This window comes from Anas acuta, chromosome 18, assembly GCF_963932015.1.
Source record: "Anas acuta chromosome 18, bAnaAcu1.1, whole genome shotgun sequence".
NCBI lineage: Eukaryota > Metazoa > Chordata > Aves > Anseriformes > Anatidae > Anas > Anas acuta.
The window spans coordinates 12,550,359-13,461,213 of record NC_088996.1 but is presented as its reverse complement, the minus strand read 5'-3'; the positions used below and the strand labels follow the sequence as shown (position 1 = coordinate 13,461,213).

At 54.3% G+C, this 910,855-nt stretch overlaps 58 protein-coding genes and 5 long non-coding RNA genes across 154 annotated transcripts; 33 read left to right on the top strand and 30 right to left on the bottom strand.

Moving 5' to 3' along the window:
- Positions 1–18,180: 18,180 nt before the first annotated feature.
- CSNK1D (casein kinase 1 delta) lies at positions 18,181–90,955 on the top strand. 8 transcript variants are annotated; one of them, XM_068655172.1, is made up of 15 exons: positions 18,341–18,521; positions 23,917–24,027; positions 25,507–25,655; positions 26,147–26,375; positions 26,750–26,920; positions 28,393–28,541; positions 29,095–29,266; positions 29,638–29,777; positions 73,542–73,752; positions 75,564–75,664; positions 79,639–79,867; positions 80,523–80,659; positions 83,445–83,567; positions 83,910–84,132; positions 90,686–90,944. In XM_068655172.1, the coding sequence occupies exons 1-15, from the start codon at positions 18,446–18,448 to the stop codon at positions 90,910–90,912; spliced, it is 2,448 nt and encodes an 815-aa protein (XP_068511273.1). In that variant the 5' UTR covers positions 18,341–18,445; the 3' UTR covers positions 90,913–90,944. The 8 variants fall into 8 exon arrangements, 7 of the variants coding, with proteins under 7 accessions (XP_068511272.1, XP_068511278.1, XP_068511279.1 ...); XM_068655171.1 differs by lacking the exon at positions 26,750–26,920 and having other exon boundaries at positions 18,181–18,521; positions 90,686–90,955; XR_011088768.1 differs by lacking the exons at positions 73,542–73,752; positions 75,564–75,664; positions 79,639–79,867; ... (2 more) ...; positions 83,910–84,132; positions 90,686–90,944 and adding exons at positions 34,976–35,042; positions 36,592–36,654; positions 36,797–38,928 and having other exon boundaries at positions 18,196–18,521.
- SLC16A3 (solute carrier family 16 member 3) lies at positions 42,066–49,769 on the bottom strand. The gene is made up of 4 exons (XM_068655179.1): positions 49,547–49,769; positions 48,993–49,136; positions 47,837–48,604; positions 42,066–46,624 (listed from the first exon to the last, which is right to left on the bottom strand). The coding sequence occupies exons 1-4, from the start codon at positions 49,767–49,769 to the stop codon at positions 46,338–46,340; spliced, it is 1,422 nt and encodes a 473-aa protein (XP_068511280.1). The 3' UTR covers positions 42,066–46,337.
- Positions 90,956–94,573: 3,618 nt separating the features above from the next.
- On the top strand, positions 94,574–140,078 carry FASN (fatty acid synthase). The gene is made up of 43 exons (XM_068654555.1): positions 94,574–94,738; positions 100,766–100,912; positions 101,694–101,846; positions 103,125–103,298; positions 104,035–104,235; positions 104,678–104,800; positions 105,448–105,563; positions 105,813–105,947; positions 108,720–109,179; positions 109,533–109,720; positions 110,943–111,132; positions 112,294–112,388; positions 112,782–112,916; positions 113,210–113,413; positions 115,609–115,724; positions 116,189–116,364; positions 116,708–116,899; positions 117,181–117,261; positions 117,356–117,541; positions 117,858–118,037; positions 118,262–118,465; positions 119,789–120,099; positions 120,250–120,639; positions 122,517–122,681; positions 122,897–123,015; positions 123,119–123,273; positions 123,619–123,822; positions 124,807–124,957; positions 125,488–125,666; positions 126,219–126,338; positions 126,487–126,609; positions 127,777–128,000; positions 128,291–128,492; positions 129,542–129,693; positions 130,180–130,271; positions 130,424–130,575; positions 130,865–131,104; positions 133,242–133,430; positions 133,936–134,163; positions 134,627–134,847; positions 135,431–135,529; positions 135,643–135,894; positions 136,924–140,078. The coding sequence occupies exons 2-43, from the start codon at positions 100,786–100,788 to the stop codon at positions 137,059–137,061; spliced, it is 7,542 nt and encodes a 2,513-aa protein (XP_068510656.1). The 5' UTR covers positions 94,574–94,738; positions 100,766–100,785; the 3' UTR covers positions 137,062–140,078.
- A 1,798-nt stretch (positions 140,079–141,876) lies between these two features.
- Positions 141,877–155,071, top strand: DUS1L (dihydrouridine synthase 1 like). 2 transcript variants are annotated; one of them, XM_068654574.1, is made up of 13 exons: positions 141,877–142,269; positions 144,595–144,703; positions 145,358–145,408; positions 147,855–147,967; positions 148,707–148,789; positions 148,981–149,114; positions 150,018–150,162; positions 150,880–150,976; positions 151,341–151,429; positions 151,672–151,838; positions 152,409–152,446; positions 153,357–153,432; positions 153,796–155,071. In XM_068654574.1, exons 1-13 carry the CDS (start codon positions 142,033–142,035, stop codon positions 153,942–153,944), a joined length of 1,488 nt encoding a protein of 495 aa, XP_068510675.1. In that variant the 5' UTR covers positions 141,877–142,032; the 3' UTR covers positions 153,945–155,071. The 2 variants fall into 2 exon arrangements, with proteins under 2 accessions (XP_068510675.1, XP_068510676.1); XM_068654575.1 differs by having other exon boundaries at positions 141,879–142,269; positions 148,981–149,084.
- A 2,132-nt stretch (positions 155,072–157,203) lies between these two features.
- On the bottom strand, positions 157,204–172,412 carry GPS1 (G protein pathway suppressor 1). 2 transcript variants are annotated; one of them, XM_068654577.1, is made up of 14 exons: positions 172,274–172,412; positions 169,288–169,380; positions 167,786–167,967; positions 166,394–166,558; positions 166,063–166,198; positions 165,822–165,899; positions 165,358–165,418; positions 164,932–165,017; positions 164,415–164,509; positions 163,211–163,316; positions 162,717–162,797; positions 162,450–162,587; positions 162,153–162,287; positions 157,204–161,424 (listed from the first exon to the last, which is right to left on the bottom strand). In XM_068654577.1, exons 2-14 carry the CDS (start codon positions 169,363–169,365, stop codon positions 161,350–161,352), a joined length of 1,416 nt encoding a protein of 471 aa, XP_068510678.1. In that variant the 5' UTR covers positions 169,366–169,380; positions 172,274–172,412; the 3' UTR covers positions 157,204–161,349. The 2 variants fall into 2 exon arrangements, with proteins under 2 accessions (XP_068510678.1, XP_068510677.1); XM_068654576.1 differs by lacking the exon at positions 172,274–172,412 and adding an exon at positions 171,808–171,976.
- On the top strand, positions 172,345–180,478 carry RFNG (RFNG O-fucosylpeptide 3-beta-N-acetylglucosaminyltransferase). Its single transcript, XM_068654582.1, has 8 exons — positions 172,345–172,803; positions 173,637–173,685; positions 174,206–174,308; positions 174,662–174,815; positions 175,826–175,914; positions 176,001–176,166; positions 177,521–177,606; positions 177,827–180,478. Exons 1-8 carry the CDS (start codon positions 172,345–172,347, stop codon positions 177,891–177,893), a joined length of 1,173 nt encoding a protein of 390 aa, XP_068510683.1. The 3' UTR covers positions 177,894–180,478.
- A 994-nt stretch (positions 180,479–181,472) lies between these two features.
- Positions 181,473–185,188, top strand: DCXR (dicarbonyl and L-xylulose reductase). The gene is made up of 8 exons (XM_068654587.1): positions 181,473–181,632; positions 181,724–181,821; positions 181,980–182,134; positions 183,459–183,501; positions 183,808–183,907; positions 184,073–184,137; positions 184,232–184,349; positions 184,893–185,188. Exons 1-8 carry the CDS (start codon positions 181,575–181,577, stop codon positions 184,994–184,996), a joined length of 741 nt encoding a protein of 246 aa, XP_068510688.1. The 5' UTR covers positions 181,473–181,574; the 3' UTR covers positions 184,997–185,188.
- RAC3 (Rac family small GTPase 3) lies at positions 185,181–190,658 on the bottom strand. 2 transcript variants are annotated; one of them, XM_068654589.1, is made up of 6 exons: positions 190,519–190,658; positions 188,112–188,183; positions 187,736–187,853; positions 187,056–187,118; positions 186,414–186,573; positions 185,181–186,296 (listed from the first exon to the last, which is right to left on the bottom strand). In XM_068654589.1, the coding sequence occupies exons 1-6, from the start codon at positions 190,551–190,553 to the stop codon at positions 186,166–186,168; spliced, it is 579 nt and encodes a 192-aa protein (XP_068510690.1). In that variant the 5' UTR covers positions 190,554–190,658; the 3' UTR covers positions 185,181–186,165. The 2 variants fall into 2 exon arrangements, with proteins under 2 accessions (XP_068510690.1, XP_068510691.1); XM_068654590.1 differs by lacking the exon at positions 188,112–188,183 and having other exon boundaries at positions 190,519–190,639.
- Positions 190,659–191,362: 704 nt separating this feature from the next.
- On the bottom strand, positions 191,363–203,819 carry LRRC45 (leucine rich repeat containing 45). 5 transcript variants are annotated; one of them, XM_068654567.1, is made up of 17 exons: positions 203,588–203,819; positions 202,701–202,762; positions 201,932–202,002; positions 201,436–201,614; positions 200,637–200,765; positions 199,857–199,969; positions 199,242–199,300; positions 199,052–199,129; positions 197,999–198,134; positions 197,591–197,668; positions 197,309–197,420; positions 196,735–196,805; positions 195,357–195,449; positions 194,664–194,756; positions 193,398–193,571; positions 193,156–193,303; positions 191,363–192,732 (listed from the first exon to the last, which is right to left on the bottom strand). In XM_068654567.1, the coding sequence occupies exons 1-17, from the start codon at positions 203,817–203,819 to the stop codon at positions 192,536–192,538; spliced, it is 2,025 nt and encodes a 674-aa protein (XP_068510668.1). In that variant the 3' UTR covers positions 191,363–192,535. The 5 variants fall into 5 exon arrangements, with proteins under 5 accessions (XP_068510668.1, XP_068510669.1, XP_068510671.1 ...); XM_068654568.1 differs by having other exon boundaries at positions 193,398–193,568; XM_068654570.1 differs by lacking the exon at positions 203,588–203,819 and adding an exon at positions 203,355–203,521.
- Positions 203,818–205,418, top strand: CENPX (centromere protein X). Of its 3 annotated transcripts, XR_011088665.1 has the most exons (6): positions 203,818–203,969; positions 204,046–204,097; positions 204,157–204,226; positions 204,457–204,545; positions 204,703–204,910; positions 205,039–205,418. XR_011088665.1 is itself a non-coding variant. In XM_068654598.1 (5 exons), exons 1-5 carry the CDS (start codon positions 203,818–203,820, stop codon positions 204,715–204,717), a joined length of 378 nt encoding a protein of 125 aa, XP_068510699.1. In that variant the 3' UTR covers positions 204,718–205,418. The 3 variants fall into 3 exon arrangements, 2 of the variants coding, with proteins under 2 accessions (XP_068510699.1, XP_068510700.1); XM_068654598.1 differs by having other exon boundaries at positions 204,703–205,418; XM_068654599.1 differs by having other exon boundaries at positions 203,887–203,969; positions 204,173–204,226; positions 204,703–205,418.
- A 481-nt stretch (positions 205,419–205,899) lies between these two features.
- On the bottom strand, positions 205,900–264,641 carry ASPSCR1 (ASPSCR1 tether for SLC2A4, UBX domain containing). 9 transcript variants are annotated; one of them, XM_068654563.1, is made up of 16 exons: positions 262,953–263,085; positions 257,673–257,728; positions 256,509–256,589; positions 252,462–252,562; positions 242,605–242,662; positions 241,739–241,812; positions 240,800–241,238; positions 233,865–234,004; positions 230,648–230,729; positions 229,708–229,774; positions 228,633–228,695; positions 228,239–228,291; positions 212,022–212,073; positions 211,220–211,289; positions 210,655–210,892; positions 205,900–209,155 (listed from the first exon to the last, which is right to left on the bottom strand). In XM_068654563.1, exons 3-16 carry the CDS (start codon positions 256,548–256,550, stop codon positions 209,075–209,077), a joined length of 1,560 nt encoding a protein of 519 aa, XP_068510664.1. In that variant the 5' UTR covers positions 256,551–256,589; positions 257,673–257,728; positions 262,953–263,085; the 3' UTR covers positions 205,900–209,074. The 9 variants fall into 9 exon arrangements, with proteins under 9 accessions (XP_068510664.1, XP_068510661.1, XP_068510659.1 ...); XM_068654560.1 differs by having other exon boundaries at positions 256,509–256,623; positions 262,953–263,084; XM_068654558.1 differs by lacking the exon at positions 262,953–263,085 and adding an exon at positions 257,800–257,948 and having other exon boundaries at positions 256,509–256,623.
- On the top strand, positions 263,887–295,588 carry MAFG (MAF bZIP transcription factor G). Of its 5 annotated transcripts, XM_068654592.1 has the most exons (4): positions 263,887–263,899; positions 289,444–289,520; positions 293,935–293,996; positions 294,079–295,588. In XM_068654592.1, the coding sequence occupies exons 3-4, from the start codon at positions 293,961–293,963 to the stop codon at positions 294,529–294,531; spliced, it is 489 nt and encodes a 162-aa protein (XP_068510693.1). In that variant the 5' UTR covers positions 263,887–263,899; positions 289,444–289,520; positions 293,935–293,960; the 3' UTR covers positions 294,532–295,588. The 5 variants fall into 5 exon arrangements, with proteins under 5 accessions (XP_068510693.1, XP_068510692.1, XP_068510695.1 ...); XM_068654591.1 differs by lacking the exon at positions 263,887–263,899 and having other exon boundaries at positions 289,345–289,520; XM_068654594.1 differs by lacking the exons at positions 263,887–263,899; positions 289,444–289,520 and adding an exon at positions 289,758–289,839.
- NOTUM (notum, palmitoleoyl-protein carboxylesterase) lies at positions 263,901–272,382 on the top strand. Its single transcript, XM_068654572.1, has 11 exons — positions 263,901–264,229; positions 264,610–264,662; positions 264,806–264,901; positions 266,055–266,115; positions 266,863–266,921; positions 268,309–268,411; positions 269,172–269,363; positions 269,938–270,038; positions 270,139–270,286; positions 270,782–270,829; positions 270,940–272,382. Exons 1-11 carry the CDS (start codon positions 263,916–263,918, stop codon positions 271,244–271,246), a joined length of 1,482 nt encoding a protein of 493 aa, XP_068510673.1. The 5' UTR covers positions 263,901–263,915; the 3' UTR covers positions 271,247–272,382.
- Positions 275,992–280,120, top strand: MYADML2 (myeloid associated differentiation marker like 2). Its single transcript, XM_068654584.1, has 4 exons — positions 275,992–276,093; positions 276,956–277,096; positions 277,178–277,777; positions 277,872–280,120. Exon 4 carries the CDS (start codon positions 277,896–277,898, stop codon positions 278,802–278,804), a length of 909 nt encoding a protein of 302 aa, XP_068510685.1. The 5' UTR covers positions 275,992–276,093; positions 276,956–277,096; positions 277,178–277,777; positions 277,872–277,895; the 3' UTR covers positions 278,805–280,120.
- Positions 283,144–288,745, top strand: PYCR1 (pyrroline-5-carboxylate reductase 1). The gene is made up of 7 exons (XM_068654583.1): positions 283,144–283,619; positions 283,712–283,782; positions 283,865–284,044; positions 284,724–284,945; positions 285,433–285,525; positions 285,927–286,090; positions 286,204–288,745. The coding sequence occupies exons 1-7, from the start codon at positions 283,553–283,555 to the stop codon at positions 286,361–286,363; spliced, it is 957 nt and encodes a 318-aa protein (XP_068510684.1). The 5' UTR covers positions 283,144–283,552; the 3' UTR covers positions 286,364–288,745.
- Positions 295,589–298,657: 3,069 nt separating the features above from the next.
- SIRT7 (sirtuin 7) lies at positions 298,658–302,712 on the top strand. Its single transcript, XM_068654578.1, is given in 11 exon segments — positions 298,658–298,817; positions 298,884–299,021; positions 299,514–299,618; positions 300,210–300,280; positions 300,446–300,495; positions 300,498–300,517; positions 301,002–301,100; positions 301,558–301,794; positions 302,036–302,116; positions 302,302–302,408; positions 302,479–302,712. Coding segments are annotated over 11 exon segments (1,212 nt in total). The 5' UTR covers positions 298,658–298,721; the 3' UTR covers positions 302,687–302,712.
- Positions 302,713–302,795: 83 nt separating this feature from the next.
- Positions 302,796–314,153, top strand: PCYT2 (phosphate cytidylyltransferase 2, ethanolamine). 3 transcript variants are annotated; one of them, XM_068654579.1, is made up of 13 exons: positions 302,796–302,962; positions 303,373–303,461; positions 304,177–304,338; positions 306,228–306,294; positions 306,792–306,876; positions 307,950–307,994; positions 309,422–309,560; positions 310,198–310,280; positions 310,464–310,541; positions 311,231–311,296; positions 311,556–311,621; positions 312,108–312,196; positions 312,842–314,153. In XM_068654579.1, exons 1-13 carry the CDS (start codon positions 302,871–302,873, stop codon positions 312,927–312,929), a joined length of 1,149 nt encoding a protein of 382 aa, XP_068510680.1. In that variant the 5' UTR covers positions 302,796–302,870; the 3' UTR covers positions 312,930–314,153. The 3 variants fall into 3 exon arrangements, with proteins under 3 accessions (XP_068510680.1, XP_068510681.1, XP_068510682.1); XM_068654581.1 differs by lacking the exon at positions 302,796–302,962 and adding an exon at positions 303,136–303,250; XM_068654580.1 differs by lacking the exon at positions 307,950–307,994.
- Positions 314,154–317,534: 3,381 nt separating this feature from the next.
- Positions 317,535–318,268, bottom strand: NPB (neuropeptide B). Its single transcript, XM_068654600.1, has 2 exons — positions 317,944–318,268; positions 317,535–317,711 (listed from the first exon to the last, which is right to left on the bottom strand). The coding sequence occupies exons 1-2, from the start codon at positions 318,175–318,177 to the stop codon at positions 317,583–317,585; spliced, it is 363 nt and encodes a 120-aa protein (XP_068510701.1). The 5' UTR covers positions 318,178–318,268; the 3' UTR covers positions 317,535–317,582.
- Positions 317,535–318,749, bottom strand: ANAPC11 (anaphase promoting complex subunit 11). Its single transcript, XM_068654601.1, has 3 exons — positions 318,591–318,749; positions 318,352–318,512; positions 317,535–317,711 (listed from the first exon to the last, which is right to left on the bottom strand). The coding sequence occupies exons 1-2, from the start codon at positions 318,697–318,699 to the stop codon at positions 318,367–318,369; spliced, it is 255 nt and encodes an 84-aa protein (XP_068510702.1). The 5' UTR covers positions 318,700–318,749; the 3' UTR covers positions 317,535–317,711; positions 318,352–318,366.
- Positions 318,750–318,874: 125 nt separating this feature from the next.
- Positions 318,875–323,475, top strand: ALYREF (Aly/REF export factor). Its single transcript, XM_068654585.1, has 6 exons — positions 318,875–319,137; positions 319,456–319,587; positions 321,713–321,860; positions 321,955–322,018; positions 322,184–322,361; positions 323,204–323,475. Exons 1-6 carry the CDS (start codon positions 318,907–318,909, stop codon positions 323,216–323,218), a joined length of 768 nt encoding a protein of 255 aa, XP_068510686.1. The 5' UTR covers positions 318,875–318,906; the 3' UTR covers positions 323,219–323,475.
- A 146-nt stretch (positions 323,476–323,621) lies between these two features.
- ARHGDIA (Rho GDP dissociation inhibitor alpha) lies at positions 323,622–330,995 on the top strand. Its single transcript, XM_068654588.1, has 6 exons — positions 323,622–323,775; positions 327,405–327,614; positions 327,834–327,917; positions 328,515–328,591; positions 328,773–328,836; positions 329,281–330,995. Exons 2-6 carry the CDS (start codon positions 327,425–327,427, stop codon positions 329,478–329,480), a joined length of 615 nt encoding a protein of 204 aa, XP_068510689.1. The 5' UTR covers positions 323,622–323,775; positions 327,405–327,424; the 3' UTR covers positions 329,481–330,995.
- A 3,438-nt stretch (positions 330,996–334,433) lies between these two features.
- Positions 334,434–343,526, top strand: P4HB (prolyl 4-hydroxylase subunit beta). Its single transcript, XM_068654566.1, has 11 exons — positions 334,434–334,758; positions 334,887–335,093; positions 335,858–335,991; positions 336,209–336,346; positions 339,029–339,133; positions 339,410–339,535; positions 339,927–340,127; positions 340,764–340,884; positions 341,105–341,286; positions 341,733–341,819; positions 342,467–343,526. Exons 1-11 carry the CDS (start codon positions 334,449–334,451, stop codon positions 342,548–342,550), a joined length of 1,695 nt encoding a protein of 564 aa, XP_068510667.1. The 5' UTR covers positions 334,434–334,448; the 3' UTR covers positions 342,551–343,526.
- On the bottom strand, positions 342,765–347,092 carry LOC137841581 (uncharacterized). The gene is made up of 2 exons (XR_011088666.1): positions 346,312–347,092; positions 342,765–346,074 (listed from the first exon to the last, which is right to left on the bottom strand). It is a non-coding gene; the product is annotated as an uncharacterized lncRNA (long non-coding RNA).
- PPP1R27 (protein phosphatase 1 regulatory subunit 27) lies at positions 345,405–347,617 on the top strand. Its single transcript, XM_068654597.1, has 3 exons — positions 345,405–346,034; positions 347,090–347,240; positions 347,345–347,617. Exons 1-3 carry the CDS (start codon positions 345,848–345,850, stop codon positions 347,466–347,468), a joined length of 462 nt encoding a protein of 153 aa, XP_068510698.1. The 5' UTR covers positions 345,405–345,847; the 3' UTR covers positions 347,469–347,617.
- A 130-nt stretch (positions 347,618–347,747) lies between these two features.
- MCRIP1 (MAPK regulated corepressor interacting protein 1) lies at positions 347,748–350,039 on the top strand. The gene is made up of 5 exons (XM_068654553.1): positions 347,748–347,885; positions 347,978–348,024; positions 348,112–348,230; positions 348,309–348,407; positions 348,540–350,039. The coding sequence occupies exons 2-5, from the start codon at positions 348,017–348,019 to the stop codon at positions 348,602–348,604; spliced, it is 291 nt and encodes a 96-aa protein (XP_068510654.1). The 5' UTR covers positions 347,748–347,885; positions 347,978–348,016; the 3' UTR covers positions 348,605–350,039.
- A 4,415-nt stretch (positions 350,040–354,454) lies between these two features.
- Positions 354,455–363,555, bottom strand: GCGR (glucagon receptor). 2 transcript variants are annotated; one of them, XM_068654552.1, is made up of 14 exons: positions 363,415–363,555; positions 357,881–358,037; positions 357,559–357,655; positions 357,324–357,431; positions 357,032–357,153; positions 356,834–356,940; positions 356,608–356,761; positions 356,381–356,501; positions 356,223–356,283; positions 355,919–355,988; positions 355,722–355,810; positions 355,241–355,379; positions 355,082–355,123; positions 354,455–354,999 (listed from the first exon to the last, which is right to left on the bottom strand). In XM_068654552.1, exons 2-14 carry the CDS (start codon positions 357,929–357,931, stop codon positions 354,703–354,705), a joined length of 1,458 nt encoding a protein of 485 aa, XP_068510653.1. In that variant the 5' UTR covers positions 357,932–358,037; positions 363,415–363,555; the 3' UTR covers positions 354,455–354,702. The 2 variants fall into 2 exon arrangements, with proteins under 2 accessions (XP_068510653.1, XP_068510652.1); XM_068654551.1 differs by having other exon boundaries at positions 354,456–354,999; positions 356,381–356,540.
- A 2,562-nt stretch (positions 363,556–366,117) lies between these two features.
- Positions 366,118–371,338, bottom strand: SLC25A10 (solute carrier family 25 member 10). Of its 2 annotated transcripts, XM_068655332.1 has the most exons (12): positions 371,181–371,338; positions 369,324–369,443; positions 369,075–369,189; positions 368,947–368,995; positions 368,565–368,606; positions 368,365–368,408; positions 367,851–367,921; positions 367,658–367,750; positions 367,308–367,385; positions 367,172–367,228; positions 366,646–366,722; positions 366,221–366,362 (listed from the first exon to the last, which is right to left on the bottom strand). In XM_068655332.1, the coding sequence occupies exons 1-11, from the start codon at positions 371,268–371,270 to the stop codon at positions 366,648–366,650; spliced, it is 834 nt and encodes a 277-aa protein (XP_068511433.1). In that variant the 5' UTR covers positions 371,271–371,338; the 3' UTR covers positions 366,221–366,362; positions 366,646–366,647. The 2 variants fall into 2 exon arrangements, with proteins under 2 accessions (XP_068511432.1, XP_068511433.1); XM_068655331.1 differs by lacking the exon at positions 366,646–366,722 and having other exon boundaries at positions 366,118–366,362.
- Positions 371,339–371,700: 362 nt separating this feature from the next.
- Positions 371,701–375,296, bottom strand: MRPL12 (mitochondrial ribosomal protein L12). The gene is made up of 4 exons (XM_068655339.1): positions 374,939–375,296; positions 374,725–374,805; positions 374,474–374,608; positions 371,701–372,056 (listed from the first exon to the last, which is right to left on the bottom strand). The coding sequence occupies exons 1-4, from the start codon at positions 375,194–375,196 to the stop codon at positions 371,940–371,942; spliced, it is 591 nt and encodes a 196-aa protein (XP_068511440.1). The 5' UTR covers positions 375,197–375,296; the 3' UTR covers positions 371,701–371,939.
- Positions 375,297–375,396: 100 nt separating this feature from the next.
- HGS (hepatocyte growth factor-regulated tyrosine kinase substrate) lies at positions 375,397–384,143 on the bottom strand. Of its 3 annotated transcripts, none has more exons than XM_068655319.1 (21): positions 383,989–384,143; positions 383,765–383,849; positions 383,368–383,443; positions 382,748–382,840; positions 380,678–380,801; positions 380,248–380,300; positions 379,727–379,795; positions 379,438–379,562; positions 379,138–379,216; positions 378,952–379,050; positions 378,742–378,837; positions 378,342–378,380; positions 378,113–378,256; positions 377,773–377,986; positions 377,424–377,596; positions 377,117–377,257; positions 376,861–377,038; positions 376,648–376,781; positions 376,216–376,332; positions 375,914–376,009; positions 375,397–375,834 (listed from the first exon to the last, which is right to left on the bottom strand). In XM_068655319.1, exons 1-21 carry the CDS (start codon positions 384,023–384,025, stop codon positions 375,727–375,729), a joined length of 2,280 nt encoding a protein of 759 aa, XP_068511420.1. In that variant the 5' UTR covers positions 384,026–384,143; the 3' UTR covers positions 375,397–375,726. The 3 variants fall into 3 exon arrangements, with proteins under 3 accessions (XP_068511420.1, XP_068511421.1, XP_068511419.1); XM_068655320.1 differs by having other exon boundaries at positions 377,773–377,983; XM_068655318.1 differs by having other exon boundaries at positions 377,773–377,983; positions 378,952–379,216.
- Positions 384,144–384,150: 7 nt separating this feature from the next.
- Positions 384,151–385,295, top strand: ARL16 (ARF like GTPase 16). Its single transcript, XM_068655338.1, is given in 4 exon segments — positions 384,151–384,417; positions 384,512–384,625; positions 384,723–384,838; positions 385,017–385,295. Coding segments are annotated over 4 exon segments (669 nt in total). The 3' UTR covers positions 385,189–385,295.
- A 355-nt stretch (positions 385,296–385,650) lies between these two features.
- LOC137841888 (uncharacterized) lies at positions 385,651–390,071 on the bottom strand. 9 transcript variants are annotated; one of them, XM_068655328.1, is made up of 6 exons: positions 389,075–390,071; positions 388,595–388,700; positions 388,188–388,277; positions 387,915–388,050; positions 387,482–387,652; positions 385,651–386,916 (listed from the first exon to the last, which is right to left on the bottom strand). In XM_068655328.1, exons 4-6 carry the CDS (start codon positions 388,044–388,046, stop codon positions 386,233–386,235), a joined length of 987 nt encoding a protein of 328 aa, XP_068511429.1. In that variant the 5' UTR covers positions 388,047–388,050; positions 388,188–388,277; positions 388,595–388,700; positions 389,075–390,071; the 3' UTR covers positions 385,651–386,232. The 9 variants fall into 9 exon arrangements, with proteins under 9 accessions (XP_068511429.1, XP_068511427.1, XP_068511428.1 ...); XM_068655326.1 differs by having other exon boundaries at positions 388,188–388,222; XM_068655327.1 differs by having other exon boundaries at positions 387,915–388,047; positions 388,188–388,700.
- Positions 386,679–387,287, top strand: LOC137841895 (uncharacterized). Its single transcript, XR_011088821.1, has 2 exons — positions 386,679–386,817; positions 386,973–387,287. It is a non-coding gene; the product is annotated as an uncharacterized lncRNA (long non-coding RNA).
- Positions 390,072–390,199: 128 nt separating the features above from the next.
- Positions 390,200–392,284, bottom strand: LOC137841891 (uncharacterized). 2 transcript variants are annotated; one of them, XM_068655336.1, is made up of 3 exons: positions 392,173–392,284; positions 390,883–391,489; positions 390,200–390,737 (listed from the first exon to the last, which is right to left on the bottom strand). In XM_068655336.1, exons 2-3 carry the CDS (start codon positions 391,249–391,251, stop codon positions 390,603–390,605), a joined length of 504 nt encoding a protein of 167 aa, XP_068511437.1. In that variant the 5' UTR covers positions 391,252–391,489; positions 392,173–392,284; the 3' UTR covers positions 390,200–390,602. The 2 variants fall into 2 exon arrangements, with proteins under 2 accessions (XP_068511437.1, XP_068511436.1); XM_068655335.1 differs by lacking the exon at positions 392,173–392,284 and adding an exon at positions 391,771–391,925.
- A 143-nt stretch (positions 392,285–392,427) lies between these two features.
- On the bottom strand, positions 392,428–399,797 carry TMC6 (transmembrane channel like 6). Of its 3 annotated transcripts, none has more exons than XM_068655315.1 (21): positions 399,575–399,797; positions 398,831–398,938; positions 398,512–398,630; positions 398,111–398,239; positions 397,813–397,971; positions 397,588–397,693; positions 397,417–397,513; positions 397,060–397,314; positions 396,685–396,875; positions 396,453–396,597; positions 396,087–396,242; positions 395,732–395,907; positions 395,504–395,585; positions 395,078–395,175; positions 394,845–394,940; positions 394,075–394,150; positions 393,723–393,856; positions 393,200–393,376; positions 392,956–393,034; positions 392,712–392,790; positions 392,428–392,590 (listed from the first exon to the last, which is right to left on the bottom strand). In XM_068655315.1, the coding sequence occupies exons 2-20, from the start codon at positions 398,884–398,886 to the stop codon at positions 392,719–392,721; spliced, it is 2,403 nt and encodes an 800-aa protein (XP_068511416.1). In that variant the 5' UTR covers positions 398,887–398,938; positions 399,575–399,797; the 3' UTR covers positions 392,428–392,590; positions 392,712–392,718. The 3 variants fall into 3 exon arrangements, with proteins under 3 accessions (XP_068511416.1, XP_068511418.1, XP_068511417.1); XM_068655317.1 differs by having other exon boundaries at positions 399,594–399,797; XM_068655316.1 differs by lacking the exon at positions 399,575–399,797 and having other exon boundaries at positions 398,831–399,412.
- Positions 399,798–399,891: 94 nt separating this feature from the next.
- Positions 399,892–402,221, top strand: SYNGR2 (synaptogyrin 2). The gene is made up of 4 exons (XM_068655334.1): positions 399,892–400,051; positions 400,249–400,486; positions 400,811–400,950; positions 401,077–402,221. The coding sequence occupies exons 1-4, from the start codon at positions 399,947–399,949 to the stop codon at positions 401,272–401,274; spliced, it is 681 nt and encodes a 226-aa protein (XP_068511435.1). The 5' UTR covers positions 399,892–399,946; the 3' UTR covers positions 401,275–402,221.
- Positions 402,222–402,521: 300 nt separating this feature from the next.
- On the bottom strand, positions 402,522–405,521 carry TK1 (thymidine kinase 1). Its single transcript, XM_068655337.1, has 7 exons — positions 405,353–405,521; positions 405,179–405,210; positions 404,979–405,092; positions 404,817–404,910; positions 404,406–404,495; positions 404,204–404,323; positions 402,522–404,083 (listed from the first exon to the last, which is right to left on the bottom strand). Exons 1-7 carry the CDS (start codon positions 405,416–405,418, stop codon positions 403,925–403,927), a joined length of 675 nt encoding a protein of 224 aa, XP_068511438.1. The 5' UTR covers positions 405,419–405,521; the 3' UTR covers positions 402,522–403,924.
- Positions 405,522–405,702: 181 nt separating this feature from the next.
- On the top strand, positions 405,703–409,327 carry AFMID (arylformamidase). Of its 2 annotated transcripts, XM_068655135.1 has the most exons (11): positions 405,705–405,971; positions 406,070–406,160; positions 406,264–406,368; positions 406,493–406,541; positions 406,723–406,808; positions 406,882–406,954; positions 407,306–407,403; positions 407,882–407,960; positions 408,201–408,330; positions 408,520–408,624; positions 408,864–409,327. In XM_068655135.1, the coding sequence occupies exons 1-11, from the start codon at positions 405,936–405,938 to the stop codon at positions 408,891–408,893; spliced, it is 882 nt and encodes a 293-aa protein (XP_068511236.1). In that variant the 5' UTR covers positions 405,705–405,935; the 3' UTR covers positions 408,894–409,327. The 2 variants fall into 2 exon arrangements, with proteins under 2 accessions (XP_068511237.1, XP_068511236.1); XM_068655136.1 differs by lacking the exons at positions 406,723–406,808; positions 406,882–406,954 and having other exon boundaries at positions 405,703–405,971.
- Positions 409,328–409,671: 344 nt separating this feature from the next.
- LOC137841797 (uncharacterized) lies at positions 409,672–413,169 on the bottom strand. 4 transcript variants are annotated; one of them, XM_068655145.1, is made up of 8 exons: positions 413,000–413,169; positions 412,660–412,784; positions 412,421–412,504; positions 411,617–411,732; positions 411,231–411,416; positions 410,999–411,136; positions 410,659–410,884; positions 409,672–410,542 (listed from the first exon to the last, which is right to left on the bottom strand). In XM_068655145.1, exons 1-8 carry the CDS (start codon positions 413,137–413,139, stop codon positions 410,205–410,207), a joined length of 1,353 nt encoding a protein of 450 aa, XP_068511246.1. In that variant the 5' UTR covers positions 413,140–413,169; the 3' UTR covers positions 409,672–410,204. The 4 variants fall into 4 exon arrangements, with proteins under 4 accessions (XP_068511246.1, XP_068511248.1, XP_068511247.1 ...); XM_068655147.1 differs by having other exon boundaries at positions 410,659–410,851; positions 413,000–413,168; XM_068655146.1 differs by having other exon boundaries at positions 411,617–411,705; positions 413,000–413,168.
- A 17,224-nt stretch (positions 413,170–430,393) lies between these two features.
- Positions 430,394–432,647, bottom strand: SOCS3 (suppressor of cytokine signaling 3). The gene is made up of 2 exons (XM_068654705.1): positions 432,510–432,647; positions 430,394–432,267 (listed from the first exon to the last, which is right to left on the bottom strand). The coding sequence occupies exon 2, from the start codon at positions 432,198–432,200 to the stop codon at positions 431,571–431,573; it is 630 nt and encodes a 209-aa protein (XP_068510806.1). The 5' UTR covers positions 432,201–432,267; positions 432,510–432,647; the 3' UTR covers positions 430,394–431,570.
- A 26-nt stretch (positions 432,648–432,673) lies between these two features.
- Positions 432,674–451,616, top strand: PGS1 (phosphatidylglycerophosphate synthase 1). Of its 3 annotated transcripts, XM_068654672.1 has the most exons (11): positions 434,130–434,398; positions 437,962–438,151; positions 439,302–439,379; positions 440,390–440,489; positions 441,126–441,315; positions 441,679–441,857; positions 442,259–442,632; positions 442,738–442,792; positions 446,442–446,590; positions 449,198–449,340; positions 449,982–451,616. In XM_068654672.1, the coding sequence occupies exons 1-10, from the start codon at positions 434,226–434,228 to the stop codon at positions 449,315–449,317; spliced, it is 1,608 nt and encodes a 535-aa protein (XP_068510773.1). In that variant the 5' UTR covers positions 434,130–434,225; the 3' UTR covers positions 449,318–449,340; positions 449,982–451,616. The 3 variants fall into 3 exon arrangements, with proteins under 3 accessions (XP_068510774.1, XP_068510773.1, XP_068510772.1); XM_068654673.1 differs by lacking the exon at positions 434,130–434,398 and adding an exon at positions 432,674–432,804 and having other exon boundaries at positions 442,259–442,792; XM_068654671.1 differs by having other exon boundaries at positions 442,259–442,792.
- On the bottom strand, positions 449,791–484,787 carry DNAH17 (dynein axonemal heavy chain 17). The gene is made up of 78 exons (XM_068654706.1): positions 484,270–484,787; positions 483,493–483,686; positions 482,940–483,132; positions 482,769–482,868; positions 482,596–482,681; positions 482,352–482,477; positions 481,979–482,134; positions 481,822–481,908; positions 481,388–481,555; positions 481,040–481,156; positions 479,488–480,384; positions 479,071–479,179; positions 478,692–478,795; positions 478,469–478,609; positions 477,959–478,102; positions 477,589–477,771; positions 477,270–477,512; positions 477,011–477,180; positions 476,644–476,866; positions 476,455–476,571; positions 476,244–476,330; positions 475,885–476,037; positions 475,354–475,602; positions 475,062–475,184; positions 474,503–474,850; positions 474,333–474,424; positions 474,023–474,149; positions 473,636–473,788; positions 472,981–473,106; positions 472,519–472,626; positions 472,269–472,400; positions 471,686–471,846; positions 471,447–471,603; positions 470,971–471,075; positions 470,534–470,691; positions 469,763–469,901; positions 469,101–469,328; positions 468,805–468,942; positions 468,512–468,644; positions 468,111–468,238; positions 467,856–468,004; positions 467,444–467,726; positions 467,145–467,318; positions 466,255–466,462; positions 466,008–466,173; positions 465,381–465,483; positions 465,096–465,243; positions 464,725–464,816; positions 464,409–464,570; positions 464,115–464,279; positions 463,774–463,965; positions 463,103–463,369; positions 462,509–462,670; positions 461,813–462,046; positions 461,466–461,630; positions 461,267–461,362; positions 460,939–461,156; positions 460,549–460,756; positions 460,123–460,238; positions 459,585–459,777; positions 459,248–459,483; positions 458,962–459,084; positions 458,116–458,320; positions 457,491–457,655; positions 457,244–457,384; positions 456,935–457,105; positions 456,625–456,747; positions 455,797–455,990; positions 455,543–455,691; positions 455,289–455,416; positions 454,978–455,205; positions 454,309–454,500; positions 453,564–453,743; positions 453,012–453,194; positions 452,105–452,287; positions 451,690–451,833; positions 450,950–451,175; positions 449,791–450,163 (listed from the first exon to the last, which is right to left on the bottom strand). Exons 1-78 carry the CDS (start codon positions 484,636–484,638, stop codon positions 449,916–449,918), a joined length of 13,692 nt encoding a protein of 4,563 aa, XP_068510807.1. The 5' UTR covers positions 484,639–484,787; the 3' UTR covers positions 449,791–449,915.
- A 647-nt stretch (positions 484,788–485,434) lies between these two features.
- Positions 485,435–500,443, bottom strand: CYTH1 (cytohesin 1). 4 transcript variants are annotated; one of them, XM_068654679.1, is made up of 13 exons: positions 500,310–500,443; positions 493,462–493,544; positions 492,405–492,469; positions 491,671–491,737; positions 491,444–491,562; positions 490,993–491,073; positions 490,751–490,863; positions 490,532–490,680; positions 490,334–490,445; positions 487,539–487,615; positions 487,281–487,352; positions 486,827–486,981; positions 485,435–486,625 (listed from the first exon to the last, which is right to left on the bottom strand). In XM_068654679.1, exons 1-13 carry the CDS (start codon positions 500,329–500,331, stop codon positions 486,547–486,549), a joined length of 1,194 nt encoding a protein of 397 aa, XP_068510780.1. In that variant the 5' UTR covers positions 500,332–500,443; the 3' UTR covers positions 485,435–486,546. The 4 variants fall into 4 exon arrangements, with proteins under 4 accessions (XP_068510780.1, XP_068510778.1, XP_068510779.1 ...); XM_068654677.1 differs by lacking the exon at positions 500,310–500,443 and adding an exon at positions 497,589–498,538; XM_068654678.1 differs by lacking the exon at positions 500,310–500,443 and adding an exon at positions 495,655–496,385 and having other exon boundaries at positions 487,539–487,617; positions 490,333–490,445.
- A 197-nt stretch (positions 500,444–500,640) lies between these two features.
- On the bottom strand, positions 500,641–509,127 carry USP36 (ubiquitin specific peptidase 36). Of its 3 annotated transcripts, none has more exons than XM_068654666.1 (20): positions 508,970–509,103; positions 508,382–508,647; positions 508,069–508,281; positions 507,466–507,576; positions 507,124–507,226; positions 506,689–506,756; positions 506,256–506,326; positions 506,086–506,168; positions 505,738–505,849; positions 505,358–505,498; positions 505,133–505,233; positions 504,704–504,842; positions 503,938–504,570; positions 503,214–503,341; positions 502,241–502,726; positions 501,982–502,127; positions 501,766–501,876; positions 501,478–501,593; positions 501,247–501,379; positions 500,641–501,161 (listed from the first exon to the last, which is right to left on the bottom strand). In XM_068654666.1, the coding sequence occupies exons 2-19, from the start codon at positions 508,632–508,634 to the stop codon at positions 501,248–501,250; spliced, it is 3,147 nt and encodes a 1,048-aa protein (XP_068510767.1). In that variant the 5' UTR covers positions 508,635–508,647; positions 508,970–509,103; the 3' UTR covers positions 500,641–501,161; position 501,247. The 3 variants fall into 3 exon arrangements, with proteins under 3 accessions (XP_068510767.1, XP_068510769.1, XP_068510770.1); XM_068654668.1 differs by having other exon boundaries at positions 500,783–501,161; positions 501,766–501,879; positions 508,970–509,127; XM_068654669.1 differs by lacking the exon at positions 508,382–508,647 and having other exon boundaries at positions 500,794–501,161; positions 501,766–501,879; positions 508,970–509,048.
- A 648-nt stretch (positions 509,128–509,775) lies between these two features.
- TIMP2 (TIMP metallopeptidase inhibitor 2) lies at positions 509,776–519,213 on the bottom strand. The gene is made up of 5 exons (XM_068654704.1): positions 518,892–519,213; positions 511,692–511,792; positions 511,504–511,612; positions 511,254–511,378; positions 509,776–511,161 (listed from the first exon to the last, which is right to left on the bottom strand). Exons 1-5 carry the CDS (start codon positions 519,016–519,018, stop codon positions 510,964–510,966), a joined length of 660 nt encoding a protein of 219 aa, XP_068510805.1. The 5' UTR covers positions 519,019–519,213; the 3' UTR covers positions 509,776–510,963.
- Positions 519,214–521,137: 1,924 nt separating this feature from the next.
- CANT1 (calcium activated nucleotidase 1) lies at positions 521,138–525,195 on the bottom strand. The gene is made up of 4 exons (XM_068654703.1): positions 525,058–525,195; positions 523,107–523,746; positions 522,685–522,888; positions 521,138–522,329 (listed from the first exon to the last, which is right to left on the bottom strand). Exons 2-4 carry the CDS (start codon positions 523,723–523,725, stop codon positions 521,959–521,961), a joined length of 1,194 nt encoding a protein of 397 aa, XP_068510804.1. The 5' UTR covers positions 523,726–523,746; positions 525,058–525,195; the 3' UTR covers positions 521,138–521,958.
- Positions 525,196–525,822: 627 nt separating this feature from the next.
- On the top strand, positions 525,823–531,120 carry C1QTNF1 (C1q and TNF related 1). 2 transcript variants are annotated; one of them, XM_068654700.1, is made up of 4 exons: positions 525,823–526,059; positions 529,137–529,314; positions 529,434–529,573; positions 529,738–531,120. In XM_068654700.1, the coding sequence occupies exons 2-4, from the start codon at positions 529,151–529,153 to the stop codon at positions 530,286–530,288; spliced, it is 855 nt and encodes a 284-aa protein (XP_068510801.1). In that variant the 5' UTR covers positions 525,823–526,059; positions 529,137–529,150; the 3' UTR covers positions 530,289–531,120. The 2 variants fall into 2 exon arrangements, with proteins under 2 accessions (XP_068510801.1, XP_068510802.1); XM_068654701.1 differs by lacking the exon at positions 525,823–526,059 and adding an exon at positions 527,433–527,567.
- A 644-nt stretch (positions 531,121–531,764) lies between these two features.
- ENGASE (endo-beta-N-acetylglucosaminidase) lies at positions 531,765–536,033 on the top strand. Its single transcript, XM_068654670.1, has 14 exons — positions 531,765–531,937; positions 532,090–532,166; positions 532,267–532,468; positions 532,713–532,861; positions 532,974–533,131; positions 533,303–533,451; positions 533,645–533,810; positions 534,135–534,238; positions 534,342–534,450; positions 534,554–534,726; positions 534,964–535,118; positions 535,205–535,307; positions 535,391–535,505; positions 535,610–536,033. The coding sequence occupies exons 1-14, from the start codon at positions 531,834–531,836 to the stop codon at positions 536,003–536,005; spliced, it is 2,160 nt and encodes a 719-aa protein (XP_068510771.1). The 5' UTR covers positions 531,765–531,833; the 3' UTR covers positions 536,006–536,033.
- An 806-nt stretch (positions 536,034–536,839) lies between these two features.
- On the bottom strand, positions 536,840–701,865 carry RBFOX3 (RNA binding fox-1 homolog 3). Of its 17 annotated transcripts, none has more exons than XM_068654692.1 (15): positions 666,028–666,329; positions 626,831–626,948; positions 571,294–571,338; positions 559,979–560,324; positions 545,567–545,818; positions 544,717–544,854; positions 544,194–544,247; positions 543,469–543,561; positions 542,280–542,340; positions 541,931–541,984; positions 541,503–541,635; positions 540,605–540,644; positions 539,892–539,953; positions 539,518–539,596; positions 536,840–538,111 (listed from the first exon to the last, which is right to left on the bottom strand). In XM_068654692.1, the coding sequence occupies exons 4-15, from the start codon at positions 560,078–560,080 to the stop codon at positions 538,109–538,111; spliced, it is 1,071 nt and encodes a 356-aa protein (XP_068510793.1). In that variant the 5' UTR covers positions 560,081–560,324; positions 571,294–571,338; positions 626,831–626,948; positions 666,028–666,329; the 3' UTR covers positions 536,840–538,108. The 17 variants fall into 17 exon arrangements, with proteins under 17 accessions (XP_068510793.1, XP_068510784.1, XP_068510788.1 ...); XM_068654683.1 differs by lacking the exon at positions 666,028–666,329 and adding an exon at positions 701,027–701,865 and having other exon boundaries at positions 538,030–538,682; XM_068654687.1 differs by lacking the exon at positions 666,028–666,329 and adding an exon at positions 688,853–689,009 and having other exon boundaries at positions 538,030–538,682.
- LOC137841849 (uncharacterized) lies at positions 589,551–593,963 on the top strand. The gene is made up of 2 exons (XR_011088787.1): positions 589,551–591,384; positions 592,738–593,963. It is a non-coding gene; the product is annotated as an uncharacterized lncRNA (long non-coding RNA).
- On the top strand, positions 666,500–669,909 carry LOC137841628 (uncharacterized). Its single transcript, XR_011088681.1, has 2 exons — positions 666,500–667,527; positions 668,726–669,909. It is a non-coding gene; the product is annotated as an uncharacterized lncRNA (long non-coding RNA).
- ENPP7 (ectonucleotide pyrophosphatase/phosphodiesterase 7) lies at positions 691,051–695,591 on the top strand. The gene is made up of 6 exons (XM_068654675.1): positions 691,051–691,339; positions 692,436–692,581; positions 693,466–694,092; positions 694,225–694,438; positions 694,860–694,963; positions 695,228–695,591. The coding sequence occupies exons 1-5, from the start codon at positions 691,066–691,068 to the stop codon at positions 694,946–694,948; spliced, it is 1,350 nt and encodes a 449-aa protein (XP_068510776.1). The 5' UTR covers positions 691,051–691,065; the 3' UTR covers positions 694,949–694,963; positions 695,228–695,591.
- A 206-nt stretch (positions 701,866–702,071) lies between the features above and the next one.
- On the top strand, positions 702,072–711,086 carry CBX2 (chromobox 2). The gene is made up of 5 exons (XM_068654674.1): positions 702,072–702,301; positions 702,383–702,426; positions 702,973–703,038; positions 705,015–705,084; positions 705,452–711,086. The coding sequence occupies exons 1-5, from the start codon at positions 702,230–702,232 to the stop codon at positions 706,784–706,786; spliced, it is 1,587 nt and encodes a 528-aa protein (XP_068510775.1). The 5' UTR covers positions 702,072–702,229; the 3' UTR covers positions 706,787–711,086.
- A 1,553-nt stretch (positions 711,087–712,639) lies between these two features.
- Positions 712,640–717,467, bottom strand: CBX8 (chromobox 8). 2 transcript variants are annotated; one of them, XM_068654841.1, is made up of 5 exons: positions 717,295–717,467; positions 716,680–716,723; positions 716,405–716,470; positions 716,240–716,330; positions 712,640–716,022 (listed from the first exon to the last, which is right to left on the bottom strand). In XM_068654841.1, the coding sequence occupies exons 1-5, from the start codon at positions 717,361–717,363 to the stop codon at positions 715,183–715,185; spliced, it is 1,110 nt and encodes a 369-aa protein (XP_068510942.1). In that variant the 5' UTR covers positions 717,364–717,467; the 3' UTR covers positions 712,640–715,182. The 2 variants fall into 2 exon arrangements, with proteins under 2 accessions (XP_068510942.1, XP_068510943.1); XM_068654842.1 differs by having other exon boundaries at positions 716,240–716,306; positions 717,295–717,464.
- Positions 717,468–736,148: 18,681 nt separating this feature from the next.
- On the bottom strand, positions 736,149–741,022 carry CBX4 (chromobox 4). Of its 2 annotated transcripts, XM_068654839.1 has the most exons (5): positions 740,771–741,022; positions 740,604–740,647; positions 739,702–739,767; positions 738,939–739,005; positions 736,149–738,383 (listed from the first exon to the last, which is right to left on the bottom strand). In XM_068654839.1, exons 1-5 carry the CDS (start codon positions 740,837–740,839, stop codon positions 737,052–737,054), a joined length of 1,578 nt encoding a protein of 525 aa, XP_068510940.1. In that variant the 5' UTR covers positions 740,840–741,022; the 3' UTR covers positions 736,149–737,051. The 2 variants fall into 2 exon arrangements, with proteins under 2 accessions (XP_068510940.1, XP_068510941.1); XM_068654840.1 differs by lacking the exon at positions 740,604–740,647 and having other exon boundaries at positions 740,771–741,019.
- A 19,775-nt stretch (positions 741,023–760,797) lies between these two features.
- Positions 760,798–791,416, bottom strand: TBC1D16 (TBC1 domain family member 16). Of its 5 annotated transcripts, none has more exons than XM_068655114.1 (13): positions 791,396–791,416; positions 789,962–790,105; positions 784,897–785,132; positions 783,241–783,868; positions 770,384–770,581; positions 769,411–769,558; positions 768,174–768,341; positions 767,341–767,489; positions 766,460–766,594; positions 765,206–765,392; positions 763,876–764,055; positions 762,830–762,976; positions 760,798–762,091 (listed from the first exon to the last, which is right to left on the bottom strand). In XM_068655114.1, the coding sequence occupies exons 3-13, from the start codon at positions 785,072–785,074 to the stop codon at positions 761,846–761,848; spliced, it is 2,364 nt and encodes a 787-aa protein (XP_068511215.1). In that variant the 5' UTR covers positions 785,075–785,132; positions 789,962–790,105; positions 791,396–791,416; the 3' UTR covers positions 760,798–761,845. The 5 variants fall into 5 exon arrangements, with proteins under 5 accessions (XP_068511215.1, XP_068511216.1, XP_068511214.1 ...); XM_068655115.1 differs by lacking the exon at positions 791,396–791,416 and adding an exon at positions 791,234–791,349 and having other exon boundaries at positions 789,885–790,105; XM_068655113.1 differs by lacking the exon at positions 791,396–791,416 and adding an exon at positions 791,234–791,349.
- Positions 791,417–791,484: 68 nt separating this feature from the next.
- CCDC40 (coiled-coil domain 40 molecular ruler complex subunit) lies at positions 791,485–804,354 on the top strand. Of its 3 annotated transcripts, none has more exons than XM_068655110.1 (18): positions 791,485–791,597; positions 792,768–792,933; positions 793,089–793,246; positions 793,735–793,818; positions 793,907–794,126; positions 794,936–795,093; positions 795,970–796,092; positions 796,485–796,606; positions 797,368–797,611; positions 797,721–797,903; positions 798,812–799,057; positions 799,828–800,041; positions 800,594–800,763; positions 801,105–801,196; positions 801,802–801,922; positions 802,611–802,799; positions 803,229–803,387; positions 803,991–804,354. In XM_068655110.1, exons 1-18 carry the CDS (start codon positions 791,583–791,585, stop codon positions 804,237–804,239), a joined length of 2,913 nt encoding a protein of 970 aa, XP_068511211.1. In that variant the 5' UTR covers positions 791,485–791,582; the 3' UTR covers positions 804,240–804,354. The 3 variants fall into 3 exon arrangements, with proteins under 3 accessions (XP_068511211.1, XP_068511213.1, XP_068511212.1); XM_068655112.1 differs by lacking the exon at positions 791,485–791,597 and adding an exon at positions 791,604–791,889; XM_068655111.1 differs by lacking the exon at positions 791,485–791,597 and adding an exon at positions 791,819–791,951.
- Positions 804,355–804,441: 87 nt separating this feature from the next.
- GAA (alpha glucosidase) lies at positions 804,442–810,813 on the top strand. Its single transcript, XM_068655119.1, has 19 exons — positions 804,442–805,006; positions 805,086–805,231; positions 805,528–805,693; positions 805,940–806,036; positions 806,126–806,245; positions 806,449–806,567; positions 806,693–806,824; positions 807,038–807,148; positions 807,317–807,430; positions 807,538–807,622; positions 807,716–807,833; positions 808,000–808,133; positions 808,235–808,386; positions 808,543–808,691; positions 808,765–808,906; positions 809,111–809,209; positions 809,333–809,497; positions 809,773–809,925; positions 810,249–810,813. Exons 1-19 carry the CDS (start codon positions 804,626–804,628, stop codon positions 810,306–810,308), a joined length of 2,643 nt encoding a protein of 880 aa, XP_068511220.1. The 5' UTR covers positions 804,442–804,625; the 3' UTR covers positions 810,309–810,813.
- Positions 810,814–811,223: 410 nt separating this feature from the next.
- On the bottom strand, positions 811,224–813,894 carry SGSH (N-sulfoglucosamine sulfohydrolase). The gene is made up of 8 exons (XM_068655124.1): positions 813,733–813,894; positions 813,460–813,620; positions 813,214–813,319; positions 812,892–813,042; positions 812,579–812,735; positions 812,334–812,415; positions 812,047–812,250; positions 811,224–811,954 (listed from the first exon to the last, which is right to left on the bottom strand). Exons 1-8 carry the CDS (start codon positions 813,812–813,814, stop codon positions 811,395–811,397), a joined length of 1,503 nt encoding a protein of 500 aa, XP_068511225.1. The 5' UTR covers positions 813,815–813,894; the 3' UTR covers positions 811,224–811,394.
- Positions 813,895–813,988: 94 nt separating this feature from the next.
- Positions 813,989–820,707, top strand: SLC26A11 (solute carrier family 26 member 11). Of its 4 annotated transcripts, none has more exons than XM_068655123.1 (16): positions 813,989–814,334; positions 814,485–814,677; positions 814,865–814,950; positions 815,658–815,737; positions 816,181–816,323; positions 816,543–816,718; positions 816,901–816,973; positions 817,262–817,312; positions 817,668–817,728; positions 817,983–818,038; positions 818,145–818,285; positions 818,636–818,763; positions 818,848–818,947; positions 819,290–819,423; positions 819,759–819,831; positions 819,945–820,186. In XM_068655123.1, exons 1-16 carry the CDS (start codon positions 814,137–814,139, stop codon positions 820,043–820,045), a joined length of 1,794 nt encoding a protein of 597 aa, XP_068511224.1. In that variant the 5' UTR covers positions 813,989–814,136; the 3' UTR covers positions 820,046–820,186. The 4 variants fall into 4 exon arrangements, with proteins under 4 accessions (XP_068511224.1, XP_068511223.1, XP_068511222.1 ...); XM_068655122.1 differs by having other exon boundaries at positions 819,287–819,423; XM_068655121.1 differs by lacking the exons at positions 817,983–818,038; positions 818,145–818,285 and having other exon boundaries at positions 819,945–820,707.
- A 948-nt stretch (positions 820,708–821,655) lies between these two features.
- Positions 821,656–873,093, top strand: RNF213 (ring finger protein 213). 2 transcript variants are annotated; one of them, XM_068655109.1, is made up of 67 exons: positions 821,656–821,805; positions 822,880–822,987; positions 824,575–824,900; positions 825,400–826,068; positions 826,668–826,849; positions 827,585–827,743; positions 828,011–828,207; positions 828,433–828,716; positions 829,844–830,106; positions 830,890–831,075; positions 831,629–831,821; positions 832,456–832,511; positions 832,795–832,948; positions 833,451–833,606; positions 834,243–834,341; positions 835,156–835,278; positions 835,660–835,840; positions 836,395–836,568; positions 836,832–836,990; positions 837,286–837,866; positions 838,162–838,327; positions 838,965–839,182; positions 839,729–839,869; positions 840,107–840,268; positions 840,715–841,855; positions 843,482–843,675; positions 844,074–844,226; positions 844,902–848,492; positions 849,311–849,447; positions 849,770–849,865; positions 850,259–850,377; positions 850,969–851,079; positions 851,877–851,953; positions 852,842–852,989; positions 853,761–853,896; positions 854,294–854,482; positions 854,936–855,075; positions 855,518–855,672; positions 856,030–856,242; positions 856,639–856,820; positions 857,631–857,751; positions 857,863–857,963; positions 858,230–858,409; positions 859,038–859,201; positions 859,300–859,402; positions 860,118–860,232; positions 861,105–861,315; positions 861,774–861,964; positions 862,240–862,368; positions 863,192–863,302; positions 863,532–863,777; positions 864,060–864,141; positions 864,705–864,739; positions 865,068–865,162; positions 865,918–866,080; positions 866,401–866,581; positions 867,073–867,167; positions 867,908–868,159; positions 868,589–868,721; positions 869,390–869,473; positions 869,835–870,015; positions 870,138–870,339; positions 870,543–870,620; positions 870,929–871,126; positions 872,121–872,210; positions 872,333–872,511; positions 872,888–873,093. In XM_068655109.1, exons 2-67 carry the CDS (start codon positions 822,894–822,896, stop codon positions 873,039–873,041), a joined length of 15,579 nt encoding a protein of 5,192 aa, XP_068511210.1. In that variant the 5' UTR covers positions 821,656–821,805; positions 822,880–822,893; the 3' UTR covers positions 873,042–873,093. The 2 variants fall into 2 exon arrangements, with proteins under 2 accessions (XP_068511210.1, XP_068511209.1); XM_068655108.1 differs by having other exon boundaries at positions 821,656–821,849.
- A 155-nt stretch (positions 873,094–873,248) lies between these two features.
- ENDOV (endonuclease V) lies at positions 873,249–883,946 on the top strand. Of its 7 annotated transcripts, XR_011088739.1 has the most exons (11): positions 873,249–873,519; positions 873,841–874,012; positions 875,143–875,277; positions 875,641–875,680; positions 875,773–875,885; positions 875,995–876,063; positions 876,698–876,823; positions 877,153–877,307; positions 882,567–882,643; positions 882,833–882,917; positions 883,671–883,946. XR_011088739.1 is itself a non-coding variant. In XM_068655128.1 (10 exons), exons 1-9 carry the CDS (start codon positions 873,476–873,478, stop codon positions 882,891–882,893), a joined length of 837 nt encoding a protein of 278 aa, XP_068511229.1. In that variant the 5' UTR covers positions 873,249–873,475; the 3' UTR covers positions 882,894–882,917; positions 883,671–883,946. The 7 variants fall into 7 exon arrangements, 6 of the variants coding, with proteins under 6 accessions (XP_068511229.1, XP_068511228.1, XP_068511233.1 ...); XM_068655128.1 differs by lacking the exon at positions 877,153–877,307; XM_068655127.1 differs by lacking the exon at positions 882,833–882,917.
- Positions 883,947–884,760: 814 nt separating this feature from the next.
- On the bottom strand, positions 884,761–886,081 carry LOC137841787 (uncharacterized). The gene is made up of 2 exons (XR_011088740.1): positions 885,476–886,081; positions 884,761–885,249 (listed from the first exon to the last, which is right to left on the bottom strand). It is a non-coding gene; the product is annotated as an uncharacterized lncRNA (long non-coding RNA).
- A 9,614-nt stretch (positions 886,082–895,695) lies between these two features.
- Positions 895,696–898,502, bottom strand: NPTX1 (neuronal pentraxin 1). The gene is made up of 5 exons (XM_068655125.1): positions 897,976–898,502; positions 897,644–897,851; positions 897,123–897,367; positions 896,836–897,015; positions 895,696–896,744 (listed from the first exon to the last, which is right to left on the bottom strand). Exons 1-5 carry the CDS (start codon positions 898,426–898,428, stop codon positions 896,523–896,525), a joined length of 1,308 nt encoding a protein of 435 aa, XP_068511226.1. The 5' UTR covers positions 898,429–898,502; the 3' UTR covers positions 895,696–896,522.
- Positions 898,503–910,855: the final 12,353 nt, after the last annotated feature.

Genomic DNA, 910,855 nt, shown 5'->3' with positions numbered 1-910,855 from the left:
GAGGGGCGCCCTCGGGCGGCACCGGGCATGAGCTCCCCTCGGCCGCCTGCAGTACCCCTTTTCCACCAGCAGGTGGCGGCAGAGGGGCGCCCTCGGGCGGCACCGGGCATGAGCTCCCCTCGGCCGCCTGCAGTACTCGTTTTCCACCAGCAGGTGGCGGCAGAGGGGCGCCCTCGGGCGGCACCGAGCATGAGCTCCCCCCGGCCGCCTGCAGTACCCCTTTTCCACCAGCAGGGGGCGGCCTAACCCTAACCCAACCCGAACCCCAACTCCAACTCCAACCCCAACCCTAATGGCGTCCCCCCGGCAACCGCACCCCGCACACTTGGTTCCCCCCTCAATTTAGTTCCCCCCGGTGCGCCCCACAAAAGTGTCCCCCCAGAACCCGCACCCCGCACACTTGGTTCCCCCCTCCTTTTGGTTCCCCCTGGTGCGCCCCGCAAATGTGTCCCCCCGGAACCCGAACCCCGCACACTTGGTTCCCCCCTCACTTTGGTTCCCCCCCCGGTGCGCCGCGCAAATGTGTCCCCCCGGAACCGGAACCCCTCACACTTGGTTCCCCCCTCACTTTGGTTCCCCCCCCCTTGGGGTCCCCCCAAGCCCCATGGACCCCCCCCCCTTGGTGCCCCACCCCCCGTCCTACCCGTGCCCGCAGCAGCCGCTCGCGCTCCGCCAGCGCCTCCCGCACCCGACGCTGCATCTCGGCCAGGTGGAGGCAGGCGCTAGGGGGGGGGAATAAATTGGGGGAGGGGTCTGGGGGCGCATTTAGGGGGCGGAGGGGACTGGTTCTCACCTGTAGAACTCGGTGTCGAGCCCCCCCGGGGGCACCTGCAGGGCCAGGATGCCTGGGGGGGTGCGGGGGGGACATGTTAGCACCGGGCATGAGCTCCCCAAGGCCGCCTGCAGTACCCCTTTTCCACCAGCAGGTGGCGGCAGAGGGGCGCCCTCGGGCGGCACCGGGCATGAGCTCCCCTCGGCCGCCTGCAGTACTCGTTTTCCACCAGCAGGTGGCGGCAGAGGGGCGCCCTCGGGCGTCACCGGGCATGAGCTCCCCTCGGCCGCCTGCAGTACCCCTTTTCCACCAGCAGGTGGCGACAGAGGGGCGCCCTCGGGCGTCACCGGGCATGAGCTCCCCTCGGCCGCCTGCAGTACCCCTTTTCCACCAGCAGGTGGCGGCAGAGGGGCGCCCTCGGGCGTCACCGGGCATGAGCTCCCCTCGGCCGCCTGCAGTACCCCTTTTCCACCAGCAGGTGGCGGCAGAGGGGCGCCCTCGGGCGGCACCGGGCATGAGCTCCCCTCGGCCGCCTGCAGTACCCCTTTTCCACCAGCAGGTGGCGGCAGAGGGGCGCCCTCGGGCGGCACCGGGCATGAGCTCCCCTCGGCCGCCTGCAGTACCCCTTTTCCACCAGCAGGTGGCGGCAGAGGGGCGCCCTCGGGCGTAAAATTATCCCCCCAGAACCCGCACCCCGCACATTTGTTTCCCCCCTTCTTTTTAGTTCCCCCCCCGGTGCGCCCCGCAAATTTGTCCCCCCGGAACCCAAACCCCGCACACTTGGTTCCCCCCTCATTTTGGTTCCCCCCCTCCCGGTGCGCCCCTCAAATGTGTCCCCCCGGAAACAGAACCCCGCACACTTGGTTCCCCCCTCATTTTGGTTCCCCCACCCCCCGGATGCGCCCCACAAATGTGTCCCCCCGGAAACAAAACCCCGCACATTTGGTTCCCCCCTCATTTTGGTCCCCCCCCCCCGGTGCACCCCACAAATGTGTCCCCCCGCAAACAAAACCCCGCACATTTGGTTCCCCCCTCATTTTGGTTCCCCCCCGGTGCGTCCGACAAATGTGTCCCCCCGGCACCGCACCCCGCAAACTTGGTTCCCACCTCATTTTGGTTCCCCCCCACCCTTGGGGTCTCCCCAAGCCCCATGGACACCCCCTCCTTGGTGCCCCCCCCCCATTTTGTCTCCCCCCCGTCCTACCCGTGCCCGCAGCAACCGCTCGCACTCTGCCAGCGCCTTCCGCACCCGATGCTGCATCTCGGCCAGGTGGAGGCAAGCGCTGGAGGGGGGGGGAATAAATTGGGGGGGGTCTGGGGGCATTTTGCGGGTTGGGGGCGCATTTAGGGGGCGGAGGGGACTGGTTCTCACCTGTAGGACTCGGCCTCGAGCCCCCCCGGGGGCAGCTGCAGGGCCAGGATGCCTGGTGGGGTGCAGGGGGGGCATGTCAGCACCCACCAGACCGAAACCCCAAAACCGCTGCCGTTGACCCCAAGGTGGCCGCTGGTGACACCGGTAGGGCCACCGGGCGCCCCGCGGGCCACAAGTACCCAACCCCCAAACCCCCTAACCCTAACCCCCCAACCCTAACCCCCAACCATAACCCCCTAACCCTAACGGATCAAACCCTAACCCTAACCCTCTAACCCTAACCCCCCAAACTCCTAAACCCCCAACCCTAACCCCCGACCCCCCAACCGATCTAACCCTAACCCTCTAACCCTAACCCCCCAACCCTAACCCCCTAACCCTAACGGATCTAACCCTAACCCCCCAACCCTAACAGATCTAACCCTAACCCCCCATCCTAACCCCCCAAGTACCCAACCCCAACCCCCAGACCCCCTAACCCTAACCCCCCAAGTACCCAACCCCATCCCCCAAACCCCCCAACCCCCTAAACCCCCAACCCTAAACCCCCAACCCTAAAGGATCTAACCCTAATCCTCTAACCCTAACGCCCAAACCCCCTAAGCCCCTAACCCTAACGGATCTAAGCCTAACCCTAACCCTCTAACCCTAACCCCCCCAACCCCCTAACCCCCCAACCCTAACGGATCTAACCCTAACCCTCTAACCCTAACGCCCAAACCCCCTAACGGATCTAAGCCTAACCCTAACCCTCTAACCCTAACCCCCCCAACCCCCTAACCCCCCAACCCTAACGGATCTAACCCTAACCCTCTAACCCTAACACCCAAACCCCCTAACCCCCTAACCCTAACGGATCTAAGCCTAACCCGAATCCCCCAACCCTAACCCCCGACTCCCCAACCATAACCGCCTGACCCTAACGGATCTAACCCTAACCCTCTAACCCTAACCCCCCAAACTCCTAACCCCCCAACCCTAACCCCCGACCCCCCAACCGATCTAACCCTAACCCTCTAACCCTAACCCCCCAACCCTAACCCCCTAACCCTAACGGATCTAACCCTAACCCCCCAACCCTAACAGATCTAACCCTAACCCTAATCCTCTAACCCTAACCCCCCATCCTAACCCCCCAAACCCCCTAACCCTAACCCCCCAAACCCCCTAACCCCCAACCCTAAACCCCCAACCCCAACCCTAACGGATCTAACCCTAACCCTAACCCAAACCCCATGGACCCCCCCCCGGTGCGCCCCACAATTGTGTCCCCCCGGAAACAAAACCCAGCACATTTGGTTCCCCCCTCATTTTAGTTCCCCCCCCGGTGCGCCCCACAAATGTGTCCCCCCGGAAACAAAACCCCGCACACTTGGTTCCCCCCTCATTTTGGTTCCCCCCCCCCCCCCCGGTGCGCCCCACAAATGTGTCCCCCCGGAAACAAAACCCCGCACATTTGGTTCCCCCCTCATTTTGGTTCCCCCCGGTGCGTCCCACAAATGTGCCCCCCCGGCACCGCACCCCGCAAACTTGGTTCCCCCCTCATTTTGGTTCCCCCCCACCCTTGGGGTCTCCCCAAGCCCCATGCACACCCCCCCCTTGGTGCCCCCCCCCATTTTGTCTCCCCCCCGTCCTACCCGTGCCCGCAGCAGCCGCTCGCACTCTGCCAGCGCCTTCCGCACCCGATGCTGCATCTCGGCCAGGTGGAGGCAAGCGCTGGAGGGGGGGGGAATAAATTGGGGGGGGTCAATTTGGGGGGGGTCTGGGGGCATTTTGCGGGTTGGGGGCGCATTTAGGGGGCGGAGGGGACTGGTTCTCACCTGTAGGACTCGGCGTCAAGCCCCCCCGGGGGCAGCTGCAGGGCCAGGATGCCTGGGGGGGTGCGGGGGGGGGCATGTCAGCACCCACCAGACCGAAACCCCAAAACCGCTGCCGTTGACCCCAAGGTGGCCGCTGGTGACGCCGGTAGGGCCACCGGGCGCCCCGCGGGCCACAAGTACCCAACCCCAACCCCCAAACCCCCTAACCCTAACCCCCCAACCCTAACCCCCAACCATAACCCCCTAACCCTAACGGATCTAACCCTAATCCTCTAACCCTAACCCCACAACCCCTAACCCCCCAAGTACCCAACCCCTGACCCCCAAACCCCCTAACCCCCAACCCTAACAGATCTCACCCTAACACTCTAACCCCAACCCACCAACCCCTAACCCAAGTACCCAACCCCCCAACCCTAACCCCCCAACCCCCTAACCCGAACTCCCTTACCCCCGACCCCAACCCCCTTACCCCCCAACCCCCACCCAGCATGCTCTGGGCACCAAACATGGCCTCCCGGAAGCCCGGTGCCAGAAAACTATGCCTACCAGCATTCCCCAGGCAGCTGGCTTGACCAATCACAGGCCGAGTATTCGAGAAATACATTTACCAGCACCCACTGGAACCCAAGCACTTACTGCCCTTTCAAAATAGCCTCAAGCCCTAACAGTAAAAAACTTTGAAACGCCTACAGGCCTAATCCCAACTGTTTACCACACTAAACCCCTGAAGTCCTATGCCTAAAAGCCCTAACCCAAACACTTAGGACGCTCAAAACCCAAACCCAAAACATTAGGATTCTCAAAGCCCTAAACAACAAAATTAGGACGCTTAAAGCCGTAACCCCAAAATTAAGATGCTCAAAACACAAAGCCAACCCAAAACACTAGGATGCTCAAAACCCTTACTCAAAACATCAGGACTCTCAAAACTCTAACCCAAAACTTAAGATGCTTAACACCCAAAGCCCTAACACAAAACATTAGGTCACTCAACACCGTAACCCAAAAAATTAGGACGCTCGAAACTCTAACCCTGGAGAACCTAACCTGATAAAAAAAAAAAAAAAAAAAAAGATCGTAACACACTAACCCTAAACAACTGACCAAAAATAAAACCCTAGGACCCTAACCCTAAAAAACATAGCGACACTCCATCCCAAAAAGAACTCTAAAACCCTAACACGCTAACCCTGAAACCCTTAAAACCCTGTTAAAACTCCAACCCAGTTATACACCGGTTACCTCCCTTAAAGGATATAGAGGAGCTCTCCCAGATACGGCCGTCCTACTTCTCATGAATGCAGCCGGAGGTCGGTCTCATTCTGGTGCTCATGGTGGTGGAAGCAGGGGCAACGGTGGTACTGCTGGAGATACCACAGCCACCTGTGGTGGTTTTACCGTGCTGGGCAGCTAAACCCCAGAACCGCTCTCTCACTCCCCTTTAGATGAGGAGGGGGAGAAGTACAGCAAAGAACAACTCACGGGTTGAGATAAGGATAATTTAATTAAAGGGAAATAACTATAATAATTAAATAAAGACTACCATGAACTACACAATTTAACTAAGGGGAAATAAAAAGGGAAAGGGGAAAAGGGAGGGGAAAAGGGAAAATAAAAAGAAGGGACGAAAACAAACAAACAAAATAAATGAAAGCTATATGGAAGTGTAGAGGAAAGAAATTACTCTCTACTTCCCACAAATGAGCGATGATTGACCACGTCCTTGAAGCAAGGCCTCAACGCACGCGGCCGGTGTTCGAGAGGAGGACCGACGTATTCTCAACGAGAGCCCACCCCTCCCCTCTTCTTCCTGTTTCCACCTTTTATTGCTGAGTGTGACAGCACATGGTATGGATTATCCCTTTGATTGGTTTAGGTCAGCTGCCCTAGTGATGTTTCTCTCCTCACTTTTTGCCCATCCCCTAGGAGGATTAGAGAAAGGCCCAATACTGTGCCACTGCTGCTCAGCAGTAGACGCAACACTGGTGTGATAACGCTGCTGTTCCAGCTACAACTACAGACTACGGCACTGTATGGGCTGCTGCTGGGAAAGTTAACATTCCAGCCAGACCCAGTACACCACCGGAGGTGGATTGTTAGGATATGGAGATGGTAGGTTATCCAACGGCTCCTGTTTATTATCTTTTTATTTTTCCCGTTCTTCTTCTTCTTCAAAATTTCTTATCTGCTTTTAGTGTAAATATTAAGGCTGTAAAAGGACATGAAGTCCTCCTGATCCATAATCCTGCATAATCACTTTCTTCCCGGCAAAAAGGTTCCTTCGAATTAACATGTGTATTTAAGGCCTGACAAATACGGTCTTCAAAGGATCCTAAAACGGGCCCAAAGACATGCGGTCTTAAAGGCTCCTTTGGCCATTCTATCACACAATACTGGACCATTTTTTATTTACTTTTTACGTTTCTGGGGCCTCTCTCGTTCCAGTTTCTAACCGTTATTCCTAATGAACTTTCTGGTGGTATGTCTGGTAATTTGCTCTCTTTCTTCTGGTCCCTGGTCTTTGGTTTTGTCTCACCCATCTAGGAATGTTACTGTGGCAATTCCCACAGCCCTTGGTTACCTTAATAAGAGTGTCTTAAAGAGGATTTAAGATTTATCACCCACCCACAAATCCTATAGGAATCCCTTCGGTCCTTCACCGGCCAAGTCCCTCGCGGAACATTGGAACCGTGGTAAAGAAGACCTCCACAATCACTTCGGAACTAAATTCCGTCTCAGTCACACTCTTACACACACAGGCAACCGAAACCCATCCAACAGAACAGTATACGCTTTAAACACTTACGACTCCGTTATCTTCATTCAGATCTTCACACACAGAATTACGGGCAAAATATAGTGCTGCAGCCAGCAAGGGAGCTGAAAAAAAATCAAAACCTTAGCTTACCTTTATTCAGGTTCAAGATGCCATTAGTCCCGACCAGACTCAAACAGCAGCCACCAAATGCTGGGGCGCCACTCCTAGATCAAATAAGAACTCAGGAACCAAAGCCCTCCCGGACATGCCCCCTGGTGTCATATACGACTGGGTCCCAAATTGGATTGCAATTAAATTTTACAATTTATTATATGAATAGAGGTAAACGAGCAGTTGCTCGCAAACAGATATACTGTGCCAGATGCCCTTCAGCAAGTGCCCAGAGGCAGACCGGATGTCTTCGCCAATACAGTCCAGACAATGTATTAGTACACCTATGACCTGCCATGTTAGCTGTCATCACTAACTGCAAGGCAGGACAGCTCCAGACCAAACACATACACACACAGGCACGCCACAAACACTACACACAAAACACACAACACAAGGCGCAAGAAAAAGTGACCCCCAGAGGAAAGCCCTACAGTAACGGCAAGTCAGAACAGGTGCTCTGCACCAGACCCCAGGAGAGACTCAAATGTCACAACAAGCAACTGGAAGCAACTGCCAGAACTGGGATGATGGAGGCCTAAAAAGCCTGCCTTCAAAACAAGAGACCAGAAGGATGGGGACTGAAAACCCCCCAAGGCGACACTTAGGAAATCAATTCCCAAGCAAGAGCTCCTGATGTGGCCCACATCACTTCTGGGAGAGTGAGGATGGAAACAGACGCGATCTCAAACCGAGTATGATGCACAAGACCTGAAACAGATCCCCACTTCAAGCAGCGACTTAAAGACAAGAAGTGCTCAGATCAGAGTCATGATGACAAAACAAGCATTGAGGCCCTTCAGCACAGCTACCAAGTCGCCTGTCTGGTCAGTCCGGTCTAAAAAGCCAGGAGGATATCAAGACCCGAGAAACACAGAACAGACACTGCAGAAGCAACACTACAAGACAGACAAACTGAAGGAAACTGTCCTGCCTGGCACACGCACTCACACTACAAAATAATCCCGCTCCTTCTATTAGCCTGGTGACCCAGCCACAAGCAGCCTGAACGTGACCCAGCCTGAATCACCCTCACAGTGGCATCAACTCTATTCAGCCAGCAGGCTCCATGCTGCTCTGCCTCCCAGCTCCCATTAGCCACCCCAGATATGCAAATACCAGGTGCCCCCCAACTTAGCTCTCAAGTTGCTGGATGGCAAAGTCCCACCGCCTCAAGAAATGCACAGGCACTGATTGTCATCTTAGTCAATTGCCAGGCTCACCATCAGCTGCAAAAACAGAGTAACAGCATTCACTAGGACGCCAGCCCCATTGCTCACCTTTTCCACGATGCTGACTACTGCTGATGCAACAGACAATTGTGCTCACGTGTTCCTCTCCGAGTCCAAGCTCCAACAGTGCAAGCAGTATCATCCACACCACCTGGGAAAACAAAGGGATTAAATGATCATTGCGTTCACAACAAGTCAGCCAACTGTGGTTTTGTTGTTTTGTTTGTTTGTTTTTTTTGTGTGTGTGTTTCCTGTATTTTTTTAAATCAGTTTTACCTAAACAACATGCAGAGAGCAGACAAGAGACCTGGGGTGTTTCTAGAAGCAACAATCCCCATGCTTTTGCTGCAGCTTTTAATATTGAAAGGACAGCACAACCATTCAAGTAACTGGAACTTTTTCAAATGGAAAAATGTCAAACAGGTTCATCATCACTTGCAAAAACAGAGAACCAGCATTCACTAGCATGCCAGCCCTGATACCTACCTCTTGGACAACGCTCACTACTACTGATGCAACAAACAGTTGTGCCTCTCTGTTCCCAGCTCCTTTACCTCACCTGCTCAGTAGCTCCACATGAGAAATGGGCCCGGGCGGCGCCGCGCCGAAATGGGCCCGGGTGGCGCCGCGCCGAAATGGGCCCGGGCGGCCTTATTCTGCAGAGAAGAAGAAGGTGAGCCTGCTCACTCTCTAGGCACTACTGCACTTATGCGGTCAAGAGACATTACCCCACTGTTTCCCAAAAACAGCTACCTGGAAACACCTAATAAACATACTTCTAATATGTCAATTCAAGGACATCAAGACTAAAAGACTGCAAGGTCTAAACACTCGACAGACAGAAAACACACAGTCAAAAGCTCCAGAAATATAACAAACTGTCCCTAAACCTGAACGAGACTACCCCTTACATGCCCACTGCTGCCATTTTCAGATACACACTCACACAGGGAGTCTCCATCATACATTTCTCCTAAACCCTGCTGCATCACTTTGAAAGCAAGGTTGTAACCTTGATAATATTTGACATTCAGGCAAAGAATCACAAAAAGCCCCGTAATTCTGCAAAACTCAGAAGGGACCCAGAACCACAAAGCAAACACACAAAGTAACATCACCATACCATCCGTAAAACTGCCATAACAACTACTCACCTGAGGAAGAGCTGCGTGCAATACAGGCACCTACTACTAGATTGCTTTACAGTGACAGATCCTACCAGTTACCAACTCAAAAAGATATGCGTACCGGTTTCTACTAGAAAACGCGTCAGTCCATAGACTCTGACCCACCTAAAGAACCCTCCAAACAACTGAAGGAAAAACAAAGCACTTACCCAAAAGTGCAGCCCAGGCAGAAGGAGCTGATGGCATACCTGCAACTCAGTTACCACTAGGTCTCACCTGGACCCTGAAGCCAATCACCTGGGAAAGTGCAGGGGGAAAGCACAAAAAAAGCAAAAAGAGGAAGAGCAGCAGCTGTGGTTTATTTACTTATTTATATGGCTTAGCTCAACAGCATGCAGAGTGCAGACAGGAGAACTGGGGTGTTTCTAGAAACAAAAATCCCCTTTTGCTTTGGCTGCAGCTTTGAATATTGAAAGGACAATACAACTAAGCAAGCAACTGATTTCTTTTTCCATCTGGAATTAGCTCGAACTTTTATTTACACAGAAAGAAAAATTTGGAGCAGAACTGATTACACGCGAAAAGAAAAGACAATTCCATTCCACTCACAGGAAAAATCACTTACTTCAGTAGGCTACCTGAGAACCAAAAGGCTATGCTGATGGGTCAAAACACACTACAGGACACTGGGGCCAGGCCCTCCACTGCACCGAATTAAAACCCATCCCTACACTCACCAAGGTGCAACCCCAACCCAAACACAGAAACAGCATTTCAGCTTCAACACAGTTTTGGGAACTGCTGGAAAGCATACTTCATACTCAGCGAGGCATGCTCAGGCTACACAAGACAGGGCTTCGGACACCTCTCTGCCTACCAAAGACGACCACTATCAGCACCTGCTTTGTTCCGATTCTAAACACTAACATCACAGCCCACGTTGCCTGGGACACCTGATAAACAGAAGAGAAAGCAGCCATACCCTTTTCAAGCCATCCCTGCACGTGTCGCTCCTTGATCATCTGCAGCCTCTTCTCAAATCCTCAACCGCTTCTGCGGAGAGCCTGCCATGGCACCTGCAAAGCAAGACGGATACCCTTCGCACTCACCTCGTGCTACTTGGCAGTTCTGCTCCAATCCAGCTCACAACCAGCCCGCCCTTCCCGTGCTGCTCTTCAGAGTGCAGCTTTGCCCCACTCAGCCTGTCTGAGACAAATGTCAAACAAAAAAGCATAGGCTGAAGCAGCATCCAAAGCCACAGCACAGCTGGGACAGTTACTCTCATCTGCTGCCTTACCTCCGTGCCCTCCCCTCCCCTCGAGGCAGACGCTTCCATCTACTCTCTTAGGCCAGCTACAACACCCCTGAAACATAAACAGGATTTTTACTGTACTTTGTGTAGTTCAGTAACTGCAGTGACAACTGCACCCCTAAATTACCTTCTATATCTGTTCATCGCTCACCTTGCCAAAAGCAGCTCTGGTCGTCAAGTCCCGTGTCGTACACTGTGTTTCAGCTTTAACAAATGAAAACAGTCACAAGAGAATCAATCATTCAGCTGCCAGCATTAGCACCTATCCCTCAACAACACAAAAGGGACCCCATTTACAATACTATCGTTTCAAAACAGCAGCCCCCTTGCCTCAGCACCTCAGAAATAGATCAAGCCAGTCACCGAGTTGCCTACTGAGTGCTGAACAGTTCCAGAAGGAGCTCTTTCCTGTGACAGGTTCCTCCAAAGGTTTACGCTCTACTGGGGACAGGAAAGAAATAAAAAAAAAAAATTCAAAACCCCATATCTGTAAGCTTTCAAGATTCGACAGACCTCCTCAAGCACACCGTTCAAGTGCTATGCGAGCAGTTGCTCGCAAGCAGCTCAACTCTCCACCCTCCAGTCTGCCAAACACCACAGAGATGACTGTGCCAGCTGCCCTTCAGTACGTGCCCAGAGGCAGACTGGATATCTTTACCAAAACAGTCCAGACAATGTATTAGTACACCCATGCACTGCCACATTACCTGTCATCACTAACTGCCAGGCAGGACAGCTCCAGACCAAACACATACACACACAGGCACGCCACAAACACTACACACAAAACACATAACACAAGGCACAAGAAAAAGTGACCCCCAGAGGAAAGCCCTACGGCAACAGCAAGTCAGAACAGGTGCTCTGCACCAGACCCTACGAGAGACTCAAATGTCACCACACACGACTGGAAGCAACTGCCAGAACTGGGATGATGGAGGCCTAAAAAGCCTGCCTTCAAGACAAGAGACCAGAAGGATGGGGACTGAAAACCCCCCAAGGCGACACTTAGGAAATCAATTCCCAAGCAAAGGCTCCTGATGCGACCCAGATGACTTCTGCAAGAGTGAGAATGGAAACAGATGTGCATCATATTCGGTTTGAGATCGTAAGACCTGAAACAGATCTGCAGTTAAAGCAGCGACTGCAAGACAAGAAGTGCCCGGATCAGAGCCATGATGACAAAACAAGCATTGAGGCCCTTCAGCACAGCTACCAAGTCGCCTGTCTAGTCAGTCCAATCTAAAAAGCCAGGAGGATATCAAGACCCGAGAAGCACAGAACAGACACTGCAGAAGCAACACTACAAGACAGACGAACAGAAGGAAACTGTCCTGCCTGGCACACGCACTCACACTACAAAATAATCCCGCTGCTTCTATTAGCCTGGTGACCCAGCCACAAGCAGCCTGAACGTGACCCAGCCTGAACCACCCTCACAGTGGCACCAAATATATTCAGCCAGCACGCTCCATGCTGCTCTGGCTCCCAGCTCCCATTAGCCACTCCAGATATGCAAATACCAGGTGCCCCCAACTTAGCTCTCAGGCTGCTGCATGGTAAAGTCCCTCCGCCTCAAGAAATGCACAGGCACCGATTATCATCTTAGTCAATTGCCAGGCTCATCATCAGCTGCAAAAGCAGAGTAACAGCATTCACTAGCACGCCGGCCATGATGCCCACCTTCTCCACAATGCTGACTACTGCTGATACAACATACGGTTCTGCTCAACTCTTCCTCTCCGAATCCAAGCTCCAACAGTGCAGCCAGTATCATCCACACCACCTGTGAAAACAAAGGGATTAAATGATCGTTGCATTCACAACAAGTCAGCCAATGGCGTTGTTTTTTTTTGTTATCGTTTTTTGTGTGTGTGTGTTTCCAGTATATATTTTTTAGTCTGCTTTAGCTCAACAGCATGCAGACTGCAGATAAGAAAACTGGGGTGTTTCTAGAAGCAATAATCCCCATGCTTTTGTTGCAGCTTTGAATATTAAAAGGACAATACGACCCAGCAAGTAACTGGAACTTTCTTAACTGGAATTAGCTCAAACTTTTATTCACATTGAAAGAAAAATCTAGGTGCAGAACAGATTATACACCAACAAAATTAATTCAATTTCGTCCCCAGAAAAAAATCACATACTCTCATCCCCTCCTGTACCTCAGCCGCCTGCCTACCCCACGTGGCACATGCTTCCATCTGTTCTCTTCACCCACTTATAGCACCTCTAAAAGAGAAACTGGAATTTTACTCTATTGGATGTAGGAAAATAACTGCAATGACAATCGCGCCCCAAAAACAACAGTTACCTCTGCTCATCACGCACCAGAGTCACTGCAGAGGCAGCTTGGGTCAAGAGGTCCTGCACTGCACACTGCGTTTCAGCCTGAACAAAAGAAAAACACAGGCAGAAGATAAACATTCAGCTGCCAGCAGTAGCACCCATCCCTCAACAACATAAGCAACCCCAGCTTTACTTTTATCCTTTCAAAACAGCAGGCCACTTGCCTCTGTACCTGCAAATTAGGTCCAAGCTTGAAAGGAGCGGCCAGCATCACCCACGCCACCTGGGAACACAAAAGGACAAAACCACCACTGTGCTTGCAAGCAACCACCTGCCACACTGCTCCTCTATCCCAAACAGTCTCACTTTGGAACCTCACAGGGAAACACCTGAGCGTCTTCTCTTCGCTTCGGATAAGGGATGACCAGGCTGACACCACTCACCTTCCCGCAGAGCTTCGTGACATGAGGATTTCCCTTCCCTCTCCACAACTGCACAAAGCACCTGCAGAGGCAAGAGAAAAGTACACTCTAAAGCACCTCACAGCCACAGCGTACCTGCTGCAATACCTCTCTCTTCCCGGCTCCGGTACTTCAGCTGCCCACCAGCTCTAACTCAGATTCTACGCTCACAGCACCACAGCAAACTCTGCCTGGGCCACACAACACACACTACACAAGCTACATTGCCCAGCACACACAAGCTGGTACATTCCCACCCAACAATCAGTCGCATCGCACAGGAAGGCTGCTGCACACTCCGAGAAACCAAACCTACCGGTCCTGAGCAGCTCCCCACCTCCTCCTGCCAACCACGCTCAGCACACACACTATTTGCCCATCAAGAAAACAAAAACTTAAAATATACACACACAAAAAAAAAAAAAAATATACCAAAAATGACAAAAAGACATGCACACACAGCAGCCTTGGCAGGGGTAATCACAGACATACGCTTTGCAGAGGAAAAAGGAGACTCTGATACAACCCTGCTCAGGCTCTTGGTAATGCTGCATCTACACTGCCAAGCCACATGTAGCATGAAATGAAGCTGGTTTTAGTCCTCTGGAGAGTTACACAAGTAGGTGTATACATCTGGAGATTAAAATATAGCTCAAAAACAGAAGAGTATCCCACCATCACAAAAAAAAGTGAGACAGCAACCTCTACTAAATATCCCTCTATTAAGTGAATTCCAAGCCCTTAACATCCAGAAATCCATAGGCTCCAGTCTGCCTCGAGAACCCTGCAACTGACTGAAGGAAAAACAAAGCACTTACCCCAAAGAGCAGCCCAGGCAGAAGGAGCTCTCTAATGCCATGCCTGGGGTTTATATACCATTTAGCCCCGCCCAGCACCCAATCCAGACCACGTTGTAAAGGGGAGGAACAAAGCACAAGAAAGTAGGAACAGAGCAGGAGCAGCAGCAGCTGGTTTTCATTTTGTTTGTTTTTTAAATCTGCTTTACCTGAACAATATGCAGGGAGCAGACAAGAGACCTGGGGTGTTTCTAGAAGCAACAATCCCCATGCTTTTGCTGCAGCTTTTAATATTGAAAGGACAACACGACCAGGCCAGTAACTGGAACTTTTTCAAACGGAATTAGCTCAAACAGGTTCATCATCACTTGCAAAAACAGAGAACGAACATTCACTAGCATGCCAGCCCTGACACCCACCTACTGCACAACGCTCACTACTACTGATGCAACATACAGTTGTGTAATACCTCTCTGTTCCCAGCTCCTTTACCACACCTGCTCAGTAGCTCCACCTGAGAAATATACCCGGGCGGCACCACGCTTTAATGGGCCCGGGCGGCGCCGCGCTTAAATGTGCCCGGGCGGCGCCGCGCTTAAAGGTGCCCGGGCGGCGCCGCGCCGAAATGTGCCCGGGCGGCGCCGCGCTAAAATCTGTCCGGGCGGCGCCGCGCTTAAAGGTGTCCGGGCGGCGCCGCGCTTAAATGTGCCCGGGCGGCGCCGCGCCGAAATGTGTCCGGGCGGCACCGCGCTTAAATGTGCCCGGGCGGCGCCGCGCTAAAATTTCCCTACTACATTTCCCGGTATGCTCTGGGCACCCAACATGGCCTCCCGGAAGTCCAGAGTCCGAGAACTACATTTCCCGATATGCTCTGGGCACTCAAGATGGCCTCCCGGAAGTTCGGAGTCCCAGAACTACATTTCCCGGTATGCTCTGGGCACTCAAGATGGCCTCCCGGAAGTTCGGAGTCCCAGAACTACATTTCCCGATATGCTCTGGGCACTCAAGATGGCCTCCCGGAAGTCCGGAGTCCCAGAACTACATTTCCCGGCATGCTCTGGGCACTCAACATGGCCTCCCGGAAGTCCGGAGTCCCAGAACTACATTTCCCGGTATGCTCTGGGCATTCAACATGGCCTCCCGGAAGTTCGGAGTCCTAGAACGACATTTCCCCGTATGCTCTGGGCACCCAACATGGATTCCCGGAAGCCTGGTGCCGGAAAACTACATCTACCAGCATTCCCTGGCCAGCCGGCATGGCCAATCACAAGCCGAGTTTTCGAGAACTACATTTGCCAGCACTCACTCTAACCGTAGCCTTTACCACCGCCCTTTCACAAGAAAGCCTCAAGCCCTAACCTTAAAAACCCTCGAAATCCCTACAGACCTAACCCAAACTATTTAACACACTAAACCCATGAAGACCTATGCCTAAAAGCCCTAACCCAAAAACTTAGGACACTCCAAACCCCATCCCGAAAACTTAGGACGCTCCAAACCTTATCCCGATAACTTAGGACGTTCCGAACCCAATCCCATAAAATAAGATGCTCAAAACCCTAACCCAACTACTTAGGATGCTCAAAAGCCTATCCCAAAAAATTAGAGCACTCAAAAGCCTAACCCAAAAAATTAACATGCTCAAAACCCAAAAATTAGGATAATCAAAACTCTAGCCCTGGAGAACCTGACCTGAAAAAATAATAATAATAATAATAATAATAATAATAATAATAATAATAATAATAATAATAATAATAATAATAATAATAATAATAATAATATCTTAAAACCCTAACCATAAATAACTGACCAAAAATAAAACCCTAAGACCCTAACCCTAATAAGCATATCACCACTACAACCCAAAAAACTCTAAAACCTTAACATGCTAACCCTGAAACCCTTAAAACATTAACCCCCAAATCCTTAAAATCCTAACCATTAAACCTCCAACCCTAAAAACCTTAAAATCCTAAACTTAAACCCTGAAAACCCTTACCCTGAAACGCAACCCTAGTGCCCTGTCCCTAAAACCTTAAAACCGTGAATCAATCTGTAGCCAATAACACAGGCTGAGTCGAGGATTTCAGTATAGTAGAATTTTTATTCGAGATTACAATGGCAGGTGTCCCACAAGCAGGAGGGTGCCTACTAATTCCATACACAGTTTATACACTTTTTTTTTTTTTTCTGCCAAGGATCTGGACCCTCCCCTGTTTCCCCATTAACTGTGCTATTCAAGGTTCATAATCTATTTGGTGCTTCACAGAAAATACACAGCTGCTGGCCTGTTAGAAGTCACATTTCTTTACTAGGATCTTACTCTGTGAGGTGGTAATGTTTCTTACGCCGTGATTTCCACCTAATTGCTAAAATGTGCCCGGGCGGCGCCGCGCTAAAATCCAGACAGTAGCGAGCGCGGTGATGCTACTGTGCATGTGCACAGCTGGTTGCTGTAGCACCTTATTTTAGCCACCGGGTGGCGGCAGCGAGCGCTGCAGGAGTGATGTGCATGTGCAGAGCTGGGCGCTGCAATGCCGCCTTTTGGTCATCGGGCGGCAGTAGAGAGGCCGGTGGCGTTACTCCGTATCCAGTACCCCTGCATCCATACAACCCGCGCTGCAGCACCCCTCTTTGGTCATCGGAAGGTATTAAAGCGCGCAGTAGTGCTACTGCAACCCGGGGTGCTGCACTTCAGCGCCACAGCGACCCCACCGTGAGCTCCCCTGCACCAGCGCGCTCGAGCAGTCCCAGTCCCTCACATGCCACTCAGCACCCTTGGGGAGAGCTGCTCTCCCACGTCCCGAGGAACGCCATGGTGCTCAAGCTTTAATAGCTTTTGGTCCCTGTGCACAAAGCTCACCAAAAGAATTAGCATGTCATCTTATAATCTCTTTCTGTTTATCACTTTGTATCGTGGTCCTATCTCTCCTTCCACCAGTCAGCAGCAAAAAACACTCCATATTCAGAATTTGTTTGAAAGAGATAATAAACAGAATACATGGTGATCAAATAAATCTAATGGAAGGAAGCCGAAGACCCTGACCTAACTCACACAAAAGAGTGGTGGTTGTTGGGGGGTTTGGGACAGGGTTTGGAGCAGTGTTACTCACTGGTGGTCTTGGGGCACCAGCTGGGGGCTTTTGGTCCAGGCTTGAAGGGGTTTGGGGGTCTCAAGGGTCAATGGCAGTTTTGGGGTAGGGTTTAGCAGCTTGCGTGGTTTTGGGGGCTGGTTTGAGGGATGTCTGCAGTCTTGGGGAAGAGACCTTGTGCCAGCAATAGGGCATTGATTTTTACTATTTTTTCCCCATAATGAGATTTTTTCACAGATGCATCAATGAGCAATGCCATATAATGCCAGGATGGAGTTCCAGCAAAGACTGAGGAGCTGAGATACATGGCCTGCCAGAACATTGCTCAGTAGCGACTGCTAGCCTTTTTTTAAGTGTATGTAAATTCATAAATTGTGTTAGTTACAGACATTTAGCAAACCAGCTAATGGCTATGCACTGTCATAAAGAACTACAGGCTACCATACTCAGGCTTCAGCAGTTACCATGAGACAAGTGAGATCTGATAGGAGAAAATAAATGCTTCTGATTGATCCTGCTCAGAGGCAAGTGGTTCCTTCCACACCCCACACAGGCAGTTCCTCCACCCCGCGGCAGATCGCAGGGGGGATCCCGACACTCCTCGCCAACAGCAAGGATCCACTTTGCCCCTGAAGTTTGCATGGTCCGATAGACTCGATTCAGACTTTGTGCCAGACGCCCCACAGTCAAACGAGCGCACCTCGGAGCCCTGCACGGCCGCTGTGCCATCCCACTGCACTGACTCACGGAGGGGGAACCCGAAAGACCGCGGGCCGCTTTCCCCGCCCGGCAACCCCTACTTCGCGGCACAGAGCGCCGGGGGGACCCTATGTGGCGGCACGGTGCAAAGTGGCAGCAGCCGGTGCCGCCGCGAACGGCTTCTCCTCACAGGGACCGCGCGGCCGGCAGCGGGGCTTGAAAACAACCAAGAACGACTCCCCGGCTCCCCGCAACCCCCGTCCCCGCAGGCGGCGCGCCCCGCCCCGTTGCTAGGGAAGTGAGGTCACACAGTATGGCGGCTCGGGGCCGGAGCTGCTGACGGGTCGGCGCTCTCTGGAATCCGCGTCCATCCTTCTCGGGAGTTGCGGCGGCGGTGCTGCCTGCCTCGCTATCGCTGAGCGGCAGGACTAAGGCCGCGATGGCATCAGGAACCACAGGGCTGTGAGGCAGCAGAGCGCGAGCCTGCAGGGCAGGCGGAGCAACAGAACCGGGTCGCGGACGAACCGAGCTGCCGCCATGGAGCTGAGGGTTGGGAACCGGTACCGGCTGGGCCGGAAGATCGGGAGCGGCTCCTTCGGGGACATCTACCTGGGTGAGGAGGGTGGCTCACCGGGGACGTGCTTGGGGGATCTCTGGAGAGCGTCGGGGGCTGGGCCGGGGTGGGCGCTGGTCGCCCTCCTGCCCGTTCTTACCGCCGGTCGGGATGAGCTGGGAGCAACTCCCGGAAGCTCGTTTCACCCTCGCAAGAGCTCGGGTTACGCTGGTGTCTTAAGAAATGTCCTTTGATATATGGTGGCTTGCTATGGCACAGAAGTAGCAATTTAATATTTCCTTGACGTCGTGTCTTAATTTAGGGAGCGCAGAAATCGGGACTTCTGGATTATTTGTTTGTCTCTCCACGTTGTTGTCTTGTGACCTTGGACACCATTATTTGTCTCATCTGTAAAATGGGGCTATGAGTTTAAAATCTTTGGTCTTTAAAAAACGTTCAGAAAAAGATTTGGGGAAAGAAACACAAGCATCAGCATTAAATATGACTGCAGCGGACTAGGAAAAATTGCTGTCACAGAAATGCTTGTTTCTCTGGCAAGGCCTACAAAATTTAAATGGTAAGGATGACTAAGTTGAGGTTAAAAAAAAAAAAAAACTCAAATCCTTCAAAGAATCAGCAGTTCAGCTATCCTGTTGCTTGAATGTTACCCTTATGTCTTAATGTATGTATCTTATTTTGCTATCATGATTTCTACATGATTTTAAAGCTTGCAGTATTAGTGCTGTCTTTCCATTCCCATTTATGCAGTTCTTTGTCACGATGGTTCACTGGTATGACAATTGGTGGTGGATTCAAGTTCTAAAAAGAAATATATTTAAAATTGTCGATACAATTTTTTAAAAGTGTAAGAAATTTCTTAAAGTGTAAGAAATGGGTTAAACCCAGAGAAATACATTTCTTTATGCTACCGTATAGAAACAAGTATTTTGCATTTGAAAATTGTGGTAACTTAGGAAAGCAAGTCAAGAGAACTGGAGGGGAGGACCTTGCAGGTGCTAAGGTAGGTTAAATTTGCACGTCTGGAGAGTGAAAACATCACCAGCTAATATATGTGGTATGTTTGGCAGTGCACACAGTATACAAATGCTTTTTTTTTTTTTCTTAGACAACAATGCTTTGTGTCGCAGTGTACATTTGGTATTCTGAAATAATTTGCTAGCTAAAACTGCTTGTTTACAGGTGATGATACACTGGTTATCTACAATACAGATAATGTGCTTGATGAAAAATCCATGTTTCTAGCCAAAGGCAAAGAATGTGATTCTTCCTCTCTGTAATGCTTGCATAAAAGACTGAAAAGTATTGTGAGAAAGATGGTGGTAACATTAATGCAAAATCTTCATTAGCTACCACTGGTGTTTTCAGACAGCAATTAAAATTTGAAAAATCTTACGATGATTTGAGATATTCCTACAGAACCATTTGACTGCTATAAATTAATTCATGTTAGACTATACAGTTAAAGAGCAGGTAAAATAAACATATTTGTACTTTGATTTGTAATCCAAATTAACTGATAAGTAGAAGTCAGGCAACTTGGTTGTTACCTTCCCACATATGGAAGCTAGCATGGAAGTAATAGGTATTTTGTCACTTTTGTCTTTACATGTACAGCCTGCACCAGCAAAGTTGCACAGGAGATAGTAGTTCTCTGTTTATTGGTACTACTGCCATGCTGCATTTTGCACAAGAATTCACCATCCTCAAATTTTGTCATCTTTTTCTTCTTCGGTAGTCCATGTGGATTTACAATTAGGTCTTCATGCAAACATGATGCTTGCCTCAAATTTTGTCCTGTTCTTTTTATCCTTAAGTAGTCAGTATGGGTTTATAATTAGGTCTTCCTGCAAATGGGATGCTTGAGCCAGCAGCTAGCAGAGAATTGTACACCTGGAAGATCCAGCTAGTGGCATGGGTGTCTTTTTCCAGGGGAAAATACTATCTCAAGAACTTAAGTGTTGCAGCACTTTGTAGAGGCCCATTTGGTTTGCCTGCCAATATATGGTAAAACAGAGGCTTTCAAGATCTATGCTTTTTATGGTAAAGAAATGTGTCTGGGAAAAAAAAAAAATCTCAATTGTTTGGATTATGCAGTAAGACATAATTACATAAAAATTATTTCTAAAATTCTGTCAGAGGTCAGTTTTTTTTTTAAGTGCAAATGCCTCTCAATGGATTTAGAGATTTCCACAGTGTATATTTCCGTCTCAGTTTAGTGCTTTGAAAGGGGAAATTTAATTACTGTTTCCTGTTTTCATTTCCCCATATTTCTTTAACACAGCTACAGGGGGTTGAAGACATTCCAGAGAGAAGAGGGGAAGGACCTTCTTTCTTTCTCTTTCAATAAGTTACTTGGAATGTAGAGCCAACAACTTGGTTGTTATTATCATAGTTCTTTCATACTTTTTCATGTTCTCCATCATACCACGAGATACAACTTCTGGAATTTGGAAGGCCCACAGCTTAGCTTACTTAGAATAATAGGGTCTGTAAAATAGCATTTTGAAATGTAAGACGCTAAAGTAAATAAAATACCATGGAGAACTTTACGAAAATAAAAGTTAGGAAATGAGTGTATCTGCATTTTCTTAAGTTACTCTCCAGAGGAAGATTTGAAAAAATAGTATGGATTCCCGGATATTCTGTATAGTATAGAAGATGGACAACATACAGAAGAAAAATCAGAGTAAGCATCTGTTTTGTTGCTCCATCCACAAGGTCAAAAAGACATGAGTCATGAAGGCATTATAGTTGCTGTGTTTTCATGTTTTTTTCATTTCCATGTATTTTCTTAGGGATAAACTTTTAGTTGTAAATGAATTAAAATAATCTTCAAGGCCTTCCTTGTGGCAGAGGATTTTGCAATTACTTACAAATTAGAATTTTGCTATTTAAAGTAAAAGACTGACAACTCTAGACTTTTTCTTTTCATTTCCATGAAGTGCCTCTTTTCATTTTACTGCTTACTGCTGCTTTCTCATTACTCATTCTTCTCATAACACTAATTCTGGCTACTGTTCAAGGGTGTATGCAGAAGCAGAGAGCTGTTTAAGGATCTTAGCCCTCTTAGGTGATACAGACTTCTAGGGAAGATCAGATATCATAGGAAATGACCTACTAGGTCAAGACAATGATTTTTCAAGCAGCGGTGAGCAGAACTTCATAGAGATAATACACATCTTCATTCTCCTATGGGCAAGTCTTGTCTTAATCAAACACAGATGTCTGCAGCTGTCTGTATAAAAAGTATGCCATTCAGCAGTTTGTGTCAGAAAAATTTTTTGAGTGTTTGTTTTTAATATTTATGGAGGTGGTCACCCATTAGGGAAAAGCAAGAAAGATCCAGAGTTCCATAGTTAAAAATCAAGATATTTGTTTGTTGGCGGTGGGGGGTGGGAGTGTGTTAGTGACACAAGACAGTGCCTTTTTCCTTGTAACATTTATCTGTCCTTTCAAATTTATAGATTGATGTGAACTATAACTCACTTACAGTCCACCAAAATAATATATTAATAAGATATGAAAACCCTGGGTTATGGAGTTTCTAGTTGCTACTACTGTGTGGTGACCTTAGTAGAAATCAGGAGTTTGGTGGAGTCATAGGAGGCAGATGGATAATGTTGACTACAGCAGGGGAAAATTAGTTTTCTTTGTCTCCCAGATGTGCTGTGATTATTGTACCTACAGTGTGTTTCAGATGCTTTGTTTTCTTAGGGTGCATGGTGAAATGCCTAGTAAATATTGTCTGTGATGTTCTCTCAGAACAGCTCTTTGTACCAGCAACGCCAATTTAATAGATGTGTGAACACACAAAAAAACATTTTATTGATGTAAAAAAGAACAGATAGCCTTGCATAATCTCAAAGATAATTCCATGCTCCATCAGGTATTATCCAGTGAAGAGCTTGATGAAATAGCTGAAACTAGACAAAGTAGAAATCTGAATTTCAAGGCTGTCTTTAATAAAAATAACAAAAAAAAAGAAGGAAAGAAACCTATACATTTTATTTTTTGTCTTACAAAGGTGCCAAAAATGCATTTTCTGTAAGCATATTTTCTGTTTATTGAACGGTAGGAAAAAACTGTCTCAAGAAGCTTGTATGATAACCTTTTACACTAAGGCTGTGGTGTTGTCTGCTTGGAAGACAAGGTATCCCATAACACTGTATCTCGGGGAGCCTTCTTTCACATGATATCAAGAATTTGACTTGAACTGACAGTAACGCATGGATACTCCTTCATATCCTTTGCTTCCTCAGAAACTAATGGAAAATGTCAACAACATGTGGGAAAGATTTCAGTGGGAACCTTTATTACTTAAAATAGTAAGTAGGTTACAGGTATCTTTCATATCCAGCAAGTATTAAAGAGCTCATAACATAGTTTCAGTTTTAAATAAGCTTGCCTTGATCTTTAGGTAACAGATCTGCCGGTATTACCCTAATTAACTTTGCTGATGGCAAACAAGAAATAAAACAGCTGTGGCATAAGGCTGAATATTTGCTTATAATTTAAATGTCGCTTTAAAGGCAGAAAGGGAGGCAAAGAAAAACGCTTGATAATACAGAGCTTCAGTTTTATGGAACTTAATTACATGAAGTGCTATTGAGTGTAATCATAAATGAATCCGAAAATGGACGGAATACTGAGGTAACATAGTCGAATGATAGCATGAAGATATGGATATTCATAAGAGTAATTGCCAGCTGCAAGACTGTGGGAAGATTTCAGCGTCAGGTGACATGCCAGTGGAACAATAGAGGAGATTCAATGCATATAACTGAAATGTGCCAATTTGTGGCGTGAGGTGTTGGCCTGTCTTTATAGTCACAAGGTTATAAAGCACTGAAGTAGTTCTGTAATCTCAAGAACAAGATTTTGCAGTTATAATTCTGTGAATAAATAACACTCTGAGGGCTATTTTATTCTTAGGTAGTCTCCCTCACAGTTAGATTAAATATTAATTAAGGTGTCAGAATACACCTGGAGTATGTTGAGATTTAGGAAAGTTGTAGGCTCTGTTTCCAAGACATAAGAGCAGATCTGAATTATTAGCATTTCTTAAGTTGGTGGGCATATGTGCTATGCCTACAAACACTCCTTTTAATAAGCGCCTCCACCACAAACCGGAAGTGAAATGACTCCCCTCAAAACATATATCCTTTTTTTTTTTTTTTTTTTGGTATGAGATGGCAGCCTTTGTCTTCCTGAGCTAATTTATTTAATATTTTTTCTCTTAAACTGCTAGTCTGTTGGAGGGAATTTGTAAGACTTCCGGAGAACTTTCAGATAACCACAGCTCCACAGCTGAAAGTACTTAATCTCTAGATCTTTGCCATTGAGAATAAACTTGTCAATATTTGTTTTCAGTCTTGATAAAGGAAATGCATCTTAACAGTATCTTGGCCAATGTTTTATTTTTTTCCCGTTTTAGGAACTGATATTGCTGCTGGAGAGGAGGTTGCAATTAAGTTGGAATGTGTGAAAACCAAACATCCTCAGCTCCACATTGAGAGTAAAATCTACAAAATGATGCAGGGTGGAGGTAGGCAAACTTTCCTTCCTCAGAGGTTGAGTTGTTTGTTTTTATTTTTGTCTTTGATGTATCTGCTACCTGCAAGTAAATAATGGTTGAGAACATTTTTAGCAGACGAGGAGGTGGGAAGGGTGGCAGGGTAGGTGAAGAGCAGTACTGCATAGTAGGGTTTAGCCTGATTTGGTTAATAATAGTAGCACAATTCTAAACTTAGTAAATTCAGGATATTATTTGTTTCATATGCTGGCATTCTTTCTTCTGAGGTAAAAGTATTTTCTTGCTATAAAAATTCCAAGACATAATGGCATTAGTAGTAGAGAATAGGACTGAAGAAACTTCATAACTACTGCACAGTGTTACAACTGGGATAACTTACTCATGTTTTCGGAATTCCGCAAATGTAGGATTCTCATTACAGTCTCTGTATAACCTGAATACCCTTCATAGAGTAAAATAATTCCTGTATGGGCTTGCTAAGGCTATGATGGTTCCTTCTGTGGATGAACACTGCAAAGGCAGATGGCAGAAGGTTAAGTAACTGCCAAATAAGGGTTTCTCTCTGAAGGGAATTTAGGAAAAAATCATTCATATTAAATAAATGTAACATGGGTTAATTACAATCTAGGTGATTATATACCAGATTTAAGGTCCATTTCAGTCCAAACCATCTTACAATGCTATAAATGATTGTATACCACTTCACTTCCAAAATGCATAAAATTAAACTCAAAGTAATGGTATTTGAAATTCTGACCGATACTTTCTACAATTCAAGGTTTAATTCAGAGTATATGATGAATTTGTACAGTTTTACGTGAAATAATTTTCCTGAGTTTCTCCGTAAAGTGGAGCTGACTTTAATTTTCCATCTAGAAATACAGCAGTCTAAGATAGATCATTAACAATACCGCTTTGGTAGGGATTCACCAGCAGCAAATGTAATGGAACTGGAGGGAATGCATGAATATGAAGCAAGGGTGAAATTTCTAAATTGTAACAGAAAAGAGGTATTTTACATTGATCTTGTAGGCTTTGAAACTAAGAATTTGATTTCCAAAACTTTCTTTAGCAATAATATGTACTGGTTTGTCAATGTCTTTATTTTCAGGCTTCCAATCTATTCCTTACTGCCATCTTGAAGAGTACTGTTTACACATGTAAAGTGTTTAAGGTTGAAATCCAGCAAAACCACTGTCTTCTTTCAAGATGCATTCTTAGCACAAAGCCTGGGAGGTTACAGGAAAGAAGAAAAAGGCTGTTTTTAGATCTCTAGTTATAATTATGTATTGGTTCAGCTATAAAGTCATGAAACTTTTCAGAACAGCTGGAGGTAGCATAAGGTACATAGGTACATCTTTGCTGTAAATACAAGCATTGACAATAATGTTTATGATGCTTAGAATTCATCTTTATGAGCTTTGGAGATCTGTGTATATGAACTCTATAAATCAAATTATTATACTGAATAAACTGTTTTCTTTGTTCCAGTGGGTATTCCCACAATTAAGTGGTGTGGAGCTGAAGGGGACTACAATGTCATGGTGATGGAGCTGCTAGGGCCGAGTCTGGAGGATCTCTTCAATTTTTGTTCAAGGAAATTTAGTCTCAAGACAGTCTTGTTACTTGCTGACCAAATGGTAGGAAACAATTCTCTTATTCTTGGCAGTGAAATACATTGGGCATATTAAAATTTTTAGAGTAACCATACCAACTGTATTTTACTTCTTTAATTTAGAGGCAATTAGGATGTAGAATTGCAAGAAAAAAAAAACATGTTTAGAGTTCTTTCTCTAAATATGAAGTGTCACATCAAAAGTAATGGCAAAGATTTAATTTGATTTAAAAACTGGATCTGAGCTGTTTGCAAAGCAGCACTGCTTAAAAACAAAGAAATTCCCCTAAGGAAGTTTTTAAAACCAAATCTAAAATAGACGCTAATCTAAATCTAAGAAAGAGCTGGAGAGAAGGTTTACCTACTGTCTTCTAAATTATACTTTCTGTAATGTCCTTATATTTTTCATTAAAAAATTCTTTACCTGTTTTATCACAAAGACAGTGTGGGTAGTGTTTTTCTAAGAGAAAAAGTGTATGGCTGATCTCTTTGTTGTTTCTCATCCTCTGTATTTAGATTAGTCGAATTGAGTATATTCACTCTAAGAATTTCATCCACCGAGATGTGAAACCAGATAATTTCTTAATGGGCCTGGGGAAGAAAGGAAATCTTGTCTACATAATAGACTTTGGATTAGCAAAGAAGTATCGAGATGCTCGAACTCACCAACATATTCCATATCGTGAAAATAAAAACTTGACAGGAACTGCTCGTTATGCATCCATCAACACTCATCTTGGAATTGGTGAGCTGGGGAAAAGCAATAAGTAGAAACTTAAAAAGTGTAGAAGGGTGATGCACATGCTTTTAGTGTGACTGGATGTTGCTTTATGGAGGCATAGAGGACAGTCCCTATTTCTGGCAATAACAGTGCAGTATGCTCGGGCTCATAACTGTTGGTGGGGTGGGATTTAGTTGGTTTGCAATTCTAAGGAATTAACACATTTTTTAATAACTGCAAGGATAATAGGCTTTTTCTAATGCTGGATGAATTTAACATAAACATAGTAATTTTCATCTACCTATTGTGTTTCTAAGGATTTTTATGACACGTTGCAGACTTGTGTTTTTCCACTAGATAATGAAACCTAATGAGTCCACTTTTTTATGCTGTTGTAGAGCAATCTCGCAGAGATGACTTGGAGTCCTTGGGCTATGTACTGATGTATTTTAACCTGGGCTCCCTCCCCTGGCAGGGACTGAAAGCAGCAACAAAGAGGCAGAAATATGAGCGTATCAGTGAAAAGAAAATGTCTACACCCATTGAGGTTTTGTGTAAAGGATATCCTTGTAAGTTACTCTTTCATGGCACTAGGCCCGTGTGTTCATTTTTTAGTGGTATTTCTTTTTTATTTACACTATGTAGTTCGAAGGGTAGCGTGGTATGTGTGATCTGCGCCATATTGTATGTACGTGCATATGTGCTGGCTAGATAATTCCAACAGTCAAATAACTTTTTGAGAAACTGCACATTTCTTCATATGTGTGGATACTGTGTCTTTGATAAATCTGATTGTATACTGAATTGCAGCTTTTACCTGTTGCTGTTTTGTTTAGGATTTGTCATTCCAGATTCATCCAGTTTGGCCTATGGATGTCCAGCATCTGTGAATGGCATAAGAAACCCTCCTGTATCTTAGCATCGTCCCTCAAAACTGTTCTGTTTCTCTATTTAGTATTTACACCACACTAATAATTAGGCATTTTTAAGACATACAAAACAATAAATTTGTATTAAAACTTGTTAATTTTAGTTACCCTCAGAAAGTATTGTTCATGTTTCATAAAGAGATCTCTGTTCTTTCCTTGCTCTTGTCTTTGGCAACTAGGTATGATAATGAGAACTGTAGTTATTGTTAGGGATGTATGAAAGCTTGTTTTCTTCATTTTGTTTCAAAAGTAATTTCATATATGTTCCTTTACACTCATTTACTCATTAGGAGTTGGACTCAATTATCCTTATGGGTCCCTTCCAACTCAGGGTATTCTATGATTTACTATTTATTTTCTCTGGGGTTAACAGATGGGGAAGACTAGCCAACTTTTCTTGTGCTGTTTGTTAGAACTCCTTACTTAACGTGAATTATTAATACATTATTTTAGCTGGAAAGACTTGAATTCAAAAGCTGGTAGTTCGATAATGATTTTTTTTTCTGGAGCACTGAATTCACAACAGCATTCTGTTTTTGCTGTGTAGCTAGTATTTTGTGTGCCATATTAAAAACAAAGAAAACAAACAAAAACCAGAACAGGTGTTGACACTATTGCAAGCTTAAAATTGTAGCATAACTTAGATGGGAGATTTATATTGGTCCCCATTCTTCACCCTTCCTGCCCCTTTTTTTTATGAGGTAGCAGACACACATCTTCATGTAACGTAACAAGGAAGAGATGCTATTCGATGTCCTAAAATAAATTTTAATTTAAATATAGGCAGAGCTAAAAAGGCAAATAAATGTATTCTCTTCTGCTCAAATGAAGTTTTAAACCTGTTTTTACTCTCACTTCACCTTTATTTTTCAGTCCTCTCCGCTGTTGACAAATGGGGTCTTTACCTAATCTGTGATAGACAAATAATTTCCTTTTCAGGCCATACTTGATCCCAACACTTGGGATATAGTGTTGCCTTCAGTAGATGCCTAGTATTAGATGCCTAGGTCAGTATTTTTTTCCTTATGTTTAGATTTTTTTGCTTTTTGTATGGGTCAGATATAAAAAGCAAATGTGAAGCTGAAAGAAAATATGGCTTTCTTGTATTACAGCTGAATTTGCCACATACTTGAATTTTTGCCGTTCTCTGCGTTTTGATGACAAACCAGACTACTCCTATCTAAGGCAATTATTCAGAAACCTCTTTCACCGACAAGGGTTCTCCTATGACTATGTGTTTGACTGGAACATGCTGAAATTTGTGAGTAGTTGGTGTAGCGTTCTAAAACAATTTCTGTAATGATTTTCTTTTTTACTGCATTGTCAGATTTAAAGTCTTAACTGATACTGTAAGAGTGGTTTGTCCCAGAAGATTTGTTGTCTAAAAAATAAATTTAAAAAATCGGGAAAAGCAAGAGGCAAGGGAGCCATTAGATTGAGGTTTAATGACAAAGTTGCAGTTAAGAGTGTTAAAAATGTATAAGACTTCTGAGATAACCTCATTCAAGGCAGTTGCCATGTTACCTCACTCTGATTCTCATCCTATCTTGGTCTTCAGCACAGGTCCTTTGCAACTGTTAGATGTCTAGATGCCATAACCATGTGTGTACATTATGTGTACATTTTGAAGACTATCCCAACAGTTAGTTGTATGAACTGAATATATGATAGTTCTTGAGAAAATTTACCAAAAATGTAATACCATAACAAATTTCAATTTATGGGTTGTCCAGTTCTTTATTTTCCACACTTATCCAAATACATAGTTGTAAACTTAATAGTCCCTGAAGTTGTTCACTAGTCCTGACCCGTAGGGTGCAAGCAGAGCGACTGAAGATGCTGAACGTGAAAGGAGAGAACGAGAGGAAAGATTGAGACATACACGAAATCCAGCTGTTCGTGGACTACCCTCCACTGCTTCTGGCAGGCTGAGGGGAACGCAAGATGTAGCTCCTCCTACTCCTCTTACCCCAGCTTCACATGCTGGTAAGTAAGCAGATACTTGGGCAGATGTACTTTGCAGACTACTCTAATTTGAAGTTAGTTCCTGGTCACTGGAATTTGAAATTAGAATTAGGATACCTGAGTGGTATTTGTCTCTCTATTTAGGTTTCATTTTTTTTGCTTGTCTGATCATGTTAGTTTTTTCCCCCCATTTACTTTGCAGTAGATTGAAAGTAATTGTATATATTCATTACATGCCAATTGCTACTTAGAGATAACTGAGGAGGATGAAAGCCTTAATTTCTGTGGTTTGATGTTGACGTTACATGGACAAACAAGAGTGTAATTTTTCCAGTGACCGCAATTTAATCCCATTTCTTATTAGGAAAATTCTAATGTAATTTTTCTCACAGCCAACACTTCTCCTCGACCAGTGTCTGGTATGGAACGAGAAAGGAAAGTGAGTATGAGATTGCATCGTGGTGCCCCAGTCAATGTTTCATCATCTGACTTAACAGGCCGACAAGATACTTCTCGCATGTCAACTTCGCAGGTAAGAAAGATTTTTATGTAATGGAAAAATAATGGTGATTTGGTAACGTTAATTTGCCAAAAGAACATACCAGCCAATTGATGTTATTTCATATTGATTTTATAGTTGACTGAAATAAATACTTGAAATTTTACCTGAATGTTTGTGATGTTGCTGTAGAATATTGTAATTTTTTTTTAACCTCAGCAGCGATAAGTTTAACATTCTCAAAGCCGTATGGAGTCAGTGGTTTATGAAATCATGCAAAAAACTAGAGATCAAGAATTTTTACCTAAAATTACAGTTCCTTTGGTCATTGAATATCATATATCAGTTTTCACTTAAGAAGCAGAGCAAGTTGGAGGCAGTTGTGAGAGTCATGTTTTCAAATGAGTAGCGCAGAGAATATTGGTACAGAATAGACAAGAAATAGTTGGTAAAGAATAAGAAAGAGCAGAAGTCGAAATGTAGTGCACTACTGTAATTCTGAGCAGGAAAGAAGCCACATGCATAGATGATTGAGAGGTCACACACAGTAGGCTCAGTTGAAGAGGATGACAGGAGGAAGAATGAATGATACAGTGTTTCATAGCCGTTGTCTGCACTGAAGTCATTCTCTTTGGTCATGGTGACTTAGCAAAGAGATTTTAAGATCTTGTTTTTAGGATTGGAAAATTATGTTTAAATGTATTTTAGCTCTTCATGCTACAGCTGAAACATTAATTCTTCAGGGTATTAACACAGACTTGTCCTAAGTAGTGGGTAGCCTAGCTTTGAACAGCTTACCTTCGGTCTTACCTGCATCACACTGATACACTGCAACAGCAGTGGGAGAGCAGCGTGTTAGGAGGACTGGCGCAGTTGCCTACAGTTTTTTTCCTTCATGCCTCAGCACTATGCTGAAGATTTAACTGCATAATTCTTGCTGTGGACTGGTTATTCCTTGTTGACAGAGAGTATTGATAAAAATGAATGCAGTTTCTTCTGGCTTCATCATTTCATTGTCAGAATTAATTATTTTGGATAATACATGTTCTTATGTATAGTTTTAGTGCTAGAGAGGGCACTCTTTTGGATGGAGGTGAGATAGTAAGTGAAGACTGAGGGTTGATTTGGTGTATGGATGCTATGTTCTGGCCTGCAGTATAAATCAAAAAGAGGTCAGTGAAAGGATGATGGAATCAGATACAATACAAATCTGGAGCTGACTGACTTCATTCTCTTTCTCAGAATAAAATGAAAACGTGAGATAGGTTGTATTTGCAAAAAGAATGCAAAGATGATAATTACCAGTGTCAGAGAGGTGTTTTTTTTTTTAACCAGTTTCAAAATGCTTTTAAGAAAGAAGGAAATTTACTTCCCTGACCTGTGTTATAGCAGGAATAGAAAGAGCCCGACAGCTGAATGAGAAGTTGGAAACAGTGTAAAAACTATTTCAGTGCTTTTTAGGCATATCCGCATCAAAGAGGTCCAAGTGTAGAAGGTGCCATGTATCCCTTTAGAAATGGTCCTGGTAGGAGATTAGATTTGGTTAGTCTGAACTTGTCTTAAATTCTTTTGTTTTATTAATGACTTGTGTACGTGACATTTTTTTCTGAATGTTGTAAAGTATGAGAAATACAGAGGGGCTCTCACAGAGCGTACTGTGAGATTGTGTAGGAACATGGGGTTTTTGAGTAATCTTTGAATACACAGATGTATAATTTGTGGCTTGTGTCAACAGTATGGTCTGGCTTTCTTGCACATTTCAGTACCTGTTTAACACTCTGCTCCGAGTATGGAATTTGACTTCTTTACAATTCCAATAATGGACTAGTCAGGAACTTCTCAGGTTAAAATTTATCATTAATCCTTTGTCATCTTCATTTAATTCTTACTGAGGCAGTGAACAGCTGCTGGTCTCCAGTTGTGGTGGCTGAATAACAGTATTCAACAGTAGTATAATTCTAAAAGCCTCCCATGGGCCTCTCAGATTTGGAAGGCAAGAGAGATTTACTTAGATTTTACTTTATAACACTTACCTGTGAGCTCATCAGAGACAATTTCAGTTTTCATTTTCACAGTTCTCACTCGAGCCATCTGGCCTTCTGTGGACTAAGTTGCAAGTCTACGTAGCTTATGCTCTTATTGTTTTCATAATGTTGAAGTAGTTTTTCCATAGGAGAAAACTATCTTTGCATGTTAACCAGGTTATAAAATAGACTATGGATTTCCCATTGTCTTTATACCTTGTTCTTAGGAAAACCTCAAGTATCTAACTTGGATGTCCTGTTAAGGACAACTTCTTTTTTGAGTAGGTGTAAAGCATGTAGAAAAATATCTATTCCATGTCGTATCAGGAAAATAGTAAAGAAACGCAACTGTTTGTCCATGCCTGTTCCAATTATATTAGTTTCCTTTCAGAGTCTTAAGAGACTATGTGACCAGTGTCCCTTTTTCAGGAAGTGCTTAGACCATGCTCCTAGTAGAAAACAACTTTTAAACTTCACTATTCAGATCTACAGATGTCTTAGGTTAAGAACTAGATTTATTAGAATTGTTATTTATAACTTGATTAATTAGTTTTGTTATGTTATTTGGATGGCTTGGTTTGGTAAAGCATCACTGCGTCTATAATCTCCACCTCTCTTCATTCAGAGGAAGAGCTAATGCTTGTTAAACTCTTGCGAATGGAAATTTGCTGACGTTACTCGATCAAGTAGAATTCTTAAAGATGACTCCATGTTTGTATCTATCTTTTTTTCAAACTGAGTTTTGACCAGTTTGTACTGAAACTGAAAACTAAGGCTGGGAATGTAGATAATAGAAACCAAACTTACATTACAGAAAAGAGCTCTTTGAGAAGTTTAACACTCATGGGAAAAATGGTGATTGGTAAAGATAGCAAAACAGATGTCATACATACTCTCCACCTCCAATGCTTTGACCACATAGTACCTAAATCATTCCAGTTGAAAATACTAACACTTTGTAATAATACGTAAGAAGAGTTCATTCAAATAACAGTTAGTATGTCTCCAAAAGGGTTTATGGAACTTAGTGTTTCTGGTGAAATGACATACGTGTAAGTTCTGTGACAGTACTTTCCTGATGATGTGGGAGTGAATGCAGCAGCTGAAAACCTGCAGGTTTTGAGATGTTTGACAGTGATAAACATTGGTGAGAGTTGGGCAGTCATGTAAATCCTAATCAAATAAAATACGTATTAAAGCAAGACTCCAAAACCTAAAGAGCATCAAGGAGTGAAGCCGATTGGCTACTATGGGCATCAATCACAGCATTGGTAGCCAGTCAGGGGAGGTGATTGTCCTGCTCTACTCTGTGCATTTGCAGCCTCACTTCAAGTACTGTGTTCAGTTTTGGGCACCACAGTATAATAAGGACATAAAACTATTAGAGAGCCTCCAGAGGAGGTTGACAAAGATGGTGAAGGGTCTAGAGGAAAGGCGTATGAGGAGTGGCTGAAGTCACTTGGATTGTTCAGCCTGGAGAAGCAGAGACTGAGGGGAGGCCTCGTGGCAGCCTGCAGCTTCCTCACAAGGGAAGCAGAGGGGCAGGCACTGATCTCTGCTCTCTGGTGACAGCGACAGGACCCAAGGGAATGCATGGAGCTGCAACAGGGGAGCTTCAGGCTGGGTTTTTGAGTAGTCCTGTGCAGAGCCTATTGAGTTGGACTCAATAATCCTTGTGGGTCCCTTTCAATTCAGGATGTTCTATGAGTCTGTGATTTGTGGGAACTATATTGGTGATGAATGATGACTGAGTAGGCTTTGGGTGTAACTTTGGAGAGGTTGGTGTGATGTCACAATGAAGCGGAGTAATTTCATCCTTGAATGCATATATAATGCAGTAATGAACAAAATTAGGGAGGTTATTTTATATCATTCATGAGACAGATGCTGTAATATTATGTCCGGTTCAGTTCTCATTATCTTGATCTGCCGAAAAACTGAAAGTAACAGAACAGCTGTAAAAATTGTGCTTGAGAAAACATACTGTACGATACTGGAGTTTCAATTCAGTGTCTTTCAGTTTGAAAGGTAAGAGATCATCCTGAGGTAGTTGGGAGTAGTATCTTAGCAACAGCAGTTAGAACAGGAAGCTCAGTTTATATAGAATATATACATAAAGCACCTGTCGCTTAGTATTAAAAGCGCTCGTGTTTAAAGAAGTATGGTGCAGAGTTCTAAGTGAAGGCAGGTAGCTACTGAAACAACTTCTAAAAGACATACAGGATCTTCTGTCCTCTTTGTCTTTGCATCAAAACTGGATTCCTTTTTAGGTGGTGTATTCAGGTCCAAAGTAAGCCTAAATTACTAGTCTCAGTGTAGTGAAGAGTTGTGATCTGGGCTGGACAGAAAGTCATACTAGCTGTTAAAATATTGTTCTGCTCTTAAGCTGTATAAATGAATTGTTTGCTAAGTCCTTTATGTAGTCAGGCTATAAACATTAAGAAACACAGTGAAGGAAGGCATAAATATTCCAGAAAGCACTACTTTGAAGCAGTTCTGTCAGTCCAGACTGCACAGGCTGCTTCCTGAAAGCATGAATATGCAGTGCTCAACTCAAGAATCTAGTTACAGGTGAGTAGCCTTCATTTCCTTTCACAGAAGGTTCAGTCCTGAAAACAAACAAACAAACAAAAAAGAAAATTACTTCAGTTGGACATGGTGTACAGTAAGTTATTTTATTTATTCCTCTTGAATGTGTCGTGTTCAGCCATTTTCAGCACCTGACAGTTAAAGCTGTGCACAATTCCTACTGGTAATAGACATATCTCTCCTTAGCTGGAAGAAGAGATTGGAGTGCTCCTCAAAGAAATATTTGAGCAAATATCTTTGAAAAGAGAAGCTTTTGGAAAACCATAGCAAACACTGGCATTGAACAACTCAAGTGTTGCACCCACTGGGAAAAAGCAACGTTCTTCCAATGCCTTTGCATTTTTCATCTCCTCATGAGTGAATCTTTCTACACACATGCGTCTTAATAGGCATCATACTCTGCATTGTTCTTCTGACCCTGTCAGCTTTCTTTGAGAACTAATGATTTTTTCCTTTTATGTATATCTTAATATGATAGAAATGTCGGATAGAAATCTGAAATCAGAGCTCTTCTAAAGATACATTTGCAACTGCCAATTTAGGTTGGATATTTGTAGACATCTTTATATATTGGGGCAGTGGAACCATTACAAATTGCTGTCTTTTCCCCTACCTCAGAATAGCATTCCTTTCGAACACCATGGCAAGTAGCTGCTCGTCTCCTTTCGTTGGAAGGCAGCACTGGGTGAGTGCTTCTCATTAGACACCAAAACTTTGGATGGGGTGGGGAAAAAATCTTTGGAAACATCCAACCTTGCTTTTCCTCACATTATCTCATAGTGGTACTGTGCCTTCCAGTCAGATACGTGAGGCGGCATTGTTTTTCTCTAAAAGAAAAAATAAATGTCCTTCCAAAAGTTGAATTAGTACTGCTATTCCACTTAGACTCTTTAGCAGAACTGACAAAAACAGCGACTTTAAGGGTCCATAAAATCATTCAAGCATCAATAATAAAATAATCAACTCTACATTTTAGACGGTTTACCATTACATCTTTCCAGGGATGTTTATGCAGCTGTGTGTCATCCATTCAAAAACAGATCAGCTTCAGAACTGTAAAAGCAAAATGCTTATATGAAGAATCAGTTAACTATATTACTCAGACAAGTCTCTGCCTTGTCGTGAATGAAATGTTCTACCACAGCAGTATCTCATTTTTCACTGTTTTATATTCCTCTCCGTTTCTTAAAAGCTATCATTTTTAAAATACTCAGATACTAATGCGAATTGTTTGACACGTGAGCATCTTAGAGACAGACAGACTTGGATTTGGGTAATCAGAACTCCTTTCCATTGTTCAGTGTAGTAGAAGTTCCTGCCTTTCTGTGTGCAGCTTTCAGCTTTTTAGTCCATTCTGCTTTTGGCATTAACAGGTTTCATCAGAGAAATAACAAGTTTTATCTGGAATCTGAACTTTGATAGCTGAAGGATGCTTTCTTAAGTATTTCAAGAGCTTCTTTGCTTTGCTTCTTGCTTTAAAAAAGGTCATGAGATTCTGTTCCTTAGTAAATTCTGTTGTATAACTCCATCTGCCAACCTTACTTCCTATATAAAGCCTAAGCTTGCACTAATCCTGTATCTCTAATTGAAGAATCCTGCTGTTCCTCTTCTGTTTTCTCCTCCTGCTTTGTGTGCTTGGCTGACTGTGCACAAGCTGCTTCTTAAACAGTTTTAACGTTAAAAAGGTCAAACTGTAAATTGCAGCTTAACATTTTAAATTCCGATTAACAGACCATATTTGAAAATAAAATTAAAAATAATTTTTAAAGAAAAAAAAAAAAAGCTTTGCACTGAAAAGCTTGTGTGGGAGAAGTCCAAATTCTAGTCTGCTTAGGATTGTGTCTGCATTTTTTGGCTTTTACTGTATATGTTACTATTTGTAGCTGTTTACAATTTAAATTGATACTGAAGATTGATTCCGCCATTTAGGCATTTCTTGGTTCTTAAATTGCAGCGATGTGTAAAAGTGATATTGGAATAATATTATGCTGTTACTGAAATAGGTCAAGCTACAAAAATTTGTGCAGTGTCTTTTAACAAAATGTTCCATGATAATTGAAAAGCTATTGAGAGCAATTGGTTTTTACCCTCTGATTGGGACTTTTTTCCCAAGCTTTATTATTCATTTAGTATATTTCTACACATTGGTAGTGTTTTCATATGGTTTGTTCTTTCTTCTATGCATGTTTATGTTCTGTTTACTTTTCTTCAAAACATCTCCTCTGGCTGGAAAGGTGAATTTTCCATGTTAACTTCTAATAAAGGAGGAAAATACAGGGAACTTCATGTAGCTACAGGTGGGTGTGAAACATTATGTAGCTCATTGGATTATAAATTCACTCACTTTTCACAACAAAATATTTCAAAGTACTTTGAGAGCCACTTGTATGTTAACTAGAAGGATTTGTGCTGATGTTTTCTTGTTTTTGGCTTTGGTAGATTCCTGCTCGGGTAACTACCAGTGTTCTTCAGTCCACTGTGCACCGATGAAAATTTATTTTGCCATGGAGGGCAGATAATGCATGGCTGATCTCCTATGTTATCAATGGCTTTACTAGCAAAAATACCCTAAACTAGAGTGGAAACAATACAACTGGAGTTCTCCATGTGACTTAAAAGGCACTTGGAGGAACATGGACAGACTCCAGCAGCTGCCATTACAGGACGCTTTTGCCAGAAACCCAGTGACCTTAAGAGAACCCTGTGGTAACAGGGCTGGAAAAGAAAGATGGTTTACAGAGTTGACCGCCTGTTACTGGATGGCCATTTCAGTTTTCCCTCCACAGGCGGCAGACTTTATCCCCTTTTTATTATTCTACTGTAACTATAAATCTTTTACTTGGTTTAAGAAAGTTTTTGTATCATTTTGCTAAAATTATTGGGTTAATTCTCTGTAAAAATCTCTTGCTTTTCTCTGATTTAAAAATGTAGAATATAAACAGTCCTAAACTGAAGACAATGACTTGAAATTTTTTGTTTAAAAAATTTAGTCTGGCAGGGAGCATGTAAAGGAATCAAAATCATCTGACTGTATTTAAACTGTTCACTTATTTGTATGGTCTTATTCTGACTGAGAAGTTTTTCTCACAAAATTTTTAAAACTGTTAAGAGTTTTACTTTACTGTTTGTTGTCTTCGTTCACACTAAACATTTCCATGTAACACAGAGGAATTTTTAATATTAATTCTTTTGCATAAAAGAGAACTCAAGACCCTGTAGAGAGTCAAAGTATAGCATAGATGGTAAAAGTTGATTTTTTTATTTTTTTTTTTAAGTATGTGAAGAACAAAGTGAAAGACACTGGCATTTAAATGGATTGTTTCAAATACTGGTTTTACTGGTAAAATTTTGTTTCCTGCACTCTGAGGCTGGTTAGCTTGGAGAGTACTGTAAGTGGACAATGCATGTTGCCACTGAGTCTAGTGAATTTGCACATTTCATCCAGCATCTACATGTTCAAAAAAAAAAAAAAAAAGATGATGATGATTCAGGCCTTCTGTTTCATGCCAAGACTCAAGGAATTCTAAAATTAAAAAAAAAGTGAAAAAGTGTTCTTGTTATGAAATCCAGAAAACTTAAAACTCAGGTGCATACCATATTTAATTCCTAACTGTATTCTACGTGAGTACTTCCAGAATCATTAGCCATTAGCTTAAGAATGAATGACTCACGTTGTCCAAAAGAATGTTGCAGGTGTTGTTAGCAAATGTCCATATGGAATATGGGAAATACTTTATATTTTTTTGTTACAGTAAACGGTCTCATAAACTAAAAATAGTTACGTTGTCCATGTAGTAATTGGACCACTATCAGAAACGCTCTTTACGCTAGTATCAAAGAGGTAATGGAAAGTTCTGTGTTGGAAATGAAAGTACGTATGCAGAGTTTGCTTGAACAGTTAGTTGTTTTGAGAAATTCTTCCTTGCCTAAAAAATTTTAAAGGATTACTGGTCTTAAGAGTTTTATGAAGAGTAATTTTTATTGTTTCAAGGTTTGCAGATTCCTCCTTCCCCAAAGAAAAAAAGTCCACATGTTAGATATCAGTCATTTTTCTTTGGATGTCTTTGTGACATTAAGTATTTGCTTGTGTGTACTCTGGATCTGACAGGGGAAACTTGTCTTGGAGATTACAGTGGAAGAGCTTAAGAGTTTAATCCATGGATAAGTTTGCAATAGAGAATTATTTCCTCAGTCACTATAAACTTCAGTATTTTAGGCATGTGCACTACCATTTGAACAGTTTTACACTTCACTGTGCTTTCCTTGTAAATATCTGTGTTTAATAATGTACTGTTAGAGGGACTTACAAAGGCTGCCTCTTTATTCTCTCTGTATCTGGAACATTAGATTGCTGTGCTATACTTAAAAGTTGATTGCAGACTTCTAGAATTGTACTCAGTTGTGGGCAATTTTTGTCCTTCATAATAGTTAAAATCCCATCATGTGGAAAATAGTTGGACTGTCTGTATAAACCTGTGTATTGGAAACCAGTATCTCAGAGCACTTCATTTGTACTACCACTGTATTTGTGTACTTTAACAATTGTGTAAATACATTCATAATGACTTCTATTCTTCTTTGGTGTAACTTACTTACAATGACTCTTTACTTGGTGTAACTTTTGTATTACTCTTTTTGTAATGCGTTTCTGTACATATAAAGAACATTGTCAATTCCAAACATTTGAAGAAATGATGACAGGATTTAAGTAGTCATGGTTAGATTGCAGCAGCTGGGGTATGCAGGAACAAAGAGAAGAAAGACATTAATTGCTTTGCTCAGAAAGAGCATGTCTTTTGTCTCTATAAAGGTAAACGTTTTTGGTTGGATATTACTTCTTTTGTGGGTCTTTTTTTTTTTTTTTAAATAATATAATTTATCAAGTAATACATTGTATTGAGAGGAAGTATGGAAAGAGAATTGCTGTTGAGACTTGATCTGTTATAAGAGCTGGAAAAAAGCAATAAGAAATGCTGAGCTCTATATACAAAGCCTTGTATGATAACATTACCGGCTTTTGGTATGTAATCCTCAAAAGTCTATTCAAAATCTGAGGGCACACGTACCTTCAAAATTACTGTTTCTGATTAGTATGCCTTTAAAAGCCGGAAGGATATTTATTCTACCTTCACATTTTTTATTTAAAACTGTCAATGTGTTTTTATGTGGGAAATTTCACATGTAATGCAGTTGTACTTAATCATAATGGTTAGAAAATCCCTGAATTCTTTGTGTTATAAGTACCTTGAAAATAATTGAAAATAAGTCCTATGCCTTAACTTTTAAGCTTCTCTTAATGTTACTCATTTCATATATAGAAAATACTAAGCGAAAACAAACAATGCTTCTGTTCTTTTAATAGTACTGAGCCATATGGTCAGAAATCTAAATTTAATCCAGTTGTGAGGAAGTGTAATCCCCAGTGAACTTAATCTTGCATCAGAGTATCTTCTCCACAGAGTAGTTCCTACAATTCACTGGATAAGACAGGTTAATAATAAAACATTTCTGCACTTAAATTTGGGAAAATTCTTGACCAAAAGGTATGGGTAGGATCTAGCCATAAGAAGTAAAAACATAATGAACAAATAGGAATGTGGAAAAGGGGAAATTTGTGTGTACCATCCTAAAGCATTAAGCACGTCTACTGTGTCTTTGTCTCCTGTGACCAATTCAAGATACTTGAGGAGGGTGGAGAGGGATTGGTGGAAGTGGAACAGAGAAATCATGTGGTATGTTATGGACTGGGAAGAAGGTGTGTAGTCCCGATTGCATAACCAGACCAAACATTTAGTTTAACTACAGTCCTCATCTTGGTTCAGACCTGCAAGTGTTAAAGGCACAAAGTCAATGCAGTGCCCCTAGTATTTCCCATAATCCTTAAGGAGTCACAGGGTTTTGAGGTCATGCAGGTTTTTTCTTGAAAGACCCCAGACAGATGTATCTCTGTTCCCACTGTAAATTGTATTTTAAGTTTGTCTGACATTGTCGACCAGTTGATTTTATGCAATTTTTTTCAGTAAGACTAAAAAGACTTTTTCTATTTAAGATTTTTAAATATTGAAGTTCAGATGCACTTCTTCATTGGCTTCAGAGTTTTCCACTGAAAACATTTAAACAGCTGAAACGGTGGTAGGCAAAGAGTCAGAAGGGCAAGAGCTATCCTCATTTCTTAATGTTCTGAAGCATTCATCTAGGACTTATGAGGAACTTGCCAGATAGAATGTTGCTGAGATGATGAAGCAGGTATTGAGATTGGTCCAAGAACAAACGGCATATAACTAGAGGTAAGTAGCTTTTTACTCTGTTTACCTCTAACTTTCCATACTTTCTCAGACAAGTGCAGGATCACTGATCTCACAGACCAGGTCACCAGAAGATTTTAAGAGCTCCTACTTTTGCAGTAGATGCACATTCTTCCTACTACCACAAAGAGTAGCTCTGTGTCAGAAATACTGAGAAGATATGTTAAGATATGTATTCCAAATCTTTTGCTTCTCATATGCAATGCCTCTGCTATTGTCAAAGTTGTTTACTCTTCGGATATCAGCAGATCACCTTCCTTCAGGCTTCTTGTTTTGGGTCCAGCTGCAGGGAACAAAAGCAGTGCAGTTCAGATCATGCCCATTTTCCTCCACGGTGAATGGCTGGACTCGTTTCAGACTTCAGAGAATACCAGATGCAAAGATAAACTGTGGTTTTCCTTCACAAGGATGTGCTGTGACTGCGTGCTATTGAAGTCTGTCATTTTGGTCCACCCAATAACATTAATTCTTGTAGTAGGACATGGCTTGAGCTGGCCGGTAAGGTAGCGAGGTATTTGATTAAACCTTAAGTCGTACCACTTTTGACTAAACTAAAAAAAAAGAAATAATTAAAAAAAAAAAAAAAGTAATCATGCATTTATTCAAACGTACATTTTATGTAAACTAGACTTAGGATCTCCAAAGTGTAAATACGCAGAAACTTTTGAAGATGAACTTGAAGAGATTTTTCCCAGTTTGCTCAGCAGAGATGCTTAGTGTTAGGCACAAATAGATGTAAACTTCCCAAGTATCCATGCTTGTAGATAGCAAAATGCTTCTCTTACTGCATTGAAGAGACTGTGATTTTGATGCACATATGTGCAGCTTTGAAAATATACTTTGAGGAGGCATCTCAGCTCGGTATCCAAAAAATACCAAGTTAAATACATTATGAGGCAATATTTTTTTAGGAGCTTTCAAGTTCTAAAGAGCATGCTAAACGGTATCACTTGATGATAAAGACAACTTACTGACAGGTCAGTACTCAAAATATTGAGGGCTTTACAAGTCAAAGCAGCTTGTAAAACTTCACCTGCAAATGCAACCTGGAGCACTCTGTAGAGGACAAAAACTCCTAAGTGAAGCAGCACAAAATTAATAGCTATTATTTTAAATAAGTTGATGCTTAAAAGTGATCTTCAGAATCATTTGCAGAAGGAAGCCCTTTTCCATTTTAGAAGTGGTCAAACTCAGTCATTGCAAAAGCAGTCCCCTTGCAGACATCAAATTCTGTCTGCCTGACAGCTTGCTGTTTCCTGTTAATTTTATTTTTCTCTGTAAGCACACTGCATTTGTATGGCTATGTGAGCATGTGCAAATGGAACCCAATTTCCAAATCTGGGCATTGATGGTATTTTTTTTCTAAGCTTTTTTTCTCACATCCACAGTTATAGACAACCAAATAAATATTTATTCACTATATTTGCAACTGTTTACTAGAAAAGCATAAAACAAATCTAGGTATAAATGTACATATAACATTAAAGTGCATTAACAGGAAATAAAATGTCATCTTACTTGCACAAAACTGAAGTGTACTCCCATAATCCCCAAGAAAACAGTAGCAGAGAGACAGACAGGCATGCATAAATCAGTACTTACCATCTAAAATCTAAGAGTTTGCATGCTCCTGAAAACCCTCTGTTTATGATTGCCTACAAAATTTAAAATTTTCTTTGGCAGGTAACAAAGGTACATATATGAGTGTACTTGGGAATTTAATTTTTAAGTTTGAGCGCTTGATTTTTGGAATCTTTTCATTTCTTCTTAGAGAATGATGTTACATCACCTAACACTTGTTTGGGTGGGATTTAATACTAACAAGCACAAGAACTGTCCAGTCTTTCATACTATCTCAATTCTCAGCTTAAGGGAACTAGGTGCTATAGCAGCTGGTACTACTGAAGACTTGCTGTAATGTATATAAAGACAAAAAAAAAAAAATAGACTGCGATTTTAAACAGAAAGCTCCATGACTTCAAGATTTTTAGTTCAGCAGGGATCTTGTGGGTTCTGATCAAGATCTTTTATTGAGAAGTAACAATAACAATAAAAAGTAAACTTATGTTTGTGTAGGAGAAAGAATAAAATAGTTTTAACTATGGATTGCTCATTGTCCAGTAAACAGATCTCTTTTCCACTCTACGTTGTATTCTGCATGTTTGATACATACATACATACGTGCTCACCTGTTGATATATTCTGTGTTACAGGCATGTATACGCACACCCTCTTTTTGTATTAAGAAATTATGGGCCTAAGATCCATTATATGATCAAGCATAGAATATTTTAACCATAATTCCTATAGCTCACAATTTATAGAATATACAGAGATCTAAAAAACATTTAGCATTATGCTAGCCTGTGCATTAAGAGACTGTTCGTTAGTTTCAGATAAATAATCTGTGAAAATAGTTCTTCATCTGTTTTGTATTATACTAGTTAGATATTTTTTCATCTCGGATTTCAGTTGTTTCTCTTACAGACTTCTTAAATAGATTCCAAAACTATATGTAAAAAAAAATTATATATGTACCAGTAGCAGATGCAAGAGCAACTTAGCATGTTGCTGAAATGTTAGGTAATTCAGTTGTACAATTACCTGCCTTCCAACCTTTCTTTTCGGTTTTCAAGTCTCAACATTTTTAATAGGTGAAGGATGAACAAAGGTTCATCTACATCTATGTTGCACAGCACTATTCTGTTTGTGCCTCCAAGCAATTGTTCTCTTTAGCAATGCTTTCTGACTCCGACCACCCCCATTCTCAAAATAAATGAAAGAGCACGTCTCACAAATTGCACATATGGGATTTGCATCTCTACGGAGTTGAGATTAAAGAAGTACTGTACCAAAAATACCTGGAAGGGTTTAAAAGCAATTTTTTGTGCATTTATAAGCAGAATAAAATTAATGAGAAGCAGGCTTATCTTGCCAAGAGAAAGGGATTCAGATACAATCTTCTCCTTCTGTATGTAAGTTTCTAGCTGTTCTTAGGTAGCACTAGGAGTCTAATGAATTGGTGCTTTTATTTTTTTATTTTTTTTATATCGGGGGGGGGAGGAGGAGCTCAATATAGAGGCCTTTGTGGCCATGGCTGTAGAAGCAGTTGGGGTACATGCTTTTAAGGGATCTTGCTGAAATGTTTTTCCCTTGTCTTAATAGCTCCCTCATCTGCCCCAGTCATGTAAAAGTGTAACTTAACATTTCTGGTTTCCATCTTAACAGTGAAGTTACCTACGGAAAATGAAACATAGTCCACGAAGTCAGTATAAGCCAAAATTTTATAGAACTTACAATCTGTATCTAGAATAACAGAATATCCTGATTTGGAAGGGACTACAAGGATCATCAAGTCCCAATTCCTGCAGAATTTATTTAAAATTATCAAACCCTAAGGTCACAGAAACAACTATTTAGTTCCGTGATAACAGTATAGCAAAGAAATTTGGTGATCAAAACCCATAATAGGACAAAAATGACTATTTCAGAATCTGCATTCACATTTGGAAGGTTTCTAGTTTTTACATTTTGAATTGAATGCAAAACTTAAATCTGCAAGCTGCATTGGGCCTTACTGTATCATCTGAAACAGGCTCTGTGGTTTCCATTTTCCTCTTGCCCTTTGACGTGGTGACCTTCTGGGGCTAGCAGAGTAGTATTCCAAGTGCTGATTTAATCTTTGGCAAACTGGAACTAAGTTGTAGGACTAAATTCTGATGCCTTGGACATGCCAGTGCAATTTCTGCTGATAAATAGGAAATATATATTAAAAAAAAGTTTTAATGTCCTATATGTAATATAAACCTTTTAGTTCAGTACAGCATCCATTTCCATTTAAGATCAGTCCAAAGGGGGCGGGCGGGAGAGGAGAACATGATCCTAAGATTTCAATTTCTGTGCAAATTTGTCCTAACAATGCAAAACCATTTTGAAAAAATTACCAGAGTGGAAGCTGGTATGCAAAATAAATTAGGGAATGGTTAATGGTTTGGGGCCTTCCTTAGTTTTACTCTGTGTTTCTGCTAAAATGATAAAAGTATGAGACAACTAATGATGTTACTTTGTTATGCAGGGATACAGAGGTTTAGGGATTAGTATCTTACATATTTTAATTAATAAGAGATGTGGAACGTCAAAGCCAATGTTCCTGCTATCAAGAAGAACAATTGAATCCATTACAAGTAAGCCTGTTTTGAAGAGTGTTACTGCAGTCACAAACCCTACAGAGCTTTTTATAAACATATCTGAAAGTTGGGTTGAAGTAGCATGATTTCGTAGATGACATTTCTTCTATGTATTTGGTAGGGGAAAAAAAAAGTGGAAAATGCAGAATGCCTTCCTTTTACCTTTCTTCCCAATCCAAAGTCTTGACAATGAATCTTTTCTCTTTCAAATCTGCTGTCACTACCTTGTCTGATCTCTTTGTGTTTCCTCTTCATGCACTGTTAGAATTTTAAGGACTGTACAGCCTCCCTGTGCTGTTTGTGCAATGAACAAGTAGTAGAGCAGACCCCATTCTTGATGGGCTCCTATGCAGTGCTGTCATAAATGTGATCAACAGTTGCACGATGTTTCCTCAAACAACAAGAATGGCACCCTGAACTTCTACAGATTAAGCAAAAGGATAGGGAAGTGGGATAAAAATAAAATAATACAAATTAAAAAAAAAAAAATGTTAAGTCCTTCCTATGTTGCTAACATTGCATTTCAAAGATAGCTAACATGTTTCAAAGTAGTCTCAACCTTTTCCCTCAGTTAACAAACGTATATCTATCTTGTTATATGTGATCTGGACACGTAAAATGTTTCTTTTATATACATAATGGATACTCTTTCAGAAGAGTCTAGAAAACCTAATTTCCATCTTCTGGATATTACTTGTAATATTTTCAAATGTTACAGGGAAACTGTACTGAAAACTGTACGTGAATGGAGGTTAACTTTGCTTATTGTCTGTTGGGATTGAATCTGCTCGTTTTATTTTTCTTTCAGCATTACCTAGGAATATCACTTGTGTAATCTGCTGAAGACAGTATTCAGCAATGTACCTTTCTGCGTACAGTTTCCAGATGATAATTACAAAGATTACGTATTTAGACAAACCTCAGAGAAATACGCTGGAATAAATCAAAGTAACAGATATATAAAAATTTATATTAGGGTTGAGCCAATTAATCTGAGAATCTAAAAAAGTAAGAAATTCAAAGACCTAATGGAGACCTTTTAAGTTCCTGAGATTTTTCTCCATCTCAAACTCTTTCTCCTTCACAAAGAACACTGCAAGGGAAGTTACATTTAGCTGCACAACACAGCAATTTCATCCATATTGTCTGAAAGCATACATACAGTGCCACTTTTTTTAAGATATATCCTTCCTACATCTCTTACAAGTGAACAGTTTCTGGTGATGCATAGCAAGATTCTACTTGTGTTTATAAAAGCCTTTTAGTTTACATAAAAAGTATAACCACACCGTTTCACCTTTTACCGATAAAGCTAATTTTCTGGTAACAGGTTGTCTAATAAAACAGCTCTCAGAGAGACTTCATCAGCTGACTGTCCTCCAGTTAATAAAGCAGATGGCCCAGCCCTAAACTAGTTCTATTTCTAAAATAAATAGCGTTGAAAATCTTTGACTCTCTTCTAAAGACTTTGTCAATTTTCTGCCACACTCACACACAGGTTTCTGGGTTAGTTACAACTTCGCCATTTTTTTCAGGCTCATCTTTTAGAAACTGTTCCACTTCAATAGAGTCCACCTTGGCATCTTCAGGAGTTTTGTCTTCAGATTTGTTTAGTTCCTCTCTTTCTGCTGCTGCTTCTTTTGTATGTGGTTCTTCTGATTTTTTCTTAATGCAGAAGAAATTTCCCAAGGCCAATACAAGTGCTGAGGTGGTAACTTCAATTCCAGCAATAATAAAAACAAACATGTACCTCCGTGTTACATCCAAGAGTTTTCCTGGAAAAGACAATATTCCAGGTAAATGACAAAAGTGATTATATTGCAAAGATTTTTTCTCTGTATTTTAAAAATTTAAATGTCTCCTGCCTAGAAGTACCATAACTATAACCAAGTTTTTGAAATAGCACTTTAACAACCTCATAACAAAATATTTTTCACACACACAGTATCATGCAATTCAGCTGAAATAAAACCAGCATCGTCTTCATATGCAGGAGATGAGACAAGTGTCACATATTTCAGATCGAAATCCATGGCCAGAATCTGTACGGTCAGCTTCCTCTCCCACCTTCCTTTCTACGCAGGCAGTGCAAATGTCTGTGGGGTCAAATGGCCTGCTAAAATGCAAGTCTCATTTAATAGGCGGCCTGGGGTAACTGACTACTTCTGATGCTTTAGCCAGATTTTCACGAGACTGAGTGAAGGTGAAAGAAGAGGAGAAAGGATGTGAAGAAAGTTTCCCTTTAAATCTGAAGATCAGAGGAAGCAAAGCACAGTACTGTTTTTTCCATAAAGGATTCTGTCACAACAAAGACAATAGGTGGTTTTCAGTGTCTGGTGTAAACACTAAACATTCTATGACACTGAAGTGTTGATATTTGCAGTACAGTGTCTGTTAAATTTATGTACTTTAATAATGAAGTGATTTTGGATTCAAATTATGGTAAAATAATATTTTGCAATGTTCCCTTATCCTTGGGTTGTGAGACGTGCAGCAGAAGCAGTCAATCTACCTTCCTGAGGTTTTCCCCTTTAAGTTTTTTTCCTCTTTATCTTCTGAAGCTTTTCCTCCTTCAAATCTACCATGGTTATACAGAATCTATCCTAGTACTTTCCAACAAAAATTGACAGGTTTCACACTCAATTCCAAATCCAAAGAGGTCTGAACTTCATCAAATTTATTCACTCTGTGTGAAACTCATCTCATACAATGCCATCTAATAAGAGGTCCAGTTCATGCTTAGAGGGAAGAAAGAGCAGCATCTCCAGATGGCAATTTAACCAATCCTGAAGTAGATCCAAGAAGGATCATCCCGCTCTGTTTTGGAATGTTTCTGATTGCAGCTGCAGAAAGTTGTGTTAGCATGTGCAAATATGAGTAAAATATGCACTTCTTGAGTGCCTCATTTTGTCTTTTTTCTCCTTTATCATACAATTTGTGTAAATAGATGTAACAAATGATTTTGAATGCTGGAATTGAATACTTACCTGCTGATGGTGGGCCAATTAGAACAGCCATAGCTTCTGCCAGGAGCACTAAACCAATGGCACTGGAAAACTTCTGGGTACCAACAATGGCCATGAGAACTTCAAACTGAAGAGCACCTACCATTCCATAAGAAATGCCAAAGAAAATGCAAAAGACCACCAGGCCACCATAATCAACAGACATAGAACCCATGAGATCTGTAAAGCCATTAAAAATCATAGCAAAACTGAAGAGGTAGACACAGCGTGGTCTAACCCACTTGAGACCAGCTACCATTCCACAAATAGGCCGAGCAAAAATATCAATGAATCCCAGAATAGTCAGAAGAAATGCTGCTTTGGTGTCCTGATACCCTAAATCCTTGGCATAACTCACAACAAAAACTGGGGGAACAAAGAGTCCAAGCACCATGATAGATGCTGCTAGTGTGTAGATTACAAAGCCACCATCTTTAAATACACTGAAATCCAGAAGTTTTTTCTTTGCTTTCTTCTCAGCAGGTTCTTTGGTAGCGTCAGACTTTTTGGGTGGCTCCAAAGGTCTCATCAGTGCTCCACATACACAACAGTTGAGCAGCATCCCACCCAGTATAAGGAATCCTCCTCTCCAACCGTACTCATGTTGAAGTATCTGCCCCAATGGTGAAAGGGCACAAAGAAACACTGGGCTCCCAGCAGCAGACAGCCCATTGGCTAAGGGCCGGCGTTTATCAAAGTAACGGTTTAACATGATGAGTGAAGGCTGAAAGTTAAGTGCCAGACCCAAACCTGTAATAGAATGTACAAAAAAAAAAATCAATATTGCCCTCCAATATTGCTTTAAAAAAATTAATTGCATGGTTTCTGATTCATAGTGTAAGATTGTTTTTTCTTCAACTGGACAAAAGAATTCCCAGTTAACATTTTTAAGAGTATTTCACCCCTATTCCTCTTACACTCTACAGTTTAACTTCACTGATAACAGCAGTGGCTATTAAACATACCAGAAAAGATAATATGAATTTAAAATAATTTTTAAAAAATCCAAATTTATCTTCTGTCTTTATAAAAGCCCATGTAGATGATCCCAATAGTTTAGACATTTGTCATTTATATGAAACTTCAGCCTAAAGCAAACACATTAGTTAAGTCATTTTCAATCATGCACATTACTTACCAGTAATCACACCTGCAGTTAGATAGATCTGAACGATGCTTGTGCAGAAGGAGGCTATCACCATTCCCATTGATGCAAAAAGGCCACCCACCAGCATGACAGGGCGACAGCCAAAGCGATTGACACATACGCTACAGAGTGGACCTAGGCAAGAAGACCAAGTTACAGTTGTTAAGATAAACCAATTTTTGCAGTTGATTTCACGTCAGTTCACATTTCTTTCCTTACTTTGCCCACACTGAGGCCAATCCAGAAGGTTGTGCCTTTCTCTAGAGTCAAATACTTCATCTTTTCCATTTACAGTGTTGTGCAATTTTTCTTTTCCATCATCTTTAGTTATGGAGCCTTTAGTTACGAAGTTACAGAGATTTAATTTTATATGGAAGCTGTACGTGCCTAAATAATTTCTGGATTTATGTGCTTGACAATAATTCTTGGAATGCCTTACTTGTACACAAGTAATGACACACCATCACGATTCACACTGCGAATCGCCGTATTATTTACAAACATTGTATGGTGCAACAATGGCTCAAAATCAGAGAACTACCTACCTGTTCCATAAAGCATGGCCAATAAAATGGAGGAAATCCAAGCAGTGTCACTATATCCAATACCAAATTCACGGATAAGTTCCTTGAAGAAAACACTAACTGCTTTAGGAAAGGCATAGGAGAATCCTGTGATGATAAAACAGCCAAAAAGGACAGCCCAGCCCCAGCCTCCATCGGGGGCTTTAACACCAGATGGACCATCATCAGCTACTACAGCTCCCATGACAAAGCTCAAGAGTGTTCCCTAAGAAACAAGAAACAGACATTTTACAGAAGAACATTTTCCAAGAAGCAGTTTACAGACATTGGGGGCCATTATCTACCCAAAATAGGCAGAACCTGCACTACAATTAAAGTTACAAACAAGATATTAGACTATTTTTAACAGAAATCTTGAAGATGCAGTGCTTTTTAACTATTCCTCGTTAAGGCTTACTAATCTACAAAAAATGACACAAAAATGAGACAGTAGAATTTTTAATGAACATTGCTTCACAGATCTCCCGAAATCAAGCCTGTGTTTCAACTGAACCACCATTTCATAGAAAAAAACAGAGCCATTACAGCAGTTCAGTGATGTATTCAACTTTCATAAATATGTAACTACTATGTTAAAGTCTGTCATTTTTGACCTTTTACATGAAACTCTTGGACTATTCACTTAGAAGACCTGGATGCAAAATCCCAGCGCATCACAAGTGTTTTGTGTAACACTGGACAAATGGATTTTCTGAGGTCAACAATACAGCCTTGATGCACAGGTATCTTGAAAAGACGGACATCTCTTGGTAATTTTCATGAGCTATTAGTTTCCACACATGAAGTAAGCACCTAAGCTAGAGTACAATGAAAATCAGCATGGGCAGTTTTTGTGGAAGATCAGAGTTAGTAGCTTCAGCAATGTTTGGTTTTAATGTGTGCCTGGTGGCAATGCTTTCTACTGTTGTTATTACAGCATCAGTTTAATTTTCTAATATTTTATTTACTGAATCTTATCTTTTACACCTTCTATTTGTAGCCACAAGCTCCTTAATAAATATTTTTTTTTCTTGTGAGACTTTTATGTGCTACACAGAAATGCTACAAAGCTTTAAAAGAGGAAAAAAAAATACTGAAGGGGCAGTGTTATTGTTAAGTGAAGACATCAGAGAGATGATATTAGGTATCACATCAATTAAGTTTCTGTAAGGTATCCTTATTACAGAAGACTTGACTTGTAAAGTGAAACTTCAGAAAAATTATATATAAAATCTTGTGTGAATAAAATGTGGCAATTTCTTTAAAGGACGATTAATACTCCTGTTGGCTCAATGTTCTTCTATAGCACTACCTAAAAGAGGAATGCAAGCACAGTTGCACATCAGAGAGGATGTTCATCACCAAAGGATGCTTCTGCTTTGAGAAACACAGGTCTCCCTAATGATCGTTATGCGCTAGGAATTATGTGACCCAAAGAGTAAAGTACATCCACACAATCTCAGTGGCAGGTGGCTTTTGAGCCAAATCACCCTCAAAAGCTATTCGGCAGCGCGCTTGTTCCTTCCAGCAAAGCACTGCCAAAGCTTCTCGGAGTTTCTCCAGGGGAGCAGGAAGCTAATTCGGCAGCCGGCACACCGCAAACCCGGCCCGGAGGAAGGCCCAGCTCCTTCCCACTCTGGCTCCACTAGGCTACTAGTCTCCGAGCAGGGAATGCGCGGAGCCGCTTCCTCCCTGGCGCCGCGCGGGTCGGGCCGGGCCTGTCGGGGCGCTTCCCCGGTTGGGGCCCAATCCCCGGCCACGGACCGCCGGCGGTGGCACAGGGCGGTGCCCGCGGGGCGGGCCCAGCTGCCGCGACCCCGCGTGACCCCGCCGCTGCGACGTGCGGTGTCGCGAGCCTCCACGGCAGCCCGCGCGCCGGAGGCCGCCGCACTGAGACGTGAAGGACGTGACTGGGCGGGCGTGCGGGCGGGGCGCCTCCCGTAATTGCAGCAGACGCAGCCGACCGCGCCACCCGGGCACGGCGCTCCGCCCTGCCGCGCGCCTTCCCTGCCGCGCAGCGGGAACGTGCGGGCAGGGTTGACGCGGGGCTCCCGTGCAGTGCTCGCAGCCCGCGGAGCCCCGTTCGTTCGGGACAGGTAGAAATACCCTTCTCACCGGCCGGTCGCGTGCTCTTCCGCGCCTAGCAGAGCAGGTTACGCGGTAAGCGAAGTATTTTGTTCCAGCTGGCCGACAAGACTTACCAGCCCTGCCTGATGCAAGACAAACAAGCTCTAAGATGGTTTTGTTTTCTGTTATGGTGAAAAGGCCAGACTTGCAGACATAAGGGAACATGTACTACTCCCAGCATTTCATAAAAATAAGGCTATGGGAAACGGTAGCATCCATTTACTTTTCTTTTCATTGTATGACTAAGAATCACCATAAAACAACATACCAGACCCTCAGATGCCACCTTGTACACACTCATACATTAGTCTTGGTCTTCTAGTTTAATCCATGCATCGCTCATGTTAACACATCAGAATTAAAAGACCACTAACCTTAGCTAAACGAAACACATCTCTAAATACAGAGCAGGAAATTCACTTCATCCTGTTCCTTTCATCATGTTGTAGAGTGGCTTACTAGGCTTGCCTGTATTTACTTTCTGAAGAACTAAAAAGGAAGTAGCAGTGAGGTTTCTCTGTAAGGTTGTGCAAACTAGGGCCAGCACTGGAGGAGATGGGCTCATGGTTGATTTGCACAATTTTTTTTCTTATAATTTTGCTTCCAGTGCTTGGTATGGGGATATTGCCTTCCGCTTCTTGAGGCTACTTAGGTAACTACTGCAAAAGATTGCTTTTCTTTTTGTATTTGCTAGTTCAGCCCTGTTTAGAGGCAAAGGATCACATTTAGCTCTCTGCCGGTGAGTTTTAGGATCTAAACAAACAGACATGATAGAATTGCCAGTATTTATTCCAGATTCCTTCCATTATAAATGGAATGGAACTGCCCAGAAAAGCTGTGGATGCCCCATCCCTGGAAGTATTTAAGGAAAGGTTGGATGGGGTTTAAGCAACCTGGTCAGGTAGAAGATGTCCCTCTCTGTGGCAGGGGAATTGAAATTTGATGATCTTTAAGGTCCCTTCCAACCCTATCCATTCTATGATTCTATGATAAATGAGTTCTTCCTTTGGTAATGTGTGAAACAAAGGGAGCAAGTGTAGTTAAATCTGTGTTTTCATGCTGTTGCCATGGGAACTAATACAGTCTGAAGGAAATATGAGGTGATTGTAGGTAGCATGGTCAGGGGTGGGTTTGGTGTGACAATGCTTGTAGTGCATATATAGAAAGACATTTGTTTTATAAAGAGCAGCAGCTAGAAAGGGCAAGAATTAATATTAGCGTGTAACCAACTTTACACAGTACTTTATGGTCAGCAGTTTGAGTGAGAAGGATGTTTGTGAGTCTGTAGGCTGACCCATGTAGCTTGAGAACTTCTCCAGAACACATTTAACTAGGACAGATTTGCTAGAAATCTTGCCTAGGAATTCAAGGCTAGATAGAAATAAATGATGATCAGAGAGAAAACATGAACTTCCATGTAGGAGTCCCAGTTCAGACTGGAACCCCACTAGGCTGAGAGATGTACAATCACAAAAGGCAGTCCAAGATGAGCAAGGTAGAGATCCTTGTTTAGTTTCTTATCCATGGAATGAAAGCAATAACGATTCTTTCTTCATAGGGTGTTGTGAGAGCAATGGGTTGCCCTGCATCCCAACTGCCATTGGCCAGACTGCACTGTCTGGGCATTGAGCAGAACTGGTGCCAACTGGAGCCCTGCTCCGGCTGCTGCAAAACATCACTGCCTCTGGCTTCCTCCTTCAGCATCTGGGTCACACCTGGGAGCGTAGAGCTACTGGCTCCAGTGCTTGAGCAGTGCTCCACCAGTGGCTCATGAGGCACCCACAAGATGGGCTTTGTTCCTGCCATCACTGGCTTCAGGCTGGTACTGGGATTCAAAGGTCTCCACATTCAGCCTTGCCTCCTCAATCCCTTTGCTACTACTTCTCAACTTTCATTTCAGTGTAGAGCCTGGGGGCTTACATTCCTGAGTTCCCATTGTCACAACAGTGGCAATTCAAATCTGCCAAAGCAAGTAAAGCACAGTCTGAGGGATTGTCCCCTGTAAGGACATTGCCACAGCCCCAGACATCAGGACATTAATGCTGTTACTCGGCTCTGTGAACGCTCTGAAAACGGTTGGTTAGGTGACTGGGCACTGAGCCTCGCAGCTGCCTCTCTAGAAATTGTGCCCGCAGCAGCAGGGAGCGCCCCGCAGGCGTCTTCTCGGCTTCAGGCTGTGCAGCTCTGTGCCTGCCCCAGGGCACAGCGCCTGTCACCATCGTGCTCCCAGCCCCTCCTCACACACAGAGGGGGCAGCCACGGCCCCTCTATGCCGGACCCTGCCTCTGTTGGGAAATAGCACTTTTTTGCTTGTAATCCACACAGAAAGGTCTTTGACTTGCCTTAATCTAACTGCTTCTGCACAGGGGAAAGAAGGGGAAAGAAAAAAAAAAAAAAAAAACATGCAAACAGCAGATTGAGTGGCAGCAATACGGCTTCCTTACCAGCGCAGAACACTGGCACCGGCACTGCTAGAAACAGCGGAAACATGCTTGGAAACACACTCTCTGGGATGGTAGATTTAAGTGCTTTTTGGATAAAGCAGTTGGTAAACTGTTTAGTTTAGGATGTCATAGGGTGAAGTCTTGTATTGTTTTGCAATATTTATTTCTGAGGGAGTGGAAGTTTGTTAAGGTGTGGCACTCAGCAGTTTAAAAGGTAAAACAGAATCTGTTACTACAGTACACCTGTTGTGGTTCAGTTAGAAGTATAACTCAAGGGAAATTATAAAGATATTAAGGTGACATATTGTGAATGAAGTGTGAAGTCACATATATCGATATATGATGCCATGTTACGCAGCTGCACTGTCCAAAGTGATTGTGTAACAGGATACCTATGGGCCAGCTGATCTTTCCCCAATACATTCAGCTACATTTGCTAGCCCAGCTTGAGATACAATGCACATGCATGTGAGCACCTTATATATCAGACCAGTCCCATGGTATTCCACAAAAATAAGCATGTAGGTACTGCTGGTGATGGGATTGAATCATTAATTAGTATTTATCTATCCTTATCAGTTTTTGTTTTTACACAAAGTAATTTCTCTACAGTAAACAACTGGAAAGCCAAATTGCAAAAGCACTACAATTGCAGGGCTGAAATTATTTCTCATGATACACGATAAACGAAATTTAATACTGTAACTCCTCTTTTTGAAAGCATACTGAAAGGAACTGGATAATTCAAATACAACATAAGTCACGTTTGTCATTGCTTCTGTGCACACAGAAAGGACGTGTCGTCTGGTCTCAAGGTCCCTCTGTGATGCTGACAGAAACAAATTTGCACTTATGGTAATAGGTGTGGTATAAAAACAAACAAACAGCATTGGTTTCATAAAAATAAGCCCAATTCTCAGAAACTGAACATTTGATATAGAGACAATAATTGCTGAGGTCAATGATGCTATTGTTACAGAACTAGTGTATTTGTCTCAAAGGTGGTACCCAAGAAGAGTGAACTGTTCGTTACAAGTTGTGTTTGTAATTAAGGAAAATATTTATCTTGAGATTAAAAGAGATGTTTTTTTCTTGGTAAGAAGAAAGTCACAATAATAATTAATCTTTCATCTTCAAGTTATTATGCAGATCCATGACTTTTTTGCTTTTAGACCACCATAAGCTGGGGGTACTTGCTGGTAACGTGCTCATTAAGGAAAAAAAAGGCTATAATATAAGCTGATTTTCCCCAGATAATATAAAGAAAACAATTCTAACATGTTCATTATAAAAACAAACAAACAAACTCAACTTCCCCTGCAGAACAGTTTACCCTGATAATATAATGGACACTGATCACCATTCTTTGTACAAATAAACCTGCAGCGGGAATCCACTGTGTCATTCTAGTCTGCTAGTAACTCATGATGTGTGTTAGTGTAGCACTGAAGCAACAGCAAAATGGTTTGAGGCTAAGTGGGAACAGGAGACTGGTTAATAATAAGCGTTGGTATAGAACACCACCAGCAAGTATAAACAGCACTGAATTACTTGTTTATCCCAGGAGTTTGGAGAGTGAGATAGGAGAATAGTGAAAGCTGGCAAGCCCTTAAGAGAAGCAAATGCAGCACAACCAGAAAACTGATAAAACAAAGAAGACCAAAATGGGAGAATGAAAATCATGGGGAGCCCTACTGGGGAGGACAGGAGGTCAGGGAAGGCATTGGCAAATATGATAATGCTTTTGTAGGGAGTGGGAATTACAGCAATCTTTGGAAATGGATGTTTGATTAAAATGGCTGGCATTTAAGCAGATAAGCCACAAGTAGTGCGCTACTGTGTCAGACAGGGGCCTGTCAAGATGCTTTGTAGGAAGTACCTAAGCATGAGTTACAATAAATAAATTGAATTAAAGTATGTGCATCCCCGATTGAGAACAGGTCCCCTCGCGCCGGGGAGAACCGAGAGCGGGAGCCGGCGCCCCGCCGCGGGGTCCCCCAGTCCCGCGCGGGGAGCCCGGCGGAGCGGGGGCAGAGCGCACCGTGCCCACCGCCCCAGCGGGCCCCCGCGCAGCCGCGGGGCGAGGGATGCAGCGGCGCCGCCCGCGCCGCGATCGCACAAAGCTTCGCGCACGCCGAGCGCTGCCCGAGTGGCACCAGGCGGAGGCGCGCCCGTCTCCCGCCCATGCTCCGGAGAGGGCTCGCCCGGCTCGGACCCCCGCGCTCCCCACGCTGCCCGCGGCGCCCGGCCCCTCGCGCCCAAGCGGTCGGCAGCACCGCGCGCGGCGAGCTCCACCTCAGTACCTGAGTCACGTCCCGCGCCTCGGCGTGGGGATGCCCTGAGCGCGCCGGACCGCTGCCCGCTCACCCCGTGCGCCCGCGCTGACCCGTCCCAGCCCGTCTGCGCCCCGCCGGCTGCGGAGCGCTTCGGCGAGGCAGGACGCGTCTGCTCGCCCCTCCCCTGCCGGAGCGGGGCCGCCCGGGTCCTAGCGCCGCCACGTGCCCCTTTCCCGCCGCTACGGGCCAGCCGGCGCAGAGCCGGCGCAGGGGCTCCGCGGCCGCGTGCAGCCCGGCTCAGCGGCTCGCCGGGGCGGCTGGAAGGGCGCCCGCTCGAAGCGGAGCCTCCGCGGGCGCCTGAGGCCGCGCAGGCCGTCGCGCAGGGCACCGACACCGGCACGAGCTTCCTGAGGCACTCGCGGGGCGCCACGCGGGGCTGAATCCAGCCAGCATGGGATGTCGCCCTAGCTGACCAAAGGAGCCATGGGCTTTCATGAACAAATCGGCCTCTGTAGCTGAGCTTTGTTCTGTGCTGCCATTTCTGTTTTCCACGGAGCGATCACAGTTCCTTTGTTGTTTCTTCACATAAGAAGGACTTCTATGAGCTTCCTTCCTTTTTAAATTCAGGTGGAGTGATCTGTCTTTGTTGATCTGCTGTGGCTCTACTGGTATTCATACAAATGTTGAATTATAAAACTGAGTGTGTGTAAAACTGTGAACAACTGCTATTGTTCAGCAGCCATGCGAGTTGTGGTGGGTTCTTGAAGTGTAGCACAGAAAGTAGCATTCCTTGGGCTAGGAATAGGTGCTCCATTTTGTAGAGCTCTTAACAGCACACAATCCAGTCCATGTTTTTATCATTTTAGCAGTCAGGCTTACAAAGAGGAAAAAGTGGCTGAAGGATTGTTACTGATTGTAGGAATAATAGAAATAACATAGTGTAATAGGAATCAAGTAGCTGACATTAGGACAAAGCTTCATTTTTGTTAAGCTTAGATCTTCCTATGGCAAATTTCCTTCCTTAACACCTAAACTGTAGAGATGTGTCTGTGTCATAACATTTTTGATTGGCAGTTTACTAATTGTTTACTATTCCATTCGAACTGCACTCTTTGCAGTTCCCTTTGTAGGTAAGTCCTAAATATTACCTTCAAAGTGCCTGTAAATATTTTTTCTTACTAAGCTTTTATAGATATTTTATTTTTGAGGCTATGTTTTCTCATTTACACTTGAATTTAACATGTTATATTAATTACAGATTTCTACTGCAATGTTTTTAAGAATGTTAACAATAACATTGAACGTTTCAAACGGTTTCAGACACCGCTAACTGCACTGTGTGGGCATACATTTCTGCCTTTGCTTCAGAAGGTACATGCAGCAGACCATGTACAAAGAGCCCTTGTAAGATCTTAACTGCAGAAAGACCAGGAATATTTGGAGTGGAGGTTTCAACAGTTTTTAGTTTGTTTCTAAAGCAAGTATGAAAATAAAGGCCTTTTTATTACTTTCAAGATGCCTTTGAGGAACATGAACTGTACCTACAAAGATGTGCATAGTCTTAAAAATAAGAACCCACAGTTATTGTACAGATAGACATGGAACTCAAATTCTCCTAACCTGGATGAAACTGGAATTTAAGTGTTTCCTAAATACACATTTAAATGTTGCTTAGTAGCAGCACCCAAATTTCAGAGATACTGGGGATCAAAAAGTCCCCTAGAGTCCCTTGCAAGCTGGGCCACTTTTATTTAGAAGATCATCTTTAAAATGTTAGTTTTGGTTTATATATTTTTGCTTACATTTATTGTTTGTCAAGTAGTATTCCCTATACCAAAAACATTCCTTGTGGTTCCAAGCCACATGTAAATGTTGCTATTTTGCAATACAGTGATGGGGCCAAAGACTTGTACTTAGAAGCTGTGTCTCAGAGGTGGCTGAAATCTGCCTTGTGGCTATATCTTCCCGAACTCACTAGTGTTTGGTAAGATCAGAAAGTCTGGTTCTCCATTCTAAAGTCCTTTTAATTTTTGTTATAAAAGAAAATGCTTCCTTTCATTTCTGCCTGTGAAACCAGGACGTCTTCTGCATTTATTTTAGGGGTGTATGGCTTTCTACCCTGATGCAAAACTCCATGTTGTGTAGACTGTAATCTTTTTTGACCCACTATTAAGATTAAGATTGACCAATTCTAAGCAGTATTGAATTAGTAGAAGCTACCAGTCACTCATTTGGGGAACCAACGTGCATTACTTGTGTGACTAGGAACTATCTGAAGATACCTTGGAGAAGATGACAGCTAATCTGAACGAAGGGGGGGAAGGGGAGGAGGAAGTGTTGCAAAAGATAACACAGTTGATAGGCGGAGCAACCCCAGGGTAAGAAAAGGAGTACGCCAAAATGGTATATGGATTTAAGCATTCACCTACTATGTATTGATTCTGATGAATGCTTTGAGAGGCCCAGTGCAAAGTGTAAGTTATGTTTGGACTTGCAGTGTAATTTTTGTATGCTCAGAAGATTTTGAAGATGATTTGAGGCCAGATTTCACTGTGTATTTTAAACCAGAGGTGATTTATGTAAACAAATGAACAGAATCCCTTTATTAAGTTAGTGTTTTGATATTATATGTAGATACACTTCATGTAACTAAATGAAACATAGTTTAATTCAAAAGACCGGTTATTAGTTCTGATTCTAATTTTCAATAATAGCTACCAGTGGAAATAACTTATCCTTTACTTAGGTGATGTGGGGTCAGAATTATTTTTTTTCTCCGATGTCCTAAGAAAACAGAAGTAAGAACTACTGAAAATGTTCTACTTTCTAAAAATTAGCATACTTCAGGTATAATTACAATTCATGCAACATTCAGGTTTCTGAAAGGTCTCTCACCTGGCAAAGCATTTTGTATAATCCAGAAGCATGAGAGAAAAAAAGAAAGCATTACAGGAAGTTTGCCTCGTGACTTCCAGACAAGCAAGTCATCTAGAGTGACTAAGAGAAAATCACACTTTACGGCCAGTTCATGCATTACATCTTCCTCAGTGTCACGTAGACGATGTACTCTGTTTTAATTGATTGATACATTTGTGAATAATGAAGTGGCTTGGTAGCAGAACATACTTATCTGTGCTGCATAACCTGTAGTTTCAGTTTGCCCGAGCTTGGGTTTTACAAGCTTTTTGAAGCTTTTCAAGCAATGCACAGGGAGTTAGGAGAGAATGGAAAGCTTGCTCTCTGTCAACTCCTGTTTCAAACAGCTGTGCCCACAATAGGCTGAGGTGCTCTTTCCTGATCTGGAGTAGGGAGAAATTGTTTAATACTAATGAATGAAACAGGAAGACATGCAAACAGCTAAATGGTATTTGGGACTATGACACAAGTGTTGGCTGTGTGTTGGAAGAAGTGGGTATTATTAAAAGAGGCTGGAATTAAAAAGGAGTGTGTGCTTACTCACACAACGTGACGGAAGGACTGCTGTATGTTAACGGGGAAGATGCGAGCAAAAAATTATGGTACTAGGCGGCTGGGAGCGAATGCTACGAGAGAAACCGATTAGCACTGGTTTATTGAGCAAGAAGGGGGGAAGCGAAGGGAACCGACTGGCGGTACCGAACAAGGCTGGAGCAGGCGGCAGCTCGCGGCTGACGGCCGCGGGGCCAGCGGTGGGCGGGCGGGGCCGCGGCCGGCGGAGCGCGGACTGGGTACGAGCCCTGCTCGCCGGAGGCCCGCCCGCGGCTAACGCTGGGACGGACGTCAGGGGCCGCGGTTCCCATGGTGACGCCCCCCCCACCGGGCAGGCGGGGCCCACCACGGTTCCCATAGAGACACGGCCTACAGCCGCGAGCAGGAGGACGGGTGGGTTGGCGTTGGTAGGAGCCAAGCTGTGCCCGGGTTACTCCGCGTGCGCCATCGGAAGCCGTATCGTCCGCGCGTCTTCTGCTTGTCCTTCAGGGCTGCCACGCGGCACCCGCGCGTCTTGTGCCCCCGCTCTCAGCGGGGACCTGTCTTTCTGCTCTCCCTGCCACGAAGTGCCCTCTATCTGCTGCCTCTGAGTCCCAAGCATTATCTTCTGTTATGCTCTGCTCTTCTCTACTGCCTTCTTTCAGGGTACTCGACCTCTGTAGTCTGCCTGCCATCTGCATGTGCTTTTCTGCCTTGGAGCGCTAGACTCAAGACTCTCTGAGCCGTCTATGGGACCTTTCACTCCTCATCCCACAATCTGCTTCCCGCCTGCTGGCTTTCCACTAGGCAATGTTTTCATTCTCTCTTGATTAATTCTTTTTCTCCCTCTCCGCACTTAAAGCGTCCCTCAGAGTACTTGGTCCTTGGCTTGCCAGTAGCTTTCCTTTCTTCCATCTGTGCATCAGTCTCTTCTTCTTGTTCCTGAGAATACTTGCTCTAGGGATACAGTGTTAGTGCTTCTTGTAATTTGTAACCTTCTATTTATCTTCCTGGATACTCTTTAGCATATGTGCCTGTTTCCTAGTCTCAGGGGTAATTGTTTCTTACGGTCATACTTTGTCTTTTATTTATGCAGTCCCTCGTGCCTTCTATTCTTCTGCTTGTCCTAATAGCAGAGCCTGACATCAGGCAGTCATGAACCCCCATAGTACAGCCCATCACATACTTTGCCAGCTGTGTCCCTGTTTATTACCAGACATCCCAGGTTTCTTTTACATGTTACTGGTCCTTAACCTATCCTCCAGTTTCTGCTATATTTTGTCTGCTCTGATAAGATTGTATAATGCATGATGTATGTTTGCTGTTTTATATGACTGACCTTACTTGGAAGGTAAATAGCAGAAGAGCTACTAACAGTGAAGAGAGAAACAGCAAGTGCTACTAACTTGTATCACTAACTGTAGTATTTTTTTTCTTGGTGTGTGTTGTTTTTTTTTTGTTTTTGTTTTTGCTTTTGTTTTGCAACACTGATAGGGCACAGAACGACTTAACACTGTAGCTGCACATATGTGGCCTGTGCTACTTGAACGTCTTCCTGCGACTTGCAGCACATAGTGAAACATCTGTGATAAAATTCAGGTGGTCTTGTTTTGTTTTGTTTCTTACTGCTTCATCAAGGAAAACAGTTGCGACTAGACAGAGACACATAATGGTTACAGGCTATGTGGGAGTGTCTCACTTCTGTTAGTAGTTTTGAAAAGAATCCAAGCAATACTACTGTATTAGCTCTACCAGTCTATTATGCATATCTTATTCTTGGTGCAATGTGCAATATGTTACAAGGATAGCAAGGAACAGAGAATAAAGTATGTATTCTTTGTACTTTGAACAAAATGCGAAGGATTTAAATCTATTTTACAAGTAGGGGTTGTATGGAAGTCTGAAGGTTACCATAGGATCATTTAAGCTGGAAAAGTTCTTACCTGTTGTACTGTATTGTTCTTCAACATCACCTTGCTCTCTTTATTTAGTTGAAAAGTGGCTAGCTTTAATGTAGCATCTAATCTTGTATCACTGAAGTAGCATTTTATTAGTAACGATAGTGAAACGTCCACTGAATCAGATATGCTAGCTGCATTTGATTTTGTCTGATTGACCACCAAGCCATAATTTTTCTTTGGTAAAAGAGGCTGATATAAATTCCGTTAAGCCTATATGTGGAGCAACAGGAGTACCTATCAAACTGCTCTTTATGGATAGGCTTAAAGTAAGTTATTGGATTTTAATGGGTATCTCTGCAGTTGATGTTGTATGGCTAAGATGTTCTTGTTGTAAGATGTAGTGTCATATCTATGCTGCTTCCTTCTTTTAATGTCATTAGATGTATTTTTACTGTTCTTCTCTTGACTGTCAGACATCCAGGTGATCTATGCGAGTTATACTTAAAATTGCACTGTGATTTCCCTGGAAATTCTACCCCCAGAAGCATTCAAGGCCAGGTCACATGAATCTTTGAACGACCTGGTCTGGTAGAAGGTGCAATGCCCATGGCAGGGGGGTTCCATTCTGACTCTGATTTCTGATATGGTCATTACTCAAGCTAACCTGCAGTTATAAATACAGCTGTTATTAATGGCAATATACTCCCTTATCTCCTATTAAAATGCATTTCTAAAAAAAAAAAAAAAAGGTATCTGGTGGAAAGCACATGTTTAAGGCTACTGATGTCTTTCAGTTTAAGGCAGTAAGCAGAGATGGGCATAGATCCTGATAGGACTCTGTCTGTGGGTCATATTGCAATAACAGCAACCTTTCATCTTTATTTATTCATATTTTTCTATGAAGCTGGTGATTCTCGTGTTAAATGTAACATGCATCCACTTCAGAGTACCCCATTCAATTTACAAGTGCCATTAATTCAAGGAAGTTAGGTGCTGTTGGGGAGGAAGTATATTTTTTAGAGACAAGCTACTTTTATGGGAAATGTACACATTTTAATTTTGAGATGGTTGTAGTAATAGTATTAGTAATAGTTGTAGTAATAGAAAAAGTATTATTGTTCTTAACCGTTTCTTTCCAAAAAAGTAAAGTGACTTAAGTTTGATAATTCTAAGGATTTAGTAAGCTGGAGATGTGGCTTTATTTTTGATTCTTTACACAAAGGTAATGTCTAATAATGTATTGCTAAGGTTAGCTAATGCATCATGTGTCATTTTTTTTACATGTCTTTTACAAAAGTGTTTTGATACATTATTTGGTTTAGACTGAGCATAGTTTCTTTCAGTGTTGCTAGAGTTCAGAAAGTGTACCATAGGTGTATCTTATCTTTAATGTATTTATGTAGCATTGCATGTAACAGGCAAAAAGGCTCATGCATATCCACTTCTATGTGTTTTACAAAAAAAAAAAAAAATCTATTTCTGCTTACCCAAACAAAGAAGATACTACTTATACTATTTTGTATACTGTAGCATAATTTGAAGATTGCTAACAAAAAGCATAATATGAACAGAACACCTAGTTTGATTTTGATTGCCTTAAAAATAAATGGGAATTCTATGTCAGCAGAATTAGGACCAGTAGACTGTTGTCTTCTAGCAGTGTTTGTTGTTCTGTTTATTCAGTGTGCCTGAGAAAAGCAGGCTTTTTTTTTTTTTTTTAATGCTTATCACTTTCACCTAGCAGAGACTCATTATTTGAACATGGAGAATTAATTTCTTTAGTTCATCTGTGAGGAAAAATGAGGTTAAAATTGTGCCAAGCTTTACCATAGAGATACTGCATCACGTTTGCTGATCTGGAAATCTCTTTCATTTAAGAAGATTAAAAAGCCACTATTTGAAAGGCACAGTTGTCTGATTTGTACTCTGCAACCCTGTTCTTATTCAGATGGGATTATCTGGAACTACTGACACAGAATAATATAGTGTGGCGAGAAGCTGCAATGACTCCAGAGATTTGTGATTTTTTTTTTTTTTTATCAGAGCAGAGATTTATTTAATAAAGTAAAAATCAGCCATTATATATAGAGTACTTCTTGAAATAATAATAGCTTCTCTTCTGCTGAGTTTATCGTTATATGTAAGGCAAATGTGGAGAACAAACAATAGGAAGAGATGGAAGTGAAGCAGATAGTTACACCAGAAAAGAGCACTACTTCTATGTTGTTTACTTGCTTTTTAAGTTTAAAGATATGGTTAACATGTTACTGAAATAAAGCTATTTCCCCATATCTGTTGTACTTTCTGAAAAGTGACTTAACTGAGAACAGAACAGGAGGTTTGTAATTGATGAGTAAAGTATCATTGGGAAGGAGACACAGGAAGTATATTAAGATAATAGCGGCAAGAAAAGACTAATGGGACACAGCAGTTAATATTGTTAGTGAATGGAAAGATCTAATCCTATAAATCAAGTAATTTGATTTGACTTGTCATAAATGTCTTCAAGAAAAGAGAAATGCATGCAGTTAACAGCTCTTCTTTTGGCGCTAGACTGTTCTTAGGTTCTTGATAGAAAGCATTCCTTTGAGTGACTTAATTATTTCATGCCTCTGTTTTCCATCTGTATAAAGGCAAAAATTATATTTTCACGCCCCAAAATGTAGTGGCATTTAGTAATTAGTAAAAGAGAGCTACATGACTTCCAGTTCCCTTGTCAAAAGAAAATGCTGCAAGATGTCATAAAGCAACTGCAAGACATGCATGAAAATTTTAACTAAAAGATTTTGTCTATAACCTAAGAACTTTAGAAGAGAGAGATGAAGGGTTAGAACTCTATGATGTCACATTCACTCATCTGAAAACTTCTGAAAATGCTAAGCAGGCAGAGATTAGTGATCTTAGAATACAGCTGGATACACTGAAGGAAATGCTTGTCAATGAAAGAAGAAAAAGACAAATACTATCAACAAAACCTTGAAGAGCATCAGTTAGAGCTGGAACAATTTTGCAGGTGAGATGCACATCATCTTGAGTGCCATCACATGGCACATGCAGGACAACCTTGTGATTAAACCCAGTCAACATAGGTGGATGAAAGGCAGATCCTGCTTGACTAACCTGAACTCCTTCTAGGATACAACACTGTGCTTGGTGGATGAGGGAAAGGCTGTGGATGTTCTTTTCTTGAACTTCAGCAAAGCATTTGATACCGTTTCCCATGCATTCCCCTGAAGAAAATGGTTGCTCATGGCTTGGCTGGATGTACTGTTGACTGGGTAAAAAACTGTGGATGGCCAGGTTGAAATAGTCATTGTGCATGGAGATTAATCAACGTGATGGCTGGTCGCGAGAGGTGTTGCCCAGGGGTCAGTACTGTGGGCAATTTTGTTTAATATTTTTATCAGTGATCTTAATTTATCAATGATGATCCATCCCTGGAGGCTTTCAAGGCTAGGTTGGATGGGGCCTAGGCCAACCTGATCTAGTGGGTGGCATTCCTGCCTGTGGCAGGGGTTTTGGAGTTAGATGATCTTTAAGGTCCCTTCCAACCCAAGCTGTTCTATGATGATTCTGTGGTCCTTGATGAAAGGATCAAGTGCATCCTCAGTGAGCTTGCAGACAACACCAAGTTGTACAGAAGTGTTGATCTGCTTGAGGGTAGAAAGGCTCTGCAGAGGGATCTGGACAGGCTAGATTGATCGGCTACATCCAGTTGCATGGTATTCAACAAGGCTAAGTGCCAGGTGCTGTACTTGGCATAACAACCCAAGGCAATGAAATAGGTTCAGGGAAGAGTGGCAGAAAAGCTCCCTGGCAGAAAAGGACCTGGTGGTACTTGTCAACAGCCAGCTGAAAATGAGCCAGCAGTGTGCCCAGGTGGCCAAGAAGGTCAATGGCATCCTGGTTTGCATCAGAAATAGTGTGGCTAGCAGGACCAGGGAAGTGACTGTTCCCTCCTATTCAGCACTGGTGAGACTGCATCTAAAGTACAGGGTTCAGTTCTGGGCCCGTCACTACAAGAAAGATACTGAGTTGGTAGAATGCGTCCAGAGAAGAGCAACAAAGCTGGTGAAGGGACTTAGAAACAAGACATATGAGGAGCAGCTGAGGGAACTGGGGTTTAGTCTGCAGAAAAGGAGGCTGAGGGGAGACTTCATCACCCTCTGTAACTGAAAGGAGGGTGTCAGTCTCTTTTCTCAGGTTGCCAGTGATAGGATGCAAGGAAATGGCCTCAAGTTGTGCCAGAGGAGGTTTAAACTGGAAATCAGGAAGAATTTCGTCAAGGGAAGGACAGTTAGGCAATGGAGTGGGCTGCCCATGGAAAAGGAGTTCCAATCCATGGAGGTACTTGAGACATACGGGTGTGGTGCTTAGGGACATGGTTTAGTTGTGGACCTGGTAGTGTGAGGTTGTTGGTTGGGCTTGATGATCTTAAGGGTCTCTTCCAACCTAAAAGATTCTATGTGATATCCTTAGAATGGTATGCAGGAAAAGGGAAATTTAGTTCCTCTAAGACAAAACTTGCATTGGGTTAATGCAGTAACATTGTTCATACAGTAGAGAGCACTCTGACTATGGAGATAAGGTTGCCTATTCTGACAGAGGGATGCCTAGAGCATGAACAGAGTGAAGGCTAACAGAAGTGACCCTGGCTATTTTTACCCCTCCTATACCTTGAGTTCTACCAGTGACTTATCCAATTTATAGCAATGGGTTAGAGACAGTGTAGCATTAAGTGAAAATTAGCATGCTTTCCCTATGGAAAGTGTGCTTTCCCTAGGACAGCATGTCCCTACATAAGGGGTATGTGTTGGGGAGCTGGCATGATTATAGGGGAGACATTGCGGAGAGCAGAAAAGGATTTGTCAGAAGGGAACACTTTTTCCTTGGGGATTGGTTTTGTAATTCATTATTATGATACCAGAATTTAATTTGTAACAATCATATAGTTCATATGTGATGTTTGATTTCTTGAGTAACTTCTTGTTCTTATGCTCATAGCAGTAAGCAAAATACTTGACCAAATTAAGACGAGAAAAAAACTTGCTGGACACCAGCTAGATCAGATACTGACAGGTCTGTAGATGTGTTGCTAAGGAGCTGGGATAGCAATAGGTGTACTGTTAGGTTAGACCTTTAATCAGAACCAAAGATACAGCTTTCTTTTTGGGCAGTGAAACATCTCATATTCCAGAAAGGGAAGGAAGTGATTGATACTGAACAAGACTTTAAAAGATAAATTATATTGTGAATGTATGTATGGATAAGGCTTCAAATGTTTGCAAGTGAAGTTAGAAATGTTCTACCATGCACAGTGATATAACTGTTGGGAGCAGCAGACTTAAACAGAACTTGTCCTAACACAGCCTCCTCTGCCTGTCCTGCATGGTATGGTGCTGACCTTTTCTGTATGACAGGAACTTCTGTGTTTTCATTGTAGCCATAGTCTAAAATATCCTACCAGTAGATGTCTGGAGAAGTCATTATGATTAGAGTCTAGAAACTAGAAAGACAGAAATATATGACTTTTTTTTTTCTTTTTCCTTTGCTTGCTTACTTACAATATATAAAGATTTATATATTGTACAACATATGTAATAAACTTTTAAAAAAGCTTATAATTAGTCCAAACTATTTTGTATCTAACTTTCTGATGAATCCCTATTAAACAATAAATAAAGAGGGTACAAGCATGTATCTTTAACATAATGTGAGGCCAAATAGCTTCTAACAAAAAAAAGATCACGTTATATTTACAAGGTGGCGCTGCTTGCCAGAATATAGCCTTATTCACAATTGTGCTTGAGAGTCACACTGGATGACCAATTCAAGAAGGTCCAAGGCTGATGCAATGGCTAATGTACTTTATAAGGTGTTCTGAAGTATCACCAAACAAATAGGAATAGGATTGAATAAGTATTATCATTTGACTTTGGTAACATGGCAACATATGCTGGTCACAAAACTGTTCAAAGAAAAGGGGATGGGAGAAGGCAGGGAGAGTGGAGAGTAACTTGAAGCGTGGAAAAATGATCCACTTGAACTCATTCTCAGGGAGCTTCACCAGTGAATATTCTCTATGATGGGTTAAAGGGGAGGTTATCTGAGGGTGTAAAGAGCCTGTGTGAGAAGAGGACATCTAATTTTTAAAGAGTACTGTTCAATACTTAATGCAATCTGGTAGCTGAGAACTGTTGAAACAATATTATTTTTTTATTATTTTTTTAAAATATTTTTTAAAATTTATAAATTTTATTTATTTATTTATTAGGGGAACATACTAAAATTATTTACTGAAACATACGATATACTTTGCATTGTGTGACCTTTTTAATTGACACTGGACATCTTGGAAAATCAGTAAAAACTTGCATTTTAAAAAGGATGTCAAATAGTATGCACATAGTGGGTCATGTTCCTTTAAGAGGTTTATTCACTTAGGTGCAAGATAATTTTTTAAAAGCAATTGCTAATTATGAATAGTGGAAAGGGGGGAAATCTATCTGTCTGTTTCTTTAGGAAATTCTTGCATCTTATATTTCTAGTTGTGTTGTTGTTCAAAAGATTTTCTATATGTATGCCTCATTAGCTCACCAGAGATGCTCTTTAATATAAATTTATTTTTGTTTGTAGTTCTGATGACAGTCACATAGGTCATCAGTGTGAGGAGTATATAAGCCTGAAGCATCACATGGAGAGAAAAATCCAAGAAGTAAAAGGAGAGCTTGCTTGTCAGAAACAGGTATAGGAATGTAGAGAAACAATGTTGTGTTGCTGTGATGCCACCTAGCAATCAATCATTTATGTATTATGATAATATTATGTTTTAATACTGCTATAGTTGTATAAGTGTGTATTTTGTTTTGGTTTTGCCTTTTCTGTTTAAATTTGTGAGAGGTATAATGACAAGTTAAAAATAAATATATATGCACTACTTGTTTAGTAGCTGTTGCTTTACTTGTCTGGCAGCTGCCTCTTGTAACGAACTGTTGGGAATGTGTTCAGTAATCTGAGATTGTGTAAGATTTTTTTATGTAGGCAGCACACTGCTAAATTTGTTAACCTTGAAACTGCAGAAAAGGTCAGCCTCAAAACTAGAAGCAGTAATATACTATATATATTATATTTTTATATAATAAAAAAACTAGAATATGGGTAACATACGTTGTTTGTTATACATCCGATTACAAGGCGCTTTTTTCCCATTCTGCCTCTTATATTGATGTAATTTCATAATAAAAGTCTTACTAACTGTCAGTGGAATGTGACCTTCAACTGTGAAACCTTGAGGAGATTGCAATTTTCCCACCTGTCTATATTTTAAAAAACAACAAAACCTTCTTTCCTTATTTTTGTATGAACAGGATGTTAAAATGGTATTTTAAATTATTCACATAGCAATGTGGTCAGTCATTATAACTAGGATGTTTAGTTTTTGGCCTCTCATCCAAACAAATGTAGAATATAATTGGAAGTAAACTTGTGAAATGAGACTGCTTTTCTCTTGACATTTAAGAAGAAAAAGAAGCAGTGCTAGGCCAAAATTCATAGAATGACTTGGTTTGGAAGGGACCTTAAAGATCATCTGGTTCCAACTCCCCTGCAGTAGGCAGGGATGCCACCCATTACATCAGGTTGCCCAGGGCCTCATCCAACCTGGTCTTGAACACCTTTAGGGATGAGGCACCCACAGCTTTTCTGGGCAACCTGTTCCAGTGCATCACCACCCTCTGAGTGAAGAATTTCCTTCTAATATCTAATTTAAATCAACCCTCTGTTATTTAAATACTGTTTCTGCCTGTCCTATCCTATCCCCCTGTGTAAAGGGGGGACACCTTTATTTTATGAAGTATAAATGTTCCTGAAAAACAAAATACAGTATCAACATGTTTATTGCTTAGAGAGAGTTACGCAGTGGACTAACTAATTCTCAATGACCAGTGGCCAAATAAAACCATGGGTACAGAGGAAACACCTCTACTGTTCATGAAGTTTATAATGCAGACATTTAGTCTGGTGTTTTATTTTCCCATTTTCTGAAAACGATTAATAGATATTAATATGTGTAACATAGGAACACTTCTGAGAAATGAAAAATCATTGTCCATTTTGCAGTAAGAAGATGAGATAATGAAGCCAAATTATTTTTCTGTGGAGGCATTTTTTACAGAGCCAAAAGGTATATGCTTTGAGTCCCTGTCGTGTAATTTAAAGAAAAATTCATTTTCCTTTTTTTTAAATCTCTATTCTCTTTGTAATTTAGATACTAATGTATTCTGCTTCCCCTTCTTTCCCTCTCTCCTAGGCTGAAGCTTATCTACAGAAGACAGGCTACAGGTTGCATGAAGTGGAAACTCTTCTTTCTGCTATGACTGTTGAGAAAGAACAGACAGTACAAGCATCATTGTTGAACTATGGTATTTTCTCTGAAGGAGAGAAACAGGTTAGACAACACTTCATCTCTTGGCTTAGATAAATACGTTCAGAGATGAAAATCTTATGGGTCTTGTTTCCACTGAATTTCTTGTAAAGAGTTCCTCTAAGGCACCTGTTTAATTCAAAATATAGACATGTGGCCTGGAATACACACATGGTTAGGTGTCATGGGCTTCATTATGGCTGATCTGTAACCTACTGGGAAAAGGAACAGTCTGTATGTAGAAAGACAGTTGGTCCAAAAGAAGACAGTGTACAGTACCACTGTGGCACATCCAAATGGGAAGAATTGTTTTCTGGAATGTACCTGAGACTCTTAGTTGCAATTTGGGGTCAATCTGGAAGTTGTGAAGTTATATTTTGAAGCCTTGCCTGTAAAAATCTTAATTTGCCAGCTGTTTAAAATAATGTCCTTTATTTTAGTCTCAGAAACAAGTTTTCCTTTCATTCCTACTTAAATGCATATGTTAAAAAAACAAAACAAAACAAAACAAAAAAAAAAAAAAAAAACACCACCATTCAAAATTGGAAACATGCTGGTTTGAAGCCATGCTGGAGGGTTGTGCATTAGGAATTGAAAATGGTCTATTTTAAAAGAGTGAAAGTAATAACTGTGCTGCAGTGCATCCTACTGGGCAGTTACGGATACTCAGCAGTAGATTAGTAAGTGTGTGTTATCTGATCTTGCTGGAAAAAAAAAAATAATAATAATGTTAAGCACGCCCAGTATTTTCTATGGTAAGTAATATATTCAAGAAGATAAATGAAAACATTTTTTTATAATAAAATAGATGAAGGTAGACTTCAGCACACACTTCTTATGGAGCAAGTTGTTTTTCCAGTTTCATCTGAAATTGTACTGATTTGTAAAGTGTTCATTCAACTACAAAGAGAATAGAGATTGGTAAGGGGACATTATTTTATTAATGACTTTCACTATTCTTGCCCACTGTAATCTGTTACTGTCACTGGTATAACTTTGTTTTCATTTTCACGCTTTTCTTCATGTTCTTGTATTCTCTCTCTGTGTTACATTTTTGGCCTGTAGGACAAGCAGTACCCACCTCAGCAAAACTATTTTTATCTCTGATTTATGTGAAGGGTCATTGTTTAAAAAACAAACAATAAAAAAATGTAGTATTCTGAACTAGGACCTTATCTCTTTTTATTTTTTTTCTGTACAAAATGAATTATAAACAAACAGGAAATAAAAAGATTAAAAGTTAAAAACTGGTTAACAACTGCATCAGTGATTCTTCCTAAAGAAGTAATAGTGTCTTGGCTAGCATCTTCTTCAGACTACTGAGACAAGAAAGATTAATATTTAAATACAGTGTAGTACAATATTATCAGTGTGTGGTTCTTTTCTTCAGATTGGTCTGAGACCCCCTGAAAGTGCTAGAAATATAGCACTAGTCATTCTTGGGCCTTAATTTAGTAACAGAGGTGAAACACACCAGCCTGGAAAGTTTTGCTTGTAGTTGCTTGAGTTTGACTATGTCTTAGATCACACATGCCTAACGAGAGCATGCTAATACCATACAAGTGCATTGATAAGGAAAGATCACTTACAGTAACTCTGGATGAAAATGTGGTCTTCCGTTTAGACCCTTTTCCACTAGCAAATACCTGGAACAGTTGTATTCCTGTTTCAGACGATAATGGTTCATATGTGTGTTGCAGATTGAGATGCAGTTCTGGTCCCCAGAATTCGGAATACACATTTGATGTACTGGTACCTACTGCTGCCTTTCTCTTCAAGTCTTTTCTGTCTCCCTTTCCTTAATCCTCACCTAAACAACCTTGGAGAGATTGTACAAGCAGAACAAACAGAGATTATTCTCGTATTCTGGATACCCTGTACTCTTAGGGCAGAAAGAGCCACAGGAGAGGGGCTGTGAGGCAGCCGGCGTCCTTGCAACAGGGAAATTTAATTGGAAGTCCATTAGCATCCCAGCTTTTAGATGACTCTTGTAGAAGAGTAAGGGGACTGAGGAAAGTGGGGAATGGTGGAGTAGACTGAAAAGGAGTAGTATTAGAAACCAATGCAAGGCATAAATGTTGAATTTCAAGTAATTTGTTGGCCTGTGTCCAGAGTATGCACAGCACCTTGATTTGCCTTTCCCTCTGGAGAGGCAGGACTGCTGCTTTGCAATAATTAAATATTAGGGTTGAATACAAAGAAACATTCTGGGGGCTCAGTAACATAAATTATCAGCATTCAATGCAAATATTACGAACACATTAGACTCTCTTTCTTTTAAAAAATATCTGATCTGGATGGTTTGCAATTAAGATTAATTTAGTGACTATAATAGTGTATATTCTATAATTCTAGGGTTTTATCATACTCCTGTACCAAAAAGTATCTATTTCTTAAATAGATGGTGACAAATGTCTCCACCAGCTAGGGAGGATTTTACAAAGTGGAATTTAAATTCTGCACTGTTTGAATGAAGTCACCATTATAATACACTGCTGTCACTCTAATGTAACTTCTTCAAAAATGTTTGCAGCCACGCTTTAAAAAATGGCAGAAGTAATTAATGTCAGGACTCAAATATGTAATCTTTCATTGGTCCTACCAGAACTGTCTTGAAGGTTGTGCTGGAATTTTGAATGATCAGGAAGTATGTTTTTCAATGTGTCTATTTTGGTTGTTCCTGTTGTTTTTTTTCCTATACAATTTATAAAAAATAATTTATTTTTTTTTCTGTACATGTATTCTTCCTAAACATACGCTGTTGCTGACTGTCAGAAATTGGATTCTGGATCAAGCAATATTTGATGTAACAGGAAAACAGTTCTCAAAGGTTATGATCTAGAATATTTCACATTGTTGTCCCAATTGGGCCATCACTTTATTCACACAGATCTAGCTTTCCATACGCTTCCCTTTTTCCAGCTTAGCAAAGTATGTCCAGCCTCTTTATGTTCTTGCGAACAGATGATCTCTAATCACACTTCTGAGAATTTCACACATCAGAAAGGGGTTTGGTATTGGGCCAGTAAGTTCTTTCAAGAGATGGTGTACCCATGCATTAAAGAGAGACAGCACACTTCAAAGAACAGTGATAAGGTAGAGCCACCTCTGTGGCCATCTTCTTCCCTTTCTGTGCCTCCTCCCCCATGTCAGGTTCTCATTGCAGCATTTCTGTTAGCACTTCTTTCCCCCCCAACGGAAAAACCCCATAATGACCACATCTTCTTTTTTCTATGGTTCTTTTCCCGTAGTCCGTTCTTGGATTGAAAGTATGAATATCTCTGTGTGTGTGGTGGTATGGTATGATCTGTGTTGCTCATGAATGAAGGATTGTTATTGTGTTGTGCTTTTATTTTACAGACACTTCAATATGATGATAAAAGTTATCTTAGAAAAGATATTCCAATCTTGGAAATACAGAAGCTGAAAGAGCAGAATGCCAGCCTTCGGGCTGCTGTTGCACAAATGAGGAAAGAAATGGAGAGTCTTGATGAACAGATACAGTCCTCTCTTCCTCTGACAGAACAAACTATCACTGGCCTAACTACAGAAACCTTGTCACTCAATCCTGGTAATTTGGTGGAAAGGGCTGAGGGTGTTGTTACACAGATGTATAACTGTCCTGCATGCTTTTTTTTTTTTTCTTCCCTTAGGTGACACTCTTCGCTTAAAGAAACTAAAATTTTTAAAATGTATCAAAATTAAAAATACATAGTACTTTGAAATGCATCCCTTTTACCAAATATTGTCACAAATCAGTGGGTGGCTAACAGATTTTTAGTCTCTCTTAGAAACATTTTAGTGTATCACTGATTAAAAACTTCTATCTTTTTTCTTTTTTGCATTAATCTTTTTTGAAAAAAGCTGATAACAGAAAATAAATAAATGCATGAACTACAGAAGGCCTGTCTACTACATTTAGACATTTCGTAGTAAATTTATGAAAATTTTTGGTTTGATTTTTGTTGGCACTAGTACAGGCCTGTTTGGAAACAAACTGGAATTTTTCTTCATAAACATTCTTGTGACTTAGAACTTTAGAGAGAATAGGGAAGGAATTAACTATAACTTAGTAATGGAATAACAAGCTCTGATTTGTTTTCATTTTAAAAAATAAATAGATGAGAACTTTTTCAAGGACTTGTGTGGAGTAGCTAGCTCTGTTTTTTAGCACCTTTTACCAGTTATGTAAGTGTAGGTAGATAGCTGTTTTATGCATCTTTCTATGCCTTGTTTATGTAAACATTTAAGTTCTGATTGCTTTAAGCTATTCCAGATCCACTATGAATTGTTTTATGTATTTCAGAAAACTAAGGTAACACTGGTGAAAATCATTGTGTTGTACCAAGCTGTCATTAAGCTTCTCTGTTTTAATTTTGCAGTAAGGTGGGATTTGTCATATCAGTTTGCAGAATTAAACTCTCACTTACAATGTGAAATAATGAGCTAATGAAGTCTGCATTTTTATTAAATTTAAGCATATATTCTTCTTGATAGCCTTGCTAATAGTGAGACATTAAGCTTGCTAATAATTAAACATTAATAACCAATTAAAGCAAAAAAAATTTTTTTTCATAAAGAATAGTTTTTTCATACAAGCGGTTGAAGTTAGTCCATTGTTTTTTGAAGATACAGTCAAAGATGCAGAAGATTTGTGCCTGCTAGGATTTATCAGTGTCCAAGAGAACCAGTCATTTTTGTCCGCTGATACACATTTTCAGAAATTAATTATCCATTTTTTCTTTGGCTGAAATTCTTTATTCAAATAAAATAATCCTCCTTGTATCCGTTTAAAAATATATAGAGATTATGTTTGATCTCTAAAAGAGTTTATAATGTTAAATACAAACATTTTAAGACAGTGGGAGAGTAACTTAGAAGGGCATTTCTGGTTTCCAGAAAGTCCTCTGTTCTTTCCCCTGCCTTGTCCATGTAATTCAAAATGTTCAGACTCCCATTTTTACTGTAAGTAAAAGAAACATTTTTCAGAATTGATTTAAATTTATTGGTGATTTTTTTTCAACTGTGATAGAAAGAATCTGCTATGTCTTAACTATTCTTGTTATACTGAGTATTGCCAGTTTACCAACAATTAAATAATGCAGTATTGGAAGAAATAAAAACTTCTGTCTGTGTGCTACTTACCAACAAACTGAACTTTGTAATATGTCATCGATAGACACTTCTGTATTTTGTAGATTACTGATAATTACATATTGTGAGTCTGTACTACTTTCTATATTTCCTCAACTCTGTTTACAGTGCATCTACTGAAGTAGTATAAATGTATAGTAATGAGAAAAAGTTCTGCAGCTATTGCTGTGAAAGCCCAAACTATATATGTATACATTCATATTATACTCCTCTTCTTTTTTTTTAAAGGTTCATTTTGCACAGACCAAGTTTCAGTTAGAACCACGTTGAACAACATCAATGTCAGCTCAAATAACTTGGGTTGTATAATAAGCCCAAACACAGAAAAGGTACAAAGAGATTTAAACTACCTAAATATGTATGTGTAATTAATAATTAGCATATTATTTTATATACTCTTATTTAGTCTCTAATGAGCTAGCAGTGACTTTTTTTCAGACAAACTTACGCTCCTTCTTTCTAGGGAATAAGTTTTGACTAGTTATTCCCTGGCACAAGTCATTTCTGATCTTTCAAGCTCTTTTTGATCTTTTTCCTCCCCCACTTTCAAATTCTTAAGCTGTTGTGTATCACCTGAATTTTCTGTTTTAAATTTGTTAGCCTTTTTTAATATCTAAAATTTTTCAATATGCTTTGGGTTGGATCAAAATGATAATGTAGATACTGTGTCAATAGTGGACTGTAACCAGCAGGTACTGTGAAGCTTTGGTTTGCATTTGCTTTTTGTTTTATGAAAATATGAATTTGAGCTCCTGCCTTGTCTTTATTCTTTTTCTTCACTTTTTTTTTTTTTTTTTTAGCCTCTTCTCATTGTACCCTTTGTTCTTCAGAAAAAGGAACTGGGGATATTGTATGAGATGTATGCGTTTTCCTTTAGAGAAACTGATGTGCAAGACGTGCATTTTCACAGAACAGGCTCGACAACCTGAACTGCCACAGAAGCGCTGCGGGGTACTCCCTGAGGTGGGCTGGCCGCCTGCTGGCTTTCCTCGGAGGGCCTCGTACCTGCCGAGCTCGCTTCCTCCAGTCCGTCGCTAGGGGGCGGTGCTGACTGGGCAGCGAGGCGGCCTCGGGGGCCTTTTGCATAGCCCGTGGGCCGCCGGCGTGTTAAGGACCTGCTCGGTCTGGCTGGGAGAAACCACCGAGCGCCTTCGTCGGTTAGAGCGCACACCACAAAAGATGAAAAAGCTCATTGGCTCTGGAAGCGTTTTTATTCAGTTCTAGGGTTTACAAATGTTAATTCTCATTATGTTGTTTTAAAGGGTAGAAGCAATGTCGGCATTAATGTACAGCAGAGGCATCTCTCAGTAAAAATAATAATGGGATTGAGAGCTGAAACAATAACACAGAATACCAAGTAAGGACTAAGTCACTATACGTTCTCCCCTTACTGCCTCCCAGAGATTTCATGGTATAGCAAAAGAATTTTAAAGTAAGACAGGTTAAAATACAATTTCAAAATATTTTTTTCTAATTCTTAAGTCATCTGTAAAATCTACCGATATCTGTTTTATGATTTAATTTTACTGCTAAGATTCACCACTAACCTTCTAAGTTCAAGAAAATGGAAATAACAACTAAGTAATGAAGAATGACGAGAGATAATTACATTAAAAGCTAATAGGTTTAGGAGCTGAACCAATAACAATGTTTAAAATCTCAGAACCTTTTGAACCATGTGTAAAAATGCGCATAACCTACCATCCACAACGATGTTTAATATTTTTAAATACTGCATCATTTTGCTGAATATAAAAGTAGTTTTGTTTGTTCCTACTGTGAAATTACATTTAGGAAGTTGTGCGCCAGTATAGACAGATCTTTCTTCCTTTTTTGCTACTTCCAGAATTAGTTGAAAACTGAATTCTATACCAACTATTCTCTTCTTTTGCAGAAAATATTTTACAAGCTACTGTCCCAGATGCATTCTTATTTTCTTTGAGTTCCCTTAAGTTGGGATGAAACCTTAATTAAAAAAAAAAAAAAAAAAAAAAAAAGTGAGTGTGGCTTTGCCTTGGAAACACTAAGATAGTTACTGAACATTCTCTGTGCCAGAGATTAAACCTTTACTTCATGGTGCTAAACTGTAATTGAATTCTCAGGGCTGGATATGAGAATAAGAATATTTTGCAGACAGTGATCTGCCTTCAGTATGAAATAGTGAATTACTCTTGCTTTATGTGTATAAACAAGTAGTAGGACACAGACCTGAAAAGATTTCTGAATTTCAGTCCTAACTCTACATCTTACAAGCTGTCATTGTGTGTAATGCTGTTGAATGTTTTTATGAAAAGTTCATGAAAAATGAATTTTAAGGAAATAGTATTCTTCTCATTGACACGCATTGCACTTTCACCTCTTGGTACAATGGAGGTGGTACATAGCATGACAGTTGGTAGTACTGTAAGTGGGCATTGCCTTTACCTCTCTTTATGTTAAGCCTCAGTGTTTTAATTTCATTGTGTTCATATGAGGGCAGAGTGTAATAATTTTCAGCTGCTTATGTTGATAGCTTTGATACAAATTACTTTCTGTACACCAATGTGATATGCCTTCCTTCTTCCGCTGTGATGTCTTACATCATGTTTTTACAGATTCTACCCCCTGCGTTTATTTCTCCACCCTTCTGCCTGCCCTGGTTTTAGCTGAGATTGAATTAGTTTTCTTTGTAGAGGCTTGTATAGTGCTATATTTTTAGTTTGGTGATGAAAAATAGTGTTGATAGCCGACTGATGTTGTAGTTGTTGCTGAGCAGTGCTTACACTGAGTCAAGGTCTTTTCTGTTTCCCTTGCTGCCCTGCCAGTGAGGAGGCTGGGGGCACATAAGAAGTTTGGAGGAGACACTGCCAGGACAGCCGACCCAAACTGACCAAAGGGTTATACCATACCTTATGATGTCATGCTCAGTAATACAACCTGGGGAAGAGGAGGAGGAAGGGAGAATGTTTAGAGTGATGGCATTTTTCTTCTTAACTGTTATGTGTGATGAGCCTGTGATCCTAGAAACAGTTGAACATCTGCATCCAGTGGGAAGCAGTGAACTAATTCCTTATTTTCATTTGCGTGTGTGCACAAGTAAAATATCTTAAACCATGAGTTCTTAAGTTTGTACCTTTCTGGTTCTTTCTGCAGTCCCACTGAGGGGGAGTGGGTGAGAGACTGTGTGTTGCTGAGCTGCCTACCAGGTTTAAACCACAACACTTACCCACAGTGTTTGTGGACTTATATGCTTTCTGTTTATGTTCTTTTATCCTCCTTTTTTCAGATACATGAATCTGAAGAAATAAGAGAATGTTTGGGAGTTGCGTGACATACTAAGCCAATGTGGTGGTTTTGTTTGTTTTTGTCAGTATGGATAACCCATTTCAGTGTGTACTCTTTGAATCACTGTGTTCAGGGTGATCATAGTTGAAAGCTGCTTGGGACAGCACCATTTCAGTGCACTGCACGGTTACAGTGTACTACCCTTCTATTTTATTTATATACAGAAGAGTAAACATGTAGATGAGCAAGATTTTTGCAAAACTATTTTAACGTGGGTGATGTTTAGATACTTGTGGTAATGTATGGTTTTAAAAAAGTCTTTAGGGAGACGATTTCTTTGGTGAATGATGAGTATTTAAATTAATATTGAAACATGTCCCCCTGAAAGAAGCCAGGCTCTTGAAAAACGTGGATGTGATTCTGTTCTATTCTATGATTCTACCTTAATGATACTATGATTCTATGGTCTTTTGGGTAAATGCTTCATATATGTAAGACTCAGTTAGGGTTGGAGAGACAAAACCAATTATAGAATCTACTTTTTATTCTTCAGCTTTTTTCTCTTAACAGTGTTTTAAGTCATACCCACCCCACGTGTGCATATGCATGCAATGATCACATAAGAAAGGGTTTGTAGTAGCTTGCTACTTGCAGTAAAATGTTTTTTCCACGTTTTATTTTGATATTATCTGCTCTCTTGTTTACAGTTATGTGGTGTGTATCCTATATGTATTACTTTACACTTACAGTTAACAATATGGAGCATACTTGTTGGAACTTCCTAAGCTGTGATACTGATTTATTCCGTTGTTTAAATTTGTCCAGTATTGCTAACAAAATCTTGAAACTGAACCCTCAAAAACAGGCTGTGGATTTCAACTTTGCTCTTTCTGTTCAACTAGCTTCTAATGTGTGTTTGTATGAATCTCTGAACATGCAGACCACATTTTCAAGACATTTTAATAAGTTCTATCTGTTGTTTTTTTGTTGTTGTTGTTGTTTTTGTCTGTTTGTTTGGTTTGGTTTGGTTTGTTTCCAGGGGTCAAAACACAAATCTCTTGAAGAAAAGATGGTAGATTTTTGCCCTATCTCAGATAATTGTTGTCCCGATGTTAGTCTGCAGTATGGTTTCAGCTGCCCTCTACAAGGAGTGCAAAATAAACTGAATGAAGCAGCAAGAAAAATACCAATTCTGAGCCAAGAGAAGCAGCAGCTGACTGAAATGGGAAACAGACACAGAGCAGATATTGGAATGGTATTAAAGGAAGGTAAATGTATTCTAGAAAAGATGCTAGCTTACACATTTAGAATAAAAGCTGTGAATCTGTTGATTCTTTGAACTGGAGAGAGCTAAGTTTTAATATGAAAACAAAGTGCTGCACCTGGCTGATCCTTGAGCTGGATAGTTTATGTGAGACTGAAGTGCTGACTGTTCCAACTTAAGTTATCCTGTGATAGAATTCCTAACAAAAAACAGTTATAGTTTGTAGTCAGAAACTTTTTGCTAATGGACATCTTCGATGATGGATTCCCTGGTGCTTAGATGTCAGTGTGGGAACTGGAAGTTGAACTAATACTTCTAAGAACAGAAGAGAGGTGGTTTATCTCTTAAGATGACAAAAATATTTATGAAAGTAGAAAGGAAAGCTTACTATAGGATAATGTGGAATCAAGAGTATATAAAATGTAAGAAAACTTCACTGTGGACACTTAAATACCATGCAATAATTGTTCTGTCAATGAAGCAAAGGTTAAATAAATAAAAAAAACACTAGGCATGTTTTCGCATAGTATTGAATCCATCTCCAATGAAGGCCTCTGTTCAGTGATTCATTTATACTGGCTATAAACAGTTGTTGAAAATGTAATATTGATGATAAAGATAACTGAGAATACCTCCTTGGTATCTTCTCTCCTTTATAGGACTTTGGCATCCCATTAGCTCTAAGCGCTGCACAATTTGTGTTGCCTCTGGTAGTCTTTCTCCAAGAGAGCTTCTCAAAAGAACACAGTGTCAGCTTTCAGCTCTAAAGCATCTACAACACAGGCTTGCAACACAGGTAATCACGCACCTCTAGTGATAATGAACAGTTAAGCTAATTCTAGTTCCACAAATCTAACTTTCCTTAAAACTCTGCATTTAAATGCCTCTTACCAACTTCATCTCAAGTCCTCCTTTGGTACCTGGGAAGATTTATACTTGAGGGGTTACATTTGACACTTCAAAATTAACTTAAAGCCATGGTTTAAAGTCATGGTTTAAAGTCATAAATTCATTAACTTAAAGTCATGGTTTTCATTCAAAAAAATTCAAAAACACTTGTGTTACTGCAGCATAAATGCAATCCTGAACTACAAGTGTGAGTTTGCTAAATCTTAGTCTTAAATGAGTGAGATAAGGGTATTTGAAGGATTTGCAATATGTTCAAAGATAAACTTGAAAATAATTAATCAGTGAGCATAATTCCAAGTATTCAGTGGTGTGGGATTTTGAAGAACCCTTGTCCAAATTATTGCAACAACACATTTTCCATATAGGAAGGCAGAATGTGTAATTAACCTGTCTGTAATCTTTTGTAACTTAAATAGAGCTTTTTATACTTAAATTGCAGCTTTCATGCGAGAGACAAGTGGATAAATTCTGGCTCCCCCAGTGGTTAGTGGCAGATCTCCCAATGACTTCACTAGAATCAGGATTTCACTATGTACTTTACTTAATTGATCAGCAGATTTGTTCCTGTGAGGATTGAGTCAGAGCAGCTGATTGTCGTTGTAGTTTTGAGGGCAGCAAACAATGTTCTTTCAGAAAAGGTGAGGTTGTTGCTCTGAGGCATAAAACTCAGTAGAATTATTAACCAAGTTCAACTGGGGAAATACTTCCTCTGGGAACCTCTCTCGGTGGCTTGCTCCAGTATTTGATCACAATGAGTAAAGAAATTTCAGATTTGGTGGTAGGGTTTGTGTTTTGTTTTTTTCTCCCTTATGCTTAAGTAGAGTGTCCTGTATTTCATTATCTGCATATTGCCTCTTGTTTGTCCACTGTATACTGCTCAGAAGAGTCTGGCTCAATTGTCTTTGCCTCCTCCCACTTACCACATCAGGTGCATATAGATGTTAATAAGATCCTTTCTGACATATCTCTCCTGGAGGCTAAACAAGGCCAGCCTCCCCAGCTTCTGCTTTTATGTCAGATACTCCAGTCTGTTAAATATCTTTTTAGCTGTTTTTGCTCCAGTGTGGCTGTGTCTTTCTTCTAGTAGGGAGCCCAGAACTGTAAACAATACTCAAAATGTGATTGCACCAGTGTCTGATAGAGAAATAGTCACCTCTCTTGACCTGCTGGCAGTGCTTCTGATGCAGCCCAAGATGCTGTTGGCTGAAGACCTCAAGGATGTATTGCTGCCTTACATTCAACTTGTAGTCTACCAGGATTCCTCTTTCTTTTCTAGTGAGCTGCTTTCTAGCAGCTTTTTTTTTTTTTTTTTGGGGGGGGGGGGGGGAGAGTGGAAAGTATGTCTTTAGGAGTTTTTTCTTCTGTATTTTAAAACATTCAACACATTTTTCACTGTTTTTTTCTTCCCTGTTCACCTCAACTCCTTATTTTTTCTTTCAAAATTCATCTTAGAGCTTAGCTGACTTTTGAACTGAGATCAATCATTGCCCATCCATTGCAGTCTTCCTTTGCTTTATTTTTAATGAGGTATATACTAATGCTTGCTATTTTTCTTACCTCTCATGTTTTCCTTGTTCTTTTAAAAGTCATTAAAGATTCTTCTTGCTTTTGTAAAAATAAATTAATGTTGAAAATCCAATTTGTCCATGGCTCCTGGTGGGTCAGCATTTGACTGTATGTTTCCAGGTGATGTGTTAAACTCCAGCAGTAGCTGTCCTACCTCTTCCATTCAAGGATAGCTTGGAGCTCATGATTGAAGTGGCTATCATTAAGCATCTTTCCAGCTCTGGAACATTTTGGGATAATCTCCATTACTGCTGAAATTTGTCCAAACTAGAAAGAAGGATGTCCTTTCTTACATTGAAGCGTTTCATCCTCAGTAGTCTCATTCCAGGCTGCTCTTCACACAGAAAATACCTGATGATGCTCCCACTCCTGAACTGAGGCTGAGCTTCCAAGCACTGCTATTCTATTTGCTTGTTTGTTTTTTCATAATCCCTTGCACTAGCCATGCTATGTTTGTTCCTGTGTTCAGTGTTATCATCCTCACCAAAACCAGACAGAATTTATTACTGTAGGCTACCTGAAGAAATTTCAGTATCAGTTACTTTATATGATGGGCTGCTCCCATTTCTTTAGTTTTAAATATATAGCAAAAGACTTATTTTCACCTCCTTTCACAGGGCTGAAGCAGTTCGCTTTTCGTCAGATTTCACTTGAATTGAAACATGCAGAAAGTTGGTGAAGCTTAATGGGATAATTAATTTTTGTTTGCTGTTTGTTTTGTTTTACATCTTGACAAATCACCTTTCCATAGCTGTGGTGGTTTTTCGTGGTGGTGGTGGTGGTTGGTTGAAGTAATTCTTTGGGGGCATTTCCTCTGTAATGTAATCATGGGGAAAGATGTAAGTGAAGAATAGCCCTAGCAACATAAACTTGAGTAACAAGCAGGATGATAGTTACAGTGATAAGAAATTATCATTTTGAACAGAATTAGCAAGAAGTTTATATTAGGAGGTTAGTTTGGCCATGTTGTTCGAAAAGGAATGCAATTTTATTTAATCTTTATAAAAGATTATTTTAAATCTATTAGTGTAACAGCAAACTGAGCTATAAATGTATTGTTTTTAGAGGCCATGAGTTATTTGTGTTAATGTAACATTTCATACTAGGAGCTGCAGTATGCAAAGCAACATCATCTCTCAAGGATCTCTTCCGTAATTTCCTGCCCTAACTTAAAGGGAGAAAAAGCTCCAAGCAGCTGTGGGGAAGAAACAGAATTACCATCTGCTCAGGTACAGTGCAATTTTATCATTAATCTAATTTGTCTTCAGTTGGATTTTTCAATCAGAGTTCCTCAACAGTCATTTCCTGAAACATGCATATATTTGCTAAGAGAGCTTTATTCTACTTCAGGCTTATTTAACTAGTGTCTCACAATCACTTTTAAGATGTTCATCTTATACAAACTTTCAGAGTTATAATTAATAATTTTCTTCTTTAGTCTCACCTCTTTGGTGCCAAAGCCTTCTGTCTTTCTAAGACCAAGATGCACCAAAGAGATTTAAATAATTTTCAGATGTATGTGGTGTGAAAATATATATAATCTTTATAAGATATGTTCAAACTTGGCACAGGTTAATCTAGATTTCTGTACTGGAAGTTGTGGGCCAGAGCAACAAAAGGCACATACATCCTCAAAGATGGTTCAAAGTCAGCCATTCAAGGAAAGTCCTAGTCAAGCCCAGCAGACCTGGATTTCTTCATCTAGAGCACATAGATCTTGCCAAGGTATTTGGCAAACTTTAGAAATGAGATCAAGCCCTTCTATTCTCAGTTCTCAAAACAACACTAAACAAGGTAAGCAAGCTGTGCAAAGTAATTTGACTAATCTAGAAGAAAACTAGTAGTGGATTCTGCCACATTCCACTAATTATTTTTACATAAGTGCTACTGGTGTTACAGTCCTGTGTTCAGAATTTAATGGTCTAATGAGTTACTTTAAGGTACTTTTCTCTTGTCACCTGAATTGTCCAACAATTAAGGCAAATGCCAGTACAGCTCACTGGTGTTAATGACATTGTTACAAACACTTCTCATACTTCTCTGCTTTTATTAAATACTAGTTGAAAATGCAAATACCGCTCTGTCTTGACATAGTCTGAACTTTATTTGGGACACACATGAAAGCATCTGTCTGAGAATTGCACTGTTCACTTGTTGCTAAGTGACTGTTAGATCAAATTGTAATTTGACAAATCCGTACTTAATAATTATTTTTGTGAAAGCTTAATAGCCATAATACTACTTAGCGTGCTAAGACCTAATGGCTAAAAATGTAGGATCAAGAATGTAGCGTGGTATATGCTGTGGGCACACAGTGAACTAGTGATTGTTATTTGCTAGTATTTTATAGTCGACTGCAACAAGTTAGAACACAAAAACAAACAACAGAAAACACACACACAAATCCTTACATGTGAGACAGAATCCTGACCTTACATGTCAGACTTACTAGGATTTGGATGAGAGGAGAAAGTAAAACCTAGGCACTACACTGAAAGATTGAACATAATCAGTGTTATACTGTGGCCAAAACTGTGCGTTCTTGGAAATTTTAGCAGGAGTGCCATTTCTAAGGTATGGGCAGCAAAGTATAGCCTCTTCACATGCAAATTATAAAGGAACATTATAAAGGGTAGTCATTATGTTGAGCACGGTATTGCAGATGAATGTTATGTGTGTCTCCATAACTGTTAACCTGTTCATGAACTAATCCTTTCTTGGAAAAACTTTGGAAAACTGTTTTAACCTTTGCCATGGATGGGACTAAACATAATGGCCTTAACTTATAATACTGGAGAAAATTTAGGGATTCACTGAACCACCCTTAGTGTCAGAAAAGAATGAAAAGTAAGTAATACCTAAAAGGGCTTTCCAAGTGAAAAATGGATTATAAACATAGTACCTTGCTGTTGTGACAGGGACAAACTAATGTGCATTGACAGACCTGTAGGACTAGAGTGGATGTAGTACTGAGAGTCATTTGTGTGCTGGTTTTGTGGGGCTGGGACTGAAATAGGAAGATTATTTCAGGTCAGGCTTATATTGACAGGATAAGGATGTCTTTGAAACATTATTGATAGTGCCATGCAGTTTCATGCTGCTGTGTGCGTGATGCAACACAATTGGCAGCCTTACAAGGACATCAGTTTCTTAACGTCTAGAAATTTCCAGCCACCATTGCAAAACTTACTGTAGATTTCTGGGGATCTAGAGAATAACAAAAGGAAAAGATGTCACTCCCAACACAAAACAAGTGAAACATCAATAAGGGGTAACATTTTGCATGAGAACAACCTGAATTTGATGTCTGCATCCTGATGTACCCTAAGAATGCTTGATAGCAGAACTTACTCGTTACATGCAGACCCTGAAACACTGCATTGCAAGAACAGGACTTAAACAACATACGATTTTTTTTAAGCTTTCTCCTCTAGGAAATCATCCAAATAGTATTCTTAGCTCTACTAGAGCGAATTGTACATTTTAGAAAACAAGATTATGAAAACAAAATCTTTCTTTTTTGGAAGCATGTCACCCTGTCTTCAGAACCAAATATATAAAATTTTCAAGGAGTTCTGCTTCTTCTTTTAACAGAGGCTTACATTATTCATGCTGATCTTCATTGTTTAAAGCCACTCACTTGAATTTAGTATATCCATCAAACACATTGTTACGGTGAATAGAACCATCATTGAGATAAAGCAACTTCATAGTTGCCTTTCAGATACAAGTGATGCACACACAGGCTTGAAAGCTCAGGAGTAGAAGATGAGTTGGAACAAAGACAAGCAAGTTAGTTTGCTTGTTTAAACGTCTATTTTGCAAGTTCAGTGCTGTACAGATCTGTCATACCAATAGCTATATTTTATGGGCATTTCTGGTGAAGCAGCAATGGTTATAGTGTGAGAATTATTTTCTGATCTTCTGATCTTTCTGATCCTGTTGAACAGCTTCGTTCAGTTATTTTTCATATATAAAACAACCTGTTGGGACTTAAAATGGCTGGCATGTCAGATAAGCCCTGTAATTTGCTGTATTTCCAGTATATGACTGGATATATTTATCAGTGTGAATGACATATATGTTAATGCTGAGTTACTAAATGGACTGTTCCATACTTTGTTCATTTCACAATCAAATTGAGCCTGTGGAAACTTTGAAGCAAGTCAGAAAGCTAAGAAATATTTTGATTTTCTCTCTCTTTATCTGCTATTTTGTAGTTTGTACTGTAGGAATAACATGAATTAAATATTTCTGTTTGTGTTAATTCTGCAGGCAAGTAGAAATAAGGGTTTTAGAAAGGAGTACAGGCTCCTTGTTCAGGTGATCCTGCAACAGGAGTTGATGGGTACAAACTGATTAAAAACACCAGTGTTGTGTACATACTGTACTAGTAAGGAGTACACTTCATTTCTTTCCTTCTCTTATGTTATGTCCCTGAGAGCAGGTGGGAAACATTGGTCTTCCATAACTTATGTATCTTGAATGCTGATGACAGTCCATCCTCAAAGGAAAGTTGCTTGTCAGAAAAGCTGTGTGCTTGCCTCTCAAAATCATGACACGTACAGTAGTGTGATAAGGGTTAGGGTTAGCTCCTGTACAAGCTGCAAGATTTCTCTATTCACATGTGGGCTGTAGGGTCTTTTTTAATTTTCAAATATTTGTTAGGTAGGAGGAGAGAAACTTTGTAAAACATTTTAAAAACTGTTTTTTTTTTTTTTTTTTTCTTCAAGTTTAGTTTAATACCAATTTTACTTGCTATTATGGACAGTTAGTAGTTAATCTGGAAACAAAGGCAAACATTACTTATTATTCAGCTGTAAGATCCCATTTAGAGTGAAGTCAGTACTGTGGGAGGTGCTTTGTGTTACCATGTGAAATGCTCCTGATCATTTAGGTTTCTTTGGGTCAGCAGAGGCTGGGGTCAGTGCAGAAGAAATATGAGCATAAGGCAAGTTATGCCTGCACTTAGATTGTCCCCACTTACTTTATGTGCTTTTGGAGCAAATGAAATTTTGTATTTTCCATGTCAGAGTAGAGCTCCAGTTCTAGTGGATGGTCCCACTGTACGTTTTGAGAAACTCCACGTCCACAGCTATCCATAACTGTGGTCCTGGGATGTTTAGTTGAGTTTACATTGTATCCTAACAAAACAAACAAACAAAAATTAAGATGTTTTGAAGCAAAGTAACTTTTCTGGTTTACTACTTGAACTTGGATACAGGAGTTTCTTTTGCTATAATTCTTATTGTTGCTGTTACTTGCAAAACGTTGTGATCTGAAATTCTACACTTTATGGATCAAAAGTTATCTTAAGTGTTTCCACACTAGACAGAATTTCAACAGCTTTGACATCACTGACAGTTCTAAGAGCAATCCATGTGGGTAAAAAGCTGGCCAGAGAAAGAATCTGGTAAAATATTAACAAACAGAAAGAGAGCTCTGGCTCTGGCTTCAGTTTACCCCTTAATCAGGGAAAGACTCATGATTTCTTTTCTATGTTACATAAAACTTCTCATCTTTGAAGTGCTTCACAAATATTAACTAATCCACTAGTTACACTTTCTTCAATTAAATGTTCTTCTTCTGAATAGGAACTTGTTTGAGTTGGTGTTCCTTCTGAGGCACTGTTAGCCATAAGCAAATATCTAGTGAAAAGTTTTTGAACGAAATTTTCCATTTGGGGAAACTTCTATTTGCTCAAGCAACATGTCTGCCTGTATCTTTCTAGTTCTAGAAAAAAGAAATCAATATTAATATTAATCTCTCTCTGTAGTTAACATAAATCAAATAGAAGATATGTTAAGCATTTACACAGACTAAATTTTAGGCTCATTTTCAAAAACAATTTAGGCTGTTAACTATGTTCTCACTAGTTCTTGTTGACAAGGTCACTTCTGAAAATGAGTTATAGGCTTATAAGTTAGGTATGCCTTTTCATTGTTTGTTTGTTTGTTTGTGGAAACCAAGATATTACATTTAAATGTCACCCCACTGCACATATTCATGATGATTTTATTCACGGTCCTTTGGACATGAACAGTCCCAAGCAGAACCAGTAATATATGGCGGTCCTTATTAAGAGTTTGCTAAGGATATTTTATTTCACATAGCATTTTGAATTCTGGGGTATTGGTTCTTTTACTTTTTGTAGATATAACCTTGCCAATTTGCAGTTTAGTTTGTTTAAATTTCTGTATTAATATGGATTTTTTCCAGCCCAAGGCTTTTCAATAGCCATCCATATAAAAAGCTTTTGTTCTATGTTGTTGTTCCAAATACCTAAGTAGCTTTTACTAGTTGCAACATGTCTAATATCAAGAGACAAACATAGAGAAAACTTCAGAGAAAGGAGCGCATGTGATGGATACATTGGTGCTCGGTTGCTTTGCCTTTGGATCTATAGGATTAGGGCCTCCCACTTTGTCTGAAAGTCATGCCCTTGGTTGAATTCAAAGGGCCCTTCAAAACTGCCAAAATCTTTCATAAGCAGACCATCAGTAAGCAGTGTTGACTATGTGATATTTATGGATCTGCTCATTGCTGTTATTTAGACCACAAAAGACAATGAGTCTCATTTTGCTATGGCTCCTGTTCAATTAAAATAATCTTTGAAGCTGTATCTGTGACTTTTCAAACACTGCCTCCTGCACTTTGATAAATCATTGATGTTTTCATGAAATTCTGCTCCTTATATGACCCATGCTAGACGTCTAAGGTAATGCACTATAATGATTCGAGTCCTTTTTTCCAGAGGCAATATACCCAAACGGTTTCCAAGCTTCAATTCTCTTTGTCTCCTACATGTGTAGGTAGCCACTAGATGGCAAGCTGTACAACATTTCATATTGATGGCACAAGAGCACACTGTGCTTTTGCCACCTGTAATAACAAATGGCACCAAGCCAACCCAGCATAGATATTGCACACTCTTAAATGAACAACTGGTTCAGTCTAAGCCTGAACACAAGAATGATTTCGAAGTGTCATGTTTTGACATTTGCCACGGTGTCATGTTTTGCATAGAGCTATAAACCCTCCATAGATAAGTATTCTTGAATCATGGAATGAATTATTTCCTTCCATGTAGAATTTGGTTTGCACTTTCTTGTATGTTCTGTTGACTATGGGAATTTACCTTCTCCTGCGAATAACCTATCTTTGTCAATTTTTGTACCTCTCATTCTTGCTCTGTGATTGGATAGTACTTAGCACTGAAGCCTGGCAAGCTTGAAAAAATTCAACTACAGAATGCTGTATTGTGTATTATCACAAGTACATTATGCCTACTTCTGCTGTCTGCTTTTGGCTCTGTTTAGAAAATCTGAAGTTAAAATCTCAGTGCACTGAAAAATAAGGATTAAGTGGCTGGAGCCTAGCACCTGTAAGCATTGCTTATACCTTACAATGACTACTGTGACTGACCAATTCCACTTATCTTACCTAATGAAACCTGTGATAAGGCTGCAGTTGATTTAGTTAGAGATAGTTGTTTTCAGACAATTATGGGAGACTGGAGAACAGGCTTCCATTGGTATTAAGACCAATCTTCCTGTTTCCCGAGCAAAGAAAGTACTTTTTGAGTTAGCCCACTCTACTACACAGAAATATTTTAGACAAAGAAAACAAGGATTTCCCCAGCGAATGCCTTCCTGTGTGAAAAAGATTGAGAGAATTAAAAAAAAAAAAAAAAAAAAAGGGTGGGGGCAAACAAACCCACATGATAGTGGTAGTAATGCAGCTTTGTCAAGCCCACAGAACTGCTGTTGAGCCTTTTAGATCATGCTTCTCCTAACACAGCTCTCATCTCCTGGTGGTTTCTTGAAAGAGATCAAACTATTGCAGCCAACTACTTTAACACCATTTCACAATATGGGAATAGGTAAGTCTAACTTTGTATTGTGTTATTCAGTGTGCAGGTACTGTGTGTTCTCTCGCAGTGGAGAGAAGAATAAGCTTGTAAAATGTGATGTTTAAAAACAGCTGAACAGATAGTGCTTGAATTGAACGGTTTCATGGATCTTCCAACTGTCTTCCTTTCTTCTCTGTCAAGTAGTCTGATGCTTATGGAAACTAAACAGGTACAGATAAGCAAGGATTGAGCAGGAGATGCTGACATATACCACCCATATGGCAGGCCATATAGACAGTTCCGTGTCCCCTATGTTAGCTACTATAAAAATGGCTTTCTAGCCTGATGTAAGATTTTGACAATGTGCCACTGTGGCAGCTGTGTGTTTAAAGGAAAAGTGTAAACCAGTTCTTTTCAGTTCTCCAGTCTTTGATTAAATGTAAACATAAGCACAATGTTTTATTTATTTATTATCTATTTATTTACTTATTTGAGCGTTGGAATTTGAAGTTACATGTTCAAGTGAGCAATCTGAAGAATCTCAGCAAAATATCAAAGCCAAGGATAAACTTGAAATGCCAGCTGCAGATTTGACGGTCAGAGGCACCAAGCTGGAAGTTCAGCAGAAGTTAAAATCCAGGATTTTATCTTGTACTTATCCCATAAAACAAAAAATCTCTTCTAACATGTCAAAAATCCGCAACTATAATATTAAAGACTAATTTCTCTGTTGGCAGCAAGTTTCAGTCCATGCTTGCTATTAATTTACATTAAAAGAATATAAATTAGATCTAAATATTACTTTGATGTTCATTTTTATATGTCAAATTGGGATGTTTGAGGCCAGAAAAGAAATACTGTTCCCAGTTTCTTGAGAAAGGGTTAATCTGTGTACATGGTGAGATTACAGTCTTCAGTGTTAATACGCATTTATTTTAATTATATGTTAAATATCGCTTGCATCATGGATTTAGAAATGCCCAGTTAATACATATGTAAATCTTTGTGCCGCTAGGCAGGGCTTGCAGGTCTTTAGCAAATATTTTGTTGAGAAACTGTAGATGCGATTTAAACTTAGAAGTGGGATGTGTCAACCCACTTGTTTTCTTATAATTAACAATGCAACCGTTAATCCCGTGCAGCTATCTTTCAACTTGAAAGAAAGGGTTTTGAAAAGATCACACATTAATCTATATTGTTTGTCATCTTCTACAGTTCTTTCCACTTGTTCAGGGAGCACGAGAGAGTATAAAATTGAACTTCTATCATCACGCTACTAATAATATTTTTGTTAAACTACCTAAAGTGTAAAGCAATGAAAAACTCTTAGAATCTTGCAGAAGTATTGTAAGAAATAAGTCTTACAACAGGTGAAACTAAAAGAAAACTTGAGTGGGTTGTGATGTAATGAGGGATATCTATGTAGTAATGAACATTCCGGGATGTTTAGAAAACAAAACACAACAACAACAACAAAAACTCATTTTGTACTCAAAGAGTGGCCACGTACTGGAACAGATTGGCCAGAGAGGAGGTTATGGAGTCTCCATCCATGGAGATACTCAAATCCAAACTGGATGTGGTCCTGGGCAATCTGTTCCAGATGACCCTACTTGAGTAGGGGGACAGGAACTGGTCATCACAAGAGGTCCCTTCCAAACTCTGTGATTCTGTGAGTGGTGTTGTTGAAGTAAATAATACTTCTCAGTTGCTGGTAAAAAAAAAAAAAAAAAAAAAAAAAAAAAAAAAAAAAAAAAGTGAAGTCTGAACAGGATTAATGAAGGAAGAGAGCTACTACTACCTGTAAGTGGCCCCCGCCCCCCCCCCCCCCTCCCTTTTTTAATCTCTTTTGTAGTACTTTTTTAAGTGCTGCTTTCCTGGTACTGTTTGCAAACAGACTCTCTCTTTGGCATCTGACAATATGTTAGTAACCACTTTGAGAACATCTTGAGTAATTGTTTTTCTACTTCCTGTTGATAATATTTTGCTTTAGAACAAAGGTGCTATGATATTAAAGTTAAATGCTAAATCTGCAATTAAATTTCACTGGGATGTTACCAAGCCAATATGAGGCCTGAGAGACCTTGTGAGCTTTTTTTCTGAGCCATTTAATTGCTTGAAAATCCTGTCATTGGATTCAATATTTAACATTGTTCGTGAGCTGGAAAAACATGATGCATTCCCTTGAACCAGGCCCTGAATAAGCTCTTTTTGTAGCTCAAAGCAGTGATTTCTAACAAGTACAGGAATTTTGGCTCAGATCACACCACAGTTACAGCTCTCATTGGTTATTTCTAGAGCACAATGTGTAAATTTCAGTTTTTAATAGCTGCAAGTTATCCTGTGAATTATTACTTTATTTCAAATTTCATATTTTTAATTGAAATGTGGAGATGCAAATATTTTAATGCTATGAAATTCTGTGCATTTGCAATTGGCATTAAAAGCAGTGTGCCATTAGGGGGGAAAAAAAAAAGTAGTTTGATTCATAATCTTTGTAACGCTGCATCTGAGACTGGAAAACATTACTCTTTATTTCCTACATTGTTGAGATAATCTCATGGGCTGCAGACTTCGGAAATGCCTTTGCAGTTTTCTTTGTGGATATTTATTTGTGGGGTTTTTGTTGTTTGTTTCTCTTACAGTGCTGTTTTTCTTCCCCAGTATGTCACCTGGCATGCCTGGTCCTGCAGATCACTTGCCAAGAAGGCAAATTTAATTTATTCAGTTTCCCTGAGAAACAGATTTTCTTAAGAAAATTGTACTAAGGGAAGATGATGGCTCTTGATTTTTTTAAAATCTTTTTCATTGTGATGGGGGGGGGGGGGGGGAAAAGGAAGAGTTCAATCATTATACGTTTTTAGAAGAATGTGGCATGTAAGTATGCTGAAAATTTACAAAACACGAATAATAACAAATAACATGGACTTATTGCTTAGATCTTGTGGGGAGGTTGAACTGTGTCCTAAATAGAGGACGAGAATTCTTATTACTTTTTACTATGACCAAAATATTTAACTAACTGGACATTAATTCTTAAAAACAGATGAGAACGAAGGGTGATGAGGTAGTAGTGTGGATGCAATTGAATTGTACAAAAAAAGGAGAACCTATAAAAAATAAATTCAGCAGATCAGAGTTCTGAAAAAATAAAACTCTGAGCAAATTTCTCATTGTTATCAAAGGGTTGAAAAACTATATAGTATTGAGGAAGGTGTGGATAAAGGCAAAAGTTCTGCTGACAGAAGGTTGTAGTCCAGCTGTATTTAAGTGGTGACAGCAGTGGAAAGCGTGAACAGAAACAGGACTTCTGACTGAAACATTCTCTACACGCAGAGAGAAGGGGGATGCTTCCTGCATTGTAGCCTTTGGGCCCGTAGTTGCCGACCAAAGAGCAGAACGGCCTTTTTGTGTGGTAGGTGATACAGAACAACATCCTTTTTTTTTTTTTTTTTTTACTGCTGCAATTGAAGCAGTACAAGTTATGGAGGAAGTGGACAAAAGGTGGCTGCACACAGAGCCAACTTTCCCCTTTTGCATTTTTGGAAAGGCAGGTGAACCACTGACTGGCTTCTGGCACACGAGGGGAGCGGGTTTTCGGCGCCTGTGGGTAGCCCCCCCCCCCCCACCACCACCTTGGACCGGGCACGGGCCAGCGCATCCCTGGCCGGCGTGCCCGCCGCCCTCTGGTAACCCCGGGACCGCGCTCCGCCGGGGTGAACGACCGCTGCCGCCGGCGTGTGGCGGGTGCTGCTCGCGACGCCGGCGGCCTCGGCCGTCCCCTCAACAGTCACCACATCGCCTTATCGCCTAGCAACACCCCTACGGGGCACGCCATTGGCAGGGCCGCGCCCCCGCCCACACGCCCCCGCCTCCGGATTGGGTGCCGGCCCGGGACTGCGCGTCCAGCCGCGCGCCCCTTCTCTTTGTGCGCTGCCGGGTGCGCGGGCGATCCGTGGCCCGGCGCCCGCCCGGCTTCAGCGCGTCCTGCCGAGCTGCTGGCGCAGTAGTACAGCCAACCACAGTGTGCACATCCGCGGGAAGGGGGGAGAGGGACACAGAGAGGCCTGGGCCGGCGGTCGCTGCGATAGGCTCGGGCAAGGCCAGGCGCCGCTCGCAGAGCCCGGCCTTCCACGGTCTCCAGGGCGGGGCGCAGGAGCTTGGCCCAGTGCCGCGGGCACGGGGGCCCGACCGGCTCCGCCCCGGCCTGCCCAGGACCCCCTCCTCCTGTGGAACGGCTCTGGCGGGCAGGGGTTGGCATCAGCCCCGGGGCCGGCTCAGGGCGGCCCTGCCCCAGCTCTCATTGGACTGCGGCGAGGAGTAAACTGTCAGCCCATGTGGCGTGGCCGCCAGAGGTGGCGGCTGCTTAAATAGCGGTGGGAGCTAGAGGGAGACAGTGAGGAGAGCGCGGAGCATCGGAGGTACGCAGCCCGGCACCGGCCGCCGCAGCGCCCGAGTCCGCCTGAAGAGCCTGCCCCGCAGCAGCCCGGTCCGGCGCTGAGCTGACTACAGGGTCCTCTCGGCACGAAGCTTTCTGCACCTGTGCAGGTACCGGTGGCACAGCGGATGCGGAACGGCTGGGAGAGCGGCGGCCTCCGCTCCCGCCTCCGCGGGCTACTGCGCCAGGCAGCCGCACCGGGATCGTTCCGCCCGGTCCCCTCCGCCGCGCGGAGTCGGATGGCCGCTTCTGATGGCTGGGGCCCGCGGGCTCGGCCCGCGCGACGAGAAGGTTCCGTGCGCCGGCGCCCTACCCGCCGCGCCTAGATGCTCGTGCTGCCCGTACCCGCCGCAGGCCTCTCTCCCAGGGCCCAACGCGGTCGCTCTGAGGAGACTCCTCGCCAGTCGGTGGGGGGCTGGCGATCCGCATCCTCCCGCTGGCGAGGCGGAGCGGAGAGAGGCTGCAGCGCTGCATTGTGGTGCCGGCGCTCGGCCATCTTGGCGGCGGGCGGGGACCCCTCGCCGCCGAGCCGGCACGGGCAGGCTCTGTGGGTGCAGGGCCGCGCGTGGCGCGGGCCGGTGCACGGGCAGGGGCACCGCCGCCTGCAGCCTTCGGGTGCCCGTCGGCAGGAGCCTTTCTGCGTTCCCCCGAGCATCGGCGCGTCCGCGCCCCAGCCGTGGCGGCAGGGCTCCGCGGGGCGGCTCAGCGGGTTCCGAGGGGCCGCGCCCGGCGCCCGCCGCGGGGCTGGGCGGCAGCGGCGGCCCAGATCGTGCGCGGATCGAGCGGCCGGGCACATCGGGCCGTCTCGGGCGGGCCGCCGGGGCTAAACGGACTGCTCCGTCCTGGCAGAAGGATGGCGGCTCCTCCGTCACCCGCGATGTTCCGAGTTGGCCTAACAGCACGAGTGTAGCAAGCTGAGGAACCTTGGGAGTGAAGAGATTAGCGTTTGCACGCCCTAAAGGTGGCTTGTTGATACGTACGGGGAAACGTTCTCAAAAAAGGTGCAGCACATGCTGCTAAGCCTCTGCTTCTATGTAAACCGGCTGCTCGCGTGTAATAACTCATTCATTGTACACCAGTCTGGTTTGGATGATGTGATTGTCAGGAAAACAATCGTGGTCTTCTCTTCTGCTGTTCTTGCTCCTATTGGTTTTCTTTCTACGTTCTTGTCTGGCATAAGGTTCTTGAAGGTACAAAACCCCTTTTTTCCTAGCTAAAAGCTTTATTATGGCTTTATTATATTACAAGATCAAAATTATTAAAGCTTTAATTATTAAAGCTTATTTAAATTATTAAAACTTCATTAAATTGAAACAGGCTGTGTTAAAGCAGTTTACATTAGCTTGCATAGTCCTTCAGAAAGCAGCGTCAGGGGCTTTGGAGCATGTCTTGACTTTAAAATTAAAAGTAAAAATCAAAAAACTCCCTTGAACAAAGGATTCACCTTTTCCTGCAGCTTGTATGCTTCTTGAAATGAACTGAAAATAACAGTGCAACTTGAAAGGCTGCATTTAATGGATGAATTTAGAAGACAAAGTCCCTACAGGGAGGGCAGTTATGAACAGATTTTTTTTTTTAAGATATAGTGATACTGGGGGCATTAGTTGGTATAAATCATTTGGAAATCAACAGAGCTGTGTTAATTCCATGAGTAATCTAACCTACCTTTCCCACCTAACTCTGAACCAGATAGTGTTTCCTGCCAAGAAATATGTTTTTAAATACAAAACCCCACTACCGCTTTCCATTTGTCTTGTGGTCAGTGGGACAGATCCAGCCTTGAGACAGAAAGACATAGTTAAAAGGTCTTTGTTAAACTGGAGCTATCGTGCATAGACTGAGAGTAGCCAAGTGCTTTCAAAAATGAAAAGCAGCCTCTGTTTGCTTCTATTTTGTAGAGAATTTTTTTGAAGCAGACATTATAGCTCTCTGCAAATGAAGTTTCTATGGGATGGCAGTTTGAAGTGTAAATTTTAGAAATGATAATCAGAGATTAAGAAACATGGGTTATGATGCAGTCAGATTTACAAGCTAAGAAAACATACCCTTTGTCAATATCTGTCCTGAAGAAGGCTATAGAGGTGTCATGGATGTTTCATTTTAAGGTGAGGGGAGCTCCAAAACAGATCAAGATTTGGACTGCGTAGAACTAGTAATAGAGACTTGAGTATGAGGAGTCTGTCCATGGTACCTACCATGATGACAGCCATCAAAATAACAGTTAATAAATACAAGTGATACGTTCCTGTCTAGTAAAGAGAACAACACCAGGCAGAACAGGGTTTGGTTTGGTTGTTTCTTTTTTTTTTTTTTTTCCCCCTGCTGTTTCTTTGCACTTTATTTTTTGCTCCCAGCCCCCATTTGTATTATAAATATACTTTAGGTGGTCATAGGTACAGCAGAATAAGAAAACTATTCTCTTTGGGGGTTGGCAAGTCAGATATGAGTGGGACAACAAAATTAAGTTCCTCTTTCCTTCCTGCTTTAAAAGCATATAATCTCAGTAGGCACAGAGAAGACAAAGTTGTACAGCTGATGTGGTTGATTAAAAAACAGTGATCAACATTTTTCTTCTTGATCCATTATTGGCACTAGATGAGTGGGGCACTGAAAATCATCTTTTGTTAAATGCATTGGAGAGCAGTAGTTAAGCTTACAAGTTTGTTAATAGCAGTAGGCTGTGATGATATCAGTAGGTATCCAATACATAGAGAGCAAGGTTATGAAGGCGTTAAGATGATTGGAGAAAAGAGCTGACATCAATAAACAAACCAACCTTGTCAAGTGGCTAATGTGGGAGGTAGATAACCAGAACACAAGTATAAAATTATGAAAGTGATTACTAGTCAATAACACCAGAAGGGATTGTTAGTTATTACTAGTCTCAGTGAGTCAGCAAAGGAATATCATTGCAAAAAAATATTGTGTAAATCCATTGAGGTAGTAGTTCATGCTTAATGAGGTGTCTATCAGACTGGTATGTTGAGGGTTTTGGTGTCTTTTGGTTATTCTTTTGTCTTCTTTCCCCTGCCTGGGTAAAAAGTCAATGTGTCTATGAAGAATCTACATAATTCTATTAAAACAAAGCCATCAGGCAAAGAGAGGAAAAAGAATGTTACATGTTTGGTTGTATCCAACAAAACACAGCCTTAAGAAATTGGCATTCTTTATCTTTTTTTGGTCTCCTTTTTTGACCTGTTACATTTGTCCATCTTGCCCATCAGATATAATTGGAACAATTTCTTACATTTATTTGCTGTAGTCCAATCTCCTTTAAAATTGCTGTGGAAATAATTTTCTTTCCTGGTGCCATGTCATACACTTCAAAAACTGTCAATGTACTGTGTATAGTCTAAAAGTGCTCTACAAAGAAGAGTGAGTCTGTAGTATACTAACATACTATACTGTACCATTTGGGGACAACATCCATAAACTTTGAAATAGCCTACCTGTATATTAGCTGTCAATGAAGACCAAAGATATCGTTGGTAGCTGTAATGTTTACTTTAATCACTGTTTAATTAGAGTACTTAATATTAATGATTTCTACTTTTCCAACTCTTCTTTTCCCTAGTAAATCACCTGTACTGTCTGCCACTAGGTCCATAATTCGTTATTTTTGATATAGGCATCCAGAGCCCTTCATGTCAAGCCTAAACCTTTCCAGTTCTTTGTGTATATAAATCCTTAAGTTGTGGCTCTTATTACCCATTTACCCAGCTAAAATTAACTTCTTGGCTTTTGTTCTTGTACATTTTGATTACCACAGCGTCTTTCTGCCTTTGACACAGTCTTGCTCAACTGCAGTCATAACTTGTTGGCAAAAATTGCTTTGCTGATAAATACCATTTCTTCACTGTCTCAGAATAACATTTTGTCAAGGTTGGCCATACCTGGATGGAGTTTTCCTGATACTCCAGTGAAAGGGAAGGGACAATCCCAGAAGAGCAGTTTCAGTCTCCTGAAATACAAACAATATTTATTTCCTTGCATATCATCACCCAAAGAGCTGAGGCATAAAATTGAAAATTAATCACATTATAATTTTGCATGGCTCTTGTGTGCTTGGATTGTAAGCTCCATGCCTAAGATCCAGTTATTTCTCTGCCCCCAGCACAGAACTGCTGCAAGTGTAGCAGAGCTACGGTCCTTGATGGGTTTTCCAGGTACAGTGGTGACACCAATAGTAAAATTGACTTGCTAGACCTTTGTGAGTGGAAAAACTGAGAAGCTTCTCTTTAGAGCAAAATAGACTGGGCATATTACTACCGACTTCAATTTTGGGGTGTAGTTTCTCAGTAAAGCCCTCACCATGTTCCTTCTTAAATGAATACTGAGAGTGGAATGGAAGTTCTGTTGTCTGAAGTATTCAACTAAAGACTGAGAAATCCAAAATGTCCTTTTGGGAGCACTTCTGGTTTTGCTCCCAGAAAGGATGGAGTGGATGAGGTAATCATCTCTTCTACCTCAGAGTGTTACATGTTGCATAATTCCATGGTTACTCCACAGATCTGAATGGAGATAACTGCTGAAGGAAAGAGGAGTAAAAGAGATCAGGCAACCTCTGTGGTGGTGTGTGTCGGCTGCTCTACACCTCTGTAAAAGCCTTGCAAACCAGGTGGCATTGCTTTCCTTCTGCCTCACCATGCAGTCACCTCTAAGTTACGTGAAGTTATTATGCCAGAGCAATGTGAGGATGGAAGAGAGGCCTATTGCTCAAAAACTATAAGAATTTCTAAAGAGACTGTAAAATATGTTCATAAGTTAAATGTCTTGGGTTGAAAAATCATCTGTGGAAGTGTTCATCTAAGAGTATCTGTTAATACTATTTTACAAGAGAGATGATCAAGCACAAACAGTACTTATGGGAAGTGCCAACATGGCACAATGGAGCATAATCTGTGCTGGAAGTCAAGCTTTAGGTCTTCCATTGCAAAGTTTTTCCTTCAAAGGAAGACTTATCTATTTAAACACTAATTTTTATTGTGATTTTTACTTGTTAAAAACCCCACACATTAGAGAATATTTTGCCTCTACTTACCAGAAGTATTATTTAAGGAGGTACTGTGAATGCTGATTATATCTTTTGTTCATGCAACCATGTCTATATAAATGGGTATCTCTTTTTTTTTTTTTTTTTTCCTGTAACTTGCCCAGTATGGGTCTACTAATTATAATTTGAACTTAACTGGAACAACATCAGGTTAACTTGCCTTCCTTCTGCTTCATTAATATATTTTCAGCGTAATGCAAAATAATGTGAGTGTGTTGACTGTGTAATATGAGCTCTCATTTGGTGCTGCAATCTGTATAGATGGCTTGTCATGCTGTGTTGTATGGGATTGGGGTCTTAGAATGCAAATTTCTTGGGTCAATAGCTAGGGTTTTCCCTGATCTAAAATCTGTCTGTTCTGTCAACTCTTGTTTTAAAGCACCCCCCTCTACCCCATGTACTCAATTGCTCTTTCCCAGTCCTCTAAGGTATTGCAGTGCAAGGTTCAGTGTTTTAAGAAATGCTTTATATGTAAAATTTACTTCTCATTTTGGGTATTTATAATAATGCTAAACTGTATTGCCGTCTTCCTATGTTTTTTCTTCTGTGTGTGTTGGGGTGTGTGCATGGTTGGTTTTTTTTTTGTTTTTTTTTTTTTTTTCCCTCCAACAAGCTTACTTATTATTGATTCTTAAGTTAGTATTTAACTTTGGAATGATTGTAGAACTCGTTTTGCTGCCTGTAAGGTTTGCCTTGTAATTATGTATTTTACTATATACATTTCATAATTTCTCCACCCACTTCTGCTCCAGCATGTTAATCTTTCTTCTCTGCTGACTTTAAAAAGAGGCATTGCCTTTGGTGGAGAGAGACCTGTTCATTTTCTAGCTGTCATATAGAAACTGGTGGTTTTCAAAGCCTGGCACTGCCTCAGCATCGGTTTTCTCATCCCCATTGTCCCCACAAATCTTACAGTCTATTTGATTAGTTGGGATATCTTTTTGTAGTAAAGACTCCATGGGCTTTTTCTGTGTGGGTGTTTCTCATACAAATACAGTTGTCACAACATGTCAGGAAGGCAAGAGATGCATATATTCTCCTCTGTGTGAAACCTTACTAGTCTTACTGCTTTCTTGGATCTCAGCAACAGGGAGAAGTTAGGAGATGGAGGACGTGGTGATTGCAGGCATAGCGGGAAAGCTGCCAGAATCTGAGAACTTGCAAGAGTTTTGGGAGAACCTACTTAATGGAGTTGATATGGTCACAGAGGATGATCGGAGGTGGAAACCAGGTGAGTGCTTGTTGCCTCTCCTTTTGGAGCTCTGAGCTTTTCAGAGGAATTATCCTACAAAAGGAAAAGGTTTATCAGATCAAAATCAGAGTTTTTGAATTCACTTCTGATACATCATCAAGAAATTCAGGAACAGAAGACTTCTACAGAGGTCTTAAGTAATGCATTTTATAGTCATGTCCTGCACAGTAGTAGCTAACAAATATGTATCTTCCAGGGAAAAGCACACTTAATGATAGAGCAGCTAAGTACTGTGAATCCTGGTAGCTGTGGAAATAAAACTGCTCTGTCATTTTTCTGGGTTCCGAAGTAGCAGAGGGACTCCAGTCCCATGATTTGTAGCTTTTTAGAATGTTCTTTTCTGTTTGATTATCCTTCTGAAATTTTTGGCCCATGTCTATCCAATCCAGGCTAGTGAATTGCAAAGGTGAAAAGTAGTTTTTGTTTTTCTTCTGACTGGAACCAACAATTCAGAGTCTGTGTGCTTGGCACAACTTTCCAAAGCACAAATGCTTATAACTACATAGATGCCTTTTGCTGCCATTTCCAGAACAGTCTTAAAAATCACAGTTGTTTTTGTTAATGCGGTGTTTTCATTTCCAAATAAGATTTAGAGAGATGAGTGGATAGGTGTTTGTGTAGCGCTCTGGATGCTGCAAGGGAAAAATAAGGTTTCACTTGTAATCGAGAATCAGCTGTGATCATTCTGTACTTTGTCTCATCTAGTAGCTGCTTCAAAACTGATGTAATCTGTGATACGGTGTTGATTTTTTCTTCTCAGGAATGTATGGGCTGCCCAAGAGAAATGGAAAGCTCAAGGACATAAGCAAGTTTGATGCCTCCTTTTTTGGGGTCCACCCCAAACAAGCTCATACAATGGATCCTCAGCTTCGCTTGCTGTTGGAAGTTTCTTATGAAGCTATTTTGGATGGAGGTAAGCAGGTGAATGACTGAAAAGGGAGAATTGTGGTGTATCGTTTTTGTGCAGCACGTGTAGACATGCACCTGTGTGATGAGATCACTAACAAGAAAGCTCACAGTAGAGAGGAGACCGAAGAACTGGTATGAGGGTTAGAGAAAACTGCTTTGTTCTGGAACTTGAACTAGGAAATCTACACACTGACTGCCAGAAAGTCTCTACTGGTTTGATACAGTGGAACCAATACTACGGAAACATTTAAACAGTCAACAGTACTAGAGCTTTTGTATGTTGGTGTCCCTACACTACTGCTCTACTGTGAAGTTCCATAACAGATGCCTTTGTTAAAGGCCCAGGGGATAATTGTAGTGCAAAGGGAAGATGACTCCATGAGAATTCTCATCCACGGTCTAAAAGAATGACAGATGACCTGCTGTATTCCTGTTTATTGGCAAGATCCAAGGAAAACTTGTGACCTTAGAGCTGCTACCATAGGAAGTTTGCCCAGGGAGTGTGCTTTCAGAAAGAGAAGCCTCCTTTCTCCATCACTGCCAGTGTCGAGAGCTTTTTAGGTACTTGCCCACAGAGCCAAAAAAATAATTCTTCATATTAATGAGTTTCATGTCTGAACATAAGGAGCACATGGAAAAAGTTGTAACCAGCTCGCTAGTTCTGACAGATTAACAATTGCTGAGCCTTGGTCTTAATAGTCTGCTTGTCTTCAGGACTCCTGCAGCACAGAGAAGAAACAGCAGATTGTTACAAGTTGAGATTGCCATGCAGTTTTTTGGAGGAGAGTTGTTTCTTGTGCTAGCTTATTGGCTTTTGTGCCAAAGATTTTTTTCTTTTCTTCCTCATACTCCAGACCTAGGCTTTGCATAAGAATGGATAGTCAAGTGCTCACATGACATTCCATGTGTTGCACTTTTATCCCTTTGTCTGCTTCTTTTCTCTGCATTGGAAATCTGCTGTTAGCTTATCTGATCAGCATTTATAACTTTAATAGTTGTACACTTCTACACAAGACTCTATCAATACCCATCTAAGTCAAAAAAGCTGTCTTAGGGTGTGATTGTGACTCTGTTGTAATAAACAGGTCGAATAAACAGGAGCTCTGCAGAAGGCCTGTGATTGAAAGGGGTAGAAAAGTAACTATGTGGGCTGAAGGTCTGCCAGAAATTGACATTAAGAAATTGTATTTCGTGAACTGGTACCATCTGTACCTGATACCTTACCAGTTTTCCCCTCATAATGAGTTCGTTTGCTGTAATCTGCTTTCCAATATTCCCATAGGCATTAATCCAGCTACCCTTCGTGGCACAGACACGGGTGTATGGGTTGGTGCAAGTGGGTCAGAAGCTGCTGAAGCCTTTAGCCAAGATCCAGAACAGCTTTTGGGATACAGTATGACTGGCTGCCAGCGTGCTATGTTCGCCAACAGGATTTCTTACTTCTTTGATTTTAAAGGTAAGTGTCCTCAGACCTGTCAGTGCTGATCAGTAATTGTAATTTCAGCATAGTTGTACCATGGTTGCTCTAAAGAAGTGGGGTGGATATCAGGTATTGACTCTTTGGGGATGAGAAAGTAGAATGCAGATGTTGTAAAGAGGCATGTGAGAAGCAAAAGCCGTGTTGTAACTCTGTGTTAAGACTCATTAGGAGGCTTTGTACTTCAGTTGTTGAAAATAGGCATAGCTGGCATTCGTATGAAAGATAATAATGCCAGGAGAAAAACTAATTGGAACGGGTAACTCTGAAAGAAGTAGGAGTGGTACAGGACTGGTATGATTAAAGGCATGATGGGAATTGCCTTGAAGAGCAGTAGACAGCAGGGACCATGGTAAGGGTAGCACCAGGAAGTGGGAGTGATACCATTGTTGAAAATGGGGAGATGTTACCTGGTTGTGATACTTTTTGATGGAGATGGAGGTGAAATTTTAAAATGCACCCTTAAAGCTTAACTGTTGGCAATTTTTTTCCTCCTTTCTCATCCCCTGTTACTGGCAAGCAGGCAGAGATGGTGATTCTTGTCTCCCAGTGTATCAGGATTGCCTGTAATGTTCTGAAGCAACTGTTTGTATTTTTTAAATGCATTTTGTGGTAACCATCCTATAGTCTTTGGAGAGTAACTTGAGAAAAATTAACAGTAAAAAATTTTTTTTGTTTGTTTGTTTTGTTTTGTTTTCCCTTTCTGTTCCCTAAGGACCAAGCTTAACTATTGACACAGCCTGCTCCTCCAGTCTCATGGCTCTAGAAAATGCTTATAAGGCAATTCGTAATGGACAGTGCAGTGCAGCCGTGGTAGGAGGGGTCAACCTTCTGCTGAAGCCCCACACTTCTGTGCAGTTCATGAAGCTGGGTATGCTTAGTCCTGATGGTGCCTGCAAAGTTTTCGATGCTTCAGGTAAGGCATTAGCATGAAAAATTGTCTTGTTGTACAAGATGAACTTATTGCTGAATCTGTGACGTGATGCTCTGGTAACAGTGGACATAGCTGGTCTTGTCCTTGTTCTTAGGTGCGCTGCTTGGGACATACCCTGGAATTTGTCTGTGTTGCATAGCTCCATTAGACCTAGAAAATTACCTGTGGAAAATAAATTGTATGCTTCGTTTCTGTGCCAGTGGGGAAAGGAAATAACTGTCTCTTGATGTAAACTTTCTTTCATCATTTGTGATGAGCAGTGAGCCTTTCTAGGACATTCTTTTTTAAACAAATGTACATATTGTATTCCAAAGCAATCTGTTTTAAGCAATAGCTCAGGAATGAAATAACCTTAGTGTGTGGTGCTTTTGCTACTTTATTCAAAGCAGAATAGATTAATGACTTGTTCTGTCTCTATTCTCAGGAAATGGATATTGTCGCTCTGAAGCTGTTGTCGTCGTTCTTTTGACCAAGAAATCCATGGCTAAACGCATCTATGCTACAATAGTTAATGCTGGGAGTAACACTGATGGCTTTAAAGAGCAAGGTGGGCCTTGAGCTTCTGAAAAGTGAGATACCTGCAGAACAGTTCATTCTAGAGTCTTTGTTATCAGAGAAAGATTATTGCAGGGTTCCTGTTCTTTAGGTGTGTGAGGGTTTTTCATTGTGCTTTTTTTTTTATTTTTCAACTTTGGTAACGCAATGTTCAGGCCCCTGTTTTGTAAAGGGATGAAAGGAGACAAGTGGAGATTGTTATTATACAGAGTATCAGGAGTGTCCTGTTGCTAGTTTAGCCTTTCTTGGGATATACTTTATATATATATTGGAGTAACTTTTGCACAGATAGTAGAAACATACATGTTGTTACTGGAAATCTCTTTTCCTGCTCCTGTACTATTTTTCCCACTCATGGAGATGCCAAGTTTTATATGTTTTGCTTGATCTATACATATAGTGTTAACCAGTATCTTCCCACAGTACTCTAATCATTGGTTTAGTTCCATTTCTGGTTCCTCTGCTCTAATTTCTAAGAGCCTGATAGGCTTACTGTGTTTGGTACAAAGGACATAAGTATAAACCCTGAAAAAATAGCTTTCTTTTTGTCCTGGTAGCCCCAGTCAGTTGAAAGGGTGCTCAAAGCGGAACAGGAAGCATTTATTGAGAGAGAGAAATTGATGGCAATTTTGATTCTAGGTGTGACATTCCCATCTGGAGACATGCAGCGGCAGTTGGTCAGTTCTCTGCACAGAGAATGTGGTATCAAGCCTGGAGACATTGAGTATGTTGAAACTCATGGAACAGGCACCAAGGTCAGTATGACCTCTTTGGTTTTGGGGTATTTTCTTCCCTTGCACCACTTGCCACACTTTGGAACCAAATTATTCTTTGTTCTTTCAAAATAAAGGTAAAGGAATTATATTTCTGTCTTCTACCAGTTTATGGAATATATACTGCTTCACTGCTTTTGTATTTTACCCAAATATCTTAACCTTTCATTTTCTTTTGTGGTGTGTTTTGGAAGTATTGGCTACTAGCCATTCTGATTACTTTCCTTCTAGGTTGGAGATCCACAGGAGGTAAATGGCATTGCAGATGTCTTCTGCCAATGTGAGAGAGAGCCATTGTTGATTGGATCAACCAAGTCAAACATGGGTCATCCAGAGCCTGCCTCTGGACTTGCTGCATTAGCCAAGGTAACATGTGGTCTGTGAGAGAAAAGGCTTGGGGGTGAGGGAGGGACTAGTATTGGCTGTGTTTGTTTGTTTGTTTTAAAGAAAATTTGCACTGATCCAGAATAAAATCTACACCGGTATTGATAAGTCAGGTGATTCCTTACTACCTACTACTTGTTTCACCTGCAAATGCTTTTAAAAGCTCAGGTGGCTATTCTGCAAGCTGTACATGAGTGCCCAGGTGACCCTCTGCCATGTGTACTCACACATGCATGCAAGCTCAAACATTATAATTCACACATACCACTCAATTCTACAGGAACGTAACTCTGCTCAGAATAAGGGGCTTGAGGTCACCTTATTGATTATTCTTACACTGGAACTTCTGACAGAACTCTGTAGGTCATTGGGTTCAGGGGAGGTACAAATAGAGAGGTATTGGAGTAGTTTGAATGACCAAAGGTAAGAAGCAGTTTCTGTACCAGAAGAGTAGCTGATCCTTTGAGCTGTTTGTCAAGGATGTATTTCTCTTCTTAGTCTGTCTTGTGTTGGTGAGAAGCCAGGTGATTTATTTGGGATGAGGCTACCAGCTTGAATAACTGGTTGTCTTAGCAACTGGCCTACTAATTACTGCTGTAGGCAGACAATCATCTCCCAGCCCTGGCTGCTAAACTGCTTAGCAAAGAGCTAGCTATGGTTCATGCTTGGTTGTAAGCCTATTACTGACAGCCTTATAGACATGCAAACTGAATTCAAGTATACTATCACTGCTATGATTTTAGGCTCTTTAAAATAATTATTATGATCTGAGTATGTACAGCTTTCTGTGAATAGCCTTGTCTGCAAATAAAGAGTGGAAACTGAAATATCTGTCTCTCTGTAGAGGAAAGTTTAACCTTTTTTTAGAACCTCTATCACCTGGACTGCCACCTTTTTCAATAGTAGGAATGATGACTTGATTCATTAAAATGAACCTCTCCATCCTTAATGTGTTGTATGTTATGAGCAATTTGCTTAGTACAGTTCTTCCGTGAGGACTGAACTGTCAGGAGAGGATCAAAGCTTTGAGGTAACTTTCCCTGTTTGTGTTTCTTAGAGAATGCAGAACTGCAAAAATAGGGACCACAGTTTCTTTTTTGAAGACTTCTGTGACATCGTATTTTCTCACTTTTCCATCACTTTTTTCACTTAACTTTGTATCAGAATTTACAGCTGTAGGCAAGAGCCCATAGCACCTTTCACGTGTTAGAATGTCTTTTTGTTGTGCTTCTATTAAGTTGTATTAGGTCTTGTTCCCAGATCTGGCATGTTTGAGAGCACCTGAAGCTATGTCTGGTTTGGTGTTGAAAGTTCTGTCTCTGTTCTCGGTTCTTTGAAAGTTGGGCAGCAATTGACATTTTAATATTTGGAATTTTAATAAGAATGACAGATCTTGCATTCTTGAGGCCAAACCAGAAACTACACCGAGGCAATCCTTTTCTAAGACAGTAACTGTTTCAGGAAGCATGCAGTTTCTGTTAACATTTTATTTTTGCATTCCATAAAATGCTTTTACGTGTGAGATGTCAGTTATGAAAATAGATCTTGGAAGTATCTGACTTAAGACTTAAAGAAAATGTTTATTATGGAAAAAAGAATAAGAAAGAATACTAGGGTTTGCCAAGGCCACTTTACTTGAGTTCTGGTGAGGTAGGGAGAACTCATCTGCACTTTGCTGTACAACAATTAGGCTGAGTAGTTGAAAAGACAAATTTCTTGTTAGCTGTGCTGTACACGCATTGTACTGCATTCTCAAACTTATGTAGAAGCCATGGAAGGCTTAGAGGACAAATATGTATGTTTTATAAAGCAACAGTAAGTTCAAAGTAGGTAGTACTGTAGGTGTAGGAATAGCGTTCATGAAAAGTCTTTTGTCACCGTGGCTTTATAACATGCTAACTGGAGACGAAACTGTACGTTTATGGTTGTTTTCCTGGATAGTTTGCCATGTCTGATGGTCAGCTTGGAAGAACTGTTTCCCAACCACGATCTGTTTATGTGACAATTTTGTGGTGATGAAGGAATTGCCAAACACACAGGACATGCAGTATCTGCTACTGACCTTATGGTGTTTGGTTTGCTGGACTTTTGTCACAAATGATTATGGCTTTGGTGTTATGGACCGTTTGTAGTGTTGTTATTGAAAAAGGTAGTTCTTGCTTTTTATTGTAAGTCTTGTGCTGTTTTCTGTGCTGGCTCTGCCAGTTCTGATACATCTGCTGCTTTTCTGGGTGAAGAAGACATCAAATGGATAGCAAGCAGCATGAAAACCCTTTCACCAGTGGTTCAGTGTGTCTCTTTTGTGGTAAAGGCAGAAATGGGAGCATTTATTGTAATAAAGAATAGTATGTATGGCCATCTGAATGGGGAAAGATGGAGTGTGATGAAGGAAGAATAGCTGAAAGAGGAGAAAAAAGATGTGATATCTTTAGTAGCTAGGTTGCTTTTCCAGCAAGATTGCATGGCTTTACAGTTAGAAAGGGTCTGGAAGCTAAACTTAAAACTACCACCCTTAACCTTAACCACTTACTTTCTACATGGCCTTAAAACTTGCCTAAGTGAAGTATGTATTGCCTCTACCACATTGATAATGTTAGTCTGTGAAGGGTCCCTTTATACAAAAATAACAGGAGCTGCTTTTGTGTATGCTTACATGGTCATTTATAGTAATGAAAATAAATAAAACAAAATATAGTTTAAAAAAAAAAAAAAAAAGAAAATATGGAGCACATAATACTATGTTCTGTCTTCCAGGTCGTTCTCTCTCTGGAACACGGGCTGTGGGCCCCAAATCTTCATTTCAGTGACCCAAATCCAGATATTCCTGCTTTACTTAATGGCTCCTTAAAAGTGGTTTGTGAACCCACACCAACAAAAGGTGGCTTAGTCAGCATCAATTCTTTTGGCTTTGGAGGTGCTAACGTTCATGTCATTCTGAAGCCAAATGAGAAGAAACATCAGCCTCCAGAGACTTGTAACTTGCCAAGACTGGTTCAAGTTTGTGGCAGAACACAGGAAGCTGTAGAAACACTAATTCAAGAGAGCAAAAAACATAGAGGATGCGGTCCATTTTTACGCCTGCTCACTGATATCTCTGCAATTCCTGTATCCCTCATGCCCTACAGGGGCTACACCCTAGTTGGCACTGAGAGTGACATCGGAGAGGTTCAGCAAGTTCAGGTGTCTGGTAGACCACTCTGGTACATCTGCTCAGGTAGGTCCACAGCAGCGTCCAGGCTTCTGCATTCTTCTGTAGAAATGAAGCTTGAATAGTTGGATCTTGTACACTAAAGTTTTTTCCGCTCTCCAGAATGAGGAACTGTCATGCAGACCCATGGTATGTGTAGGAGAATCATGTTTTCTGTGTTTTATCTAATGCTTCCAATTTAGCTATCTTTTATTGACAGCAAAGTCCAGAGAACAAAAAAGCAGTGCCTAATTTAGAGGGTGTTAGGAATGTGCGATGATTTGTCCTTAGATAGGATTCTTTCACTTCCAAAGCAAGCATATGATGTGCACTTCTATTATAGAGCATTACAAAAGCACGTTTTCTTGCTTATCTTGCAGGCATGGGAACCCAGTGGAAAGGTATGGGCCTGAGTCTTATGAAATTGGATGTGTTTCGCCAGTCTATAATGCGCTCAGATGAGGCTTTGAAGAACACAGGACTGAAGGTCTCAGACCTGCTTCTGCAAGCAGATGACAATACTTTTGATGAGACTGTCAATGCATTTGTTGGAGTAGCTGCTGTTCAGGTTAGTTGCAGTTAGATAGTTGCAGTTGATAGTTGCAGTAGATAGTTTGGGTAGTTTTGGGACCAGCCCTTTGCAAGATGCTTGGAGGAATGTTGATGTAAACTGATCTCTGTGTGTGTGTATCTGTGCGTGTAATGTGGGGTAGTTTCTCTAAGATACTAAGGAAAATATGAAGTTTTATGTAAATGTTTCTGCCAAGAAACAAAGTTCTATAGAATGCCTTCTAAAATTTGTTCTGAAAAAGAACGAAATGATGTTAAATGGAGTCTCTTTAATTCTGGAAGAGTGTCAAAGCAGGATTTGTTGTGTATTAAAAAAAACTAGAAGCAGAGCTTTTAAAGTGATCTGGAAAGCTGGTCTTGGCTCTTGCTTTATACAGACACTCTTAGCTTCCAACCCAAGCTAATCTATGATTCTATCTTAAAGATCATCTAGTTCCAACCCCCTTGCCATAGGCAGGGATGCCACCCACTAGATCAGGTTGGCGAAGGCCACACCCAACCTGGCCTTGAATACCTCCACAGACAGGACATCCACAACTTCCTATCATTATATCATTCCTTGTCCTATCATTATCTACCCGAGTAAAGAGTCCCTCTCCATCCTTTTTATAAGATTCCTTTAAGTATTGAAAGGCCACAACAAGGTCTCCCTGGAGCCTTCTCTTCTCCAGGCTGAACATCCCCAGCTCTTTCAGCCTTTCTTCATAGGAGAGGTGCTCCAGCCCTCTGATCATTTTTGTAGCCCTTCTCTGGACTCACTTTAACAGGTCCGCATCTTTCTTGTGCTTGATGCACAAAGATGCAGTATTCCAGGTGAGGCCTCATGAGGGCATAGTAGAGGGGGACAATCACCTCCTGATAGTGCCTCTTTTAATGCAGCCCATGGCACAGTTGGCCTTCTAGGCTGCAGGCACAGACTGCTGGCTCATGTCAAGCTCTTGGTAATCTCTTGTTGTTGGAGATAACGTCCTAGGGTAAAGCTGCATAGTGGAGAAGCACAAACAATACTGGAGACATGATGATTCTTGACACGCTTTGAAATGTGGCTGAAGCTGCTGTTATTTGTGTGTGTGTGTGTGTGTGTGTGTTTTTAAAAAAAGGGCAAGAAGAAAGTCTGTACAAAAAATAATCTTGAAATGCACCCAGCACTCTTGTGTGCCTTTGAGTCCTTACACCTGCTTATTCTGGTATGGAATCATTAATTCTGCCTTTCCTTGCAGATTGCCCAAATTGATATGCTGAAGGCTGCAGGTCTGCAACCTGATGGGATTTTGGGCCACTCAGTGGGAGAAGTAGCTTGTGGCTATGCAGATAATTCCTTAAGTCATGAAGAAGCCATTCTTGCTGCTTATTGGCGAGGGCGATGTGTTAAAGAGGCCAAATTGCCCCCAGGAGGAATGGCTGCTGTTGGTAGGTATATGCTTAGCAAAAGTGGTAGAGGAAAGTGCATCTGATCTCTGTTGTATGGCATTAACATAAAACTGGGCTCTGAAATGTGTTTGTGATAGCAATCAGTTCTGTAAAAGTTTGGCTACTGTTGCCTCTTTTTTTCTTCTGATGAAGAACAGGTTATAAATATTGAAGTTGATACAATGGTAGTAATATCTGACCTGTAATACATAAGAGTTTTGGTCATCATTCCAAAACCAAGTGGAAATACAGAGATTTATTGACAGGTGACAAATGACAGAGTCCCAGTAATTACCTTGAAAAGAGAAGTGAGAAATATAAGGCACAATGTTTTTTCTCTTTACTCTTTTCAAAAAGCAGTATTTCTGAAGTATGCAAGAATGAGACATGAAGTCGCTGGTATGTAATGGGCAGTTGGCTCACAGAACTTAGTGCCATTAGCACATGCTTGTGCCTGCTGGTACTCAGGAAGGAGCTTTTTCCCGGTCCAGCACTACTCAGTGTTTCTGTCAATTATAAGTTTTGTTCACAACTGGGTGAAGTTTTGAGCTTTGAACCCAGCAGTTTGTCTTCAGTGGCTTCATGCTAATTTATATGTTTAAAAATAACATGACTATTGATAGCAGGATTGTTTTCCTGTTTCATATGAATAGACACAGTGGTTGATTAAAAGTGGTGAAACACTTCAGAGAAAAGCTGTTGCAGGTCTAATGCAATGAGTTTGATGACTGGGTCTCATATTATAAACCTACGCTTCTTATTTTAACCAATTCTATAAAGTACTATCTACCTAACTGAGCTCTTTTTCTGCTTAATATTAAATACGTGACACCTTATCACAGAATTTAGCTTAGAGTGATGCATATAATGCTTTTCATAATCTGATTTTGAGTTCAAGCTTTTACTGTGACTTGTATCCATGTAATATGTGCTCAATATCACAGTGACAAATAAAGTGTTAAAGCCATAAGATAAACATCCTTTGATTTTGCAGAATCACTTCTGGGCAGAGTGGGGATGTCTGTGATCTTTCTAGGAATCTGTTACAGTTTTGTAAAATGCTGAATTAAGTGCAGTGATTGCATGCTTAATGGGGAGGATTGCCTTTCATCACAAGGCTTACTTCTCAAAACATGTTGTCCTGAACTCTTCCTCCTGCAGGTCTGACATGGGAGGAATGTAAGCAGCGCTGCCCTCCAAATGTGGTACCAGCCTGCCACAACTCTGAAGATACTGTCACTGTTTCGGGGCCTTTGGTAAGGAAAGAATTAACATGGTGCATGCCAGATCTGTGACTGGAACCTGTGAAGTTCTAGTTTGAAGAAAATGTGAAGCTAAGCTGCTTGAAAAGAAAAGCACCCCTCCCAGTGGGAGGGGACATGGTGTTCTTTATGAGTTCAAACACTCAAAAGCTCTCTGAGAGGAAGTGTAAGCTAGTAATGACAGATTTCTTATGCTGAATACTCTTATAGCCATGGGTATAATGAGTGATGAATGATAATACTGAGAACGACAATAATCTCATCACTGATATGGCGCCCCTTAAGTGGCAAGTGATAAAGGGCATGGAGATAGTACAGTGCTTCAAACATTTCCCAAATATATTGTGAGCTGTTAGTTTTAGTTCTCTTTTATCCTTTTCTCCTCAGGACTCTGTGAATGAGTTTGTAGCCAAACTGAAAAAGGATGGTGTGTTCGCAAAGGAGGTCCGCAGTGCCGGAGTTGCATTTCATTCCTATTATATGGCATCTATTGCACCAGCGCTGCTAAGTGCTTTGAGAAAGGTAATGCTACTGAATTATGGTGTGCTTGAGTTGTGGTGGGGCACCTGGATTTGAGCATCAGTGAGGTTAAGCTAAGAGGGTTCTATCCTTTAAGAGGGAAAGTCTCTTAAAGAGCGTGTAGACATCTGTAAGTTTTGAAGTCCTATCACATTAAGCAGAATGGTGACCTCAGCAGTCAAGATGAGGAAAATGTCCCACAAGAAAGGGGGCAAGGGCTGCTTGCTTTTGCCTGTCTTGCTGTCATCTATGACCTGTAACTCTTCCTCCTGTCCCTCTTCATTGTCTGTCTGCAGGTCATTCCACACCCTAAACCTCGTTCAGCACGGTGGATCAGTACATCTATCCCTGAATCTCAGTGGCAAAGTGATCTGGCTAGGAATTCCTCTGCAGAGTATTATGTGAACAACCTAGTGAGTCCCGTGCTGTTCCATGAAGGCCTGAAGCATATTCCAGAGAATGCTGTTGTAGTGGAGATTGCTCCACATGCTCTTTTACAGGTATTTTATTTGATTGTGTCAATGTGGTAGTATATCTCAAAATGTTCCTGCAGGAAGGGAATTGAATGTCTGAAGATTAGGGAATGTTGCTTTTTTGTTTTTTAATTTTTTCCTTCCCATTCTGAGAATAGTATCTTACTCGAGTACTTTCAATTCTCTCCCAGTTTTAAGAATTTATTTATTTTCTTAAATAAATAAATAAATATCCCAACATACTACAACTTCCCTAGCCATGCGTTCATGTTGTGGCCTTTATTCATTGTCTTGCATTTCAGATAGCTGATAGGTAGCTCTCCAAACTGCAGTGAGTAAGAAAATTGTTTGGACCTAATAGGGCACATGTGTATAAAGCAGGGCAGGGAGGAGAAATTCAGGACTAACAGGGCTTTTCTGTGGAAAATCTGTTATTGCCATCTGTAGTTTCATGTTCTTGTATTGGAAAGTTGTAGTTGGTAGTGGTGTTTCTTTCTCCCTTATTCTCCTTTTCAGTTTTTAAAAGCTAGTTCAGTTGATACTGTTCTCTCTCACTTCATTTGCGGACTTGGATAATCAAACTTACATAGCCGTAGAAATTCAAGGAGAAAAGAAAACACAATTCCACACTAACATGACTGGCTAAAATAATATAATATGCAGTGTTGCATCTCTTACAGATATTAAGTATGTCTACATCATGTTAATTTTTCAGAGAAGTAAGATCTGAGTTATTACTCTCAAAAATACCTTTATACTAATATTAAGATGCATGCTTTTAGGTATTCTCCATTATTTTGTGGGGTTTTGAATTATGTGGTGTCCATTCCTCCTATCCTTTCTTCCCACCCTCAATGTGAGCTGAAAATAGACAACACTTCAAATGGAACTTATAAAAAATAGAATGTCCAAGCATTAACCATCTTTAATGAATGGGATTTGGGGAGGTTTTCCCCCCCAGCCTCTGCCGGGTAACTTTGTCCTGTGTGATCAAAGTAAAAAGCCAGAATGTGCCTTTGGATTCCTGAAGTGTAGTCTCTCTTTTGTGTTCCCCTACCTTCCAGGGAATTTGAGTATCATTATACTGAAGCAAAACGTTGCTTCGCGTATCTACATTATTTGAGAGGATGCTAATGAGGTGATTAAATGCAAATTTGTATGGCATCAAATGTTTTCATCAGCTTCCAAAAAAAGACTTGGATATCTATAATACCAGGCATACACAAAATGTCTTCTATCATCTATTTCAGAACACTATATTATTCCCTTTTTCCCATCCCATAAGAACTGGTCATTGTGATTTAGCCCCTTATCAGAGAATGCAGTACATGAGGTACACTAGGTTGTGCTTGTCTCACAAGATCAGTGCTGTGGTCTTGTGCTTGTCCCTTAAGTCTCAAGAGCTGGTCCTTTTTATTTGCCCCATGGCATGCAAAATGAGACAAATCTTAAGATGATCCATTTGTGAATCAAGTTTTATAGTTGTACAGTGTTTCAGAGTTCCAATCCAGTATATATTTTTTATGTGTATTAGTTTTATTTGTGCTTTGAAAGTGTGACTTGAAGGGAGAATCAGAGCAGAACTATTTAGACGTATTTTTCTCTAAAAAGATTTTATACTTAATATTAAAATCACTGCGATTTTGGAATCTAATGCAAGTGACTAATGATTTCATCAGCTGGGTTTGAGAGTGTTGTTTTTCTCTTCCTTCTTCCTTCTTCCATTTAAAGACTTTAGACCAAATTAAAGAACAGATCAAATTTGGGTCAGATGTTCAAGGCTGGGTTTTTGATTTAATAGCAGTTGTTTGGAAAATGCTGTAGGAAGCTACAGACTGAAAAAGGCTGATCCTTGGAGCAAGAGCTTAAGGTGGGGTGGCGCACAAGTGGGAGGCTCAAGGGGGTGATCCTGCAGTTCTTGAAGTGTAGCTGTTGATTTCACAGGTCAATTTGCCTGGGAAAGGGAGATGTGTGATTTGGCAGAATTTAATGAATATTACATTTATTCTTCCTTAAAAGACATGCAGTTTCTTGGATGGCTGGAAGGGTATTGTGCTGTGCTGCTTCTAGCCTGTTTAAATATGCACGTTCTAGCACCTGGCACAGGTGCAGAAGCAGTTTGACGAAACAGTGTCTTTGTGGTGTGTGGAGGGGAGGGAAAATCAGAGGCAAAAAAGTTAGTAATAACTTCCACCAGTGATTTCTGAACTCTACTTGACCAGGCTATCTTGAGGAGAAGTTTGAAACCATCATGCACTATTCTACCTTTGATGAAGAAGGACCAGAAGAATAACTTGGAGTTCTTCCTAACACAGGCTGGAAAGATTCATTTAAGTGGGTAAGGAGACTAAGGGATCAAGGGTGAGTGGGGTATCAATTAGGAGAGAATTCAAGCCTATTCTCTAGCATGCATGTCTTCACCGTGATTGAAATACTCTTTCAACAAACTTGGGAAAAATGGGATTTACACCTATGCTTTATGTATTTTATATGCTCATTTAGGAAGTATTTCCACAGGTTAGAGATTGTTTGGGCTGGGGAGGTGCTTTTCAAAGAGAAGGAATCCGTTTCCTGAGGCCTAGAAGCCTGGAACTGGCTCATAGAAAGTAAACTTTGCATCTCATAGACTGTTAGAATTAAAATTTGGTTATAGTAGTATAGTTCATGGAACTCCTGGAGAAGTCTCAGACGTGGAGCCCAGGAACAGTTACTATATGACCTTTAAGAATTACGGTCATTTTTTTTTTTTTTTCCTTTTTTCTCTTTCCCCTCCAATAGTCATGATCCTGTTTGTCTTCCTAGGATAAATGTCCTTGGAAACAACGTGTTCCCATCTGTGGAATACCCTGTCCCTGTTGGAACACCCCTTATTTCTCCATATATCAAATGGGACCACAGCCAGGACTGGGATGTTCCAAAAGCTGAAGACTTTCCATCAGGTTCCAAAGGCTCTGCATCTGCTTCAGTCTACAATATTGGTATGTTTGTCAGTTGGTTTTGTTTGTTTTCCTACTTTATCTCTACGTTTTTTTATAAAACTAGGAAAAGGACACTCAAAGCACAGCATCCTTGAAGTCATCTTTTGTAGCTTCATATATTTTTATTCGTTTTCAAAGAGACTGGATCTACTTCTGAAATGGGGTGAAAGAATATGAACAGAGGAGGAAATTGTCTTGATTCAGACTGACAGTCTTAAGTTTGGCATGTTGCCAATCAGGATTGCTGGGAAAAACACTACATCCTCTTAAAGAAACTTAAGGCAAAAGATCTCTTTATTTGTGAGTTTTTTTAATTTTTATTCTGCTCTTTATTCTGTCACAGACGTGAGTCCTGACTCTCCTGACCATTACCTGGTTGGTCATTGCATTGATGGCAGAATCCTGTACCCAGCAACTGGGTACCTTGTGCTGGCTTGGCGATCTCTGGCAGGGTCTCTTGGCATGGCCATGGAGCAAACAGCTGTTATATTTGAAGACGTTACAATTCATCAGGCAACTATCCTTCCCAAAAAGGGTGAGTGAGTGGTACTGTCACAATTGCAACAATTAAAGGACCGTAAGGAAAGAAATGCAAAGGGAAAGTGAGAGGAACTTGGGGCGGGGGGGGGGGGGGGGGGGGAAGGGGCAGGTAAGACTGGGAGTGCAACATGTCTGTATGAAATTACTGATTGTTCAGTCAAGTAACACATACAGTCACCTTTACTCCATGTTGTGTGGAATGAGTCTGGAAATGATGCTGGAGAATGGAGGCAGTAACTGACCTTGCAGCCCTGTCTTCCTCAATGTTTCTTGCAGGATCAGTGCAGTTGGAAGTTCGAATCATGCCTGCTTCCCACTGCTTTGAAGTGTCAGGGAATGGGAATTTGGCTGTGAGTGGTAAGTGAATGAAGTGTGTGTGCATGCCCTGACCTACTCAAATCCATTATGTATGAACACTGATGATTCTTATTCTTGCCACTGTGCCCATCAGGGAAGATTAACCTCCTAGAAAACGATGCTTTGAAGAACTTTCATAACCAGCTAGCTGCATTTCAGACTCACTTAGACACAAGCTCAAAGTCTGGCCTCTTGAAGGAAGACGTTTACCAAGAGCTGCATCTTCGTGGATATAATTATGGACCAACTTTCCAGGGTGTTCTGGAATGCAACAGTGAAGGTGAATTTACTTTCTATGGAAGAATGATTAATGTGGTTATTGTAATGATGAATATTTTATCTTTTAGTTCAATTTGTATTAGTGGTCCACTTGACTATGCTTTGTGGAGTAATTATGCTTTTTAGTGTGGTAACAGAGAACATCTAAGTGTTCTAACAGGGCACTGGGAAAGCTGTTATGTCCAATGTAAAACTGATTACTGGAGTTTACAAGGGAAGCTGGGTGCATGCAACAGACTTTGTAGTTACGTAACGACTTCCCACATTTGCTGAATGACAAAATTACAGTGAGGTTTCCACTCTCTCTTCTTCTGCAGGAAGTGCAGGGAAAGTTCTGTGGAATGGAAACTGGGTGACCTTCCTTGACACCTTGCTACACATGATAGTCTTAGCTGAGACTGGGCGCAGTCTACGCTTACCCACCAGGATTCGCTCAGTGTATATTGACCCAGTGCTGCATCCTGAGCATGTGTGCCAGTACCAGGACAATGTAGAAGGTAATGTCTTTTGTCTTCGGCCTTTTACAAGTTCCTTTGAGTGCTGTGTATGAATGTTTGACTTTCTTAGAAGTAGGATGGACTTTAGGGGCCCTCTTACTCTCCAAGTTATTCTACAGCTCCCTTTGTAATGGTCTGATGTAGCACTCAGTGTCCATCTGATCACCTTGAAGAAAATGCTTATAGAGTTTGATGCAAGCTTATGTTTGTTTCTTGTCTTTCAGCTTTAGATGTTGTTGTTGACCACTGTCTTAACAGCCTCAAAGCAGGAGGTGTTCAGATTAATGGTCTTCATGCTTCTGTGGCACCACGACGACAACAGGAACGAATCCCTCCCACCCTGGAAAAATACTGCTTTGTTCCCTATATTGAGAGTAACTGTTTGTCTTCCAGTGCCCAGCTTCATGCCTATCTGGAGCACTGTAAAGGTAGAGCGGGGTTGGTTTGTTTTCACATTAGGGGAATCTTCCAGCTTGCCAGAGCTGACAGAAACTGTTCATACTACTTCAATCCTTAGAGCACTTAAGAAATTGAGTGTTGGTCTCTGTACAAAACTTCAGCAGGAGTCCTATGTCCACACACTTGTTAGAAGCTTAAAAACTACTTTTGCCTGAGGTAACTCAGGAACGCAAGTAGGAGTAAAGCCAGCAGGTGGGGGCATCTACACTTCTTTAAGGGGCAGTGTGTCAAATAGCACAACCCTTCCTGTAAGCAGAGAGGCAGAAATCGGCTTCTTCATGGAGAAATCCAGTCTGCTTACGTCAAAAACTGATAAGAAAGCCTACTTCATCAAGTCTTTGGCTTTCTTAGCTTGCTTTGTTTTGTTTTTCCTGTGAACTGCCAAGATGGGGAAGGTAACATGCCTGCTCCCATTTATATGTGGGCACAAGAAGGTGTTTTAGTGAGGTATGCTAAAGAAAGTTCACATTTGCCACAAGAATAGAATAAAAGCAGCTTAGACTGTTGTGAAACCAGTAGCCTAGTTTAATGCTCTCTGAATGGAGAGACATCATCTGTGCCTAGCTCCTTGCCTTCTTGTATCTCTGTCAAAGGAGGCAGGGAGGAATTGAGTGCAAGTTTTCTTTATTTTGGGTTTGTGGGTTGTTTTTTGAGGTCTTTGCTATACCTTGAGATGTCATTTTTAATATTCTATGTTGGTAAAGTAACTTCATGCTCATCCTTTAATTTGGCAATAAGTTTTAAAGATTTTATTTCCTTTTTTTTTTTTTCTTCAGTATATCCTCCTGTCCAGATACTGTGGCCAAAGTTTTTATTTGTAGTGGAATTTTATTTATTTATTTATTTATTTTTGTTAATGCTGTTGCTGATCTCAGTCAAAATCAGCAATTTTCCATTCAATTGTAAAGCAAAAATCTTATACTCACTTTTGTAGTTGTGGAAAAATACAACTTTCCTTGTCAACTCTCTAAAGCTTCTATCAGTCACAGATTTTCTGTTAGTTGCCCTCTTTGAGTTGCAGCTTTACCCTGGGTAGTCTCAGTGGTTTATATTGTCTTGGCACAAGCCTTACTTGTTTTGAGGCTGCAGCTACTGTATAATCTGTAATTATGGGAAAGCACAGAACAATGCACTATGTCTTTGTGGCTAGGCTGATGATATAAGACTATGACTTGATCAGTGGTGATCACCTGGTATAGCAAATGAGGGAGGGGACATTCTCTTCAGAAAGAGGAAAAGAAAAATGTTTGGAAAATCTGACTCCTCCTTTCATTTCTTCTTCTACTCCATAGGTCTGATCAAGAACTTACAGGCTAAAGTAGCTGTGCATGGTGTCAAATTAATCATCCACGGCCTAGAAACTGCAGGGGCTGCTGCAGGGTCCTCACCCATGCAGAAGGGCCTGCAGCATATCCTTGCTGAAATCTGCCATCTGGAACTGAATGGAAACCTACATTCTGAGCTGGAACAGATAGTGACTCAAGAGAAAATGCACTTCCAGGATGACCCTCTTCTCAATGGCTTGCTAGATTCTTCAGAGTTGAAGGCTTGCCTGGATGTGGCACTGGAGAACATGACCAGTCACAGGATGAAGATAGTGGAGGTTAGCTGGAAGCCTGGGATGAAATCATAGCTTGTGTTTCCATGCCTCCCAGTAACCTGATCACATACTTCTATTATTCCAGTTACAATTCTGTATATCATTCATTTTTCAGCTTGGTTTTCCACTTCCAATTCCTTTCTTTTCTAACAGGCTCTTGCAGGAAATGGACATCTGTTCTCTCGTGTCACGAGTATTCTGAATACTCAACCCCTATTGCACCTGGACTACATTGCCACCGATTGCACCCTTGAAGCTCTTTCAGCTAATGAAACAGAGCTACAGGATGCTGGAATTTCTTTTAGCCAGTGGGATCCGTGTAACCCTCCTTCTGGAAACCTGAGCAATGCTGACCTGGTGGTATACAACTGTTCAACAAATGTCCTAGGGAACACCACTAAAATTGTCTCTAACTTGGCAGCTGCAGTGAAAGAAGGAGGGTTTGTTTTGCTACACACCCTTCTTCAAGGAGAAACTCTTGGAGAAATCGTCAGCTTCCTTACAAGCCCAGACCTACAGCAGAAGCATAGCTTCCTGTCTCAGGTAAATATCCTGGAAGGACAAATGTTTTCTCAGTGGTTAGTCTGGAGTCTGCTGCTTGCATACTTTTTTGTGGTGAATATTGAGTAGATGTTGATTTCCATTGAGGCTCTCTGTAAGAATATGTTTAAGGAATACTACTTCAGAAGAAAAGAGTTGTCAATTGCCACAGATTAGATTGGAAGAGTAAACAACTAAGTCAATCAGGAATGCCTTTCTTTATGCATTAAAAATTAGTCATTGTCATGCGTATATCTATATAATCTCTAGGAAGGCATTGGCCAGGACAACTCAGTTATAGCTAAAATAACATGATGCATTGTTGGGCTAGAGGGTACAGCTTTTTCACTGTAGGATCTTAAAAGGCTTCAGTGTCAGAATATCATTCCTCCAGCTCTAATATCAAAAAGGAAGTGAGACTGTACGTAATAGTTAAGCACGCACTTGCAGCCCAGAAGGCCAGCTGTGCTGGGCTGCATTTAAAAAAGGGGTGGCCAGCAGGGAGAGAGAGGTGATTGTCCCCCTCTACTCTGGTCTTGCGAGACCCTACCTGGAATATTGCGTTCAGGCCTGGGACCCCCAGCACACGAAGGATGTGGAGCACTTGGAATGAGTACAGAGGAGGGCCACTAAGATGATCAGAGGGCTAGAGCACCTCTTCTCTGAAGAAAGGTTGAGGGAAGCTTGTTCAGCTTAGAGAAGAGAAAGCTCCAGGGAGACCTCATTGCAGCCTTCCAGTACTTGAAGGAAGCATATAAACAGGAGGGGGAACTGCCCAGTGCTTCTGTCTGTCCAGAACATTATGCAAGGCCTCTTGTCCCACAGGGGAGTCAACCACACTTCCCAGTTTAGTATCATCAGTAAACTTGCTGAGGATGTATTCAACCATTCAACTCCTGGATCCAAATTGCTGATGAAAATGTTGAACAGAACTGGCTCTGGAATCGAGCCCTGGGGAACACCACTATTGGCCAGTGGCCAGCCAGATGTAGCCCCACTCACTACAATATGGAGGCAAGAATGGGTCTTAGAGTTATTACAGTGTCCCTGTCCAGAAAACTTTCCATAATCCTTGATATCACATATCACACTGTCAAAGCATCCTGCTGTTTTATATAGCTTGTAGTCATCTTTATATGATTAAAATTGTAGAGCCTCAGTGCTCCTGCACATATCACGCATGTGTTTTCATTCTCTTGTTTTTCTGAAGTGTTGTTTCGATGTAATTTAAGCATATAGGTGCTCCTTCCCTGCTTCAAGTTTGTTGCTTCCAGGCTTTTCCCTTCCCTCTCACAGGATTGAAGAATTTAGGTGATTCGTGGTTTCTTTTTGTGCCTCCTCTGTCCCACTTTTTCTATTGCAGATAGGGCTTACACAACCTAAATTAGTAATATATAAACTCAGTGTTTTCCCTTTCTGTTATTTTCTCTGCTGGGATTTGTACATTCTTTTTGTCCCTGAAGATGTGCCTTTCTTAGACTGCTGAAATTAAATTTTAGGCACATTCAAATCCTGTATGGGATGTGACAACGTGGTTACTGCTGATTTTTGCGTATCTCATAGTATAGTAAGGCAAGTTGCCTAACCAGGGCTTTGTACTACTGCATTCAGAGGATATTTTAGGGATTTTAGGGAAGAAGGAATAGTCTAGACATGGATAAAATACTGCTACGTTAAACAAATATGTATTTATACTGAGACAGTACAGAGCTAACACCAAAATTTCCAGCAAAAGCAAGAAAACAGAGGACAGGGCCTATTGTTTCCAGTGAGGCAGTCTTCAGGGAGACTCAGCAAGGAGTATAGATGGTGGTTTGTAGTTTTAATTGATTTAAAAGAAACATCACAAACTTTAATTGTTGTTGTATGTGATTTGACAGGCACAATGGGAAGGCTTATTCAGCAAGGCCTCACTGAATATGATTGCAATGAAGAGATCTTTCTTTGGCTCAGTTATTTTCCTGTGTCGCCGGCAATCCCCTGCCAAAACACCCATTTTTCTCCCAATAGATGAGACTCATTATAAGTGGGTTGAATCCTTAAAGGTGAGAATTCCTGTGTTTTGGACATTTGGCTTTCCAAATCATTACACTTTCTTAATGAGATATTTAGAAGTATTGGGGTTGTGGGGGGAAAAAAAGAGTATGTATTTGTTCAGTTGCTTTTCTTAAAGTACAATTGATTCATCTCTGCCATAAGGATACAAGGGGTGTTTCCTTTCTGAGGTTCCTGGCAAAACAGTCTGGGGTTTGTCTTGTAGGAGATCTTGGCCGACCAATCGGAGCAGCCTGTGTGGTTGACTGCCACCAGCTGTGGGAACTCAGGAATTTTGGGCATGGTGAACTGTCTTCGCCTGGAAGCAGAAGGCCACAGAGTCAGGTACAAAAGCATGCCCTTGAGTCACAGTTGGAGAGATGTTTTTCTCTTAGATTCTTTTCAGTCTTACACCAAAACTAACATAATGACAACTCTTGGCTTCTAGGTGTGTGTTCGTTTCCAACTTGAACCCTTCATCAGCTGTCCCATCCATTAGTCTTTCTTCTCTGGAGATGCAGGAGATTGTTCAGAGAGATCTGGTGATGAATGTGTATCGCGATGGAAAGTGGGGCTCCTTCAGGCATCTCCCATTGCAGCAAGGTAACTGCTTTGAGGTTTAAGGATCACTTGTAGAGCTTATAATAATAGAGTATGAATGGACTTTCATAGACTATGAGTAGCTATTGTTCCCACATTTTTTCTTATTATTTAATAAGTGGATAATGTGGAATTCTTCCTTTCTAGCTCAGACTGAATAGTAGCATGCTCTGGTACCAGGAAGAAGGATAAAGTATTTAGGGTATAGGCAGAATTGCAGGGTAAGTAAGAGCTTTGTGGGGAGAGCAAATAGAGGAAAAGGCAGCAATTACACATGGAGTTTACTCACTCTGGAAAGTGTGTTAATGTGTATAAAGTTATAAAGTTAATCTGTTCTTCCTTCTGCAGGACAACCTCAGGAGTTGACAGAATATGCCTACGTCAATGCGTTGACACGTGGAGATCTCTCATCCCTTCATTGGATTGTTTCCCCCCTTCAGCACTTCTACACAACTAATCCAGATGTTCAGCTCTGTAAAGTCTACTATGCATCTCTTAATTTCCGGGACATTATGCTGGCCACAGGAAAGCTTTCTCCAGATGCTATCCCTGGTAAGCTAAAATTACACTAGAAGAAAAAATATTCATATATTACTATGATAGAATTTATTCACATAACTTCATTAATTTTATTTATGCAACGGATAAAGTATATATCAACTTTTGTTTAGCAAGAAAGTACACTTTTGAAAAGGAAGTATAGCCATACTTCAGGACTATGCACCAAAAACTTGCATGTTCTACTTCCACTTATAGCCCCATTTTTCACACGGCAGAATTGGTAAAATGCTGTGAAAGAAACATTAGCCCCATTGCATAGATACCAAGCATGAGGTGAAATTTTGAAGGTTCCAGAGATGGGTAAGGTACATACCAAGTTGAGAATGTTGAAGTTTCATGCTGCCATGCTGCTGGCCATGTTTTGCTTTTAGGGGAGAAAAACACAAGGTGAGGTATCTGCTGTATATGAAATGTAGATTATCATCTTGCATGGTAGGGAGTTAAGGATTAATGTAATGTCTGTGAAATGGTTTTGAAGCTTCATTTAAACAAAGTAAAAAATATGTTTGGAGACTTTTATGAGTGACTTTGACTAGGGCTGTGTTTTCCTTCGTGACTGAAATTAGTCTCTTCCTAAAGTGTGTGTTCACAGAAACAAAGGCTTAGCAGTAAACCTGTTTTCTCTGTAATTACCCTTTCTAGTTTATGTATTGTTCTTTTTTGCAGAGCAAAAAAAGGTGTCATTGAAACAGGATGTTTCAGTGAAGCTTCTCAGATGCAAGCTGGAAACTAAAGCAATATGATCAAGGACAGAGAGTGAAATTTAATGAGACCATGTTATTTTCTGCTATTCTTGTTCTTAAGAATGAGAGATTAACTGTGGTGGCTTATGTACTGAGTACATAATAGACAAATCTTAGCATTTTTTCTGTCTCTAGGGTTCCAGCTTTCATGGACTACTATTTCAGTAAATTCTCTACGAAAAGATTTAAAAAGAGAAGTTTTCATTTGTAAAAGATGTTTACCTTCTTTCAGGTAACTGGGCTTCACAGCAGTGCATGCTGGGCATGGAGTTCTCAGGACGGGACATGGCTGGAAGAAGGGTGATGGGATTGGTGCCAGCAAAAGGGCTGGCAACAGTGGTAGACTGTAACAAGAGGTTTCTATGGGAAGTCCCTAAAAACTGGTAGGTCATCTTATGTTTTCTGTTTCATGTATGTGGGTAAGATTTGCCTTGCTGCCTGAGGCTAATGACAACCCTGATCTGACCACAGGACTGCATAATAACTAGATTCTACTCGGGGAAATGATAATAGAGGTATAGTCTCCTGAGTAGGATTTGGCTCAGTCATCTGATTCGCTGCAGGAGCTGAGCACTGTGGGTTTTTTGTTTGTTTTTGTTTTGTTTTTCTGCAGTGGTTTGTACTATTTTTTTGTCTCTTTCTTGGTCTTTTAGCTCCTTATGTTTTGGTATATGCAAAGATTTTTGGTGTTGATTATGTTACTGGTGAGTTACTGAAATACTTCTGTAGAAGAATAAAGCCCTTAGCTGTGCTTGGCCACTGTGGTAATCTATTGTATTGTTGAGAACCGTTTATACTCTTTGGTCTATCTTGGCAGTTTAACCTTCCTATTTCTGAAAAGCAAACTTCATCAGGAGAATCTGGGAGGCTTCCAAGGGTAAAGATCTCTTCTCCCCTTCACTTTGCTTCTTAGGACTCTGGAAGAAGCAGCTTCGGTGCCTGTGGTTTATGCCACTGCTTATTATGCCTTGGTGGTTCGAGGTGGTATGAAGAAGGGTGAGAGTATCCTTATTCACTCTGGCTCAGGAGGTGTGGGCCAAGCAGCCATTGCCATTGCCCTGAGCATGGGCTGCCGTGTGTTTACTACTGTAGGTGGGTACTGAGAATCCAGTTTTATTAAATGTATATGTGTGTGTATGTATACGCCTACATATTTTTTGTTATATGTGTACACACGTATATAAAAAATATATTTACGTACATAATTTTTTCTCCCAAGCATGATCTGCTGCTACCTTGACCTAGTTTCTAGTCTGAGGAAGGGATACATAGCAAAACCAGCTACTGACTATATGCTAGAAATTTTCACAGCACAGAAAAATTGTCTACCTTCTGTATATTATGTAATTCAGAAGTATGGGAGAACAAAATTGCTTCATTTTAAATTCAGTGATGTGATCAAAGAGTGTCTGTTGTAAGGCTTCGTCTATTTCTGGTCATTTCTGTGTCCCATAAATGACTAGTCTCTGTCCTAACATTTGACACCTTGAGAGCCTGAGAGCTTTGAACCACCTGCTTGGTGGCTCCTTAGACTGCAAATCTTTTCTTGAGACCTCAAAGATGAAAATGGATTGTTTTCATCACTAAAGAATTAACATAAAAGTACTGACATCATTCAGTCATCTACTTCTCTTGTACTTCTAGGCTCTGCTGAGAAACGCCAATACCTCCAAGCAAGGTTCCCACAGCTGGATGCTAATAGCTTTGCCAGCTCCCGAAATACTACCTTTGAGCAACATGTATTACGAGTTACCAATGGAAAAGGTTTGAACTCAAAATTATTTTTCCTTCTTTAGTTAGCTGTGCCACGTTAAATATTTGCACTTTCTGAAGACAAAAGGGATCACTATAAAACAGGGGTAGGCTCTCCACAGAGTTGAGTTTAATGATGTTGCTTCTTCTTTCATTGCAGGTGTCAACCTTGTGCTGAATTCCTTGGCAGAAGAAAAGCTCCAAGCCAGTTTGCGTTGTCTTGCTCAACATGGGCGCTTTTTGGAAATAGGCAAATTTGATCTATTTAACAACAGTCAGCTTGGTAAGATGAGGCATCAGGAAATACCTTTTGTTATGTTTAAGCAAGCATGACAGCACAACCTACTTACTATCGTAACGCAGGCTAATCTTCAAATTTAGAAAAAGCTTTTTAGCTGAAACATTTATTTCATAAATAGGAATTTTGCCTTGGCTTTACAAGCCATATGTTAAATACATCACTGCAAAATTTGCATTGCTTCTATCACTAACAATTTCTCTAGCCTTTTCCATTAATTCCTTCTTGGAGAAGCATTCAGCATTTTTCTAGAAGCCTTCATAAAACATGCAAAATAAGTGAGTGATCTTTCCTGAAGTCTTTCTTTATAATCAATGTAGGATGTGTTGCCCACAAAGAGTTTGGCTTGAAAGGTAGTAAGAAGCAGCTTTTGCTTCACATGACACAGTTTACCAGTTTACCACTGTCTCTTTGTTTTTAAATTTCTTAGATCTGTTAGACAAGATTTATAAACTTATTGGGATGACACGTGTCTATTTGTAGTAGATTAGTGCACTGTAAAAGTAGCAAATCATAGAATCACAGAACCATAGAACGGTTTGGGTAAGAAGGGACCTTAAAGATAACGGAGTTCCAATCACCCTGTCACGGTTAGGGGCACCTTCCACTAGATGAGGTTGTCAAAACCCTGTCCAACCTAGCCATGAACACTTCAGGGATGGGGCATCCACAGCTTCTTGGAGAACAATTGCATATAACAAGTGTTGACAGTATACTTTCTAATTCTAAGTAAATTTCAAAAGACTATAGCATCAGTGAAAGCTTTGTATGGAGAAGAGTTTCCTGCTGGAGAAGGACGGGATGTATATGCGATTCCAGTTCCTCTGTGACTTCTGACTCAGATGGCACTATATACAAAACATCTTTTTTAATATCAGACTGACAATGTATTAGCTTGTTATTTTGAAACTGTTTTTATAGGTGGGGTTTCTGTTAAACTGGTCTACTTGTAATATTACAACCTAATTAATATAGCTTTCAGAGAGTATATGCAAGAATGTGTTCTGAAAAACATGGGATTCTAGCAACTAATGACTGCTTTACTCTTCAGTTTTACACTACCAAGCTACACAAAAACATTTGTGAAGCAGAAGATAGACTCCGTTTTAAAATGGCAGCAGCATCAGGTAATAACAAAGTTGCTTTTTCCAGGAATGGCTCTTTTCCTCAAGAATGTGTCATTTCATGGGATCCTACTGGATTCAATCTTTGGAGAATCAAACGAAGAGTGGGAAGTAGTATCAAAGCTGTTGACAAAAGGCATAGAAAATGGTGTGGTAAAGCCCCTGAGAAGTACAGTCTTCAACAAAGACGAGGTAGAAGCTGCCTTCAGGTTCATGGCACAGGGAAAACACATTGGCAAAGTTATGATAAAGGTAAGGGCATAATATTTTTTTTGATTCTCTGATGCATCTGTAATCCTCTGTAGGTACTATATGGGATATTCTGATCCAGTTTGACTTGAAGTTGTGTAACCAAAACAGCACAGGTTTACAGCTTTTGCTACTGATACTAGAATGTATGTAACATTGTCAAGTCTGTCACTCAGTGTACAAGTTTGACTCCCAATTGATAGGAGGAGCATGTGGAAAGACGGGAAATGTTTGTGTATCCAAACTTAACTTGCTTTTTGGTGGTTTGATTTGGTTTTGTTTTGCTGTGGAAGGTCCAAGAAGAGGAGAAGCAATATCCTTTAAGAAGGTCTGAACCAGTCAAACTCTCTGCCATCTCCCGAACTTCCTGTCCACCGACCAAGTCTTACATCATCACAGGGGGCCTTGGAGGATTTGGGCTTGAGTTGGCACAGTGGCTAATTGAGAGAGGAGCACAGAAGCTTGTCCTGACATCTCGTTCTGGCATACGAACTGGTAAGCAAAAACCATAAAAGATGGGGAACGTAACTGCCTTTTAGCTGACCTCAGTTTATTGTTACATTCCATTTTAAGTGTCTTATCAACAAACAGGAATGTCTTGATCACTTGTGTATATTCTCTCACTTTCAAGAAGCTGTCATCCCCTTCATTCTAAAGGAAGAAGTACTTTTTAAGTCTGCCTCTTTTTTTACTACTGCTTCTTTCTTCTTTTGTATACTTCTTAATTCTATCAATCCATGTTTGCCTTTTTCTTCCTTACCCAGGATTTTTTCTGTAGCTTTTACCCTTACCCCCTCTATAATGTCTGTATCCAGCTACCTCGTTGCCTTGTCCAATAGCTGTAGCATGGTGGCTTGCATGCCACAAGAAAAGACCTGTAAACACCTTACTAAAGATATTCTATCCCTCAAGTTCTCAGTGTGGATGCTTGCTTCTGCTCCTTCAGATAACTAATCTAGAAAGATGTGCCCTACTGTCTGGTAACACCAGTTAGTTTTATTACTCAGTTTTGAGCCATTAGGTTGATTACAGTCTCAGTACCAAGATTTCTTATCAGTGGTAGTCTTAAATGTTTCCTTATACAAATTCAGCCATAACTTCTTTCTGTGTTTACAGCTTTCTTCTTTCTATTGGCAAGTTAACAATTGCACCACTTATGCAAACATACAAATCAGATCCTTTTGTACTTTTCAAGTTTTGGTTGTGCCACTACTGATGGTTGTCTTGCTCTAATCTAGCCACTCTAGTGTCTCATTACGCAAATTCTTAAGTTTATTTCACTTCAGTGTTGCACCCTATCCTCCAAATGTTCTTCCAAATCCCTTGTCCACACTGTGATCTGTTTAGGATACTTCTGAAACTCAAGTGATTTCTATCTACTATTCAGGTTTTGTTCAGTTTTCCTTTTGTAGCTTAATTGGGACTTATTTAGCTATTCGGTCCCTATCTAGTCAGAAAATTGTAGGAAGCCCACTAATAAAAGCTTAATGGTCTGAATGCTTCATCGTAGACATCGTTCACTGTGGTTTTGGTTTTTTTGGTAGGCTACCAGGCTAAATGCGTTAGAGAATGGAAGGCACTGGGAATCCAAGTGTTGGTATCTACTAGTGATATTGGAACACTAGAAGGAACACAGCTATTGATAGAAGAAGCTTTGCGGCTTGGACCAGTTGGGGGCATCTTTAATTTGGCTGTGGTAAGTGCCAAAAATAATTAGGACTTTTAAGAGACAGCAGCCATTAAAGTGGCTTCTGTACTGAGGGCAGTTCAGGTTTTAGATTATCTCTTTGTGTTTCAAAGAGCACTTTGTTTGGCCCTTCCTTACCTGATGAATAAATAAAGGCTGATGGGTCTGACCCCTTGACCTGGGAAGCAGCAGTATGCAGCCAGCCAGCGTAGTTCTTTGATCAGGTGAATATTGCCCATAACTCCTGGGGACAAGAAAAACACTATGCAGAACTTGATAGTTGAAGACTGCAGTGGCAATACTGGAAAGAGTAGACTTAACACAAACTATGTTGGCTTTGTTGCAATTTGAGGAGATCTAGGCTACATCTGTGTTGTAAAGTTACAGAAATCCATTGTGTAGTGATATCCTTTCGTATCTCAAAAAACATGGCAAATTTAAGCTGGAGATTATACTGATTTTTTGTTTTGTTTTTGTTTTAAACCCTTCCAATAGGTCCTTAGAGATGCCATGATTGAAAATCAGACCCCAGAATTATTCTGGGAGGTCAACAAGGCCAAGTATTCGGGCACCCTTCATCTGGACTGGTACGTATCTGTAGAAGGGATAAATATGAACTAGTTTTACGGTTACAGAATTGATCAAACTTAGTCATTTTAGTCTTACATTAGCCTTCCACAGCAACACATAGTTAGCAGGCTTTTCTGATGAGTTTCTTTGTCTCATTCTCCATTCCAAGGGTGACTCGTAAGAAGTGTCCAGATCTGGACTATTTTGTTGTGTTTTCCTCTGTAAGCTGTGGAAGAGGAAATGCTGGGCAAAGTAATTACGGCTTTGCCAATTCTGCCATGGAGCGTATCTGTGAGCAGCGACATCATGATGGACTCCCAGGTAAGATGACTATTTATTGCCCAGAAAAAATCTATTCCATCAAACATCCAGAGGAGAACCAATTCACCAGAAATTTGTACACTTGTCTCTAGGATGATAATGAATGTTGAAGACTATTTCCCATCCTAGCTGTTAACCTTAGTCGTTCATGCATGAATGAACACTGACTGTTTAACAGTACAAAGGAAATGCAGGCATTTGCTTAAGCTGTTTTTAACTCCCTTTTGTTGCTGCCATGTGTTTTAGTTAGTTGCCTAGTGTTTTCTTCCTTCTGATTTTTTTCCTACAGGCCTGGCAATCCAATGGGGGGCCATTGGTGATGTGGGTATCCTGAAGACAGTGGGAAACACAGATGTTGTGATTGGGGGAACCATTCCCCAGCAAATCAGCTCATGCCTGGAGGTGCTCGATACCTTCATGAATCAATCTCATCCTGTCATGTCCAGTTTTGTCCTAGCAGAGAAGGTCTCTGTGAAAAGCGAAGGAAGCAATCAACGGGATCTTGTAGAAGCTGTTGCTAACATCATTGGTAAATGCAAAGCCTAGCAATTGCATAGTTGGAGTTGATTTTTCTAGAAGTGGTATTTCTCCGGTATGTTCTGAGGGGAATATTGTTTTTCAACTGCTGTTTGGAGGAAAGCGAGGGCTGATGTAAAGTACCTCGTCCTCTGATTGCTTCTAGAAGCATCCTTTGCTGAAGCAGACATGGGGATACTGTTGATACGCTTAGTTCGATAGCAGTTTGCGTGAGAACCTGAGAACAGCATGATGGGGTGAAACTGGAGGTGCATGGTTCCAGTATTTTGTGTCCAATAGCGCCCAAAAGCTTGATTCCCTCCTGCTGCCACCCAGCTATGACTGGGCAGCAGCCAGTGACTTCTGGTCCGCTTTTAGAGGGGTGGGTGGTTTTTGGAGTGGTCTGTTTAATGCAATGCTATGCACCTCTGATTCCCCATCTGCCCTTTATGCAAAAAAAATGTATTTTTATTCATCTTTTCCACTTACCTCTATTTAATTTATTGTTCTTTGGAGTCAGCTGTTTTTCTCTTATTTTTTCTTTTCTTTTAGTCCTCTCCCTTTTGGAGAGAGCTTCAGGGTTTTGTTAGGGCTGGCCTAACATGACATCCCAAATGGAGAAACCAATAGGAACAGTGGGCAACGTCCATTTTCCCTTATCCTGCCAGGTCTCTAGAGCAAGCACTGCTGGGCAGTGTCTACATGTCAACACTTTTGGAACGCAGTTGTGCTGTTGCAGGTGCTCTGTTCAGCATCTCCCTGTGATTGCTGTGGTGTGGGCATGTTGTGCTAGTGGTGTTTGTAGGGAGTGGACTGGGGGATTATTTGTCTTTAAGCTGCTCCTTCTCTTTCATTGTCTCCAACAATACAGCTTGTTGAGTGTGTGCTTATCTCCCATAGTGTGTTTCTGTACACGTGCACACTTATTTCAGTCCCTTGGGTTTTGTTTAGAGTGGACTGGTGCCTTTCTCCAAGTGGAGAATCAATAGGAACAGCCTCCAAGGGGAAAATTCTGGGAGCACATATTTGATTAATGCCTTGAGTGCTACTCCAGATTTGAAAACACTCAGCTTGGGAATTCCCCACGCTGCAAAAAGTAGCTTTTATGTTCTTAGTAATTAACTTGTAGTGTATTCTCTTATAAGCTCTGTGTGATCCCATGTGAACCATAGCTGAACTGTGTGTTATAAGAAATGCAATGTCTGTCTGTTTTGAACCTGCTTCCTTTTACCACAGCGTCCCCTGTTCTTGCGTTGAAAGTGAATAATCTCTGCCAATTCTACTATGTCCCACTTCAGTTGCCTCCCTTCCAAACAGAAGTGTATACCGATCTTTTCTTTCCTAACAAAAGAGGCACTAAAATTAGACAGTCTCCTGAGGGTTACTTAAAGAATTGTGTCTAGTAACTAACACCAAATTTGATTGCAGAAAACATTCATGGCTTTTAGAAGTTATATGAAATGTATGGGATTGTCTGGGAAATTGTACCGACTGTAGGGTTTGTTTGGAAGGAGAGAGTGGCTGAAGATGATGAAGGGAGAAATAAGTGAGAAGCCTAAGGGTGGAAACATGGGTCAGGATAAGGTGGAGCGGGAGAGGAAAAGCTATGGGTACAGGTGTTATTATGAGAAGCCTTTTTCAGGTAAGGAAAGGATGAGAGATGTGAACAGCGCAAAACTGATGGAGAAGAGGGAATTAAGACTGGAAGAAAAGTCAGTTTTTCTAATGTGATAAGCATCAAGTGTTGCAATAAGCCATCATTGCCACTGCTAACTGTTTCAATCTCATCTCGTAACCTAGGATTGTGTTAGGCCTAAGACTGTGGTTTCAGTTACAGTCTTCAGTATGTGAAATTTCTCTAGGTAGCTGTTCTAAACTTTGTATAGAGCTGAAACGCTAATGTAGCTGGGATTAATGTATTCCCTGTCATAAAGTTCTGTACATTTCACACGTACCCTAAAGACTAGATCCCATATGACCAGATGTGGGTTGTAGAAGTAATTTTTGAAAGCATTAGATGATCCTGAGTGGTAAATTCTGCTCTGTAGCTGAAGTTTATTCAGGTTTGAAGAAAAACAGAAAAGCTGAGAAGAGAGGCCTAGAGCTGAAAAGAAATTGATCTTTCACTTGTCTGCTGTTTTTTTCCTCAGGTGTCCGAGACGTGAGTAGTCTGAATGCTGACAGCACATTAGCAGACTTGGGCCTGGATTCCTTGATGGGTGTGGAGGTGCGCCAGACACTGGAGAGAGACTACGACATCATTATGACCATGAGAGAAATCCGACTTCTTACAATCAACAAACTTCGTGAACTTTCCTCCAAGTCCGGGACAGCAGAGGGTAGTATAGTGCCTGGATTAGGGTTGCTACCAGTCATCTGAGTACAAATAACTAAGCACTCAACCCATTGTTTTCATCTCTGGTGACATAAGCCGCTATCAAGCCATGAAATAAGATTATTATAGCTGAAAAGCTTTTGTATGACAGACATATTGCTGAAATGCACTGACATTGGATTAGGTCTACCAGTTCCAGGGGAAGAGCATGAGATTGTGAAAGCTGTCTTGCTGCCTGGATAGTATCTGCCTAAATGGATACTCTTAAGCAGTTGTATGTGTGTATCTGTAGGAATAAACGACATAACATCATGTTTACTGTAAGCTAAAAGCATATACAGTTGCCACAGAGCACATGATGGTAGAAAGATCCTTATGTCTGTGCCTTGGTTTTGTGAGCCAATGGGCTAATCTGAGCAACCATGAGCACCTCTTTTAGGGTTATGGTACAAGACCAAGACTCTGATCCTGTATCTAACTGTGTTTTTCTGGTGTGCTTTCCTTCAAAGAGCTGAAGCCATCCCAACTGTTGAAGACAGGCCCAGGCGAGCCTCCAAAATTAGATTTGAACAACTTGCTGGTGAATCCAGAAGGGCCAACAATTACCCGTCTCAATGATGTTCAGAGCACAGAGCGCCCTCTTTTCCTTGTTCACCCCATTGAGGGATCCATTGCAGTTTTCTACACTCTCGCTTCCAGACTTCATATGCCATGCTATGGGCTCCAGTGCACAAAAGGTATCTCAGTTCTTCAGTATCTTGAATTTGTAAATCTAACGTTTTGAACTTCAGTTCCCTTGTAGAAGGAGTTTTGTTTCTGGACACTTAAACTCAGAGGATCAAGCATCAGTACCTACAGTCCACACAGGGTTGTGTCTAACAACCCCAGATAATGAGAAGTATTAGGTTAGACTGAAAAGCTTGTGCATGGGGAAAATGGAAAAATTAGATATTTCATTGAGTCCCTGCCAGCAGGTAAACACGTGGGAGAAAAACGAGGCTTAGTGTTCTACCTGTCTTTGGAAACTAGAAGCATTGCTGTTCCTTGTCCGTAATATAGGTTGCTCACTGTGATTTAGAAGATTACCTTTAAAATAATGTGGATGTTTCTAATGAGGTTGTTTCTATGTTCACGAAAACATAATTGTCTCTGCTAATGTCTGTTTCACCTGACTGTTTCTAACTTGCTTTCATGTTCTAGCTGCTCCCTTGGACAGCATACAGAGTCTGGCATCCTATTACATTGACTGTATGAAGCAGATACAGCCTGAAGGACCTTACCGCATTGCTGGATACTCTTTTGGTGCCTGTGTAGCTTTTGAAATGTGCTCCCAGCTGCAAGGACAACAAAATGCCTCCCATGCACTCAACAGTCTATTCCTCTTTGATGGGTCTCATTCCTTTGTGGCAGCTTACACTCAGGTAAGAAATGCAAAGAAAATCTTCAATGTGGAGACCATCATCTGTCGTCAGGGAGGATTGGATACTTACTGGGAGCTTAATATTCTAGATATGAACTATCTGAAAAGCTGAGACTTTTCTTGCTGGAGAAGTTGGGACAGAGCTATAGATAGTGGATGCTTAAGGATGGCTAAAGAGTGGAAGCATGTAGGGGGTGGTCTTCAATAACTGGCTAGGGCTGACCCACAAATGCTGCTCTTGCCATGGTAAATAATAATATTAGTATGGAGCCCTCAAGACAAGATCCTAATGTAGGGGTGCTAGGAAACCTTCCTTAAGCCTTCCTTTCCATTTTAATTGTGCTTTCTAGGAGATACTAGAAAGATCCTAGATTCTTGGTAATTGCCACCTGTAGATGTGCTTTCTATTCTGTCCCTTAAGGTATCTTTCCTGTGTACCAAGCTTTGGTTTCACTATTTGTTGGTTTCTTCTCCCCCTGCCTTCTTTTCCAATTCAAAGTCCTTTGTTCTAGAATTGTTTTTATCTAGCATTCAAGCTCCAGGTATATAGTTCTTTTGATAGCTCTTTATGCTTGCTTTTCCAGAGCTACAGAGCCAAGCTGGCCCAAGGAAATGAGGCTGCACTGGAGACAGAAGCATTGTGTGCCTTTGTTCAGCAGTTTACAGGCATTGAATATAATAAGGTAATGCTCGTTTCTTGTATTGCAAAGGAGGGATGTGGATGTTTTGTTATTTTTAATGTACATTAATTCCCAGATATTGAGACTTAAACAAAAAAAAATGTTATTATTTCTAGCTGTTGGAGATTCTTTTGCCCTTGAAAGATCTGGAGGCTCGTGTCAATGCTGCTGCTGACCTGATAACTCAGATTCATAAAAACATCAATCGTGAAGCACTCAGCTTTGCAGCTGCTTCCTTTTACCACAAGCTGAAGGCTGCTGACAAGTATATACCAGAGTCAAAGTATCATGGGAATGTGACACTGATGCGGGCGAAGACTCACAATGAATATGAAGAAGGTCTGGGTGGAGACTACAGACTCTCTGAGGTCAGTTTGAGGCCTCCTGTTGGCTGTTGAGGTTTCCCTAGGAGTTGGGAGAATAAAAGAAAAGCATGGAAAACCATTCTTACAGAAGGGTAGAAAGATGAAACCTAACTGAAAGAAATAGTTATTCTGCAGCTATCATGCTCTAACAAGAAGTAAAGACTCAAGAAGCAAATAAGTTGATTGGTTCCATACATTTTTCTCAGGGCAGGAAGAGCAAGGAGGTCTAGCCTCTATATTGGATAATCTGTTTTCTGTAGCTAATTCTTGTAGCTCCCTAAACAGACAATAAATAAGACAATAAAGATACATGACCTAAATAGATGATAAAGATACTAGAAGAATGTGACTCAACAGAAGTAACTTTGAGACTCTGTTTTTTTTTGACTGTAGACCCCTAAAGTTTGGCTTCTGCATGAGGGTAGACTTTGAAGAGCGAATGTCAGCCCTCTGACAACAGAGGCAGCTTTTTCTTAGTTACGCTTTGTGGACGCTTTCCTGGTATCTGTACAGTAAAAGATTTTCAAAATTACTTTTCTTCTCCTAGCACCTTCTGCCCCTTCAGACTTCTGACTTGCATTCATTCTTGATTCCAAGCTAATATGAAATGTGATTTAAAGTTCCATAATGCCCTCAAAAGAAGAGGCATGGGGATGGCAGGAGAAAGATAAATGGAGGGTTATTTGGTTTTCTTAAGAGGTTGGAAGTAGCTACTTCAGTCATTCTTTGATATAGTAGGTAAATTATTCTATCGGTATCATATTGGTTGTCTTCCTGCCCAGCTTATATTTGAGTGGGTCACCTGTCAGGCTGCCAAACTACAGTGCTTTAAAACGTGAGTTCCAAACAGTGTCCTGTAGCTGATCTATGAAAAATGCATCAGAGTAAAACTGGTCATGTTTTCAATTAAATTGGTAGAGACAGTGGTGTAAAATACGAGTAACTTACACTGACAAACCCAAAACAGCCAGGTGGTTAGCTCATTGTAAATTGAGAATGTAAAGTTTTTTTTTCTGTTTTGCATCTGTACAGGTATGTGATGGAAAAGTGTCTGTCCATGTCATTGAAGGGGATCACCGCACCTTATTGGAGGGAGATGGTGTTGAGTCAATTATTGGGATCATCCACAGCTCACTGGCAGAACCACGTGTCAGTGTCAGAGAGGGTTAAGTTCTGCTCACTTACTGTCAATGGTGAAGAAAATGCCAACAACATTCCTTGTTATGACAGACCCCAAGGAACTCTTCCTGTTGTTCAACATCTCATCTGCTCTGCTGCCAGAACTGGGAAGTCCAGCTGCATTTGATTGGTCTTTCTCACTCACTCACTCTTCTTTCACAACTTTTATGGGTTCTCTCTCCTTTTTCCCTTTTTATGATTTGTTTTATCCCTGTCCATGTTACATTAGTGCTGTGACTCTGTCACTGTGCACTGCTGTGAGGGTTCCCCACTGATGGTTGCTTCCTACACCTTTGGCAGTATGAAAAACAAATTTAGCAGTAGATTTCTTGTGCTCTGTGTTGTTTTGTCTTAACAGTATTCCAAAGGGTAAGTGGTAGCACTTGTTGACCAAGCCCAGTGAGCAGAGAGGGGAGCTGCAGCTGATTTCGGAGATACCTGTTGTCTGTGAAGAATCTGTCTGTAGTTAGGTCAGAAAGAGAATTCCATTGAGGCTTTTGTAACTGTGTTGTTTTTTTTCTTTTTTTTTCCTTTTTCTTTTTTTTAATTTGATATATTCTAAGTATTTATTGTGTCAAACCAGAGCCTTCTTGCTTGGTTTTAATTTATCATGGGTACCGGAGAAAAACATACATTTTGGAGGGGTAGATCTATTCTACAAGGGAAAGTTGCCAATTTTTTAAACCAAAGTGCATCTTTGGAACAGCCTGTTTATTTGGTGTTTATTTGGTGTTTTTTGTTGTTTTGTTTTGGTTGGTTGGTTTTGTGTGCTTTTTGTTTTGTTCCGTGGTTGTGTTTTTTTGTTTGTTTTTCACCCCCCCAAACACACCCTGCCCTGTTCAGAAAGGAAATGGTAGAAGGCAGCGTTCTTGCCATAATTCTCTCTTTTGAGAAGAGAGAGGAGTGGGGGGCAGTATGGATGGTTCAACAGATGCAACTGTATTGAACAGCATTAACTTGAGCTGATAAAAACAGGCAGAGCTGTCCCTAGAGATGTACTCGGTTTACATTTGTGCAAGGTTCTGTTCTATGCTTTACCAGAACCATAGTAAAGCATTACTATTGCTTCACCTTTATTCCCTCCCACCTCCAGTCTCTCCACCCAACCAGCCATTTGGAGTGTCAGGGGGAAGAGAGTTCTTCATCGATAACTGTACAAGTCCTCCTACCCCTGCTCTCCCATAACTGAAGCTCAGGCAAACATGCAAGCATCTACCCAAAGCCCCTGCATATTTTATTTAGCACAGGGCTCACTTAAGCCTTGGGTATTGATTTTTTTCTCTTGGCAATGAGATGGGAGATCCTACATAACTTAGCTAATTTATCAGTTCGGCGTGATTTTAGGATATAGTACCTTTTTTAAGGAAACTTACATAAAATACAATTTAAAAAAAATGCCTTTGCTGTGTTGGATCTGTCCTTTCCAAAATCAGTAAATCCTTGCTACACTTATGATACAGAGGAGACCAGGATAGCAACAAGGTACCAAGTAGGAGGCATTATTGTGCCTCCCAGAACTGCTTAATCCCCAGTTCTTTGTGTATTCATTCCCCAGTGAAGTATCCTGTTAGTACAGGAGCATTGTAGTGAGAGGAACAGCTGACTCCTCACTCAGGTTCTGACCTAGTGTTTTTTGCTTGTACTACCCTCTGTGGATAGTGGCTGGGTTAACTGGTTTTAGTTTTTTAAGGTATTTCTTTTGTGAAATCTGAAATACAAACAACATAATGTCAGCTTAAAGCATTTCCAGAATAAATCTTGTTCTTCTTTATTTCTTTCTTCCTTTCTTTCATTATTTTTTTTTTTTGGTCTAAAGAATGTTTTTCTCTTCGGCTCTCCTAGAATTAAAGAGAATTGATCACTGGTTGGCTTTTTGTCTTATTCTCTATTTTTTTTTAATCCTAACTTTTATTTGAAATCTCTCATTTCTTGATATAAAGGTAAAGCTGCTGCTGGCATATCTAATTTGGATCTGTAGAAATAACAATAATAAAGAAGACTTTAATATTATTTTGAAGCATGGCTTCTTGTTGCCATGATTTTAGTACCTTAGATGCAACCAAACCACACACCCACAGGACTGAAGTGGAAACTCTCAAATTCTAATTCGGGCTCCATTGTTGTGGTTTTGGATAAGCCATTAATGCTACCACCTCAGTTTCCCCATCTGTAAAATGGGACTAATAGCATCTACCTCAAGGTCATTGAGAGTTCTAGATAGGCAATGGGTATACGTGCTATTAAGTTGTTAGGTATGATGATCAGGTGTTAGGTGGCAATGGAAGGAGGCAGGCAGGTAATGTGTGAAGGGGAAGGTGCCTTACATCTGCAAAGAATGTGATACTGAGGAGTGGCTATATGTACTGGGCATATGTGCATAATATGGGACTTCATTGTATCTACTGCATGCTATCCATGCACATCCTAGCATATGACACCATGTAAAACAAAAATGATGAGGACTGATATATATTTTTTCCTTCTTGTTTTACTGCTGGCAGTTGTAACGAGCCTCACACAGAGTGAAATAATCCTTTTTGCCTTGGTTATGTTTAAAACCTAGAATGAAAAATAAAGGAGTGATTAAACTTTAATCAAACAGGTACAATATTTCTGCACTGAAATGAGGTGTTTAACAAGTCTGACCCAGCTGTTCAGCTTGCAATGAAAATGGTGCAGTTCTGAATGGGCTGTGTGGAGGGAGCAAGGACTAATGCTGTTCCAGCTCTCTGAGCAGGAGTTGTACAAGTTCTCTGTATAAACATAAATGTGCATGGTCTCCTCTAGGCAAAGCTTGAAGATACTGGTTTAGTAATAGAAGTTCCTCAAGATTTACTTACAGCCTTTATTCTCTCAATGTTCTTGTGGTTGTTATTATTTGAAAAGCAGAAGGTTATTGTTTTGTTTTTCCCATAATTGTCTAATTATGAGCTGCTGCCCTGTAACCCATTATGTAACTGGCTACTGAAAACAGTGTGCCAAAAATAAAAACCTTATTAGCGCTGGTATTGCTTGTTATTTCTTGGTGATCTGTTAACTAGACGGGTGGAAAAATAGCAGCATCATGCAAAATGAAATACTGCAATTGCTGATTTTGAGAAGTCAAAGATTTGCCCTTCCCTGTGAAACTGAAGTGGAAATCTCTTGTCAATTGATACCTGCATCCCTTTTCAGTTAGTTTCTCAGAAGCTTCTCTACATCATGCTAGTCTTCCTTATGACTGCAAAACATAGCCATTTATTGGCCCTGAAGCCTTAACTAGGCTCACAAAAAACATACTGCTATTGTGAAATAGTGTGCAGTAAACCTTGAATCTGCAATATAGCCTAAGAGAGAACAAGAACATATGGTAAACAATGGATATAATTGTCAGCACTAAAGCTATGACTTTGCTTTTGTATTCTGCCAGCTTCCTGTGGGGAAGAAATACTTTTTTTGCCACGGGCAAAAGCCCTGAAGTGTCAGAGATTAACAGAACTCAAGTGACTTTAAACGATTATCCAAGACAGCTGACGTGGAGAAGCTTTCTGTCTTTGGCAATGAGAGAGGTCAAGTAAAATCCAAAAGATTTAGGATAGAGTAGTGAAAAGGAAGCAGGCATTTGTTACTCCTGCAATTAGTTAAGATCGAACACCTTGCCTGCAAATCAGGGTCAAAGGAAAGGAAAAACAAACCCTGGAGAAACAGCATAAGTGGAAAAGGGAGGGGTGGAGAGTCTGGGTATTCAAAATAGCAGAACTGAGTGCTTAGGCCTCTGGAAGGTAGTGGAAGAGGTGGTAGGAAAGAACCAGAAGAGCTTCAGGCTTAGCTGTTTCTTGCAGCAGGATTCATCGCAACCATAAGTGCTAGAAAAGCAGAGGGGAGAAATGTGAGATTAGGCAGTGAACTTTAATTGTAAAGGCTGTCAGGAGACAAGCTCTAGCAGACTCCTGAACAACTGGAGAGTAGGTAGAACCCCTCTTAGACTATGTTGGAACGATTTTTTTCAATTTTCTCTCTTTTCAGGAAAAAATAGTCTAACTATGACTAAATAAGTTACATTGATATGAGTAGAAATGTGGTATTTTTTTATTTTTACTTTCCTGAACATACTCACTGATGGGAAATCCTGCCCTGTGTCACCCCTGTGGTGATCAGTAGTTTTCTAAATTGATGCAGAAGTGTAGTTTTGTCACATAAGTAGTTTGGTGCAGTGGCTCATTGCACTTCTCTGTGCTGGTGGTACCTATCCATTCCTTTTGTAACTTCGAGGGTAAGTGAGGTCCCTCGTTCAGTCCAAGCTCACGTAATAGTCAACAACCCCTTCACCATGGCATGTGCTGGGGACAGAGGATGAAGTGCAAGACCAAAGACATTTCTCAGGACTTGGGCACTGCACTGGGGGAAGATGGGTGTGCTGCCCGCTACCACGGGGTGCAGAACGGCTCCGGGCACGTACTGCTGCACAGGTCGCGCCACGGGAGGCGCGACCGGCGGACGGCGCTTTTCGTGGTGGATCACAGCGGGCCGCGGGAGAGCCCCACGAGCAGTGGCACCGCTCCCGGGCGCCGGCGGTGACACCGCCCGTGCCCGCCGTCACGGCGGCTGCCCCACAGGCTGGGGCGGCGCGCGGCTACGCAGGGCCACGGAGCGGAACAGTCCTGCAACGTCCCGGCCGGTACCGCCTTCCGCGACCGTAGACACAGGGAGCGCGAGCCCCGCGCTGCTTCCCGGGGGCGAGGACCTCACCGTGAGGACTCCTCCGCGCGCGGCCCCTGCCGGTAACGCTGAGGTTTCCGGAGGGGACGGTGCGCAGCTGCACTGCTGAGCCGGCCGGAGGGAGATGGCGGTTGCACCGTCCGGCCGCCTCTGTGCCCTGCCAGGGCTCGGCGTTCGCGCCCGCCTCCGGGCCTCAGGCGGCGGTTGCGAGCCCCGGTACAGCGGCGCGAGGCGGCAGCCGCCGTAGCGCCGCGCGGGCGGGAGATGCCGAAGCTGCGCGGGGAGGCTTTCTGGCGGGAGACGCTGCGGAGCGCCCACTACGTGGTGGCGCCCATGGTGGACCAGAGCGAGCTGGCCTGGAGGCTGTTGAGCCGCCGCCACGGTGCCCAGCTCTGCTACACGCCGATGCTGCATGCCCAGGTCTTCCTCAGGGACGCCAACTACCGCCGCGAGAACCTCTACGGCGAGGCCTGTCCCGAGGACCGCCCGCTCATCGTGCAGGTGAGCGCCGGGACCGACCGCTCGGTTCGCTCCCGAGTCGGCAGCGCCTACCGGGCCAGCCCTAGCGCCGCCGGCAGCGGCGGGGACTGCCGGGCGGAGCTTCCCGGGGGTTCGCCTTGCAGTGTGCTCTTGGCAACAGTGCAGAAGTAACTCAACGCTGCCAGATGTGCCCTTGCCCTTGTCATCCACCCTCTTGTGTTCATAAATTCAGACGTTCTCCAAACCTTCACGAGGACAAACTGGTCGATTTTACACAGATTTCGAAGTGGTTGTAGAGTATGACAGAAAAGTAGGGTATGACAGACCTGAAGCACTAAACTTATAAAACGGTGTTAGTTCTCTGCACCTTGTCTTTGGAGATACACTGCAGTTGGTCTTTTCTGGAGTCAAGGCTTGTTCCAGATCTTGTACCACTCTAGGAGAATCACAGTTTTTTGAATGTGTCTCTGAAACCACAATCGCAGTGCTTAGCTATAGTAAGAGACAGAAGAACAAATGCAAGAAAAAGTACACCCCTTTAAGCTTGTCTTACTAGTGCTGTGTGAGGTCTGGGTACTTCTTACCACTCTATCCCAATGAGGGAGGGGCCTGTAGAGCTGGAGAATAATGCAGGGAAAGACAGTGTGAGCAGAGAAATGGTGTGATTATGACTATGAGCCGGCAGCGTGCCCTGGCAGCTGCCAGAGTGCATCAGGCATGACATTGCTAGCCAAAGGGAGTGACTATCCCACTTTGCTCTATGCTGGTGTGCCCTCACCTTGAGTACTGTGTGTGGTTTTGGGCAACAACAATTATAAGGAGGACCTAAAGTGTCCAAAGGGAAGTGACAGAGATGGTGTAGAGTCTAGACGTGAAGATAGTTGAGGAGCAGCTGAATTCACTTGGATTGTTCAGCTTAGAAAAGAGGCGACTGATGGAAGGCCTCATGGCAGCCTACAGCCTCCTCACAAGGGGAATGGACGGACAGCTCTTCTCTCTGGTGACAGTGACAGGACCTCAGGAAATGGCATGGAACTGCAACAGGAGAGGTTCAGGCTGGATGTTAGGAAAAGGTGATTGGGCACTCAACCAGGCTCCCCAGGGAAGAAGTCACAGCACCAAGCCTGTCAGAGTGCAAGAAGCATTTTGACAACACTTTCAGACATACAGTTTGATTTATAGGTGTCCTGTGCAGAGCCAGTTGTTTGACAGATAATCCTAGTGGGGTACTTCCAACTCAGGATATTCTATGATTCCATCAGAATGCAGTGAAAGGAGACAGAAAACTTAATCCCTCTTTCTGATTCAGAAAGTAAAGCTTTCATCTACTTTGTTCTTCACACCCTCTTTTCTGCAGGGTGCCTTGGTTATCTGCCATCACGGAGCTTCTTTATTCAGTACTCTTTTCTGTTAGCTGACTATTGTTTCTTATACTTCTGGACAGGCTTGGGTTTTATCACAGGCACTGGGAAGTAGATCAGGCAGAGATATATATGAGCCCATTGTTCCCTGGACCATTTATTTTCCATGTAAAAAAACATTGATGTGGCTTGGTTGGAGGTTTTCTGTCATTTCAGAGAAGGCAAATGACTTTCCTGGCTTTGGTCAGTGTCAGCTGTGATTTGTAAAGTGTTACGGGGTTTAAGTAATGCTTTTTTATATATTTGTTTCAGTTTAAATCCATATTATTTAAATTTAAAGATACGGTGGATTATTTTTTGTTAATAAAACATTTTAGAAAATCTGTTTAAAAGCATACTTGTGAGGAATGGTCTGCCTCTATCCTCTTCAACAAAACCACTTCAAATTAAGGTAATTGTAACACATCAATGTTTTCTCAATGTTTTAAGCGTAAAGTTAATTATTTTTGTGACCAAGCATTTGATTAACAGCCCAATGTGTCTATTTCACATTCTGCACAGATCAATTCAGTTTAGAGGCAATGGTATTTATTAGTATCTACAAAGTTTGATCGTCTCAAGACCCTGAGACAGACACCATTGGTAACTCATTTCTTCTGCATTACTTTTTATGTATTCAAATGCTTCAGCTGTTTGTTGTACGGGGAATTTGAAGAGTTGTTTCCTCTTATTGATGGGTGCCACATGTAAAATACTCTGCAAATACTTCTTTGCCTCTTGATGCTTATCTTTCTCATTTTGTCATTTGAAATTTGAGACTCTTTAGCTGGTGTCACAGATCTTTTTGAGAAATTACAGTTGTTATGAACTGTGTATATTATGCCCATTTTCTGTAGCAACTGGTTGCTTTGTGTATGTCATAATGCTATCAGTACTTGAAAAAAAGCTATTGCCTGATTTTTCCACTTGTTTTTGTCTTTCTCAGTTCTGTGCCAATGACCCTGAAGTGTTTGTCCAAGCAGCACTGTTGGCTCAGGATTATTGTGATGCCATAGACCTAAATTTGGGATGTCCCCAGATGATTGCAAAGAGAGGTATGTGCAAATCTGAGCCCTGGATAAACAGAGAAATTGCGTGTTTTAAATGTGTACTTTGGCAGTGAGACATCGAAAAGACCAAATTAAGCCTTGGTGTGGGTGACTGCAGTACTGTTGAAATCAGACTTAATTGCATCCACTTTAATAGGTACAGATTTGTAGTACCTAAAGCAAAATTAGGTATACTAATAATTCCTACTTCTCTTGAGTGATCGCTCTTACATCTAGAATATTCTTCAAAAATCTCATTTTTAGCAAGAGCTTGATTTTTTTTTTTTCTGATTTCAATCAAAGAGCCTAAATTAAAAAAACTACATTTAAAATAATACTAAGCTGTCACTTAGTGTCTCCTGTTTGCTTGATACATGCACAGAGTTTATTCACGTTAGCATATAAGAGGATAAAACCTGCTGAACCCTTAAGAGTATTGCAAAGGTAGCTGTATTTCAAAAGCCAGAACCAGTGTAGTAAATCTAGGACAGCATGGGAAACAGAACAATCCAACTCCTCCAGTTTGGGAAGGACAGAACAAATCTGTTTCTGTCAGTGAGGCATCAGTATCTGTATCTTTGTGTGTGAATGTTTATGAAAGCTGTATACTTCAGAACCTTACTGTTCCACACAAGTCTGTCATATGCTATTTTATTATAGGTCACTATGGAGCATTTCTGCAAGAGGAATGGGATCTTCTCCAGAGAATGAGTAAGTCTTTAGAAAGGCCTCACTTCAGAGGCTTAATTTGAGAGGGAATGGGATGAATTCATCAGTAAGAGGAGGCTTAATTTTTGTGGGGATAAGGGGTGCAGCAGGTTTATTTGAGGAAGGTTGGGGGGGTTATTTATTTTATTACTGTATTCGTATTCCAATGGCACCCTCGTGGTACTTTATGATATCCCACTACAAACTAGGTCTGCTAAAAGACTTTGGTACCTTTCACATTAGGTGAAAGGGAGTTATTTAAGTCCCAGTCTAGTGATGGCTTAGTGGCTCTTCACCTCCAGAAATAGGAGAATACTCAGCACCTTACTTTTTCACTTTGAAGTTCTCAAGTTCTTTCTGACATTACAGTTGCCCTTTTGTCATCAGCTCAGTGTACTTTTTCCATCCATGTCTTAACAAATTATGCCTCTCTTCTTCAAACTTGTGTAGGGTGTTCTTGGGATATTGGTAGTGGTTGTGAACAATATTGTGTGTGTATATATATATACATATATCTATATGTAAATAAATACATTTGGAACTGCTTTCTTTTTAAAAAAGCTTTTGATCATTGTATAGAGCCAAGAATGTCTTCTCCCCACTTCCCCCCACAAAGCAAGTATCTGAACTATGACGTTATAGACTCTTACTTCTGTTGTGTTCCCTGTAGTCCAGGGAATCTTGAATGATGTACAGAAAAAAGACACTGCTGGGAACCTAGAAAGATAGACAATGCTTTTTTGCCCGCCACATAATGCGGTTGTTAGGGTGCTTCTCTTTGGAGTGAAAGATGTAAATCAGAACAGCCTCAAGGTGCGAAGAGAACACAGGGCATTTGGTTTGTAAGAGTTGTCTTATTAGGCTATTCTGTAAGAGCTGGGCAAAGCTTCTGCCTCTTCCTCCTTCTCCACACAGTACCGTTTTCTGCTTGGACCTGTATACACCTCACTTGCTCCTTCAAAAGCGTGGTAGGAAGTACTGATCGCTAGAACTTCTAGGATTTCAATGAGAAGAAAACTGGTGCCTTCATGCATTATACATCTAAGCTCTGGAAGAAAACAGAATTTCAGGCATGCCACTGCTCAGCATTTTCTGTTGGCTGTTTTCATTAGCCCTCTTTTTGGTAGCATTCCAATTCCATGCCCTGTGTAAAGACTATGGAAGTTTAACATGATGTTGTAGATTTTACCGTGACCCATTTGATTCCTATTTGACTGGGATCACAACCTACCTCAGTCAAAGAATGGTTGAGGTTGGAAGGGACCTCTGGAGGTCATCTGGTCCAACTCCTCCTGTGCATACAGGGACACATAGGGCAGGTTGCACAGGACTGATTCCAGATGGCTTTTAAAGCTCTCCAAAGAAGGAGACTCCACAACCTCTTTGGGCAACTTGTTCCAGTGCTCTGTCACCTACACAGTAAAGTGCTTCCTGATTTTTGGATGGAACCTCTTGTGTTCCAGTTTGTACCCAATACCTCTTTTCCTGGCACTGGGCACCACTGACAAGAGCCTGACTTTGTCTTCATTGCAGGCTCCCTTAAAGTATTTATAGACATTGATGAGATCCTCCCAAGCCTTCCCTTTTCTAGACTAAACAGTCCCCCCTCTCTCATCTTTTCTTCATAGGAGTGATGCTCCAGTCCCTTTACAGTCCAAGTGGCCCTACATTGGACTCTTTCCAGTATGTCCATGTCTCTGTTGTACTGGGGGGGGAGGGAGGGGAGGTGAACTGGACACAGCACTTCAGTTGCAGCCCCACCAACGATGAGTAGAGTGGAAGAATCACCTCCTTCGACCTGCTGGTGATACTTTGCCTAATGCATCCAAGAATACTGTTAACCTTCTCAGTGGCAAGGGCACACTGCTGACTCATGTTCAACTTGGTGTCCACCAGGACTCCTAGGTCCTTTTCTGCAAAGTTGCATTCCAGCTGTGTGGCCCTAGCATGTACTGGTGCCCCCAGCATGAACAGTCAATGAGCTGCTGGTTGTCATGGACAAGGCTCTACTCATAATTATTTGGATGATAATTTATATAGAAGCAAAGGATCTTTAGTAGGAAATCTAGGCAAGTGTTAATGTTGTTGGCAGAGAAGGAGGGACGCAACATGCTGTGACAGTAGTAGACCTGTATCAGTGGTTAAGATTTGAGGGGGGAGGTCCTTGAGAGTGAAGGTTAAATTTGGTGGAAGAGTTAGATCTATTAAATGCTGAGCATTTAATGCCTCCTTATTAGAATGCAGGTTTTGTGCATCGTTTACTATCAGTTGATGAACCTCTACAATAAGGATTGCAGAGGACATTGCTCATCGTTTAAGCTGTGAGAATTGCATAGCATTAACTTTTCAAGCTTTTTCCATACCACACCCAGTATCTATCTGATCTTGAGAATAGGCACTCTTCATAGCATTGTGCAGCCCACTTACCTGTCTTTTCAATCTTTCCCAGTTTTCCTGGCTAACGAGAAGCTCTCTGTTCCCATCACATGCAAAATCCGTGTTTTCCCAGAAATTGACAAGACAGTGAAGTATGCACAGATGCTGGAGAAAGCTGGCTGCCAGGTAAGGAGGCAGCTGCTCCCTGTACTTTTGCATTGGACACATGTCTCTGTATAAAGCATCTTGTGACCAGACTTTGATGTATCGTGGAGATGAGTACGCTACATTGTTTTACAGACAAGGAAAATGGGGTACAATGTGATTGTATATTGTATTAGCAGTCATAGGCAGCAAGCAGTTCATTAGTGTGATATGGAAGAGGTCATGAGTTCCGTCTCTATTGTAATCACTTCACCATGTGACATCTTTCACTGTGGGTGAGCACCTCAGACTACCAAAGAACTGCAGCAAGCAGTGTGAATGTATGAAATACGCAGGGATATATATATATATGTAAATAAAAAAACACTAGTACCAAAGGTCGCCATCACCAGTTAAGAAATAAGCAAACCTTCTGGGATTTAATTTCAGAGGCAGTCTGTAGTTAGAGACAGTACTGCCAGTGTTTAGGCCTTCTGCTGAGGGCAATGCCAGATCAATGTATCACAAACAGGAGCCAATGCAATAGGAAATCCATAGGTTCTCCCAAGATAAGACCTTATCGTGCCATGGAGCAGCAAGATGAATGAAGCCCAGGACTTCATTGGTACCTTTCCATGATACCAACAGCCCTGCACTTTTTAAATAGCACTGGGAATTCAGTAGCATCCATGAAATGCATGGGGTTAAAGGAAATCTTTTGTCAATGGATTTGTTCCAGTGGTTCATACACTTAAAAAGTAAATGGAACTTTGTGTTCTAGCTGCTGACTGTCCATGGCCGTACTAAAGAACAGAAGGGACCACTTGCTGGTGTGGCATCCTGGGAGCACATTCAAGCTGTCAGGTTAGTGAGCAGTACCAATCTTAATGTAATTCTGCTAGCACACTATGAAGGGCGATTTTTTTTTTCTTTAAGCAGTGAGTGCAATGGCACCGAAGCGTGAATTTGTGTGACAGGAGTAGGACTTCTGGCTTGACTCTAAAGAGTCCTTCCTAATTCTCAATATTATGCATCTGTTTTATTCACTGGTATAGGAAAGCCGTGAGCATTCCTGTGTTTGCAAATGGAAACATCCAGTGTCTCAGTGATGTGGAAGAATGTATCCGTAAGACAGGAGTGCATGGTGTCATGACTGCAGGTAAAGAAAATGAGCTTTTACTGTTAATAGGTGAGGATACAAACTGTTTCTTACTCTCTTTAGCAGCCCCATACACATTTATTAAAAGCCTACATCAGGCTGACATGGTGAACAACTTAGATTGAAAGCTGAGTGGCCTTTCTCTATCCTTTTACACTGGATATCTCTTACCAGGACCAGGAAGCACTTTACAGTAAGAATTGTTGTGTTGAACTTGTAGTACCATTGAGTGGATAGCTCGAGTCTAATTACGTGACAAAGACATATAGGATGCCTGTCTGGGAATATTTCCAGAGCATCGGTTAATCGGTAGAATAGTTTTTGAATGGGTCTTGATGCAGTAAGTGTGTCCACTGATTAAGATGCAGCTGATTCATATTTGGTTGGGATAAGAAAGAAGTGATATTACTTGCTACAAGAAGATAGGACAGATATCAGAAAAAGCTTCCATTCACTTGCACAGTTAAAGCAATGAAACATGATGCCTGAGACATTGTGAAATCTTATTTTTAGGAAAACACAGATTAACAAAAGGTTTATCAAACTCCTAGAGCAAGGCATAGTGAGATGCTGTATTTGCAAACTGAAGCCAAACAAATGAGAGTACGGACATACCATTGTCTAAATATTTAACCACTGGCCAAGAAAAGCATTGATTTCTCTTTTATTGAAAGTTTTTGTGGAAAGGTTAGATGCCTTTGTGGTTAATATTTTAATTAGGTATGATCTATTGTGCTCAATTAAGAATTATACAGTGAAATACAGTATCCTGAAGTCAGGCTAGAATTTATGAACCCTTTGTTCCTCTTTGTGGCTGATGTGTCCGTGACTGGCCAGAACAATCACAACAGAGCTGATTAACTACAGAGTCTAGATTTTGTTGTCCGTTACAATCCTGAAATGAAAGTTTGAGTGTTTCTTTTCATTCCCTAGAAGGTAATCTTCATAATCCAGCTTTGTTTGAGGGCCGAAACCCACTGGTGTGGGAGATGGCTGAGGAGTATCTGGAGATAGTGCAGAAGTACCCTTGTCCACTGTCTTATGTTAGGGCTCATCTCTTCAAGCTCTGGCATCACACGTGAGTATCTCCAGAAAACACTTCATGTTTTCAGGTGTATTCCTGCTTGACAAGCATCTGGTTTTTCTATATGAGATATAATTTAGTAGTTTAGTGGGTAGTATTGGTGATAGGAGGACGGTTGGACTAGATGATCTTGTAGGTCCTTTCCAAACTTGTTTCTATGATTCTATACAAGAATTTGTCTGACCTGAATTAGTATGTTGCAAGGTTTTCTTTCCTGGACCTACCTGGAGAGAATGTGGTCTGAAGCCTTTAACCTTCACTACAGGGAAACAAGGCTTGGGAAATGAACAAGTTACCACGCGATAAACTAAGGTGTGAGCTTGCAGCACATCTGCTACTGTGTGGTAATTGCCTATATGCACACATGCACTTTGGTAAACATGAGTTAACTAACTTCTCGTTCATTGTGACGCAAACTATCTCACATTTATTGTGGAGTAAGAGCGTGGTCAATGGCAGTTACTGAGTAGCTGATGCATGGTATGTTTATGTTAGTTTATCTTAGAGTACCTTGTTTACATGCCCAAACTTGCAACTATTTACCTGAAAGAGTAGCAGGTGTCTGTGAACAAGAAAGACGATAAGCTGCTACCACAGGCAAATGCAGTGAGAAAAATCTGTAAAAAGCTTTTTATAAAAGACATTTTTAGATGATCTCCTTAGACTAGCAGTAATGAATAAACATGACTTGATGTTTTGGATTTGTCTCAGGCTTCAAGTTTACCAGCAGCTGCGTGAAGAATTAGCAAAAGTGAAGACTCTAGAGGGAATTGTAGATGTCAACAGGGAGTTGAAGCTACGATGCCAGGTACCAAGATGGACCCTAATCTCCCAGAACAACTCTGTCTGAATTTGGTGGGAACGTACCATGTATGTCACACAGTTGATGTCTGTTAGCCACCTCATTGAAACTTTGAGGCTTACAAACTGTGATATGGGTAGCTTACTACAGTACCAGCCCCTTAAGCCCAAACAGCTTTACATTGGAGAAAGCTTATTTAGGAGTTACAAATCTTCTTCATTTCATCTGTCTTACTAGAGTTTTTTTGACTACATTTAACTGTCAGTAGCAGTTATTTTAAATTACTCTTTGTGGTTTCCTGGAGTTTGAGGCATTATTTAGAATATTTCCTGAGAACTACAGGAAAACTGACTTTATCTCTACGCTGCAGGAAGAAATAGCTAATCAGAAAGAAGGAGAAAAGCCAAAAGAAGGGTTACCTTTTTTCCACTGGATCTGTCAGCCGTACATCAGGCCGGGGTGAGTTATCTATTTTAACATGACCAGATACACATATGCTTTTCCTGCTCATGCTGTCAGTGCAGAGTCCTTCAGTTCTGTTCTAGGAGCTTACATACATTTAAAAACAAATGAAAATGCTTGGTTATACTTATTGTGGCTTTTTCTTTATTTTCTTGATTATTGTTTTGTTCATGGGGATGTTGCTCATTGTAGGGAACATCTTCCCTTCAGCCAACTTATAATGATGTACACCATTTCAGGCCAAAGGAGAGATGCAAGGAGAATGGAACCAGGGGGACTGAAAAAGGTGTGCGAGGGAAACGTGCTCTGGAAGAGGATGAAGATGGAAATTCTGAGCTTCTATCAAAGAATAAGCAAAAAAAGAAGTTAAGAAATCCAAATAAAAGCTTTGATCCATCTTTAAAACGTAAGTTCCATCTATTGGCATATACATGTATACATGGGAAGTTGCTGGTATTAGCTTTAACATAAGTTGCTACTATTTTCTTCTTGTCTATGTAGTTGTAGAATCTTCTTTTTAAAGACGGAGCATTATAGGAAAACTTTGGTACTAGGCAACATTTATTCAAATTGTGTTCATTAGGAAAGATATCTAATCATCAAAGAAGTAGGTGGATGTCCACTACAAGCAACTTTTTAAGCTCCAAATGCTTTACAAATTAAATTTTATCAGTTGCTAGTATTTGAAATTGAAATTGCATATGCATTTCAAGCAATTTTCCTCCTCTTTTGCACTAGACCTGAGATTTAAAACTTTTATGTTTATAGCTGTTATGTATATAGCTTAGACACACTGTGAAAGTCAATGTATCTTTTACCTTCTTTGCACAATTCTTTGAAGTGCTGTATTTCTATCTCAAAGAGTCCCCCTCTGGCTGGAGAGAGAGGCACCAAGCTTTGTATGATCCTGAATTTTTGAATTTACTCTTTCCATATGAAAACACTATTCCTAAAATCAGGTCTCTGTCTTTTGCAGCCAAATACGCAAAATGTGATCAATGTGGGAACCCTAAGGTAAGTCAGTGCCAGTATCTGTTAAAGCACTTCCAGCTTCCATGAAGCTGGCCAGTTAACACAGCTTGGTGCTTCAACCATGATTGTTTGAAATGGGGCTTGGACTCATATTTGTTTTGCCTTTCCGTCATTGTAATGTTGCAGGCTGCCCTTCAAGTCTTTAGAATTGGTCTGTATTTTTTTTTCCTAGCTGCTAAGTTTCTAAGCTCTGTCATGTAATGGCCAGAGAGAATGTTTTTTAAAAAAAAAAGTAATTGGTGGGGGGGAAAAAATTACTTTAAGCATGTGTAAGCCAAAGCATTCAAGACACCTAGTCTGGTTTTGCCAAGCTGTAAAATATCCAGCTGAGTTACTGCCCTCCCCTGAAGAAGGGTCATACCTTATATTTTAATATATACTTCAGTGTATTTAGTCTGAAAAAAAGGGAAGTAATTGATGTAGTAACATTTACGTATTTTAGGCACAGTTGCAGATGGTACCAAGCATCTGTCAGGCACCTTGTTTCACATAGTACTTTTCTAGAGAAATATAGCAAGCTCAACTGTAACAAGTATCATAACTCTTGTTCCAAAGTGCTTATGACATTTGCCTGCTTATGGTATGTAATTTGCGCTGCCCAACAGCTTAGTGCTGTTGCAGAAGTGGACAGTGGATTTATTTATTTTTTATTATTTTTGTTTCTCTGCATAAGCTATCACTAATAGCTATGTCACCATCCTCCTCACTCTCTGTGACATCAGCTCTGTCATCTTCATTAGACAGAGGTGTGACTGGCTAGTGTATGAGTCCAGCTGTTTTCCAAAGGTTTGAATGTACAGAGCTGTATTGTTGTTGCTTATTATGGTTAAATAATTAATTTATTCTTACTAATAAACTGATACAAGCTTCTTTACACCACCACCTCACCCAGGGCAATAAATGTGTGTTTAACATGTGCCGTGGCTGCTGTAAGAAAAGAGCATTCAAAGAAACAGCAGACTGTCCTGGTAAGTGCAGCTGTTCCTATCAATTTTGTCCTTAGACATCACTGAGCAAATGTCTCATCTCTGTATATAGTATAGTTGTTATTCTAAGTGGGGGGAGAGAAGGGGAGGGAGGAGGGAAAAAGTGTTAAATTCTACATCCATAGCTAGCTAAAAACATATAGAGTACAATTAAGCGTATGCTCTTCCTAGTGTGTGCGGTAGTTCTTCCAAGACCTGGGCATCTGTTCTTTCCAGACCAGACCATTAGAACCCATTTTTTCTAGCTACAGGGAAAGAGTTGTTCTGTTTTCCAGTGTGCTTATTTCAGTGTCCTTTTTTTTTTCCCCTTCTTTTTCATTCTTCTACTCATCCTTCCTTCTTCAGGTCACGGGTTGCTTTTTAAGACCAAGTATGAGAAATCCCTTTTGTGGCAGAGCAGTCAAACAGGAATTCAGAACCCAGAGATCAGTCAGAGAGATGTGGATTTTGGGGAGACAGCTGTACTGAAGGAGGCTGATGACACCGCATCGTGAAGCATTGGAAATGAATAATAAAAGAGCTTCTGAAAGGCCTTCGCTTCCCTGGGCCAAAGAAACTGCCATCTCTAGAGCACTGTCAGCTCTGTGAACTTGTTCCACAGGTTTATTTTAAGTTCTGGACACATTTATTTAATTAAAACTCTGCTTACTCAGGGAATTTTCCTGCATTTGAAATAAAAAGGATGCAATTAAATTTCTCATGTGTTTCAAAGACTGAAAATGCTGCATTTGGGTTGGTGGGGCAGGCAACCATGTGCTGCCATTACCATCTGCTTTCAGCTAAGTTTATTAATCGTTCATGTCATATTTTTAATAGTGGGGAATAAATTTCATATATTAGAACAACCTCCTGGAGTGTTAAAAACAATCATGTTAATGACTCTGTCACTAATGGAAAATGTCATGTCTGTCTTGAGTTTCAGAAGTCCATATTGTCACCACAGAAAGGAACCTGGGGTACTTCGAAAATGTGAAGGTGTCATACACTGCTATAAACACACTGTGGATTAACAGTTACTGGTTTTATACAGTGTGCTAAAGCTTAATGCTCTCCCCTGAGCTAAAGACCAGGAGGAAAATAAAATCTCTATTTTAATAGAGAGGGGTTGCTGAAATAATTTGCTAAATTAGAACCACGTCGATGAACTGGTCCCTACCCACATTGCATAATTACATGATCCTGTTTCTTTTCCATATGATAAACACTGTGAAAAAGTGCCTCAAAACCTGCTGTAGTTCTACACATGCAAGACCCTACTACCCTGCCTTTTATCTTTTTCCCCTCTCCATGTGTTTTGCGTGTCCTCTAGGCAGTCAGTCAGCGCAGCTGTCTGTGTTCAGTGTGCTTTCTAGACTCCTAATTATGGAGAGTCTTAACCTGCCTCTCAGACATTCCTTTGGGAAGTTACACTGAGTTTGAAAGGAAATGAGCTGTAAACCCAGCACATAGCATCGTTGGGCTATAAAGCATTGTACATTGCTGGAAACAGAGACTATATACCTATACCCATACCAAAACAGCTATTAAAGATCTTTTTTTTTTTAAAAAAAAAAAAAACAAACTTTCAGGAACACAGAAATAACAGCATGCTCTGATAACTATAGAACCCATTTTTAACTTTTTTTTTTAAAAAAAAACTTTTCAACAACTGTGCCCCTCTTATGCATATATGTCTATATCTATATGCATGCGTGTGCACATGCCCCTCCCCCCCCACACACACCTCGAGCTCAGGCAGGATTTCGAGGTCTCATCACTAGCTTATATTTCCTAGCCTGCATTACAAGCTATGTCATAGAGCTCATACGTGGACTAGAACAGTATGCTAAAGAGACCAAACTGCTAGGAACTGTAGACTTATTTAAACCGTGGGGAACTGGTCTTACTCATACTACTAACAATAAGAGAGCTCACAAGATTGTCAGCTCACTAAGCAGAGCAGTGTATGTGAAGCAGAGGCCTTGGCCTACCCTCATTAACACTCACCCTTGTGCTTTCCTAGTCTGTGTTCAAGTTTTCCATACAATTTCTTTAGGCACATTACCTATCAGCTGATTATGCATATCTTTAGCTTCACATCTGGCTACATTTAACAATCTTTTATCTAGTTCTTGACATTCATTCCCACTTCAAGTCCTCTAGAGAGATCACAAGAGTTAAGAACTTCATATCCATTTGGAAGCTGAATTAAATGCTGCCTAACAGTTGTGGCATTCTATAGATTGTGACAATAAAAGTAGTTCAAACTCACCTCATGAGTCTTCCCATTTCATTTGTTCTTTATTATAACAAAGTATTTTCCATTCCTCAGAATACCATCTGCCCAGCCTTACTCAATTTGCTAACCAAGTCTTTCAGCAGCTTTCATAATTTCTGACTACCCTTGTATTTAATTCAAGTTTAGACACTAACCTGGAAGGTGTTATTCTTTCTACTTTACCTTGTGAACAGGAACTAGCACAGAAACCCAGGAGAGGGAAAGTGTGTATTTACCAAAGAGCCCATGATTAGTGTGGGAGTACGAAGTTTAAAAATAATGCCCCTCTGCCTTATTTAAAAATGGAAATTTGAAACCATGCCACCTATCTCCCATGGAAGTACTCCACTTCTTCCCTTGCACAGATACACACTTGTACAGTGTTCTGAACATAGTTCAGAACAGCACCTCTTTAATAAAAAGCTAAATGTTCGTAATTGTAGCATTTAAAACTGCTCACTTAGACCCTTCCCACTTTTTGCAGTCCCACCCCCCCAATATCAGGAAGATCAAGCATTCTCCCATTCACTGTGCCAGAGAAAATTTACAAAGTCAGAAAAGGCTTTTACATAAGAAACATTCACTATTGTAAAACAGTAGTGGATTGGTGCTAATGTGAGTGATCTGGGTTATATTCCTAACCAGACAGTTTGATTTTAGATCCTGTCTCCTGAGTACACAGTCTCATCACCAAATCACCAGTGTGAAAAGACCAAGCTGGCTTCAGGCTCCCGAATTCAGGAAGGGCATTATAGTTGAGTCTTAAATAGACACATCTGTACAGAAGTAGTATTTAAGGCATATTTGTCCCCATCTCCTCTTAACAATAAGCAATGGCAAGAGACATACATGTTTTTGTCTCCTGGCCCACTGTATGGCAGAAGACTGAAGTGCTCCTAACATGGGGCTGCAATAGTGTTCAGTCAAGCCCTGCAACACAAAATTCCCAGTGTGCATCTAACTACAAATCTCTACAGTAATGAAAAAAAGAGATGCAACCTGAACTTTTAACAGACATTACAGAACATCATAATTAATAGATTGCAATCAATGAGTTAACAATGACCAGTGTATCAATTTCTTGCAGCAAGAGCTGGGAGGGGACAGACCCAGGACACAACCAATGCTTGCAAGTCAGGAGGCACCATTACAACATATACAAAGCAGAACCATTTGCCATTTATGCTGGGCACACCTGCACCTACATTAACTAGGGATTACTTTCAGGTTAGGCAGTACACTAGTTACCTGACTTATCTCTAATAAAAAAAATTGCAGCATGCAAACTCAGCAAGATTATGTCCTATTTTGTTTGTGTTTCAAAAACCTTCAAGAAGAAATACACTACTTAACATTAATGGAAGCAGAGGGAGACAGTGTTCTGCAATGTAGGATGCTGGTGAAGTGAGCCTTGATCTTTGGACTTCTAGGAGACTGGATTCCTGTATGTAAATCTATCTTCAGATGCATGTAAGAAAAAGCAGTAGTAGTTCATCTGACATAAAGAAAACTAACTGCCTTTATTTGGCAGCCAGTTTATGACATTTCAGAGAATTAAATGAATAAATCCCAGATTTCAGCCTGTATTTACACAACACAAACTTTATGTACACACAGACTTCAGTTATGTAAACTGCAGGAAGGTAGTATATACTAGTCAAAGCTATGTGTTCATAAGTATTAGAAAAACTCTGTGAGATGAAGGGCAACACAATTACCAAATCCAATCTCCCACGTAAGACAGATTTTCAGATCTTGCTACTTAAATTTTTGTTTGACTTAAGCTATTTCTTGCTAATAAAGTTATCTTGAGCATCTTTTAATGCCTACTAAAATCCCAAGGCTGAATTGTTTGTTTGCTCTCAAGAAACTGTCTTATTTGCATTATGAGTTTACCAAACTTTTAACCACTGAATGTCATACATTTCTCTGAGAGGTTGATATATCATACTAGCAAGTTTCTGTTCCTATCTAATTAATTTAGGCTGATCAAGTTAACCTGTAAGATAATCTAAAGCAGGGCTGTTCTATCAGGTCCTATGAAACCTTGAATTGAATTCATAGATCAATAAGAACACAGAAGGCAAACTAGTATCAGTTGAAGTGCAAAATTCACTTGCAACACAGAGAATACTTTATCTCTACTCTTTAAGAGCAGACAGATACTGTTCAGTCCCGTACCAATGTGTTTTTCACCATACTGCACATTCACAGTTAATGGCTACTGAAAAAGGAAATTTAGTTGTATTACCCTCAGCTCTCATAAGAGAGTGGCAAACCAAAATACTTAATCATGTAGAACATACTGCCTTCCCATTCCCTCCTTCAGGTAGGATGTAATGAAAGACATGACATAAGAACCTCAAAGAGGTTCTCTGTTTGATTAAGTTGGTTGAGACTTCAGTCTTTACAAAAAAATAAATACTTGAACACCACTTTCTAAATTTTCCACAATGGGTCTTTATCAGAAGTGTTGTTGTTGTTGTTATTAAAGGTTCCTTATTTGCTTCTCTTATACTACATTGCTTCCATTAGAAATAATACATTATTTGTCAGCAGTTTTGGGAACCGTCCAGAAGATGGAACAATGCTGAAATTTCAACTCAGCTAGGAAAATAATGCTGACAAGGTTACAATAGACTCCCGGAAATCAGTATACATATCATATGTTCATGGCAGGAAACAGAAACAGAACTCCTTTTCTCCCTCACCCACTGAAATCTCTCAAATTACAGCAGCTTATGGATCAGAATGGTACATACAGCCATGCTCTAAACTCTAAAATAATCTCTCCCCACAGACTTCCCTCTACAAATCTTACCAATATAGACCACTGTGTTAGGTTCTGGCCAGATAATGATCAAACATCCCCAGCTGCTCAAACACACTCTTACAGCAACAGTTTCTGCATTAATACTCAAATTAGTTTTGCTAATTGAAAAATAACTGCCTTTGCTAGAGAAAAAAAAAAAAATCAGTTTTTCATTAATCCCTAACCAGGTCAGGTTAAAAAAAAAAAAAAAAGTACTCCCCATGAGGACACCATCAAATATGGGCTACCACTGGTATCTCCTTCCTTATCAACAAAAGCTGCTGCACACATTCATGAAGTCCACTCAAATGAACTATCACTGAACATATCCTGGACATAGCAACATGCTACAGAAACCATAAATCTTTATTCCCTGAATTAGCTCAGTGGTCACGGGGAATCACTGAAGATTCATCATGTGAGTCATTTTCTCATATATTACTTTTTCCCTCTTAGAAATTTAAGATAAAAATCTTTCAGCGGTGGAAATAGTGTATGAATACAAGTTATATAGAACTATATCTGTGCTGTGTTGTATTTCCTGATTTTTGGACTGGCATGTTAGTTCGGACTGAAGCAGGAGTTAAGCAAAGTCTGGAAAAAATATAGCTAGACGAACCTGAATCAAATCTACAAGACTCTAGAGCAGCAACAGCTTCTTTCACAGGTTGAAGAATTACAAGCCAACAATTCCATACCAAAGCATATACTGAACTTGAACCGTGCCAATGGGCTAAGCAAGAAGAGAAAAATGCTCTATCTGTCCAAAAGAAGTTGTAAGCATTTTTGTCTGGAGAGAAGAAAGTAATAGTCTCTGCTTTAGCTTTGGAACTGCTTTGGGCCACAGTAAGTCAGAAACTGCTTTTGCAACTTAGTGGGCTTAATGCTGACTGCTAAAGGACACTTACTTCCAGCCATTTCCCAAGAGTGGACAGATGTTATCGGCTGAAAGAATGGAGATTCTCAAGACAGCATGCTGAAGAGGCAGAAGACTTCTATTTACAATTGAGGATTCCTTCAGTAGAAAGCCTACAGGATGGAATGAAAGTAGCCTAATAAAATCAAGAGAACAGGAGATGCATGTAAGAAAAGATAGCTGGCTGACATGATGCACTTAATTGGGTTGCAAAACCATCTTTTCCAGAGAAGGGCGTAAGATCTTTTCCTTAAAAATGATATCACTGGTTCATTTTAGGAATAGATAGATCTAAATGGCTTCCCTTCAGCATGAGCAGACGGCATTAAAATGACTTTCCCAGTATTTCTGCAACACTGCACAGCAATTTACTTGAGTAGTCAACATGCCTTTCTCTCAAAGCTGGTGATCAGTGATGTTGGACTCAAAGTTCTTAATTAATGAGGTCCATCCTTTTGCTCCTCTAAAAAAGAAGTATTTTTCCATGCCAAACTTGTTTACCCAAAGACCTCACAGGAACTACTGCTGCTTCCATTTTCAGCACCTATCAAAAGCATAGAAAGCCAGACGGAAAGAGCACTGTTACATGCAAACCAGGAATTCCCTTCAAATCCCGCTTTCTTCACAGTTCATCCAAACTACAACTCCAAACAGACCAGAAGGCAAAATATAGCAGCCCACAAAACATCAGCAAGCTTGGCAAAAAATCAATAGCTTGATCATGATATCTAGAAACCGACTTTAATACAGAACTCCAAACACTTAGAAGCTTTTTGATCCTGCTGTTTAATGCACTAGGTGTAACAACATATTAAAAAAAAAAAAAGTATTAACAATAACATCTGTAGTCAGTTGCCAGACAAGTCAGGGCTGGATCAAAATTCTTAGCTTGCCTTATGGATTAGATGAATGCAAGGCTGCAGTGACTTCAGAAAATTCAGTGCATGTCTTCTTTCATTAACACAAAACACGTACACACCTGGGCTGCCACTTTTAATCCCTTAATAAAAGGAAAAGCAGAATAAATGCACCTGGAGAGCAGGCACTCAGATTGCCTGTTTTCAGCTCTGCTCCAGGAATTGCATGGTATTTTATGGCATCTATCTATGCTGCCAGAAGTAACTGCTGAACATGTTGGGAAACCATCATGCACTGTGCCAGTGAGACTAGCCAAGCAGCAGTAGTATTTGCTTAAGGAAGAGATTTACTGCTATGATAACACTGGACCCCAAAAACAGGTCACATGCAAGTGGAAACACATCAGGAAACAGGTCTTGAAAACAGAGACCAAAGGGAAAGAACATGGATCTAGGTAAACATAACACCCTAAAATAAAGGCTTGTGACTGAATGCATGGAAGTGGTGTCATGTTTTAAGGTGTAGGTAAAATATCATTAAGAGTTTCGTAAAAGAATTGCCTCTCCCATCAGAACTCCAGTTCCATAATTGAAAGCAATGCACTTGAAAATAAACAGAAAGCACAGCATTGCTCAGAATCAAGGCGATACTTTCAGGCCAGTGAAATTCATCTTAGATCACTCCCGTCTATTCAACTTAACACTACTTCTTTTTGAAGCTCTGAAACAAACAAAAAAACTAATAGCAGCTGGGGAAAAAAATCAGCATCTGTACAAATAGCGTGCCAACTCTTCATGGTGGATGAAGGAGAATGGAGGGATAGTCCTAATAAAAGTGAAATGAAAACTCATTGCAGGGATCCTGTTTTTAGAAATTTCTTTTTTAAAGGAGAATTCAAGTTACTGGAATATTCGTATTATCCACCATCAGCCTGACCCTCTCAATCCACGCAAAAAGTGAGGGAGACAGAGACAGTTGTAAAGCTCAGCAGTTTGTGGGTGAGACACTAGACAGAGTCCCAGAGGGACCATTTCTTGTGGTAGTGAATGAAGTTTTTCACATGTTGGTGCTCATTCTGGACTGGCTGTTAGCTGGAGTAAGCTCCCCTTGGCTACCTTCTCTTGGAGGAGACTGCAACAACAAAAAAAATCCTAGTTAGTGATGTGTAAATATCCTGCAGAGTGCTTCCAAAGAGACCAAACAAACCACAGGTGAAGCAAAGCAGGATAAACGCAGAAGGAAAGCATACCCCTGGCTCATAAATAATGATGGATTTGAAAAAGCTTTGTGTTTACAATTTCTACAGTTAAAGTTCACAAGAATTGTTCCTATACAAGTCAAACCAGAAGTTTTAAAACACTCTTTGTTTACCAAGTACAAAGTACCTTTGGATGCAGAAGCTGTATCTGACAGTTATCACAGAGATGAATATGCTACCGAATTTAACACATTCTGTGGCAGATGGCCTATCCTCCCTACGGGCATTCTTTTGCATCCCTGAAGGAATACACCAAACAGTTCATGCATTTCTGATTTTCTCTACTAAAAAGTTACTTCAAGTTTCTTTGTTTTGGTAAGATAAAAGATCTGTGTCAAGAATTAGACAGAATGAATTAGTGAGCATCAACTTGAACGTATTAACTTCAAAGGACATTTTGCATTATACAAGAAATTTGGTGTACTGACTAGAAACTCTTGTTTCTTACGTATTTTGTATTTGATATCATAAGTAAATTTGTCCATTCATGATGACAGTAAATCCATTCTTCTCCACAATCTTCAAATCACCAACTTACACTGTTTCTGGGGAGAAAAAAGTCATTACTCTGCCTTTAAGTCCACATTTAATTAGCCCATACCTTGACATGTATCTGGTTGCGCAGGACTGCAGCTCGCAGGATCATAGCTTTGGCACGTCGCTGGAACTCTTTGCCCATTAGTAAAGACTTCTCAAAAGTTGTGCTGCGCTGGTCAACATCTCGAGCATAAAGAATCTGTAACCAGTACAGAAAACTCTAAGCACGAGTTATGACACGGTTTCACAGGGGCAAAAAGCCCCTTCTGCCCAAGGGAACAAAGCTGGGGTACTGTAGAATCTGGGTTTTAAACCTTAGTACAGCTATTCAGTCCATAATCTGTGGCTCAGACACACTCACCTTACTGTGAGAGTCTATTCTGGCATTGATCAGTCCCTCCAGGATCAGCTGAGTAAGTTCATCTTCCAGAGCAGCCACCGTTGTATTAAAAGCAGTAGCCATCTTGTGCATATCTGCTGACACATAGGGGCTGAAGTACTAGAAACAAGAAAATATTCAGTTGACAAGGGTACTCCCCCATCCTCCGAAACACAATGGGAAAAGCAACTACAAAGAGATAGCCTATCTCACTGTTCATCTACTTCTCAGGATTAAAGGAACAATTACCTGAATAAGGGCACGATTTCGAATTTGAGTATAAAGTGTCCTGACATGAGGCGCAAGGTACATATCCAGCAGCAGGTTGTCCTGTGCAAGAAATATATCAGAAGCTGAGAGGCAGCTTGGAAAGATATATTATTTCTATGTTCTTTAAAATATAGATGCGTATACTTAAGCCTTAAGAATATTAATATCCACTACTGCAAGACAACACTATAAAACAAGAATGAATAAAACTCACAATATATTTTACATATATATGTGTGTGTGTGTGTGTGTATATATATATATATTATATATATGTATATAAACACACAAAGTTTCTCCTCACTCCCTGCTCCTAAACTAGTCCTAATTTTTATCATGTCAAGAGGTAGGAGACACCACAGAAGAAGCAAACAGGGAACACTCAGCTACTCTTAATAGTCACCGCTTCTCACAAAAGGCTAGGGGAAGGAAACTCCTAGGGTTTGTTCCTACACAGCTTCCCTGTAACTCACCTTCATCTCATCCAGCATCTTCAGGCATGAAGCATATTTAGATTCATAAAACTTGAAGATGATGTCACGAACCTGTGGCTCCAGCTCCAAAAACAATTTGAAGGAACTACAGATAAACGTGACAGTGATCAGACCTTGAAACCCACAACTTAAACACCCCACAAGCTCATCATTCCAAACTGCAGGTTTACAAAAACCCATTGTCATCTGGAAATTTCAAGAATTTACTCCCTAACAGACCAGAGAGCCCATTTTCAAGCAGGGCTGGGAGCCTGGAAGACAGAAAGATGCATCATAGCATCAGAGCTCTGGTAAAGGGAATCAAAAGACTTTTGGCAAACAAAGTAGTAAAAGTGTTTGTTCACATAAAGCAAGAAAAACATTGGAATAGGTAGGACTAGGTCAGAATCAAGATATATAACCAGAAAACATAAGCAACACCCATACACCCGTGTGTGTACTGTACTCTGTGCTAGCCAATTTTGTGATCCTTTTCAAAACACAGCCTTCACTAATACACCATAACTACATGTGGGAGACCTTCAAGACACTTTGTTTCTCAGTGGTCTCCCAATTCTCCATCCCAAATTTTTGAACACTGTGACCTTAACCAATGAATCAGACAATAAAAAAAGTCAGGCTAATAACCCCTTTTCCATGTCACATTAAAATTAGCGCTTCCATAGCTGTAGCTATCAGGAATTCAGTATCATGGCTATTTGTGCATCACAAATTAAAAGACTATTTTTTCCCAAAGCCTGTAATTCTCTTAACCTTGCATCTGTCACAGTTAGACTACATCGTAAGTTATAATACAATTTAATAACTGTTAGTAATACAATTAACATACACTACAAGTCATAACACAAAGTCAAATTATCTTACAGCTGCCTTCTATAGAGCTCTGTCACTCTGACCGAGTATCTGATGTGAGTCACTGATAGAAATTGAAAATAGGGTTACACAGTTGTTAGATTTAACCTGGGTTGGAAACTTCTTTTATACCACAAAAACTTCATCTGTGATCAACCACTGTGTTTTGATAGTGAAATCTTACCTAATGCTAAAGCAAAACCAAGGCTCAGTGATTCTTTCTTTCCTGTATGAGAAAGCTACTACTCCTATCAGAATCCATTCTCAACCAAAGTGCCATTTCCCAAAAGATGTACAGTAGCATACAAACTCCTCACAAGGCATCAGTTACCTGCTGGAGATAACGTTTCGTTGCAGTTCCTGACGGTCAAAGGTAGCGAGGGCACACAGACCACCATACACAGCCACATTGCTAGGAGATAACAGCTAGCAAAAGAGAGAGCACACTCTGAATGGGAATGCTATCATTGACTAATGAAATGGCAGAAGGCTGGAATTAAGTATTCTACTCCAGGAGTTTCCCTCACCAAGTGAGGAGATTAGTCTTTGTCAAATGCAGTAGAACCACTCAGCATGCTCTCAGGTGTTCACCCAGAGTATGAGGAGCGACTGTCTGCTGCTAAGAGTGACTTTGCTGGTACACAAATCTCAAAGAACAGTTATGTGATCTAAAGTAAATCATTTAGAGAACACAAGAACAGAGATTTATTTTTGTAAAACATGACTCACAGTAACAAACCACACAGTAGTGTTGTGAGGATAACTGCAGCATCTGAGTTTTACAAACTAATACTTAGAAGAATTATGTCCCCTACAAGCCCTGCATACAGCTCCCTCTTGGTCCTCACCTCAGGGAAATCACAATGATCAAATGATGCCAACAAGAAGCACTTTGCTGCCTGTTTGTACTTCCGAGCAGCTAATTCAGCCAAGCCTAGGAAACAGAAAAAGCGAGTCCTTTATGTTATGTTGCATGCAAATTAGAAGTTGTAAAACCTAGGGAGTAGAACAGGCCCCCACACAGTTGCTAGTGCCTTCACTACTGAAGTGAAGCATGACTCTTGGACAGTATGGGCATCCTTTAAGCTATATTGATGAGAGTTCTGTCTCATCAGCTTTATTATATTTTGTATTTCAGGTGAGAAAATACAAAGTTTGTCAAATCCAAGAGGGGGAAAAAAATAATCAAGCACATTCTACTGTCAAAGAGTCCTATGGATACCTAAGAGGCATAAAACCAGGTATGCAAAATACGAGATGAAGGATCCACTCACCTGCTGCACATTTCAGTTTGGTGAGAATTGCTTGTGTCTGACTGTCTCTCTCCCCTCTTTGCTAAAGGATGAGAAAAAGCAGTAGTGAGCAAACAGTATGAAAATCATTTTGTTTACAACTGTCCTTGGGATATTTCATCCTAATAATTAATATGCAAATCTCAACAACAAAATAACGTCACCTTATCTGTCTTGGGAATTATGGAAAGAACTGAGGATGGGAAGTCTCTCAGTTTTACCATAAGTCAGATTTCTGACATGCAAATCATGGGAGACAGGCAACAATGAACCTCAAATGGAGTCAGAGAGTGGCTGGACTAGAGGAAAAATAGACTATAAGATGAAGGGAGTCTTAGAGGAAGCAATTCATAAAAGAGGAAAGGAAGAAATTGTTATACAAATTTTAGAGACAGAAAACAAAAGGAAAATTCACGCATATTAAAAAAAAAAAAACAGGGCCTTACTTCAGCAATTTCTGGTGTAGACTCAGCCTTGCTTACATAGCTCAGAACATGAGACCAATTCTGGAGGTAGACACTAACCTGCAGAGAGCCATGAACAGTGTAGAGAGCCATGAATAAATGGTGTTACTTCAACAAACAATATAATTGTAGACACAAGAGCTGTACCCAGAGCAACTTACAGGTAGACTTCAGAGCAAATGTCAGAAAGACACCAAGTACCAGTCCCTGCAGGCCTTCCTACCTTGATGACATTGAGACACATGTTGATAACATGTTTAGCACTGGTGCAGTAATCACGGGCTCGTGAGTAACACTTGAGAGCGTTGCTGAGGTCCCCACAGTCAAGGTAATGATCACCTAAGTCATCATGGCCTCTCCTGGAGCACAGGAATTACAATACTAGTGAACTGTGTTCTCAAAGTGCAGGGAAAAAAAGGGAACAGAGTCAGTTTGTACCAAACAAGTAACTTAGTACACTGACCTAAAGCACTGAATGCAGTTGACATCCTGTGTTAGGTGCCTGGAGGAGCAAAATGCTCTTCCTTGCTCCAACAGAGCCTTCTGCATCTCACCTGATACTCTCCTTGATGGAGTTCCCTTTGTAATTTTTCAGATCTGTGTCGAGTTTCTCCAGTTTAAGAAGAGCTTTTTTGCGTGTAGCTTCAACCCAAGCTGTGTCAAGAGGAGGGGGTTCGATTCCACTATCAGGGACAGCATCAGGTGTATTCTGCAGTTCTCTGAAAGAGTTTGCTCTGTGTTATTATACTGCAAGCTTTTCAAGACAGATGTCTGCTAAGTACCTGGCACTGTTTCCCTAAAAACAATACTACTACATATACAAAAAAAAAAAAAAAAAAAAGAGAGAGAGAAAACAGGCAGGGTGGGGAGAAAATGATAAGATTTGCAGTGAAAATAGCAATATTAGCATCACAGGTGTTTCACAAATTCTTCTCAAAAATTATCCTAATGAGCTTTTGCAGGCATTTTATTAATTAACAAGGAATTTATCACTAATTTCAAAGAAATAATCTCTTCTATAAATCAACTGACAGAAAATTAGTAACAGTGCTGAAACAAATTAATAAATTTTACCAACGTATTTAAATATTCTAAAAAGTCACTGTAGCCAGACATCTCTATATGGGACATGGTGTGCAGGTGTTGGTGAATTCTCTCCCCAGCTATATCACAATGGCTTGATAGCAAAGCTAGACTGTACAGATACCTCATTTTAAATAAGTTGAATGGTATCTACAATGGAACACAAGTGAAATACAAGCTAATCCCAGAGGACAACCTAATTCCATCAAGATCAGATCAACATTTCTACTTGCACAGAATTCTCTTTCCAACATTTTAAAGAGAAAAACCCATTCGTTTTTTCTACCAACAGTCCCCGTCACATATAAGAACTCTATGAACATACTACCATGATAAAGACTCACAGATCAAAACAGACAAGAAATCAGCAAATATGCACAGCAAGAAAAATAATACAAAGACAGGAAGTGTGGATGGTTAAGTGAAGTATTAAAAGCTACCTTCCACAGCCAACCTATTGTTAGAAGAAAAACATGGCAAACATTTAGATAAGGTTTTAATCTATGAACATAAGGGAATCTAGAAGCTTCAACTCCATAACTTACCTAAGGAAAGACAAGTAGGCTCTTTAACATCTGAAGTAGCTGCAAGGACTAAACTCCTCTCAATGTCTACCTGTAGCCCTTTAAAACACTAAGACTTCAGAATCAGATAAGAAGTCTTTTGTGTTTAACATTTTTAAAAAGGATTGGACCTTAGGCCTGAACACATACACACACACGCTGTTTTGCTATCATGTTCTATGGGTGAAGATAGCTTGCATAAGGAACATTCTACTATTACACGTGCAAAGTTCCCCACTGTAGGGCATGTGTCTTAATTCAGTTAAAATGCTCCCCAGGTTTCCTGTAATCTTTTAGTACCTGGTGGCCTCAGACAACTTTCTGTGGATTTCTTCATACACATCAACATTGAAAGTTCTCTGGACAAATGACAGTGCCATCTTGAGAGCTTCCACCCGCAGCTGTGGGCAGTGATCAGCAATAAATTGCAGCCGCTCGATTCGCATCAGACCACTGTAACTGGATGCATACTGCTCCAAATCCTGCAAAAAGAACAGTCTTAGAAAGAAAAGATGGCAACACTAAATCAAGATACTACGATGTGACCTGCACAAGTTTTCCTGCAGTCCTGATCCCTACATGGAGAGCAACATGGCCAAGACAAATAAGAAGGTAAGATTATTCTATTTTTCCTTTCTTCAAACGTAAGTAAATATAATATACTGTAGATTTCTGAGGAAATGACTATTTTTTCCTGTAGTGCTGCTATCCATTAAGGGTGCTCAAATAATCCACTTTAAGCATCACTTGTATCACTTGTTAATAATTTTGCCAAAATTTCATCATTTGAACTGAAGTTTCCTAAACCAGACACCCATTGCACCCATTTCCTCGTAAGAGAGGTGCTCTAGCCCCTTGATCATCTTTGTGGCCCTCCTCTGGACTCCCACGGACTTCCATATCCTTCTTGTGCTGGAGGCCACAGAGCTGAACACAGGTGGGGTCTCATGAATAGTAGAGAATCACCTCCCTCGACCTTGTGTCCACACCTCTTTCAATGCAGCCCAGAATATGGTTGGCTTTCTGGATTGCAAGCGCACCTTGCTGGCTCATGTTGAGCTTCTCATCAACTAACACCCCCAGGTCCTTCTCATCAGGGCTGCTCTCAGTCCATTCTCTGCCCAGCTTGGAATTGCCCCAGCCCAGAAGCAGGACCTTGCACTTGGACTTGCTGAACTTCATGAGGTTTGCACAGCAAATGCTACAAAGTCAACCATGGTATCAGGCCTTACTGCTGAACAAAGCAAGGAAAAAAATCCTACCACACCCATCTCTCCACTGTTATAGAGCTGATATGTAGAGATTGGCCAAAAACTCAAACCCTTAATTAAAAACTGAAGAAACTGATATAAGCAAATGCAGCCTTTCATAACATAACAGCTCTCAGAGCCTTAGGCAGTCTTCAAAGGATCAAAACACAAGGAAATAATACTATCCAAATTACATACTTAAGTCACCTGACCTTAGCTCCTCCAGGAACAAGACAAGAAAAAAAAAAGAATGCTGTCTCTGTAAGAAGAGATGTACTAAACTATTTCATAATGGAAAAGATAACAAACAGGCAACACATGGCATACCACAAAACAGCAACTCCTTCATCTCAGAAGATGAAGTAGAGGATAGCAAAAGCAAGGAGTTACAGAAGAGGCCAGTGGTATTCTTACGCCACCGTGCTTAGAAGAGAATCTATTAACGTTTAAATAACAATTTAACAAGGGATAAAATGAGGAAGTTTTCAGAAACCTGAAAGGAAGAGGCTATGTAATAGAAACGTAGTCCTTCTGCCCTCAACCAGCACATACCAGAGTGGGGTTTTCCACCACATAGTTGATATCAGGTGCATTTTGCTGATCTTCTTGTGGATCTACATCAATCTGCATGGGCTCCACTGCACCCTGGAATAGCAAAATGTGGTAAATGTAGCTTATTACATTTGAGCAGGAAAGAACTACGTGACTCAACCTATTAAGGACTTGCTAAAACACACACCAGATTTTAAAAGTGAAAACACACCTCCCAGCTTTTAGCCAGGTTTAGGATTTTTCTCTAGCAATATCATTGCTCCGTATGAAGCTTTGCCTAAACAAGCTGCAGTAATACCATTCGCACAGACTATTTTACTTGGCTTGGTGGATTATCAAACAAGAAAGTAAAGAAGTCAATAAATCTGATTCGACAAAGCATCTCGGACACGGATGCTAAATTCCAAATGACATTCCATTTCTCTTCCTTGAGGAAGAACAGGCATTAATACTCAGCACATGAAACTCCCAAACAGTCAAAAAAGTACCCATAAAACTCATCAGACGCTTTCAAAGCTGGTTTAATGCTTAAAAGCAAAATTATGAAGGAAAAAAAAAAAAAAAAAGACAACTTAAACTTATTCTGAAGTATTGAGAAATGTAAAGAACAGAATGCAGGGGGGCATTTACACATTTTCTAAAGGACGCTTGGGGAAAAAAATGTATCTGCTCTGTGAAAATCTGTGATCATTTGAACAATCCTACTAGAGTAACCATTGTCTAACTGGTTATATTTATCTTCTTTTGCACAAACAACAGAACTTTATTCTCCCAGTGTATTTTGCACTGCTTTGAACCATGTGAGGAATAGCAGTACGTGACCTCAATATAAATACATGACTACAACACCCATTCATGTTACCATTTAAGACCAATTTCTGTGCATTCCTTCAAACAAAATGTGCATGCTATCTCATGACTCCTTTCTTCCCCAAAGTCAAAAGAATGTTGAGCATTCCTTCTAGGTATTATTGATTTAAACTTGGTAAAACCAAGCCAAACTTCTTATAAAATGCTGAGTATGTGCCGATTGCAAAAGCAACATCTGATTTGGTGAAAATTGTATGGGTGGATCTTTGGAGAAAAAAACATAGCCAACAACTTTGCCCCACTACCAACACCAAATTATTTCTACGGTTTTATTAGTTTTGTTTCTTGTTAAGGAATTAAAAATATAGGATTGATTTGTGTGCATATGTGCCCACATGTAAGAATAGGGCAGGTCCAGATTTTCTAACTCAAAATAAAAGAACTATCTGGCATTTATCCAGAGTTTACTTTTTCATAGACCGATACATACCAAACGTGTACATATCTCAATGCTTTTGCTCTCCCAAAATCTGAGGCACGTGCAAATAAAGTAAATAAAAATTTGTTTCCTAGTTTGTGATTCTCTCAAGGAAGGAAAGAGAGGGAGGGTGCAAAGGAAAGTCAATCAGATCAGCACTCAGGAAAACAGTGCATAAAGCCATTTCAATTGCTGTGTATCGAGACCACTACTTTTTCCATTTACATCCACCTTATTTGGTTTCTTATATCGCAAAAGCTAACAGTGAGTTTGCCTTTTTTTTTTAAACTGTATTTGTCTACCATAGTAAAAATCTAATCCGTACTCTGCACTATTACAGAAACTAACAATAATTTCAACCAGTGAAACAAAACGATTTGTGTCCTGCTATGCTGGTATGCTGCACTCCTCTACATTGGTCCTAAAGTCCCAGGCAAGGTAAAATACAAGTGAGCTGGAAGTCCCACTTGGATATGCAAACTCAGACTCTTTCAATCTAACTCATTCTGGGAGAAAGGGACAAGGTTTACTTAAGAGCTACTCACAATTCACTTTCTCCCTCCCCCCCCCAAAAAAAAAAAACAACAAAAAAACACCTCACTCCCCAAGAATTTCTGGGCCCTATTGGAAGGTACCTCATACGGCCTCATACAAAATGATGGTCTGACACTCACGTTGAAGTCTCTTGCTGTATTCGGGGGGGGGGGGGGGGGGGAACGGGAGGGGGAATGCAGCACAGTTCTGTCACTGATGAAAAAGCAGAGCTATGTGCTCAACCTCATCCTGTCCTGGCTTCCCACACCCACTCGCTCTGACAGCCTGTTGGCTGCTGAGCGGATGAAGGTCAGGCCGCCTGCGAACAGATCGTTTGTGCAGCAACGGAAGGTCCAGGTGAGCTCTGCAGCGAGTCCCTTCAGGGCTCCCGCGGCTGCAGCCCTGTGCCGCAGGCCCTCCGCCCCTGTCCCACCCGAGTCCCTGCCGACTGCGCACGCGACGCGAGGAACACCCGAGGGGGCGGGGGAGGGCGCAGGACCCGGCCGGCCGCAATTCCTCGTAAGCGGCGGCGGCAGCGCAGCCGACCCCCGGCGGCGGGGACGAGCGAGCCCAGGGACGGCCAAGAGCGGCCCCCACCTCCAGCGGCGGGGCCGCCGGGGAAGGCCGCAGCCGGGCCGGGCCGAGCCGCCGGGCTCCGCGCGGGAGCGCCGCCGAGAGCGGCCGCGGCAGCGCCGTACCTGCAGGTTAAAGACCTGGACGGGCAGCGGCATCCTCCCCTCACGGCCGCCGCTTCCGGCTGACCTCCCCGCCTCTACCTCCGGCTCGGCTTCCACTTCCGGGTCGCGCGGCTCCGCCAGACCGCATCCGACAGGTGAAGCCCTTAAAGGGGCCGCGGCCCGCCTCGCCCCCCCCCCCCAGCGGCGCACGGGGCGGCGGCGCGGAGGGGCGGGGGTTGCGCAGGAGCTGCCGCCGCGCTCGGCGGACTCCTCTAACCGGGCCCGGCCCCGGCCCGGGGCGGCTGCTCCCGCGGGCGGCGCGGCCCAGGGGGCTCCCGCCGCTCCCCCCCGGGAGGCTCCCGCCGCCTCACGGGGCGCGGCGGGGGCCGGCGAGCGGTGGCCGGGGCCGGGGCCGGCCGCGGCCGCGTGGGGGAGGCGGCGGGGGCGGCCGGGCGCGGGGCTCCCGAGGGGGCCGGGGGCCGCTCACCCGGGGCTGCCGCCCGGCCGCGGGGCCATGAGGCCGCCGCGCAGCGCGGCGGGGGCCGGCGGGGCCGCAGCATGAGCAGCTCCTGGCTGGGGCTCCGCAGGGCCTGCGTCCTGCTCTCCGTCACCGCCGCCGCCGTCCTCCTCCTGCTGCTGCCCCGGGGCCAGCCCCCCGCGGCGCCCCGCCGCCGCCCGCCGCCCGCTGCCGCCGGTCCCAGCGGGCCCCCGCCGAAGCGGGCGGGCTCCGGCGCGGCGCAGCCCGCGGGCAGCGACGTGCCCGGCGCTCGGGCGGGCTCGCGCGGGGAGCGGGGCGGCAGCGGCGGCGACCCGGTGGCTGGGGCGGGCGGCCGGGGCGGGGGCCTCGGCGGCACCGCGCAGCCCGCGCGGCAGGGCCGCCTCGGGCCCTCCAGTGGCTCGGCCAAGGAGAGCCTGGAGCTGAAGGACATCTTTATCGCGGTGAAGACGACGAGGAAGTATCACAGAACGCGCCTGGACTTGCTTTTCCAAACTTGGATCTCCCAGGCGAGGGGACAGGTGAGGGCAGGCGCCGTGGGGGACCTGCGGCCGAGGTTTCTCCGGGTGGCAGCTGCGCTTTCGCACCTCGCAGGGGTTCAGCACATCTTTCCTCGTGGGACTGAGGAGAGCGATCTCGTCTAAGTAGTTCACCTGAATGTATTGCCGAAAGAGTTTGTTGTTGATTAAGCCACTTTTGTATTATCTGGGGTCACTGGTCCAAGCAGAAACAATTTGCTTATTTTTTTTTTTATTTTTTTTTTTTTAGGACCGAGTAAAATACTAAATGGCAGTGAGAGATCTCTAGTGCTGATATGTCTAAGCTACTGTTTTGGACATGCTGGTTCAATGACTTGAAATTTTTGGATAGAGCAATGTAGAATTTATTCCCTTGTTTAGGAATTTCCTTATATTCAAGCATTTTAATGCAGCTCTTTCCAGCACCTGGTACAAGGCAGTGCTACCATCTGACACTCCACCCTGACTTTCATTCTTTCTTTTTTAGCTTGAGTAACAGTTGTGGATGACTCCTAGCTGTAGAGGAGGTGAAGAGAAATATTTCCAAAAGGGATAGCTATTGTTATTTGGAAATTCCTTATCTGTACCCTGGGATAAGGAAATCAAAACCTTGGATGCTTTACTGAAATGGTTTCTTCTGGTTTGCAGTGCAGAATCCTATCCAATAAGGGAAGAGCTGAAGTTGCTGGGGTTTCCCCTGCCATGGCTAACGTGTAATAAATTAACAAGATAAAATACTCAAGATTCTGACTGGGAACTGACCAAAGTAGAAATTAGGCATTGAAATCCTTAATTATGGATATACCGTTCTCCCCACCTGTTTTTGTCTCCCACAGACATTTATATTCACAGACTGGGAGGATCAGGAGCTACGCCTGAAAGCAGGTAAGCTATGCCTCATAGAATTGTGCTGCCATTTATAACAGTTTTATGTTGGTCATACTTTCCCCAGATGTCTTTATTTCATGCTACGTAAGCAATTAGGGAAGTAAAGATAGAGAAAATGGAGACAATTTCTCCTTCCACAGGAGAAAATGCTGTTCCTACTGGACAAGCTGCCTGGAGCTTCCTGAATTCTGGGTTTACCTTTGTACCCAATTACTTCCTGTTAGTAAGCTTCAGTCTGTGTGGTCCAAAGTTATACTAGGCATTTCCTTTGCTTACAGTCTCATGACGCTGTTTATATACTGTGCAATCTAAACATATTTTTACATACTTGGCAACTTTCAAGCCGTACACACAAATGGTGAGCAATACCTGTCTAAAATTTTACTACCCATGCATGTACCATATGCACTTTATACACCGTACTAGTGCCAAATGAGCACTTTGTCTTTTTTAGACTTTTCATGCTTCTGATGGGGCTGATCTTTTTTTCTTTTCTTTTTTTTTTTTCCCTCCCTAGGGGATCATATGATCAACACCAACTGTTCAGCTGTCCACACGCGGCAAGCTCTCTGTTGCAAGATGTCTGTGGAATATGATAAATTCCTAGAATCTGGGCAAAAGTGGGTGTTGTTCTGGTTGACTTCATTTCTTTTACTTCTGTGCTCACAGGAAGCATGGGCATCTTTCTCTACTCCTGTGACAAAGGCAACATTAGTATGATGGTAGGGAAAGTGGTGCAGCAGGAAGCAGTGTTTATAAAAAAAGTATCATCTGAAACCTAGCAGGGGTTATTATTTCAGTCTCTTTCCAGATACAGGATCTATGGGTGCTTTCAGCTTCCAAATTGTGTTATTCAGGATAATAGGATATACTTCCTGCTCCAAGTCTGAAAGATCAGGATGCAGCTTTAAAACTATAACTTGTTTCTTTGTCACTGCTGTGCAGTAATTTTATTCTTTCATTTTATTTGAAGATGGTTTTGCCATGTGGACGATGACAACTATGTGAACCCACGGACTCTCCTGCGTCTCTTATCTGCCTTCTCACACAGCCAGGATGTCTATGTGGGGCGACCAAGTCTGGACCATCCCATTGAGGCAGCTGACCATGTCCAAAGTGATGGATCAGTAAGCAAAGTTTGCAATTAGGCTGAGAGTCATCCTAACCTATGCTTTTAAACCCATGAGAGTTCATAGGATCTCCCATTAGACCAAGTGATTTAATCTGCAAGCAGTGGTCATTGTTAGAGACAGGGTGCTGGGTGAAATGGACCTTTGATCTGATCTTACATGTACATGCTTATGTACAATAGAGTTGTCTCCTGGGTGGATGTCTGCTTCTCTTCCTTTGCTCACATATGTTGGTGATCTCCCTCACACCGAGGTGAGTAGGGCCTCCCCGCCTTGATCCTTTCTTTTGCTTTAGTGGTTTGGGAGGGCTGTTACTTGTTTGGGGGCTTGGTTGTTTTTTTGTTTGTTTGTTTGAGAGCAGTATCATACTGTCATCATCTTGAACCAAACTCAGATGGAAGATGGGCTCTCTCGGTATTTAAGGCATTTCCAATACTGATCGGTTACTGTGTTTCCAGGAAGTAGAAGCAAAGGTGTCTCAGTTGCAATATACATGTTAAAGGACAAGTTCTCACAAGGTCCTCTATGCTAACAGGCCTGAATGTAAATAATCCACTGTCCAGAAAGTCAGTTATAAAGCAGCTTTTTAGGGAAAACTGCACAACAAAATACTCTTCCTGGAACCAAGCATCCAATGAACTATCTTTGATTTCCTTAGGAAGACCGAGTTGGCTGTGACCATTGCCTAGAATTAGCAGGAGATAACTGGAATTGTACAGAAGTGGGACTGTAGTTTTTCACTTCACATGTGCTCCCTCAGATGTGTGAACTTGATGGTTCACCTGGTGTCAGCTACAAGGTGAAGTTCACTTTGAGAGAAAGCTAACCAGGCTTGTAGAAGCCTGAAGAAATAGGATGCCTGAAGAAATAGGATTAGTCTGTAGTCTTGTTCTGATTCAAGTGAAGTATATGACATCTAACAGAGCCTCAAATTCCCCTGCCTGCCCAGCAAAAGGGAGAAAAACTGATTATCAGTAACTAGCATGTTTTTCTTGTTGCTTCTTCAGAAGACAAGCGTGAAATTCTGGTTTGCCACAGGTGGAGCAGGGTTCTGTATCAGCAGAGGTCTTGCTCTGAAGATGAGTCCCTGGGCCAGGTAAACACTGCTCCTAGCTGAGTTCTACCAAAATGTGTTTGGTAGGCTTTGAAGTGCTTTTGATCTTGTTTCCTGTACTCTTACAGCCTGGGTAACTTCATCAGTACTGCAGAAAGAGTGCGTCTGCCTGATGATTGCACAATTGGCTACATCATTGAAGGGCTGCTGGAGGTAAAGTTGCTGCACAGCCCGTTGTTCCATTCCCATCTGGAAAATCTGCAGAGGCTGCGAGGCGAGTCTGTGCTGCAACAGGTAGGGCTAAGCATGTCCTTTTCTAATAATTACACCTCAGTCTGATCAGAAAGACTGAATAGACTTAGTACTTTCCAGCGAAGGAGGATGTCTACAGAGAGTAGCTCAGAGCTGTGTCCTGTCCATCTCCTTCATTTAAGTAAAAAGTATACTTCCACCCTAGCCAGTAGGGTCATACAGCTGTCTCCTCTTTCAGGGACACATTCTACTATATTAAATCTAAATAATGGTGTTCCTCATTTCTTAGTCTCTGAATTTCCATGAGTCACAATAGCAGCAAGTGTAGAAGAAAACAGCATTTGATGTGAGAAAGTTTGCCGAATACAGTCTGTCTTAATTCATACTGTTTACAATATTAGCATCAGAGTTACAGCAAGTACCTCTTTGATAACTAAGACATAATTGTTTGATCATTTTTAAGAATAATTTGTCTGAATCTCAAGAAACCTGGTCAGTGCTTCTTAGAATAAATCGGTTTTCTTTGTTTTGTTTTTGTTTGTTGTTTAGTTTTGTTTTAAATTTCTGGGATAGCTTTTTACTAACTAGCAGTAGATGGAGCTATAAGGCTATCAAGAAGCTTTTTCTGCCTCTTACTGATTACCACCATGAACAAAGAAAAGTATGGTTTTGCCCCTACAAAATGCTCACTTATCTTTTCCTGGTAATGTTATTACGCAGTGGAAATGTATGGGATGTGATATAATCCCTTGTGTCAGGGAATTTAACTGTGGGATGAATCTGGGCTTTTGGTGGTGATCATTGCTTCCCTGAGACCGATAGCTAACCCAAAATCCAGATCTGCAATTTGACAGGAGGCTGAAGTCTTCTTGTACCTTGCACACGCAAATTTCTTAATACAGTACTTGTATGGAAGAGCAGCACCGAACTGGAATTCTAGAGATCTAAACTTTGTTGCTAGGTTTGTCGTACAGCAGTCCTTTGCGTTCCATTTGACATCCAAATGTTTCTATTTTCCTTCTAAGACTTCTACTTTAGACTTCAGACCATGTCTGGTAAGGATGAACATGTTATTTAGCAAAGGTACAGACATTAGCAGGATTGGTGCTCTTACAAAGCTTACTGTTGCCTTGAAGGACAAGATGAGTTACAACTAAACTTTCAGCTCCTTTGTTTATACTTCCAGCTTGCCTTTAGGTGAATAACGGTCCACTAAATAGCTACCATCCATTGCCAATATTGCTTATGTCAAAACTGACCATCATTTTTCAAATGTAATCCACTCAGATCAGACAGGATCTTTGGAGTCTTTCTTCATACCTCATTAATAGTCCTATCTCTACTCTGTTTTTCTGCATTAGTGTTACAATTTCTGAATGTTTATTTGCTTTTCCAGGTAACCCTAAGTTATGGAGACCCTGAGAACAAACACAATGTTGTGAGTGTGGGAGGAGTGTTTGGGCTTCAGCAAGATCCAACCCGGTAAGTGTCCGCTTCCAAAACCAGATCTCCCTGCCCTGTTCATGTTTATCATCTGTAATATTATTTACCCCACTTATTGGGGTTATTGTTTCATACCATTCTCTTGTTGCTGTCAAAGATGGGTAGGAATGCTTTTTCTGTTCTATTAGTCTGCTGCACATTCAATGCTAAGATGTTCCTGGTCTGGAGAGTTCCAATCTAATTTTTGTTTCCTTCACAGATTTAAATCTGTCCATTGTCTTCTGTATCCTGACACTATCTGGTGCCCTACTAAGAAGATGTTCTAATTTTTTACCAGTTGTTGACACGTGTATCCTACCTACTTTGCATCAAACAGGAGTTTGGACTTTTTTTGTCTACCAAAAAACAAAAATATCTAAAAAGGAGGTAGACAGACTCTATTTACAAAAGCAAGACTTTGATTGTGTAATTATGGCAAGAAGGTGTTTGTTCAGCTGCAGCCTGGGATGTTCCAGAAAAGAAAATTTTCTTGTTCCTTGTTCTTTGGTCCAGTGGCTCTTCATACAATGGCTATGGTCATATACATGTATGTGTACAAGTCACTTTATGCTTTCATCTGATGTCATGTGAGCCCTGCCTAACATATGAATCTGTGCTCAGACACATCCTAGGCAAATGCAGTACTTAAAACGCTAGTGTTCTTACTACTGTTACCAGCTTTGAGAGGCTCTCTTGAAGCTGAAGTGCTATAGCAGACTGCAGTCCCCATGGTGACAAGAGGGGAGAAAGTTTTTGCTTGTCTTTCTTGGGAACAGAATTATTTAAGAACTTCTATAGCCTGCCAATATTATACTATTTCTGCCTCTGGGCTGGAACAGGCTCTGCTTGTAACCACCAGAAATACTGGAATTTCTAGGGTAGACAAGGGTGAAAGCCTTTGTCATGGGAAAACCCTGTGTAAGGAAAACCTTGTGTAAGCTTACTCAGGACTGCATAAGAGTTGCTTACAGTGCACATTCTTCCCAACAGTCCATGTGTACCTCCCATGGAGGTGATTTTCAGACTTGGTTCTCTTACCACTGAATGGCAGTGGTTGTTGATTATGATGGTGGTTTGCTAGGTCTAAGACTATTCCCTTCATATTTGATACTGAAAAAATATTTTTCAGGCTAGATAGTAATCATTTCTCCTGCATTGCCCATGGCAGGTTATATGAGTTAGAGCATGCTCATTGGCTGATGAAACACCCTGTTTTTGAAGCTGTGCTGTATCCTTAGCTGTCTTTGAGAGAGGAGGAATGCTAGATAGCTGTAATGCCCTGAGGAAGTTTTTGATGATATCATTTGAGGACCATTAATGGTGTGACTGTGCTTACCCCACTTCAGCTTCTAAAGGTAATCTTTTGAGGCTTAAATAAATGTTTGCTTTTACCCTACATCTTGATGCTTCAATAAATAGATCATGCAATTGGTAAAAGGAAACTGTACACTTGCACAAAAGCAGAAGTTCAGTGCTGTAGCAGTATCACCTACTGCTGTTTTTTAAATAGAGTAAATTTAGTTTTGAAAGTGGAAGAAATGAGATTCCATATATTTAGTTTTCTGTTAATCCAAGCTTTGACCGTGCAATCTATACCTGATATTAAGAACAGCATTAAAAAATTACTTTACAAAACCACTGTGTACTCAGACTCCTTAGAAAATACTTGCTGGTTTAGTGCTAAGTCTGAGGCTGAATTAAGGGGAGAAAAATAGAAAGACATTGTATAACCTAGAACCATGATTTTATGGCTAGAAGTGAACCTAGCAGGTTGCAGATTTTTGAACAGCTGTGCCAAGCTATACTGTGTATTTCAGCTAGTTACTTTACTTCCCGCCGTTTGAAAAGTGGTATAATGTAGGTAAATACCTGCAGTGTTTTCAAGTATGAAACTTAGTGGAGGTATCAGCCTCCCATAATATACTTTTCTTTGCACTTTTTTTTTTTTTTTAAAAAAAGAAACCTTTCAGTAACTTGATACTGTCCTCTCTGCATGATTCTATGTAGTTTCACTGAGGAGCTGACTGCTCCTGCAGCTTGTTCTTAAATTTCCCCTTTCCTTTATCCTTACCAAGGCAGTGCTTTGACCATGAGGCATGGGAATAAGAGCGCTGTAGGAAAGGAGATCAAAGTCTAGCTAGCATAGCAGCTGTTCTACAGCAGGAACACCTGTAACACTGACAGCCTGTTACAGACAGTGGAGGAGGACTTGTGGAATAGTAAGTTGTGGGATGTTCTGCCTCTCTATTAGGTCTTCTGCTAACAAGAACTTGGACATCCTATGGTTTAATAATTTTGTTATTAATAGCTCTGGAGATTACTGATATCTATATAAACACCTTTCTTTTATTTTTTAAAATGTTTGTTAGGTTCTTCTTTTCAACCTCCTATAGCAGAAAATTATGAAGCTTCATGAGCACTTGAGATTTCATCCTCAGCATTTTCATTCTCAGTGATTTTTGAACTCTTCTGTTGGAGTTCTTCCTCTTCTACTGGGAGCAGCCTCTTGTCAGATACCACAGACAGCATGGACTGGGTAGTGATTAAGTGGCAAACTGCAGTTCAAAAATGGCAATACTTCATACTGGTGGCAGCAAAACTGAGTGGTAAAAGTTCCACGCTGTAGTCACTGCTCATCCAAAATTGAGTATGCTGTCTCATGTCTAATGCTGGTAGGGTGTTTATTAAGCTGAAAAAGACCACATTCTTTTGTATGGCAATACAGAACAGTTTGTGCTCAAGCTTCTTTTAAGGTTTTTCTTCTTGACAATACATTAGGCTCTATAGTTGTATCAGGGATGCAGCTTTTTAATCAAACTACTGTCTTATGATAAAATGATTCTATGAAATTAAATATTTAAGTGTGTCAAAAGTTGTGTTTTGTGATGTTTCTTCACTCATTGTCTACACCAAAAATGGGCCCTGTAATACAGAAAAACTTGTCTCCTGTCAGCCTGTTGATATCAAATCACCAAAAAACATATGGGAATTAGATGAATTTGGTGTGCAGAGGAAGATATAGGGATGAGGAGAATTCTTACAAATAATTATGAAAATGGAGTAAAAGTATTGAAATAAGGACTAAGTGTTGTAAATCTGTATAGGCACTTTTCCTATCCTGTTTCTGCATTTATTAAATGCAGAATGCCACAGCAGTTCTTAAGAGTACTCAGAATGCAATGGATAAACTGGGTATTACAAGCGGACTTCTGCTTCTATCAGCAAAACATGTTAATTGGATACATAATTGCCTGTGCTGCTCTTCTGTTACACAATGTCAATCCTACAAATCAGGAGACATGCTTGCTACCCCTGGAAGTAAACTGGTTGTAGTAACTTACAGATGGCTTATTAACTAGATTTAGATCATATTTCCATTGTACCCTGCAGTAAATTGATATTGTTATGCAGGTGCTGTGTGAGGAATCCAATATGCCTCAACCAAGGGGGTCCTATACAATTATAGCTAGTTTTCTAGGCACTGACTATGAGATTAGGGCTGCCTGCAACTTTTATCTGCCGCTTTAAGTGGACAAAGCAGGTCCTTTCATCAGCTGATAAAAAGGTTTTCCGTGCTCTCACTGTGATGCTTTAGTTAGAGGCAATAAACCTCAACTCTGTGCCTGTCGTGTGCTCGTTAGGCCCAGAAATGGCTCCTCGCTGTGCCCCCTCCAGGGCAGCATGTCCTTGCAAGTGCCTTGGTTACGAGTCTGCCCGCCGCACGGCAGCGTGTTGAGCAGCGCTCGAGCAGGCTCAGCGGCTCCGGGAACGCTGGCTGCCCGAGCCCGCGGTGCCCCGGCTCCGGCCCACACGGCCGAAGCTCAGCCCCCGGCCGGGGAAGCGGGGACTCGCGTGGCCCCAGAGCGGGGAGGGCCCTGCCCTGCGGCCCCGCCAGGCCGCGCCTCTGTCGGGCTCTGCCCGGCCCCTGGCCCGCCCCGGCCCCGCCCAGGCCGCAGCTCTACCGCAGCATGGAGCCGCACCTCAGCTTCCACGGCCGCCGGGCCCTGGTGACTGGGGCCGGCAAAGGTGGCCGGGCGACGGGGGCGGGCGACGGGGACCGGGCGGGGACCGGGCGGGGACCGGGCGGGGGCCGGGGGCTGACGCCGTCTCCCCGCAGGGATCGGACGCGCCGTGGCCGTGGCGCTGAGCAGGGCCGGGGCCCGCGTGACGGCGCTGAGCCGCACGGCGGCGGACCTGGAGAGCCTCGCCCGAGAGGTAGGGCCGGCCGCCGGCACCCCCTGCGGGACCCCGCCCGCGAGCCCCCAGCCCTGTCCCGGGGCAGCGCCACCGCCACCCCCGGCGGCCCCCAACCCCCCCCGGCCCACCCGCGACGACGCTGACCCGGGCCCCCGGCCGGGCCGCCCTCGCCGCAGTGTCCCGGCATCGAGCCCTTGTGCCTGGACCTGGCCGACTGGGACGCCACGGAGGCGGCGGTGGGCGCGGCGGGGCCCTTCGAGCTGCTGGTGAACAACGCGGCCGTGGCGGTGCTGCAGCCCTTCCTGGAGGTGACCCGGGCGGCCTTTGACCGGTGAGTGCCTCGGCCTCCCCGGGTGGGCACCGGTGGCTGCTCCGTGCCTGGACTGTGCTTCGGGGTAGAAGGGTGCTGTCTGCCGAGCCTTAGCAAAACGGTCAGCGTAAAGAACTGTGGCAGAACGTTCGAGATAGTGGTATCTCTTATGAAAGCAGCAGGAGAGAGAGAGAGAATGCCTCTAACATTAATTTTCACAGTGTTTTGTTGGCTGTTAGTGCTTTGGTCTGCTTTTTCTCCACTGTTTTACTACTTTAAAAAAAATCACCTTTCATACTCTTTTTAAACATCAAAAGGAAACTAAGAACAAAGGTTATTTCACACTGTTACTGAGTAGCCAGAACTTTGCAACATCACCTTCTAGATAGTACCCACACTTTACCCAGTCTGTGCAGGAGAAAAGAGCACCATTCAGTGGTAATCAAGCTCAGACCTTCCCAGAGCTTCTAATCTAGCCCTAGCTCAGTCACTACTAAATTGAAAGACAGTTGTTGATAAGACAATTTAGAAAGAGACAACAAAGCCAGCTAAAGGAGTATAAGAATAGTATCATAGAATATCCCGAGTTGGAAGGGACCTACAAGGATCATCGAGTCCAAATTCTGGATCCCAATCAAGATACAAAAAAATGATCAAGATAGGAAATTAAATTTCCTTACTGCAGTGACATTTTTTTTCTCCCTCAAAAGGACCTTAGTTCCAGATGTGTGTAAGCTTTAGGATACAGGCTATGCTGAGGCTACTTCCTTCTAAGATGGATGTCATACTTTGTCTGACATTATAGCCCCACATTTTCCATTTATAATAAAGGCTTCATTTGTAACTAGACTGTAAAATGCACAGATTGTACTTAGATGATTCTGTAGAACTAGCTGGTGAAAATCTGACCAAGGAAGGACTATATCACAAATAGAGTAGATGTTTCTTCTACGAATTTTATAGCAGATTCCCTATTTCAAAGTCTTGTGAAGATTTGATTGTCCTAAGAGGAGCCACTGGCTGAGGCCCAGAGATCACTGTTTAAACTTTAATAGAACTGCTATATAATCTGCCAAAGAACAGAGTCCTGCTAGAAATGTGAGGATGCATGAGTGCACCTTCCCTTCTGCACAGGGGAAAAGGCCACTAACTAGCTTGCTTCCAGTGAATGGTTTATTGGTGAACACATGCCTAATTATTATTGTTATATCCATTCAGCTTGGCATTTCTATCCGTTTTCAAGTACTACCAATGCTTCCAAGATACCAGCAGCATTTGTCTTCTCAAAACTATTCCTCTCTGGCCTGCAACCACTGTGTAATTTTTAAATCTCATTTATCCGTAGGTGTCTTGATGTGAATCTTCGAGCTGTGCTTCATGTTTCCCAGGTGAGGCTGAATTGTCACTTCAGTTGTCTCTAAGAACAGCAGCAACTAAGTTGTTTTCCATAGTGGAAACAAGCCCTGACAGGGGGAGGACTAAGGGGACCATAATCCAAAATTAACCTGACAGCCTGTTTGTATGATACCTTCACTCTCTTGCTTTGACCCTATCTCTTACAAGTAGGAAGTAGTGAAGACTTTCTCTGGATGTTTTTGCTCTCTTGGCTACCCCAGTAGCCCTTGAAGGTTACTACTGAATGAAATAATGTTCTCTCCTGTTATGATTCTGGCATCATTTTTTTTTTCCTTCAGATCGTTGCTCGGCAGATGATTACACAGGGGACACCAGGTGCAATTGTAAATGTCTCTAGCCAGGCATCTCAGCGTGCCCTGCGGGATCATGCTGTTTATTGTAAGTGTGTGCAGCTCTACCAATGTTTGTTTCATTTTTGACTAGCTGGAGACCCATAGCCATCAAGATGCTGGCTGCCAGTTCAGAGCAGAGTAAAATACCTCTCTGTGATCCAGACAAAATGCTATACACTTAAATGCCTTCCATCTTTCCCGTCTCTTGAAGGTTCCACAAAAAGTGCTTTGGATATGCTGAGCAAGGTAATGGCAATGGAACTGGGACCCTACAAGGTAGGATTCTTTATGAAAGAAAAGTGTGAAAGCTGAACATGAGCATTTTTTCTCAGTACAGTTTGGTTATATAGTGTGTTGTTCTTGGTCTCAGATTAGGGTGAACACTGTGAATCCCACAGTAGTTATGACAGACATGGGGAGAATTAACTGGAGTGATCCTCAGAAATCTGCTGCCATGATTAACCGGATTCCACTAGGAAAGTTTGCAGGTCAGTATAGATCTGCTGCCAGGCTAAGGTCTATCATATCCAGACCTTTCCCCTAATTGATATCACAGCCACAGATACCTTGGTGTTTTTTTTTTGTTGTTGTTGTTGTTGTTTTGGTTTGGTTTGGTTTTTTGTTTTTGTTTTGTTTTGTTTTGTTTTGAGCAAAGTCACGCCTCTGGTGAGTGACTGTGGTTGAATTTCTGAAGCATCTGATGAGGACATGGCAACCTTACCACCTCTGTTCTAGAGCCTTGTCTCTTATGACAGGTGGAATACCCTTACTCTATTGTTCTTGAATGTGACTGGTGGGGGGGAATAGGTGCTTGCTGTGGATTAGGTTATGTCATTTGATCGCAATAAGGACTTGTGAATGTCCAGGTCTCAGCCACACTGTTCTGTAGATCACACCAAGCACAGACTGGAGGTTAGAGATATTTCCCTGCTCCAATTCCATGTAGAGGCCAAAGACATACTTTTTGGGATGCATGTTTCTCTAGTCCAATTTGAAAGGTGCATTGGATGTCCTTTATGTTTTGATTTCAGAGGTGGATGATGTGGTGAACAGCATTCTTTTCCTGCTCAGTGACAAGAGTGCTATGACAACTGGCAGCTCACTGATGGTTGATGGGGGATTTCTCGTTTCCTAAGATGAAACCTGCATTTCACACCTGGCCTAATTTTCATACTAGTACTGCATACATGTAAATGGGATAGAAAGCAGTGACACAGACCCGGTGTTGCTGGACAAGAGGGACAGCAGGGCTGGAACTTGTATGAGAAATGAGGCAAAAAGTTACCTTTAGAAGGCTGCTATATAATAAAGCTCACATACGCTGTCATGGAGAATGTTTATTGCACCAAATAAGGTTTTATCTTTGTCACTCTACATGATGATTAGAAACTGGATCTGTCTTTCTTCCAACCCTATTCCAACCCCTCCCACAACCTTTCAGAAGTTCTCCCTGTTCCACCCAAATCCACAGAGCCTGCCTGCACTTTCAGTGGGAAGGGAAAGAAGAAGTTAGCAGACTCCTCATTGCTTTCTTTACTCTCTTTAGTAGAAAGAAAAAAAAAAAAAAGAGGCAACAACCTCAGCCCTGCTCTGCAGAGACTGGATTGTACGGGGAGGCCCTGCTAAAGACTGATGGGGGGGAGCAGCACCATGCTGTCCTAGGGTGTGCACACACAAAGGCAAATACAGTGATTGCACAGGGCTGTTTCACTCACTGGGTTTGGCTAGTATCCAATAAAGCACCTAATGATTAGTGTTTCAGCTTCACATTTCATTTGCTTTGACCCCTTCTGGGTCTAGTTATGATTCCTTTAACAGTCTCAGGCACATATCTGCTGGAGCACCAATTTGTTGACTATTAGCCACAGTAGGCTGGGCAAGGAGACCCCACTACTCTTCTTGTAATTCACTACCATTTATATCAGCTCCCTCCCCACTCCTACAAGGATCTTCAGCATCGTGTTTCACCTGCAGATAAAAAAAACAGGTGTTCCCAGCACAGGATGGATATCTCAAGCCCCTTCAGTATAGAGCTCAGGAGAGCCAAAACAGCCTGTTGCCCCAAGGAGCTACCTTGCCTTCCCCATTGGACTTCCCTGGGGGCCGTATAGCCCTCAGCTAGTCTCCTGCCCCCGCTGCCCCTTCACATCAACATTGACGTTAAATCAAAGAGACATTTAAAAAACACTGACTTCGTACATGATGAAGGGCCCTACGCATCCCAGCCCCCTCCAGAAACACCCAGCTAATATGCAATCTGTCGGAGGACAACAATATGCTGAGCCAGCACCTAGGCCACAGCCCTCAGAACATGGTGCACTTTTTGCCAGGCTTCTTCACAGGTGGTGGGCAGAGCACAGCCCGGATGGCTTCGTCAAACACCGTCTTCAAGCCCCGCTGTGTCAGGGCAGAGCACTCAAGGTACTTTACCGACCCTAGGGGAAAGAGAGCTCCAGCTCAGCAACTCCAGTCCTACCAGGAGACAGTGTCCCTCACCCACTCCAAAACAAAAATCTCAATGCCATGGAGACCTGCCAGCACATGAGACTCACCGATCTCTCGAGCCATGGCCAAACCTTGGGGGTAGGTGATAGGAGCCAATTTCTTATCACGTAATCTTTCAATGGTGTCCTTATCATCCCTTAAGTCCAGCTTGGTGCCCACAAGGATGATAGGTGTATTTGGGCAATGGTGTCGGACCTCAGGGTACCACTGAAACAGAGATGCATGATGAGAAAAGTAGCTGTGGCAGTAGATGCAGCCATGAAGATGCATTTGCTATTAGCAAGGTTGTTACTAATATCTGACATCGTGTCAACACCTGAGCAGGATACTTCTGCCTACAACTCTGAATATGCTCTGCAGAAAGAGATCAGTACAAATGTAATAATGAAGTCATGGAAACATGGAATCATGACAGATAGCACCAGCCAGCTCTGCATACACTGCAGAAAAACTGCGTTTTTGTTTCTAGGACATTCATCATCTTTAAGAGACAGATTTGAAAAGGCAAAAACTTAGCCAATGAATAAAGAGAACGCCCTATTTAAAAACTGCAGACTATGACCTTTGTTTCTTAAAACATGAGTGTTAGAAACACGGGGCTTGTTGGTGTCAGTCACAGTGCTGAGTGGAGCAGTGGACTTCACTGGCTCCTCCCTTCTACTGTTCCACCAAGAAGGAGAACACATTACCTTGGCTCTGACATTCTCAAAGGACGCTGGACTCACGAGTGAGAAGCAAATCAAGAAAACATCCTGTGGAGAAACAAAAGGGCCAGTTGTGTATTAGGGAACAGGAAGAGATAATGGAGGAAGAGTAGAGAAAGGAGCCTTACAGAAGACAACCTCCTCCCACCAGCAAGGACTGTAGCTATATGAAACCCTTTCCCATTAAGGTGGCTAAACTAATTCAGATTTTGGACATACAACTTCATTTTAATTTATAATACTCGACTCTACATGTTCAGAACCTGTGGCCACAAACACCTTAGTGTGAGTCTTCACCCCTGATGGAGAGGCCATGTAGCAATTGCTACAGCCAGGGAAGCAGTATTAGCGCAGCCCAATGGTGAGCAGTGCCACCAAGAGAATGGGACTATGGAACATGGCTCAGCTTTACTGCAGCTCCACGCCATTCCTTACACCTGGGCATCTCTATGACATGCATAACTGTTCAAACACCACTGTGAAGTAGGAACTAGAATGAGACAATCACTTAGGAGAAATTCAGCTGTGAGCCTCCTTGAACAACAAGAATTATGGCTGACGTTACAGGAACTTCATTCCACCAAGGAATGAAGCCTGGATGTCCTTGAGAGCCTCCCTGTCCTGAACTAAGAACAGTTAGAAGCAAGTCCAAACCCAGCACTCACCGTCTGTGGATAGGAAAGAGGCCGCAGTCGGTCATAATCCTCTTGACCTGCTGTATCCCAGAGGCCTAGGTTCACTGGCTTTCCATCTACCATGACATTGGCAGAATAGTTATCAAACCTGCCAAGGAAGAATCCACATCAGTGACAATCTTCTTCTCACCCACACCCGACTTCAGATGAAATTCAAGGGGCAGTGAATCAGGAGGGGGGTCACTGTGCAACAGTTCCAGTGGGAGTACTCTGCCCACTTCACACACACCCCCATACCACAGGCATACTCACACGTGCAGTTCATAGTCTCCTCACCCAGAAAACTAACTTTTACACATGCACACATAAGGAGCAAAGAGTATCTGAAGCCCAGGCCATTACTCACACAGTGGGGATGTACTCTCCAGGAAAGGCATTTGTGGTGTAACTGATCAGCAAGCAGGTCTTCCCTACAGCTCTGCAGAGGATGAGAATGATAAGCATAAAGAAAGGTACAGCAGAAAGCAGTGAAGCAGGAAAACTCACTCTTACCCCACCCAAAAAAGGAGTTTAGGCAAAAAGTAAACATGAGGAAATGGATCTGCAGCAGGCTAGAATCCTCTGTCAGGAACGAGGTCTGAACTCACCAGATGCATCCTGCCTCAGCATACATCTGACCCTGCTCTCTCCCGCTCCTTTTCCCCACCTCTTCAGCCTCAACAGAACACTTAGAAAAATTTATTTGTTCCAGGAACCAAGAGGGGGGAAAAAATAAGGTTCTGTGCTGGGCTTGCTATTGCTCAACATGTCCATAATAACCTAGCAAAATGGGTAAACAGTGAAATGAAAAAACAGTGCAACAACACACTATTCAAACTCCTCAGACATAGGAATTGAATGTCAGTAAATATAAAGGGGGGAAAAATAAGTATCCATAAAAAATAACAACAACAACAAAAACTTTAAAGTGACTACTATCAGTTTGGAAAGAGATTTTGGCATTGGCGTGGATCACTAAAAATACTGGCTCAGGGCTTTGATGAAGGCAGATGTCATTGGTCAACCCAGTGGTGGCAGCTGGCACAAGTTGGGCCTTGCTGACAATAGCCTTAGCATATGAACTTTAGTTATCCCTGTAGAATAAGAGAGAAGCTTATTTATAACAGGGGGTAATGGGAGTGGAAATGACCTATTTACCACTACAAGTTGTGTGCTGTGGAGAGCCTTTCAGGGAAACTGATAGTGAATGCCAGTGACAGGGACAGCTGGTGGTTAGTGCTTGAGTGAACCTGAATAGCCCACCAAGAACTGGGTATTCTCTACCCAGTTCTCACAAAGGTGATGTGACAGACTTGAAGAGAGAGACTGCAGGGGACTGCACAATGTGGCACTGGGACGACGCATAGCGCAGCTAGCACCACTACACAAACCTGCTCTGCTTTTCCCCTGGACCACATCTCCTTCCTAGAAGAACAGGGAGGTTGTGTAAAGAACCACTACACTGACCTGTCCAACCCTTCTCCTGAACTGGCACCTCACCCACCACACATGGCAGTCACATCGTTCACAGATCATGGATATGGGTGTCTTTTAAGTGGTTTGGTATCCAAGTTCATTTAGTCTCTGCACTGTCAGTTTGGTCTTAAAGAATACCACTGGTCTGCAAGCCTTGAGTTGAAATCCATTTCCAGCATGCCCTACTCCCAGATGTTACTGCCCCCTCCATCATAGCGCCGTGCTGTTTTGGCGGGTGACTCTTTCTCCTACTGCTTTTTAGCCTCCTCAGGTTAGAAGCTGGAACACTTCACTCCAAATGCATATTTAAGGATGTGGCATGCAGGAGAGGGTGGAAAGACCAGTCATTGCCTAAGACCAGTTCACATTTAGTACTCTGCATCTCAGCTCCAGGCTTGCTATGGTGATCAGAAGAGCATAGTATTAGGAATGAGTCAAAACGCACAGGGCAAGCTAGGAAAAGTTACAAAGCACCATAAATCTACTGCACACCTGCATCTTGAACGCAGATGCGTTCTCAGAAAAAGGCATACAGAAAAAGCCAAAAGAGAAGAGCAAGGATGGCGAGACACGTGGTGAAACCAGAAACAGCGACGTATTTCACCTCGGAACGCAAACAACAGGAGATATGAGAAAAACCTATGAACGTCGAGATTTTTTGGAGGGGGTACTTTGCAACAAATCACCCCCGTACAGTGAAAATGGTCCAACGGGGACACCTGACAGGACGGCGAGGAGACGGCCTCGAGGCCCAGGCAGCGCAGGGTTTTGTTCCCCGGGCAGAACGCCGCCAGCCGCGCAGCCCGGCAGCGCCCGGACACCAAGGCTCAAGTTTACAAACAGGAGGGCGCGGGGCTCGCGGGGACAGCGGCGGGGCCGCCACGGCACCGGGCCCCGACCTCCCGCCGGCCACGACCCCAGGACCGCAGCGCGGCCGCCGGGAGAGCGCCGGGGGCGGCGCCCGCGTGGCCTCCGCTCGCCGCCGGGAGCCCCGGCCCCGGCCCCGGCCCCCGCCGCCGCCGCCTCCCCGCGCCTTTCCCTCGGCGCCGCGGCGGCCCCAGGGGAGGGCGGCGGCGGGCGCGGCCGGCCGGGTCCCGCTGCCGCTGCCGGCCCGGAGCGGCTCCTCCCGCCCGCGGGGCCGCCGGGCCCGGGCCGCGGGGCGGGGCGGGGCCGGGCCCTCCCCCCCGCCCTCCCCTCCCGGCGGCGCCGCCGGCTTCGGGCCCGCTTTGTCCGGGGCCGCCCGGCTCGAGGCGCGGCCGGGCCGGCCCCGCCGCCGCCCGCGGCCGCCGCGCACTCACCCGTCGCCCACCACCACACACTTGATCGCCTGCATCTGCCCGCGATGGCGGCGCCGCCGCGACTCCGCCGCAGTGACAGCCCGCGGGGGCGGGGCGCCGGGGGCGGGGCCCGGGGCGGGGCCGGGCCGGGCCGCGCCGCAGCCTCGGGGCCGGGGCCGGGGCTCAGCCCCCGATCAGCGCCCGCCGGGGGGGAGTCGAAGGGCGCTGCCGGCAGCCCCCGTCCCGCCCCGCCTCCGGGCCACCCCCGCTCCTGCTCCTCCGGGCGGCAGCCACCGGCTGGCGGCGGCTCTCCCGGCCCCTACGGCAAGCCCCCGGCCCCCGGGCAGGCCGAGCGGTGCTGGCACGGCCTCGGGTGAAGGCGCAGGATCAGGCCGCGCTGTAGCTCGCGTCACGGAATCATAAAGGGTGGAAAAAACCCTCCGAGAGCTTCTGGTCCAACCCTCGTGCAGCCACGCCGAGATTTCGCTGCCGTTTGCCTGGCGGTGGTGAACAAAAACGCGGCAGCAAGAATCCCGAATAGAGATTACCTCTGGACTCCTCCAGCTCTCCAACGACTCTGCCAAGAGCGGCAACGCGTTCAGAGGGGCGGTCTCTGGCTTTGCTTTTCCCTTACCTGCTGGTCTTACGGAGCCACCAAGGATCCGCAGGCGATCGCACTGCCCACACAGGCCCCCTCCTTGTGACTGGGAGATAGGTCCCAGCTCCGCTTTTATCTTGGTACAAAACCTCAGCCTATAGACACTCAGCTTAATCGCTTCATGCAGACAAACAGGATCTCTATGAAAGTAACACAGTGGCAGGCCCCTCCACATCAGCCAAATAACCATATTGTCACTGTCCAGTATTATGGAAAAATGCAAAAATTCTTTATTAAAACAGCAAAGCAAAGCTGAATTATGACAAACAAACCACAAATACAGGCCAACCGGTCCATACAAATTTAATTTTCCCACTTGCCTCTTAAATTACTCATTTCTCCCACCACAGATACACTGAAGAAGCAGGAGGCTCTCATTCTGGAATCCTGACAGAGCTCTCCCCTTTCTCTGATTCAAACCCTCACATCCCTTCCCTTTCTGCTTGCCACCTGATGGACTTCTGTTGACACGAAAAGGAAACACATCCACACCCTGGCAAGTCAGAACCATCAATTCTCTCGAGGGTGAGGCCCCCAAACCAGCACTCAGTTCCAGGATCCTGAGAAGCGAGGACAGTTTTGCCATTTCTTCTCATAGTAGAATTAAATCTTGTTGCATTTTGGCCACAAGAACTCTAGTCAAGGGCTGCAGTTCATGAGGAAGAACACAGAACTCTCTCTATGTCCGCTGGTGTTGTAGAGAATTGAAGAACGTCCTAAACCCAGGAATCCAACACAGATATGGATTGCCACTGCACAGCAGTCCTCCACAGAGCTGTTCGTATATATAACAAAAGCGCCTGTACAGCCAGGGCCATGGAGCAGCAGGGTAAAAGAGACAAAGTGAGCCCTCTCAGATACTGCTTGCATCTGTAACCACTGGCTATAAAAAAGATCCACACTATCAGTAGCTTCTGGGCCCCATGGCTTAGAGTAAATGGCTCCCACATACAGGGAGCTGTAAACACTGTTAGCAATCATTTACAAGGTTTCATTGTGAACAGACTGCCCTGGCATTCAAACAAGTGTTTCAGAATGACCACTTCTCAGGGAACATACAACCCAACTGGTAACAACAGGGTATGCTGACAGACTGGTGCTATGTAAAAGAACATAAAAATTGCTTCAAATGCTGTAGCAATGCAAGGGGAAGGACTCCAGATAGAACGCTGACCCAGAAGCCTCTATATCCTAGCCTTGTCTGGTTACTTCCTTCTTTCCTCTGCTGTTGGGAGCAAGGTTTCTGAAAACCAAGAAGGGTTTTCAGTTTGAAAGCCTTCACCTCACCCCCAAAACTGTCCTGCTTAGAAAGAAGAGTCTGTACCTGAGTTGCTCACCCTCTTTCTGACAGAAGGTATCTGGATTCTTTAACCCACACTTTCATTTCCTAGAACTGTGGGTTCTTAAGGGAGAGCCCTGCACATATGCCATGATGGCATTCTGCAACAGATTTGCTCGCTGGGCCTCTTCTTCCCTCATCCTGGAGATGTCAGCCTCTTTCATTCTCAGCTTCTCCAGCAACACAGAGATTTCACCTTCTTTGTCCAGCAGTGCCTCCCGGTGATTGCTTGATAAGACTGTGAAAGAAGAGCAGCATTGGTACAGAAAGTTTAGGTGTCCCTAGAACAAACAGGAATAACAGACAGGCACAGCCAAAGACAACAGAAGCAGGAGTGATGAGTACTGCAAGCTGCAAGGCACCTTCAGCTGCAGGAGCCTATGGGAGAGGTTTTGCAAAGATGTTATACTTCACTGTGCAAGAAGTGCAAACATTTTGCTTGCTATGCAGCTTTAGATGGTTAATTTGTTAGTTTCTAAGTCTTGGTCGCTATATAATGAGGATAAGAATCCCTGCAAATACATGAGGATGGAGAGTAAAATTCATGGTTGTATTCAAAGACAGGAAGCACCTCTGTCACTACCTGTAAGCATAGCTGAGTTCCAGGCCAACTCTAGGCTACTAAGCATTAGCATTTGAAAAGCATGAAGAGATGTATCACCTTTCAGCTGTCTCTCCAGTGCTGCAATCTTCTCTCTCAGCCCTTCCTGTGCTGTGCGTTCTGCCTGTAGGTGTCCAATCTGCTCCTGTAATTCCACTTTCACTTTATTCACTTCTGTCACTTTCTCCTGTTCCTTACTATTCAGGTCCTGACACACAAAGACAAATAAATGATTAACCATACAACTTCAGCAAGTTGTTCTGACCCTGTGGTGACCATATCTCTGCTCCAGTCCAAATTACCTGCTGAAGTTCCTCTATCCGCCTTCTGAGTCCATCAGCGTGCAGGCTCAACTGACTGGCCTTAGCTTGAGCCTCACTAACCATCTGTTTTTGTTTAAGGCAGCAGTTCTGAGCTTCATCCCGTGATTCAGTCATTAGCCGCAGCTTCTCTTGTAGATGTTCTAGTCGTTGCTGCTGTAAGACACAAAGAAAAAAAGAAAATAAATCAGTCCTATTTCATTCCTGTGAAGGGATATTCTCATCTTTGTCCCCAGCACAGTGAACCCTTGGTTCAGTCAATTGGCCCTGAAGAACAAGCACAAGATATATCCATAATAGATATAGCACATATCCCTTGCATTCCAGAGAGAAACCAAGCTGCTTTCTGTTGACTTGAACCCTGTGCTTCCTGGGTTTTGAGGCTGTCTCCTCACCATTTTACAAGGTGTCCCTATTTTACTGTTCTCACCATACAGGGATGATACGTTGTAAAGTACCCCCAAAAAAAAACTCTTGATGTTTCACAGGTTTTTCTCATATCTCCTTTTGTTGTTTGTGTTCTGTGGGAAAGCATTTTGATGGAGATGCTGCAAAGCCCAGCTCATTCGCTGAGAAACAGAGACATTTCCTTGGTAGAAGCACCAATAACACCTCTGGCATTCACACCTCCTCCATATCCTGAATGGCTCTGAAACACCACTGTATGCAGCTAAGCAACTGTTGTGTCCCAACACAGAAACAAATAGCAGCTTTTATATGTTTTTAACTCTGTAAAGCATTTTATTTTGTGCTGTTATGTATAAGTAAAATTTCTAATATTTTTTGGTGTATTTTCCTCATCCCTCATTGTCTTGTACAATATTGACTTCACTGCCATTTCCACAAAGTTCAACTCTGCAGTGATACTTTTTATCCATCAGCAGTAGCCATCTGGGAAAATTCTTCTACGTTTGGAGAAACAGGAACAGCTCTTGAAAACTGCTGTTAAACAGGATCTACACCTGGCTACTAACTTCGAAAACTGGTAACTTAGATGAACTCTGCTATGACAATATCCACATCAATTCCGTTACTACTGGAAAGCACAGAACAGGTGAGGACAGTGGTTACATTCTGGAGACAATTCAAAGCAGACTTTTCAGGATTCCTTCCTCAGAAATCAAACTATTATTAACAGAGTGAAGCTCAGAGGAAGGAGCTACACTTACCTGCTCCCTAAGACAAGAACAGGCTAGGCAGCCAAATCCCGTCCTTCCCACAGAGGCAGGGCCCACAAACAGTCCTTACCTCATCCAGCCGTGCCTGATTACGAACTTTTATCAACTCTTCCTCTGCATGTCCTCGCTCAGTGAGTGCAGCTGCTTTGACTTGGCTCAGCTCCTGCCACAGAAACATGAAAGATCATTCCATGTAGAGAAGCTGCATCACTGCAACACTGACCAGCAAACATTAGCAGCTTCCAGTTGCAGGCCACAAAGTGACAACTTCCTCTCTCAGTCAAGGGCAGGGAAAACAAACCCAAATGACACACTCACCCTGATATTGCCACCTAAATTCAGTGAAAATTTCAGTTATACAGGGGCAAGTAATAGGCGAAGCTTTCCAAAGACGAGGGGATGGGACAGGGCAGCATTAGATCTAGCTGGGGGAACAAATCTGGAGAAACATGCTCCTTGGGACCCCACAGGAAACCCATAGAGTTAAATCCTGAAGAGAATCTAGCCATGTTCAAAGGAAAGGGTTTTTTTGTTCAAACAAAATCTACAAGTTCCTCCATGGAACCTTCTCCTTCCTTCATCCAAAACATTAAAAATAATTTTAGCCAATAAACTGAATGCCCCAGTTGCTGTCTTCTGTTCCTCTCCAAAGCACATTACAGTCTTTACACAGATCATCATTAGAAGAATCCAAAAAGCACCCATGGCAGCCTTCTCCTGCACTACCTGAGCATTCCAATGCACCTAGAGCACCCATTCTCACCTCCTCCAGAGCTATCCTGATGGCCTCCAGCCTCTGTACCCTGTCTTGCAGAGAACGTTCACTGGCCTCCATGTGCTGTGTCATATGATCCACCTGCAAAGCATCAGAAACCACTTAAACAAGTACCAGAAAAAACATTCACATCTCCAGGTATAACAGCATGGCCATTCAGCATGAAAAAGAACAATGTTTTGTTGACCCAGCTACCATCAAAGAAAAACACCTCCCTCTCTCACAGAGCTCCACTAAGAAACTACAATGTAGACAGAATCATGGAATCATAGAGTAGTTTGGGTTGAAAGGAAATCTTGAAGATCAAATTCCCCCCCGAAATCATAGGAAGGGATATCTTTCCCTAGATCAGGTTGCTCAAAGATCCATCCAACCCAACTTTAAACACTTTCAATGACAGAACATCCACAACATTTCCAGGCAACCTGTCCCAGTATCTTACCACCCTCATTGTGAAAATTGTCTTCCTAAAATGCAATCAAAATCAACCTTCTTTCAGTTTAAAACTGTTGCCCCTTGTCCTGTCACTGGTGAAAAGCCTCTCTCTATCTTTCTTATATGCCCCCTTTTTGTATACTGAAAGGCAACAGTAAGATCTCCCTGGAGCCTTCTCTTCTCCAGGCTGAAAAACCCTAAGCTCTCTCAACCTGTTCCAGCTCTCTGACCATTTTCACTGCCCTCCTCTGGACCTGCTCTAACAGATCTGATCTGCCCTCTAAAAACTGTGAACCTTAGACAGAGATCCCTTCCAGGCCAAGTTTAGAGGGAGTCTGAGTTCTCATCTTTAAGCAATACAAAACACCCGAGGTTCCTTTTTGAGTTGTAGTGACTGGTATCTACCTTCCCTATGTCTTCTCTTACAAGATTTCCAAACCTTCAGAGAAATCTACTGAGCTATTTTTAAGGGATTTGACATCTCAACAATCCAAACAGAGTTGATCACAGCCTCTTGTCCTCTCCACACTCAGACTGAATTCCCATGAAACACAACAGAGAAGATACTAGCAAGCTGAGCCCTCTGAAATGATTGTTTGAATACAGCATGTATGTCTTAATTCGCTCCAATAATGCATCTTTACTTCAGTAAGCATGACAAGATTCCTTATTTGCAATTACCACTATGCATAGCAAGACTTACACGTGGACCAGCCTCCACACCTCTTCAGTAATCACATACCACTCTGGCTTATACTCTTGCTAACTGGTAGAACGCTCTGCTTGTAGAAATGGTCTGTTATTCCCACAGAAACTCTGAACAGATTAATTTTAAGAGCAGTTGACAGCAAACAATGGTCTCCAGAGGTCACTGTATGTCAGGACCAAAGAGAGACCAAACTCAGGAAGCTACAAGAAAGGCCATTCTTACCTCTTTTAACCGAAGTGATTCCATGTCTTCAAGACTTTGTTTTAATCTTCTCTTCTCCATTTCTAGGCGCTCTGAGGATTAAAACCAGGCAGACTGTAGAATGGTTTGGGTTGAAAAGGACCTTAAGTATCATCTAATTCCAAACCCCTTGCCACGGGCAGGGACATCTTCCGCCAGACCAGATTACTCTAAGCCCTGTCCAACCTGGCCTTGAGCACATCTAGGGACGGGGCATCCACAACTTCTCTGGGCAACCTGTTCCAGTGTCTCATCACCCTCATAATGAAGAATTCCTTCTTTATATCTAATCTAAATATACCCTCCTTTATTTTAAAACCATTACTCCTTGTCCCATCAATACACTCCATCATAAAGAATCCCTCCCTTCAGCTTTCTTGTAGGACCCCTTTAGGTACTGGAAGATCATAACCAGGGCATTCCAGCTAGGCAGGCAATACTTATACCATATCACAAACTCTTCCACCCTTTCTCCTTGGCTAACTTGCACCACTGACTCACTGACAGTAGCAACACCCCATGGGTGTCCATGAGCTGTTTTTGCCCCTCTGCTTACCCTCAGCCTGCACAGCCCTTAGCTTCAGCTCTGCTGTTGTGTTGGTCAAGTCTTGTTTCAGCTGGAATAACTGATCCTGCTGGACTTTGCACTTCTTCTCCAACTCATCCACCTAAAAGGAAATTACCACCACAAAGGAGTTTCCTCTCCTAGTAGCAAAGCAAATTGGCTGTATAGAACGACTAGCAAAGACACAAACATGAGTTAAAGCAGAGGACATATGCACAGCGGAGGCAAACAACGTCCAGGTTCTACCTCTCAGCCTCGAACTTTCTTTCCTACCTGGTTTCTTAGAAGCAAGTTCTTCTCACTGCAAGCAGACAAGTCACGGAAAAGCTTCCCTTCTCGATCAGCACCTTCCTGCATAAAAATCGGCATAAAAATTAAATGGCATAAATGGCATAAAAATTAAAGATCCCGTACAGCCCTTAATTCTTTGCTCTGCAAACTTACCCTCAACCAACACCACAACCAACCAAATCCAACTTACCCCACAAACACACCGTGACTCCTCTCCATGCCTATAGCACTATCTAATTTACACAACAATGTTTGTCACAGCAGGTGTGGCTAACCCACTTATGGTAAGAATCATGCTTGACTATCCCAACCTGCATCCCCCAAATCTATACAAATGAAGTATGACCAAGAACCCTGCTCTCAAACCTAACTAGGAATTATCCAGCCCACCTGCTTTTGCTGCTGGAGCTCTGCAAAGTGGCGCTCAACCATGTTGGCTTGTTCTTGTTTCATGGCACTCAGAAGCTCTCCCAAATTGTGCACCTTCTGCTCAGACAGAGCCAGGGCAGCTTCAGTCATCTGCAGTCTATACAGAGAAATATTTTTCAGGACCCTTTTGAAGGAAGACACTTCCAGTGAGCTCTCTAAACTACGTGGTACAAAATGTTAACATGAATTTGGCAGTGGGTGAAATGGGGATGGCCAAATGAAACAATTTTTGCCCCTGGGTAAAAGACCCCATTGACCTTTGCACCCAGCAGCCTCTGCAAACACTGACCTGGGGCTTTTCAGAGCCTGGTGTTCTGGTGCCCCATCCCATTTGCAATGAGATGTTTTCCCTGCCTGGACCCCTCCAGGATTTGTCCAGTCTCACAGAAGAATAAAGCTGGCTCTTTTATACCACTGCAAGATTATCTAATGTTAGGGATAGAATTTAAACCACAGGTAGCGAAAGCGAAATGCTTACTCACTACATGAGGGACATGTCCACTCTGAGGCATGGCATAATGAAACTACCTTCAACTGAACTAGCTAGTCTCATCAGTGTTTGAAGTCCAAACACTGTAATGCGCATATGGCTCTACACAGCCTAACACCACTCCTCGGCAGTTCCAGCTCGTTGCTCCGAAACACAGAACCTTGTTGGTCAGGTTCCTCCATGTCTGCAGTGGTTTCTCCGAGGATACTGACAGCAGAAGCAGGTACAGTCTCTTGCCAAGCTGTAAACTGTGCAAGTAATACGTCCCTATCCAATCCCCACAATCCCTTTTCTCTTTTCACCTTCTGTAATTCATTTGTTCTTACAGCAATGCATTATGGTTTTACTTAAAAATCTAAAGGCCTGATCTGGCCATAATTTCTGGATATTACTGAAGAAATTATTAAGTGAAATACTAAGCCAGCCACCCTACAAGACTAGCTAGCCCCTTTCTTAACAGCTCTGCTCAGCACTGCCTATACAGCACTGAGCACTGAGAAGGTTAACATTTCTCTCCTCCATACTTGGCTTTCACTGAATTCATAATAGAGTGCTGTTCCTTCAATGCTTCCTGTAGCTGGCTGACTCGTCCCGCAGATATCCTGCATTTGGGGAGGGAGAGAGAGGAAAAAAATGTGGCTAATTTCTGTGAGGAAATGGGAAGGGCCCAATTCTGCTATCAAAAAGCAGAAGGCACTCAGAAATTCAACTCACCTGCCACTCCTGGCTATTTCTTCCCTCTGTTTGTCTATAGTATCCATCAAATCTAAGAACTGTGAACAAGGTGAGCATCAGTGAGAAAATGAACTGCACCAGCTTCAAGCACTTATGTGTCTCAGCTTTCTCTTCCTAATGACAGCAGGAGACAGGTCAGGCCACTCTCTTGAAAGAAAGCAAACTGGAGATTTAAATGGTTCCTTAGCATGTCAGACTGAGGTCATTAGCTAGACTCTAAACAATGAAGGGTGAGAAGGAAAACAGACTTGTATTTCTAGGTTTTCACTCCTTGGAAAACACCAAACCAGTTACGGCAGAAGAACTGAGAACACGAATATGAGCGAAAAAACACACTTAAATTCCTCCAGAATCCAGACTGAATATGCTCAGCAGGGGATGTGTCAATACCTATACTGGCATGGATTTGCTTCCTGAGTAACCTAGCTCAGAGGAAGAACCCTGTTTACTAAACAATGCTGGGTACTGTTTGTACAGATGTATGTGCAACTTCAGGTGCACTATACCTGTCACTAAGTGGTTCATGGGGACTGTTAGGGAAAGTACTGGATTTCAGCCATCCAATTTGAATTGCTGACGTGTAAGATTGCTGACCTGCTTGGTCTTCTCATCCTTCAGATTCAAAATCTCCTTGCTGAGCATGCAAGCTCGGTTCTGGGTCTCACTGAGGATAGTCTGACGGTCTTGGTTGTGATCCAGGGCTTGTTCTGATGCAGAGAGAGCAGGAGAACATGCACGTTTCTATAGCAACAGAACAGCAAGTACTGCTGGAGGACCTAGCACTCAAAATAACAAAAAAAGCGATCAAGTTTTTGGTGCTACCAAAAGCACCAGGACAGTGGCTCTTCTCAGGCAGGTCCATGTACAGACACTGCTCTCACCTTACAGAAGCAAGGCAGGCAGTAATCAAAGACACCAGTGTATGTGGGGTAATCAACACCCCAGTCACAGGAGAACCAATGACGAAGGACAAGCTGCATTAACCATATCCAAACTTGGCTACTCAGGGGCAAACTTAAGCCCCAAGTTCTCCCATATAAATGTGGCATAGCAGTCTTTAATTCAAATTGTTTTTCCATCTTGCTGGTAAAAGTAACGTCTCCAAACTGACTAGCTCTCATCAGAGGACAAGAAGAAGCAATGTAGGGCGCTGTGTATATGGTGTCGAGAAAAGGAGAGAAGGGATAGCTCCCTTCTGGAGAAGCAAGTGCTCTATATCCCTCAAGTACTACATCCCTCATGTGAGACAGGAGAGGAGTTATTGATTCCTTCCCATGTGCTTACGGACATGGCTTAGTGGCGTTAGCTTGATGGGTAGACTTGATGATCTTAAGGGTCAACCTAAGTTATTCTACAATTCTAAGTCCTACTTACCCACAGCTTTCAGGATGTCACTGGGAACATTGTTCCCAGCCAGCTCCAGCCTCTTCAGGGCCTTGTTGCTGTGCAGGCAGTTCAACAAAGCTCGGCCACCCAGAAGCCCGATATTGTTCCAACGCAAATCTGTACAGAAAGCAAACTTTCAACACAGTAGTCACACATCTGCTGAAAAATACAGGGCTCAGGAGAAGCCATGCTCCTTATACCTCTGCATGCAGTGCTAACTACTCCCATAAGGTCTCATCACATACATATATGACTCCTACCTCCCTTTTCAAGATGAATGAAGGGGAGGGAAAATAATTGGCAAAGCAAGAATGAATCTTAAATGCAGGAAACCATCACAGTTTAACAGGTACACAAGTTTGCCCCTCATAATTTCATCTCATGAGCTTTCCTGCCACAACCACAATCTATGGATGAGAAAGAACCATCACCAAGAGCCAAGTTTTCCTAAATGAAATTCTAGCAAAATTCCTTAGCAAGAACAAAGCGAGTGTAAAGTAAATTCCAGAGTATGGCATGAGGCATGCCAACAGGATCCAGAAATGGAAATAAACCCATTGTGTCCTCCCAGAAAAACTGTTCTGCTCCGAGCACACAATCTTCATCTGCAGTTTTGGTTCCAGAGATCCCAATTACAGTTCCCGCCCTGCTGTTAGTCCCACTCTGGACTAACAGGAACTGGGAATAATTGCTGACTGGTTGGCAGGTACCAGGGCAGGCTGCAATGAGCCTGTGCGCACACATGCATGTGCATGCATGTAGGTGGACAAAAACTAGTCACTCTTACCCAGCTCCTGTAGGCTAGCATTTCGTTTCAGTGCCATGGCCAACTCTCCTGCCCCATGATGGTTGATCTGGTTATTGCGCAGATCTAGTCGCTGGAGAGAGTTGTTTGCTCCCAGTCCCTGGCAGAAAAAGGAGAAGCCCTCCTCCCACACGCCCAGGCTGTTCCATTCCAAGATTAGGCTAGGGAAAAATCAAACAGGACAGGAGTCTACAAACAGACAGTTGCAAGAGCTTGAACAACACCTGGACCATGGTACTCATTTATACATCCAGCTTCCTTAACAGAAACTCAGTTTCAGATAGCAGGGTGCTGCTAGGAAGCTGCAGCCTCAGAAGGGGCACCTCCAGTTCTACTTCCTTCACAAGAAATGGAACAGCATGACATTCCTCCTACCCCAAGAAACACATCTTCACCCCTTATTCTTTTCCAATTTTGTGTTTCATTTGGCAGGAATAACAGAAAGAGAGACAGATGCATTTTTATTTTATTTTTTTACCTCCTGATGGATTTGTTCTGCCTAAGAAGTTTTCCCAAAGCCTCAGCTCCCATGGTTCGCAGGTTATTTCCCTGAAACAAAAGTCCTGGGTGATCAGTAAATTACACTCTGTCCCAGTCTCGCTATCCTATCAAGCAAGGTGTACACCACCAAGTGTACTCCAGCTGTAATACTGACTTCAGCCAGTCAAAGACGGCCTGTGTTATTTGCTTCACATATCAGACAACCTTCTGGAAAGTGAAACACACCTGGAGGAACAGTGGATACAGCTGAGAAAGACAGGTCTGATGCAGCTTAGGACTGTAGATCCAATAGAACAGCTATGTGCTAGAGGAACACAGACAGAAGGCCACTCTCATTGCACACCAATTATCACCTCTGAAAGTGCTTGTTTAGTTCCAAACCCCAGGCTAGCAGAAAGACACTAGCCAGCTGGATGAAGTCTACAGAAGAACAAGTTAACTAGTAACCCACAGATTAACAGAGAAAACCGAGGAAAAGCCTACATCTGACCATACAACAACTGACAAAGAATCTACAGTAACAACTTCCCATCAAAAAAAGTGAATAAAAACAAAGATGAACTGTGAGGTAATTCTGGGAAGTTGTGATGCAGTGTTAGGGAGGCAAAGACTGAGTCCCAGGAAAACAAGAAATGTATGAAACTGAATTAAACTGCGCCCAAACTGTCTATTTTTAACTCTGATTAAGCTTGTATTCCCCTTTCCTTCCCAATCTATTTGTCTTAATTTTAATCTAACAGACTCACCTTCAGATCCAAAGATTTGACCGTGGTGTTCGAACAAAGACCATGCAACAGAAGTTTCACACCTGGGTAGGGAAAAACAACAAATGCAGGTATTTATTTGGTTGGTATGCAACCCTCTGCCCTTAGATGGAAAACATTCTTTACAACAGCTACTTCAGAAGAGGTTGCTACAACAAAACGTATCGCTTAGCAGATGGCTACTGATGCTGCTGGGGAGGCCTGAGCCTGAACTTTCAGGGCAGTTTTTTATCTACCACCAGAGAAAGAAGAATCTGGGTAGAGAACTGCACGTCACTCAATGTGCCTCCCTATCTCAGGCACAGAACCAGGCTGTGCCGACAGGCCACACAGACCGGACACTTGCTCTCGCTGGCTTACTGAATTCCTGCTCGCACAGCAGGGACCGAGTAGAGAATCGCCCTGTGGCTGACAGAATCCCCACCCAACGTCTCCTGGGACTAACGATCAAGCGATTAAAGCTGACTAGCGTGAGACCTCCTGAACCGGTAGCTACATCCAATCCCTTCTATTCAGGTTAACACCTGAAGACACACTCTCGAAGACAGAAGGAAAAAATGAAAACACTTCTGGGGGAGAAAAAGAAAAAAAAAAAAAAAAAAGGGATTTGTGACCAGCTTCCAACCACGCTGTCACCTCACTGCCCAGTCACAGGCGGGGCAGATTCATCTGCTTGGAACAATCCCGCTCCTCTGCAGCCGCGCTCCCGGCTCCTTCTCTCCTGCTGGCGGCCCCCGCCATCGCGGCGGCCGCACGGACGGGCCGCAGCCGGGACCGGCCGCCGGGGCCCGCCCCGCCGCACGCTGCGGACCGGCTCCCGGCCGGGAAGGGGGGGGGGGGGGGGGGGGCGGCCGGGGCCCCGCGCCCACCTTCCTCGCTCAGGCCGCAGTCGCCGAGCGCCACCTCGGCGAAGGGCGCGGCGCCGGGCAGCAGCCGGCCCAGGGCGCCGCACGTCTCCAGCGAGAGGCTCTGCGCCGCCAGGTCCAGGCGGCCGCGGCCCGGCGCCTCGCCGAGCTCCCGCAGCCGCCGCAGCACGGCCTCCTGCGGCGCCGCGCCGCCGGCCGCGCACAGCCGCGCGTAGGCCCGCCGGAACTCCTCCATGGCCGCGGCGCGGCGCCACCTCCCGCCGCCGGGCGCGGCGCTGCCGCCACGGAGCCGCGCCCCCCCCCCCCCCCGCCCCGGCCGCACTTCCGCGGGGCGGGGCCGGCCGCGCGCGCCGCCATGGAGGAGCGGGACGGCGGCTTCAGGAAGGTCCGGCGGCACCGGGCGGGGGCGGCACCGGGCGGGGGCGGCACCGGGCGGCTCAGCGGCTGTTCTCTCCCCGCAGGACACCGTGGAGCGGCTGCTCCGCCTGCACTTCCGTGACGACAGGACGCGAGGTACGGGGGGCGCGGGGCGCGGCGCGGCACCTCCCCCCCCCCCCGCCCGCCTCCCTTAGCGCCTTGTCGTTGCAGTTAACGGCGACGCTCTGCGGCTGACGGCGGAGCTGCTCAAGGTCTTCGTGCGAGGTGAGCGCGGCGCTTTGTGCGTCCGACCCGCAGCAGGGGCCCGGTACCGGCTCGAGGGGCCCCGGCCCGCGCCCCGTTCGCTCCGGTGCCGTAGCCCCGCGGCCGGGCGCAGCAGCGGAGGAGCCGCGTGCCCGCTGCCGGGCGGCCTGCAGGGGGCTGGAGCCCCGCGGCCTCTGCCCCCTCCTGGCACCCCCCCCCCCAACAGCTGTGTCCTTACGGTTGTACCGCAGAAGCAGCGGCACGAGCAGCGCGGCAGGCTCAAGCGGAGGACGTGGAAAACGTGAATATTGAGCATGTAGAGAAAGTGCTGCCACAGCTGGTACGTAACTGGAGTCCGAACGCACTTCAACAGCGTAGGGATGTGGACTGAGGCTGCTTAATCCTCTTCCTTTTGGCAGGTGTAACAGCGAGCCATCAGCTGTGCCAAGTGGCTTGTTGATTAAAACGCTAAAGAAGCTGTTGTGCTTTCCTTACAGCTCCTAGATTTCTAGAGACCTCATGAAGCAAATGTGACATGCCAGCTGCCAGCAGAAGATCCTGACCTGACAGTGAACATCTGGCTTAGTGTACTCAGCGTCTAGCTCTAGGAAGAACAGTGTCATCACCTTCTTTCTCTGCCATACGGCTTCCATTTCCTCTCTTCTTTACCAAGCATGACAAAGCCCTAGGCAACTATGCTATCAGGTACTATTTTTAAAAAGAGACTGCCCTACGCAGTTTTGATAGACTGCAATTGGTTTCCATCTTGCTGCCTAACTCCTTTAACAGTAGCCAGTACTTACGAGCATGGTAAAGCAGTGTTGCTTTCTCAGCTAATGTGAGAAACAGGTGCTGCTTCACAAGACGAGATGCATGGAAAGACTTAATGGCTGGAAATGTCATCCAAACATCAGGCTCTCATCACCTCAGCAGGCAGCTGTGGCAGAAACTTAAGGTTCAGCTCCAAGTCTGTCTAATGAATAGGTTGTTAACAGGAGCGCTGTTATAGGCTCCTGCCAAAAACAGGTATCTGATCTTTGTTTTATAAATAAACAGTGCCTGTCCCTCACTACTTTCCAGTATTTCTCCAGCACTGTGACATCAAAGCATGTTCAAAACCTTTTAACCATTTGATATTCTCCTCAGAAGCTGCTTGCACTCTGCTATAAATTTGTTCTCACAAAGAAACATCAATAAATCAAAACCAAGTCTCCCTCCCTTGTGCAGGCTCTTTGCTGTAATTAATCATCAAAAGTCAAGTTGCTTCAAAGACTTGCACAGTTTTTACCCTCACCCACCCTCTTCTCTAAATCTTTGTAGGACGAAAGGAAAAAGGACAGAATAACAAACAGCATGTGTGAGAATCCCACATCATGGGACAGCTCGGCCCCTCAGCCAGTGGGGGGGCTGGGGGCGGGAGCTGTGAAATAAGAAACCTTACACATGTAGGGAGGATTCACACAACTGAACAGGCTTTGTTGGGAAATACATAGCTTGCTACATAAAAAGCAGCTGACACTAGCATCTTAAGGGTTGCACATTGCTGCTGGCTATCTGTAGTCTTTATAATTAGTAATAGTGGCTTTTTTTCCCTCCAACTGGCAGCTGTAGCAGGCAAAGGCTCAGTAGGTCACTGTACTCTTTCATCTAAGAACCATCCAGGTCATCACTCCAGACACAAGTCACTTGGAAACTTAAATAAAACCAAAATTTAATACACATTCTTTTTGGTGACAGTACCAGTTTAAGCAGTGCCCCAACCCTCTCCATTGCAGCCTCTTTGCCAAGAGAACTGTTTGTGCAGCTGTACAACGAAACCAGTGAAGTAACTGACCTAGTTCAGCATTCAGCCCCACAACCAAGTTGTAAAAAAAAAAAAAAAAAAAGTCAATAGCAAAAAAAAATGCACATAATACTACCTTTGAATGCCCAACAACCTCAAAAATGAGTTCAGCTACTACAGCAGAAGAAAGATTGAAGCAAATCTGGTATCTGCATGTATTGCTCTTTGGCACAGTAGGAATCCTTGTTAGCAACTACCTTATTGAAGAGCCTGCAGTTTTAAGTATCAGAGCCCACTCCTACTTTGCCTTATCCGCATTCCAAATCCTTACTTTCCCCCGTTCTGACTCCTAGTGGCATACAGATCTGTCAGTCTACCTCCCTAAAACAGTAGGAGTTCAATTCCCCAGCCACCAGCTCTCTTGACTGTAGATGACTGCAGATCTGAGTGTTAGTGGTAAAGTGGTACTGTAACAGCAACAGTTAAACCCTCCCCCACCCTTTTTTATTTTTTTTTTTTTTGCATAGGGAAGGGGGAATAAGACCTCTGGTCCAGCTGTTGAAAGTACCAGTTTTTCATTCTCCTGAAAAAGGAGTAGATTAAATTGTGTTTGGTGCATTACAGTGTTACACAAGGGATATGCAACTGACTGAAGTTAGTGTACATAGCAGGATGAACATGGCTGCAAGAGTCAAGAGGGAGAATGCTGCCTCCTCACCAGAAACCTCTTTTCACTGGCATAGCCTATCAGATTATAATTGGATAAACCAGTATCTTGACTTTTAGATTATTAGAAAGTTCACTCTGGGGATCTGGTTAAAACCAATATTGATCCTGCAGCTGTTGCTCATCCCTAACCACAGCTAAAAAGAAACTGCCAAGATTTTTTAGTGTCTCTGTCAGATTAAGACAACCTAACTTTCTGTGAACAGCGGTTAGGTCAAGATAGACCAGACACTAGCTCCCTAATCCTCATCCCTGTGCTTAACCCAAGAAACTGCCCCAATAATACTGATACTGCTATCCTGATATTTCCCTCTGTTTGCCTATAACACTTGCAGGTGACAACTACGGTGCTTGCTCTTTTATCAAAACTGTTGCAATCGAAATAGCTAAGATAGTCATAACTAGTTGACTTTGCCTGTGCTCTTCAAGAACAAGACTAGCACATTTGAAAGCCCAGCACAACTTCCTACCAATCAGAATGCTTCCATTTATTCTAATCCAGTGAATCAGACAACAGCAGCACAAGTATACACACCAGTGCACCTAACCTATACGGGAGCCAACCTATGGATATTTGCCTCCAATATATCCTGCATGAACTCAGCAAAGTATCTCTAGCTACAATACACTGCTGACTTCTGTGGAAAGAGCAAGCATAACATAGCACCTGAACCAAGATAGGCAGTCCTGTGGAATGCATGCTCAGCCCACACTAAATCCACTAAAGTAGTAAGCTTTAAACATTATTTTACTTTCTTTTGTTTCGCTGTAGTATGTCTTTTACAGCTATCCTGTCAAGTGCCAGAAGGGCTTGCTTTCCACGGAAAGGATTTAGAGCAGCATCTCTATAGTGTTCTTTCGTTCTCCACTGCCAGAGGCTGCACACCCTCCCTGTTTGTGTTTAGGTGTCATACAAGAAATCAATCAACATTTTTGCATTCTGCTCCCTCCATTTGGAGTCTTTTTCCTCTTCCACCTTTCATGCCTTCCCCTCCCTCTGACTTTCTTCAAAGCATCTGGGAGCATTTGGAAGTAATTAGACCTGAAGGGAAATGTTGGCCAGACTGGAAGACAATTACAAGTGCCAGGAACCCTGGGTGCCCTTTCTAGCCACTTTGAAGTTCATTCAGATGGTACAAAGCTCTGTTTTGCTTTGTTGGGGAAAAAAATGGGAGGAAGGGAATGAGGCATGACAGGCCCATTGAAAAGAGAACAGGTTCCTGTGAACTAACAGAGAAGCAATAGAGAAGCAGAGCACTGGGGGAAGGAACACATCATCAAAGAGACCGACAAAACGGCCTCCTCTGGACACTGCGCTTTATTACATTTACAAATCGTGCAGATGCACACATAGTTTAGGGAACAATTGTCTATACAGGGAAAATGGAAAATATTTTATTACCATAACAAGGAACCCCAGTTCGTCCAATATAAATCACCAGTCCATGGAGAAAACTTCAAATAAAATACAGCACCATGGCTACAGTGGCACTATATAGTTCATATCCAATATAAGCACAGTTCTAAACAGTAATACCCATTCCATTACAACATCTGCAGGAGGCAAAGATCAGGACTAGCACTTCCCTCTGTACACTAACTGCATTGCAGAGAACAGCTACTTTGCTGTGGAAGTACTCAGACCAAAGAAGAAATCTGTAGATCAAAGATCACATGAAGAGACTCTTTTACGGGATATTTTTTTTTTCTGATTATACCAATAATTACCGATGTTAATTAGGTATAGTGAAAATAAAGCACAGAGCTTGTGGCAGAAACAAACTCCGCATGCTTTCTACTAATAGATACCTGTGTTCTTCGTTAAAAAGATTCTGGTAAATGAAAACAATACAAGTGCAGCAAACCAAGTGGTTCACAGGAAAAGCCTATTTGATCTGTTGCGGTATAAGTGCTTCCTCTGAAGTGACTTTCCAGCCAACTACGCCCAGAATTACCAGCAGCACTAACCCTAGCCAGCAAAAAGCAGAGAGAAGTCTTGTTCTAGGCAGCACTAAACTATAGATAAAACTGAATTAATTGTACCTTGCTGCTAGAGTTCAGGAAGCCAGACTCCACTTATCTTTGAAGGTTGAACTAGGAGATTCAAATTTAAGAACATGGATGGAAGCAAAGTCCTTCAGAAAGATTATCTAGGAATTATCTCCCCCTTGATGCTCTATTCACATAATTTGCATGCAGGAAATCTTAAATTTAACCCCTAATCTTGATTCTGTAGTCACAAAGCCCATAAATAGGCCTTCCACTCCTCCAAAAGATGAAACTGGCAGCTGAAAAAGCGATTTTCTGTTTATAACTAATGTTCATACAGATTAGGCCTCTCCTGGGCCACCAACAATTTCTTACAAATTCTCAAGTAGTTCATCAGGAAAGAGGCACAGCTGAATGCTCATTGCACCCCAAAATGCTTCATCTCTTCCCACCTACAACACAAACATAAGACCATTAAAACACTTAACCACACAGTTGGCACTGCATCATTTCTCAATAACACGATCTCATTCTATATGTTCCTGTGTTCAGACAACAGTTGGGTAGCATGGACAAGTAGTTCTTCAGCAAGTGGAAAGGTAAATACAACATAGCTTCCAGGAAAGAGAATTTCATCTTACATGTTACTGACATAAATATTAGAATATGTTATTAAACTTTCATACAAGCTGTTTGTGGATAACCTACATAGGTAGACAAGATGTTTTGTGCTTTATCCTGATCATCTTTACTTGGGAAAGAAAGTTGTACTCAAGTGAAACAGTTCAAGCATACTGGAAACAGTAAAGATACTGTTTTCCACATAATCTGCACCAGTAACCCAGTATCAGTCATAGACTCATAGAATAGTTTGGGATGGAGGGGACCTTAAATATCATCTAATTCCAAATCCCCTGCCAGAGGCAAGGACACCTTCCACTAGACCAGGTTGCACTAAGCCCCATCCAACCTGGCCTTAAACACTTCCAGGGATGGGGCATCCACAACTTTTCTGGGCAATCTGTTCCAGTGCCTCACCATTCTCATAATGAAGTATTTTTTCCTAATGTCTGATCTAAATCTACCCTCTTTTAGTTTAACCACTGTCCTTTTTCTCATCAAGGACAGATCAGCTATAGCAGGGAAACACACACAGACCCACTGTTTGCAGCCTTCCAGTAATCACTACACACCATATGCTACGCTGCCGGCCCCACAGAATCAAGTACTAAAATTCTAACAGGAAACTAAAAGTTGGCATTATTAGCCAGAGAATTTCAGATAATGCTTCCTAGTTTTACTGCTTTTTAGAGGGGTTGACTTAACTTTTTATTCTTTGTCACTGCATCAGAAAATCAGTATTGCCAATTGTTTAATTTAGGAATGCTTTTTTCAGTCCTTCATATTTTGTATAAATTCTCATATAAAACCACACAAACTATTGGTTCTGAGACTAGAACCAAGGCTGCAGTTCTCTGATGAGGAAAAAAAAAGACATAATGGAAGTTTGGGTGCAATCTCAACTAGAGAAAACCACTACTGCTCTGAAGTAAAGAGATCAACAAAAAGACCAGCTCAAAAATTAAGAGAAAGGAAAGGACTAAAACAGACTATGCCAGTAAAGGACAAAGAACTGATGGAGGTTTTAACAGATTACACAGGCCATTTATAGATTGAATATCATGCCCATTAGTATTAGTATTTGAACTATACTGGCATAGTTAAGAACTCAGGACGTAGTTAAGGATGCTGCAAGCATAATGAATTAGACTTCAGGCTCAACGCAGCCTGGAAACAGCATTTAGGTGCTTCTCCACTGAAGGCTGAAGTTTAGGTCACAAATTGATTTGTGACTGACAAGCACTGAACCATGTATATATCTTCCAAGCCTTCTGTTGACATCTTTAAGAACAGTGTCAACATCCAAAGCATTTGATATAAAGGAGCCTGCCTTTCTGTGGAGTTCAGCAGGAGAAGAACTCTCCTCCAATTTCATGCTACCTGGCAGCTTCAGCCATTTGGGTATTTTCCCAGGGTCCCTTTTCAACACTTGTGGAGCTCCATGCACTCTTGCTGGTTCTGGTTGCTCATCAGTCTTTTTGTCACTTCCTGCTTCTGGTTCAGGTAGGGATGGAACTGTTGATTCTAAAGATGATGAGGCAGAAGGAACTAATGACTTGGACAAACATCTGAGGAGAAAATAAGCAAATTGAATTAAACTTCATTTTTTTCATAATAGCCCCATGTAAAGTCCACCTTTAAGCTTTCAAAGTCAGATTGAAAAGGCTCTTCCTTTTCATAACAAAGACCTTAGGATTACTTTAGTCACTGAAATGCTGCTTTACAAAGAAGGATTCTGTGATTCATAAGCTACAAACTCAAGTATGACTGTATGAAGGAGAAGCTGAAGTCCTAGTATCTATCTTCAGATCATATTTCTTTTTAGAAAGATAGACTCACTTCACGCCTCCCCTCCCTGAAAAACTCATTTGCAACTCTATTCGGTCCCAACATACCTGGACACTAATAAATCAGCTGCAGAAGGGGAAACTGCAGAGCTCAGCAGGTCTGATTTCAGGTAACAATCTGTTTAAAATAAAATCCAATGAAATACAAACACTTGTTTGGTAACAAAGACATCAGTCACCACAGAATCACATAGCTCTACGATCAGCAAATACCGGCTGTATACTACAGTAAATCTCCTTCCACCAGCTGACAAATAGGATGTATTTAAACTATGATGATTTCTTTCACAAGTCAAGGTGCTCTATTTCATCATTCAAAACTCAAGATAATGACATTTTCTTCCAGTGCTCACTGCATCTCAGAAGCTATTATGTGAAGCTGCAGCATTCTTTAATCTCTGGGACAAACAGAGATTCTATGCATAAACCACAGGTGTCAGAGAACTGAAGGTTCGAATCTGTTCTCCCATCTCCAGCTAGTATACTACAACATACGACAGAAGGTCTGTAACAGCATTTCACAGAAGGATTCTTCTATCATTCTCATCCTCAGAGTAGATAACGCTTATTCCATAGGCTAAAAAAATCTCACAAGAAAGGTACTATACTTACATTTGTGGTCAAGCTAACCAGTAATCAAATACAATTCTTGCAGGACCAGGCTAGGTCTCTAGCTCTGAAGAGCTTCAGCCATTCTAAATGGGAACAGTTACCAGCATTCTCAAGGATTGCCTTTTTTTTTTTTTTGGAGGGGGGGGGAGAGGGGGGATCTGAATGTACAGATATAGTGTTCTCAGTCTTCTACATAGGTGCAATACTATGAGCTAAAGAAGAGAGGAAGCTCACTCACCCCTGCGCTCCTCAGATCCAAAATGAACGACAGCAGCTGGAAAGAGTTTAGCCTGCAGTAAAGGGGAAAAATACATGACTGACTGTAGATATTTTCATGGTCCACTGTGAATGTTAGAAACCAGTTAGACAATTATGGACAATTCAGATTAAGATCAGGTCACTGAAACATCTATAGTTCAGAAGTCTGAACTTGTGTAAAGCACAGGGCACTCAGATATTAAACAAAATTGTACAAAGTAGCTATTCTACTACATACAGATGATTACAAGTACAGCAACGCGCTCGTTGTGCTAATGACCTGCTATTTGTTTTCAATCCAGTCTAAACTGCTAGTTCCTACTTTCAGAGTAACTGCTATATTTGAGCATTTTTTTTTTTTTATCCATTTAGCTCATTATGTGATCTAGGTAACTGTAGGACTGTGTAGAACTGCCTCTCCTTTACATCTGCATTTATCACTCAATCTTTATTTCATATTCAAATGCTATTATTGATTTTGCATTCATACATTTATTTCCAAACCAGATAAAAACAAAAGCAGAGTGTGCCCAGAACACCAGTGTGATTCCTGTTTTTCAACAACTCCTCAGTGACTATTATGTGAGATGTCAGTCAGGCAAAGCATAATTCATTTAGCTGCACTTTAATTACACTGTTACCCACCTTAAAAAGAAATATACATACAGGTGATGAAACACTGAATCAAATGGAGATATATTACAGTATGTAAATTTATCGAGTCTGAACTTGTAAGTACTGCCACCATAGTAGAAATGATATGATATGCCACAGTGCCCCAGCTGACCAGATCAGTGAAAAGGTGAGAAACACTGCTCATCTCACTGGGGATGGCCCCAGAAAGGTATGCATCACATTACCTTGTATCTTTCTGCCTACCTCTTCAGTAGTCAACAACAAGCAATTTCTGGTCAAAACGTATACACAAAGAACACATTAAAGAGGGTTCCCATGAGCTCATATTTTAACAGAATAAACTGCTCCTTTGTCAACCCAGAACTGCAATAAAGCCAGACTCAGTTGTTCCCTTCCTACTATTTACTATCATTCTGAAGAGATGCACTCTGCAGGAGAAAAAAACAAACAGTAACATTGTCTATAATGGTAGTTACCAGGTCTGATACCTAGTTCCATCTGTTTCTAAATTTAACATACTGCTTTATACTTCGTTTTCCTCCATTTTAAGACAAATGGCCATCACACAAGAATGAGGTTGCAACTGATATCCCTCAAGTTACACAAATGTAAAGAAGCAAATAGTGTCCTGTCTTGCAGTTCACTCTTTTTTAAATTTCAAATAGCAACAAATCAAAACAATGAAGCTTCTCAACCATAGAGCTAAACAACTTACGCCCTCGCCCATCGTCTCTCATTTCTTTGTACCCATCTGCTATGTCATTGCTAAATAGCTTTATTCAACTACCTCTGCATAAATATATAGTGAACCAAATTCAGTACAGAATATGAATTATGTTCCCTGTTGAACATAATAACACATTAAATGAAATAGTACTAATATAGCTCAGATGGTGACCTCTTGAATAAATAATTCCAAAAATACAAGAAAAGAAATTATTCTCAATCAGCCCTAAGTACAAGATCAGATTCAAACTGTAGCGGAAAATAAGACAATAAGAAATAGTGATCACAATGTAGTAAAATTCAACATCACAGAAAAAAACATATGAAAAAAATAAGGCAAATACTGGATTTTAGAGAGTTAATGAAATTAAGCATGCTGATTAGAGAACAAGAAGTCAGAGGCAATGAAGTAAAATTCTTAGCTGTTTAATAAACGTTATTTGGAAAAGTGAGTCTCAGAAATGGTATACAGCCCTAACTGAGAAAAGGCAGAGAAGCAAGTATTAAAGCAAGCTAATTAAGTGTCGTCATTTACCCATAATTCAAAGAGAAGATTTTTCAACTTTGGTAGCTAACACTTCTGAGGCCAATAATATGACATGAAGCAGCAAAAAAGACTTGGGAAGGAAATTCAGAGAGCTAAAATACAATTCATGTTAAAACAGCAAAAAGTTAGAATAAGAAGTTCAGTTAAAAGTAGTCCCTATAATAATTGGTTGGTACACTGCATACATATTAAGGAATCCCACTAAAAATGAGAATTTAAATGATGATTTTGGACCAATTTCATCATTAGGGAGACTTGAAGGCAAGTAAATTTGTTCTCGATCTTTTCTTTCACGAGAGACGCAGTAATTTCAGGTCGTTGTTTCATTTTAAGTTCCTTATCAGTAAAGACTGAATGGTTGAAGTTGGAAAGGATATCTGAAAATCGTCTTGTCCAATCCCCTCTCCTAAGAGCTGGGTCTGCTACAGCACTTTTCTCAGGACCATGTTCAGTTAGCTTCTGAATATCTCCAGGGAGAGAGACTCCACAACCTACCCAGGCAGCCTGCTCCAGTATTAAACAATTCAAACAGCATTTTTTTTCTTATTTTAAATCGAAGTTCCTGAAAGTTGTGTCCTTTTCCTCTTGTCCTTTCATTAGGCACCACTGAGAACAGTCTAGCTACATCTTCCTTGCCACTTCCCATGAGGTAATTACACACGTTGACAAATCCACTCCCATCCCAGAACCTTCTCTTCTCCAGGCATAACAACCCCAGCTCTCTGCGCCTCTCCCTGTGTGTCAGATGCACCAGTCCCTTTATCATCTTTTGGTTCTTCGCTTGGAACCAGAGAAACTTTAAATCTGTGCCTGCAGTCTCACTGGTTCATTTGAGGAATCATAAAAGCAACTGCACATAAATGTGGAAGGTACGTACCTATAAAATCTGCTCTTACATTACAGAGATTATAGTATGACACCACACTTGCAAAGAAACTGAAGCAGTCCAAAAACTGGAACTAAAAGATAAATAAAAATGCTCTAAATTACCATGCCCAGATGGTACATCCAAGTGTTCTCAAGGAACTGCAGAGTAGTAGATTCAAAATTAAGCTTCTTATTAAAAACAGACACTGCTGCAAGCACAGGCTCGTATTTTAAAAAAGGGCTGAAATTGACATGTAGATTAATATGACATGGTGTAACCAGCTGTACACCAGCAAGGATTCTGAAGGAAAAAAATATAAATCTTATTACTGGAACTAACATGTCAGTGTAATATTACATAAAGAAGTATTTTTTAAGGTCTCAGAAGACCTTTTATTTTAAGAAACAGATAAAGAAGCCAAATCACAGTGTAGAAGAGTTAAGGACTGTCATAACTAGCAGCTATCAAGGAGACAGAAGACATTGACTGATGGTCTACATTTACCCCAACAAAACAGTAATACTAAACTTTTTCTCTTGAAGAAACCAAACCAAAAAAAAAAAAACCCACCCACACCACCATCTACCTGCCTCTCTTCATACCATCAATACATACTTAGAAACCACGCAGGGCACGTTGCCTGCTCTCGAGTCTTGATCCTCTGTTGCCATCATCAGCATAGTCAGGATACTAGAACTGATGGTATCTGGACTTGATCCAGCAGCACAATTACAAGAACTCAAACAAACCCTGATCTCTGCTGGGGAATCTGGATTCCTACCTAGTACAGGGACTAATAAAACTGTATGAACTGCAGACAAATTGAAACAGCTTCACTTATCTTCATGACTACAAATGTCAAATGAGTATTTGGCATTACAAAGGCCAAAATTTTTCGGACTTTAATCCAAAAGGCTCTGGAGACTTTCACATGTAGTATGGCCCACATGTTAGACTGAAGCAGGAGAGATCCCCTCAGTATACTCCAAGCCTCAGCTCCTGCCTACGAAGCCAGGAATATTCACATCCTTGAACTGACATTTTAGCAGAAATCATTATTTATTAGGTCTTTTAACATGTCATTCCTCATTCAACAGGGCCTAAAGTTGCCTGCTCCAATCAGAAAGACGGCTCTCCATAAACTTTTTAATTAAGAAGTACCAGACAGTTTAGAAACCCCCAGAGAAAACTCTTGCAAGAGCTTTGATGTTTCTGCTGCATTTGTCTGAAGGGATCCCTCTATTTAGGAAATGGGTGGCTTAAAAAGGAGTCCCCTCGACGCTCCCTCCCCAAACACACATACACTCAAGCCCTCTTACACACAACATCCTTTTCATGAAGGCTGCAAGTTGGAAAATTAGGTTTTTGTAGCGTGTTAGTGCTGGAATTTTTTAATAACCTCCCCTCTCTCTTTTTCCTCTCCCACCCAATTATCTCGGTAAATAATTAACATTCTGAAGGAGATAAGTAAGCACAGCATCTCAGAGCTCAAAGCCCTTTAGTTCAAAGCCCTCTTCTTTTCTCTTCCTTTCCTGCTGCCACCACCAAAACTTCCTTGTCAATCAAGCTCTGGGCACACACATCAAAGCTTCATGTGGGAATGGCCCCAAGAGGTCAGAGAAAATTCATGGCAGGGCCTGCATGAGGCACAAAGAGAGAGAGAAACAGACCAAGAGCTAGACAGACACACTAACCACACAAGCACACAAACAGAATGTGCCCCAGTATAAACTTCTACACTGTTTACTCACAAGTTGACAAATAACCGTAGTTCTAAATTTCAGGCTCCACGGCCACCACCATTTCCAACTGCTGGCAAAACATCAGTCCAAATGCTTCAGTTCAAAATCATTTAATTGAAAGACACTTAAGGGCACTAGACAGCAGCTCATAAATATACAAAATGCAACCTCCTTCCCATGGCTCACTTCCCTCCATCACTACCCCTTCCTAGGGCTCAGCCAACACAGAGTCCCATCTTGCCAAATTTATATCCAGTAAGTTCTTTTTCTTCAATTCAATTCTTTCTTAAGAATAATGGTTCATTCATACCATCCTTTGTCTAGTTTCCTTCCTGCAGAATTCTCAGGTGTCATTCCTATTTCAATACTTATTAAGGGTTCAGCACAGAAAACAGTTAGCTACATCTCATTGATCATCCCAGCAATTCTCCAGCCAGTCACTGATAGGACAAATGCCACCTGCGAGTTTTTTGGAACACAAAAGTATTTAAGCCACCACCAATTTCGCATTAAAAACATATGCACACACTCAGAGTGGAATAACTCCACTAGCCAAAGTCTTGTCCACTAGCAACAAGTTTTGGCATAAAGATAAGAATGTTTTAGTATCTCCAGTCCAGGAAAACATACAACCTCAGAGTCGGAGCCTTTAGTATTCCCATGTACTGCTAAGGATGCAAGAATCAAATACTGTGTAGAGCATTATCTGAAACCTATATTCACAAGTCAGGGCTATTTCTTCATTTGCATTTGTTCTAATGTATGTATCAACGTCCCTAGAATGCTGCAGTTCTTAAACTCACAGTACAGGACTCTCTCAAGATCTGGGAACCAAGAGAAATTTAGGAACTTGTAACAGTTACAATGAGCCTAGCAGATTGACTAAATGAATCTCAGGTTGTTTGAAACAAATATTAAAAAAAATCTCCATTCAGCTGTATGCCAAGAATTACAAGTCAAGAGCTAGCTACTGTACTCAAATATATGGCATTTCTCTTCCTTGATGCTTTCACCCAAAATACAATGTCATTCTTACTGGGAAAATTGAACAATGGAAATATAACATACAAATCACGCTGTAAAAGACATATTTGCAGGATGCAGCTAGATTATTGATACTGCAACAGCATCCAGATATCCAGTTAGGAATGGTGTCCCATTGTTCACTTTATATTGTAGAATCATTTAGGTTGGAAAAGACCTCTAAGATCATCTAGTCCAACCTTTCACCTGGTACTACAGTTCACCACTATACCATGCTGCTAAGTTCTAAATCTACATGTTTCTTGAAGACCTTCAGGAATGGTGACTCAATCACTTCCCTGGGCAGACTATTCCAATGCCACACATCTATCTATCTATGTTTATATAAATATACAAATGGAAAGAAAAGTAACATGCAAAGTAAATTAAAAATGTGAGAAAGTACAATTGCTATTTTTTGTACTGATGAAAAACTGAGATTTAAAGAGACTAAGTAACTTATTAAAAGTCATACAGAATGGCAGTAGTAGAAATGAGAAATATATGTGTATATATATACACACACATATATACATACACATATTTCCCATCCAGGGTCTTAGCCACAGTCATTGATGAGGCAAGAAGCAGAGGAACCAGCGTTCTGCTTACCAACCTCCCCATTTAAAGAGTATCATCACAAACTATTCCTCAGGTTTTAAAAAGATCTCAATGACACAGCTTCATCAATACACTTAATTACAGTTGCAGAAGTTTAAATGAATTAAATGACTACTTTCATATTTTTTTTTTAAAGCTGAAGATCAGCCTGTTACTCACAAAGCCACATTTAGTCAAACTGTAGCTACAGTAACTCAAAGTTTTATTTCAGGCGCTCAGCCTGAAGTTACTCAGATACCACAGTGGTGAGTGTGGTTTATGGCAGCAGAGCATCCTGGTTGTAGAGTGGTATGTTAGGTCTACTGGATCTTGCATTCCATGACAAAAATATCTACACTAGAACAGCATTCCCCTGTTTATCACAGAGGAGAAACATTTCTGCTTTCTTTTATTGCATGTTTTAGTAACTTGTTCTCTGAAGCATGGAAAAGGTTTCAGGCAGTACCATCTCAAATAATGTCTCAATACTTCCTCCTTCAGTGGTCATTTCCAGACACACAAATTCAAAAAAATCCTAGAATTGAGTACTGCAAAACATGTACATTGTTACCATGCAGTTATTCTGTTCGCAGACAGAATGATGCTTTCAAATCAGGCAGAGACTGCTAAGGGGAACTTGCAGCTGCCAGAATGAAGCATTCTTTCCGTTACATGATCTGAAAAGATTAGAGTGCCACAGGTCTGCTGTTAGTTTGATCTTAAAAGATGAATAAGAAAATAAGCACTTCAAAGGAACACGCACATGGAAGGAGAAACCCAAGCTACCAACATGAAATACTGCACAGTACACACACCCCAAACACATAAACTAGCACTTGGAAAATTCAGCCGGAAAGCCGGTGGATCAAAAGCTTCTCCAGCAAGACTGCAAAGCATCGCTGAAATAGAAATAAACACCACAGTCACGGTGAAAGGGGCAAACTGACTAAGTGGTTCTTGTTTATAACCTGAGAACAAAGCTTCTCAATGTGGACTGCAACTGCGAAAGAAGATGGATATTCTGCAGCCAATACAGGGGAAATCTGAACCAGCTTGAACAGAGGATCTTTAAAATTCATAAGGCAAAGATAAGACTTGAAAGCACTATTTTGAGAAGGCTACTTAGAAAGAAATCCAGGTATAAAGAGCGTTCATTGAGCCCTTGAGCTGAGATCAGAAAGACTTGGCCTCCAAAATTAATAGTAGAAGAAAGAACGTTTTTGGCAGAATTTCTACTCTAAAATAAGTCACACAAGGAAGGCTTCATCCTTACTGCAATGTCTAGCCTTAATCAAAGCCAGCATAAGAAACAAGTATGTACAGACATTACGAGTATGGTAATGAACAAGAACTAGCAAGACCTCCTAGTTGGAGGTAGTATTAATACCAAAATTTAGTTAGATGAGAAAATCCAGAATGAATAAGTAAAGGGCTAAAACCTCACACAGGAAGGCGAATGCCATCCTTTGGTCTGGATGAATTTCACTACTAATTGCAATTTTCTTTGTTAGTGAGTAGGGTAAATGCAAGACCTGCCACTGGGAATACCTCTGACAGACTGACTCTGATGAAGTGTTTTTTTTGTTTTTGTTTTGTTTTGTTTTTTAATGAAACTGCATTCAGACTATTGCCAAAAGCACAGAAGGCTTCACACTGCCCAAGTCATAATCTGCTTCACTAAACAGAATGCCAGACGTTGCCCAAAACGGCATTAACAAATAGGATATGGAAACAGAACCAAAGGCAAAAAAAAGGAACAAACAGCTCCTCTGGATTCCTGCCCACGGTACATGCCAGAGGAAACACTTGGTGCACTCTAAGATCTGATTAGAAAAATCTAAATATTTATGTGGAAGTGCGTGGATTCCTTTAGCTTCTCTAAAGACAGAAGATGGCTTCTTGCCCTCTTTACTGTTTTGACTTTTCCAGTGGCTGGTATTCTTATATTCTGCTAACTCTTTCCTAGTATTAACTCTGCAATCAATTACTCTTTCTACTAAAGCCCCCAGATGAACACTACTCAAGTGCCTGTTTCTGGGAGGAGAAAGAAAGAGAAGAGCAACTCTGAAAATTCAGCTTGGCTAGCCTAGGAAAGCACAAACACGCAACCAGGAGCTATAAGTAACTCGAGGCCAAGTGCTACAACAGGGAAGCCTGTAGTTGATCAGTTCTGGAGAGCAGAACTTATAAAACACTTCAAGGGGCATAAGGATAAGGAAGCCGGTGAAAACAGCAGTAACAACAACAAAAATCAAAGTAATGCCTTGAAGTCTTCTTCATGGATTACAAAAACACACTGCTGCCAATCTGCACGCTCACTAAACTGTAAATACACATTTCAGGAGAACTCACTTCAGACAGTTCTTTCAGCCCAAGTATCTTAGCAAACAAGCTGACAATATTTGTCTTTTTTCCTGGTTCTGCTTCCTGCATAATGGCTCTCCTTTCATTGTGAGCAATCAGATTAAGGAACGCAGTTCTAATCTTATCAGCTGAACATAGTGAGAGGGCTGAGAAAGCAGAAATATTGATAATACGGTACTTCAACAAGTTGCAGTCATTTATAAATATCTGAACACTCAAATATGCTCACATTACTACCTCAGACACCATGTATGCTTTCTTGTAGACAGCATCACAGCAGGCTGAAAACTGGAGGATAACCTACTACTAGCATAAGGCCTAAGGTACAATTCTGAATCATGCCTGACATTGGACAAGCAATCCCAAACAACCAATTCCCAGTCATATCACAGAAGAACCTGCAACGGTCTGTTCCTAAAACATCCAGGCTGGCAGCAGTCAATGTCCAGAACACTGTGTTGGGTCTTAAGCAGTCTCTGCCTCTGATAGTCTCAACAATGACCGTAAGTTTCTAGAAAATCCTTTTAAAGTTCACCGAGAGAATTTCCATATCCTTGGATGATGACATTTGAGTTTCCTGTGCACCAAAGCATCTCTCAAAGAGGAGAAAACAGAAGGCTGTTAAGCAGCCCACAGCTAAACTCAAGGGAAGAAATAAAGGGCTGAGACACATAAGAATTCCTACCTAAGAGGTAATATTAATAGTTCACTGGTGTTTAGACATGATAGCATCACGTATTTTCAGAAGACAGGAGGCAACCTAGAAAACCGAGAATGGACTGTGAAGCGCCATAAGCCAATCTATTCCTCTACTCTTTGGTTTTCTAATTTTCTGTTTCTAAACAGTTTAAGCACCATGTTTGGGGAACAACAATCTAAAAAGTTTCTGAGAGCTAAAGGAGAACAAAGCACTTCAAGAGATGAAAAATCATTTATGAGAGAGTAATTAGACAAAATCTCATTTTGGAAAGTAAAGACAAGGTTGAAAGTTTTAAAGTTAAATGCTTTTAAAAAAGTACAGAATTGCTAGATACAGCATGGCAGTACACAGGTTTTGGAAGATCTGTTCCGAACAGAAACAGATTTCTAGTCATCTAAGAAATATCTTATGAAAATGAAGTGTCAGGTTATGTGTGTACATGTTTGCAAAAGAACTGCATAAGCTGCAAAACATTCCAGGAGGCTACTGCTAACACCACTGTCAAGCACGTGGAGTAAAAGCCATGAATTTTAGAGGTTACATGACACAAACTGACAAACATAAAGAGCTCTAATACCAATAAAGACAACCTCCCTTCTCAACCTTTCACACAGCCATAAAAAGGAGATACCAAAACAGCTTGTGAAATTAGCTACCCATGCTCCCTTTCCCTAAGATGTGTGGAAGAACCCCACATCATTAATGTACGCATTCTAGTGTATTAACAGTGTTATTCCAGAACAAGCTCTCATAGTACAGAGATAAGCACTGCATGGTCACCTTAGCATTAAAGCTCCTCTTCTCCAAGCCCAATCCCACCTAGCGCAGGACCAGGCACTGTAGTCTGCCCTCAACCTTACAACAATTGTGAAATTGATACTGACCCACACAAACTTCTTCCCAGACTGAGAATTTCACAGTTTGAAAGACACCAGAGACACATTAGCAGTGAGCAGGTCCTGTCCCCAGTGCTGCCCCACCTGGCCCAACACCAGAAGTAATTCCCCTCTTGCTCCTGGCCTGTGACAGTGTCATTTTTACTAGGAGCACTGACAATCAGCCAAAGCAGCCTAATTAGTAACAGCTGCCTATAAAAAAGGGCATCCAACAATGACACAGTTGCCAGGGACATGAAAGCCAGAACTTCTGCACCCATTTCTTTGGGGAGAAGAAAGCCTCCTTCAGATACCCTGCTGAGCACTTGGACCTCCAGCAGAAGACATTACAGCATAATGCCTTCCCTTTCTCAAGACAAAAATTAGATGTAAGAAGATTTGCACTAGTAACAGATAGCAAAGCTTCACCCAGGTAAGACAACCTGAACTGGGACAAGGCACCATCCAAATTAACTGGAGCACTTCGGCCTCTGACAAGCAGGACAGGTAATCAGAATGGTATGGCAAGTTCTCTGCAGAAACTTTTTTTTTCCTGGTTTGATGCTTTATCCAAATAAAATGTCTGTAAACACACAAAATCCTTCCTGCCATAACCAGATCAGGACCAGAAAGGGACTCTTTAGAGCCCCGTGTGAGGGACACAGGCAACATAGCCACCAGCATTAAATACACTCTTTTCAACCTACAAATTCATTTTATAAAATGGACATTTTACACTCAGGAGCATTAAACAACTTCAGGAATTTAATGCACAAGCTATCATGCCCTCCACAACTCACATTCCTGGCACGGCAGAAGCTGTTGCCTCAAAAAATTAAAACTCCAAACTGACAGTGGAGCCAAACTCCATCTAGGCACGCATTTCATTCTGCTCCCTCTTTTCACCCCATTTTATCCTTCCAAGTCACGTCAGCCCTTGCAGTCTTCTCCCTTCTCACACCTCACCCTGAGCATACATGAATTTCTTTGCTCTTCAAACAAGTCAGTTCCCTTGCCGTTTCTTGCCAATCCAGTGACACGTGGCTTTCCTTATTGCTAAACCTCTACTCTACTCACCTCATTAGACTAGTGTTGCTAGACTCAAGCATTTGGGTCAAATCATGCACTCATTTTTAATTCCCCAGGGTTCTTGTAATCAAGACTAAAGCAAATAAACTTCATTACAAAAAGCACTCAGGCCTGCTCCTTTCATCATCAACTCAATTTACCTGTAAAGAACCACATTGACTTTCCTAATTCCAGGGATAAACTGTTGAAAACAATAGCATTTTGAAATGTTAACCTGAATGCTCATGTTGAAAAAAAAACATCTAGAAAGTTATACACCTATAGACATACAAGTTTCCAACTATCTGAGTTTCCTGCACCAGATGGGCTACAGGGACAACCTACATTATAAAGTGTGCAGAGTTTATATATTCAGCTGCAGAAGGAGAAAAATTACAAAACTTGAAAGTGCGTTCTTTAAACTGACCATAACCTTTAGCGAGGTCTCTGGCAGAAAAGAGTTTACTCAGGTCCACTGACATTACTGCATCAGCAAGCTCTTAGAGCGCGTGACGTATCTGAACCAAACCACAAGTAACTACTGAAAAGGTTACTTTCTTCAGACCTTCAACTATCACCCTTGGCAAGATATTAACACACACTTGGATTTGTACATGTTATGAGATTCTAATCCACTTGAGCCAAAAGACCTGAACCTGAAAATGGCTGTTATTTAAACTGTTTATATTTATAAAAAAAATCATCAAGACTGAAATAGATGGCAGCCCAGGTGCCAGAAGTGAGAATAGAGGGGCAGGAGTCTCTTCAGCTGACTTAGCTGTAACCAGCAAATGTGTGTCCACTGCTTAAGTTACTTAAGTAAAAGTTCCTTTAAAAGCACAAACATCCACATCATGGTTTTGAGCAGAAGTTTGTCTAGAAAGACTAAACTAAACATTATTATGCAAACAACAGCTTCTACAGAACACCTAGCTGTAAGAAGTTAGTAGTGCCCATACTGTTTCACATACGCATTTTCTATTGCCTGTATGTGTCACATCATCATTTGCATGAAGTAGAAGAAAACAGCACTGAAGAAGAACTGAGACATTATAGCAACCTTCCAGTACCTCTAAAAGGGGCCTACAGGAAAGCTGGACAGGGACATTTTATCAGGGAATGTAGTGACAGAACACGGGGTGATGGCTTTAAACCAAAAGAAAGCAGAGGTTTAAGTTTAGATGTTAGGAAGAAATTCTTCACTATGAGAGTGGTGGGGCACTGGAACAGGTTGCCCAGAGAAGCTGTGGATGCGCCATCCCTGGAGGCTTTCGAGGCCAGGCTGGGCAAGGCTTTGGCCAACCTGATCTAGTGAGAGATGTGCCCTGCTCACGGCTGGGGGTTGGAACCAGGTTGTCTTTAAGGTCTTCGGGTTTCCAACCTGAACCATTCTATGTTTCTGTGACAGTTTATATATTTGAATTCAAATATTCCATTTTGATTTTGGAACACAGGTTGTTTTGGTTTTGACTACTATTCAGTAATGAGCTGCTGATTTTGTCACCTTACGACTTTGTTCCAGAGCAGTAACAGTCAACTCATCTCAGCTCACTGAGATGCATATGAAGTCCAAGATATTTTTCCCCATACATGCATTCCTACATTTGTATATACTGAGACAACTGACTAAGAAAATTATCAAAGTCATGCAACTTAGATAATGTGATGATGATCTTTTCATAAGGTCATGGTCTAGTCCCTAAAATCTCATGCTTAAGATACTTTTATGTGCATTCTACGTTTTCAAACAAGTGATTCTGTGTATTCAGATTATGCTTTCAAACATCTTTTCTTTAATTATGTCCAAATTCTCAACACAATCTCATTCTAATTATACTTTAGAGTGCACTGTAATTGTATGTTGCATGAAAAAAAACAATTCTCAACTTTGAATTTGCCACCCTTTATTTTAATTGGATGGTCTGCTTTTATGTTGACACAGAAGAAGTTGGAAATGAGAAACATGATTCCTTAAAACAGTCAGTTAGTAGGAGAACTTTCAGCTTTAGAATGTTGTATCTTGAACAATCAGTTTTGTACTAATGCCAAGGTTTTGCACCTTTGCATGCAATATTGCAAGTACTTAAACCTCAAGAAAGCCATCATAAATTAAAGGTGCTTGACATTAAAAACGATCAGGATCTTTATCAAGCTGTCAATTCTAAACAGATCTAAAAGAGACTAGGCTCTAAAGCAAAAAGTCTTTACAGTGCAGTAACACAGTACATTTTTATATATTTCAAGAAGCTGTCTTAAGGAATGAATTCCACAACTACCATCACAACTGGGAAACTGGGAAGTTGCCACACATGTAACAAGCACAAGTAACGGTACCAGGTGCCAAATGAAGACTTTAACATAGCCAATTAAAATTCCTGCCACAACATTTCTGATTCAAAGACAGGGAAAAGTAATTATTTCTTTGGTGTTTCACTGAAGAAGTTATGTTTTGGAAGAGGTCCAGAGAAACAACAGATGTATGCTGAAAAAGAAAATAAAAGAACACTCTTGGGGGAGGGGGATTTGTGGAATAAAGGGAAACAGAGGATTTTGAAGTTTATTTAGAATATGAACCAAAGGTAACAAAAGAGACCAGAGACATCATCAGAGGATAGATGGGATAGAAAGCAGATATGGGCCAGCAAAGAAGGTGCTGCATTCAATGTGAAATGCAGAAAAGCTTCTCCTATGGGGAATGAGCACAGCATACAAAGGACTTAGAAGCTAACTAAAGAAAAGGAAGAGAATGGTCACAGGTGATTTTAAGGTGATACAGATAGGCACATGAGCAGACAGGATACTTTCCAACAGTGACTGAAAACAACAGAAGAAAGCAGCTTCCAGAAGTGAAGTACCTAGATCTCAAAGAAGCAACAAAATATCCAAGAGAAAATGAACTGTGAACCAAAAATGGGGAAAAGGTAAATTACAGAGGTAGAATGTGAGTCTTCAGCATCTAGGAGGTACAAAAGAAAAGGCAAACTAAATTCATTGGATTCTAGATGAAAATGTGGCATATGGAAAAAAAAATCACTTCTTGCAGAGAAACTCAAATGAAACATTGTATTTTGAAGGAACACATGGTAAGTCAGATGCTAAGACAAGAAACCTTGGGAGGCATCTCTGCCAAATCTTAGGAAAGGACAAAAACACCCATTTTATGCAGGAGACATCTGCTGGTGAGAGCTACAGAGAGATTTCAGAATGTTGAAAAAAATCTTTCCAACAAGCATCTTAAAAATGCTTTTAAAGGAACTCCAGGTGAGGGATGTGTTCACACGACAGCTTAGGACACAGAGGGGAGCAGGAGGGCAGAGGGTAGTGTGCATGTGCCATTTCAGACCGGTTTGTACTAGTCACAGCTCTGAGGCTGTTTCCCTTGCCTCAGAACAGCTAGCAAGTGCAGAATTTTTTTTTTTTTTTATTACCATCTGCTCTTCCTCTGAATGTTTTCCAAATGTATTATTAGCAATGCAACCATAACCAGTTTCCTTTTCCTGGGGTTTCTCAGAAATCTGAAGACAAAATTTGTCTTTTGCATTTCCCATCATGGTTACCATGTGGGACTTGAGACAGTGTTTTGGGTGGCAGATGTGGATGAGATGGCACAAGTCAGAGGAAGCTGGAAGGAACTGCCTTCATGCCTGAGTGGCAAAACCTCCTGTTTCAAAGACACAACGTGTTTTCCACTGGTATTTTTGTTATTAAGTAAAATATACAAAAGGGCTTTGAAAAGAAAAATGATTTTTCTCCCCACCCACCATGGTATTATGCCTTACTAACACATATGCTGTCCCATTCCTGTCTGGCAGGAGAAGCACTGCCATGCACGCAGCACATTCAAACAGATGCCACGCTCGTGTAGAGAGTAGAAAGGCTGATAAAAACAGAGCAGCCTCTCCACAGCCTGAGGACTAGGAGCTACTGCACACAGAGTTCCTGAACCACAGAACCAAACAGGGCTGTGATCCCCAAGATGCTCAGGACTCTCTAGGAAATTACACCTCTTACAGGTATTGTGATAATACAAAGAACTCTGACATAACAAAACCACTCCTGAACTGTCAAATTTCAGCCACAAATTCTTAACAGGGTATTAGGAAGAGGGGAGACTTCCCACTGAACATAGTGATCCACACTTGGCCTCCCTGAACGTTCAATAGCCTATGATCAGCTACATTTGTATTGCACCCACACAGCCTGGTCAGGAAGTTGTGGAATTTGGAAAGCTCCATTACAAACAACTTCAGAGACATACTAAACCCTACCTAACTCACCATCCTGCCTAAAAGGTCTCTTTTTCTATCCCTCTCCTGCCTCCCTGCTGTTCTGCTCCCTTAGGGGCATCAAGCTGAAACTCCCACTGCAGTCTGCTTGACCACCTACCTCTGCAAGTGAGCTTCAATCCATTGCTACAAATGTCTACAAATCTCTGAATGACAGCACATTTTAAACATGGTGAGTCTGGGGTAAAGCAGCTGGCAAAAAATTAATCCAGTCTCTTTTTAGCACGTGTGATTTACACAGACACGAGTCTCTAGCCAAAGACTTCAAGACCACCTTATACGACATTTGCAAAAGCATCCAGGAATATGGATTTGAGAAACTGAAGTCTCATCTAGTAACTTCCAAAAACGTCAGACTTTTGTCTAATGTAGCCTCTACCTCCTGCTGTACCTATCCAAATCCAGTGTTACATCTCCTGCTATATTAAGCCAACTAAGGATACAACAAACTGTCATTAACTCAGCTCTTGCAATAATGTTTTAAGGTTAAATACGGTTTGGACTTCATAAAAGCACTGAGTATATGTATACAACAACACAAATCCCCCCACCCCCGTAACAACAGAAGTGCATCTTCCTGCACAAGGTGGACCTCTTCTGGTGAGGAGCTTGTGCTCTGAAATACCTTGTTCCATTACTCTTGGCTAAGCAGAAGTCTACATGGATCATAACATTACATGTCTTCTTTTTAAGTAACTAAAGCACATGACAGCAAGGGAAAGCAGCAAGTCAAAGAATCAGAGAGCAGACGTGAGTCCTTACCTCAAAGAGTGTCAAACTTTCATTATTCAAGATGACTCTGGGAGGTGCAATAACTGAAGTTAAAAAAACAAGTTACAAAACAGGACCATCCAGCAACCAAAACAATAAGCACAGCAGGTACGGGAGGGATTACTGCTTTTTTCTTTTTCTCCGTTTGTTTTTTTTTTGGGAGAAAAAAGTGACACTTTCACACTGCCAACACAGGCTTCTTATTAGGCAGATGTATAATGTGGCTAAGTGAGCAGATTATACCTCCTTTGCATTCTGAAGCCACATTTAGGGAGAAAAAATCCCTCCCCAGGTCATCTCTCATGGCATCACAAGATCCCATACACATCACAGCTACAAATAGACTTTGTGAAGTAAGGTCAAGTATTACCAACAGCACACTTACACAAATAAAATGGTAAATCTGCATCTGCAAGATGGCTTCTTACGAAGTCTCTCAAAATGCCAACTGTAAAAAAAGGAGGAGAGAAAGGTTTGCTGAATACATTTGTTTCTTCAGATGCTGGGCAGAATGGTTAATCTGTTTCTACAGAACTGCCCTCTACAGCATCTGCAGATCACCTTTTGCTCCACTCAACTGTACCATATTTGGTACACTACACCCATTACCATTACAAATTTCTTAGAAAAAAATTGGACATGTTCATCCCCTGGCAAAAATCTAAGGATGGCAGTAAAGTTCTTCCTAGGAAATCCAATAGCAGCTGCAAGATTTTCAGAGTAGCCAGGTAAGACACTAGTAGCTAATTATTAGGTTTTCTTCCATAGAAAAGCATCAAAATATAGCATCACTGCCATCTCAGAATACGAGGATCTAAATCAGTAACAGTAAGGGTTACACTGTATGCAGTCTAACTTACTACCTTTTCTGAAATGATAGAGGCAGAAAGGTCCAGCCCGTTATCCTTATTACAGTAGGTAAATCTTGTTTCCTCCCTTTTTTCCCCGTGTGGGAAGGGAGGTTTGTGGTTTGGTTTTTCATGTGCATGTTTTGTTGTTTGTTGTTGTTGTTGGTTTCCTCCTCCCCCCCCCCAAAAAAAAAAAAAAAAAGCTTTGACATAGAGGAAGCATGCAAACTTTTCTCTTGCTCCACCAAGACTTCATTGACAGATACTCTCTGAAAAAAACAACTCTGTAACATACCATTTCGACACAAATAATGGGAAATCATGTGGAACACTTTCCTGAGCACAAATATTTTGCCATCAAACAGCATGACAGTCTCCATCAAGTAATCCTGGAAATAAACTCCCCTTAAGTAAGGTAATTACCTCAGACTCCCTTCTCATCCAGTTCAGGGATAAGGACAGTATAACTAGCTACAGCTGCTTTTTCAGAGCATGATTCCTCCCCTGGACAGCAGAAAGATCATTCCAGAACCACCCCTTTTGTCATGCAACTATCCAACAAGGAGAGATGTTAGCTGCAGGCACACAGACTGAAGCAGAGATACCTCTTACCAGTTTCACTAGGTCGGAAGAACCCTTGTAGAACATGACGGTCTGGGAAATGGACTCTCAAAACTACCTAGACTCAGAGGCAAAGCACATTAAGTTAGTTCCATATAGCTATTTGGTAAGTCGTGCCCTTGGCTTCAAATTTGTGAGCAAGTTTCTTTTTAAATAGGGAGATTTTAACTATTTACTCTATGTGGGCAAAATAACATAGAGGCTAGCAATTGCTGTGCAGCTCCTTGGTCTGTCTTTCAAAGACTAAGAGAGTTGATCTATAGAAACACTATGATGTACAATGCAGCAGTATTTATTCAGAGAGAAGGAGCTCCTTGTGCTAAGTGATGCTCAAATTAAGTATGAAGTCACTCTATATCCTTAACACAGACAGGTACAGAAAAAAGCATCCGTAGTAGCAGGAATCCTCTCAGACAGACCCCAGGTAGTACTTCTGAAGTAAATTGTACCATTCTATTTCCAGTGTTGGTTAGACAGCACCTAACTCGAGAACTTAATCTCTTATTACTTTGCAATAAGACAGACGACAAAAACTGCATTGGGATTATATTTATAGAGCGAGATATCTCCAGTCCATAACATCATTTACCCTGTAATGAGACATTACTGAATCTTAAGAGTTTACAGAGGACAGGTAGATAGGAAAGCTCAGTCAGACATACTGATTTGTGCACTTATAAGGGTTTTGAACAATCACCTGGAATCAAATAAAAAGACCTGTACTGCCTGCAACTCAACACCACCATTACAGGCCAGCTGATTTTATGTGGTACCACTGTTACGCAAGTCCCACAAACAATTAACAGAGACAGAAATTTGAAAAGTCCTCCTGTAAGTAACTGAAGATCCTGTTGTTCTCAACTGGTTTCCAAAGCTACTTAATTCCCAAGTTTGGACTAGCCAAAAGGACTGGAAAAAGAACAAAGGCTACCTTAGGGTAACGTTCTATCTTTTCTTTCATCTGAGCCTCTCTCAAAGAACTGGTCAGCAGTGGAGCTTCTTCCAGGCGTTTCCTAGATACATGGGAAGATGACAAGCTATGACTTCTATAATTTTAAGATATATTTTGATATTATTAAGAAAGTGTTAAGTCAAAGCAGGGCTGATGAAAACTGATCAATTGTTCCACGTATCCCTCACAGCAGTTTCCCCACCTCTCACAGCTCCCTGCCCCACTCTCATATATGGAACTTCTGAGCACTGGTGATAGCATTGTATAAAATTACTTTTCTTGTACAAGTTTAAAAATAAGTTCACTAGAGCAGGTGACAGAAAAGCTACTAAGAACAGCAGCAGAACATTTGCTGAGATTGTGTGAGAAGAGCTGGACTTATTAAACCAATGAAATAGAGGCTAACATGGGACAAGATTACTTCAGGGAGGGAGAAGAGCTACTGAAAAAACAATATTGGCACAAGAATTAACAGGTTAATTAATCAGCAACAGAGAAACAAAACAAAAATAGTATGTTTCATCTCATTCAAGAAATGGCATTGCAGACTGGTCTTTTAAAGGGAGTAGTAGGTGCAAAAAAGATCTGCCAGTATTCACAATAAAACAGTACATTTTTCCTGAATGTATTTTTAGCTCTAAGTAAAAAGGTAAGCTTAGATCCAACAGATCCCTTTCAATCTCATGTTCAGCTGTAGATCTTTTTCCTTGTTTGTACTTAATTCCAGATAACTCATTTACTAGACTAAATTTTGGTGAAATATTTGATCATCTAATTAAAATTTAGCACAACTATTTGAAAACTCTCTACTATACCTCAACAGTTTGAACCTCTATATACATACTTCTGCAGGTTTGTTTTTTTTGTTTGTTTTGGTTTGGTTTTTTTGAGAGTCATCAAGGTATCTCAGGAACAGCTGCTGAACAAAACAACTACAGGCTTACTTCACCAATTGTACCCAGAACTGTCAGCTGGTACACCACAAAGATGCTCTGAAAGAATTACTACGAATTTGAAAAACAAACATAAAATTAACCTGCTCCATTTCTTCCTTGTGTACCAATTTCTGATTTACACCAATTCTCAGCTCTTTATGAAATTAGAGTTAAATTCTAACTGCACTTAAAGCATTGCATTGCATGCAGCTAGTTCTTGGTAAGATTCACCAGCTTAAATCAGAAGTCAAATGGTGTCAGTTTCATGTGCAACTTGCCTTTATTTTTATCCCTGGCTGCAAGGGAAAAAAAGGATTACAAGCATCAGCAAATTTGGAAATGACGTCTTTTTTGAGGGGGCTGAATTCCAGTAACCCCCAACCAAATGACCCTACATTTGTACCACTAACTACTCCAGACCCACAAGTGACAGAGCAATTTTCAGGCCAATCTGTGTACACATGCGGATTTTAGAGGCCTTGACGGGTGGAGGAGGTGGAACAGCTCTAAGTAAGAAGTTCAGCTCAGTCTTGGCTATATTGCAAAGTGAGCTGTCCTGACATTTCACAGAATACTTGTAAAGTTTAAAAGAACGTTGTGATCCTCTTGAAAATAAATACATTAATGAAATTAAGTTCTTAAGGATGTGTTGACAGCAAAATGGTGTGATAAGGAGACAAACATTACCTTAACCTGAGTTTTTAGTTCAGAACTGGAATTTAAGTACAATGAAGTCATGAATATTCAACAGCAAGCTACTCGAACAATGTCTTCCTATAGTTCTTCCCTCTCTTCATGTGCATCCCAAACATTCCCACATCTTGCTTTGTGGTTAAGCTTAATTTTACATTATTTCCATTTGGGTAATTTCTCAAAGTTGGTCTTTTTTGATGAGGTCTAATAAAAGTTGAATGCTGTTTCTTAAAATACATGGCTTTTCTTACTGGCTGAAAAAGCTAGTAGCTGCTAATGATGTCATAAAATCAGAATGGTTTGGTTTGGAAAGGATCTTAAATATCGTCTAATTCCAACCCCCCAGCCATGGGCAGGGACACCTTCCACTAGACCAGGTTGCCTAACGCCCTACCCAACCTGGTCTCACACACTTCCAGGGATGGGACATCAACAGCTTCTCTGGGCAACCTGTTTCAGTTCTTCACTACCCTCATAACGAAGAATTTCTTCCTAATGTCTGACATAAAACCTACCCTCTTTTAGTTTAAAGCTATTACCCCTTGTCTTGTCACTACCTGCCTGATAAAGAGCTTCTCCCCAACTTTCCTGTAGCCCCCTTTAGGTACTGGAAGGCTGCTATAAGGTTTCCCTGGAGCCTTCTCTTCTCCAGGCTGAACAACCCCAGCTCTCTCAGCCTCTCATCATAAGAGAGGTGCTCCAGCACTCTGATCATCCTCCTTGTGGCCCTCCTCTGGACCTCCTCTAACAGGTCCCTGTCCTTCTTATGTTGGGGGCCCCAGAGCTGAACACAGTACTCCAGGTGGGGTCTCACGAGAACAGAACAGAGGGAGAGAACTGACTCCCGTGACCTGCTGGCCATGCTTATTTTGATGCAGCCCAGCATACTCAATGGGAGTTATTCTCACAAATTCTCTCATTCTCTCATTCTCTCTCATTGTGCTCATATGTTTTGTCCATTAGAAGTTGTTAATTCCAGCCATTTAATTCCTAGTAGTAAATGTGAGATCAGATCAAAACAGAAAGCAGGAGCTCACCACTGCTTTGAGCCTCTCGCAAATCAAAACACATCTAATTATAGACAGTGGTTGCTCTTTAAGAAGAAGGGGGAAGAAAAGGAAGAAAAAGAGACAGTGTTAAGTAGCTTTGAGTAACTCTTTGAAATGCAGAAGGCAGAAAGAGACCTTTCTTTTAATCCTTTCCTTAGTGAGGGCCTGGCCCTCATTACCTTGAGGTTCTCAGATAAACTTACCACCACACAGGCATCACAGACATTTCATTTCATTAAATTTTCAAAATCCAAGTAAAACAATTATCTCATGCACAAATAGTCAACCAGTTCACACAAAAACATACATTCTGTCACAGAAACATGGGATAGCCCTTGAACTTAAACAGCATAAAGGGCAGAGATTTCCAGTGCTGATCATTAATTCAGTAATTCCATATCCAGTAACTTACCTACAACCCTCTCCCCAGAAATCACAGCCATCAATAGGAGCACTGTGTTACTCTGCTCAGCAAAATAATATGAAGCAAACTCAAACACCAGCAGAAAGGGAACTTACCTCTCACTCTGCAGTTGTGCCAAACGTTTCCGTACATCATCCACTGTGACTTCAAAAAAATCATCAGGAAGGTCATCTAGGCCAGCAGGAAGTGGTTCTAGCAGGTCTAAGTGACATAAAAGTGGCTCTCGTTCCACAAACTACAGAATAAAAACAGGCTTAGGTTAGTCTCAAATGCACTACTTTTTTCAGGAACCTTTCAGAATAAGCAAAGAACAGTGTGTTCATACTGAACTACAATTAGTAGTGTGGAATTCATGACCATATGATCATAGACTGACTGTATCCAGGCTGCCATTGTTTTGACTAGTTATTTTTTTTATAGTTGATAGAGCCTGTGGCACAATTCCTCCCAACAAGCAGTAGAAGCCTATATTGTTTGATGAGTGACCCCCTAACAGCCAGCTGCTCTCCTGTCTGTATAGGAGAACCAGGGCAATAACCTCAGCAGTCAGGTAATGTAAGGAGAGATTACTCCCCTCCAGGACGGGCATGTGGGATCTTCTCAATGACATGACAGCACAATGATATTTTGGTAGCTATAACCTTGTTATAAGCATTCCTATCCTAAAATCATACTTTACCTCTCCACTCCACTCTCTTACCATCCTACAGGCAGTACACAACTAATACAGGTGCTATTTCTATGTACTACTGCTTATGAACTGCCCTTTTAAATTGTTCATCTGCCATGTATTCCTGCCTGTCGTCACGCTTTATGTTCTCTTGGCTTGCATTCTCTTGCCACAGAGCCAAGGGTACTAGGTCTCAATCCATTTCTCCTTACTCTAGAGAGCCATCCTTTGACCTCTTGAGTTCTCTGAACTGGGTCACTGCAGGTTTTCATTGTACGTTTCAACTTTTTAGCCTTGCTTCTGGTAAGTATTCTGTGTCATTTGACGCAGAAAGTTCCCTTGGACAGCAAAACCCTTTTCAGAAAGAAATCAACCTTTGTTGTAGGCAAAGCAGACAGATGGTGGGGGAGCACTTCAGTATATGCATTAGCTGCAATAAAGGTACTCATTACATTTATTGGCAACTTTCCCCACACCACAGCTGCTGTGGGTATGCTGTTCAAACAGCAGAGACCTCCAATGTACCCCTCTTTCTTGTAAGGCACAGGCAGCCTGGCCACTCTGCTCCCCCTGCTTCCAAAGCCCATCACTGGCAGCGGGATATCATGACTGCAAACCTGTCAGCCCATTCGTGTCCTGTCCTATAACTGCGGCTGCAGTTTTATATACATCTGTATACATACACATATATGAATGCACACACACACTCCCAAACTATCAGAGATTCGTCATCTCTGAAGGGAGACTGACACTCCATATCCCTTCCAATTTAGAAGGGGTTAGATACTGGCTACTATCCCTGACACCAAAAGAAGCAGCTGTGTCAGAATGTGAATATAAACCACAACAGGAGTCAAATACACAAAAGACAGTTATACCTACTGGACCTTGAACAATTCAAACTTCCTGAATTCTAGAAATTTGTAAATGCCCAAAGCTTGAAAACAGAATATTGTGCTAGAGCCTATAGGATATGCGGGGGGGAAGGAGTCCACGAATGGAGAGGCCCACCAGAACAAAAATGTTGGTAGTTGATACAGCATTTCTTTACAGTCAGCTGCCAGCCTAACACAGCCCTAGGTTCTATGAACAAATACGTATATATTGCCTTATCTATGGCAATATTAAGAGTATATATTGCCTTATACTCTTTGCAATCCAAATGAGTGCCTAGATGTCCTCTCCTCCTGCCATCTGTTCCATCTATTCTCCCTTCCCCCAAGCACAGGCCCCTTGGGAAGCAAAGGAGTCTCCCTCAATTGTCAAAAGAGAGGACACAAATTACAAGGCAATGTTCACTCTATTTGTGGGCACTAAAGGGTAATTTGAGAAATTAGAAGAGCGAGGTTGTATGGGTGGGACCCTTGGCTACATTTAGAAAGTTGAGCAGAGTCAGCTTTAACTAGAGGGTGAAGGACCCTGATTGCAGCTTTCCCTGCACTCAGAGGAGGAACGTCCAGGGCTGCAGAACTCCCTGAGCTGCCTGCATGAAATGATCCTGAGCATACAGAGCCACCCTCTGGGAAAGAGCCTGTGGCACAACAGTCCTAACTGCCATGAGCCACTGATCCAGTAAGGGCAGATCAGTGTTAGAGAATTAACCAGGCCTCCCAAATAATCAGGTATACTTCAGCCTCCTCCAACAGGCTTGCATTTCATTTCACTCAGAACACACATACTGAAAACAGACTTCTCCTTCCAAAGTTAAAAAAAAAAAACAAAAAAAAAAAACAACCAGACATACCCTATGGGATGTTGTGAAAGTGGTGCTGACATACAGTGGAATTACAAAGTCTGCATTAGCAAATCCTAAACTTATCATTTAGCACCAGTGATAACAACAGCAGGATTCCAAGTGGAAAGTGTCAATCACTGCCCAAACCATGGGAGCAGCTAAAGACAGCTTCAGCCCAGACAACAGAAATAATAACATAGCAGAAAGTGGATGTATATCCCAGCCCACGGTGTTCAGCTGTCACCCCTTCTCGCTGTGCACTCACCATCTCAGGCTGCCTTAGAACTGCCATTCACACCTCGCTTTCCAGACATCTTTGCTGAGACAACTGGCTCTGCAGTGCAGATAGCACTGTGCCAGCAGGAACTTCCCCTTCTACAGTCACTCAGCCCAGCAGAACTACGTATGCGCTGTGACACAAAACTACTTCTTCCTAGACATAAACGCCCAGTTCTTGCCCTCCAAATTATATTCAGCCAAGATGTGCCTGTTTAATTCTCTGCACCATACCTATAGTGCCCAGAACAGACATAGACTTAGCAGCTGAAATGTAACTGTGTAATTTCTTCTGTTCCCCAGCCAACACTGAATGCTGACTGTATTAGCTTCCAAACTGGCACATAACTTCACTACCCCTTAACATGAAGAAACACACTGTCTTCTATATGAAAGAAAAAGCATATCTGTTTACATCTAACTAGACTGCAAAAACACACAACTACAGTAAGAATTTCCTAATATTAAATTTTCAGTTAATCCCTCCTAATAACAGTGAAAATTCTGGAGAGAGCTGTAGCAACTGAGTTTTTGTGGAAAATAACGGAGGTGTTTCGAGCTTGTTTTTCAATGTTTCTGCAACTCAATTTCAGAATTACATGATAAGGTCTGTAAGAGAAGAGCAGCACAAGGTGTCTACTAGACACAACTTAGCAATGAAGAGACATAACCATAGTGACTCTGAGGATGCAAAATCTGCCACATCGTATTACTCCTTCTGCCATGTATTTCACACCCAGTGGAACCAACCATAAATCTCACCTCCTTACAAACATAAGAAACACTTCAGAGAGAAAGAGGCTGTTCCACCAATTCCTCGCCCAGAGTCCAGCAATCAGAAAAAATCCTGTTTCTTTATCCATTACCATTTACTCACTTAACTCTTCCAATTCGGGATCTCCCAATCTAAATACTCTCACTACAGCTTTGCTTTAAAGCCTCAGCGACAACACCGAAGTACAGGCAGAATCTGAAAGCTACCTTCCCATGGCTACTTACAAAAAGGACTCTACCAGGTAAACCTACTCACTTTCCGGTTCCAATTTGGTATTTTCTTCAAGTGCCAAAAGGTAGCTAGCTATCTCCTGTAATAAAAGATGGCCACCATAAGGGCAGTTTCTGCCTTTCACTATGTAACTTGGAAGGAAGGAAATCTATGCATTGTGCTGTTATCTTTCTGTCAGTAATACCTTTCAGAAGCCAAAGATGCTGCATTATGGTTTGTCACCTTCCCAAAATATTAGTTCTTCGAAATCTCTATTTCTACCAAAGCTAAGACATTACACACTTTTCACCAGCAGGCTGAAGCCATCTATTCACAACAGTGCCTACCAGGCAATTGATGTAATTGCAGTCTATGCAATACAGCTAGGTGCTAGAAAGAATGCAATTCAGTCTAAGGTCACTATCCTGGCCCCAAGTAAGCAGGTAAGCTGAGGAAAACCCTTATTTAATTTGAAGTATAGTGGCGGCTATTGTGCTTTCCACAGCAGTAAGCTCTCCCTGCAGACCCACCTCCTCCCCACCACCTCAGGGAGCTCTAATCTCCAGGGAAATCTGGTGTAAAGTTACCTTCTAATAATTAATGTTCTGACATCAAAGTCAGCATGCAGCTGTCTGTAAACCATCTTTATCCTAAGAAATGAAGGGACGCCAGCACAGATTTTATCCAGCCTCTCTGCAGCTCCAAAAACCACACACAGGCAAAGCATTAATGGGAAGATTCTTTTACAAAAATGAACCTTTGATGTTTAAAAATAATTTGTTTTGTTTTGTTTTTTCCTCAGGACTGAAAAGGGACAAAAAGCAGATGCCATGTGGCTAGCCCTGCTCTGCTGTTGCTGCTGAGAGCAGAGGATGGCAGGAATGGAGGAGGGAACAAAATGTAATCAATCAGCAGCAAGAGCACCAGAGATCAAAGGGCTTGAAAGCAGCAGTCAGAATCACATGCTGTTTAACACAAGGGCAGACCCCCCCCAACAGAATCTGCAGCTGCTTCCAAAACTGTTCTCAAACTGGAAGGATGGCTGGCTCCCGAAGCGCCTCTAAGTGGTTTGAACTGGACTGCAATTCTGAGAAAGATCCTGGATCACAAACAAGAGTCCCTAGGCCACCATGGTGCAGCTCTGTGACCATCAGCACAACCTCACATTAAGCTGTAGCCAATAAAACTATAAAATTAGTTCTGTCTCTCCAGTCAGCACACGGAGAAGCGCAGACAAAAGGCTGGTGATTAAGTAACACCTAACACTTACACCGTTCCTTCCTTCCTGTTCAGACACAATTAAAACTCCTCCTTTACAAATCACTCATAGGTGCGAGTGTGATTGAAGCAAGCAATGCATTACAGCAGACAAATCACCCAGCCTACTGTTCAGGACTCCACACTCAGAGTCTGTTCCAAAAGGTTAAATAACACTGATTAAATGGACCCAAACATGTTTCTAATATACTAAAACATTCACCACTGGGTTGGCAAGACCTCTTTCTTCTACGTTTATAACTGTTCCAGAGGCCTTCCAGGGTCTGGCTTCTCCACCTAAACAATTCAGAAACTCATGAAGAATGGACTGCAACCACAAAGAAGTCAACCAAGGTAGAATCTCTGCATCAATGAGAGGGCACACACATAGCCTTGTTAAATTCCTCCTGGACTGAGCGCCCTTGGAACCTTATCGGGCGACTTTTCTTCCTGCGTATGGCTTTTCTTTGTTTAATCCCTTGGCTGGATCAGAACCAAAGATAAACACCAAACTCCAACTCTAGGAGGTACTAAAAACTGGGAAATAGAGGAGATCTCTGAAGATTAAATCCAGCCCTGGTGATGTGTGCAGTGAGGGGACAAGGGAAGGAGCTGGTCACAGAGAACCTGGGACATGAAACTCCCAACACACAAATTCACAACTTAACAAGGATACATTATTAACATCTCTGGTACTTTCTTCTATGCTACTTGTCAGACATATCCATCCTTGCCGAGGGCATTCAATTTCATATAGCTGACCTACAGAAACTGTATCTGACATCATTCAAAGACATCCTGTATCAACAATACAGCACTCTTGAGCCACCAGTTCTGGTATCAACATATGGCTTAAAGCATTTTTAATTTTAACTGATTCATTTTTAATTTGGAGACACCAACAATGCAGATACACACACAATTTGTCAGGAAAACTGTTAAAGAGAGGTAGACTTTATTTAAGAAGCAAGATACTTAAAAGCAAGACAAAATATACTTTCATATGCAAACAGAAGTAGGGAAAAGGAAGGAAGGTTTCTGTATCACCTGCAATACTAAGAAAATTAAGACTCACAGAAGGAATGGGTAGACTGAAAGGAAGAGAAGATGCCCAGACCTCATTTTTCAAATAGCTACATTTTGTCAAAAGTGATGCAACTGTAGCTGAAAAATTCCTTTCCTACATCTGTGAGCCTTGCAATCCACTGTGTCACCAATAGTTAAGCGGTAAGTTGAAGCAACCATGGACAGGAGGAACTGAGGAAGCAGATGTTAACAACCACCAGCATTGGATGCTGCTTTCACAATTGCTTCACTATGAAGTTCAGTGTTCCACAGAACATCTTAGATGAGAAATAGGGTACACCTTACAACCTAAGAGTTCGAAACTCTCTCTTCTCAGGTCTTAGAAGTATGTGATCAAGTTGCAGCAAATCTGTTAAGACCACTTCTCCTAGGACATAATCCTGCAACGAGCTAGAAAGGTTATCCCTTTCCATGTGGAAAACTCTGCCAGACTTGCATCTCCCAGATCATTCAGAGGGCAAGTCAGTCACAACAAGCAGCAAGCACTTTCTTAGTAATAGAAAATATAAGTCTGGACAAACTCTGCTCACCTTCAGAAAAATTACACAGTAGATAGCAACAAAAAAAAAAAAAAAAGCCAAGTTTCCAGGGCTCAGGTGACAAGTGGGCATTTTTTAAAGACATTTAGTTTTTCATGAAATTTGACGCAGAAATTTAAGCTCTTCTGGGCTGTTTCTAATGCACTTGTGTTGCTTGCATTAGAACCAATCACCAAGGATATCTCAAGGTTCAAAGCTTTGCTTGCCTCTGGACAGTGGACAAATTCATAAATTCCCATCTTTTGTACATCCTATAGTAAACAGACCAAAATGTAAGTTACTGAACTTACTTGGCAGAACTACATATCACCAAGGCATATGTATATCACCAATATCACCAATATATCACATATATCACCAATGCTAAACTGGGGGAGGGAGGGGAGGGAAGAAACACAAGACATCTCAAATATGGAAACATCTTTCCCCACTTAGGGCAAGGCATGATACAAAGCCTTCACTGCAAACAAATTTTACCTTACCTGCTCTTGCTCATTCTGCAGCTCTTGGCTGTTCTTTGACTTCTTTGGCTCAGAAGGGCCTCCAGGGCTAGAAAAAGTTGCTGGCAGCTTTGAAGATGGCTTATCTAACCCAAGAGGTGGAGTAGCCACAGAAGTGTCCCCCAGACGCTGTCCATCTCCAAAAAAAGGGACAAATGGGGTAGACTTGGGCTCTGAGGGAGGACACAGCTCCTCCACACTGGCATTAGGTTCTCTAATCAAGCCTTGATTGTCTGTGCAACAGTTTAAAGACAAGGCCACATCCCTGTGGTCCAAGTCCTTTGGGAACATGTGCATTTGAGGTAAGGGCACATCCTCTGCTCCTCTGATAGAGCCTGGCCTCACCACTGGCTCATTACACTGTGTCATGGCATCCACAGCTTCCTCCTGACCAGACAAACTGCATTTCTTCATGACAACCCTTAAAGACAACACCAGAAAAAAAAAGATTATTTATCATAAGTGCTGTCCTCCCAATTCTCAACATGACCAAGACACAAAGGAGACAGCTAAACCATAGTTTAATAATCTGCTTCTTCCAGAGCTACAAAGAACCAGTTGCAGTTGCTCTGAAGTTAGGAGGAGGGAGGAAGCAAAACAGGAATTACCCTCCCCACAGGAAGGGAAGAAAATCGCCCTCCAGGGAAGAAAAAAGTCAGCTGTAAAACACAGTTTGTAATCATTCCCACCTTCTGTATATATTATAAAAAACTGGCTCGATGATCACAGAAAACCTGTCATTGTCTATTCCCCACCTCATGGGCAGAAGTTTCAGGTAAAGAGGCAAAGACAATTACCAAGCGCAGTGATCTTTGTCTTTTTTGAATTATTTTCATTCAACTTTTTAGTACTTGAAACAAAACAAATTCGTCACTAGAGTGAAAATGAAAAATAAAGAGCCCAAACTTTTCTCCTCCCAACCTGATGATGGCACTGCCTCCAGTCAGACCAAGTGACTTCAGTGTTGTCTTCTCTAGTTCATCTTTTCCTGAGATCTGTAACAAAAACAGAGGAAAAAAAGATAGTAACTGTCTATCTGAGAGCATTTAAAGAGCTCTTTCTAGAGTGAAGCCTAAATTAAGATAATCATCACACAGCACCAGAAACAACACACAGCACATGCTTTCTGCAGTTGGAAATGAGACCTGAATACATCTGTATTCACCCATTTGGCTTTACCATATTCACTGCTTACTAAGGGATCTTCATTGAAGATGACCTATACATGTTTCTGTCCCATGTGTACGTCCAAATCTGATTCAACCTCAGCAAAGCATTATTTTTATGTCAGCAGTTAAATCAGAGGCAACATATCTGAGCTAGAAGACAGCTGATTTCATTACATACACTTCCCATCTGCTTGTAATGACCCATTCCAGAATAAAGACAATCTGTCCACAGAGGTCAGTGGGAAGTGAAGGGGACAGCTAGGGAGAACGAATTCCATAATACACACATACAAAATTTTAAACAAAACATTAACAGCAAAAGATCAAAACAGAGAGGAAAGCAAATATTTATTAAAATGAAACCACTGTTTTGACTCTTGAGCTTTAAAAGAAGTTGGAAAGAAAAACACAAACAAGTCATTGAGCTCATTTTATGGGCTCAGAGGTCTAAACAGCTCTGGGTTATGTTCCAAAAAAGCTTTTTTCCATACAGACTTGTCAGGCTTTCAAAAGACCAACATTTTTCTACTTCCCCTCTTAAGAAAGTTCAAAAGAAACACTTTCCAGGTTGGAAAGTGGAGCTAAGAAGAGATGGTTAAGAAGGTTTTGGTGACTTACCTCATCTCGCATGTAAATACAGACTGGACAGAATTCACTGTGTTGTTCCATAAACTCCCTGCAATAAACAGCAAAATACTGTAGCGTCTGTAGAGCAGTCTATCCCTTCCAAAACCAACGTAGAGAAATAGTAAGAAGCAAAATTAGCTAGCATCACCCTCCTCCCTGTTACTCCAGCAACAGCCGTTACACACTTCACAGAATCGGTATTAGAAATTAAGTAAAGAATTTGCTCCAGTGCACTCACTGTTCCTTAAACACAGCTCCTGACAAGTTGAAAAACAAAGGAGAAATAATTCTTCAAGTTAATTCTGAAGTGAGTCAATTTTACAAGATAAATTCAACATCATTCTTAGAGTGCCTCAGTGCCCGATCTGTAACATGACTAGTACTTGCTCTTTTTAAACCCTTATCTAAGTTCAATAGTTTATTAATGTATAGACAGTACCTTAAGGAAGGGTCGGTTTCTTCCCATGTATGCGCAGCAACAGAACAGAATTAAATACTGCTCTGAAGCAAATAATGTGAGAACAAAGAGGTTGCTTGTCTTAGTATCAGAAAGATTTAAAACAACAACAACAACAACAAGCAGCAGAAGCTTTTAGATTTTAGGGACCAGGGACGAAACAAAGCCAAAGAAAAGGCTGCTGCTCTAGAAAAAGTGAAGATAAACATACAGGTGAGTATTCCAGTGAAGCAATGATGCAAGCTGATGACAGGCCATCTGCAGAGGAAGATATAAGCAAAGGATTCATAGCATAGAAAAGAGGGAGAACCAGTTCAGGGCTGTGAAGAAGGCAGACCCAAGTGCTATTCTTAAAAAGATACTACTCTTCCCATTTTCCTGCAGATAAGCAATTCTGCGGCATTCAAGAATAGAAGCTTTATCACATATTCATTTGATCAAACATGGAAAGGAAAAAGCCAATCACAATCTACCATAGCAAGTCTCAGTTTTCATCCATCCAAGATCATTCATGCAACCAGCAGTGCCCACTGCGTGCAGAAATGTGCGTGTTCTTGCATCACTGAAATGTGAAGGCGTATATGGAAGATGACTCGGTTCCCTCATTAATTCAGAATCCTATCAGAGATCAGTTATTCTGGTATCAACCTGGAGTTTTGTCACAAGCCTCCCTAAATTCTAATCAGATAATTGCCACACACTCTCTGCTTCTTTCATTACTGAAGAAGCCACCATTGTAAGCATTAACAAGCCCTGACCAGAATTTTGTACAGGCAGCTAGTACGTGCCTTAGTACTTAACTCTGGAATTGGAATCAAGTCTGGTTCCAATCGTATCAGCATTCAATCTAAGAATCGTTGCAGATGCAAACTTCTACTACAGGAGTTGATTTGGCCCCAAGCCTACAATTAGGAGGGTACAGTCTACCTCTTCGATTTATACTGAGCGATCAGGCTCTGTAGTCTAGACTTGGTTTATGACTCCTCTCTTCCACTGTAGGTAAGAATCATTTGATGCCACTGGGAACATCATGTCCAGAAGTGAACTATGTGCCCTACCTTGATGCATCTCCCAGCTTCACTATGGAGAATTTAATTTGTGCAGAAAACAATTTAGAGAACTGAAAGAACAATTAAAGATGGAAGGATTGTGTTGTGTTTTTTTTTTCTTCCCATTACTAACCAAGAAGCTGTGAAGTAGATTTTCCGCTTAACAGCTGATGTAGCTTTAACAAAAAAAAAAAAAGCCTCTTCTTATGATCAGTATTCTTTCCAAATCCAATTCCCCCCTCAGGAGCAAAAAATAACAAGCATTAATAGTGTATTATCTTGCGGGAGAAAAAAAAACAGCACACCAAACATAAGTGTTGATGGCGGATTATTCTGTGCAAGGAAAACCAGCACAACAAATAGTGATTCAGCACAGAGCGCTCATCCAAGTAAACATGAGCAACAATTATATTCATCCTTCCAAGTTCTTTGTGTTTTTTGTTTGTTTTTTAGAAAATAAATAAATAAATAAAAGCAATGCATAAAACTTGAACCCCTGGGATTCAACCTGCAATCAGAAAGGCAAAGCAGTGTGCCAGGGAACTGAAGAAATTAAAATTGAATGGGTTAACATAAAATAGTAAAATACTAAACGTTAATTTTCTTTATTATCTGCTTCTCTAAACAGCAGACTACAGTAGATGGAGACCACCAAGCTTTCTCCTATGCCTCACCCCACCAGGAAATACTCACACAACTCCTATGACTAACAGAATCCACCTCTACAAATCAGCTAATGAAATCCACCTGACAGCCACATCCTTGCTCATCTCCTGAGACCTCAAACAAAAGAGGCTGAATTTAGTCACTGAATCAACTTGCCATTTTATGTACTATTATGCCTGTGTTATTACTAAATTCAAACAGAACTTTGCAAATAACTTAGAGGGTTACATAAATTAATTCTGGCACTTCACTGTCTTCTGTTATTTGAGGCTAGCGATTGGAGTGAACTTCACAGAAAAAAAGCAAAATCTACAAGGCCCTGGCAGCCTGAAAGTACTCCAGTATTTCCCTCCAGAAATTAGAAATTTTAAAAAGATCTATTTCAATCATTTCTCTGTACTATTTGCAATTCTGCAAAATCAGTCACAGACACATTCTCTTAAATATGCTTATAAAACATTCATCTACTAGGTGTTCAGGTGTCACAAAATTTAAGTAGGAACTCAGATCAATTACATCTATCACATTACTCATACCTATCACCTGTACCTTCAGGGACTCAGAATCACAGAATGGTCGAGGACAAGAGAGGCTTCTGGAGGCCTTCGGGTCCAACACCCCTGCTCAAGCTGCACAGGGGCCCCAGCACATCCTGTTGTCTGGGATTGTTCCTCCCGAGGTGCAAGACTTTGCACATTTCCTTGCTGTACTTCATGAGGTTTCTGTCAGTCCCTTTCTCCAGCCTGTCCATGTCCTTCTGGGTGGCAGCATGACTCTGGGAAATCCATTATTCTCCCCAGCTTCATGTCATTTGCACACTTGCTTAGAGTGCACTCTGCTTCATTGTTCAGATCATTAATCAAGATGTTTTAACAGGACTGGACCCTCCATCAAGCCCTGGAGCATTCTACTTATTACTGGCCTCCAACTAGATTTTGTACCACTGACAACTACCTTCAGGACCTGTCTGACTCATTCTCTATCTTATGCTTTAATTTGCGAGCATCATACCTGGGGGGTGGAACGGAAAGCCTGTAAGAAAAGGGAATCAGTGATCGAGCCTGGGTTCCTTCTAACTTTCCTATAAAGGAGTTAAATGAATTGGGTTCATTATTTAAAACATCCTGCTTTCAGCATCATGTAACCCAAAACGTGTTTGTTTAAATTACAATACTCCCAGCCACAAAATTATCTCCCAGATTTATGAAGAAAAAGGATCATTTAAGCAGGAGCCAAAATCCATTCAGTCAACCAAGTAACTAATCCTGAAGTGACTGCACGTTACGGAGTATGTCTGTGCTGTGGCCACACTGACTACTGTGGTTAGAGAAGTTTCTACTTTGTAGCTGTTAAGACCACAAGTAGGCATGCAACAAACCCAACACAAAGGTGATTATTTATAATCATTATTACAGAAAGACCATCTTAAGACAGGAATAAGATTCTCTATCCAGGTAAGGATGCAAAATAACCCTTAGCACACTATCAATCTGCTTGCACAGCAGAAGATGAGTCTGTGTACCCAAACGCAACGTTCTACTTTCAATGCAGTGGTTCCTCTAATCTTAAGTATCATCATAATGTTCAATTGGAGTTATATAACACCATTAGCTTTGTCAATACCTTATGCAGTCTCTCTATTTTGTCCAAAACAGATCACAGATTAGCAGCTCAGAAGAATATATATACAATCAATGTTTTGCGTAATATTTTAACATGTATCTCGTTAGCCCAGTACAAAGTGATATGAAATAAATGATCAGGGAAAGAGTCAGTGAGTCTATAGAGCAGAAAAACAAAGGGATATAGCCATTAAGTTCTAGAAAAATTCATCAAGGATATTTACATTTAGACTAAAAATGCAGCTTCAATTAAATATAAGTAAAGTAGCTGGAATCAGGAGTCACTCAGAATTGAACACACCATCTGGAAAACAATACTCAATCCTTGAGTAATCCTCAAGAGCAAGAGCACATCAAAGAGTTCCAGATGGAGGATGTGGGAGAGCAAACCTGTTAAGCACAGGCCAGAATTCAGATTTCTGTTTGCTTTAATTACAACAGTCTATCTCCAGCCTTGATCTAAAGGTTAAAACTTAAGCCTTTCTAAATAAAGTATGCAACAGCATGATAATATGGGACAAGGCAAGTCACAACAAAACTGACAGGCTCTGCTTGCTAGACTCAACAAATCCAAATAAAGCAACCTGTAAAACCAGTCCTGAGGGATGGGTCTCATTCAGGGAAGTGAGGGGCTGAGAACTACTATGGGACCAGCTGCAACAGATCCGAATGGTTTCAGTACTGAGGTATCTCTTATTTTATTTAGAGGGGGAATACACTTCTCCAACCAAGCCAATGCATCAAATGCTACCATGCAGGAAGTGACAGACAAACCCAGAGCATCCTAGCTATTACATTCAATCTTCAGATTATGAAAAACAATTACCCTTCTAGATGATAAAAAAAAAAAAAAAAAAGAATATGTTGCCACCACATGCAGTACTGCAATCAGTTATACTCTGTCACGGATAGAAAGCCATATACAATGCTCTGTAGGAATCAATCTGTAGCAGATGAACAACTATTTGCACCAGTATGACTATTCCTATGTGACCCCTCATCTGCTGTTACTCAGTTAGACACTGGAGTAATTGAAACTACTGCCAAAGATGGGTGGAAAGCTGGTTCCATTATTCCAGGCATTCTCCCATACAGCAGGAAGATCCTACCTACAACTGTGTTTGTAAATCCTAAAACTGCTAGTGTATTCAAAGCAATGGCAGCAAAGCACCAGCATATAGGATGCAGACTATCACAAACCTCTGAGTAACTCAATTCAAGAAGCATTTTGCAGCTGTCACTTCTGCTTCCAATCCTATTAAAAAAAAGACTCCAATAATGAGTGGGTTTTGCTTACCCTCTGGAAAGGAAGGCAAACCTTGCCAGAGTGCTGTGCTAGATAACGCATGTCCACGCTGTGATCCTTGAGCTTTACCTTGTAACTCCAGACCCAGGCTCTTACCTCCCCTACTCCTTTTGCAGCAGTAACTAAGCTCCAAAGGCTAGCATTTGATGAGGAAAGGGGAAGAAGGAGAATAAACAAACAAACAAAAACCCTGGTCTCCTCACTGGAAGTTTGGAGCAAAATAGCACCTAAGAGACTACTTTTAGCGTATCATAACAGACCATATGTGCTCAGACTTTTCCAGACAAGCCAGTAGAGCTAGTCATCCCTACCTTATTTTAAATGTTTTTGCTTCCAATCAGGATCACCTATATCCCTATAGAAATCCCTGATAAAAATAAAAGACTGCTGAGACATGGAAGAAACAGTTCGGACTCTTTATTGGTTGCAGTTTCTCCCTGAAATCACAGAAAAGGGCAGACAAAAGCAGCCCACAGTAATAAAGTTTAAACCTCAGGTTGCCTATCACTAAAGGTGGATGATCACAATTTAGGAGGAGAGGGCACAATGGAATAAACATACATCCTGACCCAAAAGACCCATAAGAGAGCAAAACAATTTGACTTATATAAACTAGCTCCATTCACCTTCCCAAAATTTCTTTTCATGTCAATCCAAGGAACCGTTTGATTAAACGGCCTTCTGAAAACACATGGAAAATATCTAAACTTAATGAATAATACCATAAAAGCAGCAAGGAGTCATAGCCATTGTCAAAATTGTCAAGTGTCCTGACTGCAATCACTTCTATGTAAAAGTCAACAAAGCTGATGAAGCTGACACATAAGCAAGAGTGGAAGACTGAAAAGCAACAGTTCTCCCAGGCCTGATGCTAAAACACTTGTGCCCTCCAACAAATCTGTGCAGAACAGACTCCAAGCAAAGATCCCTGGGAGACTTATTTTTGTGTAACTCTTGGAAGCCAGCAGGCTCCTCCTCCAGCTGCTGTTAATCCATTACATTCACTCACTGAGGCAAGCACACACATCAAACACACTGTCATTTCTTTGATGTGCTGTTCTTCAGAAGGGGAACGGCAGGCAGATTAGATTCCTTCATGTAGTGATCTGACAGGGCCTGTAAACATCTTGTGCAAGGACTGCTGCACGCTGAGAGGAGGAGCAGATTTACAATAGCTTCCAGACCTTCTTCAGACCCAATTAGCCAAGATGGACGCTGGAGACCTGGGGGAAATTCCAGTGGATTTAGAATACTTCCCCCTCACGCACTCACAGCAGCTGAACATTCCACGAAAACATCTTCAGTTGGAAATCCAAGGGAAGGATTCAGCAAAAGTCAACAACTAGATGACTAGTCAGTCAACTGCCTCCGTACATACTGGAAAGCATCACAACCCCTGAAATCTATATGGATGGATACAGCTCCAGCTTGTTATGCAAGTCACACACAGCATTGACTAGTAGTGTTACTACGTCCTGTAACAAATAAAACCTCCACCAGTCTAGCATTTCCCCAACTACAACAGGCACTCGTCTCCAAGAGGGCACCAAGTATGAAACAAGGCACAAAAAAGGCCTTAAAACACCCCCAAAAATAAACCCAGGTTTTGTTTCTCCATTCCCCTTGTCTACTTCTTTCCCACTCCAAAAAAAAAAATCTGAATCTGTCTAGTATTTACATAAAGACTGTCCTTTTCAATTTAAGAGTTAAATGCCACACAGCAGATATTTTGATGATACAAAATTTTGAGTAAAAAAAAAAAAAACTGTCACAAACCATTTCTACCTATCTGCTTCCTCCTTTTGGATCCTTATTTGAGACACATTACACTTCTTACCATAACTGTCTATGAGAGACAGCCCTTACCTGGATTAGGAAACTGACCTAATTGAAAGATAACAGGGAAAACATTATTTTTCAGCCGAATCAGCTATGTAAGCCAATTCCCCACGAAGCTGCACAAATACTACAAGGGGAGTTGGACAGGAGCGTGGGAAGTAAGCAGTAACTGTTCAACCCATTGCTGCTATTCAGAAGATGTTTTTGACCTGCTTTCCCCGCCCCCCCTACACACACACCATGATCCTAACTCCCTCCCTTGGGCCGACACTAGGCACTCATTTGATCTTGTTATGGACCATTCAGGGAGCTGTCGTGGTTTAACCCGGCCGGCAGCTAAACACCACGCAGCCGTTCGCTCACCCTCCCCCCTCCCTCTCTGGGACGGGGGAGAGAAATGGAAAGTGAAGCCCATGAGTTGAGATAAAGACAGTTTAATAAGACAGGAAAATAATAACAACAACAACAATAATAACAATTATAATAATAATACAATGATGATAATAGTACTACTACTACTAATATGTACAAACAAGTGATGCACAATGCAATTGCTCACCACCTGCTGACCGATGCCCAGCCTAACCCCGAGCAGTCCGGCCCCCTCCCCCCGGATAGCCACCCCTATATATTGTTTAGCATGACGTCAGATGGTATGGAATACCCCTTTGGCTAGTTTGGGTCACCTGTCCTGGGTCTGTCCCCTCCCAGCTCTTGCTGCACCTCCAGCCTGCCCGTTGGCAGGACGGAGCAAGAAGCTGAGATGTCCTTGGCTCAGTATAAGCACTGCTCTGCAACAATTAAAACATCGGGGTGTTATCAGCACTCTTCTCATCCTAAGCCAAAACATAGCATTCTACCAGCTACTAGGAAGAAAATTAACTCTGTTCTAACTGAAACCAGAACAGGGGCTAAGCTGTCTGAAAACAAACAGTGCATCCCTGGGAAGCACAACAACTCCAGAGCAACTCAAGCTACACAACTCAACTGTGCTACCCTGACTTAATGAGGTAAGTTTGACCAATTCAACCTCAGAACTGTGTTTCTTAGGCTGTTCCAATTGCAGTACATAATAAGCAACATCAAACTTAATTTAAAGTAGTTTATGCTAGTACAGTAGTCTAATGCTAATGCATACCCATAACTGGTCAATTGCTCCAGCCCAGATGACAAATGGCAATCCAAGATTTTGCATCCTCTAAGTGTACGCTGAAAGACTGAGCTTACCTGAAACTACTACTGGTTACTGAACTATCACCTGTCCCTTCCCAGCGACCACTTATTTAACAGCTTTTCTAGCACCATAGCTTTGGAGACTTAAGAAGTTTCCACACAGATCACCACTATCTCTGTAGATTGATGAGTATGTGAGTGTTCTGAGAAATTAACAAAAACAGTTCCTAGTTGCATAATACAGCATCTGTACAGAGGAGCAGGAGGATTGAGTGCAACAGAAGCAAGCTTAGTCACATTAGAAAAAGTGCAGAGCAACTGGCAGAAGGTGAGGAATACAAGAGAAAAAGCAAGCTAGAAACACAAAATCTGAAAAGACACTTTACCAAGAGAAAGGTAAACCAACAATACAAAAAGAAAAATAAAGTTGGAAATTCTGTTCAGAGTAGAATGGCTGTCACAGCTTCAAGGCTCCATCTTCCAAGCCATGAAAAAAAATAAAAACCATCTACAGAGAAAAGTTTCTTAGCTTGACATTTCAAAACAATACCGCATTTTAAAGTCAAGGCCAGAGACAAAGGAAAGCAATGAACCAGACTCAGTAAGATTTCTAACCCACGTATATATTTAATAAATGTAAGACCAAATATTTTTCCATTTAAGTAGGAGCTAATCAGTTAATCAGGAGTTAATTAGCCACATTAGCCTGCTGAGAACTACATATTTACTTGGAGATCTGCTCAAGTCCCAAAAGCAACAGCAACTTGTTTAAGAACCCTCTCTACCATGTGAAACTGCAACGCAAAAAATACTAGTGATGAAGATAATCTAGACTAGCTTCTCAGCTCTGGAAGTAACTTGACTTTAAATAAGTTTGTATAAAAGAACAATGCAGCAATACATCCAGGTATATAGTTTCTTTCTGGCCTTTGCAGTTTGTTTCCAGTTTATGCCCTGAACCAAGACTGCAAGTCCGGTATTAAAAAATAGCAACAAAACAATGGATTGTCAAATATGAAACAGCAAAGACAAGGCAAACATCTGTGTTATAAAGGAAAAAAATGCAATGAAATGTAAATTCTACAATTCTGCATGATTTAGTTGGATCACTGTGTGGTGATGTTGGCTGGGGTAGAGTTATTGTCTTCATGGTTGCTTCTATGGTGCTAGGTTTTGGATTTGTGATGAAGGTAGTGTTGATAACACGCTGATGTTTTAGTTGTTGATGAACAGTGGTTACACAGTTGAAGCCTTTTTTTCCTCATACTGCCCTGTCAACAAGGAGGCCAGAGGCGCACAAGATGCTGGGAGGGGATGCAATCTGCACAGCTGACTCAAACTGGCAAAAAGGATATTCCATACCATGTGGCATTGTATTCCACAAACTGGGGGAAAGCTTACCATGGGTGCTGCTGCGTGGGGACTGGGTGGGAATCAGTCAGCTGGTGGTGGGCAATTGTGTTTTACATCATTCTCCCACCCCCTCCCATTTATTTATTTTTTAAAGTGAGTTTAAAAAAAATATTGAACTCTTTATCCCAATCCATGAGTTTTCTAGCTTCTGGCCTTCTGATTCTCTTGCTCCATCCCACTAGGGAACAAGCGGGAGAGAGCAAGATGCTGTACAGTGCTTAGGTGCCTACTGGGATTGAACCACAACACACTGTAACAACAACTAAATACTGTCATACATAGACCCATCCAAACAAGGATTTTTTTTCCACTGAGTTGCTTACCTGGTCTTTGCAAAATGGTTCAGAAGTTCCCACAAAGTCTGTTGACAGAGAAAGGTATCTTGCAAACGGGAGCCATCATCTAACTGTAATGCAATCCGAACCTATAGGAACAATACAGTAAATACAAGAATTCAATGAAAATTTCTTCACTACAACTTTTTTCAGTGTTTTCTATGATCTTTGGAACCTGCTAACCAAAAATCGTGACTTTCTTCTAAACACTTTCTGCAAATTATTACATTAGATAAAAACAATTAGTATTTAATGATTGTTTTAGAAGTTAATATTCAGAATAGTTCTATTCTACTATGAATATTATGATTTTAGTTCTTTAGTAAATAGCTCTCTTTGGGCAATTCATTCAGTCTCCTCTCACATCACTGAAAAATTAACGTGACAGTGCAACTTCAATTTAGAAAGATTTGCAGAATAAAATTAACAGCTTTGCTTTCAGAGTCCAAGCCCACAGTACACATTTAGCACTGCTAGAAAAATTACCACTTTAATAATGTCACATGAATCTGTTGTATTCCTCTCAGCTGCACAACCTGTAACATATTTTCTTAATGTGAGAATGCATAGCATGATACTGGCTAATGTTACTATCTGCCTACAGAAACAGCGGGACAGTTGATTTCAGTTTTCAGTGCAACTCAAACATCCACCAACCTGACCAGCATCATTCCTCCAAGGATTTCTCTAGACCTTACAACTCATTTCTCCATAAATTATCATCAAAAATTCTAGAGGACATCCATTTGATTATGAAATATTTTAAGACAAACTATACTCCTAGCTTCCCAAAAATACTAGTGATGGTAAGAAAAAAGGGAGCCCTTATTAAAAAATAAGTAAATAAATAAAAACAACCTGCTCTTGATTCAGAAGACAGAGAAAAGAGTCACATTATTTTTCAAATATTGTGGTGTCTGTGCAAACTGACAAGCACAACTATAAGTTCACTACAGTTGATCTTCACTTCAATGACTGTATATCAACTCAGAGCCAAAGAGAAATCACAAATTCAGAAATTTTGAAGATGAGGTTTGGCTAGCCATCTTCAAAAGGGACTGGAAAATTTGAAATTTTAGCTTCAAAGACAAGAGGACAGTGTAGTGTTGAAAAGCACATTTCAGACCTGCTTGACAGACTGAAGCAAGAATATTTGCCAGTAAGAGTCAGAAGATGCAGAGGAATAGAGGGAACTCAGACTAAAGCCTACAGAGTTTCCAGAGAAAGTAAGCAGGAATATGGAGGACCTTTTGAACAAGCAATTGGAGAAAATCTAACAGGAACAGGTGAGAACAAAACCTTGAGGTCAAAAGAGAATTTGTTTACAGAAAGGTGTTCAACATCATTAAAAGCATCTGACAGGCTGAGAGGGGATGGAGTTACGATATGCATTCTGAGCTTCAGCTGTGAGAAAGTCACCAGGAACTTTGAAGAGAACAGTTACAGTGCAAGTGTCAAATTCACCTTTAAATAGGGTGAAATTTGAAAACTAGACAGTGACTGTAGCAAGTACATTTAGTAAACTTGCGAAGGAAAGGGAAGAGAGGGAAGAGCTTGCCAAACGGCAACACAAACTTGTTTAATTTTTCCCCAATGTTTTGCTAGTAACCCGTGTTTCAGCACAGCAAAACGAAAAACAAAAAAAAAACGGAGAAAGCCTTATGAGTTTTACACTGAATTCAGGACAAAATGAATGCTGGCATGATTATGTTTCCTCTAGTAATCAGTAACACAGTCTGAGATCTGCTCTTCTAAATGTTCATTAGCTCCTTTAGTACTGTTCAGCTCATATACTTTCTAACAGCGTCAAAGGCAGTCACATACCCCAGTTTTTAGAGGACTTTGATTAAAAAAAAAAAAATGCCATATCCTGAACTGAAACACAGCCAGAGAAAGGCCAATGCAAGAGTCCCAAATGACATATCCTCACAAGCAATTGAGAGGCTCTGTTTTACACTAGCTGAAACTTTACAGCAAGTGGCTTCACAGCTATATAAAATTAATTCCAATAGCCCTGGCAGAATTGAGACAGCTTCATAAAGTACAATTCCAACACAGCACAAAGCTGTGTTGACTTCAGCATCAACATGCAAAAGAACTTCTCTGAGGAAGAACAAATAGCATACTTGCACATCCACACAGAGAAACAACAAACATGATTCAGAACTATCTTTCTTAAGTTACTGAACACCTAACCAACTATTAACACGTCGAAGAAGACTATATGTGCAACTAGCAATTCACTAATGCTTCCTAGCTACCAAATTTTAACATGCAATTTCAGAGTGCATTAATCAAAAATGTCAAAAATAATTCTGGATGTTCAGGTTCTTAAACATCTGCATATGGTGATAGGAAAAAAAAATGGGATTAGGCCTTTTCCAACTTACAATGTGAATGTCCACATTCATCAGCAGGTGCTCATGCAGCTTCTACATATTCTTCAGACAATTTCTACCAAAAATCCCCATGGCAACAACAAAAAAACAACAAGGAACTTCCAAAATGAATACACTGAAGTCACAAGGAAAAAACTCTAGCAGCTGAACAAGAGATTGAGGACAGTAGAGCACCTCAGATGTAATCTCTATCTTTGAGAGAATATTCAGACTTCTTTCCCAAGATGTCTACCTCTACATTTTCCCCAATTATCTGACCTGTCTAAAGAAGAGTTTTTAAAAAATCCCTATTAGATAGAACCTAGTATTTCTAGTCAACTATGGTTGTTTAAATCCACAAAAATCAGCCTTATTCAAAAGCCTACGAAGGACATAAGACTAGGACAACAACAAAAGCTTTCTTTCAATCTGTTTTAATTTGTCCCCACCAAAATCTGCATCCTTCCCCTTCCCCCAGGAAATTAAAATAGACACCACACACTCCAGTAATCTGCAGTGTTTTCCTTGGAAGAACGTGTTTGTAATCTGCCACAACTCCTGCCAGTCCTTGCAGGACTGCAAATTGTGATCTGCTGGAGACAGGAATTTTTCTAATAAAGAAATCAGTGGCATCATCAACAACTAGCCAACAAAACTATGTAGTTTCATACTACCATTAACATGACCTCCTGATTTCTTCCGTGCTGAATACAGGCCTTAGATTTTTCTCATCTACAGCAGAGTGATGACAGCTGACATCACCATTCCATAAGAATCCAGCCCTGAAATTCAGACTGCCAGTTGCATCAGTTTTTTGGGCAACAGTTCAAAGCTAAGTATGTCACGGAAGTCACATTCAGTCCATTAGAAAAAGTCTTTCTCAAAATCCCTGGCTCTATATAAAATAATAGGAGATAATTGGCACTGGTCTAAGTTTACAAACATATAAGCAAAATGTCAATAACTTTATCACTACAACTGTACCGATAGCACCCCTAGATCACCTGCCATTACATCATTTTTACCACATAACATGTTTATGTTCATTAATATCTCTGCATTGTTTTAAAAGTTCTGTCTCCAGCTGTTAGAATGACGTGCATTAAAAGATTTAAGTCTCCTAAACTTGACAATAATTCCTACAGAACAAAGCGTCCATAAGCCCTTTGCAAATAATAATAAATAGGAACATTAGAACAATGCTAAACACAGCACATGTCAGAGAAAACTACAAAGCTGTGTGAACATATCGTGAATTCTTTAAGAATTTCAAATTTTAGTTGAAGCTCAGAAGCAAACTACAGTAACAGAAATAGAAATTAGGAAAGGGAACTAACGCAACTGCTGAGCAAAGCCAACAGCGATCTTTAACATCTTATATATTTACGTCTATTAAGTTTTCCAGCCCCCTAAAAGATCCCCTTGCCCACCAACACATCGCTGGAACACCACCACCATATGGACCGTAAGCAAAGACTTCCAGCTCCTAATTTCCTACATCCCTTTTTTCACCATGCCTCCACTATTCTTCAGTTGGTCTTCCACTCGTGCATTTTGATCAAGCCTGAACATGTTCCTGCTCACTAGACATGACAAGATCATATCCAGCATGCCTGAAAAACTAAACAAATCAGGTCACACTGTGAAATGAACATACCGTATTTCCAATTCCCGCTCTGTTGCAAGAGACTGGCACCATCTCCAGCTTGGCATTGTTGGGTAGTCTGGCAAATCTCCACTGTAAAGAGAGATCCAATACACTTCTCTGAAACCTGAAGAAGAATACAGTAAATGAAGACACCAGGAACCATCGTATGCAACCTTCAGATCACTTTAGGGACTGGCAACAGTGCAACATCCAGGTCTGAAGCAACAGAACTCTCCACAGACTGGTTGGAAGCCATAGGGTAAGATGGTACTGCCTATCCAAAATACTAAAGGTTGTAGAGATCAGAGATAAAATCCTCTAATTGTGTTCCTACTCAGGTTTTAAGAGATAAACAACTGCTGAATACCTATTCACATGCTGCATACAACACTAAATAAAAATGTATTTTACTGCCAGTGAGATGAATAAGCTCTTGATTTTTATAGTGTAAAAGTATATAGTCAAAACAGTAGGTAAGACAGAAGAGTCCCTATCAGTCTGTCAACTAGCAAAAAAGTGAGTGTGAGGCAGGGAAGGGAGTGTTTTCACAGAAGGTACACAGGATTTCAGCACACGTCCTAAAAGTGAATGGAACTCAGCACTAGGAGAACCACAGAGCTTAACTCAAACAAATAAACTTTTCTAGAGAATAACCTTAACTGTACAGCACGGACCTCTCTCCCGTGATAACTGCGAATGATTTCCTCGTGCGCTATCACGCAGCACCTACACAGCTGTGGCAATGACTAAAACAAACACCAGCCTCAGTAAACAGCTAAAGGACGCCTTGGGCCCCTCTAGGCCGCCCGCCCACCCGCCACAAGAACGCCCACGCCGAACACCAAGCAGCTCCCACGCGTGTTTCACACAGGCCTCCCCGGCCGCCCTCGGGACAAGGCCACGCTCAGTGAACGGGGACAGGCGGGTGACAGGGCGCCCACACGGCCGGGCTGCAGGCCGACGGCGCCGTCCGCAGCAGGGAGAGGAGGGGAGAGGGGCCGGGGCCGGGGCCGGGGCCGGGGCCGCGGGCACCGTGCGGGCGCCTCGCCAGCAGCGCGGCCCGGCGCGGGGAGCAGCCGCGGGCGGCCCGGGGCAGGGCTTCCGCCGGGCCCGGGCGCGGCGCCGGGCCGGGGGAAGCGCAGCCGCCCGGCAGACCCCCGCGGTGAGACTCACTTCAGGCCGTACTCGCCGGGGCTGCCGCCCTGCTTCCTGCAGACCTCCTCGAGGATCTGCGGAGAGAACAGGGGCGTCAGGGGCCGGCCCGCGGCCCCGCCGCCGGCCGCCCCCGCCCCGGACCCACCTGGAGCAGCACCGTGCCGGGCCCCACCCGCACCGTGACCCGCCGCCCGCTGGGGGCCAGCACCGACACCACGGCTCCCCCCCCGCCCGCCGCCGCCATCTTCCCGCCCGCCGCGGCGCTGGCTCCGCGCTGCCGGGGCGGGGCCGGGCCGCCCCCGGGCCGCCCCCGCCCGCGGCCCGCCCCGCCGCGGCCCCGCCTCGCCCCGCAGCGGCCGAGGGCGCCGGGGCCGGCGGGCGCGGAGCGGCTCCCGGCTCCCAGCGGCACAGCCGGGGCCCGGAGCACGAGCGGCACCTAGAACAAAGGCAGGGAAACGGGGTAACGCGTGCCCGACGAGGAAGGGAGGGCAGCGTGCGACAGACACGCGGCCGGTGGCACAGATTCGCTCGGCTTCTCGGAAGAAGAGCGAGAAGGCAGAGCAAGACCCTCCGGCCTTCCCCTCCACGAAAAGCGAGGGGGCCGGGGGCCGCGCCGGGGGGCTCCGGAGGAAACGCGAGGGGCAGAGGGACAGGGCCCGGCCCTGCTCGGCGCTGCCCAGCGCCGCGGACACGGGAGGGCCCGGCCCGGCATCAGGGAGCGCTCTGCCGAGGCGGGTGACGGAGCAGTGGCTGGGGCAGCCCGGACAGGCTGCGGAGTCTCCTCCTTCCTTGGAGATCAGAAGCCGCCTGGGCGCCGGCCCCGAGCAGCCTGCTCCAACAGGTCAGATCCTTGAGCACGCCGGCGCTGCGAAGTAGCAGATGTTCGTAGGCAGCGGCCAGCACGCGCACCACCAGCAGTTCTGCACCCTAAGCCGTAAGGGTCTGCTGAGGAGCTGCGCACTCGCGTGCTGAATGTACGGCAAGAATCCTCTTCTGCAGATGTAAGCTCTTTCCTCTTGAGCAAGCAGTGATGACAGTGACTAAAGACTGAAAATACCAATGCTACAAGAAAGGTAGCCCTTGGCAAAATGTAAGAACTATAGCGACAAACTCATTTCAGAGAGAAACTCAGAAGAGGGGAGCATTATGCTCATGGTCAAATGAGTGTCTACACAGTGTCACAAACAGAACACTAGTGGTAAGACAAATTAGAGCATCCCACTGCCTAAGAGAGAGAAAGAGAGAAAAACATTGAGCACCTTGCAGTTAGAGCCTTCTGGACTTTCCAAGTTAGAGGTTGTATCTTTACATCTAATATCTGCTGGATTTTTCTTACACAAACATGCTCAGCTGTGTTTTGAGCCCCCTTGTCTAAGCTTTTGGCATCCACAAAATCCTGAGGCAATGGGTGCCACAGTTCTGTTGTGTTGCATTACAGAAGTGCTTAATTATGCTTTAGAACTTATTCTTTGGTGTTCCCCAGCTTTTATTAAGACAATCACTAATCATTCCCCACTACCATCTCTGTAACATTCATAAGTCCATCAACATATTTCCTGTGATTCCCTGCCACTGTAAGAGCATTCTGCTGTAGAATATAATGTGAAGAGGCATTACAACTTAAGGGTAAGATTGTCCTGTAAACTTTCACATGCCTACAAAAGGGGTAACAAATATCCATGGTGTGCAAGTTCTCAGTCTTTAAAATAAGGTAGAAACCCAGAGCTCTGCAAGTACTTATCACAGAACAAAAATATCCTGCTGTTCCACCTTCAACAGAAGGTATGAAGAAAAAGGAACGATTAAAAAGGCTATGTTAATGTCAGCTGCTGAGGTGGAGCAGCCATTCAATTTTAAAAGATACATCTTGGTTTTCATGGAGCCCAAAAATTTGGTCTTGTTTCTGGATGGGGTTGGTTCTTATTCGATGTCTGAAAGAGGCAGCTGTTTCCTCTTTTGCATCTGAGAGTGACACATCCCTTAAAGAAATGTTGCTCCTGTTAAAAAAAATACCAATGTAATTTGAGCCAAAAATTTCCAAGTGGCTGGATTAGAGAGATGAATCTAGCTTTTAATGGCATATCATAATCAGAGAGCTGCATGGAGGTTAATGGTCACATTTCATATCCAGAGCCACTTCTAATCTGAAATATTTATCTGAATTTAGAAGAATTAGGAGAGAAAGAAGGGAGAGGAAACTACAACCTGGAGTTCATTAAAGTGCTACAAAGTAATAGGAACTCATTAGGGAATTGCTGAAAATATCTCTAACAATTCAGATTTCTGCCACTGTCAGGATAAGAGCATGCCTGCAAATCTACCAGGTGAGCCTCAGCAAAACAACATCCACCATGCTAAAAAGTGCTTAGAAATTGCTTTTCATTAGTGATTACAGTGAATAAACTGTAGAACAATCTTTCCCTAAAATCACTTTTTAGGCAGCTAGATGTGCTTTGCATTAGGGAGATATTTCATAATATAACTATGCATGTTTACATTCAGTCACACACTCACACGGAGAATAATGCAGAAGTTTGTTTCTCGAAAAAGCATGGGGGAAAAAAAAGTATTTTCTTTCAAATGAATAGGAAATTAACTGTGAACATCTAGAAATACTTTGCAAACAGTTCCAAAATATCATACAGAATAGCTATTTATCAGAGCAATGACAATACTGTAAAGTATTTCTTCCTGTCTTTACTAATGGTATGTATTACTAATCATGCTGAGTCCCACTAACGTTCAACTGGGTGCTTCCAACCACACATCACTTTGTACTCAGGCTATGAAGGGACTGTGTTGCTCTGTTGAAGTTCCTTTACCCCCCACCCCCCACTGATAGCAGAAGAGATGGTGGTAAAGTAGCATGACCATGCAAAAGTGAGATTTTATCTGTTGGTGAGTGGCCTTCTGTGGGGTAACTTACATCTTCTACCCCTTCTTCCCTCCCCCCAACACCACCACTTTGACCAACTTTTGATCAACTTGAGACCCAATAAATGAGCCAAGGAACTTTAACTGAGCCAGGGCCACAGAGCGTCTGAGATCAGGTGCAAGAATGCTGCCTGCCAAAGGGAAACACCTGAAACACAAGTCCTTGCACGGGGCTCCTGGAGAAATCCTCCCAGCTTCTGATAGGGAAACATCAAGAGGTCAAGTCCTGGCAGAGTACTAGGGAATTTCAGAACTGTCTCATTTCCTGTTGTATAGCATAGTTCAATACGCTTCAAAATACTGAATTACACTACGACATACTGGAACATTTTATACAGGCTATTTCATTTTGAGAGGTACTAAATCGAAACAGCATCTCCCTTCACATTACTCCCAATGGTTAAAAATCTCTTGTTGGCTCCCTACATGCATCAACACCAGCAATAAAAATGCCAAATCTTCCGTGTGTGGAGGAGGCGTCCAATTCTTTTGCTGCTTTCTCTGAGCTTTCTTCCATATTGGGTGCAATCTACGTAGGACAGCTCTAACCAAAGGACTAAAATTTAGTGAAGCTGTTGCATTGATGGATAGTATTGTACAGTTCTCTGAAATCTGCATGCACTCGGACGTTCCCTCAAATTCAGTGTGTCAGAGTTACATTGTACCAAATTTAAATGTAGAATTTTCTAGAAGTAAGAAAGTAGTCTCTCATGCCATACCCTGACAGTCTTACACTCTTCTAACAGCCCCCTTCCTCCTTCATGACAGAAGTAATACAAACATTTGTCTGGACTTTGGAAGGATGACAAGTAAGAGTGCTCTGAAAGAAACCCTCCTCCTGAGTTATCTGAAACAAGAGATACAGGAAAGCTGGAGGGAGCCCTGTAAAGCCAAGACAGGAATTATTTAACTTCTTAGCTTCCCCTCTTTGGACAAAAGCCCAAAGATCTGCAACATTAACATGTGCTTCTCTTTGCCCTAAGGTTCTTTCAGTGTCACCCGTGAATGCATCAGCTGGTACAACGTGTTACAGAGTCCAGTAACTCCAGATCTGCCCAACGAGAATCAAGAACATAAGCCCATCAGTGTGACAAACGGCACCCTTTTCTCTTAAGAAAGTAGGGTGAAGTTTAGCAACATTATCTGTCCCATTTTCTTGTTGTAGCTAGTGGAGTATGAGCTCCTGGAGTTGTTTATGCCAACTACTCCAGAGATCCCAAAGCACTCAGGACCTACAGATTAACATCTTCAGACACTGTGCAAACTAACCAGCTGCACCTCTGCTCTGTCAGCCTTGCAAATTCTCTTAACTTGCTGTAGCTGGTCCTAGGGACCAATTGCTCACACTTATCATGGCCAGTGAGGAAGGGATCTTAAAGGTGGTGCAGTAAAAGATAAAGTGATGCAGAATTGTGCTGGGCCCAAAAATGTATTGGGGGTGACTGGAGGGTTACCTCAGTTTAACTTTTTTTTTTTTTTTCCTGGTTTAGGATACTGATGGTACTATCAGCATTTAAATAAAACATTTAGAAAAAAAAATCTCACTGAGGACAGAGCTGTGACAGGGTACGTAAGAGTAACTGAACAAGTAAAGAAAAAAAAAGTGATAATCCTATTGTGAAATCACAAGCTATGCATGTAGGAAATTCAGAGCTGAGGATGTTTTAAAAGTCCAAATGTGCTAAGGCAAAAAGTGTAGTTGCAGCAGCTGAACAGCCTTAATTCTTGCCCAATAATTAAACAAAACAAACAAACAAAAAGTCCACTTATTATTTCAAGGATACACTATTTTCACCTTTTTGATGGAGGATACGTTAAATTTCCTCATAAAGGCAGCCTGTTTCCTTGCTCCTCTCTTGAGGGCTGTTGAATTGTAGAATCATAGAACTATTAGGGTTGGACAAGACCTCCAAGATCATCCGGTGCAACCATCAATAGGTGCTCTTGAAGTGCAAGAGCTGTCCGTTTGGGTAACTAAACAAAGGAATTATTTCAAGTGTAGCATTTTCTCCGCATTCCCTCGGTTTATAACACTGAATTCTGAGGTAGTTACAACATTTTTGTGACATGCTTTGCTCTTACAGTTGACAGGCGTCCTAGTAACAGATACTTAACGCTACTTTTATGTCGGGGATTTTTTTTTCCTTTAATTGCTGGAAATGTCATAACAGTGGAGAAAACCAGGGAGAGCCGCTAGCCGATAAGCCTAACGAGCCGCGAAGGGCACCCAGAAGTCCCTCAGAGGCGCTGAGCGCTGCGGCCGGCGGCGGGCGGGGCGAGGGCCCCGGGAGGAGCCCAGCTGGGGGCCGCCGCCCCCGGCCCCCCGCGATCCTCCCGCACCGCCCGGCTCGCCCGCACGCTTACCGAGTCCTGCGAAAAAGCCCTCTGCTAACGTCCCCTCTAACTTTAGCCGCGGCAGCTTCGTTCTCCTTTGTCCCCGTTGCAGCGGCGTCCCCCGGCTCGGAGCCGCCGACGGGCGCGGAGCGGAGCGCCCGTTTACCGGCGGAACGACGGCCGCCGCCGCGTCGCCGCTGCTCGCCGGCCGCGGCCCGCCTGGGCGCCCCCCGGGCCGGCCGCCGCGGGGGGTGCGGGGAAGAGCGCGACCCGGGGGCCGGGGGCGGCACCTCCCGCGGGTGGGGGGCGGGCGGCACCGCCCCTACGGGGCCGGGGGGGCGGAGCCGCCGCCAGGAGCGCGGGGGGTCGGGGGGGCGCCGCCGCCGGCGGGGCTGGCACGTGCGGGCCCTCGCGGCCACACGGCGCCGTCGGGCGGCCCAGCCCCCCCCGCCGCCGGCCGGCCCGGGCCGGGAGGAGCCGCCCCGTGCCCCCGCCGCCCTGCGGGCGAGGCTGGCGGGCGCCGCCGGCCGCGGTCCCGGCGCCGGCAGGGGCGGCGATGGCGGCGCGGCGCGGCGGACGCCCCGACGGAGCGGCCCCGCGCCGCGGCACTGGCTCGCCGCGTCGGTGCGGCGGGCGCGGCGCAGACCCCCCGCTCCCTCCGCCTCGCTCCGAGGGGGCGGAGGGCAGGGCAGGGCGGGGGCTGGCCGGCTGCTGCCCCACGCGGCGCCCGGGCTGGCGGCGCCCCCGGCGCGCTCCCCGCGCACTCCGTGCCCCTCTGTCATGCTCGCCGCCTGGGAGCGGGCGGCGGGCTCCTGCGCCGGCAGCCGCGCCGCCGAGCCCGCGCCGCCGGCGCTGCCCTCGCCGCCCGCCGCCGACCCCCGGCCCCGCGGACGGCGCGGCGGGGCGCGGCGGAGCGCGGGCGGCGCTGCCCGCCGCCGGGGACTGGCTGCTGCTGCTGCCGCCGCGGCGAGCGGCGGGTGGCGGCGGGCGGCGATGGGCACGGCGGCCGTGCACCTCCTGCTGCTGCTGGGGCTGCTGCACGCCGGGCCCGGCGGCGAGGGCAGGAAGGGCTGGCGGCGGCGGGGTCCCGCGGTGCGCGAGCGCGGCGAGGCGGCGGCGGCGGCGCCGGCCGAGAGCTTCCCGCTGGACTTCACCGCGGTGGAGGGCAACATGGACAGCTTCATGGCGCAGGTCAAGAGCCTGGCGCAGTCGCTGTACCCCTGCTCGGCCCAGGCGCTGCCGCACGACCTGCGCCTGCACCTCCTGCACAACGCCTCGGTCACCTGCAACGACGGCAGCCCGGCCGGGTGAGTCCCGCGCGCCGCCCCCCGCCGCGCTCGCCGCCGGCTCGCGGCGCCCCGCAGCCCCCGGCCCCGGCCCCGGCCCCGGCCCCGGCCCGCCGAGCGCTCCCCGCGGCCCCGGCCCCTGCGCGGCCCCGAGGGCTGTGGCGCCACCGCGCGGCGGCGGGCGGCTCTGCAGCGACAGGTGCAGCGCGCGGCCCGCGGGCGGCGCGGCCCGAGCCGCTCCCCTCGGCGGGCGCCGGCGCCGCCGGCCCCGGTGCCGCCGCCGCCGCCGCCTCGCCCCCGCCCCCGCCACGTGTTCCGCGCGGCCCCGGCGCTGCGGGCGTCAAAGCGCCGCGGTCGGGCGCGGCTCCCGCTAACGCCGCCTCCGCTCTGTCCGTCCGCAGCTACTACCTCAAGGAGTCCAAGGGCAGCCGGCGGTGGCTGCTGTTCCTCGAAGGTGAGCCTCGCGCGGCTCGGGCCGGGGCCGGGGCCGGGCGGGGGGCGGCCCGGTGCTGGCCGCCTTCCCCCAGCCGTCGGCCGGAGCCGAGGCCCCCGGCCCGGGGCGGGGCGGGGGCGGCTGACCCCTGTTCTCCCCGCCAGGAGGGTGGTACTGCTTCAACAGGGAGAACTGCGACAGCCGCTACGACACCATGCGGAGGCTCATGAGCTCCAAGGAGTGGCCCGCGACCAGAGTGGGTGAGTGTCCCCGTCGTGCCGTGGGGACGGCCGCCTGTCCCTCCCTGCCCCGTGGGGACGGCTCCCCGGAGGCAGCGCCCGGCGGCCCCCTCGTCCCGGTGGGCGCGCAGCCGCTGCCGGGCGCCTGCTTCTGCCTGGCCCCAGCACGGCCTCTCCCACGCAGACGGTTCCTGCGTGAGTACGTGCAAACAATGTGCCTCTGCTCGCTCGCACAGTCATGAAGGCACAGATATGCGTGTGTTTGGCTGTCTGCTTATGGCTGGTGGGCGATACTGGTGTTTTGAACTCTCGCCAACGTACTCTCTTTAGTTTAAACGTATTCACATGCTGACAGACCTGCTGGGATCTTCATAGTCTCGTTTTTGTCATTTGGTTTCCAAAGAAAGCTGCTCTTAATCCTGTCAGAAGCACTTGGACCTCGTAATCTGTCTGTCAGGACAGCTGTACTTTCTTGCAGAATGGGCTGGATGGGTTTGCGGACAGTAGTACTGGCCCTATGTGCCAGGCAGAAATGGGGTAAATTGTCTGGGCCTCTTGTGTGGAGCTGTGTGATTCCACCTCCTCCCCGTTTATAATTGTATAATGTCACTGAAGCAATCACAGTGATTCTCGGTGAAAGCATACGTTTGGGGTACACATAAAAGTACTTTTAGCTTTTTGACTTTCATGCATAAGATGGAATTAACACCCAAGACACACACTGGACAACAGGGCTCCAGAGTCAACAGAGAAATGTTGAGCTTTCCTTTTCATTCTTGGTGCTTATACTCAGCCCTTCTGAAAACTCAGACTTCTCTCATTCGCAGACAGTGAATCCTACATTTGCAAATATCGTCTTTGACCTGGTAGGATTTGGTGTTTGGGAAAGTGCTGATCATCTTAAGTATGTGTTCATAGGTTCTGTTCTGTACTACAGAAACTATACTACTGAAGCTTTCTAGACAGGCTTCATCTGTACCACAAATCAAATTCTGAAAGTCACATATGCCTAAGGGCAGATTTACAAATGTTCATTCATCTTCTCTAACCAATGTTGTACATTGTGAACGTTTGTTTTCTACGTGGTCAGAGATTCTGCTTTAGACTCATACAGTTACTCTGAAGTCATACACTGTCATCGGTATGTTTCTTGTTTCTTTATGTCCATCTGCAGGAACTGGGATCCTGTCATCACAGCCAGAGGAAAATCCCCACTGGTGGAACGCGAACATGGTGTAAGGAGAGACTGCTTCTCCTGCTTTTGGGGCTAACAGAGTGCTACTGAGACAGATTAAGACTAATGTCTGCAAGAGGAAATTGTACGTTTCCTCATTTGTTCCAGTTCACCTCTCTAACTAAATTGTGCTGGCAAGGTCTGGAGAAACCCAAGTTCAGTCTGCTTGGAGTTGTGGGGTGATCTAATGAAGAAAAACTGGGGATAGCTCAGAGAGCCTTCTCAAATAAATTAAGTGGCAAATACTGTTGTGAGCAGGGGCTGATAGTGTATTGTACGTTTGCCAGTTTGAGAGGAACATGGAGTAACTCTTTTAGTTCAAAGAGGAGAAATGAGAAGGACATCTGTTTATGCATGCATCTATATGTGAGGAAAAAGCAGAAGAGAGGGGATGTTCATGAAGCACACAGTTTCCCTGTGACAGGTCACCCACTATATCAGTGGGACAGCTGAGAGCAAAATTGTGGCCCTCTGTTCTGTCCACCAAACTTAGTGCTCCAATTAGATTGAAAAAACAGAAATTACTTGTTGATTTAACTCAGTAAAACTACCAGTGTTCAGAAGAAAATTCAAGACAGAGTTGCAATTGTCACTTTGTGTGCAAGAAGGTATGTTAAGTGTCTAAGTGGACAAGAAATGCTTCCTTTTCCCCTCCCCAGAATTTAATTTTCATCTAGTTACTTGACCCTATCCTCACCCCCTCCTTGCATGTCTAAGGAACATCAGTACTCACACAACTCTTTTACAGATTCATCCCTTATTGCTCAAGTGATGTTTGGAGTGGTGCCTCTTCCAAGTCCGAGAAAAGTGAGTGTTACTGATGGGTTGTTGCTGCCACAGACATCACACATTAAAGGATATGGCCAGACTTCTGTGAAACAACATGAATGAAGAACAGGCTTTTCTTGCTGAAGGGCAGGAAAGAATATCAAGCTACTTCCAGATAAAACATCCTGATCTCTTTAGCTCAGTCTGTTTTGACATAGTTCAGAGCCACTGCTTGCAGAGATGTTACGCTGATGCAGTAGGCAAGGATTAGAGGAATTAAATTCCTTTTAGATGAATCCCCAGGTTCCATCCAGCACACAGCAAATTAAGTGGTGTAGCTGAGGAACCATGGTTTGTTGCGTGCAACTTTGGCTTTGTTAGTCTGAGAGGCGAGTGAATTTAGTTTCAAACTTGAATGAGGAGGATATCTCTCCTCATGTCAACCTAAAGCTATCTGCAGGTTTCTTTGTAAAACAGAGTAGTTTGCTTGTGTACAATCCTGTTTTGCATCAGCTGTCATTTTGATAATGCCAAAACTCTAGGAGTCTGCTTAATGGAGTCCTCTGCCAGGTTAAGCTGAATTTCATGCAAGTGAATTGTTCTACATCATGTAGTTCTTTGGGTTTCCCAAGTGAAGCAGGATTGGTGCAGTAATACTTGTATAAGCACAAGGAACTTTGTCTTTGCCTTTGTTCATGAAGAGTTTTCTTTGAACAGAATGAAATTACTGCTGATGTACACTGCTGTGAAAGAAAGAGGTAGGCCTAAGATGCTCTGTGATGTGGCACTGGAAAGGCAGGAGGTTACTGTTTTTCTTTGAGTTGATCTTTGAGCTCTGACCTTAAACCAGACACCTTGTTACTCAATGTCTCTTCACTAACTAGTATCAAGAAACTGATGACTTGTGGATACCAAAGTTATACTTTCTGTCACAGTAAGGACCTTTTCATTTTGTAAGTTTCTTGTGTTGTTCCTGTGAAGCAGCTACACTACAGCAAACAGTGTTTTGGTGGTGCCTGGGAATTGGTGCAAGTGTAATATGTCTTGAAATGTGGCATGTCCGAATTGGCTTTATGGACTGGGAGAATACTCACCATGAATAGAGAAAGGGTCACAGCACCTTCCTGGTTTGCTCTTGTTTTCCTTCTCTTAGTTTACCGGTTCCTATGCACTGCTGTAGGAAGGCCTGCTTGTTTTCTTTTTTGTTTGTTTGTTTTTATTCTGTTTGCTGTCTATTCACTTCTTTCAGGGAAGTTCTGTACTGGGAGAATATTTCTTACTAGATTAGTTTGATACAGGTAGAGGAAATGGGCCTGATTTTAGATTCATGATTCCTTCATAAGGTTCTTAAGCATTTGTGGAGAGGCAGCAAAAGATTTAACCTGGACAGGAAACAGTTTTATTGATGCTGAGGTCTCTGTTCCAGATGAATATGCCTTCATGGGAGCATTGATCATTCAAGAGGTTATAAAGGAGCTTGTGGGAAAAGGTCTTAGCACCGCAAAAGTGTTGCTGCTAGCAGGGAGCAGGTAAGTGTCTACAAGAATTCCTGTGGTGAAGACAGGAGATCTCCACAGCAGAAAGCTGTTAGGGATGAGCTAAATTCCTGAAAAATTTCTTCTAGGAATGTAGTAACTGTAATATAACAAACTCTACATCTGTTCTCAGTTTTCTCCTTTGGGTGGTACAGCAGGAAATGATAGAAGTGTATTTCCTCAGCTTTTGGTCCAGGTACATTTATAAGAAAATAACAGGGTAAAAGATTTGCAAGAGGGAGGGGATGTGTTTATTCTGCCCTGCATTAAAAATGCTGGCACCTGTGGATACGTGCCATGAGACACATGTGCTGAACCTATTCACAAGACATCTGATTAAAAACTCAGATTTGCCTGTCACAGATGCTCTGAATCTTGTTACGTTGCGCTGCTGTGATACACTCAGCATATATTACACGGGTGTAATATAGACAAATTCACTCTTTGCCACTTCTCACTTGAGATTCTTTCAGGTTTTGAGCAGCCAAAACTCTTGCAAGTAGTATAAAGCCTATATATCTCCCAAAAGAAAGAACTAGAACTGGATTTTGTTTCTGAGGTACCAGATTGTTACTCAGAGCTGGCTTTATTTCAGAATGTTTTGCAAAGCAAGGAAATAACTTGGTAACTACTAACTGGATTGTCCTGTGGATAGAACCAGTTGTTTTGAGTGTCACTGCTGAATACGTACACTAGCCAGCCATTTAATAGCTACACCAGCATCATCACTGCAGTACTAAAATTGCTGTTACAGTGCTGGAGGAACAGGAGTGCTCTTGAACGTGGATCGAGTGGCAGAGCAGCTGGAGGAGATGGGTTATCAAGGGATTCAGGTTCGAGGCTTGGCAGACTCTGGATGGTTCCTGGATAATAAACAGTATCGCAGAACTGACTGTATCGATACCATAACGTGTGCTCCAACAGAAGCTATCAGAAGAGGAATAAGGTACAATCACATGCTCTAAAGTATGCTTTTATACAGGATTAATAGTGGAAAGATGTTCATAGAATCATGTTCTCCTCTATCTTCATAGAATTGTAGAATGACTTAGGTTGGAAGGGACCTCAAAAGATTATCTAGTTCCAATTCCCCTCCCAAAGGCAGGGTTGCCAACTGCCTAGATCAGGTTGCTCAGGGCCTCATCTAACCTGGTCTTGAATACCTCCAGGGATGGATCATCCACAACCTGTAGGCAAGCTTTTCCAGTGCCTTGCCACCCTCTGAGTGAATTTTGATCTTCCTGTATTTTGATGTTTTAAGAGTATTTATTTATTATCTAATGTCAGTGTGTTTTTTTTTTCACTTTTTTTTTTAATAAAATCAAATTTCAAATATAGGTGTGCAAAAGAATGTGCAATTGCAGATGCCCTCAAATGCATTGATAGGACAATGTAGCCAAGAAAGAATGCTGCTTTTATTAAGCTGGAATGATAACCAGGACAGAAATATAGCATGATATGGATAGACTATTGTTAAGATGTCATTATGACATTCATTCTGTTGTTGCTTTGTCTTCCAGGTATTGGAACGGTATTGTTCCTGAACGCTGTAAGCTGCAGTTTAAAGAGGGAGAGGAATGGAACTGCTTTTTTGGATATAAGATTTATCCTACTCTTCGATGTAAGTATCAGAGGAGAGAGATAAAATGGATTCTAAGGTTTTCTCTGTATTCACGGCTAACTTACTAGCCATTCACTGTCCAAATTTTTTGTCTTCCTAGGTCCAGTCTTTGTTGTCCAATGGCTCTTTGATGAGGCTCAGCTTACTGTAGACAATGTACACCTCACTGGCCAGCCTGTTCAGGAAGGGCAGTGGCTCTACATCCAGAATCTGGGCAGGGAGCTGAGAAACACCTTGAAGGATGTAACGTAAGTCTTTCAGTAAGGAAAACTCACTTCCAAAAGAAGTATTTTATCCAATATTCTAGCAGTGTTTCTCAGATCTCTGGTGTCATAGATTTGGTAACTATGCTTAGTCTACACCAAGAATCTTGCTGGTTTTATTTCTGAATAAGTGCAAAGTAATTTCCAGGTTCACAGTTACCAGTTGTCCTTATTAAGTACTGATCATAAAACGCTGAGATAGCTGAGACAACAGAGGAAGAACCATTAATGTACTTTATTTGCCGCATGCAAGAGCGGGTATTCAGGAGTCTCTTGTAGTAGATGTACACTATTAGGCAGGATGGAACCCCTTTTCCAGTCCAGACAGGTTTTATGCCATGATAAGCTTCTCTGTTTCTAAAAGCTTTGTCAGGGCAGCAAAAATTCCACTTTCTGCCTAGTCCAGAATATTCTATTGAACAGAAGTTAATTTGTCCTTCCAAGACAAATCCTAATCCATGTTTCCCTTTTTTTCTTTAGTGCTAGCTTTGCTCCTGCCTGTTTGTCTCATGAGATCATTACACGCAAGTGAGTGATTTTACAGATTCTGTGAAAGGTCAACACGGAAACAGTAGGGGAATTAATCAGTTCTGATAACCTGACCCTTCTGATACAATCTGTGTGGTTTGTCTTTTCAGTCACTGGACGGACATCCAGGTGAAGGGGACATCATTACCCCGTGCCCTGCACTGTTGGGATCGGAGCCTACATGAGAGCAACAAAAATGGGAAAGCCCCTCTGAAAGGTTGCCCAATTCATCTGATTGACAGCTGTCCATGGCCCCACTGCAACCCCTCATGCCCCACTATCAGGGACCAGTTCACAGGGCAGGAGATGAATGTGATCCAATTTCTCATGCACATGGGTTTTGATGTTCAGAAGATGGCACAGCAACAGGGCCTGGAGCCCAGTAAACTTCTGGGGATGCTCAGCAGTGGTAACTAGGAAAGGATCTTCTGAGGGGCAGGGAGATCAGGAGGGGACTCGGGGCCCTTCTCCCACACACTCTAATCTTCTTCCTTAAGCTCATGCAGGCTGGTGCATGCTCACCCCCCATGCAGGCAGAAACCTGTACACAAACACATGTTCCCGCACTCTTGCACACTTAAGATGTGTCAAGAAAAAAAAATGCGATTTCTTGCTTACACAATTTGTCTGGAACTTGTTACCTCCAAACTCGAGGGATCACTTCTGGCCATTCACATCCTCTTCCTGTATTAGATTGCCTTGTGTAAGACAGGGAGTAGTAAAGCCATAAATAGCAGCAATGAGAACCTTCCCCAGATCTAGGACTTCTTCCCTTGTCATGAATTTTACATCATAGACTCGATACAAGTGGTGAAAAAAGCAAGCACTGGATTTCTTTTATCCAACAAGAAGTGAAGGAATGATTACATGACTTCCTGGAGGTCAGCATCTCATGATATATCATAACATACAAACAAAGGACATGTGCTAGGGATGGACACTCTTGTAATCAATTTACTTCTGTATTATTTTATAAAGTGACTTTTTTATTACTTTTTTAAACTAAGCAAGAAATATAAATGATATTGTTTTGTAACATATTTTTTTTTAAATAACGAAGGAACCTCTTGCTACTTTGGCAATGTGGACATATTTATTTTAATATGTAAAATGCTATTTATAAGGGCTGACCAGAGAACCATTCATATGTCTTTGTAAAGTTGTATATGCTGCTCATTTGGGTGGGTTTTCCTTATGATCACTTGTGCCTGGGAGAGGGCTGAGGGGGGTATTGACATTTTATATTAATTAGACTTCAGTGTTCCACTTGCAATATGCTTTGTCATTGTTTCTGTAATGAAGAGTATGTGAGGTCTAAGTACAGATACTTTCACCCAGCATCTGCTGTTTGCTTACTTGCACAGCATTTTCAGCTTGAAGTTTGTGTTTTGTCAGGGATTCAAGGGCAGTGTATTTTAAGATGCAGAGAGATCTGGTTTTACAGCAAAGGCCACTATTCTAGTTAGAGAAATATTTGATTTGATCAGACTATCTGGTCTGTCTTAGAAGGTGAAGCATTTGCAAAAAAAAAAAAAAAAAAAAAAAGAACACAAGTCAAGAAACAACATACTGCTATTCTACTGATTGCTTGCAAACGTGCCCACCTCAGAGAACATACATGTATAGAATCCTCTTTGTAATGGGAGGAGAACAAGGGAGAGATCAGGAATGTGTGGCTGAAGCACGCACTTCCAAGAAAAATCTTACCAGGTTAAAAGGGTAGCACTATGTGTGATATTTGTTGTCATAGGTGAGTAAAAAAGCAAAAACTCCAACCATTCAGTTACTGGTTACAGACTTCAGCAAACACTCGGGCAGTACCGCATAGGAAATTAGCAGTCCTGCTGTGCAAGATGGGGTTTATTACACATTTAAGATTAAAAGGAAAAAAAATAAGTAGCTAAAGACAAAATGGATGGTGTTCCCAGAAGAACAGACATACAGGAAAGCTATCAGTGGAGTTTCCGTATTATTAATATAGGGGTTACTTATACTTTTTATGTTTTATTGACTGATGTAAAATTGTTCTGACTATATTTTTGGCACTAAGTTGAGAGGCTTCTTCAGTACAGAGAATGTTTGAAAAAGCATATGGGAAGATGGGATTCCTTTGAGGGCTGGAGTCATGTGAAGTCAATCAGTATAAAGTGCTGGTACTTGAGTAGTAGCCAGAATTTCTGCTATGCACTAGTTTGTCAGTTGGGAGCATCAAGGGAAACTGCTGAACTACTACCTCAGCAGTTCATAGAATGACTACACACAAGATAATGCATCTATAGATATGGCAAGTGCCCTAGTCTCTGTCCATCAATGTCCTTCTACTAGGAAAAGGTAAAGTATAAATGCCACTACTTATGTTTGCAATATTTTTTGCAGAGCTGACTACCTGTATTACTAAAGCATTAAATCAAAGGCTAATTTCTAAGAGGCTAAGAATGTTCAGAGGAGATAAGTGACATCTATTTTTCTTGGGAGCAGAGGAAAAAAAATCCCTGGAGGTCAGTGATCTCATTTAGCTTAATATGGCTCTGCAACAGTCTTTCAAAAGATATAACAGGAAGCAGAAATTCCTCAGAAATATTATTAAGGGGGAATTTGGCTGATTTATTAGGAAAAAAAAATATATACTAAGTGGTTGCCAGCAGTAGCTGGGAACTGCAATCTGTAACACAGGTGGTCATTTCCAGTTCTATATTTCTTCTTGTACTTGTGCAATAAATAATTTTTCCAAGCCTTTGTGATTCTGACACTCCTAAGTTCATCCCCGGTGACATTTGCTATGTGGAAGCCAATGTCAAAATGGGTAAGACTGGAAGAATTCAGTACCATGTGTTTGTACTCAGATCTTATGGCTAGATGAGATGTTTTCTATTAGACACCCATCATTGAAAAGTCATCTCTATCAGGATCATGTGATTGATCCAAAATTAAAAGGCAACTAAGAAATGAAAATTTGTTAGCAGAGGTGTCTATTTGCACTACATGATTATAGTTTCCAGACTCAGACACTGGGCACGTAAAAGTTTCATTCGTAAGATGGAGGGCAGAGCCCATAACTATTTACTACAGCAATGGCTGCTAATACACAGGGGCTCTAAAGGTGTTGCAGCAGGCTGATTGAAACTTAACTTTTATCCAGGTAAGCAGTGAGCCCCTCTTTATCCCTGACTGCGGAGAACAGCAGACCTGAGCTAGTAATGCACACCAAAAACACTGGTGAAGACCACGGACAATTATTATCTATCAGGCTTACTGGCTGGAACTGCATGCTGAAAGTGCTGCACTGGAGAGAAGAAGGGTACAGAAGGGCTGTGATAGAGAAAGGTGCCCCGTTCCTTTGACCAGCAATGTAGAGGCAACATCATTACTGTGAAAACACATCGACAGTGTGGTAGCAGCTGTGGGACAGCATCGCCACTGCTATTCCTTCCTCAGTTCCACAGTATCTGTTGCAGCTGTGGTGCAGCTGATCAAGATTTGCTCTCTGTGCTAGCCATTGCTGCTCCAACCTCATGGCAGCACAGCTTTGGTGTGGAATTTGGGCTAAAAGTCTGGATGTTTTAGTAGTCATGGTTTCTTCTGGGTTCATCAGTTCTCACTTTGTAGGATGTTGTGATTTACCACTTAGGAACCACTAGTCTGATGTGCAGGCATTTGTGCTTTTCAGTACTCATTTTAATTGCAAAGCTTCCATGTCATTCACCAGCAAATGACTGGCCCTGGATCTTTCAAAAAAACCTGCAACAGCATGCAGAATCGTTCCCTGTTCAGCACAGCAGGGTCTCAAAGGAGCAGTGCAGCAAGCTGCCATGATGAGGTGCAAGAAGCTGTGGGTTTCTATTTCAGTACCTTCTATGTGATACTTGTTTATACCTTTCTAAAGTGGAAAGAAAACTGAAGTGCTTTGGAAATACACCCGTTAGATGCTAGGAAATCAGACTGGTGGCAGCACCTGGAGGCCCTGGGAATCCTCAGAAGCCAGACCTGCATGTTCAAACAGAATGTTCTGGCTGAAGGCAGTGGTTCACCAGCTGCACTGCTCCTGTCCACTATTTGTTAGTGGCACCATTGACCTCTGCCAGATCTGCCTCACAACACTGAGGTCTCTGGAGTGCCACCACTGCCTGCAGAAGCAGGAGCCGGGCAGCGCATCCAGTTCTGCTCCGAGTAAACATTTCCTCACTGTCCCCACATAGCCAGTGCGGTACAGCTGCAGATAAATGCTTTAATAGGGAGTGGTGGGAAGAAAAGCAGGACATAGAGGAGCTCCTTCTGTGACGTAAGAAAAGTGATGAGTGACTTCAGATGTTTAGATGCAACAGAGCATCACTGATGGAGTGCTGAAATTGCACAGGGGCAGCAAAGCAGGATGGGTGAGAACCCAAAGCAGCAATAGCTTTGCCTTGTAACACAGACCATTTAACAGGACATGCCACAATACAGACAGCAACACTGTCAGTAAAGCCTGGAAAAACCTCTGCTGGAGGTGAAGGATTAGCATCACAGAGAGTCAGGAAGGGCAAGGGTTCAGAGTGCCAGTTTGTTTGCCTGCAGCTCCTCGGCCTTCTTGCTGCATTTCCTGGTTGTTGTTATGTTAATTGTGATAATTCCACCCCAGAATGAATGCAGAGTTTCTACATTTATCACCAGAAGTCTTTTTAAGGAAAACGGGAGAGATTTTTGCAACAAGACAGTGAGGTTACAAGATGGAGTGAAAAAGTTGAAGGTAAGCACATTTTACCTTACCATCCACAAAATCTATACTGTTCTCATGCAAATCGTTCCATAAAGTTAGCCCTAGCCTACAAATTACTGACTGTAAGTATGCTAAACTGCTGGAGTGACTAATTTTCATGGTAAGCAATCCTGCTGTAACCTACGTCTGTCAGAATTTGTCTCTTCTTAAAACACAGTTTGATCACAAGTGATTTTCAGCAGCAATACCAGCTTAATTGGTTCCTGTACAGTCCCCTGGTTCTGGCTGCTGTTTATCAAAGCCACTGCTGCATGGATACAAGCATGCTCATTGGCATTGTGAATCAGACCAGTGATTAATCCAGGTTAAAAATAATCCCTGTCAGGTGTAAATTTTCTGCTGTTCTTTTTTAAACCTGAGTATCCTGATCGAGCTCACAGAGCAGCTGTGTAAGCAAGATGTATAAGAGCAAGGGAAGGGAGTGGATGGGTGGAAACAAACAGTTGGAAGCTGGATGTGCTGCATCACCACCAAAGCCTATGCTGTCCGTGTGGAAGCTCATATACAGGTCAGCTTCCCAGCAGCAGGAATTGCTGTAGTGTGGCCTCCCAGGTGGGGGTCCTGCCCGCCAGCAGACTTCACAGGCAGCCAAGTGCTCAGAGGGGGCATTCTTCCAGTGGGACCAGGGGCTTTCAGTCACTGAGGTCCTTGAGCTGGCCCACATGAGCCCCCAGTCCCAGCACACAGAAGGGCGATGCGAGAAGGGGCAGCAGCATTCACCTGGGCAAACCCAGGCTGCCCCAGAACCGCATGCTAAGACGGTTTGGAGTAGTCTCTTTTGTCATCACTTTATGGTATCTAGCGCTGTGTGTGGTGATTTGTGGGTGGGTCTTATGTTGTCACATCAACATATGAATACGAAACAGTGATATTAAGCAATTATCACCGTTACCAAACACCACCCCTAGGAAGTTACAGGCTTCACCAGCACATCTGATGACTACCTGGCAGCATTAAGGAACGTTTCCCTGCTTAGGGCTGGGTCTGGCCACACTTGGGCTGACTCCTTGCACCTGCTGAGCTCCTAGGAGGACGCTGGTGCCACCCTGGGACCAGTGCAGCAGGGGCTGGTTTGCAGGTGGGGAGACAGCAACGCTGCTGTGAGGTCTGTGAGGAATCTTTTCTCTGTGGTGTGTTTTTTGCATTCTGAAACTACAGCAGAAAATTTACTTAACTTTTAAAGATAAAATTAAAAGACCTTTGAGCAGCGACCAAGTCTGGAAAAGCATATACCAAACAGCTGTCTGGGAAAGCTTTGATCCAATAGGAAGAAGGGTTTGACGCTATACATTGAAATCTGTGTTCCAAAGCAAAGCCAAGGATATCAAAGCCATTTTTTGTCAACAACTGCATTTGTTTTTGTCATTCAGAGATACAAGAATAACTGGTTTCCATAGAAGTAAAACAGAGACAGGGAAGAGTTTAAGGAGACAGCGAGGACTGGCGATCAAAATCTTCACAGCTGCATGCTCTCACTAATGCTCAAAGCACAGCAGGGCCTTTCACAGCAGGTAAATGTATTACTGCTCCAGATCAAAAGGAGCAAAGTGAGTCAGCTTTTATCACAGCCTCTGCTCTATGTCCTTTTACAGTGCTTACGATGCCTTCAGGCTTGGGCCTCTTCTCAGGCAGCCCCGGGTCTGTGGGGCAGTGTCCCTGTTTCTGCACCACTGCTGAATCAGAGCCCACCTCCAACAGCCTTGTGGCGTGGCTGTGGGGAGGACAGCAGTGCACAAGTGACCTACACGCTTCTAAAGGAGCAACACAAAGATAATCAGGAGCCCCTGATGGACCTCACAGTTTCAGTGTTAAATAACACCGGCTCACGGCAGTTGAGAGGGGCAGGACTCATTCCAGAACTATTAATATAGCCTCTATTTATACTCCTGGGTTCCTGCAAACGCCATAGCAGGGAGCTACAGCTGCAGAACTGAAATGGAATAAATGTCAGCCTCCAGGGGGAAAGTGATCCTTTCAGCCATCATGTGGGAAAGGAGACAGTGAAAGGACAGAATAAGGGGCAGCGTTCAGACCTGGGAAAGCAGAGCGAGCTGATCGTGGCACCCTGAGAATGCAGCCGGTGGGCAGAGCCAGCCAGTAACCTCCCTGCAGCAGCAAGTCTGTGCTGAGAGGCTGCCAGAAACGCACATTCAGCGTCACACACAGCACCTACGGATACCGGCAGAGATGAGGCAGGGATTCAAGCTGCTGTCCCACTGACTCAGCCCCAGGTGTGACTCAGGACAAAGGAGCAAAAGCCTGAAAGTAAGCTCTTGGTTTTTTTAGTGCACTGTCTGCTGGACTGGAAAGATGATGGAGAACACAGGAGGGCCATATCTGAACACCGCTGCTGTAACGTCCCCTGTGGGAATAGTTCGTTTGCTGCAGATAATGTTTGGATGCACCACATTCAGCCTGGTTGCCCACCAAGGGGGATTCAGTGCAGCATACGGCACTTTCTGCATGTTTGTCTGGACCTTCTGTTTTGCCGTCACTGTCTTCATCATAACCTGCGAGTTCACGCATCTGCACAGCTGCCTGAGCATTTCCTGGGGAAACTTCACTGCTGCTTTTGCCATGCTTGCCACACTCATGTCCGTCACGGCAGCAGTGATCTACCCACTCTATTTTGTCCAGCTTGGCTGTTACCCTATCGGCTGTGAGGTGAGAGACTTTCGTATAGCAGCCAGCGTCTTTGCCGGCCTCGTGTTCGTTGTGTATGCCGTGGAGGTGTTCCTGACCAGGGCAAAACCGGGACAGGTCACCAGTTACATGGCCACTGTCTCTGGGCTTCTGAAAATCGTTCAGGCCTTTGTGGCCTGCATCATCTTTGGGGCGCTGGTGAACGACAGCCAGTACAGCAAATACGTAGCGACACAGTGGTGTGTGGCTGTCTACAGCTTCTGCTTTGTGGTGACAGTGGTGGTGGTCGCCTTCAGCGTCACAGGTAAGACCGCTTTGCTCTGGTTTCCCTTCGAGCGCTCTGTGGTTGTCTACACCTTTGGGGCCGTCCTGCTGTATGTGAGTGCGGCTGTCATCTGGCCGGTGTTCTGCTTCGACAGTAAGTACGGCTCCCCACAGCGCCCCGGCCTCTGCGCCAGGGGCAGGTGCCCGTGGGACAGCCAGCTGGTGATCGCCATCTTCACCTATGTCAACTTGCTGCTCTACGTCGTGGACCTGGCCTACTCCCAGCGCATCCGCTTCGTCTCCCACCTCTGAAGTCTGGGTCTGCCTCCGCGAGGTCATCCTGGCTCCAACAGCAGCAGTGAGGGAAGCGGCAGGAGACGGGATGCAGCACAGGCAGGCACTGCCCGGGTGCACCAGAGAGAGCCACAAACCAGACTTCAAGGTTAAGACTGACTGGAGCAGCAAGTCAGCAGCCCATGGTGGGTCGGCTGCCCACCTCCCTGTCATTCAGCATCTGCTTCGACCTCCTGGTGCCAGAGCAAAGAAATTCTGTGGTTCAAAGTATGCAAAATGGCCTTTCATCTCCAGAAGGCAAAAATGCTTGCTGCAATAGCAGGTCTGTAGGCTACTGGATTACTGAGCCAAATATTAGGAAAGATACCAAGGATTTTGAAACTGTTACCAACACTTAACTATAATCAAGTGACTACCCAGGAAGTGGGAAAGTTAAAGGCTGCATCAAGGAACACCAGTTGTGGAGATGAAAAACAATCCTTCAAAGTTTGGGTTAGTCTGGGCTATGTGGTGAGACATGAAATGCTTACAAGTGTGGGAAATTCCAGTCAGGATGTTTCTGAGAAGAACATAGCTGTAGTATTATTTTGAAGGTTACCAGTCATCTCCCTCTCCCTTTTCTCTCCAGCACCAAAAAAGAATATCCTCAAGCATGCGCCTTGGTAGGAAGCATGGGATATTCTTATTTAGCAAACACTGGGTCATTACAGAAATGAAAATTTGTGAAATTGGGGTTCTACTGCCAGGAAACTGGGTGCAGAACAGAGCCAGACTGCAAAATAACTGTATAATCAGACACCTGAACTTGAGCAGGACCAGAAGGTATCTTGGCATGTGCTTTGTCTCAGTTCATGTGCCACTGTTTCTTTACACTGATGTAATTTTTTTTCCTAGAAGATTAAAGATATGGGGGGGAGGGGAGGGCAGGGCGGAATGGATGCAAAGATGAATTGATCTCACAGCTCTGCATAAAAGACCAAAATTGTGGGGAAAAAACCTTGCACATAATGGTAACAAATTCAGAGTGCTGCCTCAGACCAGATCAGGTTCTAGGATTCCCGAACTCTTTGTGTCACCAACCAGCTGCATTTCTCTGACCCATCCCTCACAAAACACCCACTTTGAAGTCTCACATAGCATGGCTCAGATTTCAAGCTTAATAGAAGAACTGTTCATTTCTGATCCAGCAAGAAACCAAAGCAGTCTGAGTACTTCTGCTGAAGGCACGCAGACTAGATAGGTTTGATTAAAATCTAGAAGTAGCTGACTGTCAGAAGAAGGATTTATTTTTAACCAAATTAAAATAAAGCTGAATGGCAGACTTGCGTACTACATCTCCAGAGGTTTGTGTACGTTCATGTTGCTCTCTGCACAGCTGTTATTTCACCAGGCATATCCCTTCTGCTTTCTGCCAGAAAGCACAGTTCAATTTATTTTGATGTATGAAGCCTGAATGCAGCCCTAAAAAAGCGTATGGACAAGACCGCCAAGACCTCTGACTGACATTCTTTGTAGCAGACTCACTCAGGAAAAAGGAAGGAAATGCATTTTTCATTGTTGTTCGTACGGGGTTTGAAAAGCAAAGGAAAAAATATATGTTGGGACAGATTGCACTGGACAATTCTGCTACTCTGAGTAGGAACCAGCACTTAGAACTGGGAACTATTAGTCCATGAAACAGGACAAGAATCAGTATCCATCATAAAGGGAGTGCACTAAACAGCCTTCCAAGGGATTTTTCTCTTGCACAAATTCCCCTTAAGGGCAGGAAATTTCAAAAATAATGGCCCAGCAAGAGGCTGGCCAGCTTCTTCCAGGGCATGAGTTAAGACTACCTAGTATAGGTATAAGAAAGGACATTAGGGAGCTTTATTTATTTATTTATTTTGCAAACCAGATAATCTAAGACATTGTACAAACAAGAAATACTACATTTGGAAAATAAATTATTTGTATTAAAGCAGGCAATGTACAAATAGAGTTACTGCATACAAGAAGAATCTAGAGCATTTATGATGTATTTTTTTAAACTTGACAACCTGGACAAATTCAGCTGTGTAATGCTTGGAAATTATTTAGCTTTTGTTATTCCAGAGTGGAAAAAAAAATAAGGTGACAGTAAACCATCCTGGTTTCTGTTATAAAATTTTAACCTGAAGGGGAAAATATATATATATATATTCACTGTTTTAAGAAAGCATCTTCCTGTAGGCTCCATCATGGCTACAAGGAGCTGGTGGAAACCAGGGCGAGGGATGTCAGTGACAGGTGCCCAGCAGGGGCTGTTTACCTTGGAGGTGATGCTGCCAAGCTCCTCAGCTGGTTAACACCTTTTTTCAGCTATGTATTTTGCTTGCTTCTTGCTGTGAAGATTTTGCACCAAGCAATTAGCAGGAGTATGATTAAAAATCTGCTAATGGCACAAGTTCATGCAATTTATACAATGCCAGGGGCATAAAGCAAGGCCCAAGAGAAACAGGCAACTGGGAAACAATTGGGGTAAAATTTAGTGTCTCAACAGCAAGGAGGAAATAGAATTTAACATGGAAATCATGATACCACTGACTGGAGGAGTGGAAAGAATAGTCATTGCCAAGAACAGTGTGTTCAGATTTAGCTTTCTCATCTGCCAGCCAAAGACTGAGCAAAAAATGTTAGCATGGTCAAAATGGCAAAAAAAATAAAGATTGTGTGGACAACAATCCACTCTTTTAGGGGAAAAAAAATGAAAACCTCATGCTTTAGTGGTTAAAACACCCTCTAACCATTGGAAACTATGAGATTACCCAATCTAGGACAGAGAACATCCAATATCTGCTTAATATGATTTTAACAACCAACCCTATTATGATCCAATTAATTAAAAAGCCTTTTGTTTCCAGAGCTCATTTTTCTCCTTAATTAGTAAATTATGATCAAGTAACTTGTATTCTGCTGCAAAGCAAAATAAGATCAATGATTCTCAAAGTTTTTTGTTAAGCTTACGTCAGAACGCACATGTGCTTGTTTAGAACTAGGGATTTATGCTTGCAGATAGCCTACACAGGTCATAGAAGCATGTATTTAAAAAAAATGAAATAAAAAGTAAGATCTGAATCTTTAGTATTCTCACCACCACCTCAATGGAGGCGACTAGGATTTAGTATCCCAAAAAGACAGCATTCAGGAACATTTGCCCACAGGAGAAACACGGACTTTATTTTTGTCAATAAAGGAAATAGTAAAAAGCCAAAGAAGGAAAGAAAAAAAAAATCGGTGTGGTAAGATTACACTGAGGAAGAAAAACACTGCCTAGTGACGTATTTCACAACGCCTTGGTCTCCTCGCAGGCCATTGCTATGGACCTTTCCTCTGGGTGAGCCCACAGCACAGGGCTGTTTCTCTGAAGCACAAGCTCCTGCCACAGATGAGATGAAGCCAGCCTTTGTTCTGAGCACCCAAGCGACTTCCTCGCTGATAGCTGAGGCGCTCGATGCAGGTATCTATCAGCTGTGCTAACGGAACTTCTCTGGTCGCTGGGTTATAAAAATTTCCATCCTGGTTCAAGTGTAGGAAAATCTTTTTATTCAGGAAATCTATAGGTAACCTGAAGAAAGTGAGAAAACCGCCACTCTAGAATCAAAGGCTGCGTGAGTCATTCCCCAGCACAACACGGACCTGTACGGGCAAGAAAAGGAAAAACCCGCGGGGCTGCTGCTCGGCGAGGCAGAACCAGTTCCTCAGCTCCCTTCCTGGCCACCCACCGCCCGACCTAGGGCTAGCCAGGGAGAAGGAGGGAGAAAAGGGCAAGGGGATAAAAGGGGCGTCAAAGAGCAGACGCGGGAGAGGAGAAAGAAAACAACAACAACAAAGCCCAGCAGCAGGCGGGGGTCGGGGGGCTCCTTCCTCACACCTGCTGCGCCCCCTGCCCCGCGCCCCCGCCCGCGGGATTCCTGGGCCGCGCCACACGCCCAGAGAAACCGCCGCGCACGGCGAGATCCCAGCGCGGCCTCAGACAAAGGCGCGGAAGCATCCGAGGAATGTCTGGAATCGGCAGCTGGAAGCGGCCCCTTGGAGCCGGGCCCTCCCCGCCGGCCCCGGGCCCGCAGGAGGCCGCGGGCGGCCCCGGCCCCGCTCTGCGGCTGGCGGCGGGCGGCCAGGCCCGGGGGGGGGCGGAGCCGCCGAGGCCCCGGGGCCGCGCCGCGGGCACGCGCCGCGATCGCCCCGCTCCGGCGCCGCGGGTCGAGGCGCGGAGGCCCCGGGAGCCCCCCCGGGAGCCGCCCCGGCCCCGGGCGAGCGCGGTGCCGGCCGGCCGGGGGCCCCCTCCGCGGTGCGGCGCCGGGCCCCGCGGCCCCCCGGTCCCGGCCCCGCCGCGGCCGCCCCGGCGCAGGGCGGCGCCCGAAGCTTCCAGAAGGCGGCGGGCGGCGGCCGCGGCTCGGGCGTGCCGAGAGCTCCGCCTCGCGGCGCGTGGCGAGCGGCCGCGGCTGGCCCCGCGCGGCCCCCGTCGGCGGCGAATGATGCAAGGCCCGGCGCGGGTTGCGCCAATCGCTGGCGGGGGCTCAGCCCGAGGCCCCGCCCCTCGCCGCTGAGAGGCGGAGGCGCGGCGCGGCCCCGCCCTGCAGCGCTCCCATTCGCTGCGCGCCGCCGCCCCGCCCCCCGCGCCGCGTCATCTCCCGCCCGCGCCGCGCGGGGCCACGTGGACGGCGGCGTGGCCGCAGGTGGGACCCGGCCCAGCCCGCCCCGCACGGACCCGACCGGCTCTGACCCGCTCCGCTCCGCTCCGCACCATGAGCGTGGGGTTCATCGGGGCTGGGCAGCTCGCCTTCGCCTTGGCCAGGGGCTTCACGGCCGCAGGTGGGTGGCGGGGCGCGGGCGAGGCGGGCGGCGCGTCCCGGCCGGTCCGGTCCCGTCCCGGCTGACGCGGTGCCGCCCGGTGCCGTCCGCAGGGGTCCTGGCTGCGCACAAGATCACGGCGAGCTCCCCGGACACCGAGCTGCCCACCGTGAGCGGGCTGCGGGTGAGTGCGGGGGCGCGGCGGGGAGCCCGGTGGGTGAGCAGCCCCGGCCCACAGCCCTCCCGTTTGTCCCCGACCGCTGCAGAAAATGGGCGTGAACTTCACGGTGAGCAACAAGGACACGGTGAAGAGCAGCGACGTCCTCTTCCTGGCCGTCAAGCCCCCCATCATCCCCTTCATCCTGGACGAGGTGGGCCCCGACATCGAGGCGCGCCACATCGTGGTCTCCTGCGCTGCCGGCGTCACCATCAGCTCCATCGAGAAGGTGAGGGGAGCCGCGGGCAGGGCCCTCCTGGCGCCCAGCCACCGCCGGGCCCGTGTCCCCTGGCCCCGTGCTGCGACGGCCACCCTGGGAGTCAAAGCTGGTAGGGCAGGATCATGCTGGAGATGGCCTCGAGCCTGTCCTGCTGTCATCTTCCAGCAGCTGCTGCAAAGGGCTGGCGCTGCTTGCGATTCCCGGTAGTAACGTGTTTATACTGCACCCTCCTGGTCGCTTTGGGCCCCCTCTGCCTGCCCGCATCAAAATAATCTGTAGTAGTTTTTGTGCCAGCTCTTTTATCGTGTGTAATGCTATCAGATCTTTTTTCTCTCAACAGAGGTGGGTCATCTCCCCTGAATTTCTGCAGACTTTCTGCTAAGTGTCTGCAGGAGCTGTTTTGGAGACTTGTGAGTTGATGTGGGAGGTGTTCAGGATATTGTTCCCAACAGTAGCTTTGCTCAGCTTTCTATTTGCTGGTGATACAAAAAACTTCCCTTTCAAGTTTTGCCTGCTTTGGCTAAAAGCAGGGGATTTGGGATACAGGAGTCTGTCCGCTCCTCTGCTTGGATTGCTCTTGCCCCTTGGGAGCCCTTTCCTAGACAGCCTATGTGGTATGCCAGATATACACTAAAGTTTTTTCTTTCTCCTTCTTCTTTCTCTCTCTTCAATAATTTTCTGTCCTAAGAAACTCTCGGCCTTCTGCCCCACCCCTAAAGTAATCAGGTGCATGACGAACACCCCTGTGATTGTCCGGGAAGGTGCTACGGTCTATGCCACTGGGACTCATGCGGACGTGGAGGATGGGAAGCTCTTGGAACAGCTGATGGCCAGTGTGGGCTTCTGCACGGAAGTGGAAGAGGACCTGATAGATGCTGTAACGGGGCTCAGTGGCAGCGGCCCTGCGTATGTATGTGCTGCTTCCTCAACTTGTAAAAATCTAGGGGAGAACGGCGGACTTTGCATGCAGTGAAAATCCGTGCAACTTCAGCATGTGGTTTCTTGTTTTTCTCATTACTCACGTTCGTGATGGGACATGTAATCCAGGTATCTGGTTTATAACCAGCATAGGTCAACAACAAAATTCCATTACCAGTTGGATGAGTCTGAAGTCCGTGGTCAGTGTGCAGTGTTCGCATGTCCATGTTGCAAAACCTGGGCCTCTTGTTAGTATGACCTAGAAGCTAAATTTTTCCCATTCCCCCCATAGCTCGGCTGTAACTAGTGGGAGGGAAGCCTGGCATGGCATCAGTACAGTAAAGGGTCTGACTTCTGTCAAGTCTTTGTAAGTGACAGGAGTCACAATGTGATCCTGGATCCCTGGATTCTGTCCTCCATAAGAATATTAGTATTTGAATAAAGCGTTTCAGTCACTTTCTGATTGTTTCTCATCTCAGGCATTCACTGCCCTGGATGCTCTGGCAGATGGAGGTGTGAAAATGGGACTTCCCCGCAGGCTGGCTGTCCGGCTTGGAGCCCAGGCTTTACTGGTCAGTGTTTCTTCTCTGAAATGCACTTGAGTTTGTGCCCACTCTGTGCAGGGAATTCTGCACATCATGGTTTAAAAAGATCTCAGTCCTTACTGAATCTACTTTAAAATATGTTTGGTTTGAATGCACACACGTTCTCAGCGAGGGGACATAAGAAGCATCTGCAGCAATCTTCTGGCACTGATGGTGGTGTGGGAGCCTAGGCCTGGGGAACCATCACTCCTGTGCAGGCTTTTTCATCTCTGAAAAGTGTTTTGGCAGCATGCTAATAGTTCTCAGGCAGACAAGTTTTGCCTGCTGTGTGTGTTTAGGTGCTGCTCTGTGCAGCAGAGAACAGGAGTATTTGACAGTGGGTTTCCTCGGTCAGAGTTCTGGTAGCTGTCTTCTCTTCCTCACTACAGGGTGCTGCCAAAATGCTGTTAGAATCTGAACAGCACCCGGGTCAGCTGAAGGACAACGTCTGCTCGCCGGGGGGAGCCACCATCCATGCCCTGCACTTCCTAGAGAGTGGTGGCTTTCGCTCACTCCTGATCAATGCTGTGGAGGCTTCTTGCATCCGGACAAGGTGGGCAACACAAAGTCCTAAAGAGCCTGCAAACTTTCCCTCCCAAACCCTGCTTCTTCCTCTTGCTATGTCTCTCTCTCTCTCTCTCTCTCTCTCCCACTACCCCTCTGCAGGGAGCTGCAGCATTTGGCAGACCAAGAGAAGATCTCCCCAGCAGCCATAAAGAAGACTCTGTTGGATAAGGTGAAACTGGAGTCTCCTTCTCTGTCTTTGGCATCTGCCAGCAAAGTCAGTCTGTTTACCAATAAGAGCCCCAGCAGCAAGAAGAACTGAACAGACTGCTGTAGTCTGGCTTTGCTGAACATCAGTCTCCTCCATGCCCTTTCTTTCTTGTCTAAGGAAAATGCTTACTCTGAATGTTGGTGTCCTCCATACCTGGCTCTTGGCTTGCAGCAGCTGTGGGACAGTGCAGAGCTGTAGAAAAGGGTCTGTAACCTCTAGAGGAGTTTGTGCCAACTGTCCCTAGCATTGCTGTTCTCCAGTGGGCAGGTGTGATACCATCATCAGAGTTTATCAAGGGCATCATTTGACCAGAAGCCTTGAATGATTCCAGAACTCAGGCAGTGTTTGTGTCCCATGCAGAAATGGTTTCTAATAGGTTTTTTAAGAAGTCTCCAAATGCTCTTTGATATCAAAGGTTTGAATCAGGCTTGGATCCCACTTAACCCATCTTGCATCTGCTGTCAGAGCTTGTGTCTTGTTGCTGTCTGTATTAGCTAAAGCAGGTACTGCCACAAAAATACAATTCTGTGTGCTATGTTAGAGGCTGGGCTCTAACGTACCTCTTACAAGGTACAAAAGTGCATCTTCTGCATTTCCCATCAGCCTTGACTTTGACAAAGTGATGGTATGAACCCCTGGGCCACACTCCATTTCTTTCTTTGCTGTTTACCAGTTTTTTTCCCACTCCATGTGGTTTGAGGAACTACGAACTGCTCTTGCTGTCCTTCCTTTGCTGCTAGCCTTGCTTGATGGATTAGGCAGGTAGAGGAGTAGTGATTGCTCCGTATTCCCTTCCCTCTCCATGGCCAGGATCTGCTCCCACATACCCATATATGTGTTCTGATTCCACTGTGCTCCCTGATGCTCTGCTCTTTGCACTGCTCCTGAAGCAGCAGGGAGCAAAGCTGCAGGACACCCTCCTACAGAGAAAACTTTGTGTATGTTCCCCTAGGCTTGAGCAGGGTTTGGTACCTGGGGGCTGGGCTACCTGTTGATGTCAGGACTCTTCTCAGCACCTTTCTTTGCTTCAGGCTGTACCTCCTTCTCAGACTGTAGTGTTGATGCTTATTAACACTGCTTAAGCTTGTGCAATCCATCAGTGTTGCAATGAGCTGATTGTCCCTTCCAGACAGCCCTTTTCCCAGTAGAGCTCCTGGGCTGCTGAATTCCAGCATAGAAGTCCTCAGACTCACTTTATGTTGGCACAATTATGTCTTTTCTTTTACCATTGTTTCTTTGAAGGTGTCATGTTGCTAATGGCTAAAATGGGGAAATGCCTAGAAATGCGTTGGGGGGTGCCTCACGCATTTGCATTCCTACTTCTTTAGGATACAAGACCAAAGGGAAACACTGAGTCACCTGGCCTAGCTTGCGGCTCAGATGTTGTCCCATCTCACCTAACTCATCTTGCATGAGACCCAGGAGGAAAGTCAGTCCCTGCTTGACGCAAAAGTGGTCAAGGTGGGACATGAGTGCCTCATACCTATCTGGCAATAAGGACTTGCTTGGTGAAATACATCCAGCTGACTATGCTTTTGCAGAGGAGTAAGACTTGCTGTTCCAGTGTGAAGAATTTCCCAAGTCTAACTTAAATTCATGAGCAAAAAAAACAGAAGTATGGGGTCTAGAAGCAGTGGTTCCTTCTGCTGGCCAAATTCTAGTATTTGCGAGGGAAGGAATCTGGCCAGCGTTGCAGCTGTAGAAAGCAGAGAGGGAGGCCTTACTCAGTCCTTCCTGGTGCTGGCACAGCCCTGAGCACCAGGCCAGGCGCGAGCTGGTGGTGTGATGGGCTGGGGGCAGCTGGGGTCAACACAGCAGCTCTCTTCTCTGGACCCACAGGGAGAGGGATGTGTGGTTGTAGCCTCAAAGCACAAGGGACCAATGCTGATCAGACAGATGATGGATGACAGACAGTCACTTGGAAAGGCAGTTAACCTTCAGGCACGGTTCTGGCATTCATCCCCGTAACAGCCCTAAAGAGTTAGCATCTGCTGCTTTATGTGGTTTCTTTATAGCTAACTTCCCTTCATGTTTTCTCTGCCTTTACTCGTCTCCCTGAGCCTGAGTCCTGTCTCAAGCCATAAAACTGCACAAAATGTGTGTGCTGCCCTTGTCATTTTTACTGGGCTGCAGGGGGAGCAGCAAACTGGATGGGACAGAATGGATTTGGGTGGATAAATGCGTTATGCCATGTTCTACCTTGAGGTACACTGAGGGAGGACTGGTACAAGGAAGACCCTTGAGGTGGGCTGTCTCCGGAGGAATCCCGTGCATTTAGGGGATGCGGGAAATGCATTTACTGACCAGTGCAGAAGCTGTCAAAGGTGCTCGTGCTGATTGTTCCTAGTGTTAGGCTGGTAGCAGGGCGTGATGCTGTAGGCATGATAGCCACTCCTCCTCGCTCTTTACATAATAAACTGTTTCTCTGACAGAGGTCTGTGCCTGGTGCCGGCTGCTGGGAGCGGGTACGGCTCCTGCCTCCCAGAGCAGCCCCCGGGCCCTCGCTGTGCCGGCTGTGGGGAGCGCCCGGCCTGCCGCCCTCACTGCTGGGGGCCCCGCGCCACCGGGTTGTGTTCGGGAGGGAGGGAGGGAGGGAGGCGTCCGGCTGCAGTCCCCACCCCGAGGGCTTCGGGCGCTACCCCGTGTCCGCCCGCCCTGACCCGGCGGCTCAGCGGGGCTCTGCCGCTGCCCGCGCCGTTCGCTTGGAGCCGGGCGGGGGCTGCGGGTGCCCAGCGCGGGGCTCTGCGGGACGGGCGGCGCCGGGCCGAGCCCCGAGCCCCGCTGCCGAGCTGCGCCCCCCGCCCGCCCCCTCCCCGTCAGGGCCCGGGGGCTTTCCGGTCGGGGCCGCCGCTGGAGCCGCGCTGCCCCTCGGTGCTGCGGCTGGGGGTGTCCGGCGCGGACCCGCGGCGCGACCGCGATCCGCCCGCGGGGCCCCGGTGCGGGGCGTGCCCCTCCCCCCCCTCCCCCCCCCCCCGAAGGCGCGGCCCCGGCCCGGCCCCGCCCCTGTCCCCGCCGCCTGTGCCGGCAGCGCGCGGCCCCCTTAAGGCGCGGGGCGGTTGCGCCGGGCGCTTCATGAATGGAGCCACGTGACCCAAACATCACGTGACGCGGCGGCGGACGGCGGCGGCGAGCGGCGTCCCGGTCCCGGTCCCTGCAGCGCGGCCTCTCCGCCCGGCCCGGCCCCGGCCCCCGCCGGCTCCGTCGCGAGGTGGGCGCGGGCGGCGCGGGCCGCGCGGCGGGCGGAGGCGGAGGCGGCGGCGGCGGCGGCCGCGGGAGGCGCGGCGCGGGCGCGGCCCCGGCACCGGGCGGGGCGGGGCGGCGGGGCCGGTCCCCGGGGGCGGGGCGGGGCGGGCGCCGCCGCCCGGGGCCGGGGGGGGGGCCGGGGGGCGCCGGCGCGGGCGGGGCCGGCGGGCGCCGCGCGGGGTCCCCGCCGCTGACTCATGGCGGGGGCTCGGCGGCCGCCCGGCGCCGCCCGTGTCGCGGCGCGGCCCTGCCCTGCCCGGTGCCCCCCGGCGGCCGGGCAACAGGTGCACGGTCCCTGCCGCCTCCCCCGCCCCTCCGCGTCCCGCGGGCGGGAGCGTTCCCGGGGACGGGGCCGTCGGGCGGCTCTTCCCGGCGGCTCCTCGGTTCCGCCGCTCCGGGACGAGGCGCCCGCGGGCCGGCCCCGGGGCTCGTTCCCCGCCCCGCCGAGGCCCTCCCGGGACGCCCAGGAGGGAGCTCGCGGCCGTGGGGCTGAGGCCCCTGCCCGGTGCCGGGCCGCGGGCTCGCCGCCCCGGGCAGTCCCCGTGGTCCCGGCAGGCGCCGGGAGCGGCCCGGGGCTGGCCCCGAGCGGAGCGAACGCCCAACGTCGGGAGCGGGAGGCGAGCCCGCCGCCGGGCTGCGGAGCAGGGCGGGAGCCCCGACCGGGGGGGGGCTTCGCTCCACGCTGCTGTTCGGGTCCCGGTGCGCGGGGTGGGTCCTGCAGCTCGCGGACGGGGCCGCCTCCAGGATGGGGCCGTTTGAACCGCGTGGGGGAAGGAAGGCGCTCCCGGGAGGCTGGACGGGCTCTCGGGGCGCTGGCTGTTGCCGTTATCTGTGACAGCACCGCCAGAGCCGGCTCCGTGGGCAGATTCCTCGAGCGAAGAATTGCTGGGGAAGTGCTCTGGGCTGGACACGAGTTCACCGGGGACTCCCGAGGGAGAAGTGGGGACGCGCAGCAGAGGCGCTGTCCTGGCGTCAGGTGTAATGGGGGAAACTGCCTGATCTGTTCGGAGTCCTGGCAGGACCGCGCGAACTGATCTGCACAAAAACCAAACAAACAGAATGTGAAATCCACACTGGGGGAGAGCGTTCTCTGTGTGCCCAACAGCTGGCAGCAAAACCGCCTCTGTGCGTGCTGCGCAGCGGGGGCTGCGGAGGAGCTCGGCCCCTCGCTTTGCCCCCACGTCCCTGCAGATGGGCCTCCCTCCCGACCTCCCTCCCGGCCTCCCTCCCGGCGCCGTCCCGGCCAGCCTGCGCCTGACGTCACCGTGTTTACACTGGGCTCGTGGCACGGTTCTGCGATCAGGAATGTGGAGAATGGGGCCTGCGTTGAATCATGCGCGGTGCTGTCAGCTCTCTTGTGGTGCTTTCAAGCTGAGGAAAGAATTGGCTGCACTTGTGCTGAGTTCAGGCCTTTAGAGCTCTCGGGAAATGTGTTGAGGCTGCATTTTCTTCACTGCAGTCATCACATTTGGCTCTTTTCAGTGCGATCTTTCTTTGGGAAGCTATCAAATGCTGAGAAATCAGCAGTCTGGAGAGTTGAACCAAGTTTGGTCTGTCTCAGCGCCAGCTCTCTGTGTGTCCTATGGGCCAGCTGCCAGATAGCCCCATCTCCAGTCCTTTAAACGTGACCAGAAGACAGCCACCAGCTAGTTCCCAGGCCGTTCTTCCCATTCTGTTTGGCAGGCTTGTGTGTGGCTGCATCTCTGTTTTGGTCCTTCTGGAAAGGGGGCTGTGGGATAAAGGGGAGGTGAAATCGCCAGGTGCTTTCAGGCATGGCCTTGTTACAGAGTGGAGGCTGCTCTGAGAACAAGGCCTGGCCGAGTTCTGTTCCTCTGGGTAAAAATACTCAATTCAAGAAAGTTAATTCCCTGTTGCAAGGGGGCTGGAACCAGTCTCTTCTTTTGTCTGATTTCTGATAGCTCTCTTGACCCCATCTCAGCTTTTGGGGCTGTCGCAGTCTGCGGGGTGACCCCAGCTGTTGTCTCTCAGCTACAGACCCTTTGGGTTCGCATCTGCACTGACTTTCCTCACAGCAGCTCTCAGGTCTGAAAGTGGTTTGGCTGTGGGTTTGGGAGGTTGCAGTGAGGTTTGTTGAAGTTACTCCTCTTGGCAGCCTTGAAAAAGTCACTTCATCACCTTTAGCTATATGATGTAGATAGGAGTTCTAGTGCTTGAGAGACCTCTGAATTCTCCCAGTAAAGGGTTTTGCTGAGCAGATTTGGCTGTAAACTTGAACATCCGATTTCCTCCCACAGGTTAGTCCATTCTTTAGCAATTCCATTTGTGGGTTTATATAGATTTAACGGAAATCGTAATGCAAAGGATGGAGTAAGTCATTGACTTTGTAGGGTCTAGACTGTGTGAGCATCTCTCCTGATCCTGCAGCCTGCCCCAAGAAGCTCTCTTCCCTGTGCCCTGCCTGGTGCAGCACGGTTGTTGCCTTGTTTGTTTTTTCAGCTCTGCTATAATGAAGGAAGTCTGAGCATTTGCCAGACAGCTGAGAATTGTTTAGCACTGCAAGGCAAACAAATTTCTGCAGCACCATTGACTGTAGCTGCCCTTGGTCCCCTGTGCTCACCAGAGAGCAGTGCAGAGAGGTGCTGAAGTGGTTATATTTTTAGCCTCTCCAGTGATTCCCTTCCTTCTGCTCCTTTCCCCGGTGGGCATTTTGTTTGCCGGGGGGAACAGAGGGGAAAAAAATAGAATGGTATGGGAAAGTGAAGAACTGATCTTCAGAAGGCAGTATCTTGTGTGTGATCCATCCTCTGTTTGCCTGCTTTGGTGCAGCTGCCTGCTTTGGCTGGCAAAGTGACCCTTTTACACTAGCACTGTCAGGTTGTAGCGGACATCTCATTGCAAGGAACATTGTCCTCTGGGTATAAATAGCCTGCCTGCTGGCAGGCTCGAGTCTTCGGGAACATCTGAATTTTACTTCTCTGCTAGGTGTCCTAGAGAATGCTGAACCCGCTCACCTCTAACAGGCAGTAGATGCACTGTGGGGAGCCTGAGCCACAGCTGCTAGAAGAGCACAAGTTCATATTTGCTGACTTGTACGCCTTGGCTTGTTCTTGGCAATAACTCTAGCCTTTAAATCGAGCAACCAAAATAGTAGCGAACTAAATTGCCGTTGACTGGGACTGAAGGTACAAAGGTGCTTGTGGATTGCACTTGTACAAGAATGCTTGCCTTGCTTAAGGACGCCCTCAGCTCCAGATTGTTTGAGACACGATTGTCGAGTGATATCTGGGGGTTCAATTCACTGGGTGGTGCAGTAGCATTCTGAACTAAAGCCTGAGAGGAGGAGGTATGTGGGGACAGAAACAGGAGCTCCGATATGATTCAGTATAAAAACAAGCTTGTGAGTTGCTCGTTCCCGTTCTGAAATCCCACCTTCCCTGGCAGTGAAGGAGTCTGCTCTCCTCTGGGTTTGGTCTCCCTTAATCGTTGTTCTATTGTGAGTGTAACATGGCTCTGAAGATAAGGGAGGGAGACGGTGGTGCTGTCCTGACCTTGCCACAGACTGATAGGGACTTCCTTACAGAAAAGACCTGCAGCTGGGGGTCAGCTTTGGGTGACTGGGAGAGGTGGGGGCTGCTGGGGTGTCAGCACAACCTTGTGATGGCGTCCCAGCGTGCCCACATGCTTGCTTGTGCGGCAGTGTCGGGTTGCAGGTCTTTGACTTTAATCTATGTGTGGTGGCTTTGCTGGGAAGCAGAGAAAGGTTGGAGAGGAGCGACCGCAGTAATGGTGTTCTGTGCCCAGGGAGGTGCATTGTGGAGGTGAAGGCTTCCCCTCTGCTTGCTACCAGGGCCACCTGCTCATGAACCGCGCTGGTTTGTGTCCTTGGGATCGCCAGGAGTCTGGTAGGACTCTTGTCCTGAGGAGTTCCTGGTTGTGCTCGGGCAGCAGCTGGGGAGGGCGTGCTGCAGCGGCCAGGCGCCTCGCCGTGCCTGGGGGCTGCGAGGATGAGGCTGGGAGCAAGAGGCGCAGGCTGCCAGCGTGCTGAGTCAGCGTGACTGGCCCGGAGCAGGCGTGCTCTGGACGCAGCCTGCTGCCTGCCAGGCTATTTTTAAAGATGTGGCTTCCGTGTATTCTGGCTCCTCCTAGTTTGTTTTAATTTTCCCCCACCCCAAACAAAAAACAGCATTGCTGCAAGCCTCCATGGGCATAGGGGTGTGGAAGGGCAGCAGTTTCTGCTCGGGGACAGAACCTGTCGCTTGTGAGTCCAGTGCAGCTGGGGGCTTGTTGAGCGTTGCCTGGGGAGGCGAGTGGGATGTGCACCAGCACGGGGCGTTGCTGCTGGACTCCGCTCCAGAAGCAGAGCAGTGCAGGCTCTGCTTCATCTTGTGGGGCTAACCTGACCTCCCCTTCCCTTCCAGAACCCGACTGACAAGGCTGTCGTGTTATGACGACCCCCAACAAAGGAAACAAGGCCTTGAAGGTAAAGCAGCAGGGGGAGGGAAGCGGGGGCCGTGTGGGTACCTGCTCTGGGCTTCGTGAACGCATGCGGCCTTCTCTTACAGGTGAAGCGGGAGCCAGGCGAGAATGGGACCAGCTTGACAGATGAGGAGCTGGTGACCATGTCTGTGCGGGAGCTGAACCAGCATCTACGGGGCCTGTCAAAGGAGGAGATCATCCAGCTGAAGCAGCGTCGCCGCACGCTGAAGAACCGAGGCTACGCAGCCAGCTGTAGGGTCAAGCGTGTTACCCAGAAGGAGGAACTGGAGAAGCAGAAGGCAGAGCTGCAGCAGGAGGTGGAGAAGCTGGCCTCTGAGAACGCCAGCATGAAAATGGAACTCGATGCTCTCCGCTCCAAATACGAGGCACTCCAGAACTTCGCCAGAACCGTGGCCCGGAGCCCTGTCACCCCTGTGCGGGGGCCTCTCGCCTCCAGCATGGGGCCCCTCGTCCCTGGCAAGGTTGCTACTACTAGTGTCATCACAATAGTGAAATCCAAAACGGACGCCCGGTCTTAGTGAAGCGAGTGTTGCCTGAGCTTGTCTGTGCAGGGCAATTAGGCACAAAACCAGCCTGGAATCCCCAAAGCACAAACCCTCCCCACACGGGTCCGGTTTCCTTCTTCTTGGCCCAGGACTGTCCTGCTGATCGCTCTGGTTTTATTTTGTATGAGCAGTGGTGATGCATCCCTTGTCCTGTGCAGACAGAGCCTCCCACCCAGCAGTCTGTAGCCCTCAGCTGCCCTTGGGACAGACTGTGAGATCTTGGTGTTCTGGCCAAAGGAAGTCTGCGCAGCGTGGCCGACGGCGCGGCAAGTGGGCTTTTGGTGGCTTGGGGGAGGCCTGGAGGGAGGCTTTCTTCCTGGGGGTTGGGAACCCTGGTTTTCAGTCACTTCCAAAGGCTTTATTTCATTACTCTTCCAGGTGGTGTATCGCGGTGCCTGACTGCCAGGTGCCTGAGCCTGCTGCTTTTGTCTCATCTGGTACCAGTAGTCGCAGTTGGGGTGTTCTGTGTAATAGATTTGGTATTTGTTTCTAGGTGTGCCTCTGTGCCCGAGCGGTGGGTTTCCTTCAAACTTCTGTTGCGTTAGCAATGCGGACTAGTGGTGGTGGAAGGGAAGATGCTGCCGTGCCCTGCTGCCTCTGCTCCAGCAAAGGGGAGGGAGCCGGGACAGGGCCCACAGAGGGGGCCCAGCACCTGGGGGAGAGGGAGGGAGGGAGGGAAGGTACCATATTGACTGCAGGCCGGTTTTGTGCCTAATGCGTTGCACTGAACAAGACCAAAATCACTAGTTGTCCCCGTGTTTTGAGGGTATCAAGTGTCTCTAGTGTGATGGTTTACACAACCAGTTTATGTGGTTAAATAGCCCTTTATTTAAAGAGAGAAACATCATTTTAAGAGTTATTAAATTATCTAAGTTTAAAATGAAAATCAGACAGAAGAGAAGAGCGTATTTATAGTCAGCTTTTTTTATCCGAGAGGGTGAGAATATTTGGCCATATAAATGGGGAAATATTCTCGGAGACTTTGCTAGTTAAAAGTTAATAAATAAATAATTTTAAATTTTCTCATGAACCTCCCGCAAACTGATTGTGGCTCTGAGGTTAGTTTTTATAAAGAGTTATCAGACTTTATTTATAAAACTTAGAAAAAGACAAAAAAAGAGGCAAGTCCTGTTTGATATCTTTTTGCAATTGTACCAAAAGTGACTTATTCTCGATCTTGCTGGCTTCCGTTGTGTCCCCTTGTGTTGCGCTCTCTGTGCTCTCTGAGCTCGTGCGTGGCGCTGTGGTGTGGTGGTGCCAGTGGCTGCCTTTGCCATGTGGTGTCGTTTTCATGCTTCCATTGTTTTCCCTGAGCTTAAGCGAGAGATTGACTTGGAGTCTCTCCGAATTCTCCAGGAGGATTCTGGCACACAGGCAAAGTTGCTGCTTTTCTTAAAGGCAAAAAGGAGCAGCTGGTGCAATGAGGTGGTGATGCCTGCCCAGAGAACGCTGTTCTGCAGAGGTGCTTTGCAGGACGAGGTCTGCTTCTCTCTCTCTGGGTGTTGTAGCAGTTGCTTCTGCACAGACAGCTCAGGCCTCTCGCTACCCAGCCGACGCTGGGTACCCGAGTTACCTGAACGGTGGAAATGTTGCCAGAGGAGCTGCTTTCTCCTTCCTCCAGCAACGCTGGTGGAGAAGTAACACATGGGAGAACTAAGGAGAGGAGGAGACTGATGGGATTGAACTCTGGAACTGGATTTGGGTCCTGTGGTCAGAGCTTGTGTTGCTCTTGTGGCTCCTCTGAGAAGAGGCAAGTCTGCCAGCCATTTGGGGCAGCGTAGGACCTGCACCAGTCCTGGAGCTGCAGCCTCTTGTGCTGAGTATCTGCATATTACTGAAAAGTAAGCTGTGATGTGGTTGCTTTCTTTCCTGGTTCAGCTTCTGGCTGTGGGTGTTGGTAAGGTGCTTAGACTTACAGTTGCGTGACACAGCTGAGAAACTATTTGTGGTCAGGCTCCGTTTCCACAAACACTTTAACAACCCCTTCCTCCCTCGCCTCCCTGAAAGACTTGAGCTGATTACTGAGTTGTTTTAGAGAAGCAGGACATGGAGCTGAAGTCCGTGTGATGATCTCTTGGTTGCTGAAAGTCTCTTGAGCACAGGGGACAGGCAAGGATGGGACAAGCAAAGCTGTAGTCTTGTGGGGAAGTGCAGTTTGCTACACCAGGAGCTTTTTGGTGATGTGTTTCTCACATAGCTGAACTGGTACTGCTCTTCTCTGGGCTGAGAAGCAGGTAAAGCTGATGAAAACTACAGTGGCAGGAGAGGAGCCAGTGGTTGGTGGGGATTTCCTGCTGGAGGGGGAACATCAGCTTTGCACTGGTTGTGAATTTAGAGAGAAGCTGTTTGGGGTGCTTTTCCCAGTGAACTTTGTGGGTGAGAACATTGCCTTCAGGCTTCACCCTCCCGGCCCTTGGGCTTTCTCTTCTCTGAGTTGAGGTGCCTGGGACGCTGCTTCCCTGCTGTTTGCTGGGTGGGCTGCTTGCTGTGCAGCACTTAGCACGGACCTCTGGGCTCCAGCCTTTGTCTTCCACCTGGTGGATGGTGACAGGAGGGAGGGGATGCTCCACAACAGAAGAGTCCTCCAGTTTGGCTCAGGGTGTAAGTCTCAACCATGTCCCTACCGGAGCCAGTCTGAGATCTAACCTGGCAAGAGAGCTGTTCTAAACCCAGCTGGAGGCCTGATCCCCGTGGGGTGAGCAGACGAGGTTTTGTGTATGGGACTGGGTAAGAGCTGAGCTCCAGGTGCTGCAGACTGTTGTGAGGAGGGTCCCATCAACAGAGTGGGCGATGGCAGACAGTCCCACAGCCCTGGTGAATTTGCTCTCATTGTACTCTGCACCAAGGAACACCCTGGTCCTTCCCTGCCTGCTGGATGGCAGCTGTTGTTGCCAGTAAGAGCTTGCGCTGCTCTGGAGTGAGGCTGTGAGTCAGGAGGACAAAGAGAGCAGGCATCAGCACTGACTTGACCGGCCATTAATGCTGCCACTTCTCCTCCCCTGTGCTGTATTTGCTAGCTTGTGGTCCCAGTTTGCTTTGAGTGGCTCAATGCATTTGGTGAGGACACTGCTTGACGGGGAGCAGGCGCGAAGCTACTGCTGGAGTGTGCCTGCGTGGGAAACCAGCTCTGTTGGTGTGGGGATCCTTTCCACGCAGGTTCGGGCTCTGGCTGCAGGCGAGATGGTTCCCTGCTCGTGAAGTGCTCTGTCCGGCTCCATCCTGGGGACGTTGGAGGGGATGTGGTCCCCTTGTGAGTGCTGCTTCCCCATGCTAGCGTGGTGTTTTTGGTTTTGTTCTCAGTGAAGTATTGGAATCCAAGTAATGTATTTCTGCAGCGTCCAAGGAATCTCGCGTCATGCTCAAGGGGACCGCGTCCCCCACCTGGCATCCTGTGCCTGTGTGAGACAGCCCCTGCCCCAAGCCCATCACTCCGATCTCTCTCTTTCTCTCTCTCTCTCTCTCCCCTCTCTATTTCTCTCGTATATAGCGTTCTGGAGTGTGACAGTTCTTGTTCCTAAGGTGCTCGTCCGTTCGGTTTCCTGCTGTGGAGGGTGTTGTGTTTCCTTTCTCCTTCCCCGGTGCCCTTTTGATGCAGTGGTTGGGGGGGGGGGGGGGGCTCCGGCCCGCCTGCCCGCGGAGCAGCCCCGTGAGGTGTCCCCGGCGCGGGGTTTGTGTATCTTGTGGTGAATTGTGTAAAGTTCCTCTCGCGTTCCGCAGCGCCGCCGGGCACCGAGCGGGGCCCGGCCCTGCCCGGCTCCCCGGCCCCGGCCCCAAGGCGAGGGCGAGGCCGGGGCCGCCGCGCCCGGGGGCTCGGGGGGGGGGCCCGGTGCCGGCGGGGGGGCGGCCGGGCCGGGGGCCGCGCTGGGCGGGCGGGCGGCGGTATTTATTGCTAAGTTATTGCCCCGCGCGGCGGCGGCGTTATTTATTGCTGTACATAGTGTTGGTGCCGGCGCGGCCGCCGTTGTTTTGTACATGACAATAAAATGCTTTCAAACACCGCGGCCTGCCGCTTCCTTCGGCCGCGCTCCGCCGGCCGCGCGGGGGCGCTGCGGGGCGGGGCGGGGCAGGGGGGGGGCGGCCGCTCCCATCGGGCGGCGGAGAGCGGCGCCGCGCGGCGGGTGCCGGGGGCGGAAGCGGGGCGCTGGCGGGGCGCTTCCGGGCCCATGGCGGCGGGCGGCAGCCTGAGCCGCTCGGAGCGGAAGGCGGCGGCGCGCGCCGAGCTCCTGCAGCAGGAAGAGCAGCGGGACCGGCGCAGACAGGTAGGGCAGCGCGGCCCCCGCCCCCCGGCCGGCCGGGCCGCCGTGACGCGCTGCGTGTGCCGCCAGGTGTCCCGCATCTGGAGGAAGCCGCCGGCGGAGCGGAGCCCCGAGGAGTGCCAGGTGCTGAGCGAGAGCGACGACATCGTCCGGGAGCTGGAGCGGCGCCGCAAGCGGCGCGAGCGGCTGCGCCGGCGGCAGGAGGAGGTGGGCGGCGGGGCCGGGCCGGGATGGCGGGCGGGAGGGCGGGGACGGCGCCGGGGAGGGGGCCCGGTGCTCCGGGGGGGGTCCCGGAGCTGTGCCGGCCCCGGCTGCAAGCCGCCGTGCCGCCTTACTCGGAGCGCACCAGGCCCCTGAGGCGGCGGCGGTGCTCGGCCGTCTCCTGGCACCAGACGTTCAGAAGCTGCAGAATTTCCACGTTTGCCAAAACGCGTGCGGATCTCATCGGGTGTGCCTCGTGGGAGGGTGGGTCTTCGTGTGCCACCACCCAGGAAACTTCTTTCCTCAGTCTTTAATATGTAATGCGGCCAGCAAACGCCCACTTTGTTTTATTTTGGAACTGCCTCTGATCGTATTTGTGCGTCACTTCTTTCAGCTAGGCTAGACCCATATCAAAATTTCCAGGGAGATAGCAATTCCTTCAGGGTCAGTGGCGTGCTCTATCTCGGGAACGTGGAATTGCTCAGTTTTATTTCCTAGGTTTGTGACGAACCAGAGGAGTTGAAGAGAAAGGTCACTGAGCTGGCTGCTGCTGTTCGGAATGCCAAGCACCTTGTCATCTACACGGGAGCAGGGATCAGTACGGTAGGATTCTTTGGGGGTGAGTGGCTGGAGCTTTGGGAGCTCCTTTAGGAGTATTGCAATGTTTGGAGACTTTTTTTTTTTTTGTGGAATCCAAATGACGACGTGATGTCTAGGATGCTGTATTAATATTGTTGAACTGCAGAGTTCAGGGTATATGAATGCTAATGTCATAAATATGTGCTAACAATCACCGTGTACAAGTTATCAGGAATCAGTTTAGTGAAAATAATGAAAAGGTTCAAAAATAGGGTTCTGTCTAGGGAAATGTGAAGTAACAAGTGGAGAGAAAAAAAAAAAAGAGTTCTGGAGGGATTCCATAATGGAGAAAATAAATACTGGGGGTGAAAATGAGAACTGCAAGGTAGGAGAAGAGATGCTGGAGAAAAGAAATGTAAAAATATGTGGAAAAAAAAAGGTTGCTAGAATTAGGGAGCCGCTAGAAAACTTGGACTGAATAAAAAAGCAGCAGTGAATGCATCTCATCCTGGGTGAGAGCAGGCTGATGCGTTTGTGGACAAGAAGCATGAGCTTTCCCATCAAGCCTTGTACATGACTTAGGGCGTCATGCTTTGTCTTCTCCCCATAATGCAGGCAGCTTCGATCCCAGACTACAGAGGCCCTAATGGCATATGGACGTTGCTGCAGAAGGGCAGGAGCATCAGGTAAGGAGGTGACTACTGAACTTCTCTTCCTTTCTCTTTTCTGGAATGACAGTTCTGCAGCCACTCAGGAAACTAATTCTGAGCTGACAATGACAAGCAGAAAGCTGATACTGAAAGAGAAATTAATGTCAATTTCTGCTTTTTTTTTTTTTTTTTTCTTGTCAGGGCTACAGATCTGAGTGAGGCTGAGCCCACACTCACCCATATGAGCATTGCTTCCTACACAAGCATAACTTGGTAAGATTTTTTTTCCCCATGCCTTACTTGAGCTGCACTGCCAAAGTAAGATAAATGAAACCCAAAAGGAATTTTTTTTTTCATGAGATTGTATAATCAGTGCCCTTACTGAGGTGACTACATCCATGTAGGAACAACTGTCTCGTGTTCCTGTACAGTTGAGTCTTCATTAGGCCAGCTCCAGATGGTAGCTCAGGCATGTTTTTTCCCTTGTGCCTTTTCTTCAATAGCTTGTGTTTGCCTCCTTGTGAGGCTGGCCTGAGAACATGGCCACAAAGTAAGCCAGACCTAGTAGAGCTTTGTTTAGCAGGAGGAATCTTCATTTAGCTTTCATAGAGGTCTGTTCTCCATGTTTTTCTTTTGTTAGCTCAGTATACCAGAGCAGATCTATTTAGTGCATATTAGGACATACGTGTTACCTGCATTTCAGTAATACTTTGGGTCCTTTCTGTTTGTGTTAGCTCAGTGTTTTATTCTCTTCAAGGTGCAGCATGTGGTGTCTCAAAACTGTGATGGGCTGCACCTGCGGAGTGGGTTACCCCGAACAGCCATATCTGAGCTTCATGGAAACATGTACATAGAGGTAGGTAGCCAGAACAGGATGAAAATACTGTCAGGTGGCCTCACAAGAAGGTAATGTGAACTATTTATCTCTCCCTGGAGGGGAAGAATTAGTCCATGGGCTAGTCTCAGCTTAGTTCATATCCTTGGGTCATCATTTTTTTTGGATGAACTACTTAGCAAGCCACAAAACTTTTTCTCTGTATTTGCTAGAGCCTTCTGTTTCTGACTGTTCTTCTTCAGGCCTTCCCTGAAATCCCTTCTATCATATAGCCAGTGTGTACTCCATAGTACTTGCTAGTTGAGCTCTTCTGACTGTTTTCAAGTTAGCATCTGATCCCAGATGATTCGTTCTACTGCTTCCAATTTTTTTGTCCCCAAAAGCTGCTGCTCTTAGAGAAGTGTCTGGTTCCTGGGCTTTAATGGGCTATAGAGGCTAATGATGCAACTGTTCTTTTATTTATTTCTTCCTGTACCAGGTCTGCACTTCCTGTACACCTAACAGAGAGTATGTGCGAGTATTTGATGTGACAGAACGCACAGCCCTGCACAGGCATCACACTGGCAGGATGTGCCACAAGTGTGGGTCACAGTTGAGAGATACAATCGTCCACTTTGGGGAGAAGGGGACGTTGACACAGCCCCTGAACTGGGAAGCAGCAACAGAAGCTGCAAGCAAAGCAGATGTGATTCTTTGTCTGGGTTCCAGCTTAAAGGTAACTTTAGAGACTCGGTGAAGATTGTTAGCAGCATTCCCTCTTGGTGATACACCTTGGTGCTGAGCAGTCTCCTCCCAAACAGACAACTGTAAACTCTGGTGTCAGGATTCGCCCACCATCTGTGATAGTCTCTCTTCCTCCCTCTTTCCCTTCCTGGTAATACAATCCTTTTCCTCTCGCTGATACCGTTCAGTTACACGTGCCTTTGGCTGTGCTGATAATCTCTGTTTTCTGGCAGGTTTTGAAAAAATACCCACGTCTTTGGTGCATGAGCAAGCCACCAACTCGTCGTCCGAAGCTATATATTGTGAACCTACAGGTGAGAGCCTTTCTGGCCCTGGGTTTGCAGGTTTGGGGCAAGCCTCACGTAGGGCGTGGTGACGCGCCTGTCGGTGCAGAGCATGCCGGCAGGGTGCGAGGCTTGGTGCCCCGACCTGCGCCGTGGGGCAGCCGGGCTGTGCAGTGGGTAGGCACGCAGCAGCAGGCCTGCTGTTGCTCCTGCAGTGGACGCCGAAGGACGACCTGGCTGCCCTGAAGCTGCACGGCCGCTGTGACGAGGTGATGCGGCTGCTGATGGAGGAGCTCGGGCTGGACATCCCCAGCTACGACCGGTGAGCGAGGGGGGCCCGCCAGGGCCGTGCCCCGGGCGGCGGCCGGCCCCTCACCTCCGTGTCTCCGCAGGGCGCGGGACCCCATCTTCGCGCTGGCCGAGCCGCTGCGCCCCGGCGAGGAGGGCACGCACTCCCGGAAGCCGGTGGCCCCGCCGCCGGGCGCGGAGCCGCCGCAGGAGCCGCGGGAGGAGCCGCCGCAGGAGCCGCCGCCCGCCCGGCCCGGCGGCTGGCTGGGCCGCGGCTGCGCCAAGGGCACCCGGCGGAGGAAGAGCAACTGAGGGCGGGGGGGGGGGGGAACCGGGGGGCCGAGGGAGGGGGGGCTCGGGGCCGGCCCGCCCCGCGCCGCCGGTGCTGACGCGCCCCAAGATGGCGGCGGGGGCGGGCGCGGGGCGGGGCGGGGGCGGGCGGGAGGCCCCGGTCCGCGGCGGGGTCGGCGGCGGCGCCGCCGGTGACAGCGGGGCCATGCTGCGTAACGGGGCGGCGGGCGGCGGCGGCGGCCCCGCGGCGGGCGGCGCGGCGGGACAGCGGCCGGTCCGCGTCTGGTGCGACGGCTGGTGAGTGCGGCGGCGGAAATAAACGGCGGCGGCTGCGCTCGTGCCTCAGGCTCCTCTCTGACCGCCGGCGGGGGCGGGCGGGCCGGGGCGGTGACGGCGGGGCGAGCCGGGGCCGGCCGGCGGCGGGGCGCCCGCGGGCATCGGCGGGGCCGCGGGGCGACCGCTGCCCGGGGCCGCGGCCCGGTCCCCCCCCCGGCCGGGGCAGCCTCCGAACGGGCGCCCCGCGGGCAGGCTGAGGGCGCTGCCCCGGCCTCCTGCGAGGAACCGGCCGCGGGCGCGTCGTGGCAGGTAGGAGCGAGACCTTGAACCTGCGGGGCCGTGGCGGGGATCGCCCGGGGGCGAAGGGGAAGGTCACGGCCGCCGAGCGCGGCCTCGAGCCCCCGCCTTCAGCAGGGCCTGTGTCTTTCTAGCTACGACATGGTGCACTACGGGCACTCCAACCAGCTGCGCCAGGCTCGGGCTATGGGGGATTATCTGATTGTCGGAGTCCACACGGATGGTAAGAGGTTTTCTCAGCTTTTCAACTCGTGCTGCCTCTCAAATCAGCCTGCAACGTTAGCCCCAAGAGGGGGGAGATCCCGGTACAAAGCCGCTTTCTTCCTACGTGTCCTCAAGGAGCAGCAGCTACTGACAGAAAACACATTTTTTCCCCGGGTGAGGTGGCGGAGTTATCCTCACTTTTTCCTCAGCGATGGTTGCGTGGTTCAGAGCTTGCAGGCTTCCTCTGGGGAGGGATCTGCGTTCTGCTCTGCAAAGCAATGGAACCAGTTGAAAATCAATTGGTGTTGCAGGTGCAAACTGCAGAACTGGTACTCCAAACCAAATTACTGTGTGGAGAAAGGTCATTTCAAGCCCACATGAGAGTTAAGTGCTACACGTTAATTCTTGCTTGTAGAGATTGGTTTTTAATTGATTTATGGATGCGTATTTTCTAGCATAAACCAATGTAGCTTGAAGTTACTGTTTAAGAGGAGATGTTCCCCTAGGGGGCTGCCAGGGGGCTGGGTAATCTGCTCAGGAAGAAGTGTGAGGTGCCCGGAGTCACAGATACCCTTTGCCTTCAGAGTGAATTCTAAGGCCTTTGCCACATGCTTAAAAAGCAGGCTGAACTAAAACATTTCCTGACCTACCTGGGACTTCCTTCCCTGCTGCAAACCAATTTCAAGCTGAGTTTCGCTCAAACGCTTCTAACTGGATTTTTCTTCCCCACGCAGAAGAGATTGCCAAGCACAAAGGCCCCCCTGTCTTTACACAAGAGGAGAGGTACAAAATGGTGCAAGCCATCAAGTGGGTGGATGAGATTGCTCCAGGCGCTCCCTACGTCACCACACTGGAAACCTTGGACAAGTATAACTGTGACTTCTGTGTGCACGGTGGTGAGTGGTGTCCTGAGGTGGCATTTGTATTAACAAGGGACCTTTAGGGCCCGTGTGTTTTTCCTGCTGCAAAACAAGGAACTTTCTGGCTCAGGGGATACCTCATTTGTACAGATTTCTGTGTTGCCAGTGCCCGCCCTAGTCAATGTAGCTACTCAGGTGTTCAGGTATTTCAGGGAAACATGTTTGTGTTAGGTACTGTGAGAGTGGTCAGATTTCTTGGTTTAAGCATCCCTTTCACTTACAAAGATGAAATGTGTTGTCTGACAATTATCCCGAGATTGTCTTTAACACAAGAAAAAAATTGTGCATGGGAAAAATAGTCATTTATACAACCTAAGCATGAAAAACACTGTTACAGAAGTTCAAAAGTGTGCAAAAACACAATCGTGTTTATATCTGCTTATCCTGGGATGAGATCAGATCTGAAAAGCTTCTGTCTCTATCTAGCTGATAAGCTGTTAACGTGCTTAGCTGACTGTGGTCAGAGACTCGGTTCTCGTTATGAACATTCTTCAGGTTGCAGTCACCGAAGAGAAACAGTGTTCTGATGAAACATTCTTGGTTTTGTACTCTGTCCCTTCCGTGGACTACGTCTCATGTTCATTCAGTTTTGGCCCTCCTCCCTACCCCTCTGAAGGGGGTTTAATTTTGTTAATTGAATCTGCAATAGTCTTTGCAGTTTTTCCTTTCTCATTTGATCCCAGCTATCTATTATTGATAAGACAAGTATTTTGTTTAATGTAAATAAATTGTTAATGTTCAATTAGATAGATATGCTTTTTTTCATGTGGACAGGGTGATTATCACATTACTTGCTATCTTAATTGCTTGTCCTGAAAGTGCCTTTGGGGTACGTGACCCTGTACTGGACTTGGTGAGGGATTATGACAACAGAGAAGTGCCTGTGGCCTTTGCTCCAGTTTCCCTGCTTTTATCTCTTTTGTCAAATAATGCAATACTTCTACCTGAATAATACTCTTAGGTGCTGCAGATTTGCAAGGCTGTGTTTATGCAGAAGGTAAGTTTAGAAATAGCTGGGCTTAGCTGGGAAAGTGGCAGTTAGCAAACCTGCTGTTTCTGCCTCTCTTCTGGCACACAGTGTCGTAACTGCAGTATGTTCTCTTCTCCTGTCCCTGTGCCCTGAGGTAGGGGTGTGGAGTTTTAGAACTCATCAGCTTTTCTGAGGGTGCCACTGCTACTATATAAGAGAGAGTACATGTGAGTTACCGATGCCTGCACTGTAAACAGGGTGTTATGCCAACTGAAAGCCAGCTTAGATTTTTGCTGTTGAAGATTTTAAGCTGTCACTAAAAGCAGGTGGTTTTTGTACAGTGAGTCAGCAACCATGCCAAAGGTGAACCAGAGTTAACTCTATAGGAGTTCAAGGGGTATATTAATATCATGGTAAAAGTGCCATCGCTGAGGGGAAGAATTGGGTGTTGAAGGACTGTTTAATTGACTAGGGAAGCCATAACATGAACAGCTAAAAATAGTGCTAGAGAAATTAAAGTTAAGGTGCTTTTTAACACTGGGAATATTTGTAGCTGTTCATGGTCATCCAGACAACAATTCCGTTGTGTCTGCTGTTGGAATTGCTACCAGGGCAACAAGCTCAGATTTTCTGGAGTATCTTAAAAACAATTGGTGAGATGGCTAACGGCCTTTAGCATCCAGGAATATGCTTGTCTCTACAGATAGATTAGTCTTGCAATCCCATGATATATCCATGGTATGCAGGGCATACTACACGTGTAAGCACCATGATTCGGATTACAGGAATTACAGTCTGGCTTATGTGCTGGACGCATTCAGTTATTGCTATAATTCTAACAGTTCTTGTGCAGGAAGACTTGGAGTGCAGTTCTTAGGCTTTTCTCTTTCTGCAGATGACATCACCTTAACGGTAGATGGCAAGGACACCTATGAGGAAGTGAAGACAGCTGGGCGATACAGGTAACACATTTCTCCTTTGGTTCTTACACAGTTTTGGGCAGTTTCTGAGAGTTCCTGTCCTGAAGGAAAGTGAGATGAAATACAGCTGTCTTCAGGTCACACTTTAATTTTGTTATTAAGTGCGTCAGAGCTTAAGCTGCTCCAGGCATTTTGGTTTCCAGAAGGTGATGCAGACCAGCAGCTGAGTGATAGGGGCTTCCTGTTCCTCGTATATGCTGGTTCTAGTCTTGAAGCCTCACTGGGAGTTAGTTCTGTTGAAGTCCGTGCAAGGTAAGTTTTCCTCATATGATGGGTCGCTGTTGTGTGAAGAAGATGCAGAAGTTCAGCAGGCAAGTGGTGTACTTTATATCAAGGGCAGATAGTAGGAAGACTTTCTCTGGATGATCCCTGGTTTGGATTTACCAGGTTTTACACGTGTAAACAGTGGTAACAGTGGGAAGAGAAAGAGGCATATGCTCCTATGGCTTCTGCTTTATCCTTTGCTTGTCTTCCTGCAGGGAATGCAAACGCACCCAAGGTGTGTCCACTACTGACCTTGTTGGCCGCATGCTGCTCATGACTAAGGCTCACCACAGCAACATAGTGAGTCACAGGGCTTTGGGTGGGAGTTTGGAGTCTAGGGCGTATGCCAGCTCTTCCCTTTTGCTGTCCCAAAATGGTGGTGCAGCTCCTGGGTCTGGCTCCGAGGCTCATGGAGAACTGGCAAACCGATGATGGGCAGTGACAGCAAAACACCCTGTTTATATTTGCTTAAGTCTGCCTGAGATCACAGTGCAGAGCCTGTGCTGCTTTCAAAAGGTGTATGGAGATGAAAAGCTTTGATCCATCACGATTGGTGTGAGCTTCAGGAACGTTATTGGAAAGGCAGGCTAATCTACAGCTTCTCTGAGTGTGGAATTACGTTGTGCAGCCCCATTGATCTAGCAGCCCAGTGCTGCCAGAATTGGAAATTCTTTTCCTTCTAACCGAGCTGTATGCTTTTGCCTTCTGCTGTCTCTGAGTCTTATCAGGCCTTTCTCTAGTCTCCTCAGCTCACTATGTGATAAATAGCTAACCTAGCCAAAGCAAAATAAAGGAAGTAGTGTTCTGTTGGTTAATGAGTTAAATTGTCTCAGTAAACAAGCAATCCATTGAATGGAAGAATGGAATCGCTGAGATAATAGCAGGGATGAGACAATGGAGGAACAAGAGAATTTGGGGGTAGAGGGAGATCTTTCAGCGTGCTGGGCTGTTAGATTGGCTTAGCAGTAATACGTAAGTTCACATCAAGATTTGACACAGCATCGCTAGCCGTCTGCACAGATCTGAGCCCATCTCTAGTGGAGTGTTTTTGGAAAATGTTGGGACGCTGCCCTATTGGGGGCTTGCATAGTTGAGAGAGGGCATAGGTGTGCAGTGCTATCAGCTGTGAGGTTGGGCAAGAACAAGAACCACTGTCACTGCCAGGTCGAGGTCAGATAAGGAAGTTCCATCTGACTCCAGCTGGGACGTGATTCTGGTTTAGATATTAACTACTTGGTCAGCATTTAGTGCCAGCGATCGATGATGTGCAGTCTAAGCCTGGACTTCCCAGCACTTCTGCCACACACATGCATATTTCTGGTTGGATGAGCTATGTGAGTGCTTAAACATTTTGATTCTTTATCTCCCTTCAGGATGAGGACCTAGACTATCGGAAGCACACTGACAACTTTGGGAAGGTAATGTGAGTTCTAGCCTCAGACGTCTGGTTGTTGTCATGAGAAGGATTCCAAATGTGCTTTCTGGCCTGTATTGCAGGCTTGTTTCTTCCCCTCACGTTTAGTAGTAACCTCAGTAAATGTTTGCCACTGCTGTAGGCAGTGAAATGGGCAGGTGTGGCTGCACAGGACCAGCAGTACTGGTGGTGTGAACAGTATGTTAGCGGCACCACAGTGCTGCTGCACTTGTTGAGCTGTTGCTGTTCGTTTGGCTTGCTTGTAAATTCTTTATTGCCACTTCCTTTGGGATGCAGGTGCCCAGAGTTCCAGCCTAGGGGCAGCTTCTAGCAATGCTCCTTTTGGTGCTTACATTTTAAAAGGTGTTGCATTAGGTTTGGGAAGCATTTATGTAGCAGGCATGTAACTAGCATTCCATACTGCAAAGAATTCAGTTGCCTGGTTTTCAAATAGCAGAGCGTTCCTCCTGGGGCACTCTGCTGTTATGTTCAGCTCTTGTCTTGGTCTGCCTCTAAAGAGCTATCAGCTTTTTTTTTCTGGGTGTTAGCTTGTCCCTCATTAACAACCACTTGGTCCTACAGCTTGAGTAAGTATTTTACTCACTGGGATTTTGCTGACCAGGCTGAATTGTTCTCCACCATGTTGTTGGGTGGTGTGTTTGTTTGTTTATTTTGGAGAAGGTTTTGTCAGGCCTGTTGTTCTAATGTGTCTCCTGGTTCTTGGATCTAAGGAAGGATATCTGGGCACTAAGTACTTTGCATGACCCCCGCCAGCAGCATACTCCCTTCTGTATACTGTTGTTTGTGTGGCTTGTCCTGGTCATAGCATAATTGTCTTTGTTTTGTTGCGTCTTTTATTGTTCTAACGTTAGGGGAGCAAAGCAGGTGCCAGGGCCAGTGACCTGGTGGCTCTTTCCAGAACTGCCGCATGGTGGGGCTCAAGCTCTATCTTCGGTTTCGCTGCAGCTGGGATATTTGGCCCCTGCTGAGTTCTGGGTGATACCAGCATAGCATACCATTCAGCCAGGTGAAAGGGTAGGCTGCCTTGCAGCTTGAAAAGATTATATGCCTAAGAAGATATAGGTAGGTTGTGCATTGCGTATCTCTTCTATTAGTAAGTTCTCCCTCTCCTGGAAATCCTGGACTGCCCTGTTGCCTTCTTCTTTCCTAAGCTTTCTTCTCAGCATCTCCTTAGCTGGCTGTTGAAGGAATGATTTAGGTGGTGTCTGACAGAGTGAAAAAGGCTTTTGTGAGATTGCAGAAATATTTGGTGCCAGGCATGTAGAAAGTGCAAGCTGCTAAGAGCTGCAATACTTGCTAGCAAATCAAGACGCAATCCTGCCTACAGCTGTGTTCTGGCACTGTATGTGTGTGGTCCAAATCTCCTCTTGGAGCTTGAAAAGGAAATGTGTGTGGTGTGTGTTTTCCCAGGGACCAAAGGGTCATAGTCCCTGGACTGGTGTCTCCCAGTTCCTGCAGACATCTCAGAAGATCATCCAGTTTGCATCAGGAAAGGAACCGCAGCCAGGAGACACTATCATCTATGTGGCCGGAGCCTTTGACCTGTTCCGTATCCTTGACTGTTTTGTCATGAGTACAGTGTTGGTGTGCTTGTTCTTGTATTTTAAGGCACTAGACTAGGATATTGACTTAGTTTTTGCTTTGTTTTGTTTTTTAGGTATGCGGGTGAGGGAAAAGGCAGGAGTTTCTAATGATAGTTTCTTAGTCACAGGACACAGAGCAAGGAGTTAGAACTACTCTCTAGAGAGACTTGTGGCTGCTAGAGGATTTCAGAATGATAGTTGGATACTATCCGTGCTCTACTGATCACACGCTTGTCCTTCTTGAGGTATGGCTGTCACAGACCAAGTGACTGCTGCTAGAAAGCACTGGGTATTTGGAGTAGACATTTCATCCCCAGGACAGTCTTGGAGGCATTGTGCCAGAACACCCAAAATGTCTAGAAATTCTGAACAGAGGCAAAGCTGAGTCCATGTAAAGTGGAACTGAAAAGATGCCTGGCTTTTGTCCAGAGCCTGAAGGCCAAAGGAGGAGGAAGGCAACTGTTCCTAGCACATAGGCAAAAAGCAGTACAGAAATAAAATCCTTGGGGTTACTGTCGTCTGCTGTGCTTTCCTGGTACATCTGTTTCTGGCTTCCTTTCCCCATTTTCCATGTTAGCTTCAATTCCTTAAGCAGGTCTGCAGATATTGGGCACGTAGATTTCTTGGAGAAGGTTCACCAGCTGTCAGAGAGACCCTACATCATCGCTGGGTTGCACTTTGACCAGGTCTGTATATAATGTTCAGAGATGGAGCAGCTTGGCACATGTTCTTTCTGAAACAAGCAGGCAGTGCGCTGGAAGACAAGAAAGGGTTGTATTGGCCAATATCGGTTTTTCATACTGGGAGAAAGTGAGAAGGAAAGGAATTGCTTTGTGTTTCTTCTAATTGTGACTGATGCTTTGCCTTAGGAAGTAAATCGTTACAAAGGAAAGAACTATCCCATCATGAACATCCATGAGAGAACACTCAGTGTCTTGGCCTGTAGGGTAAGTGCCTACAGCTCTGTCACCTTCCACTGTTCCAGAAATTGCCTAGGAGCTGATGTTGTTCACCCATAGCTAACAACCTTGTACAAGATCTTTATTATTCATTGAGAAAGCAAAGATAAGACTGATCACTTCATGCTACCAGAGGTGCTGGCACACTCCTGTGAGGAATCACTGGGCTTATCTGTTGTCTTGGTTAATCTGAGCCATTGCACCCACTCACCTCTTCCACCAGCAGTGAAAAGGCAGAGTGCTGCTCTGCTCTATGCAAAGACAACTGTGTTCTTGCAGACAACTATCTACTTTCTGCAGCAGGGTAAAAACTTACTGGGAAAGAAATGTAGGGAGGCTCAGAGATCCATGCTTTGAGCAATTGATTCTGGGATTTGCTGTATATACCCTACCAGAAAGCATAATCTTTAGTGGAACAAAAAGATCATAGAATCATGGAATGGTTTGGGCTAGAAGGGACCTTCAAGATCATCTAGTTGCAACCCCGTTGCCATGGGCAGGGACACCTTCTGCTAGACAAGGTTGCTCAAAACCCCAACCAACTCACTTTCCTATTGGCCTTATTTGAGTTCCTAAATCTATAATCAGGTGGCCTGCTCAAGTCCATGTAGAAGATAGGCTGGTCTTTGTTGTGGCTTTTTTTTTTTTTTTTTCTAATCTGGATTCTTTTTTTCTAGTATGTCTCAGAAGTGGTGATTGGAGCCCCATATGCTGTCACTGCTGATCTGCTGGATCACTTCAGGGTGAGAGTCTTTGTATATAGATTTACATAAAGATGCTGGCTTTTGATGTGCTTAAAGAGCTAAAGTGATGGAAAACAGCAATATAGCAGAGGTGGTCCTGCTCAGCATAATAATAGGGAACTCTGGATGAATTGCCAAGCCTGGTACATGAGGGTTGGCTTCCTGATCTTCTGCCTGTGCTGCAGGGAGTGCAGTGGGAAGTCCCCATCACTTTCTGGAGGGAATGTCATTGTGTCAGTGACTCTGTGCTCCTCTTTAGGTAACACTTGTATGTCATGGAATGACAGAGGTGGTGTCGGACAAGGATGGTTCTGATCCATATGAGGTAAGATGCTAGCTGCTGCCATCTGTGCTTTTTTGCCAGCATTTGTGACAGATACAGCATGGCTTCGTTCATGCTCCTGGGCTGAGAGTTAACATGCAGAGTATTGCAGTGGATGCTACCCAAGCAAGTCTTTGTCAGGTGATTCTGTTTTTTATCAACCTGTCAGGTGGCTACTTGGAGCAGAGCCTGTAAATCATTCACAACTCCATTCTTTTAGTCACAGTTTTGTTTTGCCTTTTTCTGATGCCTTCACGACAGAATGAGAAATCCTGTCATCTTTGCTCTATGCAAATCCCTCGCTCAGCTCCCAAATACGTGAAGCTTTGCTTTCATCAGTGATTTATTCAGCTTAGGAGATGATTTTGTGTCGTGCCTGGCTGGGTGCCCACAGGACCTGCCATGACTTCTGCTCAGCTTTCCTTTACTGAGCTGTAAATCCAGAGGTCCTTCATGTTTTTCACAGATGTCTGCTTTGTTTGTTCACAGGAACCGAAGAGACGTGGCATTTTCCAGCTGGTGGACAGTGGCAGCAATCTTACCACAGATTTAATCGTGCAAAGAATCATCAAGAACAGGTAGGCTTTCTTCATCCCCTAGTTCTGTTGCATGCTGTTCAGCTTGTCTGAGGCCTGATTAATGGGATCAAACAGGAAGGGAAGGGATATCTGAAGGGCACAGAGGAGGGAAACAGTGAACTGGTCCTTCATCTTCCAAAGCTTTGTTCTGTAAACTATACTACATTAGAATGTGATTCACAGCATGTTTTATTATTTTTCCTCCTTCTCTATCAATGAAAAAAACTCCTTGCTGTATTCTTAAGGATTTAGAATGCAGTTTCTTTCAGTGCTTTGCTCTTTTAAGCCTTTCACCTTTAGTGACTCCAGCTCAGGTCAGTTGTAAATTTGAATTTGGTATTGCAGTACCATGTGGTCTGTCCTAGGACAGACCAAGCATGGAACAGCAGCAGCATCTTCAGAGGGAGAAGTGTTGTTTGACTGGTGTGGGAGCCTAGGACATCAGAGAGAAGTGATTGTAACACTTGGAGGAAGCTCTGGGTGCTGGCTCTCTCAATGAGGAGGGTGGGAGGTTAATGGTGAAGCTTCTGAAGTATTCTTGTAACAAAACAACGTAGGAGAAGGTGGTGCTCGTGTTCCAGAGGGTTTTGGTTGCCTAGAAGGACAAACGGATAAGACTCTGATAGTGTTTTATGATTGATGCAGGCTGGAGTTTGAAGCTAGGAACCAGAAGAAGGAAGCAAAAGAGCTGGCAGTATTGGAGGCCATGAAGAAACTGGAAGAGAAGCACTAGACCAGCAGAGAGCTGACGCTTGAGTCGCAGAATGCTGCAGCCTCGCCCTCTTCTGGAGGAGCAAAGAGCTCTTCTAGAGAGGACCCTGAACAAGGATGCCGCTGCTGGTGTGCACAGGATGTGCTAGCCTAGCTGTCCTAGCTCCTCCTGCACTAATTATGCAGACATAACGAGTTGGGATCCTGCTGCCTAGTTTTTCCTCCGTTAATCAGCCCCCATTCCCTTTCCCAGGAGAAGATTTTAAAAAGAAAAAAATGGTTTTAATTATAACTAATGTTTTAACATGTTGATGTGCTTTTACTTTCTGCCATTTCTGGCTTTTACAAGGTGGGAAATGAAGCAGCTGCCCAGGCCCTTTCTGCCTCCTTCCACATTCTGCTGTCCTGACTGGAGTCTGCATTTCAGAACACCCCTTCAGGTGGTGGTGTGGGCTGCTTGACAGACTGGAGAGAGCAGCCTTCCTGGGAGAAAGGGGCCGCCAACAATTCCTCTGTGAGCTTTTTGGGTAGGGATGCTAGGCCAATCAGTGTGCCTGCTGCTGGCGGTGCTGACTGCGCCCTGTGCTCTGAGATTGCTGGTGGTGGTGCTTCTCAGCTGAGCTGCTGCCTCTACACAAATACCAGATCGAAAGCTACTTATGGTCTAATTGGATAAAGCCTTCCTCCAGCTGTGACTGTTGCCGGTGAATCATTCACTTCCCCAGTGACAGGCAGCAGCTCAGCATCTGCTGCGGGTTGCGAGGCTCGTGGCACAGAGACCCTCAGGTCTAATGTGTTCCCTGGTGAGTTTGAGGAATTTCTCTGCACAAGGCATGAGAACACTGGCAAGTTTTGCCAAAGGCTCCACCTGCTACGAGATGCGCAGGACTCGACGCTCCTTGTGAACCGTGCTCAGAGCTCTGCTTGCTGTTGCTGCCAGAGTCCACCTTGTGCCTGACAGATGTTACCAAGAGAAGTGACCTTGTGAGCTGGAATTTCAAGACTGTTTTCTTAGGGTTGAAGTGCAGCATGTTTACCTCCTGTGAGAACCTGCAGGGCCTGAGGGAATGAGTCTGGGAAGAGCCAGGTGCTGGGCTGAGCCCTTCTCTGCCTCGTACATTCCAGGGTGCTGTGCTGGGTGTCTCAGCCACTCCCTGCACTGTGCTGTACAGTCCTTCCAAGCTGATTTTTTGTCCTCTCTGTTGTAAATTTCTGTTGCTGATCATTAATAAAATGTTGAAGAGTTGTCTGTTGGTCTCTTCAGGCCTCAAGTCCAGGTGGTAGAAAGGTTTCGGGTCTTTGGGTGGAGGCTTTTCCCTGGAAGCTATGTCAGGAATGGACAAGAGTTCACTGGAGGCATCAAAACAAACTTTGCTGTGGGCAGCTCTGCCTGAGCTCTGTGAAAATCTTAAATTTATTCTGGTACAAGGGTTAGAGATCACTCTAGCTAGAAGCCCTTCTTTTTTGCCAGGTGAACAGATTTTTGCTGAATTCACCCAAAAACTGAACTAGGCCAGGTGAGGGGATCTTTGCTGTGCTGTTCTAGATTTTTGTGCTTTCTGGATTGCAGCACAGCTTGCACTGGAAAGGTGTCCGGGCAGTTCGGCAGTCACTCAAACATGGTGGGTGTGGAGTTAGGATTCTGCTGGTAACTTGGTGCGTTGCAACGCTAAAGCAGTGTCTACGAGCAGCCCTGATGGCTCTGTCCTGCTGCCTGTAGAAGGGCTGCAGTGTGCGCACATCTGCCACAGGGCCTCAGCATCTCACGGCTGTGCAAGTGCTAATCCCAGATCCTGCGTTTGCATATTGGCATCTCCTAATGAATGTGTCATTTGTGACAAGGTGCTACCAGGAGCCAACCCACCCACCTGTGTGGGAGGAGAGCCTCAGGGCAGGAGGGGGAACTGGAGAACTCGAGAACTCGAAGCCTCCTGCCCTCTCCCAAAACCTTGCTGGAGCTCCTCAGGTGCCTGACTGTTCGAGCATGGCACCGGCAGTGCCCTGAGTGCAGCTGCCTGTCCTGTCCTGCGCCCCCCTCAGCTCTGCAGCTGCTGGGGGGCTGCGGATGCTCCTGCTCTGGGGGATGCAGGGAGCTGAGGCAGGGCCTTCGGCTCCGGCTCTGTCCTGTGTGGGCCGCGCTGGTGCTGGTCCTGGAGGAGCAGAGAGGGCTTCTAATGGTGGTGCCGTGTGTGGCAGAAAGCTTTTCTCCAGAGCAGCTCAGCAGCTGGAGGGAGGTTGAGGGCAGCCCTGGGGAAGTGTAGGAACGACCCCACTTCCACCTGCTGTTTTTGGGCAGAAGATGTTTTGTCTCTAGAAAAATGCTGCCCTTGCTGGCTGTCAGCTGGGTCGTGGCTGTGGTGGAAAGCGCGTTGCTGGGCCCTGGGCCTGGCTGGTGACATGGGGACAAGGACGGGGGTGGCTGCTCTCTGCGGGGCCAGGCCGGCCCCGGCTGCTGGGGCCTGTCCAGCTCCTGCGCAGGCTGCTCCCCCGGGGCTGTTCCCTGCTGCTCTCCAGCTGGGGCTTTTCTCTTCCTGACTGGAGGTGGCCACCGCTGCCGCTTGCTGTCAGAGTGGAGGCCAGGTTATTGCTGGCCGGGATCCTCTGCGGCCCTCGTGGTCCGTGGGGCCGGGCTGAGCCAACAGCACAAAGAGCCCCGCTGCGGCGGGAGCCCCCCCAGAAACTGAGGGGAGTTTGTCATTAAAAACAAACAACTCCACACGGTGACAAACCTACCCCGAGCCGAGCATTTGCGTGTAAATGAGCTGCCTCTGGGACCAAAACAAGTGCTGTTGTTATTAAAAAATGACTAAACAATTTAATTTGCATTCTCAACACTTGTGTGCCTGCCTGCTGGTGTAACTGTTCTGCCTGGAAATTTCAGCTTCACTTGTGCAGATGAGCGAGCCGTGCGTGGTGGAGCTGCCATTCCGCATGTCCTCATTGCTGTTTCTGAGCAGAAAACTTTTGCAAATTTCTTACTTCAAGTGCCTTTGGGCCCTTTTCCTTCCAACCTTGCGTTCGCTGACATCTTGTGAGTCCCGGAGGGCAAAAATGAATGGGGAGTTAAACCAGGGAAATAAATTGCGTGAATTTCAAGTTTGTGACTCAGTTCTCTCTCCTCCTTTCTCTCTCCTCCTTTTACCAAGCACAGACAAGACTGACTCCTGCACTAATCCTGAGGAGGCCTCCCCTGCAATGTGCAGTAAGTGTCTGACGGTTCTCTCATGGGAATTAATGTGCTGGAACATTTGAATAAGGCTTGCTAAATCTTACAAGAGCAATGGTGACCCTGGTGCAGGAGGGCAGCAGCTCTGGCCCTCACCCTGGGCCGGAGCTGCAGTGCCCAGGACTGCCCCTGCCTCGGGGGGACGCGGTGGTGCGGGCAGCCTTCATCTGGGCAGAGCTCGGGGCCGCCTGTGGCAGCTTCAAACAAAGGGGACACCTCTACAGGGAGGGGCTGCTCCTGCCCACAGCTCCCAGAGGACTCAGCCTTGCGTCCTGCCCAGGTGACACGCGGGGACTGGGGGCTGTGCTCCTCCTGTTGCCCGGGGCAGGCAGGGTCCCTGCAAGGCTGGGCTGGGGCTGCACTCGCTGGTGGTTTGCCGGGGGTTTGGTGGTGCTGCACCGGGGTTCTGCTGCCAGAGCACAGCCTGGGTGCCCTGGGGCTGGGCAGCACGCGGGGCTGGGCACAGCAGGGCCCTTTGGGGGGATGGCAGAACAGCGATGCCCTGGCTGCAGTAATTCACCCAGCAAAACGAGTCAGGTTCTGCTGCTCCCTGCAGCTCCGGCTCTATCACCCCATCACTGCTGCAGGCACCGTGCCTCGCAGCCACGGCTGATGGGCATCACACAGCCCTCGGGAGCGTGGGGCCATCTGTGAGTTTCCAGCGGGGTGGTGACTGCTGGTTGTGATCCACAAGTGATTTTTCCACCTGGGTTTGAGCAGCCACAGGCACCTGGAAGATGCCAGCCCTGGCCCTCAGAGGCAGCAGGGCTGCAGGTTGCTCAGTGCTCAGCCCCAGCTGCTCTCACGCACACCCAGCTGGGCTGTCCTCATCCTCTGAGTCTGCAGCATCGCCAGTGCCCTGCGCAGGTTGTCCTGGCCCAGCCCAAGTCCCTCCCAGGCCTTGCTTGGCCTGACCTGGGCAGCCCCCTCAGCCCCAGACAAGGCTCCTGAAGGGTTCAGGGATCCAGACCCTGGGGTGCAAGGTGGGGGACTCAGCAGTGACGTGGGGAGCTGCTTCCCCTGCAGCAGCTGTTTGCAGATGATACAGAAATGGTGCTTGGAGCTGTTCTGGGCATGGGACCCCTCCCATGCCTGTCCCACAGACCTCAGGACCCCTCTTCCCAACTAAGTCAGGTGCTGTTCCAGCACCTGGTGCTCCATTTCGATGGGTTCCCTCTCCCTGGGCTGTCCCCTCATCCTGAGCCCAGCAAGGGGGCCCCAGGCTTGGCTCTGTCCCGCTGCCCACAGCACCAGTAAGCCTCTCACCCCACGCCAGCTCTGCTTCCCTGGATCTACGCCCAGTGGGGCAGCCCCTGTGTGCCCCAGACCCCGGTAGGTTTCCTCCACCCCTCCCGGGGCTTTCAGCAGCACCTCCCTTCCCCACAAGGACAGACGAGATCATTCCAGTCCAAGTGCATTTATTGTTGCTGCAGAGCCACGGGTGCTGGCTCAGGCATCCACGCACTCCCTGGGGTCCAGGGACAAGGTCACGTCTGCTTTGCACTGGAGAGTGCCGGGGACTCCCAGCAGCGCCTGGCAGCTCCGCGGCTCGGGGGCGACGTCCATCACGCACGGTGCCTGCGGGGGAGACCATCAACAGGACCGGGGGCCCCAGGACGTGGTGCTGCCGGGGGCGCTGGGCTGCCCCGGAGCCCTGCGGGCAGCTAAGATCCTGCTCCTGCTGCTCGCTGGAGCACGGGGTCCCGGTGCCCGCAGCCGGGCAGCCCCAGCACACCCCGTGCCCGGCACCCCACGGGGAGCAGCCCCGGTGCCCCCTGTGCCCAGAGTCCCCGGCAGCCCCGGTACTCACCGCGGTGCGGGGCAGCACGGGGGGCCGGGCCGAGCCGGGCGGCAGCGCTCCGGGACGGCTCTCGGCAGCGTCGGAGCGGCGGATGTAGGGCGAGCGGCGGAGGCCAGACAGCAGCCCCGAGGCTCTGCCCACCGAGTAGAGGCGGGGCCCGGCCGCCTGCCGGTACCAGGGCGCGGCGGGGCGGCAGAGGCAGAGCAGCGCCAGCGCCAGCCCCAGGCAGCGGGCGGCGCGCATGGTGCCGGTGGGACCGCAGCGCTGCGGGGCGCCGCCGCCGCCGCTTTATAGCCCGACGGGGGGCGCCGCGCCCGCCCCCTCCCCGCCTTGGCCCGGCCCGGCCCCCCCGGGGCGGCGCAGCCCGCGGCAAGGAGCCGCTCGCCCCCCCCTGCCCTCCCACCCCCCGGCTCTTACCGGGGGCGGCGCCGGTCACTCCTTGAACTTCCACTCCTGGCGGCACATGGGGCAGTGCTGCTGCACCTGCTGCGAGTGCAGCCACTTGAGGATGCAGTGCATGTGGAAGCAATGCGAGCACTGCCCCCACACCAGCGGGCAGTCGTCCCCGGGCACTTTGCCTGCGGCGCGGACACGGCGTCAGCCCCGGCCCGGCCCCGGATCCCCCCCGGTCCCGCCCCGCCCGGCCCCGCGCTCACAGTCGGGGCAGCAGCCGTTGAAGGCCATGCGGCAGATGCCGCAGTTTTCGTCGTTCGCCACCCACAGCCACGAGGCGACCCCGTGCCAGCTCCGCACCCGCACCCGCATCGCGCCGCCGGAAGTCCCGCCCCGCGCCCCCCTCCCGCCCCGCCGGAAGTCCCGCCCCGCCCCGCCGGAAGTGCCGCCCTCCCGCCCCGCGGAGCCCGGCACGCACGCGCGCGCGGCGTCGCGCCTTCCCCGCCGGCCCCGCCCCTTCCGCTTCCGGCGGCGGCGCAGCGCGGCCGGAAGTGCGGGCCCCGGAGCGGAGCCGCCATCATGGCCGACAAGATGGACATGTCCCTGGACGACATCATCAAGCTCAACCGCAGCCAGCGCGGCGCCGGGCGGGGCGGCGGCCGGGGCGGCCGGGGCCGGGGCGGCGCCACCCGCGGGGGCGGGCCCGGCCGGGGCGGCGTGGGAGCCGGGCGAGCGGGCGGCGGCCCCGTGCGGAACCGGCCGGTGATGGCCCGGGGCGGCGGCAGGAACCGGCCCGCGCCCTACAGCCGGGTACGGCCGGGGGCGCCGGGAGGGGGGCGCCGGGCGGGGGGCGCCGGGAGGGGGGCGCCGCCGCCGCTGCTGCTGCTGCTGCCCGCGGGCCGGCGGCGCCCCGGGGAAACGGGAACGGGAACGGAACGGAACGGGCCGGGCCTGGGCAGGGGTCGGCGGCGCGGGGGCAGCCCCGGGACGGGGCCGCGCGGGCGGCGGCGGCGGCGGGGCGGGGGCGGGGGCGGGGGCGGAGGGGGCTGGGCCGGGCCGGGCCCTTTGTGCGCTGCCGGCAGGCGGCGGGGCCCGGCGGCGCTCAGCGAGGTGCCGGTGTCGTTGCAGCCGAAGCAGCTCCCCGAGAAGTGGCAGCACGACCTCTTCGACAGCGGCTTCGGCGCGGGGGCCGGCGTGGAGACCGGCGGGAAGCTGCTCGTCTCCAACCTCGACTTCGGCGTCTCGGACGCGGACATCCAGGTAGGGGCCCGGGGGCGGCCGCGACGCGCGCACGGGGGCCGTCGGGGGGGGGTTTCATTCATCGCCCCGCGGCCGGGGGCAGGGGGCGGCGGCGGGAGCTGCCCCGGCCCCGGTGCCTGCTGGGGTCGGGCAGGGGGAGCTCCGTCCCGGGCGGCCCCGCAGCCCCGCCTGGTTTTGTGCCGCGGGTGTTTGGGGGCAGCTCCGGCCGTGGCTTCGAGGTGGCTGCGGCTCCGAACGGCCGCGGTGCTGTGCAGAGCTGTGGTTAATCCCCTCGTAAATGGCTCTGCCGCGGTGCGTGGGGGAAGATGCTGCTGGGTGGCTCCGTCCTGCTGTGACTGCAGAGGTTGGAACGGGCCCTGTAAGCTCTCGAGGTCCGTGTAACTCCAGCAGTTCAGTAACTGGATGCGGGCATCCGTTTGCTCTGTTTTTGTAGGACCTGTTTGCGTGGCTTCTTTTTTAAAGTCACGTCTTGTTAAGTGCCAAGGTGTTCCTGTAGATGCCTCAACCAGTGACACCGAGGAGACCGATTTGTGAGGGAGAGCCCGCTTCCTTGTGCTGCAACTTCTTTAATTACTTTATCTGTTTTGCAGTAGCTAAATTTCCTAGCCCCGTTACTGGTCCCGGTTATATCGCTCGTTTGAGCAGTGCCTTGGGTAAGAACCTGCCAGGCTCTTTGCTCGGGCGTGCGGTACGGTTCGGCTCTGAGCTGGTTGGGATGGGCTGGGGCTGAGGGCACAGCACTTCCGTGCTTTCTCCATCTGTTAATTTATTCCAGTTTTTCCACATGCTGATCTGTCCGTGTCGGGAGAATTGGAAGCAAGGTTTTTTAGGTCACCTAATTACCGGGTGATGTGCTTAAAACGCTTCTTTTTCTCACGTAAGTTTGGGATTGGTTTAAGTAAGTTTCCCGTTTGTTGTAGTCAGGCAGATCTGTAGTCAGTAAGAAAGCAGATCTGTGAAGTCTCCTCGGTTTGATGTGTAAAGTCGCATCGAGTGCCACGCAGTTTGACCGTCAAGTCCCATCAGTGTAACGAGCCTGCGTGCTCTGTGGGACAGTTGCGTTTTGCCTCTTCCACTGTTGGCTTGGGCTGCAGGAGTGGACGAATTTCCACAAGTGTCTTACACAGCAGCAGAGCTGATGGATGTGTTTGCACCTCTCTCTTACCACCCATCCGTAACGTCACGCTGCCTGAGAAGCGCTGCCTGATTTCTTTGTTTCTGTGCCGATGGTGTCAGCAACGTGGCAGCACAGCTCAGCGAGCGCTGGCAGGAGGGCGCTGGAAGGAGCCTCGCGTGCGCCTTGCTCGGTGCTGCGGCTCAGGAGGAGCCGGCGGTCCCGTGGCACAGTGAGAGGGGTCGCAGCGTCTCCTCCTGTGCTGCACTGCGTTCCTAGAGCTTATTTCGGGTGCTGTGCTGGTGCTTGTGTCCGGTAAACAAATGCGAGGGAGGAGCTCGCCGGTGAGGTTGCCTGAAGTGCTGCTGGCTGGCGAAAAGAAAGAATATTTATAGTGCTCTTCTCAAATGCTTGGGTAGTGGTTCTGAGACAGCAGAGCAGTGTCTGGGCTCTGCAGCACAACGCAAAAGGTGGCGTGCGGTGCCCACCGGGGACACCCGGCGGTTCTGCTGTGGGTTTGGAGCTTTGGAAGCACGGGGCGTAGCGGGGCCTCGCAGTGTGATGATACATCCCTAGGTAATGCACTAAACGTAGGGCCTGTGAAACAAACCAGGTGGCTCTGGTTCTTCCTTAGAGAAATGGGTTAGGGTCTGGGTAATTCCTAAAACAGTGGCTCTGTAGATTCAGCCTTGACAAAAAGGCTTGCGGTGTCCCTGGGAGAAGAAACAGGCCAGCGTCCCTTGAGGCTGCGCTGTTGACACCCTTTGTGCGCCCTGCGAGTGGTGAATAAGGAGTCCTGTTTGGTTTTGCCACTGATGGCTCCTTTCTGAAACTCTTCTCATAGCCCAAGCTCCCGTCTGCCATGGCTGCTTTCTCTGAGTTGCCAGGGAAGCTTGGAAAGCCCCTGTAAATCCTGACAGCAAGTGGGGGGCTTCTGCCTCTGCTGCGTCGTGGCTGTTCAGTGTTTGCAGCGCTAATGGAAGCGTGCTCTCTTCTCTCTCTGTTTCTCAGGAACTCTTTGCAGAGTTTGGGACCTTGAAGAAGGCGGCAGTGCACTATGACAGATCTGGCCGCAGCCTAGGGACAGCAGACGTGCATTTTGAGAGGAAGGCAGATGCTCTGAAAGCTATGAAGCAGTACAATGGAGTCCCCTTGGATGGTGAGTCCGCGCGGCTGTTTGAGGCGTTTCCCTGCCTGGCTGGAGGGATCTGCCTTCCATCGTGCTCCCAAGCTAACCGGCTGCTTTTCCCCAGGGCGCCCCATGAACATACAGCTGGTTACATCACAAATCGACACACAGAGGAGACCGGCACAGAGGTGAGGCGCGGCGCTGCCACGTGCGGGAGTCGCTGTGTGAGTCAGTGCGGGGAGCGAGCTGCCTCCCTCTGCGGGAAGCATGGATTCGTCTCCCGTGCTGCAAACTGTGGGTGCCTGTGTGGGTACCCAGAACGCGCTGTAACGGGTGCTTTTTCAAAATCGCAGTGTAAACAGAGGTGGCATGACCAGAAACCGTGGTGGTTCAGGATTTGGTGGTGGAGGAGGCAACAGGCGAGGTAGTCGTGGCGGGAGCAGAGGAAGAGGCAGAGGAGCTGGGAGAACTTCCAAACAGCAGCTCTCTGCAGAAGAACTAGATGCACAGCTGGATGCTTACAATGCCAGGGTAAGTGCTGCTTGTGCGCTGTGCGCAGGTGCCCTGCGGCATCTCCAAGTGGGCACTGGCAGCCCAGGGCTGGCTGCAAGGAGAAATCATCTTTCAGCTTACTGGGCTGAAATAGTTTCCGTCCAAAGCTGAGCATTGCCCTGTTCCTCTAGTTACCTTAACTCTCCAGAATTGCTGCTGCTCATAAGAAACGGACCCTTTCCAGCGTCCCCAGACTTGTTAGGGGCTGTGTAGGCCAGGCTCATCTGTAGCCAAAACAGCTGGGATGAGCAATAGCTGTGTAACAATACCCGGAGAGACAGTGGGCTGGAAAAATGAAAAACAAAAGGAAAAAAAGTGAAGGAACTGCCTTGGATGCTGAGAGAGATAAAAGTGATGCTGGTCACAGCGTGCAGGTCCCTAACGCAGAACGAGATGAACAGAGCAACGCACCTGGAAATTTGGAAAGAGCCCGGATGTCGTGCCACAGCAGGGTTAAAATCTTGATAGAGAATCGAGGTTAAACGTGCACCCGGTGTGCTCTGAACCGTGCTGTCTGCACTGAGGGAAGGGGACACGGTTGGGGCAGTGGCACAGATGCAGTGAGCTGAGTTCCAGAGAACATTGGCACGGAGCCGTGTTCTGGAGCAGTGTTCTGTGGAACCCGGGATGCTTCGAGATCGTCTGAGACAGATTTGGGTGGAGGAGGAGGACGGGGAATGCAGGGAGCGTGCCTGAGCTCCAGGGGCAGCAGGCTGGCCCCGGTCGGGAGGTGTCGTGCAGTGGGGGGTGATGCTGGGGGGGGCGGTGCTGGGGGGTGCTGATGCCGGGCGGTGACGGCTCCTCTCTCTCCTCTCTTGCAGATGGACACCAGCTAAAGCGGCGGGCGCGGCGCGGCGCACGGGGGGGCTGCGGCCGCCCGGCTCCGTGGTGCCGCGGGAAGGCTGCGGCCGGCCCCGAGGACGGGATCGTTTTCCTTTTGGTTGGGATAGGTTTTAACCTCGTGTAAAGGTTTTTTTTAATGCTGAAGCAGACCCGTTTTGTACCGAGTTATTTTGGGATACATTTTACTGGTTGCCTGCCGGCCGGGGGGGCTTTTTCACCTCGGCCGTAATAAACTAGAACCGTGTCTAGAGCCCTGCTGCGTGCCGCGCCCCGCCCCGCGCGCCTTTCCCGCGCCCGCGCCCCAAGCCCCGCCCCCTCCCCGGGCCCCGCCCCCTTCCTGTGCCCCGCCCGCTCGCCCGGCCCCGCCCCCCACCGCGCGCGCGCACGGCCCGGGCCAATGGGCGAGCCGCTGCCGGGCCGGAAGCGAGGCGCGGGCCCCGCCCTCTCGTAACGGGAAGTGACGGGCGTGGCCCGGAAGTGCGGGGGTGCGCGGGCGGCTGGGCGGATCCCGGCGGCGGTGTCAGCGCGGCGCGGAGCGCGAGCAGGGCCGGTACGGGGCGGGGGGGGCGGGGGGAGCCGGGGCGGGGCGGGGGGCGCGGGGCCGGGTCCCTCCCGCTGCGGCCCGGCCGGGCCCCGCCGCTCGGCGCCGCGCGAACGGGAGCGGCCAGGGGGGGGGGGGCCCAGCCCCGAGCGCCCTCAAACGACCTTCGGGGGGGGGGGGGGGGAGGGGAAGGGCGGCGCCTCCGCTCCCGGGGAGCTCCCGCGGCCCCCGCCCGGCCGGGAGCGCCCCGCGGGCAGGGCGCCGCTGGCGGGAGGAAGCCGCGTCCCGGGGCCGGGCCCTGTGGCGGGGGCAGCCGCGGGCCCCGCCCCGCCCCGGCTGCAGGAAGGGGCCGAGCGGCGGCGCTCCCGCGGGGTCCCGGCGGGTTCCGCGCACCGGGCCCCGCTCCTGGCTGGGGGAAGGGCCCCGCGCTGCGGCCGGGCGGGGGCCGGGTCCGGCTCGCGGCGCTGCGGCCCCGTGCCCGGGGGGAGCCGAGGGAGCTGCAGCGGTGCTGAGCGGAGCCCGTTCCGCCCGGGGCTGCGGGGGGCGGGGCTCAGCGGGGGCCTCCTGGACCCGGTGCGCTACGGGACCGTGCGGGGCTCAGCGCTTCCCTCCCGCGCCGCCCCGGACAGACGGACAGGCAGGCGGACAGGCAGGCGGCCGGCACCTCGCGGGGGGCTGCGAGCCTCCCCTGTGAGCCAGCGCTGCCCCGAGCTGGTGCCGGGGCTCAGCCCCGGGCGAGGCAGGAGCTCGGCAGGGCCTCGTGCGGGGAGGCAGCGCCGGTGCCTGAGGTCCCCTGGGCCCAGCCCCGCTGTCACCTGTTGTCCTGGGCGGCCGCACGGCCCCGCTGGTGGCAGCACTGGGGGCTTCCTGTGCCCGCAGCTTGCGCAGCCCCGCAGGGAGCTGGGTGGGCGAACTGAGCTGGGGGAAGGCAGCCCCGCAGAAATGGCCGTGGGCTGGATCGGGTCCCTGGGGGTTGCGGGGTGGCTGCGCGGCCTTCCTGAGCCCATAGGGAACGGGGGAAGGGTGGGGGCTGCTGGAATCGGGCCCGCCGTGGACATCCGAAGCAATTCACTGACCCACAGAGGCTCTGAGCAGCTCCTGCCGCTGCTGCCCCGGGGTTTCAGTTCTAGCCTGGGCAGGAGTCGCAGTTTTTCGTTTTCTGTCTGGAAACGGAGTGACTTCCCGGGCAGTTTCTCGCTGCAGCAGCAGGTGGGGCTCTCGCGTTCGCTGCTGCTGGCTCCTGGGCGCTGCACGAAAAAATACCCAGAAAATGCAGGAGGAACTGCGGGCGTGCGGCTGTCAGATGGGGGAAGTGCTTCGGTGGCTGCTGGGGGCGCTTGGCCCCGCATCCTGCTGCCACCAGCCCCGCGGCTCTGCCTTGCCTGGCGCTGTGACAGCTGCTCTGGCACGTGCCTGGGGAAGAGCCGCTTTGCTGACTGGAGCTGCAACAAACGCTGCTGGAAGCCTGAAGGGCGAGGTTGGGGCCCCCGGAAAGGTTCTTGCGCCACCGGGAGCCTCCTTCCTTCCTCTCTGGCACCCGGGAGGAGCTGCCGCGGGGGGGCTCTGTGCCTGCTCGGGCCCTGCTGCCGGCAGGCCGGGTGCCGGAGGCACGGTGATGTTTTTCCAGTGCTTGCTGGCAGAGCTGGGCCCTGGCTCGAGCTGCTGCCTGGAATTCCGCTCGTCCTTTCCGGGGCTTTGTGTCGGCCGGGAGAGCTGTTTGGTGACGCTGCCGGGGGGGTGCCGGGGCCCAGAACTCGGCTCCCAGCAGTCGGCAGCACCCGGGCGCTGTGCAGCGAGCTCCCGGCCTGGCCCCACTGCGCCGATGCCTGCGGCTGCTGCCTGCTGAGCTCCTGTGGCCCGGGAGCTGTCAGACAGCTGCTGCAGGTGCTCGCCTGCCCCGTGCTGAGGGGTTCTGCCCCTGCCCCTGCCCCTGCCTCTGCCCAGCCCGGGAGCTGAAGGCAGCGCGTGCCTGGGGGTGCTGCTGGAACACCTCATGTGGGCAGGGCTGGGCCTTGCACCACGCCCTCGGGAAGGCTCAGCCTTAGGGACCTCGGGAGTCACCCGAGCCTGCAGTGCTTCGAGGCTCTCGCTGGAGGCCGCCGCTGCCGTTCCCTGGGGGCTGCAGGCGTTGGAGGAGGTCCCGGAGCTCCTCGGCTGGGGGGGGGCGGCCTGGGGGCGATGCCTGGCTTGGAGCTGAGGCACAGGGCAAAGTAAGGGGCCGAAGCAGGGGAACAAATGCTTGAGGGAGTGTTTGCTGAACACTTCTGGGAGCCTTCAAGGCTGGAGCTTTTTTGGACGGGAGCCCAAAGGAAGTGGCTGGGTTTGATAAGGATTTACCCGGGTGAAATCCAGGCAGTTCACGCACAGTGTGAGCTGAGTGGCCTTTTGAGTACAGATTTCCGTGACATCCCGTGCCAGGCTCTGGGGAGCCCCCGCAGGGGGGCCGGTTTGTTGTGAGCTGAGGGGCGGGCGCAGGCTGCTGGGGCTCGGGGGTGCAGAGGTGTGATGGGCACAGCTCCCCCCACAGACCCAGAGCCCCCGGAATGATCTCGAACCCTCGCACCTTCCCCACCCCAAGCCCAGCAGTAACCTTTGGTCACGTTTAACACCCAGCAGCAGCAGGAATGCTCCATCGTACCAGCCGGCTGCCCGGAGAGGCGGGCCATGGGGGGAGCACGGCTGGCCCGGGACAGCTCCGGAGCTGTTCCCAAGTTTGGCTGTGGGCGAGAAGAGCCCCGGCTGCACCTCCCGCTCCCGGGGGCTCCGGACTGGGGGCTCTGCGGCTGGGCTCGGCCCCCCCACCCCTGCCCTCCCTCCTCTGCCCCACACGTTTGCTGGCGGGGCTGGAGATGTGCGCGGTGCCATCCGAGCTGGCAGCCTGGCAGAACGCTCCTCATGTTTATGGCCAAAAGCAAGGAGTCGCTGCCAGGCCCCTGCAGGGCTGGGTGTGTCGCTGTGCCCCGAGCGGGGTGAGGAACAGCAGCGCTGGGGGATCCTCTCCTGGTCGGGAGGCACCTTGGGAGAAACGGAGCAGCTGAGCTGCGTGCTGCTGGCAGTCACCTCTCAGACGGGAAGAGAAAGGTGCCTGGCTGACCTGCTGCAACCCGTGCGGCACGCTGCGGGCAGAGACCTGGCTCTTCTTTAGCGAGTCGGCATTTCTTGAGGAAGGGAGAGCAGCCGGGGGCTGCTGGTGCTTGGACCAGTGGTGTGCAGAGCCCTGGTCTCAGCTGGAGCCGTATTGGAGAGAGGCAGAACTGGGCTGGGTTTGCTCTGGGCCTGGGTTTATCACGAGGAAAAGCTTTGCCCGGGTGTTCATGTGGAGGAGTCGTGTTTCCTATGGCCTGGGGGATTTATTTGCCTATTGCAGCTTATGAACGAAATGCAGAGGCCGATGTTTCTCTTTTGCGTGGGCTGAACGCGAGACCTGAGCTACCGGAGGAATGTGCCCAGGCTGCGGGGTATTGGCGCTTGGCAGGGATGTGTCCCCCCAGGGACAGCCCGAGCAGGGCCCCAGCGTGAGAGGGAGCCCGTGGAGTAACGGGGCCGTGCTGGGCAGGCTCTGTGTGCTGCCAGGCTGTGCCGCTCGGGAAGGAGCCGGCGCGGGTGGGAAGCTGCAGTTTCACTTCTCCTCCCTTCAGTGTAAGTCGCGTGTGTGAGGATGGCAGAGCAGGAGCCAACGGCAGAGCAGCTGGCCCAGATTGCAGCTGAGAACGAGGAGGACGAGCACTCCGTCAACTATAAGCCACCTGCCCAGAAGAGCATCCAGGAGATCCAGGAGCTGGACAAGGACGATGAGAGCCTGCGCAAGTACAAGGAGGCGCTGCTTGGTGCCGTCACCGTGACTGCGGGTGAGCTCTGGGACGCTCTGTTCCCCTGGAGCAGGGCGCGGGGACGGAGAGGTTCCTCCAGCCTTGAGGGGGAGATGCTCAGGGAGAGACTGGGCTGGGCAGAACACAGCAAGGAGCCCCTGCTTCTGTTCTTGCTTTTTCTAAAACTGCCTTGGGAGGAACGATGTGTCGGTTGGTGTGAGGGGTGGGTGTTTGAGAGCCTCTTTCTTTGTCTTCTAGACCCTAACGCTCCAAACGTGGTGGTGACCAAACTGACGTTGGTCTGTGCTACTGCTCCCGGCCCTCTGGAGCTGGACCTGACAGGTGAGCTGGGAACAAAATCGGCCCTTCCAGGTCAAAGCTGCTTTAACGTGGGGCCTTCCAGAAGGTGCTGCCAAGGCACCGGTGGGGCGGTGGGCGAGCCCTCCTGCCCCCTCGCTGGGTGCAGAGCCACTGCCCCGGCCACAGAGGATTCTCCACGCCAAGCCCCGCTCCTTGTGTCTGAGCTCCCCTGTGTGAGCAGCGGCCTCTCTGCTTCCGCTCCACTGCCTGCCCTGGCGTTGTAGATGTGCGAGCTGCCAGGCGGGGGAGCCAGCTGTCCTCAGCACAGCGACGCTGATGGCAGCTTCGAGATGGTGACAGCTTTGGGGCAGACATTACAAAGCGACGCCCATGAATGACCCGCGTTGCTGCCTGCAGTTCCCTTTCGTAGGGTGTTGCTTGCCTGCCGCAGGTAGCACGAGCAGTGTAACAAGTTGAGCCCTGAAACACGGAATAAAAGGATAAACTGCGTGCTGTGCGTGCAGTAGGGGGTCCAGTCCCCAGCTGCTGCACATCCTGTCCTGATCACCTCTTGCAACTTAAATCCATCCCAGAGCATGATAGAAAGGGACCCCGAATCACCATCTCCCTTCTTTGCAGGTGACCTGGAGAGTTACAAGAAGCAGGCGTTTGTGCTGAAGGAGGGTGTGGAATACCGGATAAAAATCTCCTTTAGGGTAAGAATTCAGATCTGGAAAGTGAACAGCACTGAACTTGGGAGCATCTGACTACTGCAATCCCAGCACAGGGAGTGCTTGAGCCCCAAAACGAGTGGGATGGAGCAAATAGGCTGCTGTGGGTGGGGCAGGCAGCGTGTGGAAGAGATCTGTCTTCAACGGCCTTTGCTTGTCTCTGCAGGTTAACAGGGAGATTGTGTCAGGGCTGAAGTACATTCAGCACACGTTCCGGAAAGGAGTGAAAAGTAAGTGCCTCGTTGTGGCTCGGGTACTGCTTCGTGTGAGGCTCCCAGCGCTTTCCACTGCTGTGCTGGGGGCTTGCCTGCTGCCCCAGCTGCTCGTGATGCAGGAGGCAGACTCTAGTGGGAAGCACGGCCACGTCTGTGCCGCTTGGCCAGTGGCAGCGTGTGAAGGCTCCCAGGCCTGCGCTGGGGTGGCAGCCTGTGGTCCTGGAGCCCCGAGGTGATCACATCAATTGTGTGCGGACAGCGGTGGGGGGAGGCACTGCCTGCAGGCTGCTCCTGGAGCGAGTGGTGCTGCTAATTGGGGGTGACGTTCGTGTTCTTACAGAGGCCTTTACAGTTTGTGAATTGTTGTAGGAGTAAGAGACCCTTCATTTGCTTTCATTTGCCCCGAATGCAGGGGAGGGCTCTTAAGCAGCTTCCCTACATTCCTTCTTTTTCTCCTAGTTGACAAGACTGAGTACATGGTTGGGAGCTACGGCCCCCGAGCAGAGGAGTACGAGTTCCTGACCCCCATGGAAGAAGCCCCCAAGGGCATGCTGGCCCGGGGCAGCTACAACATCAAATCCAAATTCACAGATGATGATAAGACTGACCACCTGTCCTGGGAGTGGAACCTGACCATCAAGAAGGATTGGAAGGACTAGCCCTTCCCAAAGCCAATCCCCAGAGAGCGTGAATCAGACAGTGGCTACCGTAGAAATCCCTCCCTGTACCAAAGTGCTGACATTGGAACCCTCTTACCTTCCATCCCCTGTTAAATTTGACCAGAGCGCTCGGTTTTGTAATGTGCCCCCTCCCCAGAGAATCACTGAGTCCGTTGACCAAACCCTGCTGTCTGCATCTGATCTCCAGCTGCTCGTCCCAGGGCCGCGCTGTTCCAGCACAGGGGGGAGCGTTCGCTCCCTGCCAGGCGCTTCGCTGCTTCTCACCTTCCTCTCTTCTGGTTGGTGCTGAAGGGGAGAGTCCTGCCCTCGGTGTGGGATCCTGTGCTTAGCTCTCCTGTGCACAGCTCAGGGCAGCTACTGCCTCCAAGTAGCTGAAGAACCTTGATGCCAGGCAGCTATTTGAATCTGTTTGTTGGCTCAAATCATGTCCAGCCTGCCCCTTCCCCCCAGCCAGTGTCCCGAGGACGCTGGCACCTTCATTTGTGGATGTTCCCTGTAACCATGATGCCTTAATGTGTAACACGTATCCTCTAGGGAGGGGGCCCTGCCCTTGTTACACTTTTTAAATGCCACCCACCCTCACCCTGTTTGTTGGCATGGCACTCAGCTTGGTCACGCCCCTCCTGGGTATTAGGAAAGATTCACAACTTCCTGCTTTGCTGCTGGTCCATTCCTCACCCGAGACTGGACATCTCCGGAGAGGAGGGCATTGTGACACCCCGGGTGACATCCCGCCCCTTCCCCAGGCCACCCTCCCAGTGCCCAGAGCTGGCCTGGCAGAGCCCTGTCCCTGTTTGTCTCCGGACTCTCTGGGCAGCCCCGGTACCTCCAGAGGCATAGAGGGGGTTGCAAGGCAGGTGGGTGCGGGAGTCACCAGTGGTGCCATCACCTCAGACTTATTGCAGCCAGAGGAGCTGCAAAGCACTGAAATACCAGGACAGCACCTGCCCTCCCGGCTGTTTTGGGCTGAGGATGGACTAGTCTGTTTCTGCAGCTGCTCTCCTGATGCGATCAACAAAGAGCTTGCAAAGGACAAGTATTCAGAAGCGGTTAATGCCTTATGTATCTGTTCTGCCTTTAAAATCTGTGCCTGGCCTGTCAGTATTTATTGCCTTGACACTCGACTCCGTGCCCCGAGCCCACAGCAGACCCCTGCAGCACTCCAGCCTGCCTCCCGGGGCTGCGCTGACACGGCACTCGGGGCGATGGGGGCCTCTGGGGCCTGCGAGCCCCTGACGGCAGGCATGTTCCAGCTCCGCAGCCCTCTTATTTGGATCTTCCCACGTTGAGGTTGTATTAGAACTGGGACCAAGTACATGTGGCTTTCTCGTAGCTACGTCTTTGCCTCTAACTCTCCCTCGCCCTGCCCCTAGAGAGATTTTTGTTAATTTGATTTGGTGCATATTGTCTGTAAATCCTAGACCCGGGTTAACAGGTTTGGAATCATCGTCTGCTTCTCCTTTTATGACAGTTAAATAAAATCTTTGAACTGACTGCCTGCTGTTCCTTCTGCGTCTGTTCTGGGTCTTTGTGGGAGGTGGCAAACAGCCGTGGTGGGGAGAAGAGCAGAATCCTTGGGTTGCCTGTGTTGTGCAGCAGCATTTTGGGGAAGTCCTTGCCAGAGGAGAACAGGCAGGAAGCCCACGCTGCCGCGTCCTTTGCTGCTCTCAGGGGCTTGTGTTTAAGATCTGTACATTGCTGCTCGCTCTGTTCTTTATGACCTTCAGTATGAGGGGTGAGAAGGGGAGAGAGGGAAAACGGCGGGTGTGAGGCAGTGAGGGGACGCCTCCTGCCAGCTGAGAGCAGCGGGTTCTGAGCCCTGGCCTGCCCGAGCCAGCGAGGTGATTCCCGTGCAGGGGAAGGGGGGAAGCAGCTGGAGGGACAGCAGAACCTGGGGGAGGTGATGTGTGGTGAGAGCCTGGGGGGTTACACAGCACGCGGTGTTTGTGCTGCGGGTAAGGAACTTCACGGAGGAGCTGGGAAACGCTGAAAGGAATCCACAGCACTGCAGAAGCCTTAGAGATGGCTCAGCCCCGCTCCGGCGCTCAAGGACTCGCAACGGGAAGTGAGAGCTCCAGACACGAGAGGGAACCGACGGTGCCGAGAGCCAGGGCCCCTTCTGGCCCCGGAAAGCCGCCAGGGCTGCCCAAGGCTGCAGCAGGAGGAGACGTCACTCAGAGCCCAAAGGAAAGTGCCAAGGCCCAGCGACAGCAGGGCAGGAGCCGCCTGCAGCCGGGGGGAAGCACTGCCCAGCACCCTCAAGGCCTGCGCCCGCCTCACACCTCACTTCTGCCTCGTCCCCCCCGGCTGAGCCCAGCCAGGTGCTGCGGCCGCCTCCCCCCGTGCAGCGGGGCCCGAGGGGCAGCGCCGCGGGCGCCCCGGCGTCACCCTCCCGGTGTCGGTTAGCGCCAGCCCAGATGTGCCGATAAAACGAACAAAGGCTCCTTGTGGCGGCCCCCAACAGCCGCTCTGCGGGCAGTTACTGTCAGGGCCGGCTCCTGTCTGATGCAATCTCCGGCTCTTTGGCAAGTCTTCCCAAACGGCCGACGTTGGCGTTGCTGCCAGATGGGTCCTGCGGTGGGGGTGGCAGGGGGTGAGGTCGGGGGGCTGCAGGGGGCTGCCACGGCCCAGCGGTCACTGCCCAGCTCCCCCCAGGGCGCGGTGCCGGTCGGGCTCTCCCTCCTGGCAGCTGAGCCCCCGCTGCGCACGGGGACAAACCCTGAGGGGCTCTGCTCGGGCGTGGTGGCTGGGTGGGCCACGGGATTCTCCCTGCTCGTGGCTTCCAGGCAGAGGCCTCAGCCCTTTCCAGGAGCTGCACCTCGTAAACCTTGGCTCTGCGTTTGCACAACAGTGGATCTGGGCTGCTCTTCTGGTTTGGTGGCTGCTTGCAGTGCAGCAGCTCCATCTCGGACAGCGCAGCGCCTGTGAAGCTGCAGAGCTGCAGGTCCCCGGGCGTGGCGGGGTGCACGCACCTCTACTCAAACGGCAGCCTGGGAAAGCTGAGGTTGGGGGAGAGGTGACATTAAATCCTGGGTGGTGCTCGATGTTATGGGCCTGGCCCTCCTGCGCTGCCTGGTTGGGTTTGGAAGTTGAGGGCTGCTCTGCCCCAGGCTATGGGCCCAGCAGGGAACAAGAGAGCAGAGGAAACATCCTGTACAGAGCCAGGCCAGGCAGGGCCCCACCTGTGCAACTTTGGTGTTTGTAGCCACAGCAGCAGAGGGATGTTTAAGGGGTTTGAAGAGAGAATTGTACTGTTTGTGGCATGCTGGAATGTGGGTGTAAGGATGCCACACTCAATGGGGAAAGGCTCCCCACCAGCTCCCAAAAGAACAAGAGGGCTGCAGCACTCCCGAGATGTCAGAGGGCCCCGTCTGCCTCGCCTGCACCGCTGAGCAAACACCAGCAGCCCGGCCCCACAGGTGGGCCCCACCGGCAGCACTGACGTGTGGCAGTGCAGCAGTTCCCTGCCTTGAACCCCACAAACTGCTGCCAGCAGCAAACACCACTCCGGCTGCTGGCAAACTCTGCCTCCGGCACCACCGGGTGCAGCTTTTCTGGCACGAGCTGCCTGAGCTCAGAGCCCAGCCTCTACACAAGGGAGCACCCCCCCCACTGCACCCCGCTTGCAGGTAGGAGCCGTTCGCTCAGGGCAGCGGCTCCCAAACACTCTTTTGTGTGGAACCAGCCCAGGCAGCCAAGTGTGAATGCAGGATCTTTTTGGCAGCAGCTGATTCCCCACCCTGGCTGCCCGACGTGCCTGGGCCTGCAGCCCTGTGTGGCGTGCTCAAGGTGTTGGCTGCTGCTTCGCCCATGGCACCTTCGTCACCTGGAATTAACCTGGATTCCTTCTGGGCCACAGCAAGGCGCCCAGCTCTGTTCCCAGCCAGAGCTCTGAGAAAGGCACCTGCTCACAGCACCTGCAGAGAGACCGGGCAGTCAGGGAGCTGGGGAGCGCCGTGCTCCCAGCCCTGCTGGCCTTGGGCACTCGTGGCCCAGCCCTCGCAAGGGGAAGAACGGAGAGCAAAGAGCAGCTCCCGCTGCTCCTTGGACTCGCTGCTCCCCGCGGGTCCCTTCCAACTCAGCCGTTCTCTGACTCCCGGCAGGTGCCATGCTGGCAGCTGGGCAGGGCGCGGCCGGGCAGCGGGGCCGGCTCCTGCAGCGCCCTTATCAGCGGGCAGGGGGTGCTGGGCCGTGCCCTCGGCCACCCGCCCGCTGCCAACGCCGCAGCCAAAGGCCGGGCGCGCTCCCCGCGGGGGGGGCAGGGAGAGGCCCTCGCGCCCCGCTGGGGCCTGCGGCAGCCCGGAGCCCGCGGCGGCCCCGCACGAGGCGCGCAGGGCCCGGCACCCACCGGGCCCCGGGGCTCGAGGCCTCCGCTCCCCGCGCGGGGTCTCCCCGCCGCTGCCGCGGGCCCGAGCCGTGGGGAGGCCGCCGGGCGTCGGCGGCACCCGGGGGCCCCTCTGTGCCTCGGCTGCGGCCGGGAGGGGCCCCGCGGCCTCCAGGAGCCGGAGCCGGGACCGTCCCGCAGCGGGTCCGGGGGTCCCGGCCCGGCCCCGGCCCCGCCGCCCGCCCCGGGCCTGGCGCCACGTGCCCGCGGGCCCCGCGGTGGCGGCGAGGCGCGCGGCGGCGGCAGCGCTTCCGCTTCCGGCCGGGTCAGAGGGCGGCGGCCGCGGCCCAGTCAGATCGCACCACGCGCGTCTGGCCGCGCGCAGGCGCAGTGCCGCCCGCCGGGGCCGCCCCACTGCCACGTCCGAGGACGGGCGGCCGAGGACTGGGCGCGGGCGGCCGCGCGAGACGGCGGCGCCGGCCAATGGGAGCCGCCGCAGCGAGGACGGGGACCAATGGCGGCCCGGCGGCGGCGCGGCCGGCCCGGCGGCCAACCCGCGGCGGCGGGCGGGGGGCGCGCCCGGGGCGCCGGCCAATGGGAGCCGCGCGGCCGGCCCCGAGCCAATGGCGGGCGGCGGCGGCGCCAGCGCGGCGCGGCCAATGGGGCGCGGCGGCGGCGGGGGGAGGCGGGTTTATAAAGCGGAGGCGGCGCCGCGGCCGCCCCGTCCCGGCCCGTCCCGTCCCGCCATGGCCGCGCTGCCGCCCGCGATCGCGGCGCTGCTGCTGCTGCTCTGCCTCTGCCCCGCGCTGCCCCGCGCCGAGCCGGGCCCCGGCGGGCAGGAGGAGGCGGAGGAGGAGGACGGGGTCCTGGTGCTGCGCGCGGCCTCCTTCGAGCGGGCGCTGGCGGCGCACCGGTACCTGCTCGTCGAGTTCTGTGAGCGGGGGACGGGGCGGGGGGGGGCTGGGGGGGGGTGGTGGTGGTGGTGGGCCGGGGGTGGCGGTGTCGGGCCGGGGGCCGGGTCCGTTCCGGCCCGGTCCGTGACGGCCCCGCCCCGCCCGCAGACGCGCCGTGGTGCGGGCACTGCAAGGCGCTGGCCCCCGAGTACGCGAAGGCGGCGGCGAAGCTGCGCGAGGAGGGCTCGGAGATCCGCCTGGCCAAGGTGGACGCCACCGAGGAGTCGGAGCTGGCGCAGCAGTTCGGGGTGCGCGGGTACCCCACCATCAAGTTCTTCCGCAACGGCGACCGGGCGGCCCCCCGCGAGTACACAGGTGAGCGCCGGGGGCAGAGGGCAGCGACGTGGCACCGGGCCCCGCGCGGCGCCGCTCCGGGGCCGGACAAGGTCCACGCCGAGCTCCTGGGAGCGGAGCCTGCTGTGCCCCGCAGGGCACGTGAGCGGGGCCACGCGTGCTGCGCCTGGCAGGGGGCGGGGGGGGGCCTCTAACAGCACCCAGCCCGGGGAGCTCCCTGCAGTGGGTACAGGCAGAGCCGTCCTGCTGGAGGGAAGCAGAGCGCTGCCAGCCTGTGCTGTGCCTTGGCTTGACCCGGTTCAATCAGTGTGGCTCCAACAGCTGAAAAGTGCCCGGGTGGCTGGGTAAAGGGCCACACAGAAAGCTTGAGACAAGAGGGTAATCGAGGCTTAGCACAGCAGAGATGAGCCGAGTGAAGCCCCGTGGTTCAGGGCTCTGAGAATAACCTGCAGAGCGCTGAATCTTGAAAGGAAGCCACGGCATGTTTCCCTGAAACAGCAGCAGTATCTCGGCAGTTCTCTGTTGCTGATCAAAGTCTAAGAGCATGCTTGGGCTAGACCAGTTGTGAGGAGAGTGGATTCCTGAGAGCCCTCGCACAGTGACTTGACAATTATGGATGCACTTAATTATGCTAGGAGGGGAAAGACAGAGTTGCGTAAACGATATCTCAGCTTTTCCCCAAGCTATCAGCCAGCTGCTGAGCAGTCTCTCTGAAGACTTAGGATTTTTGTATTCTTAGTCGGGGGATAAAAAGTGCGTTGGTGTTCTCTACCTTTCTGGTGTAGCTGGCAGAGAAGCAGATGACATTGTCAGCTGGCTGAAGAAACGCACCGGCCCGGCTGCAACTACCCTGACAGATGTTGCTGCAGCAGAGACGTTGGTGGACTCCAATGAAGTGGCTGTCATTGGCTTCTTTAAGGTAGAGTTGGTGCTTCCCTCTGCGCGGCTCTTGTGTATGTTCAGCGCCTTTCCTGCTTCTGCCCCATGGGGATCCGACAGCTGGGGAAGGCTCCTCATAAGTTGTGAAACACTTGCTGTCCTGTCCTACTTGATCTTCAAGTTCTCTGGCTGGTAAGCCCTGGGATGTTTATGCTCTGGTTTGTGTCTCATGTGAAATGCTTTCCTTTATTCCCCAGGATTTGACATCAGAGGCTGCTAAGGAGTTTTTGTTGGCAGCAGAATCTGTGGATGACATTCCTTTTGGGATTTCCTCCAGTGACGATGTCTTTTCCAAGTACCAGCTTAGCAAGGACGGAGTGGTCCTCTTCAAGAAGGTACGGGGTGGTGCAAACGTTTCCACCACAACTTGAGTCTTTTTCCTTGTCTTACCTTTTCTGTAAGAACTAGATTTAAGAGGGTGCTCCTGGATGAAACTTCAGAAGATTCGGTGCTGTGTCTAATTTCCAAGCCTTTTCCAAGCCTCGGAGACTGGAGGAGGGGGGAAAAGCCGAGTACATGGTCCTGTTTGGGGGCAGTGGAGCCAAGTCCCTTGGCAGGGAGCAGGCTGGGGAGTGGCCTTTGGACAGCAGAGGGCGGCCTCGGCAGCTCCCTGGCTGTGTGTGGCCTCTGAGCTTTGTGTTCAGAACCTTTCTTCACTTTCACTTTCCTGTTTCTCGAGTTTCTGGCTGCAGTGCAGTGACGGTCAACACAATCTTTAAAATACTCTTACGGCTGTAACTAAGGTCTTCTGTGTCCCTTTTTGAGTTGTAAAGGCCTTTAACAGAACGATAGCAGAGTTCTTGATGACTTGCCATGATATTCTGTTAGATTGTGGCTTAACGAAGTTGCTTTAAATGCACCCATTACTGAGCTCTGCAGTCAGTTGATGGCTGCTTCCAGGAGTTCTGTCTCATTGCTGTGGGCTCTGCTGCACAGCGATTACAGCAAAGTTCCTAAGAGGATTTGCAGCTTCAGCTGACAAGGCTGGGGCTGTTGGATTATGTGTGAAGGGACATTGGTCATCTACAGAACTGGAAATAAACTTCCTGATGTCATCTTGTCTATTAAAAGCCAAGATGTGGGGATGAAATTTTAAGTTTGAGAAGACAAGTCGAAGTTCCTTAGGTTGGGTTGTACTGCACAGAGGGGTGCAGCAAGGTAGGATAGAGTGCAGCTTTGGGTTCCAACTGATACGTGTAATCTAATCACAGTTGTCAGTCTGGCCTAAGACAGGCTAAAGAACTTAATGAATTCCTACTTTATTTCTTCTTCCGGCTGAAATAGCCTGTCTCATTTCACTATACATCTGAAATTGTAGTTAACTTTGTGGTCTGAAGTCAGAGGGTTCCTCAGATTAAAATGGTCAAGGGTGCAAGTAGACTATCATAGGATCAGAGAATAGTTTGGGTTGGAAAGGACCTTAAAGATAATCTAGTTTGAACCTCCCTGTCATGGACAGGGATGTCTTCCCCTAGACCAGGTTGCTCAAAGCCTCATCCAGCTATTTTCTGGCTAACAAGTTTGAGATGCTAGGATCTCACAACTGGAGAAGCTGGGGCTGGGGTAGGACAGCAGTGTTTGGATTTGGCTGAATTACTGCCTGTACCTTGCTGTTCCTGCAGGTACAGCTTTTGGTATGTGACTCCTGTGTATACTCTATTCATGGGTAATACCCAGCTGAAATAGCTACTTGTCAAAGGACATGAAAAGTTGAGAAAAATCCTTGCAAACACAAGTCCAAATAGAAATTTTCTGTTAAAATCATCTCTTTGGTGGCTGTGGGGAGTAGTAGCATCTGGCTCTGAGTTCAGAGCAACTGAGGATGTTGCCTGAAGTGGCTAGGATGCAGCTAGGACTTCTAGCACTAACAGGTGGTCACGCTGGGTTTAATCTGGTACCTGTGCTACCCATTTTTACATGCTTAGTTCTGTGCAGTGCGTTCCACGGTCTTAGGTGGCCAAGCAACAAAATGGAATTGTGTGGATTTGGTCTGATGTACTATCTGCTGACACTGGTAGTCATTGTAATGTGCCATGAGAGTTCTAAAACGTCTCCAGTCTCCCCCAGACCAAGGTGAAAATGAGCACCATTGATAACCAAATACAGTGTAAGAACTGACCTGCCTTTTATTTTACCAGCAGTCCTGATTTTGGACTTTGGCTCAGAGTCCTGTGGTTAGCTGAGCTTAAATCAAGAGGGTTTGTTGGCCCTTGTGGCTCATCGTTCTTGCCTTATTCTTTGTGTGCCTTATCCATGCTTCCAAAGACCCTCAAACAACTGCTTTGAAGGCATTAAGGACATGAGCAATACTCTGGAAAGTAACTTCATTGCTATGTTAAAATGTTTAGTGTTTTGCTCAGCTTTTCAGCTGTGACTTTTGCTTCCTCTAGTAGAAGGTTATCTGAGTCCACTATCTTGCTTCTGCCAGTAACTTGAGGGTTGCTGTGCCGTGGGACTGCTGTGTTGTTCTGCACATCCTCTCTTTAACCTTGATGTTCCTTTAAAGCTATTTCGCTCTCCAGGCTGTTGGCTGGTTTCTGAGAATCCTGACCAGATGCAGGTGTTGGTCTGATATAAGAAGGGATTTGGCACCTACAGTGCAATGTGTTGAACATGTGCTGTCTGCTGTAATGATAGAGGCTGAACCAACCGTGTAGAGCTCAGTAAGCTGCTACTTCCACAGCACGGTGAGGCTTTGCTGTCAGACTGCTTTCATAGCGCTGGCCAGTTAATGTGTGTGTATCTACTCTGGTGCTGCAAACTCCTAAGCAGGAAGCTGTCTGTGCTGTGGAAGCTCCTCACTGGTCTACCTAATGCCTTTTACAGTGCCGTGAGGCTGCTACAAAAAGTCCTTGGTGACCTGTTTCACAAGTGTTTTCATGCTTCTGCAGAACATTAAGATGTAAGCTGGATGTCTGGTTGGCTGTTAAGGAGTGACTTAAAACTGCTTGCTGGGAGGAAGAGAACCTTGATTCACTCTCTATGTGAAAATGTGGTGACCATATTTCTCTTTGCAGTTTGATGAAGGCCGTAACAACTTTGAAGGAGATCTCACAAAAGATAACTTATTGAACTTCATCAAGTCTAATCAGTTGCCTCTGGTTATAGAGTTCACTGAACAGGTGGGTGCTCAGATATGAGGCCTTTCCATAGCTACTGTACGAATGCAACAAAGTTTAAAATGTAGATTCAGCTCTTAGCTCGGAGCTGGAACTAGTTTGATATTATGGAGTGGTCAAAAATTGCTTATGCTAGAGCTGAATCAAGTGAAGGAAGAACACAAGGGAAAGGAGGTATAAGCTTGCTGTTTAAAGCAGTCCTGCAGTATTCTGACTTCTGTGGACTAATGAGAATAGCAGAGCCAAGCTTTATTTTTGGTTTTATTTTCTACTCCTCAGACTGCTCCTAAAATCTTTGGAGGAGAGATCAAGACTCATATTCTGCTGTTCTTACCAAAAAGTGTGTCTGACTATCAAGGGAAACTGGATAATTTCAAGAGCGCAGCTGGAAGCTTCAAAGGGAAGGTAAGATGGATGGCTGAGACTGTGAATTATGTGACCACTTCCTACAGAGCTGTAACACTCTGCCTATACCCACTTAACAGCTGTGGAGGAAGACTTGAAGCTAGCACTTCCTCTGCCTCTCTCTTGGTAGTAGGTGTCTGAGTCACTGGCTTGTATAACTGATTAAGGAATAGTAGTTAACTTATGACTTCCCTTGTAGATTTGACTTAAACATTGATGCCAGGCTTGCACATGTGCTGCTTAAAGCACTGCAGCTTTAGCATGCGTGCTGTGACAGGGTGCCCTCCTAACAGGCTTGGCTGTTTAGCTCTTGTCTAGCTCTGAGTGTCTGTATGAAGTATCTTTAGCCAAGAGATACCTGTCCTCATCATGTTATCTCTTTCCTCCGAAGATCCTGTTCATCTTCATAGACAGTGACCACAGTGACAATCAAAGGATTTTGGAGTTCTTTGGCCTAAAGAAAGAAGAATGTCCAGCTGTACGTCTGATCACCCTGGAGGAAGAAATGACCAAATACAAACCCGAATCAGATGACCTCACAGCAGACAAGATCAGAGAGTTCTGTAATAAATTCCTGGAGGGCAAGATCAAGGTAACAATGCTGCTAATGCTAAACCTACTGGCTGAGCAAGTGCTAAAAATCTTCTCTGTGAAGAGCTGGATGAAATGTGCAAATCACCCAACTGACGTACAGGATATCTAGCAGCCTTTGTGCTGAAAATAGTGTAAAACCATTGGGGCATGAAGACTGTAGGAAAGCAAGTTACATGCTGGTACCTGAGTACAATTGAGGTCTGCTCTTCCTGCTTCTTGGAGCTGTGCTGTTCTTTCTGCTAATGAGCCATGGAAGGTACTAACTTGCACGGCACAGTTAAAAGAGCTCTTGGCTCTAATTCGGTGGAGGTGGCTACATGCGACTGACTCCAGCAGTGACTGTGTAGCTAAGCTCTGTCCTTAGAGAATAACATTGTGGGAAGGAAACAGTATTGCTGCCAGAGCTGAAACTGCATTTCTTCCCACACAACAGCACCCATTTTCACACTTTGGGGTGGGGAGTAGACTTTATATTAGCAGAAGAGGAAGTGACTGATGTATCCGATTTGCTTATAGTCTATGACTGGGGCACTTGGGTATGGTTAACTCAGGCTTTCCAGCCTATGTCATTGATGGACGTTCCAAGTAGCTGTACAGCAGATTGCATGTGTCTGAATTTCACTTTCTATTCCAGCCCCATCTGATGAGCCAAGATCTTCCTGAAGACTGGGACAAACAGCCTGTCAAAGTTCTAGTTGGGAAGAATTTTGAAGAAGTTGCTTTTGATGAGAATAAGAACGTTTTTGTGGAGTTCTGTACGTATTTTTCAACAACAAATTCCAAGTAACGGGTATAAAAGGAATGCCAAAATACTTCATGACCAGGACTGGGGAGAAAGCATCTTACAGAGTCTAAGCCACAAAGGGAGCGCATCAGTTGGAAACAAATGTGAACTCTTGTCTGGCGTGGGGTCTAGGTGGTGTGTGGTGTTAAATTGTTGGGCTGATGGTGCTAAATATGTTTGTTAATTAACAGATGCCCCCTGGTGTGGTCACTGTAAGCAGCTGGCTCCTATCTGGGACAAGCTGGGAGAGACCTACAGGGACCATGAGAACATTGTCATTGCCAAGATGGATTCAACAGCCAATGAAGTAGAAGCAGTGAAAATCCACAGCTTTCCCACACTCAAGTTCTTCCCTGCAGGCTCTGGCAGAAATGTAAGAAGGCAGCTGACACTCTTACAGATCAAATAATGAGGGAGCACTAGATATGCTGAAGTTGCCTATTTGAGTTCCTTTTTGGACAGGCTTGTGGGAGGGCTTTCCCTTCTGTAGGGATAGAACACATCAGGTCTACAGGACATCTGAGACCCTTTTGGGAGGGGGGCTGGGTTCTAGGAAACAGTTTGGGGATGGGAAGTGGGAGTGGGGAAAAGAAGTATAGCAGAAGACAGTGTGCTCATCTGCAGGCTATTCTCTCCTCGCAGTGATCTCTGAAGTCTAGTGGCTGAGCTGTTTTCCTTCGTCTCATATGGGTGAAGGTGAATTTTTAAATTCCCTTTTGCTTGGCATGTTAACTGTTGCTCAGAAAGATAATTTTCCTTTCCAGGTGTGTGGTTCTGTAGGTGCATGTAACAGTTATCTTGATGTGTTTTCCTGTGTAGGTAATTGACTATAATGGGGAGAGGACGCTAGAAGGATTCAAAAAATTCTTGGAGAGCGGAGGACAGGATGGGGCAGCAGCTGATGATGTGAGTAATATAAATTAATACAGTACTCTAGCTCTGCAGAATGCAGGGTATGGGTTGCTTTGGGTGGAGTGATCAAATCCTAAGCCCTGAAGATCCTGGGTTATGTGGCAGGAAAAGAGTATTGGTGAGCAAAAGTGTCCACATCATAAAATGTGACCCGTCAATTCACTTGTAGCCTGGCTAGCCTCTGGCCTGTTGTAGTGGACTCCTTTTATTAAGAATACTTGAGGTGGGTGTGAAATAAATGCCTCTTGAGAGGCTAAAATACCAAGAGCATGGAAACTATTGGTACAATAACCTCTAAACTTAAACAGGCTGCCTCTGGTCATTGTGAAAACTGCTGGTGTATGTAGGGCTTGTTCTTTAAGAGCTCTTGCTTGTTGCCTTGAACTTAAGTGCTATGATGAACATCACTTATGCTGTATATTTAGTCAGAAGCTCCTCACCTGCCTGGGTGGGAGGGTGTTACAGATTATGGTACTGCTTTTCAGAGGGTTCTAACATGTAACTTCCCAAACGGACTACTCCTGGTAGTCTCTGGATGTCTTGTTGACACAGCAGCAGCAAATATGTTAGAGAAACTGTTATTTGGTTTTGGATCTGACTAATATGCCAGAAACAAGTAGTTATCTTTGTCTACGACACAGGATCTGGAGGATCTGGAGACAGATGAAGAAACAGACCTTGAGGAAGGTGATGATGAGCAGAAAATGCAAAAGGATGAGTTGTAAAGAAGACTGATCTGCATCACCCAAAAATCAGACACTAAATTGGCTGCTGTTACGCAGCCCAGTGAGTCAGAAACCCATAAAGATTTAAAACAGAAGGTGAATGACTGGAAATCCAGGGATTGGCTTTTAAAGTAACACTTCACCCTCACTTCTCTTTACACTTGACTATCTTTTTCTTTCACTTTCGAAAAGGGATCTGTCACTAGGTAGCCAGCCCTGCCAGCTGGGTTCATTCTTTTTTTATTGTGATGTACTTTTTTTGTACACAGCTTTTTGTTTCAAGTATTCTGTTCTTCTGGATAGAAGCAGGTTGTGAAGTGGTAGCATGAGTTTAATAGCCCAACATTTTGGAGCCTTGCCACTAATACCTTCCAAGAAAGCTTTTTCCTTTTATCTTTGAAAACTAAAGCCTGTAGCTGATTTTTACCACCTGGCAGGTTCCTTATTGGTCTCAGCTGTTCTTCCCTGGAGCCTTCATCTGTAAGGGAAGAAGGATTAGGCTGACTGCATCAGTCCTGGTGGAAGGTGGTTATGAAGGTGCTTCTCTTCATGTAGGCCAGCTTTTCCCTGTACTTTAAGACATTTAGAGATGACTGTTTGAAACACCTGGAAGGGTGGAATACTATGTGCACTGGCTGTGGCAGGCTCTGAGGGTGGAGGTGATTGCTGGCTTACCAGCTTAGATGAGACCTTGCTGTGTTGCCATCCTTTTGATCAAATGCGAGACTATTTTGCAGTCACTTTACATGCATTATTTTGAATGGGTTGACCAGGCAGGTGGGGGGTGGGAGGGCCTGATTAAAAACACATCAAATGCAAAACAAACATGGGACTTAAAATTACTGGGTTTGGGGGAGGAACTTGAACAAGGGAGTGCCTCAAAGGCCTGATCAGTGTCAGGCTTGCTCTTAGCATTCCGCTATAATAACATTGGAACTGCATTTGTCGGCCAAATAAAGTTGAGATTTTAATACTACTCTGTCTCTGTCTATTGGGACCCGGAATAAATATTTGGACCTGAGCTGGAAGATCAGAGTTCCAGGATCGTTCTCAACTGGTTCTGCCAAAGTGGTGTTAGAAAAGACCATCACCTTTTCAAGCTCTTACTAGATACTATATTTTTGGGAGAAACTATTTTCTGAGCACATCCAATTCTGCAGGTGGCTGTTGATGCCTTACGCAGCATGAAGCAACTTCCATTAACTAATCTATACATGGGAAATTTAAGATGACCACATCAGGCTCAGATTAAATGAGCTGTTGGAGGTACACAACTACCAGCTCTGTGAGCAGTAAGCATGCATTGGCGGGGCTGCTGAGTGTAAGCTGCTCTGCCTGCCAGCTGGCTTGGGGTGGTGGGACCTCACTGCTCCTGAGCAGTTAACCAAGGAATTTGCCTACAGGGGAACCTGGGACTGCCCCTAGTGCTGCTAGTCAGGCTCACATGATCCAGTGAGCTACACTGCTATTTCCACACCAGTCACTTACTGCTGAAAATATTTTTGTAAGGAAATATGTTATAAATGTCACATGGGGAGGCCTAGTGAATCTGGAGGGCACCTCAGGAGGCTACCGGTGCCAGTCACCTAATGTGGGCACACTGGAATGGTAGAACACAAGTGTGGCACAACACTGGGCTCTGACCTGCTGCAGTTACCTGGGAGCAAGGACCCTTCTTGGTCCTGTTCTGGTGTGCAGCAGTGCTGGGGCTGCTGATAAACGCTGTGACACCTGAAGAGGGCAGGGGCTCTCTGGCCTCCAAGGGCTGGCTGTTAGCAGCAGCTTTGAATAAGAAAACTGCTTTGCATTTTGAGGGAGGAGAGAAAGAGAAGTGAGTAAGAATTTCCATGGGAGTGCTCCTGCCTAGAAATCAGCTCAAAAAAGTCCATTTTGTGGAGTGACTAAAAGTGTAAACAAGACTGCCGCTCTGTGGCGGTTCTCTTTTGTTTATAGTCTGAGACCTGCTCAGAGGAGGGGAGCTTCTCTCATGCACCACGGCTGCTCTTGGAGCAGGGCTCCATGGGAGGCATCTTGTGTACACAACTCATCGCTGCTGCGAGACAGCAGGGCTGCAAGTGGTCTGACTCGGCAGCAGCCAGGTCAGCTTCCTGTCGTGTGGTGCCTGAAGCAGGGCTGAGCAGACACAGCGAGAAGATCGCTGTATTTGCCAGAAGACGGAGAGCTGCAGCAGGCAGTTCCCAGGTGTGAGAGGGGCCGACCTGGTGGGGGCTTGGCACGGGGTGAAGCTGCAGCAGCGCAGCTGAATGCTCTGACAGCGTGGGACAGGGATTGCTCCTGACGTGCTGCTGGGCAGGCCCCGTCAGTGAGAAACAAGGCACCGTGCTCGTGTGTCTGAAATGCCAGTGCGAAGTCTGAAGCAGGACTGCGGTGCTGGGCACTGCGGACAGGCACCGTACTCTGGTTCTGTGTCTGCATCAGGAGCAGCAGCCCCGGCCTCACGAGGTCACCGGCGGTACCGCGGTGCTGCAGCGTGCTCCGTGCCTCGCTGCACTCGTCCTGCGGTCGTGTGGGGAAGCACAGCTCATGCTGCTCCCTTCCAGTCAGCTGGCGCACCGACAGGAAAGTGACGTGGCTCTGAATGCATTCGGCACCGCGGCGATGACATGTCTGTTAGGCTCGCTACTCAGTACGTGTGCGGCCAGCTCCCCTCGCCTGCTGAGCGGATTTTTGTCTTCTCCCTGGCGTGCTCGTGGTGCTGTGAGGACATACTGTGGGGCAGTTCTGTTTTCAGGGCCCTGGGCTGCTCTGAAGGCTAGCCATGCAATGGATTTGACCCCTTGGATGGGCACATCAACAGGTGGGCAGTAAGATGAGCCGTCATCCTCTGCCCAAAAGTGGGAGGCTACGGGCCTGGGCGGCTCGATTACAAAGTATCACGGCAAATAGCATGAGCTGCACCAACCCAAAATAGCCCACGGGAGCCTATATAATGCCATGCGCCCGGGGAGCCCTCAGTCCTGGGCCCAGAGCCTGAGGGAGCTGCACGAGGCCAGCACCACCCCTGCACGCTGCGAGGGGCCCTGCGGCGAGGGACAAGCACCTGTGACAGGCCCCAGGAGGGGACAGGCTCCAGCAGGGACAGGCTCCAGGAGGGCCGGCGGCAGCGCCCGGCTCAGCGCCCACCACCCAAGTGGTGAAACGGGACCACGAGGCAGAAGAGGAGAGCAGTGCTTCGAGGCCAGCGAGTGCTGAGCACTGACCCACCGGGCTGTCCTACAGCCCCCCACATGCCTCTGCCCCCTTCTTCCTCGGCAGCGGCCTAAGGCTGCGCTCAGCATGAAGGACTATTTCCCCGTCTCGATGCCCCGGTACAGTCGGTATAGACAGAGACTGAGAGCATCGCGCACCGTGCGCTTCCCCAACGACGTCGTCTTTCAGGACCACATCAGGCAGGGGGACCTGGAGCAGGTGGGCAGGTTCATCCGTGCCAGGAAGGTCGCTCTGGACACCATCTACCCTTCTGGTGAGTGCTGCTGGGGCTGGCAGTGGCACGGCTCAGTGGACTGCAAGGGAGAGGAGAGAGCAGCGTGGCCAAAGCTCAGACGTGGGCCGCCCTGGGCAGGGCAGCAGGTTGAAATCAAGTTGTTTTCCCTCCCCAGTGAGGAGCACTACCCCCTACCATTGCCAGCAGGGCCCAAGTCCTGCTTCACTGCCCCAACGCCCCCCTTAACAGCACTGCAGGAAAGGGGGAGATTTGCTGTCAGGGTCCCTTCAAGGCACGACAGTGCACCTACACCTACCCGCTGTGGTGTGGCGTAGGAAAGGAGCAGGCAAAAAGAGAACACGGGAGAGAACGCAGAGCTCTGGACCGGGCAGCAGGACTCGTGTCTCCTGTCCTGACTTGGCGAAAGGAGCGCGGAGAAGCAAGGTTCTGCTTCTTGCTCCTGGCTCTGTCCATTGCTCACAAACATCGTTCTGTCTCACGTGTGGGTCTGTGGACTGGAAGAATTAATTGTTTAGGAAGGCGGCATTGTGTTATGTTTGTACCCAGCCTCACTAAAAATTGTTTACGGAATGCCTTGAACCACACAGGCTGGTTCAGAGCCCAGATTTGTCTCTTTCTCGTACTTGGCTTCAGCGTCTGCCGTCACATGGCCATGGGGGCACGGTCTCAGATGACCCCCGGGCTTCCTCCCATGCACGCTGATTGCTTCATCGCTTGCGCTGCAAGGGACTGCTGAAAGGCAAGCAGAGCAGGACCCTCGAGACACCCTCCTGCTGTGCCCATGGGGGTCCTGGAAGGGCCTCAGGTCGGGCTGTTGGTGGGGGCTCTTCAGGAGCCTCGGGCACCGCGCTGCAGTCCCTCAGCCTGTGCTGCCTGACCCGGCAGGGGAGCCAGGCGCTGCACCTTGAACACGGCTTTTGGGCTGTGAAAGGGCAACAGGGACCTGCAACGGCTCCTCTCGCTTCCTCAGTGTTTGTTTCTTTCCCAACTCCCCTCCCCGCTAACGCCGCTTCCCCGGCACCCCCCTCCCCGGGCCGCCGCCAACCGCGGTGCTGAGCGTCCCCCCCTCGCAGGCATGGCAGCGCTCCACGAGGCCGTGCTCACCGGGAACCTGGACTGCGTCAAGCTGCTGGTCAAGTACGGCGCCGACATCCACCAGCGGGACGAGAACGGCTGGACGCCCCTGCACATGGCCTGCAGCGACGGCTACGCCGACATCGCCCGGTGAGAGCCGGGGGCAGCCCCGGGCCCTGCCCGCAGAGCCCCGCGGGGGGCGGGCGGCGGGGGGGGGGGGGGGGCACGGCCCTTGTCTGACGCTGTCCCCGCAGGTACCTCATGGCCCTGGGGGCCAGCCCCGAGGCCACCACGGACGCCGGGGAGAAGCCGTCGGACCTCATCGACCCCGAGTACCGCGAGCTGCTGCAGCTCTTCCAGGCCGCCACCGTGGGCTGAGGCGGCTCGCGGCCGGGCAGCGGGGCCGGGGCGGGGCGGGGCGGGGCGGGGCCCGGGCTGGGACCGGGCCGGGGCTGGGGGCCGGGGGCCGGGGGCCGCTCGGTGCCGCCGCCCGGCCCCCCCCTTCCAATAAAGCGCTCTGCAAACAACGCCTCGCGCCACGGCTGGGGCGGGGCCGGGGGGCGGGGCCAGGGGGGAGGAGGGGCGGGGCTAAGGGCAGGGAGGGGGCGGGGCTAAGGCCAAGGGCGGGGCCGGTGCAGGGGCGGGGCCGGGCCGAGCGCGCGCCGTGCCGGGGGCGGGGCCGTGTGACGCGCTGTTGTGGGCGGGGCCGGGCCGGCGGCGGGGCGGGGCCGCGCCTGCGCGCTGCGGCGCTTCCGTGGCGGCCCGAGGGCGAGCGGAGGCGGGAGCCGGGCCCAGGTGAGGGGCGCGCGTTGCCATGGCGACGGGCGGCGGGCGGCCCGCGGCCTAGCCCCGGCCTGGCCTGGCCGCCCTCTCCTTTCTCCCCGCAGCCGCGCCGAGCCGAGCCGCGCCGCCGCACGGACGACGCCATGGCCAGGTGAGCTCCGCCCCGGGCCGGCCCCGGGCCCCACGGGCCCCGCCGCGGCCCGGCCCGGCCCGGCTGAGCCCCGCGCTTGGCTTGCAGCTCCCCCGTGTCCCGCGTGGTGTACAACGGCAAGCGGAGCGGCGGGCCGCGCTCCCCCGGCGCCGGCGGCGAGCTCTTCACGCCGGCCCACGAGGAGAACGTGCGCTTCATCTACGAGGGTGAGCGGCGGGGCGGCGGCGCGGGGCCCTCCCGGCGGCCGGTGCCCCCGGCGAGCCGCCCCTCTCGTGTCCCCGCAGCCTGGCAGTGCGTGGAGCGCGACCTGCGCAGCCAGATGGGCGCCGAGCGCGGCCTGGTCGAGGAGTACGTGGAGAAGATGCCGAACCCCAGCCTGAAAGGTGAGCGCCGCGGCGCCCCCCGCTGGCTGCGGCCGGAGGCGGCGGCGGGGCCCGGCCGGGCCGGGGCGGGGGGGGGCGGTGGCGGCGCGGCCTGTGCCGCCCGAGTGTCTCCCTCCCCTCTCTCCCCGGCAGCGTTCAAGCCCGTGGACCTGAGCGATCTGAAGCGGAGGAACGCACAGGACGCGAAGAAGTCCTAAGGCGGGCCCTCGGCGCGGATTGGCTGTCTCCCAAGGTCCTCAAGCAGATTTAATTTGAGATTTTTGTGTTGATTTCCTCCTCTGGTTACTGTACTCTGCCTGTGGAGAGCCGGCCGGCTTCGGGGCTGGCTTCGATGCTACCTGAATTCCAAGATGCTTAGGGGCTTGCCGAAGGCATCCGGAGCCCCTTGTAAAAGATACCAGCCCCTAACCTGCAGCTTTCTCTGGCCTCCAGCTGTCCTCCTCCACCTCACGCTGGGCTCACAGGTCACTTATTCTCCTTCCATCTCTGTCCCTGGCGCGCTGCGTACTCAGGCTCGCTGGGGTCTGGCGTACGGCAGGGCAGAGCCGAGTAGCTGTGTTGTCAGTAGCGGCAGCGCCAGTTCTCTGCTCCCTTCTGCGTACCAAAGGCTCACAGCTGCTGGAGCAGGCCAAGGGGAGAATGAAGGAGACTTGGTGCTGACCTTGTGCCTCGAGACAGGTGGCCCCAGTTCAACACCAGGTAGTTCAGCACCTTCTGGCAGCTGGCTGCTGCTGCTTTGGCACACTTTGCCTGTTCCTGGCTCCCTGGTGGGAGGGCTTAATTTGTACCCGGGCTGCTAATGCCTGGGACTCATCAGTGCTGCCAAAGCTCTTGGGTCCATATCCGATGCCGGATTTTCCTTGTGCTTAGATTGGGCCAGGTCCCTGCGGTGCTGACGATGAAGCTGCTCCTCTCTCCCTGCAGGTGGAGGGAGAGGAGGGCACCAGCACTGGCCCCAGCCCCAAGCATCCTGGAGGTGCTTGGAGGGGGAGCGCTGGGCTGCTCTCAGCTCCCCCCAGCCTCAGTGCGCTGGCAGCAACGCAGAAGGTGGCGGGAGGGGGCTGGGGGGGCTGGCGCTGACTTTGCGGAAAGAAGCTTATTTCCATCCTTGCCTGAGCGATGCCTCACTGTTCTAGCACTAACACAGCTTTCCAGACATGCACCCTTTGAAGAGACCTGGCCTCCACAGCTGGCAGAAGCGCTGCCGTGTGGCAGCTGTGGCGAGCAGGTCTGACTCGCTGCGGGCATTGGCTTCCCTGGCAAGGCTCAGGTTCCTTCTGCCTAACCACCTCTGCGCAAGGGAGAGTGACTGCACCCTCAGCCGTGCGGGCAGAGAGCTGCGTGGCCGCGGGGCTGCTCGCTGTCCCTGGGACACGCGGGGAGCTGTGGGAGCCGCCTGCTGCCTGCCTGAGCTCAGAGAGCTGGTGGGGAGGGGGCTGCTGGGGCTCTGCCCAGCACGAGTGGGCTTCGTGGCGGATGCAGGGTGCAGGGGAGTTGTGGTTGCTGTTAACTTTCCTTTGTTGTCATTGAGCTATACTGTTCCCTTTTTTTTTCTTTTTTTTTTCTTTTTTTTTTTTTTTCTGTTGTCTGTCACTTGAGGAGTGTTGTAAATAAAAGCTTGTGTCCTTTTGAGTCTGCCTCTGCGTGGCTCTGCCTGCTCCTCTCATTGCACACCGCAGCATCCGTCAGCTCGGGGGCCGTGGCTGCCAGACACGCTGCTGCCTGCTGCCCTCCGGGGGCTTCTGTCGGGGCGGTGGCACCCGGCACGGCCCCTGCGTGCCCCTGGCAGTGCCGGTGCCTGGTGCTGGGGAGAGGCCTCGGCCACGTCGCTGCCGTGGGCGCTGGACCTGGTGCACGGGGCCGTGCCCTGCTGAGCCCTCGCTGCTCTGCCCGCCTGTGCCTGCAGCCTGTCTGGTGTAGCGCCCTTGTTCTTCCCTTTTTTAGAGTTCAGAACTTTTCCTGTTTTGTCGCTCAAACCCTGCGCTTCCCATTTTAGACTTGAGTGCTGACAATAAGCGTCAGGGTTTTCCATGCCCCTTCAGACAAGTCCTGAGGACAAGTAAGGTGGAGAACAGAATCCACCTCTTTTATTTATTTATTTTCCAGAAGGGGTCTTGCTCCCGCACTTGCTTGGGGCTCTTAATTTCACTGCGAGCTGGTAGCACAATGCCCTTGGGCTCTGGCAGCCCTCCTGTGAGCCAGCATCCTAGAAGCTGCTGCTAGACCAAAGATTTAAATGTTGAGACTATTAATACACTCGTATCCTTTTCCCTCCCCTGCTTTAATGGCATTTAAACTATACTTAGCATTGCTAGAATTTCTCCTCAAGTGCACCTCCGTGCTGCGTAGTGACCCTGTTTACCTCCCATCTCCAAAACATCGCCGAGGAGGGCGCGTGCCAGCTGTGTTGGCCGCGTGGTGCCCGGGCCCTGCTGCACCCCAGGCCCTGCAGGAGGTGCCCTCTGCCGGGAGCGGCAGCGAAGGATTTAGGGTCACTGCCCTCACGGCCCGTCTCCCTTGGCCTTTCCTGCCGGGTGGGCCTTTCCCTGAAGCTTCTCAGGGCTGTTTGCGAGCTGCAGCGCTTCCAGCGCTTCTCAGGGGCTCGTGTGATATGCCGGAGGCTGCAGCCCCGTGTCCCAGCAGCACGGCAGCCGAGCGGGGTTGCCCTGGCTCTGGGGGCCCCAAACATGCACAGAGCTGCCTTGTCCCACACTGTGCGCGTTGTCCTGCATTGTCCTGCCTCGAGTGCCTGCAGGGGAGGCGAGGGGCTCTGCTGGTGGTCTGCTGGGTGCGGCAGGCTGACGGGTGAGCGCTGGGCGGGGGGGGGGAGGCAGGGAGCGCCTGCGCTGGCTCTGGGCTTCGCTGCTCGGCTGACCCCTGCCTGCAGCACGAGGCTGGGCTGTGGCTGTGCCCCTGTTCCACCGTCATGGAGCTGAGAGAGCCCGAGGCAAGGCACAGGGGTCTGCGGGGAGCGTGCGTGCTGGCAGGTGGGTCTGCCCCATGCCTGCACGTGGGCCCCCGCTGCCAGCGGTGTGCGGAGACCCCGGGCAGCAGCGAGCAGAGACCCCGGGCAGCACCGTGCTGCCATCGTCCCCACGGCCACGGGGAGCTGCTGCCCGCTGCTGTACGGGGCTCTGGCAGCCCAGCCCGACGGCCTCTGCCTTGTTTTTCTCTTGGCTCGGGCGCTGTGGAGCTGGAGGCGAGGCGGTCACTCAGGCAGGCTCTAATGAAATGTCATACAAAAATGATTTTATAAACAGGCGATTTTTATAAAGACTAATAACAAACCACGGGGTGACCGCGGTGAAACAGCAGAAAGGAAGTGTGAAGTTCAGGCTCGGGGGGAGCCCCTGTGAAGGGGGGAGGCCGGAGGCAGTGAGACCAGGCTGTTTACCTATAAAAACCGGACCTGGCCACGGTTTATTTTCGCCGTGACTCGGATGCGGTTTTTATCATTAGATTAAGTTGTGGGAGGAGGAGAGGTATGTGTTGTATCATTGAATTAAGTAGTGGGAAGAGAGAATGGTAACGGGCAGAATCTACTTAGAAGACCAATTTGTGGTCTCCAATTACCTTGATGAAGCAGGAGGATTGCTGCGGGCGGGCGGCGGCCAAGCACCGCAGCCTCACGGGCACCGGGGGGCTGCCCGCCGTGACCCGGGGAGGGGGGGTGCCCTGCGGGTACTGCTCCCGGGTTGCTGTTTCTCCCCCGTCTTCTGTCTCTGCTGCTCGCTCCTCTCCGTAGCAGCGGCGCTCAGCCAGCCGGCGCTCCCCGGGGTGCCGGGGCCGTGTCTCGGGGCTCGCCCAGCGCTGGTGCCGCGGTGGCGGCTGCCGGGGCGCCCGTGGGTGGGCGAGCGGCGCGGGGCCAGCACGGAACGTCCCCGTCCAGCGCTGCCATGGGAACCCGCGGGCGCCAGCGGCCGCATCGCCGCGCTGCTCTGCCCACAAATGTCAGCCCCGTCGGGCTGGGGGCTGCGAGTACCGGGGGGGGGCTGCGAGTACCGGACCCGGCGGAGTGGTGGGCGAGTGGGTGCGTGTGAGTGAGCGTGGCTGTGAGTGCGTGTGCAGCATGGATGTGTTCAGGTGTGTGTGTGTGTGTGTGTGTGTGTGTGTGTGTGTGTCTGTGTCTCTGTACTCTGTGTACCTGTGCCTCTGTGTGTGTGTGAGCGCTGTGGGGGGTGCGTGTGTGGGGTGTGAGTGTCAGGACCCTGTGTGCACACAGGCAGCTCTGCTGGCCCCCGGCTCTGGGGACAGGGGGTGCTGCTGGGTGCCCGCATTGCCACAGGGCCCCCATGGGCTGGGGCTGCCTTGGGGTGCTGGGGGAGCCGCAGCCACGGTGCAGCCACCGCACGGTGCCAGCGGAATCCTGCCGGTGGGGGGGTGCCGGGGTCCCCAAGTCCCCAGTGCTGTGGGGCCAGCCTGGCCCCATCGGGGCGTCGTGGTGCCGTGAGGGGATGGCGGGGGGGACAGGGGGGAGTTGCCATGGCAATGCTGGAGCAACAGGCACTGAGCCCGGCGCCGCGTGATGACCATATTTACCTTCCCAGAAACCGCCTCGTGCTCCAGCAATTTGCTTCAATTAGGCTTGTTACCGCGTCAGGAGGCCGCGGTGGCGGCCACAGCCAAGGGGGCGAGCAGCTCGTGTCTGCTCAGGGGCTGCCCTGGCTGGTGTGGGACCACAGCTCTGGGTAGGGTTCATCCCCATCCCCATCCTCACCCCATCCCGGCCTTGTCCCCATCCCCACGCGGCCCCATGGCATCTCTCCCCCATGGGCACTGCTGCCCTGGCACCATAGTCGCGCAGCCCCGGCCGCCCCGGCCATCGCAGCTCAGGCCTCACGGCCCCCACTTGGCGCTGGAGTGGCCGCACGGTGGGCAAGCAGAGCACAGCCCAGCTGGGGCAGCTGCAACTTGTGAAGTAAACAGAGGAAAATTACTGCGTGCCCGGCATGCCGCTGCTGCCAGGAGCCAAGCACCACGCAGCCGGGGCCCATGCCATGGGCAGGCCCTCCCCACTGCGCGCCAGGCCCCTGCCCTCACCGTGCCCAGGGCTGGCTCCCGGCAGGCTCAGGCAGGGCTGGGGCCAGGGCCGCGTGGGGGGATGCTCGGCTGGGGGGGGGGGTCTGTGGGCTGCGTGGGGCTGAGGCTGGCTGCTGGGGCACGGCACCGAGCGTTGCCTCCTCGGCACGCCCCACGTGCTGGGTGCGTGTGGGTCCTGCAGCGTGCCCGGGGCTCGCGGGGCCGTGGAGGTGTCTGAAGCCGGCTGCCTGTCCCAGCGCCCCCCATCAGCAGGGTGCACCCCCGGCGTGGGGCCGTGACTGCGGCTAATCCCCGCACAAAGCGGTTGTGGTTCCTAAAGCCGCGGCATCCGGGCTTAGCGCTCATGTGCGAGGCACAAGCCTCTTAGGGTGCCGGCCCCCCGCGCTCCTCCACGCGCTGGCTGCCTCTGGCCCGACCCGCAGGGCTGTGCGGGCGCCACTCCCGGACCCTGGGTGTGGGACCCCGCGGCCCCGTGCCCCACGGCCCCGTGCCCCGCAGTGCTGGTGGTGCTCAGCCACGGCAGCGGCCACCGCTGGCTTGTGCCGTCTCCCAGGAGAGCGCGGGTGCCCAGGGGGCAGATCCAAATGATTTAATTAAGGGCTCCTGGCGGTGTGAGGACAGAGCTGATTAGCAGCCAGAGGAGAACATGTGCTGCTGAGGGGGGGCTGCAGCCCACGGCCCCCTCAGCTCTGCCTCGCTCACCTGCGTGGGGCTGGAGGGCAGGCGGCGTGGCGGCTCCTGGCGCTGCGATGGGCCCCGTCCCGCTCTCAGGGCTGTGCCCAGCACCTGGGGGTGCTCAGGGGCACGCTCTGGGGCCGCAGTGTCCCTGGTTCCCCCAGCCCCGTTCCCCACAGAGAGGCTCACTCAGAGCTGGCCCTGCAGCCCGGCACGGGCCCACACCTATTTACACAATTACGACAGATAAATTACACCATTGCGCAAAGGGTCTCGCAGGCGCACAAGAGCAGCACCACAGGATGAACCCCCCCACCCCCCACCCCCCCCAGATCCCCCAGCCCCACAGGTCTCCCCTCAGCCCCTGGCCCCCTCCCACAGAGGTCCAGGCCCCGCTCGCCTGCCCCAGGCGCTTCCACTGTCCCACACGACCCCAGCCTGTCGCAGCGTCCTCGCCGAGCAGGCAGGGCCCCGTGCAGCACCGGGGGGGCGGCCGGACGGGGGGGCAGGCAGTGGCCGCCGCAGCGGGCTCAGTCTGCCGCAGAAGGGCCAGTGCAGCCCTCCCGGTCCATCCACAGGCTCAGAAGTGGCTCTCGGCCGTGGTCTCGGGGAACTCATAGCAGTGGTGCCGGTCCCCCAGGGCGAGGTGCTCGGCGGTGCCGTGGCCGCTCCTCTCGAGGTAGTGGGTGGGGGGCCGCGAGGCGGCCGGGCTGCGCCCCAGCCCGTTGGCACAGCCGCTCACCAGCTGGTGCTTCTCGCAGGCGCTGCCGGTGCCGTTGCGGGCGCTGGGCGCGTGGCTGTAGGTGTGCTTGTACTCCTCCGCCAGGTCCTTCCCCAGCTTCCAGCGCTGCCACCTCTTCAGCAGCTCCGACTGCACCTGGGGGCGGCCGCCATCAGCCTGGCCCTGTGCCCACGGCCCCCTGGGCCCCCAGCTGCCTGCTCCCCGCCCCGCTGCTCACCTCCTTGTTGACGAAGCAGTAGAGAATGGCCACCAGCATCCCCTGGGCGGAGGCAGGAGAGGTGTGAGAGGTGCGCAGGTGATCCCCAGCCCCGGCCCTGGTCCGGTCCCTCCCAGCAGGGAGGGTCCCCGTGGCCGGTCCCGGCTGAGCTGGGCTCACCTGGAAGGAGCTCAGGAAGAGGTCGAAGAAGAGCTTGACGTAGCGCAGGGTGCCCTGGGCGTGCTCGTCCGTGACAAAGGCGAAGACAACCTCATGGATGCCCAACAGGGGGATCAGCGTCAGCGTGGACTTGGCCAGCCTGCTTGGAGGGGCCAGCGTCAGCACTGGGGCCAGAGGCTGCGCACACACACACAGACACACACACAGACACAGACACACACACACACAAACACACACACAGACACAGACACACACACACACAAACACACACACACACACACAGACACACACACACACACACACACACACACACACACACACACATTCACACACACGCACACACACACACACACAGACACACACACACACACACACACACACACACACACATTCACACACACGCACACACACACACACACCCCAAACCAGCACGTGCACCATGCACAGACAGTGCAGGGCCGGGGCTGCACCCAGCGCCCACCTGAACTTGTAGTCCGTGTAGCGCATCTGGTGCGCACGGAGCTTGGAGATGAGGATCTGGATGATGCGGATGAAGATGAAGAAGTTGATCTGCAGCAGAGCAGAGTGAGCCCGTGAGGGGCCAGCAGGGTGGCGGCAGGGACAGGGCGGCCAGCAGCCAGGGCTGAGCAGAGGCAGAGCTGCGGGCTGGGGACTCACCAGGATGGCCAGGAACACGGGGAAGCGGAGGATCCACCAGAAGCCCATGTTGTTGTTGGTGCTCCAGCACCTGTGGAGGAGGGGGACGGGGACTGCTGGGCAGCCCCTGGCCAGGGCGGCTGCTGGAGCCCAGTGCGGTGTCGGCAGGCACAGCCCAGCCAGCGCTGCAGCCCTGCTCCATGCTCCCCGCACGTGGATGGCAGCGCAGAGCCTCCCCGGGGCTGTCCCCCCGTGGTGTGTCCCATGCACGCCTGTCCCACACCCCCACACACCCCTCGTGGCGCCATGCACGGGCTGTACTCACTGGATGTTTTCGTAGAGGAACTTCACAACGACCCAGGGGATGAGAAATAGCATGGGTGCCCCTGGGGGGAGGCAGGGAGGGGCAGGTGAGGCACGGCACGGGGTCGGGGGTGAGGACCGGGCACCAGCCCGCCACAGCCTGCGCCTGCCCGCACTCACCCCAGCCGATGCACAGGTAGAGGGTGAAGTAGCTCCGCTCGGAGAAGACGGCCACCACCAGGAGGTTGTGCAGGTAGATGCCCTCCACCAGCAGCCAGCAGTAGTTGGCCACGGTGCCGTACTGCATGAAGACCGTGGCCGCCCGGCAGCCTGCGGCAGCCTGCGGGCAGGGGTCAGGGGCTGCCGACCGCCCGCGCCCCTGCACCCCCCCCCGGCCCCCCGCTCACCTCGTCGCTCAGCCAGATGCGCACGTTGTAGTCATCGATCTTGTCGCTGTAGTGCGTCTTCAGCAGGGCGTCGATGACCAGCACGGAGACGCCCTTCAGGATGAAGGAGGCGAAGAGGTTCATGTGGATGTAGTTCCTCATGCAGTGCAGCTTGCTGGGGAGGCAGCGGCTCGCCGTCAGTGCTCTGCCCCGCGCCGCCCCTGCCCGCCCCTGCCCGCGCCCCTACCTGAAGCCCAGCAGCACGGCCAGGGCGAGCAGCAGCGCGCACAGCGACACCGAGTAGCCCACCGTGTACATCACCTTGAAGCTGCCGTAGGTCTTGGCGAACTTTTCCTGGGAGAGAAGGAGCAGGTGAGGGTGGGGTGTAGGGATGTAGAGCACGGGGCGGGGGGGCTGCTTGGAGCCCCCTGCCAGCCCTGCCCACCTGCGCCTCCAGGTCCTCGGCGTCGATCTGGCACTGGGTGGCATCCCGCAGGGACTGCCCCTTGGGGCCCGTCACCCACTCCCCGTCCGGCCCGCAAGTCTTGAAGACGTACCTGTGCCTCACTGTGCGGAGAGGGGGGACACGGGGCTGCTGCGGGCCCCCAGCCGCGGCCGGGCTCAGCGCGCCGGCCCAGGGGAGGTGGCCGGAGCCGCGTGCACAGCACACGAGCACCATGCACAGAGCTGTGCACCCTGCCCCACGCGCCTGGCCCTGCCCCATGCCCTGCCCTCACCTTTCTGGTACCAGGGCAGGAACCAGGGGCAGGAGACGTTGATGGTGGTGTTGGGCAGTGCGTCGGGCCAGCAGGAGAACTTGTCAAAGGTTCGGTTACAGACCAGCTCTGCGGAGGGGTGGGACATGGTGGGGCTTTCCAGGCTGACCCACAGAGGCTCCCCGCTGTCCCCCTGTGCCTGCCCTCTTGGGGTCCCCATCCCGGCCGGGGCAGCACGTGGGGCACCCGCTCTCACCCGTGGGCGCGGGCATCCGGCTCATGTTGCGGTGACATTCCTCCTTGTAGGCTTTCCAGTTCTCAAAGAGGGAATCTGTGATCTGGGCGGAGGGGCCCTGGGGACAGCACAGAGGTCACAGGGGCTGGGCGGGGGCAGGCGGCCGCTGGCCCCGGGGTTCAAGGATGGCTGTGGGCAGGCACGGGCTGAAGAGCTGTGCCGTGCCGTGCCGTGCCGTGCCGTGCTGTGCCGTGCCGTGCCGTGCCATGTGGGTGGCAGGGCTGGGCAGTGGCTGCCGCAGCATGGCGTGGTGAGGGGCTCCTTGAGGGGTTCCCGTCCTTACCTGGCAGCAGAGCAGCAGCAGCAGGAGGGTGAGGAGTCGTGGCTGGGACATCCCTTCGCTGGGCCACAAGCTGCATAGGGAGCAGGGGGCCTGGCTTCCTACTGGCCCTCGGGAGCTCCTCTGCCCTGGGGGTGAGGGCCCTGGTGCCTGGGTGACCCTGAAGGAGAGGACGTTCATGGGGACGTGTGGTGCGACCTGCCCCAGGGCACAACCCGGGGATGCGCTGCAGGGAGCAGGGAGCAGCCCCCGCTCACACCGCCACACTCGTGGCCCCATCCTCTGTCAGCCCACCTGCCTCTGACTTTCACCTTCTTGTTTGTGCACTTTCCCAGCAGACTGCAGCCCTTGAGCACCTGCCATTTCCTACCCAGGATGTCTTTGTGACAGTGGCCAAGTCGCCTCTCTGCCTTCCTAGAGCACACCAAGCAGCCAGCGTGCCTCGGGCTGGCGTCACCAGCCTTGAGCAAGAGGAGCACAGCCACACGCAGGACGTGCCATCCCCTCCCTCCTACACCCCTGCCATGGGGTGCATGTGTTCAGCCTCCCCATGGCCACAGCCGGGGGCACAGCCTCCCTGCCACACAGCACTCACAGACATGGGCCAGGCCCCCCCGTATTGGTGTTGGTGCTTGGCTTTGTGATGGTGCTGACCCCTGAGAGCCCGGGATCTCAAGAGGCAGCCAGGAACGCCCCTCACCTGAGCTGCCCCCTTCCCCTCTACCCCGTGGTGCTGTGGCTCTCAGCATCGCTGATTCTGGATCTACACCCAGGTGTTTGGCTGCCTGTGGAGGTGCCCGGGCCCTTGGGGCAGCCCCGGGATGGCCACGGTGCCCAGAGCCAGCTCAGCCCATAGCTGGGGCACCCCGTCCCTCGCCCCATGGTCCCCCGGCCTCAGCACCCGCGGGGTTTTGAGGTGGCCGTGGAGGTGGCGGAGCCGATCCGGCAGGGACGCTGCCAGCCCCGGGGTGGTTAACCATTAACCTGCAGGGATCCCCGGCTCACGGGGCTGCTCTGCTGCTGGCTCCGTTGCTCCCAGCCCGGGTGAGCAACGCGGAGCCTCATCGGACGCGGTGCCTGGGAGCTCACCCACAAAGCTCGGCGCACGAGGAGCCGTAATTCTCTCCATCCACCCTAAGCCGGTTACGGGGCTCCTGAGCGGGATTTCAGCCCCTCTGACAAGGGGCCGTTCTGTGGGCAGCCCCACGGCGTGGCCACGGGGCACGAGGGCAGCTGAGGTGGGGGCAGTGCCGCGGCCACTGCAGATGCTGCGGCAGCGCCGAGCCCCGGCCTCCCCCAGCAGCGGCAGGAGCGCTGTGCTCCTGTGCTCCCCGGCCCGCCGCCGCTCCCAGGGCTCGCCGCGCTGCTCGTGCCTATTTTTATCCCTGGGAAAGTCATGTTTCCTCCGTGCAGACCCACTTGCCATGTCGCAACGGCTGCCTGAGAAGCTCATTAATCAGCCCATGGCGCTCCAGATGCGGCGCGGGGAGCCGGACCTGCCGGCTCGCTGCCTTATTTAGGCAGCCCGGGACGGACGGCGCGGCCGCCGGGGACAGACGGACCCCGTGGCTGGGCTCTGGCAGCGGGGACCTGCCCCGGTGGGTGCCCGGCAGCCACCTGCCTGCCCCAGCATCCCCGTCCCACAGCATCCCCGCCTGCCCCCCCCGTGCTGCCACCCGCGGCGTGGCCCCGCAGGGACCTGCAGGTGCCCGGCCCTGTCCCGAGCATCCCCGCAGCGGGAGCAGCGCTGTGCCGGGGCACCGCGGGCCAGCAGCGACGTGCAGGCAGTGTGGCCCCTCTCCGGGCTGGGCAGGCAGCTCTGGGGCAGAGGTGCCTCTATTTTTAGTGGCCTGCAGTGGGATTTGGTGGTGGGGAGGCCTCTGCCCTAGACTCCCCTCCCTGGCTGGCAGCCGGTCCCCAGGCCCCGAGGCCCTGCTGCAGCCAAGCTGGGCAGACTGCACTGGGTGAGGGGTTCTGGCGCACGGGGCCGGTCACGCTCCTCCGGCACGGGGCCCCCGCCGCACCCTGGCCCTGCAGCGGGCCCTGCCCAAGTCCTTTGCCCCAGCTGCCCGTGGAGCTGCGCTGACCCCGCTCCCCTCTGGGCTGCGGGGCGGGGGGACCCCACCGCTCAGTCACCCCATGTTGAGGTTTCTAGCAGGCGTACGGGCGTGCCAGAGGAACCAAGGGCTGGGTGTCCTGGCTCTGCAGGGTTAGGGAGCGATTCAGGAGGGGTGACAGCCCCACGGGGCCCCTGACAACGTGTTCCCCAGCCCCACCACCTGACATCCCACCTGGGCCAGGCCCTGTGGGTGCCCGTTGTGCCGAGCCGTGGGCACCCAGCAGCTGCTGTTCAGGTGGGAGCATCTGCCGGGGGCTGCAGCCTCCGGAACAGGCTGTGCAGGGGACTTTTGCCCCATGTTGGCGTTGGGCAATGCAGCGTGTCCCTGTGTCACGGCCCTGCGGCTGCTGACCCCCGCGGAGGCCGGGCTGCAAACACCGAGCGCAGCAGCGGGGAGGTTTTGTGCCTGCGACTGGAGAGGAGGGAAGAGGGATCCGGCTCCGGAGGAGGCTGCACACCTGGGGATTTGGTGCCCCAGCCTGAGGGTGTGCAGCCCCTGCCGCTGGCCTGATGCCACCCTGCCCACCCCCTCGCCCCCCTGGGGCTGCCATCACGTGGACAAGGCCACGAGCCCCACATCTGGGATCGCTGCGACTCGTTGCTACATGGATCAATGGCTTGGTGAAGCCTCCATGGGGACACTCGTGGGCATCTGCAACGTGACCTGGCAGTGCTCTGGCACAGCCGCAGCCCCACACAAGCGTTGGGGAGGTTGGTGCAGCCGGCTGAAGCCCGGTCCCTCCACACGGCTCTCGCCCCCCCGATCCCAGGGGCTGGGGTGGGAGCGCGGCTTTCTGTGAGCTCAGGAGGCGGCGGTGGGGGCTGCTGCCCTCCAGGCGCAGGGATTAGCCCCCAGTGCGCTAATGCAGCGCTTTCCACGGCTGGCTTGGCTTTGAGCTCCCAGCTACAAGCCGGCACAGCAGGGGCTTCGGCACTTGGCAGGGGAGGGGACGGTGGAAGGCCAGGGCTGATGCAACGCCAGCGTGAGCCTGGCCCTGCCGACTGCTCCTCTTTTTTCCCAGGGCCGCAGCGAGCAGGACGAGCGGTGCCCAGGGATGGCTGCGGTGGGGAGGTGCGGGGTCGGGGGGGGCTGTCCCGCACCCTGTGCTGCCCCTGTCTGTGCCCCTGCCCCGAGCTCTGGGACGCTTCCTGCTCCCCACCTGCGACCCACAACTGCCCCAGCCGCCACCTCCCCTCTGAACCAGCACACAGTTCCGTGGCGGAGGGACAGCTGAGCTGCCCGGAGCACCTCGCAGGCTGCAAGACCACGGCTCGTTTGCACAGAGCTGCGTGGCTCTGAAACACGGAGCGGCGGCATGGAGAGAGCCGACGTCACGAGGCACCAACAGCGTTGGGGTCTGTGTCACTTTGGACCAAGAAAACCTAAACCAGCCCTGACAGCATTTTCGTCAACAGAAACACGGGATGCAAGCAAATGTTTTTAGCCCCTGTGCCTTTAGGACGAATGCTGTTTGCATCACCTCCAGCACTGCCCTGGCACTGAAGGAGAAGGGGAAGGGCATCTCCCAGCACAGGAGAGGAGTGGTCTGCAGGTGCAGCCAGGAGGGGGTCAGATAAACCCGCTGCCCGGGGCTCTGGGAGAGGGGCTTTAGCTCCGGGGAACGGGTTTGTCTCGTTCATCACACCGCGTGAGCGGGGATGTGAAAAACCCATGCAGCACAGCAGGACAGCGCGAGAGATGCAGCGGGTGACACGTGTGGTTAACGTGTCGCAGGGGAAGCACAGGGCTGGGAAAAGCCTAGGAAAAGGTCAGTGCAGGCAGGCGTGTGTCTGTGCCTGTACTGGGAGCTCGGCACCTGCCTCCCCAGTCCAGCTCATGGCACGGATGAGCGCCGCGGCCGTCCCTGTGCTGGGGTCTGGGTGTCTCGGTGGGGAGTGACACACGGTGCCTGCAGCAGCCCCATCCCGGGAGGGTCCCCCCCATCCTGAGGCAGCATCGTGGTGGCGGTGCAGAGCTGCAGGCAGCGCTCCTGGCCAAGCTCCCCAGGCTCCCTGGACCAGGACAGACAGACCCTGGCACACGGGCCCCTGGAAGGCACTGGGGCCCTGCCCGTGGGGGACACAGGGCCAGGCAGGATACGCTGGAGGAGCACAGGGGGACATGAGCAGTCCCACCCCTCCTGCTGCTGGCTTCCCAGCCGCTGCCTCTGCCTGCGCCTGGCACAGAGAGGTGCACAGAGCAGAGCTGTGCTCCGCAGCTGGTCTCAACACTGCACTGCTGCTCAGGGCTTGCGGTCACATTTTTTCATTAACTATTTTTAATCCGTATTTTGCCTCTTCTCCGCTCAGCCTTTTTTCTCTTCCCCTCTCCAGGCAACAGAACAAAAAAATCTGCATCACAGTGTGTGGAAAGGAGTGAGGATTGGTGGGAAGGACAGGAGCTCGCAGCTGGGGCGGCACTAACACGACGAGGAGGGGTACTGCAGGCCCTGAATTCTCCCGCGGATGCACAGATAAAGCCGAGGAAATCACAGGGGCAACAGCTGAACCCGTCATGGGTCAGGACACCCACAATGCGTGCAGCTGAGTGCTGTGTGGGGTAAGGCAGACACATTACAGGGTGTGCAGCAAGGCGCTGGGAGGACACAGGGCTCGGCCAGTGCTGGCTGGGCAGCCACAGCCGCCCGTCCTCTGCCCTCTGTGCCTGAGCCAGCCCGGCACCGGCATGCCCTGCTCTCCCCTGTCACCCCAGGGAGCAGGTGGGCTGGGAAGCTCAGCGCCGGGCAGAGGTGAGCCCTGCTGCTGCTTTGGAGATGCGCATGCAACCACAAGGCCGGCAAGGTCACATACCCGACATGTCCTGGTTAAACAAAGCCATTTACCAACGCCGTGTTGACACAGCAGAGCTCGGGACAGAGTCACAAAGGGCACTCGCAGCGGGCCCCTGCGGCACCCGGGGAACCTGGGGAGCGCTGCGAGGGGGGCGAAGGGTCCCCGGCTTTGGTGCTGCCAAAAAAGCCGCGCTCTGCTGTGCCCTCCGCGGGGAGAAGAGCGGGCACCGCGCTGTCCAGGGCTGCCCGGGGAGATGCTCCCGCTGCGCCCGAGCCCGGCTGGTGCCGCTTTCCCGGGGAGCACGGAGACCGCGCCAGCGCCGTGTGCCCGGCGGCTGAGCACTGCCCAGGGGGCTGGAGGCTCCGGAGCGGGCCCGGCCCGCGGGACGCCCCCGGGACCGGACACCCCTCGCCCAGGGGCTCAGCCCCGCCGGCACCGGGCGGCTCGGGGAGCTGCGGCTGCGGAGCGCCGGGGCTCGAGCAGCGGCCCCGGAGCCGAGCGGCCCCGGGCCGGGTCCAGAGCCACGCGTCGGGGCGCGCCGTGTCCGCCGGTGCCGTCCGGGAGCCCCGAGACCGCGGGGATGGGCGCTCGCCTCCCTCCCTCCGTTCCTCCCCCCCCCCCGTACCTGTCGGGGCTGCGCTGGCGGCGGATCCCGTGCGCATCTCGGTGCTGGCGGGGGCCGGGGCCGGGACCGGGACCGGGACCGGTGCGCTCGGCCGCTCCGGCGAAAACTTTTGCCGGAGCCGCGACGACGGCGGCGGTGGCGGCTCGGGGGGGAGGGACCGGCGCGGGGGGAGGGACCGCGGGCGAGGAGCCGCTTCCCACCGCCCCGCTCCTCCCGCTGGCACGGGGAGGGGATCGGGGGGGCGGCCCCGTGCCCCCGGACCGGGTGCTCGGCGCTGCCGCGAGGCTCCTCCAGCACCGGTGAGAGCGCCCGAGAGCTGCGAGCACCCGCGCCTGCCGCTGCCGTCGGTCTCCGGTGTCGGCTCCTCCGCTCCGCTCCGCCCCGGTGCCGACCACCCCGGGACCTGCCGGTGGAGCTGCGGGGCCGGGCGGGGGCAGCTGGGCGCGCACCGCCCCGGGGGGGGGGAGGGATGGGGCCGGCCGTGCCTCCGCCGGTACAGCTCCCGCCGGGGGGTGCCCCGTGGATGCTTCCCCGGCCCCAGCCGCGGTGGCCGGGCCCGCCGGGCCCCCCGGCTCCCCCGCGGTCCCAGCACCGCCCGGTGTCCCCGTCCCAGCTCTGGCAGGAGGCGAGGCCCCGCCGCCTCCCGGCTCCGGTGCCCGCGGCCGGCCGCTCCTGCCCGCGGGAGCGGGGCTGTTCCCCTCGGGGCCCGGCCGAGCCTCCGCCGGGCGGCCGGGAGCTGCCGCCACCCTCTCGTTCCGGCCGCCGCTGGCGGTGACGGGTCCGTGTCTGCCTCGCGCCGTCCTGCTGGAGCCCGGTCCGGTAACCACGGCCCGCAGCGCGGCCCCCCCGCAGCACCGGGGCCGGGGCCGGAGCCTGGCCGGGGCTCACCGCGCGTTTGCCTTCGGCCGCCCGCTGCGACCCGCGCGGGGCCCCGGGGCCGCCTCGAGCCCCCCAGGTCCGGGGGGGGCTGTGCGGGGAGAGGACCGGGGCGGGTGGGGGGCACCGGGCGCCCCTCCGGGGGCTGAGCCCGGGGCAAGGGCCGGGCCGGGAGCGGCGGCAGGAGCGCAGAGTGCCGGCAGCCCCCGGCAGCCCCCGGCCCCCTCCCGCTTCGTGGTGCGCGGAGCGGCGCCGAGCACCGACGGGAGGCGGCCCCGGACTCCGCGACGGAGGCTCCGTGCCTCCGGCGGCGGGAGGGCACCGGGGAGCGGGAGGGCACCGGGGCGGGGGGGGAGCCCCGCAGCTCGGGGCATGGCCCCGCGGGGCAAAGCCCCCCTCCCGCCCAGCGCCGGCCTCTTGGAAGCGGTGCCGGGAGGAGCGGGGGCCCGGCTCGCCCCTCGCCCACCTGCCCGCGGCTCTCGCACGGGGCCAGGCACGGGAACAAAGCGGCGGCGCCAGCCGCATCGTTAGGCTTCGTTAAGGTGACGAGCTTTCACTTCGCCGCCGTCCCGGGCTGGCTCCGGGCCGGCTCCGCGCCGCCCGCTGAGCCCAATTAGCGGCAGCCGGGGCTGCGAGCAGCCAGAGGCAGGAGCAGGGGCAGAGGCTGGCTCAGCCCGGGAGCCCCCCCCTCCCAGCACGGCCGGGCTCAGCCCGCGGCCCCCCCTGTGCGGGGCTGGGGGCACGGAGCCGGTGAGACCCCGCTCGGTGCAGCGGGGACACGAGCGCTGCGCTCCCACCGCCCCCAGCCCCCCTGCTGCAGGAGGGGGCACACCTCCCCCCCTCCCCCAAGCAGGATGCCGGTCACCGTGTTTGTTCCGCTGTTTATTTGTCATACGTTAAGGTCACAGATATTCCAGTTCTTTGATCCCTCAGAGCCGCCCTGCGCAGGGCTGTACACAGCAGGGGGCTGGTGCCCGCAGCCCCCCGAGCAGGGCCGAGGTGGCCACCAGGCAGGGAGGGTGCACGGGAGGTGTGCGGGGCTGGGTCTGCCCCGGTGCAGTGAGGGACAGGGGGGGTGGCGAGGCTGCGGGGGCGCTGGACGGATGCCGGGTGCTGTCCCGAGGCTGTGGGGTCCACGGGCACGCAGCGCCCGGCGCTGGCAGCGGGGTGGTCACCGGCAGCGCCCCAGCAGGGCAGCACGGCCGAGCGGCTGCCCCGCGCCCCCCGCACCCCCGCTGTCATCATTGGTATAAGGCACAATCCCTGAAGAGCCCAGCGGCCGTCGGGCGCTGGAGAATTTTGGCTGAGCGGATGCAGGGGGTAGGGGAAGGTTGGGGAGCAGAGCAGCAGAGAGAGGAGGCAGAGGCCGGCCTGTGTGGGGCCAGCAGGGGAGCAGGGGGGGGACAGAGGCACCAAAGAGGGGACGGTGCCTTGGGCTGAACCTGCGTTCCCCCCCTTGCTGCTTGCAGGAGAGGCAGGGAGCAAAGAGCCCTGGCCCTGCACAGGCCCTGGCTGCGGCGCTGTCACAAGCATTAGGGCCCCCCCAGCCCCTGCCCCTTCAGGCTGTCACCAGGCAGGGGCACGGGGCTGCTCCCCATCCGCCCCGGGACGAGGCCGTGGGGACAGAGCCGAGGGCCCCTTGCTGAGCCCGCCTCTCCAGCCAGCACCGGGGGGAGGCAGGGACAGACCTGGAGGCCAGCGGGGCAGGGGAGGATGAAGAAGAAGAAAAAAAAGCAGAGTGCAGAGGGGAGGGGGCCTAAGGACAGCCCAGAGGTAACGGAGGTGCTGAGAACAGGGGGGAGTGAGGGAAGGGCAGCCTGGGACCAGCTGGCCACAGGCCCTGGCAAGGCACGGGAGTGGGGATGAGGGGAGGGGGAACAGCCCTGGCCCCGGACAGGGGGGAAGGGTTCTGGGATCCCGGTGGTGACCTGCACGCTCACCCCCAGGGCGAGGCAGGGTCCAGCCCTCCCTCAGGTGACCACTTTGATCCCAAAGTATTTGCGCAGCTGCTCCAGGAAGACAAAGGTGAGGACGGTGTGAGGAATGAGCCGAATGGCAGCAGGAACGAAGCCCTGGAACGGGACAGTGAGAGAAGAGTCAGCACGTGCCTGGCCTCCGCCTTCCCCGTCGGGGCCAAGGGTGCCCAGCAGCCCAGCCCACGGGCAGCAGCACGAACTTGCAAGCACGGGGGAGGCTGGCTGGGCATGCAGCACGAGCCCCAAGCAGCCGGGGCCTGGGTGGCAGGCAAGAGGCTGCCGGAGCAGCAGGGGAGGCACCGCAGCCATCGCTGTGCACGCAGGTGTCAGCAGCATGCATGAGCCCCTCTGCCCCCAAACACATCAGTGCTGGCATCACCACTACGTAGGCAGAATCTCGGTAGAAGCCAGGGTCAGATCCCACAGCCCCCGGATCAGAAGGGGAATGGACGCTGCCTGGGGAAGATGAGCAGACAGGCTGTAACGGGGGGCGCCTGACTGGCCACAGCTGGAAGAAACCTCGGGTCTGAAACCCCACTTCAGGGGCCCTCAGGGGCCCTCCCAGGAGCGAGATGTGACACGGGTGACTGCACCCAGCCCTGCACCTCGGGCCCAAGAACCGACCAGCGTCTGTAACGGTCAGCAAGTGCCGGAGCATTGCTGCCAGGACCCGCACTCCTGTCTGGGACCCGAACAACAGCAGAGCTGCTGCAGAACCCGGACCCAGGCAGCGAACCCAAAGGAGGCCACGGCTCACAGCGCTCCGGGGCCAGGACAGGGCCTGGTGCAGGAAGCAGTCGGGCTGCAGGCGGCAGAGCCCTGGAAAGCTCTGGCTCCACAACCACTGAGCGCCGCCTCCGCTCCCAGCCTCCCCACAGGCCGACCCACGCGCCCCGGGGAGGTACCTTGTAGAAGGCGAGGGGCCCGAGCTTGGCAGTCTCCATGGCACAGTGGGTGACACCCTGCAGAGACAGGGGGGGTGACGAGGTGCCCGGCAGCAGAGGCTGCCGCACCGAGGGGCCGGGCAGGCCGCGCACTCACCCGGTACTCGCCCTGGGAGTTCATGAGGCGCGTCTTGAGCACGTCCAGGGGCTGGCACAGGAATGTGGCGCATCCGCCCTGCGGAGAGGCGGGGGGGGGGTCACCAGCTCCAGCTGGCAGAGCAGACCCGGCCGCTGGCTGCTGGCATGGCCCGTGTCACCGGGGAGAGGGCCAGGCCCGCAGCCTAGCCTGGGTCCGAGTCCACGCTGGGAGCTGCACAGGAGCCTCAGCACCGAGCCCAAATTCACCAGTCCTGACACGCAGCTCTGGCAGCCGTGCCCGGGGTCCTGAGCCCAGCTGCGGGCAAACCCAGTCCCAGCCCTGCCTCCCCCCCACCCAGCCCTGCTCACAGCAATGAAGCTGGCCAGAAAGTGAGTGAAGATGTTGTCTGACAGCAACCCAGTCGTGAGAACCAGCTGCTTGGCTTGGTCATAACAGGAAAGCTGCAAAGACACAGCGTGTTAGTGACACAGCCCCCTCCTTGCTGTGCCAGGGTCTGCCTCGTCCCTCCCCAGGCACTGCTGCCCAGCAGAACCGTCCTACCTGCCCAACAGTGACCAGGGCCCCTCGACTGGATGCCATCGTAGCTCCTGAGAACAGTTTCTTCAAGCCCTCTGTGGACAGGCAGCGATCAGCACGGTCCTGGCACATTACTCACGCTCCCTTCCCCCAAGGAGCCTCCTTCCCCGCTGATCTGTCCCCTAAACCCCCCACGTGTTACGTGCCGTTGTGTGTTGCAACAGCGAATACCCCGGACCCCCAAGCGAGGAGCCTCCTCCAGCACAGCGCCTTCTCCCCCTGCCATTCACCCCCCCGACCTGCTCCAGCTCCGTGCTTTGTCCCAGCAGCTCCCTGCAGGCAGCCACCTCCTCCCTGCCCGCACCAGATGTCGGGGGGATGCCGGCCCTGCACAGCCTCGGCTCGCCGGCCCCCCTGCCACCCTCTGCCCCTCTCCCTCCCCACGCTGAGCGAGTGCCCACAGAGCGATGTGCCTGTGGCCGCTCCTGCTGATGGAGGAGGCCCCGGGCAGGCTCCCCCCCGGCTGGCACAGCCTCACCTTCCCGGAGGACGCGGTACATGCCATCCAGGGCATGGGAATAGCTGCAAGGGGCGAGAGGGGAAGGTGTCAGGGTCGGGGACTCCCAAAGCTCCCCCCCACCCACTGGCTCCCACAGTTCCCAACCGCTGCTGGTGCAGCGCTGCCTCCCCGCGGCCCCCCCACATCCCCCCGGACCCCAGGGCCCGCACCCCACTCACTTTCGCCGCAGGTGGGCCGGCTGCTTGACGTCGTTCTGCATCCTGCAAGGCAGAGCATGGGGGGCTGCGGGGGGGGGATACCGGGGAGGGGGGCAGGCCCCAGCTCAGGGCTGCGGGGGGAGGCCCAGCAGAGGTCCCACGGTGTCTCTGTCCCAAGGGACGAGAAACCTGCCCCAGGCCTGCGCCTCGGGGGCCCTGCTGAAGGGCAGGGGCCGCGTTTGGCCTGCCAGACACACAGATCCCCACCGGGACCGGGCCAGGGACCACGGGGGGGCTGGGGCAGGAGAGAAGCCAGGCACACGGGCAGCAGCCCAGCGCCCCAGCTGCAAGCCAGCAGCAAACGGCCCTCCCCAGCAGCACCGGAGACACCGGCAGCACTGACCTGACGTTCACCAGGTCCGCCGGGGTCCCCACAAAGCCGCCGGTGAAACCTGCGGCCAGAGGAGAGCTGGGGTCGGGGCTCCTCCGGCCGGAGGGAGCCAGGGCCGAGGGTCCCTCTTCCTCGCTCACCTCCCACTGCACCCAGGAGCACTTTTTGGTAGAAGGGGGGAGGCCCCTGGCTGCCCTGGCCCAAGCGGTCCCTCGCAGTCTCATAGATGGCGAAGCGGGTCAAGGAGTACGTCATCTGCAGGAGAGAACGAGCTGCCGCGTCCTGCTGGCTGCCTGCCTGCCCCGGCACCACTGGGGCGCTGGTGAGGCTGGGAGGGCAGCGCCGTGCTGTGCCGTGCTGTGCCAGCCCCGGGGCACGGCGGCACTCACCTGGCGGCACAGCGAGGCGCTGAGCCCGTTGTACAGAGCCAGGAAGCCGTCGGTGCGGACCACGCGCATCGCCATCCCCATCATGCGCATCTTCACCTCCTGCTGCGTCTGCAGGTGGACCTGGGGGAGAGCCCGGCAGGGTCAGCACCAGCCCCGCGCCGCCACAGCCCGGCCCCATGGGCTGGGCAGAAAGGGGTGGGAGCCCCCCTGGGCCGTGTGGTGCTGCAGGCAGGGCAGCCCGCGGGGCAGCTCTCGGTGCTGGCCGGGGGAACTCCTCAGCACCCATGAGGAGCTTCCCTATGAGCAGCACCAGCTCCGGGCTCCGCACGCCCACGCGGTGCTTGGAACCTTTCCTGGCCCAGCCCAGAAGCGCGGGGATGGGGACGCCGGAGAAGGCGGAGTGTGAGGCACCTGCCGGTCCCTGCCTCCCACATGGCCGCTCAGCTTGGGTGGCCTCAAGAACGTGTCCTAAGACAAAGTCGTGGTGCCCAGCCGTCCAAGAAAAGCCCTGGACTGCACCAGCGAGGGGGGAGGACCCAGGAGCACGTGAGCAAGCGAGCAACCGGCACAGGTTTGGTCGGAGGGAACCAGACAGGACCGCTGAATCCGTGACCTCCTGCTGCCCTCCACGCTCGCCACGCAGGCCTCCAGAAATAGCTTCCTCCTCCTGCCGGCCCCAGGAGCGGCACAGGCAGAAGACGGCCCCGCGGTGCTGCTCTGGGTCTGGGCTGCTCCCTGCCACCGCCGGCTGCAGCCCGGGCGCCCCGGCGCTTCCCAGCAGCGGGGGGGGGGGAGCGGGGCTGCCCCGGGGCCGGCTGCAGCAGAGCCCTCGTGCGCAGGAGCTGCGCCAGCCTCTGCTGGAGCACGTCCTGAGCGCACCCCCAGCTCCGTGCTGCACACACCGCACGCGGGTCAGAGGCCCCAGGAGACCAAACGAAAGCAAACACAGGGCCCCCGGCAGGGACCGGGCCTGGCTCCCATTACAGACACCCCGCTGCCACCGGGGCGTGGGACACACAGCGGGAGCGTGGCCTCCATCCCCTGCACGTGCAGGGAAGGGACCCTGCACCCAGTCAGGGATTTGGGATCTCAGGGACCAGAGCTGGCGGTGTCACAGCTGGGTGAGGGCTGCGGGCAGCCCGGGGCAGTGGGGCCCGGTGGGAGCCCCAGGGTCAGCACCGCACGGGGCCGGCTCCAAGGACCCCAGAGGGGTGCGAGCGACCTCCGGCCGGGCTGGGTGGGGCCGCCGAGGGGGCAAGGTCCGCAGGCACAGAGCGGTGCCCTTGGCTCCCTGCCCACCAGGCTCAGAGGTCTCCTCCGCACCTGGCACCGGCCCCGCGGCCGGAGTCCTGGTCCAAAGGCGGCTCCGCGCCCAGCGCCCAGCTGCGAACGCCCCGGGGCAGCCGGTGCCGGCCCGGGCTGCTCCCGGCATCGGCCACGGGGGAGCCCCGGGGGCAGCACCAGGGGGACCCGGCCCCAGCCCCTCCGGGCGCCCAGAGCCAGGCCTGCGGGGGCACCGGGGGACCGAGGGGGGGGTGCCCGCCCCGACCCCACGCAGCCCCGGCACGGGTCCGGGTCCGGGTCCCGGCTGCGCCCGGCACCGGGGGGACGCCGCAGCCGGCGGTCGCGCAGCCCGGCGGGCCCCGGGGCAGCCCAACCCCACCGGGCCCGCCCCCACCCCGGCCCCGCGCCCCCCTGCAGCGCCCCCGGGCCCAGGGGACCCCGCAGCCGCATCCCCCGGCGGCCGTTCCGGGTCCCCGCGGCAGCCGTTCCCGGGGGGCAGCCGTTCCGCGGCCCCCAACGGCCGTTCCCGAGCCCTCCCGGTAGCCCCCCCCGCACCCCCCGCCCCGTGCCCACCTTGAGCAGGTCCAGCGGGTGGGTGCAGCAGGCGGCGCCGCAGGACGCCAGCCCCCCGAAGTACCAGCGGGACACCCGCCGCTCCGCCATCGGCGCCGCTCTGCGCGCCCCGCCCCGCGCCCGCCCACACCGGCGCCGCCACCGCCCGCGCCAGGCCCCGCGCGGAGCTGGGGGGGGGCGGGGGGGGGGCAGGGCCCGGCTGCGGCCGCGCGGTGCCCGCCGGGGGGGCGCTCACCGGGGCCGCCGCTCACCCGCTCGCGTTTAACCGGGGCTCGGCGCCGCTCCCACGCGGCTGCAGGCGCCGGGCCCGCAGCGCGGGGGGCGGAGATGGGCGAGGGGCGGGCAGGCTGCAGCGAGGGGCAGCGCGGAGCAGCCACCGCGGCGTGCTGCGGGGGGAGCAGTGCACCCCGGCAGCCCCTCTGCAGCAGCCCCTGTGCAGCAGCCCCTGTGCAGCAGCCCCGCTACCACCCGCAGAGCCCAGGGGCAGGCTGGTGTCCCACAGATGACTGCTTCCACAGGCTTTTTCCCACTGGATATTTATGACTGTAAAGTTCGTGGTGCTGCTGGAACATGGCAGCGGCCCCGCCAAACCGTACCCCATCCTTGCGCTGCACCCCGCTGCGCGAGCATTCCCCCCAAGCAGCCGGGGGACGTCTCGCCCAGAAACGCCCGGGACCCCGGCTCGGTCAGCGAGCAGTGCCCGGTGGGCAGCGGCGATGCTGCCGGTAGGCCAGTCCCCCCGCGGTCAGACGGGGCCCTCTACTCCAGAACCACAGTCCCTCCTGCTGCCTCCAGCGCCGCTTTGATCTTCTCCGCTTCCTCCTTGGACGCGTTCGCCTTGATCTCCTGCGGCAGGGACTCCACCAGCTTCTTTGCCTGTGAGGGGGCAAAGTATGAGACTTGCAAACGAGCTTTCACTAACCAGATTAACAGATTTAGAGCCATGAGCCTGACCTCTGCGTAAGCGGACCAGAGAAACTTGCCTAATGCTCTGGAACCCAGACCTCTACATGAACTACGCAGCACATCCTGCTGGAAGGCCACAGCCATGTAGGGCCTTTTTCTGCGTGCAGTTGCCCACAAAGTCCCGTGTTGGGTACATGACGTGTGCTGTGTTCCCCCATGTGCAGCCTGGCCTGCGAAGGCGCCTGGGGCGCACACAGAGCTACCACGTCACGAGCTAACGCAGCCACTGACCCGGGCTTCTGCAGTGAGAATGTTTTGGTTTACATATTTCTGCCAGCGGGAAGGAGAGGCTCTCTCAAGTTTTGTACACAGCTGTGCTAGGGAAGTCAGAGAATCTGCTGTACTGCGTAGAGTCACGGTACGGACTGTGCTTGACAGCACGATTTGGTATTTTCAGGACTTATAGACAAAACTACCACGAAGTACCACAGGAATTAAGACAATCCAAAAAGTTCTGTAACTGATTTAAAGGGACTCCCTAGAATAGTGTTTTTTTAAATTATTATTATTATTTATTTATTTTTATTTTTAAAACGCAGTGAAAAAAGGCAAGAGGATGCGGGAGGAAAAACGCCTGCTGCAGTCTGAGTGCCGCTGCTCTCACACCAAGCAGCAGCAACAAACCGTGGGGGGTTCCACAGTGAGGAGCCGCTGTCAGCTCCCCCCAGGGCACTGCGGAAATGCACAACTGCAGTTCTGGAAACTAACGGAGTGACCACTGCTGACAGAAAGGAGCTTTCATTGGCTTAGTTCACGTTGGGTGCTCGCTGACAGTGGCAGAAAACATTTTTTTGTTTGCAAGAGTTGCGAAGGCGCAGAGCTGCGCAGGCAAAGCTCTGCTGCGTGGGTGTGCCTGCACTCACAGGAGCCCAGGGCAGGATCTGGAAGAGAGCCTGCTCTGCCTTGCTGCAACGAGGACACGCAACACAATTGCAGTTATTCATGTAAGATCCTTGCTCCCTAACACTTCAACTTTTGTTCTAAAGCAGCCTCAGTCCAAGGAAAGCAGCTTCTCACATCTCTAGGGAAGAACAGCAGGGCCCTAGCTGGGCCCACGCAGTAACAGCCACTAGGCAGGGCCAGGAAATCTTCATCAGACATCTTCAACCCCAGTCTGAGCAGAAGAGAATTCCAGAGGCAAAGGAGTGAGCTGAGTGTGTGTTGGAGAGGCTTTGGACAAGCTTCCAGAGGTGCAAACAGGTGAGTCCAGCCCGCTCTGACTACACGCCTGTCACACCAAGCGGTCGTTTCTACAGGACTGACTGAGTGGAGTCAATCAAAATCTCTCATCAGCACGCGACATCCAAGGGCTTTACTGGCAATACTTTCTTCCAAATCATTAACAATCTCACAGCCCAAAGAAAAGATCATTTTAAAACACCTCAAACCTCACGTAAAAGCACCTCACCTGGATGACAACTCCTCACAGTAACGATTTGTCAGCTACGCTTTGAATACGACTCCCACAGGCAGAACTACCCTCAGCAGCAGTTCTTGTGTGTGTTTTCAAACAAAATATCACATTGGGTGAATCACACTTCACAGAGTTTACCAGCAATAACCTGCATCTGCTAACCGTGTAGCTGCGTTAGAACTGTAACCAGACTGCTTTACAGGTCCCATGTGCTCTGACAGAGCATTAGTTCTGCAAATGGTTTTTAGTTATCTACTGGCTGTACCTGTTACAGGGCTTTGGCATTTTAATATTTGCTTGGGACGGATAACAGATAAACAACTGTCAGACTAACCAAGCTGACAGTCAGCTAAGGGTCCCAGTGAGCCAATGAAACTACCACCACTGCGACCTGAGTTCCTGCTATTGAATTATTTCTTTTACGATACAGCATTAAAAATATTTTGGAGGATGTTCTGCAAACGCTGATGTTCTGGGTTGCACATCAAAGTAGATTTTTACAATGCTTAGCAATCACTTCCTTGCAACTGGGTAAACAGAAAGTGCTGCCACCATCCCCACGATACGGAAGCAATGTTCAGTACAGAACCGAAGCACGTTAGAGCTCTTTGTTCTGACTCTCCTTTCTCATCTCACTTCTGCTAGGGGCTTGGCCCTTCACCACTCAGCAGAGCTGTGAAGGAACGGGCTCTTATAAGAGCACCGCAAGAGGTTCCTGCTCTGTCTCGCCCTCTTTGCTCTGAGGTGCGCACACAGCCCCCAGGCAGGCTGTTCCTCTGAGGACGGTGAAATCCAGGGTCCCTTCTGAGCAGGGAAGTGAGGCCAGGGCCTGTGATGTGCTCTGGAACCTGCCTGTGCCTGGGAGCGGGCCCAGGGCTGCAGGGGCGGTGCGGGTGGGCAGCGCCCTCCTCACCTGCACGAGGTTCACTCCGGGCACGAAGTTCTTCACCTCCTTGATCAGCTTCACCTTGTCAGCGGCCTTCAGCTCGGTCAGCCGCACGGAGAACACCATCTTCTCCTTCTTGCGCGGGACCTCCTCCTCCTCCTCCTGGAAGCAGCCGCAGTTCGGTGAGGGGCGCCCAGCCCCGGGCCCGCCTAACACCGCCACCCCCCCCCCCCCCCCCCACCCGCCCCGGGACCCCAGGCCCCGGGCCGGGCCCGTACCTGCGGCGCTGCGGGGGGCGGCACGAGGGCGGCGGCCGCCCCCACGGGCATCACCCCCACGTCCGAAATCTTCAGCGTCTCCTGCGGGAAGAGCGGCGGCGTCACCGGCAGCGGGCACAGCGGGGCCGCGGGCCCGGCCGGGCCGAGCGGGGCCGGAACCGAGCCGGAACCGGGCCGAAACTGAGCAGGAACCGGTCCGATCCGAGCCACCCACCTTGAGCAGCGCGTTGAGGTCGGCCACCTCGAGCAGCGTGAGCCCCGCGATGTCCCTCACGAGCTGCTGCACCTTGGGCGAGTACCGCTTGGCGGCCGTGTCCAGCGGCGCCCCGGCCAGCGCCTCGGAGCGCCGCGCGCGGCCCGTGCCCAGCGGCCTGGCGGCGCCCCAGCACCAGGCGGGCGGCACGGGCCGGGTCAGGGGCCGGGGCCGGGGCAGGGGCAGCAGCGGCAGCGCCCGGCGGGCGGCGGGCAGCATGGCGGCCCAGAGGACACGGCGGCGCCCTCCCTCCCGCGCTCCCGGCGGCCCCCGCGCCGCGCCGGCCGCTCTAGGCCGCGCCGCCTCTCCTCGCTGGCTGGGCGCGGGCGGCGCTCTACCCGCGCGGTCCTCCAGCTCTCGCTGGTTCCGGCCCCGTGCGCCCCCTCCCGGCGGTCCCCCCGGCGGCGCAGCGCAGCCCCGTTCGTTCCGCACACTTTATTGTCACCGTTGCGGCTCCGTCGCCTCCGGCGGGGACCGAGCGCGGGAACCGGGGGGCAGGAGGGGGACGGGGGGGGGAGGGAGGGGGGAGCCCGGCGCCGGGCAGCGCCGCTCGCCTGCCCCGGGGGAGGCCGGGACCGGGGGGGTGCGGCGGGACCGGGGCCGCCCCCGGCCCGCACGGAGCCGGTGCGGGGGCAGCGGCGGGGGGGGGGGGGGGGCCGGGCGGGGGGGAGCGGCGCGGAGCGGTGCTGTCGGTAGTGCCGGTAGTGTCGTTGAGGGCCGTTAAGGGACGGGGCGGCCGCGCGGCGCCGTCAGTCGAAGGAGATGAGCTGCGCCTCGCCGCTGCCCGGGGGCTGCTGCTGCCCCGGGGCCGCCGCCGGCTGCGGCTGCTGCTGGGGAGCGGCTCCGGCGGGCGGCACCTGCGGAGAGGAGGCGGCGCCGTCAGGGCGGCCCCGAGCCCCCCCCCCCCCCCCGCGCCCCTTGGCCCTTGGCACTCACCTGCTGGTAGAGGGGCTGCTGCCCCGGCAGGTAGGGCTGCTGCGGGGGCAGGCTGCTCAGCGCCGCGTCCTGGCCCGGCAGCGCCGACATCAGGCCCTGCGGGAGGGGAGGGGGAAGGGGGGAGGTCGGGGCGGCTCCCGGCCTCGCAGCGGGGGAGAAGGCCCGAAGCAGGCAGCCCCCCAGAGCCTTGCCCACCCCCGAGCCTGCTGCTCCCTGCTCCAGGCCTTCCCGTCCCTGCCCCCAGCAGCAGAGGCCCAGGGAGGCCCTGCTGGCTGCAGCTCCCCCGGCCCAGGGGTGCTCACCTGCATGCCGTAGGGCTGGTAGCCCATGGACACGGACTGGCTGCCCATGTAGCCCATCGCACCGGACTGCGGGGCCTGCGAGATGGCAGGGATGCTCTGTGACTGCGACGCTGCGTTCTGGGGAGAAAAGGCTGCTGGTGAGAGGTGGCCCTGGCAGCTTTGGCTCACCTCAAACCACCCAGGAGCTCCGGGACCAGTAGGGCTCCCCCCTGGAAGCAGGGCGTACTGCCATACTGCCCCTCTGCACAGTGGGGAGTCCAGAACTAGGTCTGCTCCGTGCCTTTTCCCAGAGGGGAAGCAGCAGTTCCAGGTGTGGGACCAAACAGCTTCCCCCTCCCACTTGAGAACTCACCCCCAGAGTCAGATCACCTGCACCAGCCCCACACAACTCCCCAGCCCTGCCCCAGCTGGCCACAAGCCGCCTTCGCTTGCCTGGTAGCCCTGCGTTGGAGTGGGTTGGTAGGACGAGTACGCTGGGGTTGTGGTGGGCACCGCCTGGCCCTGCTGAGCCGCCTGCCCACTGCCGGCCCCCGCCTGGTACATGTAGGCGTTCACCATGTTGGGATCTGCAGCAGAGAGAGCAGAGACTGAAGCAGCTCCTTGCATTCGGCCTCCACCCACGCTGGATCCAGCTCGCTCACAAACCTGTCCCTGTGACGGGCATCGCTGTGTACCCCCCTGTGCCCCCCTGCGCTGCCTGGTTCATGTACACGGTGTGCATGGGAGAGCCCTCCACAGAGCCCGCAGGGCTGAAGGTGCCGGGGAAGCTCGTGGGCCCAGAGGGCTGGTAGATCACCCCGCTGGCTGCTGGCATGGCCTGGAGCTGGTGAGGGAAGAAAAGCAAGCGTTTCTGCCAGGTCCCGAGGGATGCGGCCTCAGGTCTGCGACCCAGCAGCCTTACCTGGGCATAAGGCAGTGAGAAGGCTGGCATCTGGGCTCTCATCTGGATGGTCTGCTTCTGCTGCTCCAGGCGCAGCTGCCTCTCCTTCTCCTGCTCCTGCAGGCGCTGGATGGCCAGCTGACGCTGCATCTCCAGGTACTCCTGTGGCAACAACGCTGTGATAGCCAGGAGCCAGGATGTGGCAGCATCCCCTCCGGCCAGCGCAGCTCTCTGTGCCAAACCCGGGCTAGCCTACGGTACCAGCAGGAGCACAGGCAGGCCTGCTGGCTGACAAGGCCCCGGATCCCTGGAAGTGCTCCCGCCTCACCTGCTTCTTCTGCCTCATGATCTCCAGCTTCTGGGCCAGCTGGATCTGGCGCTGGCGCTCTGCCTCCTCTGCTGCGCGCCGCAGCTTCTCCCGGTGCTCCTCCCGCAGCGCATTCAGAGCCCCACGCGCGTCCCGGATCTGGGCCAGCTTGTCCTGCAGGCCTTCGTAGTACACTGCGGGGGAAAGGCAGCCTCAGGGACCCTCTAGAGCACTCAGACTGTCCCTGCACGCTGCTCTGGCTTCTCTCTGGGCAGGCTGTGCCACGGGAATGCCAAGCACCGGCTCTGGGGGACACCCTGGCAGCCGCCTGCCCCTCCCCAGGACCCCCAGCAGCACCGCTGCCACGTACGCCTGCGCTCATCCAGCTGGTTGAGCAGCTCCAGCAGCTGGGGGTGCATGTTGTTGATGGACTGGAAGAGGGACAGCACGGCAGAGTCGTTGGTGATGCTGCGGCCTCGCATGTGGTTGCTCTTCATGCGGTTGACAAACGTGGTGACTGCGTTCTGCAGAGCCTTCAGGAACTGCTCGTGGTTCTCCTCCGACTCGCCGTTCTGGTACTGCTGCTGGGGGGACAGGGCGGCCGGTCAAGGACATCCCGAGCCGAGGGCCAGCAGCAGCCCCGCAGAGCTGTGCCTGTCGGGTGCTGCTCAGCCCTGCGGGCTGCAGGACAGACCCAGGCCGCCTCTTACCTCGACGACGCCGAGCGGGGTGGGGTGGGCTTCCCCCGGCTGCGCGGCTGGCTCCGTGAGGGACAGAGGTGCTGACGGGGTCGGGCTCTTGCGAACCTCCTCTTGTTTCTTCTCCCAGTAGTTGCGGTTCAGGTACCGAGCCAGCTGCCAGGAAGAGAGGGAAAATGAGCACCACAGCCATGCTGGGAGCAACCCGGTGCCACAGCGCTCACCAGCCCCGCGTCCATACCTCAGGGTCAATGTCCTCAGCCAGGGGAGCAGAGGAATTCTGTGAGGAAAAAGAGGGAATCCCGTTCAGAGAAACAAGAAAACTGCAACTCCCACGCAGCTATCTTGTCCAGACCTGGCCCTGGCACAGCCACCAGTGCTGAGCACCAGCACAGAGAGGGGCGCAGCCACCTCCTTCCGCCAGGCACAGACTGCAGCTGCTGCAGGCAGCAACCTGAGCCTCATGCCAGCAACACAGGCACCTAAGTGCCAGCTGAGCACAGAGCTTCTGGACAAAAAACAATGAAGGGAGCAAAGTTTTTTCCCAGAACAGGGATCCAATCTGACCCAAGCAGGGCAGAGCTGGGCTGGGGAACTGGCCTGTGCCCGGTCACTTCGTGCTCAGCAGCCCGTGAACATACCACAGGTGGGGAGTAGAGTGTGCCCGCCGGCGGAGCTGACGATGTGACGGGTGTGGGCTCAGCCTTCGGGTACATGGAGTAGGATGTCTTCTGCCTCTGCAAGAGAGAAAAGAAGTCAACTCAGGGACTGTCCAGACTCCTCTGAATCAACCAGCCAGCATCAAGCTGTGTGGCAAAAAAACAGGCCCAGATGCCCAGCAGTGTACAAACCATCCTCTCCTTCTCCTCAGCCTCTGACTGAGACAAAGCAATGGCTAGCTGCAGCTCTTCCTCCTCTTGCAGAGCTGTCTCATCACGCTTCGGGGGCAGCTGCAAGCAGAAAGATGAGGCAGCAGTCACTAAAGGGATGAAGGAGCAGGCCAGTGTCACCAAGTCACCCAGAGGGCAGCCACTCACCTGGGACTGCTGAGAGAGGGGGCTGGTCAGGTACTCGGGGGGCAGTTCGGAGGTTGCAGCAGCTTTACCCTCAGCTTTCCTGCAGTCAGAAAGAGGTGTCAGCACAGACCGAGTGCTCTTTCCCCAGCACTGGAGCCCCAGCTCTGCACAACACTACAGCTGTAAAGCCCACTCCCAGGAAGGAACAGAACCTAGCCAGCCTACACAACTGGGAAACCCTTATGCTAATTGCCAGAGAGGTGGCTCCATGCCAAGTTTCTCCCCTCACGGTCCCAGAAACATGCCACAAAGGGTACTGACTTGTTGAGATGCTCGTAACAGGGCTCACAGACTCTCACTTCCTTCTCAATCCCAAACTTGGGGATGGTCGAATACTTGGAGGAGCATTTGCCACAGAAGATCTGCCCACAGGCCCTGCAATGATGCTGCAAAGAACGGGAGACATCAGTGTGGCAGCAAGATGCTGCTTCCCCATTAGATGATACCCCTCAAACGGTCCCGGCACGTCCCGGGCAGTGGCTGGGGGCAGTCACCCAGACGCACCTCCACACAGGCTCAGGGAACCCAGAAGGGCAGGAGCAGCACCCACCTTCCGTGTCACAACTCCGAACTGCACTCGACATCGGTGACACTCCTCAGCATCTACCCAGTCTGGAGCCTGGCGGGGTTAAGGAAACTCGTGTAAGGCAAGGAGCGAGGCCTCACGGATGATGTTGTCATAGAACCTTTCAGGAGCTCCTACGGCTAACCCAGACACGAATGGGGAGGCAGGAAGCATTTGCATCTACCATGCTGCTAGAAAGCCACCAAGTAGGGCCACTCTGGGGGGTGCTTAGCAGGTTGAGACTAATGTCCTGTCCTGGCCAATTCTCCCCTCCCTCTGGTAATTTTAGGCTAAGCCGCTGTACACCAACCCAGAACTGCCCGTGTGACAGCAGGGAGCAAGCAAGCAATGAACACAGCAAGGTCTCCGACGCGAGTGAAATGGAGGAAAAGCAAGAACTTGGAAATGGAGGCAAGCAAGAACTGAAGGTTTAGTAGCCCAAGGGATCCAATGGCAAGGCCTGTCCCACAGCACCAGCTCCCTCCCCGCCAGCAGCGCTCACTCACCCTTTCCGCAGCGAACATGGCATCGCTCTCTTTGAACTCCGGGAACACATGGCCTGTGGGAGAAGGGACAGCATTCCCCTGTGAAAGGCTTCTGCACTGGGACACTGTGGTGCCAGGACTCAGCCTAGTGCTGCAGGTCCCAGCCGTACACGCCAAACACAGCTCAGCATTTCTACCCTGACCGTTACATTGTTCTGATAAGAGCAGCAGCAATCTTCCTGCTGCAGGAGGCCAGGCGGCATTGCCAGCGGTGCCTACTGCTCACACAGAGCTGAGAATAACTGCTCAAAAATATGCTGAGAAAAAGCTCAGCACTGGAAATTCAGACTTCACTAATACCTAGCAGGGACCCCAAACCCATTTTTTCCTCCAGCAAGGCTCCTCCAGAGCACGGCCACTTGCCAGCCACCTTCACCCCCAGTTCCCTCACCTTCCACCTTCATTATTTGATAGGTGTCCTGCACCACCTTGTACTTAGGCTCGTTGCGGAAGGCATGAGCCCAGGCCTGGATAAGGTTCAGGATCTTACTGCGCACACTCGCTTCCACTTGCCTCTGCAGGGAAAAAAAAAAAAAAAAAAAGCCTGAGAAAAAGACCCTGAAGCCCAAGGGATGTTACAAATCCCTCAGACAGGAGCCAGAAATACCATCCATAGGGAGAGAGGCTTCAGAATACTCGTGCAAGGTAAAAGCTGTCAGAAAACTGCAAGCAGGACAATCTACAGCAAGGACTACATCCTCCTTCAGCTTCCCGCTCCCCTGCTCCAGCATGAACAGGAGGCTGTCCTCAGAGCAGCACAATAACTTGGGGAGGTGTGCAGGCACAATGCTTTTGGGACACATCCATGGAGACTCACACGGTTACTCCCCAGGGCAGGCACAAGCACTGGCCTGCCAACATTCTTGTTTACCTCCTCACAAGAGCTGCTCGTCCCTCACTCTACAAACTGCAAGGGCGAGAGCTGCCCGGGGCAGCACCATCATCTCACCCCAGTTCTGACAGGGCACCACAGACACAGCCGGAAGGTGTCTGAGGCTGCTGGTGCCCAGCTGCCAGCAGCTCCAGCTCAGAGACTCCTGTGCGGGAATACCCAGAACTACCTCGAGACGTGATGCAATCAGGACAGCTGGGAAGCCTGCCCTTTGGAGGCAAGGGACGGCTGTATCACAGCTCAGGAAGCCAGAGGAAACTTGGCAAGCCCATTCCTATCCCAGCCCCAGGAGCAGCCCTGCCATCAGCTGACCGAGTCATCGCCGCCTCACATGACCGGTTGCTCCAGAAGTCCCCCAGGAAGCAGAGATCATCAAGCTCCCGTTTCATCCGAGAGCTCAGCACAGTGTGACCTAGTGACAATTCCTGGAGCTCCTAACTTCTAGGAGATTTGGCAAAACCCCGCATGCCACAAATGGCACAGCCCTGAGCCTCATCAGAGCTAACACCATTTTAAACAGCACGAGGCATTCACAGGCAGCAAATTTCCGCGTGTAGGATGACAACGGGTCTGCGACAGTTATGAAACTGCCGAGGCAGACAAGGACTGGAGAGAATCCCAGAATCTTTGATCTGATCCTATCTGATCCCCTCAGTGCTCAGAGCAGCTGTGCTACCACACCCGGCCTTCACACTGCTGCAGCATTCCCATTTCATCAGGAGGGGCCGTACGAGGACTGAATCAGCCCGAACAGGAAGTTCACGCAGGAGACACCTGGCTACAGGGCGTGAGGTGGCAGGAGCAGCACAGCTCACTCCACAGATATTTGGGTCATCAACTTGTCTATTTGTGGCAGAAGATAGGGACTACAAGGAAGTAACAGCATTACTGTAACAACCTCTTGTCTGTGAGTTACTGTTCTCAGGACTGGAAACCAAAGACCTGAGTTCTCATTTACCCTTCCCTTGTGGAAATCTCAAGTCCTGGGGCATAAGGAGCTCCTGCAGGCAGCACATTGTACCAAACGGACAAGTGATACAGGTCCACAACCTGAAAAGCTCCTCAGGCCAGTTCCACAGGCCAGTGAAATTGTCATAGTAAAGAGGAAACTTCTGTCAGTTTCACCTTGCTACTCACCTTCTTGGTGTCCTACACTGGACTACAGGAATGGTATTCACCTACCCCTGCTCAGATCCTTGGTGAAACTCTGACAGTTGTTTGTTTGTTTTTTGTTTGTTGGTTTGTTTTCAGTCTCTGGCCAAGCAAAGCACCACACCCATGATCACCCGTCATGAGATGGCCTATGCCTTTACAGCATATTCCTTCCCCACTTCATGGTATAGCCAAAAATTATCTTTGCTCTCATGACATCTTCTCTCCCCAGCAGGCACTCTTCAGCTCTCTACACTCACCTCTTCATATTAAACAATACAGGTTGCTCTTCTCTGAGAGACATTTCCAAGTCTCTGTTCCTTATACACAGGGAATGAAACAGAGAACACGTACATTTCCTCCTTTCGTTGCCTTACAACCTCATTCAAAAACCAAAGTAAAACAAGTTAAGTTTACCTTAAGTATTTCCTTCAGCTCCTCCATAGTCTGTTTATTAGCTACTTCATCATGGACTGTTTGGCCACAGTTTTTAACTACAGACTCCATGACCTGCGAGGGCAAAGGACAGCATTAGCCTGCCACTTTCTTCCTTCTCCGTGGCCTACAGAGACTAAACAAAAGAGCGGTGTTTCAGCACCTGTTACAGGTTATTGCAGCAGGTAAGCTAAGAAGGGGGCACTATTTAAATAAGGATTAAAGTAAAGAAGTGTCAGTTAAGCCAGAGAAACGCACACCACAAGGCTAAAGCATAAGCTATACTTTAGCTTCATGGTGGCCTTTGGACCTCTGCTATTTAAACACACAGAGGCAAGCAAACAGACCCCCGCACAAGCTCTGGCTTGGCCCGTTTCTAGCTCTGAGGTTGAATTCAAGACCAAAACATCACAGCCTGTCACTCAGTCACGATGCCTCTGCGCTAGAGCCAGGAGGCAACTCCAAGTCACGCCCTGATGCTGCTGGGCAGGGCAGAGGGAACGCTGCGCAGGCTGCAGCCCAGCAGGCAGGCTTGGGAAGGATGGGAAGTTCTGGCCTGTGGAACGGGCCCCCACAGGGCTGGGGGTTCGGGCTGAAGTTACCTCTAGCGCATAGAGCGCCACGTGGGGATTCTTGTCGTTGACTTTCTTCTTGATAGCGTTGACTGCGTATTTTGCTCTGGATGGAGACAGAGAGCACACGTTCCTGGGCGAGGACAAGTCTGCAAGGATACTCCCCCTGCCCCTGACAACCCCCCGACCCCCACTAACAGAAGGTGCTGTCAGCTCCCAGCACACCCAACCCAGCTCCCCCAGCGCAAACTGGGACGAGGAGGATCCGACACGCTCAGGCCTGGGTTTTCCCCACAGCCTTCGGGCCAGGCCCAGCCTGCAGCCGGGGCCGGGAGGAGGGCGCAGGGCAGGGGGCGGCCGCCTGGCAGCGCCTCCCGGGCACCGCGCGGCCGGAGCTGCGGACAGGGCCCCCCCCGGGGGCACTCACTGCGTGTCGCCCTGGCGGATCATGTCGCAGATCTGCAGGATGGATTCCCAGTCGGTCTCCAGCAGCAGCTGGCTCGTCGCCTTGTCTGCAAGGGAGCGCGGCGCCGTCAGCCCGGCCCCAACAGCCCCGGGCTCTGCCCGGCCCCCGCCGCGCCCCCCCCCCCAAACCGCCACCGGCCGCGGATCACCGGCGCCGAGCCCCGCGGGGGGCGGCCCGGCCCCTACCCAGGAGCCGCTCGAAGGTGCCTCCGCCGCGCCCCATCGCGTCCCCCGCCGCCGGCCCGGCCCGGCCCAGCCCCGCCGCCAGCCCGCGGCCGCTTCCGCTTCCGCCTTCCGCTCCTTCCGCCTTCCGGCGGGGCGGGCGGCGCCACTTCCGGCGGGGCGGTGATGGCGGCGGGGGGGCGGCGCGGGGGCGGCTGCCTCCTGCTGGGAACCGCGGGCGTCGGCAAGAGCCTGCTGGGGAAGCGGCTCCGCCATATCCGCGCGGGGCGGGGGGCACCGGGGGGGCTCCGGGGGTACCGGGGGGCTCCGGGGGGGTCCCGGTGCGGCGGCGCGCCCTCCCCGCCCGTCCGTGCGCGTCCTTAACGCCCCGCACAGCTGAGCGCCCGGGACGGCGCCAAGGAGCTGGGCGAGCCCCCGGCCACGCTGCCCACGGTAGGTCGGGGCGGGACAAGCGGGGGCCCGGCTCCGTTCGGGTCCGGTCCCGGTCCCGGTCCCGGCCCGACCCCGCCTTGTCGCGGCCCCGCAGGTGGGCACCAACCTGACGGAGCTGCCGCTGCCGCCGAGGGTGACGGTGCGGGAGCTGGGCGGCTGCATGGGCCCCATCTGGCCCAGCTACTACGGGGACTGCGGCGCTGTGATGGTGAGACCCGGCCCGGGGGGGCGCGGGGGTGCCCGGGGCTCCCGGCCCCCCCCCCAGCCCCGGGACGCCCCCACGGAGCCGCCCCCTCCCTCCGCAGTTCGTGGTCGACGCCGCCAACCCCACGCAGGTGTCCTCGTCCTGCGTGCAGCTGCTGGCCCTGCTGTCCGCCCCGCAGCTCGCCGCCGTGCCCGTGCTGGTGCTCTTCAACAAGATGTAAACGGGGGCGAGGGGGGCGCGGAGCTCCCGGGGCACCCCCGGAGGGCGATGCCCCGGGAGGCCGCCGGCTCTGTGGGGTGGCAGCGGGGCTGTGCGCCCCCAGGGCCGGCTGTGTGGGTGCTGGGGGGGGGCAGGACCGCGGGGCGGTGGCTGACACGGAGCCCTCTGGCCGCAGTGACCTGCCCTGCTACATGTCGCTGGTGGAGATGCAGTCTCTGTTCCGCATGCAAGACATCGTGTCCTGCGCTACGCAGCCCGTCACGGTGCTGGAGGCCAGCGCGCGCGACGGCACCGGGCTGGCCGACGTCCTGCAGTGGCTGAGGGACACCTTCAGGGACCCCGGCTGACCCGCCCTGCCCTGGGCAGTGCCAGGGGCTGGTGGCAGGGGGCAGCTCCCTAGGGCTTTGCCTGTGGCGGCTTTTTAGGACTTTACAGTAAAACTGGGAAACTTCCACCTCCGTGTCCGGACTTCCCTGTGCTGGGTGCAAGCCCCGGCCTCTCAGGGAGGGGCTGAGCGGGAGCCTCAGGCCGTGCTCCTGCAGCAAACCGTCCGTAGCCACGTCTGGCTCTGAGCTCTGCCTGGAGCTCTGCAGCGCTGCCGCGGGGCTGCCTCGATGCCCGTGCTCCTTTCGGACGCCAGGGCAAGCTGCCCCTTCCTCCTGCCTGCTCCAGGCTTCGAGCCCTGTGAGCAAAGCCTGGCTGAGGGCGTGCTGCGTGCGCAGGCCCTGCTGGCTGCTTGTGTCACCAGGAGGATGCAGCTCCTGTGCCTGAGAGCGGAGCAGTCTGGATCTACACAGAGGCGAAAGGAGGAGGCTTCACAAATGAACGGTCTCTGTTGCAAATCATCAGGTACATAATTTAAAATCACACACATCTTCATTTCCACAGACTGAAAGCAGCGCCCTGTGCTGCTGCATCTAGCAAGCAACCAACGGGTGCCCCATCGCTGGGCAGTTTGCAGACATGGAGCTGGGCTGCCTCGTGCCACGCAGAGGCTGCACTTTTGCCTCTTCTGTGTCCTGTCCAGGCTCTGCTGCTGTGAGCACGTAGCCTGGTTTTGGAAGCAACGTAAAGGCAGGGTGAGAAGGCTTTCCTGCCCTCCTGCTGGGGCTGTGCCGGTCCCTTCTGCAAGAGCAGTCATAGTGCTTGGGTCAGTGGGGCTGGGCCCCTGGGCTGGGGCTGCTTGCAGGCAGCACTTTTACTGCTGTGGCCTCGCGTGCCCTGCACCAGCCAGAGCGCAGCAAGGTGGCCCAGGGGAGCCTGTGCAAAGGTGGGGGCCCACGGGAGCTCGTGGGTGGGGGCAGGCAGAGCTGCCAGGGGGCTGCAGTCGGGGGTGTCTTGTGAGCTGCAGCAGGCACCAGCCTGCGGCTGCCTCCAGCGCTCACCTGGGCTCAAAAGAATTGCAGAGGAAGGTGAGAAAAAAAATGTCTTTCCTGGAGCAACTGGACAAGGTGTCTTCTAAAACTGTTTTCTATGACGTCTGCAAATTCTTGCTCAATGGCCTGGTAGGTGTTTGGCTGGGGGGGAGTGTGTGTGGAGACAACCCTCTCCTGCAGCCCCGGGACGCCCTGCAGCAGCTTGCTCAGGCTCTCGTTCTCGGCACAGTTTCCGTATGGCCATCGGGAATTTTCCGTGGCGCTGCCTGCGGGTGGCCTGAAGTCAACCTTGAACATCTTCCTGCATTTCACGCAGGGCTCCTTTTCCACGAAGGCTCCGTGCATGTAGTAGAAGGCCCGGGACTGTACCCCATCAGGGAAAACAATGGCCAGGTCATTCTCCCCGTGGTGCACTGCGAACGCCACTGCCTTGTGCCAGGTCTGTAAGCACAGGATGGCAATCATGATCTTCCTCTCCAGCAGCCCGCTGCAGGACAGGGACGCTCCATAAAAGAGAGGGGTGGCTGCTCCATCCCCAGGGTCTCTGTAGATGCTGAAAGAAATAACTGCAGCTCTGAAGACGAACTGACTGAGCTTCAGGTTGGTTTCTTGCTCCAATTCTTCTTGCAGAGTTTCGTTAAAGTCACGCAAGAAAGACTCCATTTGCTCTTGGGTGCTGCAGCCCGCTTCTTCAGTGCCCTGGGAACAGACACAGCTCTTTGTACAGACCCCTCCCTGTCTCTTTCATTCCCCAGGAAGCGATACTCTGCAATAGAAGGGGATGAGCGTGGGGTTTAAAGACAAACTCAGAAATTGGCCATTCCCCTGAGTCCGTTCAGCACCAGCTGGTCAGTGCAGCTCATTGTGACTGCAAAGTCTGAGAGAGAAACTTCTACAAGAAGGGCTCTGACTTAACAAAACGGGGACATTTAGAGAAGCAGTAAGGAGGTTGGGTTGGCTTTGGCCATGAGTGTGTGTGTCTGTTGAAATGCTGCCTAGTGGCAGCCTGCCTTTGGAGCAGGATTGGCACTGTTGGAAAAAGAGATTGTCGTAAAGGCTAAATGCTGCTGGAGGTGTGTAAGGCTGCTGTTCTGAGGGAAATGGCCCAGCCACTAAATAGACAAAGCAGTGCCCAACAAAGCCAGTGGGCCTCCCCGCGGCCGTGCTGGGTTTGTCCCACCGCCCGTCCTGTCCCAGCCCTGGGACTGAACGCCCAGCTCCAAGGGAGCCACCTCTGGAGCCGTGCACGTGTGGGGATACTCACAAACTGCAGCAGGATGGAGTAGGGCGTCAGGCTGGGGAGGTGGGTGCTGTACTGTTCGAACGGCCTGGGGAACTTCGCCTGCATGATCTGGCAAGTCGTGGGCCCTAGGAAGTCAACGGGATTCACCATCCTCTTGTGCAGCCTTCCGAAGAAGAACACCGCGTGCAGCACCTGTTGGAGAGCAGAGACCCCGGCACTGAGCTGTGCCTGGAACGCGGCTGCAGAGCCCCCGCGCCGGCCTGCCCGGCCCCCAGCCCCCCACCCCCTGCTGCCCCTCCCTGCCTGCCCATGCTCCAAGCAGCTTCTCCACTCTGGGCACCAGCTCCCTGCTCAAACCAGCAGCAGTGCCTCTGGCCTGGGGCTGCTGCCGGAGGAGCTGGGACCTGCAGCATGGCCATGGACGGGTGGGGAGGACAGGGGTGGCAGCGCTGACCTTTTCTATGTAGTGCTTTTTGATGTCTTCAGCCAGCCTCTTCTGAGTCAGCAACTTCAAGAACTGCTTGATGAAGAGATTCCCACTCATCTGTAACTGGCTTTTACGCCACTCCTCTTGCTCTGCCAGCATCCTGCTGAAGCACAGAGGAGCGAGTGGCAGCAGTGTCGGGGTGCTCCGGGCTGCGGGGCGAGCGCTCGTCCCCCTGGGGCATGGCCGGGCTGGGGGTGGCTGCTGGTGAGCAGGGAGAGGGGAGGCGAGGCTCAGCCTTACCTCTGAGCATCCTGCACTGCAGCATGGCCAGGGCCCTGTGGAGGAAGAGGAGGCTTGGTGGCGTGGCACTGCGAGGAGCGTGGCTCCGAGCTGCGGGCAGGCGCGGGAGCAGAGCTTGCCACGGGCTGGTGGCCGCACCGTGCGTATCTGCTGCCTGCCCCAGGGACTGCAGTGCACTGCAGGACACAGCCCGGGCCCAGCCCCTCGGCGTGCCCAATGGCACGGGAAGCCAGGCCCAGCACCGCAGAGGCTTGGGTGCGCCAGAGGCAATGCCGTGCACCAGGCACTGCATGGGCTTGGGATGTCCCTCAGCAGCTGAAGATGGCAGCACCGGTACCTGCCGGCCAGGATGCTACACGGGAGCATCCCTCCTGGCCTCCTGGGGAGAAGGGGCAGTGCTCACACACCTGGTTTTGGTGCACAAAGTCCATCGGGGACACGTAGCCTGGTACTGCAGCGGTTGTGTCCTGGTCCGCAGGGCTCCAGGAAAACAGCCCACAGAACGGTGCCGTGCTGGAAGGGCAGGAGGCTGGGTCACCCCGAGGCTGGCCAGCTCCTGCACCTGTGCCCCTGGGGACACCGGGCAGGGGCCGTGGTGCCGGCTGCTTGCTCGGGCAGCGCCATGCGGTGTGTGGCTGGGGGTCCCGGGGCTGCTCCCAGCCGGAGCAGACACCTGAGGGCACCTTCCCTGACAGCAAGCCATCAGCAGAGCTGCTGCAGCCCCACGCTGAGCAAGTTTCACGCTGGGGAGGCTGCCTTGGCATTCCTCTACCTTCAGCTGCAACCCCAGCAGGGCTTCCCTGGGAGAGTTTGGGGATGGGTTCCTGCTCCCGAGGGGCCTGTCTGCAGGGGAAGCAGACAGATTGCTTACAAGCAACAGCACGTACCTGGCAGAAGCAAAGAATCCTTGGAGTCTGTGCTGCCTTCAAGCTCTTGAGCCACAGAACAGCGCAGGGTATGCTGTCGTAACGAAGACGCCCAGGTCCCCGCACTGCCACCAGTGCTTGGTGCGAGCACTCCTCCTCCAGTCCCAGCCTGAGGAATCCCACCGGCGTTTGCTTGAACCTGGTGCTTCGCAGCCTGCTGCCGGCACAGCAGCTTTTACAAATGTACTGCTCTGCTGGAGCGTGACGGCAGAGCTGTGTGAGGGAGGAGCAAGACTCTTGCTTCCACTTTCATTTCTCCAGAAACGAAACTCAAAACTCAGAGTTCAGAGCTTCCGCATGGGGACAGGCGGCCAGCGCCCACTGCGCCATCGTGCTGGAGCCCTGGGTGTGGGGAGCCAGAGGGCTCAGCCCCACCAGTGCCCCGGGTGGGGGCTCGCTGGGGCCAGAGACCTTGGCCCCCACTGCCGGCAGGGTGGGTGCTGTCATGGGGCTCCTCAGGGACACGGAGCCTTTCAGAGGCTGCAGCGCAGTGGCCAGGGGGGGTGGGTGCCAGCAGCACGGAAAGTGAGGAAGGGGGGGGGGGCTGCCCAGGAGAGACAGAGACAACTGAACAGGAGCTAACGAGCTAACGAGCCTTCCCCGGGTAGTGGGGATGCCTCCGGGTGTCCCCCTCAGGTCACTCCTATGGGCTAGCCGCTTCCCTGGCACCCGTGACACACAAAATGCCAAAAAGTTGTCAGCATGGGCACAGAGCCAAGGCAAACTGGCAAACAAGTGGTAGGGGTCCCAGCCACTCGTGCCGCACATGCGCTGAGGAGATCTCCACAAAACAACGATGACATCAGGCCGCCCGACCTATGGCCCTGCCAACGTGTTTTTAAGAGATAACACCACACCCTGCAATCAGCTGCTGCCCACGCAGCTGCAGGCCCTGCTCCCACCCCCAGCGGCAGACACAGCCCCGCGGGGAGCCGCACGTCTGCCCCAGCCACAGGCACAGCGGGCGTCCAGAGCGTGGGCAAGGCTCAAAACCCTGAGCAGGGGGGCGTCAAACGAGGGAGCGTGCTGCCTCCAGGACAGAGGCACAGCCCTGCTCTGCTGGAGTCGCCTGTCCTGAGACAAGGATGGGTTAAGCTCCACTGTTTATTACAAACTTTGTCAGCCAGCATGAGGTAATTCTTGAAGCTTCTCTTTGCTCTGTTACCAGATGGGGAGGCTGAAGCAGCCCCTCTTAGCAGGCCTAAAATCTGGCTGGCATCTCAGCAGACCAAGCCATTTGTCAAGCTCTTAACATGGATAAAGCAGAACACATCAAAAGCCACACGCTTTTTACATGCTTAAATCAATACAAAGCTTCTGGTACTCACTTCCAGAGTTGCTCCAAAAAATTGTCCTTTAAAATGCAGTTTGACACCACTGAAGCATTTAAGAAATGCAATTTTACAGCACAAATGCAATTTTACAGCACAAATGCAATTTTACAGTTTGGAGGTACGGTTCCGCGTATCTCTCTGTCCCCCCCACAGTTTTAACAAGCAACAGCGGGCTCAGTCTCCAGTAGCTTCAACAGGCTATGGAACTCTTCCTCCCCTTTCCTAATGAATTCATTGACGTTCTGTCTGATCTGCTGGACTGCTGGGTCTTTGTCCCGCTCCTCCTTACCCTGTTGGAAGAACAATCAGGGAACTGTTAGGGACCGAAGCAGGTGGGATCAATGGCATGGCAGACCCCAGCACGCGAGCAAACTCAGGCTGACTCTTTCCAAGACAAGAAGAGCTGCAGATTCCTTCCCCGCCAGCCCAGCTTACCAGAGGCACTATGTGCTCTCCGCAGCGGTACACCTCCTTCCCCAGGAGCTGCGGCCCTATCTCCAAGAACTCGGCGAAGCTCTGGGCCACCTTGTGCAGCGTCTCCTCCTCGTAGGCGTACACGTCGCCGCTCTCCGCGACGAGGATGACGAGCTGCTGCCCCGTGGCCAGGCAGGGCACGTCATCCACCGTGCCCGCCACCATCATCCGGGTGGGCTGTGGCAGGTAGAGCGCCTGGCACCACCGCAGCAGCTCGTCCTGCCCCTCGTACAATGTCCCCTCCAGGTCGCCCACCCGCAGGCACAGCTGGGGCTGGGCCTTGAAGAACACCAGGGCGCCGCGGTTCTTCTGCACGTACTCAGCGACCATCTCCAGGCTCTGAGGCGCGGGGCTGCTGCTGATGGCCGGGGGCTGCCCGCTCGGCTTCCGTGCCGCTGTCGAGGGGCTGCTGCAGGGCCGCGGGGGGAGGCGGAAGAGGCGGCAGCGCTGCGCCCCTAGGCTGGGGACGGGACAGAGCCCCGGTGCCAGTGCCTTCGTGGTGCCGCCCCGGTGCCCGAACACACGGTCCTCGAACACACGGTCCCCGGAGCCGCTGCGAGCCCTAGACCTGCCCGAGGAACGACAGCGCCTGAGCGGGGGCCGCGACGGCTGCGGCCCGGCCCAGGCCCAGCCACGGCCGCTCCCGGCCTCCCGGTGCCCCCGGCCCGTTCCCGGTCTCCCCCCTCCCTCCCAGCCTCCCCGGCCCGTTCCCGGCCTCGTCCCAGCGCCCCCCGGTTCCTGGATCCCCCCTCGCGGCCTCCCCGGTGCCCGCCGCGCCCTTGTTCCGGTTCCAGTCCCGGCCCCCGCGGCGCCCCCGCGGCCCTCCCGGTGCCCCCCGGTGCCCCCTACCTGCCCCTGCCGAGGTACGGGCGCGGCGCCATCACAGCGAGCCCCTCCGCGCCCTGCCCCCCCCCGCCCCCCCTCGGCCCGTTCCGTTCCTGCGATGGCCGCGGCGCGGCTCTGCCACGGATCCCGGGCGCGGCCCCGGCTCCGCCTCGGGCTGCGGGGGAGGAGCGGGGCCGAGCCGCGGCCGCCGTGCCCCAACCCTCCGGGACCGGGCCGCAGCCGCCACCGGGCGCCCGTCCCCCGGGCTGCCGGCACCCCCCGAGCCCGAGCTGCCGCCCCCACGGAGCTGAGGCGCCCACGGCGAGCTGCGGGAGCGGCTTTAATGGTGCTGGGCACGGACCCCCCCCCCTCTCCCCAACCCCCCCCCGGCCCGGGCAGCGCCGCGGCGGCTCCTGAGCCGCTCACCGGGACGGCGGCGGCCGCGCGGTGCTGGGGGCTGGAGGCCGCTGCTCCCCGTCCCGGGGCAGAAACCCTCGGTCCGCGTTCCAGAAGGCTGCAGGCAGCCGGCCAGGAGCAGAGCTGTTCACAACACGGCTCCGCTGCACGCCCCGCGGGGAGCTGTGCCCCGGACACTGGGCTCCGGTCCTGCCGTGTCCCTGGGGGCAGTGCCCCCAGCCCCTTGCCGCAGCATCCCCGGGTTGCTGCTGGGTGGCGAGTCCAAGTCAATCCTTGGCCACTGCAGCCCAGTGGAGAGAAAGCATCCCCGGCCCGCCAGGCCCCGCTGGTTGCAGGGCCGTGCTGCGGTGGCTCCAGGTGGCCGCAGATCCAGGCTCTGGCAGGGAGCGGTCCTGGTCTGTCTCACTCCTTCCTGGGGGCTGTGACACTGAGGGGGGACACAGAGGGACGGTCTCTGTGAGACGCTGAGGGTCAGGGAAGGGGGTGCCCCCCCCCCCGATGGCCCCCAGCACCCTGACAGCTGCCTGTCCCCTTTTTCTGGGCCTTACCTGGGACTCAGGCACGTTCCTCTTTCTGCTGGTAAATGCAGTGAAGCTTCTCAATGAGAAATATTTTATCTTCTCCCTCCTGCAACAGCAGAGATGCCGCAGTGAGCAGCCCTGGGGGCTGTGCTCCCGCAGCTTGGAGGCAGCAGCAGGGGTAGGGCTGGAGCCCAGATCCAGCTGCCCCAGGGCTGGGGGCTGCAGGGACGGGGGCTCAGGGCCCGCAGGGCAGCAGGCAGAGCTCACGCACATTTGCAATCTGCTCCTTCAGCAGGCAGATGATCCTCCGCTGGCCTTTCACCACCTGGATGTGGCAGTAGGTCACGGCTCTGCAACGACAGGCACGATGGGGATGGTGGCACCGACACGTCCCTGGGGCTGGGATGCTGCGCCCCTGCCCCGGACCAGGAGGGACACCCCAACTGCCAGGGCCACGGCAGCGACAGGGGACCCACAAAGTGCAGGTTTCAGCCTCGGGTTCTCCCCATACTCACAGCAGCACCCCAGACACGAAGAAGAGGAAGAAGGTGTTCTCCACCAGGTACTGCTGGATCCAGGTCAGCCAGGTGATGTTGGGGCTGGACTTCTCCATCAACTTTGCCCAGACGTTCACGGACTTGTAGATGGTTTCCAGCCCCTGGAAGGGGCCACAGGTTTCTGACGGCTTCACTCTGAGTGGACAGAGCAGTGGGGTCAGTCGGATGCTGTTGAGCGGGGGATTGTTGGGTTCTAGGGCACTGTCCTGGCCCTTGGGGCGAGCTTACAGCCCTCCAGGGGCCAAGCCTTGCCCTGCTCCCAGCAGGGGGGGTCCCCATCGCCTTGCCCAGCACTGAGGAGCATTTGGGAATGGCTGGGTGGGAGAAGCAGGCACACACCAGCGGCTGCCACACCACATGCGGTGACTGGCAGAGGGCAGCACTTCCCTGCCTGGGACAGTGCCTGCAGCTGGGGACAGCACCTCACAGCCCTGTGCAGGGTGTGGGGCTCTCTGCGCCCTGCGGTCTGGCAGGTACTCACGACCAGATGATGTAGGAGATGAAGACGGCAGCGCCCAGGAAGGATGGGAAGCAGAGCAGGGTGATGAACACAGTGCTCATACGAGAAGCTTGCCAGGGCTTGCTGGGGGCCTGGCAGTTCTGCATCAGACTGGTCTGGGGACAAGGAGCAGAGAGCTGCGTGCTGCCGCCTCCCAAGAGACCCCAGGAGCGAACGCAGGGTGGCTGCGCCCTCCTGTCCCCCCGTCCAGCAGCCAACTGAGCTGGGGGACCCCAGCAACACTTCTGCCCTCAGGTGAGGACGGTGCTGCTCACTGTGTGCTGCAGCACTGCCCATGGTGAGGCTGCAGCAGGAGCAGCGGGGTAGCACGCACCTTTTTGATGTAGAAGAGCAGCAGCAGCTTCAGCACCTGCACAGCTGGCAGGAGCGGTGCAAAGAGAACACCCAGCCTGGAAGAGAGGGAGATGGGACTGAGCCCCATGGGAGCTAATGGTACTTGGAGCCATGAGAGGAGCAGGACAGCAGTGCCAGCTGCGGTCTGGCTTTCATAAAGCAGAGAGCGGGCACCCCGTGCCCTGTGCTGGGTTTGCTGCACAGCCCGTGCCAGGGGGCTCATCTTGCAGGTCGGGGCTGTGAGCACCTGAGGGTTCACTGACCCCCGGTGCATTTACAGCCTGCGTGTCTGCCAGCTGTGCTGCCACGCAGCAGCACACGTCTGGACCTCCTCCTCTGGCTGGGAGTTGTGCAGGGTGGTGTGAGGCTGGGGGCTGCAGAGGGGAGCCCTGAGCAGCGAGCGCCGTTATGGTTTGGACAAACGAGGGGCTGCACGTGCACCAGGACCTGCTCCTCCTCCAGAGCTCTGGAGGGCACCAGCTGGGCAGGTGACACTGGGCTGGCACCAGGACACTCCACTGATGGCTTTCACCTGTCCTGCCACAGCCAGACCTCCCAGTGTGTGCGTGCGGCTGCACGGTGCCAGCACCAAGCGCTGTGACCATGGTCTGCCAGGCTGCTGCTTCCTTTCCCTTGTCCTTCCCGTGTTGGCCGGGGGGTCTCTGTATGCTGCAGGGCTCGCAGGCAGTATCAGCACTGAGTGGTATTTGCCAGCAGCGGACGAGCCACATCAGGCTGAAGATGTCTCACCAGGTCAGGGTCTGCCCGTAGATCAGCTCCAGCACGTTTCGGGCAATGTCAAATTCAGGCCTCTGCTTTCTCTTCAGTCTCTTCTCTGAGATCAGCCTGGGAAACGAGAGGAGCTCTGCTCTGACAGCCGCCGCAAGAAGTCAGGCACCCGGTCTTCTCTCTCTGGTGGCTGCAGAGCTGCCCCAGCAGGAGAGCGGGGCTGTGCTGGGGGGACCCCTCCCGGGGCACGTTACCTGAAGACCAGCTCCCCAAAGATGGTGTCCAGCAGGGTGAACACGAAGTCCATCACCATGAAGCGGTACAGGTCCTGCCCGACACACGTCTCCCAGCACTGGGGAGACAAACACGGGTGGCACGAGGCAGACGGGGAGGTTTCTCCCCTGCCACGGCTCCCCCATGGGCTGTGAAGGGCTGGGTGACCTCTTCCTCTCCCACATGCCCCAGCTTTGGGGTGTCCCTGCCCGGCTGACTGCCCCCTCCCCACCAGCAGTGCTGCCCAGCAGGCCCCGTGCTGCCAGACCCCTGACGGTGCTGGCACGGCAGCCTTGGCTTTGCTCCATGCTCCCTGGGCCAGGGGCAGCCCGGGTAGCACATCCCCTGCCAGCTCAGCTCAGCAGAGCCCAGCCCCACATTGCCCCACATCGCTGGCCAGCGCCAACCTCCTCGTCGGAGCAGACGACTCTCCGGCTGAGCCAGTGGTAGCAGAGCAGGCCGAGGACCAGCATCTTCAGCAGGAGGTTCCTGGAGAGCAGCAGCGGGGACAGGAGGCCCTGAGCCCTAGGCAGAGGGGCTGAACCCCACGTATGGGGGTCCCCCGGCCCCAGAGCCTCTCCCCACAATGAGCCAGTGGCTGGGGAGCTCCCCTGCCCCGTCCCCAGGCAGCCCACCTGCAGATGGCCACGTAGACCTCCACCGCCGGGGAATCCTGCCTCTCACATATCGCCAGCAAGTTGTAGAGATGGGACATCAGCGTGTTGAGGAACGACACGGTGAGGGGCAGGACCAGCAGGATGCCTTCCCGCTGCCAACTGCTGCCCGCCAGGGCTCGGTGCTCCTGCTGAACCTGGCAAGCAGGCGCCTGGGTGAGCCCGACCGCCTGCAGCCCCGCGCCCTGGGGCTCGCTGTGCCGGCCGTGGAGGCGCAGCAGGGCTGCCCCTGCCTCCTCCGGCTGCGCTGCCCCTCGGTCAGCCTGGAGAGCCCTGCCCAGGCAGAGCTGTAGCGTGGTGCGGGGGCTGCGCTTACCGCATGCATGTGCTCCAAGAGGTAGTGCACGGCCACCACGCAGCCCAGCACCGTGCCCAGGGAAAGGACCCAGGCCAGGAGAAGGACAGCGACGCGCCCCAGCCGCTGGCAGAGGCTCAGGGGGCAGGAGCGGGACCGCCGCTCGGCCAGCAGCTCCTGGAAGACAGCAGTGCCAGCGGAGCTGCTGAGCAGCCTGGGGCAGCTGAGAACATGTTCCAGGGCCGAGAAGGTGCACGCGTTGCTGCAGGACCCCCCATGCAGTGGGTAGCAGGGGGCTGAGCCCCATAGCCCGGGCTGGCTCCTGTGCACACCTTCACCCTCCCACCACAGGGTGCGCACGGACTGAGCTCCAGCCCTGCTCCTCACCTTCAGCTGGGTGCAGATGTTCTCGCACTGCAGCTTCACCGAGCGCCTCTGGACCACCTTGAAGTCCCAGGCACAGAAGACTTTGATGGCCAGGTCCCCCGCAGAGCTGCCCACACGGTAGCTCTCCCCGAAGGAGCGGTACATGCTGCAGCAGGGGGGCAAGGGGTGGCGGCAGGGCTCAGGGCTGGGCGGCCAGGGCACGGCCAGCAGGGCTGAGGCGCTGCCGACTCACCTGTACACCAGCAGGATGCAGGTGGCAAAGAAGGAGACCCCAACGGTGAACAGGTAGGCCAGCGGCATGTTGTAGGGGAGCCGGGGGGGCGCTGAGGGGGCCACGCTGCCGCTGAGGCTGGAGGCAGAGGGGTCATTGAGGGTGATGTTGCTGTAGTAGCCGTAGTACAGCAGCGAGTGGGTGAAGTAGCCCTGTGGGAAAGTGCACAACAAGGCCCATGGTGACCTCAGGGGTGCTCACAGCTCCCAGCCTGGCACGGGGCTGCACCCGCCTGCAGGGCCGCAGAGCCCGGGGCAGCATCGGGCACCCTCCTTCACACCCACAGCGCTGGGGGGTCCAGGGAGGCACAGGCAGGGACGCGCTGGAGGTGCTTACCGCTCCTGTGAGGAGCTCAAAGCCAGCGAAGGGCTGCTGGTTGGCCTTGGCAGGGGGATACGCAGCCTGCAGGGCCACTACGAAGACCAGGAGGATGAGGAGTGAGAAAACATTGAACATGAGGAGCATCTTGAGGAAGAGGAAGTAGGAGAGGACGCTGGAGCCGAAGCGGCCGCTGATCTGCTTCAGGGCGTAGTGCCAGGGCTGTGCAGCGGGCAGCAGCGCGAGGAGCCTGTACCAGAGGTGCCGGCAGCCCTGCAGAAAGGGAGCCTGGTGAGGGCGCCGGGGTCCCCGCGGCAGCAGAGCCCCCGCCACCCACCTGCTCCGGCTGTGCCGGCCGCCGCGCTTCAGACTTACGAGAGTGATGTAGTCCTTGCACCACCCGCAGGGAGACGGGGCGGCTGTGGGGTGGGGGCGCAGCCCCAGGGGGCTCCTCTGCTCGTCCAGCTCCCGCCTGCCCAGCAAAGTGGGGGTGTCAGGGGGTGGCTCCGTCTGCGGGACCCGCAGGAGGCTGCCGGGGGGACCTACCAGAGGGCGCGCTTCTCCGCCAGGCAGAGGGGCAGCGAGAGCAGCATGTGGCTGCGCTGGCTGGGCGAGAGGCTCAGCAGCTCCTTCGCCAGCAGGCTCCGCTTGTCTGGGGGCACAAGGGGCTCGGTAGGACACGGCTGGCCGGGGTGCAACACGCCCGTCCCGAGCCCTGGTGCAGGGACGATGCCCGGCTCTGCCTGCCCCCACCCCAATGGGAGCTCTCACCTTGCAGCGTGGCGCGGGCCGGGTCGCTCTCCAGGTCGTACTGCCGCAGGCTGGGCCGTGCCGTGTGGCTGAGCTGCTGCAGGGACGGGCGGCTGCGCCGGCGCCGCAGCCGTGCCGTGCGGTTGTAGTACTGGGAGATGATGGCCCCGCGGCTGCGCCCTGCGGGTGGCAGCAGGACACTGGGGTGGGCGGCCGCAGGGAGAGCAGGGCATGCCTGCAGCAGACGGGAGAGCTCCCAGCCTGGTGTAGCTTGGGCAAGGGTGGCTCTGGGGGGGGCAGGAGGGCAGGCGGCACTCACCGATGGTGCGGCTGGGCATGCTGGCGAGGATGCGCAGGGTGGTGGAGTCACCCGGGTGCTGCTCGCCCTGCCCAGGCTCCAGCCAGGCAAAGGCAGAGGTGTCCGGGGGGGCCAGGTGGGCCGGGTGGCCTGGGGATGGGGGCAGGATGTGGGTGGTGAGAGCTGGGGTGCTCAGGGCCCAGAGGCTGGGTGCCCACCCTGGCATATGCCCTCCCTGCAGCACCCCATCCCTGGGGATGCTCCTCTGTGTCCCCAAAGGCTGGTGCAGCCCGGTGCCACGAGTGCTCTGTCTGTGGCAGCAGTGTGAGCCCCAGCTGGGGCTGCAGACAGGAGGCAGCCGCGGGTACACAGGTACACACACTGTCCCCATCCTACCCCCTGCTGCGACTGCCGTGCTTTACCTCTGCCCCTCTCCTGCAGCTCCAGCTCTGTGCCCGCCTCTGCCAAGATGCTCTGCTCCTGGATGAGCTCGCGGAAGGAGGTGTGCATGGCTCCTTCATTGTCCGGGCTCAGCTCCTGGCTGCGGGGACACAAAGCTCAAACCAGCAGCCTGGCTCTGGGGATGGTGTCCTGGAAAAGCCCCCAGCGCCAGCCCAAAGCCGGGTGGTGCTGCGTCCCCCAGCCGAGGCTGCAGGATCCCACAGGATCCCACAGGATCCCACAGACTGAGGGTTAGCGAGGGCAGGGCTCGGGGAGTGGAGGAGCAGAGCAGGCACTCACTTGTCGCTCTCGGTGTCCTCAGAGATGCGGAGGCTGAAGGGGGGCAGCTGGGACATCCTGCTGGGGCCGAGCAGCCTCGGCAGCACCCGCGGCCTCCCTCACACCGTCCTGCCACAGCAAGCGGAGGATGTCAGCCCGGCCCCGTGCCGCCCAGCTCACGGCCCCCTGCTCCTCGCCCCCCCGCTCCTCGCCCCCCGCTCCCGCGGCTCGTCCGGGGCGCGCCAGGTGCCGCCTGGCTGCGGGACGGAGCCGAGGGGCCGCGGGGCTCAGGCAGAGCCGCCACAGCCCACGGAGAGCTGCAGCGAGGGCAGGAAGGAAGGGAGGGAGGGAGGGAGGAGGAGGAGGCTTTGTGCGGAAGAAAGCGGGGCTGCTGCTCCTGGCAGCTCCGAGGCAGCGCGGAGCCCCCCCCGCAGTGCTCAGCATCCGCTGGGAGCACGCAGCGGCCCCGGCAGCCCCGGAACCCGCAGCCCCGTCCCGAGCCGGGGGCTGGGGCAGGGACCCCGACCCCCTCCCGGCAGCGCAGCCGAGGGGAAAGCGGGGAGAAAGGGGCGAGAGGGGCTCGGCAGGCGGCGTCCCCTCCCTTCCCCGTCCCCTCCCTTCCCCGTCCCGTCCCGTCCCCTCCCCGCCCCGTGCAGACAAAGGCTCGGGGCCGGAGGCGGTGCCGGTGGTGCCCGGACCCCCCGCGCCCCCCGGTGGGAGCCGCCCCCGTCCTGCGATCCCCCCCCCCCCGGTCCCGGGACCTACGGGAGCGCCCCTCCGGTACCCGCAGCCGTCTCAGACCCGTCGGGGTGCCCCGGCGGCGGCTCGCGTGGGCGCCGAGCCCGGTCCCGCAGCACAGCGGCTCCCGGTGCTGAGCCCCCCTCGGGAGCGCTCGGCAGGAGCCGTGGGCGCGGGGCCGGTTCGCGCGGCGTGGGCCCCCCCTGGGCCGCGTCCCCCCCGTCCCGCGGCGCTCGCTCGGGACGGACCCCGCCGGCCCCCGGGAGCCCCCCCGCGTTCCCGCTGCCCCCGCCCCGGGGCGGCCCCGTCCCGTCGGGGCGGGCTCCCGGCAGCTGGGAGCGCCCGGCCCGGCCCCCCCCGGGGCGGCGCCGCGCAGGAGCAGCGGGCGGCGGCGGAGCGATGGAGGGCGGCGGCGGCGCCTACGGGGCGGCCAAGGCCGGCGGCGCCTTCGACCCGGGCCGCTTCGTGCAGCAGCCGCAGGTCCTGGCGCGGATCGCCAGCGCCGTGAGTCGGGGCCGGGGGGCGGCGGGGGGCGGCGGGGGCGGCCCGGCCCGGATCGGCCCGGCACGGCCCGGCCTAACCCTTCCCTTCCCGTCCCTTCCCCTTCCTTCCCCGGGCCCTGCCCGCCTCCCCTCGCCTCCCCTCTCCCTTCTCCTCCGGCCCCCCCGCCCCGCTGACGGGGGTCCCGCCGCCCCCCGCAGGTCTTCGCCCTGATCGTGTTCTCCTGCCTGGTCGGGGAGGGCCACACCAACCGGTCCAGCTCCCAGGAACTCTTCTGCATCTTCAACCGCAACGAGGACGCCTGCCGCTACGGCATCGGCATCGGCGTCCTCGCCTTCCTGGCCTGCGTCTTCTTCTTCGTGGTGGACGCCTACTTCCCGCAGATCAGCAACGCCACCGACCGCAAGTACCTGGTGCTGGCAGACCTCGGCTTCTCGGGTACGGGCGCCCCGGGGCAGGGCCGTGCCTCCCGCAATGGCCGCCCGCGTCCCGTGACGTGGCCGCCGCTCGGTGCCTGGCAGAGGGAGCTGCTCCTGGCTCTCTGCCCGCAGGCCACGCGTTGCCAGCCCGAGCTCCTCTGTGGGGCCGGAGCTGGCGGCGTGCAGGCACCTGTGCCGGGCCCTGCGCCTCCGCTGCCTCCAGCCCACCTCAGTGGCGGCTGTTGGCAGGCAGGATCCAGCCGTGCTGCGCTGCCTGAGGCCGGGGACCCGCGGGGAGCAGGGGGACACAGCCCCTGCCACTCACGCTGGCTTCCTCCCGCAGGCCTCTGGACGTTCCTCTGGTTCGTTGGCTTCTGCTTCCTGACCAACCAGTGGGCCTGGACGCAGGCCCAGGACGTGCTTATCGGGGCTGACTCGGCCCGTGCCGTTATCACCTTCAGCTTCTTCTCCATCTTCTCGTGGGTGAGTGACCCCGGCGGAGACCCCGGGGTGGTCCCTGCCGGCAGGGTCTGGGCAGCGGCTCCTGGCCCTGCAGCCGGGGCCGGCCTCTGCCCGGGCGCCTGGCTCTGACAGCCCCCTGCTCTCCAGGGCCTCCTGCTCGCCTTTGCTTACAAGCGATACAAGATGGGGGTGGAGGACTTTGCTCACAGCTACGTCGACCCCACGCCGGAGGTTTCGACTCCCTACTCCAGTTACCCCAACATCAGCCACGACAGCTACCAGCAGCCGCCCTTCACCCAGACCGCGGACGCCACGGAGGGTTACCAGCCGCCGCCGGTGTACTGAGCCCTGCGCCGGGCGGTCCGGTGGGGACGGCTGTACAAGTGCAATTTTCTCTGGGGTGGGAAGGAAGGGACCTGCAACTTGAACGGGGAAGGGGGCAGGAGGGTGGCAGCTGCTTCGCGTGGAAGCCACCAGGCTTTGGTGTTGGGGCAGAGGAGAGGGCCTGGCGCTTGCGGCGCTGTGAGCTCCCCGCCGTGCAGCGGTGATGGGCAGGTGCCGCGCAGGACCCGCTGCGCTCCTCGGGTGGGTTTGGTGCGTGGGGGCCGGCCGAGCTGCAGCCCTGCTGTTGCCCCTCTGGGGAAGCGGTGGCGAGCACGGCCCGCACCCCTCCTGGCACTGCCGGCTGCAGTCCTTTAAGTGCCACCTTTCACTGCTGTAGTGAGCCTCACGTCCCCAGCACAGCCGTGTGACACGGTTCAGCTCCTGCCTGCCACTGGGTTCGCGTGCCTTCCTCCCCTCCCTCGGCTGCTGCCGGCTGAGCTTGATGCCAAAGTCCCATCTTCTGAATATGCACCCTTGTGCTGTGCCTTCCCCAGAGCCCGCAGGACAGCAGCTGGCGCTCAGATGAAATTTTTTAGGATCTGTGGGAGCGGTGGGTGTCGGGCTCACAGCAGGGCCATGGCCCCGGTCTTGTCACAGGTCCAGGTGCTGCCAGGGAAGGTCCCCCTGCAGCACCTTCCCTGCTGACACGAGGCTGTCCCCCTGTGTCCCGCATGCTGCTCTGAGCCACGCTCTGCTCGGCAGCTGCTGTCCCCGAGCTGGGGCCACACCGTGCCTTTGTGCTGGGCCTGGCGGGCTGGCTTGTCTCAGGTTGTTTGCTGCTGTGCCTGTTGTGAAGCTGTTCCCAGCAGCGGTGTGGGGTATGCGAGCTGTAGCTGCTGGGGCTGATATTCAAACATGCCTTTGTTTGTCACTGTAGAGATGGAATAAACTTTTTCACCTAGCCGCCACCTGCGTTTCTTCTCTGAGGAAGCAGAACCGGGTTCTTCCCCTCGGCCCCAGGAGTCCTGGCTGGGGGTTCCAGGAGGGGAAGCGGTGGAAGCCAGCCGCCTGCTGCTCCACAAACACTGTGCTCAGCGCCTATTTTTAGCAAGTCCTGCTCCTCACGGACAGCTTAGCAGTGAGCAGGCTGTGAGCTCCCGCAGCACCCGTGACCAGGCTGCCGACACGCTGCTGCTCTGAGCGCTCCTTCTGCACGCTGCGAACCGCAGGAACCTGCGGACCAGGCCACTCCAGGGAGACACATGTGGGCAGTTTCAAGTTCTTTATTAACCCAGAACAGTACTACTGCCTCCCCTCGTCCTTCGGGGAAAGCCCAGGCCTGGCAGTGAAGTGCTTGTGAATACTAAAGCTGTAATTGCTTCAAGGAATGCAGAGCAGAGATTTCAGGCAACTCTCAAAACTATCTTGGCGGGCGCCTCCTCCTCACTCGTGTGTAAGTAAACAAGCACTGGAGACAGGAGGCGGTTTGAGCATGGAGATCTGACCTAATCAGCCTGACCAGAATCCTGTCGCTTGGAGCTTGAGGATTCTGACTTTAAAAAGCACTTTTATGAGAAGTTAAAAAAAAAAAGAAAGAAAAGAGAAAACCCTTCCAGAAGCTGAGTCAACCAAAGGGGAGAAGAAAGAAGGTCCTCCAGTTATGTTACAGCAAAGGAAGCAGGCTCAAATTTTTGGAAGGCTCAGGAAGGAGCTGGATATGGGATCTAGAGTCAAGAACCATTTACTCAAAGCAGAGACCCTTTTCCACGTAGCTGCATTTTAACAGTAACTGTAGCCCAATCCTTTACAAATTCAGTCCTGAGCCTCCAAACCCTTCACAGATAACTAAGCATTGTGAAGTGGCAGCACTTGAGCAGAAAGTCCTGATTTTAGAGAGGTGACTCTTCCTGAAGTGGTGTATTTCCAAAGGAGTCTGCTTTAACATGCAGACTCTTACTAGACTCCGCACTTTTTAACTTCAAAGGCTAGAAAGAGCCTAGAAGTCAGGCAGGCAAATCAAGCCCTCCTTCTCCCCTCTTCTATTTTAAAAAACTTGCAAGACACCTCCAGCAAGTTACCAGCCGGCTGGCAGGCTGCACAGCGTCGTTAAGAGGCTGCTGAGGGCCAGGCTGCTGCTGTGTCAGCTGAGGTTGTGCCACGGCTCCATGGCAAGGAAAGGGCCATCTCCCCAGACTACATTAAAAAGGAAATGGGTTTTGGATACTAAGTTACTGCACATTGTCTTAAGAAACCTGGAATTTAGCAACAGCACAGGAGAGAAAGAACTGGTTGTGTTCACTGCAAGCCACCAGGCTGAACGCACGCTGGGTGCAGACCACGGCTGTGACGAGCGACCAGTGGCCTGCAGCCCGGCGCAGCAGCTTTCCTGTACCTGCTTGTGGGGCAGCGTCAGTCATTAAAACTTTTCCGTGCTCTGGGAAAGGACCTCCCGTACAGTCAGGCTCTGTCGTCAGCTCCCCCTGGCATCAGCTCTGGCTGATCCTGGCTCCTGGAGCAGAGGCCCCGCAGGCTGGTTTGGCAGGCAGAGCTCTCAGAGCTGGGACCCTTTACAGTTTTGCTAAAAGCAGGGGAAGCCGGATCTGAAGTCCGGGAGCATTCGGCTTCTTCCCTCGTTCCCCCCCCCCCCCCCCCCCCCACCGAAGCGCAGCAATCAGGAAGTGAAGATCTTTCGGGCAGCAGGCACATCCAGCTGCTTCGCCCCCAGGGGCACGTTCTCTTTGTTGTCTGACCCCAGCTGCTGAGGCCGCTTTTGGAAGTAGCAGGCTCGGCAGACGGAGTGGTATTTGTCTGCGCCTCCGATCACCTCCACCTGGCAAGGAAACGGGAGGAGGGACTCTGCAGGGCCCAGCTCACCCCAGGAGATCCCTTCTAGACCAGCAGGGCTGGCAAACAGAACTAGTGGGGTATTTTCGGTTCCAAGGGAACTCACCTCCCTCTCCGCTCCCAGCCTCTTCGTGTAGGAGGCCTCTCGGTAGCACTCCATGCACACCGCGTTCAGCTTCACCACGCTCTCAGCCAGCGGGACCAGGTTCAGGATGCTCCCAAACGCCTGTGCCAAGACGGGGGCGGTTCTGTTGGCTGGGTTCCACGAGGCTCCCAGTACAGCTACTGGACTGGAGGACGTGCTTTACCTTTCTCTGGAAAGTTCCATCGAGAGCAGCTACAATGACCGTTTTGCCAGCGTTAGCCATCATCTCACAGAAATCCACGATGTCTGGGAACTGCAGGAGGCACAGAAACAGCAGGTTCAGGAGGAAGGGGCCGCGCTTCGCTCCAGATCCAGCAGGACGTGCCCAGGCACAGCACGGGCAAGGAAAACGAGAGCCAGGCTGCCCGTGAGGAAATGAGAGCCCCCGAAATGGAGGGGCCCTGTCCTCAGCATGTGGGACTGGGGAAAGGGAAGGGATTGACTGCAGTGAATATCGTGGAGCAGGATCGAACCGCCCAAAGGTGTCCGAGCACGAAGCCGGGGGTTCCGACCTCCTTCACGGGGCGTCCCGGCAGGGAGCAGAGCCCCCCGGGCTCCCCCGCCATGCACTTACGAACTGCCCCTCGTCGATGCCGATGACCGCGGCGCCCAGCGCCTCCTGGTACACGTCCCTGAGGAGGCAGGCGGGGAGCGCCTCCATGGTGTTCCTGCGGGAAGGGGGCGGTGAGCGGGGCGGCCGGGCTGTAACGGGGGTCCCGCGGCCGCGGGGACTCACCGGTCGTGCGTGGAGAGCCCGGCGGTGCCGTAGCGCGTGTCCTTGGCGTACTTCACCAGCAGGCAGCGGTACTGGGCGAGCTGGAACCGCCGCACCCGCCGCATCAGCTCCGTGCTGCGGGACACAACCGGGTCAGCGGCCCCGCACGGCCCCGCTCCCTGCCCCCCCCCCCCCGGTCCCGGTCCCGGTCCCGGCCGTACCTCTTCCCGGAGAACATCGGCCCGAAGATCACCTGCGGGCAGAGCCAGCCGGTCAGCGGGGCACCGGCACCGGCCCCGCAGAGCCCCGGCCCCCGCCCCGCCATCGCCCCGCGCAGCCCCCGCGCCCTCCCGGTACCGATCGGGCCCCCGGTAACCGACCGGGCCCCGCCGCACCTGGATCTGCCCGCGGGGCCGGCCGGGCGAGCCGGGGTGGACACCAGGCACCGTGAGGCAGCTCATGGTCCCCGCTCCCGCGCTCCCCGCTCCGTTCTCCCGCGCTCCCGCCGGGTCCCGCCGCGCGCCCAACCGGACGCGGCCCCGCGCCCGCGAGCCGCCCGCCCGCCAATCGGGGCAGGGCTGGCAGCGAGCCCGGCCAATGGGGGCGCGGGCGGGAGAGCTCGGCACGGAGCGGGGCGGGGCCGAACGGGGAGGGGCCGGGGTGGGCGGGGCCTAATTGGGGGCGGGGCCGAGGGGCGGGCACGGAGCGGCCCCTGGCGGCCACGGCGCGGTCCCGGCCCCGGCCCCAGCCCCGGCCCCAGCCCCGGCCTCGACCCCAGCGGGCAACGGCCCCGGGGCGGGTCCGGCACGGTACGGCCCGACCCCGGGCGGCCCCGGCGGCCAATGGCAGCGGGCGGGCACGGCACGGCCCGGAACGGCCCCGCTGGGCTCGGCACCGCCCGGTGACGGCACGGCCCGGCCCGGTCCGGCTCGGCACGGCTCTGCTCGGCTCGGCTGAGGCGGCGGCGGTGGCGGCGGCATGGGCCGGGGGCGCTGGCAGCACATGGCGGCGGAGGTAGCGGGGCGGGCGGGCGGTGGCGGTGGCCGCGGTGCCGGTACCGGTGCCGCCGCCCCGGTCCCCGCAGCCCCCGCAGCCGCCGCGCGTTCCCGCAGGAGCTGCAGCAGCAGTACTCCCCCAGCCGCTGGGCCCGCCGCCTGCGCGGGGACGCCGCGGTGCAGGCCCACATCGAGGCGGTGACCGCAGGTGAGCGGCGGCACCGGGACACCGACGGGGACACCGGGGACACCGGGCCCCGAGGGGGCGGCGGCCGCCCGGTCCCGGCGCTGAGCCTGTCCCCGGCCCGCAGGAACGCAGCGGGCGCGGGCCAGCACCCGGACAGCGCTGCACGTCCCGTACGGGGAGGGGGACGGCGAGAGGCTCGACCTCTACCTGCCCGAGGAGCCCTCCGACAGTAGGTGGGGGCCGGGGGGCGGCGGGGCCGGGGGGGGCTGCCCGCTGCTCACCTGTGCCGTGCTCTGTGCCTTGCCGTGCCGTGCTCTGTCCCGTGCTGTCCCATCCCACGCTGTCCCACGCAGCCTTCCCCGCCTTCGTCTACATCCACGGTGGCTACTGGCAGTCCCTGAGGTAAGGCGGCCCCCCGGTGGGGGCTCCCTTGCAGGAGCTGCCGGCCCTGCCTTTACCTCTCCTTCTCCAGAGAGCGGTGTCCTGCCGGGGCTCGCCGCGGGTGCCCCGGACCCGTGGGTGCCCCCAGGCAGCCCCGCAGGACGCCCGTCCCCGCGGCGTGCCCAGCTTCTGTCCCCCCCAGTAAGGACGCCTCGGGTTTCGCAGCCCCAGCGCTGGTGGCACGGGGCGTGGCGGTGGTGGCGGTGGGTTACGACACAGCTCCCAAAGGTAGGCGCTGTGCTGCTGTGGCCGGGACGCCCCTCGCTGGCCCGGTGCCCCCCTGACCCTGCTCTCTGCCCAGGCCACATGGACGCGATGGTGCTGCAGGTGCGGCGCAGCCTCGCCTTCCTGGCCAAGCAGTACCCCGGGATCAGGTGGGCAGCGCACGGCTCCGTGTCCCCGTCCCCTGCTCCTGCAGCCCCTTCAGGCAGTGAGCCCACGTCACTCCCTGGGTGGTTCGGTGCTCGGAGGTGGCTGCAGCAGCAATGGGATGGGGTAAACGAGCCCTGAGCTGTAATAAAACCTCAGTGCCCCAGGCTGAGTGCTGGGCAGCACCCATCCACGCTCCTTTATCACTGCAGAAGGGGTGATTTGGTGTGCTGGGAACCGTGGCCATGCTGCAGCCTTTGGGGCTGTGCTGCTCCCTCCGCTCTGCCTGGGATGTCCCCAGGCAGCATGTGCTGTGCTGTTCCTTCCCGTGTTTGCTCATGGCTCCTTCTCTTTAGGGGAATTTACTTGTGTGGACACTCGGCAGGGGCTCACCTGGCAGCTATGGTGCTGTGCACAGACTGGACGGAGTTTGGAGTGGTTCCTGATATTCGAGGTAGTGTCCAGAGACCTCTGCTCCCCCTGCTCTGGGAGGCTGGTGCTCAGCACCGGGGGGCTGCACTGGGGCATCTCCTGCTTTCCTGGCCCAGCTGCGTGGCTCTGAGCTGCCAAGGCCCAGGGACACGTGGCAGTGGGGGCTGCTCCCTGCAGGGAACTTTGCCAGTCTGCTGGCGAGGAGGGGCCCGGGCAGAAAGTCTGCCCGGGGCAGGGCTGCAGCTGAGCTGGTGTCTGCAGCTGGACACGGCCCTCTCTGCAGTCTGGAAAGCTGAGGGGGCAGTCAATGGGTGCTGACTCAATGGGGGCAGTCCGTGGGTGCAGGGGGGACAAGAACCCGGGCTCCTGGGCAAGCCGCCCTGGGGTCAGCAGCGCTGCCAAGAGCCAAGGTCTTCCTCTGCCCTTTGGAGGCCTGGGATTTGGGTGTGAGGAGGCTGAGCTGTGGGGCCGCTCACGCCCCCCCCCAACTGTGCCTGCAGGAGCTGTCCTGGTGAGCGGCGTGTACGACCTGGAGCCCATTCTGCACACCTACGTGAACGACGCTCTGAACATGAGCCGGTGAGGCCGCCTGCTGCAGGGACGGGCTTGGGAAGGGGCCCAGGCCGCCCGTGTGCGCGTGGCTTCGGCCAGGGCAGCCCCTGGGCGAGCAGCAGAGCCGTGCAGCCCGCGCTGCCCTCCTGCAGGGCTCTGCCAGCCTCGGCTCAGGGCCTGCAGCCTCTGCTGGGGGCATGGGGAGCACACAGGGGCCCCCTCTTGGAGTGAGAGGCCACGTTGGCTGCCACTACGTTTCCTCCGCAGGGAGGTGGCCCAGAGGAACAGCCCCATGCTGTGTGTCACGCAGGCAGTGCCTGCGGCCTGTGAGGTGCTGGTGGCCGTGGCCCAGCACGACTCCCCCGAGTTCCGCAGGCAGTCGCAGGAGTACAGCCAGGTGAGCCCCGCAGCGCCTCGCCCAGCGCCCCGGGGGTCCTGCTCGGACCTATTCTCCCTCTGCGAACCTCCTGCGGCCGGGGTGGTGGCTGCTGTCAGCAGGGGAGGCTGCTAGTCCTCGATGAACCATCGCCCCTGCTGCGCTCTGGGCCCTGAGCAGGGTGCGCTGCCCCGCGCTGTGTCCCCGCAGGCCCTGCGCTCAGCCGGCTGGGCTGTGTCCCTGCTGGATCTGGCCAGCGTGGATCATTTCGACATCATCGAGAAGCTGTCGGAGGACACCTACATCCTCACACAGGTGAGGAGCCCCCGTCCCCTGCAGCCAGCATCTTTCGCTGTCCCGAGCACAGCTCAGCCCTGTGGGCCAGGAGGGAGGCTGGTGGTGATGGGTGGGTGCTGCCCCTGCCTCGAGGGGCAGCGCGGGACTGCTGCATGGGGCCTGGCTGTCACCTGCAGGCCTCAGGAAGGGGGATTGTTCCCCCGGGTTAGGAGCAGTGGGGTCAGGCACTGTTCACAGCATTTGGTTCCTCATCCCAGATCATTCTGAACATGATTGCAAGAGCCTGATGGCACGTTGGGAGCAAACTGGAGATGGAAACCACAGCCCTGTGCAGGAGATGGAAACCACAGCCTCGGCACCCTGCTCTGCTCCACCCTTGTTCCAACCTGCTGGGTCTCCTCTGGTGGCACTGGGTGGCTGCTGCCCCAGACACCCCTCTGTAAGGGCTCTCTGGGGCAGATGTGCCTCCTCTGCTCCCCCCAGCCTGCCACCAGGCAGGGGGGCGTGCAGGAGGAGAGCAGCAGTTACCCCCCTGCTGCTCCCTGTGCTGATGTTCCCCCACCGAGGTGCTCCTGTGCCTTGGGGCTGTCCTTGGGGCTGGGCCAGCTGTGGTGCACAGGGCTGCAGGCCTGCTGGGGGTCTGGCTGGATGACCAGGTGATGCAGTTTGCTCCCTTGGGTTCCTCTAAACTACTAATTGCCAAAATGAAATAAAATATGAAAATTGAATGAAATATGAAAATATGAAATGAAAAAAAAAATGCTGCCTGGGTGTAAATCCTCCAGGGAAGGCGGTGCTGTGCTCAGTTAGAGCACTCTTAGCTGATACACAGAGAAGCTGCCCTCCTGCGGAGCTCAGGTCCTGCGGAAGGGCTCCTCGTGTGACAGTCCTGGTCAGGTACAGATTGTGGTGCTGCAGGGCAGTGGCGTTGGTCCTGTGGCTGTGAGACACGTGCGTGTCCTCAGGTGTGCTCACCCTTCCATGGGGACCTCCGTGCTGTGAAAATATCCCCACTACATAGCAAGGGGAGGGAGCACCCTGGGGAGGAATTACTCTGCACAGCCGTAGCACTGCCAGAACAGGTTTATTTAGACCCCAGTTAGAGCAGCAAGAACTGAACTGAGCACACAGGGCTGCGTGGAACGCCTCCTGCCCTGTGCAGCCCGGCCCCTACGGCCCCAGATGCTGGGGTGCCTGGAACGGGGCTGCCTGGCTGTGCCTCTGGGTGCTGTGCGGGCTGAGGACCAGAGGGTGCTCAGATGGTGTTTGCTGGGTGAGGAGCTGCTTTGGCACAGCCTGGGTGCTGGTGTGAGCTCTGGGCTCCCCTCCATCCCCAGGGCACGTCTGGGAAGGAGCTCCCTGCCAGGAGGTGTGGGGCTTGCTAGGGAAGCTGTGACCTGCGCTCTCCTGGGGCTGGGCTGGCTTGGGGGGCTGCAGGCAGGGGTGGGGGGTGTTGTGCTGCAGCCTGGAGCACGCTGCAGGTGGTCCCAGCCCCTCTGCGGGCTGCTCCAGCCTGCAGACCTGCCCGTTGTCCCCCACTGGGGCTGGGGGAGGCACGCTCCTGGCTGGGGCTGGGGGTGGCACGCTGCTGGCTGGGCTCAGTGCCCTGCAGCACTCGGAGGCCCAGGGGCCAGTCCCAGGGCCAGCCTCTCCTGGCACTTCCTGGCCACAAAGCCCAGCTTGTTCAGTGCCAGCTCGGTGTCGTGGGCTGAGACGTCGCGGTGCCAGACCGCGCGCAGGGTGTGCGCTGCCCAGGGGAAGAGCAGCACGCTGACAGCATGGCCGGTCTCAGCCAGCTCCTCCTCGCTCACTGCCCGCATGTACGCGCAGAGCTCTGCTGGGGACGGCCACCCCCCCGGCACCGCCACCATCACCATGTTCGTCTCCACGGCCGGGAGGCTGACGGAGCACAGAGGTGACTGCAGCTCCTGGATGCCTGAGGGAGGCAGGGGCTGTCGGGCTGCCAGCCCAGTGCCCGGCTTCCCCGAGGGGCGGCCGCTTGAGCCCTGCCCAGAGCCCGGGCTGGGGCCCCCTGCCCAGGGCCCGAGGTACCTCGAGCGAAGCGCCGGGCGTTGCTGTGGTCTCTGCGCAGCGTTTCCTCTGCCTGCTCCAGCCCGATGAGGGCAGCGGCTGCCAGCACCCCCGCCTGCCGCATCCCTCCGCCCAGCAGCTTCCGCACGCGCCAGGCCTCTGCCACAAACGCCCGGCGGCCGGCCAGCACGGCCCCAGCCGGGGCACCCAGGCCCTGGGGGTCCGGGAGGGTGGCCTCAGCGCTGCCCTGCCCCAGCCGTGAGCTGGCTCCCAGCCCCTGCTCTGTGCCCTGAAGGAGGGCAAAGCCCCAGCTTGTGCTGCTCCGTCCAGCCCCGGGCGCTCCCTCCCTGCCCCAGCTCACCTTGGAGAAGCAGAGGGACACCGAGTCGCAGTGCTGGGTGATCTGCGCCGGCTCCACAGCCTGGGCCACTGCCGCGTTCAGCAGCCGCGCTCCGTCCATGTGCACCCGCAGCCCGTAGCGCTCCGCGAGCTGGTGGACCTGGGCAGGGGCAGAGGAGCCACCGCTGTCCCCGGGAGCCGCTGCCACCAGCCCCTCCATGAGCCCCTCCGTGCCACCCACCGCCGGCTCCCACCTGCTGGAGGTGGGCGAGGGGCAGCGCGCGGCCCCCGGCCGAGCTGTGCGTGTTCTCCAGGCAGACGAGCTCAGGACGGGGATGGTACCGGCTGCCGTGGGCCTCCCGGACGGCCAGCTCCAGCTGCTCCAGGTCCAAGGTGCCGTCGGGCAGGTCCTGCAGCGCCTGGGAGTGCACCCCAGCCACCTGCACCCAGGGAGCGGAGCTGGGGGGGAGCGGCCCTGCCCTCCCCGTCCCCTCCGTCCCTGCCTCCCCGGGCTGCGGCTCGGACCGTGCCGTCCCGGGCCGGGCCGGAGCCTTCCGTGCGGCCCCGGCAGCCAGAGGAGGGCAGCAGCAAGCCGCCGTGCCCGCAGGGAGCCGTGCAGGGGCCGGAGCCCGGCACCTACCTGCGCCACCCCGCCGTGCTCGTAGACGTGCAGGTGCGCCCCGGCGCCCAGGAGCAGCTGAGCCCCCCTGCGCTGGCAGTGGCACATCACTGCGGCACACAGGGGCCGTGAGGGAGCTGCACGGCCGCGGGCAGCCCCGAGCAGGGCGGCTCAGCTGGGGATGCCCGCGGCCCTGCGGCTCTGGTGCTGTGCAGGGCTCCGGTGCCGGTCGCGGCACCGCTCTGCAGCAGGACATCGCCTGCGGGACGGGGGCACGACCCTGGGGGAGTGCTGGAGCTGCTCCGAGTGTGAGGCAGGTCCTCGTGGGGTCTGCCTGCCATGGCAGGAGGCAGGGGAGCAGGGCGAGGATGGGGAGCAGCTGGGGGGGCCCTGCTCGCCCTCCCTGCCTCGTGCACACACGTGGCCAGAGCTGGAGCGGAGCCCACCCTCCTTGCAGCACACAGCAGAGCCCTGCTCATGCGCAGGGCAGGAAAGCGAACTGGGTAAAGGTTAATGGAGCACGAGGGGTGGCCACGGGAGCCCTCTCCACCAGTAAGGGGTTTGGTCATCCGCAACGGGAAGCAGGGCAGCGGCTCTGGGGTCTGGCTGGATTCATGCTGCACTGCTGAAGCTTGTGGTTGAATGGGCTGAGCACACCAGGAGAGGCACCCAGCTGAGCAGGAGCTCCGAGCTGCCTTCTCCACCGGGCTCTCCCCTGTGGCCGTTCGGATGTGATGTACCTGGAGCTTTCTGAGCAGGACCGGGGCTGTCCTGGAGAGGAGTGAGGCTGGGGAGGGAGAGCTGCACTGAGCTCTGGGCACTCACCTGCAATGAGGTTTGCCATCGTGGCTGTGGGTACAAAAAGGGCATCTTCCATCCCTAGCAACCTTGCGGCCAGGTGCTGCAGCTCTGCACGGAGGAAAGGCACAGACAGCCTGTGTGAGGGGGAGGTCTGCTGGCCCTCAGAGGGGGCACCGCAGCCCCCTGACCCACAGCCTTGGCCCCCTCCCCAGCCCTGGCCCCGCTGTCCCTTGCAGCTCAGGAGCAGCTTCCCCCGTGCTCACCATTGACCGTGGGATCCTCGCCATAGTCATCATCCCCCACAGCAGCCTGGGCCATGGCACACCTCATCGCCTCGCTGGGCTGGGTGACGGTGTCACTGCGCAGGTCCACCACGTGCTGCGGGCACCTGCTGGGGACAGCAGGGACCCTGCAGCTGCGCCAGTCCCTGGGGACAGGCCTGCCCCGCACCCCCATGCCCTGCACCAAGCCAGACCCCGCAGCAGTGGCTGTGCAGAGCTGGGCCTGCACCAGCTCCTGCTCTGGGAGGGTCCCGTGCAGCCCACCCAGGCGGTGCTGAGCCCAGCCGTGCCCCCCAGCCTGCCACCAGCCGCCTGCACGCACCCCAGGGCCGCTCCGCCCTGCACCGGCCACGCATCGCCCCCGGCTCCGGTGCCCCCATTCGCCCTGCTGCCGCGGCGGGGCCCCGGTCCGTGCAGCCAGGCCCGGCGGAGCGCAGCGCCCGTGCCCCGCACCGCCAGCATTGCTGGGACCGCCGGGACGGCCGGGACCGCCCTGCCGCAAGGGCTCCCGGGGCGCGTAGTCCGTGCAGGGCCAGGCCGTCCTGCACCGCTGCCTGCGGCCCAGCCGGCCACGCTCCCCGGCGGGGCTGCAGCGTGGGGGGCAGCCTGAGACCACCCAGGCCATGAGGGCTGCAACCCGAGGGACAGCCGAGGATGGCGGGCGCCCCGCTCCTGCCTCACGGGCCCCCAGGCACCCCCCGAGGCTGGCTCAGGGGATGTTGGTGCCCTGCAGCGTCCAGCCCTCTGCAGATCCTCCCCGTCCCATTCCCCTGTGCTGTGCCTGTGGCCGCTCGGGTGTCACCATGGGGGCAGGTGGAGGTGCTGGGGCTGTGGGGTGGGCGCTGCTCGATGCCCCCGTGCCCCCCTGTGGCCCCTCGACCCATGGCAGGGCTGCCCGGGGAGCCCGGGTGGCACGAGGCCGCCTGCCCCGCTCGGCTGCGGCTCCGCGGACGGACCTGCGAGTCTGCACGCACAGAGAAGGGTGTTTAATGGCAATTGCTGCCGCCACGCTGCTGACAGGAAAGGCTCGGGGTGACCTTTGCTGCTGGGAATCGTCTCCAGCTTCTGGCTGCATCTGCCCCTGCAAACAGCTGACAAGCAGCCCTGTGGCACTGCCGGGTAAACACGGATTAGAGCAGTGCTGCTGTCAGCCGCGGGCAGCTCCGCAGCTCTCAGCACTTTCTGCACTGGGGAGGGGGAACTGTGGGCATCTGGCTGCTGGCACAAATCCCTGCTGCAGCCCGCGGGGCACCGCCTGGCACAGCAGCGAGACCCCCGCCTCCTTGCCCTCGGGCTGGACCGGGTGGGAGGCTGCACACGCGGGATGCTCCATGGACACTGCGGGCCTGCGTGCACGGGGCTGTGCCGGGATTCCTGGGCTGTGCCCCTTGTGCTGCAGGAGGAGCGGGGCTGCCACAGGCTGGGCACTGCAGCTTGCTGGTGCTGGGGGGTGGCAGCACAGGGCCCCATCCCTCCCCTCAGGGGCCTGCGGCCGCTCCTCTCACGCATGCTGTGCCCGCAGCCTCCCCGTGCCATGTCCCCGGTGCAGCCGCACGCATTGCGGCCCCGCTCCGCTGCTGCCTTCCTCCTCCATCGCCCGGCCCCGGCCCCCGCAGCCCCCCTGGCTCGCTGCCCACGCTCCTGGGCACGGGGCCTCCTCGCTGCCGCCCGCCACAGCCCGCGCTGTCACCCTGCAGATGAGTGAGCCATAAACAGTCCTTCACAGAGACGTTTTTCACACACAGGGCCACATGTTAACAGTTTTTCTTTATTTACTGCCTCCATTTCCTCTTTGTTCCAGGAACTTGTCCTCCAACTTCAAGCTGCTCATGATTAGGCAAAAAGGCCTCTAATCTCCCCGATCTGATTTACCGTCACTGAGAGCAGACGCTTCCCGTTACTGGCCCTGGACCTGGGAGCACGGACAGCCGCGCTCTGCCGGCTCCCCGCGCCTCGCCTCTCCTCCCCGAGGCTTCCCCGCCGCACGCGCTGCCTTCCCAGCAGCTTCCCCTTCCAGTAAGCGTGCGGCAGCCCCGCGGCCAGGCCGTGGGCGAAGGGCTGGGGGAAGTGTGCCCGCGGGCTGGGCACCCGGCACCTCCGGGCGGCTGCCTCGCGCCTTGGCTGCGGCCCCCCCGGCCGCTTGCCCACCCGCTCCTGCTGCTCCCGGTGCTGCCAGCGGGGCCGGGGGTGCCCGTAGGGCGGTCAGGCCAACATCAGCACCATGCCCGGCCTGGGGCTGGGTGCAGTGTCTGCAATGCTGCGCTCAGGGACTGGCGGGGCTGTGCGGGGTTTTGCAGCGTGCAGCCTCCCACCAGCAGCTCCGTGGCGGCCCTGGCGTGGGCCTGGAGTTTGGCACCAGGCAGGGGACACCTCGCTGGAGGCGGCCGAGCCCTTTGCAGCACCTCGCTGCGTGGTGAGGATCCTCTGCGGACTGCCACGTCCCGCAGCCCCCTCACTGCGAGCCACCGGGGCTCTGCCTGCGATGCTCAGCACCAGGAGCAGCCTCAGCAGGACCCCACAGCCGCCAGCATCTGCCCCCCGCCCCCAGGCCACGTGGAGCCCAGCGGGGCCGTGGGGGGGCTCAGCGGGAGCCAGCACCGGGCACCCAGGGGAGGGCTTGTGGCCGCGTGCGGGGCTGGAGGAGCCAAGGCCACAGGCGCGTGGGCAGCCCAAGGGCAGTGCTGGCGCCTGGCTGGCAGCCGGGGGGCTTGGCTGGTGCCTGGGGGGGCTCAGCCGGGGCCAGGCTGGCCACGGGCTTGTGGCCACCACCTGCCAGCACCGACCCAGCGGCTCCCGGCCCCACCGAGCGTGCAGCCGCCGGTTGGGCTGAGCGCATGCTGTGAAGGTGCCTCCCCAGGGCTAAAATTAGCTGCTGGGCCCTGGCCGAGGAGCGGATCCCACATCCCGCTGGGGAGGATCGGGTTTCCCTACGCCCTCCCCCTGCCACAGGAGCTGGCAGCCGCTGGGGCGATTCCCGGAGCCGGGCCGGGCTCCCCCCTGCCTCCGGCCCCACAGGCGGCTCCGCAGCAGCCAGGGCCCGGCACCGCGCCCCTGCCCGCGCTGGCAGCGCACCTCCTGCCCCCCCGGCCACCACCCTGGGGCTGGGGGCCCTGCTGGGTGTCCTCCCTGTGGGTCCCTCAGGGGGGGCTTGGGCTGGGGGCTGGTGCAGCTCCGGGCTCCTCAGCCGTCGCTGGGGCCAGGGCTGAGCCACCGCCCCCCCCTGCACACACGTGTGCCCAGTGCCGCCGGCCAGGCTGTGCGGACACAGCCTGGGGAGCACCGGGAGCTCTGCTCCCTGCCTCCCAGACAGAGGGCTGAGGGGTCTGGGGGCTGCTGGGGTGCAGGGAAAGGTCTCTCAGCGGGGCCATCGGGGGGTTGGGTGCAGCAAGGTGCTGGTTCTGCTCGGGTTTGGGACTGGTGCTACTGGAGCTGTGGAAGCAGCCCTGCCGGGCTGCAGGGTGCCGGTGCCACGGGACATCCCGTGCCATGGGGAGGTGGGCTGGCTGCAGCACTTGGCAGGGGCCCTGCAGCCTTCACCACGTGCTGGGGGTGTTTTCCTCCTGTGCTGCCTTGGTCCCACGACCTCGCAGTGTGCTCTGTGGGGCGCGATAACTTATCCAGCAGCCTGGAGCTGGCCAGCCCTGGAGGGCCCCGCTAAGGCCTGGGCAAAGGGAGCGTGAGCATCAATCATCCCCGAGTGGTAGGAGCCGTGGAGCCAACTGATTTCCTACTGTCGGGAACCATGGAGCGATGCCTGGAAGCGCTGGGATGTGCTGGGCTCCTGGCTCAGCCTGTCAGGGGGACAGCCAGGCCTCCGACATGCCGTGCTGTGCCGTGCTGTGCCGTGCCGTGCCACGTTGTGCCGTGCTGTGCCACGTTGTGCCACGCCATGCCACATTGTGCTGTGCCGTGCCACGTTGTGCTGTCCCATGCCGTGCCACGCTGTCCCGTGCCGTGCCGCATTGTGCAGTGCTGCTGCCCATGCCAGGCCGTGCTGGAGGTGCAGGTTGGCACCGAGGGCGGGGTGCTGTGTGGCCCCTCCGCACCAGCTGCTGGCCCCGGCCCCCCCATGAGTGCCCCCATGTGCAGGAGCCACCAGGGCTGCCCAGCACGGCCAGCCTCCCGGCTGTCCTGGTGTGCCGGCACCGTGCTGTGCCGTGCCGTTCTGTGCCGTGCTGTGCCGTGCCGCGCCTTTGGCGTGTTCGGTCCAAGCTCTTTGGGGTGCGCTCCAGCAGCCGTTTGCACGTGCGGCACCCGAACGAGACCGAGCCCCGAACAAACCCTCGACGGCCCCGCCTGGACACCGGGGAGCACCCGGCGGGCGCCGCGGCCCCAGCACGGCTCGGGGGGGCGGCCCGGAGGAGCGGCGGGGGCCCGGCCGGCGGGGGGCCGGGCTCCTCGCCACCGGCGGCCCCCCCCCGAGGAGGCACCGCGGCGGTGCAGGGGCCGGGTCCCCCGGCGCAGCGGGGCCCGGGGCCGGGCGGGGAGGCTCCGGGCGGCAGCCCCGCGGCCGCCGCGTCCCGGCCACCCCGGGCAAGGCAGCGCCGGGGCCGCCCGGTGCCCGCCGAGCTGCGGGCGGCCCGGGAGCGGCGGCGGAGGGGCGGCCGGGCCGGGCGCCCCCATCCAACCTGCCGGCCGCCCGGGTGACCCCTCCCTCCGCCGGCAACAACTTTTCCAGTAAACCCACTGCAGAAATCCCGGCTTCCCGACAGGCCCGCCCCTCGGCTGCCCTGCGGGTGGGGGCCGCGGCGCTTAACCCTTCCCGGCCGGGCGCAGGTGGGAGCGCGCCCGGCGGCGGCTCCGCGCCCGGAGAGGCCCCCCCGGGGCGGTGGGCGAGGGGCCGGGGCCGGAGGCGCCCCGCGGGGCTGCGCGCCCTGGAGGAGCGCGGGGGGCTTCGTGCGCCAGGCGCGGGGCGGCCGTGCCCCGGGGGTCCCACCGGGGGCGGCGGCGGGTCCGGGGGGGCGAGGGAGAGCGCTCAGACCCCCGGCCCCCTCCCGACCCCCCTCCCGGGCGGCCACTGCGCCCCGGCCCCGCGGAGGCGCGGGGGGAAGGCAGGCTGGCATCGCGGTGTGGGGCCGTGCCAAGAGGTCACTGCCAGCGCTGCGAGGCCTTTTCAGGGCGTGGGTGACACCGTGGGGGGGACACCGTGGGGGGGACACCGCGGGGAGGGGGCTCAGCCCCGCGGCAGGGCAGGAGCATCCCGAAGGCTGAGGAGCCAGAGCGCGGTCTGGGATAGACGCAGATACCCGGGGGGCTCCCGAGTGTGACCCTGCCAGTGGCACAGATGGGCAGGGGGTCCCCCAGCGGGACGGTGTCCTGCCCACCCCCGGCTGAGCAGCAGAGAGGTGCTGTGCAGGGCTGCGTGGTGCCGGTGCTGCTTGGTGGGGGTGCAGCCCCCCCATAGGCAGCGGGCACCCCCAGCCAGGCCCAGCTCAGCTGCTGGGAGCAGTGGGTGAGCGTGACCCGTGGGGACGGGTGGGAGCCGTGGCCATCGCAGCCCTGCCTGCGCCCCCCTCGTTCCCCGCAGGAGCCAGCTGGCCTGGGGCAGCAGCCTGGCTGCGTGAGGGGCTGGGCTGGGAGGGGGTCCTGGTGCAGGACGGCTCCTGCGAGGTGGGGAGCAGCTCTTGGGGGCTCTCTGGGAGGGAGGTGGCTCTGCACAGGGGCACGGGGGCTGGCGTGCCCTTCCCAGTGCCCCCGGGATCGGGGCTCCGTGCTGGGCTGCCCCTGGCGTGCCCTGCCTGCCGCCAGCCCTGGCCCCACGCTGGCTGCTGCACTGGCCCAGGCAGGGCTGAGGTAAGTGCTGTAATTGTTTTCTCTGTGGCCCGAGATGAATAATTGAGAGGTCTTTGAGGAGAATTAATTAGCCCGTTTATTGGCAGTAAATGCTTTTCTCCAGATGATGAAATAGATCCTGCGCCACACGTGGGGCGGGCGGATGCAGGTCGCTGAGGTTGCTCTGGAGCTCACCAGTGCCAGGTCTGTGCGCTGGCTGTGCTGGTGCCCTGTGCCCACCACGGGGCAGGCGTGCTGGTGCCAGTGCCTGCTCCACCACCTCCTGCAGCCCCGTGTGCCTGGAGCGCGCTGTGCCCACGGGAACCTGGCATGGGCAGGAGCAGGGGCACTGAGGGGCAGGAGACCCCACCTGGAAGCTCCTTCCAGGCTGCTCTGCACAGGGCAGACCAGAGGGTGTCTCTTGGACAAATCTCTCTGTTTTTGGCCGAGCTGTGCCCCGCTGCACAGCACAGCACAGCATGGCACAGGGGTGCCGAGGGGCAGTGAGGCACGGAGTCCCTTGGCTGCCTGAAGCCCTTGGCTGAGCCACGCTGCCCACCTGAGCCAGTCCCTCGGTCACCCACTGCTGGCACCCCTGCTGTCCCCATGTCCCTCCTGGTCATTTGTGCTGCCACGGTGGTGCTGGAAGGGGAGACCCCGGCGTGTGGCAGGGGGACCCTCTGTCCCCCACTGTGCCATGGCTGCCCCCTGCCTCCTGGCTCGCAGCCTGTCCTGGGGGCTCCCACCCTGAGCAGGCCCCTGTGCGTCCCCTTCTGCCTCCTTCCCTGCAGGTGCCAAGGTGGTGCCAGCCGGGAGCTTGGGGCTCGCATCTCTCACATCTCCTGTGCCTCCTCCCCTCCTCCCCCGGGTGTGAGGGGAAGGGCCATGCATGGCCAGAAATGCTTAAACAAGGATTTCCTTGTTGCTGCACGAGCTGTTTGCCTTGCTCCCAGGCCAGCCGTTAATGAGGTTTGGCAGGAGGCACTGGCAGCCCCAGCCATTGGATTTCTATAAATCAACCTGGTGCTAATGCACGGGGCTGGCTGGGATGGATCTGCTCAGCCTCACTGCACGGGTTCGCAGCCCGCGGGCTGCCCGGCGTTGCCTGCTGTGGAGGGGAGGCTGTGCGCAGCCAGCCCAGCCACCGGGGCCGGGGTTGCTCTGCCACAGCGAGATGTTCATGTTGTTTGTGGGTTGGTGCAGTTGGATGAGCTGTGCCCGGACCCAGGGGCAGGTTGGGTTTGGCAGCACCGGGGCGGCTGTGCAGGCCCCTCTGGGCGCGGAGCAGCTCCTTGGGGGAGCCGTAGGCAGCCTCTGGGCACGGAGCATCCTGGAAAGGCGGGGAGGGGGCTGCGGCTTCCCAGCAGGCCGGCTGGAGCGGCCCCTGCAGCTGTTCATTTCCAGGAAAGTGTAAAACAAAATAAAGCAGCTCCCCACGGCCAAAGTCCTGCTGCATCCTGGTCCTCCCCCCTCGCCCCCCGCCTCCCTTCCCCCAGACCCTGCAGAGGCTGCTGCGTGCTCAGCACCGCTGGGGCAGGGGGATGGTGTGGGGGCAGCGTGGGGACGGCTCTGCCCCACGTGTGCCCTGCTGTGGGGCCAGGGCCGCGGCTGCCCCACACCCCAGGCCTCCTGTGCGTGACGCACGCCCTGTGTCCCCCTGCCCCCGGGCAGCGTCAGGCATGCAAAGCAGGGTAAGCAAATTACCCAGCCCTACGGGAAGCATCGCTGCAGCTGTGCCTGGTGGCTGCCACCCCGGCCCGTGGCCACTGCCAGGAAACGGCGCCGTGGCCACGGGGCCGCGCACGTGGGCTCCTTGTGCCGGGGCTGCCTGCGGCAGGCGAGCGGCTGCGGCCGGCCCGGTGCTGGGCTGCATCCCCCCGGCATGGCTGGGCCTGGGCTCGCCGCAGGGGATTTGCCCCAGGCCTTCGGGAGGGCGGCTGTCGGCGCCTTTCCCCGGCGCAGTGCTCTCCGCAGCCCTTTGTGCAGGAAAGGAGGCACCAGGAAGCGGGCCCTGTTATCTCTGCTTCCCCACAGCGATGCGCTCGGCTCTCCAGCACGGGCCCCACCAGAACAAGGGCGGTCAGGGCCGTTTGCTCCCCTCACCTGGGGTTGCTTTTGTTTTGTCTGGGGCCCTACAGAGCTCGTCTCCCCGTGCTGCGCTCGCCAGCCTGGGGCTGTCCCGCAGCTCCTGCCAGCTTGGCACAGCCAGCTTTGTCAGAGCCCCCTCACCGGCTGGAGCTCGCTGCCTCCCGCAGCGCTGCCTGGCCCCTGCCAGCACGGGGATGTTCTGAGCCCCCTGTGTGCCCCCCCTCACCTGGTGCCCGCCCGATTTCCCCTCCCGGCCCTGTGCTGGGAGGGCTCAGTGCAGGTTGGGCATCGCAGTGCTCGTCATGGGAGCCTGGCAGCCAGCACCAGGGATGTTGGGCAGGAGAAGGGGCCGGGACGAGCCCACCCGGGCAGGGTCTGGAGCAGGATGCTGGAGGGAGCGGGACCTCGCACTGCGATGGGCACGGGCTGGGGGCTGCCACTGTCACTGCTGCGGCCACGTTCACTGCAGAGCTGCCGGGGAGCAGCCAGGGCCACAGCCGGCGTCTGGCTTAGAGGAAGAGCTGCCCGTCTCAAAGATGACGTTTCAGTTCCTGCTCAGAATGTGCTTCCCCCTTTATCAAGAAACCCCTCTGCTCTCGCTGGGAAAGAGTTTCTGCAACATGTGGAAACTGAGAGAAACCCCAGTCCCGGCACAGCCCTGCCGCCCGCCTGGGCTCGGCCCAGCAGCTCCCACGGGGCCGGCGCTGGCTGCCCGGAAAGCCCCGGCCACAGCCCCCTCCCCACCGCCCCGCCGGCCCTGCTGGGGGTGCCCCTGGGCTGGCAGCTCCCTGAGCTGTGTGACCCTGCAGGGGGCTGCATGGGGAGGACGGGGGGGCTGCCAGCAGCTGTCCCTCTGTGCGCAGCAGGACGCCTCCTCGCCTCCCGACAGCCCGGGGTGCTGCCAGCACAAAGCCAGGCAGGATGCGCAGGGCAGAGGGAAGGTGGGGAAGATGCTGCTGCTGAGACCGTGCAGCACCGAGGCTGGGTCTGGCCACTTCCCCTCCTGTCAGCACCTGCTCCTGGGTGCGAGAGCAGCTGGGGGCTCCGACCCGCGTCCAACCGCCGCGGTGACAAGCTGCCAGCAGCGGTTGCGCGGTGCTGAGCACAGGCGGTGCCGGCACGCCCGGGGCCCCACGGGGACTTGGTTTTGGGTGTGCAGCTGCAGGGAGCACAGAGGGGGACAGTGGTGTGGGCAGGGGAGCCTGTGCCACCCCGGGAAGCCAGGCTCATCCCTTGGCAGCACTGGGGTCCCCAAAGGCTCTGAGAGCCCTGGGCAGGGAGCACCCCAGCGGGGTGCCTGTGCCTGTGCCCCATGGCAGCTGCTGCAGCTGCAGGCACAGGAGCTGGGGACCCCCGTACGTGCAGGGGGCTGGGAACAGGAACCTCCTGCGTGGGAGGTTGTGCAAGGAGGAGGGACACACTCCCGCATGTTGGTTCGCACACACCCAGGGAGGGCACAGGCAGTGACTTCCCTCTGGCCATTTCGAAATTCCACCGCTCTTACAGAAAAGCCCCTGGGCAGAATTCCTGCAATGCGGTGATTCATCCCGCCAGGCTGGAAGCAATGACTTCGTGTCTCCAGTAAACCCTCTTCAGCGAGCAGATGAAAGGGGCAGCGAGCGTTGCTGCGCCCTCGTTATCACCAGAACCAGATGTGGGGTGATGCCCCCCCAGCCCCTGCCTGCCCCGCTGCCTCCCTGCCTTTGTGGGGCTGGAGGAGCCTGCCCAGGAGGCCCAGGGCGATGTGGGGCCATGAACCGCTGGGCAGAGGGGATGTGGGCACCGAGCACTAAACTCCCTGCCCTGTCCCCGTCCCCATGGGGGCTGGATGTCCTGGTGTCCCCTGCCCTGGCTGCTGGTCCCAGCCTGGCACTGGTGAGGGCTGTGGCCAGGTGCTTCGGTGGGACCGTTCCCCCAGCAGTGAGGGCACGCGGGACAGCCCCTTCCAGGAAGCGTGTGCAAGGGCAGCCAGACTGCGGAGTTCCCGACAGCAGCTCTGGTTTTAATAACAGCAAATCAATGGATGCCCGATTCCGGCCAGAGCAAACTCCTGCCGCTTCCTTCCCGGGGCCGCCTGGGCAGGTGGGCTCCCGGCAGGGGCAGGGGTGCAGGGGATGGGGGCGCAGGCCCCGGGTCCCACCCGTGCGTTTCCCAGCGCCCGGTGGCCTGCGCCAGCTGTCCCGCGTGCTTCAGCCCAGTCCCTGTGCTCACCGTACCCCAGCCCTGCTGCACGGGGGTCCTGGCAGCCCCCGTGCCCACCCTGCAGGTGCTGCTCGTGGGGCACTGCTCTGCCTTGGGGCATTTCCAGCTGCTCCCAGCTGCTCGCCTTCCTGCAGCTCTGCATTGTGATTCAGCCCCCCTTCCCCGCGGGGTTTGCACAAACCTTTCTGCTCTCTTTGTGCTTGTTTTGAGAACAGATTAGTCATGGTTCTTAGCTGGCTTCCAGCAAACTGCACAACAGCACCATGGAAAAATGAGAACAGCAAAGTGATGACTCAGCAGGGCTCACGCTCCCGTCCCTTGGGTGCCAACTGTCCCCTGCTCCCATGCGGCCCCAAGGATCATTAGGGACCACCCAGCGGCACGGCCGGGCTGGGCAGGCGGCGCGGGGAAGCACAGCCGGGGGGGGCAGCGCCTGCCTGGAAGCAGCCGTGGGCGAGCAAGGGCTGGAGAGGGGCTGGCTGGGCTGGGTGCTGGGTGACCGGGGGGTCCCCAGAGGTACGGGCCCTTGAGCTCAGCCTCCACCCGTCCCTGAGCCCCCTCTTTGCCTCGTGGGTGCGGGGTCCCCTGGTGCCCTGGGACCTCTCCATGCCCAGGGCTGGTCCTCATGGAGCACCCTGCCCTCCGAGCACCCTGCCCTCCTGCTGGCAGCTCCTGCTCAGGGCTTTGCGAGGTGGCAGCTCCGCTCCTTGGAGCCGCGGGCAGGGGCTCGGCCATCACCCGGGCACCGCGGCCCCTCCTCGCCGGCACCTGCGGGCCAGGGCTGGGCCGGTGACAGGAACTCCCGGGGCGGGCCCTTACCGTACCTCGCACCTCGCTCCCAGCCCTTTATTGCCCTGCCTTGGCCAGCTGCCCGGAGGCACGGCGCGCTGCCAAGTCTCCGTGCCAGGTGGCTTATCGTGATCCCATGGCGCTGGACACCAACTGGTGTCGGCTGCCAAGGATGAACAATGTAATTGCTGGAATTACAGTAAAGTGCTCCCATTCCCACTCGTTAAATGCTGAGATGAGGCCCGCGGGTCCTTCTAGGGAACATCTGCTCCAGCTGTGACCCGTGTCAGCTGCTCCCCCCCCCTCGCCCAGCGCGGTGGCTCCTCCGCCCCATCGCCCCCAGCCCAGCGGGCACCGAGTGGGGTCCGGGGCTGTTGTCCCCACACCACAGCTGGTGGAGGGGTCCCCGCTCCCCACGTCCCCTGTGTGTGGAGCGTGGTCCAAAGCACCAGGGCATGCGTGGGCTCCTGGGGCTGCGCTGCACCCGGCGGTGGGTTTGGGGTGATGCCTGCAGCCCCCACATCGGTGCCACCAATGCACAGCGGTCACCTAGAGACTGGGATGCAGCCGCTGGGCTTGTGCTCAGCCTCTGAGTGGTGGCACGTGGCTCTCGCTGCTCCCCGGCCAGCCCAGCTGTGGATGTCCCCTGCCCCATCCCCACGTGCCCTTTTCTGTGGCACCGGCAAGAGGGTGGCACCTCCGGGGAGGCTGGTGTTGGGTTGATGTGCCCAACCCAGGGGCCCACGGCAGCTCCCCTTTGCTCCGTTCCCCTGGGCTGTGAGCGGCCCTCCTGGGGGAGCGGAGCCGCTCCCCCGAATCCTGCCCGTGGGACTCGGGAGCCATCGGGCAGACGTGGCCCACCAGGCTCAGGGGACCTCGGTGCCCCCCAGCCTTCTGCACCCATGGGAGTGGGGCAGGGCTGGGGCAGGGGCAGCAGCACCAGCCCCGCAGAGGCAGGGGCCGCGTCCCTGCCCCGAGCCGCGTGTGCAGCTGCCGGCTCCTGTGATGGGGAGGAGGCCGGGGCTGATGCGAAGCCAAGGGTTGCTCCAGGGCTGGGGTTTGGCACCTGCCCACAGCTGCTGCGCCGGGGTCATCTGAGGATGCTGCTCCGTGCTGGGCAAACACACCCACGGCAGCCGGCAGCCGGCAGCATCCACGCGGCCCTGGAGTGACGTGCCCCCAGCGTGCCTGTGCCCAGCTGGCACCGCAGCTGGCAGGCGCCTCGCCAGCTCCGTGCACGTGCAGGTGTGGGAGCGGCACAGCCCCGAGCCGTGGTCACCAAGCAGGAGCAGGAGAGGGTACAGGAGGGGCTGGCACGGGACGGGACCTGCTTGTGTGGCATCCCCAGCCCACCCCCGGCTCGGGCAGGGGGATGCCCCCGGCACGGGCAGGGCAGGGGCTGGCAGGGCCGTGGCTCGCAGCCGCCCTCCTGCCGGGCAGCCCCGGCACCTCTGGCTCTGGGCTGCTGCTGCTCCCTCATCCTTGGCCGTGTCCCCAGACTCGGCCTGCGGCTTCCATTGCCACAGCAACGTGGCTTTGTTTGAGACGTTCCTCTGAAATGTCAGGACTTTCTACGGGCTGCAGCTTCTGCTGCCGGGATGAAAACTTCCTCTGTTGCTCTGGAGGTGCACGGGGGGCAGGGGGTGCTCCCCGCCGAGCAGCCCCCCGGGGGCAATGGGAGCTCTGCCCCAGGCAGGTGGGGAGCCCCTGGCCTTGGCTGCAGGACCCGGTCGGTCCCGGTGTGCCGTGGTGGAGGATCTGCCTTTCCCAGCCGTTTGCCCCTGTCTCTGCCCACCCTGGAGCACGGCTCCGTGCGGCAGCTCCCCGGGGCCAGGAGGATTTGCCAGCTGCAGCCTGCAGGCAGCAGGACCCCTCCCCACCCACTGCAGGGCTGGGAGCCAAGGCTGAGGGGCTGGTGGTGGGTGCAGATACAAGACCCCTCCCGTCTCCTTCCCCCCCTGCCCCAGCTCCCCATGCACGCCACCTTTCTGTGCTCTCAGCGGGCGGATGAGCCCGGAGCAGGGTGGTGCTGCCATCAGGCAGGTGCCTGGGCTCCCTGGGACAGCCAGAACACTTTGTGAGGGCACGGCTGGGACATCCCTCCTGCCCCGGACACCCGGGTGCTGGCCGCTTGCACCCTCCTCTCGCCCGCACATCGGCCGTGGGCTCTGGCACCGGGCTGTGCCCGCGTCCTTCACGGTGCCGCGGCTGGCCCCGTGCAGGGCAATGCCCCCGGGAGCAGGGCTCAGGGCAGCTTCGTGCTCACCAGCACCGTGCGAGTGCGTGGCCGTGGCCTCTGCTGCCGCCAGCCCCGGGGTGCGCGGCACGGGGCACGGGGGGACCGATGGAGGTGCCTGGTGGGACGTGGCCGGCGCAGCGCAGCCCCCGCGAGGAGCGGGGCTGATGGAAGGAATGAGGAATGCTCGGCTGCTGGCTCCCTCCACCAGTTTACTGCGGGTCTCGCTGGAGATCCAGCAACAGAGAGGAGTTTCCATGGCAACGTACACAGGCCTCTCCGTTAACTTCTGCATCCCAAAATACACCCTGGGCTCACCGCGGGGCCCCGTGGCTCCATGTGCTCCCCGGATGGCCGTCAGCTCTGGCCGGGCAGAGCTGGACAGCAAGGCTGCTGGGTGCTGAAGGGGCACGGGGCAGCCCAGCAGCCCCCCGGCCACCGCAGCCCTGCCTGCAGGCAGCGATGGGGCAGTGCCCACTGAGCCCTGCTGGGGCCGGGGGCTGTGCTGCACCTTGGGGCTGTGCCGCACCTTGGGGCTGTGCTGCCTGCGCCTGCTGGGGGCAGCCGGGGGGACTCTGCGGGACACGGGGCTCCCGCGGGTGCTGGAGAGGCCGAGCTGTGGAGCTGCTCCCCTGGGAGCTGCCGCTGCCCCAGCCCGCGGTCAGGAACGCAGCGGTGCCACCGCAGCTGAGCTCGGGCTTCCCGGCAGCGCGTGCCGGGAGCAGATGTCTCGGTCCCTGTTCCCAACCGTCCCCACGGCCCTGGCCCCGCAGGAGGAATTGCCATGTAAGGAGCAGGTGGTGCCATTTACAGTAAGTCCCCGGCTGCTGCACAGCACAGCCCTTTCCTGCATCCTACTGGGAAACGCGGCGGTGGATGTGGGAACGTCCTGGCGCTGCGGGGCTGGGGAGCGGAGCAGGAGGAAGTGCGCGAGGGCTGTGCCGCGGGGTCGGGGTGTGCACTGCGCTCCCCACCTGCCTCTGTGGCCCCGGTGGAGGCGGTGCTGCTGCTCGCTGACACCGTCCCCGGGTGTCCCAGGTGCAGGCCGGGGCTCACAGCACAGCCTGGGCTGCCAGGAGCCTGCCTGGAGGCAGCCAGCGGGGGCAGAGGGGCTCCGAGCGGGGAGGTGCCCTCGTGCCACAGCCGCTGCTCCAGCCGGGGCACCAGGCTGCTGCCCATGCTCCAGCAGCTGGGGCAGGCTGCTCATCCCCGTGTGGGGCTGCGGTGCCTGGTGAGCCTGCCCTGCTTCCCGGGGATGGCCTCGGGGTGTGCTTGGTCGGGCTTCCCTGCACCCAGGGTGCCCGTGGCAGAACCGCGTGCCCAGCCGAGCTGTGCCAGCTGCCTGTCCTGCTGGGGGCTGTCTGGCGGCGACAATCGCAGGCTGCAGTTGTTTCCTGTTTTTGGGTCTGCAGATGCTGGTACGCACCACGGAGCGGGTTTCCTGCCACCCCCTGACCCCGCAGGGTTCGGGTTCACCATCCCGGTGGATGCTTCCTTCTCGTGCCAGTAACCAGACGGCAGCATGGGGGGAAGTGTCCGTGGGCTGCTCGCGGTGCGGCCGCTTGCTCCTGCTCCACGCGAACCCCGGAGAGGTGTGCGGTGCCAGGTCCTCTTTTCTCCCTGCTGGGCCCCATGAGCAGAAGCACCAATCCCCAGGGCAGGTTCCTGATGCTGCGTGCCCTGTGTGCAGCCCCTGCCCATGCCAGGAGGAAGAGCCCTGCTTGGGGCTGGCTCGCTGGGGCTGGTGCCCAGGACTGGGGCCGTGCACCTTCCCCAGGGCAGTGCCGGGTGGGCTGGGGTGGGGGGCGAGACCTTGCATATAGCAGTGCTGCTTGAGGTGCTGGGCACAAAGCCCCTTTGCCCTGCAGCCAGGGGCTGGGATGTTCCCATGCAGAGGGTTTTGTCCCCACGCCCTCCTGGCACGACTCTTGGGCACATCCCAAGGAGAAGCGGGTTTTGGGGAAGCAGTGGGGCTGTGAGTGCGTCCGTCCCCGGGCTGGCCCCGTTCCCAGGGCACGAGGTGGGTGCTGATGATGGTCACCAGACGGGGCTGACGGCTGTGGGCAGAGCCCAGCCGCATTGCCCCAGCCTGCAGCCCCCCCGGGGATGTGGCTGGGAGCAGGCTGGGGGCAGCGGCACGGGCAGCCCGGTGGGACAGCGGCTCGGTGGCGGTGGCTGCAGCGCCCAGTGTGCCTGTCCCCGCTGTGCCTGGTTTGGGCTTTTAATTCATGGGGCCAGTGCAGGAGTGGAGGAGAGCCCCAGGGACTGCAGCCTTGGAGCTTTGTTTGCCCATCCAGGGTGGACGGGACGGGGCGTGGGGCTGCTGCCTCGCTGGGAGTGCCTGCGCCTGGCCGGGGATGCTGGCTGGGCGGGTGAGAGCTGGGACTGGAGGCCGGCTGCAGCATTCCCTGCCCAGCCCCGGCTCCCCGGGCAGGGTGACCCTGTCTCAGCCCCTTCCCAGTCCCTTGTGCTTGCCCTGCTTCCTGCCCCACGCTGCGGCAGTGGCCTGAGCACCGCAGGGACAGCCGTCCCCATCCAGGAAGGCTCGGGGATGGCACGCTCGGCCTGGCCCTGGGCACGGCGGCGCAGCGGGGGGCCGCCTGTCCACGACACGTGGCCTCTTGCGTAAGCCGGGCCAAGTCCGCTCGACTTTTCTGGGGAAGGCGAGAGGTTTGTGAAACCTTAGGCAGGGATTTGCCCACTGGCCGCCGCGTCACCGCCGCTGCGAGGTTGGGTGTATTCCAAGAACCCCGCGGCGCTCACAGGGCTTCCCGGACTCTCGAGTCAGCAGCGGGTTGCAGCACCGCGCCGCAGCCTGAGGCAAGAGGGAAGGGGCCCCGAAAGGCAGCGGACCGGGGCCCTGCTGGGAAGTGGGGCCAGAGCTGTTCCCACAGGGATGCGGGGGCTGCCGGCTCCTGGGGGGTGGCTTCCCCGCTCTGCCCCACAGCGGGGCGCTCCCGGCTGCCCCCCAGGAGCATGGGGGTGCCGAACCCCTCCAGGGACCCCGGGTCCCCCCTCTGCCATGCCCATCCCCAGGCCATGCACGGTGGCTGCCCTCCACCCGGAGGGGCTCAGTGAGCGGGGCTGCCCGGTCCTGGTGGCACACCCAGTAAAATATCTTCCAGGTAGAGCTGCACCTTCCGCTGTCACCGAGCCCTGCCGGACCCCCAGCCCCGAGGAAGGCAGAGGGGGAGGCGCAGCAATTCCTGGGAGCGATGCTCCTGGTCCCTCCCCAGGGAGGCTGCGAGCTGCAGGAGTGATGCTCTCCCGGGGGCTGCTCTCCCCTGCAGCCCTGCTCCCACCCCGGTCCTGCCGTGGGCTGGGAGCCCGGTGCTGCCGGGGGGCTGGGGCAGGGAGTGGCGGGGGGAGCCCTGACGTCGGGATGAGTCTCAGCAGGGCCTGGCGGGCGGCCACCCGTGCGCATGGACATTCCTCACATAGCTCTGGCGGGTGCCCGGGCAGGCTGCGAGGCGCTTCCTGGCAGCCCACGAGCCGTGGCCCCACAGCACAGCACCAAAATAGTCACTGGGGCCGTGCCGTGCCCACAGCCCGAGGCGGGCGCATTCGCCATCCCTCTGCTCCGGGGCGATTCCTAAGGGAAGCCTTCTCCCAGCGGCTGGGGATCCCTGACAGGAGCGCAGGGCACGATGCCCAGCACCGTGCACGTGGCCCCAGGGCTGGCTGCGGGCTGGGGGTGCTGGGGGGGCTCGCTGGTGATGGAGGGGGCTGTGGGGCACCTGGGCACAGCCTGCTCTGTGCTGCCTGGCGGGTGGGCTGGCACCCCTGGAGCTGCCCCTGTCCTGCCAGGCATCCAGGCACGGAACCCGGCTCCCTCCTGGAGCTGGAGGTTTCTCTCTCAGCTGTTTCACGCACCCAAGGGCTGGCACCTCCTGGCAGCTGCCCGGGGTTCCCGGGGGAATTCCTCCTCTTGCCTCGGGCACCTGCTCTGGGACAGGCTGGGGGCTGCCGGGCTGGGGGCTGGCCCTTCCCTGTGGCACCCGGGCTGGTGGCTTGGGATGGAGCCAGCGTCACATACCATGGGACAAACACCCTGACCCTGCTTAACCCTTCCTCACCTGAGCCCTCCTCACTCGTAGAAGTGCCACCTGCCCTCGGTGCTGTTTTCTAGCCCCGTGCCCCCCCGTGCTTTGCTCTCAGAGCTCTTTGCCCTTTGCTCACCCCAGGCTGGCAGGGTGGGCTCGCTGCAGCGCACAGCCTCACATCACACCACAGGTTGGATGGCTTCATGCCACGGTCACCTCCGTGCCACCAGCACCTCCGTGCCCAGGGTGAAGGACCGTGCCCCGCGTCCCAGGGGACCCCTTCCCAGTTGTGTCCGCAGCCGGCCCCGGCCCCGCAGCGCCTCGCGGCCCCGGCGCAGCCAGCAGAGCCGCGTCTGGGCTCAGACATACCTGAGCGATGGAGCAGTGCTTACGCAGGCCGGGCGGTGAGTCACCGCGGCAGGAATCACCCCAGCGCCCAGCACGGCTCCAGGAAGCCGGCGCTTACGTGGTGTAAACACAATCCCGGCGTCGCAGCGAGGGCAGCGGCCGGGAGGGACGTGCGTCACGCCGCGGGGCCGGGGTGGCCTTGGGGAGCGCAGGGGAGGAAACAGACCAGATTTGGGGGTTTCATTAAAAAATAGTGCTCTTTATTATAAATTATGGAAACATTTCCTTTCTGAATATAAATATAAATATGTGCAAAGTTTCATCTGAGTTTTGTTTTGGTTGAATTTTCAAGCATGGTTTTGCTCAGCCCTCGAGGCTGGAGGTGAAGATGGAATCTTTATAAAAGACAGTGATTCACGTAGACCTGTAAACATCTCTTCGGTAAAAAAAAATAAAGAAAAAAGGCCAAAAAAACCCACCACAACTGCTTCTCCAGGCAGACGCAGAGGAACGCTCACGGGACAGCGCTCTCAGGGCATCCTCCTGCCGCGTTCCCGCAGGCATCGGTGCCCTGGGGAGCAGCACGGCCAGGGGCCCGGCCGGGATGGAGAGCTGGGGTCCGTGGGGAGGGGCCGGGCAGGTGGGGTGCAACACTCGGAGTAACGGCCCGGTGCCAGCTCCGTGTCCCTTCGGCGCTCCTTGCAGACGTGAGCACGCAGGACTCTGTTGTCAGGACGGGCTGCTTCCCCTCCGGCTTCGCGGCGTGTTACCGGGACCGTCACCACTCCGCGTCGCCAAACAATGTGCAGTAACCCAGACCACGGGACGAGAAGAATATTAAGGCTTAGTCCCTTGGAAAATGGCAACGAGGGCAAAAAGGCAGCGACCTCCAAGTCTGGGGCCTGGTGTGAAAGGAGCTTCCACCCACAAGGAGGCAGCAAGAGGTAAAGTACGGGCAAAAACCACTTTCCCCTTAAAACCGAGGAAAAGCGTCAGGCACCAGCTGGACTCCAGTGCTTCTCATTCTCTCCTGGCGGGAGGGCTGTGGCCAGACCCCTCCGGCGCGGTCCCACCAGGGTGGCCATGCCATGCAGCGGGCGCCGTCCCTGGGCTGCCCGCGCCCCGGGGCTCTGCCGACCCGGCTCCCCCCGTGCCGGGGCGCACTGTAACATCCACAGTTCGACCAGAGCAGTCTCCTTCCCCCAGACGGGGGGTGTCGCGCTTCCTCGGGGTGTGCCCCCCAACACGACGGGCACGAGCCACAGCCCCGGGTCCACCACAGCTCACCCCCAGTCCCCTCCCCTCCTTCCCAGAGGGAGAGGCTTCTCGCGCCCCGCAAGTCCCTGCTTCTGCGGGGTGTTGTGCCTGTCCCCTGCTCTTGTGCTTGTAGCGTGCGACCTCCCTGCGCGGGCCCCTTAGAGGGGGGCATCGTACTGGTCCAGGAACTCCTTGATGGGGGCCGGCAGCTGAGTCATCTTCTCGTAGGAGTCCAGGTGCCCGTTGACGGTCTTGCGGCAGAGGTGCTGCAGAGTGGAGACGCTGGAGGAGAGCGGGCGGCTGAGCACCAGCGGGATCTTCTCGCCGCCCGAGTAGATGTAGTAGGTGCGCTTGGGGTGCAGGCCCCCCCCCGGCTGCTCGGGGACGGCGCAGGGAGCGGGCGGCATGTAGTGATGGACCAGCTTGAGCACGCAGTCGAAGCGGGGCACGGGCTGGCTGCTGCGGGGGTCGCTCTGCAGGGAGAAGCTGCCCCCCTCGCACTGGATGCGCAGGTTCTTGGTGCCCGACTCCGTCTTGACGCTGAGGGTGAAGAAGTGCCGCTGGTCCGAGCTGTCCCTGATGAGGAAGGTGCCGGCGGGCTCGGCGCTCAGCAGCAGGTTGGCCTCGCCGCCCGTCACCGTGCTCCAGTAGAAGCCGCTCTCCTGCAGCTTGCGCACGGTGTTGACCACCAGCTGGTACTCGCTCTTGGAGCTGAACGTCTTCAGGCGCAGGCTGGTGTCGAGGGGGCGGCTCATCCCGGCGGTGGGGAACTTGCTGTGGGTGACCATGGCGCAGGGAGCCAGCTTTGCGCGCTCGGGGTGCTGCTGCCGGGAGCAGCGGCTGCTACACCATCACCTGCGGCGGACACGGCGGTGAGCGAGCGGCGGACCCTGCCCGGGGCACCCCCGGCCCCGCCACCCCCGGGGCACGGCGCCCGCTCCCCTCCGCGGATGGCCGCGACTCCGGTCCAGCCCCGGCCGTCCCCCCGGTCCCCCCAGTCCCCCCGGTCCCTCCGCCTCCCCCCGATCCGATCCGATCCGATCCGATCCGATCCGATCCGGTCCCGTCCCGTCCCGCCCGGTCCCGTCCCTCCGTACCTGGGGCGCGGGTGCCGGTCTCGGCGGCGGCCGGGGCGCGGGGCGCGGGGCTCGGTGCGCGGCGGCGGGCGGCGGCGGAGCTGCCGGGGCCGCCCGGGGAGGCCTCTTATAGCGGGCGGAGAGCCCGCCCTCGGGTTCCTGGAACTGCGCGGCTTCTTGTAACGCTCCCCGGCGCCCTCCCCGCGCCCCGCCCGGCTCGGCCCGGCTCGGCTCGCCGCCAGGCACCGCCGGCCCATTCCGGGCAGCGCGGCCGCCCCCTCCCGCTCCCATTCATGCTCTTTCCTTCTAAGAAGAGGTGAGTCCCCGGCCAGCCCGGGGGCCGCTGCCCCCCGCCCGCTCCGCCCCCCCCCGCCCCGGGGCACACGGCAGCGGGCGGGGGGCTTCACGGCACGGAGTGGGGGGCGCACCCCCGGGCTGCTCCGGGGCGCGGGGACCCCGACAGCCGCAGCGGGACCCCCGCCCCGCGGCAGCCCCCCCGGACCGGCCCCCGGTGGGCGGCGGCGGGGGGCCCGGCCCGGCGCCCACCGCCCGGATCCCCGCAGCGCCCGGGGGGCGCGAGCCCTGCGGGGAGGGGGCCGCAGCCCCCCGGCGGATCGGGTGTCTGCGCCTCGCCGAGGTTATTTCAAGCACCACATTCCAGCCTGTGCTGGCCTCGGTTGCACTTCCCAGCAGACCTGCAGGGAAGAAAACCGCCCTCACTTCGCACGCTTGGGAACGACCGGGGTGACCCCCCCCGGCTGGGGCCCGGGGGCTCCGAGGGGCCGCCCAGCTCGCCCGGCCCGCAGCCCCCCCGACCCCCCCCCGGCCGGGGCCAGCTCTGCCCGGCACCCCCGGGGCTCCGGGCGGCCGCGGCGCCGGTCTGCGGGGAGCCGCGGCGAGGCCGAGCGGCCACGGCCCTTGTCCCCCCTGGCCGGGAGCCCCGGGGCCGGTCCCGGGGGGCGTCCTCATCGCCTCGGGCCCGGCGGGCGGCGGTGCCGGAGCCCCGGGGGAGGGCAGAGCCCGGTCTGTGGGGGGGGGGGGCTGGGAGCCGGGCGGGGAGCGGCACCGGGACCCCCGGGGGGGCTTCCCCCGTTTGTTCGGGTGTTGTGAGCGGGCCCCGAGCACTGCGGGCTTGGCTCCGTCCGCGGGGCCCGCTTGGAGCCGCGGGGCTCGGCCCGGAGCCGCCGCTGCCAGGCAGGGGCCGAGCAGCGCGGGGCGGTTCTGGGAAGCGAGGCTGCGGGGAAGCCGCGGGGCTGAGCTGCGAACGGGCTCTGGAGCCCTGCCTGGGGCGGGGAGGGGCGGGGAGGCTCCGGGACGGCCGGGCCCGGCGGCGGCTCCTCCCGGGACGGGACGGGGGCAGCCCCCAGCCCCCAGCCCCCAGCCCCCGGCCCCCTGCCCAGCCCGGGGGGGCTCCCCCGGGGCCCCTCCTCGCCCGGCCGGGCCCGGGGCAGCCTCGTGTGTGGGGGGGACGGTATCGGGGGGGGGGCGCTCCCCGCACAGCCCCGGGCCCGGGGGGGCCCTGGCGGGATGGGGGGGGGGGGGGGGGCAGCCAGACGGGGCCGTGCACCGGGAGGGGAACCGGGCACGGCTCGGGGCGTGCGGCCGCTGCCCGTGGGGACAGCGCGGCCCGGGGGGTGCGGGGCTGGGGGGCACTGAGGGGGGGGCACTGGGGGGTCCGGGGGCGACCGGCGCGGCGCGGGCAGCCCGGAAGCGGAAGCGCGTGGCGGGCGCGTTGCCATGGCAACGGGCGGAAGCGGAAGGCGCGCGGGGCTGATGGCGGCGGCGGCGGGGGGCGCGGCGCTGTGGCGGCGGCTGTCGGCGTGGCTGCCGCGGGGCCGCCTGGGCCTGGCCGCGCTGCTCGGCCGCCTCTCCGACCGCCTGTCCCGCGGCCGCGACCGCCGCGCCCGCAGGTAAGGAGCCCGGCCCAAGGGGGGCCGGTTCCGTGGTCCCCGTGGTCCCCGTTACCGCCGATCCGGGCCTGCTGGCGGCTGCCGGGCCTGTACGAGACCGCCGGGAGCGGCCCCCGGAGCCGCCCTGCCCCGGCCCCCCCCGGGCCTCTCGGGCACCGCTCGGGGCCTGCGGGGAGCGGCGGGCGCGGGGCCGGCCCTGGCGGGGCCGAAACCCGGGGCTGCCCCCGCCGCTACCGGGCAGAGGAGGCCGCGTGCTGCAGAACCGCGCCCCGGGGCAGGGCCGGTCGGACAGAGCGGTTTGACAGAAATCCCTGAATAAAGAGGGGCCTCGGGCACCCGCGGGCACGGCTCCTGCCCCTCGTGGTGCGGGCAGCAGCGGGGCCCTGTCCGGGGCGGGTTTGTTTCAGTGCCCCCCGGTGCAGCCGCCCCCGCGAGGTCATCGGGGTTGTGTGGGGGGCAGCTCTGGTGGCACCGTGCCTGTCCCCCCCTTCCCTGCGGGCAGCAGATGTGTGGTGGCCGCGCTCGCTGCCCCAGAGCTCTGTGTTTGCCCAGCGTCTGCTGCTTCCCCTTGGCAAGCCGAGGAGGTGGTTTTCCAACTTCTCGTTTGGTTTCATCGGGGTTTGTTAGCGCAGGCAAATTGCTGAACTGAGCCCTGGAAAGGCCTGACGGAATCTGACAAAGGTGAGCAGCGCGTGGATCCCCTGCGGCGGCTGTGGGTGAAAGGACAGCGCCAGATCCTGCAGTTTCACTTCACCTCGGGCTCTGAGGATGAGGTTTTACAGAGAATAAGTGTTTCAGCTCCATCATGAGTTGGCACCAAAACCACAGCTTTTAAAAATAGAACATGCGAAAAAAAATCCCTCGTTTATATTTAGGGTCAGCTTCTTATGTAGAAAAGATCTGAGGTGGTTCCTCTTGGTTCTGTTTTCTCTTTCCGGTTAACGCGATGATGTGGAATCCGCGGGAAGGGTTTCCCCCCGCTGCTGGTTTCTGTTTCTCTGAAAGCTTCCTTTGTTGAAGTGTGGAATTTTGACGATTTCTTCATAATGTGACAGGGTTTCTATTGTCGTGTGCTGCTGAAGGATTGTGTTACACTCAGGCTGGTGCTTGAGCTTTTTGCAGTCACTTTTGGGTAGAAGTTGCCGCTTTGGTGAGCGGCTCTGCCATTGTTAGTGCTGGCTGGGGCAAAATACTGCTTTCCCTGATCACTGTGCGAGTCTTGGGTGCGTGACACTAAATGAGTTCAAACAGTTCTGTCTTGGATTACCAGCTCAGACAGAGCAGGGATCTCTAAAGCACGGAGGGAGTTTGGTTAGTGGGTAGCAGCACCCGCACAGAATTCATCTGACTGTAAGCTGCTGGTGCTGCGGGCACAGAGGAGCCCACGAGCCGAGTGTTGGCCTGGTGGGGCGAGGGTGTGGGTGAGGCTGCAGCTCGGGAAATGGCTTGGAATCCTGCTTTAGGAAGGGGGGTTCGCAGCCTTCTGCGAGGGCAATCGGTCAGCTCTGGCCAGTGGAGCAATAAGGAAAACAGCTCTTTTTTTCCTGCTGATTAATTATTGTCATATAATGCCATAAAAAATTGCTACTGTTACCTCGGTGGGAATAATCGTAGAGAACATAATTTGCAATAATTTGCAGGGCGAGGCTCTAGTCCTGAGTTTGTTACTGCTCCGTGAGCTGTGTGCTTTGTTTTCACAGTGTGTGTGGGGATGCTAATCTGAACTTGGGTCGCTTGGGCGTCCTGGTTCCATTCTCCACGTGCCCTGGAACGATAAAGGGATGGTGGGACCCTGGGCCCATATGTGGCCGGTGCCTTGAGACACGAGCTGGGCAAGGTCCCAGCCAAGTTCTGTAGAAATGGACTTGTGTGGGCTTAAAAACCAGCACTTCTGGTATTCCTTTTCCGCTTTGAAAAAAAAAAAAACCTTTTTTTTCTCCATCTCCTACGGGAGATTTCTGTTGTTCACAGCTGAACTGCGTAATCTGTAAAATTTACGGGTGTCCAGTCTGAGCTTAGTCCCCGTGATCTGTTGAAAGACACAATCCCAGGAATTCTTGCACAAACTGACTCAGACCTTTGTTGCAATGAATAGTCAGTGACAAACTAGTGGATTTTCCAGGAAACACAACTACAAAGTGTCTGGCTTCTGCGTAAGGGTACTCGGAAACCTTGTGAAGATCCAGTGTTTTATCATGAAGCAGTTGGGTGAAATCATCTTCCTGGAATCTGTGGTCATCTGGGCTTTGGATTATGGTAAAACCTAAAAGTTCCTCCTAACGAATTCTGGTAAAGGTCGTTATCAAGTTTCTCCTTGGTTTGTGGTGATGGCAGAATGCGCCGGGGTGGGCCGCAGGCTGGTGGTTGCCTCCTGGCCCCGCGGGACCTGGCGCTCCTCTGGGACGAGGCAGCCGCCCCCGTGCTGGCCTGACCGAAGCCGGGCTCTCGCGAGGAGGTTTCGCAGTCCCAGACCCTTTCTGTTGGCTCTGGGGAGGCAGTTGGGTCACTCGCTCTTTGATTCCTGGACCTCATGGGAGTTGTTGCTGCTAATTGTGCTGAAATGTGGTTTTGTCATGTGGACGGGCTCCTACCGGGGGTTTTTGTGTGACTTGATGATCTTGCATGCATGCGGAGCCTCCAGAGGAGAAAAACACCATTTCCTTCTTGCCATCCCCTGAGCAGGACTCCTGGCAGTAAGTCGGTTTCTTCGAGTGACTTCAGAGCAATGCAGTTTGTTCTGGAATCTCTTCTTGAAGAACGAGCCTCCTGCTGGTGCCCCGACTTCCCCGTCACTTGGAAGTCTGTGGCAGGAGCGGTGTCCTGCCAGGGCTGGGGCAGAGCGCGGGCGGCGGGGCTGAGTGGGGCTGAGTGGGGCTGTCCCTTGCCTTGTGCCCCCCGAGACGCGCTGCCCGTGAGCAGTGCTCTGGTGCTGTGCCTTTTGCTGGGACTGCGTTCAGGCACTTTGCATGTTCGGGATCCTTTTTTGGATGAGTTTGAGGGCTTGAGGCTTGTTCCTTTGTTTCATTGAGGAACTTTTAGAGCAGTGTTCCTTGTTCTGAAACATCTTTACTTGAAGTAGAAACAAGTGAGCCTTAGCCCAGCTGAGAGCTAAGCTAGACATAGAAATCACAGTTAACCACGGAAAAACCATGCATGTGTGATTGAGATTGAGGCAGAATTCAGAAGCGATTGGTTCTGGGGATGGCTGGCAGCCCCAGCAGCACCGGACTCCTGGTCTGGGGGTGTCTGGAAGAGCTGGCAGCTCAGTCTGTTAAGCTTCTAGGCCCTGTCCTGTTCTGAGTGAGCTGTTTCCCCCTGCCTCCCCTGCTGGTTAGGGGCAGGAGCTGAGGGTGTTCAGATCTGTTCTGTCCCCTGTTGTGTATGTTTTCTATCCCAGGTTTGGTTTTGATGAATCTGCTGGAAGTATGGGAAGGGCGTTCTTGCTATTGTGAACCCTTCCGATGTATTGGCCCTGCTTCTGGCTCTTCCTTTACCTCCTTGGAGGCTGTTTGTGGGAAGCAAAGGCTGTGTCACACACAACTCCCCCACCTCTCTTTTCACAGATCCTCATGGCTTCTTCTAGCCCCGCTGCTCACCCCTCCTGTCCCCGTGGTCACCGCCCCGCCGTGCTCCCTGTGTCCGGAAGGAGCACACAGGTTCCAGTGGATCAGGAACCTGGTGCCAGAGTTTGGGATCTCCAGCTCTCACGTCAAGGTGCTTTCATCCCCGGCTGAATTCTATGAACTCTTGAAGGTCAGTTGTGGGTTCCAAGCACGAAAGGGTTTTGGGAACTGCAGTGGTTATGGGCGTCACAGGCAGGTCAGCGCAAAGGAGCAGCTGCAGGTTAATAATCCTGCCTTCTGCGTGAAACACGATTGCTGTCAGCACTAGGTCAGGTTGGCCAGGCTGGGTCTAGCTGAGTCTTAAAAACTGTCAAGGGCAGAGATTCCCCCCCTCAGTAACCAGTTCCAGTGTTGGGCCATCTTAGTTGTTTATTATTATTATTATTATTATTATTATTTTTGTGTCCAACCTGAACTTTCCAAAGCACTGTCTGTGGCTACCATATGTATATATAAATATTTATATGACTGTAACTACAAAGAAAAACTTGCCTCTGTCTTTGTAACTGCTCCTCAAGTAGCTGTAAGCTGCTGCTAGGTGACTCCTGGCCTTCTCTCTGCCACACTCAGCAAGCACAGCTCCCTCAGTCCCTCCCAAAGGTCTCTGGTCGGTACAGGGTGAGTCCTGTAACACTGCATCTCGCAGGTGAGTAGCGGGACTGAGGGGAGAATTCCAGCTCAGTTGCTTGAGTCTTTTCACGATGTGTATGTAAAGGAAGTTCAAGTCATTCTGGAACATGATTTAGAAGGTTGCAGTAAGCTGTTGGAGAGCAAGACTTCAGGGTCGTGGAATAACACAACAAACGACTTGAGGTTGGGAAAGACCTCTGGAGGTCTGATCCCTCCCACAGAACAGGAACAGCTTTAAGTTTAGATCCAGCTAGGTTCTGGCCAGTTCACAGGGCGGGCTACGGAGAATTAAAGCAGTTGCAGAATGAAAACTGGGATTGCCAGTGTGATAGTGATACATTCCAAAGGCTGCGGCGGGGGCTGTGTAACTGCTCTTGTGTTTAATAGTTTTAAGTGTAGGGAATGCGTTCCTCAGCTTCCCAAAAGCACTTCAGCTTTTGGATGCAGCAGCGGTGCTGATCCTGCTCTGGAAAGACCCGAGTGTTTTACGTCCGTGCTGTCAGTGTGTTGTTGTTTCTGTGCAGACTGTGGTGATCTGGCAAAGTGCTCCTCCTCAGGGGGAACCACGGCTTTTCTGTGGTTTGAATTGTTAGCTCCTAGTGATCACAGCGATCGAGGATGAACCTGAATTTATTTTCTGCTCCTCTCAGGTGCAGATAAAAACAGCCAAGCAGCGAGTGGTGATGGCTTCACTGTACCTGGGAACAGGGCTCCTCGAGCAGGAGCTGGTGAGTGTGGGAAGGGATTGGGAAGGGGTGAAAATGAATGCAGAAAGAAAATGCCTACCCTTGCAAAAACATTTACATACATTTTCTCCTCTCCTTGAGAGCTTTCTCACAGTTTCTGGCTGTGTTTGTGTCCTTGTACTTGGGATGGAGAAGGGAGGTGTAGGCAGTTTTTTCTAAGCCTAGTACAGAGCCACGTAACTCGTGAATGTTTTCATGGGGTAATGAGCCTGGATATTTCAGACTGCTAGAGGTTACTGGCATAGTGTTCAAAGGGTTTTTGAAGAACTGTGGGATCACGGGTGATTTTTTTTTTCCTTGCCATTTTTCTTGAACATGATTAAAGTTGTATGTATTTAGTGCTGTGTTTTATCCTGCAAATGGTGAGTTCTGACGTGTTGCTAGCTCTTTGCATTTAAGACAGAGGTCAGTTTTGCTTCATGTTGTTTACCTTTTCTGTTTCCTGTCCTTCCCTCAAGAAACAAAAGCATTCCCTAAGTCCTTTAGGGAGAAGCCTGACCTTGGCCAAATTCTTATGTTTGAATTCAGATTCTGTAGCGGGGTAAAGGTGGACGGAGTCCTGAGCAGCATTTTATGCCTGTCTTTGTCTGGGCTTGCACACAGGATTTGAATTTGCATGTGACAAACAGCCTCAAGGTTAAGGAATAAAACCGCCTCTGTATCGTTTGTGAACTCTCCCAAGGTTTTCCTTTGGTAACACAAATCTGCAGTTTGGGAATGACGTTGGAACTTTTTCTGCTAAAATTAATTGCTGTTCAGAGGCCTGAGTGTATGCACATAGAACTGATGCCCTTTCATATGCTGCTCTAGGCTGATAGAGTAGGATGCCAGTCTGACAGATGCAGAGTCTAAACCACAGTGTTTTGCATGACTAGGAAAGACTTAGAGTAGGGTGTGGAAACTTTCGTGACCACTGACTCCTGGTTTCTGAACACTTTCCTTATAAAGCTTCGTTTGCGTTCTGTAATGAGTGGTACAATCTCTCTGCGCAGGTGGATTGCTTAGAAGAAACACTGGAGAAATCATTGCAAGCAAAAGAATCACCAGACCTCAGAGTTTCCATTCTTCTTGACTACACCAGGGGGTCTCGGGGTAGGTATTATGATGCTCTGCTTTCTTCGAAGGCTTGTTCTATAGTTGTACCGGACGTGCTGTCATTTTTAAGAGAGAGGCTGCCTTGGCTGATTGGACCTGCAGGCTTAAGTCACGTGTTTCAAAACCTGTCCTCTTGTATACCAGTAACTGCACGTTCCCAGAAAATCTTCAGGATGAGCAGCTTTTTTAAAGAAAATAGGTGTTTGGCCCAGTGATCTTCTGGCTCCTGATTGTGCTCTGTGCAACTTGTTCTTTCTTGCTTGTTCAGTTCACTTGTCAGCACATTTGCCCTTATCCATCATGCTCTTATGTTTTCATTTTTAAAGGGTAGTGGGGGAATTGTTGGAAGCAGCAGTACACTTAACCTTTTGTGGTGACTCCTTGTAGCACGTGTTATTAGTGCTGGGTGTGGGCAGTGTCAGTCCTGCCCATCATTTGCAAGGCCCATTCATCAACAAACGTACAGGTCTGGGTATTTTCATATTGACGTAAGTGTAAATGAAAGTGATTTAAAAAAAAAAAAAGTTAGGCACCTGCAGATGAGGCAGGTGCTCATTCTGTAAGCAGCTCCTAGCTGAGGAGTTGTGCCATGCCAAGATGTGATCCCGTGTGTGTAACTCCTGTGTCTCCCAGGCAGGAAGAACTCTCGGACAATGCTAATTCCACTGCTGCAGCGATTCCCCGAACAAGTCCGTGTTTCCCTCTTCCACACCCCAAACCTGCGTGGACTTCTCAAGCTCCTGATTCCGGAGCGTTTTAATGAGACCATTGGGCTGCAGCACATCAAGGTCTATCTCTTTGATGATAATGTGATCCTGAGCGGGTGAGTCCTTTCCTCTCCAGGCCTTTCTGTGATTCATTTAGCTGAGGTTTTGATGCAAGGTATGCATACCACTGGTATTGTCTGAACTTCAGTATTTGCATCTGTTTTTTTCTGTAATGATCATAGCAATGCTCTTCTGATATGGAAGAGCAACCATAGGTCTGTCACACGAGATTCTAATAAGAAAGACAGGCTTTTTCAAAAAACAAAAACAAAACAAAATCTTCAAGATTCAAAAGGAAATGGCCAGTTTGTGCTTTAGTCTTGTTATATGTGGAGTGTGATCTGCAGCTTCAGCTGGGGCATTCAGGATCACAAGTATATGCTCTGTTCTGGAACTCAGCTCTCCTTTTTCTCTCCTAGTGCAAACCTGAGTGATTTGTACTTCACCAATCGTCAGGACCGCTATGTTCTCCTGCAGGACTCTCCTGAGATTGCAGACTTCTTCACGGAGCTAGTGGATGCAATTGGAGATGTGTCTCTGCAATTACAGCAGGATGATACAGTCCAGATGATGGAGGGGATGGTGCACCCGTACCAAGGTAGGAGGGAGTCTCCCTGTCTGGTTGGGTGATAGGATCCAGAGGAGAGCCAGCATTTTATTTAAGGAGGATGTGAACTCTATCCGTTTGTGAACTGTAGAGCGTCTGACCTCTGTTTACAGGCTGTGGGGCATCCCATTTCTGTGCCATCCATTATGAAAAACAAGGTTGTTAGAGTTTTGCAACAGAATCTATCAGGATGTTTGTAGCACAGTTCCTAGCTGCGTTTGAAACATCTGTTTCTCAGACATAGAGGAGAAAGTTGTTTGGTTTTTGTGTCAAAAAACTCCTTTTTGTTCTGAGATTGATGTCCTGTCATTAGCGTTTCCTGCTATGTCATAGGTGGTGCATAGCTGGGAACTATTAGGTCCTAAATGCGACCTGTCCTGGTTTTCCTGCAGGGGACAAGGTGGCTTACTGTGAGATAGCAAATCGCAGGGTCATGGAAGTGATCAACTCTGCCAGGACACGACAAGAACTCCTGCATGCAAAGACTTTCCACAGCAGCCAGCAAAGCAACTCTTTGTTATCCCAGCAAGGCTCTCAAGCATCTGGGGGTCTGAAACCAGAACCTGACACCTGGATTTATCCCTTAATCCAAATGAAACCTTTTGGCATTCAAATAGACGAGATGGTCACAGAGACGCTGCTGACAGAGGCTGAGCGGGATGCCAGGATATACCTCACCACTGGCTACTTCAACCTGACGCAAGCTTACATGGACCTCATTCTGGGCACTCGGGCAGAGTATCGGATTCTCCTGGCCTCACCAGAGGTGAATGGCTTTTTTGGTGCCAAAGGGGTGGCAGGCGCCATCCCTGCTGCCTATGTTTACATCGAACACCAGTTTTATAGTGAGGTCTGCTACCTTCACCAACAGGAGAGGGTCCAGCTGCAGGAGTACTCGAGGGCTGGGTGGACTTTCCATGCCAAAGGTAAGATGCCCATTTCTCAAGGGGACTCGTTCAGAACGCATGTGAGCCTTTCCATATGCTTGGGGTGTGTGACTAGCGAGGGGATGGCTGGGTGCTGAGCCTGGATTTAACCACCAGATTACTCATCCAGGGCTCGAACACTTGGCTTGCACAAACCTGAGTGTTTGGATCACTCAGGAGACAGCTATGCGGAGTCATGTCTTGCCTCAAATGCAGTTAATTTAAAAATGAAAACAATTTCTGCCATCATAGTCTTCTGTGGAAGACTCCAGTTTCCTTCTTAATTGATGGAAAGAAAAGGCACAACTTTCACAAGCCCTCCACCACCTTGACCAGAGCATGAATATTTTCCCTCGGCTGGTTGTTGCTGGTTGTCTCTAAATTTGACTGTTCTCTTCTACGTGACGCTGTAGGAACCACTTGGCCACTCGGCAGTAGTTGTTACTAATGCAAATAGTTTGGGACGTCTGCTGGAGCCGGGGTGTCTTTTTAAGAAGTCTGACGCCTGTGACTTTACCAGTGCTGTGCCTCTTACGGTCGCCCCGTTGCGAGGCGTGCTGGTGCAGCAGCTCCCAGAATGACTCGGAGTCGCGGTTGAGCACAGCCCTCGGCTCAGCTGAGACATCTGTGCCGCGTGCCGCGGCGCCTTTCCTACCCCAGGCCCCGGCAGGCAGAGCTCCGCTGCGCTGTCACTTCCTGCGGTGGCTCCGGGTCCCCCAGGACAGCTCTGTTCCTGTAAGCGCTGCCCGCCCGGCACTCAGCACCACGCACGTTTCCCCGGCCGGCTCTGCGGCGTGCTGAGGGGTGTTTGCGTTGTTTGCAGCGTGTCTGATGGGAAGGTGGAGGATGCAGCCCCGGAGCCAGCGCGGGCCTGTTCAGGGGCCATGGCCGGTAGTTCATCCGGGTTTGTTTGTTTAAGGAGATTGTGGGAATGCCTCTATCTGCCCTGCTTCCTGCAGCGCTGTTCGGAAGAAGGTTCAGAGGTGGTGGGAGAGAAAGCTGCTGATTCGGCCTTCTCTTGTCTAAAGAAAACAAACGAGTGTTACGGGGCTGCCTATATATAGAAACTACAAATCTTCCTGCCGAGCGCTGTGCCTCGACAGCAGTGACACCGGCAACCTCGGGTGCCCTAAAACCCCTATCCCCCTCCGGGGGCTCTGCTGAGGAGGTGCCTGCCTGGCTGGGAAGTCGTGAGTGATCTGCCTTCCAGGAAGCACGTGCTCAAGGGTTCTGTGGTTTGCAGGTTCCTCCTCTTGCCGGGCACTGCTGGCTCCGAGTGGGACTTTGTGGTTTGGCATGGATTGAGCACGGGCTGCTTCTCCAGGCTACCATAGGGCACCCGCCTGGTAGCCAGCCCCTTCCTGGCCTGGCTGTGCCCGTCTGGGGGAGCAGCACGAGGCTCGGGGGCTTGGCAGGAGGGGCAGGCTCTGGTGCCACCGCCTCGTGCCCGTTCCTGCTGTGGGGTGCAGGATGGGGCATCTTTGGCTCCCTGCTCTGGCACACTCTGCCCTTTGGCCTGCGTTTGATTCCGTTCCCTCTGCAGGAGTGATGCAGTGTGTGAGAGAGGACAGGGCAGAAAGGGGAAAGGGGTGAGCCTGGGGACAGAGGAAAGGCGCCTGGAGCTTGGCTGCTGGGACATCAGACGTCTGCAGCAGCACAGGGTGCCTGTTCCTGCCCCGGGATGAGGTGAAGGCCGCCCTTCAGTCAGCCTCCCGTGGGATCCAGCTGATGCGCGCTGAACGCGGTCGTGCTGCTGCTGGTGTTCTGCAAAGCCTTCCAGCTCCTCCCGAGCGTTTTGTATCCCCCAGCCCAGCTTCCTGCACCATGTACTCCTGCAGGGCTGTGACTGTCCGGAGCTTTGCTGGGTGGGGGTGCAGCTCCAGCAGCCCAGCTCAGCACCACGCGGCTGCCGGGTGCATGGGGTGGGAGACACAACCCCGGGCAGTGGGAGCAGCTTTCCTGGGGGCGATGCCACGAAATGGGCCCGTGGAAGCGCTCTGGGTGCGGTGCTGCAGGTGAGGCAGGCCTATCTTTTAGGGTTAGGGCCCCTTCCACAGAAGCATCAGGTGACAGGGTGCAGGCAGGTGGCTGTTTGCGGCGAGATAAACCTGCAGTGCTGCTATTGAGCGGCGGCTGGGAAACGGCTCTTCCTCTTTCTGGAAAGGTGAGTCACTGTTTGAGCAGATCCTGCCAGGTGGCCATAAAACTAGAGGCACGGGAAAGGCTGCCGGGCTGCCGCAGGGCCGCTTAGGAAGAGCATGGCAGCGCAATCCTGGGGGCTGCTGCCCAGCACGCCTCTGGCTGGCAGTGGGGAGCTTGCTGCTGCTGCTGGGCTCGGGCACTGGGCAGTTGCTGCAGTCACTGCCTTTGGTGGCAGGGATAGCCAAACCTGTGCCGTCTGCTGGCCCCTGGCCTCCTCGCCTGGTGGGCACTGTGTCCCTCTGCGGCAGGGGGGTGACAGGAGGGTGGCAGGGGGCTGGCAGGGGGCGCAGCGGCAACTCAGGGCCGGGAGACGCAACTGAAAGCAGCCGCGGAGCTGCTGAGTGCGTGACGTGGGGGCGGGGAGGAGGTTACAGGAACCAGCGGTGAATCGGCAGCTTCTTACTCAAGGCATTCTTGGAACTGCTCTGGGGTTGAGTTAGGAAACCTGCTTCTATTTTAAGGACTAGGTGGTTTTTTGGCTACGGGTTCTTTGTTGTAGTCCTTGTGTGACTTGCAGTAGGGATAGGGCATCTGGCAGGGACCTGCCAGGGGCCTTGCTGAGTGCTGATGCGCTCCAGGGGACAGCAAATGCTGCCTGGATCTGTCTGTGGGCTGTGGAGCTGGCCCTTGGCACCCTCAGCTGCTGTTTGCTACCACGCTCAGCTCTGTGCTTGACAAACCGTCCTGGGCTGTCTCACGCTTGCGCTGCCTTTGTGCTGGTGAAGCTGTGTGTGAGCTGCAGGGGTGGGTGGACCTGGGAGGCTTCATCCTGGCAAGAACCGAATTCATCTTCTGGTTGCTCCTCAGGAAGTGAGTGGGCGTAATAATCTGCACTTCTCTTACTAGTGTTTATTTCATGTGAATTCACCTGGCGGAGCAGGGAGATGCCTCCTCGCACCACTGTCTTGTGAGGTCTCAGGAAAGGAGTTACTCACTGCAGCCGCCCTGCTTCGCTCCGAGCTGACAGCTGCAGTGCCGTGTCTGCCTGGTGCTGCTTTTCCTTTCCCTGCTGCAGAGAACACACAAATTGTTTGCCTTATTTCACTGTTACTGAGATGTTGTGGTGCAAAACGACCTCGGACGTAACGATGGTGACTCATTCTGAATTCTTTTTGGGCCCCCCTTGCAGTGCATTTATGTTCCTAAGAACGGGTCCCTGGGGTGGCACTGTGGGTGCCGCAGCCCCTGCAAAGGGCACGCAAGGCTGGGCAGTGCGAGCTCTGCAGGTGTCCCCCAGGGTCTGCACCGAGCTCTGCAAGAGCTCTGCACACTTCACTGGCCAGAAGGAAGCGTGTTTTTGACAACTTGCTTTGTGTCGTGGTCATTTATGGTTACTGTAAATCCAACATGTTTAATTCATTTCTTTTAAGTGAAGCAATTGTTTGAGGCTACCCCAGTCATTTCCTTTGTCTGCCACACTTCCTTTCTTCTCCTGTTTTTCCTGCAGGCCTCTGGCTGTACCTGGCGGGAAGCAACCTTCCCTGCCTAACGCTGATTGGCTCTCCTAATTTTGGGTATCGATCCGTGCATCGTGATTTGGAAGCCCAGGTCGCGATAGTGACAGAAAATAAAGCTTTGCAGCAGCAGCTCCACCAGGTAAGTGGCTGCTCAGGGGAGACGATGTGCATGCTGTGCTTCTTGGTCACGGAGGGAATGCTGATGACGCAGTCGCAATAAAAACCTACAGCCACAATCATTCAAACCCTTCTTGAGCATAGGAAGTCTCAAGGAGCTGTCAGTTAAGTGACTATTGATGAGATGCCTGCTACAAGTGCCTGTTTCTGGGAAATGGAGGCCATAAATGGGCAGGAACATGTGTCCCCAGTGAACTCGAGTATCAGCGCTCAGGCGCTGGATGCTGAGACACGGCGTTCGGAGAGGATCATGCAGCACGTTCTTGGGCCTCGTCCCCCGATATTTGGGCATTGCCAAGGCAGCACCGTGCTCTGGGGTGATGAGGTCGGGCCCTCTTAACCACCGATCTCACACCCGTGGAGGACTTTGCTCCTCAGGCATTCGGGAAATCCTCTGTAGGACCATAAATGCCAAGCAGGTAGCTTTTGGGTGGCTGCCCGCAGGCTGTGGAGGTGAACAAGGGCAGGGGATCTTAGTGGAGTGTCTGCAGTAAGAGCATTGCTGGGCTGGTTGTGCTGCCCCTGAAGTTACGGGCTGCAGCTCCCAGTGTTGACACAAGCATTTTTCAGTGGCTTAGTGTTCAATGTCCCAGGTTTTTCTGTTTTCATTAGGCAGCGTAGTTCGTTAAGCACTCTTCACTCAGTCTTGACTCTGAATCTGCTGCTGGAGCTGACATTGTCCCACGCAGTTCTTCATGTAGTACTCTGCTACAAAGCATATTGGCTTTTGTTGCCTTTGTGTGTGACTTAAGGATCTGAAAAATGTATTGTAATAAGCTGAGTCTTGGCATAAGAAGGCACGGTTGTCTTCAAGATCAATGGGAATTGCCCTATTGCATCAGGGCTCTTCCACAGAATGAGTCAGAGTATATCTAATCAAAAACAATTCTATTACTGGAAGAGTTGCCTGAATATTTCAATTCATATCTTGCCTCTACTTGTTTCTAATGGAAGGAGAGAATCAATGAAAATATGACAAAGGAATTTTTCTCAACCAGTGCTGCTGCAATGATCTAATTTAAAGGGCTTTAAATGATTCCCGTTTGCTGGAAGCTGATTTTGAGATTGGCTGTCTGTTTACTGTTCTGTGATCGTTGTTTAGAAGACTTAATTTTATGCCAAGGTGATAAAGCCTCTAATGGAGTGTTGTGTTTCTTTCTCTGTGCAAATTGTAACTCTGTTCAGCACCCTAGCTGAAGTGACATTTCAGCTGTATGAACAACCTGAACACCTAGCTTTTCCAGTGCCTGGTTTCCAAGGAATCTTGACATGTAAAAAAGTGTGTTCTGGGCTTTTCTATTTGACATTTCTTTTTTGAGCGTTTAAGCTTTCAGTCTTCTTAATAATAACCTTCTGAATAATAACTGAGCTTTTAATATTGCAGCTGATGTGCACTAGCTGCTTCTGAATACTTAACGTGTTTGTGCCATGAAATCACTTTGGCTATGTAGCGTTCAGTTCCAAACCTCAATAAGGATTTTTAAAATGGGGGAAAAACTGAGTGGTTTGGGTATCTCACTGAGTGAACCGAGTATCCTGGTAAAGTCTCTGAATTTCAGTTCATATAACTGGTCTCATTTCCAGTGGTCAGATTACCTCACTGTATCAGATGGCCATGGCAAAGATTCTTCATTGCAGGGTTGATCATAGCATTTTGAGCGTTTTGGGTTTCTAAAATTAAACTGATTTGGCACACAAATGTCTGCTGCCTGTTACTGGTTCATCTTCCTGGTGCTCCTTTCCAATGCTTAGTTCCTGCTTCCCTGTTCCACTCTGAATTTTAACAGCACAGTGTTCTTTCTGTTGTTTGTGACAGTTTAACTAGTTAAAAAAAAAAAAAAAAAAGATTAAGAACAGATTTACAGGAGCTGGTCTGCTCTTGTTTGCCTGCAAATCTAGAAACCTAACTACCTTTGATAAGAAAACCACTTCTACCTTTGATCAAGCAGCTGCTTTCACGTGCAATTCGAGCATGTATCATCATCACGATGGTTCATTTCCTTCTTCAGCAGTATTGTGTACACACTGAAGAAGCCTAAGTGTTTCTGGTAATTTAGTTGAAATCATGACTGCATATTCATTTGAAAACACAGAGCTTGAGCTGTGTCTAGAAAGAGCTGCGTAAGCCAGTCTCTTGAGATTATGATAGTTTCCTTTTCTGGCAATTACAGCAAGGGATTTAGGATTCTTCTGAAACTGAAGGTTAGCTCTCTTGAAACTGTAGGGCACAAAAAGGCAAAACGTTCTCTCTTTGCTCTTTGTAGAGTTTAAATTGCTAATTCTCGATGGTCAGTTACTTAGCTCGATGGTAGTCATCAGAAGGAGGAGTAACGTGGCAGGCGGGTTTGAAGGATGGATCCTGTGCTAACTCCTTGGTGGTTTGCTTGCTCTGTGAGTTGTACTGCATGGAATGAGACTCCCGTGTTCAGGCTTGTGGAAGAAATGATGCATCCTTTTGGCAGGATCAGTGGCCAGTTTTACCTGAGAACTGCCTTTTCTTAAAGGTCACTATATTAGAAAAAATTGAACACTTAGAATTTACTGGGATGGTGTTTCTTTCCCTGTACAGGAGCAGGAGCAGCTTTACCTCTGCTCAGGCGTAGTCTCATCATCAACATTTGAGCAGCCAAATCGGTATGTGAAGCTGTGGGTGAAGCTAGTAACGCCTCTGATCAAGAATTTCTTTTGAAAGAAGAAAAGTTGCTGCTTTGGGTGAGTTTTCTGCCATTTTCATGGGGAATTTAAATGATACTGACTGTGGTTTATTAGTGTGGTAGACTTTTTCATGTGGAAGAAATGGATGACGGAAATACACAGATGTGGAAAAAAAATAATCAGGTGTCTCTCTTCTCCTGAGTTACTCATCACTTTGACTAGAATCACCTACTAACATTTCTGGAAGCTTTGTGCAACTGTATTTTAGAACCAGTCGCTCAGATATTTAACGGGATGGAGGGTAAAGTTTAATGGGTGATCAAACAAGTAGCTGTGAAGAGAGAGAGCTCCGAGAAGGAAAGGAGTTTAGATGGTTGCAAGCCATTGTTCCATTTGGCTTGCATCAGTGCCCTGGCTGCCAACCAGCCCTTTATCAAAAACCACCAATTGACTGGTATCTGTCATGAGAAACTACGGGTTGTAAGAGTAGTCTCCACATGACAGCAGTTCCAGCACTATTTTTATTGATACTTTACTAAAGTAGTATTGGTACAATCAAACTCAGAGTTACACAACTTTGTTGTTATTTTTGGCAAGTAAAAACATCTGCTTTTTTCCAGAGTCACTCAGTTTTAGATCTGCAAGAGCAGAGCAACAGCAGCAAGGATCCACTTGGCAGCTTTTTCTTTTGTCTTTAGGTTAAAGGTCCAGACATAGGTGGGACCTCGCATCCGTGTCTTATAGACAGGACATTCGTAGACGTTCTTGGTGTCCATGCGGTCCACAGGGATGGCTCTGATGAAGATGACTGGCATCATAGGCGTCAACTCCTTCAGCCGAGCATCTGCGATAGCCCCAGACTGGATGTCCCATCGAGCGCCTGCAATATTACAAAATTGTTGTGGTACCAGCTACCCAAAGGCCTCTTCACTTAGAGGTGGCTGTTTTTGTAACTGTTAATGGGTGGGAAGGAATTTTTCTAGCAGCACAGTTCAGGGATAAAGTGTGCAGGTTGGGGAGCTCTGGCTTAGTAGTCGTTAGGGCTAACGTTATCCTCTCGCTGTGACTCATGAATGCATTTTGCCTTGCTGGGTGTGGGATGTCTAAATAAGTTGTGCCCCTGCTCATCCCTTCAGCATAGGTTTGCATGGAAGGTGAATAGCTGAAGGTAGAAGTTGGCCATGGGGGGGAACTACAACAAGCTGTCTGGTGTGCTCCGTGCCCTTGTTTAAGTCGGCCCTTTTGGTGCTCAGCTAATGCTACCATCTCATTCCCTCTCATTTTTTTAACAGTAATTACTTTAGGTTCTGAGTTTCCTGGTTTGTCTTATTCACACATTAAATAGCAGGGTCATATGTTTGTTCACTAGAAACATGTAGCCTCAAACAACCCAGTGCTCAGGTTCACAAAATGCAGTCTGCATTTCCAGAAAATAAATCTGGTTTGTGAAACTCCACTCGTAAACTGGATGGGTGCTGCCCTCAGCTGGCGTGTCTGACACTAGCACGGATCAAGGCTCTGCTGCTTGGAGCTTTTGCAAAAGCTGTACAAATCAAAATTGAGTAAGTTGTAGAGTATTAACACCTGCTCTGTTTGCAGTAATTTTTTAGGCTGACCTGGGATTTCTCAGTGCCTGAAACATCTCACAAAGGATGCAGTCTTTTACCTTCCATGAATAATCCATGTACATAGGAGCCTTCTCTGGGTGGAGCTGTCATATCCTCACGGTTTTTCTTGGTCACTTCCACTGAAAGGCACATCTTGTCCAGTGGCCATTCATTTTTTCTGGCCATGGACTGCATGATAGCAGTGAGGAAAGACTGGGGATTGAAGAATCCTGCCAGCCACACTGTCGCAGGCAGCACAAAGTCCGTTGTCCAGACTTCTAGTTCCTGGAAAATAAAACAGCAAAGTCCTTTAGAGTGAAGCGTGGCCTTTGGACAGTGGAGTGCTGCTTTGCTGTAACAAGGATGTGCCTAATGCACAAGCTTCGGGTAATGGGTGGACGGGGATGGAGTGGTCTTCGATAAGTAAATATCAGATTGCAGTGCAGCAATTAAACTTCAGCTATTAATTTGGATTGCAGTAGATACTGCTGCTATTTCTTTTTAACAAAGCCACTCTTTAAATACATGGTTTTATTAAATATTTTTTCTTCTGGGACTTGAAGTTACTATTGGGATATTTAATGTTCTTTTAAAGCAGCGATATGTGCTAAGGGTGGGCCTTTTCAAACTTCTGCTCTCATTCTTGGGGTTACAGTCCATTTCAGATACTTCAAACTGCTTAAATTAATATTGAAAAATAAAACAGTTAACCACTGTGTACGCTGATGGAAGTGATTCCTGGCCTTCTGTGGTATCTGCTTGCTCTGCAAGATCTAACGTTCAAAAGAAATCTGCTCACCCTGATGCGAAGGAGCAGGTCTGCGTACCAGGCTCCTAAGCTAAGAAGAGAGGGGTAGGCGTAACGCGTCCACGACTCGGGCACGTTGTCGTAGAAGAGAGCATTTGACAGCTCTTCCATATCTGATGTAATCGTTAGTTCTCCCTTTAAAAAAGAGAAAAGGCAGGGCAGTTTTATCTGGAAAAAGCAAGACTGGTGGAAGTATTTGATTCCAGACCCAGTACAAAGCACAGGGCTGGTACTGCCGGGCTGTACCTCACGGGGTGGGATGTGTAAGGGGGTGAGCAACGGTAGCCAACAGCTTTGTACAAGACAGGGTGTGAAACAAGCAACGGCCACGGGCAAGTCACGAGAAATTATTTGGGAGGGAGAGGTGCGGGAGAGGTGCTTTCTAGCCAGCTACCTGAACACTTACCTTTAGTCCCAGATCTAATTCTTTCAGAGAGCGCCTGATTTCATGGGTCAAGATGTTCATCCTTTCACATTCCTGGAAGGCGACCACCACGTAGGGCGTCTTGTCCTCGGCTTTAGCCATGATCTCCATCATGTTGAATGGCTCTGGCAGCTTCTCAATGATCTCGTCTAGCACTGACTTCACCTGGAAAGAAGAGACCATAAAACTCCTCTTATCTAGGGAAAAAATGCTGCAAGTTAACAGTTTAAGCTAGTAAGATTTTTCTTTTTCTGCCTTTGCCCTTTCCTGTGCTTCCTCCTTAGTAATTCTCTACACTTTTACTAACACCTCTTTAATCTTAAAAAGTGGCAGCTCTTTGTTGAGAGCTAGGAAGATAAGATTTCAAGCTAAGACATCTGAAATTCAACTGTAAAATCCAAGGAGTCAGAAGGAAGACTTTAAAAAAAATAAAAAGTCTGTATTTTTAGTAGTTGTCATCATGCACAGAAATTACTAGGCATGCTCAGGCTGTGGAGGATGCTGTGTGTGAGCCACGCTTTGCCTTTGGCACGTCTCTACCTATCCGAGTAACCTCCCTGACCACTGCTGCCTCTTGTAACTGCACCGTGTGCTCACGGATATGGTCACACAAACCCAGTGCAAACACACTCAAATAAAACCTCCTTGGAGGAGCATCCAGCTTGTGAGCACTGAGCTGGCCGCTCCCCGGTGCCAGGCTGGCAGCGTGCAGCCTGTGGCTGTGCTGGCCTTGCAGCTCTGCTCTCCTGCACTGCAGGGAGCGGGGGTGTCCCTGCCCCTTGCATTCCCTGGGGGGGTTGTGCCGGGCCTGGCCCTGCCCTCCCCGGGCACCCCCCTTGTGGCCTCTGCAGCGCCGTGTTCACTGTGCAGAAGCAGAAGCTGCACTTGCCTTTTCCTCTCGGGAGACACCGGCACCTCCTCCAGCATCCGACTCTTTGGGCTGCATTTCTAAAACTGTCCGAAAAAGCCTCTCCGAGGTGACGGTCAGGAAGCCGATCTCTGCGTTGGGGTGAAGGCCGTACAAGTAGGGGCTCTCTGGGGGCAGGTTGTCATCGATGTACTCGTGGTAGCCCTGAGCACAAGGCAGTTGATGTCACCTCAGCGGGTACTTACGTCTGAGCAGAGTTTCACTTCAGCCTTGAAAGTGCATCATTGCTTTCCTGCTGATGGTGCTTTACAGCTAGTTGGCCTTGCTTATTTAAGATGATTTTCCACTCGTGTCTTAAATAAGCCTTTACCTTACCACACCAGCCACAAGAATTATTTTTCCAGTAATTCTGCCTGTTTCCACTGGATTGAAAAGGCACAACTTTTTTCCTACACTCCCTCTTGGTTTGCATGAAGGAACTTTGACTAGCATGCCTTAATCCAGAGCAGTGGTTTTCCACAGCAAACTATGATGCTAATTACCACAGCCTATGGTGAGTGAGATCCGTCTTACCTTGTAATCCAAGCTGGGAGGGATCAGAAAGCCCGGCGCTAAGTACAGTTCCCCGTCCAGCATCTCTACGCTGATGTATTCACTCAGGTAAGTCCGACACAGCCGGCGGTCCCAGTCGTCTGTGATGTGCCCACCGTACATGATTTCACCAAAGAGGTACCGGAGATCATCCCAGGGGACCTACAAGGAGACAGATGCTCCCCGTGAGCTTCCTGCTGCCTCTGGGGCTGCAAGAAGCCCCTTGCAGGAGGTGAGGGCGGCTGCACGCATCACTGTGGAACCACGCGAGCTCTGTTTGACCCACAGATGTAACAGTGCCCCGGGACCTGCAGAAGCAAAGGGGAAGAGGACACGGGGCTGTGGCCATGGATGTGTCCTGTGCTCGCCCACCGATTGCCCCTGTCCCCATCTGGGCTCCTGCACCATGCCCTCCGGCTTTGCTCGGGTCAGCAGTGCGCGGCTGAAGGGCAGGGCTGGGCAGGACACTGCTCGGGGGGGAAGCCCAAGCCTGCTCCTTGCACTCCTGTTCTTGGGGCACGCGTTGTGTTTGGGGCAGAAAGGCGTGTTAAAAAACCAGCACAACCCAGCCAGGGGCTGAGCCAGCGTGGGCTCTGCTCCCAGTCTGTGCTCAATGTGTGTGTGCCACAGCCCTGCTGCACGGCTCCCACACGAGCAGGCGTTTGTGCAGCAAACCAGGGCTTTGCCCCTTCCCCTCCTGAGGTATGGTTGTTTGTAAGGCCCTTACCTTTGGGTTCGCCTCCAGGTAGTTGTACAGGACGTTAATGGATATGGTCAGGTCACCGTTATTGAAGGGGTAAGACCTGTTCCAGCCCTGAGCACCAAACTTGCGCCGCTCTGCCACCACGGCGTGGAAGTAGCAGAGTGCAAACAGGATGCATTTGAACTCAATCTCTTTGCTGCACATCTCTAACGTGTCCTGCAGTGGAAGAAAAGAGAGTGGGCTTGCAAGTGAAAAAGTGAATATCACCATCAGCCCTCTGGCTGTTGAAGAAAATTTACAGGAGATGGCAAAGTAGAACTGAAGACGGTATATTTAAAAAGAAAAAAAAAAAAAAAAAAAAACAACACATAAACTTATCTTTTAAAGCCTTGCTGGGTGGTTAATTATTGCACTTGATTGTTTACTAAAAAAATGAGCAATCTATACACACAGACACACCGGGCTCACACCCCCGGCATGCTTGGCTGGGGCAGCGCGGTGCCGCCCGGCTCCGGGGCGAGCCAGCAGCCTCCCAGCGCCCGCCCTGCCCAGCCCTGGGGGCTCCGGCTCTCCCCAATGCCCCTGTGAAGGTGCCTGGCTCTGGCTCCTGGCGCAGCACCACGGGGGCTCGGTGGGGACCAGGGGAGCCGGCAGCATTGGGAGGGCAGCGCGGGGGGAGCAGGGTGCGGGTACCTGGGAGAAGAGGTCGAGGGCTTTGTGCAGGTTGGCGTACATGCCGGTGGGCGGCTCGTTGGTGATTTTGATGGCGTTCTCCAGCAGGCCCTGCGGGATGATGTGCGCCTCGGGGCTGGGGGCCGGCTCGGCACTCATGAAGACGCGGTAGTCGGCGTGGCTGCCCATGCCGTGCTGCTCCACACGCTTCTCCAGCGTGCCCAGCCAGCGTGCCACCAGGTGGATGTTCTGCAACACAGAGCCCTGCTGTACGGCGTGCTCTGAAATCCAACCTCGGCAATTTGCCATGGGGCCGGGCAGCCCCCACCCACCTGCAGGATGACCCAGTGCCCCTGCTCGGCCGCCACCTCCAGCGCGCGTTCTGCCACCACCTCCTGGCCCTGCCCCAGCGAGACGTTGTGGATCCTCCCGTTGTCGATGGTGAAGTTCAGCTTCTTGCCTGGGAAGGGGAGGAGACGGCCACGATGCGTATTTTGTTAGGAAGATGGGGCTGTGCTGCTCCTGCCATGAAACAAACACCAGCCCAGAGCCTTTGTGAGCTGGTGCTGGCTGGGGACCACCTTACCCAGGGCTTCCACGTCCTTCAGAGGGTCAACGCCAGGGGAGAGAATGAAAAACACGGGGGTGGAGGGGCTGCTCTCCTCGTATGACTTGGAGAACTCAACGCTTCTTCCTTCCACAAACTTGCTGCCCATCTTCTCTTCCACAAAGTTCCTACAGAAAGGCAAAGCCCCGCGTGTGAGCCGGGAACAAAGATGCTTGCTGCGGTCTCTCGCTGGGCAGCAGCCGAGCTGCACGCGCCGGGCGTGTTTTGGGCACCTGACAGCATAGGTCATCCTGTCCGGCCGCATGCAGCGCAGCATGCACAGCTTCTGCAGGGCCGTTTTGTTCTTCCACTCCTTCGGGAACACCTCCTTCTCGGGCACCTCAGACTCGACAAATTTTTTCCATCGCTTTGCTGAGCCCTCGATGTCACTATCCAAGTTCTTGAACTCATCCATTTCCGAGAGGGCCTGGGGGTCCGGCAGACAAAGACCAGACCCTCGCTGGGCGCTGCTCCACCCGGCCCGGGGGTCACCGCAGCGCCGGGTGCGTGGTGCCACAGATGGGCCCGGGCAGCTGTGAGACCAGCCCGGTGCTGGGCACGGCTGTTTCAGGGTGAGGAGGGGAATGGCCCCCCCAGGATGTGCAGGGTGCCACTGGAAAGGGGATGCTGAATGTGGGGGCATGGCTGGGACATCCCCTCATAGGGCAAGAAGCCGGGCACACGGGGGACACGCTGCTACCGATGACAGCCCAAACTGCAGCAAATCACAACTTGTCCATAAGCATCGTTTTGCTGTTGAGAGCAACCTTTTGTCCATTTTCCCTTACGCCCTCTCCTAGCATGAGCAGGAAAGGCACAGCGAGCACAGAGGGAGGTGCTGCCCCTGGAGCCCCTTGGGCAGTGGCTGTGCTCAGCACCCACCCTCAGCACCGCTGCCCCTGCTCCTTCCCGGTCTCGTGGGGCCGAGAGGAGCCGCCTCTCACCACCTGCAGCCGGTGCTGGCTTCTGTGCTCCCTCCCTGGGTGTCACAGCTCAGCCTGACCCCGCTGCCGCACCGCGCTTGGGACCGCACCAGCACCGATGGTGAACTCGGGACCCACCTTGATGCCTCCCCAGCCCTGGGACTGCAGGAAATCCACAGGGGACGCAATGCCGGTCTTGAAAGGGAAGCGTAAGAGGAAGTCTAGCTCCAGCGGGCTCACTTCTTTCTTGATGGTCAGGATCTGGTGAGGAGGGAGCGCGTTGCTGTGGCTGCCGCACAGTTGCCTGCAGCCCTGCGGCACGGCGTGCACCGGGCAAGGAGCTCCTGAGCCCCCAGTGGCAGCACAGCAGTAGGAAAATGTGTCTAAAATAACATAAATTCAGAAAAGATACTAAAATACAGCAGCCTGATGCATTTGCTCGTATTACCTGGAAGGCAACCTGGGCCAGGAAGATGAGTTTGTCTCTCTCAAAGAGTCCCCGTGCAGTGTACATGAAGACCGAGTAGGTGATCTCGTCTGTCAGGTTGATCACCCTTTGCTTGACGTCCTCAGCCGGAGCCGTTCGCTGAATGGCTTTCTCAAAGACCACGTTGAAGGCCTAATGGAGAGCCGGGGTGGGCTCAGCACCCGTGCTCCTGGGTGCTTTATTGGAAGCAAAAAGCCGGAACGCCGAACCTCCCGCATCCCCCAAACGCCCGCCCCGTACGCATCAATCACCGCCTCGCTTTATGCTCACCTTTAGGGAGAACTGGTAGATGGGGTTGATTTTGTTGAGGTCGCTCAGGATGAAGTACAGCAGGGATGCTCTTTCTGCTGCTGGCCTGTAATTCTCCCTAGCAATGTTTATTTCACCTTCCGTGACTTTTGCTTCTTTCACCTGGAGGCCCAGGAGCGCGGTGTTACTGCCGCATCCCAAGGCAGTGCCCGATCCCCCGCTGGTGCCCGCGGGGCCGCTGCTCCCGGTGTGGGGGCCGCTCGCCTACTTTCTCCTCAATTTCCATGGCCGTGCGCTTCGTTGTCTCCAGGTTCTCCACCAGCGCGGTGTCCCCCAGGAAGTTCCCTGACGCGGCGGAGAGCCGGGCGAGCAGGGAGTCCTCCAGCTCCTTCAGGTTGATCTTAAACTCGTTCTGGCTTTTTGTGAGATTTGCCTGCAACACCAAGGCCCAGGGGAGCTGCGACTCCTTCAAGAGCCTGCGGTGGCCCCCCCGGCATTGCTGGCCAGGATCTGCACTGGGAGCTCCCCAACAAAGAGCGTGCAGGGGAGTGCAGATCACTGGCAGCTTTGCTGGCTTTATCTTCTTTTGCATTAATTATAAATTCTCTGTTTACAAGCACAATCTGGACAAGGGGACGCGCTGGCGGGCTGGGCGATGGGTCCCCGAGAGAACAACCCCAGCTCATGAGACCCCCGAAGTGCAGCCGCAGGGCGCAGCAGCGAGCGCACCGCAGGCGGCAGGCACGGGGAGAACAAAACCCACAAACGATAAATAAACAGAGCAATAGGTCGATAAATAAGCAAAAGCAACCACAAAAACGAATGAGCCAACCCCCAGAACACACAAAGGGCTCGGTCAGCAGACAGAAGCTGTCTCCCCGCAGCCCCCGCACCTTCAGGTCCTCCAGGTCCGGGCGCTCCTTGGCCACCACGGCGGCCAGCAGCTGGTCCTCCAGCCCCTCGCGGGTCACCAAGAAGTTGATCAGGGTGCACTGCGCCTGCATCTCGGGCTTGTAGTGGGGGTTGAAGTACTTGGTGTGCAGGATCAGGCGGAAGCGCGGGTGATATTCCACTTCTTTATCGCCTATCTTAATGTATCTGTGCAGGCAGTGAGATTGATCTCTGGATTTTGGCAGCGACTCCTCACAGAGAGGAGCCCTCCACCCGTGTGCTGCTTCCAGCCCCTTGAGATGTTTTTCTCTGCTTGGGAAGTGGCACAGCAAGAGCAGAAGAGCCAAAACAGCCCGGGCAGGGCAAAGCACTGAGGAGCAGAGGGAATCTGAGGCTGCTTCTGGGCTCCTGATGTTGTGGGTGCCGCACCATGAGCCCAGGGAGGGCCACCAGGGGTGCAGCTCCCCATGGCTGCAGCTGGTGGGGGCAGAGCTCCTGTGTCAGGGCTGGGAGCACCAACACGGCGCAGGACATGGGGGAAGAGCCCCACCACTGACCACGTGCCTGTGTCTGCCAGGAAAAAACCTCCTGGTTTATCAGGTGTTATCCTGCAGGTGCACTGGGGAACATGGTCTTCTTAAATCACTAAATGAACTCAGCAGACCAGAACAGCCCCGAAGTCCCATGGACTACAAGCGTAAACCATGAGAAAAGTGAGGGATGTGGCCAGGGGCTCCCGTGTGAAGGGGGCATGGATGTGGCCCCAGCTGCTGTCATGCAAACGGGGCATAAAGGGACAATTTAGGGCAGCAGTGGGTCTCCCAGCAGGTACAAGTGTGCGTGCCAACCTGCCCTTCTTGATGGTGTTCCTGCCCAGCAGGTGGTCCAGCACTGGCTCCACGGTCTCACCGATGTCCTCGATCAGCAGCGTGTGTCCCTCAGAAACCGCCTGCTCGATGGTGTCCAGGTAGCTGCAGCCGGGCAGGGAGGGGGGCTCGTGGTGAGCTTGGGCAAACGCCCCCCAGCCAGACCCTGCAGCACACCCTGGCCCCTGTTGCTCTCAGGTGCCTTGGCTCTGATGGGCGTGCAGAGCCTGTAGGGCACAGGGGGCGGGCAGCTGCCCCCCCGACCCACCTCCTCTGGCCCAGCCGGATGGCTTTCAGCTCCCCCCCGTATTTGTTCTTGATCCACTTGATGCCCTGCAGCTGGGCGTCCACGACCAGCGGCCACCGCTGGGTGTTGCAGAGGATGGTGGCGTTCTCGGTGGACGTGCGGTCGCTGGGCAGCCCCTGGTTGCTCCACGCAGCCACGTCGGCGGCATCGGTGAGGAGGCTGAGGGGGTCCAGCCCCGGGGTGGTGGGGATGGGCACCTGCCATGGGGGGACGTTGGGTGCCCGGCCCCCGAGCAGCGCGGGCCCCTCGGTGCCGGGGCAGGGGGCAGAGCTGCCGGGGGGGCTCCGCAGCCGCTCACCTTCAGTGCCTCGAGGTAGGGGATCCAGTACTTCTCCATCAGCTCGGCCCTGTACTTCTTGGTGAAGTATCCGACGTAGGACACGAAGGCGGAGATGAGCAGCACGTCCCCGCACAGCGTCTTCTCCTGCTCTCTGAACATCTCCACCGACTCAGCCCAGCGAACGTTTTCGGACGCCAGCCCCCCAATGAGCCTGCAGGGACGGAGCAGAAGGTGCAGGGACCCAGCCGGGACACACGGCGCAGCCCTCGCCAAACGCCCGGTTTGATGAACCCAGCTCTGCTTGCGAATTTGGCAGAGGGGCAGCTCGGGCTGTGCCTCAGGGCCCGCAGCTCTGTGACTGCACCATCCTGCCCCACCGCATTGCTGTCAGTTTCCAGCCCAATTCACATGTGGGAATTTTTAATCTGGGGGAAGTGAGGGGCCTGAATCTGGCCTTGACCTTTGTGTCGGAGGGAGCGAGGCAAGGCGGGGAGCAGCAGCAGTGCCGGCTGCTTGCCCCCAGCCCCGTGCTGCTGGAGCCCTGCTCGCACGGTACCTGTTGGCCAGCGTGATGACTCTGTTAGTTGCATCAGCCTCTTGCTGACATTTGATTTTCTCGGCCGTAGCTTTCTCAAATTGTGCAGTGAGAGTTGCCAAGTTGGCATTCAGGTCCTTCAAAAGACAACACATTTACAGTTAGCTCCCACACATCCCAAATGCAACTGCAGCAAGCTTGCCGGCCAGGAGAAAGCTTTGCAGACGCTAATGAGCTTGCAGTCCCTGTTGAGAAGACAGCACCTGGACTCCGGGCTGCCCAAATGGTAAGAATCTTTCTAATTCATTGCTGGCATCTCTCCGCGGCCCGCAGCTGAATGGTTAGCGGCTGATCCGGAGCCACGGTGGATGCCGGCCAAGGCAAACAGCCGCGGGCTGCAGCAGCCAGCCCTGGCCGGGGACTGCCCGGGAGGCAGCGCGCACTTACTGCGATCTTGTGCTTAATGCGACTGAGCTTTTCTTGTGCCTCTGCCAGCTCTGCGTTCGCTTCCTCGAGCGCCTGCCGCTTGGGCTCCACGTCACAGTACACCTCGTAGAAGCGGACGATGTTTAAACACCAGGAGCACAGCCCTGCCGCGGCCGTCGACTTTGACATTATGAACTCCGGGTCAAAGCTGGGGTCTGACTGGTAGGGCCTGGAGAGGGAGAACAACACGCCGTGCTGAGCCTCCCCGCCGAGGCCAACGGTGGCTCCTGTCCTGCTCTGCTTTGTGCAGCTCACGGGCGCAGTTTTGGAGGGCAGGGCCCGTGTCTGGGTTTGGTGCTCGGAGCTGAGCTGCCCCCAGCCCCCCGCTGGTCCTTCCCAGGTGGCACTCACTGAAACGCCTTGAGGCACGCCTCCGGGATGTGCTCCTTGTCAAACTTCTTCAAGGCATCCAGGAAAGTGTCCACTTTTCCCATCATGACCTTTGCCGCCTTCCAGCTCTTATCCTTGGGTATCTTGCCGTTGGGGGCTGTCAGGATCATCACGGCTGCCGTGACGTTCACCACCGCTTGTGGTGGGGACCCGAAGGACTTCAGCTCTGTCAGGTTGTTCTGGGGAGGGACCGGGGGCTGCTGAGCATCGCCCGGCACCGGGCAGGGCTGGGGCCCCAGAGCCGTGCCGGCACCCCCATGGAGCCGCACCCCACCGGGGGCTCTCACACCTTGTTGAGGGTGTTGAGCGCCTCCTGGGCGGCGATGAGCGCAGGCTCTGCCTTCGCCAGGTCGCTCTCACAGGCTCGCTGCTTTTCAGCCACGTTCTGGGGAGGCGAGGGGATGGGACAGGGTGAGAGCCGTGCCCGGTGCTGGCTACGGCCACAGCACCACGGTGCTGACAGAGCTCGTGCTGCCCCAGCCTCGTACCGTGTTGATGGCCTGGACCTTCAGCTCCTCCTCATCAGCGATGGCTTTCTCCTTGCTGACCTTCTCTGTTTCAACGCCCACCACGTGGATCAGTTTATCTGCGTCCTCATTCTTCTGCTTCAGTTCTGCCTCCTGGATCGCCAGTGTGGCTTTCAGGTCATCCACCTGGATGGGGGAGGATGGGAGGGGGTGGGATGCCTACCAAGCCCTGCCGGCCTCGCAGCAGCAGCTTGGCACGGCTCGGATCCCCGGCCACTGTGACCACCCTGTGTGGGGCAAGCTCTGAGAGCCCGGCTCTGGCTGCCCAGCTCGCTCCCCCCATCCCACCCCAGGAGGGGGGCAGGCACCTGTGACGCCGTGCTCTGCAGCTTTGTCAAGCCGTTCTCCAGCCGCTCGATCTTGGCAATGAGCTCACTCCTCTTTTTAGCGAGCAGGTTTTGGTAGAGCTTGATCTGCTCCAGGAAGGTTTTTGGCGTGGTGTAATTGTAGCGCCTCTCGGTGGCCAGGTAGATCTGGGACATCTCCTTGACGCTTGTGTGGACGTAGGACATGAACTGGCTGATGGAGACCTTGACCTCGGGCTGCAGTAGAACACAGTGAGCCGCCCTGTGGCACTGCTGCAGCACACACACGAGGGGTGATCCAAGTGTTCGTGCAGTGTTAGCAACACGTTTAGTGGCAGAAGCCGGCAGTCAGAGAGCTGCTTCACCACAGCAGCACAGCGCACGGCTGGAAAACGCAGGCGGTCACAACACAAACATTTGTTCTTAAGCCCTGCTTTGGTTTTCCCCAGACTCCCATCACCCAGCTTAGCCTGTGCAGCACTGCGGGAGAGCTGGTCCTGGCTGTTAGTTGTGGTGTCTTTTAAGAGTTTCGTCCCACGTGCACCGTGTGAGGCTGCAGCCTCTGACACCAGCACCGGCTGGGAGCTCGTCCCCGCTCCCATCCCTGGGGTCCCATGAGCAGGGAGCAGGGAGCAGGATGCAGCTGCTGCTCCCCTCGCGGCGCGCTGTGCCCTGACCCAGGACCCCTATGGCACTCACCTCGATGTCCCCTGTTTCCTCCAGGAACCTGCTGCTGACGGACACCAGGGCATCCTCGGGCCACTCGTGGAACCAGTCGATGGCTGTGCAGTTGACCACGGCCGGGAACCTCCTCGCCCGCACCCGCAGCGTGGAGCCCACGGGGGAGAAGCACAGGATCACCTGGGCAGGGGGTGCTGCTGAGTGGGGCGGCCGCTGGCACAGCGCTGCCTGCTCCCCACTGCTGCACGCGGCGCTGCTGAACGCTGAGGCTTTGCCTCCCACCCATTCAAGTCCTTCCCTGCTCCCAGGGCCGCTGTGCAGCTGCGTGCCCTGCTCTGCTCAGCAGGGGCTGGGCCAGCGCTGCTGCTGGTGCCGGGCTCCCTGTGAGTGCCGCTCGCACCCCTCTGCCCGAGAGGTAAGGACGTGGGCGTCAGCAGCTGCAGCCCTGGGGCCGCGGGGCTTGCAGTTGGCTGAGGATGCTTTGAAAATGTCTTTCACTCAGACTCATTACAGCATAATGAAACCACAGCGTTCTGTGTCATGTTTGCAAACAGATTTTGGATTAAGCACGTCAGAGCACTTGCAAAACACCCTTGGTGGGGGCACACCTACCTTTAACTGACGCCTGACTTTTTCTATAAATAATTTCCAGCAGTTTTCCCTTGAGTCTTGCAATCCGAGAAACTTCACTTGCGGCCTCATGGCACTGATAATGTTTTCCAGTTCATCGTCCTGAAAAAGCCCCGGCACCTCCCCGGATGCCAAGAAGTCATTGATTAGGACCAAGAACGATTCCTCGGCAACTTGGGAGTCCGTCATCAGGAACACGGTGGGGATGTTCTTCACGGCTGCCTTGATGTACTGGGAGGCGAGGTCCAGCTGGGCAGGGGAGAGGAGCTGTCAGACCCGGGGCCGTTCCGGAGCAGAACCAGGCACGGTGCCCGGTGTCGTGCAGGGGCAGCACCACGCCAGGTGCCCTGCGACCAGCCTGGCACCCCTCGGAGATGCAGGGGCTGTGTTCGGGAAGGTGCAGGGTGCCCGATGCTGTGTGCTCAGATGGAGCTGCCCACGGTGCACCTGCCCTATGGATGGGGAATGCTGTGGGGAGCAGGACCCGAGGGTGTTCAGCAGACACCTTTGTGCAGTGCAGACATGCACAGAGCAGAGCAGGGTGCTGTGTGTGCCCACCTCAGACACAGGGCTGGCTGCAGAGCGTTTGCATCCTCTGTCCCTGCCAGCAGGCTGCACCACCCAAGGAGGTGTGGGAGGAAAGCCACACTCACCTTAAGGTCTGGGATGCCGTATCCCTTCCTCAGCGTTATCTGAAACACATCTAGAGAGCTAATGTAAGCTGCTAGCCGCGAAAGGCTTTGCTTCCCGCTGCCTCCTACTCCCACCAGCAGCGCATTCCCTCGGGGAGACTCTAAGATCCGACTAATTCTGCAAATATGAGACACCGCGTCTTCAAAGAGCACCTAAAGAAAACACGGGAGAAGGATTAATATTCTGAATCACAGCACCAAACGCTGTGAACGCCCCTGATCACACAGAGCTGACTGAGAGCGGTGTCACAGCGGTGCCCACACGCTGCTTCGGCGCAGGCGTCCCGCGGCAGGGCGCTCACCAAATTCATCACGGCGTTGACCTCATTGTAGTTGTCCAGGGCTTCTCCCAGCAGCTTGTTCAGCGACGGCCAGCTTGGCACCGGCAGGTACTTGGGCTCCCCGATGCCCTGGGCGAAGTGGCAGTAGATGTTGGGCTTGGCGAACACCAGATCCTCGCTGAGGTCCTGGGAGAGGCAGGGGCAGCGCTGGGCACGAGGCGCAGGGACGCCGCCTGCCCCCGCGCAGCGCTGAGCTCAGCCTGCCACGCAGCCCTGTTGGGCTGGGGCCCTCCCTTGTTTTCCAGCACAACTTACATCAAAGAATTTTTTACAGGTGTCGGTTAGCATTTTTCCAAAGTTTTTTTGATCCTTTTCATCAATGAGCTTGTCTCCATAGACCCGCTCGGCTTCGTGGAGCCAGAGCCGCACCAGGTCAATGGGGCTCTTCAGGCATTCGGGGGTGGAGAACAGCAAGCCCTGGCAAACACACAAATCCTCAAGGTTTATTTTGCTGCTACTCAGAGCTGAGTTAAGAAGTTGGCTTTGGGAAAAGGTCGGGGTACTTGCAAGGACACACAGCAAAGGAAAGCATGGACTAAGTGTGTTTTAAAGGGAACAGCCCCACCGGTACCTGGAATATGTTGGAGAGGTCCCGAAGGTTGAAGAGGTAGTGGAACTTGATGGCCGTGGGCAGGAAGGTGGAGGTGACCCGCTGGTGCAGGGCTGTGGGCAGGACACGGGGTGAGCGGGTGGGCAGCACCCTGGGACCATCGGGTGGCTGCACCTCGCTCCGTGCTACCCCCACCCTGCAATCCCTGAGACTTCAGCAGCACAACTCCTAGGGACCCAGTGCTGCATTTGGAACGTAAACTGGAGAGAGGGGGGCGGCCAGGCTTTCACTGCAGGTGCTGCCCACTCCCTGCTGCCGGGACCCTGGCACAGGGCACACGACGCAGGGGCTGCCGCGCGCTGCCCTCCCCACCCGAGGAGGCAGGGGCTCACCCAGCGCTGCCGCCACCAGCTGGGTCTGCAGCCTCTGCACCGCCACCGGCACCTTCTGCAGGGCCAGGTGCTGCGTGAGGATGGCGCTGTAAATGGTCAGCAGCGCTTCGTGGCCGGGGAAGCTCACGGCGAAGACGCAGAAGTGTCGCTGCAGCAGGAAGCAGAGACTCAGGGGGGAGCATTGCCCTGCAGGGGCTGATGGAGCCAGCCAGCACCCCGGGGCTCTCCAACCCCACCTGGGCTCCGGCCCCGGGCTGGGACCCCAGCACTGTGAGCCCTGCGTACCTGCAGCCTGGAGTCGATGGTAAAGGACCCCGCGGTGGGGTTCATGCAGGCCACGTACTGGCAGTTGTGGATGTCCTTCAGGGTCAGTTTGTTCCTGTCGTACCTGTGCCAGGGCCGTCACGGTGATGTTTCCCCTGGGGCACATTCCTCCAGCCCCACCAGCCCCTCTGCGCTCTGCTGGGGGTGCCCAGATCCCCGGTGCTCGGTGAAGCCTGGCAGCGCTCTTGGCATTGCTCTGTGCCAAGACCTCCCCGCGCCCCAGGGCAAGCCCTGACCCCACGCACACCCTGCAGCAGTTGGCACTTGTCACCCCCTCCTCGCTTCCCAGCAAACCCTACGTGCCACACGGGGGGTCCCAGCCAGGGGCTATTTGCTTTGGATGGGTCTGCGGGGTTTGGGATAGCTGCCAGTTTTCCTAATTCCTCTGCCAAAGCCTTCCCAGCAGCTGCTGAGCAGGGGCTGCGGGGCTCTGCTGGCTGTGTGACGCCAGAGGCAGCGTGAGCAGGGACACGGCTGCGGGTCCTCCACCAGGACGGGAGGGATCGGCCTGATGGCCGTGCCACAGCACACGCCTCTGGGCTGAGCATCTCCGAGCTGCAGTGGCCGTGCCACCAGCCGGCCACCTACCAGTGCCCGTGGTCCATGTGCTGCCGGATGAGCGTGTGCGGTGCCACGGTGCCGTACTTGTCCACCTCGGGCATGTTCATGTCGTCGATGAAGTAGATGAGCCTCTTGGTCCCCGGTGGACCGTAGTTCCTCCCCGATTTTTTCTCCAGGGGCTTCTCCAGGATGGCTGCGGAGGGAGGAGAGGGTTTGCGGTGGGGCAGTGCTGCGGGGCCCCCCCAGCACAGGGCTGGCTGTGACCAGCTCTTACCCTGCAGCATGGCCGAGGTGGTGTAGAAGTTAAAGGGCACGGACTGCACGAGGTACTCGTCCGTGCTGAGCGCCTCCAGCTTGTCCCACATCAGCACCGATTTCCCCGTCCCCGCGTTCCCCACCAGCATCACCGGCCACTGCTTCTCCATCAGCATGTCCATGAAGTACCGAATGCGAATGGTCTCCGTCGTGTGCACCATGGAGGCCTGGGGAAAAGAAGCTCTTGGTCCCGCAGAGCTCACCCCGTGCTGCCGAGCTCTGAGTCTGCCTGCAGATCTTCCCTCGGACCCGCTGCCCGGTTCTCCCGGCACTACCAGCTGCTCTAACCAAGATTCCATCCTGCCGTACTAATCTGGTCCCTCTCTACAGCAAAAGGTCCCAGTGGTTGGTTATTGTAAAAACTTTCTGACCCAGAATGGGAGCTGCTGGAAAAACATGCCATCAAAACAAAACAACACAGCACAGCTGAAACCTGCCCATGTCCCTGCCCTGTTTGGCCGTAACATTCCCCTTTTCCCTGACATCTTTGATGCAACCACCCCTCCCTCATCACAGCATTTCAAAAGATACATGCAAATAATTTTTTACGTGCATTTTGCATTCAGGTAATAGTTATAATTATTTCATGAAAATCTGCAAAGCCACATGTTAGAGTGAAATTGAAGAAGCAGCGTTGCAACTTGCAGCTCGCACTGAGGTTTCCATGGAAGTAAAGCAAAGCGCAGCGAGCCCCGGGGGGTGCCTGGTGCCGTCCTGCACAGCGCCGCGGCAGGGGCAGCCCAGGTACCTGCGCTGCTGCAGATGCTCTGGCCCACGGTTGCTTGGGGGAAACACCACGGGGTAATAAACAAATCAAGGATGCAAATGCAGACAGTTTGTGGGAATTACCTGCAGAGGGACTTCAGGATCCAGTCTGAACGTTGGCACTTTTTCAGTCCACGGCATGAATTTCTTTGTTTCCGAATCAATGTAGTAGTCAAAAATTGTCCCGTGAGAAGGAAACTTGATGGTTTTGAACTCGTTCACCCACCACTTGCTGAACTCCACACGGTAATCCACGAGCTGGAAGGAACCAAACAGAGAAAAGCTCCGAAGGCGGCCACCACGGCTTCCTCCTTCCCACAGGGACGTGGCCGCGGGAGGAAGCGGGCGCGAGGCTCTCACCAGCGGGCACAGCGGGGCCGTACCTGGTCCTGGAACATGGCCCCGCCGAAGGCCCAGGTGCAGGCGAAAACAAAGTAGAGCTCGTACAGCTCCCGGGGAGAGTCCGGCGGGGTGTTCTGCGGCGTCAGGAGGCACTCCAGCAGGTACAGGATCATCTGTATCACCGTGATCTCAGGGATGGGGGTGATCTTCTTGAACCCAAACTTGAGCTTTTCGAGACACACAGGCAGGTACTTGTCGAACAGGATGGTCAGATTGGCCTTCTCGGACTGCACGGTCCTCTTCTCGATCCAGCTGGTCACAACGCTGTGGAAGGGATGGGGAGGGCTGCAGGTGCGCGCAGGGACTGTGCCCACCCGTCCCATCCCCATCCCCATCCCCATCCCCATCCCCATCCCATCCCTGCCCTTGCCCCCATCCCATCCCCGTGCTCACGGGTTCCAGCCCAGGTCCGCGGGGTTGATGTAGAGGATTCCTGCCCGGGACACCGTGGCCGGCGTGGCGGTGCGCAGGTGGCTGATCTCAAAGAGCAGCCGCATGGTGGGGTTGAGGGGGATGCGCTCATTGCTGGCCAAGGTGAGAACCTGAGGGAAGGGGCCCATCAGGAGGGGGGCAGCTCCAATTTTGGGGAGCAGGCATGAATGCAAGCTGACTTCACAAGCAAAGCTCCCCAGGTGCGATGGCACCAACCTTATTGTCATCCATGACCGTGTTCAGGGACTCGATCCACATGGGGTCGATGTCTCCATCGAGGATGATCCACTTGGGCCCCTTATGAGTGATGTTGGCCAGGTCACGCATCGTGGAAGAGAAGAGCCCTGCCCGCAAAGAGACGCGTGGGTTGTTGCAGCGCGCTCACTGGGGGGGACGCTCTGCACTGGTGCCTCCCCTGCACACGCCGCCCTCCCTCCTCTCCCCATCGCTCCAGCAAAGAGCCCCAAGGAGAGGCCTTCCCGCTGCTGTCACCGCTCACAGAGGTGTTCTCAGAGATGCATCTCAGGGGGTGTTTGCTTGTGCACCCACCACTCGCTTGCTGGCCGTACGAGCCAGGTGCCACCCTGGGACTGCCCGTGCCAGCCTTGGTGTCTCACCGTCCTTCCACTCCCGTGTAGCTGGGTGAATAATCCCAAACAGCTCATCGCAGGTCACAGCTTTTGGGTCGAGGTCCACAGTGACCGGCTTCTGCTTCATGTTGCGGTAAGTCTTGTTGAGCGACCTCAGCACCTGCGGGAGAGGGGATTTGTGCAGCGGTGACGGCTGCTCCTGCAAGGGTGCCCGCAGCCCTGGACCTCCTTCTCCTCGCTGCCGTCTGCTGCAGCGTGCCCAGGCCCGTGCAGCCCCAGGTGGGATTGCTGCAGACCTCGGGGCTGCGTGTGGCTGCTACCTGGGACTTGCCGCAGCCGGCGTTGCCGATGACGAAGACGGAGTGCCTCACTTGCAGCAGCTCCTCCAGCTGCACCACCTTCAGCACGAAGCTCTCCTCCGCCTGCAGCTTCAGCTCCAGCACGGACTGCTTAATGATCTGGGGGGGGGAGCAGGCGCTGACCACACGGAGCTGGATCAGCCCCAGCAAGACCCCAGGGCGCTGCCAGTGCCCGGCGGTGCCAGGGCCGGGCTCATGCCCCAGCCCCGCGCACGCCTCCACCTCTCCCACCCTCCCGGCTGTGCCTGCGCCCAAACCTTCTCAAAGTTCAGATCCCTCTTCCTGGGGACGTCCAGAGCAGGGAACAGGTCTCCGATCAGCCCCATGAACACGGGCAGGTCGTCCGTTACGATCTTGGGGATGTTGAAGTCTCGCAAAGCTCTCATCAGAACCTGGTCCTCAGCGCGGCCGGGGTCCCCCCTCTTCAAGGAGCCCGCTACCACCAGCACGGACTTGATAGCCCGCAGGCCCCAGTCGTAGTGGTCCTGCCGGGCGGGTGGCAAAATGTGAGGATTTCATTTTCGTTTCACCCCACGCCCAGGTCATCTACACGGTGCCTGTCCGGCTGCCCTGAAGTGAGCTTGTTTGCAAGGCCAGCCCCAGTCAGCCCAGGAACGAATGTCAGTCTGTCACACATCCAGCCTGTAAATCACTTCTGCTGGGATGCAGAACATCTGGATGCTCGTGCCTCAACGGGCTACACTCTATTCTATTTTTGAACCTCTTGATTTCTTCCATAAGGCAGAAATATGCCATATGACACACCAGCGTGGAGTGGAACTCGTCCAGCCATAGACATGAACTTCACAGAGCACAAGCCAGCACATCACTGCCAGCTGAGAAACTTCTAAACTGTCTCTCAGGGTTGAAATTCGGATTAACTCTTTCACTTAAAGAACCGTGGATATGGTTAAATTACCTGCTTAGACAGCAGCTCCTTGCAGAGTGTGTACAAAGTAATGAACTTTCTTGCCAGAAGCTTGGCGTCCATAAAACCTTCTGCAACCAGCATGATTTCACAGATAAGCTCAAAGTCTGGGACAACCATGGCACAGGGTCTGGAGGAGAGCAGCACTGGGTCAGCAGAGCTGTGCACGCAGCCACAAGCCCCCGCGCCCTCCCGCAGCCAGCAAAAATCTGCACCCCAGTTTTCCATTTAAACCATTCAGTGCAGCTGTCAGCGTTACAGAATTAGGCAGTAAATTAGGCTGGGGGGGGTCTCTGGGGGTCACTGGTCCAGCCTCCTGGGGCTGCTCTGGCTGAGGTCTGGGTTTCTCCAAGGACAGAGGTCCCACAGCACCCCTGGGCCACCCCCTCCTGTGCTTGACCACCCCCATTGGGAGCTTTTTTCATTATCCTCAGCTGAATTTTTCTCTTGCTGCAGCTCGTTCCAGCCATCTCCTGTCCTCCCACAGAGCACCTCCAAGGGCCTGGCTCTGTCTTCTCTGCAATCCCTGCTACTGACGGTGGCAATGAGCAGCCCCGAGCCTCCCCTGCTTGCTGAGCAGCCAAACCCCCCAGCCTCTGACTGCCCCCAGCCAGGGGGAGCCAAGGTCTCACACCAGGCTCAGGACACACGGCTGTCCTCATTTGCTCTAGTAAAGGCTTTGTCCATGTCATCGATGTGCTACAACACAGGCAAACGCTGTGGAGGTTGCTGGTTAGCGGTGCCTCATCTGCCCGCGGGTACCTGAACAGAGCTTTTAAGTTCTCAGGCAGTTCTGTGCGCCCCGCGTAGCCAGGGTTCATCGTGATGAACAGTCCGACCGACGGCACCAGCGCTATTGTCTCTCCAAGAAAATTGAATGTTTTCTTTTTGGCACGAATCGCATCTTGAACGCATTTCACCTGGGCAGGCGAGCAGACGTGTTAGTGCGGACAGCACCGCGGGTCCCTGCTGCCAGTGCTCGCTGGGGCTGGCTGCTCGTAACCGTGCCCAGAGACCCCGCATCACCACGCTCCCCACCGCGACACGGCACAGACAGTGGCTGCAAAGGGTCCCTCTGGGAGCTGGGTTTAACCTGGGGCAAGCTCAGTGCATGGGCTGGGAATTCAGACTGGAGAGTCCGATGGACTCATCCCATACTGGGAGGCACTGCGGTGTGGCTTTGTATGGAGGGCACCTACCTGCACAGCAATCACCGACAGCACCTCCACCGCGATGCGATTGAATTCATCGAAACAGCCCCAGGCTCCGGTCTGAGCCAGCCCTTTGTAGATGTTGCCACAGGACTGGAGATCAAAGCAAAGGGAAGAGGCTTCAGAGACACGGAGCCTCCCCAAGAAGGCTTCAGTTTGGGGATTTGTTACGAAGCTCAACTGTTGGGAGCCGCTCGGCTCCTGTGCTTCGTGCTGCTCCCTCGGGAAATGGCCCCCAGCTCCCCCGGGACAGCCCGGCAGCAGCTGCCTGGCCCCACATCCCTCGCTGGCAGCTGAGCTGGGGGAGAGGAGACCAAGAGCCCAGCCTGGCTTCAGGCATCAGCACGGGGCGCTGCAGCTGGAGGCGGGGGGCGTGCTGCAGGGGTGCCTCCCAAAAGTCTCCCCTCATCCTGCAGGACGGCTCTCACCTGCCTGGCACCACCGCCTGCTCCCCGCGGCCCTACCTTGTAGTCCATCTGCTCGGAGCAGTTGAAGACGTAGACCATCATGCCCACCGCCCGGCCCAGGTCCTTGGTGGTCTCCGTTTTCCCGGTGCCCGCGGGGCCGGCGGGGGCCCCCCCCATGTAGAGGTGCAGGGACTGCGTCAGGGTGATGTAGCACCTGGGGCGAGGCCAGGGGGGCTCAGCGCTGCCGCTGCCCCCTGCGGAGCTGAGCCCACGGGGTGCGGGGAGCCGAGCCCTACCGGTCGGTCAGCGGGGTGATGACCAGCCGCGGGGTGTTCCCCAGGTACTCGTAGGAGTACTGCAGCTGCGCGTCGCAGATGTTGGCGTAGCAGTGCATCTTGCCCTCGTCCCAGCGGTGCCGCAGCTGCGACTGCCAGGTGAACGCCTGCGCGCTCTCCACCTGTGGGGCATCCACCACCTCCTGATGGGGAGCGTGTGCCAACAGCCCACCCGCCCCAGGGACCTGGGCTCCTTTGGGTAAGGAATGCCCGCAGTGACTCCACCGGGGCTCAGGGTCACTGCTCAGGGTCCCTGCCTGAGCCTGTGCCACCAGCAGGTCCCAGGCAGCAGCCGCGTGGCCGGGACCCTGCCACCCCCAGAGCTTCGCGCTCCCGGCACGGCTCAGACCCAGCCCGGTGTGAGCCCTGCTGTGCTGCCACCCCTGCTCCCAGGTACCCCAAACTCTGCACCTTTGTACCTTCCTTGTGCTTTCTCACACTTTGGATACTTTGAAAGTATCAGAAAATAAAAGAATAACAAGAAAAACTTTGCTCAGAAGTGCCAAGAAAGCAAGCAGTGAAAGCACCATGGTGTAACTTCTACCTTCGCGACGATCATTTTGGCCACCACGTCCCTGGCGTGCACGTCTATGGTACAGATCGTCATGATCTTCATTCTGTCTCCTGCAGTCAGGTTTCCAATGAGGAGTGAAATCAGTGCATTCAGCTGAGTGATCTGAGGGAGGGAAGAAATGATAAACAGAAAACGGCGTTGTACTTCCCTACCCGTCTGAGACGCCTCAGCCTGCTGAGAGCCGGGGGGGGCTGCAGGACAAGGTCCCAGGGATGCGAACCTGCTTTTTGTTATAATCCTTAATTGCATTTTCATAGCCTTCCTCCAGCCTGGCAAAGGCAATGCCAACTTCTGTGGTCCACCAGATCTGGGTGCATGTCAGAGCAACCTGCAACAAATCCCAGCGACAAAATGCGGCAATAAGGGGAAACGAGCCCTCCCCACCACGGCCTGGGACAGGCTTTGTCCTTGCTGCCCCAACCAGATTTTCCTGTAAATTACTGCCTGTTCCCACTCTTGGCCAGAATTTTAACGGAGCCAGGCTGCAGCAGCTCAGCACGGATGTGCAACATCTGGCTTCCCCTGCCCTGCAATCTGCTGCCTGCACAGAACCAGATTGTCACTGTCCCGTTTTGGGGACCCGTGCCGCAGGCAGCAGCAGCCCCGGTTCCTGCATCGCGCCCACCCCTGTGGCGGCTGCCCTGAGCCCCCCAGCTCGGCCCCGGCCCCCCCAGCTCCCCACCTGTGCCGGGTAGTCGAACACCCACTGCTCCCGCGGCTTCTCCTCGTAGGTCATCACGGCCTCGGGGATCAGGTGCCGCAGCGTGGAGCGCATGCTCGCCAGCACGCGGTTCAGCCACACCTCAACCTGGTGCGAGCAGCAAACTCTGAGCGAGCCCTCGGCAGCCCTTTGCTGTCCCGGCTGCCTGCGGCTCCCACCGGCAGCTGCTGTCATGGAGCTGCCCGGCCATGGCTCCACACCACAAGTGGCCTCTTGCTCCAGATGGGGATGTGGGGATGGGAGCCTCCATCCTGTGCCCTGGCTGCCCCAAGAAGGGGCACGGGGACTTCACAGACAGGGAGCGGTGCACAGCGGGACCGTCCCCCATGGCCCCGGGGACCAAACACCAGGGGAGCCCCCCCTGGCTGAGGGCTGCAAGGCAGCTTGTTTCCATGTTCCCTTACATTGCTGCAGCTCTGTTCTATAGCTGTAAGGTGGGTCCTATTCCTGGTTTGTTTGTTTGTTTGTTTGTTTTTTGTTTGTTTGTTTTCATGGAAACCTTTATGAAAGCATTTTAAAACTGCTGCCAGTCTGCTACTGCACAAGCAGCAGGTTTGTCTCGGTCCTGAGCCTGCACAGCTCCACCCCACAGAGCCCTGCCCGAGACCTCGCTGACCTGCCCGGATAAGTCGCACTCCTGGTCCAGAGGCACGTACTCCTCTTCCTTGCTGAACATCCCCAGGGCAGCCTTCAGGGGCTTCTTGTCAGGGCTCATCTTGAACTTCAGTTTAGCAAGACTGTCAAACAGCTTCGACAGGTGACGGGACACCTACGGACAGAGGCACGAGAGCAGAGTCACGAAAAAGGACTCGGCTGTGCCTGACCAGTGCACAGAGCTGTTTTACAGCTTTGGTTCACTCCTGGACTGTTCAGGGTGCTGCAGCCCTGAGAAGCGGCGTACCAGGGATGCAGTTTTGTCTTTTAGAGTATTTTAAAACTGCCGTAAGAAGTCAGCACGTCAGAGGTGCCGGACTTGTCTCCAGGCTTTGCATTCAACCCATACCTCAACGGGCTCATTTCCGTTAGACAAAATGTCAAGCAGGTCTGCAGAGGAAACGAAGTAGAATCTAGGGAAGGCCAGGCGTTTTGTCTCCAGGTACTCAGCCAAAGCCTTCTCACAGATGGCCAGTCTAACAGGAAACCAGGAAGAGAAAAAAAAAAAACAGTTAAAAATGTCCTGGTTTTTAATCTCTGCAAAGTTATTGTTCTGTTGAAGTTGACGTCACTGCTGGAGGAATTAAACGCCTCTTTGGGCTTAGACTGGTCGGTGGAGGCTTCTCCACGATGCTTCATCAGGGTGACTCAAACCCCACCTTTTCTGCAGTGCTTCCAGCTTGTTGTAGAGCCCAGGTTTGTTGGTAGCTTCAATCACGTTGGGAGTTTTTACAGCATCAGCCATTAATTCCTGTGAGACAAAAAAGGATTCAGCCGTACCTGAACCAGCGACAAGCTCGCAGGGGGCGCAGGAGGGGAAGTTCCTCACTTTGAAATCCTGATCGATAGAATCGAACTGCTTGGAGTCCTCTGGCAGCTGGCTGCGGATGTCTTCAGAGCCAATGAAGATGCTCTCCAGGTGACACCACGTCCGCTGCACCTCGAACCAGATGCTGATAACGGAGTCGGTGGTCGACAGCTTCTGCTGCCAGCCCGACACCTCCTGAAGGAAGAAGGCCAGGTACTTGGACGTCATCAGGTTCTGCAGCTGCACTTGGTTGTCCTCCAGCGTCTCGATGAGCGCCTCGTCTGACTTGAGCAGCATGATGCCGGTCCTGGGGTGAGGCTCATGTTCGAACTGCATCGTGGCCCAGGTGGTGTTCAGGGTGCTCAGCACCTTTAGAGCAAGCGTGAGAATGAGCCGAGCTCCGCGCACCGAGGGCAAACCCTGGCAGGGGCCCCGCGGGAAGGCAGGGCAGCCACACAAAAACCTCCTCCAGAGCACGAGCTGCCAGGGCCACGCTGTGCAAGTGCCCCCAGCTGCAGAGCCGCGCTCGAGCACGGGGCTCTCAGCAAACTGGGAACGAACCGAGCCGTGATTGCCGTACCTTCTCCATCCCTGATTCTTTCACAGCTTTGTCCACGATGCCACGAACCTCATCCTCGAACTTGTGCAGGTTCAGCTGCAGCAGATCCGCGAGGGTTGTGTCCTCAGACATGGTGAAGTTCACCTGCGGCAGAACCGGCACCGTTGGGCACTGACACCCCCCCGCAGGCTCCCCAGAGCAGCTTCCTAACAAACGTTTAACGAGCCTGCACAAACATTTGTGCACAGCCACCCCTGATGCAGCCTGCATGCTTCTCCTGGGGGTGCGGAGCTGGGGTCCCCCTGGGGCACACCTTGGTCGCCTGCATCAGCTCGTGCCAGTGCCGGTCCCTGATGGCCGGGTTCTGCAGCTCGTTCACGGCGCGCAGGGATGTGATCATGTTCTTCATGCTGCTGTCCAGCCCTGTGAACGCGTCCCAGCTTCTCATCTCCTTATCCAGGCTCCGAATGTCTTTAGAGAACTTCTTGCAGTCAATATCCATCTGCTCAACGTTGATATCCTTCCACTTGGTGGTCTTCCAGTCATCAATGCTGGTGTTAACCTGAGGTTGGGAACACCCCGTTACAGGACACGCGCTCAGCAGGAGCAGCCCTGCCCGGGACAAAGAGCCGTGCTGCCAGCACCCGCACACCCCCTGCACCAGCAGAAATGCACTGACTGAAAAACTGCCCTGCGCCCACCCCACCCCTCCAGTGCTCCCCGGAGTGCGAGGCCGTCGGTGGCTGCAGGGTGGCTCAGCCCTGCGATAGGGCTGGCCCTGCACGCACACGGAGCTTGCTTTGCCCGTCCCCGTGCCCCTGCTCCTCCGGCTCACAGCACGTACCAGGACGATCATGTCCCAGAGCTGCTTCAGCAAGCGCACTTCCCTGTGGCAAGCTTTGAGCTGTTTGTACTCTGGCACTGCCACTTCAAACAGCCCGGCTGACTTGGACAGGGCAGCCAGCTCGCTCTCCATGGCGGCGATGCTTTTCTGTTGCTAGTGGGGAGGAAGAAAAGGGCTCAGCCGGAGGCCGTGTGTCCTGCCCTGGGGACGTGTGTCCTGCCCTGGGGGCAGCACCATCCTGCGGCACTCACTGCGGTGCGGCGGGGACAGAACGTGCTGCAGGGCTGAGCAGCGTGGCACGGGCAGGCATCGCCCTCCGCAGGGCCCAGCCCCTGCCCCGACATCCTCGCCTTCCCTACCTTGTTCAGGGATTTGTAGGGGTTCGGGTCAGTGTACAAAAACGGGGCTTTTTCCCGGAACTTCTCCCTGAAGGCCTGCTGCTGGACCTGCGGGGGACACAGCGTCTTGGGGGAGCCGGGGCCGTGGGGCTGGTGGCCCATGGAGAGCACAGGGGTGTTCCCGAGCAGCTGCAGGTTTGCCCCCACCCCTTTCCCAGACCCGTGTGGGCACCTCGAATTGCTGGCATTTCCTGCGGATGATGTTGACCTCGTTTGTCTGCAGGGGTGCCACGTTCTGCTTCACGCGGAAGGAGAGCTTCTTGGTGTTGTCCCAGAGCTCGGGGAGCTCCTGCAGCGAGCGCCGTGTCACAGCCTGGCCCCGGGGAGCCCCTGCTCAGCCCTGACACCTCGAGCACCTCACCTGGAGCTGCAGGTGGATCTCTTCGGGCATCTCCTCTCCGTAGGTGCTGAGCAGCGCAATCGTCTCCTTCAGGGGCTCGAACATGCCGTCGGTGGTGGCCTGCCTGTCCTTTACCCTCATCAAGTGCCCCATCACCTCCACCAGCCCATCGTAGTCTCCCTCTTCCACAGGCTTAGTCAGGCCAGCAGTGGCTTCTTTGATGAAGCCTTCGAGCTCCTGCAGGCTGTGCAGAAGGCAGGGGAGCTCGGCGGGGCTCGCTCTGCAGCACGCATCCCTGCCAGCTCCATCCCTGCGGGGCCAGCCCTGCCCCTGGCCGCAGTGCCCTTGGGTGCCCAGGAGCACCCCGTGCCCATGCCCTGTGCCCTACCTGGTTGTGACACGGTTGGTGAGGTACTGCTTGAGCACCAGCTCACGTCTCCTGATGGCGCTCAGCAGCGCCTGCTTGAAGGGGCGGCAGTCGCTCTGCAGCCACCCCCCGAACACGCAGGTGTTGGCGAACCCCGACACCTCCTCGCACAGCGCCTCGCATGAGTCAATCTGGGGACGAGAGATGGTTGCAGCCCATGGCTGGTGGCCCCTGGGCACCTCCATGGGCACTGCGTGCCCCCTGGAGACCCTCCCGGTACCTCCTGCTTGAAGAGCTGCAGGGGCGGGGGCCCGTGGGGAGGGGGCTCCTCTGGCTCCCCAGGCCTGGAAGCACGGCGAGAGGTGAGGAAGCGCTGCAGGAACTCCTCGGGGTCCTCCAGCCACAGCTGGGAGTGCTCCTCAAAGCTGGCACTGTACTCCTCGCCTTCCTTCATGGCGTTGACCACCAGCGTCACCACCTCGTCCCGCATCCTGCTGAGCTCCCCCTGCTCCTCCAGCTCGGTCTGCAGGGACGGGCAGAGCTCCTGGGGACCGGCCGGGGGACACCGCAGCATCCTCGCTCACCTGCCAGGCACCCACCTTGTAGCTCAGTTTGCCCTCCAGCAGGAGGGGCATGCACTCTGCGGCTCCGTAGATGTCGCTGAGAAGGTTTTCCACCAGCTCCAAGAAGCTGTTGTCATCTAACATCTCCAGGGACGGGCGGAACCCCACTCTGCTGTCACACAGATCCATGTGCACCTCGAACAACGGGGCCACGTTGTCCTGAAAGAGGTCAGCACCCTGCGTGGCCGCTGTCCCCGTTCCCATCCCACCCCTGGCCCCAGGATTCCCCCCAGGGAGCCCTGAGGTGGGCGCATTTACCACCGAACAGAACACCCCAGAAAGGAAAGGCACGCAGGGGTGCACCCCGAGCACACAGAGCACGGGCGTGGAGCAAACCTGGACGTACATCAGGGACCATGTTGGTGAGCAGCAGCTCTAGGGATTTGTGAGTAAGTCTGTTGAATCCATCCAACACTATTTTGTGTATATATTCTACGTAGTTCTTCCATATCTGCGATGATGTATCGGCCTTAAACAGGTCTGCATTCTCCTGCAAGCCAAGGAAAACCAACCTAATGTTTGCTGATAAATTCCCAGCAAATGTAGCAGCTCCCAACACCCTGGAAGTGAGCCCTCTCTTGGGACCGATGACAGCTTTATCTCGTGAGGCTGCTCTTCAGATCCTTCTCTCCACTACACACCACCAGAAGCTGTGGCCGAAGCCCTTCCCGTGAGGAGGCAGCGGATTTCTGCGTGCGGTATTTCACGGTCTCTCCAGGAGTTTTGACTCAGCAGAGACCAGAGGGGTGCACCCAAATTTGCGCCCAGCTCTCAGTTACAAAACGTGGGAAGACGCCGGCGTCAGGGTGCGCAGCGCCGTGTCCAAGCATTCTGCTCCACGCAGGATGTGCCTCACCTTCACCATGGCCTCGATCCTGTCTCCTGCTGCCCGAATGGCAGCGTAGCGCTTGCTCACGTTGCTCGCCCTCCCGTCCAGGTCCAGGAGCGCCGTCTCCTTGTGGTCTTTCCTTTCAAACATGGGAGTGGCCGAGCACTCCTGCAAGGGAAGGAGGACGGTGTGACTTCTCAGACGCTCACCAGGAAAGGCGTTTGTAAAGCAACCAGCAAAATCCTGCTACCTCCATCAGCTGCTTGACACTTTCCACGTTTAACTTTGTTCTCTGGACTCGGCTGTCTAAGGCAGACAAGATATCTCTCATCTCCTGAATGTATTCCATGACACCTGGGAGGAAAGCACAGCTGGCGGTGTGGGGATGATGCTGGCACCGCCTGGTCAGTGAGCCTCTGGGGGCACTTTACCACAGGGGGGACACGCTGCCTGCCCCACACCTGCCCTTGCCCGGGGGTTGGGAACCTGCATTTCAGGTGCAAAGGTGGTGAAAGGCCCTGCTGGGACCAGGTGCGAGGCAGGACGGTGCTGTCCCCTGGGGTGCATGACTCCCGTCTGCAGGGACCCCCGGATGCGCAGGCAGGGTCCTGCCCTGGGGGGCTTTGTACCTTCATGGTGCCAAAACAGGGTTTGCTCCGCAGTGCTCAGACGCCTGTCGATGTCCTCCAGCTCCTCTGTCACCAGCGGGATCTCCACCGGCAGCACTGTCAGCTTCACCTGGGGAGCAGAGGCAGCTGCAGGAGGGAGCTGCGGGCAGGAGGGAACCTGCTCTGCCTTTTGGGATGTGCTCCTCGGGTCAGGCTGGGGGTCCCTGGCCACCAACACAGGGCTGGCAGGAGCCGGTGCCTGGGGTCAGCCACCCCGACATGCCGGTGCCGTGCTGGGGTCCCCCGACCACCCTGGGCTCTTGGGACCCATCTCATCAGACCCCCCTTTGCTGTGAGGCTCTGCCAGGCTCTCAGCGAGGCTCAGGGCATGGGACAGCAGCAAAACCACAGCAGGTTGCCTCCTGCATTGCAACTTGCCTTATTGTACCAGCCAGTGATGAGCTCCAGATTATCCACAAACTTTTGGAAAGTCTTATTCTGAGCGAAGAGGCTCTCGGCACTGCCTGGAATATCCTTCTGCTGCTGGAAGTTCAGGTACTTCACCTCCCGCAGGATGGCGGCGAGCTGCGAGACACCACGGTGGAGATGGTGCTCATTAGGAAAACCCAAAATGTTTCCCAACAGACCCGCGAGAAAGTCGGGTGTGCATTCGGACGAGCTGATGCTGGCGTTACCACGGCACGCAGCGGAGGACTGCGAGGGCTCCGCGGGCAGGGGCTGCGCTCCAGCACCCACCTTCCTGCTGAAGTTGACGCTGATGAGGGAGCTGGAGGGGTCCCTGAGGATCAGGGGCTGCTCCAGGTTGAAGCGGCAGCCCTCGTCCACGCCGCTCATCCACTGCCCGTAGGTGTCCTCCCGGTAGCCCTGCAGCAGCGCGATCATTTCCTCGAACTTCCTGGACACCAGCTCGGCTTCGGCACTGCTCAAGGCGCTGTGGGGGCACCACAAAGCACTGGCTGTCGCAGCAGGCTGCAGGAGGGGCACCGGGGCTGCGCCCTGCCCGGCCCCGCACAGAGCCCACGGAGCGGTGCCGAGCCTCACGCACGGGTGGTTGATGGCGAAGAGCTCCCGGTGCGGCCCCTCCAGCCTCTGCTGCAGCTCCAGGGACCACTGCAGCTGCCCGGCCACCGGCGGCATGTTGGTGTGCGCAGGGAGGGCGCTGCCACCAGCCCGTGCCAGGGCGATCTGGGTGTCATACAGCACCTTCACCGCGTCCAGCTCGGCGCTGAACGCGGCCAGCAGGGCTGAGTAGTAGGGGGAAACCTCAGCCTTTATCAGGGGCCGGTCCAGCAGGGAGGAGAACATGTGCACCAGCTGCAAAGGGAAGAGAGGTGCTCGCTTCTGGCCAGCCCGTGCCGCTGGTGAAGGCGCTGAGGTGGAAGGATGGAAACTTCAGGGGGAATTCCAGGGAAATTTGCCAGTTTCAGGGAACTGGTGAATTTCTCGTTTTCTCCCAGAAGCCGTTTTGTGCAGGGGATCTTCCAGTGTGGAGGTGAATACAGCATCACTGAGAAGCTCCAAAATGTGGATTTTTCTTGTTAAATGGAAGGAAACATCACCCACAGCCTTTCCATTGAATAAATTGTTTGGAATTTAACAATCGAACCCGTAACCTTTATGAATTAAAACCATTTGGTTTTTTTTGTCAATTGTTTTTGCTCCTGACAGAGAACTATTTCAAGGGCCTGTTCCAGCCCACGCCAGCACCCCCCCCCCCCCGGCTGCCTCTCCCCAGACCCCAGCTTTGTTCCCTTGTTTGAGCCTGATGCCGTCCCTGAAATGCTGCTCAGGGCAGGAGCTTGTGCTGGGGCACTCAGCCTCTCCCACAGCTTTAGCCCGTTGTTCGTGGGTTTAATCTCTGCCTCGTTCACCTCTTCCAGCTCATTCATACAGAGCCACCCCCCCGGCCTGGTGGGGGGTCCCTCCCGGGGGGGTCCCTCCCACCGAGCTGGCCGCACAGCACAGGTACCTTCACTGCTGAGGCCAGGCTGTTGCAGTCATCAAACCCCTGGCAGAGGATGGTGGCCAGCCGCCTGTCCAAGTCCTGGATCTTGCTCTGGAACTCTGCAAAATCCTTGTCCAATTGCTGTCAGAAAGAGCACAGCGCTCAGGGGGGCGCAGCCTCCAGCCCTCATTCCCCAGCCCCTACAGGAGGATTTGCTTAATCTGATCAGCCAAGAGAACCCACGACTGTCCCCAAAGCAAGCACGTGGGTTGCCGTGGTGACAATTTTGCATGCCGGTCTTCCAGCATGTTCCATCAAGAGATTTTTTTTTCGTTTAGCCAATGCATACGTTCCGTACCAGCATTCACTCACCTCTTCTGCAGGATCTAAGGGATCATACTTGCAGTCAGCAAATCCCCTCACGAGCTCAGAGACCTCTTCGTAGATCTGAAACACTTGGCTCCCAAGGATGTTCCCTCTCGCTCCACCCATCTCTGCTTTCTCCAGCTTCAGGAACTCGATGGATATCTCGTACAGCTCCTGGTGGGCACCAACAGCCTCCACATCTGGCTCGGCTGCGTGCCCAGCCCCAGCTCCCCACTCCCTGGCACTGCTGGTGCCCAAGCTGCGGCACCAGGGCTGGGCTGTGCCCCATGAGCCAATGTTCCCAAAAACATCATCCCTGGGACCAGCCCAGCCGGGGGCACCGCCGTGCTGCTGGGTGCCTCCAGCAGCCAGGGCGGTGTTTGCCCCCCCCCCCATCTGCCCTGGTGCCCCCAGCCCCATGCCCTGTGCTGTGCTGTCACCTCGACGGTCTTCAGCCTGTGCAGGAAGGAGTCCATTCTCCTGAAGACGAGGGAGGGGGGGAACTCCCAGAGCCGGGGCTCCTTGTCCTGGGGGCGGACGGGGCCGTTGGCACAGCGGAGCTGGCACGGGGAGACCCCCACCCAGCCCAGCACCTACCGTGAACAGGGTGGGCAGCAGGTCAGAGCAGCAGCTGCTGTAGGACTGGAAGAGCTTCTCGATGGTGGCAATGCTCAGTTTGATCCCTCCCAAGGTCTCTTCAAGCTCTCCTTGCAGCCCCTTCATCACCTCCTCAGGGCTCAGGAAGTTTCGGGTCTAGAAAAGACAAAAGCTGCTGTGGGCAGAGGGGCCCCTCGTGCCCCTTGGCTTCCCCAGCTCCCTGCAGCCCCCGCCTGCCCCAAGCCCCCCACCCTGCTGGGGGTGTTATGGGGGTGTTATGGGGGCCTCCCACTGCCCTGGCCAGGTCCCCCCCCGACCCACGCCACCTCCCCTGGCTCAGGGGTGGCTCGGCACCGTGCAGTCCCGGCAGTACCATCTCAATGAGGAGGTTGCAGATCTCCTGCAGGATGACGATGACCCGGGAGGGAGTGCTGTAGTGCTCCGAGTGCACCCAGGTGAGGCAGACGGTGTACAGGACCCTGTCGATGTAGGACTGGAGCTGCCGGAGCAGGGTCCCCGTTAGCCTGCAGGCCTTGCGCTGACGATGGGCTGGCAGAACCGGGCTGCGCCCCTGCCTGCACCCAGCCTCCGGGGTAATCCCAGCAGCTGTAACCCACCTGGGCGTACTCCGCTTGCTCCATCTCTTCCAGCAGGGTCTGCAGTGGCTGCAGGTAGAGGCTGATGTTGTCGGCTTCCTGCAAGCCTGGCGCAGGTGAGAAGCAGCGTGGGCGGCCGGGAACCCTCGCTGGCGAGGCAAGGGGCAGGAGCCCGCGGCCACCCGGAGCCCTACCTGCGCTGACGTCCCGGAACATGGCCTGCAGCGCCGGCCAGTAGCAGCTGTCGGCCTTCTCCAGGATCTCGGCCAGGGCGCTCACCCGTGGCGAGAGGAGCTGCAGGAGAGGCATTGGGGTGGGTTTGGCTGCGGGGGCGCGGTGCTGGCTCCCCCCGGGCGAGGCGTTACCTGCTCGTTGATGCACTGCAGGTTGCTCGTCCTGGTGCGCCAGAAGTCAAACTCTGTCCTGGGCAAGGGGTGCAGCCCCTCCAGCAGCAGCTGCGCCGAGTCCTTGCTCAGGATGTCCCTGATCTGGTGGGACCAGTCGATGACGATGGTCTCGATGGAGTGCAGCACAGACCCATCCACCGGCCCTGCCAGGCTGGAAGGCAGCCGGGTCAGGGAGCAGCACCATGACCTGCCCCGATCCATCCAGGGAGCCCCGAACCCCCCCGGGGAGCCCCACGTGCCCCTCCACAGCCACCTCCACCCGGCACAGGCTGCTCAGAGCTGCTGTGCTGCTGAGGAGCTGCTGCACCTGGGGACCTGGGGTAAAACCCCCAGATTTCTCCCGTTAACCTGAGCCGAGGTCAGCCTTTGGTGCAGCTCAGCACAGGCAGCCCAAGGCTGGTGCCGGGACGCGGGAGCGGAGCCAACGCGTGGCCGTGGGCTGTGCAGGGAAGGAGCCAGCACCCCAGCTCCTGCAGCAGTTCCCAGGGGGATTCCTGCTGGTGGCACCCACCAGTCCAGGACGGTGCTGGAGCCGTCCCGGCTGTCCAGGTGCTCCGGCAGCGGCAGCAGCGGCTTCCCCTGGATCTTGCCCCCCATCACGAACATCTCGTTCCTCAGCCTGCGGGCTTGTCGCACCACGTCCTCCACCACCACCCGGGGCCAGCCCAACACATTCTCCTTGCTCAGGAGCAGAGAGGACAAGACCTGGAGGACAGGAGCAGGGCTGGGCACGCCGGCTCTCCGTGCCAGCAGCTTTGGCAGCAGCAGCAGCAGCTGCGTTCCTCACGAGCCTGGCTCTGGGACCGGTGCTTCCAGGCTCGGCTCACCCTGCATGGGGCTTCTTGTGGTTTGGGAGCTCTTGGTGAGCTGCAGCGAGTGCCCGTGGGGGGAACGGGCTGGTGCACAGCCAAAAGGCACCGACATTTGGGAAGGGGAGCCCTGTGGCTCCCAGTGCCCCTGCTGGGCAGTTCTCTAAGCAGGACTAATCACAGCACGGCTGGGAGGAATCCGCTCTGACATCCCCTGGTGATGGGGTGTGGTGCAGGGGGAATTGAGGCGTTTCTACAACCACACAGGGGAAGGGATCCGGCTGTGCTGGGAGAGCACCAGCCCTGTGACCGGCACCGGCAAGGCTTGGGGGGCCCCATGGGTGGCAAGGTCAGGGTGAGCACTGGGGAAAATGTCAGCTCATTTCCTTCGGCTGCTTTTCGAGCCCCCCCTCGAGTGCTGGCTACAGCAGCCCCACGGCATGGAGCCCGGGCAGCCGTGTCCCGTGGTGCCGACCCACCTCCTCCACCACCACGATGAGCTGCTCCACCGGCCAGGGGCTGATGTCTCCCACCAGCAGCGCAGCCCGGCAGTTCTCCCGGGTGACGTTCTCCTTCTTCCTCTTCACGAAGTAGATGCCCTTGCCCTTGAGGGTGGGCAGGAAGCAGGTGGAGGGCTGGAGCTGCCCGGCGGGGTTCAGGGACAGCAGCAGCTCCAGCACGTCCGGCTGCCTGAAGAACTCGTCCAGCACGGCCCTGGCATCCTCGCTGCCCTCAAACTTGTTCCACTTGTCCGGCCGCAGCCGCAGCAGCAGCATGGCGAAGCTCTCCAGGAAGCTGTGCCGCTCATCCGGGGCCACCGACAGCCTGCGGGCACTGGGCTCGGCCATGGAGCCCCAGCGCCTGCTGGGGGGGGAGGTCAGAGCCCGGCTTAGTGGGGGCTGCACCGAGCCCCCCTCCCCTGCCTGCCCTCAGCCTCCTCTTGCTGCACGCTGCAGCCCTGCAGGGGGCTGCCAGCCCCAGCCCCAGCTCCGTTGCCCCCCAACCTTCCCCATCCCTGCCCGGCCCCACCGCCCCCTGGCTCTGCAGCCCCCCCAGCCTGCCCCATCCCTGCCCCCCAGCCCCCAGCCTTCCCCATCCCTGCCCAGCCCTATTGCTCCCCAACCCGTCGCACCCCCAGCCCCTCAGCAGCCTCCGACCACCTTCAGCAGCCCAACTGGTCCCAGCACCGGCCCTAACTGGTCCCAGCACCGGCTCCAACTGGTCCCAGCACCGGCCCCAACTGGTCCCAGCACCGGCCCCAACCGACACCGGCTGCAGCCCAACGGCCTCGGAACCCCGGGGCTCCCCCCAGCTCACCATCAAATGAGGGGCCAAGGCCTCGGATGGGATCAGGCGGGGGCTCAGCCCAGCACCCTGCTGCCCGCAGAGCCTCCTCCAAGCACCCCCTGCCCTCCCACAGCCCCCAGACCCCCCCTGCCCCCTACCAAGCCCCCCTTGCCCGGCCGGGGCTGCCAGCACCCCCTCGCTGCCAGGCTCTCCCCAGCAGCCACACGACATCACTGCGGGGCTGGGCACCAAAATTTTGGGGTGGGAGAAGCGCAAGCATGGTGGCAAAGGTGGGGGGCGAGGGCTGGGGGCAGGGGGGCCTGGCCCAGACCCGCACACAGAGCACAGGAGCCGAGATGAGCGCAGTTCGGTGTTTATTTGCTGCAGATCCTCAGCACTACTTTACAAGGCCGTGGCAAAAAAAAAAAAAAAAAAAAAAAAAAAAAAGTTAGAATAAAAAATGCTGCCACACCCCACCCTCCGGAGAGGCCTCTGCACGGAACGACCCCAACATACAAAATAATCTAAAAGGAGAAAACTATACAGGAATATTTACACCTCTGATAAATAGACTAATACTGATCCGGGCGTCTCCCTCCAGACCCTGTGCGGGGGGAGCAGGACAGGGCACGGCGCTTGTGGGGCAGAGGCGGGGGCACAGCCCCGATGGGTGCAGCCCCCGGGCACGTCGCCCCCCTACTCAGGAGCCACCCCTGGCGCAGGGCTCGTGGCTGTGAGCTGTGGCAGGGCAGGGCCAGGTCCGTGGCACCGTGACAGCGACAACCTCCCTGCGCCCGTGGGGCACGGCCGGGGGGCTCCAAGGCAGCAGCGTGGGGGAGCTCAGCACAGACCCAGGCCCGCTACAACGAGGGCCACGAGTCCTGCCTCCACGGGGCTGTGCCCACCACCCTGGGGCTGCCACCCGGCACCCCAGGGCCTGCAGCACCCCAAAACCGCCAGCTGCTCACCCGCACCGTGGGGCACCCCAAGTGCTTCAGGAGACACAAGTGCTGGGGGGACCCAAAAGCACGTCCCCAGCACTGGGTCCCCCCGGGGCCCTCCCCCGAGCCAGGCTCCCCTCCCTCCCGTTCAGTTGCCCCCTCGCCAGTGCCCAGGGCTGGAAGTTGCCACCCGGGGGAACCTGGAGCAGGAAGGGTGCCCGACGGCCCCGATGCCCAGCCCGGTGCCCACGGGCAGCGTTACCACCCCGCGGCCCACCAGGGAGCAAGCACCGGGGACTCCCCGCGCACAGGGGTGTCCCACCTCGAGCCCAGCACTGCCTGGAGGTGAGACGGTGGCACTGGGGCCAGAGCCACCGGAACGCCCTTGCCCCTTCCCTCCCCCCACGGTAAAGAAACTGCGAAGCTGAAGCTGGGTCCTGGCACCGCGGGCCGGGCTGCAGCCCTCCGGGAAGGGGAGATGCTCGCGCTGACGGGGGCACGGCGGTCCCGCAGGGCCAGCGGGGGCTGCTAGTGTCTCTTGGTGGAGGACACCTTCTTCTTCCTGGCGGCCAGCATCTCATAGAAAGGGTCCCGGCTGATCGCTGCCCTGGCAGAGGGAACGGGGCTGGGGTCAGCCACGCAGCCGTCCTGCCCCGAAGGGTCTCAGGAAGGCCCCTTTGTGCCCCTGGGGGAGCCCGCTGCCCCCCTGCCTTGTGGGGTTTCCCAGGACGTGCTGCACCCACCCCAAATCCAGGGGATGGTTCCCACCACGTCCCTGCCCAGCGCCGTGCCCCCCCAGAGCACTCACTTGATGCACTTGATCCACTCCTCCTTCTCCTCGGGCGTGGGGGCCGAGATGCGGTACACGGTGTGGTTCCCCTCCACCACCCGCCCATCTGCCTCCGTCTTGCAGGCCTTGATCACCTGGTCCTTGTTGTCGGGGATGTAGAGCTCGAAGCAGTTCTGGGGTGGAAGAGACCCCTCAGGGACAGCCCCCAGGGCAGCGGGGACCCCCGGGCACCCCGAGGCAGGAGGGACGAGGCAGAGCATTGGGGCTGCGGGTGCTCCCCGGCATCCCCCTGCAGCAGGACAGGGACACCCTGACACCCCCAGGCATCCCCTGCCACCAGCCCCAGATGCTGCCTGTCATGGGGATGGGCAGAGCAACCCCGTGGGGCCCTCCTGCCTCTCCCTGCCTGCTCCTGACCCCCCAAAGCACCAGGGTGCTCCTCCAGCCCCAGGGGACCCTGCCGGGCACTCACAGGCTTCTTGGAGTCCTCCACCTCGCGGATGCTCAGGTTCTCCAGGGGGATGATGCCACGGGGCTCTTTATCCTGGGGGGGCCAAGCAGAGGCTTCAGTCGCAGGCCGGACACCTCCAACCCCTCCGTGTGCACCACGAGGAAGGGCTGGGAGCTGCCAACACCCCTGTGCACAGGCACCAAGTGCTGCCCGCCCCCCGGCCCCCCGGCGCAGCACCCTCCCTGCCCCAGCTCAGCACCCCGCACGGAGGCCACTGACCGTGGTGTACTCGAAGTAGTAAAGGCAGTTGTCGGTCAGGATGAACCAGCGCCGCTTCCACGTCTTCACCCTGCCTCCTGGGAGCAGAGAGAGCCGCGTTGGGCACCGCCGGGCTGCGGCACGGCGAGGCCGGGCCCGCGCGGACACACACAGGCAAGCAGCGGGCGCCGGGGCGCAAGCAGAGCCAGGCAGCCCCGCGGCGCCGGGGCGCAGCAGCAGCAGGCAGCACACACCACGCCGGGCAGCGCACGAGCAAGAGCAGAAAGCAGGCGGATGGGGATGGAGGTGGAGGGTGGCGGGAGGGCAGAGCCGGGCAGGGAGCGCGGTGCCCGGTCGCACTGATGGCACCGAGCCGTGCCAGGCGCTGGCTGCAGTGGGGGGCTCCGGGGGTGCGCGGGGCTCCCACCTGCACCGGCCACGCTCCCACTGCTGTCCCAGCCCAACGCTGGGCAAAGCAGGAGCCCGGCGTGCAGGTTGTGGGCTGCGGGGAGCTCCACAGCCAGCGCTGCCAAGGGAGGAGCTGCTCCCCTGCGCTCGGGGACCGCTCCCAGCTGAGCCCGGCTCCCCTCCGCCACGCTCCGGCCGGCACAGCGGCACCGGCTGCTCTGCTCAGCGCCGCGGGCTGGGCACCCAGGCCATGCTGCTCAGGGTGGGCACAGGCGCAAAGCAGCAGGGTGTGCACAATGGGCTCGTCTCCCCCACCCCGGCCATGTCTCCAGGACAGCCCTGCCTCGCTGCCCCTCCGTGCCACCTTACCTCCCAGCCCTGCACCTGGCCAGAGCCAGAGCCCCTTGCTGGGGAAGGTTCACCCCAGTCCCTGCCCTACAGCCAGGCTGAGACCAGGCTTTCCTAGAAGGACGAGGCTCCCTGCCCTCCTCCAGCCAAGCCCACCCCTCAAACCCCTGGGCTCGATGCCCCCCAGCCCCCAGCCCTCCTAAGGAGCTCCAGCTCCCCCAGGCCCTCCTCCAGGCTGCATCCTCAGCAGGGCTGTGGGTGGAAGAGCCGCAGCACAGCAGCTCTGGAGGAGGAACCGTATGGCACCGAGAGGCAGCACAGCCCTGGCATTCAGCACTCCCAGCACCCCGGGGCTGCAGGCGGCCGAGCCGGGGCCGTGCCCAGCTCTGGGACAGCCGCACGGGGCACCGCGCGCGGGCTCCTACCTGCTCCCTGCACCCAGCCAGCTCCAGGTGCTCCATGTCCCAGGCTGGGCCCTTCCTGGGCGCCCCCCAAACACCCCAAACCCAGCCCCATCCCTTGCGGTGCCGGAGACGCAGACCCGCTGCGGCAGTGCCGAGCCGCCCGCAGGCGCAGGGAAACGCCAGGGGCGGGTGGCCCGGGCAGCACCCGGGCGAGGAGCGGCCCTGGCCCCGTCTGTCCCCGGGCTCTGGCGTTTGCCCTGCGGGACCGGGGCAGGGGAAGGGCCCAGCAGGCCTCGGGGAGCGTTCGGCATCGGCGGGGACCGGCAGCCTGGCACCCTGCCACGGCGGCGGGCATGGGGCTGTCCCCTCGGCAGGCAGGGTCCCCCGGGCAGCGCGGTGGTTAGCAGCAGCAGCAATGAGACTAATCGCCAGCAATTAAAAACGAAAAGGAAACGAAGCCCCAGAGGCATGAGCAGAGCAGGGGATAGGGGTACGTACCTCCTGGAGTTGGGGGCAAGGAAAGGAAGAGCCAAAATCATGGAAACATACAAATGAGGGAGAAAAGAAAATTAAAAAAAAAAGGAAAAAAAAATAAAAAAGAGGAAACCCCGAAGAACCCCCCTCACCCCGCGCAGGGCCACGCATGGCAGCGGGGCAGGGCTGCAGCAGGGAAGCCCCAAGGGGCCGGGCCACTGAGTTCCCTGGCTCTCTGTGGCTGTGTGGGATGGGGGGGCCCAGCCCCTGCCCCACGGCCTCCCCAGGGGCTCTCAACCCGCCCACAGCCTCACCACCCCCTTACTGGGCTCGGAGGGGCTGGGGCCTGCTCAGGGACAGAAGGGACAGGGGCCTGGGGCTCTCCAGGGCCCCCCAACATGTAGCTGGGGCATGGGTGATGCCTCGTCTGGCACCCGGGCTGGCACGGGGCAGGGCTCTGTGCTGGGCAGAGATAAGGCCCCATTCCCATCACGAGGGGTGGCGGTAAGGTGAAAACACCCCCTGGTGAGAGGACAGAGCCCCCACCCCGGCAGGAGCCCCGGGAAACGCCGCCTCCAGCCCCTGCTCCTGCCAGCACCCCCGGTCCCCTCTCCTTGCTCGACCCGGGCAGAGATCCCTAAGGAGGTGCTGAGATGAGAAGCCACGGGAGCCAGGGCGTGGGGCAGGCTCGTGGTCTGCGAGAGCTGGGCTGTGCCGCGGGGATGCCATGCACGCTGCCTGCATGTGGAGCTGGGATGCGGAGGTGATAATGCCGTGGGAAGGTGAGGCAGGGACCGGCCGCTGGCATGGAGGGGACGCAGCCTGGGGGCAGCTCGCCGTTCGCTCCCTGGGGCCTGCTCCGGCAGGACCCTGCTGTGCCTCGGTGCCGACAGGAGCCTCACCAGCCCCCGGCTCCCACACCAGGCCCTGGCACCAGCTCTCCACCCCAGGGCTTGCTCTGAGAGGCAGAGCCCCCCGGGAACCCACCCGGCTGCGGCTCTGCTCCTGCTGCCCAGCCCAGGGAGAGCTGCGGGTGGGAGCTCTCCCCGCCGGCCCGCAGCCTCTCGTCCCTCTCGGGGCCGTGCTCCAAGGAGCCCATCCCGTGGGCAAGGTGAGCCGGGAGCATCGCGCCCCCACCCAGCCCCGTCCCCACGCTGCACCCACCCGGCTGCCAGCACTCACCCAGCTTCAGGAGCCAGCCCTCCCGGTCGGGGTTGAAGAAGGTGTGGGTGAGGTCGTTGCCATCGTCCTCAGGGATTTTGAAGGGTTCGTTCTTGATGCTCTCGTAGAGATTCTGGCACAAGGACACACGGGGTCACCTCTGCTCCCCCCTGAGCCCCAGGACAGCCCCGCTGCGCACCCCGGCCCTGAGCCCCTCACCCGCAGCAGCTCCTCGGGCAGGTCCCCCCCGTCGTTGATGCCGCGGTTCATGGCGATGAAGCGCTCCGCCGTGGGCTTGTCCTTGACGTTGGGGTTGTGCAGGCTGGTGTTCAGCATGATGATAGCAAAGGAGAGCACGTAGCAGGTGTCTACAGGGACAGAGGAGAAAATCAGCCTCAAGTCGGGGGGGCTGGGGAGTGGGGCCGGGCAGCTGCCCACCTGTGGACTGGAAGACGCCGGGGTTGCACTGGCAGTAGCGCTGGGCAAACGCCTCCATCATCCGGTCGATCTTCTGCGCCTCCCCGGGCAGCCGAAAGCTCCAGAGGAACTGCCTGCAGAGCAAGGTGCTGCGCTGCTCCTGGGGCTCCCCCACCCCCTGGCCACGCTCCCGTCTTGCAGCCCCTGCGAGCCCCCTGCCCGCAGGGCCCCGCTCCCGGCCCCAGCCCAGCCCCTTGGCTCACCGCAGCGCCTGCACGAGGTTGAGGTCGGTGAACTCATGCAGCTCCACGAAGGCGTGCAGGACTTGGATGTTGAACTCATCCCTGCGGAAACAAAGCCGCAGCACGAGGGGCACACGATCAGCCAGTCCTGTGACTGCCCGGCAGCCCCACGGCTCCCTGCTCTGCTCCAGACCCTGCTCGCCTCCGGGCAGGCACCCTGTGGCTCTGCCCTGCTCGTGGCCCCGCTGGTTTGCACACACCGGCCTCTTCCCAGTGCCAGACACGGCTCCAACCACCCAGCTACCGGCCCCGGTGCTCAGCGAGGTGCTGGCACAAGCTACTGGTGCTGCAGCCAGCCCAGACTCCATGTCCTGCCAGGGGCCCCATCCCCAGCCCGCTGGGACTGTGCCGGCGGCTGCCCAGAGAACCCCAGGGGCTGCCACGTCCCCCAGCTGCCCGAAGCCCCACGCACCTCTCGCCCAGGTAGTCCCCGATGGCCGTCTTGTTGAGGCCCTCCCCCTTGTAGAGGAACTGCGCGATGTCCTCGCACGTGTTCTTCAGCAAGTCGTTCTCGATCAGGAACTGGATGCCCTGCAGCGGTGCGAGAGGCGCGGCTCAGCCAGGGGGCACCCGGCGCAGGGGGTGGCAGAGCTGCAGCGCTGCCCCTGCTGTCCGGAGCCCGGTGCCAGACCCCGATACCTTCTTGGGATCCATGTTGAACTTCTTCCTGCCCATGGCCACCTGCTTGTTCCTCTGCATGTTCTTCCTGTGGAACAGCACAGCTCTGAGCGCTGCGCACAGACCGGGCTCCCCCTGCCCAGCCCCTTGCCCTGCGTGGACTCAAATGGGAGCCGAGCTCCAGGCCCCAAGCCTCAAATTGGGCACAGCCTGCCCGGGGGGGATGCAGTGTAGGGCTCTGGCTCTGCCCCACCCCACAGCTGAGTGGCTGGGGCTGGTCCCGGTCTGCCAGGAGGAGCTGCCACGGCCTGTTTGTGGGGTCACCCCATGCAGGGCATCCCAACGGGTCCCCTCTGCACGGGGAGAGGCTGGAGCGAGCCTGGTGGGGCTCTGAGGACTGCAGCCTTCGTGCCCCAGTGGGGCCGGTGTGAGGGGGATTGGGAACGGCGCCACGAGCCAGCTCCCGCCGGGACCCCTAATCCCACAGTGACACCGCCTGCAGCAGCCCAGAACAACAACGTCTGTGCGGCCAGACAGGGGGATGAGGCTTGGACAAACAGACCTTCGGAGGAACAATTCAGGCTGGAATCCTGCCGCTGCTCCACGGCATTAGGAGTGCCTGGGAAAGCCACCGGCACCGGCACCCACGGGACGGGGCCGCGCCGCTCGGCAGCTCCCAGGCCAAGGGGGTGAGCTCAGGGCTGGGCACGCTGCGGGAAGGGGCCCCGCTAGCTCCGTGCCAGCAGGGGACTCACCTCTCCTCCGTGGAGCCGAGGTTCTCGATCTCATTCGTCACTTCTGCTATCTCATCTTTCAGCCGCTGAGGGGAGAGAGCGTGCGCTGAGCCAGGAGCTGCCTCCCGGCCTCCCTGACCCCAGGCGCCCCGGCAGCAGGCAGGGGGTCCCCACAGAACGGGGCTCGGCAGAGGCAGGTGCCAGCCCTGGGCCCCCCCAGCCCCCCACGTGCTGCCCCGGGCTGAACCTCCTCACAGGGCACTTGGCAGAGGGGGGCTGGCTGTGCCCTGCTGCTAATTCCCTTGCTGCGTCTCCGTGCACGCAGGAAGGAAGAGATTCGGAGGTTAACGACATTACCCCCTATAATCCCTTCAGATGGTGCTCAGCATATGGCAGTAATTAGCCTCTGCTGCCCTAATCACAGACGTGACTGACGAGTGTCCCAGATGAGCACTGACCTCGCAGCCACCGGCCAGGGCAGAAACACGGCCCCAAAACACGGCCCAGAAACACGGCCCCTGTGCCACGGAGACATCGATGCCCCGGGCCGCAGGGAACAGCGCAGGCGAGGGCTCAGCCCGGGGCTCTGCAGAGCACGAGGAAGGGCTGGGGCTGCCTCTGCCCTGCGGGACCCCCCCCGTGCCCCCACACGGCTCCTGTCCCCTCCCAAGGCCCTGCGGAGGCAGCGCTATCGGGGTGGCAGATGACGGGCTCCCTGCAGCAGCTGCTCGTTGTGTGTGCCCGGCCCTCCCTGCCCTGCGCTTCCAGCAGCTCCAATTTTCTGCCCCAGAAATTCCAGGGGAGCCTGCACAGGCTGCAAGGAGCGGGGCTGGCGAGGAAGGGGACGGGGGCACGATCCCGATCCCAGCCCTGCACGGCTGCGGCATGGGCACTGTGGATCCCAGGCACTGCAGCCTGCTGGGCAGCCCTGGCCAAGGCAGCCTCTCCTCCTGCCTCGTCCCCGTGCCCAGGAGAGGGGTAGGGGACTTGGGACACAGGGATGAGCCTGTGCAAGAGGCCACCTTGTATGGGACAGCCGGGGATGGGGGAGCACACACGGCAGCCCTGAGCACCGTACCTGAATGTCAGCCAGCAGCTCCTGCTTGCGGCGGCGGATGTTCTCCAGCTCCTGGCACTCCTCCGGGGTTAGGTCGCTGGGCACTGCGAGGTGACAGGGACAGGGACAGGGACAGGTCAGCACACACAGACCGCGGGAACCGTCCCCGTGCCGGGCTCCAGACCCGCACCCGTGCGCAGCCGCTGGTGCCCGCCTGGGGCTGGGAGGCTCCGTCAGCAGCGCCCCCGGCCGAGTGCCCCTGACGGCACGCCAGGAATGCGCCGGGCACCACGCTCCCCGGGCCGGGCAGCGGCTGCAGCGGGGGAGCCTGGCCCGGCCGAGCCCTGCTGATTCAGCCAGCAGCAGCCGGCAGCGAGCCCCGGCCCCCGCTCCTCCCCGCAGCCCACCCCTGCTCAGCCTCGGTCCCAGCCCTGCAGGGACCTGGAGCTGCACCGGGCGAGCCCCAGAGAAAACCGGCTCCCAGCCAGCCCCTCCGTGCTGAACCCCCCCTCCTGAGCGGGGGGCCGGAGGCAGAGCCCCCCACCAGGCGTTGCCTGCACGTGGTGACACCGCTGCCTTGCTGTCCCCCTCTGGAGCCGGACACCCCGCAGCCCCCGCAGCCCCCACAGCTGTGCGCTCCCGTCCCCTGTCTCACGCCGCAGCCCACGGGTGACATTCCTGGTGCTCCGCAGCGCGTGACCTCCTGCTTCAGCTGCTCCCGTCCCCAAGGTCACCCTGCTCCTCTGGCAGCCCCCGCCTGCCCCCCACCCTGCCAGCACGCTCCAGCAGCTCGCTCGTGCCCCGTGCCAAGGCCACAGGCAGGGCCCTGGTGTGTCACTGAGCTCCTCATGCCCTCCTTCCCCCAGCTGCTGCGTTCTGCCATGCACCGGGTGCCACCGCAGTCTCCAGGCCCCCTCTGCCCCGTTTGCTCTGTCCCCATGTCACCACCAGGCCCCGGCTCACCCCAGCGCTCTCCGGGGGTCCGCTGCTGGGGCCCCGTCCCTGTCCCTGCACCCTTGGGTGCTGTCCGCAGCCGCGCGTCACCCCCAAGCCGCTTCCCTCCCCGCGGGTGCCTCTGGGGCGGCCGCGCTCACGCAAAGCGAATCTGTGAGCTCAGCACTTTCCTCGCTCCGCTCGTGTTTTCTGCCGAGCTTCCTCCTTCGCAGAAATCCCCCGCTGCCGAGGTCAGCAACAGCCTCGGCTTGCGACACGACCCCCCCGGACTCCAGAACACTTCCCAATATTTTCAGCCCTCGACGCACGGAAGCGTGACCCTGACAGCCCCCAGCCCTGGGTTCTGAGCTACCCGTGCCCAAAACGCCGCGGGCTCTGCCCCGCCGCACGCCCGGAGCCTCCAGCACAGCCCCCAGCAGCGCCGGGGCGCGGAGCCGGTCCCACCGGGGCCCAGCCTCTGCTGCACGGCTGCGGCCGGCACCGACAAGCCGCAGCGTGCCGCGACGGGCCGGGACGGGCCCTGCTCGGAGCCACCCGCACAGCCCCGAGCCCTGCGCGGCCGCGTGGGAAGAGAAATTCGGTGCCAGACTGAGCCCCCCCCCGAGCCCGCAGCGGGTGGGTGGGGGTGGGAGGGAGGCTGCAGCAGTGCAGGGACGTGCTGGCACGCGGCGGGCGCGGGGGAGCCAGGGCTGGAGCTGTGCTGCCTCCCTGCCCCCCCCCTCCCGCCCCACCGAGGGGCTGCGTGGGTCCCCTGCAGGACCCAGCCCCCCCCCAACACGGGGACAAGCACTCGTGACCCTGGGCCAGCCGTGTCAGCAGCAGCAGCAGGAGGAAGAGAAACCCCAGGCACAGCTTCAGCTTCTCTGGGGAAGGAAGAGGGCGGCACCCCCTCCCCACACCCCATCCCTGCAGCGCCAGCAGGGTCCCGGGGGGCTCCTGAGCCTCACCCCAGTAGCCCAGTGGGGGGCTGCGGGGTGCGAGGGGACCCCACGTGCCAGGCTGTCACACGCAGGCAGGAGGCTTCCCAGCACGACACAGGGGGGCTGTGTGCCATCCCCCCACCCTCTGCTGCCTCAGCCCCCGGGCACCTGGTGGTGAGGGGCCCGCCAGGCTCCGAGCACAGCGCCCGCGAGCAGCAACGCGCCCACCGCCCCCACCGTGCCCAGCACCGGGCGCAGCCCCACCACCACCACCACCACCACCATGCGGGGGTCCCTGTGGCCTCCTTCCAGCCCCTCCCCACCCTGTGGCCGTGCTCACCGCTGCCCTGTGCGCTCAGGACCATGGTGGGGGGGACGCCTGGGGCCGGCTGTGCCGCCGCAGCTCGGAGCAGCTCCCAGGGGCGCGGGCACCTGCCCGCCCCGCGCCGCCCGGGCTGAGTCAGGGCCGCGCCGCGCCAATGAGCTCGGGGCCGCGCCGGGCGTCACCGCGGCACCGCCGCCACCGCCACCGCCCTGCTCCTGCCATGGCCGGCCCAGGGCCCCGCACGGCTCCGCCACCCCTTGGGTTGCTGCTGCCCACAGGCACCCGGAGCCAGCCCGGCCCTTCCTTCCTCGGGGGCCGCCAGGACGTGTGCGCCTTGGCACGTCTCGAGCTCGCTGTGGTCACGCTGGGGACCCCGCGCAGTGGGACCAGCACAGGACTGGGGGCAGGACTGGGGGCAGGCAGCCCCAGGAGCGGTGTCGGTCCCCCCGGGGTGCCACCGCTGTCTCTCTGTCACCCCCAGCTCAGGGCAGATCCCAGCTCAGACTGCGCTGCTGCCCGCGGGACGGTGCCGAGGCAGGGCCTGGGGGCCCACAGGGCTGCACCCGCAGCAGAGCCCCCGGCACGTCGCTGTCCCGCTGTCAGCTGCCTGGAGAGGCCGCGTGAGCCTCAGCCACCTTGACTCAGCTAAATCCTGCTCCACAGCGTGAGATGGAAAAACAGCACCCGGAACACCGGCTACGGAGATCTCCCCGGAAAGCCTGGGAAAGAAGGGCCTCAAAAAGGCTCCTGAGGCCTTTCAGCCCCAGCTGCGGAGCCACCCAGCCTCCTGCCGGCCGAGGGCACAGCTCTCACCCATGTCACGTCTGTAGGGCCGTGCTGGCGGCCCCACGTCTCGGACAGACCACGGGGACACCCTGCGGGAAGGGGCTGCCCGTGGGGCTGGCCCCGGTGCAGCGGGGTGTCACCAGTGGGCTCGGCCGTGGCTGTGCTGGGGGGCTCCCGCTGCACCCCACTGCTGGGGGGGGGCTGCGGGGCCCCAAGAAACTTCCTGCCCCCGCCTCGGCGCACCACATCCTGTTTTCACCGTGCTCTGTGCACATCCTGGGTTGCGTCAGCCCCGTCCTTCCCCAGACAGCCGAGGTGCGTCAGGAGAAGGGCTCGGGGTCAGGGGGCTCCACAAAGACCCTCCCAGGCAGCCAGGTCCAGCGCCGAGGGCTGGCCAGGGCCCTGCCCCCCCCCGTCACCCAGCTCCTGCACCCCGCAGCCGCTGCCTCGCTCCCCACCAGTTCCAGGCTTGGGGGCCCAGCCATGGGGCTGGAGCACCACCAGGGCACACGACGTGGCCCACGAGCAGCAGCTTGGCCACGTCCACTCTCACTGAGCCACTGACACAGCCACAGCACCCGGCTGTGCCGTCCTGCAGCCCCGCATCGTGTGCTGCTCGCCCTGCCCTGCACCTCGCTCCCCCTCCATGCCGGCACCTCTCACCGTGCTCGGCCTCAGCGCAGGCAGCGCTGCCGCAGGGCTGCCGGGAGCTGCTCTCAGCCCGCGAGCAGGAGCCCAGGGACAGCAGCAGCAGCTCCCAGGCGCTGACAGCCCGCAGTGGCAGCCCCGACCTGGGCAGGTTTCCTTTGGAGAGGGCAGCCACGCACGCTCCCCCCTGCTCTCAAGCAGGGCTGCAGCAAGGGCATCGCCCTGGCAGGGCTGCAGGCAGGAGGGGTGAGGGGCTGGGGCAGGATGGGGTTCGGTCCCACCGTGCTGTGTGCACCCCCTGGCTCTGCCGAGGGCTCCCCAGCTCTACCAGCACCGTGGGGAGCGCCCCGCACCCAGCTGTCCCTTGCGGGGGCCTGAGCCCGGCAGCGCGTGGGGGCGGCGAGACGAGCGGGACGCTCCGTGCCGCCGATGGCAGGAGCCATATGGAGCCGGAGCCACGGGCCCTGCCGTGGGGACGGGGTCACTGCGGGGAGCAGAGGGCACGGGGCACCTACCTGCCTTGGTGGCCACCGAGGGGCACAGGAAGGCCTGGAAGCTGGAGGCGCAGAGCTCGCTGACCGTCCCCATGGCGCGCAGACCCCGAGTGGGGCAGGGGGAGCCCGGCGGGCACCGTGCGGCGCGGCGGCAGCTCCCTGCAGCTGGGACCCCGGGCTGCCCGAGGCGTCCCCGCTCTGTCTGGAGCAGGGGAAGGCGGCTCTGGCAGCGGGAGGCTCCAGCGGCAGGAGCCCACGCGCCCGCCGCAGCCAATCCCCGCTCCCTGCCCGCACCGGGGCCCGCTGGGGCGCACGGGCAGCGGCCGGCGGCTCAAAGCCACTTGGAGGACACGGAGCTGGGGAAGTTCGTGGCAGCAGCCCCTGGGCCTGGGCTGCCTGCCCCCTGCCAGCCCCCGACCCCCACGGCGGCTGCCGGCGGGGTATTTTTAGAGCGGTTTTATCCCTCTGTATTAGAGCTTTAAGCATCCAGAGCCGCTGGTTGCGTAGCAACCTCCCCTGCATAAAAGGAAGGTGCATAAAGAGACACAACAGGCTGCAGCGAGGCGTGGGGAGCGGGGTGCTGCCAGGCCCCCGGCCACGGGGTGCTGGGTGCTGCGTGCTCCTGGCACAGCCCCGTGGGGCCGAGCCGTCCCGCTCCGTGCTTGGGCATCCCCCGGCGATGGGGCCGGGGCAGCGCGGTGCCGGTGCTCCCCGGCGGTGCTGGAGCCGGTTCCCTGCTCCTGGGGTGCTGCTGCAGCAGGATCTGGGGTCCTACCCCGAGCTCCCGGCCTCTGCATCCTGGCAGAGCTGGGGGGCACCCTGCCGGCCCCGCTGCACCCCAACCTGTCAGCCCCACGGGCACCGAGCAGCCCGGACAGCCAGCTCCTCCCTTCGCTCCGAGCAGAAGCGATGCCCTGGTGGGGGCACGGCCGTGAGTAACAAACCCCAGCACCTGGTGGGGCACGGGGCAGCGCCCTGCAGACACCCAGCAGCTGGCTGCCAGGCACTGGGAGCACTGGGACGCGCTGAACCAGGAGGAACCTAAGCAGGACGGGACGGGACGGGTGGCAGGGGACGTGCAGGACACCGACCAGTGCCCCGGGAGGATGCAGCACCCAGGCAGGGGGACCCCAGGCCCCAGGAGCAGCACGTGGCTGCGGATGGGTGGGGAGGGGGAACGTTGCTGCTGGGGCACGAGGGCAGCGAGGCGCTCACTGCGAGCAGCCTGCGCTGCTTCCCCTTCCCTGGGGCCGAGGCAGCCGCTGCCACAAGCCGAGGAAGGAAAAGGACGCGAGGAGCCGGAGGGACTTGGGCTGAGCTGGGCACAGGGGCAGCAGCTGGGGAAAGCCCCGCGGTCAGGGCAGCTGCGGGTACCCAGCACATTTGGGGCAGAGCCAGGCTGTTTCCAGGCTGTGTGAGCTGGGTGCCCAGCTCGTTCCTCAAGCCCTGCCCCAGGAAAGCCCCCAGCCTGCACCTGCCCCAAAACAGGGCCTGTGCAGAGCCCCCCTGCTGCCCCCCACACATCGCCCCAGGTGCCCCATGCAGTCCTCAGAGCTGGGCAGCGGGCACCGTGCTGTGTGCCCCAACCATGGGGGGCTGGAACAATGGCTCTGTGGGGCACTACGTGCACCCCAATGTGTGGTTACTGCGTGCCAGCACCGTGGCTCGGTGCGCTCTGCTCCCAAACACCTCAATCATCGCCTTCCCCACGGCGTTACCACCTTCAGAGCCCCGACGGCCCCAGTGCTGCGCTCTGGTCCCTGGGCTGCTGTCCCCACACTGTCCCCACGCTGTCCCCCTGCCTCCAGCCCTGGCCCCACAGCTCTGCTGGGCTCTGCTGGGCTCGGGGGCTCCACGGGCCCCGGGTTTCACCAGCAGCGTCCCCGCTGCACCCGCTGAGCCCGTGCCGGGGCACCTGTGGGGGGCCGGGGTCGGGCAGGGTGGCAGCGGGTGAGGACCCCCCCCAGGAGGCACCGTGCAGCCGCCCCCCCAGCTCAGCCCCCAGCTGGGCATTGGCTGCGCGCAGCAATCCCTTAATTCCCTTAATCCCCGCCGCCCGTAATCCCCCGGGGATGCGGGATTACCCCGGGGCCGGGCCCCAGCCGCACCAGGACGCTGGGTGGGGGGGGGACGGAGCCCGCGGGGCCGCCACCGGGGCCGGGTCCCGGCCCTGACACCGGGGGGGCACCGGCCCCGCGCCCCTCGCTGTGACCCCGCCGGGAGCCGTCCGGCCCCCCCGGTGCCCCGCTGCCCCGGGCACAGCCCCGCGGTGGGAGCCTCCCGGGGCTCGCTGCAGGCCCCGGGGAAGCTCCGGGAGCCGCTCCCGGGGCCGCTCCCGCTGCAGGGCCGCGGCCGGCAACGCCCGCACAGGGCCGGGCCCGGCGCTTATCGCGGCCGGCAGCTCCCGGGCGGCACCGGGCGGGGCCCGGCCCGGAACCGACCGGGTCCAACCGGGACCGGGACCGAGCGGGGCCGGGGTCTCCCGGTGCCGTGCCCCGCGGCCGTGCCCGTACCACCGGGCTCCGGTCGCTGCCCCCCCCCCAGCACCGATCCCGGTGCTACCGTGAGAACGGCGCCCCCCGCCCCGACACCGCCCCGCGCCCGGAGCCGCCCCGGGCGAATCCCGGCCGCAACCGGTGCCCCCCGCCCGGTTCCCCCCCGCTCTGACCGTATCCCCCCGGCTCCCTCCTCCCGGTGCCGCCCCCCCCCAGCCCGGTGCCCCCTCCCGGCCCCCCCTCTGACCGTAGCCGCCCTCCTCCTCCATTGCCGCCGCCGCCGCCGCTCCGGCCCCGCCCGCGTGACGGCGGCACCGAGGCCGCGCCGGGCGGCAGCGCGTGACGTCAGAGGGGGCGGGGCCACCCCGCACCAGACCCCGCCCCCCCGGGATGAAGCCCCGCCCCTCCCTCCCCAAACCCCGCCCCCTCCCGCCAGGCCCCGCCCCCTCCCGCCAGGCCCCGCCCCCAGCACTCTCTCGCTCTCGGTCGCGGTTTTATTGCGGGGGGGGGCGGCTCCACGAGGGGGGGGGGGCACGGTCCGGGGGCTCGGGCTGCGCCCTCCCCTCCCCCCAAAAAAAGCCCCACGGGATAGGGGAGGACGGGAGGGGGCAGCCCCCCCCCCCCCCCCCCACAGCCCCAGGGCACACAGGGGGGCGCAGGCTGCCTGCAGCGGGCACGGCCCCGGGGTCCCAGGGGGGGGGCAGGAGGGAGGCCGGGGGGGGCCCAGCAAGGACGGGTGGAGGGGGGGGGGGTCCCAAACCTGGGACTGGGGAAGGCACAGCAGGGCCAGGGCCCCCCCCTGCCCACCAGCAAGGCAGAGCCCCCCCCTGGGGGTCCCGGAGGGAAGCCCCCCCAGCCCCCAGGGCTGCAGGGACCCCCAACGGGGGGGGTGGGGGGGGACCCAGGAGCTGCCCAGGGCTGGGGCTGCACCGAGCCCCCCCGCAGCAGCATCCACCCGGGGGGGGTCCCCTCGCTGCAGGCCAGCCCCCCCCAGCCCCCCCCCAGCCCCAGGGGGGGGCAGCAGTTCCAGGACCCCCCCGCGCTGCTCCTCGGGGCTGGGCCCAGCGCTACTCCATCAGCTGCAGGCTGCGATCGGCACCTGGGGGGAAGCAGCAGCAGCGTTAGCACCCCTGGGGGCACAGCTGCCCCCCCCTGCCCCCCCCAGCAGCCCCCCCCCAGCCCACCTCAGAGCCGGTAGCTGAGGCTGGCCACCTTGGCCGGGTGCGTCACAGCCCAGAAGTTGCGCCTGCTCTGCAGCTGCTGGAAGGGGTTGAGGTGCCGCCGCCGCTCCCGCCTCAGCTTCTTCACCTTCTTCACCTGTGCAGGGGGAGGAAGGCTCTGGGGTCAGGACTGGGGGTGGGGGGGGGGGTCCTGCAGCCCCCCCCACCACCCCCGGGGGCTCAGCCAGTGCTCACCTTCCCTCGGTCGAACTCCTCGTCCCACTCGTCGATGACGGTCTCGCTGCGGGCCCAGGCCGCGTCCCGGATGGCGTCCTGGCTGACGGCCGACAGCTCCCCCCCCCACGTCAGCACTGCAAAGAGACCCCCCCTCAGCACGGGCAGGGGCCCGGGCTCCTCGCTGCCACCTCACCCCCCCATGAACACACAGCACCCGGCTCCAGGAGCCCCCCCATGGCCTCTCTGCCCTGTCTGGGGCAGGACCTGGGGGCTGCGTGCCCCCCCCAGCCCCCCTGGGTGCGGTACCTTGCTTGCCATAAGCCTTGTCCAAGGAGTTCCTGAGCAGCTCCTGCACCACGCTGCGCTCCTGGCTGCGGGGGGGGCTGCCAGGGCCAGGGCCGCCCCAGTCACCCGCTGCTGCTGCAGGAAGAGCAGGGGGTGAGGACCAGCTGGGGGGGGGGACACCCTGCATCACCCCCCCCCCAAGGACCATTCCCATGGGGCAGGGGCACGGGGCCGTACCTGGGGTGCTGGGGGCAGCCTCCTGCTCCGCGGGGGGGCTGCCCGGGCTTTCCCTGTGTTTGCGCTTGCGATGCTCGCTCTCTGCAGGGCCGGGGCCTGGGCTCTGCTGCTTCGGCTGCCAGGGCTCTGCCTCGGCCCTCCTGGAGCTGGGGAGGGCAGCAAGGCTTAGCTGGGCCTGGGACAGCCGCGGGGAGGGGGCAATAGGAGCGAGGAGCCCCTGCCTATGTGCTCAGCGCCCCCCGACCCCCCGTCCCCTCACCTGCCCGAGGGCAGCGCCCCGAGGCAGCGCTCCTCCATCTCCTGCAGCCGCCTCTTCTTCTTCTTCTTCTTGGGCGGGGGCACAGGCTCCGTGCCCGGGAAGCAGCTGGGGGCTGATGGTTGCTGCTTGGGGCGGCTCTGCTGCTCCTCCCGGCCCCCGCCAGCATCCGCAGCGGCCGCCCCCCTCCCCGCAGGGGACAGCGAGCCCTCCTGAGCCACGTTCCTCCTCTTCTTGGGGGGGCTGCAGGCTTCGTCCTTGCCGTTCACAGCCAGAGCTTCAGGGTGCTGCTTGCGATGCTTCTTCTTGAGGGGAGCGGGGGGGCTGTGGCCGGGCCCGTGCTCCCCGCCGCAGGCAGGACGGGGGTGCGAGGAGGGGGCCGTGGAACCGTTGGTCAGGGGGGAGGCCGGGAGCCGAGGGGCTGAGCTGGGGGCGAAGCTGAAGGTGGGCTTTTCGGGGTTGGGCAGTTTGAGAGCAGATGAGGACAGCCTGAGGGACAGAAAGAGAGGCTGACGTGTTCGGAAAGCCAAGGCAGGAGCAGGAGCCCCCCGCTGCCTCCCCACCCGAGGTGCACAGGCACCCAGCGGGCACCACCTGAGCCACGAAGCCAAGAAACCCAACGCAGAGCTGCTCCGGGGCAGCTGCGAGTGCAATTACGAGGAGCGAGCGCTGCCACGGCACAGGGTGCAAGGGAGCCCCAGAACAAGATCCAGACCAGGCTGGTGCCTCCCGATGCCATGGGACAGTAACACACGGGCAGAGCCTGCAGAGGGCCTGCCTGCCTTGTGCCAAATCAGGGAAACCTCCCCGCTTCTGGGGCTCAGAACGAGCCCAAAAACAGCCCGGGGACGAGGGGTGCGGGTGCCAAGGTGCCCCCGGCCAGCTGCAACACAGGACCAGCACCACAGGACCAGCTCCAGGGCTGCCGCTGGCTTCGGTGTCGTGGGGGAGTCCGGGAGCCCCCCCGTGCGCTTACCTGGGCTTGCCGAGAGGCCAGGGAGAGGAGTCGGGGTGGGTGGTGGTCGTGGGGAAGGAGAGGCCGGCGGGTGGCGGGTGAGGCTGCGCGCGGCGGTCAGTTCCGCTCGCCCTCCGCGGGGTGCTGCCCTGCAGTTATCGACATAAATAAAAACTTGGTGGTCTAACGAAAAAGGTTTCCGAGAGCCAAGAGGAGAAAATAAAAAGGGGAGCCCAGAGAAAGGGGAGGGGAACAGACACAGACGGGGGGAGGAAAGTGGGGGGTGGTAGAAGAAGAATCAGAAGTGTTCTCAGTTAGAAGCACAAAGGAAAAAAGGAAGGAAGGAAATTTAAAAAGCACAAAAACCCCAGCACGAGGCCCCGGGCTGCAGGGCAGCACCCAGGGACCCCCCCCACGTTATCGGCCGGGCAGGGGCAGCCCTGCAGCTGGAGAGCGGCAGGTCCCCCCCACCCCGCCGAGATGCGCCCGGCACCGGGACGCGCTCCCTCGAGCGAGGAGGGAGGGAAGGAGCCGCTTCCCTGGGGGGCTCGGGGACACCAACCCTCCGTCAACAGCAGCAGGGGCCTGGCCCCGCGCCCTGCCCCAGCAGGGGGGCAGGAGCCAGCCCCAGGACCGGGGGCTCTCCCACACCAACCCTGGCTTCATGGCCCCACGCCTCCCCGAGCACGCGCACCCAACGCCGGGGGCACCCGGCACCCGCCGACACCCCGAGGCCCGGACTCACCTTTTTGGCAGAGAGCGCCAGCTTCTTGGCCGGGGGCGGTGACATGGTGCTGCCCGGCTCCCCCGAGGCGCTGCCCAGCTGTGAGGATTTCGGTTTCACCACCTTGGAGTCTTCGGGGCCGGCGGGCTCGGCGGGGAGCTCCGCGCCACAGTCCGTGTCCTCAGAGGGGCAGAAGCCTCCTCCCGCTGCGGTTTTGGCTTTCTGGGGTGCCTTGGCCGGGTCCCCTGCCATGCTGTGTGCCGGGCTGGTGGTGCCGCTCCTGCAGGAGCCCCGCTCCGGAGTGCCGGGGCCGGGCTGTGGTGACGTGGGTGGCTGCTTGCTGTCCCCAGAGCTCTGCCGGGGCAGATCCGCCGCAGGCCTGGCCGTGCTGCCGGGGCCCTGAGCTGCCCTGGGTGCCTGAGGCTGCTGCGGGGAGGACGGCGGCTTCTTGGGCCTCCGGGTCACATCCTCGGTGGGTGCTGCGGCTGCCTGGGTGGCTCTGAGGGGCAGCTTGGGTGACGGGGACACAGCGGGCAGCCTCGGTGAGGTGCATCCGTTCAGCAGCTTCGGCCCCGTGCCTGGCGCACCGCGGGCCACCGGGACCCCGACCTCCTCCGGCCCCGGCAGCTTCTTGCCCGGCAGCACCTCCGGTCTCTGGGTGAGGAGGAACGGGGAAGTTCAGCGGGGACAGGCTCCCGGGGACATGGTGACGCTGCCCCCACTCCCTTGGCAGGCTGGGCACCGTGGGACCCTCCCCAGGGCCTGCTCCCCGGCCCCTGGGACTCACCCGGCCCAGCAGCGGTGACGGCAGGGGCCCGTTGGTTGAGCTTTTCCTGATCTGGTCAGAGACAGAGGCTGGGCGGCTGGGCAGGCTGCAGCTGGCTTTGGCAACAGCCCCGTCTGAGCCCTTCCTGGGGCTGGGGATTCTGGCAAAGGCAGAGCACAGGGGTTAAAAACCAGAGGGCTCAAAACCAGGGGGCTCAAAACCAGGGGGCTCATCTCAGAGGCGTACAGGAGCAGCAGGAGGCAGCAGCTCAGAGTCAGCAACGTGCTCCTCATCCACACAGGACCCCCGACCAGCCCCAGACCTCTCCCCCCCCACCCGTCCCAGCCCGTGCACCCCACAACACCGGGCACACGCTGCCGGCCTGGCCCCACGACACAGGAGAGCTGCCGAAGGGCAGGGTGCGGGGCCAGGTGGCGCAGGGCACCTCACCTCAGGTAGAAGAGCACGTAGGCCTGCTGGTTGAGGACCACCTTGATGTTGCTGCAGTGGACCAGGGAGTCGTTCATCTGATACCACTGCCCGTTGCTGGCCTGAGGGAGAGCAGGGGGGGGTCAGGCCCTGCCCAGGCCCCCCCCGGGCCACGTACACCCACTGAGCACCCGCAGGGACCCAGGAGCGGAGCCAGAGGGGTGCCGGGGAGCAGCCCGGGCTCACCTTCACGTAGCAGTAGTAGTGCCCGGCGTGGCAGCTGTAGCCCGAGTGCACCAGCACCGCGTACAGCCCGTACATGACGGGGTCCCCGTTGTTCTGAGACATGTAGGGCCGGATGTTCAGGAACTCGGGGTACCCCACGTCCTGCGGGGAGAGGGCGTCTCAGCAATCTTCCTTGCCAGAGCAAAAGCAGCTCCGGCTGCCCTACGGGCTCATCTCTCGAGGGAGGGGACCCAGCACCGCTGGGGAAAGGCTGCTGGGCTGCGGCTCAGCTCAAGCTGTGCACGGGACCCCTCACAGGACCCCTCATGGGACCCCTCACGGGACCCCTCACGCCGCTCTGGCCAGCAGGGCCTCGGGCTGGGGGCCCGCCGAGCTCTCACCTTTGTGATTTTGCCTCCGCTGAAGTTAGCAAAGCGTTTCAGCGAGAGCGTGAGGACGTTGGAAGCCCGGTGGATGGTGAAACGTTTGCTGGCTGGCACCTTCTTCTTGCACCTGTAGGGAAAGGGCTCAGGCTACACAAACAACTCCACCCTGACCGCTACCCAGTGCCAAGGGGCAAACCGCATGGAAGTGGCCACGCTGACACCAGCTCACAGCCGTGAGGGGGGGGCAGCAGGAGCAGGGACAGCTCCATCGCAGGCTCTGGGGCCTCGTGTCCCGTGCCTCAGCCAGGGCTGCCCCCGCTCTGCAGCAGCCTCCCCCTGCTCCCCCCCGCAGCCCTGGCTCACCGGGCACACATGTAGGCGTTCTCCCCGCTCAGCACGTCTGACTTCACAAACAGCTCCAGCGCCCGCACGATGTTCGCGGCTTGCTGCGGGGACAGAGCAGAGCTCAGGGAACGGGAGGGCTGTCCCGCAGCCCCTCCAAGAGCAGAGCTCGTCCCACCCCACTGACGTACCCGGATCTCCAGCGCCACGTCCAGGTAGGGGTCGTAGGTGTCCGAGACGCTCTTGCACACTGAGCACTTCACTGCAAAGGAAGCAGCAGGGAGCACTCAGCTCTGTGCCCACGGCAGCTGCAGGGCTCCCCCCTCCTGGGCTGCAGGAATTCAGCGCCAGGCCCCCGCTGCGTGCCCGCAGCTGGCGAGGAGGCAGGCTGGCAGTGCCACCACTCGCTGGCACAGTGTCACCAGCCAGCTGCAAGCACCGGCTCCTCCGCCGGGTAACAACGAGCCAGGGGCCCGCAGCCAGCGGCTTCCTGCGCTGCCACAGCAGGGGCCGAGACCCACGGGCACAGCAGGAGCGTAGGGCTGCAGGTCTGGGTAATTCACTCCGGTTTTGCTATTCTCCCCAAAGATTCCTAGTGCCGTGCTCCTGAAGCCACGGACTCACCTCGGGAGCGCAGGTAGCCGCCGAAGATCTGGTGAACCAGCGTCGTGGCCTGCGTCTGGCGATCCAACCTGGGGAAGAAGCCACGGGTCTCACACCACCCCCGCACAAGGGGTGGTCCTAAAGGGCTGCCATGTCCCCAGGTGCTGCAGCAGTGCAGCCCCCACCCCTGCCCGGCCTGTGGGGAGCTCGAGGATGCTGCAGCCTTTCTGGGGGGAGCCCAGGGGCCCAGGCTGTGGGCACACGATGCCCCCCAGGCACAGCTGATCCGGCTGGAGCTCAGAGCCTGGTGCTGCAGACAGAGGCGATGCCACCGCGCTGGGACCGAGGGCTCAGGGGAGAGCTGCTCCCCCACGGCCACCAACGGGGGCTGCACCATGCAGGACACCCGGACCCCCCCCAGCCACAGCACGGCCACCTCCCGCTGCCCCCCGGTACCTGGTGCAGCCGTTGAGGCAGGCCTTCTGCATGGCATCGATGGTGTAGCGCAGGAACTCGTGCGCGTCCTCCTGGCTGCCGAAACGGAAATGCCGGGCAATCTCTGCAGGGACACAGCCGTCAGCCCCCGGCCTCCCGCGGCCACCAGCACCCCCCCAGCACGACCCAGGCAGGCCACAGGGGCAGCCCCACGTGGTGCCGGGGCACCCGGTCGGCTCCGTGACTCATCTCGGGAGAGCTCCCGCCGGGACCTGCCCCGGTCTGAGGCTCTGCTCATGCGTTAGTCAGCGCCGCTGTGGGAGGGAGGCTGCAGGGGGGTGGGGGGGGGGCAGGCATCCTTACTCTTGAGGTCTCGGATGAAGGACACCGGCTTGATGGCGTTGCCGCTGTTGGCAAAAGCCTGGATCAGGTGATTCTGCATAACGCACATCATGCAGAAGCCTCCGTGGTGACCTGGAGCAGGAGGGGAGAAGAAAGGACGTTGGGAACAAGGCGGGAGGGATGGAGGCAGCGCAGGGGAAGGGGAATCTCTGCTCCGGTGCATGGGGGCACGACTGCGAGCCCTGCCGGGGAGCTCCCTGCTACAGCAGAGCACGGGAGCAGCCCAGGTGACAGGGAGCAGGGTACAGCCGGGGACACAGCACAAGGCACAGCGAACCCGACCACAAATGGCCCTGTGCAGGCTGTGCTGTGTGCAGCCCCCAGCCCCCAGCCACCCCCGTGGGACCCAGGGGTCCCAGCAGAGCCACGAGGACACGGAGCTGCCCCAGCCCCGTGTGCAGGGACAGAGGGGGCATCCGGGGCATGGGAAGGCACAACCAGACCCCGCACGCCCACGGGCAGGGCTGCACGCAGGGGAGCTGAGCACAGCCCAGGACCGGGATGCGTGAGCACTGCTCCCCCCCCCCCCCCGCACCCCCCCCCGGGGCCGAGCCCCCCACTCACAGGCGCGGCCGTGCTCCTTGGACAGCAGGTAGTTGGCGAGGGGCGGCGTGTAGGTGAGGCACTGCAGGGTGGCGTTGAGGAAGCACGTGTTGCCCAGGTTGTGCAGCCCGGCGCCCACCCGCGACACCCGCTCCCACCTCAGGGACAGGCGCTCGGCGGGGAACAGCACCTTCTGCGGGGCGGGGACCCCGTCCCCCGGCCCATGCTCACCGCCTGCGGGCACCGGGAGGGGGATGAGCGGCGGGGGCGAGGGGGGCACCGGGCAGCCCCCCCCCCCCCAACCCCATCCCATCCCCCCGGTGCCCCCACGTACCCTGCCTCCCGGGCGGCCCCTCGGGGGGGGCTGTGCGCTGTGGGGCGGGGGTCGGCCGGGGGGGGTTGAGCAGCAGGTACTTGCCCCGCAGCCCCTCCGGCTGCCCCGGGCCGCGGCTGGCGGGCTCGAACTCGATTTTCTGCAGCAGCACCTTCTTGGCCGAGGCGGCCAGCAGCCGGCCCAGCTCCGCGTCCTCGCCCTGCTCCCGGCGGCCCGGCTTCAGCGCCTCGCGGAGCTTCTCCACGATGGGCATGGCGGGGGCCGGGCTACGGGAGGGGGGCGCTCAGCGGGGCCCGGACGCGGCCTAGGCCCGGAGGGGGGGCCCGGAGCCGCCGCCGCCCGCGACCTTCAGCAGCGGCGGCGCCGCCACCGCCCGGCCCCGGCCCCAACCCCGGCCCCGGCTCCGGCCCCCCCGCCACGTGCGGCCGCTACCGGCAGCTCCGGCCGGGACCGCGCAGCGACAGCGTCCGCGGCGCCTCCGGGCCCCGATCCCGATCCCGATCCGGGTCCCGCTCCCACTCCCGGTGCCGGTCCCGCCCCCGCCGCCCCGGTCCCGCTCCCCCCCCCCGCCCCCCGGTCCCCGCGCACCATCCGGGTCCCGGCGGCCCGCACGTGTCACCGCCTCCACGGGGCGCTGCCCGCGGGAGCCCTTCCGGCCCCCAGGCCCCGCCCCTCCGGGGGGCGGGCACCGAGCGGGCCCCGCCCACAGCGCGCGCAGCCGCCACCCGCGCCCCGGTACGGCCCCGCCCCCTCCCCCCGGAGCCCCGCCCCCCGCCCCGGTGCCGCCCGGTGCCGCTGTCCCCGTTCGCTGCCGGTGGCGCGGGGCGGTGCAGGGCGGTGCCCGCAGCCCGGTGCGATGCTGGCGGCCCCGTTCACCGCCGGCAGCCCCGGTTTATCGGCACCGGCCCCGGTTACCGGTGATAGCCCCGGTTACCGCCGTACCCCGCTTATCACCGTACCCCATATGTTACCGTACCCTCTGTTGCCGTACCCCGTTACCACCGGCAGAGCGGCCGTGCTGGATCCCCACCGAGCCCCCGGTCCCCAGTGTCCGCGTGCTCCCGGCCCCATTCCCGTTTCCACCGGCCAGAGCCACCCCATGGGTCCCCTCCGAGCCCCCGGTGCGGGGCCCACCCGGGGACGGCGGCAGGTCCCGGGTCGGTGGCTCCCTCCCTCCCTTCCCCCCTCCCTCTCCCTTCCCGGGTCCAGGCCCCCAGAGCAGGGGGGAACCGGGACCCCCGAGGCGTGGTTGGGGGGCTCTGGGGGTCCCACTCGGGGCACCCCACGGTCCCTCCCCATCCTCCCCCACACTGGGAGCCCCCAGCAGAACCCCGGAGGAGAAGGGGCCCCCCCGGGCCCCCCCAAATCAAATCACGGCACAGGGAGGCGGCAGCTGACGGCAGCACGGCAGTGTTAAGGGCAGACTACCAGCGGAGCGGGGCGCGAGCTGATACAACCGCACGGGAAGCGAGCGGGACTCTTACATGGCACTGGTTAGAGGGCGGCTGGGGCTTTTTTTTCCTTTAACTTTTTTTTTTTTTTTTTTTTTCCTTTTTTTTTTTTCCTTTAATACGTCGAAGTTGCCCAGACTGGTCCAGTACGACATCGTGGAGCCTTGCGGGGACGCCCAGCATGAAATCGCTGCGGGCTGCGGCGGGGGCTGCGCGCACGAGCCGGGGCCGGCCGCGCCACCGAGCGCACGGGGCGCCGCCGCAGAGGGACAATGGCTCAGAGAAAGCGGGGCCTGGGGGGGGGGACGGGACGAGGGGATGGGGGTCCTGCACCGCAGGGGGGGCGCCCAGGGGGCCCCGATCCACGCAGGGTGCGACGGCGATCGGCAGCCCCACGGCTGGGGGCTCCCGGCCCTGGTGCCCATCCTGTGTGGGGACGGGCTCCAGCACGGCCAGGGGTGCCGGCCCAGCCGGGGTGGGGGGGTCTGGGCCCCTCGGCGGTGGCACCAGAGGGCCCGGGCACAGCGCTCGCCCACCCCGGGGCTTGCCCTAGGCCAGAGCCCCCAAAATGTGCCCGACCGTGGAGAGGAGCGCATGGGCAGTGGGGCTGCAGCCCACGGGTTGGGGGCACCCGGCTGCACCAACGCCCCCCCCCGTGGCTTTGTGGGTGGGTGGGATGCCTGCGTGGGAGCTGCTGGCGCCGTGCACGCCCGTGGTGCCCTGCTGCAGCCTCCTGGCACCCCCAGGGGAGGGACGGGCGTCGGGACGGGGTCTGGTGAGAGGCGTGGGGGCGGCTCCGTCCCGCGGCGGGGCCCCTGGTAGACCGGCTACGCAGACTGGGGACGGCACCCGCCGCTCGCGGGCGTTCGCTTCCTTCGCAGCTCTCAGGGGCACAAGGGCTGAGCGGGGCCGGGAGGGGACGCGGCCCCGGCGGGGAGGAAGCCCCCGGCCCCGCTGACCCCGCGGGGGGCGAGGAGCGGGGCAGGGACAGAGCTGAGCGCGGCGCCGCACCCTGGGGACCCGCGGGGCCGAGCGGATTTGCATGCTGTCTCCAGGACTTGATATCAGCGTGGACCAGTCTAACATCTCGCAGGTTTTTTTCTACTGGCTACTGGAATGCGCTCGTTTGGCTTAGGGGTCCTCGATGTCGAGAAACTCTTGCTTGGGGGGGGCCATGCCGCGGTACCAGGCGCACGAGCCGTCGCTCCTCTTGATGCAGGCGTAGTGCTTCGCCTGCCGCCCGCCCACGATCTTCTCCATCGCCCAGTCTGTCCAGAGACACTCGTCCGAGGAGGAGACGAAGCACGGGATGGAGAGGCAGCGCGAGATCTGTGCACAGCAGACACCGTCACCACCCGCCGCGGGACGGGGGGCAGCTCCGTGTCCCCCCCCCCCCCCAAACCCAGCCCCGAGGCGCTCACCTTGCACTCGCAGCCCATCTGGTACCGCTGGTTGAGGCTCTTCTTCTGGGTCGGGCTCAGCGAGTCCCAGGTGGCCACCAGGTCGCACAGCGTGATGTGCATCTTGCCATTGCCCTCTGACTTGCCTGGGGACACGGAGCCGCTCAGACCGTCCCCGATGGCACCCCGAGACCCCCACGGCAGGCACCGGGTGCCCAAGGTCTGGGGTCCGCTCCTCCCCAGCCGCCCCCAGTCCCTGCCCAGCACCTACCTGCGATGAGGTACTCCTTCTTCCCTCCCGTGTCCAGCGGCTGGCCGCACACCGCTGTGGACGGCGCCGTGTAGATGAACTCGATGTCCTTGTCAGGGCCCTTAAACATCTGGGGACAGAGTGCAGGCGTGAGCGGCCCCCCGCTGCCTCTCCCTGCCCGCCCCGGGCCCAGGCACCGTGCCCCGTACCTTGATCTGCTTGACTTCGTACTGGATCCGCTTGATGGGGTTCCCGTATATGTCATTCCCCGAATCCACCTCCTTGGCAGAGACGGCCTTTGCTCGGATCACTGCAACAGAGGGCGCAGAGCTCAGCAGGGGTGGCGGGGACCGGAGGAGCTGCCGTGTCCCTGCCCATGCCGGGGGCCGTGCGGAGCTCCCGGTGCCGCTGCCCCGTGTGGGACCGCCCTGCTTCTCCCCCGTCCCACCGGGGCACCACGCACCCACCCCACTGCCCGTGGAGCTGCCGTCACGCGTGGTGCCCAAAGGGACGGCGCTGGCACACGAAGCACCCTCAGTGGGGGGGACACGGAAAGGTCTGGAAGCAGGGCTCAGGGAGCTCCCGGCCCCCCTGCACCCAACAATGGGGGCGCAGGGTCCGTCCCTGCCCCCTCCTGCACCGTGCAGCCAGGGAGCTGTGTCCTTGTCCAGCCCCGGGGGTGCCCCGGTGATCGCAGGGCGATGCTCGGCTGCCAGCTCCCTGCCAGATGTCGGCTGCCGGCCGCGGAGCCTCCACGTCATGCAGGCACAGAAACCGCATCCGCCCCGCGCCGCTTCCTGCCCTCGCTGCCTGCAGCAAGAACCCGGCCGGCTGCACGGGGATGCTGAAGGCCGGGGCAGTGCAAAAATGCAGCCAGGTACAGGGGGCGGTGAGGTGGCCCCCAGGCAGCCTGGGCAAAGGCCCCGGACCTCTGCGCCGAGCTGCGCCCCAGCCTGGTGTCCCTGACCCCCACTTTCAGACCCTCCTTTCCCTACCAGACCTGTGCAAAATGCGGCTCCCCGCAGGGCAGCACCCACCCAGGAGAGGGGCTGTGCCCTGCAGGCTGCGGGAGGGGACAGCAGTGTCCCCCTGCACCCCGCACAGACGCTGCCCCCCAGCACTTGCAGCGGCACCGCCGGCAGCAGGACGGGCACGGGCACAGCCGGGGACACTCACCAGACCCCAAGTGCTGTGCCAAGGGACAAGGCCGGGTGCCCCCGAGCCAGCGAGGCCGCAGTGCCCCAGAGCCCAGGGGCAGGAGAGCGCTGTGGGGACAGCTCTGCCATGGAAAGGTCCCCAGGGTCACCCCGCCGGCACAGCCCAGGGACACGGGAACCACACGTGAGCGCCCAGCACATGGCCGGGACCTTCCCGGCGGGCGGGCAGCCAGCTCACCCTCACCACAGCTCGGGATGGGGCAGCTGCTTGGGACCTGCCGCACAGCTCTCGGCTGATCCCAGGTCCCTGCCCCAAGAGCTGCGGCCCCGCACCCTGCCTGCCTCCCTCCAGGGCCACCGGGACCCCCCTGGCGGGGACACCGAGGTCCCTTCTGTCCCATCCTGTGGGGTCTCATGGGCACCCTCACAGCTGGGGAGGGGGCCTGGCAGAGGGCAGGGCTCCCTGCTGTGCCGTGGGGTCCCCAGAGGGGCCAACCCCTGTCTCTGGGGGTACCCAGTGCCCGGGCAGCCTCTGCACCCGTGTCCTTGGGGGTTGGAAGCAGGGAGCTGCGTCAGCCGGGGCAGGCTCCAGCCGAGCTGGGGCACACGGGTCACGTCCCCACAGAGAGGTGCTGGGGGACGGGGCAGAGCTGGGCAGCCTGGGGACGTGCATGGGGCCGCTGCCAGCCCCGCTGCCCCGGAGGCTGCCTTCTTTAGCCTGGCACAGCTCGGAGAGGGGATCTGATCGCGCTCTATAAATACAGCGGGGCGAGCCGGGCACGCAGACGAGCTATTTAGACTCAAGGTCAGCGCTGGCACAGTAAGCGCTGACTCAGTTTACTCTGGAAAGGAGAAGCCAGCCACCAGCACGGGCTGGGGACAGGGAAGAGCCTGCCCGGGGCAGCAGCCCCTGGCCGAGGAGGGCAGCCGGTGCCCGCGGCCGTGCCGAAATCCCCAGCCTGACAAAGGGACAAAGCCCTGGGCGCAGCCCCCGGGCCCTGTCCTGGCTGGAGGAGCTCTGCTTGGCAGGATTCAGCCCCTGGGCCCCGTGGGGCCAGCCCAGGCTCCGCGTCCATCAGGGCACCAGGCCCGCGGCGGCCCCGCTCCGTGCGCCTGCGGTGTAACGGCGCTGCCGGCAGCCCCGAGAGCCGGAGCCGCCTCCTGCCCGTGGCTGCAGGCGTGGGGGACGGTTACTGGTTCAGTGGGCTCCAGCCGTTTCCATTCACGTGCTGATGAATCACTTGACAAAAATGCAGCCCAATTCTAGGCGGATTTGTTCTGAACAGTGCGGCTTTGTGGAGGGGACGGCTGCGCTGTGCTTTCCCCGCCAAGACCCCAGCAGCGCAGCCAAGCTGCTCCGCAGGCCAGGAACCAGAGCAGGGCAGGGACGGAGGGAGGCAGCGGGGGGAAGCCCAGGTGGGGAGGCGACACCGAGGTCCCCGGGGAGGAGGAGGGTGGCACAGGACCCCAGCACCTGGGGAGCGGCACCAGGGCCCCCTCAGGTCTCCACAAAGGCCAGATCACACAGAGGCCGAGGCTCGGCCACGGCTGCCTCACCCCGCGGCAGAACCGAGCCAGAGGCTCCTGCAGGTCCCAGGCACGACCCCCCCGGCCCGGCTGCAAGGCGCAGCCACCTCCCTCCCCCTGCAGACCCCGTGCCCATAGGGCAGCGTGTCCCCTCGCCACCCTTTGAGCAGGAATGCCGGTGTCTGCCCGTAGCTCAGCGCCCTGCACAGAAGCTGCCACCAAAGCACCTCTGTGCCCGCAGCCGCGCCTCGGGAGCACCCCAGGCCCTGCCCGCAGCGTGGGGCTGTGTTACCCCCCCCCCGTGCCCCTGGCTCAGGGGATGTGGGGCCGGGATTCAAGTGCCTGCGATGACCCCGCTGCGCTGACACAGCACGGCCCCAGCAGCGCTGGCCCCACAGCAACACCCTGGGAGCGGGCGCTGGGGAGGCAGAGGAGGGGGCTTCAGCCCTGGGCTGAGGAGGGTCCTGGTGGGATTCGGGCAGGGCCGGCACCACAGCGTGGTGGGGAGCACTTGTGCTGCTTGCGGGCACACAGCACCTGCTTGCCAGGAGCGCTGTGGAAGCCCCATGGGATGGGGTGGGGGTGCCCAGCGCCTCCCCAGAGCAGTTCCCCTCAGCCTGGCAGCCGATGCCATGTCCTCAGCTGTGCCAGACACCCTACAACGTGCCACCAGGAGCTCGGTGGGTGTTCTCCGGGACGTGGCAACTCTCCACCTTGACCAGCCTGGGCTGGACAGGACCCAGGCCCTGGGGCAGGGGGCTGTAAAGGTCCGGGCACCCCTTGGCACACCAGTCCCTGTACAAGGAATGGCCCCGCGCTGGGACACGTCCCATCCCCTCTGGCTGGGAGACGAGCACGCGACCGGCTGGGACACCACGGCTGAGGGGCAGCTCCAGGAGTGGAGCTGGAGGCAGAGGCTGTCACCCGTCACCACAAAACCCCCTGGCACATCGTGCCAGGCTACTGCGGCTCGCTGTCCGTCATGATCACCCTTCTGCTCCCTGTCAGCCCCAGGACCCAGCCTGCAGCTCCCTGCGGGGTTGAGCAGGAGGACAAGCTGCTGCCCTGTGCCGTGGGGTGACCACGGGGTGTGCAGGGCCACCAAGCCAGGTCCCTGCTGCGGGCAGCCCCTACTGCAGCCGGAGTCACCCCAGGCACCCGGTGCAGACGCCCCCAGGGTGCTGCAGGGAGGTGTGGGTTCTCCCCCTGTTTTCTCCTGGGGGAAGGAGGAAACACGGCTTGGGGCTGTGTGTGGGTGCTGCCCTGCAGCGGGGCGAATCCTCCCATTGCCCACCCCAGCTCCGGAGGTCCCCCCCGCGCTTGCCCCAGGGGGGCTCAAGGCCAGCACGAGGTGCCTCAGCCCCCGCAGCTCCCCTCCCAGCCAGGGGCACTGCGCGCAGCAGCCCCTTCCCGGGACATCCTGCCCCAAACCCACCGCACGGCCCCCGCCCGCGGCCGCCTGGGCAGCGCGGGTGCCCGCAGAGCACGGGAAGCGCTCCCGGCTGAATGGCCGGGGAACAAAGCTCCCTTCTCCGGGGCTGCTGGCAGCCAGCGGAGCCCAGGGGCCGCCTGCCAGTGCCAGCCCTGCCCGCTGCCTGCCCGGCCCCGCTGCGACTGCAGCCCCGGGGTCACCGCAGCCTGCACGGCACCAGCAGAGCCAGAACGCAGCAAAACGTCCCCGGGGAGGGCTCCTCCACCCTAGACCCTCAGCATGGGCTGGGGCCAGCCCCGGGCACCTGCCCGAGCCCTGTGTGCAGAGCAGGGCACCCAGCCCCAGCACGCGGCCAGGGCAGCTTTGGGCACACAGAGGCCGGGGGACGCGGCGCAGCTCGGGCTGGATGGCGGCTGGGGCTGGGCCGGGCTCCCCTTGCTCCCGGCAGCTCCCGGCGGGGAGCACAAGGGCTCAGCCCCAGCCCCAGCCCCGCGTCCCGGCCCCGTGGGCAGGGGAAGCGCCCGGACCAGGCCCCGCTCATCCCGCGGCCTGCGCGGCTGCTGCAGCGTGCGCAGCGCTCCCGAGCGCGGCCTGCGTCATCCCGGCTCTGACGGGAGCGGGACGGGGCCCAATCAGCGGCAGCCCCGAGCCGTCAGCCCACGGCCCCGCTGCCGCAGCTGCACGGGAAGGGCTGGGACCGGCGCTGGGAGCTCCCGGCCGCACGAGCGCAGCACAGCGGGGCGGCACCGGGGCGGCAGCGGGGCGGCAGCGGGGCTGGCGGCCTCCTGCCTGGCCATGGCTCAGCAGGGCCCGAGGGGCAGCGCTGCCCCCAGGGCCAGCAGCGAGGGCCGGTCCCAGCTCTGCTCCCCAAACCTTCTCTTCGTCCCAGTCCCTGCCTGGCCACCCTGAACCCTCGCCATTCCTGCCCCGATCACTGTGCCCCATCGCAAGGCACCGAGCCCTGGGACAGCCAGGGTCAGCACGACGCTGCCAGGGGCCGGACCCCAGGGGCAGGCCAAGCACCCGCTCTCTGGCCGCCCTGTCACCTTCGGCACTGCCCCGCACACCCCTCCAGGGCCACCACTGCCCCACGGAGCCAAAGCCACAGCCTGAGCATCACCTCCCTCGCCCTCTGCATCTCCACGCTGCGCAAGAAGCAGGAGCCAGGGCTTCTGCTGCTGCAGCCCCCAACTGACACCCGAGCAAACCCCAGTGGGCAGTGAGCAGCTGCCTGGGCACAGCCCCTGTGGGCACAGCACATGGGGCAGCTCCGCACCCACGCTGAGCCCCTGAGCCCCACAGAAAGCTGCTGCCCGTCTGCCGGGCTGGGAAGCGTGAGCGTGGAGAGGCTGGGTCACTTGTCCCACGCTGCACAAGTCTCCAGGGGCTGCGGTGACTCCCAGCCCCTCTGGCACCCCGTGGCCAGCAGCACAGCCAAATTTCGCTCTCACCACGCTGGAAGCACAGCTCCGGGCTCCGGCTGCTCCAAACCACAGGCGCTGCCTCACAGCCAGCAGGGCACGAGGGAGGGCAGGGCCCTGGGGTGGCACAGACAGATGGGGGCACCCGGGCACACATGGGGGGCTCCGTGGGGAGCCCAGCACGGGGGTCCCAGCCTCCCCCATCCGCTCTCTGCCCCCATGCCCAGCAGGCGGTGTTTCTGTGGGGCAGCAGAGGAGACCTGGCAGGGGAAGCAGCAGCAGCTCCCAGGCCCAGGCCGGCTCACCCCGGGGAGGGAGCTGGCTGCGAGCCTCCCAGCTCCAGAGGGAAGATGAGACGGGAGCCAAAAGGGCAGGGATCACAGGCAGCAGGGACGGGGCTCCTGTTGCGTGGGAGGGGAAGGCTGGCGGGTTCCTGCCGGGATCAAACCCATCCACAGCAGCTGGGAAGGGACCCGGGCTGGGAGCTGGGGGGTGCCAGCACCGGGGGTGGCACCGGGAAGGGGCTGCCTGGGCAGGCACCTGCTGGGGCACTGGGCAAGCGGCTGCTGCCTGGCCCCGGCTTCGCCCTGCCCGGGACTGCCGAGACGCCGAGACAGACGGTGCGTGACTCAGCTGCTGAGTCACGGCCTGAGCCGGCACCCGGGAAGGGCAGGGGAAGTCACCAGAGCTCCGGAAAGATGATCCCGGCGTGAGTGTGACACGAGCGTGACGGGAGGGAGCCTCAGCCCTGCTCCCGGAGCAGCTGCGGGGCATCCGGTGTGCCGGGGACGCCGGCTCATGCGGCAGCTCTGAAACTCTGGAGCTCCATTTTGTCTCAAAACCTCCCCGTCCCCAGCCAGGCCTGGGAGCGCCGGGGGCAGCTGCCGGGTGCTGGAGGGGATTCGCCCTCGTGGAGCAGAAACGTCGCGAGCGGGGCCTGGAAGGGGCGAGGGGAGCCCGGGAATCTCAGGAGCATCCTGGCTGCGGAGCAGGGGCTGGGGCAGGGCCGTGGGCTGCCTAAGGGGTTGGGAATGCTACCTCGCCAGCCCAGCCTGGGAACAGCCCCGCAAAGGAGAGCGTCGGGAACTGGGGCTGGTCTGTTTGTTTAATATGTTAAAATTTAATAAGGGCATTATTCATAGAAAGAGGAATCCAGATCCCGGCGCTGCCAAGCCCTCCCTTTCAGCAGCATCCAAGCCGAACAAAGTGGGACGGGGGAGAGGAAATGCCTGGAAATAAGGAACAGACGGGAGGTGGCCGAGCCCGGCGCTGCTGGCGCTCAGGGGCCGGTGCTGGCTCCGCGCTCGGGGCCGCTCCCGGTGCTCCGCGCAGGACCCGGGGCACTCGCGCTGCCCCCGGGGCTCCCCGCGCTGCCACGTCCCAGCCGCCGCTCCCCGGGCCCGGCTCCTCCGCGCCCCCGGGAGCCGAGCCCCGGCCCGGGCCCCGCCGCCGGGAGCCGGGACCGAGCCGCGCCGGGACCGGAGCGGCCCCGGGGAGCGCTGCGGGGCGCAGCCGAGCGGACCCGGCCGGGCCGGCGAGAGGCTCGGGGAGCCCCGGACACACCCCGGACGGACGGGCGGACACACGGACGGAGGGATGGACACACAGACAGCTCCCTGCCGACACACCCCCGGGCCGAGCCGAGCCGAGCCCCGCACACGCGGGGGGCTCGGGCAGGTGCCGCGGACCGGGACCGGGACCGGGACCGCGACCGCTACCGGGCCCGGGTCGCTCCGTCCCCGCCGTGCCGCCCCGAGCCGCCCCTTGCCAACTTGCCGCCCCCCTCCCCGGGAAGTTTGTGCGGGCCGGGCCGGGCCGGGCCGTGCCGGGGCTCGGCGGGGACAAAGCGGGCGCGGCGGCGGCGGCGCTCACCTACATCGGCGTTGCAGAAAGCCTGCTGTGGGTGGATGGGCGAGCAGCTGCAGCCGTCGGCCGGGGGGGCCCTGGCGAGCAGCAGCACCGCCAGCCAGGCCAGCAGGCCGGGCAGCGCGGCGGGCATGGTGCGGGGGGCTGCGGGCTCAGCGACCCGGCCGACAAAGCCTCATCCACCGCCGGGCCCGGCCGAGCCGCCGCCGACCGCCGACGAAGTTCGGGTCCGCCGCCGCCGCCGCCTCTCCCCGGCCCCTCGCCGCTCTCCGCCGCCTCTCCCCGGAGCTGGAGGCTGCCCCCGGCCGCCGCCGAGCCTCGCGTTTTAATGCGCTCCGGGGCTCCGCTGCTCCTCCTCTGCATGGCGCGGGGCCAGCCCGGCTGCGCGCAGCTCCCGCCCCTCCGCGGGATGCGGCTCCGCGCCCAGCTCGCCCCCCCCCACCCCCCCCGGCCCCTCCGCCCCGCCCGGCACCGGGCACCGGGCACCCGCAGCCCCCCGACCCCCGGCCCGCAGCCCCCGGCCGCCGCCCCGGTTCCACCGTCCCGGTCCCGGGCGGGGCCGAGGGGCAGCGGCGGGGCCCGGGATGCCCCCCCGGGGGGGCCGGCACCGGGACGGGACGGGATGGGGCAGGAGCCGGGCCCTGCTCACAGAGCTGGCACCCAGCCCGCAGGCGGGGGCTGTGATTCTGTCTGTGCCCAAGCATTTCCTCTCCTGCCGCCTCCTCCGGCTCATCTCACCCCCTTTGTGCTCCCCGTGCCTCCTCCCCCCCTCCTGCTCCCACTGCCTCCCCTTGGGGGTCACTCCTGGCCCATGACCATCACCGGGGGTCCCGCACGGCTCTGAGGTGCCCACAGCCCTCCAGCCCCTTCCCCATGGCCCACAGCCCCCTGGCCTGGAGCACATCCCCAAAACCCCCCAGTTCATCCCTGCCCTGGCTGCCGGAGGTGCTGGGGTGCTGCCGGCCCCCCCGTACCCATCCTGCAGGGCCCAGCTCTGCCCCGGGCAGGGCCGTGCAGACCCCAGCGTGGCCAAGCCGGGCACCGCGGGCACACAGGATGGCCAGCACCGCGGGCACACAGCCTGCTCCCGGGGCAGCCTCTCGCCGCAGAGCCAGGTCACCACGACTGCCCGTGGCTGAAGGAGGTGTCGGAGCCTCTGGTGCTGTAGGATGAGAAGGATCAGCGGAAATGTGGGCAGCCAAACCCGGTCCGAGCCCACAGGGAACCTGTGGGAGGTGAATGGTGCTCCTGCTGCTGGCACGGTGGGATGAAAGCTGGCTGTGGGGCTCCAGGGCCCCGGCCTCGCAGAGGCTGTGGCAGCAGGGCCTGGCTCTGAGAGCTCTGTGGGGCTGGGGGTGCAGGGACCCTACAGCCTGGTCCTGTTTGTGCTGTATGGGCCCGGCAGCCCCCCAGCCCCTGGGGTCCAGCAGCCCGAGGAGGGGTCCTGCCAGCTCTCGGAGATAAGGGCCAGGCTGGGGCAGGAGGTGATGGGGTGCTGCGAGGTCCCACTGTCTGTGGGGTGGGGGGGACAGCCCCAGGGCCACGATGGGAGCTGGAGGGCCCCGGGCCAGGCCCAGGGGCTGAGCTGAGCCGGGCACAGGCGAGGGCAGAGCGGTCACCGGGGTCAGAGGGCCGGGGCAGGGCCGGGGCTGGCGCGGGGAGCAGGTTGGTGCCCCCAGACGAGCGCGGCCGCTCGCAGCCGTGAGTCATTGTTGTTTGGGCTAAATGGAAACACATGTCCGGCTGCTAACGTGGTTCTTACGCAGCTCTCCAGAGATGCTGGACACTGTAAACAGGGGCAGAACAGGGGGATGGGACAGGGCCAGCCCAGCTCAGCTCTCCAGAGGCCCCTGGCTCCTCCCTGCGCTCCTCGCCGTGGGTCCTCCCCCCCCAGCACAACAAAATCACCCCGGGCACGGCCCCCCAGTCCCTGGGCACCACCGGTTCCTGCAGTTGGGGGTGGCACAGGGGGGCCAAGGCCAAGGGACCTGCCTGGACTGCAGCAGCCAGCCCCACACGTGCACCCACGGCACTGGCTGGCACTGGTGCGTTTGTCCCCTCGCAGCCCTGCTCCGAGCTCCTGTGGCAGCCGGGAGGGCACAGCCCCAGGGAGGGGGTGGCTGCAAGGCCTTTGCCTGCTGCCCTGAGCCCAGCCGTGGCGCAGGGGGATGTGGTGAGATGGGGGCTTCCCCTCAGTCCCTCCCACACGAAGCTTTCCCCAGAAAGCACGAGCCCAAGCAAACCGTTACCCATTCACTTGCCACATGGTTTATGTGAAAGGGGAAGTAAAACCAGCTAACTGGCAAAAAACAGCCTGATGAAATCCCCGGCAGCCACCACCTCAGCGCTGCCCTGCCCTGGCTGACGCCCTGCTGTGGCCGTGTCCCCCCCGGTCGTGTCCCAACCCGGGGCCGGATCTGGCCAATGCCCCCCTCAAGCACGCTCCTGCCCTCACACTCGTGGGGGACATGGGGACATCTGTCCCCACACCTCCTGTGTGCTCCCAGCAAGGTGCTAGGGAGCCAGGTCAGGGGCTGCCCCCCAGGACACGCCGCTGGCACTGAGGGGCCCTTGTGCCCAGCTCTGGCCCCGTCCCCAGGCAGGTTGGGGAAGGCACCACCCAAGTCCAGGGAGGCTCCGGATGGCAGCAGGGAGCAGAGGGCAGCACCACCCCTGGCACAGAGCCGCAGGAGTGCGAGGATGGGGCCCCCCCAGGGCTGGCACAGGGCAGTGAGCGGGGGCTCCGTCCTCGGCTGCAACCCAGAGCGCGGCCGCCACCAGCGCCAGCAGCCCGCGGAGGTGCCGGGCACCCATGGCTGCAGCGTGGGGAAACCACCCCGAGCCTGGGCTGGTGGCAGGCGGCAGCACCCTGTGGTGGCAGCCCTTTGCCACCAGGTGCCACTGCCGAAACGCTCGCACCGTGCACGCTGCGGCAAGGCCAACGCTTTCCGTGGGACGCCAACACCGAGCAGAGCCGGGAGCGCGGCGTCCCTCGGAGCGTGCGCCTCCCCGAGCGCAGGGCCTGCCCCGCAGCCCCCGTCCTCCCCGCCCCTCTGGTCCAGTGCAAAGTCTGTTAAATAAACTCAATGCCCTCGTATTTCACGCTCCCGATCCTGGTCTCCGGCAGGAGGAAGCGTCCGTCCAGCGTGAAGGCCATGATGTAGCTGGCGATCTTGCCGTTGTCCTCCTCTGACTTCAGCGCCACGATGATCTGGTCATCCGTGTCCGGGATGAACTTGAAGGAGGAGAAGCCGTGGGTGGGGACCACCTCGCCCACCCGCCCCACCGTGATGTCCCCGAAGTCCTGGCTGGAGCTGAGCAGCAGGTTGGTGCCTCGCCGCTCGTCTGCCTTCTCGTTGTAGCGCTCGTGGCTGGCGCGGCGCGGCAGGAAGAACCAGCGCTGCAGCGTGTCGCTCCACGACGCCGACTCGTGGATCAGGTAACCTGCAGCAGGGAGCAGGGACTGTGGCACGGGGCAGCACAGACACCCACCCGCGGGGCAGGACCCAGCCCCGTGCAAAAAGACACCACTGTGGGGTCGCAGCCACATGCAGACCACAGCTGCCAACATTTTGGCTGCCTCCTGCTGGGTGCTGACCCCTTCCCGCTGCCCCAGCACCAGCCGAGCCACCCGAGCTGCTCCCAGTACAGAGAGGAGGAGAGCATCAGGCAGGGCAAGCCCCGGCTTCCCCAGCCTCCCTGAAATGTCAGCCGGTCCTGCTGCCTGTGAGGAGACCCCAGCCCCAGTCCCAGGCAGGGTGAGGGGTGCATGGTGAGGGGAGGGAGCCCGGCTCGGTACCTGGGGGTCGGATCCCAGCCGCAGCCCTCAGCGCGTTGTAGTTCGCCACCCAGCTCTCGTGGCCCACGTCGCCCTTGTAGCCGATGACCTTCACCCACTCGGGGTTCTCGTTGACCACCTCGCCCGTGGTCGTGGTCCACTCCTTGCCCAGGCCCCCCACGTACAGGTGCTCGTCCTTCACCGCCAGCCACTCCGCCTTGAAGCCTGCAGCAGAGAGAGCAGCACAAGCACGAAGCTGTTAGGCCACCCCACGGGTGCCAGGTGCTCCCCCAAGTGCCAGGTGGGACAGCTCAGCGCTGCATGCAGCCCCCCCAAGCCTGGTCAGGCTCATGAGGTGACAGAGGTGACACGGGACAAAGGTTTCACTGCTCTGCACCCGCAGCATCAGGCGGAGCGAGCAGGGTGGTGCAGGGGGGGCTCACCTTTCCCCACAGAGCCGTCCCCATCGGAGAGGATCACCCAGGGCACCACCTTGCTGCCCTCGATCTGGTAGACCACCCCCGTGCGGTCATCCACGGAGTACAGCTTCCCGTTGAAGACGACGAGCTCGGAGAGCTCCATGCCCCTGCCCTTCTCGGCCAGGTGGGACCGCAGCACGCTCTCCTCTTCGTCCCACTCCACCGTCACGCTGTCCCCGCTGGCTGACAGCACCAGGTAGCCCTTCTTCAGGTAACTGAACCAGGTGTGCTCCTCGGAGCCCCGGGACTGAGTGTCCAGGTCCGCGATGACCCCGATGCGGTAGCGCACGCCCTCGGGGTTCCTCTGGGGAGGGGACAGCGGGTAGGTGTCATTGTAGCGGTCCTCTGCCCGCAGCCGCAGCTGCCAGTTGTGAGCATTGGGCGGGACAGGCCGTGCTGGGGACGGCCGGTGCAAGCAGAAGAGCAGCAGCACGAAGGCCACGCAGGCTGAGGACAGCACGATGGCCTTCCAGCGCGGGCGGAACCGGGGGTCGGCGCCCTTGGTCATGGACGCGAGGACAGGCAGGCCGCCCACGCTGATCCGCAGGGGGCTCATAGACTCATTGCACGCCGGGACGGGCATCAGACTGGGACCGAGGAGATCCTGGAAGCACAGGGGGGGGAAGCAGAGGGTGAGGGCTGGGGCCTGGAGCCCCGCTGAGCCTGGGGGGGTGGCAGGGGCAGCCCCAGCCCCAGCCCTGCAGCAGAAGGCACCGCTGTACCGTGCGGGGCAGCAGCAGCCCCCTGAGGGCCTGTTCTGCTCCAGGAGTCCTCCTGCCATCCTCAGCCCCTCCTCAGCCTCCCCCTTGGCCCCCCCAGACTGGGCAGAGCCCCAGCAGGCAGGCCCAGCCGGCCCAGCACCGCTGCCCACCCAGAGGCCTGCAACACACGGGGCAGGAGCGAGCCCCCAGCCCCACATCGGGGCGTCCTGCTGGGCAGCGTCCTCGTCCTCGTGCTGCCCGGGGAGAAGGAGGCTCCTCACGGCAGCGCTCCCTGACCACGGACGGCCCTCACCCCAAAGTGAGGGCAGCCCCAGGCCCATGGGGACGCGGGGACATCGGGGACACGGGGGCCACGTGGCAGCTCTGCCCGAGCAGGATGCCCCGGGCCGAGCAGGAAGTGCAGCGCCCAGGTCCAAGGGACGCGCACCCACACCTGCCCGGCCCCACAGCTGGTTTTAAACCAATTCCGTGGCAGCAGCCCCCCGGCACCACACTCACATCACCACCACGGGCAGGACGCGGGGGGGGCACCTCCAGCTCGCCCCCGCTGTGCCCACCGGGGGTCCCGGCCGTGCCGCCTCTCCGCAGGGCACCGTGGCTGGGCGCTGCCCGGTGCCTCCCGTTCTCATCTCACCCCCCGGGAGGGGACGGGGACGGGACCCCTGCCGGGCAGGGACTCCCCCCCCGGGGCTGGCCGCCCCCCGGGGCCGCACACCGGGCACTGCAGGGCCCCAGCCCGGTGCTGGGCCCCCAGCAGGACCGGGCGGGGAGGGGGGGGGCGGCACCGGGCAGCCCCCGGGCACAGCGGGGCCGCGGGCACCGGGAGGGGGCGGCCGGGACGGGGCAGCCCCAAGGATCCCGTCCCCGGGGGGGCGGCCGGACACCGGTGCGGGGCCCAGCGCCCCCGGGACCCCCTCCCGGAGCCCCCCCGGGACCCCGAGCCCCCACCCAGGGCCGCAGCTTCGGGGGCTCCGCTGCACCCGCCCCGGGCAGAGCCGCTCGGGGCCCCCCCGGTGCCCCCAGCCCGGCCCGGCCCCCCAGGACCCCGCCGCCGCCCCCCGGTGCCCCCCGGTGCCCCCCAGCGCAGCGGCCCCGGCAGCACCGGCCCCAGGCCCGGCCCTGCAGCCTCAGCCCCCGGTAGCCCCCGGTAACCCCCGGTACCCCCCCGGTGCCCCCCCCCGTGCCCCTCTCACCGCGGCGCCGCCCGAGCGCAGCCGCCGCCGCCTCCCCCGCCGCGCGCAGCCGCCGCTGCCGCCGCCTACAACTCCCAGCAGCCCCCGCGCGCCGCCCCGGCTACCGGCAGCGGCCGCCAACCACCCCCGGGCCTCACCCCGCCGGGACAAAAACTACCGCTCCCAGCACCCCCCGCGCCGCCACCGCCCTCGCCGCGCTGCTCGCTGCACCGCCGAGCCTGCTGGGAGTTGTAGTCCAGGATACCGGGGGGCTGCCCTGGGAATGGGGGCAGAGGCGCCCCGAGCTGTGTGTGCCCCGGGGGGGGGGCTGGGGGCGGCCCGGAGCCCCCCGGCTCGGCCCCGTGTCCCCTCGGATCACCCCCAGCCACCGCCCCGCAGCAGGGCCCGGGATGTGCCCAGTACCCCCCAGCACCCCGCTGAGCCGAGCCCCGGTCCTGCCCGGGGCGGGGGGCGCTGCTCGGGGGCTGCCCAGCACCGGGGGCACCCGGGGGAGCCCCGGCCCTGGGCAGGGCTCTGCGGGGCCCAGGACCCTAAGGGACGGGGCTGGTGGCTGGGCCAGCGTGGGGAGACCCTGCCCCAGAGCAGAGCCACAGCCTCTGGGGACCCTGCCCCTAAAATCTGGGGTGCTTCTGCCCCACCAGCCCCCTCCCCGGCCTTACAGCCCCCTCCCCGGCCTTACAGCCCCCTCCCTGCCCTAACAGCCCCCTCCCTGCCCCCGGGCCCATGTCCCGCTGGCGGCAGGCCCAGGCGCGCACACGCACTGCGCTGGGCTGCATCTGGCAGGGGGAGGGCTGCTGGCTGTGTTTATCCCGCTGCTGCTTCTTCGCTCCCCTCCTTTTGCTTCCCAGAAAGTTTCCGCCCGGCCAGGGGAGGCGAGGAGGCTGCCAGAGGCAGGGAGCGCGGCCGCTGCGGGCTCTGCCCCGCGCCTCGGGGCTGGCGGCGCGGCTGCGGGGCGATGCTGTAGGGCTGGGGAGGCAGCGCCAGGACAGAGCAGCCCCAGAGGTAGGTGTGGGGCAGGGCTGGGGGCGGCTGCCGACCCGGGATGAGTGCCGTGGAGCTGTGCCCCTGTGCCTGCTGTCAGCTGCAGGCTGCCCAGCAGCGGTGTGGACTCACCCAGGAGGTGGCGTGGGTGCACGGGTGCCCTGGGGCAAGTCCCGTCCCCTTGGCCGTGCCCCAGGTAGCCGGGCAAGGACCTTGCCCTACCCACAAGGGGGTGGTGGGGACCGCAGGGCTGAGCCTCGCGTGTCCTTTCAGGGGACAGCTCAACCTGCAGCAGCCCTGGGGGACTCGGTGCTGGCGCCTGCAGATCAGGCCCCACACGGTGTGGGGCCACCGCAGCGTCCCCACCCTTACCTGAGCCCAAAAAGTCGGCCCCCACGAGCACGTCAAAGCCAGGGCTGGGCCATCCCAGGGCTGCACACCACAGTTACTGGGTGCCCAGCACAGCCTCCCTCCAGCACTGCCCGCAGGGGCTGGGGGGCTGCACCCTCCCCGTCGGTCCCTGGCTGCCCCCTCCCCATGCAGCTCCAGTCCTGCTGCCCACCGGGTCTGGGCTGCTCCCAGTTTGCAAATGGCTCCGCAAACATCCCAGCTGCTGGGGCGAGAGGCTGGGGGGAGCCGAACCTCCAACACATCCCTGGACGCCAGAGGCATCCCAGCTCCCGTTGCTGCGGCTCAGGGGGGGCTGCGTCCACCACGGGAGGGTGAGGAGGGTGAGGGGGGGCGTGCCGGTCCTGCAGCGCTCCAAACCCCCTCATATCTCCCCGGCATTTGCTCTTCTTTCATCCTGTTCTTTCAAGCTGCCTGGAATGTTTTCAGGATGTTTTGACTTGCAGTCCCGGGGCTTCAGCAGCCGCTGGATTTAAATCTCCCAACTGCTCCTGGAGAGCATCCAGCCCCGACAGGAAAAAACAGAGTCCCTTCAGCAAGACCGGAGATGCCCGCGCATACGTGCGTGCTGCCTGCCCGCCGTGCCTGCGGGGCGCGGGGGGGAGACGCCTGCTGGGGGTGCTGGGGAGCCCCGCGTGCTGCAGGCAGCGCCACGTGCGCAGAGCGCGCTCGCCTCCATTTGCAGCCCTGCAGCAGCCTGCAAGCAGCCGGCCTTTCTCAGGGGGAACATCCTGGCTAAGGATTTCTCCTCCCCGCTGAGCAAAGCTGTGTGCTCCCTGGGGCTGAGCCTGCTGCAGGTTCCCAGGAATCGTCTGGCTCGACGGGAGGCCTGAGAACCGTGGTCCTGGGGCAGGGAGAAAGCCAGGGGCTCCCCAGCAGCGGGCTGCCATCGCCGGCATATGGCTGGCACAGCTGGAGGCCTGGCGGGGCTCAGGGAGCCGGGGCTGCTGCTCCCCGGCTGCTGCCTGCTCACGAGCCCCAGGCTGGGGCTGCTCCTCGCTGCTTCTCCCTGCACGTGGGGCCGTGCGTGGGCAGGCGGCAGGCACGGGGAGGGAGGACACGGCACCAGGCTGCCCGCGGTGCCGCCAGCCCTGCCTCCTGGCAGCGGGATGTGAGCCAAGGTAGGGCCGGGAGCTGGGGGACAGCCCCGCACCGGGGCTTCCTTGGGGCAGGGCAGGCACGGGAGAAGCACGTGAAGGGCTTTGCAGAGGGCGTGAGCGGAGGGAAAGCCCTTTGGAGATTTTCCCCATCCCTCCGCCCCTTCCCTGTTCCATGGATGTGAGTCACCAGCCCGGCATCCTGCCCTTGAACGCCCTCCCAGCCTGCTGCCGGAGCGCGCCTGGCTGGGTCCCCACAGCCCCGTGCTCTGGGGGCAGCCAGCCCCGGGCTGTCCCACCCTGACAGTCACTTGAGGACCCAGGCAGTCACCAAAAGAGTGGGATTCTGCCCCAAACTCCAGCGAGGCTCCCCACAGCCTCTCAGGATCCCGCTGCCCGTTCACCCCTGGCACTTGGGGGTGCGCTCCCGGTGCGGACCCAGGCCACTGCCCGGCTGTGCCCCAGCGGGACACCGGCTCCTAGCAGGAGCCCCGGCACAGTGCCACTGCCCTGGGCCCCACAACCATGGGTGTGGAGCTGCTGGGCAGTGCCACACGCTCACCTGGCACCTTTGGGGCCATAGGGCACGGCGCACCCTGCTCAGCCCCATGCCTCCGTGTGGCCCCAAGCTGATACGGGGCTGATAAAGCAAGGAAGGGCAGGAGCCAGGGCTGGGCCGGGGTGCCACCAGCTACTGCAAATATTAGCTTGGGCCCCACGCAGGATGTGGGCTCCCAGCAAGGTTTCTCCTGGGGGTGGCTGGCTCCCGGCAGCGCCGTGGCTCTGGGGCAGCAGCTCCTGCTCCCTCCTGCCAAGGGCCAAGGCACAGCGCTGCAGGCTGGGGGCCAGCAGCTCCTGGGGCAGGGGCAGCCCAGTCCATGGGGTTTGTACAGGGGTCCCTGCACAGCGTGAGGGTGGGAGGAGGCGTGAAGACCCCCATGGGCAGGGCTGGGACCCCCCCAGGACAGGCAGCGCTGCCGTTTGCCCCGCAGCAGCCGGAGCCACCTCGTTTTCCAGGTGCTGGGGCTCCAAGCTGCTGCTCCTGGGGGTCAGCGGGGGGCAGTCGGAGCAGGGCTGAGCAGGAGCAGCCTCTTGGCTCTGGGCTTGGACGTTCAGCCCAGGACCCCTGCTCAGCCCCACCCCTGGATCCCCAGGACCCCAGATCCCAGTTTGCTGGAGAGCCCCGAGCCCCCACGCCGCCCTAAACATGGGTATCCCCAGACACCCCCTGGAGCATCGCCGAGGCCAGGTGGCCCCGGGTGGCTGGGTATTAGTTACAGACAGTCCCTGCAGCTGTGGGATGTGCCCCCACGCTGTGGGCTCTGCCGGGGAAGGGCTCCCACAAGAAAAACCTTTTCCAGGCTGGAGCCATGGCTGTGCCCTGCCCGGGGCTGCGAGGTGCTCCAGGCCCCGCACTGGGGACACTGCAGGGCACAGCCGTGCCACCAGCCCTCAGAAGGGCCGAGGGGAGCCACAAAGCCCACCAGCTGCACCCCCATCCCGCTGCGGGGCCGGGTCCCTGCCTGCCCCCTGCCCACCCCTGGGTGCTGCTGGGCTTTGCCACCCCCCTCAGCCACCCCCGGTGTCTCACAGGGCGCTGCTGCAGCATGAAGGGGCTCGGGGTGCTCGGTGTCCTGCTGCTCTCCTGCCTGTCACTGCCCTCCCCTGCGGGCAGCCAGACCAGCCCCAACCCCAGCCCCAGCCCCAGCCCTGGCCCCGATGGGCGCTCCATGGACCCCGAGGAGGCTCCGTCCCAGCACCACGCTGCCAGGTGAGGGGGCCCCGGGGATGGGGGCGCTTTGTGGGGGCACAGAGCAGGCCTGGCACCATGAAGTGCCCCTGTCCCCACACGTAGCTCCCCGTTGCGCTTTGCTTTCTGCCTCCCCCTAGGCCCCCATGGGAGCAGAAGGCTGGCGGTGCCCAGGAGGGGCTGCCCCCCCGGCCCCGCTGCGTTCGCTGCTGTGAGCCGCCCGAGCAGCGCTTCTCCTACCCCCAGTACCAGCCCCAGATCAACATGACCATCCTGAAAGGTGAGGGCTGGGGGGGGGGCTCCGTCCCCAGCCAAATCCCATGCTGCAGGGCACCGCCAGCCCGCCTGCAGACCCCAGGAGCGGTGCAGAGCTGGGCTCCCGGTGCTGGGGTTGGAGCTGGCACCCCCTTCTGACACCAAAACCATCCCCTCCGCTCTGCCCAGGTGAGAAGGGAGACCGAGGCGAGCGGGGCATGCAGGGGAAGTACGGCAAGATGGGGGTGGCCGGCAGCAGGGGCCACACGGGGCCCAAGGGACAGAAGGGCAGCGTGGGCGCCCCGGGGGAGCGCTGCAAGAGCCACTACGCTGCCTTCTCGGTGGGCCGCAAGAAACCCCTGCACAGCAACGACTACTACCAGACCCTGATCTTCGACACGGAGTTTGTCAACCTCTACGAGCACTTCAACATGTTCACGGGCAAGTTCTACTGCTACGTCCCCGGCATCTACTACTTCAGCCTGAACGTGCACACCTGGAACCAGAAGGAGACCTACCTGCACATCATGCGCAACGGGGCGGAGGTGGTGATCCTCTACGCCCAGGTGAGCGACCGCAGCATCATGCAGAGCCAGAGCGTCATGCTGGAGCTGCAGGAGCAGGACGAGGTCTGGGTGCGGCTCTACAAGGGCGAGCGCGAGAACGCAGTTTTCAGCGACGAATACGACACCTACATCACCTTCAGCGGCCACCTCATCAAGTACAGCGGGGACCCCTGAGCGCCTGCTGCGCCCTGCTCCCCTCCCCTGGGGCGCGGGGACCCCCCAGCCCCCCGCGTGCCGCTCTGCATTAAGCTGTTAGCCCTCCTACATGCCACTACCCCAGCAGCTGCGTGAATACCCCCCGCTCCTTCCGAGGCCGAGCGGATGCACCCAGAGGAGACAAAGACACTTCCAGCCTCCGCTGCATGCGTGCCCTGGGAGGTGGCTGCTGGCCTGGGGCGGGCAGGGACCTCAGCCCCTTCTGTGCCTGCTGCAGAGCTGGCTTTGCTGGGGCACAGATTCGTGCGGCTCTGGCCGTGAGCTGGCACCAGCCAAAAGGGTTTGGCCACCAGTGCTGTGTGCGAGGGCACCTCCATCGCCCAGCCCTCACGGACGTGCTCTACAGGCCTTGTTCCTAGAAACGGGCAGGGGGTTCTCAGTGCCCCACAGGAAAGATAAGGGTGAGCGGTGATAACGGCACTAACGGCCACTCTCCTTCCGCAGCACCGGGCCCCAGCGAGGAGGAGGCTGCAGGGCAGCGCTGGGGTGTCCCCGGGCTGGCAGCTCCCCTGCGTGCACCCAGCGGGGAGGGGGCTGCAGCCGTTCCCCTTGCTGGTGCCCTCCTTGCCCCCGTGTTGCAGCCTCTTCTCATGCTCCACACCCGCTGAGGAGGGGGCTGGCTCCCGGCCTTCAGCCTCAGCTGCTCCTCTTCGGTTAGGCTATGTGCTGGCCAGGCTTTTTGTTTTCCTACGTGCAGCAGCAGAGCAGGGCCTGGGGCAGCGCGCTGCCCCCCGCTCCCTGTACGGCTTGTGATCACATTAAACACCCCCGAGTCAGGTCCCTGCTCACACCTTTGTGCTCCCTCCTGTTCCGTGCCTGCAGGTGCTCAGTGTGGGGGCTCCCTGAGGACCACGGGCTGGGCTGCTGGGAGGACCGGGACCCCCGGGACGGGCTGCAGGAGGGCCGGCTGTGCCCCTAAGGCCAGGGAACCGGAGCTCAGGGTGTGATGAAGCCGGCAGTGCCTGTCCTACAGCTGCTGAGCGAGCCGGGCAGGGCAGGCCGGGGATGGCGGCTGGGTCACCTGCAACATCCACAGGTCCCCTGGGCATGGGGCAGCCCCGAGGGGAAGCCGGGGAGGCTGCGGGATGGGGAAGCTGCGGGATGGGGGCCCTGCAGGATGGGGGTCCCGAGCAGTGGGTCCAGAGCCAGGCAGGGCTGAGCTGGAGACCAGCACGGCTCCAGCACGGCTGGGGGAGGAAACGGGGACCGGGGCTGAGCTTAAACAGACCCCAGCGGGGGCTGGAGGACAGCTCAGGGCACATTAATTAGGGCCCATTAATTAGGGCCGCGGGCCCACCCGGTGCCCCGGGGGTGGCGGGGGGGGGGGATCGGACCGGGCCCAGGCCCGGGAGAGGCCCCGGGGGCGCTCGGGGGCCCGGAGCCGGGGCGGGGCCGGGCCTGGCGGCGGGGCCGGGCCGGGGCCGGGCGGAGCTCGGCGGCCGCGCCCCCGGCAGGGCCAGGCCGGGCCGGGCCCCGCGGCCGCCAGTGCGGGAGGCGGCGGCGATGGCGGCGGCGGCGGAGGCGGCTCAGGACGGGCCCGGGCGGCGGGGGAAGAGGCCCGGGGCCGGGGAGGCCGAGGAGGAGCGGGGCGGCCGGCGGCGGAGGAGGTGGGCGGCGGGATGGGGACGGGGACAGGGACGGGGCCGGGGCCGGGCCCGGTGCTGCTCGGGGCTCGTCCCGGAGCGCCAGGCGCTGGCCACGGTGCTGGCCCGGCCCGGCGGTGCTGGGCGGCCCCGGCCTCATCCCCATCCCCGGGCAGCCTGCAGCCGGCGGCGGAGCACCGGGGGACCACGGTCCTGCACGAAGCCATCAGCACCCGCCCGCAGCCCCTGCCAGGTGAGGCACCCGTGGGTGGCGGGGCCGAGACACCCTCGGGTGGCGGTGGGACCACCCCGGCCCCGCTGAGCACCACCGCCCCGCTTCTCGCCCGCCACAGCCCGGCACTTCGACACCGGCACAACGGAACCCGTCAGCTTCTTCTTGTCCGGCCTGGAGGAGCTGCTGGCCTGGCAGCCCGATGCCAACGACGACTTCAACATCGCCACCGTGCCGCTGGCCCAGCGCCAGCCCCCGCTGAGCAGCCGGAGGCCCCGGACGCTGGTGTGCCACGACATGCGGGGGGGATACCTGGAGGACCGGTGGGTGCTGCCGGCCACGGGATGCGGCGGCCGGGTGCTCCGTGCCCGCTGGGTGCGCTCCCAGCCCGCGGCCAGGCAGGGCTGTGCGCTCTGCTGGGCTGCTCTGAGCCGGGGTCCACAGGGGTGGCAGTGCCACTGCTCTGCCCGGCTCACGGGGAGTGAGTCAGGCCCCTGCCCAGCCCTGCAGCTGGCCGCCAGCATCGTTCCCGCATTGCCTAACCCTCTTCCCTCTCCTCTGCTGTAGGTTCATCCAGGGCTCAGCCACGCGCAACCCCTACGTCTTCTACCACTGGCGGCACATCGACATCTTCGTCTACTTCAGCCACCACACCGTCACCATCCCGCCCGTGTGCTGGACCAACGCGGCTCACCGGAATGGTGTCCCCATGCTGGGTGAGGGAAGGGCTGGCGGCTGCGAGGTGATGTGGTGCCGAGGCCTGGCACCCTGGGGCGCATGGTGAGTTCACCGGGACATGCAGTGACACTGCCCTCGCTGCCTCCCCAGGGACCTTCATCACGGAGTGGACGGGTGGGGAGAAGGTGTGCGAGGCGTTCCTGGCTGCTGGGGCTGAAGCGTACGGCGCCGTGAGCGACCAGCTGGCCCGCATCGCCCAGCACTACCGCTTTGATGGGTGGCTGATCAACATTGAGAACACGCTGAGCGTGAGCAGCACCCGCACCCTGCCTGCCTCCTGCCCCCGCTCCCTGCCTCTTGCAGGGGCTCAGTCCCCCCGGCTCCGGGGCTCACACGCTGCTCCCGTGGCTGGCGGGTCCCTGTGCAGGGCTCCCATACCCAGCCTGTGTCCAGCTGCCCTCTGCTCTCTCTCCTGCCAGGCGGTGGCGGTGGAAAATTTGTCCCCCTTCCTGCGGCGTTTGACTGCGCAGGTGCACAGCGCCGTGCCCGGCGGGCTGGTGATTTGGTATGACAGCGTCCTGGAGAACGGCGCGCTGAGATGGCAGAACGAGCTGAACGAGCAGAATAGGTGAGTGGCTGGGCACACGGCTGGTCTGCTGCTTCACCTGAGCAAGGACAGCCCCAGGGAGGGGCCGTGAACCCACCCCACACCTCAGTCCTGGGCTGGGGTGGGCAGGCCATGGCCAGCACAGCCCCTCGGTGGGGTGTCCTGTGGGGAGCAGGCACAGCATCCTCCCTCCCACGCCGCCCCTTGTCCCCAGGGTGTTCTTTGATGCCTGTGACGGGCTGTTCGTCAACTACAACTGGAAGGAGGAGCACCTGGAGCGTACGCGCAGGCTGGCCGGGCAGCGCCACGCCGACGTCTACGTTGGTGTTGATGTCTTTGCCCGTGGGGATGTGGTCGGTGGTGGCTTCGACTCTCACAAGGTGTGTGTGGTGAGGCTGGACCAGAGCAGGATCCCAGGTCTCCCCCTGGTGCCGGGCTCTGAGCTTGCATCGATGGCTTGGCCGTACCAGGCTAAATCAGGACGGGGCGGTGAAGTCTGGGCGCTGCCGGGCTGGGAGGCGTGCACGAGGAGGGAACGGGGGGACTGCGGTGCTGCAGTGCCCGGAGGGGGAGATGCTGCAGGATTTCCTGCGGTGTGATCCTGCCCCGCTGCAGGGCCAGCAGGACCTGGGGGGAGAGGGGACGGGGCGGGTGACGAGGTGATCTCGCCTCGTGCCCGTGTTGCTCACAGCTTGTCTCCGCAGTCGCTGAGCCTGATCCGCAAGCACAGCTTGTCCGCGGCCATCTTCGCCCCTGGCTGGGTCTATGAGCACCTCGGGGCAGAGAACTTCCTGCAGAACGAGAACAAGTGAGCACGGGCATGGTGGGGCAGGGGCTGGCCGTAAGGGGCTGCCTGGCCCCCAGGTCTCGGCTGAGGCAAGTCTCTGCTCCAACAACCGCCTTTCCTCCAGGTTCTGGGGCTTGCTGGCAGACTACCTGCCCACACACCGCATCTGCACGCTGCCCCTTGCCACCTCCTTCAGCCTGGGCATGGGCACCAGCAGGTTCCTCACCGGGAAGGTGGGTGCGGGGTGCGGGGTGTGGGGCCGTGGCTCTGCTCCAGATGGGGAGGCAGCGTCCTGCTCCCAGCTCCCTGCCTGACCCAGTGCTCCCCGTTCCGCAGGAGGAAGAGCCCGGGCCCTGGTACAACCTGAGTGCTCAGGAGATCCAGCCCCTCTACACGGAGAGCGAGGGCCAGCTGCTCACCAGCTGCTGCCTGCAGGACGCCTGGTGCGGGGGCAGCTCCCTGCGGGTGCAGGGGACCATCCCTGCTGGCGAGGAGCGCGTGGCCATCCGGTGAGTTGGGTGACAAAGCCCCATTTCCACCTCCTGAGTGCTGCGCTGGCACCGTGCCGGCCTGGCTCAGCAGCCGGAGGCCTGGGCAGAGCCGTGCCAGCCCCGTGGGCCTCGCGGTGACTGTGCCATGGGGTGCTCCAGCAGGCGCTGCCCAGCAGACCTAACCCAATGCATCTTCTCTTTCTCTCCTCTTTCTCTCTCTCTCTCTCTTTCTCTGGGTGGACTTGGGGTCATCAGCCTGTTCTCTTTCCAGATGCAGGCGCCCCCCAAGCTCTTCCTGAACCTGCTCTATAAGATGGAGGGGCCGCACCGTGACGAATTCACAGTTGCCCTGGAGCTCACCACCTGGGACTCGGATACCTGCCACGAGGGCCACATCACCCCCCTGCCCGGTGAGGACCCTGCCCACCCCCCTGTGCTGCCTGCAGTCAGTGCCCCCTGTAGGGCACGGCTCAGCCTCTCGCTCCCCTTCTCGCAGAGCCCCACGGCCGGCACCACCCCCGGCTCCTCCCGGCACCTCCACCCGGCCTCTCCGCGCTGCTCGCTGCCTGCAGCCGTGGCTCCGAGGGCTGGACCAGCCGGTGAGTGCCCCGCAGGTGCCCTGCGCCTCTGGGTGAACGGGGGCAGCCCCAGCCCTGTGCCAGCTCTGCCCCTCTGCTCCCAGGTGCTACGAGCTGGAGCTGCAAGGCTGCATGCTGCGCGACCTCTCCCTGCTGGTGTCCCGCCAGCAGTCCAGCCCGCAGGAGACGCGCTTTACCTGCCTCCTGGGGGAGGTCCGGGTGAGTGCCCCACGCACATCCCTGCAGCGGGAGGCTGCGAGGGCAGGCTGGGTGCCCGGCTGCTTTCACACCTGCCCCTGGTGGCTCTGTGCTCCCTTCTGCAGGTGCTGGATGCGGCCAGCGTGGCAGCCTCCCCGCCACAGGTGCAGAGCCTGACGGCCTCGCAGCTGTGGTGGCAGGAGGGTCCCGACGCGCAGCAGCTCTCCCTCAGCCTCACCCTGCGCTGGGCCTTCCCTCCGGGGCGCGCCAACCATTTCCGTGTGCTCAGCCTGGGCACGCGGTGCCGCCGGGATGAGCCACAGCAGCCCCAGCTCCTGGGGCTGGCGCACGCCTGCCTGTTCCGCGTGGTGGGGCTGGCAGTGCCGCGGCCGGCGGCGGGGCAGTCCTGCCAGCTGGAGCTCCTGGTGGAGCCGGTGCAGCCCAACGAGCTGCCTGTGGACCCGGACCGCTGGGGGCGGCTGGTGCTGGTTTACTCCGAGCCGGCTGGCGACAGCAGCTGAGCTGGGCATTAAAGGCGAGCGTGGCACAGCCCTGCCTCCGTCTCCTTCATGCTGGGTGGGCTGTGGGGTGGGGGATGCAGGGGAGCCACCACTCAGGGCTGAGAGGGTTGATTGAGGCTGAGTTTTGGGGCCGCTTTGCTCAGGGCACCCGGTCACTGTGCGCATCCAGGCTGGGGCATCTGCCCTGAGACCCCTCCCCAGCTCCCAGTCCTCCTGCCTGGTGCTGGTGCAGAGCTGCCAGCACGGGCTCCACTTGCAGCCCCAAGGAGCCGCTCTCTGCAGGCAGCTGCTGCTCCCCCCCCCTGCACGGCCCTGCCTTGGCTCTGCCTTGCTCTTGCTGCCCTCTCTCCAGGGCTGGCAGGCAGCGGTTCCACCCGCGCTGCTTCCCCTGGATATCTTATGCAGGGAAGGAGAGAAAATTTATAGCAGCAATTATTTTATCACAGTCTGGTGAGCAAGCAATTAGCAGGCAGGGACGTAGCCGAGCGTGCCGCACAGCGGGGTCGCGCAGCCCCAGCTCCCTTGGAGCACCGGCCCCAGTCCCACAAACAATACTGGCTCCCGTTCAGGAAAATTAATATGTCAGCGTTTAAGCTGCTGCGCCTTCGGTGGGTGAATTGCTCTGAAATAAATTATCTGATGGTTTGAAAAATGAAGGGCTCAGCACTGCAAGGGCTGTGCTCCTGCCACTCCGAGACCCTGCTCCCTTGCTCTGGGCGGGGGAGAGCCCCAGCAGAGCCCCCCTTGCCCACCGCAGAGTGGGTGATGTGGGTGCAGGGTGCAGTCCCCCCGTGCCCCACACGCGTGCCCCAGTCAAAACCGGAGTCGTCCTGGTTGAAGAAAGAAATCTTTATTAATAATTTCAATAATAATAATAATAATCCTTGTAGTAATAATAATAATAATAATAATAATACTGTTTATTAGAATGGTCACACCTTTGAAGCATACAGGATGGGCCGGCGCCAGCCTGCGTGCCGGCAGCCGGCGCAGGGGCTCTGCTGTAAGGAAGAAGCCAGTACAGCGATGGAGGGAGCTTTGTACAGGGGCGGGGGCGCGGGCCAGGGTGGGGGGGCTATGTACACCGGGAATAGAAAAGGGGGAGCTCGTTGCTGGAGCATCGGGGTGTCTGCAGACTATAAAGTGAGGTTTGACGAGTGGCGGAGCCACGCGGGGTGGTGGGGCGGGGGCTGAGCGCGGCGAGGCCGCCCCGGCCGTGGCGTGGGATGGGGCTGCACCGGGGGGGGCTCCGTGGCACCCTGTGCCGCCCGACCCCGGCTGCCGCAGAGCCACCCCGGGGGCGATGCAACGGCCGAGACCCCGTGCCAAGGGCCGGCAGGGTCCCTGCAGCGGGGCGGGCGGGGAGGGGGTGGCCACGAGCACCCCGTGCGTCCCCGTCCCGGCACAGCGCAGGGGTCCCGGCGGGCGGCGTGGGTCAGGATCGCTCCCCGCGGGGTGGGAGCCCCGGGTGCGCCAGGGATGGGGCAGGAGGGGAGGGAAGGGGAACGGGAACGCAAGCGAGTTGCAAGCTCCTCTTAACAAAAATTCCCTTTAAAACGCAGAGGCTCGTCCCCCTGCAACGCCCAGCGCCTCAGCAAAGCTCCGCTCGGGAGCCGCGGCCTCGCACCCTCGACGCGCTGGCGGCCGGCACCGGGGCACCGGAGCCCGGCGACCCCCAGCGCGGGCAGGGCGGCGTGCCGCTGCGCTCCGCCGGCACCCCGCGCCGGGCGGAAAGGAAGACGTGGTGCCCGGGCCTGTGCCGCGGGCTGCCAGGGGCCCCGCGGCCGTCCCCGTGCCCGGCGGCAGCGGCTGCGCCGGGGGCAGCGCTGGGTGCATGCAGCCGGTCCGTGCGCTCCGCGGGCTCCTCCGGGACTCGCTCGCTCGGTGCATGTGTGTGGACAGGATGGGACTTTCACGTCGTTGTTGCCTCTTTGCTTTGTTGTTGCTTTGCGTTTATTTTTTTTTAATTTTTTTTCTTTTTTTTTTTAGTCGTGTGGGTGTGTATGTGTGGGTGTGTGTGTGTGTGTTTTGTTTTTTTATTTTTTTTTTGTTTTGTTTTTGCTTTTTTGCCCTTCCCGGTCCCAGAAGGAAACGGCTGCAGTTTCACTACAACAGAAACAGAAAGGCAGAGCTGTCGCTGGAGCAACCCCTGGGCACGTGCCCGGCCCCACACCCCACTCAGCCCCCATGGCCCTGGGGGGCACCACGCTCGGCCCCGGGGTGCCATCCCCGGGGTCCCCCCGCAGCTCAGCCCCGTCCCCATGGAGCGTGCAGCAACTGCCTCCTGCCTCTCCTACGGGGTGCAGAGGGGCCGGCTCGGGGCTGCCCGTCCTGCCCTGGGGGGGGATGAGCCCAGGGACCCCCGCGAGCCCAGGCTCTGGGCACCCTCGGCGGGGCGGAGGCGCCGTCCCCGCTCCCTGCCGCCCCCGGGCCGGGCAGGATGGACGCGGTGGGCAGCGGAGGCCGAGCAGCGGGACGGAGCAGCTTGAGGTAAACCTAGCGGAGAGCAGAGCCCGCCCGGGCAGGGGCCCTCAGGTCCTCCGGGAGGCTCAGCCTGGCTTAGTCTGCCTGGTTTGGTTTGGTTTCTAGTGAGCAGTCAGTGTTAGTGCTGTGAGGGGCTGGGTCTGTCTTGCTAGTAGGGAGTGAAGCGGCTGTACCCTCCTCGGTATAGACTAGCCTGCAACATCAAAGATGAAAAAAAAGCCAATCAGTATTCGAGAGAGAGGCAAAGCCCATTTCTTCCCTTTTTTTTTTTCTCTTTTTTTTTATTTTTTTTTTAAAGTGACACCAAACTGCCTCTGTCTTGGGGGTTGTGCGGGGTGGGCACAGCCAAGGGCCCCCAGCGCTGCCGGGGCTCACTCAGGGATGGAGACGGCGCCGTCCCCAACCCCGCTGCCCTCGGCACAGCCCTGGGGCTGCCACGGCCGGGGACCTGCTCCCTGGAGCTGGGCTGGTTCCTGCCCTGCCCATCCCGCGGACAGAGGGGCTGCGGGGCCGGGGGTGCCGAGGGGTGCTTGGCACAGCCAGGCCCCAGCCAGGGGGACACAGGGGGGGGAGGGTTTCCAAAAAAAGAAAAAAAAAAAAAAAAGGAAGAAAAAGACCATTTGGCTTTGAGATCCCGCCCACAAGGGGGATTTTTCATCTTTGATGCTGGTTGCAAAGCTAGCTACAGACCGCAGCGAGCACGGTGAGCACGCTCGGGTGCCCCCCGCACGCCGCTGATGGGGACACGGCCCTGAGCCCCCCACACCTGGGGGAGGAGGGGGGGGTCCTCGCCCCCCAGCCAGGCCCTGGGGGCTGCACAGGGCTTCCTCCAGCGGGGGGCTAACGGGGAGGATGTGGGGACGGTGCCCCCTCTCCCTGGGGCCAGCCTGTGTGGGGGCTGCGCTGCTCCTGCCCCCGCCGAGAGCCCGTGCTCCCCCTCCCCGCGGCCCCCAGACCCCCCCCGGGCTGGCTGCAGCTCGCGTGGGGCAGGTGGGGAAGCAAAGAAAGGCAGCGGGGGCTGCGCTTACCATGGTGCCGATGCTGTACGTGGCGGCGGGGCCGATGGTGTGGTGGTAGGGGTCTGCCGCTGCGTACACTCTGCCGTAACTAGGAGCAAACACGGGGGGGGGGGTGTTAGAGACCCGGGGAGGGGTCCTCCACCCCCAGCAGCTCCCCAGAGGCTGCTGCACCCTATTTCCCCCCCCCACTACCCCATGGTCTCCCCACCAGGGCCCCACCACAAACAGCCCAGACCCAGGGGGCACGGGGAGCCGCGGGCACCCCGATATCGCCAGCTCCATCCTCATGGCACGGGGCACGGCTGCCGGCCTGGATGGTGCAGGGGGTGAAATGGGCATCCCCCCCCATCCCCCCCAACCCCCCCGTGGGCAGCGGTGCCTACCTGTCGCTGTATGCTGCTGCTGCTGCTGCGGGCTGGGCGTATCTGTAGGCGGCATAGCCCCCCTGCAGCGGTGGGGGAGACAGAGAGAGGCGGTCGTGAGGGTGGGGGCAGCACCCACCAGGCCCTGCCAGGGGAGCTCGGGGGGGCCAGGGCAGCCGGGCACCCCCAGGCACTGGCTGCAGGGACCCCGGAGCAGTGGCAGGACCCCGCGGGGAGCCGGTGCTGGTGGCACCAGGCACACACCAGCCTCATTACCATTCCCCAGGGGCTTTCACAAACATTAACCTTAAAAAATTAAATTTCTAGAGGAGAGAATGTCACCTCCCTGATCGCTTTAATGAGGTGTCACGTTAGATAAATCCTTCAGCCGCCCGCCTGAAATATCGCCAATGGCTTTTTAAACACGGAGGTTAAATGCTGGTGGGAGGCAGCGCGCCGGCGCTCGCCGAGGACATAAATCCCTCGGGGTGCTGCCCCTGCAGGGGGCCGGCCGGGGGCACAGGACCCGAGCGGTGTCACCCAGCACGGCCCTGCCTTGGCTGCCCCCAGCCCCTCACCCGTCCCCCCCGCGCCGCGATGCCGAGCCCCAGGAGCTGGGAAGGGGCCGCAGGCTGGGCAGAGCCCCCCGGGGAGCAGCAGGGGGCTGATGGCCCCCACACCCCCCAGGACAGGGTCCCCGGAGGTGGCACCAGCCCCAGCACGGCCGCACTTACGTAGATCTCGGCTCCGTAGAACCCGTCCTGGTAGACGACCCTGCAGGGAAGCGGAGGGCTCAGTGCCATGGGGCCGCTCAGGGCGCTCGCGGGCACCGCGCTCGCGGCCGAACGCCCACCCGGGGTCACGCCGAGGGGATGGGGGGAGGTCGGGGCAATGGGGGGCTCAGCGTGCTCAGCACCACTGGGCACAGGGCTCCAAGACCCTTGGGTGGTGCCTGGGGTGCGTGGCAGCCCCGAGGTGGGGGCGTGCAGTGGGACGAGCAGCGGAGATGTGGGGGAGCCCGGTCCCAGGCGCTGCTGGCACCCCAAGGGATGCAATGCCCACAGCTTCACGGAGGCTGCTGCTGGCCGAGATGGATTGAGGTGACACCGGGGACCTGCAGGAAGCTGCTGCCAAGGCAGAGCATGGTCGTGAAGCATTGGGATCAGGGGGTGGGGGAGAACAGGGGATGGACACGTCCCAGGCTGGGAGGGCAGGGACACGGGGATGGGCAGAGCGCAGCCCGAGGAGCTGACCCGGTCCCGGGGGGGCTTTCAGAGCGATGGGGGCCGGGCAGGTGCTCAGAGAGCTGTGCCTCGGTGCACAACAACCCGGCAGTGCAGGCACTGACAGCAGCAGAATTGAGCAATTCAGCACCAAACGCGGAGCCGAGCACAAGGCGCCTTCTGGGGGGTGCCCAGGGGGGCAGAGTCAGCAGCGCAGCCAGCCAGGAGGCAGCTGCTGCAGGGCGGGGGGGCGGCGGATGAGAAGGGGCTGAGGGGCCCCGGCTGTGCCAGACCACAGCCCGAGGTGGGACCCCCACCCCAAGGTGGGCAGCACCCAGGGTTTTGGGGTCCAGGTAGTGCCATGCCCCCACCAAGCCCCCTGTCCCCCACCCCAGCCCCGGGTACTCACGCGCCGTAGGTGGGGATGGGCGGCGGTGGGGGCGCAGCCCGGAACGTGTTGTAGACGGCGCGTCCTCGGCCCCGTAAGTGCGCCCCTCGGTAGGCCACAGCCGTCCCCGTGGCAGGGTACGGGAACCCCGTTACTGCAGGAGGCAGGGGACAGACACGGGATTGCTGCAGCAGCCCCCGACAGCAACGCGCATGGGGCCTCGCGGTCACCATGGGGTATCCTGAGCCAGAGCATCCCTCTGTGCCCGCAGCGCTGCCCCAGGGATGGGGCTGCTGGGGAATGGCCCCCGGGGGGTCCCCATGGTGAGGGTGACAGAGGGGGGAGCGGTGCATGCCACGGGCAGGGGGAGAGGGGCTGGGGGGCACTCAGACCGCGGCAAGGTGGAGCACGGCACAGCCACAGCGTGGGGCTGAGGCTCGAGGAGTTACCTGCATAGAACTCGGGGCCGTAGACAGCTCCCACCACCGGGTTCAGCTTCCAGCCTGCAGGCAGGGAGGGGTGGTGAGCTGGGGGGGAGCCCACCGTGCTGCACCCCCCTTCCCCAGTCACCCCACCGTGGCTCCCAGCCCCAGGGTGGCTGCAGGGCATGGGGCACCCCATAGGGCTGAGTCCCCCCGTTCAGACGGGAGCAGCCACCCTTGTTTCTGGTCAAGCACCGAGGGGCATTTGCTGCGGGAGCTCAGCCGCAGCCGTGCAGCGATGGAGACGCGCCCTGGGGTGCTCAGCCCCTCGGGCTGTGCCCGTGCCAGCCCAGTCTCGGCGTGCTCCGGTTCTTACCGTTGGTGTAGGGGTTCGCAGCCTTCTTGTTCGTCATGACCCGGGCCGTGGCGTTGTTCACCTGAGGAGAGAGGGGACGAGAGAGCTCAGCACCTGCGGGCAGGGGGCTGGCGAGGCCGCGGTCCTGGCCCGTCCACTCTGTGCACGCTGCTGCGGCTCGGAACGCTGGAGGCAAGGACGAGGGGAGCGGGGACAGCAGGGGGAGGGGACAGCAGGGGGAGGCTCTCCTACAGCTGCACTGTGCGTGGTGCCACCCTGACACAGCGCCGCACCGAGCATCCCTTGGGCTGCTTCCCGATGCTGGGCTCAGCCACCTCCTGTCCCCACCGCACGCCTGCTCCTGGCTGCAGAAGGGATGCAGGAGCCCTGGCAGCTCCCGCCAGCACCTGAAGCTCCTGCCTGGCCATGGATGAGGGCCACGTCCTTGGAAGGCAGGGCCCATCCGTGGGTAGCGCTGAGCCCTGCCAGGCTGCCCCTCCCTGCGCTCAGCGCTGCCGGGGTGCCCGTGTCCAGCTCCCTCCAGGCACTGCTCTGCTTCCCCCCCCTCCTCAGAGCTCAGCTCGGTGCCACGCAGCCAAGGGGCAAAGCCTGCGCCTGCCCGGCTGCCTGAGCAGCCTCTGGGTTGGGGAGCAGCGGGTGCAGGAGGGGAGCTGTGGGGAGCACCCTGCCCGTCCCTACAGGGGGAGCTGGCACAGGCACGCACCCCGTCCTCCCTGCCACGCACGGGGCAGCTGCCCCCCACCAAGCAGAGGGGCTGGGAGCCTGCTGGGCTCCCCCGGCACCGTCAGGGCACAGCCAGCCCCCGGCTCAGTGCCCCCCAGCTCTCCCTGGGTTCGCCTGAGCCAGTCCCTGCTCGCTGTCCGTGGACACCTCCCTGCAGCTCCAACGCATGCTCCCCGTGCTGCATTCACGGACGCATGCACGCGCCGGGCAAGCACCCCCTGGAACATGCGGGACCCCCGCAGGCTGAGCCGGTGGCCCCGGGGCCGCTCAGCGTGCACGGCCCTGCCCGGGCCCCCCACCATGGGCGCGAGGGCACAGAGGCAGAGGCAGCGCGGGGCAGGGGGAGCCCCCGCAGCCCCCGGGCAGCTCTGCCCTGCCTGCACCCCCGGCCGGGAGAGGGGCTCGGGGCAGCGCGGGGGATGCACAACACACGGCAGGCAGGGCACTAGCACACTTATCTGAGCACCTCAATCTTCCGGCCCTCTACGATCGTGCCATTCAGCTTCTCTCGTGCCCGGTCGGCATCTGTGCTAGTTTCAAAAGTTACAAACCCAAAACCCTGTGAGCAGAGGAGAAAAGGAGAAAGAAAGAGACAGAGAGAGACAGAGAGAGAGAGAGAGAGAGAGAGGGTGTGGGGACAGAGAGAGAGAGGGGGTGAATCAGGAGAGCTGGCAGAGGAGATGAGGCTGCCGCTGTGCGGAGACGGAGCGCCCGGGCCAGGTCCCCGCTGCGCCCGGGGGTCCCGGCTGAGGGCCCGGCATCGCCCGCGAGCTGGGAGAAGAGTCTGGGAGAGGGGCACAGAAAGCAGGGAAGATACAACAGAGACATCCACACACAGAGGGACACGAGCCGCCTCGTGCAGGCGCGGGACAGAGCGAGCCCCCCCCTCCCTCCGGCGCTGGGGCGCAGACACCCGCGCGTCCCCTCCGGCTGGCGCAGGGCACCAGGAGGCTGCTCCCCGAAACCGGGCACCCCGTGCCTGGGGGCTGCTGGTGCCTGGCCCTGCCCCGGTCCCGTGCCCACCTCGGGGTGCTCCCAAGGGGCGAGGGGCAGCAGGGCAGGGAGCAGGAGGGGAGGGGAGAGCGGGCAGAGCAGCCCCTGGGGCACCCCGGGAGGCACGGACACGTCCCGGGTGAGCCGTGCCCGGCGCTGGGGCTCGCTGCAATGGCCCCGGGCTGGGGCAGCACCCACCTTGGAGCCCCGCTCATTGAAAATGATCTCCACGTCAAGGATCTTCCCGAATTGCTGCAAGCAGAGAGAGCAGAGGGTGAGTGCCTGCAGAGCCCCCCACGGGGACTGCTCCTGGGGGCCCCTCGGTGCCCTGCAGGGCTCAGCCTGAGCACAGCCCCGTGTCCCCCCACGGTAGCCCTCTTCCAGGATCTGGGGGGCATCATTTTACAGCTAATTAACCTTCCACCACTCTAAATCTTAACGAGGGCTGGGAAGGGGGTGAAAGGAGAGGGACAAGGGCTCTGTTCTCACTCCTCCATGCACAAGCCTCAGCCTGACAGCCCGGCTGTTAACCAGGGTGGAAAGCCCACTGCCCACCCCCTCTGCCCAGCAGCGGGGCAGGCATCCTGCAGGCTGGCCCAGGACCCCGCTGGGGCTGTGCAGAGGGGACCCCCAGGGAAGGACGGTGCCAGGGCCCCCGCGGTGACCGAGAGCCGGAGCTGAGGGCAGCGGGACGCGGGTGGCTTCACGGGGCCGGACTCACCCCGAACATTTGCCGCAGGTCGGGGTCCCGGAATCGGAAGGGGATGTTGGAGACGTGTAACCTCTTGGGCTGCTGCTTGTCTGTGTTGTCTGAGGAATGTAGCTGCTGGCTGTCTGTCTGTGCCGCCTCGTCTGTCTGCTGCAGGAGCACCAGCACCTCGTCAGCCCCACGTCTCCTGGGGGGGCCCTGCCCCCTAATCCCCTGCTTGGCCCTGCAGCCCCCAGGGGCACCCCCAGCCCCGTGGTCCCCGCTCCCTGGGCAGCACCGTGCCAGCCTCCTGGGTCTCTCCATGCATCTGGTGCTGAGCAGGGGCCCCCACTCTCAGGAGGGTGCAGAGAGGGTCCTGGTGATGCCCTGTGAGCTGGGGGATGCTGGAGGGCAGTTCTGTGGGCCACAGCATCACCCCATGAGCAGCACCAGGGAGGAGAGGCTGGGAGAGGGAGGGCAGGAGACCCACGGAGATGCAGCCAGCACCGCGTGGCTCCGTGCCCAAGGACCAGCACCGCAGCACGCGTGCGTGCCCAGGGCAGGGGGCCGGGAGGGGCAGACCCCACACACGAGGCTGCGGTGGCCAGGCTGGGAAGTGCTCAGCTCAGCACTTTCCCCCCGAGCTGCATTACAACCACATAATTGAAGCTATCTGATTGGAAAGCAGCCAAGCAGGTAGATTACAAGTGATTAGAAATGACAGGGGGGCTGCAAGGGAGGCAGGCAGCCAGCGCATGCTCCTGCTGCCCTGGCCACTGCGGGGACGCGCGGCCCCGGCCCCCCGAGGGGCTGCAGCCCGCTGGGTGCCGCCTGCCCCCGCATCCAACCCGCAGCCCCCCCAAACTCTGTGCCTCTCCCTTACCGGTACCGTCTGCGTCCCTGCTATGGACTGTGTGCTGGCGTCGGTGCCCGGCTGCTCGGCGTGGCTCTGTGCTGGTGTGTAGAGGGTCATGGCGTGCTCCGGTACTGTGCTTTGCCCCGAGTAGTCCTGCGTGGGGTGGGGGTGCGGCGGCGCGTACTCTGCGGGGATGCCGTTCTGGGGGGGCGGGGGGTACTGGGCCGGGGGGTAGGGCTGAGCCATCGCGTCAGGTGGAGCCGTGGCGTCCTGGTTGCCCTGCAGAGACAGCAGCGCCGTGCCCCTTACCTGCTGGCTCCCGCTGCCCTCCCCGAGGTGCCGGGGCTGCGCCCTGCCTGGAGAGCGCTCTGGGGCTCTGCGGACAGACCCCAGAGCCCCCCGACCCCCCCACCTTCGGACGGACCCCCCCTGCCTTCGGTCCCCACGCCAACCTCTGTGCCATCCCCATGCTGCAGCAGCTCCTGTGCTGCATCGCCCGCTGTGCCTGCCCCGTGGCCGAGCCCCTCTCCGCTCCCCACTCCGAGCAATCCGTGACCACCCTGATGCGCCTTGGGCAGAGGGAGGATGGGGGGGCTGGGGGGCTAGGCACAGAGGGAAACAAGGCCATGGCTCCAGTGGGGACTATCAGGGGGAGCCTGCACATCGCCCTCTTGGAGAGGGAAACCAGGGCAGCCTCAGTTTGAAGGCCAACACGGGGCAAAGCGCAGCGGCAGCACCGGCACCCGCCACCATCCTGCACGCCCTGGAGCCCGGCCAGGAGGGCACTGAGGAAGGAGGGCAGCGGGGAGGGCAGGGCCATCAGATGGCCTCTTGGCAAGCAGCAGGCGGGCATCAATTAGCTGCTAAATATTTGATGAGGCCCTTTGCTGTAAAGCAGCTGGCCTGGCCACCCTGGTCAAACGAGGTGAGCTGCACCTGTGCCACGGCCCCGGGGCTGCCCACGGCTGCTGCGGGGCTGGGGGGTGCCGTGGGGCTGGGGGATGCCGTGGGGCTGCCCTCCTGCCCCCCTCCCTCCTGCACAGCCCCCTGGCCCCGCATGCACCCGCAGGCTCCCGCGCCCCCCACGCACGTGCCCCGCACGCAGGCGCCCAGCGCCGAGCGCAGCGCCGGCAGCCCCGCGGATGCTTTACAACCCGCGGCCGCCTCTCGCCCATGAAATACATCTGCGGCTCAGAGCGTGGAGACAAGCTCCTTAATTGTGTGTGTGGCCGATTTATGGTGCGGAGGGACGCTGGGGAAGGGTGGAGAAGGGGAGGGGGGGGGGGCCGTGCCGCCAGCCGTGATCCCCCACCTGCCGCGGCCGTCGCGCCTGCAGGGGAGGCAGCAGAGCCTGTGCCGGGGGGGTACAGGGGGGGGACCACATGCAAACCCAGCGTGAACGATCCCGCTACAGATCTGCAAGTCATTCACAGGCTCGCAAGCGTCTTCCCGTGCTGACTCAGCTGCCCGGGGCCGCGCCAGCCAGCTGCGCCTGCCAGGGGCTGGGGCTGGCGGTGCTGCAGGGCGGCGGAGCCCCGGCCCCCGGCACTGCCCCCGGGGCAATGCTGCTGCCTCGCTGCTCGCCCCGCTGCTCGGCCTTTCCCCCATGCACCCTGTGCCTGAGCCCGCTTTGGGAAGCGTGCAGCCACCCCGGGCACGCTCCCAGTGCCCAGCTCTCCCTGCCAGCATCCCCAGCGCGTGCACGGAGCCGGCAGCAGGAGCATCTTGCAGGGCTCCCGTGCCCCCCGTGCTCATCTTTGCTGCCACCACAACCAGGATCAGCCTCCAGCATGCAGGCACTGAATGGCCTAATGTGGGGGCTCAGCTCGGCCCCTTTAGCAGGGAGGTTTTTAGTTTGGGTGGGCAAACCCAGCCCAGATGGCAGAGCCAGTCCCTGCCCCACTCCGTGCCTGGTGGCAGGGCTGCATCCAGCCCCAGGAGCTGGGCACCCCGGCCCCGATGGCTGCAGGCGGCGAGAGCAGAAGCCCTGGGGATGGCCCAAGCAGGAGGAGCTGCGGGGTGGCAGTGGGGACACGGACAGGGGCTGGGGCAGGGGCCAGCCCCACCTGCACAGGTCTTGGGCCCCGCTGGCTCCTCGCCAGCCAGCCCCGACAGCCACGTTCATATCCGTTATTAATTAGGGCTGTCGCAGTGCTTGTCAGCCCAAGTATTATTTCATTCAGGGACCATTAGGTTCCCCTGTTTTGCTGCTTGCCATCTCCAGGGCTGCTGGTGCTGCAGAGGCGCAGATCTACGGCTCCCGCGCGCCTCCCTCCCACCGCGTGCTGCCCACCAGCCCTGGCCGGGACAGGAGCTGCTCCCTGCTCCCTGCTCTGGGGGTCCTGTGCAGGGTTTGGGGTGCTCGGCTCCGCGGTTGCGTCTGCAGGGAGAGGGATCGTCAGGGGTTTGGCTGAGGGACACCCATTGCTGCCCGCTGCCGCTCAGCTCTCCGCACCCAGAGCTGCCCTGTCCGCCCATGCTGCCAGCTCCAGGCTGCCTGGCAGAGCCATTGCCAGTGCCCGGCGGGGTTTGGGCTCACAGAGCACGGCCACGGGGTGAGGACATGAGGACCCCCGCAGCCGGGTGCCCCCATTTCGGGCCACGTGGCCCGTGAAGTGGTGCCAGCCCCTGGGTGTCGGGGCCGCGGGGCTCCGCCGGGTGTCCCTGCTCGCTCACCGCAATTCCCTGCTGGGGCTGCTCCCGCATGGCGCTTTACAGGGCGGCTTTCCGCATTTTCATTAAAAGATATTCTGGTTATTAATGGCCCGTAGCCCTCATTTAGTAAATGAGACAGGAGATTAGCGCGTTGCCCGAGACCGAGCGTGGAGCAAAGCAGGCAGAGCTCAGCACGGCGCAGGGGGTGCGCGCGGTGCCCAGCCGCCTCCGCTCCCCGCACTGCCCAGGCAGGATGAGACCCCCGGGCCCAGCCCCTGCCCCGTCCCCCCGTCCTGTCCCCCTGCTCCGTCCCCCTGTCCTGTCCCCCTGGGCCCTGTCCTCCTGCCCTGTCCGCAGCTCAGCCCCACGCAGTCACCGCTGCGGCAGGCCGGCGCTGCCTGCACCCTGGCAGGCAGGGGGTGGATATCATCTTTAGCTGATTAAATGTCCCTCATTAACGAGTTTCTTTAATTAATGAAGTTTTTTTTGTTTGCTCCACTTGCTTTCTCCCCACCGCACTCTGCCTCCTCAGCACAATCCAGGCCATTTCCTTTCAAGTCATTTAGCGCGTGGGGCCGGTTCCTGCCGACGCCGCACTTTGGTGATTGTGCCTGTCAGCGCGGGGCTGACGACGCCATTTTTAACATTTTCTCCTTTTTAAGAAAATAACGCACCAGAACCCCACGAGCACACGGGAGGCGTCCGCACAGCCGGCCGAGCGCAGCGTCACGCTCACGGGAGGTGCCAGCGCCCCGTGGCACGGCAGGGAGCACTGCCTGCCCCTCCAGGGTCGGTGTCACGCCTGGCTCCCGAGCTCACGGGGTGTTCCCGGGGAGGACAGGCAGCCCGGACAGCTGCAGCTGTGCTGCTGCAGTGAGCCGTTATCAGCTGCTTGTGATAAGGATCTCCCCAGGCCACCAGCCTCGGGCAGGCAGCGCGGTGGCCCCGAGGTGGCCGCAGAAGGGGACGCGCGCATTTCTTCACTCCATGCACGTGTGGTCACGGGCTCAGCGCGCTTTGCACGCCACCTGTGGTGGCACGGGGACTCCTGCAGCACTCAGACCCCAACCCCGCACAGCTGGGCCAGGGTCCTGACCCCACCACAGCACCGAGGCGGCCACGAAGCAGCCGCTCCTCCGAGCCATGAGCCCGGGTGCTGTGGGGTCAGCCCCGGGTGCTGCTCATGGCCCCTGGGGACCGACCGCCTGCTGCCACGTGCAGGGAAGCAGCGAGGAGCCTTTGCACCCAGAGCAAGGGGAGGCACAGCAGGCAGCAGAGCCGAGCTCAGGCAATGCCCTGGTGGCAGCAAGACGAGGGTCCCGGCACGGCCCCGGGGCTGCCCCAGCTCCTGTGCGGGCGCAGCGCTCCCGTGCAGTGGGGCTGCCACGAGGCTGTGCCGCTGCGGCCGCCTGCGTGCCAGCCACGCCGTCTCCTCTTCGATCCAGCCGCTCTCTCATGCTAATGACTGTCAACATGAAACAGAGGCCGTGAAGGGGAAGAAAATTACTCCCTGAAAAGGAATTGACTGATCCCCGTCATTTCTCAAGGAATCACTGACCTGTGAATATTTCATTACCCAAAATGCTGCGCCATCCATACAAAGCAGAGCTCCGGGGCCCTGGGGCAGCACAGCCGCAGTTCCCGGGCTGGAGGGGGCGCAGGGCCCCACGCGTGGGGGGCTCGCAGCGGGGACGTCCCAGCCGTGGGCAGCCCCTGCCTGCCCCACGCTGTGGCACAGCCCACAGCACCCCTCGGCCAGGGAAGAGGCAGTGAAAGGAGGCGCGGAGCTGGGGGCGGCAGCCGCGGCGCTCAACGTCTTCATTAAGGACATGGCAGGGGAGGGGTGAAGAGCCGGCTAATGGCAGCTGCCAAGGATGCTCCGCTGGGGAGCTCTGCAAAGAGCAGGGAGGACGCAGAGTGAGCAGGCAGGGACCCCGCGGCAACACAAGACTCGGCCTGGGACATGCGGCTGGAGGAGCAGGAGGGGACGCAGGGCAGCGCAGAGGAGCCATCTCCTGGGTGCACCTCCGGACATGGGGGAGCCCACCCTGGGCTGGGACCCTGCTGGGGACATCTCCCCTTGCAGCAGGGGTGGCTCCTGCTCGTGCCGTGAGCCCGGGAGGCCGGGTGCCACCGACAGCTAGGTGGCACCCGGCGGGAGGGAGGTGGCCACGGAAGCGCCGTGCACCGGCACAGCCGCTCCGGGCACAGCTGGTGGCACGTCCCTGTCACCTCCGGCACAGGGGGGACGGGGCAGGGGGGGACGGGGTCCAGCATGGGCTCCTGCCTCCATCAGCCGGAAACTTAGGAGCTGAGGCTGCATGAAATATTCATGAAGTAAATGGTGCAATTTCATCTGCATTCAGCCAACTTCATGTATATTTCAGAGTATTATGAAATGATAATGTTGTGTAACTGAGGCGAGACGGGGGTGCTTCGCGGGGGCTCCGGGCTGCCGCCACCTCCCACCCCCCCGGCACCCCAGTGACATTTCCCGGGCTCACATGTACCTGTGTGGGGAGGGACGGGGCTGTGTCACTGCTGGAGACGGGCCAGGATCCGGCCTGCCCAGGGCCGCACCGAGCGGCAGCACCAGGACGCACGGCGCTGCCCTCCGCTGCTGAGCGCTGCCGCCGGTGCCAGGCTCACCCCGCGCAGCCCCAGCTCCCATCCTGCAGCTCTGGGGATGCCGCCGGAGAGCTGCGTTGTGCTGCCCCCCCGCACGCAGCTCTTCCTGCAGGCATGCCAGAGCAGCGCAGCCCCAGCGTTTGCGTACACCCGCCAGGATTTCCAGGAGCGCTCGGTCTCCAGCAGCCACTAAAGGGCTTGGGAAAGCCAGGCACACGAGGCACGAGCGTGGCTGCAGAGTCCTGGGCACTGGGACAGGCTGGGAAAGGAGCCGTGGCCCCAGCGGTGTCTGCCCCAGCTGCCTGCTCCTGCTGAGCCCCTGCAAACAGCCGTGCCGTGGGCTGGGCACTGCCTGCTGCTGCTCCAGGGCTGGCCCAGACACCCCCAAGGCTGGTCCCCGAGGCTGCTGGTGCTGAGCAGCACAGGGAGCCCCGCAGCCTCCAAAGAAGCTGCTAGCACCAACACCTGAGCTGCAGCAGCCGTGCATCCTGCACCCTGTCCCACTGTGGGGACAGGCACACCTCCTGGTCCCCACAAGCACCAGGCACCCCTGCAGCACCACCAGGTCCTGCACTGTGAGGATGGATGTCCCTGATCTCTGGGTCCCTGCCCATGTTCCCCTCACCCTGCTGGGCAGCAGCACCGGGCTGGGACCCTGTGCCCAGCTCCCAGCCTCAAGCACCAGCGTCAGCAGGAGCCAGCAGCTGTGATGTTGGTTGGTATCGGCACCCCCTGTGCCCAGCTCTCCGGCTACTCCCTGCGCAGTGCGCTCAGACCCCAGGGAGCAGAGCCCAGGCAGGATGCGACAGCGCAGGACTCGGCGAGTTGCAGCCCCAGCAGGACCCAGGGCCTCGTGCCTCCCCTGCGAGCACCGCAGCAGCTGCAGCCCACCCGTGCTGCCCGTCACAATTTGCACCCCGCAGACACAGCAAGCGTGCGAGCTCGCAGGGACGGTGCAGGACGGGAGCCAGCTGCTCGCAGCCCTCCCGAACTCATTTCTGTGACAGTGCCCCTGTGACAGCCACACGTCCCCTGCCACATCCCACCTCTAGACCCCTGCCACCACCACGTCACTGCGATGCTGCCGCAGAGCCGCCCATGGCAGGCCCCAGCAGCCGCACGTGGAGCTCGCCGGCACGCAGCCCGCTGACCAGGCGCATGCGCGCGGCGGCAGCGTGGGCGCTCGGTAAACACGCACCCGCGTGTGCACGCGGAGACAAGCTCCCTCACGCAACCCTCTCTAATAGGCAGTCAGGAGCATAATTTTTCCTCTAATTACATATTCAGCACTTCTGAGAAAATGAGATTTTGGTAATTCAATTGGACTGAGAAGCAGGGCTATAATAAAATGAAATTTGTAACAATCGCACAGTTAAATTAGTTAAATGGAGAGGAAGGAGCTGTGGAAAATTGACCCCTCGATCTCCTAAAGACTAATCAGACATTTGAACTGAGTTGTGCTAACAAAGCCCCTGGGGTGTTGCAGAGGCAGAAAGAAGGGAGGAGATCGGAGGTGTGCGAGGGAGGAGCTGGAAAGCAGCCAGGGTGCGGGGTGCCACGGGGCCCTCTGGTCCCGGTGCCGGGTTAGGAGGGGTCTGGCAGGCAGGGTACCAGGCAGTGCCGGTGCTGTGCCCTCTGCAGCAGCCCCACGCCGTCCAGGTGATGCCTGCCCCATGTGGCCACCAGCTCCCAGAACTGGCCAGCGCCATGGCAGGCATGCACCGCATCCTTGGGGCACAAAGGCGCACGGACAGGCAGCAGGCAGCCCCTCTGGAGCGGGAACAGCAGGGGCACGGGGCAGTGGTGCCCAGCGGTGGGACCACAACCTCGGCACAGCAGCACAGCACTGGCCAGAAGCAGGGACAGGCATGGTACGGCACGGCACAGCACCCCATGGCACGGCACAGCTCGGCACACCGGGTGGGTGCGCTTGTCCTGGGGGGTGGCGGGCAGAGGGGCGTCCCACCAGCTGGAGGGGCTCTGCAGCAGGTACAGAGTAATTAGCCTCAGTATTTATCTTGTTCGTCTTCTTATTTTTTCTTGTAAAGGAAAAGGAGAAAAAGGCGAGTTTCTCATTTGCAAGTTAATTAGTCTAATTAGCTCTAATTAAGAGCTCCCCACACAATGCAGATCACAAATAAGCTGCAACTGTCGCCTGCTCTCGCTCTTCTCTCCCTATTTTTGATTTTATACCAGAGACTCTAGAAGGCCCCAGCCTGCCCCGCAGCACAGCACTGCTGCCTGCCCTGCGGCTCCCCATCCTGCTCGCTCCCTCCGCATCCTTCTCCATCCCCAAAATCAGGCATTTCCCCCCCTGCTCCCCCACAGCCCCAGCTCCCGGCCCAGTGCCCCTGGCACCAGCCGCAGCCCCACCAGCACGGCGCATCCCCGGCCGCATGCCCGGGCCAACCGGGCAGAATGCTGCAAAGAAACAGAGAGAAAGCTGCTGGAAAATGAATTTCCTGGGCCCAAAAGCAGCCGACCGGGCGATGGCAGGTTTGGGAGCACACGCACTGCTGCAGGAGGTGTGGGGATGCTGGGGGCAGAGCGCGCCCCAGCACCGTGCCGGGTGCGGAGCAGGGGCTGGAAAGTGGCCGTGGCACCCCGAGCACAGCTCCTGCTGCTGCGTCCTGCATCACGGCCCTGCACCGCCTCGGCACCGCCAGCTCCCGTCCCCTGCTTCGCTGCAGCGCGGCTGGAGGAGGCGCGATGGCAGGAGGGGGGCAAAGGGTGAGAAGTTCGGGGGCCGTGCGGCGCGTCAGCAGCCCCTGCCCACCTTCCCCCGCACCGCCGAGGGAACAGATGTTGCGTGGCGCTGAGAAACAGCAGCAATCATGTCAGTTTATGTGTCATTTTCTACTTGGGTAATGTGAGCAGTGAAGGATCGCTGCTCGGAGACGAGATGAAAATCATGACAAAGTGCTGCAAGCCCAGCACTTTGGCGAGGGGGAGCCGGAGCAGCCAGACCTGCCTCGTGCCTGGCTGCTCACCAGGAGCCCTGCAGCGAGCCCCTGCCGCCAGCACAGCCTGGGCTGGCCGGGCCCTGGGGCACGCACCCGCAGCAGCCCGGGGCTGGGTGCCGTGGGACGAGGTCTGGCACCCGCTGGGCACGAGGCCACCTGGTGCCACGGCCACTTTCCAGCCCCGGCACCCGCTGCAAGCCTGCGAGGGCCAGCAGAGCTCCCCCAGGAGCAGGCGCAGCAGCTCCAAGGCTCTTGGATGGAGAGGAAACGGCTGAGATGCCCCGAGCACGGGAGCGAGACCCAGCTCTGCAGGGTGCTGTGGCAGCCAGGTGCCAGGTCCCTGGTCACCGGCCGGTCCTGCCCGGTGACACCCGCGTGTCCCCGGCGTGGAGGCCGGGGGCTGCCTGAGCGCCGCTCGCTCCCGACACCATCTCTGTGAACTCCCTCCTCCGACTGGGTCTCCTTCCAGGGCTCGTCTCACTCTGTTTAATAGGTTCTCGGTGCCAGGGATCACATCTCAGCAGTGCTGCTTACACAGGGGGCTGGAGCGAATCCTGCTGATGCTGTGCAAACCCAATTTGTAAGATCCATGCAGTGCAGACAGGACGTGAAGGCTGCCGGGGTGGGGGCCCTGCTCCGGGGGGGGGGAAGATGCAGGAGCTGGCGACCGCCAGAGCCAGCTGGATGCTCGGGAAGGTGCGAGAGAGGCAAAGCGAGAACCTGCCGGGGAGACACCGGTCAGGGACAGGGGGGCTTGCAGGGGGGGGTGGAACAGAACCAGACCCCTCGCAGGCAGAGACCACGGCCGAGGGAGACGCCTGCCCTGTGACAGCCACCAGAGACCCCTCGCCCCGCTGTGACCCCACCTCACCCCGCTGCCTTTCCACGGCTCTGCCCCAGCTCCGTGCTCCGCTCAGCGCCTCCCTGCCCGCAGCCCACGGAGCTCAGCACCGCAGCCTGGGCTGCAGCACCAGCTGCGCCACGGGCTGCTGCAGCACCTGCTCCAGCGCTGCTCCCCTCTGCCTCGCTGAGCGCCAGGGAAGCCGACGCAGGTTAAAGCCCAGCTAGGGGTGCCTGGGGCTCAGCCCCGCTTGGCAGCGGAGCTGTGAAGCCCCCCAGGGGCAGGCTGTCACCCCAAGCTTGCTCCACAGCAGTGCTCTTACACCGAGCCGGTCCCAGTCTGGGATTGCAGAGCCCCCGACCACGCTGCTGGGCTCACACCGGGGCAGGGGCTCACGGGGCAAAATCTGCTCCTGCTGAGGGGCCCCAGCAGCCAGCACGTCCCCAGGCACAAGCCGGGCTGTGCTGCACCGCCTTGAAGCCCCCCCAGGCACACAGCATGCAGGTGTCCGCGTGTGCTGCGCACCACTGAGCCCGTCCCCACGCTCAGCCTGCAGCCGGAGCTGCCGCCCGGGGCTGGCATTTAGCAGCATCGTGCTCTGCTCACCCGTGCCGATGGCTCCCCTGCCCCTGCTGCCGCCTGGGTGAGATCGGGGGCGCCGAGGCCAGCCCAGCCTGGGGCCGCCGCTTCAGCAGATGGCACGGCACCAGCAGGAACTTTCCAACCATTGGTTTTGATGGGCTCTGAGTCCCACCGCCCCCAGGCCCTGCATTGCAACGCTGGGGAAAGGCAGTTATCCGCCTCAGACATTTGGGTTCCTCCCGCACAGCCTCCAGCGTTTCCCAGTGACGCCGCTTTTTCTTTTTCCACTTTTTTCCATCCCCTCTCAGCCCCACGTCCTGCCCCGTGCTCCTGCTCGCCCATACAGCTGCCCCGAGGGGACCAAACCACCACGGAAGCATTGGAGCAGGGCGGCACCGCTGCTGCTGCCTGCGGGGACACCCCGAGAGTGGGGGCTTGGAGCTGGGGGCCCCACCACGATGTGCCCAGCGGTGCCATGGCCGATGGACGCAGTGCATCCGTGCCGAGCTGGCGGTGGGGAGCCGAGGCTGTGCAGAGCCCAGGAGGAGCCGGGAGCTGGGCCCCAGCTGGGAAATTCACCCCAGGCGCTGCCCCGCTGAAGGTGCAGGAGGGTCTGGGGGCACCCACGGGGCGCGGGCGGGGGGAGCCGGCGGGGGCAGGCTGAGCCTGGCAGCCTAATTAGCCTTTCTTCTGCGTTAAACCCCATCCCTCCCATGACTGCCTGTAATGCTTTAAAGAATGATAGATACTAAATCTAATTTAATCTACTCATTCACCCATCACTATAGCACTAAAATAAGAATATACCTATAAAAAGAGCATCGCCAGGCAGAGTAGGCCTAAATTACAGCTATTGTGGGAAAACCAGCTTCACAAAAGCTAAAATTAATGCCAGTGTTTTCAATATATTAAAAAAAAAGGCAAACATGTTTTTTTGCAGCTTTCAAGCCTGTCCTCCCCTGTGCGGGAGCCGAGGGAGCTGCAGTGCGGGACGTGCCCGGGAGCCACGGAGCCAGCGAGCAGCCGGGTCCCGGCTCCCGGCTCTGCGAAATGCGCAGGCAGGGGGAAGAAACCAGCTTTTAAATGAACCCGCTGCTGCAACACGCTACCAGATCGCTAGGAATAGACTTGCTCCCTAAAAATATAATATGCTAAACTTGGCAGCAGCCCTTTTGGAGAGGAATTTTCCAAGCAGCCTTTTTGCAGAGGCTGTTTCCCCAGCAGGTCGGGCGCTGCTCAGATCAGGCGGCTGCGCCGTGGGCAGCACCCAGGGGACCGCGGGGAGCAGGGACACCCCAACATGCCGCCCGGTGAGCAGCTCGGGGTCAGCTCTGTGGGACTGAGCCCACCTGGAAGTGAACCCGAGCTCACCAACAGCCCCGGCGTGCCCGTGGCTCCCTGCACAAGATGCCTGCACCCAGGGCTCCGCCGCTCTAACGCTGATGCTGAGTCTGAGCCTGGGGCTGTTCCGGGTCAGCAGGGCGCCTCTTCCCGGAGCGATTTGCTGCTCCTTTATAATTACAGAGCACACTTCCAGCAGTGACTGATTCCTCCCTTAACTGCACGCAACAATTGAGGTCTCCCTGTATGCTGAGGCCCTCCCTGAGCAAGCAGCCCAACGTTGCACCAAAGCCCAGTAAGGACAGAGCCTTCCCGGCTCCCTCCTGGCTGCCAACCCCACTCCTGACCCCGTGTCCTCGCCAGGGGCTGGCTGTCCTCACACCCCACTGGGCAGGGAGCATGGGGATGCTTGATCACCCCGTGTCTGCAGCACAGAGAGCTGGGGCCTGGGGCTGGGGCTGGGGCAGGAGCCGAGCTGCCCCGGCTGCCAGGTGCGCAGCTGCTCCCGTGAGCTGCCAAAACCCCACCACAGTGGGATTTCCCTCGTGTTTGGCTCATCCAAGTTTTTTCAGGCAACTTCGTTTCTTGCTCCTTCCCTCAGAGGCTGTCGCTATTGAAAATACGAGTGCTGGGGCACACGGACACAAGCTGCCTCTGTGGGAACAGGCACAGCAAGCGCCACGGAGCTCCCGCAGGGGCACCCACTGCCTCAGGGGACTTGTGGGGTCAGCAAGCCACAGGGACTGCTCGTGCCTGCCTGGCACTGGCCCCACAGCTGCACGGCATCCTGGCCCACCTGCATCCAGCACGGCCACTGGCACGCACCTCCCCAGCCACCTGTGGGGCTCCGGCTCCCCGTGCTGCACCCGCACCAGCAGCGGGACGTCTGCCTTGCTACGCGGCCACACGGGCTCCAGGCTCAGGACTGCAACCCAGAAGTCCGAGGTGAACGTCCCCCAGCCAAGCTCAATTCCGAAAAGAAGTTTGTTGAAGTCTTCCAGGTGTCTCCAGCTGTGCACAGGTGAAACGAGCCCACGCTGGCTCGAGGAAAGCTCTGGTGCACCTGGGTACGGGCACACACCCAGAAGCAGCATCGCTGCCCCGCAGGCTCCTGGTGCATCGAAGCAGCTGCTCCTAAAATCCAGAGTGAAGCCAGGGACAAAGCGCTGACACTGAACGACCTGGGCAAAGACACCGTGCCCCAAGCAGGCCCCTGGCTCGGACAGGCAGACGAGGAGCACCAGCAGCATCCTCCTGTGCCCTTTCCCCATGACTGCTGCCAGCCATGCCCCTTCCTGACGCCTTGTTGCCAGCTCACCACAAACAGCATCGTCTCCAGACCCTGGGTACAGAACCTCACCGACAGACAAACTCGGGGGAAAGGACGGAGGCTTTGGCTTCCATCTCACTCCTTAGTGGGTGAAAATCCAACTCCAGATCTCTCGATAAACCCCTCCTCTCTGGCTTGCGAGGCCAAACCCGCTGCCAAGGAGCAGGATGCTTCTGGGAGAGCGGGGAGGAAGAGACGCTGAGCACCGTGTCCGAATTACACGAAATGGGGCCATGAAGGGCCCAGAAACTGCTGGGTGCAAGCGGCCACACGTGGGGAAGAGCCGTGAATGAGCTCATGCCGTTCCTTCCTGCAGACCTCACGCTGCACTCGCACACGTCCCAGCCAGCAGCAGCACCACGGCCCAAACCTGCCCCAAGCACCACCATCCTCTGCTGCCTCCAGCACCGGCACCAGCACCGGCACCGGCACCAGAACCGGCACCAGAACAGCACCGGCGCGGCCGCAGCCCTGGAGCTGCAGGCAGTGCAGCTGCTCTGCGCACCGTGTGCCTGCGACATGCAGGAGCAGCAGGGCCCTCGCAGGTAGCGGGCACACAGAGGGGGACAGAAAATAAAATTCCGGACAGAAAATAAAATTCCCCCTGCCCCTGGCTGCTCTGAGAAGTGGCTCCAGGCCCTGCGCTGCCTCCCGGTTCAAAGCAGCCGATGTGCTCCCTTCAGACGCACGGAAAACCTCCCTGGGGACCTGTGGGGGCTTGGGGAGGATTTCTGCTCCGTGCCAGATGCCCCAAGCCTCCCTGGTGCGCCGGGACAGCCGAGCAGCATCCGCGGATCATCTGCTGCGCTCTGCGCAGCCCAGGAAAGCGCAGATCAAAATTCAGCCCAGCCCCAGCTCGCCCACAGCCTCTGCCTGCAGGAAGGTGGAATAAATCACGCACTGTTTCGGCCAGCCTCTGCAGCAGCCCCGCGCGAGCCCCAGGCCCCCTGCGCATGCAGCGGCTGCCCAGCCACTTGTGTAACCGGCAGCAGCGCCGGCTTCACCAGCTCCAGCCCCGGTGTGCCGGCCGGAGCAGCCCGGGCCTTGCCGGCCCCAGCTCCAGCCTGGCTGCACGCTGGCCGTGAGCCCATGCGGACGCAGGCTCTGGGAAATGAAACGCAGCCCCCAGCCCTTCCCCAGCACGGGCGGCGGGGTCTGCGCCCGCGCCGAGCTCTGTCCTCAGCTGCCAGGTGAGCCGCGCAGGCCAGGCGGAGCGCGGTAGGATGCTATGAATTTTTAAACTCCTGAAAGCACAAATGGAGCAGTTAGCCCGGCTGGGAGGCTGGGATTTCCGACGCAGAGAAGAGGCTTTTGAAGAAAATGCTGCCTCTCCTGAGCCGCGCTTCCCCCGGGATGGCGAGCCTGGAAACTCATTGTGCTGGGTCCAGGCAGGTCCCAGGAGCCACGAGCCCCGGCGAGAAGTTGGAAGCCAAGCTGAGGGCACAGGGGACCCGCTGGCCGCCAGCAGCCCGGTGCTGGCCACATGAACTCCAGGCTCTCCTGGCCCAGCCGCTGCTCCCGGGATCCATCTGCAGCACCTCCGTGCCCACAGCTGGGCAAAGCCATTTAAGCTCGACACCGCGTCCCAGCTACAGACACGCGCGACGTGAGCGCACAGCGCACATGGACACACGGACACGCACACGTGTGTGCACGCATGCAAACTCCTCGCCCCCCCCCCCTGCTCCCGGGGGCTGCCCAGGCCACGGAGGAGCCGGGTTCCTGTGCGCAGAGCATCGAGCATCTCCCCTGGCCTCTGCCGAAGAGGAGCAGCGCCGAGGAAGGGCAGGTGCTGGACCCGCGCCGGCGGCTCTGCCTGCCGCACCGCCAGCGCCTCGGCCCCCTCCAGCCCCCGCTGCGCTCCCCAGCCCTGCTCGGAGCAGCCTCCTCGGCACAAAAAGCAGAGAAAGCCCCCGGTGAAGTCGCAGCCCAGACCCTCGAGCGGCCGCCGCAACAAAACTCGGTGCCGGTGCCGGCGGGGAGGATGCGCCGGAGAGGCCAGGAGAGGCTGGAGAGGAAGAGGTTAAGCTCTGACCCTTCGCTCGGAGAAAGCACGTGTGAACCGAACGCAAAAAAATTCCCAGAAGAGGGTCACTTACCTGTTGGAGGTAGAGGAAGGCTGGAGGACAGGGGAGAGAGTGAGGAAGCATGCCTGAGTTGGAGACAAGGAGGCAGCCCGAGTTAGCCATGGAGCACAGCATGTGTTGACAGGTAGCCGTGAAGCTGCTCGCAGTTTTCGTCCTCTTCTACACACTGCTTATCCTCTGTCTTCCTGGCTCTCCCCTCTGGCTCTCCCCCTCCTCTTCCGTCCCCTCCCGTCCCCCTCGGGCGCTATTTAGGAGGAATTCATCTGAGGAAGGCTGGCCCCGCTCTGCTCTTACACTGAAGGAACAATGCTGGGCTATTTACTTCGGTGCCATTAGACGCTGGCACTGAAGGAGCGGTCTGCAAAGGGTGTGCGTGTGAGAGAGAGAGGAGAAGGGGGAGAGAAAGGAAGGGGAGGAGGCAGGGAGAGGGCGAGGGAGTGAAATAAAAGGGGTGGGAGTTGGAGGAGGAGGGGGAGTCCCCTGTGCATTCAGACATCAAACAGAGCTCTGTATAAAATGAAGAGAATCCGTAATGACATGAGAACAGCTGATCCCGCACTTAACCCCTCCGCTGCCGCCGCCTCGCAGCCGCTTCCCAGCCCCGGGCACGCGCGATGCTGCTGCGGGGAGGGGGGGGGGCGGAGGGAGCTGATGGGAGGGGGGGGGGCTGCGGGCAGAGCCGGGCCCCCCCCCCACACACCCCCCCACACACCCCCACACACCCCCCCGGGGCTCGGCAGGACGCGAGGGGAGCTCCCGGGGGGCTGCGGGCGCCGCCCCGGGGGCTGCCGAGGGGCCGGGCACACGCACCACGCTCTCCGGGCACACACACGCAGACACGGACGGGCACGCGCGGAGCCCGCAGCCCCCCCCCCCCCCCCCGGCGGGAGGACCCCCGGCACCGACACCCCCCCCTCCTCCATCCCCATTGCCCAAAACCCACCCTCTCCGGGCCGGGGCCGCCCCGCGCCCCCCGCCCTGCACGGGCGGCTCGGGGCTGGGGCGCGCGGGGGCAGCTCCATGCGCACCTCTGTCGCGGCGGTCACCGCGATAGGGGGGTGGCTACGGCGATATGGGGGTGGCCACGGCGATAGGGGGACGGCCGTGGCGATAGGGGGGCGGCCGTGGCGATAGGGGGGCTGCCGGGCCGTGCACCCGCCTGTGCGCTCCCGGGGGTCCCGTTCCCAGCCGGTGCCCCCCGAGCCGCCGGGCTGGGCGCAGGGGTCCCGGGGGCGGCTCCGGGCCCCGTTGCAGCCGGCAGGGCTTTGTGCGGGGCTGGGTGGGAGAGGCAACCTGGGTTCGGTTCAGTTTCCATCTTGGCCAAACGCGATGCACAAAGGCAGGTCTGTGCCAGCAGCTGCTGATGCTCTGTCTCCTCCGGAGCCTCCAGCACACGAGCAGCCCTATTTGGAGGCTGGGATTTTCCACAGTATCCCTAGACATAGCGACATGCTGCAGTGTCCTGGTACACTCGCAGCGCTTCCAGGTTCTGCTGCAGATACTCAACAGACGAGGCGTATTCATTCCGTGGCCACCCCAGAGCCCCCCAGCAGAACCCCGTGGAAACAAACTGCTCCAGGAAAAGCCGTCCTGAACGACTGGCTGGGGGCCAGGGGGGTCCCAGCCCCCCCTGTGGGGTCCTGCTGCTGGGGACAACGCGCTGCCAAGGGGACGCGAGCCGAGAAATCGGGGAGCAGACCCCAGGCTGGGGAGGGTTTTCTCCACCATCACCCCTCGCTGTCAGGAACTGAAAGAAGCCGGGCAGCAACACCCACGGCCACCAGCAGCCTCGGGCCGCTGCTCGCACCCTCTGCAGCTCCCCTGTCCCACCACAGCCACTCGCCCTCCAGTCCCAAGGGTCCACGAAGGAGCCCGGCGCAGTGCTCAGCCCCCAGCTCCCTGCTCGCCTCTGGCTCCCCTTCTCCAGAGCCCTGCAGCCATGGGGCCATGTTCTCGCAGTGACCAGGGCAGCTTTGCAAGGGGTAGGAGGAATTTGTCCCCCACAGCCCCTGGTGCAGCCGTGGGGAACGGTCCCACCAGGCACCCCTGTGCACCCCGGCACGGGGCGAGGGACGCCCTGCATGAACAGACGGGTGCCTCCAAAGGCCCAGGGCCAGGCTGTGGTGTGGCTCCTGCACTGCTCTTATGCAGAGGTGCAAAGGGAAGGGCACGGCCCGGCACTCTCTGGTTGCAGCGTCCAACCAAGCGAACCACGTGAGGTGCGCACTGGGGAGCGCCGGCTCCAGGATGAGGTAATCTGCCCTTCCTCCCCTCGCCGGATCCTGGCTCCGGGCAGGGTGACTCAAACGCGCTCCTGGCCGGTGGCAGCGCGGTGAAGTGAGCCTGGCACCGTCCCGAGCCAGCGGGAACAGCACGGGCTGGCTGCAGCCGAGGGGGCGAGGAGAGGTGACGCTCCCCTGCGAGGCAGCACAGAGCAGTGTGGGGCAGGGTGCCCGTCCCCGTCCCCATCCCCATCCCCATCCCCATCCCCATCCCCATCCCCGTCCCCGTCCCTGTCCCCATTGGGCTGCACACCACAGCACCTGCTGCCAGGACCCCTCTGCACCACTGTCACAGCAGGAATTCACCAAAATTTCCCATCTCAGCTCTCCTCTTCCTCCCCAGCAGTGGCTACCTCGGTGCTCCTGCGCATGAGGCAAAATCCCACAGCAGCGGTGGAACCAGGCACAGCTCCAGGAGCTGAGGAGTTCGCGTCTCCTCTCTCCCTCCTCTGGCCATCACCAATGCCTGCCTGGCTGCAGAGACCCCCCCAGCAGCAGGTAGCCCCCCTGGGACATGAGCATAGCAGGGCTGTGCCAAACCACTGCCAGCTCTGGGGTGGGGACACGTCCCCTGCCACCAGCGGCCACTTTCCCTCACCCTGCTGAGGGACGCCGTGCTGCAGCCCCCGCTGGTGGCACGGCCACGCTTGGGTCCCGCTCAGCACCAGGGCTGTGCCTGAGGTCAGGTGCCCACCAAGAGGGGAGCCCCGGCCAGAGCTGCCCAGCCCCGCGGAGCTGCAGCCCCAAAGGAACCCCTCCGAAACTCAAGTCTCCTGGAAGGAAAGTTTATTTATCTGTTTAATTAAGATGTGTTCACCAGGCACACAGACCCCGTTCCATCTGTCTCACTTAGAGCCGCGTCCCAGTAAAATTAAACCTAATAAATATCAGACGAGGGAAAGCAAAGGGCACATGTAAGATATATGATCAAAGGCAGAAGTTGCACAGGGCTGCAGTTCTAAGCACATCTTTCTCTCTGCCCTTCGGGGATGGGTTGGCGATGCGCTCCCATGCACAGGATGGGGCTGGCTTTCCTTCAAATCAGCACTATTTTCATTTTTTATTTATTTTAAATGAACCCTTGAGGGCTCCTTGGTTTTGTTTTCTGGAAGAGGGAGAACAACGCGGCACCAGGACAGGAGTGGCCTCGGCCACTGGTTCAGAGCCCAGCGAAGCGCCGGAGCCGAGCGGCAGACCCCAGGCTGGGAGGGCTGCAAGCCTGAGAGCGCTCTGAGCCATGGAGGCTCCCTGCCCACTGGGAAAGCAAAACCCCTTGGGCTGCTCCTTGGGGTTCACGGGCTGCCCTCGGCTGGGAGCTGGCCGGCAGCAGGGACTGGCTGCGAGGTGCCCGAGGAGCGGTGCTGCCGCTCCTGGGAGATGCGCGGCCAGGACTCTGTGCCCAGCTCCAATCCCTTCCCGTGCGAAAACCTGACCCAGGCAGAAAATGGGCTGTCCTGTCACCTAGAGCAGGGCTGTCACATCCCCACGAGCCCAGCTCAGAGCTCTGCCCTGGTGAGTGTGCAGCTGGCCCCGCGCAGTGGCCCAGCACCTCTGTCTGGTGATGGGGGTGCCCCACACATTGCCCGGAGCACCCGGGCACCCCTCAGACCTGCTGCATGCCGAGAGCCTGCCCAGGGCCATCTGGGCTCCCCCTGATAGCAAGCCCTGAGCCCAGCACATCACCCGCTCAGGGATGGAAGAGGAAATCCTGGCTCTAAATGCTGCAGTGCTCAGCAGGACGCCCTCCCACACCCCCTCCAGCAGAGGGATGACACGGCAGCTCGCAGACCTGCTGGGGACACAGTGCACAGCCACAGGTGGGCTGGATGTCCCAGGGGGCTTCAAGTGTCCAGTGTTCAGTGGGGCTCCCTCGCACCCCACCAGCACATTTGGGGCCCGGGGCTGCTGCTCAGGAGGGGCTGCGGGCCGGCGGAGGCGCAGTGGGGGCCGGAGGGCTCCGGGTGCTCAGCCTGCGAGCAGAGCCCAGGCAGCAGCCCAGGAGCAGGGCACACGTCTGGTCCTCTCCTTCCACCCGCTCCGGAGTGCCCCCAAGCCAAGGCATTCATTAATTAAAAGCTCATTAGTAGTTAGTCATAGACATAAGGCGATTAAGATGAAGGCGCTGATGGATCTGAGCTGCTGTGAAGCAAGGGGAGCTCCAAAGCCAGTGCTGGGGCGAGGGGAAGGTCCCAGGCACCTGCTGGGGTGGCCTCAGGGAGCGACCGAAGCTGCACATGGACCAGGGCAGGGGAAGGGACTGACAGAGGTGAGAGGCAGGAGCACCACATGCCAGGGGCTCAGCACCACCGCAGGAAGGTCCCTGCCTTGCGCCCTGGCCGCCTCCACCCCATCGCCAAGCATGCACCCGGCCCAAGCTCTCCCCAGGCTACTCCAGCCCCTCTGCTGCAGGGCAGCGTCAGGGCTTACAGGGACAGCAAAGCCAGCGCAGAGCACCCAGGACTGGCAGCAGCACAAACCAAAGCACTTTCTCCTGCTTCAGCATCGCCATCTCTTGCTGTGCAGCCTGGCTGGCTCTGCTCGCACTGAACCCTAAAGCCCGGCCCCTGAGCAACAGCCCAGGGGCTGCCCCAAGCCCCAGCACGCTGCCTGCCTCCTACAGACATCTATGGATCGCTGGTTTATTGCTCCAGCCCTGAAAGACAGCTGTGGCTTAAATCAACCGCAGGCGGATCGGAATCCGATCCGGCCATCATGGACCAGCCCCGCTGGGGGGGAGCGCAGGCAGGACGCTGGGGCACATACCCCAGCCCACGGGAGCCCAGGGAACTGGCTGTCCTGGGGGAAGCCACCAGACTTGAGGTCCCCAGTGGCCTTCCCTGTGTCAGAGGGGAGCTCGGACAGCTCTGCCGCACCCGGGAACCGGGGGGACTGCAGGTCCTGAGCATCTCCCCAGGAGACGGCAGCCCCAGCCCGTGGTGAGCCCCGGCAGGAGGCTGCAAGCTGGAGTCTCCTCGGCAGGGAAACCCTGATGGCCACGGCCAGGGGCACAGCAGCGAGCACGTGCACGTCTCAGCACGGCAGCAGGGCTGGGGACGAGGCTTGCGCAGGACTGCGCAGCGGCGGCTTCGCGGGGTGCCGGCAGCAGGCGAGCGCAGCGAGGACGCAGCCCTGGGAGGCTCACCCCGCACCAAGCCCCCCAGGGCTTCGCAGCCAAATCACAGACAGCAAGAGCAGATCGAGGAGGAGGAGTTTGCTCCAGCAAGCTGCCGGGGAGGGGGAACACGGCGGCACCCAAGCGCGCAGAGGCAGGGAAGGCGCGCGGCGAACGCTCTGCGGGACGTGGCGCTCGCTGCCGCGCGGGACTCCCGGGTCCAGCACTGCTCTGCGGGGACACCTGGACCAGCCTCCTCTGCAACCAATTAAACCTCCTTCCCGTCTTCCCCACGCTCCTTCCTCCTCCTCCTCTGACGCCGCTGGCTCTCAGGGGGTTGATGAAGCCCCCGCCTGCTCTAAACTCCAAAAACAAGGCGGAAATTTTACTGCGAATCTCGGCGCTGCACCGCTCCCAGCGCACTGCCAGCCGCTGACCCAGATACCAGCCCCTGCTCCAGGCTCCCACCTCCCTCCCACCCGTCACAGCAGCTCGGCGAGGTCACGGCCCCCAGGCGGGGGTGGCAATGTCCCCAGCACCCAAACGTGACCTCGGCAGGTAAGGGGGGGCTGTGACCAGCGGCAGCTGCCGGGGACAGCAGCGGTAGCAGCTGGGAGAGCAGCAGAAATGCAGAGAAAGCACATGAAAGTTTAATGGGAACTGGGGAAAAATATCTTCCTGCTAAAACTTTGCTCACCCATTGCGAAGAGGGGGAGAAGGAAGGGGGGGGGGGGAGCTGGAGAAGCTCCTCCATCTGCTCCGAGCTGCCGGAGCTGGGCAGAGCGGGGGGTGGCTGGGTGCTGCCATGAGCAGGGGTGGCATCCTGTGGTGTCCCTCTGCCCCTTGTGTTGTCCCCTCCCCTGTCCCTCATCCGACATGGAAGAGAAGTCAGGGACCTTGGTGCTTTCCACAAAACAGAGCCTGGGTTTTGCAGCCACCCCGTGAGATGCGCGGTGCTGGCTCCCAGTGCAGAGCCCGCAGCCCCGCCTGGGTGTCACTGGAGGCTGGGGCAGCGTGGCTGGGGAAGCACAGCGGGAATTTGGGATATTTACACCCCGGGTGCTTCCCTCCCAGCTCCCCGGGAGCCTGGGTGCTGCCCTCCTGGCAGGAGGGCCGGCAGCTCCCCGGGAGCCTGGGGACACCAGACGCAGCCGCTGTGCTCGTGGCCGGCCGTGCGCCCAGCTCCGGGCTCACCGTGGGATGCGCGGCCGCTCGCGCGGGGGCACAGCTCAGGCTTTTAATGAGGCAGGGCAGGAACAGGCTTGCCACCGCGCCCGTGAGAAAGCCTGGCTTCTCTCCTTCAATCAGCACAGCCCTTCCTAAAGCCCTTTCACTTGACAAAATATTTACATGAAAAGGCAATTAGGCTCCCCGGATTTAATGAGAATTAACGTGCAGGCGGCAGAACCGTGGCAGAACAGCTGCTGCCGAGCACCTCCAGCTCCAGGCCGGGTGGGCAGCACCAGCCGGGGCTGCGGCAGGTACAGCCGGGCGAAGCACCACGAGGAACAAGCACCTGCAGACCCGGGGACCCCAAAACACTGAGCTCCCAGAGCTTCCCCCTTCCTTGCCATCAGCCCTGCTGCCTCATGATGGGTTCCCAAGAGCGCACACACCTCTGACCAGGCGCAGTGCTGCACGCAGGGCCGGCACCTGGGGCTCCAGCTCAAACACCGGGTGGGTGGGCGCAGGCTGCCGGGGGCCAAAAGGGCCCTGGCAAAGGGCAAGAGCAGGGGCACAGGCGGCACCGAGCGGTGCTGGGCACCGGGCAGCCCAGGCTGGGACACCAGCGGCAGCCAGGTGACGTGGGCTGCGTGGGACCGCGAGGCAGGAGGTGCTCTGGAAGCAGACACTCAATCCTCATTATAAGGCTTTTTAAATGCACAGACAGGATATTAGCGTTTAAACAGTCTCTAGGACTCCAGGGCAAACTTTAAAAATCATAATATTTATAGAACCTTCCTTCCACTCGCCCCACATGCTCTTTATTTCTCCTGCAATTACTACTAATTTGAAGACATTTTGCTTTGGCATCTCAGCCTGTTGCAGTGTCGATTACCGAGCCACCCGCTGCCGGCTGCCACCGCAGAGCTCCCGCAGTGCTCCCGGCAGCGGCCCCGCTCCCGCCGTGCAGCGGCACCGAGCCCTCCGCCCTCCCACGCTGGCGATGGGGGGACACCGGCGGTGCCGAGGGACGATGCTCAGGTGCTGCCCGAGGAGCGAAGCAGCCGCCTGCTCTGGCTCACCGGGGGTGCCCCGTGCGCTGCACGATGCTGCTGGCACGGCGTGGGATGGGGATGAGAGCCCCGAGCACCGCTCTGCACCACCAGCGTGTCCCAGGGAGCTGCGCTTTGAGCTCCTGCAGGGACAAACAGCCAGGTGCTGCCCCCAGCCCTGCCCCAGCTCCACGAAGCCACGCAACACCCGCAGAGCTGCAAGCAGAAACTCCAGCAAGCAGTTTGCTTCCAAAGCTGCTCCAGCTCGTTAAGTCCCTGGGCAGAATTAACGCTTTGGCAGGAAAAGCTGCGAGCCCCCACGGGCTCCTGACCAGCGGGGAAAGGCGGCTGCACCAAGATCTCAAATGACAAAGCACCTTACGCCTGCAAGCTGCTTCCCCCAGAAACAATGAACCCGCATTATCCTCCCCTTCCCCGTAAGCTCCTTTCCCCTGCGTCCTCCCTTCATCCCGCTCTATCCTCTCGGCTCCTTGCTCCCTAATCCAGGGGACTGCAGCTCCCCGCTGCCTGCAGCTCACTGGGAGCCTGTAATCCCCGAGGGGCCGGCACTGCCCCGGTTCCCAGCAGCTCGGCTGGGTCTGGCCGGGAGCAGGGCTGCTGAGGAGCTGGGAGCGGGAGCGAGGAGCTGGAAGGCACTGGTGCTGCTGGCCAAAGCTCTGACCCCGTGCCTGGAGAGGGCACCAGGGGAGAGAGGGATTATTCTGGGCAGCCCGTGGCCACCCCACGCTGGATGGGGACTGGGCGAGGGGGCTGCTGCCCATGGCCAGCTGGCTGGGAGGCAGCAGCAGGACAGGGGCTGGGTTTGGCCTTTGCTCCTGAGCAGGGACGAGGCCGCAGTGCGGAGGCAGGGAGCCCTGCCCGGCCCCTCCATGGCCCCGTCCTCCCCGGTGCTGGGCCCTGCCTGCAGCATCGCCAGAGGAGGGACGATTTCCTTGGCAAGCGGCGCTGCCGGGAAGCGACAACGTCAGGGAGCAACCCAAACCCCGAGCAAAACCCCAGCAAAGAGGGACGGGCAGTGCCCAGGTGGGGCAGTGGTACCTACCCAAAAATACATCATCATGTCGGGAGGCTGCGGGGCTCCGCGGGATCAGCAGGAGGGCCGGGGGCTGCTCCGGGCGCCGCTCCTCAGTGGGCTCTCTCCCCTCGGGCGCTCTCTGTCCAGCTCCAGCCTCCAGGGCTGGCACCGAGGGCCAGCACCGCCGCGTGCCCTGCGCTCTCACCCCCTCCCCGGCACGGTGAGGTTGCTCGCCACAGGCTGCCGTGCGCTTCAGAGCCGGGTGCCAGCGTCCAACATGCTGCCACGGGGCTGCCTCGAGCCCGGGACCACGGGAAGGGTGCCCGGGTGGGCAGCAGCCACAGGCAGCCCAGTGGGGACTTAGTTCATCATCCAGAAAAAAAAAACGGGAGAGGAAGGAATAAAAAATAAATCCTCGCTGGCGTCTTTAAGCGCGAGGGAAGGGTGAGCGTGCAATGGGGAGGCTGCAGCGGGGGTCCGGGCAGGGGTCCGGGCAGCAGCAGGAGTGCGTGTGCTGGCGGGAGCAGCGTGGGCTCTGGCTGCCACTCGGAGCAGGTCTGTCCTGCCTCAGCGTTTTCCAGGCTGCCCTGTCAATAAGGGAATCGGCCGCGCTCACAATTAACCTGCGAGGTGCCAGCCAGCTCCCGGCACCTGCCTGCGGGCAGCACAGCACCGGGACCCCCATTGGCACCAGGACCCTCGCCGGGGGCTGCCTGGGCAGGGGGGGAACCTGTCCCCTGCATCACAGCCTGGGCACCCCGCGGAGCATCCCCACGGACCCCGGGATGAAGCCTGCAGGGTCCCCAGTGGGAGCTGAGGGAGGGGAGCGCAGGATGGGCTGGGGTCCCATGGGGGTCAGCGTGAGTGGTGACGGGGGGGACACCCCCCCTGTCCTGCCTGCAGCCCTTGGGGCACACAAACCTGCCCCCCGTGGGCCAGCACAGCAGCGGGCACAGCAGGGCAGCGCCGCTCGCCAGCCACTAAATCTGTGCCCTCGCGGGGCACCGCTGCCAAGGAGAGCAAAGGGACCGCGTGCGCTGAGCCAGGCGCAGCAGCAGGGGAATAAATAAGAGGAAGGGAAGGCAAAGGAGCAAGAGGGGTGGCAGATTGGTCTCTGGGGCCCTGCTGGCTCTGACATCTCCAGCCCCATAATCATATTCAAAGCAGAGCCGGGCTGAGGCATTTCTCCTCCAGCACAGCAATAAAAGAAAGCAACACTCTCAATAATTCAGAACCGGGAGAGGGTGATAAAGCAGAGGAGCCACCACTGCAGGCAGCAGGGGCGGGGGGCTTCCCGCTCCCTCTTATATCTTGGTGATCAAAACCCTCCCCCCTGCCCTGCACCCTGCGAGCTGGCTCCTGGCCGGGGCTGGGGGCACGGCCGGACCCCGTGCCGCCGTGGGGCACGCTGCCTGCATGGGGAGCGGGGCAGGGCGCTCCGCTCCTGGGGCAGAGCCTCACTGCAGCATCATGAGGCGAACCGAATAAAACCTCCCTCATCACCCTGAGAGCTGGGATCCAGCAAGGGGGGCGCTGGGCAGGGCACCCCATCAGCAGCCAGCCGGGAGCAGCATCGCCCAGCCCAGCCCTGCGGAGCGGCTCTGCTGCCCTGCACCCAGCCAGTGCTGCTCCCGGCGCTGCTCCCCCTCCTCTGCCAGCTGTTCCCAGCCCCGTTTCCATCTCTCCCTTCGCCCTGCGGGCTCCTTTGCAAACAGCCCACGTCACCACGCACCCGGACAACTCGCTTCCCCCTTTTCCACCCAAACAGGGCTCCCTGCACGTCCCTGCACCAGGGGCTGGGGACAGGGGAGCAGAGAGGAGCTGGCACTGGAGGTTCTCCAGCGGCCCCTGCACGCAGCTGGGCACCTGGGAGGAGCAAAGCTCTTGCTTCAGCTTGGGGAATACATCGCAGAGAAATTGTCCCGGGCACACACGGCAGAGCCCCTGCCCCACGGCTGCTGCTCAGCCTCCAGCCTCCCCCCACCAACCTCGGCACCCCTCATCCAAGGAAAACCGTTCCACTTTGCTCAGGGGGTCTCCAGGTCCTTTTGGACTACGACCCCCTCCCAGCCGGCCACTGTCCTCGTCCTGCTGGTGGCAATGCCTGCAGCACTCCCCCCGCACGTCCCTCCTCCACCGTCACCACCCAGCAGGGACACCGTGGGCTGCAGGACGCTGCGAGCAAGGGCCCCCACCCCGGGGCTGGCATCACCCTGGGTGAGGACGCAGCCCCTCAGCAGGCGTCCCGGGAGGCGCACAGAGCACAGACAGACAGACAGCAACGTCAGCACACACGGACAGCTCACAGACACCGCAGCCCCGGCCGTGCCGGCCGCCCGCCCTCCTCGCCCGGACTCACTCCACTCACGCCACGCTGCGCGGGGGCTCGGCTGCGGGGTCGGTGCCCGGGGGGGGACCCACTGTGACTGGGGCCCCGCGCAGCGAGTGGGCAGCCGCTGTGCCACCCCCCCGGCCGTGGGGCCGTGGCTCCGTGCCCACCCGCCTGCCCCGCACAGCCCCGGACATGCAGGTTTCCACCACCCGACCCCTGCTTCCCTCGGGGCTGCCCTGGCATGGACACTGGGGGTGCTGGGGGGGCGCTGGGCTCAGGCCCTGGGGCAGCTGCCCGAGCCACGAAGCCCCATCTCTGCCCGGCTCGGCAGGAGCGGACGTCTCCGTACCTTTTATTCAGCCAAGCTCCTCCTGCGGTGCTCGCGCTGGGCTCTCTAAGAAAAGACAAGAAAGAGGAGGAAGAATTAAAATCAATGATCATTATCGCTAACCTGCTTACGGTCAATGCTATTTGCTCATTGACTGGCAAAATTTTTAGAATCCAAGTATGACCACGAGCATTGTCTCCCTGGGAGCCCTGGGAAACCTGCCCCGATGCTGCCCGGGACGCGGCACCCGGTGTGGGGCAGCCCCTGCGAGGTGCCTCCAGCTCCTGCCTCCAGCTCCTGCGGGCATTTTGCCAGGTCCTGGGAACCTGAGAGCACAGCCCCTGGCTTGGCTCTGCTGGGTGCCTGGCAGCCCCGGGTAGGGCGCAGCCACCGCACGCACCCAAGGACGCCCCCGTTCGTGCCCCCCGCAGTGCCCGTCCTGCCCCCGGGGTCCCTGCAGGGCGCAGCTCCGGCACCGCCGTCCCAGCTCCGGGTACTTCTTGGAGACCAGCGCCGAGTTTCAAAGAAAACTTCCTGAAAGCTGCACTTCAACTAATTGGCTTTTGCAACATTGCCAACCCGAATGTTCATAAATCATGTCAGACCCTCAAAAATAATGAGAGCAGCTTATACATCACGGGATTTTATTTTTTTTTTTAAAGAGTAAATGAGGGTTGCTTCTGTTTGCTAACTGCTTCTTTGGGGATCTCGAGGTGCCGAGTCCTGCAGCCTCTCCCTGCAGACACTCGGACACCTCCACTCGTCTCACCGGAGCTGTGGCTCTGCTGGGGCCTCCCGTGCACCCATGGGCGCCGCTCCCCGGCCAGCCCAGTGCAGCCAACGCCGCCGGAGCCGTGCGGGAGCTGGGCCACGGCCGACCCCAGGGCACAGCCCCGGCGTGGTGGCAGCGCTGGGAGCGCGGAGCCGGTTCCCAGGCACTTGTGTTAGCAAACACCGCTCTTAGCCGCACAGCAGGATAATCAATTATGGTAATTCCTGCCTCAATGAATCAGATTCATGGAGGAACACAGCTCATTAGGCTGGTGCTGACTTCCATTAGTGCTCTTATGATAAAAACCCTCCAGAAAGCTCTAGCCCAGCTAGACGTGTTTTCCAGGCTCCGAGGGTCTTCCAGCCGCAGCGCGCGGAGGTGTGCGCCTGGGGAAGTTCGTGGGAAGCTCCCGGTCCCCAGCAGCAGGACGACGACATCCCCGCATCACCACAGGCACCCTGCTCCTGCGCTCCCTGCCTCGTGCTCAGCTCTCCTTCCTCGGCTCCTCCAAGCAAACGCTCACGAGGATCCCTGGGCGAGGAAGGCAGGAGATGGCAAAGCGGGGAGCAGACAGCTCCGGAGCGCGGTCCCCTTCCAGGAGCAGGTCCGGGTGTGCTGGGAACTCAGGCAGCCTGTTTGGCGATGAATAATTGAAGGACGCTCGCTCTCCTCGGGGAAGCACGGTGATGGGTAAAATCTCATTTCCCAAACACATTTCCCAAGGAAGGCGCCTTCTGAGAAATTCCACACAACCAGCCTGGGGCCCCCGCAGCCGGGATGCGCTGCGCTCGCCTGCTGGGGAGCTCACGGAGCCCGGCACCAGCCCGGCACAGATCCCAGGTGGCCCCGAGCACCGCAGGGACCGGGCTGCTCCGCCAGAATCTGTCCTGCTGCATTCACCACGGGAGGAGAGGAGCAGGCGCAGCAGCGTATCCAAACGAGGGGAGCCCAGCATGGGGCAGCCCATCCCCAAAACCCAACCCAGCTAAAACCTCTCGGAGCCGAGGGGGGTCCCCGTTCCTGCAGCAGGGGACACCCTGCCGCCAGGCCTCTTTGGCTTCTCCAGGAAACTTCTCAGTAGGAGTTTTCCACAGTATGTTTTGACCCCCCTTCCCTCCACCAAAAATCCTAAATTAATTTTTCTTTTAATTAAATTCATTAGCAAAGATTATTTGGCTGAGGAAAAATAATATCCTGCCCCTCCCCCAGCAGCCCTCTCTATTTATATCCCCTATATACATAAGCAGCAGCGAATATTTCTTTATGGGCCATTAAAGGTTTAATGTTTAATTTATAACCACGTTCTCTGGCGGGCGGGATGGCCAGGCACAATGTCAACACTTTTAATTAAATGAGGAGATTTTTTTTTTTTAAACTCAGAAAGATGAAATGCCCCGTTCCCAGCAGCGCCCGCAGGTGCTGCCCCGTGTGCCGAGGGGGCACCGCCAGCTCCCCGCAGCGTTCCCAGCTGGGTGGCCAGCCCAGGCCAAGGGCTGCAGGGGGAGATGTGCAAGCAGCGCCTGGAAGAGCCCCGGGTCTGGCGGGGGACCTGGCGAGGAGCTCATCCCTCCCTGTCCCCACAGCTCCGCCTGGCTCCGTCCTGAGCCCACAGGCAAGGCAAGGCTGGAAGAGCCCGAAGCCACGCAGGCATCCCTGTGGCGAGGGCTGGCAGCGGGCTTCAGCTTTAGCAGGGGAATAAAGGATGCTGGAGAAATGCTTCGACCTTCAGAGCAGCCACCAAGGTACCCCAGCACCCCGGGGTCTCCTGTCTGCTGATGTGATACCAACAGTGCCGCACTGACCCCGGGCAGGTCCCCGCGGCTTTGTTGCAGGAGCCACGGCACCAGGACGGCTTTAGGGCTGAGTAACCGTTTGGGAGAGTCCCCAAACCGACGGCTCCAATCCAAAAAGTGCAGTCACTTCTTGGCGGACAGCGGCAAAGCCTCCGTGTTGTTCCTTCTCCTGCAGCCTCTCCCCAAATACTGGAACCAGATGCCTCTCGCCAGGACGGAGCAGACGCGTTCTGCTTTGCTGAGCCGAGCTGGCTGGCACACGGAGCTGGCACAGCCCTGGCCGCTCGTTCCCAGGGACAGGCAGGGGCCCTGGCACGGCGCTGACCTTCAGCTCCAGCTGCAGGCTCCTCCGGAGCTCAGGCACGTGCTCTGCGCTGCAGGACGTGGGCTGGCTGAGGGCAGGTGATGCTGAACAACCCGGAGAGCCCGCTCGTGGAGAAACATCCCCTTTGGCAAGGGACAAACGGAGCCCTTCAGCTGAGGGAGGGGACGGTGCGACCTGGGGGGGGTGTGCTCAGCACGGCCCCTGCAAGCGTCCCAGTGCTGACTCCAGTTACCAAAACACCTGCCTGAGAACCTGCTGTGGACCTCTGACCCGAAATTCTTCCTGCAACTTCTGCTTATTCCCCTGGCACCTCCTGCCGTCTGCCTGCGTGCTCGACGGCTGCAGCTCCTGCAGGACTGCTGCTGCCTCCCTCAGACGCTGCTGCCCCTCAGAGGAGGAGGAAGAGCTTCCCACGCAGACAGCGCCCGTGAAATCCGCCAGGAAAGCAGCACTGAGGCACCGCAAGAGGAGCCTGACATTCGTGGCTCACCCTGCTGGCATCCTCCCACTCCTTCTTGTCCCAGCCCAGACGTCAGACACAGGGACGCAACAGCAAGGGAAGAACACTCCTGGAGTGCCTGGCCTCACACCCAGCGTGCGTGGGGCCACAGCAGGGCTGGGCATCGTCTCAGCCCCTTGAGGGCCAGCTCTGCCCACGGCTGCGGTGCTGGGTGCGCTCCCAGAAGCGACAGCCTCAGCTCTTGGCCGCCGGGGAGCACGGCCCCCTCTGCCTGGAACAGAGAGAGGGGCGGCTCTGAGTAGGCAGGTTCCCATTAATGGAGTATTTTATCTTACGGGAGAGATTAAATCTCTGTACAAAGAGAGGCGCAAAAGAGATGAGTCAGCAGCTGGCTGAGGGGCGGCCAGGTTCAGCCACGAGCATTTGGCTTCGCCGCAGCGCTTCACCCTCCCGCGGCCACGCGCTGCTGGGGCGCATCCAGCCCGGGCACCGAGCGCCAGGCTCGCACCCTCCCCTGCTGACCAGCGGAGCCACACGTGGCACAGCCGCCGGGCAGCACTGACACCAGCTCCCTGCACCACCAGGCAGCCCTGCGCGTGCCGTGCTGGGCACCAGAGCAAAGCACCTCCACCTCCAGCAGGCTGCCGACCTCCCTCACCACCCCTGGCGCTGCAAGGGCTGCTTGGAGAACGCATCCGGCGCTGCAGGCACGGTGGCGAGCCAGGACAGCGGGCACAGCCCTGCAGCACCAGTGCAGGTCCCCAGCCTGTCCCTCCTGATGCATGCCCCTGCCTGCCACGCCGTGCCTGGTGCCCCTCGCGCAGCCGTGCCAGGTTCCCAGGCTCTGCTGCCAGCGCGACTCCGCGGTGCCACGAAGCTGAGGACGGGTGGGGAACGTGCCTGCTGTCACACGCGTGCAAACACACATGCGTGCACGTAAGGGGCAAGCGTGCGAGGGCCGGCCACCACCGTGGTGAGCCAGGGAACAGAGTGGTGATGGCACTGTGCCGCTCACTAAAAGCATGAGTGTCACTAAATCAATAATTCATTTACTTTAATGAGATAAGTACTTTGAAAACTAATTGCAAACCTGCTCCATTTACTCCAATCCGTTACAGCCTTTAATGTAAATGGCAGAAACACTGCTGGAGGAAGGGGAAAGGCTTTGGGAGATCGTGTGTCATCTTTTTCCCCTTCTTCTAAGAAAGAGAAATATCAGTCATAAACAGGAACAGCGGAAACCTAAGTAACCGCCCGGATCAATGCGTGGAAGCGGCACTGGCAGAGCGAGCGGAGCGCCCAGGGCCGCCACCACCCTGTGAAGGGCTGAGCCACCAGCCCCTGGGTGACAACCAACGGGTCACACTGCTCGGAGCACGGCGGGCCACGGGAGCAGCACAGGGAGATGCTCGGACAGGATCCCCCCGTAGCAGGGATCCACGGTCAGAGGGGGTGGATGACAGAGGGCCGGGAGGGACACCGAGCACAAGGGAGGTGACAAGAGCTCCAGCGAGCTGCCAAGGGAGCACACTGCTGCTGGAAGCTGCTCAGCCCGGGGCTATGATTAGCCTGTGTATAATTAGCAGAGCTGATGGCCATCAGGCAAAGACAGAAACCAAGCCCGGAGCCGGAGCCGTGGCTGCGGTGCCGCAGGGAGCTCGCCCCCAGCCCACCACCGCCGCTGCCCTGGCACTGCGAGGTCTGGGGACACCCGCGGGTGCTCTCTGCGTCACCCTGTCACCCTGTGCCATGGGAAGGCACCGCCTGCACCCGTGAGCAGCACCGAGGGCACACCAGCCTCTGCCCACTGGATGAGCCCATGGCACCCAGAGCCCATCCCAGCCGTGGGGAGCGAGCTGCCCATCCACAAGGGATGCGCCAGCCCCAGGGCCTTGCACTGCTTGGGTGTGGGATGAGGTGGGGAACCGGGGGGGTCCCCAGCACAGCAGCCCCCTAACCAGGCTGCAGGAAGCACCACGGAGCTGTGCACACTCCAGGTGGTCCCTATAATGGTTCAGGGCTTGCCATAAAAATCGCTGCTGCATGGCTGGCACGGGGTCCTCCCCCACCAGCCGGCAGCTGCCCGCTCCTCCCGCCCCAGCGGGTGCTGCCCCTTCCCACCCCCCGAGCCCAGGCTGTGCAAGGCAGGGGAGGGGGCAGCCAGGGGTCTGCTGCCAGGCCCCGGCCACGTTCCTGAAAAGGAGCTCGCGGCTCCCAGCAGCGATGCCGCCGCGTTCCCGAACGGCAGCTGGAGCAGGAGCTCGACGCCAAGAGCTCTCTCTTCTTGCTTGCTGGAGCAAATGGCAGGTCATAAAAAGGAACCGTGACAGAAGAGAAAATGTTCCAGAGTCCACAAGGACCAGTCCAGGGTAAATCCATCTGCTCAGCAATTTAGCCAGAAAATCCTTTCCAATCATCCGTGCTGGAGGTCCTTCACCTCGCGCACGCAGCTCTGGGCACAGCCTTTCCACCCTGGCAGGCGCAGGCAGCTCCTGTGCCGGGGGGGCCCTGGCGCTGGTCCCCCCCCCGGCCCCGTGGGGATGCTTGGGGCAGGAGGCTCCCCCCGTGCCCCCCTCTGGAGCCGCTGTGCCGGGACCCCCCTTGTTCGGTGCGGGGAGGGACGGGGAGCTCATGGCTCCTTCCTTCAGCCTGCCAAGGAAAAATGGCAGGAGCGGGCTGCGTTACTGCCTGCAATAATTGACCGGAGCACCGAGTCCCCCAGCACATAACTTACCCTGCATAACCATCAGCAGGGAAGGAGGGTTAACAGCAAACACAGCCAGCGGCTCCGCGGGGCTCCACGGGACTGCAGGAGGGCACCCCCGGCACCAGCCCCAGCGGGACCACCCGGTGCCAGCCTGCGGTCTCCATGGGCTCACCCCAGGAGATGCACGAGCCACACGCAGGTATCACCCACCTGCCTGCCAACCCTTGTGCCAAGGAAGGAAGGGAGGGAGGAAGAGAGGGAACCCTCAGCAAACCACGCTGGCAACCTCGACACCAGGACCCAGGAGCCGCAGCTGAGGAGCGCCAGGATGCTCCCAGCCTGGCACAGGGCTCAGCACGGCTCAGCACGGCTCAGCCACCAGCCCCGAGATCTCCCCGCAGGCATCCTTGTGAATCCCACCTCAGCCGCTCCTGTCTCACAGAAAATCAATGGCGAGCATCTCAATTAATCACACCGGGGGCAAATTGATTAGGAGCCTAAATAAGGTCAACATGGTTGTCTGCTTATAGGGTAGGACCCCTTAATCATCATTTTATCTGCAATAGGCTGCGGAACCCGCAATCACGCTGTCTTTGGGAGCACGGGGGGATTTTTCACTTACCTCCTGCAATTGCTAGGGCAAGCAGAATAGGAGCCATGTCTGTGCAATAAAGGAACGGGATTCGAGCGAGCAGCAAACACCCAGCCGCACACAGCTGCGAGGCCTGAGCATCAGACCCCACGGCCCACCAAGCCCAGCTGTCTCCTTTGATTCAGGGGAAGACAAAAGCAATTAAGCACTGCTGCTCTAGGTGCAGCACATTCCCTCCTGACCCCAAAAGCAACAGCTTATGCTTGAGATTTGATTAGCCCTGTCATTATCTTAGATTGCATACCTGAAAATATTGTTAGTGGTCACAACGGCATTGAACCTTTGCAGAAATCCAGCCACAGGTCTCCTCTCAGCTGCCCTCAGCAGCTGGAAATCCCACAGGCTGCTTCTCTGCTCCTCAAAGTGCCGAGCGCTCGCATCTGCAGAGCTGCTGCTCATCTCCCCGAGCAGCCCTGAGCAGGCTGATCCTGTCCCCCAGCCTCTGCACAGGGCAGGAGGCTTCCCACAGCCCCGTATCTGCGTGTGTGCTGGGCTCTGAGGGTGAGCAGTGGGGCAGGACGGGGCTGGGACTCAGCATCGTGCCCCCCGTGTGGTGCCGAGTCCCCAAGGGCTGGGGGTGCCGACCCGGTTTCATGGAGAGCGAGCACCTGGCAGAGGCGCCCGTTCTCCCTAAAGCCCACCCGGTGCCTGGATGCTGCACCCCCATCCACAGCCGACTGCTTTCATTTTCCACACTCATTTTGGGGACAAAAAGCCCCCACGGGGTGGGAGGAGCCGGCGGGTCAGCGGGGGCCCCTCCGTGCCGCGGGAGCGCAGCCCCCCAGCGCGCTCTTCAGACGAGCGCGGCGTTCAGCTCATTCCGGGTTGATAACACAGTTTGCCTCGCCAATAGACTTCCCAATTGCAAGTGAAATCAATTCAATTGGGTATTTTACTCAGCTGGGACTCTGCTAACAGCAGCCCATTTCCCTGCTCCTCTCCCTCGGTGGCTGCAGAGGGCTGGCACGTCGATTGCAGCCCGTCGGCCCTGCTGGGGCAAACGGGGCGCTCCTCATCCTCTCCGGGGGGCCCAGGGGCTCCTCTCCCACCCTCACCAGGGTGCCCCCGGGGCAGGCAGGGCCAGCAGAACCCAGCAGCGCAGCATCACTGCAGCACTGGGGGGGCTGCACCTCCTGGCAGGGGCTGCAGGCAGCTGGGTTCAGGTCCCAGCCGGCCCCAGGAGCCCCCCCAGCACCCATCAGGGCCACCCCCCTGTGCAGGTGCCGTTGTCCCCAGCAGCGTCCCCCTGCCCCCAGCATCACTCCGCACTCTCCTGCAGCATTTGGCTCTGGATGAAGGAATTCATAGGCTGGGTGGGCTCAGGACACCGAGCTGCTCCCTGTGATCCCTGCGGGGGCTGGCGGCTCCTCCTGCCCCCCCCGTGCAGGCACAGCCCTCACCTGTGCCCGGGCTGGGCTGGCACCCACAGCCCGCACACCACAACCCCTCCCTTGTTGTACGGTTATAAATACCATAATTCGGTTTAATATTTAATACAGGCAGGTTAAATAAGCATTCGCAGCCCCATAAATAATCATTAACGGAGGGTTCTAATTGTGCTGTTGGGATCCTGCCTCATGACTTATTTAGAGGGCAGACACTATTCCCATCCTCGGCTCCCTCCTACCCCACAAGCAGCCCCGCAGCCCCCCCTCCTCGGGGAGAACCCGGGGGGCACAGCCAAGGCAGGCAGCTCCGCTCCCAGGGGGGGCCGTGGCCGATCCCCAGCCCCACAGCTTGGCACAGAGCGAGGCCGGGATGGGGGCACCGGGGGAGCTGCAGGAGGCTCAGCCTGGGCTGTGGCAGCTCCCAGCAGGGTCCTGGTGGGGTCAGAGCCCGGTGGGGGCTCTGGGTGCACAGCGAGGTGAGAGCGGGGGGGCACCGAGCACAGGGCCACCACCAGGACCCCCCCCGGCTGTGTCAGGGGGGCACTGCCGGAGTCACGGTGGCACGAAACGTGGCAGGGTGAGCAGGGGAAGGCTTTTATCATAATACAGATCTACGGGAAAATTGACTGGAAACAATAGTCCAAAAAAAAAGAGAAAGCAAAAAAAAAAAGCAGAGAACAGAGGGAATTGGCCAGGGGCGAGCATTTTGAAAGTGCAGGAGAACGGAGACACCAAGGACAGCTAAAGTGCAGGAAAACCTCCGTGTAAGAGTGTTTTTCCCTGAAGGGATGCGTTCATGCATTGCTTTAAAAAAAAAAAAAGGTTGTGGGTTTGTTTTTTTGTGTGTGGGTTTTTTTTTTTTCCCCTCTCCTCTCTGTAGCTTAATTTCATCTTGAAATGAAAAACTACAAAAGTAAATTGAAACAGCCCTCGCCGCCGAGCCCGGGCTGCTGCCTCGCAACCCCTGGGTTGATGGAACCGGAGACGCGGGGGCTCTCCGCTTTGTGCCCGGGAAGAAACGTCCCCGATGCTGGGCAGGAGAGGTGCCGGGCTGCCTGGGGCTCGGCTGCGGGTGCCGGACTCCGGACGGACACACGGCCGTGCTGCTGCCACCCCAAGGAGTGGGGACACCAGCCTTGGGGCACACCAAAGCCGTTCTGCTGCCCCAAGCCCCTCGGGCCACCGCCTGCTCGGGTGCCCCCTGCCCGACGGAACCAGAGCTCGGCCCCCAGGGGCATCCCGTGCCCTCGCCCCGTGTGCGTGGGGGCGCAGAGCCCCTCGGGGGCAGGCTGGCAGTGCCCTCCTGGTCCCCCCCCTGCCTCCAGCAGGCCCCGTGCCCGGGCGGTGAGCGGGTTAGCATCGATCCCCCCCCGGCATCGAGTTTCTATCGAGTGCGAGGGTCCGAGCTGGAAGGGAGCACGGGGTTTACATTTCATCTCAGCACCGGTTCCTCCTGCTCCAGTCAGCGCATTAATCAAAGGATTGGCCAAGAATTAATGCTAATGAAGCAGCAGCAGCGCGGTGCGCGCGGGGCGCAGGAGCCCTCCTGGAGCACCCGGTGCTGAGGGCAGGGGGTGGCGGGGGGAGCCCCCAGCCCCCTCTGGGAGCTGTGGCCACACACTGGGGTGGGCACGGAGCTGGGGACAGCCCGAAGCTGTGTCCTGGGGCAGCCTGGTGGCACGGGGCTGCCCTGTTCCCCCAGCCCTCGCTGGGGTCCACGCTCGTTCCCTGGGCACACGGAGCCTTTGACCACCCGTAGCGCTGCGAGGTGGCACCTGCAGCACCCCCGGGCTGCTTGGCTCCAGCGTGCCACAGACCGTGCGCCCTACAACAACGCAGACATCAGATGTGACGGACGGGATGCTGGCAGGTGTCAGATTGACATATGGGGCAATTTTTCCAAGCCTGACGCCCGCTCCTTGTCGTTCACGGCTCACACCGCTGCACCGAGCCTCCCAACTTGTCTGGGAGGAGAGGAGAGGACAGGAGAGGAGAGGCCCGTGCTGTGCAGCACGGCCAAGTCTGCAGGAGCTGCCCCAGCCTGGTGAGGGGCTGGACCCAGGGGTGGCCCCCTGGGATGTGCCCCTGGCACGTCCGTTTGGGGCCCTCCCAGCCACAGCGCGCCCGTCCTGGGCAGACCTCGGGACCCCTCCCCGAGCCAGCACCAGCCCATCTCCAAGTCTGGGCTGCAGCTCAGTGGAAAGCCGTGTATTTTATCTTTATGTGTCAGGATTTATATAAAAGGGGGATAGTTCAGCTCTAAATGTAATGAGTTGGAAGAACAGCCCTCCAGTGGCTTCCTCCGGCTAGCGCGGCATCAATAACATCGATTGCTAAAAATAACTAATAACCCCGGCCCGCGGGGCTGGGAGCGCTCCGCGAGGGGGCCAAAACCTCCCCACACCCCCACTGGCAGCGAGGACCCCAGAGCCCGGGCCAGCTGGGGGGGTCCTGGCACCGAGGGCAGCAGGCACGGAGGGACACGAGAAGCCGGTGGGGACGGCAGCGTGCGAGCCTGATGCTGGCAGAGGGGGCAGAGCCAGGAGGTGATGCCAAGAGAGGACTGAGGCAGAGGGATGGGAGGGAAGAAACTTCCCTTTTGGATTCAGAACCCATCCTGCGCTCACAAGCTGGATGGGCTGGGGGCTGTCCCGGTGCCACCCCCGCTGCCTGAGCCACCTGGTGTGCGCAGAGGGGCTCCTGCTCCGGGGGTGACCGATGCGTGCCGCAGCCCAGCACGAGCTCGTCCGTCTGCACGGCACAGACGTGGGGCCGGGCTCCCCTCCCAGGGCAGCAAGCCCTGACGCAGGGCTCTGAAATCCGGGGGAAGCCACTGCAAGGTGAGGTCCCTGCAGGCTCAGCGGACGGGTGAGAAGGGACGGCTGAAGTTCCCGTTTCTGGTGTCTCTGATCCCTGCCTCCTCTAACATCGCACCTTTCCACAAAAGCACAGGGATGCTCCTCCGCTTCCCGCAGAGGATTCAACACCAGAGCTTTGTCCAGCTGCCCGTGCGTGCCCCCGCACCGAGCGCCTCAGGGAGCACGAGGGATGTGGCTGCATGCTGCAGGAGATGGGGTCACCACCCGGCACCTGCACCCGCAGCCCTCACACCCCCCGGTGGGGCAGAGCAGGGCCCGGCCCCCCCAGCAGCTTCCTGCAGGCACCCACGGACCCGACTCGACCAGGCGCAGCTCTGCAGGAGTGCGGGGATGCCCAAGACACCCACGCACCGTGCCAGGCAGCTCCTCCCCATCTCCTCCTTCCATCTTGCCGAGCTTCCCAGAAAGGGAACAAAAACCAAAGAGGGAAGGAAACGATAAAACGCCAGCCCGCGGTTAGGGAGAGAGAGTTATTTAGCCTGTTGGAAATGAGTCTAACTTAATAGAGAAGAAATAAAGTGTTTTAAAATTAACGATATAAATGTCAGTCCTGATCACAGGGATATTAAACTATACGGTTATTTGACTGCCTTCTGCAAAGTTTCCTCTCCTGCACGCGCCTGGAGTCAGAGCGAGGTGAGTGGGAGCGCACACATCGCCGTGCGCTGCTATGGCACAAAGAGCGCCGCTGCTACCCGAGGACAGCCCCTGCCCTTCACACAACGCCCCAGCACCAGCATTAGGACTGCTCACAAATCTCACCAGCTGTGGGGCCATGTTCTCCCGTGTCCTCCTACGGGTCCCCACCAGCCTGGGCGAGCAAAGGGACTGGGCACACACCTGGTCCGGTTGGCACAGCAGTGCCCTGACACTGCAAGAACCTTACAAAACCCACCCAGCACAGAAACGCACGCTGTTCCCATAAATGCAATTTCAAACCCCCCAAAGCCTCTCATCCCGATGCTGGCAGGGATGCTGCCAGGAACTGCCATTGAAAACAAATCAGTCAACGGAGCTCAGGCCTCTGCGAGGTCACTGCGGAGAGCGAGCGGCCGGCTCTGCTGCCACCACGAGCATCCCCGCTCGCCCGCAGCCCTGCCACCCCCTGCCCCAGCGGGACCCCTTCCCGTGGCCCCACGAAAGCCGGGGTGAGGGGCAGGCACCAGCGAGCTCGGGGCCATGTGTGCACACGTGTGTGTGCCAGGAGGGGGCACGCGCGCGTGAACGGGGAGCGTGCACGGCTCTGCGAGAGGGTGGTTATTTGTAAATAATCCTTAATTAATGAGATTCTCGGTAATAGGCGGCTCAGTGTTATTCCAGGCAGGGGCGATGGCAATCTCCATTCTTCCACTTTTCAATTACGTCTTCAGGGAGGGAAGCAGAAACTAGCCAGGGTGAATTAGAGAGACTTTTGTCGCGTTTAATATCAATTCATTTTGCAGACTGCTGACGCAGCGGGATTTCACAGCTCGGAATTTATGGCTCTTTTGAGAGACATGCGCAAAAAAGGGGGAAAAAATACCCTGCTATCAGCACAAAGACACAAACTCCGCTGGGAAGGACCGGGGGTCCCGGGGGACCCCTTGGGGGCTGCCCTGGGGGAGCAGAGCGCAGCACCGTGCCCACTTGGCACAGCGAGGTCCAGCTGCTCGCCCTCAGGAGGAACACCCCAGCTGTCCCCAAAAACATCCTTTGGGAGGGTGCTCACATCCCACGGCCACCCAGCTCCTGGATCCCCACTGCCCCAGCAGCTGAGCTTTAGGGCTTCAGCAGCTCAAACTCTGGGACAGCAGACACTGGGTGAGGGCACACGGAGCTGCCGGGCACCTGGCTGGAGCCATGGGGGGGGACCCGGCCCCGCACTGCCCCCAAGCCCTGCCCACCACGCTCCAGCCCACGCCACCAGCGGTGCTGAGGCAGAGGCACTGGTAATAAAGGAGCCGTTATTACGCAGCGTTATTCAGCCCCAAGGGGGTTTTATGCAAAATGACACACAATATAAATGACTGTTGTAAACAGAGAGTTTAATAAAGGGCTGTGCGCGAATTTACAGCCTCCCCAAGGATAATTAAAATTATTTATCTACTTACCTAGCTAGCCGCTGGAGCAGTCTATTAATTATTATCTATTATACACGGCCTGCTTTGCATGCTGCCAGTGCATCGCCGAGCACCACCATGCAGCACGGGCGTGCTGCAGCGAGGGGAAGCTGCAGGCAGTGCCCGGCCAGGGGCACGGCCGTGGTCCCGGGGTGGAGGCAGAGCAGGAGGCAATGCTCTGCAGCCGTGCTGCAGCCCCCCACGCAGCGCAGCCACACGCACGAGGGGACGGAGGTGCCACCGACACGCTGGAGAGGTGCAGCCACTTGGGGCTGGGTGCCCTCGGCTGTGCCACCTGCTGAGACCTCACCAGGGGGCTCTCAGGGTGCCCGGCACGAGGAGCACCTCGGGTCCAGCCACGGGAGTGGTGGGAGCGCATCCCCTGCTCGCAGTGCCGGTGCTACCTGCCCCGCTATTTATTAGCGTGACAGAGCAATCATCAGCTTGGAGGCACTGGGATCCCCCGGCTCCTCTCTGCACATAAAGAGACCTCAGGGGGCTCCAGTGTGCGGATACTTAACATTGTTTTATTAGCTTAATAAACCCAGCTGATGCTGCCAGAGTCTCCAAACCAGCCCCGCTCCCCCTCGCTGCAGGGGGGGGCTCATGCAGGGCGCGCGGGCTCTGGCCGGGGGCACACCGGGGGGCCTGGCTGGCAAGGGGAGCGGGCGCAGGGCTCGCCCTCGGCACCGGTGGCCGGGGAGCCTTCGGAGCAGCTTGTCGGGAGCGGAGCATCCAGCTGCTCATCGGCACTGCGGGCGCAGCGAGCTGTCAGCTCCCGCCAGCACAGCCATTAATCACCGCTGCAATTGCTCTCCCTGCCCCGGCTCGCCCGGCTCCAGCGCTGCCCTCGGCGGCCCCGGTGCGGGTGGGCACAGGGCAGCAGCCCCCAGACCCCCCCAGGGCCGCTGCCAGCAGCAGGGAGAGCTGCGGTGCCAGCAGCGGGGGGCTCCCAGGGCTGCCCCAGCCCCACAGCCCCCAGTGCCCTGCCTGCCCCGGGGGTGCCACCAGCTCCATGTCCCACCAAGGGCCATGGAGCCCTGCCCGGAGGCTGTGGGGTTTCTCCTGAGACGGAGAGGTGTAAGGGACCCACGGGAAGGAAATTTCCCACTGCCACCAGGGACCAGAGCCCAGCCTGGCAGCAGGAGGGGCCTGGGGGCACCAGGGGGACGGGGGACCTCTGTGCCTCAGCTGCCTGAGCCCAGCAGCACAGCGCTCCTGGCTGGCAGCGGGGTGTCCCTGGTGGCACCGGGGGAACAGGGACAGTCCCAGGGCAGCTCAGCAGAGGACCGGGTCCTGCAGCCACGGGGCTGCCCTGGCTTCACGTGCCTTCTGGAGCGCAGCAGTGGCTCCGTGATTAGGCGCTCCAATCCTTCACGGGGTTGCTGGGTTATTTTAATTTGCCGGGGCGGCCGCCAGCACGAGGCTCCTGTCCCTTGGCCCCGCGGTTCTCAGCGCACGGCAGCGCCTGCTTTGCTTTGATCCCGGACGGTTACACTTCCAGGCTCACAATCTAATAAAAGCCGCGTGATCAAATTCCAGGTCATTACTCAAGGAAAGAGACCCCTCCACGGCCGGCAGCGAGAGCTTCAAACCAATTAAAGCGAGCCTCGTGCTCCGGCGAGCTGCCTGCTGCCTGCCACGCGAGGGTCTCTGCGGGCCCGGGCTTGCAATAAGCAAGATGCAAAAATGTTAATGGAAGCGCTTAAAGGCCATGCCAGGGGGATTCTTGTAAATAAGGCCACTCGGCAAGGCGGGGGCAGCTTCTTGGGCTTGGCCGCGAGGCAGCTCCGATAAAAGGCAGCGGGGAGCTCTGTGATCAGGACAGGCTGCGGGGAGGAGAGCTCCAGCGTTTCCTCCGAGCCCTGCGGCGAGCACCTGCGGCTCCAAGAGGGTCCTGCTGGGACGGGCTGCGCAGGGGACAGGGCAGGGACCCTGCTGGGACCCCCAGCCCAGCCCTTGGGGACGAGTCTCCCTTGGAAGAGGCTTGGTGACAGCAACCATACGAGGTCCAGGTCCTTGGTGCCCAGCACTGGGAATCCTGAAGCGAACACGGTGCCGGCCGCCTGCCACCCGCGTCCCCAGGCACTCGCAGGCTCGGACGCGCACGTTTCCGATGCTAAATATCAAACAAAATCATCACAACCACGCCGGTATCGACCCTGGTGGGAGTCGATGCAGACATTTAGCACCGTGGCTGGGTATCGCCCGCTCCCCACGCTGCATCGATATGTCGCTGCGGGGAGGGAGCAGAGCCCTCCCCACAGCAATGGTGCTGGGACACGGAGTGCTGTGATGGGGAGGGCAGGAAGGCTCTGGATGGAGCTCGGGGGGTGCCCAGTGCCAGAGTAATACTGCCCAGGCACTGCCCCCCTCTCTACACCCATCCCCACCACTGCCGTGGGCTCAGGGTGGGCGCACAGGAGCCGGAGCCGCGCTTTGCTCCGCCACCAGCGCCCACCTGTGCATAGCAGGGGCGAGGGAGGCTCAGACGAGGCAGCACGGACACCCCATAAAGCACACGGGGAAGGACGGCACCTGAGGCACTCACCAAGCAGCACAGCCCTGCCACTAGCCTGCATCTGGCTGAGCGGTGTGACTCCATCACCCACAGGCACGCCGGGGGCAGGCAGCCCCCTCGCAGCCCCCTTGCAGCCCCCTCGCAGCCCCCTCGCAGCCCCCTTGCAGCGGGTCACACAACGCGGCTCTGCCCGAGAGCACCACCGGCCCCGCTCCCCTCCCCTCCCGCGGGCTGCTCGCAGCCCCAGCCTCGGGGATATTTATTGTCTGCTCGCTCCTAAATCACGGCTGACGGCGGAGCTGCTCGCACTCCATTACGGAGAGAGCCTGCGCCCAGTCGCAGTTCCGTTTAGCTTGCAGAAAAAGCAGCCTCAGAGGAGAAACCCACCCCGACGCTGTCCGGCGCTCGGCTCGGGATGATGGACGATTATGGACCATCTGCACTTTCAGGAGGGGATAGATTTATGAGCGGCACAGACAGCTAGAAGAGTGTCCATTACTATAACTCACTGGCCTCTTCAGAGATATTGTAATCAGGGCCCTCTGCTGCTGCAGCGGGAAAGTCCAGGTTAAGCACTAGCAGGAAGGAAAATCAATTATGTTTTTTTAATACACTGCTAGCAGCGGGCAGGGGGAGGGCAGCCGCCGACATGCAGCAGGGGATGCCTGGGGACCCGGGGCCGTGCCCCCAACCGGGGCAGCCCTGACGGTGCGGCAGGGACCGGCCCCAGCACCCTGCACAGCCCAGCTCCCCCCTGCCCACGACCACGTTTAGCAGAGGATTGGGGAGGCCGGGACAACGTGGGGTCACCAGCAGCCCCCTCGCCTCCACCCCTCCTGAGGGAAGCCGGGGGCAGGCATCCTTCCCACAGCAGCAGCTTAAGCCCTCTCCAGCTAAGCACCCACCCCTCCCAGCTTCATTATTACCATCACCTTGATTAACATTTGATAGAGCCCAGGATTCATTAAGAAAAAAAGTGCCCGAGGGCACCACAAAGCCTTCCTGGCTGGAGCCTGATGCAGACTGAGGATGGGAGCGGCAGCACCAACACCTGAACCTTCCAGTCCCCCTCTCGCCCCATAAAAATTACAGCTGATGCTATTACGCTGCACCCCATAAACTCAAATTACTTCTGTGCAGACCTTCCTTCATTAAATGCTTCATGCTGCAACCCAGCAGTGAGCGGTGCCCCCCCTGCCCCAGCGAGCCTCTCCACGTGCCCCAGGTGGGATGGTGCCGGGACCCGGCCGTGCCCACAGCCTCCTGAGGGCTCCGTGGGGCCGGGGCGCAGCGAGGCGTCCTGGAGCTGCCCAGCCTGGCACAGTGCAGCGGGGCCATGCCCGGTGCTGAGCTCACTGCAGCCGGGCACAAAGCTGTGCCCATCCTTCCCGGCTGCCCCGAGCAGTGGCAGCAGCCCCCGCTCCAAGCAGCCTCCCCCAGGACCCAGCCTGGAGCAGTGCCAGGGGGAGCCCATCACAGGCACCTGGGGTCACATCCCTGGTACCCCGCAGCTCCAAACACCTGGCCCTGGGGGTCTTGCTGCGATCACAGCCCCCAGCTGCAGTCAGATTTGTCCATCAGCTGCAGCAGGGCCTGGGCTGCGGCGCACTGAGACCGATGTCCCCCAGGGGGCACGGGGCAGGGGGGCCAGGGCCGGGCACCACCGCGCTCCGTTTGCTCCCCAGGCTCAGTGCTGCTGCGCTCGTGCGCCCGATCAATACACCCTGCCATGTCAGCCAGCACCATTATTTTTACACAACAGAGAAGTCGAAAAAAAAGACAAATCATTACTTAGAGCATGAGCAAGATTCGTGCGGAGAGGCGGCCGAGCCCATCTCCTCGCCAGCCCCCTCCCCGGCTGGCAGGCAGCAGCGGGGCCCCACGGACGGGAGCTGCTCCCCACCTGCCCCTGCCACTGGGGAGCACCAGGAGTGGGGCAGGACACCGGGTCCCAAACCCCTTCCCGATGAGCCAGCCCCGGGGAGAACAAGGCAGATGCGATGCGTGCGCACAGCCCCACATGCCTCCTCGGCACCCCAGCACCCATCTGGGCACGCAGCCCAGCACACAAAGATCTGCAGCTCAAAAGAAAAAAAGCTTTGCAAAACCCGTATCCAATGTGAAAAGCTATTTTCCAAACTGGCTTTTGCATCTGCAGAGCAGCTCTCTAGCAGCAGCCGTGGGCAGCCAAGGACAGGGAGAGGATGGCTCACCACCGCTCAGGTTGCTTTCATCTCCTGTTCCAAATCGCAGCGGAGGAAGGCAAAGCCTCTAATTCTGGAGAAGCTGGTGTGCGCTGAGCCGCTGCCACCTCCGGGCCTGCCTGTGGCCAGCCCACCTTCCCGGGCAAGGAGAATGCCTACAGCACCGGGATGCACAAAACCGGGATGCAAAAGCGGCTGGTGGGGGGCGCAGGGGCATCCCCACGCGGCGGGGGCTGGCTGCTCCCCTGCTGCATGGGGACACGAACAGCCCCCCACAGGGGGAGACGGGTCCCAAACAAGGCGGCATCAGGATGGAGATGCTCCAACCTCCCAGCCAGCTCCAGCCCAGAGCTCAGGCCGGGTTTCAGTGCAGCAGTTCCATCCACCAGGCATCGCCCCACACGCCAGCGAGGTGGCATTTTGGCAACGCAGCGCGCCCCGCAGCCGCTCCTCTGCTGCATGCACGGGGTTTGGGGTTGCTGCACGGCCAACAGCCCGGGCCCCCATTGCTGCCCAGCACAGCACCTGCAGTTACGCACCTCTCCTTACTGGCACCCCCAGTTTGTGCTCAGGGGAGGTGCAGAGACGCTGGGTGCCCCCCCGGTGCACGCGGGGGTCATGTCCCGGGGCCGGCGAGGGGCAGAGGAGGCAGCCGGCGGCTGAGGCGAGGGGGAGAGACACGAGGAATAACAATGGTGAATTCCCCTGAGCTTTGGTGTTTTTAATGGTGGATTAGACTGTCAGGCAGCAATTAAATGGTGTAATAAAAAGCTAAGTGCTCGTATTTCAAGGTTCCTGCCTCCCGCTCCGCGGGGAGGCGCGGGGCAGGGGGCTGCTCCCGCTGCCCGTGTGGTCCAGCCCTGGCTTTGCGAGGAAGAGCAAAGGAACTTTTCAAAGGAGATTTGCACACAGTTTACATAGAATTTGCCAAACGTGGGATTACGGAGCATAAATCTGTGCAAACTTCCTCCTGCAGCCTTTGAACGTGCGGCTTTTGAATGAAATGCTTCTTGTTTTGTTTGTGGCCTGCTGTTCGGAGACACGGAGGGACCTGCACAAAGACACGGCCCCGCCGCCGCTTCCCGAGGAGCCTGGGTTTTGTTTTTCTTAAATTGGGTGGAGAGAAGGGAAGGCAAACGGTCGGGAAACTTAAAGGCAGATGAAGCCAGCGGGAGCCTGGCGCTGCGCAGGGAGCTCTGCACAAACCCCGCAGCCACCGCGAGCCCTCGGCAAAACGCGCGGGGGCGGCCCCAGCCCGGGACCCCCAGCGCAGTGGTGAGGGCAGCCCCCAGACCCACCCCCGGCACGGCTCAGCCCTGGCACCGCACGCAGCTCGCCGACGCGCTCGAGCCCAAGCAGAGGCAGAGCTGGGGGCTTCCAGAAGGGGCTGGGGGATGCCGGCAGCCCCGGCTGGGACGCTCACGGCTCCAAGGGCTCCTGAAGCCATTTCCCTTCCTCCTCCTCCTCTGCCCCCGGGCTCGTGCCCCCACCAAGCGCCGTTTTCCCCCAGGGAGCTCCATCTCTCAGCGCAGCCCCTCGGGCAGGAGGAGCCCCTGGAAGCTGCCGCTGCCACCCCTGGCTGGTGAGGGGCCGGGCTGGGGGCTGCGCCGAGCCCCCGCGCTCGTCAGGCAGGGCCAGCACTGCGACACTGCCACTGCTGGGCTGCGGAGAAATTCAGAGAGATTGTGGGGAGATGAAATAACAGCCCTGCGAGATGGCATTTCCAAGCTGCATTAATATCCATCACGACGCCTCTTCCGACACCCCCTCCCGATCCAGCGGAGAGCTTTGTTTGTTAAACCCTTGCTCGCTTTGCCCCGTGACTCTGCAGCCCCACGCAGGCAGCGTTTGCCCCCCGAGCAGCACCAGGGCACCCCAGCCCCGGCCACCTCCTGTCCCCGGGCACCCAGCAGCTCCCAGCACTCTCCGGACACGCCGAGTGCTGCAGAAACACCCCCAAAAACACATCTGCAGAAGGAGGCATTTTTTCAGGCTGGGTCACCAGGAACTGTTCCCCTCCTGAGGTCTGCTTCTGTGGGCCCTGAGCAACCACGCGCACAAAACAACCGCGAGTGGAGACCGTGAGCATCCTCCAGCACTGGTGGCACCCACGGGGACCCGGTGGCACTTGGTGCCAGCCTGGCTCCTGCACCCAGCAGCCAACGTCACCCGCATGCAGCAGGCAGGGCAGAGGCTGCAGAAGGGCAGAGACGCTCGAACAACACCTCAGGACGCAGAACAGCTCCGAGGGCGCTCCTTATGATCACGGGAATCTCAAATCAGTGCTCGCTCCCAGAAGCAGAGCTTAACAGGTATTTTGTACAGAGGATTACAACAGCAGGGGCTGAGCCTTGGGCACGGTCCCACACTCGGTGAGGGAGGCTGTGAACCCGGGTGGCAGTGAGTAGGGGACGGCTCTGCCTGTGCCCCCCGTCTCCTCGGGGCCAGGAGCATCCCCGCAGTGGCTTCCCCTTCCCTGGCCCCCACCTCCCCAGCCCGTCACGCAGGGTTGGAGGCGATGAAAACCATGTGCTTTCCTAACCTCGTTGTGCATCTTGTGTTTAGGGCCCTTGCTTTATCAGTTTTTATCCTGTGTAATATTCATCACACTGGTTTATTTATGGGCCCCCTCTTCGGGAAGGTATTTTTCAGGCCTGGTGAATAAAACATAAGCCTTTGCTGCTTGTCAGAGCGAATGCGGCTCCTCTGATGTCAGCCTGACTAACGGCCTTTAGTTTTCTCCAACGACTGCACTTTGAGAGAAATTTATTTGTATTTGGGTTCGCGTTGGTTGGGAAGATGTGAATTCTTTTCCCTTCAGAATAAATGAAACTTCAGCTGCACGGCAGCTGGCAAGGCAGGAGCAGGACGGGCGCTGGCGGCCCCTGGGGACGGGTCCCCAGCCCAGGGTGGTCCCCCTGGAGCCCCCCAAGAGCAGCCCCTCGGGCAGAGCCGTGCAGAGCCCCGGACAGCCCGGGGAGCAGGCACCCCACTCATCCTGGTCCCATTATTCCTCTCTTTTCCTCCTGGAAGAGGATTAACCAGGTGCTAGCTCCAGGAGGGACGGCTGCGGGCAGATTATCAGCATTAAGCAGAAGGAGGCAGAATCCTTCTTTGCAGCAGAGATCGTTGGAATCAGCCCCCAGCACAGCAGACAGCAGCAGAGTGCTGCAGGCTGAGCCGTGCCGAGCACCCCCGTGGCAGCTCGGCCTCCTGAGCACAACGGGACGGAGCCCAAACGGGCACACATGGGGCCGAGCACTGCGAGCCCAGCATCTGCCCCTGCACCACAGGGCAAAACCTTCCCTTTGCCAGTTCAGGAATGCCTGGCTGCGACCCAAAACTCCTATTAACAAATCAAACCATAAAACCAACAGAACCAGCCAGGAGATTTCCCTCTATCATCTGCTAATTTATCGGGTTACTGGTGTCAGCAGTTTGAAAGAAGCAGAATTCTATCAAAGAGCCACTAAAACCCGGCGCTGCGCGCTTTAAAACAATCACAAACGTTCATCTGAAAAGACTGCTCGGGATATAATTCCGCGATGTTTAATTATTAATATTCCAGACAAACTAGTTAAATTCCACTGAAGAGAAGGAGAAGCAATCAGAGTTAAAAATTAGCCGAAGGAGTATCATAAATCATTCTGGGGAATATTTTGCAGAAATCTCAGCGGAGCTGCTTGCGCCGAGGAACGGGCCTGCCGCGCTCCTGGAAACTTGGAAGGCAGGGGAGGAAACCAGTCGCGTGTGCCCCTGGGACACAAAAAGCTGCAGAGGATTTTCCGAAGCAGATTTCTGCTCCCTGGACAGACAGGGAGAGGGCACGGAGACGAAGGCAGAGAGAATTCATCTGTCACGGCTGCGGCTGCATCCCCGACCTGCCTGCACGGCCGCCACCCACCCGGCGCCCGCTGCTGCTCTGCTCGGTCCACACGCTGCCTCCTTCCTCAATACACCTCTCCCGACTCGGATTGATGCGCCTCGCCGCCCTCAGCACCAGATAAGTGCCTCTCAGCTCAGGCGTTCCTGCAGCCTGGGATATTCGGAGGTGTCTCTGCCCTGCCCGACCCCTCCACCACCTCCCTGCGCCCTCCAGCATGGTGTGGGGGCCCTGGGCTGGAAGCTCCACAAAGCCAATGCCAGCACTGGGGGTCCACGTGCACCCTTAGGGTTACCTTCAAAACTCCGGCCAAAGCCTCCATCCTCCCCATCGGGGTCAGCCCCCAGCCCCGACACCCCCCTGCTCGCAGGAAGGTGGCCCTGCGCACGCTCCCACGGGATGGGGCCGTGGTTTTCCTTCAGCCTGGCTTCTTCCCCTTGCACGGGGCCACAGGCAGCAGCAGCCCACGGTCACAGCCCCCCCGAGTGCCCTCCCATCACCATCACTGCCCCGAGCTTTTCCAAACCCCAGCATCCTCCCCGTCCCCCCAGCGCAGCATCCCCAGCCAGCCGAGCCCCCGCCGCGTGGGGCAGGCAGCGTGCGGTGCCCGGACAGCTTCTGGGTTAAAACCCCTGCTTTTCCACGCTTTTTCAGCTTCCAATTTCTTTTTCCAAGACGTTCTCAGAAATCCCTCCAAATCCTCTCAGCACAGCTCAGAGGGAACACAGACAGGCACCTCTGTCAAGGCAGCCCCTGGATCTCGCTGGGTTCACAGGAGCCGCACACCGGGGCCCCCCGCTTCCCGCATCAGCCTTCACTTTCGTTCCCCCCCCTTCCCCTCCCCTCCTTGCTGTTTGGTTTTACTTATCCTGCAGAAGATAAGAAAAGCCAAGTTTTCTTGCTGCTTCATCTTGATTCAGTCAGTTTTATATCTCACAAGCACATATGCAGATTTCTCCGCTTCTTTATTTGTTCATTAAGACTTCAATAAAAATGTTACAGAAATGCCCTTTTTTGTTGTTAATTGCGATTTCTGTTTTAATATGCGAGTTGTGCCGGCTCTCCTCAGAGACTCCCCGAGCCTCTCTGTAAATAATACAGCCGCCCCAGCCCAGCGTGCTGCCTGCTGAGTATTTGCACAGTTATCAAAGCGCAGCCGAGGCCGACGGCGGCGCTGCCTCCTCGGGACGGGTTCCCCCGCGCAGCGCAGCCCCCGCAGCACCCCCGGCTGCTGGGGACCCCCCAGCGCCCCCGTCCCAGTCCCCTCTGCTGGGTCCCCGGGTACTGCAGGCAGCAGTGGCCAGGAACGTGCTGTGCTGAAGCTGGGCAAGCCGTGGGGCTGCGCCTTGCAGGGTGGTGCTGCGTGTCCCTGCCCGCCTGCAGCAGTGCCACCGATGCCCAGGGCTGCACAGGGTCGCGGGTGGCCCCGTCACCTCCAGGTTGCTGCAGGCTCTGTGGATCGCAGCGCCACATCCAGCGATCAGCCAGCGCTCTGAGAGACCCCCTTATCGCTCGCCTGGATCTCTGCGCGAGGCGAGTCACTTCGCTCTGATGGTTTCCATATTGAGCGTCTGCCTCGGGCTGAAATTTTGAGGGAAGTTTTAGCGAGAACGGTTCAGATGTTTCTGAGAACAAGGCTGCAGTAAAATGCTGCTTTGACACATCCACGGAGCGTTCTGCAACCCCAACACCCAGACACCAAACTGCTCCTGCAGGAGGCAGGGGGTGCCCCCAGCCCCGCCGCCCCCCGAGGCTCCTGCTACCCACAGAGCACTCACAGTGGTTACACGCAGCAGCAACAGCTTCTCTGGGGCTTCTCCCTCTCCCCATAAAATTAGGGAATAGTCAAAACATTAAACCTGCAAACACAGCGGGGAGCCCAGAGATGGCAGCACCAGGAGCACCGAGCATTGCGCAGCCCCGCAGCCCACCACCCCTCACAGCCCTCCTGGGACATTTGGAGCTCTCCCCTGCTGGTTTCACCGAATTCAGGCTGTGTGGCACGTGGTGAGAGGTGCCAGTGGTGTGGCAGAGCCCGGTGGTGTCACCTCCCTGTGGCACCAGGACAGCCCCGGACCCGCACCCGACGGCCACCTCCTGCCACCAGGTTCCTGCTTCCAAGCCCAGAGCAGGGCTGGGAGACACGGCCTGGGCTGAAGCAAATCGAGTGTTCCTAAAAACCTGTGAAAACCAAATCAAATGAGATGGGGCACGGCCAAACACGGGAAAAGGGAGAGAATCAAACTCATTAAGTGGCTGCGATTACACTGTTTTAATGGTACATTTAATTCGTGCTTCATTCCAGAGGAGCTCCGACAGCAACCCCTATGGCATCCACACGAACAGCAGATAAATGGATTGTGCTGAGCGCTGAGACAACGAGCACCCGACAGCTCAGCACAGTCACACATGAAAAATGTGTTAACAGAAAATGCATCCCGTGACGTGTACCACCGGCACATTTGATAACACGTCCTCAAGAAACGGAATTGAAGGGTCAGCCGGATCTGCGTGCCCTGACAATGGAGATCAGCGGGCACCGCACAGGGTCTGTACCTGCGGTTTCTCCCTGCTTTCATGCCTGCAGAATTCACAAAGTACAAGGGGGACCAGAAAAGCAGCGGCACAAAGAGACCAGGAGCTGGAGCGGCAGCAGCAGCACGGCGGCGTGGCGGGCGTTTGCTTGCGAGAGAAGGATTTGGTAGCTGGCAGCAGCAGGAACCGGCTCGTGTAGAAACTCCAACTTCTGGAGTGAGAACAGCTCCTGCCAGAGCTGCTGCAGCAGCAAAAAGAACCCAGAAATTAGCTTGGCATAACAACATCTAACAGCCTACCAGTCAGCAGTAAAATCAACTTTCTGGTTGCTAATTCTGGATGATTGAACTGCACAAAGCTTAGGATTTCTTTATGCCATCATTTTTCACTCTAAAAAATCCAAGAAAATGTTGGACTCTTGTGGCAAATGCCTGTTTTGGAAGCAAGCTGCTCTCGTATATTATATTGTTCTGGTACCGCATCACAATCTATCAAAGTCGGAGTCCCCAGAGCAAAAGAAATCAAAACATCATGAATAAAGTGCAACTTTAAAACTCCGGTAGTCTGACAGTGTTAGACTAAGCCTCCTAACACGCAGCGTCGTATTGATGCTTTCCCCTAATAAAGTCAATGCTGGCCTAGCTCCGCTGCCTACAGCGCATTTGCTCAATTAGAGGAGAACAAATAAGGCAGGGAGCCAAGGTGCTGGTGGTGGTGCTGGTGGTAAACACCGTGCTGGGCTCGCGAGGGCTGCGGCACCCAGAGCACGGGCAGCCGTGGGTGCTGCCTTCAACCTGCCCCCTCCTGGCACCCTGCTGCTGCGGGGCCCGGGACCTGCTGCCCCCGATGCTGCCGGGGCTGGGGGGGGCCAAGCACCGACCCGAGCTGGGGGGGGGCAGCACCCGCTGCAGCGTGCGGGGCCGTGGGACTTTGTCTGGAAGCTGCACGGGCAGCTTTGGGATCTCTCTCCCCGAATCACAGGCACTATTCACAGGGAAGGGGATGCAAACTGGTGCAAACTCGGCTCAGACTGTAACCGCTGCCCCCCCCCAGCCCTGCAGAGCTCAGACACCCGCGTCCCCCTGTGACCACTGTCCCTCCTGCGTCCCCTTTGCGCCCAAGCTGCCGGCGCTGCCTTCGAGCGCGGTGCGTGCAGCGCTCAGCTCTGCTGCATGGGCACAGCCCGCTGCCATCTCCAGCCCCCTCTGTGCAGCTGCTCGCCCCCGGGCCACCCTCACAAGCCTCTTCGGGCTGTCCTCTGCTGCAGGAGCAGGATCCCCTGGCACAGACGGATCGCTCTGATCACCCCCGACTTGAGTGTGCAGAAGGCACCCGTGCTGCCATGGGCAGCTGCGTTTTCTTGCCCTCTCGTGGTGCTTCTGGCTTTCTGTTTGCATTTTCAGAGGCAATTAGAACAGCCCGAGCTGTGAAATATGTCAGCGATGGCTCAAATGACCAAGCAGCACAGGGGATTCACACTTTCACACCTTTTCTGCTGCTCAGAAGAAGTCCACGTAGGTGCAGGTGCAGAAGGAGAGAGCCCCAGGGAACCAAGTGACAGGAAAGAGCAGCTGGCAGGTTAACGCCTGATTCACCCCCGAAGCCCTGGGGAGGCCGGCAGGCAGGGCAGGGTGCCCATTTCACAGGTGGAAACGCATCCTGCAGCAGCACCAGCAGCCGAGCATCTGCAGCCTGCAGTAGGGCCAGGGGACTGGGTGCCACCGGTGGCTCCGTCCTGCCACCGAGCTCCTGCGGGGCTCCTTCCCCCCACTGCCATCTGCGTGGGCATCAAGCACGGTCATTTGGAGCGGAGCACAGCGAGGTACCTGAAGGAAACTTTCCCCTGCCAAGAAGAGTGGGTGGGAGAGCCAGCAGAGCTGGGCAGCCTCAGGGAAGAAGAGCGCAGCGCACCCCGCGTGCACCCAGCACAGGGGGGAGTGGGGACAGCAAAAGGAGCAGGCTCATTGTGCACGTTTCTCTCTGGCACTGCAGGAGAGGAAGAAAGGCGATGGCTGTGGCAGCTGGGCCGTGCCCTCCCAGGCAGGAGGGAGCAGCACAGCCCCTGCAGGATCTCCTGCAGCCTGGGTGCCAGGGCATGGCCTGCGCCAGGCGCCACGAGCAGCCCATCAGCAGGGAGCGCACGGGAATTAAAACGCCGCCCGCACGGCCAAGTCCATCACCTCTCAGAGCAGCTCTTTTCTGGTCTGGCAAGTAGCAGAGTGAGGCTGTAATAGAAAATCTCCCCACGGCTCCATCCAGTCTGAGAAGAATTAGATGAGAGCAGTTGAAATCCCCGGGTGCCAAGAGCTCCCAGGCTCGCCGCCGGCACTGGGTGCAGGGAGAGGCAGGGGCAGCTCGCGGCACGCCGACCTCCTGCGCTCCCTCCCACGGCCCCTCTCACTGTGAGGGCTGCTGCTCCCGCCTGAGGAGGCACACAGATTTTTTTTCCCCCACTTTTTAAACCTGTCACATCCCACTGAGCTCCTTCTCTCATCACCAGCTCTAAATCCCCAACCCTGGCCGCAGGATTTCCAGCCAGCCACCTCCTGCTCCGTGGGGGTGGATTATGGCCACACACACACACAACGGGGTGATGATAATCCCTGCGTTATCTGCGGGGCACAGCAATGAGAAGGGAGACCTGGGGGGGCACAGGGACCCCAGGACCATGGGGGAGCCCCTGCCCAGCTGGAGGGCACAGCTCTGGGGCAAACCTGCTCACGGCCACCTCACCAAACCCACACAAAACTTCAAGACCTCGCCAGACAACCAGAGCCCTGCAGGTTGCATCTTTACCCCCAGGAGACTGGGGCTGGCACGGCGAGGGGACAGCCCTGGGGGGCTGGGCTGCTTTCTGCATTAACGCAATTAACGCAGCTAAAACACAGCTCGTATTCAGCACCAAACGAGTAATGTCTGCTACGACAGCGCTCCCTCGCAGCCACCTCTGCGCTCCCATCGTGTCTGTCAGCCACTGGCCCCCTGTCCCCTGGATTCCCCCATCCCAGCTCGTCTCATCCCTGCTGTCCCGTAAAGCCCCCCCTGCCCAGCCTGCCCTGTTGCTGGGAACACGCAGGGCACCAGTACAGCAGAAGGATTTAATTGCATGTCAAAATTAAATCTCTTTTGATGAAGAACAATTCAACTACGGCTCTGCCTAATCAAATTAACAAAGTCTTTTTTGATTTTCAATTATCTTCTTCACTGGAACACTTTATCCGGTGCTCCTGCGATACAGCTGACAAGCCCCGACTAACAATTACGGTGTTTGCTGCACTTCACCAAGGCACGGTGACCGCCGGAGCCCTCCTCCATCTGCCTCCCGTTAACGAAGCAGGGAAACAACTGCAGCAGACCGCGAGGTTCAGGTGAGCTGCTCCCCTCACCGGGATCCCTGCACGGGCAGCCTCGTGCGAGGGCTGCACCGGGAGCAGCGTACCCCCAGCACCCACCTCACACCCTCCTGGTGGCTGGAAGGGCAAACAGCCTGAAACACCCTCGCCATCACCCCAAACCACAGAGCCAGAGGCCACCAGCTCCACCGGTTACCAGCTGGGGATGGGGCTCCCCGAGCTCCCCTCCTGACCCCAGAGCCCCGCAGGAGGTAGCAGAGGGGTTTCGGTCTCAGGACCCCGTGGAGGGGCAGATCCTGCACCCAGCCTGGCGCTGGCTCCCCCCAGCACCCCCACGCCAGCAGGGCTGCACTGGAGGAGCTCCCAGCTCCCTGCAGCCGGAGAGACATTAAGCTCTGACGGCAGGACAAAATGTATTAGAAGATGCTAATTTAATTAAAAGAACACGACAATGGCTAAATTAGCAAGCGAAGGAGAGCACCTACCCTTAACAAGGGCACAAATACAAGAACAGGGGGACGCAGCAAGGCCCCGTGCGGGCACAGGCCGTGCCTCCTGGCTGCAGGAGGACAGCTCGAAGGACATCTCACCTCCTCACCTCCCCGTGCGGCCGCTCAGCACGCGGGGAAGCACTCAGGACCCCAGCTCACCCTGCACCTCGCAGCCCCGGGCAGGCACAGGGGGGAACCTCCAGCAATTCCTGCTCCTCTAATGCATTTTCTGCTCCCAAACACGGGCTACAGCACCTAATCCTATGGCACCTAATCCCACCGCGGGGTGTCTGGGGCAGGGAATGGTTTTTTATTTGTGACTCCCACTGCGTTTAGCACCCACCAGCATCTGGGGGGAGCAGGACGCACAGAGCCCCCGCTGCTGGGGGAGCCTCACCGCAGTGAGCTCCATCCCAAGCATTTGCTGCCTTCTCTCTTTACGAAGCTGTTTTCAACACAAACCACCTTAATTTGGCTCTATCTGCAGCACCCCGGTGGCCTTGCTGCGCGCTCAGGGTCAGTGGCCACCCGGGGGTCCCCTAGCTCCAGGGTCCCCCCCCCCATCTCCAGCGCACACCGACCCCACACACCGCTGGGAAACGGCCCCGGGGGGGCGGGGGGGGGGTTCAGGGGCCCGGGGAGCTGCCGGGGGTCGCGGCTGCAGATGCCGGGGGGCTGGGAGAGGCTGCGGCGGGCTCCAGCGGGGGGAGCGCAGCGCAGCGCAGCCCCGGCAGCACGGGCTGCAGCTGCCCCCTGCCGGCAACGCGGCCCCGCCGCCGGGCACAGCCGGGCAGGGCCCCCCCCGGCCGCGGGATGCTGCGCCCTGCGCCCCCCCCCCGGGACCCTCCTCTGCTGGACCCCAGCCGTGGGTCCCAGCGCCCGGCTCCTCCCTGCCCCAGGGGCTGCGCACCAACAGGAGATGGGGGGGGGGGGCTGCCGTGCCTGCTCCATGCCCGGCCCCCCCCCATTCTGCACCCCTTATAAATGGGCTGCACGCAAGGATAGGGCACGGGGGCACCCCAGGTGATCGGTCACCCGTGTGCCAGGTGCCCTCTGCAGCACAGGGCAGGGGCTGGGGGCTCCACAGGGGGTTGTGCACAGGGACACGGGACCAGACTGACTCTGAGCACACCCTGCTGAGCCCCCCCCCAGTGCTCCCAGCTGCTCTGGTGCAGGGGGGTGCTCAGGCTGACCAGGCACAGGGGCATGGAGCTGAGCATGCAGGGGCAGGGGTCCTGGAAGCCCACCTGGTGCTGCAGCACGAGGTCACAGCACAGCCTGACATTGGGGTTCTGCCTACCCACAGGGGGACTGGGACCAGTGGGTGAGAACCAGCAGCACCACCCCACCAGCAGGGGGCACGGCAGAGGGGTGCCCGGACCCTGCTCCTCCAGAACATCGCTCGCTTCCAAAGAGATTTGATTCTCCCTGCGTGGACTGAGGGACCGGCTCCCAGTCCCAGGTCTCTCCACTTCCATTCCCTTTTGTGCATTTTCCAAAGAGGGGTTGATCACATCCTGGCAGATGCTGGGAGCAGACGCCTAATGGAGGCCATCTGCCACATTTCACAGGGAAAATTATTCAAACTCACTAGGACTTTAATTTAATCAGCTGGCACTGAAGTGGGCACTGGGCTTTCATGTGAGCAGGTGTGAGCACAAATCGGCAAAGGCAAGGAAAGCATTTCATCTCCCTTCCCCGAGCCCACAGAATAGGAGCTAATGCACACGGCGTGGCCAGCGCCTTCAGCGGCATTTTTCACCAGTGCAAGGCACAGCTCACACAACGCCACACCTCGAGCACTTTGCCACCAAGGCTCAGCGAGTCACCCCCAGCAGTCAGGAACCGCAACACGTAGGGAAGATTCATTGCAGATGACAGGAGACCAGATGGGGCATCGGTTACAAGTGGAACGACTCTGCTGGCCTTGCTCTCCGGCACATCCATCCCCAGCCCTGTCCCTGCACATCCAGGAGTGCTGCTGAGCCAAGGCAGGGTGGCTCAGAGGGACACCACGAGGGTCCCATCCCCAGGGAGCTGGCAGCACTGTCCTGGAGCTTCCCTTGGAGCAGCCCTGAGCGCTGCACAGCTCCCCTCCCTCGGTGGAGCTGTGACACCCTCGCTCCCCAGAGGCTCCCCATGGGGTGACAGATCAACGTGCTGCAAGGAAGAGGGGGAAACATCCCCCCGCACTCAGAAAATGGGGCAGTGGGAATGGTGCTGTCTGTGCCGCGTGCTCTGACATTTCTGTGTTACCCAGATGTGAAGCAGCTTCCTGGGGCTCAGTGCTCTCAGCTCAGGTGCTCCTGGTGCACGTGGTTACCCTCAAGAACAGATAAAAACGTGTCTGTCACAGAAAGGGGATGAATGCAGCACGGCCTCTGCCCAAAAGCTCCAGCACACAGTGAGCAGGTAGCTCCCCATGTGCCTGGTGTCTCCTCGCTGTCTGTCTCAGGCCACAGCTGATGTGCAGGAGCATCCCGCCACACTACGGGCTCACAGACATGGAAAAAAACTTGTGCCATGGATTAAAAGGTGAAAAGACACAAGTAGCATACAGCAGAGGAAAGGAGATGGGGACACAAGTACAATAGAGCTCCTGGAAATGGTTCATTAAGTCCTCGTTCAGAACCTGCCTGCACCGTGGAGGACACCATCTCCAGCAATCCCAGTGAATCTGACCTGGGGAAAAGTTCCTCCTGACCCCAAATCCTGGAACTCATTTAAACCCAAGCCAGTAAACATGACACTGTGCAAACACAAAGCCACTTACCACCTAAACATCAATCATATCACTCTCTCCCTGGCACTACCACGTGTCCAGACTCAACAACTGCAATGCATTTTATCAAGTGTGAGGTGACTAGCGATTGCCCCAGTGCAGGCTCTGTGCAAACTCACTGTCGGACGTGCTTTGCAGCTTTATAAGTCCAGGCACAGCTAAAATGCTCACTGCCTTCAGCTTCTGCAGCACCACCTTCCCTTCCCTTCTACCAACTTCCCCTGCTGCTACGGTATTGACACACGATAAACCATTCTCCCCCTTATCTGCACTTTACACCAGTTCCCCAGAAGCCTGGTTTGGGGCACATTTCAGCCTTCAAACTCTCTGCTCATGCAGCTGGAGCGGCCCAAGCTGCTTCCCAGCAGGACAGGCACCACGCAGGGGCGAGGTGCGAGCACCCAGACCTCGTGTCCTCAGCACACCAGTATGACCTGGGCAGCAGGAAGGAGCAAAACCCGGTTTCATTCCTGGGACTAGCTAGGAAATCTCAGGCACCTGCCCACTTGGGACCTTTCTGACACAGTAGGGCCCAACTTAGCTGGAAAACCCACAGAGCACCACTGAAATTGGGCAGGGGGAAGGGGGATAACTTGGCAGCTGCTCACATTTAGTTTGCACCTTCTTTGCCAGTGTGGAAGGAAACAAACGACCTGTGAAGGGAATGGAGCGCAGTGATTCATTACCCCTGATGTGTGATGATGGCTTAATTATTTTTCTAACTGGGGAGAGACGCTTTCTGACAGCAGGTGCAAATTAATTCTCCACTGTTTTAAGGAGTGATCGGCCCAGGACAAGCAGAAAACTGGAAAACCTAATTAAATCGGGAGCTGGGTGGAATAAATGGAGCGGGGAGTTTGTTTGCATGGTGCTGATGGATATTAACGATTGCCGGTGAAGGCACCAGGGCTCCCAGCAGGAACGCGGAGCTGTCTTAGTGGCTTCGTGAGCCCCGCCAGCTTTGACAGCTTTGGGCAGGAGGTGTCACGGTCGTCACAGCCAGCGCTGCTCCTGCGTGCAGACAGGGAAAAGCAGGGCTCTCCCTGCAGAGATGCTCACCGTGTGCGCTGGACAGGACGGTGCCAGCGCACCGGCACCGGGGACCCCGCGTCCTTTGGGGCTGTGCCCTGCAGGGCAGCAGGACAGGGGGAGATCTGCCCCATTTCTCTGCAATCAGATTAATCAGCTTGTGAGGAACCAGGGCCTGGGCTCCAGATCTGCACCGCAGGGCTCCTGGAAGCCGGGCAGCACAGCCCTGCGCACCCAGCAGCAGCGCGCTTCGCCTCCACACCACGGCGCCTGCTCGCGCTGCAAGAGAGCCGAAAAATAACCAACACCTGAAGGGTTTTGCCACGGGGGGGAGCAGCCCGAGACTGACTGGGAGTATCATTAGCTCGGTAATCAGGCAGGAAAGAGTTTATGTTGAGGAGTTGCCATAGGAACAGCATTAGGCTTGCCCGCTGCTGCCCCCGGCTCTGCGCTGCCCGGGGGCGGCTGGGGTCCGGCACACGCTGCTGCCTCCTCTGCCTCAGCCCCGGTGGTTTCTGTCCCTTGGCAGTCACCAGCAAAGAGCTCTGGCAGGCTGACATGAGCAGGATGCCCTCTCCTCTCCTGTCGTTATCCCACTCCTGGGAAGGAGAGAACCTGGAGAGCTGGAGCAGGATTTGGGGGGGGGACCATCATCCGTGCCTGACCCTGCACGCTGCACACTCCTGCACCTACCCCTCCAGCTCCATTTCACACATGTCCATGTCCAGCTGGGCCCCAGGCCCCTACCTGCAGCCCCAGGGTATGCCCTTGTCACCAGTGGGATGGGTCCTGAGCACCGCAGGGCTCCAAGCCCACCCCACGGGGATGCAGCAGCCCGGGACCACCGCTGCCCGTCCCCTCCATGGGGCTGCCGCAATCCCGGGCTGCCCATGCCCATGGCTTGGTGTTTGCAGAGGTGCTCAAAGAGAGCAGGGCCAGTCTGCAGTGAAAACACTGCTCCCAGTGCCTGTCTCTGTGGCAACTGGGAGAGGGGACTGGTTACCAGCAGGGCTGAGCCCCCCATGGTGCCAAAAATGGGGGGGGATCAGCTGCATCCTGCCTGTGGGCACTGCCCAGCCAGCACCACTCCCGCTCCTCCAGCAGTGCTGGGAGAGAGCACCCTAATTGCTTTTTGTTTTTCTGTTTCTCCCATCATTAAATCCCTTCTTCATCCCTAATAGTTCGGGATTATATGAAGGTTAATATGTTTCAGGTTCCACACAAGTACAGCTAATTAACAAACAGTCCCCTCAATTCCCTTTAATGCCTACACATGTAATGCGATCGCTGCAATTACCTGCTTCCCAAAGCCATTACAAACCACAGAAAATTAGCCAGAACAGGTGATAAAACCCTTCTTTTACTGGTGCATAAAAGGAGTGATCTCAGGGCAGCAGCTCCACGCTGCCCAGCTGTGCATGGGGAAGGGTCAGCACCATCCCCAAGGGGCCAGGCTGTCCCCGAGCTGCCACGGAGGCACCACAAGCTCCAGGTCCTGCTGGGGGGCTTGGGATAGAAGCCACCCCATAGAAGCCAGCCCTGCCTTCCACCTGCAGAGATAATCTGTCCCTAAGCAAACCCCACCCAGATGTTCAGGGCACCCCCAGACGAGCGAGCAGAGCTCTGCTCCCAGTGGACACCTTCCCTGCTCACACGGGGTGAAGCAGAACTGGGACCAGTCCCCGCCTGGGGTCCTTGGGGCTGCCACATCCATCAGCACCTTGCAGCATCCCCAGGGACAGGCGTCAGAAGCCCCTGGGGAAGGGTTAGAGCTACTCAACATCACCCCACAGGGGATGGGGGGACACCTAAGGAAGCAGAGCGCCCTTCCCCATGGGCATCCTGCACACTGCAGGCTGGGGGGGCAGTGCCCAGGCCCCCTCCACCAGCACCGCCTGCGGTCACACCGCTCCCTGCCTGCTCCGGGAAGCCTCCGAGGGAGAGCCCCAGTGCCAAGGAATGCGATGAGCTCCCAGCAAATGGCTCCAGTGGTCTATTAGCCCTCGTTAAAAACCTGTACCTAGCAGGCGAGTTTCAATTTCCAGCTACTGGATCCTGCTCTGCTTGTGCCTGCCAGATTAAAGAGCTCTCTAATAATCAGCATCTCTGCTGCATTATTTATGCCGCGGCAGTGGTACACACCCCCCCCCCCCCCCCCCTCCAGGGCTCGTGGCCCAGGAGCAGCATCAGCCACTGGTCCCAGCTGGGCACGGGGTGGCCCCATCACAGCCCCCCCCATGCAGGGCACCATCCTGGCCCTCAGCCACACCACAGCCAACGGAGCTGTGCCCCAGCCTGGGGACACGTGGGGATGCTCCGGGCCAGGGCACGGTGCTGAGCAGAATGGGGAGAGGGGGGGCTGCGTGGCACAGACCTGGCACCTGGGGGTCCCGCTTGCTGCACCCCATCCCAGGAGCGCTGAGTGCCCTCCCCACAGCTCCATCCAGTGCCCCTCGTCTCCTCGGCATCCTCCCCGAGTGCCCAGAGCACCCTCCAGCGTTGGGCCTCCTCTGCAAGAGCTCCTTATAAATGTAAATTGGGAACAGCCTCGCAGCACAGGAGGAAAATCACTGTAAACAAAATCTCCGTTGCTGTGGAAACCATTAAAAATAGATTCCCCACGCTCCCCCTTTTGTGCTGGGTATTATACAGCTGGTCTCCTTCATTCCACATTATTATTACTTTTTAATTATGAATAATTTCCTCCCTTCTATAGGAAGATAGAGTAAAAAACAGAACTTTCCGAACGAGGGGCCTTTAGGATATATTTCAATATGCAAATGGCAGCAAACATGCATTCTGTAGTGTTTACGCCACGGGGTAGAAATCTCTGTTTTAACCCTTCCCACTCCACAGCCCCCATTTGCCCCCCCCCTTGGCCAGGGAGGCCGGGTGGCTGTGACCCCCCGTGAGCTGCCCCACGATGTGCAGGAGCAGCAGTGCAGCCACGCTTCGTCCTGGCAAACCGAAACAGAACGGGCCACAGCGCTCCTGCTGCAGCCCTTGGACACCTCAGGGCAGGGGCTCCTTGGGGCAGGGACCGGGTTTGCCCCCCCTATGAAGGGCGAGCACAGCAGCCAGGCAGGGGGGGCACGCTGCCCTGCTGAGAAGGGGCGCACCCGGTCCCACCTCACCAACAGGGAGGTCCCCTCTGCCCCAGGACCTGGGCTCTGAACAGAGACTTAAAATAATTGGGAGAAACGCAGGACCAGAAACGTGGTCCCGGTCCAGACTCTGACTCAGGAGCTATTTGTGGCCCTCGTTATCGGGGAGGATGCTCCTCCACCAGGGATGCGGGCAGCACGGTGCCGGGTACCGGCGGAGCTCTGGCAGCAGCTCCTGGGCCGGGCAGAAGGCTCCCGAGCAGGCTGGCCCCAGCCCACTGCCATCGGGTCACCGGCTCTGCACAAACCCCACGGTGCCACGCAGGAGCAGATGGACGGCACGGGGGATCCATCTCGGCACACGCTGAGCTGATGTCCTGCCCGCTCTCCTGCTGCTCGTGCTTCCCCCTGCTCTGTGGGGGGGTGGCAGCCCTCCAGAGCCACGGGGCCAGGCCCCCCCAACCTGCCCTGGGGATGCCAAAAAGCACCGAGCATGGGGGTGGGCTGTGGGACGGACAGCTGTCTGTGTGTCCATGGGGACCCAGCACAAGTAACAGCCACCAGAGATTTGCGCAGGATGCCCCAAACTGTTTTCACACCCCCCCCCCAGAAGGCAGCTGGGTCTGTCAGTGCAGGGACACAGCCCCCCGAGACTTCAGGCAAGTTCCCAGTATCCTCGTACAACGCTCACAAACGAGGCAGAGACCTGCCCCTGCAGGAGAGGACGAGGATTTGGTGTGGATCCCATGACAAAACTGATGAGCCTCCATGTGCTGTCCTGCAAAAAGCCAACACCACACCGAGACCCACGACAGGAGACCCACGAAAGGAGACCCACGAAAGGAGACCCACGAAAGGAGTCACCTGCACGGGGCGATGCCACCACCAGCCGCAGCTCCACGTCCCCTGGGGCAGCACAGACCCAGCAAGCGGCCAGGGTACAACCCAAAACCTCCCCAGGAGCCCACCCTGTGCCGGAGCTGTTTTCCAGGGGCTCCAAGAGCCAACCCCCCCCGCCAGCCCGCAGCACTGCTCTTCCTTCCTACCTGACTTCTGAGGGAGATCTCAGCAGCTGCCTCCCTCCAGGAATCCCCAGAGAACGCACGATTCCTCCTCTGTGGCTACAAGCTCTGGGCAGGCCCATTTTCAAGCGCTCCAGTGCTCCACCTGCCCCACCATCACCCAAATTTTAACCTAGCCCCAGGTACCAGCACCGAGCGTTAGCACTGCCCGATGACGGCCGCGCTCCCATCCCCTGCTCGTTTGGGCTGCGCTGCCTCTGCCAGGCAGATACCCAGGTTTGATCCGAGGATGTCAAGTGATGTAGAATCCCCCACAGGCTTAAGCTGCTCCGGTGGTTAATTACCTTCCCTGATAAAAATACGTACCTCGTTTCTAGTCAAAATTTGTCTGGCTGGGAGCTTTCAGCGCCTGGATCTTGTTCCGTGTCCCCTGCTAAATCAGCCAGCTCTGCACTCGCAGAAATCTCTTGATCACAGCCTAGAAGTGCCTCCGTCTCCGAGCCACCTCCTAAACTTCTCCTGGAGGAGAAGTTCAGCACACGTGTCTCACATCTCACAGCAATGCACATTTTCCAGACCAGGAACCATTTTCGTAGCCCTTCTCCGCACAGTCCCCATTTCAGCAGTGTTCTCCCATCCAGGACGCAAGGGTGATGCCAGCTCCCCGACCACACCGAGCAGAGGCAGGGCAGCCCCTCGCCACGCCAGCACCCCCCCCACACCCCCCTGCTCACCCTGCCAGCTCCACACAGCACGGTAATGGAGCAATCAGCAGGCTTCAGCCTTGGTAATGCACAAACTGACTCCAGCATCCTGCCTCCGGGTGCTGGAGGAGAAAACCCCAGCGAGGAGCCACTGCTCAGCCCCAGGCGCTGCTCCCACCAGCACAGCTTCGGGATAGGAAGAGCACAGAGCCAAGGGCACAGGTGAGGCGGTCGCCACCCCAGCACCATTTCCTCCCCTCCCAGCACATCCCAGTTACAGGTTTGCCATTGCCACCACAGCGGGGTGGAAGCAGCCACTCAGAAAGCAATGCAAGGAGGACAAACAGAAGCTGAAAATGCCTTAAAGAGTCAGGAGCTCGCCCTGGGAGGCTCAGCACACCCTGCTGGAGATGCTCATCAAGGAAAACCACCCAATGGTACCGTCCAGCCCCGGGACCAGGAGAAACCAAACCCGGCAGGCTGCAGGGGATACTCACGGGTTGCCCAGCTCCGGTCAGCAAATCCCCTCCGGCCAGTCCTCGGCCAGGACACGGCGGCGCACACAGACCCCAGGGACCCTCCACGGCTCCGGGGCCGAACCAAGGCCACAGCAGCTCCCTGCTGGCACGGGGCGCCGGGGAGCATCCAGGGGACACAACTTTCTGCACACTCAGTCACACGAGGTCCTGCTCCAGCCACAACTGCATCCTTATTTAATTCCCAGCAATTACGCTCACATTCTGCTAGACAAATAGATTTTACAAGCCCTCAGTTAAATGTGGATAATTACGGCTGCCTGCACCAGGGGACAGCCCTGCCCGGGCTCAGGAGGAAGAATCACATCCCGATTCCACTAATGCTGTAAATTAGCAAGGAGCGTCCCAATGGCAGCAGAGTAATTACCAGCGATTTCCCCCCCCCCCCCCTTCCTGTGGGCTGCTGCTCTCGCTCACTCCCCCCCAGCCTGCATCTTCCTCCCTCTCAGTGTGTGTGTGTGTTTTCAGGCATATGCTGCTGTTAATGGGGCTTCTGTCACTTCAGCTGCTGGCAGAGATTATTTTATCTTGGGAACCTCTTCCCATGTCAGCGCGCAGACTTCCAGCTCTAAATCATCAGCGAGGGAACGCGCAGGTGTAGGGGAACAACGGGGGAAAGCTGCAACTTCTGGTGGCACCAGGAGCACAGGCTGCAGGCAGGATGAGCCCCCAGCAGCCCCCCAGGGCACGCACCCCAGGGCTGTGCTGGGGCAGCAGCCCCTGGTCCCAGCCAGGGGGACAGAGGGGACACCAGGGAGGGGGCTCAGCCCCCAGACAGGGATGAAGGAGGACGCCTGCTCCCCGAGCAGCACAGGGAGCAGTGCAGGAGGAGCCACCAGGGCCAGGTCCTGCCTCGCCAGGTCACCCAGCAGCAAACACAAACCACACGCTCAGTCTGCAGGACACCAAACCTGGGCACTGCTTAACAGGCAGGTAAACCAGGACACAAGGCAGGGAAAAAAACCCACCCCAAAACACTGAGAGATTAAAACAAGCACAAAATTCCCACCCCGGTGACCCCACCAACCTTTTCCATTGCTTCCCAGCACTGCTGCACCTCCAGAGGATGAGCTGAGCCCCCGAGCAGACCTCCCACAGGCAGCAAAACCCCAGCCCTGCCCTGGGCAGACCCTTTATGGCAGCAGTGCCAGCCCCCTCCCCAAGCCCTCGCTGCCACAACCGCCCGCAGGTGTGCGCAGTGAAGGAGAAAACCCTCTGGGGACGAGGGAAGCTGTGGTTTGGGGGGGCTGCCAGCATCCACAGCACCGAGCCCCCGGAGCGATACCCACTGCCCGGTGGGGCTGGGGCTGCTCCGTGCTCCCCACCCGCAGCAGAATAAGGAGAAATCAAAGAAACAGAGCGGAATCACCGCAGTTTTCAAGGCAGTCTGTCAGGGTGAAGCCCTGCGACCCACCCTCATCAGGCGCCGTGTCCCCGCGATGTCTCCGCCAGCAGAGGCAGGGCCACCTCTCGCCTCTCCCCCGCTATGTCCAGGGTCAGCGGCACCCGGGCACCTCTTGTCCCCCCCCCCAGCCCCACCAGCCGTGATATAAGATGCCACGTGCTGCATGCAGCCGTGCACTGATGTGTTCCCAGAGGACAGGAGGAGCAGGCGGCCGTGGCGAGCTCCCAGCCCGGGGGGCTCACGGAGCAGGCTCGGTGTCTCCCCTTGCCCCAGCCTGCCCGAGCTGCTCCGTGCTGGGCACTTGCAGAAACAATTCAGAGCCTGCAAGCAAGTCTCAGCCTGGGGGCACCTGGGGGAATGGAGAGCTCTTCATTAAAATAATGACTTTCATGTCCATGGGGAGAGGACAGCAGTGGAGCTCCCCTTGGTGAGTGCCAGCTGCTGAGCCCCTTCCCGGGGGGCACCTGGCGGCACAGAAATCAGGCTCACACCACGTCCATCACCACAGCCTGCACAAAGCCTCTGCCACAGCCCCTGTGACAAAGCTGGGAACGTCTCAGACTCTGGGCACCAAGAGCCGTGTGGTGGGGATACCATCAGCAGGCTCGTGCCCCCCCGGTGCCCCCGGGCAGCAGTGCTGGGGGCTCTGCGCTGCCGGTGCCCCCTGCACCCCGAGCCTTCTGCTGGCAGCAAAGGGGAGGCGGGATGGGATGCACGGCAGCTCCTAGCATAAGGAGGCTCCTGCCAGGGAGAGCTCATGTGCTTTACCACTGCTGAGAAGCTTCTGTGTTCCTGAAATACCATCTTCCCCTGGGCGACTTCACATGCAAGTCTTGGGACTTGCCAGAGCATTAAACTGACATGTAGGTCAGAGGAAGGAATAGCTCAACGCCTCCAGGAAAAAGGGTTTTCCTTTCATATCCCACTGCCTCCTCTGCAGCCTGATACCCAGCCCTGGAACCGGCACTTAACACGGGTGACCATTTCAAGCCCAGCGTCAAGCAGAGTGTGGGGGTGGAAATGGGATTAAAAAAATTTCTGGGACCTGGTCTAGAGATAAGCCACCGTTTCTGGAGGCTCTTCATGGTCCCCAGAGCAGTACATCTGCAGCAAAAAAGCACTTGCTGAGTTTAAAGTACCAGGGGAGCCTGGCTGGACACGGATCAGAAGCGTCCCACTGGTGCTCAATGGTACGGCACCGGTGTGTGTCTGGCCACCGTCAGGCTGCCCCCAGCTCGACACCACCCCCACAGCCAAAACTGGCCCCATGGGGTGCAGTGGGACCCTTCCTGGTGGTGGGACCCTTCCCAGCAGTGGGACCCTTCCTGCTGTGAGCACCAGCAGGGGTTTGGATGGGGCCAAGCGCCTCCACTGATCGTTTCATGGCCCAAAGCCTGCGTGCGCTGCGCCTGAGCAGCACAGGGTGCCAAAACACACCTGGGGGCTGGGAAACTTGGAATTTTCCCAGGTCAGGGTCACACCCCGGCACTGCCCTGCTGGTATCCTAACGCCACGGCATGCTTCCTGCAGTAGAAATGGGGACGGCGAGGCAGAAGTTTGCCTGATGAAGTGTCCCCATGGCTGCGCAGCGGGAGCCGGGCATGATAGATCATAGGAATAAAACCAAGAGAAGGGTGACACAAGCAATCGGCAGAGCCCGGCTGTAAATCTCGGTTCTGATGGGCTGGAGATGAGCTGGCTGGGTTACAGGAGGGGGAGAGCAGCGAGGGAAGAGCTGATAACAAGCACCGCGAGCAGAGCCTCATCCTGCGTCCCGGCTGATGCAGAGGCCTTGCTGTCAGGGAGACAAAGTGGAAGCGCTCAAGTGCATCATTGATTTTTAATAAAAGCAGGTAACACTCTGGAAACCCAGCACTTAGCCCCACTTTCTCTTCCCTGCTTGCCCAGCCTCCCCCCAGCCGGGTCTCGGCATCCTCCCTGTGCCCACCCCTCAGGGGGGCAATGCCAGGGGGGGGCAGTGCCAGGGGGGCGCAGGGCTCGTCTCCATCACCTCCCCGCAGCCACTGCTGCTGCATGGGGCTGAGCCCCACACGAGGTTAAGCAGTGGCTCTGGGACCGGCAGCGGGGACGTGAGGGATGGGACGGATGAGATGGGGTGCACCCAGGGGCGAGGAGCAGCGGTGACACCGGTTGGCCCCCCGTGCCCGCAGGGAAGCTCGGCATCCAGCGGCGTGCGCACCGCTCCCCCGGCGTGTCACCATGATTGAGTGCAGGATGCAGGCACCGTAATGGTTTCATCAACTTAGCTACTTTTTATGAGAAATTTGTTCCAATACCTTCACTTTCCCAGGCTGCTGTCACTTTAACGGATGCCAGGCCAGGAAGAAAAATAATCCTGGTAGGGAAACTTTGAACCGGGGCGAGCGGCTTCCCGGGGAGGAGGGCAGGAGGTGGGAGAGAGCTGATTTGTGCGGGAGCTCACAACAACTCAGAACTGCCCCAGCCTGAACCTGCCAGTGTCAGGAGATGCTCTCTGCCCTCCTCTTCCTCCCTGGTGAGGAATGCCCATGTGCAGCCGTGCCGCAGCACTCAGGAGACACGTGGCTTCGGACAACCCAGCTCCATCCATCCTCCTGTACCAGTCCTCCGCCCCAGCAAGGGCTGTGCCCCCTCCCCACCCAGCACAACGGCACAACCCCCGGCCCTATTTCTGTCCCTGACGCCTCTCACCCCCTCTTCCAGCCCCGGGCTCCCCCCACACAGCTCTGCCGAAGCGCTCCGTCCCACTTGGCAAAGCACCTGACCTCCGCTCCCCGCTCCCACGCGCTGCTCGAGTGCTCAATTATGCCCCAGAGCACCCTGTCACTGACTCTTTCCACCCACAACTTTGCCAATTAACTCCAGCGCTCGCCTGCTGCCTCCCTGCGCCAGGGAACAGCCGCCTGCAGCCCGCGCCAGCCGGGGCTCTCCAGGCACGCACACGGGGAGATCGGAGCCTGTCCTTTGCAGCAACACACCACATTTTGGGTCAGACGCAGCCATGGGGTGTCCCCACAGCCGCACCTGGTGCTCTGCCACAAGCGGTGCCCGGGGTGCTGGTGCACCAGCAGCCCCCCCCCTGGCTGAAGGATGGCCGAGCAGCGCCGCAGCCGTGGTGCACGCCGCAGCCTGGGGACGGCCCAGCCTGCCCAAGAGCTTCCCCTTCCCGCACTGAGAGAGGCTTTTACTGAGATAAAGAGAGTGCAAATGGTGACTAAGCAGCCTGCAGGCTACCCCACTAATTAGCCACAGCTCAGCTTTGCCGCTTGCACTGCGAAATCACACGAGGGGCTGAGATGAGCCTCACGAGGGCAGGTACTGCGCCCCCCTGCACGCCCCTGCCCTGTGCAGCACCAAAGCAAGGGCAGGATGAGCGAACACAGGCTCCATCCGGGGGCATTTGCTCAGCCCCACGTCCCTGCAGAATGCAGACCCCGGGGCAGGCGCAGACCCCAGGCAGGCAGAGATGTGACCCAGGGGCCGTGCAGGATGCGCATGGTGCCAGGTCAGTGCTCACCTCACTGGGCTGACGCCTTCCTCCATGAATGGGTTGCCCCCGTCCTTCCCCCCCAAATCCCCACTTCAAACCACCCCACTCGCTGCCTCTCCCCACATTTCCCCGTCCCTGCTTCCTTCCAGCCTCTCCTCCTCCTCCTTTCCACACCACGGAGCTGCTCTCACCCATCACCGGGGTGCTCCTGCTGCCAGCTCCTGCCGCATCCACCTGCCCGCTGCTGCCTTTCTGCTGAGGCCACGCCAGCCCAGGGACCCCCGAGACCCTTGGCACCAGCACTAACAGCCCACAAATTGCTGCTGTGCTGGCAGGCATGGAGCAGCCAGGGCCGGGCATGATGCCTCGCACAGCCCCGCGCTGCTCCTGGCTGAGCAGAGCTGCTGCGAGGCTGCTCTCCTGCATCTCTTCACTGTGGCATTTAGAGTTGTTTGTTTTGTTTTTTTTTTCCCTTCCCTTTGGGGAATGAAAAACTGAGAAGCTTCATCCGTCTAACAGCGAGGGCCAGAGATCATCTCCCCAGCAGGCCAAGCCAAACGTTTGGCACTCGCAACCAGCCGGCAGCCTCGTGCGCGGCGCCGCCGGCTGCAGCCCCGCAAGGACGGGCAGGATCCGGCCCCGCCGCCCCAGCTGGGCTCCCCCCAGCCTCCCTCCGCTGCAAGCTGCCAACGACTGCAGGTTGGCTCTGCAATAGTTGTCTCTTCTGGTGCACATCCACATCTGCCTGCGGAGCAAGCAGCCCAGCAGCACGTCTCCTGGAAGGACGGGAGCCACATCTGCCCACCAAAACAGCCACGGAGGTGAGCGCAAACATGAGAACGAGGGCAGCCAAGTAATCGGAGCCAGGCAGAACAAAGACACAGATGTGGCGGAAGGGTAAAAGCCATAAATTAGCGTGCCCCCACGTCCTGCTGCCAGATTCACCCTGCCACTGCTCAGCAAGGTCGGGCACAACCACGCTGCCTGTTAACTGAGTGTTTCTGCAGCTCCCTGAGGCTTTCCTGCTCCCTCCAGGCAGGGGTAGCAGCACTGTGTGCTCTGAGCACAGACCGAGCATTGGCTCCCCGAACCAAGACTCTGTGCACGGGGTTTTTGCCATTTCTGGGGCAAAAAAAAAAAGGCAGAGGCAGCGGGGCAGGCAGGGGAGGCACCTGGGGCAGCTTCCTCGGGCACGGCGAGGCACCGGGAGCTGATGTGGGGATTCCCGAGGCTGCGAGTGCCAGACCTGCCCCAGTGCTGCCTGCTCCTGCGAGGAGCTGCTGCTTTGATATGAGTCATTGCTGGAAGACGAATTCTATTTAAAGGACGTTATTCGTAGAAAATTGAGTTTTAATAACAGGGCATCAAACGAGGAGAAAATACCAAACTTCCAAGCGGAGCTAAGTTTCCTTATGTTAATTTATACAGCACATTCGCTGCTCGGAGGAATGAAAGTCACTCGGAGAGCTCCTCTCCCTGACAAAAAGGCGCAGGAAGCCCCCGGCTCCTCTCTGCTCCTGGCACCCGTGGGAGCATCCCCGGCCCCAGCAGCTGCTCCAGTGGCCCCTGCGGCCACGGCCACGGCCAGGCGAGGAGCCAGCTCTGGGTGCGCGCCCCCCGTGCCGGCACCGTGCTCCCCGGAGCCTTCAGGCTGAGTTTAGCCTGCTGGTGGGAGGGCGGTTGGAGACAGCGCTGAGCTTGCTTTAAAAATAGATCAAACCCTCTGCTACGGAGCCATTTTATTAGAGCAGCACAAGCTGTTTGGCTGGTGACACCTCTGCGAACACTCGGGGAAGTTTTCCTTTATGAATTTGAGAAGCAACCGAGGGGAAGAACGACGAGGCAGCAAAACAGCCCTGATTGCCAAAGGAGAAGAAGGGAGAGGAACACCAACCAGCACACCCAGTTTAAAGGGGAGAGAAGCGGCCCCAGGCTTCCCTGTGCTGCAGCAGAGCAGTGGCCAAGCCTCACCTGCTCGGTCTGGCTGCATCCGGGCTTTTTGGGGACTTCCCAACCCCCTGGTGCGCTGTGGCAGCCGCTGCTCAAGGACACTGCCGCGTCCCAAACCTGACACGAGCACGTGCAACTGGAGCACGTCAAATCCCCCGGCTCTGACCTCGCACCGGGCTCCTCGGGGCCTCGCCTGCTCCTGCTCACCGTGCACCAGCCCTGCCAGGCAGATGCAGCAGGAAAAGCGCCTCGAGATCACAGCTGACAGAGCTTGCCAGCCTGGCCCCGAGACAATTCATCACCTGATTTATTTCCCTGCCCTCAGCCTCTTCTCCTCCCCTCCCAGCACGCAGCTCTGCCTCCGAGGGGGGGAAATTACTGGGCCAGGTTCCAGCTCTGCCAGAATTTAAAAAGTAATCAGTAACGGGGGTCACCTTTCCCTGGGTGAGGCTCCCGCTGCCATGAATACTGGATGCGGATGCAGAAGGAAGCGTGCTGGCTGCAGCCTGGCGCAGTGCTCGGGAGGGTGATCGGAGGCTCCTGGTGCCCCACGGGGCACGGCCAGGAGAGTGACCAGCCCGTGGGGACAATCCCAGCCCATGGGGACAGCAGCCTGGCCACGGGGACAGCCGTGGGCTGCATGGGCAGGGAGCTCCAGGAGCAGATCCTGGGCCCTGGGGCACGGTGGATGCTGGAAGATGGGTGGTGGGGAGGCTCCAGTGGGGGAGCACACCCCAGCTGCCCGGGGCTGTGTCCATACAGCTGTCCTGTAAAGCACCAGGTGCCACCGTGCCCTCAGGGCAGACCGATCCTGCCACCAGACCAGGGCCCGGAGCCTCCCCAAAGGCAACCGAGGGGTCCCCAGGGTCTGGTGAGGCTGAAGGCTTCAGCTCCTCCAGCAGAGGCTGTCCCCAGCTGGGCGTTTTGGGCAGAAAGCCCACGATGTGGACCTGGAGGATGCTCAGCCTGACCGAGCCGGAGCAGCCCAGCGAGTGCCAGACCCCGGGGGACACGAGCAGAGCACTGGGGGTGGGCGCCGTGCCCCCCACCCCAGCCTGGCCCCTCGCATGGTGTGGGAGCCCCCTGCCCGGCCACCTCGGGGGCTCCGGGACCCCCATGGGGGCAGCTCCAGCTCCTGGCAGAGCCCGTGCCGGGGGGCTGCGGGCACAGCAGAGGGGCTGGGGCTGGGGCTGGGCCATGCAGGATGTATTTCAACACAGCTCCGCGGCACACAGCACCCAGCAGAGGCTCCCAGTATTCCCCTTTTGTGCATGCTACAATTGACTCATGTTTTTAAAAGGAAAATTGTGGGGGGGGAGGGAAAAAAAAAAAATACAGAAATGCCTCCGAATCAAACCTCAGAGAAAGCGTGGGAGCTCTCCGGAGAGGAGGAAAGCACTTTCTATATAATTCACCTTTTGTCATTTAATCACCACCCCTCTTGCTGCCAGCAGCCGCTGCACGGCTGGGTAATGGCCTGAGCTGGGAAATCCACCTCGCAGCGCCTGGGGAGCGCGGCGGTGCCTGGGAAGGTCTCCCTCCCCAAACTCCGAGCTGCAGCCGAAAACTTCCATCCCCTGGCCCAGTTTGCCAAGGAGACAAGATTATTTCCTCTCCTCTGAAGCAGCTTACAAAGCAGCTGGCAAAACGCCAGAGTCTTTTTAGAGAAATGTTAATGATGCCCAGGGAAGAGCTAATCATGTGTCATGGAAACAACTTTGTGCCAGTCAAAGTGCGACAAGACCAAGCCCGGTGACACGGTGGCCGCAGAGCGGGGCCGGGACCGGGCTCCTCTCCATGGCGCAGGTCAGCCACCGATGTCCTGCCATAGCCCCCGTGACCCCACAGACACTCGGTGATGCTGGCACGGCCCCCCCTGAGCCCACCGGTGTGAGAGCGACCAGCGCTGCTGTGCACCCACATGGGAACCTCGGCATCGCCAGTGCCGGGGGCACCGGGGGCGCAGCCGAGCGCTGCCCTCCGTGGGCAAAATGCAAGGGAAAAAAAATCAGATTTCCATTTTCCTTAGGGCAAAGGGTGACACGTTTCATCGCAGCTGGCAGCAGCGGAGCTACAGGGAGGTGAAAGGACCCAACCTCTCCGTGCAGCCACAGCAGCGTGGGGTCCCTCCCAACACCCTGCGGCTCAGGAAGCGGCGCTGGGTGGGCAGGGTGCTGCCCAGGGCTTGTTGGACCAGGCATGTGCCCTGTGGCCTTAAAAACTGACCAGTCCTTTAGGAAGCCACAGGCTCCTTTGCTTGGTCTCACTGCTGGCATCTTGCATTCAGCACCCGCACGAGTTGTTAGCAGGATGCCTCTGAGCCCGGACGAGTGACCAGGGGCCAGCCCCTCCACCCTGCTCTGTGCTGCCTGCCCCTGCAACTCCATCGGCGCTTGGAGAGGAACCAGAAATGGCACGGTAACATTTTGCAGAGCGCATCTCTGAGACCTCCAGCATTTTGCATCCATTTGTCTTTTCGTCTCTCCCCTGATGGGTAGCATGACTTCCAGCAGGAATCCTTTCAGACCCTTGCAGTAGTTTGCAACTTACAATAAAGGGCATCGTCTACACGTTGCTGGCAGCCTGACATTTCCAGGGATGATGTGGGGCTTCCACACAGTCCTCCTGCCACACCAAGGGCCTGGCACGAGCCCAGTACGGGAGAAATGGAAGCAGAAAACAACCTTGGCTCAAACGGCCATGTGTTGCTTCAAATAACACAATAGTAAACCAAAATATATCTGTAAGGGCGAGCTCCAGGAGTAAAGACAAGAGGACCTTAGAGGCCACCGTCTCCAGCTGTAAGGACAGCAGAGTTTTATTTAATGCAAGAGGAGTAAATAAAGTCCTCAGCAAGAGGAAGAAAGCTCGTGGAGAACAGACCCAGAACTAAGCGGATAAATAACCAAGCCAACAGGATCTGAGCCACAGGGGGAGAGCCTGCGAGGGACGGGGGGGAGGAAATATCAGCAGAGAAAACCTTGTGTGTCAGAAGGCACAGGGACAGGGAAAGAATTACCAAGGAGGCTGAACGAGACGCTGCAGCGAAATGGTGAAAGGTTCATTAGGTATGTAAATAAAAAGATAATACAGGAAAAAGTGAGGCTGCTACACAGCATGGATGAGTAGAGATAAAACCAGCCTAGGTGTTGCCTGAAAACTGATTGAACAATTAGCTGCAGCTTTCAGAAGGGATGGTGATTAACACGCTTTCATCTGCAGGCTGCTTTACAGCAGGAAGGCACAGAAATTAAAACCACAGCCTCCAAAGCAGGAGCAAAACTCAAAAGTGTCCGAGGAGTTTAAAGGAGAGGAAGGAGGACACCTCCAGCCCAGCAGCAGGGAGACCTGGCCCAGCTCCCAGCCCCGCCACGGCTTCCCAGCAGGCAGACGGGTGGCGATGGGCGATGGAACTGGGGGCAGCGGTGGGTGGGCAAGGGGAAGGGGGCGCGGGGAAGGGAAGGAGCACACAGACCTCGGAGACCTCAACAACACGCAGAGCAGAAGCTGGAGGAACGACAAGGGGGAAATAAAGGAAAAGCAGATTGAGCGTCGCCTTACCAAAGGCAGGAGATGCCAGGGCAAGCTGGTGCCTTCCTTCAGGCAAGGGACCGCCAGCGGCCGGGCCGTGGGGCCCGCGGGGACAGCGGTGACACCGAGCGCCCGGCTGGGGGTGGCCGGAGGCGAGTCCAGAGCAGGAGGAGGGGGCTCAGCCCGGGGCACCGCGAGGACCGCAGCGACTGGAGAGCACAAAGTTCAAAACGCTGTACATACGGACTACGCGAGAATTTCTGCTCTAACCTGGAAAAACACACAGAGAAACATCTAGGTACATTACTCAGTTCCAAGCTGACTATGAGTCACCATCCCTGCATCTGTGAAAAAAAGCAAGTGTGTTTCTGGGTTGCTTGGGAAAGATATTGCCAGGAGAAGGCAGGCAGCGCTCACACCACTGCGCGGTGCCCTGCTGGGGCACGAGCCACGCCACGGGGAGACCACAAAGATGGGGACAGATGGATGGGGAGTGGGGACAGGGACAGGAGCAGCCCCCGGGGAGCAGCCAGGCGGCACCGTGCTGCTGTGCTGTGTTGGGCACCGGTGGGCACGGGGTTGCAGGAGCTCGACCACCGTGCTGGCACGAGTCCCGAGGGGTGCAGGGGGCTGCAGGAACGCACAGGTGGGGAAGCAGAAGGTCCCTGGGCAGGGGGAGGGGGCACTGGGACAGGCACCAACCCTGCTGGGAGCACTGGGACCGTCCCCAGCTTGGTGGGATGGTGGCTGGGGCAGCAGGGGCCAGGCTGACGCTCCGCTCCTCTTCCCTGAAGATGGCTTTGAAGTGATCTAAAATGGTGCTCAGGCATTTCAGTGCTTCTGCTGCTGGAGATGACATGCGGTGGCCCCCAGGGGAGCAGCTCGGCCCTTTCCCTCCCACAGCCGTGACCTGCCATGCCCGTGCTACAGCTGCAGGGCTGCTGCTTTCCCCCAGGTGAGGTCTGCTGGGCCTCCTGTCACCGTCCCTGTCTCTTGAGACCGCTGGATGTTTTGGAGAGAGGCCAAAAAAACCCCAGGGCTGAGCACAACCAGCAGCAGGAGCAGCGCCGAGGTGCGAGCCAGGCACCCCTCACCTGCCGGGGGCACGGGACCCCTCCGCTTGTCCCTGCTCTGCACAAGGTCCCAAGCCTGAGGAGCCCTCCCAGAGAGCAGCAGCACCAGGGGAGCTCCTCCCGGCCTCCAGCAACGCCGCAGCAGAGCCCCTCGAAATCCCTGGGCCACGCTCCCCTGCTCCATGTCCTGTCCAGATTGCTTCCCTAACTCAGTGCAGAAATCCAGGCTGCTAATCAGATGGAAAGTCTCCATCCCATAATAAACAGAATGAACTATTTATAAACCTGAAAACGTCTTTATTATTATTATTATTTTCCCCCAGAAAAAAAAAAAAAATAAGAATCTCGTACAATACTGTTAAATACACCCCACCAAGGACTCGCAGGTCTGCAGCGCTGGTACCGCTTCCCCAGGCAGTGCCCAGTGGAACAGATGGCAGTGTGGGCGTTAGGTACCAGCCTCCTGGCAATCTGAACATCTGTTACCGTTAGAAAATGCTAATTGCCATCAATCAGGACAGCACCTACCCACATTTACATGCAAGCACAAAAAAATTACGTCTAAATTTCTCTGAGTACAACACTTGCTGCATGTTAAGTAACCGGAGCTGCTCAGATGCTGCACCCGGGCTGGCACCGGCGGCTGCGGGCGATGGCCACTGCCGAGCGCCCGTCCCCACCCCAGCAGCACCCAAGGGCGAGGGCAGGGGTCCCTCTGGGGGCTCCAGCACCTCTCCCACCATCAGGGCTTGTTGGCCCTGTGCGGGAGTGCGAGACCTTCGGGCAGGGGGCAGCACACGACAGGCTCCGTGCTCAGCACCCCGGTGCCCAAGGCGAGCAGAGCCCCCGGCAGCTTCAGCCCCGCAGCCCAGGCTCCGCTCCGCAGCTCGGTGAGATTGCTGCACGCCTCCTGCCAGTCCTCTCCAGCTCCCCTCTGCATTTTCCCATTGCTCCGGGTCTGAAGCTGCCTACGCAGAGCTGCCAGCCCCACGCAGCCCCCAGGGGCAGGGGGCTCGCATCTCTCCGCACGTAACCCCGCGGTGAACCATCCGGGTCCACCTGAGACTTGCTTCAGCCCCGCTGCTCCTCGTGGTCCGTGCTACAGGAACATGAGCTACTCTGCATCCCCAGAGAGCTCGGGAACAGACAAGAATAAAAATAGCTCCGCTGCAGTTTATCAGATTTCGTTCCAGGCGTGGAGATGCCCACACTGTCACAACGCCGCAGGCAGGCTCCTCCCGGCAGCCCCGGGAAGCGCTGCCCAGCTCCCGCGCGTGGCCGCCTGCAGGCTCCCAAAGAGCCCCCGGGGCTGGACCGGGGGCACCGGAGCTCGGAGCCACCCGCAGGCACCGGGCACTGATGGAAGGAGGCAACCCCAGGGCCCGAGAAGCAGAGGCACGAATCTGGATCACAAACTGGGAACAAAGTTGGAACAGAAGCAGGAGAACAAGCGAGTGGAGCGGGGCGATCCCCGCGCCACAGCCCCCTGAGGATGTGCTGAATTTTCTCCTAGAATTAGAGCTCCTGATCTCAACTGCAGGACACGTTGTACTGCACAAAGCACCGGCCATGGCTAAGCCACGGGCTTCCCTGAACCAAATCCCGCTGCTGCAGAGGCCCCTCTTTGGGCTTTTGGAGCAAGCACGGGCTTTGCCCTAAGAAGAGAGGTGAGAGGGAGGGGGGAGATCCCGCTGCTGAGGCGAAGGAAACGGGGACGGGGGCTGTGGGAGCTGTCAGGGCACATCACACCGGCCCCACCAGACGCAGCACCGAGCTCCTCGCATGGCCGAGGGCACAGGATCGCGGGGCACGTTTGCTTTGCTTACAGCCACGACGCCGTGCTGGGCCTTGGCTCCATCCCTGGCTCACCCCACATCCCTCCCCAGCGCTGGCTTCCTGACAAGCTCCCAGTGGCGCGAGCAGGTTGCAACACCGCTGCTCGCTTCCCGTGGCTCCGACCATTACTCAGCATCCGAGGGAACCACTCCGAGCTCCAAGGTCACTCAAAAACACCATCTGTCCAAGCACCGCTCGCCTCACCCCAGAGACAGCGGGAGAGGAATTATTCCAACAACCAAAGGCCACCTCCCTCCCCTTCTCTCCAGCTCCGTGCCCTCCCCTCATGGTGCTCGCCCGGCCCCAGCTGCAGCGAGGCGGGGGGCACAGCACCCCCAGCCCAGGACCCCTGCCCCCCTCAAGGCTCCAGCCAGGACCCTGGGCAGGCAGCACCTGCCTGGAGCAGCCTCCCTGGGCTCGTAGCCACCAGCACGGAGGGAAGCAGAGAGGCAGCACCCAGAGCCTCCAGGATTGCAGACGGGAAAACCTCCCTGCGCTCCCGGCCATGGGGCAGGGGGCCTGGCACACAGGAGCAGCGGGAGGCCACTGCTATAAATATGAACGCTCCAGGCAGGCAAACACTGGCGAGGTTGCCAAGATAAAATATATTTACCCAAGCCAACAATCTGGCTGCGGATCGCTGGCCAGGCAGCAGGCGAGCCCAACAAGTGGCACAGGGACCGGTGCCCACCGGCACTGCGCAGCCCCTGCCCCAGCGCAGCAGCAGCCGGGCTTGCGGGCGGCCACCGAGGCTCTGCCCTGGCCCCCCTCCAAGCAGTCCCAGCACTGGAGGGGTGCAACCTGCCTTGTGCAGCGGGCACCAAGCACGTGGGCACGACAGCCCCCGGGATGTGGCTGCTCCAGCCCCCCTCCCTCCAGCACCGTGCCAGGGACTATTTCTGGGGAGCTGAAGTCACTTGCACTCAGGCTCTGAAGTCACATTCGTCTCTGCTTGTGCTACTTCTCCTGTACTTCCAAGTGTCACAACAAGGGAGCTATCTTTATCGAGGCAGTTGTCCCCCACACGCGGTGTCCCAGATGCACTTTGGTGGCTGCTCGCAGCCGCGTGCGTTTCCAGCCCTGCTTTCTCCGCCAGCGCCGGCACCGCGCGGCACGGGGCTGCCAGCACCGGCTGGGCGCCGCGCGGAGGGACTGACTCACACCGAGCCCAGCCAATAAATAAATATTTGACTTGAGTTCATTTGCAAACTCAATAACGGGGAGCCTTTCCAGCATGCTTAGCAGGTGCTCAGAGGCACATCCCAACCCGCACGGCTCTCCCGGCGTGCCACCGCCGCACCCCGCGGCCCCGGTGCCGATACCCCAGCGGCACGGGCAGCAGGAGCAGTAAGGTCAGCCCGGAGCCCCCCGCATCCCCTCCCCAGCTCACAGGAGCCAGGTGCAGCCTGGCCAGGGGGTGCTGGTGGCTGGGGTGGGCATCGCCCCCTGCTCCTCAGCAGCCCCCAGAGCCCAGGGCAGCGCCGGGCGCAGCTCGCCGTCCCGCAGCGAGCCCTGCTGCGCCGAGATTGTTTCCATATGGGAGCAGCCAGCGGAGCTGCCAGCTCCCGGCTCCAGCGCTTGCTGCTACATCTGGAAACTCTTCTCACCCTTAATTGTTCTTAATGCTTTAACACGCGGAGTGACTAATAAGACACTAATTGGGCGGCGTTAGCAGCGAGAGACGGTGTGGGGAGCGTGGCTGGCAGTGCCCTCTGTGCTGCTGGTTGTCTCCCAGACACTTAGCTGCCATTGTGCTGCAGATATCAGAAATCACAGCGAAACCGAGTGCTTTTTTTCCTTCTTGGCCTTTCCCGAGGCAGCGAGCAAAGCTGTCTCCCACAGGCACGCAGAGCCGAGATGCACAGACAGGAGCTCGCCGTCCCACAGCCTCCCATGGGCAAAGAGAGGCCACACGGCCGTGCCCCTGGGGGGGACATCCCCCCGGCACTCCTCATCCCCACAGCTCCTCAGGGGTGCCGGCTTCCCTGGCACCGAGCCCTGGGCTTCCAGAGGCCTCAACCCAGCAGCCTGTTGCTGCTGGGGAGCTGGGGGCGAGGACGTTTGTTGCAGCAGGGTGCCTCGAGGCCAGGGGGGCTTTTGCTGCGGGGCCACAAGGCTGGCAGGGCTGTGACCCCTTGAGCCTGCGCAGCCCCGATGCCGGAGCCATCAGAGGCTGGGCCCTGGGGATGTCGGGCTCTGTGCCAGCACTGCCGGACCCATCTCAACCCCAGCAGCCCTCACCCAAGCACTGGGATCCCCTGAGCCCCAGGGAGCCGTGGGTGCCAGCCCCACAGCTCCGGCCCTGCCCGGCCCTGGGCGCATGCTGTGCTCGCCGGAGCTGCTCTGCAGCGGGAAATAGCACAAATCTTGTTACACACTGGCTAAGCCTCCCTGGGCATGTTTTCTATAAATCTCCTGGAATTTATTATATGATAACTAGCCTGGAAAAGCCAAATTAAATCCACAGCCAAGAAACTGACTTCCAAGTGTGACCTAATTTCCTCGCTCGGAGGGGAGGAGGAGAGGGGAGTCCCGGTGACAGGCGCTCCTGGGCTGACCTCCCCCTGCAGCCACGCACCCCTGGCCTCCTCCTCCTCCTCCTCCTCCTCCTCGCCGCAGCCTCACCGGTGACTTTGGGGATGGAGCTGCGCAGCCTTTCATGTCTAAGCGGATCTAGCACTCCCACTCGCTGGAACAAAAGCGCCTCGAGGGCTCCCCTTTCAGATGTTTCTCCATTGCTCATCTTCAAGCCTTCCTTTAAGGAGCGCTTTCCTCCCGGGGAGGGCTCTCTTGGATTTCAGGATGACAGCGAGCGTCTCTGCAGGGCTCCTTGATCCGCCGTGCTGCCCCACGGTCAGCACGAGCCTCGTGCGAGGTAGCAGCACCCCTGTGTGATGCTCACGGCCGGCAACCCAAAGCCATTATGTGGCAACAACAAGGAAGATGCTGGCAGCGAAGGGAGGCTCAAGGGAAGCGTAAATGCAGCGGGGAGGAAGGCTGGCTGGGAACAGGCTCAGTGCCCCAGCACAGGCGAGCCCACGTCTGTCCCAGGGTGCCCGGTCCCTGCAGCCAGGCTGGAGCCGTGATCCCATGGCACTGACATTTCCCCCCCAGGGTGACCGCCCCACCTGCTGCACGTGCTCCCACTTGGGGTTTGGCTTCACTTCGCTAAGCCAGAGGTGATGCTAAGCCAGGCTTTGCCTCTGTTGGATTGCTGGCTGGAAAAGGGAACCCATTTTTGCTGTGAAGACACATCCGTGGGTACCCTAGGACAAGCACTGAGCGTCTTTACCGAGGCTGGGGATGCCGCACAGCTCCCCAGTGACAGCAGATGGCGGGGACATCGCTGGTGCCACAGCCCTGAGAGCAGCGATGCGTGAATCACCCCAGGTTGCTCGACACCAGGCAAACAATCCCTGGAACAAAACCAGCCATTGGGGTTTGGCTTGCGGCTGATTGCGAATCCCCTGTGGACAAGCAGCACGGCCCCCAGCCCCCTGCCCAGCACACCACAGCACCCTGCAGGACACCGGGTGCTCCAGGCACAGCCGACGCAGCGTGCCGGCTCCCGCGCACCACGGCGCAGTGGGGCAGCCCCCACGGCACCTGGGGGCACACAGCCCCGTGCCTTCATCAGGAGCAAGCCCGAGCCCGTGCGCCCCTGACCCGGCCACCTCCACCCCGCAGGGCACGGCGGTGGCCGGGGGCTCGCCCCGTGCAGGAGCGACGTGGGCAGCGCGGGGCCGTGCGCTCCGGCAGCCCTGGGCGCGGGCTGTTGTTCTGGAACGGCGTGCGCTGCCAGAGCTGCATGTGGGAAGCTTGCATAATAGCGCCAGCCCACACTACGCCTGCTCCTACCCAGCATGATCAGACCCTCGCTTTCATGAGCAATAACATCCACCCAAAGTTTTCTAAAAGACAAAAAAAAAAAAAAAAAAAAGCTTCAAGGTGATACGCGCAGAGCTCGGCTTCCTCTGCTCTGCCTTCAAGCTGATTAATGCGGCTGGGGAAATACAGCTGCACAGCCTCTTCAGAGAGGGAAGGCTCCTCTTTAATCCTTCTCTCAGGACAACCTCTGCCCCCAGCGGAGGGACGAAGATTCTCAAACCTCGCTCCTTGGCGGTGTCAGAGCCCGCACGTGGGATGGATGGAGGAGCACAGGAGCCGCGCTCAGGGAGCAGAGCCCGAGGCAGGGCTCGGCCGGAGGGGTGCTGGGGCTGCAGTGTCTCCCCCAGCACCCCCGCTGGGGTGCACGCAGCCAAAAGGCACCGTGCTGTGTCCCATGCAATGCCCTGTCCCCAGGCAATGCCCCATCCCCAAGCAATGTCCTGTCCCTGTCCCCGCCATCGGGCCAAAAGCGTGGCCGTGGCAGCGCTGCCACAACCCCCCCCCCCCCGAGGCACCGTGCCCCCAGGGCTCAGGGCACTGGGAAGAAACTGGGACAGTGGCGTGGCTGGAGGGGGTCACGCTGCCTGTACCTTGCTTTTTAACCACTCGTTAAGACCCTGTGCAAGCTCCCAGCACGGGCTGATGTCAGCAGGAGGTGGCTTTTATTTTGTGTCCCTTGAACTGATGGGGCCAGGTTCACACTAAACCAGTGGAAACCAGGCAGATGGCTGCGGGGGGCTGGCAGCATGATCCCTGCTGGGCACCGCGTCCTGAGCACGGCCAGGCTGTGGCGGAGCCGAGCAGGGGAGCACCAGGGTCCTGAGCACTCCAGGAGCTCTATGCCTGGAGGGAATCGCCAGGAGATTGCCCAGGGTGGGCAGCAGGGAGCTGGACACCCCTCCTGCCCTCCTCCTTACACCTCCTCCCTGCGATGCTCCCGTTCTCCAGGTCGTTTCACAGGAGCTTGGACCTCGGGCACGTGCGTGAAGGCAGGGGGCACATGATCTTTACCTGGCACTGGTGCCAAGCACTCGGTGGATTTATGGACGAGCTGAGACACCAGGCACGGGCTTTGGGAAGCAGGAGCCTGGCCTCAAGCAGCCCCCACGCTCCCCCAGCCCGGGCTGCTGGGTGGCACAGACGTACCTGGGCGGCGAGAGGAGGTGCCTCGTGCTGCGGGGCGCAGGCGAGAGCTCACGCTGGCGTTTGCCTCTCCGAGCTGTCGGGAAGAGCCGTCGGGGTCTCACAGCAGAGGCTTCTCAGCCTGAAAGACAGAGGGAGAGTCTCCAGTCCTGTCCCCACGCAAGCATCACTACCAGTAAGGGAGGGGGACGCGGCACAGCTCGCTGCTGCTGAGCCGCAGAGCGCGCAGGGACTCACGCCCAACCTGTCCCGCTCCCACAGCACAATTTTCTCATGGAGCTTTGGAGCTTGCCCTCGCTGCCCGCAGGCACAACGTGGCCAGCAGCACCAGCCCTGCCCACCCCAACCCACACTGAGTGAGCACAGCCCCGGAGGGGGCACCGGGTCCTGCCCTGGCTGTGGGGTGTGCGTGGCGCAGCCCCTGCTCAGGGCTCAGGGGTTCCCCCCGGGACCACCTCTTGGTCTCTGCACTGACACGGATGCTGTAAGCAGGATGCAGAACACAGGATGGAGGTGAGGAGAGGCAGAGGCTTTTCCTGAAGGTGTAAAACACCCCCAGCCCACCCGGGCCCTCCTCGGGGGCAGCCTGTGCTCCTGCCTCGCTCCCAGCCGCTCCGGTTTGTTTTTCCCCGACCCAGGTTGAACGGAAGATAATTTACCAGCTTGTCCCCTGTTGTAATGGGACTTTTTTTTTCCCTGCTCCAGGCGGGGAATGCCATCAATCTCGGCGCTGAGTGTTCGACGTCCACCCCGCGACCTCCGCCAGGCAGCCCCCCCGCCCCCGCCGTGAGTTATGGAGCCTGCGGCGCGCGGCGGGACGGGCTCGGCGCTCAGCTCCGCGCCGCGAGCAGAGATTTATCCCCTCGGCGGAATAGGGGGCAGAGGCCGGCAGATAAGTCACTGAAAAGCTGCAGGAGCGTCTCTCAAGGTCCTCCAAGGTTGGCTCATTAAAAAGCAAGGAGAGGAGGGAAAAGAAAAAGAGTGCCCACGGTGGCACAGCGCGTGAATAACCCCGCTGCCTTCTGATCAGCCAAACTTGGGGGAGCGGAGGGAGCACGGAGCCCCTGGGGCAGCATCTGCAGCCATCCCAGCTCTGCTCTGCCAGGACAGGGTGCTGGCCGGGGCTGTGCGAAGCTCCCTCAGCACCCCAGGCACCCGGCTGAGCAAGATCCCAGGAGCGGGGCAGCGCGGTGCCGGATGGGGCCACCACTCCCCAGGGAGCAGCAGCACGGCCGCCCCGTCCTGCAGAGCCTGCTGTAACCCGGGGAAGGGGCAGGAGAGCCAGCAAGAGGCTGCCACGCAGCCACACCAGGGAAGGAGATGGGTAGTGGGTCCCCAAACACTGCGCTCAGGGTGCCTCCAGCTCCCGGCACGGTCCCGGGGGGGTCCCATCGCTGCAGAAAGCCGTGAGCCACGCAGCCTGGAACGGGCACCGAGCACTGCGCCTGTGAGAGCGCAGAAACCCCCAGAGAGGAGAGGACCTGTGAATAGCACAGGAACTCCCCAGCCTTCCCAAATCTGCTGGAATTCCCCTTCCACCCAATTATTCCTGCTCATTAGGCCCTGCTCCTGATTAGCACGCGTAGCAGCGAGCGCAGCTCAACACAACTGCACGCTTCAAAGCCCCTCCCCAGCCCCCTCCATCACAGTCACCTCTGAAGTCAATCTGTCACAGCCCAATTTCCTAATCCACCCTGCACAGAAACCCATTTGCTGTTCTCCCTTAAATTAAGCTTCTCTTGCAGCTCCGCTCCTCTTTGATTATTTTTGTTACCAGAAACCGAAGCAGAGCGCAGGGTTAAGCGGGGATTCAGCCGGCCGGGTTCCTGAGAGGGCTTTTTTAATCACCCGCACGTCTCCTCTCCTCTCCCACCCGACACAGCTCCCGGGAACCACCAGGGAACTGCTCCCTGGTGGGCGAGGGGACGCACGGCAGGGGGTGGCTGCAGCAGGGACACCCGGCAGAGCCGAGCGCGCGCAGCCCCGCTCACCGGCGTCCCCCCAGAGCCGCCTTTGTGCCACCCAGCAGCAAGCAGCCGGCACTGGTGGCCGGGATGGGCACCGCCACCAAGCCCAGCACCTGCACCCAGGTCCCCAAAAACGCAGCGGAGAGCCCAGCAGCCCCAGGACACCAGCCCGGGCAGAGGTCCCGTGAGTGTGGCACGTTTCGGCCGCCCACTCAGGGCTGTCCCCGGGCTCTGGCCCCGCAGCAATCTCCTCTTGCAGGTCCCTGTTAACGCCGCTGAACCAGCTGAATTTTGTGAATCCAAAGAGCCGAGATGGCTGAGATCATCGCCTCCAATCTGCTACATGACGCGGGGCAAAAGCTTCACCCAGCAAACCCTGCAGGACCACAGCCTGAGCCCCGGCTTCGCTCCCCCAGCACCTTCCCCCCCTGCAGCCCCCAGGAGCTGGACTCGGTGATCCTTTCGGGTCCCTTACAGCTCCGGATACTCGATGAGTCTATGGCTACGTGCAATGAATTTAGGACACTAAAAACAGAGGGGAAAAAAACTAAACCAAGATGAACCGGTGCTACTTTTTCAGCACCTTGTTCCCAAAAGCAAACCCACATGCGTGCGGGGATGGGGCTGGCACGTTCCCCACCGATGCCGTGTGGGTGCGGGGAGCCCAGCGAGCAGGCGGCCCCATCCAGCAGCAAGCCCCGCGTCTGCAACGTCTCCCCCACAGTCGGGGAAGCCAGCGCAGCCCCCAGAGGGGCGTGCAGACACGGGAGACGGGAAGCGCACTGCCGATCCCTGGGGTGCATCCCTCCCTGTGTGCCGCTGAGCTCCTGCTAGACAATAAACCACCGCGATTACATCTACAAACCAACCCCTGCAAGGCTGAGAGGTTTTAGCAAAGCCTCCTAGGGAGGAGATGGAGCGAGAGCGGGCGCTGCCAGCGGTGTCTGCAATCCCAAGGCCAGCCCTGCCGCTGCTGCATCTGCTCCGTTTTGGGAGCTGGAGACCCCGCCACTGCCTCTCACCGCAGGGGCAATGCCAGGAGGCTGCTCTGCCCCTGTCCCTGTCCCTGTCCCTGTCCCTGTCCCTGTCCCTGTCCCTGTCCCTGTCCCTGTCCCTGTCCCTGTCCCTGTCCCTGTCCCTGTCCCTGTCCCAGCCCATCCGACCCATCTTAGTGAGCCAAACACCCACCCCTGCAGCCCAGCGCTTCCAGCAGTGGGTTCAGAGAGGAGGGCGAGAGGAACAAGATTTGTGATCTGGGTTTCACTGCAGCAGCGGAGTGATGCAGAAATGTCCTTTCGGGCTAGGGGGGGAGAGCTGTGAGGAGGCTGTGAAGGCAAATCCGAGCAGTTATTTCTCCCTTTGTTCCAGCGGCAGGGGAGAGCGGGGACTCTTTCAGCAGAAAATGCACTGAAGCAGCACTCTGAGCCTGTGCAGCCCAAGATACAGCTGCCTGCGCCAGGCGAGATCAGGAGCTATTTCCCACTTATCTGTGCCGAGCCTGCTATCTGTGCAGCAGAACACAGCGTTTGGTAATAGGATTTTGATGCTGAACAGAAGATGTTTTTCCCCGAGTCTCACTTACGTCACACCTGGAGGTATCCATGGCCGTAAAGGTGACACAGAGGAAGGCTAAAGAGTTTGAACTCTTACGCTGAGGGAGCAGCTTCTCCTTTCGCTGCAAAACAGCAGAATTAAAGCCATCTAATATTAGCCGCCTGCTCGGTGCCCCCAGCCACCTCCTGGGGAGAGGAGGGAGAGGAGCACCTCTCCATGGCAGGGCTGTCCCCGCACCCCACGGCATGAACCGGGCCAGGGGCACTTGCACAAAACCCCCCAGGGGCAGCGGGGCCGGGGCTGCAGGGGGGCGAGAAGTGGCCGAGCCCCGGCCGGGCCATCAGCATGCGGCACCGGGTGCGCGGGAGGCACGGCTGGCGAGGCTGAGATAACGAGTTCCAAAAGGTGCACGCTCGGTGCATGCTGCTCACGATGTGCAACGCGGCGCTCGAAAAGTCCTGAAAAGGCTGCGAGCAGGCAAAGGCTGAGTAAGCCGGAAGGAAAGTGCTCATTAAGGAGCGGAGCGGGGAGGCAACGCGAGGCGCTCGGGGAGCAGGATGCGCCCCGCTTGTGGCATTTGCATTTTCTAGCCCAACTCCAGAGAACAGGGAGTTATCACAGCCTAATTTAGTAAAGATCTCCGCCGTACTGAAGGTGCATTTCTATTAGATGAAAGAGCCGGGAAAGGAGCGAAAGACAGGCGAGGAGTGGAAGGAGAAACCATCTTGAACAAAAGGATGGAGAAAACAGCCTCGGAAAGTGCCTGGGGAGGGGGGCACGGAGGGATCTGCCCACCACCCCCAGCCAGCCGAAACTGCATGCTGCAGAGCACAACGCATCCCATGTTTCACAGCTTTACAGTCCTCTTGCGATTTTCATTTGAATTTCACGATTAGGAACATCACTCCCTGCCTGGTCCTGTGCTCCCCAGCGCTCGGTGGGAGCGCGGCGGGCACTGGGGATGCTCCCCACCTCCGGCACAACGAACATGGGGCAAGGGCAGGGCTTTGGGGCTCCTGCTGCCCCATCGGGGCTGGGCACCCCAAGGACTGCGGCACGGCTCCCTCCAAGCCCACGAAGTGCCCTGGAGGTGCCCCCTGCCCCTCTGACAGCCTGGTAATCTCGGGGGTCCCACACCACCGCAGCGGGTGGCCCCGCGAGCAGCCTGCGGGCACCCAGGGGCGCAGCTCCCTGCAGCGGCCTCCTGAGCAGTGCCGGCAGGGAGGGAGGCACGGCGTTGTGCAGGAGGGGAACTGCCACGGCCACGGACCCCAGACCCCATCCCGAAGGAACCTGGTGTGGGCAGCGCGAGCCCAGGAACCGGGGCCGGGGGGGAGCGAGCGCGGGCAGCACCTGCTGCGGGGGGACACGGGTGCCAAGAGGAGCGTTGCAGTCTGTTTTTCTGCACAAGTGCATTAAGTATTCTGCACAGCACTTTTGCTGTAAATCACTTCCTATTCAGGCTCACTGCTGAGGGTCTCTGAAGGTCGATTTTCCATGGTTATGACAACAAAAACTAAAATTGGGTCAAACCTGAAAGGTATTATCTTCCTCCAAGCTGCTAAATGCACAATAGTAATGAGGTTGGTTAAGCAATTCACCCACAGACTGCATTATTTGCTCTGAAGATGTATTAACCAGTTAAATGAGCGTGATAAGGCAGCTCTGCTTATTTCTCTCACCAGCCGCACAGAAGATCTGAGGCGCTGGGGCTCCGCAGCCCGGCTAATAGCCGCGACCGCAGACATGCCGACAAAGGCGGCCGGCGCCGCACCGCTCCAGGCCAGGCTGTGCCCAGCCTGACCCGCAGTAATACAAAGGGAACTTTAAAGGCACCCAGCAGCTGAGAGCCATTTGAAAAAATAATTACGCTTCCTCCCTCCCCTTTCTTTTTCTTCTTCTTAAACGCTCTCCCCCACCCCAACCTCCTCGTAAAACCCTGCAAATCCCCCGGCCGCCCCAGGCAGCGGCTCGGCAGCTGCCGTTCGTGGCAGAGGCTGCTCCCCGGGGAGCGGCTGCACCAGGGCCACCGGGCACAGCCGAGGACCGTGACCGGGGTGCCAAAACCAACCTGCCCCTAGCAGGTCACTGCGTGCAGCAGAGGAGTCCCACAGCTGGTACCGCAGCGCCTGGAAGCCGCCCATACCCACAGCAGCCGCTGGTGCCCACGGCAGTGCGCTCTGCTGGTGCATGGGGATGTCCTGGGGCACCCTGCCCGGTGCCTCCACCTCCCTGGGCAGCGGTGGCAGTTGTGGGATGCAAGGAACATTTGTTTTTATGGGATTTCTGCTGTTCTTCCACAAACAAACACCCATTAATGTAAATATAACTGGCGTAAACAAGCGTGACCCTAAAATCCATGTGCAGCTGTATGTAACGGGGGAGAAGGAGGGAGGGAGAAGAAACACTCCAATTAATCCCTAAAATGAACAAGATGGAAAAAACCTCAAAGTGCGGCAGAAAGCATCTGGTCCTGCTGCAGAAAGGGACCGAGTGCTGAGGCTGTGCTCTGCCACACTGCGCCTCCAGCCCTGCCGGGACCCCGTCCCATCCCCGCACAGCCCTGGCCCCAGCGGGGCTGGTCCCATGGGTGGGGGGCCGGAGGCGAGGAGCAAGGCACACGGGGGTGGCCGCGGGACAAACACCTCACGCTCAGCTCCTGCGGGAGCCGATCGGCGCCTGGGCTCTGGCATCCATCTCCAGGTGGACAGGAGGGCGCTCAGCTTTCCTGGCAGCTGGTACCCACAGCCCGCAACCCCATCTTACTGCCAGGGCAATTACCTGATGTGATCTCAAGGATTTTGCCCAGAAAGGGGCCCAGCACAGCACGGGCCATGGAAGCAAACCCCCCACTCACCCCGGCAGGCTCTGGAGGCCACTTTCACGGAGCATTGCCTGCGGAGGTGCTGAAGCACAGGGCACCGGGGTAGGTGCTGGGGTAGCAGCGCAGGGAACCAAAGCCTGATGGGTGCTGCGGGGCCCTACAAGCTGGCTCCATCCCCAAGGCGGGGAGTTTTGGGAAGCCGAGGTGCACCCGCAGCCCCTCAGCCCACGAGCTCAGCACGCCGAGCTGGCCCCAACACCGACGGCAGGCAGGCGGCTTCCCCAACCCGTGAGAGGGACCCGGGCAGCAGCTGGGGAGCGCACGGAGGAAGCCTCCGTTGTTGTCTCCCGGTGCTCCAGCTGGTGCTGTGCCAGCAGGAATGGCTGCGTGGAGAAGTGCCAGCACTTTCTAGCACGGAAGGATGAAGGTATCCTGAAGCGGGATCCTTGTCAGCAGAAGCTCGGGGACCAGCACCGCAACCTCCACCTGCCCCGTGACCGAAACACGGCTGCAGAACGGTACCTGAGGAGTGACGGGGGACAGAGACCACGGGGCAGATCCAGGGAGCTCCAGGACGGGAGGAGAGGGGCTGTTCCCGGGGCTGGCACGGGTCGGGCAGAGGCACCAGGAGATCTGCAGGAGCGGGCGGCAGCGGTCCTCGCAGCGGCCTCTTGCAGCCAGGCTCCCTCAAACAGCCGATGTGCCAGGCAGCTCGTCAGGAGGTATCCGAAGAACGGTGGATAAAGATGGAAAGCCAGCTTTGGTGCTCGTGCCCTTCTAAGATCTGCAGCTGCAGAGCGCACCCGGGCTCCCCTCGGAGCAGAGCAGAGATGGAGCCCGAGCGGGAGCCCCACGGAGAGCTGCCCTTCCCAGGCTGCGGCCCCACACCGGTCTCTCAAGGTGACACCTCGGCTATTTGGGGACGCGTTCATCAGCTCCTTCCCTCTCCTCCAGTCATTATTAGATCTTAAACTCTTTCCTTCACCATCTGCCACTCACCACTCACATTTTAAGGACGGAAATGACAGCTTCCCCGTGATCAGCCCTCTGGAAACCCCGTGGGGCTCGGTGCCAGGAAATGAGGGAAATTTGTAATTCTGACTTGAGGAGCACTCGTGACCCCTGGCCACCCCGTGGCCAGGCTCAGAGAGGCTCCAAGCGCCAGCTCCGCTCGGGCTCTGTCCCTGGCCTGTGGCAGCTGGGGACGTCTCAGTGAGCCGTCCTTGCCGCCAAACCCTGGAGAAGCAACGCACAACGCACCTCTGGGAGCAACGCTGACCACCAGCGCTCCTCCTCTACCCCAGTTTCCAGTTCCCCTGCCAGCTGTGCACCCCCTCGAGCTCTGCGTGCGCCCAGCTCAACGCACGCCAGCAGCACCCACAAAACGCCGGCCGGTGCCCAAACCCCGGCACATCGCCAGGGCTGGTGCCCAGTCCATGGCTTTGGGGAAGGCAGCGTGCCCACAGCAGGGCTCTCTGCTCGGGGAGCAGGAGCTTCTCCTACCTCCGGGAGGTGTTCATGCTGCCCAGGCTCTGGGACGGGTGGCGTGATGAAGCGATGCCCCCGGGGTTTGCCCAAACGCTGCCGCGCTGAGCTCCGCACCTCGGCGGCCCCCTCAGCCACGCAGCTCCCAGCCCTGCGTCTCGGGCGGCTGCCGCAGTGCACGAGCCCCCCCCCCCAGCCCCCCCCAGCACCGTCAGTGAAGGGAGGGAGCCAGAAATGCCAGAAGAAGCGCTCCTCATTCAGAGAAGTCAGATCCTCTGAAGACTGGCAACAGCCCAGCGCCTGGAGAGACAAGCCCCAGATTTATGACCAGCGTGGACGCAGAGACAGAAGAGCTTTAGTGAACCTGTTTAAAACCTCATGGGAAAAGTCGACAGTGAAAGATTGGAGCGGCCGGGCAACTCCACCTCTCTGCACTGAAAACAAAAGTAAGGCAAGAAAGGAGCCCGCCAGCCCCACGCACCGACGGGGAGAGGGCAGCCAGGGGACGGGGCGCTGGGGACCAGCAGGACACCCACGGGGACGTCGGGTCCCTGCTCGGGGACTGGGGACAAGCTCTGGCAGCTGGAGCCCCCCGTGCTGCATGCGGCACTCACCCAGCCTCCCTCCTCCTCCTCCTCCAGGGCTTCTTCCTCTCCTTCCCCCTCTTTGTCATTCCTCTCAGCTCACGCCTCTGCTCTGCTCTCCTTCAGCTGCTGGCAGCAATGAGCCCGGGCAGTGCCGCTCCCGGCCAGGCCTGACCGGGGTTTTAATGCCTGCCCCGCCAGCAGCAGGGCATCTGCACCCCGTGTGCTGGCAGCAGGGCTCTCCCTGCCCTTTTCCTGCTGCCCAACACTTGCACCTCACGAGACCCCAGCACGCCGCGGGGATGATCCAAGAGCATCCCCCGTGCGCTGCGGGGCTCAGCGCAGGGACTCACACAATCCCCTGCAAAGCCCCGGCACCGCAGCCCCCCGAGACACCAGCCACATTGCTGCCAGCACGGAGAGCTGGGAACGGCCCCTGGGGCTGCCTCGGGGTGTCCCAGCAGGGTCTGTGCCGAGCAGGAGCTGGCCATGGGGCCACCAGCACCCGCGGCTCCACGCTCTGGCATTTTGAACGCCCTGCCCACTGGTGGCACCAGTGTGGGGTTCCCAGAGCAGGATGGAGAGCACGGATCCGTCCCCCCCCCAAGCCCAGGTATTGCAGCAGAGCTGCTGCTCAGCCCTTTGCACGTGGGAAGAAGGGGCCAGGAGCAGCCCCCAAAAGTCCAGCAAGGGAAAAACGCCAAGTCCTGCACCCAGAGCAGTGCTCGTGGCTCGGCACAAACGGCCCCAGCTCCGAGGTGGGGTGAGCCAGCAGCAGCCCCCCCGGCCACCCCCACAGCGCTCAGCACCCTTGAGGCCACATCTGGATCCTGCGCCCAGCGTTATGCCCCCAGGGGCAGGCAGCAGGGTGGGGAGCTCCAAGTGCATTACCCGATTTCCACACCAAATCTTGCCATCCACGCCAGCAAAGCAAATTGAAAGGCAAGCTGTGGTCCCGGAGCAGCAAGCCCAGCAGCCACCATCCAGGAAATGCAGCTCCTGCCCCGGCTGGAGGCATTAATGCCACGGCCACCCCCTGCACCCCGGGCACCCGGCGCGTGGTGCCAGCCCCTGCAGCCGTGCATTAATTAACATTCCGCATGTAAAGTTGGGATTGTAATTACTGCAACTGATTAACAGGCCGAAGGTAGCCCGTCTCCGAGGGAGCAGATTAACAGAGGCTCTCTCGAGCTCCTGCTCTCACCTCGGCACTGCCAATGCATTTTAAGCAGGGGCCCGATGCCCCCACAGGCAGTGATTAATGGGCGAGCTCAGCTCCGAGGACGTGCGGTGGCTCCGTCCCCGCTGCTCTTCCCACGCTCGCCCCGGGCAGGACGGGACGGGGCTGATGTGGGGTCAAGGGGGGACAGGGGGGGCAGGGGGAGCAGCACAGCAGGCTGGGGGGGGCTGCAGGAGCTGCTGTGCCCAGGCTGAGGGGGATGCAATGCCCAGGAAGACACAAACTCCAGCAGCGCAGAAAGCTCGCTGCTTTGCCATGAAGCACTCCTCTTCTCAAGCTACACAAATAAATAATAATAATTAATAAATACTAGTAACAACGATCATAATAAAGCAGCGGGAGTAGCCTCCCTGCACCCTGGCTACAGCTCGCCCCAGGAAACAAATCCCTGCCTGCTCCCGGCCCCATGGGTGTGCGCCCCTCGCCCCCCACCAGCTCCTCACCTCCCTCCTGCTTCCTCCTCCAGCTCTGCCCCGGGTGCTGAGTCCGGCCCGGGGACATGGCCGGGGGCCAGCGCCACCCCCAGCACCCCAAGCCAGCTCCTCAGCAGGCACCAGGCGCTTTCTGGATGTGTCCCCACCTCCAGACCTCTCCCTTCCCCGAAGCACCCCAGGCCCCTCGCTGCGTGCCCGCGGCGCTCCAGGGATCGACCTGGGGAGTGCAAAGGGGAGCGCCAGCAGGAGAGAGCCCGACGAGACTCCAATAATTACAAGCAGATAAGACTATCAGCTGTAATTAAACACTATCCACAGGCAGACCGCTCGGCTGCGGAGACTTTCTTCCCTTCTTTTCCCCCAGACTGCAAAATAAATTATCCTGCAAAGTTAGCAGAGGCTGAGCTATGGAAACAATTAAACAAAAATTAAATCTAATTCATTTATACTCTGAGCACAAAGTGGATAATGTGGGGGTTTTCTTCTCTCTCCTCTCTTTGCCTTGGTGTTACAGAGGACTATTATGGGAAATTAATCACGGGGAAAAGCAATGAACGTGATCTATCGCTCTTTAAAAGTGCACTGTAGTGATTATATAAAAATCTATTAGAGAGGCCAGGAAATTTAAGAGTGACACCATTTAAAAGGAAAAAGGAGACAGGGCTGGTGGCAAAGGGGATCAATTTCTGCACAGACGGATCCTTGAAAGAAGGAGCAGGAGGAGCTCGGGCCCGTGGGGGCGGCTGCAGGGACCCTGTGCCGGGGGGGACAGGGCGGCAGCCCCCAGGAAGGCACGCAACCAAACCGCTCCTCGCGCTCGGCAACGCTCATGAAAACGCAGCAAAACACCCCAAAGCAGAGCTCAGGCTGCAGCCGCAGGAGCACAGCACGGTGCCAGGGGCTGCAGCTGATGGGGGCACCCCCAGAGGTGACCCCGCCAGCCCCAGAGGCTGGCCAGAAGCGTTCCAGCCCCTTTCTGCGTGTGCTTGGATGCCCCCCGAGCACTGCGTGCCCACCCAGCTCAGGGGGGTCCTGGCACTGCCCAACTCACCCGGGGGTCCCCAGGAGCGATCCCCATCATCAGCTGGGGCTGCGAGAGGAGCCCCCCCCTGCATGGCAGTGCCATGGTGCTGCTGCCCCCCAGCACCCTCTGGGCTGTTTAAAAGCTGTGATAAAACCTTCACCGAGGCAGATTCCCAGATTCCTCCACAAATCTTCACCTGCAGCGGGTCCGGCCCCAGGCCAGCCTGACGCTTTAACAGCACCATCAATCCTGGGGGAGCCCAGGGGGGGCTTGTGGTCTCCATCCCCAACATGCTGCCAACCGGGGGGTCCTCGGCTGCCAGCCCCACCACGAGGGATGTGCCCAAGGGGGGACAGCTGACATCCTGCTGCTCCTCATCCTCCCTGCGCCCCAGGGACCTCAGCACACGCGTCCTGGGGCTGGGGACACTCACAGATGAGCCGAGAAGGGGGTCACAAAGGCAGGACCCCACAACGTGCTGCGGGGCCGGATCCCACTCGTCTCACAGCGAGAAACCTGCACCAGCAGCACCCGCAGCGTGCCCAGGCCATTACCCCACAAACAATATTTACCACCACTTTGCTTCCGCATTAACATAGGCAAACGCCTTTATGTGAATTTAATGGAAGTTTCTCCTCCCTACCAGGCTAATGGAAACAAAACCCACAACACTCTCCTTTCAATGCATCTTTTCAATGATTTTAAAAAAAAATGGAAAAAAAAAAAAAAAAACCCTTTGATCTCAGCAGCCCATTTGTTTAGTCCATGCCGGGATTTAATTGAGAAGGGATGTCCTTGAATAAATGCAGAGATGTCCTCGCTCCCCAGGAAGTCTGCTTTAAGTTGTGAAATCCACTGTCTGAGGCTTTCTGTGCGTCCAGAGACACTTTGGGACCGTGTGGCCCGAGGCTGCGGGTGCACGTGGAGCATGCGGGCACCCCCAGGACACCAGGGCAGCGAGCAGGGCTGCAGAGCCAGGGAAGCACCGGGTGTCCTGGGGGACACTGCTCTGTCTGCAAACCCCGCCTGGGACAAACGCAGCAGCCCTGCAGCAGCAGCTCCCTCCCAGGCATCGCTCTGCCAGCACACCACATTTTGGGCACTGAGATGTGCCACCGCGTGCCCCAGGGGCTGGCCGTGCCGTGCCGCTGCGTGCAGCAAGCTGGTGCCATGCAGGTGACGCTCGGCACACAAACAGCCAAGTGGGGACAAGTCCTGGGGGCAGCTCCCCAGGCTCCCCTCCACGAGAGGGGCCCTTCAAGGCCTCTGCAGCCCCCAAGAGCCCCCTGCTCTTGGCCTCCAGCTGCAGCTCCCCTTGCCCTGTCGAAGGAGGGGCAGCAGCTCCACGGGTTTTGGGATGTGCCCAGGGCACTGGTGGGGAGCACAGCCCTGTGAAAGCGAGGAGATGCCAGGGAGGGAAGGCTGATGCTGCTCCAGCATCGAGGGAAGGTGGGGGTCAGCTCCCGTGGCCAGCTGTCCCAGGGGAACACCTCTGGAGGCTGCAGCAGCCACGCACTCGTGGGCTCAGCAGGACAGAGGCTTGGTGATGGAAAAGGGGCTGCAGGCTGGACGCTGCGCCCCGGAGCAGCCGTGCCACAACGCAACAGAAGGAGAGGACAGCCTGTCCCCAGGAGCTGGTGCTGGCGCCCGTGCTGCCAGCACCGTCCCTCCCCAAACACCTTCCAGGCTGCCAGGCCTGGCAGGAGAGGAGGAGCTGCCGCAGAGCTCGTGATCCAGGCAGGGAGCTCGGATCCGCTGGCCGCAGCGGGCGCCTTCCTGCTCATTTCCTCCCTGCCTGCCAGCACCGAGCGCCCGCCAGCCCCATGCATCACCCCACTGCCCCCCGTGCCCCCAGCAAGGGGCAAACCCAGCCCCCTGCCCTGCAGAGGGGAAGCCCCTGGGAGCACCCTGCGAGCACAGGGGTGGAAGCGGAGCTGCAAAGGGGGAACCAAGGAGTGGGGGGGGGGGCTGCCTGCAGCAGTGCTGCGCCTCCAGGTTTGGGGTTTTCATCTCCCACCCGCCTCTCCAGCCCCCATGTCACTGCAGGGGCGAGAAGCTGCAAAGGCAAAGCTGCAGCCCGGGCTGGGAGGGATCCCTCCTGCTGCACGGGGAGCAGGACCGGGGTTTGCCCTCAGCCCCTGCCAGCCAGGAAAGGCGAATTCTGACCCTGGAGAGTAATTAGCGGCGATAAAGGTGAGCGCAGGGAGCTGCCAGAGGGGGCACAGGGAGTTCCCAGCTCATTACAGCTTTGGCATCTCTCATCCCAGGGCACCAGCAGCTCTCCTTCGCACTCGTTTGACCCCCCCCCAGCCGCAGACCCGCAGCACCCCCCCCCCGCCGCCGAGCGCTGGGTCCCCGCCGAGGGCGCACCTGGGCCTGGAGAGCGGGGCCGGGGCCACCCCGCAGCGGGCGGGCGGAAGGGGAGCAGGAGAGCTCTCAGCCTGCTGGACTCCCGAGCTGCACACAGGCCTAAAGGCGAGCTGATTAAAGCAATTAGGATTTTAAATAGTAACATCAGAGTGGCTCATCAGCGCTGAAGAGGCAGTCAAATGACGAGTCTGAGGATCCTATTTAGGGATGGCAGTTGGCTGAGCATCCTCAGCCCCTTGCCACCAGAGGCTCCGGCCGGTCCCCAGCACAGCAGCACCCCGCAGCCCTGCCTGCACCCACCCGGGCACGCAGAGAGGTGCCCACGGGGACAGCCCCTGCCCACGGGCACAGCGGGGTCTGCACCACGGGGCACCCCACAGCACGAAGTGGCCGAGCCAGGGCCATGCAGTGCGCGAGGAGCACCCGGCTGCGCCCCGCTCCCCGTTCTTCAGCCTGTTTGTTCTCTGTAATAAAGGCTCCAGGAAGGAAAACGTGGAAAGAATTCAGCAGCGCTTCTCAGGAGGCAGCACTGCACACCAGCAACTAAAAAGTACCTTTTGCAATAGATAAAACATAACACGCACATTTTGTCTGTTTGGACTCAAAGTCTGATATGCCAGAGATTTAAGGCAGTCTGATGGGAAATCCGTCTATTTTAGTATATAAGAATCTCCAATCACAAAGGAATCTGGACACGAATACAGATGCAAGAGCGGCACAAACAGCCATGAAATGCTCCATTCCCTTCCTTCTGCTGTCTGATTTCCTACCCTCGGATTTGTTTCTCGCTGCTGCTGGCGAACTCCCGCGCGCAGATGGATGCGGCGCCCGGGCTGCGCGCCTGCCAGGCCCTGCACGGCCCCGTGCCCGGGGCTGAAGGAGCAGCACAGCCGCCTGTCAGCAGCTCCCAGCCCCATCCCGAGGGACACGCTGCCCCGTGGGACGGGATGGGAGCTTGGAGTGCCCGGGACAGGGCTGCTCTGGACCTACAGGGTCTGCCTGCATGCCCCGAGGCGTGCGCACTGGGGCAATGGCACAAAAACCTGGGGTCCCGTACAGGAAAGCTTTCCCCTTTCTCCATCAGGAGTCAGGGCAAAGCAAAAGAAGAATATGAGCAGCCCCGAGCACAGGCAAGCCCTTGATGTGTAACTGCCCGTGCTGATGTCCCTATTTCATGGCAAGGCCTTCTGCCTGCCCGCAGAGCGATCCAGCTCCGGTGGGTTTGGGGAGCAGCCGCGGCCGCCAGCCCTGCTGCAGCAGGACCCCGAGCGGGCACAGGGAGGGCTGCCACGGGGCCGGATCCCTGCTCTCGGGGGGGAAAGGAGAAAAAGGGCAGGAGCGGGGATCCTGAGCACAAGGCACTCATCTGCTTTCTTGCGAGCTCTGGAGATGCTGTAGGAGGGTACTGGCATAGGCATTTACATTTATTTATAGGCATTTCTGTGGCACTCAATTAAACGCTGTGGTGGAGATATTGCAGCGTGAAGAGTATTTAGAGCCATTTAACACCTCTTAGTCGGCAAAAGCCCATCTGATTCCTGCAGTGAATTGGGAAAGTGCGTGCAGCAAGGGCAGGAGTGAGGAAGGCTGCCCTTTCACAACCCGCTCCCGACTTGTGAAGGGAGATGGGGTGCCTGCACTCGTGCTGGAACATCCCCACGCCTCTCACTTGATGCTCTGCTGCTCCCAGGCCTCCCCCTGGGAAGAGCCCCTGTCCCCAGCTGCTGCATGAAGCCCCCAGTCACACGCTGAGCCCCAAGACCACGCAGCCCACCAGTGGGTTGGTGTGCAGGGCTCCTGCCCAGCGCAGCCACCAGCACCCCCAGGTGCTCCCCAACCCGGCCGGTGGCTGGGACCTGCCCACAGCAGCACACGGACGTTTGCTCTGATGCTCAGGGAAGGAAGGCTCCTTCGCAACCATCTCCAGGTTCCTGCTGTTAACCGCTCAGCAAAACCTCGCTGCCACTTGTCAGGATGCTGAAAGACCGAGCCGGTAAATCTCCAGATCTCCGGAAAGCCAGAGAGGGAGAGAGTTCAAAGAGAAGGCTGACAAGTGCATGCCAAGGTTAGCACTAATTGCACCGCTGCAAATTCACCGGTGACACTTTCACTCTCTGATCTGCTCCCTCTCCCTCACCCGTGCTGCTCAGGGGGATTCACCCGCTGGGCTCCGGGGTCCACAGCCCCTACGTGCAGAGGGGTGCGGGACCACCCGGACACCCCCAGCCCCGTGTGCTGCACGCTGCTCAGCACCAGCGGGGCCAGGTGAAGCCACGGGAGCGCACATGGGCGAAGCGCAGCCGCAGGGAGCAAACCCTGCAGGGAATTAACCCACAGCACAGCAGGGTGCCCACGGCTGGGGCTGCCCCGGGCAGGTCACAGAGATTCCTGCTTGGCCACAGCAGCGACTCTGGGAGATGGAGAGCTGATTTTGTGGGGCACTCTGAAGGAAGACCCGTATCGGAGAGGGACAGAGCACCCGGGGGAGACCTCCCACGCCCCCACAAGGCTCCTCACCTCCAGAGCAGGCATCTGAGAGCCACGGCTCACTGCAGCCGAGCGCATCCAGGAGCACATCACAGCCGCCTCCAGCGTGCTGAGAGCTGGACCACAGCCGGACGGGCTTTTGGGGCAAATGTGCCTCCTGGCATTCAGCAATCCTCCTGCTCAGCACCACCAGCAAAGCAAGCCAACATCATCCCCAACGCAAAGAGCAGGACAGGGAGCCTATGGTCCTGGTGGGCAAAGGGCTGCATTTATCACTCCTCTGGCATCACCGTTACACAAGGCTTCATTAAAATCCAGGCAAACCAGGCGGAAAGCCTGCAATCAGAGGCAGAAAGCCCCGGTCAATCAAAATGCCGGGATGCCCACCTCCTGGCACCGCCACGTCTCCGTCTGCGCTGCAAAATCGGGCAACTCCCTGCCCTGCTCCGGCCCCTCTGCGGGCAGGGGGCTGCCCTCAGAGCGCCCTGCCCCCAGCCCCACGAAGGGGCTGCTGCCACCGGGGTCTCGCTCATCTCACGGGGCCCCCGGTGCCATGTGGGATTTGGTGGGCTGGGGCTGGACGGGCTCTGGCCGTGGCCCCCTCCCTGCCACCACCGGCTCGCCCCGCCAGCTGCTCCGCGCACCCGGGCTCATGTCGCTTGCAAATGGATGCAATTAAGTTGATACTGCAGCGGGGCCGTAATTGCTGTTTCCTTAGCTTGGCAATACGACCCCGGAAACCCCCATTATACTAATCACTGTCAAACGAATACAATCGCAGCACACATAAAAACCTGGTGTACTTCATGGTGAAATATAACACCGCAGAAGGCTGAACCGTTCCATAAATCTGCTTAGCACTTAACACTGCCTGCTAAATGGCCCCGCTTAATTATAGCTCTATAAACATGACTTTATAGCAATATCAATACAGTCAAAAATCAATCGCGCTGATGGACAAATGGACAGACTCACATCCTGATGCCCCGGGGCTGCCCGGGCTCCTGACTGTGCGCCCAGCCGAGGGCACCCATGGGTGCCGCCTGTCCGCGCGCCCGGCCCCGCTCCTCGCCGGCCCCACGGCGCCCGGCCCCCGGCTGGAAGTGGCTCCCAACCCAAGCTGCCTTCGCCCAGCGCTGCCGAAACCGCAGACAAGACATTAGCATTACAACCCACACTGATCTTTGTCAATTATGCTACAGTATTTGAGCTCTAACCAGCTTTAAATTGAATCAGGACGAAATCATCAGTATAAAAAGAGCCCGCACCAGCCTTTCAATTCCAGCACTGGGGAAAAAAAAGTTATACATCTCATAATGGCCTTCTACCCCATAATGAACAGGAAAAATAAATTAGATTCCCAGCTAAGGGTATATTTATACAATTTCATTATGTGCCCATGAGCAAGTCTGGTTTTCACCAAGATAAAAATGAGCTCTCAGCAATGCTCGTACTAAATAAATGGAGTGATTTAACAGCTTAACAAGAAGTGCGATAGAGGGGTTGAGGAACAATGTCAAAAATGGAAAATAAAAATAAAAAATAAAAAATTTGAAATGCTTGTGCTTTTTGAGCTGTGCTGCTGCTGCACAACAGGGCCGCGCCGCGTCCTGCGCCCGGCCTCCACCCGCAGGCGGCGGAGCTGGGTGCACGTGCCAGGAGCTGCCAGCAGCCGGGGATTTCGGTGGCAGCTTTGGGGCTGGAAAAGCGATATTTGCAATTTGGAAGTTGCTGCGGTCACGGAAACATTCAAGAAAAGCAAGGGCCGTGCCTACAGCACGGCAGACACGGATGAGGTTGGTAGGGGCTGGGGGGAGCGGTGCAGCACCCAGCTGCCCACCGGTGCCATGGGGAGGAGAGGCAGCCCCGGGCAGTGGGAGCACCGCAGGGCTCGGTGCATGGAAGCTCCCAAGGGGCACAGGGGGCCGCAGCACCCCAGGGATGAACGCAGAACTCACACCCAGCTGGCTGTGGCAGAGGGGCACAGCGAGAGCCTCTTCGTGCTGAAAGAAGAACGGGAATTACTCCGCTTCTTTCTCTTGAAGCTATTCAAATATTTTCTCCTGCTGATTAATTCGCCGCTCCCCAGGGCTCAGCACGGCTGCTCCCGAGCCAGTGCGGATGCCTGCCCCGAGGAGCCCCTCGGCACCCCGGGCAGCGCGCTGAGCGGCGCCCACCCTCCCTGGGAGAGGAGCCCCCGCGCTGCCAACCCTCCCGGGAAGAGCCCATTTCCCCTGGGTGCCCCAGCACAGCAAAACCGATCGAAGCGGAGCCCAGGCAAGCAACAGCTCCAGTTCTCCGTGGCTTGTGCAGGCACGGAGCAATCCGGCTCCTTTCCCCCTTTCCCCAAAACCCAGACGCAGTCCGGTGGCAACCTCTGAGGACACGGGGCAGGGTCGAGGAGGGCACAGCTCCCTTCATGCGCACAGGAGGTGCAGATGGGGGCAGGAGCGTGGCAGGAGGCCGGGCACCGGTGGGCTGACGGGCTGCGAGGGGGCGAGTGCCTGCCCGAGGGGCTCTCCGGGAGCCCCCTGGGGCTGCAGGCAGCGTGGCACAGCGCGGCTGTCACGGCACAGCACGGCGGTCACGGGGATCAAGCGGCGCCGTCCCTGTCGGCTGACACTTCAAAGCCCAGCTCTTCCAGCCGGCTGCCTCGTGCGCGCAGCCCGTATTCCCTTCCAACCAATTTCACCGAGCCCAGAGGGAAATTCTTAATTCCCTCCTCCAAGTGCAGCCTGTTTAATCAACCTCCTATTATCCAATTCGGCCGCAAGCTGAAACCCGGGCTTGCTTTTCACGCTACTTTTCCAACCTCCCTGCTCCTCGGAGGCTGCAGCGTGTCCTCGCCTCGTGCAGCCGCGTGCGCAGCTCGCCGGGGGGGACCCAGCCAGGCCCCCGGCACCCAGGGATGGGGGAGATGCAGGGGCTCTGCGCCCTCCTCATGGCTCTGCTCCTGCCCCTGCCCCTGCTCCCCACCTCCTGCCGCTGCCGAAAAGAGCACGTCAGCTCCCCCCGGCCCGGACCACACATCCATCTGGGCTCAGCATTGTGCATCTTCTCCAGCACAGGCAGGCTGATCCTAAATCCATAACCCACACTTGAATAGCTCATCCATTTAATGGCAGATAGCTGCCAGCAGGCAAATCTGTCCTCTCAGCAGCAGCAAAACCAGAGCTAAGCAGTTGCCTTTTTCTTTTTTTTTTCTTTTTTTTTTTTTTTTTTTCCTTTTTAAATCAATTGCGAGGCCACATGGTCCACCGGAGTGATCTGGAGACCAGGAGACATCTCCAAGAAGGAGCTGGCGGACTTGGCTGCGTATCACAGCTCTCCTGCCACAAGGTGACATTTCCCTCTCCATCCTCCCTGCCCCAGGGAGCTGGGAGGATTAATAGTTCAACGGGGCTTTGGAAATATGTGTGCTGAGAGTTATGAGCCTGATTCATAATAGGAGTTCCCTCCCCTGCTGCAGAGATTAATCGCCAGTACAAATGCAAACACCATTTGGGCTCAACTGTCCCAAAACGCAGCACAGCTGGAGAGGAAGAGGAATGCTCTCCCTGTGCGCTCCGCGCAGCTCTTGCCTGATAATGGAGTTTGTGCTGTTCAGTGTTGTCGTAGCCTTTTGTCTGTGCCTTTGCCTCGAATATTATAGAAAAAATAAATTTGTTGTGGAAAGTATCAGTTTAAGAGCTACCGAACGCTGCATGCAAACGAGCCACAAGCTCTGAAGCCTGACCGTGCTTCCTGTTACTGCCAAGAATTACCAAGCAGCTCGGAAGAAGGCTCAGCTCCAGCCCTCTGCACAGGAGAGCCAAGGCAGTTGGCCTGCAGAGGGGCACAGGCTGGTTAACAGCTGCTTTACCTTCCAGACCTCAAAAAACACAGCAGGGGCCCCAAATCACCCCCAGGGGAGCCGCTGCTGGAGCAGTGCCTGAGCACACCTCACTGCCCCCAACCCCACGGAGACCCCGGGCACCTGCAGGAACCAGGACTGGGCACCACGCCGTGCCCAGCACCATGGCACTGGGCTCCCACTGGTGAAACGCCCCCCGCCCAGCTCAATGCCTTGGCTGGCAGCTCCCCAGATTCACGCCATCCTCCCTCCCTCCCTCCCAACCTGTGCGTGTTGGATCAAGATCTCTTTCCCCAGGAAGGCAAAGACCCAGCAGCACAACGCACCCCCTGGCTGCTTCCAAAGAGTCCTGTCCCTCTAATAGAAGCAATAGCCCGAGCATTTTTAACACGATATTTTAACCAGCCCCAACTCAAGCAGTTTCCTAGGTTGCTGGAACCCTTTACAACCCCCAAAAGGATTAGCAAATGATTTCTCTCTTTCCTTTCGATTCGGGAGAAGGAGAGGTATGTCGGCTCAATAGTAATTAGAGCGAACTGCAGCTTTTAAGCAGCCAAAGCTCATGTTACCACCGAGATGCAGGAATGATCTAATCAGACACTGGGGTCAGATAACCAAAAAAAAAAAAATCTTAAAGGAGATCAGAACAGCTCGCGCCTGCTCCAAGCGGAGCGTGCCGAACCTGCCTGCTGCCAACGGGCGCGATGGCACCGAGTGGCTGCTCGGCCTCCATCCCGGGGGAGGAGGAGGAGGATCCCCCCCTTCCCCACCTCAGCCGGGTGCAGTGCTGCCCACCAGCAGCTGGAGGGAAGGCAATGAGCTCTCCTTTGCTCTCCTTTGCTCTCCCTCCTGCACGGCTCCACCTCGCCTTCCACCCTCCCTTTGCCCTTTTGCGCATTTAATCTGCCCCCTCACCCCTGAATCAAGTAGGATGCAAGTTCAGTTGGGTTGGATGCTACAGATTAGATTGCATCTGTCTGGGTATAAATAATTTACTGCTTGATGGTCAGAGTGAATTTAATTAGTTCTTGTTCTCCTGATAGAATCAGCCCACCGCTGCTAAAGCATTTCACTCCGAATTAGCCTGAAAAGGACTAACAAGGCAGTGCTAATTTTACACACACGACATCCCCCGCAGTCTCTGAAAATACAGCTCCACGGAGCACCATGCGCTGCAGTCCCTGCCTGAGGCTGGGGGAGCCAGGGCGAGGGAGAACAGAGCCCGGCACAACCTGCGAGGAGACGCGGGGTGCGCGCGGACACGGGCAGGGGCAGCAGGCACCCAGCTCCCCCCTGCGCTCTGCCTGCTCCCAGCTCCTGGTCCCCGTGTGCTGGGGGGTGCTGTGCCCCCACAGCCCTGGGTCAGAGCCACACTCACTCACCCCCCATGGCCCTGCTGGCCATGGCAGGGCTGGGACAGCACAGCAGCACCGCCGGCCCCAGAGCTGCCCTGGGTGCACGATGCAGCCCCCGCTCCAATGTCCCTGCCCCCTCCATGCCCAGCATCCCAGTCGGGTAGGGGCTGGACATCAGCCTCTGCCAAGCCAGCACTGTGCTGCTGCAACGGATTTCGGTACAACCAAAGAAACCAACGGCAGCAGCAACTCCTCTGTGCAAACCACCAGCTACCATTTGCCATGGATGCCAAGAGCGCACCGCACCAGGCTTCACACAGACATGGCCCCAAGTGGTCTTGGCCCCAAAGGCCACTGCACGGGGCAGAGGGGGAGCAGGGGGAGCAGAGTGCCATGGACGATGGGGCAGGCGAGGATGCCAGAGCCCACGCACAGCACTGGGGCCAGCAGGGGCAGCAGCTCCATGCCCACAGGAGCGGCCCTGGGCAGCACAGGGCTGTGCACTCCCCCTGCACCTCGCCACCAGCCCCTGCGCTCTCCTCTGAGGACAGCATCTCATTGACCGTAATGCTTTACTGATCCTGCCTCCCTCCTCTGACCTACCCTGTCTCCACCACGATTTATGCTCCGCATTAGCAGTCTAACGAAGCCTCTTCCCACACCGCCGGTGCGAGGTGGCACTGCAGACGTCTGAGCTGCGCAGAGCGCACAGTGCCCAGCCACATCCCCTCCGACAGCCCCAGTCCCCACTAAATGAAGGGTGATGAAGGCTTGGCGCCCAGGAGCGCAGTGAGGACAGGTCACTTTGCCCCTGGCCCCAGGCACAGGGATACTGCTGAGAGCAGGACAAGAGCAGGACTTGCTGAGCCCATCCTGCCCGTGCCCTCAGGTCGCACCAGCTCTGCCCGATGTCCACCAGCCTCAGGCACAACCTCCCTGCAGACACTAGCCTGGGAGATCTCAGCCCAGAAGTGAAATTCTGGGATGCTGGGACAGCAAGGAAAGGCTCAGCGAGCACCACAAAAGCAGGGATGCTCCCAGAGCCAGTGCCAGAGGGAACCTGCCCGGGGTGACCGCACAGGGGACCGGGTGCCCCTGCCTGGAGCAGAGGGGGCAGATGGGCACCTCCAGCACCAACCCCGTGGGTCACCCCCCAGACAGCACCGTGCACCAGGACGGTCACACTCCTGCAAAAAGAACTACCAGGCTCATTTTCCCCACTCAGCTCCTAATCGCAAGGCTCTGGCTCTAAGCCTATAATCCAACATGCAGCATCTCACTCAATAAATCACCCCGTAAAGGCGAACCAGCAAACAGCTATCAGCAGCTGTCAAGAGCCTGCAGGCAAAACCCACCATCCCTCCAGTAAGCAGCGGGAGCTCACCACCCCTCCCTGAGCCCTGACAAGCGGCTGGTGGACCACCAGCGCCGAAGGCAGGCGCTGCAGCAGGGCCGTGGCACGGGCACGGCTCAGGGCACCGAGTGGTTCCCCAGGCACAACCGGGCAGGGTGGGGGAGGCAGCATCCCTCTCTCCCTCCCTGAGCTCTGCTCCTGTCTCTAATGTGGCAGGCACTCAGCAAGGGAGGGCTGAAAATCCCCAGCCCCAGCCGCTTCTACCCGTAAGGACGTCAGCAGCTCCAGGAGAGACGCTCCTGGGAACCACGTGCAGCCCCTGCAGGACCCCGGTCTGACCCCCGGCAGAAACCAGGCAGCCAAGTAGCGAGAGGAGAAATCCATCGCTGGGAGCGCTGCCAGGCAAGGAGAGCAGCGGCCACCACCACGTGAAATGGAGGCTGAGGGAAGGAGAAGAGACTCGAAGGGTTCGAGCTGGAGCCCCGCAGCATCCCCCCGTGCTCGGGGCAGACCCAGCGGACTGGTCCCAGCTGCGTTCCCAGGCACTGCTCGTGCTGGGGGACATCGACCACGAGGGCTTCTGCAGAAACACAGCAGGTCCAGCACTTGCCGAGACCTTCCCAGCAGTTCTGGGGCACGATCCACCACAGCCACCCCTGCCCAGAGCACGAAGCCCAGCACCCGGCAGCCCCGGCCCCCCTGTGCCTCCCCCCGCGTGCAGCAGGCAGTGGCTGCTGTCGGCTCGCAGAGCTGCCCTCACTCCTATTTACATGTAAGCTGTGCTGACACCTCCTCTTCATCAGTGCCAGGGCCTTCCTCGGAGGCCATGCATCTCAAGCAGGACAGCACCATAAATATTGCATAGGAGGTGTTTCTAATCTAGTTATGGGTTCAGCCTCTCATGCTCTTCCATCAGGGAGCCTTGGATTGAAATTGAAGTGTATTAGTATAATTTTATCAGGTTTTATTAAGCCTGGGGTCTTACGTTTTTGATATATAGTTTTAATTAAGTTTTAAGTCAAAGAATGCAGTTGCTCATATTTTATCTTGCCATGTCACATCAGAGGGAGGCAGTTAATCAGCACGTACAAAAACTTCCCGTTGCCCGTGATGAACGCTCGCGAACTTTTCCTGCAGGGACCCCGCCGGCAGCAGGGACGCACGGCCCTGGGCTCTGCCTTCTCCTGCACACGTCTGTCCTGCCGTCCCTGTGCCACCCGTCCCATCCTTGGGGGGACACATCCCCAGGACCGCTCCTCTCTCAGCCGAACTGCCCTGGATCTGCAGCACCCCCAGGGCTCTGAGGGGACCTGCCAGCATCACCCCCTCATGCCGAGGGGCCCGAGGCTCTTGCCCTCCATTCGCAGGCTTCTGGGGCCTGGGCACCCCCAGCGAGATCAGGCACCAGAAATTCCCCAGCAAACAGAGCAGCCCCATGTCAGCCTCCTGCAGTGACCCCAGAGCCAGACCCACTCCTGGAAGGTTCCCTCCTACATGGGGAAAGGGAATCCCAGCCCTCGGTGCTGGGCTCTGTGCAGGAGCAGCAGCCCCGGGATGCTGCCAGCCTCACACCAAGGGGACAGCTGCTCTCCTCTCCTCTGCAGATCGCCGTTTGGGGACCCGAGGCCTGGGGACGTTTGCCAGCGAGGGCAGCAGATGGCATCACAGCTTGCGCTCACCCTCTGCAGCTCCGCTCAGATGGAGCCCGAGGGGCTGCTCCTCCCCGAGGGGGGTGAGCTGGGGGCAGCCTGACCCTTGTGGGCCACACGGAGAGCCCACAGATGCTAGCAGGGCAGCAGCTGCCCACCCCGCAGGCAGGGGCTTTGGGGAGGGCTGCGCACCCGCCGTGCTCCTGCCAGGCTCATCCCCGCTGCTGGGGTGGCAAAAACCTTGGAGGGTGGCTGGGAACGGAGACAGCAGCAGCCAGGGAAGGCTTCAGGTGCTCGGGCTCCTCGGGGCCTGCCCCCGCTCAGTGCCACCAGGTCCCTGCCCCGTGTCCTGCCAGAGCCACGCGAGGCTCGGGGTGGGCGCAGCAGCTGAGCGGGACCTGTCGCTCTGCCTGCAGGTGCTGAAAAATTTATCACCCAACTGGCAGGAACGAACTCAATTAAAAACCATTTTAATGGTATTACATTAAAAAAAAATAACACTCATATTTCCCACGTCAAGGTTCCTCTCCGTGAGAGCGGCAGAAGCCTCCAAGTGTAACATTACAAATGATGGGATCCGCGCTCTGCCAACAAAAGCCTGCGCACGGCCAGCGGGCTCCTGCCGCACGCTGCGATCCTGAGCAAAAAGAGCTTCCCCTGGCACCCTCCTCTCCCAATACAGGGCACGGCCACCCCTTCCCCTTCCCTCACCTCCCTTCCCCTCGCCCCCCAGCCTCACGAAGCCCTGGCTGTGGGCTCTGTGGGTCGGGCACAGCAAAGAAACCGACCGCCGGCGGGTGACACCAGATGGGGACAGCAGGGCTTGGCGAGCCCTCGCGGTGCTTCCTCCTCTCCACCTGTGCAATCTGTACCTGCAAACCCCAACCCGATCCAGCCCCAGGGAGGGGAATCCTGGTGGGAAAGGCTCCCCCCTTCTTCCCTTCTCTCTCCCGAGCAGAGCAGCGCGCCTCTCCTTGCAGGTGTATAAATCAGCACAGCCTCCTAGCAGCGAGCGCAGTGCCCGACGCAGCAGGAGCCCCACAGAGCCGAGGGCTCTGCTCCAAGCACCCCGGCGGTGGGGCTGAGGAAGGATCGAGGAGCCATCCCCCAAGGGAGCCCCCCGGGGGGACAAAGCAAGAGCTGTTGGTGCAGGGGGCGAGGGCACGAGGCCGGGACAGGGGGTGCCCACCGAGGCACCAGCCCTGCTCCACCGCGGGTCACCCACGCGGAGCCGAGCACGGGCTCAGTCCCTGCCTCGCACTCAGCTCCCCGCACCCCACGGCAGCACGGCCCCCACTGCTCACACAAGCAGTTTCTGTCTATTTTCGGCTGCTCTGAGAGCTCCAGTTTCTATATGAGGAGAGAAACACCAGAAACACGGCTGCTTGGCTGCTTCTGTCGCTCGCTGCAATTTAAATTGCTTCTTCCCCAGCCCTGCAGCCCACGTCCCTCACCCCCCTGCGCCCACACCTCCAACCACTGCTGCTGCCCCGGAGCCCCACCAGCACCCACCCCAAATCCCCCGGGCACCTCAGGGTGCAGGAGGAACGAGGTGGCCCTGAGAAGTCACCCCAAACCTAGGCCAGCCCTGGGGAGGGGGCAAGGACCCCGGGAGCCCCCAGCCCTCGGGCAGAGCCCGCTCAGCTGCGCCCTGCTGGCACGGGGGTGCCTCCCTGGGGGTGCCTCTCTGGGGCCCCACACCTCATCCTGGTGGGGCAACCGAGCCCACAGCCAGGCCAGCAGCGCTACCGAAACACTGTCAGGAACGGCGATGACTTCTTCCCAAAGAGGAGGGAGGGGAATCCCAAGGAGAGCAGGGATGATTTCCTTCATCAGTTGCAAGACTGATAGACTTGGGGGGATGGGAGAGTGTTTTACATTTCCTCCTTTCTCCTTTGCAAAGAAATAGAGATTTGGGGTTGGATTTGAACTTCATCCAGCAGAAAAGAAAAAAAAAAAAGAGAAAAAAAAAAAAAGAAAAAACAGCTTTGAAAAGGACTCGGTTTGATTGTTTAACTCTCTCCGTCCCCACATTCCCATTAAAATGGGATTTGGGGTAAGAGGAGAGCTTCGAGCCCAGCAGCCCCAGTGGTGCACAACACCCCCGAGCAGGGCTTAACTCAGGGCTGCAGCACCAGCCCCAGGAGCTGGTTCCAGCAGAGCTGCCACGCAGCAAGGAGCTCGAGGCACAGCAGAGGGCAGGGACAGCAGGGACACGAGCCCCGTCCTGGGGCAGCCACCTCAGCATCAGCGAGGGACCCCAGGAGAGCAGCACTGGGCCACGCTCCAACCCACAGGTGCTACGAGGCAGAAGGTGCGGACAGAGCCACATCCAGGCTGCAAAAGGCTTCCCTGGGGGCCCGGGGCTGCACGCACATCCCACACACCGGCTCCCACCGCAGACCCCGGCCACGCTCCCCTGGTGCCCCTGCGCCACCTCCGTGCCCTCGCCCCTTGCCACAAGCCCTGCGGGCACCTCCACGGGGGCCGCAGCCACGGCTTAACCGGGCAGGGAGAGAACAGGGGGGAGCGAGCTGGGGAGCGAGCGTGCTGCGTGTCATCTCGCTGCGTGTATTTATATCCTTCCCAGACGCAGCATCCCTTTGTAAAGGCACGGAGCGCGTACAGTCAGGGCTGTCAGTTCAGCGGCATGTTACAAGTGTTTGATATGGAGATTTTGGCAGTGGGAATGGATGTACCTCGCTGAGAGGTTTATGTAAAATGACAGCTTCTGGAAAATGAAGCACTCAGATTAAGGGGAAAAAAAAAAAAAAAAATAAAAGTACAAACAAAAGGGAAGAGGGGCTCCCACCCGGCGGGGCCAGCGCGGCTCTCCGTTCCCCGCCAGCCTGCCTGCGCCTCCCCAGCACCTCGGCTCCTCGGGCTCTGCTCCGCTCCCCCGCTCAGCCCGCTGCCCCATTTTCATCTCAGCGCTCTTCCTCTCCCCCTTGTTTACTGGGCTGAGCCTTTTATCACTGGCTGCGCGTGGGCGAGCGTGGGAGGGAGGCAGGGAGGGAGGCAGGGAGGTGGATGCCTCGCAGAGCGCTGCTGTCAGAGGCCCGGAGCAACTCCTGCCAGCGCGGCGCTGCGCAGGGGGAGCTGCAGAAACCAAGCGGGCTGCGGGCGCGGGGAGCGGTGCCCCCGCCGCGGGGATGGGTCCTGAGCTCTGCAGGATGCTCAGAAATCTGCATCCAGAGGATGCAAAGCACTGACCCCAGGGAGAGCAAAAAGGACCTGGCCCTGGGGGGGCAGCCCACGCAGCGCGCAGTGCAGCAGCTCCCTGCAGCCCAGGCACCGCCGCCCCCTCCCCAGCCACCCCCAGCATCCTGCGACTGCTGAGCAAGGAGCAGAGGCTGCCCCACGGGGAGGGACGGAGGCTCCGAGGGAGCCCTGCTCCCAGCTCCACGCCTGCCCTGCTGTGCTTTGCCGTGGCCGTCGCGCTCCTTTGGCTTTACACCCTCCTTGGCTGCCTCCAGCCCGGCGAGGATACGTGCCCATAGCCGGGGTGGAAGCAATCCCTGCTGCAGCAATAATGATCCATAAAGAAGCTGACTTGTTTCTTACCTCTCTGAAATGAAGGATGGTGATTACCCTACATCCCAGTCCACAAAGCTTAATCCAAATTGATGGCCTCCCAGAGATTGCTTCTCTTGCCTATCACCCAATCTAATACCCAACTCTCCTCTACCCACCTCGACTGAGTAGCAAAATGTCAGAGTAACTCATGCAGGCTCCGAACAGAGAGCCCATTCATCCTGAAGCGAAGGGCTCCTAGACCAGACACTAAATTAAGTGCAGGTTAGGACGGGTGGCACATGAGCCTGGCCCTCCCTGAGCCCCAAACTGCCTGGAGCAGGGCAGAGGTCTGCTGGGACCCCTTTGGGAAGGGGATCCCCCACAGCACAGGCTGCTCTGTGCTGATTTTGGGGCAGATCCAGAGGCCAGGAGCTGACCAGGAGGTCCCAGAGCTGCCTGCCCAAGCCCCCCATGCTGCCCAAACCTAAGTTAGGTCTTCGTGTAAGCCCAATCCAGGCACAGGAGACCTCCACCCGCTTGGCACAGGATTAAAGCAGGAGGAAGGAGCAGCCTGGGTCCTGACCTGGGTCACGGTCTGAAGCAGCCTGCTCTGCCCCGCGGCTCCCCGCGTGCAGCAGGAGCTTTGAGGCCGAGTTAGCAAACCCATCCATCAGAGAGGCTGCACAGAGCAAAGCCACTGCCAGGCTGACCTGCTGCAGGGGCCCCAGCCTCACAGCCACGGTGTGCACCCACACCCCAAAGCCACGCAGCACCCACAAGAGCTCTCATTTCTAACAGCTGCGCTCCCGAGACCTCAAACCTCCGTGCACAGCTGCCCAACGAGCCCAAAAACCAGGCTGGCTGCAGCACGCAGCAGGACCTGGGCTGGTGGGATGCTGGTGCGGGTGCAGGCGCAGCAGCACGGTGCCCACGCAGCACCTCAGGCTCCAAACCCTGCTTGCAGGCTCTGGTGGCAGCAGAGCAGCGAGCCAGCACCACTGCCCCACGCTCCCACCCCAGGCACGGCTCCTCGGCACCCAGCCCTGCAGCAGAAACCCCAAGCGCTGCCCGTGCCCCCACGCCAGGGCTGCAGCCCTTGCCCGGCTCTCTGGGCACAGCCACACACGGTGCAGAGCTGAAAAGGCACGTGCTGGGCTGCGCACAGGTCTGGTTAGCCATAAATATCTGGGAGCAGAAGTGACAACGAAGGCTACGGCTGAACTGTGCACCATATATTATGGCACACAGCACAGACACCGAACTTAATTGCACGTATTTCCCCCCACACTTTAATGAAAACTGCGAGAAAAAGCTCTCCCATGTCCTACCTCCTGAGAAGATCCACTGGGGCACCTCTGCCCCTCCACCCGTCACCTCCTCGGCTGTCCCCGCAGCACGGGACCACCCCTGACCCCACACAGGACAAAAACCCCAAGAGGCGCCCGCTGCTTTCTCCCAGCAGCACCAGGCACAGGCCACCAGGCTCAACGCCTGCTCAATTCCCACTTTTGGAATTTCACGCTCCCTCCTTACCAAGAGCATCGCCGCCGACCTCGGGCATCACCACGAGCACCCCGGCTGCGCCCGCCGGCTCCTTGCCACGCACGCGGGGGAGCCCAGGCTCCCGCGGCCCCGGCGCCGGGCAGGCGAGCTGATGAACGTTCATAAATCAACCCTGCCTTTTGCTTGCTTAAGATATCCTCATTTATCCCGCACCACAGGTGTGCGTGGCACTTAGAGCCAGAGAAGCAGCCGAGCTCCCCGCCAGGAGAGCTTACTTTCTAATTAGACAGATAACAGCAAATCATGACAACAGACCACCGTGGGGAATGGCAGGGACTGCTGCTCTGCGGCCAGCGGGAGGTTTGGGGGCCTTTCTGACAGATCCTCCACTTGTTTCGCATTCATTTCCCACACCTGATAATGGGAACGCAGCGGCAGCCCACACCACAGCCAGGGCCTGATGAGAAAACATTAGCAGGAGGAGGAGCGAGGGAGTTTGGGGAGAGGCTGCGGAGGGAAGAGGGGTCCTGCACCGACTGCCCACCGCAGCCCTTCCTCCCCAGACACTCCGACGTGCTCAGCTGCCCCCCAGGCAAGGCAAAGCCACATCCACGCTCACAGGGGGGCACATGGCAGAGAAAGGCACCTGCAGCAGGACGAGGAGGAGGGCATCCCACGGGCACCCAGGCGTGCCACAGCTTGAGAGCGCGTGGGGAGCATCCCTGGGGAGGCTGCGCCTGCCGGCCCCCGGGCAGGGTCTGCAGAGCTGGGGCACTGGGGAGGGACGAGTGCTCCAAGGAGCCCAGCACAGGCTGGCATCGCTCCCACCGCAGCCACTGGTGGGCAGCCAAACCAGGGGGAATGACCAGTATTTGGGGGGACAGAGCCATGGGGAGAACATCGCTGGGGGAGCAAGGAAAACAAGCCCAACCCCAAAGGACATTCACAGAGCCACCGCAGATGAGGAGCGAGAACATCCATCAAGCAGGAGGATCCCGTGCAACCCCAAAAGGCCCCGAGCGCTGCCCTGCTCCCTCCACCATCCCCCAAATTTTCCTTCAAACCAAACTTCCCCTTGCATGGCAAGGCTGCAGCGTGTGTGTGTGCATGTGTTTTCAACCCAGTCTTTAAATGAGGTCTTTGCTGAGAATTTACAATTCCCCCATGGCCTCAATCTTGCAAAGATTGCTTTTTTAACACTGTTGGGCTTTAATTCTAATAAGCCTCCTCTTTATTACGGAACCAGGTCACATTGCCTTGACACTGCAAGAAAATCTTTCATCGGGAGGGAAAACAGAGAAGGGAAAAAAAGAAAGAAAGGAAGGGAGGGAGGAGGACGAAAGGCGACGCAAACAAACAGGAGCTGTTCACTTCAGCTGGGGGACTTTCTGAAGCAGCAGAAGCCGGCGGCGGCCCAGCCGCAGGGCTGCGAGGAGCGAGGTGCCTTCCCGCAGCGCCGCCGCACGCCCCAGCTCCCGGAATTATTTCTGGTGCGGCTTCACCTCCCACGCACCCTCCCACCCTCCGCTGCTTAAAAATGCCGAGAGGAGCAGGAGGGGAAGCTTGACAAAACTTTGACAGACATAATGAGGACAAAGTTCAGTCCTGCCCTGGACAGATGGCTCTTATTACCAGCCTGGTGCACGGCTCCTAATTACCTGGCCCGCGCCGCGGGGATGGGAAGCGGCACAGCGGATCCGCGCGGTGGCTCCCAGCACCTGCGGGCCCCAAGCGCCCCTGCCAGCGAAAATCAAAGCCCTTCCCCGGAGGGGGGAGGCAGTGGCTCAGCTTCTCTCCCATCAGGAACAACTGCTTGGAGCTGCCACGGGTCGATTTGCCCTTCTGGAGGCTCACCACTCTCCAGCATCCCAGCCGGCACCCGGAGCCCCGGCCAGGCGGGGGGATTTGCCACCTCTTCAGCTCCCCAACTTCTTGGCTTTGCCTAGCTCAGGACACGCCACCACACCGCATCTCCTGCTGCTATCTTATGTCATGGCCATCGCCATGGAAACGGACTGATCTCATACCCCACCTCGGCTCCCACGCCTGCATCCTCAGCGGCCCCTGGCTCGGGAAGGGCAGGATGCTTGTTTGGGGTGCGCTGAGCACCCTGCTCCCAGGCGGTGACACCCCAGCAGCCAAAGCACCGAGCACACCACGACTCCTGGGTGCCGGTCCCACTGTCACCGACACCAGCCCCCTGCCCCATTCCCATCTCACTTCGTGGCATGAGGCAGCTTGGCACAGCTCGGTGCACAAAGCACCGTCCCCGGCCAGCCAAGCAAGGAGCACCCAGCCCGTGCCAACAGCCAGCACCTCGCAGCCCCAGGAGCCATCCCAGGCTGCGCACACATCAAGGTCTGCACTACCCTGGGCAAGGAGCCAGAGCCCCAGCCCCGGTTTTGGAGGTTGGAGCTGAGGTCTGGATGAAGCCATGGCACCACTGGGCATGGAGACAGAGCTGCAGGGTGTGCAGAGCCACGGCCGTGCACGCTGCATTGCTCCTCCATGCTTCCAAAGGCAGCAGCAAGGCAGCTCAGGTCAGAAACAAGACACGAGCGTCTCTTTCCCATGCTGAAGGGGACCCAAATCCACCCCCCAAATTTTTCCTGCTGGGCTGTTTGATGAGCAGGGGAAGGGCGATGCTTTATGAAGCCGAGCAGTCCAAGCACGGGAGATGAAAAGCCCCTTCCAGGCTCGGTAAAATCAGGGCTCCCTGAATCACAGCCTCTCCCACACGAGAGCACAACCGGGATTCACAGCTGGGGGAGGCCAGGGCTGCTCCAAATGTAGATGTTTTAATTCTTAATGCTAGCAGCTGCACTTAAGGCGCGAGAGGCATGGAAGCCATGCACAGGAGTAACCATGGCAACTTCACGGAAGTTAAATAAAAACTTCTTTAAAAAAAGATAACGAGGTCCCTGAATCATGCTTTATCAGCTATGTTGCTATAAAGATCGAGATACAGCTAGCTCAGGATTCCTAATTACTTCTGCAATATACTGTAGATAGCTTTATTTAAAAAAACCTGGCTCTGCGTATCATTATTTAGGCCCCTCTCCATGCCCGGATTTGCATATTCCATGAAGCACATTCTCACCCGGATCTGCCTGCGAGCGCCTTCCCATGCAGCGCCTGCCTACGCGCGGCGCTCGGGGCTTCTGCAGCGGAGCCCCGACCCCCTCCTCCCGCGGGGGGCACGGGGAAAGCCCCCGCGGCGCCGCCGCCCCCGGCCACCCCCGGCGCATCCCTGCCGGTGCGCAACGGGAGCGCCCCGTGCCCGGGGGCTGCAGCACGGCTCAGAGCGACTGCAGCAGGCGCTGCACCCAAATGCAGATTCCCCAGGCTGCCTGCAGAGCCCCCGGGTGCAGAGCGCTGCGGGCCGGCCACCTCCGTGTGCCGAGCCCCCCGCCGGGCAGACCCAGGGAAGCGGTGACACCCCAGCCCCGGGGGTCACCTTGCCATAGCCAGGATGAGAAGCAGAAGCAGCATTTGTCCCTAAATCAGGGAGCAGCATGCAGAATGCATCAGTTCCCTGTGTGCTACCAGCAGGCAGGAACTCCTGCGCTGTCCAGGAGTCAACCTGCGAGCTGTGAGGGATCTCCTGCCCTTTTATTTCCCCCTATAAAACGCTCTCAGACAACCCCAGCCAGTGCTGGGAGAGCGAACGGCCACCCCCAGCCTGCAGAGGGATGCTCGCTGGTACCCTGACTGTGCCATGCCCCTAAGGCATCGTGAGACCCGAGTGGCGTTTGGGGAAGATTCATTAAAACCACATCCATCGGCCATAAAACCCGCACGAGGCAGCTGGTGCAGGATCCACCAGCAGCTGGGGACCCTCAGTGCCACCCCCCAAACCCCGTGGGTGCCCACCCCAGGGCTCAGCAGGGCCCTGCCGCTGCCCCACGCCTCTCCCCTGCTGTGCTCAGCCCCAGGCAGGGGCACCAAAAGCCTCCAGGCCCCCTCGGGGAGGGCTCAGCCGATGGAAATCGCAGCCCCCCCCGGCTGCGCACGGTGCCTCCAGAGCCGCGGACGGTGAGTGATTTATTCCGACCATTGCTGCCTCTCGGAGGCATCGCTCCCTGCCAGCCGTGCAGCACTTTAATTGTCCATCAAGAGGAGCAGGGAAGAGCTGTAAATCTCCCCCCGCGGCCCCCAGAGCCCAGCACTGCAGCCCCCCTATCCCTGGTGGCCTCATCCCCTGCCCGCAATGCTGGGGGCAGACAGCACCGGCCCTCCAAAAAAAATAAATAAAAAAAAATCCTTGCTGCATCTCATCGTGCTGCCGCCTGCACGCCGGGTACCCCCAAAATTAATTTCTCTTTCTTTTCTCTTTCTCGGTGGTTAATTCACAGACATCACGTTCAACAACAGGATGGCAGCTCTTCTGTTACGGACGTTGTGCACGCAGACTTGAATAGTGATTTCAATTCTTCACTTTCACAGCTTATGTTAAGGCTAAGGGAATTATATTTATTATTTACTATGTTTTTTAAACTCATTTAATTTAAGCCAGTTCTGAATAGAAATTAGAATTCAATTAAATTGTGGGGGAAAAGTCAGCATTTTGAAGCAGATTATTAAGTAAAGCTACATTAAACATGTTGGGAGCATAAATATCTAGGAACAAGTTCTATATTTAAAAGTAGATTTATTCAGCAGAGGAAGTATCATCTGCGGTTCAGGAATTTAAGAACTAGTTATCAAGGTCACAATTTTAGAAGCAGATCTCAAATTCTCGCATCTACGTTTTACCCAGAGCCTGATTAAGAGTTTAGAAATCTGGAAAACTCTTTTTCTCTGGCTCCCTGCACGAGAATTAATTGTTTATTGATCTGACAAGAGGAAAATATTCTCTCTCTGGCTGCAGAGGAGGTGAACCTGTTGTCAAAAGTTGTTTTATCACTTCCATAAATTCTGGCTGTAATGACTTCCTCCGGTTCAATAATTTGAGTTGCTCTAAACACCAGCGGTACACACGACCTCCTCAAGCATTCCTTGAAATTATTTTAACAGATTACAGGAAGCCAGGTCATTACGCCGCTTCCCAATTTCGAGAAGCCTTGAACTCCCAAAGCCAGCCTTGGACCTCCCCAACCCCAGCCAGCCCCCTCCTCCAGCTGCGCCCCCTCCTCCTGCAGCCAGGCTCCGTGCCCCCCGAGCCGTGGTGAGGGGTCCCACGGCACCGGGCACACCGGTGACGAGGACAAGGGATGCAGGACAGGGCTCAGCATCAGCCCCAGGAGCCGCTGCTGCCCTCCTCTGCCTCCACCTCCAACCCTGGGGGGCTCAGCAGTGTCCCCCCGGCTGCCACCTGACGTGGGGGTGCTTGGTGAGCCCCGTACCCCCTCCTATCAGCTCCCTGTGCCAGAAAGCTTGCAGGATCAGGTGCAGCTTCCAAGCCCAAACCACCTAACAGGGAGCAAGCAGCACAAAGTGCCCCTCGCTGCCAGCCAGGAGCCGCCGGGCTGCTCGGGCTCTCCAGCAGCAGGGAGCCTGTCCTCGCTGCAGGACACAGCCCAGGAACGCGCTTCCCAGCCAGCAGCACAGCTTTGTACCATGGCTATAAATAAAATACCAGGTCTCCTGCCTGCAGCGCTCAGAGGAACATAGAGAGAGAGAGGGAGAGCGCAGCTTGGAAGGGAGCTGGGGCAACAAAGCCGGTGGCACGAGGGGCTCGGTGGGGGACAACAGGCAGAGGAGCTCAAAATCATGCAGGTACAGCTGTGTCCCCATGGCACCACTGGGGGCCAAGGAACACGGGGAGGAGACACAAGAGAGGGGCTGGGGCTCGAGCACAGGGACAGGGGCTGCTGCGCGCCCGCACTGGAGAACGAAACATGAAAAGGGATCCCGCACTTGTGTGCTCATTTCTACCCATTAGAAATTCAATCTTGTCGAGTCTGGAAGACACAATGATGCCTGGAGCATCACAGAGTGCGAGCTGAGCAAAGGAGAGAGCTAGTTTTAGATTGCTTTATTAAAAATAAAGTTTCAAAAAAAAAAAAATTTAATCTCAATAACTAATGAAATAACAGAGAAGAAAAATGTGCTTCCTCGTCTGGTATCTCAGCCTGTCAATTAATTTGCAAGAATGCACATCCCGAAATACCTCAAACGGTTCCAGCAGAAAGCACTGGAACAGCGCTGACAACAAACAGCCCCTGCTGCTACCAAGGGCTCGGGAGGCAAAGCAGCTGCTGCCGGAGGAGCACCCGGGGGCAGAAGCGATGGAGCAGAGGCTGCAGGCCCGAGCTGAGCACCAGCAGAGGGGCAGAAGGGGCTGGGAGGGGAGGGTGGGTCACCACGACCTCGCAGCCAAGACGTGGGAGGGCTGTCAGCTCGCACACTTGGAGACGTCTCCTTTACACCGCGCTGCATTCAGCGGCAATGAGCAAGAGGCGTTCAAACCCATTTAGAAGCAAACGCTCTGCGGGTCACCTTTAAAACCCAGCTGAGGCACTGACTCACTCCGTAACCTCAGGAAAAGGCACCTGAACCTCTCACGTTTGCTTATTCTGGATGGAAAAGGGGGCGATGTCACCAGCAGAGCCCCCCGGTCCCGCAGCAGGGACCATGCGCTGCGGCACAACCGAACTGGCTCCCGCACCATTACCAGCCTGCCCCTGCCCAGCCCCAAGCTGCTGTTGGATTTTGGGAAGAACCTGGGGATGCTCAAGCAGCCAGCACAAGAGAAGAGAGCTGGGTTGGGCTCAGCACACCTCGGCGAGGCACGAGGAGCTGGACTGCCAGCAGCACACGGCTTGGCCGTGCCGGCACCACCTCCTGTTAAAGTGCTCCCTGCCGAGCCTCACCACCAGCTCCCCCTCCTCTGCCACGGAGGGTCCATGGAGAGGCTGGTTCCACGGAGCAGATCATTCATAAGAACTAATTATTCAGCGTGCTCTCACCCCATAACACCATAAATTAAAAGAGAACTCAAATAAATTAAGGAACTTCCCTCATGCCTTTTATTATCTCAATAACCTTCAGAGGCATTTTTCTACCGTCAGCTGATCCATTTGAAAAATTGTGACGACAAACTAATTTAGTAAATGCACACACTTAAAAACCTTTATTTATCTACTGAATAAGCAAATGCAGCCCATGCTAGAAGAGCTGCTTGAGATGCGAGCCTGGAACGGGGACACCCGCTCCCCCCAGGTGCCCAAACCCAGCGCTCCCCTGTGGCTGGGGAGATCCGGGGCATCCCCTAAGGCATCGTGGCAAACGAGCTCAACTGCTGCACACAGGAACTACACCCCGGATGGGAGAGGAGCAGCTTGCCTTGCAGGAGGAGGAGGCGAAGCATTAGCAATCAGCAGCAGTAGCACGGAAAGACAGGCTCCAACACCAGCAAACGCAGCGCGCAGGCTGCCCGACCATCCCACCGCCGGGATGTGAGCGCAGTAATTAAGGACGACATGTTCTAGTGATGGGAGATGGAGAAATAAGTGCAACTGGGAGAGAAGCCCTTTATTCTGAAACAGAAAGGGAAAAAATCCATACCTTGACAAAAAGGTACTGCGGGAGTGGGAAACGCGCCGAGTTCACACGACTGGAAAGGTTTGGGAAAGGAGAGCTGGGGGAGCTGGTTTGCCAGGGGAAAAACATGGAGCAAGTGTCAGCAAACCCGGAGACATCACCTAAAACCTCCCAGGCTGCCAGGGCCCCTCCTGCCATCACGAGAAGCAGGAAAGGAACAGACAGGCACCGCAGCAGCCCTGCGGCAAGGCACAGGGTACCCCACGGGGGGATGCCAGCCTCGCGTTTCCAACAGCGCTGCCTCGCACCGACTGGGCTCCAGGAGGAGACGGCTGCCTGTGGTGCCTCCTTCAGCACCTCCAGCTCTGGAAGTCAGTCCCTGGCTGCTTCCCAAACTGCCACAAACAAGCAAGAGCCACGGCTGCGTGGTGCTGCCCTGCCCGGGTACCCTCTGTGCCCCTTGAGGATCTGGTGCAGCTCAGATCCCAGCCGCAGCACCAGCCAGCAGGCTTGCATGCCTGGGCCCCCTTATCTGGTGCCCCAAAAGTACCAGCTCAGCTCCCTACACAGAATTTGTGACCCTCTGATCCATGTGAGAGAATCCTAAAGCCATGCCCCAGAAGCGATAGCTGTAACCCTGGCAGGAGTGTACCGAACACTGCAGCAAAGCATTGATGTGCCCTTGTGCCAAGGCTTTCTGTGGTGCTGAACAATCCTACAGATCACTTCAAAGGAGGAAAAAAAAAAACCTCTCGTGTATTTTCTCTGGAATAACAAACAGAGCCTCTTCACGGCTCCCCAGAGCCAAGAACAAGTTCCCAACGACTGGCCAGATTTGGGCAGCCCTGCCAGCCCCAACCCGCTGCAATCATCCCTCGACAAAAATTATAAACTCCAAGCACTTTCTCCATCTATTATACAGAAAAAATAGCCTCCGTTCCTCGCTTTGTGCGGCTTTATCACGCCTCAACCATTTTAGCCTGAAGCCAGGAAGCTCTTTGGGGAACGGACTGTCTTAATCTGCATTTGCACAGCACCCAACAGAACAAGGCCTCCAGCCTGACTGCAGCCTTCGGGTACTGTTGTAATACAAATAAAACAGCGGCAGCAGAATACACCTTTCAAAGGCTGCAAGATGAACCGCAAGCCTCCGGACATGCTGGAGAATGCCAGGCAGAAGGAGCAGGGAGCAGGAGCAAGGCATTCCCCGGCTGCAGCCCCCCGAAGCACGCAGCATGGTGCAGCCACCCCCGGCCATGCCCCGAGCCCCACGAGGGACCCAGGGGCAGGCTGGCACCGGGACAGAAAAGCACGCAGCAGGGAACACCCCTGCTCAGAGCCAGGTTTCCGTGGAGGCAGCGAGCAAGTTCCAAACCCTCACAAAAAGCAACCAAAAACAGTCGGTGCTGTTAATGTCATGCTTACTGGAGTGAGAAGCTGAGAAATCCCCGCATCCCTGCTCTCCCCCCTCGCCAACCCCGCCTGCGCACACCGATGCTAGCGAAGCCTCTCCAACCCCCGGGTGGGAGCTGCGCCGGCTCTGGGTGCTGTGGGGAGAGGGGCAGGGTCTGTTTGTGCCCCCCACAAGCCCACCCAGCACCTCGGCAGCTCCAGGACCCTATGCCCATGCTTGTTTACTTCAAACATCTGCGCTGGAACACTTGGACGCAGCGCTGCACGCCGTGCAGCATCCTGGCATGCACACCGATAGAGGCTCGGCAGCATATGGGCGGCTGAACAACGGCGCTGTGCATTTACACACGCACCACAAATAAAGCAGGTGACTCTGGAAGGCCTGGGCTCCCCTCCATCCCTCCCCGTGCAGGGAGCCCTGGGCACGCCAGCACAGCCTGGCAGCGAAATTCCTGGAGACGGCACCGGGAGGGGAAAAACCCCGGGGAGAGCTGCCCAAGCTGCGCCCCTCGCCTCGCTCTGCCCCTTCCCGGCGGGGCCGAGCTCTGCCCTGCAGCTTCGCCAGCTCCTGGAGGCTGCTGGCCCCAGCGGGAGCCTCTCCTCCTCCTCCTCCTCCTCCTCCTCCTCACCCCACCGATCCAGGCTCCACCTCGCCCAACTTTTCCTTACGTTTTCCCTTCACCTGGAGGGTGTGATTTTAATTAGCGCAACATCCCCGCTAACAACGGCAGCTAATGAAGCCATCCGCTACGCACCCGTAACGCAAAACTTAACGAGAAGTTGTGCCGAGGCTTCCTCCGCGGGCACCGGGCAGGGCTGCAGCCGCCAACTCCGGCAGCCGCCGCCGGGAACGCCGCGCCGAGCAGCGCCCGGCCCCGAGCACCGGGAAGGCGCCGCACCCCCGAGGGGAAACCCCCCCCCGGCGGCCCCGGGCACGGCGATGCCGCGCTGCACCCCCCCGGTACCCCCAGCCCCGCGGGGCTCCCCCAAATCCCAACCCCGACGGCCCCGGGGACGCCCCGACGGAGCTTCCCCGCCGCCCCCAGCGCAGCACCGGGGCGAGCCGCCCCCCTTCTCCGCTTCCCCCCCCCTCGGTGACTCACTCTCAGAGGTCCCCGCCGCGGCGGCGGAGGCGCAGGGCAGCCGCGGGTCCCCGCCCGCCGAGCGGCATCTCCCGAGCAGCGGCGACCGGGGCAGCCCGGCGGCGGCTGGGGGGGGGGGAGGCGGCGCGGCACCGCCTGGGCTGGCCCCGCCTGGGCTCGCCTCGCCGGGCTCGCCTCGCACGCGGCTGCGCCCGCGCCGCCGCCCCCGGAGCCGCCGAGCGAGAGAAGCAGCGCTGGAACCAACGGGAACGGCTGGGAACCAACGGCAACGAACGCGCCCGCCCCCGGCCGCCGCCACCACCGAGAGCCGCGGGCGGGGGCACGTGCGGCCGCGCCGCCCCCCGGCTCCCCCCCGGCCCCCGCCTCCTCCTCCTCCTCTTCCTCCTCCCCGGCCCCGAGCTGCCCCCAGCCCGCCCCCCCCCCCCGCGGAGCCGCGCGCCCACCTCCTGCTCCTCCCGCCCGGCCGGTGCGCCCCGGGCGCGCTCCCGCCGCAGCCCGGCGCGTTCCCGCGGCGCGAGGCAGCTCCCGGCCCGGCGGGGCACGAGGCGCGCTCCCGGCTCGGGATTGGGGGGGGGTTGGCGCGGGCCGGTCCTGCCCCCCCCCCGAGGGGAGGTCGCTGCTGCCTGCGGGTGGGCGAGGGGCTGCGCCCGGGGGCTTCTCCCTGCGCGTTCGGTGGCACCGGCTGCGGGCAGCACAGCGAGGGGTGACCCCCCCCGGCAGCACAGCGAGGAGCGAGCCCCCCCCGGCTCAGTGCAGGACCCATTTCTACCCCTGCACCCAACACCCCGGGGATGGGCACCCAAGCCCGCTGCAGGGCAGCAGCAAGGAGCGAGGTTTCGGTTCCTCGTTGCAAATGTTGCAAAAACCAAGTTGGTGCACGGAGCCCACAGGGTGCAGGCTCACAACACAGCCAGGGTTAATGAAACCTCGCTGCGTGTCTCAGCCCCTTACCCTTCCTTCTCTTCAACTCGAAGGCAAGGACCTCTGGGCGCTGATCTTGGCGCTCCCTCAGCAGCTGGATGTGATCGTCCTCCCCCGAGCTTTCCGCAGGAGCAGACCTCTGGCTCCCCCAGCCCTCCCATCCTCCTGCTGTTTGCCTCCTCTCCCAGGAAGCCGGCTGAGCACTGGTGCAGACCCGCAGTGCAATATTCTGCAAGCCACTGGCTGCTCGAGGCCCTGTTGTTCTGCCCTTTCTCCTCTGGCTCACCAGCGGCTGTGCAAGCTCGCTAAAATAGTAATGAGCGCCATCTGTTTGAGCAGCACAGCTCCATTTAATCAGGTGTGGCCGGACGGTCGTGTCCCCTCTCCTGAACCTGGGAGAGGTTACACAACACAGATGCAGCAATCAGGTCCTCACGGCCCTGCCAGAGTCACCGTGAGCACCTCCGAGCTTTTTCTGGCTCGAGTGATCCGTTTGTGGTTTCCAGCAGCGAAGGTTGTGGCAAAGCTTCCCCAGTTACATTGCCTGGGAAACATCTGGAACACCCGCAGCCTGATGGAGTCAGTGCCTTCCCCTGAACTCAGCACAGGGGCTGTCCCGAGGTGTTATTCCTGTCCTGCAGAGTCCACGTGTGGCACTCCGGGATCAGGCCCCACTCCCCCTTCCCCTCCTGACCCGTTTGTTCCTGCCTCCAAGGGCTTTGAGGAACCCTCTGGAGAGAACCCTCGGGGTTACGCAGCGCAGCAATGCGAGTGCGGACGATGAAATGCACCAAGCGCACCTCATCCATCCAAACATCCATTCTGTATGATGAACGTGTATATTTTTAGCCCTCGGGGATGCAGCAGCAGCCCAGAGCCCAGCCTGGCTGCCCTGTCAGGGAGGCAGCAGCCTTGTTCTCACGCCCTGCCAAACAATGGGAGCGCTCAGCCAGGATGGCTCCTTGCTATGCCCCGCTGTGCTATTTTCTCACGGTTCATTGAGGCCGAAGATGCTTTAGGCAGCAGATTTGGAGAACGGGGAAGCGGGAAGGCGGGAGAGAGAAGCTCTGCAAAATTTCTCCGCATTCGAGCCCCCGAGCTGGGTCCCTGCCGACATCTGTTCCTGGAAGCTGGTGCCGCTCGGGAGGCGCGCGTGCAGCGGGGCGATGCTGCGGGATTGCTAGGCAACCCCACGCTGCCAGCAGCAAGGGGCCGGGGAGCAGCACGCAGCCGGGGCTCGCACCCGCTCCCCAGCAGGGAAAAGCGGGCAGGGGGAGCGGAGCCCACCGAGGAGCCTCGCTGCGGGGCCAGGAGCAGCACCGGGGCCTGGCCGGGGAGAGGAGGAGGAGGAGGAGGAGCGGCGAGGGGACGGGAACGGAGAATGCGCGAGAGAGGCAGTTGAGGGAAGAGAAGCAGTTAGGAAAACACGAGTCAACAAAACCCTGCCTTTTGGCAAGGTTGTTATGTGAACCAGAAGGAACGAGTATTAATCTGGAAAAAAATATTTGTTTTTCTTAGCTTTTTTTCACAGCCTATTTGCCATTTAGAGCCTCAGTTTGGAGGAAGGCAGAGTTGTTAAATCGCTGCTGCTTTTTTAGCCGTAACGATGAGGTTTTCCTTTTCATAGCTGTGGCTGGGGAAGAGACCTGTTGCGGCTCTGCCTGGGGGTTTTCTTGCACGCAGATGCCATGAGCAGGGGCCACAGCAGAACCACGGCACGCGGGGACCCTCCTCATCCCCAGCACTGAACGTCTCATCCCTGTTTTTCCCTCTGCAGAACCCAAACAAGGAGAGTGCCAAACAGCCAGTTCCAGATCTGCAGAAATCATCTCTGCGATGCAACAGATGGTGCTCGGCCCGAGGAGAGCAGAGCAGAGCAGAGCAGAAGGCTGCAGCAGCCCCCCCGGGTCACCCTCAGAGGCTCCTGGGGACCCTCGACCTGCAGGTGCCCAGACCAGGCTCACCACCCCCCCCTCTAAAGCTTTGCTCGCTCTCCCAGCCCTTTGCTCACCTGGTGCCAAATACCCAAGGAGGCGCTGCCTGCGCAGGTGATGCTCAGCACTCGTTTGGCTCCGAGGTGGCACAGCTGAGCCCAGCCCTGCGCAGGGGTGAGCGCACCGAGCCCTGCCTTGGATCAAAGGCCTGGAGGCACCTCGCTTCAGGAGCCTCCCCAGAGGTCTGGGGAAGAACACTGGGTGCCCGCACAGCCACGGCATGGACGGGGCAATGACAAGGCAGGGCTCAGATTTTTTTTTTGGCATGTGTCAGAAGCCCTGACCCAAAAAACCCGAAGCAGAACGTGTAACACCCGACCAGAAAGTGAACGCGCTCCTGGTCATGGACGAGCTCAGCCTACAAAGCATTCTCCAGCACCGGAGAGTCAAGAGCCATGATAATGTGCTCTGAAATAATGCTTTTTTAAATACAATTTATGATAGATTTCATAGCTAAGTTATGCAACATAATGAGCAAATCTAAAATGTAATTGTCACTGCGCATTAACAGCAAAATCCTGAACCTCTATTATACTAACAAACTTATTAAATCAGTGAACATTGCATTGCATCAGTCAATTACTAAACCGATGCTCAGATCACTGGAACAATCTGATATCCATTAGACAGGCAGAAGGAGGGGAGCACATCACCGGAGCTGCCCACGGGGTGACATGTTTTAAAACATTCAGTGTATTTACGCTTTTGATGCAGTGCTGCACCTGCGGGATGTTTTGCTGCCACTTCCCCTGTTCCCAACGCATCCCTAGAGTGCCGCTGTGCTGCGCATGCACTCGATGGGAAAAGGGCCGGGATCCAGCCTCACAACGCTGCCTTCTCCGAGGAGCCTGAACTTTGCCAGGGAGCCTGCAGGCCTGGGCCCCCTGGGGCAGGCACAGATCTGAGATCATCCCTGGCTCCAGGGCGGGCTGGCGGACACCCGCCAGGGCCACACGTTTTCAGCAAAGGGCATTTGCTGCAACAGCAGGACACAGCACGTGAAGGCTGGCACGGACTCGGCCGCGTGCCCCCCGGTGCTGAAACCCCGTCCCCAGCAGCGCTCCCTCCTCGCCAGGTTGGGAAGCACGGGGTAAGCCGATCTTGGAAAGGCATCCACGCAAACATCTAAAGCGAAGTGTGCTTTGCACCTTGGTGTAGTGATTTGACACAGCACTAATTATGCAAATTAATCATTGGTAAATCAGGTACGTGTTTACTTATTTATTTTGCGTTTTGCACAGCAACCAGGCAGGAGGAGTGTTGTGAAAGAAAAGCTGCTCTATTTATTCTGATAAGGAATGTTTGGTAACATGTTGCATGATCCAACCTCCCCACGTTCTTTTTCAGATTAAATTCTAAATTGATTTGCTGGTATCATACCGTTCATAGCTCTCAATATGTCATCGCAGCTAATGAACCATGCCAGGGACACATTTATAACCCTCTATTAGCCTCTTCCATCAGGAAGGGATTTTTTTTTTTTCCCCTCCTTGCTCTGAGGTTCTGAAAGTTACAAAACAAAATAAATCAAAAACCGACCAAACAAACCACCGGAACCAGAAGCAGCAGCAGACGTTACTGGAACTCAGACGCTCCTGTGGCTGCCACCGCTCCCACCTCGGGATGTGGCTTTGACGCGAGCTGCAAAAAGCAGCCCGGGATAAGTCACCCAAACCCCACCGATTCCCTACGCCCAGCCGAGCAGAGCTCGGGCTGCTTTCTGAGCACCGTTTACAAACTTCCTCAAGCAGCAGCCTCAGTGCACACAAGGCAGAGAAGGAAGGCAGCTGCCGAGCCCGTCCTGAGGCCGGTGCTGGGGACCCTGCTCTGGAGGTGCCCCCAGTGCATGCACCGAGGTGGCCGTGCCATGCAGAGCCCCCACGCCTGCTGCAGCAGCTCCATGCACAGCCTGCATCTCCCGAGCTGGGTCTGCTCCTCAGCACCAGGCAGGGCAGCCCCATGGACTCACCAGCCTTTTGCTGCCTCAAAGCAAGCACTCCTGCACTTGGTTTCTCTGCCTGCTTTCCCAAGTGAGGTTTGGGACAAAACTCCCGCGGTTTGGATGCAGCTCGTCTCCAGTGGTGAATGGCTGAGGCTGGGAGATGGAGGTGGGAAGAGAAACACAGCGGTGATCGAGGGGCTGCCCTCACCTTGTGGTGATTGCTGCGTGTGCTGCAGGAAGACAGCGTTTAAACCATGAGTCGAGTCCCCCTGCATTCCAAATGCAGCACTTCAGGAACGGAGAGACAACTCTATCGGGGGAACAAGAGCTAATTAAATTTACTGGGATCATTGAAGAGGAAATTATTTAATATTCTGCATGGAATTTAATATCGGAAAGCATGAAGGGCCTTGTTCCATCAGAGATCGGTTCCTTCCCACACCCGAGTTCACGCTGCACACCCGGCCCTGCCGCAGCACAGCAGTGCCGGCTGGCCATGAGAACCTGGGCTGGGGAGCAGCACCCATGGGCTGCTGCTGCAAGAGCACCCTCTGTGCTGCCGGGGCATCCTCTGTGCTCCTGACTGCTGCCACGCTGGGCACCCATGGGGTACGGGGCTGCCTTGTCTCAGGTGAGCACCCACAACCACACGGGGCCACCAGCACTGACCTTAAACACCGTCATCCAGCCCCGTTCTGACAGCCAAAACGTTGCGGCAGCTTAACCCCCCCCATTTTGCTGCTCAGCCCAAGTTGCAGCCTGGGCAGGGTGCTCCAGGTTCTGGGATCAGGAGGACAGGGAGCGAACGCTCTCCCTGGCCGTGCACCTCTGCACTGCAGCAGGATCCGACCGTTCCCATTCCATGCACTTCGTGCCTGCAGCTCTCCAGCTTGCCCTGGCTGCAGGGACCATCCCCACCCCATCCCCACCACCTCGGTGCCGTGTCCATGCCCGCCAGGACCCAAGCAAGCCGCCTTCCCTGCCACACGGGTGGTGACCGGGGACACCACGGCCACACAGCCCCCACGCCGCGAGTTTCCCCGCTGCAGCTGCACCGCGCCGCTCGCAGCTGCTCATCTGGAACCGTTTTGTTCTCTTCACTACACCCTGGCTCCTTCCTTGGCTGTTTAATGATTTTTTAGAAGCAAAATGTCAGGCTCCGCTCGCTACTGTTAAGAAAAAAAAAAATTAAAAAGTGCAGTGATCGCTTCCCAGATCGCTCCCCAAGGGCTGGCGCTGGTCCCCGGGACAGGCAGCCCCACAGAGGTGGGCGGTGGGGGGGGGTCTCACTCCGAGCCAGCAGCCGGGGTTCCTGCAGCCCCCCAGGGCCCTGTTTGGGTGGGGGAGCTCCGTCTGCCCCAGCTCCCAGCCCGCTGAGCCGCTGCCCACGCACCTCCCCGCAGCGCCAGAGCCAGCCGCAGGGAAGTGCCGACTTCACTGGGAGCGCTGAGCGGTGCCGGCCCTTCTGGGGGCTTCCTTCTCCTCCCTCCATCCTTTCCACCACCCTCTCACACACATGAAAGTGATTATAAGTAGCAATAATTTTGCTTCTGTATTTATGTCACCAATACCTTCAGCTAATTCCTGTAACTGCCAGCATGGAAGCACTAATACCTCTGCAAAAGACAAAGCAATTATTTCTAAACATAGCTCCCTTTCCTTGCATTGTCACCACCTAAATCACTAAAATCCTGGTCTGTTGTCAGCATCTTTCTCTAACTAGCAGGGGAAAAAAATGATTTTATTTTTTTTCCCAAAAAATAACGTATCCATTGGTACAAAGCAAGCAAACCAACACAGCACCATCACCTTCCTGCAGCGCCCACACCCTGCCCTCGGCAGGCAGAGCAAGTCCCCTTCTGCTCGGTGTCAGCCCCGGGTGGGATGCTCGGGATGAGGGCTGAGATTCCCCAGTGTCTCCATCTGGAGAGCTCCGGATCCTCCCCGTGGCCTCGCAGCAAACACCCTGGGTGCGATGGAAACCCACAGGGATTAGTGACCCCTGCGAAGGGTGCCCCTTCCCACAGAAACCACAGCCAGAGGAGGAGCAGGGGAAGCACCGAGGCAGGCAGCTGGTTCCCCAGGGACCCCAAAATCACCGCTGCAGCAGAGAAGCCCCTGCACCTTCCCCAGGTGAGGAGCACGGCACCCACCCGAGGCAGAGGCAGGCAGGTTGGCTGCGCTGCCCGCCTCTGCGTCTGGCTGGAGCCACGCTGTCTGCCTCGGGACCCTCTGCAGCACCAGGCCTTATTATCCTATGGGCCTGCTCTCAAGAAATTAAAATGAGCCATAAAATGACAAGTAAAGTGGAATAAGGGATGCAAAGAGCAGAGAGAATGTAAATGGTGCGATTAGCATATGTACAGCACTTGCAGAGCGCCTGTTCACCACCGGGTCAGCGCCCAGGCTGCAGGGGGGAGGCAGAGGGGATTTCTGCCTGGGGGTGCTCCCCAGCCCCTGCCTCTCCTAGGCACCCGCTGTGTGTATCCATAAGGGCTTTGGGGCCCTCGGACAAGGCACGGTGACCCCAGTCCCTGCAGCCCCAAAGGGCACGGGGCTGAGCGGGGAGGGAGCAGCAGAATTACGGAGCAGGCGGGGGCTCCCCATGGGGGTGGCATGAGCTGGGACCTGCAGGCAGCAACACGCCTGGGTGACCAGATACCCATCGGGGGGGAATACGGAACAGGCTCAGTGGTTTTTTTTTCAGTGGGTTGTGCACAGAAACCTTCCAGGCTCCTGCACGCAGAGGAAGGTGCAGACGAAGCCTCCGTCTCTGGAGCCAGACCCCGGCCTGAAGCACAATTTAGGTGAGCAGACCAAGGCTGAGCAGGGAGATGAAGGAACAGCAGCAGCACCACTGCACTTTGCTGTTGGCTGGATGCTCACTGGGAAGCACACAGCGGGGCAGCATCCGTCCAGGGCGCACCAAACGTCCCCATGGTTCAGCTGGGCCAGAAGGGTCCCAGGGGAGAGCACCCCGGCCAAGCAGAGATGAGGGAGAGAGGCCACAATCATCCAAACTGCCCTTAAAAACATTTTCATAACATTTCACATCCAACCTACAGTAGCACCTCCAGTAATTAACAGCTATGTTTTAATTAAACATTGATTAACTACTAATTAGTCTAATGATTAGTCACCTGAAGGAGACAAAGCAAAATACTGGATCTGCCAAGATAGGAGAGGGAGAAGGCAAATGATGAAAGATGAGAGGCGACTTAGATTCCTTCTCTGCTTCCCTCTGGGCCAAATGTTTTCTCTTATTCTAGTCCTTTATAAATGATGCCTTCAATGTGAATTTTCCTAATTGTGGCAAGTCTGATAAAGTCTCCAGTGAGTGATGCAGAGAAGACTGATTTTCTTCCCCTTTATCCATCAGATTTCTGCTCGTTAATGCAGCTAAAGAGCCTTTCCCCACCATCAGCGGAATTAGTCTCTGTCGCCATACCCAAGTCAGCTGGGGAATTTCTGTGCATTTCCTCCTGCAGTGTCCGGAGGACGCAGGCAGCCGGGTCCACACGCTGCCTGCAAACACCCCCTCAGGCCACAGCACCACGGGACAGCGCCCAGCGGCAGAGCAGGGGCACAGCGGTGCCACCAGTGGGGACACCGAGTTTGTTTCACCCTGAAGAACAGACTCAGGGTGCTCAACCCTGAACAGCTTTGTACTTACAAGGAGACAGAGTCAGGTCCCAAAAAGCAGCTTCCCCACGTGCCAAGGGGCCCCTCGGCAGCACGGCTCCGACCCCACTCCGCTGCACCCCGCAGGGTGCCCTAAGACGGGCGCAGCCACGGCTCCGTGCTCACCCCTGCAGCTCCCCGGCTCTGGCACGCACCAGGGCGTTGCTGTTACAGGAATGTTTCTTATTTATTTTGCCATTCCCTTTTGTGAGGTGCTCCCATTTACCTATGTTACTTATCTGTCGGAAGAACCGCTTCTGGTGAAGGCTGTGAACGTGCTGGCAGCAGCGCGTGGCTGCTCGAGGATCCCCACGGCCCCTGCTCACCAGCAGCTCCCAAGGTGTGCACAGCCACGGGGCGACTGCACCAGCAGCCCCTGTGCCCTCCCTCCTCCAACCACAGTTTTCTTGACCATTCTGCACATTTGTGCCTTTGGAGCTATCATCCCTTTCCCCCCTCCCTCCCCTTCCTCTCCCCACTCTTCCCATGCCCCTCTCTGGAGTTTTCCAAGGAGGCAAAACAAGGCTGAAACATCCCCAAGGAAGCAGGCAGCTCGAAGGCTGGGGCCGGGCAGGCTGGTGGTGCACCCAGCAGGGACAGGCACAGCAGGGGACATCACGGGACACACGGTCAGTGGCAGGGGTGTGATCTGAGCCCCCCGTGCCCCCTAGCAGGCGGCGGTGGTGCACAGACCTCAGCCTGAGCAGCCAGACCCGAGTGCCCTGCCAGCACCCCCAGAGGCACGGGGGGGGACCCACGGTGGGGAGGGCACAAGGGGTTAAACCCTGCCCGCCCACGTGCGCTCACAGTGCTGCAGGTATATCGATCGCCTCACACATCTCATCAGCTCGGGATCGGCACAGATCGATGGGGTTAGGGCAGCGGGAGAGGCAGCCCAGTGGGTGCCACCCTCCTCCTCCTCCTCCTCCTCCTCCTCTCCCCAGAACAGCATCAGCAGGGAAGCCCCCGGAGCTCCCCCAGCTGCTGCAGAGAGGGGTCCTGGCAGCCCCCCACCTGCCCCCCGGTGTCTTTGCAAGGTGGCTTCAGCCCCTGGAGAGGAGCAGGGCAGGGAGCAGCCGGGGGCTGGCACCCACATTCCCAACACGCAGCTCCCCAAGATCCAGGAGGGATCGGACCGGGCAGCTCCCCCCAACCACCCCGGCCATCCCACAAACGGGGACGGCTGGGAGCTCCCCGCTGGAGCCCGCAGAGGAGCAGGCCCATGAGGAAGAAGAGCATGCGGTGCCTGCACGCCCCCCCCGGGCTCCCCCGCCCTCCGCACGCTCACCGAGACGCTCCCAGGAACGCCGCGGAGCCCACAACGCGTGCGCTTCATCCAGCCAAAATGCCTGAGCTGTGCCAGCAGCGGGGAGAGGCGGCAGCCCTGGCTACGGCTGCTCCGTGCTCCTCCACAAAGCAATCTGCTGCTTGGGCTCCTCTCCGCTTCCCTCTTACGCAACTGCACAAAACGGAGAGGGGAAAAAAAAAATAAAAAAAAAATCCTCTTGATACTAATTTATCTGAGGAGCTCAAGCAGGTCTGCACAAGAAGGCAGTTTCAGCAGAAAGAAGGTAAAAAAAATAAATAAATAAATAAAAAAGGACCAGCCATGTCTGAAGGGCTGCTTCAGAAACCCAGTGGATGCAGCAGCCCTCCCAGCACCGCCACCTGCCCCATCCCGGCACCCGCTGGGAGAAGCCCAGAGCAGCAGCGGGTGCAGCAGCACCCAGCAGCCCCCCACGAGCTCGCTGAGCCCCCAGCTGCCCACCCCCAGACACCTCGGGCAGCCCGGGGCGCCTTGCAGCCAGCCTGCCCCCCTTTCCTGGGGCCCGGCGGCAATTACAGGTTTAGCGGTGCAAAGCAGAGTTTAATAGCAGCCAAGGCTGGTGGGATTGATTTCTTGTTTTGTTTTAAGTGCAGCTAATCTAATAGTTAATTTATTTAAATTGATAGGGCAGAGAGAAATTACATTTCTATTTTCTCTGAATAGATTTTACAGTGTCTGGTGACCCAGGCAGGCTCGAGAGCTGGGTTAAAGGCCCTAACATGCCTCTGCAAAAGCTGCCTGTATCAGCCCGTAATATTTTTCAATTCATTACTGCCATTTTAGCAAACAACTGCTATAGATTTTTTTTTGTTACAGCAGCTCTTAACGTGTTAGTCACGAGCACGCTGGTACCTGCCCCAGCCCCTTGCTGGAGGCCTTGCCAGCACCCCGCCAGGCAGCAGCGATGCCTTTGGGCTGCGGGCAGGGAGAGCAGGGACAGGCAGCCCTGAGGCCTCGTCCCGCTGCAGATTCCTTCCTGCTAATTCCTGTTTGTGGGGATTTGCTGCTTGCACTGAAGCCAATCTGCACGAATCTGCAGTTCAGATGCACGATCAGGCTCTGCAGCTGAGCATCTGAAGGAGGGAGCATACCTGGGCTGCAAATTCTGCTCCTCAGCCTTTGGGAATCATCTTTAGTGCTCTCTGCGAGATCCCTGCTGTGCCATAGCGCGCAGGCTGCCCTGCTGCAGGCTCCAGCGAGCACCTCCAAGGATTTTCCCAGCGGGGGTGAGAAGCACCCAGGACAAGCAGGGATCGGGGGCACCACAGAGCCCACGACAGAGGTGAGAACCCGTGGGGCCAGCAGGCGCCCAGCAGCCTCCCACACCCCAGCCCTCCTTAAACAGGGCACATTTAGGAGCCCAGGAGGAGGCAATAAATACAAGGGGGGCTAGCAGTGGGTGCTGGGGTATCATGCACTTCGCAGAGCTGCTCCACACGCAGAGCAGAGGCAGGAGCAGGAACATCCCTGCCCTGCTCCCCCAGCGCCGTGTGCTGCTCCACCGCAAGCACTTCTGCAGAGCCTTCGCAGCCCTCGCTCAGCCATAGGTTTCCTGTAAGAGTCAGCACCGTGCCAGATTTATAGAGGATGCTGCTCAGTATTTCATGACTGCTGCAGGCAATCCCACTGCTGCCACTGCGGCTGCACAGAAAGCACTTTGTAGATTTGATTATGCGATAAGGGGCATCAGAAATGCAACTTGTTGCCTATTTCCCAGAGTAATTAATTTCATCTGTATTGAACAAATGACATAATTTGAGGATTTCTGGGTTATGGATTAAGTAAAGACCAGATGAGAGCGTCCTCATTGGCTTGGAGATTAATTAACACCACGAGGTGAAGCGAGCTCTCTCCCCTGCAGGCTTGCTTTGCTGGTACATTTTTAATCCACCTGCCTCGCACTGCGGCTCACCCCGGGGGACGGAGCACCCGCGCCACAGCCGGGCAGCAGCAGCCCCAATCAATCGGGTGCGGGAGCCCTGACCAGGATTCGTTCCCGTACCAGGACACCGGGAGATGTCCAAGAACAACGCCAGGTTTCGAGGTTTCTGGGCACCTCCCACTCCCCAGCCAGGGTTAGTGCTGGCTGCTCAAATCAGCTCCCCTGGCCAAATGGTGGGTGTGATGGAGAGCACGTCCTTACTGCGCGAGGAAGCACGCCAAGCTCACACAGGCTCATTTCCAAACCGTTTGGGGGCACTGGGGCAACCCCCATCCCACCAGGCTGCCCTCACCTCGCGCAGCGCCCACCCAAACCCACGCACCCAGGATGGACCCTCAGTCCTTGCATCTCACCAACCACATCACTCAAAAAATACAAGCCACGCATTAATTTCAAGCTCTCTTACACAGGTTGAGACCAACAGCAGCTGCGTACAGAGAACAGAGCTAAATGCCTGGGCTGGGGGGAGGACCAGGGGATGCTGCAGGGTCCGGGCACGCAGCACCGCACCCAGACCACCACAGCCTTAGCTCCGAGCCTCCGAGCCTCTCCCAGCAGGGCTGGATCTGGCCCTGGCTGTGCAGGGACCTCAGCAGAGCTCCGGAGGAACTGGGTGCCCTGGCACCCTGTCCCTGTCCCCAGCACCCTGCCGCTGCACTGCACCAGGGCTGCTCTCACCCCGGGAGATGCCCTGCACGGCTCCAGCTTCTCCTCTCATCTCTGCTCCCGAGGAAGGCACAGAGGGCTCGGGACAGGAATTTCCCCTCCTCCATCTCAGAGTTAAAAATTTTCTGAGTGAGGTCGAAAAAAAAAAAAACAGGACTCTGTGCAGCATTTATTCATGAGCCAGGCATTTTATTTAATGTGCCTTGCCATGCAGGATCAAAGATACAGAGCAGCACCTAATTAATTATTTTTCTCTTCTTCTGTAACATCCCCTAGTTGAGCGCCGAGTCCCAGAATCTAAAAGCCTCTTTCAATGACTCTGCATAATGAGATGGATTTGGACTCCAGCAAATTTGTTCGGTTTTATGGAGTATTACATGAAAATGCTGTGAAATTAAGTTCTGTCTTTGCTATCACGCCATGGCCATCAGAGCGCTTTTATGTATGGCACTGAGACTAAAAGATGGGAAAGTGAGTCCTTGCTGCAGTAATGTGGCGAACGGGGAGAGGGAGGAGCCGTGCAATGGGGATGTCATGGTGGAGGGTGAGACCCGGGGAAATGATGAAGGAAACAAGAAAGCCGTGCAGATAAAAAGCCCACTGCCAGGCTAACAGACCTGAGCAGCAGCAGCCAGGACAAGGGGGTTCAGCTCACCCCAAATTTCCCTCCATAAAATGCACCGGGCAGAGCCCGACCCCGCTCCCCCTGCCCCAGCACAGACACCACCCATGGGTGTCCCCCCTCGCTGCCTCTCTCCCAGAGCCCCAGGGACACAAATGGCCCCAGAAGTGGGGTGGGGAGCACTCGGGGACCCCCTGCCCTGGGGGACCTCAGCAGTGGGGCTGCCCCGGGCACCCAGGGCATGCCTGGAGAAGCCAAGCTAGGTAAAATGGGATGGTTGAAGGCAGAGGAGCAATGTGGGGAGGAAGCGCCTCAGCCCAGGCTGTTCCCAGCACACTTTCCCCTCTGGACACGTTTCACCACCCCTTGCCAGGAAGGTGCCCAGCGCAGGAGGTGCGGTTCCAGCTCAGGGGCAGGGAGAGGCCTCCCCATATCCCCTCGAGGCATCTCCCTTTGCCACCTCCTGATCCCTTCCTGTTCTTTCTCCTCCTTTCCCTTTCAGCCCTTCTTATCCCCAAGCCTTTCTCCCCTTCCCCTTGCTATCAGCCCCACTCCCTTCCGTTCACCCTAGAGTCATTTATTTCTTCCCTTGGCAACTTTATAACCCATTTCCTTGCCTGACAGCAATTAAGCAAATGCTTCGCTTCCAATCCCATGGCCCATAAACAATGGAAAAATAAAATGTTATAAAGAAAAAAAGCAATGAATTCTGCATGCACACACACGCACAGAGGGAAATCTGTGGAGGACAGGGGGTGAAGCCGGGGACAATGTCACTCGTGTCAAAGGCTGGAGACATCCTCACGCACCCCCCCCTCAGCCTCCCAGCCTCCAAAAACACGTGCCAAGAGGAGAGATTTCCAGGCAGCGCAGGGAGCCACGAGCTGCATCCATCCATCTCGGCGGCTCACCGGCCCCGAGATCCACATGCAGAGGGCTGCTGCCCCTGGCCTCAGAGCTCCGGCACTTCCATGAAATGAAATGGCCAAAAAAAAAAAAAAAAAAAAAAAAAGAAAAAGAGGAGGCAGCAACTCTCCCCCCGCCCAGTGATGTATGTGATTTTTTGGTGCCTGACAGGCCCCGAGCCTCTGGGGAGCAGCATTGATAAATCGCACCTTTCAGTTTGCCGTGAACATCTTCACTTTCTCAGGCTTAAAGAAGCCTGACACGTTAAATCGTGGCACTCAGCCCTCAGCACCGGCTTGTCTGGGGAAAGTGGCGGCTGCCCACCGAGAGTCCCAGCCACCTAATGAGAGCTGCTCCCGCATTAGCGCTGCGAGAGGCTTTCTGATGTACAAACCGCTGGGAACACGGAGCCCTGCGCGGAGGAAACTCAAACAGACACACTTTCTAATTTCCATGACAACTGTAATAGGGTATTTGCTCGGTTTGGGAGAGCCTGGGTGTGCAGGAATGCGCTCATTAGGCGCAGAGCGAGGCGAGCTGCTGCTGCAGAGCCCCGGCGCGGGTCGGTGGGGCAGGATGGATGCTGCCAGCCCTGCCCGGCCCAAAAACCCTGCTGGGGAGCCCGGCCGGGAAGGCAGAGGGATGGCAAAGCTGGGGTGCACAGCCTGGGAAGGCAGAGGGATGGTGATGCACCCAGGCTGTGGCTGTCTCTCCCCTTGGCAGCCCAAGGAGCTGCATCCCTGCCTCTTCCCACTGCGAGAGGTGCTGTGAGCACCCGCAGCACCAAGAGGGGCAGCAGGACCAGGGAGCAGAGGGACACGAACCAGAGGTGAGCAAACTCTGCCAGGACACGTGGCTGCTCGCTGCTGGGCGCACAGTCCTGTGCTGCTGCCCTGGGAAGGGACCGAGGGCTCTCGGTGCCAGGGCCAGCACAGCTCGGTGGAAATGAGCTCCTTTTCCTTCCCCAGAGGAGCCCAGGCAAGAAGTAAGAAGAAACCAGCAACCAGTTAGCAAGAGAGCGAAATCCAAGCGATTACTGAAAAGCTTGGACATGGCTGTGAATCCTGTTGCTGCCAACAGTATCCCCAAGCTATTAAGAGAAAAATCAAGATGTGGACAGAATTAGATTGGCCATAGGTGAAAAATGGCTCAATTATTTCTAGTGCCAGAACCACAGAAGGACATTTCCCTCTGTTCCTGATCCACAACCTCCCACTAATTAGCAGACCTAGCAGAGAGAAAAATGCTCCAAGCTCTAGAGAGAGCAACAGCTAGAGACAACACAGCTCCTGCCACATGCAGCCGCATTTGTATGCGCTGCGTAAGCCGGGCAACACAGCGACAGGCTTGCAAAATTGCACACTGGCCTGCTAGGAACTTGCCACGAGAGATGCTGGAGTTGATTTTTGCAGTGGTGGGGAGGGCAGGCTCCCCAGCCCAGCCAGCTCTTCACATCACCCCCCCTCCTTCCCATCCCCAAAGCAGGGTCGCCCTGCCCCAGCCATGAGCCCCCGCTGGCTCTTCTCTGCCTGGAGCACGGCTGGAGTGGTGCAGCCCCGCTGGTGTGCAGGGAGTGACCACAAGAAGAGGTCAGGGCAGCGAAGCAGCAGCCAGGATCCAACAAACAGCCCTGAGAGGCACGGCCAGGGCCAGCCTGTGATTGCAAACCCAGCCCGGTGCTCTTTGGGAACAGGCAGGAGGACAGAGCCACAGGCACTGATCACCATCCCCTCTTCTCTTAGGCAGGGATCTTTAAAAACAACTGATGCTTAAAAAAAAAAAAGTTACCGGGAGGCCCTGCCCCCTCCCTGACAAACTTCTGAACATGCTGTCATCAAGAAAAATGATGCTGGCAAGAGAGAAATCCGCTGGGGTTGCTGGCAATTTACCAGGCTCCAGCCCCAATGAGTGTTTATCAATAATTTCAGGATCTGCCTGTCGCAGCCACTGACTCGGAGCTCAGGCAGAGATCTCCGGGCAGCCCGGGTGTCAGCACAGCCACAGGGAGAAGAGGCGCAATGAAAAGGGAAATCAATTAACTGCTCCTCAGGAGCAGGGATTTGCCAGCATTACAGGGAAAGGTCTGTTCGCCTCGCTGTAACAGGAAAACACTTAAATGCTCCTCGATGACACAAAGGCATGTCCCAAGCCGAGACGAGCGGCTGCCGTGGCCAGCTAAGCTCCAGTTAGGGATGGAGATGGTTACAGCGGGTTACTGCAGACGGGGGAGCAACAGCTAAAGCAGCAGCAGCATGCCCTGAGCTACCCACAGCCAGGTCCCTGCCAGGCACCGCTCTGCTTCAGGCTCTGCACGCCCCACGGGCTCTCTATTCCCCTGCAGCCCTGTGTGGCTGTACCCAGCCCATGTTTCCCAGTCCTTGGCCTGCCTTCCACCCCGGGAGAGGAAGGGGGAGCCAAGGGAACCCCAGCCGCAGGTGGGGAGCAGGGCTCTGCCAAGCCACCAGCACCCAGATGAAAACAGCCCCGGCACCCAGCTACTGCAGAGTGCTCCTCGAGCCGGGCACTGCGTCTGCATCGCCGTGTGGAGGAGCTGCTAATGCATCCATCTCCCATGAACTTCTCTAATTGCTTTCTGAACCAGGGGCTGGCGGTCCCTGAACCACCCTGTAGCGCCGAGCTCCACAACGTAATTAAGTCCTGCATGAAGAAAGAAAACAGCTTTCTCTTCTGTTTTAAGTCTGTTGCCTGTTTCATTTGATCCCACACATATTTATGAGAAATAGTGAATATTCATTTCCTGTACTCACCTTTATACCACTCCTGAGTTTACAGAACTGTATCATACATCACCTCAATTGTCTCTCTAACCAAGAGAGTCCCAATTTATTAGTCTCTTCTCATACAGAAGCTGTTCTGTGCCTTTGATCAGCCTTGTCATCCTTTCCTAGTTCAGCTATCTCCTTTCTGTGCTCGGGCAACAAGAACTGCACACAACACCTGCAGTGTGACAGTGCCCTGTACCCGAGCACAACGCTGCCGCCTGCTTTGTTTTCAGTCCCTTTCCTAAGGACCACTAACGACCAACTCGCCCCATTGGACTGACCCCGGGCACCGAGGTGACATTTGCACAGAACCACCCACAGCAACTGCGAGAACTCTTTTCCTGAATAGGAAGCACTAAAAGCCTGCTCTGTGTTTTAAGGATGTGTTCTCATCCATTACTTGGCCTCAGTGATGTTTGTCTGCCCTTTTCCCACCCAGCCCCTCACACCACGAGATTCTCCCACAGCCCAGCTCAACCAGCATTAAACTACCCCAGCTATCGCTCTTAACTCCCAGCAGACGAGGTTGATACAGGCAAATGAGGTTAAACTCATGGGTCCCTAAGCCAGCTCTCCTGGGGGGACGATTTCACGTGGATCCCCACAGCCTCCCCCCAGCACATTTCCCTCCTTGTTTCTTTGCAGGCAGCGATCCCCCAGAGGCTCTGATCACAACACACATACAGGTGAACATGGTGAACAGGGGCTGTGGAGGCTTTTCCATGCCATTTGAAGTTTTTCCCCCCCCAGGAGCTGCTTTCACACCTCCCCAGCAGGAGCACGCCCGGGGCTGGGCACCGCCGGCCTCAGCACCACGGACAGCACCGGCACAGCGCACCCCACACCTGGGGCTGGCACAGGGACACCCCACAGGGCACCCCATGGGGCACCAGAGCCAGCACAGCACCCCATGGCCAGGCCCCCTGCACCCCCTGGGGTCCCCCCCACAGCCCCCATTCCCCAAGCAGCAGCAGTGAGCAGCCCGATGCCTTCACACACAGGGAGAGCATCCTCAGCACCCACCGCTTCTACAAGCACCACCACCCACCCCGACTGCCTCAGGCTCACAGGATATTTTAGCCTGCTGTCTAAGAGCTGTCCAGGCCTGCCAGCTCTGCTGCCAGCAGCAGGAGCAGCCCCCCCCAGCATCGCCATGCCTCAGGCAGCCCCCCAGCACTGAGCCACGTCCCTGCCGCAGGGAATTTTGTTCTGAGCAGTCAGGCAGCATCCAAGCTCGGTCCTGTGTTCCCTCCGCTAAACTTCAGATGTCCCTTCTGAAAGGAGGGTTTCTTAATATTAATACCCTGCATCACGTCAGATCTCCTCATGTATTTATGCTCCCTCCCCAGGCATTTCCCTGCCTGCCCCTCTCCTGACAGGGAGGCGATCGCGCAGGAGGGGCTGTTACTGGGTGTGCCTGAGCCGCGGTCCTGGGGCAGCCGTAAATGGGTTGGTGACACCATTTATTTATGGGTATTTCAAGAGAAAGAAAAAGGCTAGTGGGTGTTCATATGTTCTTGTTGTATTATTTAAGAGAAGCCATTTGAGAGCACAGGAGAAGCAGTGTCTGCTCCCAAAAGGAGGAAAAATAATGGAGGGGAATATTTGCAAAAAGCTCAGTTAAGTAAATATTTTATGCCCAATAATGTTATGGCTTTTGAATGATGCATGCAAGAGAGTTGAAAGGAGGTGAGGCACAGAGCGAGGCAACACACAGTGCGTGTGGAGTGTGAAGGTGTTTGTGTGAGGGCAGGCAAAAGGAAACCCAGCGTCCTGGCTGCTGCATCCCCTGGCTGGGTGGGGGGCTGGGACAGGCAGCAGGGCAGGGCTGCTCCGGCTGCTGGACCAGCAACAACCTTTTGCTGCAGAGGAGTTAGGGCTGATCTTACAGGGAGATGTTTTTGCCCTGTTGGATGACACCTGCTGACATGCTTACCCACCTCCTCCTGTGTCTGGCACCAGACTCCTGAAGGGATCGGGGTAGAAACCCACACCCCACTGGCCAAGACAAAATAAAGCCTCCCCAGCTCTCTGGAGGCTCTGTGGGGTTTGTAAGATGCAACCAGGAGAAAGATCCTAGCAAGAGCTGCAGCCCTGCTGACCAAGATGCTCCAGAAAGGGAGGGCCAGCCTGCGATAAGCAGCAAGGATCAAGGCAGAACCAAGCCAAAAAGGAGCTCAGTGCAAGGTCCCCTGCAGGAGATAAGCGCAGACATTAGCACGATGCACTAAGAGCTGTGCAGAGGCAGGGCAGGCACGGCCCCCTTGGTGCTTTGGGCACAGTGGCTGCCTTGTTGCTCGTCCTCTTTCTGGTGGCACAGGGAGAAAAACAAATCTCTGAGGAGGGCGCAGGAGCAGGGACTCAGGGCAAGGAACCAGAGGACAGGAGCAGGGGGATTGTCCCAGCCCAGGAAGAAAAAGGAAGATGGGGAAAGCAGAAGGAAGGCTGGGCAGGCAGAGGCAGGCAGCAGGCGGGGGAAGCGGGGCTGGCACAGCCAGGGACACAGCCTCTGAGCAGAGGAATTCTCCCACTTGCAGGCAGAAACACAGGACAAGCATCTGGCATGAGGTAAGCACATAAAGGAGTAAAATACCATTAAGCGTAATAAGAAATGTACTTAATCAATGAGCTCCACAGCTGAGGATCAATGGGAGGCAGACACAGCCATTAGCTAAGAAAGCTGAGAAAGAGCCCGGGGCTCTGATGCAGTGGTCGATACGGGGTTTAACCGAGCAGCTGAGGAAGGGTCCCAGGTGGGGGCAGAGCTGGGGCAGAGCCAGGAGAGACGGGGCTGACCCTGCCCCACACCTCAGAGCCCAGACCCAGCAGAAAGAGCCCAGGGCACGGCTGGCTGAGAAGCCCCAGGGAGCACCCACAGCCCCTGGAACCACACAGAAGACACACAAACTAGATGGAAAAGTCACCCTCCAAGGCTTTGCATCAGACCCAAGCACAGAGAGCTCCTGCAGAGTCAGGGCTTACCCAGGCCCAGCCTTTGAAGACGCCACCCCAGTGCCCCCCATGCTTGGAGCCCGTCTGGGTGGTGCCAGCAGTCGGCTGAGCCACCGCACACAGGGCTTCCTCAGGAGAGAGGCTTGATTTTCACCCCATGAGCAAATTCAGTGCTCAGGAAATCCGACAGCCCCAGACAGCGTGAGGGCCCCCCTCCAGGTCCTGCTGACAGCGCTGCAGCTGACTCAGCCCCAGCACCGAGACCCTGCCTCGTGCTCCACCAGACACCCAGCTACTCACAGCATCCTGACCCCATCCCTAACTCCAGCTCCATGCTCCCTTTGCACACCCCCTGAGGCTTTCACCCACAACCCTGACCCATTACCCTGCTTCCCACCTCCCTAAATCCCAATGGCCAGGGCCTGACCTGACCCAAGCTACGGAGAGCAGCAGCACCGATGTCTGCAGGTGAGCCCTCAGGGACCAGGCACAACCGGTGGTGTCTCCAGAGCATCAGAGCAGGGGGTTGTGCTGAAGGCAGATTTCTGTGCGTGTATGTGAAGAGAACATGAGACAAGCGGCTGTCCCCTGAGGTCTCTCCCAGGGGTGGGCTCCTGCCTCCCGCTGGGGCTGAAATCAAAGCCCTGATCCCAGGGGGCTGCTCCTGGCCCCCACCACACTCTGTGCCCACCCTGTGCAGGGCACGCTGCTGCCACTGCCCCCTCCCAGCCCTACAGGGCCAGCTGCCTTGTGGCCCAGGCAAGGACTGGGGGGGACACACACATTTCTGGGGGGACCCGAGCACTGATTTGGGGTAGATGCCAACAGCTCTGCCCCTTCCCTGCAGACCAAAGGCGTTCAGCAGCGCGGTCCCTCGCGTAGGAAGGGGACGGCACGACCCCAGCCCAGCCGATAAGGGCAGCGGGCAGACCCCCGGAGGGGGACCCGGTCCCGGTGGGGGTCCTGTGCCCCCCCCCAAGCATCGGCGGCCGAGCGGAGCCCCCGGCCCGGTCCCGGCGGCGGCCGAACAGCAGCACCTGGCGGCCAGACCGGGCACGGCCGCGCCGGGGTCCCCGTCCCGGGGGGGGTCTGCGCCCTCCGTGGGACCCCCTTCGGCTGGGAGGCACCGCCGGGGGCCGTCCTGCAGGGCAGGGGGGAGCTCGCTGGGGGCTCCTGGGCATCCTGCGGGGCTTTAGCGCACCCCTGCCCCGCACCGGGCATGGCACTGCCCAGGGGTCGTCGTGGTACGGGCACGCAGGGGGAGCCGCATCCCTGCACCTGGGTGTGCAAAGCTCCCGAGCAGCTGAAGCCAGGTCCTGAACAGCCTGTTGCTGCTCTCACCTGGGGAGGGCACAGTTTGGGGGATTCTCAGGGCTGCCCACAGACCCCACACCACGCTCTTTCAGCCCCCTGGGGCCAGCTCTGCAGCCAGGCTGGAGGTGACCCTGCACCCAGAGCAGATCACAGCACCCACACTTGCTCCTGCTGGCCCCAGGACTCTCCAGGTGATGCTGTGAGCACCAAGGGAGTGGTGTCACAGGGGTAAGGCACCAAGCCTCCACCTGGCTGCCCCAGACACAGCTCCCACTGACCCCCAGCAGCTCCACAAGCCTCTCCTTGCTCTCAGTCCTGGCCCACTCGGCTGCAGAGCTCCTCCTGGTCTTGCTCACTGGGGCAGCATCACGCGAGGTCCTGGCACTAGGTACTTTATGGCATTAATGAGCTTATCTAGGCCATTGGTACACATGTAATTATGTGCCAGGAGCCACGAGGAGCACTGCAGATGTTTACCCTGTGCGTCTGAGCTGCACCAAACCAATGAAGGAAGCAGGGTGAGCAGGTGCACACAGGAGCACTTTGCTCAATTTGTTTCTCGCTCTCAGAGCCACCTTCTCCCCTTTCCTTCCTGCCCTCTTTCCAGCAGGCTGCACACACGATGCCTTTACCCCTGGGGTAAGCCAACCTCTCTACAGGACAGAGCTCTTTGGGACTGGGCAGCAAGGCAAGCAGAAGGAATCAGCTCCCTGCTTCCCACCAGCCCACCCCCTGCCCCAGGGTCCCAACTCATCTTCCCGCAGGGGACAGCAGAACCCCCCCCCCCCCCCAAACCCCTGCTCTGTACCTCTTCCAAAACAGCCTGTGGTTGGGTCTGCGTCCTTGTTCCCCTTCCTGGGGGTTCTTCCCTCTGGGCTCAGGCAAGGAAACACCAAAAGGGCCCTTAGGCCACAGAGGGCATTTATAAAGTGCCCCAGAATCCCCCCTCTCTCCCCCCTCCCCAGCAGCTGGCGATTCTCACCTGTGGGGCTCTGCCCAGCTCCTTAATCCCTTTAGCAGCAAACAGCTCCAGCTGTGCCAGTAACAAATCCCCTCTGACATGAGCCCTGCAGAGCCAAGTGACTGCTCTGCGGGAGAAAGTGTGAAATTCCTGAGGGAAATTCAAGTGGCAGCTTTTGTGCTGCATCTCTGAGAATTTTGCAATTTTATTTTCCATTAAAAAATAAAGAAGGAAGGAAGGAAAGAAATCCATCCCCTGCCTTCCTGACCCAAGTGTCCAGCACATGCTCAACTTTCGCCCTGATCAGCCCAGCACTGCCTGGGTGCTGCAAAGCAGCGACACCCTGACCGAGTGGGGAAGCTGCATTTTCACCCAAGGGTGCTGGTTACATCTGGTTTTGTACAAGCTGGAAACAGAGGCTTGGCCCCAACCAGCATGCTTCAAACTTGGGTTGTTCCACTGGCACTGACTTGTCTGTGCTCATAATTTTTATTTTATAGCACCTTAATCTGTATTTTCTGAGTTAATTAGCACAAAAACGTGGGGAAGGATAGTCTCAGCCTGCAAGGCATTTACAGCCGCAAGGAACAGGGAGGAAGAAGCAAAACCCTGGCACGTGGTGGTGGATCGTGCAGCTTCTGCAGGCAGCAGTGGGACAGAGGCAGCCCCCAGCCAGGCACGGGGACATCCCGTGTCCCCTGTGTCCCCCCCAGTGCTGCAGCCAGCGCGGTTCTGCTGCAGGGCTCCAACCTGGGGGCACCGAGCATCCCTGCGCCCAGCGCCTCCAACCCCATTAGGTGCAGGGACTAACGACCTGTGCTGTCCAAGGGCAGCTTGTTGCATGCTCCAGTGGTTGCTCCCAGGCCTTGGGAGGACCAGCGGTGTCAGCAAGGGGCCCACAGCGAGCCCAGCAGGGAAATGATGGCCCTGCAGCAACCACCGGCCTCAGACGCGGCCACTCGTGGGGCGAGAGCTGGGGTGCTGCTGCTGCAAGATCAACTGCATCAGCCTTTTTAACAGTGTCTCCAGGTAGGGAGGCCAAAGGTAATGTTCTTTATCTGTGCTTCATGCTCCACAGATACTGAATATCAAAATGTGCCTTGAAACACTCCTATTATTAAGTATTCCTCAGAGATTAGAGCAGTGCTTACTTCTCACTATCCTTTTACTTTCCCAGTAGAGCAGATGAACACGATAACTTATCAGGACCTTCCCATGTGCTGTTAGGCAGTAATGGCATGGGGACTTACTGACCCACCTCAGAACAACACGCGGAATATTTAGGACTTCTCCTGAGCTGGGCAGGCGATAAGATCTTTATCGTGCGAACCCTTTAAACCCTCAGTGCCTGGCAGGCCCCTCCGTCCTCACTGAGAGGACAAATTAGACCCAGGGGACAGGCAGCGAATGCTGATAACAAAAGAGTTCCTTCAGCAAACGCAGGGCCGGGACCTGCAGAGCTGCCTCCAGCCCCGGGCCTGCCCCTGCCCTCAGATAGCAGCAGTGGCAAAGCCAGGGCCCGGCCTCCATCGCAGCCTGGGCTCACGGTCACGGCCTGCAAACACAGGGCCCGACGCTGCCCCCTGACTCGTGTCAGCCATGGTGGGAAGGCCCAAACCTCCTGCAATGCCCTTGCACTCTTGTCCCATGCCACACATGGGAAACAGGCACAGAGGATGGGGCGGTAGTGGGATGTTGGGGTCCTGAGGGGTCCAGGCGGGAGTGCTCGGGGTGCTCGGGACTACAAAGGGACTGTCGCAGGCCAGGAAGGAAGAGCCACGGGCACGCACGAAATGCCAAGGAACGAGCCCAGGCAGAGCTGGGGAGGCCCTAAGAGATCGTTGTGCGTGGTGAGGCAGGGGAATGGCTCTGCAATTCGGGAGCGAGGCAGATAAGGAATAAATCTGGAACTCAAGCGGAGAGGGAGATGAGCAAAGGCATGAAGGTTGAGAGTTCAGACCCCGGGGACCCATGTCAACCTCTGTTACATAAGTCTAGAAAAACCTTAAACTTGGTTTTGCTGATAAATGAGTCACCGGCAATGATAACACCCTGGAGATGTCATAAAAATTATAGACATTGATAAAACGGGATATCGATACAGCAAAGCTCAGCAGCATGGCGAATGGACGAAGGCCACCGCCCCATGGCCATGAAGCAGAGCAGGGCTCAGCGCCCACGGCAGCGTGGGAGGTGACGAGGTCCCCACGGGGCTGAGGACAAGATGCTACCCGCAGGCTGGCCACAGGCTCGACCTCTGGAGCACATCTGGAGGCTGCCGGTGTGATCAGGCCCAGGAAAGAGCCCCCTTCCTCACTGTGCAGCTCCATGGAACCACATTGTGGCACCTCAGGGAAACCAAGCCCCTTTGTGAACCTCTGCGCACCTCCCAGGATGGACAAACAGCTCTGGATGCGAGGCAAGTTGCCTCGGGACCTTCCTCCAGCTCAGACCTTGTCGTGGAACAGGAAAAATCATTGAGCTCAGCCCTTCTTACAACCTCCTCCTCCAAGCTGCCCTATCCCGTTTTAACACACTCCATCACCTTTTTTTGTTGGTGGCAGGGAACTCATTTCCCCTTCGCCAGTAGGAAGAGGCTTTGATCACTTGCTGGGGACCTCCTGCCAGTGCTCACCCCAAACACTGTGTGCCCTGCAGCACTTCAGGCCACTGCTCGCAGGGCACAGAGCGGGGAGAGGGCACGGCACCGGGGGACAGGAGGACAGCATGGGGAGCAGGGAGGCTGTGGAAGGACGGGGCTGCCTGCAGACAGCAGCCTCAGCCACACCAACAATACTTCACGTTCATGAGTGCCATAAAGCAGCACCCAGCCCCACAGAGGAAGGAGGCAGGTTTGGCGTTGGAGTCAGAAGGAAATCCCAGCTAATCCAGCTCAGTTAGACAAAAACAAAGAGGATCATACTGATACAAAGTTCTGGCTAAAGCGCTGCACCTGGTCAGCATTTGCAAGATTAGATAAGGACTGAACTTAGTCCCTTCCAGCATATATTAACACGAGCTCTCTGGATGTCTGCGCTACTCCAGTTCAAGGGCAAGAAGATGTTTGCTTCTCTGGGGTTCCTATTTGCCATCCTCTCTATAGCAAGATGTGTCCCCGTGCAGCAAGCAGCCAGACGCGACAAAGTCCTCCTGGTGTCCTTCGATGGCTTTCGGTGGAACTATGACCAGGACGTGGACACCCCCAACCTCGATGCCATGGCAGCAGAGGGAGTGAAGGCACGGTACATGACTCCTGCCTTTGTCACCCTCACCAGCCCGTGCCACTTCACGCTGCTGACCGGTGAGTCCCCACCTGCCAGAGCAAGCAGAGCCCCAAAGGGGGGTGCAGTGTGACGTTGAAAGAGCAAATTCAAGGCTTAGGTTTAAGGGAAGCTAAGTCAAGCTAAGACTACCCAAGGACTGGCCTCAGTAGCATGGTAAGCTTTAGCACATATGTATTTTGGCAAGAGAGCCAGAGACATGGCAATAGTTGCAGAAGCTGAACCTGTATTCATCAAAGGTAAATAGCATCAGACTAACCTGATAGCCTCATTTGATAAGATAAATGATTTTTTAAATAAGGGAGATGCAGTAAATCTCATCTTTCTGGACTTCAGCAATGTATTTGATACAGTGCCGCATGGGAAATCATTAGTTAAGACGGAGAAGATGAAGATTAGTACAAAATCTCTAATGTGGGTAAGTAACCGGCTGCAGGGAAGGCAACAGCAGGTAATACTGAAAGGAGACTGACAAGCTAGGGAGGGCAACAGGGGAATTCCTGGGGAATCGATTCTGGAGCCAATCTTATTTAAGATTTTCATTAATAACCTTGGCATAAAAGAGTGGTGCATGCTAATGAAATCTGCTGATGAGAAAAGGCAGGGAGGCGGCGTCAATACAAAGGAGGACTGGGATATCATGCAGAAGTAACTGTGCAGTCTTGAGGACTGGAATAATAAAAAATAGCATGAAATGTGACAGTGCAAAGTGCCAGCCTTTCATTTGTAAGGGGAATTTCTGCTTTATGCTGACCTTAATCATTGTGAACAACAGAAAACGAAACACCAAAGCAATTAGTTAAATGCAGCATAACGGTGAACCCTAAATGTGATGAAAAGGGCAGGAGCAACTGCAGGAGGCAGCTGCGCTTCCAGGGGCGAGGGGGGGTCAGGGCGAGAGCCACCCGCACCATGTGCCCCTGGGACTCACAGCATCCCCCTGCAGCCTCTCACGCTCTGCTCCTGGCCACCCAACGTGGTATGAGCCAGGTGGAGGAACGAGGCAAAAGCAAAAGGACAGCCGGGAAAGGGGAAGGAGAGACAGAGAAACAGACACGGACTTGGGAGTCCAGCGGGAGCCTGGCTCACACCCGCCTCGTCCATCTCTTCTGACAGGGAAATACCTCGAGAACCACGGGGTGATACACAACATGTGGTTCAACACCAGCACGGGGGTGAAGATGCCCTATTACGTCACACAAGGCATCAACAGCTGGTGGGACAACGGCAGCCTGCCCATCTGGATCACAGCTCAGAGACAGGCAAGTGGGGCAGGCTCCTCTCGCACGCAGACCCCGAGACAGAGGCGTCTCCTGCCTGCATTCATGCAGTAAAAGCTACAGGCAAGCCACGATCTCTAGTGGCCATGAGCTAACATCCTCCTTGCAAATGACAGGCTAATTAGAGCAGCAAAAAAATTTAAATCCCCAGACACTGGCAGGAATAATTATGATCATTCTATTAAAAATAGCAAAAAAATAAAAGATGCATTTCAGCTTTATTAAGATATTAATGAAACAGGTTATGCATTTCCTGTTCAAGGAAACCCCAGCCAGTTCTTTAGGGAGCATAACAAGCCCAAGCGCTGTGTGCTCCTAAGCACGTACCTCATTTCCTCGGCCTCACCCAGCACCTTCGGGGGACCGGTGTAGGGGGCTGGTCCCCTCTTCACTGAGCACTGCAGCACTTCACTGAGCACTTCCTCAAATCTCAGCAGGCTTTGAATCTGGCTTTCAGACAGGACACGAGACCTTGCCCCAGACGCATACCTTTGCCTGTATTTACCTGCCAAATTGGCCCCATTGACTTCAGTGTGAGTGCTTGTATGACGGCAGCACGGCACACCATAATGCCCTGGTGGTCAGGAGCCAGAGGGGCCATGCAACGTACAAACAAGTCACTTTCTAAAGTGATAACTAATATTAGTAACACAGCGAGAAAACCAGCACATAGGGGTTCTGGGAAGGGCAGAGCTTTCAATTAATCACTTTTAATTGGCAATGAGCAAGAAAACCTCATTAGAGGCAGAGGTAGACATTAGGGGGCTGAATGAACTAACCGCATTAGTAGGTAGTTGTTGTACTGACAGATGGAGAGATGCTGCAGAGTGAGTTCAGGTGGGTTTATGCAATGTCTTCACTAACAGGGTTTAAAGACAGGCTCCATCTATTTCCCTGGGGGGAGAGCAAAATATCAAGGGGAAGAAGTGAATATGAAGCTAGTGGAGCCCCCCATATTCAACTACAGCAATGAAATCAATTGGAGACAGAACATCGACACTGTGATGGAATGGTTCACGGTGAACAACCTCGACTTCATCGCCCTCTACTTCGGTGAGCCAGACTCAACGGGACACAAGTACGGCCCCGAGTCCAAGGAGAGGAAAGCCATGGTCAGCCAGGTGGACAGAACCATCGGCTACTTAAGGCAACGTATCAGGGAAAGTGGCTTGGAACCAAAACTCAACCTCATCATCACGTCTGACCACGGCATGGAGACGGTCATAAACGACACCAACAATGAGATTCACATCCAGAGAGTAAAGAACTTCACGTTCAGCGACATCCAGTTTGAACTCTTAGACTACGGACCAAACGGACTACTGATACCGAAAGAAGGGAAATTGGAGCACGTGTATTCAGTCCTGAAAAATGCCCACCCAAAGTTACATGTGTACAAAAAAGAAGAGTTTCCAAAGAGATTCCACTATGCCAACCACCCCCGGATCACCCCGCTCCTGATGTACAGCGATCCAGGATATGTGATCCACGGGGTAAGATGCATGCACAGATGCATGTTACTGTCTTTTCTTGGCTCTGCTTCTTTCTTTCTCTCCTCACGCCACCTCTGGGGAGCTGAGCCGGGGCCGAGGGGTCGGGGCGCTCACCCCCTGCCTCCCTTTCAGCGCTTCAAGGTGCAGTTCAACAAGGGGGAGCACGGCTTTGACAACGAGGCCATGAACATGAAAACCATCTTCCGCGCCGTGGGGCCGGCCTTCAAGCAGGGGCTGCTGGCCGAGCCCTTCGAAAGCGTCAACGTCTACGCGCTGCTCTGCGAGCTGCTGGGCATCGTGCCCGAGCCCCACGACGGCTCCCTGGAGGTCCTCAAGCCCCTGCTGCGTGAGTGCCCCGCGGATGGCTGCGGGAACACCGACATCTAGCGGCGGCCGCCCGACGGCCGCAGCCGCTGCGGGGCTGCTGCGGGGCCGGAGCCTCGCGGGGGGCTCCCTCCGCTCCCCCCCCCCACGGCACAGCGGACCCCGGGCCGGCCCTGAGCCAGCCGGCAGCCGGGCAGCTCCCGCTTTAAGGACGTGTAAACGTCCCCAAAACGCCCAGCGAGGCTTTGCGCAGCTGGTAGAGGTTGGAAACGGGCGGTGCTGCGGCCAGCGGAGCATCATTCCCGCAGGGAGCAGGGGGTGCAGAGTGGCTGCTTGCTGTGCCCAGCCCCCTGCACGAGCTCCATGCTGCGGGAGGGGGCTGCTGCCGCTCCCCTGGGCAGAGCCCGGCTCCCCGCTTTAATGCTGAACTTTTGCCGTTGCAGGTTCAAGCGCTCCTCTCCTTGCTGCCACGAAGCTGTCAGTGATGCTGGGGATTGCTCTCACTCTGCGATGCTGGGGAGGAATATACTAACCCCCCCTAGGAGAGGTAACGTATTCCAAGGATAGCCAGACAGCTCTGTGGAGGTGCTGCCTTGTCTAGGCATGTGCCTGTGTGTTGGCTGCAAGAAAAAGAAGGATAAAAGTTTGCTGTTTGCCTTCAATGTGCATATATGCCTGGAGACCTAGCAGGACGAGCAATTCTCGGTCTCATTTCCTGGCCCTTCCAGCACTGTGCATGCACAGCCGACATCCACAGGCTGGACACACAAGAAATAAGCACCAACAGCACTGTGCTTTCCTCTCTTGACAGCCTCCAGGTTCCAGGAAGCTCTACCAGAAATGTGTGGGGAGGTGAGGAGGAATGTGTCTGAAGAAGACAGCCAGAGAAGTGTATGGAGACCCCGCTCCAAAACCTCCCCAGTTTTCTCATCCACATTCCTCCAGCGTTACTGAGTCCCAGAGTGGGGAAGCCCTCCCCAGCTCTGGTGTGCACCAGGGATGCACGGCTGTGGAAGCTGACACTGACGCTCAGTGTGACCCTGACAAAAGCATCCTGTATCGGTGCTGCCCCAACTTCCCCATCTGCTGAAGGGAGAAAAACTCCAGCTTGGTTCGGACGAGGGACAGTTATTACATGATGAGCTTCTAAAGCAATTAAAAGCATATCTAAGTTCTGCATGTGCCAAGAAGCCTTCTGTAATTGGTGCTGGACTCCAGCACAGGGTACACAGAGAAGGCAGGGGTCTCGTCCTGTCTCTGCTGGCTTCAGGAGCTGCTCGGGATGCCCAAGGGCCCCTGGCTGTGGCAGTGGGGTCAGAACAAGCTCAGCTTTGGCAAAGGCAGCGACCGGGCGCAGCAGCCTCAGAGAGATCCCAGCATCGCTCAGCATCTCCTGCCCCTGCCCTGAGCCCTGGGTGCCTTGAGCATGGTTCTGTTTGTCACCAAACAGGAAATGTCACCCACCTGCAGCCCTGATCCTGGGCTGTAGATCCTCCTCCTCGGAGCTGTTGGAGGGGGCCTTATTTTGGAGAGGCAGAGGGATGGAGCAGCGACGTGGCCTGGGCCCACCTGGGCCTTGTGGCACCCCGTCCCCCTCCTGTGCCGCACGGCTGATGCACCTCGGATGCAGGAGGCCTTTGTACGTGGCCAAAACTCCCTCCCCTTTAGGAAGCAGCCCAGGATCCCTCAGCTGGGGCTCAGGACAGGGAGCAGGACAATCCCACCATCCCAGAGCCCTGGTCCCTGCCCTCCCAGTGGGCACCAGCAGGGCAGCTGCCCCGGCCCCCATCCCAGATGCTGAAGCGCCTCTCCCCAGCCCCGTGCCTCATCTCAGGGGCTCGATAAACATCTGTTGCCATAGAGACTTGCTCGAGCTGCCTTCCCTGCATTGGTTTCACCCAACAAGATGAAACAAGAGACGCACACTCCACTCAGAAAAACAGGAAGAAAATGTTTGGCATGAAACCATATTGGGGGTGGGGGTCAGGCCAGCAGCACGCAGAGTAAATGGTCCATTAGGCAAACTACGGGGAGGCTCCGAAAGGGGAGCCACACGGGCCAGCACTGCAAATATCATTTAAAATAATATTAATAATGATAAGAGCTCAGCGACTTTCCCAGTCATCCTGCTGGTGATTTTGGGACTTTCTGCACAGGTCAGTGCAAACAGCACCCTGGGCTGCGATGGCTGTGCCGGCCGTGCCGCTGCCGTACCGAGCCGTGGGCCATGGCTCCCGCACCGTGCTTACCGGGCAGCAGCCGGTGCTGGCTGTGGGCTGGGTGGCTGCTGGTGCTGAGCTTCTGCGAGGCTTCAGCTTGCCTGGCACGGGAAGGGCTGCCCTCTGCAGCACTGCTCAGGGACAACACGGAGCTGGAGCTTTACGTGGAACAAGACGGGGCCACGCAGCCCCACTCCTGTGGCCGCTGCAGCCTGGGAGCCCACCAAGTGCTCAGCCCAAATTCCAGCCCTGGTTGCAGCATGATGCATGGGCTCGCTTCTAGGGATGCCCTGGAGATTCACATCGTGCACTTGTTCGAATCTTCCAGCCCTCCCCATCCCTCTGACTGTGAAGCCCCGGAGTTACGGATGCTTCATGTCACAGGGTGAGGCTGATTCTCCTCCTCTGCAGGGGTGTAGAGCAGTGTCACCCCACAGACACCCAGAGCTGGCTCAGCCCAAGTGATCCAGTGACCCCCTGCTCCCCAGCCCAGGAAGTTTCCAGCCCAGCCCCTCCCTCTCCCCATGCAAACTCCAAAATGCAGAAACCCAAACTCCAAATATTGTCCTTCTTTGAGTCCTTCCAGCCTTTCCCTTCGCATCTCACACCGTGCACGTTTACCATGCGACATTTCAACCACTCAGCCAGCAGACAAACCCCTGCCCGGCCTCGCTGGCAAACCTGGTGCTGGTCGGCACTGCTCGGCCGTGGCTGCCTGCAGCCGGGCTCACCAACATTCCTGCTCTGAGTGCTGCGCCTCCCCCGCCTCCCATCCCCACGTAATTCATTCCCCACCGCCCCCCCCTCCCCAGGGCTGGGGGTCACGCAGCAGGGAGAGGCCTGTTGTGTATTGCATCCCAATTTGCTATGCATTTCCACACCATTTGCTTCCCTTTCTTTTTCCTGCGCTAGAAAGATGCTCGCTACCCAGGGGTCCAAACTGCTCCGAGACGGCAGCATAACAACAAACATCTCCATACAGATATTTATTTATTTACAGCGCACACGCAGCTTGCAGGAAACCTACTGCCCTCCTGAAGTGCCCGCGCTGGGGGCAGCGTGCCCGGAGGCGAGGGGCTCTCTCCTGTCCCATGTCCCCCGGTTCCGTCCCCAGCCCTGTGCCCAAATGAGATGCAAATCTCTGCGCTTCAATTGGCTCGTGCCTCGGGAAAGCAGCCACCATTTGCCCACAACAAACATGGCCACCGTGGCACCCCCGCCCCCCTGAGCTGGCTCCGGCTTCCTCTCCTGGAGCCAGGAATATTTCGGCTCCTCGGCACCCTCCGGGCATCCCCCGGGCACCCCTGAGCCCGCAGCGCAGGAGCGGAGCACAGCACAGGGCACTGCTGTTTTCCCGGTGGCTTCAACACAAAGACAGAGGCCAGGTGTCCCCACGGACCCCACCCCAACCCCACAGCCTGCCCTCGGGCTCCTCGCACTGCCCCAGGTCCGTGCTTCGCAAGCTGCAGGCGGTGCCGCTGGGCGCTGGAGCACAGCGCGGATGCACAGCCTGGCCACGGCCACCGCACCAGCAGCGGGCTTCTGCTGCTCCTCACCGTGCTGCACGGCTCTGCACGCTCACACTGAGCACACCCAGGACATGCTGCAGTCATCACACCACTGCCCCCAGCTGCCAGAGCTTGGGGTGTCAGCTCCAAGGGGCAACACGGCACGTCCCTGCTGAGCAGATCCCATTCCAGCCGGCAGCAAGGCGTGCATGAAGCACCTTCCTCTCGCAGCACAGCCACCGAGGGCTGCAGCCCAGGGAAGCCCCAGCCCCTGCCCCAAAAGGCCGGCAGTGTCCCCGCTCCATGCAGCAAGGAACTGCTCGGTCTGCGCCTCGAAGCCACGGGCTGTGGGCACAACCCTACACTGCCACCAGGAGAAGAGACGCACAGAAAGCCAAGCTGATTTATTCAATATTTTACCAATAGGGATTTAACTGCAGCTTCAACTTCTGCTTGCCACAGCGGGCCATGTAGTCCTGTGCAGGGCTGGTGAGCAAAAAGACCAAAATCCTGCACAGCTTCACCTCTTGGAAACTATCGTGTGAAAATTTTCCTGGCCAGAGACCCCCACACTCTCTACTAAAGCCCCGCTTGCTGTGCCCATTCCAAAGTCCTCCAGTCCACCAGAAGCATCATTCACTGCATCTAAAGGTCCTGCTCTTTGGGTGCATCACCTTCCTCTGGCAAGGAATGCTCCCTCCTGCACCTGAGCGTGGCACGCCCCCACTACCGGCACCACACGATCCACGGCATTCCTGGGATGTCTGACATGCTTGGGAAGAGCTACAGCATTATATTCCACCAGACTAGTGAAGGGGTCGGAATCTCATTTTTAAGACGCCAGAAGTTTTCTCGGTGACTGCCGAGGTTATTGGCTTCGCTGCCACTTAGCCCTGCTGGTACTACCACAATATTACTGCGCGCTCCTGAGCCCCTCAGAGGTGAAGCCTCCTTCAGGGATGAGGAATCTGAACCCAACACAGAGGCAGCCTGGGGAGGGCTCTGGGCATTTCCTCCTGCACCCCCCGCAGCTCTGCCCCCAGCAGAAGGCAGAGGCACGGAGCCCATATGGCCTTGGGGGGGGGCTGGCCAGTGCTGCCCAGGAAGGCTCCGCCGCTGGGACCTGGCAGAGCCAGGAGGGGGGAACGTCCCCCTGGGCAAGGGGCTGGGACCCCCCTGCCAGGCACTCAAGCACAGTTTCTTTCTTTTTTTTTTTTTTTTTTTTTGTCATTAAAACATCCCAAAATGACGAAGACAAAGGTGGGCTGTGCTGGGCCAGCACCCCGGCACCAGGGAGGGGCAGGCAGCTACGCTTCCATTGCTGAGCCCACAACAAAAGATCAGAATAGCAATGTCAAAACTCATGAGATTTTAACATATACAAAACTGGGAGCTTTTTTATTCACTTCCTGGTTTTGCTGCTCTTTAAAGCCACAAGTTCAGTCTGTCAGTGCTTATATTGATTTGTTCTCTTTCTTTTCCTTTCTTTTCTTTTTATTTTCTGAGAAACAACTGAAATTTTTCATTTAACCACACGGCTCGAGGACCTGGAGCTTTATTAAAGACATCAAATAATGGGAAACCCGTGATCGAGCTGAGAAAGCTGCCACAGCACCCCGGATTGCAGCCATGGCTCGGGGTGCCTTTGTGCTCCGAGGAGACACTGGCTCTGCCCTCAGACACCCAAGGTGGCTTTTAAACTACGCAAAATAACTGCGGCTCCAAATGGAAGCGAGCACAGCGCACGCCGCAGCCCGCGTGCAGACCAGACAGCTCGCTCGCACATTCCCAGTAAAGCCCCGGGGATGGGATGGGGAGCGGATCTCCAGCTCAGCCTGCAGAAGGTGACCGGGGCGCAAGGCAGAGCTTTTCCCCCACTCGCGATGGGAACCTGGGGCAGCAGCACCACGGAGGCGGCACACGCGTGGCGCGCTGGATGCACGGCGTTGGGGAAACCCGCTTATTCTGGAAATGAAGTGGACTGTGCTGGCCACGAGGGGTCACACATGAAGCTGCTGAGACAACTGCACCTCAGACACATCCAAACGCTGCCCGCTCGGTCCTCAGCGAGACCCCAGTGCCAGAGGTCTGCCGCCACCTCCTACCCTCGCTTCTCCGAGGCTCAGCGAGCAGGAGAACAAAGCACCTGCACCCAGCCCAGCCTTCTCCTGGCTGCTCAGGGAAAGAAGCAAACAGTCACTGCATTTCTGCATCCTCCCGGGGAGCTCTGCAACACCAAGGGGCAGCCGAACGCCCAGGAGAGGAGCCCACCCAGTGCTGCAGGAACCCGGGGTTATTTCCTCGGGTACTTTTCTCGCCGTGCCTGCGAGCCAGATGGAGGCAGCTCGAGCCCGACATTCCTCACCCCGCGCGGCACGGCCGGTCACTTGAGCTGCCACATAAACGCCGTGAATGCCGTATTGTGCGCGCACACGGCTGCTGTGTGTGGGGATGGAAAGTCTCGCACGGTTTTTTTTTTTTTTTTTTACTAAAATTTAAGACGTGCTGCACACAAAGAACAGAGCTGATGAAAGCTAAATTAACTTTAAAGGATGAAAAAAGCGCAGCGCTGGGTTACATTTCCATGTCACCTTCGGCTTAAAAAAAAAACACGATTCCAACTATTCTTCTCGTCGGTGAACAAAACCAGTGAAAAGAAAACAATAAAATGGGGCACCGCTCGACACCAGAGGAGCTCCTAGGAAGGACTCGGCGCCCCAACACCTCTCCTGTGCCCGGGGCAGCGGCCCCCCGCCGCCCCCCTCCCCCCCGGCCATGCAGGGGCTCCCCCCCGCCACGCCGCCGCCCGCAGCGGGGACGCCGCAACGCCCGGCTGCAGCGCACGGAGGCGCAGAGCGGCTCGCCCAGCCCAGCGGTGCTTACCGGAGGCAGCGGTCCCGGGGGGGGTCTGAGCGGCAGCCCCGCGTGCAGGACACCCCATCGCCCGGGGGGGGCCCGCTCAGTCCGCGCACGCCGCGGGCACCGAAGCGTTCGGGCTACGGGAATTCATTGCCCTGCGGCTGCCGCGCGGTTGCTCGCAGGCTCCGGGCCCGCGGTTGCGAACTCCCCGCGGTGCTGACTCATCTTCTTCATGCCCGTGAAGCACCGAGCCCGGAGCTCCACGCCCACAGCCGCCGTGCGGCGGCCGCTCCCGTTGCCCTGCCCGCCCCGGTGCGCGGGGCCGCGGCGCGCTCCTTGGCTCGGCTCGGCTCGGCGCGGCTCGGTTCGGCTGGGCTGGGCTCCGGGGAAGCGATTCCGAACCGGGCGCTACCTGGCCGCGAGCCCGCGGGTGGCACCGCGACACGGATGGCCCCGCCGGGTGGCACCCCCCGCCCCGCCGGCCTTTATTCATTCGCTCGCCAACCGCTTCAGAACCACAGCCCCGGCTCCGGCACCGACCGGGGGCTGCATCCCCGTGCCCCGGGGCTGCCCCGCGCCGCTTTGTCCCCGACCACGCCGCGGCCCGGAGCCGGTGGCCGAGCCCGGCCGGGACCGGGATGCTCGGGGCGGGACAGCGCCGGCACCGGGCGGACACCGGGCGGACACCGGGCGGGACCGGGCCGGGTCTAGGCTCCCCTCGGGCTGTGCCGGGAGCCCCGCAGCAGCCCTGCACCGTGCGGGCCGTGCCGAGCCGTGCCCAGCCGTGCCGCACACGCCGCCAGCCGGCCCCGCGCCCAGGGGAACAAAGCACCGCGCTGCGGCTCTGCGCGCCCGCACCGGGCCGAACCGGGCCGGGCCGAACCGGGCCAGCCCCTGCCCATTGTCCCCGGGCCGGGCCGGGCCGGGCCGCCCCCCGCGCGGGCAGGAAGGGGAGGGGTCGCGGCAGACAATGCCTCCCCCCCCCCCCCCCCCCGCGCCGTCACGGCCCGCCCTCCGCTCCCCATTGGCCGGTGGGGAATTTGGGGAGCCCCCCTTCTCCCCCCCCGCCGGGGGCGCGCGCGTCGCATTGTGCCGGGGGGCGCGCGGGGATGGGGGGGCGGGGGCGCGCGCGGCCGCCGTCGGGGGCGCGCCCGGGGGCTCCCCTTGTGTGTGCGTGCGTGCGGGGCCGGGGCCGGGGCCGGGGCCGCAGCGGGGCCGGCCGGCGCCATGGAGGAGCTGAGCAGCGTGGGAGAGCAGGTCTTCGCCGCCGAGTGCATCCTCAGCAAGCGGCTCCGCAAGGTGGGCCCCCGCCGCGCCCCCCCCGCGCCCCGGCCCCACCGCCGCCTCCGCTAACGCGCCTCTCTGTGCCTCTCTCCGCAGGGCAAGCTGGAGTACCTGGTCAAGTGGCGGGGCTGGTCCTCCAAGTGAGCGGGGCGCGGGGCCGGGGGGGGGCGCGGGGCGGTGCGGGGCGCGGGGGGCCGCCCGCCCGGCCGCTTTTGTTCGGGCCGCGCCGCTCCTTTTGTTTACAAATAAGCGCGGCCGCGGCCCGGCCCTCCCCGCCGCCGCGTGGGGCTGAGCCCCCCCCCGACGGGCCGGGCCGCCCCCCCTCCGGCGCCCCCCCGGCGGGCAGGCACCGGCCGCGCGTCCCCCTCCTGCTCCCCCGGGATGCGCGGGGCTCGCCTCGAGCGGCGCCGCCGTGGCCGCCCCCGGCCCGCGCCCCCCCCGGCCCCTCGTCCCCAGCCGTCGGTGCTGGGATGCCCCGGGCCCCGACGGCGCCCCGAGCCCGGCCACCTCCGTCCCCATCGCCGCCGTTGTGGGAAGCGCGGGGCCCGGCGCCGGGTCCTCGGTCCGGGGCTCGCGGAGGGCCCGGGTGTCCTCGGCTGAACTCCCCGGGGCCCGGCCGGTAACGGGGAGGGGGGGGCGGCGAGCGGCGGTCCCGTGCTCTCGCCCAGTCCCGTCTTCTGTTCCAGGCACAACAGCTGGGAACCCGAGGAGAACATCCTTGATCCGAGACTGCTCCTCGCTTTCCAAAAGAAGTGAGCAAACCGTAAATATTTCTAAACGAACGATAAAGTCAATTAACTTCTAATTGGCCGCGCGTGCGGTGGAAGTTGTGGAAACAACAGACCGGGGCTCTCCGTGCCTTTTGTGGCACAGCTCTTTTGTTCATTTCCTGAAATTACAGTTCAGGTCCACCTAGGACGGCTCTCCCCAGGCTGGGTAAACACGGAGAATTTATGGCCCTGTGCACAATCTGTTTGTGCTCGCGCCGCACAATGGGCGCACGGCAGCACCCAGCAGAGACCTTTAGCTCTTGTTCCCCGACCGGCAGCCGGGGCCTCGGCTGTGCTCGGGGGGTGACTGCACACCCAGGTGGGGAGACCGCTCCTACGGCTACGGAAATGGTGGGCTCAGAAAGGCATCCATGTATTTACGGAGGGCATAGCTGCGAGAGGGGTGAGGAAGGAATGGGTGGGAGAAAATGGTGTCCTCTGCCAGAGCCGGGCTACGACACAGAGCCGAGCTGTGGGCTGCAATTGTTCTGCAGCTATTATACACCGGGAGTCAGGCATGGAGATAGAAAAGTAGCCAGCTGGCTACATTAAGCACAGTGCTGCCAAATATTTTGGCTCCGTATTAATAAAAATCATTAAAGTTTACGATAGGATTTAATTATAACTCGTTTCTGGAGCCATTTTTTTTCAAGAATGGAAGCTGGTGGTTATTGCAGGCAGCACGGAGTTTAATCAGCCGTATGTGATACAGCTTAACACTGTCCCTTCTAAATGGAGAAACACCAAGTAGTATCGTGACCTGAACACATTCCCAGTAGGGTCACCCCGGGCTTTGCGTGGCTGTTGGCCCAGGCCACCACCTCCCTGCCGAGGATGCAGCAAGGGCAAAACGAGCCCGGTGAAAGAGAGAAAGCTGGGACCCCAGGGAGTGCCATCGCTGCCCCTCTCAGCCCCTCAGGGGCTGGCCTGCTTCTCGCCGGGAAGGGGAAGCGCAGCTCTGCGGGGTGTGTAAATAAGGAAGGGCTCAGCAGAGACCGTTCAGATGCATCCGTTGTTCTGTTCCCATTCTGCCGGCAAAGCAGCAAATTTCGCTGTAAATTTGAAAGGTCGCTGGCTTGGGATGGGCAACGCTGTGGTGCATCACTGAGCACTGGAAGCTCCTTGCTGTGGGAGTGTTCTTGTAGCAAACGAGGATGCAAACAAACAGCTCTGCCTCGCTGCCACAGCCACCTCGGTGCCCTGGGTCCTGCAAGGCACAGGCTGAGCGCCCACAGACCAGGACGCCGCTCCCAGGGGCAGCGTTACAAAACCGATGCCTCCTTTTGGAAGGTCTGTGGCTGGCTCCACTGGAACAAAGGTACCAGGACCAGGGCAGCCATCAGGACGGTGTTGCCCGGCGGATGGAGCTGTTTGGTAAACGCATTTCAGCCATCCATGCAGTTCAGTCCCATGTTTTATGCAAGAGACTTTTTCTTTTCATCTCTCCGGCAGCATAGCAGGGCAAATGCTTTCTTGCTGAGCCAGCTGAATATCCTGCTGTCTGGACAGCCATCTTTGTCCACCATTTTTTGTAGCCCTTTTCTCAGTTTGTAGCTCTTTTTTCTTCACATTCTTGGCCCAAGTCTTCCAGACGCTGTAGGTCAGCTGGCAGAGCGATGCTCAGAGCTGGGGGAAAGGCTCACGGTGTTTTCATTCCAAAGCTGCTGAGGTGCACAGCAGCCTGACATATTTTAAATACTGATAGCAATGCATGGCCCCCAAGTGTTGGAAATGGTCGTGGAAGGGAAGGGTGCTGCTACCTGGCCTGGCCCAGGTACCCCACGGGGAGGCTGCAGGTTGTGGGACGCCTTCCAGCTGCTGCTCAGAGCGGAGCTGAGCCCACAGCATCAGAGCAGGATTTTTTTTAATGACAGAAGAAATGGAAGAATCAGGGTGGGCTTGTTATTTTTTTTTTTTTTTGTCCTTAATCATTTTTTTTTGTGATTTTTTTTTTCCAGGGAACACGAGAAAGAAGTGCAGAACCGCAAGAGAGGCAAACGGCCCAGGGGCAGGCCCAGGAAACACGTGGTAAGTCCTGGAGGTGCTGGAAACCCACAGCAGAGACAGCCCTGGCGAGGCTCTGACCCTGAGGGGCACCAGCGGGTGTCTGTCCCACAACAAGATGTCATGGGTGCTGAGCCCACGGAGGGTGGCAAGGACATAGCAGTGCCTGCAGACCCTGTGGTAGAGGCTTTGCAGAGTGCATGTTCCCTGACTCATTTTATGGCAGAGGCTGTGTGTCATCTAGGGAGAGAAGCTCAGGAACACAGGGAAAGAACCTGTGTGCTTGTCCAGGGCACCCAGCCAGACCACGCTGGAGGATCTGCAGTGTCCCTGACTGTTCTTTGATAATTTGTCTTCACTCTTCTCCCTGTCCCTCCTCATTGCTTCGTAGGAACCAGAGATGCCCTCAAAAAGTAAGTCAAGTAGTTCCTCTTCCTCAACATCCTCCTCTTCTTCCTCCTCCGACGAAGAGGATGAAAGTGACCTGGAAGCAAAGAGAGGTCCCCGCAGCAGAGAGACTCACCCGGTGCCCCAGAAGAAAGCTCAGATCCTGGTGGCAAAGCCAGAAATGAAAGACACTTCCAGAAAGAAGCGTGGGCGGAAACCTCTCCCCCCGGAGCAGAAGGCAGCTCGGAGGACCGTGAACTTGACAAAAGTGCTGAAAACGTCCCGCAAGGAGGTGGGGAGCAGTGCCAAGCTGATGGGGAAGCTGCAGCCCCAGCACAGCACGCAGGGCTCAGGGATGGCTGTGCTGAAGGAAGCGCCGGGCACCTTGGCTGGGCTCAGCTCTGGAGGGTCGTCGGCAGAAAACCTCCCCAGCATGATGAAGAGCGGCTCCACCAGCCCCAACCGGGCCATCAGCTGGCAGAGCTCCATCGTGCACTACATGAACAGGATGTCCCAAAACCAGAGCTCGGCAGAGACCTCGCCCCTGAGCAGGCTCGCGCTGAAGTCGCAGGCATCGAGCAAGAGCGGCTTAGGGCTGGACCTAAAAATGAGGAACCAGAAAGGATCTGGGGAGCTTGGGCTGACCATGCAGGGAGCCAAGACTGCCAAGGTTCCCGGCGGTGGTGCTGGAGGGGACCCGAAGTCTGGGTTCGCTGCAGGAGCCCAAATGCTGCACAACGGCAGCAAGACGCCTGCGAGCTCGGCTGTGCCCGGGAGCCAGCTGGCATCCAGTCAGGAGCTGAACCTCCAAGCTTTAAACTTGCAGAGTGTCAAAAACGGGCAGAACGCAGCCGGGGGGAGCAGCCTCCCTCGCCACGTGTGCAGCGCCCTGTCCAAAAGCGCCGGGGCAGCAGCGAGCGCGGGTGCCGCCGTCACGAAGGGCGGCGGAGCCGGTGCCGGATCGAATGCTGCCAGCTTGGGGGACAGCAGCAAGAGCGAGAAGCAGGCGCACAGGGCAGTCACTGGCGAGAGGGACTTGGCCAAGGGTGGCACGGCCGGCACGCAAGAGGGGCACGTGGCCCCCGAGAGCCGCAAGCCAGCCGCCCTCTCCGAAGTGAGCACAGGAGAAGAGACCAGCTCGGACTCGGATCGGGATTCTGCTTCCTTCCCCGGCGTGGGTCAGAACATGTCCGTCTCCATCCAGACCAGCCAGGACTGGAAGCCCACCCGCAGCCTGATCGAGCACGTCTTCGTCACGGACGTCACCGCTAACCTGATCACAGTGACGGTCAAGGAGTCCCCCACCAGTGTCGGGTTCTTCAACCTGCGGCAATACTGAGCCAGGGAGCAGGAGAGGAGGGAGGCGGTCCCCGGGCCTCTCCCGTAGCCTTGCCCGGCTCTCCCGTCAGGTTTTTCTTTCTTTAGGTGAACGCCCCGTGGCAGGGACTCGCATGGTGACCGTCCGCCCCTGCCAGCGGCTGCCTCCGTTCCCTGCAGCGCGGCGCCCAGTGCTGCAGGCAGTGCCAGCTCGGACACTGTCTGCAGCACCCACGCGCACCCCGCGAGACCTGTTGAGACTTGTGCTCAGAGGGCCAGGGAAACGTACGGTGAAACCCGCTCAGAAGTGCCAGCGCATGAGGGAGTCCCTCCCTGCTGCCCTTCGTCCTGCCAGAGCCGGGGGCCAGCGCCGTGGGCTGGGAGCGGAGGCGTTGTGCTGCCGGGAGGGGACGGGCTGGCAAGTTCTGAGCCAGGCTTCACCGTACGCGGCTCTCCCTGCTTGGCAGCTTGAGATGGCAGAACACAGCGCAGGGCTCTGGTGGCAGGGAGAAGGGGTGGAGGGGCCACGGGCCAGGCTGACGCTCGGGAGAGGAAAGGAGAGGAAAGGAGAGCCTCTTCTCTCCTCTGGGCGCCCCGTGATTCCACCTCCAAGCTGCGAGGACAGTCACAAGTCGATCCAAATAGACAGCTGATGCTCCCAGCACCCGAGGGCTGGGGGATGGCTGTGGTACGGGGGTTTTTCAGGGTACATTAAGTCCAGCCACCCCCCTGGGCTAGGTCAGTTCCAATGATGGTGAAGTCCACGATGTCTCCGTTGTGGTTTCCAGCTGATAAGGAAATACTGTTTACATTTTTTAAGGGAAAAACCTTTTTTTTTAGAGGGAGGGGAATAAACCCAGTCTAGCAAAGGCTGAATGGTGAGACGCTGATGAGACGGGGTGGCAAAGATGCCTCTTTGAGAGCAAGGGGCGACGGGCAGCAGGCATCGAGTCCAGTCGTACAGCCCAGTGAGTCCAGAGCCGCTCCTCTGCCTCCTCCTGGCCTCCCAGCACCTCAGCCTCACACTCAGCAGCATCCAGGCACTTGCAGGGACCAAGCTGGGGAATATTTGTTAAGTCTTGCAGAACATTCAAACTCTCTTGACAGCGGGTAGGTTGGTGCTATGGCTCCCAGTTGGCTGAGGTTGGTGCTGGAGCTGGGTTAAAAACCAGCTGGACCCAGTACTGCTGTCAAGCCCCGTGCCTTGGATGCTCATCGGTGTTGAATTGTGCTCAGCGTCCCTGTTTTTCTCCAGCTGGAGGGCTCGGGGGCTGGTGGAGGACAACACCTGCCCGGGTTGCCCAGAGCAGTCAGCAGCAGGCACCCACTGCTGCTGGCCCCCCAGGCTGCGGCATCTTCTGCGGCCACCTCACCCTCCCGTCCCGAGCCAGCAGCTGGGTTGTTAATTCTGGCTTGTAATTGCAACCAATAATGGCTTTTTTACTGAGGTCTTTTTCCCTGCTATAGATTACTCTTACAAGCCAAAATTAACAGCAGTAGTTCAGGCAGAGTTTAATAGCATTTGAGGTCATTTTAGTTCTGTTAATGCTGAACTCCTTCTCTGGAGAAGATGCAAAGCCTGCCGCCTGCCAGGTCTCTGGGTACGTTATTAGGAAGTGCCTCCAGGGTCTGCGCCGTGGCTCGGGGTGGCTGCAGGTATGGCATCAGCATGGCTCATCGCTCACCGGACCACAGTGCCCTGCCATGGGGCCGAGCATTTTATTTTGCCATGGAGGGGGCACTTGCGGCATCGGTACCCACAGGAGCGCAGAGAGGAAAAGAGACCAAATGAAGGGTACACGTTTCTGAAGCCCCAATGCATCAGACCACCACGGCTGCGTTGGCTGCCGGTGGTGCAATTCTCAGGTGAAATGAAAAACCAGCGATGGCAGCGTTTGCTGCCTGGGTGCGAAAGGGACGTTGTTCCCGTTGTTCCCTGCGTGGTGGCTGCCATCTTCTCCAGGAAAAGCTCCTGTGGGCTAGAAACGGATTCCCTTAGCTTGTTATTTAATCCGCAGCCGTCCCGTTGGTCATGGCTTTGAGATGGTTTTGTTCTAGAGCTTGGGTGCGGCATCCTGCGGGAGCTGATGGTGAGCTGGGGTGGGCCGAGGGGTATCCCTGCAGCTCCTGTGCAGTTGTCCCCGTGCGCAGCCACGCTGCCTTGAATGTCACTTCGCCACAGTGCCGGGCAGCTGGGGACCAGGGGGATTTGCTGCAAGCCGCCTGCAGAAGGCCTCGTGCAGCCCCAGCCCTGCAGCGAGCTGGGCTCTGCTCCGCGGGGCAAAGGGCCCCAGGGAAGAGGTGAGCCTCAGGTGAGCCTCGGCCACAGATGGGGTTCCCGAAGGACAGTGTCCGTGGAGCTCCACAATGCCAAAATGTCAGTCTGTTATGTTTACCTTGTAGTCTTTAACGTTGCCAAACGACGTACGGTCGCTTTGAAAAGTCCAAGGAAACATCAGCCTGTGTTAGCAGAAACGAGCGCTCCAGGCGCAGCCTCGCGTTCTGGGGGGGTAACCGAGGGGTTTGTGGGACCTCCGAGGTAATGCCCGGCTCTCTTCCCCACACACCAAATGTTTGCTAGTTGGCCTTTGCAGATCCAAACTACACAACAATGTGCCTTTTGCAACTGTCCTTATTTCAGCCTTGTCCGTGACACCGGTCCTACGACAGGTTTGTGCCTATGCAAAGCTGGGGTGGTCACAGGGTGCTGGGGACAGCCGCGACCCCACAGGACGCCCAGCCCCGAGTGCTGGAGGCGGCCGATGGATGCTTCCGAGGGGAAGCTGGCCCAGCAGGGATGCTCTTGCCTAGGATGGGATGTGGGGGCTGGTGTCCCAAGCTGGCTGCCGAAGGGGAAAAGCGTTTGAGGATGGTCTGAGAAGGGGTCAGGCACTCAGCACCCCCAGAAGGTGCATGAGGTGAGACAGGAGGGCAGATGGCGTGGTCGTTGCTCACCGGCTCCGAGAAGGCTGCTCCCTCCAGAGTGCCCCATCGAAACCCCAATGTCTTTCTCCTTCTGGCAGCTTGCTCCTGCCCCGGGCCAGGCTGACGCCCCCCCAGGCTGACACCCTCCTGGGAGGGTGAGCGGCCCCATGGCTTCACCCAGCGTCCCCAGGCATCGCCCTAGGTAGCGGCAGGACTCTGCTGTCACCGCTTTTAGCTATTGTGCCTTTCTGCTCACCAGCTGGTTCGATTCCAAAGGTTTAAGAATGGTGAAAATGATAATCCAGAATTTTTTCTAAACTTCATCTCATCCCTCCCCCCCTTCCCCAGCCCCTCCTGACCTCGTGTTTCAGGACCTTGACTCTCCCAGCGGCGCTGGCGTGCGTCTGAGTGAAAGGTTTGTGTTGAAGTTTGCCTCTCAAAGGCACATTATGTGAGTGATTTACGGAAATCTTTTGTGGACAGAGGTTGAAAGCTGATGCAGACCGTGTTTACCAGTCAGTGCCATTAGTATTCAAGGTCTACCTTTTTATTTTTTATTTTAAGTTTGCTGCTATGGGTTTGAGTGTTCAGTTGTGTGTCAAACAACCAATTAAAGGTTTGTCACTTGTCATTTTCTAAGGGGTTTCCGATGTGGAAAGTCCTGCAGTATTTGTATATTGAATGGATATTTTCTCCAGGCATAATCTGGTTAAGTATACTTGTTGTTTTCCATTGGACTGGAAGAGGTGGCCAATTCAGCCATCTTCCTTAGAAGCCTAGTATATTTTTATATATATATATTTGTACCAAAAAAAAAAAAAAATGGAGCTCGTGGAAGGACGGGGATGGTTTCAGGGCGTTCAGTTTGCTTTGAGTTTCTGATCTGAGTGTGAAGGGCTCCAGAGAGGGAGAGGTTTTTACTGAAAGAAATTGGGTGAAAACAAACAATTGTTCTTGTAACTTGCGCCAGTCACTGGTCTGATTTGTATGTTTTAATTAAAGAGAGAGCCAAATCGTTCCTGTATGACACTTATAATTGCTTTAAACTACAGCTGTTTGTTTGCTTTTATTTTCAGAGAACAAAAGTTGGAGATGTTATTACCCTGGGAAAGCTTAAGTGCTTTGCTGGAGCAGGACAGCCGCCCGGCCCGCGGAGCGACGCGGGGCTCCCTGGGCCGCGGTCACCCTCACGCCAGCTCGCTCGGTTCCGTGCTGTGTGGTTCCTGGGACTGCTGGACACTAGTGCTAGTTTAGACCTCTAGGCTACTTTTAATTTATTTGCAGGAAAACACTAGGAGATGCTACGTCGGGCGTTTTTTTTTTTTTTTTTTTTGTATAACTTTTCCACTGCTCTTTTTTTTTTTAGTATATCAATAAATATTTTTTTTAACTTTTCAGCCTGCTGTGCTCACTGTGCCAGCCCGAGCAGGGGGAGGCAGCGCGCGAGCCCCGCTGCTGCCTTGCGACCCCGGATCCCCCGGGCCCCCGCGTTCCCTCCCCGCTCCGGGAGGCTGCAGGGAGCCCCCGATCGGTGCTCCCCAACCCCGCGGGGACCGGGGTCGGGCGAGGGAAGGCTGAGGGGAAGCAGAGCCGTGAAACCGCCCCCCCAGCTCCTTCCCGAGCCCGGGCTCCAGCTCCTACCGGCCGGGGGGAGGCTGAGCGGGGCGCAGGGGGGGGCCCCGGGGCTGGGGCTGCGCTGGCCCCGGGTTCTCAGGTGTCTCCGCTCCGCGCCCGCCCGGCCCCGGGAGCCGCCCCGCACGTGCTGGATGGAGCCGGGCCGGGGGCGGCGGCCGCCGGGAGCCGCGGGGCGCGCAGCGGGCACGGCCGGCCTGGGGAGGGCGCTGCGCGGCCGCGGACGGGCCCGGGCGACGGCGACTTCCCGGGCCCGGCCGCCCTTGCGGGGCTGGGGGCGAAACGGCCCCGAGATGGACCGGGCCTGGAGCCTGGGCTCCGCCGTCGGGGCTCCCGTCGGGGCGGCCGCGGAACGGAGGTTCCCGGAGCGGGAGGGGCAAGGAACGGAGCCTCCGGGGCGGGGGGCGAAGGGGGAGAAACGGGGGGCGTCCGAAACGCCCTGGGGGCGGGGGGGGCTGGGCTCCTCGGGCCGCGTCCCGGGGCTCCGGCAGCCGGGCCCCCGCCCCCCCCGCGGGCCGTCCCCACCCCCTCCGCACCGCCCCGGCCTGGGGCCCCGCCGCGCCCGTGTGAAAGGGTCCCCCCCGCTGGGGCCGGGGGAGAAAGGCGCCATTGTGCGGCCCTTTCTCCCGCGCCTACTTGACACTCATTTTCCGCGCACAGATGCTGACAGCTCTGATAATAAGGGGGTCTGCGCCTTTCACCCAGCGGAGCAGAAAAAGGAGGTTAATGAGGACACAGCTTAAAAAAAAAAAAAAATCACAATAAAACCCCCTCGCTTCCCCCCGGCTGCGCGGCCGAGGGAGATTTGAATACAAAGGCCGGGCTCGCCGGGCAGGGGCGGCCGCCGCGCACCGGGGCCCCGGCCCCGCGCCGTCGGAAGGCCGCGCCGTGGCCCCCCGCCGGCCGGAGCGGCTCAAGGACGGAGCGGAGCGGCCCGGAGCAGTTCCCGTGCTCAGCCCGGCTCCCGAACGCCTTCAGCGGGGCGCAGCGGCGGCCCCGGGGCTTTTCTGGGTGCGGAGCGGAGCCGCGCACAGCGCCCGCCGCCGCCGCCGCCCCGTCCGGGCACCGCGGGACAGCCCGACCCGGCGGCCTCCGTGCTCGGGGGGGCGCCCCGGTGCCGGCTCGGACCCTTCCTTCCCCGGCGGCTCCTGGGGGCCGCCCCCTGTCCCGCACGGCCGCGGCTCCCGGCCCCCCCCCCCCCCGTCGGGGCCCCGCCGCCCGCCCCGCGCTGCCGCTGGGCACCCCCGGCCCGGCGCCCCTCGACCGCCCCAACCCCCTCCGCTCCTCGCCCCCCAGCCACAAACGGGAGAAAGACACGTTTCTATTTACAAAGTATATATTTAAACTCACATAAAAAGCAGGTCTCATATGGACATTCACGGCTGGCAGAAGACACGTAGTTAAGCTTCACTTCTGAGACTGAGATTTAGCCAAATCTTTTTTATACAAGTCTTAGATTTAAATAATTCACACACACACACACACCCCCACGCACACACTCAGTATATACGTCGCTATATACATACACACATATACACCCACATGTATGTCTTGCTTTATATACGTGTGTGGTGGCCGCACACATATACAGGTACACAGGGCTGGAGTGAAGCACACCGAGCCTCCACCGGGCCCCGGCAGTGGAGCGAGGCAGGAGCTCTGCTCTGGGCTGTTCCGCAAAGGGAGGTGGGTTTCTGCCTTCAGCATCCCAGCAGGGGGAGGAAGGGCAGCTACATCCCACCATCGTCCATCCGACAACACCTCCCGTGGCAGCTGCCCAAGCACTAGCGCTGAAACCAGCACGCCGCTTGCCTCGGCTCTTCGTACAAACCAAGTTAAAAAATCTCAATTTTACAAAATATGCCGTACAACAACAACAAAAAAAAAATGAAAACAACAAAAAAAAATAAATCACAGAAATGGCTCCCTTTGTACAGTCAATACAGCATCCTCTTGCTAGGTCATCTGACAAAGGCAAAGGTCCCAAAAGATGGAAGGGGAAAGGGGCTGAGCAAGGTGGAGCCGCAGTTATCCAGATGGGCCTACCAGAGGCAAAGGCTGCTCCTCGCCCCAGCCCCTTCCTCCCCCCGTCAGGCCCCATGTGCTTTCATCTTATGTGCAGTCCCCAAATTAGAAAGCGTTTAAGAGCTTCACCGGGCCAATCAGAAAGGATGGAAAAGGCCAATCTCTCCCAGCCCTGGCCCTCGGGGGCTGCTGGACAGATTTGTGCTTTTGAACCGACAGAGATGCTCAAATCAATGCGTTAGGACATGAGGACACCTGCTCTACATCAACTAAAAACACAACGAAACGCTTCTCCTCCTTCCTAGTGAGGGCTAAAAGACCCCGACCTCTCCTCACCTTGGTTAAGCTGCAATGGAGTTTAGAGAGAAAGAGCGAGCGGAGGAGCGGGCGGGCAGAGGGCTGCAGCATCCCGCGCCTCCTGCGAGACGCTGCCACGGGCTTTCTGCAAGGCAGCCGAGGGTTTCTGGTCAATGCTGGCGGAGGGAAGCTGCTGCATTTTGTTCAGAGCCATTAAATCCCGCTGCTATGCCCTGCCTGAGCCCTGGGAGAAAGCTGCACAGTCCTTCAGAGCCAGAAGAAATATGCAGGCAAATAAAAATACAAAAAGCCACCAGAGTCAGCAGGAGCTGCTCTGCGCACAGGAATATTTAGCCTCTTGGCTATTGTTTAACTAGCATAAGAAAAGGGAAATATTTATTGTCTCTGAATGCATAAAGGTGGCTCTGGGATTTGTCAGAGATGTGGATATTAGAAAATGCTTTATCTGGAGTCTTCCAACAGTCTAAAGTGATCTGTGTTTGGAAAAAAAAAATCCACTTTCTATAGCAGTATAAAGCATCTAAATATGGGCAGTGACATGCTACCCTCCCAAACCTCTCTGGCATTTCAGGAATGTAAACAGAGTTGTTGTTTTTTTTTGAAGTGGGTGGGGGAAAAGAATCAAGCGACCAGACAAAATGAAAACAGATTCTCAGCTCAGTTCTGTCTCCCACAACTGCTATGACAATTCTATTAAAGTGCATTTCAGTATCACCCCTTTCAGGAATCTTACACACACAAACCTCCTCTTCCTTCACAAGAAAAGGTAATTCAAGTTAATACTCCACTAGAACAGTTTTAACCTTTTTATGGACTTCTGCTTTTCCCCGCCCCAATTTTGTAGCAACTTTTTTTTTTTTTTTTAAACTGGCAACGCCCCCTCCCCAACAATACTGTAAATTCAAGTGCTTACTTCAACTGTCAAGGGCAACAGTTCTGGATACAGCACACTTGATTGTACAAGCAACACCTTATATCACAATCAAGAAATCTGGGCACTTTGCCCTCCGAGGGAGTAACACTTCCCCCTTCACCATCCATAGCATCATATGAAAAATAATAGTTAAAAAAACCCAGAACATAATTAGCTATGAACATCACTCATTATGTACACCGGCTCCTGCAACAGATGCATGAACTCCGTTAGTTCTCAGTTTTATTGTCCTTTCTAAGAGCAACTGAGCAGTCACTGTTGTCTCCATTTAAATAAAACAACTCAGAGTTGAAATATATATATATAGATATATATAAGCATTTTTTCTTAAATAACATATTTACATCTAATAGAAAATATAACTCTAGAGATAATTTTTCCAACGAAATGTAAGACGTGAAAAAAAAAACAAAAAAAAAAGAATGAGTTAATGAATTTAGGACAGTTTCTAAATCCTCTCCAGGAAATTAAAAAAAAATTTTAAAAATAAAGAAAAAGGGAAAAAAAAAGCCCACCAAGCTCTAACCAAGCTTTTGTCTGGATCTAGACCGAAGAAAATCCCCAGCACCACCACTGACAGAAACTCATCGCTTCTCCTTAAAGAATCCTTGGTCCGTGCTGCTCTCCTTAATTGTGACGGTCAAAAAGTTAGAGGTCACGTCAGTTACCACCACTTTCTCCAGGTTGTTGAGGGACGGGCTCCAGGACTCCTCCTCGGGGTCCCCCAGGATCCTGGAGACGGGGATCCTGGCGATGAGGGAGGGCCGCCCCGCCTGGCCGCCCACGCCGTCGCGGTACAGGCTGCCCACGGAGCCGGGGCTCACGGCGCTGTGCAGGATCTTGGGCCCGCCGGGATCCAGCCCTCCTTGCCCCTTGGGGTCCAGAAAGTCCGCCCGGTGCTTGGCGACCCGGGGCGCGTAGCTCTCGGCGGCCCCCAGCTTCATACCCACCTCCACGCGGTTGGGGCTGGACATGGTGCCGGAGAGGTCGGGGTCCGGCCGCCGGGCGAGCTGGATGACGCTGTGTCCCGAGCTGAACTTGGCCGCCCCCGCCGCCGCCTCCTCCATCTTCCTGGCCTTGAGGTAGTCCCCCACCTTGTCCCCCGGCTCCCCCAGTTTCCTCTTGGAGGCATCCAGAGTCTCCGCCAGGTCCTTGTAAAGCTCTTTCCTAGGCTTCGGGCCCCTCTTTTTGGGGGTTTCCCCGGGTTTCTCTTCCACCCTGATAACCCGGTCCCGGATGCTGTCTCCCTTGGGGGTGCTGCTGCTGCTGCTGCCCTGCGGAGCCAGGGCTATGTTTCTGAGTCCTTCCCTAGCCCGGGACGTGGAGCCCAGGTCCTGGGGGGAGCGGCCGGGATAGGGCACCCGGATCCCCCTGGAAGAGTCACTGCGGAATTCATAGGTTTTGGCTTTCGCTTTTGCCTGGGCCTGCAAAGAAGATAAATCAACCGGTGACTTTATTGTCCTGCCACCCCGGGTGCGTAATTACGACTTACACGACGAGGGGGCTGCCTTTGCACCGAGCGCTCTCCATCCGAGCCGGAGAGGGACCAGCTCCCCGCACGCCTCCCGTGCACGCTCCCTGCAGCCCTCGCCGCTCCCCGGCGCAGCGGCACCGACGCACGCGGGGCTCCTGCCTCCTTACCTTTAACAGGAAGGTTTTGGGCTTGGGGCCTCGCTTTTTAGGCCCGTATAGCTCCATTTCTCGCTCCCTAGAGGTGTTAAAAAAACCAAAGCTTCAATTCAGCATAGCTACAAGACAGCAACATATTTACAAGTGCAATGGCTACGACTAGCAAAGGCCTTGTACCTTTCCTCAAAGGCTGCAAGCAGCCGGGCATCCAGAATGTTTTCCTCGGGCTCCCAAGTGCTGTACCTGGGGGGGGGGGGGGGGGGGCGGGGGCACACAGAGAGGGAAAGGCATCGGGAACGAGTAACAGGGGAAGGAAAAAAAGAAACAAAAAATACGTGACCTAGAGAAAGGGATCCAACTTTCCTTTCTGCTACAATGGGAAATAATAGCTACAATGAGCCATCTCCCCCAACAGTTCCTAGCCTGCAAAATTGTATAAACAGCCGACTTACTTCTGAGACCAGCCCTTCCATTTTACGAGATATTCCATGCGCCCCTGCAGATGCAAAGAGAAAAAATAAATATGCATGGAGGGAAATCACGATAAGCGCTTGCAACAAAGCTACACATGCAATTACATGCATGCAACAAATACACGCCTGCACCCAAGGCGTGTGTCAAAAATATGCAAGGGGGGGAGGGACGCGGGGCGGGAGGGAGGAGGGGGGGCAAAAATGCACCAAAAAAATAAATTCAGATTTAAAAAAAAAAATCACAAAAATGCGCGTGCAGCCACCCCGCGCAGCCCCCCAGCAGCATGCAGCGGGGAGGCCGGCGCGCACAACGCCCGGTTCGCAGCAGCAGCGGCGGCGGCGGCGGAGCCCGCCCCGCTCGGAGGAACCCGTGCATGCGGCGGGGAGGAGACGGGGCCGCCCCCAGCGGGCGCCCGAGCCGCAGCCGGGCCCCCGACCGCCGCCGCCGCCGCCACCGCCGCCGGAGCCGCCGCAGCGCCGCGCGGCCGGGGGAGGGCGCGGGGCGGGCGGCGCGGCCTGGCGCGGGGCTGCGCGGCGGCGGGGCGCGGCGCGGAGGGGGGGGGCGTCGGGGATACGGGAGGGGGGGGCACCTACTTTGCGGATGCGGCGCTTGAGCAGGGCCTCGGCCGCGAAGACGCGCTCCCCGACGGCCGAGAGCTCCATGTTTACGCGGCCGCTCGCAGCACACAGGCAGCCGCCAGCGCAGCCCAGACCATAATACTCCGCCCGCTGACGTCAGCGCCGCGGCCCCCCCCCCCCCCTCTCCTCCTCCAGGGCCCCCCCCCGCACTTGTTGCTGGCGGAGCCGGGTGGAATATTCCGCCCGCGCCGCATTGGCCCGGGCCCGGCGCCCGCCCCCGCCGCCGCGCCGCCCCCCGACGTGAGCCGCGTCCCGATGAGCGCGGGGCGGGGCGGCCGCGGGGAGAGAGGGGGGGGGAAGCGGGGGGGGGGGGGCGCGGCCGCGCCCCCCCCCCCCCGCTTCCCCCCCCCTCTCTCCCCGCGGCCGCCCCGCCCGCTCCGAGGGGGGCGCCCCCCCCCTCCCCGTCGAGCCCCCCCCCCTCCCTTCCAATAGCCCAGCGCAGCACAAAGGAGCCGCCGCCACCGGCAGCCGCCGGCCCCGGGACGGGGCGGAGCGGGGCGGGGCGGACCGCCCCCCCCCCCCCCTTTCCATCATCCCCCCCCTCCGGGCATCACCGCTCCGAGCACACCTGGACGGGGCGAACCCGGGGGGGCGGCCGGGCCCCTCCTCCTCCTCTCCCCAGCCACCACCGCGCCCCGCGGGTTTTTGGTGACAAAGCCGGCGGAATTGGGGACCGAAGCGCTGGCGGCTTGCGGAGAAATCACCTCATTGCTGCCGCGCCGGGAGCCGGCGGCCGGCACAGCTCGGCGTCGGCAAAAGCCCTTCCCGGGGAACAAATGGCCGCGCCTCGCCGTGCCAGCGGGGCAGCTGGTTCTGGTTAAGTTTAAATACTTTCCAACAGTTCGGGTAGTAAAAATAAAGTAGACCTCAACAGCCCATAATACGAGTTTCTGGTTTCCTCGCTCCGGCAGCCCGCGGCTGCCTTCCCCGGCTCGCTCGGGGTGCGGGGGTGTCCCCGGGGCCACCGGAGGGGCTGCCCCCCCCCACTTCACATTTCGGCAGAGCTCCGGGGCTCGGTCGCCCCGGTGGCCCCTCGGGGCCGCTGTCGCTCCCCCCGCGTGAGTCCGAGCCCGAGGCGGCCACGGGAGACCGGGCCCCGCGAGCCCCCGAGACGGGTCCTGCCCCCGGTGGGCGCGGAGGAGCGGGGGGCCCAGCCGCGATGTCCCCCCCGGGGCCATCGGGGGGAGGCTCAGGGGTGCCCGGCAGCGCCTCGGCTCCGTCCCATCGAGCGGAACCGTTCCCGAGCCCCGGCGCAGCTCGGGCCGGGGCTGCCCCGCGGGTGGGCTGCTGCCGCCTGGCCCACGCGGGACGAGGACGGACGGGGCCTCCCACGCCTCGGTCCCTCTCCCCCGCGGCTCTCCTACACTAAGGGGCTAGAAGCCGAAGGGGAACAAGCCTCGGCGGCGGCCGCGCTCACGCGTGGGGGATCCACGCGCCGGTCTCTAAAGGCATCGGCTGAGCCTCGGCTCCGTAAACGAGGCGGCGGCTTCCCCGGAGCGGGGCTCGGGGCCGGCGGCTGCTCGCCTCCGGGGCTGCGGGCACTGCGGGGCCGGTGGGGGGGGGACACGACCCTCCGTGCCCCCTCGGCGAGGGGGCTGCTCGGCAACGCCTGTCCCCTTCGTGGGTCGCGGCTGCGGGGCCGCGGGTGCACCGGGAGCGGCAGCCACAAGGCTCCGGTGCCGTCCCCATCCCGGGGATCGTTTTCTCCCGGGGCTCCTGCTCGCCGCCACGGAGCGCTGCCCGCTCCCGCCGGCCGGGCTCCGGCCTCCCACGGGGGACACGCGGGAACGGCAGACTCGCGGCCCCACGGGGGGGCTCGCGGGACGCGAGTGGAGAAGCCCGTGGCTGCCTCTCGATGCCGGACCCGGGGCGTGGAGCGGCTCCGTGGGCAAAGCGGGGGCAGGGTCCACGCCGTGCCCCGTCCCGCGCGAAGGGGAACACGCGTGGCGTGGGGGAGGCCGGCGGCGCCCGGTGGAATCCCGCTCCCGGGCGCAGGGGGGAGGTTTCCGAGCCGCGGCTCCCGCTGCCGCGCCCCCCCCCTTGGCCCGCCCCGTGCCGGGGGTCCCCGCGCTGCGCGGGATTTGCGCGCAGTGCCCGGGGCGCTGCGCAGCGCTGGTGCGGAGGGAGGCGGGCGGGGGGGGGCAGCGCAGCCTCCGCGCCCTCCCCGGTCCCCGGCCAGCGGCGTCCTGGGGAGATTTTCGTTAATGTCGAATTAATCGTTGTTAATTAAGGCAGGGCGGCAGGGCGGCTCGTTAACTCGCGTGGACGCACCGGACCGGATTCTGCACCCCCAAGATGCCGCGCAGAGAGTCTCGGGGGACGGGGAAGGGGAATGGGGGGCGGGCGCAGCTCCCAGACGTGGGGAGGGGGCTCGGGGGGCCGGTCGTGCTCCCCAGCGGGGCCGGACAGATGCCGCCGCCGCCTCGCTCCGCTTCTTGGGGTTTTCGAGACAGCGACTGCGGTGGCGCAGCGGGGCCATGCGGGGCCGTGAGGGGCCGTGCCCCGTGTCCGCGGGGGGGCCGCAGCCCGGGGAACTGGGAGTGAGCCCCACACCTTCGCTCCTGGTGTCCCCGGTGCAGGCGGGAGGCACCGTCCCAAAGGTGCCTGGAGGGACTGCGGAGCTCCCGGCCGAGTAGTCGCCTCTGCCCCGTAGCCTCCGCAGAGCCACGCGGATTCTCGGAGCCCCACAGCCACGCGTGGCCGCGGAGAGGACAGAGCCCACGGTTCCCGCTGCCTCCTGCACGCCCATCCGCGGGGGATACAGCTCCAGGCACCAGCACGGACCCACGCTTGACCCACGCGGGTACGGGGACGGGAGATGAGTCCCCGATTGCGGTGCGGGGGGGGGAGGCAGAGAGAAGGCGAGACACAAACGAGAACGGCTTGGAGAAGGCAGCGGGGAGCGATCGCTGCCGGGGGGGGGACCCAGCTGGAGCCGCCGGGGCCGTGGGCGAGCCAGGAGCGGGGCTGCGGCGGCTCGACGGCGTCTTGGCCGGGACAGAGAAGCGGGACGGAGCCGCCCCGGCGCTGCGGGACGAGACCGCGGGCAGGAGCGTGCCCGGTTCCACCGGGCAGTTCCTCCTCCTGCCGGAGGGGGCCCGGGGAGCCCCCGCCGGGGGCGTGCGGAGCTGCGGGGGGGTGGCCTGGTGCTCGGTAGGGGTACCGGGAACAGGAACGGAGCCCGGGCAGGGGCTGCCCTCCACGCTCCGGAGGTCAACGGCAAAAGCTGCCATGGCGCAGCACGGGCTCCCGGCTCCGGGGGGGGAGCCCGGCCCCGCGCCCCTCCCGCCCCTGCCGGCCCCGCCGCGCCCCCAGCTCTGCCCCGAAGTACCGGCGCTCGGAGCTCACTCGTGGACTGCTCCCGGACGATTCGAGCGTCTGCCGCTGCACAGGCAAACGTGGATCCAGTTTCCGCCCATTTGACCCCAAATCCCCCCCTCGGTTGCCCTTTATCCCCACGCCCCGCTCGGACTCGCATAAGGAGCGCTCGGGGTCTCAGCGAGCCGCCCCGGCGCAGCGTCTCCGGCTCCCCCCTCGTTTTTCGCTGTGTGGGGGCTTCCACGGCTGCGAGCTTTGCAACGAAACCGGGGGTCTGCGGCTCCTCCTGGGGCCGCGCGTGGGGGCACCGGGGCGAGCACGCGTGTCCGAGCCCGGGGCCCCAGTGAGGCGGGGGGGAGCTGGCACCGACCCAGCCGCCGGCTCGGCGATCCCCGAGCCACAGCCCGGCTCTTCCCCGCGGCTCCCCGGGAGCTTCTGCGATCGTGCTGCTCCGCCCCCCCCCGGCACCGGCGCCCGGGACGGTTCGCATCCAACCCAGGCTCCGGCCCGGCCCGGTTCCCCGGGCGGCCGAGGCTGCCGGTGCCGGTGGGAGTCCCGGCCGGACCGAGGTCGCCCTGCCCCGCGTCCCGTTCTCCTGGGCGGCCCGAGAACAGCCCCAGCGCCGAGACCCCACGGGAAACCGGAGGCAGAGCCACTCGCCCCTTCGTAGAGCCCGAGCGGCTTCGAGTGCCCGAACGGACACCGCGGCCGGTTCGGCCCTTGTGTCCCGGGAGAAGCAGCCCGCAGCCCGCCCGAGCCGTGGGTACCGCCGGGCAGGGCAGAGCCCAGCCCCGGAGCTCCGTTCCGTACGAGCAGTCGGCAAGAGCCGAGACCCCCGGCCCCTCGGGGCCGCCCGTCGGAGCTGCCGCCCCCGGCAACCCGGCCCATGTCGCCGCCCGGTTCGGCTCCGGGCTTAGCCCGGCCCGCTCCCACCCAGGACCCGGGCGAGAAAACGATTTCCCCTGCCAGCGGCTGAGCGGAGCCGCGACGAGCACCGGGGCAGACTCCTGCCCCCCGGGCCGATGCCGGGCGGGCTCGGTGGTGCGGGCGGGGCACCGGGGACTTCGCGGTGCTGCCGCGGTCCCCGCCGGCCGCCGCAGCTCTGCCCCGGGAGCGGGAGGAGCCCGGCCGCCGGGACGCTGCACTTTCGTTTCCGAGCACCTCGGGGCGAAGCGGGGAGGCAGCGACCGGCCCCGGGCAGCGGCAAATGCCCCCCCCCCCCCGACTTCCCCCCGCCCCGGTCCCGCGGGACGGAGGCGGCCGGGGCCCCCCAGCGGCGCCGTAGGCACATACGGGACCGGCCCCGGGACGGAAGGCGAATTCGGAGACCGGGCCAATAAACGGGGCTGCGTTTACACGCGGCAGCGCTGCAGGCGGGGCTGTGCCGGCCCCCGGCGCCCCCGTTTCGCCCCTCTTCCCCCCTGGGCCAACCCCCCCCATGGCATCCTCCGGGGCTGCGGCCGGCCGGGCCCGGGGCTGCCGTCCACCCGAGCAATGGAGCGGCCGGTCCAGGAGAATCGGTGCTGGGGAGGGAGATTACCGGGAATGGCCGGGCAGCCCCCGCGGAGGACAGGCGGCGCGGAGCGGCTTCCTCCCGCTCTGCAGCCCAGAAATCCCCGTGCGAGGACGTGTTCGTGGTTTTGACATCGAATTCAGGCCCGGGCACAGCTTTCCTGGCAGCTCCCGAGACGCTGGTGCCCAGGGCCGGCGGGGGGGGCAGCGCTCCCCGGCGGGCACAGCTCTGCCCGGGAGGCTCCGGGAGGGCAGCGGGCGCCGCGGCTTCCCCTGCCCCGCGCTGCTCCCGCTCCGCCGGGACTCGGCACGGAGCCGCGGCCACGGGGCTCGGTCCCTGCGGTGCGCGCTCCGCGGAGCTTCCGCGCCGAGCAGCCCGGCTCGGGGGGGCAGCGCCTGGAGCGGGCCCCTTCTCTCTGCCCGATCGATCGTTATCCCCGGTTACCGGGGCCTCGGCGAGCGGGCAAGGGAGCGACCCCGACGAGGTGCAGCCTGGCGCTGCGGCCGGCCCCCCGACCCCCGGCCTTCCCCGCCGCCCGGGAGCCTCCTCCCCGGGGCAGCTCGGCGCGGGCCGGCGGTGCTGAAGGACAGCGGCGGCCCCCCCGCCCGGGGCGGGCAGCCGTGGCCGAGCCCCGTCCGTCGCCCTTTGGCCCGGCTCGGCCCGGCCCGCCCTCGGGGCGGGCGCTGCGGGGCCGGGGCAGGCGGTGGGCGCGGCGGCGGAGGCGGCCCGGGCTCGTCCCCGGGGGTTCTGCAGGGAAAGGCGACGCTTCCCGGCGCGGCCCCGCCGGCGCGATTAATTCCAGGTGCTCTCCATAGGTGGCACCGTCCTCCTGAAAATCGCGGCTGCGGCCGCCGCGCAGCCAGCGGCGCTCCGGCCGCCCCGGGGGGGCAGGGCCGCCCCCACCGATCCGAGGAGCACGGGGCAGGCGGCCCCGACCGCCGCAGCGCCGCCGGTTGCTGCCCGGTTTGTGCCCGGTGCGTCTCGGCGGGAGGCCCGGGAGCTGTGCCAGGCCCCGCGGCCCCGGGGCCGTGCGGGGGGGCTCCTCTCCGCGACCCCCTGGGGGAGAGCTGCCGTCCCCCATCCTCGCAGCACAACCCCGCCACCCGTCGGGGGGAGCCTCCCGCGTCGTCGTTTTGCGTGGGAACCTCCCCACGCGTGTCCCCGCAGCCTCCACAGCCCGGCCCGTGGGGGTGGCGTGCCCCGAGCGCAGCCCCCGCTCCGGCTGTCGACAGTCAAGGTGGTGGAGGGGTGGGGGGGGCCCAGCCCGGCCTTCCCACGGGGAGCGCCCGCGGGGCAGCGCCGCCGCCCCGGTCCAGGCGTGCTAAGGGGAGCCGGAGCCCCCCCCCACGATCCCGCTCCCGGGGCGCCCAAGTCGCGGCCGCGGCGCTCCGCGGGCTCGCACCGAGCAAGGTGCCGCTCCTGGGGGTGGGGCGGCCGCGGCGGGGGGGCTTTATCGCAGCTCGCCGGGCCGCGAGCACTTTGCACAAAAGATCTTTTGTTTGGGGGGTTCTGAATTCGCTGCTTATTTGTAGGAACACCAACGCGAGGTGTTTGCAGAGGCCGGGGAAGCAGGAGCCGACCCCAGCTCCCGCGGCGGGCAAGGAAGCCGGGACGGCTCCGGAATCGCCCCCCTCGGGTCCCCCCCGTCTAACCGGCGCGGCTCCGGTTTGCCCGCGCCGCTGCCCGCAGAGCCGAACCGAGGGCCGGGGCTGCTCGCTCCCGGCTCGGGCTGCAGCGGCCGCGGCTTCCACCGCAGCGCCACGCGTGGGCAGAGCCCACGGCCCCGCTCCACCGCGGCCGGGCACGAGCGGGAGGGAGCAGCGGGGGAGCCCCTCGACGGGGCGGGGGGCGGCTCCGGGCGATGTGCCCACGGCCCCGCGTGGGAACGCCGGCTCCGGGCAGGGAACCGAAGGGGTCACCCAGGGGTGGTCCCTGCCCCGTGCCCGTTCCCGTGCCCGTGCCCGCGGCCGCGCGCGGCGCCGCGTTTAACAAAAGCAATTAGAGGGGAAGCACGGCCCATTTGCATCGCCGGCGGCTGCACCGGGGCGGGGGCGGCGGGGAAAAGCCGGGGTCCCGGGTGGGACGGCGGGGTCCTGGGTACGGTCCCGAGTGGGGTCCCGGGTGGGGTCCCGGCCCCCGTGGCGCGCTGGCGGCTCTGCCCCGGCCCCCCCCGTGGCGCGCCCCGCCCCGGCGCGCCCCGCCCAAGGTGGCGGCAGTATTTAGGTTCATGCCCTTATATGGCGATGAGCGCGGCGCCCCGCGGACGGCGCGCACCATATAAGGAAGCGGTGCCAGAGCCCGCGGTGAGGTGGTGCGCGCTCATTGGCCCGCCCGTATCGCAGCAACCGGGCTCGCGCGAGTGGAACGGGCGCGCGCCCCCCCCCCCCCGCGCCCGCGGGGCCGGGAGCTGCCCCCCCCCCCCGCCTCCCATCCCGGTGCCCCCCGACGGGACCCCCGCTTGGCAGCCCCCTGTCCTCACCCCGCCCGCCCCCCCGGGGCCGCCCCGCTGCCCATGTCCGGCCCCGGCGGGCAGCGCTGCCCCGACGCCGCGGGGAGCGTCGCGGGAGGGGGCGGCGGCGCCGTCTTCTGTGGGCCCCGACGGCGCCCCGGGCGGGAGGGGACCGGAGTGGGCTGCGGGAACCCCCCGGGCCTTGCCCCGTCCCGCTGCTGCGGCCGGGACCCGCTCCCTCCGGCCGCGCTCTCCGGGTGTGGGCTGCGGGGAAGGGACCGCCGACGGGGCGGGCGAGGAGCGGCACGGGGGAGCCCCGCGCTCCGCTCCGCCGAGCCGTCACGGGGCGGCTGCAGAGCGTCTCGGGCCGGGCAACGCTGCGGGCAGGGGGCGGGACGCGTCCTTTGCACCGTGCCCCGGCCCCGAAATGCACCGCCAGCCTCAGCCCCGGTGCCCCGGGGGGACAGGCTCACCCCATAGCAGCTCCCCCAGGCGCCTTTCGGGAACGTCCCCTCGAAACGCGGACACGCCCGAAAGGCGCCGCGCACACCCGCCGGGAGCGGGACCCCGGCTGCGAGGGAGGCGGGGAGGCGGCGGCCCCGCTCCCACGCGTGTCCGCTCCGGCCCCGCGGGCAGGCGGCGGGGGGCGGCCGCCGCGACGGGCGGGGGGCAGCGGCTGGGCGCGGGGCCGCGGGGCCGAGTTTTCGTTGCGGCTTCGCCACCGAGCCGTGGCCGAGCCGCGTTCTCGCAGCGCCGCTCCCGCCCCGGCTTCTGTTTTATTTTATTTAATTGTATTTATTTTATTTTATTTATTTCCAACCAAGCCGGAGCGCGGCCGCTGCAGGACCGCCTGCGGGAGCGGGCACCTTCGGCGAGGCGCCCTGCGGGAGCTGCCGGCCCGCCCCGCCGCGGCCCCAGCCCCTCCGCCGCGGCGGGCACCGGGGGCGGCCGGCACGTGCTGCCCGGCGGGGCTCGGAGCCCCGCGCCCCCCCCCGAGCCCCGCCGCAGGTGAGGCCCCGGCGGGCGGCTCCGTACCGGCCCCCGAGCCCCGCCGCCGCCGCCCCGCGGGACCCTCGGCCGCCCCCCGCCGCGGGGCACCGGGGGGGCGCGGCCGCCGGGGAGAGCCTCGGCGCTTCCCCGCCGTTCCCCCCCCGCCGCCCCCCCTGCGCACACACACAGGCACACACACACACGGCAGGATTCAGCGGGCTCCGCCGAGCAGCCATTTTCTGCAGCTGCGGCTGCACCGGAGCGGGGCCGGGCAGCGCGACCGGGCGGCCCGGTGGCCCGGCGGGGGGGGGACCCCGCCTCGCTGCCTGCGCCGGAACGGGCGCCCCGGGGCCGACCGGGCGCTGGCGGGGGGCGGGCGGGCAGCGCCGCAGGGCTCGCCGTGACAATCCCACCCTTTCCCCGCCATTTTGTTACCGTGCTGGCGTTTTCCCAAAGCAGACACAGAGCGGGAGCCTTGGGAACGGGCCCCCGGTGGGCCGGGGCGGGCGCTCCCCCCGGCCGGGGACCCGGCACCCCCCCCGCGCCCCGCACCCGCCGGCGGGGCAGGTCCCGGGACGCCCGCCCGCCGCCGGGCTGCTTCCCACCGGGGTCGCCCCGGTCTCCTCCGCGCCCCGTGCGCGCAGCAGCCGCCGGTCTCGGCTGGGGGGGACCACGCAGGACCTGGGCACGCCGGGCTGGCACCGGCCCCCGGGTCGCTGTCCCCGGGCGAGGGAGCCCGGAGCGCGGCCGCCAGCCTCCCTGCCCGGTGCGCCCGGGGCTCGAGGCTGGCCGCCCTTCTCTGCCCGCCCCGCGGGCAGCGCAAGTGCCCCGACGGCGCGGGGAGCGTCCCGTCGGGCAGCGGCCGGAGGGGCAGCCCCGGGAGCCCGGCCGGCCCGGCACAACGCCCGGCAGCTCTGCCGGTCCCGGTGGCGTTACCGAGTCTCCGCGGGACCGGCCCACGCTCCCGAAGTGGTTCCGGGAAACCCGGGAGGACGAGGCCGGGCAGTGCCTGGTCCACGCAAAACCGGCGGCCCGTCGGGGCGGACAGCTCCGCCTGCCCCGCGGGGACGGGGCAGATTTCTGGTGTCGGGACGAGGCGCTGGGACCGCACCGGGGGCTCGGGGACAGGCGGGCGGGACGGCGGCTGCCCCGACGGGACGGGCCGCTCCCTCCACTCGCGCGGGGGTAACCGGTGACAGACACCTCCCCGGTCGGCAGGGGGCACAGCACGGTCGTTGCGTGTCCCCCGCCCCACGGCAGCGTTCCCGGGACGGCTCGGTCGTTGCCCGGCCCGGTGACCCGTGCGAGCAGGAGCGGAGCGCGGTGGGGCTGTCCCGCGCCCCGGGCTGCGCTCCCGGAGCCGAACGGCGGCGGCGGGAGGAGAAGGGCGCGGGGAAGGAGGGGGCTCCTGCAGTGCTGCAATGCAGCGCTGCGGAGAGAGCCCAGCCCGGCGGCCCGGGAGCGCTCCGCCGCCCGCCACTGCTGCAATGCAGGTGTGAGCGCCGCGCCGCCCCCCCGGCCGGCCGGGCCGAACCGTGCCGAACCGGGCTGGGCAGCCCGGGAGCCGCCGGGCCGCCAGCCGCCGGCACCACCCCGCGCCTCGGCCCTCCTCGGCTTTCTCGTCCCGGTTTCGTTTTCCTCCCGCTCCTGCCGGGACCGCGGGACGTTTCCTCCCGCGGCGGGATGCGCCCCCCTCCCAATCGCCCTGTGTTTGCCGAGGTGGGGTCTCATCCTGCCCCCAGAGCCGGACGCCCGCTGACCGGGCCACGGACGACCCCGACTGTCCTGACACCCCCCTTCTACCTCTCACCCCCCCGCCTCTCATTGCGGCTCCCCCCGACGCCGGGACCGCTGCGAAGTCCCCGGTGCTGCACAGACCCGGGGCAAGTCCCCGAGCTCGGCTCTGATCCGCTCCGGCTTCTCCTCGGGGGAACATCCCCCCCACCCCACCCCGCAGCCCTACCTTCGGGCCGCCCCCCCCGGCTGCCTGCCCGTGTCTAAGCGGGGATTTCCCCCCCGCAGCCCCCCGGCAAACAGCGCCGCGTCTGTCCCAGCCGGGCTCCCGCTGCCGCTTCCGATTTGACCCTTGGCCACGCATGGCGGGGACACGCAGCGTGGGGACACATAGCGTGGGGACACGCAGCGTGGGGACACGCAGCGCCACAGCCGCGAGTGGGAGCGCCCGGGGAGGGGGGGGGCCCGCAGCCTGCCCGCAGCCCGCTCCCCCCGGCTGCCACCCGGAGGTGCAGGGTGTGCGGGCACGGCGGCCGTGCAATACGAGAACGCCCCGGAGAGAAGGAATTAATCCTATAAAAGCCAAAGGTGGTGAGGGCACAGCCCCGGGGGAGGAAGGCGGCTCACAGGAGTGCACAAAATCCCGGGGGGCGGGCGGGGCGCTTGAACGAGGGGAGCCGTCCCCGTACCGCAGGCTGTGGGTTCCCATCCCCAGCATTTGTACATCCTGCCCGTAACAGCCGGTGGCTGGATGGCAGCAGATCTGTTACACAGATGCCAGGCAGCGCAGATTTTTGTCTTTCCACCTGGATTTTTTTCTGCCGCTGGCTTTCATTCAGTGCTAAAATGGCACCGCATTCCAGTCCCCGCTGCTGCTGCTGCGGACTTCAGCCGCTGGATCCTGTTGTGTCTTCATTTACGAGATGAAAGCTCATCCGAGTCCACGGATTTCCTCCCCGTGCGGAGGTTTACGGGCTGATCAAAATGTCCTAAACCTGCTCTTTGAGGTGCCAAACCAGCCCGCTGCCTCCTGCCGCTCAGGCTCCCCGCGGCCTCACGGCATCCCTCTACCTGTTTCCCGGCTCCCTTTAACGTTTCCGTATCGCTTTGGAGATACCGGAGGCTGTGCTAGACGCGAAAGCGGGCTCACCAGTGCCATACTGAGGCAATTCCGCCAGCCTGCTCTGCCTTGCACTTCCCCCGCTAACACGGGAAATCCTCGTTGTCCACGGTCCTGCTGCTGCCCCGTGGCGCGGCTTGGCCCGGTTCGGCTCGGCACGGCCCGGCCCGGCTCGGCACGGCCCGGCCCGGCTCGGCACGGCTCGGCACGGCACGGCTCGGCACGGCACGGCACGGCACGGCACGGCACGGCACGGCACGGCTCGGCCCGGCACGGCACGGCCCGGCACGGCACGGCTCGGCTCGGCTTGGCACGGCTCGGCTCGGCACGGCACACAGCACCCGCTGTCACCGCGGCTGCAGGAGCGGCCCCTGCCCAGGCTGGTGTCCAGCCCCCCGAGGGGGCCGCTGCCGGCGGAGAGGGCGCCTCCTGTCCCGGGCCAGCCGAGGGACCCCCAACAAGCGGCCGCTGACCCCCCCCACACACACTCCCGCAGGAGCCCCTTTGGGGTTCTGCAGTTCACGGGACGCAGCCCCAGACCCCCCCGTTCCCCAAAAGCCCCCTCGGCCGAGCCGCCCTGGGCCACCCCGGCTGGCTGCTCCCGGAGCCCGCGCCCTCGAGGTTCCTTCTATTGCCCCTTCCTCTTGGTGCTGTGCTGGCCAGGTGCACGGGGTGCTGCCCCCCGCAGCAAATTCTCGGTGAGGGGGGGACGAAGGTGCACACGGCAACGATAAAATTGCCTTCCTAGGGAAGCAGAAAGGAGTTAAGCCTGTTAGTCTGAAACCAGAAAAGACAATGCCACAGCCAAGACTTATTTGTCACACGCTCAGGCGAGAGATGGAAGAAATTCCTGTGATAATGCTTGTCTCTACTCAGCCGTTGCTGCTGAACCACAAATTGCTGCTTGCAGCACAAACTATGGAAATGTGATACGTTAGATTAGATGTCTTCTTGTTGGGTCTCTCTGCACTGCGTTTGCTAAGAGTTATTTCTGAGTCCTGAGAGTTAAAGCATCTTCAAGAAATAGAGCATCAAAAGCTCAAAAAGTGGGTCTGCCTCAGGTTTCAGAGGTACAGCAATGAAAAACAACAGGAGAGCTGACTCTGTGGAGTGAGTGAAGAATTTTTCAAAGCAGAGAAGGACACCCAGGGGCAGGCTCTTCCCACCTCGGGTTAAAAATGGCTCAGGGTCAGGTTGAGCCCTTAAACTCAAGATAAGGCATCATTCCAACAGGCAGTCAGGAAGATTCAAGGCACCTCTGGTGTCTGGCCACCACATCGTCTTCCTTGCACAACCCACAATGAATCTCCCTATTTTATCTGTCGCTGGTGACTTCATGTGCCAAAAGGAAACAAGCAGAGGAAGGACAGTGTCACGGCTGGACCCAACGGACACAGAGGGCAGTGGCTATAAAATACATTCCTGATGTTAAAATGACAGCCCGGCTCGCACCACACTGCAAATGGATGGGTACAATCAGGGACACTGCTTCATCCTGTATTTTTTTCAAGCCATGTGGAATTGCTAACATAAGTGAAAATTAACATTTATTTTGTGCTTTCAGGTGCTTTGTTGGCTCCATGATGCCTAAAAAAACATCCCTCTCCGAAGTTCATCTTGGGCAGTTAAAAGAACCTGACGCTTTCATTTTTTAACCAAAATATAAATGGTTTCTTTCCTCAAGGCACTAATATAGGGAGCTCTGAACAGCTCCATGGATGGTGATGTGCAAAGTGCATTCCCCTCTACTGCAGCAGCCATGCCAGCAGGCATCCTCCCCTCAGAAAGTAAGAGACAGAGAAATATCAGGGCAGGTAACCAAAATTCACTGCTGAGAGACAGAGACCCCAGCCCCCAGCCTCTGAAATCCCAACACCCAGACTTCCACAAGGGGCATCTCTGGGATCTCCTCATGGGCCACCAGCACCACCTGCCCTGCCTGGGGGCAGCGCGGGGGCTCCCTGTGCCCCAGCAGGACCCCCACAGTCCTGCACTGTGCAGTGCTGCGTTCCCCATCCCCAGCCTTTTTGGGGGTGGCCCTGGCAGCATGGCAGAGCCCACACACCACACTCTTCTTTCCTTCCCGCAGAAGCTGCTCCTTTCTGCAGCGTGGGCCATGTGCGCCCGGGTCCCGAGGAGAGCTTTGCAGTCTCTCATGCTGCTTGGAGCCATTCCTGCCTTGGGGCTGGCGATCCCCTTGTGGGTCCTGTGGAGGCTGGACTGGTGCAGCACGGCACCGTGGAGCATCGCCTGGCTGCGTCCCACCTGCCTGCCCTGGGGCTGGTGCCTGCGGCGCTCGCCAGCCACCGCCAGCACCTGACAGAAGGGAAACGCTGAGTCCTACTTTCCACGCCAGCCTCTGGTGCTCACAACTCTCTCAGACCAGCTTGTGGTCTGCAATTTTCCATCTTTAGTTTCAGCCAAGAGGTAACTTTTGAAGTCTGAGTCATCTTGGTTTTCCTATTCTTGTGTTTCGTGAGAGAAAAGCGCTCCCTGTGCTGCGCAGCAAGAGGGGAAGGGAGCAACCGAGGCTGGCCCAGGGCCCTTCTGGTGCAGCTCCAGGTGGGACAGGGTGCTCCTGCAAGAGCTAGCTGTGGCTCGTCTCATGGCTGTTACCAAATGCCTTGTTTCCTGGTGATATAAATCTTGGTCTTGTCCCATTGCAGAAGAAGATGAGCATCCAATAGCTGCAGGAGACAAGGAGATGTGGCTCCACACCAGCGCAGTAATTCCTGCTCAGCACAGTCTTGGTGCCCAGCATTAAATACACACTTGTTAAAGCTTCAGCCCCTCCGTTCACACTGCCTGCTAATGCATTTTATAATAATAACCAAGTCTGTTTAATTTACTTTCTGTATCAGTGATATTTTTCTGCCCCATATGCTGCAGTACAACAGCAACACTTCTCAAAGGTTTATCTTATTCCCTTTCTTACCTCAAACCAGGTGCTTCTGCCTGAAGCATGCCCATGCCACAGAGGCTGCATCCCCTCTGGGGCCGTGGCAGTGTTTTACAGCCCATGGAGAGCAGGGGTGCAGCCGTGCCTCCCTTCCCAGGGCCTCTCTGGGGCACAGAGCCTCCAACGCTGGCCGTGCAGCTTGCCCAGGTCAGGAATCACCACTCCAAAAGGTGCCAGGACTGCCCCTTGCACGGGGGGTGCTCATGTTCGATGGACACCCCGGGGGTCTGGCAGTTGGTGATTAATTTTTCTCTCTGCTCACCCCTTAAACACCATGTGCCTGCTATTAGCAGGGCCAGCAAGGGACAACACATGGCCGAGCACGCCGAAGTCACAACTCCTGAAATTCAGGGCGCTTCCTACCAGGCTGCGCTGTGTCGCACAGCATGGTTTATATGCCTGCTCCTTCGATAAAAATAAATCTTCATGTTTGCAGTTTACTTTAAACTACATCAAGGTGTCAGCTGAGCTGACGGCTCGCGCTGAGAAATGACTTCAGTGGGTGCCAGCAAACGGCTCCCCGGGTGACCGGGGGTCTTGGCCTGCCGAAGGGAGGCACTGATGGGTCCCAGGGGGAGGAGACCCCCGCCTACCATCACCCCCGCCAGCACCTGCCCCCAACTGTCCTTGTTACTGAGACAGCCTCTTTTCACCCGTTTGCACCCAGAGGTCCACCACGCGCTAACACCACTTCAGTGCTCACAGGGCTTCCCACGCCGGCACAGCTCCTAGGAGCAGAAGCTCAGCCAGCACCATCCTTCCTCAGCCTCCTTCCCCGTCATGCCCCCTGCCCAGCAGGCAGGGACCCCCCGGCAGCACTGGGTGGGGATCCCAGCACTGAGCCCCATCCCCTCTGCCTGGACACACACCTCGCTGCCCCTCCGGTCCCCTTCTCTGCCCCTGTGCTGCCAAAGCCAGGGCTCTGCAGCAGAGCCGCGTTGAGCTCAGATAGCGCTGGTGGCAGGCACCTCATTAGCGAGTGTGCCTGCTTTGTTTTGTGTTTAACTGAATTCTGCCCACGTCACGGCGCAGGCAGGAGTGTTTTCCCTGGCAGAGGAACCCCCAGAGCCGCTCACTGAGGTCCTGGGCGCGTTTGGGGCCAGTTTGGGCAGTGCCTGTCACCGCGGAGCCTTTTTCCTCTTCTGGTGAAAATGTAAACAGAGCAGTGTCCTTGTGGTCGTCTCTTCCCGACACGGATCTTGTACGAATCTGGGCTGAATCCAAATGATCTTATCTGCGGAGGAGACTGAGGATTTCCTACTGCAAGGCATTTACAACTGCTCAGCCAGGGGTGGCCCCGCGGGCTGGGAGAGGCGAGGGGGCCGGTGGACGGGGCAGGACTGGGGACCCCCACACGCTGCCCCCCTCGTGCAGGGGCTGCATTTTGGCCACCATCATTCACAGCCCTCTGCTGGGCCAAGGGGCACCCACCCTGCAGAAAATGCAGCAACACAGGGCAAAATTCACCCACTGCCAGACCAAACCTGGAGGGCTTGGAAGGCTTTACCCTGGGTCAGAGCACTCGGTCCGATTAGATACAGCCTCACTTAAACCAGTCGATGGCAGCCAACACGTGCAAGGCCACGCTGTGCAGCCCGTGCTGTGCTGGAGGGGACTGGCCTGGAAAACATGCAGCCTCAACAGCGGGCTTGTTTTTTCCCCAGCGTGACCATGAATACTTTACCTTGTTGCCAGCTCCTCTGGCAGGGGAGCGATACCGGGGTCACTGCACTCAGCAGTGAAGTCACAGTCAGCTCACCACGTTGCATTAGCAAGATGACAGAGGATGGGAAAAATACAGGAAAAAAAACAAAACAAAACAAAACACAAAATGCCAGGAGGAGCTCCCCCCGGGAGCAAAAGCACAGAGTGCACTGCCTGCCTGGGAAATCCTCCACCTCCCCACCACCCTCACACCCCTGCTCCCTTCCCTGGGGGAAAATCCCTCTCTCATTCCCAGTTCAGATCTGGGATTCTCCCAGTCCCCACGAGGCCATTTCTTCTTTTGAGTAAAAGAGGCGAGATCCACGTCGCCTGTTTATTTTAAACATCCTGCTCCTTGACAGCATCCTCAGCCCCTGAGTGAACCCTCTTGCCCGTGCAGCCAGCGACAGAGCCAGGGAGCGAAGGCAGGCGGCCGGACACCAACAGCAGTGCTGGAGCCAGCACAGGTCTCACCGCTGCTGGGGAGGGAAGAATGTGAAACCAGCTTTACAGCGCGAATTTACAGTCTCAGAGCTGCAGTGGCCATGTATGGATGGATGCATCAGACCCTTTTAGAAGAGCTCAAATACGAATACAAATTCTCCTTTTAAATCAGCAAATGTTTCTCTGGAATAAATCCAAACCAAACAGAGGTTAACGTGTTCCTGGGAAATGCATTAAATGTAGCGCACACCAGTCTTCCTAATGGAGAGTGGTGATGCTCCATCTCGTCCTGGATCGTTTTGATAACCATTGGAAGTCATAGCGGACCTCCCATTAATTTTCTCAGTAAGAGACATTTAGGTTTGATGCACTTAATATGGCAAGAGAGCAGTATGAATAAGTAATTTATACCCTCAACACTCATCTTTCTCAGCCAATTGGCACGAACCAAGTGGAGAGCGTATCTTTTAAACCAGTAACTACTTATCACACCTTTCAATGCACAGGAAGCTGCTGGAGTTGTGATAAACATGATCAAACTATTAAACTAAGAAATATCTGGCTATGTGGTTTCCGGGAAATGGTGCCTCAAACAAACCACAGCTACTGCCAACAGAGACAATATTTTAGGTGCTTCTACAGCTAATGGAGCGGTGGTGGGCGTAGGGAAAGGAAGCTGCAGAGAGCACACACTCAGAAGACCATTATTTCCTTAAAAACTGGCAAACACAGTACAATCCATTTGTTTGAACGTTAATGAGTAAAGCTAACCGTAAACCTGCAAAGAGTTGTTAGCTGCCGCGTCTCACACACCTGCATGCTACAGAAGGGAGCTGCTCGTGAGAGGAGCAGCGATGCTCAGGCTTTGGGCAGGCGTCTGCAAGCCCGCGCTTAGAAGACGCATCCCAGTAGTTGTGAGAAACCTCTTTGGTTTCATCTACCATTGTCTGGGTAAAGCAAAGTTCTCCTTTTGCACACAAGCTGCCCCAGAAGAGAGCCCGCCTGCCCAGCCCCTGCTGCTGGACTGGCTCCTGCCGCTGTCTGTCGAGCAGCACTTCCTCTTTCATAAATCACATTTTGCATTCTGAGCATGCGTCTCCTCTTCCATGCCATTTTTGTTTTCAGATAACCATTAGCTTAATTAATCAAGGGAAATGCATCACTTCTGATTGTCTGCTCTACCAGCTAGGCTGGGATGGTGGGGAGATGCCTCCCACTAAGCCATCCCCATGCGGGGCTCACCCGCGCACCCTGCGAGCTCCTGCCCCGACGCCAGTGCCGCTGCCTCTGCCCAGCCCTCACGCCCTCCTGGTGACATGTGGTGCTGATCAAAGCCCTCTTAAGATTCAGCACAGCTAACAGGCAAAACGCTGATTTTAATCACAGTTCACCTATTTCCACTTGCTGTCTGCATGCACAGGATGAGATTCTGGGGTCCCCGGTCCTCTCCATGGAGGCAGGTGAAAATCTCAAAACATTACTGCATGAGTTTCCATCCAGTTTGAAGCATCAGCTGAAACAAGATGAACCCAGATGCCAGTTTTGACCTTGCCCACACTTGGAAGTTTAACAAAATAGCCATGATGAAACCATTTTTATGGTGTAAGCTCCCAGAAGCCATTTCCACCACAATAAGAGCATGCAGAAGAACAAACTTAACCTACACAACATCTCAGCAATGGTGCCTACATTCACGATTGTTCCACTTCCACACAGACCCCAACAGCTGCCCAAGCTGGAGAAAATGGCATCCACAAACTGAACAGTCGCTGTTCCTCCAAATCAACTTCAAGCAACAGCCTAAGATGAGCAAGGCCATCACACCACGCCTGTGAGCATGAGGTTTAGAGGGAAACCTCCCCACGAGCACCCGACCCTGCCTGGAGATGCTGTAAGGAGCCCTGGTGGGGCAGGAGCAGGATAAGGCCAAGGACCATGCAGACGTTGCCATTTTGTAAAATATTAGCCCTGTGCTGTATTTTCAGCAGATTCCAGCAACTGTTAATCTAGTTCAGAGATGCCTGCAGGCCTACTTATGAAATCTGGACCATCCTGCGTTCTGGAGAAATTCAGTTCCTCCTCTAATCACGACCCTGCCCAAAGCTGGGGAATAATTCTGCTGGAATGGCACCGTCAGGCTAACAGCCAGCGCCTGCCCATCCCCTGCAGCCACCTTCCTGGCCCCTGTTTCCAGAAGCCTTGCAGATTTGCTGCTGCAAGCTCTGCCCAGCCCCTTTTGCCTTGGCACAGCGCAAGCCTCCCCCTGCCCCGCTGGCAGGGAGGGAAGCCCAGCACCAAGCCAGGCACGGAGCCACGTGCTCCTGTGACCTCGTGCTCCTCCTGGGGGGCACCAGGAGAAAACAGGGTGCCCTTTACAAACCACAGGCTGCAAGCACTCATCTCTGTGCTTTTGGGGAAAAGATGGAGCTGTTGGATGTACTGCTCCTGTCCTACAAGACGAAGCCAGCGCCGTGCCTCAGCCCTGTGAGTGCCTCCAGGCCCCCCGGGCACAGCCTGCCCCCCACCCCAAGCAAGCTGCCGTGCTGTTTGTATGCAGTAACAAATGCACTCCAAATCCTTGTAGTTTTTGTAAAGGTTTATAGTCCTTTGCAATGATTGCATGATACATTTCTCCCCCCGTGACACAGCCCTCGGACCAGGAAGCGCTGCTGGCAGCTCGCGCTCCACCTACGAGCAGCTGGGCTTTGCAATCCGATCTACACTAGCTGCAGAACATCAAATGCACTTTCAACATCTCCATTTAATATTTACATTCAAGCAATTAATAATTGGAAGCTTATAGTTTAGACATTTCTAATAGCAGCAATTTCTATAATAGCTTGTTTAGCTTTAGATAACGATTTTTTTTTTTTTTTGCACATAGAAACACCACATGTGTACAGTATCAAAAAATATATACCAGGGATGGTCCTGCGGGTCGTAAGGAGGGCAAGGGGACGAGACTAACAAATGCTGAATGGTTAAAAAGGAAAACAGAAAATATTCGTTTGATATAGTTTATAAGGTGATCTAGGGACTCCATAAATCTAGGCTTTATATTTCATTATATAAATACCTACAAATAAATATATTAGCACGGTCGGAGGGCGACCAGCTTTCAGCTCAAACAATACATTTCAATAACACCACGTACAAACGGGAGCAAGAATCACTCGACAAGTTAGCACTGTTAAAATATAATACTATAACTCTGAGGAACTGGCAGGCCCCGTCCTCGCCAGTCCCGGTGCTTGCAGGTCCCAGCGGCAGCCCCACGACCCGGGGCGGGAGCAGCAGCAGAGGACACCCCGCGTGGCAGGGACGGCCACCGCACCGCGCCCCGGTGTCCCCGCAGCCAGGGCAGGCTCAGCCGCCCCGCAGGGGCTCCGGGGAGGGGGCACCAGTACCTTGGAGGGAGGCGGTGGGGCCGGCGGCCCCGGGGCGGGCAGGCGGCTCCCATGGGGAGCAGCCACCGGCCACCTCACACCGTCACGTACTCCTTGAAGGTCACGGTCAGGCAGTTTGCGGTCACGTCTGTGATAATTATATTCCCAAAGAAGGGCTTGAATTCCTGCAGGGACTCGGCCTCCTCCTCCTCCTCCGCAGCCTCCCGAGGCTGCGGTGGCTCCGCAGCCGGCTTCTCGGCCGGCACCGGTGGCACCTCCGGCTTCACCTGCGCCAGGGCCGGCTCGCCCTCCGCCCGCGGCTTCACGCAGCGCAAGTCTATGGGCTCATCCAGGTCCGAATCCAGCAGGATGACCTCTGGCTGGGCAGCGGCGGGTGCCTCCGGCCGCTCGGGGCCGGGAGGGCTGAGGCAGGTGGGGGCACTGATGCTCCGGGACGTCAGGCGCTTCTTGCCCGGCTCCCGGTCCCCGTGCGGCTCCGACAGGCAGCGCTTGCGGGCGCCCGGGCTGGAGAGGTTCAGTCCCATGGAGGACGGGCTGTGCTCCTGCCCGGGGCTCAGGGACCAGGGCACGAGGTCCGGCTTGGTGGTGAGCTGCAGGGGCTGCTCTGCTGGAGGAAGGGGCAGCTCCTTGGCCGGGGGAGGCTTCCTGGGGCTCTCCTCCAGCTCCGCAGGGGGCTGCCTGCCCTCCGCCTCTGAGGCACCCAGGGCATTGCTGCCCACCACCCTCTCCTCCCCCGGCTTCCTCCAAGCCTCCAGCTTCTCTTCCCCACCCTTCTTAGGAGTCCTCTCCTCCGTGGCCCGCTTCCGGGGCGCCTCCCCGGACTTGATCTTCACCGCCTGCATGCCGTTCTCCATGTACTTGCTCATGACGATCACGATGCGCCCGTTCTTGTTTTTGTTCTTGACGATCTTCATCTTGCCCCCGAGGCCGTTGCTCGTCACCCGGTCCCGAGGGGGGGGCCCGGTACCACTGGACATGTTCTTCTCAGCCCCGTTCTTGCTCTCGGCAGAGAGGTTCTTGACCGGGCCCAGCAAGTTTTTGGCCGGGCCGTGCGCCCACTTGTCCGGATGGGCGACCAAGGGGCTCTTGTTACTGTCCAAGCAGGCCTGGCTCTGTGGCTCCTTGCTGCTGGGCTGGTAATGGGGCTCGTACATCTTGGGGTCCGGCTGGTAGTGGTGGTGCTTCTTGCTGTTCAGCTGGTAGTAATACTTGCCTTTGCTGTGGGACTGGTGCTTCATGCTGCTCTCCTTGCCATTGGGCTGGTACTGGTGGTGCTTCTTGCTGTTGAGTTCATACTGGTGCTGCTGGCTCTTGCCGGAGGAGCCGAGGTCCAGCTTTGGCCTGGTGTCCACGGCAGGGTCCTGCAGCCCCGTCAGGATGTTCGAGCGGCGGGCAAAGGAGGGAAGCTGCAACGCAAAGCCAAGGGCTGAGGTCAGCCAGGGACCCAGAGCAGGGCCCCGGTGCTCCGGCAGGCACCGGGGGCTGCTGTGCAGCGCCCACCCCTCCCGTGGCTCCGCTCGCCGGGCTGCAGCACGGCACGCTCGGTGCACCGCAGAGCCCCAGCCCGCTCCCACTTACAGGCCGTGCATTGCTCCAGATTAATGAAGCAATGAAAAGAAGAAAAGCACCCTTCAATCAGCTGTCTGGGAACGGGGACCAAACAGGGCTGCTGCTGCACAGCTTGCGAGCAGCCTGCTAATGCCGCCCAGCCGCCGGTGCCGTGGGTCTGCCCTGCAGCCCTGGGGGGCAGGGGGGGAGGGCTGCATCGTCCCCCCCCTGGGGCTGGGAGCTCCTGATGAGCTCAGCGCTGGGGACACGCGTCCCCACGGCACTGCCAAGCGCCAGGCTGCACACAACAGCTCCTCTGCATGATGAAACCCGCTGCAAGCGGCTCCCTGGGGACACGTGGCACTGCAAACAGGCTGCCCAGGAGCGTGGGGCTGGGCTCCCCCTGCACTCACCTGCATGACGAGCGGCTTTGGCTTGGGCCCCCGCTTGCGGTATCCCATCAGCTGCTCCTGCCGCTCCCTGCAGGAACACAGAGCCACGGTGAGGCCCACAGACCCCACAGACCCCCAGGACGGGCTCACCTGTGCCCCATGCATGCAGCTCCTGCAGTGCCAAGGACCCCATATGGGCGCAGAAAGGGGGTGTGAAGGGGAAGGGGGTGGAACCGGGATCTGCAGGTGCAGGGCTGCTGCACGGGGTCCTGCAGGATGCGGTGGGACAGGGGCACAGCCGGGCTGCTGGGGCAGGACGCGCCTCGCGAGGCGACTTCCCCGCTGCCGCCTCCCCCCGCTGCAGCAAGGGGCTGAAGTTTACAGTTTGCGCCAAAATACTACAGGAAATAAATGCACGGAAAGAAAAAAAAAAAAAAAAAAGAAAAGAAAAAAAAAAAAAAAGCCAGTTCAAGCGCAGCAGCAGCAGCAGCAGCGCCGCCTCCTTCGCTCGCAGGCATCAAATCCCCGGGCAGGCAGGAGCGCAAGGCGCGGCGTGGGGGGAGCGCGGCGCGGGGGGACCTTGAACCGGAGGCGGCTCCCGGCGGCCCCGCGCCGCCCGCCCGCCCCGCCGGGGCCGCGCCCCCGGGCCCGTCCCGCGCCCGCCGCTGCCCGCCCCTGCCGCGGCCCCCGGTCGGCTCCGTGACGCATCTGCAATTGCACGGGCGGGCACGGGGCGCGGGTGCCCGCAGCCCCCACCGAGCCCCCCCCCCTCCCCGCGGCTCACCTGTTCTGGAAGGCGATCAGCAGCCGGGGGTCCAGGATGTTCTCCTCGGGCTCCCACGTGTTGTATCTTGCGGGAGGGGAGAAGGGCAGCCGTCAGCCGCGGGGCCCGCCGGGCGGGGGCCGGGGTCCCGGGCAGGGGCGCAGCGACCGGGGCCGGTCCCTGCAGGAGCCCCGGGCCCGTTTCGGGGCTCGCGCCCAGGGCCCGGGTCCCCGGGGAGGGGGATGGGCGGGGGAGGAGGGGGTGTGGGGGGGGGGGGCACGGGGACGGAACTGTTTATTTAGCGCAGTTATTATTCCGGAGGAATTCTAAGCATGTCATGATGAAATTTTCCAAATCCCCTTTCCTGGACCCATTAAAGCGGCCCCGGCGCGGAGGAGGGACCCGGCGGCGGAGTCCGGGCGAGCAACGCGCCCCCTCCCCCGCCGCCCCCCCCCCCGGGCACTGTCATGCAAACCCCAAATACTCCGCAGCCCGCAGCGGCCGCCCTCGCTCCGGCGGCCGGTGCCTCCTCCTCGGCGGCGGCTCCCGGGGCAGCCCCGCCACCGCCCGCCCGCCCGCCCCGGGGCTGCGGGGCTGCGCCTTTCGTTTTGGCGATTATTCCCCCTTTCCCCCCCGCCCCCCCCCCTTTACCCCCCCCGCTCGCTTCTGCAATATGGAGCCTGGCTCCCGAGGAGGGAAAGGGGGAAGGAGCCATTTTCTGGTGCACATCAGCCGCCGCCTGCCTGCCTCGCTCCGCGCCCGCCGCCGCCGCCGCCGCCGGGCCCCGCCGCCGCCTCCCGCCGCCCTCGCCGGGGCCTCGCCGGGGAGCGGAGCGCGGCGGGGCCGGGGGAGCCCCCCACGGGCGGGCCGGGCCGGCAGCCCCCCTGCCTGCCGCCCCTGCCCCGCCGCCGCTCGGTACTCACTTGGGCGACCAGCCCCTCCATTTCACCAGGTACTCCACTCTGCCCTGCGGAGCGCGGGAGGCAAAGACACGGCGTCAGCTGGCCCCGCTGCCCCCCCGCTGCCCCCCGGCCGCCCCCCGCCGCCCCCTCCCCTCCCTCCTTCCTTCTCTCCCTCCCTCCCTCCTCACCTTTCGGATCCGCTTCTTCTCGATGCTCTCCACGGCGAAGACGTGCTCCCCCACCGCCGGCAGCTCCATGCTGCGCCCGGTTAGGGCCGGGCCGGGCCGGGCCGGGGGGGGTCCGCGCTGCCCGCTGCAGCCGAGCCGCGCTCCGGCTCCGGCAGCTCCCGCCGCCGGCCCGACAGACACTGAGCGGCGGCCGCCGCGGCACCGCAACCCGTGCAAATCCCGGAGCGAGACGTCAGGGAGGCGGCGCCTCCCGGGCCCGGCTGCCCGTCAACGGCGGGGCCGGGGGATTGGCGCAGCCCTGCCGGGGAGCGAGGCGGGGAGGGGGCGGGCGGGGGCCGGGCGGCCGCGGGGCGGTGGGGAAGGAGGGGGGGGGCCGCGAACGGCCCGGCCCCCGCCCCACGCGTGACTCAGCACGGCCCCCACGGGCCCCGCGGCCGGTGGGGGGCGGCAGAGCCCGCGGGGCAGGTGCGCGCCCCGGGGGGGGCGGGCCGGGGCTCGGGGGGGGGGCACCGGAGGGGTCCGGGATAAGGGCACCCAACCCACCCGGCCGGTGGTCGGGGGTCCCCGCGTGGGGAACGAGCCCCCGGGGAGGCTCTGCACCCCTCCACGCCGCGGGCTGCCCATGTGCCCGGGGGCGGCAGCACCCTCCCCTCCGTACCCCCCCGGCCCGGGGCTCGCCGCCTCGTCCCGGGGGTCCCGGCCCGCAGCGGGAGCCGGGGGCGAGGGAGCGGCCGCGGGGCCGGGGGGGGGAGGACGAGCCCTCCCCACGCTGGATGCTGCTGCTCCGAGGGTCCCTGCGGGGTGGGGGCACATCCCGAGGGGGCCTCCGCGGACAGCCCGGGGCGGCTCCGCGCTGCCACCGCTGGCGTGAGCGGGTTGAGAAGAGCGCAGCGTGGCGGGTTGGGGGGGGGCGTGGAACGGCACGCGTGGCCCCGCGTGTGTCCCGCCGCGCAGGGCAGCCCCGGCCCCCGCGTGTCGGTGCCGCGGCCCCTGCCTGGAGCGCTCCGTGCGCCGCGGGCGGCCTTCCCCGGGCAGGTGGAGCGCGGCGGCTCCGGGCCTTCCCCTCGCCACGGCACCGCGCGGGGCAGGACACGCGTGGGGCCCCTCCCTGGCGGCGCTGCCGGGGTGGGGGCCGCCGAGTGGAGCCGTCGGGCAGCCCCCGGCCCCGGCCCGGCGGGGCTCGGCCCCCGGTGCTAGGCAGCCCGGCGGCGCGGCCGACTACCGGGGCCGGGGTGGGCGGTTGCAGCGGCCCCCCAGGGCTGTGCCGGTGCTGCCCACGGTGCCCGCGGCGGCGGAGCGCGGCGCCCCCGGCAACTTTCCCCGGGGTGCGGGAGCGGAGGGGCCGAGCCCGAGCGGCGCCGGGGCCCGGAGCGGCTCCGCTGCCAAACGGCCGCAGCCGCGGCCGGAGCCTCCCCCGGGCCGGGAGCGCCCCGAGGAGGGTCCCCGTGCCCCCAGCCCGCAGCCCGGTGCCACCCTCCCCGTGCCCGCGGGCTCCCCGAGCCGCCGCCCCCCGGCGGGGCGGCCCCGGCGGCGGCAGCCGGCGGCTTTCGGGGGCCTTTCCCGGCCCGGAGGTGCGAGGGCACCGCGGAGGCTCCGCTGAATGTCACCGCGCCGGAGACCATAACAAAGACGCAGCCGCCGAGATCGCAGAGCCGAGCCAATAAAAAGCAAACTGATATTACAATTTTGATTTCCCTGGAGGGCCGAAGGGGCTTAATGTAAGAATTATTATCCATTGTGAACAGCAGCCGAAAGAAAGCACAGACAGGAAGATTTAAATTTTTTTTAACTTAGCGGTTTTCCTAAGAAACGTATATTCATTGAAATTTATGCCAGCGGAGTTTGTTAACCCTCCCCTTTGACATTTCAAGCTTCTCCTGTTGCCAGAGGAGACAAGCCGAGCACAAACCACTAATGCTTGCAATAAAACTAAATGCCCAGGGACGAGCGCGATTTGGTGCAATTCCGCTCCAATCTGGGTAAACGGCAAAACGTGCTCCAGGCGCGCACCGGGCGGCCCCGGGCCGGGCGCGGCGGGGAAAGCTCGGCATCTCCCGGCACGCAGCCCGAAGGGAGATAAGGAGGGCAGGAGCTGGCTGGCTGCACGCACGGATGTGTGTATTTTTGTAAAGGTGTGACCAGATATCCTTTGCATCCTTGTAGAACCTGCCTTGAGAGGAGTATGAGAAGCCGTTGACGAAATATATTGAAAGAAAAGAAAAGAAAAGAAAAGAAAAGAAAAGAAAAGAAAAGAAAAGAAAAGAAAAGAAAAGAAAAGAAAAGAAAAGAAAAGAAAAGAAAAGAAAAGAAGGAAAGGGAGAGGGAAAAGAGAGAAAAGAGAGAAAATAAAAGAAAAAAAGAAAAGAGGAGAAAAGAAAAAGAAAAATCAGAGCATCAAGGTGAAAGCAACACTGAAAACCATTATTAAAAGCATTTTAATCATTGCCTGGCTCGTGGCTCCTGCAGCTCAGCACCAGTCCCCGTCCTGTAGGTTTCTGCAGGATGTTCATCTGCTTTCTGTTACCGGGCTGATTGCACATGATTCACGGTAATGATTGTAATGGTGGTGATTTTCTATCTCTTACCTTGCTCAGATAGCAGTGGTTCATGAACTGATACATCTTTCCCTTTGTCAATTCGAAAGAGGACACCTTATTTGAACCACATAAAATATCCTAAATAAAGAAAGCAGGAAACGTTTCTAACTGCTGCTTCTTCCTGGCTGGCCGGGGCACATCACAGGGATGAGAAAAGAAAAAGGGTTTCCAACCAGAAGAGATGAGAGCCAACTGCTGCCTGTGGAAGCCAGGGAGAACAGTTGTTAATACCAGGCATTTGTTTATTATTTGACTGCTTATAAGGCAGGTATGAGGTGCAGATGAACATTCGGTGGGTATTTTTTCCTTCTGCCACACACCTGTACAAGAATTCAGATTTCTCTTTACGGGCAGAGCATCGTCAGTGCATGCACTGCTCCTTCCTCAGCTCCTTCTTCCTCCTGACCCTGTTCCTTTGGGCAGCAGGACCCCAGCCCTGGGCGGGCGATGGGGGCTGGCAGCCGGGCACAGCCGTGCACACGCGTGTGCAGCGCACGTTGCTGCAAGGCCTGGTCCTGGGTGGGGAACTGCCTGGGTGCAGCTGTAAGACAAAACCTCTAACAGCCTGAGACAGATGGGCTTCCTGCAGGTGCTAGGAAGCATACCAAGGCAATTTCCCCTCAAATATTTGCTGGCCATGTTCCCTCCTCCTACCCAGAGCTGATGTCTGTCTCGGTTTATTCTTTCCATCATTATTTATAAACTTCTTACCCTGGAGACAGAGCCAGCTCTGTGGCAGTGCCTCACTTGGGGCTGAGTTCTGCCTCTCTAAAATGCAAGATGCTCCGTTTCCCCTCTCCTCTTATGCCAGTAGCTCCTGCAGGCCTGCTGTATGTTTGCTATTGAGCTGCACTGATTACACATGCCATCATTTCTGATGTTGCTCATTAGTCTATATCATTATTAGCAATTCAAACCAGCAATTCTTTTTTTCAGCTGTAATCCTCTAATTCCACCAAGAAGACTCCAAGGCTGCAGTTTTGGGCTCTCAGCTTTCCCTCCCTCCTGCCCCAGAAGGGCCAGCGGCACCTCCTGCAGCCCAAACCAGCCAGGAGCACGCTGGGCTGAGCACTAAATAATAACAGAAAGTTAATTCATGGATAGTTCCAGCATTTCCTTCAAGGCCACGCTCGTAGGCGGCCAGGCACGGACTTTGCAACTCTCTTGCATAACGGTGTCCTTGGAGGGGGGGGAGGGCACCGGCCCCATTCATTCCTACCTGGCTGCCCGCAGCCTTGGCCAGCTGGGCTTGTGGCTGCGCCCTTCTGCTTTTGTCAGGCCTGGCTTACATGTGAAGTTGTGGCCACTCTGAAAACCAGCTCATAATATAGCCCTTGCTGAGGTCAACACCGCGCTGGAGAAAGACAAGAAAAGGATGAGTAGGTAGGCTAGGGAAAAAAAAAAAATGAAAAAACCCACCCACCCAACAATCAATAGGATGCCATGAGGTAAGATGCACACAATGAAACCCTGTTCCAGGTTGCCAAGGCAAATCTGTCAATAGAGTATTGAACAAGCAAATCTGACTTGCAATTATTGTCTCCTTCTAAATACAAGCTGCCCCTTTGCCTCGCAGTTCAAACCCACTGCTAGTGCTGAGCGGCTCAGCTATTGCTGGCCGGGGTTGTTTCAAAACAGTGAGGGAAGAGTCAGCTCAGCTGGAACCGGGGCTGGAATTTATTCCAACGTGAGCTCTGAAAACCCCGGGAGCATCCCCACCACCTTTGCTCCTGTAGCTGACGTGCTGCATGCTCTGCTCCCAGCGTAACAGGCTTTCTGAGGCAGCCAGAACCCCTTTGCAACAAATTTAGCTCTTCAAGGCTTTTAGCAAAATGTACAGGGCCATGGGACATGCAGGAGTGTTTTCAGACGCTGCTTCAGGAAGAAAATCAATGCAGAGAGCACCCAGCGGCTTAAAACAAGGCACAGTGGTGGGGGCTGTCGCAGGAGCCCTCAGTGCCCACACAGAGGCAGCAGCAGTGGGAAAATCGGGGGGCAAAACCTCTGTGAAGCAGGGCACCAGGTGGAAACCCAACTGGCTTCACCAGCACGGCACTGCGGCTCCTTCTGGTGCACACAGGGCTGTGTCAGGGGAGATCTCTTTTTTTTTCTTGAGCTGCTTCCAGCACGGACCAGGAGGGGGGCTGCGTGCAGGACCCCTGAGAACGAGACGTGTCCAAGTGCTCAGTGCACGTTCATGGCCATTTCACAAAGCACCCTGGAGCCTGATTTCACGGGGCTGCTGGAGGGGCTGGACGCAGCACACACATGGCACCGTTGGCAGAAGTGGTTGTGGTGGGCACGCAGTTGGGGGGCATGGTGGGGCCCCCCCACCCATCCACACCCCCTGGGAGAGGCAGCGCCGAGCAGCAGGGTCCGGGGAGGATCCATCCCTGGGGACCTGGATGGCAATAAGCGCCCTTCCCCAGAGCCTCACGGATGGGTGCTGGCAAGGGAGGCTCTGAGCCCATCTGCCCTTAATCCTCTTAGAGCCAGGGAAGTCGGGAGGAATGCAGAGGGAAGAGGCGCTGTGGCCCTGCTGTCCCTGGTTGTGCCCCTCCTGCCCCTGCGTGGGGCTCAGCACCGAGCTGGCCGAATGGATCCCACCCGCCCTGCATCCCCCAGCCCAGTCTGCAACACCTGGGACACCGGGCCCGGGGTGTGCCAGCACCAGAGCAGTGCTCCCACCCCCGAGGGATCCCCGTGCAGTGGAGGGGCTGCAGGTCTGGGGCAGGGGGAGATGGAAATCTCCCCTGGTGCAGCGTGAGCGGCCTCATCCTGCACCTTCGCCGTGGTTCCTCTCAGCTCCTCGAGCAGCCCTGGAGAGGGCTGAGCTCTCTTCTGCCTCTTATCACTTAAGCTGATGCTGTTCTTGGCAGCTGAGTATAATTATGAGATTTTCTCCGTCAGAAATGTGTCTGCGCATGTGTCTCCCGCCGAGGCTGCAATCCGCTGGTGGCAGCAGCGAGGAGCTGCTCAGCTGCCCAGCGAGTTCTGGAAGGGCTGGGGTGTTTTGTGCGAGCTTTTCCAGTCATCTCCATCCACTGGAATCACAGAAAACTTCAATCAAGCGATAAACAGCGCCAACACGCTGCAAGCCGCAGAGAGCTCAACTTTCTGAGCCGCTCCATAAAATCAGACAAGGAGCTGCTGGAGGCAGATCTCATTTTGGACAGAAAGCCCCAAGGAAAACACTGAGCAAGGATTCCCCCGCACCAAGAGGCAGGCGGGGAGCACCAGAGTCCCATCCATGAGCCAGGAGCTGTGCTGAGAGGCTGCAGCTCATTTCGTAGCGGAGGGCAAGGACAAACCCCTCCGGGCAGAGCCTTCCACCAGCACCGCAAGGAGAAGCCCGGCCTCCCATCACGCTTCTTAATGAACAAAACCACCAAACGACTTCTAATAGCGGGTCAAAGCACATACCTCCGGGGTCCTGTCCTTTTCTAGGAAGGCGGGCTGAGATTTCCATCTAGCACAAATAAAATCCTGACCTTGCGAAGCCATCGCCGGGCCCAGTGGTTGCCCCGTGTGGTCTGATGGCAGGATAAGGGCGGGCGATGCAGCTGTGCTGGTGGACAGCGAACCACAGCTCCCAGAGCTTCTCAGATGGCTCCAGCTCCACGTGGGAGCCGGGGAGGCAGCTTCCTGGGAAGGATCTGGGTTCTGAAAAACACAAGCATCATTTTGATGTTCTCGTAACTGGACTCAAAGAAGATTGGACGACCTCTACCTGGAGTTTCTTTTAAAAGCATCGTCCTTCTGAGAGCGTTAAACACAGGGAAAACCAGCCCCGAACCCATCCTGGGGAAACAAACCACCACCTAAACCTCAGCAATTATGGGTGCTGCTGGAATCGCCGTCTGCAGCAGGAGCTGACTCCTCCGCTCACGTGGCTGCAGAGCAGGCTCGGGCTGCCCGTGCTGGCAGGATCTGGCAGGATCGGCAGCCCCGGCCCCGTGCCCACTGCTCTCGGTGCTGCTGCCCCCCCGGTGCTCCCCAGGGAGGGGCAGCCCGGCCGCTTCAGCTCCCAACACAGCAAATCCTCCTGCGAGGGATCAGCCTCCATGCAGCCTCCCAGGCTGAGGAGGAGGCCGAGTTGCTCACCCCAAGCTGCTCACGGGCAGATATTGATGAAATTTTGCCATTGTGCCTGCACCCCAGAGCTGCCACGAGCCACCTGATGGCAGTGGGATGGGTTGGATACAGGGGAGTGTGAGTCTTCAGGAGCCACAGGTGCAGGCCAGGGAACAGTCAGCAGCATCTCCTCTTGCAGTGTGGGGCTGCTGAGTGCTGGCTGGGGTGCAAGCAAAGCCCTTGAGGTCACAGCAGCATCCCCAGCCCTTGCCCAGTGCTGTGGGGCTGAGCCCTGCCCCGTTCGCTCCCATCCCACCCCTGTTTAATGGCACCAGGGTGCTGTGGCCCTGGGGACCCTGGGGTGCTGGGTGCTGTGACAGGGACCCTGTCGGTGCCTCTGGGGCCAGGGGCTTGGGGCGGTGGCACCATGGAGCAGCCGTCACACAGCGCCGTGGCCATGCAGCGTGGGGGCTTGGGTTGGTGCTTAGCCAGCAGCAGCATCCTTGCTCCTACAGGGGTGGGCGCGTGGCCACAGCACGGTGAGCAGCCACAGTGCGACCGGGTGCTGCTGTGTGGGCGCAAGGGGCTGCAGCCCCCGGGCTTCTTCCCTTTGCCAAAACCATCACCAGGATCCAGCAGCCACCGAACGCAGCCCTTGGCAGAGAGGTCTGGGTTTCAGAATGGCGCGGCTGTTTCACACCATCTGGCCGTGGCCGGGCCCCGCCGCACACCCGAGCAGCGGAGCTGGGCCGTGCACGCTGCTGCTGCGTGCAGGCAGCGGGAGGAAGCGAGCGTGCAGCTCTGTGGTCAGGCAGTTTCCATCCTCCCTGCACCTGAGCTGCAGCAGCTCCCCGGCAGCCTTCCCTCCGGCCGCCTTCCTTCCGCCCGCCCCGCGCAGCATCGCCCCTGCAAGTTTAGCCGGAGCCTGCCCGGGGCTGATTGCAACGCAATTTCACCAGCCCGGCCACTGCCCTGACACTTTATCCCTTCAGCGGATTACACCAAGTATTTATGTTTTCAAAGGTTTCGGAAAGATTTACTGGGCATGCTGTCCGCCCTCCGTGCATTACGCTGGCAGCAGAGCTCTCTTCCATAAAGCTGCTTAGTCCAACGGAGTCGAGCTGCATTAAACCCTTTGGAAAGCGCACAGGTTTGCATGGGGGTGGGAGACTGCTTGTGCTTTCAGGGCAGAATCCAGGGATTGGGGGTTTCTGCACCCCGCCATGCCTGCAGCTGGCTGTGCACGCTTCACCTGCTCGCTTCTTCCAAAGCGCAGGGCTTGCCTGGTGCTTCAGCACCCACACCCAGCGCAGGGCACTGCCGCGGCAAAAAGCTCAGCCCTGGGCCTGGATGGGATTTTCACAGCGTAAAAACTCCTTGCATGACAAGGTTAATAATCCCCGAGTCCTCTGTGTGCCTTAAATAGGGCAAGGCGCCCGTGCGCGGCTCCCACCCTGCTGCAGCAGCCGTGCCGTGCATGGGGCCGGGTGAGCAGCACCAGTAGCACACTGGGCTCCGACTGGTTTGACTGGCTCCTCCGGCCTCGGCCCTGCTGGCAATGCCTGTGTTTGGTTGTGTAAAGCCGAGTGTTTGCTGACAGACCCAAACTGGACTCCTGGGGATCCTGCACTGCGCCCCCCTGGCAGAACAGTCCCGTCCCCGTGCTTGGGGTGACGCTGACCTGGGCTCCGGGTGGTGGCTCTGCCTCGTCCCCTGGTGCCCAGCGGTCGGGTGAAGGTGCTGCGGGAACAAACTGCAGCTCACACACGAGATGGCAAAGCAGCACGCTGAGAACAGGGCGCTGCCTTGCAGAGAAGCCTGAGAAATCCCCACAGTGGGGACCTCGCTGGGCAGGGGAACCTCGCGGCTGAGCCCTCCCTTTTGCTTATTCCTTGGGATATTTTAATGGGGACAAGGTCTCCTCAACAGAGGGATGGCAGCTCCATGGGAAGGTGGGTCCCTCTGTGCATGGTGTCACTGTGTGAGGTGCTGGGATGGCACAAGTGCCATCTCACAGATTGGGAACCATTTTCACCAAAGCACGAGCAGCCTGGGACGGAGGACGGGAGCCCAGCAGCAGCAGTGCTGAGAGGTGCCCAGCCCCAGCCACCCTGCGCTGCTGAGGGTCACCCCTTGGCACAAGGGCAGCAAGGAGGAGCAAAGGGAGACCTCCGTGTAGCCCAAGGGAGCGGTGAGAGCAGGAAGGGGCAGAGCTGCCTTTCCTCGAAAGGAGGGACAGGTCCTTGTGCTGGGCAGCGTGGTGCCACGGCCAGGCTGGGGACTGCTCCAGGGAAAGCTGCAGACCTGCTCCCTTCTCACTTCTCCTTCTCTCGGGTGAGTGCCTATGCCCTGGGCAGCTATTTTTAGGCTGCTGCTCGCTGTCTGTTTTCCCCTGGGGATGCTGAGCAGGTTCTGGGAACTCCAGCTGTCTCTCGGGTAGTGTGAGAGATGCTTCGCTTCCTGGGCTCTGCCCGCGCTCCTGCAGCTGCCCAGTGCCTCACCAGCACTCCCAGGATGTGCAGCACGGCTGAACTTCACCCCAAAGGCATTTCCCACCGGGGTGGGTGAATGGGGGACGGGGACACTGCTGGGGTGTGCCCAGCTCTCAGTGCTGTGTGCGCACTGGCTGCCATGGGGCAGCACCAGAATGCCCCCCATGGTGCCCGGGGAGCCCCCGGGACCCAAAGGGGACATCGCATCACTTCTGTGTCACCTCTGACCCCACGGCTCCAGCACCGGCCTCAAGCCTGAGCTGAGCAGCATTTAGGTTACTGACGGGTCTTCACACGGGAACTTCATGCAGTGGGGAGCTCCACCCAGGCCAGTGAAAGAGGTCTAGAGTTGTTGTCGAAAACAAGCTTTGTTTGTAGGCACAGCTGGGACCAGCTCCACTTCCAGCTGTTGGGGCTGGTTGGGTTTCCCTGTTGGATTAAGGAGCTCACCCTGCGGTGTGCAGCCACTTTTGGGGCCGCTGGCCCTTCTCCTGCTCCAGGGCTGGCTGGGATCAGCCCTGGTACAGGATGCTCCGGGGGCTGCAGGAGCCTCCCCAAGCTCTTGGTCTGAGCCCAAAGCAGAAGGGCATTTTAGACGTTTCTCCAAAGTTTTGCTGTTCCTGTTGAGCTTTCCAGACTTCGGAAGCCCCGTTCCAAAACGTAACTGGAATCACGGTGCCAGGAAGCCTGGGATCATCTCGCAGGGCACTGACAAACCCTGCACCGTTCCACGGGGCTGCGCTGACCTGGCTGCAGGAGGAAAAGGATGGGAAAACTCATCACAGCCCTCTGCTGAGGTGACACATCCCCAAACCGCAGCCGTGCTCACGTGCCCTCCCCACACACCCCGTTTCCTACCTGTGCCACGCTCCCTTTGTGTTTTACATCTGGCCCTGCCCTGGCCCCAGCCCCAGAGCTGGCTGGGCGCTGGGCGCTGTCCCGGTGCAGCCGCCCTGTTTGGGCGAGTGCTTCTGCAGAAGGAGCCAAAGCAAAGCAGCTCTGCCACTTTGGACAGAAAAGAGCCTCAGGGACACGTGTAAGAGCCCAGAGGACACACAGGGGTGTCAGCCCTACAAAGGTCTGCTGCTACAGCCCCTCGGCCTGGGGGCTGCAGGACAGGATGCCGACACGCAGGATCCGCCAGGCAGCCGGGGACCGCGGGCGACTGCAACACTGATTCATGGAGGTCTGTCATTAAAAACACAGCCCCTGTCCTAGTCCCCGAGGATTTACTGCCCTCAGCCAGGAAATACAGCCTCCTCGCTTTGCTCACACTTGAGAACCCACACGCAGACCTGGCCCTGCTCTGCCCCTCGTGGCACCAGCCCCCAGCCCTGTTCCCACTCCCCTTTTTGCCCCGACGTCCCCGCTGAACCCCGCTGCCTGCACCCGCGGGGTGCCAAGTCCTGGTGGCGGGGACGTGGGACAGCCTCATGCGGTGACAGGCAGCAGCCCTGCTCCCGGGGGTGACACTTTGGGGCCGGCAGAGGCCGTTTCGTTTCTGACACACACCCGTGGTGCTCGCGGGGGCACACCCTTTCCTCCGGACGGGCGTCCCCAGAGCCCAGCCGCAGGTCCCCCAAGCCCTGCCCGGGTGCCAGGTGGCAGCAGGGTCCCCAGGCTGGTGACGGTGCCAGCTGTCCCCTCCCCAGGGCCAAGTGGGGAGCTGGGCTGTGGTTACCCAGCACCCTGCCCCAGCCCCAGCTTGAGCAGCACCGCGGCCGTGCCTCTGCCCCGCTGCGGTGCAAGCCGTGCCCAGGCACTGTAAGGCTGATGGGGCCCTGCAGCCTGGGGGGGGACAGGGTGTGTGCAAAGTGACACTGTGCGATGGGACATGGGGACAGGGTGGGGCAAAAGGTAGAGCTGCAGAGGAAAGGATGGGGGCTGCGTGGGGAAGGGACGGGGGCTGTGTGGGACAGGGATGGGGTCTGGATGGGGAAAGGATGGGGGCTGGATGGGGAAGGGACAGGGGTTGGATAGGGAAGGGATGGGGCTGCGTGGGGCAGGGATAGGGGCTGAATGGGGAAAGGATGGGGGCTGCTTGGGGGCTGCATGGGGCAGGGATGGGGGCTACGTGGGGAAGGGATAGGGACTGGATGGGGCAGGGATGGGGGCTGCATGGGGCAGGGATGGGGGCTGCATGGGACAGGGATGGGGGCTGGATGGGGGCTGAGTGGGGGCTGTGTGGGGCAGGGATGGGGGCTGCGAGGGGCTGAGGGGTGGGCGTGCAGAGCTGCAGGGTGCTCGGGGGGGGCCCCCAGGTGCGGACCCTCGGCGGCTCAGCCCCGTCCCCAGGCTGGGGGGGGGCTCGGGGCGGCTCCCGGCCCCGCCGTTCCCGCAGCCCATTTTTGGGCCGCGGCTGCAGCAGGGCCATAAAAGGCGGCGTGGGGAGGGCGCTGGCGTCGGGCCGGGGGCCGGGCTCGGGGCGCTCCCCCCGGGGCTGGGGCCCCCCGGCGGGGGATGCTCGGGGCCCCGGCCGAGCCCTGCCCAAACTCCGCCGTCCCTGGAAAGGGCCCGGCTGCTCCCTGCACCCATGGGTGCTGGGGAGCGTGGTCCTGGTGGGTCAGGCTGGGGCCCCCGCAGCGCCCTGGCTGTTGGAGCCCTGGGTTGGGGCTCGTTGTCACGGCCCCAAATGCGCCCTGTGGGGCTGGGGAGCCGGGGTGCCCCCCTCCGGCACCGTCCTCACCCACGGGCAGTGATGCTGCGCGGCACCCGGGGTGTCCACAGCTGAGACCAGCCCAGGAGGCACTGCAGATGCTGAGATGGGGAAATTGGAGACACGAGGATGAATTCCGGGCTGAAGCCGTGCTGCTAATCCATCCCAGGGGACGCTCGGGCTCCGGGGGGCTCAAGGGGGAGATGCTGGGGCAGGAGCTGAGGTGGGGGACGGAGTGGGAGCTGGGTGCACGCAGGGGTGGCAGAAACAGCAGTGGTGAGCTTGGTGCCAGTGTTTTGGCTGAACCCAGCTGGGGCAGGACCTCCTGGGGCTTGAGCTGGAGACCAGAGCTGGAGGTGTCAGTGAGCTGAGCTCCAGCAGATGTGGGGTGGGTGCAGTCCAACCTGCCAGCTCCAGAGGGCAAAATGGGGAAAAAAGTGGAGTTGGTGACGTTGTGGGGTGATGCAAAGATCCCTTTGGGGTCTTGCTCTGATTGACCCCAAGGATTTCCTTGGCAGGGGTTGAAATGCTGACCAAAACCCAGAGAGAACAACAGGGAGAAGCAGATAACCAGGGCAGAGTGACTAATTTACAAGGAAAGCCTGAATGTGCCGCATACCTGCCGGTTGGCCAGGGTGGGGTGTGAGCCAGCCCGGAGGAATGTGCAGAAGATAAACAGTGAGAAGGGAGGAAGGGCGATTCCCCAGGTATCGGGGTGGGCACAGCATGAAAGCTGGGAAGATGAGGGCCGTGTGCCGGGCTGGGCTTGCAGCAGGATGGGTGCTGGGGCTCTCCCCAGATGCCACTTTGGGGACCTTTCGAGTTGGGTTGGGTGCAGGCTGGAAAAACGACCTGAGATGGTGCCCTGCTCATGGCCATGGGCTGCTCCTCCAGCAGCTTCCCTGCTCCTGCGCCCGCCTGCAAGGGTGTTTTGGCAGTGCAGGCATTTTACACTAAGCGCAGCCATTTTAGAGCTGGCATTGCACAAAGCAAAGTAAATCCCTGTTACCTGCACTGCTGGCACCCCACGTGCTGCGGCCACGGGGCTCGGGGGCTGCAGGTGAGCCTCTCTGCCTGCCCCCGCTCAGCCCCTGCGCCGCCGAGGACTCGGGGCTGATTCATCTCTTGCCTCGGCTTCTGCTTACGCACATTCACATTGTTCGCTCCCCGCCTGAATGGCTAAATTAAGCCCAGCAACAATGGGCCATCGATTATCCTATTATATTTCCATAGGGCCTGACTTCATGGCTGGCTCCTGGGGGGCAGCAAGGTGGCCGTGGCAGTGGCTCGGTGCAGGCAGCCCCTGGCTCGTGCCCGCTCTCAGAGCCTGGTGCCCCAGGTGAGTGCTGATTCCCAGCACCACGGCAGCCACTGCCCTGTTCTCTGACAGCAACAGCTCTGCAGAGCTCATGTGCAAGCAGCTGATGCATCTGCAAGGGGAAAGGCTCCCATTTCGGGGTGTCCCTGGTCCCGTGGGGCTCATTGGGACTGTCCCACATCTGGCAAGCTCGGGGCTTGCTCCAGCCATTTGCATGGGCCTGGGGGGTGCTGTGTTGTCACTGTGCTCAGGAGAAGCTCAGGAGAAGCCAAATGATGCAGTGCCATGGACAAGCTGGCTGCCCCCAGGAGGCCACCCCCATGCCATTGCATCCCATCATATCCCATCGCATCCCATCCCATCCCGGACACCCTGAGAGCACCACATCTCCGCCGGCCGTTTCTTCCCATGTCACCAATTCCAGACTTGCTCCTTCTGAGTCTTTTTATTGCCTGAGCTGCTGACGAGTGATTTTTCAAGAACAGAAAGGTCAGCACGTGCGGGTCCTCATCGACTGCCCCGCGGCACTTGCCCTTTTGGGGTCTGCAGGCAGGGCTCTGTGCAGGGCGCTTCCACAGCCCTGTGGTGCCCGGGTGCGTGGTGGTGCCCAGCGCACGCTGACGGTGATGGTTCACAGGAGAAGGGCTGAGCCAGGCAGCAAGGAGAGGGGTGGGAGCGCTCTGGGCCCCCCAGCATGCTCCTGCCTCCGCAGGACCTTGGGCAGCACCTGGAATTTGGGGTCTTCAGTGGGGAGGAGCAGCCCAAGGAGGGGCCCCTGCTCTGCTGCGCCGCGGGGCTGCCGGTCGCCCGCTGCCCCGTGCATGGCGCGTGCTGCGCGGGGGGAGCTGGCGGCGAGGTGGTGACGCTGCTGTGTCTGTACCAGGGATGCTTCGCCTGCAGATCTCCTACCTGCGTCAGCAGCTGAATTCCCTCGCCTCATCCCCGGGCTGGCAGCTTCTTAACCCTTTCCTCCCGCCGCTGTGCCGGGAGCAGGCAGGGCTGAGCACACGGAGACGGCGCGCTGCCGGCAGCTTGCGTCACCGTGGCTGTGACCTCCCGGTGCAGGCGGCTGCGGCAGCTGGGCCCGACCCTCTTCCTACACGCCTGCGGGAAGGGACGAAGAGGTTTTCCAGCCTGGGGAGGCTGCCCCTCACCCTGCTCCTGCATCCAGCTCTCCCGCACGAAGCGCAACGCCGTGGCTGCACGCGGTGCCGCTGCCAACAGCTGCTGGCGCAGCGTTCCCAGCAGTGGGGCTTGGCCCCTGCTTGGCTCCTCTCTGCAGCCGAGCCCCAGCTGTGCCACATCCCCGTGCACCCCGTGGGGCTGCGCTGGGGCCGCCGAGGCCGGGGCTCGCGCTCCCTGCTGGCCCCCAGCCCCAGGAGAGAGCCGTCGGCACGGCTGCTCCGCCTGCGCCTGCCCAGCACTGAGTGCAGCCGCGCAGCCTCTGGGGCAGATTTATTACCCTTGGCAGAAGGCCTAAAGGCCAGCTGGTGTTTGGGCCGTTTCCAAGGTTTCCAGTCACCGCTGGAAGTTCTTCATCGCCTGCTTCCCCCCCCCCCCCCCCCCGTGCAATATGTGGGAATTGGGTTCCTGGGACGGGACCCGGCTGCTGGAGCCACCCGGGGGCTGCCCACCCACTGCGGTGCTCTTGCTCCCCACTGCTGGCGATGCCCAAGGGCTCTGCCTTCACCCTCAGCACGGGCTTTGCTCGGGGCTGGGACCACATGGAAGGGTTTGCAGTCACCCCACAAAGCCGGGTGCTGCCTGAGCAGGGTGCTGCGTGCCTGGGACTCCCGCATGGCCGCCCTGCACCCCGAGGCTGCAGGCAGCCAGAGGGAAACTCTGGGCTCTGGAGGCCTTGGAGGTGGCTTTGGCACCTGTGGAGCACCTCAGGGTGCAGGAGGAGGAGGAGGCACAGCTGTACACAGCCCTGGCTGGCATGGGGTGGCTGGGATGGGTGAGGGGGCTGTGCCGTGGCCGGTCAGGGTCACTGCCCAAAGCAGGGCTGGTGGGGCCCAGCAGAGCCCCGGGAGGGGTACGCACAGGCTGCGGGTACAGTGCTGGCACCATGTCCTGCAGGAGCCATCGGCCCCAACCCCAAATATTTGGGCAAAGCAGCGCTGCCTCCCTCCCGGGGCTGGGAGGAGCCGGGCGGTATCACACCAGCGGGGCCAGGGGAGGTGCGCTTGTGTGCGAACACAGCCCGGACGCGCCGCAGCACCCGCAGCTCCTTGCTGAGCTCAGCCAGAGCTCAAGGCAGAGGTCCTCGGCCCTGCATGCCTGTAGGATGCTGAGCTCTGCAACGCGACAGCACCTGAGAAGCCTGAGGTTTGCAGGATGCCGGCAGTCCGGCCGCGCTGCAGCTGAGCCCCCGCCCTGGGCTCCGGTGCCACCGCCGACGTTGGGCAAGCAGCGGGCAGAGGCAGAAGCGGACGAACTTGTTTGTGGTTCCTAAAAGACAAACCCAAACAGAAACAGAAATCCCAGGAGCAGATTTAGGGTGCTCCTCCTCTGGATCCTCCTGCTGCTCAAGCAGGAGCTCTGCAGGGACTGAATTTCAGCCGGCTGAGTCCGTGGGACCTGGCTCTGGCGCAGGGCTGGGGGTGCTTGGGGAACCTCCGCCATTCAGGAAAAAACTCTGGTCAATCAAAATCACCAAAAATGCTGGTTCAGACCAGGTCCTTTTCATGGGGTTACCTCAGCTGGCTTTGTCCCTGTGCTCATTGATGTGTTTTTGGGGTACCCCTGATGTGGCCGGGTTAGTCACAGGCCCCACGGGCGCGGACAGCTCAGCGCACCCGGCCCGGCCGCAGCCTGCGGCTTCCTCAAAGGCAATTCTGGGTGCTGAAGACCTCACACAAGGACGGCAGCTCGGTGAATTCTGCTTAAAAAGCACCTTTATTAGAGTTGTGATGACATCGTTGGGGCACAACTCCATGAGTCCAGCAAAACACAGAGGTGGGCATTTGGTGGCCCGCAGCCGGAGCAGCAATGGGGTGGAGCAGGTTCCTGCTGGAAAACAGATCCTAACCCTGGGTGTTCACTGCTGGCACGCCACGGCCCCGAGGATGGCCCTGAGGAGTTTACAAGGAGGAGGCGTTTTGCTTTAGCTTTGTTTTGTTTTCCTGCTTTTTGTACCACCGCACCATGGTATGTCTCTGTTTATTTATTTATTTGCAGGCGTGCAAGCTTGTGAACAAAACAGCACCAGGCTTGCAAGGGGAAACAGAGGAAAAGAGAAAAACCTCTTTGATATTCCCTTCCCATGGGAAGACTCGGGCTTTGTTTTAAAGGTGAGCTGCGAAACATCATTTTAAATGAGAACAGCCTGCAGACAATGACAGGTTTGAAAACAAAACAGCAGAGCCTCAGGGGTGGGCAGGGGTGCCCTGGTCTTGGGGAGCGGAGCCTGGAGGAGCTGCACGTGGCTGCGCTGCCTGCTCCATCGCAGCATCCCTGCATCGCTCCATCCCCATCCCTCCATCCCCATCCCTCCATCCCTCCATCCCTGCATCCCTCCATCCCTCCAGGCTGCACGAAGGAGCCCAGGAGCCCGAGGACGGCTGGGGCAGCCCCTGCCCTGGGCACTGCCCTTCCTGGTGCCACAGTGGGAGCCGCACAGCCCGGCACTCTGCTGGCCAAGCCGTGCTCTCCATGCCTAGCGTGCTGCTGGGGGGCTAGGAAGGGCAGCCCATGGCCGGCTCCTCTCTGCAGAGCCTCTCTAGAGCTGCGTATTTCTAACAACTGCATTTTCTTTATCAGTTTCAAGCACTGTATTTATTTCAGGTGTCCCCGTTTGGAGCAGGAGGGCAGTGTTACAGAGGGATGTTGCTCTGGTGCTGGTCCACAGACGCTGCCCCCTGCCCAGGAGCCCAGCCCCAAAAAGGAGAACCCTACGACTGCAGTGGGGCTGGGGGCTGGGGGCCCTGTCCTGGGGCAGGCTGGTCCTCAGCTGCCACTGGGAAGAGGCGATTCCTTGGTGAAGTGCAAGGAGAATCCCATTGCACCTCGTCAGGTGTGACAGCTGCCGGAGCATGGTTTGTTACGGATGTGTTTCATCGCAGTAAATCAAGGGAGAGAAAATGGCCAAAAAGTGGCCGGTGGTGACGACCAGGACATCGCGGGCAGCCCAGGAGCAGCCTCGTTGCTGGCCCCGAGCCTCCCAGTGGAGCCTCCCCAAACCCTCCTGGCTTTGGTGGCCTCGGTGCGCACCTCGGGCACTGGCACCTCTTCTTCCATGGCACCGTGAGCCCTCACCACACGTTTAATTCCTAAATGTGAGCAACGGGAGGTGCGTGGACCTCTCCCCGCGGCGCTGAGCACAAACAGGACAGGGCTGGGCCAGCGCCCGGAGCAGGATGTGACCACGAGCGGAAGGCAGCCAGGCTGGGCTATTTTTATGACCCAAGCAGAGAGACACGAAGATTAATCAGCCAGCCCATGGGGGGAAAGCTAAGCTGGGTTCTAAATTCTTTGGTGCTCGTAATAACTCAGGTGAGTCTCTTTGTTCTCCTGAGCTGTAATTTCTCACTTGACAGACAGCGTCCCTTGAACAAAACAGCCGCGTCCAAACACATCGCTCACCCTAAAACAAGACCGAGCTCACCCCGGCGCCTCCTTGCCCCAGTTCACAGCTGGAAGTGTTTCTCCCCGCAGGAGGCTCCGGGAGCAGTTTGGCTCAACACCGCTGCCCCGGTGCCAGCCTAGGACCCAGGTCTGCAGCCCGGTTAAAGCTTAAAGCCGTGGGGAAGTGAAGCCTCTCACTGCCCCCTGCCCGGTGCTGCCCTTGCCCTGGGCTCCACGGGCTCCACTGCCCCATCCCTGCCAGCCACGGCTCCGTTTTCCCTTTTTCCCTGCTCCCGTGTTCCCCAGCACCAGGAGGCGGGGGGCCGTGTCGGCTCAAGGCTGCCTAAAGAGGCTTATGCTGACTATTTACCTTTGCAAGGGTCTATTTTTGGCTGCTGGCTGCAGCTAATGCAATGAACAGGGCAGCAATTCAGGAGAGAAGCCACACGAGGGTCATTGTTTCTAAGATTCACTTCACTACTTTGCAAGGGCCAGATTCATCTTTTTTCTTTCTTCTTTTTTTTTTTTCTTTTTCTTTTTTTTTCTTTCCTTTTCTCTTTTCTCTCTTCTCTTCCACCCAACACAGACGGGTGCTGCAGCCCCAGCTCCGGCCTCACTCTGGCTCCTTCCCTCTGCACCGCCACTGGGTGACACAGCCAGAGGGGACCACGACGTGCTGGCAAATCCACCTTCACAGAGCCATCACCTCCCACCACTCGTTTCGTCTCTCTCTTGTTCTTGCTCACCGCTGTCGGAGCCTGCCCAGGTTGCGTGAAATTTGAGAAATTTCTTGTGAGAGGCTGGGGCAGGGCTAGGGCCAAGCGGTGCTCCCAAGCCCTGGCTGCTGCTGGAGGATGCCCCTGTGCAAGACGGGCTGCCCAGGAGAGATGCTGTGCCCAGCTGGGACGGGGCTGAGCTGCTCTTACAGCCCCCCACTGCCCTCTGACATAAGATTTAAAGTGGACACGGAGCATGAATTAATAACAGCATCACAACAACCAACCAGGCTGGGCCTGGAACCAGGTTACCCAGGGCAGGAGCAGTCCCAGCAAGCCATCAGCTCTGCGGGCTTCTCCGACCTGGGGAGGGGAACGTAGGGCACTGCAGGAGGGAAGCTCGCAGCAGGGACCACACGGACACCTGGAGGGACCCAGGGGTGGCACCAGGCTCAGGGGAGCCGTGGGGGGGGTGGCACACTGATCCCATGGTGGTGCTCCCACGCAGCCGAGCGCTGCTTCCAACAGAAAGGCAGCTTTTCCACGTGTGGGAGAACTGCAGCAGCCTTTAACTAAACAAATCCTGAGTGATTTCCACATTGCTGAATGACATTTTAATAGTGGAAAAATAACGCTCGAAATTATCTACTTCATCTCTTCCCATTGTCTTCTACTGGCTGGGCATGGCTGCTGCAGCAAAACCAGCTCCGGATCTTCTGGTCGGTGTTTGCTGGTGCCTCCCAGCCGCCTGCTTACAGCCTACATTTACACGAGAATTTGGAGAGCTCCGGGCATCCCCAGGCTGAAAGCAGGGGGGCCTGGTGGGAGCAGCCCAGCCCCAGCCCCAGCCAAGCCCTGTACCTGACCACCCGGAGCAGCACCCACCCTGCCCAGCAATGTGCACACAAATGCCTCACACAGACTTTTATTATTCACTGAAACGTCATAAATCTCCAAGAACTCCCTCCTTCACAGCGGCTCTTTGGCGTGGTGCCTGCCCAGGGTCAGGTCTTGGTGCCCTTCCAAAAGCACGGGGGATGTCCCTGGTGTCACCTGAAGGGTCCCCGCTGGCAGCCTCACCTCCCGCAGGGGCACAGGGCAGGCTGGGGAAAAGACCCAGCAGCACGACTTTTAGAGAAATCTGCTTGCCCAGTGCAGGTGCCTTCCACAGCACGGTGAGGGCACGGGGTTTTCCATGGGTGCTGCAAACAAACAAACGCACCCGACAGGCAGAGCTGAAAGGTGAGCACGTGCTGCCCACCCTGCCGGGGCGGCACCGCCGTGCGAGGGAAAAGAAAAGACTGGGAGGCTTCATACGCTGTGCAGGAGGAAGCAGCAGAGGCAGCACAGCCCACGGCCACCTCACCTGTTTTCATTCCTAAAGGAAGCAATTGTCCAGGCTGTTTGGCACAAGCTTCGGCTCAGGACACACCTTTGGATGCCACTGGGTTTGGTAAGGTCGTTCCGTGTTTGGCAACACAGCTGCGCTCAAGGCCCCCGCTCCACTTCGTGGTGGCAAGTTTTATAGAAGACAGCAGTGGAAACGTGCTGTCCTTTCAAAAATACTTCAAGGGAAACGTTTATCAAAGACAGCTCAGCAAAAATGGCTACAACAAACCAAGTTTTGTTTTCATTTCAGTATGGGGAAGAGTACGTACCACCGGCACCAGCTGAGGAGCCCAGCGTCCAGTCGGAGCACATTTGCTACAGCCTATAGCAAAGATAAATAAGGACAGAAAAAATGCTGTAATTGAGAAGAGCCAAAGGGAACAGATTGGGAAATACACTGGGAAGAACAGAATTCCATAAACAAGTGTCTGAAGTCTGTGGCTGTCAGCATAAAGAAGCAGCTTTGCTGTAATGTCATGAAGAAGTAACCTTGGAAAGGTGGCTGTGAAATCCCCTGCCTACAGAACAGCAGTGCTTTAAGACCTGTGGCTGTACACTTTCTGTACAAATGGAAAAAAAAAAAAACAAAACACACTAAAAAGCAACAACATGCCGACAGGCATACCGTATAAAAAAAGAAAGACCGAGAGGCAAGACCTTTAGGTGACCAGTTCTTCCTCGCCAACAGGGCAGATACCTTCCCTGCAATCCCAACAGTTTGCAGGTTTATTTTTGGCAGATTATAATTAAAACGATCGTCATGGCTTTAGAGAGAAGCCACTAAGCTGCATTGTTTTGGTTGAAGCAAGAGTGCGTGTGTGCTCTGAGGAAGGGACACTGCAGAGAGGCTTTGCCACAGCTCTGCTCCTTCCACCTGACCCACAAATGCTGCTGGTTGTACTTGGCCCTCTTTAGTGTTCTCATTTCTCATCAGCAAGTAACAAATTCTGGTTGCTAACCAGTCGAATCCCAGAGGCAGAATAAAAAGTCCTTGTTAAGATCTAGAAATACTTCATGTTTCTAAGAAAACCGAATCCAAACTCGCGCAGGCACTGCTCCTGGTTTGCTGCGTTTCGCTCAGGTTGCACCACCGTGCACTGACGTTTGCTTCTCCTGCAGACTGAACCCACTCCTCTTCCATTCTTCACCTTTCAGTCCTCCCAGGAGCCTCACCAAGCCATCTCTCCATTTTTCTCTTCAGCATATTTCCCTATGAACATCCTTCCTGCCCTTCCCTCTTCCGCTGTCGCGCCCTGTTCCTCTCCGGCTATTTTCGGAAGGCGAAGACGTCCCGTGTTCTCGAGCCTCTCTTGCCTTCGCTTCCTGGTTTAGGAGAAGATTCTTCCGCCAGCCCCCCGTACGGGCAGCTCTCAGACTCTGGGTGATGGCCAGAGCACTCCACGGCGGGGATGAAGCCGCTGTCCCACATTCCTGTCCCGCACAGCTTGCACAGGTCGTGCAGGCTGCAGGGGATGCGGGGTAACAGGTGGAACTGATAGAGCAGGCTCCTCGCCTAGAGAGGAGAGAGACAAAGTCATTTCCTCGTCACCAGAGGGCGAGTCCAAAGCACAGGGGTTGCCAGCATGCTCCTGTCTATGCTGCAGCTCAGCTATGCTACAGGAGCCAAAACCTCCTCCTGAACTCAAAGCTGGAGGTTAAACAAGGCACTGGAGATGCTGCCAGCAGGTGAATTTCGAAGCAGCTGCTCTCAGCACCGGACTCCTGCCTCTCAGCAGCACAACATGTGGATTTGCTGCTCAGCTGCAGCAGTCCAGGCTCAGTGCTGCTGCTTGCGGTGTGTCTCAGTGCCTGTAAGGTTGTTCTGCTGCACAGCCCCACTGCAAGCTCAGCCCCTGGCCTCCCTGCACAGAGAGCAGCACGGGGAGAGGTGGTGCTGTGCCCACTGCAGCACCCTGTGTGTTCTGTGGGCATCCCAGCCCCAGATGGACTGGGGACCCTGGCACAAAGATGACCAGCTCTGTCTGCTGATTCCCTGAGCCTGTGCAAGGGTCACCCCAACTGTGCTGTGACCTCCTAAGCGCTCTGTAACTACCTCTTTTTTTTATTTTATTTTTTATTTTTATTTTTTTTTCTGCAAAACTGCTTCCAAGCAAATAGCAGCATCCTGTTCTTCCAGGCTCCAGACAGGAAGGGGCATACAGAAGATTAAGCATCAGTCCCTCATTTTCTCGATGCTCTGATTCATCTCCTGGACCTGAGACTTGGCCCCCATCAGCATGCAGGCGTTTACCTTCCTGAGCACGAGTTCTCCGTTCATGTGCATAGCCAGGTTGCTGAAGTGCAGCAGCATCTGGTCAGTGGCCAGCTGCTGCTCAATGACATCGTCCCCGTAAATCACCACGATGGCCACGCAGATGAAGAGGTGGAAGTAGTCCGTCTGCAAGGAGAAAACAGGGGCTGGATTACAGCAGGTGGAGGCAGAGACCTGGCAGAGAGCTCCCCACCCTTCACAAGCGTGTCCTTAGCAGGGATTTTCTGCTCCTGGCAGTTCTGCCCAGTGGTACTCAGAAAGTGAGGTGCTGGTGGATTCTGAATCATGGCTGAGTCAAAGTCTCTTGCCTTTAAAGTGTGGGAGCATGGCTTGGACCACAGCTTTCAAAGCAGAGACTGTCCAGCTGTTAAAGAGAAGTCTGAACCTCAGAAGTGGATGCTCAGCACTTTCTGGAAAGCCTCCTTTTAAAGCCCAGACATCCCCAAGTAAAAGAAGCAGGCATCCGTCCTTCTGCTCGGCAGATATACACCTCTGACAGTTACAGGCCCTCTGTAACATCTACAAACACCAATGTATCTACTCCAAATCTCCCCGAGACATCTCTCAGGTTGCTGGAAAATGCCCAGAGGGAATTAAAGCTGCTGAAGAAGACTTCTCAGGTGTCATGGCTGCAAATGGTCAGAATACTTGCGGAATTCAGTACTATGGCAAACAAACTGCATTTTAAATGAAGTGGGGACCATCTGAGCTGATCGGTCTGTGGGCAGTAAAAAGAGCCCCCCAATTCCTTAACGAGGCAGCTCCATTGCAGTTTGCATCACTTTTGGTTTCTTTCAAGGTGAGCCACTGCAAATCAAACTAGAGCACGGCTAAGGCTAAACCATGTCATAGTCCCAGGCAGGAAAGTGTTGTAGAAGAGGGAATGCTTGCAATCAAACTTATTTTGGATGCTTTGGTACTACGAGCCTTTAGGGAAATCCTGCAACACTCGCAGAGAGGGTGAGGACCCAGCAAAGGGCAGGCTGCTGCCCAGCGTGAGCCGTTCCCTCCTCCCAGTGTCTAACCTGGTAGTGAGCCCAGCACGCCTCCCACATGCGCAACGCCTCAGCGTCGGGAAACTCCCGTTTAAAACAGAGCAGGATCCAGCGGTGACAGAAAAGCATCTGCAGGCCATCCTCTCCCAAGGAAGAAAGGTGCTGGTAGAAGCGTGGGTGCATGAGCCGCAGCAGCTCCCGCAGGTACATCTGGAAAAGATGCTCTCAGCTCAGCTGCTGCCTCGCGGCGCCCTCGCCACCCCGCGAGCCCCCCACCGTGTGCCAGACCTGGGCTCCAGCAGGGCTGGCCCCGGCTCTCCCTTCTGACAAAAAGCTCCAGCTTGCACACAGGCCTGTTCGCAGCCAGCTTGTTACAGCACAGCCAGGAGCACGCTTGGGTCTGTCATTAGTGGCTGGAGCTCCCAGGCCACTGCAGCTATTTCACAAGGAAGGAGGGAGGGTGCAAAGAAAATCCCATGACAGCTACATTGTGAAAAGAAAGAAGGGGAGAGAGTCAGGCTGAGGGAAGCAGCATGAAGCTAGAGCCTTAAAAACTCGAGAAAAGAAAGGACGCAGCTATCTACAATATTTCATTTCAGCAGAAGCTGAGCAATGTGGAAATGATTTTAGAAAGGCTGACTGTTACAGGCACATTACAGAGATAAATCTGTACGTTAACTAACTGCACCTCACCAGCGGCGTCCCAGGAGGTTTCCACCACGGGTTTACCACTTTAAATTGGTGCCATCGTGACCTGGACAGGATTGTTCAGGTTTAAAATGTATTTTCCGGGATTTTAACCAGTAAACTACTGGCATTAATATTAAACTAAAAAGTTCCTATTTTTGAGTAAGGTGACATCACTTCAAGTAATTCTGTCAGATGCACAAGGCTTTTCATTTGGACATCATTAAAATAATCTATTAAAAACGGGCTTCAAAATGGGCTTCATAAAAGCCCATGAAGAGGGCTGTAGTTCAACTGCTCTGCCTCATTCACACCAAACGCCCCTAAAGCAGGAAAGAAACAAACCAGTGAGCCTTCTGTCTGCCTGAGAGCAGTGCAGAGAAAAAGAAAGCACCATCCTAAATACATTTGATCATAAAAGATTCCTTGAATCAGCATCCTTCAGCGTAGCCAAGGCAATTTTACTCTGACAATTTATTGGCTGTAACTGCTCCTGGAGTGCCTCAGTCACCTGGGATTAATTTTATCCATCAGGTATTTTGTAGCCTCGGAGTGTGATTCTGCATGCTGGAACCAACAGCCCAGACAACTGCTTTATGGTGGGTATTCTTCTAATCTGACTGGGAAAGGAGAAGTTAAAGAAAGGACTAAACAGCTCAGCACTCAGCCTCACCAGTTGTTTCTCCATATCCTCATCCCGGGGTGAGCTGATGAAGATGGTGTTCTGCATCAATCCCACAAAGCACCAGAATGTATCCGACTCATCTAGGACCTCTGCCAGGATTGGGGCTACCAGGTCAGACATTCCTTGGGAATATCCAATTGTTGGGTTAAACACTGCATAGTTCAGCAAGATCCTCCTGGAGAAGACATGCAAACGGAGAGGTGAGATGTGGAGAAGGCTCATCACAGCTTAGTGTGTGCCCGACCCTTCCACCCCAGCTCCTATAATACAGGCTGAGTCAGGCCAAGTGCAAAAGGGTAACAGATCACTCCTGCTGTCTAAAAGATTATCTTGCAATTCCACCTGGAGGCTTTTTGAGCACCTGTACAGCATCTTGCATCCTGCAGAACTGCTTTCCCTACAAGAACTGTATGCAGAAGCATAGCAAAGATACACAAACACTAGGATTACAGCATTTTGGATTAGTTCGGAGGGACTCCTTGCTGAATGACAAGGACTCTGAACAGCATACAGCAGTTTGAGGCAGTGGATTTGAACAGAACGCCTTAGGCTCTTGTTTTCCAGCTGGAGGCAAGCCCACTGGGAGCAGTGCAGTAGGAACAAGCACCACAGTTTATCTCAGCTACAAAGGCACACAACACTATTGTAAGGTGCTGTAACACGTACGGAAAACCCCTGCTGCAAACATCAGTGTGATGGAAAAAACTCCAGCAGAAGGCTTTGTGTACACAGACACCAGAGTATAAAAAGAAAATGAGAATTTACATAGACTAAGATGACAAAAAATGAAGGAGCCATGGAGGAGAGGTGATGCCTACACTTCAAATCATGAGGCTCCGAGCCATCCTGTTCCATAAAATCCAGCGGTTTCATAGGCACACATTTACAAGTCACACAGCCATGAGGCAGTCTGTGCTGGTCCTCCACCCCATCAGGAGAACCACAGACCGAAGCAACTGCCCATGACCCCACTACAGCACTCACTACTTCCCCACAGCCACAAAAGGCTCACACCTCTTATATGCCTACGTATGAATGGAAGCAAGGTGATAGGAGCAGGGTTATCATATCATCAAGTAAATGGCTAAAGAAGCAGTGAAAGTACCAGGTAAAAAGAGGTTTTGCATTGTTTGGTACCAGCCACTATATGTATGATGCTCTTCAGCATTCCCAAAGCAGCGACTGAGGCAACCTGGGCCAGGGGGATTAATGGGTTTTCTACACTAGGATCAGCCACTTCACCTCATTGTTTCCACATTTGGGTTGTCCTCCCCTCGAAAGAACTGGTTGCTGCGGTCAGTCCTCACAACATCTTTGTCTACCGTGAACTGTACTTTACGCCAGAAATCCTTCTGCTCATCTGGAGTCATTGAAAGCCTGAAAATTGAACAGCAACAGGAGTATGTTGACACAATAGGAATATGATTGCCACAAGGAACAAACAGATTTATTTCAGCTTCAATTTTAAGAGAAAAACTATTTCTGTGCAGAGTTTTCTCACCAGCTGAAAAAGAGACAAGAGGTCTGCCTGGAAGAGCACATTTTCTGTCCAAAGGGATTACTAGAAGGAGCTTCTTGAGTTATGAATGGGATGACACGACATGCTTTCTGTGATAAACTCCACTTCAGGAGCAGCTGAAAATGCTCTCCACTGCTCCTTGTGGGTGGCACACCAGAACTCACCACTCTGTTTTGACCGACTCCTAATTAGTATTATGACTGTCTCTCTCCAGCTTAAATTTACACAAGCAGTTTACAATGTACGGTTATTGCAGAAATTACTTCCTTGAGTTAGATATAACTTCGTCCCTATTTTTACATCCAGATATATCTATAAAGAAACATGCGCTCCCATTTTCACCTCTAGTGTGCTAAACCAAGCACGTCAAGCTTGTAGTCTGAAATAAGCTTCCCTACGTGATAGTGGTGAGCCTGTTTCAAGAAGCCAGGTAAGATAATACTTGAGCTATATGGTATTAGCTCCAGATCCACACAAGGTCAGCTGTGCATGCCAACACCTCCTGCACCCAGCACTTCTGTCCAGACAGAGACTCTAAGTCTCTTGTGGTGCCATTCTACGTCAGACCTAAGGAGAGATGAGCAGCAGAGGCTGAATCTATTACCTTTTCTCCTGGATCTCAAAGTATTCTTTCCTCTTCTGTACTCTCAGCGCCTCCCTCTCTTCAGAGGTGGACTCATAGCTGTAGTAGTGCAGCAGGAAGGGCCACACCTCCCCACGGATGGAAATATCAATCCCACCGAAGAAAATGGCCTGGAAGAAGGAGCAAAAGTTATGACTGGCTCAGTTTTAACACTCCCAAAAACAGCAACAAGAAACTGCCTGCTACTATGCTTTGGTGGCTTTGCAGTTCTTTCCTGACAAGTGACGCCTTGATTCAAGCTCCTGCAATTTGCACATGTTTAGAGGGAAAGTGCTGGCCTTCTATTCCCAGACGAGACACAAATCGGGCTCATTTCAATGTCAATAACCCCCCCTGGAGAGGCTCTATGATTAACGTGTCGTTCTCATGTCACGGCTTAATCCCCAATCTTGGAGACACTGCATTTCACTGCAAACTCCTCTCTCAGGACCTGGACCCAGTGCTCCCCTGCAAGCCCTGCATTTTTTCATACAGGAATCTCAATTTTTCTTTCTCTGATTTGTCCACGCCACTGTTGCAGAGGTGCCAACCACCCGATACTTTGGTTTGCTCATTCCGGCAGGCTGCAGGAGATGACAGCACGCCCTCCTCCATCACTGAGGTGCTCCACTGCCCTGCAGCAGACCCAGCTGTGGTCCCAGCAAGACCTCCAGCCAAGCACTGGGAGCTCTCAAACACCCAGCGCTTGCCCCCAGCACGAAAGCAAACGATCGCAGCTTCCACACCTGGGGACTCACACTCCATGGCAGGAGAGAGCAGATCAAAAGAGCAGCAGCAGCAGCCACCCCTCTCACCTTCTGCAGCTTGTACTCCTCCTCCACCTGCCCAGATTCGTTCAGGTGATTGAGCCAGGCAGACACGTCCAGACGCCTGTACGTGTTCTCCTCCGGGTGGGTCTCCGAGGAAGGCAGCTTAGGACGACGGATGGAGAATTGCATGCACGTTTTCTCATCAGTAAGCTGCTGAATGGGGGAAAACGAAACAAAACAAAACAAAAAATGGAGGCAAGAGCCAGAGATAGCAGCAGAGTATGAAACCCAGCCATTTTCAGAGCAGGAAAACCTTTTTGCATGGTTCTTGTAGGATTAAGCACTGAGGCGCAGTACTTGGAGAGTTTTTTTTTTTTTTTAATTCCAATCATTACAATAGCGAGAGTGATTAGAATAATTAAAAATCCGAGTACCACAAAACAGCTTCATCTTTCAAAAAAACTGTTTCCATTCCTCCCCCAGTCTTATCCCTGACCTGAAACTGAATTAATGCTGCTTACAGCAAAACTTCACCCTGCCAGGAATGCCTGCAATAAATTACATATGATTGGCCATATACAAAGGGATTGCTGTTAGGCAAGCAGGGAACTGCACTGCCAGGCTCTCTAAGGGCACTCATGATCCCAGTGCAAGACTGCAGCTGACATTTAATTTAAAAATCAAAGGTTGTTCAATGCAAAAAGTGAGCCCATGCGACCATAATAAGAAAAGCAGCAGGGGGCTCTGTGGGAAGGATGGAAATTTAAAAATCACTGTTTCTAATAAGCACATACAGTATCTTAAACAGATAATTAAAGAGCTCTTATCACATTTGTATGTAGATTGAACAAAATATGGCAAGATGCCTTGTCAAAACATTTTCAAATGCAGTGTGCTATGCTTCACAAAATGGATGAAAGACTCTGACAGAATTTCAGACCTACCACTGCAGATTCCCAACCACCTTACATGCCTACAGCACAACGCTGACCTGTCTGGTTGCCGTATCTAGCAAAATAACTACCTAAGCGAGTTTTCTGGCTTATCTTCCCCCATATTCCACAGGCAGAACAGGAATGGAGGAGGAGAAGCGAGTACAAGAGAGATCTCACATCTGACTTGCAGCTGCGTCCTAACAACCTCCAGCACGTTGTAGCTTTCTGCCCGACTCGGTGACGTGAACTCGCAGCTTTGTTTCTCCAACACCTTCTGCTGGCTGAGAACCTGAGCGTGAAACACCCGCGGTAAAGAAGCTCTTTGCCTCGTGAACCTGGCCAGGTACCTGGTCCTTGAGATGGGTCTCTGTGCAGTACTTCCACTGCTGGAACACCTCCGACAGCTTATCCAGGCCACCATGGTGAAAATGGAAGATCTTGTACTGACTCTCCCGGCTTGCAACAACCAGTTGTCCGCAGGTGCAGGCCTCATCGCTGTGGGACAAAACAAGCAGGGAGAACAACCCACGTTCATTTCCCAGGACAGGGAGAGGCCCAGCAGGAAGGGGAGACATCAGATGACAGAGAGAGGAAAGCAATTACAAAGAAGTTGTCCCTTCAAATGGGGCAGAAATCATTTTACAGCTCTGGACGTGGCCATAGTGACCAGAGGACTGTTGCAAGTTCATTTCCTCAAGGAGCTTCACTTGTGCCTGGCAACTTCTACCCTTCCACCACACCAATGAATTACATTTTGTCTTCCTCAGAGAACAAAAAAAACAACAAGGAATCTGTCCCAGCAACATTAAGCCAGCTCCCAAAGTCAGATCCTAGAGATGTGCGGACTTGGTCGTGCACAGCACTTTAAGGAAGCAGAGAGTGAGAGCAACAAGAGAGAGTAAAAATGTTTTGAAATGTTGAAACATTGAAAAATGTTTTAACTGCTGTAATAATTTGGAAGCTCATTGAAGAGACTAAGAGCAGTTAGACTCCAGGGGAACCCCAGTGAGGGGCAGGCAAGAGAAAAGGTACCACAGGCAAAGAGATGTTCTCCACACCTCCAGGATATTTTAAGCGTGTTTTGGTGAGACAGCTGAGAGAAGCATCAGCACCTTCACCTTGCTCGTGAAAAAAAAAAATCCTTTAGGCCCCATTACTGTAACCCAGAGGCTCTCCTGGGGGAGGCTGACACTCGCTTTCCTGGAGACGACCACTAGGGAAAGCCTTCCAGCGAGGACTGCAGAAGCCACCTGCCTCCACCGAGCCCGCTGCGCACTGCTCCAGGGCACGCAGCCACCGCAGAGGAAACCAAGATGTTACCTAAAGAAAAGGCGCAGGGATCTCATCTGTCCCAGGTCCACTCTGAAGACACCGCAGATCTGCTCGAGGGCAAAGACCTTCTGCTGCTCATCCCACCTGGCGCTCTGTGTTTGCCCGTTGTTCTCCTGGGACTGGGCACTGGTGTCGAGGCTGGACGCGGAGCTGGTGGAGCAGGTGGTGCGGTTGTCACACGTGTCCCTGCAGACGAGAGCGTGGAGGAGAAAAGCGCAGCCAGAGACTGCAGTTACACGCAGCAACCACGGGTGCTACAAGCTACAAATCTTCTGGCAGAGCTCTGAGATTAGAATGCAGCGCAGGTCTAAGGAATCAATAACAGACAGCCTACGAGAGCGATTAAATTATTTTTATTTAAATCAACTCCCTACCATCCCAGCAAACGGTCCTAGCTTTGGTCTGTTGTGAACAGAACTGGGGAGAGTGAAAACCACCCCAGAAAACACTTCTGGGAGGGCAAGCCATGAGCAGCTGCTTGCACCCAGCTGAAGCAAGCCCTTAGCAGGCAGCTCAGCTGCTTGGCATGGGCACGGAGGGACAGGGACATCCACGTTTGGCACACGCTCTCCGAACCCAGTGTGATCCAAAGATGCTTCCCCTGAACTTCCCCATTGCAAATGGGCCCTACAAGCCTGAATTCATGAGTGTGACCTGCAGACAAATGGTTTCCATTTGCAAACTTGGAACTTTGGAGAGTTACGGAGTGGGAAATCACACGTGAGCTCTTTCACCCACCACAAAGCAGGGAAAGGGAATCCATCCATGCACCAGTAAGCCAGGAGCCCACAGCGCCCCAGATACCTATCTTTATGAATAAACTGAGTCTAGATTAAAAAAAAACACATGCCCGCCACCAGCCCCAATCCCAAAAGAAAAATATCACTGCTTTGAGAATTAAGTGAATCTGAAACTGTGACCCCTTGATTCTTAAAAAGGCCAATACATGTGAACAATCTCAGCGCAAGCTCTGAATGGGTTCCGCTGTGAAATCAGGGTTTGCAAAACAAGGCGAGTAGCAGGTATAAAGACAGCCCCCTGCAATGCCACTTTATGCAATGTTTTCTAATCCGCTTATCTAACAATGTAGGCACTGAACGCTGAAAATCACACACTCAGCATGCATCTGCAGCACACCACATCAGTATGCCTTCCAAGCCTGGCTGCAGTGCCTCTTCCACGGGGACGAGCCCCCTTTGCAGCATCTCCCCATGGTTCAGGTCATTGCATTCCAATGGCCAGGTCCCCGGACATCCCACTTAGTTGTGGGTTAAATTTTTAACCGAGCCCCTGCGAGCAGCCTAGTTCAAACGGTTGGCTCGAAACCTCAGCGCCCACACGCATGGGAAATAAATCCCCAAGCCCCCTTCTCGAGGTCTGCAGCATTATGTAGATGAGACCAAGTCTGTCTCACTTTCAGCTCAAAGAGCGGCCCTGCTCGTGAGGTTCTGCTACTCCGTTTTTTCAGGAAGCATCAAAGCAAAATGGCATTCAAGCCATGCTGAGGTGGAGGTCCGAGAAGTGACACTGCAGTATTGCCATGTGAGTGGAGATCATGGGACAGACACGAACTCGCTCGAAGAAGAGTGACGGCAGTTTATGTAGGTAAGGTGCTGGGAGATGTCCAGTCTCACACAGCCACACACCATCACCTGCAACTTGTGAACTTTTCCTTGAAAACTGTCCCAGCCTTTGTGAAAAATCAAGTGTTATTTTCAGATAAAGCTGCAAACCATAACACTCCTAAACCACTCTGTATCTCATGGTAATGCAAAAGCAATAGGAGCCCCGGTGCAAGACACCCGTGCTGGCCGGCTGGCTGTAAGCAGCTGGTATTTGTGAAGCAACGCTCAGGAACAGCCACAGCTGGTTACACAGGATTTTCCTGGAAGAGATGACTCAAACGAGCTTAAAGACCAAGCAGAGGCAACCAATTTTCTAAAACTCTTGCAAAGATGCACTGGTTGGTGTGACAAGGAGCCGGAGGACTCTGCGGGAGCGCTGTCGCGCGGTTCCCTCCTTGCAGCAGGCAGCGAGCCCACGGTTTGAGAGCATCACCTCGAGCTGCCAGCGGGGAGGGAACGGCCAAGAAGTGGTGTTTAGGGATAGAAATGGTATTTAGGGATAGAGCTGGGTGGTCTCACTTGGAGCTGGGGAACCGTGCATCTCCTGAAGACGGGAGGGCATTGCCAGCTGCGCAACCAAAACCTGCTCCAGGCGTGCCGTTACCTACCCATAGCTCAGAGGCTGCAGAGCTCAGGCACAAAGGTGCTGGCACCGTTCTACTTTCTGGAAATGTTTCTTCCAGACAAATATTTACAGTTCGCTTTTAGTCACTAGTTACAAGCTCATGCAGGCATTGACACACAGAGAAGCCATCTGAAGCAACACGTGTGCCTGGATTTACCCCTTCTGGACAGAAAAAAGCCAACAAGCACGAGCGCAGTGCCTTCGGGTGTGCAGCTCAGGGAAACTCCAGTGCTTTCACTGATGTAGGGTACAAAATCTGAAAGAGACACCTGTGCACACCATGCCCTTTGGAGAGATCTACAAACATGTCCGTCCATATTTAGCAGAGACGCAGAGAGCGCCACCTCATACACTGTGTGTAGCATCACTTTTTCCTGTATATAACCATTGGAAAAAAAGTAATGAAAGTATTCAAAACTGTTGGCCTTATTCTTAAAAGAATTTTAATATTGAGATCATTCTGTTCCTAAGTAGCAACAAGTAGTATGATCAGTGCTAATTCTGTGGCTGCTGGGGAGTCCTCTAGCCAGGCACACAAGATATGCAGACACAGGGGAAGAATTTTCCAATTTATTATTTATGAAGGCCAGACTATTATATCTGTTAGATGAGGGATTTACACCAGCGCCCTGCAAAAGAAGGGAGCTGAAGCATGGCAAGGCAAATAGCTGGAGGAACAGTTCAGAGAGACTTTGGGTCGCGGCATCCAGGAAAAGCAGCCCACCAGCTAGCGGGCAGCACCGCTCAGCAACACGGGAGAACAAGTGCAAGGCCCCACGGGAACAGAAGGGACAGGGAACAAAATTACAAGGAGGATTAGCAAAACCTGAGGCAGGAACCCCACGGCCATAGGCATGGTTCCAGTTCCACCTTCCTCCTTGCTTAAGCCCCATTACTCCCTTGTCACTAAATACATCTCGTGCTTGCCGGTGAGCAAGATCCGGCGGTGATGTATTTTCTCAACAATCAGCTGCAGCAATCAACCTCAGCTACATTCCAGGAGCTTCAGCAAGCCCCTGAGAAGGAAAACGCCCGGGTGCCACCGATGCCGTCCTCCTGCTGGGGCAGGATCCTGCTCCGGCCCCGCACGGGTCGACGAGCAGCGGCAGGGCTGACTTACTGCTCGGTCAAAGCATTTCTGTGCTCCTACGGCATAAAGAGACACGAAACCAATTATTATTCCTGTTACAGAACCAGGGCAGAGACCTGCACCCATTACACGGGAAGGCTATTTCAGCAACAAAGATCTAATAACTCATTTTATGACAAGATGTGACAAATGTAATTATAAGAGGGAAAGGGGCTGAAGATCTCGGCAGGGATGTGGCTGTTATCTAAGCTGTCGGCGTCCACCAGCCGACTCCCAGAGCCTCTTGCAAGAGCCAAACCCTCACCAGTTGGCTCTCCAGCACCACGGTACTAAAGCACGCCTTCAGTAATAACAGCTTTCCCTTAACAGCCCCGTCTATTCCTGCACGCCGGCTTGTGAAGCGTCGTTTACAGACAATAAGTATCATCATAATGTATGAGCGTCCGTGTAATGGGAATTACATGCCCCTTTTCCTCCCCAGGGGTTAGCGTTTCTCTGTTTCTCCACTATTCCGCACAGGCACTGACCTTCCAGGTTCCTCTTCTTTCCAGCAAGGTGAAACAGCTCACGGCAGCATCAGCTGCCTAAACCGCCCATGACAGATAGCTCCAAATAAATAATCCATCAATAAAAGTTCAAAGCTATCCTGAAATGCCTAAAAATTTAGTGTAGCAATTGCACCCAGAGAGGCTGTGCTGGGTAGCTGGAACCCAAATCTATTGTTCTGATAAACAAGAGTGTCCTTGACAATATGCATGTATAACGATTTGTGAAACATGCTGATTTCAGCAATATATGAAAGAAGCGCAAAAGAAAACGGATTGGTAATTTAGAACGAAACATTTTGTCAAAATATTTCTGCTCGTGACGCTGCAGAGAAGGGATGGAAGGACACGCACAGGGCAGCACGGCCATGCAAACCCAAAGTCGACAGCAAAACCCTGCAGTCACACCAGCTACTCGCCTCTGATCAGTGTGAACTGGTAACTAGGCTAAGAACTATGTAAAATTCACCATCTGACTGAAAATATTTGGAATTTGAAGTTCCTCTGCCTCAGAGACCCCAAACAGAATCAATTTATGCTGACCTCAGTGAACAGGGAAAAAGGCATGAAGGTACTGAGCCCGGATGAAAGCCCGACCAGAATCCCTGACATTAAATGTCAAAACATCCTGGTGTGGAAGTGTACCTACACATCTGCCAGCCCAAGGAAACAAACCCAACTCTATTTGTTAGGGAAACCTGTGAAAAACTGCACAGGACGTTAGGGTACAAAGTACATGAATGTCAACATGGACTTTCCAAAAGCTTGTTCCACAGGCTTGCCATTGATCTGTTTGCTTTCAAAACATAAATTTCCCCACGTTGAACTGCACTAAATGCTATTTAGTAGCTAATTAACTTTCTGTGCTGAAAACCTCCTGTAATTGCACTTCTTTCACCTTTTTTAGCCCGTGTCCTCGAGGGAACTGGAGCTGTCCTACGGCATTTGTTCTGCTCATTTCTATCTCACAGGCACAAGTTCCTTCCTGACAGCCGACTGCCAATCACCGCGCCGGAGGTCACTGGAGACCAAATTAGGAGCACTCTGCCTCTGACAAACTTGCTTTGCTTAGCTTGCCGTAAAGGGAAAATAAAAGGTTATGAAAAATAATTGTATCCTTTCATGCCCAGCACCAGCAAGCACATTCAACAGCACTTCTAAAAGTCAGAGTATTATTGCTAGTTACTCATCGTTAATGTTATTAGGGATATTCAAAGAACAAGCTGGTTTCGTCTCAAATGCGCCGGGATCCATCGCTGCCCCGGTTTGGGGAAGGAGCTCGAAGCAGGTCGGTGGCTCCAGCTGCAGACACGCGGCCACCTAATCGGTGCTCCCCGTGCCAGAGCAGCAGCCCCAGCATCCGTCCTCTGACCTTGGGCTGGAACAGCAAGTTCATGACCACGGACGGGGCTCTGGACTAACATCAACTCCACTAACACCAGCCTGACAAATAAAACATTTTAACAGAAAAGCAACGAGGGACTCAAGGAAACCCGATTATGCAGCTTTGCCTTCTGATAGGCATAATTGGTTTGTCCTTGAGAAATCAAGATCAAAACAATTTGCTGTTTTACAGGGCTCCTGCCACCCGTGCTTATGACACCCCATCTCCAGGCCACCAGCCCTTGTGCCCCCACCCTGCCCGTGCCCTTTTCCTCGCTTTGCTGCCTCCCGGCCCCTTCCTCCACGTCCCTGGGGCCTGAAGGGAAGCCGAGCAATTTTAGGCAGCAATAGGGGGCGTTATTAAAGCAGCCCAGCTCACCTCCGAAGGGTTGCCCCGAACCACTGTAAATTAAACCGAAAGGAAAACAAAATAAATGGAGAATTCTCGAGTTGATTATTTTGAATGTAAATGGGAAGGGAAAAAAAAAATCAGAGGGTTGTAGTGAATTAATGTGTGCTTTAATCTCTTTTATCCAGCCAAAGTCTGCAATGCGATATATGCGTTCGTTCAGCTACAAGACAAGCAATCTTTTTTTCACAGCTCAGACTTCTGGACAGGTGTAGGCTGCTTAGGTAAAACCCGAGCAAGTTTTTCTCTGTGACTTTTTGTTGCAGTTAGGTGGCAGGGGCAGAAATAGCAGTTCGATGCTTATGAATAAAATACACACAGCTCCCGAGAAGCCAAACACAACAAATCATTTAGAGCCGAGCATTCGCTGCTCAATGATGCAAATGTTACCTTCACGTTACGGAAGGAAAATATTCCGAAAGCTGAACGGCAGAGTTTTACAATCCATACAGAGAAGGGGCACCTCGTGCCTAGGCTTTAGCTCATTAATAAATCAATCGAAACGCAACACTTAAAAAAATTCCTTAGATGGAAAAAGTGATTTCTCAGCAAAGCCCCCAAAAGAATGTTTGCTTTTCAGCCTATTCCAGACGAGAAAAGGGGACCTTTCTTACCAGTGTTTATTTTATATTTAAAATCAAGTGATTATTTTGCTTTTCTCTTTCAGTTCTATCCATGCAAAAATAAAATTCTACACTAATTATGCTAATTACAATCAAGCCTTCAAAACCTCGGTCCCTTGAAAGCCCCGAAGATTACCTTTGTTCTCCTATACTTGGCTCTAAGCAATGAATTGGGAATTTCAGGGGGAACTTTCTACTGACAGGCAAAGTTAACCAACTCCCCGGACTCTGCACTGCCGCTGACCCAGTATTAGCACAGCCAACACCACCCAGCGAGAGTTTCACTGCTGCCACAAGACAATGAGGATTTCCCAAGGGGAAAGCTTTCTTCAAGTAGCAGAAAAGGGAGAGGAAAAAGGCGAGCTGGCTAAAAGCATGTTTCGGAGTTATTGTAAATGCTTAATGCTGTTATAATTGCACGGGCCGAGCCAAGAAGACAGAGACCACGCAGATTTATTTGCATATACTGTTGTTGCACTTTTCGAGGGGCCGTGCTCTTTATTCCGATCCGGTTAAAGCAATTCTTCCCTCACAAAGCGATGGAGACCCGCCAGCGGGATTTATCTCCGCTCTCGCTCAGGGTTTCTGGCCGTTGCGATGCCATCAATAAGTACCAGCAGCAACGCGGGGACACCCTGGGAACAGGCTGTGGGGCTCGGTGCCTCCCCGAGCCAGCAGCCGCCGCTCTCGGCTCGGCCCCGGCCTCTCGCCCGGTGCCGCCGCCAGGCCCCGCGCCAGGCCCCGGCCCCGAGCCCTCAGGCCCCGGCCCCGCGGCCGATCGGCGCCCGCCCCCTGGCGGCCTCGCAGAGCCCAGCCCGGCCCAAGGAGGCAGCCCCGAGGCTCCCCCCGGCCCCCAGCCCTCGGCCCCGGGGGTCTCGGCCACTGCCTGCCCCGTGCCGGAGCCCCGCAGCCCCCCGCAGCCTTCGGGGGCCGCTCCGGGCCAAGCCGCCCCCTCCCTCCATAGCAGCGAGCTGAGGGAACCTCCGTCTTCAGCCCGGTCGCTGCCTGTTCCTCAATTAAAACCCGAAATAAATAGCTGCACAATCCCTCTAGCTGTAACTCTAGCTCTCCAGTTAGCTGTCACTATTTTCTTCCCCAGAAAGCTGGCAGCCAACCAACGGAGGAGAAAAAAACCAAACCTGCCATAATTAATGTTCTTGCTGTTCAAATATTTATATAAAGCAAGATAGAGCCGTATGCCTCCGCAATCTCTTGGATCTGTCCAACCTCCTCAGCTCTGCAGCCGGTAAGGACTTGAATGGATTACCCGGTGCGCTGACAGCAAGCAGCCAAGGCAGGCTCTCCTCCCGCATCCCAGCTCGGTGGCCCTGAAACTCCCCCCTTGCACGGGGCTTGAGCCTGCCCCCACAGATCCAGGGAAGAAGGATTTGGGGATAATCCTGCTGGGCAGTGGTTTGGGTACGAATGGAATGAGGTGCTTCAGCGCTACATCACCGATCAAACACCCTAACCCAGGGCCTGAGTGAGGGGTAGAGTGGCATTCCCTGTGCTCATCCCCGAGGCTGAAGTCATCAGAAGTAAGACAGCACGACACAAGGTGCTACAGGAGGTGTTGAAGCCAGTGACCAATTCCCCTGGTCCTAAGAACATAATCACCTCTGTTACGACAGCGATGAATTCCCAACCTCTTGATGACTCCAGAGCTCCTGCCAGCTCACGCTAATTTCAGCTCATTTCCCCTATAATGCTGCCTCCCGTTTATTCTGCAGAGGTCTGAAAAGCACAAAGGTGAGCTGCCAAAACAACATGATGCAACACCGCCCGCTCTGTCACCACCCGCTCCTGCAGCTGCTGCCACCCTCCGCGGCTCCGCGCCTCCGCTCCCTCCTGAGGAGGTAATTTATTGATTAGCTCCCTGGGAAGAGGCTGAACAACAGGATGTGCAACACATCTGCAAAAATTGCATCAAGTGCACCAAAGGGCTTTCTTCTTGTGGCGTGTGCTTTGCCTAAACTCTCTACATGTATAATAGTTGTTCATGTGAAATTCATGTCAGCTTAAGAGCATGAGAACCGTGTCACAGTTTAGCTCCGTTATGAAGAGGTTTAATTACTTTTGCTACTAGCAACTAAAACGATCCCCTTCTTATGAAAGACGTTTGCTCTCTGAATCAGGGATAGGCCTGCTGGTACCCGTGACCACGCTGCCCACGTTGCTCTTTGCTTCTACTCATTTCTTGCAGCAACAGCCACGGAGCACGGGCTGGTGGCCGCTCCATCACCGTGGCTGTGCTGCCGCAGCTCCAGCCGTGGCTCGTTCAGCTCCCAGGCCCTGACCACAGTCTGATGCCCCAACCTCTGGTCAGTGAAGCACACCGGTGCCAGCATTTGTCCTCTTCAGCATTTTGGTATGGTAACAAATCAGGTAACAAGTGTGGTTTGCTGCTGCAGTGAAATACCTTTTGCAGCTCTACCGCCCACTGCTAGGGAAAGCTCCTGTTAACCAGCGATCACAAGAAATTAAAACCATCACTTCCAGAGCACTAAGTGCTTCAGCAGCCGATTGCTATAGATCTGATGTCATGGCCAGTTAAAATAACTTCAGAAGTACTGGTTGAAAGACACTGTATAGGTGTCAGATGCTATTTGGTCACCAGGATGTAACGAAAGGCTTTTAGTTTCACTTTACTGATGGGGAAATGGACGCCGAGTAATTTAGCAGGGCAGCAACAAACCTATGCTGGGTATGGAGTCCCGTTGTCCTCAATTAGCGCCCTTCGGATCATGGCAAACGTTTCCTGACGGGCAGCATAGCAAAAAATAAGTGATAAGGGAGAATGAAAGAGAAAGAAACAATTTTACTTCCAGTGTCCCTCCTTTCCTACACAAATGCAGCCTGTGCAAAGCCGCTACCATTGCGGCCATTTCCCATGTTAGCTCCCTGCCCACAGGAACCACGGTGCTGGAACTGACAAAGACAAAAGCCAAGAGAGCAAAGCCACCGTTCCACGAGAGCAGAGTGCACGGTCCAGAAACGCCAGGCTCATCTACACAGAGAAGCAAGAACGTGCAGGCTGGTGATGCGACAATCCCTCCACTTTTAGCCTTAGGAACTGGGTAAGTGGAGGGAAAGCATTGATCGCTGCTTGGGAGCCCTGGCAGCCTTTCAAACTGGGAAGCAAAGAGAAAAAAAAAATTAACAATGGATATGTTTTTATTTCCTTATGTTCTAAAAAGCGAGTTGTTGACTTAACATGACTGACTCATTGTGCAGCCCAAACGCTTCCAAGGCTGTGCCCCTCTCCTCCCTCGCCGTCCCTGCCTTGCACACACCGGCACCCTCCGCAAGCTCCCTCCCGCCGCTGGGCCATCCCCGACAGTGCTCCGAGGGTGCTCCACGAGGCAGGTTCAGGAGGACGGATGGACTCATGGCCACACAGTGGTCTGAGCACGGAGTTGAAGCATGTCCATCTTGATCTCAGCTGATCCAAGCCTAAACGTACATCCCGATTGTTCCCCAGCATCACCTTTTTCCATTCATGACCACGTCTAACCACACAGAAAGGATGGCTGAACCGAAACACCCGTGCAATGTGTTGCCTCAGCTTTGGAAACAATCACAGAGAAAAGCAGAGTTCTCGTCCTAACAACTCCCCAAAGCCGAGGGAAATAACCAGAAACATTCGTTCCTCTTTGGAGGGAGGGGGCGGTGACCGGAGGGTAGGGAGGGAGAGAAGCTGAAAGAAGCTGCCAGCAGCACAAACTTTGTTCGCACTCCAATTCTGCCTCAGATGGGAAGCTGCCAGCAGAGGGGAAAAAAAAAAAAAAAAAGAAAAAAAAAACACCACCCTTAAGAAACAAGGAAGCTGTTTCCAAGCTGGTAGTGACTTCTGAAACAGCAGCCCCTGCCCCCTAAAAAGCTGGGATGAACGCAGGAAATCAGAGCATGCTTTTTGACAAGATTTTTGCAGGGTATTCTACACAAAATCTGACTCCAACAGTTTGTAAGCAGCACATGGATCCGCAGATATCATGCACGGGGCTCTATAGGGAAGAACAAACTGGCACAAAAAAATGGACACAGTGGACAAAAGCCTTTCAAGTCTGAAGTCCCAAACAATGAAAGGTCTGTTTTATTAATCTGCTGCAAATGAGGAGTGCCACATCCACTGTAACAGGCTCCCAGACTGCTGCCAGGGGAGGTTAAAATTATTTATATAAATAAGTGAAAAAGAGGAAAAGCAGCCTCCCGCGGCCATCGGCGGTGCATTTTGAAGGCAGCCACTGCAGCGCTGCGGCCGCCAGCAGCAGCCAGGCAGAGCCGGCAGAGGGCTCGCCCGAGCCGGGCTGGGAAGGCAGCAGGGAAAGGCTGCAGGCAGGAGATGCAGCGAGCTGCATTTCCTTCCCTCCCTGCAGCTGCCAGCAGCTCAGGGCATCCGTGCTGCCAAATGGCAAAACCGCAGCGCTCCTTGCCTCCCAACGCCGCACGCCCTCAAGGTCAAGGGCCCGGATGCTGCACGTGGCCTCGTGGCTGGGATCTCCTGAGAGGAGCTCGAGCTCTTGGTCTTCAGCAGCTGGGAAAGGATTCCAAGCACATCCCTCGGTAGCCCTCCTGCTAACCACTACAGCGGGGATAACGATCCCTTGCCCAACGTGTGGGATGGACCCGGCCGCAGAGGAGGCCACAGCCTCCCTCCCACACATGGCGAGAGGGAGGAACGATCCTCCTTTAGGAAGCTTATTGCTGGAACTCTGAAGCGTTCACAGAAGCACTTTAATTGTGTTTTATTTACAAAAAAAGTCAACTACCCTTTATACCATAGGTCAGTATCACAACCGCCTTGCAATACACTTCTTGGCAATGAGTGTATGGCTAAGAACACAGATATTATCACCAAAAAGTGAAAGGAATAGGAGCTTCTCTGAGTTAATTCAAAACATTATCCTGACTGATGATCACTTACAAAAGTTCAGATTGCAATACTTTAAAAACAAAAAAAATCAGCTTTTTTTTTCTTACAGTGGGAGAAGCAGGTCAAACATGCTCAGTGTCAGTGGTGCTTCAAGGAAAAAAAATGTTTCTTAAACAAACCAAGGTGTTGGTGGCAATGGATTTTACAGTTTTCTGTTTTTAAAACCAAGGCTGACACAATGTGCTCCAAAGGCACGTGCAACTAAAGGTTCAACCACCCAAGAGTAGCCCAGAGCTAGAATAAAATTTGAATCAGGAAACACACCTAGGAGCAAACAAAAGCAAAACTGCAAAATGTATTTCCCTGAGTCAATCAGTCCACAAAGAATGGAAGAAGAAAATAAGGACAGTTCATAGAAAAGATATTTAAACACTCAAAGACCTCTCTCAAATTTTTCAAGGTCTGTTTGATAACATTTGTCTAGTGTTCCCAAAGTCTTATAACAATCCTATCCACAGGTTTTTTTTGTTTGTTTGTTTTTAAAAAAAAGATCGACACCATACTTTGCAGGCTAAAAGGGATGCTTTCAAACTGATGATGCTCAACACAATTTAGAAACCAGACACCCCTTGCGAGCACGCTGCAGCTGCTTGCGATGCTGTTCTGCAGCCTGGGAGAGCTGTGATGGGACGGGACGGGACAGGACAGGACAACGCTGCTCAAACCGCTGCCCACCCAGCCCCAGACACCCTGCGGGCTTGCAGCTCGTTTTAAGCATACTGCTAGGACATGTACCAAACACAAAGCTGGTAAGATTTCTGAGATCGACTGCACTTAAGTGTTTTAAAATACCCAGAAAGAGGTAAATCAGTTACAATACCTCCTTCACAAGCCTTGTTCTGACTGGCACCCCCTGGCTTTGTGATTAGCCCGTAGAATAGAGGCAAAACCTCTTCCAGTGTCAAGTTTCCATGCAGACAATGTTGCTGACACACACAAAGGAGAACTTGTTTTTCCTAATTTCAGGTGTAGCTTCAAAGTTCAGCTTCATCCTTAAGATCAGCCCTACAGTGCTTCATAAACACACGTGTTCTCTCCAAGATGGAACCGAGTGACACGCTCCAGAGACCAACTACCAGTGTTGCCTAAAATATCCAGGTTGAACGTGTCAGAATTAGTATTTCTGTCTTAAGTGGGACCTTGTTGTGAGCACCAGCACAACAAGCTACCACATGCAGACTCGGTGTCACCACAGTGCCTTACAGATAGCCGAGGCTTGCAGGAAGTCAAACAGACGCTTTGATGTGGCTCTCCACAAGAAGCAACTAGCACATCTCCTCAGCAGAGCCAATTAGATCAACAAAGGACCATTCTAATTTAGTAATGCTGCTGCCAGGGCTGAAGACAGCTCATCTGAAATACCCACACATGCACAGCCCTGCGCGATGGACAAGGCGAAGGTTCACCGAGCAGAAGCAGGACCAGCCAACAAGCAATTTCCTGTAAATTACACAGGTGTCGTAGTAGAGGAGGAATTAAAGCAAGTCTGAAGCCAGACACAGCGTTCAGCTCAATGCCAGTGTCAAACTTCTCCATTTCCTCCAGCATCCCCAGGCTCAGCAACCAGCACCCGAACTATTCACCCAGAAACTGGAGTAAAGGATGAACTCACCTGCTTTCATTATCCAGAAATACTGAACTACTGCTTTTCCCAAGGGCTTCGCTAATGGGAGAGAGGCAGAACGGGGAAGAGAAGGCATCAGAATCAGAGTCAAAAGTACTGTCCCTGCTCACATCATCAGCAGACAGCTCCAAGGAGCCCTCATCCTCCCCCAGCTCCGGCCTGCAGTCCAGACCTTCCTCCGTCCCCTCCACCGACAGCTCCGACCTGTTCTGCTCGTCCTGAGAACTGATTGTCGAGAGGATTCCTGAGTCACTGTGGGCAGGCTGCGGGGAGCTGCGGGCGCCGTCTGCGGCCGGGCAGCACTGGGACAGCTTCTCCCCTTCCGAAGAAGGGGAACTGATGTAAGCCCCATCTTTTACGAGCTGCGATGCAGTCAAGATGTCTTCTTTCAGGATCACTGCCCCTTTCTGCTCGGGGGGAGAAGCCTGCTGGACAATGCCGAAACCCTGAGTGTGGCGACCACGCTTGCGGGGAGCTTTCCGGACAGGGGAGCTCTCGGGAGTGATGTAGCGCAGGGCTTCTTCATCCTGCCTCTGAATGCGGGAGTTTGGGACCCAGGCGAGGATAAGCGTGGTGCCAAGCAGCTCATCCTTCTCCATGTACAAGCACAAATAGCCTTCAAGAGAGCAGAGCAGCGATCTGTTAGAATGCACATTTATTCCTAAGAAACCGCGTAAGCCAGAAATTTGCTCTCCACCACTTCACCACCATCACACTGGGGCAAAACAACCCCTTTTATTTACCAGGAGAGGATTTTGCTAAAGGAATTGTGGAGTTCTCAACATCATTCAGTATTTACAAATAACTTCAAGTCTACATATGGCTTTTGAATAGTCTAAATTCCCTCTGGCCTGAGTGAATGTAGAAATTACATACAATTCTTTCAACTTCCTGGACGGATTACTAATCAAGAGTAAATTCCGCAATATGTTGCCACATGAAAAGCTTTTACTGTTTGTTAGTTAAACAATGTCAAGCGCCAGCTAAACATTTCTTTTTCAAGAATATTTACCTTCATATAGCCAAAGGGCTACAATTCTCATGGAAAGCCAATAGAAAAGAGTCACACGCACAAAAGGGGAAGCGTGGGTCAATGTTCACAGAATAATTAGTTTTGTGAAGTTAAGCCAGTAGCCACGGCTCTCTTTGATGAGAACATGAAAGAGCACAGTAACAGAAGAGAAGAAAGGGACAGGGACAGTATTCATCTTCATTTACTCCAGTGCATGCAGCCACAATCAGGTTTTATTTTCCCTTTACCAGTGGGTGATGAGGCCGCTCCAGCAATGACAGTTACAAGATGATACTTGGTTTCCCTGACCCATACACGTATTTGAAAGAGCAACAGAAGTTACAGCCCTCAAATGACAACTGTTCCTCTTCTGGCAACACAAAAGGATGTATTGAAACAGGTAAATCCACACTAGCCCAGAAGAGAAAGGAGGAACATCATCAATTTTCCTATTAAAAAGACAGCTGATGGATCAGCCTGTGGGGATGGCTTTCCTCAGGCCCCAGTAAGACTGCTTTGCCCCAAACCCCACCAGCACCTCTTAATTCTTTAGAGCCCAAGACGTAGAAACTCCCTAGAGAGAGGAAAAAAAAAAAAAGGGTGAGCGGGCAGCGCCTGCAACTCGCCATCACCTGGATGGTGCTCCCCGATGCCTTGCAGCAGCTCAGGTGGGTGGACGCAGACATTGTTCTTGGAGTAGATAATCTCCCCGTCAAGTATGGAAGATGAACTGCTGCTGCCACCAGGATTCAGGGTCAGGAGGTCAGAAGCTTTAGAAGAGGCACGTCGGAGGAGTCGCCCCAGAGACATTGCCAAGGAAATGTTTCCATTATCTGTCAGCTTTAATCAGGAGCCCAATTCAGAAGATCTGTCAAGAAGGAGGAAAGAATAGCGTTAGAACAAATACAAGGATGGCACAGCATATGCCTACTGCTGTCTGAGAAGGAAGAAGTCTCCCATTGACAGCTGCGTCATTTCTACAACTCAAGCAAGAGAGATCCAGAGTCTAACATCACCTCTATATTTTAAAGATGCTAAAGTGCAGAATCCTGGGATGTTTTTCTTGGCTGCGAAGGAGAAAAAAAAAACACACAGAACATATTTTAATAGTTACTGCGGAGAAGAAACAGAAAAATAATGCTTGTCACTGAAAATTGCCCATTAAGGGAATAGCTCCGAGGTGCAGAGCTGCCCCATGTATCACTGTCCTGGGGATGTCAAAGAGAATCAGAGTACACCCTAGAGGATTCCTTCAGCACGGAGTAACTACTGCACAGCCACAAGAAGACTAAATGTGGGGCTGCTGCTTCATCCACGGCACAGTAACCAGCGATCTCCAAGTGAATGTTAATTAAAACACGTTCATCTGGTGCTTACCAATTTTTAGCATAATCCTGCTGGGGGGTTTGGAGGATTTTTTTTTTTTTTTTTTTTGAGTGCTGAGGGTTAAAAAGGGCTCTTTTGCCACTTATCTCTGAAAAGGCTATGTTCAACAGAGCAGGCAGACTCCAGTAATTGAGCATGCCAACTCAAGGCAAATATTTCATCTATCAGTAGTAACTTTTGCTATCTGTAGCGTACAACCCCCAGCTAACCACCCAGTAAGCTTAGTACACAAATGAGAGATGCTCTTCATCGGGGCATACGAGGAGCTCTACAGTGAATCCCGAGGGGTCCCTCAAGCCACAAACTATTTAGCAGATGAATCAGGAAGACGACTTGATGTGGAGGAAGGGCAGGTGGGTCTCACACAAAGCAGCACCGCAGGTAGCCCAACGCAAGGCGAAGCAGATCAGGCTCTACATCCTGCTCCCACCCCCAGCCGGGGAGTACAGCCTCAGCAGCGCTGCTGTTTCTGTTCTGCCAAAAGTACAGGACGAGAAGAAACATATCCTCTTGTTCCTTTGGATTTGCAGGGCCTCGCTCGCTAGTGAACGGGCTGGCCTGACCTAGCAGGCACTGCACACAGCTGCGGCACGTGGAGATCAGCGCTGTGCGTTCCTCCAGACGAGTCGCACGCCACGGTCCGCAGAGCACGAGGGCAGCCAGAAAGAGAAAGAAAAGCAGACAGGCTCGGACTTGTTCCATCAGGGGCAATGTGCGCAGGAAATATTTAGGGGTGAAAGGCAAGCTCTGTTTAACGCTGAATAGCTCTGTTTTCTTTAAACCCGGTTTTAACAATATCTCCGGATAAACAAGGAAGGGAGGAGGCAGGGAGAGCAAATGGAAACCAGTACTTCCCAAAACGCAGAGTGGAAGCTGCAGGGGAGGAAAACAGCTGTCCCAGTTCAGATTGGGTTTTGCATACAGAAGACAGCAATGGAGACCGTTGAGTAGCTGACAGAGCCTTCATGAAAGGACAAGGTCCTGTTTATTTGGCCCTTGCTAGATTCGTCAGGTTGGACCACAGCAGGAGCAGTTTTTGCTTTTCAGTATTCGCTGGAACTTGATGGAGAAGCCTCAACCCTGTACTGCATTCAGGAGAAGAGATTTACTTTGTAAGTCCTACACGCCACTGTCTCCTTCCAGCACCAAACACAACGTGTATGTTCATGTCTCAGCCCTGAGAAAAAACACGGAGGGAGCCATATGCTCATTCTTGTCCAGACAATCAAAAAATACATTAAAGTTTCATGCTGTAGGTCGTATCTTGGAGAAAGTTATTAGCTACAGAACGAGTCGCCTTTCCTCTTATTGCACCCTGCAAGAATACAACCAGTAAACTCTGCTGCAATTCCTCCTTCCTACCACCACGTTACAACACACCATTTCGACACTGCTGAGGGAGTCCGAAGCAGTGATGTGGAGCAACTTGCATGGCACTGGGGGCCCTGCACCTCCCAGGCACCTGAGGAGGTCATCACATTGAGCTCTTACCGCATTTCGTAGGCAGCACAGCCTGCCCATCTCTGCTCCCCTGCTGCCAAAGCTGAAACCAGCCCAAATATCCAGACCTTTAGCTACGCCAGCAATTTCATCTGAACTCTAAAAAGGCAAAACCTGCCTAAGCAAGGAAGGAAGGTGGTATCAAGGTGCTGCAGCTGTTGACCAGGGAGTGCTTACTCAGAAAACACAAGTGAGCTTTTCCTGCTCAGGACAGCAGATGGAGATGCAGGCACGAAACAAGAGCTTGTATGATGGCCTACTGCAGCTCTCCAGGGGTGCTCAGGAATGCAGGAAGAAGTAAAGAGCTTCTCTGCCAAGAGAGGCAACATTTAATTAGCTTTTACCTTGTACAGAAAGAACAAAGCAACAGGTAAAGATCAAAAGCTGCTCCCTGGAAAGCAGGAGGAATTTGAAGGTAAATATCCCTTTGATCCTGCAGAACACCTGTTGTTTCAGCGCTGCCCTGATGTGCAGGTGGAAGGCGCTGCAGGTACACACACACGTAAGCAGGTTGGAAAGAGGAAAAAAAAAAGCCAGGAGGTCCAGAATACGGCACCTTGCCAGTATGGAAATTTAACGTGTTACATTTGTCTTCCCTGCTGAAGAGTTATCCATCAGAGATCAAACAGAAGTCCACTACGATGCTGCAAACAGCCAAACTTCCTGGGATATATGAATTCCATCAGCATGACTCAAATTAATCCTTCCACCATCGCCACAGGCTAGGGAATTCTGTCTAGCTTTGGTCACAACATTAAAGGAGATCAGATGCAAGTCACTGGGCAGTTTCAGAAGAGTGAATACAGGAGCAATCTGGGGCATGGGAAGAGATTGACAGGGAAACATAAAAGGGAAATGCATTAAAAATCTTCGTACACCTGAATTGTCACTGCCAAAGGAGGGAAGAGCTGTCTATGGAGGATAGGAGAGGTAGTAAGGTAACTTGACTAAACGAAACATTCCTTGCCATGGTCTTTCTCACAGCAGGGAGGTAACGGTGTCCCTGGATAAAGCAACCTGAAGAAACCATTTACATCACTGGGGGTTTCAGAAACAGGGTTCAGAAACAGATAGCCACAAGGCACTATTCAGGCAGTCGGTCCTAGCTAGGATGAGCTGATGGACTGCACCTCTGAGGTCACCTAGTCTCCTTGTGCAACCCCACAACTCTGAAACGCAGCCTGTGAATCTGCCTCTCCTTTCCCTGAGCTCACACACCACAAACCAACAAGTACCAAACCCACCCAATCTGCAGGGTTTGCTTCATACTGAGCCCTCTCCCATACGGGACAGCGCCTGCATGCAGGGTCCATGGGGCCTGGGTTGTGAGAAGCAGGTGCTGCCGCTGCCTCTTGTATGGCTTGGGAGGCAGGCAGGGACTCAGCCCTACAGCTAAGTCAGCATGAAATTCACGCTGTTAAAAACATACTTTACATATTAATTTTCTATTTATCCCTGATCCGAAGGGATTCTTTTCAATGTGGCAGAGCCAACCCAGTTCTCCAGAAGCTGAAGCACTGAATTAGCTGATCAGCTCTTGCTCGGTGCCAATATTTATTAAGCACATATACATTCCCTTCTCCCACACATCAACTGTTGTCACTAAAATCCTTGCTACAGCTAGCAAGTCTGTTCTCACAGCCCCTGGCTGCTCTCCCAGTCGGTGCCAGCACTTCTCAGCTACACGAGATCTCAGAAACGCGCTGGGCAGCCAGCTCCTGAAGTCACCCCGATGCCCTCTTCGCAAGAGCCTGACCAGTTCCAGCCAGCAGCATCTCAAGTAGCGCTGGCTTCTCGCCTCGCTTGGAAATGCCCTTCCCCTTCTCATAAACAGCAAAATCCTGTTTGGCTTGGCAGATTGCACCCTCACCTTGGCAGACGCTGCCGGACCAAATGTTGCTGCCTCCGGTTGCACAGGATTCCTGTCTCTGGGAAAGGAGGGCAACGCAGGGCTCCTGCCCGGGCTGACACCGGCTCCAGCGCATTACTCACGGGCTGCGCAGTGTGCACGGACACTGGAACAAAGCCACAAGGCTCCTCTCACAAAACCCTTTGCCTAGGGGGGCTGTGCTTCGGGGAGGGCTGCAGCCTAAAAGTCACGATGCCGGACACTGTGTCTGGCAGCAGACCTCGTGGCTCCAAGGGCAAATTTTCTTTGCAAGAGTTTGATAAATTTATGAGCAAAATAAGCCAAACTACAGGGCTCTTGAAGTGAAACGTGAGACCCACAGCATGTCTGGACACAAAGAAGAAACGAGAGCTGTCAAAATCACCACCAAATTTGAGCTTGAAACACCATAAAAAAAAAAAGCGCAGCAGGCGCTTCCCCCTCCCCCCTTCTTTTCTCTTAGTAACTTGCATTTAATTTCACACATTAAAGGGATACAGATTCACTGCACAGCAGAGGTCTCAAAACCCGCAGAAGTTGCTGCTTCCTCCTCACGTTGGGAAGAGCAAATGCTAAGCTTGCATTTCTGGCAACCCACAGCAGAAGCGCTGGGAGTCGGGGCTCAGCAGCTCGCCAGAACCTCTTCAGGGCTTTCTGCACACCCCTCGGCTGGGCACTCACTTGATCAGCTCTCCTCTACGTATGCACGAGAGCAGTTGCAGCGACCTTTCCTTTGTATTGGAATACCTCTACATTAGGAAAAAAAAAAAAAAAGCTTTCAAAACTGCCAGCTATTAGCTAGAGCTATTTAGGATGACCTAGCCAAATCAAGGAAAAAACGTTTACCGCAGGGAGCCACTCTGAAGTCATCCCGTTTCACAGGGAGAATTATGTAGGTCACCAAAAACTCTTTCATTTCTGACCTGCAGGTGCAGCCGTGTGGCACGCCGAGTGCAGAGCAAAGGGAAAAGTAACAGCAGCCACCAGCGCGGGCTGAGATCCTGACGCTCACGGTACTCGGCTTCCAGTCACTTCAGTGGAGCAGATTTTGCTCAGATACATCTCAGCTGAGAAGGTAAAAAAAAAAAAAAGGGACAGCAGACTAAATACCGCAAGTTGTGACTCAGAGATAAAAAGGGAAATGAAATCCGATCATTGGAGCCTGCTGGCTGCTCCCAGCCACACCTGCTTAGGCAGAAAAAAAAGCAAACAAAAAGCTTTCCGCTCCTCCAGCGCTAAAAGTCAAACTGCGCCATACGCTGTAGCGCGAGGAGCTTCTTTGCGCCATATGTCCCCGTGTCCCCAAATTAACCATCACTTCATATTACTTAAGCGCAGCAGCTCGCGCTTTAATGGCTTTTTATTTACTATGCCCTGTAGCCACGGCCTGATAACTCTCGCAGCACTAAACGCCCAAAGAGCGGCTAAAGGATCCCCGGAGCCCTGTTTGACAGACAGCCTGACAAAGTAATTGCAAAGATTTTTCCCCCCCCCCCCCAATACACCACAAAGGATGCTAACTCTGCACATCCCACAAAGGCTGGGAGCAGCGGCCGCCACGAACTTCAGCTGCAGCCCCTCACGATTTTTCCCTTTTCTCTCGGATTTCTCCTTTTTATTGCCTCCCCCCTCACCACGCCAATGAATAACCCGGCACCCCTGCGGGAGGGGATAGGGGGGTGTGGGGGGGTCACAGCCCCCACCGGCAGCACCCGGCCCCTGCCCGGGGAGCCCCCAGGCTGGGTGGGCACTGAGGGGGGGGACCGAGCGGGGCCTGCCCGCACCGGGGGGGGCTCGGGGGGGTCCGGGGGGGGCGCTCCGGGACTCGGGGGGGGGGGGTCCGGTGGCTGGGGGGAAGGGGGAGCAGGGCAGGAGGGGAGACAAAGAGCGGGGGTGCGGAGCGGAGCGGGGGGGGCACCGGGGGGCACCGGGGGGCACCGGGGGGCACCGGGAGACCCCAACCCCCCCCCCCCCCCCAATGGGGCCAGCACCGGGCCCCGCCGCCCCCAGCCCCGTTTGGTCCCGACAGAGCCGAGCCCGGGGCTGGAGGGCACGGACCCGGCTCGTGTCCGCGTGTCGGGGCGTGGACACCGTCCCCGTCCCCGTCCCCGTCCCCATTACCCACAGGAACCCACCGGGGACCCCCCGGTCCCCGCCCCCTCCCCCTCCCCTCCCGGTCCTCGTCCCGCACCCACCGGGTCCTGCGCGGGGCCCGCCGGCCGCCTCCTGCCGCCACGGCCCGCCGGGGTGTGCCCGCCCCGCCCCGCCCCGCCCCGCCCGGTGCCGGCCCCGCCCTCTGAGGAGCTCCGGGAACGGCCGAACCCCTCCCCCCCCCCCCCCCCTCCCGGTGCCGTTACCTGCGGCGGGGCCGGGCCCGGAGGCGGCCCCCCCCCCCCGCCGCTCCGCAGTGGTGCGGCCCGAGACACCCCCCCCTACACACACACACACCCCTTCCCACCCTCCCCCCCCCCAGGCTGGGGTGCAGTGGTGCGGCCCGCGGCCGTCACGTGACCGGGTGTTGACGCGTTGCCTGGCAACGGGAAGATGGCGGAGCCGGCGGTGAGTGCGGGCCCGGCCCCGCCGCGGGGCTCGGCCTGAGGGCGGCGGGGGGAGCCCGGACACCCCCGCCCGGCACCGTGCCGGGTTGGTGAAGGGCTGGGCAAAGCTCCCCGCGTGTTCCCTGCGGGCCGCTGTCCGCCCGGAGGCGTTGTCGGAGGGAAGAAGTCAACCGGTGGTGACCGCGGTCCTGGTCCGCAGCCAGAGCAGGCCGCAAAAAAAAACCCCACCCTGTCACCGGGTCCGCTGAAAGCTCCGTTCTGTCACCTTGTTTTGTCACCTGTCTGCGCTTCTCGTACGGCTCGTAGCGCTTTTTGCCATAGGCCAATTAGAAAGGAAGTTATCCGCGTGCTGCAGGTGTGCACACGTGAGGGTTTTATTTTTTTTAGGTTTGTTAGTGATAACGGACTGCAGACACCTTCTGGGTGCGGCACAAAGTTTGGATTTGACAACTGATGATAGGGGATAAAACAGCATCTCTTTAAAAAGAGAGAAAAGTGAATAGTTTGGTCCTGCCTGAATCCCTAAGGGAACTTTTTTCCTTTAGTTCTGACTTAAAAATGCCTGAAGCTTTAAAGTGGCATGTAAGATTTTTATTAGGATCTTTGCTATCTTAATGCTAGCTTGGTGAACATTTTTGCAAATGAGACTAAACTTATAAATGAAACTTGTGTGCACTGTGACAGAAACCAGTCCTTTGAATACCGTCCTGTTAATGTTAAGTGAAGTGCACCGCCTGTTATCACCCCACTGTGCTGCTTTTTGCCTGTGCTGTGTGCTAGACACTGCAGGCAGAGAATGGGAATGACAATGAAGAGGACGAAGTCTTGTTCACAGAACGTATGGCCACTGTACGCTCAAGCTGTCCCATTGCAGGAGCAGTTTTACTGTAAAACTGTAAGATCAGAACTAAAAGAGAGGGAAGTGGTCCGACGTGAAGTATACAAAAGCTCTGAAAAAAATGGAGAGGTTCTTTTGCTGTGTTACATCTTTGTAATGTTCTTTTGTCAGGAATGACAGGTTTCCCTGTGTATCTGTGGGCTGACTTTACAACAAGGCTTTTTTGTTGATTCTTTGTCTGTATCGTTCATATCTCATAACAACAAAAATGCGCAGATTTTTAGGTGCAGATAGAGTGAAAAGCTGATTCTGGTGTTCTATTTCACGGCCTAGGAAAAATCTCCTGAGGCTTTCTCAGCCAAAATGCAGTCTGACAGTAACCCTCCTGACCTGGGAGAGATGGAGCAGCCCACAGCTGACACAGACAGCCCTTCCCGGACGTTGTCAGGAGCTCCTATGCAAGTGCCTGCGTTTTCAGGGGAGTTGAGCACAGAACCAGGTACAACTCAGTTCCTTAGTAACATTGCAACACTTGATACCATCTAACAAGCAGTGTCTAGCTTTCTCCCTTTGTCATCATTGTGAATATAGCCTTAGGCACATCACTATAAATTTTTATTTTATTTATTTATTTATTTCCCCCTTTCTATTCAGAATCTGTCTTTGAGCAATTAGGTCAGCTTGCTAATGAGCATGGTGGCCAAAGACAGGAACGGGAAGACCAGCAACCTGGAACTGAGGAAAATGAAATAAGTGGAAGAAGTGAGGAACCAGCAGAAGAAACACAACTGGTTGTCTTGGATCCAGAACATGTGAGAAGTCTCCAGATCTTGCCATTTGTTACTGCAGACGTGTTATTTGTGTTCATAGCTATTTAAAACATGAGGCAAACTGTAGGCAGTGGCTTAGCTGTATGCTAAAACTACCTTCTTATAAATAGCTTTTGCAAAACCGCTAACTCCTCAACATTAAACTCAAAGTTGTAGTTTCAAAAGCGAGCAACGTAGTGGGCTTATCACTTACTCCTGAAAGAAATACTTGCAACAAGAGTGAGTAGAGGGGTTCTCAGGCGTAGCTCTCCTGATGTTTCTGATTTTTAAATATTCTCAGCAGTCATCTGCTGATTTCAAGAAACACCTGCAGTATAACTCCTTCTGCAGTGAGTGTAGCTAGAATGGGAATCCAAGCCTCCATGGGACAGAATACAATGTTTAAGCAGTAGTGGGAGTAGTACTAAGATTCCTTCATAATTTATTTACATGAGTGTGTTAAAATTATCAACGTCATACTTCTTTTACAGCCTCTGATGAGAAGATTCCAAGCTGCCCTAAAGAATTACCTTATTAAGCAGATGGAAAAAGTGAACCTAGAGCTTCGGGAACTGGTATATAGCATTCTTTCTTTGCCTTCTCATTGCATCCCATCCCTGTCCAAGTTGAAGTGAGATAACCGACTTCCTCTTGTGTTTGCAGAGGACAGCAACGAAGAAGAGCCAAGTACAGAGAGAAGAGCTTGGGGTGATTCTTTACGGAGTGCAGCAGCAGCTGGCCCAGCTGCAGATGGAACTGGAGAAGAGCCATGACCGTCGTTCTCAGGCAGCCGCAGCACGTTTGCAGCTAGAAGAGGAACTGAAGGGCCTCAAGCTGACTTACAGGAAAGTGTGTCAGAACACAGATGATGAACGCAAGAAAGGTGACTGAGGCAGTCCTTGTAATATTGCCCTAATTCTAGCCCTATATGAAGAAATGAATTTGAATACAAGCCAAGCACTAGATTTTAGAGTACGGTAAATTTCACAGGGATTGATGCACCCACTGAGAAATTTTAGAGGTGTCTGGTTGCCATACAATTTATATTGCTATGTTCTACTGCTGAGAAGGACTTCAGGGCTGAAACTAAAACTCCTCCTGGCAGGTAGGCTGTTCTGTGATTTAGCAGAAGGAAAATGCCCATCATGTGATGTCTGTGTTTCTGTAAGAGTGTGCTTAAAATGCAAGGATTGTAGGCATTTAGGAGCATGAAAGCACCATCCATGTGGCAGCCTATTCCAGTCAAATAAATGAACTTAATTTAGTTTTTCTTTGTTGCAGGCATCTGGATAGGTTACAGTAAATGATTTCAGTAGTGAGGTTCGTAAAGAATTAAAATAACCTAGATATTTTTGCAGTTATTTTAAAAATAAAAATTCAAAGAAGCATTGAAGTCTGAGAGACAGTTCTGTTTTGGGGCAGAGGAATGGGTTCGCAGCCTACTGAAGCCCTTCCTTTGATTTCCTTGGAATCTGTTTGCTGAGAACTGAGGAGCCACTTACCAAGACCTTTAAATTCGCCTATGGAGCTGTCCATAGCTGATGTCAATTCTCACTTGAGGGAGGGCTAATTTACCTGGTGGGCATCTGGATTTTGCTTGGATGCTTCTGTGTTTCTTTCCCTTTTATCTCTGCTTGAAGTGTGTCCTACAGACATACTTTTTGGTAAATACTCTTTCTCCTGCCACCCCAGTTTCTGCAATGCAGACCGAAGTGGAAAACTTGGCCTTACACCTCTTCTACATGCAGAATATGGATGAGGATATGTATCGTAATATCTTAATGATGAAACAGTCAGCAAAGAAGGCTGAGGCACAGAAGGTCCAGGCTGAGGTGGAAAAGAAAAAACAGGTATCAATTAAAATTGTCTGCCTTTTAATAAATAAATACAGGTGGCAGTGGTGAGCCTTGGAAGTGCAACCTTGTTAGGAGAAAGGCTATAATGACAGACTTAGGGAAGGTGTGTGGGGATTTTTTCCCAAATAATTGGAGGAAAAAAACCAACCAACCAAACAAAAGACACACAAAACAATGCAGTCTTCTCTAAAAATGAGGAGAAAAAACACTACCAAGGTAGTGGCATGTACTGCCAATTTTATTTTTTTTTTGTCAAGCCTTTGAATAGTAAATCGCTCTTCATGTAAGCAAAGGGAGGTGAAAACAGAAAGCTATTTAGTGAAGAATTATGTTCAAGTTTCAAGAATTATTCTGAGTCACAACGAGTTTCACAATGAAAAGCAAACTTTGAAAATTGAATGAATCTGTTGGTGTGCTGGAGCTCCCTCTGCTGCCTTCCCTTTGCAGCAGGATGCAGACATTGCTTACAATTCTGCATTAAAAAATAATAAAAGCATTTGAAGTAGAATAGATTTAGATGTTTTTTAACAAAGCATTTTAAAGCATAAATTATTAAGATTCCCAGCTATTGCAGAGGTGTTGCAATATAATATATAATGACAGGAATGAATGCTAATTCAGATCTAAAGTATCGATTTACTAATGTAAATGGAATAATAAAAAAATCAGCAAAGGAGGACTCGTTCTTCTATAAGTTTTCTTCTGCATTTATGACAGTCATTCATACTTGAATGGAAAAGGTTCACTAAAGGTTCTAATCCAGTTGCTAATTTAATCCTGTTTCTAGCCTATGTTATGTTATTCTTGTTGAACACAGTTGATTAAGACCAAGATCACATTACTCCAGAACTGATGATTCTAACTCTTTAGGATCTCCTAGTGGACCGCTTGACAAGAAAAGCTTATGAACTGGAAGAACAGATTGCTTTGTTTGAAGCTCAGTTTGTGGCCCAGGCAGAGGACACAAAAGTAACTCGACAAGCAGTAAATGAGGTAGGAAGTGCTTTTTTTTTTTTTTTTTTTTTTTTTGTTTCTGGTTAATATTTCCCTCTGGAGAGACAGCCCCTGTTGGCTTGTGCTCACGTGATACATACAGTATGGGCCAGAGTTTTATAGTTTGTTCCTGTTTGCTGGCACGAAGACTTTTTTTCCCTTTGTCTTTAAGAATTGTCTGTAAATCACTTCCTCCTCCGCTTTCTTAGCATTTTTTTTTCTTGGAGAACTATAACTTTTCTGTTCTCTGGTGTGACAATAAACCAGACATATAAATTGAAGCTGTTTCTGCCCAACATATTTTTTATAGAAAAAAGCATTGCATTGTAATGTGAATTTGTTTTCACAGCTTGGTACGGGGTTAGCCTGTTTACAAATTCTCTCTTCCCTAGGCTTGTATGGAGGTACAGGCTATTAACGTGGAGAAGAAGCGACTGATGAAGAACTGGACTAATAGCTTGGCTGGAATGAAGCAAAGAGATGAGGTCTATGTTGCCACACAGGAGTTGCTGAGGTATGGCATTTGAGAACCATCCCAGGAAAGACCTCAAATAATTTGGGTAGGAGAGATTCTAAAAGGGACAGTATGTCTTCTGACAAGTTTGTTACTGTATGTGCAGAATATGTTAGAACAAGTCTGTTGCTCTGAAGCACATAATAGTTTAATGGCTAAGAAGTACACTTCTTTGTTACTATTTTTTACCCCACAACACAACTGACACTTGAAGTAGTTTTTCTTCTTTAAAGCTGCTTAAAATTTCTTCTGTTTGTATTTTATTCCTTCAAAAAGTTACTTCGCTTTTGCACTATCTCACAGTCCAAAGACATAGACATCAAGAAGGATTTATCTATCACTTTTGGTTAGGATTTTGTGATGCCTTTAGAAGTTTTCAGGAAAGCCATCCTACTGTTGCCAAAAAAAAAAAAAAAAAAAAAGGTTTTATTTAGCTTGGAGTTTTAGATCCTGACTTATTCTCTGAGACCAAACAATATATTTTAAATGTTGTCATCCACCAGGAAAAGCATGGGGAAGAGCAGCAGGAGAGGAAATGAAAGAAGAAAATAATTTTCCTATGTATATTTCCTTCTAAATCTTAATATCTCCATCCATCTTTTGAGAACTCTGCGCTATCAGAGTAGAATAGCCTTTATAAAGATCTTCCTTCTCTGTTCATTTGTTGCTGCAATAGCATGTTTGAAAAGAGCAATACTAGATGACTGTTCAGCACGTGAACCAATCCATGTGATGATTTTCCATCCTCTTTGCCTCTTCAGCAAGCACAGACATGACCTCAAGTCCTTAGAAACAGACATCGATATCTGTAGAAAGTCAATCAGGAAGGAGGAGGAGAAGAATGAGATGCTTGTCACCACCCTGAGCCGTTCACAGAATGATAACAACACAACAAAGAAACTGATTGCACGGTGTGTTTCAAAGCAGGAGGCCTTGAAGGTAGAAACTAGCACCTATTCTCGCGTTCTCCATGAGACAGAGCAGACCATCGGTAGGATCAAGATGGTGAGAAGAGTCACTTGGAAGAAGAAACCTTTTGAACTGTACATAAGTATTTAATACCCTTCCCCAAACAGTTGTAGTGATGCTCTCCTGAGTCTTCCCTACCTTTTAGGATCAAGCTGCTTGTCTGAATGAGTTGTTAACCATCAGTAAGGATATAGAGAAAGGAACTGAAACCAAAGAGCAGATGGAGAGTGAGATCATGGCAAAGCTTCAGGACCACATGATGTCCAGCAAAGCAGAAAAGCAAACCTCACAGCTGGTTGCAAGACTTCATCAGAGAAAAATAGATCTGGTATGGTATCTTGTCCACTTGGGAGGGCAGGGGAAGGAAGCAGGTTGCAGTCCTGGCCTAGAGTAGTGTTTGTCAAGTGTGTTCTGTCAGTGTCTTTTTGCTTCTCATCTGTAGCTCTGCAATTGAAGCTGCGCTGGGTTTTGATCCCATTTTAGCTCCTCCAGTGATCTCATTGCAGAATATTGGTGTATGCAAAAGAGTTTATCAGGAAAGCCTGACACATAACTACCATCATTTCTTTACTTAAAGAAAGAAAGAAAACAGGGCAGAATGATGAATCCTTGGAATATTTACTATAATGTGTTACAAGTTCTTACGTCTTTGAAGAAGATAGACAGAAGACAAGTACCACATGTGCACTGTTAAAGGCACGTGATACATGTATACTCTCAGTTTCAAATTAAGGCTTCCAGTCTAAGGAACAGTCAAAACAGACTCATGGTTCTTTATGGCTTAATAAGTTGCTCAAGTTTTGCTCTCTTTGAGTGTGAACAGATAAGAATATGCAGCACAGTATTTATCACACTGAGTTGTGTGGGCTGGCACTAATACTTCATGCTCACGCCTCTGCACTGGTGTTTTTAAATCAGGTGCATGTCTTAAGTGACTGGAAGACTGCAAGGGTTGGTTCCCATTGTGAGAAAAGCATGGTCTAGTACAGGGTTTTGGGATGTTTAGACTTCTTAATGCTTTCCAACAACCTTATGACAGGGGTAACTATTGCTATCCCCTGCCAGTAGATGGGGAAACAAAGGCACTGCAATGGTATGTAGAGTTCTTACAGCTTGTAGCACAGACTAGGGGGTAGAATCTCAAGTCCTTGATTCCTGTTCCGTGGTAAGTGGGCATTACAAAACAGTGTCACCAGCAGTAACTCGTTGGTATGCCTTCTGTCTGTCTATTATTAGGAACTGCATTTTTCCAAGGTTGAGAATGACATGACCCAGGTTATTATGAATACAACACACACTAACTGCCGGCTGACAATTCTCCAAAAAACGCTTTGTGAGCTGGACAAGGAAATAAAAAATATCCATGATCTGATCAGTCGTAGTGAAAGTGAGATTGCGAAGTGCAGTCTTCTGATTGAGAACAAGCAAGGGGTCATCAGGCAGTACAACAAGAAGTTGGAGGTGCTTCTTTCTCAGCAGGGGGTATGTACTTTTGCATTTCTGTCCCAAATGTGATTTTAATCTTTGTGGTGGCCACAGATGTCCTTGATAATTGTAATCGCGTTAAGTGTCAGTTAAAACTTTCAGGCATCAGTATGGTGATTGAGAAGCTGCTGTAATTAATGTAACTGTTTATATTTGTCAAGCAGTTCTTAATGCATGCAAAGAGGAGCTGGCACAGGGAACTGCTGTGAAACGAGGGTGTGCCTAATGCAGAAGTCTGCAGGGAGTTGCCTGTACCTGATGAAAATATCAAATGACATCAGTACTCTGGGAGTCAATAGGATAACATAAAATCTAAAAAGACTGACAAGGGGAGAATAGAACAGGCTGAGCGACTCAATTTATTTGGTAGTTGGCCCTCTTCGCATGATACCCAGCACTTTGTCCCTTGCACTATGAACTAGAAGACCGTTATGGATGCCAATGTGAAAATGAGTACTGTGGCATACACTTGGCACACTTTTGGAAGTCCAGTTGTACCTGTTGTTGGCACTTAGGTGGCCCTTTCATCACAGAATCTGAGGACCTTGTGGGCTTCTGTTGCATTGATTCCCATGAGGTCAGGCAGTCCTATTAGTCCTATTCAACCATGGGAAACAGAGGCAGAGAATAACTAAGTGACAAAATAACAATATTGTTGAAGCGTTCAGTAGGCATTTCAGCAGTTGAAATGGCCTTCTGCAGTGATGCTATAAACAAGTGCTCCAGCAGCTTCCATCTGATTGATCCCAAATCTTGCCCTCATCTAGGGGCAAGAATTAGGACCATTGGAAATCGAGGCCAAGAGGCTGACCAAGCAGATAGAAGAATGTAATTCTGAGGTGTTGACACTACAGAAGTACTGGCTCAATCTGCAGAAAGAGCTGGTCAAGCTAACCGAGGAACGGGAGGATCAAATAACCTCCTTGGATATGTTAAAGAAACAGATCACAATAATGCAGCAGAAGAAAGTGCGCACTGAAAGTAAGTCATTCCCTAGCTCTTTTTTAAAACATTCATCTATGAATGGAGGAAAAAAAGGGGAGCGAAGGCTTACAGACAGGTTATGTTAATTCTTCACCAAAGAATGCCCTCGGTGTTTGATATATGTGTAAGCAAGAATGCATATGGCCCAAATACTACTCTCTGGGACTAAGAGCCAGGCACCTTCTGCTGTTTTGGTGGTCATTATGTCCTGTCATGATCGATCCTGCTGTCTTAACTGATACAGATGACCTATAAGTGACCTTGTCATCTGTTACATGCATTTAAATAAGTTTGCAAATAGTGGGTAGGCAAATATTCCCACAAATGATAGCAGTTTCCTTGGCCAAAACCAACTCTTTTTCATAGTGGTAGCCTCTTTCAGAACTTTAATTTGATTTTTGGGCTTTCTGGAAAAATGTTTTGGCTGGGTTTGTGGGACACGGGTGTGCAATGTTACCTGGTCTAACAGCAATTCGGTACAACTTGGTTGTATTCAACTCAGTGCTCTTGGGAATTTAAAATCTTTCTTTTTTTTCTGATCACCTGTAGATGAAATTCAGCAGGAAATAAAAGAGCAGAAAAATATTGAACGTCACATGAAGAGCATGTCAAATGACTTGATAAAGCTGAATGTGTTGATCAACAAGAACAACAGCAGCTTCACGGAGCTGCAATATGGCAACATTATCACAGAGAATGAGTTCATACGCTCTCTCAAGGTACAGAGGCTCAACTCCTCATTTCTAGGTCACAGACTCCCAGGCTATTCCATGACTGGGCTTTTGAGAGATTTGTACTGCAGGTAGCCCAGAAGAAAATAGCTTTGTGGTATAAAACAGTATGGCCAAACTGAAATTATATAGTTATTCACACACACACACACACAAAAGTGCATTTCTTTATTGCTTAATGACTTTTATTACACAGCAGAAACAGGTCAGGTATGCCATTTGTGGGGTAATAGAGACCAAAAAGGATGTACAGATCAGAGTCAAACGGTGATGCTGTAAATCTTTCTCAGTCTGACAACTTTGCATTGTTTTATGCTTCCCAAATCTAGGCAGCAGAAAAAGAATCAATTGAGATGCAGGAGAAGCACAGTCGATTGGCTGAGGAGAAGGAAAGACTCTTAAACAGCCTGGTGGAAGCAGAGTAGGTACCAGAGTGATTCTTGCTTTATGCCACAGTCTTAGCTCTTTTGGGTATATACACCCATGTTACCTTTTTTCTCCACTCACCAAACTTAGCCAGCACCAGCAAATGCACTTCTGTCCTTCTTGGAGAAGATTAAAGGAGGTTAATGAATTTTTGGAATGCAGAAGCTGAAAATTGGTTTAGCTATCTCTGGAACCAGCAAGAGACAAGATGATACTGGTTTTAATGATTCCAGCATACTTGCTTGTGCTGAATGTCACCGAGACCTATATGGGAAGACTGCGTATGCTATCTCCCCTGCCAGTAACCCAGAGCAAGCGTGCTGTACTGGGCAATTAATCGAGTCCTATCAGTCTAGGCTTGCTTGCTTTCAGTCGTCATGCCATTTCTCGTGAAGCTTCCTGTATGAATCGTGAAGCTTCCTGTATGACTTCATGCTGTTCTGTTGCTGCCTCTTTATATGTCCTGTATGCAAACTTCTAGTTTCTGTCAAACCATTCAGTTTTGTGTTCAGAATCAGCCTCAGGAGAGTGGTGCCATTGACACACAGAGAGAATGTTCTCTGTTTATGGAGGCACTCCTTTCCTTTTCTGTCACTGAAGGCATCAAATCATGCTATGGGAGAAAAAGATCCAGCTGACAAAAGAGATGCGTTCAGCAGTGGATTCTGAGACAGGACAAGGTGAAATCCGAGCCATGAGAGCAGAGATTCACAGAATGCAAGTAAGTCACTGAGAAAGAGGACCGAGGAGGGGGAACTGCACACAATGTATTTACCTTTGGAGTTGATGAAACATAAGGCAGGAGATGAGAAACAGGATGGAGAAGTAGCATCTTCAAGGCCGTAACACTACTAGAAATTGTATCACCCTGCAGCTAGATTGAATTAAATACGTTCAGCATGTATGCACTTTATGCATTTCTTATGCAAGCTATGTAATATGCTTCAGCACATTAAGATATACCTGAGGAATTTTTTAAATGCAGTATGTCTACCACCTTATTTTGTGACCCCAATTTGTAAGGAAATAAATATGGATTACTAAATACTGCATCATCTTAATCACTGGCTATAGAAGTCTTCTATCTTCTGGCAATGCAGCTCTTTGCTTTCGTTCTCAGGATATTTCTGCTCTTCTGCTTTTGCTATTGTTAATGAGTTCCAGTGAAATATTTTGAAGATTACTTTCAACAAGTTGATACACAGTTGATGACTAATCCTATCCTCTGCCTTCCAGATCCACGTAGGGCAAACTACATTTAGATTTAGAACAAATTTGGCAGACAAAAGGTCATGTGTCACACACATCTGATTTATGTTGGTGGGACGTGCCACACAGAAGACTTCAATTAGGGGCCATTTGTAACCATTTGTTATTTTCAAACTGTTTTTTATTTTGACAAACGGCAGGTCCGCTATGGCCAGCTGATGAAGCAGCAGGAGAAGATGATTCGTGATATGGAGGCATCTGTTTCTCGTAGAGAGGCCATAGCAATTCGTGGAGAAGGTCAGAACAAAACAGATAAGAAACATTTCACCAAGAGTGATTTCCAGCGCAAGAAACAGGAGCTGAGAAAGAAGATCACTGAAACCCAGAAGGTGAGCAAGTAAAGCAGGGCCATGAGAGTTGCTGTGACCATCATTTGCCTTGTAATTAGCACCAGTGTGCACTTAGCACAGATGCATGGGATGTCAATATGCAGACCCTGCACTGTGTAGGTATGGCACTGCACAGTGGGCAGGCTTTGGAAACCGTTAAAAACAAAAAAATAGGTCTGGGAAGATAGCCCACTCGCTGGCAGGGCAGCATGAGAAGCAGAAAAAGTCCTTCACTCAGTGGAAGTGCTGCTCAGCAACAACTAAAACATTGGTATGTTATCAACGTTATTTTCATCCTAAATCCAAAACATAGCACCGTACCAGCTCCAGTGAAGGAAAGTAACGCTATCCCAGCCAAAACAAGGACACTGGGAATGCAGCTGAACAAAAGAGACAGAATCTCACGTTTCCTTCTCTTCCATTTACTAGAACGCTCAAGACTGTAACAAAATTGTCCTGGAGCTGGAAAGCACCCAAGCTTCCCTTAGTGCCACCTGCTTGGAAAAGCAACAAGAAATGTGCACACTGCAGACTGAGTCTGACAGCCTTGATTCAGACACAGAATATCTTCGGAACATGAAACGATGGGTGAGTATGTCCACTTCCCTGCAGTGCGCGAGTGAGTTAGAACCTGCTACTTTCTCCTCTTGCCAGCTCCCTTGTCGCACTACTGTCTTGAACTGGGAACACTTGGCATGTGATTGTAGCAGCAGTTCGAGTTAACTGAGCACATTTTGATGGCTGAAGTGGAACTGAATTGATGCTGCAGTTTCATTCTTAGTGAGGCAGCATTCACCTGGAAACATCAGCCTGCAGAATCTTACTTGAAAACACTGAGTAGAAACTGTCCTTTGTGAGGACCAGCTGGCTATTGTGAGGACATTACAAATTTGAGAGCCAGCTCATGGCCTTCAGTAACCTTCTATGAAATTTTAAGTTTAAAATTTAAAATTTAAACTTTAACCCTTTTGTCCTGGCTAGGGTTGCCTTGTATGCATGTTTTTTTCTCTGACTTATGGAATGCTGTGACACAAGTGTGTATCCATGGAACTTCATCAAACTCTTCCTTAAGAACCCCTTCTTTTTCAAACTATGGTTACAGTACCTCTGTGCAATGAATGGTGTTGTTTACTTAGTTCTTTTCTGTGTGCAATCTGCTATCAGAGTAATTTCCGTTACTGCTTTACTCAGAACCTTTTGGAGCTTGTGTCCTATCAGACGCGCCAGAAGCAGCTGCAGGCAGTGAAGGAGGGGAAGTACACACCCCTGTGCAGCACTGAACAAGCCTGGAGAAATGAGCAGCAGAAGCTGCAGGAGCGGATTCATGCTATTTGTGACATCGTCCACCGGGTCCAGCAAGAACAGCCTCAGTACCACCGGGCTCTCCAGTGGCTCAGCCAATGTTTGGAATCCAGGCTCGGTTCCCAGGAAGCGTGTTAGAGACATAAGAAACCACCTGTGAATAAATATAACCAACTGCTCTCCCTCTTCTAACACTGGCATTTGTAAATAAATGGAATAAACCTGCGTAAGCTATACATCTGCATTAAATACTCACTGAAGCAGTACTGCTGCAAAGACTATTGCAACACCTTTGTCTCTTTCACTTCCTTGTAGTCGCTGTGAACTCGTCAGTTTCCCGGGACGGGCAGGAGGGGAGCAGCGGCCCCTTTCTCCCCCCCGTTTCCCCCTGGAGCGCAGCCCCGGAACCGCGCTGCCCGGCGGAGGCTCCGGGAGGGAGGCAGCGGAGCCCGGAAAGGGCCCGGGGGGGCCGGGCTGCGGCTCCCTCCCCGCCGCGCCTGCTCGGAGCCGGGCTGGGGGGAGCCATGCCGGGGCCGGGGCCGCGGATCGGGGCCGTGATCGCGGTGCTGGCGCTGCTGCTCCCCGGTGCCGGCAGCTCCGCGGCCGCCGGCTGCGAGGTGCCCCCGAGCCACCGCTTCGACTGCGGCCCCGAGCGGCTGCTGGCACGGGCGGGCTGCGAGGCGCGGGGCTGCTGCTACGCCCCCGTCCCCTCCGGTGCCGGCGGGGGTCCGCCCTGGTGCTTCTTCCCCCGCGGCTACCGCAGCTACCGGGCGGAGAACCTGACGACCACCGCCCAGGGCTACTCGGCTCGGCTCCGCCGCGTCGCCCCCAGCTTCCTCCCGGGGGACGTGGGCACCCTGCGGCTGGACGTGGCGCTGGAGACCGAGAGCCGCCTGCGCTTCACGGTGCGCCCGGGTCCCCTCCCGGCTGTGCCCCCCAAAGCCCCCCGACCCCGGCTGAGCCCCTGTCTCCCCCTCTCCACAGCTCCGGGACCCGGCCCGGCAGCGCTACGAGGTGCCCCTGCCCACGCCGCAGGTGAACACCCGGGCGGCCTCCACGCTCTACGGGGTGCAGGTCCTCGAGGATCCCTTCGGCCTCGTCGTCTCCCGGTGGCCCGGCGGCCAGGTCCTGTAAGTGATGTCCGGCACTGAGCGGGGCCGAAGAATCCCTGTACCACCCCGCTGCGCCCCACGGGACCCCGCAGCAGCAGTGGGGTCTCTGCCCCGAGCTTTGCCATAAGCACAGCTCAGCAGCAGGCATTAGGGAAGCAGCAATCCCAGGGCTCAGCCAAAGCCTGGTTCTGTTTCGTGCTGTGACCGCAGCGCCTGGTTATGAGCGCTCACAGCCCACCAGGAGCTGGAGGGTCTCCAGCTCCTCCAGCCCCCACGCCAGGGCTGTTGGCAGCGGCCCCGTTTCTCCCCGGCAGGCTGAACACCAGCGTCGCGCCCCTGTTCTTCGCAGACCAGTTCCTGCAGATCTCCACCTCCTTGCCCTCTCGTTTCATCTCGGGGCTGGGGGAGCACCTGGCACCGCTCATTCTCGACACGGCCTGGACCAAGGTCACCCTCTGGAACCGGGACATGGCGCCGGTGGTACGGACGGGGCTGGGGGGAGGGAGGTGTTGGGGGGCTCCACAGTACCAGGGGCTGAGCCCCCAGGGGAAGGGGTCCGGCCCAGCAGCCTGGGGCAGAGCTGTGCGGCCTGGGCAGCGTTCGGGTTCACACCCTGAGCTGAGCAGAGGTGAGGGGCAGGTGGGTGTAGTGGGTAAAACACCACAGCGGGCACCGTGCTGGGGTCTCGGCTGAGCCCCACCAGCACCGTGTTGTGCTCTGCTCCAGCCCCAGGTCAACCTGTACGGCTCCCACCCCTTCTACCTGGTGATAGAGGACGGCGGCTCGGCCCACGGCGTCTTCCTGCTGAACAGCAATGCCATGGGTGAGTGGGTGCTGCGGAGGTGCCAGGGCACAGTGCTGGACCGAGGCCTGATCCTCACCTCGCTCCTCCGGTGCTCGCGCCTCCCCCAGACGTGGTCCTGCAGCCGAGCCCGGCCCTGACGTGGCGCACGACGGGCGGGATCCTGGACTTCTACGTCTTCCTGGGCCCCGACCCCAAGAGTGTGGTGCGGCAGTACCTGGACGTCGTGGGTAGGGGTCTGCAGCAGGACCTGGGGTGTGGGCGCTCCTGGGACGCCGGGTGCTGCTGGCAAGGAGCGGGTGCTGTGGCATGAATCTGGGAGGATGGGTAGATGCAGATTGCAATCCCCTCCCCCCAGAAGACCCCCGGCCCCCTTGCAGCGCCACGGCTGTGAGTGGGGCAGAGGAAAGCCGCCCTCCCTCCTGACTTGCAGGGTTCCCGTTCATGCCCCCGTACTGGGGCCTGGGCTTCCACCTCTGCCGCTGGGGCTACTCCTCCACCACCACCACCCGGCAGGCCGTGGCCAACATGTCGGCCGCACGCTTCCCCCTGGTAGGTGGTGACCAGGGCCCGGTGGGGGCGGCTGGTGGGTGCAGGGGGGCACCTGTCCCCATTTTTGGGGCACAGCGGTGTGCCGGAGGCCATCTCCTTCCTGAGTGCTGCCGCCGGCTCTGCAGGACGTGCAGTGGAACGACCTGGACTACATGGATGCTAAGAGGGATTTCACCTTCAACAAGGAGACCTTTAAGGACTACCCGGACATGGTGCGGGATTTCCACCAGCGAGGCCTGCACTACGTGATGATCGTGGTGAGCAATGCCTCCAGTCTGCCCCAGGGTGGTGACAGCTCCGGCTGGGTCCTGGGCTTCACCCGCAGGCCATGTCCTCGGGCTGTGTCCTCGCCCTTTGCTGCCCCAGGGTTTTGCAGGATTTCTGGCAGGCAACCAGCAGGAGCAGGGCTGGGCACGCAGGATGCTGTTCCCTGTCCTTGCCGGTGAAACCCCAGCTTTGTGCCCCGGCAGGACCCCGGGATCAGCAGCTCAGGGCCTCCAGGCACCTACAAGCCCTACGACGAAGGACTGAAGCGAGGGGTGTTCATCCGAAATGCCACGGGGCAGCCCCTCATCGGGAAGGTGCGTGGTGCCATCGGCCCCTGTCCCTGTGGCTGGGGGCTTCGGGTCAGTGGGGCAGTGGCTGCAAAGGGGAGAGGAACACGCAGGGGCTGCTGGAAAGCGGGTGGAGGGGACAGGGACGGGGACAGGGGTGACTTGGCTCTGCCCAGTGCTGCCTCCCTCCTGCAGGTGTGGCCAGGCCCGACGGCTTTCCCAGACTTCACCAACCCCAAGACGCACGAGTGGTGGCACGACATGCTGAAGGACTTCCACGACCAGGTGCCCTTCGATGGCATGTGGATTGTGAGTGGCCTTTCCCCCCCTAGCAGAGCTTTGGGGAGCGGCTCCCAGCTCCTTCCCCACCCCTCTGCTGGGTCCCCCCCAGAATCGAGGGCTCCCCTTCTCCCCAGGACATGAACGAGCCGTCCAACTTCGTGGAGGGCTCCCAGGACGGCTGCCCCGACAACAGCCTGGAGAAGCCCCCGTACGTGCCCGGTGAGCGGGGCTGGGGGCACGGAGGATGCTGCAGCGGGTGAGGCTCTGCCCGGCTGCCCCGAGCTCGCCCTCGCCACCTCCTCTCCCCTGCAGGTGTGTTCGGGGGGCGCCTCCAGGCAGGAACCATTTGTGCCTCCAGCCAGCAGTTCCTCTCCTCGCACTACAACCTGCACAGCCTGTACGGGCTGACCGAGGCCATCGCTTCCCACGAGTAAGCCTGGGCTCCTGCTGCAGCTCCTGCAGGAAAGCTTCCCCCCGACAGGAGGCAGCCCCAGGAGCCCCGAGGAGCCCAGCAGCTCCCGTTGGTAGCGCAGCGTGCTTTGTGCTGCTGCTGGGAGCCCCTTCCACAGCCGGGCTGAGCCACCTCCTCCCCGCAGCGCTCTGCTGAGGATCCGGGGCAAGCGTCCCTTCGTCATCTCACGCTCCACCTTTGCTGGGCACGGCCGCTACGCTGGGCACTGGACGGGGGACGTCAAGAGCAACTGGGAGCAGCTGTCCTACTCCGTGCCAGGTAGGCTGTGGGGCCGCATCCAGCCCCTGCTCCCTTTGGGGCTTCTCTGGGGGCTGGCTCAGCACTGCCAAGCCCCCGTTCTCTTCATGTCCCCTCTGCAGAGGTGCTGCTCTTCAACCTCTTTGGGGTGCCGCTGGTGGGTGCCGACATCTGCGGGTTTTTGGGCAACACATCCGAGGAGCTGTGCGTGCGCTGGACCCAGCTGGGCGCCTTCTACCCCTTCATGAGGAACCACAACGACCACGGCAACCGGGTGAGCGTGGGGCTGGGAGCCCTCACCCTGGTGGGCACCACGCTGGGTGGGCTGGGGGCGGCTCTGAGCCCGGGGCTGCGCCGTGCTCATGGGGCCAGGCGCTCACCGACCATCCCCGTGCTGCCTGAGCATCCCGCTTCGCCTTCTCCCCTGCAGCCGCAGGAGCCGTACGCCTTCAGCCCGGCCGCCCAGGATGCCATGAGGAAAGCCCTCCGCCTCCGCTACTCCCTCCTGCCCTACCTCTACACCCTCTTCCACCGGGCTCACGCCGCTGGGGAGACGGTGGTGCGGCCGCTCTTCCTTGAGTGAGTGCTGCCACGGGGGCGGGCAGGGGGGAGATGCTCTGGGGCTGCACTGCCGCCCACCGTCCCTCCCCAGGTTCCCCAAAGACCCCAACACCTGGACCGTGGACCGCCAGCTCCTGTGGGGTGGGGGGCTGCTCGTCACGCCGGTGCTGGAGGCAGGACAGACCAAAGTCAGCGGCTACTTCCCGGCCGGGACGTGGTACAGCCTCGCAGGGGTAGGTGCTGCCACTGGGCTCCTGGGAGCGGCCACCCCGCTCCTCCATCCCATTCCTCCCGGGTAGCGGGCCCATTGGGCTTTCCCCAAATCAGCTTTGAGGACTTCTGCCTCCTGTGAGGCTTCACTTGTCCTAGGGTGAGGGCTGCGGGATCCCCCATGGGCGTGCTGACCCCTGAGACCTGTCCTTTCTTTTTTTCTTTAGGACTCGACCATCCACAGCAAAGGCCAGTGGATCCTCTTGCCAGCTCCCCTGGACACCATTAATGTGCACGTCCGAGCAGGGCACATCCTGCCCCTGCAGGTGAGTCCCCCCCACTGGCAGCCTGACCCCGTGTGTGCCCAGCCAAGCTGCGGGTGTTCAGCCAGGCCTGGGGACACAGCAGGGGGGTTGCTGTGTCTGATCCTGCACCCCTCGTGCCCCCAGGAGCCTGCGTTCAACACTGCCGAGTCCCGCAAGAAGGGGATGGCCTTGGTGGTGGCCCTGACGCCGGACGGCTTCGCCCGGGGAGAGCTGTTCTGGGACGATGGGGAGAGCTGGCAGAGCTTCGAGAAGGGGGACTACACCGAGACCCTCTTCCTGGCCTCACACGTGAGCGTGGCAGGGGGCTTGGTGGGGGGCGTTTGGGCACGGCTCTGCAGCCACCTGCAGCTGCTGTCCCCTGGGGCACACGGTGCTGGGCAGCCCCCTGCCCTGCTGCTGCAAGCACCCAGCACGGCGAAATAACCAGAATGAGCCCCGGCCTCGCAGGAACCGAGGTCCCTGTGGGCTGCTCTTGGTGTGTTTAGGGCACAGGGCAGTGGCAGGCGCTTGGAGAAGCCCTGGGGTCTGGTGGCACATGGTGACCGTCCCCGCTGTCCCCACAGGGCGCCGTGCTCAGCCAGATCCTGCGGACTCGCGGCCACCTCGATGGGATCCTGCTGGAGGCTGTGACTGTCCTGGGGGTCACCAGCCCTCCCCGGCAGGTCCTGGCCAATGGTGCCCGTGTGGATGACTTCTCTTACCGCAGCGACACCCAGGTGAGCGCGGGGGCTGCCCACGAGTGGCTCTGAGCCTGCGCAAGAGGATGGCCGGGGGGCTGGCAGGGTTTGGCCCCAGTGATGGTACCAGCTCTGCTTTGTTTGCACCGAGCAGTAAAGGGCTGCCCAGTAAGGCTGGGTCACCTGCCCTGGCAGGATTCAGCCGTGCAAGGGGATGAGCATGGGGAAAAATTGGGCAGAGAGGATGGGGTGTGTGGTGATGGGACCAGAGCTCTGCAGGGAGCCCTCCCTGGGGAGCACCCAGGCAGTGGGAGGTGTGGGGGCTGCCCTCCCGACCGCTGACCCTTCCTTTGCCTCCTCAGGTGCTGAGAGTCCCCGTGTCGCTGCCGATGTGGGAGCAGTTTGTGATCACTTGGTCCTGAGCCGGTGACCGTCTCCACAAGCAGCTGGTGCTGCTGCGCCCTGCGGCCAGATCCATCCATCTCTTTGGAAAATCAGCACGGAACGCGGCTGTGCTGTGAGCTTGGCTGTCCTGTGTGCTGAAATGCCTTACCCTGAGGTGTAGAAACTGGACTCGCACTGGTGAACTCGAAGAACCCTTAAGGGATGGGGAGAAACCCTCATCTCCTTCAAGACGGGGAAAAAAGACCCAAGTGCCTTGTGAGACAGCAAACCTGTCAGTGTGCCAAACTGGCCCCCTGCCGAAAGCCTGTGGGGATTCTTGTGGTTTTGGGATGGACACAGGAGAGATGAGTCCCTTTTGTGCGCTGGGCTCTGCTGTTTGGTGTCTGTGGGGGGGTTTCATACCCAGGGGGTGTGGGTGGGGGGAGCCCCTCGTGGCTGCGCCCTGGGGAAGCCTCTGTGAGGGCTGGGAGCAGGGCTGGGGGAGAAGCGCTGTGAATAAAGAGCGGCTGTTTGCTACAAGCAGATGGTGTTGCTGCAGTCCTGTTGCTTCAGGACACACGGCATCTGTGCCATTCTCTGCCAGCCTCAGACCTGTCCTAAAATCAGTGCTGCCCTCTGGCTCAGCCCTTGCCTTGGCTGGGTGCCTGGCGTGGCCACCCCAGAGCTGGGGCCACGTCCCCAGGCCCCTGCACACCCCCAGTTCTGGGTGACTGCGGTGTGCCAGCCCCTGGGCGAGCGCACCAAGGAGACTCTGTAGGCTCTGTGTGTTTTGCCAAATTAAACCCTGCCACTTGGGTGTGCTCACTGGGACCTGCTGGCCCGTTTCCCCAGAGAGCAGCGGGCACACAGCTCTCCAGAAGGGTTCATAGAGACCGCAGCGCTGAGAGCTGCAGCAGGGGAAGGGTGCTGGCAGGCACGTGCTGAACTCCAGGTACAAACGGAGACCTCCTCCAGAGGCTTTATTGAGGAGCAATTTGGCTTCACAGCTTCTCTGGCTAAGAGTAAAGCCATGAGGATCCCTTAATGCTCCGGGGACAGGCACTGTGTGATGCACAAAGCGCAACGAGGTCGGTCCCAGGGCAGCACCGGGCTGCACGGGGTGCTCACAGCTCATTGTGCAGCGGCTGGCACCGCGGGCTCAGCTTCTCCTCCAGCACAGCATCGGGGGCGCACACCCAGGGGTCCCCAGTGTCCCACTGCCACTTGAGTAGCTGCGTGCGAAGCATCTGGAAGACGGCAGCGTACCGGGGATCGGGGGCCAGGTTGTGGCTCTCGGTGGGGTCCTGGCTGTGGTCAAAGAGCTCCCAGCGGTCCCTGTAGTAGTACTGGTGCAGCGTCTTGTTCCAGTGGGTGGGCTGCCCGGCCCTCGTGCGGCTGAGCAGGTCTTGGAAAGTGGGCGAGACGTAGAAGTCCTGGTCGATGGGAAAGGGCATCTTGTAGTTGAGGTTGTGGATGAGGCGGAACTGGTGGTGCTGGATGGCCCGCATGGGGTAGTACATGGTCACCTCGTGGTGGCTCTGGCTGCTGAAGGTGGTGGCCCAGGGCTGCTCCTTCTCCAGTGCCGGCAGGAGAGATTTCCCTGTGAGCTGCACCCGCTTCGAGCCAAATATGCTGTAGGAAGGGTAGGGGATGGAGAACCAGTCCAGAATGGTTGGCGTGACATCTGGAGGGGAAGAGAAGAGTGAGAGGAGGGCAGAGCAGGGAATTGGCCGTGCCCCTTGGACACAGCTCTGCTCCCTGCCCGAGGGCTCTTACCCAGGAGGCTGGCGAAGGCCGAGCTGACCTGGCCCCAGCGCCCGGTGTGCTCCGGGGAGGAGAGCAGCAAGGGCTCGGCCGTGCCCGACCGGTAGAGGTTGGTCCTGCCGCTGGGGAAGGGGATGCCGTTGTCAGAGGTGTAGATCACCAGCGTGCTGTTGAGGAAGCCAGCGCGCCGCAGCTCCTCCAGGACCAGCCCGATCCCTGCGGATGGCAGAGCAGAGCTGGGCGGCTGCGGGAGGGCACTCCGTGTGCATGGGTACTGGCCCAATTTTGGCAGCTCCTACCTTGGTCCATACGCCCGATGGTCGTGTACTGGGCTGCCAGGTCCGCCCGGGCAGCCGGCGTGTCTGGAACAAAGGGAGGGACCTATGTGGAAAAAGGGGAAGTGGCACATGGTGACCCTGGGGGGGGATGTCACAGGCACGCCAGGCAGCCTTTGTCCATGACGTTGCTGCTGACAGCAGTGATGGAGGTTTGTGCAGCCCCCGGGGACCCCCCCATGGCCCCCTGCAGCCCCACAGGCCCCCACCTGCACTTCCTCCGGGCGGTAGAGCTGTGGCTTCCAGTCGGGGATCCGGCCCATGCCACTCTCTCCATTGCCGAATTTCTCACAGAAGGCCCCGTATTGGGGCTGGGAGTGCCCGCAGCGGTGGGGGTCGTGGAAGGCAACGTAAAGGAAGAAAGGCCTGGAGATTGGGGGGGAGGTGGAGGGGGTGCAGCGAGGGGCTGCCCTTGCCCCCCCAGATTATCCCTGGTCAGAGACACCCCCTGTGTCCCCTGGCAGGGTGCTCGGGGCCCCGTGGTGGCTCAGCCCCATCCCAGGGACACACGGCCCGTCTCACCTCGTGTCCTGGCTCTGGAGGAAGCGCCGGACGAGCTGTTTGATTCGGGTGATGTTCCTCCCCACCTGCAGGACCGAACTGTTCTCCTCCGTGTAGGCGAAGTCAAAGGGGTAGACGGCCCCAGGCCCAACGTGCTTCTTCCCAATTATCCCTGCGGGGACGCAGCCACGCGGTGTGCCAGGAGCACCCAGCCAGCAGCACCGAGCAGGGGCAGGGGCCCAACTGGTGCTGTGCAACCCACAGGTGGATCTTTCGCCTGGTGGGTGCTGGGGCACAGAGGGGAGGTTTCCCTTCCCATTTCACCAGCCCGGGGGCTCCGTACCCGTGCGGACATTTGCCTGGCTGAGCAGCTGGGGCAGGCTCCGCACACCATCGAAGGAGTTGAAGTGGTGCACGTCCTGGTGCAGCCCGTACATCCCATTCTGGTGCTGCAGACGGGGGGAAGACCACAGGGCTGGGCGATGCCAGCCCCGGAGCACCCAGCCGTGCCCGGACCGTGGCTGCGGTGCGGGGAGCGGGTCCGGGATAGGGGTAGGGGTCTATGGGGGGGTGGCTGGGGTGCGCCCACCTGGGGCAGCCCGGTGAGGATGCTGGCCCGGCTGGGGGAGCAGCTGCTGACGGCGGTGAAGGCATTTTGGAAGAGGAGGCTGCGGCGAGCCAGCGCGTCCAGGGCGGGCGTGCGGATGGCGGAGTTGTTGTAGGCGCCGCTCTCGAAGCCGCCGTCGTCCGCTGCGGGGAAGGGGCGCGGGGTGAGCGGGGGCCGGGGCGCGGGGGCCCGGGGGGGCTGCGGGGTCGGGGGGGAAGGATCGGGAGGGGGAGGTCCGGGGGGGTCCGAGCTCACCCAGCAGCAGCAGCGCGTTGCGGGCGGGGGCTGCGCCGAGCCGGAGCGCGCCCAGCAGCAGCGGCAGCGCCCAGGGCCGCATGGCACCGGCCCCGGTAGCTGCCCCGGCAGCGGCCCCGGTAGCGGCGGGGCTCGGCGGCCCCGGCTCCTCCTCTGCCCGTCACATGAGGCTGCCCGGGCGGCTCAGATCCGGCCCGGGAGGGGCCCTCCCGGATGCACCGGGAGCTGCCGGCAGCGCGCAGGGAGCGGGGATCGCTCGGGGTCCCGCACGGCCCCGCACAGCCCCAAGGGCCGGGAGCCTGGGGACGGCGGTACCGGGCAGCACCGGGCGGTACCGAACGGGCCCCCCCGGGATGCCTCCAGCCCCCCACCGAGCCCGGCCGGGGCCGCTCCTGCCCTGAGCCATGTGGGCGCGGGGGCCCCCCGAGCCCCGGCGGCGCTGCTGGCTCCGGGCGCTGCGGAGGCGGCTGCCGGTGCTGGGCTGGCTGCCCCGCTACTCGCCGGGCTGGCTGCAGCTCGACCTGATCGCCGGTGTCACCGTGGGCATCACGGTGGTGCCGCAGGCGCTGGCGTACGCCGAGGTGGCCGGGCTGCCCCCGCAGGTGGGTGGCCGAGCCCTGGGCGCGCAGCCACCGGGGGCTGGGGGGTGCCAGGGGCAGCCCCACGCGTGGGGAGATGCCGCATGTGCATGGGCTGGGGGCAGCTCAGGCCGTGCTCCCAGCACCGTGCCGAGCACCTTTGTCCCCACGCAGTATGGCCTCTACTCCTCTTTCGTGGGCTGCTTTGTCTACTGCTTCCTGGGCACCGCCAAGGACGTGACGCTGGGTCCCACGGCCATCATGTCGCTGCTCGTCTCCTCTTACGCCTTCCACGACCCTGTCTATGCCGTGCTGCTCGCCTTCCTGTCTGGCTGCATCCAGCTGGCCATGGGGCTCCTGCACCTCGGTGAGATGCTGCTGCTGCTGCACGCCGTCGTGTTTTGGGGATGCGCCCTGGAGTTGTTCCCTGCTCTGTGCTCTCTGAGATGCTGGGGTTGTCCTGCTAATGTTTGTGACAGCTCTGTGTGTGTTGCAACCCCCCCACGGTCCCCAGCAGGGCCAGCAGCGTACTTACTGCCCCTTGTCCCGTGCAGGCTTCCTGCTGGACTTCATCTCCTGCCCGGTCATAAAAGGCTTTACATCGGCTGCATCCATCACCATTAGCTTCAACCAGGTCAAGGTAGGGGCTGCGGATCTGCTCCACACTCCTTGCATGCTCTCTCCTGGAGCTGGCTGAGCTGCGGAGCCGAGGTGCTTAGCGATGGGCTGGGAGTGAGGGGAAGGAGCCATGAAGGGGACAGGGTCCCCCTGCCAGCCCTGGTGAGCCCCAGCCCCAAGCGCTCTGCTCAGAGCAGACCAAGCTGAACACGGCCTCCTCCTGCGACCAGCAAGGGGTGAGAGCTGGTGGCCATGGGGACAGTGGTGAAACCATGGCAGGGGGTTGATTTGGCTGCTGGCAGGAGGTGCTGGGCGAGCGGGATGGGAGCTGTGATGGGCTCGCAGCTCTGCTGAGCCCTCCCTGGCCTCCAGTGCCTGCAGCACTCTGGCTCTTCTGGAGCTGCAATGCTTCCTTTGTGGTTAACCTAAATCAGACAGACTCAGGGCGATGTGTGAGAAACCAGAGGCCTGGCGTTGGCTGAGGTCTGTGGTCGCAGCCAGGACCTCGCTGGAGCTCCCTCCCAGCTGGGTGCATGCTTGGGGGGACAGGACAAGCTGAGGCATCTCAGGGAGCTGGGAGAAAATCAGAGCATTGCTGGGGGCTGCCCACCTGGAGCTGCGCCAGGGAATGGCTGTCCCCATGTGTGCATGGGAACTCGGGGGGGTCACTGCGAGACGACCCAGCACTAGCACTGCAGGGCTCTCACAAGGCTTTGTCTCCCCGCACAGAACATCCTGGGGCTGCACGGGATCCCTCGGCAGTTTTTCCTGCAGGTGTATGAAACGCTGAGGAGGATTGGGGAGACCAGGTCAGCATTGTCCCAGTGCCTTCCCTGCTCCATGCCCCCTGCAGCTGCAGGCTCTCGGGCTCTGATGCTTCGCAGCACATCTCTGGGCACACTTGGACTGGTGTCTCGGTCCCTGCCCAGCACTGTGACATGAGAACCCGTCCTCTGCCTTTTCTGTTTGTTCTGGGAATTCAAAGTGTCAAAGCGCTTGGGCTCCCAAGTGGCTGGAGGAGAAGGATGGGGCAGACCTGTCCTTCTGCTCCCAGTTAGCTAAATCAGGATTTTTACAGCCCAAAGGCACATCCTTGGGACTGCCTGTGTGGCACAAGCCCTCTTCCAGTTTTTGGCAGTCCAAGGGCTGCTCGGGTACCCTACAAGGGGAGCATCGGGAGCGAGGTGACGCATTTTGCTGGTGCTGCAGGCAGCGTCCTTGCAAAGGGCTGCCACTGACGTTGCTGTTGCAGGCCTGGGGATGCCATCCTGGGGCTGGTCTGCCTGGCAGCGCTCGCAGGGCTGCGGGCGATGAAGAGCCACCTGCCCCCCGCCAGCCACACGGAGCCGCTGGCCACCAGGGCCAGCTACCTAATCGTCTGGACCTGCGCCACCGGTGCGTTGGCCTCCGTCCCCTGCCTTCCCTGGGCAGCCTCTCCTACAGCCTTGGCCTCCTCTGGGGCTGGGGAGGTCGAAGCCTCCCGGGGGGGTCCTGCCGCCCTGCCTGCCCCTTCCTAAGGCTGGAAGACCTCGCTGCCTGGGTACCCACCCGCTCCATGCTCGCCCACCGCCCCAGGCTCCTGGCACGTTGTCAGGGTTGTTCTCTCCGCTGCAGCACGCAACGCCCTCGTGGTCCTGTTTGCTGGCCTGGTGGCTTACTGCTTCCAGCTCAGGGGCTCCCAGCCGCTGACGCTCACCGGCAGCATCCCCCAAGGCCTCCCCCCCTGCCGGCTGCCGCCCTTCTCCAAGGCTGAGCCCAACGGCACCGTGCCCTTCGGGATGATGGTGGAGGTGGGTGCCAGGGTGGCTGGGTGATGCTGGCCTCTCCAGGGCTGCTTCCTCGGTGCTCAGCATCCCTGTAAATACCCGAGTGCCCCGGGGAAGGGGCAGCCCCTCCACCTGCGTTGGCCCAGGAGGGGGCTGCGGTGCGGGTCCTGTCCCGCTGCTACAGCGCTCGCTGTCCTCCCCTCCAGGACATGGGAGTCGGGCTGGCTGTGGTCCCGCTCATGGGCCTGGTGGAGACCGTTGCGATTGCCAAGGCTTTCGGTACAGCTCCTGCAATTCTGCTGGAGGGAGGGGGGGGGGGATGCAAGGGGCTGGGGGGGCTGGGGGCATTGCTCTTCCCATGGGGGTGCAGCGGTGGAGGGGGGCAGGAGGGTCCCTGCGTCGGACATGGCCGGGGTTTGGGCAGGAGCTGAGCGCTGTCCCAGGGCTGCTGCACCCTGGGGTGCCAGGATGGGGCCCCATTTTTGGCCCCGGTGCTGCCCCCGCTCCGTGTTCATGGTGGGTTGAGCCTGCAGGAGGCACTGGGTGATGCTGCGCCTCTTCTTCCAGCCTCACAGAACAACTACAGGATCGACCCCAACCAGGAGCTGCTGGCCATGGGTAAGAGGCTGCTTGGAGCAGCAGGGCAGGGGGTGGGGATCCGTCCCCAGCACCGCGGTGTCCTGCAGCCCTTCCTGCTGGGTGCCACAGACCAGCCCTGGGAGCTGTCCCCACAGGGTCACTGCTTGGGGACCTCCTCTGTGTGCAAGGGGACTCCTCAAGCAGGACGAGCAGAGCTCAAGTGCGAAGCAATCACAGGCACAAAAATTATCTGGGGTTTCCTCAGCAGCCTGAGCCCCGCTCCCCATTTCCCACATGGGATGGAGGTGGCAGCGGTGACACATTTGGTCTCGCGGCCCTGAGTGGTGCCTCCTGGAGCTGCCGCATCCCCAGCGCCTCCTTTTCCCCACTGCAGGCTTTGCCAACGTCCTGGGCTCCTTCTTCTCGTCGTATCCCGTCACGGGAAGCTTTGGCCGGTGGGTAGCAGGCTGGGGAGCGGGGCCTGGCCTGCGAGATGCTCGTGGGGCTGTGCCGTCAGGGGGGCTGCACGGGACCTCGTGCTAAGGGTGACAAGGGCCCGGTGGGTCCTGGAGGCTGCGTCCTGGTCCCCAGCTCCTTGCACTGGGTCTGGGCCGTGCTCACACAGCTGCTTCCCTCCTGCTGCCTGTGCGCCACTGTCCCTGTGGCCTGTGGGCAGCAGAGGGGACAGCGTGCCCACCTTGTATTCCAGGACAGCAGTGAACGCACAGACGGGTGTCTGCACCCCGGCAGGGGGGCTGGTCACAGGTAGGGCTGTGCCTCCTCCTCCCCCAGCCCCAGTGCCTGCTCCTGGCCTTGGTGACCCCCCTGTACTCGGGGTCCCCCCGGTTCAGGCGCTGCCACCCTCCCGCAGGCGCCCTGGTGCTGCTCTCGCTGGCCTACCTCACCTCGCTCTTCTACTACATCCCCAAAGCGGCGCTGGCTGCCGTCATCATCTCTGCCGTGGTCCCCATGTTCGACGCTGGGATCTTCAGGATGCTCTGGAGGGTTAAGAGTGAGGGCACAAGCGGCGCGGCCGTGCCTCGGCTCTCCCTGTGAGCCCCCGCACTGCCTGGGCTCGTGAGGGATGGCAAGAGGGGGTTGGCCAGGACCCCAGAAATACCAAACCCAAGCATTTTCTGGGGGGCTGCACACCCAGCACCTCTGGCCCGGGGTTTCTGCCTTTGCTGATCCAAGCACAAGGGCTCTGCCCTCACTCCGATCACTGCTCCCCACTCAGCTGTGCTGGCCTTGGGTCCTGGGGGTGCAGAATTGGGTGCAAAAGGCTCAATTTTACCAGACTTTAACCAGCCAGGCACACAGAGGTTTTTTGTGCACGGCTGAGCCTGGGGCTGTCTCTTACAGGGCTGGACCTTGTTCCCCTCTGCGTGACGTTCCTCTTCTGCTTCTGGGAGGTGCAGTACGGCATTGTGGCCGGGGTGCTGGTCTCGGGGATCCTGCTGCTCTATTCCATCGCCAGGCCCCCGCTGAAGGTGGGCTGCTCACCTCGCGTGGCTGCGCTGGGGCCGGCCAGGAGTGGGGAGCTCCCCGTGGCTCATCCCGGGGGTCTTGTGCAGGTGTCGGGGCAGGGCACGCTGCTGGTGCAGCCGGGGAGCAGCCTGCACTTCCCAGCCATCGAGCACCTCCGGGATGTCATCTGCAGCCGCGCTCTGTCAGGTACCGTGCCCCCAGCCACCGGGATGAGCTGGGGACTGGGCAGGGCTCTGGTGCCCACCCAGAGCACTTCTGGGGGAGGCAAGCACGGGCTGAGCCCTGCAGGCTGCGGCTGTAAGCAGGCACTGACCGGCTTCCCTGTGATGGGGACTCCTGAGGTTGTCTCAGCCCTTCCAGCCATGTGTGGCTCGCTAGGGATGGGACTCGTGGTGGCCTGGCTGAGGCCAAATGCAGCTTTGGGCTGCCTGACCCGCAGGGCTCAGTCCTGCCCTAAGAGCTGCGTCCCCCGTGCTTGTTAATTCTGTGCTCGTCATGGGAAACGACCGCATGCTCTGCTTTCAGCAGCACCCTCACCGCGCTCCATCATCCTGGACTGCCACCGCATCAGCAGCATCGATTACACGGTGGTGGTGGGGCTGGCAGAGCTGCTGCAGGAGCTGCGCAAGCACGGCATCTCGCTGGCCTTCTGCAGCCTGCAGGTACGGGGCGGCCACGTGCAGCCCCAAAAGGGTCTGCGCGGGTGGGCTCAGCCCTCCCCACACCAGGGAGAGCCCTCGGGTGGCACCAGCCAGCAGGGCCACTGCTCCCATCTCCTGTGCAAAGCAAGGATGCGGCCACCCCTTGGTAGCACCTTCAGCTCACGGAGGTGGAGGTTGCAGCATCCGAGTGCAGCTGCGGGATGCGGGGTGGGGGGCAAAGGCTGCAGGTCCTGCGCAGGCACACGCAGCCCTGGGCTGCCCGGAGGGCTCCGAGCCCCCAGCAGAGGGGAACCTGCCGGCTCCGGGCTCCCCAGCTGCAGTTTCTCTGCCCTCAGGACCAGGTTCTCCGAGCCCTGCTGGCTGCAGACCTGGAAGGATTCCGACATTTCCCCAGCTGGGAGGAGGCAGGTGAGGCTTCGGGCTCTCGGGGCTGCTGGCAAGCAGGAGCCCAGCCTGCGGGCAGTTGGATTCGGGATTAGCACTGCGTTAACTCTGCCCTGCTTTCCCCCTTCCGTGCTCAGAGCGGTGCGGCGGAGCGGAGCCGGGGGGCAGCGGGGCAGCCCCCTTCGACAGCACCAGCACCAGCGAGAGCTCGCTGCTGCCCACGGGGCTCATCCAGTGAGGCAGAGGAGCCGTGTGGGGCTTTCTCAGGACCACGTCTCCTTGCCCAAGCAGCTGTTCCCGATGGCCCGGAGGCCCTGTGCAGGCAGGGCAGTGCCTGGCAGCGTGGGGGAGAGATGGCAGGGGTGGGGGAGTGACCCGGAGGGTTCCTATCGCTGCCCCCGGGAGTCACCCCCCCTCCATTCCAGGCTGGCCCCGTCCTGGGAGCAGCTGCCTTTTTAAATCGGGTGTTTTATTTTTGGAAACTTTTCTTACTCGGATCTGTTTCGAGCTCTGACACAGAGCGTGCTCTTGTCACCGTGAGTTTCAAGGATGCTGGAGCTGCCCTGCACGCCCAAGGCCGTGCTGCAGCTCTCAAGCTCAGGCTGCCAAGAAAGAAAGAAAACATTGATTATTTTGCTTCTTACTCATCCCTCCTGGTTCGTGGGATTTTCTGCCGGACTCTGCCCTTCAGCAGGGCTATGGCTGTCCTCCCACCTCTCGCCAGACTTCTGCCAGCCCTGCCAGGGGACAGCTGCTGTGCCATCGGTCTCTGCCTTGCTGTGAAATGGTGCTGCCAGACAGTGGGGTATGGGGCCGGGGTCCACAGCAAAGCAGTTTTCCTGCGCTGCAGTTGGCTGACCCCATCCCATACGGAGGGCATAATAAAACAGTAACAAAGGACCTGGTGTGCATCTCTGTCTTCCTTCAGAAAAGACGCTTTTGTGGGGGGGGGGAGGAAAAATTAAGCTCTAATTTCTTGGTGCAGCTGAGCACAAACCAAAGAAATGAAACTGAAACCAAGTCTGCAGTTCCTGCTGTGCTCCCGCACGGTCAAAGGTTGTGCGGTGACGGTGACGGTGGCAGTGCCTGGGAAGGCAGGGGGGGGGGGTCCTGCTGGTGGCCAGAGCAGCGTTTGTGCAGCAGAGCAGTGCCGGGCAGGGAGTTGGTTTGTCCCCGCAGTGGCAGCACAGGAGCCTTTTCCAGCACTGGAGGGGCTCGCATGCCGCCTGCCTGCCCGTCTCCCCCAGATGAGGAGGGAGCACCCCGGAGGAGTGGGTTTGGGGTGTTTCACCTCGCCCAGCCTGGCCCTTTGGTTGTGCTGCTCCACACACCCCGACGGGAGCTCGGAGAGGATCGGGGCAGGGAGGGGGAGCTCGGGGCCACGATGGCAGGCAGACCCCAAATTTCAGGCACGGAGGGAGGAGGGATGCCCCAAATTTCAGGCACGGAGGGAAGAGAGATGCCATGGCCGGGGCTGTGCCTGCAGAGCCCCAGCCCCAGGGTCGAGCACCCCTCACCGAGCGGCTCCCCCGAGCACCTCGCAGCCCTCTGAGGGGCCGCACGTCCCGGGGCGCGGGGGGGGAGCAGCTCGGGAGCAGCGGGACCTGCAGGGGGCCGGCGGGGACCGGGGACGGCTACGGCCGGGTCCGGGGCGAAGCGGAGGGCGCGGGGCTGCGGCGGGGCACGGCCCGGTCCCCCCCGGAGCCCCCCGACGGCAGCGGGCACAGCTCCCGGCTGCAGCCGCGCCCCCGGCGGCACCCCCGGGCCCGGCGTTCCGGTGCCGCGGGTGATGCGCGGCCGGCGGCGGGGCGGGGCGGGAGCCAGGCAGGAGCCGCCCCGGGGCTGGGGGAGGCGGTGACCGGAGCTCCGTGCCCCCCCCGTGTCCCGCGGCGAGGATTGGCCGCACCGGGCCGGGGGCGGTGGCGGTGACGTCCCGGGGGGGAACCTCGGCCGCTCGGCGGAAAAACGAAACTTCACCGGGAGGCGGCGGCGGAGCGGGTGCGCAGCGGGTCCCGGTCCCGGTCCCGGTCCCGGTGCCGTCGGTGAGCGCGGCCGCGGAGCTGCGTTGCTGACGGGGCGGAGGGGGGGGGTGGCTGGGTCGGGGCAGCGCGGCCCCGTGCGGGCGGGAGGCTGCGGGAGGGGGGTCCCCGGGGCGCCCCGACCCCGCTCGTCCCTGGGCATCCCGCCCGTCTCCTCCCGGGGCGCCCCTATTCTTGCTCATCCCGGTTCCCCCCCCTCCGGTGCCCCCCGGCGGCACCCCCAGCGTCCCCCCGGCATCGCGGTGCCCGGCCCCCCACGTCCCCCGGCTCCTCCGGTGACTCCCCCGGTGCTCGCGGTCCCCCCCGATCCCCGCTCTTCCATCTTCGCCGGTGCCCCCCCCCCCCCCGTTCCCCCTCCCGGTGCTCCCCGCCCCCCCCGATGCACCCGCTCTGTCCCGGCACTCAGCTCCGGTGCCCGCCCCCGAGCACCCGGATCGGCCTGTACATAACTCCCCCCGTACCCCCCCCCGTACCCCCCCGGATACCCCCCCGGTGCCCCCCCGGCGCCCCCCCCGGCGCCCCCCCGGTGCCTCCCCGGTGCCCCCCCCCCAGTGCCCTCCCTGTGTCCCCCCGGTGCCCCCCCAGTGACCCCCCCGGTGCCCCCCCCAGTGACCCCCCCCGGTGCCCCCCCCCGGTGCCCCCCCCCGGTGCCCCCCCAGTGACCCCCCCGGTGCCCTCCCCGCCCCTCTGCGGCCCCGCCTCCTACCAGCCTCATTTGCATAGAGGCGGTCCTTCGCTACGCCATTGGCCCGTTCTCCCGCCTCGTTTGCATATCTTGGCGGGATGGGATTGGGGGGGGAGGGACTACCGACCCCGGGAGGCGGGGCCAGCGATGCCTCATTTGCATATAAGCCCCGCCCAGGGAACACCCCCCCCTTCTCCGCCCGGGGGGTGCGGGCTGCGGGTGGGGGCGCGAAACCCTCGCACTTTCAGGGCCCCCAAGTGGGGGGGGGGGGGGCTACGGGACCGTTATTGGCCGTTAACGCCTGCGTTTCTCCTCTTGCCCCGTCCTTTTCTCTGCCCCCCCCCCCAGGAGCTCCCGGCGGCATGGAGCGCCACGAGTGCCCCCAGGGCTCTGGGGACGGATCCGGTGCCTGCAGCGGGTGCGGGGCCCGGCCGGGCGCGGGGGCTGCGGGCACAGGTAGGGGGCTGCGGGCACAGGAGGGTAACGCTGAGGTAGGGGGCTGCGGGCTGGGGTGAGCTTTGGGTGCCGCTCAGGGCTGTGGTGGGTGGTTGGGGCCATTCATGCAGCCCTTGTGACACCCAGCCACAAGGTGGGGAGAAGCGGGCCCCCCCTGGCACCCCCTGCACGTCTCCCGTGCTCACGTCTCCGGTTTTTGTTTCCCCAAGGAAGCGGTGCCGTTTTTATGCAATGCTCTGCTACACCGAGCAATTGAGTCTCTTTCCAACCAGAACTTCCTATCTGTAGCTTGCTGTTAGGTTTGTCAGAATTGGTTTGACCACACGCTGATTTTGTCCCTACAAGCAGTGGCAGAACCACGCACGCAGACTTAGTGCAGAGGAAATACTCCCGAATCCTTTATTTGCCTAGAGAATGACCCAGGCCACCAGAAACGCATTGGGCTGGGTGCAAAGAAGATGCTAAATCAGAATCAGCCTGCTGTAGTCCTGACAAGATCAGTTCTTTGCCAATCCCTCTGCAATCCAGAAAGTCAAAGTAACAAACCCCAGACCTCCAGGTCTTAAATGCTGTCAGACAAAATGCCCAGAGTATCTGTTCTGTTCGTTCCAAAGCTTTGTACCTGCTTCTGTAAATGACTGAAGGTGGTGGAAAGAGTTCTAGTGTATCACCAGGGAGTTCAGCAAACTAAATGATGGAGCTTGACCTGCAAACAATACAGGAGTCACTGAGGAGCAGGAAAAGCTCAGAGAAGAGTTTAAAGCCTTCACATAATGACGTGACAGTAAATTGGATGTGAAACAGTATTGCAAAGGGTGGTGCCTGCTTCAGGCAAAAGATGACCTTCTGTCATTAAATGTGGTGCAACCCTTGGTCTGTAGTACTCAAAGGGACAGTGAACTGACCTTCACCTTGATTTTTGTGCTCATACTTCCAAAAACACCCTGAGGAAATCAGTGTCGTTTGGTATTAGTTGATCTCCTCTCAAACTAAGTGTGGAAGCAGTGCTGAAGAGCTTGCGAAACGATTTTATAGACAGGAGAGATCTACTCTGATGACTTATTCAGGTCTGAGCCACCTTTTCACAGAAGCTTTTAAGGACTGGATTAAGCTTTTGAAGATGAACGGTGAGTTTTCCCATTCCTTCCTGGATGCGATGCTCAGCTGTGTGATGGAGGTCACGCAGCCAGTCATGAGAAGGGTAAGAAAGCTGAGAAATGCCAGTGCCCTGTCACCACGCATCTCAAGGATCCTGCCGTATCTTGACAGGCAGCTGAGGTTCACGGTGCCTGCTGCTTCAGCCAGTAGCGTGTTAGCTGGAGGCTGGATAGAGATAGACCACGAGCTCAGCACAATGTTTTCTTACTTTATTTATTTGCCTACCAATTGCAGGGGCTTTGGAGACAGGCCTGCTATGGAAGGAGGATGGTGTTATTGCTACTGGTAGTTCTTAAACATGGAACAAAGCAGCTCTTGTGTCTTCCGCTGATGCGTTTATTCAGTGGTAGACCCTGCTTGCTCACCAGTGGCCAAGAATTGTTTTCCTTCCTGACTCTGATTTAACAATGAACTTTACCTCCATTGCAGAAAGAGGAGATGTGAAGCTCACTCCAGACTCTGATACAGGATCAGAGCCTAAAGGAGAGGTGAAGGGAGAAGGTGCTGATGGGCCTTGTACTCCTGAAACAAAGGAGGAGGAGGGAGGACTGCTGCTGGAGGACGTAACAGCTCTGAGCAATACCTCAGAGACTGCGCCTGAATGTGGTGCTGATGGCACTTCCATTACTGAAACAACGGAGGATGAGAAGGAAGAGGGAGCATCACTGCTGGAGGGCAAAGCAGCTCCAAGTGACATCTCAGAGACCTCACCTCAGGGAACGGCAGACGTTCCTGCCAAAAAATCACAGAAGAAGGTAAGGCTTTTATCAGTCCTCCTCCTTGGCACAGCAACCTTGTCGTGCTCTTTCCTGAAGTAAGAGATTGTCCTGCATCATCACCAGTCCCTTTGGCCTGTATCTAAATACCACTGGCAGTCTGTTCCGAGGCAAACTGTCGATGTATTTGCTTACATTGCATTGCATATGCAGACAGCTGGTGTGCTGAGCAGTACAGCTTCCCCAACAGTACCTTCGCTACATTGAGGGTAACAGCATAAAATTCTCATTACTAACTGGTCTAATCTTGTTAGTGAGCATCATGCTCAGAGCTGCTCTGCGTGCCTGCTGAAAAAGTTTTGTAAATTAAAAATACAGAATTCTCAAGAGCTGTTTCATCAAATATGTAATATTGTAGCTGGTTTTGTCCTTTCTCTTCATGGTCATATACTAGTTGCTGTGGAGGGGGTGACAACTTCTCAGTAATGAAGCAACTGGTGTTTTATTGTCTTATTTCTTTTTATTGTTATTATTACAGAAAAAGAGGAATAAAGCAAAGAAAATTCCTTCTGGCTCCGAGGAACAGAAGTCTCTGCCTTCTCTAAGCACAGCACCAGCTCAAACTGCAGAGCTGTCTGATGCACAGAAAATCCAAACACCAGGCGGTGAAGTAGCCAAACCAAGTTCTGACTTCCTTGCTGGTGGCAATAGAGGTGCACTTGAAAACGGTGGTGTCTCGGTCCAGTTGGGAAAGGAAGCTCCAAGTCTGGAAATGGTTGCAGAAGGCAGCCACAGCAGTGAAGCTGTGATGACCCCGTCAAAGGAGAGCACTGTTAGTAATGTGTCTGCCCCCTCTCCAGGCTCTACAGCCCTGGAGGAGGTGAGAGGTGGAAGTACCACACAGAGCGGAGAAGTGGTCAGGAGTAACGTGGAAGAGAGCAGTGCTGTGTCTGACACCGTCCAGCTTCTGGAATCCAAACCAGATTCCCAGTCTTCGGGTAGCAGAAACAAAATGACTTCAATGGGAGGAAGAACAGACACTTCCTCTGGGTCTTCCTCTGGTTCAGGGGTGTCTGAAAATAAGACTGCAACTTCTTGTGCTGAACGTGAAAGTCAAGACACGAAGACTCCTCCCGTGGCCAAAAGTTTAGAGGCTGGTAAAGGCAAACAAGACACCAGCCAGGAAGTGAGCTGTGTGACTACCAAGGTAAGTGTGTGAGTGAGAACTGTGAGTACATGGTTGTGCTGGGAAAAGTTTCTCCTTTTTCACTACGATTCTCTTGTGCTGTCAATAAAGCTGAAGACCACGAGACTGGGAATGTGTTCTAGCATAGCTCTCTGAGTGGCTGCTCAGTTGCCACTAGGAGCTGTGAACACATCTCTTCTCCAGGAGGCTCTTCCAGGTGTGTCCTCCAGTGATGCCTTCATATCTCCTTTGACTAGGACATCCTCATGCTTTTTAGGTGTCTGTGCTCTAGTTGGGGACAGACCTGTCAAGCTGTAAATTGCTGTTGGTTTTCTTTTATTTTCTTTCTTTGGGGACCTGTGGCTTACTGGCCTGACTTTTTACAAATGTGTGTGGCTTTCATTCCTTTTGCAATCCATGCACTATTTCCCATAACCAGTAGCTTTTCCTTACTGTATTTGACTCAGTGAGGGAGTAGTGTTTCCAGAAGTACAAAACTAGCTGATATGATATGACTTCTGGGTATTCCCTTCTGTCTGAAGAGGTGCTGGGCATTTCTGCAGGTGTTGTACTTCCAGGGTCTTCTGTTTCATTTGATATTGTTTGTCATCCTAACACAGAAGGAAGACGTGAAGAAGAAAGAGAAGACCCAAAATGAGAAAGCTCATGAAGCAACTGAGAAGACAAAACAGACCAAAGGACCTGAGATTGATAGAAAGAATGGTGCTTCAGCTGTAACAAACAGCAGCAAGAATGAAAACCAACAGAAGAACCAGAAGCCTGTGGATAAAAGTAAAGAAAGGTGAGAATACCACTGCTGCCTCCCCAGCGTTCTCCATTCGCAGGATTTGGTGTGAGGTAGAGCAGAGGACACCAGACTGAGGCAGGGGAATGAAGGACTAAGGTTTGGGGTGTGTGTGTATCATGGCTCTGTGGAAATACAATTGGACTTGCAACTGAGATAAACTACTACTCATGCAAGGTAGTCACAATTTAATCAGGAGTTGCAGCACAGGTCATGCATTGGTTAAAGTGATACACTTGAGCTTTTTTGAGGTATCTGCTGAATAAAATAAAAAGTAGAAATAAATGCAATCTTTTTCGTTTACTCTTACGAGCAACCAGGACTGTGCTTCACACATTGTTTTAATTTTTTTTTTTTTGGATTATTGATGGGATGAGCTGTTGTGATTAGTGTAACTTGTTTTGCATGGTGGGTGTGAGCTGGAAGAGGGATAAATCATTGTCATTTCAGGTGAATCTGCTGGGTGAGGTATTTCTGTTGGCTTACTAATGCAGCGACCCAGCCAGATGCGACTGGAGCATTTCATACTTTAGGAATTCTTTTTTTCTTTTGGCAATAGGTTTTACATTAGGTCTGCTATGTAGCATCAGTTTTAGTGAACTGGTAACAGAGCTCGTTAGTCTTGCCTCCAGTAAGCTAGCAGCTCAGAAATGTTTTGTCATTTATAATGATTTGTGCTATAAATGTAAAAAAAGTAATTCTTTCTATATTCTTTCTATTTATTTTCTGTAGTTCTGTGAAACAAAGTGGGTATGTTACAGTGTATTTCCATGCAGTGTTGTCTAAAGACTTCAAGCTAAACCCTGAGACCCATAAAGTGTTCATTAAGGCTCAAGGCGTTCCTGGCTACATAGACTGGAAGGAAAACGTTTGTGAGCTGAGCTGCACCAAGTGAGTACTCTGGGTCACACAGGTACAGGAGTGCTTTAGCTTTGGAGAGCGGAAAGCAACGTGATACTTCCTTTAATACTTAAGACTACAGCTATTTGTCCATGGGGTGGATATTGATACCAAGTGTTTTTATAAGTATTCCAAAATTCTCATTATGAAAGAATAATCACCATTCCTATTGAAAATTGAGCGATGCATGGAGAGGAAGTATGTTGACCAGCTGATATCTTGTCCTTTGCCTCCTTTGCTGTGTTTTGTGTTATTTAGGCAACTAGGAGAACATGGATACCTCATTGAGGGCTGTGTAGCTCTTGCAAAGGAAAGTATGAATAAATGCATTCCTTACAAATACTGGGTTTCCTGTGGTGAAGAACATTATGAATTTATTTACAAGGATCCAGAACCAGGATTCGATTTTGTGAATCGCTGTTTATACATAAACAGTGCATTGATCAGCAATGGAGGTGAGCTTTTTTGATTGGATCTGCAAATTGTTATTTTCTCTTGTCTTTTAGTGGTATGATTTCTAACTTCATATGGAATAACATTATTAGACAGCACTGTCTCAAGTTGGAAACTTTATGTGTCAGTGGGGTATTTCTGTGTACAGAAAGAACAAAGGCATATGCAAATGTGTGTTTGCTTCTCAAGTTATTGTTTTCTTGTGTTCTCATCTCTGTTTATTCCAGAATGGCACCAGTATGATGACATTGTCTGTGCAAAGCCTTCCAGGTTTCAAAACTGGAAGAGTCGTATTCTTTTTCAAGATAAAATGAAAGATATTGTGAATGGGAAGAGAATAGCTGCAAATATTATGTTAGAAAATATCTTCAGCATTCTTGGAACCTGGAGCCCCGTCAACCTGACGAACTTCTTCTCTCAGCTGAAACAATTTCACTGTGTTACAAAGGAACCATGTGTGCATAGTGGCAAGAAATTGGCATGGAATGAGTTAGACTTTGGAGAACAGCAGGTAATCTGTTTACTTTTAACAGATACTAGAAAAGAGAAGTTTGGTTACAGAGCTTTATTTTTGCTGTTGACCTTGTTGGGATTGATTTTTGGTTTTCCAATCAAAAAGTTCATGTGACAGAACCAGCAGGGATCCTTTCATGGTGTCTGCCACTATCAACCTTGCGAACTTTCTGTTAATTTTTGCAGTTGCAGTTCTGAATATCTCAGCTTGGTGAGAAGCAGAAACCTGGGGACTTCTTAAGGAGTGGGTTTTGTATGAATGTTAACTTCCTATGTCTGGCCCTTTTGTTTTGCTACGAGTCACTCTGCTGTGTTTCCTACACTCATTTTTAACTCTAACCAGCCTTTTTATTTTATTTTATTTTTTTTGAGATGAGCTTCAAGTTTCTACTGGTCCAGTTCTAAGAACTGATGTAGACAGGACCTCCGGAGTCCTAAATTCTAAGTCTCTTACCTGTCATAGTTACGAAATGCGGCAGAAACATCACATCTTTGTTTCTGGGGCTTCACACCACTGTAATGGGTGCTTATTTCTAACTTTCTGATCACTCGGGAGAGGCCACAAGGTGGCATACTGTCCTAGCAGTACATCCTGGCAGCCCAAGCTCAGCTAACAGATGAATTTCACGTGAGTGCCTGTGAAGGGTGATTTTGGTAGTATGGTACCACCAAACATCACAACGTTGCGAAACCCCTTGGACATGAAACCTCTCTTTTACTGACTCCCAACCAAGCCCAAGTCCACTGGGAAACCGGTCTGCTTACTGATCAAGGCTGTGGCAGGCGGTGGCTGTAAGGGCAGTGTTGGGTGTTGGACTGCCTGGCTTCCCCAGTCCCCTTTGAGACCTGCCCAGCTCTGCTGTGCTGGGGGCGGCAGTCCCGGAGCAGTGGGACCCAGTCCCACAGGGATGGACATGGAACATCACAGAAACTGGGGTACCACGCCTGATGTTCTAGTGATGTTTTGTGCTGTATGTGCTTATATCCTGGTACCACCATGGTGTCGTATTGTATATGGGGCTATCGAGTGTCCCAGCTGTGACAGAAGATGATAGCTTCAAGAGGAAAAGACTAATTGGGGAACTAATGCTGTGGTTGCTTTGTTTCTTCCCTTCTTTGTCTTAGGTGAATGAGTTGCTGCTACAATATATTAGGAAAATAGCTCGCCCTTACTTACTTCCAGAAGGTGCAGAAGCATCGCAGAAGGATATAGCAATAAAAAGTAAACTAGCTCTAGGGCTCACCCTTCTTGGAGTGGTTGAGTTGTTCAATCTACCAACAACGAAAGAGGATCTGGCTGCCCTGTGTTGCCTCTTGTGCTTGGAAAAGAAGTCAGAAAAATCCATACAGGATGAAATTAATCAGATTAAAGCGGCTTTTAAAGGAAGGTATGTATGCTGCTGGTCCAGTAACTAACTGGAGTGTTTTTACTGCAGTGTGGTAGGTAGCAAGCGCAGCATGCTGTGAAAAAACAGTAAGAGATCCAGCTTTCTAGTTTCAGAGAATTACAGAAAAATTCAGGTTTGAAGGGATTTCCACAGAGGCCTGTTCAACTTCCTGCTCAAAGCAGGGCTAGCATCCAGGCAAGGTTGCAGTCAAGTTCTGAAAAAATCCAGGGATGAAGATGGCACAAATTCTCAGGGGCCCTCTTACAGTCACATACCTTTCTTGATGTGAAAAAGGTTTTCCTTCTGTCCAAACGGTATTTCCCTTATTGCAGCTTTTCCCTGTTGCCTATTGAGTAGTAGGTTGAATACTAGCTTCTTCTTTGCTATTCATCCTTACAAACTCCAAGAACTGTCACTAAAATGCCTGTATATATTTATAGCTCTGTATATTTGCTTCACACATTCCCTGACTCAACTTGGAGGGGCTCACATGAAAACTGTAAGCTATTGGCACTTCTTCTTAGCCCTTGATTAGCAGGGTTTTTAGCAGGGAGAATCAGGTAAGAGTACAGCTTTGAGTCTTAAACTTTTACTGAATATACTCTTCAAGGAAGATAAGATTGAACTAAAATAATTACAAGAAGTAATTTGAGTGTACATAGCAAGATGGAGGTGTAGTTGTTTTTTTTTTGTTTTTTTTTTTTTCCTTATCACACAAGGGCATTCTTCAGTCACATAAGAAGCTATTCTCATACTATTTTGTTTGTTTTGGTATTTTTCTAGTTTGAGGCCTCAACTGATAAACTTGTATCAGAGATGCATTGATAAAGAAGTAGACCATTGGGTGTGGATTCTTCCTCTTCTGCATTTACTTGCTGCTTCTGCGCAGTGTGACTCCTTATTAATAGAAGAAGATATCTGGGCAGGGCTGGAAGGAATTCCATTTGTTGAAACAAGGAAACGTCATAGGTAAGTTTTCCAGAATCACTGGTTATGTCCAATGCCTTGACGTTGTAACTGGTGGTGGTTGCCTTACTTCATCTCTTATTATTACTATTTTTTTTAAACAAACAAACAAAACAACCAACCAACCAAAAAAAAAACAAACCACAAATGTAACATGTTGATGGTGCGTATTTGGGGTATTTGAACACAAACTTTATTGGTTGCTCATAGATTATGGTGTACAGTGAAGCTGTGCAGCGTATTACTTTTCAAACACAATTCTTAATTCTGCAAGCTGTGGAACTGCTCACCTGGTTGGTCATGTCTGCTGTGAGCTAAAGCAGTTTATAGTATGTATGGTACAGAATATGAGCTGGACTTGGAATACGCTTTTCTTGAACATTTATTTCTGCTCTGTAGTTTGATACCGCTTCTGCGATTACTGGGTGTCGGAGTTTTTTACCCATCTTCAGCTGTAAATGAGAGAAGTACTCAAGTCAGACTAAGAGCCTTTCTCTGGGCTCAGTAAGCCCTTTTGTACCTTTAACTTGAAGAGTTTGTTTTGCCTTCCATTCAGGATGAACATACTGCAACTAATGAAAGAAAAGAAATACTTGATGGAGTTTGACAGGACTCTGGTCAAGTCCTGGATCTGTGTGCTGCCCACGGAAAACCTGGCTGAATTCATAAAAGATTTCTCCTGTGATTTTTTAGTTTCCCTTCAAGGTGTTTATTACAGATTAAAGAACACTGGCCCTTCGAACAACAAGGTTTGTCTTCTGGCAGCTTTACCCAGCTAAGGGATAAAGGCTGAAATTGGGCTGTAGTGTGTCTTTTAGCAGAACTGCCTGCCACTGAAGGAAATGTGGTTGGTAACAAGTTAGAGCACAAAAAGCTTAATTTAGCTAAAAGCAAAAATAGTTGCTCTGAAGTAGGAGATTCCGAAGGGAGAGAGGCAAGGGTGTGTCTGTAGCACAAAGTTTTACTGGAATAGATGAGAGAAGGGCCTGATTATCTGGGTTTGCTCTTTGTCACTTATAGCAAATATTTTAATTCTCAGATGGCTGCCTGAAATTTTTTTTTGAGATATTTTTGTGCCTGTTGTGAAAACACTTCTATTTGTGTGAAGACGATAGGAATTACACATTGCAATTACTAGAAATAATCAATTTTAAAACCCTAAATCGTAAGAAGTGTGGCTGTTGTTTGGACAAATAATGGCATCCTATATGTTGACTCGAGCATCCAGTAAAGCATTTTTGCAATTTTATGTTATTTGTATAACAACATTGAAGAAAGCATGTGGAAGAGTACTGAATTCCCTCTTTCACGGTATCTTTTCAACTCATGAGAAACCAGTACATAAAATTCATTCCACAGTAACATTTTACTTTCCATTCCTAGGCAGTTGAGAGTCTTGTTACGACACTGCTGTGTACCTTGGAGAACAGACAGACAAGGTAACTGAAGAACACTGTTGTGAGAGTTGTCTCCTTTTTATTTTTATTTATATCATGCCTGTTATGTGGGGTTATGCTTGTAGCTTAAATGTGTGTTGAAATTTGAAATACTGTTTTTATTCATATAAAAGGATCCTGTATTTCTGTATCTCTGTCAGATAGAAACATTTTTAAAAAATCCATCTGGGAGAACAATGGTGGGTTGCCCACACTGTATTAAAATGGCTTCTTTTTTTTCCTTTGAACAAAAAAGACATTCTCCCTCTCTGTTGCTGTTCTTCAGAGCTCTGGAAGCTCGCTCTTGGCAGTCGTGCTTGACCCTCTGCCTCAAGCTTCACGAGAGCGTCTGCAAGCGCGCAAAGCTGGTGTTAGAGTTCAAGATTCCTGTCACTACGGCCAGGATGATTTCAAAGGTTGCCAGACTTCAGCCCACAGCAGTGAGTACTGAGCAACTATTTTTGGGTTGACAGGAGTGGGGTATCTAGAAATATGACAGAAATGGTACAACAGACTGATTTATAGATTGTTCTCGTGTTGGAAAGCTTAATATTCTGAATTAGCCAAAAATGTGGTATGTTCAAAAACTTTTGAAATCACTTAATGATTTTGAATCTTATTGTTGAAAGCAAGGTCAAATGCTTAGTTTTACTGTAATGGGCTCTGTTTTGTCTTTTTTTTTTTTTTTTCCATTATATTTTGTATTTCTTTCCTGGAAAGAAAATTCTTAAGCAAAGGCTGTTTGTGAGCTTTGCATTTTTCCAGCCTCTTTGTCCTTTTATTCAGGTATTGATGGGGCTCTGTTGCTGGGCTGGTTTGCGCCCAGCACATTTGGATGTCTGATGCATTTAGGCCTTGTCTTTTAGAAATACTTATTTTAAATCTGTTGTATGCTGCTGTCCTGCTTGAACTGATCTTTATTTTTCCACCTGTGTGCATCAGGTTGTGAGAGATGAAACCATACAGGAAGCTTCAGTGGTAGAAGTATTCAACAAAGCTCTAGAACACACTCGAGCCTGGTTCAGAAATGCTTTAAGCCTAAAGTTACTGGAAGAATATGTAGAGCATGTGGCGTTCTCTGTTTGTAAGGAACCTGAGGTTTGTCATCAGAATAAAAATGTCTTTTACTGTACCTTAACTGTATCTAGTCTGGGTCTAATGGTTCTTTGCTGGAGACCGTAGCTGCTGTGGCTGGGTAAGGAATGAGGTGGAGAGAGGCAGTGCAGAGCACGAGCTGAGAGGCTGCATTGTTTTAAACGCTTGGGCTGAAAAGCAAAAGGCTATACGTGGTGCTTTGCATCTCATCTTGTTCCCGCTGGTTCTTTGCTGCTCTGAAAGGCAGGGCTGGAATGATGAGCTGCCTTCTAGGTGTTTAGCTGGAGATACTGTCGTGCTCACCCTGTATGTGTCACAGGCTGCCCATCAGGCCTTCAGCACGCAAGCACAGAGCAGCTCCTTACAGCCTGCCTCAGTCTGGTGCTCCAAGACCTCCCTCGGGCAATTCCCAGCATCGAGGTGGAAGTAGTTTATGCACGTCTCCTTTAGTATCAGGGACATATTGGAGCTGTTTAAAAAACATTTTGCAGCTCTTTCACTTTTGGATGGAAACATTTGAAAGGACTGCAGATTGTTTGAGGAGCGTGGGGTCTCTCTTCAGCACAGCAGTGTTCTTTCTTATTTTGGTTTTAAATCTTGACACTTGGCATTCTGGATTTGTTTGCTTCTCACCTGCAGGCCTGGAATGAATTTGTGAATATCAGCTTTCCAGATGAACAATTCACTGAGAAGTGGAAGAGGACTTTACTTGCAGATTTGGAAAGAAGAATTCAGGCGGTATGGGGAGCTGTGGGAAATCAGTGCATGCCAGTGGGCCAAGATCAGAGGGAATGGACAGTCTTCTGCTATGCTTCTAGAATAATGTCTTGAGCCTGAACGGGCACATGAAAATACTGTGGTCATAAAAGTTGCCACTGCTGTTATAAAACATGTTCTGGCGGTTCGAAATTAGATGTGAAACTGTAACCGTGCTGTATTCTTGCTATCAGACTCCAGTGGCCTGTTAGCCTGGCTGCAGTGCTTCTCTGTTTCTAGCAGTGACTGACGACCTGGTGCTTTAAAGGAAATTGCATCCTTTCAGCAATTACCACCTCTTCAGTTTTAAGGAATGGTGGGTGCAAAGTAAGCACAGGGACTTAAAGAAACAGAGTTTGTGCATGTCTCGTCTCATTCGTTGTGTAGAAATTGTTGTCTGGGATCCCAAACACACTGTGTAGGTCCCTTCCAATATCAGCTTATTTATCTCCTCATCTGCTTTCTACATCAGCTGAAAAATTCTTTAAGCTGTTGGTTTTCCTAGTGTAATCAGAAAAAAAAATGTGACTCCTGGTGGCAACTTGGATAGGAGAGATACTTATTTAGTAATTGTACATCTTAGAGGGAAACACTTCAATTTTTTTTCCAGCACGTATCTGTGCTTTGTTATTCTTCCAGTTTTTTGTAAGTGGTGCAGGTACAATGCTTGGCTTCACTAGGGGACTTAAATTTTTGGCTTAGTACTTTTATTGTCTTAATAGCACTCTTGCATGCTTTCCAAAAACATTTTGGAAATTTAAGGCTGATAAGAACTCTCTTCTCTTTTACCCTGTAGGAGCCTCCAGTTAACCAAATCTTAGTTTACTGCTGTCAGTATCGCCTAATTCAAGATCTTAACAGTTCCATTGGTTGGTGTTTCAAAAATTGTGCCCTAGAGGCTGTAACTGCAGCTTGCCAGGTATTGTATTTTCCCTCAGAGCGGGAAAGGAAAAGTCTAATTTCATTTTGCACAGAAATCTTGTATAGGGATGTACATTGTTATGGAAGAAGAGTAGCACATTCAGTCTCTGATTACTTGAATTGCTGTGGATTTTTTTTAGTTTGTTAAATTAACAAAAAAAGTATTGACAAATCGAGATCTGTTTAGACAGGGTCCATGAGAAATAATTGTAATGCTTGTCACATTGTGGCTCTCGTGTCGCATGCTGTGTGGTGACTTTGGAACATGCCTCAGTGCTGGAATTGTGACTCTTGACATCAGTGCCTGTTTCTGAGATTGACCCAGTGTAATCCAAAACACTGATGCATTCTTCCCTTCTGTCATGTATATATTGTGCAGACTCAGAGCAATCTCCTTGATAGAATACCTTCCTACAACATGGACCAATTTGGCCAGCTTATATCAACTATTATTGTGAAATCATGGCCGAGAGCGAGTGAGAAGTCCAAGGATGATATTGATGAGACTTTGCACCACATGCTTACGTGGCCTGACATCAAGCATGTCTTCAGCTTTAGTGGTATGTCTGTATGTATGCCTGTGTTCCTTTGCTGAGAAGGAAAGGAACACAAACTTTTTCTGCTGTTGAGGTGAGGAATGGAACAAAACTCAGACTATTCAGCCTGTTGATTGAGGGGAAAGGGTAAGGAGAGGGAGCCAGTATTCTTCTTGTGCTAATTCACTGCAGCCTCTTCAGAATTTGTACTGAACCTGTAGATCGTGGATTTGTAGAACATAGCTTCTTACTCTCCAAAGTTTTAACAAGCCATTGCTACATAAAAATGCAAGTGTTTGTCGTGCGAGTGGGTTGAAATGGCTTGTGTTTTCTCCATGAGTTTTGGGTATGGCCTATCCATGGGAAGGTGTCTGAACTGCTGTCCTGGGATCCTGGTGGTTTCTGTTCAGGAAAACATGAAGGATTGGAGGATGGTGTGATAAGTTAGACACTTTTGGGTAGGGATTCAGGTGGGAAATGGAAAGACTCTGTTTTATGATGTTGAATAATTATTACTTCTGCCTAGTTCTTGTGAAGCCAGACTGATAGAGGTTCTACATGCTTTGTTTATTGAACAGGAAGAAACACAAAGCTCCTAGAACAACTTACAGATGAAGCAAAAAATATAATGGCCACAGCAGATTCTTTGTTCATGAGTGTCACCGATGGCATCCAGCAAGGGAGTATCCTTGTGAAACACCTAGAAGAGATTTTGCAGCATGAGAAACAGTTCATCTGTATCTGGGAGCAAAGTAAGAGCCTTGTTGGCTTATGGCATCATTGTAGTGATTGATGGCTTACTCTGTTAAACCTACTTCATTGATTAGTAATACTAATTAGATGCCTCATCAGTTAAGTCCTGTCCTTGTCAATGTACTTTGTGTGGAGCTTGCGACTCAAAGTTACGTTGTCTGCATTTTGCTGTTCCTGACTGCGCTAATCCAAACCTGAGTTATGGATGCAGGAGGTGGGAAGTATCTGCCTTGTGACTGACTGCAGATGGTTTTTCTTTCAGAGCACAGCCAGCTGCCACAAGGGAACAAAGAAGTACTCAAGAGAGAACTGAAAGCAGTGCTGCAGAGGAGTCGAGAAGAAGTAACATTCATCAAAGGACAGAAAAAAGCAATAGGAACCTTTCTGAACATGTGCAGGAAGGTGCAGGCATCTGTGAAAGGTAGTGTTTTGGGGGAGCAATTTTAAAATGGGAACTCCAGAAAACATATTTTTCTTTGAAAACTGCTGACTTTTTATAAACAGGTTTTGTTCTAAACTATAGTAAGGATGGGACTGGGGGGGAAATCTGGAGTGTCCGGGGGCAAAGAGTGAGTACTAATGAATCAAATGGTATTTGTAGGGATCCATATGACCCTACGTGCGTCAAATTTTGCAACACAGCTGATTAGATGAAGTAAACTGGACCACAGACTAGGCATTTAACCTCTGATGTGACCTATCTCTCTATTTTAAAGTGGATGTAGGTGAGGTGGAGCTTCAACACTCAGAAGATCTTCGCCTAAAGAAACTAAATAAAGTTGTGAATGTGGGAGAAAGACCTATAGAGACTTACTACAGTCTGAGCCAAGAGCTGAAACAATTTGCCCAGAAAATGCACTCTTTTAAAGATAGCCTGATCTTCCAGCAGTTTTGGGAGGAAACCGCCAAGAAGATGAGACAGGAGGATGTTTTGGAGGAGGAGGAGGTTGTTCCTGTATTGGACCTTGATAATGTTTCCAGTCATCTAATCTCCCCTTGTTTTATGAGTTACGAAAGGTTGTATGAAGATCTCAGATCTGGAAGTCTCACTCTGTCTGCAGTTGATAAAATTTTTAAAGAATTCAGAAATCATTCTGAAATTATCAAAACTGAGCTAAGGATCATATGTGAACTTAAACCTGGAGAAGAGAGAGACTGGGTTGATCAGCGATTTCAGCAGATCCAGCAATATCATGAAATGCATCTAACTTTAGATGCTGCAAAGATTATTGCCCATGTCAAAGAGAATTTAAACCTCTCTGGTGACTTCAGCGTCCTGACAAACTTGTTGTACATAGTAAGTATCCACTTCTTCAGCCCTGTACTGTCAGGGTGTTGGCTGGAAAGCTTGGTAGATCTGAACCTTCTAGGAAGCCTATCCTAGTCTGTCAACAGCCGTTCCCTGCCCCAAAATACTTATTTGAGATAAAACTAAGTGTTCAAATAAAGTGCTTGTGTGTAATCTTTCATAAGAGGGAAGGTATATTCCTCTGGTGTTTGAGGTGTGGCTTCACAGAGGGCTTTTCTTTCCCTTGCAAGACAGGCTGTATTTCTCGTTTCCAGACTGCATGTTTGTATTGCTTGCTTTGTAGACAGAAAAGTTTGAATTATACAAGACACAAAAGCTGGAATCCATCAGCCCTGAGCTTATGCATGCCAAGAAACTGCTGGAGGGGATCACTGTGAACCGTCGTGGGTGCCTGGGGGAGCTGGCCAAGCAGAAGGAGTTTGTCTGCTGGGTCAGAGAAGCACTGAAAGGTGAGTGCTGCTCACCTGAGAATTAGGCAGGAATCAGCAGAAGGGATGCCGATTTGTTTGGGGGCAGGAGGAATGCCATGTTCCTGACCTATCGGCTTTATGCGTTCACAGCTTCTGGTATTACAGTTGCTAGCATTTCTTATGGGTTTCAGCATGGAACACACTATAAAGTATCCCCTTTAAATGTGCCACTGTAGTCTTGTGCTGCACACAGCTGCTACCCTGCCTGGAAGCTGGACTTGGTCTGAAGGGTCGTAACTGCTGCTGCTACTCAGTTCAGGTCGGTCTTTTAAGAGAACAGAGGCCATCCATTTAGCAGGATAGCAGCAGTCAGATTAGTTCTGTGCATGTCAGCTCAGCTTTCTTACATGCACACAGACACGCACCCTTTGAATGGCTTCCATCCAGGCTGTGAGCCTGTGCTGTTCACGGCAATGCAGAGAAAAGCCAGGGCCAAGGATGCCATTAACGTTAGATGAATTCCTCAGGAAAGTTGGTGGTGGTATGGGTAGACAGAAGTTGCAATGGGGATCTTGTTCAGTGGCATTTTTATGCATCTTCTGTAAAAGGGGGTGATGTGGAATTGCATTAATACTGCCTCATCCATTGTTTTTTTCATGCATTTATCTCATTTAAGATATAAATGAGCTGAAAGTATTTGTAGACTTGGCTTCTATCTCTGCTGGGGAGAATGACATGGATGTGGATCGTGTGGCTTGTTTCCATGATGCTGTACATGGCTACTCTTCCCTGCTCTATGAGCTGAGGCAAGAGTCAGGGTTTGAGGACTTCATGTACAGCTTGAGAAAGCTGTGGCGAGCCCTGGACACTGATGAGAATCTTCCCAAAAAACTGGTGAGTTCTGCTGAAGCAGGTCATCTCTGCATCTTCTTGTTTCTGCCTTCCAACAGTGGATGGAAGATTGACCGCACAGGGCAGATTCCGGTTGTGTGGGGGCATCACAGCAGCTCTTGTTATTTGAAGAGAAAGGTTTTGTTTTTGTGGTATGAAAATTCACAGCAGCAACTGTTACTGATATAGCACAGATTTCTCCAGAGCACTGCTGAGGCTTTCAGATGTGCCATGGTGTAGCTTTGCTCTTCTAAATAGTTTAAATGATACAAAAGATGGAAGACAAATGACTGGGAACTCCATCTTATTCTTTGCAGCAGGACATGTTTCTATAGCAAGAGCCTCTGAAGCACAGCAGCAGCACAGGGTGTTGGTAAAGAACAGCTGTGCTGAAGGCTCAGGCTGTGGCCAGTAGTCATTCCTTTCATCCTTCCCCATCCTGAAACTCTCTAATGCCAGCTGACTGTTTGTCCTGAACAACAATATAATTTTGGAAAGAAACACAAAGTCAGGGAGATAAGGGCAGTGCCATGTCTTCTCTCTCCACAGCGTGCTTCAGCTCAACACCTAGAGTGGCTGAAAACAGTGAAAGAGAGCCATGGGTCTGTGGAGCTCTCGTCCCTGTCACTGGCAGCCACCATCAACAGCAGAGGGGTGTACGTCCTCAGAGCACCGTCTGATGGCCAAAAGGTGAGGCTACTTGGCTTTCTCTCCACTTGAACTGTTCTCCTGTCAGACTGCTCTTTCCTGACAAATATCTCCTGCAGGTAACACTGCTGGCATGTCAGCGACTGTCAGAAATGTGCTGTAACTTTGTGTAGTCCCTTTCTGGAGTCTGTCTCTTAAGCGCTCTCCTTGCCAGGCACAGCTCTACCTTGGGAGGGGAACCTCACCGTGCATCAGCACTGATGATTTACTCTCTGGCAGGTTTCTTTAGACAATGTCCTGCATCTCATCATCCCCGAGAGCTCTGAGGATAACAAGCCATCACGGAAATATTCTCTGGCAGAGCTTCGTGAACTGCAGAACAAACTGATGCTCATGTCAGCAAAGGGAGAGCAAGGCCTGGAGGTGGAAAAGTTCTCTGAGGTCAGATTTCAAACCCAATGGCTTACTGGTGTTGATGCTGGGGTTGCATTTTGCTTCAATATCAGCTTTTAAGACTAGTTTACAGCTGAGTTGCTGGGGATGGACGGTAGAAGACAGATATCCCTACCTCTTTGGTTCCCTGTTAGAACGGCACTAAGCTGGAGACTGGGTAGGGGCCTGGTGCCCTCATCCTCTGGCCACATGGGGAATGCTCCTGGCTGGCACAGTTGCTGTGATTGTATAGGAACCTGGGGATTCCTTACAAGCTTTTTTGGGATACTGCTATTAAAATCTCCCAGGGAGCCTTTTGTTACTCTACAGGGCCTGATGCACCTGGCCTGGGACCAAAGCCTTTGGGACTGAAAGCATTCCCTCTGGTATTGTGACTGGGACTGACTTGTCTTGGTAATATCTTATTTTTTTTTTTTCATTCTGTTCTCATACAGACCTTTTCCAATGTCCAAAGACTTGCACAGGCCTTTATAGACCTTTATTCAGCTGGGAACATGCTCTTCCGCTCCTGGTTTGCCCAAGTGTATTGCTCACCAAAAAACAAGACGTGTGTTTTTATAGACTTTTCTTTGGGACTGATCCCAGTGCTAGAAGGGAAAGGAGAGATGGCAGCTGTGCTCCCAGGCCTCTGCAAAACAATGGAGAGCTTCCTGGAGAGGTGGAAAAGCTTCATGTGTGAAAAGCGATTACAACACTTCTACTTGAACTACTACACTGCTGAGCAGCTGGTCTATCTGAGCACAGAACTGGGACGGGGAGAGCCCAGCCAGAATGCCCTGATGATGCTCTCATTCCTAAAACATAACTGCACCGTGGAGCATGTCCTTAGAGCCTCCAGCAGTGAGGTACCCCCCAGCTCAGACAAGGTCGTTTCCGACTTACCTGTGCTGCTGGATGGAGAGAGGGACCTGACCACTCGTCTGGAGTGCATCTGGGAGTGCTACATGAGCAACATGGGCTCCTTCCTTCCAAACTGCCTGGATGTCGATACACTTGGTAGGTGCCTGAAAAGCCTGGCCAGCTGGGAGAGAGAACACATCACCAGAGATTTCCCCCAGGATCTCCTGCATGTCGGTCAGCCCAACCTCATCACCTGCCCTCGCTCTGAGGTGCTCACTTCTGCTCTGGCTATTTACATGAATAGCCCCAACCAGCCCCTTCCCACTTTTGATGAAGTTCTTCTGTGCACTCCTCAGACCACTGCTGAGCAAGTGGGGCTCTTCCTCAGGAGATGCCTCATTCCCTGCAGAGGAGTAGAGAAAATTTATACCATGCTGTATGCAGATGAGCTTAGTTACGATGTCAGCTGCAGAGCAGAGGCGCTGTTCCAGCACCTGCAGCGGTTCAACAGCAGCTATCGCCTCATCATTCTGTGCAACTGCGAGAGGGAGCACAGCTACATCCCGTCTGTCTTCAGCCAGTACAAAGTGCACATGATACCCCAGAGGTCGCTAACTGAAATCCAGCAATACCTTCAGCACCACTACAGAGTCACTCAGCCTTCAAACTCAGCTGCTTCTGTGTTCAAGGACAACATGTGTGTTGGGATTGTATCCTCCAGAAGAGCTGGTGTAGGTAAGATGTCACATGCAAAGCAGGCTCTGCTGAGTATTGAAAACCAGAGTGAGATTTGTCTTGCCTGGTTTTCTGCTTAATTCATAAGTACGTAGCTAAAAAGAATGATTCAGACTGGAGTGAGGTGATAGGCATCTCTAGGGATGGTTTATCTTGCTGATCTGACACCTTTCTACTGACTTAGATCATTAACATAAACTAGATAGCTGGATAAGGTGAATCTGACCTCCTGAGGTTAAAATATTCCTGCAGGAAAATGTGCGTGAGATGGCACAAGAGTTGTAAGCCTGTGTTTTTCTCTTACAGGGTGTGATTGATTGCTGGCTGTGTCTTAATGTAAAAAGCTAGAGGGCATTAAGTGAAACTACTTGGCAGGCAGAAAAGCAAACAAAACGTGGTTCTTCAAACAATGCTTAGTTAATTTGTGGAATTTCCATGATGTTTTGGAACACAAAGCTTTACACGTGCTAGATAGTCATGAGAGAAACATTCATCAAGGGCTACTAAGCACAAAAATGCTATCTCTGGCATAGGAGTTTCCCAGCTGTAAATCACTGAAAAAATACTGGGAAAGAGTTGCTGTATGTCAGCTGCATTCTTGCTGTGTTCCTTTGCTGATGACGCCTGTTAGTGACTGGTGGTCCAGTTAGGGTTTCAGCTGTCCAGCTGTGCCTCTGTCCTGTATAAACTTTGTGTACACTAGAAGTGCTTCGTAGTTGTGTAGGAGCATTATCAGACCTTGCTTTTTTCCTTACAGCAGCCTTTCTTGGGCTTTAGTACAGCACCACCTGTGATGAAAAAGATCAGGCCCAAAAGTGGAAGTGTGATGCATTATTCTCAAGGGATTAGAGAAAAAATGCAAAATAGTTATGTTAACAAATTGGATCCTATGTCAAACCTCATAAATCCAGGGCAGGTCTTGGCTATCACCTGTGGATGACTGCTGCCATGGTTTCAGTCTGGAAAGCTATAAACCTATCTTTTTTGTTGTTTTACAAATCTTTCACACTGCTGAGAGGTTTGTAATGTGATGAGAGTGGCTTTGGGGCTTCTGAAAGATTGGAAGACATCCAATGCTTTACCCAGATATGTCCGTAATGGGGAAGTATCTGAGGAATGGTCCTATCATAGCCAGTTCCTGTGCTACCTGCAGCATAAAGGGTGTGATGGGATGCACAGCACCACAGCTGTAGCCAGTGGACATCAAATGATCTTTCCATTCCATGCACTAATCTGGGGAACAGCAGATGCAGAGTTGGCAAACAGCAAACCAGAGCTGTTGGCATTGCCTTAACACTGGCAAAATTAATTCCTACAAGATAGGAAATTTGAGGATGCTTTTCTCTTTGAATGCAAACAATTTTTTAACCATTTTGACTTTGGAAACAGTCACGTAATAGAAAAACAAAAAGTAAAACCTTTCTCAGGTAGTCCAAGTGAAACAAATCCATGTGAATAATGACAACCTTCAGTAGCCAACAACAGCGACGGCTTTGATTCCAGGCTGCAATTTGCTACTGTTCTAACAAGACTGGCACTTAAGCATTTGGCTTACTTATATTATGGCTGTGGTATGATGTATTTGATATTAGTGGTTTAATTCTATTGGTGCTTTTATGATAACAGGGAAATCTCTCTATGTGAGGCGGCTACATGAGAGACTGCAAGCCCAGCAGCCTGACTGCACAGAACTTCTGAAAACCATCAGACTGATTGAACCAGCAGTGGATGAAGATAAAGTGCTAAAATATCTTCTGCCTTTTCTGAAGAGGCAACAACAGACAAAACCCATGATATTCCATTTTGATATCACCTCTTCAGTAAGTACATCCTTTCCACAGGTGACTTGACTAGAAGTCCTGTGTGGGTCCTTGCAGAAGTTTTCTTTAAAGTTTTTTTTTTCTTAGTAAGCCATTTCATAGGACGTGTTTTCTAATTATTGTGTAAGGATGTAACCTAAAGAACTCATCTTACTGCCGAGGTGGCTGAACAATAGAACAGGTTGCCCAGAGAAGTTGTAGAATCTCCAGTCTCCGGAGATACTGAAAACCTGACTGAATATCTTCTTGGACTACCTGCTCTAGCTGAGTCTGCTTTGGGCAGTGGGGTTGGACAAGGTGATCTCCAGACTTCCCTTCCAGCTTCAGCTGTTCTGTGATTCTGTGAAGTCATCATGAATAAATAAAAAGGAAATGACTTTGTCTTTTTCTAATAATAGGTACAAAGTGGAGTTCCCGAATTTCTGTTCAAGCTGTTGGTTTTGCAGTACCTGACAGATATTAATGGCAATATGTGGCTACGACAGAAGTGCCATTTGTATATCATTGAAATCCTTGAGGTGTCACCGCTGCCAAAGGAAGGAGCAAGACGTGTATGTACACAGCAATACTTGATCTCTTTTGAATTTCTCAGTCACTTTGCGCAAATGTTGGTATATAGTTAGAAATGAGTTGTAGAGAATACAACAGTAAACATAGCGTAGGGATTCCCTGTTTGTATCAGGGTGTACTGTGCATCTCCATTGTGAAGTGGTGTCATTAAAACCCAACAGTAAATTATACCTGTTGTGTTTTTTTTTTTTTTTTTGGGGGGGGGGTTATTCATTTTTGAAGGCCTGTTAGTCCAAACTCTGCTAACATTTATCGGAAAGATAAAAATGCAAAATCTAACCTCCCTCATGTTAGTTTGCATGTCTGGAAGTACTAAAATGTTTATAAGACTAGAATGTAGAAGTGAGAGGGATAAATAACAAGTTTCTTGGGTTTAATTTTGTTTTTTTCCTTGAGGTAGCACTGAGAAGGGGTTGGGGACAACAAAGCACTAACATTACAGGAAGGGGACTCTAAAAAATAGGTTTAATTGTTGCGATACACTTCAAGTGTATCATCAAAAACACGGGGAAAAAAAAATGTCATGGTTATACAGGCTAGCTGCTGTTATTCAGTTAGGTCTGTTATCTTAGGCAAGAGTAGTGCGAGAGCAGATTGAAACAGGTGAAGGTTAAGGCTACAGATTTGTGATGACATTTTTTCTTCTTCTACTCCAGATACCATTGAGCCAGAAGTATAATTTCCTTGATGTGTTCCCTAAAATAACATGCAAGTCTCCCAAGGAGGTGCTAGAAATGGAGACACTTGGGAACCGGTCCAGGGATGTTTCAGACCCAGGAATGGATGAGGAAGAATTTTATAGTGAGGCTTTCCAGAGACCTTTCCAGTATCTGAAAAGATTTGACAGTGGGTGCAATTTGGACACATTCTGTTACGAAGCACACTCTGTGGAAGGGAGCCCTGCAGAATGCCTGCAACAGTTCCTCCTGCACTGCGGGATCCTGGATCCCTCCTGGTCAGAAATCCGGAACTTCGCATGGTTTCTCAACATTCAGCTGAGGGACTGTGAGGCTTCTGTATTTTGCAACCCTGACTTTGTCCAGGACACGCTGCAAGGTTTCAAAAGCTTTGTTGTTTCCTTCATGATTTTGATGGCAAGAGATTTTGCAACACCCTCCCTACACATTTCTGATCAAAGTTCAGGAAGGCAATCCTCCAGCCTGGAGAACGTTGCAGAAGATGATCTTCTTCCTTTCCGCATCCGGAAGAAGTGGGAATCAGAGCCTCATCCATATTTGTTTTTCAATGATGATCGCGTGTCCATGACTTTCATTGGCTTCCACTTTCAGCCCAACGACAGTCAGGGTGTTGATGCAATTAATCCTTTGAATCGCAAAATTATCAAGAGAAATGTCATGACTTCACAGTTGTATAGTGGTTTGTTACTCCAAAGAGTTCCCTTTGATATTCCATTTGATACCTTGTCCCGCCATGAGAAGCTAGAGAGGCTTTGCATGGTTTTGGGAATCTCCTGGGTAACAGACCCTGATGAGACATATGAACTCACAACAGACAACGTGCTAAAAATCTTGGCTATTGAGATGCGATTCAGATGCAACATCCCAGTTGTCATCATGGGAGAAACAGGCTGTGGGAAAACAAGGCTTGTCAAGTTTCTGTGCCAGTTACGCAGAAGCTACGTAGAAGTAGAGAACATGAAGCTTGTAAAAGTTCACGGAGGTACTACTGCAGAGATGATTTATGCCAGGATTAAAGAAGCAGAAGCCCTTGCTATAGCCAATAAGAAACAGCATGGTTTGGACACGGTCCTTTTTTTCGATGAAGCCAACACAACAGAGGCTGTGAGCAGCATCAAGGAAGTTCTGTGTGACCGCACAGTAGAAGGGAAGCCTTTGGTCCCTTGCTCTGGTTTGAAGATCATAGCAGCCTGCAACCCTTACCGTAAGCACACACCAAAGATGATTCAGCGCTTGGAATTAGCTGGGTTGGGCTACCGTGTCAAAGCAGATGAGACAAAGGATAAGCTTGGATCCATTCCACTGAGACAGCTTGTGTACCGGGTCCATGCGCTTCCACCTAGCATGATCCCATTAGTGTGGGATTTTGGGCAGCTGAACGACTTAACTGAAAAAATGTACATACAACAGATTGTACAGAGAGTTACTGAATGCATCCTGATGAGCAAGTCTGAAGCGGAGGTAATTACAGAAGTGCTTTTTGCTTCTCAGCGGTACATGAGGGAGAGGGATGATGAATGTAGCTTCGTCAGCCTGCGGGATGTGGAGCGCTGCATGGAAGTTTTCAAGTGGTTTCATAAGCACAGTAAATTACTGCTGAAGGAGCTGGAGAAGTACCTTGCAGAAGAGAGAGCTTCAAAGAGCACTGAGAGAAACACCGTTATCTGGTCCTTAGTGCTGGCAGTTGGAGTTTGCTATCATGCGTCCTTGGAAAGGAAGGAGGCATATAGGAATACTATTAGCCAGATCCTTCCAAAGCCTTATGATGCTCAGAAAAAGATTTTGGAAGAAATCACCCTGATGCAGGACTTGTTCCTGAGTGGTGTGTACCTCCGAGACACCATAGCAAGAAACTTGGCCTTAAAGGAAAATGTCTTTATGATGGTCATCTGCATTGAGCTGAAAATCCCTCTCTTTCTTGTTGGTAAGCCTGGGAGCTCCAAGTCCCTCGCAAAAACCATTGTGGCTGATGCTATGCAGGGCCAAGCTGCTCATTCAGATCTGTTCAAGGACCTGAAGCAGATCCACTTGGTGTCTTTTCAGTGCAGTCCTCTCTCCACTCCAGAGGGAATCATAGGCACTTTCAAGCACTGTGCTCGATTCCAGGATGGGAAGAACCTGGATGAGTATGCCTCTGTGGTGGTTTTGGATGAGATTGGGCTGGCAGAAGATTCTCCCAAAATGCCCTTGAAGACTTTACATCCGCTTTTGGAAGATGGCTGCATAGATGATGTCCCTCTTCCTCACAAGAAGGTTGGCTTCATTGGGATTTCCAACTGGGCTTTGGACCCTGCTAAAATGAATCGAGGCATTTTTGTCTCACGTGGTGACCCCAGCAAAGAGGAGCTCATAGAAAGTGCAAAGGGGATTTGTTGCTCAGCACGAGGGGCTCTGCAGAAAGTTGAACAGTATTTTCATCACTTCGCAGATGCATTTGAAAACATTTGCAAGGTCCAGGACAGGGAGTTCTTTGGTCTGCGTGACTACTACAGCCTCATAAAGATGTTCTTTGCGTTGGCTAAAAACTCTGAAAGTGACCTGACACCTCGAGACATAGCTGAAGTTATTCTTCGTAACTTCAGTGGCAAAGACGATATCAACGCCTTGGAAATATTCACTTCGCAGCTACCAGAAAAAGGAGAAATAAATGCTCGTGATATCAGTAGGATTGACCTGGTGCGACAAAACGTTTACAGCAGTGGAGAGGATGGGGATTGCAGGTACCTGCTGGTGCTGACTGAGAATTATGCAGCACTGCAGATCCTCCAGCAGGCTTTTTTTACTGCCCGGCAACAGCCAGAAATTATCTTTGGCTCCAGTTTCCCGAAGGACCAAGAGTATACCCAGATATGCAGGAATATCAACCGTGTGAAGGTTTGCATGGAAACGGGCCAAATGGTAGTGCTTCTCAACTTGCAGAACCTTTATGAAAGCCTCTACGATGCCCTTAACCAATACTACGTGTACCTTGCTGGCCAGAAGTATGTTGATTTGGGACTGGGTACCCACCGGGTGAAGTGCCGGGTGCATCCCAAGTTCCGCTTGATAGTCATCGAGGAGAAAGACGTGGTGTACAAGCACTTCCCCATCCCACTGATCAACAGGCTGGAGAAGCACTATGTGGATATCAGTACGGTCCTGGACAAGGAACAAAGAGAAGCCGTGAGAGAGCTGAAGAAGTGGGTGCATGACTTTACCACAGTCAACACAGAAGAGCACTTCATGAGCAAGCAGAAATACAGCCCTTCTGATGTTTTTGTGGGCTACCACTCAGACACCTGTGCCTCGGTGGTCCTGCAGACAACAGAGCGGCTGAAGGCAGCATGTCCCCCCGAGCAGCTCATGTCGCGTGTGAAGGCAGAGGCGCAGCTGGCGCTGCTCAACTGTGCCACCCCGGACTCGGTGATCCGTTTCTGCAACTCCGTGAATTTGCATATGGCCAATTCTCTGGCAGATACGTACTTCAAACAACAGCAGCACACGTCTTTTGCAGACTTCCTCCGAGCTCATGTCCACAGCGGGTCTCAGTGCCAAACACTCTTTACAGAGGTGAGCGTCCTGCAGAGTCCTCAAAGCAGCCTCAGCCTGCGCGGAGGCTTTTAGTTGGTATTGCTGGTGCTGCACTACGGCCACGTGAGTAAACTTGATAAGTCTTGCTACTCAGCACCCAGATGTACAAGCTGGGTGTCTCAGCAGCTGTTGTTACATCTCCAAGAATTCAGTGTGCGAAGCAGCATAGGATGCTTCCTGACAAGCAGGAGTTCTGAAGGAATTTGAGCAGCTAAGTGTCTTTGTATTTCAGAAGTAGTTCTTTGAAATTAGCGTAGTTCTCCATGTGCACAGCCAGCAAAACAGGCTGCTGGCTGCAGAATAATCACGGGGAGCCTTTGAATGTGTCTATGTCTGCCTCTCATCATAATGCTACAAAAGGCTTTAACCCAGCTGAGCTGCCGGGAGCCAGAGATCCCATGGGCTCTTACTGGGCTAGTTCTGGTTTACTTTTTTTGCCTCATGCCAGAGCTAAAGAACTTCAGCTGATGCTGGCTGGAGAATTTCTCCCTTTTCAGCCCTCAGGGAGGGAGGCAATGCTCTTTTTCCTGGGGCTGCACGTGCTGCTCCTTGAGAGCACTGCCTCTTAGCTGCTCCACAGCCCTGCACCGACAGCACCACGAGACTGCGTGCACCTGCCCAGCAATGGCCCTAGCTTGGTGGAACAGTGCCTGTTGTCCCTTTGCGTACTAGCAGGTCAAATAAATGGCTGTTTGGGTGCAGTCTAGCTCTGCAGCAAGTTAGCAGTGTCTGGGAGCACAAGCAGTTGAGTCTCTGCTGCCTTCCTAATCTTCCAAACCTGTGTCTTGCACTCCCAGGTCACCACCTTCTCGAGGCTTCTCACTAGTGCCGACTCTGCTTGTCTGGAGAGAGAAGTGCAGGGTAAAGCACAAAGGCCTAAGATCCTGTTCCTGCAGCAGTTTGACACGGAGTACTCGTTCCTAAAAGGGATCCGGTAAGTCAGGGCTTGCATTGTCTTGCTCTGAGTAGCGTGTCACCTGGGTGGAAGATACATTGGTGGGACATTTGGAGTAACATACTGAAACGGGAGGTGAGAGCCGTGCAGCACTGAACTGTGGATGGGCTCCATGCAAAACTGTATTACTTCCATGATACTGAAGCATGAGATTTGTTTTTAAAGCTATGCCATCTGTACAGGATGGATGTTTTAATTTCTGGTTGCAGCAGCCAAAGGCAATCTGAATTAGCAACGTCTAGTCTCTTATGTTTTGGTGTTACACTTAGTGACTTATTTTAACTCCCCTTTCACTTTTTAGAGATTTCCTTGAGGCTACATCAGGAAATAAAATCCTTATTATTCAGGCAGACTTTGAAGATGGCTCTCAAAATGCCCAGCTCATCGCCTCAGCCAAGTAAGTCAAGTGTGAAGTGATTCCCAGCGAGCTGTTCTACGTGGAGGCTCCTCACCCCCATTTGATTATTAGTGCCATTTTGGGGGGGACTTCAGGATCAGGAACGTATAATCCTGTTACTGCTGCAGTAGAGTGAAACTGCGAGCATTAATTATACTTGGAATAACAATTTATAACTGAAGTCAAAATAAACTGGTACTGAGCTGGCTGAAGTCATCAGCCAGTCCCCTGTGAAGTGAGAGCTCTCGCTGTTGGCTGTGTAATTGAGTAGAGGAACGGAGCGACTTATGTCTGTACAGGGGAAGGAGTGTGCCCGTGCTGACAGAGGAAGGAATTGTGGCCTTGACTTTTGTCTGTCTGTGGTCTGTCAACAGTATTTCCTCTTTGTTGTAGATACACTGTTGTTAATGAAATCAACAAGGTGGACTTAGGAGAAGCCTCTGTCTTTGTTTACTTTATTATGAAGCTTGCTCGGGTGGAAGGAGGAACGTCCTACGTAGGATTCCACGGAGGTGGGTTTTGCTGCATGTGGCTCCTCACTCTCAGCTGGTTGCAGACAAACATCCCAGAGCAAGATTTCTTCAATTCACCTCTTTTTAACGCTTAAAATCTGTAATCAGTGTGGCCTCTGGCTTATCAGAAATGCTTCCTTATCCATGGGGACTGGATTCCATGGGAGGGGACAGGGCCTTGGAGTCCTGGTCCCCGTTGTGAGAGCATTTTGCCTTGCCCATTGACAGGTGAATCATCTTTCTAGTCAGCTGGAGAACAGCAAACAAACATGAGTCAAACTGCATTTACATGACTATCCTACAGGAGCCTTGAGCATGTGCTGGTGTTCGCTTTCAGCAGCAAGCTCTCTGCTGTGTGTGGAGGGCTCTAAGAGCCTCAAAGCCCCTGTAGCGTACATGCCCTGTCAGGGCTGTGTGTGTGTTATATCAAGAGCAAATCACTGCTTTACCTTTCTACATCAAGCAGTGAGAATAAGCAAACTCTGAATCCAAACTCCTAGTCTACAGGTAAAGGAAGCTTCTTGGGAAGCTCTTAGAGAAAAGCATGCTGCACGCACAATTATTATTATTTTTTTTGTCCTGTGTCTTTAGGTCTGTGGCAGTCAGTGCATATAGATGATCTCCGGAGATCTAAGGACATGATCTCTGATATGGCTGCCCTGCAGAACCTTACCATCAGCCAGATGCTCTGTGAGGATTCAGGTAAAACCAAGGGTGAGCTGTATGCAAGCTGTGCTAGCCAGTGGTGTCAATATGCTAGCAGGGAAAAATGGAGAGATGCCAGCCCAGACTTAGTGCTAGTAGGTCCTGTGCTGGGTACAACATATCTAGGTATTTTCACTGTTCAGTGTCTCAGGTTTTGTAGGGATCACTACGTGACTATCAACTTGTGTTTCTACTTAGTTTATTGCTGCAAGGTTTTCGTCATCAAATCTGATAGTTTTGACAGTCAATTTGATAGTTTTCCCATTTTCTTTTGAGAAAAATGCAATATTTGCACTGCTCAGCACCCTGGCTGTTACTTCTTAGAACAGTGAGGCCCAAAATGCAGCCAGTTCATGTGCAGCAACTCGAAAAGGAGTGCTAACATTGCACATGGCAGAGACTAGTGACAAGGCGTCACCCAGAGAGTATCTCACTTGCATCAGTATAAATCTGTTCACCTAAACTAATAGGAAGATTAAAAGAGGCTTTCTCTTTCCCCTTAGTTTTTTCTTACATTCTTTTTCCTTTCACCAGACTAATTCACAGTAGCGCAAGGACTCTGTTACAGCCTAGTGCATTAGCTCAGTGTCACATTTCTTTCAGTTCTTGCTGCATGAAGTTTGACAGCCCTAGCAGCGGTGTGTTTAGAGATGGATCTCACCTATTCGTGTAGGTGACGATGGATCTGACAGATGTTCTGCCGCTCTTGGATGCAGTTACTAAACAAACTCTTACCTAACTGATACAACAATGTACTGCTTCTTTCTAATAACAATTCTACACCTTGGTTGCAGCTCTACCTGCTAATGGAGAAGAGGAAGAAAATGAGATGGAGGCTGAAGCATCAGTGCCAGAAACAGAGCGCCTTGAGGTCAGTTCTGAGTATTTGTTTGTTTCTCAGCTGTCAGTGTGGCTCGGCTCTTTGTCATCCATGGGTGCAAAATACCGTTTGCATCCACACTCACTTGAAATCCATCAGGACTATTATTTGAATCATGAATGTTGATGGGACACAAATTTCTCCTCCCCTGCCATCCAATCAAAATTGGCATCACTAAAGAAACAAACCATTCTAAGGGCCCTATAATTCCTTAGCCAATTCATATTCCTAATTCTTGAAAACCAGATTTAGAAGCTTCTGCTGTCTTTGTGGACCTTGAATCTGAGAACTGTGATTCTGAGCCTGCTACGTCAGCTGTTTGCTTTCTGTTTGGGATGTGCATTTGAAACTGTTCTGGAGTTGGCTGTGGACTCTGCTGTGCTACAGTTGTGTTAAGACTGGCTTGTGCTCCTCAGGTCAATGTGATGCCAGAGAATGCCCAGTGTGAGGGTAACTGCATGGGGCTTTTGACCCCCCTAGTGCCTAAGCATCTCACAGGGAGTGCATATATGCCCCCATCCCAGTAGGGGTTATAGCTTCCACTTCTGAACTGCTGATCTTTTTTCCCTGTAGGAATCTAATCTTCATACAAATGCTATTTAAAATAGCAAATAATAATAGCAAATTAAAATAGCAAATGCTATTTAAAATAGCATTTAATGTAATTTAAAAGACATTTTAAAAGGGCCACAAAAGTCAAAATGTGTACTTGATTGCAAATTAAGAACTTAGATTTGCCTCCAGAGATGTTAGAAGAACTGTGACACGAGAAGCACCAAGCGTTTTCTAGAGAGCACTGTAATCTTTCAGATGGATGTGTTGTGGGCAAGAGTATAAAACCAAATAATGATCAACTTTTTTCACACTGCTTCTGGGAAGGACGGAGTCCTGGACACCACTGTACTGCTGAGGAGCTGTGTACAAAGTGCAGTGGGAATGCTACGGGACCAAAACGAAGATCTTAGTCGCAGCAGAAAGCGAATTGAGATTCTCCTTAGCTTTCTATCCAAAGAGGATGTCTTGAAAGGTATGTGCTCCCTGGCTGCAGCTGGTGGTGTCCCTGAACACCGATCTAGGGGACCACCAATACGTGTAAGTTAATTCACTGGGAACACAAAGGACAGTGGTTCTTGCTGTAGTGTAGACATGGCAGAACTCCTTGGCGCTCTTCTCAGAGCATCTGTGCTCCAGTCTGTCACTCCTTCTGTGGTTGTAGGGCTTCACCAGGCCCTTCACCAGCTTCGTAGCCCTTCTGTGGACACGCTCCAGGGCCTCGATGTCCTTCTGGTAGTGAGGGGCCCAAAGCTGAACCCAGCACTCGAGGTGCGGCCTCACCAGAGCAGAGTACAGGGGGACGATCACCCCCCGGTCCTGCTGGTTTCACTATTCCTGACACAACCAGGATGCCGTTGGCCTTCTTGGCCACACTGCTGGCTCGTGTTCAGGCAAGCAGCAATCAGCACCCCCAGATCCTTTTCCTCTCCACAGCTTTCCAGCCTCTCTGTCCCAAGCCTGTAGCATTGCATGGGGTGGTTGTGATCAAAGTGCAGGACCCAGCACTTGGCCATGTTGAACCTCATCCCTTGGCCTCTGCCCATCGACCCAACCTGTCCAGGTCCCTCTGCAGGGCCTTCCTACCCTCTGGCAGACCGACACTTCCCCCAGCTTGGTGTCATCTGCAAACTTACTGAGGATGCGCTCCATTCCCTCAACTGTAAAATGCTGTTCTTGGTGTGATATTTGTGTTCTGATCTGAGGCCAGTTGAAGAAAAAATGCAAGTTTCTTGTTGTTTTCTAGCCTCTTTCCTGAAGATAACAAAGGCTCGTCTCTCCAACCTTTTGAAGAAACAAGAAGAAAATTCCCTTTACTCCAAAAATTGGGTGCTTCGGGAGGCTTCCAACCTAAGTGCTCTTCAGGAGGCTGGCACCTTCAGGTGAGGACAGCAGCAATATCTTGTAACCTGCAGGTTTCCAGGGAAATGGCAACAGTGCAGCAGAGACAGCAGTTTTGTGTAATCTTAATATTTGCAGTGTCAGTCTCCAGTTTGTGGTGGAATCTCTCTTGGCTTCTGAAGGAGGGTGACTTACAGCTGAATGGGCTGAACTGGAACAGAAATGCTGGTGTGCACAAGTGCTCTGAATTGAACAGTGGGATTACAGGCGAGCTATGAGCGATAGAAGTGTAGGGGTTTTCTTCTCCCCTCTTGTAAAGGTAGCATTAGGACTCTCACACATTAATGTCAGCAGTTTTTCAGCACGACCACTTCCTGATTTGCAGATATTATTGTTCATCTTCCCTCTTGGTTTCTTGGTCTCTTTCTGCCCCCAAAGGAACACCTTGTGGAAGCGAGTCCAGAACATGATCACTCCATTCCTGGCTCTCCTGATTGCTGTCATAGACAGAAATGGCAATCTGGAGCTGTTGGTCAGGCCGACACCTGAATGGGTGACAAAGCTGTGGATGTTCATCTTCAGTGATACAAAACTTCTGACTATCCCTTACAATGTGGGTAAAAACAGGTGAGCTCCTGGAGAGAGCAGCAGGAGGAATTGGCTGGCAGCACTGAGACCCAGTCCTCCACTGGCTTTAAATCCATGTGGGAGATTAACACTCTTGGTTGCTCTCCTGTGCTGTGCTGAAGGTGGCAGGGCTGTTCTCAGTGACTTCAGACGTCTCTTCTTTCTACCTTATCTCCAGTACTCTTGGGCTTTGCTCTCTAGCTCCTGGCTTGCTCACACTTCTTACCCATCCCTTGAAGCCTGCATGTCCTGCCATTACAGTCTTTTTGCTAGGGAATGCTTACTGAGTAAGTCCTAATGCTATGCAATTGCCAGGATGAGGTCTGTTAATGAGTCCTTCTGTTCTTTTCCCCTTCTAGGGCTGATTTCTTGCTTTCTGAAGCTTCCTGTCTGTTGTCTGAATGCATTTTCCTGGCAAAAGCCTGGTATGTTACTGACCTTTTGATCTCATAGCTCTCAGACAGAGATAATCCTGGTGCAGAACAGCATGATGGTGTCTGCTGATGCTGGGAATGGGATGCCCTTCAGCTGGAGGATAAAGGAGTATTTGGACGAGATGTGGCTGGAAACTCAATACATCCAAAACATCGAAGGTGAGTGCTTGGCATGAGCTCACAATGCAGAACAGCTCCATCCGTCTGCCTCGTAAACTCTGGGCTATCACACACCTCTACCTTTCCATGACCCTGGAATCACCTTCAGTCCCTCTGTACTCATACAAGCCAGCAGCGCTTTGTGCAACTAGCTTTTCTTTGTGCTTCTCAGTATTAGTGTTTCTTGCATATTCTGTGCCCTTGTCATCAACTTTTGGTATTTCCACAGCATTTTGAAGACAAGATTGAGATCCAATAAATGTGGCGATGATGCCTGGGCAGAGAAGGCCTGGCCTCAAATCCCTTGTTAGCCTTCTGAATGAGGGGAATGCTGCATGCACTGAACCAGTGATTGATTAGGTGTCAGTTTCCTTAGAATAGAAGCGTATCAAACCCAGCTTCCTCCTAATATTCAGCTTTTCTCTGTATTCTCGTTTTCCAGACCAAGCTGAGAAGTTTGTGGATATCTTCCAGAAAACTGCACTGGGAAAATTTATCTCTTCTCTGACTGAGGAAGAAAGGCAGATGCTGTTCCAGTGTTACATCACAGACTTCATTGTCTTGACCATTAATGTGTCCTCCCAAGAAGAACTGCAGGTCAGTGTCTGGAACAAGAACTGGAAACTCTGTATGGAGGGATGGGTGTGATGGCTGTGAACATTCTCTTTTGTGTCAATCTCTCCTCCTTGGGCTAAATCCTCCTCTCAGACTAACAGCAAGCTAGCCACCAAGCAGATGTTTGACACCGAGTAGCTGCTGAAATTGCTGAGGCCCTACTCAGAAAAGCGCTTCCATAGGAGCAGCTATAGAAATGGCCACATTATTTGAGGCTGTCTTTGTAAAGTACTGATTTTATTTTTTTCCAGATAATTTTGTCAGGGTTTCTAATCCAAAATTAATTATGAAAGTATATATATTTTTAATTTTGATTCATTTTTTTTCCTAACCTTTCAGTGTCTGCAAATTGCCTTCTTATCCTGTATAAATGAATGGAAAGCAAAATCTCCCAGAAGAGAGGATACAGTGCCATGCTTGCCTTGGGTCCACCTTGGATACAATCAGTTCAAGAGCCGTCTGCAGAACTTCTCTAGGATCCTGGCTGTACACCCCACTGTGGTTGGCCCCCTTATGAAGCTGAAAGGACAAAGAATGCAACATTCAGAGATGGTAGAGTCATTACCAGACATTTTGTGATCCTCAACCCCAACAAAGAGCTGTCTTCACTGAATTAGCTTGTGTTCAGTCTCCATTTAATTTCAGATAAAATAAAGTCGGAAGCACAAGCTTAGTCAGAATTCTCAGTATTAAGCATAGCCTGTGATATTATCATTCTTATTAGTAGGGTTTAAAACCATTTGTTATGTTTTCACATCGGCTTAATAGGGTGTGCTAATGATCTGAGCCACGAGCATATGAAAATTCCAGAGCTTAAGATGATCAAGTAGAACATTATTCAGTATAACACCTGCCATAGCAAACCAGATTGAGAGCCCAATACAGAATTTATAAATAATTCTGACATGCTGCTGCTGCATTATACTTACATCCTGTGTGTGCAACTAGGTTTCAGATGTGTTAGCTGCAATAGTGTGTGCTGAAGAGCTGGAGAATCAAGTGCAGACAGCAATTCCAGCCACCTGGCTGCAGAAAGTGAAAAATCTTCAAATGCCAGTTGAATTTCTTTGTAAAGAAAATGATTTACAGAGGAGTGGGAGTCAGTGCCATCAACTGCTAAAAGAACTCAAGTAAGTACTGCATATCTGCTCACAATCTTGATCTTTGCCTTGCTGTTAATAAGGATATCGGTACAGGCTGAAAGCTGCTCTGATGCTGCTTTTCTCAGATGAAGACTTTGCAAACCTTTCCAGGTTCCAGCTTGGCTCAGTTACTTATTAAGCACTGAGAGCCAGATCTTTATTTCTGTCCTTACACACATACTCCCCCTAAATCTAGCAGTGTTATCCCGTACACTCCAGCTAAGTTTAGTGCTTATTTAAAGCACTCATTAAATTGCCATTAATCAGCAATATTGTCCCACTTCATCCCATGTGCATACAGCCTGAGAAAGATGGGGAACTTTGCATCTGAGACAGGAGTCTTGTCTCTTGCAAGATGGGCCAAGGCAATTTCGCACAGACCTTGTTTAGTTTAACCTAAGTGAAGAAAATTTAGTTAACTCACAAAAAAATAACATACTTTCTGTTTTAATAGAAGTTTGAAGTGTAGAAGAGTGAGGTCATTGTGGTGGCCTTTGCTCTGCAGCAAAAGGACAGCTGCAGGAGGTCTCTGCTCTGCTACAGGACAGAATCATATGCCATAAGCTCACTGTGTGAGGTACTGTTACATGTTTTGTCCTTGACAAGAAGCCAGGCTGTGGTTCAGAGGCTGATAACCACAGGACATACCTAAAAAGTTGCATGAGAAGTGTAGTGGTGAGCATGAAAAACAGTGAGATTGTTAGACTGACCTGATTGTGCTTTCATTTGTACTCATTGCACAGTGTCAGCTCTCATCTCATAATTGTACTTTTTGAAATCACACTCTCCTTCCCACAGAGTCTGCTGGAACCGGGTTTTCTCCATGTCTCTGTTTGTAGAACACGTCTTATTTGGTATCAACACTTTGATGCCAGAGTTTGAGAGTTTAGTGAAAAACTATACTTTGCTTCTTGCCAAGGTAAGCCAAGATGTGATTTTTATCCCTTCCTTGTGTGCTTCTGCTGATCATGTGTATTCTTGTCTGTGGTAGTAGAGCTGAGTCATTTAGCTTTGCCCTTTTCTTCTGCAGTGTTTTCAACGGGATTCAGACATGAAGACTCGTCCGACTTTTGTTGCAGTGATGAAAGTACTGTGTGAATGTAAGGAGGAAGTCAGCCGCAGGCTCTACAGGTAGTGACATTGAGACAAGTCACAGGGTCAAGTGGGAATATTGTCTGTATTGCCTCTATTTCTGGACATAAAAAGTGTTGCATTTGACACAATGAAAGCCAAATGAAGAACGATATCTTCAATTTTATTCCACACCCTGAAACTGAGTGGTTAGTCAACAGGTCTTACATTATATCCTCTGACTAGTTGCAGGTGAATATCTTATTAAAGATTTTTGGTAGGACAGCATTGAAGCAATCATGGTCACTGTTGTTCCTGAATTACAGATATGGTTTGAAGGAGTGTCCAATCTGCCTAGGAGAGCCAAAGGATCCAGTTTGCCTGCATTGCTACCATGTGTTTTGTCAAAAGTGCATCACTACATGGCTAATACCAGCACAGATGCATTGTCCAGTCTGCAGAGTTGCTGTTGAGGATGTTGATTTAACAGTTTCCGAGGAACTCAGGTACTTTTTCCTGTCCAAGGTGGAAGCATTGCAGTGGGCCTGGCTGTATAAGGAAATTCTGATTCGCATGTCTGAAGTTGTCAACTCATGCACAACGAGTGATTTTTTTATTTTTAGTTTTCCTGTCTGCTTTGCTTCATAGAATCACAGAATCATTAAGGTTGGAGAAGACCTCCAAGATAAACTGGCCCAACCATCCCCCTACCACCAGTAGCACCCACTAAACCACGTCCCTAAGCACCATGTCCAACCTTTCCTAATGCACCCCCAGGGATGGTGACTCCAACACCTCCCAGGGCAACCCGTCCCAATGCCTGACTGCTCTTTCTGAGAAAGAACTCTCTCATAATTTCCAAACTGAACCTCCCCTGTTGCAACGTGAAACCATTCCCTCTAGCCCTATCACTAGTTACCTGTGAGAAGAGGCTGACCCTGAACTCCCGACACCTCCCTTTCAGGTAGCTGTAGAGAGCAATGAGGTCTCCCCTGAGCCTCTTTCCCAGACTAAACAGCCCCAGTCCCTCAGCCACTCCCCATATAAGACTTTAGTTCCAGACTTGTGCTTCATCCATCATTTAACTGGTTCTGTATTTGAATATTGTCCTAATGCTTTTTACCCTTCACCTAGTGCTGCCATAGCAAAAAATGCCCTGTTCCGCCAGAGGTGCAATAGTTTCTTCATAGATGTGGTTACCACCATGTGTTTCAAGGACAATGAGCCCCCTGAGACAGGGGTGATCCAAGAGCTCCTTAATCTGCTGTTTGTTCACAAGGACCTACTGAGAGGTTCAGGTGAGCTCTTTTCATCTGATTCTCGGCCTCGTGGAGTTGATTCTCTTGCCGGTTTCTTTCCAATCTTTTCCAATCCTCTCTTTTCCATATCTCCACAGTTCACCCTACTACCTACACAAAATTTCTGTCCCCATTTGATGATGAAGTAGATGAAACTCCCATCATTCGCTCAGTAATGTTGAAGCTCCTCTTGAAGTACAGGTGAGCACAGTCAGTTAATGGATGTTGTACAGGGGAGTGTTTCAGCTTTTTTCATGACATCATCAAAACCAACCTGTTTGTTCTCACTTCCACGCTATTCAGTGATTTTAGATCAGTAAAGGTGAAATTTAACTTGTGCCTTTGTATTAGTCAAGCAACTTGGCTGACTTGCACGTGGCTTGTATGAACTATCTGACCAGTCCGTGCCACTGAGCTGTTCTCAACCTAAACCTGTGCTGAACATGGATGGCTTGGGAGGCCTTAACGATAGCTGACTAACTGATATATTCTAGATCAGTGAAGTAATGCTCCCGATCCCTGATCCATGGCCATTTAATCAAGAGTGATCTTTTGGATGTTTACACAGACCTCTTCATTCACAAAAGTTCTGTCAGCATCTCTTTGCAGACAGTACGTGTAAAAGAGCCATGCCTCTAGTGTGATAGTCTTCTAAATCAAATTCGTAGAACAGAGCAGATGATTTATGCTCTAGAAATGCTTATTTGTCATTTTTTGATAAAAGCCTATTTCAGAGTATGAAGCTAGGTGATAGCTGGTAAAAAACAGCGTAATTGCTTTTCCGTCTTACAAACAGATCTAAAGAAATCCTTACCTGTCACATGGACTTAACTGGTAGTTTGATCATGATTTAGAATACAAGCAGTAGCCACCAGCATTGCAGTTGTGGTAAGGGAGTGTTTTTTCTCTCCTGTAGCTTCAGTGAAGTGAAAAATGATGTGCAAGATTATCTGTCCCGGGTAGAGCACAGCCGGATCCTGGAGAAAAATGATAAAAAAGAACTCTGCTTGCTTTTTGTCAACTGCTTGGAGGTAAGATTGTTGGATAAGTAAGACCTGGGCAACAAAACTATTACAGACAACAAAAAAAAAAGTTAAGAATAGAAGTTCTGCAATTTTATGCAAGTTTCTTGTGCACATAACTAGCTGCCCACTTAGCCCCCAAAAGAGTTGTATCAAATCACCTGTTCAGAGCCTGCTGTCCAGTAACAAGGCTTGCTTTCTCTAGGTAAGGCTTGTGTTTGCTGCATTACATAATTTCTTCTTCCCTTTGGATACATCACACAAGTGTTGAAGAATTAAGCGAGTCCTGATAAGACTCAACTTCCAGCACAGGAGTGCAGCAAGCAGGGGAATTTCTAGCTGTAGCAGTGGAAAATGGATGCTTTCATGTTTGCAAAGCTTTGGATTACTATGCTGTTTGAGTTGTCTACCTTTCCTCTCCTTGCCTAACTTTAAATGCTTCGGACAGCTTCAAACGAACTTGACAGCAGGGTAGGGGTTTCATTTCTTACAGTTTTTGTTAAATTGCTGACTTCAGAGGTAAGATCCATGTGTGTATTTTCCCTAAGGGAAAGGGAGAGTTTTGCATCTTGGAACGTGTGTTTCAGCAAGTGTGTTCTGTCAGCATGCTTACAACTCTTGCTCATCTACGCATTTAGGAAATATGGAGAGAGCTTGGGCATATTGCTGAAGGTGTTTGCTGATGCAGCAGAAGTTTAAGATAAGCACCAGAGAGATCACAGGAAGGAGCTGATAGCAGTGGAGTGGAGAGAGTTGTGGAAAACGTGCAAGCTCAGTGTGCTTATTGCAGTGAGGATGCACTGGGGGTATAAAGTACCAATGCAGAGAATATCTAACTTGAGTAGTTCTGCTGCTCATGCAATGTTCTGGCCCGTCTTTAGGATTCTATGTGTGAAAAGTCTGAAGGCAGTCTTGGATATGAGCATATCAGCTATCTGCATGGAGACAGAGGCTTTCCAGATAACTATCTCCCAAAAAGCAATCGAGAAGCTCCTCAGGAATTGTCTGTTGAATATCTGCAGGCAGTAGCCAAGGTTCGCTTGTACCTGAGTAAGGCTGCAGAGCTGCTCTTTGACTTGCATGAGCACCCAGGTAAGTGATAATTGTGCTGTCAAATGGAAATGTAGACAGAGTAAAGTCACTGTGGGAAGGACATACTACATTACGCTTTATTAAGTGAAGTTTAAGTGATGCTTCAGAAATACGATTGCTTTAAGGCTTCTTGTTTTACATAAGTGGGAGATCTAGGCAGCTGAAAAGGAGGAAGAGATGCGTTTTAAAAGAACAAACAAAAATTAAAGTACTGAGCTGAATCACTGACTCAGTAAAGAAGATCAGCATGTGGAGAATAGTCTGAGATGCTAACACAGTCCATGAAGCATCAAAATGTGGTGCTGAGGGAACATTCTGGGTAAACAGCTGAGGAAGACAGAGCTTTCAGGTTCTCCTGCATGGCCAGCAAGTACAAGTGAAAGGAGCTTGGTGCTACAGCTGGTGTTGGCAGCAAAAGTTTTCCAAGGTAGGATGTGTTTTTGCTTTCTCTTCTTCAGTGCAAGACCAGGCAGAGGAGAAGCAGCGTTACTTGGCAAATGTGAATGCGTTCTGTAGCCTCACCAAGAACAACTGGCATCGTGTTTACCTGGTTCGGAAAATTGCCAACCAGTATGGGATGGAATTTGCTCAGAAGCTTGTCACAGAAGCACAGTTTAACTGGGTGTTCCCAGCAGAAATTCTGCAACAGGTAAGGAAGAGGTGTCTCCTTGGAGGTGTTTTTCTCCTCTTAGTCTTCAGTTGGTGCTGCTTTGGGGTGCTTGAGTGCTGTGTGGCTTTGGGGGACTTACTGCAGTGGGAGTGGTTGTGAGAAGCCATTTAGGTTGATGTGCCTGCCTGCTGCCTCTCTTCAAGGCTGAAATGACAGAGTTCTCGGAAGAAATGGCTCTTGCAGAGAGTGGATTGCACCTTTTCCAGTGGCTGGTTAATGTCCACAATGCTCACTGTGGGCTTTTCCCTTTGCAGGTACAGAGCAGCCAGTCTAATCACATTGATCGTTACCTGGCATGTGGCAAGAATTACAGCGTCCTGCGTGATGCTGTGGGGAAAGCTATGATTGAGTGCAAGACTGAGGATCTTCTAGAGGCAGAGAAGGTAGGGCATGCTCTCCTCAACAAAATCCTGTCATGGTTTCTGGGTGGCTAGTGATTAAGCTTTAAACATTTGTTTTGCCAGTGTCTCCAGTGGAGATACCTGGGTTGATTTTGATTTTGAAAGCTGCTGTGGCTTATCCTGTCTGAGACACAGACGTCTGTGCTTTTGTCGTGTGTGTTCTAATATATGTAACGTTGAGGTTATATCTGTTGGTTGCCTCATCCTTGCTCCTCTACCTTCTAATAAATCATAGCAGTTTGTTTTACAAGCAAGTATTACAGGCACCTTGTGACCAACTAACTGAAGAGTAGGCAGGTAGTTGGCGAAGCTTCATGCCTCCTCCCTGCCTGCCCATACTTGCCTAGCCTTGTGTCTTACTGTACAAAATCAATCAGGTGATTTCTGTGCAACTAACCTTCTTCCAGTATGTATTTTGTGTATGAAAATGTTCAGGAAGAAGTTTGACAAAAAATGCCTGTTTGAATTTCTCTGTACCACGAATACACTGTGACTTTTTCTTCACTTGTGTGTTGGCTTGGTTTGAAGGCAGGCATATACAGGTGCTATAAGTAAAATAATTGAGAAATTTCTGATGTAAAACACATAATCAGCTTGAAGGCTGTCAGATTACTCATTTACATGTGGCTTGAACAGTGATTTCTGCGTCATTCCCCTTCATGTGTGAGGACATCTTTAATGCAGACCTGCTGAAGTCTGCTGCTAAGACTGATAAGACAGACCAATAACAAACTGAAACCTTGTAAGAGTTCATCTGTGACAACTGTCACCTCTTCTCCACTGTATCATTGGTTCTTCTTTTCAGGCATCCAGCAGCTCCCCAGCTGTACAGGCTGTCCATCTGCTCCTTGCTATTTTCAGAGAGGTCACTGTCCTGTATGGAGTTAATGACTCAAATCTTCATCCCAAACAGCAGGTAAGATGCTTGATTCTCGGGGCTTGTGATAAACATGCTTCATTGATAAGGATAAGTGAGATTTAAATCATTGGTGAAAGAGCTTTTTGTTCTGATTATGCCCTGACCTGGGCAAATGGAAAATGTTTTCAGAGCAGAGGATAACATAGCATCAGAAGCAGCTGCTAGTTCTCCTCAGTTTGATGGATGATATCATGCTGGTTTTATTTCTTTAAATGTGTGTTTTCAGCAAATAAGTGCTATGACTGAGTTCATCCAGAACTCCGGAGTCCTGAATTCTCCAGACATGCAGAACTTTGCAGCTTGTCTTGTGACGAACAAGCTGCCGTCTCTTCTGGCAGTGGATCCTCAAAGCTTCAGCCACAACGGAGCGCTAATTGAGATGGCTGTTCATACTTCAGCTGTCTTGTTGTGTGGGCAGAACCCCATCCTGCAGCCCCTGAGGAATCTGGCATTCGCTCCAGATACCATGGAGGTAAAGAGATTTAACTCACGGTAGTTCAGCACACTGATAGTTCTTTCACGCATCTGCTGGGTCCTCTATAACATAACCTGAATGTCAAAAGACACCAACTCATTGTTTTAATTGTGAATTACTGAGGTATGATTAGTTCAGTATTGTTGGGATTAATTAGCACAGAACCAGGCTCTGGACTGGTTTAGATGTCATTAGTTGCTTATTATGATGGAGAACAAGGAGCAACTGCTACAAAAAAGAACTGATTCATCTATTGTTGTCATATTTTTTCTTCCTTAGCACTCTTTTCTGCCTACAATGCCAGAAGATATAATGGCTCAGGCAAGGGCCTGGGAAGGAATGTCTGCTCTGCACTGGTACAGTAAGTGCTTCTGACTGGCTTTGAAAGAGATTGAAGGAGAATCCTTGTTTTTGAATGAGATGACTCCTAATGTGAGGACAGACACACTCCTCAGCATGAGTTATCTGTATTGGGTAATGCACCAAAGTGCACTGAGTTTCTGTTTAGTCTCAAGCTTATAGCTGTTCGTGGAGTTTACTTCGGGCAGTTTGAGAGGTGTAAGCAGGAGAGCAGCACTTTGCCATCTTACTGGCTAGTTTTCAGTTCTCTGCTTTTCATAGCAGAATTTAACTGTAAACTAGGAAGCTGGGGGCGTGGGAACATTCATGCTTACTAGCCTATATGGCACTTGGTAGCAGAATTTTTCAGGTTTTCATTCCATGTTTCTTTCAAGGAGAGAAGCACTGAAAGCTTCCTCTGGTTGTTGTGTGAGCCTATGACTCCTTCAGGAATTTCAGTGCTTTCCATTAGACCTTGAAGCGTATTTCTTGCTTCAAGATGATGATGCCTCTGAAAGGAAATAATAGGGGCTTCATAAATGGCTGTCTTCTAATACTGTCCTGTTTGTTTCTCCATCTTCATAGCATGTCCAAATGGCCACCCCTGCACTGTAGGAGAGGTAAGAATTTGAGATTGGTGGTGTTTTTTTTCTTAAGCAGGTGGTGTTTTCAACAATAAACTGTTTTATATTTTAGTTACTGTTTATGTTCTACTGCACAGCAGTTCATTTTATAAACTTTAGATTACTAATCATTCTGCCATTGCAATGTAAAATTTAGAATTGCTGTAACACAGATTGTACCAAAAAGCCTAGTAAATAAGGCAGGCAGACATCATTTGTCCAGTATATAGCAGCATTCAAATTAACCAGCTATGGCATGGATTTTTGTTTCATTGTCTCTGTTACTATTCTGGAATTCAGTGTTTACATTCTTTCTTTTTGCTAGTGTGGCGGGCCCATGGAAATTAGCCGCTGTCTTGACTGTCAAGCCCAAGTTGGAGGAGAGCAACACAGACCGCTGCCAGGCTTTCAAATCATTGGGTATGCTTTGATCCATCAACCTTCTCAGTGCAAAATTTTACAGTACTTGCCCGTTGTGGTTTCAGGGTAAAAGGTGTTACCTCATGCTGCTACCTGAAAGGTGGCACTTGGAATTCCTCATTATGTCACACGTTCCCCTCTGGGAGGGGGAAGAGGTTTGGCAATGGGGATTGCTGGTGTAACTGAATTTGCAGAAATTGCCTTAAAAAAGACCTTGTCAAGCTTCTAGTTTTAGGTTTTCCATGTTTCTGCTCATCTAGGCAGATACCTGTTATGTGGTTCTATATTAACATACAGTAGCAGGCTGCATTTTCTTAGAGGGCTCATCATGACTGAAGAACTTCTTCCAAAACTCCAGTATTTATGACTTGTGCTCCCTCCTCCTTGATTCTCTGGATTTGCACTTTCAGCCCTTGCATAAAGAATGTTAAAGTTATGAAGTCTAAAGGCAGTGGCTTCTCGTCTGTCCAGCATGAACCTGGCTAATCTTGCCCCACAGGGTTGGCCATTGCATTTTTCATAGAAAATGTAATTGGAAGAGATGTCCAACAAAAAGTAGTCAACCAGCAAAAACAAAGAAGTTTGCTTATTTGTGTACAAAGCTTACTGAAAGTCTTCATTCCCCTGTAGCACTTTTAATCATCATCATTTTATAGCATTCAGAGAACTTAAGATCAGAAAGACATTATTGGGTATCAAAGACTACTTCTGTGTTTTCCGTCAAAGCAAAAATCTCTATGCATACTTTCTGGCAGGCATAATGAAGATAGAACTCAAACTGGCCACATACTTGGAGATGCACAACACAGAAAAGAAATGGTGGAAGTGTCTGACCGACCCATGTCCCAAGTTGTCTTCATTCTGATACGCTTGCTCACACATCTGGCAATGTTGCTGGGAGCCACAAAGGATCCTCAGGTATCTTCCAATCATAGTCCCAAGTGGCCACTTGAAATCTGCCTTTATATGATACTGGTCCTTCTTGTCATGTTGCCTAGTGACTAGGGAAGTCTTTCAAGATGCAAAACCCAAATTCACTTCTCCACTTGCCCAGGAATGTTTGTTTCTTTATGCAGTTGCACGTGCACATGTGCATGCATATCTGTCATAATGTGTACAAGTAGTAAGAGTCCTGTAGGATGGAGTAGAGACTATCTGATTAGACTAGTTTTGCATGCCTTGTGCTTGAACTGGATGTTATTGATTACACCCATTTTTTTCCTTTTGTTGCTCTTCAGTCACTGCAAAAGATTATCAAGCCACCAGTGCGCAACTCAGTAACTTTCCTGCAGCAGCATATTCAGGAGGACTTGGCACAGATGACAAAAACTTTGGGAAAGAGTGTAGATGAGACTATCAACATCCTTCATCTTGTCCTAAGCAGCCTCCTCAAGGACCCCCATCAGCACTCAAGCCAGTGTAAGGAAAACTACTAGCCATATCACATCTATGAGCTGTATCAGTGTTTTATGGGCAGCAATTAGTATTTTTGCTAACAGACCACTTGCAACAGGTGGTAGCTGAGCTGGTGAGGGAGATCCAGAAATTTGAGGCTTGTTTCTCACTGTAGGTAGTGAAGAATTTTTGGCTGCTTACTTCTCCTTTGGTCAAATATATGGGGTTTGTAAGGTTTGGTACAGAGTTCTGGAAAGAAATTAATGAAAAAATGACTTCAAGATACATTGACAGAACTTCCAGCTCACAAGCAGAGAGTACTCGAAGTAGGGTGTGCAGTTTTGGATGACACCCTCCAACTAGGCTGAGATACTCATTTAGCCTCTATAACCTCTATAGTTGCTCTTAGCTCATCATATGAACTTGCAAGGATGTCACATCTAAAAGCTAAGAGAATCTGAGCTATCTTGTAACTGAAATATTGTGAACATAAGACTCTTAAATTTCTGTTGCAGGGCCAGTTCAATTTGATGGTACGCTTTCCACCAAGGAGAAAAGAAACAAGTGGGAAAGAATTGTTGCAGACACAGTTATTGCTCCTGAGTTGGAGGTGAGAAATTAGCTGTAAAAAAATAAAAATAAAAAAAAATATCAGTAGTTGAGCAGTTCAAAGCAACTTTGGAAATCTGACCTGCTGTGATACCTGTGCTACTCTTTTCACCTGGCTATTCCTAAATGCGAGCTATTTATGGTACAACTGCAGGTCCACATTAATCTGTCGTCCTCTAATCACTTCCATCTCTAGATTATAGACACCCTGCTGTAGATGACCCTGCTTTCAAGCAGGGGGTTTGGACTGGGTGATCTCTGGAGTCCCACCCGGCATCAGTTATTCTGTGACTCTTTTATGTGAAACGTGGAAGCTGTATGTGAGAGAGGGTCAGCCAACTTTATTATACCTGTGGAAATGAGAATCAGACTTGAGTTATGTTATGAGGATTTTGTGCAGATGTAAAAGTAAAATTATCTTTGTTCAGTTGAAAGTACTTGCCCAAGTGAGCATAAGGGTGCCCCAAATTAATCCTGTTTGCCTTTTTTCTTCACGTGTACTATTTAAAGAATGGAAGACCTGAGGGCTGGATGAGTTGGTGGGGAAAAAAAAAGATTTTAGAGAATAAACAGCTGTTCTGCAGTGTGTGGTTTTTTACATGCATTCCCTAGAAGTTCATCTTCTCTTTTGACATACTTTTGTGTGAATTGGTCATCAAGCTGTTAGGGAAATATACTCCCATGGAGGTTCAGCATTGCATGAAGCTGCCAATGCTGATAGAATACCGTTATTTTTTGCAGGGTTTGGATAAAAAACTTCTGAAGTTAAATAAAGAAATTCAAGAGGATGAGAGAATATCTTCCAACGCAGTAGTGAAAATGGTGTATGGCGACCCAGTCAATTTCCTGTCCCAGCTGCCCAAGGACAGTCACATCCATCATTCCAAGATGTGGAGCTGCCGAAAGAGGATTTCAGTGGAGAACCTGGGCCACATAGTCCAGCAAAATAATGCCAAGGACGCTGTCCCTCTCTTGTGGAAGTTTCTGCAGAAGGTGAGTGCAATACAGGGATGAGACCCCACAATGTTCAGATAATACTCCACAGAAGAACAGAATCATAGAATGGCTTGGGTTGGAAGGGGCCTTAAAGATCATCTAGTTCCAACCCCCCCCCCGCCATGGGCAGGGATGCCACCCACTAGATCTGGATGCCCAGGCCCTCATCCATCCTGGTCTTGAACACCTCCAGGGATGGGGCATCTAAAACCTCTCTGGTCAACCTGCTTCTGTGCCTCACCACCCGGTTGAGGTTGAAAGGGACCTCTGGGTACGTTTGGTTCAACTCCCCTGCAGTCTCAATCTTGAGAACTGTATATATAAAGTATTTTTTCTTTTAAACATTTGAAAAGTAATTCAATAGAAGTATTCAAAACTGGTTTGTCCAAGGACAGCTTTACTCATAAATCCCCTTTCCTCTTCCAGGAAACAGAACTGAGGTTGGTTAAAACTTTACCAGAGATTCTGGCTCTTCAGAGAGAATTAGTGAGGCAATTTCAGAACACTGCTGATGTCAAGCGCTGCACGATCAGAGACTTCCTCAATGAACCCCGCTCAGGTGAGAAGATTCTGCCAAAAACTGTAAATTAGTGAAATAAAAAGTGCTTTAGAAAGATTGCTTAGATAGTGCAGATAAAAATGAAGGTGAAAACTTCTCTTAAACTCGCAATCTTAAGTCCTTATTTTTCCTTTCAACTCCTATCCAAATATACTGGAGGCCTTGATGTTAAAGTGGTTTTAAGAGAATTTAAGCACAAGAGGTAGGGACTCTGCTCAGAGATAGGCAAGATAAATCCCTGAACGCAGCTGTGGGTATGTTGAATTTCTGAGCTGTGCTTTAGAGTTGGGCCTTCCTAAAATGTGTAATAGGTATCCAGCCCTTCTGTTAAGTCAGAAACAGGCGACAACTCCTTTAATTGCACTTAAGTGCAATTACTTCTGTTCTGAAGTACTTATGGAAGATTTCTTAAAGGTCATGCAGACCAAGGATCCGTGCAGCCTTGTAGCATGTGCCAAAAGCACTCAATAATGGAAGATATAAACAAACAGCAAATTACACAATTTGATAATGTTGGAAAACTGTTTAATGTACATTTAAACATTTCTGGTCTGTTTGAACAGTTGTCTAAGGTTATGTGGTGTGCTTTGAAAATTCTTATATTATTGAGTTTCACGGTGTTGCCAGTAAAAGGCATTTCAAGGATTCCTCTTTCTGGTATTGCTCAGATGTGATGAGGGACCTGTTACAGAGGAGAGTTAACATGTTCCTGTCTGTCTGGAACAAGCTGAGAAGATCTCTGGATACCAATGGTGAGTACCCTTCCCTCGCAGCATTGTTTCATTGTTTTGTGTGATGGAAATGAGAGATTGCCCCCTGTCAGACGGGTCCTTCAGTACCCTTTGACAGTACAGGTTTCTTCTGTCAGATGCTGAAAATATCCTCCAAACTGACCTTGGCTGTTAAAGGTTAAAAAGATGTAGGTGCAAATGGAAGAACGTTTCCTACTCACCTGAACCTGCTTCCTTTAGCACCTACAAGGCACAGAAAGTGTGACCTTTTTGTCGATTTATCTTGCTGTATTCTCCTGACCTGGGTTGGCTCAAGAGAGGCTATTCATCATGGGGCAAGCTCTGGGACACCACAAGCAATCTTCTATGCTTTTTATTTTAGGGGAAATTAAGCTTCCTGAAGGCTACTGTGATGCTGACTTGACCATGGACAGCACGCTTGAGGTCCTTCTGCCACGTCGACAGGGACTGGGCCTCTGCTCCACAGCCTTAGCCAGTTATCTCATTAGTCTGCACAATGAGTTTATCTATTTGGTGAACAAACATACCAAAGAAGATGATAGGTATGTTGCTATTCCAGCCAGGCATTTTTTGTCTCTGTTGTATTACCTGCTCCCAATCTGCTTTCCCTGCTTCAGAAAGGCTTGTGACTCTAAATGGAGACAACTTGCTTCCTCTTCTGAAGGTACTTGATCAGTCCATCAGAAGTAGCTGACCTGCATTTGATCAGTTACGAGGTTGAGAGAGACCTGATTCCTCTGATCTTATCCAACTGCCAGTACAGCATGGAGAAGGGTGGGGAGACATTGCAGCACTTCGACCTGGAGCGAATCCAGCAGCAAGTCATCAGCAAGTTCTTGCAGGGGAAGCCGCTCATCACCCTAACGGTAGGACGAGGCAGCTAGCTATGTTTCTAGGCAGCTAGAAAACATAGCTAGCAGACAACTCGATGTCAGAGTCCTGCAGAGAACTGCAGGCTTATCTACTTATTGGCTGGTGTCTGAACCCCTGCAGTCTTTGCTGCAGCCAAACAGACGCTGTAGCAGGGTTAGCAATGAAGTTCTACAACCCTGGGTTTCTCTCCTGACAGGGAATACCTACCCTCGTGTACAGACATGATCGAAATTACGAAGAGCTGTTCAAAGATGTCAGGAATAAGCTGGATCAGGTGGGTTTCTGTGCCAGAGAAACAGGGCGTGTGTCCCCTGACACGCCAAGAAGTGTCAGGCCCATCTTCTCACTTGCCTTGCTCATCTGCTATGAGGGCTTGCTCGCTGATCTGTTAGCATGCCTTGAATATGTACACACTGGTTGTCTTTTGTCAGTCAGGGTTTACAAAGGAAAGAGATGTAGTTAAGCACTTTCAGTTTCCTAAATCTAGGGCTATGCCCTCATTCCTGACTTCTGCAGATTGAGCAGCAGTAAGGAAGGGTTCTAAACTAATACTAGCAACTGCTTTGACTTCATGGTTTTCAGAGTGCTCTTCCCAGTTCTGTTATGAACACAATCAGCGGGGAACTACAGTCTTACAGTGATGTCTGTGATGCTCTGTCTGTCATTGAAATTACCTTGGGATTCCTGGCCATGGCTGGAGAGAATGCAGAAATGTTTCTGACTGACTACATTGCAAACGTTCTGCAGATGGGTGATCAGACAAACACTCATGTACTGCAGGTGAGTCCTGAGAGCAAAGCTTGTATTCTTAAAGGATTATACCTGTACCAGTTTATACTAAATCCTGACAGTTTGACCTCCAAGCCCAGCAAAAGTTCTAATTCAAGCTGAATTAGAATGTGTTAGAATTTCCTCCCCACCATACTTGACAGCAGGAGAGAAAACAATTTTCACTTCCACTGCAACCAGTGTTTACCAGGTGGGAGCATCCAATAGCTCATGACGCTCAGCAGGTTCTTGCAAAACCCTAAAGAAAGGTCAAGTGGAGGATGTGTGGAAGGTCAAACTCCTCTCTGCAGATCCCTGCTTTTCTGCCATCACCACCAGGAAGGAGAATACTTAGTTGGGTGCCAGCATAATTAGTTGCAATGCTAAAACTGCGAAAAGGGAAAACTTTGAATAATGAGCCAGCTTTTAGTGACACTGGCTTACCCCAGTGCTGAACAGGATTGAAAACAGCACTTCTCAAAAGGGGTAGTAGGGAAAGGTTTTATCTCCTAATGGGGTGTGAAAAGAGGCTTTTTACTGATAGGGGGCAAAGGCACTATGCTATGACAACTATGTGTGACATAGGGAATGGGAAAATGACAGAGCTTTCATGATGGCCAAGAAAGCTGGATTACTGAAGGCAAAATGGGGAATCAGGAGATGTAAGCATGTAGGCTTTTATGCCCATGTTGAAAAGGCTTGATAAACTCCCAACTGCTGGATGAAGCTTTTCTATATACTACTTTGTCATAGTAAGACTGTTTATCAGTGCCATCATAGAATCGTTGAATGGTTTGGGTGGGAAGGGACCTTAAGGGTCGTTTAGTTCCAACCCCCTCTACCATGAGCAGGGACATCTCCCACCCGATCAGGTTGCTGTGTCACTCTGCCAGTTAACGTGGCTTCTGTTTTAGTGGGCTTCTCTCTGTTCCTTCTTCTGTAGGGGGATGAACAGGCTCCAAAGTATGTTCCTTGCATCCAGTTTCACGCTTTGGTTTTCTTTCAGGCCCTCGGACGATGCCATCTAAAGCACAGCATAGCCCTTTGGCAACTTCTCTCTACCCGCAAATCTGAGCAGCTTCTGCGCATCAAAAGGGTAAGATACACTGGCAACCTCAGGGTCTGCTCAGGTATTTCCTCATCTCTAAGATGAAGTTGCTCAAACATGCTTGGTTCTTTTTTCTTTTCTTTATTTTTTTTTCTCATTGCATTTTTTAGGATCCTTTTGTAGACATCAATGCAAAGTACAAAGTTAGTCTCACTCCAGAGATTGACAAGCTCCTCAACACCTACCTCGTTCACTCAAGGCTTGAAACATTCCTCCAGGAGCTCCATGAAATGATCATCCTAAAGCTGAAACGTGTCAAAAGTGTGGATGAATTCCGACCCGTATGGAGGTAATGGGTTTTTGCAGCCCAGAACAACCCACAGTCATTACTGACTTAAGCTTCTCTGTCTCTTTGAAAACGCTTGTGATGGAAACGGTTCTGTTAGCAAATGTCTGCTCTGCTGGACACAAAGCACAAGCATTGATATTAAGGATATGTGGCTATTTGTAGGGCACCCTCCGTGTTTCTGGCGTGTGTGACTCTTCTGCATCTTACACAAGCTTTTGGAAACAGTGCTGAAATAGAGCAGTTGTTGTTCTTGATAGCTAAACACAGCCACTTCCCTAGTCACTCAAAGGAGCATGTTTAGTTTTCTACATACACAAGCTTGGCCCCGACAACTTGATTACGTCCTAATAACACTACTTTGCTCTCTGTTTTCCAGCCTCAAGGAATCACTCCTTCCTCTACTTGATGAAAAAGAGTCGGAGTTGGCTGCAGAGCTGCAAGATGCATTCCCAGATGAGATTCTCCTCTCCCATGCTACTGCTACCTGGAAAGCGGCTGCTCTCTTCAAAAGAGAGCGTAGAGAAAGCTAAGGCCACTGGCAACGTGGTGCCTGCCTGTGGCCACGAGTGATTTTTCCTCTTACACTGAGCATTTTACTGCCTCAAACACTGGGTACAAGTGAGATTCAGGGAGGTCAGGGCTGAAGCGGTGCTGGTTGTGTGTTGTGTGTGTTACCTCTCCCACCCCATGCCACTTTTTACGCCATCGGGGTGAAGTTTGGATGCCTCTATGCAGCAGCAGAATAGAGTAGAAAGAGAAGGGTGCCTAGATTGCTGCTTTTTCTTCCGAGAAAGCCGAGAGCGAGGCGGAAAGTGAGAAAAAGCAAAAACTGCTCCCTCCCTGCCTTCACCTCACCCCCCTAAGCTGCGGCCTTTCTCCTTGCCGCGGGCCGGCCCCTCCCCGCTGCTCAATAAAGTCCCGCTGCAGCTCCTCCCGCCTCCGCCTCCCTCCCCACCCGGCCGCCATGACGGGGCCGCCGCCGGCCGCCATCCTCAGCCGCTGGGCACGGTAACGGCGCGGGGGGCGCCCTGCGCATGCGCCCTGGGGGGGGGGGGCGCGGTGGCCATGGCAACCGCGAGGGGCTACGGGCCCGGGGGGCTCCGGGGCGGGGTAGGCCCAGGCCGAGGGCCTGGGCCGGGGCGGTGGGGTCTCGCTGCGCTGCCGCTCGGGGCGGGACACTGAGGGGCTCCCTTTCCCCGCCCAGCCCCCGGGGGCCGCTCGTTAGGCTCCTCTGCCCCCTGGAGCCGGGGTTTGTGCGTCCTGGTGGGCTGCGGGTCGGGAGGGAGGCGGTGCTCACCCCCCCCCCCCGGCTCTGCGCTCCTCTGGCAGCGAGCAGGCCCGGCTGAAGGGCGGCGTGGTGCGGGAGGACACCGAGGAGTGGCAGAAGGAGCCGAGCTTCGCGGGGCTGCAGAGAGTGGGAGGCGTGGATTTGTCTTACATCAAAGGCGACGACTCGAGGGCCTGCGCTTCCCTCGTGGTTCTCAGCTACCCGGGGCTCGAGGTAACGGCGAGCAACCGGCTGCGGGGGGTGCCCGGGCCTGCCGGTGGGGGGAGGTTTTCCTCAGGAGGTTTGCACAAAAAGTCGCTCTCTGCGCCCCGCGGGGCCTCGGCGAGTTGCCGTGTGTGCCTCACGAAGCCTCCCGCCCCGCATTCTGCAAGAAAAAGATAAAGAGAGGATCAAATAAGTGAGGTTTTAGAGGTGTGTCTGGGAAGACGCGAGGCAAACCTCTCCCAGCTGCAGGAGGGTCGTGGGGTTACTGGGAGCTTCAGAGGCACCAGAGGATGGCTTCGGTCTTCACATCACTAAGGCAGAAAATACAGGGGTGAGACGTGGGGCGCAGCCAGGCACAGGTGACTTTAGCTGGTTTGGGTAGGTATTAGAAACAGCCGGTGTCAGACACTACCCAGGAGACAAAAAGCACCGTTGTTACTCATTGCCGATCAAGAGAAGAAATGAAAGCATTTGCAGCACTCAGAAGCAGCAGCTGTCCTCTTTGTGAGTTCTTGCTTGGAATCAACTCGTAATATGGGGTGTGATTTACAGAAGCACTCCTAAGACTGCCACAAATTCCATGCCCCATAGTTGTTTATCTTGCATTAATAAAGTTACTTGCCTGTTTTCTAACTTTCAAAATGATGTAAAAGTTACCTTTAAAACCTATAACAAACAGAAATAAAGTTTGATATTGGCCACTGGCATTTGTATGAACTGAATTCCAAATCCTTCCTTGATTCTTGACTTACACTGTGTGTACGCTTTTTGTCCTGGCTTAAAGGGTTCCTTTTGGCATCCCTTAACACAAACACCATTTGATAACGATTTGTGTGAGCTTTGGGGTCCCTGCTGTGTATTTGAACAGCCGCTCTCATTTCTTTCCAGGACTTCACTCTCAAGCAGGGTATGGTAGGGTGATGTCTGGCCATCGTCCGTTATCCACCCCTTTCTCTAATGGACTGACACAACCCAATGCCCTTAGCTTTGTAGGAGAGATCCAGAAGTAAAGTATTTGGAAAACGAAAACAACAAAAAGAGTAAAGGACATAAACTAGAAGAGATGTCTGAAAGAGCCAGGAGCTACCCAGAGAAGTCCTGGAGGTCACTGTCTCTGCACTGTCCCACTGTACTCCTAGGTGCTGTATGAGGACTGCCGGATGGTGGCCGTGAGTGCCCCGTATGTGGCAGGATTCTTGGCCTTCCGAGAGGTCCCTTTCCTGGTGGAAGCTGTTCAGAGACTTCAGCAGGAGGAGCCCGGGCTCAAACCTCAGGTGTGGCTTATTTCTTTGTCCTAAGTTGAAAAGTCACAAAGGCTCAGAGTACTGCTAGCAGTTTTCTGCTGGCAGAGCAGAAAGCACAGTGTTGAAGCCTTATTGAGGCAGCTATTCCACTTCTTTCGGGGACCAGGGATGCTATTCTGTGTGTAGCACCAGTGAAGAGAGCTGCCAGCCACTAAGAGCTTGTGGCTGTGGGACGCTGGTCATTTAAAGTTGTATGTAAGCAGCACTGAAGGAAGGAAGATCCTTATGTGGAGGAGTAAAAGTAGTGAGACACTTCTCCTTCCTCAGAGGGCTAGCATTGCTGCATATTGGAGGCTCTCAGTGCACAGAAAATAATGATTTTTTTCTTTTCAGGTGCTTCTTGTAGATGGGAATGGCCTGCTCCATCACAGAGGTAGGACTGCCCTGGAGAGCCCTGCTCTCCCTGTGCTGCCACTTGAGGTTCCTGTCTGGTGTCCCACAGTTACAGCACCTTGTTGCTGACAGGGTTTGGTGTGGCCTGTCACCTGGGAGTCCTGACAGATCTACCATGCATTGGAGTGGCCAAGAACCTCCTGCAGGTGGATGGCTTGGCCAGGGATGAGCTGCACAGAGAGCAGGTGAGGCTAGGTTGGGAATTGTTTCCATTCTTTAATATCCCTAGACAATTAGCACAGTCGCATTCAGGTAATTTCTCACCAACTGACTTTGTGTGTTTCTGTGCCCTAGATTCGTTCCTTGCAGAGGGAAGGAGATACATTCCCACTGACAGGCACTTCAGGGAGTGTCCTTGGTATGGTAAGCTGCAGGGAGTTCTGCTTGGCCATCAAGTCTTCCAGCTTCGTGTAACTGAGCACTGGAGGATGTTGTTGCTGTAGTGGGACTGGTCTTGGTGACGTTAGTTCAGGAAGACGAGGTCTGAACAGGTGACCAGTAGCACCGATTCCCCTTTTCTGTCAGCTCAGACGTCAGTGGAAAGAGTTGGTGGTTCAGGTGTTGGGTATATTCATGCACGTGGCTATGGCACCCTGTTCACGAACCACGGTTGAGGAGAGGTGCCACTTCTGTAGCAGCTTACCAGGACGCAGTACAAAAGCACTTGACTCACAAGAGTGCTGCAGAGGAAATGGGCAGGTGTAAGAAACTTCCTTCATCTGGTGTTACGTTAACGTAGTCTGTATTAGCAAGTCTCAGTGCTTCCCAGAGCTGTGTGGGGCGTCTGGGGAAAGGTCACGGGTGTCCAAAAAGGCAAACAGTCCCTGCAAGGAGATAACTGTGAAGCAGAGGATCAAGGAGGTTGGGAGTTAGCAAGTACAGACCCACCAGCCCACCCTCTGAAGACAACTGGCTGGCTTAGAATTCATCTGCCACGTTGTATTTGTTTGAAATAAGCCTCTTAAGTATTTGATCTCTCTTGTTTCTGAATGCACAGGCCCTGCGTAGCTGCAACAGCTCTAAGCCCCTTTATATCTCTGTGGGCCACAGGGTGAGCCTGGAGACAGCCGTGCGCCTCGTCCAGTCCTGCTGCAGGTACCGGATCCCGGAGCCCATCCGCCAGGTACAGAAGCAGGGGAGCTGAGGAAGGGGAGTGCAGACCTGGGGTAGGGGAGCCAGGCAGGCAGGTATGTAGCAGGGGACATGATAGCTGCAAGTGCCAAGCCCGTGGTGATGTTTCAGAGCCTCAGTTTGCCACCCATCTGTAACAATTCTGCAGTGGGCACCCTTCTCGCTGGCCTGTCCTCCCCAGCCTGTCGTACTGCTGTTTATGTGGTGGTGAAGTGATCATCCTTCTTTCTTCTTTGCTTGTTCTTCTGACGCAGTGCTGAGAAGTGCACACAACCCTCACTGCAGACCTCGCTTGACAGATTTCTTGGTTCCTCTCTGCAGGCAACTTCTGTGATGCTGATGTTAATACAGAGGAGCTGGAAACGCAGCTTTCCTGGTGCTTTGAGCCTAGCACAGACTGCAGTGCTGCTCCTCTGGGCTTTTCCTCGCTACCGCACTCCACAAGGAACTGCGGGCTCTGGGACAGCAGGCAGCCAGTAGGTGACAGCACTGGATCGCATTCAGTGAGCCGCAGCTGCCACCAAGGCTCTGCTTCAGACTAATTAAATCACAGCAGGGCTTGAGAAAGGGATCTGGAGAAGCGTAAAGCCTCTGGGACTTCTAGCCTGACAAGTGCTTCCCTTCTCAGGGTCACCCTGCTGGTAGCGGCTCAGGTGGGCCTGACCCAGCGGCTGCTCAGGGAGCGGGGCCTCTTCAGATGTCCCTGTTTGTAACGTTGCCCTGGAACACGCAGTTCAAGTTGCTACACCTCCGTGCTTGTCAGGTGTCTGGCCACCTTTGCTCTGCAGCTCCTCAGAGCAGCACTGAGCAGATCCTGCTGAGGGCTGTTACGCAGTCTCTGCACACGGGGTCTTCTCCTTGGCACTGCAGTGTTTTCCGAAAGCAGAGTATCGAGTTATAAAACAGACAAAAACCCAACACCTTAAAGCAAAACAAACCTTGAAGCGTGCATTCCAGAACTGGAGTTTCTGATCTCATAAACCACTACCTGCCAGACGGGAGTAGGCTGATAGATCTTCTTATGTAACCTCTTCCAGCAAGGGACAGATGCCTCCGCAGAGCTGTAAGCTAGCTCTGCAGTTCGGCATGCTCAGAGGAAAGGGGAAAAGCATTCCCTTTGGAAACAAAAAGGTGTCTTGGAGGTTTTCATCACCTTCGTTTCATTTCCAGCTTTCTCCAGTGTTTGTCTATGTTCCGAGACTCCTCCAATCCTCTGTGACCTCTATTTAAAGTGATGGAATGAGGTGTTGTCACGTTCCTTATGGAGAGGCTAGAAATTGAGAAGGGTGTGTGTTTACTGTAGAGGCAGAGGAGTGGCAGGAGGTAAAGGTGTGTAAACCTTTCCATGGGACTTTTCCCACCACGCTTCTGTGTGGTAGCTGTTAGAGATCCTGATGCAGGGCAGTGGGGAGTTCTGGCTTGGGTGAATTCCTAGATCTTTTTGCTACGGGAACTCTCCACAGCAGGACACTCTTTCCCAGTGTCCAGGGAAAGACTTCTGGAATATTAGCCCTTAGCTGGCAACTTCTGGTAGCCCTAGAAGTGTAATGCTCTCCAGACAGCTCAGCTGGCAGGACCTTTTTGAGGCTGTGTTTACAGCTTGGATGAACGCAGTGCTGCGCTGCAGCATGTGGAATACTGCTGACTGTTGTGGGAACTTAAACCTTTCACTTTCTGAGGGTTATGGCTGGCCGGTCTGTATAGGGTGTGTTGTGCTTCTTGGGCATGAAACTGCATCTTCACAGCAATCAGAAGCAGTTGGATTTGCATTCAGCCCACAACGTGGTTGTGATGCCAAAGGAGCTGTGGCTGTGATGCAGGTGAGAGGGGTGATCTTTCAGAGAAAGCAGAGGGAAGTTCATTATCACCTATGTACGTATTTACTTCTGTTTTGTACTTCATGTGCAAGGCTGAGCTGAGAGAATACCATTTGCAGAGGGGCGATCCCTCCACCCAGCCAGCTGGTGAGATTTTGAGGCAGACTTGGTCCTTTCAAGCTAACCAGACAGGGGTATTGAGATAGGCAGAAGCTGTCACCCCAGAAAAATAAACAAAGCATTTAAACTGCATGGCACTGGAACCAACAGCAAGCCCTCCTGAGGGCAACTGCTTTTGCCTACCTCTGGCGGATGTCAGAAGCCCTCTCCAGTGTTTGTCCACGCTCTGAGCCTGCTCAGACCCAGGATCCACAATGCACAGTGTGGAATCAGAAGCTTTTAAGACTCCACCTGATGAGGATTGCTCTGGGACAGATTCTTCTGCTCTTGCTTCCTCAGCTTCCTGGCTGGCTGCACACCAGCCTCCAGCTCACTTGATGATCCTTTTAGCTCCAGCTGGCGTCCTGCCCAGCTGGTTCCTGCTGGCTCAGGATGTGGCTGATGGGGCAGCCTGATGTTACTCCAGCCCACCAAGGAGGACAGAAATCAGCCTGACCACAGCTGTGAATTTCTGCAGGTCACATCATGTGCAGTATTAAATACTTACTAACGCAAAACTGAAAAATAAGCCATCATCCCTCTTCTCTGTGTGAACAGCTCCTGGTGCCCTGCAGGGAAATCAGTCACTGATAACCTGAAATTTTTACTCCCCTGAGATGTAGCCCCCCAATACAAGCTTGCTGCTCACCACTGCCCCTCATAAAATAGGCAAAGCAACAATTCCAGACCGTAATGCCAACACTAGTCCCTGCTGAAAATAGAAACAATCTGTGAGGATTATTACGGGACAGTTATCCATCTTATTGATTAGCCTCTTGGTTAATGCGCTGGGTTAAGCTGTCTCTCAGCACTGTGTTAGGAGTGAGGACTGGCCAGTAACTTGCCACCTAATCAAGCATTAGCTTATGTTATCAGTAGAATGAATTCAGGGGGTTTTCTTCCCTAGAAAAATAGTTTGTAGATCTGACTTTTGCTACCTTGGTCTCCCAGTAGGAACTCTTATTGAACAACCTCTTTCCCTCGTTATAAAATACATCACGTAATCTCTTATCCTGAAGAGTGATCAAAGTTATTTGTCAGTTCAGTTATGAAACTGTCCAATTATAGAGAGAAGGGAAAAAAATCTCCCAAACAAACCACCCCTTATGTAACCATTTTTCATTCTCGAGCTTGCAGATTTGTTAAGCGGTTGTGGAGCTGCATTTCCAGCAGTAAGCTGGCAGAGTCTCCACCTGAGACGCCTGACTGGGAGCTGCAGGGAGGGAAGGATGGGGAGCTCGTTGGGGCATGGGAGAGACTCTTCAGAAGTATAGCGTAGTGATGAGAGTAGAAAATGCTTCAAGGACAGCCACTGGGGATGCGCTAACCCACTTTATTAGCATGATCATCATTTTCTGTGAAGCTTTTCCAGCTGGGAAGGTCACAGACTGCTTTTTAAGTGGGGAGAGATGCTCTGTCTTTGAGATGGGGCACAGCGGCTGTTCTAAAATGTCACAGGCTAGCAGTGTTTTTGAGAAATGAAGTTTCTGAAAAAGAAAAAAAACAACGTTGAGGGAATGTTAAAATCAAAGTTACCAAGAAACTAGGATCCGGGTGCTTGTATTGGCATCCAAGAGTCTTCCACTGATATGGAGTAGCACTGGAAAGCTGAGCAGTAATACTTCAAGACAACAAGAACACCCGGTAAATGTTCAACAACATTTTCTAAATGTTCAGCAACACTTTCTATAGCTCTTGGGATTTCTCTCGGTGTTCTTGCCCAGCTCTGACCACGTGCTGTCTTGCACTGCTTGATAAGACACAGCAGTCTGGTTCTCCAGGTGAGCTCAGGGGGTTCATGTCACAGGAGACTGCATCGGAAATGGGAAGGAGGAACTGGATACTTGAGGAGGGGCTTGATGAGGTTTGGTGGTGGATCTGAGGTCAACTTCAAGGAAGAGGGCAGTAAACCATGAAACCATGAATTCGGTAGAGTCTCAATGTTACATCTTTCATCTGTGGCACCAAGAGGGGTGGTACTGGAAAGCAGAGCACATAGCACTGATGCGGTCTGGTGTGTGAACTGCTCCTGTTGTCCTCCTTGGCAGCCTTGCTTTTGGTCTCACAAGCTAGGACAGTGTCAAAGGTGTGTCAGGCACTTGCCTTGCATCTGCTGCCAAGAAGTGGTGGAGCCAAGCGTGCTTGTGCCTCGTCTGTTTGCTTTTACAGGATGTTTTTACCTGCTTTAGCCGTGTAATTACCATCACACAGCCAGCCCACCAGGCGCAAAGGCAGGATGAGCCAAGCTCATGCCTAGGGAAAAGGATATGCAGCAGACAAGTGGTGTGCTGCTCCATCTGTTGCTTCGTGATACAACTGCTGGAACAGAGGAAGGAAAGGGATGGGTACAAGAATGGGCAGTGCCAGCTTCTCTTCATCCCCTGTCATCTCGACAACTTGCCTGCTGTATGCTATATTCCCAGCTCTTCACAGCTCTCTCTGTAGCCTTGTTCCCCCTCTTAATTTGCAGGTTCCTGTGGAGGGGACAGCCACATTTCTCAGCTGAGTAGTGTCCAGAAAAGCTAGTTCTTTGGGAACATCACAGTGTCACAGCTCTAAAGACCATGGATGATTTTGGAATGCTCCGAGCCTGAAGGCTGCAGCCTGACCTGCCTGAAATGCCAGCGGGAGTCCCTGTTAGCGTAGTCCCAGGACACAGCTTCTCTTTCACTGTGTAGACAGAGAAGGTCATTGCAGCAGAGTCCGTGAGGCATTCTGCAGCCCCAGGACAAGTCAATAAAATGCTCCAATATTTCCCTAACTTTTGATGAGATCATGCTCTTAAATTTTTATCAAGTCTATTCCATCTTTCATCGGTGGGCTTGGACTCCAGGTTCCAAGCTATTGCTGGAAAAGGCCCATGGAGGAGCCAGGCTGCTCGTTACAATTTCCTGCATTGTATTCAGAGGTGCCTGCACGTGGAAGAAGACATTTAGGTTGGTTCACAGGATGAAAACACCAGAGCACTCTCAGTCTCCTATGTCTCCTTCAGCCTGGCTCTCCTGCCAGGGTTCATGAAAGTGGAGTTGCAGCTCTGGCGCAGAGACAAGACACAATGGAAAGCAGCCCATCACCTCAGCAACTCTCCCTTTGCCAGTGAACAATTCTTACTTAACCTCTGGAAATTCTTGCTGGCCCGCCACATCCCTGGATGACCAGGAGGGCATCTTAGGAGCTGTTCAGTGTGGGTGGAAGGTGAGGGATTCCTGCTGGGTCAGTGCTTGCTGCAGGAAGGCTCACTGCAGTGTGAGCTGGAAACCCGTGCTAATGCATCCCTTGGGGCTTGGAGAAGCCTTTGGTGAGGGATGACTGCACTCACTGAGCTGCAGTAGGGATTTACTGAGGAAGCTCAGTCTGGTTCCTGCTCTGGCTGTTCTTCCTGCCATGCTTGTGGTAGGGAGAGAGCTGAGCAGACCTTAGGCATGGGCTGGCAGGAGCTGTCTGAACCCAGTGTCTCCTGCATGCTCAGCAGCACCTCCTTGCTCCTCTGAGAAGTGAAGGGGCAGACAGGAAGGGTCCTGCTCAGTCCAGGACCCTCTATTTCTCTGTCTCAAGCCTTTACCCTCCCTAGCAGCTTACAGTGAGGCACAAAACCAACCAAGGACAGAAGCACACAGGTTGCTTTTTGCCAGGCAGTCACAGAAGGGCTGGTTATGATGCACTGGCATTAGGATGTGCAGGAGCATACTGAGACAACTGTGCGGAGACACCAAACAGGCTGAACAATCCCTTTTCGCTCATTTTCCTCCTTTATTCCAGGCTGACATTAGATCGAGGGAGTATATTCGGAAGCAGATGTGCTCACCAGTGAAGGTCCCGTCTTCTGGGCCAGAGAGGTAGGTGTGTGGGCAGCCCGAGCAGCTGCCTCTTCAAATGGGATCTGCTCATGTAATGATCTTCAGTAATGGCATTAAAGGGACAGGCTGGGTAACAAGGTGAGCTGAAGTGACATCAGGACCCGTTGCCTCCATAAAGGGTGATTTCTGGTGGTTGTAGCCATGCTACTTCACACGTTTTTTCTGCAGAGCACCGTGTCCTAGGCTGGGGAAGGTCACTGGGGATTTGATCTGTTTCCGGCGCCCGTGATAAGCAAAGAACTAACGCCCACAGGTGTGACATGAGGGTGAACAGAAATATCCTGCAGGGAGCTGGTTTCTGTTCCCAGAAGACGAGGGGAGGGTCAGACTGCCCCACTCTTACATAATGTGGGCCAATGGCTGCTCTTAAACGGTACAAATCCATGGCAAGTCCACTGGCGCGTAGGAGTTCCTCATGTCATGGAAAGGCTGCGCTGCCTTTTCAGCACTGTTCATGGGAGTTTGTTGTTGAGTTCCCTCAACCCCACACTGATACCAGGTTGGACAGGTAGCAGATAGCACTGCCTGAAGAGCTCCTTCAGGACGAATGAAGTGTGTCAGTACTCAAAACCCGCTCTGCTCTGAGGGTCATGCTGGACCAGAAAGAGCGAAGAATGAAGGTTGCTGGTGGCAGCAGTCAGGGATTGCTTGCGCTGACTCGAGGCAGCTCTTACAGATTTGTTAGGACACTTGGCCAGTGAAACTCATCGTGCCCTGCTCAACTCCTGTATCCTGAAAAATGCATCCAGAAACAAAAGATGAGTCTGTTCTTGTAGCAGTGTTGCATATTGTGGCCAGGCTATTGGGGGGATAGCCCTGTGCGGTTCCAGGCAGCGTGTCCCCCATTTGTGCTGGTGCTTCATGCTGATGCTGACTTAGACAAAGCAGAAACACCAAAGTCATCCCATTTATGTGACATAGTAGTTGGTCTTTTTGGTTTTATTTATTTATTTATTTATTTATTCATTTCAAGTCTGTAATCCTTCCTGGTTTTTGCTCCTTGCAGAGAAGAGAAAGCTGAAGTGGATGATTAATCTCATGCCAGAAGCAACTGCAGGGCCCCTTCTTCACTGAATGCAAGACTGGTTCTGCAGAGTGCAGCAGCCGAGTGCCACCCATGGGCAGAGCAACACAAGTCTGTGTTGGTCGGGACAACACCAGCCACTGTGCACTCCTCTGGTAGACAGGAAAACCAGCCTCTGTTAAGGATGTTGCTCGGTGTTTAGAGCATATTTCTCATGGTCTGTTTTGAAGCATTGTAAATACATACTTTCACTTGTAATTTTTCTACAACTTCCTTGAGTACTCGGGTAGTTGCAGGAGGTGATTTACAAGCCAATGCTGTGGCACTTAACATAGTTACTATCAAGCTCCAGAGCTGGCCTTTGGCTCCCACCACTCCTCTGGGACAGGGACTTCCCTTCCTGACATTTTTGGAACAGCTTCCACCCAGTCCCTGCAGCCTGTTCTCTCACCCTCACTTTGCACGTCTCTGGGGAACAGAAGCCCAGTGTGCAGCTCCGGCTGGTCCTGACAGACGGGCAGAGGACTCTGTGTTTCGGGTGGGCGTGTGACTCACGAGGGAGGGGACGGAGCCAACAGTCTGGTGTATATTTTGGAAGAGGCTTGGAGGTCTGAGCTCCAGTACCTGAGAAGCTTTCTGTCTGTTTGGTGTCAGTGGCTTCTGCGTGCCTGCTGCCTCAGTGCTATCTATGCAGCAGTACCAGACCTTGGTGGCTGTGTGCGAATCATTGTTTGTGCTGGGCACATGGTGCTCGAGTGTTGCTGGTCGTGCTGTGAAATTGCTCTGCATTGCTGCTGAAACACAATTCAGACACAAGGGCATTATGAGACGCAGACTTGCTTGGTGTTACTGTGAGCCTCCCCACAGTGCCTGAGACAGGGCTCACGGTGCAGACCAGCGCTTCCCGAAAAAAAGACCGTCTCGGGGGAACAGAGAGTTTCTCATACACAAATCAGTCAGGGTGGCCAGAACCCCAGCCTGGATTTTCGCAGTCTAAGTAGACCAGGAGCACTCGTGTCAGGTCAGGAGGGAAAGCTCTCTGTGGCCAGCACACTTGGACCAGCACCCACCAGTTAAGCCCTTTGTGAAGCTTTGCATTAACAGCAGAGCACAGAACAAACAGCTTCTATCCCTGGATCAATACAGCTGGCCTAGTCCAATTTGCCAGGCTAAAGCTTTTCCTCCAGAGGTGTGGGTTCTTGGTTGTATTCAGCAGTTTATTCTTGACCATTTCTGAAGAACAATAGGAGCAAGTACATCAGCACTTGAACACGGCCAAAACTGTGGTATGTGGATGTAGAAAACCACGCCTGTGTGAGATTCCAGCCTAAAGAGAAAAAAAGGCCATTTTCCTGGGGCTGCTCAGGGTCAGGACTCCTGTGGTTGGTGTTAAATGCTTCTGAGCACTTCGCTTTTGCATAAATTCATCTTGCAGCTTTCATTGCTTGTGTCTCACCTCCACCTCCGTCTCGGTGTTGTTCTGGGGACAGAGGACATTCAGCCAGTGTGGCACATCTGTGCAGCTTCTGCTAGATCAGAGTACATCTGAGTCACCTCTAACCTGGGTGGGTAAAAGGGGGGAGGTAATGGGCTGGGCACCCCCAGGGCCTGCTTTGGGGAGCTCTGTTGGACCGGTCCCCAGGAGTGTTGAAAAGGGGGATTGGCAGCACTCGGTCTCTGACAGGGTTCTGGTCCCTTCAGCCACCCACCCCCCCCAAAAAAAAAAACAACAAAAAACCGTGCTGATTCATGTGTTTGAAAGACACAAGCAGCTGAAGTTTCCAAACCTTGAGAAGGAGCGTGCTGTCTCCTGGGAAGCCTCAAAGCCTTTTTCACATGGGAGTTTGTTACGTGGGTGGACAGAGACCGTGAAGGGAAGAAAAAGACACAGCGAAACTGCTCCTTTGATCCCCGTGGTGTGTGTAGGATCAGAGGGATCCCTGTGCCCAGCGGGGAGGGGTGAGAGGAAGCATTTGGTGCTGTGTCTGACCCCAACTTTGGCAGGGGGCAGAGGAGCAGCATCTGGGGGGCAATCCATCCCAGCTGGTGGGATGAGGGCACTGCTCTCGTGTTGCTCGCAGCACCGCAGAGGCGATGCCCCTTCAATGCCACCATCCGCCCATCCCGAGGGAGCGGCGTGGAGGCAGAGCTTCCCGACAAGCTGATGCCAGCTTGAGAAACAAGTGGAATAACCGAGTGCCCTGGGAGCAGCCTGCCCTGCTGCCCCCACCTCGCTTGGCCTCCCAATGCCTTGTGAGGATGCCCGGAGCTATCAGAGAGCTCCCCTGGCCCAGCCAAAACACCCTTCAAAGGTGGGATGGGGAGGAGCTGGGGCCTGGCCATGTCTTGCCGTTAGGCCTTACTGGATCCTCTTGTGAGGGAGGAGCACGAGCAGTGTAATTAGCAGCAGCAAAACCAATCTGGCTTAACGAGAAAGCGCTTGCTGCACACAGCTGCCTGCAGGCAGGGGCCTGGTGGGGTGGGAGCCCCCCACTGCCCACGTCCACACACTGCCAGCCAAAATCATTACCTGGAGGCAGCCCTGCCACCCCCCTGCATCTGGGAGGGGTGGGGGTGTTAATTAGGGAGTTCTCTGGGGGAGGAACTGGTCAGGGCTGTTCCCAGCTCTCCACACGAGCCCCCACGCCTCTGCCAGCAGCAAGCGGTTTGTCCATTTCTCCTTCCAACCATGTGTGAGGCAGAAATTTCCACAGACCCCAGCAGCGGGGCCTTGCAAGCCCTGGCAGGGATTTAGGCCCAGCTGACATGCCAAGAAACAGGGAATGGCCGTGCCTGAGATCCCAGGGGCCGGCCTCCAAAGAAATCACTCTCTTGCTGCCGATTGCCACGGCCTGGTGTGGGGAGCAGCCTGCCCGTGCTGGGTACCACAGCAGCTGGATCCACCCCAGGCTCATCCCCCATTTGGGGTCACGCTGCTCTGCCTGCAGGCTCAATGGGGTGGGCCTAATGCCCTCGGATCAGCCATGCCAGGGGCAGCATGGAGGGGTCCAAGTATGAGGGGTCCGCCCGGGAGCAGCACGTGGAAGGAGCTGCAGGGTGCCCTGAGGTGTCGCAGCAGCCCCAGCGTGGACGGACGGCCCCGTGCTCATCGTGTCCTGAGGTAACTTCTCTGAAATCCGACTGCTTTGGGCCGGAGTCATCTCAACTTCATGGCTTTGGGGGCTGCCGTGGTGGGGAGGGGGCCTTGTGGACGTGGTGAGGCTGGAGGCCCGCGGCCGAGGGCTCTGCTGGGTTTGGGGAGCCCCCTGCGCTGCGCGATGCTCTCTTAGCCGCTGGGACCTGGGGAGTCGGTTAAACAAATTGACTAATCCCTGTGTTTGGTGTCTACTTGAGGCTCTCTGAACACAATAAGGGATTAACTTGGTCTTTATCTAATTGGCTTATAAACCAGGGAAGGGAAAATCGCTTTGTAATGCATGAAACCTCCTCTTAATGGAAACTCAGAGACCAGAGCTTGAGTGTCCTTGCTATGTAAACTCATACATATCTCTTCTTTAACTCTGCTGAAAAAATTAGCTTTTTTTTTGGATGTTAAGTACTTGTTCTTGAGTTCTCAATGATCTATTAGTGACTTGGTACAAAGCCTGGCTTGTTATCTCCAAAGGCACTTTTCTCGTTAACATTTGTATGTACCTGGTCGTGAGCCTCCAAGTGGGTCCCGTTGCTTGGTGTCTTCTCGGTGCTGTTGGTGAGCAGGGTGTTGGGCTGGAGCTGCAGAACAGCAGCAGCTGGGCTGGCTGTGTGCTGCGAACCCCAGTGCTGGCTCTGCAGGCAGGGATGTGGCTGTGCTGCCATCCCTCCCGGGCGGCGAGCAGGGACCACGAGCTGGGGCAGAATTGGTCAGCAGGGCTGATAACTCCATCCACAGCAAAAACCTGCTGTGCTCCAGGAGGAACGTGGCACACAGACAGCTCCGTGCAGCCCTTCCTGCTGGAGCTGTGATTCCTGCTGGAGCTGTGCTGAGGGTATGGAGCGAGCCCAGTCCCCCTGCAGGAGGACACGCTGCAGGGAGCGGAGGTGTGAGCAGGAAAGCCTCACAGAGCTGCCTGTTCCCAGGAACACTTGGCTCTGCCTGGCCCGTTCCCCTCCCGTGCTGGGCATGTGGCCAGGTGGCTTCCCAAGCTGTGCCGTGGGGAGCGGGCTCCGTGTCCCCTGCGGTCCCCAGCTGCTGCGCTGGCTCCTTTGGCTGGAAATTGAAGCCGGGGCTGTTCCTGGGCTTCACTAAGCAGGGGGAGGCTGGAGGGAGCTGCTCGCCCTGCTGAGACTCGTGTTGGAGATCCCTTTCTGGCTGGTGTCCTTACGCTCGCCACCAGGCACAGCCTGAGCGGGCTTAATTAAAGCTGAGCCACCCTGCACAGAGCCTCCTGCCCGCAGGCTTGGCTTCTGCGGCTCGGGCTCAGCCCTGCACACGGTTAGAGGCAGCTCAAAGGCTGCTTTAGAGCTTTCCCGGGCAAAGTTGAGCTGAGCTAACTAAAGCAAACCCATTCCCCTTCTGAACCTGGTGTTGGTTCAGAAGAATCCGGCGCTGGCTCCTTCCAGGTAGGAGCCTCTCACCTGCCTCCCGAGAGCTCTTACGGGCACATGTTTTACAGCTTGCTTTGTGCCCTGGGGATATGAGGAGAGGTGGAAGGCAGATGCTGGATGACTTGCTCTGCTACAGTGCCTTTGGATTTGTTTTTTTGGGAGATCTTCCTTCCCGGTCTGTAGATGCCCACCTCATACGCAGCATACCTGGGATCCCTTGGTAAGGGAGAGGGGACGCTTTAGGATGCAGGTCTGTGCTTCTCCTCTGATTATCGAGGGAGTTGAGATGAGTAACTCAGCCGCAGATGTCTGAGGCTGGGTGAGATGAATTCCCACCTCCGTGTCTGGAGCTGGTGGTAGGCTGGATGCTGCCTGCACCGCGAGTGCTGCAGGGACTGAGCTCTGCTGACTCAAGGCTTGTACTCCAGAGGAGTGAGCACTGAGGACAGGGAAAGTGGATTTTAAGGATTTCCTCTCCCCCTCTCAGTCCTCATTGCTCTTCCCCTCCAACTTGTGCTGGTCAGGTAGATTAAGGAGGGGCGATTGTCCTCATGCTTCCCAAAACCAGGGCCCAGCTGTAAACTAACATCACCCCTGCCTTTATGTCAAGGCCATATTAAAAGCAAATGAGTGGAATTTCTCTTGTCATCCAAACTGATAGCAAATGAGGTGATTATCAGCTGCATGGTGAGGGTGATGGAGCAGCTTGTGCAGCACGCGTCCGTCGTTCTTGAGGCAGGGGCTGGCGTCCAGGCAGAGCCCCCCTGGGGGCGGCAGTGGAGGGGGGCCAGGGGCAGGCAGAAGGAGCACGGGGCCTGTGCAGGACCCCCAGGTGCCGGCTCCCCTTTGTGCTCTGCGTGCACCTGCCCCTTCTGGAGGCCTGAGCAGCTCGCTTCAGGAACACGAGCTTGAAGGCCGCACGATCCGCCTGTAAATAATTCTTGGTTTAGTTCCCAACACAAGGGCTCGGTGCGGAATGTTTCCTTAGGAACATGCTTTTTCTTGCTTTTCTTGGACTCGCTGCTTGGCTTGTTGTGCCTCTGCCTGCGAACCCCCAGCTGTTCGCGCTCCGCTGCTGCCTGTGAGCCGGTGCACTGATTTTTCTGGGTTTGATGTTGTTTTCACTGAGCGCTCCTGAGAGCCTCGTGCATGGGAGGCCCCTGGTGAGCGCAGGGACGTTGCCTCTCACCCTGCCTGGCGTGGGCAGCTCTGCCGGGGGGCGAGCAGCTCCCGGCTGATGTTTTGTCTGGAGCAACAAGAGATGTTTTCTCTTGTGTGGAACCAGCTCCTTCTGCATGCCGGGTCCAGGGATGCGATTAACCGGGGCAGTGGCACGTCTGGAGGGAGGGCTGCATGCCTGCCCCGCCACAGGCTGGGGAAGGAGATGAAAAGGAGGAGAGGTCGCGCCGTGAGCCTGCTCTGCTCCCACGTCGCTGCTTGAAAGAGAAACGTCCGTCATCTTCGTGAAGAGCATTAATGCCAGCTAATAAAATATCAAACAAATTCTTTAGAGAGTGCTTAGGATCTGAAAGCCTGTGATAAATCTGGGAGCTTTGTAGGTTGCTCAAAATTACAGTGGGTAGCAATGCGATTAAAGCTCCCTGATTAACACACAAACCTTGTTTGTAATGAGCGGGGTTGGGAGGGTTTGGGGAATCCAGCTGGTGCGTAACGAGGTTTCTCCCGCAAATTACTTGGATATCAATTAGTTTGCTAGGTAAATGTCACCTGCTTTCCCTCTGTTTGCGCTGAGCTGGCATCCCATTAACCCGCCGTGGTGGGGCAGGGGCAGTGCCAGGCCTGGGGGATTGGAGCTACGGCCTCGCCCCCGCAGCTGGGGGGCACCAGGTGCTGAAGCCCCCCCTGAAGCTGTGCCCACAGCCGGCCGGAGCCACCTCCTGCCTTCTGGCTGCAGGCAGACAGGGTTTTATTTTGCTGGAAATAGCCCCCCCCGCCGTGTGGCTGGCTGCTCTCTCGCATCCTTCTGCGGGATCTCCCGAGCGGTGTTTGGGCCCTGTGGCTGCAGCACCCGGAGCAGGGGAAGCAGCTGAGGATGCTGGAGCTGCTCCCAAATCCCAGGAGCAGTGGGGTGGACGAGGCTGCAGCATGTGCGGGATGCTGATGCCCTCTCCAGCCTGAGGGAAGGGCCCCAGTTTTTGGGTGCGTGACAGCTCTGCCGGGTGGATGGAGCAAGGATGGGGCAAAGGAAGGGCTGTGGCTGTGAGCCAGCACTGCCCCGGGGGCTGGGGGCTTTAATTGTGAGTTCCAGCAGCATTGGGGCTGGCGGGGGCACAGGGCCCTGCTGGGGGGGCTGGCACCGGGGGCTCCTCTCAGCCCCGCACGTCTTGGCAGAGCTCACGGCCGCTGACAGCACCGACATATGGGTGATCCGGGGCAGCAGCAGAGAGGATCTGGGGGTGCTGCCAACTGCCAGGCACAGCCCCCTCCAAACCTCGCATCGGCACAGCTCGGGCATGGGACGCTGCCCGGCTCGGCCAGCTCGGGGTGATGTCCTGGGGGGTGGCCAAGGGCTGCTTGTGCTTGGCTCAGCTCCCCGGGGGCTGCTCATTCCCGGCTTTCCTCCTGCCGGAGCCCTGCGCTTCTGCTCTCCCCTCTCAGGTGGGGGGTAGAGGAGGGAAGGACGCCAGGGACTGGGGGTGCACCTGGCTGGGGGCGGCCCTGTGGCCGCGCTGGCTTGCATAAGAGCCTTGCAGCAGAGCAGCCAGGATGATAAATGTTAAAATCTGCTGCAGGCGATCGCTGACCTGATTTCCAGTCCCGCTGTGAATCCCGGCATCTGTTGCTGGCAGCCTGGGTGCAGGCGGGCGCAGGCAGGAGAGGGGGCGCGGGGACCCGTGCTGCTGGGGCTGGGGTCCCAAGGGGGGGGCGATGCAGGGGGCCGGGGGTGGGCTGAGCACAGGGCACAACCCCGGCCCCGCTGCAGCCCAACCCTGCCTGGGGCTTGGGCTGATACCCACGGGATGCTTGGGGTCCAGCTCCGCTCCCTGTGGATTTCTGATAAGCAGAAAACAAATGCTAATTACACAGCATAATTAGTGTGATGCTGCATCTATTTTTAATCAGCTATGGGACATGTTCTTCCTTCCGCTGTTCGCAGCTTCACTGGGGACCCTCCTGAGGGAGCCTGGCTGCTGTTCCCCCCCCCCTCTGTGTGTCTGAGCTGGGGCTGCCCCTCCTGGGGTCCCCGCACGAGGAGCTTCCCCCACACCCCTCGGTGCTGCCTGAGGCTTCTGCTGAGCTCCCGGCCCCTCTGGAAGCCATCAGGGATGGATGGGAAGGGTGGAAGAGTCCTGTGTCTCAGCACACCGGCACGGAGCAGGCGTATGGTCTGACACACTCGGCACTAATTAATCTAACGACGTGTTATTGAGTGTGCGCCGTCGGCACCGTGTAACGGTGATGCTCTGGGGTGCCTCCGGAGCTGCAGAGCTTCGCTGCAGGTGGCTGCCCTGCACCCTCGGTTGGGGGTTCTTCTTCTTTCCACCCTTCCCACCCATCCCTGATGGTTTCCAGAGGGGCCGGGATCTCAGCAGAAGCCTCAGGCAGCACCAAGAGGTGGGGGGGAAGACCCCAGGAGGCACACTGAGTGTCCCCAGCTCTCCTGCGCAGGGCATGGATGCAGAAGGGGCTGCCTTGGGCTGTGCCGCCTCACTGGTGTTCAGTTTTGCTATGAAACACCTCTGATATAACTGCACATAGCCCATCACCTCCTCTCACCCCTCTAAAGCTGAGCTGTGCCCACGGTGTGGGGAGAAAAGGCCGGGCGGAGGGGCGCGAGGCGCCTGTGCGTGAGAGTGGTTTCCCTCCCATGTGAGCTGCCAGCGAGAAGTCGGATCAGAGCTGTAAATCCCGGCTGTATCCTGCCCTTAAGAACTCTCCCTCGCCCCCGTCAATATTTCTGAGCCACCTCCCCACGTCGTGGGGCCTGTCCTCACGCAGCCCAAGATCTCCATCTGCTCCGCTGCTCTCAGAGCCTCCTGGATTTACTGCACTCAGCGCTGGGGGATGCTGGGCTGGCTGTCACCAGCACCCCCGAGGCAGGGCTGGCTCCTGGGGCCATTAAACAGCTCTGTGCCCAACAGCAGCAGCTTCCAGCTGCAGGGTGAGGCATCAGGCTTGGTGCATCCATCCTGTTGAGGGGCCTGTGCTGCTCCTCTCATCTCGCAGGATCCTCCCTGTTCGCTGCCGGCATTGCTGCAGCGGTGCTGGGGGGCACTGGGATGTGCAGGTTGCACCCAGAGCTGCTGGGCTGTGCTGGGGGGGCTGGGCAGGGGTGACCCCAGCCACTGTGTCCCCATGGAGGGGGGGCAGTGCCCGCGGCTTTCTGTGGGGTCTCGAGGTGATGAGCAGGGGTTGTCACCCCCGATGTGGAAGCCTCTGCTCTGCCAGCACCCGGTCCTTTGTGACCATCACCCCTGCACCAGCCCCTCTTGCACCCGCAGCCTCCCTGTCTGCTGCCCCCCCCCTGTGAGCCAGGCAGCCCTGCTTCAGGAACGGCGATGGCAGGAGGAGGCAAAAAAAAATCCTGTTAGTGTAGGTTTTTTATTGCAGTTTGAATCGCGCTGCAGCATGCGCTCCAGCTGACAGCATCGCTCCCCTCTCCTGCAGGAGCGGGCGGGCGCTGGCGTTTCATCCCGGCGGCTGGAATGACTGGGGGGTGGCTGGGGGGTGACTGTCACCCCCCCCCCTGCACATCCCTGCTTGGAGCTGGGGGGTTGGCAGCGATGGAGAACAATGCCGGAGCTGCCGCCTGTTCGCTGAGTAAAAATAGCATTCGCCTCGCAGAGATGTAGGCTGCTCCCGGTGCCACGGCACCAAGCAGCCTGTCCTTGGAGCAGCTGGGTCCCAGGAGGGGGGGAGAGGTGCGGGGTCTGCATCGACACAGCTCCAGGAACCAGGGGTTGGGGGGTGGTGTTGGGGGCCGAGGGGGGGGACGGGACTCGTGGCAGCACTGCGTGTTGGTGGGGCTGTCAGGCTGCTGATCCGAATCGCTTCTACACCCCGTGGGATCTGAGGAACTGGGGAGGGGAAAACCCTTGGTTGCACCGCTCTCAACACCCCTTCTGTGTCCTCTGGCATCGCTCCTCTGATTTAATTCCCGTGCCCGCGCTGATCCCCCTCCTGTCCACCTACGAGCCTTGGCTGAGGCTCCCTTGGCAGCCCATCTGTGCCTTCTTTTTAATCACCTGCAAGAGCGACTGGTGAGTGGCGTGTTACGCTCCCAGCCTCTCCCCCGTGGGGCTCAGTAAATTGCCCTAAAACAGTTTTGATGGATCGTTTTACCTTTTGCCCCAGGAGGATTCCTGAGGCTGATGGTCTCCTGCCAAGGGTACCGAGCGCCTGTAATTCCGCATCTGCCTCTGCCCCTGGCTGGAGGCGCAGGACGCACGCTGGGTCTCCAGAAATGCCCTCAGACCTGCAGCATGGTTCGAGGCAGCCTCCCACTCCCTCACCTTTTTTATTGCTGGCTGTATTGAAACACTGAGGTATCCTTTAAAGGACCCGGAGCAGCCACAGGAGCCAGCGTGCTGAGGGAACGCAGGTTTTATGGTGGGGGGGCACCCACTGGGGGAGGAGGTGGGCACGGGGAACCCAGGGGCATGGTCAGGGGAGTCAGCAGCAGAGGCTGCAATGCCTGCAGCCATTGCTTGTGCAGATGCAGCCCAAAAGCCTGCAGGATTCTCACCACGGCTGTGCCCTCACCAGCCCCACGGAGCTGGGACCACGGTGTCCCCATGGCCCCTCGTGCCCCCTGTCCATGCCTGGGTCCTGGCTCGCTGCCTTCCCCATCCCTTCCACATGGTGACTGTCAGCACGTCGGGATGTGATGCTGGGACGCTTCCCCCTTGCTGATGGGTCTGTTCCTGTGGTTAGAGCTCCACTCTCCAGCCAGCTGCAGCCCCTGGGGCTGTGCCACCTCCTCCTTGCTCTTATGGGGCAAGGAAGGGAGCGCCGGTGTCCCCAGGGGCTGGCGGTGCCCGAGGCTGCAGCACCATCCATCTCCCCTTCCATCTGCAGTGGGCTGCGGGGGGAATTGTTTCTGCCTGGTTATTAGGAGCACGCTGCAGCCTTCCTACTTGTATCTTCGGTGCTAAAAGCAACTCATCTGGCAAGCCTGGTGTGCAGCGGGTGTGCAACAAGTGGGAATGGGTAGCAATAGCAGGAAATAATGCCGCCTGCCCCGTACGGCCACATCCCAGCCTCAGTGGCACAGGGGCAGCCGCTGTGGGGCTGTGCCCCAGCATCACCCCGCACCCCAGGTGCCTTGTAGGGTCCCCCCAGGGTTAGGGTCGGTGGCAGTGGGGCTGCAGGAGCACTCGCTGCAGGACACGGGTGTCGCCTTCACGGAGAGCCTGAGGAACTTTGGCTTCCAGCCCGAGTCTTCCAGCAATGAGGAAAAAAAAAAAAGAAAAAACCACTGCTGTGCTCGCTGGTGCTGCACACAGCAGGGAAGGATGAGCTGTGGAGCTGCAGGTGGTGCAGGCAGCCCCCTGGGCACGGCTCGGCTCCAGAGCAGGCAGAAATCCCTGCGTACACCAAAAGTCTTCCCTGCAGAGAGAGGGGACCTGCACGGGGGGCTGAGCAGGGGCTGCCCAGGCAGCTGACAGAGCACCTCAGAGAGCCCACTGTCTTTCTTCACTCTTTATTGTGTAAAAATAAAGTCAACAATTCATGTAATCTCGGCAATAAAATGGAAAAAGCATGAGTATCAGTAGAAACAGTGCATTGTCAGAACTGCTGATGCGGACTGGATGCGTGGCATATCGTAACCCATTCAAAATCCAAAGGAGACAATAGCAAGTAATAGGAAATTTTACAGCTTTGGTTAGCAAAATAACGACAGATTGAGATACACTTACTCTCTCCCCTACTATACACTATGTACACTGCGTTGGTATCACACCCTTTTTTTTGGCAGATCAGACGCGAGCGGGACCCGAGCTTCAACCCTTTCGGCGGTCTCGTTCTCAGCAGGTTGTGCTTGGCGCGTTGCTGACGGGAACAGGTTCTTGAGAGCAACTCAAATTAACTCGAGATGTTTTTTTTTTTTAAAAAGAGCACAGTTAAAAGACGCTGCCCTGAGCCGCAGTTCGTACCAAGGGAACTCGATCTGGTGTGCGTGTCGCTGCCCTGTGCTCCTCACCAGCGTCAGCCTCGGCCCCGTCCGCGTCGCCGATTTTGCCGTCGCTGGAGGTGGTCGGGGCGGCTCCGGAGCCCTGTGGGAATTCTCGGCCTCGTCCCCCACTGCCCCGGGGAGGGTTCAGCGGGGGGGGGGCTGCGGGGTGATTTCTGCGATCTGTAGTACAAACCAGGAGTTTAGAAAAGGAAACCATACAAAATGCATTTATTTCAAAATACGCTTCTTTATCTCTTTTTTTTTTTTTTTCCTGCAGAATCTCAAAGTACTTTTTCTCAGGGAGCACTGCTTAATTCTATAATCTTTTTTTTCTTCATAAAAATACCTTTTTTTTTATTATTGGTAATAAACTTCCTTTTACAGTAAGAGAAACAATATATTGTATTATCAAAAGCAGAAAGGCTTCAGACTTCTCAGTGGTAGCTAACCTTCCCGGGGACGGTAAAGGCTATTTTTTCACCAGCTACGGCGCGGAGGAGGCCTTGGGGGGGCTGCAGGCAGCGGCCGGGAGCACGTACCTGAGTGAGGCAGGTCGGGGAGCGAGGGGGCTGGGGGGGCCCCGCTCCTGCCCCGCAGCCCGGGGCTATGGCTGTGGTGCTGGGGGAGCGGTGACAACCAGGGGGGGCACAGGTTTTGCCCCTCCCGGGGCTGGAAGGAAAATGGGGGGGGGGGTCCTCGCCACCTCAGAGCCCCAGCTCCAGGGGTGGCGAGGGGCCCTGGGGGGGAGCACGAGCGGATTGGGGGGGCTGCAGTCCTCCACTGGCTCCGGAGTGCTGCCCCCCCCCGGGGGGCTGCAGGGAGAGGAGCCCCGCTCCGCTGCAGCCTTTAAGGCGATGATGCCCGGGGCTGGAGCGGGACCGGGCGAAGCAGGGAGCCGGATCCGGGGGGGGGACAGGGGGGCAGGACGGGGCGCAGCCGCGCCAGGCCAAGGCACGCAGGCGTTGAAGGACGTTGGCAAGACAGAAACCAGACGGTCGTGGGGCTCCGGGGGCGGGCAGCCCCGTGGCTTCGTTCTCAGTTGTTTTTGCGCAAAAAAAAAAAAAAAAAAAACGAAAAGAAAAAAAAAAAGGAGGAAAACAAAAATAAATAAAAGAACCCAATGAGGAGGCTTCTCTCGCTTGTCCGTGGCCCTAGTTGAGCTGGCGGCAGGCCTCGAAAGTCCACTTGGTGGCCCCGCCGTAGATGTCGATGTTGGCCTCAGCCCAGGCGATGACATTTCCCGAGAGAGCCTTGCTGCTGCAGGTGGCCAGGCCGTACACCTCGCCGGGGCTCAGCTTACGGTCCCACACGTTGAAATGGGCCAACTCCCCCACGAAGGCCTGCGTGGCATCGAACCCACCGCCCAGCGTGTCCTGCGGGGGTGGCGGCTGTCAGGGCTGGAGGAGACAGGGGGTACCCGGCAGGGCTCAGAGCCCCGTGCCCACCCCTCCGCCGGGCCCTTACCTGCTCCTGGCCCAGCACCAGGACGCCCTGGGGCTTGATGGGGTGGTAGGGAGCCAGGTTCTCGCCGCTGCCCGTCTGCGTGCCGTCCTGGTAGGCCTCCCACACGCCGTCCCGCGTGGTCCAGGTGACGCAGATGTGGTGCCACTTGCCGTCGTTGATGACAAAGGGCAGCTTGGCCACCTAGGGGTGGGGGTCAGGGTGGTGGTGGTCCCCCCTCCCCGCGATGCCAGCCTCCCCCTCCCCTCCCAGCCAGCCCCCCGGTGCCATACCCACCCCCGGTGCCGTACCTTGTCATTGATGAGGATCTCCATGGGGTTGTTGCCCCACTCGATGAGCACCAGCTCGTTGGCCTGCCCAGGCACGGCGTAGGAGAAGGGGGTGCCCATGCCGGGGGAGGCGCTGGATTTGATCCACATGCAGACGCTGAAGGCGTACATCTCGGGCAGGCTCTTCTTCACCTTGGCGTACATGTAGTTGGTGCGCAGCGGGAAGGTGAGCTGGAACCTGTCCGGGGGCCGGTTGTCCTTCTGGCCTGCGGGGCGGAGGCGTGCTGGGACCCCCCGCTACCCGCTGAGGGGGGGGCGGAAAAATCTGCCCCCCTCCCCACCCCGTTATGCAACGGGCCTTGAGACGGCAGCGAGGAGCAAATCCCTCCGGCACGGCTCCGCTCGGGCCATAATCCCCAGCACGGCAGTGCCCGCAGTGCCCCCGGCTCCTGCCGCCGGGCACCGGGTGGGCACCGGGTGGGCACCGGGGGGGGGTCCCGCGGGCAGCGGCCGGGGGCTCGGGGCGGAGGAGCGGCCGGTACCTTTCTCCAGGTCGCTGATGCGCTGGTGCAGCGACGTGAGGGTGCTCTCGATCTTGCCCCGTTCCTCGGACTCGTTCTTGGGGTTGAACTTGCCTTCCTCCAGGCTGTTCACCCGGGACAGGACCTGCTTCTCCAGGTCGTCGATTTTATTCTGCAGTATGTCCTTCAGGTTGGTGGTCTGGCCGGAGGAGTTCATCCTGCTGAACTGCTGCAAGGAGCGAACAGGGGAGCGGGGCCGTTACCGCCGCACTTACCGCCCGGCTCCGCGCCCCGGGGGCCGCCGGCGGGACGGGGACGAGCCGAGCCGAGCCGAGCCGGGCCGGGCCGCGTACCTCCAGGTTCTCCAGGCGGGTCTTGAGGGTCTGCAGGGTCTGCCCCAGCTGGCTCAGGGTCTCCGCGGCCGGTGCCCGGGACAGGTCCCCCATGGTGTTCTTGTTGAAGCCGGGCTGCCTCCTGCCGGCCCCGCCGCCCTTGGGCTCGCCGGGCAGCGCGTCCAGCACGCTCTGGCTCTCGCACCTGCCCAGCTTGGCCGTCAGCTCGCGGATCGTCTCCTTCTGGTTCATGATGGTCTCCTTCTGCTGCAGCACCGTCTCCCGCAGCTGCAGCACCGTGCTCTTCAGCTCCTCGGCCGAACCGGCTCCCGGCGCGGTGGCGGCGCACACGTCCCCGTCCAGCGGCACCGAGGTGCAGACGAAGCGGGTCTGCCCGAAGCTCTGCGCCCGGCCGCGGGGCGCCAGCAGCAACGCCAGCAGCAGCGGGACCCCTGCGGGCAGCGCCGCGGCCATGGCGGGGCCGGGTGCGGGGCTGGTGCGGGGCCGGCTCCGCCGCTCTCCGCCGGGCCCACTGCGGCACGCGGCCCCTCTTATAGCGCCCGGGCGGGGCCGCGAGCCCTGACGTCACGGCGCGTGGAATCCCGGCCGCCCGGCGGGGGGGGGTCCCGCGGGGGTGGGCGTGAGGGAGGGGGAGCGTGTGAGTGTGGCCGTGAGTGTGAGTGTGAATGTGAGCGGGTGGGAGCGGCAGCGGCAGCGTGCGGGGGCCAGAGCGGAGCGGGGGCGCACGGAGGAGCCGCAGCGGGCACCTGCGGGGGTGTGGGGGGGGGCGTACGGGGGGCTCCCGGGCCGTGGGTGCGTGGCCGTGGGCGCCCGCCCGTGCTGCGGGGGTGCCCGGCTTTGGTCCGGGGGTCCCCGGTTGCCGCCCGGGGGTCCCCGGTTGCCGCCCGTCCCCGCGAGCAGCGCGCCCAGGGTCGGGGCTGCCCGGAGCGGCGCTTCCCCGGGCCGCCGCCGGGGGGGCCCCGCGGGCTCGCCGTGGCCGTGGCGAGGAGGCGCGGGGGGGGCGCGGACCTCGGGGCCGCCGTGGGGAGCGGCACGGCCCCGGCCCCGCTGCTCGCGGCTCGGCGAAGCGGCCCCTCGCCGCCTTCCCCCCCCTCCCGGTGCCGGGCAGGTCCCCGCTGGGGGCTCGGGGGGCAGAAGGGCGCCGGGGGAGGTCGGGGCACCGCGACCCCCCCGGTCCTGGGCTGGAGCCGCGGCGCTGCTGTGGGTCTGGGACCTGTGGGCGAGGGAAGGCGCTCGCTTCTCTTCGTTTTAAGCAGGAAAAAATCCTCCGCAGGTGCCGTTTGGACCCGTCCTTGCAGCTGGCACCAGGACCGCCGCCTTCCTCACCTCCAGCGCACGGCCCTCGGCGGCTCGAGGTTCACCCCTTGGAGCCGGGGGGGCCGGGAACTCTGAGCTCTGCGGGCCCCCAGCCCCAGCCCCAGCCCCAGTCCCAGCCCCTGGCCCTGTCCCCCCCGCTGGTTTTAGCCGTGCCCCCGCTCTGTGGTGTTGGAGGTGCTGGGGTGGCGTGCTGCTGCTCCACCAGCCGTGACCTCGGACCCCCCGGCCCAGCTCGCCGCCTGCCCCAACGCTCTGCACTGCAGCAGCCCGTGTGGCTGGAGTATTTACATAACGCCAAGTTCTCCTGCGAAAAGTGAAGCAGTTTATTTACTAGCGAGATGGGTCAGTAGAACACCAGGTCTGGCTGTGGAGCTGCAGAGGAGCCCCTCCGTGGCCCTTTCCCCTTTTCACCCTGGAGCTCAGACCTGATGAGCGCTCCCCAGGAGCTGGCGCACACGGGCACCGTTTGCAGCCCGGTGACTCAGTTTGGTGCCTTTTCTGTTGCAGGCGTTTACCTAGCCCCGAGAGTTTTATGACACACCACCGTGGCACACAGCGCTTCCTTCGCTTCCTTCTCGCAGGCTTTCTCAGCTGCCCTGGGGAGGTGCGCTCCTCCTCCAGCAGGACTCTGCAGGTTACAGCTAAAGCAGCATTTCACGGCCAAACCCAGAGGCTTGAGGCTGCTGGGCACAGAGGAAAGCGTATGCCAAAGCTGTCAAATCCCCTCCTCTGCCTCGGTTGGGCACGATAAGTGATGCCCAGCCCGCGGAACTGGGTGCAGCACTGGGACAAAGTGGCCACGAAGCCTGGGAAGGCGCCAGCGGTTCTGCAGTGGCTGCACTGGGCTCCTGGGGCACTTTCATTGTCAAAACTGTCTCAATGCTTTCATGGCTTTGTGGACTGTGGGGTCCCAGAGCCTCGTTGCCCTTCCTGAGGCTTCTGCTCGTGACCTGGTCCTGCCCCTGCTCAGCAGTTCAGGGCCATAAAGCCCAGGAGGAGCTCACCTCTGGTGCCGTGTGCTTTGATTCAGGACCTGCTGGGGAGAAGTCTGCATTTCCCCCTGGGTTCTTCACTTCTGCCTTTATTGCACTGGTTACTTTTCCTCTTCTTTGCTCTCTGCGCCATACAGCATTTGGCTGCAACAAGACTGGAGCAGAGGCGAGTGAAGGAGGGGGACAGGCAGGGGAGGTTTTCTGGGCCGCTCTCCCTTTCTGTGCTGTTTTATTTTCTTTTTTTTTTTTTTTTCCTTGGAATAGGGGATGCTGTGGAAAAGGCTGAAAAGACTGCAGGTCTAATTCTTCTGCCACAGGCAGGAATGCAAACTAAAAATAATGTTACTGCAGGCAATGCGATTACACCAGTGTAAACTGGTCTTAGAGGCAGCTGAATTGGTACCCACTGCTGTTAACATCTGCATGGTATTGACAAAGCTGCTCGTGTCACTGAACCAATTTAACTGGGAATCTTTTGTCATCCACGGTACATTATGCTGAGATGAGACCAAGGTGACAGGTGCAGTAAAATAAACACTCCGATACTATGGTGATGGAGACCGTATAAATACCTAGATAGGAAAAAACAACAAAGCTGCACTACAATAGATAAGCAAAATAACCCCCGTGTCTCCTAATGTGAAGAAAGAACGAGAAAATATGATCAAGATTTCAGCTTTTCCAGAATCACTGAATCATGCAGTAGGATCTGTTATTGCTTTTGCAGATTTAGGAGCTGTATGGGTATAATGGAATAATGGAGCCCCTATTATTTTTAACTCCTTTCTCGCCTCTTCCAAAGCGTTCTCTCTAGCTGGCTGATTTATTGCTCTGTAGATGAAAAGAGCTGAGCGCAGCTATCAGGGACCCTTGGAGATGATTTAGTTCTGAACAGGAGCCAGCAGGCGCATTTGTATTCATGATGGACGCGTATAATTTTGGGTGGCCCAGGGTGCTCCCCCCAGGGACCAGGAGCCCTGGCACTCCGGTGCCCTTGGCCAGTTGTCCAGTGCAGAGGTGCAGTACGTAAATATTCAATCTGTCCAAAGCTAACCTTTGTGTAAGCACAGCAGAGCTACAAATGCGTAAAGGACATTTTTAAAGTGGACAAATCTCTTTAATCCCAGGAGCCGGAGCCCTGGGGAGCAGGGAGTGGAAGCTTTCTCCTGTTTTGAAGCCTGCTGTACACAAACCGTTCTCCTGTGGGGAACGCTGATTCCGCAGTTAAGTCTCCGCTGTGCAGTGGGAGCAATATGATCCATTATGGGATGGAGACAGCTTTGCAATGGGAAACAGTAATGGGAAGACTTCACCGAGCGAGAAACCCAGCTCCTCCTGTTCATGCCTGCAGCTGCTGGGCAGCCGAGCCGCTGTCTGTGCCTTTGGGGCTCCCGGGGACCACCCCCTGCAGCCCCACTCCTGGCTGCACCCCCAACCCCAGCGTGCTTAGGGCAGGACACGGCAGTGGAATGAGGCTGGTTTTTAATACCAGGGCTTGTTGTTTTTTTTTTGGGGGGGGGGCACAGCAAGGACAGGACCTCTGGTCACACCGCTGTCCGCGTGGGTGCCGCGGGAGCAGGGTGCTTCCCAAAGCCCTTCGCCTTGTGCAGCCAGACGAGAAGCCTGAAATGAGCACACACCTCTGAGCTGCTCCGGGGTTAGGTCTGGAGAATATATGCAAAATTTTTGCTTTTCCTAATGCCTTCAAAAATTTACAGATCTCATTAGAACAGCCTGAGCATGGTGTGCAGCTAGTGCAAACGCACTGTTTGTAAGGCAGAGTATTCCCTCCTGTAGCAGGCAAACACTTTGGACTGGAGTTCTGAAATTTGCTGCATTTTGCTGCAGTCTTTCTTTGCAGATCTCTCCCTCTCTGTTTCTCTCCCTCTCTCACTCACACATTCGATCTCTCCCCTTTTTTCCTTCCCTTTCTTTTGTTCTTCCCATCTCAAAAGTCAGCTTCCTTCTAAATTGCCTGACATTTACAGCCAGTGAGAATGAAAAGTGTGTTCTCCGTACTGGTATGTCTCAGTGATGCTATAGGGACATAGGTCCTTTCATTGCAAATAATTAATTTAGCTATATATTGCATAACATCCTAAAAAGCTTTCTAGGGCAATCTCATGCTAGCTGGATGCACAGCTCCTATCAATATTACATTACATTTGGGTACAACAGTTATGAAGTTTCATTAAAAATTTAATTTGTGGTTTAAAACTGCAGCATTCCCTTAAAAGTGTAGCAGAGAAACCATTTTGGCTGCTTGAGGACTGATCTTGCATTAGCCAAAATCGCAGGGAGAGCTGCAGAAGGGGCTCGGATTCCGGGTGCTGCTCCCTGCGCAGGACGCGATGGGCTGGAAGAGGAGCAGAGCTCACACGGTGCCTGCCAATACCGGGCTCCTGCTGGGCTCCTGCCAGCTGCGAGAGGCTTCTTTGGAGAGCAGAGCTGAGCATTAACCTGTGCCTCTGGTTAGCAGCCACAAATGAGACAAAAAGGGGCCAGGATCCCAGGTTCTCCGCTCTCACAGCACCCCATTTACCGATCCGGGGTCTGGTTTTGCGGGAAGGAGGCGGTAACTCCCGAGGAGCAGTCAGAAAGGCGTGCTGGGCCCCAGGGCTGTAGGACAGGAGCTGGTCTGCCTCTTGCACAGGCTGCCGGGGAATTAGCTGTGAGCCCAGGAGTCCCTAAGGAGAGGATGCTGATGCCTTTGTAGAGATCACAGCCAGCCTTCTCCACCGCCTTACGCTGGCGCAAATTAAAAATCTCTTTCCCGTCAGCGGAGCTGTCCTGCAGCAGGAACTGGGGGACGGGAGGAGGACCAGGGCCCGGTATCATGTTTTGTTAATGAAGTTTTGTTGTGACTCTTCAGCAGCAGATTTGAATGGAGGCAGGTTTAAAACATCCCACATCCGCCTCTCAGTTTCGGAATTGATTTGTACAGTAATTTCCAGCCCTACCCACACATACACAAACGCATCAGAAGAGCCACCAGCTTGTCCTCCAAGACCATCCCTCAAGTCATTTCTGGCTTTCTGGGATTTACCTGCTGCAGGTGGCAGTGGGAGATGGACGCAGCTCCTTGGCCACACGTGGAGCTCCTGGCCCTGGTGGGCTCTGGCCCTGCTGCTGCTGCCTGGGGGACATGGGGCTGCCAGCAGGGACAAACCATGACTCCGTTTCTCAATAAGAAACCACACTGGTGATTTTTTTTTCTCTGTCCATAAAAGGAGGAGAAATTCCTAACCATCACGGGGTGTTTCAGAAGCCAGCACAGTCCTGGTGTTTGCTTGAGGTCTCTGCAAAAGATCGCTTCCCTCCCACTACCGAGAGGATAATAATGGGGAGTGGGTTCCTAAATCCCTTAAGCTGCTTTGATAGCTTCAATATTTAGCTGTAATCCTGCTGCTGCCGCCATCCAGAAACAGCCCCGTGTCCCCGTGGCTCCGGGGCTTCGTCCCACCTTGCAGTGCTCCATTTTCACAAGAGAAGAGGCGGGGCAGGATGAGAGGAAAACATCAAAAGCCAGAGACACTGTTGTGCCCCAGTTTTTTTCAGTGATTATTTATCATTTTTCGCAGTCTCCTGCTCTCTTTCTCCCACGCTTTCTGCTTTATTATGTTAATGTGTGTGGAGGCTGGGCATTGCCTCCGTGTGCGCCTTCAGGAGGGATTTGAAGGGCGGATGGACAGACAGCAGGATGGCTCTGGAGGGGCTTCCAAGTGCACGGGATGCAGAGGGGCAGCCTGTCGGAGTCGTGCCGGTCCCCGTGCAGGCACAGGTACACAGCAGCCCTGGAGCAGGGAGCTCTGCCCTGCAGCCTGCTCATGCTCCAGGAGAAGCTGGGCACTCCCTTGGTGGTGGGCGAGGGAACTGGCTGCCAGTGCCAAAGTCAATTTGTGTTGGTCGCTGATGGTTCGGTTAAAACACAGCAAGGTTGTAAGGGCAGTAGAGATAAAAATGCTCTAATGCAATAGGAATTCATTGCATTTGCCCGCTGCGAGGCGTGACCCTTACCTAAAATGTAGCTTTTAGTGGGGAGAGGAGCTCTCATGACATTGAAGATTCTCTGCTGGCAAGGATGCCATTAGGGCTGGGTACGTTATTGATTCCTCTTCCAAGATTTAAGCAGCAGATAGCGAGTGTAACTGGAATGACACAGAAGCTGCTTCCAGGCAGTAAGTGGAGCTGGAGACGTTTTGGCCGGTAAGCAGAGCTGGCGCTTCTTGAGCTGAAGGTGCAGCGAGTGGCAGGGGCCCAGTGAAGGCTACAACCAGCGCTGGGATGTGCAGCAGAAACAGCATCTTTTGGAGGTGAAAATCTTGCAAAACTCTGGGCTCCAGGACACCTGGAGGGGTACACATTTCTTTTGGCGTTTGTTACAGTACTTTGCACTGTGCTTCTAGAGCTGAATGCCATCCAAACTCGAGAACATCAGCAGTGCCTGGCTTTGGCTGGTGCATAGTAATAATGCTGTCAGTATGCGGTCTGTGGGTCTGGTTGCCTCGCTTCTTAGGGTTTTTCTGCATGAGAAATCTAAAAGAAGTTAAATTGTGAACCCAGAATACGCGAGCTGTGCTGCACTGCTTCCAAGGACAGAAACTCTTGGCATGGTCTCTGGAAGAGGAGTAAGCTTCTCGTGCTTGCCACATCCTGACTGTTCAATCAGCAGCTTAATGGGAAGTCATTAGTGTACTATAAATTCACACATTAGATTTATGTAGTGCTTATTTTACCATGTTGAAAAGCCTTTACTTTCCTGCTGTATGGATGTTCCCCAGTGTAAATGAGAAGTTCGTGTATATATTCATCTTGTTTCCATTAATTATAATAAGTCTGGTCACACTATTTCTTAGAAACCTGCTGGAATTTCAGCAGCCAACGTATCAGCCATGAAGCCCACCAGGACTTAGAAAATAAATGCTGATCGTTGTGTCACTCTGTATCAGGAATCTGAGTCTGAAATATCCTAGGCATAAGGAAAAGTTCTCCGATGGTTTATTTCAGGGGAATGGTAAAAAGAGGACTAGAGAAGCATGCTGCTTCCATGGACAGTTACATTTCTAGGCTTTAGGAAGAGATTTTTGGATTTCCCCATTTGAAAGGACATTAGTGGTTAACACTGCATGGGGCAGCCCAGGCTGTATGTTCTATTCAGGTTTGTTTTGGTTCATCCAAGTCTCTTGGTTGTTGCCTCTTCTTCGCTCATCTTAAAACCAGACCCTCACGGTTCTGCTTCTGAAGCAATCTCTGCATCATTGTGCTGGGCATTTCCAAAAGCTGCCCTCTGTGGGAAGGTGCGCGTGCTGAAAGGTGCCCTGGAAAATGGGACGTCTGCTCTGAATGCTTTTGACAGGCTCAGAAGGGTCCAGCAGAATTCACTGGCTTCTATTTCTAGTGTGTTGGGTTTGTTTTGCCGCTGAGTCAGAGCTGATACCGATCTATAGCGGGTACAGAGCGTTTAAGGAGAGATTTCTGCTCTTAAGAATGAGAAAACCAGCGACTGTCTGCTGAGGTTACATCTATCATGTGTTTTTAAACACACATAGCCTGATAACCTAGCAAATTATCCAGATTGTGAAGAGACAAAGAAAGATAATGATAACAAATGAGCTTACATTTATATAACGCCTTTCATTGAGATGGATAGTGAAGTGCTCTGAGAACTCTATTAACGGATTCCACAAACTATCTAATCTATCGTATCCCCAAACGTATTGAGTGCAGCTTCACTCAGGCTTTATGAGAAAAACATCTCCATTAAGCAACCAATTTTTGTCCGTCTTTGGAGTGGTCATTTAAGTCTCCACAGTGCAAGCAGGAATGCAGAAATCTTTACATTTGTCAGTGAACTGAAGCCACCTTTGGGGTGAAATGCAGCGATTGCTTCGCAGTCCAAATTACTTCTAACGTCTTCGCTACCTTGTATCCAAGGATGTCAAATACACTCATTAACTAAACTCTACAGCTACTAATTCGTCAGGAAATTTGTCCTTTTGTAGCTTAGCGGTGGCAAAGAGAAAAGACAGAACTCCCAAATTTTCTGCTATGGTCGTTGCATCACCTCTTCTCTCTCCCCTTTTCCTTGGTGAAAAGTTTCCCCTGATGGCAAAGCGTTTCTTCCACTAAAAGGGCAAGGAGAGATTTTTGACCTAGTATTTATTCTGTCCTTTTCAAGGGAAGGGAAGAATCCCATCACACTCCTAATGGGGCATCCCTAAGACACAGTTTATGCCCATTTTCTGTCTCCCATAATCTCAAGGCCACCTGAGTGTCTCCACAGCAGCACATCGCTGCAGCATCAGGGTGGGGTGGAACATGGGAACGACCGGCTGCAGGAACCGAGTCCATGCAGAGCGGGGCTGTGTGCGTGGAGCTGGATTTGCTCACTGAGAGCAGCACGAGATGGTGAGACTCAGTTTGCCTCTGTTTTTTTAGCAGTGGTTTCCTCTGCTCCAGGTTGGATTCTTCTGCCCTCTGTTTTCTCCACCCATTTCTTGTCTCGGCAGGGGAAAGCTTCAGGTTTGCTGTTCTCTTGAGACACCACCATGAGTCCTGTGCTGTAGGTAAGCTGCTCAGAAAGCAGGCTTTGCAGCAACAGTAGTGGCAGGAGGGTACTTTGTGCTACACGGTCTTTGGCAGGAAGGCAGGAGGGCACTCTGTGACCCCAAATCTGGCAGGTTTGATACCACAACTTGTTCCCAACATCACTGGGGCATTTCTCTGCCCGTGTGCATGTGTATCTAGACAAGCAAGTGAGGAAAAGCATGCCTGTGGTGGGAATATACCCCCGGTTCTCTTCCTCTCAGAGGGGGGTCACTGGGATTCTTTTACAAGACTGAGGGTCGATCCTATGAATCATTTCTTGATGTGGATCTTTTTTTTTTTTTTTTTTTTTTGGTGATTTGGCACATAACAGCAACCACCCCCTTCTCACCTGCCTCCTGATCCCGTCCTCCCCAGGCTCCAATTCCCGCTCCCAGCCTCAAGTCTCCGACTCACATTTCCTGCACGGAGGGAAGCGGGGAAGTCTATGCGCTGCACATGCATAAATAATAGAAATGAAATCATGCTTAGTTAAAAATAGATATTCTTCCTAATAAATATTTTACCTCCTGTCTGCAGGATATAAAGCTTCCCTGACTAAAGTGTTAAAACAAACCTTGTTGTTAGCCCCTAAATGCTTAAAACAGCCCTGGCTATGGCTGTACAAATAACACTTGGCTGGGAGTCCACGTGTGGGGAAGGGATGTCTTCTCACGCATAAGGACACAAACATATTCTTACTCTTGGAGCCTTAAAAAGGATAGCCCTTTGGCTCAGGGCACAGACCTTTGAATCTGACTTTGACTCATTTGGTGACCTGTGGATGTGACTAATGAAAATTAAAGATAAAATCTCTCTTGGTATTTAGGAATAGTTCTTCTTTACATATCTTTCTTTCTTCCCACCCAAGAGTGGAATTAGAAGTAGCTGGCTGAATAGGGCAAAACAATGGGTGCTGACAGGGACCAAGATAGGAGGATTTATCATTAAAAAGAGTGGCAGGTGGAAGAATTTGTCAAAGTGTGTTTCTGGAAGATAATCCTTCTACGTTTTGGTCTTTAGGACTTCAGTTAATGTGCCTTACGTGACATGACATTTCCATTCCCTAGATTCCCTAGGAACAAGGGTTTTACTATGCTGCCCTAATCAAGAACAGATTTGCTAAATCAGGGCTCAGTTTTGTAGAAGATAAAGCTGGAGCTGAAGCAGAGTGATCTGAAATGCAGCAAGACCCCAGCGTGAAGCACAGCAAGTGAGGTTTTGCCTGTGAGCGTGTGCGTGTTTTAGGGGGGCGCAGACCCAGCAAAGCAATAAGTAAGTGCCACAAAGAATTCAAAGGGAAAAACTCAGCCTGCGGGCAGGCAGATGTTTGACTGTGGGACTCCCAGTTGTATTTTCAGAGCACTGAAACATAATTGGCATTCCAGACTGAGTATAGCCATGTTTTCCTTCATTAAGCAGGCAGAGACCCGGTCAATACAGCCAACCAAGCTCAGGACACAGCTCGCTTCACCCGGCGCTTGTGCTGATGAATTGCACTGCCAGGCTCTATCGACTGGACCTCGGTCTGCTCTCGCAGAGACCTCGATGCCTTGCTCTGACACAGACATCCACCTGGCCACCCCCCGAAATCATGTGGCACGCAGGGGTCAGGCAAATGCAGTGTAGATGAAATCCCAGCGAGCTGGCTGTTGGATCACCAGGCAGGCTGGATGCTTGGTGCGAGTTTCTGGAGCCTTGCTGCCTCTGTGGAAGGAGCGAGGTGTTCCAGGGGTCTGCCTGGGGCTCACAGCTGCCTGGGTAACATCCACGGCTGGCTTGGCTGTGCAGCTGGGAGCTGTACAGTAGATTTTCAGACTAAAGCTGAGCATGCCTCAAGCATGTCAGAGGATGGGACTTCAATTAAGAAAGGTCTGGACAAACTGGAAACACCCAAAAATATTTTGTTTTGCTTCATTACAGGAAAATGCAATGTTCCTCACACAATGTGTGGTGACACTAATGAATGGTGCAGAAGAGAGAAGAGGTTGCAGTACCTACAGGACAATGGCAACAACAAATCTGTGGATTACTGAGGATCACCTGCTGAAAAGGAGTCGACAATGCTATCTGGATTCAGAAAGAGCTACAACCCTACTGGGGTATGTAGGTAGACAGACAGTAAAACACACACATAATAGTCCCCTGCCCACAAGGCTGTGCCCAGAATGCTGTGAGCAGCCTGGGGACAGCTCAGGAAAACTGTAAAACAACTGGGGAGAGTGCAGAGAGGAGCAGCAGGGTGAGAGGTCTACACATGGGATCCAAAAACAAAGACTTAAAGAATCATTTAGTCTGGAGAAGAAGTAGCTGAGATGACTTGAAAACAGCTTTCATATACATAAGAGAGGGTGAAAGAGGATAAATTGTTCTCTCTGTCTACTAAAGGTAGGAACGAAGAACCTACTTTAATTTTAAGTTGGAAAATAGATGCCGAGCACATAGCTGGAGAAGGTAAGCAGAGTCGATCGCTGGAGGTCTTAAGAGCCTATGATACTGTAGAAGTATAAGCTAAACATTATAAATAAATAAATCAGGACATTAAGAAAGCCCACGCATAGCCCAGCAGGATAAGCACGTAGGTAGCCTAGATTATGCACTCTAGCGGTGTGGGGCATGCCATGGTCTATCGAAGCTGAGAAATATTTTGTCTGAGTAAAAGCTGCAGAATTTTCTCCAGAATGAGGGAAACCAGGACCTGACACTAGACTATGGAGTGAAATGAAAGAAGCCCAGGGAAAGGCATCACTTCTAATAGCTATTTTTTATGGAGGTATAAATGGAAGATTATTCATGTCTCCCTCTGGTCCTTGCCCTATGGAGACTGAAATAAGGTGAGTAGCTTTGATTAAAGCATAAAGCTGCAAATGATCAAAGAGAGCCCATGACCACTGTCCTGAAGATTTGCATTATCAGAGAGCAGATGCCACCACCTGCTTGGCAGTGCTATATTTGAATAAATCAACTCATTCTGATTTCCATCAAAACTTGAAAAATTAGGAATTCAAATGGAGACTGATCCCTGCTGACCTGCAGCATGTGTCAAAAAAGAATAGTTGTGAGGTTTATTCAGAGATCTGATAAAGTGCAGATACATTTGATATTTACGGTCTCTGGTCCGTTTGCAAATTTCTAGTTGCAGCTTTGCTAAAACTAAATGTTATGCCCTTTTCATCGTGCCTTAAAAAAATAACATGTATTTAGCATGGAGATTATGTCATCCCACCCCCATCTCAGAAACTGTCAGCCCCATTGATAAAATCCACATCCTCGTGGGAGCAAAGGCTCCATCGTGCCTGAATTAGTGCACAAAGCCCGGAGGACTGTTTGTTGTGAAAGCTGTGAGAAGAGCTGTGATGTGCAGTTGTTGCTGGAATGGGAACGGGGCTGGGCTGCAGAGGCCATGGGGCCTGCCCTGGTCACAGAGCCTGAGGCTGGATTGATCTGCGTGTGCCTGCACCCATGGCACCCCTGTGAACAAGGCTGGATTTATTCTTGTGTGGAAGGTTGCGTAGAGCTTCACCTGGCATGGTGTGGTCATAAAGGCATTAAGGGCTGCTAAGCCTGCACTCTGTGCTTCTTTATCACAGAGGTATAAAGAACTGGTGATGTGCAGGGCCCTCCTATCAGCCTGTTATTCTAAGACAAGAAGATCTTGTCATCTATCAAATTAATCTGATTTTTTTTTTCTTTTCTCCCCCTCTCCTTTTTTTTTTTTTTTTCTTTTTTCTTTTTCTCAGAATCAGCCTGAGGGCTTACTCTGCAAGGAAATGGGAAATCCTGATGGTTGTGACATGCATCACATGCTGCTTTCGGCATGGAGAAACTGGCAGCATGAGGAATCCTGGCCAGCAATGACAAGGACGGATGTGATTAGGGAGGGCAGAGTGGGTCTATAAGCAGAACAGCAAGGTTGAGAGGCAAAGCTCAGGCCTGAGGTCTGCCTGGAAGCTGCGCAGGAGCACTGTGGGCCAGAGCAGCCGCAG

Excerpts from the sequence above, each read along its gene's own strand:
- CSNK1D (XM_068655172.1), top strand. The coding sequence starts at position 18,446 with ATGGAGCTGAGGGTTGGGAACCGGTACCGGCTGGGCCGGAAGATCGGG. Across the intron at positions 18,522-23,916 it reads CTTCGGGGACATCTACCTGG|GAACTGATATTGCTGCTGGA; the intron begins GTGAGGAGGGTG and ends TTCCCGTTTTAG. Across the intron at positions 28,542-29,094 it reads ACTGGAACATGCTGAAATTT|GGTGCAAGCAGAGCGACTGA; the intron begins GTGAGTAGTTGG and ends CCTGACCCGTAG.
- SLC16A3 (XM_068655179.1), bottom strand. The coding sequence starts at position 49,769 with ATGGGAGCTGTAGTAGCTGATGATGGTCCATCTGGTGTTAAAGCCCCC. Across the intron at positions 49,137-49,546 it reads GGCCATGCTTTATGGAACAG|GTCCACTCTGTAGCGTATGT; the intron begins GTAGGTAGTTCT and ends CTTCTTGCCTAG. Across the intron at positions 48,605-48,992 it reads AACTGCAGGTGTGATTACTG|GTTTGGGTCTGGCACTTAAC; the intron begins GTAAGTAATGTG and ends ATTCTATTACAG.
- FASN (XM_068654555.1), top strand. The coding sequence starts at position 100,786 with ATGGAGGACGTGGTGATTGCAGGCATAGCGGGAAAGCTGCCAGAATCT. Across the intron at positions 111,133-112,293 it reads AGGAGGAATGGCTGCTGTTG|GTCTGACATGGGAGGAATGT; the intron begins GTAGGTATATGC and ends TTCCTCCTGCAG. Across the intron at positions 113,414-115,608 it reads CTCCACATGCTCTTTTACAG|GCTATCTTGAGGAGAAGTTT; the intron begins GTATTTTATTTG and ends CTACTTGACCAG.
- DUS1L (XM_068654574.1), top strand. The coding sequence starts at position 142,033 with ATGCCGAAGCTGCGCGGGGAGGCTTTCTGGCGGGAGACGCTGCGGAGC. Across the intron at positions 144,704-145,357 it reads CCAGATGATTGCAAAGAGAG|GTCACTATGGAGCATTTCTG; the intron begins GTATGTGCAAAT and ends ATTTTATTATAG. Across the intron at positions 151,839-152,408 it reads CTTTGATCCATCTTTAAAAC|CCAAATACGCAAAATGTGAT; the intron begins GTAAGTTCCATC and ends TGTCTTTTGCAG.
- GPS1 (XM_068654576.1), bottom strand. The coding sequence starts at position 171,840 with ATGCCGCTGCCCGTCCAGGTCTTTAACCTGCAG. Across the intron at positions 166,199-166,393 it reads TCCATCAAGGAGAGTATCAG|GAGAGGCCATGATGACTTAG; the intron begins GTGAGATGCAGA and ends CCTGTGCTCCAG. Across the intron at positions 164,510-164,931 it reads ATCATTGTGATTTCCCTGAG|CTGTTATCTCCTAGCAATGT; the intron begins GTGAGGACCAAG and ends CTCTTTTGCTAG.
- RFNG (XM_068654582.1), top strand. The coding sequence starts at position 172,345 with ATGAGCAGCTCCTGGCTGGGGCTCCGCAGGGCCTGCGTCCTGCTCTCC. Across the intron at positions 174,816-175,825 it reads ATGTCCAAAGTGATGGATCA|AAGACAAGCGTGAAATTCTG; the intron begins GTAAGCAAAGTT and ends TTGCTTCTTCAG. Across the intron at positions 176,167-177,520 it reads GCGAGTCTGTGCTGCAACAG|GTAACCCTAAGTTATGGAGA; the intron begins GTAGGGCTAAGC and ends TTGCTTTTCCAG.
- DCXR (XM_068654587.1), top strand. The coding sequence starts at position 181,575 with ATGGAGCCGCACCTCAGCTTCCACGGCCGCCGGGCCCTGGTGACTGGG. Across the intron at positions 182,135-183,458 it reads ACCCGGGCGGCCTTTGACCG|GTGTCTTGATGTGAATCTTC; the intron begins GTGAGTGCCTCG and ends ATTTATCCGTAG. Across the intron at positions 183,502-183,807 it reads CTGTGCTTCATGTTTCCCAG|ATCGTTGCTCGGCAGATGAT; the intron begins GTGAGGCTGAAT and ends TTTTTCCTTCAG.
- RAC3 (XM_068654589.1), bottom strand. The coding sequence starts at position 190,553 with ATGCAGGCGATCAAGTGTGTGGTGGTGGGCGACGG. Across the intron at positions 187,119-187,735 it reads CTCTTTCCTATCCACAGACG|GATGTTTTCTTGATTTGCTT; the intron begins GTGAGTGCTGGG and ends GTTTCTCCACAG. Across the intron at positions 186,574-187,055 it reads TTGAGAATGTCAGAGCCAAG|TGGTACCCTGAGGTCCGACA; the intron begins GTAATGTGTTCT and ends TCTCTGTTTCAG.
- CENPX (XM_068654598.1), top strand. The coding sequence starts at position 203,818 with ATGGCCGCGGCGCGGCGCCACCTCCCGCCGCCGGGCGCGGCGCTGCCG. Across the intron at positions 203,970-204,045 it reads GGGACGGCGGCTTCAGGAAG|GACACCGTGGAGCGGCTGCT; the intron begins GTCCGGCGGCAC and ends CTCTCCCCGCAG. Across the intron at positions 204,098-204,156 it reads CCGTGACGACAGGACGCGAG|CGCCTTGTCGTTGCAGTTAA; the intron begins GTACGGGGGGCG and ends CGCCTCCCTTAG.
- LRRC45 (XM_068654567.1), bottom strand. The coding sequence starts at position 203,819 with ATGGAGGAGTTCCGGCGGGCCTACGCGCGGCTGTGCGCGGCCGGCGGC. Across the intron at positions 199,130-199,241 it reads GAAATAGCCAGGAGTGGCAG|GATATCTGCGGGACGAGTCA; the intron begins GTGAGTTGAATT and ends CCCCAAATGCAG. Across the intron at positions 198,135-199,051 it reads ATGAATTCAGTGAAAGCCAA|ACTGCAGATGACTGAAGCTG; the intron begins GTATGGAGGAGA and ends TTCTCTGTATAG.
- ASPSCR1 (XM_068654558.1), bottom strand. The coding sequence starts at position 257,898 with ATGGCGGCGGCGGGCGGGGGGGGAGCCGTGGTGTCGGTGCTGGCCCCC. Across the intron at positions 257,729-257,799 it reads CCGGCACGGTGCTGCTCCAG|ATCCTCGAGGAGGTCTGCAG; the intron begins GTGGGTCCGGGG and ends TTCTCTCCGCAG. Across the intron at positions 241,813-242,604 it reads GTATTTACATGCGAGATGAG|ATCTCAGGAAAAGATGAACT; the intron begins GTAAGTCACCAA and ends TTTTTGTTACAG.
- NOTUM (XM_068654572.1), top strand. The coding sequence starts at position 263,916 with ATGGGCACGGCGGCCGTGCACCTCCTGCTGCTGCTGGGGCTGCTGCAC. Across the intron at positions 270,039-270,138 it reads GATTTATCCTACTCTTCGAT|GTCCAGTCTTTGTTGTCCAA; the intron begins GTAAGTATCAGA and ends TTGTCTTCCTAG. Across the intron at positions 270,287-270,781 it reads AACACCTTGAAGGATGTAAC|TGCTAGCTTTGCTCCTGCCT; the intron begins GTAAGTCTTTCA and ends TTTTTTCTTTAG.
- MYADML2 (XM_068654584.1), top strand. The coding sequence starts at position 277,896 with ATGATGGAGAACACAGGAGGGCCATATCTGAACACCGCTGCTGTAACG.
- PYCR1 (XM_068654583.1), top strand. The coding sequence starts at position 283,553 with ATGAGCGTGGGGTTCATCGGGGCTGGGCAGCTCGCCTTCGCCTTGGCC. Across the intron at positions 284,045-284,723 it reads CCATCAGCTCCATCGAGAAG|AAACTCTCGGCCTTCTGCCC; the intron begins GTGAGGGGAGCC and ends TTCTGTCCTAAG. Across the intron at positions 284,946-285,432 it reads GTGGCAGCGGCCCTGCGTAT|GCATTCACTGCCCTGGATGC; the intron begins GTATGTGCTGCT and ends TTCTCATCTCAG.
- MAFG (XM_068654592.1), top strand. The coding sequence starts at position 293,961 with ATGACGACCCCCAACAAAGGAAACAAGGCCTTGAAG. Across the intron at positions 293,997-294,078 it reads AAGGAAACAAGGCCTTGAAG|GTGAAGCGGGAGCCAGGCGA; the intron begins GTAAAGCAGCAG and ends CTTCTCTTACAG.
- PCYT2 (XM_068654579.1), top strand. The coding sequence starts at position 302,871 with ATGCTGCGTAACGGGGCGGCGGGCGGCGGCGGCGGCCCCGCGGCGGGC. Across the intron at positions 307,995-309,421 it reads ACACTGACAACTTTGGGAAG|GGACCAAAGGGTCATAGTCC; the intron begins GTAATGTGAGTT and ends GTGTTTTCCCAG. Across the intron at positions 310,542-311,230 it reads TCAGTGTCTTGGCCTGTAGG|TATGTCTCAGAAGTGGTGAT; the intron begins GTAAGTGCCTAC and ends CTTTTTTTCTAG.
- NPB (XM_068654600.1), bottom strand. The coding sequence starts at position 318,177 with ATGCGCGCCGCCCGCTGCCTGGGGCTGGCGCTGGCGCTGCTCTGCCTC. Across the intron at positions 317,712-317,943 it reads CCGTGCTGCCCCGCACCGCG|GCACCGTGCGTGATGGACGT; the intron begins GTGAGTACCGGG and ends TCTCCCCCGCAG.
- ANAPC11 (XM_068654601.1), bottom strand. The coding sequence starts at position 318,699 with ATGCGGGTGCGGGTGCGGAGCTGGCACGGGGTCGCCTCGTGGCTGTGG. Across the intron at positions 318,513-318,590 it reads CAACGGCTGCTGCCCCGACT|GCAAAGTGCCCGGGGACGAC; the intron begins GTGAGCGCGGGG and ends TCCGCGCCGCAG.
- ALYREF (XM_068654585.1), top strand. The coding sequence starts at position 318,907 with ATGGCCGACAAGATGGACATGTCCCTGGACGACATCATCAAGCTCAAC. Across the intron at positions 321,861-321,954 it reads CAATGGAGTCCCCTTGGATG|GGCGCCCCATGAACATACAG; the intron begins GTGAGTCCGCGC and ends GCTTTTCCCCAG. Across the intron at positions 322,019-322,183 it reads CAGAGGAGACCGGCACAGAG|TGTAAACAGAGGTGGCATGA; the intron begins GTGAGGCGCGGC and ends TCAAAATCGCAG.
- ARHGDIA (XM_068654588.1), top strand. The coding sequence starts at position 327,425 with ATGGCAGAGCAGGAGCCAACGGCAGAGCAGCTGGCCCAGATTGCAGCT. Across the intron at positions 328,592-328,772 it reads GGATAAAAATCTCCTTTAGG|GTTAACAGGGAGATTGTGTC; the intron begins GTAAGAATTCAG and ends TTGTCTCTGCAG. Across the intron at positions 328,837-329,280 it reads GTTCCGGAAAGGAGTGAAAA|TTGACAAGACTGAGTACATG; the intron begins GTAAGTGCCTCG and ends TTTTTCTCCTAG.
- P4HB (XM_068654566.1), top strand. The coding sequence starts at position 334,449 with ATGGCGGGCGGCGGCGGCGCCAGCGCGGCGCGGCCAATGGGGCGCGGC. Across the intron at positions 339,536-339,926 it reads CTGGAAGCTTCAAAGGGAAG|ATCCTGTTCATCTTCATAGA; the intron begins GTAAGATGGATG and ends TTTCCTCCGAAG. Across the intron at positions 341,820-342,466 it reads ATGGGGCAGCAGCTGATGAT|GATCTGGAGGATCTGGAGAC; the intron begins GTGAGTAATATA and ends TCTACGACACAG.
- PPP1R27 (XM_068654597.1), top strand. The coding sequence starts at position 345,848 with ATGAAGGACTATTTCCCCGTCTCGATGCCCCGGTACAGTCGGTATAGA. Across the intron at positions 346,035-347,089 it reads GGACACCATCTACCCTTCTG|GCATGGCAGCGCTCCACGAG; the intron begins GTGAGTGCTGCT and ends CCCCCCTCGCAG. Across the intron at positions 347,241-347,344 it reads GGCTACGCCGACATCGCCCG|GTACCTCATGGCCCTGGGGG; the intron begins GTGAGAGCCGGG and ends CTGTCCCCGCAG.
- MCRIP1 (XM_068654553.1), top strand. Across the intron at positions 348,231-348,308 it reads CGTGCGCTTCATCTACGAGG|CCTGGCAGTGCGTGGAGCGC; the intron begins GTGAGCGGCGGG and ends GTGTCCCCGCAG. Across the intron at positions 348,408-348,539 it reads GCCGAACCCCAGCCTGAAAG|CGTTCAAGCCCGTGGACCTG; the intron begins GTGAGCGCCGCG and ends TCTCCCCGGCAG.
- GCGR (XM_068654551.1), bottom strand. The coding sequence starts at position 357,931 with ATGTCCCAGCCACGACTCCTCACCCTCCTGCTGCTGCTGCTCTGCTGC. Across the intron at positions 356,284-356,380 it reads CTACCTGTGCATCGGCTGGG|GGGCACCCATGCTATTTCTC; the intron begins GTGAGTGCGGGC and ends GCCTCCCCCCAG. Across the intron at positions 355,380-355,721 it reads TACACGGACTACAAGTTCAG|GCTGGCCAAGTCCACGCTGA; the intron begins GTGGGCGCTGGG and ends CCCTCCAAGCAG.
- SLC25A10 (XM_068655331.1), bottom strand. The coding sequence starts at position 371,270 with ATGGCGGAGCGGCGGGTGTCCCGCTGGTACTTCGGGGGGCTGGCGTCC. Across the intron at positions 368,409-368,564 it reads CCGGCCCACCTGCGGCGAAA|CTATTCCCATGCCCTGGATG; the intron begins GTGAGTGGGGTG and ends CGCCCCTTGCAG. Across the intron at positions 367,922-368,364 it reads GTACCGCGTCCTCCGGGAAG|AGGGCTTGAAGAAACTGTTC; the intron begins GTGAGGCTGTGC and ends GCCTGTCCACAG.
- MRPL12 (XM_068655339.1), bottom strand. The coding sequence starts at position 375,196 with ATGCTGCCCGCCGCCCGCCGGGCGCTGCCGCTGCTGCCCCTGCCCCGG. Across the intron at positions 374,609-374,724 it reads CGCCCCCCGCAGCGCCGCAG|GAGGAGGAGGAGGAGGTCCC; the intron begins GTACGGGCCCGG and ends GGCTGCTTCCAG. Across the intron at positions 372,057-374,473 it reads CCGGAGTGAACCTCGTGCAG|GCAAAGAAGCTGGTGGAGTC; the intron begins GTGAGGAGGGCG and ends GCCCCCTCACAG.
- HGS (XM_068655318.1), bottom strand. The coding sequence starts at position 384,025 with ATGGGGCGCGGCGGAGGCACCTTCGAGCGGCTCCTGG. Across the intron at positions 383,850-383,988 it reads CACCTTCGAGCGGCTCCTGG|ACAAGGCGACGAGCCAGCTG; the intron begins GTAGGGGCCGGG and ends GCTCCCTTGCAG. Across the intron at positions 377,258-377,423 it reads TCATGAGGCAGAAGAAGCAG|GAGTACCTGGAGATGCAGCG; the intron begins GTGAGGCGGGAG and ends TTGTTGCCACAG.
- LOC137841888 (XM_068655321.1), bottom strand. The coding sequence starts at position 388,951 with ATGCCAAGGCAGCCTCCCCAGCGTGAAACTTGCTCAGCGTGGGGCTGC. Across the intron at positions 388,051-388,187 it reads GCAGTGCAGGATGCTCAGAG|CAGGATGCTGGCAGAGCAAG; the intron begins GTAAGGCTGAGC and ends TCTGTGCTTCAG. Across the intron at positions 386,917-387,481 it reads ACTCCATCCTGCTGCAGTTT|GGCACTGAAGAAGCGGGCTG; the intron begins GTGAGTATCCCC and ends GTCTGTTCCCAG.
- LOC137841891 (XM_068655335.1), bottom strand. The coding sequence starts at position 391,802 with ATGGCGCCGCGCCCGTACCTCGGCAGGGGCAG. Across the intron at positions 391,490-391,770 it reads CCGTACCTCGGCAGGGGCAG|GTCTAGGGCTCGCAGCGGCT; the intron begins GTAGGGGGCACC and ends TTCCTCGGGCAG. Across the intron at positions 390,738-390,882 it reads GAGAGCACATAGTGCCTCTG|GGTAAGGAGGAGCGGGACAA; the intron begins GTAAGCTGGGCT and ends TTCTTCCAACAG.
- TMC6 (XM_068655315.1), bottom strand. The coding sequence starts at position 398,886 with ATGTCCCAGCTGCCCCCCTTCAGCCTCCGCATCTCTGAGGACACCGAG. Across the intron at positions 393,857-394,074 it reads TGCTCTTCTACATCAAAAAG|ACCAGTCTGATGCAGAACTG; the intron begins GTGCGTGCTACC and ends CCTTGTCCCCAG. Across the intron at positions 392,791-392,955 it reads TGAAGGAGCAGATTGCAAAT|GAGGGAGAAGATAAAATATT; the intron begins GTGCGTGAGCTC and ends CTGCTGTTGCAG.
- SYNGR2 (XM_068655334.1), top strand. The coding sequence starts at position 399,947 with ATGGAGGGCGGCGGCGGCGCCTACGGGGCGGCCAAGGCCGGCGGCGCC. Across the intron at positions 400,487-400,810 it reads GGCAGACCTCGGCTTCTCGG|GCCTCTGGACGTTCCTCTGG; the intron begins GTACGGGCGCCC and ends TTCCTCCCGCAG. Across the intron at positions 400,951-401,076 it reads TCTTCTCCATCTTCTCGTGG|GGCCTCCTGCTCGCCTTTGC; the intron begins GTGAGTGACCCC and ends CCTGCTCTCCAG.
- TK1 (XM_068655337.1), bottom strand. The coding sequence starts at position 405,418 with ATGAGCTGCCTCACGGTGCCTGGTGTCCACCCCGGCTCGCCCGGCCGG. Across the intron at positions 404,496-404,816 it reads GCATCGACGAGGGGCAGTTC|TTCCCAGACATCGTGGATTT; the intron begins GTAAGTGCATGG and ends TGCCTCCTGCAG. Across the intron at positions 404,324-404,405 it reads ATGGAACTTTCCAGAGAAAG|GCGTTTGGGAGCATCCTGAA; the intron begins GTAAAGCACGTC and ends GTCTTGGCACAG.
- AFMID (XM_068655135.1), top strand. The coding sequence starts at position 405,936 with ATGGGCCGGGGGCGCTGGCAGCACATGGCGGCGGAG. Across the intron at positions 406,809-406,881 it reads TTACGACACAGCTCCCAAAG|GCCACATGGACGCGATGGTG; the intron begins GTAGGCGCTGTG and ends CTCTCTGCCCAG. Across the intron at positions 406,955-407,305 it reads AAGCAGTACCCCGGGATCAG|GGGAATTTACTTGTGTGGAC; the intron begins GTGGGCAGCGCA and ends CCTTCTCTTTAG.
- LOC137841797 (XM_068655145.1), bottom strand. The coding sequence starts at position 413,139 with ATGCTGGCGGTGCGGGGCACGGGCGCTGCGCTCCGCCGGGCCTGGCTG. Across the intron at positions 412,785-412,999 it reads CAGGGCGGAGCGGCCCTGGG|GTGCCCGCAGCACGTGGTGG; the intron begins GTGCGTGCAGGC and ends TGTCCCCAGCAG. Across the intron at positions 411,733-412,420 it reads GATGGCAAACCTCATTGCAG|CTCCCTCACGGCCCCTGTGT; the intron begins GTGAGTGCCCAG and ends GCGGCCGTGCAG.
- SOCS3 (XM_068654705.1), bottom strand. The coding sequence starts at position 432,200 with ATGGTCACCCACAGCAAGTTCCCCACCGCCGGGATGAGCCGCCCCCTC.
- PGS1 (XM_068654671.1), top strand. The coding sequence starts at position 434,226 with ATGGCAACGGGCGGAAGCGGAAGGCGCGCGGGGCTGATGGCGGCGGCG. Across the intron at positions 438,152-439,301 it reads AATTCTATGAACTCTTGAAG|GTGCAGATAAAAACAGCCAA; the intron begins GTCAGTTGTGGG and ends TGCTCCTCTCAG. Across the intron at positions 446,591-449,197 it reads TGCAGCAGCAGCTCCACCAG|GAGCAGGAGCAGCTTTACCT; the intron begins GTAAGTGGCTGC and ends TTCCCTGTACAG.
- DNAH17 (XM_068654706.1), bottom strand. The coding sequence starts at position 484,638 with ATGGCCGAGCCCAGTGCCCGCAGGCTGTCGGTGGCCCCGGATGAGCGG. Across the intron at positions 476,572-476,643 it reads AGATCCACCTGCAGCTCCAG|GAGCTCCCCGAGCTCTGGGA; the intron begins GTGAGGTGCTCG and ends CGCTCGCTGCAG. Across the intron at positions 473,107-473,635 it reads AGTGCGACTTATCCGGGCAG|GTTGAGGTGTGGCTGAACCG; the intron begins GTCAGCGAGGTC and ends TGCTCGCACCAG.
- CYTH1 (XM_068654677.1), bottom strand. The coding sequence starts at position 497,661 with ATGGGGACGGTCAGCGAGCTCTGCGCCTCCAGCTTCCAGGCCTTCCTG. Across the intron at positions 493,545-497,588 it reads CTCGGTGGCCACCAAGGCAG|TGCCCAGCGACCTAACCCCG; the intron begins GTAGGTGCCCCG and ends GTCACCTCGCAG. Across the intron at positions 490,864-490,992 it reads AACCTCGTGCAGGCGCTGCG|GCAGTTCCTCTGGAGCTTTC; the intron begins GTGAGCCAAGGG and ends CTTGCTCTGCAG.
- USP36 (XM_068654668.1), bottom strand. The coding sequence starts at position 508,634 with ATGCCCATCGTGGAGAAGCTCCGCGAGGCGCTGAAGCCGGGCCGCCGG. Across the intron at positions 505,234-505,357 it reads ACTACTACTGCTACGTGAAG|GCCAGCAACGGGCAGTGGTA; the intron begins GTGAGCCCGGGC and ends GCTCTCCCTCAG. Across the intron at positions 501,880-501,981 it reads GGCTGCCCCCAGCACCCCAG|CAGCAGCGGGTGACTGGGGC; the intron begins GTACGGCCCCGT and ends CTCTTCCTGCAG.
- TIMP2 (XM_068654704.1), bottom strand. The coding sequence starts at position 519,018 with ATGCCCGCCGCGCTGCCCGGCCTGCTGGCCTGGCTGGCGGTGCTGCTG. Across the intron at positions 511,613-511,691 it reads ACGAAGTCAAGCAGATCAAG|ATGTTTAAGGGCCCTGACAA; the intron begins GTACGGGGCACG and ends CTCTGTCCCCAG. Across the intron at positions 511,162-511,253 it reads AGATGGGCTGCGAGTGCAAG|ATCTCGCGCTGCCTCTCCAT; the intron begins GTGAGCGCCTCG and ends TGCTGTGCACAG.
- CANT1 (XM_068654703.1), bottom strand. The coding sequence starts at position 523,725 with ATGCCCGTCCCGGCGTGCAATGAGTCTATGAGCCCCCTGCGGATCAGC. Across the intron at positions 522,889-523,106 it reads GGACGGCTCTGTGGGGAAAG|GCTTCAAGGCGGAGTGGCTG; the intron begins GTGAGCCCCCCC and ends TCTCTGCTGCAG. Across the intron at positions 522,330-522,684 it reads GGCTGGGATCCGACCCCCAG|GTTACCTGATCCACGAGTCG; the intron begins GTACCGAGCCGG and ends TCCCTGCTGCAG.
- C1QTNF1 (XM_068654700.1), top strand. The coding sequence starts at position 529,151 with ATGAAGGGGCTCGGGGTGCTCGGTGTCCTGCTGCTCTCCTGCCTGTCA. Across the intron at positions 529,315-529,433 it reads TCCCAGCACCACGCTGCCAG|GCCCCCATGGGAGCAGAAGG; the intron begins GTGAGGGGGCCC and ends GCCTCCCCCTAG. Across the intron at positions 529,574-529,737 it reads CAACATGACCATCCTGAAAG|GTGAGAAGGGAGACCGAGGC; the intron begins GTGAGGGCTGGG and ends CGCTCTGCCCAG.
- ENGASE (XM_068654670.1), top strand. The coding sequence starts at position 531,834 with ATGGCGGCGGCGGCGGAGGCGGCTCAGGACGGGCCCGGGCGGCGGGGG. Across the intron at positions 534,451-534,553 it reads GCAGGTTCCTCACCGGGAAG|GAGGAAGAGCCCGGGCCCTG; the intron begins GTGGGTGCGGGG and ends CCCGTTCCGCAG. Across the intron at positions 535,119-535,204 it reads CCACATCACCCCCCTGCCCG|AGCCCCACGGCCGGCACCAC; the intron begins GTGAGGACCCTG and ends CCCTTCTCGCAG.
- RBFOX3 (XM_068654683.1), bottom strand. The coding sequence starts at position 560,080 with ATGCTGTGCTCCATGGCTAACTCGGGCTGCCTCCTTGTCTCCAACTCA. Across the intron at positions 544,248-544,716 it reads ACCTGCGGCAAATGTTCGGG|CAATTCGGGAAGATCCTTGA; the intron begins GTGAGTCCGGCC and ends CTCTGCTTGCAG. Across the intron at positions 541,636-541,930 it reads CGGCCCCGAGTTCTATGCAG|TAACGGGGTTCCCGTACCCT; the intron begins GTAACTCCTCGA and ends TGCCTCCTGCAG.
- ENPP7 (XM_068654675.1), top strand. The coding sequence starts at position 691,066 with ATGTCTGCGCTACTCCAGTTCAAGGGCAAGAAGATGTTTGCTTCTCTG. Across the intron at positions 691,340-692,435 it reads CCACTTCACGCTGCTGACCG|GGAAATACCTCGAGAACCAC; the intron begins GTGAGTCCCCAC and ends CTCTTCTGACAG. Across the intron at positions 694,093-694,224 it reads CAGGATATGTGATCCACGGG|CGCTTCAAGGTGCAGTTCAA; the intron begins GTAAGATGCATG and ends CCTCCCTTTCAG.
- CBX2 (XM_068654674.1), top strand. The coding sequence starts at position 702,230 with ATGGAGGAGCTGAGCAGCGTGGGAGAGCAGGTCTTCGCCGCCGAGTGC. Across the intron at positions 703,039-705,014 it reads CTCCTCGCTTTCCAAAAGAA|GGAACACGAGAAAGAAGTGC; the intron begins GTGAGCAAACCG and ends TTTTTTTTCCAG. Across the intron at positions 705,085-705,451 it reads GCAGGCCCAGGAAACACGTG|GAACCAGAGATGCCCTCAAA; the intron begins GTAAGTCCTGGA and ends ATTGCTTCGTAG.
- CBX8 (XM_068654841.1), bottom strand. The coding sequence starts at position 717,363 with ATGGAGCTCTCGGCCGTCGGGGAGCGCGTCTTCGCGGCCGAGGCCCTG. Across the intron at positions 716,471-716,679 it reads TGGAAGGGCTGGTCTCAGAA|GTACAGCACTTGGGAGCCCG; the intron begins GTAAGTCGGCTG and ends CCCCCCCCCCAG. Across the intron at positions 716,023-716,239 it reads CCAAAACCTTCCTGTTAAAG|GCCCAGGCAAAAGCGAAAGC; the intron begins GTAAGGAGGCAG and ends TCTTCTTTGCAG.
- CBX4 (XM_068654839.1), bottom strand. The coding sequence starts at position 740,839 with ATGGAGCTGCCGGCGGTGGGGGAGCACGTCTTCGCCGTGGAGAGCATC. Across the intron at positions 740,648-740,770 it reads AGAAGAAGCGGATCCGAAAG|GGCAGAGTGGAGTACCTGGT; the intron begins GTGAGGAGGGAG and ends CGCGCTCCGCAG. Across the intron at positions 739,006-739,701 it reads CTGATCGCCTTCCAGAACAG|GGAGCGGCAGGAGCAGCTGA; the intron begins GTGAGCCGCGGG and ends GTGTTCCTGCAG.
- TBC1D16 (XM_068655114.1), bottom strand. The coding sequence starts at position 785,074 with ATGTCTCTGGGGCGACTCCTCCGACGTGCCTCTTCTAAAGCTTCTGAC. Across the intron at positions 783,869-784,896 it reads CATCGGGGAGCACCATCCAG|GCTATTTGTGCTTGTACATG; the intron begins GTGATGGCGAGT and ends GCTCTCTTGAAG. Across the intron at positions 762,092-762,829 it reads GAGAACTCGTGCTCAGGAAG|GCGAGGAGCCTGCTCTATCA; the intron begins GTAAACGCCTGC and ends TCTCCTCTCTAG.
- CCDC40 (XM_068655110.1), top strand. Across the intron at positions 797,612-797,720 it reads CCATCGGTAGGATCAAGATG|GATCAAGCTGCTTGTCTGAA; the intron begins GTGAGAAGAGTC and ends CCTACCTTTTAG. Across the intron at positions 800,042-800,593 it reads GAAGAAAGTGCGCACTGAAA|ATGAAATTCAGCAGGAAATA; the intron begins GTAAGTCATTCC and ends GATCACCTGTAG.
- GAA (XM_068655119.1), top strand. The coding sequence starts at position 804,626 with ATGCCGGGGCCGGGGCCGCGGATCGGGGCCGTGATCGCGGTGCTGGCG. Across the intron at positions 805,694-805,939 it reads ACCGGGACATGGCGCCGGTG|CCCCAGGTCAACCTGTACGG; the intron begins GTACGGACGGGG and ends GCTCTGCTCCAG. Across the intron at positions 806,568-806,692 it reads CGGCCGCACGCTTCCCCCTG|GACGTGCAGTGGAACGACCT; the intron begins GTAGGTGGTGAC and ends CCGGCTCTGCAG.
- SGSH (XM_068655124.1), bottom strand. The coding sequence starts at position 813,814 with ATGCGGCCCTGGGCGCTGCCGCTGCTGCTGGGCGCGCTCCGGCTCGGC. Across the intron at positions 813,043-813,213 it reads CCAGGCAAATGTCCGCACGG|GGATAATTGGGAAGAAGCAC; the intron begins GTACGGAGCCCC and ends GCGTCCCCGCAG. Across the intron at positions 812,736-812,891 it reads CTCCAGAGCCAGGACACGAG|GCCTTTCTTCCTTTACGTTG; the intron begins GTGAGACGGGCC and ends CCCAATCTCCAG.
- SLC26A11 (XM_068655120.1), top strand. The coding sequence starts at position 814,137 with ATGTGGGCGCGGGGGCCCCCCGAGCCCCGGCGGCGCTGCTGGCTCCGG. Across the intron at positions 815,738-816,180 it reads AGGAGGATTGGGGAGACCAG|GCCTGGGGATGCCATCCTGG; the intron begins GTCAGCATTGTC and ends TTGCTGTTGCAG. Across the intron at positions 817,729-818,635 it reads GTCACGGGAAGCTTTGGCCG|GGCTGGACCTTGTTCCCCTC; the intron begins GTGGGTAGCAGG and ends TGTCTCTTACAG.
- RNF213 (XM_068655109.1), top strand. The coding sequence starts at position 822,894 with ATGGAGCGCCACGAGTGCCCCCAGGGCTCTGGGGACGGATCCGGTGCC. Across the intron at positions 849,448-849,769 it reads TCGTTCCTAAAAGGGATCCG|AGATTTCCTTGAGGCTACAT; the intron begins GTAAGTCAGGGC and ends TTCACTTTTTAG. Across the intron at positions 857,752-857,862 it reads ATACTTTGCTTCTTGCCAAG|TGTTTTCAACGGGATTCAGA; the intron begins GTAAGCCAAGAT and ends TTTCTTCTGCAG.
- ENDOV (XM_068655127.1), top strand. The coding sequence starts at position 873,476 with ATGACGGGGCCGCCGCCGGCCGCCATCCTCAGCCGCTGGGCACG. Across the intron at positions 875,278-875,640 it reads AGCCCGGGCTCAAACCTCAG|GTGCTTCTTGTAGATGGGAA; the intron begins GTGTGGCTTATT and ends TTTTCTTTTCAG. Across the intron at positions 875,681-875,772 it reads TGGCCTGCTCCATCACAGAG|GGTTTGGTGTGGCCTGTCAC; the intron begins GTAGGACTGCCC and ends TGTTGCTGACAG.
- NPTX1 (XM_068655125.1), bottom strand. The coding sequence starts at position 898,428 with ATGGCCGCGGCGCTGCCCGCAGGGGTCCCGCTGCTGCTGGCGTTGCTG. Across the intron at positions 897,852-897,975 it reads CCCGCCTGGAGAACCTGGAG|CAGTTCAGCAGGATGAACTC; the intron begins GTACGCGGCCCG and ends CGCTCCTTGCAG. Across the intron at positions 897,368-897,643 it reads CATCAGCGACCTGGAGAAAG|GCCAGAAGGACAACCGGCCC; the intron begins GTACCGGCCGCT and ends TCCGCCCCGCAG.